A 1120355-nucleotide genomic window follows, 5' to 3' on the forward strand; every position below is an offset into this window, starting at 1 on the left:
TTTACATAGAATATCAAGTACAGCCCAATCCAAATGATCTTCTCTACTCGGGGGTTAACTTGCAGAAGGCCTCTGATGGCACCTTTCATTGTTGAAATAAAATAGAAGTAAGGATGTTCTAATTTTAGATCAGACAACTTTGTCCATCAGCTTCTGCTTTGGCAGAGAGCCCATTCCAACTGAAAACTCACCATTAGGAAGAAAATATTAGCTGCTAAAATAGCCTCTAATAAGTAAGAATATAATCATGTATAGTTAAAATAAATGTATTTGCATAAGACTACATCTCAAGTAATAAGGCACTCATGATAAAATCAGATATATTTTCCCCTGGCATTTGTCACTTACTCACTTTTCATTTTAAATACTTTTAAAATTGATTTCAGAGAGAGAAAGGGATAGGGAGAGAGAGAGACATCAATGAGAGAGAAACATTGATCGGCTGCCTCCTGCAGGCTCCCTACTGGGGATTGAGCCCACAAGCTGGGCATGTGCCCTGACAGGGAATTGAACCATGACCTTCTGGATTCATGGGACAATGCTCAACCAACTGAACCACACTGGCCACAGGCCTCACTTTTTATTTTAATAGGCATTTATTTTGGCTATCCTGAGAATTCCTGACTCCTCAGCATGCTGATGTCCTCCAATACTGGAGTACAAGATCACATTGACCTTCTTTTATATTTCAACCATGAGGCAATCTAGAAACAGACATCATATCTCCCATTGAGCAGACTGCTAGATTAGCAATCTGTATCACAGACATACTATTTTTCAGAATACCAAAAAGAGTATTGTTTTTAATGGATAAAACCAACATGACTGTGGTGGAGAGTGAGAAGGGCCTGCCACCCACAGAAAAAGGAAGAACTGGATCCCCACAGGACTCTGTGGTCCAGCAGGAGGGCTGCTGGGTGAACACTGAAACCCACAGCAGGTATGGTTGGTGGGACCACAGCCGCACATGCAACTTTTGGTAGCAGGAGCAAATATAGTAGGTCCCTCCTTATTGACAGGATATGTTTAAGGACAACCAGTGGATGCCCGAAACCATGGTTAGCACCAAACCCTATATATACTATGTGGTTTTTTTCCTATGCATACATACCTTTCGCTTAAAGGAAGCATTCTACAGCTCCTCTTTGACATGTCCAAATTGCCTGTAACCCTACTCTTGCACTTTGGGGGCATCATTAAGTAAAATAAGGGTGACTTGAATACAAGCACTGCCAGACAGCGATGGTCCATCTGATACCTTGATACGTCTACTCAGAGGCTCATGGGTAGGGAGCGTCTACAGCATGGAGACAATTGACAAAGGGAGGATTCACATGCTGGGCGGGACAGAGCAGGAAGGTGGAATATTTCATCATGCTACTCAGTGCATTTATAAGTTATGAATTGTTTATTTCTGGAATTCTCCACTTAGTATTTTTGGATCTTTCATTGACCAAGGGTAACTGAAACCACAGGGAAGGAAAATCATGTATACTTGAAAGAGGATTTTAGGGTCCATGATGTCACCCCCTCATCCATTCTTTTAATGCCAATGTGGCTTCTACCTGCCCCATCACCCATTTCTCAGAGATTATTTCATGGGCTACCAGTGATCTCCATGGTCTAGGTCCCAGGATCAGCTCTCTATTCCCTTCCCTAGCCTATCCTCAGAATTTTACATCAATGGCTACTATCTTTCCCCTCAAACACTTTTCCTTTGGTTTCCACCGTATCACACCCTCCCTTGCATTTTCCCTCCTACCTTGCTGGCCATTCCTTGTTAGTTTCCTTTACTGGTTTTGCCTCCTTTCTGCATTTTAAATGCTGTATCTAAATGCTGTAACTAAACATGTCACTGTACACATTCAACCTACACGATCTTATCCAGTCCCAAGGCTTTAATTCTATCTTCCAGATATAAGGTGACTGCTACTAGTGATTGAGAAAAAAATACTGGGTGTGGAGAGCACGGTAGCACAGGGAGGCTGAAAGGGAAAAGAGCACCTTCTTGGATTCCACGGTCCAGGAGAAAGAGACCACAGAGTTGTTTGAACGGGAAGGCCCTGAAATGGGGAGTTACCGAGGACAGATGGTCCTGGAAGCTGCTTCACGTGAGGCAAAGAGATGCAGGAGCCAGAGTTGTAGCTAAGCCCCCAAGGGACTCCCAGTACCCAGGAAAGCCACTTGAGATTAGGCCAGGTCCAAAAATTGGATTGAAACTTCAAAATGGTGAGGATGATACACAATGACACTGCCTTAATTATTAAAAATGACTGAAAAATTATGGAATCCCACTGAAATGTCTGCTGAGAGTGGGTTTCCACAGAGCTGCCTGGTACAAGTTCCTGGGACATTAAAATATTTTTTCTGCATTAAATATTTTGTGTAAGTTGAGATGCCTCAACCAAGCTAGTTATCAAACCATTCTTTTCAACACTGCATAGCATTATGGCAGTGAAGGCAATGATAACCATCAATTAAAGATACACTCTGGTGTCAGAGTTGAGATTTTTCATGATAGTAAACATTCTTGTCTCAGTTGTGTGGTGTTTCTCTTGACCAGAGCTGTGAGCCCCAGGTAAACGTCGGGGCTGTTTGCAGCCTCTCAGATCACAGGAATGATTGTAAAGCATGGAGCACCGTAGTGAGCCTCGAATGACGGTTCTCATCCTGGTTAAATCTGGAAAGAGGTGAGAGGAAAATAAGCATTTAAATGTTGCTTGTTGAAAAGAAAGTGTATGTGGTGCTGTGGTAGAAGATGTACAAAAGGCAGGCGACAAGCTGAGAATAGGAGGAGGTGAGGTTTGGTTTGAATCCCCCTTTGGGATATTTGTTTTAAAACAGTCACATGTTTATGTAGATGAAATTGAGAGAACTTTCTCAGAACTTAACAACCAGCCCATTTTTCTGCTATTCTTTTAAAACTGCTGAAAGAGAGACTTAAATTTTTTTTGTATTATTACTCCCATCAAGCAAAGTCTTTAAAATTATGTTTGCCTTTTAACAATGAATTGCAAACAATAAGGTTAATCAGAGCTTTCACTTTTTATGCAGCCATTTAAAAATGTGGGTAATTTTTGGATGATATTATTTTTAGACTTTGATAAGCCTTCTACATTTCAGCTTATGCATATTTATTCAAGCTTTAAAAATATATGAGATAAAGTGGAGATTAAACCATATTCTTTAGTATCAACCTGTATGAAGTCCCAGGGCAAAGTCTGGAGTCTGTCACCATGAGTGATGTGTGGCAGAGGGGACATGACCTGGGTTTTGTAGTCAGAGAGACCTTAGTTCAGGCTTAGATCTTTGACTCAGTCCCAGCCTGGCTGTGTGACCTTGGCAAGTCATGATATCTCTTTGATGTCATGCAATTCCTCACTACAAAGCAAGTGCAACCCTTTAAGCTTGTGTGGGGCTCAGTGTCATACATGGGATACCTATTTTGTCTCTTCTAATTATGCACTATAAAAGTTAGCGTAAATTTATAGAGACAGAAGGATGAAAATATCAAAACCTAAATGCTTGAAACTCCTATGAAGTTTTATACATCATACTATAGGAAAGGACATTCTTGCTTTTTCAAATGTAGGTTCATCTGTTAAATCTGCTGATGATATAAATCAACTTTTAAATCTCCTAAGACTACTCACTAATAAAAGTAATCAATTGTAGGGTATTGGATGAGACAAAGGAATCTGTGAAGATTTTGGTTTTTATTGTTAATTATGCTCTAAAAAATTTTGTGCATCTAGCTAGTCCTAAAATTATATAGTTTAGATTTTTCTTACAAATGATCTTATTGTTGAATAAGGCATTTGTCTTGATAAAAGTCTAAAATTGAATTACATATTTTATCCAAATCACAATTTTGGATTTAGGAATAGTAACATAACATTGTTTTACATTTTTATTTTCATGTACTTTTCAACTCAATCGATTATTCCTTAGTTCGCTTTAATAAATGAAGATAATTTTACCTATCAAAATTCATTCAAAATAAATGTCTGAATTTCTTTTTCCTTATTTGCCTTGTTATTAAGTAAAAAATAATCGTGTTTTTATGTAAATATTCATCCCACCATTCTTAATTGACCCATCTGCTTCACTCATATTCCCATGCCAATTTGTATTCCATAATTCCACATAGACGTGTTGGGACAGAACAGACTGGGACAGAGTAAACAGGCCGGGGGATGGAGCAGCTTGACATCGAGAAGGGAAACTTGGTCTGTTTAATTTTCCGGGATGAGGAACGTATTTGGGTGGTTTGCCTGTGTTTCCGTTTTTCCAGGCACATGAGGTTGGGGCATCGGGGTGGGAAAGAGACCGTATTTCCACGTCCCCTTGAGATTTGGTGTGATGATGTAACTCACTTTAGCCAACAGAATTCAAGTAGAGGTGCCATGCGGCACTTGGTCGAAGTACTTAACCCCTGGAGACTGCCCTGCTCGCTGCTCCCCTGCTTTGTGATCACGGGGCCCTGAGTGCCGCTTTGCAAACTGGCTCCCGTACGTGGAGGGCGCGGAGAGCCCAGGGAAAGAGGCAGAGCACTCCAGCTGGGCAGGAGGTAGCTTCACAAGCAAGGGGACTTACCCACAAGGCCTGTCCTGGCCAGTCAAGTCACGAGACGAGTAGATCTCGGCACCTGGGCCAGAATCTTAAGTTTATTATAGTCTTTTTGTGGTAGTGAGTCACCTGTACCATCCAGATGGTCTCAACAGCACGTTCTTGAAAATAGCTCCCACTATGGGAATGGTGGGCAGTGCGGACAATCCACAGGGAAGGGAGGGGGGAGGGGCCTCTCATGGCCTGGGTGCAGCTCACAGGTCAAAGGGCAGTGATGGCCCCGCTATAACTTCCCCCACAAGGAGACCAAGGCGGACCCTGAGCCCAGACCAGGCCTCCAGGATGGACAGCAGATTCGGGTGAGTGAGGAGCATTTTTGTTGTGTTAAAGCCCTTGACATTTTGGTGTTTTATGTCACCACAGCATAGAACAGCCGATCTTCACTGAGAATATGAATAAGCTTTTGTGCTTAATTAGGCTGTTCCTTCACCGGGAGGCCCTCTGATTTCCTGCCCCTCCGTATCTTTCGCTGATGGTTGATGGCCAGCCATCTATTTTTCTGAGGAGTCTGAAACTTTGGAGCCTTGCTGCCTTTTCACTGGTATCTTCTCACATAAACTGCACTTAGATATAGCATCTGGATAAAATGCTTCCCCAACCCATTTGTGCTGGCGCACACAGAAGTTTCTGAAACATCCAGAGGAAATTTTCCCATTTCTTTGATCTTATAGGTGAACACAGTAAACTACAGAAACAGTGAGTGGGCTGCCAACCGGATCGCAGAAAAGGGCTTCGGAACTGCCAAAAAAATGGAAAGTTAGTAGGAAATAGTACTTGTAACTTTGACAGAAACTACTGAGGATTTGACAGTCTTTCGTCCCTAGAAGTCCTGGTTCTTGGACAAGTGAGGGAAGTGCTCGTTTTGATGTGGAGGCCGCCTTAACATTCTTTCTCTTGGCGCTTATTTTATGCCATTATAATCTCGTACTCGAGTGGCCTCTGGAAGAAGGAATCCAAGATACCTAATGGAAGAGGAGGGCGCATGGTGGTTCATTTACCTTGAATTCTTATCGGGTCTTTGGAAATCATAGTCTGGTATCCCCCAGCCAAAGAAAGAATAATTTCTGATGGAAAATCAGGGGCATTTGAGAATTCTGACCCAAAGAACAAATTCATTTCTAAAATAATTTAATCTGTTTCTAAATACACTCATCCAGAGCACATTCATTTACCGTCTAATTGAGGCTTCGGTGGATCCAGCACCGAGCGTAGCTGCAGCGCGGGGCCGTCTCTAATCCGCGGGCGGTGCGCTGCAAGCTGCAGTCAGCGCCGTGGCACCTGCTCATTAGGACCCATCGAGCGCCCGTGTGGCTATAATGCACCTCCATTTGTATTCCGCAGCAATTTAGCATCGGGGACTTAAAAGTCATTTGATCAATCTTGTGTGGCGCTCTTGTTTTCACTCCAGGCAAATTAATGTGAAGATGAGTGCAACATGTTAAACAGGTTTAATTGTTCATTGATCAAGCAGTAACTCCGACATGCATACACTTTAAGATGTAATATCGCCTCATATTTTGAAGGCATGAAAAAATGTTATTTATCCATTCAGGTTGAATGACAGAAGAGGTGCATTGAAATATATGTAAAACTTATTAACTCCTTTTTTTTTGGACAAGCGGTTATATTACATATGTATGGTCTCACAAAATCATAGCTTCTTGTCACTAATTCAACCAGAGCTGAATTTACAGATTTTTTTTTTAATGGGTTTAAAATGATTATAAAAGGTGCGACAGCTGTTGAACTAGGAATTTTAGTGTCTCCTCACATTTTCACCACGCTGCATGAAGCCATTAAGACTTGAGAACAGACACCTTCAAAGTAATAGTAAGACACAGAATATAATGCCGGGAACTGGATTTTGTAAACTTTACCTTGTTATGCAAAGAAAGCACTTATCAGAAAAGAGGTTGAAGGAGAAAACAAGAGGAGAAATCTCTCCTCTCTCAAACTTACTGCACACAAATGTTGCCTCGTGGAACTCTTCTATACAGTCTTGTTTTATGAATGGTGATTCTGCTTCAGCATCTTAGCATGTTTAATAATTCCAAAATTCAGAGGCTTTCTCCAGTTAAGGAAAGCCTGTCTGCTCTGTCTTTCTTGCTTTTATGTATTTATAAATATAAGCTTAGATTTTTTATTTTGTAGAAGAATTCAGAGAAGGTGAGACTATGAATTAAATGCAGTTTATAGAAAAACATGCCAGTCGATAAGTTATGTGAGGGGCTAGGACTGGCAATATTTCTGACTTGGATATGGGAGGAAACACCTGAAAAATTTTAAGTATGGAATTGCAACCCTTTGGAAGAGATCATTTTGATGATTTAGTGCAATCTTCTCAGTTTACAGGTAAGGAAACTGAAACCTAGTCATAAAATTAAAAGCCTTTTTTTTTACCATCAAGATCTTACAGAAAAAAGAGCGCTTAGAAATGATGCTAATAGGCACCGTATAACAATTCTAATATTTATTTGATAGTAAAACTCCAAATACTCCAACAGAATCATTTTAAGTTCTTATAATTATTTTAGGTTTTCTTATACTTAGTTTGCATGGTTAATCTAAAGGTAACCAGATTTCTGAGTTAATGTTGAGGACTGAAACAAGCATACAGCTTTACTTACTAATTTATTTATTGAAAATTATCTCTCAAAACAGAGTCCTAGGCACTCTTCTAGATGCTTAGAATGTATCAGTGCCTAGATAAACAAAAAGCTCTGCCTCTGTTGGGGAGACAGACAATAAAATAATAAACATATCACATAAGCTGGAAGTTAGAAAGTGAATATTATGGGGAAAAATAGAGCAGATTTTAAGGGGTGAGGCTTAGTGGGAAAACTGGTTGCACGTAAATATGGTTGTTAGGGTGGGACTTGTAGAAGGTGAGAGAGATTTGTATGGAAGAGTGACAGAAGCTGGTACGTTTTTAAAAAGATCATTTTGGCTGTGTTGGTGAGAACCTCAGCCTTAGGTGGGCTTTATCTTCGTAATATATAGGCTTCCTCAAAACCTCCTTTTTTTTCTTCCTTAAGCTCTTGCATTATCTTGTTCCTCTGCAACCAGCACTTTCTCTTGATGTGAAAGACGTAGGATTTTTAAGTCGTCTGGGTTCAGGGCTCCTGCTGTTCGCAGGCCTGCCCAACCTTTGAGGACAGCGCTCTGCGGCGTGCGGGGCGCCCGGCCCACCCCTGGCTTTGCTGTGCGGGCGGCCCCCCTTGTTTCCTTCCTCCCGCAGCACCCTGCTTTTAGCCACCCAAGGCGTCGCCAGCTCTAAGACAGCTCCGAGATTCCCACAGGCGGCCTTCGGCTTTCATACATTTAAAAACAAAATCTGTTGTCATCTTCTTTTCAGCCTTTTTTGTTGTTGTTCTCAGTCACATCATTATAAAACTTACATTTTTTTTCTCTTCTGGGAAACTGTTCATTTTAACAGGAAAATGGCTGTTTTCACTTGTGGCTTCTCTAAAATACACACATCCCAGTATGAGGGGTTTTCTAAAGATTTTTTGATGAGCCCTCAAGAGGGCGACACCTCGTAGGACATGGCAAAACTTTTCCAAAGTTCAAGTAAGTGTAGCAGCTGCTTAGCACTCACCTCTATTTCCTCTTTTCTCTTTCTTCTCTGTCTTCCATTCTTTCTGCCTGTGTCTCTTTCCAGGATCATAGTTTTTGCTCCTCTGGGTGGCACCATGTAGGGCCTATGTGGAGAAACCCAGCCTCTCTCGCCTCTCCCGTTTGTCTTCGCCTCTCCGTCGGTGCAGCAAAATGGACCATCTCTCTCAGTATCTGTTCTCTTTAGGAGGTGAGAGGAGGTTGAGATTATAAATATTTAGAATTTAACAGTTTTTTTCTGGTCCCATAATCTTTTTCTTATTATAAAAGCAGCATATTTTCCATGTAAAACATTAGAAAATAGAGACACACAAAAAGTCATAAAGGAGAAAGTATTCATAACTCTGTCACCCATAGATAACTTTATCACGCTGTTTTGTATCTTTCCAGAGCTTTTGTGTGTATATGTATATATTTTCTTAACAAATCTTATTTCGTTGACTATATCATGACTGAATTCATGTCAATATATATTTCTTTATTACACTGTTTTAAGGACTTAATAGTATTACATTATAGGAATGTATATGATTTATTTAATCATCAGCACGTACTTATATACATCGGCATGTACTTAGATGATATCGTATATAATGTGTACCCTTGTCTTTAATTTTTCTTCAGAGTAAACACCTAGAATTGGTATTTCGGCCAAAAGTTATGTATGGCCTTTGCCGGCTGGGCAGCGTCCTGCGCCCCGGAAGGCCGCCGGCTCACTTCCCAGTCAGGGCACATGCCAGGCTGTGGGCCGGGTCTCCAGCAGGGGTCGTATGGGAGGCAGCTGGTCAATGTCTCGCTCTCTTTCTAAAAATCAATAAAAATATTTTTAAAAAAGTTATATACATTTTTATGTTTTTCAGTGTATATTGCTACTACGAGTGACAATACCAATTCTTTCCTTCTCACCAGTACTTTCTCAGGCTGCTTTCCCCACTCTCAAACCCTCACCAGTACAGGATGTTATTCTTCTTTTAAATCATGCCAAGTAATATCGTATAAACAAGTTGTATGTTATTATTGTTTTACTTTTTATTGCTTTGATCATTAATGGCAATAACTATGTATCAACACCCTGCAGGTTTCAACCTGGACACCCTCCTTGCTCCTGAGAAGGACTTTCTGGCGCCTCCATGCTGGGCTGGTCCCCTCTCTCATCTCCCCATGGGACTGTGTACTCTGAGTGCCACATTCTGATCTCCACTTTATTTCTCTTCCTGCTTCACTAGATTTTAAGATCCATGAGGACAGGAATCCTGCTGTCTTGCTCATCAATTGCCAGTGATTGGTACATCACAGCATCCAAATAAGCAGTTATTAATAAAATCCCAGAAACCAAGATTTTTAATAATCATTGGTTAATTTCTTCTTCCCCTTGTTAATGAAAATATATTTTATGTCACCATTTTAACAGCAAAACAGTGATATTTCCCCCCCAAATTTATAGTGAATAAGTGAATCAATGGGTGGGTGAATGGAAGTCCTTTCCATTGTCTGTTCTATTTCTAGTCCCTTGACATCTTAGTTGTCTGAGAACATAACCCCCTTCTCCAGACTGAAAATTGACCTAAAAACAAACCAAAACATAGCATAAGCACAGGCAAAGAGGAAACAGAATAAAGGGTGTTTGATACCTCAAAAATCAATTATATTCTACTTTATAAATTAATTCAGCCTTGGAGTTCTACCCATGACTGGGTTTACAGCGAGTCCTTGGGTTTCCAGGCTCCCTAGATGCCACCTCTGGTCTGGGAGTCCTGTCCAGAATGAATAATAGGTAAAGAGGTGTCTGCATTGAGAACTTCAGATTTTAACATTTTTCTGTCACATATACCAGGAATTTTGAAGTGAATTCCCACCAAAATCTACTATAAACCTCAAATGATGAACTGTTTTATTAACATACACCTCAAATTAATTTTTATAAATCAGAATGCTATTTGGATTAGCCAAATTAATAAAATTTACTAATATTGAAACATTGATAAAGACGTAAATGATGTTAGTAATTTTAACACAACTACTGGGAAAGCTGAGAAGTGGTCTTGGTAAAAGCTAATTGGAAATGAGTTTCGATTATTTAGACATCTAAGCTTAACTAATGCAAACATAGTAGGAAGGGGGCATATTTAGGGAAAGACTCACAGTTACCTCAATTTCTGATAAAGTAGCTACAAAAGGACATTTGATTGTATACAAGCAGTATAAGCAATCTTTTATTAAAATTATAGTTTTGAATATAATTAAAGCACGTTGGAGATTGGGAGTTGAATGTAAAGTACTAAAGAGGAGAGCTTGAAATAAGTTAAAAATGTTTTTATTTATTTCTACTCCTAATTTTCAGATTTGACAATGGCAAGGGCTCCTACCTAGAATAGGTATAAGTAGCCCAGTTGCATGGTGGGTGGGTGGGTAGCTCTGTTCTCCTTGGATATCTATCTGTTTATTTTTCAGTTAGAGTAGAGTAAAAAGGTTTTCTGACATTCTGCTTCTGGTGCTGGATTAGAAAGTATGCCACTTATGTTTGGTACATTTAATTAGCTGTTTAGCTTGAGCTTATAAGAAATTTCTATTTATTTTAGTCAACTCAGATTACATTAGTTCATTAAATATTCCATTAGAGATTATTGTTGACACTCTGGTAAAAAAAAAAGGAAAAAAGAAAAAAGGTTATCTAATAGGATAAAGACTCTTTGGTACCAAATTTTGACTCGTCTTTGATGCATTTTTTATTTGGTGAAGTTTTAATCTCATCAAGTTTTAGTGGTTTCCTGATTTTGTAGTTTATGACTCAGATAATGCTATTTAATCAGTGGGTTGCACTAATAAACCCTACCTCATGCTCACTAAAATTTCAGCACAAACAGCTGAATGAATGTGTTATCTTGTCAGCACATTTCTTTCTTTGTGTGCAATTGTTTCATGTGGTTATTGCCCATTTAATGTTGTAAGCTTTGGAAAGATGAGAAGTGTGTCTGTGTAACTTGATATGAATAATTTTTAATGATATATGAAGCTCTGTTGGATTAAATGATGACAATAATAATATTAATAATAATTTCAATGGTTAAGTTTAAAAATTTATTCCACAACTATTCTATGCATGGCACTGTGCTAAGAAGTATATATGAACTATCTCTGCAAGACAGGTATTATTATTTCCATTTACACATAAGTTAATTGAGGTTCCAGAAGGTTAAATAATTTGCTGAAGATTCAGTTACTAAATGTTAGAGATAAAAAACAGCCTAATTTACTCCAAAGATCATAATATTCCATCACATTTGTTCCTATTAAAAGCTGAATGACACCTGTACCATGAGGTGTGCTGTGTTTTACTGTATTCCTATCACAGCAGAGCAGTGTTTCTCAGACTTTAATGTGAGGATCTAGTTAAAAGGCAGATTTCGATGCACTGGGTCTTGGGTCGGGGCCTGAGAACCTGGATTTCCAACAGCTTTCCAGGTGATGCCAGTGTTGCTAGCCTCTGGACCCCACTTTGGGTGGCAATCTCTAGGGCAGAGATACCCCACTTGGGCGGGGTGGGGGAGAATGTTGGAAAACATGCTCATCTGACCTTCACTGGAAGCATTTAGAACAACTCGTCGACCTAGGGAGTTTTCCTGTCCGTGGAAGAATCTCACATGCCCTAAAATCCTAAAATTAGTGCTGAAGAGAGCCTTGAATGCTGAGCAGACTCCTGCTACATCCCTCATGTGGATGGGGATAGAAAATGATTGAAAATGACTGATGGGGCCAGTTCAGACTAGAATATCAAACCAAAGCAAAGCAAAAACAGTTTGAGGCCCGGGTGACAGAGCCCATGCTGAAGCAGAGGGGAAAGAAAACATAAAGAGAGGGGACTGGGTTAGGGAGTGAAGAGGTGAGAGAAGGAGGAAGGTGAGAAAATGTGGAAGAAAACAATTATATACGGAGGTGAGTGGCAGGGTGGCACCGAAGACTGCCCGAGAGAGCTGATCTCATGGCACTGTGGAGCATAATTTGAGGAAGCAGCTCCTCTCAAAAATACCACTTTCCTCATTTGGTCATAGGGCCTCAGATCATAGTTTTGATTCAGAGCAACCTCTAAGATGGTTTGCTATGCCAGGCAGCCTCTCCTACCCACCAGCAATTTCAGGGTATTTCGAGCGGGGTGACAATAATCCTTCACCTTCACTTTAACCTTTGGCATTGTCGTTGTAAAGCTGTCTTATAGCTCTTGTCTTTATAACTTAACAAACGCATTTGTGTGATTGGAAAGAGTGAGGCGGAATGGGGGTAGTCAACTTTCTTTAGCTCCTGAGAAGCGTGTGTGCGCAAGTGAAACACACGCACGGGCACACACTTCTCATCTCCTATCAGTGGACTGTTGAAAAGTGAAAGCAGCGTCTTTGTTATTGCTGTTGTGTTTTAAACAAATACAGGCGTAGCTTTTATAATTCCTTGTTTGAAAACACAGCGCGGTGAAAATGCCTTGGTCGCGTTACAGAGGTCGATGCCAGATGGAATACAGAGGGTATTGTAAATCTGTTATTGCTTCTTCGAACCCTCCATAAAATAAAACCTACTGGAGGTCCTGGTAATAGAGATAGTAACAAGGGCAAATTTTGGGTCAAAGGCACCGTTACTTGAACATAATAATGAAGATGTGAACCCAGATTTTGACAGTTACCAGAGAGGTTTGCATTTGGAAATGCGATAAACCAACAGCAACTGCCCCAAACATTTTTTAAAAAAATATATCTTTATTAATTTCAGAGAGAGGAAAGGAGAGGGAGAGAGAGAGATAGAAACATCAATGATGAGAGGGTCATTGATCAAGCCCGCAACCCGGGCATGTGCCCTGACCAGGAATCGAACCCCGATCGCCTGGATCCTAGGTCGACACTCAACCGCTGAGCCACGCGCGGCCAGGCCCCAAACATTTTTGATGCAGGCCTTCTCAAACTGTCTCCCGGTAATGTGCTCTCATATGGAGCAGCTGACTAACACACTGAAATTCCCTAACACAGCCAATGAAGATTTTATGCCGCTGTATCTCTAATGAGAGTTTTCTAACCCTTACAAACATATTTGCTCTCACCAGCTCCTTGGTATATGTGGTTCCATCTGCATAGAATCTGAGCAATTTATCTCAAAATTTTAAAGCATTTTCCCAGATTATTGATTCATTAATTTCTGTGTTTTCAACCCACCATGTATGGGAGTTTCCTCCTTGAGAAATTGTTTTTTTTTTTAGCCTGGTAGTTACATGAGAAGTATGTAAAATTTTAGTCACAGTTATTTCACTATTGACCATTGCTGTGCTTTTTAAGACTTTGTGAAGAAAACTAATAGGAGTGATATAGGATTGCAGTATTTATTGATGTTTACAGAGCCTTTGACTTCATGGGTAGTAGATGTTATGGTCTAAGCCTCATGAACTTCTAATTGAACCCAAGCTTCTAATGCTTCTCCAGAGCTTCATCATAAAGCATTAGCTAGTTAGGATCAGCCTGAGGCTCTCATGAGGATCCAATGGGTTTAGTACCCTTTTCTTCTACATTTGATTCTAAATGACTGCCTTGGGATCAGGTGGATGCATGTTCCTCACTATAAAGAATTAAAATATAAGTATTTTATTGTCTTCCATATACGTGTGATGGTTCAATTTATCCCCAACCCTGAAGGATTTAAGATTTAACCAGACTTTCTATTGCTTTGTAGTGTCTGGAAAAAAAGTATTTGCAATAAACTATTTTAGAGTTTGAATCATGATTTTTGGTATGTACTCAAGAGTATACTTTGTTTTTATCTTTCACCTCTATATTGCTGGTCAACCTATGAAGTCCATTCATCATTGCATTGCTTTCTCTGTCAGGAGAAAATTCACTTACCAGGTTTATTATTTGATTTGAAATTTTATATTTTGTCCTAAAGGATTAAATTATTATAATTTAAACTATTATGGTTATTTACTCTCTAATTCTATCCTAAGTGATAAAAGATAATTCTAGCTTAGTAATATTCTATGAAACATATATTAACAATTAAAGTGAAACTATCCTATTAGATACTATTTTAAATTATTTACTCATTATTATTACTATTGATTTTATTCATAGTTATCTCCCTTAATAGCTATAAACAATTTTATTTAAATTCCCTAATTTGAAAAATGTATTTTGGGATGTTTTATATTAACTTTTCCTCATTTTTAAAGAAAACATATGTGTGAAAAGAAATACAAGAGCTTATATTTCTGCACCAGTACTGGGCCTGGAGAAAGTTCTCCATTAAATAGTGATTAAGTTTTTCTTTCTGCCCTAATATAAAAATTGGAGAGCAGTCCTTTTACCTTGATTGACAAAAGGCAACTTAATGCTTAAAACAAACAAACAAGTAAAAATTCCTATGCACCTGGAGAGCTCCACTTCATTGATTTCCATTGATGATAAATGAAATTATATGAAATAAGAGATACAATCCAATGAAACTTCATTCTAAATAGCTAAGTTTGAATTGGATCTTCTTAGAACATATCTGACTTTTCCTCACATCTTACAGGAAAATCATCTTCACCTATGGTTTTCTATAATTACTTTGTAGAGAGTATTCACTCGAACTAAAAGCATGTGGAATCAGAGAGCTGTGACTTTTAAACTTTAATTGAAACAAAAATGTATTATCTTTTAAAATAAATATCATGTCAATGTGGATTGTTAAACTTCTTTGGGTTTTAAAGTAGTAAGTTGGTAACGCCACCCTAGCTTCTTGAGCAAAGTACCATGAAAGGATAAGTAATTTTCCTAAAATCTTTACAACCCATCCCGTCCTCCCCCCAAGCCAGTTTTGATCCATGCAGGGAGCTGAGGGACAGGGCACTAGCTAGGTTTCCCATGGGAGCTCAGTTCTATCCCGGGTGCAATGGAAATGGAGAAAATATAAAACAAATGCCAGTTCCATGGGAGTTCTAGCTTCAGTAAGAAGCCAAGGCCAACACACACACAAAGGTTGTCTACAATCCAGGCCCCTTTTAGGAAAAAGAAGAAAAAAAACTACAAGTGAAAAACAAAAACCTTAGAGATCTAAGCAAATCAACTCAACTTCAGCTATTAAACATTAACTGCTAGACCAGTCTTAAGTTCACTTACTTTGAGCCTTTTATTACAAAAAAGCAAAGTTTTTTATCAATTGCATTATAGTCATATCTATAACCATGTCATTTAAGCTTGTCATTTACAGACTGTCATTGTTTTACTCTAATGCATCTGCAAAAATGTTAATTTATCTTTGGAAAGGTTCATGAAAAAAACTCTGATTTACTCTAAATTACAGGATTCTAAGAAGGTCATCAAAATATTGCTAATTTTAAAATCATTTTGTTCTCCAGATATAAGGAAGCTTGCTTTTCCCTAGAGCAGTTTGGTAAATTATACCTTCGTAAGCAATATTCAAACATTTATATTTTTCTCTCAACCTAATCCTTCTGGAATTTGGCATGGAAATACATTTCTTTGCATGAATTCAATAAGACCAGTTTTCGAATGTGGTTTTATTAACCAGACTTTGACTGAATGGTCATGACCAGTGAGATGCTGGGAGAGGATAGGTTACCCTGGGGGTGAAGTTCTTGTTTCCCCAGTTTTGCCCTTTGCTAGGCTTCCAGGGTTTCTGCCCTGGTGAGTTTCTGTACCTGGCCCATTGTGCTTGCTCTGCTTATGTCTGTCTAACTGCCTATAGCGGTCCCTGCTCAAGGAGTTTGGCTCTGAATTCTTTCAGGGAAAAAGGGTGCAGGGTCTCTTCTGTAGGTGCTTCCTGCTGAAAGGGGGCTATGTTTTCCTTCAGAGCACAGACGTCCTTGCTTTCAGAGGGACGATTAGGCCTGGGCACAGAAGGAAGCTATGATGGTGTCCGGGGCAGTATTTCCTGAGTGTAAGTAGGGCTTGTAACCGGTAGAGACAAATTGTGTTACAAATCTCATTATTAGTAGGGCAAAAGCTAGAATGACAAGAATTATGACAAATGATCTGATATAAGGAAAAAGTCGCAGTTCCTAATAATTCCAAGTCAAAGATTGAGAGAAAAATGAAACATTAGTTTGGAGGGTTATAGTCAAATATTTAAGAAAATGAGAAAAATTTAGGATTCGGTTCAGTTTAACTCATTGGTGAAAAATAAAACTTTGAAAATAATGAACTGAACTAAAGTCTAACATTTACAATTGTGTATATGGAGTCTATTGAAACACAATTTTTCTCCCTAAAATCACCCTCATTTTTATCAAAGAGTAAAATTAAGACCAATTTATTTACTTCATTATGTTTAGTTTCAATTTGGCCTGATTATTTGCATGAACACAAGAATAGCAATTGATTATATAAGCTCTTTTAAATCTGCTCTGCTGGAATTTTGTATTCGTAAGGAATCTTCAGATTGAGCTTTAGCCAGCCCCTCAGGGCACAGAAGACAAGCCCCGCAGTTGCCATCTGGCTTTTCCTATAATTTTCATATCACTGGTCATGCAGTTTAGACCCCCTGACCTTTTCCTCCCTAAAGATCACATCTAGGCCTCAGTTGTAGTTCAGCTCCAGGCCCAGAAAAGCAGCAAAACCAGACAAGTGCTGCTGTGGCTGCCTCAGGCTCAGCTACACTGACTAATGACCCCCTGCCCTGGCACTGACCAAGCAGTGAAGACCATGACCCTGAAAGAGCACCCCTGGAAAGCTGATGAATATGCTATTGTGAACTTCCCCTGAGCCCTCCCCTAAGATTTCCACCTACAAGAGAGAGAAATATGCTCAGGATGAAGAACCCAGGCTGCGCCCTCCCCCAGAGGAGCATGGCCATGCCATTCCCTTTCCCCTTCTTTCCTCCAAGGGACCCATGAGACTCGCAACTAGGGGAGCAGTGGGCAGCGGGAGCTCGGCCTGGGCTGACCCCGGAACCTGTCTCCAAGGCCCCCTTTTCTCTGAGCCAAAGCAGCCCAGCTGAGGCTCTCCTGTTGCTTCTGTGTCCTTCCTTGTTTCACTGTCCTAAGAATATTTTTGCTGCAGTCAATAAATTCTTACTTTTCTACGCTTTGTCTCTTGAATGAAATCTTTCCTTCAAGAAGACAAGGACTGAGGTCCCCTCATCTTCCTGGTAACAATTTTTACAATGATTTTCACATTACGGGCCCTTCAGAGTAAACTTGATTTTTAGCCTTAGATTAGAGATTATAAATACTAACAAATGGACCTAGAGTTTTCTTATGCTTGTGTTTATATGAGACCCAAAGTGTGAAGCTATATGTTTAAGAGATGAGGAAGGGGATCTGGCATAACTTTCTAAGACAATTCTGCTTTCTTGTATATTAATAAGTGAATACTCTCTATTAACAAACTATTAAAATAATAAAACAGATTTCCTTGGCTTCCCAAGCAGAAAATGATGCTTTGAGATGAGGCAGTGAGGACTGAAGCATAAAAGAATTGCTAATAGTTTTTTCTGTCTTACTTTCTTTCCCTCTACCACCGTCTTTATTGCTTCACCCTTAGTCATTTCTATTGGTAAGAGTGAATACTAAACTGTTTCTCTAAAATCTTTGCCATTGTACTCACTTCATTGGAGTCAGAGTATGAACATCTTGCACAGTACATGTATTATGTGTGTCCCTGAACTTACAATTCTTCTTGGCTTTATGGCAAAGCATTATGATACTATGTTGTATGTCATATAACTATTTCTTTACTGCTTACCACTTGTATGTGAGTTTTCCCAGTTCTACGCTATAAAATAATGAAATATGACACTGCTCTAAACATCTTTATATAAATTACTTCATTTTATCTGGGGCTTTTTTTTTAGGAAAGTTTCCCAAATGTAAATCATTGGACTAATTTATAATATATTTTTAAAAATTGGAACTTATTGCCAGATTATTTCTCAGAAAACTGAGCTGATATTCATGCTATGCTATGGATAATATTTCCTCTTCTTCACAGCAGTATAAAATTGAAGCACTTAAATTTTTTTTCTTTTCAGTTTAATAGATGGAACTTACCCCTATTACTTAAATCTTTTTATCATCTTTTCTGTGGTTAAAATAGGATACTTGTAAAATTGGGACATGAATTTGGGGCAGAGTCAGAGTGGCAGCTTTCCTACAAATGGCTCCCTGGCTCAGAACTGCTATTTTTCAGTCTCTTTGGCCCATTTTGCAAGACACATCCTGACCAAATGGAAGTTCCAGATACTCCACCTGGCTGTTCCTTTGTAGAGAAGTTCTGTTTCTGGGCAGAAGAGGGCACTGTTTGTTTGTACCAAGGAGGGAATGACCCACTTAAGGAGAGTGATTGTTGCCAGAGACAGCCTTTCACTTTGAGGTCTGGTGACTACAGTGGTGATGGCCTAAGCTCAGTCCATGCTTGACAAAATCTGTGAAGCATTCAGTTTGCTGTTACTCACTGAGCTTACAGAGTTCCAGCTACCTGAATGGAGACCACTGGAGTCATTTACATCCCTGACACCAAGAACTTGGCACCCAGGCAGGTGCCTGCTTCCAGAGGGAGTGCTGGTGTACCCCAGGAGACAGCAGCCCAAGCTCAATACTTGCAAGGCCCTGGGAAACCACGAGGTTAATTAGCATCTGATGAGTGGTGAAGGCAGAAATTTAGACAGGCTGGAATAGCAACCAGCCTGGGAAGGGAAGGATATTTTTGTTAAAAGTGTAAAGTACTATAGAAGATTTTCAAGCCAATCTTATTTCTTCTTTTTTTTTTTTCCCTCTTTAAAAGTCACATAGGACATGTACAAATGCATTATTAGTGCAAAAGGTTAAATCTTAGCATAGAGAGCTGAGCAATCCTTAAAGTCCCCCTTTTACCTTCTTGTTCCACTCACGCTCCCTTTCTCAAAGACCACAACCAATACAGTTTGATGAATTTGTGGACATATGTAGGTTCACATATATCTTTTTTTCTACAAAAGTGGGTTCTTACAATGCATACTATCCTGAAACTATTTTTTCACTTAATTGTAAGACTTATCATTGTTTTCCTAAGAATTCAAATAAGTGTACCTTATCCTGCATAACGACCTGTGATACCAATGATCATGAATTATTAGCTATTATACTAACGAGAGGCATTTAGCTTGTTTTCAGCTTTCATTATTACAAATAATGCAAAGTGAATGTCCTTGTTTATATAACTGCACAGGCTTAGCTGTTTCTGTAGGATGAATGCTAGATATAAAATTGCAGGGTCAACTTTTGTGAGCATTTAAAATTTTAATAGATATGCTCAAATTGTCCTCCCAAAAGGAGGCTATAATTTCTTCAGGCCATTGATATGAGTCAGATGGCAACACAGGCAGCTAGATCTGCAAAAACACAGTCCACAGTCACTAATACTTCTTTTTAACAGCTAATCGTTTGTTCTCTAATTGAGGACTCATCTCTCTCCATTGCACACTGCACGGTGTTTCCAGTCCAGCTGTGGGCCGGAGGGGAGAGATTTCATCTTGAGACCTATACGATGGTGAGAAAACCTCCAATGAAAGAGGTGGGTGTGAGTGCAAGGTGCACAGTAACCACGGAGGGACTTCAAAACCAGGAAAACTTCAGGGGTGAAGCTTCCCTACATGGAAATCTCTGAGAGACCATGGAAGAGCCTCGCTTAGGAAAGAGACAGCGCAACATCTGCTGACTCAGCAGGGACTTCACTTTTAGACATCTGCCAGGCCCCAAAGTCCAAAGAAATGTCTCAGCCATATCAGAGCTATGCTAGCTCCTCATCTCTCCTCACCCCACAGCTCCTTCTTCCCCTACCCCACCTCCATGGGAGCAGAATCAAGCGTGGGGCAGGTGAGCAGAGGGGGCAGAGAGCAGGAGGGTGGACCACCGCCACCCCTCCACTGCCCCCAGCCGTGTGAGCTGGGGAAGGGAGATCAATGCTAAGTTAAATAGAGGAACTCGGGCTTGCTACTTATAAGAGACTGGAGAGTCAAATTCTTGAACTGAGATTGTGTTTTACGTAAAAGTGAGCAAAAGGCCCTAACATCTTCAAGTTGCCAGGAAACCAGAGACTCGCTCAAACCTTCATTCAGACATAGCCCTCCCACCACATCATGGATAAAGCATGGTTCTCAATCTTACCTGCCCTTTTGTGCCACAAGGGAACTTCAAAAATCCCAAGGCCCAAGCCATACCCCAGACCAAATAAATTAGAATATTTGTGGGTCTGGCCCAGGCGTCAGAATCGTTAAAGCTTCCCACGTGATTTCAATGTGCAGACAAACAGTGAGAGACAAAAATGAAGTTCCATTTTGATCATAATCAAGAGACTGGTCCTTATACTGGAAACACTTTGAGTTTCAATTAACTTTATAATGGGACATACTCTAATTTATCAGTTTATATCCAGCTTGATAAAGATTTGAATAGTACCGGGCTTCGGGAGCACTGCTGAGAGTTTTGGTTGGTTTGGCTGTCTTGCTTTAATACCAAGAAGAAACTTGCAGAAAACTGCAGCTTGGCAGAAAAGACAAGAGACTCACTTGTAATTTTTTTTTTTTAAATCCTCACCCAAGGATATTTTTTCCATTTTTTTTTTTCAGAGAGATTGGGGGGGGGGAGGAGGGAGAGAAAGGGAGAGAGAGAGAGAGAGAGAGACAAGTGGATTGGTTTCCTCCCACACATGCCCTGGCTCCAATTAAGCCTGCAACTGAGGTATGTGCCCTTGACCGAAATCAAACTCGGGACCCTTCAGTCTACAGGCCGATGCTCTAACCACTGAGCAAACTGGATAGGGCTGTAAATTTTTTAAATTTTTTTTCATCCCAACCTTCTCTCTCTCCATGTTTATTGATTCCTGGAAGCTGAGTGTTTGGACTGAGTGCCTCAGAATCCTTTGGGGAGCTGCTAAAAGTATCGATTTCCTGGCCCAACCCCAGGCCTCTAGAACCAGCCTTTCTTGGGGGGAAGCCTGGGCAATGATATTTTAACAAGGCTCCCAGGTGGTTCTGAGGCCCAGCCACATTTTGTCAGTCCTGGAAAATGCCAACTGGTAATGAGACCTTGGGCCAAGTATAAAACTTGCCGCAGGGAGAGAGAAGTCCTCAATTAGGGAACAAACTACTAACTGTTAAAAATAATTATTAATGGCTGTTGCTGTGTTTTTGCAGAGCTAGCTGCCTATGGTGCCATCTGAAAGATTCCTCAGTGAATATTTTAAGTCATTTTAGGAGCCTTTGAGAGGGTTTCCTGACTTTTCAGTGGGGTGGGGTGGGGTGGAGGTCACATGAGAATTTCCATTGACTTTTTCTTTACCTGGCTGTTCGTTGAAATGATTAGGAAAGAAGACAGAGGAAGAATCTTGGTCGTTCCTTGGGCTCAGCCATCTTATGGGGCACCAGCTCCCTTCACGTCTTTTATGAATCTTTCATCATCTTTCTTTCATTAGCCTTCTCTTTGTAGCACAGGGAAAGAGGAATAGGCTTAGAGGCCAGGCAGTTATAAAATAAAATCCTGGGGCTGCCACCCACTAGCTGTGTGAATTTAGCCAAGTTCCATAACCTCTCTGGGCATCAGTGAATTCATCAATCAAGGGAGGTTAACTCCTTGCTTGTTTTGTAAGAACTGAATGAGTTAACACATTTAAGCATGCATTCAACTAATATGCGTACCTTCTATAAATCAATGTCCCCAGCTCCTGGCATACAGCCCATGCTCACTGGATGATAGCTAGAGATTAAAGAATGGCCCAGTCAGTAAGTTTCATGGGATCTCCAACTTATAGGAAGTGCCAATTATCTCTAGAAATGTCCTAAGATAGAGAAAATTGTGGTTATCAGAAGTCATCTCAGGGAGTATTTCATGTGGCTGGGAGAAATTCTTTTGTAAGCTGCCTGGAATGGGAGTGGAGTGGAGAAGTGTAGGGGTTGATGGGTGAGACCACACATCCTTTGCCTGAGATAGTCTCAGTTGATGCCTGTTGTAATAACACCCCATTGCACTCACAGAAATGGTCCAGGTTGGAAACTAAATCACATGGCCACCCTGTTCAAGAATCATGCTCTAGAAACATTCAGTGGTCCCTGAACCACCTCTTGGGGGAGCAGAGTCTGCAAAGCCAGGGCTGGAGCAGAACTGCTTGGATACATGAGAAGAGGCTGAGCACGGCCCCTAGCAGCTTTCCCCATTTATTACTCAGTCCTTCTAAATACACATTGAACAAAACAGTGGTTTGTAGAAGCACTAAGCTGCCCATGGCTCAGGCTAGCCCAGATGGGACTTACTACCTCAATGACAAGGTGGGAGAGTCATTTATCAGGAAGGGAAATGGGCTAAGCACCAGGAAGTACAGACTTTAGTCTTCATCACTAGATCTGACTCATTTTTCTCAGTCACTTCTAGCTGTTGTCATTGTAGCTGCCTCTAATAGGCTAATTTCCCATCACCCATAGGCTGTCAATGACGTCACCAACTTAATAATTGGGTTTAAAATTAAAGAAAGTCCTGAGCAATTACTCAGGTGACTCTTCTGTGAGTTATAGTGAGTACATTTTCAGACACCTTTTAACTGAAATTTCTTATTTCAAGAATTTCCTGAATACTTGAGGCTACTGGGTTAAGTGTGGTGTAGCTCTATTGCTAAGATGTGGCTGTGGTTTAAAGCTGCGCAATGTTCTGTGAGAGGACCAGGGTCATGGACACGTGGCTTCTCCTCTTTTCCATCTGTACTCAATCCCTTGGTAACCTCTTCTGGTGTCATGAGTTTCCTGTCATCTCCATGCGGATGACTCCTAAATTTACACCCTCAGCAGCGGCCTCTGCACTCTTGATTTGTATATACAGATGCATATTTGACATTTCCTCTTTGGTGTCTAACAGGCATTTCAAACTCAATAGATCCAAAATTAAACTCTTATTTATTTATTTTTAATTCTCACCCAAGGATATTTTTTTCCATTACTTTTCAGAGAGAGTGGAAGGGGGGGAGAGAGAAAGAGAGAGAGAGACAGAGAGACAGAGAGACAAAGAGAGACAGAGAGGGTGAGGGAGAGAAACATTGATGTGATAGAGACACATCTCCCACACTCATCCTGACCGGGCTGGGGTAGTGCCCTTGGCCAGAATTGAACCTGGGACCCTTCAGTCCGAGTGGGGGCCAATGCTCTAACCACTTAGCAAAACTGGCTAGAGCCAAAACCAAACTTAAATCTTCCTCCAAATCTGTTCTTCCTGAGGTGTTCTCCACCGCATTACTGGAAATTCCATTCTTCCAGTTGCACAGGCAAAAAATCTCAGAGCCATCTTTGACTTCTCCCTCTCACTCATGCTACATGATCAAATTCTAGCTGTTTTTCCCCCCTGGCGTGGCTCTGTGGTTGACTGTCGACCCATGAACCAGGAGGTCACTATTCAATTCCTCGTAGGGCCTGGGTTTTGGGCTTGATCCCTAGTAGGGGTCGTGCAGGAGGCAGCCGATTGATGATTCTCTCATCATTGATGTTTCTATCTCTCTCCCTCTCCTTTCCTCTCTCTGAAATCAATAAAAACATATTAAAAATAATCTTTAAAATCCTCCAGTGGTTTCACAATTCCCTCAGAATAAAAGCCAGAGCCCTTACAATGACGTAAAAGACTCTATATGCCCCCCCCCCCACCTGCCCCTTCACCGCTGTAGGATCATCAATGCAGGGACTGTTCGTGCCCTGCTCTCCAGCTACACTGCCTCCTTGCTGACCAGAGAACACGAGCTACACTCCACAAGCCGACTCCCACCAGGCAAGCTTCCACCCTGCTCACTGCCCTGCTCTTTCCTCCGTCTGGAATGCTTTACTTGGGGCGTCCGTTTGGCTCATTCCCTCACCTCCTTCACGTCCTGGCTCAGACGGATCCTTCTGTGAGGTACTGGCCTCGTCTCAAGCTGTGTGCACTCCTCTCACTCCTCTTTCCCTTCCTTGCTTTTTGTTTCTCTCAGCACTGATCATCATTTGACATATTTAATATTTAGTTACTGTGTATATATAAAAAAAACCTATGTTTTTCAATTTGAATGTAAACTTTGAGGATAGTGATTTCTTTCTTCTTAATCTCTTTGGAACTATTAACAGTGATCCAATATGGAAAAGTATGTGACACTTAGTTCCTCAAATACATTTGCTGAGGAAATGAATGAAGAGTCCTTTTGACATCAACTGAGATTTAGTGAGCAAGGTGTCAATGGTGGGACTTAGTGACAAACTTTATAACTAATATATTTTTCTGTTAACCTTTTTTCCCCTTTTTAGAATTATATTAAATTAAAGGATATTTAAGGGTTCTCCTGCTGGCCAAGCTAAACTTTTCTCTTTGGGTGGGCTCAAGGCCCTTTCTAGTTCAGTGTTATTAATATTATTAATGTATGTGTTGTTCATGTTCTGGTATGAGAAGTGGCAGGGGTCTAGATCTAATATGAAAATAAACTTTTCTTTCATTTTTTTTTGGGAAACACTGATCTGCTTCTTTAGGTCAGCAGAGTCTGTAGTCCCCTTGGAGCACTGCCACAGTCTGTGTTGACTCTCTCTGCCATGCAAACACGAGGTGGGTTTGTACTGTGCCTTGGACAAAGTGTGACACTCCTTTCTCCGTGTTTATGCCTAGCAACATCTCTGTCTCCCCCAGAACTGCAGAACTATCAGAAAGATGTGATTGACTAGCTTGGATAGGGGGCTTAGGGGCCTTTTAAAAGGAAGGGACTGCGCCTCTAACCTAGAGGTCAGCTAACATTATCTGTAAAGGGACAGATGGTAAATATTCAGGACTAGCTGGCCAAATGGTTTCTGTCACAATAACTCAACAAACAACTTTGTTGTTTTAACGCCAAAGTAGCTGTAAACAATATTTCAGGAAATAAACATGGCTGTACTCCAATAAGACTTTATTTACAGACACTGAACTTTGAAATTCATTTCATTTTTGTGTGCCATGAACTATTCTTTTGATATATTATTTTAACCATTTAAAAATGTAAAAATCATTTTTAGCTCGTGGCTCACATGGAAGCAGACAGTAGCTCCTGTGTTTTGTGGATCACTGCTCTAATCCTTGATTTCCAAGGTAGAAGATAGCCCAGGGCTCCACTGGTCGAGGAAGGAACTTATTCCAGCACACAGGACGCGGTGCTGTGCTCTAGAAGCACTGGCTAGTGTTGATGTATGAGAGGGAACAGTAGTCCAGGGCCTACTGTGGGGCAACCTTATGTGCTGTGCAGAGTTTGGCGGCACTGGGATGGTCACAGTGTTAGACGCCCACCCTCCGGGTTGGTAGGGCCAGTGATCAGAAAGGCCAGTGGTCTGATCAGGCATCCCAGTGTCTCTTTCTGCTGGACATTTGGAAGATGAACCAATCATTTCGAAATTTGTATAATTTGGGATAGGGCTGGGGAAAATTCTCTAGAGGGAGTTACTGGGCTTCTGCCAATGTAGTTTTATCAGGTCAAGCGAACCCTGTTTATAACCTAAGCTAGTGAAGAGGGTCATATCTCCTATTCTTAATTTATTTCTCTAAGCCCCAGAGTCCCACAGCATGGCAGCTCCTGAGACCTCAGTAAGTAATTAGTGAATTGAAGTTTATGAAACATAAACCACTGCCCATTCCTTGGTCAGTGTTTTTTTCTAGAATTTCTGAGATTAAAAGGAAAACAGTTAAGTGTGTTTTGAACTGCCATGTTCGGGCATGGTGCAATGGGCCACTGCAAATATTAATTACCTGCTTTCAACTTCCCCAGAAGGTAGATATTCCTGTTTGCAGGTGATAAGTAACCTGTTCGATGTGTTACAGCTAAAAAGTGGTGGAGTCCATTTCTGAACCCAGGCCTCTCTGGCTTTTTACACCTCTGTTGTGTTTCCATAGATGGATGTCACCCATTCTCCACATAATGTAGAAGGAAACATGAATTTGATGTGCTGGCATAGATCATTTTCAAACTCCTTCACTGTCACTCAAATCCTCTCTCTTCTACCTGGCTATTTTTCTGCTCATACCAATTATATAATTAGTTCGTAAACTTTGATAAAACACTTTAAAATATAATGTACAGGGGTGGGCAAAAGTAGATTTACAGTTGATCATATAGAAAAAGACATGCAGGTTATGATTTTATAATAGACTTATTAATTGATGCGCATGCTCACAACTGTAAACCTACTTTTGCCCACCCTTGTATATGTTTTTATAAGCATGATGTTTGTCTTGCTAGCCATCCTGAAATTTCTCTCAGAGCATCACAGACTCAGGTTTGGGATATACTTGAAGAACCCCCCCCCCCCCAGTGTCACTTAAACACGTTTCCTTTAAATTCAAACACTTGAGAGCATAAGACGCCCCTCATCTCCTCCTTCCTAAACGAATCTCTCTCGTCATCTTCAACTGCTGCTCACAAACCAGACTATTCACCTTTGGGTCCCTTCTGGTTTCCCTGTCTCTTCCTCTCCTTTCTTCACTGTCCCATCTCACCAGTGCTCGGCCGGGAGGCAGGGAAGACACAGTATGGTGAGGGGGCCATGCAGTTACAGTTGGCTGATGTGTCCCCCTTAGGGACTAGAGAGAAGACACTGTCTAGACAGAGGGCCTGGCTGTGCCGTTGATCCCTGGAGCAGAGCAGCCCGACGCGTGGCTGACCTGGACAGCCTGCAGGCTGCTCGCCTGGGTTGGTTCGCGCGGAACACTGATGTTATGTCTTCTACTCAGATAAGATACTCAGGTAAGAGCCACCAATACCAAGTATCTGTATGTAACAATACTAGAGGGATGTCGCATAATAGACTTTATAAGGACCACTAAAGGACCTATTGAGAACATTAGAATTGGACTGTTTTGAGAGAACTATGAATATTTTGGGGCACTTATATATGACAAGCTACAAGTAGGAAACACAGTGGGTTGAGATGTCAGTTTCTGATTCCTCCTCACTAAGAAACTGGCGCAAACACCTCCTTCAACAGTGTGGCTAAGGACCTACTTTTTGCTGGTGTGAATCCTTGCAATGTTTCACACTATTCTTGTTGCATGTGATATGGTTTTACTTCAGGGACCTTATAACTGAACATGGATACTTTTAAGTTTCTGATTGTTCACGCCATCCTTTCTTTTGCATCGCTTTTCACTTTCTAGGTATCTTTTGAACTAGAGTATCTTTTGATCCTTTGTGCCCCAAGGAGGAGAGGTTTGAAAGCCAGAAGTAGACATGGAAAACAGACCTCACATTTGCACAGCTACGTCATGCTTCCTATGAGCGGCCACTGGAGCCCCCCGGCTGGCGTGGCTCAGAGCTCTGCTGCTCAGCTTCCCCTTTCCGTTTATGGCAGGGCGATGGCAGCCAAGGGAATGCCAAGCCGAGGGCCTGGCCCCTGGTTAGAGCTCAGCAAGTGCTAGTTGGATCTAACCCTCCTCTGGGAAAGCACAGTGTGAGGGGACTCCGCCTGTGCTCGCAAGAGTGGCATTAACTGCAAATGCTATCTGTACACATTCAGGTGGCCGGTCCTCCCCCCTACCCAAGGCCATTTTAAGGAACTAGAAAGACAAAACTGGAATATTTATCAAGAAATGGTAGGATTCTGATGGAAAACTAATTAAAGCAGACAGATGGCCGACACACACTTCTTTCTCTGGATTATTTCAAGGAGTTATTTTTCTAGCATGTGAGGCAATGCCTGACAGCAGGTGCTAGTCACCATCATTTAGAGTGTGTCTAACAAAGCCTTAGGTAGGGAAGCAGGAATACTGACATTTTATTTCGTCATTTTCCTATTAAGATGTCAGGCATACTTTTTAACAGCATTTTTAATGATTTCAGGGGGCAATTTATCAGCTCTTATCTCTGAGCTGCCGGCACACTCACTCATTAGAACATCCTCTCCATGCCTTTTCTAGACCAAGTGTTTCATGGAAAGAATGTCAGATATGTTATTCTTTTCAAATTATAACATTTAGGTGAAATATGGGCCTTAGGTGCTGTTTAGGACAAGAGATAGTACTGAGATGAAATCATTTAATTGCAAATCAGAGCTCCAGGGACTCATCCCAGTTGTGCAACTGAAATAGCAGGGGAGCCAGATGAAGTCAGTTCAGGTTTCTGGGAGCGTCATTTCCCCATTGGGAAAGAGCTTTTGAACAGAGAGGGAGGGAAGAGTGTTCAGTGGGAGAAAATGTTGGAAGAACTTTGTAGAATTCTGACAGTTTCACCAGTTAATTCTACGACTTTTTATGCCATCAAGAACCGCACTGGAAATCTGCAGAAAGTTTGTATAAACAATAAAGAAACAAATGTAATGAAAATTAGGAAAGGGGAACATGAAAGCAGGAAAGTGGTTAAAGATGTTGTTGAAGGGGTTTTAAGGAAAGATTTTTTTTTCCCCCCGCAAAATATGAACACTCAAGTATAAAACAATTCAGGAAAGGAGGTGGATTGGACTCACTGAGGAAAAGAGGAAAAGATTACAGAGGGTTTATTCGAGAACATAGCCCCCAGGGTACATCCATAGGGATAAATTAGCAAGTCTCCACTTGAGATTCAAGGAGTTGGAGAGCTGATTGCAAAATGAGCTGATGGCTCAGAACTATTTTTCTACCCATTAAGGAGCTTTAGGAATAGACAGTGGCTTTGAAATAAATATCTGGAAGGAAATACAAGGCTCTTCCGGCTTAATTTTTGCTAACAGCCCTAAGCAATTTAATGTGTGCCTATGTGTATAACAATTATTGAGAAATAAAATTACTGCTGAAAAAATATAATCCCTATTTAAAGGTACATTGCAAATTTCTAAGGTAAACATTGGTGAAAAATTAAGAAAGTAGCAAACTTTTTCAAGTTATATGACTAAATGCAAAACTATATACTTCTGATAAAATATTGGCAGTAACTTTCAATTTAATACATACTTGTGAGTACTAAATTGAGCACTAAGAAGAGAACTCTAAATATTTACTAAAACAAAGCACCGGACATTGTAGAAATATTTGCAGAAATATTCCCCATCTCATTATTATGGTACATCATAGTTTATTCTTCCATAAGCTTAAGATATCCTTAATGGGCTACTTTGGCAATCAAGTGATTTTCCTCCTTTATCATCCTGTGTTAATATCTCTATCTGAATATTTTGGTCTTTCTTTTCTTTATACATCTCCTTGGGTAACACTTGCACAATTCACTTATGTATTTTTACACGGGAGTGATAATAGAATATAGAGTTAAAGATTGGGATATGAAATTCACCTTTAGCAATGGTGACCTCTTCATTATGGTCAGGCTACAATTACTGGATAATATTTGTGGGCAATGAACAAATTAGTAATCAGAGAATGTCAGAGTTGGACGGAATTCTGGAGCTCATCTATCTTAAATGTATTATTTTCAGACTCAATTCCACTCAGTAAGAACTTTCTGACTCTGTGTCAGAACGGGGTTGGCTATTGGGATCCAAACAAGGAAAAGTGCAGGGGTGAAGAGGCCCTGGTGTATGCAAGGTCACGCTTGATGCTGGACACCTCCTCTGTGATCCACTCTCCACACTCTCCACTCTGCTCTATATCTTGGATGCTGACCCTTAGAGACGTTATATGAACACGATTTCTAATGTTCTGGCTTCTAGTCGAGATTAGCTCTGGGGAACGCTACCTAGAGATCAGAGAGGAGGGAGAAGAGTGAGGTCAAGGTGTTAATCTTCCTGGTTCTTTCCCTTCAGGGTTGCTGTGAGCTGCCTGCAACCAGGGAGCCGTCTCCATGCAATTCTCCCTCTCTGAGTTCTGGCAAGTGCTCCCTCTCCTTGCTCCTCAGGCTAAAAATGTAGAGGCCCTGCACAGTTACTAACCCTGGGTTCCACATCGTTCCTGTGCTTCCCTGTACTCTGCCCACATCCTTCAAAACATTTCTTTAATTAAACTCTCCTTAAATGGCCCAATTTTAGCATGCCATCTGTTTTCTGTTGGGACCATGAGGGATTTATAATCTATAGAATGACTTTCAGTTTACTTAATTTGTAATGTCCCTTGAGATGTTTGTAAACTAATTTTTATTTAAGGTTCACAAAGTTCTGACTGTTGACAGAACTTAGCCACTTTTAAGCTATTGATAGATGAGGGAATTGCAGTAGGGACCAGAAGGCACCGTCCATTTGCTCACATTGGCATTGAAGTAATTGGTGGCTCAACCTCATTGTTTGGCTCTGAATTCTATCACGTGGATTTCTATTTGGTGACAGTTAAGTTTTTTGTCTTTCTACTATAAACTTCATAGTAAAGGGCAAGTTATTGTCATTTGACCGAACAAAAGCAACAAAATGGAGACAGTGTTGGTTCAGACCTGAGAAATAAAGGGTGCCTTCAGAGCACTGAGGAGACCTTGGTGTCTGCCATCTCTACCCTTGCCCTCTACAATTCTATTAACCACTGGCTTATGGTTAAAAATCCTTCAATAGCAGGGCCCTTTCTTGAGTTTAAGACTCCGATTCTTGTTCAGACTATACTCTGGTTGAGGATAATAACACATTAAACTACTGGTGATTAAAAAGGACCTCAAGCAAAAGTGTTTTAGCTCTTTTTGAGAAAGTTTTGATTTGGGAACAGAGGGAGATCTGAAGAGTTTGAATCCTTGAATTGATATATAAATGAGAGAGGAGGGCAGTGGGAGCCAAGAGGAGACACTTTCATATGGGGAAAATGTATATTATAAATTTTCCAGTCTTGGGAATAAGATAAGGTTTAGAAAAAAATTGAGAAAACTCTTTTTCGATTACAGAGCTGGGTGCAAGGGATGCCAATAGGGGAAGCAATGAAATGCAGTTCTAGCGAATTGCCCATTTTATTGGTCCCAGCCTATGGTGTTAAACATGAATGTACATTACAGTGAATGAGACTCAGTGAAGAATTAATACTAGTATTTTTGATTACTTACCATATGCTAGGCAGTGTTCTAAATATTTTACATTTATTAATTCATTTGATTCTCATAATAATTCCATGAGGAAGAGGCTGTTATTGGTCCCTATATTAGTTTCTTAGGGCTGTCATAACAGAGCATCACAAACTGGGTGGCTTCAACAATGGAAATTTATTGTCACACAGTACAGCAGCTAGAAGTCTAAAATTAAGGTGTTAGTTAGCAGGGTTGATTCCTTCTGAGGGATATAAAGGAGTATCTCTTCGGGGAGTCTCTCTGAGCTTCTGGTAGCATTAGACATTCCTTGACTTGTAGATGGCCCTCTCCATATGTCATGCTGTCTTCCCTCCGTATGTGTCTAACTCTATGTCAAATGTGCCATTTTTATAAGGACACTAGTTGCATTGAAGCAGGATCCATATCATCTTAAATTGATCATCTGCGAAGACCCTATTTCACAGGTACTGGAGGTTAAGTCTTCAACATCTATTTGGGAGACATAATTCATTCAACCCATAACAGTACCCATTTTAAAGATGAAGAAACTGAGGCTCAGAGAAGTCAGTGAAGTTGCTCGCCATCACTGAGAAAATAAGTGATGCTGGCAGCGCCAGGGCTCCTGAACATCATGCGCTATGGTCTCTCATAAAGAAAGGCCAGGTGCAGAGAGACCGGCTGACAGTAGAGAAGAATGATTGCTGGGGTGTATATGCTTGAAAGGCTTTACCATCTCCTCTTCTGAAGCAGGCATGGCATGATCTAAGCTTTATGAGATGATTTTAAACTGAGATTTACCTTAGCACTATCTGAAGCCATATTGATTTGAGATTAGTCAACTGGCACTAGAGAAGAACATTACAATTCATTTGACTAGTTAGTATGCTCTTCAAGTTGAAACTCTTGAAGGGGTTGAAATGAATGACAATTACTTTTTCATGCCTACTGTTTATTGAAATGTATTGAAATATGCTTTTCAAATAGTAAATGTACATGTGCTAAGTATATAATTTGATGCATGTTGACATATATGTATGTGTGTGTGTTTATCTGTATGTTAACTGTGGGGTTGAAGGTCTTCACATTATTTTGCATCCTAACCAGCAGTAGAAGTTCTCAGAGAGAGTTTTGAGCACTTGTTTGATTATATTATTTTACAGAAATGATGAGATGAAGTGTTGCATAGACCAGGCCTAATTTCATTTTTCTTTGTTTTCATTATCTAACCATGTTTTTCTCCTTTATCCTGTGCTTTTTAGTTCACTCTATGGATCATCCTAATCTTTTTACTCCTTTTATTAGGGTTTGTCCCTAATTGGAGATGGTCCCTTAGGAACTTGCCTTGGTACATTCAATCCAGCCTGATAAGGGCGTTTGAAGGATTATCATGGCCAATTTTTTCTCCCATGGATGTAAAAGCAGCAGGATTTGGAGAGTTGGAGAGAAGCGTAAAGCAAGATGAGGAAAGGAAGACCTAAGAGTGGCAGCTTGTGTGTAGCAGTATGGCATCATCTGCTGCTTGCCAACTCTCTGCCTGGCACCTTTCTCCTCTCTCTTGTCATAGCTTGGCACAGAGGGGAAGACACATGCCGCTCTTGACAGCATCCTCCTGACCTCTGCTTGAAGTGCTCCCAAAGGATGTGGTATCAGCACCAGTGGTTTCGGTGGGGAGTCAATTTATTCTTCAACTTTCTTGCTCTTCCCTGCATTCCTACAGGAATCATGGAATTCCAGAAAGCTGTAGTTGAGAGGAACCTTTGAGATCATGTAGAAAACCTCTGGAAGACAATTGGACGCATTGCCGTTTCAGTTTTCTTCCAACACTGTGATTCTAGAATTCATTTTTCAAATAAAGAAGTTGAGGCCCCTGAGAAGTAAATGACTTGAAAAATAACATACCAATGGTTAATACTGTGTTAGGGCTGCCTGGCATGTAATGCAAACTTTGCCACACCCATTATCAAGTTCATAAGCCCTCAGGCCCATCCTCAGTGAGAACCTGCCTCCCTTTTAGACTTTTGTTTGCTACTCTGACTCTGCAGCTTTTCAATCTCTTGTTAAACGGCTCACTCACCAACTGAGGGTTCAATATGCCCCCGAAAAGGGTGGAGGTGAGCGTGTCAACACAGCACACGAGTCCTCTTTCATTATCATCACCACTGCAGTCCCAGTGATATAATGGCTTCCAGGACCTGCATCCCACACACATCACCACCTGACTCACCTCACATTGCTAACATGGGAAACAACTTCCCAGCTGATAAGTTTGCTGTTGTAACTATAATCTTGGGAACAAGAAGATAAATAGATTAATTAAAAGTTCATATTTGTTTTGGATACCAAGCCAAGCACTGTGGTATCTCAGCTTTTGCAAGGGCTCTGTAAACCACAGAGAGACCTGTGGAATCTGCAGTACTTTCTACTGAGCAGTAGGTTGTAACGTGACAGGCTCATTCCCGTCCCCTTTTCTGTTTCCTCCTCAGAGCTCAGCTAGCTGCAGAGAGCTCTGAAATGATGCATGTCTAGTCACAGTGTGCAGACAGTTCCCTTGATCAGAATTTATGCTTACCAAGGGAAGAAGATGCCCTGTAGTGAGTGGAAGTCTCACGAGCAATATGGCAGAGAGAGCAAAGGTGCACCATGAAGCAAACCTGGAGCAGCACTGGATATAACTGAGAGGCAGCCTAATTGCCGGCAGCCGATCCCTGAGGTCAGGGACCCCTTTGCGGCCCAGGCCTCTCTTCCTTCCCGCAGCACCTCACATAAAGCTCTACACCCCCTAGTTCCTCCTGGCCCCTCCCTGAGCACTGCTGCTAACTGCTGCCTTCTTGGCCAGGCCCCGCTCTATCACGAGATTGCGTCTGCAAGGGAAGGGACACTGGCCACTCATGCCCCTGGCAAGCTCTCAGGAGCTTTTGGTCTGGGTGCTGCTACAAAAGGACCAAAGAAGAGACTGTGCATTAATCAATTTCTGATTTTTATACTCTAAATACAAGTAAGTGTATGGTAATGAGTAATGATTTATCCTAACACATCTCCATCTGAACTCCAGAATGTTTTCTAAGTAATGCTCCATCAATTCTCCAGACAGCTTTTAACATGGATAGGAAAATGAACATGTTTTCTATGACTCATAAACGATATGGATGCACTTAATAAACCTAATTTTATGGAGATTGTGATGATGAGTCCTCAGCCTCAGCCCCAGAAGTGAGTTCTCGCTGGGGCAAGCAGTTGTTGAGTCAAAAGTTGTGCACAGATGCAGCAATGTCAGTGGATTTGCTCAATACCTGGTGCCCCTTAAACATTAGCTAGGTACGGAGTAATGTATGGTTCCATAGAAAATTCCTTCCTTATGTTTAAAAACGTCTTATTTTAGGACAAAATCACTACATATAATTATAAATTTAAAATACCATGGAGTCACCCTGTTTCTGACTCTCTGGTAGCAGCAACTTAACAATTTGTGTATACTGGCAAACGTTTTATCCTACATATATAAATATGTGTATTTATAAAATATAAAGGCCTATATATTATTTTGCATCTCATTTTGTCACTTAGGAACACATGTTGTGGTATTATTAAATATATAAATCTAAATGATGCTTTTTAATTGCCACATACTATTTTTTCCAGCCTAAAAGATTTTTAACCCTTCTTCTATTGGTGATCATTTATGTAGTTTCCAAATATTTTCATACTGCAAACAATGCTACAATAAATATTCTTGTGAGCAGAAATGCTATAATAAATGTTCCTGTGGCATTGTTTGCAACAAGAAAAGAAATGTTATAATCCTTCTTGGAGAAGGTATGGGTGCCTTTAATATCAATTTCTAAAGGAAGAATTGCCTTCAAAGGGTAATTCCACACATTAGTTTTGTATAGCGGTGTAAGACCATCATTAGTTATAATCCACCAGATGACATACTGGCTTAGTGGGTCTTCTTTGCGAGGCTGAGTCATACTTTTGCAGTCAGCTGTGGGGTGACGAGGCAGTCCTGTTGATCTTGGGGGGGCTCTCCCACATGCCTGAGAGTTAACTAACTCTTGGCTGGTCTAGAAAGTCTCAGCATTTCTCTCAGAATATTCTCCTGGTTGTGTTCTCATGGCAAGGCAGAAGTCACTGAGAAGAAGTAGAAACATACAAACATTTCTTCAAATCTCTTGTGTCAAGTTTTCTCCTATCCCATTGGCCAAAGCAAGTTACATGGCCAAATCCAAACTTGTGGGAGAACATTAGCAGAACTGTGAAACATCAGGATCATTTTTGCAAGCAATTTCCACACATATTTAAAATGTTTATGGATATTGCCAAATTGCCTTCCCACAGGATCTAACTTTTTTTTTTTTTTTTTTACTACTGCAAGTGGTTTATAAGAGGATTTTGGCAACAAAATTCAGTCTCCCAGTATGAACGATTAGGAACATAGCACCATTTTACTTCATGGCTCTTGTCTCTTTCTTTTGATTTCTGCTGTTGTGTTCTAGGGCTGCTGACCAAGTTCATTGTGTTTATTGCTTTTTCTGTTGTATAGTTTTTCTTAAAGATTTATAACACATTCTTTTTTATAATTTTAATTTTTAACTTTAATTAAAGCAACTTTAATAGTTCTTTTTTTTTTTTTTTTTTTTTTTTACCTTGGCCATAATTAAAAAGCGATTAATATCTACTTCATTAGTCTTTTCATAAAGTAGCTTCCCCATTCCTAAACATGTATATTTTGAACTACATTTTAGTTGGATAAGATTTTGTTATTAAGTTTACAAAACATAGTGATGGGTGCTGTATTTTCTGAGATCAAACAAGATCTATCAATCCCATATTGTTGCTTTTATACCTGAATGAGCTGAGGATAAATTATTGGGTCACATATTTCCCCTTATTTACCTACTATCTTCTAGAATTGAATGTTCCAATAGAGAGCTTTGAAATAGATGATTTTTTCCCCCCATTCATTCATTCATTCATTCATTCATTCATTTAACATTTGTATTTATTGAGCTTCTACCATGTGACAGGCACTATGCCAGGTACTAAAAATATAGAAATAAACAACATACACACAAATATCTCTGCTCTCCAGGAGCTTAAATTTTAGTGGAAGGACAAAGACAATAAAAAAAATGAATAAGTAAATAATTATCTATGTAGTATAGATAAATATGTAAATATAAGTAAAATGAAAAAGGGGTAGATGCAGTGCCAGAGTGAGGGTTATCTTTAAATGGAGGCAGGCAGGAAAAGAGTCCATGAGAAAGTGACCTTTGAAGGCGATGAGTAAATAAGACTTACAGATATTTGAGTCAAGAACATTCCAGGCAGGGTAAGCAGCAGTGCAAAGATCCAGAGGTGAACATGTTTGACGTATTTGAGGAACAGCAAAGAGGCTTGTTTAGCTGGGGGTGAAGAATAGAGGAATGAGGTCAGAACCCTATGGTTAAGATCAAGTTGGGCCTTATAGGTTATTTCAGGAATTAAAAAAATATATATCTTTATTGATTTCAGAGAGAGGAAGGGAGAGAGAGAGATAGAAACATCAATGATGAGAGAGTCATTGATCGGCTGCCTCCTGCACGCCCCCGACTGGGGATCGAGCTGACAACCCCGGCATGTGCCCTGCCCGGGAATTGAACCCCGATCTCCTGGATCCCAGGTCTATGCTCAACCTCTGAGGCACACCTGGCCGGGCTATTTCAGGAATTTAATCTACCTCAGAATGAGATGCACAAACAGCAGCTGGGATTGAACAAAGAAGAGACAAGGTCTGACTTATTTTCATTAGGATCATTTATTTATTTATTCTTTAGCTGTTTGCTGTCTTCAGCTTTTTGTTGTTGCTGTTGTTCCCCCTTTCTTTAACTTTTTTTTAAAAAATATACCTTTATTGATCTCAGAGAGAGGGAAGGAGAGGGAGAGAGAGAGATAGAAACATCAATGATGAGAGAGTCATTGATTGAGCCCGCAGCCCGGGCATGTGCCCTGACCAGGAATCGAACCCCGATCGCCTGGATCCTAGGTCGACGCTCCACCGCTGAGCCACGCCTGGCCGGGCAACATTTTTATTCTATTATTTTATCTCCTCTCTGACATCTTGTTTCATAGGTAATTTTCTTTATTTTGTCATAATGCAAAGTCTAACACTCTCTGATTTCTTGGAGTGTGTACATTCTAGTGTTTGCGGTTGTTTTAATGGTCTGCATTTGTGCCCCCCCATTTTTTCCCTGCTCTGGTATTTTTGCATTATTGATGAGCCTTTTGTTTTCAGGCTTTATATTTTTGAAAGGAGATGGTTGTGTCTAAGCCTTCTCACTGCCCCACATAGTCTGGGTATATTCTATTTTTCACCTTTCTATATTTTCATCAAGCTTTGATTTGGCAACAGATGATTAGGCCAGAGTTGTTAGAGGACATTGCAAGTTTGTAAAACACTGAGATTCCTCTTTAAATAATGAAATAAAAAAGCCTTCAGGAAGCATTAGAAAAGCTTTCTTTAATGTTTATCTGGCCTCTGATCTAGTCCTGAGTACATGTTAGACACAAAAGATAGTTGTTCAGTGATGAAATGGTTCTGACTATTACACTGGAGAAGGTTGTTAGGAATGAGTGGTTGTTAAGAGAGGAGGGAAAATTAAAAGAAGAATGAAAATCATTCAAATAAAAAATGTGGTCTGTGCTTCAGTCGAATTAATATGGAAATTCTTGTACGTAGCCTTAAAAAATGCTGCGATATTTTCAAATGCTCAAGACTCCTGATTACTTTTATGGATAGGAATGGCTACAACATTTGTCACCCTATTGATCATCAGGATTCATTTGGTTGATTTCCCTGGACAGTCTCTTTTTCTCCTTGTTGATCTAAATATCTTTTGGAAGCTGAGTTCGCAGATGAAAAATGTGTCTTTATCAGACAGACAGGGTCCCTCTCTGGGTCATTTAGTGTCCCTTAAGACTCTGAGGTATGGAGACCGCAGGAACACAGTAACTGAGAACATTTGGGTGTTACATTTGTCCAGGTCTGCATCAGCTTCTTATTCCATTTATTTTATTTCCCCCTCTTCACTGCTTTTCTATAATTGTCAGTTTACTGGGTGACCCGGTAAAAGAACTATTGCCTAATTCTTTTTTAAAAATATGTTTTAATTGATTTTATAGAGGGAAGAAAGGAGAGGGAGAAATAGAAACATTGATGAGAAAGATACATTAGCATGACCTGCCTGCCTCCTGCATGCCTCCTGCTGGGAATCAAGCCCCAAACTCGGCCTGTGCCCTGACCAGGAGTCAAAAGGGCAACCTCCTGGTGCAGGGGTTGATGCTCAACCGCTGAGCCACACCGGCCAGGCAGTATTGCCTAGTTTTTATTAAATGTTTCAAGCAAATGTTTGGCTATCAAGCTATACTAATATTGAGTTGTAATCAAAGGAAAACCTAAGGTTTCAATGTTACTGTTGACAGGACTGTGAACATGTAAGTTGAAGACAGATGTGACCCGTTTATTATACGGGTGCTCATTATGGAGAATGGAAGACATTTGCTGGGAAGTGGAAAGGGAAACCTTTATGCTGCTGAATTAAACTGGAAAATAAATAGTAATTATAATCCTGCTTGTTTTTGTCTTCTGAAATTTGAAAATGTGTTAACATTCTAGCTAATGTGCTATAAAATACATTTAGTATTTTATACATTAGTAAAATGTATTTTACTTTGTCTAAAATCTAAAAAGGATTGGAGGAACCGTGTGGTGAAATGAATGGCTGGTGTGTGAGGGAGAGAACTGTGCTGAGGTTGCAGGTTCGACACTAGGAGGGCACAGAGAGCTAACACTTAGCTAGCACTTCTCTATCCCAAGCTCCATGCAGGTACTTTAAATAGAATATAGTATTTAATACATAGAACGACTCTTCTAAGTTTTATTTAACATTTTAGGAGGTTGAACCAAATGAAATAGCCATTTTTGTGGGTAAAAAATGATTGCATCATGGCAGTTTCAAGTGGTTCAACCTGATATTTTCTTTTTATGAAGTGAAAAAGCTGACGTGGAGAGAGATTAAGTAATTTTCCCAAATCATGCAGTTTCAAAGTCAGGTTTTACGACTCTCAAACCCATTCTTATTTTACTGTACTGGGCTTTCTTCCAAAGAGGCTGTGTCGTTACTTCTCCGTTAATGGTAGAGAAACCATTTAATTCATTTGCATCATGGTTTCCATACCCCAGTGATCTATTAATACCACCCACCTACTTGATAGAACTGTAATCAGATCAGATTAACTTCTATGTAAAACTGTTTGGGGAATATGTCCTAGAAACTTATTACCATATTCCTGTTTTTTAGTCCAGGAATTTGGTTAAAAGATATAACATCAACCAAAATGGAAAACATATAACTTTCCTTGATATAAACTATATCTTTATAGTGTCCCCCTAAAATCTCTTAAATTTCTTATAATAGAGAAAATGATTTTTTCCATAGAAAAATAATTTCATAGCTTAGAAATATTTTGCATTTAGCAGCTGAAAAGATTAAAACCGTGTAAATATTATTGACTGACTTCTTACGGGTAGTTTAATGAGTTCAGTTCGCTCAAAGGAAAAAGAGAAGCTTTACTGGAATGTTTGGGAAATTCACTAACTTTAGGCATCCACAGCCCTTAGTACAGCTTTTCTTACACATAATAAATGCTCAATAAATATTAAATGAATAACAGCATATGGAAAGTAAAGGAGAGAGAGAATGAGAGATTTTTAAAAACTTTTACTATAAATTGTGCAGAATTACTAATATCAGAATAGACCTCTGAATTATCTGAAGATTATCTGAAAAACATAACCGTTAAGCACTGTTAGAATTAATAAGGTAATTTGTTTTACTTGAATGTATGTGTGTAGGGTCCAAATGTATATTTCTTCTCTTGAGTGTTCCTGGAGCACATATGTTCCATGAACTGGATTAGATGATAGTGACACAGTGACAAAAAAACAGACACATCCTCCCCCTTATCCAACTCACAGTGTCCTCTGGCACTCGAGTCTCTGCCTGGTGAATTGATTTCATGGCAATTTGCGTAGGTTCTTTGAGCACAGCTTCAAGAGGATGAAAGGGCAGTTGTCACCTGGGTTAGAGTTAAGGAACATATATAGGAACAAGAAGCTCTTTGGATCCCTTGGGGACATGCAGCCCATGTTTAGCTGATGAAAATTATGCCCAGCTCCCTCTGCCTGAGAGTGAGGGAGTCCGATTATAGAAGGGGGCGCTTCAGCACAGCACAGCTGAGTTGGGCATGTGAAACACTAGCTTTGGATGTGGATCACCAGCCATTGCTTCTCCGTCCCCAACTCTGTCCCAATCCTGGGAGTTCCTACATATCTATATTTCTCCAGATTTTCAGCAGAGTATTCTGTAGTGAACTGAAAAACTTAGCACAGGTGGTAAGTGCTAATTACGTGGTAATCATAAAAATATTTTTTAAAAGGCCTCTCATGGTGTAGAAGACTTGGTGCGCTCATGAAGGTGAGACATTTTCTGTTCAATGTATGAGCTTCTACCCACTGAGGCTATAACATAATTTATTGTTATTTTCATGATAAATTTCATATAGTAATAATTATTCACAAGTCCAATGTCTCTAATTAGAAGGATTTGGATTATGACAAAGTTTGGGAATACAAGCCTGAGTATATTACCCAGTATGATAGGTACCTAAGAGCATATGGATGAGTTAGTGGAATGGACTGGAGATTACATTCTGTTGTGCAGTGAGAATCAGAGCCCCCATCAAGGCAAAGGCCGGCATCTGGGAGGTGACCCAGGACCTTCCCAAACAATGTCGAACACCAAGTCAACACTGTGCATGCGCTATTTGTGCTCTAAATGAATTCAAGTCTTGATTTTGCCAATTTCTAAAGATATCCATTGAGCAAGGCTTGGCGAGATTCCCCATTCGAGTGACACCTGAAGGTCTGGCTTCAGGGTTCCAAGGATCAGCGACAGCAGTGATGTGTTTGTGTGGCTGTGACACATGTGCCTTCACACAAAAAGAGAAGAGCCTAAAGTTGCATTGTTTAAGGTAAAATTTCAAATACCATAACTATTAATGATTTATCTCAGATGTTTCTTCATGAGGTTTCACATCTTTCAAAATAGTATTCTTAAAAATTTGCAATTGAGGTTTATGAAATATAAGACTAGATTCATTTAGCCTGTTGTTGGTTTTTGTTTTTCTTTGTTTTTTGCCTAGGTAGAGGCTGGTAGTAGGTTGGTAGTTGAGTGATATGGACAGTAATTCCCCAGTGGATATATGCCACAGAGGGGGAGATTTCACTGGGAACTTGCTGCGGGGAAGCCAAGGGCAGAAGTCAGGTGGAAATAGCACGAATTTGGGGAACGCTGTTTCACCCACGCAGAACTCTTAAAGTGATACTCCTGTTTTTCTTCTCCATATGGCTCTATTCATTTTCTTCATAATAAAAGTATGCCTATAGCAATCCAGAGTAAGAATGAAACATTTCTGCTGTGAACTTGAGCTTATTTAGAGCCCAGATCTATTCCTCCTTTGGGGTGTGATTGGACTAGGGTGACCTGGTGGAGTTGGGAAGTGTATGTGGTGGTAGAGATGTCAGTTAGTTTATGGTTTCCAGATTTATCAAATAAAAACCACAGGACACCAAGTTCTGTTTGAATTTCAGAAAAACAACAAATACTTCGTTTAGTACTGTGCTGAAAAATGTTATTTATCTACACATCAAGTTTAACTGGGCCCCTGCGTTTTATCTGACAACCCACACTGAGCGAGAACTTTAGTGGAGGGAGTGACCACCTAAAAAGACTGCTAGAATTTCTTATTGACACTTGTTGATGTTTTGCACCATGGTATTTGGTTGGCCACCTTCAGAAAATCATATGTGAAGGAAGAAGGGAGTATGAACTTGGCACCCTGGGCACAGGGTTTCACAGGAACTTTTTGTGGCTTGTTAAAGGTCGCCCCTCTCAGAACCACCTGTGTATACAGAGAAGGTAGTGGGCTACTAACTGGCCATGTCCGCATTGATCTAGGAGTCTCCTGAGAGGAAAATAATTAAGATTCTCCAATACCGGTTTTTGGAAGTTTCCACATAATTAAAGCCTGAATAGTGGGTTAAGATGGCACCGATTGACACTTTTTTGCAAATAAAGACACCTGGGGGCTCAGAAGGGAACTATTGTAAGGTCAGGGGGGACTGACCTGGTGGCCTAGCTCCAGGGCAGAAATGTCACCGGGTATGTGCCATAAGCTGCAAAGCCCCTCATCTAGGTTTCTTGGCAAAGGGTGTGCTCCGGCAGTGACGCTAAATATGTGAGGAGTAATCTCATGAGGCCAAGGTATTTGATCCTTTGTGAATGCCATGCTGGAGAGAGTAAAGCCATTTTTTAAAATTTTTATTTATTTATTTATTTTAAATTTATTTTATTGTTGAGAATATTACAGATGTCTCCCATTTGCCCCCCTTGCTCCCCTCCACTCATCTCCCACCTCACCCCAGGCCTTCACCTGTCTATTGTCTGTGTCTGTGGGCTATTCACATATGCTTATAAGTTCTTTGGTCAATCTCTTCCTGCCCTCCTTCCTGCCTTCCCTCTGAGATCTGTCAGTCTGTTTCATGCTTCCATGTCTGTGGTCTTATTTTGTTCATCAATTTATTTTACACCATGAAATACTATGCAGCTATAAAAAAGAAAGGCTCTCTTACCATTTGGCACAGCATGGATGAACCTGGAGAATATTATGCTAAATGAAATAAGCCAGGCAGAGAAAAACAAACATCACATGATTTTACTCATATGTAGAATCTAGGGGGAGTAAAGCCATTTCTGATACTAATACTCTTGTAGCAGGGGGCACACATTCGGGTCGGCAGTACAGGCCTCGCAAGAATGGGCAAAAAAGCAGGGTTAGGAAAGCTGTGCTGCGGGTTGGTGAGCTCAGGTTTGAAGCAGGACCCACCCTATAATACCTCACTCAGCTCCTTCCTTCCGCACTCATTCCCCACGTGGAGTCCTACTTATTCGCCTGGTTCCTTTTCTCCCCAAGTGTTAATTCTTTTGGAGGCCCACCTCCCCTTGCAATTGGGTTGCTTCTGTCTCTCTTTTGTCTCAGTTGAGCATTCAGACACATTGGAATGCTTTCCTAATTCTTTTTCTTGGAGGTTACTTGGCACTAGTATATCAATAAAAACTAGGAGGAGGTAAATGGGGGCTGGGGAGGGTGTGTGATGGTGGGAGGGTACCCCGATCTTAGCTTCACCCTTATATGTTTATGGTGACTAGTGCCTGGCACATGGAGTAGCAATAAATATTAGTTTCCTTTCACCTCTTTATTAGCAGCTGTCCTGGAACCAGCAAGCTCATTTTATACCCAGAGAGGAGAGGTCAGGAAGGAAGGTAGTAGAGATTTTCTTTTCTTTGCTTCCAAGATAATTGACAGTTAAAGGGTGGAACCTGTCAGGTAAGTGAGATATTAGAGTGTGAACTGCTAACTCCCTGGTGACTGTCAGATTTAAAACATTCTGGGGACCTTGCTTTTTCCTAATAAGGTAAGAAATTTGGACTAAATCTGTGATCTGTAATCTTGGGTACTCATGAAGATGACCTGACAAGAATCCAGAAAAATACTCTTCATGCCAGGATGACTATATCATTGGCCAAACTAGGATCCTAAAAACATAAAATGGGGAGCTAAAAATAATTAACAGGCACCAATTTTTCCATAAAAGGTGTCAAATGGGACTCTTCCTAGGGAGTCAGCAATGCATTTTCTCTCTACATAGTCCTGGAAATTCTGACTTAATTGGTCTGGGGTGGGGTGTGGGAGGTGATGCCAAGGCTCACAGTGATTCGATGGATGAGCAGCTTGCTTGTGAATCTCTGGAATCTTCCTCAAGTCCTTTGCACCGTGTTGTGTTGTATAAATACCCTGGAGCCAGGAGTTGACTGTGGGTGAGTATCTAAATTCTGCGTATTTGTTTTGTCCAAAGTCGGTACTATTCACGGCTTTTCCTGAGCCCTCTTGTTACCCTTTCTCTTTCCTTCTGATACAGACCAGAAGGGGGCAGGTGTAAGAGGAAAATTCTTGAGGCTCGTTTTGCTTGTTTTTTCCCTTAGGAGAAACCGATTCTAAAGCCGCCTCTCTGGAACCATGACCTACCACAGAGAAAGTAGATTAAAAAATGATTGTGCCCTCTGGGAAGTACACGTTTACTCATTCCTGAATTTAGGTCATGTTAGGGAACAAAGATTAATGGCACATCCAATTAAGATGAGCACTGGGAACCTCGTGGGAAGCGCTGCTCTGACAATTACTGGCCACAGCATCCCAGCATCTCCGGCTTGCCCAGGGAAGGCTCTGAACCGGCAGCTCTATCAAATGAGGGAAAGTCACATTTATTACTTAACTAGGATTCAGTCTGGTGATGCAGATAATTTACATTGCTCTTTATTGTCCTTTTATAACCAACAGAACTAATTTTTAAAAACTCTGAAAGTGATGAGCCAGTCAGAGTGATGCCATGACTGTGGTCCCGGAAGGGTTGCCCTTGAGTCATCCACGTGTGACACCGTGTGGTGGCAGTTACCCACTCAGAGGTATTGGACAAGCTAAGCAAGGGGACCCAGAACAGCCATGGGCACAACAGGACAGATGACACAGGCAATACAATGTCTTTTCTCTAGAACCTACCTGAGAGAGAGGGTGGTTAGCAGGCGGGGGAGGAGCAGGATGTAAAGGTCGGAATGTAAGAAAGGGTGGGGAGATCATGATGGGCCGCTTGGAACCCAACCATATGAGGGATCAGAAACTAAGAGAAAGCAGACGCAGGGTTGCTCAAAGTGCGGTGTGGGTGTCAGTGCCAGTGTGTGTTCTGTTATTACTGCTCTGTGATAAGCGAAGAGAAGCGAGGAAGCTGAGCTAAAAGACTGCAAAGAAATTGAACATTACTTTGACACCCAGAGGTGTGACCAAATTATTGGACCATGATGGCTTGGGGAGTGGAGGGGCAGAAAATGTTCCTTGACTATGCTAGTTTGAGAACCGCTAGGTTAGAAGCAGTGGATCATGGTATAGGAAGAAGGAGCCACCTGGGGAAGCGTGGTCACAGTAAGGGCTGAGTTTTCATGAAGATTTGTGAGTAGCTGTTGCTAAAGCCCTTCGAGCCACCGTGAGTACGGAACCAACCGCCATCCTATTGTATTCTTCCTAGGGCCTGGTTTCTGACATTTCAGCAAGTTTGTTTCCTGTAACTAAGGACCATAAATGAAAGCAAAGAAAGAAAACATCTACAGAATTGTGTTGGGACTTCTAATTTACTACATAGTAGGATTAGGGAATGTCTTTAGATTTTTTCATTTTGCATATTGAGTTGTCATACCGCTTTAAATTAGAAATGTAGGATTTAGTAATTTATCGATTTAATGACAGAAGTATTACATGGATTGGTGGGCCCAAGAAGAAGCCAGCCAGACAGCAGGGAGGCATAGTATGGCTCTTGAAAAGAAATCATCAAAGAAAAGAGCCCAGCAAGTGATTCAGGGCATAACCTGAGTTTGTACTTGATCCGACCCTGATACTTATCCCGTGTTCTTATGTTCCTTGGATAGTACTGTAAAACTGACCAAAACACACCATCCAACAGTTCTGCTGGGAATTCCTTCTTCTTTGCTTGCCAGTGAAAGGACGGGGTGCATGGAGGGCTAGGAGCTTTTCTCCTGATCAGAGACACACATGCAGGGACACTGAGAAGCTCCAGGAGCTGCCGTGGAGAGACCTGATGCCACAATGTTATTGGTGGCCAAGGGGAGGCCAATCCCAAGTTTGAGGCACCTACAAAGAAAGTGAGCTGTGGGTCTAACTAGCAACATGGTGGGGTGGTTTGGAAAGTTCACCATATTGGAGGTGAGTGACTGTGGAGTACAATCTAGACAGACAATGAATGCAACATCTGGAGCACAGGGGGCCAGGGATACAGGTAGCAACACAAACGACAGGTGAGGCAATTCTACCCATCCCTGCTCCGCTACCTTTGAACCAAAATATCTGGAACATTCATAAAGACCCGAGTAGGAAGAAGGGCTAACATCTTATAGTTTTGTGGGCAGTGCTCTTGACTCTATTTGATCCACAAAGTGTTTAACCCAGAAGCAGCTGAGTTACATCTGTGATTTATTTGGGGGACAGTGGAATATACAGACTCAGTCAGGAAAGAAGGAGTTAGAGAAGTCCTAGCTGGGAGTGTGAGAATAGTTAGAAAGGTAGATTGGGGCATCAATAATTGGGGACGGAAGGTGCCAGACTCAAAGGCCTGAATTTATCCTGTAGGCCATAAGGAGCCACTGAAGAGTACTATAAAGCGAAATTATATGGAGAAAGATGATTTTACAGCAAAGATTTAGGCTGATCCTAGAATGATGTTCAGGATGGCTTAGGGTTTATGCAAGCGGACCTGGCAGGAAGTCCTGTAGAACTAATGGGAGTCTTGATTAGGGGCATAAAGGAGGAAATGCAAAGAAATGGGCACGATAGACATTAGACAACAAAGATTGGGGATTGATGACATATATATCTGGGTAACTTAACTTAGTCACTTTAATCTTTTGTACTCTCTTTAATTGTTATCTGCAACATATATTAAGCTACAATACAATTAGTCAATATAAAGAGTGAGTTAAATAGACCTCAAGACATCTTTCAAGAGTTCCTAAGGCAATTGCAGAAAAATATACTCTGAATAAATGCTATAAAATCTTATTGATTAAAAAAAGCAATAGGAAAAGAGTCAGATTAAAACAGCAGACATTCTGAGTTACAAAATGTTTTAGAAGAAATGCAATTTTCTTACTTTCTGTAGAACTAGGTGCTCTAGGTTAACATTACACAAAAGAGGTTTTGTTTTCATTGACAGCTAAACTTCTTTATAATTAATATTATTCTTCATATGTAATGTGCTTCTAGATAATAATCTTTAATCACAATTTGGTAAACATTAAATTTGTCAAATCCATTGAAAACAGTTTGGGCCTAAATTGAAGAGTGCCTTTAAAAACATGCAGTTATATTTTATGAAAGTGTAAGATAGCCCTGGCCGGTGTGGCTCAGTTGGCTGGAGTGGCGTCCTGTACACTCAAGGTGGTGGGTTCCATTCCCAGGCAGGGTACATAGCCAGGTTGCAGGTTTGATCCCCAGTCTGGGAATGTTCAGGAGGCAACCAATTGATGTCTCTCTCTCTCTCCTTTTCTCTCTCTAAAATCAATAAAAAAAGAAAGTAAGATAATTTAGGAATGCAGAGAATAATACAGAATTGTGGAAATAGGATAGAAACATTCTAATAGTCTACTAAACCATCTGGGCAGCGATTCTGGCAGAGGTGGAGATTCTGGCAGAGGTGGAGAAATTCAAGGAGTTATTTTCATAGTAGGAGAAGCAAAATAAGTGTAAGCTTGAGCCCTTTGCTCCTAGATAGTGGTTAAATGGCTTCATGGGGGCTATGATAAGGTAAGACATTGAAAGTTGAGTCAGGCATTTGAGGTCTCTTTTAGAGAAGGGCAGGTATGGCACTCTTCTAAAAGGTATAATTTTAAGAGTGATGGGAGTGCTGGTTTCTAAAACTTCTTCCTTACCTTCTAGATTGCTATCTAGAATTCCAAGGTGAGTGGGCAACTTTAAAAAATTTCTTATATTCCAAGACTAATAAAAATAGTTATAGGTTGGTAACACTCAACTCTCAACAAGATGCTTATAAATGATGAGGTGCTTTGTTACAATTTGGATAAGGGAGAGTGCCTTGAAAAGAGAAATAGGACACATGAAAGGGGAAACAATGTCTTGCCTGGGGAGAAGAAGCTCACTCACAATGTAGCCAACTTTAGAGTTTGAACATTTGATGGCAATTATTTTACTTATCAGAGTTTCAACCCTTCCTGATTTTCAAGTGCAACTAGTATCTTAGTGCTCAGTGATTTACACTAAGGTGATAAGGTACAGTTTCGATGGTACAGATTTCCCACATCTATATGTAATCTTCTAAATCTTTCATACTGTTTTTGATAACACCGTTTTCCTTAAAATTATGACCTGAGTGGGGAAAAAAAGAAACCTAAAAAAGTTAATTGGTTTTGATTTGTCTTTGAATGTGTTAATATAGAACAGAATCATAACCTACTGTCTTTCTTATCTAAAACCTTTGCTCCTCTTGGGTGAAAATTGATCTTGAGTGAGTTAATCCTCCATATGAAATAAGTACTTAATATATGGATTCCTGTCTAGTAAAATAGCATTTAAAAATGTAATAGTAATATGTCCTTCCATGATATTGCAAGTGTGTATATTTGGGGGCAAGGAGGTTATCCAAAGAACATCTTATCTTTGGATGCTTGAGTTAGACTGGCAAGAGAATTAGCAGGAAATTGGATTATCCTCTCCTTGCCCCTTAAATTCTCCAAGATCACAAACAGACAAGCAAATTCTTTTGGTTCCAAAGTATCAGCCACTTGAACTAAAAAAAAACACATACAGCAAACAGACAAATAAACAAAGCCTTAACTGGTTAAGATGTGGAATGATTGTTGGGCCCCTGATCTACAAGATGGAAGTATGCTGAAAAATCTGCTTACACTCAATGAAGAGCATTTTCCCAATGATCTCAGATGTGATGAAGGAAGATAATGAAAAAGAAAGGACATTCCAGAGTGGAGCCAACCAAAAGCCATGGAGATAACGGACAATGGATTTATGAGCAATAGACTGATAAGATACTTATGGTGAACTGGCTCCAATCAAGAAGAATCCAACAGCTATAGAAGATGCACAGAAGGATGTCAGAGTTGCCATGGACCAGTCTGCCTCCTTCTTTCCATTAGTCTCCTTTTCAAATAGAATATTAATGGTCATTATTCTGGCTGGATTTTGTCCATTGTTTGTTGACCATGTGTGGGTCAGGCAATTAAGTGTAGTTCCTCCAGGTGAAGAGAAGCCACATTTGCACACATGTGGACATGTTCACAAGGTTCTAAACTTTGACCTTGATGTCATGTTGGTTTTGCTTTCTTGAGAGAAGAGATGAATGTGTTTTGTGTATGGAAGGAGGGAAAAACACACTTGGGAATAGAAAGGAGGACTGTGATAGATTGCATTACTGTTCTGAAATATTCATTGCCTTCCTGTGGTAGGGGTACACTTCCTTGCTTCATTATATCAGATTTGGCCACATTACTTGCTTTTTAAAAGAAAATATGAATAGAAATAAGAAGCTATTCATTCAAGGCGGGTCCCTACCCTCCTTCCTCACCATGCTCCCTCCATCTCAGAAAATGGTTTCTCCATCAGCCTATGTCTCAGGACAAAAAAGACCTGTAATAGATTGGATCACGAGCTATCAAGGATATAGAACGTGATCAAGAAATAAACTTTTGTTATGTGCTCCTAAGACTATAGACTCATTTGCTATTACTGCACAACTTAGCTAAGCCTATTGATTCTCTTACTTTAATATTTTGACTTTTTTAAAGCAAAATTTTGATTATATTGCATATGTAGCTTTCTTTCCTGTACTTTCTTCCTAACTTTATCTTGAAACGTTTAAAAATATTCATCAGTGGTCATCAAAACATAAGGACAAATGGTTTTTCTATTCTTAAAATCAACTGAAAAGTTAGATGCATTAGCATGTACAGACAGATGTGCTCTGAACAGGACATTGGCAGCCATTTGGGGGTTTTTGCCTCGCTTTGCCAGGTCATGGTCGAACTTATATCACAACTCATGAATTAATTGAACTTAGTCTAATTTAAAAGAATAGTAAAACTCTGGCTGGTGTTCAAAGCAGCTCTGACCTCTGAAATGTTATTTATCACTTATGTTCCAATAATTAAGACTTTACCACCCAGAATGGTGGACAACACAGAGATCTTGAACATTCCTCCTTTCATTTCTTGTTATTTTTCTATTTCTTTTTCTCTTTTTTAAATGAGAGGGAATCTACTTATTAACTAAAAGGGGAATAACGAAAAAAATGCATTCACAAAAATAGATAAATCTATTTTTTAGAAAATTTGTTGTGTGATTTGCAATTGTTTCTTATATTTACTTTTTAAACATTACAGTAAAGAAGCCGACTTGCCCATGGCCTTGGAACGAGGCCCTGGCTTTCCAGGAAAAGTAATTCAAATAGAGATATTTTATGACAATTAGATGGTGTAGAGAAGAGCTTTTAACAACTCAGAGCCTGTCAAACAAGAAGACATTATCTAAATGTCTTTATAAGAAGATTTTAATTTCATTATTACTTTTTATCCATTTGGAAGAAATAAAGTTCATGGGAGAAATGCCATTTTTGTGTATATTAACATTTTAAATTTGCACAAATAATTCTGTCATACCTTCTCTAATCCCCATCAAATCAAAGGCTGAGAACTGGAAATTATTAGTTAAAAAAAACAACAACCTGAAAAATACCTGAATTATATTTATTTGGAATATTAGTCAATCAGTTGCTTAGTCAATAATTTAGTTATTTCTTTTTTTAGGCACTTATACCTAGCACTTAGAAATAGCTTAGTGTAAGTGAATTTTTTTTTTCAATTATTTTAGGGCAAATAAGTGAATTTTAAAATTTTGGGTACAGTAACTCTTTATTGCAAACTGTTGGTGATAGCAGCGTTCTCTTAACTTGCTCAAAAAAAAAAAAATATTGTTTTGGTTTTAGATTTAATTTTACAAAGTGATGTTTCCTAGCTTTATAATAAACCAAACACTTCATTTCTGAGGGACTTAATGAAAAAGGAGAGTAGGTATTCATGTTTCAGTTCGATATTCATGTTTCAGTTCCTAAAAATTCCTTTAGATGTCTCTGTTTAGTACCTCAAGAGAATTAGGCAACTGGGAAAGACACTGCCCTGAGCTGGCTCCCTAAGAAGTTGAATTTGTCCTTTAAAAACAAACAGGGCTTTTTGAAAACAGAATTTGACAAAGTTAATGAGAGAAAAATATGGATGATGGCATGCAGATATATCATGACTACTTTATAGTATTTACAAGCCCCCCAAATCATCTAGATTTGGGGAAATGTCCTTTTCTGCTTAGCTTGCAGGCAATTCTGTTGCATAATACAATTTTAATACCATTCGGTTTTGTAATACAACCCATGTTTTCATTAGAAGGCATCCATTCAAACTGAAGTGACAGAAATTATGTCTACATATTTCTTTATCCGATGACTAGTCTTTTTAAAGGATATAAAATATTGAAGTGACTCTGCTTTATTATATGTGTGCACATGTCTCTTAGAAATTTAAACATGCTGGGATACAGTGGTCTGTTTGGGAAGGGAAAAAAAATCTGAAAATGTTATTAGACTTGTAGTTAAATGGGGTGGATTTGATACACACACTTTACCTTCCTTCGCTACCAAAACCTAACTAAATTGATATTAAAAGAATAAAAAATGCATAACATGGGGGAAAAATTTTTTTAAAGCCACCAAAATTTTGGCAGATGAAAGAGCAGGGTGGAAAAGTCTAAAAGATACAGGCGGGGGAAAATAGAAAGCAGGCCACAGACCTCCACAGGCACCAAGTACCTCTGAAGGAAAAAGGCAGGAGTGGGGACAAAGTTTAGAGGCTTTACTTCAAGCAGTGTTGGTCACCATACCTTCTCTAAGGCCCGTCAAGTCAAAGGTTGAGAACGGGAGAGCCTGTCAACCACTCTTTCTCCCAACCCCTGAAGCAGACAGAAGGTTCACATCCTAGAAAAATCAAACTGGAGGTACTTTGGATTTGGGAGCCTCAGAAATAGCAGAATGAAAGTTGAGATGACGTACTGATAGAAGAGGGCTTAAGTGAACATCTAAATACTCTATATCGATAAGCCTCTTAGTCTTCTCTCCTTTTCAACATGTGGAGTGTGGGCAGTGATGCCTTAGCTCCAACGGGTAGTATATTGGCAGATTTCTTTCTGGAGTACTTGATTGGCTCAAGAAACATAATCTACACTTTCTGACATTTGTGGGTCCTGATCGCCCTGCAATGAAGCCCACCAGTTGGAATGTTCTTCCACCCAGGCAGAGTTATCAATATGAATAGATATCCAAGGACCACTAGATATACGAAGGAGGCATCTATATGAGTCAGAAATGAGAACAAGATGAAAGGAACTCAAAGGAGAAAAGGCAATGTAGAAGCAGAAGGAAAAAAGATTAGATAAAGAATCATTAATATTCATAGGGATTCAGGGAATATATTTTACTCTTGAAATAACAAGGAGTTTAAAAATTCATAGAATAAGAATGTCATAAGAAGTAAAAATGTTTTAGCAGAAGCGAAACATTTATTACAAGTATGAAAGGTAAAGTGAAGAATCTTCCAAAAAGTTAAAACAAAGCAAGAAAGATAAATAGGAAAGAAAGCATTTTAAAAAATTAGTGGACCAATCAAGGGCAAAAGGTGCAACTAGTACGTCTTTGAGAAAGAGAAGAAAAAGCAAAGAAACGGAGGAAAAAGATTTAGACAATGTGAGAAAACTTCCAAGTATTGAAAGCTCTGAGTTTCTAAGTTGAAGGAGTCCTCTCAGCGCTCAGAAATAAATGACCAAAAAAACCAACTAGACATCACACCAGAACATGACATTTTAAAGTCCCAAGGATCCAAAGCAGATCCTGAAAGTGGCCAGACGGAAATAAGGGGTCATATTCTAAAGATAGTAATCAATGAAGCAGTCCCTTCAAAATCCTCAAGAGAAATGAATTGCAACCTAGTATCCTATCTCAACCAAGTTATCCATCAATTGTGAATGTAGAGTAGTATTTTCAGATAAGCGGGATCTCAGAAAATAGATCATCTGTGTACTTCCTCAAGCCACTACTGAGGATGTGCTTCATCAAAAAGAGGGACCAAGCCCAGCCGTGGTGGCCCAGTGGTTGAGCGTCGGCCCATGGACCGGAGGTCACGGTTCGAGTCTCAGTCAGGGCACAGGACTGGGTTGCTGGCTGGATCCCCGGGAGGAGGCGTGCAGAAGGCAGCTGATCGATTATTCACTCTCATCATTGATGTTTCTTGCTGGGGTCCAGCCCCAGTGGTCCAGGGGTCCCCAAAAGTGTGGACGGAGTCGGTGAAAAATGACGGGAGGCCACGGAGACAGCGTTCGGAGCATCAGGAGAATCAGCTTCTTTTTATTGCCTCGTCACAACTGTATTTATACTATTTGATTTTATTGCTGGTTAAACAACATGACATCACGCCTTGTTCGGGTTTCCGTTTTGGCCTTTCACAGTTAATGAGTAGACCTTTTTATCAGACTTTTGCTACAGAATTTACATCTGTTTAGGTATGTTAATTTTTGTCTCACCTATTGTTTACATTTCTCTAGGCTATTCTACAGGTTAATCTCTAGTTTGTTATTTATATTCTGAAGTTACTATTTTATTGCTCTGCCCCAGAGCTAGAAGGAGAATAGCTCAGCCAGCTTTTCTATGTGAAGGTTAAGCGAGTCCTGAGTAAGGGCCTGGAGCTTGGCGTGATGGTTTGTAGCTGTGGTGACTGGCCGCCCGGCTGGCACCTGCCTCAGTCTCCCCGCTCACATTCCCTGCAGCAGTCCGTCCTCACAGTAATATTCTGTGTATGATTATTCTGTGTCTGATAAGGGGTCAGGTGTAGATTGAAATCATCTCTTTCCTAGGCTGCTCTTTCCCTGTGGGGATTCCCAGAGTTTTCCATTAATGTAAACATCCCTCAGTAATCCAGTCCTTAGTGGGAACTCACTGGTGGCATCCCCGTGGATTGCCCTGCGCCCCGAGTCAGCAGGGCCCCAACCCAGGCCTTTCCCCCAGGCCTTTTTCCTAGTGGGGAACTTCCTGGGGTAATGGGCCTGACAAGTCCTAAACTTTCTGCTGACAGCCTGAGTTCCTCATAAGGGGCACAAGATTTCCCCGTACTCCTTGGGGCTTTTACTGAATCATTGCCTTTTCCAGTCCCATCTGACTCCCCTGACAGGGAAAAGTTTCCAGCTAGGGCGATGCCCTTTCCTGGTGCAGTGACTCGGGTAAGGACACAGAGCGTGAGGAAGGGGAACAAGCATGGGAAGAGGGACATGCCACACGCCAAGTCCCATGGAGCGCTGGCTGTGAAGATGTCTCCTCCTGGAAGGACTGTGTCAAGCAGCAAGGATGGAACGGCTTCCGGCAGTTTCTATCTCTCTCTCTCCTTTCCTCTCTCTGAAATCAATAAAAAGATATTTAGAAAAAAAGAAAAAAGAGGGACCACAGAAAGGAAAGAAGGCCATGGGTTCATCGGAATGAAAGGGGCTACAAAACAGGTGAGATGGTGAAGGGAAGTCCCAGCATGAGAGCAGGGTAACAGATCTGAGAACAATCAGTGCAGATTAGAAATCAGCCCAGAGGCCTTCAGGAGTTATGCTTCCAAAGTAAAAATGCAACTGGTGTGCTGCATTTCACCGCTGAAAATTATGCTTTCAACAAGCCCAAATCAGGGATATAATGAAAACACTATTTCTTTTTGTCTTCCATGTTGCTTTACAGCTTTTCAGTGACTGAATTCCATCTCCCCACTGCCTTCTGGATAAATTCTCCAGAAGTTCAGGTAACTAATTGGCTCACTCTTCGAAAATAAAAAAACTCTGGAGGCAGAAACAGGTTGGTGGTTCATCAAGCCTGTGAACAACTTTTCTTCTTCCTTTGCACAAAACAGATTGCATTTTCCAGTCTCTCTCGCAGTTGCATGTGGCCATGTGACTGACTGGGCTCTGGCCAGTGGAACTTTGGGGCCTGGCTCATAAAAATGCCTGACATAAGATGCTTCACATCCTTTCCCCTTCTAGCAGACTTCATGCAGAAATGATCCTGGTGGCCCAGAATGATGGTGGAGCCATAAAGTAGAAAGAGACCGGGTCTCTGAATCACCGCTTGATGGTTGGAGCACAGCCACTTGCCAATCAAGAGCAAGACATTTCATGTGGTTCAAAAATAAACATCTATTGTTAGATCATGCAAAACATTTAGCAGAACTGTCCTCTGGAGACTTGCAAGGGAGACCATACTTCTACTCAGCCTATAGCTTTGGGGAGAGTTTGGAAAAAGTCATAGTGATAGGCATTACCATGTGATTTCAGCAAAGTCTTACTAAAAAGACTAGGAAGAATTGGCAAATTGAAAGCAAAAATGAAAGCAAATAAAGGAAGACTAGAAGCTTGAGCCCTTGAATTTGAGACTTTCAATCTCAAATATATTCTCAGCATGTAAATGAGGATATCCAGTCCCAGACTCTGACTAAAACTCTGGATTTGGTTTAACATTCAGGTTCCACCCGCACCTGAAGCAGACCAGCTGCTTTCAGTGGGAAAGGGGCGGGTATTTTTGCCACCTTTCATGCCCACATATCTGCCTCTTGCAGGCTGTTATTACTGATGCTATGGGTTATAGAAATAGAGCTCAGTGGGAGGAAGGGAAAGGGGAGGCAAATAATTTTATACTAGCCCTGATTCTGTTGCAAATGGGCAAATGTTTGAAGTTGATTTTCCTCTTTGGGCTGCTTTGGTAATAATATTACTCCATTGCCCAAGCTCACCAACTGCCCCTCCTGCCTTGCATTAAATCTGTCAGACCTCAGTCCTATCATCTCTCACACTCCAGGAAATGTGTCTCAAGTCCTCCAAGTTGTCCCAGTGCAGCCCTTTTGCAAAGGGTAGCACCCAACCCTTGCCCCTTGGAAAAAAGAAACAGTCTGGCAAATCAAATCTTCACAAATGTTATCTTCATCTCCAATCTCTTGACCCATTTTATATTCTCCTGTGGTTCTGGACCCAGCTGAATGGTTCTCTGATATCTCCTTTAAAAATCTGCACTTTGGTTTGACGTTTCTCTTTGTAATTTCATATTTAATGTATGGCTGGGACTTAACTGGAATTTCCAATTAAACATCCTGTTACCCTGTATTAGAAAAAGTTTTATACCTTTCTTGGAAGAGTAGGGGAAATAATTAGTTGTAGGCACTAAGAAACGAATTACATAACAGGAATGTTGAAAATTAAGCAACGTTAAATTCTACATAAAACAGAAAGTTATATAAGAAAGGAAACTACCTGCCTTCTCTCCCTCACTGTTCAGGGATGCAAGTCATGAGGATGGGCCAACTCAGTTCTAAATATTCTTAGCAAATCAATTTCCTTTACCATAAAGAGGAATGGAGATAATAGATTTAAACAGTGTTTTTTTCCACTGCAAACTGCCCATTCCAAAATATTAAAAATAGCTAAACAAAATGCATTTCTTTATAATTTGGTATCTTTCAAAGAAAAGGTTAGGCATGGTTAATGGGCCCATTGTCCATCCAATTTCTAAAATTAGAACCATCCACTTTGGTCTTTCTCCCTGGTCCATTCTTCCTGACAGCTAACCATGCTCCAAGTACAGTTCATCTTCTGTCGGTCCCATGGCTGACATCCTAAGTTATTGAAATTAGAAATTGTGTGACCAGACTGTCACCTCACTCCTGAAATATGTTATAAACCAACGTAGGAAGAAAATGAGCTCGTTCACAAATAACAAAGACAACGTCTCGAAAGGTTCGCGACATTTTAACCTGCAGCATGTATTTATTTTGCAGGTTAGGGTTTTCTATTCCATCAGAGTAAAGGGCGGCTGTTACTGCTTTTCTCAGCTCACACAGGCGGTCACTTGCCCAGTTTTCCGTGACCGTGCTAGTATTAATGGCACATCCTGTCTGTCTTGTCGTTGGTGTGTGAAATGGCATCTTTCTTACGGTGAAAGAACTCCTTAACGTCAGGGATAGCATTCATTTTCGTGTCCCCATGTTTAAGAACAGTGTCTGGAACAAAGGACCCAGTAAATATTGAATGAATGAATAAATGAAAGAAAACTAAGATGAAATAAAATATGATTTACTTTTGCCAGCCTTTTAAATCTTATTGTAATTGTTTATAGGTGCATGTCTGTTTCTCTCGACTGCGAGTCCTATAGGACATGAATTCTATCTTACCTAGTCCAGTAGTTTTAGCGTTTAGCATTGTGCCTGTAGCCTAACATGTAGTAGTTGTCGATTAATGTTTGTAAAATGAAGAAATGAATGCATTAATTTATGAGATGTGCAAGAGCAAGCACCCTGTATGGCCTGTGTCGTCTGTGCTTTTGTTAAACCAACTCTTGTCCTCATCTTACTGTAGTTGAACCCCCCCGCCCCCAAAAAATAGCTTTGGGAATCACTTCTCTATTGCTATTTTTACCACCATCTAAAATACCAATTCTGTTTATTTAAGATAATAATGCTTGCTTTCCCTTTTCTTTTTGTTTTAATTCTGCTCTCCCTGCTCCCTCCAACCTCCTTGGAAACCCAGATCTTGAATGAAGACCAGGTTTACAAGTGCAGTTAGGATAAGCCTTCTATAGACCTGTTTCTTTGGTTTATAAGCCTGGCTTCTTTGTCCAGTCAGTGCTGTGGGTATTGGATGACTTAATGCAAATGCCTGAGGCTTACAGATAAAAAATACTAAGGAGGAAGGTTAGCACATGGGCTTCCTTCCTAAATAATACTTATTGCAGATTGTCCCTGGCACTAAGTAAAAATAGATGAAATATTAGCATTTGCAAAGCCTTAAACTTACATCCACACAAGAGCCCGGTTCTTGTTTTAAGCCTGGCTTAGCTCTGCTGCTCATCAGAAGTACACCCAGTCTCCACTTGGGGGCATAAAGAACAAATTGCTCTCCTTTGTTCACAAGACAGATTGAGTGCCTGAAGATCACCTTTCTGTTGCAAACTCTGAAATCACTCCCCAGCTTACGGTCTGCTTCTCTGTACAAAAGACAAAAACCACTGGGAAGATGAAAGTTTAAAATCAGATGGTTATGGGTGGTTGAAAATTCAGTTTGCCCCTCACTGGGAAAAACTAGAATTTAACCTGCAAAGCAGGAGTAAAGGAATATTTTTAACACATGGAAACCAGCTAACTCTGTCATGCTCAATGGCGCAGCAGAGCAAAATGAGATGAGCGGATTAGTGGCAGTTGAGAAAAATGGCTTTTCGAATCCATTTTTTTATGAGAGCAATTTGGGAAGTATGGGAGTCATTAAGTACAAAACACCGTAAATGTCAGTGTGAGTTGTATTCTGCTTTTGTTTGGCTCAGCGAGTGGCACATGTTCCTTAAGCCTGAGGAAGAAGTCCTTGCCGAGGCTGTCGAGGCAGAAGCATCGAGGGCAGCCCTCGGAGCAGCACTGCCTCCCCTGGGAAAGGGGGCCCCTAACGCAACAGTTGCCTGTCTTCTTGAGGGATCGGGAGGGATAAGAGGAAGCCGTGGCGTCCACGCCGTGAGTGGAGTAACACCCAGAAGAACTTTGCAGTGGGCCAGCCTCACACTTCCCATTGGAAAAGCAAGACATGAGCAGGAGTGGTGAGCTTGTGGGAAATGATTTCACGCAGGGAGGCAGGAGGAAGAAATAAAGCTTCAATCATCAGGCTGTGACAGAAATAAATGTGAGCCCAACCCCAGCTGTGGCTCCATGACTTCTGTTTGTACCAGTTTTGAGGATGGGATGAAAAGGAGAGAAGTCCCTCCCACCCCCTCCCCTCTGTGAGCCTGAAAAGTTTGTGGAGTGTGAGGTGTGACCCTTTTGTAAATATTGGTTTGAAGGTCTCACCAACTCTAGAGAGTTTAAAAACCAAGAAAATGCACTACAAATCTAAGATCTCAAGGAGAAAAATATTTTTATGAGCCTGTCTTTATTGAATAATTCCTGAGCCCAGTACAGCATGCCCGATTTAACCTCTGTCCAAATACTGATAGGGGAGGGACATGTAATAGAAACAGAATCACAGTTTTTTAATAGCTACTACTCACTGTAAAGAAGAGATTTTTTTACAGACCCTGGGAAACTGAAGGATGTGTTACCAGAAGAACAGGCCCTGGAGATAAGGTAGCAGAGCTCAGATCGAAGATAGGACCTAGCTGAAGGGAGACAGCGTTGTGGGGCTAATCTTTGCATTGAGGTTATAGATGAAGTATATTCAAGTTAGTCAGGCCTCCAGGATTATCCATTAGAAGAAGCTGACTAGACTCTGAGGACGGGAGCAGTTATGTTGATCAAGGAAAGGGGAAGGCAGGAGATGCAGTAGTCAGTCCTAAAGGGACTATTGAGGCAAAGGTCTTACTCCCAGGAATGTCAGCACAAGAAGCTGAATTAATTGCCCTCACCAGTGCTCTAGAGTTATTGAGAGGAAAGTGAGCAAACATCTCTACTGACTCTAAATATGCTTTCTTACTCCTACATGCCCATGGAAAAGAGGATGATTACCAACCAATAACAAGGATATTAAAATAAACCTGCACCAGAATTTCTGGGCTTGCTACAGGCTGCCCTCGGCCCTACTCAAGTAGCTGAAATATAGTGTCCTGGACACCAGAGAGAAAAGATGACCATAGCAAAAGGAAAGGGAATAGCTGATAAAATAACAAAAGAGGCAGCGTAAAGAAACCACCTAATGCCCCTACTACCAACAGTGGACCTCTCTCAGTTTCACCTGGAATATTCTGCCTCAGACCAGAAGAGGGAGGAGAAATGGGTTTTCAATGAAACCAGCAACAATTGGAAAAATCAATGAATGAGGAACTATCCTCTTCCCTGAACAGCTAATACAACCCATAATAAAATACATTCATGAAGCAACATTCATGGGAGAGACTCTTTATCTATTTGCAGCAAACCCTGGATTACGGGCCCAGGAAGAGCCCAGGCAGTTTGCAGAGTTACAGCTAAGTGCCTTATATGCCAAAAGAACGATCCAAAAATGGACCCCTACCAGAGGAAGAAAGGAAGGCAATATGAAAGACAATCTCTGTTCGAGGATTGGCAAATAGATTTCACCCAGATGCCAAAATCCTGGAGCTGGAAAGACCTACTTGTATTTGTTGACATCTTTTCTGGATGGGTAGAGGCGTCTGAAGTAGTCACAGCCCTTTTGAAGGACGTAATCCCTTGGGTGGAATTCCTAACAGTTTACAAGTGATAACAGGTCTGCTTTCATTTCTGAAATCACACCAAAGGTCAATAAATTCCTTAATATTACATGGAAGTTCCATACTGCCTGGAGACTACAAGCCTCAGGAAAAGTTGAAAAACAATGAATCATAACTTGAAGAAAAATATAGCAATACTTTGTCAGGAGACTCATCTCCATTGGGATCAAGTTTTGTCAATTGTCCTGCTCAGAATGAGAGCAGTTCCCCAGAGTAGGGTTTTTTAAAATCCCTATGTAATAATATACGGGCAGCCCTTTCAGGCCAGTGTAGGAATGGGGAATATATACGTAGGTCATGATACCAAAATTAAAAACTATATTCAACATATTGGCCTGGCTGGTGTGGTTAAGTGGTTGGAGCGCCTGCCTGCGTGCCAGAGGGTGTGGGTTCAATTCCCAGTCAAGGGCACGTACCTCAGCTGTGGGTTTGTTCCCTACTCACAGTTGCAGCACATTTGGGAGGCAGCCAATTCATGTGTCTCTTTCACATTGATGTTTGTCTCTCTCTTTCTCTGCCTCTCTCTGTCTCTCCCCCTGTCCCCATTTCTCCCTCAGGTGAGAATTAGCAAAAAAACAAAAACCATGATAACAACTATATTCAGCATCTTAACCAGACATTAGCCGTAATTAATGATTTGGCATATAATAGAGATCTTTCTGTTACAGGTCCATCATATTCTTTTGAAGCCGGAGACACAGTCCTACTCAAGACATAGAAAGTTGGATCCCCAGAGGATCAATTGGAAGAAAACTGGGCTGGACCATGGGATGTGCTCCTAACTCCCTCAACTGCCTTAAAACTAGCAGGGGTGAAGCCCTGGGTTCATCACACCAGAGTAAAGAGAGTACCCGAAGAAGAATGGGTGGCAGAACCCAAAGAAGAATTAGAAGTGATCCTTGGAAAAAAACAATTGCCTTAGTTTTAACCTTTTACCTGTTCCTCCCCATATTAGGAGAATTCTATCCCTTTAAATGGGATGAAAACATTTGGGTATATTTAGCCAAAAATGTTCTGAATATTCCTGACTTTTGCCTTTCAGGAGGGACTTACGTAGAACAAACTTTCACCTCTTGTCTTGTAGGGGTAGGTACCCCTATAAGAAACATCAAGAATTACACCCACTTTATCACCTTTGATAAGACTATAACCTACGATGACATTTATTCTTTAGGACCCAGCACCCTCCTAAAAGACAAGGACATGTTTTCACTAAAAGTGGCAGCTGTGGCCCCGGTAGGGGAATGTGTTTATTTTTCTGACTGCTCTAAAAGTTGTTTCAGGCTGTCTACGGATCATGACATGAACTGTACCAGTAACTTTTCAATGATCTATGCTTATGGACACGTCAAGTTACCAGGTGGGTGGTTTCTTATATGTGGACTAACTGTTTATTCATATATACCAGCCAACAGTACAGGGGGACCATGCTCCCTAGGAAGACTCACCATCTTCATGCCTCAGAGACATCTCAGCATCCGGGCCAGGCGTGATCTATCCGCCTCACTTTCTCCAGACTTCAGTGACAGCGCACAGTTATGGGGTCCGGCTAAGTATATCTCCCTGGCCACCTTTGTAATGCCGGTGATGGCAACCTCCCTAAACAGAGAGATGAGCAGACAAGCTTACAGTACCGTAAAGGCCTTAACTGCCACCTCTAGAGCCATAAGTGCCATAAACCGAGGAGAATTAGAACAAATAAAAGAAGCGATTCTAGAAAACCGAGCTGGCCTTGACTATTTCCTCCAAAGGCATAATCAGGGATGTGAAGAATGTAAAGGACTGTGTTGTTTTAATTGGACTGACAAGTCTCAGCTTATAGTAAACAAACAACAGGTCAATGATACTATTCCTAAGGTCAAGCAAGAAGAAGGATTTTTTGGAGTCGACATCCTGACCTCGTGGCTACCTCGTTTAGCTGGGATAAGAGAACTCTTCCTACTTTTTCTCTTCCTCGCTTTCTGCAGCCTAACCTCTTGTTGCGTCCAGCGCCCCCCACCTGAAGTCCCGTATACGTCGTCTCCCGTCGCCTTGTACCTCTGCCAAGCCCAGGGACAATGCATTACAACGGCCACATGCTTTCCGCATGAAACAGATCTCATAGATATAAGATTTAAAAACTAACAGTGGGGAATGATAAGGGAGGGGCACTTAATAGAAATAGAATCACAGTTGTTTAATAGCTACTCACTATAAAGGAGAGATTTTTTTTACAGGCCCTGGGAAACCGGAGGATGTGTTACAAGAGGAGAACAGGCCCCCAAGATAAGGCAGCGGAGCCCAGGTCAAGGATAGGACCTACCTGAAGAAGACAGCCTTCAGGGCTAATCTTTGCAAGGACAATGAAAGAAGACAGATCCTGGGGACTCACTAACTTTGGATTTTTTCCCACCCACTAACCCTATATAAGAGCTTGTTTGAAATAAAACGCCAGAGCAGTCTTTTCAGTGTTAGGCCGGGTGCTCTCTTGGATTGCCGGCTACTGATCAGTAAACGCCCCATGAAGATTAAACCTCGTTTCTACTTATTTGACTCCTGTAACAGCGGCAGCCCAGACCCTTTCCGTCCAGTATCAGTGCTTCCTGTTTTTGACTATTAAGTTCATCACAAGCTTTGCCCTCAGAATGAAGCCTCAAACTTTCATACTTGTACACCAGCCTATTCCTTTTTTTTTTTTTTAACCAATATTTCTCCAGCTCTGTACAAAAGGATAGGGGTGCACTGTTTTATCTAATCTTATCCCAATTCTTTTGCATAGTTTTCTTTTATAGATGCTTAGTTCTTCTGAAAATTGACCATCACTGTCTTACCTCCAAGCCTTTGCTTTTTAAACTGTTTTTATGTGAACTTCAAATTGTACATCATGACTTAGTCACACTGAGTGAGGCTTCTAAAGTTTACTCTAGTCTTCCTCTGCTCCCACAAATGACCCCTTTCTGTAAATCCATGGTCTCCACACCACCTTCTGTGACAGCCATATCTACTGTCCCCTGTTTCTAGAGCTTTTCTCAAGTCCATGCTGGTCTCCTTGGCTGCAGATTCCATTGTAGCCATCACAGAGTTTTCTTGGTTTTGTGGGGGTTTTTTGGAATTTTTATGTGTTGTGTAGCAATGCGTGTGTGTGTGTGTGTAGTGCATGTGTATGTACATGTGTGTGTGCACATGCACATGCATGCACATCTTAGGGGAAAAAGAGAAGCTTCCTTTTTTCCTTTATCTTATTCCAAAGCAACTTGCTTATTTCCTCTTTCCTCCACACTTGGCGACATCACCAGTGAAAAACCACCACTAACCCCCTTGCCACATTAAGGACTGTAATGGGCAGACATCCTCTAGTCTTACACCATTTCCCTGTGGTGCGCCTCTGCCTGCATAACCTGGGGTGGACACAGCTGGCTCAGTGGTTGCATGGGGGTCAGCCGAAGGGCCTACATACTTAATCAGTGTCAGGCATTCTAATATGGGCTGGGGCAGAGGAAGAGTTTCTAGTTAGAAAAACAAAAGATGATAATTCACCATTCTTTTGCATTTAATGAGGCAGAATCTATTTGAACATTGTATCATTCAACTAATGGTATCATTTTCATTTATTCTTTCATTCCTGCAATTATTCATTCATCTATCACATATTGAGATCTTTTCTGTGTGAATTATTTTAATAGGGAGGTATAGCTGTTATCTATTGTCATAATAATGCTGCATAGCAAATAACCAGAAAACCTCAACAATATTTATTTCATTCATGACTTTGTTCATTAGTGGTTTTTGGTTTTGGTGTATGTGGTTTTTTTTGTCTGAGCCAAGCTTGACTGATCTCAGCAGAGCTTACTCATTTATCTGTCATCAACTGGCAGTTAGATGGGGAACTGGCAAGGAGAGCCTTGGCTAGGAGAGGTGAGAAAATGATCTTTTTTATGTGGTTTCTCGCCTCCAGCAGGCTAGGCTGGGCTTGATCACATGGTGGTGAGGATCTAAGATAAAGATGGGAATGAACAAAACTTCTTGAGACACAGCCTCGTAATTGGCACAACGTCACTTCTGTCATCTTCATTTGGCCAAAAGTGAGTCTAATGGAGAGCCCAGATTCGAGTTTATGGGTGGAGTGGATGAAGAATGAACTCCATCGCTTTAAGAGAAAGTCACATTGTAAAGAGCATGGGTTCAGGGAGGCCACTTGAGACGCCGATACAACTGGCCTACCACAGGGAGACACACCAGCAGACCCCAAGCTAGACTATAATGTGATGACATTATATATACATTGTATATATAACAGCAATATATACACAGTGGAAAGAGAGAAATACATTTATTTACAGTGTTCTACCTTTATAAAGGAAAAAGAGGAAGAAAGATGTAGAAAAGAAGCCAGAAGACAGTTTCTGCTCTCTGTTTGCTCTCTCCTTGTCTGCCAATACATACAAAGTCTCTTACGTGGAGATCTCTGGTGTTCAAGACTTGCCTGAGGCAGCCACTTTAAAGAAGTGGGACCGAGCAGTTTGGAAGTCAGCTACTGTCTGCGGAGGCCATATGAAGGCATGTATTGTTTCTCTGGCAAAGACCAAGAAACTATGCATTTGGAAACAAAGCTCTTATTGACAACTTCAGATGTGTTCCTGAGTCTTCAGGGAAGACTTTCCCGTGCTACTTTTTGCTTTTGAAGTAAGTAATGGAATCTGAACTTCATTTCAGCTTCTCATTCTGCATTTGCCACTTGGTCTCCTTAGATTTCTGGGTCTCACTTGCCTGTGTGATTTAGACTCCCATGAACTCCCAAGACAGAGATGACTGCCTGCTGTATTTTATGGAACTCAGTCAATGCGAGGGATGGGTTTCAATCAATGACTCTTACACTTGCTTCTCCTGCAATTCAGCATGGTACCAGTAACCTCTCAAGAAGTCAATTGCTGTTTCCCTTTGGGTGATGTTCTGGAAAAGCACTGACTAGAACTTCTCAACTGAGGCCTTTGGACTTGGCTGTAGCCCTCAGGAATGGAAAGTGAAGAAGTGAGGACAGTGACTGCGTGGTTGAGGGAACGAGCTTACCCCCAAGAACTGTTCTAAACTCTCGAGAGTTACAGCTTGCTTGTTCCTTTTTGAACTCCCAACCCCTATCCTACTCTCATAAATAAAAAATTGATAAAAATCAGAACTTTCTGGCTCTGAGGCTCTCATGTTATTGAAATGGCTGTGCAGGAACACTTTCTTTAGAAATACTTAAGTATTTCTTAAGAAATACTTTAAGTAAATGAACCCATGTTTCCTAGACTAGATGAGTTCTGTGATAATCATGCACCAGAAAACGTCTTTTGAGGTTACCAGTTTTTCTTCACATTTGACACACCCATCTTGATGTATATCTCCTTTCTTAAAAGGTGTGCGTGAATTTGTGTACATATAGGACTCTCAGATTAAAAAATAAAGCTCAACTATATTCTGAAAACTTCTGGTTCAAACCATTTATTTTATAAGTGAATAAACAGAATCAGGAGAAAAAAACATCTTGTACAATGTCCAGCTAGTTGCTGGTCTTGTGTGAACTCACCATCTCCCAGTGAGTTCAAATGGCACAATTTATAGACACCTGCTTTTACGCTTAGAAGTGGTGGTGCATCATTCAGAAACGTGTACTTTAGCTTGTTGAAAGGAGTGCCCTGTACAACCAAGTGCACAGAGGCACATGACAGAGGCAGAGCCAACTGAAGGAGGAGGTACAGGAACAGTAAGTGCTACCTACGTGACTTAATTTAAACCATAAGCAGCTCTTCACAGTCTGAAAATATCCCACTATTACTAGAGTGTCCATACTTCCCAGTTTACCTGGGATATTCCTGTTTTATCCCTGTTGTTTTGGCATGATTAGCTTTCACTTTAAAAACTGTCCCTGTTTTGACAATACATTATTTAGTCACCCTAGCTATCCATAGAGTGGGAGTGACACCATTTCTTTACATCATATGGGGTTTTCAGTTTCCAAAATGCCTTAAACTTACTGAATGGGAGTATTATTTAGAAATCCAAAATACCAAAAAAACTTTATCATCTATTGAAAACAATTAGCCAGACAGGATTTGATGAGTGTGAAGGAGGTAATGAAAGAGAGTTTTTGAAAGGGAAATCTCAAGGCCAACAAAGGCAAACTCCTCCTACCTTCCACTGGTGCCAGATGTCCATGTGGAGATTGGTCACCTGACAGGTGGCATGTGGCCAACAGAATGGGTACTGCTCAAGTGCTTTAATAGACAATACCGTCTCATTATCTAAACAATACTTCCTCATTTCTCAAAAAGTCAATTCAAGATTAAAAGTACTACCAAGACCTCAATAACACTTTCTGTTAAAAAAATTCCATCAATGCTTTAATTTATTATTTAACAGTTGCCTTTTAAAGATAATTTTATATGTATTCAAGATTTTAGTTTACTCATCAGGTTCTTTCTTCCATCTTTATTTTTTTCTTATAATAATTGTTGAAGAACTTGTGTAGTTTGATCTATAGAGTTATTCACACTCAACATGGTTAACACCCTTCTTTGTCCTGTGTATTTCTTGTAAATTGACAGCTGGTTCTAAAAGCCTTATCAGACTTGTCCTTTCTCATCAAGAGGCAAACAATGACTGTCATTTTGTGATGTTACCAGCCATTTATGCTTATTGCCTGATTCAAGGGTCAACAAGCCCCTGTGAATCAAATCTGGCCAACTCCTAGTTTTGTAAATAACAGAACTCAGCTAGGCATATTTGTTTATATATCGTCTATGACTGCGTTTGTTTTGAAAACAGAATTGAGTAGTGTTAATTGTGCCCTGTGCTCTGCCAAACCTATAATATTTACTGTCTACCACTTTACAAAACAATTTTCTGATCCTTGGCCTAATTCATTCATTGTCATTCAAAATGGCAATAATCCAGTTCTATATATGTGTGTGTGTATGTGTAAAATCTTTTAAAGTACAAAATACTCCAGAATTCATACTAATACTTCCAATTCTAACATAACATTATAAGATTTTTACTTAAGCTCTTCTATATTTTTACATTCTTTCTTAAACATCAAGAATCCTGGTTATCAAAAACAGGAATGATGGAATTTCAATAGTTCATAATTACTCATCTGCTTAATCCCATATTATAGAATAAGAGCTTAGTAATAATAAATTAATAATTAATAATCAATTTAATAAGTGTATACATTATATAAAGCATATTATAGTAAAATTATATTAAAGTTGTATAAATTATTAAATTTAATTTGTAATTTATAGTTTATAAAATTAGATATAGCACATATTTTATATAACATAAAATACATAAATATTAGCAATAATAAATTATAATTAATGGTTTATTAATAATAAATGTATCACCACCAAATATGATTACAAAAACACAGTTAAATTTTTTCATGTGGTATCTTTATTCTTTGTAACATACTTTATTCCTTACCCTTTGAATTAAACTTTTTTCTTCCTAATTTTCTGCCCTGTGGATCTGTCCATTTTGGAGAGATGGATGTTGGAGTTTTCAACTATAATTATGGATTCATCTATTTCTGCTTGCTGTTTTGTCAGTTTTTGCTTCATGTATTTGAACGTTCTGTTTTTTGGTGTGTACTCACGAAGGATTATTATATCTTCTTGGAGAATTGATCCATTTTTTATTATGGAATGCCTCTTTATATCCTTGATAACTTTGCATTCTCTGAATTCTGCACTATCTGAAATTAATACAGCTATTGCCACTTTCTTTTGATTAGTGTTAGCATGGTATATCTTTCTCCATCCGTTTACTTTGGCCTATGAAAATCTTGACACTTAGCATTTGTGGAGACAGAAGTGAGGAAGCTTGATATGACCAATTGGGCAAAGGAGATAAAGGGGAGAGGCTCAGTAAGGATCTAAGCAGAGAGGCAGAGAGAGGAGAAGGCTGCCTGCTTGCCCCATTCTCAGGGTGTCTCCCTCTCAGGCTCTCCAATAATCAAGCCTCTGTTCTAACATCCACTAGTTAAAAAGCATTGTAACTTGGAGTACAGATGAAAGTTGATGTTAGGTACCTATTCTCCTAAGAGGAAGTTAGAACAGAAGAGACCTAAAACTTTAGTTTGGGCAAATTCTGATTTAGTGGCTTGAGGAAGGCGAACTAGAGAGAAAAGTCTGCCTAAGAATACTTTTACTCCCATAGTCATTATTTTGTGCGGAATCCTTGATGGAAATTGCCTGCCTCCTCCATACCCAATTTCCAGAAGTTTGACAGAGATGAACTGAATATTACTTGAAATGCTTTTATAAAGACAAAATAAAATCTGGTCAACTAAAACTAAACTAAAGGAAGCAATGTTTGAGGAAAATTGTCCCTCTTCAATAAAATCCAACAACACATTTCTAGACTCATTTATCACCACAAAAATCAATACTTTATTTTGTTTTTAAGTTTTCATCCATTTCAAAGTCCCAGCAGTGTCTAGATAATTTAAATTAATTTTATTTAATTGAACCTAACTTTTCATAAGTCTTCTAAATATTTATGAGAGGTTCCTGAATCAATCAGTAATTTTATAAATTTTTATTGTTAAATTTGATAAAGATTGATTTATAAATGCCACTAATGATAATTCATTTTGCTAAATCAAAAAATTTTAAATTGGCTTGACTTATTTTTGATATTTATGTGTAACTGTAACAGACACTGTCAATGCCCATAACATCCTATGGTCTTACCATTTCAGTGTGCTCAGCTCACTTCCACCTACCAATATCAGCATTTATGTGTCTGGGGTCATTTTCCAGAACCATGGAAGCCATCTCTCAACCATGTGCATATTGTCCAGTAGTACTACTGCTGGAGATTTAATATCTCCCAGCTCTAGAAGTAGACCTCAACCAATAACTCTTGAGAATTTCTGTGTAAACATCCCGGTTCCTGTGTCTCAAGGGTGGAATCATTTTTGGGCAGGTGTTTTACATTATTTTCCAGAGTTAAGCTCCAGTTACTGTGGTAGTGGAGCCTAATAAAACAGCCAATTAGGGTTGCCTTCCCTTCAGTTAGATGCCACTGAAATGCCCCTTTAGAAATGAAAGACCTATCACCATAGCTGCAAGAAATCCTGCTAGCAGATAGTTCTTAGCCATCAACTCCATTCAGGATTTTCCAGCCCCCTTCAGCTGGGAAAAAACCATCTTCCCTGAGAACATTATCCCTGTCACAGGGCAACTTGCATCCGAAGATTGATTTACACAAGGATAGAAAGGCGTGACACTCTCGGCCCAATTTGGGACAGTTCTGAGGGGCAATTCCAGATCCAGTGTTACCTGCAAGCTTGGCTGAGGCTTTGCCTTGAAACTTCATTGCAGCCCATTGTCACCCTCTGCCCAATCCTGCCCCCTTCACTTGACTTCCATAGGTGTAGGTCCCAAGGGCATTTCCTAATAAACCTTCAGCATACTGCTCTCTTCTCAGAGTCTGCTTACTGAAGATCCCAGCCGATGACAATTTCTTCGTATCATGTCCCCACTCCCCTATAGGTATTCCCAAAATTAATTGATTGTACTAAAATTATTTTTTTACTTCTGCTTCTAAAGGTATTAGTAGTAGATGTGGTCCTACAGATCAGACTCTCAGGATAGGATTCAGGAATTGAATTATTGGATTATTTTTCCAGCTAGAAGGCAACTAAGACCCATTGCTGGTGGTGAGTGGGATGGTGATCCGCCCTGGCATGGTAGAGCGTCATGATAACCAAGGCTGTCACCTGTGTGTTGTTGGGATGGCTCCTGCGAGGTGGTGCAGGTGGGATGGAATGTGTTTGTTCATGTGATATATCTAACATTTTAAACACATGGTTGCCATGATATGAAGGAACTGTGGAATTAATACTAAGCACTGTCCATTTAGGGCATGCTGTGAAAGCTACGGGCCTTTAGACAGCATTTGAAGTTACTGTGACCTTTTGCATTAGGAGAGTAAATTGGACTGAAAGCTAGATGATAAAAACAGCAGCAATGCAGAGAAGGTTTATTTCTAGTCTAGAGCCAGGGCCGTGATAAGGGGGGAGTGAGGTACTAAGACCTGGAATCAGATCATCTAAGTGGATGTGCCTGATGGAGAACCTTGCTTCCCACATTCCCTTCAAAGTCTTGGTCTACATAAGTCCTTCCTTCCCTCTTGATACAGGCTAACAGACTCTTCTTGCCTAAAGACATAAAAGTGCCTTAGATGCCTCTCAACAATGTATTCCTTCTTTGATATTGGCCTCCTCTCCTTTCCCCTTATGGTTTGTAGGCCAATAACTCAGGTCAAGTCTTAGCATGGCCTCTCTGGGGATGTGCTCTTCCTTCTTCATATCAAACAAAGTGATTAAATGCCAAGAGAGCTCTAAAACCTGTCTAATATGAATCCATAGAAATTTAGGAATAATTAAGATGCTGGTGGGGGTGATAGTGGTATAGACTATGAAGCTTACAGGGTAGCGTTTATTAAAATGGTGTCATCTCCCTACTCTGCATTTGACAATCTGGCAAAGACACTTGGGTCTGGTCCTAATACAGTGTGAGTGTTGCTTCTGGAAACTCCCATGCCTCTTGAGTGAATTGATTCTTAGACGTGTATTTTAACCCATTTCCTAGAGTTTCCTTGAAGAATTACACTCCAGGGACCCCCTGTTACTGGCTTCCTTTCCCATGTATCTGTTTCCCATTTCTTATTGATGTTCCCTGTACTGCCAAAATAAATACTCAAACCCTTATCTGAGGATACATTTCTCTGGAACTCCAACAACAAGATTCAAATACATTCTCTTAAGTTTTTCTGTTAACTGGGGCCCAGGCAGACTGTGTATATTTTTGTTAGTAACTTAATCCCTCTCAGTTTTAATTTTCTTCATCGAATATATGCAGATACTAATACTATCTACCTCATTGGGACATTGTCAGTATTAAATAAATCAACATTTGTAAAGCATTTAGAACACTTCCTGACACTTAAGTTATTTGTTCAAATAATATTGAAAGTTTTCTTTTTCTTTGGAGGAAGTAATGAGATTTGTCTTTAAAACTGCTTTTATTTTCCTAAACATTTTAGTGAGTAACATGTTCTGGCTATGTTAAAATTATTGACTCTCCTCAACCATGCAGACATTAACATATGTAGTAACTAAAATAAATCCAGATACATTTTTTTTGCTGAGTTGTGAAAAAATATATATAACGTGTTGGCTTCTATTTCATGTGCAAATTACCGAATAAATGAGTGAATTATAGAACTTAAGATTCATCAGGGGTTGTTGTTGGATAAACCTTAAATTCACTATTGGGGATCCAAGTAACTTAGAATTTCACAGCAAGTTTAAATATGCTGCAAACATTAGCAGGTGCTTTTATTGCTTTATCTCTGCAGGTCCAAGATGAAAATGGCCCTCAGGGGATAAAAATAGTTTTGCATGTTGCTGGCATAAGAAGCTCTAAAATGTTTTTTGGAAACCTTTCTCTAGCAGGTGATAGGATTCTCTATGCCAGTAGTCTTAGAGGACTTGAGTAAGAGTCTTTAATTAGAAGTTTCCCTTTTCTAGAGCAAAAAGATACTAGATTCAATTTCATGATTTAGCTAGTTGTAGAGTCATGCGAGCAGCCAGGAACATTGTTCAGGGAAATCTCTGTTCTCATTTATACACAGCACTAGAGGTGAAAATCTGCCTTTTTTAAATTCAGGTTTCACTCCTGTGACTTCAGCTGATAGTTGGTAAGTTTGACTTCCGTGTGACAGGTCAGGCTCAGTTCGATTTATTGTGTGACCTGGGCTGCTGGCACAGAGGAAGTTGCTTTGACTTGATTTGGTGGCCTCCTGACAAGATTTTCCTGACTTCACTCCTAGTCAAGCACCTGAGCCAGTTTCTTTCCCCGGCTGTTTTTAGGGATCCTACACTGACAGCTTTATCGATATGTCTTTTTCCTCATTTCCAGAGCTCCTACTACTTCATTCCATGATTAAACGAGGACTTTCTCCCGTTTCCACTGGACTTTTCCCCCTGTAGTGGATCTCCCAAGACCCCACCAAGAATCCTGAAGACTTATATTTGCATACAGATGATAAGACCATGATGGTTTTTGCCAAGACTTAATTATTTTCTGGTTTCAAAAGCAACACAGACTCTTTAAAAAGCCCTAAAACAGTATGAAACATGGAATGTAAATTTGGAAACTCATTCTTTGTTCCCCTGAGGAGAAATTTTGTGAATATTATAGATTTTTTCCCCCCAATGGAAATAGTTTGAAAAGGATCCTACTATATATTCTCTTTTGCAACTTGAATTGTGCATTATGTCCATCGGGCTTCTATAGAATATGTGTAAAGTTATTAAATTTATAACTCCCTCAGAGGGTGTGGGTTAGTTTAATTTTTCTTTACTGGACTCATTTGTATTGCTCTTTCCCCTTCCAAGTATGTTGTCTAATTTTCATTTACTAGATGGCACCCAGTTTTACTAAGGGTGTTTTTTCATGGAATTCTAGATTAAGACATAGTGTTAAAACACACGGTAAGTATTAAAATATTTAATAATAGTTTCAGCATAGGTAATAACCAATCAAAACAGATGTAAGCCATAGGAAATCTGTCTTCTACAATGACTAAAATATATTAACTGATGAGCAAACATAAGAGAAACAAACACAAGTTACACAGAAGTTAACTACCCAAAGGGAATATTTGGCTTCATTAACTCTCTCAACTTTTTACATTAATTATCCTAATCCTATCATTCTCTCTTTATAGACTAGGTAGACATGTAACTTTTTTTTTTTAACATATCTTTATTGATTTCAGAGAGAGGAAGGGAGAGGGAGAGAGAGGGAGAGAGAGAAACATCAATGATGAGAGAGTCATTGATTGGCTGCCTCCTGCACGCCCCCAACCGGGGATGGAGCCCCCAACCCGGGCATGTGCCCCGACCAGGAATCGAACCCCGATCGCCTGGATCCTAGGTCAATGCTCAACCGCTGAGCCACGCCCGGCCGGGCGACATGTAACTTATATTTAGCTTCAGTCTCATACTGAATTTGGTTTCCAAACCAAACCTCTTTAAACTCCAGTCAATAAACTCCAGTCAACTGAGTTTTCTTTTTGAGAATTTTGTCATTTTCCCTTTACACCGTGGCTCTCAACAGTTTACTGTTTTGCCTCCCAGGGGACGTTGGAGATGTTTGGAGACAGTGTCGGTTGTCACAAGCAAGGGAGGGGATGGTGCTACTGGCACCTAGTAAGTAAAGGCTGGGATGTTGTTGAACATCATCCAGTACACAGGACAGTTTCCCCGAAGAAAAGCTAATTTACCCAGTGGCGCAAATATTAGAAAGCTGCTCCCCGTCTCCATACAACCACCATCCCAGAAGATACTTTCCTCATCTCAAAGTCATTAACCTTCATCACCTATGCACAATCCTTTCTGCCATGGAAGGTAATATCTTCACACGTTCTGGGGATTAGGATGTGGATTTGCTGGAGTGGGGGGATAGGTAGAAATTATTTCTCTCCCATACTTTATTTGGATTTCCACCATTTTTTCCTAATGTCCCTTTCATTGTTATTTATTTATGTCCCAGGATTTCATCCAGGAAACCAAATTACATTTAGTTATCATGTCTCCTTAAGCCTCTCTTGACTGTGGCAGTTTCTTAGACTTTCCTTGTTTTTGATGACTTGAGAGTTTTAAGGCGTACTAGACAGATATTTTGTAGAATTTCCCTCAATTGAGATTTCTGCAATGTTTTTCTCATGATTAGACTGGGGTTATAGGTTTTTAGGAGGGGGGCCTATAGAGATAAAGTGCCATTCTTCTAACATCACATATCAACAGTTTGTACTATCAACACGATTTGTCACTGTTGATGTTAACCTTGCTTGCCTGGCTGTGAAGTTCCTCTTTACCCCTCTCTCCAGCCTCTTCTCTCGGAAGGAGGTCACTGTGTTCAGCTCACACGTAAGGAGTGGGGAGCTCTGCTCTGCCTCCTTGCTGGTGAAGTGTCCTCAGAAATTATGTGGAATTCTTCTGAAAGGAAGATTTGTCTCTTTCTACACATTTATTTACATGTACCATCATTTATTAATATTTGTAGGGATTCATGGATATTTATTTTATACCCTGTGTTATAATTCAGTATCACTTTATTTTTTGTGCCAGATTCTCTGCCTCTGGCTATTGGGAACTCTTTCAGTCAACGCCTGTGTCCCTGTCACATAGTCCCCTCACTGTAGGGTTTTTGTTTGTTTGTCTATTGGCTGGTTTTGGAGCATGTCCTTACTTTCTGTCACGACATAATGCTACAGGGTTATCTTGTATACTTTGTGCCCTGATATTAGTTTTAGCCATTTCTCCAAGGAGCCTTGATTCCTTTTATTGGAGAATGGTATGAGCAACCGAGATCTTTGCATTAAGTGGGCTTGTTACTACTGGTGTGTTGTTTCTTGGTCCTGTCAGCTGACAGAACAAGGAAATTTATGGTATATACTAATGCCTGTGTGTACATATACCTGTGCACATTTCTATAGGTAATCATCTGTATTTATAGTAGCTAAGGGCAAGGTTATACTGATGTGCCCAACTGTAGTTTGTCACCACATGGATTATTCTGGCTTACTACTGTTTCTCCTCTGTAACCTCCCACTCCAACAGTGAGAAAACTAACTTCCACCAAGACCTTTTTTTTTTTGACCACTCAGCATCTAAGCTTCTTCTGATTGATCATTGTATCCATATTTTCCTCTGGAAACCACCCTCCTTGCACTCCATTCCGTGTAATTTAGTGAAGTGGATCCTACTCATTGGAGTAATGGTTGCATTCATTTACTTGGCCCTGTCTAATTAGCACAACCATTCTCCTCGGCTATGGGTACTGGTTCTGCGAGAGACACATGGCCCAGGTTAGTCCAAATTTCAAGACTTCTGCTGGAGTAAGTGGAAAGAGAAATTTTCCTTCTGTGGACCTTAAAGCTGGGATGAGGGAAATCTAATCACAGGGGAGAGCCTGCTGGAGAAAGATGGAACATAAAGGAAAGGTTGAACGAAAGGTGAATAGAGACACCTTCCAGGTGATATCATCTGAGACCTGGATCCAGTTACACCTCTCCACGAACAATTTCATTGTGAACCAGAAACTTCCCTGTTTTGCTTAAGGCTGTTTGACTTGAGTTTATTCCATCTGCAGCAATACCTCCATGTCCTAAACCCACCTAGGATTAAGCAGCTTTTATTAAATTTATGATCCTGAGGCACTGGAATGCAACACGCATATTAGGACGGATGATGTCCTTTAATCTCATGCACTTCAGTTAGCCTAGGTTTAACTTTTAATCTGTTGAGAGTTATATCCTGACACATTTCTTTTGTGTGAAAACTAAGCCAAAATTTTAAGCTGACAGAACAATTTTTAATTCAGGCCACTGGAAAATAAAGAGCCACATTTGTTTTTCATAATAAATAGAAACAGACTGAAAAATCACTGAACTTTTGTCTCCCTCTCACTCCCTTATGCACATTTTCTTTGATCTTCTTTTTTCAAACTACCATTTGTCTGAGAATGCACAAGCTCTAAAATCATTTCCTTCTCATATTGCTTTTCAATCTGATGTCCTTTTTAAATCCCACACTTACAGAGAAAATGTGGCATTCAGCCCGAGTTCTTGGTATTGCTTAGATCTGCCTAGCTGCCCGTTAACATTGAAATATTTGCCCTTAGAATAAAAAAAAAATCTTTAGGGTAATTAGAGTTTTCACTGTCTCATTGACCTCGATGCCATGTGTGAAATTTTTGCCAACATTTAAAAATTTTGTTTGCTTCCTATTTTGAATGTTTGGGCTAATTCGCAATTAGAGGCAATGTTTGAAATAAATCTCAAACTTTAGGATGCTAACAACAGGTGAGGAAATTGACCAGTTATTTGGTTATTTTGACCAAATTGTTTGGAAACGTTAGTGTCAGGAGGATACATTTACACGCGCCCCTGCCGTTTCCCCGGGTGGGGAGCTAGCCATGGCTGTAGCAGCCCTGGCCTCTGTGCCCTCACCCACCGGGCCCCTAAGAGCCACCTAATGATGGGTGTGGGAGGGGGCAGTGCCCATGCATTGGGCGCATTGCTCTTCCTTCTCGTCTGCTCTTTCTCCTAAACGCACACCCCGGGAAGCCCATGCCACTCAGTGTACAAGCGGCAAAGCCTCCCTCACAAGCAGTCTTGCCTGAGCTGTGCCTGGAATTGTTACCTCTCTTTATAAGCCTCAGATGGCTATTTTAGTCCTTAAACTCTTCAAACTTGTTTCTGATCTCACTAAGCGTGCCCTTATAAACTGTCAGATCTTCTAAAACAAATACACACCTTTTTCTGATATTACCTCTAACTCTAGGTAACACCTAAAACAGCAACAATAGCAAACCTCTGCGCCCCAGTCCATGGCAGGAAGGCCAGTGAAACCGTACATTCTAACTTCCCTTCCCTCATTTAGTCCCTGTTCAAAGATGTGTCTGGAAATATACAGTGGCAGTGCTCGCCTTAGACCAGGCCAGCCGTCTCCTGGGTGTGAGAGCATCTTACAGCTCCTCCCTTTATTTTATGGCCAAGGAGCTGATGCTGCTGATTGGACGTGATCGAGACATGAGAGAAGAGTCGAAGGAAGTCATTTCATAAGCTGAGGCAGGCTGGGCCCTGCGGAGAGGGTGGGAGGGAAACTTGGTATTGATGAAAGACAGAGTGGAAAGGATGGGAACTGATAGACTAACTCAGGGGGTCATGAGTAAATGCGGTTAATTATTTAGGGATGACAGAAAAAGGAATGTGGTAACACATGTGTATTTTCTTTGTTGATACAGACTCTAGGGTGAAGAGGCTCCCTCTATAAATTAAATTAGAATTAAAGGCATACAGTTGACACCGAGTTTTTTCCCTTTCTTATTTTTATTTTGTTGCCTTTGCAATGTCATTATGTGAGGTGTTTGGCGCCAAAAATAGAATTGTGTATATAAAGCAGCCAAATTAGTCAAGCGAATATCACATTTACACCCTCATAGCCAATCTTAGAAAGGGTAATTATGCATTTCTATGATCACGTCCCCCCTTTTTTTAGTGGAGCTGGAGCGTAGAAAATGTGAAAACACTTCAGAATCAAATCCAGACAGCCTGTAGAATACTGAAAGGGGCATGCTTATCGCCCAGGCCGTATGCTGCAGAGGCTGCCAATCTAGCAATGTCCTGAGATTTCTGGAAAAGAGAAAATAGTTGAATATCTGAGGAGCTCTTACTCTCAGGTGAACTGGATGTGCCAATCTTTAGATTACCCAGCAAACCCACTGCCCATTTTGAGTGAAACTCTCCAGCCTATCAACCCCGATGGAAGGGCAGCCTTGTGACTCTAACAATTATTATTTCCATTCCAAGGGGACGGAGCTGGTTAGACTTAGACTACTAGATTTTGGGGGAGTAATGGACCCAAGGTCAGTCTAAGACTGGCCAGAGTGCTGTTATCTGTGTGGTTTACTTTAAGGGGGAAAAAAAGCCAATCTAATTCTCTGTTTTAGGAATTTGAACTAAGTTTTAGTTGGCAGTATTGTTTGAGGTTGAAAGTTGGGACACAGCAACTCTGAATATTCAGAGAGGCATGTTGGCAGAGATTGAATGGATATACAAAGAGAATCAGAGAAAGACACCAGCTTTTGACGCCTCAAGAAAGACACCATGAGAGACAGAGGAGACTGAAGGAATGTCCAGTCTCTGGAGTCCCTTAAGCTGCAGGTGGTATCCTATTAATGTATGTGTCCATTCCTGTCCATGAGTCTCCTTTCAATAAATCTTCTTTTCCTGAAGTTCATTGAGCAGGTCTCTGTCCCTTGAATCCAAATATCAAATTGTATTTTCAACACAAAATGTTTGTTGTTCAATCTTCCCTAAGACTTTCCAAGTTAAGCTTTAATGGAAAATTTGTACTCCCTTTTTATGCATAAATAAGCAAAGCCACAAATTATGTCCTTATTCGACCACAGTTTTTTCAATATTTTTAAAATAGAAATATCTCAGCTATCTCCAGCTGTCAGGGAAGTTTCTGTTGGAACGTTCAGTTAGGAAATGTTACGTATATTTTCTTTGGCCACAAAACCTAGTGTGATAAGTGCACATTTTTCAAAATTTTCCATAATTGAATTTAATCTGAGCTTTTACTCTACCTCATGTCAGAAAACTGAATCTGGTCAAGTGTGTAAACTCACTCACTTCAGTGTCTTCTGAGTCATTTCTGGCTCCCCACCCTAGATGGTGCTTACGGCTTAGAGGGAACTGGGCTGCTGCTGCTGTGTGGATTTCTTGCTTATGTAACGCTGTGTAGATTTCTTGCTTATGTAACATGTCCTGTCTGGACTTTTGCAGTTGATAGTCATTCTTATACCCATTGCAATATCCCCGGACCTGTTTTAGTTCCCTTATGGATAGGTCACTGCTTCTTAAACTGTAGTGAAGGATGATTCCCCTCCCCCCCAAATTTTTCATTAACCAATCCTAGTATGCAGCTCATATAACACGGAACTCAGCAAATGAATTTGAAACTACCAATTGGTGTATGTATACCTCCTTCAAAAGGGGAATCCCTGATGTCCCCCAATTCTCTGCTTCTGGAGGTCCAAACTCACCTTGGGGCTTATCATGCCTAATACTTGCCTGGTTTGAGCTCTAGGGGTGAGGTGGGAACACCAGGCCCTTCTCAGGGATTCACCAGCATCTAAGCTCTCTTTCTCTCCTTTTAAAAATCTCTTTCTATTTCATGTTAGGCAACATTTACCTAGTATTGGGAGTAGAGGTAGGAAATAGACTGGCTCCTAGTCTCTTTGTTTTTAGTCTTTCATTTATAGAATATACTTTTTGCCTTTATTTCTCTGAGGCTTGCTTGTGAGAAACTAAAAGACAAACAAAAAATATCTTTATTTTACGCCTTCAAATCTCCTCTTCGACAAAGCCTTCTCTCTGCTATAAATTCAAGTGTCTATTTTTAAATCCCAAAGTCAAGACTTTCCTTCTGTTTCTCTGTTGTCATCTATATTGGTCCTTGGCCAAACCAATGAAGTCCCTTGAGTGGGGAGTGGGGAGAAAGTTCAGGTAGTTTCACAAAAATAACCCTGCTAGGTGAGTATACGTGGGCAGCTTAAAAAATGTTACTCAGAGTTATAGAGAAATCTGCCGGTTAGCATCGATTCTTAGTTCTCACTTTTCAAATCTCTAGCTGAGGTACCCAGAATTTTCAGAAAGGTGTGGCTCTGATATAAAGAACTTGACTCCAGTCTTCCCTCTTAAGCACCTTCTGCATGAGGCAGAGTTGACAGCTCCAGAGGCCACATCTTTGGATCCACACATTCACGCCAGGCCGCACTTCCTGAGGGTGCTCCCAGCTTATGATGAAGCACCATGGAGGTACTGGATCGAGGAATTCCTGCACGAGCAAGACTCCTCTTGTGGTCGGCATTGGTCTAGAGGATCTCAGCCAGACTCCCCACTCGCATGGCTGAGACTTTCTTGCAACTGTGCTACGGTCAGAGGATATTTTCTACACACTCCTTCCTTCCCTCTCTCCTGGGTCAGGCAGGAGCCCTGCCTATTGTCTGAGTATTCTCCTTGCCTACTGCTGCACTTTCCCCATCATCCTCCATGGGTGTTTCCATAAATGCACTTCTGGCCCTTCTGATCATATCTTGATGTATGTACCTCGGTGGGCGCAAACTGACACAGGTTGGTAGCTTTTACAGCCCTTGAAATCCACTGGGTTAAGCCACAGAACCTTGGTCTTCAAATAAAAGATCATGAAAAAGGTCAAGATGTAAAACAAGGTATAAGCTATGCTTTCCTGATTGATGTGAACCTGAGTTTCTCAGATTGGGTGGTTCTGAGCGTGTACCAGAGGCCTTCTAGACTCTGGGGGAGTTGGAAATCCTGGCACTTACTGCTGTTGGTAGAGGCGGAACTGGTGCAAGAAGAAAATGTGAGGGGAGTCCATGCACTGTTCCTAACCCATCAGGCTATAACGTGCTGTCCTGTTCTCTGAAGGAGTAAGCAGCATGAGTCCTCCTGATTGTTCTGATATGCCCATCATTGGGACATCAACCAACGGGGGCCCTTTGGACAGAAATGTGTGCCTAAGAATGAGCCTGATACACTGCTTCCCTTTTCATGGGCTGGGCAAGGGGGAGAGCGTGTGTGACATGCAATTCATGTTATTGATGTATAAGCTAGTATGCTTTTGAGTTTCCCAGGCCTACTGAAAACACAGTAGAGAATGATTGGAATACCTGGTCATCTCTGTACAGTGAGATGTACTATCTTGTGGGTCACATCATCCCATTCTTAAAGTGATAGAGGATCATTCATATGAAAAATAAGTTTAGTAAAAATCCATCAGTATGTTGTTGCTATATATTTTTGTGAGAAAGAAGTCAAACGTGATGGTTAATTTTATGTGTCTACTTGATTGGACCACAGGACGCCCATACATTTGGCCAAACATATTCTAGGTGAGTCAGTGAGCATGTTTTGAGATGAGATTAACATCTGAATTGATAGACCGAGTAAAGAAGTTGCCCTGCCTAGTGGGGGTGGATATTAATGCTTATCAGATACATGATGTGCAAATATAGTCTCCTATTCCATAGATTGCCTTTTAATTTTGTTGATTGTTTCCTTTGCTATAAAGTAGCTTTTAGTTTGATGTAGTCCCACTTATTTACATTTTCTTTTGTTGCCTTTGCTTTTGTTGTCAAATCCAAAAAAAATCATTGCCACCCAATCAACTGAAGGTCTGAGTAGAATAAAAAGCCTGGGTAAGAGGCAACTCCTCCTGCATGACCACTTAAACTTGGCAGGTAGTCTTTTCAGCCTTGACACTTAGGGTTTTCTTGGTCTGGAACCTGTTGGCATTTGCACTAAGATTTATACCGTCAACTGTCCTTGTTCTCAGGGTTTTGAACTTAGACTAAAATTAGACATTGGCTCTCTTGGGTCTCCAGCTTCCTGATTATTGATCTTGGGATCTCTCAGCCTCCATAATTGTGTGAGCCAATTCTTTATAATAAATCCCCTTATATGCCCAGCACAATGTTGGGCAAATAGGTGTATTTCTGGGTAAAATCATATATATTATAAAATATATATGATTTTTTGTATATCTGACCTATATATCTGACATCTGATCTATCCATCCATATTCAAAGAAAGGAAAGAAGTCATTGATAAATACTTCAAAGGTGAAGCTGACCCTTGGATTTCTTTCTTTTGTATTTTAACTCATCAAAATCCAGAGGGAAGGGCTCCAATAAAGGAGGCAATGTTTATCTGTGAATCAGGGAGAAGCGAAAGGGGCAAAGGGAGAGAGAGGAGAAAAGAAGCAACAACAACAAAAAACACCATAAGTAAGCAGATAGAACAAATATGTAGGGAAGAAAGATTACGAAAATTGTATAATAAATTACAAGTTGGATGAAAGCTGAATTTCCAAGTAACAAAAGAAAGTTATGAGACTGAAGATCATTATTCAAAGTAAATCTTAGGTGTTTAAAAATATGACTGATGATTCTTAAGATGTCCACCTAGTGGTTTAGTGATTTTAAGAATCCCATTACATTGTTTAGAATAAAAATGGGTGTACTTAGATCTTCATAAGGAATGGTTTCTGTGCTCTTGGGCCAGCATGGTAGATCAATAATGGAAGATTTGAAGCTCCCATTTAGCCTGCACCTTATTTTATACTGCAATTTAACAGCATAAAAAAGACCATTGAATAATCAGTATGTTCAAACAAGTAAGAAAACACTCATTCTTTTTCATGATAGAAGAAATAAACAAGAGTGGTATTAACTATCTGGCTAAAATAAATTATCATGAATGCAAACTCATTACTGTGAAATCAATGAATGCATAGCAGAAGGTACATTTATTGAAGTCAACACACTTAATTACATTTGGAGTAATAAAGAGAGTAGGCATGAAGTCCAATGTCTCTGGAGCCTAAACATTAATTTTAATCTAATTTTCTTTTCCTTGATGTTGAGAAAATGAAAAGGCAAATAAAATTAAGAGACCAGCCTTAACTTAATTAGCTTTGTTAACAGGGGATTGTAAGCTGTTCGTACCATGTGTATTCCACATTGTGATCCAAGGAAAGGTCACTTGATTTTAAACCAGTAATATTGTTATAATAATAAAGGTAGCCATACGGCATTTCTCATTCTACAAGAGTAAAGGAGACATATGTAATGCTATAAGAGTCACAGTGAGTCAAGGATGGAAAATACACAGGAATTTGACACTGTGAAAGGAAAGTGTCTCAGTCAGTTCAGATTGCTATAGATTGGGTACCTTAAATAACAGACATTGATTTCTCCAGTTCTGGAGACTAAAAAGTCACAAATCAAAGTACCAGTATATTTGGTTCTTGGGGATGACCCATTTCCTAGGTTGTAGACAATTGCCTTCTTGCTGTGTGCTCATATGGTCTTTGCTTGGTTCTTTTTAAAAAATGTATCTTCATTGTTGAAAGTATTACATATGTCCCCTTTATTTCCCCCATTGACCCCCTCCACCCTGCTCCTGCCCCTCCCCAGGCCTTCCCAGCACTACTGTCTGTGTCCATGGGTTATGCATATATAAATATAAATTCTTTCGTTAATCTCTCCCCACCCCTCCCAACCCTGCCTTCCTTCTGAGATTCCTCAGTCTGTTCCATGCTTCTATGTCTCTGGATCTATTTTGTTCATCAGTTTATTTTGTTCATTACATTCCACATATAAGTGAGATCATGTGATGCTTGTCTTTCTCTAACTGACTTATTTCCCTTAGCATAATACTCTCCATGACCCCCTATGCTGTCTCAAAGGGTAAGAGATCCTTCTTTTTTATAGCTGTACCACATCTTTTTAATCCGCTCATCTTGGTTCCTGCATGTGGAGAGAGAGATCTTCATCTTTTAAGCACATTAATCCCCTCATGAGAGTCCCAACCTCGTATTCTAATATAAACCTATTATCTCCTAATGGCCCCCTCCAAATACCATTACATTAGAGGTTAGGGCTTCAACACAGAGATTTTGGGGGTGATACAAACAGTTAGCCCATAATAAAGAGTCTATTTTTATGGCACAAGCTCTTGTTCAAGGACTTTCCTCTTTTTTAAAAATCTCTTTCTCTTTTCCAAATTATGTGTAGACTTTTATTTATTTATTTGTTTGTTTACACTCCTAGATGCTGCTCTCACACTGGGGTTTTGTGATGTTGTTTAGCTTTTCAGGTGTAGTTTTACCAACTAAAATGTGAAAACTCCAACTGAGACCTCTTCATGGCACCAGCACAACATTGGGCAAATTGGTGGAATTTTGGGTAAATAACTGTTAGATGAGTAAATGAAGAGCAAAACCCCTAAATCAATAGTCTCATATGGATCAGAACCTGAATCTCCAACAGCCAAGCAATGCGAGGAGCACAATTAGCAGCCATTTATCTGATGAGGTTGTTTTCTCCTCAAGGGGGAAAATACCATTTCAGCCAGATGCTCTGCTCTGAGCACATTTTCGCCTGATAGGCACTGTCAAAAAAATAAGAAAAGAGACTGATCCTCTTTTGTATGTAAAATAAAAAAGTTAGACAATACACTCTCCAAGGTCTGATGTTGTACGCATTAAGGGGAAGAAATTAACATATTGGGTGATGTTGGAGGTTTTTCTTCTCCGTCTTTCTTTGCATTGATTATTACATGGCTTCCTGCAAAGTTGGTAGTTTCATGCAGATCCCTAAAGACATTTAAGTGGAACCTAGGTAATATCTCTTCCAGTTGGGTTATTTCAATAGTTCTGAACTGGAGACAATTTTTCCCTGCTGGCTTCAATTGTCAGAGACATTTGATGATGTCTGTAGATATTTCTGGAACCATGTGAAAGCAAGTTGATTGTCTGATGTCCCATCAATCTCAAATACTTTGATAGGTATTTCCTCAAAACAAGGACTTTCTCCTACAAAGCCATACTACAGTGATCAAAATCAGAAAATTTACATCAATACATTACCCCTCTAATTTGCAGACCCCATTCAAATTTTGCCAACTGGTCAATACTTCCCTTTGTAACAAAAGGATCCAGGTTAGGATTACTTGTTACATTTAGTTGTCACATCTCTTTAGTCTCGTTTAGTCTAAGACGATTCCTCAGTCTTTCCTTGATTTCATAACTTGGCACTTCGAAAGATTACAGGCCAGTTTATTTTTCAGAATGTCTCTCAGGCTGGGCTTGTTTGATGCTGCCTCATGATTAGGTTAAGAGTTAAGCATCTTTGGCTGGAATACTACAGAAATGATGCCTATTTTCTTTCCTGGCATCCTTTCAGCTAGTCCACGTTTCCATTTGACCCATCACTGATGATGCTAGCTTTGATAGTTTGTTCCATCACTTAATAAAGGTGATGCCTCCGCAGTTAAGTAACTCATCTTAAAGAATTTTGTGGAGAAGTATTTCAAAACTGTGAATATCTCATTGTTTGTCAAACTTTTAATGTATCTATTTAAATATTTGTGGACTTGTGGTATCTTACTTTATTCATTGGGTTATAATTCCTTATTATCACTGTTTATTTTTATGTTCATTTTGTCCCTGATTGGCCAGTGGGTGTCCCATCAGGTTATCTTCTGGATTCTTTTGACATGTCCCTGTCCTTCCTTGAGTACTTCTTTGCTTTCTGGCACAAGATGTTCTCAATTTCATATTCTCCAAATTCATAGGTTAAAGCCCTATCCCCCAAGGTGATGGTATTTTGATGTTAGGCCTTTAGGAAGTAATTAAGTTTAGATGAGAGCATGAGGGTGGGGTCCTCATGGTGGGATTAGCGCTCTTATAAGCAAAGACCAGAGCTTGAGTGCTCACATTTCCATCTAAATTTCTATTCTCTTTCTCTCTCTCTGCCTCATGAGAACACAGAAAAAAGAAAAAAGAAAATTGTCTAAAAGCTAGGATGAGAGCTCTCAGATGATGGGATTTCCCAGCCTCCAGAACTGAGAAATAAAATTCTGTTGTTTTAGACACCCAGTGTATGGCATTTTGTTATAGCATCCTGAATTGACTAAGACACAAGCCCACCTTGAATATTTCCCCTTCCCAGCCCAAGAACCCAATGACTGTCCCCTAAACTGTTCAGGACTCTAGACAACAGTGCTCTTGTTGTTTGCCTGGAATTCATGTCATGCTTCGGGCTTTTTGCCCCAAATTTGAAAATCTGTCTCATTTCCACAGACTTCTAACCTCTATATTTTAAATTAAAATGAACAGACATCCACATGAACCTAATTAATGCCTTGTAATGCTCTAACAATGTGCTCACTTTTTCCATGTAAATTCTTTTCTCACAGTGTCTCTCCCCAGGCTCCGTGTTGCAACCATCATTTTGGCTCCAGCTCTCGGTAGTGCACTTGTGTGGCAACCTGGCAGGCACAGGCCTCAGGATAAACTGCTCTCCTGGCCTCACTCTGCACTGTGGAGCTAAGCAGCCTGGCTGGGTGCAGGGCCAGCTTGGCTTTGCCAATGAAGGAGAATCAAAGGGCAGGTGCTGTGCCAGCTGAATTGTAAAGCATCCGAGTTTAGTTTTTCCTTTGCTCACTGCTGTTTCCAATTAGATATTTTATTTGGACACCAAAGTGAAATACCCTTGGGGTGCGGAGGGAGGCTGGCTAGCATTCTCTCCCTTGGAGAGAATGTGTTCTTCCATGCTGCTTTGCTCCTGTGTTTCCGCTTGATCAGCCTAGCCACTTGCTGTAGTCTAGGTCTATGTTAAAATTAATAGAAGCTCTTGTAGACAGGAGGGGAATGTCAAAGCCTGTAAGGAACTTTACCAGTTAGGAATTTATTGCCATTCATAGTGTACTTGTTTATTTTCTTTGTTTTTGTTACAATACATATATTTTTTAAAATATGCTTTAAGAAATCAAGGAAAACCACATGAAAGTAATTTTGGCTTTTGGGATTTCAATGAAAACAATTATGAATCACAATCTCCAAATTTCTTGGAGATTTCTTTGGTAAATTGTGATTGTTATGGTCAACTGGTCAAGAAAACATTTCATCTGGCAGGATTCGTCATGGTTGTTCCACAGTGCAACTCTTCACATGATTTGCTTGATGACTTAAATCTCAGATTCAGAGAGACGGTGGCAAAGTGACCCTGAAACAAAATGTGGGGCATCTAAAGATGGAATGCCCAGGCCCTCCCAGCCCGAGCACATGGTTTCCTGAAAATATTTAAACCAGTATGTTCCCTGGGAGAGGGATTGGAGTAACCCATGTTTTATTATCAGGTATCATAATAGATTAGTTGTCTTAAATTTTGTGATGGACTAGGAATTGGTGCTGTGGATAAGGGTGAGTGGGCCAGTAGAGGGGAACAGAGCAGGGAATTTGTCCCACAGGGTGGTGACGTGCTTAGGTGAAGATAAGTTTGCCAGGTACCTGAGTGGGGGACTCTGAATAGCATGAAGTCACTGAGCACCTGTGGAGAAGGAAGGCCAGGAGGTCAACTGGGACACAGAGCCAAGGATTTAACAGCCTTGCAGAGAGAAGATAGCTTTAACGTGGCCACCAATAAAGTGTGATATTCTCTAACCAAGGACATCAGCAGTTTCCAGGGAACACAGGCTAGGCCTTGTAGTCGTGTTGCCTACAAAAGGGCCTTATAATGTACATCATCTCTCCTCTTGGCTGCTCACTTTTATTATATTTGTGTGATGATGTAGCTACAATTTAATTAATTGTTATTTACCAGACACCATAGAAACAGATCATATCTACTATTTCATGTAATCTGCTTAACACTCCTTTGAGGCAGGTATTATCACCCACACATCACTAATTTATAGGTGAAAATCCTGACCTTAGAGGGTGAAATGAAACAATTAGTTCAAATTAGCATAGAGAGCCAGGATTTGATGCTGGTCTGGCCATTTAAAGGCCATACTTTATTTCATAGAGGTATGAAATACTCTACTTTATTTCATACTCTATTTCATAGGGCATACTTTATTTCATACTCCACAGTGCTTCCAACTATAGCCTGCTATTTGCTTTTTTGTGTTTTTATTTTAAAGACACAGACCGTGGTTATTGAAGATCTTGACACTAGAAATTCTGGACTCAAACCTTAGTCTTATAAGCACTATCTTTAAGTAACGAAGCTGACCAGTTACTTGTATCATTAACTTTTGCTACATATAATCCACCCTGAAACTTAGTGGCTAAAAACAAACAAACAAAAAACAACCAAAAATAAAAACAAAAAACAGAACAAACCCATTTAGTGCGTTCATGATTCTGTGTATGGGCACTTTATTTGGGCTTACTGAGCAGTCCTTGTGATGAGGGCCAAGTTCAACTCTTCTTGACTGGTCTGTCATATGTCTGGAACCTCAACTTCAACTAGAGGTGACCTCCCTACATGACTATCATCCCTCAGTAGGCTAGCCTGAGCTTGCTCACACAGTGGCAGAAGGGTTTTAAGAGCACCAAGAGGAGCCTGAATTTGTGCCTGGGGAATGGAACCTGCAATCTTGGGGTATCAATACGACATTCTAACCGAATGAGCTTCCTAGCCAAGCTTATGCAGCCACTTTTTAAGTCTCTCTTTGTGTCACATTCACTAATGTCCCATTGGTCAAAGCTAATCACATGGCCAACCCAGATTCAAAGAGGAGAAATAGCCTTTTCCATCTAGAAGGATCTTCAGCATCATTTTATAAGAATGGACAGGTGTCACATTACAAAGCCATGGATGCAGGCAGGGGAAGGATGTGTGATTTTTTTTTGTTTTACATCTATCAAACTTGCCTCATCTGCCCAGTTCTTTTAAAATTTTTGGTACTTTCCATAAAGGAAAGTCAGACAAAAACTGAGGATATGTCAGAGAAAACATTCATCATCACTGATTATTGACTCACAAATATGAAGCCCTGTCTGCTTGGTCAAACAGTAAAAAATGCTTCTCAGCCTAAAGTGAATGAAAAGTTAGACTTCTGGAGTCATTACTCATGGTTCTGCACAAATTGCATTTAGTTAGCAGGGGAATTCTAAAAAGTGTTTATAAGTCACATATACATTTTCACAAATGACTGTAGGAAAGGCATCCGGAAAATAAAGTACCCTTTGTTCCAACATGCTCTAAACCCTAAGAAGCCTGCTGAGTTGAGCTTTGGATTTTCCCCATGAGGATTCAAAAGCAGGTGATTGTATAATTTAGAGAAGCTTAGAGAAGCCAACTCTTCAAAAGAAATAACAATGAAATGTCCCTTTGGGAAGAAAAGTTACCATTAAATGCCATGGGGCAAACAAATTACTGTGAGAACAAGAGAAATATCCTTTACCACATGGGGGGGGGGGGGAAGGGACTTCCCTCAAGATTTGGCACCTCTGACAGATGTTTGGTAGTTACATGGTAGAAATGTTTTAGTGCAGTTCCATTTCCTTCGTAGTCTCCTTGATTGCTGCTGGGTCTGATGCTCTCCTGAAAGCTCTCAACTCTTTTGTCTTACTAGGGAACTGAGGACTCATTCACATTTTGCCCAGGAAAGTTGAAACAGAAGCTCTCTCATCTCTCTGCAGGGGGACTTTGTTATTCTGAGCCAGAACTCATTCCCTTGAGGATAATGAGCTTCCTTACAACCAATCCTTTTCAACGGGAGAGACTATTATATGAAATAAAAATAGAAGCCCATACTGGATGTATACATAATTTGAGGTATTGCTGTGTCCCTGCATGTATGTCTATGGAAAGCCACCAAAAGAAATTATAGAGAGTGAAGCCGAACACTTTTTTTTTTAACCCTCAGATCAGAAATGTGCCCCCATGAAAATTTAAATGCATATACCATCACAGTGTCAAACTTGGCTTTTCCAATTGTTTCAACAACTGAACATGTACATTTCCACCCCTTCCCACCCCCACTGTGGCAAAAGATAGACACATAGTTTTAGGTTAAGCTCTGGGAATTGCTCTTTTGGCAAATGTTGGCTTTGAAATGTAAGGCTCTTAAATCAAATACATTTAATAGTCATGGCCTTGAGATGATGATGAATAATGCATTTGATATTCTCTTGTGGCCTTTGTGATTCACATATTATCAGCTGTGGGTCCATTTGCTAAACACCGGTCACCAAAGGCAAGTCTCCAGAAGTTAATTTACCAAACCGTATTCTCTAAATGGCAAATTTGCAGCGTGGTCAGTTTCTTGAGTGGAATCCAAGTTGCCAAGTCCATGGATTCTTTGACTCATAACCTCCATTCCTACTATCATGACTGTTTTGTTTCTGAGCCCATTGGACAATAGCAGAAGGGGCATGCTTAACTTTGTGTCTTGGTGGGCCAGACCACATGCGGTTCACGATTGGCAGTTTAGACCATATGGTAACTTGGTGGCCCGTGGTCCTATGATCAGTCTCCATTAAAGGTCAATTATAAACCAAAAATCTATTTCTCAAAAAAAATGATGTGCCAAGAATGGTGTGGTTTTGCTTTAACCCCTGAAGGTCTGTGCTGTATTTCCTTATAAGAGTCTGTCAAAGGCTTCATACAGCATCCTTGTCTGCCACTGATACTTCAGGCACCATCAGTTCTGTTGGGTCACATAACTGAATTGGTGGAACAACTTTTATGAAAGCATGAACCTATTGCAGGTCCTTCTTTTATACAGGACCCCAGTCAAAAGTGGGAGTTTTCAGGCCCCTTAGTAAATGGATCAGAGTAGTTTGCCCAAAGGAAGTACATGTGGTCTCTGAAATCCAAAGAAGTCCACTAGAAATTGTACTTTTTTCTTAGTGTTAGGAGAGGTCAGATGCGGCATTCTTCATCCTGGAAGGGATTTCATTGATGCAGCTGACTCCTGAGATCTTTTGGGACTTACTTCCCAACCTCTGGCAGGCAACTGTCTTGCTAATACGTGTAGAGTGGTCACTATATCGGCTAAGCAAGTCCAGTCAGCACAGTTTCATCAATGTAAAGACTAACATGATTCCATTGGAATGAAAAGGCAATCAGGTCCCTGCAGACTAGATTATGTCTTAGTGCTGAGAGCTGATATAACTCTAAAATAGGACAGTGAAAATATATTGCTGGCTATGCTAGATGAAAGCTAATGACTTCTGATGGTCTTTACTAGCAAGTATACAAAAAATAACATTTTCCAGATCAATCGTTGCATAGCAGGTACCAGGGAATGAGCTGAACAGCAGCTGCAATTGCTTGATAATGTTTATGATAATCTACTGTCATTGTCTAAGACCCATCTGTCTTCTGCACAGGCCAACTAAGTGAATATGGAACCTTTGCTTAGTGAGCTTACATTAATCAGCTCTGCCCCATCCATCTTTATATTCCTTCCGCCTTGACTCTAAACCCTTGAGGTATATTATAATACATATTCCTTGGGCTTCTATACTATAAATTGATAATGTCATGCAATTATTTTGGTGTGTATTGCATCTCTATGTGAGTCATACTTCGAATCTCATTCTTTTGGACATGTTGAGATGTGAGTCTAGTTACAGGTGTAGGAGCGAGGGTGGCAGTGGGAGGGTCAGCAGGTCTGTGCAACACAGCTTTCCTGGGGCGGCCGTCACGGCTTCTTCAGTCAATGAGACTCTCAAGCAGGAATGAAAGGAATGCTTCTAATGGCAAAGAAGGCTCAGCAAAATTTAAAACTTGAAGGTTCAGGATAGGCCACTTCGTTGCAATCTGTCCCATATGTCCCCATCCCAATTGTCAGTGTTCCTTCCCAATTAATGCCCTAATTCTAACAAAAGAGACACTATGCCATGGGAAGTTCAGTTTGCGTTGTAAGTTAGCCATGCACAGATTTCCCTTTGGGTTTGATGTTCTGAAAACTTGGCCCTAGACTAAGATTTCTATAGGGGTTAGGGTACAGGATAGATGAGGTTTTTTGGAGGGCAAACACAGATGTTTTCAGCTCCCTTATGTGAACCGGGAATTTAAAGCCCTGAGCTTTTCATTTTCTTTACTCAAGTTCTTAAGCTAATTTGGAAACAACCGACCAACCCCCATTATGCTCCTTATTTTTACTGAAATGCTGTATGGCAGCAAATAATTTGTCATCCACAATCTTGCCCTCTCTAGGCTCTTGACTAGGGTTATTTGCTGATGATAATTTGTGTTTGTGGCGAGGCTGGTGTAAACAAACCTGCTACACTGCCCGTCGTATATAAGTACAGCACGTATAATCATGTACAGTCCATAATACTTGATAATGAAAATAAACAAGTGTCACTGGCTTATGTACTTTACATGCTGTACCTTTTATCATTATTTTAGAGTTTGCTCTTTCTACTTATAGAAAGGTTGCTGCAAAAGAGCATGCTGTGTTATGCTGGCAGCAGCCTCACATATCTCGTGTTTATCGTGTCTCTTGATTGCATCATTTTCTCTTGTGCTTGACTTAATCCTTTTGTTTTATAAACTTAGTGTAGCCTAAGTGTGCAGTGTTTATAAAGTCTACAGAGTATGCAGGAGTATCCCAGGCCTTCACATTCACTCACTGACTCACCCAGAGCAACTTTCGGTTCTGCAAGCTTCAGTTCTAGTAAGTGCCCTATACAGGTGTACCATTTTTTACCTTTAAAAAAATGTTTTTATTGATTTCAGATAGAAGAAAGGAGAGGGGGAGAGAGAGAGAAACATCAATGATGAGAGAGAGTCATTGATCAACTGCCTCCTGCAGGTCCCCTGCTTGGGAAAGAGCCCACAACCTAGGCATGTGCCCTGGCCCAGAATGGAACTGCGATCTCCTGGTTCATAGGCTGATGCTCAACCACTGAGCCACACCAGAAGGGCCATTTTTTTTACCTTTTATGCCATATTTTTACTTTACCTTTTCTATGTTTAGATATACAGTAAGTACCCTGGTATTATAATTGCCTACAGTATTCAGTACAGTAGCATGCTGTTTCTCCTTTTTAAAATCTTTATTATCACTGTGTGACCTAATAGTTTACTAAAGTACTCTGAAATCATTCTTTGACTAAATTTGGTTAGGCATGAATTGGCTGAGTAAGGGGAAGTCTCGGGTTTCGAGCCTTCAAGAAAGGCAGATAGTATTGCTGTAAACTTTCAGGAGGATTGCATCATTGAAAAAGTGCACTAGGCATTGTGTTCTGGCTCCTTGATTGTTTCAGCTGTAACTTTGCCTCTGGGAGATGCTGAAAACAAAATGTCACATCTGTATTTTATAAGTTGATCTGAACATTTGTAAAACAGTTTAATTAATTACTATTATTGGAGCATGATCCTTTTAACTCTGTGATTTATGCATAAATATGAATTTTATCATAGAATGTTTTGGCAGAAACTTGATATTCTAAATTTTACAAAAATAAAAAATGCACTGTTTTTCTATTAGAACTACCTTTTTGTATTTCATTACATCCAAATATTCTGTAAGACTGAACCAACTTTATAGTGAAAAGTAAGAATAATTAAACAAAGTTTATAATCTGGAATGTTATTTTATAATCAGTTCAAAGAATGCTTTTGTTCTATATTTAAGAGAAGTCTGAATTCTAATTTTGATTTCAATTCAATGCAGACAGGAGGATTTCAGACAACTAACTTATCTCTTCCTGTGCAGGAAGGAAAAAAAATGAGGAGAGAGGGCAGTTGATATGAGGCTAAAAGGGTAAGAGATCACAGAGAAGAAACAACTTAATAAAAAGAGAGAGAAATTCTGCCAAATCTTATTTTGCAGTCTCCCTTTCATCTGTCTTTTCTCTCCAATTTCTCTGTTTTTATCCAAGCTGAAATGCTTACTGCTTCTATCTGGGATCACAACAAGAAATTTAGAGCTTTACTATTTCCAATCCTTTCTGCAAAACCTACCATTAGGTGTAATTTCAACATGAAAAACCCCCAGGAGCTCCTTTTTGTCCATAAAATACATTCAAATTTGATTTGACCAGTTCTGTCCAATTTTCTCTCTCATAATCCCAAATGTTTAACTATTTCTCCAGCCAGGCCTGTGCAACCCCAGTCCCTTTGAATATGCTATTATACTCATTTCAGAACTCCTAGTCTTCTTCAGATGGATTGATAGTCCAAATCTGTCCCCATCTCGGTCTCCCTCCTCTCTGAGCAATTTGGCATGTGACTATTTATAGCCTTACACTGGAATTAGAATTAGTTTGTCATTATTTTTTGTTTTGATCTTTCTACTCTGGGGAAGGCATCATGTATTACATATCTCATTGTCACAATGCTCAGCATAGCTTAATTACCCTGAGTCTAGGGTAGAGAACTGGACTTAGCTCTGGGGTGTTCATGTGGCTGCCTAAAAGCACTCCCGGGAGGCCTAGCAAGGGAGGAAGTTTACAAAACATGGGCTCCCTGGGACTTATCCTCAAGGTTTAATGAATCCCAAGGGCAGAGTTCTATGAACTGGGGATAATGAACACATGGAGATTTCAACAGATACTATCTCAGTCTTCACTGGTCCTAGGTTAGAACTGCTATAAATATTTTTGGAAAAAAATCAATAGAAATAAAGAAACGAAGTAACATGGAAGGAAGAAGGACAGGATGGAACTACCCTCTCTCCTCATTTTTTTTTCCTTCCTGCACAGGAAGAGATAAGTTAGTTGTTTGAAATCCTCCTGTCTGCATTGAATTGAAATCAAAATTAGAATTCAGACTTCTCTTAAATATAGAACAAAAGCATTCTTTGAACTGATTATAAAATAACATTCCAGATTATAAACTTTGTTTAATTATTCTTACTTTTCACTATAAAGTTGGTTCAGTCTTACAGAATATTTGGATATAATGAAATACAAAAAGGTCCAATAGAAAAACAGGGCATCTTTTATTTTTGTAAAATTTAGAATATCAAGTTTCTGCCAAAACATTCTATGATAAAATTCATATTTATGCATAATTTGAATTTTGCATGTTTGGCTCAGGAAGCCCTGAGCGTTCTGTGGAAGCTGTCTCTCTTTGCCAGGATTCCAATAGACAGGTCTACAAGGAATTCAGACTATGACTCTAGCAAGGGAGTGTGGTCAAATAGACATCACCCCTGCTTACACTGAAAACCCCATGAAAAAGATCATTCTGACATTTATAGGCCTGTGAGAAAATGAATTAAGCACTGTATTAATTTATGTCCTGCCCTAAAGCATTAAGGTATCTTTAAAAAATGTATTAAATATAACAAATTAACATACTGGAATCAATTAGAAAAATAGAGTGAGGAGAGAAAAAAAAGGTAAACTACCAAAGAGGTCCTTGGTCTCTCCCACTTAGCCTTTAACAGTTTGTGAATAGCTCTTGTTTCTCATCATGACCCTTCAAGGCATCAAGAAAGCCTAGTTATAGTTCAGAAAAAGCAGGCCTTTCCCTTCAGCGTCACGTTTTCCTCGGTTATGACCAGTGAAACCTTCAGCAATTGGGCTGCCTGATGTCTTGTATTAGGAGCCATCGATGGCCTAAATACTACTCAAGAGAGAGTCTTCTTGCCCGGCCGGGCGTGGCTCAGCGGTTGAGCGTCGACCTGGGATCCAGGCGATCAGGGTTCGATTCCCGGTCAGGGCACATGCCTGGGTTGAGGGCTTGATCAATGACTCTCTCATCATTGATGTTTCTGTCTGTCTCTCTCCCTCTCCTTTCCTCTCTCTGAAATCAATAAAGATATATTAAAAAAAAAAAAGAGAGAGAGTCTTCCAAATGCAATATGACTACTATCAGTTTTGTCCTCTGAGAAGCACCCAAGACAGGATTAGACACTCAAGAGATTTATTGAGGACTTGCCTATGGAGGGTAAGGAGGAGGCAATGGGCATAAGCAGGGAGAACCCCCAGACTCTCATACAGGGTCTGACATCCATGGGAGAGAGGGGGCAGAAAGGCAGGTTGGGTAGGAAGAGTTTCAGACTGTGGCACTGTTTTAAGAAAGTTTGTCCAAGCTGAAAGGGAGGCCAGGAACCAAAGCTGACCATTAGAGAAGTCTCCCATCTGCTGTAGCCTGGGCCTCTATTTGTACCGCCCTGGTGCAGACTGGTGGAGATGTGGCCTCAGGGGGAAAGCAATGCTGGATCCAGAGGAGTGGCAGTGAGGAATGTCAGTCAACTGTGCCTTCCACAGCAGTGAATTGACTTCCAAGGCCCCCACAGGTGATAAGTTCTGGTTTATAGAATATGTCATCTCTGGCCTAAAGTCTTCTGTATTTGAATCTTCTGTATTTGAATAGCCAGGATAATGAAAGTTCGTGTGTTGCTAGAAATAGGTCAATGTTACCTTTGTAGCCTCTCTAATTATGACATTGAATAATAATGTCAAATATGTCTGTGCTTTGCCCATAGGTTATCTTGGATGAGATATGAGCCTTTTTAGAACTCAACACATCTCTAAAATCTGGATCTTGGTGAGTAGCAGGATGGGTCATGTGCAAAGTCAAGACCTGGGGGTCTGGAGATTAGGCACTGATGAGGGAAAGTAAGCAATGAAGATCAAAGAACATTGGTAGAAATATAGTATATAGGGTGAGGCAAAAGTAGGCTTATAGTTGTAGGAGAAATAGAGTTTATTCTTGTATTATTATTTATTAATTATTGTATTATTTTCCATATGAACAACTGTAAACCTACGTTTCCCCCACCCTATGTATAAAACAAAGAAAATAGTAGAACAGACTTTTAAAATAGGAATTATAGAAATGCAGTGAATATATCAAACACCATTAAATTTGTAAAACAATTTCCTTTTTTGTTTGGTTAGATAAGAAATCAAATCAGGTTTCTGTGACTAGGTCATTTACCTTTTCTGCCTTTGAAGCTCCTTCATTATAATTACATTTCTCTTCATTATAATTGCATTAATTCCAATTTTAAATAAATTAACTGACAAGTTAAAAATGTACTAGAGGAATGTTAATGATATAATCTCCTCCTCCAAATATTTAAATATTTCTGAGCTCTGCTATTAGAACCAGTATTTTCCCAGAAATAGAAATTTGCTGTGAATCAAGATGTTTGTGTCACACAATGGAAACTCCCACTAGAGATTCAGTATCAGCAATGAGGATGCTTATGTTTCAGTTTTTACTCTATTCTTGTGTCCATATAAAGTTGTAAGGACATTTAGAAGGTTTTAAAGACAGAAGTAAGAGGAGTAAATTAATGGTAAATCCTCTAAAGTTGTGAATAAAAAGCACTGTGCATTATGTGATAGAAAAATAGCAAGTTATTTTAATTTTAAAACATAACTTTGAAGCTTGAAGAAGTTAAAGATTGGAAAATGAAAGGATAGGTCCCCCTTTCATTTTAAAATGAGTTAAGAAATGAAGTCTAGAGAATTAAAAAGAAAAGCAAGGTTATCGTAAACTTCAGAAATAAGGAAGGTGAAATGAAAACTGCAGGCAAACACTGCCTCTGAATAATAAAGGATGAGCAGACAGGCCCCTCGCCTGAAAGTCCATGCTGTTCCTCTACCCCAAACTGCTGAAGTTAGAGAACTGGAAGCACCAACAGGATACCCTTCAGGGAGCCTGGCCCAGTATGAGAGCCAAGCAGTGTAAAGGTGATCAGTTATTCAACCTGGGGTCAGAGTCACTTAAAGCAATAGTTATATTTCAGAAGTGTTGTGATCTCTATTTTCCAAAGAAATCAAAGGTGTTGATTAGTGGGATAAAGCACTGCTTTTCTTTCCTGGTAATGATGATTACATAAAGTGAGTTATGCCCACATTCTTGTCTGCTGTCAATTTATGGGATGACTGTACACTATCAGTGACAACTTTGAGGCTCTGTGACACAACTTCATTCTTTTATTGAATGAGGACTGACCATAGTTGGAACCTATGATGTAGGTTCCTTGATGATGTACCTACCAAGGTACAGATGCTTTGGGGAAGAAGCATGCACATTCATCTTTTTCTCTCTCTCCCTCTTCTGACTCCTAGTTCAGAACTATGTACAGAGTAAATAATTGTTTCATATCTGTTTAATAAATGTGGGAAAAAGTTGGAGGAATCATACAGAAAAATTTAGTCTGATCTTGTGTTGTGGTGGAGGAGTATGAGTGGTTTGTGGTTGAGCAACTTGCCTACCATCACGTGGTTAGTCCTAGAAGCGTTAGCGAACAGATTTTATTTCTAAAAGGAAAGAAGGTGGTAGCTTTGGTTGAACTAAAAAGAAGACTTTTCATTGTTGTGTGGTATATATGTTAAATATTCCTGTGCCTACAAGACCTCAAATAAGAAAATAACTTAGGTGTTGACATGAAAGGGCTTATATTTGAAGCAAAGAAGAGCTTTCACACCATTTTAGCAATCACTAGTAGAAAAATGTATTACCAAAGGGAAGTATCGCTGAATCAATAACGAGAAACACAAATAAAAGATGTATTTTTCTAATAATTAATTTTATTGAAAACCAATTCAAGATGTGAAAACTTTATTGGAGCTTATATTGTCTCCTTCAACTTGCCTAGAATTAGATTTGATATCCATGTGTATTAATTTATGTTTGTTAATTATTAGAACTTAATGAAATTCTTCTGAAATAATATTAGAACTTCTCATTTTGAAGTGTGGCATTTTTCAGGCTTGCTTTATTTATTTTTTATCTCTCTTTATTAAACAATAAGTGAACTAATCCTTCAAGTCATTTTTTCTGTCGAGGGATATATATACTCCATCTTAATAAAAGTTATTTTTTTCTCTAGACACTGTATCTAAACATATATATATATATATATATGATAATTATAAAATCATATTAAATATTAGGTGAAAATGAGTGAAATTGGAAGGGGAGCCATCATTTATGTCTACTAAGCATGTATATGTTTATGTTTACACATACTATGTTCCATTCCCTGTCCTAGGTTCTTTATATATATATATATAAAATTTAATTTATTCTTTACAACAAACTTTTTTGTTTGTGTTCATTTTATAGATGAAGGAATTGGGGCTGAGATAAGTTAAATAAGCTGCTTCAGATCACATGCTGAGTGAGCCACACAGTCTGTGTTAAAAAGCCTTTCTGTTGCCCTGGTTCCCATTCCTCTTGCTAGGCCTGAAAGCGAAGATAAGAACTGAAAAGAAACAAAGAAATAAAAATGAGGACTCTCAAAAGCAGGTCCTGATAACACAAACAAATTCCCTTTAAACCACCTGACTTTCAACTTCCTATGCTCAACAGTAACATTTTCTTCTTTCTTGTTTATTTTCCCTTCTCTCCAGCAATCTTAATGATCTTTTTCCTGTCACTGTGGGTTCATCAGAACAGCTGATAGAGACAATACCAGAGAATAGCAGGATCTAAGGGTAATTAGGTCTTCATTTACCAAAGACAAGTTCAGAGGAAAACAGGCCTGATGGAGACGAGTGTCACACATTATGGAGAAAGCCCTGCAGTCATAATGGTAAAAGGGATGGCTGGAGTGAAGGTGGGGGCTTGGAAAATTATATTCATGTGTATATCTACACATAGCACATTATTTACATTTTTGTTTTCATTGGATGGGCCACTGGGGGGAAAAACGAGATTGGTTGTGCTCTATCAATTTTGTTGCCAGATCAGACTAGATGGTACCACTAACAGGAAGATAAAGCCCCTTCAAGGCCTACAGCTCCTTATTAGTAACATGCTGATTTTAAACATGTTCTCTTACCAGTAAATTATCATGGTTCAAAAAGGAGAGATATTGAATGACGTCCTGTTAGAGCCTGAAAGGTGAAGGGTGAAGTTGAACAGAAGAAATGAGGCCATGGGGGATGATATGCTACAGTTTGCAAGAACGTCAATGAGATCTGCGTGTAGATTGGAGGGGGTGCTGCGCAATGGCTGAGGGCCCTCTGCACTCGCACTGCCACTTACACTCTGCCCACTGTGTTGGGAATGACCTTGGGAATGTCGCTTAACCTCTCTGGCTACAATTCCTCACACTAAATGGGGTAAGTCATAATTATTGTGATAATCAAATGAGCGAATTCATGTTAAGTCTTAAGACAATGCCAGGCATATCATACTGCTTGATAAATATTAGCCATTTTTATTAATATCAGGAGGAAATAGTCCAGGAAAAAAACAGGCCCTAGCCATACCCTGAGAAATAAGCAGGGAGAAGGATCTCCCTGGGGTTGCTGAATTTGCACAGTCCTGTTTTATCTTTTCCCCCTCCAGGGTCACTGCGTAGATTGAAAATAGAGGGATCTAGCCCAGCTGGAGTTGCTCAGTGGTTGAGCCTCGACCTCTGAACTTGGAGGTCACAGTTCGGTTCCCGGTCAGGGCACATGCCCGGATTTCAAGCTTGATCCCCAGTGGAGGGCGTGCAGGAGGCAGTTGATCACTGACTCTCTCATCATTGATGTTTCTCTCTCCCTCTCCCTTTCTCTCTCTGAAATCAATAAAAACATATTAAAAAGAAAGAAAGAAAATAGAGGGATCTAAATAGTTGATGGCTACTGGCCCTTCCGAATATGTCTACTTCAGTGGTTTGTTTGAAAAAAATGAAATCACTGCAATTAACTGAAAGTAAATTGCTTTTCAAAGTAATATCTGCTACTGTGATAGTAAAAGCAAACCTTGTCACTTTGGAAGTATTTTTAGTAGTTAAGGGTTGTTTATATTTAAACGTACACATAGACCCCGCGCCCCCTCCCCCCCAACACCACACTTATTCCTTTTACAGTGCCCTATAGAGGGGTAATTGGATTCCACTATAAATGTAAATTCTTCTCAGGGGAGATGTTGATGTTGGTCAAACCTTCTAATAAAATTAAATTTTTGTTTGTGTTCCTGTGGTCATTATTTATGGGACTTTTGGCACTACCGAACTAATAAATCACTGTCCAAAGACCCACTTTTTCATTAGCAGCTACCATCCATATGCACTGCTCTTGGCTGATGCTGAGAAGGGAGAAAACTCTTTAGCAAGTTTGGTAAAGAAAATTAAAGGAATGTTACGTGGGCTTTTGCAGGCAGAAAACAACCTAGATTTGATTTTAAGGAATTGGGATGATTGTTCTTTGAGGATTGTTATCTGGTTTTGCATCTGCCTCCTCCAAGACAGCAATAACAGGATACTCTATGGAAAACTTAGTCCACTGGTCGTTTTTTTATTGCTTATGGCACATATTTTGATGTGCATCTTTGGGGTGCATTTATAATTAAAACTTATGCATATGAAGAAAGAGAAGAAAGAGAATTTGATTGGAATTAAGAACCCAGCCACGTCCACCATGCCTCCTGCTACCTCCCAACCCCAGCCATCACCTCCTGGGCTAGGATTACTGCAATAGTTGGGACACTGGGTCCCTCCTTCTCTGCTGCCTTAGACGCTATTTGCAATGCAGCTTCCTTTAAAGGTCGATCATGTCACTCCTCTGCTCCAAACCTCCCATGTTACTCAGAGTACAACTCAAATGCCATATTACTCAGAGTACAACTCAAATGCCATATCAGTTGGGCCCCTGCAACCCTGACCTCTCCTCCCCTCCAGCTACACTGGCTCTGTTGTTCTTTCTGTTCTCGGCAGCACCGCTCCCATGGGTATCCACATGGTTTACTTTCTCACATCCTTCAGGTCTTTATCTAAGCACCACCTTAGTAGAGCTTTTCCTGACCGCCCTGTGCAGGATAACAAGCCCCGAGTCCAGCATGCTTTAATTCCTTAACCGAGGACAGCAACTGTCACCATGTCACAGTCTGCTTACATTCATTTATTTGTTTCTTGGCTCTCCTTTCCAGCTAGAATGTAAATACCCTGTTGACAAGGACTGTGTTTTATTCAATTCCTGTTCTCAATAATTAGAACAGTGCTTGCTCAACAATAGACACAAAATAAATATTTTTTCCAATGAATAGTTGAAGCCTACTTGTTCCTAATCTGAGAAGATGGAATGAAGCCATTTATTTCCTCCTGACTTAATTTCTTCTAATGAGGTGGAGCTAATTGTGATATATGCTCCATCACTTAGAAGGGTAATATGGCCTAGAGTATAGATGTGTGATGCTTAGTCTTTAAGTTTATTATTTATTTATTTATTTATTTATTTATTTATTTATTTATTTATTCAATTTACCTTTAGCAAGCTGGATTTGTCCTGAATGAGTGCTTTTATTTTTTAATTTAATTTAATTTTTAAAAAATATATCTTTATTGATTTCAGAGAGAGGGGAGAGAGAGAGAGAAACATCAATGATGAGAGAGTCATTGATCGGCTGCCTCCTACACGCCCCTGACTGGGGATCAAGCCGGCAACCCGGGCATGTGCCCTGACCGGGAATCGAACCCTGATCGCCTGGATCCTAGGTCGACGCTCAACCACTGAGCCACGCCCAGCAGGGCTGAATAAATGCTTTTAAATTATCACTCCAGTAGGGATTCTGACAGTGAAGGGCAATTTCATAGTATATACTAAAATTTTAAAGCTAGCATATATTCTGTGTCTCAGTATCTCACAGTCCTGGGAACTTCTACAGAAAATGCTAGGAGTTCGGGCAAGAGGATTTTTCACTGTAGTATTGTTTGTCATGTGATGACTAAAGAAATGATAGAATTATAACACTGTGGAGTATTTGCAGCAGTTTAAAATAAATGAGGATTTATTTTACATTTCTCTTTTCTTTACTTTTTTATGTTTCATTGTATTTTTTAAATTTATTTATATTTATATTTATTAAATATTTATTTTTACTTACATTTTATATGGTTTTCATGTTTCTATTTTTCTTTTTTCTTTTATATTTCTACATATATATAGGAAATAATAGGTATAGTTTTCTGTATGTATATGTGTTTCCATTTGTCCTCTTCTAGTCTTGGCTCAGTTGGTTGGAGCATCGTCCCATATACTGAAATGTCATGAGTTCGACTTCTGGTCAGGGCACATACCTGGGTTGTGGGTTTGTTCCCTGGCTGGGACATGTACAGAAGGTAACCAACTGATGTTCTTTCTCATCTCTCTTTCCCTCTCATCTCCCTCTCTTTCTCTTTCTCCTTCTTTCTCCCCCCCCAATCATATCATATGATTTGCATATCATCTGGTAAGGATTAAAAATAAAATAAAATAAAATAAAATAAAAAATAAGTTTGTCTTCCTCCAAAATCATTTTCTTACCTAATCCAAATCTATTGCTCCTCTCCTCTCTCATTTTACTCCATTTCTCTTCATATTTTTTCTTTTTCTTTTCTTCTATGTCTAAATTTATATCCCCTAAAAAAGTCATACAATGCACTGAAGGTAATATATTACTTATTATATTTACTTTAAAAAGTTTAAAGTTTCTGTGCTTAATTTCCAAAGCCAGAATGTCACAGTTTATATTTCTATGTCTAGACAAAGAAAAGAAAAATAACAACCATAAAATCTTTTTATATGTGTAAAATCCCAATTTTCTTTCTTCTGTGGGCTTTGATTGAAAGAAAAAAAATCCTATAACTGATCTGTGCCCTTTCTCCTTTTTTTATATGTTACCTTAATATATAACCAAGAAGTCAGACAAAAATTTAGAAAGAGAAATTAAACAGTAGGCATTTAACAAAGAGTATTTATGAAAATATCTAAATCAATTTATTTCAAGGTAATAATTCCAACTATATGTTGCTGCCAGAGACTTCAAGAGTATCTATAAAATTCTAATTTTCCAAGCTCTCTTGATTCTGTTCATATAAATATTAATTTATTCAACAATCATTTACTGAGCACATTTTATACATTCTAAGGTGTTTTAGGTGCTAGGGAAACAAAACAGGAAAAAAAATCCACCTGCCCTTTCCTACAAAAGAGCAAAAACAGTGAAATTGAAAACTAATATGTATTGCCTGGCCAGTGTGGTTCAGTGATTGAGCGTCCACCCAGGCACCAAGAGGTTCCCTGTTTGATTCCCGGTCAGGGCACATGCCTGGGTTGCGGGCTCCATCCCCAGTGGGGGGCATACAGGAGGCAGCCGATCGATGTTTCTCTCTCCCTCTCCCCTCCTTTCTCTCTAAAAAATCAATAAAAATATATTAAAACAACAACAACAAAACCTAATATGTATTCTATTATTAGAAGGCAATCTATTCTATGGGAAAAACAGAAAGTATTGTGTACTTATTAACTCTAGACCAGAGATCTGGAAACATCATTTATAAATAATACAAGTGCATCCCTCCCACCTCTCCATATGTCTTAAGGTAAATTGCTTTAATCAGAAATTCTTCCTCTCCTCCACTGAGAGTACTAGAGCCTTGCATGGCAATTTTCCCTATTGTAGATAATGTCTTATTATGCTTAATTTATAAGTTAAACTTTATCATAGTACGCTGTATAGGAAAAAATATGGTATATCTAGGGTTTGGTACTATCCCCAGTTTCAAGCATACACCGGGGGTCTTGGAATGTATCCTCAGCAGATAAGATTAGGGGGACTGGTATATTCAAAGGAATCTTAATGGAATGTGCAGAATTAAGTTTATGGAGCTAAGTGTCTTAACATATTATTTGTGCTCAAACCCTCTTTAATTTTTCATGAATAATTACATTTGTCACACCTTTTTTCCAGAAATATGGGCTTGAAACAGCAATACACACACATACCACACCACACACACCACACACATACTCACCCTTTCAATATACAGAAATCATAGAGTTAGCATAAACTATACTAGAGATTTTTATTTTTTTTAAATTATATCTTTATTGATTTCAGAGAGAGGAAAGGAGAGGGGGAGAGAGCTAGAAACATCAATGATGAGAGAGTCATTGATCGGCTGCAGCCCGCAACCCGGGCATGTGCCCTGACCGGGAATCGAACCCTGATCATCTGGATCCTAGGTAGACGCTTATCTGCTGAGCCACTCCCGGCTGGGCATATACTAGAGATTTTTTAAAGATTAAATTATTAGGTGCTGGTTGTGTGGTTACACTTAATAAATTATATAATATGATAAATTAATGTGTTGTTGTATTTGGTACATATTTAAATTTTAGCATATTTACTCACAGCTGGATTTGGGGGTTTTTTTTTGGCTAGTAGTTTAGTTACATAATAAGTTGCAGTGGCCATAATCAAACGCATCCATAATTACTTTCTTTGTAAATGTTTTTTATTTTCTTGAGTATCCAGATGTGCTCCTTTCTCTCTTTTAACTTTGCCAGATTAATGGCATCCATTCAATAGGATACCAAAGTGGACTTTTATAAATGTCAGTTTTTATTCCTATTACTGCTATTAACTTATTGTTACCCCATTATTAACATCATTATTAACTTTCTGGCACCCTAAGTCCTTAGTGTCAGTTACTATTTTCTCCTCAAACTCAGAAGTTTGCATTTGACATAAAGGCTGGTATTCCTGCCACCCTTGGAGGTTTTGCGTGTAAGTGAAAGAATAGGTGGATTAAAACTGTTGAGTATCTTGTTAAAACCTCTTGAAGATACTATGATTTTATTTTACTCATTTTAATTGTGTCCATATACAGTTGAAAAACAGCGTGCACATGAGACAGGTTATTTATTTTAAAACAATGCTTCATTTGAAGCTTCCTTGTAATAAGTCTTTGCTCAAAACTCCCCCCTCTTACCCACCCACATAGAGTTTATGAGCCACAAATTGCAAAGCACATGACCTAGGCCGAGGGTCAGCAAACTACACCTAGCTGACGCAAAACAACTTGTTTTGTACAGCTCACAGGATAAGAATTTTTTTACTATGTTTAAAATGGTTTTTAAAAATCAACAGAATAATATTTTGTGGCATGTGAAAATTACGTGAAATTTAAATGTCAGTGTCCATAAATCAAGTTCTATCGGAACGTGGCCACGTCTGTTCATTGACGTGGCGTCTATGGCTGCCTTGCCCGTAACAGCAAAGTTGAAGGGCTACAACCCAGGAGCGTGGGCAACGCAGCCGAAATATCTGCTATCTGGTCCTTTACGAAAGAAGGCTGACAACACCTCATCTAGGCTTCGCTGTGGGCACAAGAAACCCACAGCATCTGGAAATTGCAAGTGTTTCCTAGGGACATAGAAAATCCACTTATAGGGAGTTGGGGTTAACTGCAGAACGTTACGTGGGTTTTTAAAATATATGTACAGGGTGTCCCCAAAAATGTATACACACACGTTGATAATTTTAAAGGCAGTGTTTATTAAAACACATCTCACTTTCAAAATTGACTGATCAGCTGTTAAAGTGTGTATACATTTTGGGGGGACACTGTGTAGAAAATTCATATTAGAGTAAGGAAAGAAGCAAAAGCACTCCTGCATTTGTGTGTGGCATGCCCTTCAGAAGCATTCACAGGATTGCACAAGGCTGCTTACCAGGCACCATCAGCTAGAGGCCACTACTGGGTCCTCTGGAAGGGTCTTCGGCACATGCTCGCAGGGCTGACTGATAGTGTCTAAAGCTACGTCAAAGTCTCCTCCTTGTCACTGAAGGCTTTGGGACTTAGAACATTATTGCAGCATACATTTTTTAAAATTTTAGTTTTCTTATTTCTCCATTTTCTTTTTCTAAATTGTTAATTATTTCCTCATGCTTGTATTTATAGATTCTTGTTTTTTTTCTTTATTTTTTCTCCATCATCCCCATACCCTCTTCTACCTCCATCCACCCCCCTCCCCTTGCTGTATTCATAGATTCTGAACATTGCCAATCATGAATGTTAGGAAGTTTTTTGTTTATTTTGGTTCTCACTTCCTTTTTGTTCTTCAACGTAAAGATACTATTTGGGTTAGGAAAATGATTAGAAATTCATTCACTGGAAGAACTTAAGCTTTTGGCTGAACTGGCAAACGTAAAGGTAGAAGCCTGATGATAAAAAATCCAAGTGTATTTTCCTCTTTTAAGTGATATAACATGTGACTCTGACATACGCACACATACAGATTTTACATACACATATCGACCATCATGGAAAGTAAGCTTGCCTACATAATGATGGGAAGAAAAGAGATTATTTTTTATCGCAGCAACAATCAACGAACAAGTAACTATTGAATACCCACAGGGAAGGAACTAATGAAATATTTAGTTGGTCAAAATTGCTTCCAGCAAGGAGACACAGTGACTGATTTTATGAGATTGTAAATTTTTGGAAACTGTTTGCAAAGCCAACAGTTCAGCCAGAAAGATCCAGGTTAGCTGGATTTTGTTTAAGGGAAATTTTATTGAATGTAATCAGATATGAGAAGCTGAAGTCAATATGGTAAAATTGCTCCATTTTCCCTAGACCCAAGCATGAGATTCCTTTTCACGGAAAGAACATGATAATGTTTATGTGACTCGCTAGGGAAAACCGAGGGCAGTTGGAAGCTTAGGGCAGGCTGCTCCCAGCCAGATACTGCCTTGCAGCTTATGCTGGGCCCAGCTACCCTGGGGGAAGAGGGGATCAATATCTACTTGGCACGCTAGTCGGGGACTCTGGGCTAGTGAAGTGACATTTAATGGAAAGTATTTCATCCTTTTATGAAGCTTGCTCTTTCAGTTCTTTATATCGAACCCACCTTTTTCTGAATCTTTATAATAGATAAAGTCTGTATCAGACAATTGAGCAATACAAATAATAAATAGTCCTAAAATTTTTTCCAGTTGTTTAACCAGTGTATTTCTCACCCCACAATTGATACTGAAATCTTCTGAAGAGCAGAGATTACAGTTTTTCATCTCCTTCAAATTACATAGCACATGCTGGGCCAAGAGAAGAGATTTATATGTTTCACTTATTTATTATTTATACTCCGCTTTCCAAAAAGATTTGAACTGGCTTATAATAATAGACTTACTAGGACCATTAAATTAATGATTTTTTAATAAATTCTCAACCGAGAATATTTTTTCCATTGATTTCTAGAGAGAGTGGAAGGAAGGGAGGAGGCAGGGAGAGAGCGGGAGGGAAAAGTATCACTGGGTGCTGACTGAAACTCAGGGGCAGAAGGTTCAGCAGGGACCCTGTGATCTCTGAATCCTGGGCATTGGTACATGTGGGCTCTTCACCCTCTGGGGCTTTGCTCCAGGCAGGAGACCTGTCTCATTATTGAGCTCTCTCTTTATGAGATGAGTACAAGGGCAGCTTTGTAGGTGGGAAAAAATCAGTTTGCCAGTAGCCTCAGGTCCAGCTAGCTCACTGCTTCCAAGCCATTCATCCTTCTGTCTCTCCCTAGGCCTGAATCCAACAGGAAAGTGTGAAGAATAACACAGTCCTCATTGCACAAAAAATGAAAGCGTGAGATTTTAGCAGGAAAAGCTAGATTGTCTCTAATACTGAATGTAGGCCCACTTCATTACACGTGGAAATCCAACCTATACTTTCTGAAGTGCTAACATGGTCTTATTGCCATAGTGGAGGTAGAGTTGATTAAAATGCCCATTTAACATAGATTTCTCAACGAATATTTCATAACATAATGGACTTGAACATGAGTTCTACTTAAGAGACAGAATTGCTCTTTGCTGGACCAAGGTCAACTTTTCGAATTGTAGTTCCATAAGGAATTGCCAGGATGAAATAAAGTAATCAAGGGATATAGCTTTCTGATCTCTAGCTTTTTATGTGCTAGAACCGGGAGAGCCTGATGAATATCACATCCTTGAGATTACTCATTTCATATACTAACTGTGGTGTCCAAGAGACTATAGGCTCTAAATTAATTCAGTCAGCTTTTATTTACTTTGAGTCCAATATTCTTCCTAAGATTAAATAGGAAGCAATTCAGAATTTTAGGTACTGGGTGAGTGCAAATACTTAGTATTATTGGTTTAGATTGGGGTCAACAAACTTTTTTCCCTTAAGGGGCCAGATAATAAATATTTTAGGCTTTGCTGGCCGCATGTCTCTGCTGTGACTATCCCACTCTGCCACTTTAGCAGAAGAGAAGCATCTTGGGCCAACAGAGGAGTCTGACATGTACACGTTATTTGTTTTGACTCTGATGGCAATCTTAGGAGATATATAATAGTACATAAGGCTATGTACCATTTTATATATGAGGAAACTGAGCAACAGAAAGCTCCAGGACAATCAAAGAATTTAAACACTCCTACAGCATGCACTATAGTTGAATCTAACTTAATCAACTGTTTTCTTTGGTGAATATTTTTCCACATTTATTTTAAGATTAAGAATTGTACCCCTCAGTCTAGTAGGAGCCTAGCCAACAGTTGCCTTCTCATAGAAAAACACTGTATTCCCTTAAGAAAAGCTAATTGCTTGATTTCTTTTCTATTATGAATTATTTAAGATTTGCCCAACATACTTGAGGTTATAAAGGGATTTTCTTGTTATTAGCTCAATGAATTTCACTTATGAGACCAGGGGCCATTTACCAGCTCAATTTCATAAGTGTGTTTGCCTTTGCAGGGAGAGAAGAGTTATGTGTAGCACCTTTCCATCCCTGTCCGTGCCCTGCCTGGAGTGCTCATGTATTCATTCATCCTGCAGGCATGTTCATAGCCTCATGGTGAATCATCTATGAGCTTTTAACCCACTATCGCCCAGCCTGCCCTGGCCGCAGTCGTTTCCAGAATAACCTGGCTGCTTCATCGATCAAGCACCCCCGACTACTTCCTTCTCCCTTGGTGAGCAGATCCCTTCTCTTCCTCCACACAGCCGCAAACAGGTTTGGTCAAGGGTCTGTGCATCCACATTCCACCACAATAACTTCCTCATCGTAATGAATATAAGCCATAAAAATCATTGCTAGAATAGTCTAACAATTCATAAGCAGAAGGAAAAGAAAATGTCTTCGCAGCACACCCAAAGCTAGGACAAGAACGTAGGGTGTAGCCGTGATAGTGAAAGCAGGCCTGCCATGCTGGAGACAGGGAAGAACAGACTTTCCACGTGCAGTGCTCTTCAGAGCCCACATTCAACTCTCTGACAGAAAGTCTTCCCACCACAGTGAGTGGACCGTGTCTTAGAAATCGAGAGAAAGGCCTCAGACACTTGATCTATAAAATGAGACCCAAGGCTTATCATCTCCAAGGTTATTCTAATATTCAATTGTTCAAACATTATACTTCATTTCCTTAAATATTAGAAATATGGTTAATGGGGACACCAAAGAAAATTCATTTTTTATGAGCTGTTAATCCAATTTGGCCAGGCAGTAGTTAGAGCTCACAGAACCAAAACTGTGGGGATGTGAAGCACAAAATCCTTAAGAAACCGGTCACCATGAATGATAGTGACCATAGTCACTCCTATTCCCGCCTCTTTGATTCCTGGACTGAAGTAGTCTAACTACCGCAGACGTAATGTCATATAATAGCCATTCATTTAAGATGAACCTCCTCTTAAAGTATTGTATTCTCACAGGGTATTATCTCTAGATGGAGCCTCGGCTGTGCCTTCAAAAAGTCATTCCACTGGTGTATCAGGCAAGCAGCTTCTGGACAGTATCATAAGATGTAAGCCATAGTGAAGAAACTCACTTGGCTGTCTACAACTGCCTGTCTTTGGATGGAAATCAGCTCTTTTGTCTAAGGATTGTTTGGTAGGATCTCAAGTTAGAAGCTCACTCTGCGAGTCTTCAAACGTCTGAGGAACTATGGGAAAGAAAGGCAAAATCATACCCAGAGCATCTTTCAGTCTTTGCCGGAATGAATTTTGTATTTCCAGGGAGGAAGGGGTTGAATCTAATCAACTTGCCATCAAGTGGCTGAGATTCATTGCTTGATTTTCTTCAAGGGATGATACACTATCGGGGGGCTTCAGCATTAGTCTTCGGCTCAGCAAGTTGGTCATTTTGTAGCAACAGTAGCTAGATCAGACTTGGTCCGACAAGTGAGACTAAGAAATTGAATTTTTAATTTTATTTAAATTTATTAATTTTAATTTAAAGGGTCATATGTGTCTGATGACTACTGGTTTGGACAGCATAACTCCTATATAGTATTCTGGTAGAGGCTCCAGTATTCATGAAAAGAGCAAAGTGGATAAAGGCGTGTTTGTATGTACTATCATTAAATAGGATGGTAAATAATAATATTCAGATAAAAGTTTTCCTGTAAGAAGAGGGAGAAATTAGGTTAGAATGGATAAGGGATAGAAGTGATACTTTTTTGAATATACTTTGTTTTGTAAGTTTGACTTTGTAAACATGTAAATGTTTAAAATTAAATTTTAGAAATCAATCCTTAAATAGTGTAATGCAACATAAGGCAAATGAATATAAACATATATCCAGGTGATAAAACAATCATAAAAATAAAGACTATTTCAAATGACTGTCAGTCACAGTAATTGGAGTATACAACTGTTTTCAGTAGTCACATTTTGGTGGTAACATTAGCATTGCTATTCTCAAACCATTTGTGCATGTTGTAAGATAAAGCAAATTTGGTAAGGCTTAGACTCAGTGTGTTTGGTTTAGAATAAAAAGCCATGCATATAAGGTTGATGAGGATAAGCCAAAACTGTGTGTTTTGGAATTTGAATAAGTACCATTATGATCTCATGGTGATTTTTGTCTTTAAAAAGATATATATAGTTATAAATATATAATTTTTATTTATAAATGCATATATAATCTTATCTATTATAACATTTTGCTATATATTATCTTATATATATTTTTGTACTCATACTTTATACTTATAAAGTACTTTATATATTAAGTATACTTAAGATAAGTACTTTATACTTATAAAATATTTATATGTATTTATAATTTATAAGACAATATATGATGACAAATTTGTAATATATGTGATTATGTCTTTATAATATTTAAAATTATATATTAATATATGCATGTATATTCTCACTGGAGAAATGGGTCCTTTAGGCCTGGGGGTAGGAATATACACAATATCTCTAGAGTATCTAATGTCGGAAAGCAAGAATGCTATCAAAGACCACTGGAATTCTTTCAAAAGGGTGTGCAGGCTAACTTAAACAGGTTCCCACTCACCCAAATTGAGACAATAAAGATAATAACTAGAATAGCTTGAAATACATTAAATAATTTAAATTCATGAGTTCATAATGATACTTTCAAAATCTCTTTGATCATTATTGGAGATAGGAGGGAAACAATTTATTTAGAAAATGGAATTTATTTAGAAAATAAATGGAAGGAATTGACTACCTGACTTTTGCTCATAAAACTATTTCCTTGGTGTAGCTGATGAGGGGAAATGTCTATTTCTAAAATTATTCCAATTAACAAGTAGAAGATGATAAAATTAGCATATCATCATTTTCTAACCCTTAAGGAATTAATTAATTGATTCAGGCAGTGTTCATCAATGGCTGCTAACATAACCAAAAGAAAACCAGACAGTAAGTCAGCACCTACTTTTAGAGCTAATAACACCACCTATGAAGCAGTTCTCCCCTCCGCAAAAAAAAAAAGGTCAACTGAAACAATTAAGTGCCTAGATTTGTTAAATGAGTGGAAACAGAAGAGCCATGGAGACTGTTAATTGATACCACAGGGAACAAAATCAGTCCACTGCACTGTGGAAGACTTATAGGATACAAGTAAATTACTGCAAGGAAACAATTTCAAGGCAAAACAAACCAGCACTAAATGGAGCGAGGAACCTATACATTAATATAAATACATATTAATCAATCCAATGTATGGGCTTTTTTGATCTTCATTCAAATACAGAAAATATTAAAAATCATAACACAATTTGGAAAATGTGAACATTGGCTATTTGATGGCATTAAGGAAATGTTTCAGTGTATGTATGGGTGTGTTTAATAAAAATATTGCATTTCTTGTAAGGGAAGTGTTTATCATTTAAAGATACATACTGAAATATATATTTAAAATTATATGATGTCAAAAATTTGCTTTGAAACAATCTGAGTGGAGAGATAGGAGGTTGAAGTATAATAAAAATGGCTATGAGTTGGTAATTGCAACCTGAGTGAGGGGTACATGTGGTTTATTTTCTTTCTCTCTTTTTTGGTATATGTTTGACATTTATAGTGATTTTTAAAAAATATGTTTTTATTGATTTTAGAGAGAGAGGAAGGGAGAGAGAAAGAGAGATAGAAACACTAATGATGAGAGAGAGTCATTGATCGGCTGCCTCCTGCACGCCCCCTACTGGGAATCGAGCCCGAAACCTGGGCATGTGCCCTGACCGGGAATCAAAACATGACCTCCTGGTTCATAGGTCGATGTTCAACCACTGAGCTATGCTGGCTGGGCTATAATGATTTTTAAAATAAAAGATCTCATCCTATCTTTTGACCTTTGCCTTAAAATGTAATTAATGGAGTAAAGATGGATAGAGAAATTGTAAGAATTTTCATGTCTACTTTCAACTTTCTCTGCAACAATATTCAGCTGGACCATTCAGTGTTTTACATACTTAATAAGGACCTGGTCTTATCTTCTTCATTTTGAAGTGCTTTACATGGCATTACATGTCTTCAGGAAATCACGGTTAAGTGGTTTCATTTCACATATCACCTGACCTCCCTAGAGAAAAACAAAACGGCTGGCTGACTTAGATGAAACGTGTTTTGACAAAGTGGTCATAAAAACTGTGCTTTTCATTACTTTTCTCTTTGCCATTCTCTAAATTTCACTTTCTCCTGATACTATAAGCTACTTCTTGCCATTTTCTTAATCCCTTATTTTTACCAAGACCCCTAAACATCGAGAAATGCCTAATTCTAACAAGGGGACCAAGTTCAGCTTTGGCTTGATGATACATGGCTTTATTGAATTACTCCATCAACCTGTATGGTTCAAATCACCAAAGGGATCCCAGAAAGTATATCACACACTTCTTGCTATCAAGAAATGTATCATTTCATTGAAAAGAGATAACAAATAAGCTCACAAAGAAAAAGCAAACAGTTTTATCCTAAACTCACTGGCAGTGACTTTGAAACACAACATGATGACAAAAATGGAGAAAACAGCGTAAATTAATATAATCATAAAATATTTAAGACTTGAGCTGAATTAAAAAAAAGAAGAGAAGGATGGAATATATATTTGGAAGGGGAACAGAAAGAGAGAAGAATATGAACAAAGGTACCTGAGCTGAAGTGACCGTGTAAGAAGAGATGGTTAGACCTTGTTTCACTGGGAAGGATGTGAATTGAAGAACAGAGAGAAACTGGGCTGTGGAGATGACAGAGGTCAGATCTTGCTGGCTCGGGGAAGCAGGTAAGAGGACATAGTAGTAGTGATAGGTGGAAGTGAGATATGAAATCAAATTTGAAAGCGATGCATTCCTCTATGGATGAACATTTGGGTTGTTTCTACATTTCAGCTATTGTGGATAATACTGCAATAAACCTGGAGTGCGAGTATTTCTCTGAAACCCAGTTTTTCATTTCTTTTGGATATACACATACTCAGAAGTGGGGTTTCTAGATCACAAGATAGTTCTGTTTTTAAAATGTGAGGCATCTCCATGCTGTTTTTCATAGCGGCTGCATAATTTTACATTCCCACAAGCAGTGTACAAGTGCCAGCACTTGTTATCTTTACTTTTTTGATAATACTCATTCTAACAGGTTTAGGGTGATATCTCACTGTGGTTTTGATTTGTATTTCCCTGGGGATTAGTGATGTTGAACATCTTTTTACATACTTGGCCATTCGTGTATCTTTTTTGGATAAAAGCAATTAAAGGAGACGCAAATAAATGAAAAGACATCTCATGTTCATGGATTGGAACACAATATTGCTAAAATGCCGGTTTTAAAGAAAAAAATAAATAAATAGAATTTGATAGTATAGATGGCTAAGGATGGAACAGGGGCTAAGAATCAGAGTGTTTTAAGGTGTCTGTGCTTGAAGACTGGACAAATGTGTTAAGGTAGAAATAACTACTCATAGAGAAGAAAGACCAGTTTGGAGTATAGATATGCATTAGCATACGTGGTAAGTTCCTGATTAAAAGATCCCTTCTAAGGAGTAAAGATCAGTCATGAAACTCTCCAAATATCCAATAAAAATATTTGTGAAAAAAGACACTGGAATCTATCTTGTGGCAAACTTTCATACATGACATCAGAAGTTGTGAGTTTAAATTCCAGCTGTTCTCTCTGGGCAAGTGATTTAACATCTCTGAACTTTATTCCATGCAAGCAGAATAAATGATATCTCCTTCACAGTACTATGTGGGGGCTCAAAAGTGATAATATATGTGAAAGCGCCTAGCAGGGGGTCCAGAGCAATCTGACTCAACAAATGTTTCTTCCAGTGAAATTAAATGAAATCTACTAAGGTCAAAGTGTTTTGTAGTTCTACGAATCAGATAATCCCATCCTCTTGTCACATAGCGACAGCAGCTCGTCTATCACAGTGCTCCTTTAGGCCAGGGACTCAGTTCTATGACCATTATCTTCAGGATGAAAGGGTGGAATTCTTTTTATAACTGGAGAGGGTGAAAAATTGAAGGTGTTAACAGCCTCAAGAAGTACGCACCTTGGTTTTAGAAGCCTGCCTCGCCTCTAATGCTGCCCCGGGATGCACTCACCACTGATAGCGCATTTGTATAGTAGGGTGAGGCGATGTCCTCTTCAAAATATAAATTAAACAGCCTTCGGTGAGCCTTATAAAAAGGCGATGGGAGCCAAAACAGAGAGAATTTAAAACAGAATGACACCTCAGTGATTTATTTGTTTAGCAGTGTTCTTGGCCGCGTGCTGGGGGGACGGGAACACAGCCTCTCCCTCCCTGACTGCTGTTTTTATGGTCTTCATTTAACATGATTAAGTACCTGGCCTGAGCTGGGAGGCGGCTCGTGGCCGTCGTTTCTCCCAGTGCTCCAGCCCTTCCGTGCCTGTAGTTCGGAACCGAGGGCAGGCGTGCAGGCTCGCTGGCCCTGGCGCAGCAGTGGTGGCCGTGTGGCCGTTTCACACTCTGTGAACCTGTGGGTTAGGGGCCAGTGGCCTTGGGCCTCGTAGGATTGGCTCTGAGTGTTTAGTTGGAAGGAGGTTTTACTCACTCTGTCTCTGAGGTAGGTTGGAAATGCTTTGTTTTCCAAACAGGGGAAATAGATGCTCATGGCCACTTACCACACTAAAGGGTGAAAGTCAGGTAATCTATGAAATTTAAAATGTGATTGGAAAGGGTCCTTGGAGAATCTGGGTGCAGTGACTTGAAGTTTGCTTAAGGCTGAGGAGAGCGGGGCACATTTTATCACGATGAGGAGGAAAGATGTGATGAAATGACAGCAGAGACAGTTGGGGGTAGCACAGGCCAGGCCGGGGCCAGAGCCATGGCGCGGTCTCCAAGCGCACAGAGCAGGTCTGCATTCTGAGTTGGTAATGGAGACCCCGGGCGGGAGCAGGTGCCCGTTCCAGAGAGGTATGTGTGAGCTGACTCTGTGGCTTCCTCTCCATCTTTCCCCAGGCTTAGAAGAAGATGCTCATAGAATTCTGGGGTCTGCAAGTTAGAGAATTGATAGCTTTAGTGTTTGTCATTGTTGTTTGTTATATTTCCCACTACTGTTGAGGCAATTAAGACCTATATTTACCCATTTATCATGCAATCTCCCACTAGTTTCTATTTTCTCTTTCAACAAAACTGAACCCATTCTTGCTACAATCTGTGTACATAGATTTTAAAAAATTCATTGTATGTTCTTGCTTTCTTCAACCTGAACACTTCTCTCCGTGTGACCCACACTTATCCCAAAGGCAGTAGGTGGAGTTATCTACATCCACAGATTCACTTGGATTTAAATTCCAGCTCATCCATTTACTGCCTGCGAGCCATACAACCAGCTGCTCATCCTCTCCAATCCTCAGTCTTCTCAGCTCCTTTGAGTGGCTTTAAGGATTGAGGGAGATTTATTTGTTCAGTCAGCAATACTTATTAAGAACCTTTGATGTGACATGATAAATGGTGGCAGGGGCTGGGAACAGGATGGCCAACAAAAGCACGTCTCTCCTGATGGAGCTCTCACCTTATCTGGGGAGACAGGCAATAGCCAAATCTATAAATACAAAAACAGAAGGTTTGGCGTAGTTTTGGGTGCTATATAGAAAAGTGAATCAGGGCCAGGGGAGAAAGAGGGGCATGGAGGGTGGTTTAGATTGAGCGATGTGGAAATCTCTTAGGGAAGCAGAGGTCTCAATCAAGTGCTGGAATTGTCTCTGTAAATATCTGAAAACAGCATGCCAGGAAGAGAAAAGACAGAGCAGACTCTGGGGTGAAAACACTCTGAGGAGCAGTATGAAATGGTTCTAAGGCAGAACTTAGCTAATAAGTTCATAGTAATTGATTAGTAAACTGTAACTATTCTTTTCCTTTCCTTTTTATTGAATTTATTGGGGTGACAAAATCATACAGGTTTCAGGAGCACAATTCTACAACACATCATCTGTATATTGTGTTGTGTGTTCACTGCCCCAAGTCAAGTCTCCGTCCATCACCATTTACCCCCCTCGTCCCCCCTCAACCCCATCCCCCTCCTCCTTCCTGCAATCACCACACTGTTGTCCATGTCCATGACTTTTTTCTCTCTTCTTTTTTTCTCAATCCCTCCATGGCCTCCCCACCAATCCCCACCCCCCACAGCTGTCAGCCTGGTCCCGATCTGAGTCTGTCTCTATTTTACTAGTTAGTTCATGCCCCGCTGTGTTCATTGCAGCGTTATTTACAATAGCCAAGTTTGGGAAGCAGCCCCAGTGTCCGTCAGTAGATGAGTGGATAAAAAAGCTGTGGGACATTTGCACAATGGAATACTATGCAGCTGTAAAAAATAAGGACGTGGACCTGGAGAGCATTATGCTAAGTAAAATGAACCAGTCAGAGAAAGACCAGTACCATATAATTTCGATCACAGATGGAAATTGTAACTATTTTTAATACCATGTACAAAGGAGCTAGATTTTTCTACTAATGGAAATGACCCTGCACACAGCTCTTCTTCTAAGCCATCTTAGCTTGTTACATTTGGCTGGCTGCTGTGATATCTAATTGCCCTTTCTGATTTTTATTATCTTCTGTATAGTGGGCATGTAAGCTTGAAGCCTGGGTCCCGCATACAATTTATACATCATAGAATTTATGGCTGCGGGAGGATGGCCTTCAATGTGTACCGGGTGACTTGGGTATGTTCTCATAGGACCACTTAATATACTACAGTATAAGGGTTTTTTGTATCTCCTATTAATCTGTCCTTTCTGTTTCCTTTTCTTTATTTCTCACAAGCCATAAACTTCTTGAAAGGAGGGGCTGTTTCATGTTTCCACCGAATTCGCAACACTGGGCTCAGTGCTTTGCACACAGCAAGCACATGATACATCTGTTGAGTGGTGGAAAAGCTCTGGTGTATAAGACACTAGGGAGAAACCTCAGGCAGGAGTGAAGCCTTTAAAGGCTTTCATGCCCAGCAGAGAGTTTTGCACTCTGGTAGCTGAGAAATTGCTGTTTATTAACTTACTGAGTAAATGTGTGTAGGAAGGGTGTGACCTGCAGCCACCCAGCCTCTGGCTAAGGGCAGTGGTTCCAGTCCAGAGGCGGGGTGTCTGCGTGAGTGTGAGTGTCCATGTCTGTGCATTATGCAGTTGGATTTTCTCTTCCAACAGGCTCCACTTTCTACTTGCATTTATTGTGTAGGTCTGAACGACAGCAAAATTATCTCAAAATGTGATCACCACTTTCAAGAATTTTTTTTTTTATAGCCCTGTCTTATAATTTCTGGCAAGTGACACTGGTTTTTCATGTATAATAATGATGTATTTTCATCTTTAATAAATGTACTTATGAATGTACATGAAATTAACATAAAAATAATATGAATGATACATGGAAATGCCCGATATTGTGGAGGCAAAAAAATTTGGGAAATAAAACCTCCTGTACTTTCTTTAGTAAACAAAAATATAATATTTTTATTGCTTAAAATTTACCCCCAATTCTTAAGTATCTTCTATGAAGAGCAAACTATGGCCTATATTTTTTCTTATTGTTATTATATTCTAGGAAGGAGGAAAATCTTAAAAAGGCCTTTATATCCTATGATTTCTATTAATACTGGTAAAAAATATTATTCCCTTGGAAAAACTGATAGAGACAGATATAAAGAGACAGAGAATGTGAAGAGGCACAGAGATCCAGTTGTGTCTATTATGATGGCTCAGTTTTGTCCCCACAGTCTCTATAATCTATTCTACAAATCTTGAATTTCAAAGAAACTCTGGTCATTTCTGGTGACGAAATAAATAAAAAGCGCCAGAAGCTGAACTCAGACTAGAGAAGCTGAAATGCCTTTTCACTTGTCAGCCTGAACTAGTCAGAGAAAAAGAAAGTAATCTCTTGTTTTGATTACTTTCTGAATGGTTCATGCCAGTCAATTCTTACTTCTGTTTTTAATTGAACATGTCACCTTTGGTTAATTCACAAGGTAAAATTTGCATTTGACCTTAGAGATGTCTGACCTATGGTGTTATCAGATGTCTTAGATGACAAATTCCTTGAATTGTTTTCATAGCACCAACTCCCAAGAAGGCAGAGCAGACGCTAGAGTAGGTGTTGCCATTCCCTGGCTGAAGATGGCAGAGGGGAGCTAGTCCTAATTCCACACCCTTTATTTAGAATGCCTGCCCACGGCATCTAGATTGTTTCTTTCTTAATAAGTACCGAAGACACTGCCATGTTTTTGGAGCACAGTCCTTTTTACAGGGTGTTAAGGCTTTGAAGACATGACATGTGTTAGAAATTATCATAATAATTATTAAGATAATTAAAATGAGTTATTTCCATTATGCAGTTGCATGTACAATGCCTTTCTAAGACGAATTTATCATCCTTTGGCATCCGATTACACTATAAAAAGGAAGAGAAGCTTCTAATCAATTAAGCAAACAAGTGCAATGTGTAGTTTTTTATGGTACCTTTTTCTGACCGTGATTACAAAATTACCATGCAAGGAAGTTCAAATCTAATCAGGAGAAAGTCAAAAACTTTCCAAGGGAGGTCAGAGAAAAATACTCATATTGTCTGGTTGAATTTTTTTTAAAAAAATGTTTAGGTTAGCATATTGATACATCTGTGATTTTAGTCATCACCACCATTATTTATATTATCCATGGCCTATGAATGAGAGATTGAATCAGAATTAATATGGCTGGGCCAGTGCAATATGCAGACAACTCCGTATTGGAACAACTTTACCAAGTACAGCACGCAAATATTGAGCACCTGGTGATTTTGTGAGGTACCGCGTTTTACTGGAAACAAAATGTTTAAGATCATAGGCACGGGTCAAGTAGTGTGGTAAGGACACAGGCTAAGGGGGAGAGGTCAATGATAAATTCATACAAATGAACATTCATGCCACCCTGGACTGTTGGTATATTGTCAGAGTGTGGTAAATGCGCAGTTTCGCAACAGGTCCGACTGGTTCACCTGAAATCCGTGCAGTGTCTGGGACAGCTGGCACTCCTTAGTCACTCTCCATTTCCGCATTTGCTTTGGATCCTCTGCAAGAAACACATATGTGTTTGTTTGTCTTGGGAAGGTCTTCGCAGCATTTTTACAGAGTGGGATGGCAGGCTCCGCAGAGTGCTCAGAGGCTGGCCAGGATTTCTTGGCCTGTGATTACGGCGCCGGTTCAGTCGAGGCCCATTTCATCAAGATTCACCCACCCTGACTCTCCCATCAGTGAGCACGGGAGAGCAAATGGCAGGCGGGTAGCCTTGGCTACACATTTTTGCCTCTTGCTTAAATGAACAGCAGTCAAAGAGATAAGCACTGTAATTGTCTGCCAAAAGGATCCTCTACGCATCCAATTGTTTTCCTAGGTGTACTGTGTGATATCAGTGTCATCAAGCAAGTTTTCCTTTACTAGTTACATAAGATAAGGATTATAATAGCTTGCCTGGCTCTGTCTAAACCTAAGCATGATTTTTATCCGCATTGTCTTACAGTGTCGCTTTATGTAGTTTGTAGAAGACATTTTAGACGGATTACTGACTTACGTTTCTCAGATCTTTCTTAAGGTAACTATAATAAAAGCATAGACATTTCTATAGGTTAGCTTGTAAAGACTATTACTGAATTTGCTGAAGAAATTTTTGCATTTTTGAAATTATTGCAAAATAAGAATTGGTGGTCTTTACTATTAAACTTCTATTTGCTTTTTTGTTTGTTTTTTATTTTATTTATTTTTTAAGTTTCTTTATCTTTATTGTTGAGAATATTATAGATGTCCCCTTTTTATACCCACTGATCCCCTCTACCCCACATCCATTCCACCCCCAGGCTTTCCCCATACCAATGTCTGTCTGTGTCCATGGGTTATGCTTATAAACATATAAGTTCTTTGATTAATCTTTCCCCACCCACTCCCTCCTCCCTGCCTTCCCTCGGAGATCCCTCAGTCTGTTCCACGCTTCCATGTCTCTGGATCCACTTTGTTCATCAGTTTATTTTGTTTATTATATTCCACATATAAGTGAGATCATGTGGTACTTGTCTTTCTCTGACTGGCTTATTTTACTTAACGTAATACTTTCTAGTTCCATCCATGCTGTGCCAAAGGATAAAAGATCCTTCTTTTTTACAGCTGCATAGTACTCCGTGATGTAAATGTGCCACAGCTTTTTTATCCACTAATCTACTGATGGGCACTTGGGCTGTTTCCAGATCTTAGCTATTGTAAATTGCACTGCTAAGAACATAGGGGAACATAAGTTCTTTGTGATCGGTGTTTTGGGTTCCTTAGGATATATTCCTAGCAGTGGGATCACTGGGTCAAATGGCAGGTCAATTTTTAATCTTTTGAGGAACCTCCATACTGCTTTCCATAGTGGCTGCACCAGTCTACATTCCACCAGCAGTGTACTAGGGTCCCCTTTTCTCCCACCTTCACCAGCACTTGTAGTTCCTTGACTTGTTGATGGAGCCATTCTGACAGGTGTGAGGTGATACCTCATTGTGGTTTTAATTTGCATCTCTCTGATGATTAGCGGCCTTGAGCATTTTTTCTTATGTGTCTTGGCCATTTGTATGTCCTCTGTGGAGAAGTGTCTATTTAGGTCCTTTGCCCATTTTTTAATTGGATTGTTTGTCTTCCTTTTGTTAAGTTGTATGAGTTCCTTATATATTTTGGATATTAACCCTTTATCAGATGTGTCATTGGAAAATATGTTCTCCCATTCAGTGGGTTCCCTTTTCGTTTTGTTGATGGTTTCTTTTGCTGTGCAGAAGCTTTTTATTTTGATGCAGACCTATTTGTTTATTTTCTCCTTTGTTTCTCTTGTCCTAGGAGATGTATCAGCAAACATACTGCTATGAGAGATGTTTGAGATTTTGCTGCCTATGTTTTCCTCTAGGATTTTTATGGTTTCATGTCTTACATTTAAGTCTTTTATCCATTTTGAATTTACTTTTGTGTATGGTGTAAGTTGGTGGTCTAGTTTCATTTTTGTGCATGTATCTGTCCAATTTTCCCAACACCATTTATTGAAAAGACTATCTTTACTCCATTGTATGTTCTTGCCCCCTTTGTCAAATATTAATTGACCATAATGGCACGGGTCAATTTCTGGGTTCTCTGCTCTGTTCCACTGATCTATATGTCTGTTCTTGTGCCAGTACCAGGCTGTTTTGATTACAGTGGCTTTGTAGTATAACTTGACATCTGGTATTGTGAGCCTTTCAACTTTGTTCTTCTTTCTCAAGATTGCTGTGGCTATTCGGGGTGGTTTTTGGTTCCATATAAATTTTTGAAGTGTTTGTTCTAAATCTGTGAAATATGCTGTTGGTATTTTAATAGGACTTGCATTGAATTTATAGATTGCTTTGGGTAGTATGGACATTTTAATGATGTTAATTCTTCCAATCCATGAGCATGGTATATTTTTTCATTTGTTTATATCTTCCCCTATTTCTTTTCTCAGTGTTCTGTAGTTTTCCAAGTAAAGGTCTTTTACATCTTTGGTTAAGTTTATTTCTAGGTATCTTATTTTTTTAGTTGCAATGGTAAATGGGATTGTTTTTTTAGTTTCTGTTTCCAAGAGTTCATTATTGGTGTATAAAAATGCCATCAATTTCTGGGTGTTAATTTTATATCCTGCTACCTTGCTGAATTCATTTATTAAATCTAATAGTTTTTTGGTGGAGTCCTTAGGATTCTCTATGTACAATGTCATGTCATCTGTAAATAATGACAGTTTTGTTTCCTCCTTTACAATTTGGATGCCTTTTATGTTTTCATCTTGTCTGATTGCTGTGGCTAAGACTTCCAGTACTATGTTGAATAAGAGTGGTGAAAGTGAACTTCGCTGTCTTGTTCCTGTTCTTAGGGAAAATGGTTTTAGTTTTTGACCATTAAGTATGATGTTGGCTGTAGGTTTGTCATATATGGCCTTTATTTTGTTGAGGTATGATCCCTCTATTCCCGTTTTGCTGAGTTTTTATCAAAAACAGGTGTTGGATTTTATCGAATGCTTTTTCTGCATCTATTGATATGATCATGTGATTTTTGTCTTTCAATTTGTTTATGTGATATATCACATTTATTGATTTGTGAATATTGTACCAGCCTTGCATCCCTGGAATAAATCCCACTTGGTCATGGTGTATGATCTTTTTAATGTATTGCTGGATCCAATTTGCTAATATTTTGTTGAGGGCTTTAGCATCTATGTTCATCAGGGTTATTGACCTGTAATTCTCTTTCTTTGTAGTGTCTTTATCTGGTTTTAGAGTTAGGCTAATGCTGGCCTCGAAAAAAGAGTTTGGAAGTGTTCCTTCCTCTTGGATTTTTTGAAATGGTTTGAGGAGGATAGGTGTTAATTTTTCTTTGAATGTTTGGTAAAACTCGCCTGTAAATCCATCTGGTCCGGCTTTTGTGTGCTGGGAGCCCTTTGATTACTGCTTCAACTTCATCATCAGTTATCGACCTATTTATACTTTCTGATTCTTCCTGATTGAGTTTAGGCAGGTTGTATTTTTCTAGGAATTTATCCATTTCATCCAGGTTACCCAGCTTGGTGGCATATAGTTGTTCATAGTATTTTCTTACAATCCGTTGTATTTTTCTTGGGTCGGTTATTTCGCCTCTTTTGTTTCTGATTTTGTTTATTTGGGTCCTCTCTCTTTGTTTCTTGATGAGTCTGCCTAAAGGTTCATCAATCTTGTTTATCTTTTCAAAGAACCAGCTCTTGGTTTCATTGATTTTTGTTTTGTTTTCTTAGTCCCTATGTCATTTATTTCTGCTCTGATCTTTATTATTTCCTTCCTTCTACTTACTCTGGGCATTTCTTGTTGTTCTCTTTCTAAGTCTTTAAGTTGTAGGGTTAGAGAGTCTACTAGAAGTTTTTGTTATTTTTTGAGGTAGGCTTGTAGTGCTATGAACTTCCCTCTCAGGACTGTTTTCATTGTGTCCTATAGATTTGGAGTTGTTTTGTGTTCATTTTCATTTGTTTCCAGGAAGTTTTTTTATTTCTTTCTTGATCTCTTTGGTAAGCCATTCATTGTTTAAAAACATGCTTTTCAACCTCCGTGTGTTTAAATATCTTTTAGTGTTTTTATTGTAGTTGATTTCTAATTTCATGCCACTATGGTCCAAGAAGATGCTTGATATTATTTCAGTCTTCTTGAACTTGTAGAGACTTGTTTTGTGTCCTAACATGTGGTCTATCTTTGAGCATGTCCCATGTGCACTTGAGGAGAATGCCAATTCTGCAGCTTTGGAGTGGAATGTCTGTAAATGTCAATTAAATCCATCTGATCTAGTGTGTCATTTAGAGTCATTGTTTTCTTACTGATTTTTTTGTCTGGAAGACCTGTCTAGTGAAGTCAGTGGGGTGTTAAATTCCCCTAGTATGACTGTATTGCTGTCGATCTCTCTCTTAAAGTCCTCTAGAAGTTTTTTTATAAATTTAGGTGCTCCTATATTGGGTGCATATATGTTTATCAGGGTTATTACCTCTTGCTGGTTTGATCCCTTTAGAATTATGTAATGACTTTTCTTGTCTCTTGTTATGGTCTTCATTTTGAAATCTATTTTGTCTGATATGAGTATTGCTACCCCAGCTTTTTTTTCATTTCTATTTGCATGGAAATTTTTTTTCATCCCTTCCCTCACATCCTGTGTGAGTCTTTTGTTCTGAGTTGGGTCTCTTGTAGACAGCATATATTTGGGTCATGTTTTCTTATCCATTCAGCCACCTTATATCTTTTTATTGGGGCATTTAATCCATTTACATTTAAGGTTATTATTGAAAGATACTTATCTACTGCCATTTTGTTTCTTTATGCCTATGTTTCTCATACTTTTTATTTCTACTTCTAACTATAGCAGTCCCTTTAACATTTCCTGTAATACTGGTTTTGTAGTGATAAAGCCTTTTCGTCTTTTTTTGTCTGGGAAGCTCTTTATTTCACCATCCAGCTTGATTGATAATCTTGCTAGATAGTCTTGGTTTCAGATCCTTGTTTTGCATTACCTTTAATACTTCATGTCATTCCCTTCTGGCCTGTAGAGTTTCTGATGAGAAGTCAGATGAGAACCTTATGGGGACTCCTTTGTAGGTAACAGATTGCTTTTCTCTAGCTTCCTTTAAGATTTTCTCTTTGTCTTGAATTCTTGACATTTTAATTATGATGTGTCTGGGCAGGGGCCTCTTTGGATTCTTCTTGCTTGGGACTCTCTGTGCCTCCGGACTTTGTGTGCCTTTTTGCCTGACCAGGTTAGGGAAGTTTTCTGCCATTATTTCATCAAACAGGTTCTCTAACTCCTGTTTGCTTTCGACCTCCTCTGGCACTTCTATAATACAAATATTGTTACGTTTTATGCTGTCCCACAGCTCCCTAGACTGTCCTCCTGTTTTTTAATTAAAATCAGGAGACCTGTTTTGAGGTCTCTGATTGAGTGATTTTTTTCTCCCCTGTCTTCTAACTCACTGATCCAATCCTCAGCTTCCTCTAATCTGCTGTTTATTCCTTCCAAGGTATTCTTTATTTCTGCTATGTTATTCTTCATTTCTGACTGGTCATTTTTCATAATTTCCATATCTTTTTTTGTGCTGTTGAGCATCCTTACAATCAGTATTCTGAACTCTATCTGAGAAATTGCTTATCTCCATTTCATTTGGCTCTTTTTCTGGAGACTTCTCTTGTTCTTTCATTTGGGGCTTGTTTTTTGGTCTACCCATTTTGGCTACTTTTTTGGGTTTGTTTTTAAGTGTTAGGTAGATCTGCTGAGATTCTCAGTCTTTTTGGAGGATCTCTGGTACAGGCAATGTCAGACACAGTTTGTGACTGGCCCTGAGTACCCTGTTTGGGGATATCAACAACCCCAGGTTTGGGGTCTCCACTGCTGGGGCTGGGTGTGTTTGGACAGGACCAAGATGCACACCAAAATCTGCTTTTCTAAGGCCCCAATCCCGGAGCAGATCAGGCAGACTCAAAGCACCCTGAGGTCTGCCTCTGTCTGCAGACTATTAATCTGATTCTCTTAATGAGCCTCAGGCTGTAGAAGCTCCATGGGGTGGGGCAGCAGGTTTTTATCAGTCTCTTAACAAGCCTCAGGCTATAAAAACTCCTCTGGGAAGGGTGGGAGGCTCACAAGCAGGGTGGGGCGATTGCTTCCTCTCCTCAGGCAAAAGCCAAAATTTTGACTCCAGAGAAAGATGTCCCCCACAGTCTGGGGGAATGACTCTCCCAGACTCTCCCCACACAGCTCCAGTCCACTCCACTCCCCCTCTGCTAGAGTCCAAGGTGAGTGGCTGCACATGAAACTTTGTACGTTGGCCCTTTAAGAGGGTGTCTGTATTTCCAGCAGTCTCTCCCTAGCAGACAGAAACCTTGCTGCTTTTCACAGCCAGATGTTATGTGGGCACCCTTCTCAGTTCTGGTGCTCTTGGCTGGGAAGCCTAGCCTGGGGTTTAGGCCCCAGAGTCCTCAGTGGGAACCCCCCACAGCTGCGATCTCCCTCCGGACCTTCAGCTGCTGCCTGTGGGAGCCCAGCCGGCCCTCTCGCATCTGCACTTCCTACCAGTCTCTGTGTGGTCCCCACTTTCCCTCCTTGGTTATGAGGGTGCTCTCCAGCTAGTCTTCAGTTGGTTTTCAGGATGGTATTTCTATGTTTTAGTTGTAAATCCAGATTGTTCCCGAGAGAGTGTCAGCGTAGCTTCTACTCAGTCCTCCACCATCTTAGATCTCTACACTTCCACTTTCTTTATTCAGTGCATCACACAGTTTATTTATAAATTTTAAGCAACAAAAAATATTTCAAGTAATGCATATACTATTTTGAATTATGTATCTAAAACTCACATTTACAGGCATAACAGTCAGGATTACAGGTCCTACTGACTACCTAGCCAAATTCAAAGATAGAAATTCTCTAGCTGGAAAGAGACTGCAAAATCATCTACTCTGAAATATCAACTTTACACAGGTGGATACCAAAATCTAGATGGGATTCAGGAAATTACTCGAGGTCGCCCAGCTTGACAGGCATAGGGTCAGAACTGGAAGTCTGGCTCTGGTTAGCAGGATTCATGGACTGTTGGGTCAGCCAATCCCAGATTTGATTTCTGATTTTGACAAGTGACCTAGAATTACTTCATTTCTTCATTCATAAAATGGGGATAAATGACCTACTATATGGGGCCCCATATGAGCTGGTCTAGAGTAAGTGCCCAGTGTATTTATGGAATGCTCAGCAAGCCTGGCTTTCCTCTCCAAGTCTCTTTGCAGGATAACACTGAGGAGCAAACTTTTCCCTCAGCTCTTCTTTCACTTCCCACTGATTAATCTTTTGTAAGATAAGATTTCCAGCTATATTTATAACTTTCTTTAAGTACCAGGACTATAAGGATTTGATCTTTACCAGGCATTGTAAATCACTCCATTACCATTTGTGTTGACTTGGATTTATCTATTCCAAGCTCTAAAATACAACCTCACAGTGAGTTTCAAGAGCTTGTGAAGCTTAATTTTAGATTTGGTGCTGAAGTTTAAACTACCTGAGGTGGCAACATACTCCTCACAGTGTAGTTTAAGAGTCCTGACCAGTATTATTTATTCTGTGGCTGAAAGTTCAGGAATCACCAAGATGAAATAAACTAAAAGGTTTTCTAAGTGCCCTGGTTGTAGTTTTTGTTATTAAGTAAATAGAGGTTTTTCAGATCAGATAAAAGTAAATTTGTCTTTCTTCTAAATAGTTGGCAGGATGGGCATGGGGTATAGCAAGCCCCTACTAGATATAAGTCCCTTCATATCCAAGAAAAGAACAGCTTTTAAACAATAGATGAACTCTGAGGAGCACTGCCTATATGCCAGGTTCTCTGCTAGAGAAAACCCACTCTTCTGAGGATTAAATTGATAGCAAAAGTCCTATCCCAAGAGTGAGGCTAAGCCAAGGTTTAAAAAATTAACAGACTCACAAACCAATGCTCTTTTCTCTTTACCAGTTAAGTTTCCAAACCAACCCTTTCTTTGACTACCTTCACTACATATTATATCATAATTTAATCCAAAATACTATAGAATCAGAACTAAGGAACCATGTATAGCAGAATTAAAATGGCAATGTTGATTTCTTTTCATTACCCTTGGCTTATGAGTTTGCAAGCTGTAAGTTTGTTGCTCATGTTCTAAAAAAATTAGGTTTTCAAACAAATTTGTTTGAGCTGCTAGTTGCTCAGAATGTTAGCATAATAAAACAGTTGGAATGTGGCTTAGTCAGAAAGGGCTGAGGAAATTACAGGCATTTATGGATTGAGCTGTAAATATTCATGTCCCGGAGAAGGAAGTGTGATGATATGAATACATTTTTCAAAAATAGAAAAGTAAAATAAAATAACATTATGGTTTTGCATCTAATATTTAAATCTTTAATCTCTTTTCAGTTTATTCTTGTGTATGATGTAAGAGGACTTAAATGTTAGACTTCGAAACCATAAAAATCCTACAAGAAAACACAGGCAGTAAAATCTTGGACATTTCTCATAGCCATATTTCTTCTGCTATGTCTCCTCAGGCAAGGGAAACGAAAGAAAACAATAAACAAATGGGACTACATCAAACTAAAAAGCTTTTGTGCAAAGGAAACGATCAACAAAATGAAATACAACCTACTGAATGGGAAAACATATTTGCCAATGATACATCTGATAAGGGCTTAACATTCAAAATTTATAAAGAACTTATAAAACTCAACACCAAAAAACAAACAATTCAATTAAAAAATGGCCAAAGGCCCTGGCCAACATGGCTCAGTGGTTAGAGCATCGGTCCATGCACTGAAGGGTCAAGGGTTTGGTGCCTGGTCAAGAGCACATACTTGGGTTGCAAGTTCGATCCCTGGCCCCAGTCAGGGTGCTTGCAGACAATCAATGTGTCTCTCTAATATCAATGTTTCTCTCTCTTCTCTCTCTCTTCCCTTGTCCCTCTCCCTTCAAGTCTCTCTAAAAATCAATAAATTGAATCCTCAGATGAGGATTTTTAAAAAATGCGCAAAGGACCTAAATAGATACTTCTCCAAAGAGGACATACAGATGGCCAAGAGACACATGAGAAAATGCTCAATGTCACTAATCATCAGAGAGATGCAGATTAAAGCCACCTCATACCTGTCAGAATGGCTGTCATCAATAAATCAACAACAAGTATTGATGAGGGTGTGGAGAAAAGGGAACCCTTGTGCACTGTTGGTGGGAATGCAGATTTGTGAAAAGCAGTATGGAGTTACCTTAAAAAATTAAAAATGGAACTGCCTTATGACCCAATGATTCCACTTCTGGGAATATATACAAAGAAACCAGGAACACTAATTTGAAAGAACATATGCACCCCTATGTTCATTCCAGCGTTATTTACAATGGCCAAGAGTTAGAAGCAGCCCAAGTGCCCATCAGTAGATGAGTGGATTAAAAAGCTGTGGTACATTTATATAGTGGAATACTACTCGGCCATAAAGAAGATGGAAATCTTACCCTTTGTGACAGCATGGATGGACTTGGAAAATATGCTAAGTGAAATAAGCCAGTCAGAAAAAGATAAGTACCATATGATTTCACTTATATGTGGAATCTAATGAACAAAATAAACTAACAAGCAAAATAGAAATAGACTCATAGATTCAGAGAACAGACAGACTGACAAGCTGTCAGAGCAGAGGGAGGTTGTGGGGGCTGGGGGAAAAAGGTGGAGGGATTAAGCAAAAAACAAAAAACAAAACACTCATAGCCACATACAACAGTATGGTGATTACCAGTTGGAAAGGGAGGTGGGGGCAGGTAGAGAGGGTAAAGGGGGGATAAATGGTAACAGGAGACTTGACTTGGGTTGGTGAACACACAATACACTATACAGAGGATGTTTTATAGAATTGTACACCTGAAACCTACATAATTTTATTAACCAATGTTGCCCTAATAAATTCAATAAAAATTAAAAAGTAAAAAAAATAAAATTATGGTTCAGGTCTGTATTTGCTAGGACTGTGGTAACAAACTTTGTGGGTGGCTTAGAACAACAGAAATTTATTGTTTCACAGTTCTGGAGGCTAGAAATTAAAATCAAGGTGTTGATGGTTGGTTCCTTCCAGAACTGTGAGAGAGAATCTGTGTCACGCCTCTTCCTTAGCTTCTGGGAATTTTCTGGCAATCTGACTTTCCTAGGTTTGTGGCAACATAACTCCAATCTCTGCCTTCATCTTCACAGGGCATCCTCCCCATGTCTCCACGTAGCCTTCCCTCTGTGTGTGTGTGTGTGTGCCTCTTCAGATGGCATTCTTGTTCTAGCTAATTACATCCACAATGACCCTGTTCCCAAATTCAGCCACATTCTAAGGTACTGGGGGTTAGGACTTCAACTAATCTTTTTTGAAGGGGACATAATTCAACCCATAACAAGGTCTAAAAAAACCAAAGTGAAATGGTGTGGCAAAATTAGCTGATGAATTTAGGTCAGATTAAGAAGAAAACACTGACAATTTGCAACAAATAGCATGCTTGTTTGTATAATAAACACTGACAATTTGCAACAAATAGCATGCTTGTTTGTATAATTAAGACTGCAAGTGTCTGGGTGATCAGTTTGGGTAATGCAGGGCAAGAAAGAGAAAAGGGAGTAAAGGAGGCAAAAAAAAAAGGGGGGGGGGAGAAGGAGTGTAATTAGGGGAAGGGCGGTAAATGGGGCCAGCAGAGAGATCACATCAACCAACACTCTCATTTGTAGACTGGCTCAAATACTCCCTGTTCTGAGATTGAGTACAGAGCTCTATTCTATTGAACTATCTTCCCAATTATAGCTAGTTTATGAGTTTAATAATTACTCACATCTTATGTCCACTCACTGAAGAGAAATGTGTCTTTGGAGTCCTTTTAAAATTAGATTGCTTCTGTGGGTTTAAACCTACAGGAGCTTTTAATTTGGATCATTTGTTTCCTAATAAAGAGAATTAGTTTTTTGTTCATTCGTAGAACCCATAGAAGAAGTCACAATGTGCCTCCTCCTGGTGTGAATCTGCTCAGTGAGACAGTCAGGGAATATGAGAGTTGGATGCTGGGATGTTGTCGTTTCTACTGCCTCAAAAATTAGAGATGAAAATGTCCTATTCATTCATTTAATTTGCCAAAGCCAAATTAAAGTCAGCACTTTTCTTTCCAGGACTTTGTATTGTTCATGGTTTAAAGCATCAAGATCATATAATTCCTGGAAAATCTGGTCCATCAATATACTTTATGGCTATGTGGTTAAAGGACAGGTCTATTATGACTCATTAAGGACCAATGTATATAATTACAATAAAGATTAATCAGTTTTGGACTCTTTTAAGATTACTATACAGCATTTTACATTGCATTTTGTTTACCAAGGTATTTTTTTTAACATATTGTCTCAGTCAATTTTTAAGCATTTCTGTAATATAGGCAAACCATTGTTCTTATGTGCCTTTCACAGATAAAGAAATTGAGGTTAGGAGTGGTGGAGCCAAGGCCACAACTTGTATCATGTCTCTTCTCATTTGTCCCTTTTCCCATTCACCTCATCAAATCAGCAGAGTATTAAGTCTTCCCAAGTTTATTCCTGAATGCCCATAGCTGCTTTGAATATAAGTGACACAAACATTCTATGACAAAGTAATTAAACAAAGTCATGGAATGTGAGAGAAAGGGATTTGTCTATGGTGATGAAGAGAGGAAATGATGCAAGGATTGATTCTAAAGTGCAAGGGCCGCCTAAGCACATTACTGAGTAGGCTAAAGGACATATGTTCCAGCCAGACTTCCCTGGAAGATGGGGAACTGGGATCTGTTTCCAGCCACAAGCCTTCTTCCTTTCCAATGACCCCATTCCCATTTTATTTGCTGTTTATTTGTCATGTTACAGTATTTCCATGGTGATGAGCCATGACACTGCAAATACTAATCAAATCAGTCTGTAGGAAAAAGAAGACCAGAGATCAAATGACTTCCCGGTTACACAAAAACAACCTGTTAATCACCAGCTCTGAGAGAGTTTAAAAGAAAATGAAAGGATACCATAAAACAGAAGGAAATTACGGTTATTCAACTGATTGAAGGTCTTAGATGCAGGGAAGGGGTCAGTTCTCAAACTCAGTAAGTTTAACAATTGAGTCTCAACACACTAAACATTATCTTTTTAATGAATTTGCACAATTCAAGAGATCATAAATTCAGTGTTATTTTTGAATGGTTAAGAAGTAGAAAATATGTTAAACATTGTTATAAGCCATATAAGAAAAAAATGTAAATCATCAACAACCACCACAAAACACCCCCAAACTCTCTGTCCTTTCTTAGAGGTTAGCATGCAGCCCCGGCTTCCTTCAATGGGGCAAACGTAATTCTGGCGGTGGTTTATTTGTTCACAATGCAGATAACTGCCTATGTTTGGATCTTTCAGAAGACTGATGTATTTTTTTTTTGCTACCCTGAACAGATTGTCCCATGTGAAAAAAATCAAATTATCTTTATCTACATGTCATGCGACGTATGCCGCTTATTCCTTATTTTCTCTGAAGAATGGAATGGTGCTCGGGATCAAGTAAGCCTGTTGTTATGGAAGGAGCAGGGCTATCCAACCACATGTACCACTGAATTTCCAAAACAATAAAAAACCTCAACATTCATTAATTCATCTATTCATCCATTTATTCATTCAGTGGAACAAATCTTTACTCAGTGCCTATCATATTCAGACCTTGGAATGGCCTTTGAGATCTCAAATATTATAAAAGCAAGGAGAGATCATAATGAAAGTCCCATGTTTAGTTTTCCAGAGACAGTTCAATGCAAATGTGCCTGCACTCCACAAGCACGGCACATTTACACCCTGACACACGTCACACCAGCGCGATGAACTAGACTGGGAGCCCATTTAGGAAGCAATAAGTGTTTCACAATGACATTTACTTAATAAACTCTAGCTAAGAATTTAAGATTCCACAGATAAGAAAGGAAAGAAAAACAAAAAAAACAGTGTTGGATGGCCAGCCATTTATGTTGTCAAAGAAGAACAGTAAATACTTCTCAAACAAAACTACAATTTACTATCACTTTCAATTCTTTAACAAAAGGATATGAAATCATTCTCTTTTCCCCAAAATGAAGGGCTAGTTCTTGGAATACAGTTAGCCATGCACATTGAATATGTGTAGCAGAATGAAGAACTCACCATATTGTTTTATTTCCTCCTTGGTTCCCTTGATGAACACTTGTCTCATTTCACCTTGTACTCACTCCTCAGGCACTGACACCAGCCTATAGACCACATTTTGGCAGAAAACAATGGCAGAAAACTCTACAGCTCTAGTTCTGTGATCGGCTAAGAGGTCCACTCATATCCACATCTAGTCTTAGGCACTAATTCATGTCAGATCTTGGTCAAGTTGCTTTCCTGTTGCTCGGCTATCAAATGGGGATTCTAATGGAATTTGTAAGAATTAAATTATATAACCGATGTAAAAATTTTACAATGCCTTATAAGTGCCACCAAGCTATTGTGGAAACATATCTAAAGTAGCTCTAGATGATCCAAATGCCCATTCTATGCCCTTCCTATCAAAAACTGTGAAGAGCCTGAGAGTTTATACTTCCAGGCCGACAAATTAGTCTGTTGCCTTTTCATGGATGCTCGCAGAAAACACAACTCTTGGTTCAGACACAAAGGACAGTTCATTACTCACAGAAAGAGCAGTAGCCAGAGTATCGGCATTTGTGCCTGTTCCTGAGCCCTTGTTTCCACAGAGTGATACTTGGAAGGTCAGGAGACTCTTTAAAAGCACAATGGGTCACACTGAAAAGAGGAACCCCAGGTTTAGAGAACCAGAATCATATAACGGGCAATAAGCCTGCCTGACATTTGCCCTAGAGAGAAATATTATGTTTATGACATTGGGAAGCAAGCAAACTTGCTCTTGCCAGAGAGGATGATATTCTCTCTCCTTTTCAAGACTGTTTCCTATATAAACGGTCCAGAAAAAGGGTAGTCAGTGCCTCTGTCCCAAGAGCGGCTGCACTAGAGGTCCATGGAGAGTGGTCTCCTTAAAATCCCTATTAAAAAAAAAAAAGTCTTTTAAAACTTTATTTTTTAGACCAGTTTTAGATGTTCAGCAAAATTGATAGGAAGGTACAGAGAATTCTCCTATATCCCTTGATCCCATACCTGAATAGCTTCCCCAATTATCAACATCCCTCACCAGTGTGGTACATTTGTTACAATGAATGAACCTATACTGATACATCATAATCACCCCAAATTCATAGTTTACATTAGGGTTCACTCTTGGTGCTGTACATTCTGTGGGTTTGGACAAATATATAATGGCATGTATTTATCACTATAGTATTGTACCAAGTTACATTCCCTATTTTTTAGAAATTGTACTCAATTGATTGTCCCTCATCCCCTTTTAACTCGATATTTCTCATAAACAATGAGAAATTATTGGATATCAACATTCCTAAAAAGGAAAAAAGCACATGAATATCCAGTTTTTTCAACACTATTTATTAAAACGACTGTTCTCCTCCCACTGAGTATTCTTGGATCCCTTGTCAAATATTAGTTGACCACATATGTGTGGGTATATTTCTGGGCTTTCAATTATATTTCATTGGTCTATGTATCTGTTTTTATGCCAGTGCCATATTGTTTTGCTTACTATATAGTTTATAATATAGTTTAAAGTCAGGAAGTGTAATGACTCCAGCTTTGTTCTTTCTTGGTATTGCTATAGCTATTTGGGGTCTTTTAGGGTTCTACATAAATTTTAAGAGTGTTTTTTCCATACCTATGAAAAATGTCATTTGGAATTTTGATATGGACTACACTGAATTTATAAATGGATTTGGGTAGTTTGGACATTTTAACAATATTAATTCTTTAAATTGATAAACACAGTGTATCTGTCCATTTATTTTGTCTTCTTTAATTTCTGTCATCAATGTCTTAAAGATTCCTGTGTACGTATCTTTCACCTCCTTGGTTAAATTTATTCCTAAGTATTTTATTGTTTCTGATACTATTGTAAATGAGTTTTTTAAAATATCTTTTTCAGATACTTTATTGCTGGTGTAAAGAAATGCAACTTATTTCTGTATGTTGACTTTGTATCTTGCAACTTTACTGAATTTATCAATTAATTCTAACCTTGTTTTAGTGGAGTCTCTAAGATTTTTTACATACAAGGTTATGTCATCTGCAGACAAAAACAATTTTACTTCTCTCTCTATATATATATATACACACACATAAATATTTACATGACATTTTTCAGCTATAAAAAGTAGAAAATCTTGCCATTTGTGAGAATGTGGATGAAATTTGAGGGCATTATGCTAAGTGAAATAAGTCAGAGAAAGACACATACTGTATCATCTTATTTACATGTGGAATCTGGAAAACCGAAACTCATAGAAACAGAGTAGGTTGGTGGTTGCCAGAGAATAGGGGTGGAGGAAATGGGGAGATATTGGTCAAAGCATGTAAACTTCCAGTTATAAGATGAGTAAGTTCTGGGAATCCAATGTACAGCATGGTGATTATGATTAGCAATTCTGTATTGTATACTTGAAAGTTAATAAGAGAGTAGATCTTAAATATTTTCACCACAAAAAAAAAAAAAAATCAACAAGACAAAACAAAACAACTCAGTAACTCTGTGAAGTTAACTGACCTTATTTTGGTAATCATTGCATAATACATATATATGTATATCAAATCATCACAATGCATACCTTGAATTTACTTTATATGTCATTATATATCAATAAAACTGAGTGGAAAAAAGAAAACTAACCAACTCCCCCTATTTCTCATCTTCCCCTAGTCACTACTGTATTCTCTTCTTTACAACCCAATTTTTCAAGATGTTCTATGCTTGGTTTCCCATTTAACCACAATCCATTTACTCCTTATGTTATTAAATAGGAAATAAGCACAGAAGTGCACAAATCATATGTGTACAGTTGAATGAGCACCAGTGTAACCTCTACCCAGGTCTAGATAGAGAGCAATGTCAATACCCTTCTGGCTGAGTAATTTTAGTCCTAGACATGTAATCTAGGGCACATAGACTAGGACACAGGTACAAGGATGTTTATAGCAGCATCATTCAATCTTGTAGAAGTGAAATACCTGTCTATAGAACAGGTATAATCTTCCCCTTATAATTCTCCCTAGCAAAACTAACCTCTTCTAGGTAGCCACTGTCCCTGCTTACATGATAATAATGTTGTTACTATTCTCTAAATTTTACCAATATACTTTAGTCTTTCCTGGTTTTTGAGTTTTATGAAAAGAGAGTCATAATTTGTATTCTTTTGTGTCTCCTTTCTTGCAACATAGTAAGTATGAGCTTTATCTATATTCTTGGGGATACCTGGAGTTTACTGCTGTAGTTTATTTCTTTTCATTTGGTTTAGTATTTTATTGTGTGTGTCTTCTACAATTTATTTACCTATTCTTTTGTAGATGATTGTTTCCATTTCTGTAATATTAAGCAATGTCGCTGTGAACATTCTTATAAATACGCCCTATTGTATATATTCTAGGTTATATACTAGAAGCAGAATTGATGTATTACAGGCACTAAGCATCTTTAATGATAATAGATCGTTGCCAACTATTTTCCAGATCTCACTCCTACCAGCAGAATATTAGGGTTTCTGTCCTACCACATTTTATTTGATTAAAAAGTAAACACTTTGGTAATATATGTCAGGCAATATCCTCAGCACATTTATTTAAGCTTTATAACATAATAAAGATGAGGTAGTCTTGTCCTTCTCACTTCCAGATAATGAAATGGAGGCACAGAGAGGCAAAGTGACTGGCTTCAATTCACACATTTGAAAGTGGCAGAGTTTTCAGTTCAAGAGATTACATTAGTAACCATTCTGAAATGCACCTCTCTCTTCTGTGCTCACATTTATTTTCATATTCAAAAGTTTTGACCACCTTGTACATCTGTAATGGCAACTTTATTTGTGATTTTAATTTGCATTTTCCTCAATATAAATGAGATTGAACAGCTTTTCACATCTTTGCTAAGTATTTGGGTAGTCTCTTTTGCAGATTTTAGGTGCAAGTCTTTCTTACCTAAGTTTCTATTGGCTACTTGCTTTATCTTACTGATTTGAGAATATATATATATATATATATATATATATATATATATATACACACATACATATACACACACACACACACACATATATAAAATGTATTTTTCCCTATTCAGAGACTTTCATAATTGGTATCTCTTAATGAACAAAAGTCATTAATTTTAATGTAGTTAAATGTATAAATTATTTTCTCTACAGTTATGCCTTTTTGCTCTATGTTATAAATTATACCCACCAATAGATACATATATAGATTATATTATTGTCCATATTATTCTCTATACATCTTATTTTTGTTGAGGTCTCTAATACATCATAATTTCGTATTGTATATATTATGATAGTTAATTTTATGTGTCAACTTGTCTAGGCTATGGTACACTAGTCTAGATGTTGTTAAGGTGTTTTGTAGATGTGATTAACGTTTACGGTCACTTTACCTTAAGTAAAGGGTATTACCCTCAGTAATGTAGATTAGCCTCATTCAATCAGTTGAAGGACTTGAGAACAACAACAACAACAGCATAAACACCTGAGCTTACTCAGAGGAGAAGGAATTCTGCCTCAAGTTTGTAACGTAGAAATCCTGCCTGAGTTTCAGCTTCCAGCGTGTCCTGTGGATTTCAGACTCAAGACGAAAGCTTTTACCTGAGTGTCCAGACTTCCAGCCTGCCATACAGATTTTAGATTTGCAGGCCCCACAATCACGAGTCAATTCCTTAAAATAAGCCTCTGTATATATATTTTTTATTCGTCTGTTTGTCTGGAAATCCCTGACCGATACAGGTTTTGGTACCCAGAAGAGTTCTAGAGGAAGAGAATATTAGGGGCGAGTTTTCTGAGTTGGTTCTGCAGTTTCTGGGATCATTTCTCCAATACTATTAGGTTTAAAGACACTAATGATTCTATTGTCATTAGTGAAGAGGGCACTGATAGACCATGGCATGATGTGGCAATGGGGATGTGCAAAATATCATCATTGGATTGGCTGGTTGCCACTAAGTGTACTTAGTAAAGTGGGTAAAGAAAAGGATTCTCAGCTCAAGTGCCCCATAAATTCCCAGCTCAAGAGCCTCATAAATGACCTAAAAGTTTCAGAGTCTGTCCTGAAAGAAAGCCTCATCTCCTGTAGCTGCAGAGCTGATATTTCTGAATACTACACCCAGTCTCCTCTTGTGAGTGGCTGAATTACAACACAAATTGAATTTCCAAGCTGACAAGTTATCTGCTATTAAAGTGAGGGTATTGATTATGAAGAAACGGAATCCTGAAAATTGCAATGGGAACATATGGGCAGTTCTTAAATTTGGATGCATCTTCTTTGCCAGTGGAAGCAGCCACTCTGTCCCCATCTGAGGTTAACTGTGCTTTGCCTGAGGAGCCTCTAATGACCTCTCCTGAAATAGCTGCCTTGCAAGACACTGATGAGTCTCTTCAGGACAGCACACCACCACCACCTGTCTTCGCTCCTTGACTGACAGGTACAGGCAAGTCGCAGCAGATTTCTGCCCTCTTGTTCCACAAGTTCATAAAAATCATAGCTCTGTTTTATAGTTCATTTTATCCTGGATGGATGAAGGGCTTCTGAGCCAAGGCTTTGAGTGCCCTCTCTACCTGGCTCTCTGGGTTCTTGTCTTCTCATATGTTTTGAGTTGATAATTCTTTACTATATTTTAAATTCTTCAATATTGAGAAACTATTTTATTTGATCTTTTTCTTTGTCGTTAGGTGTGTGTGTGTGTAGGTAGCTTAGCTTGCCATGACTAAACAACGGACGCATGTTCAACTCGGGTGTGGGAAAGATGAAACCCATCATGCAGCCATGAAGGTTGCCAATCACATGTCCCTAAGCTCTCATTCTATGTTATAACTGATGGTGCACTTCTGGTTATTTTTCTCCAAGATGACTGTTTGGTGTGGGTTTTTTGGGGGGGCGGGAGTTACATTTTTAATGATAATCATAGTGAAAAAGACAAGAGTCTGAAAAATCCAAGGTAAGACTGGAAATAAAATACAATCAACCATTTTTATATGTTCTAGTATGGCATTGAATTTATTGGGAATGGATTCATTAATAGTCTGTAGTATTGTTTTAAATACCGTAGAATAATATTTTAAAATGAGAAACAAACAACTGACCATACTTTGCTAAAATGGGATTACTGAAATGTTGTTGAGATGGGGCCAAATTTCGATGGTTTGATAGTTGCACAACCCTGTATTTTCCCATGCTGATTAGCATCGAGCTTTATTCTTTTATTGTCCCAGAAGCCTCCTTCTAAGTGTTTCGCCTCCTTCTAAGTGTTTCTCCTCCTTGAACTGTCATCGTCACTCCCTTCTTCAAGTCAACTTCCTTTTCCTTACCATTCCTCACACTTGACCTTGTTACCTCTTACTCAGTTTTTCTTTTTCTGTTTATATAACAAATGAGAACAGAACAAAAGAAAAACAAAGAATACTATAGTTTTTATTTATGTATTTATTTATTTTTAATTTTTATTGAGTTTATTGGGGTGACATCGGTTAATAAAATGATACAGGCATCAGGTATACAAGTCTATAATACAATATCTGTATATTGTATTGTGTGTTCGCCACAGTTTTTAAATTAAAAGTTGATTTTTTTCCCTCATTTTTCTCAATTTCCTTAAAAGTTACTGAGATAAACTTTTAAGGGTATAATTACCATGTTTTAGGATTATGGATTTACCCAATCAAATAGTAAGTATTTGTTGGAAATGTCTTACTACTTTGTGTAAGACATTATAATACATGCTGAACTTAAGCTCTAGGAATTTTATTATTATTTGGATTTTAACATTGTGTCACTAGGAAATAGGAGGTTAGTGAGAAATGCAGAACTATGATAGAAAGCAACACACACACAATCTATGTTCTCTTTTCTTTCTTTCTTTCTTTTTTTTTTTTTTTTTTGAAACAACTAAAGATTTTAGTGGCAGGCTAATAGAAAGGAAATTACAATTTGGCACAAGCACAAGCTGATTATGCAAGTATTGAGGTGAGTATCCAAGGACACAGAACAGATCCTGGGGAGGCAGCTGGGGAAAGGTTTTGGAGGTTAATGTTTTGTTTTGTTTTTTGTATGTTGGAATGAATCTCTTATTTTTTTAATTTAATCAAAATAAATTTTTATATTCAATATTATTTTGTATTAGTTTCAGGTGTATGGCATAGTGGTTAGACAATCATGTACATCACACAGTGCTCTCATATTTCCAGTACCTACCTGGCACCATACATAGTTATTATAATATTATTGACTATATTCCCTATGTTGTGCTTTACATCACCATGACTATTATCTAACTATAATCTGAACTTCTCAATCCCTTTACCTTTTTCACCCAGTCCCCCACTCCTGCTCTCCTCTGGCAACCATCAGTCTGTTCTCTGTATCTATGAGTCAGTGTCTGTTTTCTTTGTTTTTTTATATTGTTCTTTAGATGCCACATGTAAGTGAAATCATATGGTACTTGTCTTTCTCTGACTTGTTTTATTTTCTTTAAACAAAACATAAATGGAAACATTTTGACTCTAAAGGGCTAGAAATAAAAATCTGTGCTTCCTCCTGGCTTACTGAAAGGGGGAAAAAAGAAGAAGTGAATTGTCTGGGGCTTGGGTTGTCTCCCTTCATTTCCCATAACAATCACTCATGCCACCAAACCCAACCAACCCTCCTTGACAGAAGTGAGGAGTGAGAAAAAGGGGAAATGCTGGGAATGGGTTCAATTAAAAGTGATAGAAAAAAAAGTACCATTTCAAATTAAATGACTGTCTTCTTACCTCATTTGACTTCCAGCTGCGGTTCCAACAGCTGATGTTCAATTCTTGTTCAGTAATTAAGATAGACTTGTGGAGATTCCATTCTAAGACACTTCACTAGCATAGCTGATTTAAGGAAGATAGCACTTGAGCAAAGATTTGGGGGAAATGTCAAGAGTAGCATAGTAATAATCTAACGTCTATTAGGTTACATTGTGCCTGTCACAGCTCTTATCCCAGCAGTGACTGCTAACAATATCTATAAACATGTAAACATTGTTTATGTATATCTATAAACACATAAACATGTAAATATCTATAAACATTCAGATTACATTGCCTTAAATCTTCAGAGTACAATTTGGTCTTCTGCAGAGCCCTCAGATTTAGCACACTGATGGCAAAGCATCATCCCACAGTTTCTTTTTTCTTCACTGTTTGGTCCACAATCAAAGCACATGGCTTGAGCCTCAGGGAAGATGGCAGCACTGTGAGAAGCAGCAGAACACCCTCGCTCCCAGCCACGGACTTGATTTATTCTTAAAATACTATGTAGCCAGCTTGGAAAAACCAGAGAAACATACCTGAGTGGACGGAGTGTGAGTGGGGAGCACTGAAGAAACAGCATAGAGTCCGGCTGCTGAAACGGCCCATACAGAAAAGGCAACAGGCTGAAATCAATCTGAAGCTGCAGCAGGACAGAGCCTGGGGAACTAGAATCAGAGGACAGGGTAGGGACTGAAGAGCTGGCGGTGGAGCAGAGACTAACTCCCTCACAGTGAGCGCCTGACAGCAAAACCTCTGAGTAAGGGGAGTGATACCCTGAGCTACACTAGCCACCCTGCACCCTAAAGACTCTACAGAAGACGCTGGAGCAGACTAGGCAACTACAAGGTTGCAAAATAGCTGACAAGAGGAGGTGGCCCACGGAGAGCCTCAGATCAACCACCTACCTAAGGACACCAGAGCCAAACCTAGACGGCTCCTCACATTGGGTGATACGCAAGCACCTCCCAGGAGAATGGAAACAGCACACAAAACAGTGACCCGCAGACAACATCAGCTGCCCAGAAGACACTCACCTGATTGACTGTCTTTTTCCTTTCTTTCTGTTTTTGTTTTTTGTTTTTCTCTTTTTCCCTAAAAAGAAGAGAATAGGGGAAAAAATTATTTGTTTTTTCTTCTTTTTAAATTTTATAATAATTTTTAATTAATTTTTTCCTTTTTTTAAAAAAAGAATTTTATTTTGCTTAGCTTGTTTTTTGTTTTGTTTCTCTGTTTTGTTTTGTTTATTTGCTTTGTTTTGTTTTATCCTTGCTTCTACTATCAAGACTTTCTTGATATCCCTGCTTAATTACTGGGACTTTATCATTATAACCAACAAGTTTACTGCTTTCCTCTATAGATTCCCCAAATCACTTATTGGACTCCCTCTCTGCCCGGGCTTTATCTATCTCCCTCTCTCTCCTCTCAATCCACTGGCATAATTTTTTTCTTCTTCTTCTTCTTTTCTTTCTTTCTTTTGTTGTCCTCCCTTCTGTCTTTCAGTCTTTTTGTTCGATTGTTAGTTTCTATTATTCTCTTTTGTATTTTTATTTTTTCATTTTCAACTATTATCCTATTCCTATTCTCTCCCTTAATTTTTTGCTGGCCCTTCTTTCAGAATCGTTTCTCTGCCTTTATTATCTCCCAGTAGTTGCTCTATTTTTTATATTTTAGCTTATTATTATTATTTTCTAAATTTTCATCACTGTTAACACCAATAAACTTTTCTCTCTAAGCTTTACTTTCTCTTTTTCTTTTAACCTTTTGTTTGTTTGTTTTGTTTTTTGTTTTATCTTGTTTTGTTTCATTTTGCTCTAGAATTTGTGTTCTCCCCTCACTCTCCCAGTTCTATTTTCACTTAGGTTGTTTTCATTGTGATTGTCAAGATATTTTGTAAAATACCCCTTGTTTCCTGGAAGTTTACTTGTGTATTGTCCTGCCTTGCCAGCACCCATACAACAGCTTACACAATAAGGTTGGGGCTGAGGCACACATTAGTCAACCTGAGAGGAGAGTCCTTCCAAGGACTGGTCAACAATAATCTAGACCCAACCACAACAGGAGAACTCAAAGAACCCACAAAAGGGACACCCACAAAAGGGACATGCCTAGAGCAAAGAGCTCAGACGTATAAGGAAAACACACCTCTGTGCTCCACTGGACTCACAAGACAAAATCCCACCCCACAAGACTGGGAGGCAGCAAATATATCTAATATATATATATATATATATACAAACACTAAGAGCTACCAAAATGGGGAGACAAAGAAGCAACCCCCAAATTAAAGAAAAGGAAAAATTGCCAGAAAAGGACTGATGAGATGGAGTTAAGCAAGTTATCAGAAACAGAGTTCAGAGTAATGATTATGAAGATGTTCAAGGAAATTAATGAGAAAAACAAGGCACTAGGTAGTAAGATGGAGGATCTTAGTGAAAACATGAAAAAGAGATACAAACCATAAACAAAAATCAGACAGAAATAAAGAATGCTGTATCTGATATCAAGAATATGCTGGAAGGAATTAAAAGCAGGCTCAGTGAAGCAGAGGATAGAATAAGTGACTTATAAAACAAGGTAGAAAAAAATCACTCGATTAGAGCAGCAAAAAGAAAAAACACTTAAAAAGCATGAGGACAGTCTAAGGGAGCTTTGGGACAACATGAAGTGAAACAACATTCACATTATAGGAATACTAGAGGGGGAGGAAAGAGAGCAAGGGATAGAGAACTTGGTGGAGGAAATAATGATAGAAAACTTCCCTAGGCTGGTGAGGGAGAAAGCCACACAAGTTCAGGAAGCACAGAGGGTTCCAAACAAGAGGGACCCAAAGAGACCCACTCCAAGACACATCATAATTAAAATGGCAAATGTCAAGGACAAAGAGAGAATATTAAGGGCTGCAAGAAAGAGACAGATAGTGACCTACAAGGGAACCCCCATAAGGCTAACAACTGATTTCTCAACAGAAACTCTTCAGGCCCGAAGAGAGTGGCATGAAGTTCTCAAAGTAATGAAAAGCAAGAACATGCAATCAAGACTGCTTTATCCAGCAAGGTTATCATTTAAAATAGAAGATGAAATAAAGAGCTTCTCAGACAAAAAAAGGCTAAAGGAGTTCAGTACTACCAAACCAGCAATGCAAGAAATTCTAAAAGGACTGCTCTAAGAAAAAAAAAGAATAGTGAGAGAAAAGTACATCAGCATAAAGGGGGAAAATGATGTTAAATAAGTACATATCAATAGTAACCTTAAATGTAAATGGAACAAAAGCTCCAATCAAAAGACATAGGGTAGCTGAATGGATAAGAAAACAGGAGCCAAATATATGCTGTCTACAAGAGACCCACCTGAGAGCAAAAGATTCACACAGGCTAAAAGTGAAGGGATGGGATAAAATATTCCATGCAAATGGAAAGGAAAAAAAAGCTGGAGTAGCAATACTTATTTCTGACAAAATAGACTTCAAAATAAAGACCATAACAAGAGACAAAGATGGTCATTACATAATACTAAAGGGATCAATCCAACAGGAGTAAATAATTCTTATAAACATTTATGCACCCAATATAAGAGCACCTAAATATATAAAAAAAATTCTTGGACTTTAAGGGGGAGATTGACAACAAAACAATCATTGTGGGGGACTTTAACACCCCACTGTCAGCACTGGATAGATCATCAGGACAAAAAATCAACAGGGAAACGCAGACCTTAAATGACTCACTAGACCTAATGGATTTAATTGACATTTAGGGAACATTTTATCTCAAAGCAGCAGAGTACACATTCTTCTCAAGTGCACATGGGACATTCTCAAAAATAGACCACATGTTAGGGCACAGGTCAAACCTCTACAAATTCAAGAAGATTGAAATCATATCAATCAGTTTCTCAGATCACAATACCATGAAACTAGAAATCAACCACTATAAAAAAACTCAAAAGTATTCAAACACGTGAATGCTAAATAGTGTGCTGTTAAACAATGAATGGGTTACCAATGAGATCAAGGAAGAAATCAAATAATGAAAAAAACAAAAATGAACAGACAACCCAAAATCTATGGGACACAGCGAAAGCAGTCCTGAGGGAAAATTCATAGCATTACAGGCCTGTCTCAAGAAACAAGAAAAAGCTCTAATGAACCATCTAACACTACAACTCAAAGAACTAGAATAAGAACAGCAAGAAAAGCCCCAAGGAAGTAGAAGGAAGGAAATAATAAAGATCAGAGCAGAAATTAATGACATAGAGACTAAAAAAATACTAAAAAAAATCAATGAAACCAAGAGCTGGTTCTTTGAAGAGATAAATAAGATTGATGCACCTTTAGTCAGACTCACTAAGAAACAAAGAGAGAGGATCCAAATAAATAAAATCAGAAATGAAAGAGGTGATATAACAACTGACCCAACAGAAATACAAAAGATTGTAAGAAAATACTGTGAGCAACTATATGCCAACAAACTGGACAACATGGGTGAAATGGACAAATTCCTAGAAGCATACAACCTTCTAAAGCTGAATCAAGAAGAGGAAGAAAACCTGAATAGGCCAATAACAACTAATGAAATTGAAGCAGTAATTAAAAAACTCCCAGCAAACAAAAGTCCTGGATCAGATGGATTTACAGGTGAGCTTTACCAAACATCCAAACAACAATTAACATGTACTCTATTTAAACTATTCCAGAAAATTCAAGAGGAGGGAAAACTCCCAAACTCTCTTTATGAGGCCAGCATCATCCTAATCCCCAAACCAGATAAAGACACTACAAAGAAAGAAAATTACAGGCCAATATCCCTGATGAATATAGATGCTAAAATCCTCAACAAAATACTAGCAAACTAGACCCAGCAATACATTAAAAAGATCATACACTATGACAAGTGGGATTTATTTCAGGGATGCAAGGCTGGTATAACATCTGCAAATCAATAAATGTGATACATCACATAAACAAAATGAAGGACAAAAATCATATGAGCACATCAATAGATGCAGAAAAAGCACTCAACAAAATCCAGGACCCATTTCTGATAAAAACTCTCAGCAAAGTGGGAATAGAGGGATCATACCTCAACATAATAAAAGCCATATATGACAAACCTACAGCCAACATCATACTCAATGGGCAAAAAATAAAACCACTTCCCTTAAAAACAAGAACAAGACAGAGGTGTTCACTTTCACCACTCTTATTCAACATAGTACTGGAAGTCCTCGCTACAGCCATCAGACAGGGAGAAAACATAAAGGTATCCAAATTGGAAAGTAGGAAGTAAAACTGTCATTATTTGCAGATGACATGATATTGTACATAGAAAACCCTAAAGACTCCACCAAAGTACTACTAGATTTGATAAATGAATTTGGCAATGTAGCTGGATACAAAATCAACATCTGGAAATCAATGGCATTCTTATACACCAACAATGAACTTTCAGGGAGAGAAACTAAAAAAACAATACCATTTACCATTGCAACTAAAAAAATAAAATACCTAGGAATAAACTTTACCAAGGATGTAAAAGACCTATACTCAGAAAACTATGGGACACTGAAAAAAGAAATAGAGGAAGATACAAACAAGTGGAAGAATATACCATGCTCATGGATTAGAAGACTTGATATCATTAAAATGTCCATACTACCCAAAGCAATTTATAAATTCAATGCAAGTCCTATTAAAATACCAACAGCATATTTCACAAATCTAGAACAAACATTTCCAAAATTTATATGGAACCAAAAATGACCCTGAATAGCTGCAGCCATCTTGAGAATAAAGAACAGAGTGGGAGGGATCACTTTACCGGATATCAATCTGTACTACAAAGCCATTGTAATCAAAATGGCCTGGTATTGGTACAACAACAGACATAGATCAATGGAACAGAATAGAGACCCCAGAAATAGACCCACGCCATTATGGTCAATTAATATTTGACAAAGAAGGCAAGAGCATACAATGGAGTAAAGACAGTCTCTTCAATAAGTAGTGCTGAAAAAATTGGACAGATACATGCAAAAAAATGAAAGTAGACCACCAACTTTCACCATACACAAAAATAAACTCAAAATGGATAAAAGACTTAAATGTAAGTCATGAAACCATAAAAATCCTGGAAGAAAGCAGATAGAAGGAGGCATGATACAACAGATGACTTATCCAAGGGCACCCAACTAAGTAACCTCAGAGAAAACTCTCCTAACCTCCCTCCACTGCTTTTCACTCCACCAAGGAGCTTCCCTTTCCTCAACTCTTTTGATGACTCCACCTGTCACAAAATTGAAGACTCAGTTTCTATATCTGTGAAATGGGAATAGGACAGGTATTTTGAAACATTGTTATAAATAGAAAATAGTTTTGAATGTCCATTGAATACTATAATGACTCAGATATTCAATACAGTAGTCACCCTTGTCCACAGGGGATACATTTCAAGACTCCCAGTGGATGCCTGAAACTACAGAGTACCCACCACAGCACATACTATGTTTTTTATTATACATGCATACCTATGATAGTTTAATTTATAAATTAGGCACAGTAATAGATTAACAACAATAACTAATAATAAATTGAACAATTATGACAATACACTGTAATAAAAGTCATGTGAATGTGGAATTGTTAAATAAAATAAGGGTGACTTGAACAAAAGCACTGTGATACCAGGACCAGTTGATCTGATAAACTAGATGGCTACTAAGTGACTGATAGCCAGGGAGTGTGTACAGTGTGGAGATGCTGGACAAAGGGATTATTCACTTCCATGGTGGGACAGAGTGGAATGGTTCAAGATTTCATCATGCTACAAAGAACAGTGTGCAATTTAAAAGTTGTGAATTGTTTATTTCTGGAAGTTTCCATTTAATATTTTTGGACCACAGTTACCACAGGTAACTGAAACTGTAGAAAGCAAACTGCAGATGAGGGGGGTACTGCTGCATGATCATATTATCATAACGCAGAAGGGCTCGGCCACATTCAGTGCAGCCACTGCAGAGAGACTGTATCACTGTAGGCCTGTTAGAACTTCTGATGTGCTCCTGTTGTGAATAACTTTTGTTAATGAATCTGATTAATCAGAATAGAATTGAGTTTATTTTATACTACATTGTAATGGATTGTCATATTTTTCAGGTCTTTTCTGTAATTTATTTATTTATTTATTTATTTATTTATTTATTTATAAATTTATCTTTATTGTTGACAGTATTACAGGTGTCCCATTTCCCCCCCCCAATTGACCCCCTCCAATTCGCTCCCACCCCCTCCCCAGGCCTTCACCCCATTATTAACTGTGTCCATGGGTTATGTATATATGCATATAACTTCTTTTATTAATCTCTTCCCACCCTCCACCACCCTTCTCTCTTTCCTCTGAAATATGATTGTCTGTTGCATGCGTCAATGGCTCTGGATCTATTTAGTTCATCAGATTCTTTTATTCATTAGCTTCTTCTTAAAGAAGACCCTTCAAATTTTCCTGTAGTGCTGGTCTGGTGGTGATGAACTCCTTTAGCTTTTTCTTATCTGTGAAGCTCTTTATTTCGCCTTCAATTCTAAATGATAGCTTTGCTGGGTAAAGCAATCTTGGTTGTAGTTCCACGTTTTTCATCATTTTGAATATTTCTTGCCACTCCCTTCTGGTCTGCAAGGTTTTTGTTGAGAAATCAGCTGACAGTCATATGGGTGCTCCCTTGTAGGTAACTGTTTTTCTCTTGCTGCTTTAAGATTCTCTCTTTGTCTTTAACCTTTGCACTTTAATTATGATGTGTCTTGCTGTGGGCCTTTTTGGGTTCCCCTTGTTTGGGACCCTCTGTGCTTCCTGGTCTTATAAGTTGATTTCTTTCCCCAGGTAGGGGAAGTTTTCTGTAATTATTTTTTCAAATAGGTTTTCAATTTCTTGGTCTCTTTCTTCCCTTTTTGACACCCCAATAATGCAAATGTTGGGCCTCTTGAAGTTGTCCCAGAGGCTCCTTATACTACCTTCATATTTCTGGATTCTTTTTTCTTTTTGCTCTTCTGGTTGGGTGTTTTTTGTTTCCTCATGTTCCAAATTGCTGATTTGATTCTCAGTGTCCTCTACTCTACTGTTGATTCCCTGTAAATTATTCTTCATTTCAGTTTGTGTAGCCTTCATTTCAAATTGGTACTTTATTATATTATCAATTTTCTCAGTTATTTCCCTAATAGTCTGCTTAAACATCCTTATAACAAAATTCTGAACTCTGTATCCGTTAGCTTGCTTGGATCTATTTCATTTAGTTCCTCTTCTAGAGATTTCTTCTGTTCTTTCCTTTGTGACATGTTTCTTTGCCTCCACATTTTGGCTGCTTCCAGGTGTTTGTTTCTATGTTTTAGGTAGAGCTGCTATGTCTCCTGGAATTTGTAGTAGGTGTCTTGTAGGGTCCAGTGGCTCAGCCTCCCCAGTCACCTCAGCTGGGCCTTCTAGGTGTTCCCCTGTGTGGGCTGTGTGCACTGTCCTGTTGTAGTTGAGCCTTGGTTGTTTTTGGTGTCACTGGGAGGAATTGACCCCCAGGCCAATCGGCTGTGAGGATCAGCTGCAACTATAGCCAAAGAGCTGCTGTGCTGGAGACAGCCCTATGGAGCAGGATTTACTTCAGTGGAGCTTTGGTGTTCATCAAGTGCATCCCTTGAGTGTGTCACTCGTGGATGTGGTAGGGTTGTAATCCAGCGTGGTCGAGTCTGACCACCAGGTGGACTGTCCCTGGGGCCTCTGGGAAGGTGCAAAGTCAGCCTGTGCCAGTGCCTTGCCCAGGGCCACCCAGCATGAGCTACACAGCAAACCGTAGTTGGCTGCTACTTGTGCTGGGCTTGGAGGTGTCCAGGAGAGGCCAAGCTATGAGCCAATGCAGCTGCCGCTAGTGCCAGGCCTGGGGCCACTTATCAAGCTGTATGGGGCCCACTGCTGCTTGTTTGAGAGATAATAGGCAAGTCCTAAACATGAGGCTCGAGAGGCCACTTGCACAGAAAAGCCCCTGGAAATGGCCTGGATGAGCTGCAGGTGGGGAGGGGCGGGGCCTCCGGGAATCATGGGGCGGGGCCAAAGGTGTGAGTCAGGTGCTGGCGATTCAAATATGGCACCTGCCTGCCGGCTGTGTGCGGGGAGGACTGGCCAAAGGAGCAGTGGCTTCCGCCACGTCTTCTCCCTGGGAGGAAGCTGCCCCTCCACCTCTTGCCCCAACTTCAGGCAGGTTAGTTCCTCCCCAAATGTCCCAGGTTCCTTTTAAGCTGCTGCCCGGTACTGGGCTCAGAGGGAGTCCGTGCGCAGGCCCTTTAAGAGGAAAGCCCGGGGCTCCCGCAGCCTCAGCCACAGTCCCCGCTGGTTTCACAGCCCGATTTGTGGGGACGTCTCTTCCCAGCCCTGGAGCCCTGGGCTGGGGGCCTGCTGTGGGGCTGGGACCCCTCGCTCCTCCGGGAAACCCCCACCGCCGAGATTCCCTCCCGGGTTTCAACCACCGCACTGGGTGTGGGCCCGCGGCCGCGTCTCTGCGATCCAGCCCCGATCCGCCCGCGTCTCTGCCCCTCTTACCGGTCTCGGTGCTTCTTCAGCTCCCTGGTTGTGGGGCTTCTGTTCAGCCAGATCTCAGGAGGCTCTGAGTGATGGTGGTTCTGTATTTTAGTTGTAATTTTGATGTTGTTGCGGGAGGCGGCGGGTGTAGCTGTGACCTATGCCGCCATCTTGTTTCTGTAATTTATTTTTTTAAATGTAGTCTGAGTATGACTAAAGTTTATCTCTAAGTACATTAACATGGTATTGGTGGCTTCTCTAATGTCTGACCCTTGGCAGCATAAAGGGGCGTGACAAGTTGCAGCACTGGCCTGTAGGCACAGTTCCTGGGTGTTTGTCCAGGTTACTATGGTGTGACCTTGGCCACATGGTTTAACTGCTCTAGCCCTGGCCAGGTAGCTCAGTTGGTTAGAGCATCGTCCTGATACGCCAAGGTTGTGGGCTTGATTCCTGGTCAGGGCACAAATAAGAATCAACCAGTGAGTGCATATGTAAGTATAACAACAAATCGATGCTTATCTCCCCAAATTATAAAATAATCAATAAATAACCGCTCTAATACTCCATTTCTTTTCATGTAAAATGTGAATAGAGATGGATGATTTCTAAATTCCTTTCTAATTCCAGGATACAGACAAATCTCAGCTGTGGTAAATATAAATAAATGTTTGTGGAATAGTATGGCATTTTCTGTGACAATAGCCTAACACATTTTTTTTTTACTTCTTGAAATAAAGTTACTAAAAATCAAAATGAAAGAGCAGAAAGCCTTAAATTAGTGGTAGTGGGCTTTCTATGACAATAAAATGTGCTTGCTTAAAATTTACAGTAGCTGTAGAATGAAAACAACCCTTAACTCAAAATTGACTTAGTGCATTCAGAAACACAAGAATAAAATCTATTAACAGCTCAACCAAACTTAATTGAATACTGTGAGTAACAGAAGAGCGGTCCATGGGTGAATGCTGAGAACACTGCGGATGGTTCTGAATTGAAATATATGACTTTCTGTAAGAGTCAAAAGATGAATTCCTACTGTGTATGTACTGAGTTGATTAAAGAAGCTATATTTCCATGGACATGGACATGCAAATATCGTACTTCAGAGATATTGTGGGTTTAGTTCCAGACCACCACAATAAAGTGAATTTCACAATGAAGCAAGTCACAGGAATCTTATAAAAATTGTGTTTGCACTATGCTGTAGTCTGTTGAATATGCAACAGCATTATGTCTTTAAAAAAAACACAATGCATACACCTTAATTAAAAATATTTTATTGCTAAAGAAATACTAACCACCATTTGAGTCTGTTGGAAAAATGGTGCCAATAGATTGCTCAATGCAAAGTTACCACAAACCTTCAATTTATATCGGTGGGGGGAGCAATATCTGTGAAGCCCCATAAAGCAAAGTACAATAAAAGGAGACAGCCCTACACTGGCTGGAGGGCAGAATAAGCTCCGACCCAGCACTTGGCTCCCAGGGACCCCTTCCTGCCCAGAGACTGTGAGCTTGCTGACTGGATGCTTCTGCCTCCATTTGGCTCTGTGGCATCCAGTGCATGGAAGGCAGGAGGGAGAGAAGAAAGCACATTTGGTGTCAGGTAGACTTGAGGTGTTTTTGTTTTTATTTTAAATACGTCTTTCTTGATTTCAGAGAGAGGGGAGAGAGAGAGAGAAACATCAATGATGAGAGAGTCATTGATCGGCTGCCTCCTGCCCCTGACTGGGGCTCGAGCTGCAACCCGGGCATGTGCCCTGACTGGGAATCGAACCCCACCTTCCTGGATCCTTGGTCGACGCCCAACCACGAAGTCACATCCGCAGGGTGTAGACTTGAGGTTTTGAATTCTGACTCAAGTACTTACTAGTTGTGTGAGCTTGAGAGAAGCCATGTACCCTATCTGAACCTGTGTCTTCACCTTCGCCATGAGCTTAGTAAATGGTAACTGTTATATTGTTCTGTCTGATCTTTTTTGGCTTAGTCTTTGCTTGGATTTACATTCCAGTTGGGTTTCTAGTCTAGGGTACACCAGGTTCGCATGCTTCCAGATTTTGTTTGTGGAATAGATATCTGTGCCTTGTACCTAAATAATTTCCCTTATTCTTTTTCTGTAGTTCTCTACCCAGTGCCATTTCTTGACCCCTAAGTGTCTACCCACATACATATCATGGTCAGGCAGGACAGAGCAAACCTTTAAATGAGTGACAGTTATTTTTAAATAAAACATAAGTAGTATAAAATAAATGATTTCTTCATTAACTAATAAAACCCACATATTCAGATCAAGCAAAAGACTTAATTTGATTTAATTCTTAAATATAACTATGTTTGCCTAGCATAAGCCCTAATATTGCAACCACCTCCCTCTCCAAACTTCTGAAAAAAATTATACCTTTGAATATTTTATCTGTTATTCAGATAAGCAAATACTTAATCACTACCACGGGTTACTACATGTTCATCTTAGCTTCCTTTCATCCTTTGTGTTGTTTTCTTTTGCCCTTGGCGGAAGCCTGGGGAAATCACCCTGTAATGGGATGTTGCTCACGTGTCTGAAGTTGTTCCTTCTTATGGGCTCATGGAAGAATAGTAGATTATAATTAGTATTCTTAAACAAGATTAACTAAATTCACAGAGTATTTTTCCAGAAGATAGACTGTTTACATTGAGATAAAATGAGCAGATCTACTAATTCCTTGCTGCTGATGACCCTTTGTTTCAGGAGACCCACATGCTTGCTCTGAAAAAAAGTTAAGAAGAACTTTTTACTTCTTTCCACCAAATAAAACAATAGGAAATTACAATTAGATTTCACTCTGGACCCACAATTTCTGCCCATGGGAGAGCAATGAAAAAAAAGAGTGCACTCTCTTACATTTCTAGAACTAGTCCATCCTGCAGAATCTGGGCTGCAAGGTAAAGGCAACTCCTCTCTCACTAAGGGAGTAAATTCAGCTCGACGTCCCTATAAGAGTCAGACACCCAAATATTCCCATTTTAGGAAAAGGGTTGAGAAGCAGGTGAGGACTATGGAAGCTGGTAGGGCACTTTAACTGGTTTGTATGTCTCAGTGTCCTGAATGTCCTGAAACGTCAATCTTATTGCCATAGGGAGGAATACAAGTAGGGTCCTGCTCAGAGACAGAGACAGTCCAAAATATTGAAGGCCTTGAAAAATACCCATTTGACATGGTTATGCTAAAATCCCGAGGATGTGCCTTTTCATGTTAGATAACAAGCATTTTGTTTTTAAATTCGTGTTCACTCCTACACCCCAAATAGTGTCATTTACAGAGCAGGGACTCATATACCTATTTTTAAAAAGATCTTTCTTTAAAATTTTTCTACTCAGAATATATTCAAGAAATGTTTTGGAAAGAAACTCCCCTCATAAAATGCCAAGCAATTCAATATTTATGACAATTCCCTTCTGCCTTTTTCCCTACCTCTTTCATTCTGGTGAACATGCCTATTGAAAATCTTGCTTGCCATGATGGACAATCTTTTAAAACCTGACATTGAAAAATACTATCACCAAAGACCTAGTAACATCTCTCTAAAATTCCACTCTCCATTGAGTTAAAAGAGTGATATATTTTTACCCAAATAATTTGTTATGAATTCATGGTAGTAACTGCTCGGTTTCCATTCTCAGCCTGGCAATCGACATTTCCTTAGTAACCCTTTCTCTTGTGTTCAGTTAGATCACAACTTTGCTAAACTTGGCTGCTCTGGCCACAGCAACACACCACTGTCCTTTAATTACATTTTCACCCGATGTACTACACTCGGAAGTAGAAAAGGCACGAGGTCATTTCCCTGGACTCTGCTGCCGTCCTTCCTCCTGCTCACTTCTGAACCCACCTGCCCACTCTCGTTCCATCATCATCTCCCTATTGAATGGCCACTGGGAAAAGTCATCAATTCCTTTTGACTATGCAAAAGCTTTGACTTCTGAAGTACATTTAGGTTTATGATCAGTAAAGTACTTCCCCATTTTAGAGACCTGGATGATGATTAAACTCCCAATAGGTGGAGTACCTCTCTGAGCTTTTGTTTTGTTCTTTCATTCATGAGAGGAGCATAGGTGCTCTATTTTTTTGGAGCTTCTGCATGCATAAGAGTGTTTTCAGTTACTATCACATGAATGACATTTTGGCTTAATTTGGGATTCTGTGTTCTCAAACTTTTAATCACAGGTCTCTATAGACATTATTCTGTTCTCTACTAGAATTTAGTATTCAAGAGAGCATCCTACTCTTTATGGTTGTATTAAAAATACTTTGTTAATTTTTCCTGGAACATAATAGGTTTTGGTGTCTCCTGTCCAGAAAAATATTCTTCTATTATATCTTTGGTTATAGTTTCTCTTTTACTTGTTTTGTTTCCTTTTTTAGAACATCCTTTTATCAATATATTGGATCTCTTCTCTCTGTTCTTCATATATCATCACACTTGCCAGTTTTATCACTTCTCTCCATTTTCTGGGAGAAATTTTTAACTTTTTGCTTATATCACTGACTTGATTTGCTTGACATCAATTCTGTTCGACACTGACTCCAACAATGATTTTAATCCTGTTATTACAATTAAAAAAATTCTTCAAAGGTTTTTTGGTTTGTTTTCTGTTTGTTTGTTTGGTCTCATCTCATTCTTACCTTACTCTTTGCAATCTTTTCATTTTGGTATGAAGTGAGCTCTACTAGGTCTCGGGTTTGCAGACACATCCTGACATAGATTGCCCATGGCCATCTTTGCTGTCACTTGTGTATTGGTATAAATGGTCATTTCAACTGTGCACAGCACTGGTTCAGTTTATGGCACCTCAGAAACATTCATCTGGTTCCGAAGCGGAACATTCTACTCTTCTCAGTTTCTTTACTATAAGAGAAATAAGACGTATAGCCTTCTGTTGTTTAATCGGGTACAGTCCATGAAGAACAGCACTTTCCAGCAGGCACCATTTCCAGGGCCTGTCCTGTCTCTGCTTCAGCTTTATCTGAAAGGTCATCATCCTAGGATGCGGATACCGCTCTCCCCATTGCCCTCTACCCTTGGCCTTGTTATATAGGAGCCACTGTGTTGGATAAGGGTGATTGAGAAGAAAAGGACACTATCTCGGCTGTCTGAAAAGAGGAGAGAGGGTGGCTGCTCAGTTTTCTAATTAATGTGATATTTACTTTAAAAACAAGCAGTAAAAATGAATCAAAGCCTCATTGTCAGCAGGGTAATTGTCTAGTTTAGAGGGTAGACTGCATGCAGCCTACTGATAATGCTTCATCGTCCAATTGCTACAAATTAAAGTTGATGGAAATATCTGTTTTTGTTTGGCAAATGCATTTTATTCTTGTTCTTATTTTTTAATATAGAAAGGCAATTTATTTCATTACAAGCACTTATACAGTTAGTCATGGAGAGTAATAAGCCTGCTGGTGAAACTGGTCACCCAAACAGATGATATCAAACTAGTGGTCAAGGACTAACTCCTAAAAAAAAAAAGCGAATCTTATCCAGGATTATTTTAATTTTAAAAACAAATAAACAAAACAAGCTATTGTTCACTCTTCTCAACTCACCTGGACAGTCTACCTGTGGGATAACTGTCATGTAAAAACATACATCTTTACAACTTGGTGGTCTCAAGTTTTTTTTAAAAACAACATTTCACAGAAAGGAAAGAAGTAACATAAAACAGCTCAAGAGATACACTAATAAACAAAAATATATGGGGAAAGAGGATCCCGTAGTTTTGACTTAGGGAGAGGAGACTGGTCTACACAGAAAAATGTGCATTCCCGAAAGTCAGGTGTGAAAATTTTAGAGGAGGAGTTTATAGGACTCGACTCTCCCCTAATTCCTGAATAAAAATGACATCTTGCAGTACTTACACTTCATGGCTCAGACACCTGCCTCACTTGGCACTATTTCTCCCTTCTAGCCTTTACTTAAATGAGTCTGAAAAACTTGGGGATATAGAATAAGAAGAAAACACACACACACACACACACACACACACACACACACACACACACTATTTCTTTTTCAGTGTCTATATTAGATCTTTGTTACTTGAAATCTCCTGAAGAAAACTTAAATATAAGTCTATGATTTTGCTGAATCAAGTCTCCCAGTTTAGAAAGACCCTCAGTTTGGGCTAAGGTGATTGTTGATGGTACCTATTATAGAGGGATAGCTGAACAAAATCTATGTCTCCACCAGTGTTAAATCAATATCAGGGTTGAGAGGGAAAATAAAGGGAGCCTAAAATCACAAGTGCAGACCTATCTAAGACCCCTGTCCTTGTGGACCCATACTTCCTTAGGGTCTTCATCATTATGTGTTCCCTGCCATTTGCCACACTTGCATGATATTGTCTTCTGACATAGAACAGAACACCCAAGGTCTATTGGGATTTCAGGAGAAATCAGGTATCTCAGCAATGTGACCACCATGAATGAACAACTCTGGTGGCTTATCTTTTGCAGCTTCCAGGGATTGTTTCTCTCAAATGTTACTTAAATCCCAGACATTCAGTATGCCATTAGTACCACTAGAAACCAAAATAGTCTCATTGTGAGGTGACCACTGAACCTGGAATATTTCACTTTTATGTGATTTGACGGTATGCAACTGAAATTTCAGATTTCTCATATCCCACAAGGCAACAGTCTTATCAGTTGATCCTGTGACAAGAATGAACTCACTATAGGGATTGAAATAAAGGCAGTTCACTTCAGCAGTGTGAGCATCAACTGAGTGGCTTGGTTTGGAAGTATTATTTGAAGGAATATTCCAGATCATAAATTTCTGATCATCAGCAACTGACCCAAACAGGGACTCATGGAGCAGATGCCAGGAAGCATCTTCCACTACTGCTGTATGCCCTGTAAAGATGATTTTGCGTCCATAACTTTTCCTTCCTTTGGAATAGCATTGATGTCCCAAAGGCAGATGGTATGTTCATCTGAAGCACCATGTCAGTGTCCACTGAGATTTGGGTTCCAAGAAATCCCATAGCCACAGAGACGCAAGTCTGGGGTTCACTCTCCCAAAGGATCTGGTTTAGAAGGATGTTTTGTATAGTTAAAAACAAGAACAGCACTGGATGGAGTTTTTGTTGCAATGATGCAAGGGTTCTGCACCATATAATGTACCCTGTTTACTTCTCTTTTGTGGTTGATCTTGATTTCTATTTCAATTTTTCCACTAACAGAGTCCAAACCTCCAAATTCTCCTTTGCTACTGTCATAGTGTGAGGCATCAAACTGAGCATCATGTTAGGGAGCTGCACACTGGTTGCACAAGGTGGTTTTTTTTATCCGATGTGTGTGTACCCAGGACAAGTCAATGAATGCCGCAATCTTTCCCTTCTGGTCTGGTTCTGTATAGAAGCTGCTGTGCAGTTAAGCTGGACCACTCCAGAGCATGAGGCATCATTAACTCATAAAGGAAAAGGGTATTTTTCCCCCATATTTTGTACTTTTCATTGATCACACATTCTTCTACTGTGTCATCAAAGGCTGCTTCCTTATCAGCCATGGCAGGCAGGCAAGCCAGGAGCGGTGGGGAGGCTGCAGGCACTCCTCTTGTGCTTATTTTTAAGCTATTGTTAATTATGGACTTCCTTTATGATTCTGCCTGTAATTTATGTGCAAGTTGGAAGATGGCCTATCAGGATCTTAACCCAGAAGTCAGGGTGTTCTAAATTGAAGTATAATTAACAGCTTAATGAATTTTATTATTTACATGGAAACAATGAACAAATCCAAGTTGAAGCAGTGCTATTGAGTGGAGAGAATGCCAGTGTCAGAAAACTTGTAGTCAAGTTTTTACCCCCATTTATTATGTGACCTTAAGTCACTTAACCTTTAAGAATCTGTTTATTTTTTTTCATAAAGTGACAATAATCTCGCTTGTTCTAAAGACCTCACCTGGGTGTCATGAGGACCAAATGGGCTAATACTTATCAAATCGCTTTGTAGTCATTAATGCTCTAGACTCAGTTCTACCCCATGACCTTGGCATCAACAGTGGTGCATTGAAACATCTGAGCTAACTGAACTACCAGGTCTCAGAGTGATTCAGTATTATTCATTCCTATTTTTTTCAGCTATTACTGAATGTAGGTTTTGGACACAAAAAAGTAAATGGCAATTGTGAGTTCTCTAGCTTCTGTCATTTAAAGGAAAAGGAAAAATGACTTTTTTTTTGGCCAAGTTGTTAAGTTTACATGAACTTTACCTGCCATCTCTTAGAGTTCTACAAGTGGAGGCTTTCTTTCATATATTTTTTTCTTTTTTATCCATAAGAATACACAAATTTTCATATTCTAACTGTACTGCCTCCTAGCAACATAAAGGATGGACCAAATGAGACCAAAGAGTCACAGTTAAACTTTTGTTGTTGTTATTAAATTTGGTTAGAACAAAAGTGTAGGCGGTTAAAATTGGAAAGCATTGTGTAGAAAAGGAAGCCATGAAAAATTGGTCTTTAATTGTCTTTAAAGCTAATTGAACACAGGGACTTATAAATAGAGTTATAATTTACAGGCTAATAAATGCCACAGACATCTTGTTATTAACATGAAAATCAGCAAACATCCAAGGAGAGACTAGTTTGAATATGGCAATTCTAAGGACAGGGAAATAAAATACACATCAATTATCTATTTTCTTTTCAATTGGTGTATAGTGCTCTTCTCTAAATGGAGAGATTAATAATAACTTCTAGGCTTTCTGCCCTGGTTGTAAGTGTTGTTGAAAAAAACGGCCTGCCTTCATGACATAGCAAAACACTTATTTTAAGAAGCAAGGTTCTTTGTTGGAATATGACAAAAGTGTTCTCTTTCTTTCTTTAGCCCTAAGCTATTAAAAGAAGTCTGTAAAACTATATTTTCTATGCTAATATGATTTTCCCCTTCATTTGCAGATAGAAAAAATGAGATAAAGAGAAACTGAAGAATATCAGTCTTTTTATCATTTTCCACCACTATTTTCTGTGTCTTTTCTTCCTAACAAACTAATTGTGTCTTGAGGAAGAGACCACGTCTTACCCATAATAGACCACGCAGCCTTGGTTGGAGTTACCAGGTCGGTATGTGCTGTCACAGAGCTCCAATCCTCTAATGCATGTTGCAATGCATGGAAGGAAATGGTTAACAGTAAGCCTGTAATCTTTCCTCTAGCCTCTGGGCCTCCTTGAAAATCATCTTAGGAAATTTATAGGAGGAAATTACAAGTTTGGGAGGTTCCCAAGATTCCTTCACATGTAAGGACTTGCTAAAAAGACTGATAGAACTAAGAAAGGCTGTTATACTCACAGCTAGATTTTATTATAGCAAAATCAGCAAAGGGAATGGGCACATAGGGAAGGTTCCAGGAGAGTCCCAGTGGAGTCTTATGGACAGTGCTCACTTCTCCCTGTAATGATGTGGGACAGTAGACACAGAGTATTGCCAGGGAAGCCCACTCAAGCCTCAGGGTTCAGATTTTTTCCCCAGCTTTACTGAGGAGTAATTAATAAATAAAATCATATGACATTTAAAGTGTACATTATAATTAATTGATGTATCTATGTATACATTGTGAAGGGGTTCCTCCAGGTAGTTAATGAACATATCTATCAACCCATTTGTTTATTTATTGAGAACATTTAAATTCTATTCTCTTAGAAATTTCAATTACTCAATTTAGTATTATAGAGAGAGATTGGGGAAAGGGTACAAACTTTGAGCTATAAGATGAATAAGGTCTGGGTACCTAATGTATAACATGGTGGCTGTAGTTGATAACACTGTATTATATAACTGAAATTTGCTAAGGGATTTAGAAATTTATATTGGGGATCAACCATGTAGACATGGCTGACTACCCCGGCTTACTTTAGCCCAAGCCCCTCAAGAGATCAAGCTAATGCTGCATGGCCCAAGTCTCCCACCATAATTCATATTGTCAGCATAGACAACCCTCAGTAGCCTCAGACCTCCAGTTAAACAAAGATATTTCTATCAGGCATAACATTTCAAGAACTTAGAGTTTACTTCCCAGGAGCTGGGGACAAAGGGCAAGGTTATCCTTCATTGTATATACACATTATATCTTCTGTTTATACCATCTTTACTATATTGAGGCTATTTACATTATATTCAAAATAAATAAGACTTGGTTGAAGTTGCTAAGTACCTCATTGTTGAAATTCTATATCAAGTACTTGTAGATGCTACTGATGACATAATAGCTGCACTGGAGGCAGACATCAAAGCTCAAGAGGTCCCTCAACCCAGAGTTGATGGCTTCTCCGAGCTGAAGTGGTCCCTGTCTAGTCTTCCTCTTCTCTTGTGACCACAGGCCTCCAACGAGGAGACTGTTGGAAACTGTATCTAGTGGGAGTATCAAGACCTCCCCTATGCTGCTGCAGGCCAAGCTGCAGGGTTTTGTTTCTTTTTCTTAATTCCATATCTTTTATTCAAGCTAAGTAAACTTGGTACTAGGCAAAGGCTACTGTATCTCATGGGTTTTATTATCAATCCAAACCCGAGACACTTGCTGATGGTTGAGCAGAGTGGATATTGGATAAGATAACTAATATTTGTGGCACCTACAATATGATTGACCTCTTTAATTTTTCCAATTAGTTGCTTTAGTTCCTACCAAACTTTAGTAGCAGTAAATTTATTATCTATCTTTTTAGATCTTCCACATTACTATTCCCATCTGTGACCTGTTGAGTTGTGAAAGAAATCTAGAGGCAAACCTAGTCACTGCCACTATGGTTCATACTAGTCCACCATAAGCTGGGAGAGATTTAGATCTAGAAGTTCTCCTTAGAGGTTCTTGGGCTTTTTATACAAATTGGTCCATAATGAGGAGAGAAGGGAGAATTATGATAAAATGATTTTTAACAAGGATGCAAAGACCATTCAATGGGGGAAAGGACAGACTTTTCAACAAATGGTACTGGGAAAACTGGATACCCACATGTAAAAGAATGAAGTTGAACCCTTACCTACACCACATACAAAAATTAACTCTCAATGGACCAAAGCACTAAATGTAAAAGATAAAGGTATAAAATGCTTAAAAGAAAATACAGAGGAAAGCTTCATGACAGTAGATTTTGCAATGAATTTTTGGATATGACACCAAAGGCACAGGCAACAAAAGAAAAAAAATAGGCAAATTAGACTTCATGAAAATTAAAAATCTTGTTCATTGAAAGACAATATACACAATATCCACAGAGTATAAAGGCAGCCTACAAAATAGAGGAAAATAATTGCAAATCATTAATATGAAAAGGTTTTAACATCCAGAATATATAGAGAACTTCTAAAACTCAACAACAACAACAACAAAAAAAAAACAATTTCAAAATAGGCAAAGGACTTGAATAGACATTTCTCCAAAGAAAGTATACCAATGGCCAACAAGCACATGAAAAGATGTTTGAACATCACTAATCATTAGGGAAATGCAAATCAAAACTACAGTGAGATACCACCTCACACCCATTAGGATGGGCACTATTAAAAAACAACAAAACCCAACAACAACAACAAACAGAAAAAACAAGTGGCCAGGGTGTAGAGAAAATGAAATCCTTATGTACTGTTAGTGGGAATGTAAAATGGTATAACCACTACAAAAAGAGTATGTCAGTTCCTCAAAAAATTAAAAACAGAAAATGCCATATGACTCAATAATTCCACCCCTGAGTACATACCCAAAAGAAACAAAAGAAAGGCCTTGAAGAGATATTTATTTGTACATTCGTTTGTGGCAGAATTATTACAATAATTAAAATGTGGAAGCAACTCAAGTGCCCATCAACAGATAAATAAGTAAAATGTGGTATATATATATCAGACTTAAAAAGGAAGAAGGTTCTGGCATATGCTACAACCTAGATGAACCTTGAGGACATTTATGGAAAGTGAAATAAGTCAGGCACACACACAAAGAATACTGTGTGACCCACATACAGAGATACATAGAGTCAAAATCATGGAGATGGAAAGTAGAATGGTGGTTGCCCTGGGACAGGCAAGGGGGGTTGCAGAGTTATTGTTTAATGGACATAATTTTAGTTTTACAAGATGAAAAAAGGTATGGAGATGAATGGTGGTGACAGTTGCACATTATGAATGTATTTAGTACCATTGAACTATATAGTTAAAATGATTAAGATGGTAAATTTTGTTATGTTTATTTTGCCACAATAGAAAAAAAAATGGGAAAAACCATATGATAAGTCGAGTGATACCACAAAAGATAAGAAAAAAAAAAGTTATGTTTTAGTATTTATAGTCACATTTTATTTCTGTTTTTTACCAAGTGGCTCTGAATTTTCATTTTGCAATAGACCTTGCAAATTCTATATCTAGCCCTGCAATGAAAACTTCACTCAGGCATTAAAAAATATATTATCTGACTGGACCAGCTAAGATATAGTTGAATTAGCTGACAGAATTCTTCAACAAGTGCAGAAAAATAGAAGCAATGTTACAAACATACACTGCAATTGAACTTGCCAGAGTCTTAAACCTGAATCAGATAAGGATGGTGGAACCGACAGTCTTTCTAGCCAACAACATATCTTTTGTTGTTGCTGTTATTGTTTTGAGATTAACCAACAGCATATATTAAACACTACTCATTACGGTCATTTTAGTTTAACTCAATCACATATTTTGAGCTAATTTAAAAATCCTCTGGTATAGATTTTGAAAACAGTATTTTGAAAGCAACAACATCTGGAGTATGAATTTCTGATTAGGGCACTTTGAAAGTTAACCAACCAGCCCTAGAGTATAGATTGAAATTCCCCTGTGTACACATGTTCTCAGCCATTTCAACTGAAGCATTGTTCTGACAATGTAAAACCCAGCTAGTCCCTTGTGGGAGCTCCAGAGCCCCCTTCCTGGCAAACAGGAACTGATTCATTAGCTTTGAAATATATTTAAGTCTAACCCATTTTTCGAAGCAAAAATAATCTTCATTTCTGTCTTGACCTCTCCCCACCACACACACACAACACAAAACATCTGCCATGACTCCAAGGTATTGCTCTTATTGCCACCAAACCACTTAAACTCTCCATGCCTTAGTTTCCTCACCTATAAAATGAGGACACTAATATTACTCTTAGAGAATTCTATGTTCATTTTCCCTTTTCAGTTTAAATATTACTTTCCTTGGGAAGCCCTCCCTGATTTAGTTGCCCTTCTTATTTCCCTTATAATACTCTATCTCCTCTTTCAGATAACTCAGTATGCTCCATGATCCTTTACTTATGTACCTAACATACCATAAGCTTTGAGACCAGAAAATTAGCATATGTTACTCATATCTGTCTCTCTAGTGTCTGGCAGAATAGCTGCCTAATAAGTATTAATTCAATATATTTTTTATTCATTTAGAAATGTCTATATGGTTTGCAGCAGACTCTATTGCTATATAAAAGGAAAGTTTCTTTTTCAGGCTGCCAGTCATCTTTTTTCAAAGATGCAGAACTTCCCTGTAGCAATTCTCCTCCGTAAATGTTAAGTGTTTATAAGGTTTAGAGATGCCTTCTGGCTAACTTTGTAAAGGACGTTTGCAATATTATGTCTATATATCTTCTTCCCATCCATATTCTACCCTCTACTACCACCTCCCAAAGAAATACATCAGTTTGTTTTCTCTGGACATCTATGATTGATAGCTACAGCCAGAGACTCTCTACAGGCTTGGTCATAGCAGCCAGAGTGTCATTCAACCAAGACTGATGAAAGCAAGACTGAGTATCACTGCGTATTGAGTTTAATTGTCCCTGAAAAACCCTTCCAATATTCCCTATGGAAAGATAGAACTTGAAGAGTTGAAAGTTCCTGTATTCTCTGTTTGTTTCTTTCCCCTTGAAAACTGAAATGTAGATTATAACCTATAATAATTAAAAAATTCTGAACTATTCTATAACATGTTGAGATTGTCACCATTTCTATCAACAAGCATGAAAAACACCAAAGAGAAAAATTATAAAAAATTAAAACACTGTGCTCCGCCTGAGTGGCTCAGTTGGTTGGAGCATCATCCCACACATCACAAAGTTTGCAGATTCCTTTCCAGTCAAGGCACCTGCCTAAGTTTCAGGTTCGATCCAGGGTCAGGGCGCAAGTGGGAAGCAGCAGATGGATGTTTCTCTCTCCCATTGATGTTTCTCTTTCTCCTTCCCTCTCTCTCTAAAAATCAATAAATATACCCTCAGGTGAAGATTAAAAAAACACTATAGAAAGCAACACTGAGATTCCTCAAAAATTTAGAATAGAACTACCATATGATACAACAATTACACTTCTGCGTATCTATCCAAAGAAAATGAAAACGCTAACTCAAAAAGATATGCATCCCCATACTTATTACATCCTTATTTACAATAACCAAGACATGGAACTAATCTTCGCGTCCACTGATGAGTAAAGAAAATGGAATATGGATTATTATTCAGCCAAAATACAAGAAGAAAATCTTGCTATTTGTGACATCATGGATGGACCTTGAGGGTATGATCTAGGTAAACTAAGTCAGAGAAAGACAAATGCCATATGATTTCTATTATTTATGAAACCTAACCCCCAAAACAAACAAACAAATAAACAAAAAATAAGTTTATAGATACAGAGAAGAGATTGATGGTTGCCAGAGGTGGGGGTGGGAGTGGGGGCTAGGCAAAATGGGTAAAGGAGGTCAAAAGGTATGGATGTAGTTATAAAAGAAATAAGTCATGGGCATGTAATGGATACAGCATGGTGACTATAGTTAATAACACTGTATTGCACAATTGAAAGTTACTAAGAGAGTAGAACTTAAATGTCCTCATTATAAGAAAAGAAGACATTTTTATAACCATGTATGGTGATGGATTTTCACTAGACTTATTACTATCATTTCACAATATATACAAATATCAAATCATGTTGTATACCTGAAACTAATATAATATTTTATATCAATTATGCCTCAGAAAATATATATGCTAAGGTATTGAAAACAATATAATTATGCCCATGGACAAAAATGAAGTCATACAATGTCATACAAAGTGATGGTATTAAGGGAATCATAAACACAAAATCTCAAACAACTCACTAAAACAAGTTTGTTTGTTTTTTTTTCAGTGAAAAAATGATGCAATAATGTAACCCTTTGGTATTGAGTTAAATTGAATAGGAAGCATGTTTTAGAGTTAATTTATCTAATCACAATTCCTCCATTGTCAGAATTCTTTTAGACTTTATTATGTGAAAGATGGGTTCCTTCACATCTTTAATCAAGCTCCATAATTCATTTCATCAACATAGTGCAACATATGCCATCAAAACATAATGTGCCATAGATCATTCTCCTGACAGAGCTTCATAAACCAAGGAGTCTGGGAAAATAAATCACATTGTCTTCTATGTTGCCTTGAAAGTAAACATGAATACACATAGAAAGGAAATACAAAAGGAAAACCACAGTAGAATCAAACATAAAATGTCATTAAAGACTTTAACATTCCTACACATCATGTGAAAACAGTCTATCACAATATTTTTTTATTCCCCTTTAAAGACATATGGGATTAATTCATGACTATTACAGATTTTAATTCTGTGACAATATTCAACTGTCTTGATCCTCTGGTGACGATGGTTGAAGGCGGGTTATGCAGTATAGCTGAACCCCAGGTGACCCAGGCAACTGCTGCAAAACCAACCTTCCAGAAGCCAGTTCTGAGCAAACCATTCTCTGGCTCCAAAATCTTAATGATTTTCCATAAAATCTCAGTGTGGACTTGTTCTATCTGACCTTATGCTCTAGCCAAACTTCTTTATTCCCTTAACCTCCCCTTTTGTGCCTTTCCCACACTGCGCACTCTGCCAACAATTTCTTTCCCATCCTTTCAAATGCCAACATTTTATGAATCTTTCTCTCCATAAAAAGTTCTTCCCAACCCCTGCCTATGGTAAATACTTTCTATCCGCAATTATTATTTTGTCATACCGGCCTTAACTTCTTTATAAAACCATAAGCTCTGTGAAAGCGGGATCCGTAAGAGATTAATTTTAGAATGCCTTAGAATGTTGTGATGGAATATTTGCTAATTGAAATTAAATTTTGTATCTTTGGGATTGAAAGAAGAAATTGATCTTCATTTGAGTAATTCTTTCTTTTCACACATACTTGGACTGGTGCTCTTAAGAGATGAGGGATGGGACAAAGAGGGAATCATCAAAAACCCTTTGGGTTTTGTTTTTTTAGAAAAAAAAAATAAGTGGCCCAGCTTTCTGCCTTTGACCCAATTACCGGACTACTTATCCACACTTCAAATTTAGAACTGGTCACTAAACCTCAGAAATAAGTGAGTTTAAGCAAAGCAAAATGTGAAATGATCGTCAGAGAAAGTAAGAAATTATTCCTTTAAGTGCAAGAAAAATATAAAATGGAAATGGAACAGAGTTGAACAAATTCTCAGTTTCTATGCAAAGGCCCTATGTTACTTGATGAAAAGTTATAAGAACATTTGAAAAGATTACAAATGTAAATTAAAAAATATCTGATATTTAGCTCAGACAGTAAAATTCATACAGAATAAAACTGGAAACAGTAATTATATAGCTCCACATTTTGGAGGGCAGTCACATTTTAGAGTCCAGAATAAAGGTAAATCCCACACTCCCTAAGTGGACTTTTTTTTTCTTTCTAATTTCCAAAACCATTTGTCAACCTGTTTTAAACATCAGCTACAATGAATTACAACACAGAAAAATCACACTTAGATTGGAAGCGAAGTGAGATTAACCTGGTAGGTCATATCTTATTTTCAAGCATTCACCTCCAGCATCAGATTAAAAAATAAGACTTTTATTACCTGGCATTGATGAAAGCAGAATTTGTTCTGGTGAGTTTTCCTTCTCTTTCAACCTTTTGGGAGAAAATTTTCAATTGTTTTAAGCCAGCAGAATAACAAAATCCCAAAACTTTTGCTATCTAACTCTTTTCAGAGCACTGTTAATATGTGGAAACTTAGAAAATGTAAGTGTTTTGTCTTGAATTAAATGACTATGAAATCTGGGTCTTTTCTGGTACATCAAATGCCCTAGGATATCTGTTTGTCATTTTAATAGTAACTTTCTAAACTTGATCTAAACTCCTAAGTTCATTCCCTATATAATATATAACATCTTGGGAAGAAATTTTAGTAAATTTCACTCATGAAAGTGGTAATAGTATGCTCTAAATTTTCAAAGCTTGGGGATTCAGATTTTATTCTTTCTTTGTACTTGGGACTACATGACATGATTAGTATCAATCCAACCAAATGCAGCCTTTGACTGTTTTGCCATCTTATCACAGGTTGCTTGTTTTATTCTGTTAATATTTCCATTTTTGTATCCACTCTTTACATTAATCTCCCATTGCCTCTGAACCCACTTTAACTTGGTTCCCTTCTGCCACCACTCAAATGAAATTCCTCTCTCAAGGGTTACTGATGATGTCCTAAATCCAAAACTCTCTTCTTAGCCGCTCTCGTTGGCTCTCTACAATACTTGGAACTGTTGGGCACTTTCTATTTCTTGAAAGAAGTTAACATAGGAGAAAATCTCGATTACTTTGGGTTTAGATATGACTATATAGCTACAACATCAGAGGCATAATCCTCTCCAAAATATACAAAAACTCTTAAAACTCAACAATAATAAAATAAACAACCCAATTAAAAAATGAGCAAAAGATCTTAACAGATACCTCACCAAACATATACAGGTGGCAAATAAGCAAAGGAAAAGACACTACACATCATATGTCATCAGGGAAATGTAAATTAAAACAACAAGATACCACTGCACACCAATTAGAGTGGCCAAAATCCTAATGCTGACGAGGATGTGGAGCTGCAGGAGCTCTCACTCATTGTTGATGGGAATGAAAAATGGTACAGTCAACTTGGAAGACAGTTTGTTGGTTTCCTACAAAACTAAACATACTCTTACCATATGACCCATTAACCATGCTCCTCGATATTTACCCAAAGAAGTCAAAACCTTAGTATCACACAAAAATCTGCTCACGGATGTTTATAGCAGCTTTATTCATAATTGATAATTGCCAAAGCTTGGAAGCAACCAAGATGTTCTTCAGTAGATGAATGGCTAAATAAACTGTGGTTACATCCAAATGGAATATCATTTAGCACTAAAGAGAAATGAGCTATCATGCCATGAAAAGACATGGGGGCACCTTAAATGCATATTAATAAGTGAAAGAAGCCTACCTGAAAAAAAGCTGCATACTGTATAATTCTAACTATATAACATTCTAGAAAAAGCAAAATTATTGAGATGGTAAAATGATCAGTAGTTGCCAGGGATTAGGTCACTATTGCTTTATTAACGTAACAACAAAAATATCTTCCATGACCCTACATTTCTCTCCAGATACCGTCCTATTTCTCTGTTACCCCCTCATAACTGAACTTTTTGACTTGTTTCTTTTTTTTAAAAAAAAACAAAAACAGGATTTTGGTCATTCCCCCTGTAAAAGCCTTTTATGACTAACCTTGATACATGTACATGGACCAAGAAAATCAAATACTTCAGGAACTGCATCATAAATCTCAAGTGTTCTCTTCTGACCCAAGCTCTGGAGTTGTATCCTCACTTGGTTCTTCATTGAGCCTTAACTGAGCTACAGCTAGACTTGAGCTTTTAATAAATCATTCTTGAAAAACTCTCTTCTGCCTCAGAAATAAAAGCTTGCAAACCCTTGAATTTTATTTAATTCTGCAATATTCTTCCTTTTCTCTAAATGCCACATAATTTAATCACAATACAAGTTATTTTGGAACTTAAAACACAATCATCTTGATGCTAGAGCAGCTTTTGAAAAATAAACAATTCTTAGCACAAAATCTCTAAACCCAAATCTTGCTATTCTACCACACTGAATAAAATCCACTTATAAAGTCACCTTTTAAATGTGCTTGCATGTAGAGAGAGGATGATTATCTCAAAATTATAGCTGGATATTCAGATTTTATGGGAAAATTCAAGGAGGCCCAGAGACACCTGAGAAGCATATTAAAATTTCTGAGAATTTTTCAAGAGCTGATTTCTTAAGAAAGTGTGAGATAAGTCTGTTGACTTTAAGCAGTGTCTGTTTTTCTTTAACTCCTTTACTCCCTGAAACCAGCACTAATTAGGCAGGTCGGAGCAGCAAGGCTCCTTCCATCCAGGCTATGACTTATGCCGGCGACCATTGTGCACCTGCATTTTTTAACTTCATCTGGAGCTTTTTAAAATGACATTTCTAAATATATTGCATCCACGTTTCATGGAGAGGAGTTCAGGCATGTCTGCTTAAAAGCTTTCTTTGCTTCTGGTGCAGAGTAGGGGAAAACCACTCCCCATACAATGGAGGCACCAAAGCTGGGAGATGAGAAGAATGAAGAAACTGAGGCAGGTTTGCTGTGAACCTACCGTGAGCTGCGCCCTGCACGGGGCTTGTCTTGTTCTTCGTTAGGGCTTAGTTAAGATAGAACAGGCATTAAGACCTGTGTTTTTCTTCATTCTTTAAAAAAGATGTAGAATTACCTGCATTGGAAATTCATGGAGTTTACTTCGTCCAGCCTTTTTAAAATTTATTTCTGAAATCACTTTGGATCTTCGATTGTTTTGAATGCATTGTTTTCCTAATGATGTTTTCCAATTTTATTCAGAAATGAGATGTCTGAGTGGACAGAGTTTTATTAGTGAGTGTTGATAAGTGCAGTGTTAAAGGGGAAGTTGAGAACCTTTTACTTTATCAAATGGAAGTTGTTATCTAATAATTAAGTGTTGGGACGCGAAGACAATATCTTGGGCCTGCATTCTGACTTTCTAAGCCTCATTTTCCCCTCTGTAAAAGAGGGATGTCTTACTTTGAGTTTTCCCAGAAGCTGAATATAAAACAGGAATTTGAGTGCAAGTACTTGATCGGAAAAGTAGAGAAAAAAACAGTAGGAATGAGTGCTAGTGAGACAGAGAGGGGATGGGAGCCAACAAAAATGTGTGTTCTGGGGAAGTTAATATGTAAGCCTTGGGACCTGAGTCCCACTGGGGAAAATTTAGGAGTCAGTGCAGCTACCCCACAGAGGTGTGTGTGTGGGGGGGGGACAAGATACCAGCTCTTGTCAGTCTTGGAAGAAAGATGCTCCAAGGAAGATGCTAGCCAAACTTGCCAACCGCACAAGCTAACACTGTGGACTCTGACAGCCAGAGAAAGCCCTGGGGGAAAGGTTGAGACTGCTGCAGATGGAATGTTGGGGAGTGTGCACTAAAACGGTAAGGGGAAGGGAATACAAGTGGATAGCAACACCCCTTATTTCATAGGGTTCTTGGGAAAATTGAATGAAGCAATACATTAAACTTAAAATGTACTGAATACTCAATGTCTGTCCCTCCACCTCGGACTGCTTATAAAGCTTCATCTACTCATTTTCTTAAATATCTATTGGTCACTTTTTTATAATTTAAATATTAGCCTTAACTTAAATATTTTTGAAATAATGCAATAAGTGGATGATTATTTAAAATATAATCTGTAAGAATTAAACAGTAAGACTATTTCCATAATTATAATATATTCCTGGTGGTATATAAAAGTGGCAATATAGTCAAGAAAATTACTAAATTTTCCCTGTTTTGTGTACTTTCTTAGACCTAGCTGTTTAAGAAAAAAAAAAATGTTGTGTTCTTGTTACTGTCATAGGGCAAAGTCAATATAGCAGTGAAAGAATAAGCTGTGTTCCATTCTGTCTCATATATCAACAAAATTACCCCCTGACTTCAGACATGCTGTGATTTCAGATAGTGGATGATATATGGGCCTACAGAATATAACTGGATTCCCAGGCTACAGTTCAGTTTTGGCCAAATGTAGTTTGATTTGTACAGAGAAGTAAAATGATAGGAAATACATAATAACAAGGCAGTATTTTAATTGTTCATCTAGGCTATCAAGAGTTTTGAAAGACATTATTTGATCTGTTACTGTTTGACAAAGCTCTAAAAGCAAACATGAGTCCATTGATAAGGTATATAACCACCTAAAGGCCAAACCGTTAGAGAGATAGTGTGAACTTTATGGCATGGCTATCTCCATTATTGGTAGGAGTGTTGCAAATAGAAGTTCAAAGCATAGAAGTTTATCTGCTCTATGTAGAAGATTAAGTGAGGATTTCAACAGAGCTTTAAGTTAAACAAATCTCCTATCATCCTCTATCCCTTGGTAATGACCTTGAAAGCTTTCAGATCTCTGTTTCATCTTTCTCTAGGAGCAATGTTTCCTAATGCTCACTGGTAGAAATGGAACTAAATTTCTCTAGTCCTGATGAGAAGTTCCACTCCTTCTATTACAACCCTCCCTGCCTCCTCAGTAAGCCTTTTCAGAAGAAAACTGGTAATTGTATTCAATACTCGTTTGGCATTGAGTGGACATCAGTTCACATTTTCAGGAACAAGGAAGAACAGAATATATGGAATTAGGCCCTTCGGTTCTTTTTGGAAAGTCAAATAAAGGCACCAAAATGGAAGTAGGCTAATCTCTGTCCCCAACCATAGCCAAATCCATGTGATAGTCTGGAAAAAATTTAACATGAAGACAGGTAGCTATTGGTATAAAGTTTGGTTTATAATGCTTAGAAGCTTGGTAAAGTTGATAGATGTTACATATAGTTTCATTAATCCTGAATGGTATTAAGATGTTTAAGGAAGCCAGGTAAAGTATTTAGAGAATTATGTTCTGTGTTCCTGAGAGGAGTATGGAGAAAGAAAAAGTTTTTTATTAACAAAGGTAACATACAAATTAACGCTAATATGAGGAAAATACCTCTTGGTGATATATCACTCAGCAGATGTAAAAAGTAAATATGCGGTTTATTTTTATGAGAATAACTACCCGCTAAGATCAGATTTGAACATGCAAAGCCTCTGGCTAATGCACCTGCCCACTTGTCCTTATTCATATTAGATCCAGAGCCTCAGCTTCTTTCTCCAGCCTCGTTTACTCATCCAATAAGTACACGAGTGCTTCTCCGATGTATAATGTAGTTGTGCTCTTTAATCTGTAGATTTTTAAATAAGAACGTAGCATAACCAAATCTGTTTCACAGCTGCAACGCTCATGGCCACGTAGACTGTGGATGGTGGTTGGGAGTGGAAGGGAGTGAGAAGGCGCTCCTGAAACCTAGGGGTGAGATTTTTATTAGCTCACATTTGGGTAATATAGGTGAAAACAGAGAAGCATGGGCAGGTTTCAATGTTTTTGTGCTCTGTCAATAGATCTTGGTGAGTGATTTTACATGTTCAGTGAGAAAGAGAAGTCATTTTTTGCTTCCATTTCTCTAGCATAACAGAAAATCTACATAACAGAGATGATTAAATTTCCTTTTGGAGAAACTCAAAGGAAAAATAATAGAATGCCATATTCATATCATAGTGCTTCTTGAGTCATGCTGGGGGATTAATAACATATTATTCATGAGATCAATATATAACTCATAGAACACATAAATATGTGGTTATCATTGTTTCCTTGTGAATAATTTTGCCAAAAATTATTAACATAACTTAGTGCTTTATGATTTACAAGTGCTGGTACGTATTATCTCATTTGTATCCACATAAATATGCCAAATTCTTTCTGACATAGTGTGTTTGTTCAAGCTCTTTCTTTTACTAAGGAAGGCTCAACTGTACTCTTTATGTGATTACTCTAATTATCCTTAAAGCCTTGGCTTAATTGTCACTTTTTCGTGGACAGTTTCCATGCTCCTCCAATCTCAATTATGTTCTTCTCTATACCCTACCATAATATTCAGAAAAATACTTTTTCTTCGGAACACTTGCCACTCCTTGTAACTATGTATTTATACGTGTGATGCTATTGTTAAAGGCCCTCTTCTCCGCTCCATAAGATCCATAAGGGGAATGGTTTTTTCCCCTTCTGTATCTCCAGGCCTGATCACAATGCCCGGCTCAGTAAAAGGTAAATATTCTTCTTTTTTTAAGGATGAAGGAAAATAATTTTTTAAATGCCCCCCATATGTATATGACATATGGCACATTTTTCATTGTGTTTGACTTGAGATCCTCTCAGGACTGTGTTGGCATCATTATTATTAGTATCATTCTGTATTGTAATTTTCCCGGGTCCACTAAAGCATGAATCCCTTGAGAGCATTTATTCATATTCTCTTCATCTTTGAGCTACCCTTTAGTTGAGGGCATAAAATAGAGCAGGTACACAATTGGCTGACTGAATGAGTCATTGAGACCCCTGAGGGTATTTTCCAATAATTCAAGAGGTTATGAGGACTTGAACTACGGTTGTAAATTGTATAAATTGAGATAAAATAGAAACAGAGATTCTGTTAGAAGTACAAGCAGTAGGACTGGACAACTTATCAACTAATTACATATAGTGAATGAAAGAATGAAATTTCAGATGCATGGACTGCAGTTTGGGCAGGAAGACCTTACATTTTATTAGGCTGAACCATGGGAAATTCCTGCTTTTCTAAGGCAAACGCCATCAGCCAGTATTGTCAGTTTCACTGGGTCCAACAGATACATTTGACTTTTATGATATTGAGTTTGAGGTATTGGTAGTATCTTCACATTCATTCCATATTTAAATGCAAAATTCTTCCAGATTGTGGAAGTGCTATAGAATTTGGATAGATTTATCGGTTTGATGGTCATTTGAAGTACAATCATGGGAGTGTAAGGAAGAAAAGGAAGAGTCGAGAAAAATGTTAAAGAACATGTATACTGGTGGACACAAGCTATTTCTACATATTTTTTCTGATTATGAACAATGTCCTAAATTTATATGTATGTTTGAACAAAAAGCTTATGTTTTTGCAATGTGTCCTCTGTTTATTTACCAAAATGTCAATAATGTCTATATTTTAAGGTAATTCAAGCTAAATTCAATTTTATAAATATGTATTTGCCTGCTACCATGTGCAAGGTACTGGTAATACAGCAATATATAAAAGATATATGGTGGATGTCCACAATGCATAGTAATATTTGTAATACCTGAATCTTATGTAATGTGTCCTTTATTAATTAGTAAAAATCATAGTTGTAGTAATTAAAGAGAAGGGTGAACATTAAAATACACTCTCTCTTTGGTCTTTTAATTCCACTCCTCAGAATTTTTTAATGAAATAGTAAGAAATTTGCTCAAAGATTTATGTACAGTATTATTTAATGAGTTATTATGTATAATAGTGGAAATTTGGAAACGTGCAAAAAAAAGTATGAACATTCAGTTGATTGACTACTGTGAAGCTTTTAAAATTCATGTTTTTAAAAAATATTGACATGAGAAATGTTCAGTATATAAAGTTAAATGAAAAAAAAAAGACCACAAATCTCTGAGTACTGTGTAATCTTAATTTTTAAACACACATGGGGAAAAGACTAGCAGGAAATAGGTCAAAATGAGTTATTAGTGGTTCTTTTAATGGTGTTGGATTATGAGCAATTTTCATTTTTTGCTTTTCAGCCTAGGTACTTTCTCAATCATGTAAAATGAACATGTATTATTTTTGTAATTAGATAAACTGACTTACCATATTGATTACTACACACAATTTTATGTTAGTATAGAAGAAAAGGAGATATAATTTTTCTACCTTTGAGGAGCTTGAGAGATGAGTCATACGTAAGCAGGAAATTTATAATTAATAATAATAAATACAACAGTAAAAAAAAGATAGAAAGAAATTTAATTTGAATACCTGCTAGTCTGGTAGTATGCTAGGTACATTCACCAACGTTATCACATTTCATCGTATCAACATTTCATCATATCTTAGTGATGAGGAAACTGAAGCTCATGAAAATTAAGTATCTTGCCTCAGGTTACCCAGAGATATGAAGTAGTAATGTAAGGATTCAACCCCAGGACTGAGTCATTTTTTGTAAAAAAATTATCTCTTCCACCTTGTATGCTTGTTCAGTAGAAAGGCACAGGAAGAAGAGACGACCATAATCATTAACCTAAGCATCTCAATGGAAGCCATGAAAACTCACTCATTTATCTCGAGAGATTTAAGGATTGTCACCAACCATAAAAACTGAAGAGTATTTTTTTAATCCCTTCAAGGACTAGTTCAGTGAATGTCTTATATACTCAGTGTGCTACGAGTACAGAATTTTTATGTTTCTGAGAGTTGATTGCTTTAAAAGATATAACATGCATCTCTGTATAGTCATCAATTGCTTCCGCAAAAGGGGAGTCCTTAAACACGACAGATAAAGCAGTGATGGGTGATAAATGGCTGCAAGCTGGATTACTTTTCAGGCCATTCTCCTTATCTACAAGTGATATAAGTTGGCAGAAGTCAGAAGTTTTAATCAATCCTGCTTTCATCTATAACAGATCTCTGCCTGAAAAGGAGTGGGCAGCCCTGTGTCCTTCCTCTCCTGTCTCTATTACAGAGTCTTGGGCTGCATTTTCTCTGACGCAGGAGAAGAATTTATTCAAAATAATGGTTCTCATTTAGATAGGGGAGTGAGATCTATGACTGTGCCCAGACAGCACAACCAGACCTAATTCTCCCTCTCTATTAAACAAATAAAACATCACCCTTGTGTCTGCTCCTGAAAAATGTCTGCCGCTAGCTTAAGATTTATTAGTTTTCCCAAGCTCCCATTATAAGAAATCTGGGATTTCTTCTGTTGTTTGATTCAGAACTTTAACCATGCAAAAGGGTTTCAGAGTAGATAAGAAGGGGAAAAATGTGAGATATGTTTTATTTAATAAAAAAGGCATTAAAATATTTTATTTAACTTTCATACATTAAAATGCAAGTTTATGATCATTAGTTTTATTATTTTAAGAGCCATCTTCTTTTTATTTCTCCTTTAGTGGGATGTTAAATGACTTGGGGAAATAGTGAGTTCCTTCACTATCAGAAAAACTGGGATCTCGTTTGGAATTTTGCCAGTGTATCTAGTATCCTGAAATGAAACAATTTATTTTCTTATGCTACAGTATTGTTAATAATCACCATTATTTGTGTGTACTTCAAACTCTGAAAAACTAGTATTTTTTCCCTCACTTTCCAAGTGAGGACACTGAGGCTCAAAGTGTTTGAATACATTATTCTAGTCGGTAATTATTTGACTGGGAATACTGAGTCCTAAGTACAGATTCCATACTTCATGCTTTTTTTCATAGGCAATGCTCACTTTTATGTAAAACAGAATTTTTGAAGCACATGAAAATATGTTCATTATTAGTCATAATGGAAATGCAAGTTAAAACCACATTGAGATATCACTTCACACCCATTAAGATGGCTATTATAAAAAATAACAAACAAATAACAAACGTTGGCAATGATGTGGAGACATTGGAACTCATACATGTTGCTGGTGGAAATGTCAAATAATGCTGGCACTGAGGAAAACAGTATGGCAGCTCCTCAAAAAGTTAAACACAGAATTCCCATGTGATCCAGCAATTTCGCTTCTGGGTATATACCCCAAAGAATTGAGAGCGGGGGCTCAAACAGATACTTGCACACCAATGTTCATAGCAGCATTACTCACAATAGCCAAAAGGTAGAAGCACCCCAAATGCCCATTAACAGATACATGGATAAATAGAATGTGCTATATACATACAGTGGAATATTATGCAGCCTTAAAAGTTAATGAAATTATGGTACATGCTACAACAATGGATGAACATTGGAGACATTATACTAAGTGAAATAAATGAGACACAAAATGATAAATATTGTATGATTCCACTTAAATGAAATACCTAGAATAGATAAATTGATAGAGACAGGAAGTAGAATAGAAGTTACCAGGTGCTGGGGGGAGGGGAAAATGGGGAATAATTATTTAAGGAGTATAGAGTTTCTCTTTGGGGTAATGAAAAAGTTCTGGAATTGGCTAGTGGTGCAAGTTGCAAAATATTGAATTACACACTTAAAAATGGTTGAAAGGATAAAGTTTATGTTTATGTATATTTTACCATAATAAAAATTATAATTGATACAAAAATGATAAAATTTGAGTTTATAAATCCATCTCTCTGATATACATTAGAAGTTGAACTTCTGTATTTGCATGATAGTAGGTTGTATTCAAAATAACAGACCAAGTTGTGAGGGATGCTGATGACCGTATGGAATACAAAGATGTCTGGACAGAGAAAGACAAGATAAACACATCAGTATAACTATACCTCTCTAGTCACACACATTCCCCAAATTTGAAAGATTGGAGAATTCAATACAGCAGTAATAAGATTAGTTGAAAGAAGTTACATGAAGCTTCATTGAGGATACAGAGTTTAGCCTATACAAATGAGGTAAAAGAATTGGATGTGAGTGAGAATTTAAAGCCCCTGATCATGTAGTAACTCTAACGAAGGACTAAGCGTGTCAGTTTGAGATTCAGATGATCACTCTGTACATAGTGGCTCTGTGTTTTGTTCCTGAGGTCTTACCCTTAAGTAATCATATTATTATCAGGATTGTCAACCTCACTTCTCTGAAATGCTAAATACGTTTTTTCTTGATAATTCTGTAGTTTATCAGCCACAGGAAGTTTTACATTAAATGCAGACATTATGAAGTACATTAACACAACATCTTTTATACTTTGAGTTCAGGGTCTGGAATAAATTTTTTAACTATTGGGACAGTTTTATATATTTGGCATCTAAAGAATTCATAATGTTTAACAGAACCAGGTAAGTGAAAGAATCTAAGTGTAAATTAAAATGAGTAATAGATTTTGGAATTGTGCTTTTAAGCTAAAACTATACCCAGGATTTTGACTAAGTTTGCAAAAACTGGAGATGCATTCTATTTATAATCACACTTTATTATATTTACTGGACTTTTAGATGTATAGGTAGGTTTTTCTTGTTACAGTTTTGTGAGTTGTCAGGAAGTTATTTAAATGCTATAAAAATAAAAGAAATTTATAAGTACAATCTAAAATATTTTAGAAAATGTAATTTATTAAATTTGTCAAAGGAATTATTTAAAGTAGTCTATTCCATTTGAATTAATTGAACAATCATCAAAGAAAATGTGAAAATAATTGCTCTTTGCTTATTAGTTTTATGGAGTAGAACAAGATTTGTCAGTTAAATTAAGAGCTTAAGGAAGCTAGTTTCCTTTATAATTACAACTTTAATAAAAGTTATAGTAATATAAACACAAAGTAACTAGGCAAAGCTTTTGCCACTCACAAAGGCCCCTTCAAGACATTTAAGAACTCACACTGATGATCTTTACGTGAAAACTACACTAAAATCCCCAACTATCTATTCCCCATTTCCTCCTCTACATGTATTATCAAAATACAGCCTGTGGTCTTCATAGGAGGGATAGTTATTAAAGAAGGGGATCAGAAACTTCCACCGTGAGAGCTCCTTGGGTACAGAACAAGTCAATGTTTCAGGTCAGAAAAATACAGGGTCTTCTCCTTTCCCCTTCCCCTTCCCCTTCCCCTTCCCCTTCCCCTTCCCCTTCCCCTTCCCCTTCCCCTTCCCCTTCCCCTCCTCTTCTCTGTCCTTCTCTTCCTCCTGCCCCCCTTCTCTTTCCCCTCCTTCTCCTCCCCACAAAGATCATTTTCTCACCATAAAAGATCTGCCCCATTCCTAAACTCCTTGCTCATCCAGGTTTCTGTATGGCAGCTCCATAAGGCAGTGCCTGTGGGTTGACTTGACATAAGTGCAAGGAAGGGCCATTCTGGAAAGTATCAATTTTGTTATCTTATTTGTTAGACTGATTATTTTTTTAAAAGTCAGAAATAATTTAAATGGTGGAAATAATTCCAAGAAGGTCTGGCATAAGAAAAAATAGTTTTTATTTTATTTTCAAAATATATTTTTATTGATTTCAGAGAGAGAAAGGGAGAGGAAGAGAGAGAGAAACATCAATGATGAGAGTGATTGATCGGCTGCCTCCTGCACGCCCCCTGCTGGGGATCGAGCCTGCAACCCCGGGCTGTACCCTGACAGAGAATCAAACCTAGATCTCCTGGATCATAGGCCGATGCTCAACCGCTGAGCCACACCAGCTGGGCAAGAAAAAATTAGTTTTTAAAAAACAGTAAACAATAATTTAAATTTTATCATACTCTTATAATCCTGTTTTCCTTTCTTGTTGACCAGAAGAGAATTGTATTTAATAAACTGACCTGATGACCTTGTATAACAGATACAGAATTCATTTTTTCAAACAACTTCATTTCTTTCAGCGAGGTGAACATAGTGAAAGTTTACTAATAAAGTAGGCAGCAAATAAGCCAGACTTTCAGCACAATGTAGACCCATCCAGGGCAGAGTTCCCGAGACAGGCTCTATGGACTCTTAATGGGTATTTCATAAAAAAGAGAGTTCTAGGGTGAAACAAGTTGGTTAAAGCTTTTAAAAATTAACAGTAAGATAATGTAAATTCTAAGAAACATACCACCCACCTTATCTTTACCTTATCATGGTTGAAATTCCGTATTATTTTGCTCTAAGGAGTTTTGATTACTGATTTACTTGCCCTGAGTCGCCTCATGAGACCCTTGTGTTCCAGAGGACACAATTTAGGGAAAGATAATCTAAGTGTAAGAGGCAAAATTGCAGACAAGTTAAAAGTTTGTTTGCTGTACCTCTTTTCATTTTTCTGCCATTTCTTTTTTATACCTTCGTGTGACCTTAATTATGTTTTCAGGAGTATTTTATTTGAAATTATGGAATGAAGTATTTCCCTAGTGTTGGATCTTGAAGGAAAGGGCAACAGAGATGGAGAGTATAGGGAAACCCACACCAGGACCAATAACATCCCATGGGGACACCTTAAAAAAGTTCAGTCAGTTGATTGGGTTAAAGCTACATCTTGCAACCGAAATTGTGGATGAGAAAATAGTCATTTTCCTTAACAATCTGATAATCACTTTCTTCTACTTTGAGGTGAAGACTGGAAATTTCAAATTCTTTTTGAAGACTTTTCACTATTATCTGCCAAGCTCCCTAGACTAGTACAGCTAATGCCCTGTACCTGAGTGGGTCTTGCTTGCTGAAGCACCTGCTGATTTTCAAATGCCACACTTAAAGGCTCTTCTGGTTCACGGGCTCTCTCGGCTCCTCTGCTTCTCCTTACCATGTCACTTGGGAACATCTCAGTTGTTGCATGTCACATTCAGGCAATAAGGAACTAGGAGAACTGACTCAGCCCTGACTACATCTGTGTCCAGCTGCTGCGATTGCCTCAAGCCATGTTGGATGCTCTTCTGACTGACAATCTCTCCCTATTTCTCCTGGGGAAGCATATCACGACCTTTGTCATACCTATTTTAATATTTTTAAAACCCCATACCAGTTCACTTTTGCTAAAATAAAGCTACATAACAAATAACCAACAAATCTTAGAGGGCATACAAAGTTATATGTTTATTGTTCACACATCTGAAGTTAGCTAGGGATCAGCTAGGCAGCTTTCTGATCTTGGCTGGGCTCACTCACATGTGGGGGTTAGCTGGGTGTTCATTTCTCTAAGTTGCCTTGACAGATGCAGGGCAGCTTATTGTGGTCCATGCATTGCTAATCCTCCTGCGGGCTGGCCTGGGCTTGCTCTCATGCCAGTGACGGAAGCACAGGATGACAAGCAGAGACAGAAAGACTTTTGGAAATTTAGGTTCAGAACTGGCTCACTCCCACTTTTGATCTAATCTGTTGGCCAAAGCAAGTCCAGAATCAAGTAACAGGGCAGGTCATTCTGTCTACAGGGGCAGGAACCACAAAGTTACAATAGCAAAAGGATTGAGATATGGGGACAGATGAAGTAATGCAGTCATATGATGCAATTTCCCACATCTCGGTCCCAGACACATTTGAAGTTGAGTAAGGGCAAACCAGAGCCTTAGTGTTGAACTTTCCTACTCTCCTTCCTCTGTCTCAATTTTGTTCATTCACCAGGACCCTAAGGAGCTGGCTTCCTCCCCTTCCTCTTATCATATGGATGGGATCTCCCTTACACATTATTGTATGATCAGGCCCACCAAGCAAGCCTCTTTAGTTATGAAAGAGTGAAATAAAATAACTTAGGAGATTCTTTTCTATTTTTGACATCTGGCTCCCATGACTAAATTGTTGCTAAAGAAACTGAGAAATTTAGGTTTGAATCTCAAGAGTTGACTGTTGGCCTCTTTGCTTTAGGTGGTACCCTTGCTCTCCTTCCCTTGAGAAATAAGCCTGAAGATTAGCTTTGAATATTTAAGGCTGCCAGTGAACACAATTTAATGGAGAAATAAAAATGCATCTGTTTAATATTTACAAAATACACTCCCATTACATTTTATTTCTAACTTCAGGTACAGATTTTACTTCAGGCAGTGGATTTTATTGCTTGATTTCATGGTTTATTCCAAAGATACTTATATTTTGATACAGGATCTAAGCTATTTCACTTCTCTGGGTTTCTATTTCCTTATCTATAAAAGTCAAGGTATTGGAATTGAAATGTATGAGTTTGAGAAAGTTACTTAACTTTTCTAGGTTTTAGTTTTCTCATCTGTAAAATAAAGGCTATCAGAAATCTCTTGCAACATAATATCTTGTTATTATTAAAATTCTAAACACCCTCAAGACCTAAACTCAATACTCAAAAAGTAACAGTGGAATAACTTTTATACTGGGCAAAAAGGAAAGTGGCTGTTTGGAGACAAAGGCTTTATTCAGTACAGTTCAAATCTAACAAAGGAACCATGATACAGGTTCTAAGGCCAGTTCTGCTGGAGACTGGAACACTGCCTGTGCAAAGACATCTGGAGAATGTTGACTTTCTAAAGGTGCAAGATAAGGATACCCAACATACTTGCACTGAAAGCAGCTAAGTGCTTAAAAGAAGATTGAAAAAAAAAGATATTAAGTGAAAATAATTTTGTACCTAGAATTTTATACCTAGCCAAATTGCCATTCAAATATGAGGACATAATAACCTTAGAAGTTATGGTAGGCAGAACTCTACATGCCCTCCAGATCCCTGGCCTATGTGTGCACACCCACATAATACCCTGGACTGTAAATATGGTGAATTTTACTCCTGTGATTAAGCTATGTTGGACAACACAGTTGACTTGGAGAAAGTGAAATTATCCAGGTGGGCTTTGTCTAGTTACATGAATCCTTTAAGTCTAGATCTAGAAATCAGAGACAGAGAGAGGCAGAGATTTAAAATAGCAGAGACATTCATTCTGCTGGCCTTGAAGAAGCAACTGCCAAGTTTTGGAGAGAGTGACATAGCAGAGAATGGCAGGAAGCCCCTAGGAGCTGAGAATGACCCCTTGGAAAAAACCAACAGGAAATAGATTCTGCCAACAACCTGGGAATGGATTTTTCCTCGGAACCTCCAGATAACAACTTCTGCCCAGCTAAAGGTTTGCATTCAGCCATGAGAGCTCCTGAGCAGAAGACCCAGGTTTCTGTGCAGATCCCTAACCCACTGAAACTCTGAGATAATAAATTTGATAACTTTACAGTAAATGATTACATAGCAATAAAAACAAATGTGGATGTCTTGCCACATAAATATTTTATTGAAAACAAGTAAATTTTTCAAATAAGGAGAAAAATCTAGTAAATACTTCAAGATTAGAACAAATCAAGAACAGAAAAGCGTATCTTTATTTCACTAACAAATATGGTTGAAACCTCTTAAATAAAACTTAGCTAATTAGTTCCAACCATATATATTTTTAAAATCATGATTAAGTACAGTTACTTTTAAGGCATAATAAATTACCCCAAAACTTACCTGTATAGAAAGAAACAAGCATTTTATTTTGCTTTAGACTTCAGGAGTCAGGAACTTGGAGAGGACTGACTGCAACAGTTCTCACTCAGGGTCTCTTTCCACTGCAGGAAGATGTTAGCTGGAACTGCAGTCTTCTACTTTGCCTAATAGTTATAGATTGTGAACTTCAGCTTGGCCATGTGTTAAGAAGAACTGGGGGAATTTAAAATGGTTTCTTTGTAGTCCGATCAGGGTCTTTCAAGACTATTATTGTCTTGCATGGGATTAAAAAATCTTATTTTCCTGTCAAAGCTGAAAAATGACTTTCCATCAGAAATGGTTGGTAAACACAGAGCAACATTGTCTACAATGTAACTTGATGTGAAAATGTTAAAATCAAAAGCAAATGGAGACCAGCTTTGAAAATTCCTTGGTTGTCTAGTCATACCACAAAGCTTAATTCACTTTGCCCTGCAGTACTAACTTGACCTCAGTCATTACCTGTTTATGTCTCTGGAAATCATAAGCAGAACTCGAACTGTCCCCCAAGGTTGATACGAGGTAGCCGCCACCAACTCTAGTATAGCCGATCACTGTAGAATACAAACAGCCGCTGCTTTCTCTCTACGTAAACTGCTTCATCACAGTGTACCCTTGAGCCTCAGTCCACGTTTTGGTTTGAGTTCTGGCTTTCAAGCTGCCTTTTTGACGTGTGCACAATACATTTTTAGCAATCGCTACTTCAGTGATTTATTGGTTTACTCTGGCTATTTATAGAAGTTTGAAAAACATTGCACACCTATTTTTTATTTACTACCAATCCCACCAACTATATGCTAAGTACTATGTTACAATCTTAGCTAAGAAGACCAATAAGATTGTATTTCTGCCCTAGAGGAGTTTCTAGCCTCAGGGCAGAGCCGGATGTGTGTGTAAGGAGCTAATCACAGTTTTCCACAAGTAGCCCAGTAACAATGGCATGAGCAAAGCTTTGTGAGAACACAGAGAAGACTCAGCTAAAAGCAACCAGGAGACAGCTGCACTTTAAGCCTCAAGATTATACTCCTGCTAAATAGGACTATTTCATTGGCAAAAGATAACATAATTTAGAAAAAGTAATGTGGTATATTATAACCATGGGGCAGAAACTGTCAACATCCTTTACCTAAAAGGAAAGTAGTTGCCAATTTAAGATGTTTGATCTCGTATCACGTGAGGAAAACCAAACAATTTTTGGTATTCTTGGGTTTTGTTCGCTTGTTACTTCTTTCTGTTATGGTTTGGTTTTATTAATTGAAAGATTACTTTCTAAAACTCCGTTGTCCTTGCAAATCAAAACCACAATGAGATACCACCTCACACCTGTCAGAGTGGCTGCTATCAACAGACAGGCATAACAAGTGTTGGAGGAGGTGTGGAGAAAAAGGAGCCCTCGCTCGCTGCTGGTGGGCATGTAAACTGGCACAGCCACGATGGAAAATAGTATGGAGGCTCCTCAAAAAATTAAGAACAGACTTACCATATGACCCGGCAACCCCTCTTCTGGGTGTCTATCAGAAAAATTTGAAAACATTTATTCATAAAGATACATATACCCTATGTCTATTGCAGCATTATTCATGGCAGTGACCACATGAAAACAACCTAAGTGTCCTTTGGTGGGTGTTTGGCTAAAGAAGATGTGGTAGATGTGTATGATGGACTACTACTCAGCCATCAGAAAGAATGAAACCTGCCATTGCAACAACATGGATGGATCCTAAGAGTATCATGCTAAGAGAAATAGGTCATACAGAAAAGGACAAGAACCATATGACTTCACTCATATGTGGGATATAAAACAGAAAGCAAAAAATAAACAAAACTGACTCACAGACACAGACAAAAGTATGAAGGTTATCAGAGGGGAAGGGAGGTTGGAGGAAGACGAAGAGGGTAAAAGGGGTAAATATACGCTGCCGTGGGGAGATTAGACACTGGGCGGTAAACACGCGATGCAATATACAGATGACGTATTACAGAATTGTGCACTTGAATTTATGTAATGCTATTAACCAATGCCATCCCAATAAATTTAATTTAAAAATACATCACTTTTCTAAGGTCATTTAGTTAAAGATGCATATAATTTTGCCTTCAAAAATTAAATGTATCTCTTTTTAAAATTTAAAATTCTCTTTGATTATTATTTGTAATTGTCTACTATTTGTGAGATGTTGATGAAATGCTGTAGAACACATCAAGACAGAAAAAATAATCAGCTTCTGGCCTTATGAGGCTTCTATTCTAGTACAAAAGACAGTGCCACAAAACCAAAACAAAAAACGAAACAACAACAAAAACATTAGGTAAAATAAAATGAAGGCTATTAAAATGTTCTGGAAAATTAGGTGAATGTGCTTTGAGCTTTGATCTTCACGTTTATTGTTTCTCGTTGCTGCCTGTCATCTCAACAACATAATGTAGCTTCAGGTTTAGATTTTTAGTTTTTTTATAACTTCATTCTTAGAATAGAGTTTTATAGCTGAAAGTGACTCTACATGAGGACACTAAGTGTCAGAGAAGTTTAGTTATGTCTGTGGTCACACAGTTAAGCAACAAGGTTCTGACACAATGCTTTACAGTGTTTACTCTCTAAATCAGGGACAGCAAGTTCATGGCCTGTTGCTAAATTTGGCTCACAGCTATGTCTTAATGTTATTATTTTTAGGTACTTCAGTATTTCAAAATAATTTCTCTGATTTACCCCGGGCAGGGCATGCCTTCTTAATTTACATATATGAATGGTTTGAGCATCTTACAACGGTGAGTCCCCAAGGGCATCTGGGTCTGAAATTCCTGCTGAATCTACGCTCTACAGCACATGCCATATACCACATGAAATGCACTACTTGCAGTTTCCAGAGCCTGCTAGGTTCTGTTTAGCTTCTGGGTGTTTGCATTTACAGCAGCCACTTCTTGGGAAAAACATTCCCATCTTACCTTTTCTTAAACTGAGTGTTATTTATATTAAGACTCTGCTAAGAAGCCGCCTTCCTGGGAAGTTGGTCTGTCTGGCTTTGCCATGTCTTCTACTTGTAAGCATTGCATCCTGAAATTATCACTAACAAAACATGTCAACTCCAAGTCGTAATCATCTATTTACTTCCAAAGAAACTGAGGACAGGTATTATCTCTTCATCTTGGAATCTCTAGTGCTGTGCAGCAACATCTCTGGCACATTGAACAAAGATTTCAATAAATGTTTACTAATAAATGTTATTTTGTCAAATAGTGTAAAGATGGTAAAAATGGCATAGGAGTTCCATATTTGTATGTACTCTCCTGGAAAAGTACTCTACGTCTTAGAAAAATACTCAAGTGTAAGCACTTTCTTTGGATTTGTGATTTAACATTGTATGCTTTTTAGTCTTTAATAATATGTTAAAATCCTCTAGGGAAAATAATTATAAACCTTAAGTTACATAGTCAACATGATATTGAAAAAGGAATAGACAAAGAAAGTTTACTACCTCAAAAAGAAAACATTTTTCAAAGTATGGGTTAGTAAAGTTGGATCTAGGCCAAAAGGAGATAAAATATACTAGTGTAGAAGAAGAAAATCAATAAAATTTAGAGCGAAGCCTCCTGCACTGAAGGCTCCTTTGAGCTCTAAGTCCCTCTGAATGATGATTTTTTTTTCCAACTGAAGACTGCAGAGGAAGGCAGCTCGTAGTGGGAGGTGCACCTTGGCTTTTGAGTTTGTCATCCCCAATTGCGTGTAGATTTTAGGGTTCTTCTCAGTAATGAACTCCCAACTCAAGCCCTTGTGTCTCTCAGGCCTGTTGTTTCCCTTCTGAGATGGTTCAACTCAGACTTCATTACTGAAAGGTGGGAAGGGTACATAAAGCCTTACTTATTACATAGAAATGTTATATTCAAGAATGCAACTGGCTCCAGTGGCTTTTTGACATTACAAGAAAAACTGGCAGCTGTCTCACTGAGAGAAACTTTACCCCCCATGCTGCTGCTTAAAGCAAAGCCACTGGCTTTTCTTGATTCAATGAGATTCCCGTAAATGCCTAGGACTTATAACTTGACCAAGCTGAAATCCAATGGTTTCTACAGGATTGCAGCCACATTTCAGCCATAGTCCCAGCTAGGCAGAATCAGAAATGGATGTGGTTACTCTGCTCTGTTGCAGGACTCCAGACACTTTTCATAGCTTTGTCCAATACTTCCCTCAGTGAATCTTGTTATACTTTTACTTGCTCTTAACTTTTGTCAATGGCCTGGCCGTTTGGTCTGGCACTTCCAAAACAACACAATGACAGATTAAAGATAGTACTCTTTGGGGTCATGAACTTGAGAAATGCAGTCATGATTAATGATGATACTTGTCTGAGTCACACATGAAGGCTTCTCCACCCAGATGCCACTAATGCTGCCTAAATCACAAACATATCAGACAAGGCGATACATTCACCCTCAGAGACTTGGCAGAATTTAAAGGATTCTTGGTTTTTGATGCAGAGGGTACCACTACCAGACTTGTGATTCCTACCAAAGTTGACCTATTTGTCTTGCAGTGAAGGAAAGACTTGTTACACAGCACATCGCCCCTGCTGTGCCTAGAAGGCTGACTGTATTAGATCTTTGAATCTTTTGGGGGCGGGGCTATCAATAATACCTCACTGCTGCTGACATGTTTTTAAGTTACAATGTTATTTTTCCAGTCCAATCACCCAACTCTAGTCACTTTCTTGTATCCCTTGAAACTAATCTATACCACTTTTTTGGCTTTCTGCACCATTTGCTTTTGAGAAGTGATGCACTTTTTATTATAAAGGCCACTCAACAATGAGGAGTGGTCACAGAATTGAGTGGACTTTCCACACTTCCCGCCATCCACAGACACCTGGTGTTTGTGAGTGTTGGAATAGCTCCTGAAAAATAATCTCAAAACGATTCCAGACTCTCTTGCAGCTCCTCCTTGTCCACAAATCTTAGTAGGTTTGGTCACTAAATATAACTACACTCTCAGTCACTTTCTGAGTAATAATGATCATGATGAAAGGGAAGTGAGAGTATATAGACTTTTTAGAATATGAAAAATATGGATGAAAGTAAGGTATCCCTAGACCACAAGAAGTATCTTTTCTAAGTTGTTAAGGTCCAAAAAAATCCATTGGAAAAAATAATACAAATCATTTGAAATCCTTTTTAAAATTTTCATTCTTAAATAAGCACAGTCAGACATTCATGGGATGTGCGCACTCGTCAAACACTGAAACCTTGAAGCCAGACTGGACACCACCACCCTCATCTCCTGTTTGACATTGATGACACTGCAGCACTTTGTTCTTATTACCACCTCAACCTAGGAAACTCAAGAGTTTCTCACAGTACATGTCACTCAAAGGAATTTAACAATCCAAAGTCCAAACTGACTTTCCTTGAGCTAGTAGTTCAAACAGTAGCTGATGGATATCAGAAAGGAGTGTGTTTACACTGAAAAACCTAAAAATCTTCCCCACCTCCCTGTGAGTTTGCGGCAGCGGACCAGGGCACGGTGGCCCACAACATGGGAGCCACAGCACCACAGGGGTCGCAGGGCTCTTTCAACTCCAAGATGCTCTAATTCCATGTTGAGAGAAGATTCTTGCACAGGAAGACATTCTGTCTTTACCGCAAGTGGATTTAAGGACAGCATTACATCCTGCATCCTGCACTCTTCATAATGAAAAATATTAAAATGCAGCATACAGAGGAGTCAATAATTTGAAGCCAGGCACATATGGATTTGTATCCTGCATCCACTACTTCCTATCTGGGGACCAGCGAGTCGTTCAAATTCTCTAAGCTTCTTCAGGTGTAAAATTAAGATTACATATGCACACCTCGCCTCAGCACTGGGATAATTAAACAAGATATTGTAAAACTCTCAACCAAATGCTTAGTACATTATAAATGCTCAATAAGTGTTAACTATTAAAATGTAAATATTAAGCATTAGTTGAGTATGAAGAAATTTTTTTAAGATGTTGAGTTTTTTATAAGCAAATCAAGTATGTCACTAAATTAAATTAGGAGATTGACACTGAAAATAAAGATTTATGAGCCTATTTAAATAAATATTAATCATTTTCTGAGTACATTCTATCTTGTTTAAGAGCATATGAACTTTTAAAAAAGTATGCATTAATTTATACTTATTTCATGAAAGTATAACCCCAAAACAAATTCTGTTTTCCAGATTGTCCAGAAAATTAAAAGATGGTACAGTCCTAGGAAATTATTAACGGCATTGACAACTTGCTTTCTAAATACTTAAAAAACATATATTTAAGTTAAATACATGATTTATACATGAAGTTTTATTTAGTAAAAACTTACATTTAATGCAGCATTGCATTCATCAATATAAAGGGTAAAAGAATCTCCTGATCTTATTTTCCCCCCACTTAAGCTTATTGCCAGTTTCTGAAGCTTTCCACTCTGCCTGTCAAACATTTTTTTCTCAATATGAGGAAAATAGATCTTGAAAACAATGGCATTTCTCATTTGCCTTTTGAAAGCAGAATAGAACTGAAGAGAGAGGGAGAAAAAAAGGGAGGGTGGGGTGTGTGGGGGTGGGGTGGGGGAAATCAAGCTACACCAATATTGCTGATACGGGTGAAAGAGAAAACTTGTTATACCGGTTTTCCGCATTCTTATCAGTTTGCAAATCACTTGTGATAGTTGTGCTTGGTTGAAGAGTTGATTTAAATGGTAACGTAAGAAAAAAATCTTTGAATCAAATCATAATTTCTAGATAAGCTTTAGATCTGACTGGAGTACGCTAATATCATATTTGACTGTCTTTGCAGCTAGGAGACATTAGTTTGCCACAGGACCCAGGCACATGATTTTCATTGAGCAGTATTGTTCCTATAAACTCTGACTTCATGGAATAGTACAGGGTAACAATCAAGAACTGGAGCAGAGCCAGTGAGCAGTGCAATAGCATTATTTGGTGGTAGCACCCCTGTTGATTTGGTGGGGCAGGGACTGTACAGCTCTAGTGAAGTGGTAACCTCTAATGCAGCAGGCAGAAGATGCTCTGTAGGACTGAAATGAGTCATGCACGATGTAGCACAGGAAACTGGAAAACAGTAGTAGTGGACCAGAATCAACTAACATTCTTGACATGAAATTATTGGTATGAGATTCAAGAAGAAAAAAACCTATTCATCCACAGGGAAAGCTACGGTATCCCAAGAGAAATCTAAAAATCTCTCTAAAATCTTGAAAAATTTATCTACATGTTTTCTGTGCATTTTTCTCTACCTCTGCTCTCTCAATAGTACTCTAAAGAAAGATTTTCCCTCTCTGTCTCTACAATGGGAGAACATGGAAGCAAAAATAATGACCCACTGGCACAGAAAGATTACCAGAGTAAGATTCTCAGAGTATTTTATTGTGTGTAGAAACTAAACTTGATTGGAGTTGGGGAAAGGAGAAGACAGGTAGAACTAAAAGGAAGGGCCTGGCTAAGAGGTAGACAAGATAGTATCATGAGACAGAGACTCAACATTGAGCAGTCTATCTATGTAGACCCTCCCTGGAATCCAACATTTGTGTCCAGCTCCCTTTGCAAAATCCCAGTGTTGTATGCCCATCCAAGTATGCAAGTATTTTAGATGAGATGAAAGCAGGAAAGGTAAACTCTACTCCTGACCAAGGTGGAAATAAACAGATGTCCAAATAAACCATTGGACATTACTCTGAGCCTGAGCAATAGTGAATACAATGCCAATGTTAAAATCTTCATATGAGGCCATTGGTTTCAAGCAACATTATGAGTTCTAGGAAATTCTGAAAAAATCTGCAAATATTCTCAAAGAAAATCTTTCCAATGCTGAATAAAAATTTTAAAAATAGTAATCACATGAATAAATGGGATCTAAAGAAATTGATGGAAATTCTCTGAAGCCAGGAATGAAGCAAGAACATAAGTCCAGGAGGCAACTGAATTTTGAAGCTGCCCAGTGACCCACTGAAACAGACCTCTGGTGGCTTAGAGCTTTGATTTTTAATGACTGAAGACAGGCAAGACAAAGATTAAAGCCATTGGTTAGCAAGGAATTAGATTGAAGACCCCTGTGCAAAGCCCCGTGGAAATCATGGAAAGGATGAAACAGGAGACCTCTCTGACTAGACCTGACTTTGGCTAAGGGGAGAAGCAATAGTTTTTCCAAAATATATTTGTCCATAGGCCTGCTCTTTTTTTAAAAAAATATATCTTTATTGATTTCAGAGAGAGGAAAAGAGAGGGACAGAGAGATAGAAACATCAATGATGAGAGAGTCATCGATCGGCTGCCTCCTGCACACCCCGACTGGGGGTGGAGCCCACAACCTGGGCATGTGCCCTGACCGGGAATTGAACCCCGATCATCTGTATCGTAGGTTGCTGCTCAACCGCTGAGCCACGCCCAGACGGGCCATGGGCCTACTCTTTCATGGACTTGTAGCTTTCTGGGACATAGAGAAAGCAGGCACATTCTTTCTTGGTGAAACATTCTCATATCAAACCTCAAAGATCATGAAACATGTAAATCAAACAAGGACTTGTGAGTGAGAGACTGCAGAACTAAAAGACAGCAGAAAGAGACAAATATTGGAGTTATTAGAAATATGAAATGAGTAAGACTAATAAATTTATATAAATAAAATATGGAATAAAAAACATGAGTAAGGATCAGGCCCCTATCAAAGATGAGCTGGCATAGTCGAAAAAAAGCAAAATTAAACTTTTAGAAATGAAAAATGTAGCCAGTAAAATGAAAGCTAAGTTAACAAAATAACAGTTTAAGAGAGAATTACAAGCCAGAAGATATAAATTGAGAAGTCATACCGTTGTTACTCACAGAGATAAAGTAATGGGAAAATGCAAAAGAGGTTGAGAAACATGGAAGACAGAACAAGCTAGTCCAACACATATCTAATCAAAGTTCTGGGGAAAAAAATAGACTGAAGAGGCAATATCTAAACGGATAATAGCTAAGAATTTCAAGAGAACTAATGAACTCATTCTGATGATCACTAATAAATCCCCAATAAGAGAAATTATATGTAGGTATAAAATTTTTCTTCAATATACAGATGTAATTTTCTGCATCAGATTTTCAGCAGGGCCCATTCTGTTCTTGCCATTGTGGCGACCAATAGTCTTTCCACCTGCCTCCCTTTAATTCTCAGCTTATTATTTTTCTATAACATCCAATGGTCTCCTCAGTCTGTTCTGTACATATGAAAATAAAAAGTGCAGAGCACTAAATGAAACAAGAGTATTTAGAAAATAACAGAGAGAAAGATGGGTTAGGAACAAAGGAATGGCAACTATACTAGTATTTGACTTTCCTACAGACTTCTCAACAGAAGCCAGAAGGCACTAGAATAACATCTTCAACATGAAAGTTTCTTTCAACCTTGAATCATACCCAGCAAAGACATCTTTCAAAGAAAGCCAAATTAAAGACATTTTCATGTAATAAGTGGTCTACCACAACAGATTTTTTTTTCTGAAGGAAAGGCTGAAAAATATACTTTAAGAAAATGTTAGAAATAAGGTCTGATATGTATAGAAACATAGGACACAAAGGGAGATAACTAGAGAGGGCTTACAGAAGCCTTCAATAGTCTGGGTAATCTTCTATTTCATTGTGTTTATTATGTATTATGTATGTTACATGTGTTCTTTTAAGTACTAAGTGCATTGTAATTTTATTTTATTATCCAGAAGAAGATACTTTTATATACAATTATTTTTTAAATGACAAGGAATTTTATAAAAATCAATGGGAAAAGCTAATTTAATAAATAGTATTGGGAAAATTGTACATTCATTTGGAAAAATGTAACATGAAATATCAATAAGATGTGATACAAACATACATGAAATTCCAAGTAGATTTGAACTACAAAGTTCTTAAATAAGATACAGGAGAATATTTGCATAATTTTGATGCAAAACAGAATGATAGATTTGACTATGTACTGTACTTTCATGATAAGAGACATGAGCAAAATTAAAAGATATATAACAAAAAAGACAAAAATTATATATAACAAAAGTTATTCATTACTATATAGAGAGCCTTTATAGATTATTTAGGGGGGGAAAGGGCAAAATAAGCAAGTAGGCAACTCACAAGTAAAGTAACTACAAAGGGCAAATATGTTAGTCAACCATGCTAGTAATTTAAAAAATACAAAGCAAAAACAAGATCATTTAATCAGCTGTCAGATTAGCAAAGAATAAAAATTATCTTTAATGCCCAATGGCATTATGAGAAAATAGGTAACCCTTAGAGTATTATTTATATTACAAATTTTAAAATATTTTTGAAGGGTAATCTATTAATATGTATCAAAATTTTAAATGTATATATGTGTTGTAAGAGCAACTTGATATTTTTCGATTTATTATAAAGAAATAGTAATTGGATACATGTACAAAGATGCATTTTCATTGTGATATTTATACTAACAAAGAAATTATAGCCAACTCAAACTTCTATCAACAGGGGACACTTTATTTTTTTATTGAATTTATTGGGGGTGACATTGGTTAATAAAATTATATAGGTTTCAGGTGTACAACCCTATAATACATCATCTGTACATTGTATTGTGTGTTCACCACCCCAAGTCAAGTCTCCTTCCATCACCATTTATCTCCCTGTACCCTCTTCTACCTCCCCCACCCCCTTTCCCTCCAGTAATACCATACTATTGTTTTTGTTTTTTGGTTTTTGTTTTTTTTTTTGCTTAATCCTTTCACCTTTTTTACCAAGCCCCCCTCCCCCCCTCCCCTCTAAGTGCATTATAATTTTAAAAACAGTTGAAAATCAGTATATTTCCTCTAGGAAAAAAATACTGTAGCATAAGAGGAAGAGCAGCACATTATTGTGAAAATCAAATATCTGGAAAAAGAATTTAAAGAGGATGGTAAAAACTTTTAGACACCTGTTTGGCTTCTAAAAAAGGATTTGTGTAGTTGTTCCTGATGACTTTGAGCATCAGTCATATGCATAGGGCAGGCTGAGAAGGAAATAACTGCACATTATGTAAAAATAAGAAGCTAGGAATTAAAGTGGAGCAGGTGGAAGGACAACTAGTCAACACAGTGGCAATAACACAATGAACCCTGCTGAAAATCTGATGCACAAAATTACGTCTGTGCGCTGAAGAGAAATTTCAGAGTTCTCTTAGAGTAAGGCGCAAAATAACGAGGTGAAGGAGGAGATAAAAGGACAACAGGCATGAAAAACAAAGAGCAGAGATACACTTTTAAATGTATAGATAGTGCTGAGGGGGGAAGCAAGCTGTAGGGACATCCGCAGCGTATTTATCGAGCCCCTCCTGTTTGTAGGATCGGGATTGATACACACATGTCACGCTGCTTACTAATATGTTTACTGACAGGAGAGGTCAGCATTATTTCTCCAGTTACGTAAGAGGAGATCAAGTCTCAGAGAAGTGGCTTACTAAAGATAACATAAAGATAATATAGTTGGAATTTGAACCCAGCTTTTTCTGATTCAAATGTTTGAACTGTTTATCTTTCCCAATAATGTCAACAAAGTTAAAATTCAAGTTATTTTGGATAAGAGTCATATTATATTCATGACAGACAAAATATCAATGAACATAATATTAAAACTTCATACTCCCAATAATATGGCATGGAAATATATATGTATCAGTATTTATCATATAGCTCAGAGGAGAAGATAAAGATAGCAATATAATTTATGAGTGTGAATGCAGATCTCTAAAATCAAATCAACAACTACTGAATTCAGTAGTTGAGCTGCAAAAGAATAAAAACCACACGCATTATTTAATCTTAAAATTTATATAATATTAGATTTAAATATGTCAAAGGAGAAAATGTGTTATAACATATCATTTATATAAACCAAAGAAGTTCAATTATAAGGTAATCTCAGTTATACCCTAAAGACATTTAATAACCTTAAAATTCCTCTTTAGTAAAATGACTTATTAAATGAGGATATACTTACTTCTTTCATATGATAAAGAATATTTTTCTAACCAACAACCAAAATTACCATTTAAAGGTTAAAATACCAGAATAATTCCCGGTAAAATCAAGAAACAAGGTGGTGGTGTCCCTCCATGCACTCTCCAGGGAAAAGAGAGTTTTGGTAAAATAACATTTATTTATTTTTAAATTCTCACCTGAGAATATTTTTTCCATTGCTTTTCAGAGAGAGTAGAAGGGAGTGAGAGAGAGAGAAACATCGATGTGAGAGAGACACATCAATTGGTTGCCCCCTGCCGAGTCTGCAACTAAGGTACATGCTCTTGGTCAGAAACTAACCCAGGACCCTTCACTCCGCTCTAAGTACTAAGATAAACCAGCTAGGGCATAACATAGCTATTTGATTGTGTTAGATAGGAAAAAGTCTCAAGGTCAGGGCAGTGCTTACCAAATGCTATTCTTGCTAAATGTTAAAATATATCACAGAATTTTGCAGATGCAGCTGTAAACAAGATGAGCTCGACAGGAGCCCAACAGAAAAAGTGTAGCAAACTGCAAATAAGAAATCAACATTAATTAACCAACTAGTGTATATAAGCAACGGCTAAGCCTGCCTTTGGGGAGATGGAACTTTGGATGTGGATCCCCTTTCCTTTACTTATTGCAGGTAAATGAAACCACCTAAGGACAACCAAGTCTTGTTCTTAAATTGAACACCCCAAGTGGTGAACCCCATGTGTTCAGTAACAATTGTGCTATTGAGAAGCAGAACACATGATATCATACTATTAAGCACTCCAAACATGTAACAGAAGCCTCAACCATAATAAAACTGCTGAATTTAATATGGTGAGGCCCCCTGACAGCCAATCAGCAGCTGGCCTTTGCTAGTAACAGCTTAACCTCAATCTGTTCACCCCAATGAAAAGTTCATCACGCTAATTATCTTTTTTTTAAAATTGATTTTAGAGAGAGAGGAAGGGGGGGCAGAGAGAGAGAGAGACATCAAATTGTTGTTCCACTTATTTATGCATTCATTGGTTGCTCCTTGTATGTCCCTGACCAGGAATCAAACCCACGACTTTGGCATATAGGAATGATGCTCTAACCAACTGAGCTACCCTGCCAGGGCCTCATGTAAATTATCTTAAATCAATTCTCACATTATTTGGAAAGTATGGTAAGCTTGTCAACATTTTAAATGTGGAAACTGTAGCTTGTCCAGGATTACACAGAAATTAAGTAGTGAATCAATATTTGAACCCAGGTCTACCTCTCACTCTCCAATCTGTTCCAGCTTGAAGACGTTTATTTTCCTGGTTTCTGAGAGGCTAATCATTGCCAACCTTGTGCCACTATCTCAGTGAGGAAACAGATACACACCCAAAACAGCTGGAGAACAAATACATGCCAATTTGACAAACAAGTGCAAAAGCATTATTCTAAAGGGAGATGAACATGAATTGAAGTTAGCATGGAACATCTTCTTGAAGGGGAAATCTCTTGAGCTGGCCTTTGAAAGGATTTGGCTTAATGTGTCAAATGTTAACCAGAAAAAAAGAGCTAGAGAGGCACATTTGAATAGCCAGAGAAGTAGGAAGTAGCAAAATGATGTATTCTTTAGGGTAAATATAATTATACAAATTTACAAAGAGAGATAAAACTCAGTGGATGCGCTAATGAAAAGCTAACCCTAAGGAGTTAGAATCTGATTTTGCAGGCAATTACCTTAAGGTTCAACTGTGACTGCTCCAGTATGTAAAGTTGGTGTTTCATCTTTTCCTTTGCAAGTCAAAATAGCACTTCATCATGTGTTTCTATGTAAATTCAAAAAACTGCCTGATCAAATCTGTTTTACTGCTTATCTTGTTAAAATTTTAGGTGCAGACACAATTTTTTTTTTCCTACACATGAAAAAGATTATTAAATTCAGACTACACAAAAAATCAGATGACTCAGTTATAAAGCTGAATGCTTTATAGGTTCCCAGAAAAATGTTCATTTCACAATTACTTTGAAGTACTATCACAAGATCATTTTAATTGGCTGGGTTTTTTTCCCTATGGTTGTTTATTGATTTGGTCTCCAAGAAAGTATATGTAAACTTGTGTGTGATTTATTGAAGCACAGGTCGAATTATGAAAATGTTACTTTATGTCATTTCTCTAGCTATATGTCCTTTCGCATATTATTTATTGCACCTTAGTTTTGCCATGTGTAAATTGGAAATAACTCTGACACTATTGAGTTTAATTTTAAGACTAACAATGGTGCATATTAAGCCACGAGGGTATACCTGCCATAGTGTAGACAGAGAGTAATATAACCATTGTTAATCATATATGGGCTTTGCTCAGTGAGCTTGCAAAATATTAGGGAAGACGTGAATTTGCTAATAGAGATGGGTTCAAATAGTGGATTCAACACTTAATTTCTGTGTGATCCTGGACAAGTTTATTATGGGTCTCCAGTTTCCAAATGAAGCCAAACAGATTAAAAACTATGCCCTCATTAGAGTATTTCCCAATTTTATATTTCCCAATTATGCCATGCTGACTCACAAAACCATATCTTATCTCAGTGGATCCACATCTGTGAGTTAAGTTTGTACGGTTAATTGCACTTGCTTAAGTAGATAGTCTTTGAGGCTTTAATTCCATGATTCCTTTCCCTCAGTTTTTGAGTGCACAGAATAAGTATACATCTGGCATGAAAATACCTAGTAAACAATCCTAGAAGAAAAGATAGTTAATTAAGATGACAATTGTGATATTACCTCAAAATAATTGTGATAGAAAATTCTAGCAAAGAATTTGTATAGGATTATCTGTAGTTATATTAACCTACAAAATTCACCCACATTATAAACTTCTTAATGTGGCGATTATGTCACATATTTTCCCTTTGGAAAGGAGAGACTATTCCTTAAACTCTACTACTTCATATAATCTGTGGCATGTAGTCAGTAAATGCTAGGGAAAGGGTGATTTGATAACATTAGTTTTAGGCCTGTCAACGCCTATTTTGAATCCACAAATCTTAGATTTCCCAAACTAAGCATTTTATAAATGCCAACAAAGGTAGATTTTGAAGGGAAGACCTGTATTTTGGGGGTGAGACAAGCAAATGAAGCAACAAGGCTTCTGACACAATTCCCATGCCCGTAACTAGCTCTTTGTGTGTGGATGAAAGTACCTTCAAATACCATGCATAACTATTTCCTACAGTTCTATTTTTATTATGTTTGAACATAAAAGTTAACTTTGCAAAAATAAGATTTTCCTTTGCCTGCACTATAAATTCATTCCTTATTTATGTTTCAAATAGAACAATATTGCCAACCCTCCCCTTTGAAAGCCGCTTTTTCAGGGAAACGACCATTCAGTGTTTTTGTGAGTTTCTGACTTTATGCGGTCCACAGTAAATTTTGAAATGTTTTCTTGGAACGTAGCACCACTTTCTATGTGAAATATTGGACAAGAATCCAAATAGGTATGATATTACACCTACCCAAAATTTGCTTTGCCATTTCAACTGCATGAGAGTGGTTATTTCTGTGGTTTGTTTAATTAATACAGTGTTTACTGACAGCTCTTTCCTGCACTGAACCACAGCTGGCTTTTGGATGAGTCTTAATTTAAGATCTACAGCTGAGCGATTTTAGTGATATCCCTGTCACTTAAGGCATCAGTTCTGAGGTCTATCATTCCTTATGTATTTCGTTAGATACAAATTATCTAGTTTCTCTATGCCCCAGTTTCTTTCAAAATAAAGTAGAAATATAGGCTGAGTTTCTTTGTAAGACTAAAGCCTCTTCCTGGCAATGTCTTTAAGACTCCTTTAACCAGAATGAATGCAACCTGAGTTTAAATTTGAGATTCTCCAGCCAAATTTTATATGAGGACTTCTTCATTTTAATAAAATATAAATCAAGCTGTAAATGAGAAACTTTTTCTGTAAAGATCAAAATAGTAAACATTGTTTAAGCTTTGCTAAATTACATGGTATCTGTTGGAATTTCTCAACTGCAAAAGCAGCCATACCCAAATGAAACAAATGGGTGTGGCTGAATTCTAAAAACAAAACAGGCCAGAAGCTGCAGGCCATAGTTTGTCAACCTTTGATTTAGATCACCTTCAGTTTCTCACAGCAATATTTTGTAATTTTCAGAGTACATGTTGTTAAATTTATGCTTAAATATTTTATGTTGGATACTTTTATAAATTAAAATTTTTTAAATTTCTAATTATTGATTGATGTATAAAACATATAATTTATGTTTATGTATTTATCTTGTATTCTGCTAAATTCACTTATAGCATTTGGAATTTTACTGGTTGGTTCCTCAGGAACCTATTCTGTGCAAATAAATACATTTTACCTCTTTTTTTCCATCCTTTATGACTTTTTCCTTTTTCTATTTTATTGCACTGACTAGATTCTCCAGTACCAGTTGTACAGGAGTGATGAAAGCAGACATCTTTGCTTGTACCTGATTTTAGGAGTAAAGCATTCATCTTTCACTATCAAGTAAATGTTAGCTGTAGACTTTTCTGCAGTTGCCATTTATCAGATTGAGAGAGTTTCCCTTCGTTTCTAGTTTGCTGAGAGGTTTCATCACGACTGAATGCTGAATTTTGTCAAGTGCTTTTTCTTCTTTACTCCACTACTACTGAGCATTACATTGATTGGCTTTTAAATGTTAACTCAGCTTTGCATTCATTACATGGATAATTCCCATTTGTCCCCGATGTATTATCCTTTTTATACATTAGGTTAGATTTTTAATGTTTTGCTAAGGATTTTTGTGTTATTTTTAAAAAAATATTCTGCTGTGGATTTCTTTTCATGTAACAACTTTGCTAGTTTTGACAGAGTAATTATGGCCTCATAAAGTAAGTTGAGAAGTGTTTCTTCTTCTATATTTTCTTAAACAATTTGTCTAAGATTGGCATTATTTTTCCTTAATTCTTTAATAGAATTTGTCAATGAATCCATTTGGGTCTAGAGTTTTATTTGTGGGAAGGATTTTAATTATGAATTAGATTTCTATAATGGATATTAATTTAAGCATTCTATTTGTGTGTGTGTGTGTGTGTGCATCAGCCTTTGTAACTTGTGGCTTTTAAGGAATATGTCCCTTTAAGTTGTCAAATTTATTGCCATAAAGTTGTTTTTTATATTCTTTATATTTTTGTCTATAATGTATGTAGTGATGTCTCCTCTTTCAATGTTGATATTGGTAATTCTGTATTTTTCTCTTTTTTCTTGATCAATTTAACTAGAGATTTATCAATTTCATTGATCTTCTCAAATAAATAACTTGTTTTCATTGATTTTCTGTTCCATTTTAGCTTTTATTTATTGTTTCCTTCCTTCTCTTTGTGTATATTTCCCTTTTTTTCCTAGTTTCCTAAGGTGGAAGCTTATTCTATTAATTTTAACCTCTTTTGTGTATAAATATTGACAACTATACATTCTTCTGTAAGAATTACATTAGTTGCATCCCTTAAATTTTGATATATTTTGTTTTCATTATCACTCAGTTCAAAGTATTTTATAATTCCCTCTGTGATTTCTTCTTTGATACACGGTTGATTTCAAAGTTTTTTTCTTAATTTGTAAAGTTGTCAGAACACACTTTTGAAAACTATTAAACACTATTCTTGTTTAAAACTAGACATACTTGGAATATAAAGCATAGGTAGAAGATAGCCTCAGGAGTAGGTTAATAATACAATCTCATGTGATATATACATAGATAGATAGATGATAGATAGATAGATAGATAGATAGATAGATAGATAGATAGATAGATAGATAGATAGATGATAGATAGATAGATGATAGATAGATGATAGATAGATAGATAGATAGATAGATAGATAGATAGATAGATAGATATATAGTATACAGATATAGATATATATACTCTCATTATATATCTAAGTAAGATATTTCAACTAGACTTTGATTGATAAGGTCAGCCTTAAAAGACTGTACAGAATAGTATTATTAGCACATCATCATTTCATTTTATTTAAACCCCTTCTACCCCTACCAAATATCAAAACATTTAAGATTCCATATAATTTTAAGAATTAAGTATGTTACTATGTAATTGTTTTTAATTAATCTCAAGCTTGAAACTAGGTAACTAGGTGTCCTTTCCCCCCTTCCCTACTTTACACCTCAGTTACACACAAAATCATCCAGCTCTAATAGAACCCAGCCAGAATCTGTCAGCTACTAGTTCTGCTGTTCTAACTCTGCCAGACTTTGGTTGGTTAGTCACTTTATTACAATAAACATTTTTAGTGGGTCTGTAACACTCAGGCCATTTTCATTATAGAAGCACAATGAGATCACGAAGCATGAATTCAAGGAAACTGATGAGTTTCCTGCCTGATGGTAGCTAAAATTTTTCTGGACAAACGGATAGTGCCCGCAATGAATTTTTCGTGTTCAACGTTGTGGTGGGTAGTTGTCAATTTAGAGGCTGCAGAGGGTAGGGGATGTGTACTCAAGTCAGACCACGGGAGTTCAAATCCTTGTTGGGCCACTCAATTGCATGTGACCTTAGGCAAGTCGTGTAATTCCTCTGGGCCTCGGTTTCTCCATCTGGAAAATGAAGGTAATAATAATTCATATCTCACAGCATTGCTGTGAGGGTCTAATGAGTTAATATTTGTGCTCAGCAAGTACCTGGGGACACACCAGAGGGACTACAGAAGTATTTACTGGTACTGCTACAGCTCTGAAAAAGTGGTAGTTTAGGAAGCTCTTAAAAACTTAAGTAATCTTTAAGAGGAAGACTATTATTCTGTCAGTACCATGCAAAAATCAGAGGTGAGAGTAATCTTGAAGTAAGGCTGCATTTTAGGTATGCTTTAACCAAACTGAAACTGAAAGTATCCTGGATCATATTTTTCAAAGACCGGAAGTTCAACTTGTTCTTGGCCTGTGAATTATTCTAAGAAGGATCATAGGTCACAGTCATGAACTTTGAACACCAAATCAGATTAACTGACTTTTAACTTCTTCCACATAGTCTCAGAAGCTAGAGAAAACATTTACTAGTAATTTATTTTAAAGACAATGGCCCACTTGCCAAACATTGTCTTTGGAAGGAAAAATCAAACAGTAAAATTTATTAAACTATAATTTTTTTACTTTTTTATATTTAAAGAAATATTATGGTCACTTCTGTGAATTTAGTTAATTTTTGCTGCTTTCCACATTATAATTTTATTGGTTATCTTCAGGCAGTTTCAAATTATTTCATCAATCTTGGTCTTTGCTTTTAACTTATACAGTGGAATTTACTTGCTCATTGGTGTAATTTTCAATATCTTGCCCAACAGCCTGTGGCAACTGAAAAATAAGTTGAATATATTAGACTTTTCTGTTTGTGCTCAGTGCAACAAAAACAATTTATGCTGAAAACCCAGCTCTGTTGAATTGCAGGCACTTATATAACTAATTCAAAAATACTTTTCTTTCTGTAATTAAGGAAACAATATTGACCTACATATTTGGCAGGCAAATGGTAGAGCAAAGCATTTCTTATGGCTATAATCATTTTCCATTTCACTTTATTGTTATTTATGTCATTTTATCTCCCTAATCTGACTAAATACATTCTATATCATCCCGCCCATCTTGTAAGCTCGATCAATATTTGAGACCAATTTTATTATTCTATGTGCTCAGATGGTGCTTTAAAGCTCAGCTCTCTGAAGAAATTCTCATCAGTCTCAGCGCTGTGAAAACTCTTCACTGGCTTAGAACCTTCAAGGTGGCCCTATGTTAAAAGTGTACCGTCAGCCACTGATCCTCCTCAGTCCTGGGCATCGCTGACAAGGTTCTGGAGCCAAGCGAAGAGCAGGGTCATCTAGTTCTCCCTGGCAGCCCAAGAGCAGCAGGATTTAGGATGTGATGCTACCCCTCTGGCAGCAGCCATATCCGGCTCTTCTAGGCAGTGCTGACTGTGGCCAGTGAGGTGCCTTACTGGACATCTACTTCTGTCGCCAGCTACAGAGCACACAGCATCCATCCTAAGGGAGCTGAAAGAGGTACAGGAGAGTTCACCTTGCAGGAGCCCACGAAGCTCTGCTGTCGTCGGAGATGAGGCTGGGGACACAGATCCATTTCTCCATCCCTAATCTCTATATCCACACAGACACATGCTTTAGTCCTTTTGTGGCTGCCATACCTTTTACAACGGGCTCCAGTCCAGACACACACTCTCTCGATGCGCGCTCATTCCGCAAATCAGAGCTTCAGCATATTGCTATGAGAAAATCTGATTGGATTGGAAATCATTGGCATTATTGCCAGAAAATTCAACATTACATTTTCTTGGATAGAGAAGAATGATTGTTTCATTTCTTTAACTATAATTTCCAACTATGGTAAAATTTTGAATGGTTGTAAAAACTTGTTTTTACATTTTTATATTTCAATTATTTTGTTGATAGTGACTAGAGCTCAACTTTTTCATGAAGATATGAAATGATTTTATGTAGAACTTTATGCAATCTAATATTTAAATCACTTCTAATATTTTTCTATTTTATTTTTAACATGTATGTAATGCAAAAAAAAAAAAAAAAAAAAAAAGCATAGATAAATGTTCTATTAAGCTCCAGGGAGCCTTATCATTTTTTCCTAAGAATAACCCTAAAAAAATTGGTGGAGTACCTTCCGTTGGGGACATTCGGTGGCTCACACCTGTGCAAGGTGCTCCAAAGTGCTTCCCAAACTGGGCACGAAGCCTTTCCTGCTGCCTCTGTCCTGCAGATCACTCGGCCTCAACAATAATAAAATTCCACAAGATCCCATTAAATGGACCACGCGCAAAATTTACACTCGACTCTGCATTAGATCCGGAGACGAGCTCATTCCTTCAAGTTCGCCCTCCGTGCCAATTGCCTTGGACAAAGTAGTTACCCAACGTTTTCTCTAGTAAGACTTCAGAGCCTTCCTTCTTCTAGCCTGCCCTGCGAGCCAGAGGGCTGGTCTGGAGAAGCAGCCCATCCCGATTCAACACCTTTTTCCCTTTTCCCCGGGCGGCTCGGACGCGCACCTCGCCCGGGTCTCCAGGCTCCGCCGGGGCAGCCTCCCGCGCCGCGCCCGCCTCCGCGGACCGTCTCCTCGCGCTTTCTAGGCAGGTGCCTAAGGAGGTACAGGCCCGGGCGGGGGCCAGCGCCCCCCGACCGCCTCCCGAGAGCCCCTAGACGTGGCAGTGGCAGAAACCCGACAGGCTCATCAAGCCCAGGGGGAGGGGAGCCGCGACACCCGGGATACTTCTCCAGGAGCCGCTGCCACCCCTCCCTTCCCCCAGCCGCCGCGGGTGTTTATCTTCGCCTCTGCTCCTCTTTTCTCTTTCACTTTTCTTTTCGCTGGGGGTTGGGACTCCCTGGGTTCAGAGCACTCAGGGCAACCCCAGGTCACTGGCTGGCTGTCCCGGCAGCCCCCAAGGGCAGGGGGCCGGGCGGTCGCGCCCTCGGGCTGCGCTGCGCTGCGCTGCGCGCTGGCCCCCGCCCCGCAGCCCGAGCTCCAGGGAGGTCGCGAGCTGCGCTCGTCCGCTTCGGGGAGGGAGGTGGTGGAGGTTGAAAGGGCGATCGCTTTCTCGCCCAAAAGTCTCCGCCTCGGGCCCCACCCCAACCCCAGTTGGACCCACCCATCTCCGCGGACCAGCCGCCGGCTAGCAGTCCCGCCCTCTTATGGGGAATACTCGACTTCGACTTCAGTTTTCGCTGGCACTTCGTGCAGACGCGGTGCACCTTCGGGCTCGTTCGTTCTCCCGCGCGCTCGTCTAGCCACCCTCCGCTTCCAGAGGCGCGCAGGCTGCGGGGTCCTGGCCGGTGGCCGGCGCTCCCGAGCGCGCTCCCCTCTTTGCGCGTCGCCGGCTGCGGGCGAGACTCCGGGGCGTGCCGACGGTGAGCGGTGACGTGCGCCTGGCGGCTGTGCAAGCCGCCTGTTTGGAGAAGACGCCGTCTGGCTGCACAAAACGCTGAGTGAGTGGCTCACCTCATTGAGCTCAGAAAGTTCAAGAAAGGTACCGCAGCTCCTCGCTTCTTCCTTACTCCCTCCCAAACCCCCTGCGGGCCAGTGCAAAGGTGGGCGTGAGCCTGCGCGCGGGATGTCTCTGCCTTTGCCGGCAAAATCAAGTTATCCTCCTCTTTGATCAGGAGCCTGGTCTTCGAGGGAGAGGAATAGGAAGGGAATGGTCACTGTTTGGCGGTCAGCCCTGGGACTGTATTTTTAGTTGCAACCCTGGACAAGACACTTGTCTCTTAGAAAAGCAGTATTAGAAGCTTGGAAGCACTGCAGGAGGCTTGTGTTGCATTCGAATTCTTATGCAAGATGGCTTTAAATGAAAATCCAGTTAAATTTTCCAAGTGTTATTGAGACTGCATGTTGCAAGGGTATACAACTTATTGGAATTTAGCTGTGTAATTCTATGCATTTAAGAGTTTGTTAACCCCAAGGTATGTATAAAGCAAGGTTGTTATTAAATGATGTGTATAACAGATTCTTAAACAGGGTGAATCAGAAGTCTTGAAAGTGGAAGTGGTTGTCATTAGCTATTATTTTCCATTGTGTTTTTAAAAACAACTTTCTTTTTTATTCAGTGTATTGGGGGTGACATGGGTTAATAAAATTATGTGGGTTTCAAGAGTGCAGTTCTATAATACAGCTGTTTCCTCGTGTTTGGACCCTGATAGCAGCATCAGCCTGTCGCTGATAGGCATCTTCATCTTGTCAGTGTGCCTGCAGAGGCTGAGTTGACTGGCCCCCACCAACGGACCACCTCTGGGTGCTACAGCACCCTGCTGGGCAGAGGCTGCCAGGCGAACTGTGCAGTATAAATTTTAAACTTCTGTCGTTTCATTAAAAAGGCATGTAGACAGAGGGAGATGGTATTAAAGAAAGAAGGTAAAAATATATAAAGGAAAGGATTGAAGGCAAAGCAATCGCCACTTTAGATTTTAAAAGTGATGAGCCGGGCCGGAAGTGGCTCAGCGGTTGAGCATCTGCCTAGGATCCTGGAGATCTAGGTTCAAATCCTGATCAAGGGCGTGTAGGAGGCAGCTGATCAATGACTCTCTCATTGTTGATGTTTCTATCTCTCTCTCTCACTCTCCTTTCCTCTCTCTGAAATCAATAAAGATATATATATATTTTTTAAAGTGATGAAAATTTTAAAATTTTACTTTCTATAGTTCAGAAATCTCAGAAAGTTCTGAAGGTTTGTTATGATAGTGTTTTAACGTTACATTCTTACATTTCTCACTCTGTTTTATGCTCTCAAAGTTTTAGTCATACCCCGAATGACCTTTCCTGCAGGACCATATGCTCTGGGATAGTGACAGAGACGGCTTGGGTTGGCCTGGGCTGGCTGCTGGTCTGGAAGCTCTACTTGGCAGATTCTACTCAGCTTTTTCAGTGGGCCTCGGATCCAATACAGTTTGTAAGACATTTGAATTCACTGCTCTGCTGGTTTGGAGTGGGAACTCCAGAACCTGATTGGAAGCTATAGTTCTGGAATTTGGAATTTTCCTACAGTTTACTGGTGGGTTTAAGAAAAACAACGTGAAGCTTTTTTGTTTTAATTCATGAGATTCATATATGTCAACAGCTGTATCACAAAACATAGTGTTTGTCAATGAAATGCATGTTTATAAACCGCTTTGGAGGATGGGGAAAAATAGCAGTTTAGAGTTTATTGAAATAGAGTTTGGTAATTGGAGGATTTTAAACCCTAGAAGGTTCTCCATCTGAGGTTTGCTGGCTCTGAGTAGACCTCTGGAAGTCCTGTGAATGAAGTCCTGAAATTTGTGTATAAGTGGATTTTTCCGAGGAAAATATCCATAATTCTAATCAGCTTTTTAAATGGGTCTCGGACCCGAAACGCTTTTTAAAACATTTTAAAATTTAGAAGACTGTCCTTTTTTTCTATCCTTACCATTAAGTGTTGCTCATTATGTAGCATTTTTTTTGAAGGTTAGGTAATGATAACGTAGAGTGCTGCCTTGCGCCCACAACTTGAATTATGGGAAATAATACTAATCCTAGCTAATTTTTTGAGTTCTTATCAGATGTTGTTCCAAGAATGTATGTATTTCTTTTAAATTGTCATAATAAACTTATGTGATGGTAGGGACTTTATTTTATAGTGAAGGAAATGGAAACAGAGTAAATTAAATAACTTTCCCACAGTTACAGTGAAAATGTGGTAGATCTGGGATTTGGACCCAGACAGATTTGATCACTGGTGTTTATGAGGGATGCTATTATTTCCATAGAAATACTTCCCAGAATTTGACAGTGACAGTCAACTGCTATTTCCTTTTTGACTCAGTGTTATAATGATAGAATGTTGGTTTTAAAGCAATGCTTATATGGTACTTACATGATTGACATTATTAATTATATATTTAAAGATTACCTTTATGACCGAATAATATTGTCATGAGTGTCTATATGTGTTTGGTTCTTTGGAAAAATTTCTTTTGTGGCTCCTGAATGAAAACATTTGTCTAGTTTGTACCCGTTTTTGCTGACAGAGCTTGACAGATAGTAGGCAAATGTGGATTGATCTATATGTTTATATCTATCGATCTAACTGTCTGCTCACCCATCCAAGCAGAAGCCTGGGATTCGTTGAGAGATCAGGACTGAAGACTTTCCCATTATATCACACCCAGGGTGGTATAGTCAGCTATTTGGAAAGTCCGCTTTCAAAAGGCTTATGGGATAAGGGTTGGCAAAGAGCCAGCTTCTTTCTTCAGCTGGATATTAGCTCTTGGATTAATTACCAAGTGATTACAGATTACTGACTGAGACTATTGATGCTGAACATTGCTTTAGTGCTTGCTGCTACCCTATTTTATGGATTGGATGGGAAAATTCCATAGGAGAGTTGAGAGAACATTTGGGGTTGTAGCTAGTACTGGAATGTGTTCTCTACTAACTATTTAATAGTGAATTTTACTAATTAACTATTCTAACTATATAACTATTATACTTATTACTTTGCTTTATGTCAAGGAATGGTATCCTGTTTTTTTGATTTTTTTTTTAAAGGTTATTTAGTGCTGGAATCAGAAATAGAAAATAAGAGGCTCCTTGATCTCACTTCAATTCAACACTACCATTTGTACATATTTTATATCAAGAGGCCGGTATCTATATGCATATATCTTCCAGTGCTTCATCCCACTTTGAGTCTACTGGTGTCTTGCCAGTTATTTTTAGAAGGGCAGAGGACTGTATATAGACCACATAAAAATGGACTAAAACCTCTGAGTCCTTATTAGCTGATCATGTTTTAACAACACACAATTGTTTCTTCTCCAAGCACTAAGGTTCCTCCAATGCTGACAGGATGCAAGGAAGATTAGGAGAGTGACAGAAAGTATTTACTCAGATAAAGGAATTGAAACTGAAAAAGATCCTAAAAGAGGAATATATGATGGTTGTAAGGTAGTGGGGGGGGGAGGGGGAAGCTCTACTTATCACATTCATGTGAAAAGAAACCAGTGACACGTTCGAAGATCTCTTGTGTCATTTCTCCCCTTGCACACTATTAGCACTGACCTCTGAAATATTCAAATAATTATCCTTTAACTGAACATTTTACTGTTAGAAATTTTACAATATAGCTCTCTAATTTCTTTGTTCTCCTTCCTCCGCAGCAACAAAAATAAGTATAGAAATTTCAATTTAATTTTTTAAATCAATAATTTTATTGTTAAAAACAATTTTTTATGTTACTTTAAATATTATTAGTAGGTAGTTAACCAAAATAACTCATTAACTTTTGATAAGAAATTATTAAACATAAAACTAAACTATACTGGAAATGTAGAGATGTACAGATGTAGGTATGAGTGATGTTAAAATGAACGCTTCCCTTAAAGAAGGTTGCCCTAACCTCAGTTTTCCAGATTGCCCCATCATGTGGCTCCCGGGAGAGGCAAGGCGCCCGGTGAGATTCTGGATGGGGGAGCGAGATGCCGTTCTTTCGTAAAATGGGAGGAGGGCAGTTATGAAAGGGGAAGAGAGAAAGGAGAACTTGCTAGAAATCTGCTTGCCTCAGGCACATTTCAGGCATATCACTCATAAAAAGGGGTTCCTCCAAAAATAGTGGACCTGGACATTGGTTTCTCTGGAACTCTCTATGCCCGTGCAGACCTTGGGAAGCGGCGGGCTTCCCCAGGAGCGCCTGTCCTTCGCTTTGAGGACCCCTGATCTGGTTCGGGTTTGTTGCCCGCCCCCACCCTTGGTTTCTGGGCTGCCCTGGTTGGGGAGGGTGGACGGTAAAGAACAGAGTCTGGCTGACCGGGAGGCTTCCTGCTTAGGGGGGGGGGGGGGGGGGGGGAGACTCCAGCTGGGCTTGGGTAGCCTTTGCAGCCTAGTCTCTCCCATCGTCAGCTCCAGTCACACTTTCTCTGTGCTTTAGACACCCTTGCTGTTCTTGTCACCCCTTGTCAGCCTTCCCGCGTCCTGTTCCAAACACCCACCCTCTGTCACTGTTGCTGCCCCTCCTACTGCTCCTGCTGAAGGATTTTCTCCCTGATGTGAATTTATATGCTGCTGTCTGCATTCTCCTGTGACAGCTTTTGTCTCTGTAAATTCATCTTATTATGCGTTTGCCTCTCCAGTTACATTCTAAATAAAGACGGGACAGTGTGTCCTGCGCGCCCAGCCAAGGGCTGGCCATGTAGTGGACTTGTATTGCCTTCAGTGAGCGTGAGTCGGATCATTCAGCTTGACAGCTAAGCGGAGGAATGTACAACATGTAGGAAACATAAGTAATATAGCAAAAACAGTGTTACGATATTATAATAAAAACTGTTTTAGGAAATTTGGTTCTGGAGTGGGATTTATTGAAGAAAAAGCGAATTAGACATAAGGAAATTAGTTATGAATTTGTGGCAGTCTTTCAGGTGTGTCGTCTCATTCCTATCACCTGCCCAAGGGCATAGCTCTAATAATTATTCTTTCTCTCCACCATCTCTATTTTTCTCTCTCTCGTGGGTCTTTCCCATCACTATATAGCCATGCTATATTTTTTTCCCATTTAAAAATCCTCATATTTCTTTCCAGCCATCACCTAGTTTTTCTGTCCCGTTTTATGGACAAATTTCAAAATCAACTCTGTTCTCTCTCTCTAGTTTCTCTCTTCTTATTCTCTCTTGAACTGGACAGGCTGTGATCCCCACTGTGCCACTAAAAATGTACTTGTCAGAGGTTCCAAGAACCCTCATGCTAAATGCAGTGGTCAGTGCTTGGTGCCCACCTGTGCACAACCCCAGAGTTCTTGATTGGCTTGCAGGCTGCCCCCCTCTTCTTATTTCCTTTTACCTCGCCAGCACCTGTTTGTCCTCTTTACTGGTTCTTTATTTCCAGAACCTTTTAAATATGAGTTCGAGGGCCCAGTCATTAGGCCTTTTCTCTGTCTATACTCACTCTCTTGGTGATCTCATACAGTCTCATGGCTTTAATGTCCTCATATACTGATGATTCCTAAATTTATATCTCCAATCATGACCTGTCTCTGAACTCCAGACTCAGGTATCCAACAGTCTTTCAACATCCCTGATTGGATATCTAGTACTCATCAGATTCTTGACTTGACCCAAAACTGCTTCTCCCACTGTCTTCCAAATCTAACTTGATGGCAGTTCCATATTTTTAGGCGCAGAGGTAGTCAATCAATGAATCTTGGAGTTGTCCTTAACGTCCCTGTTTCTCACACCTCACATTTACCTTCCACTAAGGCATTTAGCTTCATGCTGATTCCCACATCTGACCCTCTCACCCCCTTCACTGTGCCACCTGTGTTCAAGCCATTGCTATCACATCTCCTGGTATTATTTCAAGAGTTGGTCTCCCTGCTGATATACTTCACCCTCCACCTGACCCCTTCTCAATACAACACAAGAGCCAGAATGTTTCACTTCACCTGTTTCCAGTTGCCTGCCCTGCCTTCATTAAATAATAAAAGCAAAAAAAACCCCACCAAACAAAAGAAAACACAAACACCCCTGAAATCAGTGACTTAACCCCCCCCAGTAATGTTCTATTTGTCATTATTCTGCAACTGGGCTATCTTCAGCTGGTTGGTTTCTCTTAGGTTGCTGGGGATGAAACATTCCAGAAGGTTTCATCAACTCATGTGTCTCGCACCTCACTTGGGCTGGCTGGAAAGTTAGTCTTTTCCTCTGATTCTTTCTTTATCCATGAGAGAGAGCTCTTGTTAGCAGCTGAGGAGGCTGCTTCCTGTTCATAGAGAGTTAGGAATCTCGAGACATTCTTTGTTCTCCTTTTGGTTTAGCTGATGGTAGTTTTTAAAGTACAATTTTCTTATAAATCTTGGGGGCTTCCTGTAAATTTTACTAAGGTTCATTCCCTTAGAAAAAGACATACCCACAAAACTCTTAAGACAGGCTCCTCTTGATTTTGGCTGCAAGTCAGAATGCTGTGGGAAACGCCCTTGGGGTTTTCAGAGGCGCTTTCGTCTTGCTGACAGAGTCTGTGAGGCACTATGGTTTAAATCTTTCCTAGGTCTTAATGAGAGATTTTTCCAGCCACACACTTGATTTATCTTTAACCAGGCGCTAATAGACCCAGGATTTGATCTTTGCCTAGACTACTTCTTTCTTTGAGAATCTTTTACTGCCTAGACAGGCAAGCATGACAATGTTTTCTTTTCCAACTTAGCAAGTCCCGGTGGAACGGTTTCTTCTAAATTCTGTCTGAACATTTGAGTTTGTCTTTCTCTTCCTGTGATTATTCCTAGGCAGCAAAATGAAGTCCATTATCACATTTAGAAATCTTAACCATACCCACAAGTTCATGAGGTAATTTCCTTAATTCCATGTTATTGCTGGTGACAGTCTTGCTATTACACGAGTTGCCCTCTTTCCAGGCCCTGATAATAATTTCATTAGTGCCCTTCTAGCCTTCACTAACAGTGTCCTTGCTACTCTTCAGGTGTCTCCCCACCACCTGGTCTTACATCATTTTCAGTGCCAGTTCCTAATTGCTATGTAATAAACAACCCCCAAATTTAGTGGCGTAAAATAAGAACCATTTTATTTGTTCAAGGTTCCCAGCTTAGAAATTCATGTAGAAAACAGTGGCAACGACTTGTCTCCACTCCACAGTGTCTGTCGTCTCAGCTATGTGACTCCAAAGCTCATGGACTGTCTGAGATGGCTCAAGACATTGGGTAATATATATGGGGTCCCTGGCTGTTGGCTGATTCCTTCTTTCTCTCCCACTTGGCCTTTCCACCAGACTAGATTGGGCTTTCTCACAGCATGATGGTGTCATGATTGTCAGACTCCTTAGGTAATCTCTAACTTCTATAAAAGAGGAAGTGGGAGCTTCAGATGCTCTTAGGAGGCCTGGATATGGAATTCCCAGAATATAACATTTGTCTCATCCTGTTGGAAAAAGCAAGTCAGAAGGTCCTCCCAGATTCAAGGGCTGAGGACCTTGACTCCATCTCTTGATGGGTAGTGTACCATGCTTTTTCAATGAAAGAAGGTGTTGATTAATTGCAACTATCTTTTGGAAATCTGCCACACATTGTGATCCTGTTTAAACAATAATTAAGGCATGCTGCTCCTCTATTCAGACTCTCTACTCCCTTCTCATTTCACTTCATTAAAAGCCAAATTCCATTCCAATGGTCAGAGATACCCTAAGTGACTTGTAGCTCCATGATCTCATGCACTCCTTCTCCCTTAGTTCACCAGTTCAGTCACACTGACAGCCTTTCTATTCCTCAACGATTCTGTTCTGTTCTTATCTAAGGGTCTTTGAACTTGGTGTTCCCCCCCGCCTAGAATGCTGTTCTCTCAGACATGACCCACTCCCTTAACTTCTTCAGAGCTTGGCTCAGATATCTCCTTTAAGTGAGACTTCCCCTGATTGGTGTACTTCAAACTGCACTGCCACCAGCACTCTGGGCTTAAACTCTGCTCCACATACCTATAACTGTCCGACATACTACCGGGTTTTTATAGTACCATAGCCCAAATTCTAAGAGTCAGATGTGTTTAGAATTCAGATTTTTTACCCCAGATTTTGGAAAAGTAAACTGAATTGTGTCATGCCCCCTTCCCCTAATTCATATATTGAAACCCTAACCCCCAATGGGACTGTATTTGAGTAAAGAGCTTCCAGGAGGTAATTAAGGTTAAATGAGGTTATAAGGATGGACCCCTAATCGGATTAGGCTGGTGTCTGTAAGATTAGGAAGAGATGCCAAGAGTGGACATGCACAGAGAAAAGGCCATGTGCAGACACAGTGAGAAGGTGGCTTTCTGCAAAGCGGGAAGAGAGAACTCACCAGAAACCAACCCTTCCGGCACCTTATCTTGGAGTTCCAGCCTCCAGAACTGTGAGAAAATGAATTTTTTTTGTTTATCCTGTCATGGAAGACTTAGCAGAGCAGACTAATAGAGTGATATAATGCCTTTAATATATACCAGGTAGCAATCAAGCCGATTCACCTCCCCAAAAGTGAAATAAATACAGATGATAAATAGTTTTACATCAGTTCAGTTCATGTTTGGTTAACCTATGAATTAAGTAAAAAAATTTCAGTTTTTAGAGCCTTTTGATTTAAGATTTTCAGATAAGGAAGTTACATATGTTTTAAAATTATTTGTTTATTAATTCCCACCTTTCCCCATTTGAACATGAGCTCTGGGAGAACATGTATTATTGTTATTTTGTTCTTTGCTATAACTCCATCATCTGTCAGTGCCTGGATATGGTAGTCTCTAATAAATATTTACAGAATGGATGTTAAAGAGTAGGGTATGTTAAAAGTAATGGAGGATAGAAAGAAGAGTTATTTCAAGGAAGATTGAATTTATTTATTCATTGAATTGATTTGTTTCCTTTGGCAACATAATTTTCAGTGCTAACTATGGGCCAGAGGCTCTTCTAAGTACTTGAGGAGCCTTGATTCAGTGGGAGGGGCAAAGTATGGAGAGAATCCCGGTGACCTCAAGAATTTAATCTTGGAAGATAGGACGAAAGAACATCGCAAGAATAGGTGTTTGTTACAGCAGGGAAATGGATGAACTTGATTTTGCAAAATTTAAGAGTGAGATAAAAGTGGAACACACAGCTTCTTATGTCTTATAATTCATTAGAAGTACTGAACTGGAGATTGGGTGAGCTATTTGTACAAGAGATTTTGGTTTGTGAGTTAATCGTAGAGAATTATTGACTGAAACAACTGTCAGAATATTTCCTCAGGAGGCAAATGCTCATATAAAAGGTTTGGGATCATAAGAAGACCAGCGAGACTGTTATGTCACTGTACTAGGCCCTGACAGAAGAAATGTTCAGGAAATGTCTTCAAGAAGCTATTGGCCAGTTTCCAGGTCTTCAGAATAGAAGGTTAGACTTTCCACACTTTCCAGACTTTGCTTGCCTGTCATACTTTGCCTGCTGCTCTCACAGTGGATTTTATATCCCCGTATGCCTATCCTTCTTCTCTTTTTTAATTACAGTATAATTGACATAAAACATTATATTAGTTTCAGGTGTACAACATCATGATTCAATATTTGTATAGTGGCAAAACGATCATCACAATTAGTTAACATTCATCACCACACACAGTTACTAATTTTTTTTCTTGTAATGAGAACAGTTGAGATTTACTCTCTTAGCAACTTTCAAATACACAATAAAGTATTGTTAACTATAGTCACCATGCTGGACATTACCTCCGCGTGACTTATTTATCTGGAAGTTTTGTACCTTTTGACCCCCTTCATTCATTTCACCCAACCCCAACCCTGTCTCCTGCAACCACCAATGTGTTCTCCGTATCTCTTAGGTAATTTTAAAAACAACATATCCACCTTTAAAGAATCACTTCCTTATGAAGGCCTCCTGGCAAAACCCCAACTTTACCACCTCTCTGGCCACCTGAAAAATATTGGCCACAACCCTCCCTTGTGTTCTCTTCACTTGATACTTTTTAATACTATGTGCAGTATTTTATGATATTGGCTTGTGTTAACATTGACTCTCTGGTTATATGATAAAGGTGGTACTGAGGTTGGCTAGAATGTGATGGTGGAGCTGGAAGGGCTGAAGTTTGGAAAACATTGCATCCTTGGGTGATAGCACCTTGCCCAGCAAATAGTAGACCTTTAATTATATTCTTTTTATTGGCAGTAACTATCCCATATTGTGGAGGGGTCAAGTAATATAAGGCTCTGAGAAAAGGAATTTGACTAGACTTGACTGGAAGTAGACCATCAGTGATCACATAGCTTTTGGGAAACCGTTCCCAGCATATTCAAAAAAAAGAAAACACAGTTTCCTGAGGGCCTTATTTGGGCCAGGCTACAGATGGAATCCTTACATTTGTTATTTGGATGATGCTTATGAGCTCTTTAGATTAGCATAAACTTCATAGAACTAAAAAAAAAAAAAAAGGACTTTAATATTTTGCGCCAGTTTTATTGTTGAAGGGATAGTTTTATAAATTGCAAAATAAATTCTTCAATAAATGCAAGGGGGAAAAACAAGGCACACCCTATTCTCTAACTTCCTTCAAATTGAAAACCTTTCATTTTCCTAATTCTGTTTATCAAGTGTTTTGAAAAAATTTTTCAATAGACAAAAACAGTGAGATCATTTTGCAAAAATTGTAGTATAGTTGATATTTATTTAGTTCTTCTGTTGAGAATTCAAGAGAACAAATATACAGTCATAATAACATTACTTTGTCACTTTAAAATTTGCAGTAACCCCAAGTGTCAGATTAAAAAAAAATCTATAGTTTATATCTTTAGAGTCTACCCCTAGAAAGCAGATTCTAGTCTTGTTGTTTTGTGAAGGACCTCTAAAACTTCAGACATGTGACTTTATGGTGGCTTTTTAGATTTGATATTGAGGTGTTTCTCTTCTAAAACCTTGACCTTTCTTAATTCAAGGCACATAGCCTCCTAAGTTTATAAAACATTTGCTTCCAGGCTATGGATTTGAATCCAGGTAGGCTAGCAACAGACCAGAAGGTCTCCTAAACAATAGCACATTGAAGAGCCTACGCTGTTGTGTTCCGGATTTAACAACTCCACAACTCTCTACTCCTCCAATACCTTGTTCCCCAAGAATCCTTTCAAGACTTTTGCTCTAGGTACCCCTCTGTCTGGTGGTAGCGATAGGATGAGCAGTTACTTGGATCCAAGTTATAGACGTATAAAATTGTGTTGCCAATCTTCAGGTTCTGTGTGACCCACAGTCCAGGCCCAGACAGCAAGTACCAGTCAAGGTTAACACGTGTAGTGAGGAGGCTTCTCCCAATCCTACCTGTCAGGGAAAATGAAGGTGGGAACAGGATACAGCAGCTAGAACATTCCTCTCCATCTCATCCACTTCTGGGCCCTGACTGTTCAGCTCTGGGCTGCCAAACTGAGATACAATTCCCTTCTCTCTCCAAAGGGATTTTCACCGACTTGGCCTCAGTTCCTGAGCATGACTTCACCTTATTTCTCTGGAACCTAAAGGGCGGATTTCCAAAGAGGGATCCAGCTGCCCTTATTGGTTCTTCATCTAACTAATTCATACAAGAAACAGTAGCTATGTCAATATATACTATTTGCCATTATTATCATCAAACCATACTGGGCAAAGACCCAAGTGTGAAAGCAAGAGTGTGGTGGCTTAGCCACAGTGAGAAGGAGATTGTGAAAATTCTGTGTTCTCATTTGTCCAAGCTTGGAAGGTGGTAATTGAGTTGCAGTGAGTTAGGATGAAGCAGAGTTGTTTCAGAGCAGTGTAGATGGCATTTTACTTTAGTTGTTCTGACCCAGAAAGTAGCTATATGGAAGTAAGTGGAGTAAAGTAGATTGTATTGCAGAAGTATTTCACTGGTGGTGTTGGTGCTGGTGCATCTAAGATCTGAAATTAAAACAATTCAAAATATACTAATACAGTCCTTCAGTTATTGTCAATACATATGGGATTATAAAGCTCCTCCCCGGACTATTGTAACCTTAGATTTTGGGAGTAAATTGACCTTTTTTGAAATTGCAGCTAATGTGGAGAGATAGCACAATACATCACACATGCCTGTGCTCCCTGTTCACTGAATGAACTACTAGTGAAGAATTGAAGTGGGAAGCCCAGACACAGGGTCAACCCCAGTATTACCTCTTTGTGTGTAACTGCAGCAATAAGTCTAATTTCTCAACACTTTTGTTCTCTTCTGGAAAATTAGGATAATTAGATTAGAGGAATTCCCTGAGGTGTCAAATCTGACTGTTTTGAGGCTTAATACAGGATAGATAAGTTTGATAATATGCTGACAAGCAATCTGTGACCTCCATAGATATACTTGGGCACTGGAAGGGACTTCAGACGTGGCCCAAGCTGGCCTCCTTATTGTAAAAATAAAGAGACTGAGGTTAAGAGGCATGAAGTACCTGCTAATGTTGCACAGCTGTCTAAAGACGGAACCAGGACCAGGCAAGTCTCTAGGCTTCCAGTTCACTCCATGGTTTTGGTAAGATTAGGAAAGTTTCCAATGTCATCAAAGAGCCTTCAATCTCAGTATTATATGAACTACAGTTTTGGAAATTATAAGGTGCTATTGATGCATAGAATAGAAAGATGGAAGTCTGCATGGAGTCTAGTAAAAGGCAGGATGGTGAACACCGCTGCCATGTTTACACAAGTCCAAAGAGAGAGATTTTATGTCTGTAGAAATGAGTGTCCGTGGTCCAAGCACATGATAGCAATGCATTTCATGTTAGTTGCCTAGAAGACTATGTTCTATTACAGAGTGGAGATAATTTTCTATATTGTCTTCTAACCTAGATGATATATTCTGCAAGACCTCCCAGTTTCCTTTGTTCCCACTCCATGTTTGTCAAAGAATCTTCTTATTAATAATTTGGTCATTCAAATTAATAGTGCAACCTCAGTTATTTAAGGATGGCTCTGGTGCAAGAAGCAGCCACCCACTTGTAGTCACTATACCTCTCTATGCCTCTTCTAAAAAAAGGCCCCAAAAGTGCACCCAGAAGAAAGGGTCAAAGTCTTAACGGCTGTAACAAATGTGTAATCTTATGGAAGGCATGAAGCACACCGGGTGTTTGATGATGCCTATCTAACCCATTCTTTTTGCTCCAAAGCTGGGGGAGCAAGAAAGAGAAAAGTGAAAAGCACAGACTAGAAAGAAGAAAGGCATGGTAATCTCTTCATAGTAGTAGCTTTGGGAACTACTATTTAAATAACAATATTTAATGAGAACCGTGAAAGAGGCGGTGAAGAATTCCAGCTGTTATCCCCTAACCTGGGGGCAGCTTTCTGTTAGCTGTGGCCCAGGTAATTAGGCACAGGGACCAGCGAGGCTGTGACAAGCCCTGCTGCCCGGTGCAGGGAGGGGAAGGCCAGCAACCCCACGGACCCTGCAACTCAGGGCCCCAAGCACTCGGCCAGTTGCCGGAGAAACTACATTAACAGAGACAGTCTGCACGTCAGCAGTCGCATAAGCATTGTCACTTTGCCATATAGACTTGAGAAGTTTAGGCTGCTTGTCAGGAAGCAGCCGGACAAGCAGTGCTTTAGAAACAAGACCGATGGGACTTCTACAGCAAATTTGTGGCCACTGTGTTGATTCAGAGATCCAAAGTTCAGGGTAAATCACTGCCTACATTTCCTAAAAAGCCAAGTGTTTGGAGTGGGACACCTCGGAGGCCTTGTTGGCAGGAATACTTAAACACTGGAAGAAAGACAACCAACTCCAGGGAAACTATCTGGAGACTGGAGACTGAGGGATTATGTGGTCTAAAGCGCTTCTGTGTTTAATACAAGATCAGCTTTGCCTAAGACTTTCTAACTTAATTTAAGCGTTCTTTCTGAGGACTGTGGTGATCTTACCTCTTTGCTTCTGTAAGGGGTGGGGGAGAAGCAATAGAAATGTTTGAATCCAGTTATTTGCCAGCAGGAGATGTGCGATATAATTAAGCTGCCGCTTTCACTTATAGGCTATTATCAGCAGGTAATAAGAAATGTGCATCATTACAAATTGTCATATAGCATCACATGCTGCAGCAGATGAGATATGTCTTCCGTAGCAGCAGCAAGCAATCATATAGAGATTGGTTCCATTATGCCTGCTATAAATCATAGCATACACTTTAATAGTTAAACAATTATCTATAGTGGCAGTACTGGAAAATTGTTGGGTAATGATTGACTGATTTTTATGATGAAGAATAATTTTTATATGGATCCTTTTATATAAATACATGAAAAATTTAAAAGAAGAAAATTCTTTTTAAACATATACTGTGGAACTTTTTATTGGTTGGCTCTTTTATCTTTAACTAGAAATGTATGAAGGGCCAGGGAGTCACCAAAATAGCTATATACATACATACACACACACACACACACACACACACACACACACACACAGGGTGTCCCCAAAAACGTATACACACTATGTCTGTAGGTTCTATTACATTTTGAAAGTGAAATGTATTTTAATAAACACTGCGTTTATAATTATGCAAAGTGTGTATACATTTTGGGGGGATACCCTTGTGTATGTGTGTATGTGTGTGTGTGTGTGTGAATATATATATATTCACACATATATATATTTAGAGTAAAAAATTACATATATTTAAATTATACATATTTAGTATCTTTATTATATGAAGATGTTGCATAGCAGGACCAAAGAGGCAAAAACTGGCCACTACTAGATTTAAACCTCTCTTGTTTTCTTTTGTTGGAAGGCACAATTTAACAAGGGATGAAAGGAAAGTGTTTCTTTCTTCTTGAAGGGCTAAAACTACGAGACTTCTCTCCTTTCTTTCTCTTTCCCTTCTCTTGGAATTGTTTCTTTGTCCATTTATCTCTCTTCCCCCATCATGACTTCATGTTCTTCAAAACTTTTAGCTCAAATTTTCCAGCTATGAAACCCCACCTTGTCCCATCTGGCTCTCTCTTCTGCTTCGATTATGCTGTGCTAGGCTCTGCCCTTTTTATGGCCATTTGACTGCCTTTTTCTTTGTGAGAATTTTAAAATTATATCAAGGGATATGTCTTGCCAACTAGACCATTGCAATCCAAAGTATGAAAATGTTTGTTTCTAGTATTTAACCCAAGAAAAGAGCTGGCACCAGGAGGTAAGTCAGTCAGATCACTAACACATATTTAGTTCACCTACATTTTTTCATAGCAAGGCATCCCTGAAGAAGGAATCAGTGTAAGTTTTAGTCCCTGTAAACTGGCACTTTAATAACACTGAACTAGACAGTAAGGGTGTTAATGGCCATTTTCTTCTTGTCAGTCCTATGGGAGGGTGGAAGAGCCTGATGTAAGGGATCCAATGGTGGGTTCATGGTGAGGTATTACTTTCACAGACGTGATAATCACTAATAAGAGTGACACTTTTGAATATTTACTGTTTGTCACCTCCTGTTCTGTGTAGTTTGCATGAATGAGCTCACTTGAACCTTGCAGTGACCAGTGAGGTGGGTACTCACATTGTCCTCATTCTGCAGAGGGAGAAACTGAGGCCCTAAGAGATTAACTTTCCCTAAACTTTGCTGTTAGTAAGTGGCTGTGTCAGAATTCAAACCCAGATCTGTTTGAAACCAAAGTCTGCAGTATAGCTAGTCAATGTTGTACAACAGAAACTTCTGCAGTGATGAAAATGTTCTGTGCTGGCCGGTGTGGCTCAGTGGTTGAGCACTGACCTATGCACCAGGAGGTCGCCGGTTCAATTTCTGGTCACGGCACATGCCTGGGTTGCAGACTCGATTCCCAGCAGGGGGAGTGCAGGAGGCAGTCGATCACTATTGATGTTTTTCTCTCGTCATTGATGTTTCTTCTATCTCTCTCTCCCTTCCTCTCTCTCTCAAAAGAAATAAAAACATATTTAAAAAATGTTCAGTATCTGTTGTGTCCAGCATGGTAGCCAGTAACCACATGTGGCTTTTAACTGCTTATGGCTTTTGAGTGCTTGAAATGTAGCTGGTTGAACTGAGGAAGTGAATTTTCAGTTTCATTTTATTTTCATTAACTTATGTTTCTATTCAAGTAGTCACATATGGCTAGTGGCTACTAAATTGGACAGCACAGCTCCGAATACTTTTTGGATGTTGCAGATTATAAACTAATGGGAAACCAAGCCAAGAAAATACATTAATAGAATATGCTATTCTTTCTCCATTTCTAGTTTCCCCGGATCCCACATTAAAGAAAAAAGGCTGTCAAATCTGCTGCCATATGGATGCAATAAGATTTAATTTAAACATGAATTAGTGACTGCCTCCACTGGTTCAAGCACTGTACTAGGCTTTGGGCATTCTAAGTGAATAAGCTATGGTTCTCACATTCAAGGAGCTCATAGCCTAAGTAACTCTAAAGAATATGTTATACATTTTTACCCCCAAGTTTCTTCATAGATGATTGCACAAAAATTTAAATCGCTACTGTCTAATACTTTGCAGTGTTTTGCCTTTAATTTTTAATATTTTCTTAACAGTCATAGACTTCCTTTTTACTCCAAAACAGTCCTATCGATGCTATCTCTGAAATGTTCCTGGAATCACTCCCCTCATAATCCATTTACAGTTATCCATTTGTAGAAATGTCAGGTCCTATAGTATTCTAGTCACCTCCAGTTATTTGTCTAAACTATTTAAAATGCCAATCTCATCTCCATATGTTCCTCTAGTTCTAATTATAGCTATGGGACTAGTAGGGGGAAGAGAGTGTGGTCCACATTTTCATGCCTCCTTTTTCTAGTTTTAATTGTTAGAAGTTGGAGATCGAGAGGGTGGCATAGGGCCAAAGGGCCGGATGTCTCCTGACTTAACTAGGCCATCTTCTGTTGGTTGTTGCTTCTTTTCCTGGCTAACAGTAACTAACCTTCAGTATGGGAGGTTTCCAAAGTAGGGCTCTCCTATGGAACATGCCTGTGAGTTCTTCCACACACATATAGTGGCCTCCAACTGGCCCTCTGTGGGTGGTTAAGCTTAACCTCTTGTGGTGGTACAGCTCAACAGGTGTAATTATCTGAGTCCCATTACAAGGAGGCCAGGCATAATCACAGCTTTGCTGGATCAAGCACTGGAAACAAAATCCGATACTTTTCTCCATTATTTTTTTCTTTTGCCAGGTAAGTTTAGGAGCATATCAATAATAGCATGGGCAATATGATGTCCAGCCAAGGGATAAAATGCCAGTGTGTATTAATCATTTCAGGCTGCCATAAAAAGATACTGTAATTGTACTTCTGGAGACGGGGAAGTCCAAGATCAAGGTGCTGGATGATTCAGTTCTCTGGTGATTCAGTTCCTGGATTGCAGATGGCTCCCTTCTCACAGTGTTCTCACACGTTGGGGAGAGAGAGAAGCAAGTTCTCTGGTGTCTCTCCTTATAAAGGCACTAATTTTATTATGAGTGCCCCACCTTTATGAATTCACTTAACCCTGATTACCTCCCAAAAGGCCCATCTCCAAATACCGTAACATGGGGGGTGAGTAGGGCTTCAATGTAAGAATTTAGGGGAGACATAATTCAGTCCATAGCACAGTCTCTCTTGTGTATAGCCCCATAGCACTTCCCATCTTGCCCTTGGCTGGTGATTTCAACCTTTGCCTATCCCTACCTGGTATTTTAGTCTCCTGTATATGGACTGGGGATGAGGTCTTGAAGTGGAGTTAGTGGTTTTTAAGTCATAGACATCCTAAGTGTTTGCCTACCTCTGAGTTATCCTTGGAGCAAGTGTCTGGACATAGCTATGAAACTCTTTTTAGAATGTGGGCCAATCTAATGCTTCTTTATGTCCAACATTGGGTCCTCATCACCAGTTCTAGGGCAAATGTAGAGCCACATGCAAAATACTATTAAAATACCATTCCACACCTACCCTCTTGAATTCTGAACCTCTGCAAGCAACATTTCCTTTACCTAGCAAAGGTGGGGAAACTTTTTTCTGCCAAGGACCATTTGGTATTTATAACATCATTTGAGGGCCATACAAAATTATCAACTTAAAAATTAGCTATGAAAAAAGCTCCTAGATTTATTGAATTTCGAGTCCTGCCTGCGGTTCCTTGGCAGGGCCAGATCAAATGATTTTGCAGCCGTGTAGGGCCCCTGGGCCGGAAGCTCCCCACTCCTGGTAAAATAACACTGCTCATTCTTCAGGGTGTGCTCATTGAAATCATTCCAAGTTCCTTATCTTCCCCATCTCTTTGGAGTTGCCTCACTCTATTTTTACATGGGGCTTTCTTCACTCTCCTGTTGAAACACTAACAACATTAGTTGTTTGAAGTCCCCCCCTCCCCCACACACTGGTTGGTGAGTTCCTTAAGGATTAAAACCAGTTATTAGAGCAACTAACATAGGTCCTTATATACAGTTTTGAGAAAATATTTTTAAATAAATAGTTCAGAAAGGTACCAGTGTGCAAGCATATATATTGAAAGTCTAAACTTTTGGATTTAAAATTATATTAAACTTTTACTAAATCAGTAATAGTCAGAAATAAGATTATATATACAATTTTATTATTTAGATATTCTTTACATCATGAACTATACTGAACTTTGCTAAGGTATTTCTTAATATATTTCATAAAATAGGAATTAATAATACTTAACTCTTTAAAATGGCATAAATAAGTTAGACTACCTTTTAAATAGGAAATATACTACTTTATGGTTTCCTGATGGTGTAATCTGTTGGCATATTTAAATCTCTTCAAAATCACATATTCTTTGAAAACATGATGTTATAAGGTTTTATTTCACTACTAAGTGTCTGAATGAAGACTTTTGTCATTCACTCTTAGATGTTTGCAACTTATTTTCAGCATCTTCCTTAGAAGTAGTCAGCAACTTGACATTGAGTCTACAAATACATCTGACTCACATTTGCTGTTTTGTGTTTTTTTTTTTATGAGATGAAAAACATTTTACTAGAGAACTGTAGGAAATGTTATAATTTATTGATGTATGATTATTTGTCTTCCAAAATGAATTGCTGTAGTCAACATGGATTTGAGTTAAGTTATGGGAAAGTCTGAAGGTTTTAGGAACGATTAATCCAAAAAAAATCCTATTGACTTCTGAAGCTTTCCCCATATGAGTCTTCCTGTCTTTTCTAGAATGATCGGTGTGGAGGTAACTAAATCCAAGGAGGGGACAATCATGCAATACATAATTTTAAATCTTTTTATCCCTTCCTTTGACTCCTACAGAATCCATTTCTCATACGTCCATCTGGCTGTTTGAAGCAGTGTCCCACCATGTGCCATGCTGGTGATGTCACAGGACGCAGAGAAGTCAATGTTAGCATATAGCCAGCCGACAGGAAGTCATGTAAGTAAGGTTTTAAGAATTACATCAGGCAGTTTAGATCTGTTTATGTAACTATGTAATTAATAATAATGAAAATTTGGCAAACCAGGTGAAGTTATATGTATATTCAGAAAATTTTAAATGAGCATCTTGGTTGAAAAAGAAAATGCCATTTAGTCACAGAATACTTAAAAGCATTTTCTGAAGGCAGAGAACATTGCATATATCAGAAGTAGGCAATTTTTTTTTCTTTTTTTTTTTTTTCTGAAAAGAGCCAGGTGGTAAATATGTTAGGCTTTGTAAGCCAAATGATCTTGGTCATAACTACTCAACTCAGCTTTATTGCTGCAAGGCAGCCATAGACAGAATGGGTGTGGCTTTCTCCCAACAAAACGTTATTTACAAAACAGGTGGCAAGTGAGGTTTGACCTGTGGGTCATAGTTTGTTGGCCCTTGACGTGTAAGATGAAGACATTCTACATCTCACTTTCGCTGTTATTTAGGTTAATTTGAAAGCAACTGGAGTGCTTAAAATTAAGTAATAAATGGAATTCAACTACTTAATTTCTGAATGATTTTACCAATGTCAAGAAGTTAGAAAAGAATGTAGATTAGGTTTTTCGAATGGCTTATTGAAACTTTTGAAAAATATTTAGGAATGATGTAAAATGAAGTTCAACCTCAACTAAACAAAATACTTTCAACAATAAAAATAATTTTGTTTTTTTTTAAAAAAAGAACTGAACAAAATAAAGCTACAGACATAGAAATCCAAGGAACTGGCTTTCTCTTGATAAAGTGAACACACCCATTTCATTTTTTTAAACTTTCAGTTACTTTAGCTCCTTCAGAAAAAATCCTGGAGCATGTGTGTAGATCAGGATAAACAGTGACATAAAGGGGTTTATAAAAACTGAAGCTTTTTATAAGAATCTTAAGAGGAAAAAGGTAATTCTGGTCTTGGCAATCATTTCTGCAATCGGAAAACAGTAAAATAAACATAAATTGAAAGGAAAAGTATGAAGAACAAGCTTTTTTCTTTCAATAACCTACAAAGTAAAACCTATTCTCTAACCGCATACTCTTCCTTGAAACGGCTCTGTTTCCTAGAATTTTAGTTGGGAATTCCCCAAAGTCAAGGAACTTACGACTGAACACTCCTTAGGTGTTGCTACCATTGAGGGATCCAGCAATCATTAAAGGAGTAATATGTCACGATAAAGTAGGGCTCGTTCCAGGAACTCTATTAGAGTCATTCATTATATTAATTGATCTGAGGGAGAAAAGGCACATGTTAATCTCTATAGTAGTTGAATAGTCATTTGACAAAAATTCAACAGCCATTCTGGATGTTCTTTTTTTTTAAAAAAAGGACAGCTCAATCAAGTAAGAGTTAAACATTTTCTAACCATGACAAACTGACAGACTATTTATGCACTAACACGCACATACACACACATCTGAGCCCAGAGACAGCATTATAAATCACTTCAAAATGCTGGAGAAACTTCAGCTGTCTTCTGCTATAAATACAAAGGAAATAAGAGTGCACAGTTCTTAGCCCAACTAGGGACGCTCTGCCAGAGTTATTAGCCAACAAAGTGAGACAGGAAGAGGAATTTGAGGATAACATTTAGAAAGGTGAAAGTAAAACTGTTATTTGTAGATGACTTAATACTTAGAAAACCCAAAAGAATCTGAAAATTTTTTATTATTCAACTTCAGCATCAACAAGAGAATAGATAAATCTGACACATTAGAAAAAAATCCATTGGTTAGCAAAAACAAATCAAAACAAAACAAAAAACCCAGCTACCCTGGGGAAATTCTAAAGGAGAGTGATCAACTGGGAGGAAAATATTTGCCTCTCCAATCACCAAGAGTTTTCTCTCTAATGTGTTAGAGATTGTGGGGGTGTGGGGAAGGGCGCAGCACTAGGACCATGGGCAAAGATCCTAAAGGGACAGTTTGCATTTAAAGAAATACAAATAGTATTTCAACTGATAAAAATATTCATCCTCCTGCAAACTGCTAGTTATTTGATTTTATTTAAGGACTATGGGAATATAAGCATATATTTCTAAATCTGCTTGCTTTTTGTAAGGATACTTTGAAGGAGTATAACTAATGAACTAATAAAGATGGTTGTCTAAGTAAGGACAAGAGGGTAGAGGGAAATGGCGCACAGGGACAGGAATCAGGGCACAATTCCGAAATAAGTGCCTCTCATATGGTTTTGTTTTTCAACAATGTGAATATATTACCTTTACAGAAAAAACGTTATAAATGTTTTTTTTGCAAATTTGTAAAGTGAAGAATTGCATCTCATTTTATTTTGTATTCGTGATTATTTTAGCTATTGAATTTCTTAAAGTGTTCATTTGTTATTTATGTTTTCATTTTTTGAAATTAACTCTTCAGTTCCTTATATTTAGAGATATTTTTCTTTTTTTAAACCAAATTTTATAATTGCTTACAATATAAGGAACCAGTACATTGGAACTTATTTATTTCACTTTTGTTTTTTCGGTCTGTTCATCTTATCATTTTGTTTACTGTACATTATCTTACAGAACTTAGTGATTTTTATTTTGTCAAATCTATCAATCTTATTTTTGAAGTATTTAAAAATTGCTTTAAAGCTTATCTAGGATAAGAAAAAAAATTTTTAATGTCTTTTTTTTAAAATAAAAAGCTGGAGTTTTTTATATGCTATGAGATGAGAATATTATTTTTCTCCTAAATAGCTAATCAATGTCTTCTCAGAATCTTTGTTAAATAATAAAATAATAACATTCCCTTACCTGCTGCTTTATGATTCAGTGCCTCATTGAGTCGTCTATCCATACTTCAGTGACAAACTTATTTTTATTTGTGGTAAATTTTAACAACTACTAGGTCTAGTTCCTCTTTATTACTTCTCTAGCTCAAAATTATTTTTGCCAGTGGGTTTTCCCCTATCAACTTTAAGATTGTAGTATCAATTTCACTATGTTAATTCTTATGTCAGTTTTACTTCTAATTTCATTTCTTATGATAATTTGGAAAAATAATATCTATGTAGTATATAGTGAGTGTTTCCAAACAGGAATAAAATATACTTCTAAAATTATTTAACTGTCTGATTTTGTTGACTTTTTATATAGATTCAGTACATTCCTTATATTATTAATTCCTAAGTATCATATAATTTTGTTGTTCATATGGACTAGATAATATTTTCTACATATTGTTAAGATACAGATTGATGAATATAAAAAATTTTGGTTACTTAATTGTTATTTATCATTTATTTTGTTCCAAAGCATCTCATAGAACTTGCTATTTTAGTTCTTATGATGCCTCATGTAATTTGCTTAGCTTTGTTAATTAAATAATTGTAGAATATACCAGTAGTGGTTTTATTCTTTTGAATAATTATAACTGTAGTATCTATTTTTCTGCCATTATTTGTATTAATCAAAAATCCAGGAAAGTGCCAAAGAATATCATTGGGGTATCTTATTTTGATTCCTGAATACATGGGAATACCTATAGTGGTTTGCTGGTAGGCTTGAAGTTGGTATTAGCTTAAGGGAGATTTGATGATCTTAAGAAATTATTATTCTATTTCTTTGATTAAGAGTTTATTATTTTTTTAAAAAAGAACGGATGCTGACTTTTGTCAAGTGGATTTTTAAGGCACAGCTGGTACAGTGTTTGAGAGATTGGGCTGACCGGAATTTGAAGCCCTACTCTGCCACTTAGCAGCATGGCTACCAGTTTCATCATTTGTCAGATGGACGTAGCCATCCTTCCTGCCTCATAGAGGTTCTACAAACAATGAGCTAAACCTTTAACCTGTTATGCATGGCCTTTGAATTATAGTAGGCACTTAATAAGCAATAACTATTATCATCACCTAGTCAAATGATGGTGCAGTTTTTCTATGGAACAACTTAAGATGAAAGAATCTGAGCCAAGCAAGTCTGACAAGAATCAGAAAACAGTGGCCTAGCCTATTAAGAGCATACATCTGTCTACCCTGTCTTTGAGCACCTAGGGTTCAATTCACACTCTATTTTTTTCATTCTCAGTATACCACTCACCTTTAAAAAATGGGTTTGCTTTGTCCGGTGAGCAAGATTAAGAAACAAATTCCTTTTCTGCTTTTCAGAGCTCTATTTATTCAGTTATAGGGAGGAAGGGTGGAGTTTAATCAAATACTAATTTTTGAAACTCTTCAGGTTTTTTAGTTATAATGGGAGATGATGTGGAATGTGTTTATTTTTTGCCATGTAATGGTGTGTATACACACATACACACAAACACACACACACATTTTTGCTTTGTGTTGAAAGGCCAGGGAAGAGAGGTATCAGAGAGAAAGGTGGAGTGTGGAGTGTAATGAGCTTGGAGAAGTAGGCAGTCACTAGATCTTGTATTGCCTTAAAGGTTATTCCAAGTATTATCTTGCAATGAATCCTAAGGTCAACAAGAAACTTCAAGAGGATTTTTAAGCAGGGGAGAGACATGATACTATCTATGTTTTACTAGGATCTTTAGTCCAAGAAGAACAAATTGGGGGGAGGGTGCTCTTGGATAGTGAAGAAGACAGTTAAGAAGTAGTCCAAGTGAAATGGGATGGTGGTTTGGACTAGAATTCAAGGAACAATGTGACAGGTTGAGAATAGTCAGTGTGAGACTGAATAAAATGATTAAAGTGACATATCATTGATGTTAATAGGCCCAGGGGCTACTGGGTACTCTGTGTCGTTGACATGGCTCAAGAGAGATCGATAGCCTTTGCTTTAATTAATAGCTGCTGTCCAGAAAAGCTGGCTTAAAGTTTCTTTTCTATAGAGTGGTTCCTAATTCACCACTGACCTCATGTATAAAGTTTGAAATGCAATTCCACTGTGTTTGAGGAGGGATGAAAATTGTGATATGGAATAATCATGCTCAGTTAACTGCTTGCGGCCCTGGCAGGTATGCAGTGCCAGGCCCCAGCATGTAATGGAGCTACCCATTAACTAGTAATTTGTTGTTGCTTAAGAAACCAGCTAACCAAACTTGTTAGAAAGGTATATCACATAAAATTAAGGACTTGCCCGGCCAGGCGTGGCTCAGTGGTTGAACATCGACCTAGGATCCAGGAGATCGGGGTTCGATTCCCAGTCAGGGCACATGCCCGGGTTGCGGGCTGCAGCCGATCAGTGACTCTCTCATCATTGATGTCTCTGTCTCTCTCTCTCCCTCTCCCTTCCTCTCTCTGAAATCAATAAAGATATATTTTTTAAAAAAAATTAAGGAATTTTCATGCATGGGTTTTGTAATACCTTTTTTGATTGTTTGGGGTTTTTTAATTGTTGTTTTTAATTTTATTTGTTCTTTTTACCCTTTGATCCCCTCACCCACCTCTTCGGCCTGACCCCTGCCTCTGGCAACCACCAATCTGCCCTCTGTAGCCACAAGCCCCTTAGCGCCCCCCCGCCCAGCTCACCCACTCAACACAATGCCCCCGAGTGTCGTGTTTATAACTTGTCTCTACATAGTATTTAGAAAGTTGTGAAAAGACTATGAGGGTTAGTCATCTACACATAAAAGCATGAACCCCACTGTCACCATCTACCATTAGTAAGGTTATTTGTTTAATCCTCAATTTTAATTTTCTGATACAATAGTTTTTCTAAATATTCTGTGGAACTCTAACCTGACATGGTTAAGATTTTTTTGTGGGACATTAAGCTTTGTCTACTGTGACTGTTAGTAAAGTTTATTTTACAGAAATGTAGTTTGTGCATTAAAAAGTATACAGGATATATGACTACTTTTCATTTATACATATTTTGTAATTGTGGTTAAATCGCTTTATATTTTATTTTAAACTGTTAAATAATTGGTTTGTGATAGAGATAACATTTAATGCCACATACGGTGGAAAATATATGTACATCCTGTTAAGCCATATTTTCTTGAGAATGGAGGGCCTTTTGAAAGACAGATGCTGCAGATCTTCTGAACTTCAGTCTACCTTTCCGTAATCTTTTATCTCTGCCTTTGTTTTTCAGCCACACTTGGCTGCCTCTCGAGTGCGACTCCCCTTCACATTAGTATTTATTAGTAATTTCAAGGTGGGTGCGGAGGTAGGCGGCAAAGCTAAGCCTGCCACCAACTGTGATCTCAACCTACTCCCAAGGGCATCACCTCGCTCTGAGGACTTATTGCACACACTTCTGCCTGTTTCTCTCAGCCTTCCCACTCTCCTGGCTGCAACATCTGCTTATCACATCTTTTTGATCCTGAGGGCAACCTGTCTTCTAGCTTTCACAGACAGGTGGTGGTTTCACTCTACTCTGGAAGAAACCCTGTAGACCAAGTTTCATTTTAGAGGGAAGAGCCTCAGGAAAGTTGGGCAGTAGGGATTTTCCAAGCACGAGGTGACTTTGGTTTAATTCTGGGGAGTGCAGTCGAGTGGTAGAAACATGGATGTGAGATGGGCTGCCTGGTCCCTGCTCCGCGCCTGCCACTGACTCGCTGTGTAACTCTGGGCAAGTTATGTAATTTCTCTGTTCCTCAGATTTCTCATTTTTAAATGTTGATAATGACAGCACCTTTGTTGTATGGTTGTTGTAATGAAACAAAATTAGTTAATCTGGAAGTAGCTCAGAACAGTAACTGATAAGTAGTATTTGATATTTGTTAGCAGTTTTTTTTTACTATTATTATTAATAGTAAAAAATGTTTCTTCTATATGTTTGAAGACAAAACACCAGTAGAAGATGCCAAAGTGATAAGTGTAAATATTTTTCTATATGCAATGGCGGTTGTAGCCTTTGCATTTCAGTAATCATTACTAGTGACTAGTAATGTGAAATAAGGTACAGTTTAAGGCCTTCTATGTAATTTATAGTAATTTTAAATCTGTAGTTGTTTATAATTAAAGAAATATTGCAACAACTTCTAACCACTGTGTTGCCTCAAGGATCTGTCTGTATATATGAGAAAATGTACTAGTTTGAGAGTTTTAAAGTCTCTTTATTGATCATTGCACTGTTTTCAGTGGTTTAGCAATAAGTGCATTGTCTCTTAATAGCTGTCACTTTTATTCCTTCGTGACACAGATAAGTATATTTTCATCTTGTTTTCCTTTTATCTCAGTGCATAACTGAGGCTCAGAGAGCATAGTGTTGGGGTGGGGAGTGACTCCATTTTCTTTTTGTTTCAATCTAGTAGTTTCAATGCCATTTCTAACTGGTTAAGTCTCCTTTCTTTTCAAATGACCTCACAACAAAATTTTGTGGCATTAGTCTATCTTTGTTGAGTTGTCATCTCAGTGACTTTACGATTTATATACTGTCCCACAAAATCTTGAGGGTGTGTATGACAAAGCAGAAACACAAACTTAAACATTTTGCTCAAAATAAGGGATTTCAAACATTTGTGAGTAGCAAGGATTTTCCATTGACAAATATTCATGGTATCTAGATTGAAAAGTAGATTTAATATATTATATTATAACAGGGAGCACTCCTAACCACTTATGGTCTGGTGTTGCCTGATTTTTAAAAAATTTCATAAAGTAGTGATAACAAAGTAAAAAAAATGTCAGTTTGTAGACAATTATATATGTTGATTGCAGTCTCTAGCTATAAGGAATGTCTTTGATTTTCTTGAAAATACAGTGCAGTTGCTAATCTTCTGGCTTTTAGCTGTGCCCTCTCTCAATTTGTAACTTATCCCACTCCCTTCTCCCTTCAGGAATGTTTGCTTGCCCTGTAAGTAGCAGCTTCCTTCTTATTTCCTCCTGGGAGTGTCACTTCTATGCATGTTTTCACAGCACCCTCCTCTGATATGTCTACTATTATATAATTGCTGTGAGTTTATCTGCCTTCCACATTGGACTGTGAGCTCAATGAGTGCAGGCATGACCTTGACCTTGATCACTTGGTAGCTCCACTTCATAACACAGCACTTAGGATGATTGATATTTGTTGAATGAATGAATTTGAAGTAGACTGGAATAAAATTTTGTTTTTTCTTTTGTGTGTTCTTTATCTAACTAAAAATATAATAGAAGCCCCGTTTTTCTGGATCAGGACCCATAGTTGTTTGACATTAAGAGGAAACATACAATGATCTGTGTTTTCACTGTGTGCAGCAGATGAGACATTCAGATCAAGTAGTCAAATGGTTTCTCGTTAAATGGTTGCTTTATATGATCAAGGAGATGTTATTTGATTGACTTTGTGTTTTTGGCAGTTCCCTTAGCACATTGCTATGGGAATTATGGTCACCCAAATCAGATACCTAAATTTTGCCTTACCGTATCTCCACACTTCGTGCTTTAATGATATCTTTCTACCTCCTATAGCTTTTCTACAGCTTCCTTGGGCCCCCTGAAATGATACTAACTTCACAGTCCCACTGTCCTCAGAACTCTCCATTATTATATGGCAGCTTTTCAATCACATCTGCCTTTTGTGACATTCATAAGAGATAACATGTTTATTACCATCTCACAATATATCTCCACTCACGTTCTACAGTTTGTCACCTTTCCCTAACTTTCCACTACCAGCCAGAAATATGTTCTCTGCGCTCATGTGATTAGATCAACCACATCTTCCTCCCTCTGCCCCAATAATCTCCCCACTGTGCCATATAACATAACACAACCAGGGATGATATTATATATACATTTAGGGTAGGATTTGGGGGTGGGGTGTATAATTCTGCTTGCCACACCCTATGACTCAAAACAGTCATTGACAGAGTTGGAAGTCAAGCCTAGGTTTGGCTGAACTGCAGAGGGCCCGATTTTATCCATGGCATTAATTATGGAAACCAGTCATATTGCTGTACAGCCAGACTGTGTGGGTGCCACAGAGTGCTATACAAAGTATGGCCTTAAAGGATTCCAACGCAAGCTTTACATGCACACTGCTCCCGTAAAATACGAGATCCAGATGGTCAAGAATCATATAAATTAGGTTTTATTGTGTGCTACACATTTCTGTGAATTGTACTTCTTTTAGTTTAGTTTTCCCTATTTTGTTTCAAGCTTTGATTTGTACTTTGCACCCTGTCTCCCCTCTGCTTATTTTATGAACACATTTTAAAAATTTGGTTAACTAAGAATCGTGCTTATTTCAGTTTCTTTTGGAAATTTGAGGTCAGTCATAGTTTTTCTCCTTATTTAAATATGTTTCGGAGATAATTGACTTTAATTCCTATAGCAATGTGCTAAGGGAACTGCTAAAGATATAAAGTCAATCAAGAAAAATCCCATCCTTGATCCCATAAAGCTACTGTAACTAGAGACCACATGGACTTTTATGAAGCAGAATATTTGATTTGGTGCACACAATGCCAAAAAACAACTGTCATTTTGTTGATTTAAAATAACTTAAGCACATATATGACATATATTTCTTAGGCTGTTGAGTGTATAATTTTTTTTTGAAAGAATCATTGATTTTTGTTGTTGTTGGCAGCATAGAATCTTCTTTTTTTCTTTCTTATGACAATGATAGGAATCTTTTTTCCCCCCCATGATTTACCAGGTCAGACAGATCATCACAGACTGTAACCAGCTCAGTTGTATCAGGAACAATGTAGTTTGTGTGTGAAACAAAGGCCAATCCTGGCTTGGTCAATGACTAAGACATTTGGGACATGTTCCTACATATCTCTGAAACTCATTGTCTCCAACTATAAAATGAGCGGTTCCAAAATCCTATTGTTTTGAACACGTTTTACATACTTCGGCGCATTTCCAAGTTGCTGGAAATAGTTAATTTATTTCAGCTTCACTGCTTAGAAATTTGTTTGTTGGGTCTCCTAAACATACATGAAAAAATTTTACATTGTTCTTGAATATTATAGTAAAGTTGATTGGCATGTGCTGGGGCTTACTATACTTAATCAAGCTATAGGATTGTTTTTCTGTCTTTACAAAATAAAACTCTTTCTTGGGTTCCAATTTTTTGCGCACTCTGCTCTTCTCAAATAAGGTTTCCATTTTTTTCCCTTTTCTCTTATTTCATCAGAAGTATCTTTCACACTCTTTGAATGTTATTTGGTCACAATTTATGCATGATTGTTCTTACTTTAATGAGACATTAATATTTCTGCTATTAATAATTACCAAAATATTAAAACACAGACATCATGATGGCTGGCTATGTGGCCAGAGTGGATGTGTGTTGTCGTAGCAGAGTTGTTTTTTCTTTCTTTGTGAAATATGTTGTATGAGACACTGGTGTTGTCATTCTGATGGGTTCTCCTCGAGATTGATGTCCCAGTTGTGACAAATCAAAGCATCCATCAGATGTTTTAAAGTGTTAAAGAAAATTAAATGAACACTTAAATTAGCAATGGGGTCTGAGTTATAACTTCTCTCCCTAGAAGGGAGGATATTACGGGCAACATGCACATAGGGAATGATTTTTCTGGTAATAAAGTGGGGAAAATAGCAACCAGAACAGAACAAAACTATTCACGATGCTGTTCAGTATGTAAAGAGCAAAAGAATTTTCCCTATGCAAGAACCTCTGCTACTATATGTTTGCAATGATGCCTTCGTGCATGGAGAAACAGATGTTTATCTGTTTTTCTTTTAGTTTTATTTTCTCTTAACACTGCCATTCTATTAGTACGTGATTTCATAAAGCTGTAGGATTCTCATAGGAAAACTCTCGAGGCCATGTGCTTTGGAAGCCAGTGTGCTGATTTTTTAGCTGGATAGCAATATTTTATTATAGCTGGAAAGCATGTGACTAACAGTGTTAGAAACAGGAAGTCTAATGCTACCAACACCACGTCCGGAACTGAGCTATCTCCTGTGTTTTATGTGCTTCATTCCATTGAACAAATATTGTATTAGTTTTTTATTATTTTGTTGTTTGAATATCAGAGACCTGTCAGATGGTTCTGTTTCTTTCAAACACTTGATGGAAAGTTTTGTTGTAAAGCTTCTTTCATGGAGATGACTTTATGTCTTGGCGATAAAGGAAAGTCCCATAAAACTTGATCGGAAATTGTCTTTATGAGTTGCCTCCCTGTGTGCTATTAAAACCTCAGAACTGGAGCGTTAGTCTTAACTCAGAGCTGTGTTTGCCTGTTGTATCTTTGGCTGCATTCTTCATCCTACCACTTTCTTCCTATGAAGCGTCTCCCCCACCAGCCTTCCTTCAGGGGCCCACTAGCCTTGTTCAGCCCATCCCTGCTGTACATTAGAGCCAAGCTTTGTGGGTATCTTCCATGGCTATTTGCATTGTCAATACCATATGCCATTTATGTTCAGTCATTCACCTCTTTTGTTACTCTAGACATAGTTCCTAAGAAGTGACTCCTGCCAGGGAGTCCTCAATGCCTATTAATTGAACATCTGGGGGAGATGCTTTTCAATGAGATGAGTATACTTTAATGCCAATTCTTCCATATTAAAACATCTTTGTTTTCCACTTGCATTTTGCACTTGTATGTTGTGGCCATGTCACCCTGGCTTTATGTCTTTCCAAGTTAGCATCTTTGGTATCAGTTCAGCTGATACACACACCTATATGCTCACTGTAATTTTGGGAGTGATTAATGTTCTATCTTATGTTAGTTAAGCAGGACTTGAGAGAGTGCCTGTCTTCCATTATTGTACATCATTTTTCTTCTTTCTTCAGAACACCTTTTTTTAAAATCCTCGCCCTTGAATATGTTTCTATTGATATTTTGAGAGAGAGAGAGAGGAGAGAGGGAAACATTGATGTGAGAGAAACAATTGGTTGCCTCCTGTGTTCGCCCCGACCAGGGATGGAGCTGTAACCTTCAGATGAGCCCTGCAGGGAATCAAACGGGCCGCCCTTTGGTGCGTGGGACTGTGCTCCACCGGCTGAGCCCCAGGCCAGGGCTCCCTGGAACACCTTTTGATTTCTACTCTGAACTCTCCTGTGAGATACACTTTGAAACACGATTTCTTTCCTTTTGTTTTTTTCTTATGAGTTGGTATGTTTATTTAACCTGAGTGAAAGTAATCTTTCTTTTTCCCTGGAAACAGGTTGCTCAGCATCCAAGGTGGAGTCTAAACTATACAGCCATTTCTTAGTATCTGCCTTTAACAATAAATAAATAAAAGGATAAGTGGCTGTCCAGTCTGGATAGGCTGTTTCTTTGTGCCTTAATGGCTACGGTAGCCCACATGTTGAAATGCTCTAAGTAGGAAAATAATTTTTTTTCATCTTCTTTCCTGCTAATGTTTATTTGATGTAAATATTCAGTTCTTAGCTCGATAATGGATGTTCCAGGGAATCAGAGTGACATAAGAGGATTCTTAATGTATTTTTATTCCCGTTTAATTTATGTTTTATATCTTTTTACCGGAAACTGAAAGAGAAACGTGTTTCTCCCCCTCCCCCCCAGGCAATTATTCTGCATGGCCTTGTTTCCCTATGATTGGGCTTTCTTTCTTTTCAGGTTATGATCCACAGAACTGACTGGATACAGGGTGATTAGTGCAGAAAACTCACTCTCTCTTCTGGTTGTACATAACGCCCAGGCATTAAGTGACCCATTTTGTTTTTCCTAAGGCCAAGAATCATTATTTTCTTTAGGCATCATACAGACTGTGGTTTTCAATTTAATTAAAAAATGTACAGCTCGTATTGAAGTAATTTCTGCTCACAAGTGATTTTTCTAGACACTTGTTCACATTTTTTGTTAACAGTCAATATCCGATACAACGCTTTAACAGGTGCACTCCCCTACAGATTGTCAGTGTAAGACTGTTCTTTCAGTCTACCTTTCCTCCTTCTGAAATAGTTTTTGCTGAACTGTAGGATTTTCTGAACATTTGTTCAGAATTAAAAAGGCAAGTTTACTATTATCTTCCCATATAACTGGTTGATACATTAATATCCAGTTTTGTTCTCCTTATGTATTCCTCTCTGTCCTTCAACTAAGATTCATATTTGTTAAAAGAAAATGTGAACACTAAGAAAACTTTACTTAATGATGACTAACTGAATTTTCTTTGCTGAATCTAACCTTGGAAAACATTGATAATTAAATTCCACAAACAAAATTAATTTTATCTAGTTATAGTTTTTTTTCCCATCAAACTTTAGAATCAAACTACTTAAAGTATAATGTACTAGATAGACGTTTTAATCAGAAAGTTAGTGCTGTTTTACCTCTGCATGTTTATAAACTATACACGTAATCTTATAGCCATATTTAAAAACATATAAGCTCTGCCTGGCTGGTGTGGCTCAGTGGTTGAGCGTCAGCCCGTGAACCAGGAGGTCACGGTTCAATTCTTGGTCAGGGCACATGCCCGGGTTGCAGGCTCCATCCCCTGTAGGGGCGTGCAGGAGGCAGCCGATCAATGACTGTCTCTCATCATTGATGTTTCTATCTCTCTCTCTCCCTCTCCCCTTCTCTCTCTAAAATCAATAAAAACATATTTAAACTAAAAAAATACCCCAACAACATAAGAACATATAAGCATAATGGCAGGGTTTTTTTCTCTCTCATTCTCTATATCAGCAAACATGCTCATGTGTGTGAACACGTGTACACACACACACACATACACTAGAGAGCCAGCATTGGAAAGTTCCCTGAACACTGCGGGAAAGGAGAGAGACTCTGCGGTGTCACAGAAACAATCTGGACTTGGTAGCTCCTCTGGGTTTTTCCACTAACTGGGAGTCTGTTATTGAATAGCTTCTGGCTCACTTATATCTTGTCTGTATATTAAGACAACATTCGAAGTTTACTTTTACATCAGTCATTGGTATGATATTTGTTTGAAGGTGGGAGGAGGTGATGCTAAAGGGGAAGAAGGAAACTTTAGGCTGGAGAAGGGGTGGTACAGATTTTCTGGGGGCAAAAAAAGCATTGCTCACTTTTCACTTTTACCTATAGTTAGAGTTCTAAAGGCGGCTACCACACAAACTTACTGTGAATGGATTTGTACAGAGATTGAAGAATGACCGGCTTTAGTAGGCGGGCCAAAGTGCAGCAACAATATGAATACTTGATAAGACAAATTTTATTTTAAATACAGCTAAGGAAGCAACAGTAACAAAGAGTGCCACAATACAGATGGAATCGCCTATTGGGCATATGTGCTGGCGAGACTGGGAAATTTCATGTAGTATCTCAACTAATTAGGACCCGACCCTGTACTTATCCAGCTAAAAGTCAACACATGGGCTTATCATTGAATCAACTACAAATTAGCACTCTTGAAGAATCAAAAGTCTTTCCTGTAAAAAAGATGAACATTGATGACAAAGAATCATAAATTAAGTTATGAAAGTAGGTCTATTGAACAGATTGAGGTAATAGTTTATTTAATAACAGCTGATCTGAGTGTTTATACTAGCTGATGTTAAAAAATGATTTGTGATGCTTTTCTCTTTGGTTACTCATTTAATTACTAGTTCTTGTCAAGTACAACTGTTAGGTCACATCACTAAGAATCTGAAGTTGTATTCCATTCCCAGAAAATCAAATTAGATCCCTCCGTTTGACTCTGAAGGTCACATGCAATCCAACTCCAACATGCCTATTCAAGTGCATTTTCTTTCAATACTTTCCAGTCAGTGGTGCCTCTTAGGTTTTCTCATTCTCAGATGGTATTATTTATGCTGGGTCTGTATTAGTTGGAATATGCTCCTACTTCAGATTCAAGTTTTATTCAGTTTCAGTATTAACCTCAGTTGCCACCCCATCCAAAGTCTTCTCCATTTGCAGCAACATTTATTCATTCCTATTTATTATTCATTTATTCATGTATTCACAACCACTCCACAAATATTTATTGAGTACCTTCTATGGTACAGGTTGTCCTTTCCTAAACATGAGTTTTTATTGCATGTATAGTCATATCCAAGTAATTATACTGAGATTGTATTTTAATGTTGATTTTCCCTCCTCTATGAAAGTGAGCTCATAATGGCAATGATTATGGGTTGTTTCTTTGTTTTTTCAAGGAGAGACCATGATAGCGTAGACATGACCAGGCACAGAGTTAGGAGGCTGGTTCTGTGTCTCCTGTTGACTGCAGCTTAATTTTGGGGTAATTCAAACAAGACATTAAGCTTCTCTCAGGTTTATTGCAATGTTAGGCACTATGGGAGATACACAGATAGATGTATTTTATGTATGTTTGTTACTTACTTGCATTAAAAAATGATTTTATAGAGCCAACAATCTAGAAGAAAGATCCTTAACCTGAGATCCTGAGACCTCTAGAGGGATGAATGTTTTAGCTTCAGATGATTTTAATGTAAATTTTTGGATATGTGCTTATATGAATTTTTCTGAGGAGACAATGAATAGCTTTTAGATGTTAAAGGTGTCACTGAGCCCTGGCAGGATGGCCCAGTTGGTTGGAGCTTCATCCAGTGCACCAAAAGGTTGTGGGTGTGATGCCAGGTCAGGGCATGTAAGATAGACAACCGACCCGTGTTTCTTTCTCATATCGATGTTTCTGTCTCTCTCTCTCTATAAATCTATAGAAACATATTCTCAGGTGAGGATTAAAAAAAAAGAAAGGTGTCATTGATCATTTAAAAAAGATATTACAAAGCTCATGTCCTCCATATGTATAAAACAAGTAGCCAACGAGAGCCACAGAAGAACAACAATGTGCTGAGCTGGGCGTGGGAAAAGGTAAAATGGTATCTGACTGGTCATTTAAGGAAAGGCTTCCTGAAAAAAATAACTGTTTGAAGCATATGTATCTTTTGGCTTCAGCTTCCTCATGGGAAAAGAAGATAAATTATAGCATTGCAGTTATTCTTTCCAGTTATAAATTTTTTTTTTATTAGATCACCAAATACTTGTCAAAATGCCAGTCACATCATGAGTATTCGGGGAACATCTGCTCATTAATCCTGAAGTGAAACTTTTAAAATGTGTTGTCCCAAATATACCCGCTATCTTGAGTTAAAATTGTAGAATATTATAGCATTAGCTCCCCAATGTTCCATGAATGAGAGGAAACTTAACAGATGTTTATTCATTGCTCACTCTCTTTCACTTGGCAGAACAGAACGCTTCATTCATTCGTCTCCTTTATTGATTCATAGCATTTTAATACCTTGTATTTTATTATGCATTTCATTACAGCATTGTGGGTCTCCTCTTTATGCTTTGTCGGGGTAGGAACTATCTCAAATCTACCCTATATTATCCACATTCCTTTACACATCCCTTACCCTAGATTACACATTCCTTTAACCAAAAGGGAGCGTAATAAATGTTGAATGATAAGTGAAGGATGCACATCAAAATGCATCAAAATAACCTGTAAATTGCCTGTTTCAGCTTAGCACAGATGGCAGGTTCAAATCTCAACATGTCTTGTCCTCTGTGAGTTACTGTGGGCAAGTTTCTTAAACTCTTTGTCCTCAACTTCCTCACCTGCAAAGTAGAATAATGACAGAGCCTACCGCATAAATTTACCTGAATGAATTAATGAAGTGCTTGGAAGAGTGTCAGAAGTTAGGGAGAATCCAGGTTTGTGGGACTTCAAGCTTGAACAGTGTCTGACCCTCTTCAAGAAAAAGATTATTAAATTATGAATACAAAATTTGTCAACTAGGACACTTTTAAGGCTTTATTTAGATTAGGAAAATAAATCACAAATTACAGAAACAAACAAAAAAATTGCCCGGCCAGGTGCTGCTCTGTGGTTGAGCATCGACCTAGGATCCAGGAGATCACGGTTCGATTCCCGGTCAGGGCACGTGCCCAGGTTGTGGGCTCCATCCCCAGTTGGGGGCGTGCAGGATGCAGCCGATCAATGACTCTCATCATTGATGTTTCTATCTCTCTCTCCCTCTCCCTCCGTCTCTGAAATCAATAGATATATTTTAAAAAAACCCCAAAAACTGAAAAATACCAAAACATTCCAACATATCATCATTGTGATTAATAAACACCTTAATCATCTTTATATACTTTATTTCTTACAAATTTTTGTGTGCATGCACTTATATTTCCTCTTTTATGTGACAATGATTTTCAATATTTTCTATAAAGAGAATGGAAAGAAAAGAAAATGTATTCTTTTCTCTCGAAGTAGAGAAAGTAGATTGAAATTTGTACTTTATTATTGATGGTTTAAGAAGTATTCATTTACCTTCATAATGCATTACCGGAAATAACACATTTCTACCTTTTCCAGGGCTTCACACTCAGGAATTTCTTGTTTGGAGGGAAGTCTGGGAGAAATCCAGCTTTTGAGTCTCTCTTGGCATGAGCTCAGGGAGGCCGCCTATGCCTCTGCAGTGACTCCAGCTTGGCTAGGTCCTGCTGTGCCCTCTTGACTCCCTATCCCCACCCTTGTGAGAAGGTCTTGCTGTGAGAGTTGAGGGGAAGGTGGCTGAGAGCCGGGACACAGTGGCCATGATGCATTGTATTCACATCCTCAGAGTCACAAGTAAGGTCCAGACACTCCATGGTCTATAGATAAGATCTATTAGGGTTAGGTTGTCCTTGGAGTCCAAATAGATTGAAGACAGTGCCAGAAGCCTGCCTGCTGAATTCACCTGCTCATAGTACCTGCTGCAAACCCAGGTTGATTTCTAGAAGGCAGAAAGTGACCATCCTCTGGGGCCACACTACAGGCAATGCAAAATACAGGCTTTGGAGCCCCACTGATTTTGTGTTAAATCTGCCTCTCATTCCAAGTGCTCCATAAGTCAGCACTCACCATTGTTATTTTACTCTTTCATTGCCAAATAATTTTTCAGTAAATCCCTAGGAATTTTGCAGTGAATATCTTTTGTGATAATACATATATTAATTTTTAGGTATAATTCTTTCTCTCCACTTTATCCCAAACAGGGAGGGTAGGATTTCAGATGACCTAAACTTTTACTAAAATGGATTTTTAAATGGTTGCACCAGACAAAATTTGTGCTTAATACTTCATAATCATATTAATATACAGTCTTATTGAGATAAAAATGCTTTAGTTCCTTCATTCTTAAATATCATTTGTAGTGGACGTCAGGCTTTGGCCATATTCCCCTTCAGGAAGGAAACATTTTTTATCTCAGCTACTGGGAGTGCTACTTGCTAGAGTTTTCAGCTGACAGCCCTCTCTGGGAGAAACTTTCCTTTCAAAGGGCACACCCACTCCCCAGGGGCAGCCTCCATCCGCTGTTCTTTGAGGGGAGGGGAGGTCATAAACGCCCTTGTTTCCCCAATTTGCACAGCTGCAGAGGGCCACCCAGCTCCCAAGCTCCACAAAGCCCAGTTACTGCCTGCAGAATGGCCTCGTTTCTTCCTCTGCCCATTTCTGCTTCCTTGCCCTCACAGGTAGTGATTCTGCAAACATGCTCCGTCTACCTCCTGCGCTTAAGTCCATCAGAATCTCCTTCCCAGACAGCCTGCCCTGAAACACTATCAATTTTTTTAAGAAGCACAATCTTTTTAATAACTGCTTTTCTGAGAATGAGAGTAGAGATCATTTATAAGATGTGGCCCAATTTCAGAAACGTTCAAATTGAAAAAAATGTGCTTCTCACATTCAAGGGAGTGCCCTCCACGTGAGTGCTGTGATTGCTTGCTGCGCGAGCAGGCTGGCTGCCACCGGCAACCTGAAGCACTTAGAGGCCTCGCACCGAGGCCTTCACCTGAAGGAAGGTCACAGATCGTTCTTTCCTTTTCTCACTGCATGCTCTCCTAGCTTGATCTCCGCTGAACTCAAGGGTTTAAGTCAACGCGTTATTTCTCCAGCCCTGCCATCTCTTGAGCTTCTAATCTACATATTTGTCTGTCTACCAGAATATTTCTTTGGTATCCCACCAACCTCCCAAACTTAACGAGTCCAAGACTGGATGGCTCAGCTTCTCTCACACCAGGCCTGTCTTGTGTCCAATCTCAGTTAGTGGCCCCACTGCCCTGAAGTTCCAAACCATAAAACCTGTTATTCATCCTTCCTCACCCCACGTACCCAGAGAGCCAACAAGACCTGCCAGTTTTGCTGGGAAGTAGGGCTCCAATAAACAGCCCCTTTACTGCTTTTCAGGTCCTATTGCCACTTCCTCAGTTTAGCTCCTTATGTGGACCACTCCAATAATAATTCATCCGCTTTCCAACCTTCAGTCTTGGTTCCTTTAAATACATGTTCTGCCCAGTGGTCAAGATAATCTACATCAAGTGCACATTTGGTCATGCCTTTGCCCTCACGAGCACCGTGAACAGCAAATTCTCTGCCCAAGCAAGACTATCTGTGACTGAACCCATTTATCACCATATCGCTACCAAGCCCTTCCTCCAACCTGATGTGCTAGCAAAAGCGGGTGCTTGGAGTGGGCCGGCGTGCTTCCTACTGTTTCACGCCCCTGTGCCTTTGCCCACTATTTCCCTCTGCCTGGAAAGCCCTTTTTTCCTTTCTTAGATAGGTTAACTTGAATCACTCTCTAAGGTAATTTATTTTTGCCATTTCCTCTAGGATGTTTTCTATCAACCTCAAAATCTGGATACCCAAACTGCCATAGCATGTATAGTATATAACGAAAGTACATGTGTGTTTCTGTGCTTCCCTAAAGGATGGGGACCATGCTTCTCCGCCTTTGGAACCCTAGGGCCAGACACGCAGAAGATGCCCAGAAATGTCTGCTGAACGGAACTGAATAGTGAAGATAGCTTGGCCCTGGCTTCCTGAGTCATTGTTTATTTGGTATATTATCAATATTCCATGATTCTTTCTGGGACTCTGTCCTGAAATCCAGCTCTCTTCCCAACATCTTGATAAAACCGGCTAATAATCATGAAACTTAATGTTTTAAAAACCTGAACTCTTGATTTTTTCCTCAGACCTGCTCCTCTTGCAGCCTCTCTCATTTTAACCATGGCAACCTTCCCTTTTGAGGCCAAAACCTTTCAGTCACCCTTGACACTTCTTGCTTTCATCCCAAACGTCCAATTCATCAGCAAATCCTGTACCTTGAAAATATACATCTCCCTCCAGCTCCCTGACTATTACCCTGGGTCGTTAGAGCCACCCTCCCATCATCTCGCTGCGCCCACACTCGCTCACACAAAGCGTGGTCAATAAGGCCGCCCGAGTGTGCGTCTGCGGCGGCTCAGCGTGGGCCTCAGCTCACCTCCCCCCTGTACCAAACATGCTTACCTGGGTTTTTTAGGTCTTCACCTGCTCTCCCCTACCTCACCCTCACCTCACTTCCTAAATCTCTGGCTGAATTAGTCCCCCTAGACCTTCTCCCACATGGTCTTTGTATTTCCTGTTGCCCCTGCCAACAAAGTTACTTCCTCAGACACTGTTTGCTGACTCTCTTCCTTTAGGTTTGTGCTTGAATTTAATGTCTCCTTGTAGAGGTTAATTTCACACACTGTATTTATTGATCGCCACAGTAATTGAGTACACCATCAGCCATACTTTCTAATTACTCGTTTGTTTGTTTTCTAACTTTCTGGAATTTTTTCAGTGCTGTGTCCTTAGAAGAAAAGTGACTTGCACATAGTAGGGGCTCAATAAATATTTGATGAATGTGTAAGTGAATGAAGGAACCAGGACTAAACTCCAGTTCTTAGCATGTGTAATGTTGGGCAAATCACTTCCCTTCTCTGAGTTTTACTTTATCTGTAAAATGAGGCTGACTAAGGATGCCTGCCATGTGTTTCCTCAAAGGTTCTTGATGAGCTGCCAATGTAATATTAATAAATGGTCTTATAAGTCCTTATGCCTTGTGCACAATCTAAAATGCCATACATGTAAAATTTACTTTTCACAATAATCATAAGAGGCATGTTCAATGATTACCTCCATTTTGGGGATTTGGGGGGTAAAAATGAACCAAGGTATATACATGTCTTGCGGTCACCTAGAGAGTCAAAATGAGTCAGGACCTGAAGGCACAAAGCTGTGACCACATTAGTGTTGACTGGCAGCCCTGGTTGTGTGCTTCCTAATGCTGTACCTATGCTTAGTGAGAATGGCTCCAGAGGGGAATCCTGTGGCTTGTATAACACACTCTTTATCAGGTGGAGAATATTTCCACATTTTGTGTTTTAAGAACTTATGCTGAAAATTAAAAGAACTTATGCTGAATTTTGTCACATATTTTCCCCATCTGCTAAGGCATTCATATGACTTTTCTCTTTTAACTTCTTCATGTAGTGAATACACTAATAAACTTCCTGATGGTCACCAACCTTTCATTTCAAGAATAAAACCTATTCAGTCATGTAATTTTATTCTGTTAACATACTGCTTGATGAAATTTGTTGATATTTTATTGTAGAAGTTTGCACCTATGTTCATGTAAGAAATTGCTATATAGTTTTCTTTCTTAGGATATGATTACTTAGTTTTGCTATCAGATTTGTGTGCCTGTGAATTAAAATAATCTTATATTACCAGAAGGATTTATTAGTTCCTTGAAGGTTTGGTAAAACCTTCATAAATCAGTCTTTTTATTACATATATTTAGACTAATCTTCAATCAGGTTTCTTCCATCTTTTTGAGTCTATTTTAATAATATATATTTTCTTAGAAAGTCAATGTTCAAATTGATTTATATGAACATGTAATTTATAAAAATTATTCTAGTAATAATGGCCCCTTTTACATTTTTAATATATATAATTTGAGACTTTCTTTCCTTTTTAGTTTTGATCAGATTTATTTTACAAAGAACCATCTCTCAATTTTACTAATTACTTTTCCTACTTCATTAACTTCTGCTTTTATCTTTACTAATACTTTATTCTATTTTCTTTATTTTTATAGATTCTTGAGATTAATGCATAATAAGACATTTCAACCTAATTGCTTTCTATGAGAGACTATAGGACTCTCTGTGATTATGCTTTTGCCATATTCAACAAGTATTTTTTAACAAAGTAGAATTTTCAGGTTGACATTTTCTTTTATATTAGCATTATTTAAAAGGTTAACGTTTCACGTATAAGTGGATAGATTTAAAAAAAAAATTCTAGTCTTTTATTATTGATTTTTTAAATCCTTACCTGAGGGTAATGTTTATTGATTTTAGGGGCTAGGGGAAGAGAGAGAGAAACATGGATTGATTGCCCCCTATACATACCCTGACCAAGATCTAACCCGAAACCTAGGTATGTGCCCTGGCCTGGAATCAAACCTGCAAACTTTTGGTGTACAGGACAGTGCTCCAGCCAACTGAGCCACCCAGCCAGGGCTTAATACTGATTTTCAGTTCATTATTATTGGTACTATTGTAATTCAATATTATTCAATTCTATAATCTAATGTACTGATACTGATTTGTGATCACAAAATGTGTCAGTATGATTTTAGATTTTTGTAATTTTTTGAAACTTTTATTTAGGTTTAATATGTAGACATTATTTGTCTAGGTCATTGACAACATTTTATGAATGTATGATGTGTTCATTTTTTAATGTGCTATTTCTGTAAGGTAGAATGTTTTCTTCTATCCCTATATATTTTACCCAATATACATATATACTACATAAAACCTTGTTTATTGTGTGTGCTGGAATCAGCTCTAGTTGGCTTGTGAGAGCCAGTGGTTAAATATTCAGGCACTTTGTGAACCAGTTGTTAAACCATTGGCTTGAAATCAGTGTGGTAGGGTATTTACATAACAGAAATTGGCAAATGTTACAAATCAGTGTGGTTTTTATTTTTATTTTTGAGAGCCAGCTTACTTGCGTAACACAGACCATAGCCCTACTCATTTTTTGTTTATGTATAAATTTCTGAAAACTGTTTTAAAATCTTTAATAACTTCTTATTTTTCTTCTATATAATTTGAAGCTATATTGTTAGGTGCATGGAGATTCATGATTAATATATTTCGTTGTAGGCTGTAACTTTTATAAATGTGCATTATCTTTTGTATAGCTTAATACTTATTTGAATTCTAATTAGTCTAGTACTATTATTACTATACTTTTTCATTTCTTACATTTCCAAGTTTTTTGTACCATTTAAAAAAATTTTATTAAATTTATTGGGGTGACATTGGTTAATAAAATTATATAGGTTTCAAACGTACAATTTTTTATACATCATCTGTTTATTGCATTGTGTGTTTACCACCCAAAGACAGATCTTCTTCCATCACCATATATTTGACCCCCTTTACGCTTTACCACCTTCCCCCTCACCCCTCTTCCCTTTGGTAACCACCATACTGTTGTTTCTACCATTTTATTTTTGTTCCATTTCTTATAAATAGCATATTTTAAAATTTATCTCTGCCTTTCTCCCTATTTATAAAACACAATCTAAGCATCTGTCTTTTAGTAAGCAGACATAGTTTTTATCACATCTTTGCATGCGTGGGTGGATATACTTGTATGTTTAGACTACTGCCACATTATGTTTTATGTGTATTTTTTGCTGTGCCTCCTTTGTTTAATTTTTCTTTTCTGCCTACCACTGCCGTCCATTAGGTAGGTTAAATTTTCACTTTCGTTTTAGTTTGGAAATTATAATGATATATCTAGGGGTTTCTTTTCCTGTAGTAAACTTTTCTTTTGATTTTTGCAATTAACCATTGTGAATATGTTGCACATTCTCCAGCTAAAATTATAATCTTAACATGAATATTCTTCTTCCGTTTCCCACATCATTTTCCGTAGGGAGATTATTCATGATTTTTCCCCATGCTGCTAGTTGGAAAAGTGCACATTAGGTCAGCGGTTGCCCCTGGTGGTAGGAGTTGAGAATGGAGTGGCTGTAAATTGGCACCAGAGAAATTTGATTGTAGATGTTTTATAGTCATGGTGATGCTGATTTCACGGATGTATACACTTGTCAAGACTCTGCATATCCTATATGTAAAATGGGTGTATTTTATTATCTTGAAATTATACCTCAATAAAGTTGACATTAAAAGTGTGGTGGAGGATATCAGAGAGAGCAAGGCTGTAGGATGTATAAAGGGCTCATTAGAGGTTATATCAAGAAATTATAATGGCACATTTTTTCCAGCAGTACCTTGCAGCTTGGAATTTGAAATTGGCAAAATAAATGTAGCAGGAAGATGAAATGTGGGGGAGGCTTAGGGTGCTATGTCGGATAATATTAAAATGATTGACTGATGGACACCTGCTGGGTAAGGAGGCAAGTGCAGCTAAGAAGCTGGTAGTTGTGAGAATGGGGACAATGTAGTTGTAAAGAAATTAAAAATAAAATCCAACGAACATGTAATATGGGCTTATTATATATTATGGATGCTTTTATGTGCCGGAAGTACAAGAGTAAACAAGATTTCTGACCACAAGAATCTCACATTTTTGCAAAATAAATAAATGAATGAGGTTTTAAAAAAGCACTTAAACCCAAGTATAAATGTTAACTTTTTTATGCTTCAAACTTCCTTACATATCACATTTTTTCATCTTTTTTCTTGGATAACATTTTTATTTTCCTGGAATGTATTTTATTTCCTGGAATGAAATATAATTATTTCACAAACATTCCGTGGATCTTACACTTTCTAAGTTCTGTTGTTAAGGAATGCTCTTTTCCCTCTTTCTCAAATACTAATAGCTTTCTAGGTTCAAATCATTTTCCCTTAGACTTTGAAGATTTGTTCTATTTGTCTGATAAGTACCATGATCAGATTCTTTCTGATTCCTGTTGATTTTATTCCATAGGTGCTATTAGGATGGTGCTCTTTAGGAATTAAGAAACTTATTTTAAAATTACCATTTTTTTCACTTATCCTTTTATTCCCATCAGTGTGACCCCTAGTGTTTTTTCCACCTCTATGAAATTTTGTTTTATCATGTCTGTGATTATCCCCTCCTCTCTGTTCTCTCTTCTCTCTTGGGAATTCCTTTTCAATACTGTGTTGGAATTTCTAGACCTATCTCATAATTATCAGCTCTTTGTAATTTTGTACTATGGTTTGAAAGAATTTCTTTGTCTTTCCCAAGTGTTTTGAATGCAGCACTTTGGGGAAGTGGGCTAGAGGAACAGATCTCATTGACTGTTCTTGGACAGTAAGGCAAAACATCACAGCTGTGCTTCTCTGGAGAAGCTGTCCATTATACCTGCCTTAGAGAATTGTACTAGCTAACATTTTTCAAAAACACACAAGACCTTTTCAAGAATGTTTGCACATAATGATTAAAAAAAAAAAAAAAAAGTCCATCACCATGGACAGTGTGGCTCAGCTGTTGAGTATCACCCCTAGCACTGAAAGGTTGCTATTTCAGTTCCTGGTCAGGGCACATGCCCAGGTTTTGATTTGGATCCCTGGTTGAGATGTGTGTAAGAGGCAACCAATCGATGTTTCTCTCTCACATCGATGTTTTTCTCTCTCTCTCTCCCTTCCTCTCTCTAAAATCAATAAAAATTTTTTTTTAAAGCACATGAACATATTGCTACATAGAACTGTGCTCAGAGATATGCCCTCTAGCTACATATATGCATCATTGTCTGTCTTATATGATAAACTTTCTAGGTGTCCTATATTTACCTTTTATGATACTATCTATTTAATTAATGATTTTTGAATAGTCATGGTAACTAAGGTCTCCAAGTTTTATCACTGCCTTTATCCTTGGCAGTATAGATATATAAATGTTTACAATTTGCTTTGGAAGCATTTCAGTATAATTAAGCAATTTGTATTGTTTTAAGTATTCCTGAGAATTTAAACATTTTATTTAAAATATATGTATTTAAGATACATATATTTTATAAACCTTGCATGAAATAGTATTTTTAAAAGAATAAACATCCTACCTAATCATTTATTTTTGTTGTTTCAACAAACTGTGAGATTTATAGGCCCTATTAATGTGTGTGGCCTTATAAGAGAATTAAATACCAACTTCAGATATTATATTTGTATGAATTAATTGTTTAAAATCACAGTAGTAACCATGGTAACATAGTTCATAATGTGTTTTGTTTTTCAATATGTTTTTATTGATTTCAGAGAGAGGAAGGGAGAGGGAAAGAGAGAGAGAAACATCAATGATGAGAATCATCAGTTGCCTCCTGTGTGCCTGCTACTGGGGATCAGGTTTGAAACTTGGTCATGTGTCCTGACCGGGAATCAAACTGTGACCCCCAGGTTCATGGGTCAACATTCAACTACTGAGTCACACTGGTTGAGCTAGTTCATAATGTTTTTTTAGACTTACTAGTGAACACAGATTGTTCACGAAATTTTATATTTGACATTTTCATTATATTGGTGTCAATTGAAAGCAGCTTGAAAGCAATTACTGAAAAATGCTAGTATCCCTAATGATAAGAAAGTCTGAGGCATTTAAAGATATCAGTTTCTCAGCTGTACTCAAATGGGACTGATAAAGAGATCCACAGTAGTCATAGGTCTGCAAACTATAAAGCATGGGTCAAATGCACCGACCATCTGTTCTGATGAATGAAGTCGTATTGGAACACAGCCATACCCATTCATTCATGTGTTGTCCATGGCTGTTTTCACTCTGTAATAGCTGGGGTATGTCATCATTACAGATCCTGCAAAACCTACAAAGCCTGATGTGCTGTCTGGCCCTTTAGAAAAAATGTTTACCAATTCCTGCTTTATAGAGGGGCAACAGTTTTGTCCACTCTTACCCACTACTGCTTTCAGACGGGTATCAAATGACTCGCTTTTCTCTGAATACACACTGCATTTGTTGGTGTATGTTCTTGCTCAGTCTCTTTCCTCCACCTAGAATGTTGTTTCCTTTTAAAACTCATGTCTAAAATCTTGAAGGTGTGATTCTAATAACACTTCCTTCATGAAATTTTATAATGAAAAGAAAATTCCCTGGACATAGCTCCCGTGCACTTCCTGACATATACTCTACAGTCCCCTGCCTCTCTCGTGTGTGCACTTGCCTGGCATACGCAACCATGATTAAGTCCAATTTTCTACCTATTCCAGGCCTACCTGTTCCTTGCAGCTTAATCTAGCTGGAGAAAACACACGGGCATGCCGACTAATTTTACTTTCTGGCCATTCATGACCGTGGACTTCCAATAGGCATGGCTCTCATCCCCTGCTAATTTTAGTTTATTCTCCTTCTTGTCTTGATGGTGATTTCTTTTACTGTCCTCTGTCCTCAACCCCTAGCATCCCTTCCCCATCCTCACTCTCTGCTGATGACTTTTAGTCCTAATTAACTGCGAAAAACGAAAGCCATAGTCGAGAACTTACACCTCCACATCGACCCGCCTTCCAGTAAAGGGTGGCTGTGCTCTCACATTCACGATACTCCACACTCAACCTGGTTTGCCCTCATCTTTAGTGTTTTTGAGTGAATAGATAAATGTCTTTACTGCTACCGCATAAACCAATACTTACAACTTTTCTTTTGTTGCTAAGTCTATTAAAATGTATTTTACATGTGTGACTAGGCAAGTAAACAAACAGACTAAAACAAAACAATCGTGTTAGATTATGTTTTGTCACCACGATAAACTATAATGCTGGTGTAGAATGTTCGTAACATATTCACAATTCTTTTTACAAGTTACTGCAGAATTAAAGCTGTTAGAACTGGCCAGATGTGTTGATGTGTCTGCCCAGTCTTCCAGATATGTTACCCCTGGGCAATGACATCCCTCTAGGCTAGCAGGTCAACAAGCACAGGGCAGTGTGACCCAGTCGCAAGATTCCCAAACATCCTATTTGAGCTCTGGGAGCTCCCTAAGGGTCCGGCTGGGACTTAGTCTTGTTTTTTTGTTTTAACACCAGATGTAGGCACCCAGTTGAATGAAGGACAAACCAAAGATGCTAAGTGCGAGGACATTTTATGGCCACGTGAAATTTGTACTCCAGGGTTACACACTGCTTCTGCAGCTCTCCAAAAATATGATGTAAAAGGAAATGGGCAATTTATTTCATCCCTTTATTTGCCTCTCATAAGTAATGAACCTGATTTCAGCCACTTCTCTCTGCCAGGTTTTTGGTGAGAGTCAAGTGAGATAATGCCTGTGAGAGAACTTGAGCTCTGTTTTGCATCAGAGCAGTTTGGAGGCAGTTTTGCACTGTCAGAGAGAAGTGGCTTTTTATCAGTCACTTGGAGTGGGCCAGGTGCTTCCTACAGTAAGGGGGCCTACACTTCACAACCACAGAGTTTGTGAAAACCCTTGCACCCCTCCTCTCCCTGTCCAACCTGGATTGTGAGGTAAAATTTCTGTGGCTACATGTCCAACATTTACCTGAAGCAAACCACTGAACCTCTCAGAACCTCCATTTCTTCACTGTAAAGTAAGAGTAGTTTCTCTCACATAATGATATTGCCAGAATTAAATATGGTAATGTACATGAAGTAATTTTGTAAACCTGAAGGCACTGGGTAAGCAATACATAGTCTAATATTACCATCATTGATACTAATTATATTAATAGTTCACATTGTGTCTTAGCCAAAGAGAAAGGATTAGAATATTTTACCTTTTCAGGTTTTCTTTGACCATCATGGATTACACACACACACACACACACACACATTTTTACAAAAATTTTTTTTTTTGATAGAGAGAAACTTTGTTCAGTTGGTCTCAAAGCCAACTGTTCTTAAACTTGCTGTGGGGCCTGGGCAGTTTACCAAATGCTGCTAACCCTACCTCATAAGATTGTTGTAAGGATTAAATGTGATGCATCTATTAGGTGACTATTTAATAGAGTGCCCAGGGGAAAGTAGGTGCTCAATAAATATTAATTCCCTTCCCTTTCTGCCCCCCACCCCCACTAGTTTACTTGTGTTTTTAATGGATCATACTTTTCCCTGGATTTTATCATAGGATGTGTTCTGGATGGATGGCTGCTGGAAACCCATTGCCATAGCCAGCTCTTCTTCAATATTGAAGGATTTACCCTGGTATTGAGTAATGAGAATTTCGGTAAGAATAATTAGATGAAGATATTATATGGACTTTTCTAAAAGGTCACTTAAATCACAGACATTTTATAATATGACTCTTCTTTAAAGATCTTGGGATGTAACAGGTGTCTGTTCACACATGGATTGTTCTTATTTTGAAAGTAAATATAATAGGATTCTTATCTATTAACAACCTTGATATGCTCTTCATGTCTTATAAATGTATTATTTCACTTATCTCACCCAATTGTTCTTTAAATATTTATCTCTTCAGTGAATTGGGTAGTCTGGGTGTTACTCATTCTTTCAGTATAGACTAAATGAATCACAATCTTAGTGGTTAAAATGACAGTCAACACTGCTAGCTCTCTGAAATTCTAAAGCTGTGACACCATGAAAGAGGCAGACAAAAGTATCAAAACTCTGGGAAGTCCTAAAACAGGTGATATTTCTAAATCACCAAGAAAAATTATTAGATAGTGGCTCTCATGGTGGCATAGAGTATCTTCAGTTGGTTCCATTTCTATCCAGTTTTTTCTCTAAATGATATTAGTTTATAATTAATTTCATATAGTTACATGAAATTAATATAGAACTGTAAACCTGTATTAGTAATTTGTTATTAATCCGTGCTGTATAAAATATGTTGAACTATTTAAAAATGAAAGAAGGATGAGAGGAAGATTAAGGATAATAAAAAAAATAGTGGTGATATTAGTAGATTTGTAAATTTTGTTAAAATTAATATGTATTAAAAACATATTAAAGACTTTTGCCCACAAGAAATAAAGCTGGAGGGGAGGGAGCAAACCAAGTAAATTCTAGTTTTATTAATTCTGTTAAGGAATATTAACTTTAATTTTGATTTAACAATATGATAAACTAATTTAAATATCACTTTTTAACTAAAATAACCATTTTCTCTGATTATATTTTTCAGAAACCATATTTGAGAAGTACATCCATCCAGTGCTATTTGTGCTTACTTCTGAACAGTCATTTTTTAACTGAGGCTGGCATTCATGTCTTCATTTTGGGGTAATTTTATCTATAGGCATAAATATGATCATGCTAGTGGCCATGACCATTCTTCTTCAATATCTTTATGAAATTGATTTGTGTTCAGTTTGCCTACACCTGAGGTAGTCAGCATTTGGGCAGATTATGGAGACTCGGAGGAGGTTTGGTAAACACTGAGCATTCCTACATCCTAATAGTGTAGAAAAGAGCATCAACATCCTGCAGATAAATTAGACCTGTTGGTATATAACTACACTTGGAAGTGCATTTCTTATGAATATCCTGCATGATTTTCATTGCAGTAAAAATGGACGTTTAGGACTGGCTCATGTTACTCTTTTATCTATTCCCTGCCACTGACTTCTATCCTTTGAACCCTATCTTAGTTCATTTGGAAGCATTTCTTTCTTTTTTTAGACATTTTGTTTTTTCTCCTAGCAAACATTCATATTTTTCTACGGCTATTAACCAGCAAACATTCATATTTTTCCACGGCTATTAACTTTTTTTTTTCTTTCTTAAATGCAACTAATACGTTGTGCTCTAGACCTAAGCAGCCACCCCATAGTTCTATAATCTGACTCAGTTCAGCCTTCCTCTACTCTTTATCTCACGGTGTGAGGAACTGTAGATTTGTACAGATAAATCTTCCTCACAGGAAAGATTAGTGTTGGTTCTCGTGCTTCTATGAAAATCCATCAACTATCAACTATTTTTCGTGAAGCTTTAAGAATCATTCCATAGTCATTTGGTCAGTTATGTGGCTTTTATCCAGATTTTAAACTTTTGTTTTACCAACATTAATAAGTATATGATCACTCAGCCTAGATTGGGCTACAGTCTAGGCTGCAAGCATAGCAATGATATGCGCAGCATAAAAGGGGTGTGTTTAATATACTGTAAAGAATATTTAAATTTGCCCCATTGATGTGGCTCAGTGGTTGAGCATTGACCCAGGAACTAAGAGGTCACAGGTCGATTCCCAGTCAGGGCACACACCTGGGTTTTGGGCTCAGTCCCCAATAAGGGTCTTGCAGGAGGCAGCTGATCTAAGATGTTTCTCTCACATCTATTTCTATCTCGCTATCCCTCTCCCTTCCATTCTCTAAAAAAACACACAATAAAAACATTTTTTAAAAAGGGAACATTTATATTCAAAATCACTATGTGAAAGTGATTACTGCTCATTTTTGAAAAAATAGATCTTTATTGATTTCAGAGAGAGGAAGAGAGAGGGAGAGAGAGATAGAAACATCAGTGATGAGTCATTGATCGGCTGCCTCCTGCACGCCCCCTACTGGGGATCGAGCCCGCAGCCCAGGCATGTGCCCTGACCAGGAATCGAACCTCAATCTCCAGGCTCAACCGGTGAGCCACGCCCATCTGGATGATTATTGCTCATTTTAAGAATTTTATGTATTTATTAGACTTAAAAGCCTCATGGGACCTCTACTTAAAGTTAAAACAGTAATTCATTCAAAAACATTCACTGAGCCCTACTACACATTAGGTGCTGTTTTTATTTCATTGTAATAAATTGCACCTGGTTTTTATAAGTTATTCCTTCAACTTAGGCTTTTCTCTAATCCAGGCTGGTCAGCCCCCGAGTTAGCTTAAAGCGTCAGGGTTGTCCTAGGTGTTCGGTGTTTCCGTTCATCCACAGGGCCGATCGTTGAATGCACAAAGGCAAGGAGGACACTCATCTTTTCACTGGTCGGGATAAGACATTCTAGCTTGCTCTTTCACCTTTAGTATTTATCAAAACAGTACTATGGTCATGCAAAATGCTTTACTTTTTGGTTTTGCTTTCAGCTGTATCAGTGTGAGTCTTCCTAAAACAGAAGCAAACTGGCATGATGTAATAAGTGATTTGAAAAAATTTGAAACTCTTATTCAAGTAAGTACCTATTTTTCCATAAACTGTCTGGTATAACTGCTGTAGAGGAGGCCTGTCCCTGTGTTTTGCTGTCAGTCTTAATGCAATCTCACTTGAAACAATATTTTTGTAGAAATTAGTGAGCCTTGTGAAGTCTTAAATGAAAACTTTTACTTACAATTTTCAGATCCCAATGATCTTTAAACTCAATTTAAAAGTGGTCTAGCATGAAGAGCTCTCTGTCACCACAGCTCAGAGATTCACTTTTTTTACTAGAGAAACCAGACATCTTTGTGGCAGTTGCGAGAGGAATAGCCTGACCCTGGGAAAGGCTCCCTATTCTGTGGGCTAGAGAACCCCTCTCCAACCTAAAGCCACCCGCTGGCCTGGGAGAACCTACAGGATGCAGGGGGCAAAGAAAAGGGGCCCACTGACAACTGTGGTTAAGGAAGTATCTTCTGCCCCAGTGGGTGACACAGCAGGGACCAGAGAATCCCAGGGCCATTAAGTGTGCTACCCTTCCAAATTAGCACCACAACAATTCTGAAAACTTAACTGTCCTTGGAATCCCAGCGCACAAACAGGTCAGAATCTGCTTACTAAACCTAATCAAGGTGGCTGCAGGCCAAATTAGAACATTAAACAGGACCAGTATCTCCTAATGTCATGGCCAAAATACCTGAATACAATTGAAAATCACTCATCATATGGAGGAGCAGGAAAAACCACAACTTGAGTGAGAAAAGATAACAGACAGACTTTGAAACTGACATGAATTAGATGTCAGAATTATTAGACAAGGACTTTCAAGCAGCCATCATAAAAATGTACCCACAGGCAATTACAGATATTTTTGAAACAACTGAAAAAATCAGAAAGTGTTAGCAGAATAATAACAATGTGTAAAAGGAACCAAATATAATATGAAAATTATAATAAGTAAAATACAGAACCATTGATGCAATTGCATAAAACTACGCACACTTTAGTTCACACTAAACTGGTGAGATCTGAACAAGGTAGGTGGATCGTATCAATGTAATTTTCTGATTGTAATCTTGTACTGTGGTTATGTAGGATATCACCATTGCGGGGAAATTGTGAAGGGTACACAGGGTCTCACTGTATTTTCTCTTACTATTGTACACGAATCTAAAATTATCTCAAAGAATTTAATTTAAAAAGCTTAATTTAATGTTGTCAGTAGATCATTCTCAATATATCTAAAGCAGTGCATGGTTTTTATATTATCTAATTTTGTTCCCTTTCAGTCTATACATATTGATGCCACTTTATATACTGAGAGCAATGTTGATGTGAGTACAGTTTTTTATTTTCTCAAAATTTCTCTATTTTCTAGTTTTCAAAAGTCTAAGAAGTATATATTTATAAGTTTACTAAAATGTATAGTTTTAAAATCTAAATTTTGGTGTTTTCTTACATGATCAATGCATTTTTATAAGTAATTATTGAGATTGTAGGACTTGGGAACAAAGAGCTACATCGATGTTATTTTGTGAAATACATAAAAGCCTTTTCCATCAATGTCAAACAAAATATATTATATAATTTTGTGATGCAATTAGATCATGATGCAGTTAAATGCTAGAATCAAGTTAATAGATTCGATTTAAAAGTATCCAACATATCAGTTGTTTCCAGTGCTGTAGTATATTACCATCTTTAATCCTATTTCCTACAAATTGCTTAACTGCATTTATGATTCATATTTTGCACGAATCTCTGCAATTGTCAGAAAAGGATTCTGTCTGGTTTTTCTGTAAGAAGAGAAACAAACACAACCCAGAAAACCTATCAAAATTCAAAAATAATCTTGAACTTGTTACATCAATACCCGGGCATTGCCTAAGGCATGTACAATTTCAGTCATGTTGCTGGTCCTTTCCCTCTGGATTGGTTCCTAAAAATCAAGAAACAAATCCCTGACTTCTTCACCTCATATAAAACAAACTCCGTATTATGTACTATTCAGAACAGTGAGTCCTCTCTATTATTTCTTAATTGAACTTCCTTGAAATAGAAGCTTTTGCCCCCATGAGGAATTTCTAAGTACTACTGGAAAGAAGCCATAGCCAGAAACGAGGAAAAACAGATATTCATCGACCACTTGCATTGTGCTGAGCACACAGAAATCGTCTCCCACCTTTGGCTTCAGCATGCTTTCCATTTTTCTTTGCATTTTTTCAAAGTAGAAAGCAGTCAACTAACCACCAACTCTCAGCATCCTGAGATTGCTGCTTTTTTTTTTTTTTTTTTTTTTGCATAGAAGATAACTTTGCAACTCATGGGTTGTAGAAAGAAGCTGAGATTGACAATGAGATTTAAATCTTGACAGCCTTGGAAGTGACTGAACATTTCTAAACCTTGGTCTTATTTTATGATTTTATTTTAATTATTATTTATTTTATTATCAGCTTGGGGATGGCATTTACCTTTTCGATCCTGAGAAGCTGCTGTGTGGGGAAAGGAATATATTAGTCTCCCCTTATCCATGGGGGATACGATATATTCCAAGACCCCCGATGGATGCTGAAACCATGGATAGTACCAAACTCTATATATACTGTGTTTTTTCCTGTACATACCTAAATACCTATGCTAAAGTAATTTTATACATTAGGCACAGTAAGAAATTAACAACAATAAATAACAACAAACTAGAACACTTACAACAATATACTGTAAAAATGTTATATAAATGTGGTCTGTCTCTCAACATATCTCAATGTACTGTAGTCACCCTTCTTATGATGACCTGAGATGACTCGATGCCTGTGTGATAGGACGAGGTGAAGTGAATGATGAGGCATTGTGACGTAGTGTTACCCAACTGTTGACCTTCTGATGATATGTCAGGAGGATCATAGAGCCATGCCCTATGAATTGGTTATTTCTGGAATTTTCCATTTCATATGTTTGGGCTGTAGTTGACCACGGGTAACTGAAACCACAGAAAGTAAAACCACCTGTATGCCAGTACCAGGCCCAGGAGTGGCTCCTTCTTTCTTTCACTCCTGCAGGAAGCACTGTGCGGGGCCTGCGGGGTCCCGGCACTGCGCAAGGCACGGAGCACACAAAGCCAAGCAGCGCGCGGGCAAACCCCCAGATGTTCATTAAAGGCCTCTTTTCTTCTCAGTTTAGTTTTTTGTTAAGGTGATTCTTGTGGAAAACATATTTTTAAGATACCTAAAAGGCACGTTTCTGATTTGACTAACTAGGTACTAACCCTACTTTGATTTTTCTAATAAGTTTCTTGGAATCCCACCTGCCTCTGAAACTTGGGGACTTGAAGGGGGAGCTTGATTGGCAGCTACCGCTGTGTCAAATGTTAACAGTGCAACCCGGCCCCCAAAGTTCCCCCACTCTCGCTATTAGCGTTTTCAGAGTCTCAGGCCAGTATCATCAGCCTCTGCACAGAGGAAATGTGCTCAGTGAGGAAAGATGGCTCATGATTTCCATGTTTCATGGTTCATCTGCGAAATATCACTATCCTTCTTTATTGATAAAACTTCTTAGGGGTATTGTGTTGCCTTATAAAATACTTGGGTTGATGTTTTAAAAAAAATTAAAGTTGCATCTATGTGAAAATGCTAAAGGGGAGAATAGTTTGTTTTCAAAACGGTTCTTTGTAACTCTATTTTCAGCTCCGTTGCAAAGTAACAGCGATGAAATGCTTTCTCCTGGAGTTACGTGTTATTTCGCAGGAGTCGAATAACGTGGACATTAGACAGGTGATCGAAAACCTCACCATCCTAGCAAACAGCAGCTTATCTTCTAATATGGTGAGTTGCTCAGTAGTTGTGCAGTTACAGCAGGTGTTTCTAGCTTGACTGGATATAGCGGATATAACGGACCAGCAGACCCTCCCAAGGGAGGGGGAGCTAATTCCGCTGGAGTGGCATCCAGGGTGGCGCCTCGAAACCCTTAGCCACTCGTTGATTCACTCAACAAACATGTCCTGCATGGTGCTGGGCAGTGTGCTTCGGTGCGAGAGTGACAGTGCTGAACCAGTCGGATCACTAACCTCAAGGTGTTTATCACCACGTGCAGTGGATAGACATTAATCTAATTGCATAATTAAGAGTTTGGCATGAATAATAGTAATCCACATTTATTGGGTTGTTACTCTGTGCCAGACTCCGTTCTTCAAGAGTTAAGTGGTAATTCATTGAGTCCTTACAATAAATCTGTGGGACAGTTTTCCTTGTTTCGAACTTGAAGAGATCGAAGTATTGAGAGCTTGAATCATTTCCTCCAATTCACGCAGCTAGGAAAATGGGGAGCCAGGGTTTAGACCCAAGCAGTTTCACGTCAGAGTCTGTCTTCTTATAAATGCTGCAAAAGGATAATAAAAATATTAATACTTTGAGCATTAAATATTAATAATTTGTACTATCCCAGGCAACATGAACAATATGGGCTTCCAGGAGGACAAATACTGGGAACTCCCACAGTAAGCTGGGAGATCAGCTATGCAAAGGCCCTGAGGTACAACAGATTTTGGCCTTCGTGGCAAAATGCTAGTGGTCAAAGCAGAGTGGATAGAAATAAGTTTTATGAACAAAGAAGACATAATAATAATTCATTAATTTAGGAAATGCTTTTGGGGCCCCTTTGTAGGCCCTCGGGAAAACAGAGAGCAAAAATACATATGGTCTCTGCTCTTAAGGAGGGAGGAAGCATAAATAAACCAATCAATAAGCAAATGAGTAAGTCAGTTACTCACTAAGTCCAATGCCAAAAAAAGACAGATAAAGCACTGGCATTCTACTTTAGGGAAGGTTAACCTACTAAGATGACATTTGGAAAAGACGTGAAGGAATGAGCCTTAAGAATACATCGGGGAGTATGTTCAGGTGGAGGCAACTCAAAGTGCAAATACCCTAAGCTACACCTCAGATTTTTCCCTGAGAATTCCAGGCTGCTTTAAGTCTTTGCTTAAATGTCACCTCCTCAGTGATGTCACTTTACAATTGCATTCCCATGTCCACGTTAGCATGCCATGTCCCCTTCTCTGCATGTCCCACTCTCTGACATACTATGTATTTTACTTAATGAATATTTTCTGTTTCCCTACTAGAATGTCAGCTTCAAGGGGGCAGATATTTTGTATTTTTTTCAGTGCTGTATGCCAACTCCCAGAACAATGCCTGGCATATGCTAGTTAGTCAATATATTTATGAAATGAATATATTAATGTTTAAAATACTCTTGTGGTATGTTATCTTTATCCTACTGAAAGAAAAACTGACCCATGCAACACATAATTCATAACAGTATCAGTGGTCAACTCTTTTATGCGATGCTCATAGTCACCCTCATCATGGCATAGTGTGGGACATATAGTGGAAGGAGTGGGCAGGACTGCACAGTCAGAAGACCTGGACGTGGAGAATTTCATTGATTATGTCAACTGAAATGAGTCATTTAATATGTCTGCCTTCCTATCTGACATGATTATTTTCAGTATTAAATAGGACAGCGTTATATGGAATATGACAGTGCCTGGCATAGAAACTGTGCTTGATGAATATTGGTGAATCTGAATTTCAAGTGCTTAATGGATATAGAATCTAATTTTGATTTTTGCTGGTACAGCTTTCATGGTTCAGATGATCTCTAAAAAGTGTATTTATGATTGCTGCATTTGGAATATTCTAGTTATCGTGAAACTGTGTTTGAATTACAACGATTTACGGTATTCACCTAAGTAGTTCAATTCAACCAGTAATGATTGCGTGAATACTATGTGCAAGGCCCTGTGCTGTGCTGGATGCTAGGGAAACAAAAATTCATAGCTTTGCTCTGCCGGAAGAATTTAGAGCCTAGTGTTGTAAACAGCATAAAACTCTGTAACATCAATACGATATGCGATGTGCTGTGAGGGAGAATCTAAACCAGGGGTTCTGAGAATGTAGCGATGGTGCATTTGGCCTACTCACGGGAGCTCACCTGTTCAGGAAGGACATCCTAGTGGAGACAACAGCTGAGAATCTTAGGTGTGAGTAGTAGTAGCTGAAATAAGAAGTGTTGAACAGACAGAGAGAAATAGTAAAGGCAATGAGGCGTCTGATATCGTGGCCTGTGCATGGGGATGAAGGCCTGAGCTCAGTGCTCCTAGGGCATAATGTTTGAGGCAGTGGGGAAAGATGCAAGAAATAAGAAAGGAACAGGTCTTGGAGGGCCTATGTGCCATACTGGAAGGCATGGACTTCATTCCAGGGTGGATGATTAGGAAGCACTGAAGGCTCTAAGCAGGAAGTCCATAGTGTGATAGACATGGCTTATTTTTTTTCAATGTCCTTAATCCATTATAAGAAAAATAAGCTCACATCAGATCTCCCAGTTCTTCCTAATATTATATTAATTTGCCCAAGTTTTCATGTCTCAAGAGCTCCCCATATGATTCAAACGATGTGATAATCCCAGGAAAGAAACATATCAGACTTTCCATTCTAATTCTTTCTTTTTATTTGGCAGAATATAACTGAGTCTGGATGCAAAGAATGTGAACAACTGGAGGAAAAAAGTGTTGAAGAATTTTTGCAAAGTTTTGTACAAATTGTGCAATTGTTCATCCGCATTTCTTGATTGCAGCGATCCTCTTCAGCGTGTCTCTTATTTGTAAACATCTTCCCATTGCTCAGAGGCAACAAAACACTTTGCATTTCCAGTGTGCTGCCAAAACAAGTGTTTCTAGCAAGAAGATGATCAGGGTCTTGGAATAGATGAACTCCTAGAAATGAAGGCAGAAAAATAGCACTGAGTAACGTGGTGTCTATGAACATTTATTTTTAACTTATTATTGAAACTGTACATATTTGTAGCATAATATAAAATGTTGAATAAAATTGCATACATATTTTATCCTTTGAAATTGCACTGATGTTTTACTTCTTATAAGAACGTAAGGGGCATTTGTTCGAGGGCTATAGTCAAATTATTTAACAGCTGCCAGGGCTGGGACCTCTGCTTCAGGGAGACGTGTGTGCCAATCAGTGTCGGACCACTGACTACCAGCCTTCACTTCCCTCACCAGGTGTGGCACCCAGAGGAAGGACCAACCGACTAACAATGAGAAAGGAGCAACCAGGTGTGAAACCAGGGCTTTCCTTTGTAACTTAGTTATTGACACATAAAGAACTGCTATGAAAGAAACTGCAACTTTCTGGCATGAAATGTGGCCATAAAACCTTCCCTGACAAGTAGGATTGTATATAGAAAACTAATGATTGCAATGATATTTATATTTCATGTTCTCCCAAGTACAGGTACTTTATTTTCATATTTTTGGGCTATATTTGTATAATTAACTGATTTGTTAGAGCCAACATTTTCTGACACAAAATAATTGTATATTGTTTCAATATACTGTCTAAAATTTGCAAGCTCTCTTTTAGTGAACTATGACTAAAATGAAATGTTCTTGTCTCATCACAAATTTCTTTCACCCAGTTCTCTCCTGACTCTTCACTGAGAGACTGTCACTGCAGATTAGGAGTTGACCTTTTATGAATGTGCTTTCTCTCCATGTGACAGTACAAACTGGTTCTCTATTGCGACATTCTTTTATCACCCAGTGCCCCATCCATGCTCATGTATTTCATTTTCCTTATCAATATATGCTTAAAATTTTCTTCAAGATAGTTTTGGAGAAATCTGTATCCAATTTGACTTTCAGGCTCATGTGTTGGCTCTCAGTTTTCTCCCTGATCTCAGTCCAGACAAATAGTATTTGGCAGCCACACTTTAAAGTTGGGATTGGAAGGTGTCAGTTGTTTCTTTGCTTGTGTGTGTATGTGTGTGTGTGTGTGTGTGCGCGCGTGTGTTTAATTTCATCTGAGATGAAATTTTTAAAATGTATCTTTTGTTTACCCCACCCTACCTTTTCTAATGATGAAAAGTAGGGAAAAGGTGCCATTTCAAACTCTAAGTTTCCAGTCTGATCCTTAGACAAAAGTTAGCTTCTGTTCAGTGTTTGTTGGGATGGGGGAAGAAAAATCATAATGGCAGTCACATTACCATTAATACTTTATAGTGACCAAATACCCATTCTGGTTATATAAGCAGGCAGGTGGGTTTAAAATTTGGCACTTGTCCGTCCTGAAAATTAGGATTCCTCTCCCATTAGTTACTTAACATGGATCATTTCAGTTAATCTTAAGAAACTCAAGGCATAGATGTGCAACTTCTTAAAATACTCTTCGCTAACTTAAGAACAGAGTAATGATATAAAACATTACCTTTTATTTTTCATTCCTATATTCTTAACAAAATCAGTCTTTCATTTTTGTTTCAAAGTTTTTTCTTCTTGATCTGTCCTCTGTAATTAACCAGCCCAATGTCATTTGCCTAGACAAAGATACTCTGTTCATGTCTCACCCGCTGCCCTAAATGCTGAAAGTGTTTTCCATTTGTCATATAATAAAGCACAAATCCATGGGCTTAGAACCTCAAGTAGTAAAGATAAAGCTAATAAAAATCAGGTTTATGGTCCAAAGTCCTATTGATAAATTAAATTCTTATCTTTTCTTTATTTCAGAGACAGAAAAAACTGTATGAGAAAATATTATTTCTAACTTCTCCCAGAATAACCAAAAGGGACTAGAAGGCAGAGGACATGGAAATGCAAACAGGAACAAGACAGAATTGGTGAGCCCGGAGATTTTTAAAACCCAGTCACAGGTCTAGTTTTATATTCTCACTCTTTCTCTTAGAACAGAGAGTCAATGGAATTATTTTGTTTCGCTGCTGTTGCTGCTGTTGTGAGAGAAGCTTATGTTTTGAAGTGTTACTGTTTATGGCCATCTAATTCAATGGCTCATAAGGTAAAACTGACATATACAATATGAAAATCAATTAATACTTTAAAAATCAAGTAATATTCTCCTCCTCCTATGCAGAGAAGTATGAGAAAATGCATTTTTGTTCCTTCATCTGTGTTATAGCAGGCTCGGGTAAGCTTTCTGCATTCGCGTGTGAGTCACGGTTAGCATATGCATGTCATGTATAAATATTTTGCCCAGAAGAAATCCCGTTTCCATAGAGATTTAGTTTCATGCTTTTGAGTGTGCCTGATGACTGAATTTTCGTTTTCACTAAAAATTTATTATGCAAGGTAAACTTTAGCTTCATTGAAAGTCCCTAGTTGTATAATCTGTCTGATGGGACACAGAAAAAAATTAATGAATCATTAATAGAGAGTCATGATATTTTACGTCTTCGGTCCTGGATTTCAAAATAAGTTTGAGAGGGATTGAAGAGGAAATTGTTACACAGAAGCAGAATTGAAAGTTGTGCATTCAGTTTTTATAAAGCTGTGAATGAGACAGTCATAGTCTCAGCCCTCACTGAGTTTATGTTCTAGCAGGGAAGTCATATTACCAAATTAATCCCTTGAATGCTCTTTCAGTTATTATCAGTTCTATGAAGGGCACCAGGAGAGCATATAAAGGGAGGCATAGACTTGTTCAAGACCTTAAGGAGAGCTTCTTTGAGACAGTGACACCTGGGTTCAACTATACATTTTAATTAATTATTATCTGGGAGAGGGGGAAGTGGGAAGAATCAATTGGAGAAACAGCCTTCCAGAACCTGGATCAGGAAGGATTATGGCATGTTCAAAGAGTGGACATAAGGCCAGACCAGCCAGGCTCAGAGAAAGCACTGAAATAAACTGGTAAGCTAAGTATCATCTGGTCTGATAGGCTCTGGTAAGGATTTTGCTTTGTACTCTAAAAGAAAGAGACTCATTCTGACATGTATAAAAAATACAGGAGGCATTGTTTCTAGTATCCATAAAAGAGTTGAAGTCAAAATCTCCTTACCACTGAATCCCAGGATCATAAAATTACTTTTTATAACATCATCTTACTTGGGCCTCATTATTGTAGTCATTGAATGAATTCCTTGTAACACTTAATGAAGATCAACTTCAACAAGTAATTGTTTGTTCACTGTCAACTACAACAAACCCGTTTACCATCCCTATGATGTGAGAGACAAAAGGTCGCGAAATTCAACATGTAAGCCCAGCGTTGGACTCTGAAGACAATCAGAACTGAGCTATGGTTAGCATCTTAACACAGGGAAGGCTTCTTGAAAGAAGGCCTTTCTAAATCACATTTTAATGAGAACCATGTGATATGATGGAGGCCTGGTCCTTCTCATCCAGAAATATGGGGCAAAGGAAGGCACCAGGATACGTGTAATGATGGCACTGTGCTGACTAGTGGGGGGGCACAGTTCAAACGGGACATGAAAAAAGGCAGGGCAGGTGCAACAGGGTGGAGAGAGAAAGCAGGTACACTTGGTGTAAGCAGGGACTCGTGGGGTCAGGCTGTGGAGAGGCTCAGAAGAGACAAAGGCTGATGTGTTTAAGGAGAGGATAAGAAAGGAGCAATATTTCTGAATAAGTGACAGGAAGAGCCTAAAGGCGAGACTGGGTTGTCGGCGCACTGATGGTTCCACTTGATGAGCACGTCCTTTTCAAGGATATTAAAGATCATGAGCATCAGCCAAGTTCAGTTTCCTGAGTTGATTTAATAACGTCAGAGTTCCCCGTGTGGCTCTCTGAGGACACACCAGGCTGATGGAAATAATAACCCTCTCACACTCTTATGGTTCTTTAAAGTTCACAATGCACTTTTATCTGTATTATTATTTTATTTTATAAGAGTTTCTGTCCCTCATGGGTACAGATGAGAAGAGATGCAGAGCCTGTGAAACATTTTGCGTATGTTACTGAAGTGTAAAAAACAAAAGAGAAAGAAATCACCTGAAACTTTTGTCCATGTTCAGCTGGGTATTTATTCTATGCCCTATTGCCTTTTATATTTTATTTCAAATAAGCACGAGCATAATACTTGGGGCGGAAAATTGTTTGTAGTTAAAGAAATCAAAACAGAGTTTAAGCACATATTTTTATTTCATATTTTGGTTATTTTTCTTCACACAATTCTATTCTGGTGTTTTGTTTGCTTTGCCCAGATGGCAAACGCACCATTAAGTTTATCCAGTCTGAATTAATTATCTTTTTATAGGAAAAGAAAATCCTTTCCTTTTGACAAGTAAGATGTTTATGCTGTAATTATGAATAAATAAAAGTAGTTGTTATACACAGCATTATTAATAGCATTGCTTTAAACATCTCTGCAAACAGAAAGTTAACAGGCAGCCACAGTCAGACGTTATCTCTGTGATGCTATTACCTGCTTTTCATTTGAGTGGCATTTTGATGGGTGACATGGGCATTGGAAAAGGGATTTTTCCTTTGGTAAGAGAGAGTAGGTTTGCAAAGCAGAGGAACTCTTTATCCTCACAGAGAGATCTTTTGAACTCTGACCCAGGAAAGGGAAGACAAAGTATAAACTAACCCTTGTCACCACCAAGAGATCATTTCTCTTAGAGACACTTGTTTGGGCTTCAGACTTCCCCTGGTTGAAGGAACTTGGTTTCCCATGAAGTCACACTGTTTTCTCAGCAGAGCTGACTGGTTCCTAAGGATGCACTTCATTCCTTAGTTATCTTTATTTTATTTCCAAAAACAAATATAAAATGTGCCCAAAGGCATGAGTACTCGCAAACAGCGTTGTAGTGAGGGCTGGCTATGGGAGCCCCAAATGTAAGTTTCAAGGGGGTGCATTGTCTATAGAGAATTGAAAAACAATAATAGAATTGTACCCTTGAAATCTATCATTTTATTAATCAATATCACTCCAAAAAATTTAATAAAATTTTAAAATAATTGAAAGTCTGTCTGCTTTTATGATCACTATGTGCCAATGATTCTAAATGATACCAGTTTTAAAATACAGACAGTCCCGGCTTACAATGGTTCAACTTAATGATTTTTTTTGTCTTTACAACAGTGTGACAGTGATATGCATTCAAGTAGAAGCCACACTGGAAATTTTGAATTCTCACCTTTTCCCAGGCTAGCGAATCACACTATGATATTTTCTCATGATGCTGTGCAGTGGCATATTTTTGCTTTTCAAACTCTTTATACTGCTTTGATTTCTCTGTCACCTTAATCACCTCTCAAATACATTTTTAACCTGGAGTTTACAAATAACTAGGTTGTAGGATATCTCTAACCCTCAGAAGAAAATGTAAGTGTATATGACAGTGTGCATATGATGTTTTTCAGGAGAGGGCCCATAGTTTTCATCAGATTCTTCGGGTGTTCCATGAATCAAAAGCACTTACAAATGTCGCTCTGGGAATCCTCCCTTCCCCATTAAGTTAAAGGGTCAGTCAGCATTATATCTTGTGAAACTTGCATTACACTTTAATGCACATCTCAGGGTCTTGTTGAAATGCAGCTTGTGACTCATTGACTCCCTGGCAATCTGTTGCTATTGGTCTATGGGTCACACATTGAGCCACAAGAATGTAAAACTCATGAAGTTTGACATCAGACAGCATGTGTCTCTAAGTTGTTCCAGGAGGCCACAGCCATGACTGAGTAGACACCACAGAGATGTGAAACCAGATGTGGCCTCAGCCATCTGATGCTGGGCAATGTGCCTAACTAACCACTCGGAGCCTGTTCTTTTGTCTCTCAAAAGGCGATTACAATATTCTCTGCCTGCCAGCATCATCGTGAGTTAAGTTAGATACCGACTATGGAGTAGATAATACATAGCTTTCTTCCCTCCCCCCTTCCCTGAGCACTTTTTGGCTTCCTTTTACTGTAGTGAGGTGATTACTTCAGAGTTATAATCCGCAAAACTGAGGACAGACTCAGAGTATAGTGTTTTACATGCCCAGAATTTTCTTAATAAAGTTCTCTCTATCTTAATACCTCCTGGCCTCAAGAGAAATAGCATTCTAGCCTTTTTTATCCATCACATTTCACCAGTCAGCTACCAAAACAAATGGTCTATTTGCTGTGCTTTTTGTCTTAGCAGCTGGTTGCCCTGGGAAATGCTGCCTTTAAGCCAATTTGACCACTGCCTTCTCTCACCCTTATTCCAACTTCAGCACTTGGTCGCACCAGTAACATTGACTAGCTCTCACCTACTGCAGCGAATCCTATGATAGTCCCAAATTCTTATGCTCTCTCCCAATTCATTTTCAAGCTATTCCACCTGCTAGACTTCACCTATCTCGCTATAACAAAAGCTGCAATTTTACCTTATTACTGCTGCTGAACCTAATAGCTTGCTTACATTATTGATATTAATTATTGATTTGATATATGGTCTTGGTTACTCATCTCAATTTTTGTCCTCAGATTTTCAAGAATCAAAAATGTCTAGGTTGCTTTGCATCCCAGCTCTCATGACAGATGAAGCTGGGGGCTTACATGCTTTGGAATAGGTTATGGTTAGTCCTTCCTGTACTTGAGATTATTGCCCTTGCTAAAGAAGGATTTCATGCTCTCATCATTAAGCTACAAAGGCAGGATGATTTGGTCACTAATTTTTTATTGGCAAAGTATCAAGAATGTGATTAACATGGAACTTACATTAATTTGACAAATTATCATCATTGAAAAGGTCTCCCGGCAGATAATAGTGTACAATTGTGGTAGAAAACAGAGGTCTTAATCCATAATTTTTCAGGTTTTGAAGTTACCACTTGTAAAAAGAGATTACAATGTAAAAACAGGAAGATGTGTTTTCCTTGAAGACTATTAGGCTCAAGGTTACCAGCCAACCATAATTCTTGTTTAATTGTCCCGTTACCACCTAGTCCTGTTTATGTCAGCAACACCTTTAATAGAATGTCACTTCAGATCACTGAAATGCAAAGACAGGCACTTTAATCTACATTAGCTACAAAATGAATACCTTGCCCACAGGGATTCCGAGCTATCACGTACATCAGTGGTGATGCATGTTGTCTCTGAAATCTCTCTGGAAGCCACAGCCATTAACACGATGGGTACCATCTTCCTGGGACATAGGTCAGAGTGCTTTCCTCCCCCTTTCTAAAGGAGGTTTTGGGTGGTGATCCAGGAAAAAACAAAGATTTGTGGTTTCTAATATTATTGTTTAATTTTAGAGTCTCTGTCTAAAAAACGGGAGGATTTGACTTATCTACCCAATTCCTGGGTGTTAGTTCTGCAGGCCTGGGTGTTTTGTTATTGTCAAGGGCCTATGGTTATCTTCATTGAGTAGTGTGACCTCGTCAGAAGAACTCCCCAATGCCTGACTGTTCAGATGTAATTGAAATATGTGCTAGTATAGTTAACACTGCACTGGTCCTAATATATATAGAGAGAAGCCATGTATGTTGTTGTCCATTAACAGCTAGAAACGAGAAAATACAGCAGTAAAATTAACTAAGAGAACACCAAGGAGACAATTTGAAAACAAATCTTTAGAGATGAAACCCCTTATAGAAATATATGATTTTTCAGAAACTCAATTATTTCATCAATAAAGCAAGGATATAAATGGATGACTATGCCATTTGGTGACAAGAACAAACATGATGATTGTTCTCAGCCATAAGTTGGGGCAGTAGAATATTCTTTGATTCTAGAAGTAATTGAAATTTATGGAAATCATTGTTAGGATGGCTAATAGAATTTGTTACATGACCAACAAATTCCCACGGCAAATTTACCATCTTCTAGGTAACTTACCATAACTTACTTTGCAAATGCAAAGCCACAGCATTTCCCCTTTGTCTCTAAAGTATGTATTGCAGAACTTTGGAAATCATAACTGAGTTTTCCACCTTTTTGGAGCTAAATTGCCCAGACCTCAATGAGGACGAGGTGCGGGAAAAGAGGCAGAGTCACACTTCCGTCTATCTCTAACTCAGTAGAGTACTAGCTGGAAGCCTGCTCTTAGATATATTCCTGGGAGTGTTATGGGAACTCTTGAAAGGAGTCTTGAAAGGAGCCTGGTGGAGGTTAAAACATGTCTCTCAAAGGAATTAACATCAAACATTTAATGGATGAGTAGAAATTTACCAAAAGAGTTGGTAAAGAAAAGTCCATTCCAATACTTTGCCCTGACCTCAGGATTTTTGCTGCTCCCTGGCCTCAGGATTTTTGCTGTTGCCACCTTGCCCTCATCACTTTCACCTGTTTTGAACTCTCTCCCTGACCCTGTGACCGTCTCTATCTTCCTGAATCTTATGGCAATGCCTACATCTCTCATTCCAGGCTCATTTTGGAGTAAAGTTTTTACAATCTTTTGACCTTAAGTGCTTCACAGGTTGTTCTCTGGTAGAACAAGGATACTATTATGTTTTATTTTCTACCCACCATCACTTTCCCCAAGGACTAAGAATTTGATCTTTTCTATACAGCTGTTTTCCCACATAAGAATAAAATTATTACTCTGGAGCAGCGATTTGCAACCTTTTTCATCTCATGGCACACAGACTAATTACTAAAATTCTGTGGCACACCAAAAAATACAATATATATATATATATATATATTTGCCAATCTGACCAAAAAAAAGTATAATTTTAGTTCATTCACAATGAACAGCCATTGGTGTGTTGTCTGCTCTCTCTCTCTCTCTCTTTAATTTGACATCTAAGGAAAAATAAATAGGTATTTCATGTGTTAAACATTCTCATGGCACACTGGTTAAAAATGGCTACTCTGGAGAATCTTGTTTGAATGTCCAGCCATCACACACAGAATAATTAATCAATCCAAAATGCTGATTGGAGTTTGAAAAAGAAGGCAGGGCCCACAGAGGGATAGGACCTAAAAATCCGCCAGGGAAATTCTGGTGGCTCATTCCACATAAAGGCTGTTATATTCTGGGAAGAATTATTGAGTGCATGACCCCTGACTTTTCTAATAATCTTTGAGACTAGCTTAGATTTTTTTGTGTGTCATTGACATTTCAGACTTTTCTGAGTGATTCTGGTGACTTTCCTGGGGTCACTTTGTGGTCTTGTGTACTACTCAGCTTAGTCTTATGTTTTCTTCCATCAATGGCATAGGCACTCTGTAGCCACACGTCCCACCACACCTGCCTGGGTTTTCACATCTATACAACTCTGTAGTCTCTGCTGCCATTTGATTGTACAACTACTGAAAGACCATAACACTTAGGTTTTATATTAAGGTGTCATCTTAGAAACCCTGGACTTGGAGCACAAGTTCAGGCGCCAGCCACCTCCTCCAGAGAGGTTTCTGAGAAAGATATATGTGCAAAAAAAGAAGGCAGACAGCAGCTTGTATCAGCCACTATCACTACCTTGGGTTTTGGTACCTCAAGTCCCAGTATGGAATCTTTGGCAGCTATGCTGGATGATGGCCCTATGGTCCCTCCCTCTTGACTTTGACACTGCAAGCCCATCCCCTGAATCTCAATGCTCAGCACAAAGATCAAGAGGGTTAATAAAATATTAGTGAGGAAAAATAAAGAATGAAACATTTTCTTAATCCTTAGAGAGAGGAGAGTTAGCCTGACTGACTACACAACCCAAGAATTCTTAGAGTGGCTTTGATTGCCAGATCCAGGAGAAGAACGGAGTCCCTAGAGTCAAGAGGAGTCAAAAAGACACACCCCATCCCTGCCCCCACACACTGACTCAGACCTTTAATCCTTCCACGTCACATATACTTTGCAATATTATTTAGCACAATGGTCCAATAGAACACCTTTGAGGCTAACTATGCTATGTCTTTGAGTTATCAGGATGTTTCCTTCTGGCTGAAGAGAGGTGTTGAGAGTTCACCTTGCACAGTGGTCCTGGAGAGGATTTGTTGGTTGGGGGTGATATTGCCTGGAAATGGTAAAATGGAAAAGGAGCAGCCTTGAGCCCCCTTAAAGCACCCAACAATGGACGCCATAGGAAAGTTGTGGGGGAATTACGGAGAACTGAATTTTGAGACCAGTTTAAAATTTCCTCTTAATTTTTATTTTATTTTATTTTATTGTTTATTTTTGTTTAAAATAATACAGATGTCCTTTTTTCTCCCTAATGACCCACTCACCCCCTCCCCTCCCCCTCCCCAGTCCCTCTCCCCACCATTGTTCATGTCCTTGGATTGCACATATATGCATATCAATTCTTTGGTTACTCTCTCCCCCTCCACCCTCTCTTAATTTTTGAAGTTCAATAAAAATTTCTCAATCTGGATTCTGAAACTTTCCATCAAAAAGGCCCACTTTACTTTTCCAATCTCATCTATTTCCTTAACATCTCCGCCCCCCCCCCCCCCCCCTTCAGTTGTGCTATCCTGGAATAACTAAGTCCTTCCTTTCTGCTGGTCTAAATCCCACGTACTCTCAGGCTCGGTAAACAGCACCTTCTCCAAGATTCTCTTACCACAACACCTTGGGACTTTCCGATCTGTCCCACTCTTCATAATTCTAGGTAAAAACCTATGCATCATGCCACATTATCATATTATCTTGTGAGTGTAATCAAGTTCTTTTCAAGCAGGTATGATTTGTTGCTCAAAATAAGCATCAAGTTGGCAGCAAGATTCTCTTGGGAGAAATCTTTTTCTTTCTTGCATTCCCAGGGCACTAGTAAATCATACATTCATTCTGCTTGCAAATGTGTGCGACCAGATGGATAGATGAATGAATCTGCATATCTCCAAAATTAGTTCACCTGCCAGTGATAGTAAATAATCTAGGGTCAAAAAGGAAAAGATAAAGACAGATGACATTTAGTATTTTAGAAGAAACATGTTTGAGAGAGACTGATAACAATTCCTAATAGGAGGCCCAAATTAAGCTTTTTGAGTCAATTATTGAGTAGTTGGGAAACGGTTCCTGCATAAACCAAATACTTACGTTGTTCCTGGGCTCCTGACACAGCTATGCCTTTCATCGTGATTGACCCAATCAACTGTTCTGTCATTAATTTGTTAAAATATGTTTTTATTAACTTCAGAGAGAGGAAGAGAGGAGAGAGAGATATAGAAACATTGATGAGAGAGAAACACCAATCTGCTGTCTCCTTCATGCCCCCTACTGGGAATCGATCCCAAAATACAGGCATGTGCTCTGACTGGGAATTAAACCGGTGACCTCCTGGTGCAGGGCAGGATGCTCAGCCAACTGAACCACACCAGCTGGGATTCTTTCATTCATTTTTAAAAATCATGTAAGTCCCACAGGTTTGTTATGGGAAGATTAGATAATTCAGATTTTAACAGAGAAAAATTAAAATTTAAATCCTGCATAGCACTGCTATTTAGAAATCAGCACTGTGAACAATTATTTTTAAAATAATTTGACCCTCTACTTTCAGTTAATTATTTCCCCTGCAAAGTTAACCAGTTGCATTTTATTAAATGATTATTCTTCCACATATATACTTAAATCCTTTTCTAGACTCTGTTTTTCTTCATCTGTCTGTAACCTTATTATTTGAGCAGACCAAAACATCCTGTGGGTATTGAAGATATTAACAAGTAAAAATGTGGAAAAATGACATGAAAAGTTAGATTTGGAAGGAAATGTAAAGGAAAAGTTTTAGCTTGCACAGAATGAATTTAAAGTTTTTGCAAAGTTTTTAAAAAGAGGCACAGAGTAGGGATAGAGTTAAAATAACTAAAAAAAGAGTGAATCCATGATAAGAAGTTTTGGTCATAAATGGAACAAAGATAAAGGGGTGGCACAGAGGCAAACAGATGTAGGGGAAGCTCTCTGTTTGCTTCCTGGAAAAAGGGTTCTTTGGCTCAAGATCTGAGATTTTCATTGCCAGAGATAGCTGTATTCCTATCACAGTGACATGTGTACCAGCCCCTCAGAGCCTGACTTTCACTAAATGTTTGAATTTTACTGTTCCCTTTTCTCTGACTTGCTACTTAATGAGCTTATTTCTGAATAAAACTGGTTTCCTATTGGCTTGTGACAGGGAAAGAAGGTGCTAGGTTGATGATGCATGTGTCTGATCCCTTGGCATTTATTCACCTCTTTATATATGCTTAAGTTACCATCTCCTCTGAGTTCATTATGTTGGTGTCACTGAGATTTGGATCTGCACATATAGGAGCAGCGCGATGACTTTTAAAATAGTTTTTCTCGGAGCAGAGCTAACAAGACATGTAATAAATAGTCAATCTTGGTTTCAACTGAACCAAACAATTTAGAAACCAAAAGGTATACTTTCTGTATTTCCATAAATTAATGTTCACTCCTACCTTGTTTCTATTCTAACTAGGAAGAAAAGATGGGCTCTGGGCCCCTCACTTTGATGCCATATTTTTTAAGGAAGATTTAAAAATTTACAGATATTAATTATTTACTCCAAGAAAGCATACTCATGTTAAAAATGTATTAACTCCTCTTAGAAAGAGTATAGGCTGGGGTAAGAATTCAGAAAACTTGAACATCCCTTACACAAGGCAGTCTACACTGCCTGCCGACCTCTCCACACAGGACTTCACTGAGCGCTCCTCAGAGCGACTGGTGGCAAGGCAGAACTGAGAGGCCCTTCTAAAGCGCAAGTGTCCCAACCTGCCGTAGCCTGAGGGCAGAGCAAGAGAACTGAGAGAAACCCCCCCACACTCCAGGTTTCATACTGAATGTGAGGTGGCAGCATTCTGCGACGGGATGGGGCAGGCTAGCCGAGAAAGACCCTTCAGAGGCGCACACATGTGGAGCCTGTCTCATTATTACGGCAGAAAGATCTGGGAGATCCTTCACAAGGACCCCTAGCCTTCTGCCTAGTGCTTATATAATGGTGGTCAATCATTAGAAAAAGATCAAAAGCTGAAAGAAACCCCCCACACAAGTGCAAAGGCACTGTGGTTGAGGAGCGAAACTGAGGGGAACCCCTTGAACCCCAGGCCTTATACTGGAGACCAGGCAGCCTCTTCTGAAGAATCTGCAAGCAGACCTGCATGTGTAAGTTCAAATGATTTCAAACAAGGAAACCGAAGCAATTCAATGGAGAAACCAAAATCTTTCAACAAACAGTGCTTGAAGAAGTGGATATCCATATAGAAAAAAAGGAACATCTCACACCGTACATGAAAAATAATTTGAAATGTATTATAGTCTTAGACCTAAAGCTAAAAGTATAAAGCTTCTATAAGATAACACAGGAGAATCTTCACTACTTTGATTTAGGCAAGTGTTTCTTAGAGCAAACTCAGAAAGCATTAACCATAAAGAAAAATATTGCTAGACTGCACATCATCAAAATTAAAACTTGTTCTCATGAAAATTCACCATTAAGAAAACAAATAAGCCAGCCTCAGACTGGAGAAAATATTCTTTCAAACTACCCAGTCTCTTTCCTGGCTCTTCCCAGGCTGTGCGGGTGCCTCCCCGTGTCCAGGCCCTTTCCTGGATCTTCTGGGGTCCCATGCCCTTATTCTATGTGGTCTTTTTCCCGCCTTCTTCCAGGCTAGACTCCTCCTTTATGGTTGCCATTTTGGTTCCTACTGCGCATGCCTCGGAGTTCTGCTTCTCATGTGGCTTCTCCCGTGCGGCCTCAGCAGAGAAATCCCCCTCGCTGTTTATTCTTCCCCCAGGTAATCTGGTAATCCGGGATCCTGCCAACAGCCTGTTGTCCTCAGGGAGACTGGAAAGCTGGTCCTCCTGCCTGCTCAGTTAATGTCCCTTTGGTGATGGATACGGCTGTAACCTGGGGTGTCTGTGAAGCCGTAGCTCCCAGGATTAATCAGATTTAGGCAGTTTAGCTCCCTTCTCTTTTGTTAATACTTAACTAGCTACCTAGGCTAATGCTAACACCTTGATGCAGATGTGGACTATACAAATGTATGAATTTGTCAAAACCCTTGACATGTATACTGAAGATTTCTTGATTGATTGATTTTTTTAATTGATTTTAGAGAGAGGAAGGGAGAGGGAGAGAGAGAGAAACATCTATCTGAGAAAGAAACATCAATTAGCTGCCTCCCGCACACCCCCTCCTGAGGATCGAACCCACAACCCAAGAATGTGCCCTGACCAGAAATCAAACCTGTGACCTTTTGGTGCGTGGGATCATGCTCAACCAACTAGCCAGGGTGACACTGAATATTTCCGTATTTCACTGTATGTAAATTATATTCAACAACAAAAAAATATTTTTTAAATTTTCTAATCTTACTTTTAATCAAATACACATGACTTGAGACACTTTCCCTCTGTGGAGTTAATATAGTCAGATTTGATCGATCTTAAAAAAAAACTTTTAAGAATATCTTTTTCCTCCTAAGACTTTGGGAATATAAATAATTCATGTTCACAGATATGAACCCAACCTTAAATTGAGCTAGGCGCACTTAGTGAGTGAAGTTCAATCACTAACAGGTGTAAGGCAGCTGCTCTGTGGGGAAGTGTCTGAGGATTTCAAGCAGCCTGACTAATGGATTCATTACCACCTGGAGCATGACTTCACTGTGTGGCAACTGTGTTAAAAATTTTAAGCCAGGGGATTACTCCCTGTTTTGCGGCAATGTCTTAAACAATGGGATATTTCAAAATATTTAGTCAATGTACATTTACTAAGAACTCACAGAAGACACAGCCCTACCCAGAGCTGCTTTGCAAATGCCAATGGAGCGCTAAGACTAATCTGTGAACAAGCATATCAATCTCATTGATCTAAGTCAGTGTTGTCCTTGAAAGTCCTTGGATCTAGGTTTTCATTTAAATGATAGTCTTTTTGCTTAAAACCTTAAGAGCTAATTTTTAAAATTACAGGCAATGTTTATTACAGATTTCTTAAAATTGGCTTAATCATATTCTTTATTCAAATATAGTTCCAAATTACACTTGATTATTATTTTAAAAAAGTCTGCCCTCAAAAGACGGTGATTTGCTATCATTAAGAACATTTAAGAGCCCCATTTGTAGGTCCTGGTGTTATTTCTAAAAATTGCCTCTTTAATTTAGTTGAAAAATATTAAAGGAGTATTTTCAAGGTAATTGGCATAATGATGGATGCTAAGAAGATAACATGAAAAATATACAATTTCTACCTACTCTTGCTTCAACCCTCAAGAAACTCAGAAATACCTTTAAGGGACCAAAGTTCTGCCACTTGGAAAGAAACTTTTACCTTCCTCCCTTTCCTGCCCAAGAGATTTAGACAGAGAAACCTACTTCAGGAAGGAGATCTTAGGATGCTGCCTTACCCTAATTTAAAATTAAATATGGTAAACTAGAGGGCTTTGGGCAGGTGCCTGTTAGCTAAATACCCCATGACCCATTGTTTCTGAGCCACGTAGCAAGGATTTTCCTGCCATGTGTGTTCTGCCTTCCTCAGCTACCTATAAATAACCCACTCTCACTTCTGAAATCTAATACCCCACTCCCCTGTTTTATCCTTTGTCCAAAATGTCCTGTATACCCAGTGTTGCCTCACTGTCTTTGGAATTTTCATAGATGTATCATGTCTAAGTGAATTCTCCATTTGCATGTATTGCACTTTGATTTTTTTCTGTTAATCTATTTGTTCATTTTGTTATCAACCCAGCCAGAAGAACTTAGAAGGTGGAAGGAAAAGTATTAATATTTTTTTAGCCCCCACAACCTCCAGATACTACAATTTTATAAATCCATGCTAGAATCATGTAGAAGTTGCTATGTGGTCAGTGAAGTAGTAAATAACTTCATCTGAGATAGACTTCAAAGAGGCAGTAACAGAGAAGAAATATGAGTTTGGTAGGCAAACAAGGCAGGAAAACATATCCCCAATAGAAAAGTCAGCTTGTGTGATAGCATGAAGGCACAGAGCCAAGGAAGATATGTTATGTATAGTGATTTGCAAATACTCCAAAAGCACAGAGTACAGAAAAGTCGTTAGAGCTGCATGAAAAAAATGGGCTTGTAGGACATGTGAGAAGTTTCAGTTTTATCCTACATAAGTACAAAAGTCAAAGATTCTTAAGCAGGGAACTAATATATTTATATTTGTATTTCAGAAAGATTCCTTTGCTGCCAGTGACCAAGAAGGCCTTAAAGTTTCCTTCAGCTTGACTAAACGTTAGATTTCTTGAAATGTGGTGTTGGAGGAGAGCTCTGTGAATTCCCCGGACCACCAGAAAGAAGAACAAATGAGTTCTAGAGCAAATTAAGCCTGAAACATTGCTGGAGGCAAAAATGATGAGAAAGCAGGGTTCTTTGGAAAAGACAGTAATGCCGGGGAAAATAGAAGGTGACAAGAAAAGAAGAAGACCAAATATGAGATGTATTGACTCCGTAAAAGAAGCCACAGGCATGAGTCTATAGGAGCTGAGCAGGGCTGTTGAGGACAAGACATTGTGGGCATCACTTATTCATAGGGTCGCCAGGAGTCAGAGCCAACTCAATAGCATGACATGTAACATATATAGGCCTCTGACCTCCCTTTTCTTAGAGCATTTGCTTTAGAAAACTTACAATTGCAAATTATTTCTCTGTCCCTATGAAATGTATATAAAGCTCATTAAAAAACCTCTTGCCAGTTTTGCAACCCAGGGAATATCTTTCTCAAGGACCTGGGATCCATCCCTTTGAAATGTAAGCATCAAGAAAGATAGTTCCCCTGTCTCCCAGTCTCTGAGGGAGGTAGGAACCCAACTACCTTGGGCTACTTGTTTCAAGTTGTAAAACCACTTCCTATCATGAAGATAGGAGTTTACTTTTCAACTGGGTAAGGTTAATTGGCAAACATAGGTGGCATACATTTCTTCCAACCTCAGTTCTTAAAAATACTTCAGCCTTTTGTTTTAACAGAATTTAGTCTCTCTTCCCTATTGCAGCAGTCTGGAATAAAGTCTTCCTTGCCTATTTAACAGGGTCCAGGGCAATTTACTTTGACACCAGTGTAGACAATGATTTTACAGATAAGGGGGAGGATGCAGGTGATTAATTATGAATCTTTACCACATGCAGGCAGAGCTATTGAGATTTCACTAAGAAATTAGGAGAGGAAGAGACAGAAATAAGAAATATTTAGAGAGCAGAATCTATAAGATTTGGTGACTATGTATTTTTAGATATGAATGGAAAATGCTTCTCAAGGTTTTTTTAATTATTGTTTTTATGAGAATCAAACCTTTTGATTGGATGAATGGCGCTAAGACTCATTGATGAAGAGTATAAAAATGTATCACCCTGGCCAGTGTGGCTCAGTTGGTTGGGTGTCATCCCGTGCACTGAAAGGTTGCTGGTTCGATTCCCTGTCAGGGCACATGCCCGGGTTGTGGACTTGATTCCCAGTTGGGGGCATGCAGGAGGCAGCCGATCAATGTTTCACTCTCAAATCCATGTTTCTCTCTGTCTCCCCCTCTCCCTTTCCCTCTCTCTAAAAATCAATTTTAAAAAATCTTTAAAGACAACAACAACAAAACACTCAGGTATGAAAATTGAGATGGGTAAGTACATTTTTCTCAACCCAACTTTTTGGGCTGATATTTGGAGGCCTTCACAAACTGCATACGTTAGACAAAGTTCACCTACGTTTATTGAAGGCACAGTCTATCCGCAGAGAAAAGAATGTGGTAGCAGGTGAGATTGGCAGATCTCCTCTTGAGAAAATGAAATTTCTCTCTTAGTTCTTCCTTTCATGCCCACCATGAGCTCTTGTAAATATGTTGCTGGCTGCAAGGAGCATTAGGGGATAAGCATCTAGCATCTGACCTCTACATTCATCAAGACAATCTCATCACTTCTACTGTTTGATTAGATTTAATGCTGGAAAGAAGAGTCCATTTGAGAGATATTGGCTAATAATAGCATTGAACAGATTCAGATTTTCTGCATATTTCAACCAGAACATAAAGCTCTGTCTCCAGGGCCATTCTCTACATTTCATCAACAGACGGTGTCACAGTCGATTGCTGTGCTCTTGTACCAGCATATAAAATCTAAAGCAGCTATCCAAGGGAGCATTAAATATAAAACGCCCGAATCATTCTGTCTTACAAGGAAACATATGGGGACCTCCGCTTCCTAATAAAAAAAACAATGGGGTGGAGACAGTAGCCACGGGATTAATCTGCATCACAAAGCTTCACACTCAGCAAACAGCTTGAAATGTGTAACAGTTTTAGGCTATTAAGTTTCAAGTATAATGGAATTTTGGAGGGGGTGTATTATTTCCCAAAATTTCCAATATACTGAATCTCTCATTGGGCCCTAAAGGCCCAGATGAGCTCTTTAACTTAATTCTGTGCTTCCTTAGGCAATACTTTATTAATCATGTTCAGTACACACTTTATTTCTCCCAATATAATTCCAGATTACTCCCAAATTTTAGTCATCCTCCCAACAAGAAAAATCCAGAAGGAACGAACTGGATTTAATCTCATCTTTTCATTTGAAACTTTGAAGAGTCAGCCCGCTGTGGGTGAGGCCATTTGGTTCTATCAGTGAACTAAATTGTGCTTGGAATGGGTCAGTAATGCAAGAACAAAGAGAAGGTGCTTTGAAACTGGGATGATTATAAAATTCCAGAGGTCCTGTCTCTGCGTAGAGACTACTAAACCGGTAGCATCTCATTCCATGGACTTGGAATTGAACATAGGCAGGGTGAGCTGTGCTGTTCCTACTTGGAAAAGTACAGAGAAGGAACACTTTTGCCCTGTCAGACGTAAACCTGTGGATGCACATCCTGCTAATATCCTGCTAATTCTGTGAATTTATGCATGCTCAATATTAGCCCAATATTAGCCCGGAGGTTAGGGAATGGAGCTGCTTTGTACATGTTGACCCTCCCTGAATGGTTAGAGACCACTAAGGCATCCCCCCACTGCTTGATGCTGTTGGAAAAATCTTTGAGGCCTTTGAAATAGTACCAACTTAATGCCCTAAACATGTCATTTTTCATGAAAACCAAGATTAAAATGTAAAGGCTTCTTGTAGAAATCTCCAATTTTTTGAAGATCTAGACATACATCATATGGATGATATTATTTAGTATGTTCTAGTTCTAAAGGATTGAGAAGCAGTTTGTTTTCATGCCAGTAGTCATATAAACCAGCACACTCGAATGATATAGAAAATTCATATTATTTCCTTCACTGTTCATTATCATAATTCAAAATTACAGAACTCAAAACAGTTGTGTCTCAAGAACATATTTAGACAGAAAGAATGTGCATTTCTAAGTTGGAGTATATGATATGTTGCCTAATTTTAAAATAAAAACTTTAAAACAATTTATTTTGAACAATTAAAACTAATAAAATAATGATTAAGTGAGAATTTTTCTTTCACACAATCTTCCTGCCCTTTCTTCCTTCTGTCTACTTTCTGAAGGGCCCCTCACTTTTTCAGTGTCCACTTTTCCTCTTAGCATGTCCCAGCAAGGTCAGACTCCCTCCTACCTAGGCCTCTGGAGATAAATCCAAGCCAGTGTCCCTGCATCTTTCGGAGTCCTGTGCTCTGTGGGGGTGGAGATCCAGAGCTTCCAGTCTGTGATGGCCCTTGAACTTTCTTCTTCCACAGCAAACCTCTGGGCATTACACTTATAGAAATCTCAGGTTAGCAAAGTGCTTAATGTATTTTTCTTCAGAAAACAATGACAGAGTATTTCAGCTGTTCAGCAAATGGAAAAGACATGATCTGCTTATTCTGCATTTTGATATTTTCTCCAATTAATGTATTTTCATTTAGTTCTCAGTTATTATTGGCTTCTAATCTGACTTCTATCTCAGTTTTTAAGGTTATATTTGTATTTTCTTTAATAAAAAGAAAAAACCCACTATAGAATATTCCTAAGCTGCACTAGTTAATAATTTTGTGATTTATGAAAAATTACCAATATTTTGTCTCCTTTTAGAATTTTTTTTAATGTGAATTTTCCTCCCTCTAAAATCTACATTTGCAAATACAGGGTTTATTTCTTTTATGTCTGAGTGAAATCATATGGAGACTATAATTTGTGTTAATTCCAGTAAGCAAGAAAAAGATTACTATATATCCAAATCAGCAATCTGGTCCTCTTTTATAGCCCCTCTTTCCAAAATGACTCCCTTTTTAGCCTTATGCCTCTGGGTACAGTATTCTGATTTTGCTATTACCACTTATGGCACTGGGCTCCAGGGGCGCAGAAACGTTTCCCCAAATGATTTCCAAATTCAATCCATCCTTCAGTAATTACATTTGTAGATAATGGAAAAGAAACCATTAACATAGAGTGCTTTTAAATCATAATTAATTGCACATGCAAATGCACTGCTAAATTTGGATGCTCAATTAGACAGCTAATTGCATTGAAAATGAAAGTGTGCCCTTAAATTGACAATATGGGCCTGGCCCACCATGTGCATCCTCACACTTAAACAAGCAACAGTTTCCTTTCTTGATGCAATTGTAGGTGCGGAAAGGGGGGGAAAAATGCCACCTGCAGAAGGTGGAAGATGTAGCCAGTCATAACTGTCCCACAATCTACATCTGTAATACAGATGGTCTAAGGTCTATTTTAAACAAGATCCTCTGAAGATGAGGCACCCTGAAGATTACAGGAGTTTTAGGGCTCTCTAAAAACATTTACTCATGAAGGAAATGCTGTACTTATACAATAGCTTATTCTTTGAAAATGCAGGAGACATTTTCCTACCAGCCTTTAACTAATTCCTGTAATGTTTAGTATCTTGAAGCTCTGTGATAAGGAACTAGGAGTTAAATTGGAATATTTAAATTATTATAACCAACATTATTGTTCATAGATACATTGTCCCATATTTGGATAGCAATGACAGTTAATATTTGAAGATATATTTGCTCATCTCATCGTAACTCCATAAGATGAGTAGAATATGTGAAATTATCTACATGTCATAAGCAGGAAACTGCCATTCAGAGAAATGATGGGATTTGCCTCAGAAAGCCAATGGTAGAAAAGCAACTGCAATCTCCATTTTAAAACTCAAGTCTGGTGGTCTTTCATGAAACCAGCAGTGAGTACTAAAAATATGCTTTGTACCATGGCCAGTGTGGTCAGTCGTTAGAGCATCTGGCCAAGCACCGAAGCATCAAGGGTTCGATTCTCAGTCAAGTTCGGGTTCAATTCCTGGCCCCTGTAGGGGCAAGTGAGAGAGGCAATGAATTGATATGACTCCTTCACATCCATGTTTCTCCCACCCCCTCTCTCTCTCCCTGTCTCCCCCGCTCTTTTCCATTCTCTCTAAAAATCAATGGAAAAAATATTCTTGGATAAGGATTAACAACAACAATGCTCTGTGAAATAAATGAGCCTAAAATCTCTAGCACTCTGAGATAAATTCAAAAAATTTCATAAGATTTTGTAATTTAAATAATGTACCATCTTACCAGCAAAAGCAGTATTTTAGGCAAAATAATGGCCCCCAAAAATGCCTATGTGCTAACCCCTGAACCTGTGAATATGTTAGGTTATTCACAAAGGGGAATTAAAGTTAATAATCAGCTGATCTTAAAATAGAACCTTACGATAGGTCCTGGATTATATGAGTGAGCCCAATTTAATCACAAGAGTCCTTAGAAGTGGCAGAAGAAAGTCTGTGGGAGCTGTGACTACAGCAGAAAGGCACAGACAGATGCAACATTGCCGGCTTTGAAGATGGAGAAAGGAAGCCATGAGCCAAGGAATGTGGGTGACCTCTAGAAGCTGGTAAAGGCAAGGACATCTGTTCTCTCCTAGAGACACCAGAAATGGACACAGCTCTTCTGACACCATAAAGTTGGCCCAATGAGATCTGTGTCAGACTTCTGACCTTGAGCACTGTAAGATAAAAATTTGTGTTGTTTCAAGCCACTTAGCTTGTGGTAGTAGGTTATGGCAGCCAATGGGAATCTAATACAAGTTGTGTCTAAAATGGACACAGATGAACTGTAAACAAATGCTTGTAAAATAAACGAAAGATGTCTCTTCAATGTTGTATCTGTACCAGTATGACATAATGACACATGGCGTTTGCCTCAGAGCCCATGTCACTCCATTAGAGCTCAAAAACCATTTCTGACCTTTTCTTGAGAGTTTACTCACATTTATTGAAATTGCTGGTTAAAAGAGATTCATGAGCCCTTGCTTGCAAAGACAGTTGCTTTTATTTTCCATTTTACCCAAATAAGCCTAGTCAGGCCCTGTCAGTGGAGGTCCATGTTGATGTAAGCTGCTTCGATGGCTGACTCTTTCTCTTTTGGACATCAGACTTTGTATTTTGAATTGATTTCTCACTTATTCTTGAGAGATCCTAAATATAATCTAACAGAAAAGTTGCTTGAGGGTATAACAAGTGAGGCAAAAGAGACCTGATTTAAATTTAGCTAGATTGAATTGCACCTTGACATTAACCAAGTTGTGTCCCAGATAGCCACAGTTAGAGTAAAACTTGGCCAGTAATTGAGTTTCATTGATTCCAGGATAGTTAGGCTTTCCTATTTTAACACATTAGAAATCAACATTCATTATAGAGCTGATAACATTTTACCACCACTTGCATGGATGTGTACAACTTGGCCATAACTGTTCTCACTTTTATCACTTCTAGTGATTTGCTATGTGCATTGTTCTGACTGCAAGTCAAGGCTAATCGGCATTGAATGAGAAGTTGTCATGTAAGCAAAATAGGCACAGAAACTGTACAGCAGGGCATACATTTGCTCTTAGTGAAACAAGCACTCATTGCTGGCAGAATAACTAAAATTATACATTTCTTTTTGTTGTTGGCAAAGCAAAAGATTAAAGAAAAATAATACTGACAAATAAATAATGAAGATATATTATGTTTTTTTAATGGATTATATGCAAAAAGACTGCCTTTTAGATTCCAAGCAATGCAACTGAAGGCAGGGGAAACTGACAAGTTCCTCAGGAGGGATGAAAAATTTTCAAGGCAATGAGAGGCTAGTGAGACTAATTCATGAATTGTGCTGGACATTCATTAAAGCATTAATTCATAATTTAATCAGCATTCTTTCCTAGTAGTACAGTCATTGATATCTCAGATTAGATAAATAATAATGAGAAGTGGAGAAATGGAGGAACAAGATGGGTGGTTTCATTTATATATTGCTCCTATAGCATGATGCAGAGGCCATTTAGAGTAACAGAATATGGAAACATTTCAAACCATTATAAATTAGGTTTTACTCTTTAGCTTTTTTACTCTAACTAGAGCAAGGGAACTTCACTGAACCTCTATTCTGATGTAGAAAATGAGACAATATTTACTTAGAGCTGTGATGTAAGACTTAAATAAACTTTTTATCTGCTTCTCTTGCCCTATAGCCAAAAAGGAATGTTTATGGGTCAGTTGTGGAGGATTTCCAAGGAACTTGAAGTCAGAGAGAGGAATTCAATTTCTGGCTCTGCCTCTCACAGTGCGACCTAATCGTTGTTAGCTGGCTGCTCAGTTCTGGTGGTGGTCAGCCTCTAAAATGGTCCTTAATGACCTCCTGTGTAATCTACTCCCTCACTGGGCAAGGTTTCATGTGTGTGATCAATGACAGAAATTATGTTAGTTCACCTTTGAGTTTAAGTTATAGAAACTGCAACTTCTGTGTTGGGCAGCATGTGACTTGGGGGAAGCCAGGTGCGTTATCTTGAACCTACTCAGGCAACCCTGTAGAGAGGCCCACATGACAAGAAACCAAGACTTTCAGACAACAGCCAGCAGGGAACTGAGGGCTCCAGCTAGTAGTCATTAGAGTGAGTCTTCTCAGAAGCAGTGCCTAGAACCGTAGTCAAGACTTTCCAGTATAATGCAGCCACAGGTGATTAAAACCCCATGAGAGACCAGGGCCAAGTCATTCAGCTAAGCCACTCTGGGACTCCTGACTCCAAAATTGTGAGGTAATACTTGTTTGTTGTTTGAATCCAGTAAGTTTTGAAGTAATTTTTTCCATAGTAATAAGAACGAATACAGTCTCTCGTCTAAAATAATGAAGATAAAACTTAGTTCATAGAGTTTGGAAGGATCAAAAGAGAGCATATGGTAAAATATCAGTACAAATGCTAATTATTATGATTTTACAGGTCCATTTATCACACCTCAGGTAACCCTGGTGTACTTAGACTTCCCCTTAATTCTGAATAAGCCACTAGGAGGTATTGTGTCAGAGTCCCCAAGACCATCCTCAGGTTTAATGATTTGTTAGAAGAATTCACAGAACTCTGATAAGCTGTTATACTCATGATTATGGATTATTACAGTGAAAACATACAGATTAAAAAAATCAACAAAGTTGTAAGATGCATAAGGCAAGGTCCAGGAGAGACCAGACACAAACTTCTGGTTGTTCTCTCCAGTGGAGTTGTGTGGACAGCACACTTAACGCATCCAGTAACAATGTGTAATAAGACATACAGAGTATTGTCAACCAGGAAAGCTCACCTGAATCTTGGTGTTTTAATCGGGGATCAGTCGCATCGGCATAAAGCACACATGTGACTGGCCTTAGTTACTCTTCAGTTTCTTCAGAGATCAAACTGATACAGTATGGCTCAAGGCCCCTACTATATATGACACTGTTAGCATGAACTCTGAGGCCCAAGGCTCATACAAAGACAATTTTATCAAGGAGGATATTCCAAGGGCTCTGAGGTTAGCTCCCAAGAGCTAGCAAAGGCCAGTCTTTACTTGGAATGTGCAGGGTTTGAGCTGCCCAAACCTGCTGAGCTAACCCTTTACTGCAAAGGTATGGTCCTGTAGATTTATAGGTTCGCATTTATTCCTTCATCTATGAAACATCTTCACCATGCACTCTGGTCTACCTCTTATTTCCAATTATGATAGGTCTTTCTTAGAATCATGCTACTCTCATGCCTTAAGGGAACATCTGAGTGGCTCTGGTATGCAATGGAATTAAACTGCAAAGAATTCCATCTTTTTCCAGAGAACCAATAGGAAAAACCCCAGATGTCCTAATTGTGACTGCACCTCAGTAATGCTGGGTGGTGAGTTGACTTGAGTAGCCCAGCAGAAGAAAAGAGCATACTCTAGAGAAGAAGCTGCAAGTGTCAAAGTCAGGGCTTGGCATTGTCTTATTTTTCCCCTGACTAGTTGGGTAACTTTTTCTGTGGCTTTGTTTGAAAATTAATCATGGTTGCAAACTTTAAAAAATAAAAATTTGTTCAACACATATTGGGTTTTATGTACTGTGCCTTGGTGGGAAAGATGATGATACATACTTTAAATATTTTTCTTAGAAACTGGAGAAATTTTTGTAGATTTCTGAGGCAGACATTGGCATGATTAAAGTTGATCTTTTAATGGAGTAGCATATAGAATGGATTGGAAGTGGGAGAAAGTGAAAAAGCCAAACTGTTAGGTCAGTGTCATCAGCTCAGGTTGTGCCAGTGAGGAAGAAGACAGAAATAGGTTTTGGGTGGGCAACCAGCAAGGATGGCCAGTTTCCCTGCCAAATCATTATGTAACCAAAACCTAGATTTGACTACCTGCCTCAACAAAAGCCAAACTCATGAACAGGTGCAGGTGGGAAGGGAAGAGTTTTATTCAAGTGCCAGCCACCTACGAAGATGGGGGACTCTCATCCCAAAGCCCATCTTAACACCTCAGTGTAGGCAGGGGTTTTTATAAGGAGGAAGAAGGAAAGAAGTACAAAGAGATCAAGGGCATAGGTTGAAAAGTTCTAGAAGTGCAGGCCAGCATAGTCCACTCTGATAAGGACCTCAAAACTGGTTGAGTGATAGTTGCGTGTGTGTCTTCCTGGTTTTACAATTGACAGTCAGATAATCTCCTAGGGTGGGGATGACTGAAGGTCAGAGTCTGTATTTTTTGGTGTTAGTTCCTAAAATTCTTATACAAATATGCTGTTTATCTACAAACTACGTATTAGTCAGAATCAGCATTTACAGAAACAATGTCTAAAGAATGGTGAGGTGGGTTACATTTCCCTACTGTTACAATTAGGCTAAATTTTCAGCAGTTCTGGTGTAGGAAACCCCTAACAGAATTCAGAGGCTCCATGCGTAATCAGTTCCATGTGGCATATTTAAATTATTTATTAGACAATTTTAAGGAAACACACATTGGTCTCCAAGTAATGGGGAATGTACCCATTCCCCATTTTTCCCCTTTAGCCTAGACTATTCTTCTAAAGTCAGTCTTTTCATCTGACTGTGTTTTGTTTCCAACCTGTCTTGTCACCTTTTAACCTTGCTGCTTTTCTGTCCATTTGTATCCTAACCTTCCTACTTGGGCTCCATATTCAACAATTTCTTTCACCCTGGCTCTTAACAATTATTCCATGTTTTACACTGTCTATGTATGTCCACAGCAGCCTCTCCAGATAAATTCCTTCTCAGTTCTGCCATCCCCAGACCCCACTTTCTTTGGTCTGCTGATAAATCCATGTGCACAATGCCTGTGAGAGTCTTATTGAGTAAATGAAAACTTTGATTTATACCAAACTATAGAGAAACATAACCTTAAATCATGAGACAATGAACTTGGTATTTGAAGTTGTTTATTTCCTCCATCCGCATTGGTTGACCTCTTCTTTCTGTACATGGGTCTCTATGGAGGACTTTATTAAGGTGAGGAAACTGGCTTGTGGTCAGGAAGCCCTACATGGCCCCTTATTTATAGAGGTGAATCAGTTTCCACTTTCTGGATTTCTGTTCCACAGACTTAGCTTTTATATCACATAGTTCAGCCTCTAGCCACAAAAATCCCTTTTACCAGCTGCAAAAAAACTCAAGGTGATCCCCATAAGCCAGACTTACATATGGATGTAGGAAGGGATGAAGCCAAGACAAATTGGTGCAGCTCAAGACCAGCCTGAATGAACGATCAGGAGCAGTTCCATAGGGTGGGTGAGCTGCCTCCCTGACAGTGGAGTTCAATGTTCACAGCACTGTATGCCTGTCAGAGGTCCACCTCCCATCATTTATTCCAGCATTGTCTCCTTGTCTGGGCAGAGTGTGAATCCTTTCCAGTGTTATGGTTCAAGAAAATGAACTGTGGTAGTTTTTACAGATGAGTGGTCACAATCTCAGGGTCTTCAGATGGCTTAAAACTAAACATATTATTTGTTGCAAAGGTATGGCCACTTTGGAGCCCTGGTGTGGCTGGAGCTCACATTCCAGCTTCTGGAGCTCCCTTGAGTATCCTTTAAGAGGTCAGCTCATCTTCTCTGGCCACATGCTTTGTTTTAAGCTGCTCCCTTAGCTACTGGGTCACCGTTTCAGGAATGGGTATGTCTGATAATACGCCCTCTCTGGTACCCCTAAGGTTATTAGTACAACAATCCTTAAAATTCCAAGCGATTTAATGCTTCGTTTGAGTACAGCAAGGAATCAGGGTACTGAAGTGAATAGACTCTACTCCTCACCTCATCTTTGAAGAGAGCAACTCCAAGAAATAAATGCCAAAGCTATAGAGGAAAGCTCTGAATACTTGAGATGGAAGAAAACAGGTGACAGAAAGATAGTTAAGGGACTTGATTAGAGCGAGCGTATGTTCCAGTTTGCTTGGGGCAGAATTTGTTTATAGCTATTGCCCTGGAATGATCATTACAAGCACCACTTTTACTTTAAAAACTATCCTGGTTTAGATGATAGGTTATATAGTGACACTAAACTTAACTGGCAGGTGCCCCACATGGTCATGCTTAGAGAACTGAAAAGCAGGTGGAGCACTCTAAGGAAAAGCAAAGGTGTGTGATCCAGAAGTCCCTGAATGCCCCAGAATAGGGAGAAATAGTAAGGATTCTGACTGAGAAGACAATTAAGTGGGGTAATTAGGAGGTCACTGGTGACTTCCAGGGGGCAGCTTCTGAGCATTTTTGAGGCAGATGTTGCAATTTCTGTGGAAAGGCAACTGAGTTAGAGAGTCTGCACTAGCCAGCTACACTTTAGAAAAATGTGATAGAGGAAGAAAAGAAATAAAAAGTGGGGCAAGTATATAAATGACTTGATCCTAAAATATGTCCGTTGATTTCAGAGAGAGGAAGGGAGAGGGAGAGAGAGAGATGGAAACATCAGTGATGAGAGTCATTGATCGGCTGCCTCCTGCACTCCCCACACTGGAAATCGGGCCCGCAACCTGGGCATGTGCCCTGACCTGGAATCAAACCTCGATCTCTTGGATCACAGGTCGATGCTCAACCACTAAGCCATGCCAGCCTGGCTGCAATATCATTTTTTAACTGTCACATTGGCAATGGTGAGAGGAAAGAGGCTCTCTCATATCACTGTTGGTAGAGAATAAATTATTATAATCTGAGTGGAGATTGGCTTGGCAATATGTATGAAAATATAAAATGTGTGTTCTGTTTGACCTAGAAATTTCTACCTTCAGAAATTATCCTCCAGATACTCTTGTGTAAGTACAGAATGACTTTATATGAGGATATTTATTATACAATTATTTGTAACATCAAAATATTGGAAATAACCTAATGCCTTTCAATAGGAAACTGGATAAATAATAGAAAAGTGTTGAGTGCTTAGTATGTATCAGGTTTAAGTATTTTATTTGTATTGACTATTTTATTTTCTCTAAACCAGTGATATCAGATCACAATCACCCTCCTTTCATAAATAGGGAAACTGAGGCATAGAGAGGTAAGACTCTTGCCCAAGGTAATATAGCTAGTAAATGGTGGATCTTGGATTTGAACTCAGAGCCTAGTTCTGTAACCATTGGCATAGACACGACTTGTTCTATAAAAGAGTGAGGTATTTTATTGTTTGTATTTTTAAAATGAGATAGACCTATATGTAGTTATATGGAATGATCTCCAAGGCATAATTTTAAATGAAAAGAAGATGGTGAAAAACACTGTATATTATATACTATCATTTATGTTGAAAAAATATATTTATGCTTGTCTATGCAGAGACTCCCTCTGAAAGAGTACGCGAGAAATAGGGGTTGTCTCTGAGAAGACAGTGGCTGCGAGATAGAGGTCAGAGGTAAAAGAAGACACATTTTACTGTATTCTCTTTTGTCTTTTGGATTTTTATACCATGAGTTTCTATTACCTTTTAAAGTTAATTTTTAAAAATTAAAGTATAGTTGATATACAATATTATATTGGTTTCAGGTGTACAACACAGTGATTCATCATTTATATACCTTATGAAGTGATCACCATGTTAAGTCTAAGAATCATCTGTTACCATACAAATGTATTGCAATATCATTGACTATATTCCCTATGCTGTACACTATACCACAGTGACTTATTTATTTTATACCCAGATGCTTGCACCTCTTCATTCTCTTCACCTTTTTCACCCATCACCCCACCTCCCTCCCCTCTGGCAACCACCAGTTTGTTCTCCGTATCTGTATCTGTAAGTCTGCTTCTGTTTTGTTTTATTTGTTCATTTGTTTTGTTTTTCTGGATAAAATTAATTTTTGAAAGCAAAAATAAAGGTGATATTAAAAACAATAAAATTAAAATATAGGTAATAATGACAAAATGTAGGTGGTAATTGACAAAAGCTGGGCTGAAAGGAGGTAAAAAGCCTTGGCTGATGTGTGCAAGAACAAGACATGGGCTTAAAGAACAGGACGCACTGGGGTAACTTGAAGCCTTACAAAAATACCACTACATATTTTTTATAGGGTAAAATACATATAAAATGGGATTGACCCTCTTAAAGAAATTTTAAGTTTACCATATAGCATTGTTAACTATGTGCATATTTTTGTACTGCAGGTTTCTAGAAGTTATTCATCCTGTATGACTGAAACTTGACACTCATTTGTGTTAGTCAGCTCAAGCTTCCATAACAAGCTACATTTGGACAGGACTACTTAAATAACAGACATTTATTTTCTCACGGTTGTGGAGGCTGGAGGTCTGAGATCAGGAAAGAAGCATCGTGGGTTCCTTGTGAGGTCTCTCTTCTTGGCTTATAGGTGGCTGTCATCTCATCTTGCTATGTGCTCACATGACTTCTTGATGGTAGGGGCAGAGAGAGAGTGAGGGAGTGGTCTTGTGTTTCTTCTTACAGGTCATGAATCCCATGAGACCAGGCCTTTATTCTAATGGCCAAATTTAGCCATAATGACGCCAAAGGCCCAATCGCCAGCATAGTCACATAGGGGCTAGGGCTTCAACATGTGAATTTGAGGAGGACACCATGGAAAAACAAGTCTGCATTTCCCGTTTTTCTCAACCCCTAGCCACCCCTTTCTACTTTCTGCCTCTATGACTTTACTTTAGATAGCTCATATAAGTGGAATCATTCTGTGCCTGGCTTATTTCACTTAGTATAATGCCCTCAAGGTTCATCCATGCTGTAGCATATAACTGTCTTTCTTGCTTTTTTAAGGCTGACTAATATTCCAATGTTTGTTTATGCCATACTTATTTACCCATTCACATGTCCATGGACATTTCAGTTGTTTCCATAGCTTGGCTGTTGTGACTAATGCTGCAATGAAAATGGATGTGATTTCTCTGGACTTAGGCAGGTAAATTCCCAACGAGAGGGGTTTGCCAATTTCTTTTTCAAGAGCTCATAATCCCTCTATCCCTCTGGTGTCTGCCTACTACACTGCAGGTATAGTAATTCAGGATTATGTATTTGTCTATGTCAGCAATTTTTAACCGGTGTGCCGCAAGAATTTTTGAAACATGCAATATCTGACTATATAGCCAGGGGCACTGACTGCTTTTCCCTTAGACTGTCAAATTAAAAAATGACAACAGCCAACACAGCTATAGCCACCTGGTGTGAGTGAATCCAAATTACAACTATTTTTTGTGTGTGTCAGGTTTGCAAAAAATATCTTTTTTTGGTGTGCCATAGAACTTTAGCAGTTTATGTGTGCCATGAGATGAAAAAGATTGAAAACCGCTGGTCTATATATTTACCTTTCATGCAGGTTTTCTGAAGCTGCTGTAAATCTTCCAGCTCTCTTTTGTTCTCAGTGGTCCAAGCTTCTTGAGTATGCTGGTCTCATGAGCTTTTTGAATTGGGAGAGTCAGAAATTAGACCTTCTGGCAGTGTCCTGAAAAGCCAGATCAGTTGATACATGTTCCAACTCTTTTTCTACCCAGGGAGAAGCTGGCCTTTGGGTGTTACCTCCTGTTCACAATGACAGGGGGAGAGCAGCTCTGGTGAGTGAGGGCTGTTCATCCAAACCTTCGCCTTTGTTCTCAGCAGCTTCCAACCTGATGCTCTTTCTTGTCAGCACTTAGATTTAGACAAGACAGAAACCATTCCCTTGGGCAGCCACCAATTTTCCTACTGGAATTGGTGTGGCTTGTTTCCTCTCACCTGTGGTGCAGGAGCCTCTTGTTTTCTGGATTTCTGACTAACGAAATTGGTCCATGTATTGTTACTGAGTCGGGGTCTCTGGGAGGGTGTGAGGCTTCCTACTCTGCCATCTTGCTAATGTCACCCCAGTACCACCATATTTTTATTAAAGGGTGAAAGTTATGGTGAAATGAGTATACAGCCTAACGTGGGTGACACGGAAGTTTGAACTGCTCAGTCCGTGAGACCTGCTGCAAGAAATCGTTCGGAATAGGCTCAGTGTGACATGGGATGGTCACCAAAGAAAGACCTTGTTTTCTGAAAAAATTTTTACAACTTTGTCTTATCATGTCACGAAGAGGGAAAGAACTCAGTCTGGGAATAAACCATTCTTTCCCAGCAGTGACCTGAACAGTAACCAAGTAAAAGGGCCATCAGCGGAGACCGCTTTCAATAGAGACTGGAATCTCTGTGGCACTGTGGTGGCTGCTTTATAATACATATGTTTTCTCTTAAACGAGGTTTTGGATCTTTGCACAAGGAGAATCCGTAATAGTGATAAAGATGTTTTGAGGTTGAAGAGAGAAGTGAGTCAAAGGAAGCAGAATAAATAACTGAAATAGCAGGTGGGAATAGGGCGATTTTCCTTTTCTTAAATTTTCATGCATAGGAATTGGGGTGGGGGGGCAATGTCCATTTCAAAATGTTTTCAGAATTTAAAGAGAAATTATTTTCTCAAATATTGTTCAAGTCAATGTGTTCCATCAGCATAGGGGTTCCAGAGAATTCAGAGTGAGTGGCCGTAGAGTGCATTTAAGGGAGTGGGTGATAAATAGACACGAAAAAGCAAAGTGATGGTAAGTAGGAGTGAGAACACTGAAGCCAAAGCAACGTGGAGAAGCTGCTTGGGGCTAGTAACTGACACCATGAACTGATGAGAAGGTAGAAGCTGGGAGGATGTCGAAGTCATAGGATTGCAAAGTTGAGGATTATTTATATATATAAAATTAACTAATTCCAAGGCACTCAATTTGAAGTAATGCTGAGCAGAGATTTACCATCCAGGTATTAGACTTCTTAGTACCTAAGATTTATTGCGCTTTGGTAATGGTGATGGTGATGGGACATGCTGACAGAAACCTAAAATTTTTTTTTCATCAAAAATAGGAGTATTATGAAAGAGCTCTTCTGACCTGGTTCAGAATTAAAATTGGACTTCACCCTCAGCTTTCTCAGACAAGGATGTCTCCCTAGCCACCTTAACATTGAAGCTGCATTCGCTTCAGTGATCTCCAATGCTCTAAGGCCAGCTCAGAGCACTTTCTCCTTTTATCACTCCAGGCTTCCAGATCTCAAATAACAATGATAAGTTTCTTGGTAAAATTTTTATTTATCAAAAGAATATGGCCACATTATAGAAATCCTGAAAAACAGAGGAGACAACACCACTGATTCATCTGTAATCTACCAATTTAAAAATCAGTGATATAATTTTGGTATATTTTTTCCGGACATTTATATTCTTATATATTTTTGATCACTCAGTAAATTTAGTTTTGTACTTTGCTTTTTATATATTAACTTATGGCCAGCATTTTCCATTATTGCATAAAATTATGTTTATTTACCAGTCTTTAACAGTTCTCTAGAATTATCCATCATTATAGATTTTTCATTTCTGTTTATATCACCACTAAATATCTTTGTACATATGACTTTTTCTATATGTTAGGTTACTTCTCTAAGGTAGTATCTCAAATGTGGACTATTGGGTTTAAAAATTATAAACAGCTCAGCTAGTGTGTCTCAGTGGTTGAGTATTGACCCGTGAACCAGGAGGTCACAGCTCAATTCCAGGTCAGGGCACATGCCTGGGTTTCAGGCTCAATCCCCAGACTAGGGTGTGCAGGAGGCAGCCGATCAATGACTGTCTCATCATTGATGTTTCTATCTCTCCCTCTCCCTCTCTCTGAAATCAATAAAAACATATTTTAAAAAAACAACTATAAACATAGTGTTATTTTTAAATTCTTGTTAATGATTTTGCTAAACACTTTAGACACATTAAAAAAAATACTATCTCTATATTCAAGGTTGGTGTTTTAACCCCATATATGGATAAGGAATCTTAAGCTTAGGGAGGTGAACTAAACTACTGAAGATCACATAGCTGGCAGATAGGTGAAACTGGATATGAACCCAAAGTAGAGATCCAGAAATGAGAAGCTAAAACCTTGTACAAGTTGCAACCCAGTAAAGAAGGTGGGTGTGGGGCTTGCTATCGAGATCTGCTGTTTCAATCTCTATAAAGGGAAAAATCAGCCTTTGACTTCAGTGCCATTTTGTTCTGAATAAGGAACCTAATAAGCTCTGTATGCCCCTAGCAATTAAAGAATAATATCAAAGCATTCACTTTATCATTCATTCCTTTGAACTAAGAGAAGATTGTACATAATGTTGACAGCTGAAATAGACACATTAGGCATTAAGAGGGCTTTAATTATTGGTTTAATGTTTAACTATATATGTTAAACCAAAAGCTTTAAGACCTGCATTTCAAACTCACTTAATTCATTAATACCCCTTTTAATTATAGATATCTTAGAGTTGTAGTTCCCTCTAGAATTAAACTTTTGTCAAGAAATTGAACTAAATAATAACTATTGAACTCAACAATGGATTCCAACCAGTGTAAACATTAAAGTGACATGGTTAAAATTAAGTAAAAGTGTTCAATGGTGTGGTCTTAAAAATGATATATCTGTTTTTAAATGGAGGTGTCAACAAATGACTATGGATGGCTAAATCAAAATTCCAGAAGTGTATTATGGACAGTGAACAAAGTACCCAGGATTTTTTTTTTTTTTTTAATTAGAAACTATTATCTGTACTTCAGTTACAAAGCAGAGTCAACTCTTGCCCAAGACTTTGGTTTTTTCAAATCTCTAATCAGTATTCTGTACATTACTGATGAATCCAAAAATATGATCTGAACCCAAGCCTATGGACTTTTATTTTTTTGTGTACTTTCTCAGAGGGATTCACCTGAAGGAAAATGAAATTCAGTTCTATGAAAAGAATTTTAGAAGCATCTGCAGTGAACTGAAATAATATGGGAGGAATGAAAAAAAAATAAATTATTCACTAAAAAAGAAAAAATAGGCTTTTAAAATCCTAACAAGAAAATATCCCATTGCTTCCTAAGAAATGGATCATTAAGCCTTATCCATGACATGGGGAAGTTATTTCTTCATCTTTCTATAATACTTGCCTGAGTTAGACTTTTTTTTCTTTATCAGACCTGATGTAATTTTGTCCAAATCTGGAAGAGACTAAGCTTTCTCTCTCAATTCTTTTTGCTAGCTTCTTTCTTGAGGTGCCTCTACTTCAGTTTCCTTACTTGAGATTTTTATAAGATTGTAAATGTAAACATTAAGGAACAAAATTTAAAGACAAGGAATCAATAATGTTCATGAATATTTAAATAAAATATATATATTGTACCAAACACAGTGAAAAGCTTTGCTATTTAAAGTGGATATGCAGCAAATGTCCCTTATAAAATACATGTGTTCTGCAAAAAGCTTTTCCAATACCTTGAATTCATATTTGTCAGAACTGACTGAACATTATATGGTTGACTCTGTCATTTCACAGTCATACTTGGAAGTATGGAAATATAGCTGGTGGTGAAATTAGAATAGATCATATAGGTGTATATTGTTGGAGTGAATGAGTGAGACCGAACCTGTTTTTTGCAACCTCGGTACTTGAGTTCTTGCTAGGAAAGAATTCAGAACCAAGACTCAAACTATAAGAGTACATTTATTTAGAAAATCACAGAGGTAAAATAAGTAATTTGTAGAAGAAATGGGCTGAGGAAACAAGTTATAGAGGCAAAGGAAAGGCCCTTGGAGCTTGGTAGTGAGGAAAGTAATGGTAACCCGCCTGGCGGAAGGAGTAAGAGGAAGGGAAATGCATGGGCATGTGCCAAGAAGGGAGAGTGCACTGGGTCCCTTGTACCAAAAGTTTTAAGGGTTGAAATTTTAGGGGAGGTCTCAGGGGAAGATCTTAATAGAATATTCCACAGTTTTCTAGGTGTGTACTTTTGAGGTCTAGGTCTCCACTGATTGATTGGTCAGAACCAGGGCAGGGGTCATTATTCAATGCAGCTGGTCCTGAGGTCAGCAGCCATGGCTGGTTTTGTTGCTTTTCTGGGCCTGGAACTGAAACACAACTGTCACCTAGATGTTATCTCTAAGGAGGAAAGGTCAGGGGGTCCAAATCATATGGCCAGCAATATGCTAGGGGAGGAAAAGCCACCCTGGAAATGAGGTCCCACCTTACAATTGTTTGCTAGGCACCCAGGGCTTTTCACCCTGGTGACCTTCTGTACCTGGCCCATCGTCCTTGCTCTGTTCATGTCTGTCTACCTGCCTACCACACATCTATTTCCCAAACCTTGGTTAAGTCCAGAACAGAGATGAAAAATTCATAGTAAAGTTTTCCGTTGTGTGGCATGAAAGACATCACTAATCAATCAGTGTAATCTTTCTTGCTGATCTCAGACACAGACACAAGATTCTTCTTAGCACAGCTCTCTAGGAAACTACTATTATAGATTTGACAAGTGAGATAAAACCCAACTGCAACTTCCAGTTAGATCTCTGAACTTTTCATATGGATGGGAGCATCGATATAGGTCATCATAAAATGGTGAAAAAGTGAAATTTGGGGCTTTTATATATGGATGCTCTGCTGGATATCAACACATTTTCAGTGTTTCAATATATAACTTGTCTCAAAAGATATATACATTATGCTCAAATACATGTATATGTGGGTATGTATAATTTACATGTATGAGATGTGTATATGTATCTATATTTATACATATATATGATGCTTTTTTATTAAATCAAGAAAGCCAAATTTATAATTATTTCATACTTTACATATACCCATACCCATTTGGTAGACAAATTCTTCAACTTCCAAATGACAGTTTTTTGTTTTAGTTTTTCATATATACATAATTGATTTCTGTATTTTGGGGGTGGGACTCAGCTACGTATTTCTTCAAACTGCCAGCTCCAAATGCTTTGCTGACACTGCACTTCTCAGCATATCTTTGTGAGTGTCATTTCAAGCACAGCTGGAAGCCAGTCAGAGATGGCTGCCTCAAGGTTTGTATCCTTTTATAGAGCACTTGGCATAATCTTCACATTATGGATATTATTCTCTAATGCTAAAATGGAATAATACCATTACAGTGGGGATCAAATTGGGTTTTGCCTATCCACTTCTAACATCTCTTTGAAAATTTTCATTTCTTCAAGTTCCCCCTGGTTAGGGGAAAAAAAAAAAAAAAATCCCTGGAACATGAGCTCTCTAAGGAGTTAAGCTTATGTATTAAATTCTTGCCACTGGGCAAATCTTCTGACCCTGAAAGATTTATTCTAAAACTTTTCTAAATAATCCCATCCCTTTTGATGGGCTGCTCCCTGCATTTTAATTATGTTTTTGAGAAAGGCGAGAACAAATTTGATTGCCACTGCTCTTACAAGAGATGACGCTGGTTTAGCCTGAGCTGAGTACAGCCCCATTGCCCTTCTGGATATTTTCCCCCCAAAGTCTTTATCAATGTGTCAAGCAGGATTTATTTGTCCCAATTTGATTGGATTTTTGAAAGGAAGATGATTTAGAGATGCTGAATTACTCATTCAGGACTCAGTGTGGGGTTATTCTGAAACTATATGCTGTGGTTCAAGAGGATCCGGGAATGTGGGCTGAACACCAATTTCAGTTGGGTTGTCTGAGAAGTGAATTTGGCCCCTGGGTCACCACAATATGAGGCACTTAAAATCTGCATGTGAATATGTGCTTAAATCTTAACACATTAAGGCCAAACCAAGTAATTAGGGAGAACCAGGGAGTGAAAATGCTGGGCTGAAGCACACCTTCTTGACACTAGGTCACTGAGAAGAAACATAATCAATGCAATATTTGCTTGGTTCATTGCATCTAAACTTATTGAATTGCTGTGTCCGACAGGCAGGTTTACTGTATAGATGCCAATTATGTGTCGAGGCCTTCTGTGGAGCATGTCTAAGAAAGTGCAAGGGGGCAGGTGGGGCTACTTACATTGAGAGGGGCTAGTGCCTCTCACTTCCCAGTATGTCCTGCATTAGGCCTTCAGGATCCTCTTCTGTGGTAGGCCCAGTTCCGTTCGTACTCACTTGCATTCATGGATTACACAGAGAGCAGAGAGGCTCCCATTGAAAAAAATAAATCAAAGACCTGGATTTTGATTTAGGCTAAGCTTTAAACATACTAATACGCACCTTAAATGTTTGGTTAAGTGGCATCTGTATCCAACTGCAGAAGGTGACTTAGAATGAGACAGCGCAGGGACTTGGGCACACGGCTGAAGGAATGCCAGATGGACAGAAGGATAATCAGACAAGCCGACTGCAAGAATGCAACCACACCTCCACTTCCTAGAAAAACTGTAACAGTAGTTATTTTTACCTCCCTTCTAACCACTTATCTCCTTGTGTGGTAAGCAGTTAGACAGACTGAGCATAGCAAGGGAAATGGGCCAGGTACAGAAGGTCACTAGGATGAAAACCCCCTGGATGCCTAGCAACAGACAATTGTAGTGTGGGACCTCATCCCCAGGGTGACCTTTCCTCTCCTAGCATATTGCTGGTCATGACCTTTCCTCCCTAAAGATATCATCTAGGCCTCAGTTGTAATTCAGCTCCAGGCCCAGAAAAGCAGCAAAACCAGATAAGCAACACCAGGCCAAGGCTGACCTCTAGACCAGCAGCATTAAATAATGACCCCCTGCCCTGGCTCTTATCAACCAATCAGTGGAGACGGAGACCCTGAAAGGACACACCTGGAAAGCTGCTGAATATTCTATTGAAATCTTCCCCTGGGACCTCCCCTAAAATCTCCACCCTTGAAACCCTTAGGACAGAGACCCGGGTGCTCTCTCTCCAGGGTGCACTCTCAGGCCTTTCCCTTTCACTTCCCCCTCCCTATCCCCCCAGGCTATCACTGTCACCATTACCTTCCTCACTTCTAAGCTCCAAGGGTCCCTTCCTTTACCTCTGTAACTTATTCCTTAAGCCCATTTCTTCTATGTATTACTTCTTCCACCTCTGTGATTTTCTAAATAAATGTTCTCTTATAGTTTGAGTCTCGGTTCTGAATTCTCACCTAGTCAGAACTCAAGTACCGAGGTTGCAGAACCCAAGTTCAGCCTGACCCACTGATCTAACACCTGGCGCTCTTCTCACCACCCCAGCACTTGCAGATGTTCCAACCACTGTTCCACATGAGCAGTTGATCATGGTCTGACTGCTGTATGACCTTCTTGTGTGGCAGTAGTAAGCAATCTGCCATGTTTGTCATCACAGTACACGGGCGAAGATAGTTGCTAAGCAACTAGGCAGAAAGGGGAAGTAGCTTGACCCTGACGTGAAAAATTCCACTCTCTGCCCATACCTTGTGCAATCCTGCCTTGCCCCCAGTTTATAAAAGCAGCCAGGCAGAACCATTCAGAGAGTCACTTCAGAGGACCTTCCTTTACTCTGTGCTGCGTCCCTTGTGCTCAAGCATAAGCTTAATAAAATTTGGAAGTTTCTCTGGTGGTTTCTCTTGATTTCTATCTTGGGGAACCCAAGGACCCTGATAAAGAGATCTCCATAAGAGCATAACAAGTTCTATAGATAGAGCCAGCCCCTATCACCGGCCCTAAACTGGGGTAGGAAGGTTGGTACCAGATATGTGTGGTCAATGCTGGAACCCAGCCAGCTTTGTGGGAATTCCACCTTTGTGGTCACACAGGGACCCTGCCATCACACAAGGACCCATGCCCAGAAGAGCTCCACACTTCATTTAGTGCTCTGATGTCACTGTATTAAGTTTCTGAGCAAGTGGCTCTGCATTTTCACTTTGCACTGAGCCCCACAAATTTTATAGTCAGTTCTAGCAGCAACTCTTCCTCTAGTTCCTCCCCAGTTTTATCTATTTGAAATAGGCCTTCACTTAACTGGTTCCTCCCCTAGACGAAATACTGTATAGTGGGAGTGGGGCTAAAACTCGACCCTAACTGGCTTCTTACTTCCTAAAACTCAGTCAGAAAAAGGACAATTGCTCAGGGGTTGTGGGAAGAAGTGATTGAATTACTATTGGATTACATTCTTGATCTTTCATAAGAAAAATGACACTGTTAAAAATAATAACAATTTCCTCACCAGGTTGCATTGACCAGTGAAAAAAGAACCAATTTTCATTTTAAATTAAGGAGCACAATTAAATTCTCTGCAATACCCTCTCCGGCACAAGAATGTCTCTCTTCTTACACTGTGCCTAAGTTGTCAGTATGCCTTTTTGACATCCATTTCCAAGAGAGGAAAAACATAGTAATCGTCCAATATGGAATAAGAAAGTAGGTTTGAGGATTGTGAGGTGGGCCTGAGTGTGGAAAAAGTATGAAATGAAATCTAATCTTTAGATCCTCAGTAGGAGGCGTGGATGGTAAAAGAATGTTTTAAGTAAATGTCTAGATAGCTGACACCTCCCAAACATTAGGAACCTGGAGTTTAGTTTCTAGAGACATGTAGGCTCCCCCCACTTTCCAAAAGCTTGCATGAGGTCACTCCACTTTAAGGAAAGACCTATGTCAGTACCTGTTTTCCCTAACCAAAAAGAAATCGAAGACAAATACTGAGCCCTAACTTTGCTTTTCACCTTTTTTCCTAAAAAGAAATCTTTTAGGAAAAGAGCATAATAAAGAGGCAGCAGCCTCCTGAGCAGCAAAAGCGGCCCCACCAAGCTCCTTCCCTAGAAACCACACTCGGCATCTCTCTACCGAGCCCCATAGCTGGGAGCTGTGTCTGTGAGCATCTGCGCTGTATCTGGATTTATTTTGTGCATCTGTTAGCAAGATGTGTCCTCAGGTATCAGAAAAGCCTACGAGCGCTCACAAGGGTATTTATGCTTTGCATAAAACTGGAAGTAATTAAGCATACTTAGTATGATTTGGTAGGTTATTTGGGGGGTCTGAATGCTAAGCAATTTTTTTTATAAATTAATGGTCATGGCTTCTTCACTCTATGAAGTTTCAGCTTAGGAAAGTTTCATAGGGATGCTGCGCTTTTGGATAGTGGGGGAAACCTGTAGACTGGGCCAGGCTTAGTTCAGGTCTGATTGAAGCCTGTACGTACTTCAGTTTTAGTTTGCACAGTTACCAGCTATCTCTCTTGGTTTTTCAATATTCTTTGTTTAGCTTTTCGAAAGCAATGGCTGTCTAAGTTCCTTAGTTCTGTACACATTTCAACACCACAGATTAATCCAAAGTGACATGAATCCATCTTCCTCCTCACTTCAGGTTTTATTTTTGACATTTACAGGGATCATTATAAAAAGAATAAATACAAATCTGTAATAAAATTGAAAATACTGTTTTAGTACATCTTTGTAAAATTTAAGCCAGATTAATATTTTTCTCGAAGTTTTCAGTGGAAGAATTTCACATATGAAGGGTATCTAGGGTAAAAGTCAGAGATGGACAATCTCTTTTGAAGGAAGAACATTGTCAAGTGCGCAGAAGTAAGTCTAAGGGACACCACGGACAATGGGGTGAGGCCCTGAAGGGAAATTGCACCCACATGAGTAGCCACATGGATAATGATCCTCTGCAGGACTTCCATCTTTAAAATCACAAAATAATTAAATTTTTCTCACATCCTTTAATGAACAAATACTTCTTTCAGATTTTAGACTTTGGATGACTACATGAGCATGTGAAAATTTGAAGTGGGAAAGCTATAAGTTGTGGGAGAGCTATATGTGGGAGAAAATGTTGTTTTTCTTCTTTTATGACTGGAGATGAGAGACAAAGAAAGCAAGATACTTTGACTATAAATCAGAAGCTTATTTAAAATAGCAAGGTTAAAGTCTCTATGGTACTTCAAGTATCTACAGAGGCATGTTTTAAGGTGATGGACGGAGACTTGACTTGGGGTAGTGAACACACAATGCAGTGTACAGATGATGTATTGTAAAATTATGCTCCTGAAACCTGTATAATTTTGTTAACTAGTATCACCCCAATAGATTCAATAAAAATGAAAACAAAAAATAATAAAGATCCCCCAAATTATCTTCTGCTTTTTCAAAACCTATAAGGTAGGAATGGAGATTATCAGAATAATTTGCAGAAACTCATTCTTAAATCCTTTCTCCTGGCTCTTATGCTCCCCAGGGAGAAGTGGTTGTGTTGGAGAGGGTATTTTAGAGAATTTAATTGTGTTCCTTGTCATAAAATCAGACCTGTCTGCACCACTTTGGAACAATTAGCAAATTGTAATCCATTTTGTTCTTCTTAAGGACTGGCCCCCAGGGAAAAATGGAGAACTGTCACAGTGGTAACTGCAGGCATTCTTTTTCCTTTACCTTTTCCTGCTGACTCCTAATCCAAGCCTCATGCAAATACAGTCCTAGGGTTTATAGAAGAAGAGCAGAATTTAGCCTTAAAGAGACAAACTTATTTTCCGGTTTCATGATTTCCTCCCACTTAGTATTTCACAAGGGAGCCGGTTTCCATTGCTTATCCCTGAGAAGGCGCATTATCACATCATCATGAACTAAATTAGCTGGCGTTACCCCTGAGGGGTTGACCAGTTGGAATTTCTCCTTGCTGATCTTAGAGCTGGAGCTGCTGGGGAACAGTGAAGCCAGGCAGTGAACCAAGAGGGGCCTAGTATTCCTTCCAAGCACTGAAAAAGTGACTACCACTTAGGTCACTGTAAGGAGAAGTAATTTCACGCCAAATAACATTAGCAATGTGATCGGAATCTTTTATGATTATTATTTCTGAGAGCAAATGCTGTACAAAGGTCAGTGCCCCTCACTTGTCAGCTCTCATCGTTAGGTGTAGCTCTAGACTCAAAGGCCTTGGGAAAACAGCTCAGTAATCATCGCCTCCAGATGTTCCTTTCGGGAGCCTGCTTATCTTCTCCTCTTTTTCCCTACAAATTTCAGTTTTTCTCTCTATGTTCTGTTTGGGCCAGTGTCAAGTGGAAGTGGTGTCATTTGCAAGGTATGTGGAGTTAACATAGCAAGTTTGAGCTTGCTGCTCTTTGGATAGCAATTTAAACCTGCTTGCAAGGTTGGCCCTTGGCTAATGTCTGGGACCTTAGATTTTGGGAGGGCTCTCACCATTCTGAGAACTGATAAAACTGACTCACTGTGCCTAAAGTGTTTGTACAAATAATGTGGTTCATGTTGAACATCTGTGTTTCCTTCTGGGTGTCTGGAATTTGGGCGTGTGCTATGCATAGGGTGCATATGTGGCCAAATCTCAAGAAAAGCCTTGGGCACTGAGTCTCTAATGAGCTTCAACTGGTAGACAATCCCAGTGCATTAACATGTAATGCTAGAGGCATTTAGTGCATCCTACATGAACCTGCTGTGAGAGGACTCTTGAGAGCTTGTGTCTGGTTTCCTACAGACCTCACCCTATGCATCTCACCCTTTGGTGACTCTGCTTTGTATCTCTCACTGCAATAGGTCACACCCATGGGCACAATTACCTGCTGGGTCTTGTGGGTCCTCCTCATGAATCATCAAACCTGGGGGTGGTCTTGTGGACCCATCAACACACAAGGTATAGCAAAGAGGATTCTCACTCCATTTTTAACCTAAATTTTTATTTATTTATTTATTTTTAAACATGTTTTTAGAAAGAGAGGAAGGGAGAGGGATAGAAAGATAGAAAGACTGATGAGAGAAACATTGATCAGCTGCCTCCTGCATGCCCCCGACTGGGGTTCATGCCCGAAACCAGGGCACATACCCTGACTGGGAATCAAACTGGGAACCTCTTGGTTCATGGGTCGATGCTTAACCACTGAGCCACACCGGATGGGCTTCACTTAAACTTTTAAAATTAAAATCTTATGATGCATCTTTTTATTATTTGCTGTCATTTTAGAGAACCTCTAAAAGAACTCAAACACAGCAGTACAATTTCTAAGTAAGCTTCTATACGGGCTATAATCTTGGAAATAAGGCATTTATTGTTTATTCTATATTTAAATTATTTTCATAACAGTGTAGTGTACTCTATTCAAATTGAATATTGTGGCAGCTTTTATTTTTAAAAAACTTATCATGAAAAAATTATTTCCTCAGTAACACCACTTGTTTCTGGAATGCTACACTAAAAATGCTAGGGCTTTTGACTGAATTAGTGTCTCCAGAGAAGAACTTTGAGTTGAATTTTCTGAGAAATAGGAATAAAAATATAATATTTGAGAAAACATATTAGACACTAGAAGTTATAACAATCCCAGGATATTTTTTTGTTTCTGATATAAAGAACTATTGCTTTAGGTGGTTGTATTAAATGTTAGATTAGATTATGTCAAAATCCTTCAGAAATTTTTCAGATGGCCACGGATATTATTTAAAGTTTTGATGAAATTTAAGTTCAATAGGATAGGTAAGGGAATATTAGATTTAAGTTGGTTACACAGCAAGTGAGTGGCAAAAGTGAGAAAATGAGACTTCTCCTTAGTCCACTACCCAGTTCCTTTCCACTTGTGGGCATCTTGTATTGAATAGCAATGAATATTCCGCCTCTTTGGAGGCAGACCCTCTTGTGTGTATAAATGCAAACTTAGAGCATTTTGCTAACTCTTAGTGCCAGATTCAAAGTCCTGTTTCCACAAAACTGACCCTTCCAGAGCCAGAATGGATTGTTTCTACCAAATATAACAATAATATGCTTCAACCTTCCTCTAAACAGAACTCTAGATTATTTTAAGCTTGGGATTTTGAGCCAGATATCAAATCTGCTTACTAACCACAGGTCAGGACTTAGGTCACATTGTTAATTTTTAAAGTCTTGCTTTTATAATCTATAAAATGGGGATAACACCACCTAATGTGCAGGACTGTAGGAACTGCCAGATGAAAGACCAGTATGTAAGTACAAGACCTACAAACTGCACGTGGAACATTGTGGTGGGCATTCAACAAATGGTAGAAATTCTGGCTTATCCCCTGTTGTTTGGGAGAACCATAACCTTTGACAGACAGACGGTGAAGGCAGCACAAATAAATAAAATACATTTCTACTCAACTCACTCCGGAACAATGAATTAGGGTTTCCCATGTAAGAAATTGTTTGATTGAAAAATAACAGTTTGGATTTCAAAGCATTTCCTCTTTTGACTTATGGTTTGAAGTCTGTTTCTCTCTACTGCACAGTATTTTAACACCATGGCATGTTTCTCCTGATAATAATCCCATATGCCTCCACTAAACCAGAAGAGGAAAGCATACTTCTTCATGATCTTCCCACCCTTGAGTGATGTCATGACACCTTATATTCCATATTTTAAGTCAGGCTGAATTTGGTGAAAACCCATCCAGTCACTTTCTGGGAGCGTAGTAACAGATAAATAGGTAAGCTCATTGCATTTTTATTGAAGAGGTTAATGGTAGACACCGATGCTCGCTCTTCTCCCTGTCTCCAGCTAATACTGATAATGTTAATGTTTGCTTGATGTCACTGGTGCTCAGAACAATGTGGTCCAGAGTATGGGTTTTAGTAATTTCCTCTGAAACTCCATATTATATAAAAATGTTTGGAGATGGAAAATTTACAAAACAAGGGAAGCTTTAGATAATGGAATTAGAATGACTAAGGGCTAAGAAGTGGAGGAAAAGGGTGGTGGGCAAGCAGGAGAGTTAGTGAAAAGTCAGAGAAAACATTTCATAGCACTAACATGGGAATATGAAAGAAAAACACTAGTGAATCCTGAAACTAAAGAGGAAAGGCAAGTTTGCTTTTGAGAGTGATGCCAAGAAGTTCATCAGACGCTGAATAATCTAGACTTACTGCCTGTCATAGGCCTCCTGTACCCTTGCCACACCAAACGATGCGTGGTGTCCTTGATATACCATGCTGACATGGCCAAGCTATCGATCACCTTGCTTCCTTTACCTATTGGTCTGCTTACTGTACATGTTCAGCATTGGAGACTTGGCTCATGCATCATTCTCTCTATGAAGACTTTCTGAGCCCAGTCCAGATGGAACTGATCAGTTATTCCTTTGGATCTCCTCTGTACTAGTAATTATTTAGATCAGAGTACCCATAACACACTCTTGCATTGGTTCCTGCGGTTCTTTTCTTCTTGTAGATTGTCATTTTATGGGCTAAGAATTTAATTCATCTTTGTGTATGCCTGACACAAAAAATATATTTTAAATTAATGGCCATTTGCATGAATAAACACACTAAGAAAAGAAAACAAACAAACAAATGAAATGAAATAAGGAATGCAAAAGATCTCATAAACTCAATAAAATGATAGAAAAGTAGTATTTTTCTTACCTAGGTTTACCTAAGTTATGAGTTCAGAAGTTTTTGGGCCTGTGTTTAAAGATGACCAATTACAAAAAGATTCAAAAAATTAAAAAACAAAATATAAAATTTTTGCTTACTGAAGTGTTCACAGAGAAACTGTGACCCAACGGGCTAACTTCATAAATGTATACACAGTCCAAAATATAAAGAACTAAAACCCAAATCTTGGCGTTTACATTTTAGCAAAATATTTTTGAAAATGAATGCCCTGGTTGGTGTTTCTTAGTGGTTAGAGCATCGACCCACGCACCAAAGAGTGGCAGGTTTGATTCCCAGCCCCCATCAGGGCTTGTGTGGGAGGCAACCAATCAACATGTCTCTCTCAAATCAATATTTTTCTCTCTCTCTCCCTCTCCCTCCCTCCATCCCTTTCATTCTCTCTAAAAATCAATGGAAAAAATATCCTCAGGCAAGGATTAGCAACAAGAACAAAAGAAAATGAAGATGGTTCTCAGGCACGCCAACTGAAAAGTCCAAAAGCCAGATGGACACATATACTAAGGTTTGGCAAGAGGTTAGGAGACATTTTGCTTTCCTCAAGGCCATAATTAGCCCCCAGAATTTTACCTTAGGGTTGTCTACCTCTTTCACCTATTTTTTTCACTCTGAAGTTACATTTTAAGCATCAGTGATTTTCCACAATATTAAAGTATGGGTTTGGCAATTGTGGTTCCTAAGGCCATCAGAGCTCTGCATTCCAGTATCAATCACGAGAAGTTTATTGCACCAAGACACTTTCTCATTATGAAATACTCAAGAGAAAGTACTTCTTAATGAATTTGAGCCAGAGCTGGCAGTGTTAGTCTTGAAGCAAACAAAAAACTTTCAGCCATCTCATTATGTGTAATTATCAATTTTAAAGTAATGGTATTAAGTCCTACCACTGGGCATAACCAAACATATGGATTTGCTAACTGCTGAGACTCTGGAGATTTTGATATCCTGCCATTAGCACCTGCTTTTATTAGAGAGTCCTCATGATCAATTGTTATTTAACTCTTTGTGAAGCTATCAAGCTCTGGTTTTGTAAAGTAAAGCTTGAACAAATATTTTATGTTCACAGTTTGTCTATTTCCTCATTTACCACTCCAAATCTACATTATCTATAACTTAAATAGAAAAGGGAGATGAAATGTATATCTATTCAATTCAAATATACCCATATTAAATAACTATTACGTGTCAGAAAGTACACTGAGAACTTAACGAGATATAAAAATGACTAATACCCTGCTTCTGCTCTAATGAGCATGCAAATAGTGGGTGAGAAAGAGAACGATAAGAGTGAAATGTAACTATAGCAAGAAGGAAAATAACTTTAGAGCTATAACTATTTTTATAGGGGTTGAAAGAAACAGAAATTCTCATCAATCTGGGGATGGGAGTAAAGGGATGGAAAGTAAGGAAATAGTCCATGGAAAATTTGAGATCAGTGTTGAGGGGGAAAAGACATGAAAAACCAAAGGAGGTTTTAACAAATAGCAAAGGATGAGCAGGGAGGCTGGGAACAATGAGGTTCAATTTTGGATGAATCATAGGAATCTGAAGACTGAAGGAAGGAAAGATGGGAAAGATGGGCTTAATCACACCAAGTTCAGAGCAGAGGAAGCTGCATTTATTTTAGTTTCCTAAAGGAGTTTATTGGTAGTTTTTGAGACAGCTAATAACATGTAATAACATGATCAGAGTTACATTTAGAAAGGTTAATCTAAACTTGGGATCACTGGACAGTAAAGACAATTGATTGGAAAAATCAAGGTAAAACGTAATGAAAGCCTGAACTTGGTGCTTGAAAGTAAAATTGGAAAGGAGGGCATTCCTCTACATAGCAGTAGAGGAATCTAATATTGGTCAAATGATTGGATGTAGATATTAAGAATAAGAAAACAATCAAGGATCAGTTCAAGATCTTTTTTTTAACCTAATGATTGTAACATTAACAGAAGTAAGACACGGAAAGTCTGGGGATGGGGAATGGGGTAGACGTGATGTTAGATTAGGTTTTGGATGTGCTGATTTTAAGATAATGTTGGATCATTTAAATAGGAGTCTATAAAAGTTTATAAGATATGTGGGTAGGGATTTTGAAGGTAGACAGGGCTAGAAATAAAAATCTGGGTTCACTGGCCCACCAGTGATAAAACTATGGGAGTGAATAAGTTCACCAAGGGAAAGAGTGTAGTGAAGGAAGAGATGCCCCAAACAGGACACTTTGGAGAAGTAGGCAACGTGGAAGAACAGATGGATAATAGGCAGAGAGGTGGAAACTTTAAGAAAAATAAAAAGAAAATGTTAGAAATCAAAAACACTGTAACAGAAATGAAAATACCTTTGATGGACATCATAGACCGGATACAGCAGAAGAAAGAATCAGTGAGCTTGAAGATAGGTCAATAGAAGCTTCTCAAAACTAAATGTGAAGAGAAAAAGAAAAAATAAACAAAACCCAACCAACCAAACAAACCCCAAACCAGAACGGAACATCCAAGAATTGTGGGGCAATTGCAAAGGGCATAATCTCCCTGTGCTTAAGTATCCTCATCTGTAGAATGGGAATAAATACAAACACTTCTCTCATGTGAGTGTTGGGAGGGCTAATGGGCTAATACAGGAGAGTACTTAGAATGTTGACAAGCAGAGACAATTCATCATCCTCATTGTCATCAAACAGGTTATAAAATGCAAACTTGAACATGTTAGTATCACATGTGCAACCTCCCCTGGTGTCTTTAAAAGTGAGAGATGGTTTTCCTAACCCCTCGGGCTTCTATTAGGCACCCTTTTCAGCCAAGGGTTGTATATAAGCTGTGAGGCGTGAGCAAAAATACGGGTGTTGTGATCTCCAATGTCCTTCTGTGCAGTCGCTACTATGTTTTTCTTCTGTTGCTGCTTTGGGACCTGTTATATCTGAGAGGAAGAAGAAAACCATGTACAATATAAATAGCTTCAGGTTGGGTTAAAGTATCAAGGGGCAAAATTATTCTTCTGACAGTAATACAAGGCGATGTGAATTTTTGCTTGAATTTTCTCTCTCTGCTCTCAGGCAGGGCCAAAGCTTAAAATGACGTCTTTTATCCAGGGCATGATAGCTGTTCTCCAAAGATGAGCTATTAGTGTGACATCCTTTTCTAGTTGCCACTTTTCTTTGTATCAGCTCTGCACTAACTGACAGAATCACTTAAACCATTCAGTCCAAACATTCAAACATTGAATTAGGTAACTTTAAGGTGTCTTCCAATTCTGAGAGTCTACAGTTTCAGCCAATGAAGGTAATGCAGGGAAAGAGTTTACTAAATTTTATATTTCTGTGATAGTGACTGGGGTCAGTTTTCAGACAACGATAATTAATGTTTTTCCTAAATAATTAGAAAGACAAACCCTTATATCTGTTGTTGACAGGGTCTGATATTCTGAGGTATCATTTAGCATTTTCTTTTTGTGTTAATGACTTTTCTAAATTTAAGAACAATATTTGATGCTTGGAAGAGAAAAATGTTTGCAGAGTAACTGGTATTTTTGAAGGTTTAAATACAGAACATAAATATATATGCATATAAATGTACATATGTGTACTATTAGATGTAAGTGGAACAACAAGCAATAATACATTTTCAGTAGTTATTATTTATCTTGAAATGATAATGATGATTAGTTGTTGTTCCTCAAAGAGTCCAGGACAAGAGGAAATAATTATTAACAAACCATTGGAAGTTTCCATTTTTAGTATCTGAAAAAATTTTCTGAAAGATTAATGACATTGAAGTGAGTGCCAATGTAGAGATAATTTTCTGTATAGATAATTTGATATTGGAGTGGATGTCCTGCTAATCAGATGTTTCCTGGGTGGTCAGATGAAAGTTTAGAAAATGGGCTGCTTGCCCCATCTACAATTTAAGACTTATTCAAATACCTGTCAACATCCAAATTGAAACAGCTGTTATAAATCCTTAATGAACTGGAGAAGATATAAATAAAATAAACATAGTTTAGATTAAACGTAAGGTACATGCAAATATGTAATAATTTTTGTTGACTTTTTATTATTTCCCCTGTCACCATATCAGTATGGAAAATATAGATAGTGTATATTTATTTCAAAGCTCATTGGGGCTTGATTCTATGTGAATTTTTTTTACTAATTAACTAGGTAATCTAATAAACGTTTATTGATCCCCTCTATCTGCCAGATACTTCTCCAGATACTGAAAATATGGCTGTAGAGAAACCAAACAGTGTTGCCTTTAGAGAGCTTTTGTAAAAGATAAAAGAAAAAATGTCCTGAATATTTGAATTTTTTAAAAAAGCAGCTAAATAACTCATGATATATAATTAAAAGTGCAAGAGAAAAAATAATTCCTAGGATTGTATGGTAATAGAAAATAATGAAAAACTCATAAAACAAAATCTATAAGATGCAGTCAAAGTGGGCCTTTGAAAGGGAGTCATAGCTTTAAATATTCATCTTAGAAAATAAAAAATACATGGTATCAATTGTGCTAATATCTATTTTTAGAATTTAGAAAATGAGTACTGGAATCAATCCAAAGAAAATGGAAAAAAATATAATAAAAGATAAAAAATGGGAAAAATATAATAAAAGGTAAAAAATATAATGAAATATAATTTAAAAGTTGTGATTAATGAAAACAAAGGTATCATTTTAACTAGAACACGATTATAAAGAAAACATATCAAATAGAAGGACACAATGACCTAAAAGACTGAAAGAGCTTTTCTCTCCACCTTTCTTTTATTTGGGAAAATTGACTCCATTTCTCCCTTTTCCTCAATGTCAGCTCTGTCCTCTGCTTTAAACTCTAGGGTCTGCTGCTCCGCAAAAGGTGGGTACTACCCTATGACAAAGAGTGGCCAACATGAGAGGTTAAAGGCGCCCCACCACAGTGCACCCTCGGGTCCTTGTGGGAACCACTTCCTGGGAGGGTTTAATTTGCCCACACAATACCTCATTTTTACAGAGAAAAAAGAAATTTGGGAGAATCCAAAGTTATTAAACACAGGCACTCAGCAGGATCAGCGCTGAGCAGCCTGGCCAAGGAGGTCATCACCTACATCATCCTCCCTTAGCCTTTGCTGGCAATATATTATCTCATCATAGAGCAAGCTTCTCAAATTTCCCAAAGAGCAGACCTCTTTTTGGAGGGACTCAAGAAAGATTTTAGCTTAGATTTCCATTTCTTTAATTTGTGTTAAATATAAACCCTGGCAGACTTCCTTATTTTCCACCCTCTTAATGTCTGACATGCTTCACTAGCTCTGACTTCACCCTGGCACCCTGATTATGGTAATGTGAACATTGGCTTATCCCGCTGTTCATAAGTGTCCCGCGCTTTGTTGGATCCAAACGTCAGAAAGAGTCTCACATTGTTGGCTGGAGTGGGGGGATGTATATTTATGCATATATGTATATGTGCATGTGTATATGCCCATGTATATGCATCTGCATACGTATATGTATGCGTATACAAGTAAAATGATGTACTCTGACCTAGAAAGAGTGGTGACGGGAGCACCAGGAGTTAAGTGTTCTCTGTGTACACTAAGGGAATCAGGGAAGAACTATTCTTCCCCTCTCCTGGGTTGTTTAGGGTGAAAAGTCTTCTGGCTCAGTGTTTCCCAGAATTGCTTATCACTAAGCGTCCTTTACGTGCTAGTTAAAAATACAGGTTCCTGAATATTTCTCAAGAGCTCCCATTCGGAAAGGCCTGGGATGCAAACACCAGGTAGAGATTAGAGTGTGAGAGTAGAGAGAAATCTGGGGAAAAACTTTCCTGGCTACTTCCTTGCAAGGCCGTGAATGGGCAATGGTTGCATTCCTCCACCAAAGGCCGCGTCTCCTGCGCAACCCTCCCCTCCGCTATATCAGAACTACCACCCTCTGTATATTGTGTATGGAATTGTGCACCTGAAACCTATGTAATTTTATTAACCAATGTCAGCCCGATAAATTCAATAAAAAATACTACAGCCCTCTCCATTTCCAGCAATCGCGCTGTCCTCTCGCGCGTTGGCAGCCCCTGTCCGCGCGGTCATCCCCGCCCGCTCACCCTGTCTGCGCGGCCATCCCCGCCCGCTCACCCTGTCCGCGCGGTCATCCCCGATGCTCACCCTGTCCCCGCGGTCATCCCCGCCCGCTCACCCTGTCCGCGCGGTCATCCCCGATGCTCGCCCTGTCCGCGCGGTCATCCCCGCCGCTCGCCCTGTCCGCGCGGCCATCCCGGCCGCTCACCCTGTCCGCGCGGCCATCCCCGCCTGCTCACCCTGTCCGCGCGGTCATCCCCGCCGCCCGCTCGCCCTGTCCGCGCGGTCATCCCCGCCGCTCGCCCTGTCCGCGCGGTCATCCCAGATGCTCACCCTGTCCGCGCGGTCATCCCCGATGCTCACCCTGTCCGCGCGGTCATCCCCGCCGCTCGCCCTGTCCGCGCGGTCATCCCAGATGCTCACCCTGTCCGAGCGGTCATCCCCGCCGCTCGCCCTGTCCGCGCGGCCATCCCCGCCGCTCGCCCTGTCCGCGCGGTCATCCCCGCCGCTCGCCCTGTCTGCGCGGTCCTCCCCGCCCGCTCACCCTGTCCGCGCGGTCATCCCCGCCGCTCGCCCTGTCCGCGCGGTCATCCCCGCCGCTCACCCTGTCCGCGCGGTCATCCCCGCCGCTCGCCCTGTCCGCGCGGTCCTCCCCGCCCGCTCGCCCTGTCCGCGCGGTCCTCCCCGCCCGCTCACCCTGTCCGCGCGGTCCTCCCCGCCCGCTCACCCTGTCCGCGCGGTCATCCCAGCCGCTCGCCCTGTCCGCGCGGTCATCCCAGCCGCTCGCCCTGTCCGCGCGGTCATCCCCGATTCTCACCCTGTCCGCGCGGTCATCCCAGATGCTCGCCCTGTCCGCGCGGTCATCCCCGATGCTCACCCTGTCCGCGCGGTCATCCCCGATGCTCACCCTGTCCGCGCGGTCATCCCTGCCAGCCCCTGTCCGCGCGGTCATCCCTGCCAGCCCCTGTCCGCGCGGTCATCCCTGCCAGCCCCTGTCCGCGCGGCCATCCCCGCCCGCTCACCCTGTCCGCGCGGTCATCCCCGCCCGCTCGCCCTGTCCGCGCGGTCATCCCCGCCGCTCACCCTGTCCGCGCGGTCATCCCGGCCGCTCACCCTGTCTGCGCAGTCATCCCCGCCAGCCCCTGTCCGCGCGGTCATCCCGGCCGCTCACCCTGTCTGCGCAGTCATCCCCGCCCGCTCGCCCTGTCCGCGCGGTCATCCCCGCCAGCCCCTGTCCGCGCGGTCATCCCCGCCAGCCCCTGTCCGCGCGGTCATCCCAGCCGCTCACCCTGTCTGCGCAGTCATTCCCTCCGAGGTTCCTTAACTCTGCCCTCATCTTTGGGAATAACGGTCTCCTCCAATCTCTGTCTCCCTTTTTTATGTAAAGGAATAACCGATTTGTTGAAATGTTATTCACATATCATACAATTCACTCATTTAAAGTATATAATTCAACGATTTGTAATATTTTCACAGACTTGGGCAACCATAACCACAATTAATTTTAGAATATTTTCATCACCATCCTCCAAAAACCTCCTACCATTGAACAGTTATCTCCCCATTTCCTCAACCCTGCCCAGGCCCAAGCAACCACTAATCTACTTTCTATCTGTGTGGATGTGCTTAATGTGGACATTTTATAAGAATGAATTCATATAATATGTGGTCTTTTGTGATTAGTTTCTTTTACTTAACATAATGCTTTCAAGTTTCATTCATGTTGTAGCATTTATCAGCGTTTCTTTTCGTTTTAATTGCTAAATAATATTTTGTTTACAGATATACCACATTTTATTTATTCATTTATCAGTTGATGAATATTTGGGTTGTTCCATTTTTCTGGCCATTATAAATAATGTTGCTGCAAACATCTGTGTACAAGTTTTTACATAGACTTATATTTTTATTACTCTGAATACATATCTAGGAGTGTAATTATTGGGTTATATGACAACTCTATGTTTAACTTTTGGAGGAACTGCCAGACAGTTTTATAAAATGACTATACCATTTCACCTTCTCACCAGCAATATATGCGGATTCCCACTTTCCATATACTCGCCAACACTTACCTGTCCTTTATTGTCCTTATCTTAATCTATGTGAAGTAATATCTCATTAAGGTTTTGATTTGCATTTTGCTGATGGGTACTTATGAACTATTTGTGTCTATCTTTTTTGGAGAAATATCTACTTAGATCCTTACCCATTTAAAACTCCCAATCTCTGAAATACTTCATTTGTTGTTTTTGCCTGGACTCCTGCTAGGATCTCAACTGATATATATATAGCAGGAACCTCAGGTTTGTAGAACAGGCCCTACTTCAATTTTGTGAGGGATTTAGGGCAAACTACTTCTGCAAACATAAAGAAGAAAATCATTCTCATATTACTACACTGACGTCAGCAATTTCTTTTGAATTGAGGCTGTATTTCAACATGGTCTCTTAATCACCTACTTTTCATTTGAATCATTTATTGCTACACTATCCTAAAAATGGAAGACTAGTTACCTTTTGGTCCAGGTCATCGGAAGTGGAATTTTAGGGCTCTGATTTTGTCAATGCAAACTTTCCCAGCATGCTTTAAAAAGCCCTGGCATTTGAAACATCTTCATAAGAAAAGCTATCGGTGAGATTGAAGATGGCCTCTTCTTGTGAAAATAATTCAGACTTTGGTAAAACTCAGCAGTTGCAATAAAGCTGGGGTTTGGAGCCACACAGAACTGGGTGTGAATATCTACTATTACTTGTCGGCTACATGAGTTTGGACAAGCTACTTGACCATTTCAGCCTCAGTCTCCTTGTCTCTATACTGTATATAGAATATTTTTGAAATGTAAGTAAAATAATACAAATCAGACACCTAGAAAGAATAATGATAAACAATTACTTCCTTCCCGACTATTCATGCACTGCTCTTTCATGTTTGTCTGGTTCTGGTTCTGAAAAGTATCTTTCTCCTTCATAATGCTAAGTATGTGACACCAGAATTAATGCAGTTATGTTATAAAAGACACATTTTATCTATTGGAGATGTGAATACATTTGATTACAGGCTTTATAATAAAAAGTTCTAAGATACATTAAAAATTTTATTTCTTTTTTAAAAAAACAATAAATAAGACAAAGTGATAGACCTGATACAGTTTACATTCTTGTGAAGATAGGCAATCTATTTATAAAATTGTAGACCAAAAAAATAGAATTGTGCTTAGGGGTCTCTCCAAAAACCTATAAGCTCCAGAAATAGCTTTGTCATTTATCTAAAATGCAGACTCGATGATGAGGTAGGAAAAAGTAGCATCAGATCCTCTATTTATAGTTGTGAGCATGTTAATCTTTTGTATTGACAACATGCCAAGTGAAACAGAGCAGTTCTCTTTTCAATTCATTTCTCTGAGCTGATGAATTATGAATATAAAGTGAGGAGCCTGTCTTAGGATATTAATGTTATATCTCAAGGAAGCAAGAGAAAAAGCTCTGACCTTTAGGAACACAATTAATGTATAGAAAGCCAGTCCTCCAGGCATCCACCCTGAAAAGTCCACTCTTATATACAAACTACTCAGATGAGGTACCTTCTTAACTCAAATAATAGCCATGTCTCCCTCCTGAAAGTTGTGGAACTATGCTTGCACTATAAAGAGTCCAATTGTACAAAAAACTATGAAGGAAGCTACACAGGCGTTTGGACCCTGCAAGAGGAGAGATTTTTTTCCTGAGTGCAAATGGAACATCAAACAAGCACATTTTAAGTACATGGAAAGCTGGTAGTTGCAGCTTCTGGTTCTGGATGCTCTTGTCCTTAAATTATATGTAATCACTTTATGAAAATGAGTCAGTTTGTACTCACTTTAGTTTTTTTTGTTGCGAGTCCCTACTAAATTCACTCTGTGGAATCTTTTTTCTTACCCCTGGATTAAAATTCGTGTAAATTCCATAGCGTTCGCAATCACTCTGAGATGATAAAAATCTCTCTCCCTCTCTCTCTTTTTTTTTTTTAAATATATCTTTATTGATTTCAGAGAGAGGAAAGGAGAGGGAGAGAGAGAGACAGAAACATCAATGATGAGAGAGTCATTGATCGAGCCCACAACCTGGGCATGTGCCCTGACCGGAAATCGAACCCTGATCGCCTGGATCCTAGGTCGACTCTCAACAGCTGAGCCACGCCCGGCCGGGCCCTCTATCTTTTTTTTAGGTACTAGAAAGTCCTGTCAATTTAACCATCACATCCATCGAGTCTTCGTTCAAATGTTATCTTCTTTAACCACCTTACTTAAAATTTCAAAGCTCTCTTGCACCCCAGCCTTCCACAATCTCCCCCGATCTAATAAATAACTTGCTGATTTTATTTTCTGTCTTCCTTCACTAGTAAATTCCTTGAGGCCAATGACGCTTTTCTTTTTCCACATGTGTAGATGGTATTTACTGATTGACTCCTTGAACCAAAACCAGTGGCGAGCACATTGTAGGCAGTCACCCAATAAATATTTGCTGAAATCAGAAATCCAAATTCTCACCCAGTGTAAATGTTTACTCCTTTCCCGGGGGGCTCACCTCAAGCGAGACACGTGATGGGCAAGGAAGCTGCGGGCAGCTCCCGATTCTTCACTCCCTCGCTCCCCCCACTAACCTGCCACTGCTTGTGGCTGCAAGAGGCTGGGTGGGAGGTAAGAGAATACAAAATTATCTCTGGTTGTAATTTGGCATCAGGCACAATTTAATCACAGTTGCGACAGATGCACAATTTGCTAATACTTTTCTTTGTGGAGTGGTTTGTAGGTTCTCAGGAGATGTCACATTGCTGAAGTCCTCTCACCTCCGTGACATGGGCGATGCCTTCACTGGTAGGTAGACGGCTTGTGACATTACATAAAATCCAAATGTTTTCTTTTCTGTGCTTCAAATTGAAATCATATGAGCTTGTTATAACAATTAAAATAATTCTGTAACATAAAGGTTTATAAAGGCAAAACAAAACCCCTCCCTTTATTCCCCAAATAAACCAAATTAATGCTAATAACCTTTTCCCATAACTTGCTTCTTGTTTGCAAGCATACATGTAAATATGGAATGTTTTTTATTGGTATATTTATTTTGACTTAATTAAAACCATGCTCTTCTAATTACATTGATAAATTGTACATATTGTTGCTCTACCATTTTTTTCTAATGTCTTTATTCAGATAAAAACAGCATAATGAACAAGCATGATAAATGACATAAACAAACTTGGGCTTTTTCTCTCTTGTCTCTCATCTTTTTTATCAGTTATTTAGGGTGCTTAATCTTTCCTTGCCCTTGGATGAAAACTAAGGTCACTTTAAGTCTCAAATGCAGACTCAATTAGGTAAATAGAATGTTTATTCCTAGATATTAATCAGATATTCAGAGTCGATTTAACATTAAAATCTTCTTCCCTTTCCTGTTTGGATCCACCTTATTACTTTATTTTAATGTAAGTTTTGAAACTAGATGGAATTATTGCATATCATATGAGAAGGCTGCCAAGCAGGATCATACATGGGGCTGTACCCGGGGACAGGTGACAGCAAGCTGGAACTGTAGGAGCAGGCTTTTACATGGCAAGCAGGGTGAGGAAATCTAGGTTTCCTGGGCTTCCTAGGGATTGGCTCATTTGAATAATCACACAGTTTCTGGAGCATAGAAGCTGTGTCCCTAGTTTGTTTGGTACCTGGTCCAGGGGGCAATTGGGGTGAGTGCCTCATAGCTGGATAGTATGGGAGCCTGACCAGGGACATGGTTGTGGTGGAGGCTTAGCAAACTGCCCACAAAGGGGAATTGAGGGTTTTAGCCACAACTTCAATACTGGGTCATGACAGCACTTGTGAAATATTATATTACCAGAGACAGCAGCTTTCCAACACAGCAGTGCAAGTGGAAAATTTCAGCTTCAGACTAGGGTGCTTCTGCCACTTGGCAGAGTGAGCAGGTATTTCCTGGAGGAACCTAGTGGTGTAATTTTGGAGTCAGATAGTGTGTCCCTTAAACCCGATTCTCTGGGCGTCCTGGAGATTCTCAGAGACATCCTGTGTTAGTCATGTTTCTCCATATATACGGAGAGGTTTATAATAAGGCATGGCTCATGCAATCATGGTGGCTGGCAAGCTCCACGATCTGCAGGGAGAGTCGGCAAGCTGGAGACCCAGGAGAGTTGATGGTCTTGTTCTAATCTGAGTCCATAGGCCTGATAACCATACGAGCCAATGGTGTAGTTCTAGTCTGAAAGCCAGCAGGCTCAAGACCCAGGAAGAGGCAATGTTTTAGTCTGAGGGCAGGGGAAAAACCAATGCTCCAGTTCAAAGGTTGTCAGGCAGGAAGAAGTCTCTCTTACCTGGGGGAGAGTCAGCCTTTTGTTCTATTCAGGTCTTCAACTGACTGGATGAGGCCCACCCACATTGGGAAGGACAATCTCCTTTACTCAGTCTACTGATCTAAACATGAATCTTATGCAGAAACACACCCATCAAAACTCCCCGAATAATGTTTGATCAGATATCTGGACCCCTTGGCTCAGTCAAGTTGACACATAAAGTTAATTGTCACACATTGTTTGCTATATTTATTTTCTATTTACTAGAATAGATTCTGTGAACTATTTTGATTTTCACTTAAAATCTTGACTGATAAAAGTAATATTTTTAATTTAATCTTTCATCTTTAATAATGCAAGTTTTTAAGTTGAATATGAAGTATATATCTCTGAGAAGAGCTTTTGATATGTCCAATAGATTTTTTATAACCATTTCTCCTTTTTATTATTTTTAGTTTGTCCTTAGATGTTTAAATTCCTCTTTGATTCAACCACTATTTCAAAGTTAATTTTATAATTTTTATGTAATAATAATTTCCCCCTAAATCTTATATCTAGTTAAGATTGGAGAACTGGTCTGTAAGATTTTTGAATTTGAGGTTTCTTTTTGTGTCTAAGTTGATAAACAGGATATTTAGATGCTCAATGAATATACACAAAATACTTCTTACTCAAGTTACTTAAAGTTCTATATATCACTAGGAAATTGAAGAGTTTATTATTACTTATTTCCCATTTATAATATCTGTTCTATTTTTAATAAAATATATTGAAGTCTATTGTTTTTAATAAGTTCTATTTACTTTTTAAACTATTTTTATTTTACATATTTATAGAGATTATTCAAATATATGATTTTTCATATTTTCACTTTTAAATATCTCTATTCTGATAGGTGAATTTAACTATAGACTCCTCCCTATATATTAATATAGCCATTTCTGCTTTTCTCAATTACATAGGTTGCAACTATATTTGAACAGTATCACTTCGACCCAAACTTAATACATTGTTTTCTAAAAACAAAATAATACTTTATTTATTTATTTTAAGTTTATCTCTATTGTTGAAAGTATTATAAATGTTCCTTTTTCCCCCACTGATCCCCTTCACCCTGTACCCCTCTCCCCATACCTTCACCCCACTATTGTCTGCGTCCCTGGGTTATGCATATATGCATATAAATTCTTATGTTAATCTCTCCCCATGTACCCACCCCCACCTTCCCCCGGAGATTCGTCAGTCTATTCCATGCTTCTATGTCTCTGGATCTATTTTGTTCATCTGTTTATTTTGTTCATTAGATTCCACATATGAGTAAGATCATGTGACACTTGTCTTTTTCTGACTGGTTTATTTTGCTTAGCATAATACTCTCCAGGCCCAACCATGCTGTCTCAAAAGGTAAGAGGTCCTTCGTTTTTACAGCTGCATAGTATTCCATTGTGTAAATGTCTGAGAAGATGCTTGATATAATTTCAGTCTTCTTGAACTTGTAGAGACTTGTTTTGTGTCCTAACATGTGGTCTATCTTTGAGCATGTCCCATGTGCACTTGAGGAGAATGCCAATTCTGTAGCTTTAGAGTGGAATGTCTGTAAATGTCAATTAAATCCATCTGATCTGGTGTGTCATTTAGAGTCATTGTTTCCTTATTGATTTTTTGTCTGGAAGATCTATCCAGTAAAGTCAGTGGGGTGTTACAGTTCCCTACTATGACTGTATTGCTGTCGATCTCTCCTTTAAAGTCCTCCAGAAGGTTGTTTTTTGTTTGTTTTTTCTGTTTTTTGTGTTTTTTTTCCAGCCTGTGTGTCTTTTGTTCTGAGGTGGGTCTCTTGTAGACAGCATATATTTGGGTCTTGTTTTCTTAACCCTTCAGCTACCCTATGTCTTTTGATTGGGACATTTAATCCATTTATACTTAAGGTTATTATTGATTGGTGATTATCTACTGCCATTTTATTTCTTTATGCCTATGTTTCTCATTCTCTCTATTTCAACTTCTTATTACAGCAGTCCCTTTAACAGTTCTTGAAATGCTGGTTTGGTGGTGATAAATTCCTTTAGCTTTTTTTTTTTTTTTTTTTTTTTTTGGTCTGAAAAGCTCTTTATTTCACGAACTACTTTGAGTGATAGCCTTGCTGGATAGAGTAGTCTTGGTTTCAGATCCTTGTTTTGCATTACCTTGAATACTTCATGCCATGCCCTTCTGACCTGTAATGTTTCTGATGCGAAATCAGCTGACAGCCTTATGGGAGCTCCTTTGTAGGTATAACAGCTTGCTTTTCTCTTGCTGCCTTTAAGATTCTCTGTTTGTCTTGAATTTTTGGCATTTTAATTATGATGTGTCTGGGCGTGGGCCTCTTTGGGTTCTTCTTGCTTGGGACTCTTTGTGCCTCCTAAACTTGTGTGACTTTTTCCTTGACCAGGTTAGGGAAGTTTTCTGCCATTATTTCTTCAAACAGGTTCTCTAATCCTTGCTTACTTTCAACCTCTTCTGGCATTCCTATGATGTGACTATTGTTTCATGTTGTCTCACAGCTCCCTTAAACTGTCCTCCTGCTTTTAATTGTTTACTCTTTTTGGTTCTCTGATTAATTTTTTCTACCCTATCTTCTAGTTCACTGATCTGATCCTCAGCTTCCCCTAATCTGCTGTTCATTCCTTCCAATGTATTTTTTATTTCTATTATGTCATTCTTAATTTCCTTCATAGTTTCTATATCTCTTTTCATGTTGTTGAGCATCTTTACGATCAGTATTCTGAACTTTATATCTGATAGATTGCTTATTTCCATTTCATTTAGCTCTTCTTCTGGAGAATTCTTTTGTTCTTTCATTTGGAGCTTCTTTTTTTATCCCCATTTTGGCTGCCTATTTGAATTTGTTTCTAAGTATTAGGTAGACCTGCTAGGACTCCCAGTCTTTTGGGTGGTCTCTGGTGCAGGCTAATGTCAGACACTGTTTGTGACTGGCCCTGTTTGAAGTTTTCCACATTCCATAGCTTCTGGTTTCCTCTGCTGGGACTGGGTGTGTTTGGACAGGACCAAGATGTGCACCAAGGTCTGCTTTTCCAAGCCTTGGGACAAGAAGCAAATCAGGCAAAGACTCAAGGCACCTAGAAGCTGTTATTCAGTCTCTTAATGAGCCTCAGGCTGTAGAAACTCCACAGGGTGGGGCCAGAGGTTTTCCAGCAGGGTGGAGCAATTGTCCCCCCTCCCCCCCCCCCCCCCCCCAAGCAAAAGCTGCTTGGAAAGTAAATGTCTGCCTGAGAAATATGTCCTCTGCCATATGGGGGAATGACTCAACACCAGGGTCCATATGGGTGCCTTCTGAGATCTATTCCCCCAGCCAGCTCCAATGGATTCTCCTCACACTGCTCTAGTCCACTCTGCGTTCCCTCCACCGGAGCCCAAGGTGAGTGGCTGCACATGAAACTTTGTGCATTGGTTCTGTAAGAGGGTGCCTGCATTTCCACCTGTCTCTCCCTGGTAGACAGAAACCCAGCTGCTTTTCACTGCCAGATGTTATATGGGCACCTTTCTCAGTTCTGGTGCTCTTGGCTGGGAAGCCCAGCCTGGAGTTTAGGCCCCAGAGTCCTCAGTGGGAACCCCCACAGCTGAGAGCCCTCCAGAACTTCAGCTGCTGCCTGTGGGAGCCCAGCCAGCCCTCTTGCACCTCTGCACTTCCTACCAGTCTTTTTGCAGTCTCCACTTTTCCTCCTTGGTTATGTGGGTGCTCTCCAGCTGGTCTTCAGTTGCAGTTGATTATTCAGAGTGGTTTTTCTATATTTTAGTTGTAATTCCAGTTTGGTCCTAAGAGAGTGTCAGTGTAGCTTCCACTCAATTTGCCTCCATCTTGGATCTGTCTAAAATAATACTTTTTTAAAAAGGAAATATTAATTTGCCCCTTAAATGAAGTACCAAGTACTTTAATTTACTTGATTTTATTACTTACATATTACTTTGCATGTATTATTTATTTTACTTAATTATTTTTTCTCTTAGTTTTAATGTTTTCATCAATTTACACTTAATCTTCTTTTTCTTCTCATTTATGTGAGAGCTACACTGCACTTTTTCATTCCATCAAAGTTTATATCTTTTCTGATATTCATACAAATTTCTCTAGTATTATCAGAAAATAATAAAACTAATAATTCCACATAGGATACTTTAACTTTCCCATCTTTTTTCCTTTTCTGTCTCTCCACTCTCCTTCTTTCTCTGCCCAATATTCCCCAATTTCAAAGTTTTGCTGGGCTAGCTTTGTACTCTGAGCTTTGCACTTTTCACATATATTTACAGAATTCTTACTTAAACCATTTATATTTTGCACTTCTCTTTGGTGATATTTAAACCAAAATACCTTATTAGATTTTTGCAAAGGACAGATAAGTCAGTAAAGATGTCAGGGAAGTGGTAAAGAGATAGATCAAAATCACATGATTCCTGTAGAATTAACAGACTTAGTGTGGGCCAGAACATGAAGCTAGGACAAGGAGAGGCTCCAGATGAAAAGATACAGCAGGGTGAATTGCTGTAACTGCCCTTAAGCTGCACACTTCTTGTACATTTCAACCCTGCTTCTTCAGGGGAAATGGATGGAGTTTCTGATAGACCCTGGCCATGGGATATAAAGACAAGAGCATGGGATTTATGGCCACTTAGATTTGTTCTCAAGTAACTCCCCTACCACTTCTTAGCAGGTGATATCAGGCAGTCACTAGCCTCTACAGCCTCAGTTTCCTATCTGTGAAAAAGAAATAATAACAACCATCTCACAAATTACTGTGAAAACATATAATATCCTCTGAGCTGGGCACTATTAAGCACTCAAGTAACATTGGGTCTCTTTCTTTCCCTTGGCCATGGCTGATATTTGCCTCAAGACAGTAAAACTAATTGGAAATTCATCTCACATCCCTCTTTCTGAGAAAAGGAGTAATTGGAAAAACAACACCGTTTCCCTCCAGCCAAGCACATCTGTTTCCATTTTTCTGTTCACTTTCTATCTTTGTCTGGACACACACATAGAGCTGGAAGTACCTTGAACTGGCAGATTTGTGTCTTGCAAAAATATCCTTTCAGCTTTGATAGGCAGATACTTTTTTGGCTTATAGCTTCCTAGTAAGAGGTGTTTATAAATCACTAGAGTTTTCGATTTGAACCCAAGATCTAGTCAACTACAAAGTAAAACAAAACCTCAAGATAGCTGAGGGACAACATTAAATTTTGATTAATCTGGTATCTTAGAGTGTCTCTAGGCAACACTAACCTCCTTACAAAATGATTTATTGCCTGACATGTCAGCTTGGGAAATACACAAGTTTTCAGCTTAGAGCAACTTTAACAGGGTAACAGGCCCACACTCTGCCTCCAGGCACAGAGCTTTCCAGCATTGTCACTACCTGAGTTTTCTCTATTTCCACCCCTGCCCCCCTCCTTTTAGACCATGGGTTTAAAAAGCTCTTTTTTTCTGGATATATATTAAATAAAATCTTGTTTCTCAAGTAATTCATCAAGCAGCATTTGGTTAACTTCATCTAACCGATTATCTACTGAAACATTCTCTTTTTCCCCATCAAAAGGAAATAAACACTGTGTTTTGGTTAACCACATGGCACCTGCACTGGAGATAAATATAAAACCTTTTGATTAATTTAAAGTTTTGCAACACACAGCATTATATTAGAATCACCTCTTCCTATGAAATTTTGTGCTGGGTATGTAATTTGGGTAATTCCACGTAGGGAAACAGTGTCCTCAAATTATGGTCCTCAAACAAACATTATCAGCATCACCTGAAGCGTATCAGAAATGAACATTTTCAGCTCAGTTGGTTGGAGCTTTGTCCCATACACCAAAAAGTTGCTGGTTTGATCCTGTCAGGGCACATACTTAGGTTGCAGATTCAATCCCCAGTCTGAGTGCATATGAGAGGCACAGGACTGATGTTCTCTCTCTTTTTCCTCTCTCCCTAAAATTAATAAACATATCCTCAGGTGATAAAAACAATAAAAAGAAATAAACATTTTCAGATCCCAGCACAGAAACTACTGAGTTAGAAACTCCACATTCTGTGTTTTCAAAAGCCCCCCAGTGATTGTGATTCATGTGAAAGTTTGAGAACCAGTAAGTTAGAGGACCAATCATCACCTATCTAGGGTTTATCACAGAATCAATGGAAAGTGTATATATAAGGCAACAAACATAACTGTGGCACACAGTAGGTACTTCAAAGTGTTAGATAGTAGCACTGTCATTGACAGTCATCTAGAGACCCTCCAAGTCTACTTTTAGACATCCCAGGTTGGGAATCATGGATTTAAGCCAACAAGGTGGAAGAGTTAGCCATTATTTCACAAATTAATTTATTAGGTGTCAATCATACAGACTGCAAGAATCCAGGGAGCCTTTTGAGGAAAAGAACAGAGTCTGAGGTAGAAATTCCAGTCACTGCCAGAAGTGTATACCCAAATTCTGGAATTAAAGTTACCTGGTCTTTCTGCCAGCGAGTCATCACTTTGGGAAATCAACTAGGCGCCCTCTTTGTCAAAATACTCTTCCAGTGGTTCTCAAACTCACGTGAACAAAACGTCATTTGAAAAACACATTCCTGATCTTCCCTAGAAATTGCATTCTTAACAAAATACTGAGAAAATGCAGATATTGGCTCCTAAACCATATTTTGATCAACAGTACTAAATCCACCTCTCTCTATCCACTCTCCTTGTGATGCCAGAGCACTCATTCTATAGTGCAAACTTGACCATGCCAGACTCCACCAAATAAATAGTTGATAATGTTCCAATACCTTGAAGAATAAAGCCTAGGCCTTTAGCTTTCAACAGTACCTATTTTTGTATAGGTATGGATGTTTGCCCGATCTTTTTCCCAGAAAGTATTTAAAGTAAATTATAAAAGCATATATGCTATAATAAGTAAGAAATGACAGGTGTGGAAATCTTTACAGAGAAAAATTAAAGTGGGAAAAATAAGATGAAGCCAAGAGTGAAAGTAGCAGCCACTTGAGATATACCCAGGGAGGACCTGTAAGATTGCTATGAGTGGGCACCAAATACGGTTCAGTGGTCTAGCAGAAAATGTAGAGATATACATGATTGGCTAAATCAGTCATAGATTTCAGAAGCAAAACTTATATCTAGCAAATGAAGATTATGACTTGTCTCAATATTGAGACCAGAAATAATTTTTTTTATAGGACCAGAGAAAGTGGACACCTTGCCGTATAATAAGGGCTCTCCTTATAATAAACATAGCAATAGGTTTCCTAGGGTTGTTTCCTCTGTACTTATATGTTGACCTACTAGTATAATGCCTGACATGAAGCCTTGAAGGGATGGGGTGTTCACACCTCTGTTTTAATCAAAGGATACATTTCAAAGCATCCAAAGTAAAGCTCTATAAAATTTACTAGGAGTGAGGCATGAGTTAAACAAATATGATATTGAATTTTAATATAGAAACTGTAAATATTATCTCCCTCCACTGAGCTTTAGGTATTAGACAGCAATAAATTCCAGGTTGTACTCAGAAAAATGCCTGGAATACAACCCTTTTACGATGTTATTAGAGTGCATGTAAACGTATTTAACCAACTTCACTGATGGGCCAAATTGGCTAAGGTGAGTTTCTAACATCATCTCAGTTAGAGCCTTTCCTGAGTTCCCCAAATAAATGTACTCTATTTCTACTCCATATTTCTATCTTGTTTTTATCCCATTAAGTTAATGATTATAACTTATTTTGCATTACAGCAGAACTTCCTGGCCTTTTAATATTTACAACCTATCAATACCATGAAGATTTTGTTGAACTTATTAAAAAAAGTTTTATTTTTAATTTACAAATAGCCCTGGCTAGGCAGCTGGGTTGATTAGAGCATCATCTCATACACCAAAAAGAGGTTGTGGGTTCGATTCCCAGTCGAGACACATATCTGAGTTTCGGGTTCAATCCCAGGTCAGGGCTTTTACAGGAGGTAGCCAACTGATGTTTCCCTCTCTCTCTCTCTAAAAAAAATCCATGAAAACATGTTCTTGAGTGAGGACTTTTTAAAAAATAACAAAGCCTGGCAGGGCGTGGCTCAGCGGTTGAGCATCGACCCAGGATCCAAGTGATCGGGGTTCAATTCCCGGTCAGGGCACATGCCTGTGCTGCGGGCTCGATCCCCAGTCGGGCATGCAGGAGGCAGCCGATCAATGACTCTCTTATCATTCATGTTTCTATCTCTCTCTCCCTCTCCTCTCTATGAAATCAATAAAGATATATTAAAAATAAATAAATAAAAATAATAAAATAAAATAAATTAAAAAAATAACAAATATAATGTAATACAATATTACACATGCTTTTAAAAACTTCTATACATTATTACGACTCCTAACATATTCTGTTATACTTTTTATGTTAACTATCTTTTATCTAACTTTAGATTCCCTGCTAGACTCACACTCACGCATACCCACCCCCCCCCCCCAAACACATTTTCTGACAAATGCTGAGCCTCTGTGGGATACCTTATTCATGCACATATAGCAAGTGGCTAGAAATGGGCCTAATAGATACCAGATGAGCAGTAAATACCTGTTAGATGAATAAATGACAGAAACAACATGTGAGCATATATTTTGTGTCACTGGACTCTTCCAGTCAAGGCACAAAGAAATGATTCACATTAAAGTCATTTAAAGCAGACTCAATGAACCAACTTGTGAGGGAGTCATCATTCTGTCCTAGGTTTGGTTTCCTTTGCAGCCAATTGGGATCCTTGCAAAACAGTTTACATACTTTCTTCTTAGTCATATTTCTGGCTGTATTCATCTAGAATTTACAGTATTGTGTGTTTTGTAAACCAAAACCCTAGCTACAGCTGAAATTGATATCCTACTGCAATTTGGTTTTACTGGATCATTTGTAACTAAGAAGAGTTTTACAATCAATAAGCTTGCCATCCTCGGCCGGGTGTGGCTCAGCGGTTGAGCTTCGACCTAAGATCAGGCGATCGAGGTTTGATTCCCAGTCAGGGCACACGCCCAGGTTGAGGGCTCCATCCCCAGTTGGGGGCATGCAGGAGGCAGCTGATCAATGACTCTCTCATCATTGATGTTTCTGTCTCTCTCTCCCTCTCCTTTCCTCTCTCTGAAACCAATAAAGATATATTTTTTAAAAAATAAATAAACTTGCCATATAGCTGTTTTCAGGTAACTGGGTGAAGTGCAGGCAACGAGCAGCTGAGCAAAAGCATCTGATGCCATGAGATTTATAACTGAGAAGGTTGCGGTGAGTATGAAGAAAGAGGGGAAAGAATAGGTGGCCGAAAGTGTACATTAGTTGTGTGATTAAAATCTTAAAATATCTCAGATGAGCAACAAGAGTGGAGTCAGTCAGTCAGGAGCTGCTATGCATGCAATGGTGTTCCAGCTTCGCTATCTTAAAAAGGTCCCGTGTTCCGACTACATCCTAGAAAGTGATATCAGAACTTCAGGGACTTAGGCATCGATGTAATTTTTTAACTCGTCAGATGATTACAAATTATAGCAAAGACTTCATGCCACTGCTATTATTGAAACTGACATAAATGCAAAACCCTGCACTTGGAGAAATGGCTTTGATATCATTCCTCTGGAGGCAGAAATCTCTCTAGTAGCCCATATGTGGGTTATGGCAGGAGCTACGTTTTTAAACCCTACTCATGGTAAATGTTTATATTAGAGAGTTTATCTGGTTTAGGATGAAAAATATGACCCAGGTTAGGATGCAAAGAAGAAAAGCATGGAAGCTGAGGCAGATATCTCAAAGGGCATGACAGTCCCCTTCTCCTTGTGCTGGGAACAGGGAGACTTCCTTCCAGACACCCAGGTAGAAGAGAAAACACAGCAGATGTGGTTTGCACTGAATAAAGATCATAGATTCTTCTTAATCACCACCTTTCCTTTTTATGGAGTAAGTGTAAATTATTGTCAGTTTCATCATTTGTAGTCAGAGCCTGAAACAGATGCTGAAGGTTTAGTTTAAAATGATATGTGTCTCTTATAACAACCTGCAATATGCTCCCCAAGGACTATTTACCTTCCACATTCCATAAACTCAGCACAAGGGAGCTTATTCTTAAAAGCATTTAAAGTAAATTAAGCACAATGAATGCAGCTTTCTTTAGAGATAACATTTAGTGGAGTTATTATAGGGCTTCCTATGTCTGCTTTGAGTGGGCATTTGCCTTAATGACTTTGTTTAACAAGCTTTTGTTCGCTGGTTTATGTGATTTAAAGTGTTGTTAAACTATTTGTCCTTAGGAGTTTTGCTACCAACACGTGGCAATCACACTGTGACTTTCTTGATATTTAAACATATCAACAGCTTTTTATCAGCTATAATCAATTAAAATCAAGTAGTAAGTCATAATAAAATGAAAATAAAATATGAAATATTTAGGATCAACCATTATAAGAACTGTATGGCACACAAGAAAAAAACTAAAATTTTATTGAATACATAGAGAGCAACGCATACTGTGTTTCTTAATGGCAAAACAATATTTCAAAGAAATAAATTCATCCCAAATTAATGTTTTGGTTTAATGTAATTTTAATTAAATGGCTGTATTTATTTAGACTTTAACACAATAACCATTTGAAAGAAAAAATAAGCAAGAAAGGCTAAGAAAAAAAAAGAGAGCCTAGTATTAGAAAGATTTAAAATACAAACTGTGTAATACTGGTTAAAAATCAACAGATCAATAAAACAAAATAGATAATCCTATCATTCATAATTATTTTGTTTATGATAAAGGAAACACAACTGTTAGAAAATGGAGGACTATTCATTAAATAACGATAAATGATTATCTAGAAAATTATATTTGATTTTTAGTTCATACCATGTATCAAAATAAAATACAGCTATACTAAAAATTTTATATCAAAAATAATACTATAAAATGCTATACATAATTTATATGAACATTCTTCTCATATCTGAATAGAAAACTTCAGAAACATACAAGATATATTTTTTAAAATTCTAGAGAAAAGGCCCTGTATTTTTCTACATAAAAATAAAACATTTTTGTTCATAATGACATTGATGAAAATAAAAAGACATTTTTAGGACAATATTTTTTATAAACATGATGGATATGGTTTTTATCTTTAATTTTGAAATGGAGATGTTATTTTTGCCCTTGTTAATTCCTATTTCCAATTGGTGGCACCTCATCTAAATACTCAGCCATGAATCTGGGCCTGGAGCTGAAATGCAACAGAGGCCTAGGAGTTATCTGCAGTGAGGAAAGGCCAGGGGCTCCAAACCACATGACTGGCAATATGCTAGGGAAGGAAAGGTCACCCTGGGGAGGAGGACCCACTCTACAACTGTCCTTTGCTAGGTACCCAGGGCTTTCCACCCTAGTGACCTTCTGTTTCTGGCCCATCGTATTTGCTCTACTCATGTCTGTCTAAATATCTATCATAATAAGAATCCCCCAAAGAAAAACCAGAAAAAGGTGAGCAAGAAATTCTCAAAAGAAGAAATAAACATATTAAGTCAGATTTAAGTTCACAAGTAATCAAAAATATACATTTAAAAACACAAAACAATATTAAATTGACAATTAAAAGAAGATAGTTCCTACGTTTGAGAAAAAACTCTGAAAAAGAATTTTTTATATAATGTTTCTGGCAATGTTAATCTGTTTAAAATATCTTCTAAGCAACTTGGTGATAAGTTTTTGTATTCTCCAAATTATCTCCTAAGATCATATTTTTTATGATTAGCAAAGAAAATAAATATGCTTTTAAGCAAAGCTAAGTAACTCTCCCTAGCTTCAACCGCTGTTGACCACAGTTGCCTAAGTGGGGTTGGTGAGTCTTCTGCCTGGCATTTCATATGGTCTCATCTGCATCCACCAGGCATTTATATCAGTAACTGATGACAGGCAGCCAGTGACAGGGATGTTGTACTAAGAGTTTTAAGTAGCTCCAGTTTTTCTGCTTCAACTGAAATTCTATGTCAATTTTTTTCAAACATATGTAAATAGTCAAACACAAACAAAGCAAAGTATTTAGGTAAAAATAAGAATAGTAAAATTATTTTTCAAAGACTATTTAAACTTAGCACATCCATGAATGGTAGCAGTCAAAATCTTTTCCTTAAAGATATAGCAATGTGTTGCCCATATAACAGTTCATGAAGCAGATTTTGTAAAAGAACTTAACAATAACAGTGACATGGAAAAATTATCAAAATGAAGATGAAATCCCAGATTAAGGTGGCAAATGTTCAAGGAAATCACTGTCTCCTCTGACAGGTGGCTTCCCAGGGACAGCATTAGCATCTCAGAGAAGGAACCAGACATCCCTTCTTTCTTGAATTCCATGGTACTTTCTTCACTAAGAAATTAGTACAAAGTTATCATCACACACAAAGAATATAGGATTCAGAAAGATTGAACAGACCTAGAAAAATACTATCTTCGTATCTTAAACTTTTCTCCAGGAAACTTGATCTATATCTATCCACATCTATCTATGTCCATATCCATATCCATATCCATATCCATATCCATATCCATATCCATATCCATATCCATATCCATATCCATATCCATATCCATCTCTATCATATCTCTCTCTCTCTCTCTCTCTCTCTCTCTATCTCTATCTCTCTCTGTCTCTCTGTCTCTGTCTCTATCTCTATCTCTGTCTCTGTCTCTATCTCTATCTCTATCATCTCTATCTCTATCTCTATCATCTCTATTTCTATCTCTATCTCTATCATCTCTATTTCCTCTATCTCTAATCTCTATCTCTATCTCCATCTTTATCTTTATCTCTCTCTATCTCTCTATCTCTGTCTCTATCATCTCTATCTCTATCTCTATATATCATTTCTATATCTATCTAAATAATCTGTATCTATATCTGTATATCTATCTATATACACTTTTTTTTAATTGAAATTGTGAAAAGAGATACTTACCTGGAAGGAGAGAGACCATGATCATGAATGTAGTTTTCCCAGGGTGAGGCTCATCCATTGCACTCTGGATGCGCCCACCCCTGAGATTTCCCCAAATGTGGGAAACTTGACTGCATAATTTGTGGTAGTGGGGGACTGTGTTCATGCTCTCCACTACAAAACTGTAAAAAGGTGTTTCCCTTGGGCTATTATATGAAGTTAATGAAAGGGGCCCTATAAAAAGAAGTATATGTGTGTGTGTTTTTTATAAAATGTGGTCAAGAGAACCCCTGTTCCAAAGCTGGATTCCTTTAAGCTAAATGAAGAAGTATTCTTTCTCTTTAATGTTATGTTTTTCTATAAAACATTAAAATCTTTGGTTCTCTAGTATAGGATTTTATAGAAGTAGAGAGTAAGACTGAAACAATATTTTGTTGTCAAACTTAAGAAATATTTATTACGAAGCCCTTATGTTCAGGATGCACAGAATGCTAGAGCTGCACAGAATGCTAGAGAGCCTGTCAATGCCTTTATTTTACAAGTGAGAGCCCAGAGGCTCAGAAAGCTCAAGCCATGTTTTGGAGATTATGCAGCTAGTCAGTGCCAAGGCAAGATCTTACCAGGGCTTGTGACTGTGGTTCACTCAGTTGCATCTCCAGCCCAGGAATATCCACTATGGAGCAAGAATGAGGTCTCTCCTCGTTCAGGTTGCCAGGCAATGATGTACATGTGGTGTATGATTTCAAGATGGGTCTAATGAGGGGGGAGGTTGAAAGTGTGTGTACAGCGTTTCAGGCCATAAGCTCCTCTCCCTACTTCTTCCATTCCTTCATATTCTGTCTAAGATCACTTAGACTTGCCATCGTATGTCTGTTACTTGAAGATCCTGATCCTGGTTGTAACTTTATACATTATACAAGCTTGTTGAGTAATTTCATGGAATCAGATTTTTCATTTCTGCTGAAAAAACAATTCAAATAAACTCATACCTTTCTGTGACTTTTTTCCAGCACTCATGACTTAATATCTCTTATTACTTGAGATAACACATATGAAAGGGCTTAGCTCAGTGCCTGTTGAATAGAAACAAGTCCAGCTAATTGATGATAAGAAGCATTTGTTCTATAACTGATTCTTCTTCTAGTAGTCCTGGAACTTTGAAGTCTTCCATGGTGTTTATGATCCAGACCAGGAAATTCCCACAATATAATTCTTAAAATACCAGGAGGGTGGAGAGATTATTTTAGTTTTTATTTATTTTATTATTATTATCATTACTTTAAATATATCTTTATTGATTTCAGAAAGAGGAAGGGAGAGGGAGAGAGAGAGAGATAGAAACATCAATGATGAGAATTGTTAATTGGCTGCCTCCTACACTCCCCCTACCGGGGATGGAGCCTGCAACCCTGGCATGTGCCCTGACCCAAAATCGAACCTCGATCTCCTGGATCATAGGTTGATGCTCAACCACTGAGCCATGCCAGCCAGGCTTATTATTATTTTTTAATACTCACTGAGGACATGTGTTTTTTAAAATTGATTTTAAAGAGAGAGAGGAAGGAAGAGAGAAAGAGAGAGAGAAACATTGATGTGAGAAAGAAACATTGATCCATTGCCTCCCGTACACAGCACAACCCAGAATCAAACTGTAAACTTTCAGTGTAAGGGACAGTGCTCCAACTGACTGAGCCATCTGGCCAGGGCAACATTATTTTATTTTTAACTGACACGTCCTAAGCACCTACAGCATTACCAGACACAGTGTACACTCTCAAAACACAATTCCCAATGAACAAATAGATGAATGTGGGCAGAGGAACCATGCCATAACATGAGCTTGAGTCCAGCTCTGATGCTTGAAGCCCAAGCTCACAGATAAAGCAGCTGCCCAAGTTGGGGGATGGAATTATTACTTAGGGGCAAGAAGTCTGATTAAGAAACACAGCTTGTGAGAGGTGTTTCCTTGCACAGTGTTAAAGGAATATAAGAAGATGAGCAATGCCAGTAAGGATTTCTATGACATTGCTTCAATTGTGAGAATTTTTCAGATTAATTACTATTCCAGTCAAGATGGCTTGTCTTATATTTTGGACTGAATTTTTTCATGGATATTATTTTTAAAAGAATTGAATAATACTCACTTCAAACCCAGCAACAGATTTGGTATAGCTTCATTGACTTGGAACTCATGAATCTTGGGTAATTTCTCCATTAGCCAGCATAATTTTATCTTTCCTTTTCTTTTTTAAAAAAAATTATTTTTAAAGGACTTCCTCAAGGAACAAAGATATTTTTAAAAAGAGAGTAATTTACCAATGTGATTCAGATTATTTAGAAATGAACTTTAATGAGTAATAGTTCTAGAAAATTGCCCTTACGATAATTTAAAAAGTAATGACTAGGTTTACTAAGTTAATTTGAATTCCTTGAGTTAATTAAAAGCCTACTATTAACAGATATTAATAGGAAGATATGTCTCATTTCAATAAATGTTTTTAGACCCTAATTTTGTTTTTGGCCCAAACCTGTGAAATTATAATAGTAAGGATATCATCTGTGTTATGGATATTTATAAAAGGTATGTGGTGTAAAGCAATGCTCTCCAGAGAAATAGAATGTGAGCTATAAATACCATTATTTAATTTTAAATTTTCTAGTAGTTACCTTCAAAAGATAAGTTAATTTCAATACCATATTTAACCCAAATACTAAAATATTATTTTTCATCAGGTAAACAATATACAAAAACTATTTTCTTAGTCTGTTCAGGCTGCTGTAACAAAATAGCACAGATTGAGTGGCTTATAAACAACAGAAATTGATACCTCATAGTTCTGGAGGCTGGAAGTCCAAGATCAGGTTGCTAACATGGTCAGGTGAGGGCCGTCTTCCAGGTTGCAGACTTCTCGCTGTATCCTCACATGGTAGAAGGAGCCTGGAAACTCTGCTATGTGGGATCCCTGTTATAATGGCACTAATCCCACTTATGAGGGTTCCAAACTCAGGACCTAAGCATTTCTCCAAGGCCCCACCTTCAAATACCATCACATTGGGCATTAGGATTAGGATCTAAATTAGGATCTAAATTTGGGGGACATAGACATTCAGACCATAGCACTGTTAATGAGATAGTTTAAATTTTTTAGCACTAAGTCTTCAAAATCTTACTTTAGACAGTCACATGTCAAATACTCAAAAGCCACCTGTTGACTGGTGGTTACTGTCATGGACAGCAAATATCGAGAGGCTGGAAGATTTTAGAGTCTGTGTATATATACACAGTTCTGTGTATATTTCCTGGTTCAACCATTTACTAAGAAGACACTGAAGGGATTTAAATTTTGCAAGAGCCAGTTCCAGAAACTATAAAATTGGTAATTTATAGCTCCACATTTTTGTGAAGATTAGAAATAATGTATATAAAACTACTACAGTGTTGGGAACTCAGAAGCTATTAATTCCTGAGGAAACTGAAGTTTTGGTGCTTGAAAACTTAATTTCTATTAAATGTTACTGGTATTACCATCATCACTTACCTTTGAAATTGCAGGAAAATTCTCTCAGCTTAACTTTCTTCACCAAGAAGCCAATATTGCATAGACATGTGGAATGAAGCTCCTGATTGTGGAGCACCTGAAAAGTGACCCCATCAGCACACAAAAGGAAGATAATATGGTTGTCACTGTTAAATGTGCATTTATCATGATGCAGGTCATTTTCTTCATTATAGATCACAGAAAAGTGACAGGCGATATATTCATTTTTGAGGGTATTATGCATTATCTTTATTAAAAGGTACATAATGCCTTGCTAAAATAAAATAATTTATTCTGAAATAAATTAAAACATTTCTATGCAATCTGAAAATTCATTTCCTTTTGTTTCAATTCACATTCATACCTCAATCATTCAGCCTAGATATATAAGCCTGATTTCTGGCCATCATTCTCAAGAATATCCTCAAGGAGACCAATCCTGGGTAGGTCTGAAAGAAGACTGTGGATTTATACTTCTAGAAAGGATTTGAGCAGACTCTCAAGGGAAAGAGACTGAAGATTTAGTTTGAAAACATAATAGCAAAAGAAAGCATGTTTGCAAATCATACTTGAGCAAGCAGTTGGCTTGGTCTACATCATAGAATGCTAACACGGTCCATAAAGTCAAATATCGTATGATACTTTCAACTTTTATTTTATTATTATTTTTATTCGTTTCAGAGAGAGGAAGGGAAAGGGAGAGATAGAAACATCAATGATGAGAGAGTCATTGATCGGCTGCCTGCTGCATGACCCCTACTGAGGGTTGAGCCCGCAACCCGGGCATGTGCCCTGACCGGGGATCGAACCATGACCTCCTGGTTCATAGGTCGATGCTCAACTGCTGAGCCACCCCCAGCCAGGCTGGTATGATACTTTTTAAACCTTGCAGAGTATTCTCATTTTAATGGTCTTACTTAATCAGAAATAATATATATAAGGATAAACATTAACTGAGTTATGGTAAAACTTGCTTGTTTACTCTGCATTACCCAGATTGTTAGCTCTATACAAAAGAAATAAATTTTTCTATGAGAATGCAAAGACAGATGACAGATTTTTTAAAAGTCTACCATTGTTATATGATGACAATTCAAAGGAAAATAGATTTTTTCCAGTGGATTTTGTTAAGACTAAAGGGAATTTAATGTCAACAACCCAGCTTTTAAAATGGAGACCTACATTTTGGATACTGCATTTGTTGCTGGTGGAAATGGGGTCCTTCCTCAGAGTCACAAGAAAAGCATTTCCAGGGATCCACACAAGGGAGCATAAGGTGCAGTTGCAAGATTTATTGGAGTAGAAATAAAAGGCTGCCCCCAGGTTCTGGAGTCTCATCTCTGCTCGTTTCACTGTGAATAAGTACATACAGCCCTGTCTTCACCAAGACCAGAAAGGCCAGGGTCCAAGGTCCAGAGATTCTGTGCCATTGGTTGAGTCCATACCAAAGCTTAGTCCAGTTAAGTCTCTGTCCCTGTCCAGGTGGCTTAGTCTCTGTCCCTGGCTGTGCTCCAGCCAGCACTGAGTTGCTGCACCCAGGCTTGCGCTTGGAGCCACACTTTGCCAATGGTGGGTATGGGTGCTACAAAGAGAGAACATGCAAGTGCGATGGAGAATGAATGAATGAATGAATGAATGAATGAATGAATGAATGAATGGTTGTTACCAAGTGAGAGGCCTTTGTTAGGTTCTGATTATACTGTCTCGAGCTTGGGAAGGACCAGGCACTCTTTCAAACTAACCAACCCATTTCCCAGTCGTTCCAGGGCTTGTGCTGGGCCCTCCCACTAACCAGCCCACTCCCTGGGCCTTCCTGGGTCCTGTATTCCTCATCTGATCCCATCCTTTGCCCAGGCCAGAGGCCTCCTGGTGGCCTCAACAGAATGACTGCCCCCTAAGCCATCTTGGCTTCTCCTGGTCATTCCCCCTGCTGAGGAATTCCCCCTGCTGAGGGGTCCCTCCCTCCTGGTAATCCCTGCTAATGGCCAATAGCATCCTTCCTGCCTGCTTCAGGGAGAAGGTCCCCAGGGCAGGGGACGCAACTGTCCCCTGGGGAGCCTATGAGTTCTGCAGCTTCCTAGCCAAACAGGCTTATTACCTGACTCAGCTCCCTATTTCATTACATTTACTGTCTGATTCAATTTGCCCCCTTCCTTTATTTATAACTAACTAGCTACCCAGGCTAACACACTGAAGCTTACACCTAGGAGCTTTCTCTTTAAAAGGATGAAGTAGAATTACCGAATCGTAGAAACAGTTAGAAGTCCTAGCGATCATCCCGCTTCCTCACTTAATCGGTGAGATCCAGAGACATGGAGTGACTTATCCATAAGCAAAGTGATAGCTAGGGACAGAGGGACAGTGTGAACCCAGGTAGTCTCACTCCTGATCCAAGGCTCCTTTCCAGGCAGGAAGTTGCCTTGAGGAGAATGCTGCCCAGGGTGGGGTAGGAGATAGCTGAGCGGGGAAAATGGGATCTTTCTTGATATTTTATCCCTTGGCTAAATGTGTTCACACATGAAGTGAAGACAATAATTAAATGATACTTTATTCTCAAGCATTAGAAAGCTTCAAGCTGATCCATGGAAATTATGGGGATTTTTTTTGGGGGGGGGGGTGTGATATATTCACATGATTATTTCAATGCTGCACTTTATTTTGAATGGATGTCATTGTAATATTTTCAGTCTGACTTTCATTTTCAGTGGTTTTTTATTCATGGATCACAGGCAGAGGGAGACAAGCTGTTACTACTGAAGCATCTCTAGGAAATTCTTCTGGGCAATTAGGCAGCCATTTCCCTTTCCTGCCTCCCTCATGAATGGCTGCAAAACCACAATGCTTAGGAAATAGATTAGATGAACACTGGTTAAGAAAATAACCTGCGGGGCTTTTGGAGGCCTTATAAGGAACGTGTCCTCTCTATATTGTTACTTCCTTTGGGGATTTACCGGTTCATGTGTGTTTTGCAAAGGGGTTGCAGAAGTGAGTCCTCACACCTTGCTCTCAGATGTAAGGATCCTGCTTGGTCTGGCTACAGGGACCTGATGCTCCTGTCCTCTCTCTGAGGTCCCACTGTACTTCCAGTACACAGAAGTCAAAAAAAAGGATAGAATATTTATTTTTCCAAAGCAAATGATAAGTTAATGTAGAAAAATGTAAATGCCTTAAAGCTGAGAAGCAGAGTAAATTTAAAACAAAGATAAAAATGCATATGTGCTTAAAAGTACAAAAGGGAAAACGTATAGATAACTGCTATTTAACTCTTGAGGCTGATAGAATGAAATGGAAGATTAAGCCTGATTTCAGTGGCAGCTTTTTAGTCTGCTGATAGCAAAATCGAGTCCCATGTGGGTAGTCAAAGTAAAATAAAGGCCCATAAGTCAACCAGCACTGTACATCTTCACTAAGGAAATTAATAAAGTGGAAAATTTTAGGTTTAAGAATTTCTTCTTAGTTTCATAAGGGAGACAGTACTGACCAAATTTCAATTTTCTTATGTAATGGCATTGCCTCTATGAGCAGCTATTTCTTTTATTATTATTGTATCTTTTATTGTTTCTTTAGTTACTGACATATCTCTGAGCCTATATTCTCTATTACACATTTCTTCCACAATGCTTATTTGATCCCTCTCTAGGCTGTCATTCTTGATTTGTAGAATTAGTGTTGGTCACAATTAAATTTTATATGTGTAATATCCTTCTATGGCATTTTGTTGTTGTTATCTTTTTAAGTTATAAGACTGGGTCACGAAGCCTCCTTGTTGACTTAGCCTTCTTCTTGCCAGCACAGAAAGGAAACATAAGAATACCAAAGTCAAGAGTTCTTTAGAGTCAGTTCACTATCAAACCTTTCTCATTCTTTCTCTAATTCTAATTCCACAGTGTGGTAAATACTGGCTAAGCGTTCACCTAGCCGTTTTCCTGCTCCTGGGCACACAGCTAATCACAGTCCCAATTAACTCTGTCCATGGCTAACGTTCCATTTCCCAGTCAGCTTCGGCCAAGCCACTGAGGTCTGTGATCGAAGTCAGTGTATCACTTCCATCCCTGGCCCATGAAAACCTCTGCCCCATCATCCCTTTACTCAGTTCCCCCCTCTTGCCTGCTGTGTGCAGATGGTCATGACAACCTTGAAAACCTCATGATAAACTGACAGTCTTAAGATGGAAAGTGTATGGGTTTTGGAATCACTGCTTAAAGGAGAGACACTCATCAATCAGAACCATCCATTTAAAACTTAAGTGGATAATAAAGTCCCCTTATAAAAAAAACCAGTAATATTTGCTTTATATATTACAGTGGCTGTTATTACCTTATTAAAATTGAGACACATACTCCTACAATAAATTCCAGTTCTAATAACTTGGTCCCTGCTTACTGGCCCTAAATCTTAATTGCTCTATGGGACCCCCTTCCTTCTCTCTCAGTCCTTCCAGAAATTGTGCTTTGCTCTGGAAACATGATTCATGGAACAGGCATTGGACAGACCTTATAGTGTGAGGTCAGACTGGAACTAGCTGTTCTCTGGTTACCCAAACACTGGTCCGAAAATACCATCTGGTCTTTCGGGATTCTACTTCACATTGCTCTCTGGGTTCCTTTTTCCACATGCTTGACTCTAGAGAGTGTAGCACCCTCAACTTCAGTTATTACCATCTCCTTGTGCTCATATAAGCATTTTACATTTTTAAGGTTTTTGCTGCTGTGGAAAAAAAAAAGGATTCTATGTTGTGCTTTAAAATTAAATTGGCAGAATTACTTATTTGTTTAAATGAAGAAAGAAAAAAAAAACACATACAAGGAAGAAAGTCTTTGACATGGTTTTCAAAATGAAAAAAATTATAATCTTTTAAATTTATTGAATAAATTGTGATACTTTGAATGAAATAATAATCAGCATTTAATTATCATAAGATGGATGAAGTGATTTCAGCTTCCTATGACAAGCAATTACAAATTTTGGTGAATAAATACATTTCTCTTTAATAAACATTCTAATAAATGAATGTTCTTATACCAAACATCCATGTTTTCAAGATTACAGGTGTGGTTAACCTCTCCCCACCCCCTGCCCATGCCCAGTGTACCCAGACTCCTGGAATCAGTGTCCTTGCGGGTTCCTCCTATATTGAATTTGGACTGGCCCCACATACTCTGTAGAATGCAGCAGAAATGATGCTTTATGACTTCCAAGTCTAGGCCAGAAAATGCCTTATGGAGCCTGCCTAGTTCTCTTGAAACACATATGAAGGGAGAAGCCAATCACCGAGTAAAATGTCTACCTACCAGGAGATTCCCATTTCCTCTTTGTGAGGAAGCCCCTGACCATGTGGAAGGACCCCATGGGCAAAGAGAGCTGATCTTGTCATCCCAGCTGAGATGTCAGAAGAGTCATTTTACACATCCAGCCCCAGACATTATCAGCTAAATCCAGCCCCAACCACCCTGTGACTATAGCCCTATGAGAAATGCTACATAAAACCTGCCCAACTGAGCCCAGTCAATGCAAAGATTTAAGACTAATAATAATAAATCACTTTAAGCCACTTAATTTTGAGGTAGTTTGTTATTCCAAGTAGACAACAGGATAATGCTCTAACAATTCTTTTAAAATATAAAAGGAAACCTATAAGTATCATCAAGTTCTTTATTATTCAGTAAGTGTTGGTGTTTTTCTGTCCTTCCCTTGATGTAAGTTCTGAATAAATTGGAAAACAGTAGCAAAAACAGTTCATCTCCTTCATTATTAATAAAGGCTCAGGTGGAGATTGCATGATAGCCGAGTGAGTTTCATGATACTTACTAGCTAAATAATCACAGTATCCACCCTGTCACAGGCAACTGGACCAGGGCTACCATCTCCACCTAGAGAGGGTTTCCTGAGTGAGTTTCATGGCATGGAAAACAGGAGAGAATTTGTGGGCAGGTTTGCTTTCAAGGGGAACAAAGAGCTATTTGTATTTCCCAAGTTACCAATCAGCTAAGCCACTTACCTCACGCCAGGTGTAAACAGACAAGGAGAGTCCGCAGGTTGCACTAGTCACCCCATCCTTACAGAAGGACAACTAGGAGAGGAGAAAATGTTCCCTCTTACAGTCAACAGATTTGGCCAAGACCAGCTCTGAAGAAGCATCACTGTAACTGAAATTTTTGACATAAAAGGATGTAAATATTTTCTCATTGTCTCCATTTTTCAAAGCAGCATAATGGCTAGTTCAGTACTTTACACTCTCAAAATCACTTGTGACAATTTCTTCACTTAAATTTTCTAATTAAATACCTTGGAAACTTGTGCCTATGGTATTATTTATAACTTTATCCAGTGCAACACCCAAGATCTGGGCTCATAATTTTTATTTCTTCATTGCTCATCACTAAGTGCCAACAGGGTATAACAAATGCAAATAAGAATTTGCAAAGGTTTCTGAATATTGCAAGGTTCTTGCCATCTTAGGCCTGTTTTATAACTTCAGTGTACTGAACCTTGATGTCATAAATACAACTTCAGAAAGTTCAAGGGATTGAGGAAAATGGGTGAATGCAAGGTTCTGTTTAGGCTGGAACAGAGAACATACCATAGCGATGCCATGAATAGAAGAAAAGATAGTAAAAACAATTTTGCTTGGAAAATGAATTTTCCTAGGGCTAATGAGAATGTAAAATTTAAGTAGGTGGCCATTAGAACTGCATGAATAGGAATCAGTTACTGGAGTCATTTAAGAAATTGAGACTTGGTGTATAGCTATTTCGAAGGTTGTAAGCTTTAAAAACATACATGAAAATAAGAATTATGTGTCATTAACCACTGATCCAAATGCAAATGATACATTACCCAACAGTACCCATCATCTTTGTGGAGGAAGAAAGATAAGAATGATAAGAGGTATTGCTAGGATGTCCATAGCCTGTGAAGATAAAACCAAGACAATTTCCATTTTACATTCGTCCATAATTAACATGCATTTAAAGGAAGGGTGCTGTCTTTGTTCTTGATCCATTCATATGGAAATTTTACCCTTGATTTTCCTCAGTATTCTAGATTAGATTGGCTCTTTACATTAACAAGCAAACTTCTTTCAAGCTGTAGATTTATTTAACACACTGTAGGTTTATTTAACTTCCCTTAGCTGTATTTTACTCAACAATATACTTATATTTCATCATATAAATGACTTTTCTGATGGTTCTCTGACTCCCTCATGGCCAATGGAAAATGTAAAGTTACTGACATGGTTTGTAGTTAGAAAGGATAGTTAAGGAGCAACTACTTACAGCTTTAGTATTGCTTTTACTGCTCCCAGGCCAAGCATAAAAACTGAGCAATGAGAACTTATTCAGTAGTATTTAAAAAGAAGAAAGGAAGAAAGGGAGGAAGGAAGGAAGGAAGGAAGGAAGGAAGGAAGGAAGGAAGGAAGGAAGGAAGGAGGGAGGGAGGGAGGGAGGGAGGGAGGGAGGGAGGGAGGGAGGGAGGGAAGGAGGGAAGGAAGGAAGGAAGGAAGGAAGGAAGGAAGGAAGGAAGGAAGGAAGGAAGGAGGGAGGGAGGGAGGGAGGGAGGGAGGGAGGGAGGGAGGGAGGAAGGAAGGAAGGAAGGAAGGAAGGAAGGAAGGAAGGAAGGAAGGAAGGAAGGAAGGAAGGAAGGAAGGAAGGAAGGAAGGAAGGAAGGAAGGAAGGAAGGGGGAAAGAAAAAGAAAGACAGGAAGAAAGTGCACCATGATGCCTGTATAGCTCTGGAATCTGGAAGCAGGGATGAGGGTGACCTCCTAGACCTTGGGACCACCAGGGACAAGATAATATGATAATAAATATCTTAGAAGTGGTAAGATGAACAAGTCAAACTATCACCACATGTAGTCTATCGCCATAGAACAGTAACCGGTCTTTGAGCAATGAATCCTGGAAGAGACTCTGAGTTATAATGAAGAGCTCGTGAATCCACGTATATACTAAACACTTTCTGCAAGCTAAATAATTAGAATGAGACATGCATGCATTTACTTTCCCCCCAAAGTGTAGATCTTACCTGGATTAATTAATACGTTGTAGTTTTTTACAGCTTTTAAAATTTATTATAATGCCTTTTATATTGTTTTTTTCTCAATCAAGGAATTCTAAAATCTATCCATGACAAATGAGAGTCTGAAACTGTTTAATGTAAGGCAGGAAAAATAGAGTCTTCATAGTCAAAACTATTTATCTTTCTTCCTAACTTTCTGCACACTGCTCATCCCCAACTCTTTTACATCCACAGAACAGGTCCGCACTCTATGCAACAAAAGCACATTTTTCTTGAGAGAGAATGGGGACTTGAGGAGGGCACCATTAAGCTGGAAATGAAGCCCTAAGGTGAAAAAAAGTTCTCTTTGCAATTCCAGGCCAACCATGAACCAACCTGGGCGATTTCACTTGAGCCTGTATTACATAGGTGTGTCTGGGACAACCTATAGACAGAAAAAATGCATTTAGACTTCCAAGAGATCCTCAAGGGAGTGATTGTCTCCCTTGGTTGCATATTAGAATTATCTGGGGAGGTTTTAAAACTCTGGATGCTCAGTTTGCTCGTTAGGTCAATTAAATCAGAAGCTGGGTGGTTGGGGGGAGGTAGGCTGGGAACCAGGCATCAGTCATTTTTACAGCTTCCGTGTGATTTCAGTGTGCTCCCTAGGCTGGAGTTGGCTGCTCTGAGGCCTTACAGGTTGGGGAAGCCATCACATTATGCAGTGCCTGATGAGCTCCTCAAAGGGAAGACAAGCTTAAAGACTTCACATCTGCAGCCTGTTACCCAATCGTCTAGTCTCTCAAGAGATGGGGTAACAGGATTTGTTGATTTGGCAAGAGGAGTTGTTATGGCCTCTGAGGAAATATTAAGCACATCTCACTATGTTTCCATAATCACTTTGCCTAGGCTTGATTCCAAACACTCTCCCATCATTTTATCTCACAGCAGATATGGTGCACCGGAACCTGATTGAAATCTGCTGCTCCATGGAATATAGTTTTATTTTTAAGTCTTCCATAATAACCTTATTGAACCACAGCACAACCCTTGTGTGAAATCGCCTTATTGCATATATCTGGCGTGTTGTTTTATTCCTGTTTTTTGGAATTATTTCATTGGCATTCAACCCAATTACCTGAAAAATGTATTCATCTGGTAAAATCTTAATATCAGTAAATATTTAATGAGTGCTCACTCTATGCAAAGCATGCTGTTTTGTACATGTGATAAAAACTAGAATTAAAATGACATACTCTTGCTCTTAAGTAGGTCAATCTGTAATGGAGATGAACAAAGAGTAAAACATGTAAGTCAAATAAAATATATTGGAACAAGTTCTCATTAGTTTTATGAAGACATTCTGTGAAAAAAAGAGAGTAATCTGTGCAGAAAGGAGACAGGACACAAATTATGGTGACAATTGAACTTAGTCTTTTTAACATTGTAACTTTTCTAATTAATGAATTTATATAGCAAAGAATGGAAATATATAATATATAAAGAAGATAAATAAAATATTACTAGTAATCCCACATATACGTATATGACACATTGATATATGTGTATAAATATACATATATATGTACATCTATAGTACATTTGAATACACATTTGTTTATGTGCCATATATATATATATATATGTACACACACACATATGTGCATAACAATTAATGTATTACACATGCACATAACACTACTGCAATATCTGAGAGGAGCTAAATAATGACAACCCTCTTCACTGCCCAGGTTCTTAATCAATTGAGAAATACAGAGTAGAAGAGGAAGTTTATAATAATGTATTCACTAACGATAAAGACTAAGTTGGAGCGCACAACTTTGTGTGAGAAACCAAAGGGTCAGCTAACTGAAGCCCAAAGTCATGTATTAACCCCTCCAACCACAGGCAATTCTGGATGCTGGGAGACCAAGCTCCATTAGAGGATGGCTTGTCCCTGGAGGAGCAGAATACAGTTTAAACTCTCTGTAAGTAGGCTGGCTCCCAGAGAAGAGAAAAATACGAGCCAAGTTTAATCTTTAAGAATTTACAGACATATACAATTACTATGCAATATATATGTAATAACGTTACATAAACTATATGTAATATACATGCTATTACAAATATGTATGATGTAGAAATTCAACATAGTATTATTATTACAATTTTCAAACCAAAGTATGTCTAGCCAGGTTGTTCTATATAGGATATCAGAAGTTTTGCAATGTAATTAGATGGCAATGGTATGCTTCTCCAATCATAAAATGCATAAAGATTGTCTATTCATAAAATTCAAACAATGAAGATGTCCCAATCTTACCTTTAAGCCCTCTGCCACTATTAAATTTCTAGAGAAAAATGAAAGTTCAAATAATATCTACTCTTGCAAGTTAAATCCAAGTGATACAAATTCTAAAGTCAAATTCTTTTGACTTTTAAAAATAAATTCCCAAAGTCATCCTTCCCTATTTGTAATTTTGCTCAGTTCAGTCAGAGGAATTCATTACCCCTAGGGAGGGTTGGAATTTTTTTTCAGCAGCTGCACCCTGGGAAGTGTGAAGATCTTTTAGGGCCTCAGAAATTCTTAGTTCAATGTCAAGACTCATCATTCTCACTTCAATTGTACTCTAAAGTAGGCCTCAGAAAGTAACCCTAACCCCACACCCACCAAATTTAGAATATAAGCCAAAAGTTAGCCCTTAGACTAGAGCAATGATCCAAAGTAACAATCCTGTTCCCTACACCCTGACCCTATGTTGTCAAAGGACATCCTATTGGTGTCTGAGGAACAAAGGCAGATGGTAGATGGTGACTATCTTGACTTCTCTTTGGGTGGCCAGCCAGTCTACTTTTCTGGAATTTATATCCCGTGAATTTAATGGATAGGAACCACTCAGCAAATGATCAATTCTGTCACTATGAATCTATAAATATGTGGGTCCCCAAGGGAGGAGGGCATCCAGAAGCCTATTGTCTCCTCAGGGGGGTAATCTTGAGGATACTGACAACTTGGCATTTGCAATAGCCCTTCCCCCAAACCAGGTGTTATTGGAAAATCCTTTCTTTCTCACCCAACCTATTGGAAACCTTCTAACTTCCATTTCCCCTTAAGCACTTCCCTCCGGAGGGTGAGCTTTATTGTTAGTACTGACTCTGAGTATTCTGTGAGGTATTGTGTGCTTGTGTATAACAGCACACTTTCTTTGCCTCTTGGAACGGTACTAATTTGGCCTAAAAAAAAACGCTACCTTCTAGAAAAAGATTTCACCTTAGAGCAGCATCTGTTTCAGTTGAAAAAGCACCCTCAGAATTTCTGAGCAGAAGTTGCTGTTGAGGCTGTTTGAGGCTATTGGAGGTATGTGCCCCTGAGGTCCTAGTGACAGCCGGTGCCTCAGCCACACGGTCCTCTAAAGTCTAGACAATCTTCTGTTTTTTTTTTTAATTTTTTTTTTTGTTTAAAATATTACAGATGACCCTTTTTCTCCCCAATGACCCGTTCCACCCCATCCCTTCCCCCTTCCCAGGCCCTCTCCCCACCGTGTCCTTGGGGTGTGCGTATATGCATATAAATTCTTTGGTTACTCTCTCCCCCTCCACCCACCCGCCCTCCTCCATCCCTCTGACATTCATCAGTCTCATCTATGCTTCCATGTCATTGAATCTATTCTGTTCATCAGTTTATTAAGCTCTTTAGATTCCAAGTATAAGCGAGATCATGTGATATTTGTCTTTCGCTGCCTGACTTATTTCACTTAGCATAATATTCTCCAGGTCCCTCCATACTGTCCCAAAGGGTATGAGATTCTTCGCTTCTGCTTCTTTTCCCTCCTATAATCCCCTTGGGCACTGTAATATCCACATGCCCAGCTATAATAATTATCATTTTGAAGCTCACCCAAACATTTTTTTCTACTATTTTCATTTTCTATGATTGAGCCTTTGGACCAGACACAAATTTAAGGTCAAGTGCTTTATAGTTTCAACCTGTGGCCTGAATGCACAATTAGTGCCTCTTCCTACCACCTGAGGCAAATGACCTTAAGTTTTAGTCACATGATATTTTAACACTTTAGCTAGATGCTTCCTGGTGCTCTGTGGCTCATGTGTAACCTTGCTGACTTGCCATATACATGCAGGTACTAATCTCACTTTTAACCTAGCCATGATACCAGGCCAGGCTGTGTCTGCATCATAATAAACTATGGCAGCCCGGAGCCTGAGGCCTTAGCACCTGCCAAAGGTACTGCTTTGCTGAAGCCCTTGCCTTGCACTACAAGTTCAAGGTCAAAATGCAACAGTCTGCATTGTCAGGCCATCTGTGCAGGCTAAAGGCCCATGCCTTTGGGCCCATCTCTACAAAAAGTCTTTTAGAGTCAGACCCACAATCACTTGACAGAGTCAAAAGCACCCAGTGACTAATGTTTAAGAACTCTTAGCTGGGTGTCAGCAGTTAAAAACTAACTATGCTAGTTAAAAACCTACCTGGCCTCATATAAACTCTACAGACCACCAATGTCAAAATTTCCTGTCTAGATATTAACTACTAAGGTCACTCAGTTCATTCCACATGAAATTTGCTTCCCAAATTCTTCTTGTCTCCTTTTTCAATGTTCCCAGTCACCATATATATATATATATGTATATATTCAATTTAGTGAAATACATATATATCAAATTTAGAAAAAATAATACACATATATTCAATTTAATAAACTTTAATAAATAAAGTATTATCTGACATATAAAGGAAAAACATATCAAGAATTTATTTATTTTATGAAATTTAGATCATACCTTATAGAGTAATATCTATTCTGTGTTCATATATCAAAAGTATTTAAAATCTTTCCTAATATATTATTACAAATTTTTTAAAAATTAAAATATTTAAATCACAATACCTCATGAACCTGGTGATAACACCAAGTAATACAGTAAAGCTTTATGAAAGGATTCCCCTGCTTCCCATCCTCCAGTTTGATGATCTAGGGGCAACCCGTTTTAATTCTTTCAGCTGATTCTTTTATTTATTTTTTCTTTTTTGAATTGAAATATAGTTGACATATAATATTACATTAGTTTCAGGTGTACAACATAATGATATGACACTTGTATATATTGATCATAAGTCTAGTTAACATCCATCAACACACATAGTTATGCATTTTTTTCTTATGAGAATTTTTAAGGTCTACTCGCAGCAACTATTAAATGCAATTCAGTATTAAGTATAGTCATCACCATGCTGTATATTATATCCCCATGACTTATTTATTTTATAGCTGAAAGTTTGTACCTTTTTTAAAAATATGTTTTTATTGATTTCAGAGACAGATAGAAACATCAGTGGGAGAGAAACATCAATCGGCTGCCTCCTGCACGCCCCCTGCTGGGGACCAAGCCCACAACCCAGGCATGTGCGCCGATGGAGATTCCAGCCGACAACCTCTTGGTGCCTGGGACTCAGTCAACCGAGCCACACCGGCCGAGCAGAAGTTTGTACCTTTTGATTCTTAGCTGATTTCTTAACTGACTCTTTTTGTTCTTTCCACCATGCCTATTTCAAATACTCAATTTTAGGAGTTACTTATTTACTCCTTTGACTCTTAATGCACCAAACTCCTAGTTTAGTTAAATCACTATTTTTAATAAAATCAACAAACTGAGTGTAGTTTACTTGAAAACTTATCCTTTTGCAGCTTTTTCATTTACCAAGAGTTTTTAATTTTTTCTTACCCACTATGTCCCTTTATCTTAATATTATGTTTCAATTATTTATTTTATCAGACATTCTAAGGAGTATTTGTTTGTTTGCTTTACTGTTTTTCCCCTGAACACTCTGTCCATTAGCTGTCATCTGGACAAGTCACTTTTTAGGATAGCTTCAAAGAGGCTCTCCTGAGACTTCTTCTTGGATAGGAGGAACCTCCTTTCCTGGAACATGTCTTTGCCTTTCTTGGATTGCTACCTTATATTTCTTGAGCTTAACATGTGTGGGAAGTGGTATTTCTAAAAATGTGTATGTCTGAGACTTTTATTCTAAACATTTGACTGAAAATTTGGCTAGACATAGAATTTTAGTCCAAAATTTCTTTCTTTCAGAACTCTGAAAGCTTTGCTCCGTGACTATCTGACATCAGTGTTATTGATGAGAAGGCTGGTACCAATCTGATCACTCCTCTGTGGATGACTTGTTTTTCTCTGGAAACTATTAGAAACTTGTCTTTATTCCTTTGGTCCTAAAAGTATACAAATACTTGTCTAGGAATGGAACTTTTTCAATTTGGAGACTTATGTCCTTCAAGAATTGACTCTGAAAAATTCTCTTGAATTGATTCTTTGATATATTACAATCTCCTGTTTTCTATACCCTCTCATTATGAAACCTGAGGTCACCCCAGTCTGGGACTCCTGCTGCCTGTCACTACCCATTCAAAAAGCAGAGACAGAGATTGGATTATAAGTGTGTGTTTAATAATATCAGATGCCTGAAATCTGGGAAGGTAATAACCAACACCCACCTTCCCCTTAAGCTTGTTAGGAGAAAGCTTCTATAGGGAAGTCAGGGAAAAGGAATGTGGGTAGGTAGGACGAGGGAGCCTCTGGTGATTTGCAGGCCCAGAATTTGAGTGCCTGTGGGGGTCTTTGGTCTTGATGAATGTCTTCATTACTGGTCCCCTGAACAGGATGGTCAGTGTTCTGAAACTGGTAAAGCAGTGACTGGTTGTGTGTCATCCTGGTGTTTCTGAGGCCTAATCAATCAACCTCCACATTCCTGGTGGGCAGGCATATAAATTCAGGGCTGGGTTAAAAGTCTTTTCGTTCTTGCCTGGTCAACTGAGAACTGCAACAAATCTTAGCCAGAACATAAGGTTAAATGTATACAGTTAATGAATCAATTATACATTCTGTTGGTAAAGGGGAGGAAAGGAAAGAGAAAGAAAGAGAAGAGGAGGGAAAATGAAAAATCATGTTTTTATTCTACCCTTGTAACCTTATCAATTATGAATTGCTATTAATTAGATCAATATTGATTATTTATTATTCAATAAATAATTTCAAAACAATATGCAAGTGCTTGGTGTAGATCGATTGTCTTGGGTCTGATAGAAATAAACTCCTAAGAGTTCCTTGAGTGTTGAATCCTCAGACCTTCTTTTATGCAAGGTCACAGAACTGGCAGCCTAACTTCTCCCAGAGGTCAGAGGGAGACCCATCTCCTTATTGTGTAGGTGTAGACACCTGGATAATTTAGGTAAATTTTTCAAGGTTTTACAGCATTAGTGGCAGAGCTGGTTAGTGGCAGACTGAAGGAGTTTCATTTCCTAGCTAGGTTCCCTGCCCATTGCATAATGTTCCGCTAGTGACCTGTCACAACTCAGTGCAGCTGAATCACAAATTCATACATCGCAGTTCAAACAAGATGGGTGTGGTTTCCAAAGGAAATTCTAGGGACTGTTATAAAAACAAACACAAATTGGAGAAAAGATGCTGGGATGGCAGACACTGAAGATATCCTTCAGTGTGTGGGTTTACACCCCCCTTCCCCCAATCAGTCACTGTTAATTCCTTCTGCAACTGCTTAGGGAGGCATTTGCTAAGACACACAGTGGTCATTACATATATTTAATATTTAAATATAACATTTCTTCCTTGGAAATGATTTTTGAAGAATTGTTTAAACTGTATAAAGCTTTAAATGCATATGGAATTTTTTTGCAGTAGAACAGGGGCCTTAGAATAGCATTAAGACTGAATTGTGGTGTTAAAGAAAACCCCAAATGGAGCGGACAGTTTGAGTACATTGCTAATCCTGTAGCCATGAAACCGAAACTTAAACTGCCAAGATTTCCTCAAAATGCTGACTCTGACCTCAAACAAGCCTTTCTTTAAGTCCATGACGCCACACCCAATAACAGGAATGTGGGTTTCTACCAACCACTCTCAGTAGAAAACAATGTACTCTCCTTCCTCATTTCTCAGCTGCAAGGCTGAGAACTGAGCACTTTTAGTTTTGAAGTTTCACTGTTTGCAAACAGTTTGCTTCTTGCTCAATAAAATATTTATATCAAATAAAGCTCTCTGAATTTTCTTTTTTAGACAGTTTCTACCATACCTGCTCTGTATACAGTTTAGACAGTTTCTACCATACCTGCTACTATGGACAGGCCAGTTAAACTCTGAAAGTTTTTTCATTAGTAAACAGTGGAAATGATAAGATTTATTGGAATAATCTAAACATTGGATGAAACTATGCATGTGAATTAACTAGCGCAGTGGCTGGTATATGGAATGCGCTCATAAAAATTTGTCAAATCGATGAACGTTAGTGCTCCTTGTCATATGGACGTCCCTTAAGATTTCTCATGCATAGCATTACTTGACAAATAGTATGTCCGCTAAATGTTAAAGGGTCTGGAGAACTTCACTCACATTCAAAGTTGCTGACAGTCGTAGTGTGTCAGTTGACTTGCTTATAAGCAAGTAAAAAAAAAAGTTGCAAATGAGTGAAACAAACTGAGAGAATACTTCAGGATATATGTCATTATTTATATTGTAAATTTAGAACATTTTGCACTAGGTTGGAGGAGTGTCTTACCTAAATAAAAATCTTTTTTTCTCTAATTGTATATTCACAAGATTATGGGATGTATCTGTACTCAAAACATACTGTAATAATTGATCATCAGTGATAAAAGATTAAATATTTAAATGTATGATCTAGGTCTGCTCTGTACATTCATTCATTCAAATGATTATTCATTCAGCTCATTTGTTCATTTCTTTACTGTATATTTATTGAGTTCCAAGTTAATAATGCTGAGGCTATGAAGACAAAGTCACTCTCCATTACCTAATTCACTTGGAAATATAAGGAATAATACAGGAAATTAGAACCGAAGTAGGTGACTGTTTCTTGCTCTTGCTGTGTACTTAGGTTAGTCTTTGCTCTTCTAAGAACTAAAGTCAAGAATACAAATCAGCACTGTCCAATGGAAATAAAAATCACATGTGTAGTTTCAAATTTTCTAGTAACATTTGAAAAGTTTTAAAAATGGTGGGGTTAATTTTAATGTCATATTTTTAAAATATTACCATTTTAACATGTAATTGATATTATTAATGAGATAGTTTATATTCTTTTTTTCACACTAAGTCTTTGAGATCTGGCACAGATTTTGCACGGAATTTGGACCAGCCATATTTCAAGTGCTCCACAGGCACATGTAACTAATGGCTACCATATTAATACAGGTTATAGACAAAGTTTAGGATGTGCACATACATTTTTGGAAGTTACCATTCAACCCACTTCATTCCCCTAGAGCCTCTAGAAGGAATGCAGCTCGGCCAATACCTTGACTTTAACCCAGTGTAACCCATTTGAACTTCTGACCTCTAACACTATAAGATAGTAAATTTGTGTTAAGTTTATGGTAATTTGCTTTGGCATAAGAAACTATTAGAATTCATTTCAAATTTTGCTTCCTTTGGCCAGTGGGTTTTTTTGTTGTTGTTGTTTTGTTTTGTTTTTATTGAAACCATTGAGTAAGAAACACTTTAGCAATCTGCTAGTAGGAGAGACATGTGAAGATATCCTGTTGACAAATGAAATTCTGATTTGGAACTTAAGGAAAGACAGCATTTTCTGTCAAACTGTAGTTCTTTAGTCCCTACAGAAATTCAATCTCTTACCCCAAATTTGTCTCTAAGACTTAATATTTTGCCTTAGCAATATGTTGGAACAAATTGCAGAAGAGATGTTTTTTGTTAAAATACTTTCATGAAAATAATTAGGCATAATTTAGAAAAGAAAGTGATCTATGCTGCTAAAAAGGCTGAGGTTGCTTTTGTATGACTATACAGTCTTAGCAGCTAAGTTTAAATTGAGAGAACATTTGTCAAAAAGTCAACATTCAGCATGCTTAAACATTTCTATTAACTCTGGCTAACTCTATTAACTACTTCAATGAAAAGAAAAACAACTTATTGTATGTTTACATGAAACCAAGAAAAATGAGGCTTGTTCTACCTAGAAGTTCTTTTGCATGCATTGGTGTCTTAAAACTTTTGTAAAAAATTGGAAATAACTAAGTCTGCATAAAAAAGTACCATCATAATAAAAATTTGTCTGGAAACTAATGAAATAAGCTGTGCATTATACAACTACTTTACTTAACAAACCAAATGAATCACAGAAATAGTAAAATTAACATTAAAATTTTACATTAATATATGCCCTAAAGTCTTTCTTAAAAGTCCATTATGCTATAAAATATACCTATTGAAAGGAAAGATATTAAGTAGGCAATTTACCCTTTGAAATAGGGGTTGATAAAAACAAAAATCTATGGCCTAGCAATCCACAGATTCAGAGAGATGGTAGAATGGGAGACAATTCCAACTTTAAAGACAGCTATAAACAAGCCACCAGCTTATATTTTAGCAAATAAATTATCTCACATACTGAATGGCCGCCCCACTTAAGGTGCTAAAGAAGAGAGCAAAGTTCTCTGTAGCATGAGCCCTGGGGCTGCCTAATAAAAGTAATCAATGACTTGGGATGACACCTGTTGTAATGTGTGCTTTGATTAAATTGGGCTGCAGAAGAGATGAAGCAACTGAAAACCTCACGGTGCGGTAGCCAACAGAGAAAGCTGGGGGTCTCCACAGGTCAAGTGTCAGTGTGTGCATGAGCAGTGGTGCTGTTTTAAGCAAGCAAAGCAGTAGGCTGGACGGAGCGGGACGCAGGCCACAGAAACTTACCAGGCTTGTAAATGAGTAATAGGGAAGGAGGCCAGATAATAATGTAGGCGAAATTATAGGGTGACAGAATTGTCATTTTGGAACCTCCCATTTTATTACTGATCCAGGTAAAAATCATCCCCTAAAACAATTAGGTGAATGGTTGATGGGGAACATGAAAAACCACAATGCAACACCTTTCAGAGTATCTCTGGCTTGCAAGGGGGAAAAATAACTTGACAATGGAACAACCAGTTTGTCACCGCCTTAGTCCAATGTTTAATCTCCACAACACCAATGACTGATCAACAAGAAAGTAAGTTTTCTGATGTGGAGCAATGTAGCATCCAACATTGCATGTTATGCATACTCCCCCCAAAAGCTTTTCTAATTTCTGGTTTGTGGAAACTACAAGGAATAGAAGAAGAAGCCAGGCAAAGAGAGAGTTGAGAAAATGTTGATTTAAGACTCTGGCAGGACATGGCAGTGCTTTCTTTCACCTTTGCTTTTGGAAAACTTAGACCAGCGAGGTTCTGAAGAGACTGACATTACAGAACAATTTAAGCTGAAGTAAAAGGTTTCTTCAGGACCTGTCTGAGCTCAGCTCCCTCATTTTAGAGATAAGGAAAGTTAAGTTCGAAGGCCACCCGAGATAGTAAGAACCAATCCTCATGGAGCTCCAGGTCCTACACCCAGAGCCCTTGGCTTGGCCACATGTTATTCACCAGGGGTGTGCAGGACCTCACTGTCCCATATGTTCCCCAATGCTACAGGTATTGAAGAGGGGCCTGGAGATGATATAGAGAAAATTAAACTTCAAACTTCAGCCTGGTGAACATCTCTAAGGCCTTCTGTGAGACTCTATGGCTTTGAGTAATTCACAGCTAACCTAGCAGATTTTTGCTGAGTAACTTAGGAGTCCTACCCCCATTTGTCTTTGCATGTAGTTTTTGCATACAGAGTAATTTTAAGAAAAGCCTGACTGTCAGGAACAATTTCATAAGCTAGTGAACTCTTTAGCTGCCCAGGAATAGATAGAAAAAGAATTATGGTTTGTTTTTCATTACCTTCAGATAATAGTCACCTAGAAAAACGCACGTCCATTCTTCTGTCAAATTCAACTGTGTAATCACTTCATCTGTACTCCTTTTATGAAGAAAAAGAAATATCATATTTAAAATATTTGCAATCTGTAACACAGCACCTACATATTCCGCTTTTGTGAAAGATTTTTTTGTAAACTACAAATTGCAACACAGATAATGGTAATTATTGCATCCATGCTACAATGACCTTCATGACTATTTTGTATTAAAGCACGCTGGGTAGCTCTAGTTTCCAAATGGAGTTAAAACAAAGGAAGTCCTGACGTCAACATTTTCCTCATGGGCTAATGAAAATCAAAGCAAAGGTGGGTTGTTTGCAAAGGTACGAAAATGGTTGTAATAGATTAGGTCAGGAGTTTCCTCACGAGATTATTAAAGCAAACTGTTGTTGGACATGACCCTTTAAACCCTTCTGGTAAATCAATAGCCTAACAATTTTATTCTCTGTCTTTCACTTCAAGTGTATTGAAGATCTGTCCTCAAGAAAGGGCTCTGAGAGAGGTGGTTCTCATACCCACAGGGTAGAGGAGCGTGGTATTGATCCGTTTTTCAGGAACAGAGTGGTGCCTAAAACTTTGGGATATGAGGCCTACATCCCATTTCCTGCACCCAGCAAAAGGGAAGAAAATAGGAGTTAGAAAACCACAAACTACAACCACAAGAACAAAAGGCCTTATTTTCTACATTATCTATAATGTCTCATTTTTTTGTTTTAACTATACTGACAATATAGTTCTGATAAGTAAAATGCTAATAAGCAATTAAAACATTTTTTCTAAAGAAGGCTACCAGGGCAGGGAAAATTTAAAAGAGAGAGACAGAGAGAGAAAGAGAGAGAAAGAAACCCAAGAAGATGGATATTCTCTAGTCAGAGACTGAACAGCTTTTCTCCCCTTCTTCCCCTTATTAACCCAAATCACTAACATTCCACACTCAGCACAAAGAACAGCATTGGACTGTTTAGTCTTTTGAAATGTAGGTCTTACTTTGCCACCTATTTAAAATAAAAATGCTAACAACTTATTTTGGTTTTCAAAATCAACCTGATAATAAATATAACTCTATTTCCTATCTAATAACTATCTCTTAGGTGTTAAGAACATGCTGTTTGTTGTTCCCTTTGACCCTCACTGCTCCTCCATGACATAGACATTATAGTGCCCATTTCACAGATAGGAAACAGATTTTGCTTTTGCAAGGTGTCCACACAGCAAGGAAGTGGGAAATTGGTATTTTTGCAAATGTATGTGACTCGAAAGTTATGGTTTTTTTTCTTCCTCTTCTCAGTCTTACTTCCTTAAGAAACTAGATGAGATGTAGTGAACAAATGGGCTAGATTCTTACTCTATTTTAACTCTTAGGAAAGTGTTAATATTGTTTATTTTGGGTTTTAAGTTCTTGGAATTATATAAATTAATTCCCTAAGACTATATCTGAAGTACGACTAAGAAGCTTACTAAATATGTTATGTGGAATTTTAAATAAACAAAAAAATATCCTCCAAATCTTTGACAATCATTTATACTATAAAATATATAATCCCATTATAGTGCTGTTAGTTTATTATTACACTCTAGGCTTTTAGAGATGAATCTCAATTCCTGTGCAGAGAAAAGGTTTGTAAAATGTTGTTTAAGTGAAAAATATCTGCAATTATTTAGTTTCCCACTCACATGCACGGTCTGAGAGGGATCCCTGACTTCTAAGTTTGCTTGTAATCATAACTTCCAATGCGCGGGGGAGTTTGGGCGTGAGTAGGCTGCAGAAGAATTGGGAGCAAAACAGGTTCTGGACTCACTCTTGAGGGCAAATGTCATCGTTTCCTGTCACTGGTATAATAGTCTATCACATACAATTACTTTGAGGATTCAGTGAGATTATCACCATAAAGCATTTAACACAAGATCTGGAACATAGTAGGACAATAAACAAATATTCAAATTTCTTATTCAAATTCCTTTAAAATACAACTGTCTCCTAATTTTTCTCTGTCATAAATTTAGGTTTTCACAAATTTTATTTTCTTGTGGGTGCAGCTAAACCATGTTATCATCACTCACTCTGTAGACAGATGGACTTGCTCAAAGGGACAGTGAGGCAGCCGTTGCGCAGAGAGCATTGGTCAGGGGCTCAGAAATCCTTGCTGTGTGACTGACAGTAAACTGTCTTCTCTTTCTGAGCCTTATTTTCTCACCTTCCAGTGTTGCTCTGAAAAAATGGGGTCAGGTTGACAAAATGCCTATAATAGATGTTCAATCAATAATAGTCAATTCTCCCCATCTAAAGTATATGTTTCTGGAGTAGAAAGTATGATTTGGACTTTTCCTTACCCCTATGTAGCTTATCAATCTGCACACCCTTGGTGTTTTCATAACAATTAAATATTCCCAGACTTCGTGAGTAGAATGTAGTTCCAACTTAATTTGACTGTGTGATCAAAAGAGCCAAGTATGTGAATTTATTTGGTTGTTTTCCCACTGAAATTTCTGAAATGCTCTTCTGCATCTTATAAGTTCCCGGATGCTATGTTCTTTGTTAATGTCCAGACAAACACAATGTTAAAAATAAATGGCAGGGAAGCACAGTGGGAAATGAAATTTACCAGGTGGAAGATCAAGAAGAATTAAGTGCCAAAGCTCTAGCTCACATGTCTGTAAAATTGATTTGACTTACTACGTTTAATGCAAATAGAGTTGTATTATTTGGAATGTGTGTGTACACATACACATCTTAAACCGTGTGAGCACATCTTGAGGTTATCCATTTAGAATTCTCATGAATAAATAAATATAAATAGGTTGTTTTCACTTTTAAAGATTAGCTTTTTATCTGACATTTAAAACCAAGCATATAGGAGCATATGAACAGACAGACTTTTAAAAAACATGGTCAATTGGGGCATTCCCAAAGACAGCTCAGGATTGCCATATTCTTCTCAGTAAAAGAAGTGCTTTATCTCTTGTCTCATTTTCTTGATTAAACTTGTTTGTTTTTCACCTGTCCCGTGAATCATTCTGATGCAACCACCACTAGATGTAACGCATGGAGCTGCCAGTAATCGCACCGATTTTTCACTCCATGCCTTTGCTGGGTGATTTGGTGCAAAACATCTCAGTCTGCTCTCCTAGCTAACGCTGTGTATCTTTCAGGTTTAACTGTGGTGTCCTCCGGCCAGCTTTCCTTTATTCCCTCTTCTTACTCAGGACTAGCATAATGCACTTCCTCTGCACTCTTAAATCTCTCCGCATAATATTAAAATTGTAACTTTCTTGTCTGTCTTATCCACTTCATTGTGAAAACCTTGTTTACTCTTGAATCTTGCACACAGTGCCCAGAGCATAGGACATGCTCAATAGATGTTTATTGAACTGATCTGAATCTATTCTTGGACTCCTTTGTGTACCTAAATTTATTCCAAAGTGATTCCCAAGTTTCCGATAGTCTAAGAAGAATGTTTCTTCACATAGAACTTACCTGAAGGAGGCATTGATGGGCACTCTTATGAAAGCAAATTCTGAATTGAGTTGCAGTGGTGGGTTTCCAGCTTCTCACTCTGTTACCTGGGAGAGTGATATATGCTCAACTCACTAAAGTTGCAACATGCAGTTTGCAATGGGATGAGTTCTGAGATGTGAGCTCTTTATACATGTGATAAGTTCCACTCTGTGTGTTTGGTTTTCTGCTTTGCAAAATAAAAATAATGATTACTTTTTTTTTTATCTCGAATAGGGACCTGGACACTTGCCCTGCCCAATCAGACAAATAAAAGATGATTTTTGAGTTGATTACAGTCCCTCCTCTCTGAGAGGGTTCTTTTATTTACCTGGTGGTCTCAATTATCAATAACAAATCTGCAAGATAAAGGTTGAAATAACAGATAATTTGAAGAACTGTGATTCGGTGATAATGTATAAAGTGTGATTAATAGGAAAAAGAAGAATGCCAGCAAAGGTAAAAATACAACTCCTAGTTACTAAAAGTCCAACATTCAATAAGATTTTATTCATTTAGGACAGTAGACATCTTAATAACATTTCTAGTTATCTTGCAGAGCTAGAATAAGAAGATACATTTTTATTCCTTTATTGGGAAATCGAAAAGTCAGAAAACAATTTTACCCACTCAAGATTATATAACGCTCATCTGTTAGAAATACCACGCAAAAAAGAACTCATAATGCAACTAATAATAGTTTATCCATAAATGATACCCGAGATCCAAGGGCTCCGGATCTTTTATATTCTTTCAAGAAAAAACAAATCATTTATTTCTGTGTGTTTTGAGTAGGCAGTATTGGCTCCATTTAAAAATGGAGGAAACTTGCCAGAAGAAATATTGCCTTTTCTGACAAAGGAATACTAGTGAGCCAATAGAAGAATTAACCTATATTACATTTTTACTACACATATCTCTGGAATTCATTTCTCTAATATATTTATTTTTAAATTACTCAAAACAAAAGAGCGAAGTGGCATCCATTTTTGGTGGACCGTTATCTTTTTCAGATTAAACAAGACCTGTATCATTTTAGGCAGATGGTTGTCTGTCCAAGACAAAACTAACTAACTAACTAATAAACAAAAACAAGAAAAATAAAAACTAGGGAAAATATTTTACAAGCTCTTATAATGAAAGTAGCCTCACGAAGGTTTGCTGTGCAGTAAGCAGTGTGCAACAGGAAAGGGCGCAGTGCTGTAGAAACAGGACAGCAGGCCCCCAGCGGAGCCGCTTATGCTCAGGCGCGCCTCACCGGGCCGAGGCCTCACCTAGTGACGAGCTTGGCTCTCCCAGAAATGGAGCCCTACCGCAGCCTCAGGAATCACCTGATCGGCACTAGTTAGGTCACCTGCTGACAGGCCCTCGCCAGCCCCTAAAGGAAAGCGACCTTGCAATAACCAGCATGCTTTTTTGTCTCATGAGTTCCTCTTTCCAGCTCCCTTCTGCCTATAAAAGTCTTCCAGTTTGAACTGCTCCTCGGAGCTCCTTTCTATCTATTAGGTTGGATGTTGCCCGATTCACAAATCATTGAATAAAGCCAATAAAATCTTCAAAATTTACTCAATTGATCTTCTTTAAAATAACGGTTTCTTTATTGCCTTTTTCCCGTTAAAGAAGACATATATTCTATTCCATACCTTAGCGCTAACACAGTCTTTTCTGATCGAAGGTCAATTCAACTCATTCAGCAGTTCTTGAATAGCTATAACGTATTAAAATTTACATCAAAGCCCACGCTGAACCTTCCAGGTAGTGAGAATTGTATTATGTAAGGGAGCAATCTCTCTCCGCTCGCGTGCCCGCCTCTGCATTTAATGCAAGTGGCGTCACCGCGGAACCGCAGCAGGTGCCTTTTAGCTCCTTGACGACTGGCTCTGTCTCCTTCAGATGCTTTTCTAGGACAGCATCTGCGAGCCAAACCAATTCCACATTTCAGGCAGGCTGTTTTTTTCTCTTCTCAAAAATTCACATGCTTCTTAAATATTGAAGAAAGTTGTTTTTGTTTGTTTGTTTTTTTATAACATCTTATTGCTTTTGGGTTCCAAGGTATTTAGAGTCAGATGATGAACTCACTTGCTTATATTTGTCTAAGTGCTTCCCCCGTCCCTTGTCCAGGACATTTTTAGCATTTGGTCTAAGCTGATCTAAAGATTTAAAACCATTATTATATATGCAATGTCCATGAGATTTGAATTAATTTACACAGAAAAGCTTTTTCCAACCCTCTCAGTTGTAAATGTTGAATGCTCACATTCTTCAAATGGAGAGAGATCCTTGCTAGAAAAGACATTAGTATAGAAACAATGTAAAGGCACAAAAAACAAATCTTAAAACACACAGTTAAAAAGTAATTTATACTCTTCTCTCTCAGGTGTAGAATAAAATCAGTTTTCTTCCTCAGAAGAATATTCTAAGAACTATTCATTTCAAGAAATGCCTCAAAAATATAAATTTTTCTCATAGGCCACATTCATTCATCAAGGATTTTAAAATCATATTTAAACTACTAGTTTTCTCTCAAGTCTTTATATATTATCTCTTGCTCCAGCCATTTCCTAAAGCAGCACCTTTAGAAAAGATATTTACTAAAAAGATTTTCTAAAGAGGGAAATAATTCAAATAAAATTCTCATACACCGTCTTATTAGGCGTTCTGACAATTTTTAAAAGGATGAGCGATAAAGGTTGTGCTAGAAAAATCACTGAATGTATTAACCATTTTTACATTACACAGTTATAAGCTAATAAATCCCACAAAAGTTGTTTATTAAGGGAGATTTTAGAGAATTTATCTCTAGTATCTCCTTTTCCTGTCCACATTCTAAACAAATTAGCAGGTAGACAAGTTATAAGGCTGCCAGAGATGAAGATATAGTATTTTTTTTTTTTAATTTGAGATAGTTTTAGCCTTACAGAAGAGTTGTAAAGATGGCATACTGACTTCCAGTCCACTTTCCCCTGGCTTCTCACATAACCATTGGTACAGGACCATGAACTAAACCAGGGGCTTACTTAGATTTCCAACTAACGTTCGCTTTCTGTTCCCGAATCCCACGTTTCATTTAGTCACTGTGTCTTCTTTGTCTCGTCCAATCTGTCGCAGTTCCTCAGTATTTCTTTATAACTCGTGACCTTCACAATTTTGAAAAACACTGGTCAGGTATTTTGTGATTGTCCCTCAGCTTGGATTTGCCTGATAGCTTTTCATGAACAGACTGAGCTTATGACGTTTGGGGAATGCCAGCGAGGTGATGAGCTCACCTCACTACATTACAACAGAGGGTGTGTGATATCAGTATATTTTATTACTAGTGACCATCGGAGTAATTTTCATACTGATGATTTTCTACTCTCATTCTTCCTATATTAATTAATTGGAATTCTCTGTAAGGATAAGTTGTCTCTTCCCTACATTTACTTGGGCAAACATTTATTTTTATCACAGATGTTGTTTTATTCTTTGGTGAATAAGTCAACACTATCATTATTTAGTGGTGTTAACTGTCCAACACAGTTGGACATTAGGGATTCTTTCAAGTTGGTCCTTTTATTCTTTGGACATGTCCCCTCTGTGTTTTGTCATGATGTTTTTCTTGTTTTTATTTTTATTCTATTTTATTTATTTTGTCTTTACTTTCTGGCACGTCAAGATGATCCAGATTCATACTCCTTCATCGGGATGCTGAGAAAACAGAGAGCAGTGTTTGTTGCTGTAAGGGATACGGATCCACGTCTCCAGGGTTATTTGGCTCAGGAGAAGCGCTGCCTTCACATGCTCCAACTATATCCACCCACTCTCCTGATTCCACTCTCTGGAGATACCAAAATATAGCTCTGGAACAAATTTTCTCGACTTTGAGTGGGAGTATCAGTCTCTTACAACACTCAAGGAACTCTTGCATGGATGTTTAAGGCCGTAGAGTGCTACTTCCCCCAGGGTACTCTTCTGGTTTATGGCAGGTAGCATTTTGTCATAATTCACTAGCTTGCTTCACCACAGGGCTACTTACATCATTGTTCTTGCTTACATGTAAAAAGACATGTTAGTATGAACATATATTGATGATAATAATACAGCAGGGAATATTTCTTGCTATAGGATCAGATATGTTCTTGAAATTCTCCAGATGGCAAAACTTTATTCTTCCTTTAAATGCAAGCAGGGGCCTCATTTGGTTAATTCCTTTGCAATAAGATCTAATTAAAACTCCTTGGGATTTGCCTTTTACTATCAACTGTTATAATGAATTATAAATAATCAGATCCAAATAGCTACATGGGAAAGTTATCACCTGTGCTCAAATGACTCTACATATATTCTTGACTACAAAGATCAACGATTTGTTCAATATTGAAGCATTGGCATCTGGTTCTTGGAACTTTTTAAAAGTTGTAGTTGATCTTGCTCCCACAAAAGAGTAACCCTGAAAGGTGCATTCTGCTAGTGTCTATGGGATTAAGCTTATATCAATGCAAAATTTGAATTGTAATTGTGGTTCAGCATAAAACTAGTCTATTCTCTTCGAAATATTGTCTACTCTTCTAATATAGTCTACTCTTATAATATTTTCACTAATTTTTGGACATTGCTATTTTGATGAAAATGCAAAAAAAGGATAATAGGGAGAAAAAGACAGAAACATAAAAAATAAAAATCACATTTATTTAAACAAAAATATACACATAGTGTACAATGAATATGGTTTCCACAGAACAATAAGACAAAATGATACTTCTCCAAATTCAAATACAAAATGATCTAACCTACTTGTGCCTCATTTCCTAGGAATATACATTATTAGAATATATAGTTAACATAAAAAGAAAACAAATGCCGTTTCAGATAAGTACCACAAGAATCTGAAAATTAGATGTTAGGTTAAATAAAATAATAAAGTATTTCCATGAGAAGTATATGTGTGCAAAGGATTGCACACGTGCAGTGAGATGCATGTCTTACATAGTGATAGACACATGGAATTTGCCACTTAAAGTTTGAAAGTTCTTTGTCATGAAATATTTTTAAATATTGATAGTGATATGAAAGCATCAAAGAACTATATATTGACAATATTTGAGTTAATATTGCTTGCTAGTTAACAATACCACAGGGAGTCATCATTAAAGATGGACTGTTGGATTGTGGCCTTTGGGATAATTTAGATGGTTTTAGGAAGACTGTGAATGTATTTATACTATGAGTTTAAAAATGCAACATCTTAAATAACTCCATTTACTAAAAGATAAACAAGATACAGTTTATCAGGCAACATCACTTGTATAGGTCTTCTCTCCCTTAATATTCACTCTCTCTCGGCATTCTACTTAACTGTGAGCCTTGTTTACAGTTTTTAATGTAAAATTCTAAATATTCATGTAATCTATAAAAATTCAAGCTCAGGGGAGCTGACTGCATGTACTTTTTTTGGTTATTATTACCTTACAATGTTTTCCTACTTCTTTGTTACTAGTAGCCAGATATGACTTGTTTCTTTGACATCAGAAATAATTTAGACTTTCTCTTACTTGCCTAGAAATAAAATTCAAAGAGGGCTTCATGTGCACTAAGACTCAGAAAGTAAAAATCCAAATTTCCATGCCTTAACTCTGCCCCTAATGGGTTTGCAATATTTTATCTAAAATATTAATTTTATTTTCATGTTCTGAAATTTTGCTATAGGTGGCATCCCTTTGGAAAGTTCTTAGTTAAAACTGCCAAAGAAACAAAAGATAGAATATGTTGGAACTTTCTTTATATAGCAAGGAAACATAAATATGGGGGGGAAAGCACAGGTTTTGTAGATCGTAGCTGGGCTAAATGAAGGTGAATTCACATTAAAAATTTCAATCGATGACACAATTCTCAGTGAATCATTCTCCTCAGTAGAGCATAATTTGTCAAGTCGTCAGCTCTTAAGGACAACTTGGGTTCAGTAAGTTTGCTTCCCTTCATAATTGCTGACCACAATTTGTCTCAGACCAGTTTCTTAAATCTGTGATACGAGTTAATAGATTTCCTACAAGATTACATAAGGCACCCTATTTGGAAATCAAACACCTAAAACATCTGTGGTTCCTTAGCATAGTGCCAGAGTTTAATTTGTTTAACAGTTTGGGCTTCAGTTGAGCAGTATTTATTAGAATCTGGGCACAGTAATATGTTACTATTTTTTCCTGTGTTTAGCAAACTCTAAAATTATAAACTTACAAACTGGTACTGAAGCACATTTTCACTGATACTCTAATTAGGCTACCACTTCCCTGAATTTAGCCTGGAGTTGTTATTGCTCATGCTGAAGCTGCATTGCCAACATTTCCCTTGCCAAACAGCACAGAGATACATTTTTAAACACATCTCTATGACTAAATAATTTAATTATGAATAAAATACAAACATCAAAGGTTACCGATAGCCTAATCAGAGTCTCCAGAGAGGTTAAAAACAAAAACAAAAAGGCAGCCATCTGAAGATGAGTGATTGCATTTAATACCATTTTAATAATTTTATACTGGTTCCAATTATTTATTTTCTGGACAAAAAGCGATGGGAGCATTCAGTTGTGTGCCAGTAAATATTTAACAACTGGATTTCCAAGAATTAAAGGCCATGATTTGTAGCATTTGAATATTTGTGTGGTGTAAATACTCCCACCGTGGTCAATTTCAATGTGGATGTTACTGAATGTGGATCCAGGATGCACAGTTGCTCTATAATATAGCATTTTGACTGTACAGACGCAGTCGACATAAACAACCTCAAGAGTAGAGATAAATTGAAAAATGTAGTAAAATAATTAGAAATTGGTAGTTTTTACTATTACCTTCATTTATCATAAAAGTTATTCCATTGTGTTTTATAATTTAATATTTAATGATGGTTGTGTTTAACAGTTAACTTATAACATTTCTGAACATTTAATGATCAACTGTCACGAGCCAGCACGAGCCAGTTCCAGCATGCCATTGGTACGACCTCTTCTTGGCACACGTCAAACTTTACATAGGGAAGGGTTTGATTTGCTTGGTAAGAAAATCATCAGTCTATAAAAATCTTTTTCTTTTCCACCTTGAGTCTTATTTTATGTAAAATGCCGTTTTAGTTGAGGGGGAAAAGGGAAGTGTCCTCCATGCAGATGCTAGCTTTTAAGACCTCACAGTTTTCAGAGGAAAAGCTGTTACTCTTTTAAGCAAGTGCTAGAGGTTGGGTCTGTGGCTTACTGCTGTCACTGGGCATTTGGTCATTTTAGTAAATCTGTCAGCTGCATCAAAGGATCGCTCTGACTCACCAGATTACTGAACTGACCAAAACATTCACATCAAAGGATTGTTTTGTCAGACTGTAGACGCACTCATGGCAATATTTACAAGAAAAAACAGCCACCACAGGAGAAATAAATGCATGGGTGCCCCTAAGGGTGGGACTGCTTCAAACAAATACTTCACACCTTCTGGATCAGCTGCGCTGTGGAACATTTCTAGGCCCTATATCTTTTGTCACTAGATCAAACATGATCAGGATTTCACCTTCCCTTGTTTTTAAGTAGGTTTTCTGTAGGACCCTGTCAACAGTGAATACGGAATTGATATCTACACTTGGTATTAGAGGGGAAATATTTTTGAGCAAAAAAATTATCTTGTTTGGAAATGTCATTTTCTTGGTTCATTTTCTGGCTTGAGATGATCTCCTAAAATCAGCCTGCTGGTTTATGTATCTTATAAATGAAAATGTAGATAAAAAAGCATGACCGAGACTGTGTCTATACAAAGGAGATTTAAAAATTTTTTCTTTAACCTTGGCTCTTTGATTTAGGAAGCCTTAAAAATTTAAGAAATATTGAAGTGGTTTTCCAAGGATACTTGGACTGTACCGTAGAAAAGGGGCAATATTGTTGTCGATATGGAACATGAATTTCCTTGATGAAATCCATGTTTAAAAGTATGTACAAATATTGGTTTCCTGCAGAGAAATGCAGATGACTTTGTTAATAATAAACAAAAGCTCATATGCATTTGTAGCACAGTAATCTCTACCCTTTGAGGCATCTATATTACTACTTATTATAAAAGAAAAAAATCTTTGAAATGTCTTCCCAAAATAAAAATAAAAACACACCCTATTGTCGGCTTTCTAGTTAAAAAGTTTTTCCACATTTGAGTCAAAGGCAAACAAAAATTCTTGTTTATAAGGGCGTTTACAAGATGGCACATAAGTCTCTTAGTACTCATGCTACCACTTGACTACTGAAGGAGGATTCATAGTTATTCAAAGAAACCCTTCTCTTCCCAACCTTTTTACCTTAAACCCAAGGGGACGATGAAAATAACCACAAATCCTACCATTTTCAAATGAAACTGAACAAGTCAAAGATTAGTTTTAATCACTGAAATGGAGAATGAGGTGTTGAAAAGACCACCGAGATAACTTTATCCATGGATAGATCCACAGCACACAGCCTCTGTTTATTAAAAAGCCTCTAAGGAGTTTGACAACTGCCTCAAATATAATGCCCACAGTCATTAACTGAAATAATAGATGGATAATTCTAGTATTAAAAGCCCCAAAGGGTTATCTAAAATTTGTATTAACTTGAAAAACCCATGAACCTAGAGATGTGTTTGGAATCCTCATTTTAACACCTGTCTTAGAGCTAGCACATTCACTGTGGAAGCCCCATAATATCAACCGCTGAATGTGGGCATAGCTAAGGGATGTCTATGTAACAAGCCTCTGGCATTTCTGTGGGTGATTTATGCTCTCCATGGCATGCTCCTCTGATGAGAAAGGGAAAATAATAAATTCTTAAAATTTGGAGAAAATAGGTTTCATTTGTTCAGAGTGTTGTAATATAAGTTTTAATTCCAGTAATAAATGTGAAATTCTATTTTACTAACTAGCACTCTCCTGTCATTTTCATGTATATTTGGCATGGCAATCTGGAGAAGAGATAAGTCACAGGGAAAGAAGGTAAGAGGAGATTGTAATCATGGTTCTAAAATTATCCAGTTCGGTCATTGGGGGCATATCTTCCCTGTGCTGTAATTTACCCATTTACGAAGGTGTTACACAAGATAATCTCTAAGGTGGCTTCTAATTTAAAATTTTAGACAATTCATGGTGTTATTTTACTGAGTAAAGACGAATTTGAAATTCAAGTTAACAAAAATACAGTGGTCCCTCGGGTTTCGAATGTGATCTGCTCTGGAAGACCGTTTGGGCTCTGGAAGGTTTGAAAACCAAAGGATCCAAAGCCAACTGCTAGGCCTCAGGACCTTGGCCTCAGCAGAAGCTGTGGGGCATGTTTGACGACCGAGGTGTGTTTGAAAACCGAAGTATTTCCTTCTGGGTGTGCGGCGTTTGTAACCCGAAATTTTTGTCAACGGAGACGTTTGAAAACCGAGGCACCACTGTAATTATTTTGGTTTATCATTAGTTATGATTGCATATATTTTAGAAGGTTTATTCACATATACTATTCTATTCCAGGCAATGCATACTTACACCATCTATATTCTGTACCAAAATGACAGCTGGAAAACATCTCAAAGGCATTTTCTTGACTGTCATGACCTTGATCTCATACAGTTCAGGCTGATGGGGATTTTCACTTTGGACATCAACAGGTTGACCATCTTTAGTTTCCTGGCAGTTCTGTTCCTTGCAGTGTTTTGCCTAATATCCTGTTAAACTTTTTCTAGGGCTGCTTTTACAACAGGGCCATATAACCCAAGCCAGAGCTTTGAAAAGATACCATGTTTTTGAAAAGTACTTTTACTGCTTTACTAACACTGTTTATCAAGTTGTTTAGAAGGAGTAGTCACATCTCGACTGGATGCCTAAATCTTTACAGGCAAACCTGTAAATTGTTCTGTAGTCAAGATCATGAGTTTACCTAATTTCAACTCACTAGGAAAATAGTTTTTAAACCTCAGGAATGGGCTCTAAGAGTATGTGTGAGGAAAGCTGTGAAATCCTATCACAAAGTCCCTCTCCCTTTCACACTCTCCCAGCTTCACTGTAAATGTGAGCGAGCACCGCTCTCTGAATCACCTCTAGTCCTTCACAGCACCAGTTTTCTCAGATAGTCTTTCATTAAAATATCCACGAATGAAAGTTACATGTTCCAAGCTGATCTCAACCAGCAAGAGGCAACACATAGAAGCTTAGAACTAGAAATGACAATATTACGTAAGATCTTTTAAAATAATTTCTTTCAGAGTCATATGCTAATAACTGATTCAAGTAATTCCTAGGTTGGGGCAAACATCCCTTATTATCTCCCTCCACAAATTCACACAACAATAAAAAAAGAAAAGAAAAGGTAGAGAGTATCCAACTGAAGCGTATTTGTGTTCCTGTTTATTTACATGTTGGTAAACTTAGGTGTCGGCTTTTCCGTAAGTCCCCTCTGGAGGCCGGTAGTACTTGGGGAAAGCCATCAGCTGCAGCATGTTGAAAGCATACTTTCTGCATTTGATATTCTTCAGTACATTCTCTATGCGGCATCCTTCTCTGGTAAAAGGGGAGAAAGTACAACTTCATGAAACAGAATAAATAAATATGCTTTATTTGTTCAATGCAGAGTTGCAGCAACAGTCCAAGTAAAAATAACAAAGAGTCAACTCTACATTTTTTTTTTTTTCCACAAATGATGATACATCTTACAAAATTAAATCCTAGGCCAGGCCCAATACCATTATTGCCCTCGGAAAGAGATGATTAAAGTCTCTTTGCTCTTAACAGATATTTAAGGTTCAATAAACTCTTTAAATATAATTTGCTCCACGATATAGCTTCACTTTAATTTCATAAATATATCTGCCTTTTTATAACTCTCCCACAAATTAATTTCTTGAAAACACATTAAAATCTATTATGTAGCCCTAAGGATACAGGTTCTAGGAATAAGGCATTTAATTTATTAAGTCTGGCCCTATAGATTTTTAAAGGAAAGTTCAATCTCTATTTTACTTCATTATTTTAGCTGTGCAACGAAGAGAAAAATGGCTTCTAAACAGCCTGGTCCAAGTCTTCGCTTTCTAGAGGAAGGGGGCTTGTGCACACAGTACAAAGTCACGGGCGGGAAACGGGGCATCGAGACACAAACAGACCTTGTCAAAAAGGATAGAAAAGTACTCAAAGCCAAATCAACCCAAACCATAGTTACAAACAGGGTCATTTAATTACAAAACAGAAATAGCCATTCTCTCCATAGAGTTACTTGACAGAAAGGGGTTAATTGCAGCAAAGAAACGACAGAACGAACAGGTTAAGAAATCAAACAGAAGGTTCTACCAGCTGACGGCAACGCGATTTTAGCACAGTGGAAATAAAGTCTGGAACCTCCCACAGGTCTGGGGCTTGTCTCAGAGTCTCAGTGTGTTGTGCAAATTCAGTCTTAGTTTCTCTAATAAATGTAACGGGGAGAGGAAGCGGAGGTGCAGACCTTCAAGCTTTCAGGATTCTGTTCTTTGTCTTATTCCCAAGACAGTGATTTAAAAACTCTTCTCGAGCTAGCGAACAGTGGGAAACACGTCTCCATGAACAAAAAAGCAAAATAATTCACGTAATGCATAGTACTTCATCTTTTAGATTTTAGGGAAAAAAACAAAGAAAACACTTACAATTCAAACATCTGCTTGTTTTAAATTCTCTGAATCTTAAAATGTAGAAATATTACAGCATTGTCCCCATGATTTAAAGTCCATTGTCATTTGTAGAAAAGAAAGGAACACAACGTAAAACTTATTGGTATTTGGCTAATAGTAATGCGAGACTTAAAATAAGCCACACGACTAGCAGGTGTGAGCTGACAAGCAGCAAGGCGACAGGATAGAAGTGTCGAGAAGTCGGCTTGTTATCGGAAAGACAGCCTGTTTCGGGATCATCGGATTCATTCAGTGCTCCCCGGGTTTGTCTGCTGTTGAACAGGGTGGGGAGTGAGGGAAGAAAAGAGAACAGAGTAGCATTCACACAGTAAGGAAACTCAGCCTTAACCATGCTGAAGCAGAACACATTATCTTACACAATCAAGCTCTTTCAAGTGGAAGTTTTATGCTAAATAGCCCAAAATACATTCTGGGTATTTTTTCTCTCTCACTGACAAATGTATTTCTCTTTGACAAACATTATTACAAAAGAGATTCCTTTTGCTTTTGGTGCAAGAAAGGAGAGAAACTCGCATGATATGCACATGGGTTGAATCTGCATGTGCAAGGAAGGAGCAAATAAGCACAGCGGCACCAAGAAACGAGATTCCATGAGCAAAACTAAAACAGGGGTCAGCCCGTAAGAAATAATCTGATAAATACATCTTTGGCAAATGAAATGACAAACAGCATGCAGAGAAGCGAAAGAATGTGCCTGACACATTTAAGCGCACTAGATACCGGTCTTGCACCTCTATAACGCATTTAACATTGTAAAAATGATTTATGGAAATGGTTTGGCATTTAAAATGAATGAAATATCTGACATGTCATCCTCACCAGACATAAGATTAGTTTAACAAAGCCCGACTCAGCTTCCTTCTTGTTCCTGCAGCTCATCAATTCCATTGTCTCCTGCTCATCTTACTTAAATATCTGTCCCCTATGGACTCTGGAGCTTAAAAGGGATCCATCTTTGCACAGTGACACCTTAAACAATAAAAGATTCTAAATTTCCAGGTTGTGTATGTTCTGCGTAAGTGAAAAAGTGGGCACTTGTAATTGGGCTTAAAAGCAGCTACAACTGTGGCAAATCTAAAATATGCCATGCTGATGTATGTTGAAGATAAAAATTCTTTTCTATGGTATAATTTCATCAGTATTCAGAGTATTCAGAATTTCTGTCATGCTCAGTGGTCAAGGGCGCCTTCCTCTCCATCAGCTCCTCCAGGTTTAGAGGCGGGAAACAGGTTGTGGGTCAGTCTTATGGAAAATGCACCCAAAGGTAGCTTTCAACAAGCCCTGGAGCTGTCAGCGCCCCCTTTCAACCAGGTGCAGCCCCTGAAAACCTCTGAGACAAAAACTTTTGACCTGGTGTTGAGTGACCATCATTGTTTCAAACAGCAACCTTGGCTCCAAACATCAAGTCAGTCACGCTGTGTGTGCTCTAGTGTTTCCCACTGTTTGGTAAGACCTAAGGACTCTAAATCCAGTGACCAGGTGAAGTCAAAGCTTATCTGGAAGACAAATGATTTATTGAGCAAAAGGGAGGTTATTTTGGACTTGCATAATTCCTATTGTCAGTTGTACCAGAAACTTGGTTTAGTTGAACTTTCTGCTGCACACTAGGTGGGAAACATGCAGTAGGTTTTAAGGTAATTTTACCTCCGAATGTGACTAAGAAAAGCTTCCTGGTCCTGTTATTTCTTCCATTGACTTGTCAGGGGCCTTGAAATCCCTACATTGCTCACCCCAGAGAAATATCTTATTCATTTATCCAATCAATTATTACCAATGTGTATCTCAATTTCTTACAATTTCTAGTTTTCATATATCCCATAAAGAATGTACTACATTAGTAGAGCAACACACATAGAGGCAGCTGTGATATCCATAGTCCATAATAGCATGGACTCTGAAGTCAGACCTCCTGGGTGCAAGCTTGGCTCAGTCATCTGCTTGTTAAGTGACCCAGGGCAAATTATGTGCCACTTAATGTCCCTATTTCCTCATCTTTCAATAGTGTTAATAATAATAATACCTACTTTATAGAGCTGCTATGAAGTGTTGTAAGTCAACACTTATAAAGCTTTTAGAACAGAGCCTGGCATATAGTTAGCATTCAATAGTAGTTACGATTGTTAAATCATTTGTAAATCAAGAAATACACACACCTTGGTAGTGTAGCTAGAACCTTTCTAACAAGTAGGGAAATGTGATCAAACAAGGTTTCGAGTCACTGTTCCAGCCCACTGGTGTTCAACTGTGGGGGTGGAGTTGGAGGTACGGAGGGCCAATCAGAGCAGTTTGCTTTTACTGATATTACTTGATTATGCCTCTGCAAAAGAATTTGTGTGTGTACCACCATAGCGGCCACACCTGGCAAACAACAATCATAATTATTTCAAACAGACCACCATAGCTATCTGAATTAGTCTAAAACACCTAGACAAACATGCTGTGGTCTGGTTAGAAAGAATAGTTGGAAATAACTAGTCTGACTCGTGTTTGAACAATTCTGGGAATTAGGGCAAAAATATGTTCAAAGAAGTTCACTGCATACACTGGTAGCAGTGGAGGAGGGTCGGCCATAAAACATGTGCTGGTCGGTGGGGGAGCTGGGATAAAGGGCCGATGGGAGGCTGGATAGGTGACTGTAAGTCCCCTTGGATCTCCAGATGCACAAAGTAAAAAGAAAGGCTCTGAAGTAATGCTTGCCTTTTTTCTAGCCTCAGTTCCAGCACCTACCAGCTACAGAAACTTGAGCAAATACTTCATCACTTTCCACTACAATTTCTCCATATGCAGAGGAACAACGGGATTGTTAAAAGGATAAAGTAAGATGATACAGTCAAAAAACTTAGCAGAGTACCAGCTATAAAATAAGGCCTGGATAAATGTTAGTCACTGTCATTACGGTTATCACCAATATCATCCTCACTAACATTCCTTTCTGTCCAGTTTTAATGTGAAGGTTATCTGTAGTAAATCTTAACAAGTTCGGTGAAACCTCGGTTCCTCTCCAATGTTCCCTGTTAGGAGAGAAGCACAGAATCCTATCTATCTATCTATCTATCTATCTATCTATCTATCTATCTATCTATCTATCTATCTATCATCTATCTATCTATCTATCTATCTATCTATCTATCTATCTATCTATCTATCATCATCTATCTATCTATCTATCATCTATCATCTATCAATTATCATCTATCATCTATCTATCTATCTATCTATCTATCTATCTATCTATCTATCTATCTATCATCTATCTATCTATCTATCTATCTATCATCTATCTATCATCTATCTCATCTATCATCTATCTATCTATCTATCTATCTATCTATCTATCTATCTATCTATCTATCTATCTATCTCCTCTCATCTATCTCATCTATCTATCATCTATCTATCTATCTATCTATCTATCTATATCTATCTATCTATCATCATCTATCATCTATCTATCTATCTATCTATCTATCTATCTATCTATCTATCTTCTATCATCTATCTCATCTATCTATCATCTATCTATCTATCTATCTATCTATCTATCTATCTATCTATCATCTATCTATCATCATCTATCATCTATCTATCTATCAATCTATCAATTATCTATCTATCTATCTATCATCATCATCATCTATCATCTATCTATCTATCTATCTATCTATCTATCTATCTATCATCTATCTATCTCTATCTATCTATCTATCTATCTATCTATCTATCTATCTATCTATCTATCTATCTATCATCTATCTATCTATCTATCTATCTATCTATCTATCTATCATCTATCTATCATCTACCTATCATCTATCTATCATCTATCTATCATCTACCTATCATCTATCTATTCTATCTATCACCTATCATCTATCATCTATCAACTATCTATCCATCTGTCCATCTACCTATCTACTATTATGTATGTATGTATCCAATTATTTATCTATTACCTATTTATCATAGTGCAAATATTAGATTCTGACTACAAATTTAGGTTAAATATTAACCACAATCTGTCAATATAGTGCTGCAGAAATTCTATTTCCTAGAGGCCACAAGTAGATAGGCTATGGCTCAGGTGTAGGTCACTGGCCAAAAGGATCTTGTAACATTCCTTATTCACATGCAGGAGACTAATTTATATCAGATGGCTTTCCCCCTACAAATGCCAGAGAACATTTAACATTTTCCAGCCTACTTGTTGTATATATACCTTCCAAACAAAAAGTACTAAATTAAAAGTTTGTCCTTTTTTTTTTGGAGGGGCAGTTTTATAATTAAATTAATTTTTTGTTTACTAGCTTTATTCTCTGGAGATTGCATTAACATATTACAAATGCCTGATGCATAATAATCATTCCATGATTTCACTGGAATTGAAAGCAATGGCCTATGAGGCTGCCCCAGAACTTAAAACTTGAGGCCCCTGACTGTGTCACAGAGTGGACACAGGTGCTCTTGGGGCTGATTCCTTGCATCCTGCACAAATGATCATTTCTTTGTTGGCACAAATGGATTTTTAAAAATTTATGGAATTTATTGGGGTACACATTTCAAGTGTACAACTCAATAAAACATCATCTGCACAGTGCACCGTGTGCCCATCACCCCAAGCAAAGCCTCCTTCCAGCCCATCATTTTCTCTCCTTTTGCCCACTTTCACTTTTTTTCATCCAGTCCCCAGCCCCCTCCCCTCTGACAATTTTTAAGCACTCTGCAAGTGAACTGCAAAGGATGTGTTAAGTAGTAATATCTGTAATTTCCTCACTGGAAAATGATGACCAATAAGGAATGAGTGGTACCCTGCAAGGTTCCCTGACAATCATGTTACTAGTTGCAGCCATCACCAAGTATAGATCTCCATGGAAGAAAATCACAATGTTGTCTCCACTGAAAACATGACAAAATCAGACATTTAAGGGCAGTTACTGAATCTGCAGGAGACAAAATGATTTTTTTCTTCAAAGGCCAGTCAAAACAATCACTTAAAATAGAAACAAGTCAAAGGAAATGTCTCACTTTTAAACACATCACTGCCTACACGAGGAGACATTTCCTTAAATAAAACCCGGGGTGAGTGACTTGATATTTGCTTATCCCCCCTCCCTTCTGTCAGTGACGGCGGCTGTATCCTACATCACAAGTCCCCACTGCAGGTATCCTCTCAAATCATTCTGAACTCCGCAAATGGAAGAGTCCCCCTACCTCCCCCTGCTGGGCAATTACTCATTAATAGTTTTGCTGTTTGCTATTTTATTCTTTTAACCACTACAGCTCTTCAAGCTCCCTGAAAGGAAAAATTACCAATTAAAACTGAATGGACAATGGAATACTGCTCAGCCACATGAAAAGATGAAACACGGCCACTTGTGACAACACGGATGGATCTCGAGAGTATCATGCTAAGTAAAATGAGTCAGATGGAAAAAGGGGAAAGGGGCATGAACCATACGATTTCTTGTGGGAAATGAAACTCATATGTGGGGTATAAAACAGAAAGCAACAAACAAAAAAACCTCATTGACACGGACAACAGAGGGGAAAGAGGAGCGGGGACAGGTAGAAGATACAGGGGTCGAATATATGATGACAGAAGGAAGCTGAACTTCGGGTGTTGAGCACACAATGTAATATACGCATGAAGTATTATAGAATTGTACCTCTAAAACTTATATAATCTTATTAACCAATGTCACCTCAATAAATTTAATTACTAAAACAGAATAGAAAATCTTTCCTTTCGACCAAAAAGCTCATTTCCTCTCATGCTAAAATGATACCATTTCACATTTAATTACACCAAGTTTGGAGCTATGAACATACCACCCTGACATTATGAGCCACGATTTTAGAATGAATATTTTCAGGACTTTATTGGACCCTACGTGCATCTGATGAATTGGTCTTAACGGAGCATCATTTTCAGGCCATGGACTGCTGGACTGTGTCAGTTTTTAAACCGGCAGATCTGAGTGAAAATACATTTAATATACCTTTGGTATCAATAAGAGCTTTGAGAGTGGCACAGAAATCATAGAACCATAGATTCTCAGATGTAAAAGTGACTCTAAAAATATCTTCACGTTGAATTACACATTTTATAGATGAGAAAGTAAATCAGAGGGCATTGCCTATGCTTTTACAACAAGCAAGTTGCAAGGAAAGGATGCTGAGAAGGTAGTTACCCTGGTTCTCAGTCTGCTTATATCATAGTCCAGGAGATAAAGGGACAAGGGCTTTTTGTTTTCAGTTTAGATCAAGGTCCATGAAATTTAACAACTGAAAATAAGATGACAAATTGTCTACCAAATCTTTCAAAAATTTTGATTTATAATTAGAATATTAAAAGTAAATTTCCAGAACTTTAGAAAACCTGTGCAACTATTTAAATACAGGGGAAGTTTTCATAAAAGCATATGAGTGTGGGAAAAATTTCAGTGGCCCAGAATCAAAGATTAGCCTTTGTGGCCACTGGATCACCAGTCCCATTTAAAATGCCTTCTTTATTCTAACTGGATTTCAGAATATAATTCAAAATATGTCATGTCAACCACAGACAAAACCCCTGAATGGAGAAATTACTTGAAAGACAGAAGACTGTGTCCCTGCTTTGAGTGTCCGGGTCACAGAGTGTTTCTAATAATCCTGTACACGTTTGCTATTTAAGAAAAAACACTATTAAGCAAAATATGCATTCAGAGGAAGGAAGGACACTGCATGCATGTCTAGACATGTCATTCTCAGGGCAGGGCTCCTGTGAATGAGAGGGTACTAGGACATGGTAACCAGGAAGATGGCAGTGGACTTGGGAACCTGGCATATCAGAAAAGACTGAAGACAATGAGACTGAGAGGAATCCCATTGACTTGGAGAAGAGGAAAGCGTATGGTTAGGTGGTTGATGATTTCAATAGTCAAAGGCTCTGTAGTTTAAAGTCTGGGCTACTTTGAAAGGCAATGGAGGGTTTGAAGTAAAGAAAGAGATCTTCTATGTACCTTGAACTATCAGGTGATGGCCACTTCATAGATATTATCTATTCATTCCTTACAAAAGGTCAAACTGATTGGTGTTATTATCTCCACAGGCTCAAAAGGGTTGCAAAACTTGCTCAAAGAGTGGTTAAAATATTTTTTCTCTACTGTTTAATGGAAACACCACATTCCTTTCCATTTACAATTAGGATTCTTGAATCACAGGTTCCCCACTATGTCTCAGAAACTGCCAGGTGTGATTTCTTGCCAGTTGTTAGATTACATTAAGTGACCTCTAAAGTTAGTTACTTTTATCTCTACCTTCCTGTGGTCCTTTGATTCTATCACAACAGAGCTGCAGTACTCTGGAGACGCATATTTTTTTCTTCTAATAGAACTGGGTGACATTTCAGTAAGCAGCAGCTGGGGGAGCGCGCCAAAATCAAAGGATGAAAAGCATGTTGACATGGTGCCTGGTCTCTTAATTTGTTCTTGCTCATATTCTAGTTTCAGAATTAAAAGACAAACACCTGAACTATCTGACTATTTCAATTTAATTTCTCTGTGGCATCTCTTTTTGTTCTCTTGTTCCCATGTCACTCTTTTATTTTTATAAAATACCTGAAAAATGGACATGTTTTCTTGTCAGAAAAGGCAAGGTTCCAGGAGTGATGCTTTCAGATAGCATCTAAACATTACTTTGAATAGGAAGAAAGTACGTAAGTCTGAAAAAAACAACCCAAGAAAAGATAGGAAAGTGAGCTGGTATCAAATCTACATGTGTTTTATAAAATTTTTTAAAAACCCACAAAAAACAAGGGAGAGAGACATATGAGATGAAAGTATAATTGCTTCTATCAGATCACTATCAGAGAACTGATTCCAGTTTTGATCTCTGAATTTTATAAAGGGGAATATTTGGATGAGTCCAGAAAGAAATATCAGAAACGATTAAAGACCTGAAGAAGAAAGCTTATGAGGAAGTGTTTAAGGTGAACATTGTCTGGATGAGGAAGGCTCATCTGCGATGTGATCACTGCATTTAAGTGCAGATAAGACAGTGGTAAAATAATGTTTAAGATATTAACTTGGGTTTTGCTATCTTATATTTTAAGTTGTAGTATAAAGCATGGGCCCCAATGGTTTTAGCAGTGCTGAAAGCAAGAGCTGCCTGAACTAAGTAGATCTGCCCTTCTCTAATATCATGATGGAGAAAATGGGAGGTGTCCATGGGGAGGGAAAGGACCTTTGAGTGCTGGGAGGGAGAGGGAAAAGGAAGGGGAGGGAGGAAGAGAGGGAGGAAGAGAGGGAGGAAGAGAGGGAGGGAAACGGGATGGCTGGCGAGAAGACAAAGGGACAAAGGTTGATGCGGAAGGGTGGAGTTCTGTGCGGTGGACCACCAGAGGGGGAGAGAGGGCTATGAGATGCACCCTGGGAGGGAGGCCCTAGGTTACAGATCAGCTTCACCAAAGATTTCCTTGTCTTGAGCTTGGCTTGGATGCAATGAAATGAAGGGGCTTAAAGGAACCATAATGAATAGGAAATGGACACATCAGTGGTTAATAACCGGGACAGATAAGCCTTCTAGAAGTTACAGGGCAAGATAAGACCTGTGGCAAGAGGAGGGCTCAAAACACTAGAGACTGACTTCCCATCAGCCTGGCTGGATGGGAGCTGAAACGTGGAATAAAGCTTCTTTAAAGAAAAAATTTAAAAAGAAACAAAACAAAAACATTACATCTTACATACTTTAGTTAGTGGGCAGGCAAACAGGCCAATTCTACAAAGTCAGTACATAGATGTAGATATACACCTGCAATTCACTTTCTACTCCCCCCCCCACAATGTAATTAGCTTTTCTGTGTACAGGAGCACCAGCAAGATGAATTCGTTTTAATTGCTTCAAAGTCGCAGTCAGAGAGGAGACAGGGGCCTAGTCAGGAAAACATTCTGTGTTTGTTGCTGAAGTACTTAAAAATATAAACAACCATTGTCTCGCCGCTCTTGTTGTCACTCTCCAGGAGCTGGGGGTCACTTTTATCTCCCAGTTAAGAGGAAATTAACATGCAGAAATAAGACTTCTGATGCTGTTCCTGCTGCGCATGAGGTACGTCGGCAGCTGGGCTCCCTGGCCACGCAGGGCCTGGCAGAGCCTGCCTGGCTCCGGGCTGCTCTTAAGCTATCCAACAAAAGCAGAAGCCCACACGGACCCACAGATGACGTACAGCCCGCGCGATCCGGAAAGTAGCCTGGGAAACACAGCAGGTGTCAGTAACAAGGCTAAATATTTGGATTTATGTAACAGGAAAGAAAATCAACTCCGCTACCTATTACCTCCTCGGTCAAGTCTCAACGTCTTTCCTTTAAAAGAGGAGAATCTATCCAACAGGATTATTGTGAGGTTGTGTGAAGGCACCTACCGCCTTCTCAGTAGTAAAAAAAGTAAATAAATAACCCCTTCCCCATTCCGCTTGCTGAGGCTCGGTTCTTGTAAGGACAGTGAGCACCTTGACCAGACGGCTGCTGCCTGGTTCCAGCCCTTCCTCTCCCTCTCGCCCATGTTGAAGTGCCCGCCACTTAGGACAGCACGCTACCTTCCTAGGGTGGATATACTTTCCTATAGCATATGCTGAGGTACTATAGACTACCTTCCTATAGTACATATACTTTCTCTGGGTGATTTCTACCAGTCCCGTGACTTTCTTATCCTTTTATGCTGACGTATCTTCAGTTTATCTCTCTAGCTGAGACCACTTTTCTGAATTACAGACACATAGATACACTGCATCTTCACTTGGATGCCTAACAGACAGACACTTTGAGATATGAAGGGCGGCTGGACATGCCACTGCACAATATGTCACTTTGAAATAAGGATTATTTGGAGCGAAAGGCACTCGAAAAGCAGCAGGTACAAGAGGGTGCTCTGACCTCCGCTTTCCTTCCTGACAGCAAGAGATTACAATCCATGTAAAAGATGCCCTCCCTATGGCAGAAGGGAAGAAACATTCTTATCACCAGAGACAGGGAGTCAATGCCCAGAGAATTTGAGTCCCATGGTTAAAATAACTCTCGCCTTCCTTTAGCTCCCTTCCCCTTCCAGTATATACTATAGTTACTGTCCCATAACTGCCTTTGTTCAGCCTAGTATAAAAACATTTAGGTTTTGGCACTTCTTGGAGTCTTCATTTTCTTAGAAAGATGTCCACGTCCATGGAAAATTTGTATGCTTGTTTCCTGTTAGTCTTGTCTTATGCCATTTAACTCTCAGGCGCAGCTGGAGACCTTAAGAGGGTGGAGGAAAAGTTTGATCTCCCCTGCAGTTTCAAGGTCAGATCTTGACATGAGTCCACCGCCTCTGCCACCTTTCCAAATCAGCTCCTCCCTTCCTTCCCATCACGGGAAAGGACACCCACCCACTCTCACACACTCATGCTAAGCACCCCACTTCTCCTCTTCTGCATTTTTGCACCTCACATCCATCCATCAACCAGTCAGACCACCCTGCACCATTTCCACTGCTACAACCCAGCAGAGACCCAGCTTCACCTTGCTCTTGAACTAAGAGAAGCAGTTTTCCTGCTTTCACCACTCTTGTCCCTCTATTAAGTTTCACTAAATCTTTAGGTATCCATTCAGACACATGGCAAAGCAGTCAAGGCGCATTCTAGAACCATTTCCCGAAGAGCTTTTACAGAATGAAAATCTGGCTGTGCCAGCTGCCCACAGGGAGCCAAGCTGTCAAAATAGCAGTGGCGCTTCTCCATCTGCAGGGAGGTGGAAATCTTTTCAATTGCTCGGCACTGAGGCCAAAGCTCCTGGATCTCCAGGAGGAAGTTCGGCCACACCCTCTTGCTCCACAGTCTCCCAGGGTCTCAGTTCCCACCCACCACTGCCATTTCTATGGTGTCACAGGAAGGTGGACGAATCCTGCCAACCTTTACAGAGATGGAATCCTGCTCTGGGCCTTTCTTGTTGTATCTAAAGTGGATGGAGTTGAGTATGAAGCAGCTCAACATTTGACACCATCATTTCCAGTGCTGTGCATTCTTAAACATTCAGTCCAACCCACCCTTTGAATAGGACCCCCCAAAAGAATCAATTTAGAGTTTTTGCCCTTGGAATGGTTAGCATGTTCATCACCTTCTTTACAAGAATAGGGTCTCTTCCTTTTCTCCACTTCCCAGTCTCTTCCCATTCCCATTCCCATTTCCCAGTTCTCTCTTTACTCCCATCATCCCAGCAAACAGCATGATGCTGCAATTTCTGTTATCTACTTCTGGAAGGAAAGGCTTCTCAAAATCCTAAGGAGAAAGATACATTCGAGAATATTAGAGCTTAGATTTGGGTACAAGTGCATGGCTAAAAGCAACAATGGTTACACAACTAGGAAACAGATAGACTATACAATCTGAAATACACCCAGGAGGGATAACTCCAGGGTGTAACTCAAAGTGCCTTACATATACTATCACTAATCTCTGCCACAAGAAAGGCGTCTTAGAGAAACAGACTTTTGTGATGGTCAGTGAAAACTAGATAGAATTTCAATGGTCAGAAATTGGGTGGAGTTTGGGGATGGAAATAACATGGAAAGGATGAAAACAGGGAAATACCAGATGCATTTGGAAACGACCTAGTCTGCTTTGGTTATAGTAATAGGCAGCAAGGAAATCAAAGAAGGCAGGGAAATTGAATGTTAAGATACTTTCATTTTTGTTGCTTATATATATTATCACTACGACAGTTTCTAAAACAAACATATTTTGCAATGAGAAATTCAACTACATCTTTTTAAAATGAGGCAGGGCTATGCTGCAAATATCTAGCACAGCACCTAGATGCAGGAGGTAGGAGGGCTTGAGCCAGGACTGCACCAGGAATGGAATAAACTAGAAACAGGGACCAATTAGGAGGTTATTATAATAAAGGCAAAAAAAATGATGAAAGATTAAACTTGGAGTGGAGGGAACAGTGAGGAAGTTACAGACTCTAAAACAGAAGTAATCTAAAAACTAGAGTATATGTTAAGAGGATCAGGGAGAGAAAAAAAGTAAAAAATTATGTTCGGGTTTTAGGGGAAATGCATCTTATTTAAGTAGGTGACTTTGGGGCAATGCTTTAATCAGAGATGCGTAATAAAAGATAGGTCTAGACAGACTCTACACCATAGTTCTATACTCTAAATTTGGGAGTTTCCTGGAAAACGTGAGCTAATTAGATGAAGCCATCCATGTAGAGGGTATATGAGCAGAGAAAGACTGAGGGCAAATGCTGGGGGAATGACTGCACTCGTAAGGCCAGTGAGAAAGGAAGCAGATACAGACAGTGACAGAAAACAGTCACAAATTCAAAGAGAGAAGGTGTTAACTAAAGTGACAAGTGCTGCAGCAGGAGCAAGGAGGCTGCAAAGTAAATAAATGTCACTGGATTCGATTACGTGACTTGCAGCCTTTGACTTTCAGTAGAATTTGAGAAACAGAAATTAGTTTATAAACAACTGATGAATGAGTGACAATGCCTGGGAGGCAGCGTCCTATTCTACTTCAGCTGCTACGTCCAGAAACTGCAGTGAAAGGAAGAAGGAAGGCAGCAGGGAGCCTGAAAGAGTCAACGGGAATGAGGGAACTGTGTCAGGGCACGCAAGGCGAGCCCGCCTGAGGCAGAGCCAGGAAGAGTGGGGGGATTCAAGAATAGGGGTCGGTTGGCCATTTTAATCTTTTTCAGGGGGAAAAAAAAGTAGATGTTTATGGATTGAAGACTAGCTATACAACAGGGAGTTTTTACTGTTTACCAAAAAGTCCTTACTAAGTGGGAATCCACTAACCTCAAAGCATCCGCTGGCTCATCTGAACATGGAACTGAAGATAAGGGCGTTTAGCTGCTGGAATATAGGGAATATGGGAAGGCAAACTAATAAGAAGCTTAATACCTTGCATTTTGCGACACAATCACAACTTTTTGCAATATATTCTCAGTGGTTTAGTGAGAAAAGAAAGCCAAGATTGAATTTCTGATCACCTAATCACCAATGTCACAATAAATTAGACTCTACGTTGCTGCTAGTGTGTTTGGAGTAGCATCTTTGCATATAATTTTGAAGCCCAATGTCATGTAGATGCCAACAGTTTATACTTTACATTTATATACACATTTCAAAACAGTATATATTTCTCCTGACCGGATTCCTTTTTCACATGGTTGTTTGGATTGAAGCCTTCCAATGATCATATAAACATAAACATTACTAATTAGAAGCACTTTATCAACACAAATGGCTATGTTAGAATTCATTGTTCTGCTTCCCTTTAAATTTCTGCTACCGCTAATGACCTTAATGATCTGACCCCAGATTCTGTGTCCAACATACTATTCCTGATCATGGTCATTGGCCTCCCAGAAGTAACTACTTGGGGTGAATTAATGATCTTAGAAGATGCCCAGCTGTTTTCTACTGACCAGATGAATACTTCCTCTTATTTTTCTATTTAATGCTGAGTATTTTCTTTCCTTTGGAAAAAATTGGTCTGTTCTATTATAAGTTATAAGTCAATTGACTATGGATCTTGATTAATTTCCCTTTTCCATCTGTACACTTCAGCCCCTGTAAGGATATAAACTACAACTTGGTGAAAATAATAATTCATAAGATATCTGTGATGAAGTATGTTGGGAAATGCTAGATTAAAAAATCAAGCATGATTTTTTTTTATTTACTTACTTATTCAAGAATATTGTTACCTACTTTGTGCCTTGAATAGTCCAAACTGACTAGAGTCTAAGAATGATAAGAAGAGAGGCAATGACATAGGAAAAATTGATTGATTCTGAAATGACAGAAGTTTAGCATTACTCTCTATGTAGTGGGGAGTGACATGATCACTGTTGAACTTTAGGAAAAAACACTTTGGGAGGAATGTATAAAGTAGATTGGAAGGTAAGGTACAGAAAACAACTAAGAGACCACCGCAGTGGGCCAGGTGAAAAGTAATAAAGGTCTGTGATAAAGCAAAAGAAATAGAAATGAAGAGACCATATGTGAAAGATGGGGAATGAGAGTGAATTGACATCTTGGGAAAAATGCCTTATAAGAATTATAGACAGAGGTAGCAATTATAAATTGTAAGACCCAGGAAAGAGTATTTTATCTTAAACACATTTTATATTCTCTGTCCCCTTTTGTAACTACACTGATGCAGATAATCAGACTGAGTCTAACAGAGTCATCATTTCTGACACTTGCAACAATTTTCTGCCATAATTCTTGAAATGGTTGTGTCGTTTGCCAAACAGATGGCTATCAAGGCAAATAATAAAACATCACCCAGAGCCAACTGTGGCAATTGCTTAGAGTTAACTTTTTCGATTAGAATAAAATTAAAAATGTGTCAGTAGTTTCATTCTAGTAGAACCAAGAGAATCTTAAGGGCGCCACAGTTTCTTTTCCTATCCATTCGGTTTATGCTTTGTCGTACATCAGTCAGAGATCACATTCTGTATCGACTCTCTTCTGTTCAATTTAGGACTACACAAAGACACAGAACTTACTTTTCTCTTGTTTTGGTTACTTTTAAATTGCTTAAAGCTTTTCTTCAACTCAGGTTGTTGGTGCTAGAAGGGATCCCTAGAGATCACCAGGGCCAACCCCTTCATTTTTCAGATGAGAAAGCTGAGGCCTCCAAAGGAGAACCAGGATCTCATTAGTAGCCCAGCGGTGTAGAGCTGGGACTGTGTGCAGAACAACTAGATTAATGACATTCTGCTCCCACAGTGAAAAAATATCCTCTCCGTCCCTTCCCTAACAGAGACGATGGAGTCACTTTCTCACACCTCACGATGTATCCTCTCATTATACATCGTGAGGATCATTCTTGTGGGAAAATGCTCCTGGGGATTCAGGAGGAAGCCGAGCTGGAGACCATGCATATATGACTCATTATGATCTCTCTGTTCCCTACGGCTTTCAGTTCCTTTTTCTAGACAATTAGGATGTGAAATTAGCCTTTCCGAACCTGCCACTGTGACTGCTGCTGCTCCAACTTACCAACCACGGATAATTCCAGGAGGGAAAGAATTAATGGATGGGTTCATATGACACTCATTCATAAAGCACCAACTAGGATCATAGAAAGTTCATGATGAAAGTTACCATGACCGAGTACTGTTTGTTTTAGTCACTCTCATATATTGATGGTGGAGACTCCAAGGCGCCACCCAGGGAAGGACAATGTGTACACATATTATAAACTCTGTATGCTTTTATTATTTCATCCACCAGACACATACCGGAGAACACACCTGAACACACACCTCCAACAATACAAAATGCACAAAGTCATTCATCACAGCATGATGTGTAATTGCAAAATACTGGCAAATGTCTTAAGTGCCCAAATCCTGGTGATTAGTTGGTTGCACAACTGCTGATCACTTCATCCCTGTGATCTTTAACTTTCACACCATGACTGGGAGGTAGGTACAAAGATCCATTTTGCAAATGGGAAAACTCAGAGATATTAGGTAGATTCTCCAAGCTTACCCTGGTGATAAGAGATATAGAGTTTGAACCTGGTTCCTTCTGAGGCCTGGGCCTGTGCTCTTAACCACTGAGTTAAACTTTCTTTTTCTACATTCTGCATTGTTCAAGGAACTGTGTAGATATAGCACCTGCATACATGGCCTTACAGTCTACCCAGGACAGCTCAACATACTCAGAATACTTAGAGAAAAACATGCAGCATCACCATAAGTGAAATGAAGGTTTTTGAATCTAAAGAATTCTCAGAGTGGCTTAAGTTTAGGGTTTCTGCACACCCCAGTTTACCCCAGTTTATGCCTATTGCCCCAGCAGGATCTAGATGGAGGGCATTAGGTAAAAGGGTACAATATTATAAAGGAAATAGAAGAAAGAAGACAGAGGCATGGATTTGTGAGGTTTGCTATATTTGTTATATGTCTGCTCTATGAGTGTGTATTTATGTGACAGAATCGGTAAAGATATGACGGGGAGATTTAAACAGAGAAGGCATGGTGGGACAGGGAGGTGAGGAGATGAAATTGATAGGGGAGGGGCACATAATAGGAATAGAATCACAGTTGTTTAATAGCTCCTCACTATAAAGAAGAGATATTCTTACAGACTATGGGAAACTGAAGGATGTGTTACAAGAAGGAGGACAGGCCCTGGAGGTAAGGCAGCGGAGCCCAGATCAAGGAAAGAACCTATCTGAAGGAAGACAGAGTTCTGGGGCAAGGACAAGGAAAGAAGGCAGACCCTGGGAACTCACTAACTTTAGATTTTTTTCCCCCCACCCACTAACCCTATATAAGAGCTAGTTTGAAATGAAATGTCAGAGCAGTCTTTTCAGAGTGTTACGCCTCCACTCTCGCTCTGATTTCCAGATATCTGATTAATAAACGCACCATAAAGGTTCAACTTTGACTTTATTTATTTGACTCTGGTAGCAGTGGGCAGCTCGGACTGTGTCTGGTATCAAAATGACACGACAAGATCATAGGATTCTACATGATATACTGGGTTTTCGAACTAGAAAAATTAATTTGAAAGTACTATACGGGGTAGGTTGAAGTGGAGAGGTTGGAAATACGAAAGGCAGTGAGAAAACTGAAGTGATCAAGGTGTGAGGGAAATAACACAGGATGGCACAGACAATTTATCAAAGCCAAAAGACACACTGAGGGTAAGAAATGGCAGAATTTCAGTTCACAGGCAAGTAACTGAGACTTGCATAATTATTTATGATTACATTGGCCCCAACTTTTAGATGCCATCATCATGGGCAGTGAGAGAATAGAAGTTGGCTTAATGCACTCATGAAGCTTCAGAGCTAAGTGATGGGAGCCAAATGCTTTTATACTTGTTAAAAAAAAGGTGAAGGGAAAACTGTACCATAGAGCACAGAAAGTACAGGCAAACTGAACTATTGTCTCATGTAATTTAACTTCAGCAAAACGTATCATGTCACAGTAAATGAACTATGCTAACTCAAGTTTTGTTGGTTTAGTTCTGTGTAATCTGTACTTAAGTTTTGGCTTTATAGTTATATAAGAGCTAGAGGTCTAGGGAGTTTATGCCTGGTACTACGTTTGGGCATGTATAAGTAACATCATACTAAAATTAATTTATGTCAGAAAGGAAGGTATGCAATGATTATTTCTCTTAAAGAGGTCAACACATGACTTAAGTTTGAGAAACAGTCATCTATACAAATGAGATTGCTTTTTATATGCCCCCTGGCTTTGGCAAGCAGGTAGTTATTGGTGATGAGCCACTTAACAGTTTAAGTCGACTGGTGTATTGGACATCAAACCACAAGGAGATAGGAAGAAAATATGGGATTAAAAAGTAACAGCAGCAGCTGAGACCACATCAAGAAGTATGTACCTTGTATGACGAATTATGGAGGAAGAACATAGAATGAAGAAATACAAGTAATAAAACTAACCATATAGGTTTTGATTGATACTCATTACTTAGTACAATAGCTGCACTGGGCTAAAATATGAGCTTGTGGTTATGTGGTGAACAATAAATACGTATTTCTTTCCAGAAAAGTTAATATAGCAATAGGCAGGAATTTATTTTAATTTGTTAATAAATGACAACTTTCAAGATACATTAAAAGAAAAAGTATTAAGAAGTATTAAAGAAAATCCAGATGCCATATCTAATTATCCAGAACACAAATCAACGAACAAATGGTCCATGGGTTGCATCCATGGATATAAGGAGTTGGTTTTAGACTGTTAGTCAGGTGGTGGTATTGAGCCCCAAAACTTCATGGCTCGAATATTTACTTTCATTCATTTTTCTAAATAAAAATAAATAATTCATTGAAAATCAGCTGCCAAGAAGTTTGTTAGGGGATCACAAAGAACTGACTTTGTATAAAGATTCCAAAGTCAATCTAACAGTGCTCTAAGACATTCTTATATACATATATGAGGCTAGAACGGATCAGGATGCTTAGGCTTTTGTTTCAGAGAATTGTATTCTAATGGATTTCAATTTAGTACAAGAGGGATTAGCTGTCACTCACATTACCTTAAAATACTTGCAATTGAAGAAAAATTAATAAAAAGTCAAGTTGATTAAAAACCCAAATACAAATTATTAACCTATAGTTTCCTATAAGTCTACAAATTAGCAGTCTTTTTTAAATTTCCAAGTAGATCACACCATGCATCATATAGAGAGATCCTGTATCTATCTTTATATAGCACAGTGTCTATGTGCCATAGTCAGGCAATCCTAGATTTGAATGTGGCTTTGCCTCACATTCATTTTTGTCATTTTAAAAATGGGGATGATAATAGTATTGTTATACACAGGTTGATAGGAAAGTTAAATACACACAACAAACAGGCATGAACCCATATAGTATGTCTAGCATCCACGCTCTATATTAAGTATTCAGTAAATGGTTACTATAATTATTACTGTCATTACAAATTTCATTATGTTTATTTATTGAATAAATGACAATGAAATTATCTACAAGATCTCTGTACTGATGGCTAATGAATTTTGTAAAACATACAATGTAACAGACTTATCTCCATAAAAGTCATAGTCCACAGTAATGATTTTAAGAAAAAGGTATTTGGCTATTATTTCTAATAACATTTTGTTCTTATAATTTATATATAGGAACAATGCATATTATATTACACTCTCTAAATATTTTTCTAAGCTTTACAAATCCAAATTTGATGGGTGGTCAAACAGAGTTTGATTCTTTTTAACCAAAAGATGTTTAACTTATAGAATTCTGCTTGCTTGTTTTTATAATTACATATTCTGGAACTTATTTATCTTATATTTCTTTTCCATGCCTAATTTAATAATGTGTATAACAAAAAACTGAGTCACTCAACCTAATAATTTATCTTATTCTACTTAAAATCATCATTTAACTTTGATAATGTTGCAATAATACTCTCAATCAAAAATTATTAATATATATTGGAATTTTTGTTGAAATATTTACACGATGAATAATTATAAGTATTTCATCTCTTATAATTGAGATAATGATAATCAGAGAGGTTGGATGCAGGCAGAATTATTAAAATGCTTAATAATTTATAAAGAGAAATGATGTTGCTCTTTTATCATTAAACTAGCTTATCTATTCCCTAGGTATTACTTAAAATTCATTTTTTCAGAGATTGCTGCCTGAACTTAAGCATAATCTGTGTTCTTCTGTTAACAAATATAAACTAGAGTGATTGCACATAAGTATAAATTAAAACAAACACATAGGTTTCATTCTCTTCCCTCTACTGCTCCATAAACAGGTGCATATTCATAAAATAACATTATTTCTCTGAAAAATTCTAGGCAAAAATACATTGAATAGTTTCATTAAACATTCTTTTGAACATAACACCTTTATTCTATCTACTAGCCGAAATTTACAGTGCTTAAATTACCTAGTTTCCTAAAGCACAATTTCCCAAATGGGGCTCCATGAGGTACTGATGGATGTGCAGTGCTGGGTCAACAAAGTCCAGCTTCTTTATGGTGGAATTTTCCTAAGACTTTAGTATATAAAGGTGTTGGGGGCTTTTGGGAGCTGGCAACACACTATTTCTTGTACTTGGATGGCAGCTTCTCAGGTATTCACTTTATAATTATTTGTTGAAATGTACATTCATGTTTTATTCACTTTAATATCACTATTCACACTCTAACACTGTGCACTGAGCTATTCAGAGGGAATCTGGTAGAAACAGTAATGCTTAATTGGAGACAGACACTATGTAGATGTTGACATTGTTTGTTATTAACAGAAAGGACATGCGTATGTTGCTGGACATTAGTGATACTGGTGCCAGCCTAGGTATTTTGTCAGGAAAAATGAGAAATCCTGTCTCCTATTCTGTGTCCCCATGGCAGGCCACCACATCTTTACACAAAGAAAAGTTAAAATTGTATTGTAGTCATGGCCAAGCTTATCAACAAATACTTTATATATGCTTTATATATTTACATTCAGAAATTTATCTGAATCCCTCAATTTCTCTCCAAGAAATCATGGGAGAGATAACCTAGACCTAGAAAATTGTGGGAGGACAGTGAGTTACTAATGGCCAACCTCGCTACCAGAGAGCAAGAATGTTACAGTAAGAACCCAAGCTCAGGTCTCTCTTGTGTCATTTCTTACTGGTGACATAGACTCCAGCAACCATTCTCTCATTCTCTTGAGGCTTAACTTATTCCTATTTGAATGCTGGCCTAAAAAATGTAGAGGTAGGCACAATCATTCATTCATGTCCATGGGATGTAATTTTGTGCTTTAATAGTGAAATACTAAATGATGCCTAGGGTAAAATGAATGTGTCTTCCCAACAGCCTAATGGCTTTAGGGAGCTATATGGACACTGGGGAGAAAGATTCTTTTTCTTAGAAATATTTTATAATTCTAATCAACCTTTCACTTAATGTATTTAGTTATATATTATTATACATTATCAATCTTTGCCTCCCTTTATTTTCTTCAGGTACCGTGGCTGACATTTTATGCATTCATTTAAAACTTCTTATGGAAATGTTGTTCTATAGGTAATTTAAAAAAAGCCTTTGATCATCCTACGTGCTGCTGTGTCGTCCTCTATGACGCATAAAGTAAAATACAACAAACCCTCGCCGACTTCCCGGCGCTCAAGGTAGTGACACGCGGAGCTAGAATCTCTGTTGCCTGCGTCCCTGCGAAGTGAATGCCTTTCGTGCAGCAGCAGCAAACACCACTCCTGCATCTGAACGCTGTTACATGCACGCATGGGATAATCACTGCAGAAGTGCACGTTCATTACAGCTTCATTGCAAGTTCCAGCTGGGAATTAGACTTACATTGAGACTGAAATGGGTTTTGTTATCCCTATTGTGCTGCTTAGAGGAAGCCGGTGGACAATGGTAGGGAGAGGGATCGGCGCTGGGGCTCAGAGCACAATTTGAAATAGTTCACCACACACACTCACACACACACACACAAATCTAAAAATCAGATCATTCCAAAGATAGTCCAGAGAGTCCATTTCCCCCCCTTTTATTAAGAACTGATTTAATCGTGGGTGTCTGATTGTCTGGATTAAGGATCTGCAACATTTATTTTAATATTTTTCTGATCCATTACTAGTGCTGTGATTACAGTGGTGCTGGACAGTCACAAGGGATTCCTAACATGTGCTTAAATATAGACACAGACAGTTGAGGACATTGCTGGGCATCAGGAATTTAAGAGATGGCAATAAGGATATATATAAGGGATACAATCTTCATTATGTACTGTCAGTAAAAGGGAATAGAGGAAGGTCTCTTATCATTGTGGCACTGTATTCAGAATGGATAGATGCTTCAAATCAGCTAATTTAAACTATAATCATTAGCTGAAGATGGCCTACTAAGGCATTTTATGACATAAGAGTAACCAAGTACCTGTGCGTGAGTGTGTGTGTATTGTGTGTGTGTGTGTGTGTGTGTGTGTGTGTAAGATCCCATTCGCTAGCTTGAACCTTCTACATTCTCATCTTTGCCTCATTAATTCAATAAATATTTTTGGTGGAACTATTCTGTGCATTTATAATTCCACAGTCATAGTAACCATGATGCTAACTATAATGTGTCCATTTTCAATAGCATACTGACAATCACTGATTTCTAAGAAGCACTTAAAAAGAGATTCAAACTTCTCATTCCTTCTTTTTATTTATAATGAAACACAGGACTCTGAGGTACAGATGGACTCTGGACTACTCATACAAAAGAGGCCATGATATATACAGTCATCAACTCCAAATTCATAAAGTAAAGCGGGTATTTGTCAATAGCAAAGTTATTTTCTATCCTTTATCTGATTCTCACACACGAAGACTAAGAGAGATAATACCCATTAAATTCTTTAAAATAGTGCAAAAGTGGAATTACCTTTTTGTTTGACTTCACTCAAGGGACTTTGCTATACACATCATATCTTGGGTTAACAGAATTTTTAATCATAATGTTGTCATTTTAAATCATAACTGTTGTTTATAGCATTTGTTCAATCTTGTAAAAATCTTATTTAATTTTTACAAAAATATCTCTTTCTTACAGAAAGGTTTGTTCTATGGAAGTTAACATGAATTCTTTAACAAAAACAACTACAAAACAATTAGTATTTGAATAGTTTATGAGTTGGAAATGCTTCCTTCTAAATGAGAGGCTTAAACTACAAACACTGCTACTACAAGTAAATTTGATTTTTAAAAATTCAAGCTATAGAAGATAAATATTCATTTTTCAAAGAAACTTTGATTAGTAAATTAGATGCAATGGTTTATAAAACAGATGATGTGGTACCTGTAAAAATTTAATTCCACTAAGGAAGTAAAAGAAAGATAAGGAAAAGGCAGAAAGAAGGACTTTTGATTCCAGGGACAACCCAAGCTCCATTCCCCAGAAAGCAGCTACTATTGGATGTTTCGGTAGGTAACAAAGTTCCAGTATAAGTGGAAGCAATTTAGCCTAAAGACATGCAAATATTTTACAGGGACATAGACAGCCTCAAGCATTAAATTGGCAAATCTAAATCAGCGAAGTGTTGGTAACTAATATTTTATGTCTGTGTCTATAATAGAATACACTGATTAAGTTGGAAGTCTACTGTCCTCTAGTTGCCTGTGGAAATCTGAACACTAGTGACAAGAGAAAATTAAAGAAAGAGGTCAACTTCAAGCTGAATTTTGCAACTTAAATGCACCTTTTGTCTTGTCCTGGTTATTTGGAACCTTGAAGGTTCTAATAGGAGAAATGTCTCACCCTTTACCTGTCAAACACACAAATGATCAAGAGGTAAAAAAATGCTAAAAGGAGGCAAGTTTTTCTCTTAAATATTACTCTGTTATTTCAAGGTGTCGTATTCCAAATGACAGGCACTGTGAAAATAACTAATTTCAGATGGGGACCTATGAATACATCATCACATAACAAACCCACAGCTAACAAATGTAGCACATTTCATAGCAATGTTTGTAATGATAAAAATATTCCATTTTAATTTGAGGATGTTAAAAATCAATCATAAGCTTTTTCTATCTGCATTATTATTTTTTAAAATATAATTTTATTAATTTCAGAGAGAGAAAGGGAGAGGGAGAGAGAGATAGAAACATCAATGTTGAGAGAGAGTCATTGATCGGCTGCCTCCTGCACACCCCCTACTGGGGATCAAGTCTGAAACCTGGCATGTGCCCTGACTGGAAATCAAACCATGACCTCTTAGTTCATAGGTCAACACTCAACCACTGAGCCATGTTGGTGAGTTATTTGCATTAATTTTATCTGTTTATCTCATTCCAAAATTACAGAGACTTAATTCTATAATTAAATTCTTCATTGGCTTCCACTGTACAATTTTATTATTCTTCCTCTCTAGTATTGATTAATGATTGAAGGTGAGAAGCAAAGCTTTATTCAAGAAACTGAGTTTATTTATTTCCACACACAATTCAAAAAAGTAAAGTCTCAGAAGCTATTCCACAAGTAAAAGGCATCTGGACACATACACTCCCGGTGATGGACTAGAAATGAAGAGGTCGGTCAGTACTGACATGTACATGAACAAAGACTCCTAGGCCACCAGAAATAAACCTGCCTGGGCATAAAGAGGACAGAAATTCTTACATACCCGCAGGCCAAAAACTGAGGCATAAAATCCAGAATTGGCAATAGTCTATTTCCTCCAGCTGATGCTTAAAATTATCAAAATTTGTTTTCTTATTCCTCAAAACTTTCTGCAAATCCATTCTGTTTGTACAGTGTTCTTTTTGCTTCTTACTAGACATTTCAATAATCCACTATGCCTACGATAGAGGAAAAATAAAATATATGCATATATATTCCATCCACTGCTCCTCAAGACCCACGTCAAAGGCTGCAGACAGAGAGCACCTCAGCAGATCTCACCCTCCTGGGAGCACGCAGCACACTTTCTGGTTCCAACCAGACAGCACTCACCACATGCAGCCCTGCATTCTGATTTGTGTGTATCTTGTCTCTCTTACCAGACTGGAGTCATTTTAGGGCAAGAAATGTATCTTACCTACCTAATATGCCTTATACTGAAGAAGAGTCTATAAAAATACCGCTTGAGTCAAGGCCCCCTGGAGAGCCAAGCGTTGCTCTCTGACAAGCGCACCGCATTGGGGCCGTGTTTATGCTAGCTAATAAGGAAACGTGTTTGATTAAAATTGATTATGCTTTAGCCTCAGTAAATACCAGAAGCTCATTATCACAATACAGAGAATTAGAGTAATAGTTATTTGTACACTGATTTGATATTTTAATCAGTTTTCATTACCAAAAAGGCTTTGAAAATGAGGATTAGTTCTCATTTTATGGATTTGCTCAAATATTAACAATCTCTCATTTTCACAAATGGTTTTAAAATAAACATCACTCTATCACTGGGCTGTTATTTCTCAGATCATGATTTTTTTTTTCTTTCTTTTGCTCAGAGTGTTATTGAGGAAACTATTTTAGGTCCAATCTGTTCTCCATTCCGCCAGCATGCCCTAGAACGAGGGGCTAGATACTCCAGATACTCTCCAGTTCAATATTTTGTTTTAAGCACTGCAGACAGAATTCACACACCATTTTCAGCTCATAATTATGAATGAGACACTCAAAAAGAAGGGTTTGATATTTTACAAAACCAAACATGAAAACTAAAAAAAAAAAAAATTCTACTTGACAGAAGTACTATTTTTACTATAACTGAAAAATTTTACTCCCATATTTGAACAAATGGTGAGGGTTCCTGGACAAAATCCGCTTATATAATCTGTTGCCAGATGTCTGCCTCCAACACAGCTTTCTCTAATTCTTGGAATAAAGGATGGAGGTTAGTTTGGGTTGGGTAATAATTGTGTTTTTAAATATTGAGAAGAAGCCAACCAAAATGGAAACTAATGGGAGTGATCAGGTTTTTATTTGTATCACAGGTGTCTAGCCCAAACATATTGTATTACCTGCCTGACGGAGGCAGTTATAATGGAGGAAACTGTAGGCAAGTTAGAAATCACCTAGGAAACCAATGCTTTTGTGCAAGGATAAGGGCTTCTAAACCTAGATACTCATAAAAGACTCGTTTTAGTTTTTCTTAAGGTCATTGCTTTCTCAGAGATCATAACTTGATAAACTTACCTACTTTTAATAATTATTGTCAATATGTCATGATCTTAGGCCTCTAACAAAACATGCTGAAATTTCTAAAGTAATCAATAGCTTTTTTTTTTTAACTTAAGAAGCATCAAAATTTTTTGTAGGTAAAATACGTCCTTTCTTAATTTACCTCTCGTAACAGTACCAACTTAAAAGTCACCTCCTCCCTGTAGCCCTGACAGTGGCCCACATTCCCCTCATCACCTCCGATAAATTCATTGTACCCTTTTCTCTGTTTCCCAAATCACTTTATACATAATATCATAAAAAAAGGAATCTGTCACCATTTATTTGTAAGTGATTCTCTCCTAATAGGTTTTGAGCTTTCTGAGGACAAGGAGCACATCATATTTATGTCCGTGTCTTCAGTATGAAGCATGGTTCTCAGTAAGTAATATGCACTCAAAGCGAATTACTTCTTAGACATAAGAGAGTATTCAGAGCCATCTACTTCTTACAGTGAATGGCCCTGCCGTAGCGGAAGAACGGCCAGAACAACATGAAGCTGTTTTTGTAGAAATAGTTAAGAGGGTTGTGATTAACCAAGATCAGCCTACGTAGGCCCTATGGTGTAGGAAGAAACAGAGCACAGAAGTATGTCATTATAATGCTGTAAATTGTCTTTATGGTGGAAAGTAGACCCTTGAGGGAGACACGGCTCCACCCCCATCCACGGCATAAAATGGACCTAGTTCAGGGGTCCGCTGCAGAACCTCCTTTCGCCACCCCGGTGCTCGGTTGGGGTGGCCTGCAGAGGGAAAAGCAGATCCTAGGTGACTGCAGCTCTTCACCGATATCCTGTTCTCTTCGACTGATGGTTCAGTGGGGAACTGGAGGGGACTTGAACCAATCCAAACTGTCTGTTTCAATAATTTTCAAACTCGGTTAAGACTCTGGGGTCTGGTTTAGTCTAAGAATCAACCACAAGTTGGTTCCAGAGCAGCTACATGCTATGTACACACGACTAATTTTTGCTTTTGCACCTTCTATAATTTATCAATGAAGGCATTTCACCATATCCAAAGAAACTGCCCCATAAAATTTCTCTTTTAAATATTCATTACTTTACTTATTTATATAAATGTTTGGTTGGAGAGACCTTAAATTATCTATTAATCAGATATCATTATGTAGAAGTATATTCTATTATAAAACTCAGCTGCATTCCTTTTTTTTTTTAAACAACCATTTATTTATATTTTAATATTTATTTATTTATTTATTTATTTATTTATTTATTTATTTATTTATTTATTTATTTGTTTGGGACACTATTACAGATGTCCCCCATTTCCCCTACCTCTAAGCACAGAGAGTATATAATATGGACATCACCGTATTGAGGCTACCATACTTATCTCAAGGGTTAGGATAACAAGAATAAAATATATACATTTCTATTTTATTGCAAAATATCAATTACTCCAGTAAAGCCCAAGAGAAACCTTGCTAGACAGCAGTGTATATGACAAAGGACTATATGCTTCAATTTATTGTGAGACAAAGTTATTTTATAAAAATCATGCAATTTACAGATCCAGGAACAAAAATAAATATAGATCAAAGGAGGCAGCCTCAGCTCTTAGAAGCAGGGAAGTGGAGTAAGAGGACCTCGCACCACTTTCTAGCTGTGAGGTCTTGAGCAAGTCATTTATCCCCTCTGTGGCTGCTTCCTCATTTTTTAAGACTTAATCTTTAGGATTAAAATAAGGTTTAGATGATATGTGTAAAGTGCTTAGGAAAGTACCTGGCACATAGCAAGCATTATATAATGGAAGGGAGATAGGAAGGAAGGGAGGGAGGGAGGGAGGGAGGGAGGGAGGGAGGGAGGGAGGGACACGCAGACCTTTGCGCTACTTTACTTTGGGTTCTGCATATTATATTTAGAAGACGGTGTCCAATTTTGCTTGCAATTATTTATAAAGGCATTAAAAACAAAGAATGCATTGAGAGATGGTAGAAATATCTTTTAGGAAGGGCAGGAGTTGTAGGCATTTTTACATCTTAAAAGGATTAAAATAATTAAGCAGGCCCTGGCCAGGTAGCCCAGTTGCTTAGAGTACTGCCCCAATATGCCAGTGTTGCAGGCTCCATCTTCACCCGTAAGTGGGACCAAAAGATTGCTATTTCTCTCTCTCCCCCTTCCTCTTTTCCCTCTTTCTCTAAAATAAATAAACAAAAGTAAAACAAGTAAGCAGAACACAGCAACCACCTTCAAACACTGGCAGGCTGACATAAGGAAAGAGATGCTGACTTCCTCTATGTTGGTCGAGACACAAGAGTTCATCAGTGACTGGAAGCTATAGGGTGACAGATTTCAGCTTAACATGAAGGTAGGTTTTATAAAATGTATAGCTCTCCAACCACGGATGCGTTGGTACGCAAGCTCCCTGCTATTGGACATGGGCAAGGAAAGGTTACCTGACAATCTGTCAGGGATACTGTACAAAGAATCTCTGCCTAGTTGGCAGGGTCACTAGATAATCTCTAATGTCCTTCCCAAATCTTGCAGCCTTAAAATGCCATTAATAGGAAAAGTCACAAGTGCATAGAAACAGAAGTAGCTTGAAAACTGACTTTTAGGAAGAAAATAATCAGGTGTTGAAAAACATTTTATTCTGTACCAAAAGCTTGTGGTGCTTCACCAACTCATAAAAAATAATGAGGCAAGTAATCAGTCTGGCATAGTCAGAGAAATTGATATGTCAACTTAAAGGTATTCTTCTTTTCTCAGTTTGTCTCATTTTAATAAGATAACACAAAGTTGGAATTTTCTTTCTTAATATTAAACTTAGTGGCTGAAACAGTAATGTAAGAATAAGCACCTCTCTCACATGCCCCCGCGATTTACAAACAAGTGCAATTTACAAACAAGATCAAATTAGGCCTAAGAAAAACAAACATTAAAATTATATATATATGGTTTTTATATATTTTTTATACATAAACAAACATATATAATTATATGAAAATAATTTGGCTTTGCTTAATATCTATAACTTTGGCCTACAAAGCAAGTCAAAGAGTAATGTTAAAAAGGTTCATCACAATTCACTTTTCCATTTCAGTTTATTTAGATCTTAAGTCTTGCAAGGCTGCCAAAGTCATTTTGTCAAAAAAAAAAAAAGGGGGGGGGGGGAGAAGATGGCTTTAGATTATTTCTTCAAACACCAAGATCTAACCCTGCCCAGTAATTCTGTGTAAATTCTCATGATGCTCAGAGAAGCATATCTGCTCACAACAGAACCATTTCTGACTCAAGAAGGGAATGTCCAACAAACCCCAGCATGTGGGCACTTTCCCACCATCATGTTAGATTCAAGGGACAGAATCTTCAGCTGAAAAACTTTCCACAAAACCTAACTGAAGGGTTGTTATAAACATAAGAGCAATATCTAGATTTAAAAAGAACACTTTATTAGAGATTTTTTTCATTAGCATAAGATACTGTGAGGTGTCAAACCAGAAGATATCTAGTGTCCCTTCCAAAGCTGATTCAACAGGAAAACATATTTATAAATCTCAGGTATCTATCCTGACAGAAATGGGAAAAACAATGTTAACTACACTTGTTCAGATTCTCTGATAAAACATTTGTCTTAAGTTGAGATACTATATTTTGCCTTTAGGTATCTTGATACCAATGGAGGTATTAAGCCACTAAATGATAATTATGCAAAAGGTTTCCTGTACAGGTGAATGGGGACTCTGCTTCAATAGTGAGTCTATATTATTTTTTTGCACAGGTATGGCAAGAATGTCAGATTGCCAAGCGTGTTCCTTTGTGGACAAAGTCAAGATCTGTGGGAACTGCACACTACCTTCCCTGTAGCAACTTTGTCTTACCTGCTGGGGGAATATTCATTCTAGATGTCTGTACAAGCAGAAGGCTTGTCTCTGCTGGGGAGAGAGCCCTGGGTGCCAAGAAGACCATGAGAGTCAGGGATGAAAACTGGCACAGGCCTTTACCTTGTCAAATCCCATATTAATCAGAGAGCTGATTTTTCCCTCCTACCCTCCACACACATAGGTCCAGATTCTTTCAAGATTCTTTTAGTTCTGTTCTTTTTTACGGATTGTGACAAAATTAGTTAAGTCAAAATTTTGCTTCCATTACTAATCAAACTCCAGGAGGAAATGAGTGGAGTTCAACAACATATTGGCAAAAATGTGCTGATGCCATTTCAACATTTAGATGGAGGTGAGAATATTCAAAAGGTAGTTGCTAACTTTCAAATAAAGCCTAAAATTTTTTAAATACGCACACGTAGATTCACTTACATTAGTACTAATATTTCAGTATCCCAGAATTCGTAAGGCTTTTAAAAATATCAACTATTCTTTTCATCCCAGAATCCATACCAATATTGTTAGTATATCCTACTTTTGTTACTCAAGAAATGTGCACAAAGGTGGCAAAATAAACAGACACACATTTACTATAAAACTACATAAAGCAGACTGCGAAGAAACATGACTTTCTCTTACTTATCACAAATAGAAATGGAACACAGTTTCCATTTTCCATTATGGTCTGAAACTGTAACCACCATAACAGAAAGTTTTAATTCATAAAAGAACTTTAAGGATTGCATTTGGGGGAGGTTATAACTGACTACATGAATATCAAATCATATTATTTTCTAAAAATAAATTTAACCCCTAAATAAAGACCAGAGGTTTGGAGTTAATTTCTAATCATGTACAGTATCTATAATCTGTACAGGATGCATAATAAAATTGTATATATATAGTCAAACCATAGGGGATAAGAGAACAAACTCAGCCAATGCTTGTTGTAGTTGAGAGTTTTCCAAAGGCTGTCAACCCATGGCAAGTCTTCACAGGTCTTCTACATACAGACACACACATACAGTTAATTAATTGATTTTTTTTAAAGGGAGGGAGGAACAAAGAGAGAAACACTGATATGAGAGAGAAACACCCATCGGCTGCCTCCCACAAGTGTCCTGATGGGGATGAACCTGCAACCTGGGTACGTGCCCTGACTCCTGACGGGGAATTGTACCTACTACCTTTTGGTGTACAGGACATTGCTCCAACTGAGTGACCCGGCCAGGGTGACCATGTAATATTTAATCATACATACTTTGCATATATGCAGAGAGATTTTCATCTTATAGAAAAAATTATTTTTTTGTGACTAGAGATTGTAGGAGTTTTCAATAAATGTATCTATTTCAAGAACAGCTGCTGTAAAATCAGCTCAGTATTGTGAAGAAGAAGGCATTTCCCCCTCATTTTCTGGCAAAAATAATATGTCTTGACAGCTCTAATATGCCTTTTTCTCATTTTTGTTCTCGTCTTTCCAAGAGAAAAAAATCTTTATCACAAAAATCAAATAAAACTATCTGTGTTATACAAATTCCATCTCTGAATTTATGTTATGAAATTAAGTTATGAAACAGAAACTGAACAGGAGATGATATCTATTGTATTTCTATTTTCTAGAACGGAAGATTGGTCAAGGTGATTTGCAAACCCTGAAGCATAAAAAAATATGCCATTATTTTCTCAAATAGTTGAGAAGATGGACATTATTGGAAAACACATAAATTTATGTGTAAGAGACTAGATTTGGCTTGCATTTTTGTGAAAACAACAAATCAGTATTATCCAAGTTGGTTTGATGAGCGCTAAGAGCAAATTTAGGAAGGGTCTTGAGCTTAGGATAGAGGGATGCTTTATGTAATTTAATTTTTAGTACTTAAATCCTGCCTTCTTTGAAAGAAGAATTTAAGGCAGTTTAAATGGATATATAATATGCAGTAAGATATCAAGAATGGAAAGTAAGAAACAGTAAATGCAAGGGTTATGTTATAAAACAGAACTAGAAATGAGGTTACTATATATATATTTAAAGCCCATTAAAGAATGCTGTACATTTGAAGTAGATGGATCACAATACTGGCCCTAAGCTTTCTCATAGTTTCTGTAAGAGGGAAACTGCACAATTCAAACACACAGGCACACACAATCACACCCAGCTCCCCCTACCTTACCCCCACTTCTGCACACACGCACCGGAGCTGTTCTGAAGAATTATAAGCAAGGCTAATGTTAATGCTATAAAAATGAATACAAAGAATCTTCACAAAAAGGGAACTTTACAATGTAATGAAAATTGTCTGACAACATAGATGAACCTTGAAAATATTATACTAAATGAAAGAAGTCATTCACCGTGTATGATTCTATTTACATGAAATGTCCAGAATAGGCAAAGGTAAGTGGTTGCCTATGGTGGGGGGATGGAGGCTGGATATGGGGTTTCTTCTCAGGTTCTTTTAGAATAGGTTCTGACATTCCATTGTTTTGATATTTGCACAACTCTGTTAATAAACTAAAAACTACTGAATTGTATACTTTAAGTGGGTGAATTGTATGAGACGGTATGTGTAAATAAACTGTATCTCAATAAAACTGTTAAAGTGTGCATCATCGTCATCTGGACTGATTGCTGGCCACACTCTCTGCTCCCGTAGGTCTGGGTGAGGTCTATGAACTTCCATTTCTAGTGAGTTCTTAGGTGATGCTGATGCTGCTGACCTGAAGAACACTCTTTGAGAACTAGTGTGTAGACAACAGAAATAATTGAAAGGGCTGTTTCTTTTACTTTCTTCATATTTTCTGAGGATGTCATAACAAGGCACAGTTTGGTAACAACAATTCAATGAGAAGCCATTATGACAAAGAAGGTGTCAGCAATAATCATCACAATAATAAGAATAATGACAATCGCCACCTCAATACCATCAATAGCAGCTCTGGCAGCATTTACTATTTACTGATCCTTACTGTGTAACAACTTAAGGGCTTCCACGATCAATATTTAATCCTGTATTATCCAAGTTGGTTTGACGAGTGCTAAGAGCAAATTTAGGGTCTTGAGCAAGACCCTTCAAGTCTATGAGATGATACATGCTGGTGAAATCACCACAATAACAGTTACTTTATCCAGTAACTGCCATGCTGATTTTATCATACTATATTCTGTTACCAAGTTCCATATTTTTCACTTTACAAAGAACCTAAAGGCTTTCAGAATTTCATTCCCACTCCTAAGAAGTGGGGAATCAAACGGTCTACCACCAATGTCCGTGCTCTTAACTATCACACTGTACTCAGCCTACTCTCCACTGAGCTGGCTTAATTGTTAGATTTTAGAGGATTCAAAGCACTAATCTCCCCCAAAACAATGCTGTGATACTTGAGAAATGATTTGCTGCTATTAAGAAAGTACTAATTTTGCAAATGATATGCTTTAGAAATAAAACTCTCGATTCCTGTAATGATGTCATTCACACTCACATGAACCCTGATAGGCTCAGTGAAGGGAAGGGAATGGGGTGCATTTGTGCATAACATATGTTTCCCACAGGAGCTGAGACCATTATCCTTTGGGCATAAATGTATTACTCTGGGCATTTGCACTTTCTGTCATCTGTGATCTTCCAACCAGGAGAGATGGTTGCTATATTTCAGCTGCTTTTCCATAAAAACTATTGTCTCCCAGGCCAGTTTTCATGAAAGAAAGTCCTGTGAAGATTCTAGTTTGTTCTTCTGGGCTACAGACTGGAGCACTATAACTAAAATTCAGGTTAGAAGGAGGGCCGGAACCCTTCCAGACAGTGCTGATCAGAGTATAGCAAGTACTCTGATGAAGGCAAAATGGTACACTGACAGTGCGTTGATTTTAATAGTTTTGGATTTATTTTCAGGTGCATTAGGACAAACGTAACAGACACATCAAGTGTGTGGATCCATGGTGGCTCACATAAATGACTGCCTACGTGACACTTATGAAAGGATCGGTAGGTGGTTAAGTGAATGACTGAGATTTGGGAAGCATTCTCACATGGGAACTGAAAGCCCTAACACACTTGTCAACAGCACATTTCCAATGTGCTTCCACTTAAAAAATAAATAAATAAACAAATAAAAATATTTTTAGAAAACTACCATTCCTGACACCCACTTTTCTAGAACTTGGCTGGTTTATAAAGGCTGGAATTCTTTCTTGATTTGCAATTATGTGGAAACTCCCAAAGTAGAAAAAGTTAAAAATGAGTGCAAAGGCCGTTATCTGTGGACCACAGATAATGTCTTGTTCCAGGCTCAGCTGCTCCTTGATCCCCAAACCTTCTCTCCCATGATCAAAGAGAGATAGTTTAAGACTTTCAGAAATCAAATATTAATTCTGGGACTTTTCTTCTAAGACCTTGAAGACCAGGGAAATGCCTCAATTTCAGGAGTTTCAGAGGAAGTACTCACAGGAAGCATGGGATAGGGAAGCATGCTCAGGGTAGACAGAAGTGGGACAGCATGGGGAGCAAGGGTAACACTGATTAAGCAGAGCACCTACTGTCCCCTGGGCACAGGGACTTTATTTTTATTTTATTTTATTTATTTTTTAAATATCTTTATTGATTTCAGAGAGGAAAGGAGAGGGAGAGAGAGATAGAAACATCAATGGTGAGAGAGTCATTGATCAAACCCACAACCCGGGCATGTGCCCTGACCGGGAATCGAACCCTGATCACCTGGATCCTAGGTTGATGCTTAACCACTGAGCCATGCCCGGCCGGGCTGGGCACAGAGACTTTAAATAAGTGACCTCATTTGACAGCACCTACAGGACAGAAAGGTATTGTTATCCCTAGTTTACAGATTAGGACACTGAGGCCAGGAGATGAATGAACTCATCCAAAGCTACACAGATAATAAGTGTTACAATATGGATTTTTAACCTCAGGCCTTTCTGATGTTAAAAACCTGTGTTTGTGACAGAAGTGAAATCTGTTTATTTTAACTAGCTTTATTTTTATTTTTATTTGATTTCATGAATTGATTAAGAAACATATATTCTGTACATTTATATGTCTAGGTCCCCAGTTAATAATGTCAAGAATTGAAAGAAATGGCTTATTTGGAATGGTGTGTATAAAGTCGGTAGCTGCTCTTAAACCTAGCACACACATTTTGTTCAGGAAGTTGAAAGTCTGTTGCAGGTTATTTTAATCACTCTGGTAAGATTGGTTCTCCGTTCGTGGTTCATCTGTGGATCTCTTGTTAACAGTTACTTGCTCCAATGTGATTTCTAAAGCAGTGTGTTCTTCACAGTATCTTTTACCTTAGTGTCAGCCGAAGCAAAAACATCCTAAATGGGGTCGGTTTTCATGTAATTATTAGCAAAGCTAAGACGACGGTGACTCCATTTGGACTTATTACTGTTATTTGTCACAGATATGAACTAAAGCAGTGCAGTAAAAGCACCACTGAAATTCTCAAGGGAAGAGATAACACTTAGTGATAATGGAAAAACTGTTCCCGCTGATGATTTCCTACGCAAACACACCCCTTTCAAGTAGTCAAGAAATAACGGAAAGCTTCAATTACCTATGTCTATGATGCTTATTATTTGCTTTAATATTTGAAATAGGGGGTAATATGAAAAAATAGCAGTTCTCCTCTGACTAGTACAATCAAACAAAAGCAAAGAAATATAAGACAAAGTGGAAACAAGACTAAAGAAAGAAGACATCTTTCTATTTCAACACAAATGAACTACATGAGTCAAAAGTGATACCAACAGCCCTATTTGGTTTGGCTCAGTGGTTAGAGCATCCGCTCACAGACTGAAGGGTCACGGGTTCAATTCCTTCCTGGTCTAGGGCACATACGTCAGTTGCAGGAGGCAACCAATCCATGAGTCTCTCTCACGTCGGTATTTCTTTTCTCTCTCTCTCGCCTACCTTTCTTTACTCTATCTAAAAAAAGAAAAGTCAACGGAAAAAAATGTCCTTGGGTGAGTACTGAGGGGAAAAAAAAGTGATACCAACAAAGGAGCAAGTCCTGAGAAATAAAAACATAAAACTTTTACTGATGTCAACTAATGAAGGGTCACTTATTTATAAAGCAGAACATTTGATAAACTATGCTCCCCCAGCATAAAAATTTCAGGTGCAACATGTTGAGAACATGACATATCGACAAGATAATAAAACTCACTAGGGCTGATGGGCCTTTTAGTTTTTGTCTTATGAATTAAGTATTTACTAAAATAGAATGATTAAAGCCCTGTATCTTAAGGTTGATAAATAGATTGCAGGCTGAAACATACCCTGATTAATTTTACTAACGACATATCAGCTATCTTAATTTTACTTAGCCATTATGAAATGACAGATTGCAGGGTAATGTAGCATAAGGAAAATAAGTTACAGACAGCCAACTAAGTGATGCTGTTACACTATATAAACACATAACGCCAGACTTCCTATAAGGGAAATAGCAGGGACCGGCCTGTTCATTTTAGTTTACTTTTTAGTGGTAACGAAATTTCCTAACACAATCATTTTTGATAAAACATTACATTTTATACTCCAGTCAAATTCTGTATTTTAATTCCAATTCTAATCACTAATTAATCAAATAGAATTTTAAAATCCATACAAAAATGCTTTCTTCAAATGCACTGGGACAAGATGGCATTCAGTGGAGAGTTTGTAACTGAAAACCAAGTGCTGACACTGACTTCTCCCTTTCTTTAAAAAAAAAATAATCTGCTGATTATGCGGCCACCATGTTGTAAATTTCTGCTGTAGATGATCAAGGGGGAATTAACAATACACATACACCTCAAAACTCAAAGAAAGGGTATGTAGACCAGGCTCACGGACTTACCACAAAGCCACTGAAATCAATGGCTGAAGGGTGCCTGGTTTAGGTGAGGCTGCCTTTAGTCAAGTGGTTTCCCCCCTGGCTCCATCCCATTGGCTTGTCGATGGCGGGACTCCTGCCAGTCACCTCCAGCCCCCAGAGTTTCAAATGGGCACTGAGGGTTGTGAATCACTGCTTTGGTCTTGCAATATAGGCAACTACTAAGAGTTCCTTACAGAGTAACATCTACCCAGGTACCTTGCTACCTTACTAATCTGAAGACGGTCTTCTTTTTCCATATCAGTCAGATTGCAGCTAGAGACTCATGTTGGGAGTGTGCAGCTGCAAGTAAATACTGGATGTGTAGGAAAATAGAGAATGAAATTGTTGAACACTGCACAAACGGGGGATACACACTGTGGCGTAAGGTACGTTGTTAGTAGCCTGTTTGTTTTGATTTTGTATCATCACTTCTCCAAAGCTCCCACTTTCACCACATGGAACTTTTGCTTATAAATATGTCACAACTGAGTGATAATTTGATGTATTTAATTCCAAATGCCTATGCATGTACAAAACTTCCTAATATATAAAACATGAACTTCATTCATTCATTCATTCACTCGTTCATAGAATATTTATTGAGAACCTGCTATCACCAGGCATTGTTCTAGGTATGGTGCTATTGCAGTGAACAAAGGAAAACAGAAATACCTATTCTCGTGGAGCTTATTCTGGTGTGGGGGTTTCTGAATAGCAGATAGATGAAGCTTTATTTATTTATTTTTATCAACAACATTTTGCTCATCTATATATAATAATTTGAAACTCTTACAGAGACAAACACAATATAGATAGGGAAAAAAATAAAAGCAGGAAAGCAGTGATATTATAACCTGGGTGCACTTTCAAAGAATTCAGAGTAAAATAAATAGCAATGGATGTTAAATAAAATAAAAAAAACTTCAATACATCCAAAAACATAAAAATTAAACTCCTTTAAAACAGTGATTCTGATGTGCATTTTAAAGCCACTGGACTGTAGGGCTCCCCAGATAGCAGAGAGCAGTTCTGCAAATCCTCTCCCTTCCCCAAAACCCTGCACATTGGAAAATACTGTCGAAAATAACCATTACCTCCACCTTAAATAAATAACACTTTCACCTTCCAGCTGATTTATGTTGGTTGAATCATTTTAGTCCTCTAGTATCTCTGGTCTGTAATATCATATGTTCCAGCTCTCCTCTCCAGCCCCTTTGTTCATCTATGGTAACACTTATTCTTTGTATGCACATTAGGAGATTTCATACTCTGATTCTGAATTTCCCCCATTAGGCCTCATAGATTACTTTTGAAAAGCGAGATTATTTTTGAAAGAAGATTTTATATCAACCAAACGTGTTTTATATGGCTCAGATGTTCATGTCAGGCCTCTAAGACATACATCCTCATGCATCTATCAAAAAATTATGATAGAACTCCACTGAATAATGGACATGCCAAGAGACATGAAATGGGTAAAACAGAGGACTTCAGAAACCTCTCATTAGTGGGGAAAACATACAGGCACAGAAAGCGGCAAAGTCTCCATTGAAAGACCACAGCAGTTCAAAGAAAAGTGGAAGCTAATGAATGACATGGTAGATCAGAAGCAACCCTATCGAGAGCATCACATGACATTCCTTCCCGGGAACAAGGAGCCTGCCCCAGGCTTCCTGGTGTGCTTCTGAATCAGTCTCTGTAGCAAAGGGGCTATTTCGTTTAACTTTTTAGTTAATGTGTGTCCTTGCTGACAGACATTGTGAATGGGTAACTTTTTCCTTCCCGTTATGGCTTTGACTTTAGATTTAATTACTGTGGAAACGAATCAAGATACATATGACTTCAGGCACTGCATCTTAAATGTCAGCAGAGTAACAATGTGAATTCTCTATTTTAAAGAATCAGTGTCATCCCATCTTTATGATGAGTGATGTCAAAATAATTTTAGAAAGGAGGTTATCAACCTGGAGACCCTGCAACCCATAAGAGGATCACCTGCTAGTTGCAATATTTTCTTTGGATAAAAACTTAGTTTTAATTTGTGTATATCTATAACTACTTATATATAAAGAAACTGTGTTCTTCAAGTGTTATATAGGAAAACACTAGAGCCTGTTAACTTAGGTCTAAATGAGCTAGTGAAGTAGAGCCTCCATGCATATTATCAAAATCCAGCCACATTCTCTTGTATTGCCTAAAATGAGTAGGGGGAGTGAGCTCATGTCATGAGCTATAAACCATGGAAATGCAGTGAAGTTATTAAGTGGTTAGTACTCCAGTAAAATATGCATTTGGAAAACAAACAAACAAACAAAACAACAACAAAAAACTTAAAATGACTGTAAGAGAAAGAAAGTTAGACAGGTGAATACCTTCTCATACAGTCCAGCGCGCGGATGAAGAAGTCCTTGTGCAACTGGTGCTCGTCTCTCAAGATGGAGCATTGTTCAAGCGTCACTGACATCGACGTCCTGTCTTTGGCACTTTTACAACAGGTGAAACGAATACCATTTAGTTTTCGACAAATCTGTAACACAGATGTATAAACCATTTATTGTTCATCAGTTGGTTACTCTAAAGGGTGGGACTCCTAAACTCTTCTTGTTTAAACACACTAAATTTATGTTAATCTGTGATAATCTGTTGGTTCAGTCTGTCCTATTGAATGTAAAAACACCTGTTCATTTCACAAGTTAGTAGAACAGATTTTATGTAGTTCTTTGTGTGGAGTGAGGCGTGGGACTGTTGAAGTCACATGGGATGGTCAATGTCCAGCCGAGGCAGCAATGCTCCCTGGAAAGGGGCCCGAGCTGCAGTGGATAACTGTGATGATCACAGCTTAGGAACAGCACCTTAATTGTGAAGGGGATCAGACACTTGATTTGAATCTTAAATAACTAATATCTTACTTTACTTTTAAGCAACCTTTGCTAGTCTTGGTTTTATGTCATGAAATTTCAAAGATCCAAATGGTACCAGTGCAGCAGATGAGGGAAGCACTAACCACTCATCAATATGACTAATAAAAATAAGGACCCCCCTCCCCAAATGGCCACTGCTAATCGCACAGCTACTGTGTACCAGGTACCAAACTAATAAATATCATATATACTTGAAATTTAATTAACTGCACATGAACCCTGGAGGAAGGTATAATTATTTTCATTTTACAGATAAGGACATTAAGGTTTGGATGAGTTAAGTAACTTGTGTACAAAAAAGTAGAACCATGAGGCTAATGTAAGTCTACCTAACTCTAAGAACCAAGTCTTTAACTTCCATCCAATTCTGTTTTTCTTTGTAATTCTTTTTTTGTTATTCTGATGTAAATCAGGAGAAGCAATAATCTCTTCTGTTATCACCTTACAGTTAAAAGGTGACTCATTCCATTCCTTTCTCTTCCCTTCCCATGGTAGAGCCCTGATATGAGATACCAACAATCAACTTGAGCATCAACAATGCTAACCAACATGCACTTAAAATAAACCTAACGTGATATAATACAAGCCTGCTTTAATTCTCTGCCATCAAGGAGGCCTTAATAGTTGTAAGTTTTGAGGAGAGTATATAATACAGTTTGTCAAGAATTTATATTGTGTCTTAGTGGTGATTTTTATAGTTAACCTAGCATTTCCCAGACCTTATTAGAACCTTTGGTATTTTCTCATTATTTCCAATAGAAGTCACTAGAGAAATATGAGAGCATGATTTCACCATATAAACTTTATCCATCCAGAGAACTCACATCCTTTCAAATAAACAGTATTTCAAAAATTTTAATGTAAAATAACAAAGGTTGGACTATATTCATGGTAATAAAACATAAACCTCAATGTCTACTTATGAGCTATGCTTTTTTAAAAGAATGAATATTTAAAAACGATATTGTCACTATTATATGTAATATCCTACTAAGGATACTTAGTGTTTTAAATTTAAAATCGAGAAGAGTTGGGTCTTGATTTCTAGGTTTTTACAACTTTTTAACTATATGAGCTTAATTTAACACATCTGGTTGGCATTTGGTCTTCAGATTCTCAGTTTTATTTCTTTTAATGCAGTTATGATTAAACCAAATAGCTTTATATTTTTCAATTAGATTGTAAAAATTTATCAAAAGCGGTATTTTCATTAATAGATTTAAAGAAGAGGGGGAAAAGGAACTAGAGGCAGAAGTAAAAGCTTTTTGGAAAATGTCAAAAGGGATTTCTGTATTTCTTCATTTTAAGAGTATTATCATGGTCCTTGGTTTACAGGATATTGAAACTGAGGTATCAGCCTACAGATATGCTATTAATAATGAAGTCAATGTTCCAAATTTCCACATTATGAGTGCTGTGTATTCATAGAGGCAGGTACTTTCACACAACTGGAAGTTGTGAGTAAAACATATTTGGTCAGTATATACATTTCAGAAATGAATGGAATTTATGGGAAAACCTTTTATATATTCAAATGAGAAAGTACACATACTAAGAAAAAATGTACATTTGTGTTTGCATGTGTTCATCCTTTATTTTCCTATTTACATAACTGCATGATACATATACATCAACATAGATCTGCATCCAAGTTGTCAGATGGCCTTGGTAAGCAATCAAACTTCCTTCATGTTATAACATTATTAGGGAAATAGCAAAAATAACTTACAACCTCCCTTTGTGATTTTTTTGTGAGAATTAACAACCATAGTAGTGTTTGAAGATATAAAGAGCAGCCACACTGGGGGAAGAACTATTAAAAACAATCTTCATGTAATGCACTATGGTGCTAAATGGAACCAGTGTAAATGAGCTGCCTGAAAGCCATGCTTCATATTGTTACCTTTGATGTCCTTCCCTGTGGCTCCAAGAGGACAGGAAGGGAAACTAAAGCAGCTTTCCTCTGCCTTGCTCTTGGTAAATTATTTTATATCTTGACTCATGGTAAATTATCCATTCCTTTTCCACAGAAGAGAGGAAATAATATTGGATTATAACTGAAGCCCTGGCAGCAGGGGGAAAGGCTCTGCTTTAAATGCTATTAATAGAGAATGGATAGAGTATGCTAGAAGATGGGTTAACCTAACTCCAAATTACATGAGAAATGCTGAGAATAACTACAAACATGGAATTCATCATAGAGATCTCCAAGGTGTGCCTTTCCTAATGAAAAGATCCAGTCCTGAGGGTCTGAATGTTTAGCAAAATTTGTAAGTTCATAGGAGCTATGCTTGAAAGGTTGCCACATAGGAGCTTGCAAACCACAGGCAAGATTCTCTTGCTCACTCTTGTAGAAACCTGGGGTGGGAAAGCAGGAAGATCTTCTATCCTGAGGGTGCCATTAAATGAGAAAGAACCATACCATATATAGCTCATTACCCAGAGAGCAATCCACCAGTAATACATTCTATGCCAATATCTAAATTAACAAACACATTTACAAGCTCATTAATTGAACAATATGTCCAGGAGCCTTACTGAGGATGTAAGTCAGAGATCTGATAACTACATTCTGTTGAAATTATGAGTCTCTAGAGCATGATATGAGCTATTGACACTGAAACATGCAACATCAAGAAAATTAAAGACACTTCCTTTAACTTCAAAGTGTCTAACACATCCGGGATTTATGAAAAAAGCCAATGAGAAGGACTCTTTCTCATTGAGTTCATCTTCTTCCAATTTGTGTTCTAGTCTATTGATAGCACTACCAGTGACACTGAAAATGCTTACTCTCCTAGATGGAGGATGGCATCTGGCAACTCAGAGTGCAAAAGCTGGCCCCTACCTAGCAGGCACCCAGTAATGCTTGCTGGTCCTCATGGTGACAGTAAGTAAGATGTGACAGGACAGTGCTTACCGTTGCAGCCAGCCACATGATTTCTACGTTCTTCCTCTTTTTGGCTTGAATATTTTGATGGAGATTTTCTAGTAATCCTTTTAAATCATTTTGTTCTTGAAAATTTGAAATGTCTGGGGGGAAAAAGGAAATAGTATAAGCTGCTCATGAAATTTTTCTCAATATATTTGCAAATGCAATCTATAACAACAAATATTATTTGGAGCAGACTATGTGAAGATAATCATACTTATTAATCCCCTAGTTTTATTCTCTACTTAGAAATATGAATCAGTTTCCCCCACCCCTTATCCTGTGTCATTGTGGTAATGTCAACTGGTCATATAATACTATTATACCAGCAAGAATAACATTCTTCTTGATGATGATTGCTTCAATCAAAGCATTGCATAGATGAGATATAAGATATAACCTTCCATTTTTTACTACTGAATAGCTAGTCTGAATCAAGAGAATATATATATAGGGTAAATGTAAAAATTGTGCAAAGCACTGATTTAGGGGAACCTCATGTCCAAGATGCTTAGGTGACTTTTTCACAAAGTTCATAGTCAGAGGCAGAGTCAAATATCGAAAACACAGTCTCCCAACTCCTGTGCCAGTAATTTATCCCAAATCTGTGCTGATGTCTTCACAATTAGCTGTGGGTACTAAAAGCAATTCCAGTATTAACACAGTGCACCAGCTTCCTCAGAATTTTGAGAGTCCAGAATAAAGCATAATGATTTTTCAACATAATTTCGTTTCATTATTGACATGGAGATTTTTTAATCAGCCATTTTAAACCAACTATACAGTTCCTGAGTAGAAATCAAATGGCCATCCTTTGCCCGTAAAGATACTGCTCTAGCATAGACAGACATGACATTCTTTAGTAATTTCACCCCTTCTCTTGATGGCATGCTTTTTAGAAGGAAGTCACTTTGATGTGCTTACAGTGTTTGGATCACTATTTCTATTTCTGTCATAATAAAACTTGCCTTATTCAGAGAATATCCCTATCAATCCAACACTTTGCTTGTGCCAATTTTTTTTTCTTCAACCTGACAAAAGTCTTGCAGGCCACAGAAATTCAGATCTGGTTCCTGAAAGAAGTTTCATAAGTAATGTCTAGTTTGTAGATTAATAGGTGAGATTTCAAGATATAATGATAAATCCTGATATGTCCACTGAAAATCATGGCATACAGGGAACATGAATTGGTTTTAGACTAAAAATCAGTCTCCTCAAATGTAAATATAGCCAATAAGTCTTGTTTTTGCTGTGCATTCCTGCATTCCTCTAACACTAAATTTAGACAGAGTGATGAATCTCTATGCCTATCTCCATAGGAATATTCTCTATTCAAATGGGGTTAAAGGATGTAATAAAATGGTGAAAGCTACAAGAATGTTCATTCTTTATTGTTTAATATCAAACAAAAATTTTATAAATTTCATAGAGAGAAAACTGTAATGCAGTGTTGCAATGTAATATATAGTAGGTAAGATAAATAAATGCTGTATGTATCATCATGGATATATACAAAAAATGTTGAGTAAAAATTGCAAATTATAGGAGGATTCATATATGATAACAGCAATAATATAAAGGTAAATGTGCAAAACTGTACCATATTTTCTATGGTTACATACATTTGGAGTAAAAATGTCTATGAGGATGCAAAACACCAAATTCAGGGTATTGATTTTCTTAGGGGGGAAGGTTAGAGACGGAAACCAGATAGGGCTTCCCCTTCAACTGAAAATATTTCTTTCTTACAAAATCTGTGAGGCTGAGGGATGAGTTCTCGAGTGTTTGTTATTTCATAATCTGTTTTTTGTTTGTTTGATTGAAACTTTCATAACTGTTTTTAAAGAAAGTATTGAGCCAAAATTCCAGGAAAATGATTTCTCATGCCAGATCTGTCCCTGCTTTGATGTGTGGTCTTAGGCTAGTTGCTTAACCCTCTGTCCCTATTTTCTCAACTGCAAAACAAGGACAATAACCCTGTCAAGCTTCATCGACTTGCAGTGGAAAACAATTAATAAAAGTCTTGGCAGAAGAGGCCACATTATTAAATCCTGTGTCAACTCTGAAAAACAAAGGAAGACATTCACAAAAGAGTTCAGAGCCTCAGATAGGATGCCAACTTTCTCAGGATGTAGAGAATGTTATCTTACAGATGCAGGGGCATGCAGAGATCATGATCAAGAACATTCACAAACCCAGGGACTGACTCCTTCAGTTTCCCGATGGAACAGAACAGCCAAGTCCAGAGGCACTTTTGAGGACCGCCTGTCTCGTTTTGTCAAATGGGGCTTCTTCAACAACAACAGCTCTGAATCTGACATTGACCTGAATCTGGACAGGGTGCTGACCAATGAACAGGAATGGGACTGTGAACTCTCAGCTGACTGAGCTGTAACACTAACGAGGCCAAGGCAATAGTTTAATCTCCTCATGGTCAATGACTTCAGGTTGTCAGGTCTTCCAAGGTGAAATGGAAGTTACAGCTGTCATCCCAGCACCTGTTCCACCCATTTCCCACTGTGTAGAGGGCATAAAGTCTACATGGGATCAATCATGTTCTTACTCTGAAGTCAACTGGTGCAATTTGAGCACCCTTGAAATCAGGACTAGTTCAAGGATGTGCATCTAAATCTAAGCCACTTGGCATTTGACTCTGACTTTGGCAATTATTTCAGGGGTATGCGGGTGACCTATGATGTTCCAGCTGAGAGAAGCTCAGGACCCTATAAAATGCAAAAAGGAAGAAAAGCTCTTTATCTCTTTGGTTGAGCATGGGAATAGTGCACACCAGCCATCCTTTAATCACAAGGGGACTAGATGTAGGATAGTAGCAACACTAAGAGTAGCAGATAATGAAATGGGGTGGGGGTAGTCATTTTAATATTGCAGAGCCACTAAACCAACTATATATGGGACAGGGATATGAAGTATTATAAAGATAGTTTACAATATTTATCTCACAAAGGGCCCTGACTGTTCTACCTTCTTAGCTCACTAGGCCAGAAAGCTCTCCCTTGTAGCTCTAACATAGGAGTCGACAGGGGGAAGCATTTCAACAGGCCTGTGTGAAAACATCCCTCTCCTTTGTTTGGAAAAAGGGCAAGAGATGGGTATTATTACTTAGAGAGAACAGAGAAACCTGAGATGATAAATGGATACTTGCTTACTCCTCACTTAAAGGGTAGAGAAATAAGCATTTTATCCAATCAAATCACCATCACATTTGCTCCAAATCATGTAGCAAATGTGATGGTGGCTATAAAACACGGAACAGTTTGTGCTAATGATTTATATAAGTGCTTTATTTTATTTTTTTATTTGTTAACCCCAAATTTAGTGGTCTTAATGATCTAGGTGGGCATGAAAGGGGCCCTGAAAGGTTTCTGAGATCATGAAACCCAATGGGAAGATCAGACCAAGAGAGAGAAGCACTAATACCTGCCCCACTAGTGTTATCTCAGTTGATCAAAGAGGCCAGGTAGGGTGTGAAGGGAAGTAGATCCTGATGATTTAATGTGCCTTAGAGTCAAGGCAGAGAGAACAACTGCCTTGTTGTCACACAGAGAGGTAGATCACTATTCAAAGAAGATGTGGAGGGAGAAATCTACAGCACACAGTACCCAGACAGAGCAAACGGACCTCACCGTCATCAACAACTCTGACGCCAATTTCAGATATTTACTTCTCGATTCAGATAAAGATTCAGCAAAGATTTACAGGAAAGGGTTTGTTCATTCTTGCAATCTCCATACTTGGCTTAAATAAACTCTTTTTAAAAATTAATTACTAATGCAAAATAGTTTTGTTTATATTATTAAGTTTTCAAGTAATTAACAAATTTGAAATTCATAAGTATGCTGGCTGCCAAAGAATTTCCCTGTACTCAATTTCATTTTGGCATTAAAAATATTTTATGTGAAATAAAATAAAACTTCAAGAGAAATTTTCTAACTATACATGTACACATGGACAAACATATGCCATTATAATATATTCAGGCAAGATTCACTGTGCTATGAAAAGATCCAAACACTCTGCTACCTAAGATGGTTCAAACTAAGTGTCAGAATAGAGATCAGTGAACAGATTGCTAGTAATTCAGTGACAGGTAGACTTTTATTACAGCTGTTGGTTAAAAATATGAAAATATTTCTTACTTTATTAAAACTTAGTATCTCAACATATTTATACTACTTATGGATGAACTCCAAAGACATTATTGGTTTTGGACTACTCAAATATTATGTGCTTAATTTTGTGGGGAAAAAGAGCGACAGAACCAAACAATGGCCTAAATAAGTAAATAAATAATCCAAAAGTGTAAAACAAATTTCTGCAGGCTTAGATGTCTTAATATTTTTTCACATAAATATTGCAGTAAGTGTATGTGATAAATTGGTTCCCTACTTCATGTCACTCTATATTCCCTATAGAACTTGTATTCTGATTTTTTCCTTGCATATGCATGATACATCTGATGTAGCTTATAAATCAAAAACTTAAACCTTTACTAAAGTATTTTATATGCTTAATAATGACACAAAATTTCTATTGGACTCTAATGATAAGTTCCTCATTTTAACTGTCGGCATTTTCCAGTGGCACTGACGTTGAGGTCCTAGCATGAGCAGCAGGACCCCTTCAAGAGAGCAATCAGGGCAACGAGGCAGGTGTGGGCCGTGTCATCTTGGCAATCAGCCTTTTTGGCTCAGATAATCTCAAAAGCGCTCTCACATCGCCAGCCCATACTCTTTCTTCAATTGACCTCTATGTCCGACCTCATCTGAAGATTTATAATCAAGCAATTATTATTGTTTTCTATAGCTCTCAGACTTACAATCAGGAGGCATCTTTTCCATAAATATCGTGTAATATTCTTTTAGAAGTTCAAAATTTTCCTGATTAATACTTTCTTGCAAAGAAACATCTCCAAACCTAAAAATAGAAAAAAGAAAACAGTTATGGATATAAAATAGCACATAAAAGGAACACATTTACACATTTTACTTTTCCTTTTTAAATAGATGGCAGTAAGCCTATGGAGTCTCCTTTTTTTTTTTTAAAGAATAGTTTACTGATTTTTTTTTTTTTTTTTTAAAGAGAGGAAGGGAGAAGAGAGAGAAACATCAATGTCAGAGCTTAACATCAATTGGCTGCCTCTTGCATGACCCCTATTGAGGAGGGAGCCCCCAACCTGGGCATGTGACCTGACCAGGACTCAAACCAGCAACCTCTTGGTACATGGGACAATGCCCAAGCAACTGAATCACACTGGCCAGGGCACGAGTCTCCTTTTTTAAGCAACGATGCACAATAGTGATTTCAAACACATTCCATTCCCCACTGGCTCTGATTCCATCAAGCCCCTTTGTCACACCAAAATGTTCTCATAATCACCAAATATAAACAAAAGAAATATCATGTCTAAAACATCAGCCCCTATGCTTGTACATAACTGGCAAGTGAGAATTATGAACACCTATGCTGTCCAGGAAATATCTTTTGGATAAAAGGGAGAAAAGGGAAAATTATTGGAAATAATAGATAAAAACAGGCACCTTGACCATCACCGAAATTCAAGAGGACTAAAAATACAATGGTATTTTTTGCTTCATAAATAACATTGGTAAAGGCCTAACATGTACTATCAGATAGTGGCAAAAAATCTGCTAGGCACTTTTCAATTGCTTCCTATGGGGAAAGGAGTCCTGCGGAGAGTGAATTATAGACAAGAAAACATTTTAAATACTAAGGACTATTTATTAAGCTCTTCAAAAGTTTTACCTGTGGGGGAACTTCTCCATCCAGACTTTACAACAAGATGGTAACTTCTTTCTCTAAAATCTCTTAAAAATGTGTCCTATGAATCTTAACTCTTATCCACATTTTCAATAATGTCTACATGTGAACCATGAAAGATGCAAAAGTAATCCCTCTCTCTGTTCAAGAAAGCATTTTTGACAGTAACTCATGGGATCATATACAATCATCTGTTGTTTGAGAAGGTTATTATGAAAAAATGTTTTAACATCCCCTAATAAAAATTATTTGAATAAATAAAACAATAGGAAAAAGAGACTGTGTTTTAGGTTTAGGAAGTATTAATACAATTAGCTAAGTTTTACAATGTTGTACATATGAACATAAAAAATTCTAAAATTTGATGTACACATATGTATTTAGAAACATGAAGAAAGTCCTTGTGAATAGTTTAGTATTGACAACAATATTTTCCTTAGTATTTTGCCACATTTAAATTTGATGGGAGCCAGGAATCCTTGAATAAGAATATCTTTCTTTAATGTATCAAATAAGTTGGTACTGGCAGAAAGGAAAATGTTAGCCACAAGTCTAACTATGTTCTATGTGCAGGAACATGTGGACTTGCTCAGCACACATGTAACAATTAAAAAGAAAACCTGCCAAAAGAAACAAGAAGGCGGCGTAGGTCACAGCTGCACCCGCCGCCTCCCACAACATCAAAATCACAACTAAAATACAGAACCACCATCACTCAGAGCCTCCTGAGATCTGGCTGCACAGAAGCCCTACAACCAGGGGACTGAAGAAGCACCGAGACCGGGAGGAGGGGCGGAGACGCGGGTGGATCGGGGCTGGATCCCGGAGATGCGGCCTCGGGTCCACACCTGGTGCCCGGGTTTAAACCCAGGAGGGAATCTCAGCGGTGGAGGTTTCCTGGAGGATCAAGGGGTCCCAGCCCCACAGCAGGCCCCCAGCCCAGGGTCCCAGGGCCAAGAAGAGACGTCCCCACAGCTTCAGGCTGTGAAACCAGCAAGGACTGTTGTTGAGGGTCACGGAGGCTGCGGGAGCCCCAGCAGATCCTCTTAAAGGGCCCGCGCACAGACTCACTCAGATGCGTTCCCTCTAAGCCCAGCGCCGGGCAGCAGCTTAAAAGGACCTGGGACACTCGGGGAGGAACTAACCTGCCTGAAATCGGGGTGAGAGCTGGAGGGGAAGCTTTCTCCCAGGCAGAAGAGCCAGCAGAGGCCATTGCTCCTTTGACGAGTCCTCTCCACACACAGCCGGCAGGGAGGCACCATATTTGAATCGCCAGCACCTGACTCACACCTTTGGCCCCGCCCTGTGATTCCCGGAGGCCCCGCCCCTCCCACCTGCAGGCTCATCCAGGCCATTTCCAGGGGCTTTTCACTGCAAGTGGCCTCTCGAGCCTCATGTTTAGGACTTTTCTAAAATCTTTCAAACAAGCAGCAGCGGGTCTCATACAGCTTGATAAGTGGCCCCAGGCCTGGCACTAGCGGCAGCTGCATTGGCTCATAGCTTGGCCTCTCCTGGACACCTCCAAGCCCAGCACAAGTAGCAGCCACCTACTGTGTGCTGTGTAGCTCATGCTGGGTGGCCCTGGGCAAGGCACTGGCACAGGCTGACTTTGCACCTCCTGGGAGGCCCCAGAGACAGTGTACCTACCTGGTGGTCAGACTCGACCACGCTGGATTACAACCCTACCACATCCACGAGTGACACATTCAAGGGGCACACTTGGTGAACACCAAAGCTCCACTGAAGTAAATCCTGCTCCATAGGGGTGTCTCCAGCACAGCAGCTCTCTGGCCGTAGTTGTAGCTGGTCCTCACAGCCGACTGGCCAGGGGGTCAATTCCTCCCAGTGACGCCAACAACAACCAAGACTCAACTACAACAGGACAGTGCACACAGCCCACACAGGGGAGCGCCTAGAAGGCCCAGCTCAGGTGACTGGGGAGGCTGAGCCACTGGACCCTCAAGGACACTTACTACACAAAGCCACTCTACAAATTCCAGGAGACACAGCAGCTCTACCTAATACATAGAAACAAACACCTGGAAGCAGCCAAAATGTGGAGGGAAAGAAACATGTCACAAAGGAAAGAACAGAAGAAATCTCTAGAAGAGGAACTAAATGAAACAGATCCAAGCAAGCTAACAGATACAGAGTTCAGAATAATGGTTATAAGGATGCTCAACCATATTAGTAAGAGTATTACAAAAACAACTGAGAAAATCGATGACATAATAAAGTATCAATTTGAAATGAAGGCTACACAAACTGAAATGAAGAATAATTTACAGGGAGTCAACAGCAGAGTAGAGGATGCTGAGAATCAAATCAGCAATTTGGAACATGAGGAAACAGAAAACACCCAACCAGAAGAGCAAAATGAAAAAAGACTCCAGAAACAAGATAGTATAAGGAGCCTCTGGGACAACTTCAAGAAGCCCAACATTTGTATTATTTGGGTGCCAGAAGGGGAAGAAAGAGAGCAAGAAATGAAAACTTATTTGAAAAAATAATTAAAAAGAAAAAATAATTAAAAAGAAAACTTCCCCTACCTGGGGAAAGAAATTGACTTACAAGTCCAGGAAGCACAGAGGGTCCCAAACAAGAGCAACCCAAAGAGGCCCACAGCAAGACACATCATAATTAAAATGTCAAAGGTTAAAGACAAAGAGAGACTTAAAAGCAGCAAGAGAAAAGCAATTAGTTACCTACAAGGGAGCACCCATATGACTGTCAGCTGATTTCTTTACAGAAACTTTGCAGGCCAGAAGGGAGTGGCAAGAAATATTCAAAGTGATGAAAAACATGGAACTACAACCAAGATTGCTCTACCCAGCAAAGCTATCATTTAGAACTAAAGGTCAGATAAAGAACTTCTCAGACAAGGAAAAGCTAAAGGAGTTCATCACCACCAGGCCAGAACTACAGGAAATGTTGAAGGGTCCTCTTGAAGGAGAAGCTAATGAACCAAAGAATCTGACGAACTAAATAGATCCAGGGCCATTGACACATGCAACAGACGATCATATTTCAGAGGAAAGAGGGAAGGAGGGTAGAGGATGGGAAGAGATTAACCAAAGAAGTTATATGCATAACCCATGGACATAGTCACTAATGGGGTGAAGGCCTGAGGAGGGAGTGGGAACGAGGTGGAGGTGATCAATTGGGGGGGAAAATGGGACACCTGTAATACCTTCAGCAATAAAGATAAATTAAAAAAAAAAAAAGAAGAAAACCTGTCCAGTGCCCGTCAATAGACAAGTGGATTAAAAAGCTGTGGTACAGGCATACGATGGAATATCAGTTGGACACAAAAAAAGAATGAAATTTTATCATTTGTGACAGCATGGATGGACTTAGAGGGCAATATGCTAAGCGAAATAAGTTAGACAGAGAAAGACAGATGCCATATGATTTCACTTATATGTGGAATCTAAAGAGCAAAGTAAATAAACACACAAAACAGAAACAGACTCATAGATACAGACAAAGTTGTCAGAGGGGTGGGAGTTGGGGAGCTGGGCGAAAAAGATGAAGGGATTGAGAAGTACACATTGGTAGTTACGAAGTGGTCATGGGGTCTAAAGTACAGCACAGGGAATACAGTCAATAATACTGTAGTAACTATGTATGGTGCCAGGTGGATACTGGAAATATCGGATGCACCCTTTGTAAAGTATGTGATTGTCTAACCACTATGCTGTATACCTGAAACTAATACAAAATAATATCAAATGTAAACTGTAACTGAAAAAAAGTAAAAATAAATAAATTAAATTAATAAATAAGTAAGTAAGTAAGTAAATAAAAAGAAAACCTAAGTACTAATCTTACCTCTCAGCAAGAGTTTGCTGTTCATTGATTCCGACGTTGAAAAGTACGGGATACACATGAAGTAGCTGCCCTTCTTTAATCTGTAAAGGTAGAGACTCGAACATTCTCGCTGGAAGCTTCACCTCCACCACGTAATGTTCGCTGAATAAAGTGGAGGGTAAAGAGAAGGAGCATTGCTTACTTTACTCGTTTTTATGCTGTTTTAGGTTCTTTGGAAACAAACAATAAAACGGTTGGAATACAGCACTATTTTAGGTTTTTGATTGCTATCTGCTTATTTTCTGTTATTAATTCATTCAATAATCATTTCATTCACTTCACTACTAAGTTGCTTGGCATAGAGGATTGTTTACATGTTTGATTTCTCTCCATTACTCTGAGTTCCTTCAGGAAACGAAGAATTTTTTGGTTCATTTTTGTATATCAGGGCCATGTTCATAAGAACCTCAATCTTTGTTTTCTTGATTTAGTTATTTATAAAACCCAACCAGCCCGGCCGGGCATGGCTCAGCAGTTGAGCGTCGACCTAGGATCCAGGCGATCGGGGTTCAATTCCCGGTCAGGGCACATGCCCGGGTTGCAGGCTCCATCCCAGGGGGTGGGGGGGGGTGCAGGAGGCAGCTGATCAATGATTCTCATCATTGATGTTTCTCTCTCTCTCTCTCTCTCTCTCTCTCTCTCTCACCCTCTCCCTTCCTCTCTTTGAAATCAATAAACATATATTAAAACAAAAACAAAAAATTTATAAAACCCAACCAGTATCAAGAATAACAAAGCAATTTAAGGATAAATTTTTTAATATAGTGAATCTAATATGCCAAATAATTTGTAACATTTTTACCACTATGGCCTGATTGTTATTATCTTGATGACGCTGCCTATTTGTGACTGCCTTATGAAAATGCAATAGCTTCATTATTTAAGGCTAAACTTTGGGAGTTCTTATCATTTGCAACATTAACATATCACCGGTACTTTTTTTGGAAATTGGAAATTTCCATTAAAAACTACTCCTAGTGTTTAGTGTTGAAAACTTAAATTAGGATTCACAAAATATGGTCAACAAGAATAGCTACTTGTATATTTTGAAACTTGACATCTGATGCAGTGTGAATTGAATATAGAAATGTAGAGAGTTTTACCCAGAATTCAGGAAAATTCATGTGATTCCAGGACTATACAGACTGCCAGGATTGTCATACATGTATTGGGAAAAGAAAACCAATTATCACAGCACCATTTCTTTGAAAATTGATTTGTTTCGGCACCTTTGTGGAAATTGGCTGACCCTGAAGGTAATAGTTTATTTCTGGACTCTACGTTCTGCTCCTTTGCTCTATATGTACATACTTATGCCAGTACTTATACTTAAATGGCAAATTAAGCATTAGTTGGCAGATGAAATAGTTTTATGAGAATGTGGTTTTTCTTTATGTATAAGAAGCAGCCACCTTCATTCAACCATGTATCTCAAGCCATCCTTCACACAAAATTTAAAATAATTATCATACTTTTACTATAGTCAAAAAAACAAGATTGGCTTGAGCTTAGTCTCTTCATCTCTCTCTAGCATGAACGGGGCTCTCTAGGGTACATTCATATTTATTCATTGTGGCCTGAGAATGTTTTCAAATGGTTAAAACTTGGAGGACTTCTGATCGAAATGATTTACCATAGGATATAATTTTTCTGTTAGAGCTCTACACTACATACCATCATTTTCTTATTTCTGATATTCTGCCTTCCATATGCTGACCTTCAAAACTATTTATTTAAAACCATTCTCGGAAATCTCAGTCTGAGAGTGAATTGTCAAAAATAATTAAGAAAAATGGTGATATATGCCTCTGACATAGAAATACATCTTTTCTAAAATGTTGCTGCTTTTAACAGAATTTAATATGAAGTCATCTCAAGAATTATGATGCTATTAACCAAATGATTCCAGCAAAAGTAAAAAGTAGAAGTATCCAGAGCTTTACACTAGATAAAGCACAAAATGTTCTCCTCATGCAAGCTGTTATTTTGAATTCCTCATATTTCACAGGGAAGCAATACCATACCCACCTCACTACAGCACAATTTACAGTCAGGAGACTTCTAGGAGTATTTCAAGGCCTTCCCCTGTCATGTCACCTACATTTATTTCTCACCAACAAAGAAAAGGGAACAAAACAAAAATATCCAAAGCAAACCTTACTTCTCCTTAGCTCCTTTGTCAAAAGTCAATATGAATATCTAGCAGAGCTGGTTTTTAGGAAATGGGCACCACTTACCGTCTCCCTGTTATAATGGGCAAGACATCATTGGATTTGGCTTCAATTATTTTAAATGCGACTTTCTTCAAATCTGAAATGCCAACAGCCATGTCCTCCAGCATTCCTATTTCATCACCTGAACAGGGAAAGGAGCCTGGTTACAAGTATACTGTTTGAAAAAAATGTCACTGGGTGGTCCACCTCACTGCTGGAATTTGTTCTAGCATTTTAGTAAATGAGTTTCTGAATGCAGTGAATCCATTCTCAGCGATTTTCCTTGGAGATTGAAGGTTTTTATCAGTGAAATAAGAGCCATGCCAACGGACTCCAGCAGTTCGCGGGCTCTTTGAGGGGAAGGAAGAATGTACTCATTTGCTGGGAGGCAGGAGAAATATTTTGACTGTTGTATGAAAAAAAGTGTCGTGCAGATATCTTTCCATTGGCAGGACTGATATTTGATTTCTAGAAATAACAGAGATGAACTGAAGATCCTACCAAGGCTCGTGATAGTTTTATATCTTAATACACTAACAAATAAAGCCTAAGAAGGGGATAACCAAGTAAGGTTCAACACCAAGTAAAAATAGAATGTGAGCCACATACATAATTTTCAATTTTCTGGTAGTTCATATATTTTTTTATTAATTTTTATTGATTGACTTTAGAGAAAGAAGAGGGAGAGAAAGAGAGATGAGAGGAACACTGATTTGTTGTTCCATTTATTTATGCATTCATTGGTTGATTCTTGTATGTGCCCTGGCTGGGGATCGAACTGGCAACCTTGAGGTATCAGAATGATGCTCTAACCAACTAGTCAAGTTTTTAAAAGACTAAAATATAAAGGTGAAGTTAATTTTAATAATGTATTTTACTTTAACTCAATATATCTAAAATAGCATTCCATTTATATATCAATATAAAATAAAAGTATTAATATAAAACTAGTCTTATAATGTGGTATACACATCTCATACATACTGACTTGGACTAGATACATTTCAAGTGCTCAATAGGCACACCAGGCTATGTATTGAACACTGTAGTTCTAGACATTAGAGTGTTGGGCTTTAAAAATCCAGTTATTGAAACTATGTTGGCAAAGAGCCTTTTATATTAAAAAAGCCAGATGGCTGCTTAGGTCTCCACTATGAAATAATCTATAATTCTCTTTTCATAACATAATAGGGGGGTACAGTTACAAGGTGAATGCAAAAAACAAAAAGTTACATCATTTCTGCCATGCTTAATGCAATAAAGTATTGTTTCTCATTTTTATGTTTAACTGAAGGACCCAAGGGCCAAATATCCTATGACTAGGAGTATGACTTTCACATGTACCAAAGCCATCCATACTCACTGTATGTGCTTAGCAGTCCTTCATATTGTACTATCAATCCCACCGTGTGAAGCTGCTGGAGGAAGCTGGGGTCATGCAAACTTGTGTGTAATTTGATGATAAAACCACAAACCAATCCAGCAAGCTAAAAAACAAAAAAAACAACAACAACAAAACACATTGAAGAAATTGATGGGGGACTGAAAACTTTAATTTGAAAACATTGAAGACTTCTGAGGCATTAGAGATTTAATTAAAATTTTTCAAGTACATGTAGCAAAACTCTTTATATATCTATGTTGAAACAGTTGGCAGTCTTTGATCAAGGGGAAGGCAGCATTGTGAAAGAGGAAAGAGCATGGGCTCTGAGTCATATCTTCAAATCCTGTCTCTACTCTTTGCAGCAGTAAAACAATAAAATATTATTTATCACGTACAAATGTTATTATTTTTAAAAACATTTTTTGTGCTAATAGAATAAAGACAAGAGTGCTCATTTCAGAGTCACTGAAAAGATTCAATGAAGAAATATGTATCAGTCAGAGCATAATGCCCAATGTATAGCTCGTATGTCATTGGAGCATCCATGAAATAGTGGGAGACAGGGACAGTTTGGTCAAAATATTCCATTTGTCTGGAATGTTTAGAAAGAGAGGCCTGCTGTCTCTCTCTCTCCCTGTGGCTGTCTATAAACTCAATCATGGGGAGGAGGCAGAAGGGAAGAAGGAAGCTCCCCCACCCCACACCCCCTGCACAGCCACTGTGATGGAGGCGGGCCTCGGTGTCATGGATACGGTTGGGTATAGATAGGTAAAGAAGTTGGTCCTGTCAAACCTCCCGTCCAAGCCTTCCTGCAGGCAAATTTATTTTTATAAACAAAAGAGGGGACCATTATGAGACCTGTCCTGGTATTTATGAGGGAGCTGTATAAATAGCAGGTTACAAACAGGCCCCTTTGCCAGTCCTAGCTGGCCACCTGCTAGGAAGTTGTCCCTTTCCTTCCACTGTGTCCTGTGTGGAAGGTCCCAAGGCATGATACGATGACAGCATGGACGACCCATCCTTCACAGACTTTCTGCTCCACGAAAGTTGTACGTCTACGTTTCAGAGACTTAACCACCTCTTTGCAGAAATAAACACTAAGGTCTTATAAACTGTTTCCATGTACTTTTTGGTTCATATTTATTATGAATAAGAAAAACTGGGCACCAAAACTGTCAGGAAATGATCCCTTTAAAAATAAAACTGCCCATGGACGACCTCTGTCCTCACCAAGGATAGCAGTGAACAACCCAGCACTGTGCTGTGCTCACAAACACAAGAGGCACCTACTGCTTGGCTGAAGACGATGTCCCTCCTCAGAGTCAGCATCAGACACTGGGGCAGGCTGTATGCCAGCTCTTGAAGGAGCACGAAGGTCAGGGACTGCTTGGCTCGGTTCACCACTTCCCCCATGCTGTCCTTCAGGGTCAGGATGAGGGGGTACAGCTGTTCATACCAGTCCTCTGGGAGGGGAGAAAGGGGTGTAAAAACAGTGGGATAGGTGACGGAAGGCCTTGCAGGATAGAACCAATTTATTGTTTTATCAATCAAGTTATACATATTATTAAGGATTCACAAACATTAGATTTGAAGATTTCCAACTGAAATCCCGCCTCTGAACTTCAGATGTCTGTAACCAGTCGCCCACTGGAACTCTCCACTTGGGTGTACTGAACATATTTACATTAGAACCCCTCTCCTCTTTGCTCATCTCTAACCTGTGCCCTGCCTTTATCTTAGTGGATGTTGCCACCAAACTCTTCCCATGCTAGAAACACAAGTTTTCCTGGACTTCTACAGCCTTCATCTTTACTGGATCATTAAATTAGTTCTACTTACTGTAATAGCGCATCAACCAGTCACCTCCTTCCCCTCTGCAGTCAGCACTTATCACTCTTCTTGGATCACTTTCTATTCCACCCCCTAACTAATGTTTCTCCTTCCAGCCATACCCCACTCAAATCCTTCCTCAACAGTGTTGCTAGAGGCAGCTTTCTAATCCTTTTGAATCCCATCCCATCACTCACTCTCTGGTTTCCTTCTTAACATATCTTTAAAATATGAAAGCATTCAGAATAAAGTCTGAATGCAGAAGAGATCCTCCATTATCGGACCCCTGCCTACTTGTCTAGTCTCATCTCTCAGAACTTCGTCACTTGCAGTCTTAAATCTCAGTGAACCAAACAACGTGTTTCCCAAAACCTGCCCTTCTCTTTCATCTCAGGGTCTCTGCAAACCTTGTCTCCAATCCTCGCCTTTCCTTTGCTTATCTCCCTAACAAACACTTTATCTTACCTGCAGATACAACTCGAGATTTCTCTCCCAGGATTTCCCCCAAATTAGCAAAAGTAACTTAACCCATTTACTTAAATTTGGGTTGAGTTCACTTCCTTTCTTGCCCATAGCAACTTCCTGTCCCTGCTCTAGAACTATCTATGCACTGTTGCTCAGCAAGAAAGGGAGCTCACCGAGGACAAGGGATTTATGTTTTAATCACCACACCTCTACAACCTAGTATAATGTCTAACATATAACAGGTAGTCAATCAGTGTTAATCGAATGTTACAAAAAATATAACAAAAGTCTTTTAAGATATGGACGAACATAAGAAAAATCAAGTTTTTGACAGTATTTGGAATTTGAGTAGGTTTTTCGCCAAACCAAGATACAAAGTTGGAATCCTCGGTACTTTTGGCATGTCTAGATAGTTACAAAGTTTTGGCTTTGGCATATGATATAGATATGATCTTCAGTGTGTTAGAAAACCAAAGCTCTGACAAGTATCAAAAGTTACAAATTCCAGACTGTGTGACATTCCATTAAAATATAAATAAATTAACAGTATGACAGATACAATTTAAAGAAATGAGTGCATGCTGAAAAATTAATTATGAATCAGTATCTGAAGTGATATGAATTTCTCCACACAGAAGTGTACGTTTCATCATGAGTAATGTCAGTGGTCAATAACCAGTTTAGACCTTGGAAGAGAGCTATAGGCAATGATAAAAAGGATCATAATCACTATGGTACCATGTCTGCTGTCACTTATTTACTTTATGTTGTGGTGTAATAAACTAAATGAAGTAAAGCAAAATGATTGGAAGGGTAATTAACGACCTCAACTTAATAAAAATATATGCTCTTTTTAATACACTATTAAATGTTTATGTGATGCTATGATGAACAACACATTTGGAACACTGGAAGTTATTTAAAATATTGTACAATTAAGTGTTATGCTATGAATAAAAACAATAGAGAAAGGGGAACTCAACGAGGTCTAATAAATCTGTAATCATGTAATAAAGAACTCAGTTTTGGGCAGCCTGCAATGAAATACGAACAACGGTCCAATTTAAACAAGCATTGGTTATCTATTGATTCTTATGTAAATACTATGTATAAAAAGACAAACAAATGGACTGGCTGACATATTTTAGAAGAAAGGGGGGGAAGGAAGAGATTAGCCAATGAACTTATATGAATACATGCATAGCCCATGGACAGAAAATAGTTTGGGGGAAGGGGGTGGGAGCAGAGTGGAAGGGGTTATTGGGGGGGGGGTCATCTGTAATACTTTCAACAATAAAGATACATTTTTTAAAAAGGGCAAATGTAGAACATCATTTAGTTTCAGAATAAAAGACACCAAGAAGAAATACTCTATATTCCCAGTTTTTTCATATTTATATTTTCTCTCCCATTCTCTCTCCCATTCTTCTATTTAATTATTGTTCCCAATGTGAATGTATAGACTAAAACGTGCACACACAAGAAAAAAAAAAATTCAATACATTGACCTAGATATAGATCTTAAAAGATAACAGACTACAAATCAACTTTTTGTGCTTAGGTCTGTAGACATCGGTTTCTACTAAAGAATTCTCAGACATGAACTAGAGCTTGAGCAGCAGGTGGCGCTGCTTCCTCAGGCTGAAGTAGGAGCACTTTGTCACTGCATTCAAGTACTGATTTAAACGTCTTTATACCCGTGTATAGTTCCTAGGCAGCATTTGTATACTGTTTAGGCACCTTGCACCAGGCTATCCTGTGTCAAGTGGTCAAAAACGTGGTCATGACTGTGATATGCCCTTTCTAGTTAGAAAATGGGAAATTGACTTGCATCTACCTTTTTTCCCTTGTCAGATACCAAGTGACCACTTAAATTAAATATGGCTGTTGGGGTTTTTTGAAGGTCTTTCAAATAGGAATCATCACAGATTTCTTCATTAGCATCAGGATAATTTCTTTATTCGTTTCTAAACCTATCCTCACACTTATTTGACCAGTTGCTTCTTAATCATATAAATTGCAATCAGATAGTAAAAAAAAAAAAAAAGAAGAGTCTGATTTCTAGTCCTACTAGAGTAAAAGTGAAAACCTGGAATAAATAAAAAGAAATATTCTGATAATCTAAACCTAAGAACGTTGTTAGATACTTGTCTGATATACACAATATTCCAATGTCTCCATTTGCAATAATTATATACTCTTTTTATGGCTAAAATTTAAGGAAGATGACAGTGTCAGAAAACATTAGTTATGAATGAGAAAATTATACGTTTTTGAGCATGATAGAATGTCTTAAAGATAGTAGTAAGCTTCTTATGGAGAAGCATAAGAAAGCTAAAAATACTTTTTTTCCTAGAAAAGAAACAAAGTTCAGCAGAGAAAGAAAAACTGCCCCAGCAAATGCAAATTGCAATGACTCTGGTTTTGTTCCCTGTCACTACTCACTCAGTGTGAATTTCGGGTTCTGAAATAAACACAATGTGGTAAGACAGGCCTCATAAAGGGCAAAGTCAGGTCATAAAGGGCCTTTTTGCTCCAATGAGCAGCCAAATCACTTTCACAAAGAAACAGCAAATGCTCTAGTATTCTCCTGAAAAATATTTTTTTGGGAAAAGAAAAAAGCTGCAGCTTTTGACAGTCTTGAGATCGTCGTAGGTTCCCCCTCACCTTCGCATCTCTCCATACATCACGACTGACATGGTGTTTATATTGTCCTCCTGATAAAGCCATTCCTAAGAGAGATGAAGTGGATGTTCATTCTGCCCTATTTAGTCCAAGTAGGAATCCTGAGATGCATACATCAACGTTTCTGAGCTTAGTTTCTTCAAGTTTCAACTACGATTTTACACACACACACACACACACACACACACACACACACACACACACACACACACACACACACTATCGTCGCTGCACCAACACCTCTCCAGGAGCTAGGTGGTCCAGTTGTCACTAAGTGCCCCCATTTCTGATTCTATCACTGGGCTTTGATTTTCAGGGACAGAGGAAAATACAAAAAAGCACATTTTAGCATCTGTATAAAAACTTGTTGAAACTCCTTAACCCTGAGACCGACAAGCAGAGTTTTTCCTCAGGAAAACAAAAAGCGTGTGGCTTTGCTGAGCTTTTCCTGAGCTTTGTGAAGTGTGCTGGAAGCCGTCCAAGTGGAGCCTGTTTTCCAGCTGTTTACTTGTTTCTATAATGTAGTCAAGTGAAGCTTACTGAAGGCTTCCAAGAACGAATGCCAGCGCCCCCCTCACCTCCTCCACACACCATCTATTTCCTGTACAGGATGTTCACGTCCTCTGAGCTCAATGACACTTATGGCACTCAGGAGACAAATAAAAGAGCCAAATACCAACCAACTGTAGCAGGGCATAGTGTTTTCTTTCCAATTTCTTCTCAGGTACTTGGTCTTCTTTGCTCATTTTAAATAATTAACTTCAAACAAGCTTGTAGCCATTGTGGTTCTTGTTATCACAAATTTTCAGACATAGGGAAAAAAAGAGAAGCCAAAAGATTGCACGCCCATTAAATTTTATGAAAAGAGATAAGAAATGAGCCCAGCTTTGAGGATTCACCTAAGTTAAGAAGATGATGAACTGTGACACCAGGTGGTTAGAATGGTCTTTAAGGAGGGTAATCAAATTGCCAAGGTTGTGAGAACAGAGACCAAACCCACAGCCAACAGGGCTTTTATATTATGCCCAAATCTCAGGTCGCACAGAGCAATGGCAGTGGGCGAGGGATAGCGATATTCCTGCCCACAGAGTCCTTGCTGCTTTCGAATGGCTTGTGTCCCACGTCAACTCCGGTATGGCAGCCTGTGTGCCTCTTTGAGAGAAGGCCCCGTCTTTTGGGTGCAATTTTACAACATGAATATAGGGGTCAATTAATGACAAGACTTCCTCTCCAGACACCTTACAGCTAAACTCCTTTGTATGAGTATAATATACGCAGCCAACTTGGGTCATAGAACCTGCTCATAGGAACTGCCTCCAAATATCCAGAAGTATCGCAGGGTTCTGGAGCACAGAAGCAAGGCTGGGCCAGAGCACAGGGAGAGGAAAGCACCTGCCGAGGCTTCATGCCTGGACTGCCCTCCCCGGCCACTCCGAATACCCTCCCCCACGTCTTCCCACTCCTTGCCACCTCCATCATCCATCTCCTGGCTACGGTCCAGGAATTAGAAATCTATCTGCATATATCTTTTGTTAACAAATACTAACCTATCTTCCTTACATCACTTTTTTCTCCCTTTTTTCACTGTCACAGTGAGAAACATACTCATTTGTTAGAGAAATAGAACCTCTTAGCTATGAGGTCTTATGGGCGATACTAATGCTGATAACTCGTGGCCCCTGCCCCCAAGAAGGCTAAAATATAAAAGGGAAAGCAAGAGGTATAAAATCATGCCTACACTATCAGTGAGTGTGGAAGTGCTACAAACCATGGGACAGTGGCAAACATGTTTAAGAGCTCAGAGGCAAGAGGCAAGAGAGCACACCTCTGGTGAGAAGATCAGATGTTTCCTGGTTGCCTCCTTTACCGAACACTTGAAAAATGTCCTCGGTGGAGGGGGTCCAGGGAAGCTGACGACCTGCAGGCAGCGAGCACCTGAAAGCGAGGCTTTGTAGGAACAGAATCTGAGAGGGGCGCCTGGTTTGATGATGCCAAATGCCATAAACAGGTGCCATAAACTAGAGGGGCTTTAAGGGGGAATAAGGGAGGCAGGAAGGAGCTGCGATGACTCAAGAACTTGGAAAAAGATGAGTCAAGTGGAAGAAAATGTTGAGCCTGAAGCTATGGGGGGGGGGGGGAGCAAACCAAAAAAATGGAAAGCTAGGAGGGCACTCACCACAGCAGGGATAGAGGATGGGGTAAGCAGAGATGGGAGAGAAGGAGGAAGGCGCGGAGTTTGTGTGAGCAGAGAACTGAAAGCTAAGACGCAAGGTCAAGTCTAGAAATAACGGGTCTCACGCAGGGCAAAGGGAGACACGCTTTACGAGTGCCTGGGAGTTATGCTGCACCTTCCTTCATCTCTACCTCAGAGAAGTCTTAAAGGCACCAAGGATACTCACACAAAGCACACATGTACTGAATGTACTCAATGCCGTGTCCACTATACCATGATCCAAGGTAAGTGGCTGAGCTGCGCACCTTCCGGATGTATTAAGAAATGGTTGTGCTGTTCAACTGGAGACAAACTGCGATAAGAAGAACAAAGGCAACCTTCTCTCATGTCAAGGGAACCTTGTTTGTTTAAACCCTGCCAGCCTGAGAGCATAGTGTCATAAAACTTACCAGTCTTGCTCTTAGAAAAATAGCAAAGGAAATGCATCAACTGATATCCTGGTTAAATTTCTCATTTCGTAGCACAATGTTGAAAGCCTTAAGTAAATTCTGCTAAGACAGTTTCCGGGAACTAAATCCATTAATCAAACAAGCTCTGTATTTGGTACAGCACAGGGTTGGAATGGGGGGGTTGTGCTGTACTGTGAGGAGTCACCTACTCACATGCATTGGGCTTATTTGGCCTTTCGGCCTTAAAAAAACTGTAAGCTCAGGCCTCTGGTCTACAAATATGCTGAGCATTCAAGAATAAGCTACATAGGTCATACGTCATCGAGCAACCTGAAATCACCAAAACATCTGCATCAGAGAGCTCTTCTCATTTAAATTTTGTCCTGTAATTAAAATTGAGAAGAGACAGGGAGTGATATGATATTGAGTTGATTTAAGCCTGATTGTAGCCCAGGCATCCAGAGGAGGGAAGAGGAGGTGTAGTTTATCCTGAAGTGAACTAAGTGAGTTCAGTCATTTTTCTAGAAAAGTTCAAGGCAAGTGAAATATAGTGCACCATTTTAAAAGAAATATGTCTACAAATACACCAAAGCCTCATGTAAACAGATTTAACTTATAAGTGCTGAGTAAGTAAGCAAGTAACCAAACATAATATAAACAGCACCATTTCTCTCTTCCATCCTATAACAATCTGCCCCAAAGTTCCCGGATGGGAGATGGGAGTCTCTTTTCTCTGTCTATCCCACTTTCCCTGCGGGTGTGAACATCAGCAGATTAATGAGAAAGTTAAGTGATTTTTCAAGTGTAATTATGAATACATAGCAATACTTCTGCATAAGATACAATTCCATAGAAAACCTTTAAGAGGTACGTATGGGATTGATTTTTATGAAATAAGCTCATGTCACAAAATTGTGTCTGATAACACAATATTTTGTTAGAAGGGTGATAGTAAAAAATTATCCATAGAGAGAAAGATTGGAGATATTTTTCCCTGGAAAGAACAGAAGCAGTGTAGCCTAGTGGTTAAGAAGGCAGGCTGTCAACTCAGACTACCAGGGTCTGAATCTTCACTCTGCCACTAGAGTAGGCATGACAGGACACAGGGGATTTCAGCTTTCTAATTCTTCACCCATTAAGTGTGTACAATTACTCCAATAAGTGTTGAAAAAATTAAATAATACAGGCAATATTTTTTAAAGTTTTTAACACATATTAAGCAACCCCCAAAATGTTAGCTATATCTTTAAAAAAATGAAACAATCATAAATTTACATGTCACACAATGTCTCCCACCTATCTGTGTTTGTTTCTTATGCTCACCATTCTCTCTTGTTTCTAAGAGAAATCCCATAAACTCCTATAGCTGGGGCTTTCTCTCTGTGTAATAGATCTCACCTCCTCTCATCTACTTAAGAGTGTCCCTCAAGCAATTCTCTCCCCTTCTTGCTACATTATCAATATTTATTCTATTACTGGATCATTCCCATTAGCACATAAACATGCTATTGCCTCCCCATCTTTAAAAAATAGCCCTCTCGTCCAGCCGGGTGTGGCTCAGCAGTTGAGCATCGACCTAGGATCCAGGAGATTGTGGTTCGATTCCCGGTCAGGGCACATGCCCGAGTTACGGGCTTGATCCCCAATCGGGGGGCATGCAGGAGGCAGCCGGTCAATGATGACACTCTCATCATTGATGTTTCTCTCTCTCTCTCTCTGAAATCAATAAAGATATATTTTAAAAATAAATTAAAAATAAATTTTAAAATAACCCTCTCTTGACTCTCCTCTCCTCTCCAGCTGCCACCCTATTTCTCTGTTTCACAGTGAACCTCATCAAGAGTTGTCCATACATGCTGTCTGCACTTCCTTTTCTTCCTTTTGCTCAACCTGCTCTACTTGGGTGTTAATCTCTTTCCACTCTAATAAAGCTACTCTTGTCAATGTCACCAGTGACTTCCACACTGCTCAACCCAAAGTCATTTCTCAGTCTTTGTTTCACTTAATCTATCAGCAGCGTTAAGCATGTCAATCAGTACCTCATGGAATTCTCTCTAACCCTGGATTTCAGAATATCATTCTCTTTTGGTATCCTTCTACCTTACTCACCATACCTTATCCAGCTTTGTTGCTGGTTCCTCCACTTCTCTTTGGACTAATAAAATTGGGATGTCTCCAGTTGTGATCTGTAGGTCATTTCCCATTCTCTGAAAAATTCAATCCTTTGTTGACATTATTCAGTTTCATGGCTTTAAGTACCATGGCAATTTCTAAATTTATATCTTTAACCTGAACCTCTCTCCTGAATCCCAGATAGTTACATCTAACTGCATACTTGATATTTCCATGCAAATGTAACATGTTCCAAATGAGCTCCTATTCCTGACCACAAAACCTGCTCCTTCCACCCTTTAGTTATGTTAAGGCCGAAAATTGTTAAGTCATTCTTGACTCCCCCCTTTCTCTCATTCTCCCAAATCATCAGAAAACTCTGTTGGTATTACTTTCAAAATATGTACTGGATCCAAATACTTTTCCTCACCTCCACTGCCACCTTCTTAGTCCAAGCCACCATGATATCTCACCTAGATAATTACATTAGCTTTCTAAATGGTCTATACTTGGTTCTACCCTTTCCATCTATAGTCTAATCTGAACATAACAGTCCCTGTTAAAATTACATCATATAAGGTTAATTCTCTGCTCAAAACTCTCCAATTGCATCTCATTTTTCTCAGAGTAAAAGGCAAAGTAAATACGAAGGACCTACATTCTCCTTCTCCCAAGTTATTTCTTTGAATTCATCTTCTCCTTTCTCTCCTTCACTTTATTCAACTAAAACAGGCTTCCTTATTGCTTCATGATTATGGTAGGTACATATCTGCCTCAGTAATTTTGCACTAATTGTCTTCTATACCAAATATATCCTTCCCTCCTTATACACATGCCTCACTTCCTTACCTTCTTGTGTCTTTGCTCAAACATGAACTTTTCAATGAAGCTTACATTGACTAGTGCACTAAACTTCAACTCCTGCCCTCCAACAATAGTCCCAAACCTTCTTACTTCACTCTATTTTTTCCACAGCATTTGTCACCATTAACAATGCCCTTATTTCTTATATTATGTTTTAAATGTATCTCTGCTGCAAAGAGATAAACTTTAGGAGGGCAAGTGTTTTATCTATCTTGTTCACTGTTGTATCCCCAGTGTCTGGTATAGTGCATGACACATAGTAGGTGTTCAATTAAAATATGTTAAATGACTGAAAAGAAAGGAAAAAAATAACTTTAAATAATGTGGCATCTTTATTATCATAAAACTTTAGACTGAGAGCAATTTTAAAATTTTGCAGATGATATTTATTTTACCAACAAAGGGAGGTCCAGAGAATTTACATGATCTGCCAAAGGTCATTGTAGCCAAATAAGTAAACTGCGGTCTTGCCAAATATCTTGGCTCTGAGTCAAGTGTTTTGTTACGTCATAGTTCATTGCACAATTTTAAGGGAAACATTATTTTTTTGATAAGAGCAGACACTCAAAAATGTCATCATGTAAGTTATTATTGGAATTCTAAGTTTACAATAAAGATATCCATAGCCACTTTTGTTTATTGTACCCCAACTATACTTGAATTAAAAAAAAAATCTGCCAAAGCATTTGTTGTCAGGGCTTATAGCTGGGTACTTTAGAAAAAAGTATTCAATGACATAAGATATTTGGTCTTTCCACAGTGCATTTCTCTCTCTTTTTTATTTTTTTATTGTTCAAAATATTACAGATGTCCCCTTTTCTCCCCATTGACCTCTTCTACCTCCTACTCACCCCCCTCCCCAGTCCCACATTACACTATTGTCTATGTCCTTGGGTTATGCATATAAATTCTTTGGTTAATCTCTCCCCTCCCACCCCACCTTCCCTCTGAGATTCGTCAGTTGATCCCTGCTTCCGTGTCACTGAACCTATTTTGTTCATCAGTTTATTAAGTTATTTAGAATCCACATATAAGTGAGATTGTGTGATGTTTATCTTTCTTTGTCTGGCTTATTTCGCTTAGCATAATATTCTCCAGGTCCATACACACAGGGCACTTCTTGATATTTTTATGAAGACAAAAAAATACAGGACAAGCAATAAGATGAATGGATAAATACATAGATGTTTGAACACACATTCCCAAAGAGTAGTGATTAACAAGTATATTTCAATGCATAGTTTTTCTAGTGATGTTCCTCAAAGATCTGTTTTTATCTCTGCTTTCCCATCATTTTTATCCAGTACTTCTGTGAATAGACAGAAAATATTTATAAAATGTGAATAAAATAAACCTGGGTCCGACAGTAGATATGATGGATGAAAGAAATAGGTATTTATTAGAGTGTACTGCAAAGTGTATTATACTGTGGTCATGGGTTTAGAGATCAATCTTTTCAGTAGAATTGAGATAGACTGTGTCTTAATCTCCTTGTGCCCCTAATATTTCACAATTTCTAGCACACAGTGGTGCTTAAATATTACTTGAATCTGGAGAAGCCTGAAAGATAGGTCAAATTTAGCAAGATTTATGGATATCAGTGGAATTCATAGTAAAATGTGGGCTGTCAAAGTAGCTAATGTGAACTAAGATCTCATTAATAGAATGAGATCTAAAAAAGTGGCCCTCCTGTGTCACTCTACCTGCCATGCTATTCCTTTGAAAAATGATCCAAAAAAGTGGCAATTCAAAAATGGACATGATGATGGCTTTACGATATGTTAGGTGATAATGTGGAAAAGGGGAAGTAAATATGTTCTGTTTGGGGCAGAGGGTTCGATCTGGGCCAGTGGATAAAATGAAAGGAAGTACATTTCAATCAACATCTGGAGTCTGCCACTCTAGAAAAAAAAATGGGTTTCTATCAGTGGAGATGTGTGTCACAGGTTAGGTGAGAATTGGCAGAGAGAATGTAGGGAAGCTACTTAGCATAATTTAGGAGGTTTAATTACAGAATCTTTAAGGGCACACGGAAGTCTAAGATTCTGATATTTCCTGATTTTATCCTTGAGTCCTCAATTTATAATGAATGCATGCAGTAGATACTTATGAGTATGTTTAAGTGTGTGAAAAATAAAAGGGCCATCTTGTTCATAGAGAAAACATGTAAATACATATAAGCCAAGAATGTTTGGACCAGTTACTCTATTATTTGTGTTCAGAGCAGTAGGGAAACTTTTACTTCTTTCAGCACCATTGGCATTAATCATGAAAAGAAATTTATGAAGTAAGATATATTGTAAAATCCTGGACCTAAAACAAATGAAAACCCTTCAAAACCACAGATTTAAAACACTATTAAGTACACTGTAAAAGGAAAACCTGCAACTTGAAAAGAAAAATATCTGCAGGTTAGAAAGGAACGTAAAACGTGGATAAAGGGAGCAACAATTCGGAAGACCATCGGTTTAACTATGTCAGATACACACTAGCAAAACCAATACAAATTACAGCTACCATGTGAAAATAAAGGCTGGTGTGAAGAAAGAAAAACTGGCTGTCAAAGGGGTGACTTGCCCGGCCGGGCGTGGCTCAGCAGTTGAGCCTCGACCTAGGATCCAGGCGATCGGGGTTCGATTCCATGTCAGGGCACATGCCCAGGTCGTGGGCTCGAACAATGACTCTCTCATCATTGATGTTTCTATCTCTCTCTCTCTCCCTCTCTTTTCCTCTCTCTGAAATCAATAAAGATATATTTAAAAAAATAAAATAAAATAAAAAACCTTTAAAAAACAAAAAACAAACAAAAAGGGGTGACTTACCCTGTGAGATTTCAAAATGTAGACCAAAAGAAAACATAAATTAACAGAATAAAATTCCAGAAATTAATTAAAAACATTTGCTGAACTTAATATATAAGGAAAACAAAACAAAACCTAAACATGAAGAAACAAATCATCAATAAATGATGTTGTAACAAATGCCTACCAGTATGTACCATGTCTTACATTCCAATAAATTATAGATCACTCAGATCATTCTCTGACTCAATACATTAATTAATTGTAAAAATAAAAAAATAAAATGGCTTTTCTACCCCACCTATGGGCTGGGGATAAACCTGGGGATCTTAGAGAAATCAATTTTATTATCATAAATAATATATTTTTTAAAAAATATGTTTTTATCGATTTTAGAGAGAGAGGAAGGGTGAATGAGAGACAGACACATCAATGTAGAGAGAAACACCAACACTGAGAGGCTGCCTCCTGCACGGCCCCTGCTGGGACCGAGCCTGAAACCTGGGCATGTGGCCCTACCTGGAATCGAACCTTGACCTCTTGGTGAACTGGGTGATACTCAGTCCCTGAGCAACACTGGCCAGGTAATCAAAAATAATATTTTCAAATACAGTATTAAGTCATATAATGTCAAATTTCACAATGAACCAGAAATTACAATATGATAGTTTTCATCCAAAGTAGTATGAAATCAGTGAAAATATATATGCCTGGAAAGGCTGTAGTTAAAAGGATGCTTTTATATACTGATGGTGAGAGTACCTGTTGTTAAAAAAAAATCAAAATGTTCCTATCTACGTAGATGTTGGTTTCTAAATTCCGGTTTCCAATAAAAGACTCCAGGGTTGCTTGTAAATGGCTGAACCTAGGAGCAGGGCAGGGAAAATGCACATGAGTCTAGAGATCTCATGGTATCAGATGGTAAAAGAGTGAGTTAAAAAGATAAGAAAGTAAGGAAGGGAATAAGTAAGAAAAAAAGAGAGTCAATAGCCTGTGGGGGGGAAAGCTGTCAGAAGGCCACTGAAACCAACCTGGGAGAGCGTCCACTGGCTAACTCTGGAACAACTTGAGCCCAGAATAAATAATAATAGTATTGGGTTATAAACCAAAGAATAAAATAAGTATTCATGAGGCCAAAGTGATATAAAGAAATAATTGTATAAATAAATACATGGGAGGGAAGGGATAAGTCTTTTTTCTCCACTTCTAGCATCTACACGTTTGAAGATGCTTATGTGTTAATTGCAGAATTTAATTAAATACCTAAAATGGTGGTTTCTTTTTGGATAATTAGTGTCTGGTCATCATAATCTCATTTACAGAGAATGTCTGTCAGGAAATATTCAGAATATAATGATACACAGGATAGCAAAAAGCACATCTGCATTTATAATGTATATACCAGCTTAGTTATAGCATGAGTGTGTGTGTGTGCACGCATGTGTGTGCACATGTGTAAACAGAGGAAATGTTTAAAATAATTATGTCTGACTGAAATAAAAAATAAAAATCACATATAATCCTATTTGTTTTTCTTTGAAAATTTTCTAAATTATTATTATTTTTCAAATAAAAATTTAAAATACAGGCAAATTTGGGGGCACATATCATCACTGAAGTTATATCCCAAATACCTTTATCTAAAATAATTTGGGGGATAGGATAAGTAAATACATAACTTAGGTTATTTATTCCCTTTATATTATTAGTTCAGAAAGCCACTATTAATTTCTCTACCACATTGCTTTATGTGTCAAAAGTCAGGTAGAAAATTTAAAGTGCCTTCTCATCCTATTTTAAAAGCAAGGGAAAATAGTTATTTTATTAAGTATTATTAATTTTATTAAATAATAGAATTTTTATTAAATAATTGAATTAATAAATTTCACTCCATCTATGCAATAGCATCCATAATATATTTAAGCATATTTGAGCACAGATTTTTTTTTAAAAAACTTCTATTTATATAGGTTAAGCATCTTCTCTTATGTAGCAATATCCTCCTCAAAATACCCGCTCAATATGCAATTGCCTAATCCATAAAATGTTTACAAAGTTTAAACTTGTTATTATTTGACAATATTTACTATGTTAAATAATTGCCAGACCAAAGATTATAACTCATTTTACCCAATTAAATAATGTCTTATCTTCTTAAAATGTTTACAACCCAAAAATGGATGAAATAAAGCTGGATAATAAAATTAAAATAGTGCAATTAATTAGAGAGCACTATGTTGTGATTTGACTCTAGCATTCTACAAAGCTAATCTAGTTGTGAATTTTACATTGGCAGGAACTTCTATCTGGTTTTACTGCCTCACACTCAAATGAGAGTGACTCATCCAATCTTACAGATTTTTCTACCAAATATCTTTACTTTTTAAAATGTGATTTTGAGCACATGGATACAATCTTCATATAAAATATAAGATATGAATAAAAATTGTATAATTTCAAATATTTTGGAACTCTGTTATCATCAAAGAGAAGTTTGGGGATATATCAAAACAACAACAACAAAAAATGTGACAAAATCTAGTATCCCTTATCTGATTTCTGCTAGAAAAATGTTACGCCTTGAAAACCCATCAATGGACAGAAAAAGTCACTAAAATAGATTCTGCTTCCTTACCTCATTTTCCAGAGCACAGTGTAGTATCTGGCTCATAGTTGATAGCCAATAAATGTTCAATTAAAGAAAATGGAAATATACTATTTTTATGGCATACATTATGACAAACTTTCACTCTGATTCATGTAAAGTTGTGGAACTGGACTAGATTTATTAACTAATAAAACTGATATTATTAAAAAAGAAAATCCCCACAGAAGTTAAACCAACTAGGTGTGAACATAAAGAACATTAGTATAAACTCTCCACCTATGTCAATGTACCATAGAAGATCAAAATCACCAACAATAAAGCACACACACACAAAAAAAAAAACAAAAAACAAACAAAAATCTGTAGAAAGCCATAGATTCAAAAATTATTTAGAAATGATTCTGTTAATCAAGTGATGAAAGATTGATGTTTCACATAAGTAAACACCTGATGAAAATGCAAATAATGAAAAATAAAGAAAACAAATTGGAAAAACAAATTTAATTTTATAAGCATCCACATTTTCTTATAATTCATTTTCTTAAATTAAAAGGAAAAGCAGATTGCAGAAGAAGTGGGTAAGACACTATTTATTCTCTCCAAACGCTTACAGTATCTAGCAAAAGGGCTGGGGCAGTTCTAATAGCAGTTCTTACTATTGTAAAAGAATTAAAAAATAAATACAGATGTTTGTCTTGGTTTTTGTTGTCAAAATGAATCAAATTACCAAAACAATTTTAATAAAAAAGCCATTTATAGGGACACAACTATAATTAAAAGTTTGATTATCATATTTGCTAGTCAACCTTGTAATGAGTCATACATTTGAAATTATTTACATACTTGTATATCTATAGACACATACATGATATACTCACATGTGTATGTTTATGTATGCATGCATGTGTATGGGCGTGCACATGTACCCATAAAAATCTAGACTTATAATATGTCCTTGGAATAATGCACACACATATTATTCTTATATGGAATCAGGCCTTCTTATATCTTTTTGAAATAATTAACAAAAATTATCCCTCGGAATAAGGCAAAAAGCATTTTCTCTCTCATACTGCATTCTTCTCAGGCACTGTTATGAGATACTGTGTCCTGATATCTCCCTCAAAGTTCCTAAGTTTTAAGATCAGATGCTTGCTATTCTTCCTAATAAATTTTTTTGGAGGAATGCATAAAAGTAGATTAAACTATGTCAGATTCTTTAAAAGAAAACACTGTTCTTCTATGAGAAGGTTATGTAGCAAAAAAAAAAAAAAAAAAAAAAATGAGCATTGCAAGCAGTTCTGAAAACGCAACTGAGATGCAATTTGATAAATAGCCTTCCATCACCCAAGCCGGAGCGGTGGGAAAGCATGCTATCAGCACTTTCATCAAAGGCACTATTGACTCCTCTTTTTTTTATCTCATTTTATCATGACTTTCTCATTTTGTTTACTCAGTCAATGATTGGGGAAGAAAGTTTCCTTACCCCTTGGGTGGGTTAGAGGGGGGTCCGCCACAGAAAGGTCCTGCTCTCCGTCTTTGCTGCCCCCGCTGCCTTCAGTGCCACCATCGCTCTCGGTCAGCTTGTCCACCATAGCGATAATGCAGTTCAGGCTCTTCCCCACGTTGGCCCACACCCTGTCCTGAAAAGAGCATAAGTATCAATACACATTTTTATTGCAAAACCAAGATAAGGCAAAATCTGATGAATCCATTTTAGAGAAGCAAGTAGAGGAGCAATCATAAGAATGCAGACTGAGGGACTAGCTCTAATACTCCCATTAATTTGGCTGGGCTATGGATACACAAGAAATATATTTTCTCTTAATAAAGCAAAATTTAAGGGTTATAAATCTTTTTATTTAGTTATTTTTCTCTGTCATGAAGTAATGATAAACTACCATATGATATTATTCCATAACTGAGCTCAAAGTATGAAATCTTAAACTGGATATATCTATTTTCCTTACCAATACTTAGTAAGAACACAAAGACACCAATATTTTTAAAGAATGCCCACCACATGCATTAGAAATTTGTGGGTTTTTTATTGTGATAATATATAAAGTTTACCATTTATACAATTTTTTAAGTGTACAGTTCAGTGGCATTAAGTACATTCACACTGTTGTGTGACTATCAATATCACCCATCTCCAGAACTTTTGTGTCTTCCCAACTAAAACTTGCTACCCTTTAAACACGAACTCATTCTTTCCTCCCTAAGCCCATGGCAACCATCATTCTACTTTCTGTCTCTGTGAATTTGACTTCTCTAGGAAATGGAAGTTCTTAAAGTGCGGTCTCCAGCTAATGGGAATAAACACTGTTATTGCGGGGAAAAGGGAGAGAGGATTGCTCTTAATTTTCCAGATTAGCTTTGTATGTGAGATAAATTTTCAGCCTTCTTCCTGTTGCCCATGTTGAGAGATATTTTGCATTTTGATTAAAAAAACAAGCAGTATTGCATGCTGCCTTTCTTTTTTATTTAACCCTCACCTGAGGATATATTTATTGATTTTAGAGAGAGATGACTCCAACCCAGAGATACATTGAGGTCTGCTACTTATATCACCTGGCTGAGTGTGGCAGAGTGAGCCATGAGGGAAGGGGCCACGGTGCTTACTCATCCTGCGGCACATTTATGATCTTGGTAGCATCAAGAGAAGTCCTGACTGCTTTGGATCAGCAGTTAAATTTTTAAAAAAAGAAAAAAAAAGTTCTGCATTGCTTCACTGATCAACTTTTCAAGGTCATCATTTTTTGAGCAGCAAGAATGTGAAGATTAATATGTGAGTCACCTCCAGAGCTGATATGGGGATCCAAAGTAGCCCTGTTGTATCTATAGCTCCATGCACAATTTCCCATTTGTCATTACCAATTTCTGAGAACTCTGATTGGAATAGGCATGTGGATTAACAAGGCCAATGGCCATCTTTAAAAAGAAGCTTCAGTTTATCCTTGATTGTGTGCAATTTGCACTATACTGGCCTAGCTCAACACTGCAAGTTTTTGTTCTTTCAATAGCCTGATAGCTCTTTTCTCTGATCCCAAGTTTACCAAAACTGTTAGATGAAAGGAGCTGCGCTTAAAATGTTCCACGGCACAAACTGGCATATGTATGGCCCAAGCTATGTAATACTCACACTCTTGCACACACACACATCATGTCCACTAAAAATAGTCAGACATGTGACATCCATCAGAATTAAATGAGATTTCCCAATCTTTGTTTCCTATTGATCTTCTTGCTTAGCTTCACCTAATTACTTATGTAAAAATCCCTGACCTTCCTTTCCAATAACCACACTGCTGGTCTTATCCTGAAATTCAGCCCCTAGTCACACAGATTAGCAGCCAGTGTTTCTCCAGTATTGATTTCTCCATGTTCCCCTGGTTTGGACTCAGACCTATATATCAGCTATCACACAAACAGGTCTATGCACGAGCGCCACATTGGTCTTCATTGATCACCACGCTCACATCATCACTCCGATCAAAGCACACTAAGCACTGCAGCGGGTCTTCATTCTTCTCTCAGCCTAGAGTCACCTCTCTAGTTGAATCAGCCTAGAAAATTCTCCTTATTTCTCTTTGGTCTTCAAAATGAAAACTTCATTTGGTCAGTCGCCTTGCTATCTTAGCAACATGCTGTTAAATAGCTTAACATATATTTTCTGGGCACCTGCTGAATGCCTGCTCAGTGCTGAACATTAGAGACATGAAAACAACCTTGGAGGAACTGATATTTCTTTCTGGACACATGTTGCTTTTTATGTTTAGAATACCTTCTTTCTTGTCTTCCATCAACCCAAACACCTCTATTCTGGGACTCTCTCTCAAGATCTCCGTTGTTTTATGAGTGCTGGCCATTCGCTTGAATTAGATGATATAGTCGTTGACATCAGAATCCGCATTTTCTACTTCATGTGTTTTCCCCCAAGTACCTATAGCACTGCTGCTCACCACTGGTGCTTAATTAACATTTGCGGGTTGACTGAATAACCAGCTACTTAGGAATAAAAAGAAATTAAGACACACTATAAGAAGTATTACCACATCTTTAAATTGAAGTCAGAACTAAGCTCAGACTCATAGAATGAGTTCCCCTAATTAATGCCACACCACACTAAAGCTTTTAATTCAGTAAAATATTAAATAAAGGGTTTGCTTAATAATAAAAATTTTCCACTGATTGGCTAAGGCTTTTAATTTTAAATTGGTAATTGGATGTTATCTGTACACCATTAGATAGTTGCACAACTACTTGAATTATATGACACTGTCAGTCAGTGTGCTGCATACCACCAATTTCCAGAATTGATTTTTTAGAAAATGAATGTACCCCGATATATCAATTGAGGTATATCAATAGCTTGTATATACCTCAACATTTCTTTTAACAATTCATTAAATTTGGGTGATTCAAAGATTTCTATTTAAGAAATAATGTCTGACTACTCACATTAAAATGCATTAAAGTTTAAAAGAACTTGATCTAAATGTAATCATAAATTTTTAGAGTGCATGTATGCAAGTTTGCATATTTATTATACACAGGCACTCAAAATATCTGACATTGAATCAGGCATTTTAAGAGTCAGGAAAATATCCAAGGGAGATGATGATATCCAACATAAAACCACAGAATATCACCATTACATTAACAAAAATAAAATAGCTCTGTTAAAAACATCAGTTTGAGTTGGAAGATGAACTGCTGATTCAGCAAATCACTCCAGTCACTTATTTCTACGCTCACACTGAAAAAAAATACATTGAACGCATATGGATGAAACACTGCATTAGATGCTATAAAATGGGGCTGAAGGTGCACATATTAACTGCATGTGGAAAAGTCTAGAATTGGGCAGCGTTTCATGAATATGCATGCACATAAAGATCTCATTTGGGGTTTCTCTTCTTTAATAGAACATTTGTGCATTTTAATGGACAGTCATGAACTTTGCTTAATCACTTTTTGTGGACTTTAATATCAAATAAGTATTCAAAGCTCATTTCTCCTGGGTGAAATGGACTGGAGAAGTTCAGGAATGTTCCCATCCATCAAAAAAACAGATGATAGAACACATTCAGTTGCCACATAAGAAACTGGCCTAACTCCCCCTGCCTCTCTCTGCCTGCCGTTTCTGATGAGGAAAGGGGATGCTTTCCTTCACTGTCCCCTCTCCATTATAAGGTTAACAAAACCAGACAACTCTACTATGTGTGACTTAGGGATTAAAAAAAAAAAGGCTGGGGTAAGGGGAAAATAGTTGCTTCTATTCATATTTGCTGGGAAAAATCTAAAATTATTTCTGTGTAACTAGGACCTTCGTAATTGGCATGTGACTAATCAATGAAGTTTAAATTGCCACCACTGGGTTTCTGGAAGCTTCTGGAGGCCTTCACTCACCATCTCTGATGGTCTGTGTCCATCTTGAACTTTACTACTTTGTATGTTTGGTGATAATTTGAAGATGACTTGAATAGTCATCTCAAAGTTGGTTATGAAATTGGAAAATATGCACTAAGGAGAGAGGGTATAACTGGGTATTTTGATTGGAAGAGAGAAACAAATTCCTTAAAATAACTCATGAATTCTAGTGGAGGAAAAGTTACCTGACACAGTGCAGAGTTATCTTAAATTTAAATATTCTGTGTTTCAAAATAAAAAGGTAAACAGGACAGTCATTTGAGGGGAAATTTTGAAGTCATTATTTTACTCTACAAATGAGTACTGAGCACCTTTTTATGTGCAGGTGCTCTGCTAATGTGGAGATACAACAGTGACCATGACATTGTCTTTGCCTTTAAGGAGCTTATAAAGTTCATGAACACATGAAAGAAACAGACATAAACAATTGATTATAATTCAGTGCTCATGAGGCTGAGTGATCATCGGATACAAAAATAATGCTTTATTATACAAAATGTTTGGAGTTGATACATATATGCAGATATTTGTATATATACATACTCTGTCAGTTTATCTGTCACATACAATTTGAAACTAAATGGCCATATTTTAGTGGATATCTTATTCACTTAGGTAACTAAACTATAAGGCGTTGCTTTAGAAACATTAAATTATAGGTTAGTATCTAGTTGTCTATAAAAATTAATTACCTCTAAAAAATGAGAATGATTGATTTCCTTCTTACTAAGATCAGGTCAATGGTTTCACAAAGCATAATTCTAGTTAGTTAGAGAACTGAACAGAATCTCCTTTGAAAATCAGTTTGCATTGGTACCCCTGAGTCATGCATGGTCTGAGTGATTTTCCCTAGAGGTAAGGTCTAAGATGAAGACAGAAGCCTGGCAAGAGATGTTGGGAATACAAATCCCTGAAGATCGCTTGCAGCGGTATCTGGAAAAACATGTTTGTCCTTAAGAGTTAGTAGTATTTTGCAACTATCTGTGATCACTGTTACCAATGACGGTAATATAAATAGCTCTATATCAATAGTTCTGTCCAGATTAAGCATACGTATTTGTTCTAAACATCATAAGAGGAAGGGGTAATATCAAATGAACTGTGAGATGCTGATAAAAAAAAAAATAAGTTTGGGATAGGTTTATCAGAAACTGGTTCGTATACGTCTTATTCCAAAATGCGATCTTTTGGAATATTGAGTTACAGAGAAACAACATTTTTTCAGGCTATAAATATACTTTATTATCAGAATGCCTGACATAAATGTTACTGTGAATCTTTGCTATTGTTTCTATAATCCATAAAATTCTTGAAAAATTATTATAGATTAATGTGGATCATCTATTGTGTTCATGTGACATAAACACACTTTACCTTAATAAAGCATAGCACATGTTCTCTTTGCTTAAAGACGCAACTAAAATTTAAAAGTTGATTTACAACATGAAGAGGGAAATTAATTAGGTAATTTGAATGCTGAAATCTCTGATACAGAAATGTAGTCCAACTAAAAAATAGGTTTGGGATATGGCTAAATAATAAGAATAGTTTTCCTATTCTGCTCTTTGCTAGAATGAATCAGAACATAAAGGTTTAGGAGTTTATCTTTTTTTTGTTTGTAAACAATTGTTTGAATGAAGGTAGGCAGATTTAGGCCCAAACCCATCAGTGTTGTAATGTTGAAGTTAAATCACAGTGTTATAGAGAAAAGCATAATTACTGAAAGCCACAAAACTGGGTCAACTTAATCCTTTGGTTGGATGACATGCTTTCATATTTTGGACAAACTAATCTTGGAATCCCAGCTGTTGGAAGCATCTGTTGTAGAAATGTAGAGGAAGAAAGGCAGTATGTCATCTTCACCAGCTAAAAGACAAAGAATGCTATCTTAGCCTATTTCTTTGCACACATTGGCATCAAATCTTCATATTCCTTTGGGATTTGATTATTTACTAACTTTTTCAGGAAATCAACCTTTAAGCACTCAATCATTAATCAGTAAAATTAAGCAAATAACCAACTTTTTTGGTCCGTGATCATTTTAGTTTCAATGCCTTCCAAATTGATGAGATAATTATTAACTAGATTCATGCCATCAATTTTGCCAACAAAACAAGTTGAAAAGAGGAAGCATCACACTGATTTAGAATTAATAGAGATTCTTTCTCATGACCTTGAAAAGAAAGATTTTTACATGCATCAGCAGAGTAAAATGCAGGAGTTATTTACTAACATGCATTTGCTTTCAAAATATTTATTATAAGAAGCTAAATAAAGTTGTTCATGTTAGGTAATTGTTAAAACTACAGTCATTATAGGGAATTAAATAAAACAAACATTTTTTTAAAATGGAGCTATTATAATCTTATGTCTAAAACTAAACCAATGTAAGTGATTGGAAAATATTTTCATATGATGTCACAGAAGCCCAATTAAATTTAGTTAAAACACTGAATTAATTCAGGAAGTTGACTATACTTGTAATCAGTGCTGAAACTTTTCTAACACCTAATTAACTAGAGAAGTGATACACAAAAATCGTTTCCAATTCATTTACTAGCACAATCTCCTAAGGCATTTTCAATTAACTACAGTTTCTTTGAATTTACACAGCTTTTCAAAGTTAGATAAAGCTTTAGAAATAATGTTAAATGGTTATAGCTTTGGTGAAATTTTGTTGTTGTTTTTTTAAAAGGATTTTCATCTTTTTTTTAAATAGATTTAAAAAATATATATATATATATATATATATATATATATATATATATATATATCTTTATAGATTTCAGAGAGAGGAAAGTAGAGGGAGAGAGAGAAACATCAATGATGAGAGAGTCATTGATCGAGCCCACAACCCGGCCATGTGCCCTGACCGGGAATCGAACCCCTATCGCCTGGATCCTAGGTCAACGCTCAACCTCTGAGCCACACCCAGCTGGGCAGGATTTTCATCTCTTGACAAGGAAATCTTTTTAATAGAGAATGGTTAACAATAAGAATGCTACCTAACAATCAAATTCGGTTATTGCTGGCAAATAGAGTAAAACTGTATTAGGAGAGAGTTAGAAGTAACTTCTCTGACTGGGAAAGATTTTCCTTGTAATAGTGGTAAATTTAGCATTTATGTGCTTTCTAATAACTGTGTTCTGGAGGAAATTCCGAAATCATCTGAGAGGAGGTGAGGATTGAGAAGTAGATATTCATTATTACATTGCTGTTTGCCTTTGAAGAAAACCAAGAAAACTTGAGAAACTGAGAGCACACTCTTGCATCAACTAGAAGAAATCAGGAGGACTTCTACTTAGTGGTAAGGCTACCAAAGTACTCCCAAGAGAATGATCACGGGTGAGCCAACAACCTTGCAGACTCCTGCTGCAACCTTGGCTGCCTGGCTGTCCACAAGGACTGAAATTATTCCTGATTTTTTTCAAGTCTTGCTAATAAGCTCCTCTACCCAGTTTTGTTGGTGCCCATTTGAATCTTTAACCACTCTCCTCCACCCATCCTCCCTGTACCCTTCTCTTTTATCCTCTTTTAAGGATAAAAGAAACCATCCAGGTTAATATACAACATATAAAGAACTCATGCAACTCAATAGAAAAAAAATGTGCAGAGAAGCTGAATACACATTTTTCCAAAGAAGACAAACAAATGGCCGACAGGTACATGAAAAGATGCTCCACATCACTAATAATCAGGGAAATGTGAATCAAACCCGCAATGAGATATCACCTCACATCAGTTAGAACAGCTATCATCAAAAAGACAAGAAACAACAAGCAGTGAGGGTGTGGAAAAAAGAGAACACTCCTGCACTGTTGGTGGGAATGTAAATTGGTGCAGCCCCTGTGGAAAACAGTATGGAGGTTCCTCAAAAAATTAAATATGGAACTACCGTATGATCAAGGATTCCACTTCTGGGTACTTATCCAAAGAAAACAAAAACACTAATTCAAAAAGGTTTACGCACCCTCATATATTCATTGTAACATTATTTACAACAGCCAAGATATGGAAAATAATCTAAATGTCCACTGACGGATAGATGGATAAAGAAAATACACACAATGGAATATTACTCAGCCATGAAAAGAAAATACTGTCATTTGCGACAACATGGATGGACCTTAATGGCATTGTACTAAGTGAAATAAGTCAGAAAGACAAATACCATATGATCTCACTTATATGTGGATTCTAAAAAAGAACCACACTAAAGTCACAGAAACAGAGTACAGACTGGTGTTTTCAGCGGTGGGGGTAGGGGCTATGGGAAATGGGTAATGGTGGTAGAAACGTACAAGCTTCCAGTTACAAGATTCATAAGTTCTGGGGATATAATATATAGCATAGTAACTATAGTTAATACTGTGTTGTACATTGAAAGTTGCTAAAAGAGTAGATCTTAAAAAAAAGTTCTCATCACAAGAAAAAAATGTGTAACTATGTGAGGTGACAGTTAACTAAATTTATTGTGGTAATCATTTCCCAATAGATATACATAATCAAATCATTACGCTGTACAGCTTAAAGTAATACAATTAATACGTCAATTATTGTCAAGAAAACTGGAAAAAATATTTTAGACAAACAAACAAAAAAAGAAGCCACCCACCCCCACCCACCCTCATAAAAGTAAAGTCTCTCTTGTTTCCTCCCTGAGGACACAGCGGAAAGACGGCTTCTGCCTGGAACCTGCCCGCCCTGTGCAGTGCGCTGACCCTCCTCTCTCCTTGCTAAGGCCCTCGCTCTGTTCAGTCACCGCCTCTCTGGCTCGCAAATGGCTTTTGGAGTATAAACAGGCTCAATGTTCACCACCTTTAAAACAAAACAAGTAAGCAGCTAATAATAACCTCTCTCTCCCTCTCTCCCTCTCTCTCATACTCTTTCTTGAATGGTAAACATCTATGCACATTTAAATCTTAAGAGTCACTTCTAGAAATCCCACCATGACCGCCAGACTACCGCCTTATCCCGCGTACAAGCCTACACTGCACTGCAGTTGCCACTTATCTTTCTAGAGCCCCATGGAATCCTCGAAGCCTGAGTGGTTCACCTCTGTGTCCTTATGAAAAGGGGAATTTGGAGACAGAGTGGCACCACAGGAGAAGGTTATGAGACCCTGAAGATGACCACCTATGAGCCAAGGAGAAGGCCCGGAGGAGCTCCTTTTTTCACAGCCCTCAGAAGGAATGAACTAGGCAGAAGAGCTGCTCAGTGAGCCCACTGAACTGAGTGCTCACTGGAAAGCCCCTCCCTCCACCGTACTTTTCCCACTCCCTTCCATCCTTGCAGGTCATAAGAAGGTCCTGCGTATCAAATGTTGAGTCGAAGTCACATTAATGGAGCCCCTTTACCATCTGTCTCTCTCCAACTTTTCTCATATTTTGCCACTATTTGTTAACGTGTTTTTATTTACCACTAGAACTCTGAGCTCGAGGACCTAAGGGCCTAGTGCTTACCTTCCCATTTAGAACACTTACAATTTACAAAGTCCCCAAAATTATCTAAAGAAAAGGCAATAAGGAGGGAGGGCAGAAGAGGGACATTTTGTGTAGCAGGAGGAAGGTGAGGTATAAGGGAGGATTAGCATTACACAGTGAGAAGAAAATTATAAAAACAAAAGATACCCCAAATTCTGAAATTCTCACTTGATTTTATATAAAATGGTAATTATTTGTGAAAAGGTTAACACTAAATTTAATTAAATGAAATACAAATTCTTTTCTATATGTACCCAAACTCTTAAAATTTATAATATGCATTTTATGGTAGATCCTGTTTTCCCATTTATCTCAAGGGATAGTACTGATACTCGTAATAAGGTGATTTAATTTATATATCCTAAAAAAGAAAACATAGGACAATAATACTAAAGTCATCCAATGCCTTGGCCTAGGCCTTCCCAGGTGATGGAGCCATATCACACAGGTAAATCATTTATCTCATGCCCACCCTAAGCCAAACAGGTGCTGTTATTCTCACTTTACAGTTGAGAAAATGGAACTTCAGAGAGGTTAAGAGGTGCGAACGCCTTGGAGCTCTGAATAAATTGAAGAAAAAGGTGAGGTAAAAGGCAGAAATATTAGATTTGCTCTTTTGAAAATGCTTCCGTGGGAGAAATGCACTCTTAATCAGCAACAACAAATACTTATTCAGCACTTACCTTTTGGACCCAGCTCTGTTTTTCCTGTGATAAAAATTTTATCAGAAGAAAGAGCAGCCATCACTTCACAGTCCTTCAGACAGCAATTTTTTGAGAGATCTGGACCTTTCAAATAATTTACTCCCTGAGCACTTTTAAATTTAGGGTGGCAGGAAAAGTGTTAACTGTTTAACATCTAATACAGCTAGGATGTTCTTTTCTTGGTTAAGCAAATGATACAGTAAGGAGTTTCCTTCTGTGTGTGCATATAATTTGGAGGGATGTTGGATAGTTAATAGGTATTGATTCAGGAATAACACACTGCTCCCCCTCACCCAGCACCTTTATGTTTCTCCTGTCTTATTCTGCCCAACTAGAGTTCCCATCCATGCTGGCTTCTTTGTTTACTTGGCTTTACCTTTTTAAAAAATATATGTTTTTACTGATTTTTTAGAGAGAAAGGAAGGGAGAGGGGGAGAGAGAGAAAAACATCCATGAAAGAGAGAGATATCAATCAGCTGCTTCCCGCAGGCCCCTACTGGGGATCGAGCCCGAAACCAGGGTATGCACCCTGCCCAGGAACTGAACCAGCAACCTCTCCGTGCTTGGGATGACACTCAACTGAGCCATACTGGCCAGGGCACCTGGCTGTACTTTTTTCAGATGCTTTTATGCGCCCAAACTTCTGCTAATTTTAGAGCACCTGGAGTAACGTCTTCTTAATCATAGAATCATGAACAAGAGGGATTTAAGGGATCTTTATGTCCACTGCCACTTAAACATCAATACTTTCTAACCTATGCCCAGAGCTAAAACACTGAATTGCAACAGTAAACATCCTTGTTGCATACAAGTAGTGCATTATAGGTAATTTCTGACTCGTCTTCTAAAAAAGAATTTTAATGTTTCTATTACCTCGGCAATAAGTAAGAAAAAGTATTATAGAATCTGGCAATGGTGACATCTTTGCTTTGATGACATATCCTTGGTTATGATTATATGATTTGCTTGACAGCAAATAAATTTTTATGTCACAGGAATGTGATTAGGAATAAAACTTCCACGTATAATTTGCCCCTAAGGAAAAATGTGACTTACTTATCCCCAGTCTGTACCTGTGACTGCTTTCTCCCTGGCTTGGATGAAAAGCAGAGATTTCTTATCATTCTGACTTTATTTCTCAGGACTGAACACTGGGTGGCAAGCGATGTGCAAGAGACTTACCCACTCTTCCTCATCGTAGTCTGAATGATGGGGGATGGAGTCCTGTCTTCTCATCGGTGGGGGTGGATCCTGGGGACAGCTCTCCTCCGTGCTGTTCTTAGGAGAGGGTGGCTTTTTAAGGACACCTCCTGGCCTGGCAGTGTAAAGTGCTAACAGAGCGCTTCTGACCAGCTGATCCTTAAAGGCATGAACAAAAAGCTCTGTCTGGAAAGAAATGTACAAGGATTAGAAACACCATGGTAGGCATCTCAGCGTAGAGCTATGAAAAGGTCAACTGCAGATTTGTTGGCACTTGAATGATTCATACCAATCAATGGAACATAGTTCGTTTTGGGGATGTTGCCAAGGCCTTGAGTCCTCCAGCTCTAAAAGTCAACGCTGAGGTTCCATGTGCTCTATAAACACCATCTGTCTCCTCAGCCCCCTTGATTTTAGTTCCACATCCTATCTTTGGAGATGAATTTCACTGGGAATAATCATTAGAATACCATCTACCTTTCAAGTAATTCCAAATAGACCTTAAAAGAAAATGTCGTCAGACTATGGATAGTCTATATTTTAAACAGACTTAAAGGCTAAAGAAAGACATGCTTTTTAAAAAACTGGAGACAGGAGACTTTTTATCTTTTTAGCATCATGGATAGATTTCAACAGTAGAGATGACATAGGCAGTCTTCCTCATGAAAACATTTGGCTTTTATTATAACCCTATTATTGCCCCCTAACTGTCTCCTCCACCAAATGGTTTCAGTAACGCTCGATGTTAACGAGGTTACTGTAAAACCTGCCATGGTGGATTTTACAAGCTGGTGGTAAGTACCTAGTCAGTACTGGAGTACCGACAGCTTCCCAACCGTAAAGAACTTCACAGCTGCACTTTTCAATTTCCTGATGAAATGTTTAATAGCTTCACCCCATAATATGCTGGAGGGGGCAGTAATTGATTTTCTGTGTCATAGTACACGTAATGTGCACATGGTCTCACAATCTGTTCAAAGAGTAGAGAAGTAGCTCAAGCATTGACCCGTATTGATATTATATTTATACTTTGCAATCTCAAGAAGGGGTCCTTTAACTCATAGCATTATATTCAATAATAATTGATATAAACACCATTTAATGAGACTCTTGGATACAATGCTGACTTCACCATAGCTGTAACTCTAGGTAACCATTTATTGGTGTGCTCTCAATGTGCAGTCAGCACTGCCATGCCTAACTGGTGGTAACTAAATCATCTCCAGGTCTCCCTGTTGGGTCCATGCAATTAAAGAAAATCAGTTAAACCTTGTGGAAAACAAGGGCCTAATAAGATGATGTCATATCTGCATGGCTCTTCTTTGCAATAGATCATGAAATTCTAGAACTGAAAGGGACTTTACGGTGGACCTCTTCATTAACTACATAAGGAAACTAAGAAACAGGTGTGGTGACCTGTACAAGGCAGCACAAATGGAACAGATCCCAAGTTTCCCAACAAATTCAGTAGATTTTTCCCCTTACTCTACCCCACCCACCAGCCACCATCAACCTAGAGGTTTCTGTCCTTCCCCTTCCCAACCCCCAAATCCCCAAGTCTTTTGAGCAGCTACCAGCTCTCAGAATTGTGTCCACAATTGTCTGCATAACTATCTTCACTGCCAAATGTTATTGGATGTTTTAAACACTCTTTTAATCTATTAGTCATACTGAAGGCACTTTAAAGGTCAGTAGACAAGAAATATGGAAAAAAGATTATATAAGAATAAAAGGTTGGAAAATAATTTGATAATAAACTAGAAAATCAAAATAAAAAAGCACCTTTTTATTTAAAAGAAAATAAACACTTGAAATAAATGGCTTGACAGTATTCAAACAAGTCAGTATAGTTATAGCAAAGTGGGGAAACATGCTGTTTACATAATTTTCCATATAGCATAGATGTGTCTATCAATGTTAGTGTAAATATTAAAAATGTGAATTTGCTTCCATTCAGCTTAACTAAACTATTTTTCTGTTGATAATTTCAATAAAACCTTTTGATTTATTTTTAGAGCAAAACAGCTTGCCTTCTTTGAATTCCTGCTACTACAGCTCTAGTCTCCATAACACACACATAATTACCATGTAGCTAAATATCTATTCACACTCAATGAAATCTTGCATGGTTCTTATAATTGCAGTCATTTTCTTCCTATAGTATGCACACACAGAGATTCCACTTCATTTATTCAAATCTCATTTGGGTTGATTTATCACCAAGATGTGGGAGATAATACAGTAGATTCTTACAGTTTTATAACTGAGAATTTTGGGGTTGTAATATAATATAATATACACAAAATCTTAAGCAAACACAATAATAGCTGATCTTTTACTTTGTGTTAATACTGAAAAACTTGCCCGGCCTGCATGGCTCAGTTGTTGAGCATCAACCCATGAACCAGGAGATCACGGTTCGATTCTGGGTCAGGGCACATGCCCACGTTCCAGGCTCAGTCCCCAGTACAGGGCTTGCAGGAGGCAGCTGATCAATGACTGTCATCACTGATGTTTCTCTCTCCCTTCCTCTCTCTGAAATAAATAAAAACATATTTTAAAACAAAACAAACTTATCTGGCTTCTGGGACACTCTCTAGATCACCAACATCTTGCATATAGGGTTGCATTCTATTAGAAAATAGGAAATATTCTATCCACATGACCTGGAAAAAAATTTTAATTTTCTTGAGCAGCATTACTTAGTATAGACCAATGTAGACCCTGATGTTTTGCAGTCAAATAAATTGGCTTGTAAAGAGTAATAGAGCTACACAATTCCAACACGCCTGTGTTTTTTTGTTCTTGCAACTGAGAGGATGCTAGGGAAGCTAAAAGTCATGGCCAGTATGTAACCACATCTCTGAGTTGCCTGTTGCCTTGGAGTTCTGAAAATCTTTTTTCTTTTCTGACTCAGCTCACATTACATTAAGTAAAAGAAAAAGGAAGGTTGCCTAAATGTTATCATAAGGGTAAGCAAAACAAGTCATTTAAAATAACAGTTCAATAATATACTAAAAAAGCATAAACTTAAGCAAAGCAAGCCTATTTAATTTGTTTGATATTAAAAAAGAGAGAAATGTTATCTGAAAAATGAAATGTTTCTTTGCCTTACTGGCATTTCTCCAATTCATATTCTCATATATATATACATGTATGTATATATACACATATATGTATGTTCTTCAAAATAACTTACAGAATTATCTACAAATATAAAACTACTAAAAATTACTTGTCCTGAGAATTTCCTAGTTTTCTGAATATAAGTGGCAGAGAAATAGTTAGAATACGTTCATTTAAAATTATTCTTTTTAACTAGAGATCTCAACAAATTAATCAAAGTCCTATTCTATTTAGAATGACTTTATTGTCACCAAAAAAATTCAAAGCTATGTCTAATCCCATGTGCAATATGGAATTAGCCAGTGGCATAAACAAGTGATTGCCATTGCCATGTACATGGCAAGAAATAATCCTGTTTATTTTTAAATTTGATATGCATTCTTTCACAGGGCAATAGTTCTATATTCTGACATCAGTGCATTGATTGTGTTTACACATATCACATAACACTTCTTAAAGAAAAGAACATTGAACTTTTAGCCAAGAGTGTTACCTGACATCTGGGCAGCCAATATAAATTAGTTGCTTGACCTTGGATAAATCACATAAACAACCACTTTTCCCTAGTTTGTACAAATTTACAATACCTGCCCGTGAAACCCTTATGGGAGTTCATTGTAAACTGTAAAGTGCACTTTTCTATTTACGCTTCTTTTTCTTGACTGACCTTTTCAGTTTGCTTTGTTGACTTATAATCTCCTGCTCGCTCAGAGGACCCTAAGGAACCTTAAACTACTTTCTTGAAAGCATTTTTTTTCCCCTTGGTGATGTAACTCCTTCCATAACTTCAACTATAATCCATATGCTAAGGTCTTTAAAACCCATTTCTACTCACCTCCTGAACCAGCTCTGCCAACTGTTTCCACTTCAAAGTCTTTTGAGTTTAGAAATCTTAGTCTGATCTCAAGGGGTTTTTTTGTGTTCATTTTTTTTAAATGTGTACTCCATTTTTCCATCTGAGTAATATCATTACTATTCAGCAACTCAGAGTACAAATATGTGGATCATCTTCAGTAATATTTACTTCTGGATTACTCATCAATTTTTATTAGTTATGCCTTTTCAATTATTTCAAAGCTCGGCCCTTATTTTATATTCCCAGAGCTAATCCCAATTAAGATCCTTTCTACATCCCATGTGGATACTTTTCATAGTTTCCTTATGAGTTGACTTACTTTAACTTTTCTTTTTTCAAGATGCTATCCAAGGCCACCAATATTAAAATGCAGACTTCTGAGTCCCAGCTCAGAACTGATGAATCAGAATTTGTATTTTAGCAAGCTCCCGAAGAAGCACTACTGAGGTTCTGTTTTGCTCAGTAATTCCAATCCTCTGTCCTAGCTCAGCCTAGTTATTGCTACTGGGGATGAGCTTCGCAAAGCCTTCCTCCAGACTTACTCGCTCAACAACCTTCTCAGTACCTAAAAAATAGCCTTTATCTCAGGTAACCAGGAGTGAGATGACTAGATCATATGGAGTGTTTTGTGTTTTTTTAACTTTCTGAGACACTGTTGAACTATTTTCCAAAGTATGTGAATAACTGTGTACACATTAGGGATATGTGAAAGTTTCAGTTTGTTCCATCTCCTCCTCAACTCTTCGATGCTCAGCCTTTTCAATTTAAGCTATTCTTGTGGGTGGTTAATGGCATCTCATTTTAGTTTAAATTTTCATTTCCCTAATGCAAATTTGTGCTTATGTGACATCCATCCATCTTCTTTGGTGAAACGTCTTTTCAATTAGTTTGCCCATTTTTAATTGAGTTGTTCGGCTTATCCTTAAGTTATAGGAATACTTTATATGTTCTTATAAAAGTCCTTTGCAGACACACATTTTATAAATATTTTCTCCCAGTCCATGACTTTGTTTTTTGTTTTCTTAACAGTGTCTTCTGAATAGTGTCTTCTAATAATATTAATAAAAGTTTTAAATTTTGATGAAGTCTTACATATCATTTATTTTCATTTGGGGGGGTCATGCTTTGTGTGTCCTATCTAAGAAATCTTTGCCTACCCAAGCTGACAAAAATTTTCTCCAATCTTGTCTTTTAGAAGTTTGTTTTTCTTTTAGTTTATATTTTAAGGTCTAAGATCCATCTTTAATTAAATTTTATATATATCAGGTAAAGATAAAGAAAAGTTCATTTATTTTGTTTATGGATATCCAATTGTTCCTCCATTATATGTTAAAAAGATAACTTTTCCCCAATAAATTTCCTTTGTACTTTGTCTGAAGTTACTTAAACATATATGTGTGGGTCTATTCCTAGGTTCCCTAGAATCTCTAGATTCTTGAATCTTCTAGATTCTATTTCATTGACCTATATGTCTATGCTTACTCTAGTATGTACTCAGGTAAAGATTTAAAAGCACTCATTTACAGATCATCAGGGCTCTTTCTGTGTGCAGTTCCCTCCTTTCTAGTACTCTTTACTGTGAATTCTAACCACCTTGGCTTTCCCAAACTCTAATCTCTGTTTCCTCAATTTGAGAAATTACTCTGCGGCTTCTTCCTCCTGTTATAGGGTGGAAACTGCCTCTGGAGGTAAGCTAGATAAATATAAGAATCATATAGTTTGTTATCTTCCTGTTATGCCTCTTTTCCAATGCCTAAAAACCATTATTTTATACATTTTGTCCACTTTTCCTATTGTTTAAGGTGGAGAATCTATGTTACTCCACCAGAGCCAAAACAGAAGTTCTACTTCCATGTATTTATGTACAGGTCTCATTCTTAAACTTATTTTGCTTTCTTGTCTTTATTTTCCTTGCTATTTAATATTCTAATGAACACAAGTTTGGTTTTTATATAATATTACTTATTTCATCAATTATGTCTTCACCATATAAGGGAAAGTATGGGAAAAAAAGACATAAAAGTTCAATTCTGAAGTTTCATTTTTTCATTTATTTCAGTTATTTTCAATTTCCCTTAGATTACACACACACACACACACACACACACTTTCACCAACTATAAAAAATAAACAAATTCCTCTATTCATTAAGTTCTGTTCAGTGTGGGGCTGAGTTAGACCTAGGAGTGATTAAAGTAAATAAACAATAAGAAATTCCTTCTCAGTACCAACATTACTGAGAAATTCCTTCTCAGCTATCAACATAAGTAATCTGTATATTATGTGTATTTTCAGCTTCTTAGCATAGTGACTTCCTGGCTCATTATTAAGGGCAACAGAACATTTCTTTTAAAAACCCTGAGTTAACTTTTGGAAGAAAATGCTCTTTTCCTTCATTGAATACAATAGATTGTTTTGATATACTCTGCTAAAGTTGAAAAGATACAGGATTTGAATCATGTGAGATTTTTCTCAAATATGCTGTGAGAAAATATTTGTGACAAAATCTTTTCTGCTGTTGTTTGCCATTTCACAAATATAACATTGTGAAACATTCCATTCTTTTAAATTCTTACATTGTAAAAGCTCAGGACTGTGTCTATATAGCATTTGTTCCATAGTATTGACTGTCATACCCCACATAATTAGGTGCTTGGCATTGCTTTTTATTAGCATGATAATAATGACCATTTAAACAAGGTCGTTAATGCCTGTGGAAGAGAGAATGCAATGGGCATTGGAAACTAATGTCACACAGACGTCTGAGCTATGAGACTCGGCTGTGCATTGCCTACATTTGGGCCCTTATTTTTTCAGTCTGAATTTTTTTTATATATATATTTTTATATTTATATAATTTTTTCTCTCTCTTGCTCTTTTTGTCCATAGCATTGCATACTTTTCATCTAAGGAAAAGGAAAGTGCATTTTTATTCCACTCTATTATTTTAAAAAGTGCATTTTATTCCGCTCATATCTTATGTAAAAAATTTGACCTATGCTTTGTCTACTGGAATTATTCGTATAAGCTCAGTTTGTCTTTTGTTATAATCCTACATCATAATGAGACAGCATAGAGACCTGGGCCCGGGATCTACAAATACTGGGTGTCCAGGAAGCCAAGTTAAGACCAGGTGGCCAGAAGGAACCCCAGGGAAGCTGAGTGCAGGAATGTCACCACCTCTCTCCACTCCCTACACAAAAACACAGAGGCGGCTGATTTTATTTCCCTTCCAACTGCCTGCTTCCTTGCTGATGTTGAAACGACTGACCCACCGGGCGGCTGGTCAAGGTTTGATGGCTATAGGACCTTCCTAGAGCGGTGGAAATAAGTAGTCTGCCACCTTGTGTCCACAGCGCAGGCACAGCTGGAAGAAGTCACCTGACCCTGCAATGGAAATTTCCGCGGCCTGCCTTTTTCCAAAAGCCCATCTTTTCGCTCAAGCCTGCAAAAGTGTTCATTAGGCCATTGCTAGCAAAATTAATTAATTAATCAAAAAAAAAATAAAAATAGAAGACCGGTCTTGGGACATAGAATCTGAAGCACCAGCAGCATGGCTAGGTAGAAATGAATCATACTTTATTTTAAACCATAAGCTACTAATTGTCTTCATAAACTATGCAAAACTGTTAGCTTGGATAATTCTTTGAAATTCCAGCCGCACATTCATATAAAGAAAATGCATGGCTTGCAAACTTAAAAAGATCCTCCTGGTTTCAAGGGCTGACAGATTTATTAGTTGACGAAGCATGTCTACTCAGTAGAAAAAATATAGGGGGAAAAGTTGGAGCAATGCTGAATTAAAGGATGAGAAAATATGTGCCCTGTCCCCCCACCCAAATCACTGCAGCGAGTTGTAAATGACCTGCGAAATGACAAGTCCCTGCCCAGTGCACAGGAAGAATATAAATCCTGCTCTGTGATCGCTGCAGCGATGTGCCACTTACTAACATTTCTGCTTAGGTGAATCCAGAAACCCTCACCTCCATCTAGAAATTCCAAAAAGAATTGAACCAAAATGAAATTACATTCTTTTACTGTGTATAACACTTTCCTCTTTGAACTGAAGTGAAATTATATTATTTTACTGTATACAACACTCTCTTCTCCCCTCAACCCCTTTTTCCTGGCTATAACATATTTATGGACTATTAGGCATACTTATTGATTATCAGAATACTTAAGCATTACTGAAGAGCTTGTCTAAAATTTTCTTTTTAATTTTAAAAATGTAAATGTCAAAACACAGATATTCCATAGAGGATGCCAGAGTTTCCTCCCTCCTTGGTCTCTCCCTTCTTGTGCTACAGCCTGGAAAATGCCTCTAGAAGTGAGCTAGACAATCAGTACATACCCACCACTTCAGGTTTAAATACAATAACATCAGTCACGAAGCAGCTAGCACAATACTTGACAAAGTCAGGACTTGTAAAATTTGGGTCAGTTTTTCCCTCCTTTGTCATGCTGGAGGCACCTGATCCGACATATAAAGAATGTTGCATTTTGAACTGGAAGCCTTGGGCTTTGATTTTCTTTTACTTTTTAATTTATTAGACAATTCACTTAACTGTCTGAATAGGTATTAGTTAATTTTTAATGAAAATAGATATTTGTTGCATCCTAAGAGAAAATATATAATAATGCACACTTTAAAATGTTAAACAAGTGCACAGTATTATTATAAATTAGCATAGCTGAATAAAAAAAATGTACGTATATAGTATCCAGGTTTCTATGAATCTGTTCTTCAGGGATGTGAAGAACTAAACTGCTATTTTATTCTAAAATAATAACATGAGAACTTTCTTTGGTCAGTTTCTTCCAGGGTATATTTATTGAAAGTATTTCATAATAAATTGCATGGTGTCCTCAGAATGCAGAGGTCAAGGACGAGTGTACTGGAATTGGGTGCCAGGACACCTGGTTTTACATTTAAAATCAAGCTGCAATTTGTCTTTTTCTATCTTGGCTCTGTCTGTGTCATTCAGTTGCCCTAATTAGTTATGGAAGTTGATGCTGAGTATCCACCTTTTCCAGGTTACCTCTCCTCTCTGCATATAAGGTGCAAGTCACCTTTGGAAAATTTAAGGCTTAGGCCCCACTACATTTCAAACAATGACTAATATTTTTGGAAAATTTTAGAACCATCTCCCAAGGAATAATGTTGAAAGTGAAGCAGGCAGAGAAATTACTCCAATACCACTGATAAGAATTCACATCAAAGTCCTGCTTTCAAATGAAGTGACATTGATATTCAAATGTATAGCTTCATATGCATAAAAATTAGGTGCTCACCAGAGGAAAATAATTTTCAAAATCTAATTTAATTCATTTGACAAGACCGTGAACCAAAGAAAATGAAGGATGTCAAAGAAAAGAAAAACATATATCAACCAATAATAGGTTTTATTTCCTAGTAGGGAAAAAATTAGTGCCCAGTAAGATTTGCAAAGAGAAGGGGGCCAATTCAATTTGTTCCTGTGGCAATAGTTTGAAGCTTACTTTTTAACTTAGTCTATTTTACATTTCCAGGTGCTGTGAAAGGCAATGTATGCAAAAAGTAACACCAATGTGAATTGGGGTATTTCATTTTCCCTGTGGTAGGGATGATTTGGATCTTACTTTTTCTGAAAGCATCTTTAAAGAATTCTTCAAGCTGTCTGGAGAATGCTGGCTTGCAGAATTAAGCAGTAGGTCTGCATGGGTTGCTATCAGAGGTTGTAGTTGATTGATGTTGCTGAGAACTTCCTTTGCTTTGGCTGTGTTTTCAGGCGAATAGTAAATAAACTGGTATCCAGTACTGCAACAACAAAGATAAAGGCAAGTTACACACAAAACAGAAAGAATTTGCGGCACTTAGTATCAGGTGGCAAGTAATAAACACAAGTTCACATATCATTATTTCCTACTGAGCAGAAAAGAACTGTTCTAAGAGATTTTACAATGTCCTGAGAGGTTTTAAAGTAAAATGACCAAGATATTTTTTAAGACTAGGTAAAATAAATCTGATCCTTACTCAACCACTAGGGATATTCCTTATGTTTACACATGTCAAGTATTAACAATCAAAACCAATTAGTGCTCATATTAATTAAAAAATGAACTTGAGGTCAAATCGTATAGAGGGAAAAGACAGAGTCTTATATTCAGGGGAATCTGAATATAAATCCTGGCTCTGGCACTTACTAGCTGGGTGGCCTTGAGCAGCCTCTGTTTCAGTTATCCAAATAATCATTTATAATTATAAGAGGTGGGTTGGATGGTACTCATTCATGGGAAGTGCCCAACAGAGTGCTTAACACAGAGCAAGCATCCAACAACCTCTATCTTCCCCCATGATGCTTGGGGCAAAGATCATTTTCTCAGCTATTTTAAATTTTATTGTATAGAAAAAAGACATTCCCAGCAAAAATTCCATTATGCTATTTTATCATCACTTTTTTATTCCTTGTGGGGTTTTTTGTTTGTTTTTCTAAATATATCTTTATTGATTTCAGAGAGAGGAAAGGAGAGGGAGAGAGAGAGGGAAACATCAATGATGAGAGAGTCATTGATCAGCTGCCTCCTGCACGCCCCCAACAGGGGATCAATCCCGCAACCCCGGCATGTGCCCTGACTGGGAATCGAACCCTGATCTCCTGGATCCTAGGTCAACGCTCAATCGCTGAGCCATGCCCAGCCTGACTCCTTGTGGTTTTTCGTTTAAGTTATAAAAATTCTAAAATTGATTGCTGACTTCTATAACCATCATCTAAGAACTGGTCAAGCATGTTATGGGGGCAGGGATTCCATGGAGGGCGGGCATCTTGGGCCAGTGTCATTAGGAAAGACGAAGGAGGCATCCCAGCAGGGAAAGGAATTAAAGAGCAAAACGCCGGCAAAGGAGAAGAAAGAGAAGCTATGGTTGGTGCAAAGCTCCCTTACATCGCTCTACATCCCACTGTCAAAGCAATTTTCATATTACTTCGCAAACTATGTCGAGCATTTCTTGAATATTTTCTCTATACTTACCCTCTAAAACATTAAATTCCCTGGCATTCCATTTCTTATTTTGAAACATTAGAAGCCAATAAGAAAAATTCACATCCAGGAGACATTCTCCCCTTCCCTTTACACTAAGGATTTTCAGGGGAAAGTATCAGTTTCTTCAAGGAGAAAATATTCTTTTGCAAGCATATAATGACGGTTATGCTATTTATTTATTTTTTTCTTGCATAATGATTAAAAGGAATGTCCTCGGCTGCTTGGATAATTCCTAAGACAGGGTGAAAAGTCAACGAGGGGTAGAGTTTATGAAGAAAACACATTGCTAGTCTGTGACACTTAAGAGAATTTGCTCTCAATTTTGTATGTGACTTAAATTTCAGAAGCAGAAGCTTAAAAATAAAACATACTTTGACTACTCATCATATACATCTTAATGCAAATTAAGGCGTTAGACAAATAACAATGGTGAGGAAGACAAAGAAAGCAATGCCCTGCCCGTTATCTATGTCTCTTTCTAGCTCTTCCAATCTTGGGCAGGAGTGTGCCTTTAACAAAAATCATCTGTGCTCAGATGTGGTACAAAGTTCAATCCACCACGCTCTTTAGTAAATCAAACCACCCCGCATTCTTTTTGCAAAGATAATGATTATCTAAAGGTATTGATGGGTCACCAGGATGGGGTGATGTCCCATGCCCAGCCGCTCTGACAGGAGGGAGTGGGACTTACTACAGAGCCTACAGAAAGCACTGTGTAGTAGCTGCTCAGTGATCCCTTTTCACGGATCTGCTCTTCTGTCATTGTCATTTGCTCTCTGGTGTCATCTTATGGGTACTGACAGGCCTCCCACACCTTAGCTCTTGCTTGGAAAGCTAGCCCTCCCAAGGCTGCCTGTGGCCTTCCATTTTTCTCATTACTTCACTGCCCTCTTTTTGAGGATGTCATCCCTGGCCTCTTCTACAATCACTCCCATGCACTGTTTCTGACTCCTGTGACCACTGCCTTCTTTCCTCACTCATATCTTGCTTTCCCAGCAGTTCACTGTTACTTTATTCCTGAACATAATCTATTCTCATTTTTTTCTATGTATTTCTTACTCTGCAAATTCCCTTAGCATCTCTTTTCCATTTGAATCTAACACATACATTTTCAAAAGTTATTTCTCACATGTTCTTTTCTTCTATCCTAGTTCGGCTGTGCTCAAATTTTAGCAGACATGAGGTTGACTTGGAGATGAGGGCAGGGTGTGGGTGTTTATTTTTTTTAAAGGCAGATTCCCTGGCAACACCGGGAGATTCTGCCACAGTGGGTTGTAGCATTTGTAACAAAGGGAAATCCGGACGCAGGCGGAGAGTAGAGCACCTTCAGACACCTGCTGTCACTGTTTTCACCATTATCCCCGCTGACCCCTTGATCTTGCTACACAATGATTCTGAGAAAAGCTCACTCATCTTACACGTTCCTATCCCTAACTTGTTCTAATTTTCATAAACACTTTACAAAGCTACTTTTGCACTCCATTTTTATATTCAGCACAAGATGCTTCTGTTCCTTTCCCATTACCAATGTTGCCTCCCCTAACTTTTCCATCACCCATTCCCTCCCAGGATACTTCCCCCCCCCCCCGCTTCCTCTCCTCTCCCCCAATATATTCTTCAGTCCCCATCGTGGGGCATCAGCATAACTTCTGCCCCTGCTCCTGAGTCAGTCTCTGTCGGAGCGGAGTTATGCAGCAGGCATCGGTTCTCCTGACTTGGCCCTTTAACGATGAGCACCTTATCTAGTGAGGCTGAGAGATTCATTTTCTGCAGTAAAAGCCAATGCTGGCATCCAGGATGAAATAGTATGGTATGGAAAAAAATACCGCCAACACAAAATAATTTTAAGTATACATAAATTTCATCTACCTATTCAGCGCCTTACTCTTTAAACATGTCATATATTTTCACCGTTATAGCTTCTTAAATGAAAAGTTATGAGTATAATTTAATTATTGAGATAAAAAGAAAATAGCTAAACTCTGTTTTATAGTGGTCTGAAATTTAAACTGAATCCAAATACTTGAATTAACCATCAATCCGACAAAACCAGCAGCAGAACAACGTATCTGCTTGGACAAAAAAAAATATTTCATAGGCTGTAAATACTATAGCAAATCATAGATCATAAAAATTGAAATTGGTTTCATAATAGTTTTCCATTGGTAAAACAATTAAAGTGTATATATGTGAATATATACATTTTAATTTATATTTATTTAAATTCTTTAATATTTAATTATAATATATATACTCATACTCATACATGCGTGTGTGCATGTTGTTATTGGGTGTCATATTTTGGAAGTACACAGTGAAATAATATTCATATCCGTATACTCTAATTGCTACAAAATATAATTGACACAAGGACTGTATTCTTGAGTGCATATCCCACTTCAGTTGCTTCTCGCTGGTCCTCCTGTATCCCATCCTCTAGCACTGGCTTGCTCCAGGGCCCAGTCCTTGGTACTCCTTCTTTTTTTAAAATCTACATGTTCTTCCTAAATAGTCTCATTTAATCTTGTGGTTTAAATACCTCAGTTGTGCTAATGATCCTCAAAGTCACATGTGTAGCTTAGACCTTTTTCCTGAACTCAGATGAAAGACAAAAGCTCTCTGACACTGGGGCAGCCGCTGTAGGGAGGCCCTGTTTTGGGAGAGGCCTCAGCTTGGAGTCGGCCTGGCCATTGTACTTCTATATTTGCAAATATCTGTAAGAATCCTGCTGAAGTAAAAACAAAAAATACATGGTGATGGGAACACTGAAACAAACAAAAGCTCTCCTCTTGACAGCTCCAACTCAGGATGTTTCCAACTGGACTCCTCAGCTCCCCATTCTCAACCACCAGCTCAGGCTTCCCCAAAGCAGCTCACAGCAAGCCCGTCTGCTGCAGTCTGTCTCTGCTCTTTCTCTCCTATCTTTTCTCCAATTTTGCAGAAAATTCTGCCTTTCCCTTCAAAACACATGCCAAACCCAACCACTTATTTCTACACTCACTGCATCCACCCTGGTGCCAGCCACCATCATCTTCTACCATCAGGATTATGGCAATAGCTTACAAACTGGTCTCCCTCCTCTGTCCTTACTCTAAGACACTGAAGTCCTTGACTTATGCTTAGGTTTGAAGGAGGCAGGAGGCAGGCAAGGAGAGCAAAGTAAAGCAGTTTTTCCCTAGTTCCCTGCCCATACCCCACATTGTGGGGATCATTCTGCCATTTATCTGTGTCTTTCCACCCCCACACCGCTGCTTCCTCCACTCCTGAGCCCGTTTGTTCAAACAAGCTAGTACTTTGGTAAATGGAGTCATGGAGAAATACAGGGGACAGATGATGAACAGGCAAGGATGAAAGGGGAGGGAGTGATGGGGGAGGAAGAGCCTGGGCAGATGAGCATAGAGAAAACTAGCCTACAGTGACGTGCTTCTGCTACCGTGGCAGGGCTAAATCTCCAGACAAAATTCTGAGGACTAATTCCGCTTATTTTTTCCCAACTCAAGTACTACTTGTAAAAAAACAAAAAACAAACAAAAAATGATCCTTTGAATCAAGAGGGAAGGATTGACATGCTCTTAGTTTTAACTGAGAAGAAAAATCATGTGGATAATAAATGAAAATGTACACCTCATGGCATTTGAATACGCCCTTCTAGCTTCACAAGGTTTGACAATGTGCTTCAGAAAATTGTAGAAGGGGAAAAAATTCACCCAAACCTCTCTGCTTTTCCCCATGCAGCTTTTCCTTTTTTTTCCCCCTAGAAGTATGGCTTAGAGAAAAGAACCAGAGGACTACGGTATTTGTTTTATTTACCTCCTATGGATTTCATTCATATAATTAAGTGAGTTACATGATCTAAGCTTAAATTGATGTTTATCTTTGAAACTACTTATTTAAAAATATTGATTTTCATGTTAATTTTAGAACCAGCATTTTTGGACAAGGCTTGGTTCTGCCATTTATTGCCTCTGTGACAGGCGACATCAATTAGGAGGGAAAAAACTAAAATTCATTTTGGTTCACTTTGCCCTCAAAAGAAATTTGCCTATTGGCTCTGATCACAGTGGCTACTAATATCCCACTTTTTAGTCTGCAAGCTCTTATCTACAATTTCTTTTTTTTTTTTTTAATATATCTTTATTGATTTCAGAGAGAGGAAGAAAGAGGAAGAGAGATAAAAACATCAATGATGAGTCATTGATCAGCTGCCTCCTGCATGCCCCCTACTTGGAACTGAGGCTGAAACCCAGGTGTGTGCCCTGACTGGAAATTGAACCCAGATCTGGATCATAGGTTGATGCTGATCTGGCTAATCTGCAATTTCTTGACCAATAAGACCTCTTATCTGTGTATATTCTTTCCTTAGCCCTATGTTTGCCCTAAAACAGTTTCCCAGGCACAATGATATGACCTTTAAATAAACAAAGCCTAATATGTTTTCAGTTCCTGCCATTGCCTACACCCATTTATCCCTGAGTTCACTTGCCCTTATTTCCTTTGTCAACTTCCAAGAGGCTGCTCAGTTCTGTTTCTCTTAGTTTGGTTACTGGTATTTTCATGCCCACTCCTCTAGGAAGGTATGATGGAGGAACACCCAAACCAGGTCTTCCAATTGCTCCCATCTGAAATATATCTCACCTCCAACCTGGACCTTACCCATTCATGTGCCTATCAAAGTATAGAGCAAGATAAGTTACAACAATAGAAACCATTCCAGAATACACTGTAAAGGCAAATGTTCCCCTGACTGAAAATGGGCATAAGAGGCCTTTTGGGGTGATGGAAATGTTATAAAATTGGATTGTGATGATGACTGCACAATTCTATAAATTTACTAAAAGATCACTGAATTGTGCACTTTAAATAGGTCAGTTGTATGGCATGAAAATTATAATACTACAAAAGCAGAGAATGGAATGGCGGTTGCCAGGGGATGGGGGCAGTAAAAAAGTTGGGAGATATTGATTAAGGAGTACAAAGTTTAAGTTACGTAAGATATGTAAGTTCTGGGGATCTAATGTAAGGCATGGTGGCTACAGTTAACAATACTTGAAATTTGCATCATATGCTTGAAATTTGCTAAGAGGGTGGATCTTAAGTGTTCTCACCACAAAAAATAAAGAAAATGGTAACTACGTGCGCCAATAGTTTAATTTGTCTGATTATTTCACAACGTATACATATATCAAAGCATCAAGTTATGCCACCTTGAGTATATAACCTTTTTATTTGTCAATTATACCTCAATAAGTCTGGGGGAAAACAAAAATGAATGTTCCCGGCATTTGATATTATAGTGCTGGAGATTATAATTCTGGGATAAGAATACGGAAAAACAAAAGGCATATTTAGTAGTCATTTTATTTTTTTCCATGTTAAAGCTGATGATATTTTTTGGAGGATCTTTAATAAAGCCAATAATTTACACTGTAGAATTAAGACTAATAACTTGAATCCCTCTCTCTCCTTCCTCCATCTTTTCCTTCCTCCTTTCCTTCTTTCTCACATTTTGATAGCTAATACTTTTTGGGTCTGTGCTAAAGGGCTTAGTGTCATGCTAAATCATTTCCAGGGATTACTGTATTTCATCTTAACAACAATTCTCTGAAGAACAAATACTATTCCATTATACCGATACGGAAATTGAAGTCTGGTGGGTTATGTAACTTGGCATGGATCCCACAACTAGCATTGATGGTAAAACCAGGGTTTAAAACCAGGTCCCTATTATTACATTGTTTGACCTCTTAATTATATTTTACAGCCTCATGAACATGGTATTGACCTATTTCAAATTTGGAAAAGTTATACGGAAACTAACGCAGGAAACATCTTCTATTTAGTAATGTAACGCGAGGTTCAGCCAATAAATATTAAAATATAATTTTCAAAGTTCTCACCTGCTTATTAAGACAAAACTCATTAGGGAAGATGTATGATTCCATTTCATAACACAGCTTAGACTAGAGAAAGAATTTGAAAGTCATCTCACAGTAAACCGCTCTCAACAAATATTTTGTGACTGCTACGTGGTCAGTGCACTGAGGAAAGCGAAAGGCCAGAGGTAGCCAGCAAGATGGGCAGTGGGTGCGTGTGGTAATGCCCGTCCTCTAAGTGCCACAGCCAGCGGCTGGCAGCAGAGGAGAAGAAGGGAGGAACGTTTTTGCCTCAGCGTCTTCCCACAAGAGCTTGCGAAGCTAAGGCTCTGTATTCTCTCTGTGTGCACGGATCCTTCAGGGAAGCCGTAGTTCCAGGACTTGCTTAGTAACTTCAGCACTATAGCTCCTTACATGCCCAGCGCAGACAATCATTTAAAAGTAATGTAAAAGGACGTCACATTGCAGCCACCTTTTCTAGGTATTTGTAGTTGGAGATTTCTTTTTCACGTTACCTAGTTTCCCATAGTTGCTAGAAGTGCCAAAAGGGTTTTACGAAGACATTTCTCTTATTCTACAACTGGATAAAAAAGAGGTAGAGAACAAAACTATCCTAAAAAAATACAGAACTCTGTCTGTATCTATTTGTTCCACTCAAAATAAACATATTATCCTTCGGAGAACATTCACAGATATGTTTAATTTCATGTATTCTTTCTGGTACACTTTATATATTCATCCCTACACACCTCATAATCCACATCCGAACTGAAATGACTGCATAGCGTTCTACTTTAGTGATGCAGAATAGTTTGCTTATCCGTTCATTCAAGTTGTTTCTAATATTTTACCATTATGAATAGAATCAATAAACATCTTTGAAAAATTTACTTTTTTTCTTTTATTATTTTTATTGTAGGTATGCCCCTAAAGAAATGGTTTCCCTGAGGTGTATTTGGAAAGACTATATAGAGAACCAATAAGGCTACAGTTCCAGAAATATCTTTACTGACTACTGTACACAGCAATTTTAAGCGGATTAAACTAGTAACTGATCTGAGTGTAAATCGCCACATGGATTCATGTTTTATTTTAATAGAACAGATAAAGTAATTTACTTTTAAAATTATATTCTCATAAAAGCCCCAGAAAAATTGAATGGAGCAACTTTTAAAATTTTCTATATGGTGGGTAGCAGAGTCAATTCCTAGAAAGGCCATCTGTAACTACTATTAGTTAGAACTAACACTGGTCCTTTATTAAGAGCATGTGTTATGGGGTTGAATGTCTACTGATTGCGTCAGGGTGAATTAGCAGGGAAGAATCCAAGAGGGAGGGAAGTCTAATTTTCTGCCTCTGGAGCTGTCAGTATCAGTATGGGTGATTCAAGTTGTGGACCTCAATATTCTCATCGATAAAATAAATAGGGGAATTTGTGATCTCTGAGATTCCCTGTTACTTCCAACATTTAAAACATCCTTTACTGAGAAAAAAGCACAGAATGATTTTCTTGTTTCCCAAGACTTCCTGTTATTTTGAACACAGACAACTGACTTGATTAACTAAGCAATGAAAATAAGTGGTTTATGTCCTGTACTCCTTTTCCCAGCGATCTTGGCATTTACCCAGTTATAGAAAACAGAAACCTAAGACTCCTTCAGCCTTGCCCAGTCTCCCTCAAGTCCTTGTCCAGTTGCACTCAAATCCTATAAAGTTTCCTAAACATCTTCTTTAACTTAGTAGTCAGCATTTCCTCTCGCCATCACTGTTATAATAGTTTGTTTCCCCTTCTTAAGTTCTCGCCACACTGTCACTCAAAATGCAAATCTGATCATGTTAATCCTCAGACAAAAACCTGTCAATGAGTCTACATAGCCTATGGGATGAACTGCCAGGACCTGATATAGCAAACAAGTGTCCAGTCCCCTTCCCAGTCTTACATCCTCTCAATCTCCTTCTCTCTCAATCACCCTCTCTCAATCGCCTTCTCTCTCTCCCACCTTCCTCTCTTTCTAAAAATCAATAAAAATATATCTTTGGGTGAGGGTGAATAAAGAAATAAATAAACTTTTTAAAAAGACAATACTTTTAAATTTTCTGAACATTTACTTGTAGATGACTTTTTAGAGAGAGGAAGGGAGAGGGAGAGAGATAGAAACATCAATGATGAGAGAGTCATTGATTGGCTGCCTCCTGAATATCCCCCAACAGCGATCGAACCAGCAACCATGCGCCTGATCAGGAATCGAACCGTGACCTCCTGGTTCATAGGCCGATGCTCAACCACTGAGCCACCGGCTAGGCAAAATCTAAAGATTTTAACCCCTCTTTCTAAAATGTAATGATTTCAAGAGAAATCAGCTATATCTCTAGTGAAAATAAGGAAACTGATGGGTGAGAAGTTCAGTGCCTTTTGAAATCCCACAATTAAGATTGATTATGTGCTTTATTTTTATACGCTGTTCTTGTCACCAAATTTATCATCACTATAAATTCTAGGTCTTTTAGCAAACTTATTTTAATTTATAATTAAAGTCATTTTCTTAAAATGAAAGATTTCATTTCTAAGAATTCTGAACAGTCACACTATAAACAGTTTCTTGCCTAAGCTCAGATCATAACTTGCTACATAAGCTTTTGTGTAGGTGATTGGAAGAATGTCGTCAACATTTAAGTGTTAAAATCACCATTGCATTACCAATATTGAATCAGATTTTAGGTAGGCTATTTTTTAAATTGATTTGAGAGAGAGAGAGAGAGAGAGAAAGAGAGAGAGGAAGGGAGATAGAGTACGAGAAACATCGATTTGTTGTTCCACTTATTTATGCATTCATTGGTTGCTCTTGTATGCGCCCTGACCCAAGACTGAAACCTGCAATCTTGGCATATCGGGACGACACTTTGACCAACTGAGCTACCCAACCAAGGCCTTAGGTTGTCTATTTTTATAAAAATTATCACTTTCTTTGTGATAGAAGTATAAACACATAAAAGTATATTTTCCCTTCCTCCTTAGGTGCAAGCAAACACTAACATTTTAGTACCTGACAAATGACTGTTTTTAAACCCCTACAAGGCATTTTCCACAAATGCCTCTATGCTCCTGGGGATACTGGAGAACACTAGACAGAAACAGTCCCTCCCCTCACAGTACACACAATCTACAGGGGAAGATAGATGATTAGAAAGCAGACATGGTCTAATCAAGGAGCCAGAGAAAGCTTGCAGGCAGAATTGAAAGTAAGGAAGTTCAGTTTGGTTGGTGCGAGAGGAAGCTAGAGAAAAAAGCAGGGCCAGAATACACATGCATATAATAGGTACCTTGGACTTTATACTCCAGGCAAGAGGCAGCTAAGAAATGTTTAAAATTATGAAGTCACAAGGCCGTACTTGCCTTTTAGAAATATTACACCACCAACTAGATGAGAAAAATGGATTGGATGAGAGCCAGCTTGATTAAGGAATTTGCCTGTAGACATTTAAAAGATGGTGATTCTATGAGTTAGGTTTATCCTAAGCCATAATTCATTATTGAAATGAATGACTTCTTGAGGAATAAGAAGCTAGAATTGACAGAACTGATTTTTCTTGGAAGTGGAAGCAAGGGAAGACAAGTAATCAAGAATTTCTAGTGTCTAAGTTGAACATCTGGGTGAATGGTGGTGACTTTTATTAATAAAAGGAATCCTCAAGAGAAATTTGAGGTAAGAGGGTGAGTGATGACTTCATATGTTGACTCTGAAGTATTCGGATGATACCATTACTGGGGAGCTGTCTGGCTAGATGGTTGTAAATGAGTCTGGACCTCATAAGCCAAACTGAGCTTAACCCAGAGATGCTGTCTAAAACACTGTGCTCAAGAATGTGTGGTCCTTAGCTGGTTTGGCTCAGCAGTTAAAGCAGCGGCCTGCGGACTGAAGGGTCCCAGGTTCGATTCTGGCCAAGAGCACTTACCTCCATTGCAGGCTCTATCCCTGGCCCTGGTCTGGGCTTGTGTGGAGGCAGCCAATCGATATTTCTCTCTCACATTGATGTTTCTCCCCCTCCCCCACCCCTCTCTCTAAAAATCAATAAAAAGCTTTTTTTTTAAAAGGAGTCATAACCACTGAAAACTCCAATAGTTGGATGCCTAGAAGAAACTGCACAGGGAAAGGCATTAAGCTGCTCCAATTGGTTTTTTCTAGGGAGACAGAATGAGAAGGGAGGCTTTTCACTTTACATGCTTCTTTATTCTTTGAATTTGTGTGTTATGAGCACATTTTACTTGTATAGTTAAAAAGAAAATGAAAGAGAAAAGCCGCATCACAAATTCATTTAGGATCATATGCAACTCAGCAAAAATCCTTCCATTCCTCTTAGTTTAATGCTTTGAAAGCCCCATCATTTAGTTTGTACAGTGTGCCCAAGTCTCAACGTGACTATTTCTTTTAAAAAATTGATTCTCTCCATACTCCACGTTATAGATGCATGAGAGAAAGCCCATCTCTGAAGATCCGATGTTGTGTGCAGGGAGCTGCATGCAGGGACGCGCACATGGAGAACACCGGCCTGTACACCGTATCGGCAGCCCTTGCTGTGTATTTGCTGAAATGTGAACTGAACTGAGATCTAAGAGTGTCTGCAGAGTAACTGACTCAGAGAAAGAAAAAAATAAGCCCCCAAGGGACCAAATTGTAATCTACACAAAGATTCAAATTTCCATCTCCTTGAAAATGACATATTGGACACAGTTCAAAAGAAAAAAGAAAGGACTGGCTAGGATTTTATTCAGACTTATTCTTATTGCCATAGGGCCTGTGTAACACTTTTTTTTTGGTGATATAAAGTGTGTGTTTTTTAAAAGGAAAGAAAATGTATTTGAGTGGGGATGGGACATGAATTTTAGCTATAACCTATAAGACTGATACTTTCATGAAAAGTTTTGGTGTCTTACACATGACTTCCAAAGAACCACGAAAACATAGATATTTTTAAATGGAGAGCATTCGATTTATACACAGAGGGGCAAAAGTGGGTTTACAGTTGTGAGTATACAAAACACAGTTTATTCTTGTACTTTTATTTATTAATTATTATATTATTACCCATAGGAAGAACTGTAAACCTACTTTTGCCCCACCCTGTATACTTTGACGAATTAGTCATTTTAAGCCATTTGGAATTTTTGAATTTACAACAGAAAAAAATAAAAACATAGATTGTAAGTGGAAAATCAAACTAGAAGAGACCACACCCGTATACCGCCAGTAACCGCATTGTTGAAGATTATGGGTGATTCTAATCTCTTTCTTTGGATTTTTCTACATTTTCCAATAGACATATTTGCAAAATTGGAAAATTAGCAGTAGAAAGTATTTATTAAAAAGACATTATTAAAAAATAATAGTTCTACTTAAAAGATATAAGATATGATCTCAGTATAGCTACTCTGCTGGGTTTCTGAGGAGAGATCAGTCCAGAGTCAGAGAGTTTCAAAGTAGAAAAAAATGATTGGTTTCCTAAAGCAAATTATGGATACAGCCTTATTGCTTTTGTTAAATATATCTGAATCACTCATTCTCTTTCATAAAAACAAAGCACTTTCAGTCTTAGGTGTGAAAATAAAGTTTTCAAAGAAATATTTTTGTAACAACTGCCTAGTCTGCTGACAAGGGAAGCGTTTTCACAACTCTTCCAACGGCTTTGCTTAGAGGTCTCAGCTCTCCACTACTAACAAAAAATGTTCATTTGTTTTGTTGCCCCACATTAAACAATGGTTAGTGGTTCTGTCAGAAGAATATATTTAAAAGGTTTTGCTTCCAGTTCTCTCATTTCTGGTTTATTGGATGCTGGATATACCTTAAGCAACTGAGAGCTCCCCAATGCAGTATTTCCCCTTTTATCTAAGAAGTCTCCTATTTATAATAGAGAGTGAGGAAACACTTGTTTCTCCTTATGGAAGTAAAGAGAATGTTCCTCAGGGTTTTTGCCAGGATCATAAAAAGTAAGACTGGTTTGTTTAATAGTTTGTATAATTGTTTCACTTTCCTTCAGAAAATATCCCCAAATTCTAGTACAGATTCAAGTTGTTGTAAGTTCAAGGACAGCCTACAATATTTCTCTTAGTAATATTTAATTTGTTTTCCTTATGACTTTCCAAATGATTATTTGCTCTCTTCCATTTGAAATTGTGCGGTAGTAAATGTTGATTACGGTCATCTGGAACAGATCAGGGGTGAGGCAGGTGGACAAACCAGGGTAGATATTTAAGACAGGCATGTGACAGACGTTAAGATCCTTTGCAGGGAGTTAGTTCTGAGTTCATTCCAAATGAACAGCGAGGTCATAGGAAATTAATATTCTCAAGAAGGGGTTAACACCGTCCCTCATTGGCTTTTTGTTTTTTTCTTTTGTCTTTACAAAGGGTTTTGGTTTTCATGAGGTGTCTCTTTATCCTAATGAAAGAGCTATGGTTTCAGGTCGTGATCCTACTCAGTGAAAATTCTGGCTGAATCTGAAGTTCCTGCTGAAATTAGAAATCATCAAAGCAGGCAAAACAAGTGTTGTGGTAATTTTTACCTTTCTTTTAAATAATACCAAAAGTAAATAATTGATTCATATTTTGAGGAAGAACTCCACGCTCTTTCAAATGGTGTCATAGGTAAATCACTGCCTCTAGGAACATGTAAATATTTGATATGATACGTAAATACATGGGTTATAAACACCCTGGTCTTTAAATAAAATATACTTGTAATTATAGTTTTGGTGCTCCTAGAAAAATCTCATGTCTACAGCATGAAAACCTCTATAATATGCTTGATTTTATTTGTTTGGGTGTTACAAGGGTCCAGATTTTCCCAGATCAAAATTCTTATAGCTTTATTCCCATCTTTTGTTCCATTTTGCAACTGTTTAATGAATTTGGGATTTTTTAAACAAAATTTTCTAATAAGCAAGTTGTAATACTTTTCTTCATTTCAACGAATGTTCCCTTATTTAGATTTCCTTTGCTCCTGATACATACCAATTGAGGTTGTATACATTTTTCAAGTTCAACTCATCTGTGTCAACTATTCCTCTTTCTGTTCTTCACACCCTTTATCTGTCCTCTCCCAGTACTATTCACTTACATCTATGTCAATGGTTCTCAGTCCTAGCTACACATTAGACCCACCTGGGCAGCTTTTAAAACTTACCAATACCTGGGTGTCATTTCCTGGACTCTCACTTCATTTGTCTCAGGCAATAATTGAGGCATTCATAAAATGTTTTTAAATCTCCAAAGGTGATTCTCATGTGAAGCCAACATTGAAAATCCCCATTGTCTCTATTGATCTTACTGTATTATGATTATTTGTGAAATTTTATCTCTCACTAGAGTTTTCAGCACTTTAAATCAGGGACTGTACCTGATTCATAGGTGAATTCCAGTGCCTGTTGCATTTGATCTATGGGATGCTTGTATACTAAGTACTCTGGAGCATTCCAGAATACCCACAGTTCAAGAGCACATCATCTCTTACCCAAAGACATCACAGAGTGTTAAGGAATTATCAAACAAGAACAAACCTAATACACTGTAACTGTGACCTAGTAAGGTTATAAGGGAAGTAAAAATAAAATATTAGAACAAAAAGTCAAATCAACTTGAGAAATCAGGAAGACATAATGGAGAGGGTAAAATCTTAGGATCGATCAGATGTAAAATTTTGAATAGGATTATGTATATGATTTTGACAGAGAGAAATACAAATAGTGTGGAGATGAGAACAGAAGAATTTCTGGTGAGAAAACAGAGTGAGGAAAAGGAAAGAGCTGGGACAATGTGAAGTCCATTAAGGAAACAGCTTTATAACACTTAAGAAGCACTTACAGGGAGAAGGGGGTGATGAAGGCAGGAAGCCGGTGGGGTGAGTTCACAAGGCTTTGAGTGCCCAGTGGATGACACTGAACTCCATGAAGAGTTCTGAGCAGGGGAGTAAAGAGCTCAGATATTTGTACTTTAAAACATCAATCTGCCTAATTAATTATCTTGTAGCTTTTAAAGTATATTTTTATGTGACCTGAATTACATTATATGAATACTACAAGCAAGTGAGGCTTTCTTATGCTAAAATCCTTTTCAATACGTGGTCAATGCACTCATCAAACAATAGATTACTAAGAAACAGACACATCAGTTACTGTACTCAGGTGACAATATCTCATTGACTTAACTGAGAAGAAAATAGATGAAGGTGAAAAAGTACAAAGTCTGTGGTAGTTCCCCTAAGGAAAAAAAACAAAACACAAAAAACTGGCCTAAAAGACTTGGCTATTTGGGGTAGGGTATCAAAAGAAAAAAGAGGAAAAGAAAATTTCCTTCACTTAATGTGATTTCTTCACATGTAAGTTACTCATTTCATACAGTCACATTGACTTCTCCATTATTGCTTTTGATGAACAAATGCAATATTTGTGGCTGAAAAAACCTGCAGAAAAATAATTTGCATACTATGGTATCACTTTAGGCATGTTTTTACTCAGGTCAGCTCTTACTGTGTATTGCCTCAGCAAGCCATATTTATCTCTTACCACTCACCTATGGAGAGTACTTTTAAGATCTACACCTGTTATTTTTTTTACTTTAAAAAAATTTCATTGTATTTATCAATAAAGTTATCCATAAAACAATAGGATCTATAACACATTAAAAAAAACCTAAAGCAAGTCAATGTTTATAAGTATTGGACACACTTCTCTCTTTTATTTTAAATTCAATCTTAGAGCTGTGTGTGTGTGTGCGCGTGTTTATATGTGTATAAACATTCCAGTGAAAAGTGAAAAATACTGAATAATTCAGGTAATTATGAGGATATTTAAAACAAGATACTTTACTCAGAGTCTAACCACCCAGCTCAACATTTGCCTTTGCCAGGAGCACACAGTGATGTTTTATGAAATTCTATGGTGAGGTTCCATGCTTCACATACTGATGCTCTATATGTTCAACTAGATCCTATGTGCCCTGGGGACAGTTTTCAGTCTTCCAATTGTGTCAGGCACTTTAAAATTGGATTGAGAAAAACAAATAAATTAAGTGAATTCTCAAGGTAGAGATGTCCAGGTCCAAACAAAAGGGAGTAAACACAATCTATTTTCCATCCCCTGTTAATCATAAAAAATACTCTAGTCAAAACATAGAAGTCATTAATCAGAAGACCCTAAGAGCAAAGAAGGAAGATTGGCTGGGAGCCTCAGTTTCTAGGGAATGACATGCAATGACAGTGAGTTCTATGGGTCTTTTTTTTTTTTTCTTGACTACTATATATCCTAACTTGTATATTAGAGAGACACTATTGAGGTAGCAAAATACCAACTAAAAATAGAACCCAAGAAAAACCAAATGACTAATAAAAGGATAGCCCAACAGAAAGAAAACTTTTAACCATACCTGCCTATTCTAGGGGTGAATAGCACATAAATAGCAGTGTCTCTCCCCAGCTTGAAGGATGGTACAGCAGGGAGGTCATGCCCAGTAGAAACCATGGGCAGAAACCTATATTTCACTCCCATTCCCATTCTAGTAAAGAGATGGCCAAATTTTCTGCCAGCACTCAATAAGCAACACACTCAGGCATTTAATTTATTCTAATTTCATTTCTGTTCAAGTATTTTTTGGAAATTCAACAGCTTTAAGTTACTATATAGTTTGAGATGCAAGATCTATTCATTGTGGTGGACCAAGTTTCTTTATTTTAAACTTCTCCAAAGGGAAAATAACATCATTAATGCATCACTTACTTTCTTCTTTCCGTTTCAAATCTGTGGAGTAGTTTCCGAAGACCACCATTCTTAAATCCCTGAAAATGGGCAGCTGGGGCTCCCACAGTGATAACATCATAGAGAGCGTCTGGAACAGGAATGGACAAGGAGATGAACATTTTGCAAACATTTCTCTCCAGCATGCTGCTTGCACTGAAGCATACACAATGTCGGGTCTTGAGACAATATTCTGTTTAATTTTGCAGGAATAACTATGAACTTGCATCTCAAGGGGGCAAGAGGAGCTAATCTATCTTTCTAAAAGCCACCTGTGCGCCTACACAAGTTATAATATATCCTTGATTTATCACTACATCTTAATTATATGCTACTGTGCAGAACAGTATGTTCTCTCATTCTTCTGTATACTTACTGAGATAACATGCTAATTGGTCTTTTGTGTATTTTACTTTATTGAGCTTTGCATCACTTAATTAGCAATCATATTGAAATTCAACAATAATGAATCTTTTCACCAAAATTTATGGGGAAAAGAAGCATTTTGGTTCAAGGCCAGAACAGTACCAGTGCATTTTTTGAAAATCTATATAGACTAGTTTCTGCCTGTGTATACTAAATCTTACACAATTTTTAATGCATGCTTTTGCAGTTTCCTTAGGTGACATAGAAAGAATACACAAAATGTCTCTTAATCTATTTTCCAGCAAGATACTTTGTTTTTTTACACAAAATATCCATACATTTAAATTGAAACTCAATCCTTTGATCTTGAAAGGCATCAAATTTCATACATATTAAGTTTATGGCTTCAAAACATGCCATAATTTTTATTTCTAATGCAAAGTATCCCCATAAGAAGGAAGATAAAGTGAATGCCCTCTTGTTAAACTACATTTTATTTGAGAAACCTAATTTCACAGTAGATCCTTTTCACATTGATTTTAGTATTGACACATTGGCTGTTTCTCAGGTTTCATTTACAGGGAAAACATAACTTATTTTATTAGCTTCAGGTAAACACCATAAATTTTCCATAGTGGTTCAATCTAAATGCAGCTGTAATATCATTCTTAGTAAAAAAAAGTCTTCAAAACTCAAGGTCACGAAAAAACAGAATGCAACCCAAATCAGCACATCAATAAAGCAAATACTGGTCAATCATTTCATAGATTGTTAGGGTGATAATCTGCTGCCCTTTAAAAAAAAGTCGCTAATAAAGTAGAAGTCAGCTTATCTTAAAATAACAGAATATTAGACTTCTGTGAAATTTAAAGATTTTCTTTCTCCAGGGGATGTTAGCCTAGACCTAAGAAAAGAGTTTCAGGTGTCCGTGACCATGTACAAATTATGAGTGCATCTGTTCTACTTCCTGGAAAGGGGTCGCAGCTTTCTCAAATGGTCATGAGATCACCAAAAGTCACCAACTGTAAATTTTAGTCTACCTTCATTTATCTGACAAGAAATCTTAGGACTAGAGAAGTTACCTTCTTTGTCTTAAGACCCAAAGACCTTATACCCAATGTCTTCAGACTTTTGCCTCAAGGATGGAGAGCCATTGGTTTAAGTGACTGATGGTAACTTTAGTCCTTGGCTTTGGATCTCAGCTCTGCCACCTGGAAGTTGTGTGGCACTGGGAAAAATATTTAACCTAAGTCTCAGTTTTCTAAGCTAGAAAATGGAGCTGAAAGTAGTTAAAAGTGATAAGCATTCAGTGTTATCTATGATTATTGTTTCTATATGAAGTAATCCCACCAATTAAGCAAAGAAAGGTGATATTTTAACTTTTGCTTATTTCTCCATAAAAATAAATTTTTCAGTCTGAAAAAGAAAGTGGTACTGAGATCCAATCTTCTGAACAGAATCAATTCCTATGTTAATTTAAACTAAGTGCAGAAAAAGTCATCGTGACACTGCAATGAAGTGTAATGAGTTTCTGCTAAGACCTGGGTGGGTGACCAATAACACCAACAATATACAGAACTAACTAAAAACTGCATACATATGTCCCACTAAGCCTAACTCAATTAAAAAAAAAAAAAAGCTGCCCTGACTGGGTGGCTCAGTTAGCTGGAGTATTATTCTGTACCCCAAAATGTCGAGGGTTCAATTCGCTGTCAGGTCACATACCCAGGTTGTAGATTTGATTTCCATTTGGGGCGTGAGGGAGGCAACCCATCGATGTCTCTCTCCTGCTCTCTCTCCCGGTCCCATCCTCTCTCTAGAAAATTTTTTAAAAAATTAATTAAATTAAAATTTTAAAAACCTGTAGACTCAGTGGATCCAAAAAAGTTTGTTGTTTCTCCAACCCTACACAGCAAGAAGGGAAGAATGAATCTGAGCTGAAAGAGAGAGGATTCTTAATCAATGAAACTTCAAATTTCTTACTCTCTCTCACATCTCCCTCTCTCTCACCCCCACTCTCCCTGTCCCTTCCTCTCTCTCTCTAAAAGTAGTAAAAACAACAAACAAAAATATATCCTTGGGTGAGAGTTAAAAAAAAAAAAGCTTCTAAGCAAACAATCATGTAAAAAGGCAACAAAGAGAATAGGAGAAACTATTTGCAAACCATATATCTGATGAGGGGTTAATCTCCAAAATATGTTAGGTACTCCTATAACTCAATACAAGGCTGCAGGAAGTCCTAATATTTTGCAATTGTTATTTGATAATTATCAGGTATCAGTATCATTGTACTAAAACAGTTATCTATTTTGGCCCCCTCATTTTTGAATTTCACTTGCAATGAATTACTACAAAAATAGTAGACAGATCTATGTACACCATGGGATTTACTTCCTGTTTTCAGTTTAGTTAATGAAGAAAGATCTACACTTAAAGTACCATGTTCATTTCTGGCCAGAGCAGAGGTACTCCTTTAAATTTAGTTAGAATTAGCTTCAATTGATTGTTTTCCTTTAGGGGAGAGCAGATATACAAAAAATAAAAATAAAAAAATCAATAAAAATAAAATTCTAAGGTAACAATCTGATTAGTAACATTTGTCCCATTGTTTTAAAAAAAATCCCCATTTTATCCTGCTCTTTAAATTAGGTAACTTTATGATATAAATAGCCCTTAACTGTGTATAGTAAAAGCTTCCTGATTTTTGGTACTAAGAGACAATTGTAAAAATGTAGGTGGCGGTTTTACAGTGTAGAAAATTTAAGCAAAAAAAGTTAAAGGTCCTATTTCTTTTCTTATAAAACCAAACCTGTGTGTCTTCTTCCTTTGGTATTTTATACCTCAAAAATTGTCCTTGGCTTTGTGAAAATGGCATAGAAATTGCTTCTCATCAAGCTAAAGATACTAGGTTGATTTGAAATTTAATAATAGGGCTGCTTCATAGCCTTTTAAAGGCCATTTAATAATAGAAATGAGATAATAAGTCTATTTTTCCCAGAAGACCTCTTTAAAATTCCTACAACTATAAAAATAGTGCTAATAAGAAAATGTAGACATGCTGATTTCATTTCAAGGAACAATTTAAGCAGAATCCCTGACTTCAAAATGGCCCATAAATGACTTTGACATGAATTGCAAGACCATAGGGATTTTTAAGAGAAATGTGTTTCAAAGAAGTCCAAGAAATTTGGCATCATCATGAAACTTATCTAAAGGTAATTATGCTTCATTCATGAGGTGATACACCCAAGCTCCTGACATGCAGAAATCAGGGAGCCCTGAACAGTTCCTCTTATTTGTTCCTGCCTTCAGTGTAGATAGAGATTGGAAGTGTAAGGGGCAGAGAGGTCGACTGATTCATCCATAGTTACACAGAAAATCTGGGTGATGTACCTGATTCCAACTACAGCTTTATGATATCACATAGTAGGTTCTTTTTTTTTTTTTTTTCTGCTACCTTTCTTTCTTTCTTTCTTTCTTTCTTTCTTTCTTTCTTTCTTTCTTTCTTTCTTTCTTTCTTTCTTTCTTCCTTCCTTCCTTCCTTCCTTCCTTCCTTCCTTCCTTCCTTCCTTCCATCCTTCCTTCCTTCCTTCCTTCCTTCCTTCCTTCCTTCCTTCCTTCCTTCCTTCCTTCCTTCCTTCCTTCCTTCCATCCTTCCTTCCTTCCTTCCTTCCTTCCTTCCTTCCTTCCTTCCTTCCTTCCTTCCTTCCTTCCTTCTTTCTTTCTTTTCTTTCTTTCTTTCTCTCTCTCTTTCTTTCTCTCTCTCTCTCTCTCTCTCTCTCTCTTTCTTTCTTTCTTTTTTCTTTCTCTCTCCTCTTTCTTTTTGTTTCCTTCTGTCTCTTTCTTTTTCTTTGCTATGTATTATAATGTGATATTATATATAGCTATAATATATAAAATAACTTATATAATATTATAATATCTCAAGAATCCATATTTCATACTATTCACAACTGATTTTCCAATAAAATAAATTTTACTGAGATATATCAGAGTGGAAAATTTTATTCTTAATTTCAGGGCGTTGTTTTTGTTACTGTGGTTAGTCGCTGCTCTATAAGATTTCTATTGGGGTGGGCATTCTATTTGTTGCATTTAATTTAAGTAATGAACAAATATGAGGGATTAACTTAATGGATCTGGGGGCACCGGAACTTAAATGGAGGTTATTTCATTTGTCAGTATGAGACACGGCATCATTAGTTCTGCTCAGTTACTTGTTTCAAGAGCCAGGCATTAGCCTTGGATTTGGTAAATCTGCCTGCTATTGTTTGTAAAGCTGCCTCTCCAGATACAGCAGGCATATTAATCAAAGGTGAATGGATGCAATTTACTAATGGTGAGAAGGAAAACAAATGTAGACTGTATCCAAATAACTCACCAGTGAAATACCAAGGCTCGGCCCATCTCACTTGCATCATTACCTTACAACATGTTGTCTGTAATTCAGCTGAACGTATAAATCAGTAACCGTGGATCTTAAATAAATTCAACTGCAATTTGAAATCTGCTAAATACATGTTACATAAACAAGTAGAAAACTTGATTGACTACCACCTACAACTTTTAACTTTTATTTTGCAGATAAGCAAACCAAAGCTCAGAGTGGTTATTAACTTGGTCAAAGTCAAAGAAGTGGTTAAAGCACTAAAAATTCAGTCATTTTCAATTTCTATTATAACATATAGTTGGTGATCTAGTCTATAAAGCATCTCCTTTATCTGAATTCCAACTTCAACTAACTTTTAAACTTATTATAAGAACATAAATATTTTAAAAACATAAATTATTTAACGTTATATATATTTTATGTATACAACATACATACTAACATAATTATATTATGCAATACAATTCAGTACCTTCACATTAATTCTTGGCTGTCAGGATACCTAGTCCTTTCCCACATTTTCTCATTAGGTCTTTAAAAGGAGGAGCCAGTCTTTCTGAAAACTACTATGTCAAAAATCCTCTAGTTTATGAGCTGTACCCTAGTTTTAACATCAAAATCTTGCTTTTTTTCTCTACTGCTTGATTTTGCTATCACATATAAAAAATTCCTTCATACATCCTGTTATGGGTTGAATTGTGCTCCCCAAAATGATATCTTAGAATCTGACCTTATTTGGAACTAGGGCCTTTACAGATGAATCAAGTTGAAATCAGGCTCTTAAGGTGAGTCCTAATCCAATATGCCTGGTGTCCTTAAAGGGGAAATTTGGACACAGAGACAGATACACACGGATGATAAGGACACACAGGGGACACCATGTGAAGTTGGAGGAACAGTGTGATGCATCCACAAACCAACAACAAATCAAAGGAAACCAAAGGTTGCCAGGAAAAAAAAAAAAGAGCTAGGATGAGGCAAGAAAGGGTCCCCTACAGGTGCCAGGGAAGCGTGTCTCTGCCAACACCTGGATTCCGGACTTCTGGCTTCAAGGCAACGAGACAATAAATGTCTGTTGTTTAAGTCAAGCAGTTTGTGGTGCTCTGGAATTGCAGCCCTAGGAAGCTGGTACACCTCCCAAATCAAACTAACCAGAATAAATTTTATTTGCTTTTCTAAATTTCTTTCTTTTAGTTTCCAGTTCCTTCCTTTCAAATGGGAGAAAGAGAAACTAAAGGCACTGTATCCATCCTATCTCACTCTAGTCTATTTTTCAGATAGTATCTTAGCAAAAAAACACACCAAAAAACCCAGCATAATGTAAATGGTTCTGTCATTTTCAAGAAATAAATATGATGTAAAAGGCCACTTAGACAATAATTTCTCTTTGGTGGAAGTATTTTAAGGATAAGCACCAAATATTTGAATGCATGTTTAAATATAAACTCCTATCTACTTGGCCCAGACAAACTACCTGGTTTGATGACTCTTCTATCATCCATGCACCGCTGTAACCCCAGGCCATCCTCTCCCATTTCATCATTCAGTCAGTCATCAAGCACTTGCACGTGATGAGGTTTCCAGAATGCCTCTGCCCCTCTAAAACGTCTTTCCTCTACATCTGGCTACCTCCTTAGACTTTATTGTCTCTTCCATGATCACTTTAACAGCCATGATATAGTTGACAGACCCATTTTGTTCCAGTGATGGCAAAGGCCACATGGATCATGGAAACCCTTATTGTTTATTCTAGGTGTTTTACACACTCAAATTCACTTGATCAAAAGAGATTAGACACAGATTAAAAAGATTAAAGAACAGACTTAAGGTCATCTATAAACACTGGTGAAGCTGCAGTCCTATTCTATTCCACTCCAAAATATATAAACTTCTTACAATATCATAAAAGTCTTTTCATATTGGCCATTAGGAAAAAAATCACGTTGGTTGTCAGATAGCTTTTAAGTACTTTGACTTCTTTATTACTTATTGATACTCTGGCTTTGATGATTTTTTTAAAACCAGTACATGTTACGCTCAAACTACTGACAGACACTCAGTAATCAAAGTTCCTAAACGCCTTGGGCCAATCCATCTAATTTTTACTTCAGTTCTTTGATTTGACATAATTCTTGGTCACAAGGACCTAAGTTAAAATTTCAGATGGCTGATAAAGGTTACCAAAGATAATAAAATTATACATTAAAATGATTGTAACTGTACTTAAACTGACACATTAGCTGGTTGTTCATACATAATCAGTATACACAAGCTTAGAAAAATGTTTAATTTTTCTGATTGTACAATTTCAGAGGAGCCTGGATACATGGCTCAGTTGGTTGGAGCATTTTTCTTTACACCAAAAGGTTCAGGGTTCAATTCCTGGTCAGGGCACATACTTAGGGTGTGGGTTCGATTTCCAGTCAGGGTGAGGACATTTTTTTACTGATTTTTAGAGAGAAAGGAAGGGAGGGGTGGGGGAGAGAGAGTAACAAGGATGCTGGGACAACAGCCACAATATGGGACTTTGGTGGTAAACAGGGGCAGACAGTCATCTAAATGTGTACAAAATCCATACAGCAATAAGTTAAAGTGAGATAAGAATACCGTAAAATATATATTAGTGAGAAATGGTAAGGAATTATGCAGAATGGCAATGAATACAACGCCATAGAGTTCACTCCGGGCCTTATTCAGGTATGTATATGAAAACCTATACATTTGTCTTTGGAAAATGTTTCTCACAACTGAGTACATCAAAGTACTCTACCACCTTCCATCTGATAAACCACCTTCTTTCAGGGAAGGCGGTGATTCTGGTGACGGTCACCACCAAGACAGAGGAACAGCCTGTGAGTCCAACTTTGGGCTCTGGTTTCTCAAGATAGGTACACAGTGAACAAGTCTTGTTTTTCCTTTTTCTTTTTTTCTAATTCAGACCTGAGCAAAATTGGTAGCTATTAGCTGTCACCTACTCTACTTAACGAGGCTAATATTCATATTCACCTGTAACTCGGTTCAGGTGCTACACTGACAAAGCATTGCTCAGAAACACACCGAAAAGATAACAGCCCCTTTCATAGCATTCAGGGCTATTGTCAGCTTCAACTATTTCATCTTCATCTTTATATAAGTGTTTAAATTGTAGATTCTTTCAATAGTGGAGTTTTTAAAGACACGCACTAACATAATTTGCCCATTTTGAAAAGAACACTATACGCTACCTTTCAAGTGAGGGCTGTGTACGTGCATCCTCTGCAGGTGCAGGTTTATTGGAACAAACTCTAATGTTTTCTCTCCTTTGCTGCTGCTTGATTTGAAAGAGGACCCTAGATGGGAAAAAAAAGTCAATATTATTAGTAAGTAAATAATGAGTGTGTGTGTGTGTGTGTGTGCGCGTATGCTGAAAAGTAAATTTGACATAGAAAACTGTTACAAAAGGAAGAAAAACAACTGTATGATTTGCTTTTCTTCTCAGATATTTAATCTTCTGAAACACTCTCAGTTATACTTATACTAATACCATGAGGTAAAATAGTGCATTTTTTTCTGTGTTATTTTTCATAAGATGGAAGCATCAGAAATAAAAGTTACTTTTTAAAAAGAATATTGAATCCCCTATATCCATAACCATGTTTATTATTGTTTTCACACAGCATGCATGAAACACAATTCAGGTTGAACATGTCGAGTTACTGCTTTCACACCTGTTTCCTTGCTGAGTTCGGTAAGAATGTCTTGGTACATATTCACCATCTGATCACAGTGAGTGAGGACATTTTTCCGAAGATTATCCCAGTGTGGAGAAAGTTCACCAAGTTCTTTTAGCTCCTGGTTTCTGTTAAGAATGGAAAAGATGACAAAATTTCTATTTTGCTCTTAAATCCATAGACACAAAGTGCTTAATCAGGGTTGTCAAACTAATCAGAAATTGATCCACCATCCCTTTTGGGAAAGCTCTATGTGCTTTTTAGGAGGGAAATAATCATTCTAACACAAAGAAAGATATGAATAGTGTAGGCCACACAAACATTAAAAATTCTGTATGTCATAGAGAGAAAAAATACAGTTTAAATTCATTGAGAAAAAATCACAAAGGTGGCAAAGACTCTCATTAAGGTACATATAGGCCATTTGGTGAAAAAACAAACACTAAACCTCAACAGAAAAATGGCTAAGTTCTAGGCTTTGACCATCCAAAAATAAATAATGTGGGAAGAATTATCAGACTATGTCTGAAGGAAACACAAGCTATTCAGGTAATCTAATTTATATATAATAGAGATGTAATTTTTTCAAAACCTATAAATGGTATGATCAGGTATGATTTTATTGGCCTCAGTTTCTCCCAAGAGGCCAATTTAAGGAGCATTGCGTATGTTTTGTCCCTTCTTTATCAAAAGGAAAAGCTAATCATGCCATTTATGTTTTAATTATTAACTTTTATCTAATTCTCTACCCTTTATCCAAGTTAATTTGAATCATCAGAATGCCTTTTCAAATTATAATGATAAATGGCTTTAATATGCTGCTTGGTTAAAACTCTTACTCATTTCTGTAACCTTTTACATACAACATTTTCATGAGGCTAATTTAACCAGCAATAATGAACCTTCTTTGCTATTTTGGCTGTGAAACATGCTAAATACCAAGCTAATAAATTCAGACGATGTAGAATCTGTAACATCCTGTTAAATGCAAGAGTAATGGATGGTGTGCCAAAATGTGACTTGGTTTCAAATGTTTGTAGCAGCCTTTGCATTGTTTCAATAGGGATGCAATGTAGTTTTGCTATATCTTTCATATGAGGTCTTTAAAATTTTGGGGAACAATCATCTCATTCTCAACTGTTCCATAGATTTGCCATCAATCCCACAACATTCATTGGAAAATAAGTAATTAATCAATAGACAGTGAGAGTAAAGAAAGTCCGGGACCAAAGAAAAGATAGAAGGAAAAAGGAGGAAGCATAAGGTGGTACATAAGGCGGTATGTTACTGAGCTGGGGAGACTTCACAGAGAAACAGGGCTGGATGCTAGGTCATGTGCAACAACTCTAGAGTAGTCATATGGAATCTTTGCGCCTTGGAGCAGCTTGCTAGATGGAGGAAAGACATTTATATGCAACCTCTTTACCTTCTATATTTCACTGGTAAAGATTTAGCCTATGGGACATTAACTCCTTTGCACTCCAGTTGTGAAATGTCTCCTTTGGGTAGCCACCAGGGAAGCAATATTCTGGTGGAGCCCGAACTTTCCTGGGCCTGGTCTGATAAGACACAGGTGCGAAAGCCATTCTGGATCTTCCTATGGTAGATGTAATTGAGGGCATGCTAATGCCTGGTCTTAATCTTTAGGGAAGCTGTGATAGTTGATGGCATTAGAAAATTAAGTGACAATAGTAACAATATATGGGGCTCTCCATTGAATAAGTGGTCAATAAGTGAAGACATATTAAGGTTGAGCCAGTATAGAAAAGCATATAGCCTGGGTCCAGGACAGGCACTCCCTTACACAACTCAGATGCACATGCATCAGTTTCTGGTATACAGAGAGCATATAAAACGAGCATATAAAACAATATTACTCACATCTTCCTAAAGAGAGAAGGTCAAGTACAATCATTCAAAATCGTCCCAGTTGCAATTCCCAAGATTTAAGGAGAGGTAGTGAACCAAGCTACAATATCTAATACTCCAGCTGAGATTCATCACCAATCCCCTCTACCACTCATTCCAGATTTTCTTCCACTGGCCCTTCAGCTGGTCTGGGTTGTTGCTTTGTGAGGTCACTCATACCTTAATCAAAAGGGATTAGGCCCGTAGCTACCTTGCTCATATGGACTCTTGGTTGTTGCAATTGTTCACTCATATCTGAGATGGGGGTACCTTTGGGTTCCAGACTTTTTTTCCCCCTCAGATTGTGAAGCAGCAGCCCTCCTTCCTTATGGTGATGAGAATATCTCTTACTGTCTTTGCTGGTCCATTGTAGCAAGGAATGCATGGTAACCAGATCCATGTGCAATCAATCATAGCTTCTAGTTAAGGGGGACTATGAACTTGGTCCCCTGACAGAACTGCCAAAACCCGAAGCCCAAGAACCAGGATTCTAACTGGCAAAGTCCAAGGTTGTAGGAAAAGGCACACTTTTTGTCTAGATGATTTGTCTTGTCTTACCTTGTTTAAATATTTCAAAATACATGCTTCTCTTCTTCAGTAAAATAATAAGTTATTGGAGGTCACTAAGTTCCTCTGAACTTTCCATAAAACAAAACACACTACTAAGTATATAACATGTTTGAAACACATATCATTGAATAACATAAAGAAAAAACGAAATTGAAAAAACAAGCAACACTATGAAGAATGAAGAGAAATAATTGAATACAGAATGAGGCATAGGGGAACTGGAAAATAAATAGCCAAAGCTGCTGGAAAGTTTTTTTAAATATAGTGCATAAAGCATTGGCAGGAATATTAAATAGATACATGGTTTCAAACTTTGTCCCTCATACCCCTGGGAGAGGGACAAAGGGGGGGGGGGAGGGAAGCCAAGTAAGTGAACAGACATCAGGCCTTTTCCTCATCAACCATGAGAAAAACCAGCTCCAACTGAATCTCTGATTAATATGGGAATTTTGTGTACAGTTTCATTTTGGAAAAAAGTTTCTGGGGCTAAAAAAATAGAACTAAGCTTAAACTACCAAAATAAAACATAGTAAAAATAGGAGAAAGTTTAGCCTCTAGCTATAGCTTCTATTTAAAACATTAGCTTGAAAGCCTCCTGATGATATATTCAAGGAGGGAATTCCAACATGGGGAAGGTGGGCTCTTAGCCTATGAGTGGCAGAGGCTTGTTTTATCCATCTTTTTGTCCTACCACAGTTCTCAGTCCATGGGAAATGCTCAATATAGGTTTTCTGACTGAGCAAATGAAAGATTTGCTTGCAGGTTATTGTCCTTAGGTTTTCCTGAAATTTGACATAAAGTCAAATATAATGTAAAATGCTGAGCTCTCCCCTAGTTAAAATGGAGAGATATAATGAATGAATGAGCCATTACTAAGTCTCTAACCTTGTAGGATTTAAGTCTGTAACCCTGGATTGGTCAAGTCTTCCTTAGGAATGCAGAAAGATTAGAAAATGTATCTTCATATGGAGTTTCTTACTGTGATGAATAATATTATGTGTCAACTTGAATGGATCACAAGGTGTCCTCATATTGGGTCAGATGTTATTGTAGGTGTCTAGGAGGATGTTTCCAGATCAAATTAACATTTAAATCGTTAGGCTGAGTAAAGGAGATCAGTCTTCCTACTTTGGGTGGGTCTTGTCCCATCAGTTAAAAGCCTGGATAGAGCAAAAGGGGCTGACCCTCCTGTGGTAAGAGAGAATTCCTTAGGCCATACCGACTTTGAACTAGAGTACTGGCTGTTTCCAGCCTTTGGACTTGATTTGAAACATTGGCTTTTCTGGGGTCTTAAATGTACTGGCCTTTGGAGTAGAAATACAGTATAGCCTTCTCCCAAGTTTCCAGCTTGCCAACTCACCTTGAAGATCTTAGAACTTGTCAGCTAACATACTTTACACACACACACACACACACACACACACACTTTATGGTTCTGTTTCTCTGGAGAACCTTGACTAACATACTAACTCTACAGGGATTCCATTCCAAAGATTTCTCCCTACTTGGTACAAAAAAAGTTGGAAGACAAGTTGAGATGAAAACATCTAGAAGACGGTTTAGGCTCTTTCATGGCCTTTTATCCCTCCCACCATATTTTACAAATACTCTGTTGACCTCTCCAGAAAATTCAGTATAGAGATGCTTAGCTTTTCTAAGGGACAATGCACAAGAAATCGCTCTAGTTCTAGTCAGAGCTCCACATGGGAGCAGCTATTTTATTAGAAGTCTGAGTCCAGAATGATAAACATTAAAAATGGGGCATGTAAATTTAAAAATTTTTGACATTATGAAAAGTAGTCATTTTAACAAAGAGTGCCTGGAAATAATAGTTAATTCATTTACAATAATTTTTGCAAGGACAAATAAAAATTTATATAGCAAAGGATATGACCCAATAAGAAAGACATTAAATGTTATTTGAAATTATTATCTAAGTAAATAGAAATATTTTCCCCAATAAACTGTACAATACCATCTTTTCAGAATAAAAATAGAACCTTATGTAACTATCAGAGTCTAAAACTACATGTGGGTATAAATGGAAGGAAAATTTAATGGTCAAGCTGCTTTCATTCATTCTGCAAAATTAGACTTTAACTCAAACCCAAACGAAGTCATAAAAAAAATGTACCCATTAAGAAAAAAAAGTAAATGCTAAATTGTCAATGAAGAATAGACTACATGAATGGCCAGTGGTGGCTTCAATGTCATAAAGAGATTGGGAGACACCATAAAACTTGAACAAAGTTCAACTCGGTGTCAGATTTCATAGTACTTTCAACACACAATTCAAACTGCCTGTTTTAACCCATACAGGAATAAAAACTGCATCCATAAATCACAACCTTTTTTTTAACAAAAAATGTTTTTTTGTAAATGACAATGTGGTTAATGTTGCAATCCATGAGCCACTATTTCACTGAAGAATGGCTAGAGTGGTCATTCACTCTGATTTTCACTTGACAGTAAAATAAGTGCATGTTGTATGGTATAAGTGGGTGTTGTGCACTCAAGGAAGTTTCAAGCTATAAGCAAAGACTCAGAATTGAAGCGTAGTAACTACAGGATTTAGTTGTAATCACAGAACCTGTATCTGATAAGCAGTTAAATTCTATAATTTAATTTTAGGTAACTGCATTAAAAAAATTAGGAATGAAAAGCATGTCTTATTCCATCCTAAGTGTCTATTTGCTGTCCTTGATAAAGATGACTTGGGGTTTACTTGTAAATAATATCTTATTTATTTTTTGAAGTTCGTCTTAAAGTTATCAAATATGGACAACATCTATTTTTTTAATATTGCAAGGCTCAGTGTTCCACTTATGTTTAAAGTGGTGGCACATTATATGAAGTTCCTTGAATATCTACATATATTAATTACATGCCTTTCACTGTGAGCAGCCATGAAAATTACCAAGCGCACCTGGAAGGCTGGTAAAGGGAGGAAGTGTGCTAGACGCTCCTCTCCTTTTTGTTATGCTTGTCCAGGCTCTTAGAAATTGCAAACATTTCTAGGCAGTTTCCCTTCTGACTCCCACCCCTGGATCTGGACTGCAGATGTGACCCAGTGGAGTTGGGGGAGCCAGGTTCCAAAACCAGAGCTGCACTTACACATACACATACACATACACACACACACACACACACACACACACACACCCCACACACACTAGTTGTAAGTGTTAGAATCTCCTGGTTGCTCATTTAATTACTACAGTAAAACAAATATTAATGTTATTATCTAGGAAGTAAAAAAAATCTGGAAATTGAGAGATTACATAATTTTAAAAAATTATCAGTATATATCAAATGGCAGATGTAGGTTTTGAACTCAGGTCAATAATGATTCCAATCCTGTGTTTTCATCATTACATCACACTCTCCCCTACTCATTTCATTTGAAATAAAGAATCTTGGCACAATAGACAAAAAATGCTTCTGCATGAGCTTTGCCTTATTTGTTCCTGTGAGGTTGCTGGTTCAATTCCCAGTCAGGGCATATGCCCAGGTTGGGGGCTCGATCTCCAGGAAGGGGTGTGCAGGAGGCAGCCAATCCATGTTTCTATCTCTCCCTCTCACTTCCTCTCACTCTAAAATCAATAAAAACATATTTTTAAAAATTTTTTCAATGTGCCTTTATTTTATCCAAGTATGCAAATGCTAGTAGACATCATCAAAGGCATGGCAGAAGACAAAGCTGGAGAAGCAAATAGGCAGGATGTCCCACTTGCCTTGTAGTCCACGTGAAGGGGAAATCTTGTCTGGTGACAAATAAATTTTGACAAAAGAAAATAAATTATATTTCAGAATGCCACCATGTTAAATGGACAGGCTGTGTCACTATGGTACAAAATCTTACTGTGACTCTTTTTGTATAGTGAGGGTGTTTTTGAAATAAAATTTACTAAATATATTCTAGTTCTAGTTTATAATTCCTAATATATACTTCTATCATTTTTAAAAGGCATGTTTATAGTGTTATCAGTTTGAAATAAAACACGTTATTTTCTTAATGATGGTCACAAAATGCTTTAAGGTAAGGAGAAGGTCAGAAAATTAAATGTCTTCTGCATTTCTCTCAAATGCAGATATAGTGCTTAGAAAACCAAGTTAAGGGCATTTGAGGCTTATTTAAGTAAACAAGTAGAACATGTCTCTGAAACATATATTTCTGTGCAACAATTAGGTTTTCAACCTGGGATTTTAAAATATCCTACTGTCTTTTTCATTGATAAGAATATACAATATTCAAGAAATAGATGGATATATAGCAATATAGACACACTTATCAGTTCTATAATATAGCACTGAAAATACAGAATATAGAGTATTTGAAGTATACAGTGTTCAACAAAAAGGTGTTTGCCTTCATTAATATAAAATATTTTATCAACATGAATTTAGTATATGTACATTTACAAACACCAATATCTAAGACAAAGCATGTACATTTTCTCAAAGAAGTGGGAATAAAACTTTGAATTTTATACATCCCAAACTCTATCACATTTTTCTATTTAAATATTTTGCTTCAGATTTTTATATTTTATTTACAAGATTGTTTTTCTGCATGACACACACAAATATTTATGTTTTATATAAAACCAAAGAAAGCCTTCAAGATAATTGTTATAAAATATTCTTGTGTTTTTCTCTAAACTCCTAACACTTTATGCCAGAATTGCTCTCTTTCTCCACCTCTGGGATCATGAAGAAAAATATGTATAGGAAAGAAATGAAGAAGGAAAAAAGTGAAAAATGCATTATATAAATGAAACTTAATGTTTTCCTGGGGAGTTTTATGGGTCACGAAGATCATTTTTCCTGAAATACTTCATTTTTTAAAAACTTTCTGTACCATTATAGGTTTTCAAATATCATTTTATCGTGTAGAAATGTATACCTTTTAGATAAAGCCAAACACTGTACAGCCACCAGGGCCTCCCATCTAAGCATACACATGTGCACACCATGATTTAATACTACATTTGTAGCTGTCATGGAGCATAAATTCTATAGGTACAATAATTTTACTTAGTAACTGACATATTTCAATGCAGACTGAGCACAGCAAAACTTTGAAGTGGTACAAAAGCTGAAGAAAATACTCAACATAAACAAAATATGTGGCAACACTAAAACAAACTATAAAAATTTTATAGGTGGTAGTTTGGTAAAACCTATGTAACTTGTCTGCAAGCAACCCAAGTTGAAGGACTGTAAAGCTTGAAGCCTTATAAACGCAGGCAAAGACACACATACACACACACGCACACACTCTACGTATTTAGGATCTCTGAGCTTTCAACATGTCCCTCTCCTTTTCCTTCCATTATAACAACTGCAGAATAAACCAGTTGCCGTTCCCCCAACCTTCAAGTATGCCTCAGCGAAGAATTGGTCTGCCTTTCAATGTTAATTCCCTTATGTACCATGATTGCGGAGCAAGTCAGTAAACTTTTCAGAAGCAAAGTCTTATACTGAGTTCTTTGCAAGCAGAACCTCCCTCTCTTCCCTTCCAAACACATAATTCTAGTGTAGTTCTCAAGTATTAAATATTAAGGCTGTCTCCAGAAAGCTCCTACTGGAAATCTGCATTGTATAACATTTTCAATCAGATTGTGTGAGTCTGTAATGTGAGCCACAGATTCTAAGGAAATTAGGTCATTGGCAGAAATGTCATTAGTAGACTGTTGTACTATCACAGGCCAGAAATAATGGTGGTTGGGATTAGAGTAGATGAAATGAAAATGTAAAATATAAATGGGTTTGAGAGAAAGTGTGGGGGTGGGAGGGAGGTTGAGGCAGGTAAAACACTTTTAGGGACCTGAATCAGACTAGGGTTAAAAGAAGCTGAGAAAGGAACTTCAGAGTAAAGCTCTGCCCAGGTTGGAGATTCCACCCAACCAAGAAAAATGCTTCAAAGTCCTTTTGCAAGACAATGTCCTGTTCTTACATTCTTAATTTAATTTATTATGTTATTTCACATCATGTAAACCTTATATTATAATATAATTTATTTTGTATCACATTAATTTATATTTATTATAAATATAATTCTTAAGTTACTTTCTCAATTGGATGGCATATAGCCTCAAGTAGATTTTCAAGTAAGTTTTGTGGGTGGCACTTTTTGAGCTCTTGCACATTTAAGTATGTCATTTTCATTGCCTTCATTCATAAAAAAATCATAACCTGACCCTATATAATAAAGTGGGGTCACAGCCTTTTTCTTTCAAAAATCAGCCGATGTTATTCCATGGGCTTCTGAAGAGAAGTGTGAGGCTATCCTGATTTTAGAGTATAAAAGGGAAAAAAACTGCTTAAGATTTCACCGTGTTTTGTTTTCAAGCTTTTGCACTAATTGTTCCTCCCCGAGAACACTTAAAATTATTTGGTAGCTCCCAGCTTTGTGCCCTGAATATCTAACATCTATCTCACCATTTAAACTTCTTTCACCTTGTGTAGCTTGAGAAGAGCTTATCATGTGTGGCTTCCATTTTCCTGAGATGATTTCTCCGTGTCAGATCTTTTCTGCGGGCTCTGTGGATTTAATTTGGTTGCTGCAATTTAAAATTTCATCATTCCTTACACTATCTTTTTCTTCTCAGCATGTTCCTTAAGGGTGACGGTTCTTTTCTTATGGCTTTCTCATCCAGTTTCAGAACTACCACGCCTGCTTATACTCTGCTGAGACAGCTAATCAGTTTTCTGGCAATTTTTTTCCTATTTCCCTTTTGAGTTCAGCATGATTTTTTTTTTTTTTTTTCCTTTCCTTTATAAAAATTTAAAGATTCATTGTTAAAAATTTTGAACACATTCTAATGATAGGACATTTATGCAGAAAAGAAGCTGGTGAAACCAAAATGTATATGGAACAGGCTGGTCATCAGAGTGCCTAGCGAATCTTCAGAATCTATCAGGTGTTTACATAGTTTAGTTTCATAGGATTGAAGTGGGATTTTCTTCTCTGAGCAGTTTCCAGCACATACTGATGATAGTTCCTAGGTCTGCCCCTTGTAAGGGAACTTTATAATAATTCAGAGGCACTGCTCCTTTGTCTCCACCAAAACTGCCCACTAGCCCCTTCCATGTATTTGCAATTTTCTTGTTGTTGTTGCTACAAATTATAGCTAAAAAGATATATAGAGAAAGGCAAGAGAACAGGATGGGTGGATGACACTATGGTGTATTAAAAAGTAATAAAATAATAATTATAGAGGCCATGCCTACTAAAATTCAATGGCTTAGTGACCACTCTCCTTATTTCCTACTCATTGTTTCCCCCTGTGATTTACTGTCACTGATTAGACGTACAGAGAGGTATGAATGGGAGAGGGAGTGCCGGAAGGAGTTGGAGAGAGCACTGGGGAGGCCTCAAAAGTAGTAGGTCAGCTACTCAACCTTTATGGGGTTTCCAAACTGATGACAAAAGACAGATTGGGACAGCAGTAGGGGTCCTGCTCTTCACTTTCTTTCTCATTAGCTTGCTGTATTTTTAGATGAAATAGCATTAGTGGTCCATCAATTATGTTATTTATAGTATTATGTTAAAAATGGATTCCAGTGTTTTGTGAAAACTCATCATTTTCCATTTTGTGTCTATATAGATACCTTAGTGGAAATTGAAGATGGGCTAAGTTAGATGCAGTTTCAAATCCATTTTATGGGGTAAGACTTAGCCTTAACTTCTTATATCTGCTTTATCAGGCAACAACTCTTGTGCGGTTCTCAGGTGAAATAAAGGTGTTGGGTTCTGCGGACACCTCAGCTCAGCTTGTCTACTGTGCATCCTTCCTTATTCTATAACCCCTATGAGGAACAATTATCTTCTCCATCCCTTCTGTATGAAATGTGACCTTTACATGACGCTAGTCAGCTCTTAGTATCAGAGAGTCTAGAATACAACCCACTGTTGAGGATGATAATTCTTTTATGGCCTTGGTGATCCAAACTCCATGCTTCTCTACTCAAATACATAAGTTTGCTTTTCCTTCCTGGGATTTGCTTTTGCCCGTCACCCACTCTTAGTACCAGCTCTAGGTAGGGACAGGACTGAATCATTTGGCTTATATTAATTCATTCTTGCAGCTGGCTCCTATAAGTTGTGTGCTTAGATTCCTGTACATCTTATAGCTTCTCTTCGCCTGAGTCAGTAACTGTTGTCTGATTTCTGTAGTTGGTCAGCCTCACTTTGCTACACTCAAATATCCACCGTCTTGTCACTCTTTCAATATTTATTTCCCTAGATCGAGGTTGTTTTCTTATAACCCAGTTTCCTGCCTGATTTTCCCTAAAAACCAGGTTCTGTTTTCTTTTTTTTTCTCCTCACTTGGATGTACAGCATTTGTGCAGTCATTCCTATCCTAGCAAATACAATCATGCACCACTTAGTGATGGATGCATTTTGAGAAATGTGCCATTAGGTGATTTAGTCATTATGCGAACATCATGAAGTGCATTTACACAAACTTGGATGGCATATCCAGCTGCACACCTAGGCTCTAATTTCTAGCCCATTGCTCCAAAGCTACAAGCCAGTACAGCATGTTATTGCACAAAACAACACGAGATAAAATCAAGCACAAGAGAGCATGATGCAGTCAAGAGACACAGTAAAGAAGAGATGTATGAGGTTGCTTCTGGCATAACGTGGCATACTGCTTTATAGAAAACTTTTTTTTAATAAGCAGAAAGAGTACACGCTAAAATAACAATAAAAAGTATGGCATGGTAAATACATAAATCAAAAGCATAGTCATCTGTTATCATGATCAGGTATTATGGACTGTATATGATTGTGTGTGCTGTACTTTTCTAGGGCTGGCAGTGCAATGTCCTTGTTTACACCTGCATCACTACAAACATGTGAGTGATGCCTTGTGTTGCTACGACGTTCTGATTGCTGTGACATCACTAGGTGGGCAACAGGAATTTTTCAGCTCCATTATAATCTTATGGGACCACAGTTGCGTATGTGGTCCATTACTGAAATATTATGAGGCTCATGATGATATCGTCAATATCGCCAGGTTTAACCTGCCTTGTCCATGGTGTGCTCACTGGTTTATGTCAATATGACCTCCCTGGAGACTGTAGAGTCTACCAAAGGGGTACAATGCTCTTAAATAACTTGATGTACTAATGTGCACATAAGGCAGAAACCCACATTTTTGAACATTTCACACTCTGCTGTGTATTTAAGCAATTAAAAAATGTTAACTATTAAAAATATCTGCTAATTTTCTGAGATTTAGGGCCTTAACAGTCGTTAGTATAATATAGTATTCAGCATTTTTAAAGTCACTAGAGGTATATAAGGCAGAGAAACAAATTGAGTAGTCACGGCTCAGAGAAATTCTCATCAACCACCAGCTCTCACATCCTTCTGTTTTATTATAGCAATGAATTTAATTTTGTTGTATGACAATACTGCCCATTCACATAGCATGCTTTATCAATCATCTCATAGAGTCTGTAGACCAACAAATATCTGAGAGTCTTGTTACAGATCAGTAACCCAAAGAAGAGTCAAATAGGAATTTCTTACAGAAACAGAAACCAAAACCAGGTGAGGTAAAGATACAGGGAATATTAGCAAGGCCCAAACTCAGGTTATTGGTTAGACTTCAAGCTATTGAATAGAAATATAATGCACACCACAAAAGAGAGTCACATATGTTATTAAAATTTTTCTAGTAGTCATACTCAAAAAATAAAATACAGCAAGTTAAATTAATAATATTTTAACTTAATCCAAATTATGAAATCAGTCTTGTTTGTGTGGCAGTCTGAGTGCTAAGAACTCAAAATCTGGTATTTCACACTTACATAACATCTCAAACCGGACTAATTACATTTTAAGTGATTAATAGCCACACAAAGCTAATGACCACAGCATTGGACAGTGCAGGTCTAGAATTTCATGTTATCATCCTACTTTAAGAAAAAAAATAATTAGTGCAAGAGACAATCATCTATTATTTTCTCTTACCTACACAAATCTTCTTTTATGTTAAGAGAGATCAATTCCTTAGGAATATGAAAAGAAAGTATGCTTTCTGACATCTGCTCCCGAATTCGCATCCACTTATTGTCAGATGTGGGAAATCTATATAATTTACACACCGGGTTCTTCAACACTGAGGTGAAAAAAAAACACAAAAGCTTGATTGTTAAATTATAAAGATATGCACATTAGATGATGATAAATTAACAAAATCATTAGTCAGGGTATTTTCTACTTTTTTGTTTAATCAAAATATTTTATTTTTTAAAAATTGTAATCCATTAGTGTTTTGAATTTCTAAGAATTCTGTTCTTACATCTTATTTTTTTCAGTAACTTCTGGGACATGTAGTCTTTATTAAATTAAAAAATAACACATCCAATGCTCATTCATAAATATGACTACTGTGGTTCCCCAATTTATCACCTATTAATTCCTTGCTCTTCTAAAAATTTTCATAAAGCATATGTATTTATAGATATAGATGAAAATATATGTATTTATATATAATGCACACTTGGAAAAAATATATTTCTGAATTTCTTCCAATCACTCTTAGTCATCTTTACCCACTTATATAGTAGGTGACAAGTGATAAGTTTTTTTCAGAGGTTTTAAATGACGCTACTCCTAAAAATTATTTATTTCTTAAATGTCAGAAAAGTTTATTCCTTGGCTTACCATCTATTAAAATTTAAATATCACACATACTTTAGTGCCAATGAGTCAACAACACACTTTTCTGAAACTGCTTATTATCAGAAGCCAGACAGGGAGACTATGAACAAACTGTATATTAGGGTGGGTGGGCAACAATTAGGGGAAAAGAGACAAGATCACACCATCAAGGGCTTTAAACATTTAAAGAATATGTGTAGGGCCAGATAATATTTGATTCTATCTGTGTGTGAGGATGGCACTCCCACCACATTCCCAACTCATATTTCAGGGCAGAATTTGTTTCCATTGCTGTTGGGCAATGAATGTCTTTGTTACACTCATACACAAAAGCTTAATGTGCAATAAAATATTAGGTCAATTACCAGTTAATTATCTATGATTATTTACCAATAAAGCTGATTAAAAACAGAATTTGATACTGAAGTGGATGTAAGACTGCAAATAATGCTGAACATGGTATGTGAGCCAAGTCTCCTCAAAGTATAGGGTAAACTACCTTTCAAAATTTTAGGGTTCTACAACACCATACCTTATTCACTACTTGGGTAAGCATATATCTTTCTGAACATTAAAATGAGGATCTGTTCATCCATTTCTCTCAAACTATCTTTGTCAAAGGTATAGTTTGGAAATTATCATTACCAATATTGATACTACATTGGAAATCTTGATTTTAAATATCCCATTCTTCAATGACCAGATTGAAAGTTTCCAGTACATTTACCTACCCCTTACTGAGGATCAGCCAGAGTGGTCACTTTTCAAAAGTGTCAATAGAAGCCAGAAAACAACAGAATATCTCCAGTCTATTCAGAGACTATACTTAAAATCTAAAGTTGTATGATCAAATTTAAAATTGTATGACCATATTTAAAGTTGGGTGACCATATTTAACATAAATATAACCTTTAAGTTTTATCAATTAGATTGTATCACAGATCTATATATAAAGTGAATTATACTTAGTTTATTTTTATTGAAATATAAATGACATATTACATTGTATTCATTTCAGGCATACAATGTAATGATACAACATTTGTATATACTGAGATATGATCATCATAGTAAGTCTAGTTGACATCTGTCAGCATACATAAACATTTTTTTCTCATGAAAAATCTCTCTTAGCAACTTTCAAACATATGATACAGTATTATTAATTATAGTCACCATACTGTACATTATATCTTCATAACTTATTTATTTTATAATTGCATATTTGTACTTTTTTACCTCCTTCATTCATTACCCCCACCCCCTGCCTCTGTCAACCACCAATCTGTTCTCTGTATCTATGAGTTCTTCTTTTTCTCTTGTTTCTATTTTTTTGTTTTTGGTGTTTTTTGTTTCGTTTTGTTTTTTTTGGTTCCACATACAAGTGAAATCACACATTTGTTTTTCTCTGACTTATTTCACTTAGCATAATACCCTCAAGGTCCATTCATGCTGTTACAAATGGCAGAATTTCATTCTTTTTAATACTTCATTGTATGTATATACATCTTCTTTATTCATTCATTCATTGATGGACAGGTAGGTTGTTCCCATTTTTTTGGCTATTAAAATAATGCTGCAATCAACATGGGGGTGCATATATCTTTTTTAATTCATATTTTCATTTTCTTTGGATAAATATCCAGAAGTGGAATAGCTGAATCATATGGTAGTTCTTGTGTTTTTAATAATAGCCATGCTAATAGATGTGAGGTGATATCTTAATGTGATTTTTACTTATATTTACCTGATGATTAGTGATAGTTAGAATGTTTTTATGAATCTTTTGGCCATCTACATGCTTTATTTAGAAAAGTGTCTATTCAGGTCACCTACCCATTTTTTAATTGTATGTTTCTTTTGTTATTGATTTGTATCAGTTCTTTATATATTTTGGATATCAGACCTTATCAGATACATTTCCTTCCCTCTGAAATATAAAAACCAACAGCAATTCAGTGGGGAAAAAACAATGATATTTCATTCATTTTTAATGTGACAGTGTTTCAAAGATATAAGAATTTTACTACAACATCTCTTGTTGTATCTAGAGTTGGAGAAGAAAAACAAGTATGTATTGAATTCAATATAGTGTCAGTCAGGTTAATCCACTCATGAGATCTCATGAATTCTAATATAGTTAATATGATCCGGAATATAAATGCATCCTTTTATAGTAAGACAAAAACTCAATCTCAAATGTCCAAATTTTTTCTTACTAACCTAAGTAAATATTCAGCTACTTGGTTTATCTATACTCAGTATATGTGCTTCCTTTTTAGCCTTTTTTTTTTTTTCCCCCCAAGAACACATAGAATCATTGCATCTTTCAAACAATGGTTTAAAATCCTTGGATTTTTCTTGCCTTTTTGAAAACAAGAATTATATTTAGAAAATTTATATTTTGTATTAATTCACAAGTTATAAAATTATCAATTTGCTGTTATCATAGAACTAGTCCTTCAACTTTCAATTTTATTGTTTTGTTTCAATGCTCTTCGTTGCATTCTAAATATAAACCTTTGTTAAAATGGCTAACTCAGAAATCAAGGGAAGTTTGATTAATGAGCTCCCGAACTCTCCTCTGACCATCCGGTGCACAACATGCAAGGATTCTACAGGAACCTACTGTTTTTAAGGGAAACCACATGGGACAAATAATTTAAAATAGCAGACAACTTGTTCATCCAAAATAAAAAATTCCCAACAATGTCTGACATCTTTTATGATACAATTCTGATCTTTTGAAACTCATAGGTCTCCAAATATTAGTACTAAATTTTATATATTTATCAGCATCTCAATGTAGACATAGTGTGATCCATTTAAACCCTATTTGATCCAGCAGGATTCCTTACTGAACACCTACAGTGTATAAAGCAAGAATACCTACTCTGTATTCTGAAATAGCATAAAATGGCATATGACTAAAAAAAATAAAAAATATATATGGCTTGACTTTAAAATCCCATGTAAATTTGTTGCACTGGTTACAAACATGACCAGAAAAGATATTCTCAACTCAAAATTCTTGTTGGGTTGATACTGGGGAGATTATGTCATCCTTACATAAAGAAAGGAATGGTATTCATGCATCAAATATTGAGCAATGGGTCATAAATGATGAATGTCTTGTCATTTTTTAAATGCTTCGCCTCTATAGCAGAGATAAAATTTCAACAGTTCTGCACATACACTCCAGCTGTTTAAATGAGTCTGTCACGTTCAGTTCTGGCTCCCCACAGATGCCAGGACTTATCTCCAGAGCTTCTCAGACAAGAAAAGCTAAAGGAGCTCATCTCCACCAAACCATATTACATGAAATGTTAAAGGGTCTTCTTTAAGGAGAAGAAGAAAAAGATAAACAAATATGAACAATAAAATAGCAATAAATACATATCTATCAACAATTGAATCTAAAAAAACAAAATAAATAAACACACAGAATAGAAACAGAATATTTTGACGGTTACCAGATGGGGGGGAGTTGGGCGAAAAAGGTGAAAGAATTAAGAAATATAAATTGGTTGTTATAGAAGAGTCATGGGGATGTAACGTACAGCATAGGGAATATAGTCAATAATATTCTAATAACTATGTGTGGTGTCAGATGGATATAAGGCTTATGGGGGTGATCACTTAGCAAGTTATATAATGTCTAATCACTGGGGTATACACCTGAAATTAATATATTGTATGTCAATTGTAATTGAAATATAAAAAAATTATTAAAGAGAGAGATGCATTTTTGATCATATAATAGGCTCAACCCAGCAACAATATCTACCTAATATCTATTGTATGTCCTTTTAAAAGAGAGCCCTGTGTGTATTCTCCTCATGTTTTTCACTGCTTTTTCCAAACCAACTATTAAAAATAATTGACATAAGCTACCAAGAGAAGAGTGGTGAAGACATTCTGGACCACATCTTGGTCTTGTGATGATTTAATAAGGATAAAAGTTCTAAGCTAGTCCAAATAGTGATACATTCCCCTTGAAGTCTACCCCATCAGGTGAATGAACACAGAATTACACCTGTCCCCCAAATTGAAGCACAACTCGAATTTCTATGCTGTTTCTCCCAGACACGGTAACAGGGCCTCTTTAACAAGATAAAGTGCCACCTGTTTTTTAATGGGATTCAGCAACTGTAAAAGCCCAGCTGCTCCAATTCTGAATTATCAAAGCAAAGATGCCAAGGAAATGTTCAACAGAGCCACCACGTAGACAACACACAAAAAAAGACGGCTGCTCAAGCAACTTAAGGAAGAAAAGATAAACTAGAGAGATATAGGAGCGATTTTCTCTTTTTTGCATCCCTATTAAGGATGTCTGTGGATAGGACAAAAATTTTGGAAATCTGGATTCAGGGTCAAGGGGATCATCAAAAAGCCTCATCAATCAGGTTGTCTTTAACATATTTTTCCAGAGGAAGCTCTTCTGTAATTATCCTCATGTACTTTCTTGCTTTGGGGAGGTGGTTGGAGTCACATATTTAAATGGAATCTGACTTTATTGGCTTTAAGCCTTACAAAATCATTATTTTAATGTACTGCAGATTCTTGTAGAGAATCCATTCATTCTGTAACTTTTAATTATGCAGTTGTTTAATAGTTCAATTAATCAGCGGAATGTGCATACATTGGCCTATTCTCCAAATGCTGCATTATACTTACTACAGATCAGTCTGTGTAATCCAATTAGATACTGACACTCCCCTATTTGTACTTGAAAATATCTTAGATTTATATACATCTTAAATGTAAGTTGGGTCTTTTTAAGATTGGGTGAGTACTTAAAAACCTAATACAAATCACTAAAACACCATCTTAAACATGGCTAATAGAAAAGAGAGTAAGAAAACATGACAAGAACTTTGAAAATACAGCAAAGAGATATCTCTTTTAAAACAATAAAGATGAGGGAAGGGGGTTTGGGGATTTGTGTGAGATGAGTGAAAAGATTAAGCAAAAAAACCCACCCTCATAAACACAGGCCACGGTATGGTGATTATCAGAGGGAAAGGAGGGTGGGAGAGGTAGAAGAAAGTAAAGGGGCATAAATGGTGATGGAGAGAGAGTTGACTTCGGGTGGTGAGCACATAATATAACATACAGGTGATGTGTTATAGAATCATACACTTGAAACCTATATCATTTTATTAACCAATGTCACCCCAATAAATTCAATAAAATTTAAAAAAATAAAGATGAAATTTACTGTTAAAAAAAGAAAGCCCCAAGAAAGTTTTAGTTACTACTCTCTAGGTCTGTTATAAAACCTAAATTGTTATTGTGTGTGTTGTTGTGTTGCAAAAGCAGCAACAAAAACAAAAAACAGAATAGAAATAAGATATAAGCTGAGTTGGACAAAGCGCTAGTCTAGCTAAATGCATAAACCCTTGGCCATCCATCTTCAATTTAAGGCCAAGAATAAGAAAAACTACAATAGATACCAGAATAAAACATAAAAGTAATATTTGTGGGGCTTTAGTCTTCAATTGGGGATCATTGGTGAGTTTACTGTAAAGAATTCCGATGTCAGATTTCAGGTGGTCAAGGAAATGATTTGCCTCATGCCTTCTAGTTTGATTTGTTCTGTTAATTCCAGTTCAGGCACTAAAATAAAGGACAAAACTAGAGAAGATAGAAGCTGGCTCATATTTCATGCTGAGCAACCTGGAACAATCTGTATTGTGATGAACTCACATTATTTCTTGCCAGTTTGCCTCTGTTCGAGGCATTCTCTACAACTCAAAGAAGCATCCTCCTTCCCTGGTAACCAGCCTATATGCTCAGTTCTGGTAACATCTCCTCCAGGAAGCCTTCCTTGGCTTCCAGCCCCTGCCTCCCTACAGGTGCCTCTCCTTTGTACTTTCCCTCCCCTTCTCCACCGTGGTTCTTACCAGTTGTGCTACAATTGTCTGTTTACTTTTTTGTGTCCTTCATTAGAATGTGAACTTTGCGAAGGTCAGGACTGTGCTATTTTCCTCAAACAGTGCCCAGTAAATGCAAACAGTCCACAGAAATGAGCTTAAACCTTGCATCTCAGACGTTTCCCAGCATTACTTTCCCCAAGAGAAGAACAGTGAGAGCTCTGACTGTGTACACTGAGAGGGGAAAATGCAAGAGGGAAGAGCATAATTAAAAACTCACTTCAAGGGAGAACACAGGCAACAGAATGAAGAAGGGGAAAACCACAGTCGAAAGAAAGGCCTGCTCACATTTAGGCACAAAATATTAACTTTTGACTACATGGCCTTCATGCCTTTATTTTTTTAGTTTACCTAAAGTGGGCAGTGGAAGAGGTAATGTACTCTGAAAGAGAGTGGAAGCATTTAAAGGTGTCTAAGAGATGATTCCATTGATTATTGGATAGTGAAATTCACTCCTCCATTGAAGCTACTTAACATCCTAACTACATTAATACACAGAGATGAAAATATATGGGAATTCTGAAAGAGCAAGGTTAATAGACTCCATAGCATCTGCTAAAACAGCAAAGGGCAAAGAAATCTTATGAGTAAGTATATAGGATCAAGGGCCAATATTATAAGCCAAAATGACTCCAAATTTTATGTATCAGAGAGTTATAAATACAAGGACAAAATCTATTTAAATGAATATGGGTGAAACACAAGAGGCATCTTCGTTAATACAAAATGATATCATCTAAAATTTGACAAGGTAGTAAATTTAATACCTAATGAAGGAAAAGAGAAAAAGAGGAAAACTGGGGATGTGTTTTTACCTGGAATTTATCAGCGCTCAAATAAGTACACAGGGAATTGTTTTACAATCTCTTAAAATATTCTGAGTCATGCATTGTTGGTGGTGGTGTAGTGAGGGGAATGTGACCCCAATATTTAGCTCAGTTGTGTGATATTGTGAAAGGTGATTAAAATCTGTGTCGAGATATGAGACGGAAAACATTTCAAAATGAGAATTTGGTAGTGATCTTTAAGAAAAGCAATACATTATTTCATTCGAAACCTAAATAATTACATTTGAACATGTTTCCCATGGAGAGAAGACCAGCACAGTCTTTTACTACCTGAAGAATATATTCAAACGATAAGCTATGCCTGTTATCAGCCATCCGACAAGCGTTTACGGAGTTCCTATTGTATTCTGGCCCTCGAGATACAGAGATAAATAAGCAATGTTCCTTCTTAAATCGTTTCTAATCTAGCATCTTCTGCAAAGCAACAGCAGTAGATGGCTTAAACTTATTTTGGGGGAAAAGAATAAAAAAGATACAGTGGCTTATTCTGAGAAAAGGTGTGATTCATCCGTGCAGCAAGAAGTAAAAATATCTCGAAATTCTCCAAATCCGGAGAACTGCATGTATTTCATACCGATGGCTGGGCGGTCCCCTCGCCTTTGTTCAGATCCCGGCTTGCACACTCATGGAAATCACGAGGTGAGACACACCCTTTGGGAATGGGAAGGACAGGATCCACGCTGGCACACAGCATGCACGTGGTCTTTAAAGAGTATGAAGGATAATTTCATGACTCAAGGCGTGTGGAATTCAACCAAGGAAGATGCTGTAGCAGATGTAATGCTTGCTGACAGGAGGAAACTCGCTTAAAATGTGGAGATGATAGGAAACTTTGGGACAGGGGCCGTTAGCTGCACAGATCTGGCATAGTGACGTAAGGGTTCGCTGAGTACTTTTACAGGGAAAATTGGGAGAGTTGAATACAGAGAGAATTGCCATCCCGACAGCAGTTTAAAAAGGTATATATCTGTTTGTGGTAAGCCTTATTAAGTATAAATAACTCCTGAGAAAGGTAACTGTAAATGACCAAGAAGTGACACGTGCCTCCATGTGAAACTGATTACAATGAATACCTGTATGAAATACTTATAAAAAGAAGAAAATCATAGCAAAAGCGAAACTAAGCTGTATCTACTTCAAACATATGAGAGCCAAAAAGGAAGTCAAAGGCTGTCTAGGTGGATCTGGGTATTATTAAAAAATTGATGTGCAGAGAGGCTGGCCTGTCTGTCGGGGTCACGCTGCTGGGCGGCAAATCTAGGCTGCGACACCAGGTCTCACAGCGCACCCAGGGCCCTTATACTGTAGCCGCGGGAGCCCGTGGCTGCCTGTTTTGCTGCAGACAAGGTGCCTCCACTGGCAATGTGACTTAGGGGAACACATGAGAGATCTGTCCTGTACTTCTCCACATTCAAAACTAACTTTCCCTACTCCCCCAGCCCAGCACCAAACAGATTTAAGCGTTCTTACGACCACTTTGCTTAAGCGAATGGTTAAAGAGGCAAACCTACTGTTTTAACCACTTTATTCTGAGTTCTGTCATTAGAAAGTCAAATTAAATAAGAGCTTTCCGTTTCTAATACTTACTGTCTTCCAGAGTGCTTGCTTCGGAGAATATAAAATCCGACGGCTAAAAGAGATTGGCTTCCCACGTAGTTCAGGTCCTTCCACACCTTTCCTAGGAGTTGTCAACCCTGCACCCCCCGCCCTTCTCTCCCCCTGCCCTCAGCTCCCCAGGCTCCCAGCCTACACGTGCAACTTGCAAGACCAAACAGGGCACGAAAGCGCTGAGACCTTGGGGGGAAGAGCTTTTTCTTTTTAGTCTTACAATAGAGAAGTGAATTTCCTGAATTATAAATTAAACCTCTGGAGATATAAATAGAACAGGGAAGAGCTGCTGAGAGAGATGACATTCTCTTCTCACTCAATAAGGACTTCATAGCTCACTGGGGGACGGCGAGCTCCTTGCGACACATTAATGCGCATGCAGAGAAGCCTGTCGAAGGCTCCCTTCGCCTATAGTTTAAAAAAATACCACAAGGGAACCTCATGGATTCATTCGGAAGTTGCCAGGTTTAGACAGATAAATGCATAGAACAAAAGGCAAAGGGACACACAGGCCAAAGTCATACATATTCTATACCTGCACAATGTGCTTTTATATTCTGAACAGAAACATTTCATGAAGAGTTCTTAGTTGTATTTTTAATACTTTTAAAAATCTGGCACACAGTGCATTCTACAGATGATGTATCATAAACCTGTACACTCGAAACCTATATAGTTTTATTAAGCAGTGCCATCCTAATTAATTTTTTAAAATTTTAAAAACACACAAAAAATCTAGCTTTTATGACATTTGCCTGTCATTTAGACTTATCTTTCTTTGTCTAATAAAAGAAGGCTAAAAGAAAATATGTGTGGCAAATATCCTAGGTTCTGGGTGCTCCTCGGGGTTGACAAGACTAAGGAGATTGAAAAATGTCATTGGAACTAAGTGGAGTATCACCACCAAAACTGTCACCTCTCGGTAATCAATCATCTCTCACTCTGCTACGTAAATATATTTAAATTGCAAAATGCAGCTGCTCCCATCATTTCCATGGCAGCTGTCTTTGTCATATTACAATTTACACATTAGGAATAGTACCCTAGTAATCTGGAAGAGTTACTGCAATTGCAAGACTCATGCCTTACAGATTTTACCGCCCATGTGTTAGGGGGTGTTGATTTATTTTTCACTATGTTCCCTCTGTCTCTGCTTCCTCAGGCAATATATTCTCGTACTCAGCCATTTTTCTCTTTCTCTTTGAAATTTATATTAAACCAATCAGTATTTTAAAATGTCATTTCTTTTTGTGTGCATAAAAAATTATAAGGTCCACATGAGTGAATCATTAAAAACTTATCTTACAGTGTACATGATTTTGGTGATAACCTGATTCATTCAAACTCTACTGAAAATGAACTTAACATCTCCCACGCTCAATTTTATTTCTCAAAACTGACATTTAGTAAAGGAAATAGATTGTCTGACTATATAAATAAAAGACTAAAGGTTTAGCCAACTTTCAGGTCGAAAAATCAGTGTGAGGAGGAGCCTTTGAGGATACATTAGGTATTTTAACCACGCTGATAATTTATCAAGTACATTTTATGGTCCATGGCTGGTCTAACTGTCTGGTTGACCCTTCACTGTTTAATGAGCATCTCTCTAATATTACATCCTTAATAAAAAAAAATTTTAAAAAAACAAGTCATTTGGTCATAAGCTGAGAAGCAGCTGCTCTTCTTGGTATAATCCCTCATTCTACATAAGTACAGTTAATGTTTTGTTGTTACTGTTAAATTTTATTCTGAGTGCTCTGTATGTATAAACACAGTTAAAGGGTGGCCTTCCCTTTTTCCATTCCCATCCTCTATCATTAGTGGCTTCCTTCAGGGACCAAATGTCAATAGTTAGGGGTTATGTATTAGTGAGCCTTTGAAGTACCAAATCATTCATTAAGCTGATTATGATGCTATCTATGTCTTTGTTTAAATGTACATTGTGGCATGGCCAGAAAAATATTAAAGCTTGTTCTTTTGTTACTCCAACCTATCAATTAATGGCTTTTTAGTAATAGCACAGCCTAGTAATTATGAGTAAAGTCCTTGGGATCAAAACCAGCCTTAAATTCTGAACCTGCTATTTGCTAAGTAGGTGACCTTGACCAATTGCCTCATCTGTCACATGGGGATAATGATAGTGCCTTCTTCATAGCACACATCAAATGTCAGAAATCAAGGGAAGATAGGTACATAAGGCATTGAGCCTATTGCCTATCATTGTAATAGCCATTATTTACTATCATTATTATTATTGTTGGTATCATAATTTACATTATTATTCAAATATCAGTTCTCTGATTTACATATACATTTTATCACACATTTAAAACTACCATATGTCTCAGTTTTATTCACAAGCTCATAATTTAGCACATTGTTTAGTGCCTTATTGAAATTCAAATATATTCCTATAAGTAATACAGTACCCACATACACACCCAAGAATGTACAGACACATGTATGAATTTTTCCTACCAGATCCATATATCTATTGTTTTAGCAACTTTATTCTGAGTTCTACAATTAGAAAGTCAAACTAAATAAGAGCTTCACATTTCTATTACTTACTCTGTCTTCCCATGTGTCTTATTTCAGAGAATATAAAATCTAATAGCTAACAGAAATTTGTCATTTAGACAAAGTATTTATATACCATTCTTGTGGAATTGTCAAGTTTACCCCCACACTGCTAGCTCCCCACGATTACCAATTCAATGACTAATTTTTCACAAATGAGTTTGTGAGAATGCTGCCCAGGCTCAGCGTTGATTCCACAGGAAATTAAAATTTTTGTTCATATGAAACTAATGCAAGTTTCTAGAACAGAGGTACATACCTGCATTCAAAAAAGGTAAGTTGTCTTTTCCACTCACACTGTCTGGGGCTGAACATTCACATACCAGTGCACACTAGGAAAAAACAAAGGAAAAAAAGAAAAGAAAACATGTTGGAAAGTAATAAAATAAGAAAATTATTTTGTTTGCAGAATATGAGGCTGTGCACATGGTTTCAAAAAATTCTGAACAAGACATTTTTGTAAAACTACTTTCAGCTTTATCTTTACCATGAAGCTTGCTTAACTTGTGATTATCTACATATAATATGATTTTGTTATATAATCATAGAGTACATTTCGGTTTTAGTTAACGACAACTTAGGAAAGAAAGTAAAAAATGGGACAGATTGTCCCCAAATGTTCCTACTACAGCCAATCATATTTGACAAGCTGAAGGATTTTGTCTTTCTGACAGCTGGGATGATTTCAAATTACTAAAAAGCAAATGATTTTCTATATTTCAAGTAAAGCCAACTTTAAATAAAAACAAAATATGTTGTGGCATCGAATTACAAAGGAAAAAGGAGAGGTCTGTCTCCAGCAAAACGATGCAAACACTTGCTCATACAGGATGAAGACAATTTACAAGTAAGCTGACCCAGAGGTGATAAGGTCATGACCCCTGCAGAGCAATGCTTCTCTGGACACAAGAGAGGAGACATCCAGAGGAGTGCATGGCCATGTTTCTGGTGAGTAAACCTCCAGTGGGAGACACTATCCCAGACAGTCTATTAGTGAGCATGGGACTCTCCTTTGGCTTCCCATGAAGCTGTAACTAATAGAGGAAGCAAAACTCTTCTGGCCCCGGAAGGTTGACAAGAGATCTATTTTCACACAAACATCCGTGTTTGTTTCTTGAAATGAGTTTCCTTCTAGCTCTAGCCAAAAAAAAAAAAAAAAGGCCATGGGAAGGAAAAGAATGGATTTTCAGAGGAAATATGTCAAACATGAACAAATAAATGCAGATAAAAAGAAAATAAACAGAAAGCCCACAAGTTCTTCTGGTGTTAAGTTCTATGGGAAACAGCCACCCTTCTGGGCCCGGCAGCTTTGCTCAGGAGGCTCCATGGGCCCAGACCGCCCTCCCCAGGAGAGGGCAGCAGAATTGCTTGAGCTGGCTCCTGTTCCCCAACCATCCTGTCTCCTGCCACTCCTCCTTCCAGGCACTGGCCCCCTTTGTGAATCATGGTCACTGAGATGGCTGTTAATGATGGATTATGTATACACGTGTCCCTCAAGCATTTCGAGATGTTAATTTGATCCTTAATTTAAATGTTATTTTCTGTATTCATATAGCCCACTACTTATTCTTCTATCATAACATTCATCACACTGCTCAGAAAATTCTTTGATGGGAAAAAATGTGCTTTCTTTTTTTTTTTTTTAAATTTATATATTTTTAATCCTCACCTGAGGACACACTTTGTTTGTATTAACTGATTTGCAAGAGAGAGAGGAAAGGAGAAAGAGAGAGAAACGTCGATGTGAGAGACAAACGACAATTGGTTGCCTCGAGTATGCACCCCAACGGGGGATCAAACCCACAACCTGGGCATGAGCCCTGACCTGGAATCAAAACTGCCACCTTTTGGTTGCAGGTTTGATTCCCGGTCAGGGAATGAGGCTCCAACCAACTGAGCCACACCAGCCAGGGCATGCTTTCATAATTTCTTTAGTGTTTATATTGAGGTCCCAGTTTATCCAAAGAATGAATAACTGCAGTCAGCTCTTAACATTTGATGTTCTCTAAATCTTTTTCCTGACCAACTGGAATTCAGAGGGGACCCCTTCTTTCAATCCACAGCAATCTTGGAAACACACTTCCTAAACCACTAGAGCAATGTGCAGCGATGCTCGAGCATCCTCAAAATTCTTCATTTCTTCTATTTCCAATATTTCCTCCACTCCTTTCAGCCTATATTTGGGCTGTTAAAATAATCTTTCATAAACACTGGATTCAGCATATCAATGTTCTGTTCTGGAACGTACAATGGTTACTTACTGCCCAAGCAAATTCTCATTCTCAGACTGCATACCCTTTCCCGATAATAACTGACATCCTTCCACATAATAACTAGGTGTATAACTATAGGCCATTTTCCTTTCCAAAAGAAGATCATCTACAATGTAGCTTAAAGGAGCAGCTTAGATTAAACCCTTTTTGTGAAGAAGCCCCTTATTCACAGGGATCAGGCCATAATCCTGGGAGAAGGCTTCCTTACATGGAGGCAACCCTGCCTCTGTGTAATCAAAGACAGCTGTCTGTTTCCTAACCAAGGCCTGCAGTATTTAACAAACAGATGCAGAACTATGACTTTCATACATCCATAATCCCCATCCACACTGGAAGGCAGATGCTTAGGACAGCTTTAACCTAACAGCATTCTAATTTTGCAACTTTTGTATTGTAACTTGAAAGCTCTACTCTTCAAAATGATCTCAAGATTTAAATCTATGAAACACAAACAGAAAATATCCAGTAAATATTTACTAAATGAATTGGTATTTTCATATTTGGACTTGGTAATTATTTTCTTCAATTGTTCCCTGAGTGTCTCCTGTCTCTATTCAGGTTGACTGTTTTTTGAAACCTAACCATACTTCTTATTTTATTAACCTGTTTTTTTATTTTATTTTATTTTACTTTTTTTTAATATTTATTTTATTTATTTCATTTTATTACATTTGACCCTAGAATCATTTTTACACAGTGCTAGATGTCACAGAGAATGCAAGGATTAAAGAAGAAAATGTGGAATCTGTGCTTAAGGAGGCTTAAGCTCTATATACTGTTGATTGCTATCACGATGGTGGATATTTGCAGCTACACTTATATGGTGTGTGCTCTCAGTGTAATGACTTCACATTTGTGGCTCTGAGCAGCAATAACAAACATTGCACGCTTTCTGTACCACACACAGCACCATATGCCTACTGATGTTGATTAATACTGTAAAAAGTGTCATTTAATGGTGACTGTGGCCAAGGAGAAGAAACAAGATATGTAAAATCTTTGAAGCTTAATGATTTTAAATATCAACTAACATATCAATTGGCCATGCACTGGGCTAGAAAATTAGCCAAACTGTAAGAACAATGATCACAAAGCTCTGTAGGAATCCATCCAAGACCAATACTTCTTGGCAAAGCACTTTCATATCCGTTAGTTTATTCCTTAAATCATGGTTCTTTGCCTTCAGTCTAGAATCTCCTGGAAGTCCCTGATAATGTTTGTCTTTGCACCCTCTGTAGCATCTAGCAAGGGTGAAGATGAAATTATTTTCATAGTAATACTAAAACATTATTTGTCTGTTTGCCTCTCTTTCTCTTACAAGCATAGAATGAAATTTTCTAGAAGCTATAGGACATAATCATTGGACAGCCAATGGTACATGTGCTTGTGTACTCTTCTAGTTTAAATATCTCTTGTTGGAATTTCTAATATGATAAATTTCTATAGATATAATCCAAATAAGTAAAGCCTTTAGTACAGCAAATATCAATAGGTAAAATCTACATAAATATAAATTTTATCTACATAAATATAAAAGTATAAAATATGAGAATTTCTATGCTTTTGTAACCTCATTCAGCCTCACGTTTAAATACCATCCGAATGCCATCTGGTGATTCACACATATGTGATTCTAGCTTGGGTACCTCACCTGAATGCCAGACTCAAACCTCCAACTGCTCACGTGCTTCTAAACTTTGAAGTCTAAGGAATTTCAAACGTCACATCTCAAAATATCCTGTCCTCCCCAACCTGCTTCTCTCAGTTTTCTCCATCACAACAAATACTAATTTTAGTCTTTGCCTGTCCTTTGCACCTGGAGCCTGGCCAGGTTCTACTTTCTCCATCGCTCCTGCCTTCATCCGACTCATCATCATTTCTACCCTGACCCTCTGCAGTCACGGAGCTGCATTCTCCTGTCCTTGCCTCTTTTCAGGCCATTATCAGCACAGCAGTCTGATGAATTAAACATGAATCACGTCATTTCATATCTCAAAAGCCCTCACATGTCTTTCCATGACCCTCAGAGCTAATGGTGTACACGGGACTGCCCAGGCTGCCTTCCCTGCCCCGCCCTCCCACTCCCCTCCTTGACCCCTCAGTTCCAGTGCCATTGGCCTCCTTGCTGCTCCTTCAACACAACAGGTGTGCAGCCACCTCACGGCCTTTGCTCTTGCTAGTCACGCTGCCCAGAATTCTTCTTCCTCTCAGATATCCACATGTTTTGCTCCCTTTTACATTTCAGCTCAAATGTCACAATACCAGTGAATCTTCCCTTGACCATCAAGTATAAAATAGCCATAGCCCAGCACTCCCTTGTCCTTGAACCCTGTCTTAATATTTCCTATAGCATATAGCACCAGCTGACCAACAATACTTTTTGTAATTGTTTACTTCCCTGGAAGGCAGCATCTGTGTCTATTTTGTTCATTGCTAAATGCCCAGAGTCTAGCAGAATGCCTGAAACATAGAAGGCAGTGCTGTTTGATGAATGAACAATGAATATTATATGCCTGCAAATTATCCTACAAGGTAAGTAAGGCCAGTTATGTTATTCTCAACTTTATATTTTGGGGAAAACAAATAGATGAAACCTTCTGAGACTGGTCCTTAGCTACCCAAGGACTCCACTTTTTCCCTGACCACGGCTGATAAAAGTCCACTTAAAACACCACTTCAAAATATGGGGGCAACATAACCTGAGAAAGGCGGTTGATCAGCAAAATACTACTTAGGTTAGGTTCATAGTCAAAAGGAGATGTATTCTGACTCCACTAATGCCATCTTTGCCACTGTCATAAATAAGTAAGGCACTTTCCTTCCTTTTGTAGAAGTTACCACCACTTTGATCTGTGCCACATTCAGGTATAATCTAGACATTAAATAACAGGGGAGACAGGGCAGGAGCTGAGCTGAACTCAGATCCCACAGAGCCCCACTGGAGGATGCTGTCCGACACCCTCCCCCCCGACGAGACGCACGAGCATCCCTGCGGGAAAGGCTCGGCCTGCGGCTGTCTCACTTGGCCCGTGGCTGTGACTCACAGGGGTTTTCTCATCTATCACCTGATATGATGATTGTACTTCTTGGTTCTCCTTCCCTAGCAGCATTCGTTTTTTTCTGGACTACTTACTTCAAGGTTGTTTCTAAAAACTGTCTTCTTTTTTCCTTCACAATCCTACATTCTTCACTACACCCTTACTCTGGTCTTTACTTATTGATTAGTTTGTACAGCATTAGATGCAAAGAAATACTTTCCCTTCTAGGATACAATTTTGGATTTTATGTCTTCATTGTAAGTTGATTTCATTTATGCATTCACTTGTTTTCCCTGTGTCTGGCTCTGCTTTAGACACAAGGGATAATGGAGAAAACAAAATAGACAAGCGTCTTTCCCTCATGAAGTTTCATTCTAGTGAGGGAGAGGGACAATAGATGTGATGAATAAATAAAATCGATAGGCTGCTGGACAGTGATAAGTGCTAAGGACAGAAATGATGCAGAGACGGGGAAAGGAAGTTTTGGGGAGGCATTGTAATTTTAGATACGGTGGCAGAGAAGGCTTCAGGGAGAAGGTGACAGTTTCATAAAGACCAGAAGTAAGTGAGGGAGGGAGTGATCACACAGTTTCCTGGAGTAAAGGCTTCAAAGGTAGATTGGAGAGTTAAGTGCAAGGACCTGAGCCAGAAATGTACCTGAAACGTTCAACAACCAGCAAACAAGACAACGGGGCTGGGCTGAAGTGAGCAGAAAAGAGGAATAGAAGATGGAGCAAAGGAAGCGAGGGGGCGACAGTACTTGTAAGGCTTTGCCAGGTCACCGGAAGGCTTTGGGTTTATACTTTCTGGGAGTTAAGGAGACACTGGAGGAATGACATGCTCTGTTACATTTTAGTAAGTGCTCTGCTGAGAACAGACTATGGGGGGCAGTGTTGAGAAGAGGAAGGGAATCAGGGGGACCTAAGAGACTACTGTAAAAATGTAGGTGACAGTCAATGATGGTAACAGTGAAAGGGTCAGGAGTCCTTGGATTCTGGATTCATTTAGAAGTCAGAATCAACAGGATTTGCTGACATATTGACTGTGAATATGAGAGAAAGAAAGGAGTCAGAAATAACTCCAATTTTTTTTTTAACTTTGGACACCTAACGCATTATTTCACATAATATATTGACTTTGTAAAAGGGCAATGTTAGTGTTTCTTGGTAAAATTTCTTTCTACTGGTATGTGATATTAACAGTCTTCTATTTCTGTGTCTGCATATATCAAATAAAAGTTTGAACCAGTATAATATGGTGAATGACCCTCTGCTCTGTCTTCCCTGAATGAGAAATATACAGGGTGGGGCAAACGCAGGTTTACAGTTGTGAGTACGTGAAACACAGAATTTATTCTTGCATTATTATTTATTAATTATTGTATTACTTTCCATGCAAACAACTGTAAACTTACTTTTTCCCCCACCCTGTAAAATAATAATATGATTTGAGGAAACAAGTATATAAATGTATGTGAGAGGAGAAAGTTTGGATTTTTTTAGATTTTATTCCATGCTCCTAAGGCTATGTAAGATTCGAAAGTAAAATGCAGTGTTCTGTATCAGAGATGTTCTGTATCAGAGATGAACTGAACTGTGTTCCTTAAAATTCATAGGTTGAAACCCAAACACCCAATGTGACTGTATTTGGAGAAAGGACCTTTATGGAGGTAATTAGGGTTAAATGAGGTCATAAGGATGGGGCCCGAATCTGATAGGTCTGGTGTCCTACACGAAAAGACACCAGAGAGCTCTATCTCTCCATCTCTCTCTCTCTCTCTCTCTTTCTCTCTCTCCAAATCTCTCTTACTCTCTGTGCACATATACTGAGGAAAAGCCACGTGAGGGCCCAGCAAGAAGCCTGCAAGCCAGGAAGAGGGCTACTGCTAAGAACCGAATCATTCTGATCTGGGACTTCTTAATTCTCCAGAACTGTGAGAAAATAAATTTCTGTTGTTTAAGCCGCTCAGTCTATGATATTTTATTATGTCACATGAGTTGATTAATACAAGTATTAATCTTCCATCTGCTTCAATATACACGAGAGACGACGTGTCATTTCCCCACATGACTATGGGTCTAAATGTAGTTCCACTTCTTTCTCCCTCATTGATGCAAACCAGTGAAAGGAATGTTATTTTAGGGATTTCCTTTCTTTCAATGACTTTGTCTTTTCATATGTTTGCCATTTACTAACTTCAGGACTTAAATCTCCATTAGTAACAAACTGTGTTAATACACCACTGGTTTTGATTTAGTGACTCTGCAAAAGGGTCTCTGTGTTAGCATTTCTAACACCCAAGATGATCCTGACCATGCCTTGAAAACACTGAGATAAAGTTATTTCCACATAATTCAAATGCCATGCAGAGGCGACTTACTCTGTGTTCTCCATTCAATCACAAATATTCCCAGGGGCTGCCAACAGAGTTTATAGCAACTTTATAAAAAAAAAAAAAAAAAAAAAATTGCAAAAGATCAAGGTTTATTAAAAATCCAGACAGGATGAAGGTAAGGCCAACAAAGCTCGGGGTGTTTATCATTTTTGTCACCTGTGACTCGTACAGTTTGTGCTGACACTGCCACCTCCTATTTCTAGAACAGCTCAGTTAAGTCTCTTTTAAGTTCACATGACTAAATCCAAAAAATAAAGTAGGACTTGGGAGGGGCATACTCCTGCGTGTCAAGTTCCCCAGTTATGAGGAGAGCATGATTCAATTTGCTCGACCTCACAACAGCAACACAGTCAAGGAGTCAAGGGGTGGATGAGTTTTGAGGATGAGAGGCAGCTAGTAATAGATTCAGAGGCAGGAAAAGTGGCCCAACTTTGAAATGGGACATGTGTCTTCTCTTGGTCTGGCTCATGGCCACAGGTCCAGGCACCATTATCTGCCTATTTCTGCTCTCAGTCCCCACTTACCCTCTGAATCCTCCCTCCTTAACTTTGATACAAGCGTCCACGTGGTGGTGACTAAGATGGGTCTTATATAGAACTCCAAAGGACACAAGGACCGAATAAAGGGGCCTAGTCCCCAAACGGGTCTTGTGTACACAAACCCATAGAGGATCTGCTACGAAACTTCACCAGGACCCTGACATTTGGAAGCCACCTGATTCAAACTCCAAGCCTCCTTGGAATATTTTCGTGATCTGGGATATGCTCCAAGGAAGAGCAGGGGAACAGAGAGGAACAAGGCTTAGCTTATCCTGGGGCGTGAATAATACATTTTTGAAAAGCAGCCTTATGTTTCGTCAAGTTAATGATTTGTTAAGTGTTACATAAACACCGTCTCCCATGTGGATGTTTCCTTACCACCAAAATTCAAATGTTCCCAGAGAAGAGACACTAAGCTAGAAATTAAGTCAGAATGAGCCTTGTCATTAAAAAATGCTCATTTATGAAAAGTTAGGAATTATAGTGTATACACAAACTCATTTTCCTAAAAAGAACTATTAGCAGATTTTAAGTCTGTCCCCTGCGCCTCAGTAAAACAGGCAATTGCATTCCTAAGACAGGAATTTAGGCTAATACTTGATATCAAGCTTCTCTCTCTTGGAGAAAAGGTAGAAAGAAAGTAAAACTCCTGGCCACATCTTGATAGGCATGGGGGCCTCTATCCTGGGCTCCCACACTTCACCTCCCGCTGGTATGGCTCCTCCAGAGCCGTCCCTCCCCTGATGCTAGTTCCCGCTTCTCTCTCTGCAGCTTCCTAAGGTGCAGTGTTATTAAACCTGCCGCCTTCACATAAAAATGAAATCGAAGTTCAAGCTGCATCTTTTCCCAAAGAGGGTCTTGAGAGTAGGGAAGTGGTTACTTTTGGCAGTAGTCCTCCAGGAATTTTCTGGGCATGTCATGAAGGGTTAATGAGGGCAGAATGCAAGAGAGAGCAACACTTTTGTTCCAGTGGAGGAGAGGGAGCCTGGACACGGGGCCAGCGGAGGAGAGGGAGCCTGGACACGGGGCCAGCGGAGGAGAGGGAGCCTGGACACGGGGCCAGCGGAGGAGAGGGAGCCTGGACACGGGGCCAGCGGAGGAGAGGGAGCCTGGACACGGGGCCAGCGGAGGAGAGGGAGCCTGGACACGGGGCCAGCGGAGGAGAGGGAGCCTGGACACGGGGCCAGCGGAGGAGAGGGAGGTGTGGTTGGCGCCAGGCTTTGCACAGCTCCACGGAAACAGCCCCCCATTCAGAGGAGGGACTGCACCCCTGGTACTCCAACTCCAGAGCTGATTTCTCACTTAGCTCTTGAATAATGAGATTTCATACCCCACAGAGGTGTTGGTGATTCAGACATCTGGCAAAGATGATCATTTCTAAGTTAATTTGTGCAACGAGCTGGCTGAGACCCTACCTTTTGTCCCTGCACATCTGTCGTGATGTGGTCGGTGTCCCCATCCTCGATCTCCCCCATCTTCACAGCGCTGACTTCTATGGTGCCAACAACTTTGCCACCATCTGAAGTTCTGCAATCAAAAATAAATGACACAAAAATGTAAGAATTTTCTCTCTCCTTCAATTACAGTAGTCCCCCCCTTATCCACGGTTTCACTTTCTGCGGTTTCAGTTACCCGTTATCAACTGTGGTCCAGAAATATAAAATTAAAAATCCCAGAAATAAACAGTTCATAAGCTTTAAAAATGCACGCTGTTCTGAGTAGCAAGATGGTCTTGCAGAGCCCTCCTCCATCCTGCCCGGGGCATGAATTATCCCTTTGTCCAGCATCTCCATGTGGTATATACAATACAGTAAGTTATTTTGAAAGAGAAAAACCACATTCATGTAACTTTTACTACAATATATTGTTATAATTGTTCTGTTTTATTTTAAGTGTTGTTCATCTCTTACTGTGACTAATTTACAAATTAAACTTTATCATAACTGTGTATGTACAGGAAAAAACAGAGTACCTTATAGACAGGGCAGAGTACCGTCCGCAGTGTCAGGCATCCACTGGGGGCCTTAAAATGTATCCCCCATGGATAAGGGAGGGCTATGTCCAAACATGTCTGTTTCTGAAAACCACTAACACTGCTATTTACTTCACTGGTTTTAATTAAACAAATCTGCTTTAAACACGTCAAAGCATGTTAATGCTGCTGTTGTTTTTAATTTCAAAAGAAAATGAACCATGTAAGTGCATGTACTGTCAAAAATGACGTCATGAAGGTGAAGCGCCTCCAGGCTGCAGGGGTGGCCTCGAGTATCATGGGTCGGGGCCCTCTTTGGCAGCCTCCACATCTCTGCAACATCATGAACCATAGCCCCTCTAAACCAATTACATGGGATATTGTGTACATCTATTACAGAAAATGCGGCTGAATAAAATAGAAGAGACAATAAACATCCTTATGTTCCTCTATGACCAGGCCATTGGCTGCAAAACTTGATTTTGTATCTTTTCTCTAATATCATTTATCTTTCTAAGAGACCAGGTAAAGAAGATTCGTAGCAAATATAAGAAAGTTAAGGTACATGCAGAACAGAAATTAATCATAGAGGTCATTTAGTACAATCTATTACTTTTTCAGATAAAAACACAACAACAACTGAGACCCAAAATGATGGAAAGACTTGCCCAAGGTAACAAAGTGGCAAAACTGAAAACCCAGGTTTCTATCTTTTTCAAGTCTGTTGGTCACTGAACAACTCTTCTCTATTTAAAGATGATAACTTTATTATTAAGATTTTCATCATCATTATTGTCTTCAACATACACATTTTATGCTTGACAATAATGAAGGCTAAGAATAAAATGAAAAAACACCATCTTTTAAGATTCTCTAATTTCTTTCTCTGGACAAAAAAATATACAGAATAACAGAATAAATGATACCATCAAACCATGGAAATACGGTCACAGGTAATGGATATTTCTCCCTTTAACCTTTTTTGAAAATAGGTAGCAAGTCACCCTGTAATTAGAACATGTTGCTATAACTTCTGTCTAAGACTAATTGACAAACAGCAGTGAGACGGACGGCACTCGGTTTTCTTTATTTAGTCATGTTCTTTTCTGAAATTTGTTTTTAACTTTAATCTGAATATCAACACTGTCATTCTTTCAACCAACTCCTTCTAAATGCCACTGCTTTATTGTTAGAGGTGTCAGAAGAGAGGAATGGGAAAATTAGTATAAGTGGTTTACCAAAATGCTAATTAAAATAATGACTAAGTTAAGTAATAATTATGTTACTACATCCTGAATTAGGCTTTTGAGAAAACTGAAATAGAAAATTCTGGTGAATATACATAGCTAATGTTCCATAATAAATATTATGTACATAAAAAGTTATTTACTTGTTAAATAGCATGTTAAGATTTCTTACTAAAGTATAAAATGCTTCTTGGCAATTTTTAAATCAGTGTAAGTCATAACATTGACGCAATTACTTGAAATTAACATAGAAAATTTAATCATTCATCATAAAGAAGATGTGTGCATGGATGACAATATAATCTGTGATTTCATGAAAAAAGATATTAGCTTCAATTCTGGGTGGTTATAAATAATTCATTAGGCCACTTCCCAGTTGAAAATGACATAATAACTTGTCATAAGTTATGATGTGACATAGCTCTGTACAATTTTTCAGTACCTGCTAGTTCAATAGTCTATTAATAAGAATCCTCATTGGTACCTATAATTTTTTTCCTAAAAGATTTGCAGACGTGTTTCCCTAACCTGATCATTCTTAACAATTAAACATACCTGATTCTTCTCATAAGAACTGTTTAAAAATTTGAGCAAACTGAGGTAACTTAATGCAAAACCTATATGTAACATTCTAAATGTTTTCCTTGCACTAACCAAGTAATACACATAATGATTTGAAACACAAGGTAGACTTTCCACAGCCTATCCCAGGACTGGGTAATAAACTGGTTAAAAGTGTAAACGGAGGAATCTGAGTTATCTGCTAGCTGCACGACCATGGACAAGGAACTTTGCTATATGAAACTTCCTTTGTAGAATGGAGATGGTGATAACTTCGCTGTAAGGATTCCATTAAGTGACATGGTTTGTGTAAAGTGCTCAGCACAAGGCCTTATATAAGGTAAGTGCCCCTTCCTTGTCCCCCACCTCTCCATCCTAGCTGTAGAAGTCGCAGCAGCCACAGAATTATTATTGTCATTAATGCATTATATTATATTTAATTTGATTCTCTCCAGAAATATTTTACTAAAATAGGCATCAAAGATTATAGGAAAAGATTATAGCATCTTGTGCCATGTGTATTTCAACAGTGATTAAGTACTCACTAGAGATAGAAAGCCTTAGTAATAAAAGATGATGTTCTGAAGCTTACATTCCTAATAGTGCAGAGAGCACAGGCTTATAAATAATTACAATGACAGCAAGCATTTCAAAGAGCCTAAGCAGATGACTGAGCAATGCATTGTGGGAGTAAGCTTCTGAATCATAGTTCTATCTGTCCCCCTTTAAAAAAGTATGGGGTGATTTTTTTCAATAATTTTTATGTCTTTGGTTTTCTTTTTATCTCCTAAGGATTCCAGTTATTCCCAGAGCTAACTCAAAGCAAGGAGCTTGGTTAATCTAGTGATACTAGAGGGATTCTAGAATCAATATTTCCCCCAAAACCATTTTGGATAGAACACTCTAAGTACCCTAAAGCGTGCCTTTTCATCTGAGATTTGTGGGAGACAGAGTGGGGAATTCAGGTTATAAACTATAGAACGAAAGCCAAGGTACCCAAAGCATGGTTCACCTCGCCAGTGATCTGGTATTTAAATGCACAGCAGTTTCTTATCCATTCGGTACCCATTTACCACACCCAGAGTATGGATAGTCAATGCTCTCTCCAAGCAGGAGAGTCATGATTGAAATATCTATTCCCTGTCTCCAAAGGCTGTCTCAAAGATCATTTTGTAGAAATTTAGAAAAAAATACTTTCTTAAACTCTTAATTATGCTTTCACCCCATCAGACTTGGGAGGCTAGTAAGGACTGCTTAGCCATTATTCATCACAGAAATTCTACTGAATTTTATGTAATGGAAATTCATCATATCTATAGGAAAGAAATATGAAGAGAGTTCTGGACGTGGAGTCAAGAAACCCAAGCAGTACTGCCAGCTCAGCTGCCAGCTAGCTATGTGGTGAAGGACGTGTCACTTCAATTCTCTGGATTTTTTTTTTGGGGGGGTTTTTTAAAAAAATATATCTTTATTGATTTCAAAGAGAGGAAAGGAGAGGGAGAGAGAGGCAGAAACATCAATGATGAGAGTCATTGATCGAGCTCGCAACCCAGGCATGTGCCCTGACCGGGAACAGAATCCCGATCGCCTGGATACTAGGTCAACGCTCAACTGCTGAGCCACACCCGGCCGGGCAATTCTCTGGATTTTAATCTCCTTTACTGCAAAGCAAAGAGTCAGTTTCTAATAGCTGTTCTATTATATCAGCAGTCAAACCCCATGCACTAATCACTCCTACGACTCCATGATATCATTCTATCATAGGTACCATAGGCCATCATAGGCTGGTACAACCTTAGAAAAAATCTCATATATATTCTAACCTCTCATGATCACTCCCACCTTCCCGTCCAACCTTCTCTCAAAACAAACAAAATGCACACTAAACCTGGGAAGAAACTCAAAAGTTATAGTCCAATAAAAGTATTTGTGTGTGTGTATACACATACACATACACATACACATACACATACACATACACATACACATACACATACACATACATATACATATACACAGCTGGCATTATGGCAATGCAGCTTGGTATTTTTACAGGATACAAATTTGACTGAACCAAGAAATACTTTCTAAAAATTTATGGGGCAATAAGAACAGGCTACAGTAATAACTATCTTAATCTATGTGAAGGGAAAAAAAATCTATGCCATTTCAAACAGCCTATTCAGGTCATTACCACTAGTTAATGCAGAGAGATGTAAGAGAAATAAAAGATGTATAGTTCATGGCCACTGTAATATTTTGATCACAACATCGAGTTCCCATTTCCTTCAGCAGATAACACTTAAATATTTAACCATGCCAACAAGATGAAAGACAAAGAAAAGGGAAATCTCAACAACACAAATCTATACTCCCTTCTCACTTAAGTTTAGGCATGCATAATACATTCGTGATTAAGGTTCTTTAAAATCTACTTTTAAAATAACTCCCCTAATGTTTCCTAATGACACACTCAATTTCCTATGCTGAAGTATACAAACATTTTTAGAAGACTGAAGAAAAGGGGATGGGAGACAGTCTTCTAGTAAAGGACAATTTCATCACATTCTTCCTCTAAATGTCCTCACCAACCCACTATACCATTCTTAGTAGAACGAAAAGAAAAATTAAACTTACCACTGGAAGTGTTAAATAGTAACATGTAAATAACTACCCTACTTTAGAAATGCCACAGAGATACAAACCAACAAATGACTCTGTAAATATCCAGGGAAAAACCATCATTAGCACTGTCAGTCTTTGTGAATATGAAGTAAGCCTGGTGCTATGCACAGGAATCGTCAGCTGCCAGACATGCCTTGCATTTAAAACAGCTAGACATATAACTGGGAAATGAAGATCTCACCTGGACAGGAAAACAAACAAAGGCCATAAGTAAACAGAGCTGGTGAGAGTGAGTGCCCCCTGAAGATCTTCCAGGTGAATACATTTACCTGGCAATGCTAGATTTACTTAGGGCTCACAAAAGTGAGTGTTCTATTAAAATATGTATAACTAAACATACCTCTAATCTGGCTGAAATTCATAAATGGAAGAAGCTGTATAATACTTTCACACTAGAACTCAAAACTTGTTAGTAGTTCTTACTATTAGAACTTTCACACTAAGGTTTAGTCCTTGTATGTTTCCTCTTTTCTCATTGTAAGCTGGCCTTCAGAAATCCCATCCATTATTATGGGACTCAACTATCTCTCCTATGAGACTCTACTACAATCCTACATGCCCTACTCTGTCCTGATTTCCTGATTTAGAACTCCAACTTCCTTTTATCCCAATATCATTTCACATTCTATAAGCTTGAAATCCAACATTTCCTTTCCTCAAACCCCAATTCACATCAACAGTATAGCATTCTCCAAAGACCAAAACCACAGAATATTCCACCTCTACTTTTGCTTTGCCCTGCCCCTACCTTCCAAGAAGTCACCCCATCCCATCTATAAAGTTTTTTCCATGTGTTGCTCTTCAGTGGCAACATCCCAATTAGTTTCATCACCCCTGTTATGATACACCTGAAGAACCTACTTCCCATCTTCTGGTGTCTTTCTCTTCTATTCCATCCATGTCAGGTTTTCTTCTTAAAGCCCTGTTGTCACTATTTTATTTCCTTTCCTGTGTTCAAAGTCCTTAGATGTTGCCCAATGCCTACCCAGAAAGTCTGAAGTATAGCCTTTCTTCAAAAGCCTTATATCAGAATTTGTCAAGAGTTATGGACATCTCAGTATCTTTAGTTCAAAACGGTCCATATCACATACCATTAAATAACAGAGTGTGCTTTTAGTGGAAAGTGCAGTGAGCATTCACCAAGTTCTTGGTCATGGTGTTGGCTCTTTGCAGTAAAGAGCTATGTTACTCAGACAACTCAGACTCTATAAAATTTTCCCAGTTACAAATATAAAGATCATAAACCACCCTACTTATCTCCAAAGATTTATGTGACTAAAAATAAAATGTCTTAAATTTAAATATGAAAATGCTTTAGGGTATGGTAACAAGTACTATAGTTACACAGTCTGGGCCATGAAGCTTCTTCAAGAGCACATCACAGGTAGGATGACTATCCATTTTTCAGACTAATTGGCTTGTAGTGTTCTTTCTACTGTTAAAAACCACTAAGTTCCCCCAATAAAATTAGCTAAAGCAAGTCTTTCTTCCCTTGTGACTCTATTTGGAAACTTCTTGTTTCAATGTGAAATACAAACCATCTCCTTGAATGTAAGAAATATATTGCTGCATAAAAAATGACCACAAATTCAGTAACCGAAAGTCACACCATTTGTTATCTCACAGGTTGTATAGATCAGATGTCTAGGTCGGGTCCTCTACTCAGGCTCTCACAAGCCTAAAATTTACATGTCAGCTGAGCTGCATTCTCATATGTTGGATCCAGGAAAGAATCCTCTTCCTAGCTCTTTCAAATTGTTGGTAGAATTAATTTCCTTATGGCTGTATAACTGAGATACATCTCTTTTGTTCCTGCTAGTTATCAGCTGAGATGACACTCAGCTCTTAGAGGCCACCCTCAGGTTCTTACCATGTGGTCATCCCTGTAGAAAGCTCACAAGATGGCAGTTTACTTTCTCAAGGCCATCAGGAGAATTTCTCTCTCCAATCTGCTGAGAGGGTGTAAGTCTGATATCTCAGATACCCAGTGAAGAATGTGTTTTAAGAAGGGAGTGATTGACTGGACAGATATGCCAAGAAAGAGGAGCATGGAGAATTTTTCCATTGGACTCAACAATATGGAGGCCATTCATTTTTGATCATGACAAGAGCTATTTAGGTGGAGTAATAGGGATGAAAGCCTGATGAGAATGGGTTCAAAAGACAATCATAGGAGGCAAAGTACAGATAGCTCATAAAATGGTTCTTCTATAAAGATCAGTGAAATGGAGCATAAGTTAGAAGGAGATGTGGGAAATTTGGCAGCATTTTTATAATGCCACTAGACATGATCTAGTACAAAGAAAATAATTATGATACAAGAGTAAAAGGGGATAATTGTTGGAGTAATGTCTTGGATAGGTGGGAAAAGATGCAATCTAAAAGACAAGTAGAGGGGTTGACTTTAGACATGAAGCAGAGTTCATCTACAATAACAGACGGAAGGCAAAGTAGATACTGGTAGGTTGGTAAATAAGGCGTGGGAAATTGTCAAATTCCTCTTCTAAATGAAACAGAAACCAGAGAAATCTGCTAAGAATGAGGAAGAGGGGAGATATTTGGGAGGTTCTGGGAGCAAGGAGGTGTAAAGTAATGGTGAAGAATGTCTGGAGGGCAAATGGACCAGGGAAATCTAGTAAAACTATAGACTAGTAGTGAGAGCACCCATGAAATTAAGGGTCATGATCCCTAATGGAACCTAGAATCATGGAAGTCGGGTTATCCTAGCCCACTCATCTGCAAACATGCAAGTATGGAGGAAGTGAACAAAATATTGTATTTAACCACAGTTTTTGTCATTGTAGCTTTTATTTTTATTTCATCCATCCATCTTTTGCTTAGAAAGTATAATAACAGAAGAGGGGCACAAGCATTGAGGATGTGTGCAAGGGAATTGTTTTGTGATTTCGCAGTGATGGACCATGTAACTTCAACCGGATAAGAAAAATTCTGGATATGAGGAAGAATTTGAAGAGTGAAGATATGACTTTAGGATCAATGAGTTGGTACAGTCAAGGAGCAACTAGGAGGATACTAGAAAGATATGAGATGGAAATCAGAAAATAAGATACTTAAAATTATCCTATTTTTATTATTAGGGTAGAGAGAATCCTGAAAGCCCAATTAACTGAACAGATCACCTACATGGCTATGGAATCACAAGATGTATAAGAGGAGCAGTGCTGAAAAGGGATACAGTGAACTGCAAGTTAAAATCCTCATGAAATGAAGAGAGGTGACATCTCTAGGGTGACATCATCCCAGTAATGTGAGAAATCCAATGGTGTGTCTGAGGTCATGAGCCTCAATCCAGGAGAGTTTTCAGAGGATGCTCATCCTACACCAGGTGTGAAGGGCGCCACTTAGCAGGGCTGTCAGGGAGAGAGAGCCAGCTCCCAGTCAAATAAAGCAAAATGATTGAGGAGAGGGGCTGGGGCTGAGGAGAGACCTCAGGTATCAGAATAGAGTGGGGAGCAGAGGGCACTAGGGCCAGAGTAGCAAGTGGACAAATGGGGAAAACGATGGACAGCCACGTGGATGAAGAATTTCTGCATGGGGACCCAAGATAAGTAATCATTATTGCCACAATAAGACAGTTTAGCTAGGTAAAATATGCATAGGCAGGCAGGGCAGCACTCATTTTAAAATACTATAAAATCTGAAATTTCCCAATCTTTGATTTTAACTTGTTTTGCTACATCATCTGAACACTATTACTAAATTCCCTGGTAATTATTTTAGAGGTCAAAATGTGACTGCTTCACAGTTAAAGCAGTCTAGAGAGAACAATAAAGGTTCCTACAGAAATTTTGTTAAAAGGAAGGAAAGTAATTAAAGCAAAGTTCCGGACACACTGCTGCATGGAAACGGAATACCGCTTTTACTCATGCCAAACAGAATCTGACGATCAGCGGGGATAAGTCAAATGTCCTGCATGAGTTTTTCACTAAAATGCATGAGAAAGCAATACTTTTTATCCAAAGATCCCCTTTTCAGAGCATTATTTTAAAATTTTTCGTTGTAAGAGAGCAAATCTATTAGTAATTAAAGGTATTTATCACATCTCTGAAAAAAATCCATGTAAGCAAAATAAGGGGTTTGGGCACTCAGCAGGCCAAGGTTTACAAAGGAAGTAGAAAGAGTGAAAATTAAGATTCAGGATCAATATTTTCAATGGGAGAGAGATTGCGCTATAACCTCTTGTAAATTTTTGAGAACTAAGCTGAAGTTGGTGTCCCAAATAAAAGTTTCAAACTTTTAGCTTGAAACAACCCTGGATGCAGCTATTTTCACTTTCACTCTAAGGTAAACTCCTGAGAACTCAGCATTAAAATTGAATAAAACTGGAGAATGCTTGAGCAGAAAGTAACGTTAAGTATCATCCAATTCATTTTGTGGAAACTGAGGCCCTGAGAGGTTACATGAAAGGTTCAAGGCTGCCTCACAAGTCACCAGCAGTGCTGGAGTTTGTCCAAGAACAGTAGCAATCAGAAGGCCACATTTGATTTTTTATAAACTTTGTTTCTGAAAACCATAATATGAAATGTTGGTAAGTTATTTATCTATTTACTTTTAGTTTTATCCACTGATTATTAACATGCATGACTCAAACAGAAGGGGAAACTATTGCTCAGAGTGAGTAATCATGAGCTTTTGCAAAATACTACTTGTTCCATTCTCGGCCTCTCCTCTAGCCTTAGAGTTGCCCAGGATTCTATTCTATTCTTCACATTAGTTCCAGAAGAAAACTCTCCTGATACCTGAAAATTCATTAGCCTTCCTTTCTGACTCCATCTCTCTGTACCCTGTAGGGAAGACATTGGGTGGAAAGTCTGAAACACTTTCATTGAGCAATGAACCTGTAGGGTATAAAAAAGGAAAAAGCACCATCCAGGAAATATAAATATTCCTATTATTTATTCACCTTAGCTCTGAAACACAAAGAAAATTGGGCTGCTTCATTTTATGTCCATAACTAGCATTTTTTAAGTCAAAGAATGTATAAAAAACAATCTCAGAAAAAATAATTTCATAAAAAATATTATATAACCAATTACATGCATTTTTATCATCTGCCCCTTGCTGGAGCCTTCATATATCCTTTATTATCTCAATATATTTTTTGAATGAAGTTGGCAGGAGAGATAATGTCATTCAAAGAGTACTTCCTTCAAGGACTAGTGGGGTTTGAGGAAAGCAGAGAAGGCTTGAAAGAAAGAAAGGGGAGTAAATTTTATTTTCTATTAAAATATAAATGAATCCTTTCCTGAAAATCTGGTTTATGAACCCATAATTTAAGTTCATCTCAGTGGTATTATTATCATTAGTGGGCAGATGGGAAATTTCAAGCAAAGTAATTAACTCTTGGTGACAGTAATGGAACTCCAGCTTCCTCCAATATCACAATCACAGGCTTATCCTTAAAGTGCTTTAAAGGCTCTGCCCCTTGGTCATAGAAGCAGTTCATTTCTCCTAGTCCTGGAAAAAAGTCACAATAGCTGGGAAATTTAGTGCTAGTTGGCAGTTTGCAGAGCAAAAAAGCAAACCCAAGAATCCTTAGAAATGGTCTCTCCTATTTACTGTGTAAATCCCTGGAAAATCCTCAATTTGATTCAAGATAAGAGAAAAATAATCCCCACAATACACCATTTCTAAGTTGAGGACTGAAACTTCTAATTCTGCTTTGAATTAGAGGGACTGCATCAATGCTGAGGAAGACAAAAATAAAATACAATTTAAGCTATCTGCTATGTCTTCCATGGATGGAGGAAGATTAAACCAAGTTTATTATGGCACCTTAAGTTTGTTTTTAGCAATATTAAACTTTAATGGAATGTGTTTGTTTTCTTTCCAATTTACATATGTGAACATCAGAAAGAAGTAACCTTCAGCATGCATCTACGAGCAAATTTGGTCATTTCACTTGCTGTTGTAATAAATAATGTAATATAGGCCCAGTAGCACTTAGGTCAGCTCCAATTAAACCTGCCTTCAATCATTTCAGTTAATTTTAAAAGCTTTCTATGCCAGATGGTAAAACTGCCCCATAATATAACAAAGTCGTCAGTGCCACACAAAGTTATAAAGAAGAATCCTTTGTTACCTAATATTTTCTATTGAATTCTAATAAGCTGAAGTACATTAATCAGAGGACCCAATGGATCACCCATAATAAGGCCCAGCCCAGTGCTAGAAGCAAGCTCCCTACCCCCATTGTAACACAGCCTTGAGAAAAATAATTTGCTTATATTGGTGCAAAATGTAATAAAGTAAAGCAAAATAAATTTGCCTACTCTTTCTTCTCTCTTATCACTTTATCTTTGATCCCATCCACCTCTTCTGCCTTCTTAAAATCATTTATCATACTATTTTTTGTGTATTTTCTGTTTCCCTATCTTCCATTCACAAAATAACATACTTCCTTTTCCTGACTCAATTCTTTACGTCACTAAAGTCTTATTGCAAACCATCTCTTGCAGCCACACTTTTGCCACGAGACAGCCATGCTGTGCCACACAACCAGGGGCATCTGTTGGGTTAGGGTTGAAAATCCTGGGATGGAGCACCCCGATAGAGGAAATGCACTGTCCAGAGGCAGGTCACTTTCTATATTTTCTCAGGCCGTGTGGGCAAGAATCTGAATTGCAACACTGACACAGAGACAAACATTGCCGTGCTCTCCGGCTGCCCCAAGTAGAAAATGAACTCAGAAGGAAACACAGGGACTCTGACTCCATGTCCAGAAAGTGCAGGGTGCACATAAGTCACTATAAATGAGGGAGGAAGTGGCCATGAGTGTCGAGAGCAATGTGTGTGGCTATAGATGAGACTGGAAAGCAGCCTTGCTGTCTTGTGTATCCCTACCGAGGTTTTTGCATATGATCATGTTTCTGCTCACTTGGGGCAGGGAGTGGGATGGAAGGAGGAGAGCAGGAAGGAATGTAAAATGTAGAATAGGAAGAGTATGACCAGATAAGGATTTTAGAAAGGATGAGTTGAAAATGATGGTTCTTAGTTTAACCAAGAAGGAAAAAGCACCAAAAGGCAGAGCTTTCAGGGGCAGAGCTAAGCTCAGTTTGGGATAGTTATATTATTAGGTGATCTGTGAAAATGTGTGTCCACTTAGGGAAGCTTAAAAAATCTGTCAATGAACATAAAAGATAGAGCATGTATTTTGTCCCTCCTTTCCCATACAAAGTTCACAAATTGTTGTCTCTATAGGATATGGCACAAGTAGAATGTAAAATGCCACACAGTTGGCAATGCCTGTGGACTTGTGAGGAGGAATGGGAGAAACAGGGGTGAATCACTGCATGTGGATAGGGGTACGGTGTGTGGGAGTGGAAGGGGCAGGTGAAAGAGCGAGTATTCATTTGGGTGAAGACCATGTCCTGCCTACAGACGTGTGTATTAAAGAATGTGCTTATAGTGGGAAAGGGCAGATACATACATACAGTCACTCATGCATGTCTCTGGAAAATAGTTGTTCTTGTTTTAAAGCAACATTTTCTAAACTACATAGCTGTGTTTCCTGGGACACAGTGTCTGCTAAGCTGGGAATAGGTGTTCCACGAAGAAAGCTTCTTGTTTTCAAATTAGTTTGGGACAAGCTGCAGGTAACACCTGCCCTCTGAGAGTCCCAATGGGCCTCAAGAATTCATGAAGGCTCTGAGTTCTGCAGCAAGGAAACCCACCTCACTGTTTAAAACTATAGTATTTTCAAACTTATTGGACCATAAAACTTCTTCATTCAATAAACATGTACATATAATTCAAAGGATACCAGTGTTTCAAAAAAAAACCCTGTTTGGAAACACTGCTATAAATGTGTCCAGAGCACCAGAAACAGGGTGATAATGATAAAAGTGACTTTGGTAAATATGGGCAAACCCAATATAAAATTTTCAGGTCAAACATAATTCCTTGCAGGCCTAATCATTTCTGAAAATTATCGTCAAAGCTAAATTAGCTCTCAAACTTCCTAGGCAGGTAAGTCTTTGTGTGTAGCTATTAACTGGATGTGATTTGCATTTTAAAAGAGAAAATTTCAAGCTTTTTTATACAAATATAGTTGCTATAGAAGTACTCTAGGTATGTAGTCCCTCCAGTGACTGAAAACTCTCCTTTGCAATCTGACAAATACCATGTCTTTTGAATAAAGGAAACTAAGAAAGTGCAAACTAAGAAAGTGCTATTTGGTTTCTGATTAGGAACATAAAGAAAAATTCAGACAACAGTATTTAATTGCAGAGCCATTTAAATGATAAATGAAAGACAGTCTAGTTGAACGAAATAAAAATAATAGCACTGATGATAATAATAATTTTAACAATAGGAAATGAGCATGATGAACACCTTGCTTTGTTTGCATCAGATACCATTTCAGATACACAATGTCAGTCTATCTTATCCTCACCTGAAAACACACACACAAACATACACACTGCCTGAAGCTAGAGAACTAGTCAATAAAAGAAAGAAAAATAAAAAATTATAGCTAGCATTTATTGAGCACTTACTATGTGTTGGGCACAATTATAAACATTAATCATTCATGTGAGCCTACCAGCAACCCTGTGAGGTGAGCACCTCTGTGGTCTGCGTTTCACAGACAGGAAAACAATCTCAGAGCAATCAGCCATCCTGCTGTGCAACAGAAAAGCCCAGATTTGGTTTCTGGGATGTTTCAAAATAATGTGCTCTTCCTACTTTTCTGCTGTCACAATCTGAAAATATCTGTGTACATTGCATTCTCTGATTTTTATGACAAATTAATATAATTTTAACATTTACAACAAAGTGGCTCATGTTAGAGACTTTTGATCATTTTAGGTAATTGTGTCCCTAAAAGACATCATCACAGTTAATTTAATAAAAGAATAAAATCAGTTTCAGAAGCCAATGCCCCTACTTCTGCGCTCCCTTCATTCTCCCAGTCCTGAGAGATGTTACTTGAATTGAATTCTGTGGGCTGTTTTTGATGTACTCAGCAATAAAATGCACCAGTAAACTCTAAAAGCAGTTGACACTCTGTTGCATTTATGAATTTCTGTCCTGATTTCAGTGCTATGTTTCTAAAGTATTAAGTCAAACAAATTTTATTTTTTCCCAACTCTATTGGGATGCTGCCTGTTTCAGCCAACTGCTCTCTCCATATGCCTCTTGCTGGTATCTGCATCCAAGAAGTCAAGTCTCATGTCACAGTGATTAAAGACAGAATTCAGGTTTCAGGTAAGTATCCATTCCTTAGATAATAGAAATGGTATGTCCAGATAAAGGTTAAATTGACTCCTCAGCCAATGACCAGTTTAGAGAATTGTAGATGTCATATCATAAAAAAGAACCTCAACAAACTAAGCAAGCAAACAATACAAGAAGAAAAACAATCTCTATAGAGCCCCTTTCACTAGTGCAAGGAAGTTCCTAGATCATGACTATATTTATTAATTGCCCAGAATAACCCCAGGAGAAAGGTCATTACTACTTCTAATAACAGACATTAAAGAGTAGATATGCCTGGGTGGTGACATAGTTGTTGACAAAGCTGGGACTTGAAACAAAGTCTGTGTGAAAATCTGGTGTTCTATTAATTACATTCATTCCTGAGAATAAAAAGGGAGAAAAGATTTATTGCTGGACAAAATTTCTGCTTTCAAATGTGATCACAGAGACGGGCCTGAGACTTGTTTTACTTAACGCCATGAAGGAGAGCTAGGACGGTGACAAGGCAATAAAACTTAGGATAAAATAGGAATACCTTTCTAACACTGATCTGTTTGAAAGTAGACAAATGCATGGCCTCCTGAGTTTGAATCCCTGCCACTAAATGTGTCCAGGAAGAAGTTGGAGTGCCAAGGTCTCTTTTGGGCTCTAAAATTATGTAGTTCTAAGATTCTAAGCAAAATATCTATTCTCTAGGAAATCCTTGATATCAAGAAGCCTTCTCTCCCAATCCCTGTGGTTCTATCTGGTCCCATCTGTGTGACCTTAGGAATCCAGCTGGGGTTCCTCAGCTTGCTTATGGCAGGCAAGGTTATTAGAAGGTCAAATATGATAAACTTGAAATGCTTACCCCTTGTAAAGCTCAAATAGTGTTAGTTACCTCTTCTCGCATGTCTATGAGGTCAGGGTCAGGGTCAGAATCAGAGGAGCCATCCTGGGGAGCTTCCTGTCACAGACACTTGAATCGCACCAAAAGCACAGGGAAGGAAGCGTTCCAGGATGCTAGCGAGGGTCCCCCCTGGACCGGTGTCTGGATCAACCATGAGTGTGCATTTGCTACTGACTTGTCCATGTTCCTGCTTGTTCACGCCCAAAGAAAAATAATGCAGTGTTCTTATGCATACTTTCCAGCTTTCTGATGTGCATTCTTAGTAAATTCTACACAAAAGCATCAATTAAATTAGCTCTTTACATGTTGTCCACATCCATTGGAGCATTCAATAAAGTCTAATACTATTCTGTTGTATAATTAATCATGAATATGCTATTTTCTCTCAAAGAGGGTTTGTTGGCCACCAGTCAATGTCTACTGCCCTTATTAAATATAGAAAATGTTTTGACATACATAACAATTAGTGCTGTGAAACCATCAGACTTTCTGCTGCACTCCTACGTTCTAGTACCTAAAAAAGGTAACTGGAAGGCTTTCAAAGGAGCGTGAAATGTATTCAAAATATAACAATTAAGACGCGTGCATGTGATTTTTAAAAACCATCTCTGAAGTTCAAGTAGCTATCGATAAGAAAAGGTGCTGTTACAGAAGTATTCAATCATGCATAGAATTTTAAGGAATATATCTGGTGTTTAAGAAAACTTGCATAACCTTCATTTGCGCAGGAAAAGAGTAGGAGGGGAAGATGAAAACTGTAAGTGTAATTCTGTTTGAATAGAAAGAGAATTTATCATTTAAAACTGTATTGTCAGTCTATGGCCAGGGTGGGTCTCAGGTTACTGTGGGGGTTCAAACATGCTCATGGGGTCCTAAAAACAAACTTATTCTGATTCACTGCCCTGAGGCTTCTAGGGCACAGCTGGGCTCCCAAGGAGTGAGATGACAGCGACAATTTCATGTCTTTATCATGCGGAGTGTACTTGTGGAGAAAACTGTTTGTCATGAGCTAAGGACCCTTTCCTCATCACTCCTTCCAGCTCTGGGGTGAAGAACGCATCTTTGGGGGATTCAGTTAAAAATACGTGAGGGTTTTCTGTTCTTTTATTTTTACAAACAACAAAACTGAAGTGTGTGTGTGTGGGGGGGGGGGGTGTTTATGAAGGTTAACTTAACAAAACATCAAAAAATAAAAATTTAAAAGACATCATAATTTGGACCTTATCTTCTCTAAGCACAAATATTTGACAATAGAAAGTAAGTATCTATGGTTTGTGAGAAAGCAAAATAGTCTTAAAATCATATATATGAACAAATACATACACAACAACACAATCTATGATATATATGTATATGCATAAATAGGTACACCTATAAATGTTACATAAAATAGGGAAAATTTTAAAACAAACAGAAAATGTTTATTTCTTTAATAGCATTTCCCACACATCTGTATGTTATAAAACAACAATCTGAGAATTCTATTGCTTAAAAATATCTGGACTATAAAAAGGAAGAAAAGTCAGATATAATCAGTGCAAAAGATATTTAAAGCAAAACAAAACAAACAACCAAAAACCTGCTTCATGTCCCTGACCTAATGTTCCTAAGCTCCGTACCTCAGAGACTATCAAGTCAATAGAGAGAAGATGAATTACATCAGAAGTAAAAAACATGAAGCACCAGAAATCAAAGGCTATGGTAAGTCTAATGTGTCTGGTTCATAGGGTGAGAAATCGACAAACTTAGCAAAGCACAAAAGGGAGAAAATAATAACCTAGCCATTTCAAAATTGATTTTCAAATATTACTTTTTTCTAGAAAATGCAACTCATTGTTGGTTAATTTGTTTTTCTTAGGCACAAACTCAAATGAATAGAAATTTTGGATATTAAATCAAAAGTGGAAATTTGTCTTGATAGCCTCTAAATCTGAAATTATTATATTCCTATTTTCTTCCAAGACTGTATTTTAAACTTGCCCCTTCTGTTCCTATCCTCCCCCAAAGGCATTGTATGTGTTTACTAATTTTCATTTTACCCAGAATTTCTGGTGCCCTGATTTCAAAGGCAGTGTCTAAATGTTGTGTAGCATGCTGCTATTAGTAACAGTTATGATAAAATCACAACTGCAGCCTCTGAGTCAGCGAAAGGAGGAATACAGTGCTCTGCATCTTATCTAGGAAACATGTGGCCTGCTGGTAGTTCTGAGTTAGCTCAGTGTTTGAATCCACTGGCACTAGGGTCAGATCTGACCACCATGCTAAACTGGAAACAGATTTTCAAGAGTACCAGTGGCATTGAAAGCTAGACTTTTCAGCTGGCCCTTACACACTTCAGATTGAAAATAAATGCAACAAAATGTTTTTGGGAATAACATCTTCAAACTATCACTGTTTTAAAATGTCTTCCCAAATAAAATATAACAAAAACAAAAATAACAGGTGTTTATGAGACAGCCTAAAGGAAGCCAGAGAGAAGATCGTGGTTTCATTGGAACTCACGGACACATATTTTTCTGCATAAATATGAATTACTTTAAATTATTTTGTGCTATCTATTAAGTCAAAATGCAAAACTGTACGAATCAGGAAAAATCAGAAAAGGAGACAGCCAGCAGTACAAATTCTAGCATAAGGAACAGCATTTTTACTAAAATAAATTATTGGTTACAAGTGGGTCCTTGGGGGCTGACTCAGACAGAAAACTTAAGGTATTTTCTCTTTCCTGATAGTTATCTCTATATTTCATCAAAAAAAAAAAAAAAAAAAAGAGCATCTTACATTTACAAGTAAGGTTTTATGCCATTTTTATATTAATTTATACTATACAAATATTGCAAGGCAGTATTCTCCATGTACATATAATTATAAAAGTTATTATACAGTTAAAAACCAACATATTATTGTTTCATATGATAAGTTAAAAGGAATATTTATTTTTTAACACTCTTCTTAGCATTATAACACTATGGAACTTCCTGAAGATTATCTCATCTCCTATATCAAGTGAAATTGTCCCCATAGTCAAAATCAGCTCTTATCTATTCTCTGTTTCAACAGGAGTCTACTTTAACTTATGTTGTATATTTAAGAGTATAGCAACAAAATAAGCTTTAAAAAAGCAAATAATTTACCCTCCAGCACCAAAAAATCTGCAATGTTGCCTCTAGCCAATATATTTCAATCCTAGAAATGTTCTTGATTTAAAAAGTAACACTTTGATAAGTAACAAAAATTATTTCATAACACTGCTCATCATTTCCATTGCTTTCCTACTTTCAAAAAATGTCATCACTTTAATGACAGTGCAATATTTTTTTTTCCTACAAGAGATGATAAACTTGGACCATCTGAAACATGGGCCTGAACAATTGCTGTTGCAGTATAACTTGTTGCAACGGAGAATGTGAGCCATTTGAGCGCTGACACTTAAACATACGCAAGAATTGTGACTGTCGAACCCAGCCGGCCTTCAGTACATATCACAGGCTAGTGACTTTAACGACACCACTGCTGACAGACCCACCTCAGGCTCAGGGCTAGCAGTTGCTCCTTTGACCTCAGTAGTTCCCCCACTTTAAAACTGGCATAGCCCAGGAAGCTCCGCTGAAAATGAGAGAAAGAACAGTTTCATGAACTTCTGAGGTTCTTAACATTTTTGCCGTCACACCAATCACACAAAATTAGTCTCTAGAAGAATAAAATGTTACATCTCTTAGCCTGACAAACATTTCACGGACAGAAATACAATCATCACTAATACATGCACCTCATGGGGTAAGCTCCAGGGGTGCAAATGCATCCTTTTCATTAAAAACAAAGACAAATAGCCTGGAAAATAACACAGTGTGTAATACAGAAGCCAGAACTGTTCCATGAGCTAATTTTCTCCCCACGTGAAAGCTGGGGTAGTGGAAACATGATAAACTTTCAGTATTTACCAATGCACCGTGGTTCTTACTAGAATCCTTCAAGTCCCTGGCAGCAGCAACGCTGTATTCCAGATATGAGCAAATCTGTTAGTTGGAGCTATTTTTATGTGAGACTCTGGACAAGTTATAAATAGAAATGCTCTATTTTCCCCCCATCAGAGCAATGTTTAAAAGCATTTGTTTCCTTTGTTATTTCTACACTAGCATGGGACAATTTTATTCTGACACACAAAAAAGAGTGGTACTTGTTCAGTTACATTTTCTAAAATTGCTTTTTTAACCTATCATACTGGGCATTGACTATCTATGAATATCTACTTTCTCCACTCTTTGGCTCATAATGTAAAGAATAAAACTCTAAATTGGTTGTTCTTTTCCAAAATAAAAATCTTTCATCTCTTTTTAACATTCCTGGCTTCTTCTGATTTAAAAATCACAGTATTGTGGTATTCCATAAATAGGATTTCTCACTCTCCCCTCAAGGTCAAGAAGTAAAGATGAAAATATCAAACCCATGTTATTACCTGTGCCATCGCTCCCTAATACTTGTAATATGCTACAAGAGCCAACACGACATCTTCCAGAACATTCTGTCTTTATAAGTCTATTATCAGGCTGTCCTAGAATGAGAAACTGGAGGCCAATTGGGTCTTTTCAGAGGGAAGTGTGCAATTATTCCATGCATAAAAGCTGTGTCTACACTGAGGGGTTGTTGAGAACAGGAAAGAAAAGCTTCTGGTCAGAATATTTCTCCCTCTTTTCAAAGTTCTAATGTAAACGAACTGTTCCAAAAGGCTTAAAAGCAAACACTTGAAAGAAACTCAGTTTAAAAGTTAGAGATGCTTATATGTTAGTGATGGTAAACCCAATTAATGAACTGGAAACTCAAAGAGCTGGCTTAGACACTGAGTCACCAAAGCCAGAAGCATATGATGCTAAATTATCAGGTGGAAAGTGTTAGGTGAAAACAGAGGATTTATGGGAACCAACTCTGATGCTAGGTCAGTGGGTGATGAAATGAGAGTGAATTGAAGCAGAGAAGGGCGTCCAAGAGCCGTGTGAACAAGCACGCGGAGGTGCAGGGCAGAGGGAGCCCAGGGGAGGCCCAGCCGAACAGAAGCCTCATGTGACTTCATCAGAGGCACCAGCTAGAACACCCCTATATCCAAGGGCACAGAGCCGGCCGGGCGCGGCTCAGCGGTTAAGTGTCGACCTAGGATCCAGGCGATCAGGGTTCGATTCCCGGTCAGGGCACATGCCCGGGTTGCGGGCTCGATCCCCAACCGGGGGCGTACAGGAGGCAGCCGATCAATGACTCTCATCATTGATGTTTCTATCTCTCTCTCTCCCTCTCCTTCCCTCTCTCTGAAATCAATAAGGGTATATTAAAAAAAAAAAAAAAAAAAGAGCATAGAGACTCTGCTGTTCTCTATTCCCTGTGCTGTTGGGTTTTTCTCTATTAGCACTTATCACCACACACACACACACACACACACACGCTGCTTATTTTTTACCCCCCAAAATCATTGAGTTTTAAGGCTCCACAAGGAGCTTTATTTTGTTTTCTGGTAACACCCCACTGCCTAGCACACAGTAGGTACGTGATAAATATTTACTGACAATGAATGAATGAATGAATGGCATAGGCATAGCTTCAAGTAAGTTATTCTATTAGATACAGGAGAAATGTTCTGTCTGCAGATATTTATAAACTGCCATAATTCACTGAAATGTGGGATTTCAAAACAATTTTAGTGTGTAGATTGCATACTGCTGTAATAAATTTCTTTTAACATTCTGTATTTTAAAGAGATCTTACTTTTTCTTTTATAAACAGAATTTTTTATAAAATTCCCAACCTCTCTCATTATCTTTACTCTAAAACTTTTAACTGATCATGAATTTCGTAATGCCTCAACATTTGCCTTTTTTGAGATTTTGAATGTATAATGGTTTTGGAATTAATAAAAATCTACACATGTCATGAATGTTATTGTGGTCTGTTCAGCAAGAAAAAGAGCAAATGCTGCAGCCTGGAATGCAGCAAGGAAAGACAGGTGGGGTGGCTATTTTCAGACATGGGAAACTGTCCCGCCATGAGGCGCAGCTGCAAGGAGAGATGTGACCGTAAGCCACTGACTGTCTCTCCTGTCCACCAGATCGGGAGCTCTTGTGGGAGCAGGACTTGGGCTTGACCATCTTTGAGTCAAGCCCAGTGCCTGGAACACAGGGGCTGCGCCGGGAGTGCTTGCAATGTGCCAAGAATGCCCAGGAGTCAGTTTTTTCCATCACAACTGTCAGCCACATGCTTAATCTCAATGGAGATCTCACAGAAATAACACATGTTAAAAATCAATCTGGGAATTAGCATCGTAGCCTTACATTATGAAAATGGCTCAAACTAGAGGAGGTGTTATTTAGGTGTAAACATTATCATATTTATTTTTAAAATAACTGTACATTGGGACTACTTATTGCATAAAATGCATGAAACTCCAATTTCATGACAGTGTATAATTGTTTCACATTGCAACACCAACAATGGCATTGCCTATGCTTTAATTTTCTAAAAGGTTTTAATGTATTTGTTTTACTTAAAAATAAATAAAACTGGGATCATCTTCACCACACATGCCCCAAAATTGGAAACACATCATCATTTGCATGAGTATTGACTGGATTCCTGGTAAAAGGATGAATTCAAAGGAAAACAGGCTTTATTTTTGAAACTTGAATTCTCAGGAGGGGAAATAGCAGAGAAGAATGTAAAATAAGTGACTTTGTTTAACCCGATATAAAATAATAACTTAATATAAAGCTATTTCATCTTTGCTATCACTGTCATCATAATTATAAAATTGTTCAAAATTTTTTTATTTCAAATATAACCAAGGAATAATGTTTTCCGTCTCCTCTTCGGTGTTGTTTCTAACATTCTCACCTTGAAGATTTTAAACTGGGAGCTCCAATATCAGGGGGAAAATAAAAAAGACAAACAAAAAATGTAACGCCTCACTAGAGCTGGAGCTCAGAGGTCTCAAGAGTAATTCTAAATCAATTATTCTGTTTTAAATGGAAATCCAGGCAGTTAAGTCACTCCCCCAATCCCCAGGCTGGCTCTCCACTGATGGCACTGCCAGGTCTCATTTCTCTGTCTCCTCTCTTACAAACCTGTGGTCTTGGACACTTTACTCCACCATTGTAGGCCTTAGTTTCTGTACGAAAAAGGTGCATATGATCACTGTATACCTTTCTCATAGTTATTGTTATTAGAGTCAAAGTTACCCAGGAAAAGCACTTAGTGCATTGCTGAGAAAGAGGAAGTATTCCATAATATTAGCTTGCACAGAGATTAAGATAATGCACTCAGACCCTGGCTGGGATGCTCAGTTGGTTGGAGCATCAACCTGCGCACCAAAAGGTTGCAGGTTTGACCCCCTTTCAGGGCTCATAAGAGAGGCAACTGATTGATGTTTCTCTCTCATATGGATGTTTCTCTCTTTGTCTGTCTCTATATCTCTCTCCCTCCTTAAAGATAATACGCTCAAAAGGCAGATGGCTTAAAAGTGTTATAAGTCTACCTTAAATACTTTTTGGAAAAGTTAGAGTATTTAAATAGTATATATATATATGTACTTTCTCATATAGTCTATGAGAAATTCCTGCAATAAAATACATATATATGTGTATATATATATATATATGTGTGTGTGTGTGTTTAAAAATAAAAATAGATTCAGAAAAATATAAATTAAAAAATAATTTCTATATAAAAAGTGCTTCCTTATAGCTCAAATTTTTATCAGATTATGTGGAATGTTCATCAGGGCCCAAGAAATGCCCACCTGGAATCAAGGAATGTCAAGGCTTGTTAAGACATTGCCAGTCTGCAGATGAAGAAACTGGGGCCTAAAGGAGTTAACTGCTTCGACCTGATCATAGACTTAGTTAATATGCAGAGGCCAAGTTCCAGTCCAGGTTTCTTGCTTTTTGGTCCAGCATTCTTTCATCCCCATCACACTGTGCCTCATTTCCAAGACAGGTGGCAATCTCCTTTCTTTCTGTCAGGCGTTCTGCCTGCGCCACCCACAGCTCCGACCTTTCTAGCCTGCTCATGACAGCGCAACACTCACAATGATCATTCGGTCCAGGCATCCCAAGCAGATGATCATTAAATGGCTTCATGCACGATTTCAATCACTCACCTGGCTGGAGAGTGTGATATCAAGCAGGGTGGAAAAAGGAAGTCACCTGTCTCAGTCGCTGGCTACTCTCCATGGGGGCTATCCAAATAAACAGTTTATCTCACCAGCCCTTGCAGGGACTCTGAGCGAGTCACAGATATCCTGAATGCTCAGCGGGGTTGTATACCTCCCCAGAGCAGGTCCTCGACGGTCCCCTGCTTGAGCACTGCTGCATAAGGAGCCAGAGGATGTATAGCCCCATGCACATGGCCATGAGCTGGGCAAATCCCCATCAGATATGGTCATCTCACTAAACCTTTACCCAAAGTACAGGGTACCCTTATGCTAATATTTTCATGGACCTCCCAAGATTTTTCAAGTACTGTGTAGAGCTGCACTATCCAATGCACATCCTTAGCTTGAGCCCCGGCTTGAGCTTTAGCTCTAAATTGAGATGTGCTCTATGTGTAAAATACACATTAAATTTATAAAATGTAGCATGAAAAAAAGGAGTGTGACTAACAACTTATTTATAATGAATCATACGGATTAGATTTTGAAATGTTATATTTTGCCTATAGTATTAGGTTAAATGAAATATTAAAATGAATCTCACCTGTTTCTTTTCACTTTTTTAAAAGCCTGGGCTACTCAGAAGTTTAAAACTACATTTGTAGTACACATTGTACTTCTGCTGAATAGTGCTGGTTTAGAAGTTAAATAGAAAGAGCGATAATGCTTTGACCTATTCTTATAAAACTACGTTCAGGAACCGTGGTGTAAGTTTGCAGAGGTCTTTGAAGAGCAGAAGATGATATCATGAGGCTGGTACACAACATCTTCCCTCACATAACCTAAAGGACAGGTCCTTTTTCAGAGCCCAGGTACTTTTTTCTCACTGTCAACCCCACAGGAAAGGAAAGTGGATACATGAACTATTCACGCTGAAAAAAGACAACATACCTATATCTGTGCTCACAGGAGAGCCAGCATTTCAATTATCTGCCACACAGAGGGCTCTGACAGGCAGCGTTAGCCTGAAGAACATCAAAACCAGCAGAAAGGGACTGTCACCCTCACCACGGACAAGCACAAAGGAGCCCGTCCCCTTTCCTCTCCCCTCACTACAGCACTGAGCAGCGAGAGCAGGAAAGGGCAGAGCATGTGTGAGAATCAGACTATTCTCTCCCTCTGCCACAAGTTGCGAGAGGCACAGAGATATCCAGCCTGTAATGGAAAATGGTGGCAGGAGAGAATGGAAGATAATAATTTAAAATCAGAGAAGGGACTCAAGTTTTAAAATGAGTAAGATGCATTACAAGAACCGGGTTGAGAAAAAAATAACGGAAAAACTCACATAATTAGGTCAAGATAGCATTAAAGCTTCAGGCGAGGGAGATTTAACACAGCATGGTTGAGGAGTGGGCAGTTAGAGGAGAAAAGAGTTAAACCATCTCGTCTCGAACCTCAGAAAATAAATGGAATTCCTTATAAAATAATTACTAACTCATTAACAGTTACAAATTCCACAAGGTCTTACATTTGATGAAGGACATGTAAAGGGTGTGATGATAGCATGCAGTAGGGGACCTAGCTTGAAGGAGGGCACCTGGGGTGGTCATAGACAAAAGGTGTCTGACCTCAGCTCTGGGAAGGGAGGAAGGCATGTGGCCTGAGCAATGAAGGCTGAGGCTGGGAAGAAGTTGCTAGTCCCTTTGGAGAGACTAAATGAAGCCCTTGTAGTCTGGGCACAGAGACTGGTACTAAAAATGAGAGCAGCCCAAGAGGTGAAGGCAGAAAACAAAGCACAGAGATTCCCTTGCGTCAGAGGCATTCAACCAGTCCCTAAGAAGAAACTAGAAGCTTGTGTTAAGCATGAGAGAGCACCAAGTACCCTTTCCTTCCATTCTACCAGATTCAGAGATGACTGGCATTCTTCTCAATCAATTCAACTTACACTTTGGTGCATATTTTTGAAAGGCTGCCTTGGCAGGTTCAGATGTTGGCTGTTGCCAAGGAGGAAATGAGTGTTCCTAGTACGGTGCTCCACACAGTGGTCTGGAGAAGGTTGTCAATTACCTGTAGGATTTCAGGGTATTTCAATAGGCCTGCAGTTGGCTAGGCCCCAGGACCTCCTAGACCAAACATTTCTGGACTTTTCCCCCTTCTCCGAATGCACAGATCCCTCTCAGCCTGCTAAACTTTCTTTTCAGGAGCTACCAGTGCCAAGTCTAGCCTTGTCTAAGCAAAAATCACCTATGACCATCTTGCTTTCCCAGCTTCCAAAAGCCGGAGGTGCAATGATTCCCACACAGCAGGAAATCCTCAGCAGGATTTTCAACACTGGACTGCACATAGGTGGCAGCCTCTATTTGACCTACACTACTGTTTTGACATGTTTAAGCAGCAGGAAACAGAAAGCACCACAGTTCTGTGGCTGATTGGTTCTCTGCCTCCTTCCTGAAGAGGTAGAGCTCACATCTACCACTTCCCTAGCCTCCCGGTGGCCTAGGAACATTAGCTCAGAATTGCATCTCAGCAACCTGCAAGGCAATTTCTAGAATCCTCTCTAGCCAGCTGAAAACTAAATATTGATTCACTGGAGGATGATTTTCAGGAGACAAGAAATGAATCCCATGCAATTCAGCAAATATGTGACACAGCTTCCTCCTATAGTCACACCCTGTTAATTTAACCCGATTTCATTTGTCAGCTGCCAGGCAGGAGGCCAGGGAAAAATCCAAATGATTAACTTAAAAGCAATGTGTTGTGCTTTTTGGAAACAAAAGAAGCACTTACCCCAATCTCTGGCAGGGGATCCTTATGTTCAGGTAGGACACTGGTTCGAACCTATGGAGAAAAACAAGCATTTTCTATAAGACTCTGGAGTAGAAACCAGTGCAGAAGCTTCACAACTGCTGGCTTTTCTTTTGCTTCATCTGACGTCAGTCCAGACTCTGGTTAATCATTGCAGAAGTACCTGTGTACAACACCCACTACAGTGCAAGGAAGCTGCCCTTTTATAGCTCCTAGCTTTCCTGATTTCCCTAAGTCCACACAGCTGCCTGGATCCTCACCCATCACTTCTTGTCAGATACAGAAGATCTGGCCTGTAAGTGAATCACCTTTAATTTTCTTAAAAAGCAACCCTCATTCAATATTCAAGGGAAAAGATAAGATTGGTGTAGAGGAGTTATTCCATGCATACTCAATAAGTACTTATTCTCTGAATGAGCACCGGAACCCACAGTCCTCATAGGATGCCCCTCCCACCTGAGCATTCTGGGCCAAATTGTCAGATACCATTATCTGGGTTCACCTGAAAGCGAATTCTCAATTGGGGGAGAGAGAAATAGTGTAAAATAATCAATCACCTGGGTAGGTTTTTTCAGAAGTTTGAAAATGCATTCCAAGTGAAATATCCACACCTTAGAGAACAGATATCAGTCTTCTACTGAGCGTGATCCTTAATCCTTGCTGAGCATTAGAAGTACTGAGGACCTTTTCAGACTTTGGGTGATCTTTCCTGCCCCCAGATATGTTTTCTTTTTTGTAAATCAGTACAAAGATCTTTTATTTTTTAACACTTGTCATGCCATGAATTCACAGGGAATGGGCTCCCACAGCTCAGGCTCCCTTCCATTGGTTCTCACTGTGCTTCTCTGGGTGGAGCAGGCTAATACTTCCACTGAAATTAGGTACCTTTCTCTTTGGCTTCCTTCTTTTTCTGATGATGTTCCTCACACGTTTCAGGAAGCTATCTCGGCTCTTACAGTGCTTAATAGGTTCAATACGTACATTAATTCTCTGCAAGAATCTTGCCCTTAACTTGTTTGTTCACAACAGTGCCCACCGCATGCTGGGTGACACTCTAGACTCTTCCAGTTTTGACATGGTAACATCCGGGGGCATTCCTTTTTGAACAGTGCCCATTCCCTTGATGTCTACAATATCACCTTTCTTATAGATTCACATGTACGTGGCTGAAGAAACAACTCCACGTTTCCTCAAAGACCTAGAGAACATGTAACAGGTGCCTCTGCTCTTTCCCTTTGTGTTAGTCATTTTGGCGAATTACTGGAAGATGTCAAATCCAGCTGAAAAGCCAGATATGGGTTCTAATGTTCAGCTGCTGAGTCTATGGTTCTCTATGTTGACAAAAGAATGTTCAGCCTAAGAAAAAGTTCATCTGAGCTGAAATGACAATAATTTCCGGGAAGCAAAATCTCAACAGATTTAGAAACTGCTCTGGAGAATGGCAGTTTTGCAGCTTATTTTATACGTTAGAATCAACAGAGGAGATGTAAGGAGGGTCGCATGAAATCCACTGGTGGTATATTAAGGGGGCAGGAGAAAGCAAAGCAGGAAATCTCTGGGATTGGGTAAAAAGCAGGATGGAGAGATACTTCTTTTACACTGTTGAGCATAGGAGAGTTAATATTTACAGCACATAGAGGTGGTGTGCGGGGAACAAGACAGCAACGTGGTGTCCTGCTCGGCTACCCGTGGTTGTACCTTCAGTGGGGCTAGAAAAGAAAATGACTCTGACATTTCAAATGTATGTTATCTTAGATGCTCAAAAACAATAGGCAATGTGGAAGGTAAAGATTGACCTGTGTCAGGGAAATTAAAGACCCAGGAAGTGGCTACGACTGTACCCACTTTCAGTTAGGAATTTCTGCGTTTGGGCTTTCCTGCGTGGTTACTGTTGGACTCCGGGTTTGAAAGGCCACTGTGCAGGACTGCAAATTTAGTATGTGGTCTCTTTTTCATCCACATCTATTTAAGACAAAAAAATGTTTCAAATGAAAGGAAATCACAACTATCTTTCTCACTTAAGAAAAGGCTAGTAAAAACAGGAGGAAACATAAAGCCCAAACTTAGCATATCTCAGTTGAATAAAGATGAGATTAAGAAGTTAATTTCAAGAGCCAATGTCAACCCAATAAATTTGATTAAAAATAAATAAAAATAACTAAATACAGATCTATGTATTGGCACACTTGTTTAACTAGAGAGTAGAGGGGTGGGAGGGCTGATGGAACAGAGGGACCCAGGACACCTGGGTCGACAAAGTAGGAGCCATTTGAACAAAATCCCTTTGGAGGGGCAGCCCTGCCGATCACATTGCTCTTCAAAGCCTTTCGATCTTGACACACCTGACCCTCCAGGTCAATTTTCCCTTGTTGAAGGGTTGTGTAAAATAACCTTGCCAAAGTCCAAATATGTGAACCAGCTCCTAATGGCCAGCTCATCTTTAACATGGTCTCTGGGTCCTTGAAAAACCCTTCAGGCCATGGGAAAACAGTCCATTTTAACTTCCAGCTTAACACTCCTTCTTTGTTTCTTTATGACAGATCCAGCTCTATCTCGGGCACAATTTGTCAGTCATTATGACACAAAATTGTTCACCAGAGCACAAAATAAATGACAAGACGGATGGAACAGAGTAAACAACACAGTTTGCAGAACACACTTGACCCAGGATTTCATGACGCAGCGCTCACTGGCTAAGAGCATTTGCAGTTTGGTAGCTGTGTCAGTGTTCTTTAGTCCAGAATGTTCAGCTGCACCATTCAGCCTCATTAGATGGAAATCATTAGCTGGCCTCAAAGGACAAGAAAACTATATATTAATAGTGGGCTGTAGTGGACCATATAGTGTGTGTGTGTATGGTGTCTTTCTCTCCTTCTCACTCTCTTTCTCTCCATATATATATATAGTATATATATATATATATATGGACTATATACATAATGTATGTATGCTATATATATGTATACACTATATATATGAGAATGACTATATAGACAGTGAATAAATATTCACACACATGCAACACATAAACACATATATATGTATGTGTATTTATACATCATTTAAAATATTTTAACACCCAAATGACATCATCAAAAGGGATATGCTTGAATTTAGAAATAAGTGAAGGACGTTAGAAGCTGGTGAGGGTCAACATATGTAGGACCATATAAAGTGTATACTTATATATACTATGTCATATAATGTTGGAAAAAGTTGGAGCTAATAGTGACAATTCCTGTAACATGGTCATTAAACTCCTAAATTTGTATTGATTTTATCAATAGAACACTTATTCCTTATAAATATGAGTAAACTACAGAGAGAAAAAAAGATTCTTAACCCAAAGTTGTATACAATGAAAGAAATCTGAAGATATTCACAGACAAGATTGCCTTGTATGATGTGTGTGTCTGAAAATGTGTGTTACTTTACTGAATAGAAGTACGTTTGAAAAGTACATGTCACATTCTCCTAAGTTGAGATGTGTTTAAATCACTAATTTAGAGCTCTTGATTTTTAGAAACTGAAGAACAAAACTTTATATTTTATAGTCATATTTTCATATGAAACATTTGTTTATATTAGTAATATATATATAGTTGTAAAACATTTATATTTAAGGTCAATACTACTGATATCATGACATATAGGTTACACATCAATGATGCATTTCTGTGTAATATATATCCCTCATTACAGTGAACTCATACTAGGTGGCCAGCACCGGGTTTGTCAGTGAGTAAGGTCCCTCCCATTGCTTCCACTTGGGACTTCAGAGTCTAGTGAGTGAGACATATGTATGAATAATCCAGTACAATCTAATAAATGCTATACTGGAAATATGAGCATTTCCCTGTGGGCATCCAGAGTGAGTAGGATCTAATTCAGGCTTTGAGTGTCAGGAGAGGTTTCACAGAAAAGGTGGTGTGGGTTCTGAAGGATGAGTAGGAGTTTTAGGCAATGAAGGATATGACAAAGCAAGCAGGGTGTTAAATAAAAAACATGCATCATGGAGTTATAAAAGCCCATTTGTGTTTGAGAAAGAGTGTGTATTCTGATGATGCTATAATATGGGGACCTTCATGGAAGGAAGGGGCAAGAGATAAATATATATGAGGATACAGGTTGGGGTCTTTTGTTGTACAGGGCCATCTCTCAAGGAGCTTTATGCAATGTATAGGCAACAAGAAAGCATGGAAGGCAACTGGGTAGAAGAGTGACACGATCAGAGCCCCTGGAGTCATCCCAACTGTCTGCTCCGAGTCCCGCTGGGAGAATTATTTAACCTCTTTATGCCAGTTGCCTTTTGCCTTGATGTCAGTTATCTTCAACATGGAGCTAGTCATAGACCTCATCGGTTGTTGCATTATGTCTTTTCAGGACTTAGAACAACACCTGACACAGAGGAAGGGAGGAAGGAAGGGAGGAAATGAGGAAGGAAGGGAGAAAAAGAAAGAAGGAGAAAGGGAGAGGGTTAAGAAGACAAAGGTAAGAAGGGAAGAAGCCAGAGGCAGGGAGATGGGGGGAAGGGAAAATATTTCCCTGAAAACAAAAGTTAAAGCTCTAGACAGATTTCGAAAAGATCTCTTGATGAGAAAGGGGTGAAGCATGGTTGTCACTGTAGCATTTGGAATATTTCAGTTCATGGGTAACAGCAAACCTCCTGAGATTTACTGGCCTTCCTCAGGAATTCATTTTCCCTTTTTTGGTCTCATTACCAGTTCTCATCCCTGCTTTTCTTCACTCTATCCCTCGCTGTCCTTTCCCAGGACATAAGAATGTCTGTTTGACTACACATTTAAGAGTTTTCTAAATTCTTTTAGTCTAGACTTTTATGATATCAAATAAAGCAAGACAGATCAATTAATAGGAATGATCACGTAGAAATATTCCATCTTGAATATTTCTTCAGGTTCATGTAAAACACATTCATTTCCTTCTCTATCAACTTCATAAGTTCAAAATTCTACATACAAAATTTACCTTGAAAAAAGAAAAATCAAAAGGTAACCAGGTAGCCTATAGTGAGTTGATACCCACTCTTTCATCAAATCCCTACAGACCAGGTCATAAACATTAACTGTTCCCAAGCAGGAGGCTGCAAGGGCTACCATGGCAGTGGCTGAATCTAGGACTCCCATGTTCAAATCCATGGAGAAGAACTCCCTAAACAAGTCGAACTTGCTACAAACAGCATGGGCACTGCTCCCCTGAGGGTGGGCAGAGGGTGAGGAGTGTGGTGTTTTTCACAGGTAACAAAGAATGAGGCTGTGCTGATGCCTCAAATGCTAGGACATCATTGGGTACCTAGATCAAGAGAGGGAAGGCCAAGCTGCCTTGATTCTGGGCAGCAGTGTCTTGCCCAGGTCTCATGCAAATGCATCTTTTCATTAATCTGCAAGGAAGGAGCAACCCTCCCCTGGACACTTGGCTGGAAGGCAGAGTAGAAGATACTGGCAATAGTAGAGAAACACTCTCGGGACACAGAGAGAGCCCAGATGTTCTTGTTAGACTATTGTCACATCTGGTAAGGTCTCTGATCAGGAATATGTCATTGAAGCACATCCATTTTTACTAATTAAAATGTTACTCTAATTCTCTAGGTATTTCAAACTAGATTATATAATAATATCACATTTACTTGGAATGAAACACAGAACTGCCTTAATATTCAAACACATAAAAACCTGAAATATTTAGCCCCCTTTCACAGTCACAGCAACTTCACGGGAGGAACTTGCTCAGTCAATATTTTATTTCCTTGTATTGAGAGATAGCCAAAAATATTTTTTAAAAAGGTTAACAGAATTTCAGAGCTGGAAGAGGTCTTAGACATTATAGGACAATGTTTCTCAAACTCCTACGTGCATATTCATCACCTACAGGTCTGCAGTTGGTCAGAAGCTTATGGAAATACAGAATCTTAGGCATACACCAAATCTACTGAAGCAGTCTTCATTTTAATGAGGTTTCCAAGTAATTCATATGTGTGTTAAAGTTTGAGAAGGTCTGACCTAGAAGAGAGCATATGAGTGATATAGGTCACAGATGAGAATGGTAAGTAGTCATTTGCACATAAATGTGATTGGGATAAGGAATGGGGTTTATTCTTCTGGTTATTAAGGAGTTTAGCAATTTTTTTTCAATGTCAGTCATCTGTAAAAGCTCCAGATAATATTTTTGGTCACAGATGTCCTTTCTTTTGTTATGCAAGTGAAAGGGATAGCTCTGGTCATCAAGTCAGCGACTGATTTGGATCATAGCTAGGTTGGAATTTTGGTAAGACTCTACTGAGGTTTGATTCTCTATGTCCCCAACCCCTCCACCTCCCCATCCACCCAAATCCCAAATATATATGTTGAAACCCTAAACGCTGGTACCTCAGCGTTTGGAGATAGGGTGATTAAGTTAAAATGAGGCCATTAGAGGGGGACCCTAATGCAATAAGACTGGTGTCCTGAGAAGAGGAAAAGACACCAGTGGTGTGGACACAAAGGAATGACCACGTGAAGAATCAGCAAGAGGGTGGCCATCTACAAGCAAAGGAGAGAGGCCTCAAAAGAACTCATCCCTGCCAATACCTTGATCTTGGACTTTCAGACTCCAGAACTGTGAGAAAATAAATTTCTATTGCTTAGACCACCCAGTCCTTCACATTTTGTGACAGTAGCCCTGGTAACAGTCCATTGTGTTGTAGGGTATGGCCCTCTAGGACTTTCAACGGAGAGCTCAGCAGGTCTTTGCTCTTCAACCCTGAAAGAGTGCCGGATATTCTCAGGAGTCTCAGAGCACCCCTTTCGCACTGTGCCCCACATGACTTCAAAATCTGGCAAATGTCTTTATAGGCAGATGACTTGTCTTTATAAGCTGTGAGTTGGAGCCCCCTTTAGTCTCTAAATTTGTCACTTCAGCTACACATGAAAACCCAAATCTCTGCTGGGTTCTCTGTGTTTAGCTGCCACCTTGTGTTTATTGAGCCTTGATACTCTGACTTCTGCTCAAGGGAGAATCTATAAGTGCTGCCAGGTGAAAAATGGCTTCTTGGTCCCTCAATGTCAATTCAGCATGTCCTTAAGACTTTGTCTCTTGTTTGTTTTCTGTGGTCCCTGGTTTCCTAAGCACTGTGAAACAATGGGAGGTTTTCTTCGGCTTTTTATAAGCTTTTGGCCTAGTTCTTTAGCATCCTGCAAAGCTCCGATTTCAGCAAGCCTCTTCTGAGAACAAATGGACATTGACCTGAGGGCCCTGAAGTCATGATTTCTCATTTCATTCAACTAACTGTTTGACGGCTTTGCTGGTTCCCTTTCTGCAAGCAGCAACAGCCCTGTGTACAGGCAAAGGCTTCTTCTTCAGGCCACTCTTAGAATCAACAAATGCCACAGAGGAAAATCCACAGGCTCCTAAAAGATCAAGTCCCAAAAGTTCCTTTCTCTGGAATTTTAGTTCATCTCATTGTTATTATTTTCAAAGACTGATGATGTTTTCAAATGTGATTTCTGTTAATATGCCTGGCTTGTTTCTAGCTTGTTGTCAGAGGGTTCATTGCTTGCTTCATCTACCCCATCGGGCCCAAGGTAAACTTTGTAATATATGAAAGTAATCTGAAAGATAAGAAGTCTTCAAATGTGCTTAAGAGATGAAAAGTAATATTTAACAGAGCATAGTGAAATATGATTGGAAAGAGGGAAAAATCCATTATATGTTGGTCTGTCTATTGAGGTAAGACTTCCATAAACCAGTTACAAATGCATAACTGCAGATAGTTCTCTTAGTAAAAACAGAGTTTCCCCTGAAGCCTGAGCACTATCCAGAAATAATCCAATAATTATTTAGTATGACATGCTGTCTTGGTCTTTACTAGGTAAGTGTGATTATCTTTTACATGTCAAAACAAATTATACAAAATTATGTACACAGAGCATTCCATGGACTTCCAGCCACAAAGAGATAACAGGAAGACAAATATAAGTACTCTTTTAGTTTAGATGCATTTAATCTTAGAGGTTTTCCCATTTCTCTAAGGCAGTGATGTTCACACCACAGCCCTCTAATCACATGGGTCCCTTTATGCTTAATTAGTGGTTCATTAAGACTTCTAATTTTGCTATATGAATGCACCGTTATACTCAATTCCACCAATCATACAGGAGTCATGTGGTTCTTTAGGTTAATGGTGACTGCAAATGTGGCTCCAGAGTCACATAACTCTGAGTATCCCTGCCATTACCTACATTTTATTCCATTTCCCTTTCCAACTATTACAGAGATCTATTACGGGCAGGTGAAAAATGACTGAAACTGCAAAAATACGCTTAGACATTCCCTTCCATTGTCAGAGCATCTCTGAAAGATATAGGCTCTGCTAAAAACAAAAGATACTGACACTGAGGTCTGGTTTTCATGGAAGTCAAAGAGGTCTCCCTGTCCCTGTTCTGAGAGTTTACCCTTGTGTCTTTCCAATGCACCAGTTCTGCACCTTCCTGAAAGGGACATGGGGCTGAGAAAGGTAGCCTTGTTCAGACCCCATCGAGTTTCTTGTTCTGGTCTACAAGGCAAGGCCCATCCTGGCACTTACCTAAAGCCAAAAGGACCCACCTCTAAAAAGCTGTACAATTTAAGACCACAGACTTTAAGTGTTAAGGGATGTTTAGGTATTTTTTAAAATGAAAGTAAAGAACAAAGGAGCTCTTTGGACTGTAAAAACACAATCTTAAAATGTGTTTTATAGGCATTGAAGATATTAACTGATAATTTGTTAAATAAGTGTTCAGTGTAAGTTGAGTCCTCCATTCCTGTTGACTTCCAAAGCCCCAAGTGAGAAAATTTTTAACCTGTGACATACATACAGGGTTCAATTCAAATATGGTGCATGTATATTAGAAGTTTTTTGTCAGGTCAAACCTCCATTACTGCCTCCATCTCCCTTCCTCGCCTTCTCCACTACCCCAATATACAAACACAATTGTGTTACTATTCAGAAAAGTGGAAAAAGAGTCACCAGGACTGATCCCATGATCCCAACACCAGACCTAGATTAAGTATGTACTAGCCTAAAAGGAAATAATACAAAGCTTATAATTAATAAGTAAGGATAATGACATCAAGGGAAATGACTATTCTTCCTTGACCTATGGGTTAATTTTTTCACTTGTTACTGAGCTGTGTTATTAATGTTTTCCCATTTTACAGACGAAAAAACTCAGTTTCAGTAAACTAGAGTCATTTGCCCAGGAGTCATTTCAAGCTGCAGATCAGACCTTAAATGGTCTGCTTCCAAAGTTTGCACCCATCCACCACAGTGCCTCTCCTGAGCCCAGATTGATGGTGACTTTGTCTTCCCTCAGGCAACTTAATGAGAGTTTAAAAAACCAAAAATCTATTAACCTCAAGGAACAGAAACAGACACAATTTATCACATTGCCAGACTCAAAAACACCATCCTTACGTAGTAACAGCCCTCAATTAAGACCACGGTCATGAGCTAATGAACAAGCTATTAGACAGAGAACAGTAATATCAACATGCACACATGTCTATTAATCTGTTGCTCCCTGAAAGTCATTAATCCCAACACTATAAGGTTAAATAATTTCTATGTAGCTTTAAAACAACAAAATTATTGTTATATTACTCAGCCTTTTAAGAAATCATTTACAACCTAGGGTTTTGTAACCCCAGTCAAAAGATCGATCATCAAGCCCTGAGTAAAGATCAATTGACTTATACAATCAACCCACAAAGGATATTTTTTATGAACTTGAAAAAAAATGGTGTAAGTAGCATAGAGGAAAAGGGCTTTCAATATAGCTGTCCAATGAAGTTTCCGTCACCAGGCAAAGATGGGACAACTGCAATAGCTCTATTCTGCTATCCCACGAATTTCTTTCTCTATGGAATTCTACCTGCTGATCTGTTGTTGTAAGTGCTAAAGTTATGGTCATGAACAAGGAACCATCACTTCATGGACTTAAATTTTAGCATCAGGAAGAGACGGTAAAGAGCAAAATGAGAGTAAAATAGGGTAACAGAATAAAGTGTTAATGGGGGTATTTAACCTATATTGGTGAGAGTGGGTTTCTCTGAGCAGGTGACTTTGATTAAGGCCTTCATAAAGAAAAGGAGCCAGCTCAGGAGAAAATAAGAGGGAATAGTATTCTAGGCCAAGACAATATCAAGTACAAAGGCCCTGAGGCCGAAATGACTGAAAAGAGTGGTTGAATTAAAGAGAAAGAAGTGGGAGGTAAAGTCAAAGAGAGGCAGGACTCTAGTAATATAGGGCCTATATTCTAGTTACAATGGAAACTCTAGCAGGGTCTTGAGCCAAGAAATGATGTGATCTTTTCCATGCTTTAAAAATATTACTCCGATTCTATACAGAGAACAGACTACAGAAGGTCAACAGTGGAAAGGATGAACAATTCGAGTCATTTGCAAATTAGTTTTATTACCATTACTCTACTTTTTCTATAGTCAAGGCCAAGCTAAGTGTTTAGGTTTTATAGAGATAATCATTGGGTAGCCTGGAGTCATTTAATGTTTCTGACTATTTATAGAAAACACTTTGATAGTGACAGAGAAATAAAGTTACTACATAAATTTCCTGTATGTACAACTGCATTCATGTATGAGGAAAATAATGTTCAACTGGTCACAAGTATATTTGTGGATGAATAATCATTTAAATAAATGTAGTGATAAATAAGTAATGCTGCACTATTTATGTCCTGTTTACCTGATGGATATTAAAGAATAGCACAGCTGTTGAAATTCAAAAATATTAAGAAGAAGCATGGAATCTTAGAGCATGAGGGAACTCAATTCCCTAGAAAAAGTCATCAACAAACTGGGTGATGATAACAGACTTATAATTACTAAAGAAAGCCCAATGAACAACATTGTTTATGGGTGGATTCAGCACTCCTGGCAGGTACTTATGACAGTAGTATTTAGAAAATACCTTCATTCTTACATCTTTGCATCTGAGCCATATGAGCAAGCGATGATTTGAAGACTCATGAATAGCAAATAGTGATGCATGTCTGAAAGTATATAAAAGGAAAAAGCAGCACCTTTAATTTTTCAACCAAACTCTTTCTTTCTAGCACAAGAGACTTATTAATAGGGCTTCTGAACAGCATCTTTCCACTGGACACAATTTTGTGCATCATTGGGCCAAAATTAAAATACGCCTTGGAAATCCAACTCTGGGCTTTTTAAGTTAAGGTTGTGGAACGTTCTGCATCTGCACTGGATTACTAGCTGCCTGGGAGATGGCTCTTTTATTTTCTAATCAAAGTTTTTCTGTCTGTTTTACAAAGTAAACTGGCAGTCAGAACCAAGTATACACACACACACACACACACACACACACACACACACACGTTCTCTCACAAATTGCACAGAAGTATTCGGTAAAGCAATTCAATTCCATTAAACTATATCCATTCAACTAATGCCAAAATATTCCTAGTCCTTCAAACCACTCACAGCTTTTAGAATATATCTTCTTGGATGTCTAAAAGCTTTACTGTCTCAAGGAAACATCTGAAACCTAGAATCTTAACACAAAATTCTTAACAGTTGGAGTATGTCTGTCACTTCCAATGCGTGTTTTATACTTAGAGTTTCTACTTGGTATTCTTGCTGTCTCAGTGCCTAAAGAGGCAGGCAAAACTGGAGCTACTGGGTTCAGAGATCTGAGAGGAAACTATTTAAAACCACATGTTCTAAGCAAAATCCCCTTGCAGAGATAAGAGAAACCAGGGGCATTTTCATATACTCTTCTTATTAAAAGTTGTGCTTCTACCTTTTGAACTTCTTCCTTTGATGCTTTCAGGAAGAAACTTTCAAACATTCTCAGATAAGGGTGCTCATTATTGCACAGACCAGATGAGACCACCAGCAGGAAATGCAGGGCCTTTAATCTAATCATACTGAACGGGATTCTGACTTTAAGGACTGTCGTGTGTAGGTAAATGTTTAACAACTGAGGGTGGGGATAGTTTACATAGTGGGCCAATTTCTGTGGTGTAAATACTCCCACCCTGGCCCATTTCATGCTATTGACTTGAGACAACTGATGGTAGAGTTGGGAGACGTGCAAGACCATCTCTCCAGGGCTAGTGGAAATAGACTCTAGCACACCACCACAGGCTCAGTGGGGAGATCATCACAGCAGAGGGCCTTGGGACCCAGACCTCCTGAGATCCCAGTGTATTGTGAGCCTGCCTGGCTGAAGCTAGCTCAGGCATCTATTTCAGAAAGAACTTAGGATAACACAATTCTATTCCCAACAGTAATTTGAAAATAAAACCATCTTTAGTCTCACATCTCAGGGGATAAGGCCATCTCTCAAACACCAATGATTTCAATTAATTTTAGTCTCAGCAGAATTCAAATGTGTGTCCAAGAGGTGACCAATGCTATCTATTCCATCAGATTCCCAGTAGCTGCTGACGAATTCTTTTCAAATCAGTGGAAACTTTGGCCATGGGAAAGATGCAGAAGCACACTAAGAATCTGGCTTAGCAGAGTTGGTCTCATGACATCTCTGGGCTTCAGGGTCAGGTTTAAGTGCCCTGGCAGTGAGTACTGGATGCTTCAAAATCTTCTCTATCTTCAGAGCCTGCGATTATGGTCTTGACAGGCCATAGACCATGTGGTGCATCAATATTTAGAAAAGTATTTTCACTGAATGTGCCACAAAGCTGGAAAAAACCTGACATTGTCAGCATATCCCCAGGTCCATAAATAAACTTACTCATAACCAGGACTTCTAGATTAGAGTCTAAACTCTTAGGAAGTCTACTGAGGAATTTTAAACATTTGTTCAAAGAAATTTCTTTAAAGGGAATTAACCAGGCCAATAATTTTGCCTGATAAGGAAACGCTCATCTTTAGAACAGCTGTCTTGTACAAGTTTTATTTCACAGTTTATTCCAAACTAAGCTACATGAGATGATAGTTTATGCTTATATTACCACATTTCAGGGACTTCAGACAATTTTATATTTAAACAAAATAAATCTGTGACACTATAATGAGACTTTATTCTTGTTTTCTCTTCAATTTCCTTCAAATAAAAGTTAAGGAAAGTAAGCATAGCTAGACATTTGGTATAGGTTTTGAACTGATAGATTACTAGCCCTCATAGACACATCAATAGTCATAAAAAGAGGAATGGAACAGAAGAGTATTAAATGCTATTCTTAAATAAATATTTAATAAATATTTAATAGAAAACAAATAAATACTATTCTTAAAGAAATTTCTCAGTGACTTTAGGAAATGGATATGTACACTTATTAAAGAGTGAGAAAAGGAAAAACACATGTCTTTTAATAAGAAAGTAAAAAAAGCAGACAGAAAAATGACAAGTCACATCTGTCATGAAAACCCACATCGAGTGCTCCATAATTTACGAGTTAAGGGTGCTGTGCTAGAGGAGACATTAGAAACAATTTAACCTAATGCCTTAAAAATTTGCAAAATAAAAATTCTACTCTTTCCAGCTTTATTGAGATACAATTGACAAATAAAAATTGTATGTGTTTTAGGTGTACAAAGTGATGATTTGATATAGGTACCAATTGTAGAATGATTACCATAATCAAGCTAATTAACACTTCCTCCCCCGCACATTAACTACCTTTTACGAGTGTGGTAGGAGCACTTAAGATCTATTCTCTTGGCACTATTCAGGTACACAATACAGTACTGTTAACAACAGCTCCCATGCTGTACATTAGATCCCCAGAACTTTATCTTATACCTGGAAGTAGGGGTCCTTCAAGCAATGTCTCCTTGGTCTCACAATTAGCTCAGAACAGAATTAGGCCTAGATTTGGTGTTCTATTTTTTCCTTTAAAAACTTATAAAACCACGGACATGTACCTCTAAGAAAACCTCAAAACATGAGACAGATGACATAGAAGAAACCATTTCAGGTGCCTCCTGATCACAGGTGTGAGGAGGGCACGTGGGATTTTCTGATTGAATTGGCTGGGACCTTTGATCTCTGTGCTCTTTTTCCTCAAAGTCAGGTTGTATCCACAGCTTTGGGATCTCTTGGGAACTTGTTGGCAATGCAGAATCTCAGGCCCTGCCCCAGATTGCTGAATTAGAATCTTGGGTGGCCCGAGACCCTCAGATGATCCCTAGGTACATTAGGGTTTGAGAAACCTTGAAACAAAGGATATATTCTTTCAAAATGAAGAATTGTTTGCTTTTATGACCAAATCTTTCCTTTATATCCTTTATTTTTCCAAATTCTGTTTTGCAGAAATCAGGAGAACTAGAAAATAATAATGCATTTAGTACATTTAGTTAAAATATATAAAGATATATTTTATGATGTTCCATCAAATAGAGTCTCACATATAAGAAGAAAGGAAGACTGTACATAAATACCATATAATTCAACAGCATCACTTAATTGCATGATCTTGTCATTATTACAGGTACGGAATTCATGTAGTTTTTGTTTGCTTTGTTTTGTTTTTAATACCCACTGCACTGTGCACTTAATACATATTTAGGCAGTGCATGAACTGCCTCTAAATACTGAATGGATAAATTATTTATGGTGCAGCCACACCTGTGACAAACAGTTCCCTGAAATCCCTCTAGAATTCTGGCCTCCTAACATCTCCCAGTGATGATGCCTATAACTCAAGCAGGCTTGCTAATGCTTTATCTTCTACTTCCTGGGAAAAGGGCAGAAAAAAGTAAGTCTCTGTAGGGATCCAAGAATTCCCAAAGCTGCTGGAAAAGTTATAAAAAGAAAGGCATTTGTCCATTTCCATGGGAGCGTCTTCACGTCTCCCACTTTCCTTATTAATAGTAACTCAGATTAAACCTTTTAATAAGAAAAATAAAAACTCTGGTGAACGGGTTTCTAATGTCTGCTTGAAGTCCAGGATGCTTCTCTTCCTGAGTTTCAGCTCTGGTCCTGATATTTTCCTAGTCCAAACTACCTTGTGTTCACTTCTCACCATACTCCCTCAACTATCCTACTCTTTAGAATTAAGCCATTAATAGCAGAATTGATTTTCTTCTTTATAACCCCAGGTTTCCCATGAATGCCCTAAGGATGTCTTTGCCTTCCATATGCCAGAAGGAGAGAAATACGGATGCAAATCTAATGGAGATTTGCTGTATAATCACATTTCCTGTTATGCAATTCATGTTTATATTTTCAACCATTAAATGCAACCAGAAACTTAAAAACAGTGGCTTTCAACACCCTTGAGAGACATGCAGAGTCGATCATAAAACTTCGGAACATGAAGAATAGAGTCAAATGACTTTTAAAAAGTTGTTAATCTATTTTTATCAGAAAGAAAACTGCATGATTACATACATATCCAGTTTAATAAGTACAAATTATCACCACTGTAACCACCACTTGTGGAAGAAATAACACAGCCAGCAACCTAGAACACCTCCTTTTTGAGCCTTCCCCCAAAACAACCCAACCTCCCCCACCAGTGGTAACCACTGTCCTCTGATAATGATTTCCTTTTCTTTAGAGTATTACCACAGCAGAATACACCTGTACGCAGTGTGGGCTTTCTTTTTGCCTACCTTTTCATTTAACATAAAATACAGAAATACTACATGTATTCCTTTGACTTGCTTTGTTTACTCAACTTTTTTTGAGATTTATCCAAGTTGTTGCATAGAACTAAGATTCATTTATTTCCATTGCCAGATAGTAATTTCTTGTAGGACTATACCACAATCTATTTATCCCTATTTCTACTGACGGATATTTGGATTATTTCCACATTTTGGCTGGGATGAACTAGAATGAGCTGCTGCTTTGAAATTCTGGCACATATTTCTGGAGCACATGTGCAAATCACTTTCTAGTATAATTACCCAGGAGAGGAATTGCGGGGTCTTTAGAGATCACATCTTCAGCTGGACTAGAATGCAAAATGGTGTTTCAAAATGGTTTTATCATTTACTTCCAACCTTATAAAAATCATACATATTTTTTGATACTTGAAACTATTTAGCTTTTTAATTTTTGTCAACTGTTGATTTGTGATTGTATCTCATTTACCATTTCTCTGCCTACTACTAATGAGGCTGATTCTCAAATGTGTACCAATCACTAGAGTTTTCTTTTTGGTGAAGGGCTGGTTTAAGTAGTTTGTCTTTTTTTTCTAGAGTTATTTGTCTTACTTTTGTTGATTTGTCAGGGTAGCTTTATACATTATTTTATTGATTAACTTTCAGAGAGAGAGAGAGAGAGAGAGAGAGAAGGGTGAAAGAAACATCAATTTGTTGTTACATTCATTGGTTGATACTTGCTTGTGCCCTGACTGGAAATTGAACCCGAAACCTTGGTTTATTGGGACAACACTCCAACCAATTGAGCTACCGGGTCAGGGCTATATATTTTATATGTACAATGGATCTTAGTCCTTTGTAATTTATGTGTTGCAAATGTATTCCCCCACTCTACAACTTGTCTTTTCACTCTTTTTTTTAAATATATCTTTATTGACTTCAGAGAGAGGAAAGGAGAGGGAGAGAGAGAGATAGAAACATCAATGATGAGAGAATCATTGATGGGCTGCCTCCTGCACGCCCCCGACTGGGGATCGAGCCCGCAACCCGGGCCTGTGCCCTGACCGGGAATCGAACTGCGATCTTCTGGATCCTAAGTTGATGCTCAACAGCTGAGCCACGCCCAGCTGGGCCTTTTCACTCATTTTATGGTATCTTTTTCACATGACACTTTTAAATGTCCACATTTGAAACATATGACAATATGAGGGGAAAGAACTATACACTCCTACACCTTTAAAAGACGGTATCTCAAGAATGTATCCAATATCCTTACCTCCGATTCTGCATCCTAGAAGTGATCTGTCAGCACTTGCATACCTATCATCCTAAAATTGCCTATGTGTTACTTTGCAAATGCTTTTAAGACTCTCCATATGTCCGAACCTTCCCCTTCATAGAACCCTAATGTCTAGGTACTGACCTATATCTAACAAGCACTATTATAAAAATCCAGTGGATTGAGTGCCACATGACAGACTAGTCATCTGACTGTCCTAGTAGTTTAGAACCGAAGAAAACTTGGAAAGAAAATAACATATCCTGCCTGGAGAAATCTGCTCATTTGCCTTAACATAGGCCCAACTAATGAGGGAGTTGCAGTTTTGTTGTTGTTTTTCCTGCCTTTCAAATTCGAGAAAGCAAGGCTCTCAAAGCCTAAATGCCTCATAAGTATTAAATATTTGCTGTTAACCTATTCTGATTACCACGACCCATAAAAAACTTGCATTTCGAATATTCTAATTTCCATACACTGGAATTTGTGCCAAATCCTATTTGCTCCTCCTGACCCTACACTCCACCCTTTTTCTCTTTGCCTCTGGCCCTGAGCTCTGTGTGCGGCTCAAGGGGCTTCCTTGTCCTCTGGCTGTCAGTGGCGGTCTGACAGAGGGGACCTGGGCAGCAGTTTGGGAGGCCCAGAGGAGAGAGGGAGGTGGGCATATGCGTGCCCAGGTTGCCCCCCTGCCAGGTAGCTTCAGCCACGTCCCTTCACCAAACTGGCCATCCCCGTTCAAGTCTCTCTGTTTTCTGGAAACCGCTCCCCCTTCTCTCTTTCAGGCCCAGCAGTGATAATCGCTCTACCATTATTAAACCAGGTTACCGCACTACGTTTTGTGGTTCTACTTTGCAAACAGTCCCTTTGTGCATAAACCCTCCTGGAATTATCCTAATTTGCGAGCACCATCTGTTTCCTATTGGGACTGTGACTGATACGGGTTTAATAGGCCTGCTTGTGAGCAAAAGGAGAAGCCAAACAAAGCATTAAGGGCGATTACCGTGGGGCTGCTTTCCTGGGCTCACATGTGCAGCACACAGGAGCACGAGTCCTCTTTTCTATGGAGCTAACGGCATAATCAGGGAACACAGAATTATGTTGGGCCCTGGGAATACAACAACTAATGAAGAACGAAATTATTCTTCCTCTTGGAAGGACGGGCTCTTTATTCCAGGACTAAGCTGTAGGCCCTGATCATTACCTGCCGGCCAGATGGCACTGAGGAGGCTGCTCTAAGCACGCCCCTCGCACAATACTTTGCACCCACCCTCTTCTCTAGCTTATGCATTCTTACCGCCGCAATTTGAGAAAGAAAGGAAATATTATTTAATGCAGGAAAGTGAATTATGTTTCCAGTGACCCCATGAATCCTGGCTTTGCACGTCATTCAGTGTTTTTCCCTTTTTTTACTGTGTTTTTTTTTTTCTTTCCCTAAAGTAAAAAAGGCAGTTGAGGTGATGCTTATTTATCTATTCTCCATTGTACAGCTCTCCTATTTTCTCATGCTTTGTGATAGTACTCAATAACAAAAATTTCTTATTTGTAGTTTATGCAAAACTAAAAAAGCAGCTATTAAACCGGAAAAATGGAACTAATTATAATTAGTTACATGAATAAATGCCTCAGGATGCTACAAAGAAATGTTTTTATTTCTCAGCTACAGGACTGTTTTCTTAAGGAAAAACCTTATTTATATACTGTAGAAATGAAAGTCCCTCCAAATGGGGGGGGGGGGTTTAATACCACAGAAAGCACATCAAACAGAGAGATTTTATTAACTGAAATTACTAACTGTAAATGCATAAGGTGTATCTAATGAAGGGCATGCCTCACCAACAGGAGAGGCAGCCTCATTTCTGTGTTTCCATAGGAAAAGGGCAGGAAGGCTTAGTTTCAGGATCTCTTGCTCCCAGCTAACTAGACGCTGTCGCAGGTAGCACAGGAACCAGGTGTGAGAGCCAGCCCCCATGTCCCCTCTGAGTAAGGATCCTCCTCTTCCTTAAAAACATGACCCCATGTAGGGTCCCCCTCTTCAGCTAGTCAGTTGGAAGGAGCCTCTGGCTTTAAGCTTCCCCTCGGTTAGCAATCAATGATGTGACTAAACGGGAAGTGGTCTGAAGGCCCCTCACGCAGGCATAAAATCATGAGTGAGCTCTTTCTGTTAGGTCTTTAAATACTATCTGGAGAAAAAGAGAACTGCAGATCTTTTGCTTTTTCATCTCTAAGCCAAAAAAAAAAAAGACATAGACAGCTCAAACTTCCCAGCTATAGCACTGAACTCCAGGAACTTCAAATGTGGTTCAAGGTGCACGTCCCATTATTTTACTAGAGAGTCTGATAATAAAAATTAAGTGACACTTTTTAAACTGAAAAATACTACACAGGTTTCACTATGCTCAGTAGTGAATATATAAATATACTAATTTGATTGGAAAAGGCACTTTCCTCTCTCCCTTGACCCCATTCATTACTTTATTGAAAGCAATGGTGAGTCTCTTTATAGCAATGCTATTTGGTGTCTAATTCAATACTACTCTTATTATGTTACTAAAAAGATGTGATAAAATATATGTATACTTTATTTTAAGGGGTAAATTAAGATTAAGAACATCCCCAGGGACCTGACTAGACACTTCTCCAAAGAGGACATACAGATGGCCAATAGACATATGAAAAGATGATCAGCATCACTAATCATCAGAGAAATGCAAATTAAAGCCACAATGAAATATCACCTCACACCTGTCAGAATGGTTATCTTCAATAAATCAACCAACAAGTGTTGGCGAGGGTGTGGAGAAAAGACAAGGCTCGTGAACTGTTGGTAGGAATGCAGACTGGTGCAGCCACTGTGGAAAACAGTATGGAGTTTCCTCAAAAAATTAAAAATGGAGCTGCCTCATGACCCAGTAATTCCACTTCTGAGAGTTTATCCAAAGAAACCCGGAACACTAATTTGAAAGAATATATGCGCTTCTATGCTCATTGCAGCATTATTTACAATAGTCAAGATTTGGAAGCAGCCCAAATGCCCATCAGTAGATGAGCGGATAAAAAAGCTGTGGGACATTTATACAATGGAATATTACTTAGCTGTAAAAAAGGAGGAAATATTACCCTTTGCAACAGCATCAATGGACCTGGAGAGCATTATGCTAAGTGAAATAAGCCAGTCAGAGAAAGACAAGTAAGTACCATATGATTTTACTCATATGTAGAATCTAATCAACAAAATTAACAAAGTAGAAACAGACTCATAGATAGAGAACATACTGCCAGCTGTCAGAGGGGAGGGGGTTGGGGGCTGGGTGAAAAAGGCAAAGGAATTAAGAGAAAACCTCATAGACACAGACAAACAGAATGGTGACTACCAGAGAGAAAGGGGGAGTAGGGGGAGCTAAAAGAGGGTAAAGGGGGATAAATGGTGATGGAAGGAGACGACTTTGGGCGGTGAACACGCAATGGAGTATACAGATGATGCATTATGGAACCGTACACCTGAAACCTGTATAATTTTATTAAACAATGTCACCCCAGTAAATTCAATTAAAAACACAAGCAAAAAAGGAAGTCCCCAAATGTAGACATTACATCATTTAAATTATATTTTTAAAAAGTTACCAGGTATATGCAACCAGTAATCTTATAAACTATTTATTTCATTTGTATTCAATGTAGATGGGAAAACACAATAGTTAACACATGGGCATTGAAGTCAGGAGAATCTAACTGTGAATTTTAGTAACTGTGTGACCTTGGTTAATTTACTTCATGTGGCAGACAGGCCTCAGGGTGGCGCTCATGATTCCTGACCCCTGGTGTCCCTGCCCCGTGTAATCCCCTTGCCTGGGGTGTGGACAAGACCTGGGACTTGCTTCTAATCTAAAATATGTCAAAGGTGATAGAATACTACTCTTGAGATTGTTATATTACGTGGCAAAGTGATAAGATGATACCCTGTGATTATATTATGTTACATAAGACTTTTTTTTTTTTTTTTTTTAGCAGACTGGAGCCAGAGATCCTCCTTATATAAAGTAAGTGGCCATGTTGGAGAAGTTCCCAGGGCCAGAATCTGATGACAGCCTCTAAGACCTGAGGCAACCTCAAGTCAAAAGCTGGCAAATATCTAAGGCCCACAGTCATACAGCCACAAGGAACCAAATTCTGTAAAGAACTGGAATAAATAGGGAAACAGATTCTGCTCTACATGGCAACCTGGCCAAGACCTTGATTGCAGACCCTGGGCACCAGAGAATTATGTATTATTTCAAAGTGCTAATTTTGTGACGATTTGTTATACACTTCTCTACCCCTCAGATTCCTTGCATGTAAAATAGAAATGATACAACCTCCCAGAGTGCTGGTGAGCTTTGAATGCAGCACTGTTTTCAACACACACTTCTCAGGACCTGGCTCATGGAAAGCTCTCAAAAATTGGTAGTAACATGATTACTACTAGTATATTAGAAAGTTAAAATCTCACAAGAGTAAATACAAGATAAGGTCTCAGAAAGAGGTGAGTTCTACTAATGTTAACAGTACAGATGCAGTCAAATAGAGCAATGATTAACCAAGAACTTGACAAATTTAATTGCATTACATCTGATTTTTGGAATAGTACTAAACAAAATTGAGAAATGGAAGACACTGGTCTTGAGCACCTTCCCCTCAGCCTTTCAGACCCTCCCCACCTTCTTCCCCAACTCTCTCTCAGCTCTCAGTACTCAGTTCCTCTTAGCAGTGGTGAATGCTGAGGATCAGATCTATTTTAAGATAGGGAATCTAATAATTGCTTACGCCGCACCAGAAACACAACTGCCTCTTCTGCCTGAATATAAGAATTGTTGTGGTTTCGCACACGTTCAGTTAGAATTACAGGGAAATGTTTATAAGACTATGAACACTTTCATAATATATAACAATTTTGAAGTAGAATTCATACATTCTGTATAGGGAAATTTTGCCGAAAAAGCATTCATGTTACTTAATAGCAGTCTGAACTATTTTGCTTACCGCCTTGATCTCTGAAACTGAGCTTTATTTATTATTCTCATTTTGATTTCAGATCATTTTAATTACCAATAAAGAGCAAGTACCAACACTGAATGAGATATTACTTATGTGGATGCTTTTAAAGCTGGAATAGTTAGTGGCCTTGTTCCAAAGGTTCTATAAACCATTTCTATAAGTGCATGCTATCATAAAATAAATTGGATAGAAAACCTATTATTAGTGGAGAAATGCAAAGCAAAGAAAAACTAGTACTTTACGAGTGTCAAGTACAAATCAACGTCATTAGCTTAAAAGTGTAAAATTTCATCCAGCCCTCAGTTTCATTAGAAGAGAAATCATCAGTGAGGAGATGAGAGATTTCATTTCTATCCTGTCCATTCAACCATCTGAATGAGAAGAAATTTGAATATTAGCAGCACAGCAGCTGGAGTGAAACATTTTTGTGGTCTCAGTTCGTTCCTACAGAGCAGACAGGATGTTTTCCAACATAACTAATCAAACAGGAACCGCTGAAATTGATAACCTAACTGGTCAATTAACCAGGCATCTCAAGAACTGAGCAGACTGCATAGCCCTTTCTAAAGGGTGTAGTTCATATTCTGTAGTGACAAATATATTGATATTCTGGAGATGAAGGAATTGATGGACATAGGACATTTATTTAATGGATGTAAGTATATCCTTTGCTTCTGAGTTCACATAAATCCCTATACCTAAGGCTTTAAAAATACCTGCAAGTTTATAATAAATCAAACTAATATAAATTGGCCTTTCACTAAACTTAGGAACTGGAGTTTTGCCTGTTTTTTAAAAATATGAATTCCATAATCAGCGTTCCTAGCTGATCGAACAGAATAATGACTAACAGCTCCAAACCACCCCAAATGCCTTTTATCTAGACTTTTATTTACCCTATATTCTGATTTATTTACCTCCTCATCAACCAGAATACTAAGTTCAAATAGTTATTAGCAATAGCTCATATCACTGATTAATTATAAATTTGCTCAAAGGGTCACCTCTTTGACCCTTTGTTTGTCTCTAGTAAAAGAGAGAAACTATCCTCTACTATTTTCCTTTGTTTAGGGGCTCAGAAGCTATAATACGTGTGAAAATACACTGAGAACAGTAAGGCGCTATACAAATTCAACGTAAAATCACTATAAATGTTAATATTACATTTCTGGCTCATAGGTAGCTCACTGGGTATCACTTTTGCCAATAATTAAGCTGCAACTTAATAACATTTCTTAACAATGAGATTTCCTGTGCTTTCAAGATGTCACCATTTAGTTGTTTTTAATATTGAATGTGCTTGGGTTATCTTTCTAATAATCGTTATAAATGAATTTTAATCCATTCACATTCTCTAAAATAACCTCCCTTTCTTGTGAAGGTTAGCATGCACTTAAAGAGAAGTAAACACAGAAATAAGAAAAAACTTTGCAGATGGAGAAGAGGACATTAGCCTCCTTAACAGTAAGATAATCTAGTCAGATTCAGTCTATAAAACAAGGAACATAAGAGGGAGGGTAAAAAAAAAGTGTGTGTATATATATATATATATATATATATATATACACAATTTTACATAATTCATATTTGTATATAAAGTGTTATATAGACCCTTTGCTCAATTACAATGTTTAGCAACCCAAAGGATAGCACCACAGTGGGAAAAGTAGGTGTGGTAAGTTTTCCTATTTCCATCATGCCTGTTTCCAAGTAGCTCAGCACAATCATGGAATTTGCAATAATATAGCTTCTACAAGGTGTAAATTGACAAGAATGGGAAAAGATATCAGCTACAGCAAGGAAACCAACTCTTTTTCCAGCAATACACTCATCAGTCTTCCCAGAAACAAGGATATAACTTTGTTTGACAAGATGATAAATACTCACATCACTGAAGACATTGATAGTTTTTCTTTAAAACATAAAGATGCAAAATAATCCTTAATTTCCCCATTTTTTTGCCATTTTGTGTCATTCAGTTAGCACACAACACTGTTTTCTCTAGGTGGAGTACTTTAAAATAAAACATTGCTCTCCTGGTGTCTATCATCTCATTTGATTTGTATAGAAGTGCTTTATAAGCTCTCCTTAAATTATTCTAAGCTAACTCTGCTTGGCTCTGCTTATTTCTATGCAGTCTTAAATTCACAACTTAATAACACTGAAGTGCACCTAAATCACTTATATTTTGGAAAATACGCACAATAATAAATTCGTTACAGAGGTATCTATGCATTGCAAAATCATAATGTTATTCTTTACTAGAAAAAGAGACATTATATAGCCACAGACATACTCACAACTAATTAGGTTCGCTTACGAGAAACACTAAAGGTGACAAATCTCTTGGAAAAGAAGGCATTTCTCGGTGAGAAGGATCTGTATTCACTATCAGATAACTATTTCTTAATTTTTAAAAATGCCAGAGTATTTGTATGGTGGGGAAATAATTGCTGGGAAATCAAGCATTTGAGAAATAGTGATAAAAAGGGTAGAGAAAGTTGACGCCATGCATTCATTCATAGAGGTGTGACAGGAGGCAGGTGTGGGTAAAGGGATGTGGTTACATACCCAGTGCACATGGCCTTTTGGACTAGAAATAGTGTACACATACAAACAAACATCAAGTCATGAATCACAGCTGCATTAATTAGAAAGGGTAGAATCTGAGCAGAGGTAGATAATTCAGTGAATTCAAGTCCAACGCAAATAGCCCAGTTCCAATAAATTCCAGTGGTTTTCATAAGAAAATAGAGTCACAGTAACTCAGATTTGGCTTAATTTAGCAATGATCAAAAGAACCAGAATGATCAAAGAAAGTAGAGGGCTTACGCTTGCATAGATTTAGGTGCTTTCAAGTGTCCATTTTCTCTACGACTGCTAATGCTTCACCTTCCTCAGTGTATACATAGCCTAGTGAGTGAACCTTTGAGTAAATGGCTTCTAGATCTTTCTTTTTCTGTGATTGTGGCAGTTTGGAAACTGTTTTTCATCTCAGCTGCCCACCTGAGTTTGCTGATGTGAACAAAGAGTAGCAACTCATTTAAGTCATGCATATATAGTCAGGACCACAAGGAAATGGAATCGTAGAAAGAGACAACAGCAGACAAAGCTCTAATTTATCAGGCAGCATTATCATCACCTTGCGGTGCTGAGCTGGACACTTAATTTAAATGGACATGATCTCTGCAGTTGAGGAATTTATGAACTAAAACATAAATAACACACTCTTGTTCCTTTCCAAGATAAGAACAGAGATGTGCCCTGTGGGCTTCCTAATTAAATCCACACATTAGACCTCTAGGGTAAACTGGTCCTTAGCTTTATTTCATTTCACTTTTCTCCTTTTTGACTCTTGCCCTCTGTCACTCCATAATTTAAAAAGACGTTGGAAACAAGGCTTGTAGAAGGAACTTAAAAAGGCAAATAACCTCCATCACTCAATAACATGGACAGAAGCCAAAATGAGACTAGAAAAAAGAGACACATAGATGTCATGGGAAAGGATGAAAGTCCCTTTCATCAACCAAACTGGCACTCAAATAAACAAGGGTGGTAAGAGAGAATATCTGGATAGACAAAGGTAACCAAGAACTGTAAATTAAAGTCAAGAACAGAAGAGGAATAAAACATATTTTAAAAAATAAAATAAAAGAGAGGGCTTGGAAGCTGTTTAGCAAAATAAATTTTCCTAAATGGAATTGATGGCTCTAACCACTCAGCAAAAAGACCAAATTAAAACAAATGTTAAGTAATTTAAGTCTATACTATCTAAATAATTAAAATATTTGGTTTAAATTGGACTCTTCAAATATTTCCTTAAAATATGTCTTTATTGATTTTTATAGAGAGAAGAAGGGAGAGGGAGAGAGAAAAAAGAGAGACATCAACTGGCTGCCTCTTGCATGACCCCTACTGGGGATTGAGCCTGCAACCCGAGCATGTGCCCTGACAGGGAATCGAACCTGCGACTTCTTGGTGCATGGGATGACACTCAACCAAACCGTACCGGCCAGGGACTTCTTAACATTTTTATATAAAGGTGCAGTGTTAAGGAGCAGTAGCATAAAAGTGCTGAATAAATACAGAGGCAGAGCAGGTTCCCCAAATGAAGGCCCCCCATTTAAAGTGACATAAAAGGTAGGGTCTGGTATATCAGGCCACCATATCATTGATCAGGTTTGGTTTCATCACTGATCCAGATAGAACAGGCAGAGATACCAGGCTTCATTAAATTATATAGTCACTTTAATTTTTCTTTTCATTTTGTGTAGATACCCAGTCTTCCCTTATAAGAATGTTGAAGCAACCTTTATGTTAATGAATGTGTGGTCTTGAAACATTTAGATCAGCAACCATAGCTTTAAAATGTGAAGAAAAGATTGAGTTATGATATTTGATTTCATCACATTGAATGCCATGGCCTTGTATGGTAAATAATCTATTTTTCAAATTAACCAATGAGTGCCTAAATGAAAGATTGATGTAATTTTAATTAAATTAATTTTAATTTTAATCTTTAATAGATATTCAACAGATATCTACTGAATGCCTGTTATGTGCCAGCCACCAGGACCAAAATTCTTCACCCAATTGCTTAACAAGATAACACAATCTTATAGAGTCAGGGCTAGTTTTCTGATGGAAATGCCACATACATTCCAATTACCTGATTATTATTTGGCCAGTGCTCTGCCCTTCTCATTGGGAAGCATTCACAGTGTTGCATCATAGCTGACACCACATAAAGATCAGAGTGAGCCAAGTCAATATTGGTTTGATCACCTTTCTCAGGGGTCAAGAAAATTCACAATAAAATTAATTTATTTACCTTTAGCTGAATTAGCAAAGATGTTATTATGTTTGTTGAATTTCAAAATTGAGAAAATAAAAATATTTTAAAAATCAATAAAAACATTATTACAAATAGCCAATTAATTAAAATTTCCGAACGAATACTTTCAGTGTGGGCATTTCTCCTGAGACCTCTCTGATACCAGAATACAGAAGACTGAAAATGAAATATAAAAAGCATTTATGAGATGAAGAGGGATCCAGTAGGTGAATATTTTTTTCTATATTTAGGTGCATGTATAACAACAGAAGTAGTTCAGAAAAGCTGGATAATCTTCCCTCTTTTCTGTAGGAAAGGTCCCAGCACTCCCCTCCTTGAGGTCAAATATTCCCACCCTAAGTCACAACAATTTCATGACACCCTGAGAGAAAGAGAGAGGATTCAGGGAACTATAATTGTCGGGAACATGACAGAATATCTAAATGGGACAATCTGTAAACTCTGCTACATAAATTATGAGACAAAATCAGAGCTCCATTATGTGACTGCATACACATCCTAGTGTTTGGACGAAATACACACCAATAACAAAGATGAACTATGAGCTCCACCTTGTGAATGGTAACAGTCTTCCATCTTGAAGCCTTTGCTTATGCTATGAGGGGTGGGGGGTGGGGCAGGGCAAAGGCATTAATCTGAGGAGGGGGCATTGTAAAAAGACCTATGTAAACCCTAGAGGTCACCAAGGAAGAGCCTTTGCTTCCATTGGGCTCTACATTGAGAGCTTAATAAGAGGATAAGAAATGGCTTGATTTTTGCCATTTTAATGAAGTTAAAACATTCACTACCCAGTCACTTCAGCGTTTAGAAAAATCTTTTCATTCTGGAATATTTTACCTTAGAGGAAGAACCATTAGCCAGTCAATTTTTGCACCCTTAATTGTGGACCCAAATGGGGTTGAAGCTGGAGCCCCAGGCCCAGCCACTGGCCTTGCCTTCTAACTCTTCCTCAGCACAGACGATGAAGGAGACACTAGAAATCGCTAGCCTGTGGGGGCTCTCTCCCTGTGCTCCTTTTTTCGTTCCCACAGTTGACAAGTGCAAACCAGGGATATAAGGAAATGAAAGAACATTTTTCTCCATGTGAGTCTGGTGACACACTCACGGAGCATGGCTCCAGGCCTGCAAACTAGAAAGGGCTCAATCCAAGGCAGTGATTGTCTAAAACATCCCTAGTGAACAATTGGAAGAGTCCTTCCCTCTGTAGCCACAGAAGATTAGCAGAGCAAAGCCTGTCTGTGAGAATCCGCCGAGTCCACTTCAGTGAGTGCCTGCCCCGAGCTGTTCTGCCGCAGGGAAGCCTGACTGCAGGCCCCTGGGGGCCGGCTCGGTGGGGGGAGCCCCAGGCTGTGGCTCTGGGGGGCTGGTGTTCACAGCTCCGCCGGCCTTGCCAGCGCCAGGGAGGAACTCAGAGCAGAAGTTCTTTTCCTCACGTTTTCACCCTCCTTTGGAAAGAAAGGCTCCTGTCCTTCTTCCAAATTTCTACCATATTTGGCTCTTTATTAGCTACCACTACATACCTGTCTAGTCAAGTTCGCTATGGAGATAGCCTCTTATTGACGATCCGAGTACAAATAAATTAACTTGGGTCCATTATCGGGAATATATCCTGATTTAGATATAAACTTTGACGTCACGAAAGATAGCCCATTCTCAGCATACTTCTTTCTATTTCCCCCAAGAAAATTAAGAACAACAGATATACATGAGATAAAAGAAACATTTGTGAACCTCTTTCTAAATGAGGGTTAAAAAGAAAGATGACATAAAAGGGAAGCTATTTTTTGTGTTGTCTGTTAGACTCCCTTTGTAAGTTAGATGCTTGGCAAGAAAGATCGACTTTCTCATAGTAGCGTAGCACTAAACGGTTCTCTAAGAAAATAAAAGTCAAACTACTCTCTCAGCAAATAGCTTAAAACCAGAGACTGATTTGGACACCAGGAGGATCTCATGGATCAGGGTTTCTATTTTCTTACAGGAGCATGAGGATATTAATTTCCTTAAAAATATAAAATAAAAGCCTTCTTTCAACATCAATAATTTATGAAAATAAAATACTTTATAAACACTATATATCAACACAATACTCTTTGAAGTAGAAAGTTTTGTGAGAAAAAAATAGTAACCATTCTGATAACCATTCATATAATATTCTATCTGAATATCATATTAAGAATTTTCCTCCATAAAAATCACATCATTAGTTCCTCTCTCCCACTCCCACCACCAAGGGGTCAAGGAATCACACATCACTTCTTTATTTTTCAGCTATACTTTAAAAATAGACAAACCAAGAATTTTATGCTCAAATAATTCCAGGTCTTTCTGAAATATTGTCAAAGAAATTTAAAAAAAAAAAGGCTGTCATCATCACTATCTGACCAGAGTATCCGCTTCTTTTTTTTTTTTAACCCTCACCTGAGGATATATTTCCACTGATTTTTAGAGAGAGAGCAATGGGAAGAGAGAAATGACAATCTGCTGACTCCCATAAGCACCCAGACAGGGGATCAAACCCGAAACCCAGGTATGTGCCCGGGTGGGAATTTGACTCACAACATTTCGGCACACAGGGCGACACTGCAGCCAACTGAGCCACCGGCCAGGGCTACCTGCTTTTTCTTGTCAATGTAAAACAGAAATAAGAGCTGTGTGCTCTTTAAGATCCTCAATGCACTCTAAAAATAATCATGCTCTAGGGCACACACCAGCATCATCCCAATCCAAGCCACTTCTTGTGCTCTCAGCTGCGATAAGCCACAGGAAGAAAACTACCAGATGTGAGGCTAAAGAACTTGGGCTGTCTGTGGCTTAGCCTTTCTCCGAGCGTTCAGGGAAATGTTACATCAAGAACATAAGGTACGCCCCTGTTTTATTTAAGAAAAATAATAAAAGTGGAATCATTGTCACATTCTCTGTTCAATCATCGGTGTCTACATTTCAACGGCCATTTCTCTAAGACAACATAAACGTAAATCAGAGCACAAAACGCATAATTTCAGTATCACCCTTCGTGCTGACTAGTCTTCTAAGTATTTTCTTTAGCAAAATGAACGAAAAACTAACACCTGCATCAGTTTCTCTTACACATCACCAATACTAATGTCACTCAAATTCACACCCCACTTGAGCTCACCCTAGGTTACCCCATTCTGTGTTAATGTTCTAATTCTTTGTTATAGCAGAGTAAGCATATTATTCAGAACCCGCGGAGTCTCAACCATTAGAGGGCTTCATGCGGTGTAAATATTAAATACCCTGCGATTGGGAAGATATGTGACAGTATGGAAGTCATTTAAGAATATCTAAGCCATAATTATTTTTCATGCTTTAAAAGAGCAAGCATGTTAATGATTATAACATAAATTATAAAGTCAACTTTTACATTGCAAACCTATACTCTAAATTTCTATCTCAATTCTCAAAGCAGCTTTACAAACAACCTCGCCAGTGATTCTCTCAGCTCCTAATCCAATGTCTACACTCTGCTTTGTGATGTTGGGGCTGGGACTTTGGAAAGCACATTTCTGCTTTCCCAGCTGGCTCTGTGAGGCTCTTCTAACAGGGAGTGCTTGCTGGAGACTGAACAGTCTGAAGGAAGAAGAAAGACATTCCCTCCTGCAGGCTAGCCGGCAGCCTCCTTGCTGTTCCTAAGAGCGTTGCCCTAGCTATACTTCTTTACCCCAGGGGCAGCTGTTTCTTTCTGTAGCACGAGCCCCAAACAGCCTACAATACTCCCAACATCTGCACGCCTGTTGCACTCCTCTCAGAGACACAGGCACTAGCCTTGCATTTCGAAGGCAGAGTGGGTCTCAGGCTGTGGGCTTTTTTGTCCAAGCTCATCAACAGTGAGCCACATTTCAATACACCATTCTTTTCCTCCAAGGTCCTAAGTTTTTGTAATTTCAAACTCTTCCCTTTGTTCCTCCAGCTCTAGAGGTGAGAGCCACCTTTCATAGTTGCCATCTTTGTGATAACTTTACTTCGTAAAAAATGTTATGCCTACTTAGTTCCTTATAATCAATATCTATGTCCAACTAACTGGTGTGGTTTCTGTCTCCCGTCCGGGCCCTGATTGATTCAATAACCCTGTGGGAGGCAGGGGGGTAAGAGTTATTGTTCCCATTTCACAGATGTTCACAGAGTTGTATTCTAACCCTGGGAAAGGAAAACCTGGGAGTTGAACTGTCTTCAAACTCCAATCCTAGCACTCTTTCCATGGTAACTGCTTCTATGTGAACCTGCATAAAGTATTCCTCATAGATACTATCCATGTGCAATCAAGAAGCACAGGGAGGTCCGACTAGTGTGGCTCAGTAGTTGAGCCTCAACCCATGCACCAAGGGGCCACAGGTTCAATTCCTGGTCAGGGCACATGCCTGGGTTGCAGGCTTGATCCCCAGCAGGAGGCAGCTGATCGATGCATGGATATTTCTATCTCTTTCTCCCTCTCCCTTCCTCTCTCTCTAAAGTCAATAAAATCATATTAAAATAAAATAAAAAGAGCCATACGTAGAAAGTATGGAATGTGACTCAGATAAGCATGGCTATTTAAAGTTGGATCTTTTGTACAAAGTCCCAGGTTAATTTTTACATAAAAGTTCTTTCATTTCAACCCATTCTAATAGTTTAAGAGTTTGGGTTAAGATGTATTCTTATTACTATAGAATAACAAACAGTCATGACCCATTAAATTTGAGCCCATTAAAGAATGTCAAAACCATACTTGTGAGCTGATTATTTCCTATGGAGTTTTAAAAGTGTAATTTAAAAAGCAAAAGCAAAATATCAAATAAAATATAGCTCTCAGTATCACATTTGCTTACCGCCAGATATTCTATAAATATGAAAATAGATCTTGGGAGCTGCTGCTTAAGATGAAAGTAATAAATGTTTCCTGATGGGGTGCTCAGCAAGATTTTCCAGACATGGGCTTCCTTACCCTTCTTGGCCAAATAGTCTGTTTTTTCCTCCTGTCTGCTCAGGGAATGTGCTTCTAAAGGCTGCTTTGTGTTCCTGTAAATCACAGGAATTCCTTCACGGTACAACTGGAGGACTGGGCAGCAAAGCCTGATCAAGTTGAAGAAAGCCACAAATAGTTCCCAAATGGCCTCCTTCCACAACTGGGCCTTCAGACAACAACAAAAAATGAACACAGAAACTGCACAAGCGAATACATCAGCTTTTGTTCTTCTTCCCTCATTTCTTTCTAGCTCGCCAGGACTGAAACCCAGGAAAAACAGACTACAGGTACAATCATCTGTGTAGTGCTTACGCTACAGAAATATATTAAAATATGCATTCTATGTGACATAAAAATAAAAAATTTACTCTCTCTCTCTCTCTCTCTCTCTCTCTCTCTACATGTATATATATATATATATATATCAAGAGTGAGAGCAAAAGAGAGAGAAATATAGACATTATTTTTCTATACTAAACAATATTCCCAAGCCATATGTTAATATGTCTTACCGGGAATTAAAGTCACCTGCTAATTTAACAAGATCAGACTTCAGTTCCCTTTTGGCATCTCACTAATAGAGAATAAAGTACGAAATGAAAAAACAAAAGGAACCCTCACACCTTTCTTAATTACTGTCTATTAATGAAGCACCTGTGAAAGAGCAACGCTCACTTTTACAGCACCAACATCATCAGGATTCGCCATTGAGAAACTAATGTTAAGCGACAGCATCTGAGTGGCCTCTCTTTGTTGCTGAACACAGCCTCTGTGTGTGGGGGCAAGCCCTACAGCAGCGATGCGCCAAGTTATCCACGGAGCTTGAGCTGATGACAAGTGGCCTCTTCATTACGAAAAGAGTAGCTTCATACATAAGGCGGTGTCTTCCCAACTCACTACTCAGGCAACTAAACCACTTTGGAGATTATCTGGTATTTTAGATCACAGAGCCTAAACGCACTATCATAGAGCACAGGTTAAAAGGCGAAAAGTCACTAAGTATATTTTTTTAAATGTCCATCATAAAAGAAACAATATCTATGTCTTCAATCTTTAACTGATGAGATATAACTGTGACTCTATTCCCTTCATTTTGTTAAAACTGGTAAAGATAGTGAATAGAGATCATGCCAATATATTCATTAGGGAATTGTCATGACTCTGAAAACACTAAGATCCTTACACTGCAGTGTTCTATTAGGCTATGTGTATAAATATTAGCCTCTAGGGGAAACTCCAGGCTCTTCACCTTAACTTTCTGGAAGGTTATGTCAGGAAAAGAGAAGAAATCTCCAGTCCTCTAAGAAGAATGATCTTGCTGATCAGATTCCAGGACATTGATTGGACCACATTTTGTAGGACTGGAGCTTTTAGGGGGTTTAAAAGTCAGCATAAGTGGAACAGACTGACAGAGTTCAGAAGGAAGGGAGATGGCCGGGACATGTTGAAAGAAGGTGAAGAGATTAGCCAAAGAACATATATGCATAGCCCATGGACACAGACAACAGTTGGTGATGGCTAGAAGGAGCGAGGGCTGGGTAGAGGTGGGGAAAGGGGGGGAAGTGGGGGACATCTGTAACAGTGTCGACAATATTTTTTTAAAGAATAAATAAATAGATAAATAAAAGTCAACATAAGCAATTACTTTTCATACTCTCTATTCCTTTCATGGGGCAAGTTGGCTGAATCACTGCCCTGACAATTTCTTCTCTTTCTTTCTGTGTATACACATATATGGATATATATACACATGTGCATATTCAAACGTAAGTGGGGTTATCTGATTACTGCCTTTGCTCAGCCATCCACGTCCATGTTCTTGAGGGCAAATATTGTGCAAAGGAGTACTTGGCATTCCTGATGCACTGGCCACCATATCTCAGCACCCTAGATCTTTCTCCCGTTGCTAATAGTATGCATGAATAGTAGAGTGTTTATTTTTAAACTGCACAGAATATCATTAACTAGTTTTGTGACTTTGGGCATATCCCCTGTTCTATGAGTTTAGAAACATAAACGGTTTCTAAAGTGCTTTCTGGCTCCAAAATTTTATGCATTTTATCTCCATCCATTTCCTTCCAATGGTAAGTGAAATTTTGTTCAACAACTCTCAGCAGTCTGAGTAATTTGCCCACTGGGTGATTTCAATGACATAATGCCACTCAAGGTCACAGAGCAAAACCCAAAACATCCAGCAAAGCACATAAGAAAGAACTCAAGTCAAATGCGTGTGACCAGCTGGCTGCAGAGACTCGGAACACAACAGCTATAACCAACCTCAATGGGCCGATCTCAGCAGCAAAGTCGCAATGTGCCTTTAATCCAGCCTATTGGGTAACGTGTGGCGAGCTTCTTAGAGTCCTGGGACACGGGCTTAGCACTGTGCAGGCTGACTCTTACATCTAAACATTCAGTGGAATGCACAGGCACTTTGCATAAGTTATCTTCCTGACTGCTAGCAGCTTTTCCTCCTGTAACTGTGTAGCAATCAGAACAGGGCTGGATGAGCACAACCCACCTAAATGCAGGACCAACAAGATTTTCACAAGAAAGGCAGAGGAGGAGAATTATTGTCACCCCATAGACTTGGGGCTCTCACCCATTTCCATTCTGTAAATGTTATCTATCTGGACACTCAAGGAATAATCTGGCCAGAACAATTCAGGCAAAAAACAGGAAAAAAAAAATAGAACCATGAATTCCAGTTCTTCCAGAGAATCCAGAGATCAAAATGAATTGGCATTATGAAAAGTAGACCAAAGAAAGATCTTAAATGCATTTAACCCAATGTCCTCATTTTACAAGTTAGGTAACTGAAACTCAAAGAAGTCTAAACCTTCATTGGAATAATTTTTATTTGAGCTTTACTGTAGATGCTATTATGCAAATGGAAAATTCTGCCTGTGCACATTCTAGAGTTTAGAGAGCCAAGTGAAATATACTCAACTAAGCTTAATGTATCAGTTAGCTATTTCTGCATAACAAAACACCTGGATATTTAGTGGCTTGAAACAGTAATAATGCATTATTCTTTGTGATTCTGTGAGCTGACCAGGCATTTCTTTTCATTTCATTTGGGCTCACTCAGGGGACCCAGTCAGCTCAAGGAGTGGCTGGGGCCAGGTACTCTAAAGTGGCCTCACTCCCATGCCTGGGGCGTCAGCTTGGATGGCTGCAACAGCTGTAACTTCTAGGGTGCTCTCTCCATGCAATCTTTTATCTGGTTTTCTTTACACGAAGCTGGATGTACTCCAAGAGGAAAAAAGTAGAAGATATAAGTCCCATTATGTCACTTCTCCTGCGTTCTGCAGGTCAAAGCAAGTCACAAGGACAAGCCAGACTAGAAAGGTGGGGAAGTAGACTCCACCTCTTTACAGGAGGAGCTGCAAAGGATCTGGATATATGATATAGAAGCAACCTAGGTGCCCATCCATAAATTAATGGATAAAGAAGATGTGGTATCTATAAACAATGTAATATTACTTAGCCATAGAAAAGAATAAAACCTTCCCTTTTACGGCAACATGGATGGACTTAGTATTATGCTACATGAAATAAGTCAGAGAAAGGCAGATACTGTATCGTTTCACTTATTTATGGAATCTAAAAAAACTAAACAAATGAAAAAACCAAAACAAATCAGGTACATCTATCCATCCATCTATGTAGTTGTTACTTTATATAGATTTTGTGCATATGCTATTTTTTGTGCATATTCTTTGGATATCATCCTTGATGCTTTTTCTTTACCTCAACTACTTTATCCTATGGCTCACTAAGTCTAGTCGACTTTTTCTCCTAAGTATATCTATAATTCAACCACTTCTCTCCATTCTGCTGCCAGGATGCTGGTTCGGCCACCATCATCTGTTCTATTTGCTCACCCCAACCCCCTTTTGTCCATATTCCACACAACAGCCAGAGTGGTCATTTAAAAATACAAATAGGATTATGCCTCTTCCCTACCTAAAGCATTTCAGTGGTTCCTAAATCAGATGGAATTAAATTATCCTGAGTAAGATAAAATTAAATTAAAATATCTTCAAGACCCTACTTGTGTCACCAGGCTAATCCCTAACAAAGGTCATGAATAGTTTGAGTAGGTGGGATGGGCACTGCTATTTGTCCAAGTCTTGTGAATTCCCCACTTTTTCCTTACTCCCAGCCCCCCAATTCTGTTAGGGTTGGCAATTTCCTCAGCTTTCCTTGTAGTCAGAGTTGACCGCCAAATATCAGTCAATGAGATGTAAATGGATGGACTTCCTTCACGTTTCCAATTGAATATCTTCTCAAAGATGCTTTTCCAATTACCCTTTATAAAATTAAATTCTCTCCTATTAATTTCTGTCTCAAAGTCCTATTTTGTCACAGCATTGATTGCAATGTGTAATTAGATTATGAATGCGTTGGCTGGTGTGTGTCTCTCTGACTCTTCTGCAGGTTCTGTGAAAATAATGAACATTTACACCTGATTTATAGCTGCTTATTGTTACCTCTCATGGTAGGCAGATATCAGTGGACAAGAGAACTAATAAAATAATAAATTTTTGTAAGTCTTTATCAACATTATGAGCTATATTATAAAGCCATTATGTCAGCAGCCAGTTGTCTCCCTTTATTTTGTCAAGGTATCATGCTTGGTGATGTGGGAAATATAACAGTAAATACAGCCTGCCTTTAAGGAACACAGAGGCTGGTGCAAAAAAACAAAAACAAAATATACATAAATAACCATAAAGGATGTCAGGTGACATAAACATGGCACAGATGCTACGGAAGCTCAGGGGAGAGAGAAATCCTAAGGACTAGAGTGTTAAGGACATACCCTAAGAGACTGTCTAACTTGACCATGAGGCTGAGCCTCATTTCAGTGGAGGTAGAAGGTGAGGGTGAGTGGGTGGAGCAAAAGCAGCTCAGACAGAAAAAACTCCAAAAGCACTTCCAAAAGGCGCAGGTTGGTGTGAAGACAAAGAGTAGCCCACCAAAACAAGAAAAAAAGACACAAAGCAAATATATCTTTCCTATTTGTCTGCTTCCTATAACACCTGGCTTGAGAGAGCGCCTGGTAAGGAACCAGTGTGGCCTTAGGAATAAGGGTAACTGTGTGTGAACAAGGCCGATCTAAGGAAACACACCGTGGAGAGGGAAGGAGAGAGACGGGAAACAGGGTATGGTGTCCTGCACAAATTCTATCAAAATCTTTGGTGGGGGTTGGGGCACGTAAGAGGCTGGAGTAGTTAATACAAAAGTTGTATGTATCCAAATTGGGAATCAGTAAAGGCAGAAAGGAAATCAGTTAGTTATAAAGGTAAGAACACTGACAACTGGACATTTAACAGAAAGGTAAAACAGGAAAAAGCAAGGATAGCCTTGGAGTCGGTTTTAGTCGCCTGTGAAAGAGTCTGGTATTACACACACATGGACATGAACACACACGCACACACACGCATTCGTGGCAGATTATATGTGTTGCGGTGAATTGTCTATTAATTTCAATTGTGCCATGTGGTTAACATAAACAGAAAGGATGTATGTGCACATATGGAAAGACATAAGAGTATATTATATATAATTACACAGAGCTACATTATTTTAAATGTATATATTCATACATAGAGACTCACATATTTCAAAGCACATTATAAGTCTCACAGACTACTCTTTTTTTTTTTTTAAAGTCTTGGAATAGTTACAGATTTTATCAAATACTACACCCCAAAGAGGTCTCAAAAAATATCAGAAAACTTGAAATTAAATACTCTCACAGACTACTCTTAACTCTTGTGTCTTTGAACGCTCACAATGCCTCTGAGGGTAAATACTATTCTTCCACTGAGCATTTTATAGATATGGAAGTAAATGTAAAGAGATGATATAATTTGCCTAAAGAAATAGTGTCAGTTAGTGCTCAAAGCGAAACAGAACTAGGATTTCAAAACTCGTTGAATCCAGGGGACTTTTCATTACACTCAGGACGGCGCGAAGGCGTCTTGTCTTGTAGCAGGTAGAAGAATGATGAAGGTGGTGTCTCATCTATAATGCCGCCCTAGATTTATACATCGCATTTCTTCCAGAGGCTTTTCAGATATGATCTCATTTGTCTTCCAACAGAACTGAGAGATAAGTAGGGGCAGGTAGGTTCATCTGCATTCTCCAAGACGGATGATCTGAGGGAGGGAAGGGCGAAGTCACAGTGAAGCGCCGAGCTCTGCAGCGCTCAGGCTAGAAGCCGAGGGGTGGTCTCCCTCCCAGGGCTCTGTCTGCGGGCCTGGCTAACGGAGTGCCCTGAGTCAGCCGGGGGGGCGCAGGGCACTGAGGTTGGGGAGACTCCAGAACAGGGATATAATTCTGTTATTTCACTGTTACTCTTTCTAGTATCTCTCTCTTGTGCCTCTGCCCATAGAAATATGAAAGGACAGGTAACAGGATCTTAAATGAGACTTTTTCTGTTGCTCCAAATTGATGATTAATGTTTACTTAATTCTAAGAATAAAAAGAATATAAGTATCCCACATTCTAAAGAGAACTGCAAACAATAAGAGCCTCTCATCTTTAGAGCTTCCTAAAGTAGCTGAGTAGCCGTACTACCCCCAAATACTTACTCTAGTCCCTTGACTTTGTTTATCTGTCCTTTAAAAAGAAATTGGGAAGGAGAGAGCAAAGAAGTTATCAAGAACCATAGATTCTTGGCCTAAATAAGAGGAATCTGAGAGAATTCCTTAACAGAGATTGGGATTCTAGTACCTCATTGGTTTCCCTTCGTACAGAATATTCCTGATGTTCCCTGTGAGGTGCTTTCAGCATTACAGCTTGTATTTCCAGTATGTGGTTCCCACTGTCAAGAGGGTACCTTGGAAGAGAGCTGCACTGGAACCACCCTACCAGCACCCCCAGAAAAGGACTGCTAGCCAGATGAAGGGCCTCAAGTAACAAGAGGCTACGGGGTACATGAACAGGATCAGGTTTAGGAGATTGTGCAGAAGGGAAGCCCCCACAGAGTTCTCCAGCAAACTCATGCTCGTCCCCCATGAGAGAGCCAGCATTGCAGTAGCAGGAGAGGGGTAACCTGGGAAACAGGAGCAAAGGACAAAGAGGAAACTAACAGCCCCAGTCAGGTAAGAAACAACTGTTCTTTTTCTTTTTTTTCCTATCTCAGCACTCAAGAAAGAGTGAGAGGAGGAATGTCCAAAGGCGGACCAACCACCCTCCTCTGAGCTCCCAGGTGAAGAACTGGTAGGCAGAGTAGACAATCCACACACCCCCCATGATGTTGGAGGGGAAGTTTTATAAACAATAAGATTGCAATTTCCAACTGGCCAAAATTTGAGGAATGGGATATGACTTGAGAGTTACTATATCCACCTAGGATGTCCTCAAGGGATCAACTCCCCAGCTAGGAAGAGGAATTTGACATAACACAACAGGGGAGCAAAGACTGGTGAAAAATAAAACCATTTCACATTTGTTCCCTACTGAGCACATGCAGATGCAAAAAATCACCTGAGACCATGAAGGCTTTAGCAGTGAAAGAAGAATATTATGTATGCTTCACTATGGAGATGATTTACTAGAATAAAAACAACCCATAAGCAACAGAAAGTAGAAAAAATACAAAGAAGGGAACGATCTCAGCCCATGGTTTCAGCAGAACTTGCAGTTTTCAGATTCCTACTTTTACAGTCAGATGTGAGCAATGTACAGCGAATAATCTAAAAAGGTTTACACTTGACACTATGAGGAACATTTATTTCAGACATGCAGCTACATCAATTAAATGCAATGAGTATTCACAACATTACTCATTTCACACAGCAGCTCATTATAATGCATGCGCCTTGCAAAAGCAGCCAAGATTCGGTGAGGTATAAAACCACAAAGCATCATTATAAATCACGCATCACTATTTTTAAAATATATTAAATTTTTACCATGGCATTCTCCAAATTACTAATACTGTTCAAAATAATCAATTATTTTCCCACTTATTCAGGGTAACTTCCATTTGACCCGGCATCCTGATTATATAAATTGATCCTATAATTACCTTAATTCAGCAATCTTTTAAAAAACTGTTTTCCCACTTTAGAAAATAACAATCATAATTTTTGTATGAAATATTAAAGAATAAATGGCTCTAATAAAATATCATTAGAGGCAGCTATTTTTTTTTAATTTAAGAGACTCATTAAATAAGTTTCTGCATGAGAATAAAGTAAATCACATAAATGAAAAAGAAGAAATAAAATGCAACATGATTACAAAAAGGACTAGTGTTATGTAAGCAAGTTGTCACTCAATAATCCATGTGAAGCTCAGCATTATTACTCATGGTAGCTGATGCAATACAAATAAGAATTTGATTCAGTTCAACTGAACAAAGATTTCCTTAATGCATCCTGTGAGGGATACAGTGTGTTGAGGGTTGATGTTGACTCAGAAATGCAAAGATAAATAAGACATAGTCAATAGGGCGGAAAGAGTGGAACAAATATAAATGTCCTAAAGCTTGAAGGGATCATCGTCAGCAAAATGCTAGGAAACAAACAATGTATTTCCTGACTAAAGCAAGTCATATATGTGGTATCAGTCAGGGCCTAGTAAGAAACAGATGGTGAACTCAAAATGTTTTGATGGAAAACGATTAGAAAGGGACCACTTAGAGAGGCATGGGAAGGTCAAGAGATACAAGAAGATCCAGGAAAGCATCTGGGTATTGTGGACCCTGAGAAAGAAGATACCTACGAAGAAAGGCTCCCAGGGTCTAGTATCTAAAAAAACAGAGCCTATTAATCGTTTCTACACAGGGGCCTCACAAAAACTGCACTTCAGGGAGAAGCCTGCACTGAATTACCTACCTCTGCACTAAACTGCCTGCCTGCATGGATTCCTGCCCTCTGAGCCAGCCTTAGGAAGGAGCTCCTGGAATCCTATTTCAACCACAGGACTGGGGCTCTCCCAATCCAATGGGAGCAGCGCAGCTATGTCCCCAGCAGCATCTTCACCAATCAGAGAGTTCCATTCTGACCAATCAGAATAGTGCCTTTTGGACCAATCAAACTGTGAACATTTAAAGTCTTCATTTACATGAGGACAGACCAATCAGGGACCAGGGCTGGGAACTTCTGTCTACATAAGTCAGTTCCCCTTTGGCTCTGAGAGTGCAGGTCCCTTTCCCCTGAAGACTGAATTTCCCTAGGCTGGAGCTGAAACACTAAAGATGAAACACAGACGATGTCTTGCTGGAGCAGAGCAGAGCTATCTAGCCTGAGAGGGGTCTCACTCCAGGGACACCTTGCCCCAGGGCCTCCTAACAGCTGGTTCCACAACCATGCTGTTGTGCTGCACCACACTTGAACTGTTTGCACTAAATAAATGTTCTTTCTTCACAGCACCTCAAATTTGAGATTCCTGTTGGTGTTGAATTCATGCTAGTGACCTTCAGTTGATATTCTGTAGTCACAGCAGTTGCTCTTCCCCATCCCTAATAGGAAGGAATAAGGGAAAAACCACCTTTACTGGGGACGTGCTGAGAGATGGGCCAGAAGTACTGCTGCAGGACTGAATAGGAACTGTGGCAGGAAGAAAAGAGCCCATTTCCAGAACCAGAGCATGGGTTAGGAGAGGGGATGGAGGCTGTGAATGTCAGATTTCTCTCTCCTTCTATACTCTGACCACCAGCGGGGCCTCACATTGACTAGGCCCCACTGAAAGCTGAAAGCAAGGGAGTGCAGGGTCCTGAGCTTGGAAAGACCAGAGCAGGAAGGAGAGGGGTGAAGAAGACTGGCTGTGGGTAGGGCAGGCACGTGCCGGGCAAACAAAACAACCAGCTCCTTTGTGTTAACGTAGAATTTAAGATACAGTAAACCAGACTTTCCTTAATGGATACTCTGAAGTTTCAAACACCTGTTTTGACAATGAATGAGGTGCAACATGGAATGTAGAAAAAATAGGGATTTCAAAAAAATGTATTGAAATACTGCAGTCCTCCAAATATATCTGACATTTCGCCGTTCAGAGTTCACATTACAAATCACAAATTAAAAAAACAAGTGCCATACTGCATGAGCTTCCTTCTTCCTGGTGCTGCTTGGAAAGGACTGTATAGATCTAAACGTCTTTGGTACCAGAGGCATGTTCTCATTCTTAATTCAATGCTGATATCCTTACCTCCACCTTTTCTTGTTTTTAGAGAATGAATCTGTCACACATTAGGCACTTAACGGACAAATTATTCTACATACTTTTGTTGATCCAGAAGACACACAGAAGAAAATATACAGAGCTAGAAAACATAATGTATAATTCTGATCAAATGAAATATCGATATTAAGGACAAGAGATGATTAATAGTTAGGATTAAGGAAATTAGTTAATCTTGAGAGCTGCATGTTTGAGTCATGGAAGATTTAGCCCAATATTTATATCCTCAAAGCCTTTGTTAAGGAAGGCTTTTTGGTGGAGAGAATGAAATGTTAAGAGCTGTTTAATTGAAGGCCTGGGAGATTTTTTTTTTATTGTTAACACTTGGCTATAAACAGACTTTTCTCAATAATTCTTGGCTTTTGTGATAACCATTGAATTCCTTGGAACTGATAGCCATAGTTCCCATCATTAGTCAACTTCTTGCTCTCCTCATTTCTTATTTCTCAAAAACTCTGAAGCTTTTGCCAGTGGGAAATGAACAAGGCCATGGTCCTTCTCATGAATGAATAATATTAATAAAGAGGCACGTAATAGGACTTGCATCTGAATACACTAGCTACACATCTATCTCATAGAAACAAGGAGCACAGGATATGCCTCCAGCAATCTTGGGAGGATTCTGGTCATGCTGGCTGATTGACAGCATCAATTTCTGTCAGGAAGATTGATTCTCTGGGAATAATGTGCATATGCCACAGAACATAAAAGACATACAGGAAAATACTCTGCTACCTTGGAATTGGTTACAAATTTTAGCTCTTAATTGTAATCTAGGTATGTGAAAATAAGGTAAATTTCTATCTTTTAGGTAACTTAATCAAAATAGAAATCATCATAGAAAATATAAAATTCAAATATTAACTGGCCAATTATATTAGAGGTCTTCATAATTAACAAGGCCTAATTATTAATTTGTCACAATTTCATAAAGCCCTATAAATAAGCCAATAATTTACAGTGGTAAGAGATACTATATAAGCACATTTAGAAACAAAAAGAATATTCATTGGGATCATTTAATAGGTTGAGGGGAAAGACCTTTTTTGTTGACTTTTCACTTAGGAATAGATGATGTCATCAGTCCCTGCGCTCTGGGAGACTGTCATTCAAAACCATGTTATTTGAAAAGTTTCTAATTCAAAGAAGTACAAAGTTATGAAGGCAGCAAATGGCAATTAATTTTTTAAAAATACTTTGGAATAATCCTTAAACCAACAACCTTTGTTAACACAAGGATTCACATTTTTAGGTTTTTCTCTCAGAGAAAATGATGATTGGACAATTGATAAACTTCCTCAACCAACTTTTTTTTTTTTTTTTAAATTCCTGTGCAAAAATTCTCTTTGCACCATGCTTTTGCCAAGGTCTCTGGTCTAGGCTTCAATAAATGCCATTAGTTTCTTCTTGTATCACATGAGAACCCAAGAGGAGATATGATTATTTATATCATAAAATAAAAGTATCTACATTTGGAATGTTTCTAATTTGCTTCTCTAGGATGAATGTCCTATATCATTTTCTTAATTAACATTTTAGGTTAGTTTGTTCATCTATGTGAATGTATGTGTACATGCAGTCATTAGGGGATGTCTAATTTAACCCCATTAACTCCTTTCCCTCCTAGTTATATCCATCTCCATCTAGACATAAGAGCTCAATAACTCTTATATAGTTAACAACTGCGTGATTTTTCCCTACCTCGGTTCAAGTAGATTAAACATGGAAAAGTGAAATTTCTTTAGCACACAATTTCCTGGAACTTCCTTTAATTCTCTAACTCAAACTTTATGTACAATTTCTAACAGATATTGTCAAATGTCAAACAGCAGTAACAAAAATAATTATGTGTGTGGAACCTTGTGTGCCAGGAACTCTGCTAAGAGCTGAATATGACTAATACCCTTAACCTATGAGGCCGGTTCTATTCCTGTCTCCATTTTACAGAAGAAGAAACTGAAGCTTTATTGATGTTAATGAACTTGTTCAAGGTCATGTGGTTACTAACTAGCACTGCCAGGACTCAGACTCAGATCTGCTTGTCATTGGGGCTTGTGTTCCTAATATCACATTCTACTGCCCCCAATTAATGCATACATAGCAAACTTCACTGAGTCACATTAGAGATGCTCAGTGGAAAGTTTCAGAATTTGTGCCAGTTCAGGGCTCTGTCGCTACAATGGGATTAGAGATTTACCCTTGCTATGCAACTGTATGTAGTTTAAGTATTTGGCCAGAACCCTATGGTGTTCTCTGGGCTGGGGGGATTATGGTTTGAGCTAACAACAGTGAACCACAGTCACAGAAAACAGAGAGTTGGCAACACTGCCATGTCAGGCCCGTCGGATGAATAGTAAGGAGAAGCCTGCCGCCCGGTATATTTCCTGCCCCTCTCTACTAAGATGCCCAAACATACAAAAGGCTCACCATTGTCTGAAGCAACCCTTCTACTTAGCTACGTGCCTACAACCACATGAGCTTTCCAAGATTGAGACATGGAAGTCATTTACAAATACAAAATAACCCATTAAAACAAAGGTAACTGTCCCTGCTTCTGGAATTAAAATAGTTAATTCTTTTCTCATGCATCTTCCAACTAGCATTGTAAAACAAAGTCATAATTATAATAGAAAATGATTTGTATCTCTAATTCCAAACATTGAGTTAAGTTCTGGTATTTTCATATACCATCATCAACTTAAATTCAGTGTCTTCAAACACAAAAATAATGTATTTATTTTCTAAAATTCAACATTTTGGACAATGGTACCCCTATTCCTTCAGCCATGAAATAATAGTAATTAATGTCTTTTTCTTTCATGTTCTGTTATAATAAAAGCTGATGCTTATATAGCATGTAGTCATTTACAAAACCAAAGTTGTGTATATGCACTTATTTGTTCCTTCAAAGATCACATAATCCAAGAGACAGTAAGGCTACAAAGTGGTAAAAGATACCACCTTTAATTCAAAGAGCATATAATCTAGTTAAGGAGGCATGCGAGGAAATGAAGTGTTGAAATTATGTAAGTAATTGCTGGGATGCGTGTCTGCACAGACTCATATGGGATCAGAGAAAACGATGGCCTACATGAATGGAAAAGGGCATCAAGGAATGCTTCCCAAAGAAATTGTACAGGACACAACAGGAAGATGAATGTAACAAGAGAACTGGTTAAAGGGAAAAGACTGGCAGCAAAGTAATAGAGACACGTCAGATGTTCAATCATCCAGGAAAAACAAACCTACTGGGAAATGTAGGACTCTAGATGAATGCAGGAGAGTAAAGGATGGCATTTGCTGAGATAATAAGCCTGGGTCACGTCAAGAAGAGTCTTGTATGCCAAGCTAAGAAGCTTGGACATTTCTCCATAAGTGTGACAGGAAGAGGAGGGGCGGGGGATCAAAAGGAAGGAAGGCAGGTGGTAGGGAAGTAAAAAAGAAAAAGAGATAAAAACTTATAAGATCTTGGAATTTGTCAGTTCACCCAAAGTATCCAGGGGTTACTCTCCTTCCAGAACATCTAGATCCTGCTGCTAAAATAGCACATGAACTCTTGGGGTTCTGACTCTTCCCCCTCTGTCCATCTTCTGATTCTTCTCAAGAGACACTAAAACTTGATAACCTCACCTCATATCCTAAGAAGGAAGGCTTCCTCCTCCAATGTTTCCAGAAAAAACAAAATCCTGGTAGATCAGACTATGTCTCATTGGACTGGCTTAGGTCACATACCTAGGAAATTTATGATATACCACTAGTAATAGGCATATTGATGACTTAGACAATATTGGAGTTTACATTCATGCTCTCATTTATATCTCCATTTATAAATGAGAAAACTTGACACCCAGGATTAAATGCTCAAGGTCACTGACAGCCAATACTCAAACCCAAGTCTGTACATCCCCAATGTCCATGTTCTAGATATTTATAAAAATGCCTTCATTATAGCCAATTACCAGCTAGGGACAATGTTCAGAAATATGCTTTAAAAAATTACCCCACTCTCATGAAGCTCACTAACTACTGTGCATGAGTCTCTATGGAATTTGTCTAGAGTTCTAAACTCTTTTAGATGTCCCTTAAGAAATAAGTCATGTTGATAAAAAGAGTTCAGCCTGAATAGATTTCCCAAGTCTTATATCTACATAATATAATGCTGTGCATTAAATAAAAGGGAAGTTTTAAAAATATAATAAATGCAGTAAATATCACTTGGATTTGGTTCTGTAATGAAAAAATGTAGAGAGGTTTGGAAGGCATTTCAATAGTGGGCAGATTTCCCTCCCCAAGTCCTTTCTTCATTTCCAGTGTGACTTTGACAGTTGGTGAGGATGTGTGCCTCTAATTGTGCAGCTTAACACATTTTCAAGGACAAAAAGTAAGGTTTATGACATCCCTTCTTTCCTAGATCAGCAAAAGCATTTCCTCTCCATTGCTTTTCGGAGAGTGAGAAACATCTATTGGTTGCTTCCCACATGCACCCCAACTGGGGCCAGGGATGAGCCTGCAACCGAGCTACGTGCCCCTGGCTGGAATCAAGCCTGGGACCCCTGGGTCCGCAGGCCGACACTCTAGCCGCTGAGCCAGACCGGCCAGGGCAACACACACAGGTACTTTAATGCGCTGCCTCCTGCCGCCTTGGTATCACCACAGAGGGTGCCTCACCTGATGGCACCCTGAACCAGAGACTTAGCCTCTGTGTCTTCTTACAAATAAATAAATAATTACAGGGGCACTTCTGTTCTGGACTTGAAATATAGAGGGTTTTAAACTGAATCACTTCTTTTCTTTGCCAAAACAGGGATCAGTCTCAAATAGCCGCAGGCTCTAACAATTACTATTTTGAAAATATGACTCCATGTTATGCTGCATAGTGGAAAGAGCTCTGATGGAAGAGCCAAGACCTATATGTGTCATAAATTCTATTTTTGCATCTATAGTGAATAGATTGGTGCCCTTTCATAAAGCAGAAAGTGTTGGAGAAGATGAATAGAGTAACAGTGTTTGACCTTTTCAGGTGCCGAAAACCTAAGAGCATAAATCTCACCTACTTAGAGAAAAAATACATCTTAGTGAAATTGTTAGAATTGCTCCCTTGGAGGCCGAAACATTTACAAGTAAAAACACCCTTGTGGTAAAATACAATAGGCAATAAATATTATTTACCAGGGTATTTATGGTCATTTAAAACGTAGTGATTAAGAAGAGTGCCGACTCTCTGGAGCTTAGTGCCCCGGTTCCTATGCAAGCACCTCTACTTAGGAGTTTCTTACCTCTCTGTGCCTTGATTTCCTCATCTGGAAAATGGAGATAACACTAGTAGTATCCATCTCTTTGTATTTTGTAAAGATAAATGATACAGATTAGTGTTATTAAGGGGTTGTTGCTATTATAATAAAGCTGACAATGATTTCATATTAAAAATATAAATAAAACATTTAAACATAAATAAGGTAAAGAGTTATTTAGGAAATACTATCTTTTATCATGTTCCCAGCTGGGAGTCTTTCTGCAGTTATTGTTAAAGCAAACCAAAAATAAAATAAACAGTGGCCATCTTAATGAGTGTGAAGTTGCTCTTTACCATTTTACTGAAACCTAATTATCTTTCATTCTCCATATGTCAGTGTTTCCAGAGGTTCTGACTTGGATCATTTTCTCCTATTTTTCCTTTTTGATTCTCTCATTTTCAAATATCACTTCTCTAAGGATGCCTTCCAAATCTTTATTCCAAATCTTGTGATTCCTGGCCTGATTCAATAGTGTGGTGAAGGCCTGGGGAGGGGGTTGGATGCAGGGTGGAGGGGGTCAGTGGGACGGAAGAGGGGACATCTGTAATACTTTCAACAATAAAGATGATTTTAAAAAGTCATTTCCAACTTGCATCTTTTTTGCACATTCCAATAGAGAAAGTTTGGAAGGAAAAAAAAACACTTGTTTTATCAGCTTCCCTTGCTATTATTGGTGACCACGGGACAAATTCTAGCCAATGAGATGAAATAAAGAGTCTGGGACAAGTTTACTTCCTAAGTACAAGGAATGGAATCGGATGACACTATTCCCTTCCCTTTGCTGAATGCAAAAAATAAAGACTAATTATCCAAGCTACTGTTTAACAGGGGTTTCTAGACAATATAAATCTTATCACTTTCCCTTAATTCCACGCACCTATTTCCAAATGATTGCTTAGGTATTTCCACATAGATATCCCATCTGCATGTTGAATTTATCATAACAAAAATCAAATTGGTATAAAGGAGAGACTGTGTATTTGTCATTTCTTTATGCTTTCTTAATACATGCAACATTCTACAGAATAAGTATACAAATATTTAAGTGAATTAATAATTTATGACACAACTAAACATGATATAGCAAGTAATCTCTAGGAACTTGCAAGCAGAAGAAACAGCATTAAGAAATATAGCTCTTCTCCCCACTTGACTATTTTTATCTTCATCAGCATCCTGGGATCAGATCCTATGATGACCTGACCACATGGCTAAAGCTCCTCCTGAATGCCAGCTCATCAGTACTGAAGTCTCACATGCTTTAACTCAGCTAACCTGACAGGTACCAAGTAATACTAACATATAATTATCACAGCTATGACACAGCAGGCTAAGGCAGGTTTATTAAAATTAATGTAAACAATCAAAAGGCCATCAGGGCATTTAGCACCTATACACAGACACACTGACCCATGAGCAAGGTGCATTAAGGCAGTTACTCTAGGTATCCACAGAGCCTTCAAAACATAACACCACCCCCCCCTTTTCCTCACTGAAGGCCAACTTAAAGAGGAATACCACATTTACAAGTGCGTTTATCTTCAACAGTGGGTTGACTGGAAGTCATCATCAAACCAAAATTATTAATAAAGTTAGGAATCTTAATGCTACTCCTGAGAAACTTCTACAGTAGGATTCAAGATCAGATTCTGGTCAACATTTCATATTGACCTTGAGCAAATTATTTAAATTTACTTTCCAGCTCTCTGACACAACAGAAACCCTATGTAACACAACAGGATCCCTATGAAGATCAAATGTCATCCTGTATATACAAATTCTATGTAACTGCTGCAGTTTTATGTCATTTATTTGTTCTTTGTTTTCTGTGATGTCCCAAATACAATTCACACTTCTGTAAAGGCTGATGTATGTAACTATAAGGTAAGGTAACCCTCTTACTCACTTAAAAATAATTTGCCATCCAGTAACAACAATTGCACTCTGGTCTGCTGTTTAATCAATAATGCTTAAGCCTTTTTTTCTGTTTTATCTTTGGTGTTTCTGAGAGTCAAACCATTTTCCACAAAGAAGAAAAAAAAAATTTTTTTCCCAACAATTTTTAGGTGATCATGGTCTTAGAAGTTCCTTCACACAAGCTCAAATAGCTGGGCATTCAGGAATTTCATAAGGTCAGGCTAGAGAAGACATATTCTGCTAATCCTCTGTCTAACAAGTGTCCTTAGGAAGAAAGTAAAGTAAGACAGTAAGGAAAGTAGAAGAGAATTCTTCATTTGCTGCTCTCCCTTTCTGCTACAAGCAAGGTCAGAGAATCATAAAAGCCTTTCATCTGCGGCAGCCTGAGTGACGTCTCAGAAAACTGCACGGTGACTCAGAACTGGAAGAATGAAAAAGAGGGACAGGGTGATTTGCTGGGCAGCCCATCAGGTACAAGTATTATCTGAAAAGGGAATCTTAAAAAAGAGGGCCATTTCTCTTATTCTTTGGCATGTGTGGCTTCAGGAGATAGGCCTGCTGTCTGTAACCCAAGTCACAAGGTGAAAATCAGGTAGCAAAATGACTATTACAATGGAAAATGTGCACATGCCTTTGCAGTCATCATCGTTTTCAGGTGTTTTTTTTTTCCCCTCCCCTTTCAGAAAGAAATACTCAGGAAATGAATGTTGGAGTATCAGAATGCAGAGTATCAGATTAATAAAATGCTAAAATAAAAACAGAGGAAATATCTTCTTACTCATTGTTGCTCATGTGTTTCAAAGTGAAACATCTCTGCTGTGGCACCCAGCCACAAACCCCCTGACAAGAACAAAGGTGAGATCTCCAGACTGATCCATTCACTGCAAACATGGTCAACCTCGAGGAGTCTGATACCATGAACTAACCAATCCTTCTCTTGGAAATACAGCAGCACCACTCAGGGAAGGACTTCCTGAGTCCAAGAATAAAATCTGCAGTATCTAATGTGGATGCCTGCATTTCTAGTTTCCAAAGCACTGCTGCATGTGGCAGCCTGCTTTCCTTCTTCCAGCAATAGACAGAGCAGGGATTAGGGTCTCTATTTTACAGCTAGGGCGATTGAGACCCAAAAAGCATGACTTGTGCAAAATCACACACCTTAGTAACAGATCTGAGATTAGAGCTTCTGGCTCTAAATGTTTATGTTCTTAGTTCTCAGTGTGGCATCACGGTTGAGAAGGAATCTTTGGGGGGACAAAGAGTTGTATCCTTGATTTTGGTTTGGAAATGTCCTTGCTACAGCTGTTTCCAGCACTGTATGTACTGATCTTCCCACAAAGGCATTCAGAAGCCCTGAATGGGGTTTTCAAGCTGGTGGGGTTTTCAAACACTTTGTATGGTCTTTTTGTATGGTCTATGGTTTATCTCCAGTTTTGCATTGTCTTTTCTCAGATACTTGTTCAGGTTGCAAGTGCAAAGTCAAAAAACTAATACCAAGGGAAAGCAACCTATTTATTCCAGATGTGTGCTGGGGAACGTGAATGGGGAAGGCAAGAAAACAGAATCTGAGAGACGTGCTTCTGCTTTTAAGCCTCCACTAACTGAAAAGCTTCTCTTCACAGAGAGAAGGAAGTTTCTGCAAAGATTAACAATTGCCCTGACCCACAGTTCACTTCGCCTCAAGCTAATGTGTAAACGGTAACATATGCTTCAAATCCCTGACAGGGGGTAGGTTGGGTTTTGAGAAGGTGGGTGATCTATTGTTTATATTTAAATCCTACCCAATTAAGATTTTCTTGAGAAACTGCTTTCCCACATTCAAAACACTATTATGACTATCCATGCCTTTTCCAAAAAACCCCAATAGCAGTTCAAAAGGCATTAGTATCTTCTTTAAAATTGTAACCATCCTTAGGGCTCTGTATCTGATTAAAGGAATCTCTATAGTGCCTTTCAAAAGCTGCTCTCTCTCTCACAGTTAAAAACCGTTTCCCAAGTTTGCATGAAAGACCTATATTTCGGTGACTCCACTCACTGAACTCCTTAGGACATGACATAAGCAGCAGCTGCCACCTTAGCACTTAGCTCATCCTCAGTGAGCACATCTTAAAAGACAGCTTGACTTATGCCAGGAAACCTAAGTAACCTGGCTCTGGCAACATGAAAAGAAACTCTTGGTGATGTGGAAACAGATGTCCCTTAACATTTTTCAGTGTGACATCACCCTCTGCCTTGGCGTACACTACTTTTCTAAGTTTAAAAATAATTTTCACGTGAATTTAAATACCAGCCAGAACCTAGCTGTGGTTATCATTCCATTCAAATGACTCCAAGGAAAGTCTATGTTTCTGTCGAATTTCCCTTTGTTCCTGCTGTGCAGCCTTGTATGTAAACTCGTGGTAATTAAAAGCTATTCCTAGCTGCAGCAGACTAACCTTTTAAATCACTGGTTTCTGCTCCCCTCTAATCAGAAGCAATGTTTTGGCAACACAAGACGTCTCAGCTGTGCAAAACCAAGAGGGAAGGGGAAGCCAAGGCAAGGCACATGTGCTCCGCGCCCACGCGGGCCTGCTTCGGGTTCCCCGGGCGGGACAGCGTCCCCAAGCTGCCACCTGCACTTGCAGCTGTGCCAGGAGCGCTGCTGCAGCAACCGGAGCTGGCCGGCCAGGCGCCAAAGGCCTGAGCCACTGGACAGCTGACGACAACTGGGAAAGGCTTGAAAACTGTAAGAATGAGCTAAATATGCCAGAGTCGAGAGAAGTAAGGTGAAGCAGAAATGCCTCTCAATTCAGGGGCCAAGTCAGATGTCACAGATCTCAGTGGTCAGTTCTCAGATCACTTGATTGGTGTGAGCAGGTAAAGAGACAAATGCTCCTAGATTGACCTTGAAACATGAATTCATCACCCAGCTTCCTGACACTGACACTGACACTGCGCGAGAAGACTCTCCCACTTGAGATCGCAGAGCCTGGAGTCCCCTCATTATTTCATGGAGTTCCCAAGGCTCCATCGAGTATTACAAATGATTGCCATTTTCTTCCTCTTCTGCTCTGGGTGACATTTTTAGGGGCTACAGATGATCCCTGACAGGAGGTCCCTCACATCTCCCCAGGCTCTGAAGCCCCTTCCTGCCCCACACCCACCAGCATTCCTGCTGGCTGTCCCTTGTTCCTGGCAATTCCCTCCCTTTCAGAGCTACTGACGGTCTGCCCCAAATTAAATCAATACTTTGATTCAAATACTTGATCCAAATACTCTTCAACTATTTTGCTCACTTTTCCACCCTTCTGAACTTGGAAGAACTCTTTAAATATAGAAATTAATCCACAACCCCTGACTTGCATATAATTTTCCACAACTACTTTCCTCTCTTGTTTATGGCATGTATGCTCCTGTAAAATGCGTAGATTTCCATATAGCAAAATGCCAGCCTTTTCTTAAATTTTCTTGAGAAAACTTTCCCCACCCCCACCTCTAGGTGGTACAATCTCTTCCATTATTTTACAAGAGTTTTAATGTAATTTAATCTAGACATTTAATTAATCCACTTGAAATGTATTTTTATAAGTGGAATGCGATGAGACTGTAATATTATTTTCTTCCAGATCGATAGTCATTTAACCATCACTTTTTTATATTAAATAATTCATTCCCTACCCGCTGAGGTAAAATCATCTAAATCATAAAGCTAATTATCATGTATCCTGGCATCTGCTTCAAGGTTTGATATTCTACCTCACTTCTCTATTTGTCCATTCTTATAGATTTGATTGCAGTTGGCTTTATGTTTTGATATTTTGATGCCTGAGAGTCTTACTCATTAGTTTTAAAAACGTCCTTGGTTATTCTTAGATATTGACTTTTAAAAACAAACTTTAAGATCATTTCATCCAATCCCCAATATAGCTCTCCATAAAAAATACTTTTGATATTTTATTTGGAATTATATTAAAATTATAAATTGAATTTGGGACAATTTCTATTTTATGATAGTCTTTTCTTCCAACACAAGTATGTTTTACCATTTGTAAAGATTTATTTTATATTTTCTAATAAGATTTTATACTTTTCTATGTAATTTATGCTATAAAAGAGAGAAGCTATTGATTTTTAACTCTATCTTGTAACCAACCAACTTACCAAATTATCATATTTAGTCTCTTAGGCTTTCTAGATATTTTAATCATATCAATAGAGAAATAGTTTTGTTTCTTGCCTTCCAAATTTTATACAAGTAATATAATTTTCCCATTATATTTTCTATAGCCTCCAAGAAAACATTAAATAATAATAATGATAGTGATTACTTTGGTGTTTAGTTGAAATGATTTTAGAATTTCATTGCTTAGAACATTTGTATGATCTTATTAGAAGAGATTTTTATTATATTCCTATAATACTGTCTATTTTATATTAGATAAGGCAACTAGATTTATGAAATGCCTCTTTAGCATGCAATGACATAATGAAATGAGTTTTCTAATTCAGTTATTAATAAAATAGATTATGTTGATACATGTCCTTATATTGAACCATATTGCTCTCCTGAAATAAACTCTACTTAGTCAGAGCATGTTTTACTTCTTCCACATAGATAAATTCTGCTGAATACTATTTGTAATTTTTGTACCTATGTTTTTAATTGAAATCTGGTTATAGCTTTTCTTTTAAACACTCATCAGGTTTTGGTATTAAACTTATCTAGCCTTCAGAAAATGAACTGGAGAAGCTTTCTATTCCCCCCCCCCCCCCCCTATTGCCAGGGTGTATCATTCATGTACCAATGATTCATAATGATTTCTAGCACAATACCCACCTAGGCTGTATTTCTGGGTCAAACCTAACTACCTAAATTTCTGCTCCTTTATGATGAGGGATCAGAGAGCTTTCTAAAACTTTGGACAGACACCCATCAAATTACATTTATGTAGATATGAGTAAATGTCAACCTGTGGACTCAACAGGCTCAAACTAGAATCACCCTGGAACTCCCCCAGCCACTCCTCTCAATGATATCTCATGATGCTTCAAAATATAAGTGCTCACTGCTCAAAAACTTAAAGAGAGCGAAGAATTGAAAACCATCTTGTATGTTCGATGGAGGTAGGACTGAGAGGAATAAGAACAGCCCAGTATTCCATCAGGAAACACAGTTTGGATTAGGCTTCTCTGTGTTTGTGACTGACAGTAATAAAGTTGCCATCCTGGAAAAGAGAATGGGAAATGGCCTTACCTAATTGTTTCTATTTTAATTGGAAAAAAGCAAATTAATTGTAGATATTATTGGGTTGTTTTTTTTTCTTTTTCAAACTAGGTTAAACAATGTTTCTATAACGCAAACATCTGTAGACAGTGAAGGGTGAACATACTGACACTACAGTTGTGCTGATCTCCATGAATGAAAGATGTGGCTACTTCACAGTCAAGCAACTGCTCTGCTATTGCCAAAAATAAAAAATAAAAAATAGTAGGAAACTTATTTTGCTTGAGGAGTAAATTCACTTTCTTATTTTACTATCAAAGAGCCAGTTTTTCTCCATGCAAAGAGCATCATTTTCCTGGGGGAAGTGAGGAGGTATCCATGACTACTCTTTCCGCTACTGTGGGAGCCCAAACAAAAACAAAAAGAAAAAACTAACAAAAGCCCTGAGTAGATGATACAGCACAAGTACTGTGGGAGTGCCAATGACAGGAGCACAAAGAGGGAGCAGGAATATGCGAGAAAAGGAAAAACAGTGTCAAGAGCAGCATAAAGGGTAATGCACTTGATATGCAAACTACAAACAAGGGGAAATAAAAGAGATAGAAATGCATATTTATAGAGAGAAGCATAAAAGCTAGAGGGAAGAACTTAAAAGATGTAGCAGCACTTTCGTTCTGGTTAAGATGCAAAAAGTTGCTAGAGGCTGTCACCCCCGTTGTGGTGCTGACAGGAAGTCAGATACACTATCAAAACTTTTGTTAAACTCATCAGAAAACTGAGGGTGTCAATAAACCACAATGAAATAAAGGCCAATGAGTGACAGTCCTAGAGGAGGAAGTGCCCATGGCTGGTATTCCTGGCTGAGCTGCAGGAAGAAGAGGGCCCTCCATAGAAACCAGCTGGATTTGTAATGACTTTTCATGAGCACATGTGGCCTGGCATGAGAGGTCTGAATCCTGAGGAGCCCCAGCCGCAGCATGAGTCTCACCCATCCACCTACTCTTTCTCACCAGACTTCACACCAAGAAGGAGGGTATTGCAATGTGCAAGAGAGCTGAGAGATTCAGCTGCACAGGGCTTCTCCAATGCCAGGGCAGGAGAGCAGAGGTCGATTTGCCCATGCACTAGGCTGAAGCTTGGGAGAGAGAAGGCAGTGAGCTGTGAGTTGAAAAACTTGCCCTAGGAATCTAAGGTTGGTTTAACATATAAAAATCAATTAATGTAATTCACATTAATGGAATAAATAAGAAAAACATTTAGGCATCTCAATACATATGCAATATTATTTGACTAAATTAAATAGCATTCATGATAAAAAAAAAAAAAATCACAGAAAATTAAGAATAGAGGAAATCCTCATTCTGATAAAAGGCATCCATGAAAAACCTAGAGTGAATATCATATTTTAGGGTGAAATATTGAACACTTTTCTTCTAAGCTTGGGAACAAAACCAGGATTTCTACTGTTCCCACTTCTATGAATATTGCCCTGAAAGTTCTATTGCACTGAGTCAGTGCAATAAGGAAAGATAAAATACACAATGACTGGAAAGGGAAACATAAATCTTTCATTATTCACAGATAACATGATTGCATATTTACAAAATCCTATGTAATCCAAAAAAATCCTTTAGAAGTAATATGTGAATTTAGCAAGGCAACAGGATACAAGGTAGATATTTTAAAAAGTGTATTTCTACCTATTAGCAAACAAATGTTAAAAACCATGTTTTAAAATGTATCTTGTATAGTAGCATACCTAGAAATAAGTCTAAAAAATATTATGACCACACACAAATAATCTGAACATAAATACAATGCTGATAAAATTTAAAGATCTAAATAAATGAAATTTTATATGCCTACCATATTTACAGATCAATATGTTACATATTGTTAATATGTCCATTCTTTCCAAATTGATCAATAGATTCAACATCATTCTAATAAATTCCAACAGGCTTTTTGAAGAAATTGACAATCTGTTTAAAAATTTATAAGGAAAGACAAAGCCTCTAGAATAGGCAAAACAAAAACAAACAAACAAAACTCCAAAAACCTGGACGTAAAGAACAAAGCTGGAAAAGATAAGGGATTTAAGTTATCTGATTTCAGGATTTTGTATAAAGCTACAATAATTGTGTTATTGTCACAAAGCTAGACAAACAGATCAATGAAACCCATGTGTATCAGTAGATAATTGATTTTCAAATCAAGGCAGCAACTAAATTCAGTGTAGGGAAAAGCATTTTTAACAAATGGTGCTGTAATAACTCAATATCTACACAGGGAAAAACAACTTTGATCCCTACCTCATTCCTATCACAGAAATTAATTTGAGGTGGATCTTATACCTAACTGCAAACGTTAGAACTACAAAATGTTTTGAAGGAACACACTGGAGAATATTCTAATGGCCTGAGGTAGAAATATTTCTTAGGGCACAAAAAAGCACTAACTATGAATGAAAAAATCAATAAACTGAACTAATCATAATTAAAAAGTTCTGATTAACAAGATATATCAAGGAAATTATAAGGCAAGCCAATAACTAAAAACAAAAAACTTGTTAACACATATTCAACAAAAGCACTTATATCCACATCCATAAATTTGTAGAAATCAACAATAAAAAGACATTTTAAAAAAACAAACAAAAGACTTGAATAGACATTTCATTTAAAAAAAGATAGGTGAATAGCCCATAAGCACAGAAAACATAATCAGTCCTGATCAAAGTACAAATTAATACCATGATGAGAGATGAGATACCACTTCACACCCACTAGAATACTAAGTAAAAAAGACTGACAATATCATTGTTGGTGGAGTAACTGGAGAATAAAGCCATACCATGACTTTGAAGAACAGTTTGACAGTTTCTAGAAAAGTTAAACATGCATTTGCCCTATGACCTATCAATTATAACTCTTCAGTGTTTATCCTCAAAATAAAACAAAATATCCAAGCAAATACTTGTACTCAAATGTTCATCAACACTTTATTATTCATTGTTGTCAAAAGCCAGAAGCAATTAAATGTCTATAAATAAGAGAATGGATATCACTGTGGTATATCATTACAACCGAATAAAGTTTAGAAATAAATAAATAAAAAGAGTAGACTACTGAGTCGTTCAGCAACATGAATGAATCTCAAAAACATATGTTGAGCAAAAGATAGGAGGTGCAAAAAAAGCACATATTATAAGGTTTCATTCACATAAATTTCAACAAGCAAAACAAATCTACATTGATATATATATATATATATATCATAGCCTGAAAAAAATAAATGGGGTTCAACTGAGCCTACTTAACTTTTCAGAATCCCAATTTCTTCTCTTTAAAATGGGCATCATGATACTTCCCTAAAAGTATTTTTATAGAGATGAAAGAAGAAAGTATACGTAACATTTCAAACAGAGTGCTTTGTGTGTACTTAGTGATCGGTAATCTCAACTTCGTTTCCTTACCCACTGCAGCATATCTTCTAGACAGAGAAAGCCAGCTCACAGAGTTTGTATCTCAACAGTCTTACACTTGTAGGAGGTCAGTGTAGAAAATCAAGCCAAGACAAAGTGTACTAAATGCAAGTGATTTTATTTTCCATAGGAAACCATAAAAGTGAACTGGACACTTCTGTGCAGAGAATTGTACTAGAGCTGCTTTGGGCATATCACACAGAAGGCAATAGATTTACATGCAGTCTTGATGAGGTCACGTTTTCTGAATGGCACAAATGGTAGGGGATAGCGGTTGCTAGCAAATGGTAAAAAAATATCTTAGAGCTTATATCCTCACCTGAGAAATGTTCAGTGTCTACTGCATATGGGACTCTGTCCTATAAGCTGAACATCTAACACGATGGAGATATATTTTCTCCAACAGCAAAAGAAATGGAGCAATGTGCAGTCCTACAGAATACATTAGAAATTCCAATTTCTACCATGGGCAAAACAATTCTGTGCTTAATCTTGCCGTGCAGATCAATGGCTGTTCTAAGCTGGGTGTTGTAAGAGCTTTGTTCATTCCCTTCCAAAACACCAGCTGCATGGGAAGAAGGGAAAAGAGACAAACTTCGATGGTGATGTTCTTTTCCTCCAAGAATTTCTCCTTCCTCTGAGACTGTTTCCGTAACCTATGAAAGATGCAGCTTGATTCCCTAGGGCTGAACACTGTAAATGATGTGCTGACAACGCTTCTGTCTATGCTGTTATAGTTCCAGGAGTTTTTAAATGGAGCATCAACTCCACTGTGAGAACTCGGGCTCTCAGACCTTAACATTGGACTCTAATTCCAAACGTTAAAGTCCCCACCAAACAGCTGCATGTTAGATTAGACCATTTTTAAAAAATAGGTAAGCCTGGCCAGGCGTGGCTCAGCGGTTGAGCGTTGACCTGGTATCCAGGCGATCGGGGTTCAATTCCTGGTCAGGGCACATGCCCAGGTCATAGGCTCGATCAATGACTCTCTCATCATTGATGTGTCTGTCTCTCCCTCTCCCTCTCCTTCCCTCTCTCTGAAATCAATAAAGATATATTTAAAAATAGGTAATTTCCTCCTGGTGAGGAAAATAATAAGAAAGTCACTCTAATGCTCATAATGACCCAATCACCCCCCATACCCACCTCCCCATACTGTGGTGAATGGAAGGATGAAAGATGGAGTAGGAGGAAACAACAGCCCTTCTGAATCAACACTTAGACTCCTCCCGTTTGTTACAATTATTAATTGCATTTCTACTAACCTTAGTAACATGATTAATTTTAGGCCCAGTTGTTTAGAGGAATACAAGAACAACTATTTAGATAATGGCTGTATCAAGGACACAAATGACACATTATCATTTCTCTTTAAAAATATCTAATATTAATACATATGTAAATGAATATGAAATGGCAAAGTAACAAATTTATTTGACTGCTTAACTCCAAGTAGCCATAAACTCAGTAGGAAAAGCCACTTAGTCACTGGACTCAACTAACTAGAATTCAGCCAGTGTACAGACCTCATTGTACTAGGTTAGCCTATTATGACCAATGGTTACAAGGAGCAAATATTAAAGATACTTTTAAATACACACAATTCATTAATTTTTCCAAAATACAAAAATATTCAAAATCTCATTTCTTAAGCCTTAAAAGTATTATGATCTTAAAATCCTTAGGTTATCAAGTGTTCATAATTATAAAAAGTGCTTTAAACCCACTTCCTGCCTCCTCCTTCCCCAACCCCCCCCCAAACAAAAACTTCAGAAATGAGAGAGAAAGAGCCAGGATGAAAAGTCTGTGTCCATGGGGACTATTAGCAAATTAACGAACTGTGTTCCTATTTACACTTCCATCACCAGAGCTAATTGTTAGTTATTTTAAGGAAGAGGCTGTGCCTTAATTAACAGCACTTGGTAAATGAAAGCCGGTTGGTTTTCTCAAGTATGTTCAAGTTTCACAAATCTTTGTTTCACAGCAGGGATTCCAGTTCATCCAATACTCATGTGATAATACCTCTGATCAAGGAAGAATGTCTGTAAAAGACCCTAAATAATTAGTTTCCAGAAATAGAAGTCAACAAAAAGCATAATTAATGAGTAAGCAAATTTTTTATCCCGAAAGCATTAACATACATGCACATTGTGAATGAGGGGGGTTGAAGGGGACAGAAATACCTTTGGTGTTTAATATTTCTAATGCTGATATTCTGAAGACATCAAACCCAAGAGTATAGGGGCAACATTTTCATTCCTGTAGTATAGTGTTTCTATAACCCTTTCCCTTCCGTATCCTCTGCCCTGCCTATGGGCCTGGAGGGAAGATTGAATCTGATCATGTGCTTGGAAGAACATAAAAGCCCACAGTTACTGCTTTGCTTTCCCTGTCATCCTGCTCGTTTCTCTGCTTATTACTCTTCTGCACAGTTATAGCACCTCCTTCCCAAATCCATCTGAACCGCCTCTCTCGCCTTCCCAACTTTATGATCTTTCCCCGGTCCCTTCATTTCTCTCCCTTTTCTGGCAGAAGGCAAAAAATAAAAAGGGACAGCCATCAATCTGCACATAGCCTTGTGTGTAATCTATCAACCTGATCCAGATCAGTCCACTCCTTTTCCACACATGACCTCAAAAAATCAAGGAAAATGGAAAGGAAACAAAACAAAACTCACAAGCAAATAATTTTTAGTTGCCGGTTTTAACCCCAGTTTTGCGTTGCAAAATATTTTGTCTTTCCCCTCTTCAAGGAAGTAAGAAATAATAAATATAGTGCCACTTAAGAAAAAATAAAGTTAGTAAATAAATAAATAAAATTTAAAAAAAAAGATTTTAGTTAATATGCCCTGAGGGACCATGAGGCAGCAGCCAGCACAATTACAACAATAAAAGCATCAACTTACACTTATTAATTAATCCATAACAGTTAGTCTTCTAAATATTTTACCTACATTAACTTATTTAACCCTCACAACAACCCCACCAGGTAAATACTATAAATGAAGAAACAGAGGCACAGATAATTAACTCTCCCAGGGTCACAAAGCTAGTAAATATAACAGGAACCAGTGAGCCTGTGTAATAAATAGATGTACCAGACCACCACAGCTATTTCTGTTCCACATACATGCTGTGCATTTGATTGGGCATTTCTGCTGCAATTTTAAAGACGTGAACTTTTCTGGAACTAAGATGAGTAGAAATTCCTTCAATATAGAATATTTTCTCTATTAAATACCCCCACCGTCCATCTATGCTATATATTTTAGAGTAAAGAATGGAAAGGAAAGAAAGAGTCAGGGGCAAGACAAATGCCTCAGTGAAGGCATAATTTAAAGCTAAGTTTCCCTTGGACCAGTTGCTGTGTGGTTCCCCAGGTCTAGCAGCATCCCTGAACTCCATCCAGAATTCTCCTGGAACCTGCTGGCCCACCTGCCTTCAAAGTGTCTCCTGGTTGGTTAATGCTTCACTGTTGACCATCGAGACTCCTGCCTTGAAAACAGACTAAAGTTTATGCTAAAGGGAGAAGGCTCATTTTAAATCTCCCCCTTGCCAATGCCTATCCAACAGCATTCTTTCCAGTCCAGAAATTTTAAGAAAGACCTCTAGAGATATTGCCTGCGCACTTAACTGTCTACTCACGAGGTCTGGATCAAGTGGAGGAAAAGTCAGACCAGGTGGGAAGACTGGAGAATCTAGGACAAAATAGCCGTTGGGACTTTATATGACTTTCATGCAAAAAGAACAGATTAAAGCTTCTGCCCAGTGCTTCCATCGCCTCCTCTGTTTGCTTCGATGCCAGGAAAAACTTCAGGAAACACAGAGGGAATTTCTCTCTATTGAGTATGTAAAAGAATAAATGGTGAAAGTTGAACACTTTGTCAATCCCATTTTCGAGTAGTTCCAGTATCCAAGCAGTTTTGAACCATTATTTAATTTTTTCCACTCACATTCTACCCACAGTAACACACCTTCAGCAACTTCTTAAAACAACAACAAAAATATAAACCAAGAGATCAAGCCAGCCTTCCTGAAAAAGAGAGAAATCTGTTCTGGAAGTTTTTACTCTTACCCCATTGCCAATTTGGCATTTAAACCAAATGAATCTGAAAAGAATAATCCTAGAAAACTATAAACAGAAGACAGGCATCAACACAGCACAAATACCCTCTTTGAAAAATGCCAGTTATGTAAAACAACAATAAAAACACACACACAAAAGTTTGGAAAAGCATAACTCCTTTTCCCAGAGAAAGAAAGAAGTACAAGTACTTACGGTATCATGAGATTTATCCTTGACATCATAGACTGTGAGTTTTATTTTGGTCTCCTCATAGATGGGATACTCAGATGGGAATGTGACGCCCGTCAGAAACAGTGGGTCCCTTGTTCCCTGTAACAGCACAGGCAGACAACTTTGATTCAATAAGGCGGCAACTGCAGTTGGCAGCATGCAGAAAGTGTGTCTGGGTCTGTTTGTTTTTCTAGGAAATAGTTCTATGAAGAAAGATCTAGACTACCAAACGGTGCTCATAGGCAACAATATATGGCCCAAGGCCCCAAAGTACTGATAGCGTTGTTGATAGTAAATGGCCCTGCCTCCTGGTCAGAGCTGCTAATAATCTTGAAAACCGATTTATTTTCATTATATGCAGAACCCTTCTTTGGGGTCAGTTGTCAGTCCACTTAGAATACATTTAAAGGACATAACCTGTAATTTATGCATATAAGCAAAGATATTGACTGATCAAATTAAGATGAAGCAATTTTCTCATAAAGAACCATTTGGAAAGCACATGCTGTCCATTTATTTCCTTTCTGCATTGATTCCATTGAAAGCCATGCTCTGATAATGCCCATTTGTTTGTAGATGATCCGCTGTTTTGTTTCTTCTCCTCAGACCGATTAGAAAACTAATTAATGAAAGAAAGTAGATATGATGGATTTGGGGCCATGAAATTTACTAGCTCGGAATACAGTGCACAGGATCTCTCAGTGTCTCAGATTTCATTTTTAGGAGCTGACATTCAAAACTAAATGTTATATCTAAATTTAAATATACAAGGCTGGGCAAACGTAGGCTTACAGTTGTTCACATGGAAAATAATATAATAGTTAATAACAATACAAGAATAAACTCTATGCTTCATGTACTCACAGCTGTAGACCTAATTTTTGCCCCGCCCTGTATTGCTGAATATTATTGAGATGTTTACTAGTTTTGCAAACCAATTGTCTATGAACATTTCTAAAAGCCCAAGTAATTCATGTTTATTCATTCTTTCTTCTCTTTACTCAGTAAATACTATTTTTGTTCCTCACTGTGTCAGACACTTTAGAGCAGGAAGTAAATAAAACAGCCCCAAAATAACTATATAACTATATATATATATACATATATATATATATATGTATATATAGACATAGACACATATATATTCAAATATAAAAATTTGAAGTGTGTCAAAATAAATAGTTTATTTAAAATTTTCACAATATTTTAAAAAGAATGACGTTGGAATAATGCTTAAAAATGTATTTCCTATAAATGAACCATTTTACAATTGCAGCCAAGTTTTTTTTATATGAATGAGACTAGTTTTGTTTGTTCAACTACAGCATTCACTACAAATTATACCAGCATTGGAGCCCAAAGTTTCCACAGGACAGACTCAGGGCTGTGTGCAGGACCTGGGTCACTGCCATTAGAGAAAGAGAGGCGTTCAGTCTGAATCATTTATTCCACCAACGGCATCAAGACGCAGGGCAGCCCTGAGCCAGCCTGGCCTGAGGCCGGTTCTTGCAGAGCAACTCCCCATTCAAAGCGGACGGGGCGCACAGGTCTGAGAAAGGCAGGCAAAGCTGAGGCGTTCAGAGCACACTGTCTTTAGTCCCATATGTTCAAATGTGTGTGATAAATACAAAATAATCAAACGGGAAACACTTCCTCTTTTGAATTTGATCCAACACAATAAAGAGTTTCCTCTCGAGACATACTAAATGTTATATTAGCAACAATAAATGTAAGTAGGAAATCTCTCATCTGATGAGTAGTATTTACACCTTTTGCCTAGAAACCTGAGTTTTTCAAAATCATCATGGACCTTTCTTTGAAAAACATCGTCCTTTCAAAAGACAGACGCAAACAGCTGAGATTATCGTTTCCATAGACAGACTGAAGAACACAGGAAAAAATGAAAAAGGCAGAAAAATATTTTGCAGGTTTAAACTTCTCTGGGTACTTTATGACTTTCTCCACCCCCCTCCTCCCCCCACCCCTGCCAAAGGATAAACATTCATTCCATTTTCATTTAAAATTTATATATATTTTTTCTTTCTATTTGCCACTCTATTGGAGGATTCAAAGTGGGAATTTTTTCTATATACTAAGTAAAAATAAGGTCTCTTATGAAAAAGGCACTTTCTTCCCCCATGTGTTTATTCTGGGAAGTCACCAAGGCATGCTGAATGACCCCAGGTATGCTTTCGGAAATGATAGGGGACAGTGACACAGCTCGCTCAGACCCAGGGAGGAATGCAGGCGCGCACAGCATGCTCACCTCCACAATTTCCGTGCTGGAGTATCTAGTCAGCCCCTGCTCCACCGGGTGGATTACGGAGATCTGCACCAGAGTGTTCAGCTTCCGATCACGGACAGGAGCCACCAGATCCTTGCATGCTGGCAGCGGCAGGGCAAAGAGAAAGAGAAGAAACTGACACCGTATCTCAGGGAAAACTCCTGTCCCGAGTTGGAAGTTAAAAACTTAGCTACGGCGCTAAATGAAATCTCCGGAGACGCGGGCTGATTTTACAGAGGAAGTCCCTTGGAAGTACCTTACAGAAATAGGAAGTCACGTGCTGCGGAGCTCAATTGAGAGTTCATTTCCACTGACCACATTTGCAGCTCTTGCAAGTCTCGATTGCCCTGGGATCCCAGCTCTACCGTGTGACTATGCACACACAGCTCAGGGGCTCGAATGACTTTAGTCATTAAACCCCGGGCTTTAAATACACACTCTTAGGCTAAGTAAACCCAGTCAGGCCATACCCAGGAAACTAGCTGTCTGGTATTGACACTGGCTGGATTAGTTCAAAGGCTGGAGTGCCCACTTGCTCCTTACCTAGCTGTTTGCTAGAGCTAGCCTCCTATAGCCATGCACAGGGACAGAGACTGGGCGGAGAGGCTAGCCCACCACAGCGCCACACAAGCCACAAGAGAAAGGCGGAGGAAGGGTTAAAAAAAAACGCCCTCAGTCTGGAATTCCAGCCAAGTCTGGCAGGGAGAAATGTGGAATAAAGATGGGTTAAATTCTTGCCCAGGGGCCACAAATGTAAGAACTTTCCCTTGAGACACCAGGCTCATATTACAGACTCTCCTCACCATACCATATTTACTAGAATATTTTCTCCTCCCATATATCATTCTCATAATTTGATCAAGGAAAATTAAAAATTAAAAAAAAAAGATTCCTTTGCAGCAAGCCCAATATCTCCTCTCACTGTGTTTCCTCCCTTGGCTTTGAAATTGTGATTTTACTACCCACAGTTGCATCTTGAAGTAAGATGCAAAGTGTCTTCACCAGAGGCGGTTCAAGTTAGTCTTGGGGGAGGCTGGGTGCAGGCTGCAGCAGTGACGGGGAAACGGAGAAGTAGCCCGGTCCTGGGTTCAGGCCTAGAATGCGCTGGGCTGCGTAGCCTGCCTACCCCATGCCCCTGACCAGTGCAGGAAGGGAAGGAAGGGCGGTGATTTAAGCTACTGGGACAGAGAAACTAAGGCTTAACTCTGAGACTTGAAAGCAAAGGTAATTATCACCTTTCAATTGCTTACAGATCATCTCATTTTGTAGAAGCAGAACGGGGATGGCAGGAGCTTTGGAACCAAAGGAGCCTGGTTTTCCTCCAGTTACACCAGCTAAGCAATGCTGGGCAAAATTCACTTAACTTCTTCGTGGCAGACTTTGAGATCCTCTTACTCCCGTGTGGTGCTTTGTCATCATTTTTCCTCATTTAAACCGTATGCTCTAGCTTAGGGAAGCATGGGCGGGGGGGGGGTAGCTACAGTTAATTTAACCCACATTATTTCTTAGGCATCTTGGTATTTCTTCTCTCTATTCCTCAAAAGGGTGCTTTGAATTATTTCAGGTTTGCATATAAGAACGAGCAGCTTAGAAAGACTAGGCGCTCGCGGTTACCTTACTAGACTCTGGCAGTTTGCTTATATCACGCACCATTAGCTGCACTTCTGTCCTGGCGCCCCGCACTCCTCTCCCGCACAATGGCCCTGCTCTTTGGAAGACCCATTACCAGGATTCTTATCACCCAGAGCAAGAGATCTACAGCTTTATAAAGGTTTCAACAATGTCAACATATCACAGGAAGAAGGAAAAAAAAGTTAGATTTAGACTTGACTGTTCTTTGGTGGTTATTTTGATCATTTCCTCTACTTGCCTTACGAATGTGCTTAATTTTATCACCCTCTTGGTTTTCTGCTCAGTGTCAGCTGTCTCTCCGCTTACTGATCACGACATCTATCTGTCCTTGGAATTAAAGCTGGAGTCAGTTTGTTTCAAACCCATGCGTCTTGCACGCTTCCTGCTTGTAGCCTCATCGCTACCTTATGACACTTTTGCTCAAAGTGACTCCTTTTCTAATTTCTTATCAGGCTTGAGTATGGGCTGTGGTTATTTCCCAGGGAGCCGCCGTTCTCCGTTTTGTCAGAGAAACTCTCAGACTCACTCCTAATAAAAACAGAGAAAAGCTCCATTCGACTCAGATCTTCTGTCCAAACCAATTTGCAGATACCCCGATACTGATGGAGCATAAACAATAATAATGACAGTTTGAGTTTCTTTAAAGTCTATAACTAAAACCAGGTATAGAAAACAACAACTCAAGTCTTATCTTGGGGTACACATATCTCTTTTCTCCTCAACAGCTCAGAGAAGGTATTGCTCCCTAATGGTTCTGCAGCAGGATGTCAAGCAAAGACCCTCATATGGGTCAGAATTCCTGAGCTGTATCCCAGATTCCCTGTTTCCTAGTTATGTGACATTAAGTCCCAAACTCTTAGACACACAATTTCTTCAAATGTCTACCTATTTCTCAGGGTGGAAGTGAGGAAGAAATTATGCCCTTCTTATGAATGGATTTTCTTTTCTATGCAAAATAAAGTTCACTAATATTATACTAATATTTAGCAACACTAATACCAACATTTACCAATATTTGCTGTTGTGTAATTCTGTAAAATAATTTTTTGTTGACTCAGTCATATTCAGGCAGCCCCATAAAAGCTGTCATCAGGACCAATATTTCTTTGGAAATATCAAACCCAGTACATGAGTCATTACATTTCATAAAGTGAAACCCACAGTCACCATGGATCTGTACATACTGAAACTGTCCCACTGGATGGGTGATAAATGATGAGTGATAGCATCGCTTCATGGAGAGATTACTCACTCGGTCATAGTCAAGTTTAACCTGCACAGGAATTACTCAGTAGCCAATAAGCAGCTTAAAAATATGTTTTTAGAAATCAAAAAAGATTCTATTAGTCTGCCAGCCATACTTACCACTGCCTGTTACCCAAGCAAAAGTCTGCTCTCGGAGTGACCTGCATTAAGCGGCCTGCTTCTGCTGGTTTTGTTTGTTTGTTTGTTTGTTTGTTTAAGAATTCTCGAATCAAATGAGTAGTGATGAATAAATGCCTCTCCACAATCGATCATTCATTGGTACATTTTTACTTTTATTTCTGCCTTTTTACTGGCTTTGTTTTGGACTGAGCTATTTGAAAGTATTCTCAGAGCCCAGAAGAGTGAAAATACAAAAGACGTTGACAGGTTGGCATTCAAATGTGCTTGCATCCACTGAATTAACTTTTTTTTTTTTTTGGTACTGAAAAGGGGGAAAATAACAATATAGATGTAACGAGTAAATTTTTCAAAGATATTATAATTTGATCATTTCTTTAGGAAAAATAAAAGAGCTACAAGAGACAATTTTTCCTGTTAACTTTGCTATAATTACTAGCAATATGAGGGTCCACTTCCTATTGTTAGCGATTGTAAGTGAGATGCCTATAGGCGTCTCTAGCTCAGATTTGTACAGGAGCCAGGATGCTCCCACTCTGCTAGAAGGGAATCCTCAGTAGAAGTGCAATGATAAAAACAAATGGAGCTTCATATCTCAGGGGAGAGCCAGGCATTGAGCCAACTGGAAAGCGTAGGCTGCGTCAGAAGAGGGGACCTCTATTCAAAGTCATTGCCTGAAGGAATGTAAACCCACTGTGGCTGGATTTGAGGATTTGTCTAAAGCTTGAAATCCCAGTCACTATAAGAGCTAAAGCTTGTAAGAGCCACACAAAATACATCTGTGACTAAATTTGGTCAAAGAACCAGAAGTTGCCAACCTCTATTCTAGATGCTTAAAGCTACGACCTGGGTTTTTGGGAAGACAGCACAGATCATCTTTTGCCCAGTAGTTCTTCAAATATTTGAGAGTGCAGAAGTTAAAGAGCAGGGTCTTCCAGGTTCTTACGGAGTTAATATTCTATCTACATAAAAATACTGTTTTTGTAAAAGATCAGTTTTTGTTTCATTCAGCTATCACTTCTAAATCATGCCAAGAGCTCAATCCCAGGAACAATCAATTCGAAATGGAACACAACTGGTCTTTCAGGTGCCTTTGAAAACAGCAGCAATGGCCAAATCCTCAGAGTTCTAAGACCTGCCCTGCATGTGGGGCGCACAGATAAGCAAAGGTACCTGTCACAGGCTTTCACAGCAGCAGTGCTGTGACCTGCCTGTGCAGGGGGAGTTCCCTGTCGACTCCAAGCAACTGTCTCTTTCCCCGTAAGAACTCTGTCTTCTGTGAAGTCAGGTCATTTTTCTTGCCTCAGTCCACTTCATATCTCTTCTGGCCACTCAGTGTTAGTGGCATCTAACAAAGTTTATCCTCACTGCCCCAGGACAAAGCAATGGCCACAAGCAGAGGAGATGAGGGTGCAGCACTTTAGGGAGCACACCCCCTGCTGGGGATGGAGCCGGAAACCCAGGCATGTGCCCTGACCAGGAATCGAACCTGAGGCCTCTCAGTGCGTGCGAAGATGCTCGACCAACCGAGCCACACTGCCCAGGGCTCTATCTAATATTCTCATAAGAATTATGTGCTCAAGGTATTCTAGGTTGGTCCGGATTTTGTGTGACCTTACTCTTTTTCAATAAAAGCATTTTATTAGATATAAACCTATGACTTTTTTGTACCTTCTTGTTTTTATAAGTGTGAGAAATTTTTTTTAAAGCCTTTATTGGATTATTTGTTAAATTCAGCAATCATGGGTATCATGAACATACCACCTTCTGTGCAACCAGATGGGCACACTCACGCTGGTAAATTTCACCTCTAACTAGGCACCTCCAAACGAGAAGCCAAAAATAGCAGAAAGTTTTGTTTTCTGTCTGACCTCAGGTGTGTTACATGTAAATGGTCAACTCACCCTCTAAGCAGGGGTTTAGCTAGGTAGTAAGTTACTTTACTCTGAGGATAACAGCCCATCGGGAGGAATTATCTTAAAACTGAAGTGTCCCAAAGGGCCAAGCTCTTCTGCTCTGTACATTTTCTTCTTCAGAAAGGAAGACTGTTAATTCTAACAAAGCTTTTTTTTCTTACAGTTAAAAAGAAATGTTACAGCTAGATCCCAAAACAGCATGGTAGAAGCACACCTTTATACCCTTTAAAGACTACTCATGGGGAAAATGCAAGACATGAATCCATGTCCCTCAAGGGCAAAGAAGGCCAAGGTACAGACAGAGGGCTGTAGACATTCTGAATAGACAAGTGGCCCTATACAAACAGGGCTTTGGGGAAATAGCCGCCTGGCGTCTAGGCTCCCTCAACATCACCATTCTCCTTCTACCACGAAGAGAATCGACCACTTCCCTAAGGCTGTGGTGTGGCTAAGACTCCCCCAAACTGCAAAACAGTTTTTTATTTACTTTCAAATTCTTAACATTTGGTCAGTTTTCTAAAAGATGTCACATATATATCCTGTTCCTTGTACTTCAGAAAATCAGATGCTGCTGATCAACTGTACGACTATTTGGGTTACATTTCCGGTCCAGTAAACGACTGGACTTCATTATATGGTTTCCCACTTACCACTGTATACCAGCGATGACATCTAGATTAAATCAATTTACATCCTACATTAAAAGATATATGTAACTCTTAAAAAGCCTAATAGTCCCTCTTTCTACGTACTTTGCCTTTGTAAAATGTTTCCCCTTTAAAAATCTTCTTCTGCCTTTCTGTCTTTTATTCTGCCTTTTTTTTTCAGGAATTTTGAGACAGCAATTTTCTGAAGACTAGGATCTCGACCTTGACAGTTCAGATCCTCTGAGTAGATTCAGTCCCGGGGCACTGTGTTGCGTGGTAATTCAGTTGTGTGTAGTAAAACAACTGAACACACAGTGTCCCTGCCTCGTACTAACATCCACACGGTGAGAACTTCATAAGTAGTTAGGAACACTATTCACTCTTGAATATTTTCTTAAAGCTATTTCTTAGAAAAAGTGGCTGTCTATCATGCTGAGCTGCTTTATAGCCAGCCTTTCCCACATATCCTTCCATTTCATTCTGTATCCTATGTAGAATCTGCAAGTCTCTAATTGATTGAGCTGAGTGTCAATGTTTTGCCTCCCTCTTTATTTTAGCTTATTTTCAACTGATCAAGCCTATTTCCTATAATTTTTCTGATTTGGTATTATTCCTTTGTGTTTTCTGCCATCTCAAACACCCTCTCTAACATATATTTCTCTCATCAATCTGAAAGGTGAGGTTATCGAAGTCATCATTGGCATAGTCACAAGACTTGGGACTACTAGGGCCAGGAATATGTCTTTCTTAACAAACCATAACTTCTCCCTTCAGTTCAGTAACCATTTTTAAAGTCTTATAGAAATACAACCAAAATGTGTTGTTTTTTTCCCCTTAACTGTTGTGTGGGAGATTTTAATTAAGACATGCTTCCCTAAATAATATGTGAACCATGCATAGCTGCCTACATAAGCAATATTTTTTTGGTAAAAGAAAAAAATGTATAAAAGTTGGTGTGGAAAAATGATTTAAAATATTGGAATTATTTTTTCTTTTGTTTTTTTTAAGGCCCTGAATTCAAAATGTTAATATTACAAATTCAAAATTAGGGTTTTTCCAAGAAAATAAATTTACTCACATAACTTGAACAAGCACCATTAATTTTAGGTTCCCAGAAAGTCAGGGGATAAAAAGTAATTCAGTATTTAATATTCAAAGATAAGAAATCAACCCAAGGAATCAACACATACACACACACATGCACACACATAGAGAGGCTAAATAAACATACAAAGTCATCCTAATGAAAGAATTCCTTACACATACTAAAATAATGCTAGATCTTTTTGCTCCTATACTACTACAATAAAATGCTAATATCATACCAATTTTAAGGCTATTCTCATTTAAGATTATACATGAAGCTTGCTAATACTATGGGGGTAGGGAGCAGGAAGCACAATTTACTGCACACTTACTATGTGCCAAGTGGCATTAGGCCTACACTTTGCCTGTGTTGTTAGCTCATGCCCAGAGCAACAGTGGGCTTACTGCTGCCTCATAGTTCCATTAGCTCTGTATCCATATTTGTAATTAATCAGTCAGTCAAATTTGTAGATCACAACATATGGCTCAAGGATGAAGATTATTTTTTATTTATTTATTTCTTACCAATAGCTCAGCATTCGGCAGCCTGAGTTAATACTTTGTCAGTAACATCATCTGCCCTGTCTCATCCTCTGCATGGTCAGTGGTGATTTCACTTTGTAACAAGAATTTTAAGACTCTCAACACTCTGATAATAAAATTCAAGTAAAACTTGAGGAAAGGATGAGACTAATGTCATGGAGAGAAAGCAGATGACAGAGTTATTGAGGATAGGTAATAATTTGCCAGAGGGAATTGAAGAGATTTTGTTACAGAAGCACTGCTCTAGAATTCTTGCTACATTGAGATGTAGCTTTTGAGCACCACTGCTCCTAAATTTCTTTTCAATGGATTCACTTATAAACTAAACTGATTTCTTTGATGTAAAAAGCTTAGATTCAGAAAAAGAGAAATAAGACCTGAAATAAAATGTCTTACTTTTTCCCCCATAACAGGACAATATAAAAACATGCCACCATATTTTATGTGGATCTGTGTGTATTGAATAAAAACATGTTGGCTTTTTACAAAAAGTGGCTGAGAAGATATTCACTTCTTTAGTTGGGAACATTATTCATACTAAAATAAACTAGCCGCTTAGTATCGTTTGTCAATTTCAGGATCATTGAAGAATGGAGAGAGAGAGAGAAAAGGAACCTCTGCCTGGGACGATGGTGCTCTTGGGAAATGCTTTTTGATTGTCTGTGTTTGGGAGCAATGAAGATGCCAGCTGTACAGAAGACAGTATATTTGCATATGAAAAGAACAAATTTGGTCTAAATCACTATTGTCAGTACCAGAAGACTCCCATTCTCCAGCTTGTCCCAGGCTCCCTCAGCTTCTCTCACGTCGAGCCTCAGAAAATTATATTTTGTCTTAGTTTCATGAATATTACCAAGGTGGCTGAGACTCTCTCCTCAAGCCGTTGAATTAAAAATAGGCCTGTGCTTGCGTCTCTCCTGGTTCTGATGTCCCACTCTAAATGCAGTAAACTCCAAATCGGTGTGGCATCACCGCCCAATGTTGCGCACAGGCTTGGCTCTTTGTGTGCGGGCTCCACATCCACACTCCACTTCAGAAACAAGTGCTTGCAGCTTTCCGCTGTTCTTTTCAGCAGGAACATATGTGCTGCTTAAGAACGAATGGAAATGTTATTCCAAGAACGGGAGCTGGTCCCTCTGAATACTAAAAGAAATCTAGTGAGTCAGTAAATGGAAATCTGTAGTGTCAGAAGTAGGATTGCAGAAGTAAGACAGAGAAACATGGGCAACAACCTTAAGCCTTTTACCCTCTCAGAGGCCAAGATGACAACGTTTTTCCAGAACTACCAGTTCCTTCACCAGAGGCGACAGGATTCCCGTTCAGGACGAGCATAGAGCCCATCAATGGATCCAGCAGTGCACGTGGGTTAGTGGGAAGGGGCTGCTTCCCTGACTTGCTTCCAAACCCCAAGATGAAGCCAGTGTGGTTGGTGGAGACAGTTAGTTACAGGCGGGGTGGCAGGAAAGAGACATGTGTTCAAAATTGTTGAACTCCAACTGAGGACACAAAGTGATGTCTAGGTGTTTGGGAGTTTGAGAAAGCAAAAAGGAAATAGGAGCCTGGAATGCTGCCTTCAGGAGTTGATTCTCTGTTGAGAGAATCTGAGGTCCGTCTGTCTGGGCAGGAAGTAGTAAGCAATCTGGGAAGTAGTTTTTCAATCAGATGACTTCAAGAACAACACATAGACTCATGGTCTGGGTTTCACCCAATCCTGACTGAAGCAATTTTTAGATAAGCTTTCCAAAACCAAAATGTTTTAGAAGAACTGCTATATATATATATATATATATATATATATATATATATATATACACACACACACACATATATATATGAGCATATATGAGCACATATGAGCTTAATATGCACATATATAAGCTCATATGGCACATATGAGCTTAATTTTTAGAAGTTGGTTCTTAAATTAAGGTAATTTTTTAAATTTCAGTAATTTTTTCCTATAAATATATTGGGCTTAATAATTATATGAGGAATTATTAGGTGCTTTTATGAAATTGCTGTCCCTCTAATGCCAAATATTTTACAAGCCAATTGGAAGTATTAAATCAAAGCCACGCACAGACAGAGTGGGAAATAAGGGGGGAAGGGAAGCGTGGGAGTAACATGGTTCTGAGAGGGTAATTAGCTCCTCATTTTATTGTCTCCATCTAGGACATTCTTTGGGGGAAGACAAGTTTTGAAGCACTTGAAAAAGATAACTCCCGTTTATCTTGAGTCTCTTGAGTCAATCATATGTGTGATTTTCCTGTAGAAAATAGAAAATCTCAATATTCATGTTCAGCATATAGCTTTAGGGGAGTCATTTCTTCCATCAGAGGGCTGTTGACTCACAGGAAATGAAGCGAGGTCGGTACGGATAAGCTAAAGCTAGAAATGACTGGTGATCCGGGCGACATAGGACAAGAGGGGAAGAGCTGAGTCTGTAGATGAGAAGACAAATGTGGGCTAGCTGGAGGGCACAAAAGATCTACTACTCAGAGCAAAAGCCACGAGTTTAACACTATGTCAAAAACGATGTAGATCAGATAACTTGAAAGTGGGAGAAAGTGGTTCTACGAGAATCAGAGGCAAAAGGAACAAAGAGCAGGTCTCAGAATACTTGGGATCTCCAAGGAGAGCAGTTCAAACCCAAAGCTCAGCAGAGCGCCTGCCGGGTGAGTGGGGAGTGCTTCAGAGCCCCAGCCTACAGGACTTTTCAGAGAAAAGAGGAGACTACACTACCCGAATTCATTGAAAGAAGAACCATCTTCTCAGATCTTCCAGGACTTGTGGTAGACTGGGGACGGTAAGAATATGAGACACCTTCTCTTTGAAGGTCTCCGTGGTAGTTCTTCCTTGCTCGGTGTAGTAAACACCCAAAGGATCAGGGTCAGAGACTATAGTCCTGACTGGGTGACTTTAAATTTGTGATGGAGTCTCAGTGTCCTCATCTGGAAATGGGGACGAAAATTATAGTTATTCCCACTGAGTGTGTGTGAAGATCCAATTAAATATGTGAAAAAAAGATTTATTAAATTCCTAAAAATGTATTAATTAATAAAGTACTTCTCATTTTCACATATATTAATTCAAACACCCCATGAAATAGGAGTTATTATCCACAGCTTACAGATAAGAAATCAGAGTTTCTGAGAGGGTAAGGGATTAACCCAAGATAGCAGTTAGAATAATACCATTAACAGGGCACGTATACACCTAGCACCACTCTTAGTGCTTTAAGTGCACTACCTCATTCAGCCCAAAAAACAAGCCAGTAAAGATAAATTGTTCAGAGTTGCACAAGTAGCCAGTAGCAGAATTGGGATGCAAATGCTCTCAGCATGGCACTCAGCCCTCAGTACTGCCCCTGTGCTGCCTTTTCTCAGGGTTATATGCTACCGGCTGAAACGTGACCTAAAATCTCTGGACCCCAGTTCATTTCTAGTATTTTGGTTATCTGCTGTGCTTCTTACTGTGTGTATATGCACGTTGGTAAGAGCATCTCCATAACAAAATTGCTTGCTTCCCGATGCTGTTAAGATGCTGTAACGCAGACATCTTAACATTACCTTGTGAAGAATTTCGGGTGTAGAATTCTACGCAGGTAAGCTGTCGTCAGCTATTGCCGTCTGGTTACAGAACTCACTTGTTCAGCTCTGCCTATGACTGATTCTCCTCGTCAGTTCTCTTAGAAGAACCCTAAGGGGAGTAAGCTCTAGCTTTCCTAATATAATTTACTAACAACAAAATACCAGTGGTTAAACAATAATTGTATTCCTTGAGAAGTTTAAAATAAATTGCTTTTTACAAACAACTGTATTAGTAATAATTACAAAACATTTCCAAGGTATATCTACACATGTAAATTTATTTAATGAAGAAACCTGAGAGGAACAGAGGCATCCTCGCATGCATTCAGTTCATGGATATTTACTGACTGTCTAAATGTGCCCGACATGATGCTAGGTGGCAGTTTCATATCGGTGAACAAGAACCCAAGTTCCCTATTTGATGGAGTTTAGAATCTAGGGGGACATGAAGTTTAAAGAATAATTTAGTGAGAATTTTAAACAGGGTGATTAAATTGAGAATTTGGGAGGAGTGTGGATCAGGGAAAGCTTCTCTGATGAGGTGACTTTGAGCTGTGGCCTAAACATACCAAGGAGCCAGCTTGGAGGTGGGGGTACAGCAATACAAAGACTTGAAGGCTTGGCCTGTTAGAGAAGCAAAAAGAAGGCCAGTGAGGTGGATGCAGGGGGAGCAGATTAGCACAGGCAAGGTGAGAATGGCGTGCTCAAGGTCTTTGTGGAATGTGGCAAGGCATTTCAATTTTATTCTAAGTGAAATGGAAGCCAGTGGAGGATTTTAAGTAGGGAAGTGAAGCAAACACATTTATACTTTGAAAAGATTGTTCTGGGTCTTCTGGCAGGGATTATTATGCAGGGGCAAGAGCAGATGCAAGGAGACCCACAAGGCCAACCCTAATTTGTCCTAATCAGCCTGGGTAAGAGGTGATAGTGGCTTAGAACTGAACATAGCCATGGTAATGGAGAGAGGTGTTCAAATTCAGAATGTTTTTTCAACACAAAAAGTCCAGGACGTGATGGATTTGATGTAAAGTTTGGGGAAAAGAAGAATTAAGAAAGATTTAAGTTTGGGGATTTGGTTAACTGAATGGATGGTGAAGTATTTTACAGAGATAGGCATCAAGGGGGAAGAAAATGTTTTTAAGAACAGGAAAGAGAATAAAAAAATCAGGTCTTAACTATCTTAAGCATAACGTATCTCCTAGATGAGCCAGTGGAGCTACCTACTAGCCAGTTGAAAATGGGAGTAGAGATCTCCATGGAAAAATGAGGGCAGGAGTTAAAAATTTTGGAAACAAAGGCTCCTAGATGTTATTTAACATTTATGTTTGAAATTGTTTAGAGCGAGATCATGTTTAACTTTTTTAAGTATTGGGATAGGGTAACCTTATACGCTGAATTGAACAAGTTTTTACCTGGGACTTTTTTTTCCCCTAAACTGACTTCTGCCACCTCACCACTGCAAGTAACAGCAGAGAGCAATCTGTGTCACTGGGAAAGTAGAGGTCACGCAGGAGTAAGGGGCAGAGCCCTTGAAAAGTGTGGGCTTTCTCCCACCAGGCAAGGCTCTCAACTGCAGGCAAGTCACTGAATCCCTCCGAGAGTCAGTATCTTTGTTGTGAAATGGAAACAGCACCACCTTTGCCAGCTGCAAAAGGTCAAAGCCCAAGCAAGAAGCCTTTGGGAAAAAACTGTTTTGCTATTTTGTACAATGGAAACAAGAAGGGCTTTTTTGAAATCCTGCGCTCCATTCCATTAGGTCTCTTCTCTTCCCCGTGGCATGGTGCCCAGTAGGATACGTTCGGATACCATCTGCTCGACAAGAAGGCTGACTGACAAATTTCAGCCACACAGACAGCAGCATCATAACCTCGGCCACTTTTGACTTTACACAGAGCAAGGCCACCTAACAAACAAAGCCCCTAGGTAGGCCTGATCCCTCAATTACTCATACGTAGCAATAGATGCTGCAAAGGTAGACCTGACCCAGCCACCAGCCACTCTCAGGAATTAGACAATGGAGGGAAGACTGTAATTAGGTGAATCACCCAGAAAAAGAAAGAAACTGGATGGCGCATGTTGATCATGGACGAAAGACACAGATAAAGAAGTTAGAGAGTGAACGTTAAAAAATAAACTGTAACAAATAATTTGTTAAACCTACGTGGAACGATCAATGTAGGCCCATGAAGTTACACCTGGTCAAAGACCTCCTTCAATTAAAAGCTTCTATGATATATTACCCAGAAAGAAATTTGACAAGAAGAATAAATATAATTCATCACAGCAAAATTCAGTGAAATGATACAGTAGTGGCAAAAAGGAAGCAAGAAGAAGAGAAGTTTGATATGTTATGTACTTCTCACTTATTAACTGATGTCAGGTATCTGTCTCCTGACAAGTGCTGAGCGGGAACTTAGACCAGTGTCAATAAGAACAGGCTGTATTCTGACCATAGCACACATTACATCTTCAGTCCCCAGAAACCACTACCCACGTGACAAACCTGTTAAGAAACTCTAATTGGTTCGTTTTTCTCTTCTTTCAATAAAATCTCTAATTATTTCAGCATTACAAAAACATTATGCCGGTCTTAGATAACTTCTTATTGTCTTCCCGTTCCCATTCCTGTACTTTTAATAACCAACCACAAAGAACATGGCCTTTGGAGTTAACATCTATATTCCTCCACTCCCTGGCCTTATGCCCTTGGGCAAGAGACTGAATTCATCTGTGAACATGAATAGCAGGAAGTCTGTTGTAGGAGGAGAGATAAAAAAAGTGAAAAGGGTACAGCCTAACACTTCTCCAGAAGTGACAGCAATTATTATGCTCAAAAGTGTAATGTCAAGACCCCCTGCTCCAGGAAGTATTCACTGTGATGAAGTGATTCAACCAACATTATATTCAAAACAATAAAGGTTAACCAATCATTCATTGCATGTCAGATGCCAGTGTAAGTGCTTTATGTATATTAACTCATTTAATCCTAACAAGAACTTTATCGTTAGATATGGATATCCTTCCCATTTGACAGATAAGAAAGCAGAGAGACATTGTATAATTTTTCTAAGGCCTGACTGCTAGGATTTGAACTGTCTTTGTTGCTACCTAGCCACGTGGCCTTAGAAAGTTATAAACTGAAATCTGAGCCTGAAATGCAAATAGATTTCTATTTGTTGTCTATTATTTGTGTTGTTGTGTTGTGATAAATGGTTGTTTTGGAAAATATCTCTTAAAAAGTACAGCCTGCCCCTATATCAGCAGGTTTTGCATCTGCAGATTCAACCAACCTCAAATTGAAAACAATATTTTCCATCTGGGGGCTGGGAATTTGAGGAGACCCAATCGTATTCATTGTTCTGCATCGTTTCACATAAGGGACTTGAGCATTCATGGATTTCAGTATCCAAGGGGGTCCTGGAACAAAAACCCACAGATATCAAGAGACATCTGTATTATCCACTATTTATTTGGTGCTGTCAAGATTGAGATAGCTCAAAGACAGACACACTGGGATGATTCCTGCGTGTGCAAACTCTGCGCAGGTAGGCAATTTTCAGGAGCATGGTGTGGCTACAGAGTCTGTAGTGTCCAACCAGCATAGCCGAAGCCTTCTCTGAGCTTCACTTAGCATATCCCCAATGCCAATGACTCAATTAATTCTTCCTGATACCTAAATACAATTTGCTAGCAATAAGACAATGTTTAAAGACTTGTGTTCATTTAGAATTTTAAAACAAATTCCTAATATGTGTGCAACAATTATAAAATATTGCAAGAGGATTTTAGAGACTTAATTTATTTTTAGAGTGGGATTAGAAGTAATAAAGAGGGAAATGTAAATGAGCATTAAATGCATCAACTGGGATTTTGTTTCATGTATTAGGTACTCCCTTTGCCTGAATTGTCCCTTATGCTCCTTCTCAAACCAAATGAAAGCCTGCTCATCTTTCCAGAACTGTCCAAAGGCCACTTCTTCTGAGATGTTGTTCCCAATACCACAGTTAGAGTCAATCGCTGCTTGCACAGTCCTTCCACAGTTCTTGACTTATGCCGGTATTTTGCCCTGATCACAATCTGCCTGGCCTGAAAACTGTTTGTCTCACTGACTCTTGGAAATCCTTGGGAAGCAGGAATCAACAAAGAGGGAATACAGGCCAATGGTTAAAAGCAGGAGCTTCAGAATCAGAAAAAAAGTCAACTTGGACTCTGACTGTGACTCAACTTCCATAAGATCTCTGGAAAGTTAACCATTAGGAATCTTAGCTTTTTGATCTCTCTATGATATGGGAGAGTATGCTTTGTACTCAGATCTCCTGGTTCAAATCTGGGGCTCATTACTTTACCTATTCACGTCTATATTGTTGTTGTTGTTTTCCTGTAAAACAAAGATAATAATACAGCAATTATCTCACCATAACAAGTAAGTAGTTAATTTATATAAATTATTTAGAATCATGTACGGGGAGCAAATAAGCTCTCAATAAATGTTAGCTATTTTTAATATCATTATCCTATAGAGTTGTAGTAAGAAAAACATGGCCTACTGCTTGTAGGGAGGCAAGCAGATAGTAGATGCTGAAAAAATGGTCGCTATTACTGTGCTATTACTGTGCTCTCCCTGCACTTGGCACAATGGCTTGTGCTTAGAAAGTGTCCCCAAAATTATTGTTCAATGGAATGCAATGTTTTGTAAGGAAAGTATCATAGCCTAAGAATCAAGAACATGACAATAAATGTATAATGTGGCAACAAAATAGGGCCAGTACAGTCCTTGTCTAATCCTTAGCAGTTGCTCCTCTTGTCTCTTGAAGGTTATCTAGCAGCTTGTATGAAGCAATATTTTTTATCAATAGATGAAATATAAAAATATACCTCCATGCTTGGTATTCCCTTTAGCTGGCCCTGCATACCATGTAGAGGGGAAAAATACTAAAGAAGATGTACTAAAATCTTCCACTCTCCCACCGGAGTTTTAAACAAGTCAGAGGGTTACAATCATTTATAGAACACAGACCGGCAGAAGTAGGAGTCTGAGCACAGGAGAATTGGTAAGCGTGGCCTCCTAAGATTTTCTCTCTCAGAGAAACATACAGAACAATGACTGATTTATAGCAGTTCATAAAGTATAAATGAACCTGACATGTAGGTTAATGAAGGTGCTAGCAAGCTATAAAAGCTGTGTCTGTAAAGAGATGAGACTGTTTGGTGCAGCTTATCAATTTGGGCACATTTTTATACATGTTTTCAAATTATGAAGACAGAAAACTGATCATATGATTTACATGACTGTTTCCAGTAGGGCTATTAGAATTAAAGAGGCTCTATATCCAAAATCCAAAATCAGTGCACATAATCTGAGAGTGATCCAAGAGAAGAATAGAGTATTTGGAATCAGCATTTCCTTGGACAAAGCCTTAACAACCAAAGAAGATAACCTCTCCTTACTTAAAGTCACGCTCATATTTGAAGTAACCTACTTAAGGACATCTTGTCATTGTACCATGACATACTGTGATAAAACTGAATTTTAACCATTGACCTCTGGGATGGTACACATCACATTAGTGCCTATTGTTTTGAATTTATGACATATGTAGTGTCCATATAAAATATGAAAATACATTCTTATAAGCTTTCTATTGACTCTAGGATGAACTTAAGAAATAGTTCATAGAAATTTCTTTTATCTTGTTGTCAATATTAGTTTCTTCTATACATTTTCAACAATGATTTCAAGAAAGAAATGCATCCGGATTTTAAGAAATGATCATTCTTCTTAAATGCCAGCTTTGTTGAAATGAAAACAATGTTATTAAGCCATAAGCAAAATAAGCATTCTCGGGGGGGTTTTATTATTTCTCCCTTTGTGAAAATAAAGAGGGTTTCAATGAACTCAAATGAAACAGTGAAAGAAATGCGGAAGCAGAGTTGCTGTTGTAAAAGTAAATGATATAATTTAAATGCAGCCAACCATGAGAAATATAGTTGACAATGGACATAAGATACTCATTTTTTCAGTACATGCTTATGTTGTGATAGCAAGATATTTTTAGCCAATTATCTTGCTCAACTGACTAAGCATCTCCTACCTCATTTAGTTGAATAAAGATGTAGCAGAGGACCTTCAGCAAGATATAGTGATTTTACAGTGGCATACAGACAAGGCAGAAACAAATCCTTGATGGAAAATAGTTATTTTTTCCAAAGCAATATGACACCTAGCAAAATCTGTGTGGCTGTTTTCTAAATGGAAAACGCACAGCCATCGAATTCTCAATTACTTTGAATATTTGGGTAAAGACTTGAGAATCAAATATCAAAAATTTAGTTGGAAAATTAACTGGAAAAAGTTGCTTACCTTGTTTATCCTATTTTTTGCTAAAATTTTTATTTTTGTTTTAAGGCACTATGCTTTTTTTCTAATTAAATAAATATATACATTCTTCAACAATGACAAAAATATTTAAGAAACTATTACTCTCATTATTTCTTATCAAATGAAGTTAACTACATAGCAGGTAAAGTGTTGAATTTGTGGGATTAAGAAAACTTAAAGAAAAAAGTGACAAAAAATACACTAAAACCTATAGTGTCCTTAAAAGAGTAGTTTAAGTTTTGGGGTTGTTTTTTTTCCAAGAAATAATACAGTTTAGGATCTCTTTAAGAGACATAACAAAGATTTGGGGGAACACATCTTTCAAGATCAACAATTCAATTCCCTGAAGACTCTAAATAATTTTCTTTTGTTTAATGGTCAGGCATTTCTTGCCCTGTGATAAGATAAAATTATCTATTGTTAAGAATCCTAGTGTATTTTTTTTATTCAACATGAAAAAATATATTTGAGGATTTTTTTCTTTTGTTTTTTAAATTGGAGGACTATTATTAGGAATCATTTCTTGCAGCTGCTCATCTCTTGGATCTATGGTCCAAAGCCAGAAATGTAAGTGACAATAGCATTGCTACTGAACTTGACTGGACTTTCAAAACAAAGAGCATAGTTAGGTCTTTGAATAAGACAGATCACTTTAAATGAAATAGAAGACAGGTATTTGGCCCAGACAAGTAGTCTCTTGAAAGTTGGCCACCAGGTTTACCAAACCTCCTCTAAACCAATAGCTTCTGCCTCCTTCAGGTTATCCCTGTTCTCCAGGATGCAGAGAAGAAGGCTTTATCTGTATTATGAAATACACCAAATAATTCAAACAAATCTTCACTTTTCAGAAGTCCTTCCAAAAATGTTTAAAAAATTATTATGTTTTCATTAAAAATGAAAGATGGCCAGATGAAGGCTCGAGTAGTAAGAGACAGTCAGTGAGTCAAGAGGTGCTTAGGCCTCTTTGGCTCCTCAGCTCCCTTTCTGAAAATAAGTTCTTTCTATATCTGTGAACTCTGGAGGAAAAAAGTAAAACTTTATTGGTATTACCACAAAGGTTCCTGAGTTTTCACATTTCTGTTTCTCAATACTTGAGAAAATAAAAAAATCTAGAATCCTTCATTTACAGCACCTTTTATCTCCATATGCAATAAAAATTAAATGTTAAAAAAAAATAATACCCAAATCGGGAGCACTGACAGCACTAACTTCTGGCGAGGCTGTGGAGCAGCAGGAACCCTTACACCTTACGCATTGCTGGGAATGCAAAATGGTACAGCCACTTCCAAAGGCAGTTTGTCAACCTCTTACAAAACTAAATACACTCTTACCATATGATCCGCTAATTGAGATCCTTGGTATTTACCCCAAGATGTTGAAAAGTTATGTCTACACAAAAACTTGCACAAGATATTTATAGAAGCTTTTTCATAATTGCCAACACTCAGAAGAAACCAAGATGTCCTTCAGTAAGCAAATGGTAAGGAAACTGTGATACATCCAGAAAATGGAGTATTACTCAGTGCTAAAAAGAAATGAGCTATCAAGCCATGAGGATACAGAGAGGAAATTTAAAGGCAATATAATTAAGTGAAAGAAGCCAATCTGAAAGTACTATATACCTTATGGTTCTAACTATCTGACTTTCTGAAAAAGGCAAAACTATGGAGACAGTAAAAAGATCTGTGGTTGCCAGGGGTTAGGAGAGAGAGGATGAATAGGTGGAGCACAGAGGATTTCAGGGCAGTGGACATACTCTGCATGATGCTACAATAATGGAAACCCATAGAATGTGCGATACCAAAAGAGAATCCTGATGTTACCTATGGACTTCGGGTGATAATCATGAGTCAATATAGGTTCATCAACGATAACAAATGTACAAAACTGGAAAACGATGTTGAAAATGAAGGAAGCTATGCATTTGTGGAGGTGGGGAGTACATGGGAAACCGCCAGACCTTTTACTACACTTTGCAGTGAAGCTAAGACTGCACTAAAAATAAAGTTAGAAAGAGAAAACAAACTATCAAAACAAAAGATTATGTATACTTATTTTCTCAATAAATTATGCCTCAAAATAAAAGCATAATTCCATCTTCAAGATGGAAGAGTGAAAAGATACTTTTGGGCGAGTGAGACTGAAAGGGGCATAAAGGAAAACAAAGAAAAACTCCACATTAGGTCAGTCTCCAGCCCAAGGGATAAATCAATAGACACAGAGATTTCCAGAAGCGTTGATTAGCAACAAAACCCAGTCACTGCATGAGAATGAGTTCTAGTCGCCAGTCTTGGGTGAGAGGCCCAACTTTGACACCACTGAACGCTATGTCCTTGGGGTAGTGAACTGACCTAGTCCTCGGCTCAGATTCTTTAAGTAAAAAAATTGGGAAAATAGCACTTACCTTATAGAATAAAAGTTTTTCTAGAACAAGGTTCATAAGAGATTGTAAAATATATAATGATATAAGTAATGTGCCTACAACTTGCGAACTTTATATACAAATTATTATATTTATTGATATAAGTAAGACAGGGTTTCTTACCAAGGTTGAATTCCAACTGTGGTTCATTTGGTGTCTTCTGAATACCTATAAATAATATGTAAGGATTCAGATTAAAGATATTTAAGTCATTATCAAAAATATATCACTGACTATTACTATGCTTCACCCTGCACAGAATATATTAATATATTATTTGGTAGAATAAATAAACTCTGTTGATCAGACTTACAAACAGTGGTTTCTCAAGGGAAAACATAATATTTGTAGCAGAACTAGATATAACTAAAAATTTGACTAATCTATTTAGCTCCATGGCCATAAAGAATCTCAGAAATACTGTTTTTGTAAGCTGTGACAAATATAAAACATTTTCCGCTGTGTCTATTTCTTTTGGATGCATGTAAAAAGAGATGCAACCTTCAAAAAAAGGTAACCACTCCAAAGCACTCTTCCATGTAGAATTTTCTTTCAAACCCTAACCCTATACATAGTAAATTACTGTTTAAAGGGATGTCTCTAATTAGGTTCCGAAGGATATTATGCTGCTGGTTATACTGCCAGCTGATTGATAGCTCAAATCAACATTCTATTAAATGCCTCTATTTCTCTTGGAAATTTTTTTTTAAATCTAATAACACAGCTCAATGATTTAAGATGAAGTGGAAGGGAAAGTGAGTTCGAGAACAAAGGTGAGGAGATGGGAGCATCTAATGGTTAAAGGCAGAAAGACCAGGCTGGCGGGTGGATGCCTGAAGACCACACACAGCATGGGTGCTTCCTAAACAAGAGTGGATGACAACTGCGATGCCACTTGTTAGCACCCATGGTGGCCAAAGAGGCAAAACTAAATTATGGACAAGTAAACCATTTGGCAGCAATGTAAGAATATTATGTAAATCCTTTCCGTGTTCATTTTTTACCGGTGGATTCATCAGATACAATTTAAATTTAATAGTATCTGGTCACTAATATATTGTTAGAACTACTTCTTTGTATAAAAATCATTCATTTTTTTATTTACAGAGCTCACAGTTTTTGCATGGTAACCATTTTATTTTTTCTCCTGCTGACATTTAACAATGCTATGGTTAACAATTTTAGGCTTTCCAAAAGAGGTCAGAATGACAATCATTTGGTAGGTCTTTGTGCATTTCAAATAGTGTGGATTTTTTAAAAGGTTATTAACAATTAGCTCTGCTATAAGCTCTGACAACCAAATTTCTCAAAAAATGTATCCAACCAATACCATTTTCTAAAGATTATTTTCATAATGTAAATTAAATGAGAGGTTAGGCAAATGTTTGCCAGTGCTAATAACTGGGCAACAGGAATCTTCGGAAAAGAAAAAGACACAATTCATGCTAAACAATAAAACCCAAACCCTAGAATTTTAAACGTGAAAAACAAACACCATACAATTCCTCTGCTTTTAATTATGTGAGCAGCACAAATCCTAAATGTAATGTTCAGATGTAAATCCTGGCCAGACCTCCAAGCTTGCTCTCTTCATGGCACTTGGTGCTCAGGTAGGGCGGTGACAGCAGGGCAACAATTTTGCCCAAATGCTTTCCTTTCCACTTAAATGTTTTTGGTGTTAAAGAGAAAATGTATAAAATGTCTATGTTCCAAAAAATAATTCCAAGTGAGATTATGCAAATGCAAAATTAAGAAGTGTTTGTTAGTGTCTTAATACACATTCAGGAACTTTGATTCTACCATTTGACATTTAATGGTTGCATGGATATCATCCATCTCATTAAAGATGGTAAAAGATAAGAAGCATTTCACAGACTCACAACACCAAAAGAAGTAGTTCAAAGGACAAAAATTTAGTTAATCTTATGCCATTTGCTAGAGCCCCAGTTTCTGTGTGTTTGGTGGACCCAGTGTACATTCTCAGAGAGTTCCAAGGAAGGGCACAGAGATACTTACTTGTCAACTGAAGGTCCCCACTCTCATTTGCCTGGGGTGAGGGAAGGAAGTGCTGGCCTTCTTCTGATGCTCCTTCCTCTTTGATTTCCATGATCAACCTTCACAGTTGATTAATTTTCCAATTTGTTGTGCCCAGATGTCACTGCTAATGATTCCTGGTTTAATACTGACGTATCTTCACACTAAAGACCTGATATCCCACTCTGAAATCCTGCATTTAGGAAACATCAACAGCAAAGTTGTAGGTTACTTTAGAGTTTCATCTGAAGCTAAGAATCAAAGGTGGGTAGAAACTATAACTACCTGCCTGCTTATACCACTTCTACATTCAAGACCAATCCACCTAGTTAATGTACCAGGAACTCTGGGTTAAATGGGTATTTTCCCTGAAGTTATTTTATGGTCATATGAGGAAATTTAAATCCTGAAAGGTATACTCATTCTCTTCTAGTTCATTCTGTAAAACAGAGGGATGCTAACTTAAATGCACCTAATTTAGCAGCAAGAAGAGATAGCATCTTGTCAAGGCATTATAGTGTTTTGCCAAGGTGAATATTACTTTCATCCTTTCCATTAGAACTGCCCTTTATGATCATCTCTCCAACCATCCTTTGTTAGAACATTATTCATGAAAACATAAAGATAATTTGTCATGACACTCTTCTTCCAAGATGAGCCAACAGGTTGTGCAGGGGAGTTTCCAACCTCATCATTATCCACAGAGTCTCTTGCTGCTCTGCCTGATAAAGGTGTAATTGTTTAATGATCGAGATAGATGCTGAAAAGAATGAATAACAATCCTTAAAAGCTAAAGTTCAAAGGGAAATGAAAATGAAAGCAACAGCAAAATGATGAAAATTAGAATGGGGAAAGAAAGCATCTCCAAGAACTTAGTACCCTCTTCTACAGACAGCCTCAACGACTTTCAAATTCATTTTGATATTTAGCATGATATATATGACCAAGAATGAATTAGAAAAAAAAAAAAAATCGATGTAGTTTTAAATCAAGTGACCAGCCAAATTAAAATGTATAAAAATCTTTAAATGTCTACCCGATGCTGTTTAATGAGATAGGGAGCAACAGAGTTTGGGTTTGGAATACTGATTTGGTCTCCAGCTTCAAAAATCCACAGCCTTAGTCTTTGTTGTTCTTAACAAAGCAGCTTCATTTGTAATTCAGCTCTAGTTTTTAAGATCATCTGGCAAAAATTAAATCCAGAAAGCATCTTGAATCTTTAGAAAATAATACAATAAAGTTGCAGATAAATAGACATTGGCTTCTAAAAATATAACCAGGGATACTTGGTGGGGTAAGGGGCCATTGCACCACATTCTGTCAATTTGAAAATTATATTTTGAATTAAGATAATGCTTTCTAATTTATTTTTGACTACTTAAGTTTAGTAGTTTTTCCAATAAGAACAGACATGTTTTCGATGTATCACATTCTCTCAAGAACCTATGACGAATGCGTTAGCATTAGTGGGGGAATATCTGTGGAAGATTGCCATGCATGTAGGATTTAGATTCAGGCTTTGGTTGACTTCACTCTTTCTTGAACAAAGACTCAACCCTCAATCCTGATCAGTCACCTTAAAAATTGAAAAGAAGACCTAGCTAAGGTAATATGAAGGAATCTCACAAAGTTACAACTCTGCACACTAATGGTGAATAATTAATAAAGTAAATGTAAACTCTATGTGTGAGTGTGTGTATTTTGGAGGTGAGTAAGAGATGCCTAAAATGACTCGTTAATGTGGTCCAATTTTAAGCATAACATAAACTATTCAAAGCTATTTACTAACTTAAAAATAACTTCAACTTTAGAGAGAATGGAGCCACATATACAAAACAAGAATTATATGACCTCTTATAACCCTATTCCTTTTCATTTGAGGACAAATTTCATATTTGTTACCTGTTACAAAGAACATACCTCAGAAGAAATCACTTGTATTACTAGCAAATCTCTAGAAAACCACTGCATTTCTACTGGATAAATATAGCATTTGCTTATGGTTATGATTTGGTACAACAGTTCCTTTTCCATGTCTACTTGGGAAATTTTTGGTTTGAAAATCATGCATGAGAATAAAGAATAGCCTGGTTTTTACATACCACAATATATTTATTTATTCATTTTTAAATATTTTAAATTAGCTTATTGGGGTGACATCATTTAATAAATTATGTAGGTTTCAGGTGTACAATTTTATAATACATCATCTGTATATTGTATTATGTGTTCACCACCCCAAGTCAAGTCTCCTTCCATCTCCATTTATCTTCCCTACACTCTCTTCTACCTTTTCCTACCCCTTCCCCCTTTCCCTCCGGTAATCACCATACTGTTGTCTGTGTCTATGAGTTTCTGTTTGTTGGTTTTTGCTTAATCCCACACCACAATATATTTAAACCAGACAGCTAGAGAGATTAAACTTAATTCTTAGAGCATAAGGAAACCACATTAAATATACGTCAAGCAGGAGAATGACATGATTGCATTGATTTTTTTTTTCCAGAAAGTTTACTGGTGTTTAAGTAGAGAATGTATTGGAAGGTGTCATCCTGATGAGGATACAGGCTGTTTGAAGGTTACTTTAATATTCTAGGGAAATAAAATAATAATGAGGATCTAGCAAAAATAAAAGCAAATGACTAGACAAGAGAATCTAAATTCCAAAGAAAATTATTCAATAGAATAACCCAGCCTTGGTGATGACATTAGATGTTATGTTAGAGTTGAGAAAATGAAAGACAGATACTCAGGTGAAACCCAGTAAGTTATGGGCCAATAAACTATTTGGAGAATAAAGGAGGAGTGGTCGTCAAGGGTGATGAGTTTAATTTTGATCATGTTGTTTCTGAGTGACATCTTTAAATTTCTGAAAGAAAAACTGTCAACCCAGAATTCCATACAGAGTAAAAATAACTTGTAAAAACTAAGAGAAATAAAGACCTTTGTTCAAACAAATAAAAATGAATGAATTTATTATCAGCAGACCTGCAACTGCAAGAAACATTAAAGGAAGTTCTTCAAGCATGAGATAACAGAGAGCTACTAGAATCTACAAAAGAAATGAAGAGTACTATAAATGGTATAAAGGAAAGTAAATGTTCATTTCACCTTTTCTTGCTTTTAGTGACTATAAAAGACAATTACCTAAAACAAGGGTTGGCACATTTTTTCTTTTAAGGGCAGATAGTAGATATTGTAGGCTTTTTGGGGTGTACAGTTTGTCACAACCACTCAATTCTGCAGTACCACTGACAATACATAAACAAATAGGCATGGTCATGTTACAACAATACTTCATTTGCAAAACTAATTGTTATTCAGAATTTGGTCTGCAGGCCAGAGTTTGCCAATGACTGGTCTAGAGCTAAAAAGTAGCAATGTATTGTATGCTTATAGCACATGAAAAAGAACAACATACAATATTGATAGCAAAAAGGGCAAAGGGAGGAAAGGGGAGCTACTGTTCTTGCACTGAAGATTTTGCATACAATTATGTCACTAAAATATTTGAAGGTAGACTGAGATTAATTAAATGTATATAGTAATTCCTAAGGTAGGCACTAATAATTTTTTAAAATAAGTATAAATAATAAGTCAATAGTGGAGATAAAATGGAATCATAAAAAATTGTGCAATAAATCTAAAAGCATGGAAAAAAAACAAAAACACATGGAATAGATAGAAAACTACCAAAATATTTGCTTTTAATCCAACCTCATCGATAATCATATTAAATGCTAACAGTTTACACACACACACACACCAATTAAAAGACATAGATTATCAACTTAGATTAATAAAAAAAATACCAAGACCTGACTATATGTGTCATTATAGTTAAACATAATGACATAGGTAAAAAGTAAAAGGATCAAAAATATATAGCAAGTAAATACCAACCCAAGGAAAACTGAAGGGGCAATGTTAATATCAAACAAACAGACTTTACATCACCAAATACCAAAAGGATATTATGTAATGAATAAATTGGTTACTTCATCAAAAAGACATAACAATCCTAAATGTAAAAGCACCACAACAGAGCTTCAAATGCATAAAGCAAATGAAAACTGAGAGGAAAATCCAGTCCCCAATGGTGCACCTGGAGACATCCACATTTCCTCAGTAACGGAGAGGATGAGTAGACAGGAAACCAGTGGGCATCTAGAAGCCTGAGCAACACTACCAAAAACTTGACCTAATTGACATTTATAACACAATTCTTCCAACAACAACAGGATACTGATATTTTTTTCAAAATATACATGGAACATTCATTAAGATTATAGCCTAGCTCTAAAACAAACCTTAACAAATTTAAAAGAATTAGAATAAAAACAAGTATATTTTCTGACCACAATAAAATTAAACTAGAAATCAAAAAAGATATCTGGAAAATCCCCAAATATTTGGAAATTAAACAATACAGTTCTAGATAATTATATAGATATAATATATATACACACATACAATTATAAATTCTCTTGTTATTCAGAGGTTATTCAGAGGGTATATACATACATACACATTTGAATCAGAATGAAATCACTACACTATATACTAAAGTATGCTTGGAGGAAAATTTATATTATTAAATGCTTATATTAGAAAAGAAGATCTGAATCAATGATCTAAGATTTCACCATATAACTAGAAAAAGAGCAAATTAAAGTTAAAACAAGAGAAGAAGGAAATAACGTGTGTAATAAACATAAATGATGAAGATTTAGTTTCCAGAATATATTTAAAATGTTAGCAAAACAACCCAATAGAAAAACCTATCAAAATATGTAAATAGGTAATTCAAAAATATCAAACACAGATTGCCGAGAAACAATTTATGAGAGTCTCAACTTCACTAGTTATCATGGAAATGCAAATTAAAACCAAATGAGATGTAAGTATATAGCCATCAATAAATTTTTTAAAGTCTCAAAATCTCAAATATTGATGAGGATTTAGGGCAATATAAACTTTTATGCACTGCTGGGGTTCCAACCACAATGGAAAATAATTTGGTAATATCTAGTAAAGTTGAACAGCAATTCCACTTCTAAGCTATATTCTAGAGAAATTCTTGCAAATACATAGCAAAAGACAGAAGAATGTTCACAGCAAATCAACTTCTAATAATAAAATATTGAAAGCAGGCTAAATGCTCATCAATAAGAAAGTAAATAAATGTATCACTATCTATTCATTCTACATGAAATGGATCTTTATCTCACAGATCAGCATTGATTAACTTCACAAACCAATGGAGAGAAAAAGAGGAGGAAGGGTGAGGAAGGGCAGACGGATGGGAGGGACATGGTGGCATTTATAGAAAGTTTTGAAACATGTAAAATAATATTCTAATTTTATATTATGTAGGGGTACATACACAAGGGGTACAATCACAGAGAAATGCATGATCAACACTGAAATCAGAAGAGTTATGATGTCTGGGAGGAGGTTTTTAGATGTGATCATGGAAGGGAACACAGGGGTCTGTTACTGTATTGAAAAAATTATTTATTTAACTGCGTAACAGTTATAAAAGATGTACTATATTCTTCTTTATACCTTTGGTATATCCTAAATATTCATTATGAATTTAATTAATTAAAAAGAGGCGAAAGCATGAGTTTAGAGCAAATAGGGAGGAAGTGGGGTAGGAGCTTTTAGAAAGAAGAGAGTTTTGAGCTGGCCTTTATGAGCACTGGAGGGGGAACCAAGTAGGGGCAGTTGTGTGGGTCTAGCTGGGCCTGGAGACCACAGATTTGTGTGTCTCAGTCTGACTGTGTGGCTTTCTCCAGCAGTGCTCAGCAGCCTGGTGGAGAATGACAGTTTTCGTTAACAGTGTTGGCATTTTGTCTATTGATGCAGTGAGAGGGAGGTAAGCCAAGAATGTAATACTATTAACATGAAGGAACAGCTTCTAGGCTGGACTGGGAAGTCATTTAAGGGAAAAGATACAACATATTGGGAGACGAGAGAAGGATTGTGATGAGAAGTCCAGGTACCGCCACGGAATAAAAGGGTGGCTGAAATGGAGTGGTGTTGATGGTCACTAGAGCCAGTAAGACAAAGAAATTGTGCATCAGGGATGTTCATTCCCATGGAACTTGAAATCTCCCAGGGGGACAGCAGGCAGGACATGGAAACCAGAGGAAGACTAAGTGCCTGGTGTAAAAGTCTGAAGAGAGCAGTAGTTTGGTCAAGGAGCATAATAAATACGAGTAGAGCTCTACCATCTTAGATGAAGTCCTAACAGCTTAGGGGGCCTCTGTGGCACTAGGGAAATAGTAACCCTGCCTCCAGACTCTGCAGTATGTGGCCCGTGACATTAGAGTGGTGTGGTGTAGTGTAGCCCTGCAGTAGCTAAGCCACTAAACTCACTCACTTCAGTGTCCCAAAACTTCTGAAGCCAGGACGTTTTGGTAAACTAGACATAAGTCATGATGTCAGATCACTTTAAACGCTTCTAAATACATCAAATGTACAAGATGGAGTGTGGATGGGCAGGGCTTCTAAAGATCAGCTGAAGGCTGTACAAAGCCAAGAAGAGATAAAACCAGGACTATGATCCACATGGGGATTTACTTCTGCCTTCTCTACTTGTTTTCCCTCCTGGGAAATGTCAGGGTAGTTCGAAGGCTACCACCATTGTAGGATAATTATATTCAGTTTTGAAACTAGGCCCCTATTATCAGTAATAGTGATTTACCCTTATTTTATATCATTAAAAAAAAATAGCATAAAATAAACAACAGTTTCAGGGAAAGGTTCCCTTTGAGGAAAATGGCATAAATTGACAAATTTGATATTTTACTTGAAAAAAACAACCAGGCATTTTTTAAGGTCAAGGCCTTCCTGGCTTCTCATGAGGCCCCTGACCGGGCAGAGGCTAACTCTTGTCAGAGCAATGGATTAGTATTCAGGGGCAATGTTTCTGCCCAGGAAAACCAATTGCATCAGAGACAATTGAATTCTCCAGGCCTCAGGATGGTTTTGCTACCAATATTAAATTCAGTGGGGACCTGCTTTGTCACGTAAGAAAAAGATGAGGGTTGTCAGGGCTCCAGTTTGATCAAAAGTCCAGCGGCTGGGGCTCAGTTTTGAACTAGCCAGCAATGTTCTTCTCGTCTTTATCCAGAGGAAGCAGCCCTGACATGAGACAGAACAGAAGATCCATGAACTCAGCAAGACCAAAAAGCAACATTCTCTCAAAGCTTTGCCACTTACAACATGGTCCCTGGACCAGCAGTATTTGCATTACCTGGAAGCTTGTTAGAAATGCAGGCCATTGAGCCAGACCCAGACCTACTGAGTTAGAATCCCCATTGTAGCCTAGGTGATTCCTATGCACATTTAAGTTTGGGAAGTACCATTCTGGGGCAGAGGACCACTCAGATTCCAGGCTCATAAGCTGAGAGAGGTGAGCAGGGAGTCCCAGCTGATAGTGGGCTAAAGGCCCATGCCACTTAACCAGGATTTCTAGACTGATTCCTGAAGCTGTCATGGATCCCGGCCAGGCCTTCAGTTTCTCCAGCCATTGACTCACCTCCTACTCCAGTGCTCTTTTCTTCCCAAGATCTTCAGATCTCAGTCATCTGCCTGGGGCGCCTGACACCTACCTATTCTCCCACCCACTATTACTTGGCCTTTTTGTGATGGACTCTTGCCAGTGATGAGTCTTAACCCAGCCTTGATTCCATCACCACTCTTACTCTATTTTTCCTTTGCTCTCTCCAGCCTCAGCTCTGCTGCCTGACTCTTGGCAGTCAACTCAGTTCTTGGCAGGTCATACCAAGTACCCCCGGGGTTAAACAGAGCCAGGTCGTGGCATGCCACACTTTGGAAAGTGTTGGAGCTTGGTGAGGACACTTATATGGCAGCTCACAATAAGAACTAGCGCCTTAATGGCATCAATGTAGGACCATCATCTAGCAATTCATGGAAAATGTTTGGACTGTGGATTTTAGGGCTCAAAGCAGTTCAAATTATTGTGACACACTGAAATAAGGAGGAAGAGAGCAGGTGGGGACAAGAGAACCAAGTCAATAAAATATAATTGACCAGCATGATACATTTCCCTTTCCTTCTTATAAACACCAAATCAGAGGGGTTCTACTAATAATTCACAAAGTTCTGCTCACCACCACTTCTTAAATTCACATTAGCCAAATTTTCCTAAGTATTAATATGCCTTTTCTGAGTACATATTACGTGTCATGCTCTATGTCATTGCTCTATATGCATTAAATTAATAGTCATAACAAATTTAAAATATAACTCCAACCTTACAGGTGAAAAACTGAAGGTTAAAAAGTAATTAGTTTCAGGACCCATTTAGTAATTACAGAACCAAGGATATGAATTTGGGTGTCTGATTTCAGAGCATTCTCTCTATTCTACCTACCATGTCTTTTAATTTTACCCTACCAAAATTTATAAACTTTTATAAGAAAGAAAGAAATCAGGGCAATGGGCGGAGAGAAAGAAAGGGGGCTAGGAGACATTTATTTATGCTTTCATTTACATTATTATTATTCTCAAAAATATAAACCTCTGGAAAACCTATAGCATTTAATGCCTAAGTACCAGAACCAGTGAAGAGAAAACCAGGTCACAAAAGATATTTTTATAATTCTATTTATAATATCATTTCTGATTGAGACATTCTCATCTCTTGTTCTTTTATGTGAATATATTTTCAGTGGACAGCCAGCATGAAAAAAATCAAGAATAAAAATTCTAAATAATTGAAGTTTGAAAATAGAAACTAATGATTGAGTACATCCAATTCTTCAGGTCCAGTATTCTGGTTACTTAACAAAGGAGAAATATTTTCTCTTTTTGCTTCTTTGAATCATAGGCCTCCCTTTTGGAGATCACAGTCCAGTAAAGTAATAATCTCAAATCGCAATGAGTATTAAATGATCATTACAACTAGCAAAATCTTGATGTTTAAAAGGACAGAACACAAAGCAGCAATGCAGAGAACTCCATTCAGCAAGCAGAGGGACTCTGCTGAATTTGGTTCATTATGAATCAGGGGTCAGTCTGTTGCTCAGATGTTTCCAATTAGGACAGGAACAAAGTTGGTCTCCACTGTACATAAAGTAAAAGCGAGTCTCTGTTGATCCTGTGACAAGGCTCCCTTAATCCTGAGAGCTGAGAGGCCTTTGCCTCAGCACTGCATCAGATCTGAGTTAGAATTTAAATAATTTCCCACAGTAACCTGATGTCCTCAGGGGGGGAACACTTGGACCAACTTTGGGGACACAGCTAGTCAGCCATCGGATGTGTTAGAAAATACTCTGTGTTAGTCATAAAGATGAAAGCATCCTGAAGAATTACAAAGTGCGTATGGGAAACATGCTTGATTTGATCTCAGCCATCCCTTTGCAGCAGGTTGGTTACATATGTCTACCTTTCATCATCGCTCTTTAAAATACTGGGATAGGATATTTCAAGCGAATACAGAATTGAAGAGAATTAAAGGAATTAGGGGTCATCCCATTTAGGGGATGAAAACACAGAGGGCCAGTAGCCAGACTGAAGAGCTCCATGTACCCCGCTGGCTAACGGCCCCACGGGGATTAAAGAGAAGGCCTTGGGTTCTGAGGTAGACTTTTCCCCTTCTCTTTGGTGTGACACTCCTGAGTGCTTCTCACGTGTCATCCAAAGGAAAATGAAACTGGGATGTTTCTGGAAAGACTGACGTCTCCTGGAAACTCTTACCCCTAGAAGTACTTCATGTGATACATTGGGTTTTGCTTACTTAACAAAACCTTGTAAAACCTGGTCTCGAGCCCCAAATCTACTTTAAAAAAGAAAAATTACTATCACACAGCAAAGGTTTTAAAACAGTGCAAAAGGGTTATATAGCGCTTCACTAGATGCCCGGGCATTTTTTAATGGTTTTTACTGTCATCTGAAAAACGCAGTTAAAGATAAAGTTATTGTCTACACTTAAGATTACAGGGTGGTTGTTTTTCCTGCTACTTTCATTCAACAATGGTGTATTCCATGTACAATTACTCCAAGCAGCCCATCTCAAGCCTATCTCGAGAAAGAGGTATGTATAGAGAGAGTTTAAATTTGGCTGATTTTTCCCTCCACTTTTACTAAATAAGAGGACCCTGAGGAAGTGCTGCCTCAGCAACGTCAAAAATTCAGAAACCTTAAGAACACTGTCACACACGTATCCAAGGCCAGTTAAGTACCATGTGCTCAAGCAAAACTGAAACCGAAGCCGATGATATCCTGGGGGCATTTCTAATACAGACATCATCTATTAATTCTCAGACTGATTGAATTCCTTATGATGATACATTTCAGGTTCAAATTAGTATGAACTAAATTATCTATAGTTTCTGATGATTAATTGCTCATTTTCTTTTGAAATTTGAAATTTCAAAGGAAGACAGATAATGAATTTAATTAAAATTTTATCTGCTGCCTTTTATTATGACAGGCAAGGATAAATGTATACATGTGATTATTCTAATTTCACTTTAGCTCTCGAGAGAAGTTCACAGAGTGCCTGGGGTTATCTACAAGGAATATAATATGGCATAGCTAAGTTTTCCCAGTCAGGCTGCCCATTGCATACAGATAATGAATTTTAATTCTTTCACTACCAGCAGTTTCCTTATACTCTACTATGTACACACTTTTACATTCTACTTTAAAATATTATTCAATAATACCACACTACAGTGTAAGTAAGAACAAACAATGTGTCATTAAAAAAAAAATTCAATTCCTAAATATGAATTGGGCAGAATATCTACAAAGCGAGTAAGGCTGAGCAGCCAAGTTCCAAGCCATTGTTCCGTCTGCAGGCTCATCTAGCGTCTCTCTAGTGCCTCACATGGAACTAAAGAAAAGCAGGGGTTGACTTAATAAGCCTCTATCATCTGGGCTAATCCTCTGTGATCATGTGGAGTAAAAGAAGTGTTGCCACGGGGGCAGTATGGCATTCAAGCTTGGGTTTTATGTGAAAGCTATGTCGTTAGTTTATGCCTAAATACTGAATAAAACAACATATGTGGACTTTCCTCCTTTGTTTCCCATTTTTTTCAATCTCAGGCTGTAGCTCTCCAGCTTTTAGGATTACTTTGATCTCATGTGTAAGGAGAAGTAAGAAAAGGAGATACTGTAAACATCAACTCATGGGACATGTATTTATTGAGCATCTACTATATGGAATGTATTGTTGTAAATGAAAGGGTTTCCTTGTATATTCTGTCATTGCAAAAATACTAGTTTTAAACCCTTAAATAGCACCACCAAAGTAACACCCACCTCCATACCCTGACTCTCCTCCTGACTTCACCCTTAACCCCACCTACCACCACCCCACCAATTTTAGCACTTATTCCCTGGCTCTTTTCCCTTTAGTGAACTACTTTGAGAATTTTTATACCAGTTTTTGTTCCCTTGTCTGGCAAGTTAATACATGTGATTTTGTTTGACAATTTCTTGTTGCTGTTCTGGGTCTTTGCTCTTATCATTTAACTCTGTGTTAGTCTAGTACGCACATCTGAGTCCCTCTCACAAACACTCATTATTACAGTAATTTAGCATGAGAGAGGTTGTATAGCAAAGTGGCTAAGAGGCCTATTATGAATCCAGACTGCCTCGGCTCTGCCACTTACGCTGGTTTCTGGGTCGCCAGCCACCCAGACACCAGTGTGGAAGCAAGCAGCAAACTGCACCAGATGTCCACTCCCTTGGTGGCTTTTTGGTAAAGGTGACAGGATGGAGTACAGGATAGAAGACAGAAGGAAAGAGCCATTAACATAGGTGGCAGGGCTTTCACTGGCCCCGTGTCAGGGTCACAGATGGGGAACAGGAATAGCACCTGAAAACAAAACAGAGAACCCCAAAAAAATCAAAGGAGGTAAGATACTCATCTCAGGAGATAACCTGAAACTCCTTCATGGAGGAGATGATATGTGGTCAGACTTTAAGAGATTTGTGCATCAAAAGTCCCAAAAAAAGATTAAGGGAAGGGAGAGGAGAAGAGAGGGGAAAAGAGGAGGAATGAAAAAGAACAGGGGAAAAATACAACGCAGATGATGACAAAAAGCCACCATGTAGAACAGGCATAAATAACAGGAAACGAGCTGCTCTGATGGGAGCACTTGCAGGGGAGAAGCGGCAGGAAGTGGGCGCGCGGTCACCCAGCGAGGACATTCCTGCTTCAGGGCCAGACGGGGAGTTTGTGAACCAGGGGATGGAGCAAGCGCTGGGGGATCCAACTTCTGGGCGCTGTTGGTTTACAGCTTCGCTCAATTAAACAAATATTAATTGAGCAACTAGCATGCCTAACAGCACGCGGAGTGCTGTAATTCAGAAATAATATGTGACTATGACTTTAAGTGGGGTTGACAGTCTGGAGAGAGAATCCAAAATATCTACAAGAAAAAAGTAGCTTGAGTATAAGGATTCGAGGTTTTGCCTCCAGGATACAGAATCAATAAGCGCTCTCTGAATGGTTAGCATTCGTAATAGTCTGTGCTAGATATTGTAATATATATCCTCAAATTTAGCTTTGTTTCCTTTTTATTTTCTTCTTTTCATCCTTTCTAGAACTTAATACCTCTAGGTCTGCCACAACATGCCAGTCAGTGTGCTCACTCAAGAGACAAATGAGACAGAAACCACGTTGTGAAATGGGATTTAGAAATTCTGTTTTAGAGATGGGTAAATTGTGATTGAGAATAGTTAGAAAATTTGTACAAAGTCAGGCAGGGAACAAGTTAGAGGGCTGGGATTTAACTCCGGCCTCAAAACATTAAAACCATTGTTTTTACACAGAGCAAAATATAATCCCTGAAAATTACAATATAGAGAGATTAAAAGACTTGTCATTTGGTTGAGAAAATTCCTCCTGAAAAATGAAACAGTTACGGTTCAATTTCATGACAGATAACATGTTCCCCGGGGGCCAACTCATTTTAACATAGGTGATTATCCAATTTGGCTGGAATATTACCATTTCTATTTATCTCCCATATTGGTCTTTTTTCTTTTTTAAAAAATCTATTTTCAGTTAAGATTTCTAATTAGATTCCAAATTTGAGACACATCTCTAACAGAAAGCAAATGGCAAGAGTAGTAATTAAGGGACAGCTGTCTCTGTCTTTCTGGGGATGAAACATGCTTTTGTTTCTAAGTTATGAAATCCTAGGGAATTTTTCATGATTTTGTTCTTATTTTTTAATAATAGTTAACTGAATTGAAAGATACTGAATTGATCTTAAAGAGGAAATGGCCTTTCCATCACAGATACAAAGAACCTTTCTTCTGAAATAGGCATAGGTTAACTCTCATACTCTGGGCCTTGAAACTTTTATTGCTGCAAAGACAAATACTCTAAATTTTATATCAAATCAACTCAATTCTGAGGTGCTACAGTAGGCACTACTCCATTTTTCTCTCCTTAAGACTTTTTTAGCTTATGAGAATTTTACAAATTGAGAAGAATAAGCATTTTCAGTGGAAAGGGAGGATTCAGAACAGCTGAGACGCAAACAGTATTTTTTGTGGTTTTCCTTTGTTTGATTTAAGAGAACAAATATGACTAATATTGATATTGAAAATTACTTAGTAAGCTCTTACTCCAGTGCTCATGACTGGTACTTAAGACACTATTTTCACATGTAGAGTATGATCAGAATTTGAAGCACTAACCCTATAATTCAGATCACGAAAAATATTCTGCCTAAAAAAGCTAAACCATTGAAGCAAACAGATTTTTTTTCTGGCTTGAATTATCTAGATTCTAGAAAATTATCTACTATAATTTAATGTGCAGAGACATAAGACAAGTCAATTACATAACAACAGACCAGCCTCAAGAGTATAAGAAACCTCTTAAAATGCATAGTTCCAAGAAAGAAACTTCTGAAATATTTCCCAATGTTAACCTGGAAATAACTGAGCTCTCAGGTAAAATTATGGTTCACACATATATACACATATACATATGTATACCTATATCATATATGTATTTGCTTTAGAACTTCCCAGAACCTATATTAATGTGCATTTAAAGTTCCTGAGAGTGTTACAGTATTCAGATATGTTCAAACTTTCTTGACCCCAAACCATTTTATGCAGAACATATGGAACCACTGTTCAGAAGAATGAACACATTCGAGGACCTCTTTGCAGAATCACAAGGTGTCTACACTGTACTTTGGCAAGAGATGAAGGAGGGTAGGGCTGAGTGATAGATTTAAAAGCATCTATATTTTGGGGACCAGGAGAGAAGACCAGATGACATTGTACAAAAATTCCAAGGGCAGACAGTGGCCAGGCAGAGCTGGTCCAAAGGCACCATGGCCATTCAGGCCCAACAGGACTAGGCGGGATCCCATACTCACTTCCACCCCATTTTCCACCCAGCTTCCTCTTATGTCTCCCTCTACCTCTGGGACTTTGCTACAACCATTTTATCATTTTTTTCAATCATTTTCTTTATTCACTGCTGATCCAGCTTGCCTGGGCTTCTCTTCCTCACACTTCAACTCTTAGTTCGATGTCACCTTCCAGAGAAACACTCTGTGTTTAGCCAGCCCACAGTAGATTCCTCCCTTGTCACCCAATATTTTCTCCCACAGAACTCTGCTGTTTCTCTTCACAGCATCAATCAGTTTTGACTCATATATCAATACTTGCTTATTTATTTCACGTCACCTCTACTGTACTGTAAGGGCTGTGAGGATAAGAGAGGACGTTGCCAGTCAGTTTGGGTCAGTTCTGTAAAATCACTAAATATCTCACAGAGGCCACATAAAAAGCCTTTAATAAATATGTGTTGATTTAATAATAAATAATAATAATTGCTTAGTTAATTCCTTTGCATTTATGTCTAGGCCTGGCCTAACGAAAATCTCAACACTGATTAATGTGTTCATAGAAATCAATCCCTCTTTAGGATATAGTCAGCCACCTATAACCCACACTCACTCATATTCCAAGATAACAAACTGGTATTTTTGCAAAATATTTTTTTAAATAATAGGGGCTATAAGTTTGAATTAATCATCAATCTAAATGAATATTATGGCCCGGCCGGTGTGGCTCAGCGGTTGAGCATTGACCTATGATCCAGGAGATTGGGGTTCGATTCCAGGTCAGTGCACATGCCCAGGTTGTGGGCTCGATCCCCAGCTGGGGGTGTGCAGGAGGCAGCAGATCAATGACTCCTTCAGCATTGATGTTTCTATCTCTCTCCCTCTCCTTTCCTCTCTCTGAAATCAATAAAGACATATTTTTAAAAAGTGAATATTATGTGTTAGTTACTGAGAATCACTCTTGTACCTGCTCTCTTGTTGTATTCCTCAAACAGCTCTGCTCTTTGACTTTGCTTTGCTGATTTCAGAGCTCTGTAAAGGACAAACGGACACAATGTTAGGGTCGGTGTTTCACTAGGAAGTTCTCTTACAAAAGCATCCCTAGCAAAAATACTTCATATGCTCGCAATCCCCATTATTCCAAACTTGAGGACTCATATCATTAGCACAAGATAGACTGAACAAAGCTCCGTCTTCATTGTATCCGCAATGAACTTGCTCCATTCAGCTCACAGAGCTCCACTGGAAGGAACGATAGCTGACCTTTATTTATTTGCTTACATGAGCCAGGCACTATTCTAAGTTACACGGATTAACTCATTTATTCCTCATAACCACTGGGAAGGCCAGGGTTGGCTCAGCAGTCCTGAGTCAGGCAAACACTGCACATTCCAAAGAAAGGCCTGGCTTCTGCTCCCCAAAGATAACCTCTGGAGTAGTCTGCCTGGTAAAGGTTTTGTATGCCTGAGGCTGTGACCTATGCTGTTCCATTTTGACCGTATATATTTATGGTGAACACCTGTTTTTGCTTAGGGGAAAGTGGAATCTAAAGTCGGAATTGCTGAGGTCAACCATCTAGTACTTCAAGCGTATGTGACTGACCCCTGACTATGAGTGACCCCCAATAAAACTCCAGAGACCAAAGTTCAGTTGAGCTTCCTGGTTGACCACGCTTCACACATCTCCTGACATTGGTGCTGGGAGAATTGAGCCCAGCCCCCTGCACCTCCACTGGGAAGGGACACCTGAGAGTTGGCAGCTGGGTTTTTACTTTGTGTGTGCTTCCCTTTGCTGATTTGATGTTTTCTTTAGCTGCGATAAGCCATGGGTGTAAGTATAACAGCTTTCCCAATTTGGGGAGCTCTTCCAGCAAACCATCGAGCCCGAGGGTGGTCATGGGGGTGTCACCAGATGGAGGAGGTTCTTTAAGGTATTGCAGGAAATAATTCAGGACACACAAGGGAAGAGTTCAAGTGTCGGGGGCAAGATTTATTAAAGTGGAAGTACGCTCTTGGAGAGAGAGAGCACAGGCAGGCTCACAGAGCAACTGCCCTGACCCCTGGGTCAGGCTCCTTTCATTCTCAGATGTATTATGGAATTAAATACTAATAAAATACAACATAAAAAATAAAGAAAAATGTAATTGATTATTTGTGTGTCTTTTGGGAGAGGTCAAGTGTACTTCTGAAGCTTAAAGCTTCTAAAAAAATTTAGAAAGAAAATGCCTGGCAGATTGGACTATGTTAAAAAAACAACAAACTTCTTAAATTAAAAAAAAAAAAAAAAATTAAACCAAAGCAGATTAAAATTATTTACAACAAATACAATACACCAAAATCTACTTTATATAAATACCGAGTACCAAAATATCAAAGGATTCTTCCCAATGAAGAAACAACTTACTAACGAACATACAGAAAAATGTCCAACTTCATTAGTACTCAAGGAGATAACCATTAAACAATGATAAATAATATTTCATCTAACAGTTTGGACAAGAAGAAACAATGTTCATGCTTCATGCCATTTTTATATTGCCTTGAGTGTCTCTTTCTTACAATTCCTAAGAGCCCTAAAAGTATTTCTACCCTGTCCCAGAAAATCTAGGAAGCATTCTCACCACATATAATTTACACGAGACACCTATTTTAACACCCTATAAACCATAATACCCTGTAGGTAAGTGACTGTCAAATATTCATGGTGGTATCACATGTACCATACTCAGTACATAGAAAGAAAGCAATAAATGTGTTGACTGTATCAATGAATAAATGAGCTTATTTCTTCATCATTAAACTAAGTAAAAGTATGGCACTATCTTCTCAAAAAATACTTTTTCATTCCTTTTGATTTAAGATTACTATGCCAATTCTGAGATTCCATTCTAGGAAAGTAATGATAAATATATTTTTTAAAGTTCTATACATAAAGAATTAGTACAGTATTACTTAAAATAGGGAAAATATAGAAATAGACTAAATACAATAGAGAAATGTTTGAAAATATTGTTATAATAATTTGATGGGATATTATGTCAGCTTTAAAAAGAGCTTAAAGTTCAGATTTTAAAAGGCTTATCCTAAAATGTTAAATGTAAAAAGCAGAATTTAAAGTTGTATATCTTATATATAACTGGTGTGGTATAGCAGTTAAGACTCAGCATAAAATCTCACCTTCACTAATGCTTAACTGTATCTCCATGAACAAGTTACTTAGTTTTCTTAAGCCTCAGTTTCCTCATTTATAAAATGGAAAGTAGTAACAACATTACCTATCTCAAAATGCTATTTTCATTAAAAATCAAATTAGATGATTCAAATAGTGTTAACAGTACCTATCACATAATAAATATTCAGTAACTGCAGCTTTAGCTTATATTTGAACTGTTAAACAAAAACAAAACCTATGCATTCCAGATAGTCTAGATGCTAATACATCAGTAGTTTTTGTGTGGTGGAGGATTTTTAGCTGTTCAGAACCTTCAGAACACCCGCCCTATGTTTGGAAAATATCCCACCCTTACAAGTTTACGCATCACCAGGATGGGTGCCGGAAATCTCCTTCTCAGTCTTCATCTCATGTTAAAAGTCTCAGTCACCCCTAAGGGGGTAGATGTTGAGAATGTTGGGGTGGAAGTGTAGGACCTAGACTGTCATGGTGAGACAACATTGTACAAGGCTTCAGTTCAGAAGCACATGCTGACAATCCATTCTGAAAGCTGACACCTTTGCTAGCTCCTGGAGGCATTCGGGGCCCCTGTGTGGAAGGTAGAGCCTGTGCCAGTGCCAGTAACTGGGGGTATGTCCTAGAGCAGTGCTCATGTGCATGTGGCTAAGCTTGGAGCTCGTGAGTGGGCAGCCTCCAAGCCTGAGCCTGTGTTCAGTATGACTTTAATGGATCATATACACTTTTGCCTTCAGCAGCCCTTTTCCCCATAACACACACACACACACACACACACGCACTTATGTATGTATCTGTGTATGTAGTTAGAGTTTATAACTGCATTGGAATAAAGATAGATATAATAATACTATATAAAAAATTTTTTTTTCAACCTAATTTTTTTTCCTTCAGATTTTAAAAGAAATGAAAACATTTTCATGGGCTCCTAAAAGCATTGCAGGCCATTGGCATTTTGCCTACTGGTTCTTGATAGAAAAGTTGGCCCAACCTAAGGTTTACAGGTGAATTCCTTTTCTCTTTAAACCAGCTTGAATCTATTCTGTTTGCAGCTATGAAACCTGATTATGCAGCTGATGAAACTACAGTGAAATTTTTGCTTTTTAAAACTTTTTAGAAATTATTGAATTCTTTGAAAAAGCATGTAGCACTTACAAAAGGGAAGGTGAGACCTTAAGAAAAAGGAGAAGAAACTCTGACTGATTAATGTATCACCAGCAATTTATAACATCAAATGTCAGTTTACATGCATATCTCAGAATCTCAAGCTAGAAGGAGGCTGCAAAGATCATTGGGGGGGGGGGGGGGATGTCATTGAGTCCAGTTACCCATATGCCATTCGAATCACCTATAACTCATACCCTGGCTGAATTGTCATGGTCAGCGATACTGAGCTCAGTAGTTCACTATCTTAGGAAGAAAATTAGATATTCTATCTCCTGATAGCTTGACTGTTAGAAAATTCTTCTTTAATATAAGTCCAAGTATCTATTTCTGAAACATTTTTCCCCCTGCATCTGCAACATCTGAGTATTCTTCATTTTCCCATTTTAGATATCCAATATCAGTGCCTTGGAATCACTGCATAGCAACCCAACTCAAAAGACCTTTATATCTACTCTACACACTTGTTACTTTGATTCTGCACCAGTCTATCATTCCCCTGGGTAACCTGTTGCTCCAAAGCAGAGATGTGAATTGCTATATCAGAAGCACTGTCCCTTCTTTCTCTTCAGATCACAAACTCATCATTTCTTTGACTCCCATCAGAGAAGAACAAAATTACACTAGTCCATAGTTTTAAAATAAATGTGGATCTCAAAGCAAAATGTAGACATTAATGTTTTGGGGGGAAAACTCTTCTACTTCTTTGGGGTTTTTTTCTTGACACAGCTGGCCAAAATGCAATAGTGAACACTGTATAAAACTAGGTGCCTAGAAATACTGATTCCAAGTATTCTAAGTCCCGATTCTGCTACTAAATCTTATGTAACCTATAAAATTCAGATCCCTCTGTCCCTTTAGGGATAATCTAGACTCAACATTTGATGACTTGATTTCTAATAAAGAATTTGATCCCTAAATCAATAGCTATACAAAGAAGTAAAATTAAAATAAAACTGTTGAGCAATGTCATGTTATTTGTATTTAAGAGTCTCCTTTAACCAATGAACAAGAGAAGTATTAAGTGGGATTCAAGTCAAAAGTGCACCATCATTAGTTAGCCCTTGATTGCCACGAGGTCTGCATTTTTTCTGCTCTTAGAAACCAAAAGATCTATATGTTCCATACTCACAGATAAGAGTTTCCATCAGCCCCCCAAAATACAGAAAGATTCCAAAGACATAAATGATGACAAAACCTGTGTCTACATTAACTGAAAGTCCTTTCCTCTGATTTACTTGTTCAAAACATACTGGGCTCTTGTATAAGTTATGGTAATACTAGCTTTTGTAATAGTTAACCATGAAATCTCAGTCTCTAGTTTAAATTATTAATTCATTGATCCAATTTTTGGCAGAAGGGGCAGGGAAGGAGCTGTTTCATGAAGTCATTCAGGAAGCCAGGCTGAGAGAGACCCCATCGTCTTGAGGGCAACTTAAATATGGACACCTAGGCAGGACGCTAGGGGAGGGGAATGATATGAAAGCCCTTTGTGGAGCAGGTCTGGAAGTGTCCCATGATCCACCTAAATACAAGGGGGCCTGAACAGCCATAACTCTGCACCTTGGAAGGGAGCCAGGATCTGACAGGCAGCTGCCATCTCCATCACAGCCCCCTATAGTTAAAGATGTTGTGGGGATCAATGAGTCCAAGGCAGGCTGTAAACAGTTGTCTGTACCAATACTAGATGCCTAAAGAATGAAGTAGGTAAAATGATCTGGTAATAAGGGTTTTGATAAAACCGGCATCAGAAATAGGTGAAGACCTCAAAAAAGAGGACCATCAGAAGAATGTGGTGATTATAACCTGCAAACACTTCAGGAAGGACAGACGACAGGGGCCCAGGAAACATGTAGTTCTGGATGAGAAGTATCAGAAATATATCAGGGTCAACGTCTTATAAGAAAAGGGAATTTCTAGGGGTGTTATTTTCATAGTCATATAATAAAAGATCAAAATACTCCTCAGGCTGACCTTCAGGACATTTTATGACCTGCCCCTTTCCAGTCTTCTTCTTTCCTAGTTCTCTACATGGATTTGTCTCAGCCATTTCTAAAACGATTCTTGTTTTGAGCCTTGGCAAATTTCCTATATTCCAGGAAGAATATCACTCCCCCTTGGAATTCCCATATTATTTATGTTATGGTGGCTTGTCATGCAGTTCTTCATTGTACGTTACTACATGAATCTACTTTTTTTTATTCTTTACACTATTATATCTCCTTTTATATAGTAAAAGGTAAAATATTTATTGAGCAAATGAGTGAAAAAGTAACGATATTTGTACAGTAAACTAGTAGTTTTTACACATTTTGCATACCAGAATTCTGTGGGGACTCAAGAGTCTCAGTCAGTATAACTGGGATATCCTGTACTTCTGAAAACTCCTGATGAGTTGATTTCATTAGCTTTGGGAAAAACAGAAGACTAATTGTGCTGAATCTCATGTAAAACTGTTAAACCACATTTCAGACCAAAACACAATGAGCTCCATGGTTTTAATTACCAACACATAAACTGATAAGCATATGATGTAGCACTGGAAAGTTTAGAGAACTGGGATCCATTTCTTAGAGCAAGTTGCTAAAACTGTTCAAGAAGGGAACATCTATTCCATCTGGCGTGGTCTAGTGCATAAGAAGTAGTAAAAGAGATGACTGTGAGTGAGCCCCAAAGTCATAATCATCACAATAGCATTACCTCTAGCACCCTCATGAGAGTGAGAAAACAAAAGAAACAGTTACATATTAGAGAAAAAGACATATGGCAGCAACATGTGGGTACTAGTTGGGAAATTTTGTTAAATTGTAATAGAGAAAGTCAATAGCCTACAAGAATTCTGATGATTGCTTACCAAATCCCTTACTATGAGCCCAGGAAGAATGCATGCTGTGGATGGGAGCCATAGGCATGGCTAATCAACGGAAACAATGATGTTATTGTAAGGGGAAAATACAGTTTTATTTGTTTTAAGTTCAACCAGCTCTATCAATTTTGAGCTAACATAGCTGTGAAATTTCACTCTTTCGAGTAGTTTCATGCACAAGCAGTAAATTGTACCAGTCAAACGCCATAAACTATCACCTGTTACAAATCATCTTTCAAAAGATGGAAAGACAGGCAGAATGAGGATGACAGGGAAACCTTCAAAATAGCCTCCAGATCAACCCTTATCTAGGAATACAATGTTTTTTCCCCAAAACAACTTACAAGATTACCTTTCAAGGAATGTCGAAGCAGATAAGAGCACTTTTTTTCACCCAATATATCAAAGGAAAGGAGAAGCAGGAGACTCATGGTCCTCTAAAGAGAATGCTTAGGATTTAGGGTCCTGAAAAAAAGACAGACTAAATCTGACAGTCTGTTTTTCTCGAAAGAAAAGATTTTAAGAGACACCACACATTCACCTCTACAATGGTAGATTAGACATGCAGAATACAAAAATTATACAATAATCTAACCATAAAAGTTAGCATTTTTAAGGATTTATTATGGTCAAGGTCTATGCTTAAAAACACTATCTCATTATAGTCTTTGCTTTAGTTGTTTCTAAATTAAAAAGGCCCTAAGCACTGAGGCCAAAAGAAGATCAAGAACAAAGAACAGACCAGAATCACTTCCCCTAGGGGAGATAGGATCTAGGCCGGTATTGAGATATGAGCTCTTGCAGATTTCATAATGTGAGCAACAGGGAAACCACGCCTTGAAAATCTACCTGGCTCTAGAAAGAGATTTCAGAAACTGGGGTTATATTTGAGCAACAATGACACAAAAATCAGTGTTGAAAACTCAGAATGTCATTGTGTCTGTTTCAATGTGGCTCCGTAATTGTACATGACCAGAAGACCGGTGTTGGGTGTTCCCCAAAGCAATGTTTTATGCTGGAGCAGCTCATCCAGCCCATGAGAGCCACATCTCCCTAAGATCTGCACTGTGACATCCGTCAGTAGCGTGAAATCAGCTACAGTGGTTGTATTTATACCTGGAAAATGGGCAAACATGAAAAATCAGGACTTTCTGTTTTCTTTTGTTATGCTTACTTTCGAGAGAGCCAGTTTGCCAGCACATCACTCCCCTAAACAAGCATTTCAAGATTTTTGTGTACTATGACTCCAAAAGAAGGAACAATTTAGAGACACTAAAGAAAATCCAAGGAGGAAAATGAGAGAGCTCATCTGGGCCTGGGTTAGATTTATCTAATCAGATGACAAAATACCTCTGAGATAATGTTATCCCATTCAGGGAGGTGATGAGACTATTAGATGCTTTTAGTATATCTGAAAATAGATGACTTTGTATGTCTCACTATAGGAGCCCCGCTAATAAAAAAAAGAGTATGTTAGAAAAGCACATGCCTAGACCAAAATCAAAAACAAAGAAGATCCTCAGATGAGCTGCATGAAGCAGAGAACAAAAAGGGCCAATTTAAGAAGCATTTAAACCATTTAATCTTCATCTGAGCCTTCCTCCAAAGTGGGAGGGATCAGCAGGGGGCATGAACACTAGAGGCAGATCATTCTCTTTTAGAAAACATGATGCAGATGAAGATATTGCTGCTGTCCCTAAAGAAATGAAAGATACTTAAGGCCTGAAAAATTGAAAAAAGAGACCAGAAAAAAATTGTCAGGCAGAACGTATGGTCATCACTAGACTGACTGTTACAGCCACTAAGAAACCCAACTCTACCCAAGCTTCTGAGTGGACCTTCCTAGCTGAGACTGAACAGAATGAGAAATCGAGGAAAGAGAAATTTGGAAGTTTAATTTATTTGGGTTTAACTTTATATATTATTTCTCCTTTGTTAGTGTTTTTATAACATTAAAAAAACAATTTATTTACATATTATTGGAGCATCTTTAAGTTGTCATACTTGATAACTGTATAACTTCCGATCAATTATATTGGAAATGTGGCTAGGCATCATCTAGGATGGAAAAAAAAAAACAAAAAAATGAGCAGATTTTTAGCTTAAGGTACAGCAAGGTTCTGGAATTCATTAATGCACTATTCCAACCTGCTTCACTGCCCTTTAGAGTACTGCTGTCCAATAGATGGTCCTGGGATGGTGCAAATATGTTCTAATCTGTTCTTTCCTCACATGCACCCACTAGTTACATCTAGCTATGCACTCTTGAAATGAGCCTAGTGTTACTGAGGAACTGAATTTTATTAATTTGATTTTAGTTAACTTGAACTTAAATAGCCACATGTGGCTAATGGCTACTATATTGGACAATGCAGCTTTAGAAGTAAAATTAAACTCCTCAGCAGATTCACAAAGGAGCAGTGTCATTCTTAACTTTGTAAGTAAATAGCAGGACTTCCTACAACCCAACAATATCTTCCTCTACAGGATCCAGGCTCAACTCTGGTGAGCCACCGGGTCGGATGTGAAAGATTAAGGGTACAAAAAGAGCCTGGGGGAAGTGGGGGGTGTCCATCCCTCAGGACTCTTATTTCTAATAGAATCACCCTAGAATACACGCCTCTTTCTTCCCTCCCCACTCGGGCTTCTCGCTCTGTTTTAAACCAGAAGAAACTGTGTGTTCTTTTCTGCTTCCCACCTTGCGGTAAGTCTATAATAGTGGGCTCTGTCCCATGCAGGAAGCCTGCATTTATCCAGCTCTATCTGATTGGGTGGCCAAGTTTAATTCCATAGTGAAATATGGAAAGCTCAACCTGGCATCAAGTATGTCATATCATCCAATCAAGATTCCAGCAGCAATAAAGCTGTTATTTAGAGCTCCATTTGTCTGCTTTCTGTGCCTACTAATCAATTCCTTCTAAAACATGAAGGGAAAAATAATTTATTGACCACACACTCCCACCCTCTCTTCCTCAGAATTTCAACACTCAATATTTCTGATCATTTAATGGCTTCAGGAGTAAAGTGTAGAATTTGTCTTTGTGGTGAACTCTATTAGTTCGGAGGGAGACTACTTGAATGATATTTTAGGCGTATATTCAACCTATGTATGAATTAGTCGCATTAAGGCCAGAGGAGTAAGTCATATAAAAGTGCTTTGTACTGAGGTGAAATCCTTTCCTGACCTTCTTGCATTGGTCCAGTCTTGCATGATTTGCTTTCATAGCATCTATTTCTTCTCCTTTGTGACACATCGTATCTTAATATGTGCTCTTCACTAATGAACAGTGTACAATCCCCACTAGATTGTAAGCTCTGTGGCTTCATAAGGGAAGAGACTACATGCATCTTTTGATCACCATTTAATTTCCAGCACATGGAAAAATGACAGGCACAGAGATAATATGCTCAATAAATAAATAATGCAATATTTTATTTGATGGCATAAGAGATTATCTTTAGTATGAGCAGAAATTATGATGTAAATTTAATATTTGGCTTCTCTTATGAACCGTCCCCAGAAATAAGGGTCCTGTAAAAGGAGAACTCTTGTTTGGAGGAGTGGAATAATCTCCAGGAATAGAAAACTAATCATAGTCATAATGAGAAGAACCAATAATGATGACTGAACTCGTGCTATGCTTTTGTTTCCATTTCATAGGTCAAGGTCAAGGGTTTGACAATAGAGTGAACTAGATTATTCAAAGTACATCATCACAGTGCTCGGGCCAGAAAAAACAACCTCCATTTGCTGAGTGTCATTATGCACAGACATTGTGCCGAACACTCCAGAAAACGTGATAGAGTCAGGATAAGAAGAATGTTGTGAGCCAGTTTTTTCTCTTTACCTCTTTGCTGGAATACCTCCTTCTCATGGCATTCCTTAGGTTCCTAGAGCAAAGGCCAATGAGAACTTTCTGTGAGTGGCTATTACTGATGGACTCAGTTGGAGATTCTCATTGTTGCATCATAGTTTCCCAAGGTCTTAGTCAGGTTCGTAAATTTGAGATCTTGTGCTTTATGGACTAATGTAGAACCTGTGGATACATTTTGCTTCAAAATGGAAAACAAGAAGCTAAGACAGGATTGATACAACTATATGATTAGAGACAGTGAGAAAGACACCTGACCTAAAGTGTTAGGTGAGCAGCAACCAGAATAGATCTGTGGAATTCAAGAACACTCACTAGAGAGTCTACAAAATTCTTGGGTTTCTTACATTGTATAAAATAAGGACTCAACATTATTGTTGCTTGGCTATCAGAGGAAAATGTGATATGGAAACGGTGATATACCCCAATAATCTAGGGCTCTAAATTAATCAGAAAGGGCCAGGATGGGGCCTGAAAATGAACTTGAGACTGTTGTCTGGGAACATGGAACAGCTGATTAGAACTAGAGAATGTTGTGCGTCGTGAGAGGGTTACTATACAAATATCAGAAAATGTTTTCTGCCCTAGAAGATCATTACAGTTCTTAACACTGTAACTTAAGAAGATCCAGAAAACAGGACCTAAAACCATCAGGGGAATGCAGTAAGAAGGCTGCCATATGCAGTCAAATTAAAACGGAAACTCTGCTTACTTGAAAACAGATGCTGAAGAATAGCATCAACATAAAAATGAGCAACTTAAAAATCAATATAACACAAACAATATAGATTTGTTCAACAAATTTCAGTGTATTAGGGCAAAGAAATATGCTTTAAGGAAATTAGATCATCAGCATTTTAGAAACATCAATTAGAAATACATTCTGAAAATACACATATATCTGACAAGAGTCAGTCAAATTTATTGAGAACTAAGCCATAGGCAGTTATTAAAGGAAACCTCAGATATAGCCTATCTTTAGGGTTAAAAGCTACAAATTCCAATAACCATACCTTCAGGAATCCAATAGCAATCCAACACCAGAATTAGAAGGGTCTGAATATATCAGCAATTAAATTCCAGAATATTGAGGGGAGAAAAAGCAATTTAAACAAGAGTTGATATCTAATTTTTAAAAAGAAAACATCTGTAAATTAAGGAATTCCTCAGAAAAAGGTCTTTATTCAGACATTAGGAAAAAATTGCAAGTAGGAATCTTTCATTTAATTGTTGATTAATGATGATTTCTCTTTTTAAAATATCTATGCAGTCAATGTAGATTTGTCACTTGGGGCACTAAAGCAGAGACACCAGACTGTTCATCCGAGAATCCTTGCTCTGCGTGGGATTCCAGGAGATTAGTCTGCTCCCTTCTGGGGAATGGAAATAGCTTCCAGAGAAGGCACATGCAGATACGCTTTTTAACCTGACATTAGGGAGGTATAAAGTTACTTTGATAGAGAAGACTTTGATCTTAGGCCAAAAAGCTGAGAGAATAGAACAAAGCAATCAGAATCCAGGCCTAGTCTCAGTCTTCACTTAAATGTTTTTAGGAACACATAGCTGATGTTGAAATGTTCTCATTTTTAAAAAAAGAAAAAAACAGGTATTTACATTTCAGAGTGATAGTCTATCTCTGAGCTACAAAAAGAAAGTAAATAATGGTACTCAAAAAGGGCTCTGTTTTATGTTTTATGTAAACATCATATAGATCAATACTCCTTTGTCAACTAAGAAGGAAAATAATTTATTTTTCATAGCATAGTTCAGAGATACTGCCTCATTTGATCTTCAGGACAATACTAGAATGTATGAGAGCAGGTGTCATGATTTCTATTGTACAAAAGTAAAAGCAATCTCTAAGAACTAGGAAATGTGTCAATAGCTGTCTATTTTATAAGGTCCACTGTGTGAACTGGTTTAATTAGAAGCTCAACTAGGCTGAGAAATTGGGATTTGAATGAATCTGTCTAATTCTAAATCCATGCTCTTAAGCCCTACATTTTAAATTTCTTGTCCAAAGCAACATGCTTTTACTACTAGAGCTAACAATTAAACTCTCAAATTATTGTTCTTGTTAATACAAATTGCCTCCCATGGCCATTCACAACTAAACAGCAGTGTGATAAGGCTAGACATTAAACATTCACCAAACCCAGTGCCCTTTGCTCCTAGGCCCACACCTGACGGCCAGGAATCCCAAGCCTTCAGTGTAAATAGGTGCGGCCACAGGACCGAGAGCCGGTTGACAGAGGGCGTACACATGCGTTGTGCACATATTCCAGACTTGGACGGAGAAACCCTCCCTGTCCTCCTTCCCTCCCCACCAGCTGAGTGAGGAAGGCACAGGAGCGTAGAGCCACCAGGGGAAGGACCCTGGTTCCCTGTATGACCACATAGAAGGTCATTTCATACTCCTACCAGCAAAGTATGAGAATTCCAGTTGCTTCACACTCTCACCATTTGGTTTTGTAAGTCTTATTAGTATTAGATATTTAGTCCACATGTACTAACAATTGTGGCTTTAATTTGCCTTTTCCTGATAACTTATTATTTTAAGCATTTTCTTTCCATATGTTTATCACTCATTTTTCACATATTCATTTAAGACTATCCTAATATTTTTCCCATTTTTAATTGAGAAGTTTATCTTTTTCTTATTGTATGATAGCAGCATTCATACTCTGGATACAATCTTTTGTCAAATATATTGTTGGAATACATTTTGTCAGGAATATTTTCTTCCTACCTGTGACTAACCATTGTGTTTTCCTAATGGTATCTTTCAAATAGAAGCTTTACATATTTATAAACTCCAATTATCAGTCTTTCTTCTCATGGTTTGTGCTTTTTTTTACCATATATTAGAAATCATTTCCTGCACAAATTCATGAGAATAATCTACTTTATTGGCTTTTAAAAGGTTTATATTTTAACACTTGTAATCTGGAATGTAGTTCAATTAATGAGAGCAAGAGATGATGTTTATTTTGTGACATAGAATTATCCAGTTCCAGCAACATTTATTGCAAAGAATTTCTTCAATGATTGCTTTGGTGCCCATATCAAAAATCAATTGACTATTATATGTAGGTCTATTTCTGGACAGTATTTTGATCCATTTACCTATTTATTTATTTATGCCTTTATTTATGCCACTACCACACTGTCTGGATTAAAACAGCATTACAGTAACTTTGGTGCATTTTCATATAATTTTAGTATTAGCTTGTCAATTGCTACTCTCCCCCAAAATACAGCCTGCTGGGATTTTATTGGGATTGCATTACATTTATAAATCAATTTTGGGAGAATTGCATCTTAATAAAATCAAGTTACTGGAAACATAAACACGGATTAAAGATCTTTAAATTCTCTAAGCAAAATCTTACAATTTCCATTGTAGAGGTCTTGTACATAATTTATTAAATTTCCTGGAGTATTTTCTAATTGGGGGATGCTTATATAAATAACGTATCTAAAATGAATTTTCTAATTGTTTTTGTGTGTACATAGAAATAGATTTGTGGAAAACCGATTCTGTGTCCTATGACCTTTCCATATTCACTTATTTCTAGTAGCTGCGTTTTAGATGTGCCAAGATTTCCTACATACATATATCTTTTGTGAACAAAAACAGTTACTTAGACATGAATTACTTAATTCCTAAATATTTAGTGAGTTTCCAGATATATATGTATTTAAATTTAATTATACTGTACATATTGTGTTCAGAGAAACTGCTCTATAAAATGTCATTCTTTTGCAACCTGTTAAGATTTCTTTTATGGCCCAGCATATGGTCTATTTTGGTGAGTGCTCCAGAAGTATTGGAGATGTGTGTGTGCTGCAGATGTTGAGAATGGTATTCTACAAATGCAAATTAAATCAATTTGATAGATGGTGTTTTCAAGTTTTTAATACAATTACTGTGTTGCTGTTTTTTTATTTTACTGTCAATTGCTGAGAGTGGGTGTTAAAATACTATGATAGAGCTATTGTGTTTTCTCCCTTTAGCCTTTAGTTCTGCCAACTTTTGCTTCACGTATTTTAACCTATGTTATTCAGGTGCATCAACAGCATGTTTTCTCATTGCTGTAGAGCATTCCAATGCATGGTCACACCAAAATGCAAGTATGCCTTCTACTGTTAAAGAGTACTTGAGGAATTTCTACTTTTCGACAATAATGAAGAGTGCTGCTTTGAAAAGTCTAAAGACTTTTTGCGAATATATAAATACATGTTTGTTAGGAGTACATGGTACTATGGGGTCATGGGGTACATCTGTAGTAGCTATTGTCAAGTAGATTTTCCAAAGTGGTAGTTCCTATTTATATTTCCACCATTAGTATATGAGCGTTTCCATTTTTCATTTTTTCTTTATTTTTAATATAAAGTTCTCTATATTCTTTTTATCCTCACCAAGGATATGTTTATTGATTTTAGAGAGAGAGGAAAGGCAAGAGAGAGGAGGGGCAGAGAGAGAGTGAAACATCGATTGGTTGCCCCCTGTATGTGTCCTGACCAGGGATCAAACCTGTAACCTAGGCCTATGCCCTGACTGGGAATCGAACCAGCAACCTTTTGGCCTACAGACAACACTTCAACACACTGAGCCACCCAGCGAGGGCAAATTCTATTTTTTATATAAAATATTCAAAGTATATTATAAAAAGCATATTTTTAATTGGCTGTACTTTCTTCTAAGACCCTCTGCTGTATCTTTATTAGGATATTGTGTTTTCTATTAGTTTGGATAAATCCTTTAGGTAATAAAGATATTAACTGTCACAGTTACAGCAAATATATCCCCGTAATTCTGTGCTTTGTGTTTTAATGTCAACTATGCCACACATAGTGTGTATGTGACTCTGGGTTGGTCATGCTTCAAATTATTCACACACCTGCCCCAGTCCATTAGTGTAAATAACTAAGCCTGACTTCCTCAGGACCTTGGCCTCCTTACCAACAGGCTTAGCTCTCAGAGTCTAATACAATGATGCGAACTATCACGTTAAGACTGACATTTATAGCACAAACTGGAACAATGTAGGCTCACTGTTACTCTTTGGAGAGATAGAAGTACAAATTGGTAAAAGCCCTCAGGCCCCCAAAAAAGGAAGGACAAGGGATGTTTGTATTCAAAAGTGTTTATAGGTATACAATTAGAGTAGCATGAATCTATAATTAATAGGATGAGACCTTTGCTTGTTTCAGTATTTTTTGCTTTGCTTTTTGCCTTACTTTGACCTTTCATAAAACACCACATAGGAAGGTATGTGGCCGCCATGGTTCTCCAGCTTGCCCACCTCAGACAGGCCTTTTTAACTGGTGCCTCACCAGCCACGATGCATTTGTCGCTATAGCTGTGACTAATGCCAGGCGATTCTCAATGTCGAGTCCCAGCTCTCCGAGCCTTACTACAACTGTTAGACTCCATAATGCCAAACCCACAAACCAGGCAATAAGCCCGCATTATATTAATCTTGACACTTAGTCGAACCGGTTTCCAGTCTAATGGGTTTCCATAACACTGCTTTCTGAAGAATTTACATTTAAAAAGAGAATCAAGGCGACATCTGTTAATGATAAAAGCCTCAAATTTATACAGAAGAGACTAATAAGGTCCATGACTTCCAAACAGGCTTTTAAATCCACAAAATGTGTCATAGTGTTTAATCTCTGCCTCACCTAAAGTATATTTTAAGCAAATGTTTTATTGGCTAAACACAGGATAAATAAAACAAAGATCAAAGCTATAAATAATTATATCCACAGCAGTGAGTATAATTTACTTACAGAAGAAAAACCATTTCTAAATTCTTGGTTTGCTGTCAGTGTCATTGACTTTTCCAACAGTATCCTGAAACAATATTTTGCAATAGCAGACTTCATCGTCTCCTACCAGTATGTTATCACCAGCCTCAGCCTTTGCACTGAAAGCCTATAACGTTCTTGGCACATAGCCAAACAGGAGGCGAAGGCTTATCTCTAATATGTGTCCACCCACTACCCACCTGAAAAATGTAGAGAAAATGAAAAAACGCTTTCAATAAGCTTAAGTAGAAGACTACTTGCTGTGATGTGATCTGCCCTAACTCTTCGAAGATCAAGAAAAAATATCCATTCCGTAAAAAACCTAGCTAGGGAGCTGGAACTGAAGTTTAATATCACTTAGAAAAGCTCTGGTTCTTTACTTGACTTATCAAGAAGCAAACAGCTCAGCATCCTGAGGGGAAAGAATATTTAATAGAGACTTCAACCGTGCAAAATCATGGGAAACAAATACTTGAGGTCAAGGAGCTATTTTTAGCATACACCACTTGATTTAAAAGAGGTTTAATCAAGAAATACAATGAGCACAATGAGTTAAAGTAATGCAAGTAAAATTTAAAATAGGTTTTAGTTTTGTTGACCTAAATGTACATATAACCTATAGTGTGCTCTGTTGGAAGAACTCATGGAGGCCAACTAAGGTTTGATTATGTTACTCAGGTTATGAGATAATTTTGCTTTTTTTCTAGAGATTTTATTTACAAGCTATCTTTTGCCTAAGATACACTGCATAAGAAAAGAAATTGCTTTTACTAGGAAACTGAATATGTGACTGTTCAGGCATCTCATGGAATTAGTTATCCTGAAAATGTTGTTGCCATCACCCCACAGGGGTCACTATTGCGGAAAGATACCAATTACCAATTCAACAATCCTCCAAGCATCCTTCCCTCTAAAAAAGATCAAACATGCAGGCTGTAAAGAAATTATTTAATTTTTATTATATCTTGAATAAGTAACCTATTCATTCCCGACCAACTTTTTTTTTTTTCCCCCACCCCAACCCTTCAATCTGTCCAAAACTCTGTCACTCTGTGGTATGACTTTCATTGAGATCACTAATGAGAGCCAGAAGGCCAAATCCCCTGCCTGGTCCCAGGCCTCCACAACACGCCTCTCTGTAGCCTTAGAAATGTTATTCTCTTTGAGAAGCAGACTGGATTCTAGAAACATAGCAAGATAAACTCAAGAGCAACCTTTTCCTCCACAACAAGCTCTAAGATTTCTGCTAATTCTGAGTCAAACCAACAGCTGGCACTCTGGCAGCCAGGGGGGCCAAGCATGGGGGAATAATGCACGAGCCTTCTTCCTAAAGGGTCTGGCTTGGCCAGATAGTGAGGAACTTCATTGAAGCCCAAGGGCAAAATGCAACAAGCTGTACTTTTGCAGACAAACTTGGCACTCAAAAATCTATGTACTCCTGATAAGGGTGACTGAATAAACTCTGCTTTCTCCTCACTATGGAGAAAGATACCATATCTTTCACTATGAGAGAAAGATACCATACCATATCACTATGGGGCAGAGAAAGTACATCAGGGGGTTGAGTCTCCCTGCTCTTGAGGTCAGGAGATTACAGAGAGACTTGAGAACTGAGTGGGTTTTCAAGAAGCAATTGAAACAGTAAATTCCCGAAGTTGTAAATTCATTCTGTAGTTCTTTAATATATAAATCGTCCCCAAGTCTCTGGCCAACGACCCGGGAATCTTTCTCAAGGACCTGGGAGCCATTCCTTTGAAATATAATTATTGAGGGAGGTTGTGGGGTTAGGTGAAAAAGGTGAAGAGATTAAGAAAAAAAAAACCCTCGTAGACACAGGCAACAATACGGTGATTACCAGAGGGAATGGGGGTTTGGGGGGAGGTGGAAGAGGCTATAAGGGAGGATAAGTGGTGATGGAATGAATCTTGACTTGGGGTGGTAAACACACAATACAATATACAATGATGTATTATAGAATCGTACACCTGAAATCTATATAATTTTACTAACCAATGTCACCCCAATAAATTCAATTAAAAAGAAAAAAATGGAAGTTCTCCTATCTCCCAGTCTCTGTGGGAAGGTAAGAGCCTAACTACCAGAAGCATCAATTAGCAAAGACAGATGGCCTATCATATTGCGTAAGGATCCACCTCCCCACTAATGCCCTTCAGTATTTTCCATGAGCTCACCACAGTGCTTAAAAACTCTTCTGTCTTTAGGTTCAGTCTAGTTGAGTTCACTCTCTCTCCCCATTGCAACAGTCTTGATTAAAGTCTGCCTTCCCTGTTTAACTTTGCCCTGTGCAATTTTTCTTTGACAACCACTGTAGAGCAGTTCAACCATAATGTAGTGGTGGTAACAGTTGTGATTAGTAAAATATTCAATAAAATTTATTGACCCTATAAACCAGCTATTCTCAACCAAGGGCAATTTTGTACAATAGGGGACATTTGGTAAAGTCTAGAGATATTCTTGGTTGTCACAGCTGGGTTTGCTCTCAGCATCCAGTGGGTAGAGATCAGGGATGCTGCTCAACATTTACAATGCACAGGGCAGCCCCTGAAAACAAAAAATAAGGTGGTACAAATGTTAATAATGCATGCTCAAGAAACCCTGCCTGCTGTGAACAAGCAGGATCCTAAGAGCACGCTTCCCTAAGTCTCACCTGATCAAGGAAATCAGGTTACGCCAAAAAACCTGTGCCATGATAAGTTAGATTAGAGTTCCTACCACAACAAGATCAGGCAACTGAAAATAACTATAAACGGCTCTGGAAGAGCATATCATTGGGAAAAAATGAGCAGAACCAATAACCTTTACAGAATATTAAATTATTATTTTAACATCAAACGAGTCCATATTTCACATCAGTATAGAACATGGTTCACTTGCTGATGATGGGCAGGTTCTACCACTTCCTAACTGTGGCAACATGGGCCAGTTATATAAATGAAGGGCCAGTTATTTAACTCTCAGGCTATTTGTTTTCTCATGGGTATAAAGAGGAATAATGGCCTCTGCCTCATAGTGCCATTGTAAAGATTCACCAAACACAATGCATGTTCACTGCTCAGCCTGGTGTAAGCTCTCAGGATATGATGATGATTTTCAAACTACAGGAAGAAAGAAAAATCAAAATCCCAGAATTGACTATTTAATTAATAAATGAGGAAATGAGTGACATCTAATTAAGTCCTAAGCTTATCATTGAATATATTTTGAGACCAAGCTAACTCTTCAAACACCGTTGTTTTTATGAGAATTTAAGATCTAGATAATCCAATCTGTGGGCTCACTGAGTCACTTTGGACTCCTAATCACTTAAAGGTACTTCCTAGTAAGAATCTAATTAGATATTTAGTTAGTCTGCTTGGGCTAATGAACTGTCACTTCGCTATTATCTCCTTTAGAGGTTCATTGCAGTCAATTTACATATACAATAAATAGTAACTATGATTAATTTAATATAGATTAATATATAGATTGCCGCCACCTACCACTATCTCACCAACAAAAGAATGACTCTTCAGCCCCCTTAGAAGAATTACTAAGTTGTAGATGCTCTCCACCGGTTAACTTGAACAGATTACTGCTCTTTGCAAGATAACTTAAACAAGTTACCTGATTTCCTTTTCATTTACTCAAAAAGCAGTTATTGTAGCAATAATAAAGAACAAACATAGATTTAATTAACTTGTGACACATTGATCTCATTTTATTTGGCAAGCATACAATAAAAAAATTAAAACCCTTCCCTCTTCCCCTTTTGCATGCAGCTAGAAAATTCATTATCAGAACAAACTGACTTAAAATGGCTCTGTGTAGTTCAGATGTAAATGAATTTGGCTTACTTTGTATGTTAAGGCTCTAGTGAATTCTCAACTACACACTGAGTAATAGACCTTAGATATTATGTCTTATTTTTATTTGTCCCGCATTAAGAACTTCTATTACTTATATTTGTCTTATGCCTTCTTGGCAACATGCTAAAAATCATCTGAGTTTTCTCAAGAACTGTATTTTAAATTTAGAAATGCATTAGTATCTGAGAAGTAAAAACATGAAATCCCTTGTCTCCACTCAATAATTCACTACTAAATCAATATATAAAAGATGCTTTTAAAACACCAAATTAAAGGAAACACAGTTCAAAAACAATAGGTATCTTTCCCTGAAATTTTCTAAACCAATTTTTCCTTTAGATAGACTTGTCAGCTCCAAATTGAACATGACTTGGATGTCTGAGATCCTGGGAAATGAAGAATATCTTGTTTCATTCTCTGTTCTAATAAAGTAGAGCTGTATTAAAATTTTTAAATTTCTTCCCTCTTTATGAGTTCCAGAGGGAATATTTTTGGTGAGTTTAATATGCTACTCCTACTTTAACTTTCTTATAAGCTCATTTTTCAATTTTATCCTACAATTTTGAATCAGAGAAAAAAAATCTTAAACGTGCTAGTCCTCTCTAATGTACTTTAGAAAAGGGGAACATTAAGTATAACTTCAGTGAGGTACAGACCAGCACATAATGCTAAGGACTTTAAAAATAATTATTAAGAGTGGCAAAGCTACAGCCTTACCCTTTAAAATGACCCTAACATGAAGACAAATGATCTGTTTGACATTCCATCTAAAAGAGGAAACATTTTATGATCTAGAAATCTTCCATAGGCATTTTTTTGAAAGGACTTTTTTTCTGCAGGACACTCAGTACCAGTTATAGATCCTGACTTAACTAAAGTCAGCATGTTAGTTTGTTTGGAAAACAAGACCATTGTATAAATAGGTGTGTTAACAGTTTAATCAGTGGCTCTCATCTTTGGCTGTGAATCATCTCTGAAGCTTTTAAACACTAGGATGGCCAGACTGCCCCCAGGTCAATTAGATTGGAATATCCAGGCTGGGAACTAGGCATCAGTATTTTTAATGCTCCTCCCGGTGATTTCAATATGCAGCCCAAGTTGAGAATTACTGTTTTAAAGAAATGAAAGGTGTCATTACAATTGCCACGATAGCATAGAGTTAAAAGAAGTATTTGGAGATATTTTCATAATTGAAAATATAATTGGTGGTCCAGCCAAGTGTGACTCAACGGGCAACGGTTAAGCATTGACCTAGGATCCAGGAGATCGAGGTTCGATTCCCGGGTTGCGGGCTCGATCCCCAGTTGGGAGCGTCCAGCAGGCAGCCATCAATGACTCTCATCATTGATGTTTCTATCTCTCTCTCTCCCTGACCCTTCCCTTCTATGAAATCAATAAATATATATTAATATATATATATATATATATATATATATATATATAATTGGTTAGAGTAGAAGAATTACCTCTCCACCCCCCAATGTAACATTTATAATGAGGTTTAAAGCCACTACTGAAATAGGTCTTTAAATTTTTGTACTTTTTCTTATAATACACCAGCAAAACACTGAGATCATTTTTATATGTGTATGTTTAAGTTAGTATAATTTGATTCGACATAGCCCTTTATAAGGCCCTAAAATATGAAGGTTAACATTGCCAACCCATTCAATGGATTCTAGGTGAAATAGAAGATTCAGTCACTGGTTAGGCAATCAATTTTTCCCCTCAAAAGCCAAACAGTAATATGAAATTTGGCATGAGAATATCAGAAGAAATAACTTTTATTAAATCTTGTTTAAAAGTACCATGACAAATATACTTACTTAATAAAAAAATAGTTGAATATCTTTTAGGTACGTGGTACCATGCTAAGCTCTGGGAACACAGGTATCTGAGAAAGCACTGCACCTGTCCTCACTGACTCCTGCCCAGCTGGCTGACATGTCAGACAGGCCAAAGACTTTGATCCCATTTACACACCCACAATAAACCCAAGATGTTATTCAACATTAGCAATAGATCAAGTTCCAAGTGAATTGCCATTTGTCCACATAACACAACATTTTCAGATCATCTTGGCTGATATTCTATGTGTTTCTTTACACCCTATCTTCTAATAGATCAAGGAAAGATAGAAACATTACGAGTTGAGCTTGTAGGTTTATGCAAAAAAAAGTGAATGGTAAACAATTCTCATATCTCCACTTTCCCCAAGTTTTCTGTTCCTTTTTTGCTTTCTCAATGTCTCTCCTTTCATCGCCATCACCATCATCATCACTGTTACTGACACAACTATCTAGGCAAAGTCTCTAATACACAATTTTAAAATGTCTGAAAGCAAAAACTATGGCATTGGAAAATTATTGTTGATCTATTTAGAACTTTTTCAATTCTTGATTATTTTATATGTTCCTTATAAAAGTAATTTGTGCTCATTATGCTGGCATGTAGGTACAAGAGGAAATTACTCCACCACCAGCACAGCAAGCATTCTTAACATTGGTCATCTTTACATGCTTTTCTCTATCAAGCTTTTACAGTTAAAGTCATACTGAATTTTAAGTTCTGTATGCAGCTTTTAAATCTTCTTCACATTACATTTTAAGAATTTTTAAATCTCATTGAGAACTCTTTATAAAACTCATGTGAAATGGTATGTGGCTGAAATTCTTAATATTACAACGCTCTTCAAGAGCTTCCAAACATTCACTTAATGAGCAAATAGTTACACATTGTCTCCTAGATTATGAGGACACAGAAGGGAACAAAGACAAGATGCCTTCTCTGTGGAGTTTATGTTCTAGTTGGGAGAAGCAGGCAATGAAAAATAAACAAACCAAACAGATAATTTCAGATAGTGATTCTTGTTATAGCAATAGTAGATTCGGATTCTGGAGAGGAGGCTCGTTAGAGAGGAAAGGTGCTCAGGATGATATCCATCTCCACATAGGCAATAAGCAGGAATCAGCCACGTGAAACTATTAAGAGATGTGCAAATGTAAGAATGGATTAATGCTGCTTTTCTGAAAATTCTTAATTACCTGTAATAGATCTTTGGGAAGGTACAGGCAAAGAGTGATCAGGCCTTGAAAATGTCTTTCCCTTGTCAGTCCTCATATGTTTTCTCTTGAGTCAGATCTCAATCTTTGCTCACCCTTTCCACAGAAGCCACTTAGATGCCAATTCCTTCATTACATCACTCACCAATCACAAGAGAACTGACATGACAAAATTCATTCCTAAACTTCTAACCAAAGATATAGTTCGAATTTATAATATAATCTAGTTAAAATTTGTGCTGCCCTTTATTTTTACTGTACATTTAGCATAATTCTTGATATTTCAAATTTGTGTTGCTCTTATTATTGTCAAGTTTGGAGCTGAAATGTGTAAGGCTTGTACAACTGGTTTAGTATTGCAGTTAAGGTTATAGACTATGGAAAGATTCTAACGGTAGGACCTTACCAAAGTTACTTAGGCCAGCTACAGTTTCCTCATCACAATAATAATAATGTGAGTTTTGAAAGAAATGGTATAGAGAGCACAGCTTAAAGCCTGGCACACCCAAGCCTTTAGTGACTAGGTAGGGTAGATAGAGAGAGAGCAAGAGAGAAACAGCATACATGTGCACACACACACACAACTTGAGTTGATTTCAAATACTGTATGTATAAAGGCCTTAGGAGTAGTAAAAATAAGACTTAGTTATGCGACATCACTCTGTGAATGGCCTCTTGAAACTGCTCCCATTTTTACTTGGATTTGGGGAACTCGAAATCCCACACTTCACTAACTCTTGGTCACAGACATCACAGCAAGTTTCAAACACAATCATAAGGATGCATGAAAAAGTGACGCTAAGGGTCCTCTCGGTTTTCTTGTTTCCCTTTGTTCTCAATACCCTCATTAGGTGACTCTCCACACTAACGCAAACGTTTTCAGGGAAGGCTGTCTTGAGGCCCAGAACTCTGCATTTGGAATAGAACTCCAGTGAGATGACAGGGAGGGCATTCAGAAAGAAACTACTAAAGTAGCTTTCACACTGTCCTCAGAAACCCAGCACCCCTCTATCAGTTACCTCAGAGTAGGAAAAAGAGGTCTGCCCAGATGGCCTTGACCCAGAATGTCCATTGTCATGTGATATATATGTATATAAGGACATGATGTTCAAACTGTTCCATGGCTAAAACAAAGCTTAAAAAACAGAGCTAGTAAGTGGGAAGACCTTTTGTAAACAGTACTGTGATTTATAAGCCCTAGTTAGTAGTATTACTACTGCTGTTTCTTGGTTCCTGTGAAAATTTAAATGCTTGCTTTATTGGGAAAATGCTTAATTAGGTAATAAATCTCAAGAAAAGGCAGTGTTCCAAGTCGGATTCATTTTTGTCTCTACTATTCTGTGCAATAAGCACATTTAAAGAAATTCCTAAAGGGATTCATCTAGTGGAGGAAGCAAGAGCAGCTGACTAAACTTTTCTGTCACAAATTTAATTTGCACAGGGTCAATCCAGTCGGCATCTTCTGCAATAAAGAAACTCCCCACACTTCCTGGTTGTTATGAGGGTATTCGGGGAAGTATCCCCGCCTCCTTTGGTTGGAAGTGAGCTCCCTACGGATCTCAATTCAATGATTGCAACCTGGATATTTAATCCCAGGTTATAGCCAAACATTAAAGGAATATTGAAAAAAATAATAACAACAGCAACCCAACTTAACTCAATGTACATTATTTGTCCTAAAAAGGAGCAATACAGACACAGGATACTGTACAGGATTTAAGTAAATAACAAGAGCTAAGATGTATAACGCTCACTAAGTGCCAGGGATTGGTCTAAGGGCCCTACATACATCGGCTCACATATTCCTCACAGCAACCTATGGGCTGAGCACCATGCTGATCTTTGACAGATGAAGCCCAGAGAGAGTAGTTCACCTGCCCAAGGTCAATGCTGAAGCTAGGATTCAACTTTAGGCAATCAGCTTCTAGAGATCACCACACAATGTTTTAGTTTTCAGTTTCAGTGAAGTTAGAAAAAAGACTATAGATTTTTACCTGAATTCTGCCAATTATAAGTATGCCTTTGTGTCTGATATCTTCTTTTTGCTCTTCTGGATCCACACCCCGCCCTTTTCTATCTTGCTCTGTGTGCCAGAGTCTGGCCTATATGGGCAGCATCCAAGGGACTTCCTGTTGGGTTGACTATAGCTGGAGATAAGAGGTCAAAGGGAGAGTAAGGTAAGGGTATTTAATTTCCTGGTTCCTGCAGTCTGGTCACTGCTTGCTGGCTGCATCCCTCTGTGGAATCGACAGCTCCTGTCAAATGACTCACTCCTCTACCTCTCCCTCCCTCTGCCCCTAAACCCCTAGGCATAACAATAACTCACTGCTGCTACAATTGCTGGGGCACTGAACCATTTTTTGTTATTTTCCCTAACCCCTGACTACGTCTCTGTAAACAGAACTTTATTAAACTTTCTTCAAATCTCCATTCCAAGAACCTGAGCAGAGAATTGATTTCTCCATCTAGTTTACATATCACTGGCCAAAAAAAATCACCACATAACCCTCACTATCCCCACTTTCTAGCCTCTGCACAACAGGCTCAGTAAATAAATTCTACAGCTGCCCAAAAAGAAATCCATCACACCTACTGTAAGCATATGTGACAATTATTATTTTTTTTTTTTCGTAAGAAGTCAGAATTGAGGTCTACAGATAGAACAGCATTTTTATTCTTTTTTAAAAATTATCTTTATTGTTGAAAGTATTACAGATGTCCCCCTACTTCCCCTCCCCACTTGATCCCTTCCACCCTGCAGGGTCTATTAAAGCATCCTGAGTGTTAAGCAGCAGGATCATAACAGACCTATCCCTGTTGGGTGTTAGTCTCTTGGAGTTGAATGACCTTACGGAAGCCTTGACTTTAGTGTCATAAATCAGACAGCCTAATTAAATACAGAAATATCTGATGCTACCCAGCTGACAATACTAGCGAGACAGTTGGCTTCCTGGAACCAGGTAGTAAAATATATCCCGGAAATGTGATTCCATGAAGCAGAAAGAGACCAGGTGCATCCTTGTTTTTCCTTTCAATCCAATTAGCCATTCATCAGACACGATGCAGGCTTATAACTGTGTCTCAAACAAAGGCATTGAGCATCTGAACTGACCTTAACATCTCTTCTTCAGAACATCTGAAGTTGATCTTAGCATTACTTTAACAGCCCACCTTGTGTTAAGAATGTAGGTTATTTCCATTGAAGGGATATGAAAACAACACACTGAGCCATAATTTTTTTAGAAAATGGTTATCCAGCTGTTCCTCTTCCCTAATTGACCTTAATAGCACTGACAACTCTGTTATGTTCCACTCTTGGTTTCCATATGGAAAATCCAGCTTTATAATTACAATTATTCTGGCTTAGTTAGAAGGATACATTTCCTTTTACCATGACTTGATATTTGCAAAGTTAAATGTGTGTGTGGGGAGGGGGGGTAAATTATTCACTGTCTTTGCTTACAAACATTATTGCTTCATCATCAGAATGTGTCACAAAGGTCTTAAAACATATGAGTATATACAACTATCAGTGGGTTGTGTGTATTATGTGTTATAGAGTCAGCTCCAACTCCTGGTGACTCTATGAATGAGTGATGTCCTGGATGTCATGTCCTCAAAAGCCTGCTCAGATCCTGTAGACTCAGCCTCTGGCTTCTTTTATGGAGTCAATACATCTCATATTTGGTCTTCCTTTCCTGCTGCTTTCTATTTTTCTCAGCATTATTGTCTTTTCCAAAGAACCCTGTCATCTCATGATGTACCTGAAGTGGGACAGCTTCAGTTTTGTCATTTTTGCCTCCAGCAATGTTTCAGGCTTAATTTGCTCTAGGACCCACTTGTTCATCTTTCTAGTGGCCTAGGACCAGTGGGATAAATACAACAAACTGACACTTCTCTAAATTACAGTTTCCTAGAACAATAGCTGGGGATGAATGCATAATACATCAACCCATCATAGCAATAAATATTTGGGGGATCTCTTGGGGTACTTCAAGAATGGAAGGAAACAATGACCATGACCTAAGATTAAAAGACAGAAACACTCTATCTTTCTTCTCTAATTCCAGTTCTGCCACCATGTTGATGTGTGACAAGAGAGCTTCCCCACTCTAAGATGACAACTCTCTGTATGACCTGTTTTGCAGTGTCATTGGCAAGAACAAAAGTGATTTATATGTAAACTCAGTAATATAAAAACCTTGTGCTCCTTCACCTTGGAGAAATCAGTCAGAAATTAATTTGAGTGACTGAGATCCTCATTATACTAAAACAGTCAAGGTACAGCGTTTCTTTCAAATTACACATGCTATTTCTTTTCCTCCCTGCCTGTAGTAGCCAGCCTCTAATGGCCTCCTCTAATAACCATTACCTTCTGGTAGTCACACACTCCCATAATTCTCTCCCACATTGATTAGGGCTAACCTGTGTATCCAAAAAGATATTACAGAAATGATAGAGTGTGACTTCCAAGGTTAATTCATAAAACCCATCTGGCTTCTGCCTTTCTCTTGTATCACTCAATCTGGGAGAAACCAGTTGATCAATGGAATAACCCACATGAGGAGGAACTGGTAGCACTGCCAGTCACATGATTAAACTGCCTTGGGAGCACAGCTTCACACCCCAGTCAAGCCCTCAGATGAATGCAACTCCAGCTGACATTGTTACTGTAACCTCATGAGAGATTCCAAGCCAGAATCACTCAGCTAAGCTTCTCCTAAATTCTAGATCCACAGAAATTATATGAGATAATAAATGTTTGCTGGCATAATCCAGAAATATTTGGGGAGTAATTTGCTACATAGCAATAGATAACTAAAATATTCTTCATTTCGAGTTTCTGCTCTATACAAGGTTTACCCTGTGTGCATATCTATCCTTTTCACAACCCTGACACACTCACACACTCACACATACACACATCCATATTCCAAGCAAGTCCTTCACCCAGGAGTATAGCAAAATATCTAGGTTATTCACACTTTGATAATAACGCAATATTAAAGAAGTAATGCTCTAAGATATACATGTCTGTAGTTGCCTAGTTCATAGTACAAACAATAAAGGCTTATCAGAAAAAGTTCTCATACAAGAAATTGCTTACAAAAATAAATAACATGTTTGATTTTCATTAGGTATATAACTCTGATTTATTTGCAACACAGCACATGATTCCATTATCTGATGGTGGCATAAATAAAAAACTGGTAATATCATTTTATTATCAAGAGAGTTATAAGTAGTGAGTTAATGTCCTGCCATTAACTCCTTTGTTAACTACCAGAATTAAGTCATATTATTTCAGCTGATACTGAAATGAGTACGACAGTTAGGAGGAACGTCTGGCTGAAATACTGCAAAGGTCTAGTTTAGTGCATTTAAACCAAGTATATGTTTCTTCAGCTGCAGTAAAATTTCAAACAATTATCCACTATCATTTTACTATGAGTCATGATGACTTTATACAAAGAGCACTAAAATACTAACAATACCAGAAGCACCCAAAGCAGAAAAATATATTCTTTCCCTCCTGCCTTCTTCTCCATATAAAATAAATTTATCATTAACACGTCAGGTCAATTTTAAAGCTCAATAAATTTAAAGAAACATTTACTGTTCCTGTTCATATCACTATATTTCTAAGACTAAAATAACAAAACAGATGAAAACTCACATCTGTAAGAAGTTTTTGATACCTGTAGAATTTTTTTAGTAAAACCATTTAAAAACTGTTTTCCGTATGAGATTCCAACATAATAACAGACCTGAAAACACAGGTTACTTTCTTAGGATTGATGTGAATTTCTCTTAGAAAAATCAAGATTCTAAAAATCCTAAATAATATTAAAAGTATTGAATGAGATACTACTCTCATATTCAAATGAGAATATTGAGATGAGATTCAAATGATATTCTACTGTATACAAGTTTAGCTTCTGCGAAGGGCAAGAATTTTCTTTTATATGAGCTCATAAAATAAATTTTTTAGAGCTGTAAGAATTGCAGCAAGATAATAAATTCAAAAAGAAGGAGATTCAAATGTTTTATCCTGAAATGCAGCAGAAATTTACTAAATATAGGGAAGCATAAAGTGTAATGGTTATGGAGTGAGAAGGACAACGTGCTTTTCTGAAACACGCTCAAACAAAGGCTAACTTGTTAATTCTTGGTACTAGATCTTGCATATCTAATTTCAAAATTTTGTTTGATATTTACACTTAACCCCTGGATTTAATACATTCATAAATTATCAAAAGGGTAGGAATGAGGGACATTCACTTCTGTTATTAAGTTGGCTGAGAGCATCTTAGGTGTGAGGCAATAAAAAATAAAGTGTACATCAACAAATTTTTGTTTAATCAATTTTATAACTTTGTATCAAAATTATACCTTTGTGAACCAAGGAGTTTAAGATATGCCTATGTTGATCTTTGTGTTCTTGACTTTGCTTTTTACTTACATGTAGAATTGTGTGCAAAAACTACTTTTACTACTTCCTCCTCCTCAAAGTCTACATTGAGTATAATAATCTGCACAATAATTTCTCAGACAAATCACACTATTACTTGTATGTGCATTGTGTGCTTAGCTAAAAGGAGTAAGACTTAGGTCCTGACATCAAGAAGATGGAAAGTATAGCTAGAGAAATCAAGTTAAATTATATGAAACAATTAGGGAGAATTAAGTGCTATGATGTATAACAGCATTTCCCAAAAGATCCATGAGGTGTTAATAGATGTTTTAGTTAAAAAAAAAAAAATTCTCCCATGGTCAAATAAGTTTGGGAATTAATTCTTAAGCCATTACTCTCTTGGTAATTCACAATGTCCATTAGCATATTAATGACGGAAAAGTTTTTCAGCAAAGAAAATGGTTGTACTTTGATTAACCCAGAATATTCAAAATTTCTTTAACCATGGAAGCCTTCGTTAAAATGTCCTATTTTGATCACGAAAATTCCATTTAAAAAAAAAGAACAATTAACACAAGCATTTGCCACATTATTTTTACAACCATTGGCATTTTGCCATATTTGGTTCAGATATATATTTTTTAATAAGTCTTTACTAATTTCAGAGAGAGGAAGGGAGAGGGGGAGAGAGAGAGAGAGAGATAGAAACATCAATAATGAGAGTCATTGATTGGCTGCCTCCTGCACGACCCCTGCTGGGGACCGAGCCCACAACCCCAGCATGTGCCCTGACCAGCAATCGAACCTTGATCTCCTGGTTCATAGGTCGATGCTCAACTGCTGAGCCACAACGGCTGGGCTGGTTCAGATATTTTAATCTAAATAATAATAAAAGATTACATATACAATTAAGGTGATCCCATCCTCTTTTCTTCTTTCCTTCCTCAGAGGTTTCTATCATCCTAAAATTGGTATATATTCTTTTTATTCATATAATTGTATCCACAGATAATATATAGGATTTGTGTGTTTTAAATTTACAAAAATAACATTTTTGTACACATTGTAATTTACTAATTTTGTTGAACTACGTTTAAGAGATGGATTCACAATATTGCATATAGATTTAGTTCATCTGTTTTAATTGAAGAATTGTGTTCTTTCTATAAATAGATCACAAAAATTATCCAATAACCTATTAAAAACACGTAGCTTGTTCCCAATGTTTTCCCATTACAAACATGTTGTGGTGAACATCCTTCTACCTATATCCTTGGATGTCTATTGAAGAGATGTTTTAAAGTGTATGCCAAAAAGTGGAATTAGTAAGTCGTAGGTACCCGCATTATTAACATTAGCAGAAATTTCAAACTTCTCTCCAAAGTAACTGAACTAAGTTACATACCAACCATCACACTGCAGGAATTTCCAGGCACTCACATCTTTGCAGACACTCAGACATGACTTTATACTAACCTGATGTGAATTAATTTATACTGTGCTAATGTGCAATGCTAATTCCCCTTATTCATTTTTTAAAGGTTTTTAATTGGTTTTTAGAGAGAGTGGAAGGGAGAGGGAGAGAGAAACATCGATGTGAGAGGAAAACATTGATCAGCTGCCTCCTTCACGCCCCCTACTGGGAATCGAGTTGGCAACCGGGGCATGTGCCCTGACCAAGAATCAAACTGGCAACCTTTTGGTTCATGTGCCACACTGGCCAGGGCTTCCTTATTATTTTTGAGGCCTGAACATATTTTCATAAACATATTGGCTATCTGGTTTTCCTCTTTTGTGAATTGTGAAGATTTGATAGAATCAATTATATATTTCTTAAACTAATCTTTCACTGTTAAAATTCACTGCAAATAATTTCCCTAGTTTATGGTTTAATATTCATTTTGTTTATTATGTCTTGTGCTGTATTTTGAGAGGTTTTTATGCTTATCACTTTTATAAAGTTTATAGTTTGGTGTTGTTTGTTCTAAAAATTTCAAGGTTTATTTTTGATATTGAGGATTTTATTCCATCTGCTATTTATTGTGTCATACAGGCATTGAATTGTTTCAGTGACATTTCTTGATTAATCTATCCCTTCCATGCTGATTTCCAATGCCACATCATTAGAAACTAAGTTTTTGCAATATAGAGGACATCATTAATAGTTGAGACAAGGGAAATAGCTCACTATTGAGCAGACATAATTATACATGAGGGATCGCATGAAAGAAGTAGTCTTCAGATAGGGTCTGAATACTGGATGGACATAAGATGTAGGTTTAGGTGTCAGACAAAACTTCATTTCTATCCCTTCTATAATCCTCATTGCAAGTGAATTCATCTTGCTGCAAATGAATTTCGTCTCTTGTAAATGGAGACCATATGGATTACCTAATAGTGTTATTTAATGAAATACTATATTTAAAAGTGTTACCATATTGTCTTGTGTATAGCAGGTGTTCAAAGTTTCTGGTGGTAACTTTAGCTCCTGCTGTTGCTAGTAATACTAGTAAGAGGGGTAGTGGTTCCTGAATCGGTTAGCAGCCATTAATTTGAAAAGATGAAACCAATCTGAAAGGAATTCCTAGGAAAGAAAAGATAGAACTGGGGTGCTGTCTGACTATACAGGTGAGGATTAGAGATTTCTCCAAGCCCCAGCTTGGAGAAAACAATGTAATAGGAATTGAAGATACCACTTTAGGACAGAGGTTCTCAAAGTGTGGCTTCAGCAGCAGCAATTCTTAAGGACTTACTTGTTAGACAGACAAAATCAGGACTCCAGGCCTACTCAGACATGCCGACTGATGGGAGGCCCAGTAATCTGTGTGGTAACAACCTCTCGGGCCCCTCCTTCCCAGTTTATTGTGATGTAGGCTCCAGCTTGAGAGCCCCTGGCTTGCAACAGGATGAGTAAGTGGGGGTGCTGAGAAGCCAGGTGAACAGGTGCATGAGAAAATGTCAGAGCTGAAGATGTAGATTGCTCAGTTAAAGGGCTAAAATTCTCTTCTGATGCCATTACTTGCTTCTAGTTATTGGTTTTATTTTACTGAATGACTTCCCAATCTCAGAATCATTACTCAGCTTTCAAGTTTTCCTTGCAGCCCACCTACTCGGCAAAGCAATGCCAAATTTGCAGCCCTTAATCACTTTCCGACCTTCCCACAACCTCCCTCCTACGCTGTTCTCCTGCTGTAAGCTTGGAGGCTCCTCAGGGAAGGCAATTTGTCTGGCACAATTTCATCTAACATTAAATGCCATGTACATTTACAGAGCTCTATAAATAATAAATGAGGATAGCAATAGCCTAGAACCCAGCTTTAATAGTCGGAATCCCCAGCCATTAAATATAAAACAGTTACCAACAGTATATGTATGTCTAGTGACCCTTCCCTGGTCCTCAAAGACAGAAGTCTGCAAAGAACATGCTGTTATCTATATTATTTAAGAGCACTTTTCTTTCAAAAATCAATTTCATCTTAAATCCAATAGGTGTAAGTATGAAAAAAAAGATAAGCAGTAGCCAGCCACAGAAAACATTTACGTCTTTTCAGATTTCTCCATGGTGTTTTGGGGGAGTTTTATTGATTCTTTGGCAGAAATGGAGGTGGAGAAATAATGAGAGATCTCATTATAATAGCCTACCAGAGACCTGAGCAGTGTATTAATTTTGGCCATTATATGTCAAGTCCAATTGCAAAAGAATCAGCTCCACCATGGCGACAAGAATCGATTGTGCAGACCTCTGACATAAGTAAATGTACTATGACATGCTCTGGAGCAGGATGCCTATGGCAGTACCACCTGCATTTTAAACTAGTGCCAACTGCCTTGTAACATATGGGAATCCATGTTTAATAAAAAAACAAAATCAATCTTCAGGGACTTGGCACATGGTACTCCTATATTTATAAATGCAAGATAATTGATGTGTTTCCTATTGTGGTTTTCCTTTTGCTTTATAATTTGTGTATCCCATGTATGCACACATGTTAAGTTAAAACTATAAAGTCTTTAGGATAGCATGTAAAAAGAAGACCAATAAAGTATATCTTTGATGATCACTTTAGGGAGGGAAAGAAGGAAACAAGCAATCAGGAAGAAATCGCTACCCAACTTTTCAGTGGAAAGATTTTTTATCAGGATGAAAAGGTTTGCCTGGAAAATTAATTCAGTGACTTAAGGAAGAATATCAGTCAGAAGAATGATTAATCTTATGTAATCAAAACATGCTTATCTAGCATCAAAACCTTGGAATGGTGTTAGGCAAATCAACCACATGTGGCTGCTTGTGCACATTTGTGTAGTCTGTAAGAAGCAATTTCCCTTTTATGAGTCCAAGTTGATGATGCAGCTTTCAACATTATTACAACATGATTTACTGCTTTCTAATCCACACCTGAGTAAAATGGCACTGTCCTCTGAACAGAATAAAATGTTTCAGTAGATATTTTAACAAGCCTCTATGAAGGTCACATTTGCTGTCAATTTCACCATCTCAGGCTAAGGGGAAAGACTGTGCCAAATAAACCAAGATAGTAGTCAGAGGTGGGCTGTTTCTCCATAAACGAGCCAGAATTTGCTAGTGACGTCTACAAAAGTCAGTTCTCAGTTTCTTTTGAAAACTGATATTAAAGCAGGTTGATTCAACTGAATACAACTAATTAGCACATACATTTATTCATCTACTTTTTAATAAGTGAAAACGTTTTTAATAAATACTGGTTTTGTTTTAATTTACTTTTATATCAATGGCCAGACATTAAAAATCCTGATTCAGGCTGCACTAAGAAGAGACATGGGAAAAAATTCATGTAAATATCCAATTTCTACTTTCAATTTATCCCCATATTAATTTTATTTTATGATTATTATTAAGATATACCCACTAGCCCCCTTGCTCCCACCACCATCCTGGTCGTAGTTAGAGTCATCTGCAGCCCAGGAATAACAATATCCTCCCACCTGAGCTCCGTATCCGTCTTGCCAAACTCATCTTTCTCTGCAGAGCAATCAGATGATCCTCTTCAAAGCTCAAATTGCATACTATTTTACCTCAACTTACAAACTTGCAAAGGCTTCTAATGGTTCATAGGATAATGAAAGACAACTGAGGATCTGTACATGCCTGCCGTTGGCCTCTTTGGAGGACACTCCCGCTCTTAGTGCTCTTGGTTCTGCCTCTTCCAAGACTCGTTCTGCACCCCTTGCCAGGACACTTATCCCCTCTCAGTTCACCTTCATCCATCAGGTCTCTAGCCATCCTGCTTTACTTTTTCAGAGAACATTTCCCTGACCAGCCCACTCCACCCCAAAGAGGTCAGATCTCCCTATTATATGCTCTAATCATCTCATGTTCCTCTAGTTCCTGGCACTTTAGGAGGTACCAAATGTCTATACATTTACAAGACAAAATAAAAGAAACATTTAACAAAAGTTAAAAGAATAACAGTGAAAATAAATTATATTGAAATACTTGAGTAAAATTGAAATATACTTAGACATCTAGAAATTTAAATAATTAACTGTAATTGTGAAATGGATAATTGGAGGAAAAAGGCTTGCTAAATTCAGATCTTTTGATTTTACTCAAAGGCCATTCATCTGTTGACCTGCTGCCTCTTGGGCTTTCAGAACACCTCACAATTTTAATTTGCTGTATGTCAGCAGTTGTAAATTATAATGGTATTAGATTTTTTAATATTAGTGTTAAGAAAAGATTAGAATGCAAGTAACTAATGCACTTAGAAAGCAAATGAAATATATGTCAAAACCAGAGCCTCAAGAAATAAGTGAATCAGAAAATCATTTCAGTGCTATGGTGCCCAAAATTACAGATCTAAAAAGTGTTTGTGCCCTTCACCCTTTTATCTTTGGAGGCCAGTGTTCAAAATGTATTGTAAAATGTGATCAATCTCACAATCTGGATGAGCCGTTTCAGTTATATGAACATATATGCAAGTCAAATGTTCTCCCTGCTCCACAGCGAGGCTCTGCTTAAAACACAGTCTACTTTCAAAACTGTGTGGGACAGGTCTGTGTATCCTTCTAGGACTGGACAGGGACTCTTCATCTGATCTTTACCTGGTTTAAACTTTCAAAACAATTAGTTCTTAATCATTTGTCATGATTTTTAACAAATAGAAACCAATGTTGTCCTGGATTCTAAAATGTAACAAAATAGTTCTGAAAAAAATCAAATAAAAATTATGCTGAGCTTTATAGTCCTAGTTGACCCAACGACTTTCTATGAACATAGTAAGAATTGTTGTTGGCATTTTTAAGGAGTAAATCCATTTTCAATCACTCAGCCCTATCCCTAGATCATACTTCTTAGAAGACTAAACTTAGAAAAACAGTTTGATTTTCAAGAACAAAGTGAAGCGCAGTGGGGCAAGAATGTAATAAAAATTTCACCTTGACCTCTTTAGCAAAGTGCTTGAGTAAACGAAATAATGTGTTCATGAGAAGCGGCAGGAATATGGTCACTTTTAAAAGTTGTGAAGATAACTCATGAACATGCAAATCCCCCATTTGCCTCTTTGAACACATAGGTAGAGCCAGGCTAGTGTGGTGGTCACAGTGCCAGTCACCAAATACTTCCTTTTTTGTTTTTCCTTTCTGTGCACACAGTGGAATTGCATTTCATTAGGACAACCTGGCCATGAACTTGCTTTGGTCAATGAAATGTTAGAAATCATGGGTGTCACTTGGGGTGGAAGCTTTAACAGCTAGCACACAAGTCGCCACCACACCGGCGTTGCCGTAGACGGTAGAACACCTTCCTCCCGGGCCTCCAGTTGTAGAGACGTGGATTCGAGCCCCAGCCAACCCACAGCGCACATGCGTCTTGAGTGAGAAATATACCTTTGCTCATTAAACTTTAAAAAGTTGAATTTGTTAATTTTTCTAGCATAACCTAGCCCATCCTGAATTATATATATTTGTACACTCAAGTTATTTGAAATAATTTCAAATTTTATACTATGATAGTTTATTGATTGATTATTTATATTAATAATATGAACATCATAGAATAAAAAAGACCCAGGGATGCAAGAATTGAAGAATGTCATCAGATTTCAATTAACGGTGTTCACCCTACAGCTCTCTTAAATTTCCTTTTAAACTTTTTAACCTGAAAGAGGAAAACCATATGTTCTTCTATAATTATCTAAAAGAAAGCCCAGCACTTGTACATTATTCCACAGGTTCAGCACAATTTACTGGCTACTGAAAACAATACCATTTGTTTTGTGTGTGTTTTTAAACTTTTCCTATACTCTTTTTTTTTTTAAAATATATCTTTATTGATTTCAGAGAGAGGAAGAGAGAGAGAGATAGAAACATCAATGATGAGAGAGTCATTGATCGGCTGAGGCCGCAACCCGGGCATGAGCCCTCACCGGGAATCAAACCCCAATCACCTGGATCCTAGGTTGACGCTCAACCACTGAGCCAGGCCCGGCCAGGCAAAACCATTTGTTCTTAAAATACATGCCTTGGGGGAAGTAAGGGTTCATTCTCTAGTGTTTTCCAGTCTAATGCCTTTGTTCATTTAAGCTTTTAAAAGTTGAGGTTGTTCATTTCTCTGTCATATACTAACCCATCCTAAATTATATATATTTAAAATATCTAAAAGAACATCCATTTTCATACATTATCAAAACGAGCATACATCATCTTGAAGGACTATACAAATGACTACATTTATGCATATAATTTGTTTAGCAATGCCAAACATTAGGAACATCATGAGTCAGTCCATGATTCAACAGAAGTCCCTGAGCACCTGGAAACACATCTTTTGTCTGCTATTTGATGATGTCCCTTGAATTAAACAACTCAGAGATAGAGAAAAGCTGAGGGAGAGTTTAGTTCATCTACCTACATAAAGCAGGGTAAATCTTTTTCTTGTTTCCAGATAAATGTCAACAATTTTCATGTCCTTTCAGCAAAAACAAAATTTTAAACAGAGACTTCAGACACTTCAAGCCATCTACTACCTGTGTGTGTGCCCATGGCAGATGTCTAGACTTTTCTTAGGAGAACCTGTTTGTAAGTGAGAGTAGAGTAAGCTCTCTGGCAGTATAGCAAAAGTGAGCAGTGTGTTTTGCCAGGGCTGCTATTCTTGATTTATTAAGAAGAAATACAAGAAAAATAATTGAGCTGTAGCAGCTCTCTCATCTGTACTCGAGGGCGAGTAATATCGCTTACTTGAAGATTGTGAGGATAAGCTAAGCTAATCCATACAAATTGCTTTATGCACAGTAGTGGCTTCATAAACTTAATTGTTATTATGGTAATAATAATAATAATTTGCAAGGTTATTATTATTATCTAAATCAATAAATTAGATGTGTGTATGTCCCAAGTTCAATTCTCAATCATCATCTTTTTTCTACTCCATACTTTTCTTCCATGAAAATCTCATTTATTCTATGGTTTCCATTATCAACTCTAAAATAAGATTTCTAAAATTACATACTCACCCCTGACTTCCAGGCTAATATTTCCAATCCCCTCTAGAACATTTTCAACTGGATATCTCATTGTTTTCTCAAATTCCTTATGCCTGTATCATGCCTCATATCCTCAATCCAAGGCTGGCCTCACAGTTGGGTGAGGATGACCCATGTCTTAAGGTCTGATTCTGAGGGGTTTTCTCTAGCTCTTCTCTGACTGCCCCCTCCTCACACAGCAAGAAATCTTCAAAACCAAAAGGTCTCACCGCTATATAGCTATATCATAATTGCCCTATTTTTTTCATGGACCAGTAAAATTATTACTGATTAATTGTATAAAACTAAATTTCCCAATTATCTGTCCGAAATTAAAATAAACATTCAATACTTGATTCATGAAATGTAGCAAAGCCTTATATTTACTATTTCTATAAGCAATGCAAGCTGACTCGCTAAGCCTCAGTTCTGTGTATGCCTTGGTGATTAGCTGTCTGCCCTCACTCCATTTTCCATTTCAGAAATCATTTCTGATTCCACTTCTAAAAATTGGAACTAAACTATTCTAAGCAGGGAAAAGATAAATGGCCATTAATTCAACTGATAATTAACCACCTGAAAATGACAAAAGACTGTATCTCCATCGTTTTCTGCCTTTCTACAATTAAGAATTTTATTTCCCTCTAAGTGGAAAAATGATTTTCTCAAATCAAAAGAAGTGGCAGCTGCATACATAGAGTAATGTGCCCGGCATTTCTTTCTGCACTTCACCAAACAGCTCCTATCAGAACTTGCCGAATCTAGGCGACACCAAGAATGATGGGAAGGGCTGTGTCAGAGCCCAGCAGGCTGGGAGCATCCCTTCTGCCATCAATGAACTTGACTCTATGCAGGCAAAATAATCAAGGTTGGGGGAGCTGGCACTGATTTTCTTTTCTGCCACTGGCAAGGATCTGCCGCATCAATTGGGCAGGTGGCTTAAACTTTTCGACTTCACTTTCCTCCTCCCAGATGCGTAGTAGATCTCTCGCATCTGAAACTGCTCCTGTGTAAGTGAGCTCTCATTTTGTGGGAACTTTAAACACTCTATGAATGGGATTTTAAGAAATGAGTGTTCAACAAGGCTTCTCTCCATTTGCATGTGTGTTATGATTCATGGGATCACCCATGAATGATTTTGGAAAACACATGGATGGATCGTGAGAATATCATGCTAAGCAAAATAAGTTGAACGGAAAAAGTCCAGAACCATATGATTTCACTCATATGTGGGATATAATACCGAGAGCAACAAATGAACAAATAAGACAGACAAAAACTCATAGACGTAGACAACAGTATGATGGTTATTAGAGGGGGAGGGAAGCGGGAGGGAGGTAGTAAGAGGTAAAGGGGGTCACATATACGGTGATGGAAAGAGATTTGACTTGGAGTGGTGAGCACACAATGCAATATAACAGATGATGTATCATAGAATTGTACACTTGAAACCCACATAATTTTGTTACCCAATGTCACCTCAATAAATTTAATTTTTTTAAAATGAAAAAGTAATAAATGCATCTTTTTAAAAAAGAAAGACAAAAACAAAAGCAGCAGCTAACCAAAGAAAATCACTTGAGTGATGAAATGGGACCTGTGGTACCACTGATCCACCAGTTATGAGCTAAGGGGCAGTCACGGAGGGAGGTCACACAGCATCCAGTTACACTCTGTAAAAGCTTATATGTGTGCACTTTCCAGGATACCTCACGCTCTTTCTCATGCACAATTTTCTAAATGGTGTCCTTCTTTCCTCAGAGTTTCCCCATTTGTCTAGGAAATCACTATACCTACTTGAAAAATGCAGCTCGCCTTCTTCTAAGAGCCCACCCTGATCACTCCCAGGAAAAATTCAGTATATGACAACACGTATGGTTTTGGTAATTATTCATATGCCTGCTTACCCTACTAGACTGTAAGAATCTCTGTATTTCCAGAGCTAACACAGTGTTGGGCATAGAGACAGAACTTAATACAATTCAATAAATAATACAAAATTACTCTTAGTAAAAACATTTTTAAAACCTCTGATATTTTTCTGGTAGTTTGGCATATCATTGCTATTCCATGAAATTTCTAAACGTTAACTTCTTATCTCACTGTGCTCCTGTCTGTCATTATGATTTTAAAACTGTTGCTGCCACAAAAAGTAAATGACTGAGCACCACCTCTATCTGAAGTATTTAAAATGAGCTATATTTTTACCTGATGTGTTTTCTGTATTGGCGCAACTACACAGTATGAGGTCTAGCCACACTTGATGTTGTGCACAAAAGTTACATCTTCCCTTGAAGCTTCTGTTGATGTTAAAAACCAAATTATGGTACTCAAACAAAACTCTTAGAATTGAAATGGATGTTTATAAATCATAGTAATCAATAATTAACATCTATAAATTTTACAGATAAAGTTGAAGGTACTTGAAAAAATTTACAGTCTAGAAAATATACTGTGTTATTTGTAAACGGTTAATTTTTGGTTGCTTGATGAGTAGAACCATGTTGTAAATGTCAACAACCATTATCAGTTACCTAAAGATATATTTTTATTAAAGCCAAACATACTACTTTAATGTAAGATTTAAGGTAAAGGCCATGAGCCACTTCCTCAACACTGAAATGAATCTTTAAAAATACTACATTGGAATTCCTCTACCGCTGCTTGAATGTGGTTATGCTGAACTCTAGAGAGAGGAGAAAGAGGAAATGGAACCACCTATGTCTCCCACATATGCTTGGTCATCTTGGACTTGAGCATGTGCAGTCAGCTCCCAGCACGCCTCCATCTGAGGTTTGAATGGGGCTGACCTGAGATGAGCTTTGCTATAGAAATGTGGCCCTCTCTTAATGAGACTTTCTACTTCTGCTTCCCACTCTCCATCCAAAACCACTCCCAACAAATCCCAAATAAATTTTCCAGGTGTTTACTAGGCATAAGTTCCAGGAAATAGGAGATAATTATGATAATTGTACTTGACAGGGCAATAAATATGACTTATCATAGCAAGGGAAAACTTTCAAACTAAGCATGTGGTGTGTATTCAAACTGAAAGCTCTTGAGTCCTTGGATGATCAGTAGACACAGATTTCCAGAGATGGGAATGGGGAGTGGGAGAAATAGGACCTACGTAAGGCAGGAGAGTGAGTAGACAAGGTTCTTAAGGGGAAATCAAGGTATATACCTTATAAGGAGGCTGAGTACATATGTCTAAGATGTTGCCTAAATGGACAAAACAGAAGAAAAACCAGTTCTTAGGAGAGATTATGCAAGCGTGTGCACACACAGATAGACACACAGATAGACACACACACGGAGACAGAGACAGAGAGGGAAGATGAAAAATATCTTACCACATGAACCCTAGAAATATTTAATAATTACTCCAGAATTTACCTAGAATTTTCAAATCCTACTTTCAAAGTAGACATAATGGAAAGCTGAAATAAGGTAGAATTCAGGACCTATAAATTCTTATTTCAAGGAATTTATCACTCCCCCTCTTTCTTGGAAACTTGTACCTTAAAAAAAAACAACAAAACCTTCACCTAAACTTGGAGATTCTTGGAAATGATCAGCACAAATAACCTTTATGGGAGAGACACCAAAAAACCACAGCTTGGTTATGATCGCCAATCATCCACCTAAATCTTTATGTAAGTGGCTTCCCATACACCTTGGTAAGCATTATTTTTTAAACACAAACATATTCAACACCAAATGCTAAACGGTTAGCCCCACATGGCAAGAAGGGGAGCCAACAATCTGGTGTGTGTTAAAGTGGTAATACATTAAAAATAATTTTTTGCAAATTCTGTGACATGGCAGAAATTTATAAAAACATTGACATTCTAATTATGATCTAGTAAACTCATGAGGCTTACTATAAGTATGTGAGTATATACACATATTTAAAAAACAAATATAACATAAAATTACATAACCGTGAAGCTAAATACTTGAGCTATAATCTTTTAAGCAAACTAACATTTATTTTGCCTAAACATCTATGACTCTGGGTATCATAATTCTTTGTGATATTATAAAAGGAAACCTTGAATGAATATAACAGTTGAAGAAAATATGGCTCATGCTAAGTCTAACCTTAAAGAATTTGAAGGGTCCTCCTATTAAAAACGCTCAGAAGCATATAAACAGCATCTTGGTGAACAAGCGAGTTTGAAATTCTAACTATTTCCAAGATGAGTGTCTGTTTACATATCCATATAGCAGGCACGGGCATGCAGGTTAAGGAAGGTAAAAATATACTTTCCCCAGAATCGTTGTAGCAAAATAATTTCCCTATTGAAATAACATCTCTTTCAACTTAAATATTGCAGAAAGACCTTTAGAGTTATGAACCACATATTCTTCTACCAGTGAACACAAAAAAAGAATCAGTTAAAAAAAAAAAAAAAAGAGGGAGAGGGAGAGGGAGAGGGGGAGGGAGAGGGGGAGGGGGAGGGGGAGGGGGAGGGGGAGGAGGGAGAGGGAGAGGGAGAGGGAGAGGGAGAGGGAGAGGGAGAGGGAGAGGGAGAGGGAGAGGGAGAGGGAGAGGGAGAGGGAGAGGGAGAGGGAGAGGGAGAGGGAGAGGGAGAGGGAGAGGGAGAGGGAGAGGGAGAGGGAGAGGGAGAGACAATGCTGAGGTCAGCAATTACATAAACTTGATCATAAATTATATGAACTTGCTCCTGGCCCTGTTCAGGTCTCTTTTTGTGTAAATGGAAAAACAAGCTACAGTTCCCCCCAACACACACACACACACACACACACACACACACACACACACACACACCCCACCTTGAGGAGACATCCATTTGTTAATCGTGGCTCTAAGACTGCAGATGTAGACCAGAACTGTTCCTTCATTCGTTCTCAAACCAGAAAGTTGGGATGATCTCCAGGTTGAGAATCCAAGACTTGCTTCAGCCTGCTCACACCACCTAGATGTTTGCTATGCTCTCATCACCCAGATACCTGAGTGTATGAGGAAGTCATAACACTGCCAGGCGACAGTTATTTTGCTTATCTGCATGACAATATAACAACAACAAAAAACTTGCACTACTGAAGCAGAACATGTTTGAAATTATGTTTGAATGAAGAATTTTACCAGGCAGAATGCTTTTGCTTTTAAAGATTTATCTGTATTAATTCAGCAAATCTGTCAATGAGGTAAATTCTAATAGCTGATGAACTCATTGGAAGGCACAACAGTTGAGCTCAACTGCATTGACCGTCAGTTCAATCAAAATATTTGATCAGTAACCTGGTAAAGAACACAATTTAAATTACTGCTTCCTCCTTCCCCTTACCTTAATTTATTCTTTCTCACACTGTCTTGTTGACATGAGAATAAAACCTATGCTATTTTATAGAGACCAGTGAGTCTCAAAGTTTCTTCCCTGGTTTTCCCTGGAAGGTTGCCTGCGAGAGCCTAGTGAGTAGGAGATTGGCCAAAGTGAATAAACTCCTACATCATTCCACAGCTCTGATGTTAAAATTCTCCTTCTGAGTCTGTTTTATATTTTGTGCTCTGTTTGGGGTATTTGATTAAAGAATTCCTTGGGGAAAGGGGGATCTGACAGGGAGAGGTGGTCTATATATTTATGATAAAATGAATTAATACATTGTAGATGACTTTCAGAAATACTAACAATACGTAATAGGGAAAAATTATTAAGTTTTCATTAAATCACCAATTTCAGGGGGAAAAAAGCATTGAATGTAAAAATTAAAAGTTTATGGCAGATATTGGATCCAGTTCTACTCCCTTCCTCTGATCTGCTCCTTGCCAGAACTGCTAAACATAGAAGGCAAAAATCTAACTTTCTCAACTCTCTTACTGTGATGTTTTGGATGCAGTTTAGTTTCCCCAAAGGAGATGCCTCATCCTGTGGTCTGGAAAATGCAAGGAAGACAGTGACACTGAGAGGGGCACAGACGTGGGTGTCGGTGGCAGCTGGAGCCATGTTTTCCCCTTGCTTAGTGTGTGTGGGGAGGCTGCGACTTTGGCAGCAGTGTGGCTGGGGTAGCAGCAGCTCCTGACCTCTGGGGTGGTGTGAAAGCTTTGATGACAGAAGTGACTTGGTGGCCTCCTGACTTCTACTACTCTAGCCTATTGAAGATTTTTGTCATTAAATTCATTTTGCCTAAAGTACCTAAAGCTTCTGTTTCTTGCACTAAACCCTAAATGAAAAAAATTGCCACCTGGCCGGGAGTGGCTCAGTGGTTGAGCATCGACCTAGGATCCAGGAGATCGAGGTTTGATTCTGGGTCAGGGCACATGTGGGTTGCGGGCTCGATCCCCAGTTGGGGGCATGCAGGAGGCAGCCGATCAATGACTCTCATCATTGATGTTTCTCTCTCTCTCTCCCTCTCCTTTCCTCTCTCTGAAATCAATAAAGATATATTTTAAAAAATTAAAATTTAAAAAAAATTGCCATTATATAGGGAAATGAAATAGTGTGTTCTGTGTAAGCATCTTTTATGATATTGACGTGTTTACAGAGTATATCCCTGATGTTGACACTCTGTTCCCTTGTTTTTGTCTTGTATCATATCTATTTTTATTTTGTCCCAAACACAGATCTGAACATTGCATCAAATTCTTAAAAAGATCTCTCTCTCTCTCATTTCCTCCTCTCCCCTCCTCTACCTCTCCCCCCCCCACACACACACACACTCCAATAGCCCACCCTTTGGGTACTCCTCCTAGATTTTCCTAATTTTCAAAAGCTTCTTGCAGTCATGCCCTCAGCTGGTGCTTTTCTACCTTGTCCTACCTTCCGTCTTTACCTGGCCTCCTCATTGCCCTAATACCTAAATATCTTTAAATTTCAATTTTCTCTCTTCTCTATCATTTAGAATAATTCAGCTGTCCCATCTTCTACCCCCAACCTGAATGATCAAGTTCATCTCAACAACAATCAAAACAAAGGATACCCTTATAACTGTGCAGGTGTTTTTGTTTGTTTGCTTGTTTGTTTTTGTTTGTCAGTATGTGCCTGAAATCTTACTCTCTGACCTATATAGCTTTTTCAAATTTTTCTTTTAAACAAGTATAATTCTCTTCCTAGCCAGAGTTGCTGTTACAAAAACAGCAACAGAAATCTCTTCTTCTATATAGTAGAAATGACTGACTGACTAGCCAACATTTGCTCTCCCCTTTCATAGTGGACAGTTGTTGATGGGAAGTAGGTCCCAGACGGGTGACATTTCCTGGCCCTCTTTTACTTAAGTTGGCCTTATAAGAAGGTTTGGCCAATGCGATGTAAGATGCAGTGATCTGTGGGTTACGTACTAGTGTGCCTTCCCCATGGTCCCTTCTCCTTCTGAAATGACCTTAAAGGCCACGTGTTGAAGATGAATGCATTCAAAATTGAAGATGGCAGTAATCCCTGAATGACTGTGTAGAGCAGAGTTCTCACCATCCACACCTGCCTACTGTATTAGACAGTGACATGAACAAGCAATGCACTCTTACTGTGTTAAGACACAAGGATTTGGGGGATTATATGCTAAAGCAATGAGTCTTTCCATAACTAATTCAAGGATAACTTTTAATTTCAGTACTTGATAAACATGAATATGTGCTTCTAGCTTTGACTATAAAGGCTAAGTCAACACTAATCAAAATGATGTTATTGAAACACTGCTGAGAGGAAGATATTGAGTAAGTGGATGTGCTAAAGAAAATGCCATTCCTTATCAAAATAAGCTTGTATTATTCATAAATAAAATTTTAAACTTTTCTACTAGATGCCTCAAAGTTTGAAATGCTAATATGTTATTTGAATCTAAATAAAGCAAATGATTTTGAAATTCTTACTTCCCAGAGTATCTTTTGAATTAGAACACAGTTTTGGAAATAATGACCTTTTAGCATTAGGGTTCTCTTGTTGATGGAATTGAAGGAGGGAAACCATGAATTGTGCAGATCTCTCCAAAATTGGGGAGAAAACACTTCTATAAAACCAATGAGCACAAGCATTAAAGAGTAATGTGGATGTTCTTATAGAACAGGTTGTCTCAACAGAAAACCTGTTGGTATTTTGGGCTGAATAGTTTCTGGCTATCGGCACTGTCCTGTGAATTAAAGGATATTAAGTAGTATAACTGGCCCCTGCCCACTAGATGCCAGTGACACCCTCCACAAGTTGTGACAACCCAAAACACCTGCAGACTCTGCTAAATGTCCTCTGGGGGGTTAGGTACAGAATTATCCCCACTTGAGAACCACTATTACGGAAGAAGCATTGTTTGAAAACAAACAACAAACCAAAAAAAAAAAAGTTGGCATTTTCTCACTTTGTTATCTCTCTTGATAATAGTTCTTGATAATACAGCTTATTCTTAATAGTTAAGATTCAATTAAAATGTCTAGTGAACCATACCCTATTCTGTTTATAACCCAAGTTATGCAACACCTGGCCTAGTCCTGTTTAAATATTAATCAATGAATTGAGTACAAATATAGATGGTTAAGTTTCTTACAGTTACAGAAAACACCCAGTCCTGTGAAACAGAAAATGTACTAAATAACTGAGGAATGTTTTCCAAAGATTTCAAAAGGTAGTATGGTGGGAAATTAACAATTAATATTCTGATCCATGCTTTGGTTCTAATATTCAATAGCATATGTATGAGTAGGAAAGCAATTTATAAAGAAAAATGTATAGGTGTTAGTTCTGCAAAATTTTAATGAGCCAATATTTGAGGCATCTGCTGATATTAATGCAGTATTAGTCTATATTAATAAGCATGTACTCTTCAAATCACAGACTGTTAATCTCATGTGATTCTCCCCAATGATAACTGGAGTATTTGGTTTGCTCCCGTGGAGCAGATTTTAGGGGAATGTTGAAAAATAAGAATTTGTGATCAAGGAGAATCATTAAAAGTGAGAGGAGTACAGAAATTATAATATATTTAATAGGCTGCCTCAAGGAGAAGTTGCCAGTACAAAACCGAAAGCCATAAAATGCTTGAATTTATGTTTCAAAAAAATTACTAACCCGAGCATAAACAAAAAAGAGGGGGAAAAAGTAAAAGGAGTTTTGTTTTTTTAAAGCCCTTGACCCAATCTTTCAGTCCAGATGTGTTGGAGAACCTGGGAACAGAGATCAGAGCTGAGCAGCCCATCTGGACTCCTTGGAGGTAACGGTGCATGGGACACCCACACAATACTGGTATAGGCATCGGACGGTGGAGGAGATTGTGAGGAATATCGGGAACTGTATTGTCTGGGGCTGCCGAAACCCCAAAGCTTCCTGCAGCAGAGAGTGGTGTGGGAGAACAGACAAACATTTCTGTGCACCAGGAATGATGTAGCTCTTAGGAGGGAGGGAAACAGAGGAGGAGGAAGGGAGGCAGTGAGGGAATGAGGGGGGAGGGGGGTAGAGAGCGAGATAATGAACCTAAAAGGGGGTTTTGGACCATGACAACTGATGCTGCAGCAGAAAGTGACATTGGCCATATGGTCCTCTTCTCGCAATAAAATAATCAGGAGATGCCATAAATAAGCTTAGGCCCTAGAGCCAGGTGATTTAGTACATGGTCAGGTCAAAGGCTAAATGAGGATTGAGTCCCCATGTCCCCACTCTTTATTCCATAATGTGATATAAATCCTCCAGGATTTAAGTGTCCCCAAGAGTGGAGAAGATGTGAATGATCGTGAACTGATTAAGTCTAAGCTAAAAGAGAGTTTATGTGGAACTGGCAGTGATAATGTTTATTTCCATAAGGCAGAACAGGGGCTTGAAATAGATTTGTATAGAAAGACAAAGTCATTTTTTGTACCCCTACATTTTGTGACCTGTAAAATTTAGACCCTCCACTTGAAAGAGAGGAGAGCTCTGCCCTTTGCCTTCAGTTGGTCCCCTGAACTTATATCCATTTACTGGCTGAGAACAGAATTCTGGGTACATTGGGGATCAAAGCACATCTACTTGGGCTTCAACATTTCCTACAATATACCCAGGTATTTTGTTTAACATTAAAGTAACTTATGTGCCAGACAGCTTATAAAACTTGCAATCATTAACAGAATTGTTAACTTTTTTATCACATTTTCCTTTCAACATTTTGATTTTAGGTTTCTCCTTCTCTGTCCATTTGAACTTCAAGTCACTTTTCTAGGAAAAAAGACTTTTTCACAGAATTAGAATTATCAGACAAGCTTCAGTTATTATTTTAATACAAGTGGGATGGAATGAAAGGAACTTTCAGACCATTTTATCAGTTCAGGATCACAAAAATTATTGTATAATCACATCACCTTTTGTCTCAGGCAGAGACGAATGTAGAGACCCTGAAAAATAAAAAGCAGACCAAAATATAGATTTTCCTTCCATTTACTTTATGGTTCTGATTTAGATGGGTTCTGCTAGTCTCAGGGTATGTGCCTTGGGGCAGACCTGTTGACCTGGGCCTAGATGATTTAATTTCTGAAGAGTGGGGTCAGATTTGTGGGTGGGGGAGTAATGTGATTGGTTATCCAGAATCAGTGCAGCTTCTGTGTGGAGACCTGAGAGGGTGGTACTGAGAATCAATACCTCTCGGTGGCTACAGCATCATAGGGGGTAAGAGTCTGAACTGGAGTTGTAAAACCCAGCAATTTTGTTTCTAGACTTCTTACTGTCCTAACTAGAGCCTGCTCCTTTGTCTGCCTTTCCCAACTGTCCTAGAGTTCAACAGCGACCTGGGCAGATAACTACTCTGCCATCCAGGTGAAGCCAGAGGCTGCAGGAAGCTTTACTTTATAATTAATGTAACCAACATGTGTTATGAATATCTTTGTTTTGCTAGGAATGATGTTCAGTGCTATATATACATCATTTTATTTAATGTACTATAGGGTTCATGCGTTTGTGTACATATGTGTATGTGTGTGTATATATATATATATATATATGAACACAATGCATGTTCCTCCTTTTATATAAATTATATATTGCATGTAAATTAATTATGTATACTTTATGCATATGTAATATATATAAATGTAATGTATATATATAATATATATACATATATATATGGAATATATATACATTTACTTTATGGAGGAGAAAATTGAGGTTAAGTAATTTGATGAAGATCAATCACAAAGCTAATAATTAAAGAAGCCTAATTTGGAAGGCAGGTGCTCTGGCCACAAAGCCAATATTCTTCCATTATGCTCTTTCCACTTCTTCTTAAATACTTCATTTAAATTAGGAAGGACGATTGACCAGATTGACCACTAGGTCAGACAATAAGACGTGGCAGCCGGAGTTCTGCGATGTTAACCACCTACACCCCCTGGAGCTCCTGGGAGAGACTTCCTAAAGTCAGCATCTCTTCAGGCCAAGGGCAACAATAATAATTACTAATGTTAATAATTATATTTAATTAATATAAAAACTCATATTTATAAAACATTTGGCAAATGCATGGTAATAATACTTAGCTTGAATTAATTAGCTCATGCAAACCTCAGAACAGCAAACACAATGAGATGGGCACCAATATTCTTGCCATTTGTAAGTAAGGAAACGGAGGCAGAGAAGAATCATCATCTAACTGTAAGTCAGATTTAAGCTTAGAAATCGATGAGAAAAAGAAAAGAAACATCCTCCCAATAGGGGAAGTTAGGTAGTCTCAAATTTCTTTGGAAGTCTGGTTGACCAATACTCCTGGCTAATGCCCCCAATTTACTTTGAATGGGCCAGAGGCAAGAGCACAGATAAGACAAAGGCCCAGAGCAACAGGTCTGCCCCAAGGCACATACCCCAAGACTAGCAGAACCCGTCTAAATCAGAACCATAAGACCACAGGTACTTTTTCTTGTAATTTTATTTGTGCCAGTTATCAATGCTCTGCCTCACAGCTCCAAATCCACTTCACAGTGCCTGCTCTGGGAAAGCGGAGGTGAGCTCCTCAAATATTCATTTTCCTTCGGCAATGTGGAAGATGCTAAGCTTTGTGAGTTGAGGGCACTGCAGGGACATTGCAGGAGAAAAGGGTTTTCCTTCCTGGTTCCTGTGTGCTTGCTTAGCTCGCTCCTAAAGCATGAAGAACTTCTCAGTGGCCCAACTCCTACAGCAGGCTTGGCTTCCCAAGCAGCCTGTCCCTGCAGCACACATTGTGTCCCTAGCCTCCAGCTTCTGCAGTGCATGTGGCATCCCCAGAGTCCAGTTCCTGCAGCACAGGTGGTTTCTGTGCCCAGCAATGGCATAACTTGCTGCTTCTCCAGTGTCCAGCGCCTGAATGTCACGATGGCCAACACCACTCACCACCCAGTAGCTTCCCCTGGCATACCTCTGGTGGTTTGAGGGCAGAGTGCCTGTGGGAATATGCCACCCTGTAAGTAGTAGGTGACTTTCCCACAAGCTCCAGAGGGCAATTTGCAGCAAATTCTGCCAGCATGGCACAATGGCAACTCGTCTGCCATCTTGTGATCATGGCTTTGCCTGTTCCAACAAGACCTGGATTCCAGGCTTAGAGGCAGGAGAGAGGAAACCTTCCTAGGGTGCTCTCTTTCAGCCCTAGACAAAGTGATTGCTCCTCACAGCTACTATTTTTATATCAGTGACTCCAATCCTCTGTTATAGTGGATACTTCTTGCTGTGAAACTTCCTCTGTTGAAATTAAAGTGTGGTTTTCAGCACCTTATTAGACCTTCACTGGAAGAATCATCAAAATCTTTCTTCTCCATTATAAGAAAATAGAGCATTCTTTATCAGAAAATGAGATGATTTCATCTCATTTTTCATGTAAATAATCTTTCTCGCCTTTACTTAATACTCATGGAGCAATTGTTTAGGTTGCTATCTGAAAGTTAATTCAGGACTTTGGAATCAAATATTAAAGAGTTCCATTTTATGAAATGCTTTTCCCTCTTTAGGTTACAAATTAATCTTGGCCCCCAGGGCCACAGCTCTTTGATTACTTGTGGGTTTTTTAAAATAACCAATTTCATAAGAAGCTCATTTCCCTCTCAAATTAGGAATACTATAAACCAATGAAGCCATTTTTCCAGGTCAGTAATAACTAGATTGTTTTCTTCTAATACACATAATTCCAATGACTAAGATGCTATGTAAACCAACAAAACTCAGTGAATGAATTCATCTTTTACACAGTGTACATTTTTTACACACTGTAAATTTCCCTTGTTCAAAATGAGCATCAACTGGTTTGACTGTGTAATAAAAAACGGTAGCAGATGTTCAGAGAAAAGAAAAAAATGCATATTTACATGCTCAAAACAGTGTTTTTCTCATTATTATGGGTGAGAAAAACCCTCTGGAAATATCATACCTCTTGGGTCTAAAAATCACATCACTGAGGAGTGGAAGCCCATGTCTCAAAGTACTGATGCCTGGGCACAGTCCAAAGTGCACCTTGTTTACTCTCACAAGCCGATGTATAATATTCCTACACTTAAATGCATTAATCCCAACAGAAAACCTTGCATTACTGTTGCTCACATATTCATTCTTTCTATTTCAATCCCTATATAAGTGCTGTTTTCAATTAGGTTCAGTGGTGCACTTTGTTCTCTGGTTTAACTCCCCCGTTACTATTCCCACTTCTTAGCTAACTGCAAATCTGGTACATATGAGGGCTTTTATTTTCAAGCAAATGAATTTTATGCAAACTCATTTCCACTGTCACATGATTAATTCCCCTTTAGCATTATAATCTGTTATATTTTTGGATGATAGGCAGAAATGAAATGGAACTTTTCTTTATGATGGAGCTAAATCCATTAGTGAAACTCAAATGATGTAGTTAAAAGGTCATTTTTACTTCATTGTAATATGTGTTCTTTTTTTTCTTAACCTTAGAATTCAATTGTAGAGTTAGCATTAAAAAAACCCACAACCCTCTCAGTGATGCTTAGTAACATTTGCTCTCCTTCATTGCAGGGCTTTTCTTCGTCTTTAAATCTTCAACTAGTCCCCAAAGTTTAAATTGCATAAGCGTTTAGGTGGCCCCAGTTATTTTTGACTTGGAATCTTGACAGATTATATGTCATGTAAAATTATAGAAACATTTTGGATATATTTGTAAACTCAACAAAAAAGTCCTATCTGTTCCTAAAAAGTGGATTTTAAACCTGATTGCAAATGAGATGTTGAGATGCATCAAAGTCAAGTGTGGGTGTGTCCACCGGGAGGAAGCTCAGAAAAGACCCCAAGAGCCTGCAGCTTGGCTGCTGGAGCTGCTACTCCATGTGAAGGTCTAAAACAGGGAAGAAGAGGAATGTGATGGAGGAAAGTCTGTGAGGAAGTTTTCTTTGAGAAAGTTGTATCCCGTAACTGAAATCTAGTGAGGGGCTCTCAAGGGGTCTCCTCAGAATGTGTATGTGTGACTAGTGTAGGGTGTGTGTGTGTGTGTGTGAATGTAGTAGACTCCGGGCTGACTTTGTCCCATAAAGTCCACAGAGAGAGATGGAATGACTAACCCAGCTGACAGCCTAACCAGAGTATTACTAATGTGTTGGAATCAACCTGGCTCTCAAAGATCATCAGAACGAATTTATGAGTGTTTTCTGTGAATCGGATGTGGAAATCCATGGGGCAAAGACAGGAGAAAGAATGGAAAGAGGCCACATGAAGAGGCCGCCACAAAACCACACACAGACGGAGTTGGTTGCCACAGCTGAAAGGAGCAGCTTGAGAGCTTGTTCCCAAGTCACAGAAATTGCCATCAGAGGAGACCTTCCAAAGAACCTATGGAAGCATCCATAAGGGAAAAAATTCTTTTAAACACCCCTTCTAGGACAAGAAACAACAAAGCAGATTGTATTATAGCTCAAGAGAGGAGGATCTTCAAGCCCTTCTATTCCTCTTTCCCACCCTAGTCTGACAGCGAGGGGAGGGAGGGAGAGACCAGTGTGAAGAGAGAAGGGGCTGATCAGCCTCGATTCCCGCAGGCAGGTGGCTCTCTGAAGCTGTGCCTCAGCTGGAGGAGGGCACCAAATGGAGATTGAGTGTTGACTAATATATTGGACTAGACAGCCTATTTTCTGAATTGAGACTGTATTTTGTGAATAAAGTGACCTTAGGGCTTTCTATTACCCAAGAGTAATGAACTTGTTGAAGTTTTCATCCAGTAATGGAGGAAAAATTTCTCCTACTGAATATTTGGACACTGAAAAACATAACCAAATGGATTTTATGGTTATGTTCCAGGATTTGTGTTTTTCTAGTTACATATATTATTTATACAAATCTATATTTAAGTCTCAGGGACCCTGATTATAGGCGTGTAGAAAAAAAACAGAAATTACTGGTTTATAGAAATATATCTGTATTAATGTCCAAAGTGTTATGGGCATGCGATATTAGAATCAAATGTTTCAAGGAAAGAGCACGAATGTTAATTCAAGACACAGTGAGGTAAAGATTCAGTGTAGCTACAGTGCAGCACTTTTATACTCAGCCAGTCTCTATGATAACCAAAGAGAAACAGAGGTCCAGAAGACACCGTAAGTCTCCGTAAAACCCCGAATCTACTGAAAGGCAAGCTCATAAAGGAACAACTACTTATCTGTCCTTTAGTTCTCAGAAATCCCCCTTTACCTTCAATTACATTCACTTTCACATACTATTTTATCTTGCCTGTGCAAAAAACAAGAGTTATTACATCTAATAGAGATACACGAAATGGGCCATAGTTCAAATAATTCAGGACAAATGACCAAGACTTTCACTTTTCAGAATCAGTATTCTTTATTTTATCTAATGTTTATCTGATAGAGTAAAATACTACCAATGGAGTCCTTTTGGCCAGAATATACATCCCAAACTGAGACACCTGGACGTCTGAGGTGACACAATAATAGGTGTCAGATAATGTGCCATTTGTGAGTCAGGGGAATTGTGATGTTGTGTTGTCAAAAAAGAGTCAAACTGGATAGTAAAGGTGGAAGTGCTTAAAAGCTGTCAGTAATATATTTGTAACTTATATTGTTAGCTAGAAATATGGGAATTCTCAAACGATGGTTTAAAGTTTTTATATCCTGTGTTAATTCAAAAAACAAGGCCATACCATTCAACAGTACTGCACCTTGGACAACACATAACCTTGAGAATGTAAAAAAAGCCATCCAAGAAGATGCTGGATTCCCAATACATTTAATTTTCCAGTTTATAAAAGTTACACATAGTTTGTTAATACTATTCAGACACTACAGATAAATATAAAAAATACAGAAATCACCTTAACTTTATCATCCAGATGCAAACACCATTAATATTTTACGCTCTTCACCAAAATTAAGATCATACTATATATCATTTTGGTCTACTTAATATTGTGAGCATTTGTTTGTTTCATTCAAGATTCTTCAAAATCATAATTTTGATTCTCTGTATATTTTCCATTACATAGCAATACACATGTTCTTTATTTCCCTCTTCCTGATTCTGTTGCTTTTTTCTTACTTTTTTTACCAAGGCAACCAGGACAGCACATAAGCTCAAAAAGCTGAGCAGCTACTTCCTATAAATTCAAGAGCTTACCCCCAAATCAATATTGTGCAAATAGTATTTCTGCAGCCTCAGAAGTCTGAGAATGCTAGCCAGACCCTTTTTAATAAAAACCATTTGTCTAAATAGTGAGCATGCTCTAACCCCGCCACCAAATTCTGGGGATCTCTCAGATGAATCAAAGGACCCTTCAGCTGCTGAAGCCCCACATCCTTGGAGGACTGCCTGGGCAACGGTTAAACATTAACTACTTACAAGCGGCTCCAAAACTCTGCACTAATTTTCTACAACCCAATTAGCAACATTTGGCAAAAGCAAAGAGACCTTCATCTTGTGGATCACTAGTGAGTCAGAGAGCGAAAGAGCCAAATGGGCCATTGGAGGTCACCGAGTTTAACCCCATTTTATATCTCAGGAAAACTAAAGAGCATGACAGTTAAGTCATTTGGCTGAAGTGACATAGTGTACTGAGCGAGGCTGGCAGACAAAGACTGCATTTTGCCCTCCCTGAAAGAAAACTACCATCTGTAATTATTTACACTGAAATACTGACTCCTCACTTTCTATTGTATCATATTCTGTATCTGTGGAGGGGACATTTGGGGAGCAATTTAGGATGTGATATATCATATCCGGTTTCTCTTTGAGACTAAAATATAAGAAATCATTGTGCAAAATTCAGGTGACAACAGCCCAACTTCATGCATTTTGACCACGATGTTTTATTTGAGAGCCTGAATGCTTAAAGACTGAGGAAAGGCTAAAATCCTTCAGTGTTCTTAGGGACAGATATAAGCCAAGGATTGTTATTAACATAGGTTGCATTCGAGGGGGGAAACAGACTCTAACTCTGGCCAATGGTAACCTTGGAGAGAGGCCCAAGGAACAGCTTTGGGAGGTAAACATATCTCTCAGTCTCCTCTCCTTGAATGCTTCAATGGCAGAAAAGCCAAGTCCCCAAGCACCTGTCACCATGAAGCAATGTTTCCTTCATGGGTAAACCCTGAGAGATGGCAAATGAGTGGAAACTGTAGGGAGTAATCTGAGCACATTAAGCTTTTCTGTCAGTAATGGAACAATAGCCAAAACATTTCAAAGAATATAAATATCCAAACAGAACCAAAAAAAGTCATCAAAGAAAAGGTTTACTTCCTGAAATATAATTGATAAGATCAATATAAAAATTAGCAGAAGAGGCAAACTCAGAGGGTCCTGTCTTACAGAGAAAAAATGATATGAAATGAGGTTAACATGTTAAAATTTTATTTTTTTTTATTTTTTTATTTTTTTTAAATATATCTTTATTGATTTCAGAGAGAGGAAAGGAGAAGGAGAGAGAGAGACAGAAACATCAATGATGAGAGAGTCATTGATCAAGCCTGCAACCCGGGCATGTGCCCTGACCGGGAATTGAACCCTGATCGCCTAGATCCTAGGTCGACGCTCAACCACTGAGCCACGCCCGGCCGGGCAACATGTTAAAATTTTAAATGCATATTAATGGGGAAGCAAACTTAATTGCCTCCATAACAACCCATCTAAATTGTTTAATTTGGAAAATGTTTCTGGTATTGGCAAACGCTTTGGTATGAAGCAGTTATTTTGATCAAATTCTTTATAGATGCACTAAAGCTTCACTCTACAGAATCCTTCAAACTTTAGTCATTCTAAATGCCATATTTTCAGCATCACAGAGGGTACTTCATAAGTATCAAATACAGTATGTACTTTTTTCATTCAACATTCTGACAGAAAATCATTCTAAAATGTATTAAACATTATGAGACCTTCCTTAAAAGTACATTGGGCATAATGTAATTTTCTGTGATGACCCATCACTGTAAATATTAATTATTATGTTGTGTTATAATAAAATTATGTCTGGGAGGCCCTCAGAAATGTATACTCTCTATTGCCCTTAAAACTATGGAATGTCAGAATTAAACAGGATGTAAGAGCTGGTCCAGCTTTCTCAATTACAGTTGAGGACACTAATGTCAAGAGAGGAGTGATGTAATTTAATAAAGGGCACATAAACAGTGACCCCCCAGGTCTGCCATTTTCTTATCCAGAGTTCTCTCAATCACCTCAAATTGCACACCACAACCCATGCCTGTCGTTAGTTCCTCTGCCTGATTTTCCTATAATTCTTCTCTTGGCTCCTTGTTAGAGTCTATGCTTACTGTCTTCCCTGTGCTGGTGATTTAACCTCCCCCATCCTGTAACTGCATCTGATGATGAGCCCTGCAGTTCTGGCACCGTGGGCTGGAATGGGAGCCCCTGCTCACCACAGGGTGGTAGCTGGAGGTCAGGTTCTGGGGAGTGCCAGGTAAAATGTAGGCAAGTGAGCTAACATTTAGAGAATAAACTAATCTGGACCTCGATCAATGGGTCTATCCAAATGCTGGAGTCAAAGATGCTCACAGAACCAAAGTGGGGAGGAGAGAGGGGAAGGAGTAAGCCCTGGGGGGGGGGGGGGGTCTATGCGAATTCCAATGACAAAGGTGCCTTTTTTATCCCGTTCCAGGGTGATTCTGTTTTGAAAATACATACAGTGGGAGGGAGGGAGGGTGCCTGCTTCTTTTAATGGTCCCTTGACCAATCCTAATTTGAATATGGCTTGGAAAAGAACTCACTCCCTGGATGGTTAGACGTGAGTGTGAAAATCTGAGTGGGTAACCTGGTGGACTGGACTAGGGATACTAGGCATTGGATATAAGGCCTGGAGCCTGGCCAAGTCAGAAGTCTCATTGGTGTGCTTCCTGGCATCAGCTTTTCCTGGCTTTGACCCAGGGCCTCTGAGGTTTCAGAACAGTTAAATCCTAGGTAGGAGAGGTGTTATCTATGCTGTGGTTTCCAATAAACAGATATCAATACACAGATAAGGCAATGGCCCAATGCAGCAGAGAGAGGAGAAAGGGGCATTTTAAGAGCTAGCCAGCCACCTATGAGCCTGTCCTAGCAGGATGGCAAATTCTCACTTTCTGAAAAAATTGCCCTTTTGTCTAAAATGAGGTGACCAAGGTTCCCAGTGGGGTAAAGGACTTGTCCAGGGTGACACAATGGCAAGGCCATTGCCTCTGATTAAAAGCATCCAGTATCAGAGCCCGTGCTCCAAGTGGTGGTCACAGGTCAGGCCCTTGCCATAGCCGAGAGAAAGCTCTCCCTACGATGTGCTTTCCTCCTCGCTTTTCTCTGTGGTGGCAGGAGGCAGGTTTGCTTTGTTGCCCAGTCGGGAAGACAAATTGGTATTCTCTGTAGAAACAGACAGGATGATTCATGCTATATGGTACATAATTAAGGTCTGTGAACTCAAAATGAGCAAACCAGAATGTTAGTAGTCTTGGGTGAGGTGCGGCTCAAGAGGGCAGCCATACCTCATCCTTCATTTTAATGCCTTTGAGGTAGGAGAGTTAGACATTCCCTGAGATAGGAAACTTCCCCAGAACAGCAGTTCTTTTCAAGTTTTTTCTTCTTACCTCTTGATCTCTCACTTCTATCATGAGAAGAAAAAAACAATAACATACATCTATATGAATGTTTTATTTCATTGCCAAGCTCGGTTTTTCTCTCATCTCTGTGCTTTGAAATGCTCATTCAATCCCAACAATTACTGGGGCCTACCACATAGCAGAGGACCAGGCGTCCATGGCCCAGATTAACACAACGTGGTTCTTTCACAGAAGCCCACTGGCAGCTGGAGGGACGGAGATTTAAATAAATTACCTGGCTTCATCGCCATGGCTAACACACCGAAATTCCATAATCCCAGTTTGTTGAAGTGTAAAGTGATAACAGCACCCATTTTGCCAATGGTGCCACCAGTATGAAAGTCAATGTATAGAAATCACTGAGCAGTGTGCTTGGCACATATTTGGTACTTTATACCAATTAGTAAGTGACAACACAAACCAGCAAGTGTTCTACCAAAGGAATGACAGACAGTAGGAAGCAGAGGAGAGAGGAGCCCACTCCTCCCACGCACACATGTGAGTTGCTCTCTGGCTGCTGAGCCAACCTCCTTGTTTGTCCTTCTGGAAAGTATTGTGCTGTGTTTCAGTGTTGATACAGAGGAAGGGCAGCAGGCAAAGACTGGCATGCAGATCCTCAAACTAAACCAACTCAGGTGAGGCAGGAGGTCAGAGCGGCACATGGCCTGGGGAACATCAATTACAAGTCGCAAACTTCCAAACGTTGGAGAGCTTAGGACTTTCCTAGGGCATGGAATAGTGATTCAGACTAATTTTATTTACTTTTGAGGGAAGGGGTACCCTAGCTGATGCTGGAGTTTTATTTTAAGTCCTGTTCAGGTTCATTTGAATGCTGACACAACAGACAGTTTCAGTCCCTTGTTTAAATCCCTGCCCTGGTTCTGAACCAAGAGCAGATGATAACACACAGTGGGGTGCCTACTTCAGAGGAGTAGCAATCTACTCAGCGTCAACCAATTAGGTCATGGGATTTTTACCACAAAATCAGCGGGACATCGGGGAAAGTACTCTGAAATCACTCTGACAGAATTTAGGGTTGAATGCTTGTGGCAAAAAATCAAGCATATGCAATACTGTATGAATGGGGTCTCGGGAGCATGCTGCTTGAGCTTTAGTATGCATGTGAACCACCTAGAAAATCTGCTCAATTGCAGATTCTGATTAGTAGGTCTGGGGTAGAACCTGGGACTCTGCATTTCTAACCAGCTCCCAGATGACGCTGGGGCTGCTTGTCTGGGATCCACACTTGGAGCAGCAAGGCTAAATTCTCTCATGAAACAACATATAGAGGAGCCTGACATTTATTAAGTAAATTAGCATCACATGAGTGGGGCTTTTTCCTTTTGTGCTTTGCCTTGATACTTGGAGTCTTTAGGGGAGGGAAAAAGAAGGCATTTCCTGGAAACTTGCACCAACTATCAGAGCACAGTGTCGGAGAAACAGTAGACTGGTGATTAGACCAGCTCTTGAACCTTTGGTAGGAGCCACATGTTACCAAAAAACTAGGAATCTTCTTGGACCATGTAATACCAACGGCTAGAGAGGATTTATAGAAGGGGCCACACTGACTCTCAGGTAAATAAACAGAATATAACAAATAAAACAATTGCTACTATCTTTTTAATGTTTACCATCTGTCAGGCACTGTGTGTTTCAAGTGTTTTATCACTTAATTCTTACTATTGCAGTAACCCTATGAGGTAGAAATATACTTGTTATCTCTACTTTAGAGATGAACAAGCTTAGAGTAAGAAAGGGAAGTTACTTGCCCAAGGTCACACAGCTATTAATTAGCAGGACAGGTGTTTGAACACAGGCCATCCTGCTCTACAGTCCACACTCACAACCACTATGCTGTCTCCGTCTTCTATCTCCATTGCCCCACCAAAATAGTTGTTGCTATAGAGACCAATAATCTCCAGGATGCAATGGACGTTTTCAGTCCTCTAAGTAACAATGGATAATGCAGAGCTCTCCTTCCTTCTTTGAGTATTATCTTCCCCTGGCTTTCAGGGCATAGACTCTTCTCGCTTCTGTTCTATTTTTCTAGAATTCTTCTCAGTTTTCTTTCCTGTTTCCTTCTTCATCAGGTCATTAAGCGCTGGGTTTCCTCAAGGCTGAGGCAGAGTCTCTCCTGTCTTTCCACTCTGTAGTTTCTTCCAATAGACAATGTCAACCCTTCCTTTGATTATCAACTCTCTTTAGATGAATCAGGTCTCCAATTTCTTCCAAAATCTAGACCCAAATACCCAACCTGATGCTTCGATTTGTATGTCTGAAAAGTTAGGTCTAATGTAATAGATCTACAACTAAGTTAGGAGGCTGCCTCCCTCTTTCCCCCTACATATCACCTCATGACAGAGGCTGCTGTGCCCTACCCATCTCCCTTGGCTTTATTATTTCAGTTCATACCCCTAACTTCCAACTTTCTGTGCTTGCATGCCTTGTCTGAAGGCCTTTCCTGGCCCGTGAGAGTCCACTCTGCCTTCCACATGCGGCAAACCGAAAATGCAGGAAACTGACGCCCACTACTCAGCTAATTATGATCAGAAGAGGAGCTGGGCATAAATATCTCAGCTCCTTTTCCTTCAGCCGAGGCAACCCTGAGGTATGTGTTCCATACTGGCCTCTAGAGTTCCCCAGCAGGCATAAGCTCGTAGACATCATAGTAAACTCCTCGAAAATTCACCTTTTATGGCCCACCTTCCCTTCCCCGTCTCACTTCCTCACTTCCCCATCAGTGTTCCCTGGGATCAACTCCCAAATAAACCATTTGCCCTTAAACCTGTCTTGGGGTATGCTTTTGGAGAAGATCACACCAAGATACACCCTCCACCTGATTTTCAAGTCCCCCCATCCCAGTGAATGGATGTACCATCAGCCTAATTCCACTGGCTAGAAACCCATTTAGCCTTGACCTCTTCTGCCCACTTAACACTCCAGATCCGCTATCAGTAAGTCCTACAAACTCTCTCCATTCAATAGCTTCAGAGTGTCCACTCCTCCATCTCCCCTACCACCTTCTAATTCAATCTCTGTCATTTATCCCCTGGCACAGTAAACAACAACAAAAACCTTTACCTGGCTTTCCTCACTCACTCTTAACTCCCTCAAATCAGTTTACAGCAAGAATATTAGGCCAACCTGCTCATGTCACACTCCCCAAGTACCCCCTATTTAAACCCTGTGGTGGCTTTCTCTGGCTTTTAAGCTAAAGCTAGACAAGCTTAACCAGAGGAAATGGAGCCGAGCCGCGGGATTTGCTTTGCTTTTCCTTTCAGTTTCATCTTGCATCACACTACCCCTCACACCCTGCGTGCCATCCAGTCTGGACCTTAAGCCACCACTGTTGTACTTTCAACCTCACTAATGGATTTTAGTGAAGTGTGAAAGCAATTTAGTTGGTCTAGATCAGCATTTTATTTTAATGAAATGGGAGAAGAGAAACACATCAGAGTGTTATTTGTCAGAATTTTTTTTCAATTATATGTGTACTGCATCATGATGAAAAACCTATTTATAATCAAATATCACAGCAAAAGGAAGTTTACAAAATGATGCATTAAGCATACCATGATCTCTCCGGCCACTGAGACTCAGCAGATGCTGTTCCCTCTGCCTGGTAAACCCTGCCCCAAACTCTTTGCCTAGGCATTCCTGTGTACCCTCCTGATGGCACCTGCATCTGTGCTGGGGCCTGCTGGGGGTGTCAGGTTCTGAAAGACTGCATCCCTCCCCCCAGGCAGCACCACATGTAGCTGAGGAGAATTCAATACCCCTAGCTGAGGAAGATTACAAGTAAAAGCCATGAAGAATCCAATTATTAGGCTGCAGGGTGGCTACCAACCACATCAAGCCAAAAGAGGGAGAGAGGGTGAGAAGTGAAGCCTGCAGAAGTTCCCCAAGCCCTCAGAGTGCACCTGGCAGTCGCTGTTTCCCCTGCCACCCTGAGTAGGGGCAGCAACACACACAGTGCCCCTCTGTGACTCAGGCAGGCCATGGCTGGGGTCCCTGACTCCAGACAGGGAGTTCAACATGTACGTAATATGTAGGTAAGCAGAGAAAGAGCTATTGGGGTTTTTTTGTTTTGTTTTTTTAAAGCTTTTTAATATATATATATATATATATATATATATATATATATATATATATATATCTTTACTGATTTCAGAGAGAGGAAGGGAGAGGGAGAGATAGAAACACCAATGATGAGAGAGTCAATGATCGGCAGCCTCCTGCACGCCCCCGACTGGGGATCGAGCCCGCAACGCAGGCACGCGCCCTGCCCAGGAATCGAACCGCGATCTCCTGGATCATAGCTCCATGCTCCACCTCTGAGCCCCGCCAGCCGGGCTAGCTATTGGTTTTTAAATGATGATGTGGGTCGGGGGTTATGGTAACTGAAATAGAAAAGAAGGGGCAAATATCAGAGACAGTTTGGGGAAGAAGTGAAAGAACTTTATGTCTGACTAGGTGTAAGGGATAAAGAGGAACAAAGCACAGAGGAAGAAGCTAAGACTTGCAGGCGGGGAAGGCAGCTGGTACCACTGAGTCTCCTGGGAAGGAGGGGCACCCCAGGTCGCAGGGAGAGAGGCCAAGAGCTCAGCCAGGGCCAGCTTAACTTTGAGAAGAGGGCAGGATATGCATGTGGACATTTCCCGCCGATGTGTTATTTAGAGAAAATGTTTTATATCACCTGAGACAGTTTTATTGTCACTTCAAGTCAGAAAGAAAAAGTTAGTAGTTACAGTAAGGATAAAGGCCCGAGGCGGTGCACAGGCTGCTGGGGGAACGTATGGGTGGCGGTTTTGATCATCTAAGTGGATACCCGGGAAACCTGCACTGTCCCCATAGATTCAGGCAGGAGAATAGAAGACAGAGGCTGAAAGGGGCTCTTTCTTCTCTTTTTCTGATGTCTCAGAACTGCCCTGCTGTGACCCCTCCACCCCCCGGCAGTCTCCTATATCACAGCCAAGTCAGATTTGCAAACAGCTGCTGGGCCTGCGAGAGCTTTCAAAGAGGCCGCCTGGGGAGGTCTGTGGGTGCAGGGGAGCATCTTCTGAAATGGGGTGGGGGTGGCCATTCACAGGGTGAGGCTGAGGACAGAAAATTGGGAGAAAGAGATGTGGAGAGGAGAAAATAAAGAATGTATAGAAGCTGGAGCTGAATTTAGGTTCAGACGTCAAGATAAACGCAGGTAAGAAGTGAAGAGGAGGATTGTGTAAAAACTCCTTTAGTTCCCAGAAATGGAACTTCTGTGAAAGTCAGACTCACCGCAAAGAATTACTTCAGAGAACTGAAGAGACACAAAGGCCTTGAAGTTCATCGAATCTGCCACTCCCACCTCCCACGAACACACAGAAACACGGCCTCCACCCAGGAAGAAACTGAGCCAGACAGGACACGTGACCAACTGGTGGCCACACAGTCAGGGGCAGAATCCCGGTGCAGACGCGGGACTGTACATACAAGCTCCCGGTGCAGACACGGGACTGTACATACAAGCTCCCGGTGCAGACGCGGGACTGTACATACAAGCTCCAGGTGTCCCCTCCAGGTGTTCCACACTGCATCGGGTGGGAGCCCGGCCCAGCGTGGCTCAGCGGTTGAGCATCCACCTAGGATCCAGGAGATCATGGTTCAATTACCGGTCAGGGCACATGCCCGGGTTGCAGGCTCAATCAATGACTCTCTCTCATCATCGATGTTTCTATCTCTCTCTCCCTCTCCCTTCCTCTCTCTGAAATCAATAAAGATATATTTTTTAAAAAAACAAAAAAAACACTTAACCTTTAAAAAAAAAAGATGTGATTGTGGTAAACCCCAAAACCATGGGGAGTCCTAACAGGTGTCTGATAAATAGAATAAACTGTAGAGGTACTAATAGGGAACATCTGTGATGAAATATAACATGCAATTGAGATAACTTATATTCCATATAAGATATAAAATGCAATTGAGATCCCAAAAACAGGTGCATCAGAAATGGTAGAGCTGCCCATGACAATGACGCCTAACATCTGCCCTTGCAGAGCTTCTGGTCTCATCTGGGAGCTCAGGCCCCTGCTTCCCTCTCTAGATCTAGTCCTGCCTCTAGAGCCACAAGGAACCCCAAACAAGCAGCTCAGTGACACTCAACCCTGTTTCTAAGCTCTGTGTTTGAAGCACGGCTGCTCAGGGCTGGGCTTGACCTCATGGTCCAGTTCCTCTACACCTGAGGCTCTGCCTCTTGGCAGGCACTTGATGCACATTCCTGGTCCCAACAAAGACAACTGTACTTGCCATTCTCAGCACTAAAACACTGGTCTCAGTCTTTCAATCCAAATTCCATACACCACCTGTCATCTCAAACCTCTAGAAGAGCCTACAGGCTCTAGTTCTGGCATCATTCCTCTGCCTGAGCCCTCTTTACAACCTTGACCCCCAAATTCAAAGTCCAGCCTCTGAATTCAGGTCACTGGTTGCCCATTTTGTCTCTTGTGGCTGAATGTCCAGACTGACTGCTCTGCCCTCTGGGTTCATAGCATTAATTTGTCCTGTACTCCATTCCTCAAACTCTCACTATCTTTCAAATGTTATCATCCTGACCCACATAAGACACTGGCCACAATCTGATTTTGGCAGCAGAAAATAAGGAAAGAAGAAAGAAGAGAACTAAAAGATGAAGAGAAAATAGGATTTCTTTTAGAAACAGTTATTACTAAAATGACTAAATATGAAGACTGAAAGTGGGAAAATTCTACAATCCACAAAAATTATTCAAAGTTGGCTACGTTATGCTGCTGTTAACAAATTTACTTGGAAATCTCAATGGATTACCATGAGAAAGATTTGTTTCTCCATCTTGGTATATATTCAGTGGGTGTTGGAAGGTGGGGAAGAACTTGCTCTACGTAGGAACTAGGTTACAGAAGTCTCAGCCTCTGGAAGCTTCTTTTGATTGGGAGCATGTGTCCTTGATTTCCTGGCAGCTGAAGAGAGATTGGAAGACCACGAGGGTGTTTTTACAGCCTCAGCCTGGAAATAACATCTATCATTTCCTCTTAGAGCCCATTAGCTAGAGGTGGGTGATGGGTCCCGCCCATCTGCAAAGAGGCTGAGAAGCCCAACTTCTCCATGTGGCCCGAAGGAGAGAAGAACTGGAGGCCGGGAATGCTGGAGACATTGATGCACAGCGGCTCCAGTCAACGTGGTTCTAAAATTCTTGCACTGTTGCATTAACTAAAGGGATAATGCACTGGCATTTGTGACAACACTTCTTATTTTTAGTTGACAATAAACAAAGTAGTTTGCAATAAGTCTGATCAAAAGGAAATGATAGTGCATGTGTTAAAAGCTCAGAGAACTGAAGGTATCAGGGAGTGATCGTGCTGCTACAATATTATGGCACTACTCTGTTTTATTTTTGTGGCTTGAGAAGAAATTTTTTAACGTCATTTTTAATGTGTACCTTGTATTTAATGAACGAAGATTTAAAATGGAACATTTAACTCTCATTTTTGTGGGTAATCACATACAATATTACGAAGCATAAAAGAGCAAGGATGTCTTGTTAAAAGCAACTTTTAGCCGTTGAATGCGGCAGCTGCCTTGCAAATAATAAAATCATATGCATCAGTTTTATCAATATTGTGATCTAATTCGAGAGTGTCCCTTGCATTTCTACACATATTTCAGTTGGTAATCATAGTCATATTAATTATGGCCCTAATTTACCTAGACCTGGCATTAAAATCCTTTCAGTTCTCAGTGCCTAAATTCAACATGTTGGCAAGAGTATGCTAAAAATAATGAGGGAAATAAGCTGCTGAATTACCCTCTATTATTGCTTGCTCTTCTTCCTATGTTCTTTATTCAAAAGGTTATGGGTTATTTATTTCCATTTAACTCATAGCCATGGCCTTATACACTTTAAAAGACTACAATAGGATTCGGGTGGCTGTAGTTCTGGCTATGTGATTTCCCTGGAGCTAGCTAGGACTGGACTCTCTAGACCAGAGCCTCATCAAATCTCAGACATCACATCAGATAAGCAGCAGGAAACACAAATAAACAAATATTTCTCCTCTTGTTTCACAATGTGGGGTTTATCAAGCAGCGTTTCCTCTATTGCATTCACCACAGAAGTGAAGTGTTTTGGCGAGATCGAAGCCTCAACCCCAGAGGCCTTCAGTGGTGAGACATCTTCGGAAAGCCTCATTTGCCACAGCCTTTGCTGAGCACACCAGGGTCTCTATGAGAATGATAGATTTTTACCTGGTCCTCTCTTCTGCAGCTGTGAGGTTGCATGGGCACAAGGCAACCAGCCCTGTCCATGGAATTTAAGATACTTCTTAATCCTGAAAGCTCAAAAATGGTAGTATTGATTTTTTTAAAATCAGTCTCACACAGGATGATAAAATCTTTACTGTCATTTTGGTGAAAACTGAAGTGACCCTGTTAATATCTCCTGTTTTTCTGCAGGAAATAGTTGCCAAACCAGCATTATAAATTCCAAAAATATATATTTAATTAGACCACGCTTCCATTTAACAGAATATATATGTTAGAGCTAAACTCACTAATGACATAACTCCTAAATTTGCAGGAGATTAGAACTTAAAATATTTTTTTACCAGATCTGCTGGAAGACCAAAAAGTAAAAAGTAAAAAATTCTCTAGTCACTTATTTTTCTAGATACATTCCCTAGTGGGGAAGAATAAAGTATGCTACTGCTTTAAAAAAGAGACTTGCAATGAGACTAAAATATACTTTGAAATCAATTCACAAAATTATTTCACTTTAATAGATATTTCCATTTTATAAAAAAATTTAAAAAAAGGAAGGAGCCCTGACCAGGTGGCTTGGTTGGTTGGAACATTGTGCCATATATCAAAAGGTTGCTGGTTTGAGTCCCAGTCAGGGTATATACCCAGGTTGTGGGTTCAATTCTCGGTCAGGGGATTACAGGAGGCAACCAATACATGTTTCTCTCTCACATCAATGTTTCTCTCTCCCCCTTTCCTCTCTCTCTCAAGAAATCAATTTTAAAAACATGTCCTCCAGTAAAGATTAAAAAAAACAAAGGAAATTTTATGACTTGCTCAGTTTCCTAAAGGTGATTTATAAATGGGCAAGAAATAGAATGTTTTTCTCCTAACTTTAATTCAAACATCTGATTTTAGAATTTTTGGCACTTCTAAAGATCTATAAACACTGAAGTGTGTATTTATGCATGCATTGTAAGAAAGATTCTAACTAAAGTTTAAATAACGTGTGTGTTTTTTCAAAAAGTTCCTATGTACATTTCAAGTGTCCAGCATCATGTCTAGATTTCTCTCTCTCTTTTATTTTTTTCTTGAGATTCTCAAAAGGGGGGAGAAAAAGGGGAAAATGAGATTTTATCAGACAGTTCTGACCTAGAAAGAGAAAAAAAAGACCTTTAACATAGGAAAAAACTCATCCAGATCTTTAAAGAGGGGGGTGGGGAGATGCATCTACATTATTTGACTTTATATGGATGGAGAGAAAATGTTACCTAGTTTTTTGTTGCTTGAACAAGGACAGGGATTTTCTTACGAGGTTCTGAAAGGTTTTACAGTTGAAAAGTAATGTGAAAAACAATCACTTCTGCCACTGAATGATTGTTATAAGGCTCAGCATCTTCAATAAAAAGATGCTTCTGTTCAATTTCCAGTCACATCAAATTCTCATTACGAGCAGCTCAATCCCATCTCTCCATGAGCCAGACTGTATCAAGAGTAGCAGCTTTATGCATTAAGTTTTGTAACACACACTTACATCTCATATACCCCACCAGGTCACAAAGCAAATTCTAAGACTTTCCCCTTGGTGAGTGACAGGCTTGGATACTAAACTTCAATGAGACAGGAGCAGAGGATCCCTGGTGACCAAGGCGTCTTGAAAATAAGAAAGAAATTCTGTTGCTTTTTGTAAACCACATTGTCTGTTTCCCGAGTGTTTATATAAAATCCATTTTGTGTTAAAGAAAAACAATTAAGGATTGCTGAGAGTTTAATTCAAAATCTATGAGGAAGAAAATTAGAGAGGCAATAGCCTCCCCACCCCCACCCCCCAAAAAAAAGTCCTAGGGTAAAAATCTCAAAAGCCTACTTAATAATTCCCATGCCATTCTCTATTCCCATGTTATTTGCAAATATTAGATATTGTTAGATTCCCATCTAAGGTCTGGTGAGAAAATGAAATTAAATGCCAATGATGTTAAAGTTCCCAGACCAACCATGGAAATGAGAACAGGGAGGTGCAGAGTGTAATAATGAATTGTAGGGTTCAGAGCAGGACTGAGAAGTCAAAGCATAACTCACCTCACCAGTAAAGAGGACAACGGACTTGACCTTAGACAGCTCTGCCCTTTAAAGAAAGCTCTTTTTTAGCAGTGAATTGCCACTCAAGTAGGCAGAAAGATGAATCTCGCTTTCAAACCAGAAAATAGGTCAACTGACATGACAGAAAGAAAGCTGGATACTGTCAATTTTTTGCAAGGCAGTAAAGTTGAAAATGAAAGGTAAAATTCAAGAACAAAAGAATAGTATGTTTTCTTACTGGTAATGTGTCCAGTCTCCTACTTAGAGCCTGTTGTTTGTTGTGCCTGGGAATGCTGGCTCAGTGTAAGACTTAACCAAATCCAAGTAATCAACTAAATGGTGCATGCTTATGTATACTGCTCATGGATAGATACAAAGGGCACTTCAGAATAGGTGAACTGAAGAGGAGTTAGGTGACAGGGCTGGAAAAGAAACAACAACATTTGGCAATAGAATGGTCTGAAGATGAAATGAAATATCGGTATTCATAAGACAAGAGAAGTGATAGCAATAAAAATTAGAACCCAGTTTATACTTACATTATACATGACAATTATGAGTTCACATGCATTAGACCCATGGAGTAGACTGCAAAAATGGCCATGATACATTGTAGTGCCTCCGATCAAAAAAGTTGAGTATATCTGCTGATCCTCAAATTGGGGTTAGTGCTGTAATTGGCTCAGGCTAACAGAAAGTGGCAGAAACGATACTGTGCCAGTTCTGAGAATAAGCCTCTAGAGAACCCTCAGCTTTTCCTCCCACCTCCTCCTCCCACTTTTCCTCTCTCCATCAGAACCTGCCACTTCCATCGTGAACAAGCCCCAGGCCTGGTTGATCTAGCCCTATAGGTGATGAGAGAGTCACTGCATAGCCATCACCATTGCTCTGGCCAATGCCAGCCAGTCCCAGAAGCAGAGTCCCCTAGATGACCAACAGCTGACCAGAGACCTGGGAGCAACCTCAGCTGCATCAGCAGAAGAAGGGGGTGGCTGATCGCAGACCAAACTGCCAACCCACCAAATCATGAGCTAAGTAAGAAGTAGTTATTTTAAGCCACCGAGTTTGGTGGTGATTTTTTTAAAAATTTTCCTTTACTGTTGAAAATATTACAGATGTCCCCTTTTTTTCTCTACTGACCCCTTCTACCCCGCACCTGGTGATTTTTTTTATGCAACAAAAGATAATGGACAGAATCTACATATTCTAAAAAGCTTCATATGCCTATCATTAGCTGAAATTTCCAAACCTTTATTGACTATTAACAATGCAACAGACATGCTGACACAGCTCAGTTATAGTACCTTGGGGATACAGAATCACCTGGTGCACAGTGCATCCTGGGGGTGCCAGGAAGCTTTGCAGATGAGGACACTTGAGTGAGGACTTGAAATATGTTTAGGAGTGGGCCAGGTGAAGTACGGGGGAGAGGGATTTCAGAGGAAATGGTAAAGGTAAACAGAAGTCCAGCAGCAAGCTATTAGCCGGAAGATACAGGAATTCATATTAGTAGAATGTAAAGTTTTAGTGAGGAAGTGACAAGAAATGAGACTGGAGGTTAGTAAGAAGCAGGCCAGGGAAGTCTTTGGCTGCTCTCATAAATAGCTCAGAACAGAGGGTGTATACTGATAGAGACCCGGGCCTGTCGCTCTCAAACACTGGGGCACCTGAAAACAATTTGGTGGTTGGGAGAATGGAAATGTCTAGGGCTCTGTCCATAAATTCTGATCCAGTAACTGGGATGGAGGCCAGACTTTGGGTTTCAAATATTTTAATTTTGCATTTTTTATATATAACCCAGGGGTGTCTGGTGCAGACTGTTCACAGACCACACTCTGAAAAACATCACTAGGCAGTGCAAGGTGTCCTGAAGAGATTTTAAACAGAGGGTGACTCGGGACCACCTATATTACTTTCAGGTTGGCATTTAAGACTGATGTTTCTGGCTGCGGTCTGGTAGGGAAATTGAAGGCACTGGGTGAAAGAGGCAGGAACGAGAGAATCTGAATTAGGACCATGATAGTAAGAATGTGTGACATACTTAGAAGGCTAAATTGCCAGGAGTTTTTGATGACTGGAGGGATAGAGGGGGAGGGAAAGAGAAGTGTTAAGGATGATACCCAGATGAAATTAGATTTTCAATATCTTAAAAATGTCCAGAAAGCACTGGTTTGGAAGTTAGAGGTACAGATTTAGGAGTCACCCAGATACTAGCATAAACTAAACCATGGGAGTTGGGAAAAGGTCCCAAGAGAGCAGATAGAGTGAAAAGGGACAGGCCAATGACAAGATCCAGAGGTACATCAACATGTAAAGGACCAAAAAGATGAACAGCAGCTTAGGAAGCTGAGAACTACCATAGAGTTAAAGGGAAAACATGATGATAGTGACGTTATTTTCCCGGTAGCCATAAACGATGCACGGTCGCCCTACTTAACAATTAAAACACATCACTCAAGCCCTAGCTGGTTTGGCTCAGTGGTTAGAGCGTCGACCCACAGACCAAAGGGTCCCAAGTTCGATTCTGGCCAAGGGCACGTGCCTTGGTTGCAGGCCTGATCCCGGCCCTGGTCAGGGAGCATGTGGGAGGCAACCAATCGATGTGTCTCTCTCCTATCTATGTTTCTCTCTCTCTCTCTCTCTCTCTCTCTCCCTTCTACTCTCTCTGAAAAACAATGGAAAAAATATCCTCAGGTGAGGATTAAAAGAACAACAAAAAAAACACATCATTCAAAGTCTCCTGTGATCTCTGCCAGTCTCAGTTAACCAGAGTTTTGGGTGTAGGGAAACTGAATAGAGTGGTTTGAATAGCTACCTTGAGGTAAAAATGTGAAAATGGAATTTATACAACCTTTTAAAGAAATTATAAAGTATGCAGAAAATTATACATAAAAATGTAAAAAAAAATACCTGTAACTACTTAAGCACTTTGGTGAACAACCTTGCAGAATCTCTCTGTCCATATATAATTTTAAGTAAATAGGATCTTTGATTTTGTATATATATCCATATATATTATAGAATATGTAATGAAATTCGTCTTTTTTACTCAACAATATTGTCACCTGCATGTTAATAATCTATATTGGGGCTGGGAAACTCTCCGTAAAGGGCCAGATAGTAAATACTTTAGGCTGTGTGAGCCACATGGTCCCTGATGCAGCTGCATGGCTCCATCTGTGCACTGTAACACACAAGTGTCCTTAGACAATATATCAATGAATGGGCATGGGTGATCTGGCCCAAAGGCTATGTTTGCCAAGAGCTGATCTATATCATAATTTTTAATGACTTCATACTGCTTACAGTTGCACCATAAATTATTTAACCAACCTCACTTCAAGAAACGTATCCCAAGGAGATTTTTGAATGTTAGAAAATGTATGTACGAATATGTTTAATTCAGAGTTATGTATCATTCTGGAAAAGCAGAAACAATGTAAATGTTCACCAGAGAGAGATTAATTACGTAATTTTTATTACACATAATAATTCATTTCAAAATTCCTAAATGGTAATGTTAGAACACCAAATACATTTTTATTTCTTTTCTGAATTATCTGGCCATCAGTTACAGAGATCTAAAATTTCTTTTCAATATCAGTTATAATGTGATTGGTCATTGTTATTTTGATTTGACGATGATAGGAAGATAAATATGTATAAATATATAATACTACTTAACCTACAGAACTTACTCAAATTTCTCTAATTGTCCCACTACTATTCTTTTTGGTCCAGGATCCAATCCAAAATCACACTTTGCATTTAGCTGTCATGTTTCCTTAGTCTCCTTTAATAGAAGCAGGTTCTTTCTTTGTTTTTCATGACCTTGACACTTGTCACGAGTACTAGTCAGGTATTGTAAATACCCCAGAACCAATGAACCCACCTAGTACCCAAATCTTGGTTTCTAAATACCAGGCTCCAATAAAGGAAAATTAGGAGTTCTTGGAGAAACAGCTGGGGGAAACAGTGGGAAAATTATAAGATGAGTTGGGAATATCTTGTGGTGCCAGAAGATATGGACGTGCTTAAAAAGGAAGTGGGGCACATTCTAAAAAGATACAGAAGCCAACTTGAAGATGAGTCGCAAAGGCCAAATCTGAGAAAACTGAATAATGAAATAAATAATGACTATGATAGATTATAACCCAGGAAACAAAATAAGAATTCATTTGTCCATACTGATATAAACAATGAATGAACAAATGAATGGATGAATAAAGAAAGAAAGAAAAGTAAACATTTCCTTACTATAAGTTTCCAACTAGTATCTGTAGAGTAAGGAACGACTGAAATTTTTTTTAAAGTCACCATTTAGCAGACACCACAGAATTACCTGATTCTGGCAAGGGATGCTAAAATCAGTGGTAAATAACAAGATACTTATATACTCTCAAGTTATTTCCCCATAAGATCCTTATTATAAAAGGAAATACAGTAACTTTTTAATGGAGAAACCCAGCACTTGTCGCCTTCACCAAGTGCTCAAAGTTGCCGTTTTCCATAATGGAACAAATCAATATCAAATGCCTTCTAATGTGATGTACTGAGAAGGTCAGAACCTCGCTATCTGCTCACTGTCTGGTATCTTTGCCAAAATGCAAAACCTGAATTCAAATATATGAGGAAATATCAGAGAAAATGTATTGATCGTCAGGGCCCAGCGGACCTAGTATTGGGCATGTAAGGGTGCACCATGTGTTTAATGTGCTTTCAGTCTGGCCTTTATTCAGTTCACAAAGAGATCCTTTTAAAGACTTTTAAGAAGAAAAATTACAGGATGCGAGCCTCAAGAAGATTAAACTGGCAAAGAGGGTAAGAAACAAAACGAGGGGGATAAAATGAAAGCTACAGAAGGAGTCCATGCCTGTTGGGGATCTGTTACATTATCTCAGGCACACTGTCACAATAACCTCAGCTAGGGTGACGGCTGAAGAAATGAAGGAGAGGAAAACAGGCTGAGAAATCAGAGAATCAAAATGATTCTTCGTGCGTGGGAGGCAAAGGGGCTGGAGCGGTGTGAAAGGGCGGCCCCTGTTTGTGATACGGAGCAGGCGGCGGGAAAAGCCGGCCTGCAGTCTGGGAGAGAGAGAGTTCTCGTGGGAATGACTGTATGTCCCTTTAAGAAACTGAGTTTGAAGAGAACATGTAACCTGTGCAGTGTTACAGAGCCAGTGAGGGTCAGAACCGGTACTGAAACCCAAACCTAAGTTCAGAAGTTCCTACAGCCTATACGAAGCTCGATGTCTACAGAGGCTCTCCCAGGGATTAAAAAAAAAAACAACCCTGTAAATTTCTGCAACTGTCAGTTTCGAAGTGCACAAACAATCAGACTTATGTGCAAAATTATAAGCGACTCATTAAAAATGTAAAAGAATAAATGAAGCTCCCTTTTTATCTGTGAGTTGCATTGGGCTTTATACAGAAGGACCATGTTCACAGCCTCCTAGGGCTTCCCGCAGTCACCTGATGGACTGTCAGAGCCTAGACAACCTCAGAGATCACCCACTGCAAGGTCATCATTTTACAGATCAGGTATCTGATCCTGCACATTCAAATATTTATAAGTAAGTTAGATGGAAAGGACACTGGTGTAAGTAATTTAATTCACACTAGGTCTCTTGGCCTATTTTAAGAGCAGACAGGAGCTAGAGTTTTAGGTTTCAATTCCCTATATAAATTGGCAAAAGTGTTGCATCCTGAATAACTACATTGAATAAGACTGTCATCCTTGGAATACACCTGAATCCACAAACAGCAACATAACCGAGGTCAGCTCTGAAGGTGGGCAAAAGACGCACCCTTGGGGTTCTAGGCATCAATTAATCTTGACAGGAAATGACAGTGGGGCAGAAGATGCTGATCACTCACCATAACTATAACTAGTCGTCTTTCAGCAGTTGGCTCCTGGTGGTAAGAGGTGCTGTTGAGAATAGCATCTCCCCCTCCAGCCTTTCCCTAAAGGGAGACAATGAGGCCGAGAGAAGCAGAGCTCTCATTGTCCCCGCAGAAAGCGTAGAATGAAAGAGAAAAATCTCTTCATTTTAGTAATACATACATTAAAAGGTTGAATGAATATATGCTGAAATAAGTAAGTTTATTCTCACTATTTTTTCTTATTGCCAATACCTATAATAACAGTGAAATAAATACATTCACACTGGGAAAAGTACACATAAAAAGGCACATCCCTTACAGAAACACAGCACTTATCTTAAATTACCACAGCCAAAGTTATCGCATTTTCAAATCCTTCTCTAACCACAGCTCATTACAGACTCTAAGGAAGTTTTATCATTATGGCCATTCATTTGTTTATGCTTCTGAAAAGGAATGAAAAAACACTTCTAATTCGGGTACTCTACCTTCTTGCAATTAAAACACTAATTTACTTAAGACACCGCTTCTCTAAAACACCAGTGTTTTCAAAATAGACACTACACGAAATTTGCTAGTAACAGTTGAATGCTTAGGAAGAGGCAAAGCCTCAATTAAAAGATTACAGTTCCGGAGACAATATGGAAAAACCTGTAAGCTCAGGGTTGACCTTATCTCCTCTGCTATCCACTTCCTCTGATTTTAATTTGGTTTCCCCTTCTCTTTCCCCTTCTTTTTTTTTTTTTTTAAATATATTTTTATTGATTTCAGACAGAGGAAGGGAGAGGGAGAGAGAGAGACAGAAACATCAATGATGAGAGAGTCATTGATCGGCCGCCTCCTGCATGCACCCGACTGGGGATGGAGCCTGCAACCTGGGCATGTGCCCTGACCGGGAATCCAACCCCGACCTCCTGGATCCTAGGTCAACGCTCAACTGCTGAGCCACTCCGGCCGGGCTCCCCTCCCCTTTTTCTTTTTTCTATTTGCTGTTGGGAAGAATAATAATCATAGGGAGAAAAAACAGTCTGATCTTACCCACGAAGTTGTTTTTCTCGAGTCCTTTCTTTCATTCTCAAGTTGGTTCCCAGTCCTACCTTACTTGCTGTGATCTGAACCTTCTCACTTCTGGTGACTCACTGAGGACCAAAGTCCACCACAATACTACCTGACTGCTTGACTCACCCAGAAATAGCCTTGCTTATCAGAACTCTTGCCTTTTTCCTCTCACATAAAAATAGAATTGAGAAATGTTGAAGCAATAACTAGATGAAGAAATAAAGAAAAGACTTAGACCTCGGACTTCATTGCTATCATCATCACTTCCTTTCTCTCTCTCCTTAATATCACATAAAATTCCAAGTGTCCCAAAGAAGTTAATGAAAACTAGGTGCTTAAGGTCTTTTTCTAAAAATATCCAAAAGCAACAACTCTCAAAAACCAATGGTCTCTTTCCCATCATTGGCATATTAAGAGCAAAAGAAATGCACTCGTGACTTTGTTAGATAATCATAGACAGAAGTAATAGCTACTAAAGATGATATTATTTTATAGGATGTACCTCAGTATACAATTCAGAACTACTTGGGATTGAAGCGGAATTGCTTCTCAGTTGGAAAAAAATATCAAATAGATATTTTTTAACTTCTCAGTAGGTGATAATCCAGTAACTCTGAGAAACATTTTATAGGCATATAGAACAATTTACGATGGTACTTGCAAAAGGATTATTAACACTTATAGGTCAGTAGCCTTGACCTTTTCAAATGTCACTGCTTTGCTGAAACTGGAACTTAAAAATAAACTAAGGTGTTGTGATATTTACCTTAAAATTTTTAGGTGAATGAGATAGTAAATTAGTGAATTATTTAAATATACCAACTACGCAGTTAGTCCGTATATGGGCATGAATAAGAAACAATTTTTGTTTTCATCCCAAGGGACTGCACACACACATACAAATTCTGCATCTTCTAAATCCTAGGTGACAAGAAGGCAAAGGAAAACTGCAGAGTCTTCCTTTATTTATCTGTTTTGGCCTTGCCTTTGGGAAAGGTGGAGGATAATTCTGGCCAATGTTTCTTCAATTCTGTAGCCTTCTGGGACAGACAATACCAATTTCACAGCAATACCATCACCATTTATTCCCATGACAGCGGGCTGCTTGCCTGATGAAAACATAATTGAGAAAATAGTCCTTCTTATGTGGCATTGTAAGCCATCTGCCATATTCAGGTTTTACAATATATAGCAAACTCAAAAAGAAAAAAATAGAAACAGAAGTTTCTGGGATGATATCAATACCTAAGAGCTACAAAGAGATGACAGTATTAGGGAAAGATACGTGGAAATTAAGAGCCTCTGAACATGCAAAAATACCACTGCCAAGATGCATGAATTTTGATGGCTGTACATATCTTCCTTGGTGTGCTTTAATATATTCCCAACCCACTGAGGAGTGATTTAGTCACATTTATTTATTAACAACCCCACAGTGTTATGTGCCAAATTGGTTGTGAGTGCTTTGTAGATATTAAATCACTCAATTTGCATAACAACCGACTTTATAAGGTGAGCACTGTTATCATGCCTGTTTTACAGATGAGAGAAACTGAGAGGAAGAGCCAGGATTGAAACCTGGCAGTCCATAACTGGATTTCTCCACCTATCACGACAGAGTACTGGTAGCCGCTTCCTTTCTCTGCTAAAAAATCATAAAAATTGCCCAGCCGGGCGTGGCTCAGCGGTTGAGCGTCAACCTAGGATCCAGGCAATCGGAGTTCGATTTCCGGTCAGGGCACATGCCCGGGTTGCGGGCTCGAGCAATGACTCTCTCATCATTGATGTGTCTATCTCTTTCTCTCCCTCTCCTTCCCTCTCTCTGAAATCAATAAAGATATATTTAAAAAATCATAATCATAATCATAAAAATTGCTCTAAAATATAGGTAACTCAAAAAATGAGGATTATATCCTAAAATTAATTTCAAAGTTAACACAAACATCCAAATTCACATTCTCATATTCTGTAGCTCATGGAATATGTGTTTGCTTTCCTAAAATCTTTCCGATAAAACATAGGTCAACATAAAAGATGAAGATGAGCCCAGCCGGCATGGCTCAGTGGTTAAGCGTTGACCTATGAACCAGGAGGTCCCAGTTCGATTCCTGGTCAGGTCACATGCCCAGGTTGCAGGCTCTGGGGTCTTGCAGAAGGCAGCCGATCAATGACACTCTCTCATCATTGATGTTTCTGTCTCTGTCTCTCTTCCTCTCCCTTCCTCTCTCTGAAATCAATAAAAACATATTTTTAAAAAAAAGATGAAAGATGCTTTCATTTCACCACTGTTGAATACAGGGATTCAATCCACTAAAAATATATACATATATATTTTATTTATATATATATATATATTTAACAAATTCCACCTCTCATTCATAAATTTTCTATATATAGGAAATACAAAGGTAGGAAAATAAAATCAACATTATTTCCTCCCTCCTCTTCTAAAAGATAATTTATTATTTTGAGTGAGGAGCCAGGTATAAGAATCAATAACACCCTCCTATCCCTGCCCCCCACCCCAAAAAAAAGCAGGAGAAAGCAGCGAATAAATAAAACTAAGAAAAAAAAGTTTGTGTCTCCCTTAGGGAACTACAATATGTACAAAAGAAGCTACATCGTTTTTCAGTGTCTGCGAAAGAACAGAAAGAAACCAAGATTGCTTCTGTGTGTACTTTGTTTCACACCACGTGATGCACCAATGTTCAATGACATCGATGTGTTCCGTTGCCAAACAACAACATCCCAGGAGCCCCACACTTCTTCTGGCTCTCTTTTCTCTTTTCTCAAATCCCTGAATACTAATTTTAAAATTAAAGTAGAGCCCTCATTACACTTCTTATTTATCTACTGAAAATTTTCAACGCATTATGAAAATTAAATAATATTTTACTGCAAACTTTTCACTACAAAGTCATAGCACTAACATTTATTAAAGTGTCATAGCCCGGCCGGGCGTGGCTCAGCAGTTGAGCGTCGACCTAGGATCCAGGCGATCGGGGTTCAATTCCCGGTCAGAGCACATGCCTGGGTTGCGGGCTCAACCCCCAGTGGGGGGAGGCAGCCGATCAATGGCTCTCTCATCATTGATGTTTCTATCTCTCTCTCTCCCTCTCCTTTCCTCTCTCTGAAATTAATAAAGATATATTTATTAAAGTGTCATAATTTGGGGGGAGGGATAAAATATTAACTGAAAGTTTGATAAAAATAATTTTGAGCTAATTTGACTGGGGGGAGACTCAGTACCCTACGGTGGATTATAAGCTCCATGAAGGCAGGATCTGCATTGATTCTGAACTTGGTAGGAAACCTAACACCCAGGAGATGACCTATGATTAAGCCATTTTAAACCCTAATTTAAAAAAGAAGAAAAACAACACTTATTAACAATTTTTAAACAGTATGTTATTCCAATGTTTCTGCATGTAAATAAATGCTTTTACAGACTTCAGATGGACTGTTAATCGTAGATTACACCACCTGCCACCTACACGTAGCACGCACACCTAATTGTTCATGAATTATACTTCCTTCTTTCATTTCAGGCCTCATTTCTCTTTTCTGCATCTCATTACACACACACACACACCCCTGAAAAAAGACATTTCCTCTTCCAACCTATAACAATGCCAAGTTCCTCGTCAGATCTTCTCTCTTATTCTAAAGTTCCACCTTAGAATTAGCCCTCCTGTTTTCTATCTGGCTCCCATTAAAACTGATTCTGCTCATTAGCCCAGCCCCACCTATCCAAAGATTCCTGGAGTCCTCACTCAGTCCTTTGCAGTCTCCTAGAAATGAAAGAGTACAAAGTGGGGCAGCAGGTAGAGAGGGAAAGATGAGGGGGCCTGGGCACCCCCCGGTTGGAAACCTGCTATGCTTTCAGAAACACTTCTAATCCACCCAGTGCCTTCCCATTTGCTTCATTTTTTTCCCTTTCTTCCTCCCTCTGATTTTTCATTTTGACCCCATACGTTGACTTCTCACCCCACCAACCTGGTTAATCTAAGTAAGTTTTGATTTATGTAAAAGAAGATAACTAACAATTATCCACATATATTGATTAACATTTATGTTTAAAGTAGGCCAATAATAATTATATATAATCATAAAATGCCTAAGAATCTTTGTTGAGTGTTTTATTTAATAACAACATTCCATTCTTTTCACATGTGTTCAGTCTTTAGAAATTCATACATAAGCAGCATAATTATTTCCTCACAATAAAAAAATCAAAAAATCAAAGAAGCACTGTTTTGCACCTTTTAGAGATCAAAAACAAGCCTGTGGAAAAGTTAGTTTTATTAACGGCTATGGGATTAAATAAAATGATACTTTGATGGTTTTGGCAAAGGGTATAGAAAGAGGTCATTCAAATCAAATTATCCCAAAAGTAAACACCAGTAAGCTAAAGAAAATCTAGACCTATATTTTAGCCAAGTGATATGTTTAAAGGATATGTTGACACTGTGGTGAAGGCCTGAAGTGTGGCAGGGACTGGAAGGAAGGGGTAAAGGAGAAGGGGGATTTGGGGACATCTGTAATACTGTCAACAATAAAATAATTTTTTTTAAAAAGGCTATGTTGATAAATAGTGCTTAATAGTGCCTGATATATAGTCCAGTAAACATTAACTAATTGAATAAATGAGTGAATGAATTGTTTTTCTGGTTTATACCAGGCTGTTAAAATAAAATTGAAAATAGTCATTTTCTACACCCTTCAATTGTTTATTACTGCCTCAGTCAGTCAACACTAAAGATTTTGTTTCCTTGGATTGCCAGTAGGCGGTCCCATTAATTTCATCTTCTCTTTCCAAAGCCCTTTCAGTCTTTGAAGATTGTCTGTCATACTGCCCTGTTGTTGAATCAATTAGATCTACAAAGCTCTATATCACTGGCACATAAAATGGTGAAAGTCCACTCAACAGCTGGAGTGGTAAGGGAACGAAGCTGCCTGGTCACCAGCGTGGCTCTGGGCACCGGCATATATACGCGTCCAGGAAGGCCCGAGAGTGCGATGTACCTGACAGACACGCTCTGCGCATCTCCACTACTTAAGGTTTCTCCAGTACTAAGTGAGAAGCTACCCTGATGCTGGTGTAGCAATGGGGCATTCAGTCTCTCACACACACTGAGTGGATGGGAAGTGGGAAAGACATCAAAATACAACATTGTTTCTCACAAACACAGCACTATCTTCCAGCGAAAGCACAGACAGTGAGGAATTTGCATGTGATTATTAATTCCAGAGAAGGACTGTCTCTGTTCCTCTGCTCCTCTGCTCAGAATGTATCTGTTCAGGGTGAGAATGGATTCAGAGAAATAAGCAATCACTCAGTGATTTGAGATTTTTTTTTTTATGTATGAAAATTTTTTATCTGGGTGAGAGTGTTCCAACTCCTCCTCTTATTAACTTTCTGACCTAAGAGTAAATCCCTACACTCCCTGTACCTGTACCTCTCTTTTCTCTATTGTAAAATGTGAGAAAATAGTGCTTGCCTTCCCTGTTTGTTCATCCCATGGTTAGTACATAGGCAATATTCAATGAATGGCTGGCAAGCATTAAGCAATAAATGCTAATATATATGCATTCATATATACACATTTATATAACATTATATAATTATATGGCCTATGTTATATATTATATAATATACTACATACTACATTGTATATTATGCATTATACATCATATATAATACCTTATATAAGGTATTATATCATATATAATATACAATGCATAATATATATGCATAACTATCATTAGTTATATAGTTATACATTGTATAACTATATAGTATATTATGTTATGTATATGTATTGTATTATATATTTATATACTATATGCTATATATGTGTATATATATGCTTATATGTACAGTTGACTCTTGAATAATTTGGGGGTTAGGGGCACTGACACCCCCAGCTGTTGAAATTCCACTTTTGGCTCCCCTAAAACAACTACTATTAGCTTATTCTTGACCCTAACCCTTACTGATAACATAAACAGTCAATGAACACACATATTTTGCATGTTATATGTATTATATGCTGTATTCTTACAATAAAGTAAGCTAGATAAAAGAAAACGTCATTAAGGAAATCATAAGAGAAAATTCACTTACAGTATTTATTGAAAAAAATCAGCTTTTAAGTGGAGCCACACAGTTCAAACCCCGTTCAAGGGCCAACTGTATTTTAAAGAATTACAGTGGAGGGAAGGCAGGTTGGTTGGGATGGGTTACGCAGGTATGACCCTTCTCCCCCAACTGTCCCCACCTGCTGCAATCCTCACCCAAAGACTCTGAGTCCCGCAGGAGGGAGGGAAATAGGAATGCCAACCCCAGCAATGCCAACCCCTTATCAGAAATGACACCTAATGATAAAGCCAAAAACAAAGCCGCTCTTCTGTCAGGGGACCAGTGCCCCTTTTACTGCTCTGGGTATCCCCTTGCTCACACGGCAGAGGACGGCATATTAAGGGGCTGGTGAGGGCTCCATGGGGTGGCCGGCCCAGCCCCTGCGTGGAAACCTGAGCAGCAGTTAGCTGTTACATAGGGGAAAGTGGTAGAAGTCAACGCACAGAGAGCCCTCAGGCGGCTGGGGATTCCCGAATGGCTGCTCCAGCCTGCCCGGTCGAGCTTTCCCACCTGCCCCAGCCTCGTTCGGCCCCTCCTCCTTCAGAACCCGGGGCAGTTTTCTCTCTCCTGTGGACCTGCTGAGCAGGCGCTCCTGACATTAAACACTGTCCCAACAGTGACTCTCAGCCTTACCCTGGCTAGAGAAAGTGACTTAAAGCATAGAAATGAGAGTACCCCTGAGATAACATCTTCTCATGTGACCTTCTGCTGCGCCGTCACTGGGGACAGAAAATCACCAATGTATCAACAGAGTACTTTTCAAAACAGTCAGGATTCAACTTACATGGCCTCTCCGCCATAAAGGCTTCCCTGACTCTGTGAGTCAGAATTTAGTGAGTTCCCCCATATCCTCATATAGCACTTACTACAACATGCTGTGCAATGTTCCGTTTGTTCATTTATACAGCAGTCTCCTGCCCTCAATGCACGGCTCTCTGGACATAAGGAAAGTGACACTCATTGTGACCCATGATGGCACTGGCTCTAGAAAGGCAGGATTCATTAAGTGTTACATGGACGGACGGACGGACGGACGGACGGACGGACGGACGGACGGACGGACGGATGGATGGATGGATGGATGGATTGACGGACAGACGGATGGATGAGTAGAAATGTAGAAGTAGTGGAAACCAGAACAGTTTCCCTAAGTGACATCTAGCTAGCCCTGAGAGCCTCAAGCTATCAACAAAAGCCTGTTAATCCTTAATTTTGCTGAAAAAACTTTCAATTCTGATAAGGGTCAAAAGAAGAGAAATTTACTGTAAAGTGTGGTTTCCCTCCCGTAGGAAGCGTTAGCCTGGTTATTTTGGCTCTCAGTTCAGCCCCAAATCCCATTTGTCCCCTAGGATAGATAGCAGAATCATGATGAGAGGTATAGAAAGGAGAGAAGAGAAAACAAGGAGAATTTCCACTGGACAGAAACAATAGGTGGATTCACTTGAGGAGAAAATCAAAATGAGAATTATAGCAACGTTAAAAAAAACTGCAGAGAATTTCGAAGACCTACTCAAATGTAACAGATGAGACGACTAATAGTGGGTTAGGAGGCGGCCAAGATTAATGAACTGAATCAAGGTTTTCTACCAACCATCTACTTTCTCCGCCGTACCTCACTGTCTTTCTAATACATTTCTATTGCTGCTATGTTATGAATTTAAAAGTCCTAGAGCAAAAAATAATAACATAAACATAATAATATAATATAATATAATTAATATAATATAATAATATAATATAATATAATATAATATAATAATATAATATAATATAATATAATATAATATAATATAATATAATATAATATAAATATAAACACCTCTGATTCCCTATTTATGCATCAAAAAGTAGAATGATCGCTATAGCGAATTCATAGAGCCTTTGTCAGTATTAAATAAAGTGTCAAGTGCTTAGGACAGAGATGGCATACTGAAAACACTCCATAAACATTACAGTTATTAGCAACTATCATCTCCCTCAAACTCATGTGGATTTCAATGCAGATCTTCCAGGAAAAGCTGGCATGAAAACAGAACTAGTACAAATGTGACATATGGAAGCCATGTCACAAAATTGAAGCTGACGATAACTATGCTCTACCATTACACCCTTGCCCCTGTGGTTACTATTATGTATAACCTACCTAGTTGCTCCAATAATTCAAGGTGCTATATTAAAAATTACATACTGTGTGTGCCCAGGTTCCATTAAGAAATTGAATCTCTGCCTGTGCCCTTTTATTGCCGTTACAAACGCACTAAGTTGTAGAGTAAGTGCTCAAGGGCTTTTTAACTGGCCTGGACATCATTTATGACTTCCTAATGGTCCACACGTAACAGCTGCATTTCCACTCACTATCTAGCTGGGGCAAATTTGTTTATTTAACAAATATTTATTGAGCTTCTAATATGCACCAGGCATTTACGTGGTGCTGGGATACAGCAGTGAAGAAAGCAGACTAACGTCCCTGACATATTAGAACTACATTCTAGAGGAAGAATGATCCGGAATAGTAAAGGGCAGCAATAAAGGTGTTTAGCCTTTGGAAATGCCATCTACTAAGCTCAAAGATAAGCTGCCCTTATATTTGAAATAAAGAGATTTTTAATAAAAAATTTTCTTTTACCTTGACATTGTACAAGCTATCTGGTAAGATCTTAGGTATGGCTTCTCTTTGTGACCAATTATTTTACCTAAGATGCCTTTAACTTTCTTATTTGCACAAGGAATGCCAAATGAGAATACTATATCACAAGAGATAACATGAGAAAAATCTGTTGGCAGTGAGGACAATACCATAGGCAACTTAAAGGAGAAATGCCATAGCTTTAAAAGGAATGCATAAATCATGTCACCAGGGGAAAGAAAAAGGCACAAAAGTCACTTTTAAGGACCATTCACCTCATCCCTAACATGCCCATCTTCCTCTCCGACTCTGGTGTCTCCACTTAAATCTTTTAAACCAAAGGCAGCACTTGTAGTTTGGGATCACGCTCAAGGGCTGGCACTGTGAAATATGACCTCCTCCCTCCACACCTGCTGCAACAGAAATAGCAAATCCAAATCCAGACTCTTTAAACATAAGGGACAATTCCAACATAACATGCTTTATTTGAGAATCTGGTTGCATGAATTTAATAGAACATTGCATATTTTATTATGTGTAAATCGTGTGCCACGATTTATAATAAATGCATGCATTTGCATCTATGCATACCTGTGCCTACACAAAATATACTATACATGCACACATATATGTGTGTGAGAGGCAGAGCAGCCCTTAGTTGCTCTTTGACCAGAACACTGCTCTTTGGAACAGAAAGAAGTATGCTAGCACAGGAACAGGGAGAAGACAGGGGAACTGCAACAGAACATCCTAAGCGGTATGGCAAGTGTTTGCCGTCCTCAGTGATGAGGGGCATGGAATGGGATACTTAATCCAGCCTTAGACAAAAGAATGGTCAAGGAAGATATGCCAGGAAAAATACCACCTGAGCGAGTTTTGATAAATGGACAGAAGTTAGCCAAGAGAACACCTGGGGGCAAAATATGCAGACAGGTTGACATAAGAGAATGTGTGGTGCTGTGCAAAACTGAGAGTTGTTCAGAATGCCTCTGGGGGAGCATGTATATGAGACACAACAAGCAATTGTCCCTTTATATTTCTCTTCATTGTGACCAGGGGCCACACTTATCTAGTATGCATGCCCCAGAGTACATGACACGGTGCCTTATAGGTCATAGATATTCAATAAATGCTCTAAGAATTAAATAGCATATAATCAGTGACATTTGGTCAAGTAAGAGCAAAACCCAATAATAAAAATTCCATCTCGTACTTAGTTTTTATATTTTCTCACACTGTTTTAATCTCACTGGAAAGAAAACAGAGAACATAGAAAGAACATATTTCTTAGCCCTATGTATCATTAACTAGAAAGTCCTGCTTGATTTTGCAAGTCCAAGTAGTAACTTTACAAAAGTGATCATTTGAACTACTTGTCTATAAACTAGAAAATGCATCGTATTTATTTATTTTATTATTATGTTTTTAAATATATCTATTGATTTCAGAGAGAGGAAGGGAGAGGGAGAGAAAGATAGAGATAGAAACATCAATGATGAGAGAGTCATTGATCGGCTGCCTCCTGCACACCCTCCACTGGGGATCGAGCCTGCAACCTGGGCATGTGCCCTCACCGGGAATTGAACAGTGATCTCCTGGATCCTAGGTCGATGCTCAACCGCTGAGCCACGCCCAGCTGGGCAAATACATTGTATTTAAACAAGTTTAACTACCTCATACAGGCGTGCTTGGGTCACCTCCTAGTACTGCTTTGGGTCATTTTATTTCAATTTCCAAAACTATAGTCAAGGATAGTCAAACATTTATAAATTCCCATAAAGATGTGTTTTCCCTACAGGTTGGAACAGCAGGAATATACAACATTTAAATTTAAATATGCTAAACATGTAAATGTAAGCATAAATATCAATATAAAAAGGCTCTCTCAGTATTTGGTGATATAGAAAGGAGGTCCATTTATCTGGATGAAGCCATGCTTGTGATTTAATGAAGGCTATATCTACCTCTTAGGAGCTGACTCATAACCGCTAAGCTTGTGAGCCTGGTGAAAACCAAAATGACAATCTATTGATCTACAATGAGAACTATAGTGGACACGTGAACTGGAATAATAATGAAAACATGACTACCACAATTTTTCCCAGTAATCAAACATCTATGTATGATAAATAATATTCAGAATGCTTACTTATTTATAATAAGAAATTACTATCATATGACCTAGAATCCTTAAATTTGGTTTAACCAGTGAATTATTTCCCTATAGAGAGGCTTACTTGCAAAACCAAGTATGATAGTTATGTACTGCTGTGTAACAACATTACCACAAACTTAGTGATTTTTAAAACACACATTTATTATCTCACGATTTCTGTAAGTCAGGAATCCTGGAACACCTTAGCTAGGTTCTCTGTTTAGGGTCTCACAAGGTTGCAACCACGGTGCTGACCAGAGCCATGGTCTTATCTTAGGCTTGAGTGGGGAAGAATCCCCTTTCAAGCTCACTCAAACTTTTGAAAGAATTCAGTTTCTTGTGAAACTGAGCACTTTAATTGAGGAGTGAGAGCTTTACCATCTTTTTGGCGGTTGGCTGCCCTCAGCTACCAGAGGTCACCTGCAGTTCCTTGCCATGTGGGGGTTCTCCAACATGCTGCTTAGTTTTCCAAAGCTAGCAAAGGAGACTCTAGCAGGATGGATGCTAAAATCTCATGTAGCATAATTACAATGTTTCATACTATAATACATACATGTAATAGGACTGTTTATCCTGACATCTCTATAATGTTCTAATGGTTAGAAACAAGACACAGGAAACTCTAGGAAAGGAGATCTCACAAGGATGTGAACACCAGTGGTTGAGAATCACAAGGCCACCTTAAAAGTCTGTTTGCTATACCACATAGTAAGGTCTGTTTTGTGAATGATACAAGAAGCAAATACATCAGACCAAAGTAGGCTGATGAATCCATCCATCTCATCTCCATCACAGACAGTCTTGTCAACGAAATGAGAATACACAGCATCTGTGGGCTCTTCTTCCTTGAATGATAAAGTTATTGACAAGGTTTACCTTAGTGACTATCTTATCTCGGTCACATGATGTCCAACCTTCCTCTGATTCTTGGATGTTACATTAGTTTGCTCAGGTTAGAATATCTCAGACTAGGGAACTTAAACAACAAATTAATTTTTTCACAGTTCTGCAGGCTAGAAATCCAATATCAAGGCTCTGGCAGGTTTGGTTTCTCCTACGGCCTTTGTCCTAGGCTTTGTAGATAGCTACCCTCTCCCTGCCCCCTCACATGGTCTTCCCTCTGTGCACATGCTGTCTTTTAGAAATGTGGCAACATCAGTCAGCTTACGATTAGATCTCACTTGTCTGTAACCTCTTCGAAGTGATTTTCCCATATTGACTGGGATCCATTAAGTTCTTGTGTGAAACTTTAACTCTCGGAGAGAAGTTATGTCCCTCTTAAGTTCCCAGGGAATTTGTGACAGTGGACTCCTATAACCGAAGAGTAAACATGCCTTCATTTTATGATCTATCCTTACCAAAAAGAGAAACACACACAAACAATAACTGCAATTTTGCTAAACCCAACGACATTGTATTGAACATCTGCCTCTATTCATCCAACACAATTTATTGAGTCCCTGAAACAAAGCTACATGCTCTCTGCATTCATGGAGCCAACATTTAAGTGGGAAACACTGGGTGGTGGAGGATGGGGGCAGCAAATAACAAGCAAGCAGATAAACACATATCACATTTGTAATATGAATATGAAAAGAGATCATTGCTAAGAAGGGGCTGTGAATGTGAATGCTGGTAGGTTGGGGGAGGAGAAACCCACTTGATGTTGGGAGGTTAGGGATGTCCTCTCAGACGCGGACACGCTCACATGAGGCCATAAGGATGAGAAAGAGCTAACCAGGTAAAGACGGAAAGGAGAGTGGCTCCAAACCAGCCACCAGCAAATGCAAAAAGCCTCAAGGCAAGACAGACTTTGGTGTGTTTGAGGCCCTCAAGAGAGTACAGAAAGCAGTGGGGAAGGGAATAAAGAATCCCCAGCTTGTGCTCTTATGCTGTCTAGAAGCTGACACATGCAAGCACTGTGGTCCAGAAAGCAAAAGGTCTGGGCGTAGATGAAATGCTTGGGTTCCAATCCCATCTCTGCCTCTTACTGGCTGTGTTAACTAAGATGCAACTCTCCAGCTTCAAAAGCAGCAAGGGGTTGTTGCATCTGCAGGTCATAGAAAAGACTACATGAGTTAAACAATGTGAAGCCCTTGGTGTCTGGCACATAGTCTGTGTTGAGCAAATATCTGCTATTTTTACATGAAACAAGCCCAACGTCCTACTTTCTCTCTTTATGTTACTTCTGGTATTAAACCTGCACCTGAAGAACTTCTAACAGTTACAAAGTTGTTGTTGTTGTTGTTTTATTAAGGATCTTTAATTAAGAGATCTATTTGCCCTAGCCGGTTTTCTCAGTGGTTAGAGCATAGATCCTTGAACCAAAGGGTCCAGGGTTCGATTTTGGCCAAGGGCATGTACCTCGTTTCCAGGCTCAATTCCTACCCCCAGTCAGGGTGCATGTGGGAGGCAACCAATCGATGTGTCTCTCTCACATCAATGTTTTTCTCTCTCTCTCTCTCTAAAAAATATCCTCTGGTGAGGAATTAAAAGAGAGAGAGAGAGTTAATTTCGGGAAGACTGAGACTTAAAGGCTTCGTGTAAGAGCTGTGGTTAAAATCCAGATGTTAATTCTGTTGAGAAGAAAGATCCCAGTGCAGGTCACAAAGAATGTGTTTAGGTAGTCAACTTTTGTGTTCAAATACTAAAAGACAAAACATGTATTGAATATTCAGTTTTCTCCCTTTAGTTCTCCTGAACTAAATGCCTGAACTATATGCCTGAAACATTTTGGCAGGCTTAGAGAAGGTAGAATCTGTTCCATTTTTATGGGATAAAGTTAAACCACAGAGAGATACATTAAATAAACAGGGTCAAAAATCATTTAATCCACGCTTCACACAATTTCAACTTCTGGGGCAGATTGGAAGGTACTGTTTCACAATTTTCAGCAGATCTGATACATTCATTGCATGGGGATTTATGTTATTATATGGCCCAGCTTCAGGATATTTCCAAAATCACAGTATGTATAGGACTCATCCTTAGATCAAATTGGAATTCAGGACTCTTTTCTTTCGCTTCATCACTATGAAATTTCTAGGGAAAAAATACATCTGAAATAAGTGTAGAATATGGGCTAGAATGGGCAGAGAGTGGCATGTTTTGTTATTATTTTGGGTATAAAGAAAAGAAACAAAGAAAAGAGCTGAGAAAAATCTATCAGGCTTAGAAAAATATACTTTTTGTTTACTCTGAAAAAAAGCGTATGAAATCTGGGAAGACAAAAATAATATATTTTATATTCCTCAAAGAGCTTTGGGGACTTTTTCTCCAAGTTTTGTCCTGCCAAAGGGAAGCACCCAAGTATTTCTACACAGCACTTATCTCTCCGATCCAGCTTCCCAAGTCCTATTGGAAGTCAAGGGCAAGCAAACAGACTATCCAACTTCCTGTCAGATTAACAGGTTATTGATCAAAACACTATCTTCCGAATCACCAAGGTCAGCAAACAGCAATTCCCCACCAGCTCTGGGTTAGAAAAAAATAGTTCTGTTCTTTCCATAATAATTCTTTCCAATAATTCATCTTTCTGATTACCTGATGGGAAAAAAAGACCATTAGAATTATTCCAAAATGGGCATCAGTGGAGGCATATTGTTCTTTGTATGAAATTGATGGCGTTGTAATTAACTAGTTATTAATAACTGCAAAGGAGCAAAGGGAAGGCCAAATATTATAGACATGTCATTTGGGCAGCTTCCCCAGGAAGCTAAAGCTTTGCACATCCCAGGGAGCCACTGGTCTATTCTGAGCAGATCACTGGGGGAAGGGACTAGACAGCGAAAAGAAGAGATGCATGCCCAGTAAAGTTGGGGTGACGTCTGGAAGGTACTGACTTGTCAGTCACACCTGGGAACAGGTCATTGCCCAGAATGGGCATGGCCACTGCAAGGGCACAAAATTTGGGGTGTTTAATCCCCTCAACAAAGGAGTTCTCTCTCTCTTGGTTTCCCTTGTGCTCTTATGCCCTTGGTTCATCTTATGCTCTTGGGACACTTATTGCTCAGGGTACCCTCTCCTGTATTCACCCTGTGGACCCCACACACAATAGACAAATGTACTGTAACTAGCCTGATGCTAAATGGGACCCGGCTGCAACATGGAATGGAAACACTGGTTTTGCTTTTAGCTTTACTGAAACCCCAGCTACACTCCTGTGACTGGAATGGAACTTTGGAAACCCAGGGGTGTCATCCCACACAAATAAAAATCACTCATCCTCCTGTGTGAGTCTCAGAAAATTCTTTTCTCGAGATATCATAAGAACCCCACACCCAGTACCCAGTGGGGAAGGGGATACTCCAATTTCTCTGATAACAAGATGACCCCAGAATCCTGCACCCATGGGGCTCCGGCACCAGCTGAGCCTGGATCCACAGGGGTTGAAGATGGTGAAGTGCAGTAGATGCTACTTGGAAATTACTACAGGTAACAGCTGGTGTGAGAGACACTCACCGTCTTTTGCAACTGTGTTTAAATGAAAGAGTATTACTTATGTCAAGAAAAAAGCCTACTTTAAAAACATAAAAAGATATGCTACAGCTGTGCAGCGTGGGAGCCAGCGACCGCCGTATTATGCGGCAATTTGGCAGGTACGTGTGGTGCATGCTGCTCCTCTTTCCAAACTCGTTAACCTGCTGCTGCCAGCACATGCTTACTGCAGAGGCCCTCGTGGTCCTGAATGCCTTTTCCATGCATTTCCCTAACCCGTTGAAAACAGAAGCATCTAATGGTTAAGAAAAGAAACCTATTCGTGGATGGCTACAGGTTGTGCAGCAACAGATGTCAGAAAATTATAAATTCCTTGCAAAAGGCCCGAGACTGGACCTAGAATCTGTACCCTGCATGTATTAAAGTGGCCCGAGTGAAACCACAAAAATATAGAAGAGGAAGAAGCCCAAGAACTTTCATTCGCCTGCTTTCCCTAGTTCTGTTCAAGTGGGTGGAAAGAAACCCAGGTAACCAGAGGTGTATGAAATTTAGGTAATATGCTGAAACAATAGTTTGCTATGTGTGGGAGAAGCTGGGCAGAAAAGAGGCAAATGGAAATCTGTGTCATCCAGAACTAGAGATGTTCCAAAAAGAATCTGATGACTCATAAAGGGGACAGCGCTAGTTATTAATAGTAGCATAATCAATCCATAAAGAATATGGCGTGCCAAAGAGACAAGGCGTTCTTTTGTAAAAAGCCTTTTTGGTAGTGAGTATGGTGAGTGTGTGTGGGGGGGAAATAACCTCATTATGAAATGGGCATGGACCAGTTCACTTGCCGGAAGCCTAGAAGAGCTTCCCTTCCTGGCATCCTTTATACTTGTTGATCTGTGCCTGTTAATTAAAAATCAGGAAAAAAATGCACTTCTCCCATAAGTTCCCTATAAAACTGAAATGAACAATACAGCCTGCAGGATCATGTCACAACACACTAAGAGCTCAGGTTGTTCACTGTACATTTTGTTATTGATGTTCAGTCGATGCACATTTTCTTCCAACCAGAGATGAATTACCATTTATATTGGATGATACATATATGATTCACAGACTAAATTACCAAGATTGAGTCTCACTTTACTAGTTTATTAGCTGTGTGCCCTTAATCTGAACTTATCTAAGTCTCATTTTCTTTATCTGATAAAAACGGATACAAGAATAATATTGTACCTCTTACCTCCAAAGATCAAATTAAATATATATGTATCCCCAGTTAACCTCACCAATGTTGTACTCTGAATGAGGTCATATTTATTTTGGGGCCAAAATTACAATGATTCTGAGACCCTACCTGCCTAAACAAAAACTCTATGAATTATTTTTGAGAGTCCGGAAAGGGGCCTTTATCAACTCAGTCATTCTCCTTCTCTTCTCCTGCTCCACTGAGCATTCCCGCTGCCCAAATCCTACTCAGAAAAGGGGGACTTCCCACCCCCACTGCAGAAGGAGCAGTTGTGAGGACACCTTTGTTCTGGGCCAAGTCAGCTATCTACGGATGCTTGTGAAGCTGCTGGTCCTCAGCCTGCTGAAGCAACGCCAGATTCCCTGCAGATCCAGGAACACAGTCCTCTTCCCAACTTGGTAATGCGCATTACACCTGGGCCATGAGCGGCTCACCAGCCAGAAAACCTCTCCTTCCTCCTCGACTCTCACAGTCTCCCGATGGGAGTCACTGAGCTTTCCCTCTCCTTCCACAGGGACTCACCCAGTCCCAGGAAGTAAACAGAGAGAAGATGCCTGTCATCCCTTCTAATCATGGCACTCCTCCCATCCCCCACCTCATACAAAACCTCTGTAAAGGTTTGCCAGACGCAGAGCCCTGAGCAAACCCATGAATGCAAACAATGCTGGTGATGATTGTGAGGCGGGTGGGATGTGCAGACAGCACAGTCAACTGCAATACCTGTCTGTGTGGATTCATTCATCTACCCAGTAAGCATCTCACTTAGCCAGTTTATTGAACTGGCTGGATTTATAGAGAGACATCCTAAGTTATAATATTATTTGTATCACAAAGTAGCTTTCAAATCCACTCTTTTGGATAACCCTTTCTTCCCCTGAATAATATCTCATAAAGGTCCCATAGCCTTTTCTGATTGTTTTCAGGGATTAACAATTGCATTATTAGATATTAAACAATTACATTCCAATCAAAATTAAAACTTTAATCTCTTGTTTAAAGCTTCTCTTCATTCCATAATCCCAGCGGTTGCCTCAGCTCTCTTTTCTTCCATCTTTTTCTTTATACCCCAAACAATGACAAGACATGCCACTCTGCCCCTTCTTCCCACATTCTACACTTATTTCAGACATATTTCTTCCAGAGTCTGACTTGAGAACTGAGGCGCTTAATTTTGCCTCTCATTGACGAATTACATATATCAGACATTTAGATGTTATAAAGGTGGCAAGAAAAAAGGGAGAATTAATAGCATAAAAAACTATGCAAAGATTGCCTCATTTTTATTTCTTTCACTCTTAGCTATGATGACTTTCCCATATTTTTGTTGTCATTATTTTGTTTTATTTTAATTCACCTTTAATTGAAACACCTATTTAGGTATATCTCTGCAATGATTAGTTGAAATTACATTTTAAGTCAGAATATGTGAGATTTGCCACATTACCAAATTTATGGTGGCAGGAAGATGAACGCTGAGTCTTTTCTCTCCTGAAGGAATCTCCTCTCTCTTTCTAATTCTTTCTGACTTTTGCTCTTGAGGGAGTTAGTCCTTGGGCAGCTCCAACAAAGAGTCTCACTCAGCAGGCACCTTCCTGCTAGTAGTTTCCACAGCTATAAACTAACATGTCAGTGACAGAAGTCCCTGGGATGCTGAACTTTTTCTAATTTGCCTTCTCCGGACACACCCCTCCTCTGAAATGTCCACTGTGAGAAAGGGCAGAGGTTCATCAAAGTGATTTTTATCATGGCGTGGTGGAATCTCCAGGCATAGAATCTCAGGTGCTGAGCTACGCTTAATGCGAATGTAAAACTTATTAACCAAAGTTGGATATTTTGAGAGGGAAAAGGGGGGCTATTTTTATTTTTACTCTGGGCCAGCAAACAAAAACAAAACTTTCCTGAACACACCTGGACATACAGTCATCCTAGCCGTGGAAAACAGTCAACTTGGCTATGTACAAGTGATTAGACAGTTGTTTGAAGGAGCTCTTTGCTTTCCCTATATTGGGCCTACATAGGTTGCCCAGCACCAGTTTCCTTGTTATAAATCCACCTTACATTTTATGAAATGCTGAGTTCTATTCCTTTTTTTTTTTCTTTCAAAAATGGCCACAACTACTTCCACGCTTGTTAGCCATGTGATTCTGTCACTAATTCCATTAAGAGGTAAAATTTGCCTTCCCTTTTTTCCTATCCTTGAGCTTGGTCTGGTCTTGAGACTTGCCTTGACCAATATTTACATGTGGTTCAAGTCATGTTACATGACATCTGGAGCCTAGGTTTCAGGAGACTTTGCAGCTTCCTTCTTTGCCCTCTTGGAATTGTACCCTGAGACCACCTTCATGTGAAGATGATACATATGATGTAATTAGCTAGTTATTAATAATATAAAAGGAGTAAAAGGGAGGCCAGACATTATAAGCGTGGCCATCTGGGCAGCTACACCAGGAAGCTGCAACTTTACACTCCCCAGGGAACCACGGGTCTATTCCCTGCATATCACTGGGGGAAGGGGTCCAACAAAGGGAGAAATGGACACACGCACAGTGAAGTTGGGGTGACATAGGGAAGGTCCTTACCTATCAATCTAGCTTGGAGAACCCCAGATTGACTAGAAGGGGCAGAGCCACTGCAAGCAAACAAAATCTTAGAAGGTTAAAATTGCCAAAGGAATTCTCTCTCTTGGCTCTTGGCTCTTGTTTCTCTCCTGTTCCTTTGGCTTTGCTTCTACCTGTGTTCCTAGAAGCCACATGGCTCATGGCCATGCAGGTCCCACACACGATGGACTATACCTGTAGTTGGAAACACAGACTAACTTAGCTGGTGCTGGACTGGACTGCGTAAATATGGAACGGAAACCCTGGGCAATGGCTTTAATCCGAGCTCTGCTGAAAGCAAAATGGGATTTCTTGCTTGGCTAGATGAAGGGAAATGAGACCTTGGAAACTCAGGGGTATAATTCCACAGAAATAAAGCTTTCTATAATATCTCATCCTCCTGTGAGAAAACTATTTTTCTCTTAACATCACAAGAAGCCCACTTCTCCCAGCAACAGATGGGGACACAGAGAGCTCCCTACCAATAACAAAGAAGCTCAGGATGAAAGTGTCAGCAGCTGAGCTAACCTACCCCAGCAAGGCCAGCCCTACTTGACCTACCACTGAATGACTGAGCCCAGGAAAGACCTATAGAATACCTGCCAGGCAGCACACAGAATTGTGAGACATAATGGATCATGTTTTGTTTTGTTTTTAAACCAGTACATTGGAGGGTTGGTTGGTTATACAACAGAGGATAACTGTAACAAATACTTAAATTATTTTCCCCTCCAGAGCTTTTAGACACTTGTAGTTTAATACTTACAATAAAGCTATTTGGAATTTATCCAAGGTAGCAAATTTTAAAGACTGTGCAGGTTTTAAAACCACCGCAATCAATAGCAAATGGCCTCTCTGCTACCAGCTAAAGCAGCAAGCTTGCCCCTGTCACCTTTTTGGTATAAAGTAGAAACTAATAAAGTAGGGGCTTGGTTTGTACCAAGTCAGGGATCATTCCCATTCATGCCTCTACAGGCTTCACAACTGCACAGATTAAAGGTCATTATTTGTGCTTTTTGTTCTAGTCTCCAAAATTAAGGGCATCTCAGTTATCCTTAAACAAGCAACATCTTTTCCTGCCTGAGCTCCAGAGCCTCTGTTCATTCATTAAAATGTTCTATTCTTATGAGCTAAGTTACTGAGCTGGAGGAATTACATCCTGTCATTCAAGCCTCACAACCTCAACATGTAGGTGGCACTGGAAAGAATAAATTCCTTGCACCAGTTTCCTCAAATAGTAACTGTTTAGGACTCCAATTCGAGGACTACCTTATACCAGATCTTGTGGGACTTCCTGTTTATTTGTATCTGCCTTAATGTCCAAATTAAGACGGTTCTAATTTCTTGAAAGGGCCCTTCCCTAGGCCCTGCAGATTCCATATACGGGAGAACTTTGTAAATCAACGGGGCCAGCATTTACTGGGGTTAGGGCTTAGATGAAGCTAATGTCCATTCCTAAACATTTCACAATAAATTTTATAAGCTTTTCAGAGAATTCAGAAGAAATAATAATTGAAATAAATGTGCAAATTTAGATGACTGAGACCTAGACAGTTTTTCACTTGAATGACTCAGAACCACTCAGAATTCCCCTTTACCCTAGATAATCCCCTCCGAGATAGGATTAAATTCTGAAAGGTGATAGTCAGCAGGTTTCAAAAGCAGATTTGCTGCAATAAAAAAAAAATCCCTTTATCTGTAAGCATCTTTCCTTTGGAGAAACTGAATGAACTGCATGATAAGTGTCATTTAAGAATCAGTGGTAACTCATTAACAATCTGTGTTCACCTTGGTAAAATATCTACTGTCTCTCTAAGGTTACTGTGCCTTCTCTGGAACACCAAGAGCCATTAACAGGCAACAGCACTAATGTACCACAAAGCTGGAAACTAACTCTTTTATAAACAAGAATCTACAGTTTGATGAACAAATGCCCCTAACTCCACAGTAAGTTTGTTCTAGAAATAAATCCTATTCTAATAAACAAATAAATAAAAAGACCAAGACAACCTTCCTACATCAAGAAGAGCTAAACAATTTTTAAACATTAGATTAAAACACAGCTGTTCAAACACATATTTTCAAATATTTTGGATCTTAAGACTGTTCGCCTGAAGGAACTTTTCAATCTTTTTGCACAAAACATCCTGTCTGTCCTGGAAAGTGGGAAAATTCCTCCAGGAAGCTTCTGGTAGTATTTCTGTTTTATTAGCAAAAAGAATGCTGAAATCAGTTTACACTGAAGTCAGATCAAATTTGAAAATGAAAAGGACTGAAAATGACAATTTCAGCTGTCTATGGCATATGTATAAATCTTAAGTGAATATCAGAGGCAAATTTTTAAACTATAAAGAAAAGAGATGATTAAAAATATTTTTAAGTTCTAGTTTTGCTTTTTTTTCTTATTGTAAGAAATTGCAGCCCAGCCGGGTGTGGTTCAGCGGTTGAGCTTCGACCTAGGATCCGGGAGATCGGGGTTCAATTCCCAGTCAGGGCACATGCCAGGTTGCGGGCTTGATCAATGACTCTCTCATCATTGATGTTTCTATCTCTCTCTCTCCCTCTCCTTTCCTCTCTCTGAAATCAATAAAGATATATAAAGAAAAAAAAAAAGTTAAATAAAAAAAAAAAAAAAGAAAGAAAGAAATTGTATACCCTGGTAGAAAAATTGGAAAATCTAAAAATATAAACAGAGATAAATCTAAAATGTAAATAAAGCTATATAACTTTATATGAACACATGCTAGATAGCCAATATTCTTTTAATTTTTATATATATGGCATTATAATGAAAACATAATATTATAATTTGATTTTTTTCTACTCAGCATTTTGGCATGAGTAGATCCCCATGACCTTCAATAAAAATTAAAAATGAAAAACAAAGAGAAAAAAGCACAAACTTTAATGCTATGTAAATTCCACCTTATTGATATCCAATAAGTCATTTAATTATTCCCTCTTTTGGTTGAATATTACTGAAATATATAGAAATCAGATAAGCATTCTATTTAAACATAACACTAGCTACAAATCTGAGCATATTTGAATATATAAATAAGCTATACTAAAGGCTGTAGTAGTAGCTTATCTATTACTGCACACTCTGAGAACTGTCTACTTGGTTAATGTAAAGCATTTATACGTATAGGGTATGTGTTTATATGTGTGACGTAGCTTCGCACATTCTTTTAAAGTGCTCCAGTCCTGGCTGACACCAAGCTTGACCTCAACATTGGTCTGGCCTTCAGATCTCTTGATTTCTAGAGAATGTGCATTGGATTCTGTTCTGCCAATCTGATTCAAAGTAAAAACTGGAAAACACTAAAGTTTTTCAGACGTCTATGTACAAAACGAGGTTTTTTTCTTTTTTTAAAAAAAATATATGTCTTTATTGATTTCAGAGAGAGGAAGGGAGAGCAAAAGAGAGGTAGAAACATCAGTGATGAGAGAGAGTCATTGATCGGCTGCCTCCTGTACACCCCCTACTGAGGATGGAGCCGAAACCTGGGCATGTGCCCCTACCAGGAATCGAACCACAATCTTCTGGATTATAGATCAGTGCTCAACCACTGAGCCACACGGGCTGGGCCAAAACAAGTTTAAAACTATTAATATGTTAAGCTTCAATGTACAGATTTACTTTTCTTTTTATTTTTGCAGACGACACTAGCCTTGTTCTATGAAATGATTATAGAGGAAATATATACATTTATAGAGAAGATATACGTTAAAAAAGAACACATGCTAGCTTTCAGAAAGGTTCAAGTCATATGATTTGTTAGGGATGGAAGGAAGTAAAGGTACCTCCACTATTGCCCTAGGTTGTTTCATAATTTGTTTTTCAATCTAGATGGTTGTGTCTGCTCTAGGGCCCATATGGTAACAGCTCCTTCTACAGACAAGGATCCCATGGAGCATGCCCAGGGCATTAGCATTAAACTTGGTTTTATGCTGCCCAGTAACTCCCCACCAATCACTTCCCATATCTGACTATTTAGTGCTGTGTCTTCAGGGCATAAGGGGTGTGGGGGGGGGGGGGGATATGAATAAATGAGTCATTGAGGGCCTACTGCCTTCTAATTGTAAAAGCTTCAGTGGCAGCCACACCTGCCATTAGTGCCAAGTAACTGCAGCACCGGCCATTAGATTTCCTAAAAATAAAGGCAGATTTCCTTTTGAAGTTTGATGCCAGAACTACCCTTCCTTGACCTCCTAGCATAAGGCCAGAGCCAATAAAGGGGCAATTTTTCTTCTCTCATCCCCTTGGAAATCTCACGCCGTCAACATTATGATGAGTTCGAAGAAAACGGGGCTCACAAACCAACAAGATAATATAAATGGCTTTAAAAAAAAAAAAATCTTTTTTTTTTTTACATCAACATTCTGGAATGTGAGGAATTTATAAGCCTCCTGTACCTTCCAACTACTTTTTATATTCTTAATACCCTGTAATCGTCCACTCTCTGCTCTCAAAACCAGGCTGGTGAATATTAGTGGACTTCCTAGGTTAGAGTAGTACCTCTGGTCTCCATTGTCACTCTCCGTCTGTCTGATCCGCCTTGAAGAACACCCTCCGGGATTCACTGTCTCGAAAGGCCAGTTTGGTTGCACTCCTCTCCAATCAAGAATCAGCAGAGGCCGCCTATGACAACAGCACCCTCAGCCAGCACCCTTGCTTGCAAGCTCCTCTTTATCCTGGCCGCATCCACCTCTCCAACCAATGCTGTTATCACCAACTTCAAACACACGCTTTTTGTTCCTGCCAGGCCTTCTCACGGCCTGTTCTCAGCCTTCACTTTTACCAAAGTTCCTGCCAGGCCTTCTCACGGCCTGTTCTCAGCCTTCACCTTTACCAAATGCAAGCACATTCCCATCCTCAGACGGATCGTCTCTGACTCAGAAGAGCCTGCCTTTCTTTCTCCCTCTCAAAATCCCATTTACGCTTCAAAGGAAGTTCAAATCTTGCTTTGTGAAATGTCTTTTCTCAACCTACATCAAGATTTCCTTTCTTTGAATCCTTACTTACTTTCTACTTCATCCCTTCATTGTTTGTTCTGGGGTTCACCTCTCTGATTAGATTCCCCCATCAAAGCTCCAGACAATGTTCTGGTAGTGTCTTAATATCATTAACATTAATATTATGCTAAGTGAAATAAGCCAGTCAGAGAAAGACAAGTACTATATGATTTCACTCATATGTGGAATTTAATGAACAAACTGACCTACCAAGCAAAACAGAGACAGGCTCATAGATAGAGAGCAGGCAGACAGCTCTAGTGGGGGGGGGGGGGGGGGGAAGCAAGGTAGAAAGATTAAACAAAAATGTAAAATAAAAGAGAGAGAGAACTCATGGGCGAGGATAACAGTGTGGTGACTGCAGGGGGAAGGCAGGTGGGTGGTGGTGGAAGAGGGCATAGAGGGGTAAATAGTGATGGGAAAATAAAATAATAAAATTAAATTTTAAAAAAAATTAGCCTGTGAGACTGTGTATGAAAGGGTCAGAGATCACTGAGGCTGCGTAATAATTGCTTGAGACTAATTTAATTCACCATCCAGGTCCTGTCCAATGCATAACTTTGCCATGTAAATGTCATAAAAATGAATCTGAGCGTTTCAGCTCAATGGGAGCAAAGGCCTACGAGTATAGGATTGTGCGTGCATAAGCAAATGTGTGCTTTTATCTTTCAAGACAGAACCCAGCCTTCTCCCCGCTTTCTCTCTGGGTATTTCTCTTTCCCTTTCCTGAAATAGCATCGTGCCTTCACATTGTTAGATCCGTATTCATTCAAAGTGCTTAAACTTCACTGATAGGAACCTGAAATGAACCTGAAAACATCTCCAAAATGTTTTATTGCTGATAAAAACTGTGATCCAGACTGTTTTCCTCAAAAAAGCTCATCTAGGGTACCTCCTGCAAATACGCATTGTGCGGAGGACTTCCTAAAAACTATGGCCTGCTTACCTGTACTTACTACCCTGACGTCACAGATACTCTTTTTCTCCTGGATAGGACAACTATTTCTTATGCTCTTTTGATACTGTTTGTTTGTTTACTGTTTCTGCCATCCCCCCCCACGTAAGACGAAACAAGAACAGAAGCGTAATTCACCTGTGAGCAAGGAACATGACAGCCCTCTAACCTGGCGCAGTCCATAGAACTTTCTGTGATGATGGAAATGCTATGCAATTGGCACTGTCACATACAGCAGCCACAAGCCACACCTGGCTAGTGAGCATTTGAAGTGTGGCTAGTGAGACCAAAGAGCTGACTTTTTCATTTTCGTTCACTAATTCCAATATAATCAATACTGTTAACATTATGCATTTACTGGAATTAAAAGAGGATAAGTGAGTGATAGTCAGGATAAAATGACATTTACTTTTAACAGCAAATGCCTTTCACACTTGTAGTTGGTATCTCTGGGTAAATAAAAACAGATCATTGGAAAGACTATTTCCCAGGAGTCAGAAGACGTGTGCTTGCAGCTATAGTCTTAACAAGTCGTGTGGTATGGGGGAAATTGCTTTATTTCTTGGGACCTTAAAGGTGTAGAATGTGGATCAGCAATTTTGAAATTACTTGATTCCATAGTAATCTCATACTACTCAGTCTACCTTGAGGATACTTGGGGAGATCAAATAAGAGAAAATATGTATGTTTGAGCACTTTGCAAACTGGAAAGTGTCACACCAGGGCAAACATGATTAAAGAAAATTATGATCCAGGATCACCCATTCATAAATCTACTAGGATTTTGATGCTGAAACTTACTTCACAAGTTTTTCTGGACCACCACAGAGTATATGCTGGTATTTGTAAATAAGAATCTATAAGATTTCAATCTTTATTTTTATTTTGTTTGCTTCAAGGAAGAGCAAGTAATGGCAAACACACAATAACTATGAATTAAACATTTTATCTGGCACGGGTATTTATAAAATAAATATCTTTTATTTTTTCATTTGTGAGAAAAAATAAACTAGCTTCTCAAATGCTTGTTTTCCTCTGGAAAGTCTCTCTTGTGGGACTGGTTTCTGCAGCCCACAGTACAGCACGCACAGAATTGCACACACTATTTACACACACGGGTGTGGTGTCAGTAGTTCTGCTCAACTAACCACCTTCAGGAGGAAGAGTGGTGGGAAGATGGAAGTATTTCCTGGGTGTGTTTCAAAAGTGAATAGCCAGTGATTTGGGAAGCAGGCTCAGTATCCCTCTTGCTTCCGCCTCTACTGAGAGGTCCACACCCTGGTAGGTGCATAATACGATCCATTTGTATACAGAAAGAAAAAACTTCTCCTTACATTTAATGCTTATATAAAAACTAAGAGAGAAATCAAGCTTCACAAACATTTAATATACAGAGTGTATAGATTGTTAATTGCCTATCACAATATCCATTCTCCTTTTCCTACCTGGTAATAAAACCCCAACATTTAGCTCAATACGTTGCCACTTAGAATAAAAATTGTCATTGCCTGGACTTCCTTGCAGCTAAGGTTTGGGCACTCTGATGCAGTCACAGTGCTGCTGCTTAAAATGTGACTGTAATGGCCAGAGATTCGGCAGCTACTTTGTGCCATCAAGCAGAAGACTCATGTACGGATAGACGTTCAGAAAGAAGAGGGATTTTTACCTGATGACCTCATAGATCTACCAAATAGTCTTTGACTATCAACCTCCAGATTTCATATGGAAGAAAGATAAAAATTTCTCTAGTTTTAGACACTATTTGTTTTAAATAATTTTTCTATTGCATGCAGCTGATACATATAGCTTAAGCTTAACTGATACATATAGATTTATTAGTGCAATTTTATAATGTGCAAATTAACACACATATAATATATACATGTTCTTTCTCTGATAGGATGTACAATAAAATAGTTTCAAGATTACAGAGCTAAAGGACCATTACTTTCTACTACCATGGTCATCTCTACTTTAAATGAATGGAAGTTAACGTTAGGCTTACAATCAGACATACACTAATTACACTACAGTGGACTCAATATTTTGGGGAGCTATAGCTATAGATTTGGGGGAAATCTAAAGTTCACAAACCATATATCTTTGCAAAGACCCCCTTAATTTTTCACAAATATAATTTCTGTCCAGAGTCTCATGGTCTCTGAATATACCTATTTATCACATATCACAAAGGAAAAATGTTTAAATTCCTACACAAAAAGCTATATAGTAACAAATGGAGAATCCCAAAAGTATCAATATTTAAATGCCTGTGGTTGGCTAGAATTCACACATCAGTTAATAACTTAGTGCTACCCGTCTCACAGTGCATATTACTCGCATCCATATGTCATGATCTTTAGGGTTGCTTGCAAATGGTTGAGTGCTCCGAAGTTAAATCCACAAATATCAAGGGATTGTAGTATTAGACATCAGTCTCCCACTGCATTACACCATGCTATTGAAAGATTCTCAGTTAATAGAATCTCAGGCGTAAACTCAGTGGTGATGGTAAAAAGAGGCCCTCAGTTGTCCCAAGCATGCTCAAGACAGGAGCCCTTATATTCCTATCACATTCTCTTCAGTGCCAGGAATACAAGGAGTTTCTAGCACAGCAGAGGCTCTATGCCTATAGACAGTTTCTACTGACAAATTGACACTAAAAAAAAAGGCAGATCCCACCCATTTCTTGGCTATAGAGACATGAACCTAGCTGACATACATTCACTCCAACTTGCACACGTTCATAGTTGTCTGCATCACCTTCCAGCAGGGTCACATCCCCTCTGTGATGGCAGCTGAGGGGAGGGGAGCATGCCTGCAGGCAGGGACCACTGATCACTGCCCAGAGTGTCAGCACCCTTCTCTGCAGCAAGACTGGCCCAGCATCAGGGAGCGGTTCACAGCAGGGAGCCACCTTCCAGCCAGATCTTCACACCAGAGGGGTTGCTAAATGGCTATCAGGGGAAATGAGTTTTAGTGACATAATGAGGTAAGGCTCTGCCACTAATTTCATAAAGTTTAGCCTATGAAGCAATAAACATAAAAGTTGGCGCTATCCCAGACACTGAGTGTCTACTTCCCAAGCACAGTGTCTTTTGGAGTTCAAAGGAAACAGCACAGATGAAAGGGGGAAACAGCCCTGAATAAAGCATCTGTTAGAAGAGTCAGCCACACATAAATCCTATAGAAAGCCCTGGGTGGAGAATGCTCACTTTCCTTCACCTTGCCTGACCAAGGTGATCAAATTAACGCCACTTCCAGGGAATGCAATAGAGGACAGCTCCAAAGCTGCTGTTTCTCATGTCACTTGTCATTCCTCAGGTTTTATCTTTTGTGGAAGATGGGCTACCAAAAAGTATTACAATTGATGAATCAAAATATCACATGTAAGTAGCAATATGGCAAAATGTCATTACGATGATGAAACCGTAATTCAAATCATACATTCTAGAGGGAATTAAGGAAAATGTGGATGGTGTGGTGTGGCTCAGTTGGTTGGGCATCATCCTGTGCACTGAGAAGTTGCCTGTTCAATTCCCAGTCAAGGCACATGCCTGGGTTTTGGGCTCGATCTCCAGTAAGGGGCATACAGGAGATGGCTGATTGATCTTGATATCTCTCTCTCTCTCTCTCCCCCCTTCCTCTCTCTCTTTAAATCAGTAAGAACATATTTTTTTAAAAAAACTGTGATCTTATGTACTTTATATGCTATAGCAATCTTTCTAATGGGTAGATTAAGAAATGGATATAAATATGAAAATAAAGACTATATCTTTATGGGTAGATCATAAGAAAGGAATGGACGAAATATGCTTATTTAGAAACTAAAGAAAGGATTCTTTCTGAAATGTTTGGGTTCACATGATTTAGTATAGAATCATAATCCTAGAATTTGAAACCAAGTAAGAATTGTAGGACTCATTTAGCTTAACCTCCTTATTTTAAAGATGAAGAAGCTGGGGCCTAAAAAGGTTAAGAATGTCCACAAAATTACATTGAGTCAGGAGAAGAATTCAGGTCTTCAGATTTTGTTTTAAGTCTTTAATCTTTTTTTCATTATTTTCTCATTTCTTCCTGTATCTCTGAGTTTAACCTTTTTATTTCCTTTTTTTCAAAGACTCATTTAAAATATGACCTTTGAGTGAGCTCTTTGGGGATGATGGAATTGTTCTGTATTCTGATTATAGTGATATTTACACAAGACTATACATGTATTAAAATTTATACAACTGTGCACTACAAAAAGTAAATTAAAAACATCTACAAATAGCTTTCAATGTTACTGAAGGAGCTGATTTTTTTAATCTCATATATCTGAATTTTTCATACTACAATTTCTTAGATATTTCCAATAGAACCAAGAATAAAATGCAGGACATTTTAATCCCTTTGTCCATCATTCAGTGATTCTGTTGTATTTGGTGGCCTACTATTTTACTATATGTAATTTTTCTATTATCAAACATAAATGTAAAATAAGAAAATGCTCCCTGTTATTGCCAAATCTGCCGAGAGAGAGAGAGACAGAGAGAATTTGTGTGTGTGTGTGTGTGTGTGTGTGTGAAACTTACCAGTGAAGAAGGAAGCTGTTTGGATCTATTAAAAATATAGAAAATTATATTCATTTATGTTAGTCCTAAATAGCTCAAGGTGAAGTAGAAAATAATTTCAACTATCTACCATTTAGGGAGTCCTTGTGCAATAGACACCATGTTAGATAGGTGTCAATTATATCTGGTCCAGAAGGATCATTCTGGAGAAAAGGAAATATATTTTTATGTCAATCATCTGTATTTATGCAAACATAGGGGATAAATATAGAAGATCATGGCAGAGTGGAAAGGATATAATTGCCAAAATCACTCATTAAGATTCAAATTGAAACTTGACTCTCTTTCTCATTCTGAGATATTTGACAAATTTTTTTTAAACATCTCTGAGTTTTAGTTTTCTCTCTGATGAATGGAAAAACCTTTGCTACCTTGCTGGACAACTGTGTGGATTAACTTTATGATGTATGTAAATAATCACAATTAACACTTATTTAGTGTTTGTCGTGTACAAGACACTATTCTAAGTGCTTTACATAGTATAATTTATTGCCTGCAGAAAAGTTTACAGACAGGTGCTGTTATCCTCAGCTTATAGAGAGGGAAACACAGACACAGAAGGCTAAGTAACTTATTGAAGATCATATAGTTAGCTGAAAACTGAGACTTGGACCCATACATCCTGGCTCCAGAGCCCATTTGCTTAAACAACTTCACCATTATTGCCTCATGTGTAGATGACTTGGCACAGAGTGAATGCTTAATTAATGGTTGCTGCTGTCACTGCAGCTTTTTATTTTTTATTGCAAACTAATCTCCCTGGACTCCCAGAAGCTCAAAGTGGGAAAGGGCTACAAATGTTAATGATGTAAATGAAATCATTTTGCTAACACTGTGATACTTTTCATTACATTTCCACTTCACCAACTGAAGTCAGAGATTTCTTTTAAATGCTGATGTTAATCAAAAGTAAAGGCTTACTTTTTTTTAAAAAAGTCCCCAGCCCTTAACCTCTCTCCTAAATTTTGGACCCAGATGCCCAGTGCTCTCATACCTGTTCATACCAGTTAGAAAAGGGAAATGGGGTAGATAAAGAAATGGGGTGTGAAGTGGAGAGCAAAGTGGAAGTTTTTGCAGTTCAGTCCCGGTAAATGAATTGCTTGCTTTGAGAAGAGAGACCACGAGCCAGCCTGTGTGGAGAAAGGGAAATGAACTCATCGGGGAAACTCCCCGGATCAAGAGAAGAGAACGGGTAAGTGCAGAAAGAAGAGAAACATCCATGAAGAGCAATGTGACCCAAGAGAAGGAACATGACTGGCACAGCAGATCACGGCCTCTGTAGAAAATACAGGCTACCGTAGGATATGGGCAACATCTCCGATCCTTATTTTTTTTTATAAAAAATTTCCTTGTTAATCCCATGCAAATGAGTTTCTGCCAAAAAGGATGCTCTGACCCATCAGACTCCTGTATAGGCTCTTACAGATGTCCTTTTACCCCAGATCCTTGTATACTTCCAACTGTCTGAGCCAACCTCAGACAGCGGAAACTGCCTCCAGGGCAGAATCATCCTCATTTCTCCTTCCAATTTCCTTGCCCAAGGTCTAGCACAGCCTCGTGGTATTTATATCTTCCGCATATTCTCCACTCTTATGGTACCTGCTCTGATTCAGGCTGGTATTGTCCTTTTCCAGAACTGCCTGGATACACCCTGAACGTCAAGGGTGGTACACGCATAGTGCATTTCCCGCCTCTCCCCTCTCCTTTGCCCAATCATGAGGATGTTTCCATCTTGGTGAGCCATCAGCACCACACTCTAAGAAGCCCCTCCACGTGTCTGGAGCTGGCACACAAAATGACATCTATTGGCTGTATCCTCACAGCTTTCTAATCTATCCTTCCTACTTTGCCAGAGTCACCCTCCTAAAACAGATCCAATGTGATGGCAGAATTCTCAGATGGCCTCCAATACTCCCATTGCCTAGTATGCACGGCTTATATAACTCCCCCTTTTGAATGTGGATAGAACCATGAATAGGACAGGCTATAATCCCCATGATTAAGTTAATGATCAGTTGGCTTTGAATTATTTAAAAGGGAGTGACCTAATTAGGTAAATCCTTAAAAGGAATACGGCCCTTCCTAAAGTCAGAGAGAATTGATGTGAGAGATTCCTCAATGCTGGCTTTGAAAATGGAGAAAGTCGTGTGGCAAAGATTGAGAAAAGCCTCAGAAAGCTCAGATCTACCTTTAGTCAACGGTCAGGAAGAAATCAGGGACCTCAGTTCTATATTCTCAGATATCTGAATTTTTCCAACAACCATGAGAGCTTGGAAGAGGACCCTGAGCTCCAGGAAGGAATTCAACCCAGCTCACACTTTGATTTCAGCCTCCTAGGACCCTGAATAGAGAACGCAGCTACACCATGCTCAGAATTCCAGCCTACAGAACTGTGAACAAATAAACTGACATTTCTTTAAAGCCATTGAGTTTGTAAGATTTTGTTATACAACAGTAATTTTTTTAAAAATGCATCCACCCTGTCTTTTTCCATTTGAAAACAACTATTTCCCTCAAATGGCAGAAAAAAGTTAATTATTCTTAATGAAATTTCCTCAAGTATTATTTGATGTTATAAGATAAAATATTTCTTCCATTCTGTGCTATATATCTCCATCCAAAATCACTCATAACACTGTGCTTCCTCCGTGCATCACTCTTCCAAATGAAAACCCCACATGACTAATGTCTTTTGAAAGGACTCTGCTTGGACAACTTTAGCAAGTGGTTATGTATGCTCCTACTGAAGGCTTTGGTACAGTTTCCTAGGACGAGAGCCCTTCACTGTGACACTAAAGCCTAAATGACACTCTTCTGTCTTGGAACCTCTGTGGAATGCCCGTGCACCTCAGCCACCTGCTCCACTCGCAATTCCAGCACCATTTTCCTGCTGTGATTATCTTGTAGGTGCTCAAGTTGTTTATATTTTCCTTGATTCATCTTTTTGACAGGCATTTCAGAAGATATGGCCCCACTCCATTCTGGAGTTTCTAATGTTTAGTTTCTCTGCAGAAAAAAATATACTCATTCTCTGACAGGTAGATTCCTCCTAAGAAATTCCCCCCAACAAATAATAAGCACAAGTGCGCGCCCAGGCTGCCTACAGGGAGGGCACACTGCAGAGCAAAGCCAACTGAACTTCAAAGAGACAACACAAAACGTTGCTTTCCTAAGAAATAATCCATTACTCCACAGCCACAGTATATCTATAAAAGAAATCTACCTCTTTCACATTTCATTTATTATTCTCTCATTCACCCAGGGTTTTTTTCTTATGGGAGCAGGATCTAACCATCTTTCCTGTGATTAATAACTCGGCAAACAGAATATACTGGTACACAGACAAGAGTGTGCTCTTTCCAGGGGTAAGAAGTAAACAGAGGTCATGCATGGCTAAAGAGCATGCCCACTGGTTCTTCTCCCGACCCTCATTTGCTGGAAAAGTGAGGGATTCTTAGGCATCTATTAGAACTGCTTCCCAGAAGAAGAGAGTCAATCAACGTTGATTGGTTATTGACTTGAGCTCTTAACTTTGAAGGACACTGATTTCCATTTACTCATTCAAAAAATGTTTATGGGCTGTTTTGATGTGGCAAAGTGTAAGAGTATATAAGGAGAAGAAAGAAATGGAAACTGAACTGGAGTTGATCACAGACTGGAATAACAATATATATAAAAAGATCAGTTTCAACAGGATGAGTGCAGAGGGGCTATTTCTAGAAGGAGAGATTATTTACTTACAGGTGAGTTGAAGGAAACTCCAGGGTAGGTGAGGATATGCGAGTGTGTGTGTGTGTGTGTGTGTGTGTGTGTTTGAGGGGTGTGTGAGAGAGAGGGAGACCATGGGAACATGGAAAGGTGATCCTTATGCTATGTCTTTAAAAGGTACAGGCAGCCCAGCCAGGTGTGGCTCAGCGGTTGAGCACTGATCTAAGATCCAGGAGATCGCAGTTCAATTCCTGGTCAGGGCACATGCCCAGGTTGTGGGCTCAATCCTCTGTTGGGGGCATGCAGGAGGCAGCTGATCAATGATGACCCTCTCATCATTGATCTCTCTCTCTCTCTCTTCCTTCCTCTCTCTGAAATCAATATATATATTTAAAAAAAAAAAAAAAGAAAGCATGCATCCAATACTTTTTTTTTAAAAAGGTAAAGACAATGGCAAGTTGTGTAACAGAAGGTATTTCTAAGCAAGCAAGCAACATGGGGTCATGAAAAGGCATGGCACATTTGGAGAAAAGAGTGAGTTTACTGTGACAAGAATAAAAAATGATAGAAACGATTGTAAAATATGTTAGAAGCAAGATGGAATTTGTTTGTGGAAGGTTTGTGTGGCCCAGTACAGGGGTAATTGTTTTCCTCTGCCCAGTCGTTCTCTTCTCCCCATACACAGCCTTTGATCCCATGGCTAGCATCTGCCAAGGACAATCAGAATAGCCCCTTCTAGAGAAACTGACCACAGTGCTGGGCCCAAGGATGGGCACAGGACCTAAGCCAAACTGTAGAAACTGATCATAGTGATGATCCAAAGGCAAGCATAGGACCTAAGCCAGCATTTTCTAGGAATTTCCTAGGATCCTTCTTATTGAATATTGGTGGAAGGAAGGAAAGACGGAGATGAAGAGCCCCCTTTCCCTGTTTTGGTGGCAAGGTTTAAGGATCTAAACTCAACACTATCACTAGTTGTGTTCCCACCATACTGACAAAGCTTGTCTGCAGTAGGGTGGAGTCAACACTTAAAGAACACAAGAGACACGAGAACAAAGGGAGGTATTTTCCTCACAGTGCTTTGCTCTGGGTCTCTGCCATTGGAACTGTCATATCAGCTCTGGACTGCTTGTTCAGACTGTGGCACAAGACAGAAATAAACTCTATCTTTCAAGTCACTGTCATTTTGGTCTTCATTTCAGTAGCAGAACCCATCCTAATTAACACTGAAAACATTAAGGAAAATGGAAAGATTCAGAAAAAAATTAATGAAATTGTAATACACAGGTGGCTCAGCTGTAAGCAACATGTAAAACTGTAAACACAGTACAAAGATTGTGATTATAACTATCACAGGTGGATAGGAAGAACGGTTTGTGTAAGGGAAGATTCAAGAACTAAAATCCTCAACTTCCATGGAGAGAAGTAAATAGACAAGGCTGAAAATTAAATGTGTAAATAAAGATGTAGTTGTGTAGGCCTGTTATTAAGAAAAAAAGATAGAAAGAAAATAATAAAACAAATGGCTAAAACAGTTGAAGGTATTTGCCTCAGAGAAGCGGGATTCAGGATCCAGGAGGGGTGGGGCAGGGCCTGCTGAGGTTTTGTTGTTATTTTACTTGAAGTACATTTTAGCTACATGCATACACTATTTCTTAAAACAAAATCAATTTAAAAATAAAATGCAGGGACTAAAACTCTATATGCATAACACCTAACACCAACCCTGTCCTGTTTGTACTGGTACAAGGGAGACAGACAGAGGACCTGAAGAGATGCCAGGAAAAAAAGTAGAAAGGTCACCAGCAACAACTTGGAATAAGGAGCAATATTCATTTCCAGGACAAATTTGCCTCCCGCCCACCGGCCCGCCCAACTGCATGTGAAGAGACAGCTGCCACCAGGGACGGTTTATCTGTTTTCCAGCCTCTGGTGCCTGTAGCGCAAATGAGGTCCTACTGATGACCCTGCACACAGGAAGTCCCCTAGGGCACCGTGGAGCTGAAAGGGCATGGACACGAAGGGAACAGTTCTGAATTTGAATCCTCTCTCTTTCCCTTATCACCACAGTCACCTTAAGCAAGTTACTTCACCGAGCCTCAGTTTTCCCCTAAGTGCTGCGGAGGCGAGAACATCTTCCGTGCTGGGCTGATGTCTCAAGTAAGATAGCCAACGAACAGCACTGAACTAAGGGCCTTGCCAAAAGCAGGTGCTGGCAAATGTTACTTTCTTCACATCCTTCATTGTTTTATTGTTTTCCCCCATTTGTAGCAAGTGATTTGTTGATTAGTAAATCCTAAGTAAATATCTGCTTATTGCCTGTGTGCATGAAAAGTCTCTCTCCCTCCCCTTCTCTCTCTTATCCCAGTTACGTTCAGCTTTGAACTTCCAAAGGCCTCAAAATTTGAAACAAGGTAAAATCCATTTCTTAGGAAGGAACTCATTACTGCTCGGCACCACCCCCTCTACAAAAAGGCGGTTTCTCAGCTAGTCAGCCTGATGCACCGCTAAACGGTAACACTTATAAGGCTATGAAACTGAACTGGCTCAGATTGGCAGCAAAATAAATAAAATAAGTTACTGAAATGAGACCATAAAGGGCAATGTTCTCTTTGCTGCCCTACACAGTTCCTTGCAAATACAGCGACAATGAATGAATCTCAAGGGGGTCCATAAACTCAAAACTATGATAGAATTACACCATTTCAAAGGAATGTAGAGGGGCTTGCTTGATTACATTTTCTTGTTTCCTGTTCCACAGTCTTTTGGATTTTCTAAAGTTCTTGTTTTTTTCATTGCCAGGCTTCCCTCCTTCCCTGAATAGCCTTTCATACCTAACAGCACAAAGGAAAAGACAAAGGAGGGGGCTACAATTTTATTTTCGTTTGAAATTCAATTACTCAAAGTAAAAAACAAACAAACAAAACTTTTTGAAAACATTTTGGAAGAACTGTGGTCAACAGTGAAGTAGATGAAATACTGGATAAGAAAGAGACCCTTTTTTAAATTGATTTGAGAGAGAGATGAAGGGACAGAGGGAGGGACAGAGCCATGAAGGGAGGGAGAACGAGAAACATCGATTTGTGGTTCCACTTATTTATGCATCGATTTGTTGTTCCACTCATTTAAGCATTCATTGGTTGATTCTTTTACGTTCCCTGACTGGGTAATCAAACCCACAACCTTAGTGTATTAGACAATGCTCTAACCAGCTGAGCTATGTGCCAAAGCACAAAGTGATATAAATATCCAATTAAGTACAGTTCATAGCAGCTCAATCCCTGTGACGCCATCAGAGAATACCACTCTTAGAGCTGCCAAAAGCAGATAACATTGTTGAACTGTTCCTGAGTCTAGTCCCTGCATCAGTCACTGCCTCAGTCACTTTCAGATACATTATCTCATTCAGTTCTCACAGCAACCGCATGGAAGATGAAATGTTACACTTTGGGTCTAGAATTCAGGTTTTCTAATCCACTGCATCTCAGCATGGTTTCAGAAATTACTGCTCTTTAAAAAACAACAACAACAATAAATTTTAAAAACCTCCCGTGAATTCTTTTATCCTTGCTGCATGGCATCAATTTTCCTGGTTAAAATGATACTTATGAAAATTATCTCGCCTGGTGGTTCAGCTCGGTAGGTGAGCTCCATTATCTCCACAGTGGTACGGTTCTTGTCATTTTATTCTCGAAACTTTCACTTACTGGGAGCAGCAGATTAACATTTTCTGTCCCAGGCAAATTCTCCTTTTGTTATGGAGCACCCCGTGATTTCAGTGAACCACACTCTTTCAGAGTTGGCCCAAATCTAAGGGAGAGGATCCTGCACGTGTTCATTTTTAATATCTGGCTTGAAAATTACCTGACAAGTGCATCTAATTTTGTATACCCAGTATGTTAACTGCTTTAAGGCACCTGCATAAATTATATTTTAAAAAGAAGAAGAAGAAAAAGAACCTTTGCCTTACATTTTCCATAATTAACTAGCATGAGGCTATGGTTAAGTAACGAGAGCTAAAAGGATTCTGTAAAGTTAATGAGTAGCACAGTTAATTATACATGTATAAAAATTGGAGTCTGTGGCAACATTCTGCAGGTTATAAACTTAATTCAATTTGGTGTTTCTCATTTACATGCATTATTCTCTTGAAAGTCCACGTGAAGGGCATGGGGGGCTTCCCAATATGCGAATCTATCGATATTTTCACTTGTCCTCTTACTCACTTCCTGCATTTTTGTTGGGTTTCAAAAGCAAGACTTATTGTCAACTAGAAAGCTAATATTATTCCTTAAATATTGACAGTGATATGATGCATAAAATATTTGGCTGATTAATTCTGAAAGGCAAAAAATACAGGTAAAATTGACACTGAAGATGGAGGGCAAAATTAAATCACACTCCTGGGGAAGATTTTTAAATTATGATTAAGAGAATAAAAAAATATGGACAATGATAAAATAAAATTCATTTTCCAAATATAACCAGCAATCGTCTCTATTCATGGGGTGCTAGCATATGAGGAAATGTCTCAAATATACCATGAAGACTTAAATAAACACTGTATGAATTCCTGGTAGTCATCCCTTAAAATGGATATCAACAAGATATGGTGGAATATCAAAAACAGGTTACAGTCTCAATACTAGGTATTGTTTGAAATTTTTCCACTTGCAATTTTATATCCTTTGTGGTAGCTAAACCATGGGGGCTTTTTAATTTAGCAATTCTTTTAGAGTTGAAAAATCCTTTATAAACACAACTAGATCTTTCTTTCATGCTTGTCAGGTCTTAAGGATGGTGATTTAAAGCAGGAATCTTTCAACCCTGTGCACCTATAATGCACCAGCTGCTGACTAGGAAATAATGAAGCTGGATTTTCTCCATCTGAATTAACAGATGCTGGAAATCTTTCTGTCAAAGAAGGAGACAGTCCAACTGAAGCTATTAGTAGATGCATGGTTGGGGACGAGATATTAGTAGGTGGAGCCCAGAAAGTGCTGCCTTGAGCTCAAGTCTTCAAGTTGATCAGATGGGGATGGAGGTAAACAGGATTCTAAAACATAACCAGTCAGAAGAGTGACTGGTATGACCCTTTGCCCACACATAATTATCCTCTTAAAAACTTATCTGAACAATCCTGACACCCCTCTCATCATTCCTTATTATTAAGTAGCATCACATGTATGATCTTTCAGGGATTCATAGTTGTAATCTTCTGTGGCATGGAAGGCTAATGATCCACCAAAAATTTCCCCTCTTTATTTCATAGTGTGGTGTTAATGCTGGGAGTTCGCTGCCTAATCAGAAGTACACTTCAGGTCTGTCCATGTGACTAGGTTCCACCAACGAAATGTGAGAAGGGTTGAAAAGCTTCATCCTGAAGCTTTTAAGAAGGAGATGGACCTGAGTACAGAACTCAGGGGATGATGGAATCAAAAGGTGGAAAGAGCCTGAGTTCCTTGAGTAACCCTACAGAGATAAACAAAAACTACCCTCTTGATCAGGGATACCCACATTGAACTCTTACAGATGTGAGATAAAATTTTTAAATGCTGTTTATTATTTGGAACAGTTAGAGTAACCTTATAACTCTAAATTTTATAATTAAGTAAAATAAAAATATAGATACATAATTTTTAAGTTTGGGTCTCTAGAAATGTCATATAAATAATTACAATCTTAAAATAGCTGGATTATGCCCAGCTGGCGTGGCTCAGCGGTTGAGCATCGACCTATTCTGTGATCCAGGAGGTCGTGGTTCGATTCCCAGTCAGGCCAATGCCCGCTTTGTGGGCTCGATCCCCAGTGAGGGGCGTGCAGGAGGCAGCCGATCAAGGACTCTCTCATCATTGATGTTTCTATCTCTCTCTCTTTCTCTCCTTCCTCTCTCTGAAATCAATAAAGATATATTTAAAAAATAAAAAATAAAAATAAGATAGCTGGATTAGTCTCGACATTGAAAAGTTGTGGCAGTTGAAAGGCATTTCATCACTAGAACATTTAGTAATGTTATCAGTCACCGTTTTAGTAAGGACTGAAGAGTTATTACAACAGGTTGGGATCCCTTGTTGAGAAAAATTACCAAAACGAAGGAAACATTCACTTTGGAAACTGAAAAATTGAAAGAGATTAAAAACATAGATGGGGTGGGAAGGGTAAGAAGGACTATTGGTGTTTTTCTAGTCAAGAAATAGACAAGTTATTTCATCTCAACTTTATCCTCTTTGATATGGTGAATATCTATCTTACTTTTTTGTTAAAATATCATGTCAAATAAAAGATATGACAACCCTTTAAGAACTGTCAAGTACTAATGAAAATAAAGAAATACCATTGCTAATAAGTTAATCAGAACAGTTTTGTATATAAAAAGGGTAATGAAATTATGCTAATTTCATTTATCTTTCAGATTAGATCTGGAAGTTCAAGAAAATTTGGAACGACACATTTTAATGTCAGAAGTAGAAGACTAGGAGGAAACAAGATGGCGGCGAAGGTCACAGCTGCCCCCGCCGCCTCCCGCAACCACATCAAAATCACAGCTAAAATACAGAACCACCATCACTCAGAGCCTCCTGAGATCTGGCTGCACAGAAGCCCCACAACCAGGGGACTGAAGCAGCACCGAGACCGAGACCGAGACCGGGAGGAGGGGCAGAGACGCGGGCGGATCGGGGCTGGATCCTGGAGACTCCGCTGCGGGCCCACACACAGTGCCGCGGGTTAAACCCGGGAGGGAATCTCGGCGGTGGGGGTTTCCCGGAGGAGTGAGGGAGCCCAGACCCACATCAGGCCCCCAGCCCAGGGCTCCAGGGCTGGGAAGAGATGTCCCCACAAATCGGGCTGTGAAACCAGCGGGGACTGTGGCTGAGGGTCACGGAGGCTGCGGGAGCCCCAGCAGCTCCTCTAAAGGGCCCGGCACAGACTCACTCGGACGCTCCCTCTGAGCCCAGCGCCGGGCAGCAGCCTGAAAGGACCCGGGACACTCGGGGAGGAACTAACCTGCCTGAAGTCGGGGCGAGAGGTGGATACACAGCTTTCTCTCAGGCAGAAGGGCTGGCAGAGGCCATGGCTCCTTTGGCGAGTCCTCCCCCCCACACAGCCGACAGGCAGACGCCATATTTGAATCGCCAGCACCTGACTCACACCTTTGGCCCCGCCCCATGATTCCCGGAGGCCCCGCCCCTCCCACCTGCAGCTCATCCAGGCCATTGCCAGGGGCTTTTCTATGCAAGTGGCCTCTCACGCCTCATGCTTAGGGCTTTCCTAAAATCTCTCAAACAAGCAGCATCGTGCCCCATACGGCTTGATAAGTGGCCCCAGGCCTGGCACGAGGGGCAGCCTGCATTGGCTCATAGCTTGGCCTCCTGGACAACGCCAAGCCCAGCACAAGTAGCAGCCAACTACGGTTTGCTGTGTAGCTCATGCTGGGTGGCCCTGGGCAAGGCACTGGCACAGGCTGACTTTGCTCCTCCTAGGAGGCCCCAGAGACAGTATACCTGGTGGTCAGACTCTACCACGCTGGATTACAACCCTACCACATCCACGAGTGATATACTCAAGAAGCATACTTGGTGAACACCAAAGCTCCACTGAAGTAAATCCTGCTCCACAGGGGTGTCTCCAGCACAGCAGCTCTCTGGCTGTAGTTGCAGCTGGTCTTCACAGCAGATTAGCCTGGGGCTCAATTCCTCCCAGTGATGCCAACAGCAACCAAGGCTCAACTACAATAGGACAGTGCACACAGCCCACACAGGGGAGCACCTAGAAGGCCCAGCTGAGGTGACTGGGGAGGCTGAGCCATTGGACCCTAGAGGACACCTACTACACAAAGCCACTACAAATTCCAGGAGACACAGCAGCTCTACCTAATACATAGAAACAAACACCTGGAAGCAGCCAAAATGTGGAGGCAAAGAATCATGTGACAAAGGAAAGAACAGAAGAAATCTCTAGAAGAGGAACTAAATGAAGTAGATACAAGCATGCTAACAGTACAGAGTTCAGAATTTTGTTTATAAGGATGTTTAAGCAGACTATTGGGGAAATAACTCAGAAAATCGATGACATAATAAAGGACCAATTTGAAATGAAGGCTACATGAACTGAAATGAAGAATAATTTACAGGGAATTAACAGTAGAGTAGAGGATGCTGAGAATCAAATCAGCAATTTGGAACATGAGGAAACAAAATACACCCAACCAGAGAAGCAAAAAGAAAAAAGAATCCAGAAATATGAAGATAGTATAAGGAGCCTCTGGGAACAACTTCAAAAGGCCCAACATTTGTATTATTGAGGTGCCAGAAGGAGAAGCAAGAGAGCAAGAAATTGAAAACCTACTTGAAAAAATAATTACAGAAAACTTCCCCTACCTGGGAAAAAAATAGACTTTTACAAGTCCAGGAAGCACAGAGGGTCCCAAACAAGAGGAACCCAAGGAGGCCCACAGCAAGACATGTCATAATTAAAATGCCAAAGGTTAAAGACAAAGAGAGAATCTTAAAAGCAGTAAGAGCAAAGCAGTTAGTTACCTACAAGGGAGCACCCACACGACTGTCAGCTGATTGCTCAACAGAAATTTTGCAGGCCAGAAGGGAGTGGCAAAAAATATTCAAAGTGATGAAAAAACATGGAACTACAACCAAGATTGCTTTACCCAGCAAAGCTATCATTTAGAACTGAAGGTCAGATAACGAGCTTCACAGATAAGAAAAAGCTAAAGGAGTTCATCACCACCAGACCAGCACTACAGGAAAATTTGAAGGGTCTTCTTTAAGAAGAAGCTAATGAACAAAATAATCTGATGAACTAAATAGATCCAGAGCCATTGACGCATGCAACAGACAATCATATTTCAGAGGAAAGAGGGAAGGGGGGTGAAGGGTGGGAAGAGATTAACCAAAGAAGTTATATGCATAACCCATGGACATAGTCAATAACGGGGTGAAGGCCTGGGGAGGGGGTGGGAGCAAGGTGGAGGGGGTCAATTGGGGAGAAAAAATGGGACACCTGTAATACTTTCTACAATAAAGATAAATTAAATAAATAAATATTCAGAAAAAAAAGAAATAGAAGTCTAGAGGTAAAATGAGAGTGAGAATTAAGTGGGTAATATATTTAAGAATAAACTATATTGACATTTTAATGCAAAGACTATGTTTAGAATAAGAATGTTTAGACAATTAGATTTTTTCAATACAGTGAGTAGGTCATTTTAAAACATGGCCACTTAATTGTGTATTTTAAAATATCCATCCAATTTGCTGAAATTATTATATTTAATATTTTAAAATAGACTATTTATTATTCCATAAGCAAAAACTAATAGATTTGAGGTTTAAATCATTTACAAGTTGAAAGACTATTTTAATTGTTTTGATCTGCTTCTAAGAATTTCTATAGCAACTGTTCCTAGATTTTTAGATTTTAGATAAAGCTATTAAAAAATTTCAGATACTTTCAGTCAGTGAAAATCCTCTCTGATAAAATTAAAAAGTATGGAATATAGAAAGTTGAAAAAGATGAATTTGTTTTTAATGTTTTCTTAAGTGAACTAATCACCTTGAGAAAATATTTCCAAAAAGATGACAAAGGACTAACACATGTCAGAGAAATGGCTTAGTTATATGTGTGCTTTCAGGTAATTAGTGTAAATTGATTTTGAAGGAATAATGTCAAGTACCTAACTCCCTGGTCTGATGACACTAATTGCCTACCTGAGGGATCGCCAGGCTCGCTTAGTGGCTACAGCCTTGGCCTAAACAGGAGGCACGAGAGGCCCTGCCGGAAGGCTAACCCAGCATCTTGATTTTCACTGTTCATCACCATCCATGCCATCCATGCCAGGACTTGGATGGTAGCAGACTAGGTCATGCCCCTTAAAAATATTTTCATCGAGGCTCCTGGAGCCTGGCTTGTGACTGATGGACTTAATTCCGCTGTGGGTAAGGCATAGCATGCTGCTTAGTCCTCTTCCAGTCTCCCAACTTCTACCCCAAGCTACCTGCATGGCTCGCTGGCCCCAGGATCTCTCTGCCATCACCGCTGTCCCCTGAGGCCATGGAAGCTGTCCATGTTCAGCTTTGTGTTTAATATTTCACCAAGGTCTCATCCAATCAAAGATGATCCCAGCTGGAGTGGCTCAGTTAGTTGAGCATCGCCCTGTGCACCAAAAAGTTGCCAGTTGAATCCTGGTCAGGACACATACCTGGGTATTGGGTTCAATCCCCAGTTGGGGTACACAGGGAAAGCAATCAATCAATGTTTCTCTCTCTCTAAGCATGTCCTCAGGTAAGGATTAAAAAAAAAAAAAAAATGAGGAAAAGTTAAAACAAAAAATTAGAAATAAAGCCAAAAGGTCGTGGGTTCAATTCCCAGTCAGGGCACATGCCAGGATTTTGGACTTGATCCCCAGTGGGGAGCATGCAGGAGGCAGCCAGTTGTTTCTCTCACATTGATGTTTCTCTCTCTCCCTCTCTCTCTAAAATCAATAAAAAACATATTTTTTAAAAAAGAAACTATTAATTAAAAAAGAAAGAAATCTATCATTTTCACACACAAAAAAAGTTAAATGAGTTTTTAAAAAAATTTTTAATGGCATTATACAGCCACTAAATCAGGTTTTTCACCAAATATATTATTATATTAATGAATATCTTATGATACAACATTAAATAAAAACAGGACACCAAACAGTGTGTATATTACAAACTCAACTAATAAAATATGCAATAGTAATATTACATTAAATTAATATTAAATGTACATGTAGTAAAGTTTTATATGACTATATTATAAGTAACACATATAACATATGCATTAGGTAAAAATACTGCAAGAAATAAAGCAAAACATTCATAACTTCCCTGGGTGACTCATTATAAGTGATTTTTTTTTTTTTAAATTCCATAGCATATCTTCATATTTATATACAAATTTATTATTTTTATAATCAGATAAAATATTGTTAAATATAAAATATTTCTCATGCCTGGCTGGGTAGTTCAGTTGGTTGGACCGTCGTCCCATGAACCGAAAGGTTTCGGTTCTATTCCCGGTCAGGCTACACACCTAGGTTTCAGGTTCAGTCCCGGTTGGGGCGTGTAGAGGAGGCACCCACTCGATGCTTCTCTCACATCGATGTTTCTTTCGCTCTCTCTCTCTTCCTCTCTCTCTAAAATCAATAAAAATATATCCTCAGGTGAGGATTAAATATATATATATATATATATATATCAGCTATTGAAAGCAATCATTTTATGTGATATCAAAGAGATAAGACTAGAAGAGGGAAGAAATGAAAAGGTAACAAAAATTAAGTTTTTCTTCCTTCTCTTTAAAATAAATTTACTAGTGTCATTGCTCACAATCTAGAAACACGGAGACAGATAATATTTTTAACAAATCAATCGCGTGAACTTCCTTTTCTAACATTTTTGAGACTGTTCTAAGATTCCGCCCTGGAAATAAAATGTTTAAATGAGATTGATAGTGTGTGTGTGCTTACTCTCCTTGCTATTGAACACCTACAATTTATTAATGTCCAATGACGTCACTAGCTTTGAAAACAAAAGGGTAAAGACAAGTGCTATCTATCAACCTTTTAATTTGCTAAAATCCCTTAATGAGGACTAATAACCCTTAATATTCATTTGCTTGATAAACAAGCCATTTTATATGAATGGAAGGTCAACACAGTCTGACACTGTTTTTGTTCTGCCAGATTTTAATGGCCGCTGGGCTTCAGCAGCTATGAATGCACACGCAAAGCGCCCACCCACATTTTAAAGTTCGGCCTTTATAAATGAAGGAAGTCACTGAACGTGGCATGCGTTTGTCAATATCTATCTTCTTGGGCCTGGATCAACCATTTTTGTTCGGCACTTGAACGCCTAAATTCCAGGGCAATGCTGACCGTAATGACAGCACGATGGGCTCAAGAACCGCCACCAGACAGTGGCATCAGAAAGACCTGTTGCCTAAACAGCATAACAGGACATGGCTTTCAGTGCCCGTGTGCCTGCCCGACTTAGCCCTTTCACTCCGTCCCCGCTACGCTTCTCCGGTCTTTGTGTTTTGGCTTTTTCTTGTTCCCTGAACTGTCCTCCAGCTTGCTTCCCTAGCCCACTCGGCCAGGACCTTGACATCCAGACATGGAAGGACAGGTTCTAATCACGATGCGGACAGAATCTGGCTCCACAGAGTACGGATCCCCAAACCCAATAACTGTAACACGCTCTATTGGCCTTTTTGAATATGGCCTCGACCTGGACCTTAGAGAGGTTAGGAGTGCAGGTTCTGGAGTCAGGCCTGGGTCCCAGGCCTGCTTCAGCTGCTTACTAACTGTGTGCACAAGAATCAGTCACTTAACTTCTCTAAGCCTGTGCCTCCTTCTGAGAAAATATCTCCAAGGGCTTCCTTGGGAATGAAATGGGATTCCATATAAGGAGCCAAGCATATGGCCAGCACTTTGTAAGTAGATCTGGGAGTAGGCTATGTGTGAATAGTAAAAAAAAAAAAACAACAAAAAAAAAACAGCCTTCAAGAACAAGAAGAATGACTGACAAGAGCCTGCAGGCCCTTCTGCCCAGGAAGTAAGTCTCAGAATAGATGATTAGGTAGAGGCAATTGTGCATAGGAGTGCAATTCAGCATCTAACTGCCTGTTCAAGGAGTAGAGTAGATGAGGAAAGACTCTTGCCATGTTGAGATCAATTAATGGTGATAATATGAATTTAGCTTTTCTGGAGAAACATAAATATGAAGGCAGACCACCATGACATTATTTATTAGAAGACTGTGGTGATGGACTGTGGAATTAAACCCACAAGGCCTGCCAACTGGCCATTAGGAATATAATAAGAAGTGAGTGACCCAGAGAGGTCAATGAGATCAGACTTCCCCTAGTCCTGCAACATTTCTGGTTCCTGCCAGATAATAAAACCAATCTTGTTTTGCTAGATGAAATATTAAATTCTAAGTATTCGACAATTTTCAAACTCGTAACAAAGATTTAAGCTCCTCTTGGAAGGGGAATTTTTAGATGGTATTGATTCTGTGGTTGCATGTGTTTCTTATTAGACAACTAATATTGTGTGTTATCTTGGGGAAATTACATCTCTAGGTTTTGTTTCCATATTTTCAAAATTTAGATGTTAGGATAGGTGTTCTTTAGTTTTTTTCTGACTCTAAAGATGTTGCTTCTATGATGCGCTGCTCCAAAAATGAAGACTAAATATAAGAGAGATCTGACACCCAATATAAGAAGATATAGAAAAGAATTGGTGAAATGAAAGTTGTATATGTTACACATCCATTCATGAGATACATTTTTAATCTATAGTTTGAGCTGGAAGAAATGTTAAAAGACCTGTCCTCAAATGGCTTTATTTTAAACATGAGTAGCTGATCTGAAGTTAGACCAGCATTTAGCGAGTTGAATACCTTATCCACTAAAAGATTTGTTATTTCCTTAACTGTATGATGATAAATTATATAAAACATCCCTGAGACATCTTCCCAAGAGATATTAGTATGATTTCTCTATTCCTAAAAAATTCCTTTCAATAGTAAGGCTGAGGGAATTATTCTATTGTACTAATAAAACAAAAGGGAGTGTAAGGAAAAAGTTGTTTCCTAACTAGAATATCATATTTCCTTTCATCTACTTCAATTTCTTTTTATCTCCCAAGATGTCACTGAAACACTCAGATATCCAGACCCCTTGACCAGCAATGGTACTTCAGGGACAGCCACTGTGGTGGACAGAGGTTGGAAAGAGCCATTACCTGCTTGATATACTATTTATATATTACACCTCTACCGCTGATTTCTTTAGAAAGTAGGGTCCTGCTGCTTTAGCAAGTCAGAAAAACATCTGTCTAGAATCCAATGGCTTGATAAGACATTGAATATATTTTCTTTAAAGCAGAGATCCTAATGGGATCAGCACAGTCCCCTAAGAATTTCTTAGAAACTAAATGGCATTAGAAACTGTGGAGCTCTTTTTTGTCCTCTGGTAAAGTCCTACATAAATATTTACCAATTGAAAGTCATTATTTTAATATAACTTACTTTTCTTTGTATTTCTCCATTTATGGCATTAGATTGATTTTTTTAAATTACATGTGTATATATATATTTACATATCTATATATATGTAAATGGAATTATTTCTAAATTTTACTTCAGGATAGTAAAGCAGATATACCAAAATAGTTTTTATAGAAAGGTTGAAAGGACTAATTAAAATAAATATCGTTAGAGGGGCCGTGTGTAGGGCCATGTGTTTAAGCACAGGCAGTCTCTTCTCTGAAACCATCGGCTCCTCAGACCCACACAGACGCTGAGCTCAGAATATGAAGAGTTGAAAAGCCCTCATCTAGCAGAAAACACTATTCTGTGGGAGAGCCTTTCAGGTTTTCTACATAGAATTCTACCTTTATCCAGAAAACACTAATGATCACTCTCATTGCACCAAGAGGACATTCTTCTTAGTCAGTTAAGTGCTGCACAGCCTTCAACAGTATTCTCTGTGTAAATACATTTTTTTTTTATAATTTAGATACACTATGGTCTTATCTAGACATTAGAGACTTGAACAATTTAATTTAGAAATGGATGGCAACTCTCAGTGAAGATGTAGCTTCTTGTCTGTCCATCCTATTTTCTTTCCAGGACAAGCTGGCTGGTTTCAGCTCTTCACATATCATCCACTTTGAGTTCTGGTTTGGAGCTAAAACATCACAGTGCATGAATCTAATTACAGGTCTTAGCTGGTGAATTCAAACTAGACTTGATTATTTTTAGACTAATTTTAAAATGGCATTTTAACATATTTAAACTTCACATACTCCTATTAATTTGATTTCCTCACTTTGGGCCAGATTCCCCAGCCAAGAAAATAACAGAAAAGCAAATCAAAATATTTCTTAGCTACACTGCGTTCCAAAATTACCTACTCCAGGCCAAATCCTACTGCTCATTCTTGCCTATGACATCCCCCAAGGGCAGCTCTTCAACTAACGCGATCATTTGTTTTAGGTTTGCTTCCAAGTTAAAAAGGCATTTAGTTCCTCCTGTAAAATGCCTCTTGCTAAACAACTCGAATCTTTCTTTATAGCTGGCTATTCGTCTCTATAACCGTGAAAAATAAAAAGATGGAAAATCATAGAATCGAAGACTCTTGATTGACATGAAACAGTTTCCAGCAAGCGCATGATTTAGCCTCTTTATTTAACAGGTTACCTGCAAGCTATTTAGGAATCAAAGTCACTAAAAGAAAAGTACCATCTGTAGTAACTATTTTTACTAGCGATGTGCTAGTTCACCAAACACAGTGCTAGAACTGGGCTGCCAATACTAGAAATGTCCTCTCAACTGTCTTCCTATTTCCATTTCTCAGGCAGCTCATTTGGTTTTAGGCTTTGAACTTGGGAGAGGTTCTTGACCTGCCAGAGCAAACGAGCTGGCTGAGGTGCTGTGGTTCTCTTCTCAATCATGGTCTACTCTGGTGGCCCAGTGGCAGCCATATCTCCAGAGAGGCCCTCTTCACAAACATTCACACGTCGGGAAATCCCAGTGTCATTTACTCTTTGGTAATTTTCTCTTGAACAAATCCCTTCTCAGGAGCCAAGAGGAATAACCCTGTCCAGCCTCAAGGCTACACATTTATATGGAAAGGCTACTGAGCTGACTGGGTTTTCATTCAAGTCTTTATACAATGTATAAAGTTACATTGTTGTACAGTTGCTTTCATAAAGTCCTACTTTTCTGTCATTTTGCTCCATATATACTCATATTGACTATAATTACATGGCCCTTTAAATGGTCTAAAACACACATTTATGGCTATTTCAATAATGCTGCAGTGAACACAGGGGTGCATATATTCTTTCAAATTAATGTTTCAAGATTCTTAGGATATATTCCCAGAAGTTGAATCGCTGGATCAAAAGACAGTTCCAATTTAATTTTTTGAGGAAACAATATTGTTTTCTACAGTGCCTGCACCAGCCTACATTACCCCCAATAGTGTATATTCTCCATATCTTGCCAGCACTTGTTGTTCGTTGATTTTTGATGATAGCCATATGACAGGTGTGAGGTGACAAATCATTGTGGTCTTAATTTGCATCTTTCTGATGATTAGTGACCTTGGGCATTTTTTCATATGTCTATTGGCCATCTGTATGTCCTCTTCGGAGAAGTGTCTATTCAGATCCTTTGCCCATTGTTTAATTGGATTGTCTGGAAACAGTCCAAGTTCCCATCAGTAGATGAGTGGATAAAAAAGCTGTGGTAGATTTATACAACAGAATACTATGCAGCCATAAAAAAGAAACAAATCTTCCCTTTTGTGACAGCATGGAGGGACCTGGAGAGTATTATGCTAAGTGAAATAAGCCAGTCAGAGAACAACAAGTACCATATGATCTCACTTATATGTGAAATTTAATGAACAAAATAAACTGATGAACAAAGTAGACACAGAGGCATAGATATGTGGAACAGTTGGACAGCTGTTAGAGGGAAGGAGAAGGGACTGGTTGAAAGAAGAGGAAGGGATTAGCCAAAAAACTATATATATATAGATAGAGATAGAGATAGAGATAGAGATAGATATATAGATCACATAGATACAGATAACAGTGTGGTGATAGCCAGAGGGAAAGGGGTTGGGGGTTCAGTGGAAATGGGCAAAAGGGCAGTGGGGGAATGGGAACAGAAAAAAACTTTGCTTGGGGCAATGGGCGCACGATGCATTGTGCAGATGATGTTTTATTGAGTTGTACGCTTGAAACTTGTATGGTTTTTCAAACCAGGGTCACTCCAATAAATTCAAGTAAAAATAAGTAAATAGATAAATACATCAGCCTAAAACATTAGAAGAAATAAAAATTTTAAAACATTAAAAACTTTGAAAAGATGAAAAAAAAATGAAACACATTTATGTTAGCTTCATTTCTTCTAAACTCTGTATGGTCTTTTAATGAGCCATGGATCTGAGGTTATAATCATCTCCTAGCACAGGCATTGTACCCCTATTATCATGTAAGGAAGAGACACATCCTATTCAGAGCAACAGATCTCACTTAACCTGGGATGCCAGGAGCCAGTGTCTTAACAGACATGGAAGAGCCCACTGAACCCAACCAGACATTAGGAAATTCCAAATGCAATTCAATAGTGAAATAAAAGGCATTGCAACCAAGTGCAACTTTTTCTCCTCTGCTGTGCTGGCTAATTAATTACCTACCCTGACTGCTGGGTAAAGCAGAAGAAAAAAGAGATGAAATAGGCAGGAAAGGTCAGGTGTCTAAAGCTTAAAATGAAAGAGTAAATTTAAAAGTGCCATTAATTTTGGCATTAAAGAAAACATCTGGATAATAGAAGAGAGAGAATAAAAGGCTTTTCAAGGAGGTGGGTGTCTGCAAATGCCAAAGAAATGAAGGTTGTTAATAATGAGAGAAAAAAACAATAATGGGAAGATTTATAGCAGAAGGCAAAGACAGTTGATTTGTTCTAATATCTTTTTTAATCTGCCTTGAAATTCTTTAAAATTCAACATAACAAATTGTATTGTTTGGCATTTTAATGCTCCATGTGCATTCAGTCTTAATAAATATGACTGGCAGATATTACTGTCTCTGCTTTACAATATTTTATCATGCATAATTATTCCAAATCCATGCAGAAACAACTCAAAAGTTCAGTCATAAAGAGCACTATGTTTTTCTGCTCAGTGTGCAATTTAGTCTTAATGTAAGCCTTCGGAAGGCTTTGTACAATCTATTGTTCTACTGCTCCATGAGTTATAGCTTCATCCTTGAAGCAGTATCTGTAGTGAAATTATTTCATCTGCTGTGACATTTGAAAACAAATGTTCTAATGATGTGGAAAATGATTTTACAAGAAGTTAATTTATTCTATCAATTTCCACAACTTTTCTAGCTTTTTGACACTTTTTTCCCCTAGAGAGAATATTTAATATAATTACTTGACAACTCCCCCCATTATAAACATACCTACCCAATTTAACCTTAAACACAGATTGTAAAAAAAGTGACATCATAAATCTGAAGTGTTATATCCTTTCTTGAAGACTTTGTCATTAATGTCAATAAAAATATAAACTCTGGAAAATGAGTGATATTCCTATAATATGTAGCAAAAATAATGATCCTTAAGAGTCATTAAGTTATGCTGCTGATAATTATAACATTCTATTTTTCATTAAAATAGCATCACTAATCCATCCATAATAATCCCTACCTAAAACAGACAGTGTCAGTTTCATACAAAGACGTGACTGAGATGGTTTGTGGATCAAGCCTCACAGGAAGAACTTAGGCACCTAGTTAACTGGGTTATTACCCTGATACCCTCATGCACATCACACTTATAGAATAATAACTTCCTCACCTAACTAAACAGGATTCAATGACAAATAAAACCAAACTTTGTAAGAATTTATAGGACAAAATCAATAACTTATTTTATTGAATAAGATAAAGTTATATTAACCAAAATACATAATACAGCCTAATTAAGAAAAAGGACACTAACTTTGTGTTATAAGAGGTAAAACCAGTATGTCAAATTCAGTATTTTTAATTATTTTATGTACAAATATATAAAAATTATTTTCATTTATTCTTTCACAACCTTTTTCAGACAAAATAACCAACTAGACTTATCATGGAATAACTATTTTGGTATGCAGGCAAAAAACAAGATTTGGGAGATGAAATAATTTCTTAACACAAAGAAACATTATACCAGTGCACACTAAAATACTATTTCCATGGAAGGCATGAAATATGAGGAAGAACAAGCTGATGATAATTTTATGGTAAGTTTCAGTTGGAGAGGAAATAATCAGACATGACATAAAAGATAGCCTCATAATTTTGTGAGCATTTTAAATGTTTGTTTGTTTTGGAACAAAATGCATTGCTTTGCTTGTATGTGAAGGCTACCTTCTCATGCGCCATTCTTTTGTGTATATTCATCCAATACAATACTGATCGATTTTTCCTTCCAGTAACACCTAGTATTTGCCATTCACAGAAATGGCAATAAATAGTTGTTGGGTCAATTAAATCGTATGCCCAGATATCTTTGTGAAGAAAATGTCAATATCCTGTATTTCATAGAACTGCTCTAGTCTCACCGAGGTTCATAATCAGTAAGGAGAGGTTAAACTCTAGCTTTTCCCCAGTCTAAGGTAGAAGTTTCAAGATAATTCAGGTTCATCAACATTGAATCAATAATTCATTACTCAATAAGTGCACCTTTCTCAGGAGGAAAAAGTACTGTGACTATTAATATTCTTTCTGTTTGTCCTTCCATTTTTCTTAAAATTACTTTGAAGCCAGTTTAAGATTTTAAAATGTTGATTTTATACTTTTACTGTTATTACTAAAGATATTTGCAAAGGTCTCTAATGAAAACACCAAAAAGTTAACCATGAATTCGTGAACTATGCATAAGAATAATTTTTCTTTAAGACTGAATCCTGAGCATTGGGAGGTAGTCTGTACGGCTTAAAGTTCAGCCCAGCACAACCCAAATGAATGACTCCTTACCAATTAATCAGTACTTATTTAATAAAACATCATCAACATCTATAAAACACTGAGGGCTCCCTCAATGCCAGTCTTTGGCTTCCACGTCAGGTCACTGGCCCACATCGAATGTTAAGCCAGCACTGCAGTTTGGACAGATGTTGCACAGTTCCAAGAAGCCATGCTGGTGCTTCCCCCAGCTTGAAGAAAGCTGGCCACGTCCCTTCCCATGTGCAGAAGAGATTCTTTAAGAGACAGGTCCCATGCTGCTGTGGAAAACAAAGCGGGTGCAGCAAGGAGAATAGCTGCTCTCACTGGCGCGCTGGATGCAGCCACTCGCTCTGTCTGCCGGGGGCCACGGTGGGAGTGGGGACGGGACAGGTGCGTTCCATCGGAGCATGTTTTGGAGCACAAGGAAGAACAAAATGGGGTGGATTCTCACCATCTTCACTCTAGCTCCTTCTGCACCTCTTGTTTGATATTGAAACCTGGAACCAGTCTTTAAACAGGCGGCATGGAGATGGTTTCTGCAGCATTTGTATTCAGTTACTTCATTTTTTTTAATCTTCACTCTGTCCTTATGTTGTGCTTTGAGCCGCTTCACGGATGTGAGAATTTTAAAATCATTTTAAGCTCATTAGAAGGGCTTATAGCAGATGAAATTGGGACAGGTAGTTAGTTGGGAAATTAAAAAGCCAATTTAAGGGAGGAATAAAAACAATGATAGCAGCTGCTCTAAACATTTTTTCTTAACTGAAAATATAGACATACGCACATAACACTTGCCCATCTTCTGAGGTTGGAACGAGGCCTTTTCTCCGAATACACCTAATAGTATACTTAATAGAAAATAATGTTGATACCTATAAGAGATCAATCAGTAGGGTTGGGGGTGGGAGCGAAAAAGAAAAATATTTTAGCTTTTTGGGGATGGCAAGAAAAAGTATATTGTGAAATACACATATTTCAATGATGCATATGTGTATATTATGCATATGTATGCAGGTACATATTTGATAAATAACAAGTCTCTCTGAACAGTTTATCCCTTGGAATTAGATATGGATAGTTTTTCTACATAAATGAAGGGTAATTCGGCTAAATTTTTTCTCATTCATATTTTGGTTCTCTAGCAATCCTGCTCCTGAACTCCAGAGTCACTTTTAATAGAGCACATGCATATCACATACAGAGCGGCCTCCGACGCTCACACGCCACAGCCGGAGGAAAAGGCCACCTTTTCTCAGTGCGCTTTGCTTGTGTGTCTGGTGGGGGCGGGGGGCACTAGAAGAGTTATTTTATCAAAACTCTGTAATGCACTGAACACAAAACAGGACTTCTCGGTGACAGTGGGATAGGCCAAAGGACCAGAGGGAGTGAAAGGACTTTCCCATCAGGGAGGCTTTTGGAGGACACTGGTACACAGAAGTGAGCGAGGTGATTTAAACCGAACATCAGACCAGCCTCTGCATGGAGGAGAAAAGTTAAAGCAAAGCGTATTGAGCTTCAGCACTTCTAAGGGGCATCTGTAGAACACGCTGTAGAGGAAAACGCCACCTACCCTTGGAAGCTAACAGGATTATATCAGGTACACAGGAGACCACCCATGACTGCCAACTTTTGAGAAATCAACCAGCCAAATATCCTTTTGTCAAGTTATTGTCACCTTTGTTTTTCTCTCCAGGCTGGGAAGACCTGGGGATACATGAGTCACACATGGGAACAAACCAGCAAATCTTAATTTAATCTATTAAGTATTAAACAGGTATAAATATAGGGTGGTTTAAAAAGGTGTAACAAAGCCAATCAGTGCTGAGGAAAGGGAGGGAAATTTGGGAAAGCTTCACAGAGTAATTGGTGCTTCAATCAAGTCAAGAAAACTGAGTATACACTTGACAGACAGCAAAGGGCTTGACAGGCATCCCAGGCAAACACAGAGAGGCAAAAGAGAGCATGGTGTTCTGGGACTAACCATGATTTGGGGAGGCTACAGCGTAGGGTACATATGGAGCTGAAATGACAATGTATAAATCTAGAAAGGTATAACTTGGATTTGTCCATTGCAAAACTTTTTCAGCATATACGCATAACAAAACTTTCTTTGGGATCTTTGTGGTTAGCATGCCTACAGTGGGGGAGTGGCTGCCAGCCAACACAGCCACCCAGCGATATATTTGCCAAGATTTCAGATGGATTTTGAAACAATACAAAATGAGATACTCTTAGAAGGCAATCTGGACCTTTATGAATGACTCTACCAAGAAGGATTGCACACATATGGTCCCTTCGTGGGGACTCAAGATATTAATACCAAAAAAATTCATATAACTTGTCCAAGAGCATATGATTGGTTGTTTACGGAGCTGCAAGTATGGGCAATATTCTCAGACTGGAGATCAGTCTAAGTTAATAATGTGAAGTCTTCTAAAAAATCCCTTCCTCCCTACCCCCACTCCTACTTAGGTACCAGTAATTCCCAAATAGCTCAACAGCCACACAACAGAGAAAGGCCTGAGAATTTAGAAAAGTGGTAGAATGGGAGTTTGATAACTTAAAAATAGAAAAGCTGATCATTTAATTATGATGTAGTATATGTCTTTAATATTTCACTGCATTTTCCCGAGTGCTCGGGGACATTATTTTAGAAGAGGTAGCCTTGATAATCAGCCACAGCCATTTCACCTTGAAATGAAGAGCCAACATGCATTTTATTAAATACACCATGGTCACATTACTCCTTCAAAAGAAAAAAGACATTTCCACATTGCTAGTTAGTTGGCAAAATTATAATTGGACTGGATTGGTATAAGACTACAAAAAATTAGCCAGGGTGATTATCCAAACCTCTAAAGGTCCGTTTGAACATTGCACATTGGTTATATACTAATGAAAGGGGGGAAAATCAAAGAACATATGTGTGACTTTGAACATTTCTATAATTTAATATATTTTAAACTGCTGCCAAAAAAAGTGAGTACTTATTTTCTCTGACATTATCCCCTGATTCAGGCTTAAGTATGTCTTCCATAATTCTGAAGGCATAATAGTCAGTGCAAAGCTGTAGCTTAGATACGCTGCTTCCCCACTTCCTAAGCCTTAGCGATATTACTTTATAAGCAGAAGCTGACTTCTGCCAACACAGTCCTCTGCTTGCCTGAAACAGGGAAATATATAGTACTTTACAGAGAAAACATTTGAATAGTTACCATTTTATAGACCCTGCCTGGCTGCAAGGGTGATAAAAATGCCAGTTGCGCTTTAGGACAATCTTTCATTGGGGAGACAGATTTAGAAAGTAATATTTCAAAGAAAAATGTTTTATAAACAATGTTTCAGTGACTTCCATGGTGAAAATTTCATAATGTGGTTTTTGATATGGTGTAGTGTCATTCTGCTGAAATTCTAGTATCTGTAATCATTTCTACAAATATAAGTGGTCAAGAGTTTCCCTACCGAGCTAAAGTCATTCTTAAGTTTACACACTAATTATACTTTCTCTAGAGTCAAATAGGTTTCTATGTGCCAATTTATCCATAGCATTTACAAATATTTATCAAAATAACTGATTTAAATGGGTAAGACTAAAAATCATCCAGTGCTATATAATAACAAAAGGTTAACTGCATAGTATACATGAGCAATAGAAAGATATTTGATTTAAGAAACTAAATTACTGAGGTTAGTAACAAACAACAAGGCACAGCTTTACACATCCCAGAAGGCTTATTTTCAACATTAGATGCAACTAAACACCTAAAGTGTTGATCAGATTTTTCTAAACTCTAGAATCAGGCGGGAATCAAGACTAGAAATGTTTCCAAGACATTAAGACTGTGGTTTCTACTCCTTAGATAGGCCATAAGGATGTATTAAATTCTCCAAAATGCTAGAGTTTGAATGCTTAAGTGGTATAGGCTAATATTCTAGTTCTCAGTTAACAAGGTGAAAGTTAAGGCAAGTTAAGGAGGAATGATAAAGTCACCAATTGTAGGTTAAGAATCCTGATTAGGGAGAAAGGCTGATTCTGATAAGCTTGGCTGCCAACTTGAATAAGCAATATATAGTTGCATCTTGGGTTAAAGCCAAGAAATAAAGTCCAAGTTGAGAGGCAGACCAAGAGTCTAGTTGGCTCTCTGTGTGAGCTGCCCAGACACTCAGTGATCAGGATTCATCATGAAGGCTGGAGGGCAGGTGAGGTTAAAACAGCAACGAAACCCAGGGCAACAACCTCACTGCACCGTTTTCATGCAAAGGGCAGATCAGTGATCCTCAAAATATTGTTCATCTTTGACAATTCTTATCAGTCATTCTGAATTTTGCTATAGTGTATAAAATATGTTTCAAAGATTGTGTAACATGCCCCCAAAACAACTTCAATTATAAATGACCATCTTTGTTTATTCCTGGGTTCTACATATGATTTAAATTTTGGAAAAATAAACCTTTGTTAAGAGAAAATAACTCCACGAGAAAAGATTATGTGTCCCTTTAGCTCCACTCTCTAGAAATCAGAAAGCAAGCTATCTGACCCAAGAAAAACCAGAGAACAGAAATTATCCACTCTATAGCAGATAGGGATGATTACCAAGACTTGGTATTAAGAAGAAAGTAGATTTAGAGAAGAAAAAGAAGTGTATGGCAAGGTTTTCTTTCCTGTTCACTGGAAACAGTGATGATTTCGGGGGGTGGGGGGGAAATGACAAGATTCTTGAAAAAACTGGGAATAAACATAGAGTTTTGTCACTAGTAAAATGAAAGATTTTTTATTATTATTGAAGGCTATGAGGCTGACAGTTACTAAAAATATATCAGAAGGAAGAAGATGTGAAACTGACACACTGACAAGGAATCAAGAACATGCTCCAAGAACTGGGAGGATTATGTCAGAGTATGCATGAGATTAGAAAGACTATTTGATTACTTTTACTTAATAATTTTCAATTCACTTTAAATGGCCTTCAAAAGACTTTCTAAAATAACTACAACACCAAAGCACAAAATTAATCTATGAAAAAAATCAGGAAAGAGAGAAAACAATCATTGAAAATCCAGTAAAGCCCTGATGGGTTTCCACACAGAAATACACAGCATAAGGTCTTCCAGAGTTGCTCGCGCTGGGAAACAAATTCAGCTTTACTTTTTCCAGGATTTGAAACGAAAAGGGCCGTAAGGACGGTGAGGTTGCTAACCCTCTTATACAATCATCCTTCCCCATGAAACCCTTGAAGGAAAAACAGAAGCCTGGGCTAGTCCAGGTAGTGTGAGCTGGGAGGGTTCTGCAGGCTGAAGCCAGGCAGGGAGAAGATAGCCAGAAAGAGCAAGTGGGAGGCATGCAGGACGCCAGGGCCTGTTGGTGGCCACATTGAAATTGCTAGGCATAGATGACACAGTCTTGGGGACTGGATGATATGGATAATATTTGCTGAGACAATGCAAACAGAGTGGGATGTTGTGGGACTCTCAATGACCATATGCACACCCAGGTCCTACATTTTTTATCCCTGTCATGATCAGGCACCACCTGCACTGCCAGGATGACACTGTCCTTGTCCCCATACCAATGTCCATCTGTTTCCCTCCCTTATCCATCTGTTTCCCTGTCTGCCCAGTCCTCTGTACCCTGTCCTATGGAACCCTTGTCCCAGTTTGACCGACTAGACTAAACTTCACTCTGTGCTTCTTTGCCTCAAAGAAACACAATCTTGCCTGACAGCACTATCTGGCTTATTCATTCTCCCATGACCCACCGTCCACGGGTAGATACCAAAGCTGCACTCAGCCTCCTCTTGCAGACGCCTGTCCCTTCCAAACCATCATTTTTCCTTAATCTTCCAGCATTGATTTTTCAGAAAATTTTGTCTTCAGAACATTTTCCTGATTCATTTTATCACCAGAATGAACCGTGTGATCAATACTCAGTCATCCTCTTTAGTAGCTAACTGAAGACCATTTCCTTGTCTTACGTACCTCACACCTGCTGCAGGAAATATAATTTGTTTTCTTTGTGAATACTAAAATGAGAGCAAGAGTGTGACAGGAAATACTGCAGGGCTACGTAAAGTTCCCTGATACACTATGATATTTCTTGCCTCCACAACTCTGCGCATTATTTCCTTCTTCTAGAATGCTTGCCCATAACACTTTTCTATAGAAAACATTCCTCCTCCAGATTTCTCCCATTTCTGCTAGATGTCCTGAGCCATCTCTCATGTCCCTGCTGCACTTAGTATATACACTAGTGCAAATGAACCTCTACAGCAATTAATTCAATGTCCATTATGGACTCCTTAAGAGAAGGACTAGTAGTGCCCAGGACCAAGTAAAGGTCTTCTGCCCATTGGCAGACAATAAATATTTGTGCAATGAATAAAATTTTCTGAAATTACAATCTCTCACTCAAAAAATATGTTGAGTCCTTTCAATAGGCATTGCCAAGCCTCCTGTTCATGATCATCTACTGGGTTAGGTTTAAACCAAAAAAATCTATGATTCCTTCAACAGAATTACCCAGACTCTTGGTTTCAAAGTCATTTGGGAACAAAAATGCTTGAAGAGCTAGTGACATTTCTCTATTCAATGGTGTTAATTCTCAAGATCTGTGATGCAAGCCCTCTCAAAGAAGCAGCCCAAGCTGATGGTATAGAATGGGCACAATACGATTCACATTGAAGCATTAAAAAGCCTCACAGTTGTTAAAGATCAACATTTGTAAGTAAACACATTTTGCCTTACATAAATGCTCAGCTGAGTAATTCTTTAGAAAGTAATATTGATAGCCCGGCAGGTGTTGCTCAGTGGTTAAGTGTTGACCTATGAACCAGGAGGTCGGGGCTCGATTCCTGGTCTGGGCACATGCCAGGGTTTCAGGCTCAATACCCAATAGTGGGTATGCCAGAGGCAGCTAATCATTGACTCTCATTGATGTTTCTATCTCTCTCTCCCTCTCCTTGTATAAAGAAAAAAAAGAAAATAATATTTATCTTCCTCCTTTACTATCAAGCTAACTTCACAAGGAAGTACTACATTCTGGTTTCATGCAATTTTAAAAGTTAAACAAACTTTATCTTACAAAATGCATAGATAGGTAGATAGATAGATGATAGATAGATGATAGATGATGATGATAGACAGATAGATGATGATGATGATGAAGATAGATAGATGATAGATAGATAGATAGATAGATAGATAGATAGATAGATAGATAGATAGATAGATAGATAGATAGATGATGATAGATAGATGATTGATAGATGATAGATAGATAGATAGATAGATAGATAGATAGATAGATAGATAGATAGATAGATAGACGATAGATAGATGATAGATAGATAGATAGATGATAGATAGATAGATAGATGATGATGATAGATAGATAGATAGATAGATAGATGATAGATAGATAGATAGATAGATAGATAGATAGATAGATAGATAGATAGATAGATGATAGATGATAGATAGATGATAGATAGATAGATAGATAGATAGATAGATAGATAGATAGATAGATAGATAGATAGATAGATAGATGATAGATAGATAGATAGATATAGATAGATAGATAGATAGATAGATAGATAGATAGATAGATAGATAGATAGATAGATAGATAGATAGATGATAGATATAAATAGATGGCAACTACCATCTGCATAACAAAATGAATTGACATTTATATATTTTAAAATATTTCTATGGTACACTATCCTGTATATTGCTTTAACATTTTATTAAGAAGGGGAGTGACATCCTTGCTATATTTTGCTGATAAGAGTTCTAGTCAGCAGCAGCACCATCTGGTTCTTAATATCCTTTTAAGACATAATAAGACATCTTTCATCGATCCGCTTATATATGACTAAGGTGTGTTGCAGAGCACGAAGACACTGCCTATGAGCTTGAGCCAACAAGGTATCATGCAGGTAGAAAAGGAGTGAGCTGGGGAGTCTCGGCCTAAATACAACACAGAACAATGTTTCAAAGGTAATTTTTGTTCTTGTAGACTAGAGAGAAAAAAGCTCACCATCTAAAACAAGTAATACAAGAGGACGCAGTGAGGAAAAGACACATGAGCGAAGGACATATTTTTCAATAAATATAAAAACCTGTTATTTTGACTTTCCAACCTCCAGCTTCTTCAGTGGCATTACCTGCTGTCTCCCTACTTCTGCATCAGATCCCCACGGGAGACGGCTGCCTTGGAAATTTTCTTCACTTAAAAAGACTAGGTTGGGGCTTACTGTGCTCTTGATTTAGTGTCGATTTAACATTGAAACAATCTTGAAAGAAACCCGGCTCTCCTGCAGGGAATTGTTGGAGAATTGGCAAAAAGGACCAAGAAAGGAATTGTAAATAGACGTCTCCCCTTCCTCCAAGACAGCCTCCCTGGGCCTCCAACTTCATTAGAAAAGCCAATTTATACTTTTAAAATGGCTTCCAATGCCGTCTTTTCTAGTCCAGAGAACAGTGAAGGTGGCCTCTTTGTCAAGCCCAGCAAGGGCTTAGAAAGTGGTCTAGGGGCCCCAGCAACTCCCTCCTCCCCCACCGCCAGGCCAGGACCCACAGGTGCAGGACCTTTCTCTGGAACCTATTTTTAGAAAAGCACATCCCAAAGCTGCTTATAGCCGGCAACAGCTCCCTCTCCCCTCCTGCTGTTTCAAGCTCCGCATATCATTCTCAGCTGTCCCAACGTGTATGATCCAGTCTGCTGACCGGCTGAGGCGCAGGACTCGCAGAACTAAGAACTCAGGGGAACCATCTGTTTAAAGCCATCACCACGAGACCATGAAGCTCTGAGCGCACCTCGCCTCCAGTGGGTCTCATTTCCCTCTCCTCGTAATGTTATCTTTAGCTGTGACTGTCATCACACTTTCTAACAAACTCTAAACTCCAATGAAAAAACTCAGAGGGGAATGACAGCCTTCTGACACCGAGACCTGAATGTGATTTTGAATGTTGTTGTTTATTTTAGTTTTTCAGGATCCACATAATACAACATATGCCACAAGGTCCATGTTCGGAAAACAGATGGTACTAGAAAAATTGTCCATGATTGATACTGTAATACTCAGGTTGTACCTTTTAAGGGCAAACCATGATATATATTTTTTACAATCAGGCAGAGATAGGGAGGCCATTGAAGGCAATGGCAGAGTAGATCCCCTGTGTCTCAAAATTATTAATAAAATCGCATCTGTTTATCCATTGACAATTCAGATTTGGAAACAAAACAATATCAGGATTCTAGCTACCTGACGCAGATAACCTCAGTGTATCCTGACTCTTGAACAACCTGCTTTTGTTCTCTCTTCTCCAACCTTTCTCAAGCTAATTCAGAAAACCGGTGGGCACTTCTCAACTACAAAGTCCCTAAACTATTGACCTTGGATGACAAAGGCCCCTTTGTTCACACTGTCCCTTCCAGAAGCAACCAAAGCTCCCCGTAAACAAACATAGCGGAGAACCAGGAGGTGTGAGTTCCATTTCTGACTCTGCCACTCACCAGAGTCAGGTAGGCCCTTCACTTTTCTGGTCCCCATTGTCTCCCCTGAATTGAAGGGGATTGATCAGATAACCTGAGAGTCCTCTTTCAACTCTAAATCGATGAAGAATTACCCAGTGTTCTCAGAACAGATTAATACTGGGTCAACACACAGAGAAGAATTGGGCCATGTGGAATGCCTTCTCTGTCTCATTAAAGACTTCATTCAGGAGCCACAGGTCAGGCTGACTTCTCACCTGCCCTGTCATTACTTTAAGTAGATTAATAGTGACAAATAAATAAAAAAATATTAGAAGATAAATAAATATTAAAGATAAATATTAACAGGATGCCTTTCTCCCACCATTTCATAATTCACTTCCTTCTATTTGCCAACAAGATTTGCAGTGAACCTAAAATTGTTCTCAGATTAAATTTATCAAAATGTTCTCTGATTAAAATTTAACATTCTTGAAAAATATATTTGCTTTTATTATATGCACAGGGATACCAGCTAAAATCCCTCAGGAAAATCTGTCTCTCTACTAGGAGCAAAAACTTAAGGAAACACTTTTTTATTTAAAAAGTACCCCTCACTATGGGTCCAGTTTTAACGTAGGGTCTTTGTAGGTGGGTAGGGGGGTGAGTAATTTGCAAAAATTGCAATGCAATTTATTGTATCTAGAACATCTTCTTAATCATGTTTGGTTTTTTTTCTGGAGTGTTAATATCTATGCCTGTGTGGTAAAAATAATAAAATGTATCCATAAATTGTGCAAAGCATTACCTGGCAGAATAATCTTCTGTTACAGAGGCATCAAAATCACTGACCCTATTTCAGGACTGTACAAAGATATGACCTTCTGAAACTGAGGTTCAGCAACGAGCCAAGAAACAAAAGAGTCCCAAACACGTAGCTTATACACAAGCTGACCTGCCAAAATTGAAGCGTTCATTCCATTTGCCAGGAAGCTCAAAATGAATGATTCTGCTAAACTGAATAACTATTTTGTTTCCCTAAAATTAAACTTTAAAAAATTAATACATTGAAATAAATTTTAATAATGATGAAAACATTCTTTCCCATGCAAAAGATCTGAATGTCTTAGTTCTTAATGTGCTTTTTTTGTAATGCAAAGGAACAAGTGTAATGCAGCTGTCACTTTCCTCCTGCAATTATCTGTAAGTAACTACTAGTTTATTTTTTTAATAGTATGTACAAGTCTATGATTGAAAATAACTGGTTGAAGGATTAAAAATAAGATGTTGCTTTGTGTGATTAGCAGTATGCCTCAAAGGAGGGAACCTATCCAATACAGATGATTTAATAAACTGTGCTACAGAATTTAAATCAGTTACATAATGCTTATTAAGGCAACTGTAGTACTATATTCAGCAGAGCCCTAGGTTATCCATCCACAGAGCCAACCGCAACCAAATCTTAATTGTCAGGCTTAGGTCTCACTGGTCACATACATGCCATTCACTCAAGTGAAGGCAATGTTTCTCACCAGGATGTTGGATTGCAAGGGACAGGATGGGCCAGAAAAAAATAAAACCTAGACACTTTCAATCAGGCCCGAGGTCAAGTTCCAGTAGAGTGGGCTGGGACTATGAGAATTAGACAAGCGTCCAAGATCAAGCAGGAAAATGTTGAGTGTCAAAGGAGCCCTCAGAGGATGAAAAGGTTAGAAAGATACTAGAAGTCTAGAAAGACAGTGTTCAGGGTCCAAGAAATCACATGGCGATGCTAGCAAAGATGAAGTTCACTCTGATTTTAAAACGAGTTTTTTCCTCTCTGCCTGGCACCATGTTCTCTAATAAGTCAGAGAGAGCCCCTGAGCCTCTGAGCACTTACTGTATCCTGAAGAGGTTGGAAAATTACAAGAAAACTTCTCAAGAGATCCTCATGCAACCAACCTCATTCCTTAACTGTGTCCAGCGCCTCATGGAGACAATTACACAATGAGGCTGCCACCCTAAAAGAGCATAAAATCTAGCTGAGGGGACAAAACATATAGGTTTGCTTAATGTCAATAAGTTCTGCGACTTCAAGTGAAATGACATATAATAAAACCAATTTTACTATAGGCTAACTGATATTAACCACAGTTAAGTTCCTATGGCGGCTCATCAACGTTAAAACAAAATGACAGTGTTACTCGAGGACATGCTGTACACACACATGAGTGCAAGGCAATAAGTGACCCAGTTCCTAACTCTGTGCCACAAATCCCACAAACCCTCCCTTGCCCCACCTTGTCCAAAATCCACCTCATGTACAAACTACACCATCAGTGTCTACCCAACCTCCTCACTTACTTCACTTTTACACCCCGTTAAACTATCTTACCCTGGCATCTGCGGTGCCAACTCAGCCCCTGTCTCCCTGTCTTAAAATCAGCTAAATGTCCATAGTTCTCTGGACATTTCAAAACTAGGCTCTGCAGCCATCCCCCACTGCGCCTCTCAACTCACCAACCCCTTTGCCAGCCAGCCGGTTGAGAGATCTAGTCGGGGGCAAATTGGATATCACCAAGGATCTTCAAGAAAAAGTAAGCTTATAGTTCCACTCCTTTATTGTAAAATTACTTATTATATGACTTTCCTTTGCATGTTTTACCTGTTTTCATAAAAGTACTTTCCTCCAACAAGGAAGTCGATAAAACCTCAGTGTGCGGCCCAGCACACTCCACTGTGCGCATTTATTCTCAGAATAGTAAGTCGGAGAGAGTGAAGCACAATAGGGACAATGAATGGCAAGCTTTCACTTTCTTTTAGTTTGAAAGTATGCCAGTTATCGTTTATTATACTAATAATGAATTTTTTTTTCAACTTCTTGGAATCGCATCTTATACATGTTGATGTCAGTTGTAAGTAGCCTTGTGTTGTTGTTAAATAATTTGCCATACAATGCTTCATAATTTCCAGCAAAAGGAGACATTTGAGTAGGAGATTTCTAATGAAAAGTCACCTATCACTAAACATTGGGCAAGTAACCCCAATAATGTCCCCTCCTCTGATACTGGTAAGCTTTCCCCAACACACACCAATGCCATTGACCTCATTCCTGGAAAAACTGCCTAAATCTATTGAGGTGCCATTATTAAAAAAAGAAAGGATCTGATAGTGTCAACTATAAAATTATTATATAATTTATTTATATTTATATTATATAATTTATTTATATTTATATTAGCATCTAAGTCAAAATAATACTCTAACAAAATAGGGGAGTGACGTTTATTGTTTCTGGCAGTAGATTTTATCCACATGATAATGTTCTGTTCCTCTTCTCTTAAAAATCTTATCCAGCCCAGGCGGGCGTGGCTCAGCGGTTGAGCGTCGACCTGGGATCCAGGCGATAGGGGTTCGATTCCCGGTCAGGGCACATGCCCCGGTTGCGGGCTTGATCAATGACTCTCTCATCATTGATGTTTCTGTCTCTCCCTCTCCTTTCCTCTCTCTGAAATCAATAAAGATATATTTTTTAAAAAAAAATCCTATCCAATTAGATACAATTGTCACTCAATCTCAACTGAAAAAGGTTCGCATAACATATTCTTAGTGAGTTTTTCTATATGATTAAATGACGAAAGTGTATTGCTTTTCATTACTTTATGTGATCAGAGCATATACTGGGAATCTACAAGAAAAACAGAAGACAGAGGTGAGAGATGTGCGAGGAATAGAAGGAAATGCAGCCAATAGAACTTCCCCATGTCATGAGTTAAACATACTCAGATCCCCAAACTGTGATCAAGTATAAATCTCAGATCGCTAGGCTTGGGTAAACGTTCTTATGTAGGGGGTTAAGACACTGCACATCACTTTCTTAGCACTGCCTTACTCAAATCCTTTTTTCCCCCTGCACTTATAGGTAAATAGCAATAATAATGACGATAAAGACAACATCCTTACCAGATAAACTCAGAATTATAAAGATTCTATTTGGGAATTTCAAATTCCCAGAATACTGAATATTTAATGAAACAAAGGGCTATATAACTTAAGACTAGGTTCTCAGAATGTGACACCTGCTTAAATTTACAAAGAAGATAGTGCATGATAAAAAATTCTATTCTGTTAAAATTCTGATCTGTTTATAAATGCTTTATCTAGCAACCACCCCCTTTCTCTCCCTCCCGGTGCAGTAAAATACCCTAATAGAGTTGCCCATACTCTTGGTCCCCACATTGTCTTTTCCATCCTTCCTTGGAACCATTCCAATCAAACTTTTGTTTTCATTATTCTATCAAAACTTCTGTTGTCGTATCACCAGTGACATCCAGTTGCATAACCAAATGATCATGCAACCATGATCTAATACAGTGATTTTCAACCTTTTCATCGCAAGGCACATATAAACTAATGACTAAAATTCTGCTCGACACCAAAAAATATATTTTTTGTTAATATGACAAAAAATAGGTATAATTTTGATTCATTCACATTGGATGGCTATTGTTGTGTTGGCTATTGTCGTTTTTTTATTTGAGAATCTAAGGGAAAAGAGGTCAGTGTCCATGACTAAATAGTCAAGCATTGCATGTTTTAAAAATTCTTGTGACACTCCAGTTGAAAACTGCTGATCTTTAACTAAACAATTAGCAACGTTTCCAGCAACTGAAGAGTGATATCTGCTTCTCTAGTTAAGACAGGATGAAAGAGTCAGAGAATATCTTTAGTCTATGGTCATGATGATGCCAAGTAGTAACTTCCAAAGCCACAAAAGGTCAGGGGCAGAGGACATGGAGATTGGGCTCAATAAGTAAGGAATTTGGCTTCAGTCCATGGGTATTTGTATAAACCTTTCGTTATTTAAAATGAAGTTACTGGGTGATGAGCTGCCATTTTTAACTTAAAAATGCACTAGATGGGAGACTGCATGATCTGTCCTTCCCATAAAGAAAGAATCCTGAGTTGAGTATAGTTTTAATAATTCTTCTCTGTGCTATACCTGGTATTCCTTCAATTCAATCCATATGGAACCAGATCTTCAAAAATGGAACCAGTCAGTTGGATTTCTATAAAACTGCATTTCTGTATTACTTCCCACTGTGGGATGGAGAATTTCTTTTTTTCTAAATATCTGTTCCAAATTCTATTAACACCCATCATAACTTCTTTTTAAAAAAATTAAGAGCATTCTTGTTTTAAAAAAAAATCTAGACATTGGATATTTGTCCGCTTTTATTCATGGTTTTTATCCTAGGTCGTTCCCATGGAACGAATATCTTTAATTCTTGCAGCAGGTGCTTTTTCCTACCTCAGATTATCATCTGTTCTTAGAATCAGGTCACATGACTTTGCTCTGAAATGTGTGTGGTTTTGTGGTTAAGCACCAGTGAAATGTCTTGAATTCATATTTTCATGCCAACTTTCAACATAAAAACTATCTGGGCCAAGAATACTTAGTTAACATTGTACCCAAAATATTGAAATGCAGATGATTTACACATCTGTCATCTCAGGAAATATTAAGATCATATATCAGTCAGAGTTATAAATTGAAAACACAGAATTGGCTCTGGCTACCTTAAACCGTAAGGGTGTTTACAGGGAAGATATCAGAGCTGATGAGAGGCTAGAGGGCCTGGCTTAGAAAACTGGTAGGAATAAAGGAGCCCCAAGAAGGCAGCCAGAATCACAGGAAAAGTCACAGAAGGAGAACCATCTGGTCTGGGTGCTATTGTTAGTACAGCCTGGGCAGAGGATAGGCGAGCTGTGTCACAACTGCCCCGCCTCTTGGCTGCTGCAAAACAAAGGGAGAGGAAACCACACCCACTCCGTTACCTTAGTGGTTAGTGGTCACCCCCTTCTACTCAGTGCCTGCACTGTAAAGGGTGCCCTAAAAGGGTACACTATGGCCATAAAATCATGAAGGTCAACCACACCCCTGAAGAAATGCTACACAGACCCAATAACATTGAGAGCAGCCACACCCCTATAGGTGCAACTAAGCTGAAAAGATCATCAGAAACACCCTGAAAATGAAAAATGGTAGCAGGAGGCATTGAATAGGAAAAAGGTGAGGTGCAAGGAAAAAAAAAAAAAAAAGAGCTCTGCCTTCTCATTCACTAAATATATACTGATATGTGTGAAATTGTGGACCTTGTTTTGACCATACATCACTCCTGTTTTAGCTGCATTTGGAGGTGATGAAGCCAAATGGTTAAAAGCATACATTTTCCAGGCAGAAACTGAATTCTAACTCTGCCACTAATTGAGTGATCTTTCTAAATATAAATTTAATGAAGTCACTTCTCAAATTAAAACCATTCAGTGGCACCTACCTAGGCACATGACATGAAATTCAAATCCATTAAGTTGTTTCAGCAGATCTTTCATGGCTTGGCTCTGTCACTCTCAGCCTTACCTCTCAACCCTTATTCCCGTCCTCCGTTATCATCACAGGTAATTTCCTTTGGTTTTCCCCACTCTACACCCCCACACAAAAGTCTCATACTCTCACATCTCCAAGCTTTGCAAGTGCCATTCCTCTTGTTTGAACACCTTTTCCCACTCCTCTTTGCCTGGCAGTGTGATCGGGTCCTAGCACTCAAGGCCATCGTCTTGGCTATAAATACCCACAGCACCCTGGAATACCCGGAGCATGCGCTGCAATAATTATTAAATTATCTGTCTCCCCCTCTGGGTTTTAAGCTCTAGAGAGAGGTGGGCATAGGCATCCAAATATATGTTGTTTGTCTTTGTAAATCTAGAAACTAGCAGACTTCTTGACTCATGGTAGGCAATAACAATTCTGAGAGACCGCATCAGTACATGAATAAATAATTTAGGCTGCTAAATGACCTTACACACAGGAAAGAGATGACCTGCTCTGCTCATCTAGTCAGGTCAGGCGTATGTGTTTGTTTACAAATCTGTCTCCTATGTTTTATTGACATGAATCAATACCCAGAGCTCAGTCACTAGTGCTGGTAACCAGACCTTAAAAACCACTAATTCGCTGAGCTGCAACCACCTTTATTCCTTATTTCAAAGACAAATCCCATGGGCTGAGGTTTAAAGCAGGGATTTCACACTCATAGGCCTATGAGAGCCAGGCAAGCATCTTATGTGAGGGTCCCGGGTAAACGCATATTGTGTAACAATGCAGACCCAGCTGAAAGGAGAATGCAGGCCTCTCCTAAAGGGAACAGACACTGCCCAGCTCCAGTGAATTATTCCCAGATCTCCTGACCCATTTTTTTTCAACCTGGAATTCTAAAATTTGCCCATGAGACTACTCATTTTTAAATATGACTTATTTAAAATAATAGAAAACAAAACAAATCTATGGGCCCTATACAACTGTTGTGAATTATCAATTCATGATCTTGGCTTTAAACCAATGAGAAAGAAGACAGGCTTTGAGACTGCTGATTGATAAGTACTAATCCATCACATCCATCAATGCCCTTCCCTTGGTTCAACTTCTACTCAGTGACAATTCTGAAACTCCAATGCTGTCCTCAAGCACCTCCTAATACTCTCTTTCTCTCACTCTCAGTGGAAGATCTTGATTCCTAATTCAAAAAGAAAATCTACAGATATTAGTAATCAATCTCCTCATCTCCTCATTCTCAGTCTACTTAACCATGATGGGACCATGCAACCTCAAAGGAGAGAGGACCTGTCTCCTCTTTAAGGAGAATCCTCCTGCCATTGTCCCTAATATAGCCCCTCCATTAATTATCCTCTTCGCTGAAAGATCTTCAACTTCTCCTTTTGCACAACTTAGTAACAGTCCCATCTTGGGGGAGGGGGAGACCTAATACCTACAGTCCCCTCCTTTAAACTTCCTCTAAAGTAAAGCTTATTTTTCACACTGTCCTATAAGTTTTACTAGTATATTAGCATAGATTTACAGAACAAGAAGAAATCATTTTTACTGATCTACTCTAAGTTTTTTGACTTTCATAAAAATATCTCTTAATGTTATTTGCTTTCTTGATAAATACTTATTAGCCTAAGATATACAAAGCACTGCTCAAGAATGATCCTTTCTACATCACAATTGGTGTCAAAGTTCCTCAGCACAGTTAATGCTCTGACATGGGTCATGGATCCCCAGCTCCCATGTCAGAGGGACAGAATAAAATCAAAGTGGGAAATGAGCCCATATTGTTTAGTTGGCAGGAAACACTCATCTGTGAGCACAGCCAATGTTTTTGCTGCACACTGAGCCTAAAACGACATTTAAATCACTTGAGATTAGCTATTCTATTGACTTTCAATTTGTGGCTATAGATGGAAGGGTAAAAATTCCATATGTAAGGGAGAGATTATGTTTCTGAAAGTTCCAACCCAAGTGCCAAGATAGGAGACTGACAGGCATGTAGGGAACGTGGGCAGTGGTTCTCAGGGGCAATCTTTTATCTTGATTGCTGCCCACATCATGTGTTCCAAATCATGAGTCAAGACCCTAGAGTGAGTTACAAAATCAATTTAGTGGGTTGAGGCAAGCATTTCTTAAAAGAAGTTATACAGAAGAAAATAAAAAATAGAGTGCATGGCACATAGAAAAAATAGTAATTATGTCTCGAAAAATTATGTTTATTGGGGAGGGTTGTGTGTGTGTTTGTGTGTGTGTGTGTGTGTGTGTGTGTGTGTGTGTGTGTGTGAACTGATGGTCTGTGTTTATCAAGTTTCAGGAATGAGTAATCTACATTCTTTTTCTTCGCCTTTTCACTTCGCAATGTCAATCTGTTGTTTCTGCTTCAGCAAACCCACTAAAATTTCTCTGGATAATGTCCCTGATGGCCTTCTATTGGTCGTATTTGATGTAACCCCTTCAGATACATTCACAATTGAATTCTCTGCAGTGCTAAACACTGATCCTACTTCCTTCTTCAACCTTCCATTGCTTTCGGTTTCTTCCGCTCTCCCACTTTCGTCACCCTCCTCACACAATGACATTAATTCAGGCACAATCGCTTTTAAAGGGAATGGATCCTTGCTTGGAAGTGTGTTTGCTTTCCCTTTTGATCAACTAAATTCTATGAACTCCGTCATAAAAACTGGAACGAGGCGTAGGGTGCTTTTCATTTCACAGCCCTATGTGATTGACTACAAATGAGATAAAGCTGATGAAAAACTTGTTGATCGTTGATATTATTTCCCTGCTTTTACTTGTTTGTTTTTTCCCTTTTATAGCTTGCAAGCTCAGTTACAAGGAAAATCAATAAACAAGCTTTCAAGGAGCCTTATATCCAGGAAGAAGAAAGGCCCCTTTGCCTTGAAGATATGGTTTCCCTTTTTCAAGGATGTAATATCCACTCCACAGCCAGAGTTCACCTGCAAGTCAGCAGAGCCCGTGTGCTCGTGAGGACTCTGCTGAGACAACAGGGCCCCCAAGTATTTTCAGAGGGATATCTTTTGTGAATAGTATTACTTCTGTGAATCAAATTGTTCAAACTTCAGGGAGAACTGAAGAAAGGACACTAATGTAGCCAAGGAAATAAACCATTATCCACATGTCCAAGGGCTAGAAAAAAGACATCGGGGCCTGGGAAATCAACTTCCACTATAGGCCAGGTAAAGGGCACAAGCCCACCACAGAGGCAAATTATTTAATCTCATTGCATTTCAGTTTTCTCACATGTAGAATAGAGATTCTGATAGATTGGTTGCAAAAAATGATTCCAATTCTTCCCGCTCCTGTCTCCAACTGGTTGCAATGTGATTTTTGCATATCCTTTCATGCAATGGTGGAGTCTATTTCCCTATCCCGTGATTCCAGGCTAGCCTTGGGATTTGCTTTGGTCAATAGAATATGGTAGAAGTGGCTTTGCACCAGTTCTAAGGCGAGGCCTCAAGAAACCTTAAGCATTTCTCCTCTTTTTCTCTCAGAACTCTGATACCATCATGAGGACAAGCTCAGTTCAGACTGTTGGGGGAAGAGAGATCCTGTGGAGCAAAGCCAAGTCAGCCCATTTGTACCAGCCAAAGTCATAGATACATGAGAGTTCAGCCAAGATCAGCAAAACCAACCCATAGCTGACTTTCCAGCCGGCTGCAAATACATGAGCAAACCCAGCTAAGACTCATGTAAACTACACAGACGATTTGCAGATTTGTGACAATGACCCTTGCTCACTGCGCATTTGTTATACAGTATTACTATGAAAAAACTGAAATAGAGTTAACAATGGAACCTAATTCTTAGCACTGTCTTTAGAACAGTGCCTGGGATCAGATAAGTAATCAACAATATTTGCTATTATTCTTGTCCATAATTTGTCAATACCATACAGAATGTGAGTGGAGTAACTTCCTGAGGAAAAAGTTTCCCAAACTAAACTCCACAAACAACCAAAATTAAACATGAGGTGTCTACAAGTTTTGTGAGATCTAATAATGACAGAATATTGATCTATTAAATTTATAGCAATTTTAATAAATTCATAAGAAAAAGTAAGCATATTTTCATAATGGGAAACAAGTAAATTGTCAATACAATAAAAGTATATGATCTCCAGAGCCCTCCACATCCTGTATAAATACCTAACAGCTGATCTATGCCCAGCTATCACATCACCAATTATATCAAACATCAAACCTCTTCCTTGAGAAATGGACAGTAACACTTTTATTACATGATTAATTGACCAGGTAGTTTTGGAAAATGCTGAATTTTAGCTCTTCCTTGTGTAGTTTTATCACGCTCATTTGAATATTCGTCTCTGAAAATCCTGCTATAAAGAAACCTGTTTAACTTTGTTTAACCCAGCATTTCTTAAAATTAGTGGACCATGCAACCTTTTATACTTTCATATATTTCTATGCAATATTCATTGAATATTCAGTAGCACTAGGTTTCAGCAGAGAACACATGGGGAAGACGCATTCGGGATCCCACAGCGGAAAAGTCTTTCAATGTCAGATGGAGGTGTTTGAATTTCTGGAACAGCCCACAGGGAACCTGGCCTTCTCTCTATTCGAACTTAATCCATGTCAGTGCACAGACAAATGAACACGTTGAGGAGAAACTCACTGGTGCATATGGAAGTGGGAGTCAGCTTCTCAATGTGGAGCTAAAACAGCTTGCTTAAAATTGGCACTGTCTCTAAAACAAAATACTCCACGAACATCTGTGTCATTTAACTATTTGTAAATGACAAGGAAAATGACAAACTGCAGACAGATTTCCCGGTCACATCATAGCCCTCCCCCGGCAAGGGGTTAAGTACTAGAAGCACAGGATGGACTGCGGTAGATCCCGCCCCAGGTTCAGGGCCGACACTGCCTTCCCCAGACCGGGCTGACGCGGCGCCTTCCAGCTCCGAGAGCGCTCCCCCGCTGCGCCTGCTCCCGAGGACACTGCGGCTCAGGGGACTGCCGCATCGGTCTAAGTGTCCGCCTCATCACCTACAAACATGGGTGGCCACCACCATGAGGGAACTCTCCGTAAGCTATTCTTAGTAGGAGTCCTAAATAGAAATGCACAGAAGATGATAATCTTATGAACTGTAACCAATTAATTCTCAACTACAACTTCGCTATGAATGAAATTAATTCTTTAGCCTATGTGCTATGTGAGTTAGCTTCCACCTCACTGCAGCAACTAAAACGAATTTTTTAAAATCTTAAGTGTGATAAGGGTATAATATTTATACTAGCGTTTTCCTTGGTACAGCTGGTTTCAGGAAAATACATGCTTTAATAATTCTCTTCCCTAATTTTTCCTAATATTTTTTTAAATACACTGAAGGCAGAATTCTTACAAGAGAGAAAACTGGGAACAAGTCTATCTTTTTAATAATTATTTTTAAATCGGCTTGGTGCTTGGTCAATTCATAGCCAATTTCTTAAGACTGAGTTCTAGCTGATGATTAAAATCCAATAGATTAGTATAAATCTTCCTGCTAATGTGAATCTGATTTGACCAGATACTAACTACATTATTCAAAAATAAAGTTACTAGTATCTGTTGAACATTGGCCAATAGTATAATTTTCTTATTAATTTCTTGGGGGGGAAAAATTTGAGATAGTTTTACCTGATGCTTGAAAGACTAAACAATTGTGTGTGTTATAATTCATGAAAAAATATCTTTTTTTTTTTTTTTCAGTTTCTAGATTGTTTTCTTTGCCAATTGGTGAGCAAACACCCATAACACCCTTTGGCGTATTTCAAAATGTTCAGAGTTTAGACAGTCCTAAGTAAACAGTGTACAGATGTGGATACTGAAAAATGTATACCACATAATCTTCTGATGGGCTGTAGCACTAAAAATTCCTCTTCTACAAAAACAGAATGAAACAAACCCAAAACACAAATACTCCTTCAATTATAGCATAAATGAATCATAAAGTATTGAAACAGAAGTTTAGAGCTCTGGAATCAGATATAATTTCTAGTAAATTACTCATCCTCACACATGGTCCTTCATGCCATCTCATTGGTGCACAGAATACTACAAGAAGTAACTGTTACATGTAAATAGAAACCCAGGTTAAAAAACAATTTCAACTGCAATCTTGAGAAGGAAGAATAAAGTTGGTGGGATCACAATACCAGATATCAAGTTATACTACAAAACCACTATTATCAAAACAGCCTGGTACTGGCACAAGAACAGACATATTGATCAGTGGAACAGAGCAGAGAACCCAGAAATAAACCCAAGCCATTACGCTCAATTAATATTTGACAAAGGAGGCAAGAACACAAAATAGAGTAAAGACAGTCTCTTCAATAAATGGTGTTGGGGAAATTAGACAGGTACATGCAAAAAAGTGAAACTAGGCCACCAACTTATACCACACACAAAAACAAACTCAAAATGGATAAAAGACTTAAATGTAAGACATGAAACCATAAAAATCCTAGAGGAAAACATAGGCAGCAAAATCTCAGACATCTCTTGTAGCAATATGTTTGCTGATACATCTCCTAGGGCAAGGGAAACACAGGAGAAAATAAACAAATATTGGGACTATATCAAACTAAAAAGCTTCTGCACAGCAAAAATTATCAACAAAATGAAAAGGGAGCCCACTGTATGGAAGAACATACTTGCCAACAACACACCTGATAAAGGGTTAATATCTAAAATATATAAGGAACTCATACAACTTAACAAAAGGAAGACAAACAACCCAATTGAAAAATGGGCAAAGGACCTAAATAGACACTTCTCCAAGAGATATATGAAAAAATGCTCAAAGTCACTAATCATCAGAGAGATGCAAATTAAAACCACAATGAGGTGTCACTTCACACCTGTCAGAATGGCTCCAGCAACAAATCAGTGAACAAGTGCTGGCGAGGGTGTGGAGAAAGGGGACCCTAGTACACTGCTGGTGGAATGTAGACTGGTGCAGCCCCTGTGGAAAACAGTATGGAGGTTCCTCAAAAAAATTAAAAATCGACCTGCCTTTTGACCCAGTGATCCCACTTCTAGGAATATATCCTAAGAAACCCAAAACACCAATCACAAAGAACTTATGCACCCCTATGTTCATAGCAGTGCAATTTACAATAGCTAAGATCTGGAAACAGCCCAAGTGCCCATCAGCAGATGAGTGGGTAAAAAATCTGTGGGACATTTACACTGTGGAATACTATGCAGCTGTAAAAAAGAAAGATATTTTATCCTTTCAGACAGCATGGATGGAACTGGAGAGTATTATGCTAAGCGAAATAAGCCAGTCAGAGAAAGACAAGTATCACATGATCTCTTTCATATGTGGAATATAATGAACAAAATAAACTGATGAATAAAATAGATCCAGACACATAGAAGCATGGAACAGACTGAGGGATCTCAGAGGGAAAGCAGGGGTGGGGGAGTGTGTGGGGAGAGATTAATCAAAGAACTTATATGCATATAAGCATAACCCATGGACACAGACATTGGTATGGGGAAGGCCTGGTGGTGGGGTAGATGGGGGGGTGGAGGAGACCAATGGGAAAAAAAGGGGACATCTGTAATACTTTCAACAATAAAGATAAATTTTTTAAAAAATAAAAAACAATTTCAAAATATTTTATGATGCTTGTAATCCTCCTCCTCATATTTCAAAGTATACTTCTTATATTTTCAAAATAAGTACTTACTATTCTCAGATTAGGTGTTCTAATAAAGTAGCAATTGTTTTTTGTTTTGTTTTTACCAATTAAGTCCACAGGAACCCTAGGAGGTTAGTGCTGACATCTAGTGGCATAATTTTAAAAATACCAAATGCATTAAAAATATAGATACCTAGAGAGAGAAAGGAACAAACATACGTATATATGCACTTGCAAAGCCTCATGAACATCCCACATTACAAATTATTTGCCTCTGCCCACACCACTCTGCCTCCAATGACTTGCTTCCCCTTCCAAAGTACTTCTAATACCACAAAACTGAAGAAATGGAAACTAACCCAAGGGCTAAAGCCTTAAAGGGCATTTCCCTCAAAGTCCTTAGTCGTCTGCTGGGAATTACCAGTTCCCAGAGAGCCCCAATTCCCAAAGGCCCTGCCCCAACCCCAATGGTCCTAATTTCATCTCAACTTCCCAAATAACCGTAATCCTTTCCCAACCTCCATACCTAGAGTTTAGATACTTCCAAGGTCCTAGCCTAAAGAGATTCTTCTATAAAAGCTGGTAATATGTTAATTCAGACTTCATATCCACAAACACAGCTAGAGCACTCGTGAATGTGCTCACTAAACAATAAATGGATGGATGGATGGATGGATGGATGGATGGATGGATGGATGGATGGATGGATGGATGAGGTCGCAAATTATAATATATATTTTTCCTACTGATTCTGATGGTAGATAAGCAATATCCTCATAAAGCAGTGTTCGCTCTTAGGCAAAAGTGCCTCTGTTGAGTAGCTCAGGTTAGATGTTTCTCCAATGACATGTGCATACAATTAGGCAATATCCCTTTAGTGAAGAGAATGTGTTTCAGTGGTTGAAAATTATTTGCTTTATAAATTAGTATATTTTGAATTTTGGTTTTATATTCATTGAAAGAGAATAAAGGGAAAGTAGATTCTCAAGGCAGTCCTAATTAATAGAAAGCATGGCTAAACGATAACTCTCAAAGTACCAAGAAATCTTTTAGCCTTTATATATTCCTTCAAGGGAAATCCCAGAGATGGAGGAAGCTCATCCGTTTCAGTGTGTCTTCTTCACTCACAAATGGGAGAAAAAGTGGATGACAGAAGAATCTTCTTCTAAAATACTGAAGAAAAAATCTCATATCTGTATGTGTACCTTTATATATAATAAAATGAAATTATGTATGTACATATATATACACGTGCACACATGAGAACTATTACATAGCAATATATGCAAATTTATGTGGCAGATACCAGGCAACCTTACTGAGTAAATATGGGTTAAGGGAGAGGAACTGATGTAGCATAATGGGGAATTCAGAAGGCTCTGTATGTAAAGAGAAGTTTTCCGGTTATATAGACTTTGGAATAGGTGCAAAAAAGATTGGACATTCAGAGTGGAGTTTTCAGCATAAGGGAAACACAAGAGTATTTAGGGTCTATAATGGATTAGGAGAGAAACAAGTAAGGTAAGAGACACAGGTGGCGAATGGGTGCAAAAACTTGATTAGCAGGAACTGACCGTAGACAGTGCTGTGGCTTATGGTATTGGGAGCTGTTTTGAAGTTTTAAGAAAATGCAAGTATCCCACTGAATCTAATATTCAGAAGAGTAAAGAATGCCAAGCACTTTTGCAAATAACAAAAATCATAAAAACCAAAAAGGCAAATTCATTAAAATTATCATAACTCTCATGTAAATTCCTTTTAAAAATTACTTTTATAATCACATCTCATAAAAATGTTCAATGTTTTATTCTCTGACTTTCGGTTTAATTTCTCTTTGGGAGCTTGTTTTGCCTAATATTGTAGCCATATTTCTGCAAAGCATTGCATATGTCTTAGGTGGAATCTAATTCAGGCAACATGGCAATTGCATCACTCTTTTTATCACATGCTGTAGAAATATTTCTAATTCTCATTTAAATTCATGGTCATTAGCTCGTTAATCAATCCGCAAGTTTTGTTGTTGTTGTTCTTGTTTTGTTAATCTTCACCTGAGGATACTTTTCCATTGCTTTTAGATAGTGGTAAGGGGAAGGGAGGGAGGGAAGGAGGGAGAGAGAGAAAGAGAGAGAGAAACATTGATGTGAAAGAGACACATCGATTGGTTGCCTTCTGCCAGAACCCCGACCGGGGCCAAGAAATCAAACCCAAGACCCTTCAGTGCACAGGCTAATGCTCTGACCACTGAGCCAGCCCAGCCAGGGCTAACCTGCAAGTTTTGATGCTTTACTTTCCATTGTTACATTATAGCAGGTATGTAATAAATAATATAAAATATAATTTGTGATAAGCTCTTAAAATATCATAAGATTTTTATCCTTTTAAATCTCAACAAGTATTATTACCTCTACATTTTCTACAGCCAGTAATAAACCACAATGAAACAATATCTTTATAATTTATTTTTAATGCTCTTGAACATAGGTAACCCTATACACTAGCCTTATGACAGTTTATTTCCAATTCTCAAAATTGTGTTTATACTAAGCTTACATTTCAACCTAGAGTACATCAAAAATTATTGAATCCTTAATATCAATTAAGGATTGATATTATAACTATAATTTCCTATAGAAAAAGTCAGATATATGTAAGAATAAAACTTAATATTCCTACATAATACAAATCAATTACAGACATGACATTTTCTTAATTGAAATTCAATCTATTTCTAGGACATATAAACCTATGTAAAAATGGAACAAAATAGACGTCTCTATTTTTTTTTTCCTAATCATACTAGATATGTAGAAGGATATTTAGACCTGATTAAAGTTGCCTCTCTCTGGATGACAAAATTAAGAATATTGTGCTAATTGACATAAATAACTTCACATAATAAAACACTACATGAAGAGTGATTTAACTACCCCTTTTAAAAGGGTTGAATATAGAACTTTCAGGTATCTGTACACACAAAAGTGTCTGCTAATCCAATAGGTTGTTCTCTGAGCTCCACTGCCACAGTTAATCCTACACAGAATTAGTGGATTAGTCTTCGTGTGCAACTGAGAAAACTGACCAGTCCCATTCACCTAAAAATAGCACCATCACTGATATGTCTTAATAGTCTACTATTTAAACATTGAAATTTAAATGTATATATTCCATCTGAGATAATAGAGACAGGGCATCAATACATTAGCACTCGTCTTACTAACAGGAACCGTTCATAAGATCGAAAACACCCCTATTTCATGGAATCCAAAGGATCAGTCTAGAGAGATGGTGACATAAACACCATCTCTCACATCCCAGGACACTCCTCCACACCCCACTGCACAAACACACACGTCCTAGCGCATCATATCCTTGGGAGTTTGATGAGACCAAAGTACTTGGGTTCTGGCAAGATACAGAATTGTTCCTTTATTCTCATGTTGGGGGAAAACACATTTTCTACTCTGGGTGCACAATGCTGGAAATCCCACGTTAATGGAAATTTCCCCTTTCCACCCAACTCCCTCTTTCCTACATTCAATTCAAAGTAAGTGTTTCCATGTATTGAACAAACAAAAAGCCTAATATAACAACATATACATATGTACATTCCTCTGGAAAAAATAATTTCACATGAATGGATCCTGGATAGCCTGTGCTCCCTTTACCCTTTATCTTTTTATTCTAAAGGACATGAACCCTCGACCCTCCCCATTGGCTTCATCTCATTCAGTGTGTTTCTCTCTCTCTCTGTAGTGTCATCGCCCATCAATTCCCCCTCAAAAGCACTTTTCTACTACTTCTCTGCCTTTGCCTATATCTCAGTGTCAACATCTTCCACACACAGTCTAGGTATCAGTGCTCATGGCCATGTCTCTCTGCAGGGAGTCACGGTTAATAGTTCTGTGCAAAAGGCAGCCCTCCATTGCTGTCATTAACCATTTTAAATTATTTTATAGATTCAATTAAAATTTAAGTACAGATAAAACTTGAATGGAGTGCCTACAATTCCAAATCGCCTTTAGGGGAGAGAAGCTGCTTCCTTAAGGGTTTTACACCTCCTTTGAAGAATGAACTGGAATCAGAAATGAGTAGAGATACCCCAATTTGTAATTCAACCTCAAAACTTATTTTTGCTCAACTGCAAATTCAAGGTGAGAAATAAGTTTTCTGCTGATGTCCATTAAATTTAAATGCTACCTTTGTTTCAACACTCATTTGTTTTTAGGAATTTGACAATTTGTCAAAGGTAAAGCCCAATCAGTTTCAATTAGTAAGCAGTCTACATACATTTCAACAAATCTCTTATACATATACATATAGTAACATCATATTTGCATAGCTCTATAAATAGAAAACATTGAATAGATGGGTACAGTTCCCATCAGAGTTCTAACCTTTTAGAAACTTTGCTGAAAAAACTCTTTTAGATAGGACCCTTATTCACAAAATATGCACACATTGTATATCTGTATCGTACACTTTGTTTACACATATTTATCATTAGGATATTTGCACAAGTGTTCATATTTTTAAGCCAATATAAGTAAAAAAATCACATAGCAATTTCAAAATTTTGCAACTATATTTGCAACTGTTAAACATAATCAGGCATGCTAGTCAGCAACTATATGTAGGATATAATTCAGTCTTTCCAAAGAAAATATGATTTGCATGATGGTGCCTTCATAAAATTCAACAGATTTTGAGAGGAATTTGTACTAAAATATTTTGCATATTCAAAAAGTAATATGTAAAAACATCTGACTAATGCTTAACTAGAAGGAAATTCTTATCATTGCTCTCTGACAAGAATCTAATTCTCTTATTGTCTGGCATTGTAAATGTGATAAATTAATTGAAGTTATTTCCAAACAAAGAGAATACAATCTTCTGGTCAAGAGCCTATTCATATATTAACAGAAATGTGGTGTCAGAAAACTGACCATTATCCAAATGTTTTGATAGCCTAAAATACATTTTAAATTTTACTGTTACTTCATAAATACGGTAATCATTATAACCCATTCCCTCCACTTTTCAGATAATGATTTACCATTATGTATTCAATAGCTAAAACCAGTAATCAAAGAAAGCCAATGAGTTTAATGTATCAGAGTTAAACAGACTAAAAAATTTACAATAAGTATTACCTTGGTCTAATTTTTCGTAAAAGAGTTCAGATCTCTTGCCAGATACCATTTCTTTGGGTTCTGTGGGCAAAGAGAAAAGAGATTAATAAAAACAACCTTTCTTTTTACTCTTTAAGTGCTTCTTAAGGAAGATTCATTAGTAATAAAGGTCAGAGAAGAAAATCATTTAACAAAATATTCAGCAGCTGCCTTGGGAACCACTGGCTTATATGCCAAATAACTTCCCCAAAGGTCCCGTCGCCCAGGCAGCCCAGAACAGGGTGACGGGCGGTGGGAGACACTCGGCCCGTTTTCTTTGCCTGTCTCCCTTTGTCACATGGGAACAAGCCTCGCACTTGAGGAAGGCAAAGCATTAGCTCCCGTCATTTGAAAAGATCAGGTGTGAGCGTGTTGAGACAGAACATTTACGTGGAACACAACGGACTGAAATGGAATTTGCAATTATCTAAACTTACTTTCCTCCCTCCCCCAGTGAGTATGGGTTTTAAAATATTCACGAAAGTGTGGTTGTTTTTCTATTCTGTTTTTCCGCAAAAAGTGATAAAATGAGATATTGTGAGATGCCTCTGTAAATAATTGCAGATTACCCTCCTCGTAGATACGATTTGAGAGCTTTTCCATGCTGCAACAAGGAGGGAAGCATAGAAGTCAAAAGTTATGAAAATATATCTTATACCCTCCCTTAGCATATAGCAATCTTGAGGAGTATCCCATAAAAGATTTTATGGCATCATTATCTGAATGTGCAGATTTGAGGATACAAAATTCAAGACTGAGCAATAGCTTTCCAGAACGGACTGTCATGCACATAGGTGAAGCATTTAAATTCGCCCGTTAAGAAAGTTATTTGAAGAAATGCTAACTGTTAAAAGCAATATTGATTAATTGGCTATAACAGTCATTATAAGAATAGTCATATAAATGCAATCACCGTATCTTAATAGCTATGTGATCTTGAGCAAGTAAATTAAACTCTGTAAGCCTTCATTTTTCATCTGTGATATTGGAATGATAATGATTTCTACTCCATAGAGCTGATAGGATAAATAAACAAGATAAATACATATAAAGGACATAGAACTAATGAATGTTAGCTAATATAATTATCAACATCATTATTACTCCTTTCTATCATCATTCTCCTTACAAAAAAATGCATCATGTGTGTATTGCTTTGTGTGTTTGCCACCCAAAGTCAAATCTCCTTCCATCGCCATAAATTTGACTTTTTTTCCCTTTACTAGTTTTCCTTCCACACTCTGAAACCTATATAATTTTATTAACCAATGTCACCCCAATAAATTTCATACTGGACATTACCTAATTTGCCTATTGCTTAATCTGACTCTGCCAAAGGAGAGGAGAAAAGATTGAGCACCATTTCAGATGAGAAAGCCGCCAACCACTTCACTGAAATGGCTCCCCTTCATTTTGTTGAGGATTTTAGTTCAAAGAAGCCCTCCAGGAAACCGTGCTGTACTTCAAGATTCACTTAAAGCAACTGACCCTTTTCTACCTTGTGAACACTCACCCCAATTCAGAAACCACCTAGTGACCCCCTACTGCAAGCTAAGGCCCGTAACAGACTCTAGAGAAAATATAATAAACACAAATGACTCAAGAGGAACAGTTCAGTGGAGGAAACATCTGTAGACAATTATTTCAAGGAATTGGTGAAAATGCCATCATTAAACAATACATAATGTGTTGAAGCAACAGAAAATATTGAAAGAATATTCTGCAGTCAGGAAGCGGGGATTTAAAAATAATCTTTAAAAAATTAATCAGGACAGCTGAACTTGTGCACACCAGCTGACAGTCAGTCCCGTTTGGTCTAAAAAAAAAAAAAAAAAATCACAAGAGAGGACTTTGAAAAACTAAATCTGACAGGCAAGTAACTAGGGATATATTTTTCCAAGATGCTGGGACAATGCATTTCAAAAACTGGAAGTGTACGAAAACATGGAGACCAGACTACACAGGGCTGACCTGCAGTGCCCATGGGAGAGTGTCATATGAGGCAAAAACACAGAGGAAAGTCACCGTGTGACTAGGGAGGCCAAGATCAGAGGGATTCATCTACAAGATGAGGAATGCCAAGGATGGAGGCAACCCCACGAAGCTCAGAGGATGTTAATGGAACAAATCATCTGCTGGAGCTTTCAGGGAGAACATAGCCCTGTTGGCATTTTTATTTTGGACTTGTAGCCTCCAGAACTCTGAGAAAATAAATGTCTCTTGTTCTAAGCCACCCAGTTTGTGCTAATTTGTTACAGCAGCTCCAGGAAACTAAAGTAACATCTTTTGAGCCAGTAAGAACTAGGCCCTTATCTATATACTCTGATCAATTAGAGCTTTAAAAACATCTTACAGTTACATTGAGTCACCAAACAAATTCTCAACTTAGAAATTAGAATACCCAGCTACATATAAAAAAAAGATTTAAAGTTTAAATTGTCTCCCATCCATAGCTGGGATCTGCTCCAACAGCCAGGGCAAGCAGCCCATGTTTTTTCCCCGGGTCTTTCTTCTCCAACAGTTAACCTTGGTTCCAATGTCTCTGGAATATGGGAGTGGCGTGAAAGAGGGAAGGGAGGAAAAGAAGAGGCAAGTGGAAAAGGAAAGTTACTTCTGGTCACTAAGAGAGCTGGTATGTATTTAAAGCTGATTCTCAGTCAGTGCTTGCTCCCCCTTCTCCAATCACTGGGGACTTGATATGAGTCATACTGTCTCACTTTACCACATACTATAGCCACAGCCCCAAGTGACAGCTTTGGCTTCTGTGTGCTGAGACCAGCCAGTCCCCGGGCAACCTCCCGGGATAGGACCTAGACAGCCTTGTGACAGTGCTCTCACATGCATGGCCACATCTGTTCCACTCTCTAACTAACCCTGGGGAAATAGGTGAATCCCAGTACAGCATTTCCACTTTGCTCTACCATACACTGCTCATTAGTTCATCTCTTGGTCTTTAGATTCATCAGAAACCAGTCCGGTGTTTTGACTACCACCCCAAAACTTCAAGAGACATATATTACACTCTCACCAAGTCTCCTTGAAGCACCTTTTTCCAGCAACGAGAGGGATAAACAAGGAAACATATCACAACTTATCTCCTTGTGGATATTCCTAGTGGACCCTCAGTTCACGCCCCCCCCCCCCCCCTGCAAATTCTGCCTTTAATCTCCAAATATCCCATCCTGTTGGAGTGTGAATGTAAAAGTTATCAAAAAGTTCTCATGCTCCTACTAGGGAATTCCTGCAAGGTGATCTATTTCATAAATCACTTTGGTGTCTGGTAGCTATTCCCTTTAAGGGTCAAAATTTTCCAGTTTTACAACCTATCATATTAGTTTTTATAATTCAAGCTTTAAGAGACCCATGGGAGAAGCAGTTGAAAATTGTACAGTATGTCTACCAGATATACTTTTTTTAAAAATTTTCCTGAGTATTCCATGAATTTTACATTGGTCGTCAATATAATCTGTCCTATTGACTCAGGCAGAGTGCTGATGACTCCCATGTTGTCTCTCCCAGTTCCATTCTCCTTGTCTATTCCTCCTGGTTGCGGTTCAATTCTTTTCAGCACCTTCCAAATTTACCTCCCTGTCAAAGCTTTAATGCCAACTTCTCCACAAAGTGATCCCCAGGTACTGTGGGCTCTGTTGATTTATGATCCTCTGACCTCATGTAGCAATTACAGTTAATGCCTATAATTTATATTGCCTTCTTGGCGAGTTTTAGGCTGTCACGTCTCTCCTACTATATTTTGAGTCCCTCAAGGACAGTTATTGTATCTTTTACCTATCACCTATCCCCTTCAGTACTTAATTCAGTGTTTAACACATAGGAAGGAGGTTCCTAATAAGCACATGCCCACTTTCCATGTATTAAATACCTATTAACAAAGATAAGACAGAGTTAACTTATGTGGTATAAATACCTTACCATATCCTATGATAGAAATTGCATAACAAGTCCTATTGTCACGTAAAATTTAAAGAACATTTGAACAAACTAATATGTCAAATAGGAAAAAGGTAGCAAACGAAGGAATGTGAGAGAGGTGCGGGCCATCATATAACAAGGTTGCTAATTTTGGAAATACATCCACATGCAAAGGTTTTGCATTTCTTTGTGTTTGACCTTGCCTGTCTGCTGTCGGTAGCACTTATCTCAAGGAGATTTAGGATTGTTACAAGATAAATAAAATAAGGAGCAGTTTAGAGTTTGACATCCAGGGAGAATTCTGGATCCATAGCAAGACAATGGTTTTAAATATCAACCTTGTGTAGGGAGAAAGGGATTTTTAAAACCACAAGCTTAGTTGCCATATTAGAAGTCAGACCTATAGAACTAGGTCATGGAGTTTTGTGATTCTAAGAGTGGAGAAAACATAGGGTATGATGTAAAAGGTATGAAAAACTACCTTGGCCTGAAAAGTTACTTGGAAAAGATGACAGGCAGAGGAGCAAGAGGAGAAACATCAAGTCTTCATTTCCCTTCTCCTAAGTTAAATCCCCAGATGAACATGGGAATGGGAGCTTCAGGCCTAGCAGACTGATTTTCAGGGCATAGACAGAAGGGGACTCCAGATTCTCTGAGAAAACCAGCATTCAGTATTTAAGATGACATAGGAGCAGTTAGGGGCATAAGAGGAGAGAGGGAAGTATCTAAAGACAGCATCCCATTATCCCCAGAGCCAACGTGTGTGGCATCCAGGGGAGATAGGAGTTCCCAAGGGCCCTGAGCAGAAGACATGGGAGTGTTGAGTGGACATGGTCCCGATCATTACTTTCCCCAAAATGAGATCACATGAGGCCCATTGCCCCCACAGTCACAATGCCATCAGGACAACAGCAGAAGAAAGGGAAAACATCCTAATGCACAACCACTTACCCCAAAGTTGTTTGAGTCATTCACCCCTGATAAAAAGGAACTAAAGCTTATCTAATCCAATATCATCATTTTACAGATAAGGAAACTAAAGGCCACATTGATAGACTTGTTTACTTAAGAGTATTATGCAGCTGAAGACAGAGATGAATCAATAATTCCAATTTTTCTAGCACCAACTGAAATACTAACACACTATTGAATACTCTTATCTGAGTCCAGTTTTTCTTTTTATTATTAATATCAATTGTTATTATTCAGTTAATATTTAAAAATAAAAATTCCAATGAAGACAATAATTTTAAATCCATATCTTTTTTTAAAAAAATTTATAGCTGCCCAGCTGGCATGACTCAGCGGTTGAGCATCAACCTATGATTCAGGAGATTGAGGTTGGATTCCCGGTCAGGGCACATGCCTGGGTTGCAGGCTTGATCCCCAGTAGGGGGTGAGCAAGAGGCAGTCGATCAATGATTCATCTTTGATGTTTCTATCTCTCTCTCCTTCCCCCTTCCTCTCTCTGAAATCAATAAAGACATAAAAAAAAAAAAAAAAAAAACCTTGTTAAAAAAATTTTTTTATTGTTGACAGTATACAGACACCCCCAATTCCCCCCTTTACCCCACTCCCCTCAGCCCCTGCCCCACCCCAGGCCTTCACCACACTATTGTCTGTATCCATTGGTTATGCATATATGTGTCTGAGGCCTTTGGTTAATCTCTTCCCATCCCCAATTCCTCCCCTATGAGATATGTCAGTCTGTTCTTATTTTGTCAGTTTATTATATACATTAGATTCCACTTATAAGGGAGATTGTGTGATATTGCATCCATTTCTTTTAATAAATAATGAAATACATATAAATTAAAATAAGAGCCCTGAAATGCCAAGGTTGCAGGTTCAATCCCTGGTCAGGGCACATGCAAGAAGAAACCAATGAATGCATGGATAAGTGGAACAACAAATCAATGCCTCTCTCTCTTTCTCCCTCTTTCTCTAAAATCAATAAATAAAAATGTTTAATTAAAATAATAAATAACGAGTCCACAGAAGAACTATTAATTTTATTAGTAAATTTAGTAAGGCTACTGAATTTAAGGTCATTGTACAGAAATCAGTTGTGCTACTATATAACAACAAAGTAAAATAGAAATTATACATTTTAAATTGAGTTCAAAAATCTCAAATACCCTGGAATAAATCTAACAAAAGATGTTCATGACCTCTACACCAAAACCTACAAAACATTACTTAGACAAAATAAAGCAGACAAATAAATGGAAAGAGGTATACCTTGCTCATATTGGAAGATTCAATATTATAAAGATGTCAATTCTGTAATTGATTCATGTATTCAGTGTAATCTCAATTGAAATCACAGTAGTTTGTTTTTTAATTTTAAGTTAATAAGATAACATTTCTACAGGAATGCAAAAGGCCAAGATTAGCCAAGGTGATATTAAAGAAGAACAAAGCTGTAAGTCTTTAATTACCAGATATCAAATTTATTATAAAGCTTTTGTAATTAACATAGTGTGTAATTGGTACAAAAACAAACAGATACATGGAATGAAAAAGAGTCCAGAAACAAACCCACACAAAGTGTGACAACTAATTACACAAGTAAATTATGGCAAGTTGGACAATAAAGAGCAGTGGAGAACGGACAACCTCTGTACTACATGGTATTGAATGAATTATAGATCTGTTTGAGATAGGAAAGTGAATCTTAACTCCTATCCATACAAAAATCAGTTTCAGAGGGCTGTATAGCTAAATGTGGAAAATAAAACAATAAAGCTTTTAGAAGGTGATACCTTTCCCTTTGGGGTAAGCAATGCTTTCTTAAACAGCATAGAAAAAAGTGGTGACCATAAAAGAGAAAAATGATAAGTTTGACAGTATTTATTTATTTAAATTAGCTTTAAAAATATATATATATCTTTATTGATTTCAGAGAGGAAAGGAGAGGGAGAGAGAGATAGAAACATCAATGATGAGAGAGTCATTGACCGGCTGCCTCCTGCATGCCCCAGACTGGGGATCGAGCCCGCAGCCCGGGCATGTGCCCTGACCAGGAACCGAACCCCGATCGCCTGGATCCTAGGTCGACGCTCAACCGCTGAGCCCGCCCAGCAGGGCAAGAGTGACAGTATTTAAACTAAGAACTTCTGTTCATCAAAAGATGCCAAGTAGAGAATGAAAAGCCACAGATCAGAAGAAGAAATTTGTAATAAATATATCTGATAATGACTGGTATTCAAATTATTTAAATAAACTCCTACAAATCAGTAAGAGCAAGACATACAACTTAATAGAAAAATAAGCAAAAGACAGAAATAAAAATTTTACAAAAGAGGGCATTCAAATTTTCAATAAGCATATTAAAATTTCCTCAACTTTATTAGTCCTTTGGAAATGCCAGTAAAAATCACAATGAGATATCACTACATGCAGACAAATGTGGCTAAAATAAAAAGAACACACACTATCAAGAGTTGGCAGGGATATGGAGCAATGACACTGCCATATTCTGTTTGAGGGGAGCAGATGGTGGAAATTGATAGGATTTTAGAAAATGGCTTGGTAGCATCTACTAAAGGTGGACATATATATGCACACTGTATGGCTGGGCAAACTCCATTTCTAGGTTTATAACCACCTCAAAGGCATACAATGGTTGCCAAAATTATGTACAAGGATGTTTATAGTAGCATTCTTCAGAGTAGACACAAATTAGAAACAGCCCAGATATCCATTAACAGTAGACCTGATTAACAAATTAAGATCTACTCAAACAATAAAATTCTATACATTAATGAGAATGAACAAACCACAGTTACATCACCAACATGGATAACTATCAGAAATGTTTAGGGTAAAAGATCATAAACAAAAAAGTACATACTACATGACAGCATTTATATAAAATATTGGGGGGAGATCTCTTGTTTGGTATAAGTGACCAAGAGAAAACATAAAGGAAGCTTTTGAGATACTAATACTATTATTTCTTTATTCCTGGATCTTCAGGTGTGTTCACTTTGCAAAAATGTATCAAGCTATACACTAGATTAGCTCACTTCTCCATATGAATTGTTATACTTCAATAGTTTACTTTTTTAAGTGGCATTGGGATCCCCACCCACCTGTATGTACCACTGGGGGGGAAATCACAAATAGATTTTTAAAATAACCCCTTATTTTAAAGATAATCAGGAAGAAGTAAAAGAGGAGATTTCAATCTGTAAATGTTCTTCCTCACCATCTATAGGTGTAATAATTCAGAACAGCACACGCAGAACATTGATGTTTTCACTGAAACACAAGCCTTTTTCCATATTGTCAACATATAATATTCCTCTTCAAATTACTTATTCATTGCTGGCTTTAATAAAAGGGAATCACCATAAAATGCACATATATTCCATGTTAAAGCATACTGGTATATTTGAGCTACACTAGCCAGAAAACATCTAGAGTCAGATGGTATTATACCTACCTTTGAAGTTATTTCCTTTTGCAAACACTACAACAGCTATCAGTTGGATTCCTTTCTAATTTTCTCTTGTTTATTATTTTATGAAACAATTATTTCAGAAAAGAAAAACACAAACAAAACAAAGGTTTAGAATTATAGGTTTTTATAACTGTCTGCATTTAAACTTTGGAAAGAAAATATAAATTGAAAAAAAGAAACACAATAAACACCCATTTATCTCTGTCTGCACACAGTAAGACAGAAAAAAACTTTTTCTTTTCTGAATTATAATTATACCTAGATTAAGCATCAATAATGAAAATTCACAGAGGTAATCATCAAAGCTCAGGCATTTTGAAATGTAGGCTTAATCCAAGCCGAGGAAAAGCAGTTGTAAAAGCACCACCCCCAAAGCTACGGCCCATGTGTATGTTGTTTGTGTGTGTGTGTCTTTCATTTGTATTAAATGTATTGGGGTGACATTGGTTAATATGATCACATAGTTTTCAGATGTGGGTTTCTATGTTACAATATCTGTAGATTGCACTGTGTGCCCACCACCCAAAGCACAGCTTACGTTTAAAGCACACCAACAACTGAATACTAGGAATAATTTATTTCTATCCTTTTATTTTAATCATCAGACCTTTTACTCAGCTGCTAAAAAAATTTTCTCTAAATGATACGCTCTAATTTTGCTGATAATTTTACTTAATCATAAGTTTTCATTTTCTTGTTTATTCATATAATCAAAATATTTTCCCATAGGCAATTTAGCAACAAAATAGACTCAGGAAAACTACTTTGTGAAACTATTTTTTAAATATCTAAATCAAAGTGGTTTAGAAGTGCCTTATTAATATTACTGCAGTAATAAAAGTAAACACTGAGAATTGCCAAATATAAACCTGGCATTGTTCTGAGTTGCTGTTTTGCACATTTAATACTCTTAAGAACCTTAAGAGCTGGGTGCACTATTATCCCATTTTACAGATGAAGAAACTGAAGCACAGTTTGGTTACCAGAAGTTACCTGAAAAAAAAGAGCCAATAAGCAAAGGCAGAATTTTAAGGCAGGAAGCTGTCACCAACCCATTCCCTTGGCTCTTCTGTAGAGCTAGTGTCCCTCTGCTATTTCCAGGTGAGAACCTGTAACTACAGTACACTTATTATTTAAATATATTACTTAATTATTATTGTGAAGTCTCCCATTTTATATTGAATGTATGTTTTATTTAAAAATTTTATTGTGTGCATGTTTTTTCTATTTTCTATATTTTTCATGTATTTGCTAGAATTATGAATTCTATTCTTTGAATTTAGAGTGGGTAATATCTCCTAAGAGTTTAAAGCAAATTACATGTATCATGCCATTTACATTTAAACACACATACTCATCCAGCACTATTCTCTGAATTGATTTTTATATAGTTTACTTGACATTTCCTCCTCTTCTGTCTCATTCTGTTGCTGAAGTCTGAGTGTAGACCCTTTATTCTCAAAGGGTGGTCCATAAGCCAGCAGCACCAACCATTACCTGGAAGGCTTGTTAGAAACACAGAATGCCAGGCACCACCCTAGACCAGCAGAGTCAGCATCTTTATTGTAACAAGAACCCCAGGTGTCTGTGGGCATATTAAAGTTTAAGAAACCTATCTTAATGACATATTCCTCTAACTAAAGTCTTTCTTAATTCTTGTTTCAGCTAATTCATTTACCCAGGTTCCCTGAAAGATACTCTTATCAATTTTACCACTAAGTGTCTTAGTCTTTTAAAATTATTATTGAGTGTTTCACTCTATCAGCTTTACTGCCTGCAGCGTTACTGAATTTTACTTAAATTAACTATTGAGGACTTAAAAACAAAGCTCCCCTCTAGGGCTGTCTGAAAACTATTTGTTTGCCTGGTGCTGTACCCTCCACAAGCGACTACAAATGCCATCACCTGGGCAAAAGCAGAGCTGTCGTGCTTTAGCTCTGGTGTGTAGGCTTGTAAATGTCTATGAGAGCTCCTAAGTTAAAAGATCAGTGGTGGAGTAGCTGCTGTTTTCTCAAAATCCTGGGAGACTTTATGCTACATTATAACACAGTGCTCATCTCAATTCCTTTGTGAATTCTCCTCAGATTCCTTAGTTCTCAGGTATTCACTTATAAGTTGCCCTAGACTGTTCTGGCTTTTTATGTAAGTTGACCTGAAAAGGTTCCAGAAAAATATTTTAGTAGTAATACAGGATTTCGCTTCTGGCTACAACCACCACTATCAACAACAACCAAAACCAAACATAATAACTAATGAAATCCTCAAACATAGAGAAATATCCATACTGAAAAACATCACAAATAGCTTCAAAACAATAAATTAATGCAAAAGAAAATCGATCTTAAAAATGTAAGAAAAAATTTTGTGCTGGTAAGTACTTTATACTGTTTTAATGAAGCACAAGTAGCCATATCTTAAAAATATATATCAAATTTCTTTACCATCTTATCTCTTTGTATTGGCTCTTGAACGGTTTTCCAACATATGAAGGGGAAGTGAGGTTAATTTACTTGAGCATGTTATATTAAGTAAGACCATCTTTTAAAATTTTGCCAACAGAAAGATAAAGAATATGTGAGCGTGGTCCAGGTATTAGATAGTAAAAAAGAATTAATTTTGTCACAGGTGCAATTATGATATTGTGCTTATGTAAGTTAAACATCCTTATCTTTTAGAAATGTATGCTGAAGTGAGCTGAAATGTCAAAAAATTTGCCAGTAGGACATGCTGATACATACCACCACCATTAAAGATAAAATAAAAGTTGCACTAACAACCCGGCCAGTGTGGCTCAGTGGTTGAGTGTCAACCCATGCACCAAGAGGTCACTGGTTGGATTCCAGTCGGGGCTAATGCCCAGGTTTCGAGCCCGATCCCCAGTAAGAGGCAGCTGATTCATGTTGATTCTCTCCCATCGAAGTCTCTCTCTCTCCCTCTCTTTTCCTCTCTCTCTAAAATCAATAAAAAATATAGATTAAAAAAAAAGTTGCACTAACAAAAACAGACAGAAAGAGAGATATCAGCAATCCAGAAAAGACATCAATAATAGAGAAAATTTAATATCACTACAGGAGCCTGAAATAAGCCATTATTATTCCAGTGATTAAAAAGACGTGATGAAAGAAAAAAAATTTTTTAAATATTCATAATGTCACTGAACCAACACATTATATTTGAAAAATTATGTGGAACATTTTATGGACCCTCTTGTTCAAGCTAATTACTGCAGCTCTTTTATACATATTGTAGCTTTTAATCTTTAAAATAAGTGTTTAAGAGAGACATGAAAAACACTCTGCCCACTTTCACAGCGCTTTTGGCTTGGCCCAAGAAAGAGAGATGTGCACCCGCACAGACCTTAGATTCTCTCCCCACTTCCTCCACCCCACAGGGTGAGAAAAGAGGAGCTGATTAGCCAGCCAGCCATATTTTATTAGTAGGTGGTTTCTGTGCTTAAATTGTTAGAACAAGTGTAAAACTTAGTCCAAATATTTGAAAACTAACTAACATTTTTTAAATGTTTTAACTAAATTAACTCCTGCGTTCTACCCCACTCTAGGAACCCAGAATGTTGGTGGACATAAAAACAAAACGGCCCCAGTAGAAAAATATTTTTACAACACTGAAGGTATCATGCACAGAAAACCCACACAAACCTAAATGCAAGAAACATAAACAGTTTTAGCAAGTGAAATTATAGTTGAATGACTCCATAGTTCATCAACAAAATCTGACAGAAAGGGGAGACAAAATAAAACACTATTTGGTGTCCAATCAGGGAATTTCTGCTTCTGGTAATATAGGCTCTAGTAAGTCTAAAAATCTTCAAAATTCTTAATAAAATACAACAAACATACTTTAAAATGCATTGGTAAGCATTTACTAATACTAGGTGGTGTTTACTAATACTGGGATCATAAAGCCTGGAACTTTAGGAACCTAACGGGAAACAGTGGATGATACTTTAGGTTGAGAAAGATGGGAGCTTGGAAATAAGAACATGCAAAAACCCAAAAAGTGTGAAATTTTTTAAAACGCCTTCTACCAAGGGAAAGTAACAAAGGAAAAAACTGTCTGTGACATCCTTAGCTTGGAATAGAGAAAAAGAAAATCTATCTTCTAAAAAATGCATATGCCACAGTTCTTCCCCATGGCTTTTGGGCTTGCTCTTACCTTAGGAGATGCTAACCTATGCTATAAAGTGAAAATTACTGAAACCACAAAGTAATTAATGCAGAAAAATAAATTGATAAAATAGAAAAGCTAATCAAGAAAAGGAATCAAATTATTATAAGACCTGAATAAATGCCAAAATTCAGTAACAATAATGAATGAAAAAATTATTATTAATAACTATTAATGAGGATGTCAGTGTGGAGAAGAATTATAAAAATCCATAATTCACAACTTCATGGCTCTACATTTCAAAAAGATCAAGTAATTTGAAACAATTTTAACGTAAAAGAGTGTTTCTTCCTATCTAAAAACGAGAGACTTAACTATTACAGAGATCATCTGACAGATGATCATCATCATCAAAGGAAAACCATTAGGCACAAGAGAGGTTAATTAAAAACATGTTAAAACTGCATACTAAACTGTAATAAAATAAATATAAAACTATAACAAATAGAAAGCCAATACATGGAAAAATTATTTTGCATAATACTTAGGGAACTTGTAAGTGATCAATAGCCAGATTTCTCCAAATAAGTGACAAAGCAGTGAAATAATTAACACTATACAGACTGGAAAATACAAAAAGGAAATCACTTCCGACTGTAAAATCCTGTGTACAACACGATTACAATTACAAGTATTCAGAAATAACCCAATTGCTCAAGGAAAGGAGAATGATTAAGGATGTTATCATTTATCAAGTTAATGGAATATAATATTTTTAAGTGACAAGTGTCAGGCACAATGCATCTTTCTCTTTAGCACTTATACCAACCATCAACTCTCTCATCATTTGTCATGATGCTACAACCAAAGTGTATTTGTGTATTTGTGTGCTGCCCAAATAAACTTATCTTAAAGAGTACCCCTATCTCTTTCTTGCCCCAGCTTTTTCTCAGGTCTGCTTTTTAAAAATTTATTTTCCTGTTTCCTCAAATTAAATGTCCTTTCTTTACATGAAGTTCCACAATGTATTTATTTCTTAACAACTTTGTCTACTCTACTCTATTCCCAGATCAAATCTTCTCCCTCTTCATTAAGAGTGTTTATCCACTGCGACAAGGTTCCAGGAGAAAGGGTGTGGGGAGGGAGCGAGCGAGGGGGCGAGGGGGGGAGGGAGGGAGAGAGAGAAGGAGGGAAAGAGGGAGGGAGGGGGGAGAGAGGGAGGGAGGGAGGGAGGGAGGGAGGGAGGGAGGGAGGGAGGGAGGGAGGGAGGGAGGGAGGGAGGGAGGGAGGGAGGGAGGGAGGGAGGGAGGGACAACCAGGCATTATGACCCAGCAAGCAGTAGGCTATGTATGACAGAGTATCACTCTTATCACACATAGTCTACTAGTTAGAGCTGTCACAGCCCCTCCTCACAGAGTCAAGTGGAAGTGACAGACCCCATATTCAGTGTGTCAGTCACATGAGAAAGGCATGGGGATGATACTGGTGTGGCCAAAATACAATCTGCTGAACCCCGAATGAAGGAATGGCAAATGCATAATCTTCTAATTGATGTATACAAATGGGCTTACTAATGCTCTCAAAAATGTAAAGAAATAAGTAAAGCTTTTTTCATTCCTTATAATGGTTAAGAGCTTCAGCTTTGGAGTCAGAAAGACTTAGGTAGGATTGAAATAGGTCACCTGACATGTATAATGGGGATAGGAATACCTACTCTATATGGTTGTTGCCACTAGAAGAAGGTCTTGTTACTATTATAAAAAACGCTAACTGCAATATTTTTGGAAAATACAAAAGTATATAGAAAAGTAGTCACCCATGACTACACCACTCATGAAAATTGAAACTCATTTCAACTAACCTTGACAAAACAAAACAAGAGTCCTATTTTTGTAAAAAGGATACAGTTCAATACGAAAATTGTAAGGGGGAAAAAAAGACAAAATTCCTGCTCTGCACCATTTTATGATGCTTACTTACCAAATGGGCATGGCTCCGTGGGGCAGATGCAGAGCTGGGGAGGCGGGGTAGGATGATGCTCCTGAAGGGAGTCAGGGGAGGCATGTAACACATGGGTGGGCTTCGGGTCACTGGGAAGCGTGGGAAGCAGGCTGAGAGCAGGTGCTGAGGGCAGCAGAGACCCCGCGGACAGGCTGAGGGATGCATTTATGAGGGGCCTGGGGAGACGGGTCTGGGCAGATCATTGCGGTCTTTTAGGGGAGGCAGTGAATAAGAAATTATTAGGTCAGATGATGAGCTTGAATGCCAAGTTACAGAATGTAAACAGTATCTCTATAGGTCGGGGAAGTTTCTGAAGGGGGAGGGTTATGACCTATACACTATTGTCTTCTAGGTCATTTAATGTGAAACACGCGGGAGAGTCTGGAAACAGGGAGATAGAAGGTAAGACACCAGATGAGAGAACGCAATGAGAAAATGGTTTTTAAAAGCCAAAGAGTCAGGAATCAATACAGTATGCAAAAGAGCTCAATATAAATATTGTAGAAAGGCCTAGAGGCTCTAGGCGCATGCCATATTTGGAATACAGCTGCTATAACGTGATGTTGAGAAATATCAAAAAGGAATTTGACCCAAAAGGGCCAGCATATGCTACATAATCAGAACGTTGGGGTAGTTTCATTCATCATTGTTAAAAGTGAGATACAGGAATAGTATAAGTAAATAAAGGAGCAAAAATACAAGTGCTTGGTGGGGTAGTTTTTCAAAAGAGCCAAAGTAATGGGGGCTAACAGAGTCAAAAACTAAGCCCACGAATGGCAGTGGCCCTCAAGTATGGAAGTGGAGCTGCAGAGGAAGATGCTGAAGAGCTGGTCCCCACACTAGAAAATGGGCTTAAAAACAAGATGTGTTTCCCCTAAAAATAACAAACCATTTCCCAACATATACCTTCCATCCTCTCTCTCCTTTCACCCCAATTCCATGAAAATCTTCCAGAAGCAGTAATACTTTAGGTTCTTTATACATTCACCTTCCTCAAAGGCCTCCCCAGGACACTCATAATCCCAGGACTCTGTGGGTCACTCTCCTGCCCCATCAGCAAGGTCCCCTGCTAAGCACATGGCTTCCACCTGCAGCCGGTGGAGCTGGAGGAAAGCGAACTCCCTTGGAGTCAACTGGAATGTGTGAATCAGCGGTCAGCAATTAAGGGTGACAGATATTACAGATATTACAGTCTCATCACTAATTCCATATTTAACTCCGATTTTTAAAAATCATTAACAGTATCACTCAGGCACAGGGACTGCGTAATCTCCTACAAAACTGTTCCTGAGGCCTGGAGGTCTGGGTGCACTGCTCAAAGAGACAGTTAGAAACTCAGACTGTCTCGTTCCTGATCTGGATGCTGCTTCACTCTGCATGTTTTCTATTTTCCATGTTTCCACTTGAACATTTTTCCATGTATTTTGGAAGTCGTTTATTTCACTCTCCCCAAAATGTATCATATCTCGTGCACCTCCTGTTGTGGGCTGAAAGCCTGTGTCCCTCCAAAATGCATATGCTGAAATCTAATCCCCAACAGGATGGTGTTAGGAGGCAAGAAGTGTGGGAGGTAATGAGGTAGTGATGGTGGAACACTCAGGAATGGGATTAGTGCCCTTGGAAGAAGAGGTCAGGGAGCTGCTCACTCTCCGGCCACGTGAAGGTACAATGTGAGGGACCAATGAGAAGTGACCAGTCTGACACCTGGAAGAGGGCCCTCACCAGAACCCACCTATGCTGGCGTCCCGATCTCAGACTTTCTGCCTACAGAACTGTGAGAAAGAAATTTCTGTTGTTTATAGGCTACCCAGTTGATGTACCTTGTCATAGTAGCCAGAACCAAGACATATCTGCTTTTAAAAATAATAATAATAATTCCATTTGAAACCACTTGATATTTTTAGGATGTAGAATTCTGTTTCGTTCCTATCTGAGGGCCTGCCTTATAACATATAAGGCCAAGACACAGACACCACAAGCCTACCGACATCTAAGTTGAGGTTTCTTTGTAAGGCCTGCTTAGGAAAATAGACATTTTTCAGGGCCGTAGAATAAAAGCCAGCCTTGAAAGGCAAAGATCAGTGAATCACATCATATGTGTCTGAAAAAGAAAATTAAATTGTTCCATGTGGAGAGCAGAGATTTAGGGAGCCCGAGCTGCCTTGCAGACAGGGGGACATGAGCCTGGGCGATGATATTCTGATCCAGGGGGAGGCTGGCCTGATGATCTAAATATCAGCATTAAATCTCACTTGCAGAGAATCCATACACCACGTGTGTCCTCAGTTTCCCCATCTGTAGGTCTTTTCTGGCCATAATTTGTCTAGATTCAGCCAGATTTCTGCCCACGCCCCTGTCCCTGAGGCTTGGAAGGCAGCTTTCATTTGTCAGAAGTGAACACCCCACAGGCTGCTGGAGAAGGAAGAGGCTCTGCCTTTCCGCAGCTTTACTGTTTGATTTTAAGCAACTAGCTGGGGAACTTCTGGATTTAATGAGCCCTTCTCTTGCCCTTGGAAGAGTCACAGAATGCAGCTGTCAGGCAGCAAGAGCTGCACAGGAGTCTCCCAGATCCTCCGTAATTCTTCGGATAACATCACACTGTATGTTAGCAGTGACCGAGGGCCCGACAGCTGAGACTCTATGTCCTATAAATTCCCCAACAGAGGAGGACCAGCTGTGTCTTCTTTATTGTCCTGAACATGCTGAGAGGTATCTGAAGAAAAGCAAATGTTCCTTTCTCTCTATGAAACGGGAAGGAACCGCATGGATGGGTAGTTACTAGAATCCAGTGACCCTGGAAGGGCTTCCTGAGTACCTGTCCCTTTGAGCCAGGCTCTGAGCTCATGTCTCCAGATCCAGGTCAGAGGAGAGTAGATGATTCCTGGCCCAGGGAGGCACATTCTGTGGGTAGGAGAGCTCTAAGCTCAAGATAGGTGCTCGAGCCTTTATTCTAACAAACTTAGAAATATCTAAATCAGGATATGTAGTCAGAATAAATGTTTTACTGAGATGTGATAGTTACAAAATACTCACAGTGGCCACACTTACAACAATCAGACTTGGCCTAACATCACCTGTTTATATCTTGCTCTAAAAGAGTGACATCAATTTTTATTTCAAATCCTTACTTTCTTCAAGGTTAAACTTGTAACAGTACATTGGGGGCAACCACAATGATGCAGTATGTCTTTGTCATTCTCGTGGTCACAAAATACTTAAGCGTGTCCAGCGTTACTTTGGTAGCTGGCTTGAGGTCATCAGATTACTTGTGCTCCAGGCTTTGGCACCCACTTCAGAGTGAAGTCAAAATTGATTTGTTGTCAACCTGCTGATATCAGCAGTCCAGCGGGTATGACAAAGACCAGGTCAGCCCAGGAGAGCCCCTCAAGACAAATTTGCATATTGATTCCCATCTCTCCTGGTCTCTTTCTGACTATATTTGAGGCTTGCTATGAACTAGGGACTCTTGGGGGTATATGTCTTCAGAGGGAGAAAACCTGAAATCTCACAAATTTGTTTTCAGGATGAATTTTACTGTTGAAAGCTCATCGACAGTAGAATATGCCTCTCATATGAGGAAATAAAACATTTTTCAATAAGTTGCCCCCCACCAATGAAAGAAAAGAGATGAGCTTTATGTCATTATGTCTATGATTTAGGAACTTTCTCAGTATTATTTTCTGTTTGTGCACATTGCTATCAAAAAAATCTAGGATGCTTATTGTGCAGAATGTTAATGAAAAACCCTGAAGATGGTTTTACCACCTGCCTGAGATCCCAAATAATTCTCTTCCGTCCTTGCCTTTCTTCCTCTTTTTCACAAGTGCTCAGTCCGGGTCTTCCTTATGCCTAAGAAAACACTAGAAGACATTACCTTGGAGACTGATTTCCGCTCTCAGCAGTTGAAAAATAAGAATAACACCAGTACGATTCCGAGTAAGGTCATATTTAATGGCATACGTGAAAATCATGCTCATTTCCAAACTAGCTGATCTGGAATGAATTTTTCATTCAGAATTGCCCTTTATATTTTTAGTAATTCCTCTGCATCTCTCCTCTTCTCAAAAATAACTCCAAAATATTATTAGCTAGGGGTTACTTTTGCCTTCGATTTCTCAAGTAAATGAGTCATGCTGTTCTCTAGGACATCTTTTACTAACGAGTTTCTTTATTTGGGCTGAAGCAATGGTGACCCTGAGTGCTGACAAGCAGTAAAAATAATTGCTTGGAACCCAAACGGTGCCTTTGCATGTGAATAAGCCAAGTGCACTTTGAAGTCCAGACCTGCTTTCTCTTTCCTTCTACATCCCTTTTCTGTCCACACCAATATTTATTATCAGGTTGTATCTTTTTTAAGTTATGCCATATCTAGGCTTAAAAGTTATTGGAGCATTATTTTAAATTCTGTTCCATGCTAATCAGCAAGATGTATCTTTTTCAAAAAAAAATTTTTTTTAAGTTTCAAAGTTACTGAAGTGATCCAGGGAGATTCTTCTATTACATATTGAAGATGTACACATAACTATATTTTATCAACTTAAAAATATATGTATATCTGCAATATGAAAGAATTCAGTCTCAAGGTGAATGGCTGGTGAATCTGATTTTGTAACTATTTCCTGCTTTACTGAATTTATCAAACACAATGAGGCTTTGAAAACATGTATCAGATAAAATTGCTTAATAATTCTCACATTGCCCAGCTAGTGTGGCTCAGTGGTTGAGCACCAACCTATGAACCAGGAGGTCACAGTTCTATTCCCAGTCAGGGCACATGCCCGGGTTGCAGGCTCGATTCCCAGTTGGGGGCGTGCAGGAGGCAGCCGATCAGTGACTCTCTCATCATTGATGTTTCTATCTCCCCCTCCCTTCCTCTCTCTGAAATTAATAAAAAAATAACAATAATAATTCTCACATAGCTCAACTCTGACCCATGCATGGCCTTCTGTACACTCACCTTAGAAGTGAGGTGAGCCAGTATACCCAACAATAGACTGACATGTGTGCCAAAAAAAAAAGGACTAAAAATGTCTTCTATTTGCCTGAAACATTACAAGTTCAAATTACATAACTCCTCATGATTATGCCTGCCTCCATTGCAACTGCCTCAAAGGGTTTGCAAGGATCAAATGAAACAATGCAAGTAAATTCTTGACACATACATAGGTCACAATGAATGGATAATCTTGTTCCTGTTCCTGATTTCGTTTTCTGTGGATGACACATATTGCTCTTCCATATGTTCTCATAAACCTGTTCATCTTTCCTTCAAGTTAGCACTGAGGTCAAGTAATAGCCATAGACTTTCACATTTTCTTTCAGAAAGGCATTGGGTAATTCATGGTGTGTGAATTCCCCAGACTATGTTTTATGTCTATACCAATTTCTCTCAGTTTCCTGACTCTATAGACTTCACTGGGATCAATTAGAAATAATATCACATTGAGTTTTTATGAACTTTTCAAACAAATTTTTGTGTTTAATTATCCAGCTCTTTGAAGATTACAGTATATTTTCTCTTCCAGATAGTTTCTTCTCTGTCAGTGATCTCAATTAGTCCCTTTTCCCCCCATTACTTCCCAATTGCAAAGCTATAATTTTAACTCTTTTTAAAAGAGTTGGTGTGAGACCGTCAGACAGAAGGAAAAAATTAAAATAAAGGAAATGTTGCTTCTAAGAGCTAAAGGTCTTCCCTTCTCATCGAGATGGAGCACTTGTACATAAAGCCAACGAGAACAACCAGAAGGTTAACTAGAGCTGCACAGAAATTATTTGAAAAATTAGGCTGTAATTAATTTGCTTTAGAGAGAAATAAAATGTTTCCCTGTGGTCAGCAGAATAGTTTATCCTGTTACCTTTGCCCTATAAAATGGTTCCTTGATCTTCAGCAACCAACCAGTCCTCACAGCATCTCACTATTTTGATAACATTTTCAGTGGCATTATAGCAATATCTACTCTCTGAAGAAAGAAAATACTGTTGAGTTAGTAGTATAACGAACACTGGGAGTTGCCCACCCAGAAGTTCCTCCCTATGCCCACCTTTTTTCTTGCTCACAGAATCCCAATGTTGTTCAGGTCTTGCTCATTAAGCCCCAATTTTTACCAGGCATCAAACCCTTCATTGGCTTCAAGGGAAGTGGCCCTATTTCCAGAGCCAGCCCCAGCACTAGACCTGGGGTTGAATCAGAATGTGTCCAGTTCTCTTTGCAGTGAGTGCTTTATGCTAGGACATGTGGTGTAGCTTAGGCTGATGAGAGGATTAGATACAGAAGAAAAGGCTCTCCTTCTGCTCCTGGATGTTGTCATGTCTGCATGTTGTTAAGAAACTGCAGCACCCACCTTAGGACCTTGAGGGAAGTCAGCCTGAAAGGAGATGCTGAGGATGGCAGAGTAGAAAGATCAATGTAAAGTAGGATTTTGATGACATTAGAAAACTGTTATCGGCTTAACTAACCTTGGGACTGCCCTACATCTGGAGTTTTTGCTATATAAGATAATGAATCCCCTCATTATTTAAGACATGTTAAGTTGGGGTTTCTAATACTTGCAGCCAAAATCAGTCTAACTAAATAAACTACAACAATATCATTTTATGAGATGCTTGCAAAGGGCTAAACCATGTCCATCACTTTAGTGCTAGCCAGGAGGCTCTGCTCTAGTTTTATAACATTGTAAGAGCTATTCTCTCTCAGCTTCCAACCAATAGGCATGTGTTATTATAATTGAGAAAGAAAAGGTGATGCAAAGCATTAGGCAAAATAACAAATATGTCAGATATGAAAAAGTGAGAGCAATACATAACAGTCACCAAAAAAGACTAGTGATAAATAAAGGGCAGACCTGAATCTGAAACCTTTGTTATATTTATCATTCAGGATAGGCATTCCTGAATGAATGAATCCTTAAAGGTCATCTGAATAACACATGTGAGATTGAAATCAATATGGGATTCTATCAAATGGAATGACAGCCAGAAGTGGCCAAGATGAGATGTAATAGGAATAAATGTAAAGTGTTAGATCTAGGTCCTAGAAAAACTGCAGTGTACAAATTTATGAAAGGGCTAAAAAGAAGACCTAGTGGTTTTAATTTAATAAGGTTCCCAAATTTGGCACATACAAATAGTGTTATGTGGCCACCATAAACATTATGAGACCTTCTTTTATTAATTGAATATAGTGCCTAGAGATGGGTACTTTTCAGCCCCAGCTAGATATCAAAATCACCTGTGTTCTTTTAAGAATGCAAACATCTGGGCTCAACTGCAGATATAGTGAAATCAGAGTACTTTGGAGTTGGCCCTGACTTTGTACATTTTGTAGAATTCCATAGGCAACAGCCAATGAGCTGATCTAAACTCCAGATCAAGCAAGATTTGCTGAACTCATCTTTAAATAGGTCTCATTAGTGTGACTTTATTTAGTTCTGGGAACCACAGGTTCAAAAAAGACATTTAAAAATTGAAATGCACACATAGGAAGCTAACTAGGAGGGTGAGGAGTCTTGTAATTTAATTATATCATATGATTAGTAGATGAAAGGCCCAAGAATGTTTGATCTAGAAATGAAAGTACTCAGAAGGAACCCATAAAAGGAAACTATTTATGCATGTAAGATATTTAAGATTTAAGTGAAAGCAGTACTATTGTTTGATAGCTCTGAAATAAAGGATTAGAGGACTAATGAATGAAGTTGGAAGGCCACAAATTTTAATCAATATAAAGAAAATTTGTCAAGCCATAAGGGTTCAGCAAAGAAAAGAACTGCCTTGAAAAATAGCAATTTTCTCATAATTGCAAGTTCCCTAAGTAGTCAGATGACTGACATTTGGAATACAATGAAGAAGGCTGCAATAGCCCTAACCGGTTTGGCTCAATGGTTAGAGTGTCGGCCTGCGGACTGAAGGGTCCTGGGTTCTATTCCGCCCAGGAGCACGTACCTCGGTTGGAGGCTTGATCCTGGGCCCCAGTGGTTGGGGTGCATGTGGGAAGCAACCGATCCAAATGTCTATCTCACATCAGTGTCTCCTCTCTCTCTCTCTCTCTCTCTCTCTCTCTCTCTCTCCCTCCCTTCCACTCTCTCTGAAAAGCAATGGAAAAAATATCCTCAGGTAAGGATTAAAAAAAAAAGAAGTCTCAATAAGGAGTGAATTAGAACACCTTTGAAGTTACCTGTGATGTGAAGGTCCTATCATAAATACTTTGAACAAATATATCACATTAAGATCACAGAAACACAGCACAGAAAGCAAACTTGAAGTTCACTGGTTGATGGTCCTTCATTCCATGGATAACAACTGCTAACACTTAGTGAACAATTACTACAGGTTGGACACTTCATACATATTATCCCTAATTATTTTTTATTTATTTTATTTTTTCCATCACCATTTATCCCCTCTGTCGCCTCTCTGCTCTCTTCCACCACCCTTCATCCCCCTTCCCCCACAATCGCCACGCTGTTGCCCATGTCCATTTCTCAGGTGGAATGATTGAACACATACAAAATTCAAATGAACTTACAGATAAAGATTTTAAAATAATATGTTAGCGTAATAAGTTTGCTGGAATAAAGACAACTAGAATATGATGCTTCAAAAAATTCCATTTATAATAAAATCTACAAAGTAAAAAATCTAGGGATAAATCTAACAAAAGACATATAAAATTCTTATGCAGAACTTTATAAAATACCATTGAAAAAATTTTTAAAAACTTATATGTTCGTGGACTGAGACTCAATTGGTCTGTAGATTTGATGTGATCCCAATAAAAATCTCAAAAGAGTTGTGTGTGTAATTTGACAAAATGATTCTCACATGTATGCACGTTGAAAGAACTAAGATTAATTAGGCTCTATTAAAAAAGAAAAACATAGTGAAAGAACTCACTGTGCTAGATGTCAACTTAAAGCTGTCACAATTAAGACAATGAGGTGTTAGTTCAAAAACAGAACAATGAAACAGATTATAGACCGATACATATATGAACAATTGATTTATGAAAAGATTATAAAAGGGCAGAGCAGTTAGAGAGATATTTTTTAAATGTGGCAGAGACAATAGGATAGCTAATGGACAAAAAATACTGAACATCAAGGCCTACTCAAGTTATAAAAATAAAATCCGGATGCACTGTAGGTGTAAAGGTGAAAGGAAATCAATATAGTTTCTTGAAGATAACATATAGAAGGATTATTATTCTATCACTGTGAAAAATAATTCTAAAAAACACTAACCATGAAAGAAAAGATAATTAAATTAGATTATAGTAAGAGCAGACCTTTTGGTTACACAAAGACATAATATCCCTAATTCTTACAGCAACCTGGAAAGAATATATTGTTAGTTCTGTTTTATAGACAAAGAAACCAAACTTTCTGTGAAGGTCTCTAAATAGTAAGTAGAAGAGATAAGACTTATAACCAAGCCACTCCTTTTTTTTTTTTAAATGATAACCCCTAGTGACTTCTCAAGGTCAACAAAACGAGTAAACTCCCTGTTTCGTATTCAAGGGTTTCTATGACCTTTCACTAACCTGTTTTCAACCTTACTTTTCATTGGCACCCTTATTTCAACTCAGGATCCAATTAAACTGAACTACTTGTTTCCTTTCAAGCCCAAGGTCTCCTGACTCTAAGCCTTATATTAAAGCCTTTCCTCTAATTCTATCACCAATTCTTCTATTCTCTTCATCTCTCTAAACTCAAATTCTATTCAGGGACCAATTCAAATATTTCCTCCTCAAGTCTCCTTCCTCCTCACCTCAAAGAAGGTTTTCCATGCAGAGAAGCCCGCCGCTTTCTGTGCTAGCTGACCTGCATTAGTAACGTTTTCTGCTTTGCACTGTGTGTGTGTGTGATTTGCGTGATAACAATTTTTGTGTATGTCTAATTTCTTCTACTAATTTCTAAAATTCCCCCAACTAAATTCCTAACAAAACTGAATGTGCCATCATGCGCATGGTATACAGTCAATACCTTTTGGTTAAATAAAGGAATAACAAAAGAATTTTTTAAAAACACGACACAAGAGATTTTAAGTGATTGGCCCAGCATCACAAAAATAACTTGTATCTCTCTCAGAACCTGAGCCTACATTTTATATAGAGCCTTATTATTATTTTTATTTAATATTATCATGAAGTGATTCTGCTGCAAATTTAGATAACTAGAAACAAGAAAAACATGGACTTTTGATTCAGCTTCCCAAGAGGGGAAAAAAAACAGAAAAAAGTTTTAGGAAAAATCCTGTTTTCTTAAAACCAGAAAATCTATTTTTGAATAGATTTTTGAATGATATTTTTGAATGATTTTTCTCTTAAATAATTAAAGCCAAGCTCAAGTACCTCAAACTGAGATCTGTCAGGACAGTCACTAAATACTCGCTGCCAAGTTCATGTATCCAGAAATCTACATTCCTAATTAAGTAGATAGTATCACAGCGTTAAGAACACATTCCCTGAACAAATAAATCTAGAAAATGCTGGAAATTTTTATGTCATCATATTAAATCTGGAATATGCCATTATATTAAGAAACAATAAATTATTTTAACAGCTTCTCTGCTATGTCACACATGAAAAAGACAATGTCTGTCAACTCACAAAACATATACACAGCAAAAAATGTAAAATCAGAGAACTTGGTAGAAAAACATAGCCATATATATATTATTATGAAAGGTTATTGTTTTATACAAACTGGAAATTTACACAAATGACCTGAAGTATCCTTGAAGTTAGTGTCAACTTTATGAAAGTCTTCACAGTCAACCCCAGATTGGAAATTATGCTGAAGAGCCAAGACACTTTTAAGGAGCAATAAATTATGCTGACAATTTTTTCAACGACTGACTCAAAAAAAAGAAAGTCAGAAAGTCATCCTATAAAGAAGCCCAATAGATAAGAATTGTTCAATGTAAAAAATAAAAGTGAATCTTATCATTTTAATTATTCCAACTGCCCTTGTAATCACTCTGGTGTAAACACCACTGAAAATAAGTTTTTATGAAAGAAAATGTTCCCTGAATACACTGTGCTCTCTTTGCCCTTTGCCCAAACAATGGTGCTACCACATCTAGGACCGTCACTGCCAATAGCCCCTCCCCACCCACAATTCCTCTCCTCTGCCTAAACTGCGCTCATTTTTCAGGTCTCAGATGGTGTTATTACCTTCCAGAGTTCTTCCCTGAACAATCTCCCCAAAGCTGGGTTGAATGTCCCCCCGAGAATGAACACCAGCCCTAGCACCCTGTGAAGACCCCTAATATATCATAAATCATGCTGTCTTGTTATGTCTTATTTATCTGTACTCCCCCCATCTTGCAACATGTGTGTGCATGTACACACACACTCACATACACACACACACTCACATACACACTCACACATACACACACACTCACATACACACACTCACATACACACACACAGTCACATACACACTCACATGCACGCATACACTCACATACACACACACACACACTATAAGCTCCTTCTGGGCCAGGACACAGCATCTAATATATTTCAAAAAACAGAGTACAAACAGGACATAATTTTTGTGAGTGAATACATTGTCACAAAAAGAAGTAATTTTTTTTACATTGGCTAAAAAAAATCCAAATCTTCTCAAACATTTCTCATTGTATTCTGCAACATTCCCTGTTTTGTCTCCTGGCCAGGGGAGCAGAAGTCTTCAGTCCATCCATAAGTTGAAACCCTGATTGAAGTTTTGTGCACAGGTCCCTTTAGATATTTTTGCATACTAGTTTCCCACTTTGAAAACAAAAAAAATGTATAATATATAATATGTTTTAAATCATTACCATGAAAGCCTTTACAAACAAAAATATCATGGTGACATGTGACTCAGATTGAGAAATGTGTCCCTCTTAGCATTCATCACAATATATCCAGGTGACTGGGTCATTCTTTTCCAATTAATTTTATATTTTAAAGCAACATTCACAGTGGATCTCAGTAATCACTGTTGTGAGAGATTTTTAAAGCCTATTCCATACTAGGAAAATTCACTTGAAAGTCATTGTCAAGCTGGCCAAACACCTGTGATATTTGTTATTTTCTGTTTTTCACACATTGACAGAGGTAGAAAGATTACACAGTCTGTTTTGTAAGATACTAAGCGAATTGCGTTATGGATTCTCTGTTACAATAGAACATTGGGATAGCCCTGACCTTTTGTCCTTTCAAATATGAATCAGTCACACTCTCAGGGAGAGTTGAGCGATAAGAGTCTTAGCCAAGGGTGGAACATAAACATTTCAGAATCTTTGAGAACACAAGGCCAACTGTATAGACATGAAAGCTGGCCAAATTCAGCTTGCTAGCCGAAAATGACCATTTCTGATCTTCTAGGTTCACGGGAAACCCTGACACACAAAAATCTTAAACAAAAATGGGTTACATAACTTGAACCCATGGTTTAAGGTTAATGTCCTTAATTGTCTCACGCAGAAAGCATGGTCTGTAACAAAATGCCCAGTACACATGTGCAGGCCCACACTGTTTCCATGTGTCTGTTCTGTATTTGGTGCCATGACCCTCATTCTGCATTCCCCTGGCATTCTGGAAGCATTTCAGAGCCTGTGGGGTTCCTGAAAACACTCTGGTTGCTATTAGAGTTGAGCAAAAGAAATCCACGACCACACGCACCTGAACTCTCCAATTGTCTTCTCCCCACCCGAGCACCCTCAAACACATACATGCAGAGTTTGTTAAAGTTCAGAAGATCCTTGAAAAAGTATAGATCATCTTAGTGATTTAAAACCTCAGTGTAACTCTGAGATACTACAATCCTATGAGGGGAGTTTATTCAAGAATTAAAAATAGCTGACTTACAGTATGAATGGACCTGGAGAATATTATGCTAAGCGAAATAAGCCAGGCAGAGAAATACAAACATCACATGATCTCACTTATATGAGGAATCTAAAGAACTTAATAAACTGATGAACAAAACAGATTCAGTGACATGGAAGCATGGATCAGACTGACAATCTCAGAGGAAAGGTGGGAGGCAGGGGGAGATTAACCAAAGAATTTATATGGATATATGCATAACCCAAGGACACGGACAATAGTGTGGTGAGGGACTGGGGAAGGGGGGTGGGGGTAGGGTTGAAGGAGTCAAGGGGGACAAAAGGGGATATCTGTAATATTTTGAACAATAAAAAAAAAAAAATAGCTGACCTGTGCTAACCCTTGTCTGGTTAAAGCTGGCTTATGGCACACTGCCAGGAGTAAAGCAATCTCACAGAAGCATTTTGCAGTGAGCCAGCCAAATTTTTCCATCATTTTCCTTGCCTGGTTAGCCCAGATCTAATCCACTGCAGCACACTGTTCTAAGAGACAGGGGGAACAAGATGTTCTCTTTAATCACTGAAGTAGAATACAATGTATATGGCTGGGGGTAGGGACCATACACCTGAAGAGATGTGAGCCAGAGGAAAGAACATCAGAACAAGAATATCTTAGCCTCTAGCTGTGTCCTCTTGGAAAAGTCATTCAAATTCTTTAAGCATAAATTTCTACCTGCTTGCAACTACATTCTTAATAGAAACTTACATGAACACTGAGAATCTTGGTTAAAACCTTATAATTAGACATATTCTAAGTCTTTTTCCAAATATATTAACTTGTCAGCACTGATGGAAGCTTTTCATAATTTTATAAAACTTACTAATACATTTTACTTTTGAAATAACAATGATAGATTTAAGAGAAATATGCCTCAATATATATTAATGAACTCCCCCCTTTTGTGGATTTAACCCTCAATAACAAGATGTAACACCAAGCAACAAACAACAGAATACATTATAAAACACCAAGATATTGCCCTGGCAAACACCGTGGAAGAGTTTCACCAAAGAAATTGACGCACTATTGAGAAGGGAAACTAAGCTTGAGAACTGCAATGCAACATAACATCACATCTTAAGGAAGAACCCAGAAACCATAAATATATTCAACTTGAGCCTGTTGCATTTTTAAAGGAAGAATAAAGACTGTCATGAAGAAATAGGAAACTAGTAACCACAAATCAAAATGTTAGCTAGACCACCAGAGTAAAAGTGGTGCCAGACAAATTTTAACTAAGGTTCAATTGTTATGATTATACCTCTCTGCAGCTAGGGAATTTTCCAGAGACAATAACAAATTTTGTTTAGTAAAAGGAGCCTTCAAAATGGGGGGAGGGACAACAAAAAACACAAGCAAAGTAAACAGTCAAGACAGATAAAATTATTCCTGCTTTTACAAGAAGGAAATAGAAATTTCTGGAGGAAATTAATGATTAAACATATTCATTGACAGCTTCCTAAAAGTTATAATCTGCTGTTTAAAATTCTCTGAGCCTATCCAGTTTTAAGACAGTTTATTTCAAGTTCAAAAAGTTATGACAAAATGCTAATTTTGTTACTTAATTTATGAGAGCATAAAATTTTCTTTCCAAAAAAAGAAGTTTAGCACATTCTCAAGACATTTTCTCTCCCTTTTTAATGTGTCAGACAAAATTATGCATGTGTTTGCAATAGTATAAACAATTTACATACAAAATATAAAATGCATTTAATCTGTATTTGGTAAGTAAAAACTTACAAATAAACCAAAACAAACAATAAAAACTCTTTTCTTACTAAAACCATTGTGTTCGTTTTTTTGACCCATTTAAAATGGTTATTGAAAGGTGTATGAATGAACACGTACATCAAACAGATACTAAAACCCTCAAAGGTCATTTCTTGCTTTCTATAGCAATGTAAAATTCAAGGCAACTGTCAGAAAATAGCTGGCACAGCACCATACTGGGCTGACATCAAAGAAGCTGTTGACTTTATGGTTACTTTCAAACAAAAAAAGTAATTTAGCTGGGGCTCTGATGACCCTGGGATCCCACCCTGTGAATATAACCATCTTATTTTGACAAGAACAAAGAGGAACCAGCTGTTCTCCTAGGAGCAGATTAGAATCCAGAGGCCCATTATTCTTCACGAAAGGTTCTTGAGAGACACCCCAGATCTCTGAGGGCTCCTTTATTATGCAATACCCAAAGAGTAGGAGCCATCCTCTCTATTCCCACCCTTCTACCTCCAGCCGTGGATGATGATCATAATCTACCCTGAGAACAAAAGCTGCTCAGGAAACTTAAGAAACTGGAGGCCTTTGGATACATACACAGGAGCATGGAGGTTGGGGCCAGAGCATGGAGGGTGTTGAATAGGAAGCTAAGAATTTAGACTTGGTCAGAAAGGCCATGGGGACTGCTGACTCATTAAGGCAAGGGAATTATGTGTTCTCCAAGTAGAGTAAGTCATCTACTCTGGGGATGGGTGAATAATCTAGTATTTGAAAATAATGAAAAAGATTTGGTGCAATGACTCTTGAAAGCACTCTAGAAAGTCTGTAATATACAAATAGGAAATTAAGCCACAATGAGAACACAGCTGAGAGGAGAGAGCATGTTGCTACACAGACCTCAGTCCAAAAATTTTCATGGCTTTCTGCAACAAAGCTTGGTTGCCTGATAGTAAAGAAAGCTGATAATGGGGTAACTCAACACTAGAGATTAGCAAGAAAATGGAAATATTGAAACAACTAACTGTGGGTCCAGAGGGACAAGCAAGGCAACTGAAGTCTGTAAGATGCTTATGAGCCAAGATGATGTAGGAGGAAGAGGGCTGAAGGTTGGATCTGTAATGCTGTGAAATATAACACAAGTCACCTAAGTATGTCCTGAGTCCTTAGGCACACTGAGTGATGGATTGCACCCACTCTCTCCACACACAGCACAGAACGTAAGACTGGACCAATCACTTTGATTGTATTTGGAGGAAAAGCATCAGTAGACAGATAGAAGCTGACCCTTGTGGTTGGAATAGATGGATCTCCTCACCTTCCACAAATCAATCACCCGAGAGCAAGTTTGGTTCAAAACAAAATTACCAAAATTGAATATGTCTGGGTTAGATTTAGAAAACTACACTGGGTTTCCATTGCTAATGTCATCATAATTCCTATAGTTCTTATGAAAAACATTAGCTAAACCAGTACAACAGTATTGCATGCCAACCTCTTTCTTTTATTTATGTGTCCTGGATTAAAATTGAGCACTTTTTATCATCATTATCTCTCTTTTATAAGCTAGGATTTCAACTCATAAATATGTACAGGAAACTGTCAGCAAAAGGTACTGATTTTATAAAAATATAGTAAGAATGTGATGTAAATCAAAGCTACCATTCTTTTCCAGCTAACGAGGTGCTGTATTTTTTTCAATAAATATTTAGTTTATTGAAGTTGGTCTGTTAATTTTTTCCAGCCCATTTTATTCTTACTTAATGAGATATTTTTTATCTAAAGAAAATAGAGATATTAAATCAATATAACCTCCTATAGAAAAGTACAGAGCAGCCTAACATCTGCATAAACATCCTAATGGTAAATGCCGGAATCAGCAATAGAAATACATGTTAATACCTATCCACTTAATTAAGCGTGTTCTGAATGCTTTTAACTTTATTTATATTGTACAGAAAACATTATTTACAAGGTATAGCCCATCAGTCAATCACTACCATAATCCACTGTCATGGTTTAAAAAGATATTCAAACATAGAATAATAACAGCGTAAGATGTAAGGAAAATATACTGATTTGCTTCTTCTCACTAATGTCTATTCAAAAATCACCTGGATTCTGCAATAGCTGGTTTGGCTCAGTGGTTAGAGTGTCGGCCTCCAGACTGAAGGGTCCCAGGTTCGATTCTGACCAAGGGCACATGCCTGGGTTGTAGGCTCTATCCCTGGCCCTGGTCAGGGTGCATGTGGGAGGCAACCAACCGATGTATCGATGTATCGATCACATCGATGTTCCTCTCTCTTCCTTCCATGCTCTCTGAAAAGCACTGGAAAAAATATCCTTGGGTAAGAATTAAAAAAAAAAAAAAAATTAACCTAGATTCTTATTAAACAATTCATTCATGATGAGTTTGGTAGTTAGCAAAAGGCATAAATTCTTTTCTTGCAGAAAAATCTTAAGCAGAATGAATTCAACGAGTGTTTCCTTACCTAAGACCATAGAAGACTAGAGTTGGAATGGAATTTAGAGATCATATTCAAGGGTTCCTAAGCCTAGAAAGTCCACAGATAAGGCCAGCCCCTGGTTACATGGGATATCATGAATACACTTGTGCACATGTATTTGAGGAGAAGGAAAGACTGTGGGGATAATATACAGAGATTTCCACAGATTCTTAAGTGATTTTATGACTCTAAAAGAAAGCAAAAATATCCACTTCCCATTTATTCTACATATTAGATTTATTCTCTACATTCTACACATCAGAAAATTGAGACCCAAATTGGGGACTAGAGTCATCAAAAGTCAAAGTCATGGAACTAGTTAATGGTAATTTGGAGGAAGAAAATTCAAAGAAGCAATGTGCCTTTGTACTCTAAACCTACAGGAGGAATATGAATTTTAATTTGTCAAATACAAGTTTTAAACACAATTAGGGTAGGTAGCTTACATCATGGCACTTGAGAACCCCTCCATCTGTTATAATCTATATTTAGTATGAAGTGGTAGTCAAGAAAATGACTCTGCAGCCAGACCAAGTTGAAACCCAATCGCCCTTATTTTCCAGTGGTAAGAACATAACACAACATTTTTAGCCTTCTTGTGACTCTGTTTCTGATAGAATGGGGATAATAGTAGTACTTGTCTTAATTTGGGTTTCCTCAAAACAGAACCTGATGGGATCTTTTGTGTAAATCGTTTATTTGGAAGATACCTCCAGAAGGAATGAGGCATGACAAGAATGAGACAGAGCTATAGTGATGTGAAGTATAGAAGCTGCTTCCCAGACTGATTCATCTGGGACCTCTGAGAGTATAGAAAATGCCTCTTAGAATTGTTGATCCAAAGTTGGGGAACAAGCTCTTGTGCACCTTTGGCTAATGGTTGCCCTAAGAATGTTAAATCTTCCCTTTTGTGCCAGGCTCACAGACAGATCTGGGGACTTCTTACAGCTTTGGAGAAGGCCTGAGACAGAAAGCAGACTGACACACAATGTGCTTGACGGAGACACTCAGCATGAGTCTGAGCTCACACAAAATTATCTACCACAGTGATGACTGATCAGAGTTGAGTCAAAGGACAGTGACACAAGGCACTAAAAGCACAGGCTCTATTATTTACCTCAAAGCAATGTTGTAGGATTTAATAAAAGTAATTCAAGTTAAAGTGGTTAGAACCAACCTAGTATATAATGAGGGATCAATTCATTTAACTGTTTATTATTCTTCTAATATTTATTGAGTGCCTACCAGATGCCAAGTACACTGTATCAGGTAATAAAAAATAATAATTATAAATAACACAGACTCTGCTCTCATTCTCTTCAGTTACTAGAGAGAGCAAAGACTTAAGCATGTGTCAACCAAGGCAATAAATTTTATGATAAAAGTGTACATTGAGTCTAATTGCTACACAAAGAAGGGAGAAACACATTCTGCCTGGAGATCATAGCAATTAGAACGGTCTCACACAGGGTGTTGTATCTGCATAGAATGCTGACACATGAGTAGGAACGGCCTCAGGTTGGGGAAGCATTTCAAGTAGTGAGAGCAACATATACAGAAGCATGTTAAAGGGGCAAGAAAGCATGAGCTCTTGAAGAATACCCAGGGGTTCAAAGGGGCAGGAACATAGAATTCCACGGGTGAATGTCAGGAGACAAAGCTGTATCATGAAGAGACAAAGCACGATCATGAAGGGATGACTCATTTGCCTTAGTTTGGAATTAATTCTACAGGCAAGGGGGAAGGATGGGAAAATTCATGCTTTAGTAACTTGTTAGAAGTATAGAAGATGGACTGGTGGAGAACACTGGATACTGAAAGAATCAGATGGGAGGCTATTGCAACTGAGCTATTGGAAGTAAAGGTGATCAAGGCCAAAACTAATCTAGAAGACTGTCAGTGAGGATAAGAGGTAGAATGTAAAGGTTTTGATGACTGTATATATATGGGAAGTTGAGGGAAAATAATGATTCTAAGATGACCTCCTTCTGGCCTAAGTAATTCATTGTTTAGTAATGTTTTCAACCAAGACAAGGAATAAAGAAGAGACTATGTCTCAGAGGAAGGAAGAAAAAAATGAGTGCATTTTGGATATGTTGACTCTAAGGGATCTACCAAGCTCATGCTTGTTTCCATTGCAAAGTCAGCCAGATGGACCAGCTGAAGTGAGAAAGGCACAAAGAGGTCCCCATGGTGCTCTTCAGGGTGTTTAGAAGTACTTTCCTAAGCCCCAAACTGAAACTAGACCTTAATAAGTAAACCTGACATTTTAGTAAACTACAAGCTACATATAACCATTTTAAATCTCCAATAATTTACTCTATCATCATTAGAATACACATGAGGTGCATGATGGGTGCTCTAAAATATGATGTGGATTAATGTTGTGTCTGAAATGCCACCCGAGAATATATTACTCTTAAGATATTGTTCTCTCCAGGAATTGTTATTTCAAAAGTGCAAATACCCTTAGATCCACACATTGAGGTTTTATTACTCATGGCAAATCTATGTTTTTCTTCATTAATCTAGTTGGAAAAAGAGGCACTAACGGAACAGGAACTTTGATGTGGGGGCAAAGAAATGTGGTCATTTGTAGAGCAGACAGGGTAGAAAAAGACTAATTTTTCTTTGGGATCACAAGTCAACATCAAGGGGCCTACCCCCTGTCTGGAGGGAAAGTGCAGTGGGGTTCAGAGGAAATGGAAAATAACTAAAGGCCAACTTCATTATGTTAGTTCTTTGGGCTCAACTTTCAAAATCTGGTCCAGTGTATAGTGTCAGAAAACTACCGTGGAAATACTGAAAATGGACTGAGTCATGTTTACAGAATACTGATAAGTGTTTGTCTGTGTGTTTGTTTTTACAAAATCAGATTGTTCCTTGATCATGAAAACTCGTCAAGGAACCTGAAGCATTTCCTTGGTAGGTAGTAAAGGCAGCAACCTAGGTCCAATACCAATGTTCAGTTTAGAACATTAAGTTATATAAGGTAAAATTTTATAATAAAGATAAATCTTCATTTAACCACGTTAACCTCAGTAAAAGGGCTGTAATTTCTGAGAAGACCTAAGCCTGTCTCTCAGCTTATAGACTGGATGAACTTTCCTGACAGATCATTTCTTCAGTGAATTGATAGTATTCGTTTTCCTGCCTAATAAACTGGTACCATGAGCATCAAATCTTCATCTCCTCTATTAAGTGAAACTATTCCCACTGCCCTCCTACCATATTCTTTCATTAGGCAATACCTTAGGTCAGAGTTTCTTTTGCCAATTATAGGCCTCATCAATTCCCCCACTCTCAGTTTTAAAAGGCTCTAATAGGAATTTAAGTTTCTTATAACTAACAAGCAATTCCATTAGGAAAAGAATAAGGGAGAAAAAAGTGATTACAGAATTAAAGGGAAGAGACACATGCTCGTCTATTCAGTACTGCCCTGTGCCAAGTCCTCTGAGAAGCAGCAATGGTACAAGCATGGAGTCTGCTTCTAAGGGCCTCGCCGTGAGGCATAAGGACACAGTGGTGAGGTGCACAGACACCTACAAGATAGCAAATATCCTCAACTACAGAAAAAGGAACCAACTACCTAAAGAAGCAAGAGGGGCTGGCAATGAGACGGCGTCAGTCTCAGTCGGTCAATGCGTACCTGTTGGGCAGGTGCAGTTTAGATTCTGTAGATCACACTCTAATTGAGAAGGGGAGAGACAAGAGCGTCCTGCACCTGGGGAGGGCTTGGACGGAGATGAAATCATGACACAGGATGAATGAGGGTGCTCGTTAGCTAAGGTGGCCTGGGAAGGCTTCTGCGAGGACTGGAAGAAAAGCATAGCCATGCAAAGTTCTGTGCTGAAACTACAGCAAAAACAAAATTCCTAGACTGGAACATGCTAGCTTGCCAAGTCTGAGGGACAGGAAGGGGTTAATGTCACTGTAACAGAGGGGATAGAGAAAGAAGAAAAGTCAGAGGTCACTTAGGGATCAGAGTTTGTGGGCATTTGGATAATGTGGTTAGAAATTTAATTTTAATTGTAAGTAGAAGCCATTGGGGGGGCTCTAAATGGGAATGTTATGGTCTGATGTAGATCATAGACAGTTTTCTCTGGCAACTATGTGGAGAACTGACTTTAGAGAAGCAATCATTGAGGCCAGAAGACTGATTAGGAGGTCATGGCTGCAGTTCAGTAAGAATGATGGTCATACTAATCCAGAGGAGATATGATAGTGACTTAGACCAGAGCTATGGATAAGATAATAGTGAAAATGAGTAAGATTCAGGATGTTTTGGTAAAGGACTGACAGAATCTATTAATGAATTTGATATGCAATGAGAGGAAAAGGGAAATCAAGGCCTACTCTGAGGTGTGGCCTGAGCAGCACTGTAAATGGTACTCACTTTTACTGAGATGAGGAGGGCTTAGTGAAATTTCTGGCCATGTTGAGTTTGAGATTCTACTTAGAAATTCAACAGGAGAGAAGAAGATAATTGGACATATGATTAAACAGAGGTAAAGGGGAGGTTCGTGCTGGGGATAGAAATTTGTGAGCCATCACATAATAAATGGTTCTGAAACTATCTTAACAGGCTGAGATGTATCATTCAACTCACGTTTACGAGGCATCTGCAATGTATAAAGCAGATACTAGTCCCTGTGCCAGGATCAATAGGATGGCTGCCCTTAAGGAGCTTACAACGGCGTGTGTGCACCTGTGTGTCGCTAGGGTAGGCATGAAACATAAATAAGTAAAATACACAGCAGAAGGAAGAAGCTGTAAAAGAGACCAAAGCAAAGTGGAGTGGGAATACGGTGAAAGATGTGATTAATTCCAACTGAACAATCTGTTTCTCAGAGGCTGTGACATTTCAGGTGACCCTTAAATAATGTGTTGATATTCGTAGGTGGATGAAGAGGGAAAGGGCTCAAGGTCCAGTGTGGGCAAGAGCAGGGAGGTGCAAAAGCGAATACAAAACACCATTGTGGAGCAGCAAGGAATGAAAAAATCAACACAGCACAGTCCCCAACAGAAAAGGCGCACGAAGTCTACATAAGGGGACCTACATGTACACAAATAATGAAAGCAACGTAAGTGGCTATCCAACGGGGTCAGCCAAGACAAGAGGCTGATGAAGTAGGAGAGCAAATTGATACTATGAAAGCTAATGCTTTTCTAATGCTAAAGACCTATCCCAGCAGTATAGCTGCTCTTAGGGTCTGAATACAGGAAATGGACACGCTTAGAAACTGATGCGGGAGAGTAAAACTTAAGGGCCTCCTCCCAGACTGCAGACGAGAAAGAGACAGGCCAGTGAGACTAGGCTGTTATGCCTGCAAACTCTCAATACAGAGGTCTGGGCTGTCCCTCGCTCTTTGTCATACATCATAACATTAATTTGACTGTAATTAATATCAGCAAAGAAATTAGAACACTAGTGTGGTAGGAGAGTAGACATAAAATCCAAAAGTCAGAGCCTTCTACTAAAAAATGACCTTATTTATATTTCCTACTACATGCAAAACATTGCTGAGGAATACAGGGCCTACAAATGACAGACTATCTACTTACCATGTACTTATATACCTATATTTCGAGGTGACAGAACTCTAACTGAATACACATTGTTTATGATTAAAAATCACATGAGCTACACGCATGCACACAAATGTACATAGGCACTATTGCTCTTCCTATATTAGATAAACTGAAATATTTCTTGATCTGTTATCTACTGACTAAACTAATTTTTAATATGTGGTTTTTTTTTATTTCAGAGAGAGGAGGGAGAGGGAGAGGGAGAGAGAGAGTGAGAGAGAGAGGGAGAGGGAGCGGGAGGGGGAGGGGGAGGGGAGAGGGAGAGAGGGGAGAGGGGGGAGGGGAGGGACAGGGGGAGAGATAGAAACATTAATGATGAGCCCTAGCTAGTTTTGCTCAGTGATTAGAGTGTTGGCCCACAGACTGAAGGGTCTCAGGTTTGATTCCAGCCAAGGGCATAACCTTGGTTGCAGGATCGATCCCCAGCCCGGTCAGGTTGCATGCAGAAGGCAACCAATTGATATGTCTCTCTCACATTGGTATTTCTCTCTCTCTCTCTCTCTCTCTCTCTCTCTCTCTCTCTCTCTCTCTCTCTCTCTCTCTCTCTCCCTTCCAGTCTCTCTGAAAAGCAATGGAAAAAATATCCTCAGGTGAGAATTTAAAAAAAAGGAAAGAAACATCAATGATGAGAGGGTCATTAATCGGCTGCCTCCTGCATGCCCCTACTGGAGACTGAGCCTACAACCCCAGCATGCGCCCTGACCAGGAATCAAACTGTGACCTCTAGGTTCATAGGGTGACACTCAACCACTGAGCCACTCCAGCCGGGCAGACTAAACTATTTTTTAGTGGAAGAACTAAAATTTGCCTGAGCTTTGATGTATATACACTTGTTAGGGAGCAGACATGATAATAGACACCTCCATTTCATATTCTTTTCTGTATTCCTGACGTTCCATACCTTTTAGAGCCTTGCAAAGTAAAGATGTGCGAAGCAGAAATACATGAGCATGGAAACACGCAAGCAGTGGTAGCAGAAAGGCGGTGGCCAAAATTTCTGCTTGTGCTGTTTCCTGGGAAAATGAAATTAATCTGGATCTCCTGAGGGTAAGGGACATCTGGTCCTATGGATACAGTCATGGATGCCTGCCCTCCAAAAGCTCATCCTATCCATCAGAGTTGGCCTCAAGCATCATTATACCAGACAGTATTGAAGCTGAGATGATAACACTCAGTAGAAAAGCTCTGTGGGGTTTTGTTTCTTGTCTTCATGTTGTTTTCCTTAACTTTTTTTAGTATTCTTTTTTCAAAAAGGAAGAGTGCATGTGCACAAATATTATCTCAGAGGCTTTTCTTAAACCCATTCCTCACAGTGCTCAACAATTATTTCTCCCTTCCTATCTGGAGTGTGTAATTCCAAGATGATGAGAGAAAATCTTGCCATCTGGATGTCATAAGGAAATAACTGGTTTCCGAGGCCTGCCTGCAGCCACCTGAACCTGTGCAATGGCAGAGGAGTTGGGTGAGACCCTTGTCATCACTGCATGTGAGATGAAGACACCTTCGGGCTCACTCTCACCCAACTGCTCTTCACTGTGACATTCCTTTAGCCTCTGCTCAAAGATCAGTAACAAGAAGTGTTCTTATCCCTCCAAAGGCAGATTAGTCATATTGGGAGAGCTCTAATAATCATAAAATTCTTCTTTTGATCTCAGTTAAAATCTGCTGCGATATAACTGGATCGATTTGTTCTAGATCGGCCACTGGCAACTGCACTGAGCACGATGCCTTTGCACTATTGAAGGCAGGAATTATAAGTACTCCAGTTACAACCTCTTCATAAGCATTTATTCAATTACAAATCCCTCATAAATATTCTCTATTTTTTAACCATTTCATTTATAACCTTGTTGCCAGAGTTCACTCATTGCTTTTGTCTTCTGCGCTTTCTGTTTGTCTTTTTTAAAATAAACTCTTTATCTTAAGTATTTTAGACTTACCAAAAAACTGCAAAGGTAGGGGAGAGAATTTCCATACACCATACATACCCAATTTCCCCTACTATTAGTATCTTACAGTAATATGGGACATTTGTCACAATGAGCTTATATTGATACACTATATATATATCACATATATTATATATATATACTGATTCATTATATACAATATATAACTAAATTCCATACTTTATTCAGATTTTCTTAGTTTTTACCTAATTCACCTGTCTAGATATAACATTACATTACATTCCTCTTGACTCTGACAGTTTCTTATTTTTAATGGCCCTGACACTTTTGAGGAATATTGGTCAAGTACTTTGAAGAATGTTTGATGTTTCATGATTCCACTGGGGTTATGGGCTTAGGGAGAGAGGCCACAGAGGTAAAGAGATATTTTCAACACGTCATATTAAAAGAACGTACTGTGAACACGACATCACTACTGATGCTGACCTTGATCACCTGGTGGGGTATGGCTTGTCAAGTTTCTCCATGTAAAGTTACTAGCCCTCGCTCTCCTTTCCATACTCTATTCTTGGGAAGCATGTCACTATGCAGAGCCCGTATTTAAAGAGTGGGTAGTCAAGCTCCGTCTCCTTAAGGGCGGAGTATCGACATTCATTATTTGGAATTCATTTGTATGGGATGTTTGTCTTTGTCCCCCACTTACTTATTAAGTCATATATGTATTATCTGTATAGACCCTTGGATACTTTGGATTGTAATCCAGTACTGTTTTATTTATTTTGTTGCTGAAATTGTTTCAGCTTTGGCTACTGGAAGCTGTTTCAGTTGGCTCTTGTATTTCTTTAAAATATCTGCCTGGCCAGTGTGGTTCAGTGTTTGAGCACTGACCTTTGAACCTGGAAGTCACAGTTTGATTCCTGGTCAGGGCACATGCCCGGGTTGCAGGCTCGATCCCCAGTAGGGAGCGTGCAGGAGGCAGCCGGTCAATGACTCTCTCATCAATGAGGTTTCCATCTCTCTCTCCTTCTCCCTTTCTCTCTCTGAAATCAATAAAAACATATTTTAAAAAATACCTCCATCACTGAGGGATTTTGTTTGATTGATTTATTTATCTGTTTGTTCAAATACTTCCTTACTGTCAGTCACTACAAGATTCTCTGGGCTCATCTTGTATATTTTCTGCCCCATATATAAAATAACCCATTTCTCCTAGATGTTCTGGGGTGGTTTTTTTTATATTGCATAATGGCATTAGAAACCAGGAACTAAGAGTTAGGTGTGCTCATGGTTCTGAGCTCAGATTGGTCACAAGTGAAATTTAGGTGAGACTGGAAGGCAAAAGTGAAGGAGTGGCCACACTTAAGCTTGAAAGGCCGGCGTTGAGCCATGCGCTTCTGCAGCTGCTACAGATGGGTCAGCTGTGACTCCGCTGGCTGACCTCGTTGGCATGCAGCAGCTGCCAGGAACGCACTCCTCCAAGCTTCTCTAACTCCCAGGTCAGGTGCATGTTTGGCTTCAGCTTCTCCTGCCAGATGCCTGCATCATCAGAATTGGAAACTCAGAGGCTGATGCAGAATCCAGACCATCGTCCTCACACGGTCCTTGCTATCCCCCTTCTCACCCATCTTTCCTTCCTGATGTTCTGCTGTGCTGACTTCAGCCCGGGCCAAAGCAGCAGCCTACATAAACACTTTAACCGGTCCCACAATGACATAAGGTCAAAGCCCTGTAACCAATGCCTTATTTCTTATCAATCCTAGGGGTTCCACTTTATAACTGAATCCCGATTGATAGAGGGACCCACTGTCAACTCCTTTCCTCTTACTACTTGTGATTCAACTTAGAGGAAATAATCATTCAACCAACCATGAATTCATTTGGCTGTGATATTATCAGTACCACATTTCTGCATATGGCCTAGAATACCATTAGAAGATTTGTAAATACCTACCTAAAATCAAAAAACCATCATACATATAGTTTTGCCTGGGCCTCCCCATCTTAGAAACACATTATAAGAAAAACAAATGAAGTTAATTAGGCATGATTTCTAGTGGTCACCATTTTATTTCTAAGAGCTGACAAGTTACCTGTTTAATAATTCCTTCCAGAATTTTGTTGGAAATTGCTGTCAGACTCACTACTGGGTAATTTTCAGAATTTATCTTTTTGTTTCTTTGAAAAGAAAGGTGTCTCTCTTGTTCCCTCTGATTCTTCAGACATTACTGATGGAGCTTCTCTAATCACAGCTATAAATTTTTTCTGCACCCCAAGGATCTAATTTGTCTGACCCTGGAGAACTGTATTAATTTAGAGCAGTTTGACATGCTCTTACTATTTCTTGCCAAGATTGTTACCGGCTATGGGCTAAGGCCTATTACATATTTGTTCTGGTCAAGAAAAAAAAAAGTTTAGGTGTAGCCCCTAGGGGGAGCAATGCTACTCTCTTTGTGGTATATTGTGGTGCTTCTCAAACACTAATGTGCATATAAATTACCCAGGATCTTGCTAAAATGCAGGATGGAGCCTGAGCTTCTGCATTTTAACAAGCTCCAAGAGGTGATGATGCTGTTGGTCAATAAACCACTTGTTGAGTAGTGAGAATATAGTGAGAAGCAGAGGCACATTTCCAGGGAAGCTAATGAAGCTTCAAGGACTATCACTTGCACTGCCTGCACTGCCTCCCTTGAGTATTGAAAGTTGCCAGGAGCCATGGGATATTCCAGGTGAATGGGAGGAAACCAGGCTGCAATTAGAAAGCATTTTTATATAAGCATTTGTGGCAAAGTACTTAGAGATCTCAGAAAAAAATAGACCTGGATCTCCAAGGTTTGAGTAATTTGTTATGATGTCTTCTCTCATCTTAAATATTCAGTGTATATCTAATCTTGTGAATTATTATTTTATATTCTCTTATTCGAAATGGGTGCCCCAAGACATACATTTCATAGCCAGAAGACCTTACTATATGCCAGTGAAAAGTCGGAAATTCAGAGCCACACAAACCCAGACCTGCCAGTTAATAGTGAGCTGGGGCAGACATAGATTCTGGCCTGGGTTTGAGGATGATCATGAATAATGATCGGAACTCAGTTCAAGGCTACTTTTAATCTGGCTTATTCTTGAAGAATCTAAAAGCAATGCAGAAAAATATACAAGATAGAAGTATAGAAGGAGAGTGAGTATCTGCATTGCCTTCCTTATATCTCACGGATGTACATCCAAAGTTTGGTAGTTTAGAAACCCCAGTGAGGAAGAAGGCCTACCAAGGCAGAGTGTTCTAACTGTGGACTTTTATGTGTGATGGGAAGACCCTAGGGTGACACAAAATAGCTCTCACTTCCTAGTGTTAAGGTCTTTGTGTAAATTGCTCCCCTTGTAACTTGCTTCTAATCAGTAGAATATGGCAAAGGTAATAGAATGTCACTCTTGAGATTGACATTGATTGTATTATAGCAGACTGGGAGAGAGAAGGACAGACAGACAGACTCTCCCTCTAGACTTGAAGAAGTCATGTGTGAACTGCCTATGGAAAGAGCCACATGTCCAGGAACTGTGGGTGCTTCTAAGAGGCCTAATCTAGCCTAGTCGTTAAGGCCTCAGTTGTACAATCCCAAGGAACTGAATTCTGCCAACAGCCGCATGAGCTTGGAAGAGAATCTGAGATCCAAACAGAAATGCAGCCATGCCAACATCTTGATTACACTGTGGTGACACTGGGCAGAAGACCCAACCAACTTATGCCCAGACTCCTGACCCACCCACAGAAACTGTGGGATAATAATATGCGTTGACTTAAGCCACTAAGTCTGTAGGAATTTGTTACAGAGCGACAGAAAATTAATATAAAGCATCAAGCTACATTGGGACCCAGAAACCATTTATACTATCATATGGGGCAATGATACTTTTTCTGAGGGAGGCACGGGCCCCAGGCCTAATATCCTGATTCCAGAACACAAAGTACTTGCCATTCACACCCCTGGAGCTACTTACCTCTCCTCCTCTTAGTCTGTCTTACTAAGCTTAGGAGTTTTTAGTGGATGTCTTTAAGGACCTCCATGCAAGAAGTTGGCATAGCATACGAGAAATACTAGCTATGTAATTCTTAAGCCCTAGTACAAAAGGAAAAGGTGGGGCCCCTTTCAAAACGTTTAAAGAATTACAGGACGGTGACAGCAGAGCATTAAAGCAAGCATTGGGCCCCCCTAAGAACAGGGCCCAGGGCAGCTGCTCAAGAAGCTCCATCTTTCCACTCTATTCAATGTGCCTTGAGCAAATTATTTAAATTGAGCCTCAGCATACTCACCTGTAGAAAATGGCCCGCAGTAACTGGCAGTACAAAATAGTGTGAGTGTGTGTATGTGGAAGCTCCTGGGCTAGTTATGGTGCTCAATTAATACTCATTTTTTCAATCTTCTTTTCGGTCTGCTTATTATTGAACCATCAGCCTCAAACACACACATCCTTCCTTCTCTTTTTTTCTCCAAGCACAGAAAATACAGTAACTTCAGTTGTCTAAGGACACACTGGTCACAGGTAAAATCAGAAGATGATTTCTTTTGAGACTTGTTACCTGTTTCCAGATCCTTCTTCCTGCTTTATTTTTTTTTAAATGGCAAGTTATATAAAGATTTACAGCACAGACTTGGCAGCATCTCAACATTTTCAAAAATAGATCACTGTCGTCTTATTACCCGACTCTTACAATCCAGTCTTTAGAGAGCTTACTCCCATCTAGCATTCCTGAGCAATGCGGTGCACTCTGCCCCGTACCGGAGACACCACAGTGGAGGTTTGCAGCTGGGAAGTGTTGAGGTTGGAAAGAGGAGCCCTTAAGAATCCAAGCAGGTAGGTAGGCAGAAAAAGACTCTGGTGATTCTGACAAGGCAGGTATACAACTCACCACCATTACTTGGTTCAGAATCATCATTTTACAAAAGATTTCCATCCAGTTTGCCTTCTAGGGGTAGTCAGGGTTATATTTGTTTCCTATATCATTTTTTATGAGTCTATAGCTTTTTACACATTGCTATGCCCTGACCCCTCCATCATGTAAATTTTTCTTCAGGCAATATATGACTTTTAATATTGGGTGAGAGATCTGGTCATACCTACAAAAAGACATCTGAAGGTCTAAATTCAGACATTCACATAAGCCCACCCCTAATGAGTACAAGAACCAATGCAGCTTTGGAGGAGTAAGATGAATTACCAATTTATTTTATTTTATGTGAACAGGAAAGGTAACTTTCTATATACATAAGTAGAGTTAATATGCCCCTAATTTCCAGGTGACCACTGCAAGAGCCCTTTCCAAATTGGTCACTAACACAATCACAGCCAAAAGTCCCCTGCACCATAAGAGTAAATTCAAAATTTTTTTTTCTGAGACAATATTATAAATGTCAGTTATACATATTGAAACTATTAAAATTATAACTTAGATTTACTATAATGTGTTGAGTGGTGTTTTGTGGGCTAACCTAGAACCCTAAATATTGGTAACAGTGTTTTATTATGTAAGGTCCCAAGCAAGTCATTTATAAACAAACTTTTGGAATACAAACTCCATATCATTTGGGGGCTATATGAACCTATAACATTTAAAACCATCAATAGTACAGACAAAGAAGGTTATGAAAAAAGAAAATGATGCTTTAGTGATATATGTTTACTATCCTAGCAGATTTTTTCTATTCTTATGAATCTATGACTTCCAGCTATCATTATTATTATTATTACTATCATTATTATTTTGCGCCAATTCAGCACACTGAGGTCAATACAGGTGTGACATCCCTCCCTCTTTTCCCATGTTTCATGTTCCTAGAATAAAAGGTAGTAGCTGAAACCATGAGCGGTTGGTCCATGTTCCATCTAAGAGATCAGGAGGCTATATTTGGCTTTTAAAGAACAGACAAGTACACTTTGACTATACTGAGGTAAAAAATAACAAAGAAATGAAAAGAATAAAAGAAGGAAATCAGAAACAATAAGAAGAAAGTTAAAACCGTGTGGTGATGTCAGATCCCAGGGGCAGATAGCACAAACAGAAGCAAAACAAGAAACTAGACCTGGGGGAGTTGAGCCGGAAACGAAGTCTGCAGCAGTTGTGCACAGTTCACAGTGCTCCTTAGAGAAATGAGCAACTATTTATTAAATAAATCTCATTACTTTCATATTCACAGCAGAGAAAGGAAGAACAGGGCCACTTCTGGCACCTCAATGATAGCTCAAATAAGTTCAGGTTCAATTTAGAGAGAATGACATCTTTTCTTTAAAGTGAACATTATTTTCACAGTTTATTAATGTCAACTCCACAAAGCTAAGTATCTGCATCTTCACAAATGATAAAATCCAGTAAGGTTTCTCATCCCTGACCTTCAACAAAACTCCAGAAGAATGGTAATCATACTTTCAACTAAGGTTGAGTATCAGAGGGAATTGAGAGATGGGGTAGAGTAAAATAAATGTTCAGGGTAGAATCAATCAGACATATTCAAACCACAAGATGGTGACAGAGATAGGACAGAAAAGCAAAGTTCCAATTGACTCGATACGCGCTGAGGACACACACACTTAGCACTAAGAATTAAGGCATTAATAAGCTCTAAAAAACAATTCTCAATTTAACTCCAAATTTGATTCCATCTAGACCGAATCTGATCTTAATGTACTTCTCATAAAGGTGTCAGAAGCTGTGCGATGGTTTCTTTTTTGGTTGCGAATATAAAATGAATGAGAATATAGAGAGTGCCTATGAGCTCATTTATCTCAAGACCTTAGAGGCTCCAGAGAAATCAATCTCATAAGTCTTTACCAAATTTGTGGGCTAAAAAGTGCTTTAAAAATGCACAGTATCATTGCCGTGGTTCTTTATGTGCATGTGAGATGTTCTTAAAACTTTGCAGATTTCACAAGACAGTGGTGGGACTGGGTGTTGGTGTAACAGGGGCTGTTAGGGAAACAGGAGTGTGGTGAGATTGTTCATTCAGAGATTCACCCCATGGGGATGAGTGGGTGGGTGCTTCTCCCTCCAGCCATAAAAAAGCAGCTTGCACCATGGCCAGCGTGGCTCAGCTGGTTGAGCACTGTTCTGCGCCCTGACCAGGTTTCAGGTTCAGTCCCTGGGCGGGGTGCCTGTGGGGGGCAACCAATCGATGTTTCTCTCTCTCTCCCTCTCCCTTCCTCTCTTTCTCTAAAGTCAATAAAAACATATTTTAAAAAATAAAACCAAAAGCCTTGCCCTCTGCCTGTCTCAGGAATTCTCCTCCGCTGCTGGTCGCCTTCCGCCTGCTGATCCTGCTCCCGCAGGTAGGGCTGCCTCCTCCCCGCCAGCCCAGCAGACAGGCCCCACTCTGCAGACAGGAACAGCAGCACCCCTCGGTCACCATGAGAGGAAACCTCCTGCGGCCGTGCTGCTCAATGGGAAGGGGTCATCTTCTAAGAAAGTGACTTTCATGCCACCAGAAACACCCGGACCAGTCACTGACATGGATAAGACGCACATATGAAGTAGATGGTTGTGGTTAGATTAGATGAACACTTCTGACTTAGGATTTAATAAGATTTGAGAAGTATAAGGCAAAAAGGAGAGAAAAACATCAGATTGGATGGAAGGTTTTGCAAGGGAAATAAATCTATAGAATCAACGAGAATGAATCTTTATAAATTAGGATATAAGTCTTCATCTAAGGTGTGGAACCACTGGCATCACAACCTTAAACATAACAAATGTAACAATAAGAGAAAAGAAAGCCTCATGAAAATGGGCATTCCATGAGAAAATGGGCACTAACAATAAGTATCTAATTATTGTCCTTTAAAGAATTACTAACTTGCTAGTCAGTTGCAGCTGGAAAGATGTGTTTCTTCATTTTGTCTTGCTAACCTTTTTTAAAGCAATATTATTTTAAATTAAGTTGGATATCTTCCATATTAGTAATATTTGTGTTAGAGGAAGGACTGAAGCACCACACATAGACAGTTTTTATTGACCTGGCTTCCTTTCCCTTCTTCTCAGTTTTTAATTCTGTTTCATTTTTATGCATCTCTTGTGGAAGATTAATTTTTTTAGACACCACATCCTGCTACATTGGGATTATAATAAACAAAAATTTTTTAAACCTCTGAATACTCTGGAAAACATTAAAATGATAGACAATCAGCACTAGAAAGAACAGAGAGTGTAAAAATGCTTCATGTAGCATGTTACCAGCTTTCTCTGAATTCTCTCTACCACCTTGGTACCAGTGATTGAGGTGGGCTCAGTACCTGAAGTACCAGGGCCTCGTTGGCAAATAGTCGCTGTCGAGTGAGGTGAGAGGAATGGCAGAATGCTGGAGAGCCAGTAAAGATACATCACTGGACTATAAAGAATAAGAGATAAATTGCTTTCTAAGAATAAAAGATTTCAAGATTTTAAGGCTAAGAAAAATGCCAGAAACTTTGGTTTTAGCTCCTGTACCTAAAGAGCTTAGAAGGCATGATTCCCATGCTTACAGCAAGAAAAAAGTTTTAAAAGTAAAAATCAACAACTATTCTTAGACCAATCAGAGAATTGAGGTTGGAGGGCAAACTGCTACCCCAAAATCTGTAAGGACAGGCAAATACAGAGAATCACAGCCAAGGACTTACCTGGAGCAAAAGCTGCTGGAGCCATAAACTGCTAGAAACACTTTGAGTGCATGTCACTAAGTGAAAGAAGCCAGCCTGAAAAGATCACCTACTATATAATTCTGATTATGTAGTATTCTGGAAAAGGCAAGACTAGAGATAGTTTTAAAAATCAGTGATTGTCAGGGGTTCAGAAAGGGACAGAGAGGGATAAATAGGTAAAACACATAGGATTTTTAGGGTGATTTGAACTACTCTGTAAGATACTGTAATAATAGATTCATGAAATTATGGGTCAATCTCAAAACCCATTATAACATATAACAAAAAGAGTGAACCTTAATGTACACAAAATTTTTTTAAATTTATTTTTATTTTTGAAAGTATTACAAATATCCCCTTTTTCCCCCCATTGATCACCTCCACCCCGCATCCATCCCAACCCAGGCCTTCCCCACACTATTGTCTGTGTCCATGCATATAAGTCCTTTGATTAATCTCTCCCCACCCACTCCCCCACCTCCACCTTCCCACTGAGATTCATCAGTCTGTTCCATGCTTCCGTGTCTCTGGATCTATTTTGTTCTTCAATCTATTTTGTTTATTAGATTCCACATATGAGTGAGATCATGGAAAACTGAATCAGGAAGAATCAGAAAACCTGAATAAGCTAATAACAACTGATGAAATCGAAGCAGTAACAAAAAACTCCCAGCAAACAAAAGCCCTGGTCCAGGTGGCTTCACAAGGGAGCTTTCTAATTCTTTAAGTTGTAGGTTTAGATAGTTGACTAAAAATTTTTCTTGCTTTTTGAGGTAGGCCTGCAGTGCTATGAACTTCCTTCTTAGGACTGCTTTCACTCTGTCCCATAGATTTGGGGTTGTTGTGTGTTCATTTTTGTTTGTTTCCAGGAAGTTTTTTATTTCTTTCTTGATCTTATTGGTAACCCAATCATTGTTTAATAACATGCTATTTAGCCTCCATGTGTTTGAATGTTTTTGAGGGTTTTTACTGCAGTTGATTTCTAATTTTATGCCCTTGTGACCTGAGATGCTTGATATGATTTCAATCTTCTTGAACCTGTAGAGGCTGGTTTTGTGTCCTAACATGTGGTCTATCTTTGAGAATGACCCATGTGCACTTGAGAGGAATGTACATTCTGCAGCTTTGGGGTGAAATGTTCTTTAAATATCAATTAAATACATCTGATCTAGTGTGCCATTTAGAGTCACTGTTTCTGTGTTGACTTTTTGTCTGGAAGATCTATGCAGTGAAGTCAGTGGGGTGTAAAAGTCCCTGACTATGACTGTATTGCTGTTGATCTCTCCCTTAAAGTCCTTAAGGTTATTATTGATAGGTCCTTATTTATTGCCATTTTAATTCTTTATGCCTATGTTTCTCTATTTCTTATTATTACAGCAGTCCCTTTAACATTTCCTGCAATGCTGGTTTGATGGTGATGAATTCCTTTAGCTTTTTTTTGTCTGGGAAGCTCTTTATTTCACCACCTATTTGAATGATAGCCTTGCTGGATAGAGTAGTCTTGGTTTCAGATCCTTGTTTTGTATTACCTTGAATACTTCATGCCATTCCCTTCTGGCCTGTAGAGTTTCTGATGAGAAGTCAGCAGACAGCCTTATGGGAGCTCCTTTGTAGATAACAGATTGCTTTTCTCTAGCTGCCTTTAAGATTCCCTCTTTGTCTTGAATTCTTGGCATTTTAATTATGATGTATCTGGCCATGGGCCTCTTTGGATTCTTCTTGCTTGGGACTCTCTGTGCCTCCTAAACTTGTGTCACTTTTTCCTTGACCAAGTAGGGAAGTTTTCTGCCATTATTTCTTCAAACAGGTTCTGTAACCCTTGCTTACTTTCAGCCTCTTCTGGCACCCCTATGGTGTGAATATTGTTATGTTTCATGTTGTCCCACAGCTCCCTTAGACTGTCCTGTTTTTAAATTGTTTTTCTTTTGGGATCTCTGAGTGATTTTTTTCTACCCTATCTTCTAATTCACTGATCCAATCCTCAGCTTCCTCTAATCTACTGTTTATTCCTTTCAATGTATTCTTTATTTCTGCTGTGTCATTCTTCATTTCTGATTGGTCATTTTTCATAGTTTCCATATCTTTTTTTGTGCTGTTAGGCATCCTTATGATCAGTATTCTGAACTCTATATCTGATAGATTGCTTTTCTCCATTTCATTTAGCTCTTTCTCTGGAGAATTCCCTTGCTCTTTCATTTGGGGCTTTTTTTGCCTCCCCATTTTGGCTGCCTATTTAGGTTTGTTTCTAGGTATTAGGTAGGCCTGCTAGTACTCTCAGTCTTTTTGGAAGGTCTCTGGTGCAGGCCAATGTCAGATGCTATTTGTGACAGTACCCTATTTGGAGCTATCAACAACCCACAGCTTGAGGTCCCCTCTGGTGGGGCTGGTTGCATTTGGACAGGACCAAAATGCACACCTCCTTTTCCAAGGCCTGGGTCCAGAAGCAGATCAGGCAAAGACTGAAAGCACACTGAGGTCTACCTCTGCCTGCAGGCTGATTGTTATGAGTTTCTTAATAAGCCTCAGGCTGTAGAAAGTCCACGGGGTAGGGAGAGAGGTTTTCCAGTAGGGTGGGGCAATTGCTTCCTCCTCAGGCAAAAGCTGCTTGGAAGGTAAATGTCTGCCTCTGAAAGATGTCCTCTGCAGTATGGGGGAATGTCTCAGCACAGGAATCCAGAGGGGTGCCCTCTGAGCTCCGTCTCCAGAGCTCACAACCCTAGATTCTCCTCACACAGCTCTAGTCCTCCCTCTGCTGGAGCCCAAGGTGAGTGGCTGCACACAAAACTTTGTGCTGTGACTCTTTAAGAGGGTGCTTGCATTTCCAACCATTTCTCCCTGGAAGACAGAAACCCGGCTGCTTTTCATAGCCAGATGTTATGTGGGCACCTTTCTCAGTTCTGGTGCTGTTGATGGGAAGCCCAACCTGGAGTTTAGGTTCCCAGAGGGAACCCCCCCCCCACAGCTGAGATAGCTCTCGGGACCTTCAGCTGCTGCCTGTGAAAGCCCGGCCCACCCTTTCAGGCCTCTGCACTTCCTACCAGTCTCTATGTGGTCTCCACTTTTCCTCCTTGGTTATGAGGGTGCTCTCCGGCTCGTCTTCAGTTGCAGTTGATTATTCAGCATGGTTTTTCTATATTTTATTTGTAATTCCAGTTTGGTCCCAGGAGAGTGTCAGTGTAGCTTCCACTCAGTCCGCCACCATCTTTAATCTACACAAAATTATTTTAATAAATCATTTTGGAGATCAGGAGATCCAAGGAAGTAATATGGACTATGATGAGAGAATTTAGATGCATTATAAATGTATGAAACATTCACAGAATGTGGTTGGGGGAAAAGATGCCAACTAAAGTCACTTTGGAAATGAGTGGAGTCTGTAAGACTAAAGGCAAAAAGAAATGCACTGTACTCTAATTGATAAAGTTATTTCTCATATGGGCACAAGTTAACAATCCTAACTGACACAGTAACTAAACAATTAAGTGGATGGGTGGCAGATGATGGAAGCCAGGTTTCTCACTGTTGGAGTGGGTATTTACAGATACGCAAGAGGAGGAGGCTAGAGTGATTCATACCGCAGTGGATTCAAGTTGGAGTCATCCGCAAGAAACCATGTATAGCTTAGTATAGGTAAAAAATGCTTATGTACAGAAATGTGTGTGTGTGTGCATACACGAATTAGTATACACACATATTTCTTTGACATGTTAGTAGAGAGGGCCTAAATGATACACACATACCTAGCACCCATATCCTGGTTTCTAATACCATTCTTCAATAAAAAGAATATATCTTGGGCTACTCTAAATTTTAAGTATTTAGAACATTTTATTCAAAAAATATGGTAACATTTATACCAGAATTATATGAAAACCAAGATTTTTCTTCTACGTTATTTAAAATCAATTTGACTATGTTTGGATCTTATAGGCAATAGAAATGGTATTTTGGATTTTCAACTTTGTTATAAATACTTAAGTTGCCAAGTTCCATTATCTCTCATTTCCACCTAAAATCAGGCACTTTACTGGGGCCTTGCCATTTACCAGGGAAAAGCCTGTCACTCACCTTCATGAGAACACACACACACACACACACACACACACAAAAATAACAACAGAAAAACAAACCACCCATCTATCAACTAGATTCCTCCTTCAGTGGGGAGTAGGTTTTCTTGTTTTATTTTCCCAAATAACAAGTGCTGAAAAGAACTACCAAATAGGGTTTCACAATAGGTGAAACTTTCTAGGACTCTGGCTTGAAGGTTTTTAAATAGAAAGTAAAAATGAAGAGAATTCACAAGACTTCTAAAATTGAAAGTCATATAAAGATATATATAACCTTTCATTAGAAATAGAACCTGCCCAGCCAAGCGTGGCTTGGGGGTTGAGCGTCAACCTAGGATCCAGGCAATCAGGGTTCGATTCCCGGTCAAGGCACATGCCTGGGTTGTGGGCTTGATCCCCAGTCGGGGGCGTGCAGGAGGCGGCTGATCAATGACTCTCATCATGGATGTTTCTCTTTCTCTCTCTCTCTCCTTTCCTCTCTCTGAAATCAATAACAATATATTAAAAAAAAAAAAAAGAAATAGAACCTAATCCCAACTGTACCCATCTTTTTTCACTGTAACAAGACTGCTCTACTTTAGATGAATAATATGCATAAGTAATTAATTAGACTATAAACACAGTGCATTAGGGGTTAGTAATGCCCAAAGAGCTAGAGCATACAGATTTTTTATTTGGAAATAGCCTTTGACAATGCAAACATAAATCCCTACCATTCTCTCTGTTTATCCGACTAATTCATGATCAGAAAACCAACAGAAATTAAGAATGCTTTATTTTTTAGTGTTGTCAGAATATTTATTTATACAACTATTTAAAATAGTAACGATTCTGAAAATCAAAACGCAGATGTTTTATTAATTCCACTACATTCTGTTAAATACCATCCTAACAAACATGTTGTCCTTCCTGCCTAATGTGTGGTGACGAATGTGCACACATGCCGTTCATTTTAAGAAGCACACGGCATGGATGCTTAAGGAGTTTAAACAATGCCTAGCCGACCATAGAGGAAAAATAGAGACAATTACATTACCTCACCGTAGCTTTATTTATACTTATTCATAACTAAATAATGTAGAAAAGATATCAGAACACCCAATTTTAGTGAAATATTCTTGAGCAATAAAGACTTCCAGAATTCACAGACCATTTCCAACTTCTTCAGCTATATAGCTTTGACAGGTTGTACATGGAGAAGCATGACAATCCTTTATAAGTATTAGAAGAACAGCCTTCTGGAACATCCCACCAGTCACAGATGGAGGATTTTCATCTATCCTTTAGATGGCAGAAAATAAAAGCCCTTACTATGATCGACAGCAAACACATCCATAACATAAGGTACATCAGGTATTTAATGCCATATGCCCAGCCTCCGCTCCTCCTCAAGTGCTTGTGATCTAACTCATAAAAATGCTGAAATTTAAAACCAGTCTCACTGTGAAGGAAGTTTCTTCCACTCCGCTCTGGTGCGACTCAAACCTTTTTAAAATCTCCAACAAGAGGGTGATGAGAGCAAAATTAATACATGTACTATTCATATACAAAGACAATAATAAATAATAATATTACCTTGAAACCTTATAAAACTTTCATAAACATTATGTCACTTCAGAATGGAAATTAACATCTTTTTCTGAACCTTCTCCTAGCAACCTGCTCTGTCAATCCTCACCATTCATTTGATAAAAGATAAAGTAATGACAACGGGTCTTCTGGGAAAAACCTCCTCAGACAAGTCATCACGTGGAGCAAAAATATTTCTGGATGAATAGAGCCTAGAGTTTACTAGAGGAGTCAGCTCAGTTAATGCAGGAAATATAACACAGTATTTCTCTAATATCAATTTCTTCATGTCTTTCCTTCACCCCCCCATTTTAGGAAGCGATTTAATGGTGTTTTATGTAATTCAGTTGAGTTTTGCTCTATGCCTTGTCACTGGCAATAAAAAGAAAATGAAATAAATAATAGTGCATAAAAGAAGTTGGCAATGCTTTCCAGTTACACAGATTATAAATCCAAGCTAATAAAAAATTTCATTTTAAAAGATTATAGTGCCAACAACAAAATAAATGAATACTAAATCAGTATTTTACAATATATCAGTATATGATAAAAGCACAAAGAGACTGAAGAACTCCATCTCTCATCTCTCACTTTCTTGCATCATGCTGCCTTTTGTGTCTTTGGGCAGTATTTATATTATGAACTGAAATTCTAATACCAAATAAAGCAGAGTGGTAACTACCGTAAAAATCATGATTCCAATTTCTCTGCAAACCTTAAAAAGGAATCCACTCCAAACCATCAGACTGTCCCCAGTTTGATGCTGTCCCTGAGAGTAGGGAAGTCTTTCTGAACCTTTCCCCCAGGTGTAGGCAGTTTGGAACCCAGTGCTTCTCACCCTAGGCTGACGGGGTGCTGGAAAGGGGCAATGGCTGGAGAATGGGACACAGCCCTTGCCCTAGCAAAGTGTTTCCCATCATTGTGCAAACGACAGAAGGGGAAAGATGATAGGAAAACAAGTTAGAGGGATAAAGACCACACATCCTCTTTCTCTACGGAAGAGATCCTGTTTTAACTACAGTACTTCAAGCAAAAGCAAACTGTCAGTGGAAGACAAATGTGATGGGGGAGGGGTTCCTTCACCTGCCATATCCCCCGGCTTTTCCCAACTCCCAAGAAATTTCTAAAAATTACTTAGAGCATGAAATGATTGGCAAATATAGATTAGCATAAACTGCAAAACATAAGTCTGTTTTTCTTGAGGCTGTATAAATTAACCAAATGCTAAAACAAAAATGAAAACAAGGATATTACTACCTGGTCAAGCTACCTACTACTACCATGACCAAATAATCTGTATTCTTCTCTACAATTAGTTTAGAGGATTATTGTATGAAGAGAGAAAGAAATGTCATGGACTATTAAAATTCAATTAGGCTTACTAAAAACAATACATAGGACACAGGAGCCAATCGAAAGAGTTTCCAGTGGCCAAAGCTGGAGCAATTATGGAAACAAAATTCATAAAGTAGTATGAGATTATAATCCAAAGCATAAAATAAATACAAAAGCACACTGATCTAAATAAATGATTGAGTAAATCAATATATAGAAGAGAGGATTCTCCTGTGCAGAAGGATTGCAAATGATGTATGTAGATACCCTCAAGGAGATGGCGCTTAACCTCCACCCCCAGGACTCCTTAAGTATGGCTGTGCATGGCAACTCCGATCCAAGGAGTACAGTGTGGAAAGGGTGGGGAGGAGGAACTTTACAGCAGAGAAATCAGACAAGCACTACCTCACCAAGCAATCAAGGTTAACCTCAGCAGTGATAACACATGTGGATAGTATGTACTCCTGATACGATCTGATGAAAATGGCATTATTCTTCTGTGGTCTTCCTCCCAAGAATCCATAAACCCAGTCAAATCATGAGAAAATATCAAATTCCAACAGAGGGGCATCTTGCAGTATCCCCAACTAGTTCTCCTTGAAGCTGTCAAGGTCATCAAAACCAAGGAAAGTCTGAAAAAAGTGCCACGGCCAAGAGGAGCCTCAGGAGACATTACAACTAAAATGTAATCCTGGATAGGATCTTGGGACAGAAAAACGACGTTAGATAAAAACTAAGAAAATGTGCTGGCTGGCATGGCTCAGCTGTTGAGCATCAACCTCTGATTCATGGTGGTTTGATTCCCGGTCAGGCACATGCCCAGGTTGCAGGCTCGATCCCCAGTGTGGAGCGTGCAGGAGGCAGCCGATCAATGACTCTCTCATCATTGATGCTTCTCTCTCCCCCTCTCCCTTCCTCTCTCTGAAATCAATAAACACATATTTTTAAAAAAAAAAAAAACTAAGAAAATGTGAATAAAGTTTGGGTCTAGTTAATAATAATGAATCAATACTGGTTCATTAATCTTAGTAAAAGTATCATAATAATGGAAGATGTTACTAATAGCAGAAACTGGGTTTGGAGGCCCAGGGAAATTCTTTATTACCTCATAATTTGTCTGTAAATCCAAAAGTGTTCTAAAATAGAAAGTGTATTTTAACAAAAGCTATGCAAATACAAATCTATTGTGCCACTCATAATTTTCAGTTTAACAAAACAATTGCCTTTCATGCTATCATCTATTAAACATAAGCTATGATGGAAGAATAAACCTGACATCCCAGTCAAGCTATGCCTTTGCACAGGCATCTAGTTGTCATTAAATTTTTAACCTAATGAAGACAAATGAGGTAAATAGGCTGGACAAAACATTAGCTTAATTCTATATATATTTATATGCATTAATTTTATTCTCTATGAATTTTTCTTTATTACAAACCAGGTGTGTTGTTTGGAGACATATTTCAAAACTTAAATGACCTGCTTTGAAGGATAGGTGAAAACCTACTGCCTAAACCCCTTCGTTTCCATAGGTAGGTATTAATTTTCTCTTCATTTTTGTAAATTGCTGGCTTTGTACTCAAATACAATGCATTTTCCCCTTCACTGTGGATCTTGTCTTCCTACTGTGCAAAGAGAGAAATGTTCTACTTTCTATTGTGAAGTCATAATGCTAAATTTGTGTCAACATAAGTGTTTCCACGGCAACAGACTGATGTCAGAAAAGTGATCAGGACCACGCCCGGACAGAATGAAACACGTCTTCTGTTTCTCCTCTGGGTGGGCCCTCTCGGGAAATACCTCCACCTCTGTACCCATGATTGTGTGTGTCCTTACCCATAGACATCTTATTGGAGGAATATTTTGCCACTTTCTATTCTTAAGGTTGTTAACTTTCAGCAAAGAAATAATTCTCAGAATAGATTAAAGCAGGTTAAACTCCAAGTTCCCAATTTTTATTTCATAAGAAATTATTCCATCAAGAATGTGGCAATACTTTTTAAATATTTAATTATGTGTTCATACTTTCCATACCCTTACGTTAAATATGTTGTCATAGGAAAAGTTAAGAGTAGGTGGGAGAAAAAATAATCTTAGTCATTTCCTGCAGGCTTAAGCTATTTTCTGTCTTGAAAAGACAAACAGTAACAATACTCCATGGTGTTAGGCTCTTTAGAGAATCATATATAAAAAGATACATGCATATTATATGTATATAGAAATGTTCTTAGGTACCATTTGAATCTTGGGTTATTTTTTCCTTATAGTACTATTTGAGTGTTAAAAGTAAAACAAGCATTTTATATAACAACCATTTATTAAGCATCTACTGTGTTCTAAGTGCCACTGTCGACATATATCAACAGATAAGTTATAGTCATGTCTTTCAAAAAGGTTTGTAATCTAGTGGGATAGCGAGGCGAATCGTGTCCCCCAAAAATTAATGTCTACCTGGACCTCACCATGTAAAACTCATTTGGAAGTAGGATGTTTGCATATTTAATTAGTTACCTTGAGATGAGGGCATACTGGATTAGAATTCATCCATGGCTGCTGTCCTTATAAGAAGAGTAAACAGAGACACACACAGAGACTGTCATGTGACAAAGGAAGCAGAGATTAGATGACCCATCTATAAGTCAAGGAATGCCAGGACTGCCAGCAAGTACCAGAAGCAAGGAGAGTGGCAAGGAAGGACCCTCTTATAGAGCCTTCAGAGAGAGCACAGCCCTGCCCAAAACCTTGATTTCAGACTTCATGCCTTCAAAACTGTGAGAGAATACATTTCTGTTGTTCTAAGTCTCCAAGTTTGTTGTACTTTCTTGCAGTACAGGTGTGAGATTATATATATATATATACACAAACAATAATTTCTATAAGAATTAACTCCATTTAAATACAACCCTTTAAAATGCTGAAACACACCAGGCCTTACAAAGCAAAACAATTGTTCCAGGAGTAACATTATAAAGCACAAACAATTGAGCCTTGGCCGGGTAGCAGTCAGCTGGAGTGTCGTCCCATATACCAAAAGGCTGCAATGCAGGTTCCATTCCCGGTCAGGGCACATACCTAGGTTGCCAGTTCAATCCCTGGTTGGGGTGAATATAAGAGGCAACCAACTGGTGTTCCTCTCTTACATCAATGTTTCTCTCTCTCCACCACCCCGTCCTCTCTCTAAAAATCAATAAAAACATATCCTCAGGTAAGGATTCAAAAAATAATAAAGCAAAACAGGCACAAACAACTGAGATGGGGATTAGGGAAGAAATAGGATTTAATTATTTTCTTGGTTGTTAATAGGCCTGTTCCTATACCTTCCATTGCACCCATTCATTCAACAAGGTGGTTGATCCTTCTGATTATAGGATAAACGTGTCTGAGGGAGGTTTCCAGCCACGGCTAACAAACAACATAAAACTAAAGGCATGTGAAATGAAATTATCAGTCACAGGCTAGCTAGGTTTCCAGAACACAAGCAAGCCGCCCCCTACAAGCCCGTCCTTCCCCTTCCTTCCCCTTGCTTCCCCCTTGGTTACTCAGTGTTTTCAAAGTCAAACTGCAGATGAAGCCTTTAATCTTTCAACATGCAGCTGCCTCAGACTCCCCTAGCCCGTTACATTTTTATGCATCCAATTCCTCTGTTTCAAGGGGCATGTCCAGAGACGTGACAGGCAGACTATGATGCCTGGGCCACCACAGGCCCCCCGTAGACAGGTGCCTAAGTGATTAAATGCTTAGCATGCAAACCACAGAAACCACGGAGCCAGGGATTAAGACGCCCTCTCTCACAGCACATCACCCACGACGTTGGCCTTCAAGTAGAAGTAAATCCATTTTAAATAACGTTAACATTTCTTGGGTCTCTTCTATTATCGTACTTGTGCTACTTTATATTCCGGATGTGTTGGAACTAAAAAAATAAAACCATCAAACCTACTTTATGACTGCTATATACTGGCATAAAACAGAAACCAAAATAACAACAAAAGACACCAGGAAATTGAACCTTCTTAGATAAACTTCTCTGGGTGGTTTTGGGGTTTCCTTTTATTAGAAATAGAACGATAAACAGCCAGCTCTTCCAGAATGGGAGAGGGAAAGAGGGCAAGAGAGAGAAAAAGTGAGAGGGGGATTAAATAACAGGAAAGAAAAAGAATACAGGGAAAATCAAGTAGTCAAAAGAGTAAGAAGTGGAACTTCAGGGATGTTAAAGAAGGGAAGATGGCAAGAAACCCGCTCCTCTTGGCATTATATGGAAAAGCATGAGAGAAGCACCCAGAACAACGTGGAGCCCCCGAGTCCATTCTGATCCCCTTCCTGTGCCTGCATTCAGGACCCCTCTGCTCTCACCCACATTTCAGCACCATCACCCTGCACTGAGCACAGCCTGCTTTCCCAGAAACACAGGGCCAGGTTTGGATTCCATTACTGACATTTTTACCAAAGTAAACTTTCCATGGCTTTTTCTCATCAGAGGCTATTCCAAGGTTTGGTTTTTCTATTAAAAAAGGAAGGCAATTTAAATATGTGTGTGTATATATATATGTACATATGTACACATACACACACACGTGTGTGTGCATGTTTCCAATTATACCTATGCCTATATTTCAGTAGATTTACAATTTCTGTAGGAACCAAAATTTGAATAACATCAGTTTTATGCTTCCAAATCTTTATTATAAACATGGCATTGGCAATATACAAATAAAAATCAATATAACATTAGCAATAAAAGGACTCTGTGGCTACGTAAGTTCCTGGGCATCGGGCCCAGGCAGGCAGCCTTGACACTCTCCCAGCAGGGTGCCTCCCCACACTTGGGAGGGCCTCGCTGATACAGGAACTCTCCTCTTCCCCTCTCCTGTGGCTCTGCTGGTTTCTGTTCAATGTTCCTATACCGGAGAGCCCCTTCCCCTCACTCGTCTAAATCAAAGAGCAACCACTCAACACTCCTGAACTCTCCATCCAGTTTTATTTCTACCCACAGTGTATCTCTCCCACTGACACACCATTCTATTTGCTTGTGAGTTTTTGGTCCACTGGCATGTGAATGCCATGGGGACAGGGACTTTGCCAGTTTGGCTCATTGCCACATGCCCAGCTCCCAGAAGAGCACCTTGCTCTCACTGGCTCAGGATGAATCTTTGATGAGGAATGAAAGACTCTGAGTTTGGCGCTGTGTCCTGGGATTACCTTGAGGTATTTACTCTAGAAGGAAGAGTGACTCAGACACTCGTGTTCCCAGCCTTCTTTGACTCAAGTGTTTTGGAGTAGAAGAAAGATCCAGGATTGAGGAGGGTGTATATACACACTGATAAAAGTAAGCAATTTTAGCCCTGCCAGCCCAGTGTGGCTCAGTGGTTGAGCGTGGACTTATGACCCAGGAAGTCACGGTTCAATTCCCGGTCAGGGCACATGCCAGGGTTTCAGGCTCGATCCCCAGCAGGGGGCGTGCAGGAGGCAGCCGATCAATGACTCTCACCATTGATGTTTCAGCTCTCTCCCTCTCCCTTCTTCTCTCTGAAATCAATAAAAACATATTTCTTAAAAAGTAAGCAGATTTAGCAATAGACAACTTCATTTTCAAACATTAAAAGGCCTGCATCCAGGGCTCTCATAGGCTTATCACATGGCTTGGGGAAATGTGCCGAGATGTTTGATTCATTTCTTTCAAACCAGCTTGTAAAGGCTTGAACCCTGCTGACTGCAGAACACAGGGTCTGGTGAGCATCTGAGTCACTGTCCGAGCAGCAGGGAAAGAAACTAAGTACACAGTGAGATGCCTTAGAATGGCGACCGGAAAATCCCAAGTGAGTGTCAGAGAGCTATGATGCTGGAATTCTACATGAAGACATTTACCCGCCTTCTCTAAATCCACAGCTAGCTTCTAATCTGCCTGAAACACCCGAATAATTTTGAGGCCACATATTCCATCTGCAGCCCTCCTCCTTCCAGCAAGATATACAGAAAAGGTATTCCCCGAGGGCCTTAAGGTCAGTAAAAGTAAAATTAAAAGGGCTATTGGCAAAGGTCGTGCTGATACCCTGTCCAGATTCACACTGACTGGGCCAGTGCAGGCAGGAGCCACCTCCCCACCTGCCCCCTACCCTCCACACACACACGCCATGCAGGCAGGTGAGAACACACTCATACACACCTCCACACGTACACACTCATACACACTCATACACACGCTCAGCCCACAGCCAGTGACTGACTGACACCCTTGGGTGAGAACGTGTGGTGTGGTTTATGCTGTGGTTTGTGACTCTATAGTCTTTCCTTTCACCTCCACAACGAATGTACACCTAGCCAAGAGTAGAATTTACCTGAAACCACACCCTTGCTCAGTTCTTCTCCCTTCCCTAGCCTGCCTCACCTCTTCCCTAGGGCCTCTCCCTGAAGAGCATCCCCTCCATACCCAAGGGCACCCGAATGCCTGTCTCAGGCTCTGCTTCTAAAAACCCAACTTAAAACAAGGTACATCCAGGTTAGGCTGTTGATTTAAATTCCAAAACTTGGATGGCTTTGGTGAGATTAAATTAGAATAAATCCTACCTCATTTTAAGGCCACTTGAATTTCACAGAGTCTAAGTTTCTAGAACTACAAAGATATTGAATGCAGAAGAACATTTCCTATTTCAGTTGACAAGTTCATTGCCCATCCCTGCTGTGACAGTATTGGGAGGAAAATGCTCAATGCAAATAAATGTTGCTATGTATTATAACACCTTTTTCCTTTGCCCCTTTTCTGCACGTATAGTTGGCTGGTTTAATTTGTTTGCATATGATTTTAATTTGTTAATGTAGAAGAGTTGACTCTGAAGCTTAAAGAAAGCATTTATTTAGTCAAGTCAGAGTCCCTTTATTTTAATTTCAATTTTTTGTTTTATGAAGTTGGTTTTGTGTATTTGCTGGATTTTAAGAGGACTCTATCTCATGGTTTCTATTATAACTTTCTATTGGTTATAGTCAGTTAAGAATTTAATCTATCTCCTGTATTTTATTAGCAAACTGTGTGAATTATCTTCACAATATGCATGCTTGTTCCTGTCCAGTCAGTTATTTCTCTTAGGAATTATAATGCCTCTTGAGAACTTGGCCAATTGCTTTTTTATTTTTAGTTCTCACTTTTTAGTAATAACATTATAAAAAACTTCAATGAAGATATAGCATTTATTACATTCTCTCGAACCTAAATTCTCTTGAGTGCATTTATTTATTTTATTTATAAACTACTTTCTTATGGTACAGTTAGATTTATATTTCAGTCAATTTTCTGTTTTCACACATTATATTAAAAATACACACTGAGTTAATTAAAATGGCACCACAATGTGGCTATACATTTTTTTGCCGGGTAATGTTCCTTCTTTGTTGCTTTGTATGCTCCAAGAAGTTACTAATAAGCCTGATAAAAAACACACATTTCCTGCATTATACTTCCAGTTTATCTGATTAACATTAATATATTGTTATTATTATATTTTTCTTTTCAAATTGCTATCAACTCTATCACCTTATTTAACATATTTTTTATTTTACAGTTTATTCTGTGAATCTCCAGTTATAATTATATATACAGATATTTTCCTATGTATTCAACAATTTTATTAACAGAATGATATTTTTTACTTTTCTCAGTTTCTTTTTTTTAAACTTTTTGTGATTTTTTAAAAATGTATCTTTATTGTTGAAAGTATTACAGATGTCCCCTTTTTCCCCCATTGGTCCCCTCCACCCCGCATCCACCCCACTCCCAGGCCTTCCCAATACCAATGTCTGTGTCCATGGGTTATGCATATGAGCACATAGGTTCTTTGATTTCTCTCTCCCCACCCACTCCCCCACCCCCGCCTTCCCTCTGAGATCCCTCAGTCTGTTCCATGCTTCTATGTCTCTTAGTTTCTTAAATATGAAACGGAGATGATAAAATTACCACGTAGGATTTGGGAAAGGACAGAGCCTGGCAGTTAGGGAGTGCTCACTAAATGCCAGCTCAACTGTTATGTAACACGGTACTCCTGGTCCTGCAGTCCTGTGTTTAGGTCTAGACACACAGTAAGAATGGGTCCATGGGTCCCTGACACATGAAGAAGTGAAGACATCTGGAAGTTTTACCACCTAAATGCTGGCTAAAGGAACTGGCACTGTTTTCTGAAAGGAAGATTCGATTTTGCTCTGAGTGTCCATAAAGGCCAGGATGAGAACCAATAGGTGGAAGCTGCAGGATGATACACTTTATTTCCACATGTGGAAGGATTCCTGCCCACCCCAGAGGGTAGCGGGTCCCTGTCACTGGACACTTCAAGTCAAAGCAGGGTGACAACTTATCAGAGATGTCGTAAAAGTGATTCCTCCATGGGCTGAGAAGTATAACCAGCAGAATTCAACATTCCTGACAAATGGAATAATGGAAAACAATAAGAACTCACGGTCACTGCATGTTCCTTAAGTGGCAGCACGTGAGGCACTTTATGTACATCATCTCACGTGATCACAACAGCTCCAGGAGGTAAGTGCTAAAGAATCACTCCCATTTCATAGGCGAAGAAATGTGGCTTAGACTCTATGCCTCAGAGGACACGGCATAGCCGTTAGGTTACAGTGCCCTCCAGGACATGATAAACCTGACTCCGGTCCCCTCAATAATACCAGTGGAGTTGGACATCCCATCTTTTTTATTAAATTTTATTAAATGTATTGGGGTGACAGTGGTTAATAACGTTGCATTAAGTTTCAAGTGTGTAATTCTATAATACACCATCTCTATATTGCATTGTCTGTTCACCACCCAAAGTCAGAGCTCTTTCCATCATATGACCCAGCAATCCCTCTTTTGGGTAGCTGCCCAAAAAATGTGAAAACAGTTATTTGTAAAGATATGTGTACCCCTATTTTCACTGCAGCATTATTCACAGTAGCCAAGACATGGAAACAATCATCTCTCTTTTTTTTTACAGTCTCCTAACCTGATCCTGCGGTTTGGAATTCCTTCCATATCAGTAGAATTTTGCAAAGTTATAGTATACTAACAAACAAATCCTCCTGTCATCTTACAAAGGTTTCTTTCCCATTCACTTACGTGTTCATCATGGTTTGGAGAGCTGCTCCACATCTCCTAATACTGGATTTGGGTTGACAGAGCAGCCACCTTATGGAAAGATACTGATGAGCAGAACAAAGCGAAAAAGAGAGCTCTAGAAGGTGCCACACTGGCAATTAAATGCTCAGGTAGAGAAGCAACACAAATGCCATTTTTATTCACACGTCACTGGTCAGAATTAGTCACTTGGCCACCCATGTGCAAGGAGCAGGAAGTGCAGTCCTGCGCTAGCTCAGAAGGCAGAGAACCAGGAGTATCGGGTGGACAGAACTAATGGCAACCACATTCTCACTACAAAGGTTCAGGCACTCTCTCATTCAAAAGCCTTGATATCTCACAGCTGCTCAAAATGTTTTTCCCAAGTAATGAATGAGAGGGATATTATTGTCCCTCTGTTTCTCTCTCAGTATTTACAACTCTTCTGAAAGTGTAGCATTTCTTCTAACAAATAAAAAATTAAGATGAAAAATTCTACAAGACTGTGACAGCATCTACCCACTCCCAAAACAATCCATTGAAGTAAATAGAATGACACAATTTTAATAGGTAGGCTTTTTAAAAATATAGACTGAATTTCTATCAATCTCAATCATCTTAAAAGATAAAGATATATTTTGCATTAAAGTGCTTTAGTGTTGTTTACAGATTATAGAAATCACTAAATATTTTCTCATTCAAATGACCTTCACTTCCAACACTAATTCGCGAAGGACTCAATGGGCTGGCTGTTGGTTGTTCCAGTTGGATTCATGGAGTGTTGTGTAAAAGCTGTTCCCCTACCCTGGAATCTCCATCAAGAAAGCAAAGTCCTCCAGGCTCTTTTCCTAAACCACCCTTTCCTTCCTCTAAACCCTCTGGGCTTTAAAACTCTAAAAAAGGCTAAGAATAGCTAGTTGCTAAGTGTTGTCTTGAACCCACTCAATGAAATAAGTGATTACCTTGAAATGTAAAAATAACCATCACTCCAACTCTAAAAGCTAAGGCTTTTCTGGTATGAATCACCCCCTCCAAAGGCACAATCCAGAAGCTTTCTCTCCGAAGTATCAGAAGAGTGAATTTCTTTGGCATGAGCTGTCACAGCAATCTCACGCTCATTCATTTTCCCCAGCCCAGCCCTTCATTCAGATTCAGGGCTTTACTACCTCCCTCTCAAAAAGATAGTTTGATCACCTCAATATTACTCCACTTTATACAAATAAATTTTTAAGTAAAGAGGATCCTTTCTTTTAAAAAATGATCAGAACTAAAAAAAATGTACACCTTAATTTTAATGATATAAATTATAAAATGTTCAAAGTGGAAACCTTTGGGTTTGGAGATACATCTCTTGGCACAGTGTTGAGGACTTTTGAAAAAGTCATTTCCGTTTTAGCATCAGAGACCATAACGCTAGAAAACCTACTGGAAGGATAAAAATGTTGACAATTTTGAGTAATAACCACAACCTTGGATTTGTACGCTAATCTCTTTGATGAGATAAATAAAGCATACATCAGACTTTTCTAGTAACCAGGTTCTTTTTGACATATTTTAAAGGGCAAGTCATTTGCATTTTGTGAATATAATAGGTTATTTTCTTTCTTTTGACTTCTCAAAGCCTCTTTTCCAAGAGGGGATGTGGTTACTAGAATGACTTTAATGTGAGGATGATCTAACCTCTCACCAACTGCAAATAGAGATGTCCAAAAGAATTCCCATTCGCTTAGACTCTAGATTATGTAATTCGATTATTTTCACTAAATATATTACATAAATTTAAGATTTTACTGTCACTTTATCTGACTGGCTTTCATCTACCAGGCAGTTGTTTTCTTTACCTAACTTTCAATTCAATGTATAAATAGAAAGTGCCTGTTATGTGCAAAGCACCACTTTATATATTATTGAGAATGTAACAGTGGAAACCCTGACCTCGAGAGGCTGACAATCCCATAGAGATATTAAGAATGGGCATGTAAACAATCATAATACAAAGAAGCATGTGGAAAGCGCTATAATAGAAGCACAGCGCTCTGGTGCACAGACCAGGGGATCATGTTCTGCTAGGGACCTTGGGAACCGCTTATAGAAGAGTGGCATAGGACCTGGATTGCACCTTAGAGCCTGGGTAGAATTTTGAGAGACAAAATTGAAAAAGAAGCATACTGTGACAGGAGACAAGATGAACAAGCAGGGAGCATGCACGTGGGAAAAATCAAGTAGTCTTGTTGGGCTGCAGGCTGTAACGTAAGGCACAGCAAAGAAAACACAGGGGGAAATGCAAACTGTAGGGTCTCAGAGTCATGCGATGCTCGAGCTAGAAGGAATCTCAGTGACCCTGTGCGTTCAATATCTTATTTTTGCAGATGTGGAAAATAAAAGCCCCTTTTCAGATGTTTCATTGTTGTTGTTTATGTACCCTCTTCTAGGCACTGAACTTCTTTTTAATTGGACTATTTTGCCCATTTTTTGTTGACAGGCCCAAATGTAATTTCAGTGCAAGTAGTTGGAGAGAAAGTTAACAAACTCACCTGTGAAATATACATCTACATGAGAAACAATGACCACATCTTTGTTTTTTCAGGTCCAAAAGCCCAAATTAAGGATGAAAAATCCTTTCCCTAAGCTTCCATTGGTTTAATTAAGCTCGTAAATGTATTTGGTTGCACGGGGGAATGAGGCTTATATACCCTTAAATTTCATAAAGCAAGGTCTTCATTCTGAATATTCTCATATTTCACAACAGTGCCACAAAAGAACAAATAGCATTAGTTCCAGCATTTTACTGACAAGCTGTTGTGCTTTAGCTTTGCTCCTGGAGATTTTGCCAGCTGTCCCCAAACCTCCAGTCCCAGTAGGCACAGCCCTATCCCCTTGTTCATTCTCTTAGTGCTAAATTGTTTTCTTAAACACAGACAAAACAAACAGAAACTTCCTCCACTCTCATCACAATCTCCCCCTGCACAGGCGCTGCCTCTCTGATATTTTGGTGGCAAGTGCCCTCATCTATAATACTGTTCTTTTCAACAATTGTTTCTCTGTGGACACTCGTGGACAGCTAAGCTCCAGTTCCTATTTCTTTCACAAGATCGCTCACCGCTATGGTCTTCACAAACTCAGCTCTCCAGCTCCTGGCATACAGGGAAAATGAATAACCCAGCAAGCTCCCTAAAATAGCCAAGATAAAGCACAATGACCATTTTCATCTTTAAAAGCCCTGGAAGCTTGTCAGTGTTGTTGAAATAGCTTTTCCTTTGTAGCTGCTGAAATCTGCAGCAGCATCTCTGTCCATAGGCCTATTCGTGACTTTCTGTAGTATCTTACTCCCAAAGTCATCTTCCCCACCATTGTTTTCAAGGCTCACTCAGGAACACAAATCAGGTCTTGCCTTACTGCTTCTTAGAGTCACCTGCTTCAAAGTCAGTCACCTCTTGTTTAGAAAAGGCAGAAGTTCTCTATTTTGAGGGTCAGTCTCTGGTTTGCCTCTACACAGCAGTAGTTTGTTCTCTATTCTGTTCTTTGAGAAAAGAATCTTCTAGACATGAGCCAGTCCCATGCTGTTAGCATAAGAGCTGTGCAATGTTAATGAAGACAGATTTCACCCCAGCCCTCTACCCCCATGCACTTAAAGTGCTTTCTCATACATTCAGGTGATACATGCCCTGAATATTAGCAGAAGTTAATTTCATTTTATCTGCTCTACTGGAAGCTAAGCTTCAAGTCCAACCATCAAATTTAATAAAGTCACACGCAAACAAGAAGGTCCTCATACTAACTGGAAAAAACGCCAATAATAATTTGTTACTATTCACCGGGAGAGATGCAATAACATCCCCCCTCAGCAGACAGAAAAATCCCATTACTGACTGAGGCTGTTTAGAATTCTACATGTTCAAGTACATTACAGACACATACATTTTTAAAGGAGGGGTAAAAAATACTTAGCATTGCCTGCAGCATGAAGTAGAGACAAATCCAAAGGCATAAATGTATTTCCTGATGAAAAGAGTACAAACTTCAAGAAACTGAAATAAACCGAAAGTATTTATCCAGTATGTACCATTACTGTTCCAGCTTCACCCCCTGGGGTACAACAAACTAACCGTTCTCCGTTGAGACACATTAACGGTTCTTCCATTCACTCATTCAATCAACAAATATGAACTGGAGACTTACCATGTGCTAGATATTATGCTAAACACTAGGGAAATATTGGTGAAAATATCAATACAATCCCTGCCCATATGGAGATTACAACAGGTGGTGAATTAAAGTAATAATTGATTAATATATATAAGATGATGCAGGAAGGGGGAATTGGACAGAACTCTGCAGGACCTCAAACGTAAAGAATAGGCAAGGAAATGACATTGAGAAGGGTGACAAGGCAAGACACGAAGTGAAAACCAGGAGAACTGGTGGATCTGCTTGCACACCAAAGTCCTAGATTTCAAATCAATTGCAATAACACATACAATGCTGAGTCCACAAGAAAGTAAATAAAATCCCTCAATGAAAGATTAAAATGAACAATAAATCAAGATAGCATAGGACAGCCCTGACTGGGGGTGGCTCAGCTGGTTGGAGCGTCATCAAAACAAGGTTGTGGGTTCGATTCCCAGTCAGGGCATATTCCTAGGTTGTGAGCGCAGTCCCCAGCTGGGGAGTGTGCAGGAGGCAACAGACTGATGTTTCTCTTGCAGGCCGATTTTTTTCTCTCTCTCCCTTCCTCTATATAAACATATCCATGGGTGAGCATTAAAAAAACAAAGATATCGTAGGACAAATGTTAATACCAGGAAACTAGGCCCTAGGGAATCCAAGGTTCTGTATAAGAGAAGTGGTGTTCAAATAAAGCCTTGGACCCGTGTCCTGAGGGGACGATGGGGTGACCCTAAGCCCCACACAGAACTGCCCGAGGGACGTCCTGTACTGTTTGTAAAAGGTAAAGCTGGAAAACTTCCACACATCAACGATGGGAACAGATGAGGAAATCTGTCTGCCTCCATCATAGTTCTGAGCCAGAAAAAAATAAAAATAAAAGCCTTTTCTGATAAACTCTATACATAGTTATCCTTTCAAAAGAGTCTCAGGTTTAAATGACACTACTCACACAGAGGCTGTGGAGGTGCATGGTATCTTGCAGAAAGCAATGCAACTCCTCTTTGGAGGAAAGGATCATCAACGCAGATTCCTTAAGAACTGCGCAGATCAATTTTTAGCCAAAATTGTGCTCATGATACATGAGCATAAATCCAAGAAAACAAGCCATCATGGCAAGGGTCAGCAGAAACACCAAAAACTGTGGAACCTCAAGGCTTAAGATATCGGACCCCACAGATACGACATAAATAACAATGCATGAGATGCCTAAAGAAATAAAAGATGGGATTTAAATTTGAGAAAAGACCAAGAATGATTCAAAACGACCAAAACAAAGTTGAAGAGAAAAGAAAACGAAATAGAATGGGCTAAATATCTCATGTTGACCCCTCCAGATCCAGTCTTTCTGCCCTTCTCCACTACGTTCTCCACCCCTTACTTTTATCTGACCTGCATTTATCATCAAATCAGTCATATTATGACCCCTGGCTTCTGATGGGATGGCACAGGCAGGATAAGAGAGAGGAGGGGAAGTCAGTCTAGCTGTTATAACCTTGGCTGCTCCTCTAGAGTGACATCTCTTGTCAGGTCACAGAAGGTCACTGCTCTACGCAACCCTCCCATCCTCCAGTTTCCAGTAACCTGTTCCTCCCTGACAGCTCTGTTGCTGTTATTCCTGAGCTTTTGTCGTTTTCCTGTGCTTTCCCTTTATCCGACCTAACAGGAACAAAAAGACAGATCGCTGCAAAGAAATGGCTATTAAACTGACAGCAAAATTCTCAATAGTAACAGAGGAAGCCAGAAACCGTGCAACAGTATCTTCAAAGGGCTGAGCGAAAAACTGTCAACTTGGAATTGCATAACAAGTCCAAAACAAAAGCAGCTTGAAATAAGCAGAAACCAAGAGCATTTACTAGCAATAAACTCTCAGTTATAATAAATGTTCTTACAAAACAGCAAAGCTATAGAAAAAAATATTAGAATAAGAGAGTATACAAAAGTGGCTGATTATAAGATTAATACACTAAAATCAATATTTCTATACACCATTAACAAATAGTAAGAAAATGTATTGTTAAAAGAGATACCATTTTAAATAACTACAATAAAATTGAGGTGCCAAATAAAATTAACACAGGATGTAGAGAATGTTTATAGAGCAAATGTTTAAACTGTATTGAAAGATACTAAATAAGAGAGAGATACGTTGTTCATGGATAAAAAGATTATAATCAACATTTTAAGAGGTCAAATCTACCCAAATTGATCTAAGGATTTAGTGCAATTTCAATCAAAGAGAATGATAGAGTAGGGAGACAGGGGCACAAGCATGTTCCATGATTTTATAATATAGAGACTATATATGTGTGTATATATATATACACACACACACACACACACACACATTTATCTAAGATAGTTTATATTCAAAAATTAAGTTTAAGAAAACGAGAATTCAGTATCAAGAAAAAAAAGGAATTTTTTAACGGAACAGTTAACTTGAGCTGATATTGCCAAGTGGTCAAGTAAGAAAAAGATGGAGAGCCACCTGTGCAAGGTACCACAAAGGATCTTAGTGGCCTTGGTGAATGAAGGCAGTTTCATTGAAACTGTGGGGTACAGTCTAGACAGTGATGAAATGGAAAGTATAGGAAATGAACATCTCTTCCAAGGTGCTTGGCTCTCCCATAGAAGTGAAATGAAAGTAGCTGGAGTGGAATATGCAGGAGAGAGGGTGTTTTCTTCCTTTTAACATGTGAAAATCTTGAGCATGTTAACTGCTCATTGGAAGGAGATAGAGAAGTAGGAGACACAGGAAATAAGGAATGATGACCCCCCGAGATTTCAGGAGGCCACACAGGAAGGAAGGTAGGTTGGGAACAGGATGCATGAGTGTAGTAGACTGGTGGTGGGTTGTTAAAGGTAATGCTTTTGTTGGCTTCTACTTTTACAGGAAAGTAAGAGATAAGAAGGCCTAAGGATACACCCTTGCCTAAGACCATTTACCAGTGCCTAATTTTGATGCTGGTATAGAAAGTAGTAAATTCAAATGGATGAGCTGGAAAATCTCAATACTTTCACAAAGACATTTATTCGGCCAGATGTTGGTCACAAATTGCTTGGTTGGTGATGTGCAGTAGAGTTCTCAAGTGTAGACCAAGGATATGGCTTTGTATTAGTGGCTCTTTCTGATTCCACAAAAGTTTTTGGGAAGACAAACTCTAAGGGGAAAATAAAGCAGTAAGACTGTGCAGTTCAGAGTGCCACCGAGCAAAGGAATTGTGAGTTGTCTGCTTTTGCATATTAAAGCATTAATCTCCCCATGGGGGAGCAGCTCCAGTAATTTCTCGGCAAATGTCTTCTACAAGAATTCACAAGGGTGAAGGAAGACTTCTCACTATCCATTAATTTATAGAACATGGTTCATACAGATCCCCTCGTGCTTTCAATGAATTATGATCAGGCTAAAAACACCAATCCCTCTAGTGTTTTTCAAAAACAGCATTTTTTCCTCTTTCTAAGATTAAGCCTTACACTGGGGGATCTGCAAATGAACCTCCCCATGGAGACCAGTAAACAAATCTGCAATGGTCACGCAGTGCTAGCTCGCAACACTGTCTTCCATTAGGAGAAAGGATTCTTCAAAGACTGAGATTTAATGCATGCTTATCTTAATGAAGAGTTGTCACCCAAGATGTGCTCATTTTCTTCAAATATATTGTTCTTAACAGTGTGGGTAAAGTCCCACGGTATCTGTAGCCGTGGCACAAATAAACTTGAGCATCACTGGCACCATACAGTATAAACAAATCTTTCCTAAAAACAAAATATATTTTGTGCTCAAGATTTATCTTCTAAGACAGCAGGAGGAAAAACAATCGAGCCTTTACAATGGTTTTTCTACATTTAGCTTCCAACTTCTATAGATGGCTTTAACCCATGGATTTTACAGAGGTGAACATTTATTTCTGCTTATGTGGAACGTTCTAAGTAGAAAATTTAGTGAAAGGTAAAATTTGTAAGTGTGCCCAATGCATGTACAATAACCGTGTAAATAAATCATATTGGATTCCACAGCTCTCATGAAAAATGCAGCAGATGTTTCCTTCCACTTATGATGTTTTTTTTAGGCCACAAAAAAAAAAAAAACACACACAATTGGCTACAATGTTCAAAGTGCATAATTAAAGTTTTCCAATTGCTCAGCAATTTTATGCTCATAATCATCATAGGGTATCCAGATATTTTATACATATATATAATATTTTTCAGAATATATATGTTTTTTCAACAGATTGATCCAACCAGAGCTAAATAACCATTTTTCCCAACTTAAAATAGAAACAAATGCAAGGGAAGGATCCTTCCTACAGTTACCTGCATTGTTGTTAGCCAGGCTTCCTCCTGGATTGAAACAATCACCTTCACCCTTCACCGGTACAACAGGGAGAGCACAGGCTATCCCTGGTACCATGGCTGCAAGCCACCCACAAGGAAGCAGTCATTTTCCTTCCCCATCAATTGAAGCTCTAGTGAAGATCCCCCAGCATGGGACTGGCAAAAATATCAGGCTTCCGCTTACTTCTGCTGCTGATATTCAATGAGTCCGATTGCAAGAGTAGCATCCTGAGGGGTGGGTGCTGAAGGAATTTGCTCAGAATCCTAGATCTACCGCTTCTTAAATATGGAACTAGAGCATCTTACACTTCCTCTCTGTGCCTCAATTCCCTCACCTGTAAAGTGGAGTAACATCAGTACCTACCTCATACAACTGTGGGGAGTAAAGAGTTAATATGGGTGAAGCAATCATAGTGTTCAGTAAAGGCTAGCTATTGTTATTTTTATCAGAATAGATCAGGTGAGTTCCCATGAGGATACACTTTTCCCCCATTTTCCTTTTATTGCTGGTTTTCATGGATAAGACAGGGGAGATAAAGAACTCTGCAAAGCACTCAGCCTTAAGAAGATAGAAGTTGACCCCACAGTTCTACAGATAGTTTGTAATTGTTTTCCATAGTCCACCTGCCAAAGTGTGATAAACATGTCAGTGCGCGTTTCTCAACAGTCTCTGATGCAGCAAAGGGTGAACGTTCAAGGCAATGTGCTCAGCAAGTGCTCCCTCCCTCCCCATTTCCTCACCCTGTCCCTCAGCAACCCTCACAAACCTGCATGCACGAAGGAGCAGGCATAGGCGTGCACTGCACACACACACACACACACACACACACGCCCTTTCCAAGACCAGGTTCTCCCCTGGTTTACCAAGAATTTAACAGATTAAACTTCTCTAGACCTTCATCAAGAAAGCACCATTTTAGATCAGTTATTTTATTATATCATTTTCTGTCCTTTTCAAGCTCTAACTCCTGTACATATCAATTGACCTTAAAAAACATAGTGATTTTTCTCAGGTAAAATAGGAAAACATTTTTCAGGCCTACCATGTTCCATGCATTCTATGGGGCATTGGGTCCAAAAGATAAATTGAAGATGATCCCCATCCTTGAGAAATGTGCAATCTAAGAGAGAAAATCACAGAAACCAAATAAAGACACAAAATAAATATACCAATTAAACCAATATCAAACAAAGACACCAAATGACAAAATTAAGAAACGAAATAAAACAAATAAAAAATAAATTGTATGATGGAGCTGATATAATTGTCCAACTATTAGCTATAAGCCCAGACGGTACATACAGGGTAGGGAAAAAGTAGGTTTACAGTTGTTCATATGGAAACAATAATACAATAACGAATAAATAATACTACAAGAATAAACTGTTTTGTGTACTCTCGACTATAAACCTACTCTTGCCCCACATATATTTGTGTTCAGCAAACGAACCTTCTTGTTTTCATTGACTGACCTTATCAATGAGTATATGTTTTAAATGTGAACTTACAAAATGCATCTATACCCATAAAATATTATTTTTACATGTACTTTATAAAATGCGGTTTCATTTAAACTTCTACTGTGAAAAGCTTAGAAGATACTAAAGTTTAGTCTGATAACTAATATCTCAATTCCTCATTCACTCACGTAATAATAAAAAGTATTAATCATAGTAATAAAATAGCTCGAAGACTTACTATTCATTGAAGACTAACTATGGCCTGGCACCGTGTGCTTTACATCTCTTACTATATTTAATCCTCAGAACATCTTTGCAAGGTGGGTGTAATGAACCAGGTTACAGATAAGGAGACGGGCCTAAAATTCATCAGAGTGGACTTACCATTCCTTGGCTTTACCCACAGATAACCCCTTGGCCCTCCTCCATTTGGCAATAGGAAAATAACTATATATTTGGATGAGAATCTGTGTGAGGTTCTTAAATTTCACAAGAGTGTCAGTCTATCATTCTGTTTTACTCTAGCTTTAGACCATAAGAAGCCATAGAGTATATTCAAACAAAAACCGCCACAAAACATAACATGGAAGCATATGTCGCTCATCTTCTACTGGAGCCTGGTTTTATGTAATAATATACATAAAGGATAGTTTGAAAAATATGTAATCCACTTAGTTTTTCTAGTTTAGGAAATAAAAGCTCAAATGCCCACAAGCCCAGGCAAGTAACACACGTAAGTGAAGCAGGTCATGTAGGAGGAGCAGAGACTGTCACCTTCTCAATAGACATACATTGTCTAAGGACAGGTAAACGCAGTATTTTTTATTGTGTTTTCCTGCTCTAAGGCCATTTAAATTCAATTTTTAAAACATGCTTATGTTTTTGGCATCTATTCTAGAAACTCTAGGTGAGTGCTATAAAAAATGTAGCAATTTCATTTTTGATATCTGGAGAGTGAACTGATTGCATTTGTAATTCAAAATTATAACAAACTTAAATAAGTATATCTCTCTATTGAACATATTTGGTCACCCACCCCCATCTAAGATGAATTTTATAGTTTTCTTGGTTATATTCAAAACTGTAAATGAGTCCTAAATGAGCATTCTGAATACAGGATGAAACAGAATAGTAATTGTATTAGTGGTTGTCAATATTTTTAACACTCTACTGTTATAGTATAGTTTTATAAGTCATTTCTATGCACAATCTCACTTCATTCTCACTATAAATCTATCAGGTACTTATTATCTCCACTTAATAGATGAGAAAACAGACTCAGGTAGATTATAATGACATTCCCCAAATCACAATAGTCTAGACTTGGAAAAACAAAGGCTTATACCAAGTTTTTAAAAAATAAATGCAACAGTCTTTTGAATGCAACACAATTGTGTCTCCTGCTAGATTGTGTGAACCCAGAATCAAAAGCAAGCATGTGAAAGAAAGCTGCCATCCCTGTCTGGATGGGCCCAGAGCGCTTCTATATTGGTCCCAACCTCAATAGCTCAACCAGGATGTCCAGTGGGAACCTTGTAACATCAAATAATTGCTCAAGGAACAGCTACATTTTTATCCAAGATCATGGGAAATGGGTAGTAATTATAAATGTCCCAATATATTTTTCTACCTAGAGCACCTCAGATCTTGCACTGGGTAGTATTCATATTATCAAATTTAACTTTTAAGACATACTACTTTTTTTTTGCATTTTTATTTTATTTTTTATTGTTCAAAATATTACAGATTTCCCTTTTTCTCCCCATTGACTCTTTCCACCCAGCCTGACTCCCCTCCTCAGTCCCTCACCACACCATTGTCTGTGTCCTTGGGTTGTGCATATATGCATATAAATTCTTAGGATAATCTCTCCCCCCCATCCACCCACCCCCCTCCTTCCCTCTGAGACTGTCAGTCTGATCCATGCCTCCATGTCACTGAATCTATTCTGTTCATCCATTTATTAAGTTCCTTAAATTCCACATATAAGTGAGATTATGTGATGTTTGTCATTCTCTGCCTGGCTTATTTCACTTAGCATAATATTCTCCAGGTCCCTCCATACTGTCCCAAATGGTACGAGATCCTTCCTCTTTACAGCTGTGTAGTATTCCATGGTATAAATGTCCCACAGCTTTTTTATCCACTCATCTACTGATGGGCACTTGGGCTGTTGGTGGAGGAAATAAAAATAGATTACTTCAAGTCAAGCTCCTGAATATATCTTTTACATTATTATTAAACTGCTATAAAGACTCAACACCTTTATATGTGGTCTTACTATAAGCCATCTTAAATCACTTTTAGAAGTAGGCAGGGAATAAATTATGAATAAATAAATAGGTTATTTGAAAACTTTTACCTACCACTCTCCCTATACTTTCCAAACCTGTTTTTGGAGATAAGGTGACTAACCATCTCATTTGCCCAAGTTTCTCCTGGTTTTAGCACTGAAACTCCTCAATCCTGAGCAAACCCAGATGTTGGTCATCCTAAAATGGAGCATGAAAATAGTTAAAGTAAAGCTCTTTGAAGGTGACTTCTAGAACTAACACTGTGTTTTTTAATAAGATTTTTATTTTTTTATATAATTAATGTTTATGTGCTAGAATCAGAAAACAGCATAGCGATATAAGTCTGCATGAGTTAGAATCCCAAGTTAAATGCTGTGTGATTTAGAATTCCATTGCAATTTCCTTACTGTACACTGTCTACACTGGTCTCTCTTTTTCTCTGTCACACACTTTCTCAGCATCATATCGCCAAGAGATTTTGAGAGGGAAATTTAAACAAGTGGAAGAAAAATTCTCTTGAGGCTTTGAGAGAATTTTCATCACTGCTAAATGCATTGTTGCTTCAAGCATTCAACTAAAAAGAAATATTTAAGCCTAAGCATAAAAATTAGAAAATCTTAACAGAAGCAAATTCTAAGCTTTTCACTTCTTTTCATGTGTGGTTGAGCTCAATTATCTAACCTATGAAATGCAAAGTGGAGGTTAGTAGAATCTGACACTTGATTTATCCACAGGGAAGCTCTTTCTGTTTTAGACCAAGATGAACATGGTTCTTACCACTCCAATGCTTGTAACTCATATAAAACTTACATGTACTACGCAAAAGAACTACCCTTGAAAATAACGTAACTGGAATTGGAGGCATAGATGAGTAGGCCTGAAGAGCCCCCACACAATACTTCTACTTGTCTATTTGCAGCTTCCTGAGACAGCACTGCCAGGGCCATTAGCCTGAAATAAGCAAGTCTCAGCTTCAAGAAAACCTGTGGGACTCCTGTTAATAAAAGCAAAGCTTTCTCTTCTGTGTGACTCCAATAAGCAAACTGTCTTATGTACCAGGGTCAACAGAAGAGAGCAGGGTATATCATTGTGTAGCATTTAAGAAAGACATAAACAAATTACGTGTATGAAAATATTTCTTGATTTTCATTTTTAAAATCTCCATAACCAGAGTATAGACCCAAATAAGTAAGCTATAGCTTCAGGCTAGTCACCCAAACCTGCCACTCCATTGTAATGGGCTAAAATTGATGATCTCACAGGTAATGTCATCAGGTTTGACAACTGAAAATCAAATATCAAACAGCTGTTTGCTGCACTGTATTTTGTTGATATACAAAGTAACACATATTTTTGGATAATTTTATGACATCTCATTAGTGAACTACTGAAGAAATTGAACTATTATACATATTATATCTTCTTAAACTAATTTAAGAAAATTATTTTAAAATATATATTTAGAGAAAGACTGTAGCCCAATAAAGGGAAAGAGAAGCCTTTGAGCATCATGTGCCCCTCCCTTTCCTGGACAATGAGATGCTGTTAGGCCAAACATGTGACTACAAATGAGCAAAGCTAATGTGTCCTTGGTCGGTTTGAAGAGTGAATCATAAAAAAGGAAAATATTTAGACAATTATGATCAATGTCTAACATAGGCTCTTATGAATAGCATGAAAAATCCCCTAAATCAAAAATTTACTGAGAGACACACCAGGCTCCTTGATAATGAGACTAAATCTTGTAAAGCTGCCAATTCTCCACAATTCAATTTGTACACTCAATGAAATTTCAATTAAAGTACAAAACATTTTGGGGGTAGTTTTACCAAATTATTCTAAAATGAGTCTGGAAGAAATATCAATGAGAATGTCTTAAAAGCTACACATAAACACAAAGAAAATCAACAAGAAGGAGCTATGGGTCCCACCAGATATTAAGCAAATAACATTTAAACCTGTGTGATATTAATAAAAAGAACTGACAGAATACTAGAATGAAATAAGTGGACCAGAGCCAGAAACCCACCCTATGGGAGGGAGGAAGACAGGGAAAGAGAAAGTGTTTACCTCTAAAATAAGATAATATATTCAATGATGTGATAGAATCACAAATAAGTGGAAATTGAATGGATTATTCAAAAACTGCTGCTGGAAAATGCTTAACATTTTTAGGAGGGAAATCAATTTAACTCTTATCTCACATCATATGCCAAAACAGTGTTGGGTGGACAAGAGAGAAAATAAAATCATTAAAGAATTAGATGTAAATTGTTTTCAGGGAAGAATAATTTAGGTAAACTTTAATCTTTTCTATGCATGAGAAAGTATGTAAGCAAAAAAGCAATGGGAGAAATATGACATGCAACCTAACTGCACATACATTTTCAACTTTTAGATGTGGAAAATAATTTAAAAAGACAATATAGACAACAGAAATGACAAAGGGGACTGGGTTCCTAAGAAAGGACACCAAAACTGATGGGAAAAGACCAAGGTCCCAATACACAATCAGCCTAAATCTATGAATATTAAAAAATGAAGCACATGCCCAGCCGGGTGTGGCTCTGCAGTTGAGCGTCAGCCTAGGATCCAGGCGATCGGGGTTCAATTCCTGGTCAGGGCACACGCCCAGGTTGCGGGCTCGATCCCCAGCTGGGGGCGTCCAGGAGGCCGCCAATAAATGACTCTCTCATCATTGATGTTTCTCTCTCTCTCTCTTTCCCTCTCCCCTCCTCTCTCTGAAATCAATAAAGATATTTTTTTAAAAAAAAAAAATGAAGCACAAACGAAAATAAGCATTTCAAAACTGTTCAGCCTCACCTAATCAAACAATAGTAGAAGAACAGAGTACTTTAAAGCCTAGATCTTAAAGTAAAATCAATCTTGGTCCAAGACCCAATTCCACCCCTTACCAGTATGTGTGACCTTAGGGAAGTCACTCACTCTCTCAAAAAATAAGTTTCCTAACCTTTAAAACAGGAAGTTGAGATGATGGCTAAACAAGGGAAAATGGTTCATATGCCTAACTACCAGGTAGCAACAAAAAAGGAGGTCAGAGAAGTGTTCACATGCAAGGAAACGTGGTTTTCTTTTTTATTCCTTGCTGTAAACTGGAACAGAGCTTAGCATAGTGCCTAGCACACAGTAGGTACTCAATCAGTGTCTAAACCGAATTGAATAACAGAATTCTAAGTGGGAACAAAATCAGAACTCTAATTTGCACACACACACACACACACACGCACACACACACACTTTTGCACATACAATAATCTCAACCTTTGTAAAAGAATCACAGGAGATCTTAGAAGGAAACGTGATAAAATGCTAACAATATTGTCTTTGGGTGATTTTTTTTCTTCCTTGCTAGACTTTTCTCCACTTGCCTTTTTTTTTTTCAATGAAGATTTATTACATTTATAATTAGGAAAAAATGAGTAGGGGGAAAAAGAATGAAAGAAATCAACTGGAAGCCAACTGGCTCACTTATTTCTCATTACACTGTTCTCAGTATGTGCCTTTCACTCCCACCCAAAATATAAAATGGGAAATAAGAATATGAATAACATGAATAAATTGGGAGGCAGTCTTTAAACCACAGCCCAGAAAAGAAAACATTATAGTAAATTTCAAAAAAAAAGTCAAAACCATGTGTCTAATACTAGGAAAATTATACGGAGGCTTTGCTCCCTATATAATTTATACATATAAAAATGTAGTGTGGCAGAAACCCTTTAGATACAAATTACTTATTTTCTCTACAACTGAATTATATTTGCTCTTATCACATAATACTACAAAGATTTATACATAGTGCTTACTGTCAAATTTTTGAAATCTGAAAAAAATCTACTCATTCAAAATTTCAACTCCACACAAAATCTAAAAGATCTATTTTAAGAGATCTGTAACATTTTCAACGGGAAGGACCAAACAATTTCTCTGATGCCCAAGTTCTCAGACGCACTCACCAGGAATAATTAGCCCTAGAAAGTGAAGTGCCATGTCACCTAGAGCATAAAATCACCTGGAGGTGTGACCGCTGGGCCACTGCCTGGGCTCACACACTGAAAGGCCAGTTTCCAGGACTGCGATGAAAGTTCAAACCTCAGCAAAATCATGAATTACTACATGTCATGTACCTTTAAGACAGGTGGTAAAATCATGACTCATGCAAGTTAAATTCTTGTATGCCAAGGGTCTGCTATATCTACACTGTCTGCCTCTGTAGAAGTAGAAAGTTATATAAGAGAACTGTGCTGATCAGGTATGCAGACAGTTAATATTTGTTTTAATCTACGAAGCCTAAAGGGGTCAGTGGTTTGAAGTAGATACTAATTATCTAACATGTTTGAGGAACATTGCTGCACACTTCTGTTAAAAAAATATGACATATGCCCAGGTGGCATGACTCAGTGGTTGAGCATGGTTCAATTCACGGTCAGAGCACATGGCTGGGCTGCGGGCTCAATCCCCAATAGGGGGCGTGCAGGAGGCAGTGTCATCATTGATGTTGCTCTCTCTCACCCTCTCCCTTCCTCTCTCTGAAATCAATAAAACTTTTTTTTTTTTAAAAAGATGACACAGAATGTAAACTGAAATTCAATCCTTAATTATATAAAGTCTGCCATATTTTCCAGGAACAAATTTAAGTTCTTAATTTACCTAATGCCAAGATTTTTGACTTTTTAAATGAAATATGTAATGTTTACACTGTGGTCATTGTTTTTAGAATTGCCCTTCATATAATTCCTATTTGTATAAATAACAGCTTCATAAGTGTATTTTCTTTTGGTATAATTTCTAGGATTTGCTTCCAAAAACTCCAGGGAAGGCAAAGTGAGTAGACATGTGGATGAAACAAAAATGGCCATGATTGGACAACTATTGAAACTGACTGACAGGTACATGAGAGTTCACTGCACTATTCTATTTTCTGATTACATTTGAAATTTTGCATAGTAAAAAGCCCTTTTTTTAAAGAAGCGTATTTCTCAATTATGCCAATTTAAGCTGATTAACTTTTCACTTCGTCTCCATTCCCACAGCAGCCACATTCAGTGACCGTGGCTGACATGCTTACCACATTGATCCTGAAGGAGGTTCCAATAAGGTGGCTAGATAATGCAGAAGTCCCATTCTGGTGCACAGATGATGGACTACATTGATTAACTCCACCATGACCCATAATTTAATCATTCAGACAAAGACAGGGATGCCTATATCCAGATTAACCAAGAAAAAATGGTGTGGATAAATTCAGCTGTCATAATTACCAGTAAATTATGGCAGGATGTGGCTAATCCAATTCGGTCATGGCGGGGGCCAGGCCATCACTATCACACAGGACATTAGGGGACCTGAGGAAGTGTCAATGAGACAATCCACATTTTTTTTTTTTTTTTGCCTTGTCCTCAGGGCAATAGATAGAGAAAAATGAACAATTATAGCCTTCAACCCCTAGAAAGAATTTGCTCAGCCTGTGTAATGACAGAATTAGGACTAAAACGCAAATGGTTAACACAATGTCTATTTTAGAATGGCCATATTTTTTTCTCTAACATCTTCACTTAATTTTCCCTTTCCCTTTCTCTTCACCCAGTCATAATCAGAATTTTGGCACATTTGATTCCATTAATTCCTAATAATTCCTCACATAAACAGATCCCACATAAAAGAAGAATATGTTAAATATTAAAATCAAATCTTTAAAGTATTTCAAGCAACAGCTCTTCTAAATATACTGCTAAGGATTTAGCTGCCTGTTGATTTTGATTTCATTAACTGACTCATGATATAAAGAAATTCGGTTTAAAAGAAAAGCTTTAATAATGAATATATTGCAATTAAAATGACCCAAGGCTACTGTGCATTGCACACTGCCACCTAGTGCAAACCATCTCTAAGTTCAAATGCACAATGGACACCTTCTGGATTTATCCAGAAAGAGCAGAAGCATATTTATTCATAATTGCTTCAATATAAGAAGGCCATTAGAAATACATTAAAAAATTTTAAGGGTGATTTTTTTAATGCTGGGCATCAAGTATGCAATATATTTTGTTAGGAATGTGATGTACGCCAATGCTCTAAGTGGAATATGTGGTTATCTAGCAAGTTTGGCATATGAAGATGTTAAACAGGGTATTAAATAATTACTAATGACACTCTCAGGCTTTCTTAAGGGCATAGCTATAATCTCCCTCATCTACAGGTTCTAATTTCAATTGATGACATCACTAGTTTTTAGTTTTACTTTATTTTCACAGCAGTGAATAATTTTTGTATTTGGGTTGTGCTAATCACTAGAGTTCATCTGTGATCTTTTGGCTTTTAGAAAAGTAAATCCCCATGAAAATGAAGTGAGGACCATTTGAAGGAGTGGATTAAGGAAAGGATTGACTTTGCTATGGTTAGGGAATACATTTTATTTGCTTCTTGTATTCTGCAATGGTAGTTCCCGGCTTGGTCTACTTAATGCACTATAACTATTTTAAGAAGTAAGGTGAGAAGTGAAAGGCTCATATGTCTGTCAATTAAGTTTTTCAAAATGAAAAGTATTAAAAGGATTCTCTTTTGCCTGGCCGACGTGGCTCAGTGGTCGAGTGTCTGCCCATGAACCAGGAGGTCACAGTTGGACTCTTGGTCAGGGCACATGCCTGGATTTCGGGCTTGACCCCCAGTGGGGATCCTGCAGGAAGCAGCCAATCAATGACTTTCTCTCATCCTTGATGTTTCTATATCCCCCTCCCTCTCCCTTCCTCTCTCTGAAATCAATAAGGACATATTTTAAAAATTAAAAATAAAATAAAGAATTCCCTTTCAATCACTGCTGTGTAACATTTTAAAAATCACACTCCCTTTTGAGAAACATACAAATCTCAGATTCTCCTTTTTTTATTTATTATTATTTGTTTGTTTGTTTGTTTAAAATATTACAGAAGTCCCTTTTTCTCCCCAATGACCCACTCCACCTTGTCCCATCCCCCTCCCCAGTCCCTCTCCCCACCATTGTCCCTGTCCTTGGGTTGTGCATATATGCATATAAATTCTTTGGTTACTCTCTCCCCCTCCACCCACCGGCCCTCCTCCATCCCTCTGACATTCGTCAGTCTGATCAGATTCTCCTTTTAAAGTACTTAAAATTTGTAAGTAAGTGATATATGTTAAATATATATATATATATAAATTTCTAAGAATTATATTTTTATTTTGATCTCAGATACTTTTCATTGTTGTTGTTTCTCCAGTAATTCAAAATCAACGAGGGTATTAAAGCTTCCTGAACATCTCGCAAACTTTTCCATGCTTGTAAATGTGAAAAATAAGAGAACATTGTTCAGTAATTTCACCATTAGGCCTGTAGCCGTTTCACTTTAATAACCAGAAGGGCAGGTAAAAACAGATAGTTGATGATAGAGAAATAGATGAGAAGGAAGGAAGGGAAAGAGGAAGGGAGGGAGGTTGAGTTTGTTTCTCCTTTAAGGGAAGTGTTGCCTCCATCCCCTTGAATTCATTAATTTAGATAATTCCCAAAGGAATCTCAGATCAAAGCCACATGACCTAGAGAACTTCTCAAGATTTCCTTTAATCAGCTTAACCAAACGACTACTGCCAAGCCTATTTCCCTTAGTTTTGCTTAGGGCTATTTTGAAGCCTCCACCACACAATTAGGACACCAAGTTCGTATGGCTGCCCAAAGATGAAGACAGAACTTACAATATTGCAATTTAAGAAACTCAGTTTGAAAAACATGATTTACAAACACATGTGATACTGAAATCCAACTCTTCACCCTTTGTTGGGATTACATCTATCATGATAGCTCAATGTTCAAATTCCAAAGCAATTGTAAAAAAGTCTAAAGTTGCTGCATTCCTAGATATTTCATTGGCCTATGGTATACCATCTATAACAAGATACTTCTAGTAAATAAGATAGTAATTACAACTGTGCCTTATAATACGAAAAAATCCCACTGCGATTTCAAATACACTATATATACAATGTAGCTATAATAATAAAATTTTATAAGCATTTTTTAAATGCTTCCATTAATCTACACAGCAGTAAAAATGTATAAAGTAAATGAATAAACAAGTCTTGATTCAAATGAAAATTGTGCCTGAGACTCTTAAGGTTCCTTAAAATTTTCTCACATATCTTAATGTGTTTTCTAGGTACATACTGCATTTAAAGTTTTGGAAAACAAAGGCAATGTGCTTCTTGCACACCAAAATGCAATCATAGCATCATTGGATTTATTTAAAAATAAATGTTTAGCCCTGGTGGCTCAGTTGGTTGGAGCATCATCCTGTACACGAAAAAAAAGTTTTGGATGTGATTCCCAGTCAGGGCACATACCTGGGTTGCAGGTTCGATCCTCGGTTGGGGTATGTATGGGAGGCCATGGATTGATGTTTCTCTCTCACATGTATGTTTCTCTCTCCCCTACCCTCTCTCTCTTCCTTCCTCTCTCTTTAAAAAAAAAAAAAAAAAAAATCAATGGAAACATATCCTTAGGTGAGGATAAAAATATTAAATTAAATTAAATTAAACAATAAATAAATGTTTAAACTGAAATCATTTGCCTAATAACCTCTTTTCTTAAACCTGAATATGAAAGTATGTGTATTTATGAGTGTGCCCTAAAGGGCTCTATAATCAAGGATTTCTAACCCAACATAAGCAACGAGTAACAAAAGGGCCTATGAAGCAGATTGCCCAGGGCTGTTAAAAAATCAAGGTACAGAATACAGAAAAGACAGATACAGCTTTCAACTGAACATTAACATTTACTTTGAGATTATTTAAAACACATTTCTATTAATATCCCCATGGTTATGAAAGACAAGAATTTATTCCATACAGATTACAAAAATCATTATATTTGTATATGTAATATTAGTACTAGCTGGGGATTGTGCACTGTGAAATAAAAAAATGTAATAGATATTCAGTAAGCATTTTACTCACTAATTACAATTTTGTAATTTTTTTTAACTTTGCATTCTCAGATGTCAGGACTCAACTGGAAACTGACATCTACTTGGTTGCTAAGAAATATGAGACCAGTTTGAACTTTCTTCTCTGTCTTTAGAATTTCCCTCTCGGGTTTTGCCTCAAAGTAGACAAAGTTAACTGTTACCCATGTAAGAATTTATATTACTTTTACTAGAAGAAACTCCTAGGTTTCAGAAGAAAATGGAAATGCTTTCAATTTGCAAAATTTAGGACAAATATCTGGCTTTTCCCAAAGCATAATGATTTTCATTTCACACAACTAAAATATAACAGCAGTATTTTATAATCAAATTTTTAGCAGATGAGTCTGTTATGAGTATTTTGACAAAAATCTTATGAGAAATGAAGTCATTCAGTCGATTTGCATCCCCAAAGTGAAGTTCAAACCCAACATTTTAAAAGTATTTTCTGCCTATAGCTTTGACTGTGCACTTCTTTAAACAGCTGTGGGAACTAGACTAAACTTGGTCTATCTGGGTTTTCTTATACTCTGTCAAAGTATCAAAAGCAAAATGCAGTTATAAATATGTACATCCTAACTGGTCATTAGTTTATCACAAATGCAAATACAGATTTGCCTACTCAAAGAGAATGTTCTTTAAAGTAAGAGCAGCATTTCAGTCAGCACATATGTTTCCTAACAACACTGAGCATCCAGACTGTCTTCACATGCACATTTCATAACCTTTCAAGGACAATCTTCTAAATCACATTTTAAAGAAATACGCTGAAAAAGCATTCCGTTGCAGCAGCATTTTTTGTTCCTACAAATCCAAGCGGTTCAATTTTTAACGCCTAAGTACTTATTACAAAGACATTGATCATTTCTTCTGATTTCATGTCAATGCTTTACTGTAGTAAATTGCAAAGGAACACAAAATAATGCATTTCTTTGTCTACTAAGTGAGCCGGTGCCCACTTGCCCAGTCCTCTTTTTACTCAACTTCTTGCACACCAACAACCAGCTGCCCTGTGGGTGATTCCTTGCACCTTACATACTGCTTTAGCATTAAGTCAGATTAATACCATTTCTGGTCCAGAGCCCAGTTAAGAAAACTCCTGTTACAAGCAAGGTTTTTGAAATGTAGTTGTATGCCTATAAAAGGGCTACCTCGGTGCCCCTCTCCAGGGGAAGAAGGTTAATTTATCCATCTTCTAGGCTTTTACTTATTTTCTAGAGCCACACCTTTTTAAGCCAGTTCTGTCATTCTGAGAAGGAGATGTGCAAAATGTAACACCTGGAGTCATAAAATGGAACGACCTCAAATAACATCTCAGAAAGAGGGAGGAAACCTGTTCCCCAGAAGGAAAGAAAAAAAAAAAAAAACAGAGGCAAAGGAGAGAATCTGCATCATTAAACCGAGAGTAACAGAAAACCCTCCCAGGTTTTACCAGTAAGTTTTCGCAACAACAGCAGCAGCAGAAACCTAATCACTATGCACATCCCCACTCTTCTAAAAACCTCCTGTCCCCAAACAGAAACTGCGGGTCCTTCTCCGTGGGAGTGGAAGGGGGAGGGGAGCAGAAAGCACCACCCAAAAGGAGGCGATTTCCGAGGCGTGAGGAGGGGCCAAAGCGGGTCTGTGCGGCGCCAGCACCTTCACTTGGGTCCCCGCTGCCCGCCCGAAAGTCCGCGCAGGCACCAAGCCCGGGCCCCGGGCCGGACCTCCTCGGGCCTGGGCCTCCCAGAGGCGCCCGGAGAAGCGGCGGAGCTGGCGGCGCAGTTTCCAGGCTGCAAACTGGGATCTCCCCGCCCCAGCCCCAGCCCCAGCCCGCCGCCCCCCGCGGCCTCGCCCCCAGGCCCTGATTCCAAACCCCTTAGGCGAGCCCCCTTGGAGGCGGGACGAGGGGTGCTTGGTGGCCGAGAGCAGCCGTGCCCGGCTCCTTTGCAGGAATGAGTTGCTGGGGGGGGGGGAGGGTCACGGAGAGGGGCTCTTGAGAAGAACCCAGGACTTGGGGCAACTGAGTCAACCCCAGTACCAGTGACCCTCACTCGCACCCGCGACCCTCGCCTTACAGACCAGACTAGGAGGAAGGGCCGGGGGAGCACAGGGGCAGCTTGGGGCCGGGGTGGGGTTGAGAGCCAGGGGTGGAGGCCACCGCGGGTGCCCCCAGAGGGGCCGCACAGGTGGGCGCAGCCTGGGAAGGTCAGTGACGCCAGAGCAGAGTTGGCGAGGCCCGGAGAGTGTGAGTGGGCGAGGGTGACCAGGCGCGCCGGCCCGGCCGCGGGGCGCTCGGCCAGGGGGTCCTCGCGGCCGCAGGGTTACCCCGTCACCCAGGAAACACAGCACACCCTACCCCTTGGGCGACAGGGCTGGAGGGTCTACCGCGCCTGCAAGACTGAGAAACTTGATGCAACACACTCAGGCTCCCCCCGCCAGGACGTGCCCCCGAGCCCGCAGCCCCGCTCCAACGCCTCCCGAGTCGCCCCCAGGCGCCCCCAGCAGCCTGCAAAGCCCCGGCGAGCCCTTGGGTCCCAGGCGGGTAATTACCTCTCCCGGAGGCGGAGTGGGGGGCGGCGGCAGCAGCGGCAGACACTTTGAGCCTGACTTTCCGGCGTCGCTGTGAGCTGGTGGGCGCAGAGCACCGCGGGAACCTGCTATTTATAGAGCGGAGCCGGGCGCCGGGGCTGCGAACCCCGCGCTGCGAGCGGCGGCGGCGGCGGCGCGGGGCGCGGGCCGCGGCTTCCCGAGGCTCCCGGGGCTCCCGCCGCTCCCTCGGGCTCTGCCCCCGCCGCGCTCGCCGCGCGCTCCCCGCCCGCCCGCCCGGCCGGCCGCGCGCGCCCCGGAGAAGTTGTCACCAGCGCGGCTGCCTCTCCGGCGGCTCACACGCCCCCTGGCACAATCGCTACTTTCCCCCCACCCCCACCCTCCCGCTCCCCTTCCTCCCGCTCTGCGCGCGCCTAGCGGTCTCCTCCCAATGTCACCGGCGGCCGAATGGAGAGGCGGCGGTGGCAGCGACGGCCGAGCAACTGGCGCGGCTCGCTCCCCGCCGCCGATGGAGTGGAGTTGGTGCCCCGGCCGCCTAGCCCGAAACGACCAGAGCACGCCTGCCCCGGAGCTGACCCTCCCGCCCCCCACCCCCACCGCTGCTGGGCCCCTCTGCGACCGAGGACAGTCGCGCAGCCTGGGCCGTGAGAGCGCCGCGGCCGCGTGGTGCTGAGCGCGTGGCCCGGGCGGGGGAACCTCGGGTTCCGTACCCGGCCGGAGGAGGGCACGGGCGGCGCCGGCCCAGACCAGGGGAGGAAGGGCGCGAGGGGGGAGGGAGGGGCCGTGTGGTGCCACCGTTCCTTGGTCTTCTGCCTGCCACCACCCTGGGACCCGGTTCTCTTGGCACTCCCCTCCACGGTGGCCCGGGGAGACGTCTGGCGGGGAAGACCTGGGCACGGGCTCAGCGCAGCCCACGGGCACCCACCGCCATCCCCACGTCGTGGGCTTAATGACTAACGCCGAGCCAACCCCAGCAAGCGTGTGCGCCTTTGGCAGCCAGGGTGCGTGGGGACAGATCTGCGCTCTGCGAGTTTCAAGTGTCAGGAAAACGGGGTACGCAATCGCACCGTCTGAATGGAGCCTGAAACTCCCCCACTTCCTCGCAAACAGCCCACGGGGGAAGGCAATCAGCCTGGTTATTCCCGGCGGTAGGGTGTGGGGCAAATGAGTCTCCCCATCTGCGCCTTACAGGTGCCACCTGGCGGTTTTCTTGGAGAGGTTTTAACTGAGCTTGCTCCAAGGTAGTGCAGAGCAGCAGTCCGCACAAGCGCCCTCAGCCTTTTCCCTCCCTAAGGGCACCTCAAATTCATATACTTTTTTAAATCCTCACCGGGGGATATTTTTTCCATTGCTTTTTTCAGAGAGAGTGGGAGGGGGAGAGACAGAGAGAAACATCGATGTGAGAGAGACACATAGATTGGTTGCCTCCCCCACACGCCTCACGGGGGTGGGGGGGGGCGCAAGGATGGAGCCTGCAACCCTTGGCCAGAATCAAAAGCCGAAATCGAACCCGGGACCTTTCAGTCCACTGGCCTACGCTCTAACCACTGAGCCAAGCCTGCTAGGGCTGAAATTCATATTTTAATTAAAAGAGTGAGCTTGCTAGTATACAAGGGCTACATTTGCCATGCGAAGAGACTGGAATCCCCAAATTAGGATGGTGAAGTCGATTTGGGTTAAGTCAGTATTGACAGTCACACAAAGTGGGAAGCTGTAGCTGCCCCCAGCTGTCACCCCTGCTGTCACTTCCTGGATCTAGGCATCCATTCACTCCAAATATTTAACTGCCACTAGGTTAGAAGCTTTGTCAATGAGAGCAGAGTCCTCGGTGGTTTTTGTTTTCCCATCACTCTTCCTCAGATACCGGAACAATGCCTAACATGGCTAACATTTCCATAAATGTTTATAGAGTGAATTAACAAACACTGTGGGCCAGCAACCGTGCTTGCCCCATTTTCTCCTCTAGTTCCTGAAGCCCATGCCTTTCCTTCTCTTCAGGCTGTTTCTGCTCCACTCAGCTGCCATCGCAGGAGGGGTGACAAACTCCATGCAGGACTGGGGGGTGTGGATCCCACTCTAGGAGCCCCTTACACAGATGTCTCCCCTTAGGGGCAGTGCTAACATACCCACTTTGGAAAAAACACCCATCATACTTGGGTCTTGAAGCAATGGATAAATCCTCTCCGTAGAGATCTACTATCAAGATTATACAACTTTCTCACTGGGCAACAGTTTCAACCTTTTCTTAAAATATAAGATTGAAAGAATATTAGAAAGAACATCATGGTGCCAGACCTTTGCCACTACATTGAAAAGGCGATTAACGTATCTGTCCTCTAACTTTAAGTGTGTGTGTGTGTGTGTGTGTGTGTGTGTGTGTGTGTATGTGTATGAAGACTGCCACAGTGCCACAAATAATAAACCATTCCTTCTAAAAGACAGAGTTGTAAAATAGATACAGCTACTGTCCTTATGGAAATGAGCACTCAATGTGAGATACCCAGAAAACCCTCTTAAAATTAAAATCCAGACATCGTGCTGACCAAGACCTTTTATAGGGCTGCTGAGGAAAATGTGACGTGCCTATGTGTGTCATCTAGGAAGCTTAAATTCCAGGGGAAAGGAGGGAGGGAGAGGATATGAATCAGACGCATGTACCACATGGCATCTAAAAAATCCATCCATCACCTGGTATTTACCTTTTTTAGTTATTTGGCAGAGTTTTCCTTAAATAAGCCTAGAGGATTCAGATGTTTCTATGGTTTAGTAAACTCATTCAGGATCCATTTTCACAAACCTTGAACTTTTAGTCACGTGTGCCCCCAAAACAAAACTCCATTTGCCAATGAAGAACAAAATATTTTTCATTTCCTTTTGAAATATCTTTGTAGGGCCAGAGGCCAAAGGTGATTCCCACTAGTTACCTTGCTGCCTGAAGCAATAAAATCAAGCCAGAGCTGGCATCAAGCCCTCCTTTTTAGTGAAGAGCTTCTACTTTTTCACCCTGCAGATTCATTGTTCCTAGAGAGTTTTATTTCAGGTGAGATTGCTATGCCACAAGGAGGACTCGACACTTCTATGATCCTTCACTACTAAAAATCTCTTCTAAAATATAGCACCGAGGATGACATAGGCATTTTTTTTTATTCTACAGTTGTTCATTTATATGAACAATAACTTTGTACATCAAGTCACTTGTTTTCATCCCAGTTTTTAAGAATTTGACACTGGAAGAAGTAAGCTTTTATATTCATACATTAAGATTGCCACTTGCATGTGCATGTGTGTGTGTGTGTGTGTATTTAAATTAATGGGAGATGTTCTTAGAAATAGGAATCTCACCCAACTAAAATAAAAGGGGAAAACTATTGTACACATACTTCGAGAACAGAAATGCAGCTGGGCATCAGTGACAACTTGGAAACAGAGGCATGCCACTGGGACTTTGCCGCTCTCCTTCCCCCACTGTACTCACTGCTCCATTCTTTCTCTCTCACCCCTGGCTCTCGATCCCTCCCAGACTTCCTCTGCTTCTCTGCTGTGCACTAAGTTGCATGGTTACTTAACAGCCCTTGAACTTCATAATCTATGGGCCACTTCCAAATTTTCAAAAAGTGCCAAGAGCTGTCGAACTCCTGTCCAGACAGCCATAGCCAGGGGATGGAGGTGAAGTTGTATCCTCATAGCAGCTCCTGTGGTAAATCGGGTGGATAGTGGTGGTGCCACTGAGGCAGGAGGGAAAGGATATGAAGTCCCAGGATATGGGGAGGAGCATAGGCCATTCCTGACCACTGCTGTCTCCTAATCCTCGCTGTTCTGTGTACGGGCGCAAAGACAGAAGGGGGCAGTGACATCTGTGTGTGTGAGCCCACGTGGCTGTTTAAATGCCCCTGGTGGAGGGTGGTGCCCTAAGATGACTTGTCCCAGCCGAAGTAGCAATATGATTTTATGATCTCACATGGAATCAATGAGCATGAAGGAATCAAGTATTTCACAGACAGTTTACTTTAGCTTCTTTTTCCATGGCAAACTAAATAAGGCATTTTTTTTTAAATTAAGGAAATGAGTGTGATACCATTTACATTTATTGAAGATAAACATTCTGTTCTCATTTACATAATAGTTACATTTCTGAAATGCGTATCAATTATATATTTGAAAATGAATCGTGTTTCAAAAATAATAGGGTGGTGAATCTTAACATTTTTGTGGTGATCAACCCCTTTGAGAATTTGAAGAGAGCTATGGACTCTCCTCAAAAGAAGAAAAAAATACAAGCAGATGTACACACTGTTAGGTGGGGTAATACATGACATATTTACTTGAGATCTGGAACTTCAAACATCATGTTTCTTTTGTCTTCCTTCAGTCACCACCATTTGAACAAATAGAACAAAAACTACAGATTCTTGAACAAAAGAGTCAAATGCCAAGTAAGTTAAAGCCAAAAAATTGGTAGGGAGCAGAGGTGCAGGAGCATATGTGAATCTAGGGAACAGGTTCCCTCCCACCACTCTGCCCAGAATGAGGTATAAATAAGCTATAAGTAAGAAGACAAAGCCCTTCAAAGGACAGGAGAAAGTTGCAATGTGGGGAAGGAATGTTGTACTTGTTTGCTGGGACTACCCGAACAAAATACCATAGACTGGGTGGCATTAACAGCAGAAATTTATTCCTCACAGTTCTGGAGACTGGGCATCCGAGATCAAGATGCTGGAGGGTTGCTTTCTCCTGAGGCTTCTCTTCTTAGCCTGAAGTTGACCACCTGTGTCCTCACAGGGTCTTTCCTCTGTGTGCAAGCAACTCCTCTCTTTGTGTGTCTTAATTTCCTCTTTTTATAAGGACACCAGTCAGACTGGGTGAGGGCCCACCCTAACAGACTCAATTTAATCTAATTACCTCTTTAAAGACCCTATTTCCAAATACGGTCACATTCTGAAGTAAAAGTTAAAGCCCCTCTGGAGTTAGGGGCTTTAACATATAAATTTGGGTGACACGATTCAGCCCATAACAGATGTGCACTGCATCAAACTCCAGAGAGAATCTGGGGGTGCAAGTGAGATACAGATTTCCCTTTTATATTAAGAAGGCCCAGGAAAAAGAAATTTGTATCCAGTTTTCCCATTGGAGTATTTTGAAAAACTCTGCCTTACTAGAAGAACCCAGGACACAGGCGTGTAAAGTAGAAATATAAATGGTAGCATGGCTAATCGGGTTCCTCCAAGGCAGAGGACTACTGCCTGACCAGCGCCTGGGCTTGCTGGGTGTGCAGGCGCGGTGAGGAAGGGGTCCCTGTGAGCTGCAGGAGGTCTGGGAGTGCGTGGAGAAAGAGCCAGCAGGATATGAAAGAAGCCACCTGGGAGGGCGAGCAGAGAAAATACTAAGAACCGTGGGGCAGTCATGTGGCTTTGCACATACCTGGCGTGGGGCCAAGGCGATGACTTCAGAGGCATCAGTGGCTGTGCACTAGAGCAATGTCATGCTCCACTCGCTCCTGGGTTGTAACAGGAGCCGGTCCCTCTTCAGAAAATGAGCGAGGTCATCAACACCCAATGTCATGACACTTCCTAAATCTCATCTGGACCAACAGGCTACCCCAGAGGTGAGGCAGAAGGGAGAGAAGGAGCGAGAGTATCTTAAACTGGGGAAGTTCTAACCAGGATAGATTGGTTTAGATCACGGCACAGGACTGAGAAACTCAGTTTTCTGTTACTGAGTACAAATGGGTGCTTATAAGTTAATGTTATTGTCCAAAAATTATGTTCCACTTCTCTGCACCTGAAATTTAGAGACTCTACAAACTTCTAAAAAGATATCCTTTACACTTAATGTTTATAATACATTTCAGGATGTGCATAGATCCCCCCAGAAAAGCATCTATGAACCCAGATTAAGAATATTTGCCTTAGGGGATCTGATTTTTTTTTTTTTTTTATTGGGGATCTGATTCTTTAAGTCTGATTGTGTGAAGAATCTTTTTAACTGAGAATACCTGGTAATATATATCATTTTCTACTAAGTTATTATTTGGAATTCTATTTTCTTGAAGAGTAGTGTCCATAAGTTACAGCACAATACCTCACATGATTATCTTCAGTAAATGCCCAAAAAAGAATAGAATTATAAATGGAAAAATTATAGACAATCACTGGGTGAAGACAGCTATTTTCAAAGAAAGGTGACAGTATTATGCTGTTTCATTTCAAGTAATATAAAGCCGTTTTTTAACAGAAGTCTTCAAAAGCAAAAACACTGACTTGTTTTTCTTCCTGTTCCCATTTTTAACCAATCACTTTTTATTACCTAATTATGTCACTAGTGGCATAAAATGAAGAAGAAACTTATGCATCAGACACATTTGTAGGAAATCAGTGCCACTGATTGGAGCAACCAGGTCTTTCCAGAGGTAAGCCCGCTACCTCAGAATGTTCTGTTACGTTTCTTTCATCGATGTCTCTATCTTGTGTTCCACACTTAAACATACAAACATATCCTTCACATTCTACTTTCAAAAATTTCTCTACATCCAGTCCTCCTGTCAACTTGCCCTCCTAGGTCCCTTCTTCCATGGTATAACCAAGCTCTACCCTCTCCTGGTGACCTGATTTAGGATGGAATAGAACAATTTTGATCACCACAGCTAGTCAGAAGAATTGGGCCTAACTGTATCTACCCGTTAAATCTTTATCTCTGGGGACCCCACCCCATCAAGACTCCATTTGTTCTTCAAGACAAGATTTGTGCTTCAGAATCAGACTAATCAGGGCATCGATCAGGGTGCTTCCATTTACCAGCTGTGTGAACTTACGATGAGCACCTTGAAGTTTCCAAGTCTCTGTTTCCTTACTTGTAAAATGGAGATAACAGTACCTCCTAGAGTGACTGTGAGAATCCTCCGAGACACTGTAAGGCCATGACATGAGCTGACGTCCACCTTGCACAACATATCTATTCAGTATCCCTGTGCCAAGGCTGAAGAAGATGGACATAGAATGGGGCAATAGTAGAGCCGCATCATGAAACTTTCTGATTTCTATGGCCTAGGCCACCTGGTTCACCTTTACCTACGACTCCACATTTGTCGCAGAGCTACTGTGAAAACTAATACAGTTCTAAAGAATCTGGCTGAGGTCTGTGCCATCTGGGAAAAAGTTTTTCCAGAGAGTTTGGAATGGAAACTGGCAGACCCGCTTCCTCTCCCAGTTTATCTTCACAACTCTCTTTCCTGGACAGCTCTAACAAGCATTCACTGAGCACCTATTTGCCGGGAATATTGTGCTGAAACCTGGGAATAAAAGAGTGAAGGCAGCGTTAACTTTATCTTCAGAGAGCACATAATTTAAAATTGATTTTCCTAAACATATTGTTTATTATGTAGTTACTATTCAGTTTACTTCAACATGACATTTATTGAGTGTCCAGAACACACAAGGTATAGGGATGTGGCGACACGGAGACAGAGCAAGTATACAAACAGCTGCAGAACAAGGAGAGATAGTAAGCGACGGTGCCGTGAAAATTAGGAGACAGGAGAAATCAAATCCAGTGGGAAGGATCAGAAAAATCTTCACAAAGAAGGCGATGTTTTATATGGGACAGATTTCAGGGGACATAACTGGCATGAGTTCCACAGGAAGGCGTTTCAGCACAGACAAGAGTGAAGTCTACCTGGTGAGAACTCACCCTCTCGGGCCTGATTCAGACATCGCCTGCTCTGAGCGGACCGTCCGCCCAGTCTCTCCGTGCTTCCCCGCACTGTGCCCCTCGCTTGGTTGTACCACTTACTGCATTGGATTTGTTTACCCCTATGTCTCCTTCACTGGGCCGCAAGGTCCTCCTGAGAGTAGAAACCATGTTTCATTTAGCTTGATGTAATGGGTGTAAAGGTTCCAGAAAACTCTGAGAACTTGGAGCCGAGGGAATTTTACATTTATTTATTTTTTAATCAAGTTATATCCCACTTGTACCTTTCACCACCCTTGCTGAAAAATCCCAGTCAGTTCTTAGGGTCCACTTGACCTCTTTTGGACCTTCTGCTTGGATAGGGGTTGACTCAGTCCTGAGGCATCTTCTGATCCAGGATTTTCTCAGCACTTCTGCAATCCTTTCAAGGTCATCAGGAACTTTGGAGCCCCACATGGCACAGGAAGGCCGTGGAAGTTGAGGTCCATCCATACGGAACATTCCTCTGTCAATGCTCTCTCACATGCGCCCCAGGCTAAATGGGGAACTCCTCTGAGGCATGACACGTTTGGGGTTCTTTGGAACGTACCTCAGTATATCTACACTCTCCCCCCTTGAAGACTAACCTCTAAGGGGAAGAAGGGTGATCACATCCATATTCCTGTTCTCTTCTCAATTCCGGTTTTCTCCCCTCTCCACTTTCTACTTCCCTACCCTGTCACCGAGGCTCCTATATCATATGCTCCTCTTTCTCTGGTGGAAATTGTGTGTCCCTTTCTGGGAGAAATAATGCCAGAGAAGATACAAAGAAAGAATTTGAGTTACCACGAGGAGAAAATTCATCTAGGTTATTTCCAAAGTATTATCCCATGTTGCACAAATAGATAAATGAGTGTGTGTGTGTGTGTGTGTGTGTGTGTGTGTAATCATTGACTTTGTGAAGACTTTTGAAATCCCAGAGGAACTTTTTTTAATACACACTAGAGTATTGATTTCTACAACATATCCAGAAAAACATAAAGTTACAGATATTTTTCTTTGTAAATAGAATATAAGCATCTCACGCAGAACACATTGCAATGTTCTCTAAGGTGAAAGCTGAGAAATCATTACAGATAGCTCAGAAAGCCTCTTCTTTTGAAGCACAGCACTTATGGGCAAATAGGATCATTTTAAGCCTTAGGAAAAGGTTGAGAAAATTCATCAATGTGAAAAGACAACCATTTTATTTGGTCTAAAATGAAGTAACATTGTATAGGACTGAATTTCAGTTTCATGAAAGTTATAATGAAAAAAAATGAGTGACTCATTTCATGCTTTCTATAATATAAAAATAAAAACCTCCCTGTCTGAATTAGCCTTTTCTGGTTTTGTAAACAAAAGCTCTGACAGTAGACTCAAGTACTTTTTAAAAATCCTTGGCCAAAAGAGTACTCAAGGAGGAGGGGGCCAGGGGACAGGCGAACACTATTTTAAAACTGTAAACATTTTTATCAAGTTCTCCAAATGTAGGATTGACTTGAACCATGTGGTCAGATTGATTTTTTTTTTTTTTGGAGGGGATGAGTACTTTGGTGAGTTTTTGTAATGGTAAAACCAAAAAGAATGCTTTTCTAGAATGGGATATTCAAAATAACAAGGAAGCCAAGTGCTCTACATCATAATAAAAAAGGTTGTCTTCACTCAAGGCCCTGTCCAGTCTCAGGATGATTATGTTTCCTGGAGGTGGTTTGAATTGGGGGTTAGGAGTGATGAATGAGAGAGAAACTGGAGCTCTCTCTCCTTGGACCTCAAAAGCCTTTGGGGCAACTGAAGTCCAGGCAGGGAGCCTGTTCAAAGGCAGGTCTTTTTTGTTGTTGTTAATCTTCACCGGAGGATATTTTTTCCATTGATTTTTAGAGAGGATGGAAGGGTGGGGGAGGAGAGAAAGAGACACACATGGATTGGTTGCCTCTTACATGGCTAGGACCAGGGATCAAACCTGCAACCCAGATACCTGCCCTTGACTGGGAATCGAACCTGTGACCCTCTGGTGCACAGGCTGACACCCTAACCATTGAACCACTTCCAGCAAGGGCAAAGGCACATCTCTTTGAAAGATGCAAAATGCTCCTTGCATCATGTTGACAGATCTAGTGGCACCCCTTCTCCACCCCTGTCCCTAACCCAACACCCCAGCTACCCTCACGGAAGTCACCCGTCTGGTTTGCTTGTTCCCCCTTCCTTGTCATTCCTTCCTGTGCCCACCATTCATTTGCAGAGTGTAGTCAGACATAACAGCAGGATCTTGGCTGAGCCTTGGTGACTTTGTTTCCTCCCAGGGTGGATCAGGAGGGCAGCAACAGGGTGGAGAAGCCAGCCTGAAGTTAGAACCAGAAGACCATTGATTGAGGGGACTCTAAACAAATGGGTAGAGCACATAAGCATTCTTTGGATCAAAAAACTATTGGACTTCCAAAAATTAAAAGAGATGCTGGCTCCAACTATTCTCAATTGTTTGTTGCAAGGAGGTGTGACTCCTGAAGGCTGGAAACACCACACGCACTTGGTGGATAGTTACCAGGAACTGAGATACAATGGGCAGATATGAAATACTAGAAATCTGTGGCTTCCCACCTGGTGGGTTCCCTCTCTCTGTCTCTCATTGTTCCCTGCCAAAGAAGCTAACGGCATTGCGGCTACAGGGGCCTGGCCACCTCATACTGGAGAGCTCTGAGTGCAGGGATGAAAGAAATGTGGGGGGTGCCCCCCTTCAGAACCACAGTTTGGCTCTCTTCTGAATCCTTCCCTCTGATATGAATACTTCTCAGCAACTTCCACTGTCTGCACTTCTCTTTGGAGGTTCCCCTTTCTGCTCCTACTACTAACTGAATGATCTTCTCCATGGTCCACAGTCCAAATTGCAATGGATAGCATGAAATTGGCTGAGGCAATGAATCTCTCTCCTACTGAGAGAGCCCCTTGGAGCAGGCTATCTCACATGCTGCCCACCCACGGATGGTTAGGCTAGCCTCAGACCAGGTGTCCCCACTTCTCTAGAGAGTGTACAGGACAGCCCAACACGGTTTCTGACAGCAGGGAACTGTGAGCTGGGGAGTTCAGCTTGAGAGGGATACAGGGCACTGGGCCACTTAAAGGGCCTTAATGAAACAAGTGCACATTCAAATGCATAAAGGAATAGCATCTGGTGAAAACATACACACATCCAGTGAAACATGTTTCCGCTAAAGGTCATGAAAACAAACAAAGAGGTTCAAGTACTTGTCCGCACTCCAGACCACATTTACAGATGGGGTGAAACCGGCATGGCAACGAGGAAGTCAAATCTCTGACTGTTCAGGTCAAATTCTGATACATGATTCACTGGTGAGCCTTATCTTTCTAACACAAGGAAAACACTGCCCGGTTTTTTTCTGCTTTTCGTCATAAAGCAGACAGTTGTGGCTTTTACCCGTTCCAAACGAGAAGGCATACCAGACAAAATAGAAAACCGCAGCCTGATTGTCCCTTGATAGTCTATATTCCAGAGCGGCTGCAGTTTATTTATACAAGTATTGATGAAAGGCTAAATTTTTATTATGCACAAACCAATTTAAACTGTTCTTAAAATGAATAAAGAAGAAAAGTCATCTCTGCTTGCTCAGTCACAATTACATGGTTTTCGGCATGTAATCTCAATGTTTCTTTCTCTGAAATTCCTTTGGAACATAGCTATTTTTATATTACCTATAGGTAGATTTTCCCCTGCCCCCCCCCCCCCGGGGAATCTGAGGACTACAACTACAGTCAAATTGTCAGACAATGCCCCCCATCACAGGGGCTTGCTGGTGCAAGAGGCAGAGACTGGCTACCACTGTACCCCCATTTCTATCAAACACTCTGAGCTGCTCAAGTGAGTGAGTTGCACCCAGACTCCCTGGCAAGGGTGCCCAATGCAAAATCATCAACCTGATCTAAAATCAGGCTTTTCTCTTTATGGCCTGACAACCTAGGAATCCATATTGCAGGTTTTTGCCATCGTAAATGAGCAAGGTCTTTTGATCCTTCTTGTTGTATAAAGATTTCCCTCCAGTTTAAACTGTGTTTGCCTCCACACCAGCATGCTGGGAACTGGCTCTGGTTATGGCTCTGAAGGCGAAGCTGTGGCATGGGGCACATGGAGGACTCCACCTCCTGCTGCCTTCACTCCTCCGGTGAAGTCCTCACCGGAGCTTCTGGCAAGAAAAAAACAGCTTCATAGGAAACAAGTTTGCTTGTGCTTTCAAGGAATACTTGGTAGAATTGGGGCTTTTAAGGTACTTTGAGACATAAGAATCTTCCAAATTCCCTATCTCGGTTTTCTTGGCAATAAACACCCTAGTGTTCACTTGAAACGTGACATCTTTGAGTCCACGCTGCATTGCAGTTCAGGAACTTGAGGAATCAGGCTCTGGTCCTGTCAGTAGCTACAATAGTCGTGCAGGCAGCCATGGCAGTTCCCTGATTCTCTGATCATACCTTAAGCAGAACTATTCAATTAATTGATAATTTATCCTTTAAGTTCTCTGAAACAGACAGAAAAATCCACCCCACAGCCCCACCACAGTCCTTGCATTCCTTACTGTGACCATCAGTGACAGCCTTCTTACTCTAAACAACCCAGGTGACGATTTAAGTGAATAAATCACCAGGAGCTACCTGTGTCTATTTTTTGATACTAGCGGAATTTTAACTGCCTTCAGTTCAAACTGGTGAGCTAACCAATCTTGGAATCTCATTTTTTTTTTAAAGTCTGTTGCTTGCAACCAATATAACCAATAACTACCTTGTGAAGTTTCTGTTATAGAGAACAAAACCTACCCCAGATTATGTGAACAGAAAGGAATTTGTTTTCTGGGACAGTAAATGGCTTATAAAATTGTTTATAAACTGAAGAGACCTCAGTTTGATTTTTCCAGGGGGAAAAAACAAACCTTAAGTCATGACGCACAAGGGCTGTTGCCCTCACCGTAACCAGGAAGGTGCCTGATGGATCAAGAAGTCATGATGAGAGCTGCTCGCTCACTTCAAAGCACTTCCATGTCAATACACACAGGCAAAAATCAGACCCTCAGGGCATATTCCACTCCACTCTTATTTTAGTTCTGGATTTAAGTCTTATGTAAAAGCATCTGGTTGGCAGAACAAAAATCACATCCAGAAATGTGGAAAACGTAAATGTTAGGTCACCAGCCTCTACAGTGCAGGAAGCCACACTGGAAAGAGGTGGAATCGGTTTGGGGCCAGCCGGTCTGCAATGTCCGTCACAGTCGTCTCCCCAGTGGGGTGGGGGTTTCCCTGCGATGGAACTCGGCCGCCTCCTGGCAGGACTGCCTGCTGCTGACCTGCCTGTTCTGCCACAACTCTGTCCACTGACTGCGCCCAGACCGCCCATCTCCAACTATTAGGCAAACATCACACAGCCCATTATTTGGTATTAAAACTCCTCCTCGACCTGAACTACTTTCCTAGAGTGTTGTTACCTCTTCTCCTTGGCATACTCTTTACACACAGTTTGTTTCCTTCTTAGGTTGACCTTTTCCTACCCCACTGCTGTCTGCTCCATGGAAGGACCCATGACCCATCAATGTAGCCAGTCCCAATGCAGTCGACTTGCGCACGCTGCATCAAATCTCAATGTATATTGATAGACGTTTTAATGGCATCAATCTAAATAGATTTCTATTCCAAATTTTCAGAGAGATTCATACCATCTCTTACAAACTTACTAACAATAATAGTAATATTTATCCAGTTCACATCTAGGAGCTAAATAATATCTTGACTTTTCCTTTTAACTCAGGTACACATACAAGACAGCATACTTTTTCTGATTCAAATATTTCCTCTCATTCCCAAGAGAATATTAATTATCCAATCAGTCATCCTTGGTTAACCAGATTTACGCTAATTAGCTCTTCTCTTTTCTTTCAAACTCCTTGACTCTGGAGGCTTGATGTTTGAACTTAAGATTTTTTTTTTTTTTAAGAATCTAGTACAAAATAAGTTATGTAGCTTCTTTCTGCACATAATTAAATTTCATGAAGATATTTTTTCCCCCCTATCAGTGAGGTAGAAAAAAAGGATCACATAAGGATCGCATATACCTCACTACCCCATGACCTTTCTATACTGGTCATAAGAGAATCTAAAAGTTCATAGACAATGATAGCTTTGACCACCTAGGCTGAATCTTCCTAATAGCTGGCCCATAACAGCATTTTATTCCTGATATTGTGTATAGTTTATCTAGCTGAATATTCAATGGGGAGGGAGCTCTGTTTTATTTCTATTTGAGATTTTTGTTGCATCATTAACTTGTGCCACCAATAACTAGGCATTTTGTTCTAAAACAACCATTATATATATTTTTGCAGATTAGGTATCTGGCATATAGTTCCTAGGTTTCTATCTTTGATGAGCTAGGAAATTGTTTTTGTGTAAATGTGTCTGACACATCTGATTCTAAAAATAAATTCTGGATGGCTCCCAGGTTAGCCTTCTGAAATTACATAATTTCCACAAGTTATTAATAGCCCTCAGGATTTCTCTTTCCATGCTGTTTTTAAAAAATCAACACGGTGCCTCCCCCACTATCACCACCATCCCCAAGTCATTCTTTTTTTCTTTAAGGAGGTCCTGACTAGGAGAGGCATAATTGACTGTCTTTCTAAACAGCAGTAACTGGCCCAGCCAGGCGTGGCTCAGCGGTTGAGCGTCGACCTGGGATCCAGGTGATCAGGGTTCGATTCCCGGCCAGGGCACATGTCCGGGTTGCGGGCTCAATCAATGACTCTCTCATCATTGACGTTTCTATCTCTCTCTCCCCCTCTCCCTCTTCCTTCCTCTCCCTGAAATCAATAAAGCTATATTTAAAAAAATAAAAAATAAACAGCAGTAATTGAAAATTTGGGCTCCTCACAAACTTGACTCCCAGAACTGGCCTATGTACTTTCAAACCTTTAAAAACAGACATTTCTATTTGTTCTGAATTCCCATTTTTAATTGTTGCCACAGTCTTTTTCAATGCAGAAGCAAACGATATGGGGAACTGGATACTCCCCAGTGTTTACATCCAGATCTGCACATGGCTAACACAGCGTGTCACAGCAGGCAAAATCGATGGCTTCGGTTCTCTGCAGCCTGTCTTCCTGATCGATGGATTATTGCAGCTGGGCTAATTATGTAGCGATTTATATCAATTGTTTAGAGAGGCAGTGGTGAATCCTGGTGTCTAAACTTGCTGTTGTAAGATTTGCTTCTTCGTGGACTGTACAAGCTCGAGATAATTCAAACACCTCGAGAACGTACAGTAATTTGTAGAGGTCCATAATCCCATGTGATCTAAACAAACCAGAGAGGGAACTGAGCTTTCTAAGCACGTACATGTGGCTTTCAAGTGTGACTTAGAGACTAAGGTGGAAGTGAAAAAATCTTTTCTTACTAATTTTCAATTATCATCCTATCTTTTTACCTTTTTAAAATGAAAATAAGTGCAGAGATTGTCCATGCACTTGATTTTATATAGGAGCAAGCTGGGTCAGCCGATATCATTGTGCTTATAGAGTTGACTTAATATCAAATAAACCTTAAGCCATTTTTTTTTTTTTTTTCACATTTAAACACTGAACTAGATGAAGCCCCAAAGCTCTAATTAGTTTACACTTAGGAATCAATGTTTGAATGATTTCTCCATTTTGAAGAAGCTGTCATTTTCATTGGAGGAGGAAGATTTTCAGACATGAAGTTGGTGTTCTTTAAGACTAGGGACTGCCCTAGCCGGTGTGGCTCAGCGGTTAGAGTGTCAGCCCGTGGGCTTGAAGGGCCCTGGGTTTGATTCTGGCCCAGGGCATGTACCTCGGTTGCAGGCTCGATCCCTGGCCCCAGTTAGGGGATGTGCAGGAAGCAACCAATAAATGTATCTCACTCACGTGGATGTTTCTCTCTCTCTCCCTCTCCCTCCCTCTCTCTCTAAAATCAATAAAGATATATTTAAAAAAAAAAAAAGACTATAGTGACTATCCCTAGGTGGTTTGGCTCAGTGATTAGAGCATCACCCTGCGCTGAGGTTCGATTCCAGCCAAAGGCACGCACCTCAGTTGCAGGCTCAATCCCCGGCCCCAGTAGGGACGCAACCAATTGATGTGTCTCTCTCACATCAGTGTTTCTCTCTCTCTCTCTCTCTCTCTCTCTCTCTCTCTCTCTTCCACTCTATCTGAAAAGCAATGGAAAAAATATCCTTGGGTGAGAATTTAAAAAAAAGACTGTAGTGACTGTACTGCAATCATATAGGTGTGTGTGTGTGCGTGCGTGCATGTGTGCACACATGTGTCTGCTAACTAAAAGCCGCTGATGTTTTAAAGACAGTACAATAGTTTCCTAAATGAAAAACATTATAAAGGACTATTGACTGGCAAGTTGCAGGTGCCTCCAGTTACTCTTGAATTATTGAAACTAGGCAATGCTCCATTTGCTCTTTACCTAAAATAAATGAAGTTCTTCTGACTCATGAAACCTGCAATAAAAGGTCAAAATCTTTTATTGCCATCTCAGGAGCAATGTCTCTAAAAAGACACTGTGCCCAATGCCTCTGCTGAGCAAAACAACTAAAGGGATGGCAATTTTTAATCAGCATGCAAGGAGTTCTAACAATCTTGTGATTTTGGGACATTAAAAAGCCTGTTCACTAACAAGACACAAAAACAAAAAAAATCTGAGTGAAAATATCAATTTAAATGTTTCATAGGAATTCATTTAATGGCGTATGAATGAAAGAGAATGAGCTACATGTCTTTTTCAAGAAAAAAAATTATTTAAATATATCTGAATTTCTTTTACATTCCTTATTTCTGTCAAATTTATCTAAATATATGAATGTGTACTTTTTCTTTTTACATAATTGAAATTGCTACTGGAATAGCCTATGGTTTGATAAGATAATACAAGGCCTAAGTGTGAAATTTAGTTTACAGTAATAGGATAGGTATTTCATAGACAGAGAAAAATAAGATGTTTTTACTCATTGGGTCACCACTAGGACTGGGAATTTCAGGATGATCTATCAGGTAAGTACAAGTATCCTATGCAGTAAAGTTCACCACTGAATTATGGTACTTTCAAAATATTTTTTCTAATTATAAAAGTATTAATACTCAATTAGAAAATTCAGGAAAGCATTTTCAATTAAAAATGTCTATCATAACCCACCCAGAGATATTTACTATTAATATTTCCATGGATTTTATTCCAATATTAAGTGGTCAAAAGCATGGGATCTAGAGCTAGCTCAAATTGCTACTCTGGCATTTACACACCTTGAGACTTAGCACAAGTAACTTAGCTACTTTGTGACTCAGTTTCCATATCAATAAAATGGGCATAACAGACAACGCATGAAGTCATTGAGTTTATTTATTTTTATTTTTTTAAATCCTCACCCCAGGATATTTTTTCCATTGCTTTTTCAGAGAGACAGTGAGAGAGAGAAAGAGAGGAGAGAGAGAGGGAGATAGAGATGAATTTGTTGTTTCACTTATTTACAGATTCATTGGTTGCTTCTTGTGTGTGCCCTGACCAGAGATCGAACCTGCAACCTTGGCACACTGGGACAGCACTCTAACCAACTGAGCTACTGGGACAGGGTTAAGATTTCTTGAATACAACACCAAAAAAATCACGATTCATAAAAAACTTAATAAATTATACTTTCTCGAAATTCAAAACTTTTGCACTTCAAAATATACCATTAATAAAACAGAAAGAAAACATCTGCAAAACACATACATGATAAACATATATATTGTGTATCCAGAATACAAAGAACTTTTACAATTCAACCACAAAACAAAGAACCCAGTAGAAACGTAGACAAAAGATATAAACAGCCATTTCACCAAAAATAATATATAAACGACTGATAAGCACATGTCATTAGTCAGTAGGGAAATGCAAATTAAAGCCACAATGAGATACTATTTCATACACACTAGAAATACTATAATCAAAAAGACAGACAATTGCCCTGCCATCGTGGCTCAGGGGAAGAGCATCAACCTAGGGTCCAGGAGATCACGGTTCAATTCCCGGTCAGGACACAGGCCCAGGTTGTGGGCTCATCCCCAGTAGAGGACATGCAGGAGGCAGCCAATCCGTGACTCTCTCATCATTGATGTTTCTATCTCTCTCTCTCCCTCTCCTTTTCTCTCTCTGAAATCAGTGAAGATATATTTTTAAATAAATAAATAAATAAGACAATAACAGGTGTTGGCTAGAATGTCAAGAATCGAGATGTAAGGCATGTAAAATGGTATATAGCCGATTTGAAAACAGCTTGGCAGTTTCTGATAATGTTAAATAAAAATCTACTGTAATTCCTTTTTTTTTTTTTAAATATATCTTTATTGATTTCAGAGAAAGGAAAGGAGAGGGAGAGAGAGAGATAGAAACATCAATGATGATAGAGTCATTGATCGAGTCCGCAACCCAGGCATGTGCCCTGACCAGGAATTGAACCCCAATCGCCTGGATCCCAGGTCGACGCTCAACTGCTGAGCCATGCCCGGCCGGGCTGTAATTCCATTTTTAGGTTTAGGTATCTACTCAAGAAAAAAAGAATATATATATATCCACACAAAGATTTGCACATGAATATTTTTAGCAGTATTATTCATAATAGTCAAAAATTGGAAGCAACCTGAACATCCATGAACAGACATATGGATGGGCAAAATGTAGTATACCCATATAATGGACTACTATTTAGCAATAAAAAGAAACGAGCCACTGCTACATGTCATGAGACGGCTATTCTGGGGTTTTTATTCACTTATCATTGACATTTAGCTCTGAAACAACCATCAGAGGTCACAATAAGTAAGAAAAGCCAGACAAAAGAGATCACACATTGTATACCTTCTTTTTTAATGCTGAGAAAAGTCAAATCTATACAAACAGGAAGCAGATACGTGGTTGCCGAGAGCAAAGTGCGTGGATGGAAATGAAGATTATCAGTAAGTGGATATTTACAATAAATAGAGGGTCATGAGAGATTTATCAGGGTGATGGAAATGTTCTAAAACTGATTTATGGTGATGGGTGCACAACTTGGTAAATTTAATAAAAAATCATTGGGTTGTATGCTTTAAATAGGTGAATTACATGATCTTCAGCAATGTATTTCTGTCTTTCAAAGACTATGTGGTCTACATACTACATAATAGAACCATCTTTGGAGTTTTTCAAAATCACATTTCCAAGCCACTCACCATGAGTCTTATAGGTAAGACATAGAAATCCACATTTCCGGCAAGGTCTCTCATTATTAGTATTTCATCAATTCTTAATCACAGTATATCAGAGAATTACTGTGCTAAAAGTAATGTAGTAAATGGCATCACTGGCCAGAACAAAGAAAAGATCTAGACAGCTGGATGTCAGTGAAACAAAAGGACTGGTTTATAAAAGTGAAGGTAGGCGAGGGTGCATGATCTAGAAGGCAGAACTCCTTGAGGATGTATGGTTTGAGCTGATATCTGAAATATAAGCAGGAGAAAATTAGGGGCCGTCCACCAGCAGCTGGAACACGATAATTAGCTGTGTTTAGAAAGGTTCTATTTATCTTCTGGCTGCTGAGGGTATAGTCTGCCCACAGCTAGCTCCTGCAAAGAAAGAGTGAGTTTGTTGGTGAGTAGAAATGTGTTCCGATGGAGGTTGGGGACCATCAGGAGTGGGAATACTAAAATCACATCAAAGTCCTACAACAATAATCCTACAACAAGTGGATATCAACATAATAGATCTACATTTTACTTGTTTTAATCGTTCACTTATCACTTGTCAACAAATTTGTGGAGGTATTATTTACTTACTATATAATCCACCCATTTTAAGCATACAATTCAATAATTTTAGTAAATTATATTGAGTTGTGCAATTATTATAATCCAATCTCAGAACATTTTCATCACATCAATAATATCCCTTATGCCCATTAGCTGTTAATCCATGTCTCCACCCCATGTCTCAGGACCCAAGCAGCTAGTAATCTATTTTGTATCCATATATTTGTTTATGATGGATTACTTTATATAAATACAATCACATATTTGGGAGTGTGGCTTCTTCCACTTAGCATAATCTTTATGAGATTCATCCATATTGTATCACATATCAGTATTTCATTGCTTTTTATTACTAAATAGTATTCCATTTTATGACTATACCACGTTTTCTCTATTCACCAGTTGAAGGGCATTTGCACTGTTTCTACTTTTTGGCTATTATAAATAACTATGCTAGGAATATTTGCATGCAATTTTTTAACATGGATATATGCTTTCATTTATCTAGGGTAGATATCTAGGTGTGGGATTGCTGGAACGTATGGTAAGTTTATGTTTCACTTAATAAGAAACTGCAAAATGTTTTCAAATTAGCCATACTGTTTCACATTCTCTCCAGCAGTGTAAGAGGCTGAGTCCCCACGTCCTCAATAGCACTTGTGGTCTGTCCGTTTTATTATAGCCACCGTAGTGAGTGTGAACTGATGTTCACTATGGCTTTAACTTGCATTTCACTGCTGACGAGTGATGCTGAGAATCTTTCATTACTTATTAGCCATTTATATATCATCTTTGATGAACTGTCTATTGAAATATTTTGCGTAGCCCGGCCAGGTGTGGCTCAGCGGTTGAGAGTCGACCCAGGATCCAGGAGGTCAGGGTTCGATTCCCAGTCAGGGCACATGCCCGGGTTGTGGGCCTGATTCCCAGTTGGGGGCGTGCAGGAGGCAGCCGATCAATGACTCTCTCATCACTGATGTTTCTATCTCTCTCTCCCCCTCTCCCTTCTTCTCTCTGAAATCAATAAAGATATATTTAAAATATATATATTTTTTTGCCTGTATTTAATTGGGTTGTTTGGTTTTTTATTATCAAGGTGGAAGAGTTATTTGTATATTCTTTACACACACCCTGTATTAGATAATGATTTGCAAACATTTTATCACTGTCTCTGGCTTGTCTTTTCATTTTCACAGCGGTGTTTTTTGAAGAACAAAAGTTTTGACATTTGATGAGGTCCAATTAATCATTCTTTTCTTTTATGGATCATATTTTTGGTGTCATATCTAAGAAATCTTTTTCTAACCCAAGTTACCAAAGTTTTTCTCCTATATTTTCTTCTAAAAGATTTTTTCAGCTCTTACATCTACATTTCTGATCGATTTTGAGTTAATTTTTGTGTGAGGTAAGAGTCTAAGTCCATCCTTTCACACATATATATCTCATTGTTCTAGCATAATTTGTTAAAAAGATTATCTTTTCCCCAATGAATTCCCTTGGCACCTTTGTGGAATATCATTTTAACCATAAATATAAGGGTTTATTTCTAGACTCCCAATTCTGTCCCATTTTCCTATGTCTATCCTTACTTTAGTACCACACCATCTTCATGTCTGTATATCCTCAGTAAATTTTCAAATCAGGAACTACATTTCCTTCTTTATTTTTTTTAATTGCTTTAGCTATTCAGGTTCTCTTCACTCACTTATAATTTACATTTAGTTCTTAAATGACCAAGTGCTTTAAAAGCTTCACTTATATGTCAATTTTTTAAGACACTTGAATAATATGTTGTTCACACAACATCAGAGAGGAGAAAACTAAAACTTTGTTTTTGAGGCACTATGATAGGCTGGCAACTGTAGGGGTATGACAATGTACCTGAAGGACGGTATGTGAGCACAAAACATTTAATTTTGTACAAAACCATATATATTAGTACCATGTCATCAAAAAAAGAGTGTAGAAGCATTTCTGATAAACACACGAATATGAAGTGTTAGGGCAGAAAGAGCTCAGTTCAGTTATTTTGTTGTTAATTTCTGGTCTGTCTCTTAGCACAGAGATGTTTTCCGTATACTGTTGAAAATAACATTACAAAATAACCAACTGTGCAAGAAATCTTTGTCATAAGTACCAATTAATCCAGCAAAACAAGTTAAAATAGCTTTGCAAACTGTTATGATTGCTAAAAAGATGCAGCAGGATCTCTTGATGAATATGTTTCTTTTATGTTTGGTACATTCTTTTAGAAAATATGCTAAGGGAACAAAATTATGATAAAAATCGGCATGTGTTTCTTCATATGATAGATAACATTGAATGTTTACCACTTACTTATGAATATACTATCCAATAAATCTTTAATGACTTTTTTTATCTGTGAGAACAACAAAATGAACATAGCAATCTCAGCAGGCCTGAAATCTATAACTACTAAGAACAAGACAGCAATTTCTGGAATCAAACCTAGCCTGATGATTCTTAAGCAGAGTCTGCTTTGAAAAAGCTGTGGACCACATTTAGACACAATCTTATCAGTATCTTGCACTGGCTCTTTTAACCCAAAGCATCCTGATGTTCTAGGAAATTGTCTGGCTAATTTTCACGTAGAAAGGAAATTCCCCGAACAACCCTGCACTAACGTTTACAGTGCTCAATGGTATTACTCATTAGGAGAGATGATGGGAGATTTCCTTCTACGTGGAGCTTCAAGGCAGGTCATAAAATAGGACTTTTGTGTAAAGTTTGTCATTCGATGGTTCCTGAAATAGAAACTTTTAAGCAGCACCAAACCACTCCTTGACTCCTCACTCTTGGGGGAACCAGTTGTGACATGCCCCCTCTTGGCTCCGAATCACACATCACTCTCAGTCGTTCACATGAACGACACTTACAAAGGGGAATACGCTTGGTGAGTTTGTTTAAAAATGTGTTTAAGGTCTTTATCCAGGATCAAAATTAGTGCCCACTCTAGGGACACACACGAAGCCCAGCTGCTTGATCTCTTTCCCAAGCAGCACAGGCCTACATAAAGTCTTCTTGTAATATTAAGACCAGCTAATTTACAAAAGAAACTGCCCGACTTTACGTGCAGTAGAACCATCTGGCAAAAGCCACCTGTTATTTCCAGAACTCCTTACATCCATTCTCTCAGGTGTGCTTTTTGTGTTCAGTGACGAAATAATCAATTAACACGCATTCAATTAACTGCCAAACCCTCTCACTTCTAAGTCCATGATTCCCTCAAAATTCTGCTGATATTGGGTCAGTTCGAAGCAAGTTCTTTTCTTCAGTAATAAATCAACCAGAATGAGCGAAGCCAACCAGAGCCAACCTGAAGGCAGCTAGCTGCCTGCCTCTTCTCAGTCGCGCACATGGGGCGGCACAGCAGCTTGCTCTGGCAACTTGAGGAAGGGCTGCAGAACAGTGTTTCTCAGGGTTTAATGTGCTTACAAATTACATGGGATCTTGTTAAAATGCAGACTCTAATTCAGGAAGTCTGGAGAGGGGTCTGAAATTCTGTGCCTAACGAGCTCCCAGGTGACACTGAGGCTGCTAGTCTGTGGACCACACTGAGTAGCAAAGCAGTTGAGTTCCTGAGTGAGGGAAACATAGCTGTATGCATGAAATCGTTCAGGTCAGAATGCTTTTGTTTTTTTAATAGATTATATATAATTTGTTTAGGAGCAAGAATAACATCAAGAAGTTGGGGAGTTTAGGCGGAAAAAATGGTAGGGGGAATTTATAAATCTAAACATTATTATTTCCCAGGGAGGAGCTTTGAAACCACAAGCTCATTCCTTTGTTTACATCTTGTCCATCAGCAAATCTTACCTTCAAAATATATTCCTAAGTTTACTACTTCTTACACCCCTACTGCCAGCACCCTGGTCCAAGCCAGCATCGTTGGTTCCTGAATTATTTCGGTAACCTCCTATTGATGTCCCAGTGTTGCACTCGCTGTCTTTTTCCGCACAGCAACCAGAGTGACCTTGTTAGGTCAGATCATGCCATTCCCCAACACCCTACAGTTTCTTCCTATTTCACACAGACTAAACACCAAAGTCCTTCCAATGGCCCATAACCCTCCAAGTGATTTGGATAAAATGTGGTCTATCCTGGAAAGTATCTTATGATTCTAGCATTTAAAGTACTTTTCTGAAGTTCATCTCATATCAAGACAGAACTATTCAGCAAAAATCCAGGATAGCTTCTTTTTCATTTGTATTTTCAGTATCAGAGCAATTGAATGGAAATGGATTTATTCTCCTTTGGAAATACCTTGAAAAATCCTAGTTCAGGGTCCTTTAAAGGATATTGTGAGTCCATTTACATAGGCTCCCAGAATCTGTTCCTTATTTAGCCAACATCAGAGTTGCCAGGTAATCAGTCGGAACAGAGATTTAAAGGAAGGGAAAAGCCTACTTCAGCTGACAGAGTTCAAAAAGCACTACTTAAGTAAACCTCAGCAAAGCATTCTATGTGCCATTCATGTCCTCTTATTCTGTTTCAGCATCAAATCACAGCTTTCATCATTGCTAACCTGCAACTATTTACTAACTACCTCATACCAAACAAGAATCTTAGCTTCTACTCCGATCTTAGGCTGGAGGGAGAGTGTATGGCCGAGTACTTTTATATATGTTAGAGACAGAAGTAAAGAGAAAGAGACATAAAAAAATGAACCCAGAGGGAAAGAAGGGGGTAGACTGGACTGGTCTTTGTACAGGAGGGATAGTAGGCCAATGAAAGGCTAACTTCGGGCTAAGACAGAAGTAAAACAGAGGAATAAAGGTATTCTCACCATCCCCCTCACTAAAACCCACAGAAAACAACAAAGATCAAAAACAGAAAGGGGAAGAAACAGTATTTGGTGATACTAGAAAACATCACAGTCTCAACCCAGAATCTATTTAAAATAGCCACCAATTTCTATTCAAATATCAATGGCATATTTTATAGATCTAGAGCAATTATTCCAAAAATTTATATGGAACCAAACAAGACCCCAAATAGCCTCAGCAATCTTGAAAAAGAAGAACAAAGTTGGAGGGGTCACAATAATCGATTTCATTTCCTATGTTTTCATGTGTATTTGGGTCTATATCTGTACTTTTTATTTGATTCTTCTGGGGTGTATATATGCCAGTAATTTACTTTTTAAATTATAGAACTTTTATTTTTTACATTTTAATATGGAGGGCTAGTACCACATCTTTCATCCCTTTTCAATCCAGATAGTTTAGACAACCAAATACATAGTTTCAATCAACTGGATTTTTTTATGTTGTTGTTATTATTGTTTTGTTTCATTTTAGTTTATTTCCAAAACACACTCAATTAACTTTCAAAATTAGATTATTTGGCTACCTAAGATAACCATTACTGAAATCATGATTGAGTTGAGACCCCTTGAGAGACACTCTTGAGATAATGCTATAGTATACAATGTCTCATTCATGAGGCCCGCAGCATGAGGAAGATGATTTACACATTAATAGATTGTATTGTTTGTTTTGAAATACTGAACTGATATGGTATTTTAATATTAGAAGTGGAACTCATTCTTTTATTAAAGTTAAATGTTCTGAATATAATACTATCACTATCCAAAATCCATCTCCCTCACCTTTCTGAAATGTCAGTGGATGAAAATTAAACCTGGTTTTGCTTTCATAATAAAAAAAGAGCTCAGCTGGGCGTGGCTCAGCAGTTGAGTGTTGGCCTAAGATTCAGGAGATCCGGGTTCGATTCCCGGTCAGGGCACATGCCCGTGTTGCGGGATCAATACCCAGTCAGGGGCATGCAGGAGGCAGCCCATCAATGACAACTCTCTCATCATTGATGTTTCTCTCTCTCTCTCTCCCTTCTTCAATCTGAAATCAATAAAGATATATTTTTTTAAAAAAGAGTTGACCAGGAAGTGTATCAGATGTGGAATTTAAAAACAAGTTGCGCCCAGCCAGGTGTGGCTCAGGGGTTGAGCGTTGACCTAGGATCTAGGAGATCGGGGTTCGATTCCCGGTCAGGGCACTTTCCCTGGTTGCAGGCTCGATCCCCAGTCGGGGGTGTGCAGGAAGCAGCTGATCAATGACTCATAACTGATGTTTCTATCTCTCTCTCCCCCTCTCCCTTCCTCTCTCTGAAATCAATAAAGATATATTAAAATAAATAAATAAATAAATAAATAAATAAATAAATAAATAAATAAACAAATAATAAAAACAAGTTGCATAATCTGGAGTTTAAAAAAAATTTTAAGATCATTGAATCCAATTTTCCCATCTTAGAGAAACCAAGATCCAGAATATTTTACAGAATATTTAAATTTCCATGACTAAGCCAGTTACATTTGATTCCAAATCAAGACTTCTTCCTGTTCTCTCTAGTTGTGCTTTATATTGCTGGCTCTTGTTCACTGTCTGAATACCAGTCTCCTAGGAATGAGAGACCACACCTCAATGTAGACTTTAATCCAATTCATATTCCTATGAATCAAATGGTGCATGCCAATCCCAGCTAAGTAAAAATATAGAATGTAGAGCTTTCCATTCATCATTGTTTATTTGTAGCCATATGCATTTCTGATATGGCTTTATACATCCAAAAAGTGCAAATTCACACTTTTTTCTTTTTATAAATCTAACTACAGCATTCTCAATTCATTGGAAGGCTCAATTGTCCAATAATTAACCCTGGCATCTGCTCCATAACCTTTCTTACAATGAAATGTGCAGGGATTATTGTTTAATTAGATCCTATAATTGAAACAAATAAACAATAAGCCAAGAATCCTAGAGTCAGCAAAGCTGTGATTTGTTTGTGCTTTTCTTCCTCAAAATATTCCATTCTTTTTCAAAATATTGTTGAAGAATAGCTTTTGAAAAGAAGATCTACATTTCTGAAGTATAGATAGGTCATTTGTCAAAAAACAGACAAAAGGCACATAAACCAAAATACAAACCCAGAATGACTTTCTTCGGAAAAGGAGCTATTATTACAGATTTGAGCATGGTGGCAAGAGCTATTGTCTTTAACAAAGGAAAACAGGAACTACCCAAGTTGTCATGGGTACACTGTCTCTCACTTGGTGCCTTCATTTTTACCCTTTACACTATGATAATTATATAATAATCTATTTTTCCAGTATTTTTTCTAAAATCTCAATATATTTCTTTTGCTTTTCTTTCGCTTAAAGTATCTTCTCAAAGATGCTCACTGCACATACTTCAGAACCTCATTTTTTTCTAACAAAGCCATTGGTTAACGTTCAACTTTTAAATATAGCTATATATATGTATATAAGTCACAGCACTCCAGTTTTTCATATGTTCCATAGTTATCATCTTCTTTTATAACTGCTTAAACTCTGCTACCAATTTGAATAAGTCTTAAAAACTGCCAGCTAATTCCATAAGAATTTATTTTATTTATTTGAGAGAGTTAAATAGCAGTCAATGTCTTAATCAAATGGAAATAAAGGCTCTTTCTTTCACCATTGAGCAACAAGAAGTTTGTTTGGCTGGTGAAGTTTCTGATTTTACTGTTATCCAGTGTAACTGCATGGATTGGTGCTATTTCAATATTAAAAATAAGGCAAAATGAAATAAATAAGTCAGCTTATGAAAGCTCCAGGAAGCAAGATAACATGAAAGCTATATTTCTGTAGTTTATAAAAGATATTTATCTTTAAGTTTGAATCTTTTAGCCCGTAGAGCTTGAATACAGTAAGTACTTCCCATATTGAGTGATGAGGCAGAAGGATAATATTAAGGTTTCACTACTATAACAGACCTGCAGTGCTTGAGCAGAGCCTTTGTTAAGCATCTACTTTTAAAAGCAACCATTAATGGGGTAGTATCTTATACATTTTCTCAGTCTGAATTTCATTTCAGCCTATACCTATAATAACAAAGTCAAGTGGAATGTTGAAATAACTAGGTATATCGAGACACAATTCTATCATGGCAATAAAAGAACTTTTGGGAACCTGGATTTTCTACGAGAATTTCGATTTTTCAACAAAAACTATGTAATTTCTTAGTCATTCGTTCTGATGATAAAATAGGGAAATGATCTGTTTGACTTTCAGCTGGCACATCTCTCCAAAGCTCAATCTAAGAATTCTAAGCCCTCTCCTTCAGTAGTAGACTCTGAATCAATATTATTCATATTAAGGAACACTGAAAGTTTCTCTACATTATTAGATAACCAGCCTGTTATCCTTTGTTAAAGACAATGGCTCTTCCCGACATTGGTCACTCATTAGAATATAAATTTTGAGAACAGGGTTTTTGTCTGTCTTGTTCAGCTCTGTGTTCAACTCCTGATTTTTGACTCATAGTGGGTGCTCAATAAATATGCATTGAATGAGCAAAAATGGATTAACAAATAAATGAATCAACTAATGGATCCTCTGGTGTCCTAGTTGAACTCTAGACACCAAGCCCTGTTTGTAATTGAGCAGATCTTGATATATTGCCTGATATTCCTGAGATCTTGCCTTACTCTGCAATGATCCTGATAATAAGTGCACTGCTCCTAAACTATGGTTGCTTGGTTAAGCTCTTCCCCAACCTGCTCCCTGGTTTCCCTTTGCCAAATATATATATGTGTGTGTGTGTATATATAAATATTTCTCCTATTTCTTCTTCCAGACTCCAAGACACCATGCTTCACACATCTATTAGGATACTCACGCATTAGAATTTTCTGTGCATACCTAACCTAGGCCTTCTCTCTGCTTCTCCATTCACCAAGGTCTAATACTGTTCTCACTATCCTTTTTATGTAGTGCAGACAAAATAGAAAGAATTGTCAAACTTGTATGTGATTTTGTGCTTGAATATTTGAGAAATCGAAATGTTTCTTTAAAGCAATACCTACACTTCATTGGATGTTACAAATGATTAGTAGTTTGGTTTACATTTCTGCTTTTTCTGTTCTATAAATATCACTAAAATGCAGAAAGAAGAATGGCAATGACCAATTTGTAATTAAGAAAGTTTGACGAAGGGTCAAGGGGGTGGGTAGTGTAAGAACAGGGTTACTTTCAGCTGATCGGCCGCAATCTTATGTTTATCTCCTGAGATGCTTTGAGTTGCAATGCTGACCCTTGGCCAAACCTGAGTAAAATGTACTAACTAGTGAAGAATATAGTCCTGAGGTAGGATCCAACACAGACCGAGGGGCAACCTGTGCCAGTTTATCAGCATTGTTTATAGAAAACATGCAGATTGATGGTTTGAAACAGGTTTCTGGTTCTCTTGGTTTCTGTCATTGAAACTTGTCATAAAGGCTGGTTTGAGCTACATGACCAGAGGGGAATAAAAGACATTTCTTCCCAGGGGACTCTGATCTCCCTGAAATCAAGGCAACTGGCACATACATTGGTGGCTCATAATCCAAAGACAAGGCACATCCTGTGTGACTAAGGAACCTGGGAGCTGTGCCAGAAAGTCTTTGACATTTGTGCTTTTATTTCTCTTGCAGTACCGTATCCTTTACCTTTATTTAAGTTTAAGTGAATATACCATGGGGAATCTCATGGGTCCTTTTAATTATCCCACCCTGTGAAAACTGATGCATCTGACAGAAATCAGTTTCCTTTAGTGTCCTTCCTCCCAACATTTTTATTTGTGTTGGTCATCTCAGCAGTAGATCACGTTGACCAAGTTTTCAGGTCAGATATCATGCATGTTGATGGAATAAATGATGTGGATATTCTGACTTTCTGTATATTTATGGGGTAGATTCACAAATATAGCTTCAGCATCATTCAAAAAATGTAACAAATCTCCTTCGTTAAAAAATTTTGCAAAACCCTAGTGTTTTTCCCCCTTTAAGCTATAGCTTTGTTTATTTGTTTGTTTTTAAATATATCTTTATTGATTTCAAGAGGAAGGAAAAGGGAGAGAGAGATAGAAACATCAATGATGAGAGAGTCATTGATCGGCTGGCTGCCTCCTGCACACCCCGGACTGGGGATCAAGCCCGCAACCAGGGCATGTGCCCTGACTGGGAATCAGACCGAGAACTCCTGGATCCTAGATCAATGCTCAACCACTGAGCCATGCCCGGCTGGGCAGCTTTGTTTATTTTTAAAATAGATCTAGAAAGACAGAGTCACAATGGAATAAGACCAGAGACTTTGGATTCTTAAATTTTGTTTCTTAGTAATTGCGTGGCCTTCAAACCCTCTGGACAAACATTTTATCTGTAAAATAAAGATAATAATTTTAAATTCATAAAGTTGTTTGAAGATTAAAAATAAGAGAATCTATTGAAAGTTCTTAACATTTGTTATGTGCTTGATAAATGGTAGTAGCTATTACTGTCTTTGAAATCATCTAAACATATTCTGCTCTTTTGCTGTGCTTCTATCATCTATGGTCCAAGATACAACAGTGAGTCACAAATTCACCTGCGTTTGGTTCTAGGTGTTGGTGAGAAAGCTACCAGCAAATGTTGTCCCTTGGGAATGCTTCTGGGATCCAAACAAATACAGAGCTATATTAGGATAAACCAGCCAAGCTGCTATAAGAAGAAAACACAACGGCTTAAATAAAAGTTTGTTGCTCTTTTATATAACAGTCTATAACAGGATGGCTCTATCTTCAACAAGTAATTTCCATCGCTGGCCCTGTGCTGGATGCCCTGGTGTTGCTGTTTACAATTCAGTGGGAAAAGGAAGAAAGAAGTGGAGTGCAAGAAGGCCTCCTTTCTGAGTCCATGACTTGGTGGTTGCAAACATCATTTCCACTTACACTCCATTGGCCAGACCATACTCACGTGGCTCACATCTTGTTGTAAGACAGGTGAAAAAATGCAGTTTTTAGCTGGGTGGCCCACGTGCCCAGCTAAAAATCATGCTAAGATCTGTTAATAAAAAGAAGGGAAGGTTGGCAATTAATAGCAACCTTCTCTCCTACAATTTGCTTATGCATTGGCTGCTAAGGACGGCTAGCAGCTTCCTAGGCCTGAATGCCTCCCAGCAGGTGGCGGTCCGAAATGAGTGTGCAAAATAATACATTGCAGAGTGGGAAGAAAATATTAGAATTAATCATTCATTTATTTATTTAATTTAAGAAAAAAAGAAAAGAAACTAAGTTTTACTGATAGTTAACATGTGGCTTGACACTATTTCTGAATCACGTGACCTCTTGAGATAAGAGTAGAGAGAGTGCTCATGGTCTTTTCGCTCCTACTTTCCGTGTATTCGGACATGTCACTATGCATTACAACTCAAATGACTAGTTAAATGAATTCACAGATTACGTAATTTTAACAAGCTAATTCACAAAATAAGTGTCTTTAAAAGACTCCTGCAAAAAAACCATAGGTTAAATGTAATACTAATACAGGAAGCACAAACAAATATCAACAAAGCAGGGTTTTTGATACATTTGTGTAATTGGCCAGTAAACATGAAAAGTTTTTATCAAAGTTTTAAAATATGGCTAACGCCTGGCTGGCTGTGGCTCAGCGGGTTGAGCATCTACCTAGGATCTAGGAGATCATGGTTCAATTCCCGGTCAGGGCACATGCCCGGGTTGCGGGCTCGATCCCCAGTCAGGGGCGTGCAGGAGGCAGCGAATCAATGACTCTCTCATCATTGATGTTTCTCTCTCTCTCTCCCTCTCTTTTCCTCTCTTTGAAATCAATAAACAAAATTTTTAAATAATAATAAAATAAAATATGGCCAAAGATGTACTTCCTCTTTGGATCTGTATATCTTTGTGAGGAATCATTTCTACAAAGTTAGAACAATCCATTAAAGCCAAGTATCAAAATAAACTGACATTACCCAATACTTTTGAATCATTGTATCACAAAAATTTTGACCATGGTTTTCAAAAATAATAAACTATATTCCACAATACAGAGCATACTAAAATAATATACATAAGTATAAATATTTAAAAGTATGTTTGTGTCATCGATGTAGTTATTTTTTTTAATAATTTACTTTATCTTTTTTATTTTGTACTTTTTGTGTAGGCTTTAAATACACATAAAATTTTGGAAGAGAAGTAAATGTATATAATTTATCATTAATAGATAAACATTTATAGTCAAGATTTTACTAAAAAAGTTGTATGGTTAAAAGAACATGGAAATGACTGTTCTAATCCAAGGTTTCTCAATGTGTGGTTTTCAAAATGTCCCTATGGCTTTACCAAATGATCTACAGATGACCTGGTGATTTCAGAGGAAAAATCATTTTCACTTGGGTAAATTTCACAAAGATTCAATACAATATTACCTACGGATTCCAAGGGAATTCTTTTAAGTTCTTACCAATCATGACATCATTAAGTGTGCATATACACTATAAGGATTATGCTGATTAGTCAGCATTACTAATATCCAGTTAACAGATTGCAATTCCTCTCAACTAACATGTTAACATTTGTGTGCTTATTACTTACATTTGTTATTATTGGGTTTTTATTGTTTCTATTGCACTTTATCAGTACTATTGCCTAATGTCAAGTTGCTAAGCCCCAAGAACAGAGAATATGGTTTAGAGTTGGTTTATTGAAGCATAACAGTACTAAAGAAAATATTAACGTAAATACTGTAACTTAGGATATCATTTCATTCCTCTGCAAAATGGAAACAATAATAATACCCCAAGGATACCTCATAAAAAGTAAATAAGGTAGCCTTATGTACGTGGAAAAGTAATCTTAAAATACTGCTGACTTTTCCACATAATTGCTCAAGTCTTCACTCTACTTAGCCTAGAGAAATAAGATTAAAACATTTAATCTTCTAAAATAGACTAACCTTTTATCTTACCCTCCAGAATTAAAATTAAGGGTGATCAGCATCATCAGAAATGATAATGTCAAGTAGATGTAATGCATCATTCCTACAACATTTCAAGTGTCAAAAATAACCTCTTTGGCACCATTCCTAACATCAACCAGAAATGATAATGTCAAAACCACCACTGCACTTTTACCATGATGCACACTGTACTTTTAATATTGCCTTCATTCAAGTTCTTATCAAACTGTTGTGAATTACCACCGAAAGCATTTAGATTTGCACGAATAGGAGTAAATACATTCTCCACTATTTAATTAAAGGCAAAATATGAGACCTTTTTAAGTACATAATAAGTTCTTTTCTGAGTTTAAAAATATTACTCATGTTGATTGAATGAAGTAAAATATACTTGTTTAAGACCAATAACACTTCTAGACTTTTTGTCCTTTCATCAATGCAGATCTTAATTGAAAAGGCTAACATAAATAAGAGAAAAGCTCATGAAAATAAATAATGACTGGACAAGAGCACAGATTAAGAAAAATGAATTATGAATGCCACAATGAGTTTCAATAACACAAAACAGCACTTACTGCATAATTGTTCCTTGATCAATAAATGTACCTCAAGTTATAACTATTCACATCAAAATCCTAAACCAGCCCAGCCGGGCGTGGCTCAGCGGTTGAGCATTGACCTAGGATCTAGGCGATCGGGGTTCGATTCCCGGTCAAGGCACATGCCCAGGTTGAAGGCTCCATCCCCAGTCCAGGGCATGCGGGAGGCAGCGAATCAATGACTCTCTCTCATCGTTGATGTTTCTATCTCTCTCTCTCTCTCCCTCTCCTTTCCTCTCTCTGAAATCCATAAAGACATATTTAAAAAAAAAAAATCTTAAACCAAATGAATTCATAAACCAACTTACAAATTCACCCCCAAAAACTAACTCCCTAAGCAGCGAGGATTTATGGGTCCCAGGGCCATCATTCCATGCTTCCATTTGTCCTTAGAAGTATTGCCTGCTGGATGTTTACCTTCAGTACTTTATTTGAGGCTGTGACAGCAAATTACCACTCACTATATCTCCCTTTCTTCCTCTTAGTAATAAAACCCACATTTCTGCTTGGCACGTGACCACCCAGATAGTAGCGACGTTTCCATCCTTCTTGAAGTGAGGTGTGGCTAGTGACACCTCTAGCTGTTGAGATAGTGACACCACCTTGGCTGATGAGACAAGAGCAGAAAGGATATATATGCAAAATCTAGGCCACCTCCTTCAAGTCAGCACTGCTTGCCCTGTGCTTTCTCTTTGCCCTTTCTGATTTCATTAGAAAAAGGAAGTGACGTCTTCAATGTTGGAAGTCACACGCTGAGTCAAGTGTGAAAGGAAAACAAAACCCTCTCCCTACCCTACTGGGTCGGGAGCGGTGGCAAGTAGAGGAATAGTGTCACTAAACATTACAAAAATATAAGTTAGCATTTTGGAGGCAGTTTACGCAAAGGCCTCCAAGCTTCCTTTCATCAACAGGAAAACACACTTCTGCAAACATAATAGGCCACAGTTTCCTCCAAGTTCTCATTAATGTTTGATTTTCAACAGAATGCCAGGTACAAATCACAATGAAATGTCATCTTCAACAAAATAATAAGATTTAAAACCCTATGGAATGCCTACACGATGGATTAACCATCATATGAAATCTCTTCTATAACAATATTCTATAGCCTGTATAATAGTGCATATTTTGCACTCCACAAATATTGTAACACACAGCTAGAAGCAAAAATAACATCAGTAGTCAGAAAAATAGTAAAAATATTGCCAAACACTATATTTTTCTGGTAACAATTAGCTTCCTTTATCAGCAAAATTAACCCCAGAATCTCCTCGGCTAGGACTGGAAGAAGGTTACTTACATAAGGATGGGCAGCTGGATCGATCCCAACTCTCTTCTCCCTGGAATCAGCTTCTCCTTTTCTTAATTCCAATACCACTGCCATCCTGGGCTAGGGTAGAGAATATTCTTGGTCCCCATTTAATTCTCTTGTCCAAACCACAACTGAAATCAGACTGGAACGGTTAAATAAAAATTTTATGAAAGTTGAGGCTCACAAAAGGGAAATCTACTCAGAAAGTTACATTAAACTAGATATATAGGTGATGACTATAATATTTTGAAAGTAATGTAAGCATGTATTTTTAATTCCCTATGGCTCTCTCAGGCGTTGAATCAGGCGCTTTCATTGCTTTTGGGGAAGAGGCCATAATACCTAGGAAAAAAGGAATTGCTTAGATGTGTGTATTAAATCAGATTTGTTACATTCATAGTCAGAAAATAGCCTTGAGCCCTGGCTGACATGGCTAAGTTGGTTGGAGCATCATCCTGTGCACAGAAGGGTTGCAGGTTCGATTCCTGGTCAAGGGCACATACCCAGGTTGCTGGTTTGATCCCTGGTTGAGGTGTGTATGGGAAGCAACAGGTTGATGTTTCTCTCTCATATCAATGTTACTGTCTCCCTCTCCCTCTCCTCTCTCTAAAATCAATACAAATACAAATAAAATAACATATCCTCAGGTTAGGGTTGAAAACCAAGAAGAAAATTGAATAGCTTTGAAAACCTGGTTTCCTTGAGCAAGAGCACCCCCCGACACACACACACACACACACCCCTTAATTTCTAAAAATTTCTCTTTAAATATCAAGGCAGGAAATTTGGAGGATTTTTCTACATAGAAGATCATGAAACAGAGAAGTCAAGATATGTGCTAAAGTCTCACCCAACAGCTAAGCCTCTTTTTTAAGAAAAAGGAAGAGACAAGAAGTCAGGTTAAATCATTCCAAAGGGGTTTCCTGCCCCATCTGCCCCCGCTGGGGCCAAACCCACCCCTGCAGACAAAGCCTATGTGAAGGGAGGTGGCTGAAACACGCAGGCGGGCTGGGGGACCTCAGAGCAGGAGGCATCTTTGCACCCCCTCTTATGTGAGCCTCTCAGAGAAACCAGTGTCTTCACTCTGCACCTCCCGACATGGCCCCAAAGCCAAAGGACAGAAATGGCTGAGGGAGGTGCCTGTCCAGCCCCCATAGTTATAGCGCTGGGGAGCGGGTGCAGAAGTTTCCACACCCCCAAGGAAGAGGGGCAATCACTGAGGGTGCTGGTTGGCATGCTGGCAGCAGGGGCAGTGGGTGGGCAGCAGGGCGTCAGCCACCGTGCGGGACAGTTGGCAGGAGGGGAGTGAGAAGGCCCCCGGTGCCCAGCCAGACACGTTCAGCCGGAGGCCTCGGCCCGCTGCCTCCCTGCCCTGAGGGCACCCAAGCTTCCTCCGGCCTCGGGAAGCAGAAGGGGAAGAATACTTTTGATGGGATGGGAGCAACCTTTTATAGGAAGTTTGAATCAAATGAATATTCACCCAAAATAGGCTGTTACAAAATCGGGCCTTTAGTTGGCTGGTACCCGGTGCCTGCCATTCCCTACGATTCACAGGAATGAGGGCTGGAGAGAAGTTGAGCTCAGATACAGGAAACAAAGCTCCATTGTTTGTATACCCTTCCTTCTGACTGTTAAATTTCAACCCTGTGACATAAAGAACGTAGCTTTAATCATTTTCAGCTTACAGGCTACAGAAAATGTGATAATCTCAGAGCATGACTGGCAGTGTTTGGCTGCCCTGGCTTCTCTTTGACCTCTGACCTCTGTCCTTCTAGCACAGGGGTTAAGAGCCTTGGTTTTGGAGCTAAGCTGACCTGGGTCCAAACTCTCACTATACCACTTACCAGCTGCTTGATTCTGAGTGATCTTAACTCATCCAAACCTTAGATTGTTCATCTTTAAAATGAGGATAATAATTGGGCTCACCTCCCAGAATTGTTGTGAGGAGTAACTTAAATTATACATGTGAAGTGCTTAACAGAATGCGTGCCATGTAATGAGAGCTCAGTGTTAGTGTGTGTGTGTATGTGTATGCGTGTGTGTGTGCATTTCCCACAAAGATGCCCTAAAACATTAGGGCAGGATTTATACAGCCTTGCTCTAAAAGCTTCAATGGTTTCATGTGCTCTAGAAGGTGATCTGCTTTTAGTCTGGCAATTCCTCAAATACAGAGATGCACTCAAGGGCTACCGCAGGAGCTCACACTCTGCACCCCACAACTCGTGGGCTGTGTGGCTGGTGTTCAGTGTGAAGCAGAGATGTGGTCAGGCGCTGCGTAAAAATATGTATCACTGTAAGGACTAGCAAAGGCTCAAACACACTGAGCAATTTTACCATGTGCTTCGTGCTGTTCTAAGCGCTCCACCTTATCAACTCATATAATCCCACAACCCTCCTAGGCGAAGACTATTTTCATTACCATTTCATAGATGACAAAATGAGGCAAAGAGAAGGAAAGTAACTTCCCCAAGGTCACAAGAGCTGCAGTTTGAAACCTGGCAGTCTAGTTTAATACACCCACCTCTTATTCACTTCACTTTCTGCTCTGGAAATGTTTCTTCTCTCCACTCTGTGGCATCTTAGCTCCTGTCTGGAGTTCTCACTGCCTCTTCCAGGCTGGCTTTTCTGCTCTGTTCTCCCTTTACCTTTTCTTTCCCAGCCTTGCTATACCGGAAGGACTGCCAGCCGATGAGGACATCGCTTCTGTGAGTAAACCAACCAATCACATTCCATACACTTTCATTGTCTGGTCTGGGTCTTACCTGCAATAAAGATGCACATGCTCTGAGACTTGTTTGGTGACAGCTGAGTTCACAGCTGCCTTCAACAGCTAAGCCAGCGACATATCTCCAATCTCCTTTCCTGGTAAAGATGGTGCACAAGCAGATCCAGATGTGAGGACAGATATTATTTGATCCTGAAATTTAGGCGTGGCTCAGCTTGTGGATGAGCATGGCCAGGTGGCCTTGCTTAGGCTCTGCCCCTTGGATAGACTCCATGAGGATCTCTGCAGTGCAGTACAAATGGCTCCGGCCACATCAAAATCTGTTTACAAAGTCATCACTGTGATCGAGTGGGCATCTGGAGCTAAAACAGACTCACCTCACCCATTCTAAGGAGCCAGAACAATGCTATTCTGCATATTTGCATGATGCTTAGTGTGCCCTATTTATTGTAATTTATGGAGACACCATAGACTGTGACTTGAATGTTTCAGTAGGTGGCATTGTATAATTTCAGCAGATGGTGATACTCAGTCAGAATGGTTGACCTATGTCCTGGCCTTGTCCATGACTTGTGTTCTATGCCCAAATCATCTGTAGGTAACTGAAAAAAATAAAGATAAAAAAATTTAAGGCCATAGCTTTTGAGAAAAAGTGAAGCCCAAACTTGGGTGGTTTAAACTAAGTATTCTATATGGAAAGGAAAGAATTTCCTTGATGATTTGAGTAATTACAGAGTCACTTTGCTTCTGAGACATACCTCCAGAGGGGTTAACTATTGACAAAAAATTCTAGGGGCATTAATTCATTTTATATTAAGAAAGAAAAAGTCTTTGATGTATCTAGAAACTACAGAAAATACAGTTCTCCATTTTCTATTGATTACTATACTTATGGATACTACTGAGGAAACATTTGCTTTCCTCATAAGCAAAGTTTGTGCCAATGTAAAAAGCTACATTTCTTCTACATGTAAAAGTGCTTTAAAATCTGAATATCTATAAATTCATTTTATGCTTTAATTTTTGAGAAAAAGTAATTTCAAAGAATAATTCTATAAATATGAGTACTAAGGTGTTATTAATATTTCCATATTTCCCTAAGAGGCTTTTAATCTTTACTTCAGTATTATGATTTTTATTACCAATAAAAAATGTACATATTAAATATCTAACATATAATTATGATTTAAATAAACTACAAAATGTTTATTATCATATTCTAAATTCAAATTTTTAAAGTTTAAATAAACAGACCTATTGACAATATTTCCTATTAAAATACACAATTTATAGCAATAAAATATCTTTCAGGGAAAAGGCCACATCTCATACATCTTTTCAAGTAAAATCTTAATAAACCCTAGAGCAGGAGAAAGATACGGGAGGAGAGAGAAAACTGGGATTTGTGGGCATCCTGGCAGTAGCTGAGGCCAAGGGAGTGACTGAGAGCACCCAGAGGTAGTGTAGATAGAGGACAGGGCCTGAGACACCAACATTTGAAAGGTAGGAACAGGAGGGAGGCAGGGGATCCATAAAACAAGCTGATGAAAAGTATTCAGAGCTTTAGAGGGAACACCCGGAGGAAATGGTGCCATTAGGGGATGAAAATGGCTGAGAAAACTAGGACACAGAGTGAGTGAGAAGGATCTTTATGGTTTAAAAAGCAAAGAGTGAACAGGCTTTGTGCCTGCATGCAAAGCCCAGGCGGGTGGCTAAGAGATAAGTTCTATTGCCCTGCACTCTGCTGGGCTGTGCTTAAGGCTGTTGTGCAACTAGCATAGTAGGAAGTGATTGGCCTAGGATAGCGCCTCTTAAGTGTGTGCTAGAGGGTGTCGCCACCACCCTGGGGGAGGGGCAGGCTACCCACCCCCTGTGACCCTCAAAAGATGAGAACTTCCATTACTTCTCCACAGCACAGTTCAGATCAGGCTGTAAGTTCTCACAAGGCTTCACAGAGAGTGAATGCCTTGAGATTAATGTATAACTTAACTCCCCAATGTGGTTCCCCAGGGGCTTCACAATATCACAATTTCTCTCTGTCTCTACATAGCAGGGGCACCTTATATGTCTGGATTGTGGAATCCAGGCCTAACTTCCACAGTGCCAGAATGAGGGAAGGGTTGTACCTGCCACCCAGTCCATGGTTCACCTTCTCAGGAAAATCCCTATAATTCCTTGCAAAGCTGGCTTCCCTTCTCCAGTAATTTGTTCCTAAAATGTAGGGACCTATTCTTTTACCCAAAGCACATGTGCACTCAAGGCAGAACCATAAAAGCATCCTGAAGAGTACAAATGGCACTTCTTCCTGGTACTCCAAGGAGTGTGCCTGTGGATCTGGGGCAGGCAGAAGTCTCTAAGCCCCTGTCTCTCTAGGGACTCTCTTCACTGACCTTCCTCTGGCCCTTGGTTTGGAACCAGAATGTATAGAGTGGCATCCTCTACCAACCCTCATTTAAGTTGCATGGGCACAGTTAACCCTTCGTTCTTCCCTTCCTCAATCACCTAGTTCATACTGGCTCCTCCATCCCTTCCAGGGACTCATCCACTTGATCTACTCAAGGGGTGTCACTGTGGCTTATCTTGATAGTTCCCATGGAGTTCCCTAAACCCTCTAAGAAAATGGCCATCGCCCTACAGCCAAGACAAAACTGTGGATATTTTCACTTCATGAGTACCTAAAATAACCTTAGAAACTCTTGCCTTTAGGTGTTGAGCACTGCCCCTCCAGCCTGAGATAAATATTGGGGGTCTACTCTAACAATGCTCATCTATCATCACAAGTAATGTTCTGCTAGGAGTCTTGCGGAGTTTCTCACTGTGTCTCACTGTTGCTATCAAGGATGGCCTCCCCCCTCCTTCTCTTCAGCTCCAGGGCATCAGGAAGATGGTGTTCCTGCAGATCAGCTAGTCCTGGAAAACCCCACTGAAGTGAGCCCCAGATAGGGACCACTTGGAAGTGCTTGCAATAAAGACTACTTGTAACAGGGGAGAAACCATAAATTAAAATTAATTTTCATAAATGCGAGACTAGAAGGAAGGAAGGAAATGAAACAATAACTTCAAGTATAGATCCATTTTAGGGTAGAGGATATTTCACTCATTTCTTCATTCCACAAATGCTTCCTAAGAGTATACTGTGTTCTAGGCACTGAGCCAGGCACACTGAGGGACAATCATGAGCAACAGCAGGTGCCTCAGTCCTCACATGGCTAGAGTCAGTCTAGAGTGGGGAAGAGGCTGACATTAGTTAAGTAACCACACAAATAAATATAACATTACAGTTGTTAGACGCACTGTGATGGAAGGTTAAAAGGTGCTAAGAGAGCATATAACAATCGACCCTGACACGATCTGGGCCTTCAGAGAAAGGTTCTCTAAGGAAGTGATGCTTGAACTAAGATACAGAGGTTGGATGGGAGAACACATATTGCTTGAAGAAAATAATTTCTAAGTCTGGGTCTGGAGAGACATTTCATTACTACATGTATATGTAAGTCATGATGAATTTAATTACCATGTGTGTGCCTAACAATATACTTGCACATAGTATATAAGCAGAAATACCTTGTTTTAAAAACCACCCATGATGATCTTTTTGAATAGCAAAAGAATAAATTAGAAGCAGCAGGTTTTGTTAGGGTGAGGGCCCTTGAAGTCAATGCACGGCTTCTGAATGCCCAGGTACTAGCACTAGTTCTCCTTGAATTAAGTGGCCTTGAGAAGTCACTCAGTTATTTTAAGTCTCATTCCTCATCTCTGAAAATTGAGAATATTGTAACAAGATAGTTACAATAAACTACCATGAATGTGCTTTCAAATCACAAAATTACATATTTCTGTAATTACTGTCTGTTAAGATAAAGTAATTATCCAAAGAGTTCTGCAGTGTGAATAGCAATGTAAGACGACTAGGGAAACAATTAGCTCAATCCTACTTGGGGTTAAGAATAGCTTCTACCTTAATTTGGCATCTTTAAAAAGTAGATTGGAATAAAACCTTTCAGTAAGCTCTTTGTTTAAAAAGTTTCCATTTTGGGAGAAGAGAATTCATTTTGAAAGTCTGGCAGAAAAACATGCTGACGGAGTTAAGGATGTAAAGGAACTAGAAACATCTTGCAGCATTACAGCCCATTAAAGTACTTACTAGACCATAGAGTACAGCATCTGAGAGGCAAGCAGGGCTCTTAACATTGTTTTCTTGATTAAAATTCCCTATTCAGTCCACCAAAAAATATACAGTAAAAAGAAATAAATAAAAAGAAAATTCAAAACCATAGCTCGGAAACACTGCTCTAATCCTGGCTCTTTGGCAACTTGTACAAGTCATATAGTCATGATGTAGTTAAAAATATAATGAGGAATTGGCACTGGTGGTCTTTCAGGGTTTGAAGATTGATTTTCATGCACCATCTTTTTTTGTTATTTAAACTTTGTTACTGTCATCATTTTTCTAGCTGTTGAGTTTAACCTGCACACCACAGACTGCAGAGCCGCAGAGCATACTCACAAGCAAATGAAAATGTTACTGGGCCCAATGATCCACAGGGCATGTCATCCCACAGTGAAGTTTGCATGAAATGAGGCCTCTTTATTTGTTCATGTGTTTTGAAGCCAATTTATAAACCACTGGCTATGATTTTAGTTATATGACTTCTAATACCCCCCAAAAAAATTACTGAAAGACTGAGTCTACACAAAGTAGAGAATTGATTATTTGTATAACTACAGAATCTGAGGGTTGGACCAGACCTCAAGGTCTTCTAGATTAATGTTTCCCAAACATACCTGAAAATAAAGATCTTATGAAATTTTTTTAATTAAAAAGGGGAAGGAAGATTATGGGGCCTCAACCCAGCAAAACTGAACTGGAATTCCAGTTACAAGTGCATTCAAGTGATACCTGAGAAAGACTGATCTTGGTCCAACTTTCTGCATGAAATTCAAATCCCTGCCTTACATGGTTCTTAATCCATGAGAATTACCTAAGGAATTGTCTTGTTTTCAATGCGGAGTCCAGTACCTCCACAGATGTACGTCCAGAATGGGGTCTTATTCCTGTTTTTTTGTTTGTCTTGCGTGTGTGTTGTTGTTGTTTTTAGGGGGAGGGGTCTTGTTTATTAATGTTCCCAGGTGATGCTGATGCCCAGGCTGGTTTAGGAGCAGTTGCCAGCTCCACTGGGCCTCACAGGGTTTATCCGCTCTCTGCTCTGATACCTCCAAGCCAAGAGTCCAAACCACTTCCACCTAAGGTAATTACATTTTGTTTTCTCTGCCTAGGAAAACCTGTATTTTTTTCTACCTCCTTTTACAAATAGACACACCCAGTCTATGAAAGGAGGTAGATCACTTGACTCCTGTTGCTAATGCATCTACTGTGAGTGGGAGGTGTTTGCGCTGTGACAACACCCTCCCCAGGCCAGCACACAACACAAAACAATTAGCTGACCAGCTAAATGGTTAGTGCTAACTGATAAACTCATGAGGAATATGGCATTATACATTGTAAGCACTGTAAAACTCAGCTATTTAGAAATTGCTTTGAAGAAAATTACTGTGCACTTAATGAGCACATTTCTTAATCTAAATTGATGTTTTGAATCTTTCTAATATTACAGGAAGTCACTAGAAATATACCAAACTGAATTTTTACTTTTTTTTTTTCCAACAAACATATACATTGAAGTCTTACTATGTTCTTAACATTGGGGGTACAGCAGGAGACGAGACCATTCAAAGGACCCTTGTAACTTCTACTTAATAGGGATTATGAAGGAAACAATCTATAATCCAAAAAATACATATACAATAAAATATCTGGCCAAGATAAGGCTGTGAAGAAAATAAATCAGGATAAGCAGATAGAGCGAGATTTTTATGGAATAGAGCATTCAGCACATCAACATTAGCTGGCGTTCATTAGTATGATTTATGAATGTGCATCTCCCTTCATATATGATTATAATGATGATGGCAATATTACTTTCCATATTTATGGATATATCTTTTTTAAAAAACTGCAAACTGCTCCAAACAGAGAGCTCGGCTTGTCAGGCCCCGCCTTCCGACCGCAGGCTCCAGTGCAGTCAGAGCTGACCTTCTAGCTTCGCAGGCTGCTCAGTACCTTGGCAGAACGAGCGGCCTCTGTCACTCTGCCTGTGCCCTGTCTGCCCACAGACAATGCCCCTCATTCATCACCGAGGGCAGCTCCCCTGGTGTCACGTCGAGGTTTCTGATGGGCTTCTCAGTGGACCCTAGACGGATGTTTCTTCCCGCGTCCTGCTCGGGAGCAGCTGCTCCGGGTCCTGCGCCATCACCCTCGGCCGGGCGCAGCCAGCAGAGCTGCACACGCCTCGTCGCTGGCAGCTGGGGAAGGCGACGGTGACGCTGGGCTGCTATGTGCTTATGTAGCGATTATTACCCTATGGCATGGCTACAGGCTGGTCACACGGTATGTCCACACTAAACCAGGACAAATTCACTACTGCTCTTCACTCTTTTTGAAGAGAAAAACAGGAAAAAGTGAGTCACAAATAGACCATGGAAATGACATGGTCTTTTGTTTTTATTTTATAAAAACAAAGAATCATCGAGCTTAAAATATCTTTTATAACATTACTGTGGGTGCTGACCAACATGGTGAGGCTGAGTCCTGGCCAAGTTTGCTCCATATTTTCACCAAATGAATGAAGAACCACATGTTACAAATACAAGCCACATCTTTTGTTTTTATGGTGAGTTAAGGCAAAAGCTCTTTTGTATACTTCATCTCATTGTCATTTCACTGGCTTTTTATTGAAAATGTTTTTCAAATGCACAGTACAAATAAAATTTTAATGAAATAACACTTCAAGATGTGTTTAGAAAATTTGGCTTTACTACCCAGAAACAGACCATGTCTACAGTTAACTCATAATTATCCATATCCATAGATGCAAACAATGGAATAAACTTTAGAAAATCTAAAGTAATCTAGCCCTGGCGTGGTGTACAAAATGCCTATCAATATGTCAAGGAAGTTGCTAAATTGAAAATAATTTGTTCCATAGCTAACCAAATAAGTCAAGACCATAGGTAGACTGTACCATGTACTTTCTTAGACTAAAATGACAGCTGAAAGTTTTAGATAATCATGGGAAATAATAGCCTACCTATTCATCCTGACATGTACTCCAGATATTGGAATTCACATTCTACTTACCACAGCTGGATCTGGGCTCAGGGAGTACTTTCCCCATTCTTATTAATCCTCCTTTATGATTTGCAATAAAAACATATATGTTTTAAATGATTGATAAAGTTGTCCTCTTTATGTTTAAAAGGTTCAAATCAATAGCTTTTGAGTTTAGAACTTCGTACCTTCTGGATGTAATTATAATAAAACACTCCACACCAAAATGTATGTAGCAAAATTCCCATGAGTGAAATTACTTATCCTGATTAATAGTGTCTATATTCACAAATAAATCAAATTAAATATAAGTGCATTATAGAGTTATATTCAAAAAGAAAGGAAGAATTAAATCTCAAAGTATTTATACAAATAAAAGTGTATGTAATATGTTCGAGAATTTCTATTGTAAATTAACACAAGCACAAATACATGCATACACATATATCTACATATGAATATGCATATACACTGAGGATCTTATTTTCCTTTCCCTCCTCATTAAAAAAATCTGTAAAAATTCTTAGCACAATGTAGACAAGAAATACTCTGTTCTTGCTTGGATTTCTTTCTCCTTTAGACTAGCCTGAAAACATTATGAGGTAAGGAACCAAATTGCCCCTTCAACATCCTTCCTTGTTGCAGTAACTCAGAGGCTTACCATGTTAAATATTCCATACTCATAATTACATGGACTATACATATAGATTGCAATAGTTTCTAAACAGTGCCCTAGAACAGAAAGCCAGCAAACTATAGCCCTTGGGCCAAATCCAGCCAGCACCTGTTTGGATAGTAAAATACATTTAAATATTGTCTATGATTGTTTTCAGGCCATGAAGACAGAGTTGAGTACTGTAACAAAATTTCCTTTATGGCCAACAAAGCCTAAAATATTTACTATCTAGCCCTTTACAAATAAAGTTTAACCCCTGTTATAAACTTCTAAACAGGCCAATTCTCTTGTTGGCAGTGTAATTGTTATTACATCTGGTTTGGGATTGAGTTTGTCCATATATTTGAATATTGGAGTCTCTAATTTTCTGAACATTCATAATATTTATTAATGAAATATATTTTAAGTCTCTGACTGAAGAATTTAAGGAAGTTATGTCTTCTCTCAATCTTGCTTCTTGGTTCAATTAATCCTTGGAGATTAATTTTAAAGAGTTCCAACTACATGGAGAATTACTGGTTTACTTCCTAGAGAAATAAATCTAATGAAAGATATATGACACTTCTACAGAAATCTATAAAACAGTATTGAGGAAATTCCAAAACCAGATAATGACACTACAAAGAAAGAGAATTATAGGCCAATATCCCTAATGAACATAGATGCTAAAATCCTTAACAAAATATTAGCAGAACATAAACATATTCTATGATCCTTCAATACTACTTTAGAGTATATACCAAACAAAAATTTGTACACATATACTAGAATATTCATATCCTTGAATATTAACATTTGACTATACTAAATAGTCAAATCCTGTAAATAATTTAAATGTTAATAATCAAATAGGTGAATAAATTATAATATATTCATACAACACAATATTCTACAATAATTATAATAAACACATAAATGCTACATATACAACATAGACAAATATCACTACAGAAAGTTGAATTAAAGAACCCAAACAAAAAGATATATATGATATGAATGCATTTATAAAAAATTCAAAACAGTCAAAACTAACCCATGGTTACAATGTCAAAATGTTGGTTACTCCAGGATAATGAGTGGGGCCTTGACAAGAGGAGGGCTTCTGGGTACCACTAAATGTTCTGTTTCTTGATCAGGAAGAGTAGTTATACAAGTGTGTTCTTTTTGTGAAGATTCATAGATTTGTGTACTTTTCTACATGTGTGCCATTCTTCAATAAAAATTAGCAAAGACAATAAAAATAAAAGAACCAATGAGGAAAAGACCTATTAGAAGCAGACTGAAGGGGTTGGGTTAGTTCAATGTGATTTGGGCACCAGGATGGACAAATAAAATAATGGAACAGAATAAACAGTCTAATAGCAGAAGCACAGTTTTAGGGTCACTTGATTTATACTGATGATTTATGACTTGGAAATTTTCAGAGTCCAAAGAAATAGAAGAAAAGAAGTAGTGAGAGTACTACATAAAATAGTTAACAGTTAATCCAGAGAAACAAAAGGAGCAGTTTCAAAGCAAAGAGAATGTGTGTTCATTCAAAAAAGAACTCTGGGAGAAGTTTTAGTAGAAAGCCTGTGGGTGGTGACAGATGAAAGCAGCATGCAGTGATGAGTACAGACTTTGGGAAAGGACTATTTCCCTGACAATAAGTCACAATGCTCAAAATAACCTATGTTACCAACTTGATTATACTGATAGACAATGGGATAAAAATTTGAGATAAAAGAATGTATCACCCCACTACTATTCTGGCTATTTCTTGCTGTGTGACAAACTAAAATTCAGTGGCTTAAAACAACATGTAATTTATTACCTCTCGTGATTTTGTAGGTCAGAAAGTTGGGCAGTCTCAGCTGAGCATTTCTTATGCTCCACATGATGTCGATAGATGTCACTTGGAGGTGACAGCTTGTGAATGGGCTCACTAAAGGGTCCAAGGCAGCTTGCCTTACATGTCTAGTGCCTTGACTGGAATGGCTGGAAGGCTTCCTGGGCTCAGCTAAAACTGTTGACCAAAATGCTCACTTGTGCCGTCTCCAGAATGAGCTTCATGTAGAAGCTTAGGGTTCCCAGAGAGTGTTCCAGAAGTGAGCATTCCAAGAGGTTCAGGCAGGAGCTGCAAGACTCCCTGTGGCCTAGCTTTGGAAATTTCAGAACATTACTACCACCTCATTCTGTTAGTGAAGCAAGTCAATTGGGCCAGTCCAGATTCAAGACGAGGCGGATGAAACACGTCCCAGAATATGCCACCATATCCCAACATCTCCTCGATGTTCCAAGACATTCTACAAGCCAGTGGCATACACTGAAAGGAAATACAGAGTATGCAAAGAACAAAAGAATCCAGTTTTAGCTTAGCATAAGAATGGATACCAACAGATGCCAACAGGACAGCTAATGGCTGAGGAATGGACATCCTGCCCCTCTGCTGCTGGGCCCTGGAGAAAGCCCCTCGGAATGTACATACGCTCTCAGGGACAACGGAGGGGAGAAAATCCCGAGTGGATTAAGAAATTCTTGAATTGACTAATGTGACAATGGTTAAATTTGTGCCAGTAGGCAGAATGGGATGGAACAGAAATTAATTTCGGTTGTGGAAAAATAAAATCTTATTTTTGAGTTCCAAAATTTGCAGGCAGTTAAATTGTTACCTTTATAATTACTTTAAGCTTTTGTTCCTATTGGTTTGATTATCTTAATTATTTATATACCACAATTCAGGAATAGCTAACTCTGATGAGTCATTTTTCTCTCTACCTATTTCATTTTTCCTAAAATCTTGATATTCTTCTTATATTCTCATAGCAAAGAATGAACTGCCTTACTATTTGCTTCAACTCCATAGTCTTGATGACTTTAAAATCTAACTTGTCTTAGATATAAAATATTTACCCTTTTAAACACTTAGTTAATCTCTATTGACTCAAGCTCTTGTATTTCTCTCCTGAAACTGTCTAGTCTATTACTCCTGGAGGAGCCTCTAGCATAACACCTTCCCAGGTTCATTATTCCTTGTTTTGGGGGGAAGCTTTTGTCTTTGAGCAGTTATGATACTTCTTCATAGACAGTTGGGCAAATATTCACTGAGATAAGCCACCAGATATAAATGAAGCAACAAAAAGTACTTTTGAAGAACAGACAGAACTTCAAAGAAGAGAATATCAAGGGGTAACGATAAATTCACAATTGCAGATTCATTCACCATAAACATACTAAAAGCTTATAGGCTCAGCAAACACTCACCGACAACCACGGCATACGCAAACATACCGTAGTCCTTCCACAAAGAAATTCTGAGTCATCTTTTCAATCGCAGTTTCCCTACTGGCCCATTCTAATCATATTACATCCAAAACTCTCGTGTCGTCCAGCCATAAAGAAGGTTCTACTCCTTTGACAAACGGAGTCTACCCTTTTGATCCCCCTACTTATACTCTTGCTCCCCTCCAGTTTATTTCCAACCAGGAGCTAGAGTGATCCATTTTGGCATGGCAAATCTGCCCTCACAGGTTTGGCTCAGTGGTTAGAGCGCTGGCCGGCAGACTGAAGGGTCTGGGGGCTCGATTCCGGCCAAGGGCACGTACTTCTATTGCAGGCTCAATCCTCACCCCAGGTGGCGTGTGAGCGGGAGGCGACCAATCGATGTGTCTCTCTCACATCAATGTTTCTCTCTCTCTCCACCCCCTTCTCTCTTCCTTACACTCTCTCTGAAAAGCAATGGAAAAAATATCCTCTGGTGAGGGTTAAAAAGAAAAAAAAAATCATGTCTCTCCTCCAACAGGAAAAATAACTCACTGAGAATAAATTCCAAAGGCCTTACAACAGCAGATAAGACCTCTGTAAGAGCTGGACCTTCATTGCCTTTCTGCTCTCATCTACGAATCTGTGCTCCATTCACTTATCTTCAGGCTCATGTATCACGCATGTGACCCTCTGCCTGTGACAATCTTACCTCATATTTCCACACGGTTGATTCCTTTACCTTCTTTAAATCTTTGCTCACATACTCTCTTCTTAATGAGACTCTCCCTTTAAAATTCCACCCAGCACATGCATTATTTTTCTCCATAGCACTTATCATCTTATAACATATTAAATAATTGTCTATTTACTTTCTTTATTTTCTGCCTCCAACCATCAAAATGTAAACTCTAAAAAATAAATGTAAACTCTATGAGGAAATATTGTTTTCATTTTGTTCACTGAAGTATCACTAACCCTGAGAACATTGTGTGGCACATAGTATATCATCAGTTAATATTTGTTGAATGAATAAATGATGGCATAGCTTATAGGTGTTACCACCTAAAGCGGTAGGGATTGGTTATACTGCCTTTCTTTGATATATTTCATTTTTAACTGGTAACAGCCAGGACTTCTGCTATCAATAGAAGCATAGGAAATCTTTTGTCCATCCTACCCCCAATAGTTTGTATTACTACCGCCATCCTTTCTAAGGGACCATGACAACTATTCAATTTTCTTGGAGACCTGGCCGTAGGTCCTGACTTCTGCCTTAGCCAACTATAAGAATTCCATTTCTCTGTACATTTGTAAAATGATACTAATTACTGATAATATTACTTTAAGGATTACTTCAAGGTAAATATCAAGATGTTTTATATTTGGGAGGTAATGGAAACTGGTTAAAATTTCTTAGATAACTGTAATGAGTGGGAGGGAGTGGTGGTATGAGAACAGTAGAGAGGACCAGCTGTACAGTCATGCACCACGGCAGGATACCTCCTGAGAAATACATCGCTAGGTGATTCGTCTTTGTGCAAACATCATAGAGTGCAAGTAAACAAGTCTAGACGGTGTAGCCTACCACACACCTAAGCTAAACGGTCTAGCCTATTGCTGATAGGCTATAAGCCTGTGCAGCGTATTACTGCACAAACAACACAAGATTAAATCAAGCACAAGAGAGAATTAGGCAATCAAGAGACACCAGTAAACACAAGATATATGAGGCCCCTGCTGGCATAACACAGCATATTGCTTTACAAGCCTTTCTTAGTAAGTAGAAAGAATACACTCTAAAATATCAGTAAAAAATGTAGTATAATAAATATATAAATCAGTAACAGTCATTTATTATTATTATCAAGTATTATATACTGTACATAATTGTATGTGCTGTACTTTTATACAACTGGAAGTGCAGTGCGCTTGTTTACACCAGCATTACCACAAACACGTGAAGAATATGTTGCTCGACAACATTATGACGGTTACAACGTCTCTAGGTGACCGAACTTGTTCAACTCCATTATAATCTTATGAGACCACAGTCATGCATACGGTCCGTCTTTGACTGAAACATCGTGATGCAGCTCATGACTGTACAGTAGAGAGTTGTGGAACTCTGATCTTCTTTCTTCTATGAACATCCTGATCCAAATTTAAGTCAAAACAAGAGAACAGGCAAGGAGAAGGATTCAACAAAGAAAAAATGGAGAAAATCTCTGACACTAAAACCAATGGCTACATGCAACTGTAAAACACTAAAACCAATATAAATAATAAATAAGACTAGTTAACCACACAGGTTAAACAGAGCCTCAGAGTATAGGATAAAAAAGTAGTAACTCAAGAGACAACATACACAGCCAGTGACCCAGAGCATTACATGGGGCTAATGCCAGACTCCTTCAAGTTCCTATATGAGAGCATTCTTCAAAAATCAAGACTTCTTGAGGAAATGCTGTTTGGTGAACACAACCAAATTCCCTGTGACTTACAAGCAAACTGTCCATTCTTTGTACCTGGATGAGCTGGGGGGGGGGGGGGGGGGGGAAGCTTCCTGCAAGAGGGTGAAACAAGGCATGCTCAATGTACTATTTAGCACACCTCAACACACACATTCAAGTCCCTCCAGCCTTTTGAACTAAAAAGAAACGTGTTTTAAAAAGGAGCTCTTTATACTGTTTCAAGGGAGCATACTGAAATAGAATATGCAGGTGTAACTACCAGGAATATACAATCTCCCAGTTCTACCCTCTGTATTTTATCTTAACCAGTCTGACACATCTTAAAATTAATGCAGACATGTCTTGTCTTGCACAAAACACTCGCAGAAAAAGGCAGTAATTACTCCACACCCTTTTCCCTACTTGTATGTCCAGATTAGCTAGCTGGCAATTGTAATGTCCATGGCGTTAAGGTCATTAAAAACGAGGCAAGAGTTTGGTAGCAGATTTGATTAGTTCCTTTATAATCTGGTAGTGAGCTAAAGGAAAAAAGAAGAAGTATACAAAGTCAAGGAGCACATAAAGCAGAGTCCCTCTGGATCCAATATTTATCTCTCTAGATTCTAGGGTCTTTGCAATTAGGCAGTAAGTTCTGCAAGAGCTTCCTGGGGCAAAAGGGGGGATGGGGGAGTAGCAGGAAAAGAATTTACTCCTAAACCCTGCAGTTCTCATGCCCACCATAATGACTAAAATTAAAAAGACTGACAACACAAAATGTTGGCAAGGATGTAGAGCAACTAGAGATCTCATATATTGTTGATAGGAATGTAAAATAATACAAACACTTTGGGAAAATATTTGACAGTTTCTTATAAAACTAAATAAATTCCTCCTACTCCATCCATGATCTAGAAATTTTCCACTTTGAGATATTTACCTAACAGAAATAAAAATATATGTTTACAAAAAACACTTGTACAAAAATATTCATGCCATTCTTATACATAATGACCCAAAAGTATAAAAGTCTAGGGTCCATCAATAGGAGAATGAATGCACAGTCTTTGGTGTGTATGTATAATGGAATACTACTCAGCAATAAAAAGGCTTGAACTAGTGATACATACAACAACTTGGATAGATCTCAGAAGCATTATTCTAAGTATTCTTCCATTTATATGACATTCAAGAATAGGAAAAACTAATCTACTGTGGAAAAGTCAGAAGAGTATTTGCCTCTGGAAATAGAAGTAGGGTTTGAGTATGGAGGGTCATGAGGGAAAATTTTTTCGAATAGTGGTGATGTTCTATATATTGATATGGGTTTGGCTTAAACAAGTGTATTCATTGGTCAAAACTCAGTGAGTGTGCTACAATGTTTGTGCATTGTGTTGCACATATATTTTCTTTTTTTTTTTTTTTAAAGAATATTACCTTTTTCTTTTTCTTTTTTAAATATATCTTTATTGATTTCAGAGAGAGGAAGGGAGAGGGAGAGAGAGAGAGACAGAAACATTGATGATGAGAGAGCCATTGATCAGCTGCAGCCCGCAACCCGGGCATGTGCCCTGACTGGGAATCGAACCCTGATCTCCTGGATCCTAGGTCAATGCTCAACCACTGAGCCACGCCGGCTGCGCTGCACATATATTTTCTATCAAAGGAAAAACAGTAATCCAGTATTGAATTCTAGTTAATGATATGCATATTGAAATATTTGGGGAGAAATAATCGGCAATGTACTCTGAAATGCATCAAAAAGATAAAATGGATTAAAGGGTGGATAAAGGGATATATAAATATGTGACAAAGTACATACAGGACAATATAAGTGGTAGAATTGGGGTTGTATTTATATACAGTGAGGTTTTCACTGTAAAATTCTCTCAACTTCACAGTATGTTTGAAAAATATCATAATAAAATCTTTTCAAATTCAGCACCTCCACCCTTGCCCCACCTGATAGGATAAGCCCATCTGAACTAAAGATTCTTACAATCAGTTGCATCTTCTTTGAATAAATGAGCATGAGGAAAGACTTTAGGGGCCTGAATGCTGTGGTCAGGTCCTCCAGCAGTTTCTATCCCATCCCTAGTGTCTTGTTTAAGAGTTGGACTAGAGCCTTAGTCATATGTACCCTCGCATCCAGCTTTCACAAGAAAACAAATATACTACTCCCCTTCAAAAATGAACCATAAATAGATTTTAGATTCATTGGCCTTGTGATCACTAAGTTTTACACAAACCCATGCACATGAATGTTTAGATATAAGCAGGAATTATTTCAGCCCTGTTGCAATTTATCTTTCTGTTCTCCTTGTAGAGAATAAACTGAAATTTAGTGCAAGAATCCTTATAAAAGTAATAAAATCATGTAAAGAAATGATCATAAAACTAATCACATGTTTTATAAAAAATAGCAGAATAAAATCACTTTATTAGATGTCAAATCCAAAGAAGTTTATCACTTAAGGAAAGACAACTTTCTGCTGTCTTTAAGCATCTAAATCTGTTCAACTTCTGGGAAGCCATTTTATTACTATTTTAAAAGACTCTACTGATCATTGGTCATACTAATAGAAACCTTCATCATGAATTCTGTTAACCAAAAAGTCATTTTAATAATTGTCTTTGAAATTTATAGATACAGACAACAGAATGGTGGTTACCAGAAGGGAAAGTGGGTGAAGTCAAGAAGTGGGTAAAGGGAGTCAAATACACGGTAATGGGAAAAACTAGATATCAAGTAGTGAGTACGTGATAGAGCGTACAGATGTCAAATAATAATGTTGTACACCTGAAAATTATATAATGTTATTAACCAATGTTACCCCAATAAATTTAATTAAAAAATCATAATTGTCTTTTCCATTATGTTTACTCAGACCTCATCCCTCCACCCCAGGCAAAGAAACAAAACAAAGCAAAACATTCAGGTTTCCCATAAACACACCCTTTGAAACCAGGTGCTATGATGGTGTAATAAGACCTACTAAATTTGGCCTACACAGCAATGTACACATAAGCACCACAAGCTGGATATGATCCAGGAATCTAGTAGGCCTCTAAATAAACAAGTGCTACAGACAAATGATTAATAAAAACATAATGAGGTCAAATGAAGCATTAGCTCAATTCAATGAGGGGGACTCTGTCAAGATAAAAATTCAATAGGAACTTTAGAAAAATAAAAAACTGGAACATATTTCTAAGAAGGCTCGCCAAATAATACTTAAAAGAATGGAACTTAATGGAAATGGTGAAAAAAAGTAGTAGGCAAGAAAAGTGAGAAAGATGGCTACTTTCTGCCTTCCATTGTCACCGAAATAGAGTAAGATGGAACTGGACCGATCTACAGTAATAGGCTAAGGAAGCGAGAGCACTCGCTCAGTGGCTTCTTTTCAGTCTTCCATCAACTTGATGTTTGTGAGGCATTGTACCCCATCAATTACTTCCTGCCTTATGAAGCTCTTCTCTTTCCTAAAGTACAAACCTTTAGTCTTATCCTGCCTAGCTCGGCACTCTTTTTCTATCCACGGTCCCCACGGTTTCAAGGTCATAAAAGGAAGGCGTGAGTTTGGAAATGGACTGGGTTAGGCTCCATGTAATTTTTTTACTTTTACTGTTTACTTTTGCTTTTACTTTGAGTGTCTCTGCTTCCGACTACCTGCAAAAGGTGAGTGCGATTTAAGATTATACCCATTCAGGACCCTGTTTCATTTTATTTTCTCCTTCCTGGTAATCTCACCCATACACGCCGGTGATTCTTAAAATTATATTCCAGCTTGAATCTCTTTCCAAAGCTCCAAACTGAGTTTTTCTCTTTTCAGGTGTCTTGAAGGTATATGAAATTTTATCATGTTCGAAATCAAACTTATTATTTCTGCCTAAAACCTTCTCATTTTCTAGTGTTTTCTATCAATGACATTTCTATCAAAGCAACCCTTCAAGTCAGCAACTATGAAATGACCTTTAGCTCCCCCCCACATTGAATTTTTTTGGGGGGCCTCCCCTTTCTATACTGATGCTTTTTGAAAGTAAAGATATATCTTACTCATTCTCCTTATCTCAGTGCCTAGAAGAAAGAGTCTCTAATGCATATCAGGCATATGAGGCAGGAAGGAAAGAAGGGAGGCAGGGAGGAAGGGAAGAAAGAAATGAGAGGAAAATGGGAAGAAAGAAGAAAGAAGAAGAGATGCGAGGAGGAAAGCAATTAGTAAAATTACTGAGCTATTACCCATTACAGGGTAAGTTTATAACAGCTGACAGTTTACACTATAATTCTTCTAAGGAAGAAAGCTCTCTTAGCTGGTACAAGATTATTAGAAGAAGTCCTTAGAGTAAAAATTAAGCTCTTCAGGGCCTATGTATTAACCAGCGAAAGCTCGGTGGGAGTGGGGAATAGCCTTCATGATAAAGAGAGAGTTTAGAAAATCCTCCAAGGCAAAGTAAGAAGAAAAAAGTGAGTCATAGAAAGAGAGAGAATATGAGGCAAATGGATCCGAGACAATGCACTCACCCCTATGACTTCCTTTTATTTTTATTTTTTAAGTGTATCTTATTGATTTCAAAAGAGGAAGCGAGACAGAAACATCAGTGATGAGAGAGTCATTGATCGGCTGCCTCCCACATGCTCCCGACTGGGGGTCAAGCCCGCAACTCGCACAAGTGCCCTGACCAGGAATCGAACTGCCATCTCCTGGATCCTAGGTTGATGCTCAACAGCTGAGCCATGCCCGGCTGGGTACCCCTATGACTTTCAAGTCTTCAGTCACTTCTAGGAAATTCATTAAAAGTTTGGCATGATTAGATATTTTCATTTTTGCAATGCAGTGAAATGATGGAATTTAGAATCTAAGTTTACATGGGGTAAAAAAAAAAAAAAAGAGAGAGAGAGAGCTAAAACTCATGGACATAAAGCCACAGAAGGAAGCACCAGGCAGATCTAGGTTTACATTCAGTCACATTCTAGTAAAGGTACTTAGCTTTGCCGTAAAGCAATGTGGCCGCTGAAGCACAACCTCAGCCTCTGCCAGGGAATTTGATACAGATGATCAGATCAGATGAACGATGACCCTACCCAAAAGATCAAACCAAAATTACAAAATCAAGTGCTCAAGACTGTACAAGACATTACTTTATTCCAAATTCAAAGAGAAAAGGCTAAATCAGCTTAAAATTCTAATAGGAACTCAAGATATTGTTTTGACCTTGGGTAACCTCTTCCTACACCCATTTAGTTGAAGGGGTACAGTCGCTAAAAAGGTTTAAATACTGGAGGCTTGAAAATAAGCACTGGCCAATATTGCTTAAATTTAAGGAAATCTTTATAAGCTAGGGGACACTTTGGCAGTAGGACGACAATTAACATCAATGTACTCTTTTTTTTCCCCCTAAGGGACTCTGTGTTCATTAAAGTATACTTGTGTTCTCATAGCTGAGTAAGAAGGGGAGAAGAGAAGACAGGAATATCTAGTAATTTGAAGTAGAAATATTTATATCTGCTAATATCAAGTTCTAGAAATATAAAATTCCTTACCGTTAGGCCACTACACCTTTCATAGTCATTTTGATGCTGTATGGGCTAGTTTATTTCCTTTCTATGCTTCGGTCCAAGTTTTATAACATAATTACATGTGTTATTATATGAAAAATGAATGAAACCATTCATTTTGACAGGCTAATGAGTTATAGCCGTGCAAAATGCTAGAAGTATGTGATTTTACAGAAAATCCTACTATTATGCTTATTTTGTAATAAACTAAATTGTGGACCTCAAAAATATGCTGCTGTCTTATAATAAAACAATTCACTGAGTGGACGAAAAGTGACCACATGCTACCCTGACTAGCTCAGGGAAGGCCTGTGTGGCAGACTTGCAAACTCAGAGACTTTTTAAAGTAACCTCAAAGGATGGTCTGAAATTAAAACTTTTTTAACTAAAAAGCCGTTTATGGTGGGGTATAGTGTCTGAGGCCTGTATCTTCCCTGACAAAGGTCAATCTTTACCTTAACTGAGCCTGTCTATTGTCTTTTTGCATCTATGATAACGTATCGTTGGCATGTCAAAGTAATTTTCCTTTTTCCAGGTTCCTCAAAGCACAGGTACCACTCTGCTGAGACCACAAATCCCCTCATTGCTATTGAGCTAATTGTTGACTGTTAACTATCCTGCACCCACCTAAGTAAAAGAAGTATGTGTCTATCATTTTACTTTTTATCCAATCCCGGAGGTTTCCCGGCTTTGCTTTCTCCCACCTCCCTAATCTATCACCAATAGATTTCATGTAACGCACTTACGTCTCCTCTTTTGATTGTAATGTATAAAACTAGGTGTAAAACTGCCATTCTCTGGAGCATTATCTCAATCCATTGGGATTTTGCTTCTGGGCATGTGTTGACAGTTTGGCTCAAATAAACTCACAAAAATTCTTCACAGAGTTGGATGTTTCTTATGTTAACAACAGCAATAGATAAGAGAAGAGATTTCTTATTTTCAATCAGTGATAGCCACCTCTGCTTCAAGAAAAAATGATCTGGGTTGTTTTTGAAGCAGAAATATGAGTAAACACCAAGAAACACTCCAAAAACTGATGTTAGTGATCAAAATAAACTAGCAAAGCCTCAGAACATCAATCTTGAAAACATCAATCTTGTGGAGATTATCACAATCTTAGATAGTGCCTCCTCTACCATCAGCATTTATAAAACATTTTTTCATTTTACTACTTTTCTTGGCCATTGGCATTGTTCACCAGCTGGTATCTTCTCACTTTAATACCTTATGCCAGCCCTGGTCAGTGTGGTTCAGTGGATAGAGCATCAGCCCAAGCATGGAAGGGTCAATGTTTCTCTCTCTCTCTCCCCCCAAGCCCCTGTCCACTCTCTCTAAATATCAATGGAAAAAATATCCCCTGATGAGAATTAACCAAAAAAAAAAAAAAAGATACCCTATACCACATTTATACTTTAAGTTAAAAACGGTTCCAATACTTTACATTGTATTTTTCAAATGCATATTTTCTTCCCAAGTACCAACTTTCCACACAAGGTGGACACCACTGTCCTTGACCAAGAGACGGTCCTTTCTTTAAATAAATCATGTTTATTTGCATGATTATATGTTCTATATTTAGCACCAAAGAAAAACACTGGAGACATTCTCTACACTTCTTTCTTCCTTTGACACTCTCCCTCTGGCATCCTGGTCAATGAGCTGTCAATATGTAAAACATCAGTCTCACATGTGTTCCAAATCATGAGCCATTGAACAGTTTGGCCGCTGTGAAAGGGAAGATAAATGGGTTTCTAATTACAGTGGCGTCAGATGTCGAAGAGAAGAAACACTTGATGTTGCCTCTGAACCCCCGCTTTATAACTGACCTACTTTGCATGGTATGGCATAAGCTCCCTCAGTGTTTTCTGACGAAACTGCCTGAACTCAAGCTGCCACATTACCTCACCTATTCAATCTGCATGTAATAGAGGATGGAGAAAATGCTCTAACGACCAAAAACAGTTTATGCAAGAGTGGCTCTCTCTTTCAGAATCTATTTATTCCTTCTTTGAATAGAATTGAAAGAAGCCTAAATGCAGTACAGTGTAATTACTAAGAGAAAAGACTCCGGATAGACTGAGTTGAATCCTGGCTCTGCTGTTTACTAGCTCTGTGACCTCGGGCAAGTTATTTAAACTCAGTGCTCTGTTGGATCCCCCTGAGAAGAGGAAAATAATAGTATCTTTTATAGAGTTGTTATAGGATGAAATAAATTAAAATGTGTAAAACACCTAGAACTGTGCCAGGCACACAGTGTTATTTTTTTATTTCTAAGTTCATAAAATATTATAAACAGCAAGAAAGAAGGGGATCAGGGCTTCTGTAGGTATTTGCACTGACACCAGCAAGCACTGTCAACTAAAAGTCTGTAATAGCAAGGGGAGGGAGTAGGGGTACTGTCTAAACATAGATATAAGAACTGGGGGCATTGAGTATGGGAATAAAAGCCTGCCCAGCACCCAAGTCTATCACTCTATTACATCACCATAGAGTAATGGAAGTTTAGAAAGAGGAACTTGGACCTTCATGTCCAAGGACTTCTATTTCAGCTCAATAAAATAGTCAATGTTTATTAAGAAGATCCCAAGCATCCAAGGAATGATTAAATAAGCTCAATAATTTCATTAAAGCTGTAGTACATTTTGAAAGATTTTTGTTCAAAAGAGCCAAATAAAAATTTTAGTGCCTTAATAGACATATATGCAGCTATCCGAAACAGTTATTCAGAAAATTTTAATCTCTAAGTGCTCTTGTTATAAGAAGATGCCGAGACTAAACACAAAGTATAACAGCAAATTATTTCATGAGGTGTGGCAAAGGCTGCTAATTGCTCCCCATATTTTATTCTCTAAGTCTTTGTTTTAGAAATAGAAATGTCCTGAGTATATGCAGATATTATTACCCACTAGTCCAGAGACTTTATGTCCTTGCAGCTCAGCAGAGCCACATGACCAAACTCCCACCAATTGAATGTGAATGAAACCTATTGTGCAACTTATGTGGTACTACTTTACAAGAAAATTGCTTGCCTCTTGCTTCTGACAGAGGCACTTATAATGTCCATAGATTGACCACCTGAATTAATCTGAAATATAATTATATTACTTATTAAATTATAGAACACATAAGTAAGCAGGGATTTAAGTTCCTTTTTTCCTTAAGCTTCTTTCCCCTAGGCCTTTGCACCCTACACTCCCCGTGATCACGGATGAAGCAATTAAGGAGGTGACGCACATGTGAACAGAGTCAAGATAACACCTTATCCAGACATCGCCAGACAACCAGGAAGAAAAGAATGACATCTGCGGACTTCCAGCACTGCACGTACCTGCATTCCGTTCCCAGCCTCAGTTTGCCCCACATAACCCTATCCCTCAGGCCACTCCTTAAGACAGGTTTTGGACGCTCGTACGCTCCCTCTCTTCTTGGTTGGCCAGGCTTCTCAGTGAACACCTTAGATGATTCAGCCCTGCCTCCTCTGAATTGGACACAGCGACAGGCAGCTCAGATCCCACTGGGGTTTCTGGTAACACTTCGTCTTCCTCTCCCCACAAGCTGCAGTGAGAACATGAAGCAGTTAAGCTAGGTTCTACCATGCAGATGAACTGGCAACCAAGGCTGAACAGAAGGCCAGAGGAAACTGGGTCCCCAGGTCAACCTGTGCCCTACCTTCCCCAGACCCCAGACCTACTTCTTCACTTCTGTCTCATTCAAGCCAGAGCAATTTGGGGTCTTTTTGTTGTAGCAGGTTCAAATTATCTTAATAAATTTAGAGAAAGATAATAGAAATTAAATTCAAATCTATATTGAGTGCAAGTATTTTGCAAGTTACTATGTCAAGCTCTATAAAGATGCTGAATTAATTAGATGCAAGTTCTGCCCTCAGAGACTTTATAATCCAGAGAAGATGAGCTAAGTACCTAGACAACTACATTCCCACATAGTCTACATTGCTTTTACCTAGGAATTATAAATGAGGTGTTATGGGGTAATAGTATGAGAAAACTCTATCAACTTGCACCAATAAATCTTGAATCAGGATAATCTTCATGAAGATGGCCTTTGAGAAAAATGTACAATTGAAAGGATTTCAAAAGCACAGATAAACAATGACAGGAAAGGAAAACAGCGTGAATAAAAGCATTTCAGCAGAAAAGTAGGTGTTCGCATGTCCCAATAGAAGCGAGGGTAGGGTTGAAGGACCTTGGAATATGTGCGCTGGAAGAGTAAGTTTAGATCACATTGTGAAGGGCACTGAATTATAATTATAAAATGTGTGTTGAGCTCTTTCTATATGCAAACATTGTGCTAAATGCTTTATGTGTACTTTCTCAATTTATCCCCAGAATAAACTCTAATCTTTTATATATCCCCTTCAGGGTGAGGTGTCTACACTTACTTCAGCAGTAGACAGAATTCCTGAAGAACTATGAGAAAGTGAACGACGCCCTCTAACTGGGCTTCAGGACAGCTAATCACCATGTAGGAGTGTGCAGTTCAGGATGCGAAGGAACAGTGAGAATATTCTTGGAACAGACAAGGCAAGAGGTGAGGACTTAAACTAGTTGGCAGCGTGAAACTGGAATCAAGACTTATGAAGAAGCTGGCAAGTAATTATGTGACGTGTGAAGAGTCCTGTAAAAAAAAGGAAGTGGGAGGATAACCCTAATGTTGAGAACCTGAGCCCTGAAATTAACAAAATAAGGAGTGATGTGTTGTTTTTAACAAAAAGTAGGAGGTAACAAGGTGCCCTGGGCTTATCGAGAAGTTGCTAGAGTCCATGCAGAGGACCTTTGCTTTCTCAGGACCATGACTTACTCTGTGATTTTGCAAAATTGGCTTAATAAATTTTGAAAAATAAGAATAATAATATCCAACCCATAGACTTCATTTGAGGGTTAAAGAAGATAGGGTTTTTTAAAGGACAGAAAAAGCACCTAGCACTGTATAGTACACAGTAGGCACTCACTATATAGGTATCTATAGATATAAATATAGATATATAAATTGAAAATGTGAGAATTTATAAAATCATCAAAGAAAAGGAAAAGTTTTGAGACAAGAACCTTGGGAAAAACCTTCATTTTAACACACAATAGGAGAGACAAGAGCCTATGAAGGAAACAGGGGAAAATATTAGTGAGGTAAGAAGAAATGAAAGCTGGGCAAAAGAAAACTCAAAACGAGGATGGTTAACATAGCAAATGCTGCTTAGAAAGCAAAAAGAGTTGAGATCTGAGAAAAACAGTATTGATTTTAGTGACAGGGTCAAGAAAATGGAGTTTGTTAGGAGATGGAGACCTAAATGTGTTTATCCACATACAGGAGTTTGTAGAAAGATTAAGTTCACCAAAAGAAAAGAAAAAAAATCGAAGGAATAAAACCTCAGCCTCAGCCAGAAAGGGAGATGAATTCTCCTCATGAAGGGAAATGAGAGAGAGGAGGTGGGTGAATGAAAATGCAGAAGGCAAGTCTTCATCATGAGAGGCTCATTTAAGCTGATTTTTTTAGGAAAGTAATATTTTAAGTCATCTACTGAATGGAATTAAAATGGGTAAAATGAAAGACCTGAAGAAATGTTTACATTATTTTTTCTTTTAAAGGCAAAGGGCATTTATCAAGCAAAGGACATTATTTCTTAACGTTTCCACTTTAATAGTATTTTATCAGGTCCATATTTCTCCTCAAAGTGTTATCAGTGAAAATGGAGTTTCAACTGGTGGAAGGGAGGGATCCCTTTTCCCACTATGTACTAGGGGTTGAGTCCTACAATATCTAGAGAAAAAGAATTTTCTGAGACTCACACGGGAGGATGAGATTTTTATTTGCGTGGAATTACATCCCTCGGTTCCCAAAGACACATTTCGCTTAATCCAGTCCTGGAAGACGTGCAGCTGGGGATTCAGCACGGCTAGAAGCAAACCCAGTGTCCAGAGTTTCCATTCTATGATGGAGCTGGGTCCGGTACAGCATTGGGCTAGATGCAGTCCAGCAGTCCATTGGGCAGGGTCCACATGGCCATGAGCCTTGTGAGCGAATGCAGGGGACCCCTGCAACGACAGTCCCAAGAGTCTCTTGCAAACCAAGAGGCAAGAGAGAGTAAACTCCTTTGTTTAGGAGTTTAAATATCTTATCTTCCCATGCTTGCAGTGACCTGTTCCCAGGTATGACTGACAGACAAGTACCTTCCCTGTGTCACCCAGACTTTACTGGGTGTGCCTATAATATTTGCCTTCCCTTTGCTCCTTTCCAGTTATTCACACCTGGTTAATTACAACGGCATCAAAAGCATTCATTTTTCTAATATTTGGAGAAAGTTTTAGAGAAAATAATCTTGAATGACTGAAATGAGTCAGCCCCAGTCATTCCCATTCTTTAATCTCAACTCCAAGTATAAAAGGAATAAATGGTCATAGCGGTGGATGGGGTATCAGATTGCACAGCACCATTCTGAAATAGTCACGGCTTCCTGCAGAATGATTATAATGCAATTTTTATAGATCTCTTTTCCACTGTACTGGGTTGAGTGATGTCCCCTAAAAATTCATATCTACCCAGGACTTTAGAATGTGACCCTGTTTAGATCCTTGCAGATGTACTAAGTTAAGGCGGATGGACCCTAATCCAATATGAATGGTTTCCGTATATGAAGAGAGAAATTTGGATACAGACACAAACATGGAAGGAAGACATGTGAGGGCAGAGGCAGAGAATCAAGTTATGCCACCACAAGCCAAGGAATGCCTGGGGCTCTCAGAAGCTGGAAGGCTCAAGAAAGAATTTTCCCCTACAGGTTCCTGAAGGAATAGAGCCCTGTCAACATCTTGATTTTGGACTTCTGACCTCCAGAGCTTAGGGAATAAGTTTCTGTTGTTTTAAGCCACCTAGTTTTCGGTCTTGTTGTGGCAGCCTTAAGAAACTCACATGCCTACCAGAAAAAAAAAAAAGAGCTAAGTCTTGTGACTAATGGGTGCTTCCTATATTAGGCCTCATAGGATCACCCAAAAATCAAAAGAACCATTTTCTACCAGAACATAGCTTTGTTGAGCCTGCATCCGTCTTCAGAAACATCAGGAATATATCTCTTAAACTATCATTGTAAACAGAGTAATGATTTATCTGAAAGCCCTGAAAAATAATGAGGAGTAGACACGAGAAAAAAGCATTTTAAGATCCATTGTATTAAAAATTACCCAAGCACCATTAGTCCCTAGGTTCTACAGTACAGGTCAGTCAAATGAGAATGAGAACTGATCATTCAGAATAAACAACTGGTAGAAAAATAATAATAATAGCCTAAGGCTTAGTACATGTCCCTTTGAAAGGAAAGATACCCAATTATAACCCTGAGCCTGGAACAACTATAGTGATAAAAGCAAACAAAGTGTTAGACCCCCACCTGAAAGTCCTTGATAGCACATCAGAAGGAATCGCACACGCACAGTCTGCCAGAGGGTACAGAAAGGACAAAGGCCCAGTCGGTTTGAAGACAGTGCTGCTGAATATCACCACACCGTTTGGGTAAAAAACAACCTGGCTCTCTGTGCTTTGAGACTGTAAAACATCACAGGAGGAGCTAAATCAAAACTCTAAGATCAAGGTCTCGGATTGTGGTACAATTACTCTGAAGAGGTGGTGAAAACATACTACAAAGAGTCACAGAACAGCAAAAGAAAAACTTTAGACCTAAGTTTCTTCTTTTACTTGAAACAATAAAATCAGACCCGACCAGTGTGAGTAAGTGGTTGAGCATGGACCCAAGAATCAAGAGGTCACCAGTTCGAGTCCCAGTTAGGGAACATGCAATGCTTCCATAGCTCTATCCCTCTCCCTTCCTCTCTCTCTAAAAATCAATAAAAACATATTTTTAAAAATCCGTAGGAGATAAAGAGAGAAAACTATTCCTTTTTTTATTTCGTGAACTCCTGGGAAATAGGCTGTATTTATATGTGCAAAATAAAAATATACATATAATGGAGTAGAAAGGGCCACAGTGCAGGAAGAAGTTATGACAATATTATTTGTAAAAAGCATCAAAATTTGATTTGAAAATGGACTGGAGTCATTGTAGGCTTCTAAAGATTTGAGTAGCAAGATCAAAATGACTCTTCAGAAAGGCACTTCTTACTGCTCTCTGTGAGTGAGATATTTTAGAGAACAGATTTGATGAAAAGAATTTGAACATGAAGCAATTGAGCACCAGACTCGGTTATGTATGTAAAAGACCCCCGAATTCAAACTGGATTAGATGAGACAGACCTGCACTTTGATCTGCATTCCTTCCATCAACTCTTTAAGCAAAACTCCAATGTTTTATTCTCCCACCCTCGAGTAGATATTCCATCAATCCTTTGCCATTGATCGCAATAACCTTTTCATTGCCCCTCACCTCCATCAGGCCCTCACTTCCCTGCCGATACAAATTAAATAACAAAGTTCATGATTATAACCACTGCTTTCCACATAGCTCCCAAACGCACTCCTCCTCTCTCGTTCCTTTACAGTCACACGGCTAAGTCCCAGTGGTCGCTCAGCCTGACTCCCCACCTTTGCCCCTGAACAGCTGATGAGGCTGGAGAAAAACACACAACCAAGCTTACCCTTCTTCCTTTCGCTCAAGGTCCCTTGCCCAGCAATGTTCTTTCTTCACGGTCCATCCGGTCTCCCACGCACATTAGTGTTCCATGTCCTCAGATCTGAAGCACCATCACCCCTCTGCTGATGATCTTGTTTCCTATTTCTCTGAAAAGACAGATGAGATCATGAGAAATTTTTCAAACTCCCATCACCAAATCTGCTTTTGTTTCAGCCTTTCTTCTTGATGCTAGAAATGAACAATCCACACTCTTCTCAAAGTCTAACCCTGCATCTGGTTTGACCACTTACCTACTCAAAAATGTCACATGACCACTTATCCTTCCTCTTTTCCATCATTTTCTCTCTCTCCTATATTATTACCATTAGCATATAAACATATTATAATATCTTTAAAAAAACTCCTGCTTTGTTTCTACATTTTTCTTTAGTTATTGCCTCATCTCTCCATTACAGACTGTGCAGAAACTTAGTTTTATGTCCTGAACTTTATTTGCTCTTTTATCCACTTCACGCAGGCTTCTCCCTGTATCCCTCAACAGAAACAGTTTATGTCAGGTCACCAATTGTCACAGCATTGTTACATGCGACGATAAATTCTTAGTCTGTAGCTTACCTGTCATCAGCCTTCAACATTTGATCTCTCCCCCTTTGAAACATTTTCTTTACAAGGCTTCCACCAGGCCAGTTCCCTTGGTTCTCCTGCCTCCCTGATGGTCTCCTTGCTTTTCTTCTCATCTCCCTTAGCCTGTAAATACTGTAGTGACTCTGGGCTGTCCTCAGGCCTCTTGCCTCTTCTACCTACACTCTTTTAAAGGTGCTAAATCTAGTCTCATGGATTTCAAAATCATCTCTAATGCATAACTTCCAAATCGGTCTGCTCTACCCAGATCTTTCCTCTGAACTCCATGCCCATGTAGGTCTGACTTTCATTATTCCGTGTCTCTAATTGGGTTAACAATATGTGAGTATGGAATATTTACACATTGATTAGATATATAATTCATTCTAAAAACAACATGACCAAAGAAGTCATTTATCATATAACAATTCTCTTTTCAAACGGCACTGAAAAGGTTGAATATTCACATGAAAAAGAGTGAAGTTGGACCCCTGTTGCACACCACTCACAAAAATTAACTCAAAATAGATCAAAGGCTTAAATGTAATATCTGAAACCAAAAAACTTCTAGAATAAAACAGAGAAAAAACTCCTTGACATTGGTCTTGGCAATGATTTTTTGGATATGACATCAAAGACATAAGCAACAAAAGCAAAAGCCAACGAGTGGAACTACATCAACCATCAGAATTGTACTACATGCTGTCTATCTTTATGAGATGTTGTTGGGGAAGGAAATGCAAAAATGATTAATATTGAAACCCAAGCTGCTATATGTTTGTCACCAATGTCCTGTAAATATAATTCTGACTGAAATTTTCTGGAACGATGTTTTTTTCTTGATATTCCTCTATTTTCATTATATTATAATATATAGAGATTATTCAATAAAAAAAAGAGATGTGATTAAAATTGCAAATCAGAACTGGCTTTAAAATGCTAACTTAATAAACAACTCTTAATTTGCTTAGTGATCAAATAACAATTTCAATTTTTTTCCTCTAACACTCGACTCAAAAACCGTTTCCCTCAGAAAGCTGCCTCAAGAAACATACGAGGCAAAGATATTTGTGAAAAGATGTTTAATCTCACCAGCAATTTGGAAAATTCAAATTAAAGTGATTCACTATTTTGGACATCAAATTAACAACATGTTTACAAATAATGAAACCTAATATTAGCAAGGCCATATGGGAGTATAAATTGGAGTAATGTTTCTATGAAGAGATGAATTAAATAGATAAATATTAAAGGCCTTGAAAAGGGTTGACTCATCAATTCCAATTACTCAATGTATCCTAACAAAATAAAGATGCACATAATGATTTAGCACCATTGTTTACCATCTTTAACATTTAGGAACTACCCAAAATTTCAAGAATATGGAATTAGTTCAATATGCACGGTTAATCTCTACAATAAAACAGCAGTTTTAGGTGAACTTGCAATGACATGGGAAGATGTCACTAGTCTATTGTTAAGTGAAAAAAAGATTATCAGACAGTGTGTATAATGTACAGCTTGAGTCAGAGAAAGAGGGAAAGAAAAACTACATGCTCAAAATGATCTCTCCAGTGAGCTAGCTAGTAGGTTCCCCCCTTTTTTGCTTATCTGTTTCCTAACTTTCAACAATGATAAATGGTTTTGTAAAAAGAGTAATATTTGCTCTTTAATCTACTTTCCACTTTTAAAAGCTCACTGACTTCTACATATTTATAAATACAATTTGCAATGCTTTAGCTGATACATATTATTAACGTAAGAAGTCATTCAAACCTGTGAAGAATTTTTGTTAGTTTATTTGAGCCAAACTGCCAAAAATTGCCAGGAAGCCAAGACCTCAATGGACGGAGATAATGCTCCAATGAATGGCAGTTTTGCACCTTGCTTTATAGATTACAATCAAAGGGAGGGAGACGTAAACGGGTTACAGGAAATCCATTGGTGATAGATTAGAGAGGTGGGAGAAGGCAAAGCAGGGAAACTCCTGGGATTGGATAAAAAGTAAAATGATGGACACATACTTGTTTTACATAGGTGGGTACAGGATAGTTAACAGTCAACAGTTAGCAATCATCAATAACAATGAGAAGATTCTTGGTTTCTGCCCCGGTGCATTGAGGGCCCGGGAAAAAAGGGGAAATTCCTTTGTTTTGCAAAGGCGTGTGTTAATCAGGTATGTTATCTCAGATGCAAAAGACATACGACAGGCTTAGTTAAGGTGAAAATTAACCTTTGTTAAGGAAAAATAATGCCTCAGGGCATGATTACCAACCATGATCTGCTGATGTTTAAAAAGTTTTAAATTTCAGACCATCCTGTGTGGTTATTTTGGGTCTCTGAGTTTGCAAGGCCACCACGCAGGCCTTCCCTGAGTTTGTCAGGTTTAGCACGTGGCCCCTTTTTGTCCACAATATCCTTGCAAATGCCTTCTTGTTTTCATATATACATGTTTTCTTCACTCATCAATTCTCATGTCAACTTGTAAGTTTCAAAATGTCAAGGACAATTGCCTCTAATTCTTTTTTTCTTTTTTGATTTCAGAGAGAGAGATACATCAATGATGAGAGTCATTGATGGGCTTGCCTCCTGCACACCTGGGCTCGAGCCCACAACCCGGGCCTGTGCCCTGACCGGGAATTCAGCCACGATCTCCTGGATCCTAGGTCGATGTTCACCGCTGAGCCACGCCAGGCCAGAGTATAAACTTCCTGATGTCTAATAAAGTAATGTACACAAAAATTACATGTATTAATATTTTTTGAACATATGAATCAGAAATATGTGATGGAGCCCAGCCGCATGGCTCAGCTGTTGCATCAACTTATGATCCAGGAGACTGAGGTTCGACTGCCAGTCAGGGCACCTACCCAGGTTGCGGGGCTCGATCCCCAGTTGGGGGCGTGCAGGAGGCAGCCAATCAATGACTCTCTCATCACTGATGTTTCTATCTCTCTCTCTCTCTTCCTCTCTCTGAAATCAATAAAGATATTTTAAAAAGAAAAAAATATATATGTGATGGAAAAAGGCCTTAAAAATTAAAAGTAGGTAAAAGCATGTTTGAATTGCTGTTGTCTATATTCTAAATATGTTTGATTAATATTTCCCAAATCAAACCCACAAATACTGTTCTGCTTCAGAGCTATTATTATTTGAGACTATCTCAGCCTCAGTGTCTGAGTTCAAACCTTTGCTCAAAAAAGCATCCCTGGAGCTCTAAGTCCTGCCCACTAGGCTGGCCTGCCTGACTGCCTACTTTGTCATTGCTGGGAATCACGGCTCAATGCACTTATTACACTTCTGGAAATATTTTCCATATATATGTTATACATGTGCTAAGTGATATAAGTAGAATATGCACATTACAGCATTGTTAATAATAGCAAAAGAATGGCAATAACTTAAATGTTTATTTATAGATGTATGACTAGATTATACTCCATGTATATGATAGAACATATGCCACCTTTAAAAAGAGTAAGATAGCCTGGCTGGCATGGCTCAGTGGTTGAGTGTCAACCTATGAACCAGGAGGTCATGGTTTGATTCCTGGTCAGGGCACATTCCCGGGTTGTGGGCTCAATCCCCAACAATGATGATAGAGATCTCATCATTGATGTTTTTATCTCTCCCGCCCTCTCCCTCCCTCTCTCTGAAATCAATAAAAGCTTTTTTTTTTTTTAAAAGTAAGACAACTTTTTATATATACTGTTAAGAAACTGATCTTGTAAAGTGAACAAAATACAGAATTATGTATATGCATAGGATGATAGCATATGTTTATGTATATATATGTACATAGTATCATTAAAGCATATACATATATCTGGGAAGGAGAGCTAGATGATCAGATGACACTATGAGAAAGAGATTTGTTTTCCAAAATAAACTCTGTTGTAGTTTTTGAATTTTGAATCCAGTGCATGGATTTCCTTTTTAATAAGCACATCAACTTGGAGTATATATCTTCTTTTCTAAGTGGATTTCTTACTCACATACATAGAAAGAAAGTGCGTACCCCAACCTTGGGGGAAGGGTGCAGCATTACAGTGTATGACCAGATGAAAGCCACTCTCACTAATACACCCTGGTGTGGAGAGCTGATTCTAAGGAGGAAGTGTGGGCAAAATTGCACAGGAGTTAAAGATTAAAGAGCCCCATGGGAACAAAGATATTGAGATCTTGACCTCCTCTCTTTTGAGATTATTTTTATTAAGAACTTTCTAATTGATCAATATAGTCCCACAGATGAGAATGACTTGCAGTAGTCCCAGAGGGGGACTGCACCATCAGGGGAAAGACATATGAGCTGGTGGCTGAATCGCAGTTCGTGGCGGAAGGGCTAATTGTGGTAGAGCGGGTGGCTGTGACTTGACTCCCTTGCTGAGCTAGCTCCCTGATAGGTGCCCGTGTTTTTTTTATCATGTGAGTGTGAACCAAAGAGTTGAATTTGGCAGCCCAACTCTGGAGCACCCTTGCATCTGCCTCACCGCTCATGGTTAAAGAACATTCATATTGGCAACAATACTAACGTGGCCACAGATAGGCTTAACACTATGGGAAGAGACCTCTCCCTATACTTAAAAACTAATAGTATAATTTCAGTGGTGTCATTACAATAATGAATTGAACAGCAAAGAATATTGCATGACCTTCCACTTTTATCGGCAGCATGTGGCTATAACAAAAGCAAAGTCATCAGAAGACAAAGACTTTTCTTTCTTAATGAAGAGTTTGGAGGCATGACTATTCCTTGAACTAAGTAAGTACCCAAAGGTTATGAGAAATTTTAACTTGATAAATGAGCTGACAACCTCATAAATAAGGTACTGGACTTTCTAGCAAGTTGGGCACAAGTATTAAATTGAAAGAAAATAAATATGAACTCCTTTGTACCCCAAGGTGGTGAACTCATCCATACCAGTAACATAAGAAAGAACTGTGTCCATGGCCAACCTCAGGGATACCAAGAAAAAAACAAACAATCTAGTTGTGTCTCAAGAAAAACAGGAGTGGAGTAGAGCTGGCCTCTCTGAACCTGGAACTGGAAGGTGGGTCAGAGCATAAGGCTGTTGGGAAGCTGAGCGGCAGGAATCTGGATCTCGCCCTAGTGTCTCATCACCAAGGTAAAAGCTCCTCCCTCAGTACTTTTTTTTTGTTCTGTTACCATCCAGCCTCTTCACCTTCTGTTTGTCATGTTTCCTTCTCATTGCTTCTGTTGACACGTGGCTTTGGCCCCCTCTACCGACTGCCTCTGAACTTCCTAACTGACACGACCCACAGCAAGAACTAATTGGCTCAGGTAGACTTTGCATGAGCCAAACTTTCCACAGGGAACCATCTTCCAGTCATGTGCCAGCCTATTGTTTGACTGTCCGTGGGTTAGATGCCCATTAGTTCCACCCGTCTTGACTCTAAACCACATGTGGAAAAACCACAGGTGGGAGTGGAGGGAAGAGCAGAATTGGTAGAAAGCAGGCTGCCGAGGAGTCCCCAGAGTTTAATTTATGCTCCACAAATACCCATGTTATACTTAAAACCCCCAATGAGACTACGAGTTGAATATATTAAATTTAAAACTATTATGTTGAGAACAGAACAAAAAATAGTTAGTTAGTATGCTAATATTGTGACCTTTCAGACATGAGCTGATTGCTGGACCAGCCTCCATTACAAAACAAGGATCACACCTTGATTTAACAGCTTTCTCTATATAAACACCCAAGGGCACAGGAACAAACACTGTAGGGTTACTGGGCAAAGATAATTGGAAAGAATCCAGAAAGTTCACACCATAGGAAGAATTCCAAAACATTTTTTTAAATTTTGGATTTAAAATTACAAGAGCTTCAGCTGCTTACGGAAGGTGAAGATCACAGGCAAAGTGCTTGGCAAGAGCTTGGCTGAATGTTTACAAGTGGTGGGTTTATTTTGTGAATTTAATTGCTCTCTCAGGAGAATATTGAGACTGCAGCCATGTATAAATATCTTAATTTAATTCTGGCACTAAAAATTGAATTAATTTTTCTCAAACAAATTATGGAGAGTAATGCAAATTCAGATCTTTAGGGTTTTGTCTGGCCTTTTTATGTGTTGAAGAGCATCTTTGGAGTTTTAAGCATATGTATTCTCTCTCACATTATGTTTCCTCCTCCTTACTGATTTACTTTGCTCAGTAAAATATTTTACTGTAAACAGAAGCAAGCTTGGAAGCTTTCTGCAAATCGAACATTATGTTTTCTTACTAGCTGCCCCTGGGGTTCTGAGCTACAGTGATTTTTCTTTCAACTACCCTACTATTTGAGAAGGAAATATATGAGATTATAAATATATATTTTATGCCTATCAATGCATACTGACATACAACTTTAAAGGATTAGAAGGTACACCACTTCTCTATAATAAGTAAATATAAGACGTGGTATTCTTATCGCCATGGCATAAAGTGGGCACTTTGTGACCTCTTCATACTGGCAATCTTCCCTGAAAGCCTTTTGCCTCCATTAGAACTGTCATAGCTCTTCAGGTATCGCAGGTGCTCTGAGCCCATAATACTCTGAGGTAGGAAGCTCTACCCGCCAAGCAATTACCCATCTTATTGGTATTTAACAACCATATAAAATACAAAGCGCATCTCTGGTGCTACATTAATAATGAATGACAGTAATAAAGCTGGGAGAGCGATGACAAATCAGTTCAAAGGAGGAAAATCACAATAACCGAGAAAGGATGGAGTATTGAAAAGCAAAAGGACAAACTAAGCAAAAACAAGATGAAAAACCCAAAAATGCTAATTTTGTAATGTAAGCAGCTAACAGTTGGTCCAACAGAAAGTGGCTAACTTATCAAGACACAACAACAAGGAGTTCCAAACGCGAGACCAGGAAGAATAACATATCTGCAAAAATTAGAAGTTTTTAAGTATACACAAAGAAATAAAGATTTTTAATTTTATTTAAAGCAAAATAGAGAAGAACAGTTTAAAAATTATCATGTATATTGAAATTAAAATGGCAGCGATAGCTACCTTTCATAACAGACCTGTCAGCCACCAGTCACTAGCCCCTGTGTTAAGGACTCTGCTCTGGCTTCTCCCCTTATATGTATTAAATGCTAACTGTACAAGATGAAGGTCACCAATTTCTTCTTCTTTTTTTCTTTTTTAATTAAATAAATTGAATGTGTGACATTGTGTAAGTTTAAGGTGTACAGTGTGTTACTTTGATATATTAATATAATATGAGTGCCAATATAGCAATATCTATCACATTAGAAAATTATAGTACAATATTCCACATTATTAAATGTCATGCACCTGCACCTTCATGACTCATTTGCTCCCTAGAATTATATTATCAACATTTCAAAAAGGAAATATATAAAATTACCTTGTACTCATACATTTTTCACGGGAATGAAAAATGTTATGAGGACAGAAATTGTAAGTAAGTTTTCCAAAAAGAACCTTGTCATTCATTCCCGGAGACCATCTAAGCTGAGCTAACCCCATTATTTATTTTAAAGGAGAATGTATTTTCTTTAATGCATCAATTTCCCCAAAATAAATAACACCTTCCAATCTTCTTCTTTCTCACCCTTTCTCCCTCTATCTAATGATACTTTTAATTTGGTAGTTTTATTACTTCTCAGGCTGTGGGGGTATATATAACAAAGATAAAATATTCTTTAATAATCCCTAACTTAATGAAGGAGGTGCATACCTGTGTGGTCTTGGGATAGACCCTGAGGCAACCCAAGCACTTGGAAATGCAGAATCATCATTTCTGCAATACTGATGTCTTTAAAGAATTTTCTGAGTTTTTGGAAGTCACAGAGAGAAGGGCATGGCAGAAAAGTACTATGTATTTTGGGTGTATTTTTAAATTTTTATTTAAATGGTAGTTAGTTTTTGGACATGATTTAGAAAGTTCATACTATCTACACTTTGTTTAATTGTAGTACAATCACATGCACACACCTAAACATACATGTGCATTAAATATAAATTTACCAGTGGTTTTATTATTCCACGCCTTTCGGCAGTTGAGACCACAGAATTAAGGGTGGAACCACACCCCAGCCAGCCTGGCTCAGCAATTGAGAATTGACCTGGGATCCAGGCCATCGGGGTTCAATTCCCAGTCAGGACACATGCCCGGGTTGCGGGCTTGAGCCCCAGTTGAGGGCAGGCAGGAGGCAGCCGATCAATGACTCTCATCATTGATGTTTCTATCTCTCTCTCCCTCTCCCTTCTTCTCTCTGAAATCAATAAAGATATACTAAAAAAAAAGAAAAAAGAGTGGAACCAAATTCAGATAACCAAAGGTACAACTTGGACAAAAGTTAGAGATCGGGTTCTAGGGAAGGTTGGAAACTGATAACCAATTTGGAACTAGAGATCAAAAGTAGACACACATAGTCGGAGATCAGAGAGAACACAACTGCCACTGATGTAGTTGAGTCATCACATGAGAACCAGGATCTGTGAGACTATGAAAGATCAAGGGGAGGGTGAGAGAACTAGAACCAGATCAATAAGGAAACATGTGCTGCTTCCTTCTGGAATAAAAGCCTGCTCTAAAATGCGATAGTCCTGGGCCCACATACGAAAGGAATTCACATCTGAAAAATGCTAAATGGATTATTCTGATAGATTAAGAGTACAAATACAGGCAGACGCCAGAGACATCTCAGGTTCGGTTCCAGATCACTGCAATAAAGTGAGTATCTCAATAAAAAAATTCACGTGATAGTTTTGTTTCTCATGAATATGAAAGTTATGTTCACATTATACTGTTGTCCATTAAGTGTACAATAGCACTGCCTAGAAAAACAATGTACATGCCTTAATGAAAAAATACTTCATTGCTGCCCAGCCGGGCGTGGCTCAGCGGTTGAGTGTCGACCTAGGATCCAGGAGATCGGGGTTCGATTCCCGGTCAGGGCACATGCCCGGGTTGCGGGCTGCAGCCGATCAATGACTCATCATTGATGTCTCTCTCTCTCTCCCTCTCCCTTACCCTCTCTGAAGTCAATAAAGATATATTAAAAAAAAAAAAAATACTTCATTGCTAAAAAAATGCTAACCACCATCTGAGCCGGTTGGTAAGATGGTGCCGATTGACTTGCTCAATGCTGGGTTGCCACAAACCCCCAATTTATTAAAAATGCAGTATCTGCAAAACACAATAAAGCACGGTGCAGTAAAATGAGGTGCTCCTGTATGTGACATCCAAAGCCAAGGCGAATACACCCTCTCAGTCCCTGGGCGTCTTTTGCAAAGCCTGTAAGAGGCTATACCCTGAGAGCATATGCGAGAGAAGCATTTTGGGTTTGTGGTAGAGAAAGGATACGCATTATCATTAAGCTGCTAGAAATGTTCATACTTTCCACAAGCATCTACGGCATTTGTTTAAAGACACTCTAAGTGACCATTTCTACACGTTACTTGCTCCTGGGAGGCTTAAGAAACAGTCTCACTACCCAGAGTGAGACACAAAATTGACTTCTATGAATTTTGATGAATATTCAGATGATTTGCAGACAAAACAAGTTTTTCCCACAGGCAATTAGGCCCCTTTGGGAATGCCAATGACAGTTCTGCATGATTGTGAGCTTGAAGTTCACATCTATTCCTTTTTTGTTTAGTTCAAAAAATAAGAACTAATCTCTCCAAAACGTAAAGAAGCTTAAAACAACATCGAGGTGAAATATTAGAACATTTACGTCATGGTGATGCTGACTAACTGAAACTGGCAGATATTTCTTTATCTTCCCATACAAAAAGAAAAAGGGAAAAATGATGAGAGTTGTAGGAGAAATAGAAACATGTGAAAATAAATTATTGATGAGTTATCTACCCCAATTTTAGCTTACATGGGTTATAAAATTATCATTGACAGGACCTCTGATATAGCTATTAAGTTTTATAGAAACGAATTGGATGACCTACCATTTAACTACTTAAAACTGCAGATTTCCCCATCAAGCTCACCTTTACCTCTCTTTCTACATCCGTTCAGGAAAAACACCTTCTAGTGCTGAATACTTAGTAGGGAGGTGGTGATGCCTGCTTTTTTTTTTTGGCAAATTAAGGTCAGTTAGATCAGAGTGAAGCACGCCCTCTAGAGGTCACACTGGTCATGTACTATCTGTAACAAATTAAATTTCAAAATATTTTTTGAAAATTCCAAAAATAAGTTTACTTCCTTATACTTTAAGAGTAAAAACTGAGAGCAGAAGAAATTTCCCACTCTAACAAAGCCATCCTAAATGAATGTCTCCGATACACCAAAAATATGCTGGAGGTTGTACTCATGAAGTTGGTTGTCAGGTTAAGAGCTGATAGGGGAATTCTAGCAATAAAGGTGTGGGTACTATATAAACTCAAAGGGAATGAAACTATCACATTACTTTACAAATACTAGGCCCAGAGAAATAATTCCTCATTCAAGTTTGAAAAATCAGAAAGAAATGGGTAAAAGGGTACTTTTAAAATAAAATTTTAAAAAACCCTCTGTGATATAGAAGATAGAACTTAGCTATTGCCTTAAAAATACATAGAGATGTTGACCTCTACATAATAGTTATCCAATAAATTAAAAAGTTTGTATTTTTTCTGGGTTTTTTAAATCTCATAAAATATAAGAAATCATGGATTCAGTGAATAAGAGAAAGACATGAGATAAAAATTGAGCTGGCAGAGAAAAATAAAAATACAAGGAAACCCTCAAAAAAGCACAATAAAATGTAGAATAATTATAATATGCATTGGAGCATGTAAAGTACAGAATTAAAACTGCATAAAATTTAATCAGTAACAACCTAGAGAAATTCTCTAAGTGATAGCTATAGTGAAAGAGAAAATTCAACATTTGCATAGCCATCACCACTAAAAAAGAAGTCAGAAGAATTGGAACAAAAGGAATTGTGAAAAATTTATTAGAAGGAAAAAAAAAAAATGCCCTAAAGTAAAAAAATTAAAGTATAGACAGTGATAGATTTAAAACACTTACCAAATTCTATGCAAAATTAATATATAATAGGCTAAATTAATTATAAATTAAACAAAACTTTAAATTCCAAAATAAGATTTTATAAAATTTCAAGCAGAAATAGATTACTTTTTAGAATCAAAAAGAAAGTGAAATAATCTATAATCCTACTATCCAAATTAACTATTTTTGACATTTTCTTTCAATCTTTTTAGAGTTTTCTCTAGGCTTATAGACACAAACTCATGCATCATTTTGTTTTTTCACCATTTTATCCCCAATGCTTCACAGAGTGTTAAATATTTGTGCAATGTCAAAAGTATTGAGGGATTAATTAGTACAAAAGCTGACTTTTATAAAAAATATCCATTGTATTTAACCCCAGCCAATGGAGTATTTATTTTATATAATGTTGGACATATAAAACATCAGTACAAAAAAATTTTAATATTCTTTCACAGTATGTTATAACATGATTTAAATATTAATTTAAAAATATAAATTATAGACTTGGCCAGGTGACTCAGTGGGTTGGAGTATCATCCTGTGCACCAAAAGGTTGAAGACTTGATTCCTGGTCAGGACACATACCTTCTCTCTCTAAAAATCAATAAGAACATATCCTTGGGTAAAAATTTAAAAATGTATATATGCAAATTGTATATTTTTGTGGGCTTACATCAGTTAAAACAACTCGCCTGCAAGTAACATAAAATGGCATTCAAATTAAGTTTAACAATCAAGATTTTTATATCTTAACATAACTGAAAATCCAGGGAGAGAGTATTCTTCAAGTTTAGCTTGGTCCAGCATCTTGGGCTCAGTTTCTTTGGGTTTCACCTTTCCCAGGTTGTAGGTTCATCTCCATGTTAGTGACAAGATGTAGAAGTTCCTTGTGTCACATTCACACATGACAGTGGCACAAGAAAAAACAATGGTTGACTTCCAGTTGTCCTCTGGAAGTTCAGCCACAATGGGGTAATAGGTATCAGATTTACCCTCCAGCCGTAAATAACACTAAAGCAGGACAAACACACAGAGTAAAGGTTTTCAGCATTAAACAAAATAAAGCATGGGACTGTGATAGGAGAGAGTGGGAACACATAAGGCAAGTTCTACTCTCACCCTGGCTTTGTTTTGTAGTGGGGACACTTTCAAACTGCCTCACAGAGAAGTAGAGCCTAAATCAGTCCCACTAGGTAGAGAATATAAATATAGGAATTGGGGGTTGCCGAGACAGTAGAAATGCGCTGTACTTGGTGCCAGAGAGGAGGGAGCCAAGCAGAGAAGGCAACACATAAATCTACATGAGTCCTCTTGAGTCTTAGCCAGGCCCTTAGCTGTGTGTGCAGAGGGAGACGTTCTGCGAGGCCTGGCTGGTTCGTAAGCAGAATGGAAGTTCCAGAGATCGCACAACGCTGGGATTCTGACCACCCATCGATCTCACACAGCTTTCTAAGCATTCAGTATCATTTCAGCTGTTTCCCTACGTGGCCTCAGAAAGGCCACAGCTAAGAGTAGGGCATATCTAGCCAAAATGTGGGGGCTACTACAGCCTCCTACAAACAAGCAAAGTCATAAACGATGCCTTTGAGTCCATTCCTGCCCAAACTAATTAAACAGGCAACCTCAGCTTGCCTTCAGGTCTCCTCATCAGCTGGAAATAGCTAGTGCTCCTCCGGACCTTATCACATCCTCACTATTCACTGCCGCTCTTCCCAAAGCAGAGAGCTGAAAAGCGCTGCCGCCTGGCACCTCTTCGCCCCATTTATGAATCTTTTTATTTAACTGGGGGAAAGTTTCTCTGCTACTCTCAAAGGAAAGAGAGCTCTCTCCCTCCCCCAGTAATATGTTATCTCTAGAAGAACGAGATGGAAGACGAGAACGAGTGAGGCAAAAAGCATGAGAGGACAGGAGACATCTCAAATTGCAGTCACAGTGATTTTTTTTCTAAGCAGCTTAGATAGCCTAGCAACCTGTAACTTTTTAAAATTTTCTTTTTCAATTGAAGTTTACATTCAATATTATTTTGTATTAGTTTCAGGTGTACAGCATAGTGGTTAGACAATCCTACACTTTACAAAGTGTTCCCCCTTATATTTCCAGCACCCACCTGGCACCATACATAGTTATTACAATGTTATTGACTATATTCCCTGTGCTGACTTTATATCCAGTGACTATTCTGTAACTATCTATCTGAACTTCTCAATCCCTTCACCTTTCCCTCCCAGTCTCACAACACCCCTTTCCCTCTGGCAACCATCTGGTTTCTGTGTCTATGAATCTGTTTCTGTTTTGCTTGTTCAGTTATAGTGTTCTTTAGATCTCACATATAAGTGAAATTATATGGCATTTGTCTTTCTCTGACTGACTTATTTCACTTAGCATAATACTCTCTAGGTCCATCCATGCTGTCGCAAATGGTAAGAATTTGTTCTGTTTTATGGCCGAGTAGTATTCCATTATATAATTGTACCATAGCTTTTTTATCCACTTGTCTACTGATGGGCACTTGGATTGCTTCCATACTTTGGCTGTTATAAATAATGTTACAATGAACATAGGGGTGCATATATTCTTCCTAATTAGTGTTCCTGGTTTCTTTGGATATATACCCAGAAGTGGGATCACTGGGTCATAAGGCAGTTCCAGTTTAAATTTTTTGAGAAACCTCCACGCTGTTTTCCACAGTGGTGGTACTAGTCTGCATTCCCATCAATAGTGCATGAGGCTTCCCTTTTCTCCACATCTCCCCAACACTTGTTTGTTGATTTATTTATGATAAACCTTCTGACAGGTGTGAGATAATATCTCATTGTGGTTTTAATTTGCATTTCTCTGATGATTAGTAACATTGAGCATCCTTTCATAAGTGTAATGGCCATCTGCATGTCTTTTTTGGAGAAGTGTCTGCTCAGGTCCTCTGGCAATTTAATTAGACTGTTTGTTTTCTTGATAGCAACCTGCAATTTTTTAAAATGGTCCTATGGTACAAAAAAAAATTGGTCAGAAATCTAAATAAACATCTTAACAACAGATATTTAAGAGGTTCATCATAATAAAAATCTCATATATATTTAGCACTTTCTCATATATATTTAGGACCTTCTCATAAGAATGTTTACAATTATATTAATTGAACCTTACCACAAGTCTGTAAAACTGCCTGAATGGATTTTTTCTTTTTATTTATAAAAGTCATGCATACATTTTCACTATTAAAAGTTCAAGTAATACAGTACCTAGGGCAAAATGTGAAGGACCTCCTTGTTCAGGCCCAGTATCCTTTCAACCATTCCCCTACACGTGTGTTCACATGCACACGCACACACAGAGTTTGGGGTGGCAGGTATTTATAAGTGGGATATCATACACACTATTTTTGAAATGCTTTTCATACTTAACAGAGTAGCCTGGAGATATTTCCATGACTGTTCCAAAACTATACCTGGCCTGACGTGGCTCAGTGGTTGAGCCTCGACCTATGATCCAGGAGACCGAGGTTCAATTCCTGGTCAGGGCACATGCCCGGGTTGCAGGCTCCATCCCCAGGAGGGCATGTGCAAGAGGCAGCCGATCAGTGATTCTCTCATCACTGATATTTCTCTCTCTCTCTCTCCCTCTCCCTTCCTCTCTCTGCAATCAATAAAGATATTTTAATAAATATATATATATATTTTAATAAATATATATATATATTGGGTGTATATATATATATATATATATATATATATATATATCCAATTATTTTAATCGGCCACATAGCAGTCCATAATATAAAAGTACCACAAGTTATTAAATCAGTCCCCTAGACATACATCAGATTTTATTCATTCATTATGATGGACTAAAAGGTATAACAAACAATGCTGAAACTTCAACAGTTTAACCCAGTAAAGTTTATGGCTGACCTCAGGTCACAGTAGGACATGCAGCCCTTCAGGGATCAGTCTCCTTTCTTCTTCAAGGTCACTCAGCTCACAGGAGGATGAGAGAAAAAGTGCAAAGGCATCCCACTCTTCACTGCCTTAGACTGGAAGTGGTTTATTTTTCTTACTCCTGCTCTACTGTCAAGAACTAGTCACATAGCCCACCAAGAAGGCTAGAAAATTTGTTGAGTTTGGGCCCAGGAAGTAAAAGAAACCTTGATGAATATACAGCCAGTCTCTAGCACATAAGTTAATTCCTTTTTTTTTTTACTATTAAAAGCAATGTTAGCCCTGGCCGGGTAGCTCAGTTGGTTAGAGCGTCATCCCATACACCAAAAGGTTGCAGGTTCGAGTTCCAATCAGGGCACATACCTGGATTGTGGTTTGGACCCCCAGTTGGAGTGTGTACAGGAGGTAACAGATCAATTTTTCTCTCTCTCTCCCTTCCTTTCTCTAAAAATCAACAAACGTATCCTCGGGTAAGGATTTAAAAATTAATTAATTAATTAATTAAAAGCAATGTTATAATAAACACCTTCTAGATACATTTTTTACATACTTCTGTCAGTATTTCTGTAGGATGGTATATAGACCAGGAATTTCTAGGCAAAATGTATGTAAAAAGTATTTTCTAAAATTCCTTTTTGAAATAATATTTTAATAGATTTGTTATCTTTCTAAAATAACATATATGCCCAGCTGGGCATGGCTCAGCGGTTTAGCATCGACCTGGGGTTCGATTCCCAGTCAGGGCACATGCCCGGGTTGCAGGCCGGATCCCCAGTCGGAGGCATGCAGGAGGCAGCCAGTCAATGACTCTCATCATTGATGTTTCTATCTCTCTCTCCCTCTCCTTTCCTCTCTCTGAAATCAATAAAGATGTATTTTAAAAATAAGTAAATAAAATAACATATAATATTCAGTTGAATTAAACAGTATTCTAGTATGCACTAAGCACACACTGAGAATCAGGCATTCAAAACATTGCCCAATTGGGTCTTTATCATTAAAATTTTATCTCTACTATACCCCATAAGAACCCTCCACTTATCCTAGACTCTTCACTTCCCAAACATGTCAGAATTATTTATTTCAAATCCTGGATCTGAATTTACTAGCTCTGTGTTCTTGAGGTTATGACTTTGACCACTCTCGAGTCCTAATTTCATCAGTTTGAAAAAGAGGTAACAATATAAACAACACCAGTTTGTTGAAATAATTAAATAACAAAAAGTGGCACATGGAAAATGCTAGAACATAATAAACACTCAATGAGCATTTGCTTCTGCCCTTCTTTCTCTAATTATCCCAGGCTCGAATAATCGTTCTTATCACTGAATTCCCATAGTAGTCATTTATATCACTTTTCTACCACTTAGCATACACGACCTTTATCATTGTTTTTTTTTATGTGATATCTTATCTCCCATCTTGATTATAAGCAACTTGAGAACAAAAGCTATGCCACATTCTTCTTTGGGTGCCTGTTCCCTTGTCCAGTGCATTACATTGCAGGCCCTAAATAAATATTTGTAAACATACCAATTAAATCGAGCATACCACTGGGAGAGACAAATCAAAATGAAACAAAAATCTATCCCAGTTATTTAATTTTAGAAAAAGAACCTGAAAAATCTATAGAGATTAGTTAGGGGGAAATTGAATGATAGCATTTAAAAATTCAATAACCCACAGGAAGCTGGAAAGCATTTGTGAACACTTTATTGAAAACCTAAGATAAATGTATGTCAAATTTTAAAATACCGTGTGTGTGTGTGTGTGTCCATCCTAAGACAAGGTAAAGGGACTATGGAAGCAGATTTTTCCACTTAAAAGAGTTATTTGAGAATTATTTAAAAGGAAGGAAAGAAAGTAGGGAGGGAAAAAAGAACATGGAGAGAAAGAAAAGGAGAGAGAGATGAGAGAAATTAATTTCTCAAAGACTAGAAAGCTGGCTCAGCTAAAGGGAGCAGGGAGACTCTGGAAGGATGCCAAGCCAGGTACAAACCTGAAATCAGACAGATCAAAAGACAATTGTGTGGAACTTTTGATGAATGTGCAAAACCATCACAGAATTTGTGGATGCCACCTTTGGAGCTGGTGGGACCACTTAGGAGGCATGGGGTACATTTCACCAAGAGCATGGAGAGGGAGAGGGAAACAGAAGCAGGAGCAGAGGCCTTGGGAAGGATTGATCTCATCCAGGCTTTGAGTAGGTGGTCTGAGAGGGAGACGAGGCAGGGTAAGCCAAAAAAAAAGAAAAGAAAAGGCCTTTATTTATCACTTAGTCTCCCCCTCTTATTCATTCCTCCTTTTTGTTGCCTGGCTGTCTTCCACTTTCCCCTCTTACCTCAAAATTCCTGTGCATTTCTCTACCATTCCCTCTTTCCCTTAAAGAATTCAACCCTAAAGATATATTTTATATGAATTGCTCTGAGTTTCATAAAAACCTGAAACAGATGCCAACATTTAAAAATAAGAAGACTTGACATTCCATATTTCAGGTATCTCTTAAAAACAAACTGAAGATCTGGCAACACAGCCCCGGGTCCATGGGAACAAAGAGCTGGCCCTAGGCAGCTTCAGCCTCTCTAGATAGAGCGACATCCCACACCCCCTCAGTCCCCACGCAGCCCTCTCCGCCAGCATTGTTATCTGCCAGGCCCATTCCGGGTGCAAGTTTGCGCTCCTGCGAGCATTCCTGTTCCTCTTTCTCCTTCGCGTGTGGAATGTCTTCCTTTCTTTGCCCTAAATATTTATTTTCTTCTCAAATTTCCCTAAGCTGTTAATGTAATATATGTTATTTATTTTTGTCTATTCTTAATGTTTAATTGAACAAGTAGAAACTTAATTTTTTTACTTATTTCAAACTACCCCCATACCAAATAATATGCTTTTTAAATTAGTCTTTGACTAAGGATAAAAATATCCTTAGCATACATCCAAAAATAAATAAAATCATTTCGTCTTGCTTTATTGCTTCTCAAAACCAGTACAAGTGATAAAGTCTGTCAGTGAGACAGTAGTGAAAATAGCATAAGTATTTTAATATATGGATGTTTTTCTTTGACAACCACAAATCCAGAGGTGTTATTTGCTTTCTTAAATAGTAATTATTAGCCTCTGTTTCTATTCCTAGAGAAACAAAAAATCACTCTAAGGTTCTTCTGTTTACTATGAACACAAATTTCTTCTTCCTAGAACGTATTGATGAGGAGCTTCCCATGAGCTCTCTGCCTAGATGTTTTTATCCCAGTCAGTCCCTGATGTGCTCAGCCTCACTTGCACTGACACCCCACTGCCCCTCCCACTGGACCATGGCTTCCTCTCTAAGAGACTCCTTATTTACATGTTGTTTGCATATTTGAAAATCCTTTACATGATTCTGATAATTGTCCATCCTTCGAGGCATATCTAGCATAATGATCCCGCCATGCTTCTGAAGATGCCAGGTGAGATTCATTGCTAGAATTTTAATCATTTAGTTCACAAATACTTATGGAGGGCCTGCTTGGTGGCAGGTATTGTTCTCGGTGCTGAGGATGCAACATGGACTGTGACACAGTTTTCACATTCCGGGGTGTGACGTAATTAGCAGCACCTTCTGGGAAATATCTAGTATTCATGATAAAATGCTGGAGCAATTTTCAGACGGGTGATAATGACATTCAAACTCCTTTTGAGAAATTAGAGTAACACCAGTCAGCTTACATTCGTCTTGGGAGAAGTCTGATCTAACAATCATTACTTAATCATTTATTTCTCCCCAAAGAGACCTCCACCAAGAGGAACTCCTTGGATTGGTTTTCTCCGGAGTCTTCTCCCTATGGCAAATTTGAAATAAAACTTTTACACATGCTCACAGTCTGCGGAGTTGCCACAGAAGTATTAAATCTCGAGTGACGGTGATAAATTAGACACTCCTCTGCTTCCTAAGGAAGACCAGGGCCTCCGTTTGGAGAGGGAACAGTGCGATTGAAGGAAAGCCCAAGGGAGGACCGATTCTCCTTCAACCAAAGAAGAAAGAAGCTCAGGATGAGATTAAAAAAGCAGTTTGACACTCAGGACACATAGACCGCTTCATTAGCAAAAGTTCGGCTCTGCCAATTCTAAGAGAATACTTACTGAGGAGGTAGGGCAATAGAACAAATCTAAATTGGAGGGATATGGACCAGTGTTCAAAGTGGTAAACGAACGAAGCTTAACTTTGGGTGTTCCTCCTCCTGCCTGGGACCTGCTTCCTAATAGTTTCCCCTTGTGTAGCTCCTCTTTGTCCAGCAAATTCAGATCTCAGATTAGACGTCACCTTCTTCTAGAAGTCTTCCTCATACCCAGCCTAGAGTATCTCATCCCCTTATTCTCTCTGTAGCAACCTGCCTTTTTCTTTATAGCACAGAGTAATTTTTAATTATAATTTCATTTGCTACTTATTTGCTGTCTATGTCTCCCACTAGACAAGCAGCTCAATGAGAGCTGGAATCAGGTCTGTTTTGTCCACATGTGTATATACCGTGTACCTAGCTTGTGCTCAGCAAGTACATGGTGAACAACAAAACAAGCAAATGAATTAAAACACCTGTGCTGACGTGTACTATCCCCACTTACCTGGGACCAGGCAGTTCTAGTTCTGGTTTACTACACGAAATGTGACTCTTATCCAGGGAGACTGAGACAAAGTCCCAATTTAGCAGCAGGTGAAAGTGCCTCCTTCTGAGTAGCAAGCTAAATTTGTTTTGTGGTGGTGGTCTTCATAGGCTAGAGATGAGGAATTATTTCCATAATTAACCAGAATACAGAAGAGGTATCCTCCTCTGTAAATGTAGTAAATGTCAAGGTAGCTCAGCACCTCCAGTTGGCAGTTGTTCTGTGTTTTAACAAGAAGCGAGTAGCCTGGCCTCATATACTGGCTGGATATTCGTCTACCTACCAATTCCCTTCTGGAGCTGTACTTTGCAATGCATTAGGAAGTGCATGCCTGGCCTCTGCTTGTAGGTCAGTAATAGACACAAAGAGACAGCTATTGCTGAGTCTCAGAACTATCCTGTTGAGAAGATCCAAGTTGTAAAGCAAAATTAGCAATTCCTGTATTTGGATCAGAATGTTCTAGGTATGGTGTTGCAGTAGAAATGTTCTTATGTAACTGATTGAACTTTAGAAAAATGGAAAGCATGAGAGATCTGGCTTTAGAATAATTTGCTTTTGAAGGTGTTCTTGGGAAAATATAAGTTCCAGAAGAAAAATAACAAAAATGAAAAGGCAGATTTCACTTTAAGGATTTTAATTTCACTGTGGAAAACTGATAGAAACAGAAGTATTCAGATCTCAAGCTTTTTATATTACTGTCATTGTAGTAATGGGATTAGTGGCATCTGTATTTATAATCCTCTTTTATTAGCTGAGTTTCATAATCCAAGATGGACTGTGAAACAGGGGTAAGTTTTTTCAGAGAGTGTGATCAAAGAATTAACATAAACAATATCATGTGGACTCATTTCGGAATTTCTTCTGATTATTTTTTTTTAATTTTTTTCCCATGGGAGATATCATTGACCTTAGATCCAGCTTTTAAACACAATGAATTAACAGAATAAATAATAGAGCTAGTGGACATAAGCGTTAGGAGAGAAAACAACCTATATTAATCGGGACTCTTTTAATTGCAAGAAACAAACCTTAAACAAACTAGATTAAGCAAAAGGGAGATTTATTGGAAACAAATGTGTGTAAATAATTTATAGACTCAAAGAGGAAACAAGACCTTAAGGGATAAAGTCAAGGAGTAACTCACCAGCATCATCTCTTCCTACCTCTCATCAGCCTTACTTTCTCCAGGTGGTGAGAGACATAGAACCAGCAGCTCTGAGCCATATGCTTTTAGCTTTCTCTTAACAAAGAAAGAGAAATTTTCCCCCACAGAGCCACTTAGGAAAAAAATTCCAGAGACGTGTTCAGATTGGCCCAACTTTGGTCAAATGTCCACTACCAAAGTACTCACAATGTCCAGGCGGGTATGAAAATCTCATTGGACAGGGAGCTGCGTAATAGGCACAGCCCTGAGGCAAAGAGGTAGAAAAGTACTGACTGAAAATCCTAACAGAAGAGTGACTAAAAGAAGCCTCACTTTCCCACCAAAGGCTAAGGGAGGGATATTTTTGTTGAAAGAAGAGAAAATAAGATGAGTAAGCAGTAACATCTCAGACATCTCTCATAGCAATATGTTTGCTGATACATCTCCTAGGGCAAGAGAAACACAGGAGAAAATAAACAAATGGGACTACATCAAAATAAAAAGCTTCTGCACAGCAAAAGAAACCATCAACAAAATGAAAAGGAAGCCCACTGTATGGGAGAACATACTTGCCAATGACCCATCTGATAAAGGGTTAATATCCAAAATATATAAGGAACTCATACAACTTAACAAAAGGAAGACAAACAATCCAATTAAAAAATGGGCAAAGGACTTAAATAGACACTTTTCCAAAGAGGACATACAGATGGCCAAGAGACATATGAAAAAATGCTCACAGTCACTAATCATCAGAGAGATGCAAATTAAAACCACAATGAGGTGTCACTTCACACCTGGCAGAATGGCTCCATCAACAAATCAACGAACTACAAGTGCTGGCGAGGGTGTGGAGAAAAGGGCACCCTAGTGCACTGCTGGTGGGAATGCAGACTGGGGCAGCCACTATGGAAAGCAGTATGGAGTTTCCTCAAAAAATTAAAAATTGACCTGCCGTTTGACCCAGTGATCCCACTTCTAGGAATATACACTAAGAAACCTGAAACACCAATCACAAAGAACTTATGCACCCCTATGTTCATAGCAGCACAATTTACAATAGCTAAGATCTGGAAACAGCCCAAGTGCCCATCAGTAGATGAGTGGGTAAAAAAGCTGTGGGACATTCACACCATGGAATACTATGCAGCTGTAAAAATAAGGATCTCTTACCCTCTGGGACAGCATGGATGGAACTGGAGAGTATTATGCTAAGTGAAATAAGCCAGTCAGAGAAAGACAAGTACCACATGATCTCACTCATATGTGGAATCTAATAAACAAAATAAACTGATAAACAAAATAGATCCAGAGACATGGAAGCATGGAACAGACTGAGGGAATCTCAGAGGGAAGGCAGGGGTGGGGGAGTGGGTGGGGAGAGATTAATCAAAGAACTTATATGCATAACCTATAGACACAAATATTGGTATGGGGAAGATCTGAGGGTGGGGTGGATGCAGGTGTAGGGGATCAATGAGGGAAAAGGAGGGACATATGTAATACCTTCAACAATAAAGATAAATTTTAAAAAATAAAAAAGAATATAAGTAGACAAAAGCACAGTGTTCATCTCACTTTCCATATCTATCCCTAGAGAAGAAAACTGGAGGCAAGGGGAGGGGAGAGCAGAGGAGGGCAAAGGAGGTGATTTTAACTGAAAACAACAGGACTTCTGTACAAGGGCTTTACAGGAGTTACCTGTATACATTTCTCAGTGCATTTTACATTTCTAGAAAAGGGTGTGGAAGGAGACACAGGGGACCACAGACCCTGCCACCATCCTCTCCCCCCTTCGCCCTTGCATGCAGCCTCTCTTTCTTATCTCTATATAATCAGCCAGCTAGGAAGGGGAGAGGAGAGCAGATTTTATGTGGACAAATCCTGATGCTCTCCCACACTGCTGGCATTACTGGAATAAACGCTTATATATGATTCAACCCTGTCTCTGCTTAATTGGCTCAAGTGGTGACAGGGAGCCCGTCCTATTGTATCCATTTTCACAATGACAAAGAAAAATTGTCAAAGAGCTGTGCTTGGAGTGCGAAGCATTTTCCAATTTCTGTTTAGAGGATTTTCCTGTGAACTAAAGGGATGTGAGAGCATAAATGACACCATGTCCTCAAGTGATGTAGTCCCTTGGGTCAAAAGGTCAGTGTATGAATGCAGTTTATTTTTTCCCTCCTGACTTTTTCTTCCAGGTGGCCTAAAATGATGCCAAAATTTCAGAAAAGGAAATTGAGCTTATAAGTAGACTCCCACTGAGCTTTAGATTTCAGTCCTTGAGTGATAAGTTTCTGTTTCTCCTATAACAGACTTAAGAGAACAGGAACCAGGAAGAAATGAGCCTGGCCTGATGCACAGAAGCTAGGCAGGGAGTGAGGGCGCAAGCACTGCGAAGTCTGGACCTGCACTATAGACTAGGACTGCAGAAGGAAGCCGTTATATTTGTCAGGTTTCTGATGTCAGCGGTAATGCTCTTTGTAGGCAGGAATAATTGAAACCACATCTATCTTCAGGAGAGTTCCCACTATTAAAAGAACCCAACTGGAGCTGTGGTAGAATAGAAATCTTGACAATCAGAATCCTTCTTCATCCGAATAACCAATAAATAAGTTCTAAATTTAGTCAATAGTGAGTGGAACTAAAGAGAATTGAAGTAAACCATGTGTAAATTACAGAAGCAGATATCATTGAATACAAGCTCCTTGAGGGTAAAGACTGTTTTGTTCATCGCTTTATATTCAATGCCCAGCAGTAGATGCATATTATATACACACCCATGTTGACTACATAAGAGCATTCCAGTCTCATCATGGCTTCAGAAGGTCCTGCTTGGCTTGAAGTCATCCTGACGGACTGTAATCCTGACTCAGTTTAGCTAAAGAACACCCAGTTTCAGGACAATTCTTCCTTCTGCCTGGTAGTGCATACCAGTCACTTAAAATGAACAACAACCCCGTGGCTGTTTAGATACACACCAGGGTCTGCTTTTCTCCAAAGGAAGCTGGGACAGTAGAAGTCTAATGCCAACTGTGTCAGAGACATGACAGTGTTACTGGATGAATCTTTTAGCGCCACTCTGCTTTTGTTTTCTTTCCAAACTGAGAGCAATAACCTGCCCCACCTTGGGCCTGTGTACCAGCTGTTCCTTCTGCTTGGCAAACTCTTAACCAGAACTTCAAAGAATCATTCCTGGCTTAGCATCACTGTCACCTCCTCCAAGAGGCCATCCAATCTAAAGTAGTACCTCAGTCATTCTTTATCGCATCTCTATGCTTTATCACTGGCTCGTATCCTCATGCTTCTTTGACTTGTTTTTGCTTTTGTTTTTGTTTTGTTTGTATCTGTCTTCCCACTAAAATTATTGCTCTAGCTATTAGTCAAGTGACTCTGGCAAGCCTCCAATTCTCAGAGCCTCAGTGTTCTCATCTGGTCAATAAGTATCAAGTGGGATAACAATGTAGACTGGCTTCCCATAGAGTCAACTTTCAAGAAGTACTGGTTTAGGAAAAAAGGGCTACTCAATTTAGTAAGCTTAATCTTTTGAATGGAAAAAAAAGTGATAAATACCATTTTAAATTCTAAGAAGAGATATAATTTATTATTCCATAAATAGCAAGACATATTTCAATGTTATAGTGAGAAATATATGGGGAGGGTGATACAGATAAAACCTTGTTTTTCAAAGCCACAAGAAGGAATAATTAAATAACACTATGACTTTGTTTAATACAGTTCTTTAGATGAGTAAAAAATGACTAAATGTTGCCAGGATTTGTCACTAAAAGCATTTTAATTCCTTGTTAAGATTCAGAAACATATGAAATATTCCTCATTTTTGGCAGAAAAAGAAATGTTAATTTCATGATTCAGGAGTGTTTCACAAACTTTCACAGTGTAATGAGCCCATCTTGTGGCCTTTTATAATATTGCCACTTTTAAAGTGAAACATATTTGTTAACCATAGGTTTAAACAGTGTCATTTATTAAACAAGCAACTTTTGAGCACTCACCCTGTGCCGGGTGTTAAGCTGATTGCTGGGGTTGCAGTGATAGGAAATGTAAGAAAAAACAAGGTCTTTGCTCTGAATTCATATAAATCTAACGGAGAGAGAGACTTTTAAGCAGAGATAATTATAGTAGGACAGGTAAGTGCTATTATACAAAAGTATAATTAAGTTGCTACACTATAGTTAAGTGTCCCCAGAATTCAGAATAAAACTTGTATGTCTACATTTCCAGGAATAACTCTGATTACTAAAGAAATTATGTATCATTAGAGGTTGGGTTAAATAATAATTTCCAGTCTACAGATTTTTTAAGCCTAGTGAACCCACAGAAACCTAAGCATACCTGGCTCTCATCTAAATCACCTGTCCTCAGAGTGTAGCAAGTGTATTTTTTCCAATAGCTTTCTATGTATGTTCCCTATTGGTAAGCAGGTTTCCATCTCCCTATACCCACTGTCAATCATAGCTTTAAAGAAATGGAAAGACATTTACATAAGTCAAACACTTCTAAAATTCTGAGAAAATAAGGAAGTTGAATTCTTAACACTTTAAATATCCTAGACTTCTTTTTCTCTCTTACTAAATAAAATTTTCTGTGCTTTATGTTGGCTTTATTATGTCTAATTAGTTAAGGGGGAAAACTCAAAGAACAGAGCCTAAAGCCTTCTTGGACAAAGGAGCATCCCAGAGCTTCATGGAAAAGGACTCTAACAGGTAATTTAAACTACTGACACTTCAAATGGTTGACTTTGGGGTACAAGTTTCTGAGCTGATATTGTTTAGAAAACTACCAATAGACTGATTTCCCAGGGCTTTTGTCCATGAAGAAGACTTCACAAATGCAGATTCCTAACCCAAGATCCAGTGGAACAAGAACTACATAGAAGTGAATAAATTGATGTGGAAAATTTTACTGCGGTCATTGGAATGCTGTTTTTGTTATAATGTTCCATTTTCTGGATAGATGAAGTAGGCCTCTAGATTTGCAAGCCAACCCAGGGAGATATATATTAAATCTGTTGCACCTATGTAAAAAATTAGGCCAAACCCAATGAGACCAGCCCTTCACATGAACCTCTGAGAGATTCAGAAGAATCTTTGAGAGCATTAAGATCATCAGGTAGGGAAATTATGAGAGATACTGAAATAGGCAAAGGAAGATGAATGAGCATCTTCTCAACTGAACCTAGGCATTGTCTAGTGCACTCCTCCAGGTTATCTGATTGTATAGGATTCTGACCTTTTCATTACCTCTAACTGAGCTATTACACAATTCCATCAATTAAGAAAGAACTGATAGCATGTAAATGCTCTTATCCATGAAGATGTAAGTGAATTTTGAGAAATACAATTGATCTCACTACCACCATCACCCACATTCCAAGGAAGATTCCTGATTGCCGCTTCTTTTGTTTTGTATATTATTGATTTCCTTATTAATTAAATAAAATGTCTGACACATGTTCACTTTTATATTTGTATGAGAACCATGACATTGCCTCTTATAAAAAATTGTTTAACAAAAGCATGTTACAAATTCTTTTACTTTAAATTTTACTTCAAACTTGCTATGAGAGGGCTTTCTAAAAAGAACCAATTCATGGATTTGTGTCCTATTAGTGATATTTTATAGGATTAAAAAAAGAGTGATTAGATAATCATTGTGAGGTTAGATATAAAAGAATACCTGATTAAGGGTCATTAAACTTGCAAGGCTGCTGAAAGGTTGTTAGGGTCCTTCCATGATTCATAATCAGGGTGTGTCTCCCAGAGTGGCTCTCAAATCTATCAGTAAAACTGCTTGAGCATTTAATCAGAAATGTTCATTATTTCCAGAAAAGTTAGTAGACTACATTGCTTCAAACTAAGTTTGGGGGTAATTCTTTCACGTCGTGAACATTTTTATTTAATTTTTCTAAAATTTTATTTATTGATTTTAGAGAAAGGAAGGCGGGGGAGAGAGAGAGAGAGAGAGATTTGCTGTCCCACTTATTGATGCACCCATTGGTTGCTTCTTGTATGTGCCCTGACTGCAGATCAAACCCACAACCTTGGTGTATCGGGATGATGCTCTAACTGAGAACCTTAGATTTGATCGTAAGGAACATTCAAACCTGTGAAGAATTTTTGTGAGTTTATTTGCCAAACTGTCGACATATGCCAGGGAGCCCAAAATCTCAACCAATTGAATTAAAGCTCCGGGGGGGGGGGGGAGAAAGAGAGAGACAGACAGAGACAGAGACAGAGACAGAGACAGAGACAGAGACAGAGACAGAGACAGAGACAGAGACAGAGTGGGCGGGCACCTCTGGGATTGAATAAAAAGTAAAATGATGGACACATACTCCTTTTACATAGGTGGGTACAAGATAGTTAAATCAACAGTTAGCAATCATCAATAACAACGAGAAGTTTCCTGGTCTCTGCCCTGGTGCATTGAGGGCCCGAAAAATAGGGAAATTACTTTGTTTCGCAAAGGCTTGTGTTAAGTATGTTATCTCAGATGCAAAAGACAACAGACTGGCTTAGTTAAGGTGAAAATTAACCTTTGTGAAGGAAAAATACCGCCTTAGGGAGTGACTACTCAACATAAACTGCTAATGTTTTAAAAGTTTTAATTTCAGACCATCCTTTGTGGTCTCTTGAGTTTGCAGGGCGGACACACAGGCCTGCCCTGAGCTATTCAGGTTTAGCTTGTGGCCCCTTTTCATCCACAGGTCTGCTTTGTTTTTTGGGTTTAATTGATTACATTTACAAAAGTTAGGTACTTCAGGGGTTGTTGCTTAAGAAAGTCACAGTTTGCCCTGGCCGCGTGGCTCGGTTGGTTGGAGCGTGGCCCCAGACACCGAAAGGTTGCAGGCTCGATTTCCGGTCAGAGCGCACACCTGGGTTGCGCTGCCTCCCCCGACCCCCGCCTCTCCCTAAAATCAATGTGTCTGTATAGTATATGTATGTGTTTGTGTGCGTGCGTGTGTGTGTATATTCTCAGGTGAGGATTTTAAAAAAAGGAAAATCAAATATATTAAATTTATAAAAGGCAATTTAAAATGTTCTGAAAATGTAATTAAATTTGTAAATGAAATTTGTGGTTCAAGTGAGTTTATTCGGCTAGATACAATGACCATAAAAGTTCTCTAAAAGATGGTTATTTTACATAAAATTATTAGACTGAAATTTTTTTTTAAAGCAAACCGCAAGTTAAATAAACAAGAAAAGTTTTAGAAATATTTAAAATATGTTAAGTATAAATTTAAATATATATATGTCTTTATTGATTTCAGAGAGAGGAAGGGAGAAGAGAGAGAAAAATCAATGATGAGTGATCGGCTGCCTCCTGCACGCCCCCTGCTGGCGATCAAGCCCACAGCCCGGGCATGTGCCCTGACCGGGAATCAAACCTCCATCTCCTGGATCCTGAGTCCATGCTCCACTGCTGAGCCATGCCCAGCCGGGTCATACTTTAAGTTTTTTAAAAACAGTGAATTCTTTCTCAGTCTTCAGGATTAGTTCAAACCTCATTTTCTCAGTGAAGGCTTCCCTAATACCATTTCCGCTAAATCATTTATTCTTTCGTCTTCTAGGTTCCCAGCAGGAACATTTCTCACAAAGATGAATCACTATATTTTTCCATTCATTCTTTAATATAAAGAAAATCCACTTATCCTGAGAACCCATCCTCTCTTTATTTGTTTACACTCTCTTTATTTGTTTAAATGTCTACCTTGCCCACTGGATGTGTGCTATTTGATGGCAAAAAAAAAAAAAAAAAATTCATATTCATTCCTTTGTCATGGATATCTGGCACTCGACCTGGACTCGTGTCAGAATTCCCCATCCAGGGAGACCACTTCCATTCATGATCCATCTGGGCTTATACAGCACTTACAGATGCCTGGAGATCCAAGGGGCCTCTTTGAATTGTTTAAAAACAACAAAAACTTACCCTTTAAAAAAAAATAAACAAAAAGCCCTATCTTTTGTTTTATTTTTGAGAAAAACAAATCCCTGCTTGTTCTTTATTAATTTAAGTGGTCTGAAACCAAGCCATTTTGCAAATGAAGTTAAAAAATTCATTCACAGAAAGACATTGTTCATCTTGACATTTCATTCAGCTTTTATAACTTCTGTTTGCAACTGAGGAAGTCAATTGAATCATAAGTTATAAGCTTTTCACAATGATAAAGCATTTAAAACTCAAGAGCAATTTTCACAATTTTAAAAGAAATTTATAAATTTATCAGTTTCCAAAGAATAGATCTTTGCATCTCCAATGCTCATCACAATGCCTGTTACATATTAAATATCCCAAAAATATTTGTTAAATTCACACTGAATGCATGAATAAAGAAGTGAATGAAGGAATGGGTTAATATGAGAGACATTGCCTGGGGAAGTCATCCAGAGGAAGTTAACTAAGACTATTTTAAAATACAAAGATTTTATTTGACCACAGAATCTTTTACATTTCTTCAAGAAGTGGAGTTTGTGATTCATCCCCTTGAATCACAACTGGCTAGTGCCTTGCTTTGACCAATAGAATATGGCAAAGTAATGCTAGTGACTTCAGACTTTAGAATTCTGTTGTGACCCTCTTGAATGTGTGCAGTAACTAGATAAATAACCCAGGTTATCCTACAAGAGAAGACATGTAAATTTTTAAAATTCCCCAGTCAACAGTCTAAGTTAACAGCCAGGCATACTACCAGTAGAGCAGCCAGATTACTGCAGCCCCACTAGTGACCCCAAGAAAAGCCAGCAGAAGAACCACCCAGCTGAACATAGTCAAACTGCAAAATCGTAAGTAAATAGGTTGCTCTATTAAGCCTCTAAGCTCGGGGGTGCTTTATTATACAGCAATAGATAACTGATATAGAAGTTTGTAACTAGAAGTGAGGTGCTCATTTAGTGAAACTTAAACATGCATCATTGTCTGGGGGATCACATGGCAAGCAGAGGCTGGGAAAGGAATAAGGATGGTCGGAGGAGCGGTGAACCAACTGCTAGGGAGTCTGAGAGACAGGCATGATTGTTGTTAGAGCCTGGGAAAATGGAAACTCATGGAATATAACGGGGGGGGGGGGGGGATAATTGAAAAAACTGTTATCTGAAGTCACTGGAAAACTAGATAATGTACCTAACAGATCTGTGGATCCAGCAGTGTTGGAAGAATTGATCCAGGCAGAATGTTGAAAGTTTCAGTTATCTTCCTTAAGCTATAGATGACAAGGCACAAGAAGAGAGAGATTAGAAGGAAGGATTTGACTAGTCTGCAAACAGAATAACAGGAAATATAGAGAGTCCTTGGCTTGCTAGTGTGGAATATATGACTGTTTCTCATCCCAAACCTCTCCAACAAGAAAACCTTAAAACAAGAAATGACCTCAGAGTAAAGGTTAACTCAAGGGTGTGGTCTTAAGACCCTTTGCTAAGACCTCAGAAAGAGTTCAGATGGTACCTAGTAGCTGCTCTCAACTAGACAAATGGCTACTACAAATCTTAAGGGTGTTTTCCTGCAGCATATGATGATGCTACATCCAGAAAGAGGTGAGCCTCAAATTATGGACAATATTCCATTTCAACCCATATTGGTGTACTTCAATTCAGTTCTGGCACTGAACACCTGAAGTTAACACAGATCCCACAAGCTAAGGGTTCAGTCTTCCACAAGATTGCCCTCACTTCAGATGACAGCTGCTAGTTCAGGGGGTCCCCAGGACACCCACACTTCTGACCAAATAGCTTCTCGTGACCCCCCTGAACTCAACAACCCCCTAGTATAACTCAAAGGACTTAGGAAAGCACTATACTTTATAATAAAGGATACAACTCAGACTCCTCCCAAACTTGTCAAATTGCATCAGAAACACTCATCACTCATCATTTTATATTCTAAATGTCATTGCACTTCCTAATATTCTGTAATGTTGTATTTCCTTTTCTGTTCCAGAAAATAATTTGGCACAAATGTGAACATTTTCTAAATTAATTTCAACTTTTATAATAAAATCAAAAGGTCATGTTTCCGTGTGTTTATTTTGTTCACCCACTCCTAGATTAAATGAACTGTCCTTCCCACTCTCACATTAGGCATGATCATATTTTTTTGAAATGTTAAAATTTTTTTTTGTTAGGTTCTACATATATCTTTCAGAGTTACTCACATCAATGAAAATAAAACAAGAACTTTTACACCTTTCCTGATTTGTGTTTTTAAATATTCTTAGCAAGGTCACCTATAATACTTCCTCCAGGAAATCTCTCTCACATCCATTTATTCCTTCAATGGCATTTTCAATTATTCATTCAACATGCACTTATTGGACATACCTGATATATACTAGGTATTTGATGGGCATTGTGGATGAAAAGTTGTTAAATTTTCTCTAGTTTGAAAACTAGTACAATTATAAAGTTCTAAATAAGAGCCCCACAATGACTTCTTATATTTAAAAAAATAAAGGGTTAGCATTATAAATAATTTACAACTTATTCAAAGTATTAAATAATAAACATGCTTTTTCCCCATTCATTACCTAAGACATTTTATAATTATTATTTTAATTAACAGTCTCCATCTCTGAGTAACTAAAAGTTTGGCTAACAGTTGTTTAAATCATAGGATTTTATCTCATGAAACAAGAAGTCTGGAGTCAGGCAGTCAAAAGGCTCAATGACATTATAAAGCAGAATCCTTCCATCTCCTGTGCCAGCATCCTCCATGGCTGCTGTACCTGAAAGAAAATGGAAAAGACATACCTCTATTTCATTTACTACCTCTAGGTCACATGGCTCTTGCTAGCTTCAGGGGAGCATAAAGAACATGAATCTTTACGGTTTATGGTTTTTAACCACTCTAATAGAAGGGGGAGGGAGCAGAAGGGGATTATAAAAGAATTTGGTGTAGCCAATCTGTAACACCATCTTCTCAAGTAGTTACTCTCAATATATTCCATCCCCACACAAGTCCAGCTCACTCCAAATCAGAATCACCTTAGGGTATCGTATTTCTCAGGGTAGGCGGAGTAAGAAAAGTTTGAGAGACATATTATTCTGGAGAGAAATAGTGAAAAGTCTAATTCCCATTTTGTTTTCTTTTGAAATACCTGATTCTTAACATTGGAAGTTCAGACAACTTAAACTCACCTCCCTGGGTTCCAACTTATAAAGTACTCTTACAAAAAACAACAACAACAACAAAAAAAAAACACATGTAGCTATAGAATCTATTTTATTCCAGCTAGACAAATGCCCAATTACTTAAAATTCAGGTCTTTCGCCCTGGCCAGTGTTGTTCAGTGGTTAGAGCGTCGGCCTGCAGACTGAAGGGTCTCGGGTTCAATTCCCCGCCCCAGCTGGGCACATGCGGGAGGCAACCAGTCGATGTGATGTTTCTTTCTCTCTCCCCACCCCCTTTCCACTCTCTTAAAAAAAAAAAAAAAAAATCAATGGAAAAAATATCCTCAGGTAAGGATTAACAAAAATAAAATAAAATTCAGGCCTTTCTATTAACAGCTGGATATAAGAATGTGAATTGGACTTGAGACTTAAGTGGACATCCTACTAGCACCCTGAATCTGGTCCTTGAGACTCACTCATGTAGAAAAGCAGAACCAAAGAGTAGACTCTAAAGCCAACTGTCAGGCAGGGGAGCTGCCAGGTGGCATAACTAGTCACATGCACCACGATGCGGCACATAAAATGCAAGGCAAAGAAAAGGCCTTGCAAAGACAATGGCAAACCCGTCCTTACACAGAGGAAGACACGGCCTAGTCTCTCAATTCCATCACATAGTCAGAAGTACAAGTAAAGAAATTAAGAGCCTGAGGTACCTTAATTCAGCTTAAGCCCTATTTCTCTATTCTCCCACCCACTAAGAACCATCAGATTAAACAGAATTATCAGATTATCCCAAATTAATCAAATCATGTCTTTCACTAACGTGATGGAAAGAGGGATAGAATCTTCTCTGCCAATCAGTTACCCCTAGGGCAGGGATCGGCAAACTATAGTCTTTGAGTCAAATCCATCCAGCCCCCTGTTTTGTAAAGCTGTATTGGAAACAGCAATGCCCAGTCATTTACTTACTGTATATGGCTGCTTTCCTGCTGCAGTTGCAGGGTTGAGCATTTTTATCCCATTTTACAAATGAGAAAACCCAGGTAAAGAACGCACTCAAGAGCACACTGCCAGTACAAAGAAGTCGCATATGTTACTCCCACAGAGCTTCAAAGACATTCAATTTCTCTTGAATATCAAAAACAATTCTAGGAGTCAAAGAATTTTTTCAAGTGTCCAATATAAATGTCTTCTCTTGAAATTCAATTATATTAAAAATGAAATTGGAAAAGTTGTTCACTAAACCATTTCTTAGGAGCATATTTTTATTTTGCTATTCATTCCACTAGCCTATTTTCTTTATTACTGTTCTATTATTTATTGTCAATAATAAAATTTAGTACAAATTCACAATATGTGAAAAGTTATCACAGCAAAAGAAAACAAGAGCTGTAAAACTCTACAAAATCATGAAAATTTATTTATGAGGAATGGCAGACAACAAAAGATATTTCATAATGATAATCTGAGCAAATACCACATGCCCTAGATTCAGATTTTATTTTTGGTAAACTAGTCATTCCAGTGTGAAATTATGGAGAATGCCTGCAGTACATCAGCACTCAGGAATTTAATTTGGAAAATGTCATTAATAGTGTAAACAATCTATGATTGAAGAATTTGGCGGAAGGTAAAGACCTCATTTGGCATTTAAATAAACCCAAATAAATCAAACATTAATTTTGCCCTTTGACAACCTTTAACTTAAAAAGTCTTAAAAGGTGCGTGTTTTTTGATAATTACCACAAAACTTGCCTTTAAAAAGTCTTCCTTTTAGGTCACCTAACTAAACGGCAATGATTGGGAAAAATTAGTATAACTTTTTGATGAGTTATCTCCTTGCTCCCTATATTCCATTTTCTATTGTAGGTTAGGGTGATGGAAACAAACCAAAAAAGCAATTACAAAGGAAGGGAATGGTTTGCTGTTTCAGCAGGGCCTCAGTGTCTCTAGGCAAACCTTTCGTCTGTCTCTAGTTGAATCCTGTTTTGATTGCGCCATCACTGCTGGCCCAGAATCCCAAACTCTTTATTGCATGCCACGCTCAAGTTCACTCAAGAGATTTTATCAGGTAGGATATATATTGCAAGTGATTTCACCAAAATAGGCATTACTAGAAAAGAAAAAACAATAATAATTTATTACAGCTCATGTAACTGAAGGAAGATCTGAACAGGTAGCATCTCTGAAAGAACAAGAACCCAGCCGGCTCAAAACATCTTTGCCATCAAATGACTCAGCTCTAACCACCTCCTGTCACTATGAGTCTTTACAGAAGATCTAACTTTGGAAGAGCAAGAACTGGTTATAGCTTTGCTCACATAGAGGGCAGGGAGCTAATGATTGGAGAAACCCACTTGAGTTTAGAATGGGATGGGAATAGTTCCCCTAAAGGAAGGGTGGCTGCTAAAAAAAGAAAAAACAGAGAGAGAGCAAAAGAGAGCAAGTAATCTTTGTAGAGAAAGCTGGGGGATTGAGCATGAACTCCATCAATGTATGACATTCGCACCCAGATAAAAATACCATATACATCTCTACCTAGACATTAACCCTTCTTCTTTTGTAAAGTAGGTATTTCCCCTCTCCTGTCCAAGCTGAACATCTCCTAAAGGGCCTAGAGGTTATACTTACCAATCTCTTCATTTGCCATCCCTCCAGTATCTTCCAAAGTCTCTCTCCTAGGACACTTTATCTCACCATACATGACAAAATCTCTCCCATCCTAAAAATAATTTCTTTCGTCCTGGTATCCCGTTGGCAAACTCCTTCTCTCATTTATAGCCAAGCTCCCAGGAAAAACAACCCACTGCACTCTTTTTTTAAAAATATATATCTTTATTAATTTCAGAGAGAGGAATGGAGGAGAGAGAGAGATAGAATCATCAGTGATGAGAGAGTCATTGATCAGCTGCCTCCTGCAAGCCCCCGACTAGGGATCGAGCCCACAACCCGGGCATGTGCCCTGACCCGGAATCGAACCTCGATCTCCTGCATCCCAGGTCTACGCTCAACCGCTGAGCCACGCCGGCCGGGCCCACTGCACTCTTCACTCCTAATCTCCCACAGCATTCTGCTTCAGCCTACACACACTCCCCCACTGAAACTGCACTTTCTGAGGCATAAATGTCCTCCTAACTGCCCGATCTAGAAGACACATTTTAGCCCCTGCTTTTATAAACAAGAATAGCATAGTTTAAGAACATCAACTCTGTGGTCCCTCTCAGGATTCATAATCCTGGCTTTGCCACTTACCTTAGGTAAGTTATTTCATCTCTCTGTTTTCTTATCCATAAAGCATGATTAATTAAAATACCTATATCACAGATTTGACTTGAAGAGCTAATACATATATACTTAAAGCATTACCTGACCTATGGTAAGTGCCATATGACTGTTATTTATCATCATTATTTTACTGGCCTCTTTTACAGCATTTAATATTGTTGATAACATCCTTTTTGAAATCTTCAATCTCTTTGGCCTCTGTGATATCCTTCTCTTGAAGCTTTTGTGCTTCTTTGTTATCTTTTCAAGTTTCTCTCCATTATCTGACTCTCTAGTACTGATGGGCCCCAGAGTTATTCTGGAGTCTCTTCTCTTTTCATTTGGGATGTTGTCTTTGGGAAATTTTATTCACTCCCATAGTCCCAAGTGCCAACTGTAATCTTTTAATTAACAATTCTCTTTGCCTCTCTATCTCCTTCTCTGTCTCTATATTGCCATCTCCATCTGTCCATCATTTCATCCAACAAATATTCATTGACAGCTATTCCGTGCCAGGCATCATGCCAAGCACTCAGGCCCAGATTCCTGCCAGAGCTCCAGATCCACATAACCAGTTTGATTTCTCTCTGTGTGTCTCAAAGGCATCTCAAATTCCAGATGTCCAGAATTAAATATATTATTCCCTAATCTTCCAAACATGTTCCTTAGTCTGTATTCTCTGACCCAGAGACAAGCATTACTATTCACCAGGGTGCCCAATCCAGAATCCTAAGCGTCACACCTGAGTTCTCCATCCTTACCTTCCCTGCTTGTAATCAGTTTCTAAATTCTACCTCTTAAATATTTTGGTCTGTTGTATGGAGGTTGTATGCCCAGGCTCAGGGGCCAAATTGAAGCTGTACCACTGCTGACTGCTTAACATTAAATGTAAGTTGCTTCACCTCTCTAGACCTCATTTTTCTCCTTTGTAAAAGGACGATGGAACGTACTTCATAGTGATGTGGTGAATATAAAATGGAGCAATCTGTGTACATCACACAGCACTGTGCCTAGCACATAGGAAGTATCCAATCAACAAAGATTATTTCATTAACATCGTGCCTACTGACATTGTATTAGTTCAAATCTCTGTCCTTTCTTGGCTAACATCCTAACTTAACTGGTCAGCAATAATATTCTAACTGATCTCCTTGTGCCTTTTTTTTTTAATTTATCTCTTTTATTGAAAGTATTACAGATGTTCCCTTTTTTCCCCCATTCACCCCTTCTACCCCGCCCCACCCCACCCCAGGCCTTCACCACACTATTGTGTTTTATCTTGTTCCTCCTCAGCCCATTCTCCCCAAAATCTGATCTAAAACACATTAGTATAAAGTAGAAATGCAGTGAACTATGAAGTGAATCATTTACAGTCTCTTAGTTAATCAAACATGGAGGGGATACTCTCCCTACATTGGATCTACCTGAGAATTAGTATCAGGTCAATGGTGAAGACAGGGACTTGTAATCAACTTTCAGACACAAATCACATTTGCAAAATATTGGCAAACTTCCTCCATAGCAAATACTATTCATATCCATTAAGCTTGGCCTAACCAAAACAAGTGGCTACAGTCATTTTATTACAAGACCCTGGTTCCTGATTCTTTGTTAATTAGCCAAAACATAATGGATGTTTATAACTATCCTCAAAACAAAGGAAGTCCACTAAAAAGAGCTAGGTAGTACTAAATTTTTATAAGCATTTTTCAAACTCTGAATTGTCAACAAACTAAAGAACTTTGGAGGCTAAAAGGGATACAGCATGAAAAAAAGATTTAGTTGAAATTTATTGTTTGAACCTAAGAATTCAACCATTACAAAGCGGGGCAATGTTAAGACATGTTGGTAAAATAGTTATCACTTGATGTATTGTGGAAAAACTTGTTAAAGAACAAAATTACACCTCTGCATCCTGTGTCCCTATTTTAAAGGGAGAGAAACCTTAATAACAGGAGTGAAGAGAAAGTTCCTCTTAACCTGATAGGCTGGAACAGGATAATGCCATTTGTATCCATAAATACTAATCTATTAATTCTAGCCTCATATCAACTGCCAATAACATTTGTCTTGTCTTGATTGCAATAGAATCAACCTGTACCTATCTGTATCACTCAGACTGGAAAAAATACTCCCCAAGAAGGGCACTGCTTAGTTAGTTTAGTAAGACAGGGAATTAACCTGAAAATGTGCAAATAACTAGTAAAAAATTAATCAACCTTTATACCATGTCCTAAAAAAATAACAAATACACGAAACAGCATTTTCTCTATTATTTATTTAACCACATTTTGAGTCAAACACACAGAAAATTAATAGTGTTTGCTTTTTAAACAAGACAATGTTACTCTCTTGGTAATCAACTCAAAAGAGTCAGAGAAAAGAAATATTCAGACCATCTTATTTTTTATGTTGAATCAGCCCTGCTTTGAAAAGATTCTGCAGCATACCAAACCTTACAGAATAACTAATGTCTTCATTACTGTTTTCTTTGGAAGTAATTTCATCTTGAGCTATTATTAAAAGTTATAAAAGATAGAGATGTGAAGATCAAGATTAGATCCTTTACAGATGAAACCACAAAATTAATGAGGCAGCATTATTCATACAGAGACAGAAGGAAATGTACAACTTTTATTGCTACTACACACACACAAAAATTTTAAATGTTAAAAAGCACAGTTCCATATACCACACAACAAATCCTGGTTACAAATTTATGTCATTGTGTATGCATGCATTTGGAGAGTTGGGAAGGGATTTTTTCAGATTTTTTTAAATGGTTAAAGACTAGAAACATTTCTAAAAAGAAAGGTATTTTTCAAATTCTGCCTCCATCCAGCCCGGCCGGACATTGCTCAGTGGTTGAGCGTCAACCTAGGATCCAGGTGATTGGGGTTTAATTCCTGGTCAGGGCACATGCCTGGGCATCAATGACTCATCATTGATGTTTCTATCTCTCTCTCCCGCTCCTTTCCTCTCTCTGAAATCAATAAAGATATATTAAATAATAATAAAAAGAACAAATTCTGCCTCCATCCAAAATACAAAAATCTTATTTCAAAAAATATGTATGTTAACGAACAATGCAATGGATTTTTCCTAAAATATTTGAGACCTAAATTTATACCTCCCTTAGCTCTGTCTAGAATAAAAAAGTGCACAGATCTAAAGATGTGTACATGTTTATTTATTGTACCATCAGACTTTTAGTACATAAGGGGGAAAGTATTTAACTCTAAATAAAGTTTAACAAGCAATATGATTAATAATATATCTAACTTTTAGCCTAATACCAGCAGTTCCCATAGGTGGCAATGGATGAAAAATAGTGAGCATAATGTGATAAAAGAAATATACATGAATCTATTCCTGTTGCCTCTATAGAATTTAATGAAATTAACAATTCCCTGCAAGGCCAATTACAGCTGCTGATGAAACTTTGTGAAAGACTACATGAATCATCCTGAACCTTTCAATTTTGGTCCACATTCTTTGGAAAAATCTTTAGCAATAACCAACATTGTCATTGTATTGAGAAAAGAAATTTTGCAAGAAGCAGTGGTTTATCTTTTATTGGATGAATCGAGTCTCTTTCAAGTGTATGCCCAGTCTCTGGAGATACATTCAATGGTGTGCTCTCAAGGACAGCCTCTCAGTCAGTCCTATTTTCAAGCCAAAGATGACTGTGCTGCTAATAATATATTGCTATTCCGACAGACGACTATGGTGAATACCATATTACTCCATTTAGTTAAACTGGCTCTACTCACCATAGGTATCCAACCCTTTCCATTGTATCATTCACCAACACTCACTTCTTAGCATAAACTTTGCTTTTCTTCACATTCTGTGCAATATGTGCTTGAGAACATACATCCGATTTTCAACAATATCATTACTGCCCCCGCCTTACAATATCCTACAATGGCAATATGGTGTAGTGAAAATTATTTGGGTTTTGAAATAAGGCAAATCTTATTTCAAGATCACCTACTAGATATATGACCTTGGGAAAATTACCTACCCTGTATTTGTTTCATTATTTGTAAAATAGGAAGAATAATACTTCATTTGCAAATTTGTTTTAAAAATTACATGTAGTACATATATAGATGTGCTCCCCTCCCTACCAAATGATAAATACAAAGGCTTACATTAAAGCGGTAAGTTCTTTCTCTCTTTTTCATCTCTGTCTTTCTGCACTGCAAGGTGATGACTGCTTTGTATTTTAATAAAGCTAACAAGCTCTGCATAGTTATCATTGACTCATCTCTCACCTCTCCTATTTTCATTCTCACCCAGACAACCCTCTGAGAACCGGACTCAGCTCCAGAATTTCTAAACAGAAGGAACCTGGAGCAACAATCTGGTAAGAAAGAGACATTAGAAAAATTGTCCTAAAACTGAATTCGCATGGCAAGGACTCTGCTTTAGTTCCAGTGTAAATAGAGGAACTTTTTCATTTACACTGTATGTTTTAAGGGTAGCTATTCAGGAGGCTGATGGAGATACAAAGGACCTTAAAATCCCTTCTCTCATCGTGTCCCGCCACCATTTAGCCCATCATCAAACATTATGCTCCAAGACACTTTTCAAAATAGCATTCAGAGATCATATTAGTACCTATGCTCAGAACACCCTTCCTCCATGACTACCGTAAGAGAGAGTAAAAGTTACAAACTACTCATTCCCCATCACTTGATTTTGACCAACGTTTCAGTTTTCTTAAATCAAGAGAGCTGCAGTTTACTGGCTAATGCTGGAGGAAGACTGCCGTGCGAGTTCAGGCAAGTTCCTTATCCCCTCTGAGCCTCTCAGCTTCCTCACTTATAAAATGATTAACAATAGTAATTTACCCCATAGGACTGTTGCAGGGACTAAATGAGTTACTAACTGTAAAGTTTGGCATAAAGTTAGTGATATATAAAGTTAAGCTATTATTATAAGTTAAAATAGTACCATCATATATATGATGACCTTCATAGGCACTTACCTAAAAGCAGCTGTCTCATAATCAGCTCCTCTACATGTAGGGTAATTAGCCCCACTGAGAGGTGCCTGAAATCCATTTTTATCTGTTGGAAAAGGTTCTTTTTTTCACCATTCTATGTATATTATTAAGTACTTGCTATGTGCCAGACACTGTGCTGGAAGCTGAGAACATAATGGTGAATAAAAAACTCATATTCCCTCCTCCTTAGTGATACCTACGAACCGTGGGGGAGAACACCACCAATCCAATAATCATAAAACAAATGGAAAACACTAACTATGAAAAATGCTACAAGGGGTGGTATAAGAAGGTAAGAAGGCTGATTTGCCAAAAATCAATTCGCACAAAGCCAATTTTCCAAAAGCCAATTTTCCAAATCACTGATTCTCTGAATTCCCTGACAGACTATTCACTGGAAGCTACTTCGCCAAAAGCCAATTTTTAGGAAATCAAGTTGATGTAAACTAATCTGCCAAATCATCATTTCACCAAATGACCAATTCAGGGAATTATTGGGATGTTTTGAAGTCTTGGTTTCACAGAAGTTTCGACACAGTCTTCTCATTACAGCTCTTTAACCCCAAATTTGACAATCAGTCTGGGCTGAGTGTCAATTTCATGTTTTCACGTCCCAGATGCCAAGCCCTTCTCTAACGCCCAATGATCTGGTCTCCAACGTAAGCAAGTGGTGGGCTTCTTCTTACATGCAGTTTACTGTCTTCAGACTTAAGCTCTGCCTCCTCTGCCTCTTCCAGAAAGGCAGCTGCAGAGAACTATGTAGAACAACCTGATGAACTGGTCGTCTTTGGCCAAATTTATTTGTAGCTAATTGGTCATCCATGGAATTGATTCTAAGTTAACTCTTTCTCAGTGATTACCTAAAGCCCATGCTTTGAAACTAGGGAATTTGGCCTTGTCAGACTGGTGAGAAAAGGCTTCGTTGAGAAAAAAAGTAACTGAACTAAGGGCAGAAGCGTACATTTTAAAAAGCAACCAAGCAAAAGGGAGGGAAACAAACAAAACAGCATATGCAAAAACTATGTGAAAGAGGAGGCACTGAAACTGCAAGAGTTTGCAAAACTCTGTACTCTCTGGAGTACAGAGAACAAGGGGGAGCACAGTGCGCTGAGGCCAGAATTATAGTTGGGAGCTAGATCATGTTGTGTCTCACAGACCGTAATAAAGACTTCTGTTCTTATTTTAAGAATGGGGGTCCTTAATATATTTTAAGTAGAGGAATGACATGATCAGTTTTGCATTTTGAAAGATCACTTTGCAAGTGGTGTGGATACCATATTTTAAGAGTGTACTGGTCTAGATTGTTGTTTCTTTTTGTTTTTTTAAAAAATATATCTTTATTAATTTCGGAGAGAGGAAGAGAGAGGGAAAGAGAGAGAGAAAAATATCAATGATGAGAGAGTCATTGATTGGCTGCCTCCTGCACACCCCTCACTGGAGATCGAGCCCGCACCCCAGGCATGTGCCCTGACCGGTAATTGAACCACGATCTCCTGGATCATAGGTTGATGCTCAACCGCTGAGCCATTCCCTCTGGGCTAAACTGTTTTCTTAATTGAAAACTTATTATTGCAATTGTTCAGGAGAGAGAAGATAGTACTTACCCTAGGGGATGGGAGAAAGTGGGGTGAAGTAAATTACTTATGGAATTATTTAGGAGGTAGGAACAACAAAATTTGTTATGGGATATTGGGTACAGGACTGAAGAAGAGGAAAGTGTCTTGGACAACTCCAACACTTTTGGTTTATATAACTAGATGGTGATGCCATTCCCATAAAGGGACACTAGAAGACCATATTTGTATAATATTCTCTTTCAATGTATTACTATGTATTTGTATATTTATGTATTCATTAGATTATCTTCTTTCAAATTTAAGTTATTAAGAAATTAAATGTGAATTTGTTTGAGGATATTTATGCAATCTGGGGCCTCATGTAAGTTGGTATTCAATAAACGATAATCTTTTTTACCCAGGTGCCATCATTTACTAGGTGGTTGACTTTACACAACTAATTTAATCTCTGCCCAAATTTCTTCAGCCTTAAAATGAAAACAATACTATGCCTGCCTGGAAAGAAACTAGCTAGCAGTTCCTACGATCCATTCTCTCCTTTACTAAAGGGAAGAAGGAAGTTGCCCTAAATTCCCTTATGAAAATACTAATGACAAACCTCCTCCCAAGCTTGGAGCAAACTTAATTATGCCAAGTAATCATTTCACCAAATGATGCTAGTGAGAGAATCCTTGTTATGGACTGAATTGTGTCTCCCCAAAATTCATATGTTGAAGCACTAACCCCCATCATGACTATATTTGGAGAAAGGGCCTATGAGAATGTAGAAAAAAATTAAGTGAGGTCATAAGAGTGGGATCTAAATCTGATGGGACTGGTGTCCTTGTAAGAAGAGAAAGAGATACAAGAGAGCCCTCTCTCTTTCTCTGCATACACACAAAGGAAAGGCCATGTGAGGACACAGTGAGAAGGCTGCTGTCTACAAGCCAGGAGGAGAGACCTCATCAGAAACCAACCCTAATTGAATTTTGATCTTGGACTTCAAGCCCCAAAAACTGAGAAAATAAATTTCTGTTGTTTAAGCCCCCCAGTTTGAGGTATTTTGTTATGGCAGTTCAGCAGACTAATGCAATCCTTATCTATGGAAAGACTTTAAGGGATATAACTGGTCTGTTTTGTTTGCTTAGAGTAGACAAATCTGGAACCTAAGGATTTATGGGCCATGATACTGAAAAATGTCATGTAAACTAGTTACTACCTGAGCATAAAATGGAAATGTATCATTATTGAAAAAGCTCTCTTTGTATAAGTAATATAGCAACTTGCATTACTTATTTAGAGACTTCACATTAATCTGTGCCAGAGTGAATCTTGATGCAAGAAAGCAGATGGGGATCTATGTTGGTGAACTCAGACCTCTCTCTGCTAAGCCTGTGCCTCATGATTACTTAGAATGAATATTAGTAAAGCTTGATGCAGGGTAAGATCTCTGACTGTTGTATGTCTGATTTAATAACGCAATCCTTGGTGTTCAGATCACTACCTCAGAAACTGTGGTGAAGATTAAATAAATCAATGCTTCTGAAAATGCAGTGCCAAGTTCATAGCAAGTACTCATTAAGTATTGCTATTATTAATATATTATTATAATCCCAAGAAATAATAAGAGCTCTCATTTATGGAATGAATATTAGATGACAGCCACTTAAGCTAAGTGCCTTCCATGGATTATCTCATTTAATCATCCAAAAAGGCCTATGTTCTATATTTAATACCACTCTATGAGAAGCTTGAAGCTTGGAGATTTTCCCAAGGTCATAGAGCTAGTAAACTGTGCCACAGGGTTTTAAACCCAGGCAGTCTAACTCCCCGATCAAGCTGTTGTTCTTGACTATCGATAGCACTGCCTTGCTACCCTATCTGCCTCCGTCCATCCAGGTGCTATTTTAGTATGATGAAAGCATAATTTATTAACTAGCACCAAAATGGCCTTCAAATGTTAATGCAGTTTCTGAATATATGTGACTTCTACCCAGGGAGTTATGTCAGGAGAAGTAGAAACAGAGAACACTATCTATTAGTTTTACTCCATTTCTCAAAATGTAATCACCATTTGATATTCCACAGAGCATAACTCCCTGTGCTTTCCCAGTAAGGGGCATGGGCTGGTCAGTTCTGAAACAATGAGATAAAACTGAAGCTTTAAGAAAATTAGCATGTTTGGAGAGTTTCTTTCTCTCTCTCTGTGCTCACAGATAATGCAAGCTATTTCACACCCTCACTGCTTTCTTATAAACAACAGGGATAAGAAAAGACAAGGGAGAGGCATAAGTCAACTCTATCAACTTAGCTAATAGCAATAATTAGGTCAACATACATGACTAACATTATTCTGGAGGAATAAATAGTATTGATAGGATTTGAAATTATATTTTGGAATGGCATAGGTATTCTACAGCCTTTATTATACAAATGATAGTTATAAACTACAGACACTCAATTTAGTCTTATTCCATTTTATTCTTTAAGTACATTCATTTTTATAAAATGTCTGTAGGTTGAATATTAAATACTATTTCCATGGAGTTTTAAAATCCACACAATAATGAGAATAAATAATTAAACAACAATGTCCCTGGCAGTGATGCAGGTAAGCGGAAGATCATCTAATAACGTCACCCAGGAAGCATTATGGTGGCATGTTTCTGTCCACTGTGGTTCAGCTTTCAATCTGAATATCAAACAGGAAGCATTTTTTCCTACCAAAGGGAGGATAGCCTTTGCCATCTCAGAAAACAGGGTGGGACGAAGAAAACAAGGGCACAGCAGTCATCTGAGAAAAGGACCATATTTGATGTACGCACTAGGAACTGCAGATGCAAAGCTTAAGAAATTTCTGCAGCCCGGCCGGGCGTGGCTCAGCAGTTGAGCATCGGCCTAGGATCCAGGAGATCGCAGTTTGATTCCTGGTCAGGGCACATGCCAGGGTTGCGGGCTCCATCCCCAGTCAGAGGCATGCAAGAGGCAGCCGATCAATGACTTTCTCATCGTTGATGTTTCTATCTCTCTCTTCTTCTTCCTTCCTCCCTCAGAAATCAATAAAGATATATTTTTAAAAAAAGAATTAAAAAAAAATTTTTTAAAGAAATTTCTGCAAATAGTAATAAGGCTTTTGATACAAAAAATGCCACCATCTCATGGGAGATTTGCATGGAACCCTCCAGAGGAAAATTAGAGGGATTTGGAAGAAAATAAATCAAGATTGGAACATTAGAGATAAGAGTACTTATTAAGGAGGAAATTGAAATTGACAGTAGTATCCCTTTTGTAAATAATTAATATTTAATTTCATATACCTATGCATAAATCAACAGTACATAAAAGTACATAACTGTTGTTTTTTAGAAGTCCTTATGCCAAAAATGTCTTTCCCTAATATTATTAGAAAGAGATACCAGAACTGAAAGGACAGGCTGAGAGGGCCGACGCTCAAGCACTGAGCCAAGCTGGCTAGGGCTCTACAAAAATTTTGAGAAAAAAATTTCAACTTAAGCCAAGCACTGGGTTATGTGCCTTGCATATTTCATTTAGTTTACTTGTACAAACAAACAGACAACTATGAGCTTGACAGACCTTGGTTTGTTCTGTAATTTGCAATGTCATAGTGTGTCTTCCACACTAATTGTCATTGCAGAAACTTTAAAAAAGAGCCGAAACAGTAAATGATAAGGTTTCCATTCCTGCCTTCCATCTAAATCTTTTTTTTTTTAAACATATCTTTATTGATTTCAGAGAGAGGAAAGGAGGGGGAGAGATAGAGAGAGAGAAACATCAATGATGAGAGAGTCATTGATCGGCTGCCTAGTCTGCAACCCGGGCATGTGCGCACTGGGAATCGAATCTGATCTCCTGGATCCTAGGTCGATGCTCAACCGCTGAGCCACGCCCGGCCAGGCCATCTAAATCTTTAAAACATTGCACAATTATCCATTCCAGCACTCTACCCATTTTAGCAAACATGAGTTTTCAGATTTGCAAACACCTCAATCACAAAACAAGTAAAACTATAACCATGCCACAGCCACCTGCTCTATACCTCATTCCTAGTTAGACCATCCTCTGGTTACATGGCCCTCTCCAAGCTAGTCAAAGCCTTGGTTGTCACCTACCAGAAAAATTTTTCACCTCTCAACATTCAAAAGTAGTAATAATAGTTCTGAATTCCTGTTATAAATGAGTAGAGAGGAGACACACAGATCTAGTCTTAGACAGAAGATAAGGGAGTTGACCAAGACAGAAATCAAACAATAATTAATATTCCCACCCACTGTTTTTGCCTGTTTCATGTGTTGGTAATTTTAGGTATCATAGAGAGAACCATTAGTTTCTTTATCTGCCTATAAACATTTATGTCCATTTTTTTAGTTTGGTGTCCCCCACCATTTTCATTTTGAATTCATGTTAGCCAGTTATGACTGCTTTGATCTTTTGGAATTTTTTTAAAAATATCAAGTTTCAAGTATCCAATTTTGTTTGAATGTAACAACTGGTAAAATGTCTATAAATCAGTAAGACGCTACTGCTATTCAAACTCCTCTCAGGCTAGAGGGCAGAAACTTACCACCTAGCTTTTGAAAAAGCTCCTCTTATGGTAATGAAAGTCTTTGAGATAGCAGCAATAATTGCTGTAGGATGTAAATGAAAGGTAATGAATAATAAACCGTGATTATCTGCAAGGTCTTCGGATTTCTTCATAACCTCATCTACTGCCCTGAGCCCTTTACAAGGCACACATTTTGCCAACAGGCATTTCACTCATGACTAATCTAAGTCCAAGCTTGTCCTTGAACAGGTATTGAGGTTTCACATTTGTTTCATTACATAGTAGCTTCAATTCTGAAAGTTTTTTAATCAAAGACTTTCATCTAGGTTAATCCCACTATGCCCTTTATGCCTGTTGGTTTTAGTTGCCACAAAAAGCCAAAGTCATTTTGGGACTCTAATTCCCATAAGGCTCTGAACATCCCCTTTTTCACCCATTTTTTACCTTGTCCAACACTTCAGATCTTCCCATCGTGCCCTCTAAGACACAATCAGCAGCAAAATTGCCTTCTCTGAACATTCCCCCTCACCTTTTGTTTTATAACCTGATCAGCCCTGCAGCCCTCTCCTCTGCAGCCCAAACTCCGCTACTCCTAGGCCCGCAGGTAGAAAAGATGACATTGTTGTTCCTTGTTGCTCCTTCCAGACCATTCTTCCTCCCTCCTCCATAGACATTCCCACTTAAATTTTATGACATCAAACTGCAACACTAACTGCCTTTCCCTGCTCCAGTGCTCAAACAACACCCAAGTCAGTATCCACCCTCTCCCCTTCATTCCTTGGGGATTTTAGTTCCTAATTCCCTGACACACTCAAACCCTACCACTGTCATCATTCTCAGCTGACCTCAGTGTTCACATAGATGATTCACCTAATAAATTTTAACTCAGTGCCTTGACCTCCTCTCCTCCAATGCCTTTATCTTCTACCCTACTCAAGCTCTTGACTCTCATCATCAAACCTTAATCCTTGCCATTCCCAGGAACTGTTGCCTCTCAGTCATCTCAGTGTGAGGCAGTCCACTCTCTGTCCACCATCTCTCTTTCTAGCTCACTACCTCTACTCGAAATCTGGAAAATTCCAGCAACCCTCTGGCTCCACTAGAAACTACAATTCATTTATTCTAACATCTTTTTATTGTCTCTCACCCTTCACATCTTAAAATTTATCCTTACCTAGCTTAAATAGCATGGTCAATCATAATCATTCCCTTACATACCCTCTTAACACTTCTGCCCTTCTCTTGTCTTCTTGTATTTGGCCAAACCACAACCCTGGTTAGTTTCAACTTCCTGCCACTTACATACTTGCGCCTGTGCATGTAAACATAGCTGTAGGAAACAAATAAATAAGCTGACTGGTCTCATTTACATTCGTGAGCTCTAACTTCAAACAGGCCGTTGGTGCTGCCTAGGAAGCATACTGTATTTCCATTCTTCGAAACAACTATTACATAGCTTCACCTCTCTCCTAAAATCTCCAACTTCTTTCAGCCTCTCAACTGACAGCCTTGCCTTCTATTTTACTGATAAGAAAGAAGCAATCAGATGAGTACTTCTACAAACTCCTACAACCACGTTCATCCACCTGCCTGCAGCTGCTGTGTCTCCTGCTACTGAGTGAACAACTTGTTCATGCTCCTAGTAAAGGGAAACCCCTCTATCTATGTACTAGATCTTTCCCCATCCACTCAAGGGCATTGTCTCAGCAATTCTTCTTCTCTCTCCAGTACCAATAATTTGTCCCTTCCCTAGATTTTTTCCATTAGCCAACAAATCTACTTTTTCTCTTAAACCAAAACTTCTGCTTGATCCTGCTTTGCTTTATAGTTAACACTCCATTTTTTCTCTTTCATTAGCTTATCTCCTTGAAAAAATTGTTTATATTTACTGTCACCAATTTCTCATCTTCTCTTGAGTCTACTATCAGACTTCAATACTCATCACTGCATCTAACTGCTATTGTTATGTTGTTTAATCCAGTAGTCAGTTCTCAATCATCATCTGATTAGACCATTTAGCAATATGTGAAACAACTAATTGTTTTCTTCATGTGGCTTCCAGGATTCCACACTCTCTTAGTTTTCTTCCTACCACCCTAGTAGCTTCTTCATAGCCTCTTTTCTTGTTTCCTCCTAGTCTTCCAACTATCTTAATATCGGAGTGCCCAGCTTAGAGCTATTTCCCTTCTGCTATCTACACAAATTCCCTTAGCGATCTCAATCACCCCACAGTGAACAAATTAGAAATGCCAGAACTGCCTGGGTTTAACGTAGAGGAAGGGATTTGTAGGCTTACAGAGACTGAGCTGTTAGAGTGGATTTGTCATTTAAGACCTACTTACCCACATTGCAAGGGTCCAGGAAACATACCTTTCACTGCTAGTGTGAGAAAAAAAATTGTAAGGGGAGCCCCAACATCTTTGAAGAGTTCAGTGATTGCTCTTCTCTATAGGCCAGATCTTACAGGGGGGATTGAAGTCACTGAATTAGAAATCCTAAATGCAATGGGAGTAATTGCATCCTGGGGTGGCAGGATTCAAGTGGCAGCCCCTTATTGCCAAAGGCAAAGTGGGTGTGGTTACCATAATGGACAGCTGAGTCAAAGTAGCAATCAGAATAGCCTGACTTGCAGAAACTTATAGTCACCTAGTTTTTCATAGTGCTGCTAGAAGTGAAATAGAGAGGAAACCTACTAAATTCTTACTTGATCTGTATAAGCAGAAAAAGTCTAGGTCAAGTGAACAAAAGCCTAATGCAAATTATAAACAAAGAGAGTCATGGCCCCTCAATCAATTCCCAGACTTGAGCCAGTTTACAGACCCAGAACTCCTTGAATAAAGGAGAGGCTGGCTGCCCTTGTGGAAGGACCACAGTACACTCCCCAAAATTTATACTATTAATCTTTCTCCCAGCCTTCCCCAAAGTGACCTACAGTCTTTTGCCAAGGTAACTGTGCATTGGAGAAAGAAATAATCAGAGCTTCAAGGAACTCCTGGACACTGACTCAGAGTTGACACTAATTCCAGAAGATTCAAAACATTATTGTGATCCACCAGTCAGAGTATGGAAGTGAAGTGATCACTGGAATTTTAGTTCAAATCTGTTTCACAGTGGGTCCAGTAGGTCCCCATAACCTATTCTGTGGTTATTTCCCCAATTCCAGAATTAATACTTAAAACAAACATACTCAGCAACTCTCAGAAGCTCCACAGAGAAAGACCAAGTAGAATCCATTAGAACTGCCTCAACCTAGGAAAATAGCAAACCAAAAGAATACCATATTCCTGGAAAGATTGCAGAGTTTAGTGCCACAATCAAGGACTTGAAAGATGCAAGAGTGGCAATTCTCGCCACATCTCCATTAAACTTTTTTTTTTTTTAATGTATTTTTATTGACTTCAGAGAGAGGAAGTGAGAGAGAGAGATAGAAACATCAATGATGAGAGAGTCATTGATTGGCTGCCTCCTGCTTGCTCCCTACTGGGAATCAAGCCCAAAACCTGCATGTGCCCTGACTGGGAATCGAACCTTGATCTCCTGGACCATAGGTCGATGTTCAACCACTGAGCCATGCCGCCCGGGCCAATTCACTTATTTAACCTGTTCAGAAAAAGGTGAATCTTGGATAATAACAGAGGATTATCATAAGCTTAACCAGATGGAGACTCCAACTGCAATTGCTCTACCAGGTGTGGTTTCATCGCTGGAGCAAATTAAGCCATCCCCTGGTACTAGGCATGCAGCTATTGAAGTGGCAATTTTTTTCTTCTCAATACCTATTAGTAAAGAAGATGACCAGAAAAGCTTATTTCCAGCTAGCAAAGTCAGAAATACACCTTCATTCTCCTACCTCATGAGACTATTAACTCACTAGCCCTAACTTAGGGGTCATAATTTAATTTCTAGGTATCTTGGTCACTTTTTCCTTCCACAAGATAGCACACTGGTACATTAATTGATGACACTATGCTGATTGGACCTGGTGAGAAAAGTGACTTTTTGGTAAGACACTTGCATACAGATATACTACTTTTCTTTTGGAAAAACAGCTCTTGGACTGCTATTGAGCCTTAGTAGAGACTGAATGTACAACCATGAGCCACCAAGATACCATGTGACCTGCCCATCATGAACTGGGTGTTGACTCCCCAAGCTATAAATGTACTCCAGTACTCCATCATCAAAGAGAAATAGTATTTATGTGACTGGACCTAAGCAGGCCCTGAATGCACAAATTACCTACAGAAGTGACCCAAATGCCTATGATTGCCACTCCTACCACACTGCTTTCTCTCTCCCAGCCTGCACCTCTGATGTCATAGGGAGTTGCCTATCATCAGTTGACAGGAAGAGAAGACTGGCCTGGTTTGCAGATAGTCTTAGACATTACGCAGGCACCACCCAAAAGTGGGCGACTGCAGCACAACAGTCCCGCTTTCTAGTATATCCCTGAAAGGTCGTGACAAAGAGGAATTCTCCCAATAGGCGTAACTTCGAGCAGTGTACCTCACTGTTCACTTTGCTTGGGAGGAGAAATGGCCAGGAATATGATTACATAACAATTTATAGCCTGTGGCAAATTACTTTTTCCCCAGCCACCACTGTTATTTATTACCCATTGGGTCATGAACAAAGTGGCCAGGATGACAGGGATGAAGGTTACGCATGGACTCAGCAACATGGACTTCCACTCAACAAGGCCATCCTGGCTATGGCCACTGCATGTCCTTGGGTGTGGCTGGCAAATGGCACTAATTGGATTTTTGTTATGTCTCCAAGAGTAGTGTGATTTAAACTATTTACCCTCTGGTCGGGGAGGAGAAATGCAAACCATTTACTCCAAGAGTCCTTGGTTTAGGGAAAATAGGATTTACTAGGTGGCTGCAAACTGCTGTTTTACTATCTCTCTCTAGTCTGCTTGTCCTGGAATTTTCCTAGCTTCTTACTATGCTATAACATTAGCAATTGGGGTCTTAGACTAAATCTTTACACAAAATCTCAGTCTGTAGGAATACCACCTACTAATCTAATCACTAGTGGCAAGGCATACTATAGCAAAACCTTTCCATAGGCTTTTGAAAATAGTTTAAAATGTTGAACAGAAATAAGGTACTGTTATATAATCTTTTAGTTATATTATCAAATAAATTATTTAAAGATTCCAATTGAAATCTTATAACCATAACAGAACATGTTGTGTAAATTCTTTTACTAATGGCAAAAGAAGGAAACATGTTTTGAATACTTTGGCATAAAAACTTACAATAGTTATTGCATGCATCTATCACTCAAGAAGTACTTTAAAAATACTAAGTCATGATGCTTTTGGAAGCCTGATAGTCTGAAATTACATAATCTGAGAACAATTTGCACTATGTATCTCTCAGACATCTTATTCTTACATCATTCAGTTTCTGAAGACATAATGTTAACAGAAGGGAAATGTTATTGGTGATTCAGAGAATTTTTCAAGTTTTTAACCAATAGTTTTTTTCCTATCTGCTTTGGAGTAATTACTTCACTTTTGTTCACCAATCCTCATTCATCCTCAATTGGCTCCAATAATCTGTTACATTTCAAATCTACATAATGTTCCTCTTAATGCTTTACTTTTTATTTTTGTCTTCCAATTCCAATAAAGTCAAACTTTTCTTTGTAGTTTTACCTTCCATCTACTTGAAAAGGAAAGGTTTAGAAGCTAGTCCTTTGCTCTATAGCATGATTGTCTTTTAAATCTATCATCATTTCTCTTATCTTCAATCTCTCCCCACAAACTCAATCTCAAATTTCCTCTACCCAGCTCCTATCTCATCTAAACTGCTATTCTTTTTTTTTAATATATTTTATTATTTTTTAAACATACCTTTATTGATTTCAGAGAGAGGAAAGGAAGGGGGAGAGAGATACAAACACCAATAATGAGAGAGTCATTGATCGGCTGCCTAGCCCGCAACCCGGGCATGTGCCCTGACCGGGAATCGAACCCCGATCTCCTGGATCATAGGTCGATGCTCAACTGCTGAGCCATGCTCGGCCAGGCTAAACTGCTATTCTTTTTAAGATCACCCTAATTGATGTGTTAAATACATTGGTGTAAGAATTGCATAAATTTGTAAAAAACAAAACAGTATTTAGCAAAGAAAACAACTTACAATTTTTTTCATTTTTCTATTGGTCATTTAAAACAAGCGACTTATTTAACATTGTGTCTACATTACAGGCCATTAATGTCTGAGTTCACAACTATTACTTGCTAACTCTGAGCAGGGATATAATTAGGAATTATTTTCCAATATAAAGGCGTCTGATTAAAGCTGAAATTCTTACTGTGAATCTTTGTAATTTAACTTGAAAGAGTACTAGCATGATGACTGCATCTGTTCTTCCTTATTGTAAACTATCTTCAATGTCAGCATACACATGTTAAATAATGTGAAATTTTCAACTAGTTTCCTATTTTGAAGTACTCTTTCCTATGACACAGGTATATGCAGGGTGTCCCCCAAAAACGTGTACACACTTTAACAGCTGATAGGTAAAGTTCGAAAATGAAATGTATTTTTATGGTAGGCAGACATGAGCAGAGCAAGGACAATGGGCAAGGTACAGGTCACCAGGGTAGAAAGCCCCCTGTGCCTAGCAATTGTAGGTGGGACCTTGTGCCCAGGGTGGCCTTTCCTCCCCTAGCATATTGCTCGCTGGCCAAGCTTTTTGTCCCCCCAAACCTCTCCTCCCTAGAGGTAATATCTAGGCCTCAGCTGTATTTCGGCTCCTGACCTGGAAAAACCACACAACCAGACCAGCGACCCCCACAGCTGACCGCACCACCTGCATTGGATAATGACCCCCGCCTTGGCACCAATCAATCAGTGGAGACCACAACCCTAAAAGGACACACCCGGATGAGCTCTCCCCTGGGACCTCTCCTAAGATGCCACCTTTAAACCCTTAAGATGGAGGACCCTCCAGGAGCACACCCTTCCCTTTCCCTTTCCCCTCCCCACAGGTATGTTACCATTACCTTCCTCACTCTCAAGCTCCTAGAGCTCTTCCTTTGCTTGTGTAACTCGTTTCCTAAACCCATTTCTTCTAGGAATGACTTCTACCTCTGTGACTTACCAAATAAATGTTCTTTTATAGTTGGAATCTTGGCTCTCAATTCTTTCCTGGCCAGAGCCCAAGCACTGAGGTTGCTGAACTCAGGTCCGGTCCGACTCGTGGGCCCCACACTGGTGCAGTTCAAAACCGCCTACAACATTTTAATAAGCACTGCCTTTATAAACATTCAGTTTGTGTACACATTTTGGGGGGGTACACTCTATTTATACCCGCCTTTCATTTCCTCACCTGTCACTTCCCAGTAGTTCTCCCACCTTTTGGACAGCTTATACATTTTTGGTATGCCACGGGAGCTCGCTAAGATGCTGCTGCCAGACGCTTGATAAAACAGAGCTCTACGGCCCCTGATCCTGCCCGCGCTAAATGCAGGCCACTGGGGCCAGCACAAAGGAGAAAGGCCCTCGCAGTCAGGAAGCCAGCTCACTTCTTCACGGGCGAGCCAAGCCCTTAAACGACTTCTCCTCAATCTGAGTTTTAAGGATAGTTTTCCTTCTTTCTCCTCAAGCGCTTGAGTTTCCAAAACTTTGTCCTTCGCAAGATTCTACACAAACAGCACTTTCTCAGGCTTTAAGGAGGACCTGGCGCGGAAAGAACCTACACAGATCCGCAGGCGGCAATCCTAACTCGAGGCCACCCTCAACCGCCGCGCTTCGGGCGCTCCTCCCGGAAAGGCGCCTGTGACTCGACACTCGATCCCCAATGACGCGAGCGTCGCCCCGCGACTCCACTGGAGGCGACTACGCCTGCGCAGCAGCGAAGGGGCGGGGCGAGGAAGGGGTCCGGGCGCGGCCAGCAGGGATTACGCGAGTCCCAGGGGTGCAGGAGGTGCAGCGGGAAGGAAGGGAAGAAAGGGAAGGAAGGGAAGGATTGGGGCGGGGCGGAGGGGCGGAAGGGCGGAAGGGCGGGCCTTTCCAGAGATTCCTACTCCGTCACTTCCTGTTTGGGGGACCTTCTGAATCCGGGTCAAGGGTGTTCGCCTCCTCTTCCCGGCTGATCAAGCACTCTCGGTGACAGCGACTCCAGGCTCCAGGCTGGGCCGGTTTCATCCCAGCATCTGCTGGAGCCCGGACGTCTACACCTATCCCGGGACGCGGAGGCGCGCTTCCTCCACCTACGGGCCCGCAGCCCGGGACCCTAAGCGCCCGCCGCCGCCGCCGGGGGCCCCCCGCTGGCGCCTCGGTGCTGATGCTGAGAAGGACCGCGGGCCCGGGGCGGCGGCGGAGTGCGGGTCTCTGGCTCCTTAGGCCCGCCGCGGGCCGTGCCGGTTCTTACGCGCCCCAAGCTTGCCAACTCCCGCCCGCGCTTGGATGGGCCCCCCTGCCCGATAAATGTGGCTGCTGAGGCGGCGGTGGCGGTGGTCGATCCCGCTGCTGCTGCTCTCCAAGTTCACCTCCGCCCCGGGGTTCGCCTGCCCCACCTCGGGGCTGTCTCCGCCAGATCCTTACCCCCTGGCCTTGCAGCGTGACGACAATGGACAAGATCCTGGAGGGCCTGGTGAGTTCTTCGTACCCGCTGCCGGTAAAGCGGGTGATTGTGCGGAAGGTGGTGGAGTCGGCTGAGCATTGGCTGGACGAGGCGCAGTGCGAGGCCATGTTTGACCTGACCACCCGGCTCATCCTGGAGGGCCAGGACCCCTTTCAGCGGCAGGTGGGGCACCAGGTGCTGGAGGCCTACGCACGGTACCACCGGCCCGAGTTCGAGTCCTTCTTCAACAAGACGTTCGTGTTGGGCCTCCTTCAGCAGGGCTACCACTCGCTGGACAGGAAGGACGTGGCCATCCTGGACTACATTCACAACGGCCTGAAGCTCATCATGAGCTGCCCCTCGGTGCTGGACCTCTTCAGCCTGCTGCAGGTGGAGGTGCTCCGGATGGTGTGTGAGCGGCCGGAGCCGCAGCTGTGTGCCCGACTGAGCGACCTCCTGAGCGATTTCGTGCAGTGCATCCCCAAGGAGAAATTGTCCATCACTTTCTGTCAACAGCTAGTTCGAACGATAGGCCACTTCCAGTGCCAATCCACCCAGGAGAAAGAGCTGCGGGAATATGTCTCTCAGGTGACAAAAGTGAGTAACTTGCTGCAGAACATCTGGAAGGCCGAGCCCTCCACACTGCTGCCTTCCCTGCAAGAAATTTTTGCAACCATTTCTTCCACAGGTAAGGGTCATTATATTACCAGAAAAATCTCTCTTGAAAATTCAGTCTGTCTCTCCCCCCCGCACCCCCACACCTTATTTGCTTTCTTACCCTGAAAATATTGTTAATGGAGAACAAATCTTAGTACCTCATCCAAAATTTTATTCCCATCCACTATCCTATTCAGGATGTTGTTTCTACCTGAGAAAACAGGCCGCGTTTTTATTTTAAACGTTGAGAACTTGGAGATCTAAAACCATTGGCACAAAACAAGTTGCTTAATTACCCAGCCTCTGCTCAAGTTATGGAATGCTTTGGGGATGACAGCTACTATGCATTAGTGACTAATGGTAGCCTAATAATGTTTACCATCTTATTATTGCCCAGTAACCCTATCATTTTGTTATCATGAGTTTTTTTCCCTGCTTTTTAATTTTCCCATTTTTTTATTCATGGTCTTGCAGTTTGTTTTATTACTGGCTTATCCCAGTTAGCTCTGTAGGTTTTGACTATTGAGATTTCCTGTCTACAATGGTGTTAATGAGAGAGATTGCAGTTAGAATGAGAGAAAAGAACTTGAGGACCTAAATGGCTGTTTTTTTTTTTTACTAGGGGAATAGCCCTTGAACTGCATCCTTAGAAAGCAGGGAGGGGTCAGGTGACACTTAGCAAGAAAATGCTTTGTCATCCAGGAATTTTACCTGTGCATTTACATTACTTGTTTGGACTTGGAGCTTCTAGCTCTGTAGGTTGTGAAACAGTAAATCCAAAGCCATGTTCACTTTTTCTTTACTTCGCTATGGTTGGAAATTGAACTTGTGAAGGAGGTGTCCTCCCTTATCTTGAGAACCAGAAGTAAGAGTAGAGTTTTAAGCTCCATGCATTCTGATGAATTAAGTACATTTGTGAAAGAATTACCAACCACATATTTGCAGTATCTGAGTTAGTTTATTTTTTTAATTGTAATCTTTCTTGTATTGCCTGTATTGCTAGAACTGCTACATTTCTCCAGAACTTTTTCAACTGAAGCAATCAAGATGCTCACCTTTTATTTGCTTAATTTTTATATGGTTTAAGCAAAGTCCCTCCCCCAATTCACCTTAATTTCTACTTCTTCAAGAGATTTTTAAAAATCTTCCTTAGAACACTTTAGACTACTGTTATTAATAGTTATGTTACTTTGGAGGATCTAATGTGGGAATTGAAATACCTTACATGTCTGCTTTTTTAAAAAATATATATATATCTTTATTGATTTCAGAGAGACGAAGGGAGAGGCAGAGAGAGAGAGATAGAAACATCAATGATGAGAGTCATTGATCAGCTGCCTCCTGCACTCCCTTGACTGGGGATCGAGTCTGCAACCCGGCATGTGCCCTGACCGGGAATTGAACCCCGATCTCCTAGATCCTAGGTCGACGCTCAACCCCTGAGCCACACCTGGCTGGGCGCATTTCTGCTTTTTAAGTGAATATTTTAGCACAACAATTACTTAATATTAACGCAAGAAAATAAGATAACTCATGGACCAAATGTGGCAGTAGTGAACAATGGTTTTGATATTGCAGTAGTTCTGTCTATAGACTGAGCAATCATGGTTACTCACTCTTAGTCTAATTTCTGTAATGTAACACTCCTTTTATATTAGTTAACCGTGAGGTGGAACTTAACAACTATTTCCTGATAAACACCTTTACTGCAGTTACTTTTTTTTTTTTTTTTTTTTTTGGTTAATTGTTCTCTCTCAATACTTCACTTGAACCTTCTTGCCATATCCCTTTTTCTTTTTAATTAAAAAAAATAGATGCATCATTTGAACCTTCTGTAGCATTGGCAAGCCTTGTGCAGCATATTCCTCTTCAGATGATTACAGTTCTCATCAGGAGCCTTACTACGGATCCAAATGTCAAAGATGCAAGTATGACCCAAGCTCTTTGCAGGTACTTCTTCATGACACTATAGATGGTAACTGTAGATTTGGAAGGAGGAGATATTTTGTTGTGTTTTGTCAGTAATGAAAAACTTAGGAGAACTGTTTAAAACGGAAATCATGAAATCAAATATATAAAGATTCCCCAAATTAATTGGAATGGGTTGTTTACCTTACTATAGGCTTGATAGGCATCCCAGTAATTCACAAATTTATTTCAGCTTTTTTAATTTTCAAAAACATACATTTACACTTGCTGTACAGTCAGGATGTTGGTTGGATTAAAATGTATTTTCTCATTGTTTCTTGCTACCTATTTCCTCTGTGATCTTTGTTTTCTTCTAGCTAAGTATATACTTTTTCTCTTTCGATCAGGATCTCTGGGTAGTACACTGTTAGCATTTGTCTGTTTAAAATGTTGGGGGTTTTCCCCTTATTTTTACTTTCTTCCGTATTCTTATTCAATAGCTAGTCCTGTGACACTGTACAGTTAGGATCTTATTGATATTATCTTTTTATTTATTTTTCCCTTTATTCTTATCACTTTATCAATTCTCATTTATATGTGGTTGAGTTCCAAGTCTTTATGTAAAGTCCTCATTGTTCATTTACTTTTAAGAAACACTTAACTCCTCCATCTCTCCACAGTGAAACTCCTTTTATGCTCTATTTAGGAGCAGCACTCCTTTGCCAGTGTGACTGCAACACCACTAAAATTTCTTTCTTTTTGAGATGAATATATCGTAAATTATGTTGTCCTCTAAGTAAAATAGGAAGACTCAGAGAATTACAGATTTCACAAGTGAAAGTGAAATTAGAAGTCAATTGGTCCATTACCTTCATTGCCTAGGTAATAAGAGCTAACATTTTCATTTCACATCATAACACTGCAACAGTCTTCTAGTTGGTCTTTTTGCCAGCAGTGACTTATCTCTCTTCTCCAAGTCAGCCTGACCTACTCATTTTACCCTTCTGATCAAACTACAGTGACTTTCACCACTTGCTAAGTCAAGTGCAAATTCTACTTCTTGGCATTTAGCCCTCCTGGTCTTAATTTTTCAGTCTTTTCAAAACATAGTATCCAACTTACGATTTTATTTTGTTTTTAAAATATATTTGGAAATTTATTTTTACCTATTGTTTCTATGGGAGGTTGTGATCCAGTTTTTGTATTGCATCGCCAGTTTAGCTACAAGGTGCTATTTAACCCATACTCTACCTGGAGTAATTATTCTTACACTACAGATGTAACTGAAAAGGATAGCAATGTTTTTTACCGTACTCCCACCTTATACTTCCCTATACACGTAGCACTTATGCTTTACTGTCATTTTCTGTAATGTAAAGAAATGCAGATACCATGTGAGGACCAGATAAGTAACATTAAAGTATGAAATAGGCCAGGTGCAACTGAAATAGGGAGTATAGGTACACAACCACCTTCTAAAAGAAAGCTAATCCTCAACTCCAACTATCTTGTTGCCACAAGGAAATTTGAGTTAGATGTTGCTGATGTGATTTATTTAAAAGAATATTGAAACCCAGTTTTTTATGTGAAATTTCCCAGTTTTTCAAACATTGGAGCAAATAAAACTGAAGGCTAGACCTAGCCGTTAAGCTGTCATCTAAAAGTGAAAAATCGATTATATTCACAAATTAAGATTAAATCAATCTTGTGGCCTTTCATAATGTTACAATTTTAATGTTAAGGTTCAAGTTGCATGTTTTTTTGTTTGTTTTGTTTGTTTGTTTGTTTTTAGCTATAGAAAGAAATGGTTTCATTTAGTCACTAAATTTGAGCCCCTTCTTAATGCCAAGCACTATGCTAAGTTCTCGGGATCCAAAGATCAAAGATTAAAGTTTAAAAAACAACACCAAAAATAAGGTCACTATTAAGCTCATGGCCTAATAGAGGAAATAAGACTTCAGAGAACATAAATTACAACTATAGTTACGAAATTAAATCTGAATATCAGGGTTAAGTGTCCTTAAAATTCAAATAGTAACCAATACATGGTGGATAATGTTACTGTAGTTAACCATAAAAATAACTCATTCTAAGTGCCTGTTCCTGAGAGGATCTCAGAAAGTTCAATCAGATTGAAGCAGAACTGGAATATAATTAAGACTCTTAATGTCTAATGAAACATGTAAATCTTAAGAGTGAAAACCTTAATAAAGGTAATACCTTAGTAGACAGTTATACCTTAGGCTGTTATGGAAATAACCATTTCAATTTAGAAGTTAGTCCTTTTAAAATATTAATAGCGTCTTTTGGTTGTGTGTTTACATACTTAGTATTTCTATTTTACATTTTGTACAGTTGTATTGCCACAGAATTAATATTTGGTGGAAGAGAGGCATCACAATGAGTATTTCCAGTGTTATATATTAACTCATTTATTTTTCACATAAGCCCTATGAAATAGCATGTTTACCTATAATCTACAGATGAGGTAACCAACACAAAGAGGTTAAATAATTTACATAAGTATTTAGGGTCTCCCCGCTAATAAATAGTTAGTTGGATATTTTTAACCAGTTCACTCTCACTTTTAAATCCTGGGTTATTTTCACTACTATTTTCTTATTATATAATCTCTAAAATTGGATTACTGGATCAAATAATATGAACATTTGGCCCAGTTGCTTTCCAAGAGTTATATGAGTCTTCTTTGTGGTTGATGTCTAACATTAGAGACAATCTCTGTCAAGCCCTGTATTACTTTGTCTTTATTCCCAATTAACTGGGCTGATAATTAAGAAGAAAAACACTAATGCAAAATGAGGACACTTAGGATATTTGCACATTTGGTGCCCTTTTATCTATTTGAAGTTTCCTTTTATTGTCTTTGTTTAGTCCAGTCTTAACCAGGGATAAAGACACCTGTTCCAGAATTCAAAATATAGGTGTGTTTTTTAACAGTGCATTTCATATTTCCAGAGAGGAAAAAATTTGGTTTATATTTATATGTCTTAGTTCAGATAGCTATCTTTGAACTGCTCCTCTTAGAGTAAATTTGTCTAATAAATTCTTAATGTCAATAAATTTAAAACTTAATGTGAAATGATAATTTATCAGAAATTGTTTTTATGGAAATGTGTTATATAAAAATCTCAGCTTATGATACTGGAAAGTCCTTGAATACAAGCACCCACTGGTTTCTACATCTTGATTAGTGCTTTTCACAAGCAAGCTCAGTAAAAATTGAGTCACAAAGTGGTTATCTATTGTAACCTGTTATTAATGTTGAAAATATTATCAATACTGATAGTTTTGTTTTCTTTAATTTTCAGAATGATTGACTGGCTGTCCTGGCCATTGGCTCAGCATGTGGATACATGGGTGATTGCACTCTTGAAAGGACTGGCAGCAGTCCAAAAGTTTACTATTTTGATAGATGTTACTTTACTGAAAATAGAACTGGTAAGTGGGAGCATTAGGATGTATGAACTTATATAATCAATCTTTTTATCTTTGGGTTGTCCCCATTAAAGCATCTAATTTTGAGTATGTTCTTGTTTGGTTTGGTTTTGGATAATAATTTTAAATAGGCTATAAAAATTTAAAATGCTATTTAAGTATAGGTAACAAATAATTTTGCTATTTTCAGATATCTAATATGAAAACTTATTTCTCCCATTTTCCCTTGAATCCAACTAATCAAGCTTTTATTATGATTATTCTGCCAAAACTATCTTTGACACCAGTGCTTTCCAGTGTTGCTAAACCCAGGAGTTATTTCTCAGGTCTCCTCTCATTTGACCTGTCAGCAGATTTGACACAGTAGGTCACTTCCTCTTGAAACACTTTCCTCCCTTAGTTTCCAGGACATTATACTCTCCTGGTTTTTGTCCCAGTTCACTGGTATCTCACTCTCCTATAGTTGCTCTTTCTAAGTTTAGAGTGCCTTAGAGTTTCATCTTTGGTCTACTTTCCTCTCCACCCATGCTTAGCACATCTCTGTAAGTTAATGACTGCCAGGTTTAATATTTCTAGTCCATTATTCCATATTCATCTATTCAGTTGTCTATGCTTGGATCTCAAATTCAACTTAGCCACAATCTAACCCTTGATTTTTCCCTCCCAGACCTGGTCTCCCTAGCTCAAATGGCCACTTCATCCCCTTCTATTTGCTCGGGCCAAACACCTTGACTCTATCCTTGTCTCTCTTCATTCTCTCTCAGCTCATATCCTACAAACCCTATTGATTCTACCTTTAAAAAATATCCAGAATGCTACCACTTTTAACTAGCTATATCACTACCACCCTGGTCCAAAGTCGTCATCCCTTGCTGGAATGATTGCAATAGCTTCCCTGCTCTGCCCTTGGTCTCCTACAGGTGTCACACAGGTCCTGTTGCTCTGGCTCACTGCTGCTTCTCATCCAAACAGTGCACTCTTTGCTGTTTCTTTAGTACACCAGGGTGGAGGACTTCAGGACCTCGTGATCCTGGGCCTTTGCCCTGCTTGTTATGCTCTTCTCCCAGATATCTATCAGGCTTACTCTCATTTCCTTCCATTTTTTATAGTCAGATGTCACCATTTTCATGAGTTATTTTTTAAATACCCTATATAAAATAGCAGACCCCTTTGCCACTCAGCATTTCCTATTTGTCATATCCTGTTTTCATAGCACTTCTCTCCATGTTACTTTTTATTGTCACTACCCACCTAGACAGTAAGCCCTGTAGTAAGCCCTGAGATTTCTTTTATCCACTGTTGTATCTCCAGTGCCTAGAACAGTGCTAAGCAATAGTAGGTGCTCAGTAAATATTTGTTGAATGAATTGAATAATGGACCAAGGAGTTATCATCTTTAAACATGGTTTGACAGATTTTCATTTGATCAGGAAGTTAGAACGTTATCATATCCTTCCAGGAAGGGGGATATTCACATAAATAATTTTTGGCCTTGGGAAAATAACCACTGATTGGGTTAATGGCTTCCTTACAAACTCTGTTGATGGATCTCTTGTCTTTTTTGAAGGTTTTTAATCGACTTCGGTTTCCTCTTGTGAGACCTGGTGCTCTTGCAGTTCTTTCTCATATGCTGCTTAGTTTTCAGCATTCTCCAGAGGCGTTCCATTTGGTAAGTTATGACAAGCTTTCTACACTGAAAAACCTTGTCTTAAAATTTTAGTTTAATATTGAGCCACATTTGTATATAGTGAAAAGATCGTAAGGTAGTCCTAAATCTGTTTACATGTAGCTTTTTGATTTCTTAGAAATGTGAGATTGTGGGACTTCCCTCCAAAGAATCTATTTTCAGAATGTTTAGGATCGCACCAAAACTACTCCACTTGTCACCACAACCAGCCATTTAAAATTACAGCTCTACATGACATGTCACATGTCATTGTCACTGATGGCTGCCTGTTGCACATGTGAACAGTGTAGAAGGAATAACATGGTTGAGAACCACTGACTACTTTAGAGTATCAAAAGCATGAAAACATCAGCCCCAGAATTAGGGCTTTTCATTCTCTCTCAGCCCATATCCTATAAATTCTACTGACTCTTCCTTTAAAATATATCCAGAATCTTACCACTTTAAACCAGCTAAATCACTGGTTTTGATTTTATTTCAGTAATTTGATTATCAATTATTTCAGGTGAGAAATTACAAAATGTTATTTTGGGAACCTGCCTATTTATCTAGGCCATGCCAGGAAAGCAGTGCTTTAGCTGGTTACTTGATGTCTCCAGGGTCTGATGCTCAGTTTTACAGGACTAGAAACATCAGTGTGCCCACAATGTAAGTCTTGGGAATACTGAGCCACTGCAAAGCAATTCAAAGGAGACTGTTGAAGTAGGATTCCCATTACTGATTACTAGCTAGAAATGTAGCTAGTCTCAGAGAACCATATGCTGACAGACTGCTCAGTGCCTCATTTCCACAAAAGGAAAATTTTCGGAAATGATAGTTTATCACAAAGTAGGAAGTAAGCCTTACTAACAAGTAATTACACTATACATATCACTTAGGATGAGTGATTTCAGCAGTTAATTGCCCTAATTGTTGGGCTTAGTCATTGATCAATAACCTTACATCTGTTTGTTACACAAACAAAATTCTAACTTGAGTTAATGTATCGAGTATACTAGCAAAATCTCCCAAGGAAAAAAGCCATCAATTAATTGTCCCCGTCTTCAAGCACAATCATGTGTATGTCATGTGAGAAAGGGTTTACTTCCAAAATTTCCGAGGAGATTCTCTAACATAACTTAATCATCCACTGTCAGGTTTATTACTCTTCTCATGGAGCACACCCACATTCCTTAATCTCTCTGAAAAAGAAAAAGTAGTTGAGATAACAATGGTTGCCTTTGAAATATTTGCCTTTTTGAAGTAAGTAAATATGAAATCATTTATTTAAGGAACAGTTAGATCTGAAATTGAAAATTGTGATCTGGCTTAGTAAAACCTAAAAACAAAGACCTAATTACTGCCTGGGTACTCAGGATAGCCTGACCTCCTACTCAACTAAAATTAACTTGGGCATCCAGCAGTGGATCATGTGGTAGTTAAATCACCTGTAACTCTAAATAACTCAGCAAAGGACTCAGGTTAGGAGTTAAGTGTGAGCAATAATCTGGAATCACCAGCCTCATTATTCATTTTATGTTAAGAGTATTTTAGAGCAAACCAAGATTAATATTTTGTGTTGTTATGGACTAAGTTGCTTTTTATAAGTGGGGAAAGAATTAAATGAAGTAAAAATATGCCCTGGCCAGGTAGCTCAGTTGGTTTAGAGCCCTGTCCCAGACACCAAAAGGTTGCGGGTTCAATCCCTGGTAGGGCAGGTACCCAGTGGCAAGGGATCAATGTTCCCCCTCTCTCCCTCCCTCTCCCTTCTTCTCTCTGTAAAAATCAAAAAACATATCCTCAGCTGAGGATTAAAAAAAAAGGTAATAGGCTGCTTGGACATATATCTATATGCCTTTGGAGAACTTAGTCTTATTTCTGTGTCAGTGGTCATTTTGACTATATAGGGCATAGTAATAGACAGCTTTATTACCTGATTGCCAAGCTCAAATTTAACACTAGGAAAGCTTTTAGAAGATTTGGAATTGTAAATTAAATAATCATTTTAATTGTACTCGTAAAAATTCTTTCTCCTCTTCCATCTCTCCCTCCCCCCCTTCACCTCTGAAGGAACAAAGTAAATTTAGATTTCTGACTATTTTAGCACGAGAGTATCTGATAGATAGGTATGCAGTAAAATTGTAGTTCAGATTTTATTAGAAATAAAGAGGTGATAGCAGTAGAGTGAACTCATTAGAAGCTGGTAGTTTCATGGCCAGGATAAAACCTTTGATGAAAATTAAAGCACATAGTGCAAAAGCTGTAGTGTGGTTTCAGACCTCACACATCTGTAAACCAGACAGCAGAGTGGTATAGCAGCCTTACCTTGAGACTACAGTGGTTCTCTTTAGGAGGAAGGAAAGGGAGCTGATCGGGATATTACTATGATTGTTAATGCTGTCTGATCATAACTTCACTTTCATCTCTAGTTAGCAACCCAAAAAATGTTCTACAAGTAGAACGTACGATGCTTTTACATATGAAGTATAAATATCTAGTATCAGATTACAATTAATAATTAGTTAGAACAAGTATAGCACTGTTCCAATAGAATGAGCCATCTCTGCAAAATTGTTTGTTTTATTTTATTAATAACCTCTTAGATATGTGATTAGTTCTGTACTGACTTTTTAGTCTAATTTTATAATGAAAGAACACTGTTGTGCTTATAACACTAAGTTTTCTAAATGTTTATGAGCAATAAGCATTTAGACTTCCCTTCTATTTTTAACCCCAGTTCCTTTAAAATAATAGTTCCTGATTCCCTTTCTTTTTAGAGGGGGAATGGGCATTGTTTTTTAAGGATAACCATGCTAACATAAGACATCGTCCCTATGCTTATCCTAAAGAAAAGTAATGCTGTAGCCTGAGCTGTAGTTTTAGTTACATGCCTGAGGTATTTTGAAGACTTTTCTTGAAGCAAACTCTAATGTGCAAAGTATGTATAATTCTTTCAAGTGAAAGATCTAAAATTCACACTAGATGGAGCTCTTATGCTAATTCTAGGTTTATCTTTTAAGTTCCTATTTAACAGTCTGGTAACATTTTTCAACTGAAGGCATTTTTTAGACTGCAGTGACTAAGGCTCCTATTTTGCACTTGAGTTTGCATTTTAAAGGAAGGGGGGGCCTTATATGGAATTATCATCATGTGACTTTGAAAACTAGATTTACCTCGATATTCCAGAAATTTTTTACTTCTCAGTTTTTTTAGAAAAAGTCTGTGACTGAACATATAAAGGGCACTTGCTGATTGTGTAACAATTGAATTCTATTTGTAGGCTAGAGAATTTGTTGCCAGTTTGTATAAATGGAGGAATGTTTGTCTTCCTTTCTCTTCAGATTGTTCCTCATGTGGTTAATTTGGTTCACTCCGTCAGAAGTGATGGTCTGCTTTCCAGTACAGCCTTCTTAGTGCAGTTAACAGAATTGATTCACTGTATGATGTATCATTACTCTGGATTTCCAGATCTTTACGAACCCATTCTGGAAGCAATAAAGGTATGATAATAGTTGCACCAGTATTTGTAGATCTTCAGCCCATGATGTGATAGATGGATGTGGTGAAACTTCCCCATATCCAGCTACTCCATTTACTACCTTATGGTAATAGGCTTTTTTTTTTTTTAAATGTATCTTTATTGATTTCAGAGAGAGGAAGGGAGAGGGAGAGAGGGAGATCGAAACATCAATGATGAGAGTGTCACCGATCAGCTGCCTCCTGCACGCCCCCAACTGGCAACTGAGCCTGCAACCCGGGCATGTGCCCTGACTGGGAATTGAACCGCGATCTCCTAGACCCGAGGCTGATGCTCAACCGCTGAGCCACGCCTGGCCGGGCAGTAATAGGCTTTTTGTTTGAAAAATGCAGTTGAAATAGGGTTCATTAAGGACAATTTAATAAAGTATTTGACTTTGGTTTCTTTGCTGTTTTTTCTTCCATTTTAGCTATGGACTGTTCATGAATGTCCATATTTCATAGAATCTCGACTTGAACTATTTGTGAACTTACCTTGATTTTCAAGTTTGTATACATATTTGATCTAAAAAGCACTGATTCTATTTGTTTTGAAGAGTGGCTCACAATAAGCACACTTTCCGTGTAGTAAACTTACTGGATAATCAGGCTGTAGCAAAAGAATTGGAGAACTTGCCTCAGCCAGACCTAATCAGAAGTTATTATAAATCAGTTCTATTTATAGTATTTCTTTTTGAGGTTTGAAATACAATATATGGTCTCATTATTTTCCGTATCTGAAATGAATAAAAAACATTTCTTTTTGCTATATAGTTAACTAAATCAAAATGATATTGATAGAGCCCAGAACACAACACTGTTCAACAATTAATACTTACCATCGGTTTAACATTGAACACTTGCAGAAGTGAATGTCTTTATATATAGGAGGTGTCTGTCATGGATTTGATAGTAATGTTAACCTCTCTCTGATGTCACTGTGTCCATAGATGAAAGCTAGTGCTGATCTTCATTGATTGCTATTCTTCAGTTCTTTATGTGTTGAAAGTTCTATTGACTGAAATAAGCTCAGAAGAAGCAAGGGTCTCGCTCTGAATCCAGGAAAGCACTTTCTAAGAGCTGCCAACAACAGCAACAAAAAATCAGGAGTTTAAAATTCCTTCAGACATTATTTGTTCTCTAAAGTATAAGTACCAGATGATGATAGCCGTCCAGAAAAGGCCTTAATGATTTTACCAACTGTTCTTACTCTCCAGTGCTCTACTCATGTTTGACATTGCTTAAACTTCTCTCTCATATATCACAAAACCTGTAAGAAGAATCTGTATTTTGTAATAATTTTCAATATGGTTAAACATTTTTCATCACCTGATTACTTTGAGATTTTATTTGTAAGGGTTAATACTGGGTAAATACTAGTAGTGAATGAAAAGGGAGTATTTTTTACTTTCATTACAAAATTTAAAAGCAAATTGTTTGTTTAGCTTGTTCAGTTGTGTTCTGATTTAAGTCCAGATTCTACTGCCTTCAAAATAGTGCTGCAGTATACGCTGATCTCAGTTTTTATTTTTAAAACATTTTGCTGGTAAATAGGAAAGAAATAGTTCAAATGTGACTTGAATTCCTGATTTTTAATATTCCTCAGCTTGATAAACTCTACCTTTAGGAGATTTTAATTTATTTTAGAAGACTATTATTTTGCATAGAAGTGTAATTTGATTTTTAAAAAATATATCTTTATTGATTTCAGAGAGAGGGAGGGAGAGAGAGAGAGAAACATCAATGATGAGAGTCATTAATTGGCTGCCTCCTGCATGCCCCCCCACTGGGGATCAGACCTGCAACCTGGGCCTGTGCCCTGACTGGGAATCAGCCACCATCTCCTGGATCCTAGGCCGACGCTCAAGTGCTGAGCCACGCCGGCTGGGCTGTAATTTGATTTTTTGACAACTGGTCGAATATCAAAACTAGGTGGGAGGGGGAAAAGGTTAAGTCTCAGTGGAAGGGTCTTCTTTATGGTGTTAATTTAATAACAAGAATAGTTTATATTTTTTAACTTTTTTTCTTCTTTATGATCTGTAGGACTTCCCTAAGCCCAGTGAAGAGAAGATTAAATTGATTCTCAATCAAAGTGCCTGGACTTCTCAATCCAACGCTTTGGCATCTTGCTTGTCTAGACTTTCTGGAAAATCTGAAACTGGGAAAACTGGTCTTATTAATCTAGGAAATACGTGTTATATGAACAGTGTTATACAAGCATTGTTTATGGCCACAGAGTAAGTTTCAATTTGAACCTTTTTATTTTCATTTTAACTGTAGAAATTGATGCATGCTGATGAAATGTATAATGTTAAGATTGTCTTCATATTATTTCTCATAAATGGCAGAAATTAATATCTTCGTTTAATTGCCTTATTCAGAAATGAAATTGCTTTTAGTACTCAGAAACTATTAAAATATTAACTTATGTAGCCCTAGCTGGCTTTGCTCAGTGGTTAGAGAGTCAGCCCACAGACTGAAGCATCCAGGGTTTGATTCCTGCCAAGGGGCACATACCTCAGTTGCAGGCTCAGTCCCTGCCCCCTTCCAGGTGCGTCCTAGAGGCAACCAATCGATGTCTCTGTCTCTCTCTCTCCCCTCCTCTCCCACTCTCCCTATCTCCCTCTCCCTCTCTCTCCCCACTTCCACTCTCTGAAAAGCAAAGGAAAAAATATCCTCGGCTGAGAACTTAAAAAAATAAATTAAAAAAATTAACTTACTTAAATTCTACTTTATATTTATATTATATATTACATATAGAATCTTGTGAATTACTCTGGCTTGATATTTATTATTGTAACAGAGGGATTGGTTGAGCTTATGCCTAAGAGTTTGTATCCTTAAGTGCTAAACTGTTATTATCCTATAAGGCAGTGAATTTTTTTTTAACCAGCATATCTTTTGAGGGGATCCTATTTAGTTTTTTTCTGTTTGTAAATATTTTGCTGTTTATCAGATCAGTAACTTCTTTGTTGATGCTAAAGAAATGTAAGCTCTGTTTCCCACCCCAAGTTGATTGATAGTGAACAAATGTATAAACAGACTTGTTTCTTTGCCCTCTTACAGATTTACTTTTAAATTCACTTACTCTTATAGCCAAGCAAATAGGGAATCAGAGGTTGTTGCTATGCAAATACTGTCTGTAAAGGTACAAACTAATGATAAACTTTTTCTAAGGCAAAAACATGGTTGAATTTTTCTCTTCAGCACCAATAGAGATTCGTGGAACTTGACTAAAGATGTTTACAATTTGGCTTCCAAGTCTTTTTAAGTTTTTATGCCTGCCTAGAGGAATCATAAACTAAGAGATGAAGAGTTAGCTTTATTTGATTTCCTGGCTCCAAAGTACATGGTACTATCAACACTCAGGTGTTTTTTGTTTTGGTTTAGTGTTTTGTTTTTTCTGGTTTGTTTGTATTTGTCATTTTTTGTTTGTTTGTTTTTAAGAAAGTGTGTACTCTTGGACACAAGTGATACTAGGCATAAACCTGAAAGAATCCATATCTCACCACCAGAGGTCATCTAGTCCATCCATCTTACTTTACAGATGATAAAGCAGATACCTAATTCAGTTATAACGCAACAGCAGTTCAAAGAGCTCATCTTACTGTATGGTGGCCATTAATACTATCTCAGAATAGGCAAACAGCATATTTTATTTGTTGCTAATATGTGAATTCTTCATGGCCTCTAGAAAAATTAAATCTAAAAGTATATAAAATAAAAAATTTTAATAAACAGACATTCCCATTCCCAAAGATAATTGATTAAGTTTTATGTGCATTGTTCCAGACATTTTTTGTAGTTGCAGGATTTTATCTAGTACAAAAACAAATGCAGGTGGGCAAGGAGGAAGATGGGGGGATTTCTGTAATAGTCTCAACAATAAAAAATAGAGAATCTTATTTATATATTTTCTAACTGCTTGCTTTTATTTTTACCTTTTAATGATTGTGTTGGAAATATCCCCATGTTAGGGCAATGACTATGTTGTTCTCAGTAAAGGGTCTGCCATAATTTATTCAACCTTACTCCTATTCATGACTATTAGCTTGTTTTGCCCATAATGAACCTCTTAGCTCATATGCCTATGAGAGGATATTCTTTGAACAGATGTGCCACATGCTCTCCAAAAAGGCTACAGTATTGAACTTGCATACTAACTAACATATGGTACTTATATGTTAATAGTACTTAATATAATAATGTCTTTAAAATATTTGCTAGTTTGAGTGGAAATGTCTTTTTGTTTTAATATGCATTTTGCTAACCATTACAGAGATTTTCCTTTCTATTTGTTGTTCACTTGTTCTTCTTTTCTGAATAATCTATTCGTTCCACTGTGCACCTTTTTGTTGGGTCTTTTTCTTTTGATTTCTGTATAATCTGGATGATAATCCTTTGTCACAAGCTTTTTTCCAGTCAGTGCAATTCAAATTTGCAGAGTATCTTATTTGCAGTTTTCTATTTTTTATTTATAATGTCTGAATTTTAGGAAGCCTTTTCCCTCTAAATTTTCTGTCTCTTTTTTCTGTAAATACTTCAGTAGGTTTATTTTTATTTTTATTTTAAATATATATTTATTGATTTCAGACAGGAAAGGAGAGGGAGAGAGAGAGATAGAAACATCAATGATGAGAGAGTCACTGATCGAGCCCACAACCTGGGCATGTGCCCTGACCGGGAATTGAACCCCGATCGCCTGGATCCTAGATCGACTCTCAACTGCTGAGCCACACCCGGCCGGGCAGTAGGTTTATATTTTACATTTAGCTCATTACCCCGAGTGGATCTGTGATGATATAAAATCTTATCTAACTCCCATTTTTCCCCAAATGGATACCCAATTATTCCTATACTATAATTTTTCAATCACTCTAACTTTATAGTATGTTTTAATGACAGCATATTATTTATTTCATGCAGATTTGAAAGGATCTAAAAGTTGCTTACTTAGGTTATTAATTAATGGTTTAATCCATTTCTACTGGCTAATCTAGAAGATAGGAATGGTGCATAGGCCATCACCAGGCCACATAATAAGTGCTTGGGTACCATCGCTCTCCCCTTCCTCCTTCGCCACACCATAGGTAGTAACATTGCTAGGTAAAGGGCCGTTAGGTAAGTGAAGTTTTACTTTGAGGGTAAGTTCTTGAACTAACTTCCTTTTAGCTTTTAAAAAATGCATGTGTGTTTACACATTTATATGAAAATCATATTTTATTCTCTTTCAGTTTCAGGAGACAAGTATTATCTTTAAATCTAAATGGGTGCAATTCATTAATGAAAAAATTACAGCATCTTTTTGCCTTTTTGGCTCATACACAGGTGAGTGTAAGTGTAAGTAGTGTGTATATGTTAATATACATGTTAGTATGAGAATATTCTTTAAACTTCACGTTATACCATATTTGGTAAGCCCTTTTTAACCAGTGAAATAATATACATCATATCCCACACAACAAATCACTTAGAAGTGCTGAAGAGATGCTGCCTAAGTTTTTAATTTATTCTCCTACTTTCCATTCTTATAGATGAATATTATGCTGACCTGTTGTTCTAATTATTATAGATAACATCTGATTTTCTATTTAATAAATAAGCTTATTTATTAAATAGAAATCTTTTAAAATCATTTTAATAGTTTATAGATACTGAATTAATAGAATTTAACAGTAGTGAACAAGTAAAACAATTTTGTTGCCCCAAGCACATGGCTTTCATAGAGGGATAACACCAGGCGCATTATATTAAGTGTTAAACCTGGGTTCTGATATAATTTCTGCTACTAATTTAGCTGTATGACCTTGGGCAGGTCATACAGGTTCTCTAGATCTTAATTCTCATCTGCAGAATGAGAAGTTATGACTGACAGTTATCTCAATCTATTTCTAATTAGTTTATCTGCCCTCATGTTTGACAGCTTACAGTAAAGATTAAGCGCAATGTAATTTTAAGTTATCTTTATTCAGCATATATTAAGATTTCAGTTTTTGGTTCATGATGTGAGTATCATTTCCTTATATTTTCTCTACTGATATCAAAAGAGAGAAGCATATGCACCTCGGATATTCTTCGACGCTTCCAGACCTCCATGGTTTACCCCCAGATCACAGCAAGACTGTTCTGAATACCTCAGGTTTCTGCTAGACAGGTAAAAAGTACAAATATATAAATATATAAACATATATATATATATATGTATGTATGTATGTATAGATATTTAATCCTCACCTGAGGATATGTTTAGAGAGAGGAAGGGAAAGAGAGAGAGAGGAACATTGATGTGAGAGAGAAATATCAGCTGCCTCCTACACACTCCTCATCTGGGGATCAAACCCACAACCCAGGTATGTGCCCTGACCGGGAACTGAACCCACAACCTTTTCGGTTAAGGGACAGCACTCCAATCAACTGAGCCCACCCGGTCAGGGCCAGGGCCAGGTAAAGGTATTTTTAAAGTTATGGTTTGAATTGTGTTTTTTCATAACAGATTACTTCTACACAATATTGTTTTTAGCTTTAAAAATATATTTCAGGCCTGGCTGGCATGACTCAGTGGTTGAGCATCAACCCATGATCCAGGAGATCTCTGTTCGATTCTCAGTCAGGGCACATGCCCAGGTTGTGGACTTGATTTCCAATATGAGGCGTGCAAGAGGCAGCCAATCAGTGACTTCTCATCATTGATGTTTCAGCTCTCTCTCCCTTCCTCTCTGAAATCAATAAAAACATTTTTTAAATAAATAAATAAAAATACATTTCAGGTGTTAATTTTTTAAAATTCCTTGCACTTTTTATATTTTTTAAGTCTTCCTTTATTATTAACTTGGGGGTTTATTGGTGGTTTTCAATTTTCTTTCCTTAGACCAGCTGTTCTCAAAGTGTAGTACAAGGACCCCTAAGGGTTCCCAAAACATTCTCAGGGATCTTTTTTTCCTACCTATGTATACGTAGTTGAGGCCAGATAATCTTCATATATATCATCCAAAACATATCACGTTAGATTGAATGCAGAGCAAACATGAAGATCCAGCTGTCTTCTATTAAGCCTGAAATATTTGCAAAATGCAGAATAGTGCCATTCTATTTGCTAAGTTTTTTTGGTTTTATGAAGTATAACTATTTTTCAGGAAAGAGTTATTTATATTAGTAAATAATGGGTTTAATGTTGTTTTTAAATATATGTTATTCTTATTCTCAGTTTTGATAGATACAGCCACGTAAATGAAAGCTCTTGGGTTCCTCGGTTATTTTTGAGAATACAACGGGGTCCTGAGACCAAAAAGTGTAAAAGCTGCTCCTTTAGACAAGTTCATAATTGGGTGGGTTTGGTATATTTTATTGTCTCTTTACCACTTAGTTAATAAAGCCTATTTTTTTTTTTTTAAATCCTCACCAGAGGATCTTTTTTCCATTGCTTTTTAGAGAGAGTGGAAGGGGGGGAAGAGAGAGAAACATCTATGTGAGAGAGACATATGGATTGGTTGCCTCCCACACACACCCCAACCCGGGCTGAGCCTGCAACTGAGGTACGTGCCCTTGGCCAGAGTCAAACCCAGGACCCTTTAGTCCACGGGCCAACACTCTTAACCACTGAGCAGAACTGGCTAGGGCCTATTCTTGTATCTTTCTGTCTGCCTCCCGTGTGTTATATGAATGACTAGTAATGTTAGTTGAGCTCAGCATGTGTAGCCTTACTTCCATTCAGCCTAGGATATGTTAAGTGATTTCTTTGTGCCAGGCTTTCTATGAGATGTCAGGCAGACAAAGATAGATAAGACAGTTTAATGAGCATATGGAGTTAACTGTAATGCAATAAGTGCTATAAAATAGTAGTATGAAGAAAGTGTAATGCAATATAGGGTAGAAATAGCCTGTAGCTTCTCTTCTAATCTATGTTCTCAAACTGTTCAACATTCCTCTTGATTAAAATAGAAGAAACTTGATATTTAAAAAAAAAAATACATCATTATTGATTTCAGAGAGAGGAAGTTATAGGGAGAGAGAGATAGAAATACCAATGATAAGAGAGTCATTGATTGGCTGCGTCCTGCACCCCCCCCCCCCCCCTACTGGGGATTGAGCCTGCAACCTGGGCATGTACCCTGACCGGGAATCGAACCTCGATCTCATGGATCATAAGTCTATGCTCAGCCGCTGAGCCACACCAGCTGGGCAGAAACTTGATTTTTTTTTTTAAGTTAAGCATTATATTTGATAAAAATAATTTGCCTGTCTTTACAAACCATCAATTTTTTTTAAATAGAAATGCCATTTAAACAAAAGTAAAGTAGCTGTATAATGATATACTCTCCTGCAGGCTCCATGAAGAAGAAAAGATCTTGAAAGTTCAGTCCTCAAGCAAGCCTTCTGAAAGTCTGGGATGCATTGAAACTTCTTTACAGGAAGTAGCCAGTAAGGCAGCTGTACTGACAGAGACCCCTTACACAAGTGATGGTGAGAAGACTTTGATAGAAAAAATGTTTGGAGGAAAACTACGAACTCATGTATGTTGTTTGAACTGCAGGAGTACCTCACAGAAAGTGGAAGCCTTTACGGACCTTTCCCTTGCCTTTTGTCCTTCCTCTTCTATGGACAGCTTGTCCTTTCAAGATCCAGCATCATCACCCAATACACAGGATGGTGGTCTAATGCGAGCATGTGTACCTGCTTCTTCAGAAGAACCAGGAATTTATAATCCAGCAGTGGCTGCCTTTGTCTGTGACTCAGCTATGAATGAAGGAATGGTAGGCAGTCCTCCTGATGAGTTTTGCTCTACTGGAAACAATTCTGTCCCTAATGAATCTAGCAAGATTTTTATTAATAAAGATGTACCTCAGAAGCCAGGAGGTGAAGCCACACCTTCAGTAACTGACTTATTAAATTATTTTTTGGCTCCAGAGATTCTTACAGGAGACAACCAGTATTATTGTGAAAACTGTGCCTCTCTGCAGAATGCCGAGAAAACTATGCAAATCACAGAGGAACCTGAATACCTTATTCTTACTCTCCTAAGATTTTCATATGATCAGAAGTATCACGTGAGAAGAAAAATTTTAGACAATGTTTCACTGCCACTGGTTTTGGAGTTGCCAGTTAAAAGAACTACTTCTTTCTCTTCATTGTCAGAAAGTTGGTCTATAGATGTTGACTTCACAGATATTAGTGGAAACCTAGCTAAAAAATTAAAGCCTTCTGGGACTGAAGAAGCTTGCTGTCCCAAATTGGTGCCCTATCTATTAAGTTCTGTTGTTGTTCACTCTGGTATGTCCTCTGAAAGTGGGCATTACTATTCTTATGCCAGAAACATCACAGGTACAGAGTCCTCGTACCAGATGTGCCACCAGTCTGAAGCTCTAGCTTTAGCTTCCTCCCACAGTCCTTTACTAGCAAGAGATAGTCCCAGTGCAGTTATTGAACAGGATTTGGAAAATAAGGAAATGTCAAAAGAATGGTTTTTATTTAATGATAGCAGAGTGACATTTACTTCGTTTCAGTCAGTCCAGAAAATTACGAGTAGATTTCCAAAGGACACAGCTTACGTGCTCTTGTATAGAAAACAGAACAGCACAAATGGTTTGAGTGGTAATAATTCAACCAATGGACTCTGGGCAAATGGAGACCCACCTCTACAGAAAGAACTTATGGATGCTATAACAAAAGACAATAAACTATATTTACAGGTAAGTTGGAAATAATAAGCTTCATCATTTGTGGGAAATATTTAAACAATTGACAGGTAGTTACATGAAATCCAACTTCTGCCTTTTCAAGGAATTTACAGAGTGGTACTTCTGAAATTTGAATTTGGGTTTATATGAAATAGGTTCAGCCTATAAACTAAGTTGTCTTACCTTCTAATGTTATGAATTATGGAAAGCTACCAAACTTAGGCGCAGTATAGAAGACCTTACTTGTTTTTAATTACAAAAGGTGTGATTATTATAAAATCACTCCATACAAAAATATAGAAAGTGTAGTAGAATGGACGTGTCTTCCCTTTAGTCCCACCTACCACCTACCAGGAAGCGACTGCTAAAGTTGATGTTTATTCCTTCCAGACCTTTATATGAGTATTTTAAGGGCTGTTTATTGACATTCGGGTAGATAAGATAAAGGACAGGTAAAATATGTAAAGAAAGGGTATTTGTATTACTTAAGGATCAGGGCAATAAAACCAAGGGGGAAAAAGAACAATTAGTAAAGAAAATTCTTGGAATAAAGGTTTCATATAAGCTGAATTTACTTGTAAGTACACTTTTTGCAAGGAGTTAGTGATTTTATTACTTTAAAGTTAATAAAGGTCCTGCTTGAAATATTTTTCTTTGAAACCTGCCAAGCAGCTATTAATATAAAGGACCAACAGTAAATTATAGCTGAAATTGTAGGTGTATTAATTAAGTAATCCAAGTGATTTTATGGGTTTAAAAAAGTTTCTAAAACTTGAGTGTTTGAAACTCCCAAAAGTACCAAAAGGTACAGATTGTATAAGAGAAGAAATGGGCCACTATAGTACTGATTTTACTGATTTTTAGAGGGAATTTTTTCTCAAAAGTTTTGAAATTCACTGTATTATAAAATACTCAAGTATATGTATCAGTGAATGGGTGAATTATTTATCAAAGGAGAGACATGGATTTTTGAAAAGATGAGAAACTACTCTGATTTCTATGATAGGAATGCCAAAAGCTCTTGTAAATGGAACAACTACTTGTATTGCAACCTAGCTCTAAATGATTTTCTGTCTTGCCATTTACCCATCACATCTTGATTATACAATATTGAGTGCCATTCATTGTTTTATTGTCCCTATAAAGGAAAAGTGTACTTTCAGTTTTTCAGTGTTGTGCAGTTCTAAATTACATCTTAAGTCTCAGATTGGCAAGTTGTTTAAAGCAAAAAAGGTTATACTACCTTGCCAGATGGAACAAAGTAACTGGACTTTTAGTTAAAAAAAATTGTATAGAGTACAGTTTTTGTTTTTAATGTTAACTGTATTTTGAAAGTTCTTGAGGATGATTATGCCTAACAGGTAGGTTAAGGCTTATGCTTCCACCGTGGCTTTTAGACCTGGGTGCCATCAACCTCCTTTGAAAGTTGTAAGCCCTTTCCCAAAAAAATGGGCACATGTCCAAATATTTTACATATTCTTCCAAGGAGTTGGTGCCAGTTTTTAGAGCCCCATTTTAGAACTTGCCAAATAAATATACCATTATTTATTCACTTTTTCTCCATTTGTGGCTAAGTACCTAAAATTGGGGTTTTGGGTTTTTTAATTCTTGCCTGAGAACATTTTTTCCATTGCTTTTCAGAGAGAGTGGAAGGGGGAGAGAGAGAAAAAAATATCAATTGGTTACCGCCCTCTCTCTCTCTAGACTGGGGCGGTGCCTGCAACCAGGGTGCGTGCCCCTGGCCAGAATCTAACCCAGGACCCCTCAATCCGCTGGCTGACGCTCTAACCACTGGGCCAAACTGATTAGGGCCCTAATAGTGTTCTAACCTGAGATCATTAATATTTATTGAGCACCTAATATATGTCTGGCACATAGGCGAATATGATTCCTGATAAAATTTTGAGTGGTCTAGTGGAGAAAAGCTTTAAGTGTTACTTTACAAAGATAGGCTCCATTTTCCTTAGCAATGTTTTAAGATGTTTTACTTAGAAATATTCCAAGGAAATGGTAAAAAACATTCAGCCTTCTTTCATTATTTCTACCTTTTACTATAATCACCCACTTCCAAAATAGTCCTACTTGATAGAGAGTAGAAAATCCATTGTCATAACCTTTAATTCTGCTTTCTTTGTATTAGAAAAGAAATCCATTCTTATGTGTTAACGAGTATTACAAGAACTGGAATATTTCTGTAGAGAGATTTTTTGGACTGGGGGCTTCAGTTTCCTCCATTGTAAAGTGTGATATTGAAACAAACAGCCTTTAGGATCTGTCATTCTGTAAACTTACACCAAGATTTTGCTGTCTTTGCACAATCTGTGATTACGTACTTCACTAAAGTAAAAGTAATATTTGGAAAGGATTAGTGTAGTCATTAATTTTAAAGGTACAAAGATTTGAAGGATGCTTATTAAGGATTAAGGCAGTTTTAAAATATTTATATAGGTGATATATCCACCCCTTGGATTTAGGATTTTAACTTTGCTAAAATTGTTTTTAATTTTAGGAACAAGAATTGAATGCTCGAGCCCGGGCCCTGCAAGCTGCATCTGCCTCCTGTTCATTTCGGCCAAATGGATTTGATGACAATGACCCGCCAGGAAGCTGTGGACCAACTGGTGGAGGGGGTGGAGGAGGGTTTAACACAGTCAGCAGGCTCGTATTTTGATCCTGAGAGAGTCCAAAATGCACTGGTCACGCAACATCCAATACTTTGACTGTTAAAACGTCAGTCTGTAATCAGTATCATAACTATCTTTTATTTTTCTTTTCATTAGACCCTTATACTTTAAGAAAACACTCTCAATGCTTGTTTTTATTTTCCTGACAATACATTTATTAACAGATGCATCATGGGAAAAAATCTACCTCTTAAAATTCCATTTGCTTTTATGGTTAGACATGCTTGACCAAAAATTTTCAGAGGAAAACGTACCTGATCCCTAATTAAGCTGCATTAAATTCAGTAGAGGCATTTAAATGCTCCTGTCCTCAGTTTTACTGAACAACAATTTTAATTTATTTATCATCCCTTATGAATTATGTTAGAGGTGAAGGAAATATTGTTTGAAAAGAAAAAATCCTTTATTTCCTGTGTTGTTACCCCATTATTAAATTCAAATCTTTGAAAATGTGAGAGATGATCGTCTCTAATGAAGGCAATAACGTAAACTTTATCAAGCTGTAGTACTCATCAGGCTTGTTTAGTGCTGTCTTCAGCATCACTGTCTGCATTGGAAGTACAAATGTTTTTAAACGGATTATTTATACATATATGCTGAATGGGTTTTAAGAAAGGTGCATGATCGTATAGGAGCAACATTTTTACCTAAAAATTGCTAACTTTGTAGTATTTCTAATTGCTTAGGGATTTAAAAATTCTATTTCAGGGAGTCCCTCTTCTGTGTGTTTTGAAGGAGGTGAGTTCTGTATGTGCCTTGCAGTACTGTAATTCAAAAATAGGAATCTTCGGCTGTGGGAAAGCTATTTTAAAATGAAATATTAGGAAGTGATTTTTTGTGTGTGTGCTAACATTAAAATTGTAACTTTTTTGAAAGGTATTATTAGATTTTCCTGAAGTAAAATCTGATGGTTCTAAATCAATAAGTGTGATAGTTTGTTTTTAACTCTTAGAAAAATTCAGAGGAAATGAACCTAGCCAAGTAAAAAAATCTTTTTTGATTTTGTTACTTAATCCTCAGAATATTAAACATTGATCACATATTTAGAGTTGTACCTTTGGGTTTTCTTTTTTCATTTAAGTGATGTTTTGCACCATTGTTTCTATTTCTTAATTTCAGATAAAATGTTGAAGTGTCAGATCCTGCCATCCCACCATTTCTTTTGCCAGGAAACTGAAACAAGTCAGTTCTCCTGAGTCTTGTTTATACAGTGTTAGAGTTATCCCACTGTCCCCCTTCCTAAAGGTTTTAACTTACCCATGGCTGTACATTGTTCTGAAGATTGGTCTCATTTATTTTGAAAACATTTTAAGGAAAGAATGTTCTTTGGTGATTGGGGGTTTATCTTTTTCCCATACTTGTAATGGTAGTGGTTAAACACAGCACTCTCATCTTCATTCCACTACCTCCCTCTTCTAACGCATTTCCAGTCACCAGGAAGATTGGGAAAACTGACTGGGTTAGTTAATAACTGGAAATTCTTTGCAGAATTAAGATTTCTCTTCCCTGTAAATGAATGAACCAGAAGAATGTGGGCTTCCTCTTGTTCTAATGGTGATTTCCAAGCTATCCTCTGTCTTCAGTTATCCACAGATTAGATCATGATTTATACTCAGATTATATCAGTCTTAGCATTTACTGAAATTAGTAGTCATTTAATAATTGGTGGATTGATATTGGGCTCAGCTGCTTCTAGAAACTTCCATAAAAGTTAGACCTATGTGCAGTTTTATCTGTGAATATCAAGTCATTTAAGAATTTTATGTGTCAAGGTAATATGTATTGAATTTTCAAAATGATAACAAAAAATGAAATTCTAGTTATGTAATAATACTGAAATAGTTTAGATAACTTCATTCCAATACCAAAGATTTGAAATTAAAGACTACTTTTTAAGATTAAAAATATAGTAACATTAATTATTTGCTGAATTTAAAGCGTTATGTTTTGGAAGACTTGGAACCAGAATAGCCAGAAGCTTCATTTAAAAATCCACCCAACTGAACTTCAATACACTAATACTTAGGACTGCTGTCCTCTATTTATCCCCTGTAATTAGCATCTCTGTTACTTGCAAATTAATTTAATTGTCGTTTTAGGTTTTTTCTTCCTGCCGTATTCCTAACCCTTGTACTTTCTTCTGCCTCTTGCAGATGTTATAAGGTCTGACTCTGAAAGCTGATTAGAGTACTATTCTATTTCTCTTTATTTCAGTCCTAGGTGATCAGTTTATGAAGCTGCTCATTGCTGCTTTAAAAAGCTCATTAGGCCTCACTACTAACAAAAATGATAAAACGAGAAACTTAACTCTGTTTTTAAAATCTTTATTGACACATGAAAAAAGGAGATTTTTTTTCAAAGATTTGCAAAGAAGATAAATGTGATGTGGTCAGTCATGCAAGCCCTTATAACCCATCCACAAAGCAGGTGTCCATGCAACTATGACTCATAACACTTACATAGCTCATGTTGGAGAAGGGGGTCAGCTCATTCATTCTCCATTCAAGTATCTTCCCACCACCTCTCTTCCAGCTGAATAATCAGAGAAGCAGGGCAGCATTGGGCTAGAGATCCGTGACTTTTGTCTTAGTGTCATAAGAATCCAGAAGAATCCTTTGGATGTAGAAATAAAGATCCCTCATAATGTCTAGAGCCAGTGGGGAATTTTGTAGCAGGTTCAAAATGACTATTATATTTTTAAGTCATTTGGAAAGAACAAAAATATTTCAAAAGTAAGTCTTGAACTCAAATCTATAATGTTCTTTCTCATTTAGTTCTGTTCTTTTTATGACAATGTTACTTGTAAAAGTACTTGTCTTTCCATGTGTTACTTCTTTAAAAAGTTTTCCCTACCCTGTTATAAAAGTGTTGAATGCTTGTGTGCCCAGCATAGTTTAAGGGAAACATAATTGGTGTGTAGTCTGTCCAGTACATGGGTCTTACTGGAAATCACTATTTTGATGTTGTGTACTTTGCTCCACTTCTTAAATATTAGTACATCTTTTCCTATGATTGTGTACATCATAGAATATACTCTATACAAAGATAAATGACTATTTGGGGGGAAATATTGCACATCTATATATGGTGTCTTTTCTCATAAGAACACTCTACTTTGTATATACTTTCATCCTGTTTTTTCCTAGAGTTTAGATTTCTAAAACTAAATATTTCTCAAGTAGAGAAGAATAAGTTATTCATACTTTATGAAAACTTATTAGGAAACCTTAACTGTTGTTAATAACTAAGTAACATCATCTGGAGGAGTAAGGTTAATGTGCTCCATAACTAAGAAGTTAAAGTTCCACAGCAAGGAAATTTGAACTAAAAGTTATCCCAAGTGTAAAAAGTAATTCTAAAATATAAATTGTAAGAGTGTCCAAAAAAATGTGTGCACACTTTGAATAATTATTAATTTAAGTGTGTTAAATCTGAAAAGAAAGAAATGTCAACTGAACTATCAGCTGTTAAAATGTGCATACATTTTGGGGGGACACTTTGTATTTATAAGCATTTACCAAACCGCCATATGTCATCATAGCGGTTTGCCTTACTTTGTTTTCACTAAGTTAATTTTCTTATAGAGTTTTCTTTGGAAGTAAATGAACCTCAGAATGAGTGGAAAATTTAAAAAAAAAAAAAAGATTAAAAGTAAACTTTAAAAAAAAAACACAAAAAACTCTAGCTTGTAAAGAAACTGCAGCTATCCCATATATAGAAGTTTTGCAATAGAAATATTTTTTTTAAAAAAGTAAAGATTTTTGTAAAAACAATCTAGCGTTTACAAATTCAAAGGGATTTGTTATGTAAAACCTTTAGCCCCAGTGTTACATAACCAGTGTGGATGTAACATTAAAAATAGAATCTAAGAAGTCAGCCAAGTGTGTTGCCATTTCTCATCCGTGTCAGTTATGGCCTGCAGTTGTTTTTTGCTTAACAGAGCTCATGTTTTAGGTTTTGCTTTGTGTGCTACACACACCTTACCCCTTGATTTCAGGGGGATGAAAAGGTTAGCCTTTCTTGACTAGATCAGCGGTCTTTAAACCTTGCATTCATGTTAGAATCACTTAAAAAACTTTTTAAAAATAATACCATACCCAGGCCCCACCCTAGACCTATTAAATTACGTGAAGACTGGGCATCAATATTTTTTGAAGTTTCTTATGTGATTTTAATGTGCAGCCTGGATTGAGAACTAGAAAAAAGGTTCGTTTCCCAGGGTTTTTATCCAAGGAGACTAACATGTTGAGTGTCTACCGTGTGCTGGACACTGATAAATATTGATATGTCTTTATAACTTATACCAGCCCTGTAAGTGGGTTCCTACTTTTGCCCTCCCTTACTCCTTTATGGGTAAAGAAAATAGATTAAGGAACTTGCTCAAAATCATGCAGCTGAAAAATCAGAAATGGAGATTTTAAAATCAGAATTGAGATTTTTAATACAGATGTTCAGAACTCCAAAGTCAATGCTATAATGGAGGGACAGTAATAAAAATGTGAGCAAAAGACTTAAGCACATTACATATTAATAAAGGCTTGCAATAAGTTTTATGAAATAAAATTTCTACAATCTGTTTCACTTAGTGTTTGCACTCCAAACACAATTCCTACAACAAAAAGTTGTGCTTTATTAAAACTTGTACGTAGTGTTCTGCATGGTTGAGAAACATGGATCTTAGCAAACTTATTTGCTATACTTATTTAATCTCTGCTTACTTTACTGCCTCATCCTCGCTGTTCCTTCCTTCCTGTCCTTCGGTCGTACCGGACCTTGCATAGTTCTTGCTCAGATGACACCATGTACTCGCCATCTCTAGGCCTTCACACATGCGAGTCTCAGGATAGCCTGCCGCTCCCCTCCCCGCTTTCAGCTGACTAATTGCTGCTCGCCTTTCACTCCGCTCACGTTTTCTACTAACCTAACAAACTGATTAGTCTCCCCTTTTATCCTGGGTTATATCTTGTGCTTCTTGAAAAGGCTATGGCTTAGTAGTGGAGCTAAAACCAGGATGGGCTGGTCACCCTAAACAAAGGTGGCACCCCACCACCAGGAGGGAAAGATGGTCTTGCCAATAAATTACAGTGAAGTAATTGGATAATCGTGTAAAATAAAAGAAATTTAGTCTTTACCTCGCACGGTATACAAAAATGCGTACAGGTCGACTGTAAATCTAAAAGGCAAAAATAACACTTCTAAAAGGTCATTTTGTAGAATATCTGCAAATCCTAGGAATAGGAAAGATTTCTTAAATGGGACCTAGAAAAGCTTATGTTATGAAGGGAAACTGGTAAAATGGATAACATAGAATGAAAAACTTCGGCTCATCAAAGACCCCATTCAAAATGAAAAAGACAGCCATGGAGTGGGATATAACTTCTAAGTGAATATACAGAGTGGCTGCAAGATATTTAAAAAGACAACCCAGCACTGGCCAGTTCAGCTCAGTGGTTAGAGCATTGGCCTGTGGACTGAAGGGTTTCCGGTTCGATTCCCAGTCAGGGGCAGGTACCTCGGTTGTAGGCTCCATCCCCTGGCCCCAGCCTGGCACATGCAAGAGGCAAACAATCGATGTGTCTCTCTCACATCGATGTTTCTCCCCCCCCCCCCCCCCCCCCGCTTTCACTCTCCGAAAAGCATATCCCTGGGTGGGGATAAAAAAAATTTTAAAAAGTCAACACACAGCAAGAGAGGAGCAAGAACATGAAAAGACAACAAATTTCTAATACACATACAAGGAGATGGTGATCATCAAACTAAAAAGCCTCTGCACAGCAAAAGAAACCAACAAAACAAAAAGGGAGCCCACTGTATGGGAGAACATATTTGCCAATGACACATCGGATAAAGGATTAATATCCAAAATATATAAGGATCTCATACAACTTAACAAAAGGAAGACAAACAATCCAATTAAAAATTGGGCAAAGGACTTAAATAGACATACAAATGGCTAAGAGAATGAAAAACTGCTCAATGTCGCTAATCATCAGAGAGATGCAAATTAAAACCACAATGAGGTGTCACTTCACACCTGGCAGAATGGCTGCCATCAAATCAACAAACTACAAGTGCTGGTGAAGGTGCGAGAAAAGGGCACCCTGGTACACTGCTGGTGGGGATGCAGACTGGGGCAGCCACTATGGAAAGCAGCATGGAGTTTCCTCAAAAGATTAAAAATTGACCTGCCATTTGACCCAGTGATCCCACTTCTAGGAATATACACTAAGAAACCCCAAGCACCAGTCACAAAGAACTTATGCACCCCTATGTTCATAACGGCTCAGTTTACAATAGCTAAGACCTGGAAACAGCCCAAGTGCCCATCAGTAGAGGAGTGGGTAAAAAAGCTGTGGGACATTCACACTGTGGAATACTATGCAGCTGTAAAGATGAAGGACCTTTTATCCTTTGGCACAGCATGGAGAGAACTAGAAAGTATTGTGCTAAATGAAATAAGCCAGTCAGAGAAAGACAAATACCACATGACCTCACTTATATGTGGAATATAATAAAGTAAACTGATGAACAAAGTGGATCCAGGGACATAGAAGCATGGAACAGACTGAGGGATCTCAGAGGGAAGGTGGGGGTGGGGGAGTGGGTGGGGAGAGATTAATCAAAGAACTTATGTTTATAAGCATAACCCATGGACACAGACATTGGTATGGGGAAAGCCTGAGGGTGGGATGGATGTGGGGTGGAGGGGATCAGTGGGAAAAAAAGGGGACATCTGTAATATTCTCAACAATAAAGATATAGAAACTTAAAAAATAAAAAAGATGCTGATCTTCATTAATCAAGAAATGTAAATAAAGCCAGAGTGGTACACCATTAAATGCTCATGAAATGAATAAACTTTAATAAAAGATTGACAGTATCAAGCATTGATGAGGGTGTAGAACATAACCTTTCATACACTTACGTACAGGGGTGCAGATTAGTAGAACTGCTTTGGAAAACTGCAGTATCTTCTAAAACTGGACATATGCATAGTCTATTACCCAGTAACTCACTACTAGGAATAGACCCTACAGAAATGTGTGCACAGAACACATTTTAAAATGTTCAAAGTATTATTCATAGTAGCCTAAAACTTGAAATAACCAAATTGTCTATGACACGAAGAGTAAATTGAGGTATATTCATACACTGAACTACAGGGCAGTGAAAATGAATGAACTCCAGATACGCATCACAATATAGATGAATTTCACAAGTGTAATACTGCAAACAAACCAGACAAGGAATACATACTCATCAAACTGTATACTTATAATTTTGTACTTTTCTGTATGTCTTTTATACTTAAAGAAAATGTTAGCCCAGCCAGTGTGGCTCAGCGGTTGAGCATCGACCTATGATCCGGGAGATGGAGGTTCATTCCTGGTCAGGGAACCCAGGCTCGACCCCCAGTAGGGGGCGTGCGGGAAGCAGCCAATCAATGACTCTCAGCATTGATGTTGTTCTCTCTCCCTCTCCCTTCCTCTCTCTGAAATCAATAAAGACATTTAAAATAAAATTTAAAAATGTTAAAGTTTCATTGTAACTGGCAGTTCTTTTGAGACTGGCTTAGCAAAGTGTAAGACTAGAGGCAAGAAAACAAGCCAAGAGAGTTGCAGAAAATAGGGAGGGTGAAAATCAATTGTTTGCATATATTTTTAACATATGCAGTTTATATATAAATTAAAATGTCAGCTCCTCAGGTGTACCAGCCAGACTTTAAGTGGTCAGTGGTGCCGTGTGCTCATTCCTACCGTCATGAAGAAGACAACTCTAAATAATGCCGATGAGCCGCAGGGCGGTAAACGATGCCTCCTTCCCATCCTAGGCACCGCTGTCTGGGTACCCTTTAAAAAAATTAAATGCATATCTATTCCCTAGTTAGGTAATAATTGAAAACGCTTAATAAAAAAGTTCTGGGTGCCCATTTTAGAAATTTCAGTCTCAATCATATTTAGAGAATGGACCATATACATCTTCTGAAAGAGGAACTTATTAATGACTTCTCCATTATTAAGGCAACAGAGCTACAGACTTATTGTAATGCTGCTCCTATTGACCACTTGTTAACCAGTCTGTTCCTGGCTATGAAAAGGAAAATAACTCATAACGTTTGCTTGCGCTTTTAGAACATCTTGTCTTCTTTTTATGTTTATTTTTATTTCTTGGGTTTGGGGTTATACTCTGTCCTCTACTTCCTAGCACTGACCCTAGTTTCTTTACAGACCACACCAACCTGAAACTAATATAATACTGAGTATCAACTGTAACTGAAAATTAGAAAAAAACAAGCAGACAATGACAGAGGTGAACATTTTTCAGGATGTCTGCCTTGTGGTATATAATCTTGATACCAAACTCACAACGTTCCAGTAGAGAGCACTGCTGCCATTGAGTTTCTCCATGATCCCTACTTGGCTAAGACCAAGGCTCGTGTTTATAAATACTATTCACGCTGTATATTTTACAGCTTGTATTTCCAAAGAACTATCATTTTTAGAGGTGCAGACCAGACTTGACAGTGATTTGGTTCTGCCTGGAGCAGTTTGTTCTCAAATATGGTCCAGAGTTAATGAGGAAATATTGAAAACTATGTTAAAAACATGGAAAATAAATTTTCTGTTGTAATTGATGGTACAACTCTGTGTGTCTCTGCTACATAATTTCTTCCCTTGGATAATTTCCACCCTCTTTGCTTTTAGGAACAACAGAAGCAATTGCATAATCAAATTAGCCAGAGACAAGTTTGTTACTTTCCTCAGACATGGTTAAGATGAACACAAAACTAAAAGAAAAATAATAATAGTGATGATGATATTACAAAACTTGACTCTCAATCTCCACTGCCCTTCCCTAAATCTCAACAAAATCGGAATAGAGAAAACATTCCAAGCAAACCTAAGAATCTTGCTTTGGGAAGTGATTGCTCAAAATGTTCTGTTGTGTCTTCAGCAAGGACACTGGCTGTCAGTATAAATGGGTCAGCAGTTGTCTGGAACATGATGAATATTTCACTATTCACATGGCTAGGCACATATAAGTATATAAAGGGCTAAGTTTGTGTTAAATACTAGAGACAAAATAATAGGTTGGCTGCCATCTGGCAAATAAGTTATCTTCCCAGATCTACCATGGACTTGGAATAAATGCCTTAAACACCCCATACCTTCATTTTCCGGGAAAACCCAGTATCACCTAACACCACCTCATACACTGGGGGCTTGCTTTTGAGGAAGAACAATGAGAGTAACAATGTTCTTCATAGAAGCTCTTCATTAAAAAATGTATCTTGCTCTTTAGATTCCACATACAAGTGAAATCACATGGTATTTTTCTTTCTCTGAGTTATTTCCCTGAGCATAATACTCTCTAGGTCCATCCATGCAAATGGTAAGAGTTCATGCTTTTTAATGGCTGAGTAGCACTCCGCTGTATATTTGTACCATAGCTTGAAACAGACTCAGAGACAAAAGAGCAGACTGGTGGTTGCAGGAGGGGAGAGGGGTTGGAGGACTGGGAGGAAGAGGGGAAGGGATTAAGAACTACAAATTGGTAGTTACAAAATAGCCACGGGGATTTAAAGTACACCATAGGGGACATAGTCAGTAATATTGTAATAACTATGTACTGTATTGTGTCAGGTGGGTACCGGGAATATCAGGGGGAACACTTTGTAAACTATATGATTGTCTAACCACTATGTTGTACACCTGAAACTAATACCAAAAAGGAAGTAAATAACAGACAAGAAAACAAAATTGAAGGGTTCACCAAAAGTATTTTGTGCTAATATAACACAGAAAACATTAATTTGTATGTCATTAAACTTTGAACTGAAAAGCCAATATGTTCATTAGTTACTAAAAACTACCTTACAAGAAATCATTTTAAATTAAGAGAAGATAGTAAGCAAAGCCATCTTGCATTAAATATAAAATGGTATAATTTTTAAAAAAACCATGTATGATTAGAGTTGGCAAGACTTCAGTGATAATCTCAAAGGCTCAGGTCAGTTGATGACTTACTTTCTCCATAGAAATTTAACAGAGCTGCTAACAAGGAGCCATGTGACTAACAAGTATACTTGAGCTTTGCTCTAACCTTCATTTCCTGCCCCCTCCCAGTCATCTTTCAGATAATTTAAAAATATATCTATCTATCTTTATTGACTTCAGAGAGAGGAAGGGAGAGGGAGAGAGAGAGAGAGAAACCTCAGTGATGAGGGAGAGTCATTGATGGGCTGTCTTCTGCAGGCTCCTCGCTGGGGACCAAGCCCGCAACCCGGGCAGGTACCCCGACTGGGAATCGAACCGCAATCTCCTGGATCCTAGGTCGATGCTCAACCGCTGAGCCATTCCAGCCAGACCAGAGAATTTTTAATTAAAAAATAAAGTGCCCCAAAAGTAGGCAACAGAAAAATGGAAAAATTAAGCATCTGAATCATCTATTGATCCACTAATCAGGCACGTAGAGGAGTAAATTGGTTTTCTCCATCACTAGGAAAATCTGTAACAAGCAGAGGAGTTGTTTTAATGGTTGTCAAATAACTTTAAACATCAATCATTAATGTACTAAACTATTTGTAAACATTCTCCTCTGATACACCATTCCTAAGTAGAAAGCTTATTTTACATTTTCACAATTTAAATAAATTGATTGTGATTTTTTTGGTGCCACTACACAGTCTCAAAAAAGTATATTTAGCACAACCTTCATTAAAGTGTTGGGACAGTCCGTAGTTAATTCTGTATATTTGGGAGCATGGCTGTCTGTAATTAGATTGAATTCCCTCTGAAGGAATGCCTTCTTCAGCTTTGCATCCCAGAATCTACTGTAGCACCTGACATTTATTTAGTGGGCGCTTAACAGATGCACTTGGAAGTGAACTCTGAACCTCTGAATTCTGATCTCAAAGGCTGTATCATTCTCCTGTGGCCTGAAAGAACACAGTATCTCCAGGGCTTTAATCTCACTGGAGAGAACACGAACACACGTCCAACTGAAAGACCTCAGTTGTTCAAAGCAGGCCTTACTCATATAACTTGCTCAGGTATCATTTAAAGAGAATGTTCTCTTTCCTGCTGCCCTTATATAACTTATTTTTTAGACTGGAAAATTTCAAAGATATAAAAGGATAAGATGTATAATGAACCCCCATATATCTATCACCCACTTTTCCTCCCCCTGGGATTATTTTGAAGCAACCCCAGGTATCATTTTGGTCTTTAAATATTTCCATTTATATCAGTAAATCCTAAGAATTCTTTTTGTGTGTGTGTGTTTATTTTTGTTTAAAATATTACAGATGTCCTTTTTTCTCCGCAGCTAAGATTCTTTTTAAAATAAAATTTAACCATAATAAAATATTCACACCTAAAAAATTAACAATGGTTTCTTAATATCAGGAAATTTCCAGTCACTATCCAGAAGTCCCCAATTGTCTTAGAATGTTTTGGTTTTTTGGTATTACTTAGAATGTTTCGTCTTAGAATGCTTTTGCTTAAATCAGAATACAAATATGGTCGATACACGGCCATTGATTTAGCTATGCCTCTCACATTTTAAAAAATTTATTTTTATTTATTTATTTTTGTTAGTACTCACAGAAGGATATTTTTTCCACTGATTTTTAGAGAGGATGAAAGGGAGGGAATGGGAGAGAGAGAGGGAAACATCAACGTGAGGGAGACACATCAATTGGTTGCCTCCCACACACCCCTGACCAGGGCCCGGGATCGAGCCTGCAACTGAGGCACATCCTCGTGGTCAGACTCGAACCCAGGACCCTTCTGTCCACAGGCCGATGCTCTAACCACTGAGCCAGACTGGCTAGGGCTTCCTACTTTTTTTAAGTCTGTGGGTTTCCCTTCCCATCTGTCCTCTTTTATTTTCCTTGCAAAGTTGTTGTCCTTGTTGAGTAAACCACTTTCCTTGTTCTATAGTTTCCCATAGAGAGTGTCCCTCTAGTGATTACAATAAAATTAGTTTCAAAGGCACTTAGAAGAACTCCTTACTGTATGGTTGTGCCTCTAACTTGATACAGAGTTAGATTCATTTGTCTTTTTCTTAATGTCTATTTTTAGGAATTGTTTTTTAATTTAATTCTTATTTTACAAATACGTAAAACATATACACGATTCCAAAATCAAAACTATAAAACAAGAGGTATTCAAAGAAGACCAACTTCTATCCCTTTCCCCATCCGACTCCCTGCCCCATTAGTAACCATTTTGTTTAATTTCATAGTTTATCTGCCTATTGTTTTTTAAAGCAAATACAGGGTGTCCCAAAAGAAAGTATTCACACGTTTACAGCTGATAGCTCAATTTTGAAAATAAAATGTATTTTAATAAACACTGCCTTTATAATTATTCAAAGTGTTTGTGTACATTTTGGGGGACCACACACACACACACACATACATATTTACTTATATTTCTATTCATACCTTAGATAAATGGTAGCAGACTTTACATGATTCTCTCCACTTTACTTTTTAAAAAGTACACCCTGGGGCCCTGCAGGGCGTGGCTCAGCGGTTGAGCTTCGACCTGGGATCCAGGCGATCAGGGTTCGATTCCCCGTCAGGGCACATGCCCGGGTTGCGGGCTCGATCAATGACTCTCTCATCATTGATGTTTCTGTCTGTCTCTCCCTCTCCCTTCCTCTCTCTGAAATTAATAAAGATATATTAAAAAAAAAAAAAAAAAGTGCCCCCCGGAGATCCCTCGGGGTAATATAGCCCCCCCATTGGAGCGGGAAGCACCCAGCGGCGCAGGCAGCCGGCCCTTGGGCCAGGCCTCCCGCTGGGCCCCGCGCTGCCTGCGGGCGCCCCCTGTGCCACGTGCACCGCAGCGGGCCCAGGGCTCCCTGCCCCCCACCAAGACGGGGCGCAAGGGCACTCTCCCGCCCGCCCTCCTTCCTTCCCAGATGCCCTCCGTTGCTCAGCTTTCTCCCGCCTGTTCTGGGGGGGCTGTATTTCCTCCCTTGGCTCCCCCTCTCCTGTTCTGTATCTTCTTCCCTCTGTGTGGGGGGCACAAGGTGCTCTGCAACGTCTTCAGCGACTTAGTGTTTTCTTCTTTCCGAAGGAGCTCTCTATTTTCCATTAGAAACCTTATTATTTTGATAAAATAAGTGGACTTTTAGGCAGTCGCCAGGGAGAAAAGTGCCTCACAAAGTAAAATCATTCCCAGCACGTCCTGGTTTCCGAGAACACTGAATCACGAAGCCTTCTCATCTCAGCCATTCCCAGCCCACGCTGCCCGACAGGCGCCCCGAGCACCCCGAGCCTCCAAGATCGTGGGCCCTGCAGCTACGGGAAGAAGGGCAGCTATCCGCACCCCTCGGTCCTCCGTTAACATTTACCCAACAACTGGGTAAGTTCACTAACAAAAATATTCACTAGCAAAAATATAATTGTGTTTGTCAGAGAGGTTGGCCATGTTGAGGGGTATAACGGGACTGTGAACACCGGTGTTGAAGGGGCCAGGCCAGGGAGAGACAGAAAGGAGGAGAAGGCAAGAAAGGGTCAGAGCGGGAAAAGAGCCTGCGGAAGACAGGTCACAACTACTCGGAGCCTCTCCCTGTTAACCATGGCCTCCCTTGCCCCTCAAACACATATTCGAGACAGATCCGCACCTTCTCATGGTTCATCCGTCCCCTCCCTCTCCGCACAATTATTAGTAAACCCTGAACATTGGGGGTTTTTTACTCAACTATAACTCAGATTTTTTTTCATATTAAAACAAAACTAACTTTCTCATTTTTTAAAAGATATGTCTTTATTGATTTCAGAGAGAGAAAGGGAGAGGGAGACAGAGAAACATCAATGATTGTCATTGATCGGCTGCCTCCTGCATGCCCCCTACTGGGGATGAAGGCCACAATCCAGGCATGTGCCCTGACCGGGAATCGAACCTCGATCTCCTGGATCATAAGTCAAAGCTCAACCACTGAGCCAAACCGGCTAGGACAAGAAATATTTAAAAGACTGAAAAACATGGGCAGATTATGGAGAGTTCAGAAAGCCCCACCTTCAAAGCATCGCCCTAATTAAAGTCTGGTAGAAGGGCCACACCTATTTTTGTGTCAGTTTGGGGCAGAGATAGAAACTATCAAGAAATAAAAAATGACAGTTTATTTTTTAATTGGTGTATAACCAATTGGTGCACATATTGTATGTAAATTGAATAAAGTGCACTCATTAAATATACAGCTTAATAAATTTCCACATGCAAAGATTTCCTGTGTACCTGCCACCCAGATCAAGATACTGCAAATGCCAAGCTCTTGATCACCTGGAAAACTGAGGAAGAAAGGATGTTTAGTTCCGAGGGTGAAAGTAATATGTCCTTCGTGCAGTAGAGTGGGAGGAGTAAGTGGAATGAGGAGGGACAGACAAGGTCAAACGAGTATTGCTGGGAACAGCCCACCTCACTCAGTCTCTTCAAAGGTCATGAAGGTCCATCCTCTCTGAATTCTCGCTCTTGTCAGAATTTATTCACATGGAAGAAAAGGAAACAAGGCTATCAAGCATCCAAAAAACAGGACAAGGTGGCTGACAGGTCATCTCAAGCCCATGTCTTAGTAAACAAAATAAGTAGATTTAGGTGGGGCTTCTACATTAGAAACAATGTGGGCTGGAGACTTATGGCATCGAGCTGGCCTTTATTCCTTTTGTCTTACTTTTTTTCTCCTGGGAGTTGGAGCCCCAGAGGGAGGCATTCTCTGCAGCTTTTGCAAATGTGGACTCTTCCCGCAATATGGGAAGGGCTGCCCTGGTCCAGCACTTTTATAACTCGTGGATGGAGCTCCTCTTATGGAGTGCACTAAACAAGCCTTTTAGCTCTCACAGTAAGCCACGTACTCCAACTTAGTCTTTATTAATAATAAAGTTGAATTGGCTCTCCCATCACCCTTACTTCTTGTCTTATTCCCCATCTTGTTCAGAAACTGGATGGCAAAGAGAGGCTCTATTGATTGGGACTCCAGTACCACCTACTTACGACCGTTTGGGACTTTAGTTCAAAACAATATGCTTATATTTCTACTTCTTGATGTGTCCGCTTTTGGAGTAGTTGGTTGATCTTCATAAATAATGTGGGACCTAGCTCACTAACTAGCTCCTTTATCTCCAAGAACTTAACATTTTTTTTTTTTTAGCTCTACCACTGGTAATCTTTGTAACTTGAAGGAACTGTGCCTTCGCCCAGCCGGGCGTGGCTCAACAGTTGAGCATCAACCTAGGATCCAGGAGATCGAGGTTCAATTCCCGGTCAGGGCACATGGCCAGGTTTCGGGCTCAATCCCTGGTTGGGGGTCTGCAGGAGGCAGCCGATCAATGACTCTCTCTCAAAATTGATGTTTCTATCTCTCTCTCTACCTCTCCCTTCCTCTCTCTGAAATTAATAAAAAAGAACTGTGCCTTCTATTTCTTAGTCCATCTACTTCAGATAGTATTTCTCAACTCTTCGATTTACAAAATGAGGAATTAGTTCCCTACATTTTGCTCCAATTCTCCTGCTAGTCCATCTTTCAGCTTATCAGCTTTACCTTTTACTTTTACTCTACTAAAATTTATAACAACTTTATATCATGTAGATTTACATACATGCAATACTATAATTAAGTGTTCTAAACTGCCTAAAGGCTGAATTATGAAAACTGAAAAACAATTATAAATATTTAAAATATGATTAAGGAAATGCTATTCTCAGCAGAAAAAATGATGGGATTGGGCCCACCAAAAATGTAACATAATCCTCTGTCAATAAACCAGTGCTGTTGGAAGGAATCTTTTCCAATGTCAAGGTCAAATGGATATTCTTTTCCTACAGTCCATCAATCCTTCAATATCATGCCATGCTTTTTGTTTGCTTGGCATTTAGATAATGAGTTTTATGCAGATGATTGTTTTCCCCCATTGTCTTAGTCTGCTCAGGCTTTCATAACAAAATACTACAGACTAGGTGGTTTAAACAACAGATATTTACAATTTCTATTTTATTTTATTTTTTTAATATATCTTTATTGATTTCAGAGAGAGGAAAGGAGAGGGAGAGAGAGAGATAGAAACATCAATGATGAGAGAGTCATTGATCGGCTGCAGCCCCCAACCTGGGCATGTGCCCTGACCTGGAATCGAACCCTGATCGCCTGGATCCTAGGTCGACGCTTAACCACTGAGCCACGCCCGGCCGGGCTAAACAACAGATATTTAATTTTCTCACAGTTCTGGAAGTCCAAGATCAAGGTGTCAGCAGAGCTGGTGTCTAGTGAAACCTCTCTTCCTAACTTGTAGGTGACTACTTTCCCACTGTGTCCTCACATGACCTTTCCTCTATGCATGGGTAGAGAAAGGATCTCACCAGTGAATTTCCTTATAAGGACACACGTCCTCTGGAATTGGAGCCCCACTTTTATCATCTTATTTAGCATTAATTACCACCCTAAAGACCCCGTTTTCAAATGCAATCCCATTGGAGTTTAGAATTTCAACATATGACTTTTGAAAGGACATAATACCCAGGTTTGTTCAAAATCTACACATTCAATAAATACTAGAATAGGTATTCTCCTGTGTTCAAAAATAGAAAAAGTATCATTTACAAAGTGTCCAGAAACTAGCCTAAGGATGCCCTAAAACTAAGCCATGAACTTGTCTGCTCTGGGAAATATGTGATAAATTGTAAAATTCCAGGCCAGATTACTCTTGTTTTCAGAGAAGACCCAAATTTTTATCTACACCCTACAGCTCCCCATTAGATAACTGAGGATTGGACAGTTGTTCCTAAAGGCAATTCCGTCTGCCCCAACTTCCTGTCTCCACCGCTCCCATATACCAATCAAGTGGAGTAATAGGTATTTTGACCTATATCCAGGAACGAAGAGGTGATGACTCAGGTGAACACTCTCTTCATAAGACCATAGAGTGAAAGCATCTTAGATATCCACTTGTCCAAAGTTCCTCCCTTTACAGTTGAAAAAAATGAAACTTAGAAAGCCTGGATGATATTTTTATGCCCAAACTACACAGCAGAGTATATCAGAACCCAAGACTTTTGACATTTTGTTCTGTGTCCTGTACATGAAACCGTGATGCTTTTTGATTCCCCTCAATGAGCAGAAAGACCCTGGAACTCAGGGGAGCTGCCTGATTGTTGGGGATAGCCATTCAACCTTCAGTAAGAACTGTAAATTGTGTCTCTATTCCAAAGTTTAATTTCTAATTACTGCCAAGAGCTGACTTGGAAAAAGCTGAGCTGCCAGGTACTGAGGTGGTCAATTAAGATAACAAAGTCAAACTGAAACTAACAACTAAGCCTTTATTCATTTACCAGGATAGCATAATCAAGAGACAGAACAGGCCCGGCCGGGCGCGGCTCAGCGGTTGAGCATCGACCTAGGATCCAGGCGATTGGAGTTCAATTCCCCCTCAGGGCACATGCCCGGGTTGCGGGCTCCATCCCCAGTAGGGGGCGTGCAGGAGGCAACAGGCAACAGCCGATAATGACTCTCCCATCACTGATGTTTCTATCTCCCTCTCTCTTCCTCTCTCTGAAAGCAATAAAGGTATATTTAAAAAAAGAGAGAGAGCAGGCAAAAGCACTAGCTCCCTTAGTGTTCCAGCCCCCAATCAACTTTTCGGCAAAGGCCAGAGGGGGCACTGTCTCACCGGCGGGGAAAACCTGGGATGGCGGAGAGAAACAAGGACTGGCAAAGAACTGAACACCGAGCGTGTAGAAAAGGGACCTGAAGGCCCTGTGTGAGGAGCCTCTGAAGAGAGGAAGCAGGCCTGGGAAAGCAGATACGCGCAAGAGCGTGGCCAGCCTGCGGGGGCTCGAGGCTTTGACTGTGACTCCCTCCAGACTGGGCACCAGGTAGAAGGGCAGCTTTCGCCAAGAGGCCTGTCAGATAAAGCTTCGTAATTGCCCACGGTCAGGCCTGAAAGGTTGCGAGTAGGACTTTGGCCTGGAGCCAGACTCCTCAATTACATTTGGTAACAGCGCCTTTTCACATCCCTAGACATGGCTGCTGCTCAAGGTATATTTTGATTACCATAGTCAACTACAGTCAGAATAAAGCTAATTAACACCAAATTTTTCTCCAGGGTAAAGACACCAGAGATTCTATAACTAGACATTATTATGCATTATTATGAGTGTTTTTCTGTGTTCAGATACAGAGCTGGGTGCATTGCAAGAGCTCACTCAATACATGCTTATATTTATTTTGTTTGGTTACTATAAAGTTTTGAATATAATTCATGGTCCATTGTATTTTATTTGCCTGTACTATATGGCTTTTAAATTTACTTCCTGCCCTGGCCGGTTTTGCTCAGTGGTTAGAGCGTCTGCCCGCCAACTGAAGGGTCCTGGGTTCGATTCCAGCCAAGATCATGTACCTCGGTTGCAGGCTCAATCCCCGGCCCAGTCAGGGAGCATGCGGGAGGCAACCAGTTGATATGTCTCTCTCTCTCTTTCCCTTCCACTCTCTTTGAAAAGCAATGGAAAAAATATCCTTGGGTCAGGATTAAAAATAATAAGTGTGTAAATTTACTTCCTAATTTTGTTACCACATTCATCGTATATGGTTTTAATTATAATCTCAAATCTTTCTTGGTAGAAATAATTTTGGTGGGAGTAACCTTATAGTAGAAATAAAGAAGATAAGATGTTAAAGATAAGTCAACTGGCATATAAAAAGTTGTGGCTGCTTCCTGAGGGGATTTCATCCTAAGAAAATGTATATGAAACCCTCCCTTCCCTAGTCCTGCCTCCAGACCCCACTTTTTCCCTGACCTCAATGTATTCTCTAAACTAGAACAGAAAAAATCTGGAGAAAAAGAAATGGAAAAGAGAGGAAATTCAGAGCCTGAACCCAGCCAAAGTATGCTTCCCCACCCATGTGGCAGGACTTTTCAAAACTTGTTAAAGCAAATTTTGGTCTATAAATGTGTATTTTAAAAGGTTTGGATATTGAATGTGGAAAGGAAATTGAACTGCAACGAGAGATTGAAGTATCGTGTGAAATTTCAGTAATTATGCCCATTAACTGAAAAAATATTTGCTTAGGATTTCTTTGCAGTACTGCCTCTGGGTTAGCCAACAAAGGGGGATGTGCTGGCCAGGGGCGTGCTGATGGCCTTTTACCTACCACGTTTTCAAAGTTGAAACACCTCCAGCTATGCCTTCCTATATTTAGTGTATTTACATACCTTCCTCTATTTAAATAAATAACATGCAGAATGTTAAGAGACAGATTAAAGCGGAAACACACTACAAAAGAGAGAGTAAGCATTAAGCCTTATCTTTCTGCTTCTCCCCAGCTCTGCCTCAAGCTTGGCTTTTTAAAAAATGTTTATTATTCTTCTTCTTAATTTTTCTATTGGTGTGCTGCCCTATTTGAGTTTTTTTCTTTTTGACTACTTAAATAGGCTTGGATAGAAGATATGAAAATTAGCTCTTAGTTCCTGATTTTTTCTTGATTTAAAAAAATTCATAGGTATTATTTAAAAGTAGGCCTCCAGTATTTCCTTTTTTTTTTTTCATGACTGACTTAAAAGACTTCCCCACTACCTTTCCCTTTCTTTCTCTGCCCACCCCCTTTACAATTTTTTGATCTTCTACTTAGCTCAGCCTGCTTCTATATTCAGGCAGCCAACAGTGCACACACTGTTAAATATATTTGGCCTGACTTTGTTTTCTATCTTCATGTTGGGACACAGAGAGTAAAAATCTAGACGCTGAAGTTTTCCATCTTTTAAAAAAATAATCCATGCTGTACTAATTGGCTTAAATTTTTAAAATCTAAGTTCAGCTTGCCTATGTTATGACTTTAATCACAGATTCCTTTGAATAGAGCCAAATCCCAGCTGTCCAAGCTCTTTTAGGCTGGAAGCCGGCAGCGCTATTGCCTGGATCCCGTCGCTCTTCCTGCGGGACGGGCAGATCTGACCGCACCCACTGCCTGCCCTGCCCTTCGGGCCTGGTGGGGAGGCAGAGCCTGAGCGAGGGGGCGGCGGTGCGGAGACCCTCCATCAACTAGGGCTGCCCACGGGCCCTGGCTGCCTTCTGGCCACGCTCCGGGACCACCAGGAGTGCAGCGACTGCTTCAGTCTCCTTTACTTGTGAACAGAAGTAAAATTACCCTAAATGACATCAGGTAAATTCTCCTCCCCCTATATTAAATTTACTAAAAACAACAAAAGGTATACATGACGTCAATACATTTCCATCATTTACCTACGATTATATTACTTAATATTTCAGGATGATTATGTGTTAGGGTTAACTATAGAGTTACCCGTTTCAAAGGAAATCCACCAAACTTAGTCATAAGCAATGAATCAGTCTCACCCCAGAAATCACTCAGAGGGAGCATCTAAGCAGGGATACTGAGCATTTCTTCCTGAAAATAGGACGAAAACAGTACATAGAATTTGAAACCACGCCAAACTATTTTATGTCTAAATATAAACAATAAGAGCAATCTTGTAAACCGTAGGGGAGAAACGACTTTAATGAATGTGCTACTAAACCTTGTTCATCCCAGTAGAACAACAACTGACCAAGGCCTGGGGGGCAACTGTGCCTAACCTCTGCTGTTACTAATCAAGAGCAGAGCTCGCATTTTCACACAGGAAGGACTTTTATCCTATATGTATGTGACATCAAGTAACAAGAAAGACAGAGGGTGGCATCCTTACGTCAAGGGCCCCAGGAAGAGGTTCACAGCCCTGGCCTTAGACTCTATGTTCCTTCCTAATTTAGGGAATCAGTTTTCCATTTTGATCCGAAATCAGGACACATTATTCCAACAAGAACAATTTCCTTAGTCACAGTGAGGCACTTAACACAAAGGTACAAAGGAAAGAGCATCCAGTTTCAGGATTCATATCAAATCAAAGCAGTGAGATGAACAGGGCACAGATTCCTGCCTGATTTATTCCCTGAGGTGTCCCAATTACTTATAATGAGTCCTGACACATAGTAGCTGATCCATAAAAATTTGCTGAGTATATGCATAAAGGAATAAGCAATGATTCCACATTGTTCACACTGAAATGAACTATTCCTTGGTATAATAAGCACCAGAAATTAAAAAAAAAAAAAATGTTTTGGAAGTGTAGTAGCCTGGTTTGATATTCAGCTAACAAATATTATATATGAAATGATTTTAAAGCAAGGGCATAGCCTGGTTCATTTTTCAAAAACTCAACAAATAAGTATCATGGACATACTACATGCAATACATTGTAATATATAAGAGTAAGAGCTCTCTCACCTGGCCAGTGCAGTTCAGTGGTTGATCGTTGACTCATGTACCAAGAGGTCATCAGTTCAATTTCGGTCAGGGCACATTCCTGAGTTGTGAGCTCCATCTCCAGCAGGGCGTGTGCAGGAGGCAGGCGATTGATGTTGATGTTTCTGTCATTGATGTTTCTATCTCTCTCTCCCTTCCTTCTCTAAAAATCAATAAAAAAATTTTTTTTAAAGAGTAAGAGCTTTTATATGAAAAGCAAATCACAGTACAGGTCTGAAATGAAACAGGAGTGGAACACACAGAAGAGGATGAGCAGTTTGGATAGCATGAGAAAAAAAGATGACTCTTGTTTTAATCATCTGAGCTTTGATGAGTAGTAACTAAAAGCTCATATCAAAATCTACCTTTGAGCCCTTAATATCTTTTCTACTTGGTTCTATTAATTGTATCAGTCAGAGGTTGGTCAAGAAAACAGAAACCACTCTAGGTATTTCAAGCAGGAAGGAATTTGATACTGAGAATCAGAGCCTTTGCACAAAACCACTGTAAAGAAGAGGAAAATAAAGGTCTGGGAAACTCCTCACAGCACTCAGGAAGTCAAGAAGTTCACTCTGCATGATCTCAGCTTCCTGCAGCACTAAAATAGGTGATTTCCAGAAGAACACCTAGGAACTTCTGGCCAAACCCCATGTCTAACCTTTTCCAAAGCTTACATGCTTGTCCATAGCTGCTGAGTCAATGATAGCTCCCCCCCCCTTTGTCTTTCTCTCCCCCCTTCTGTTCTGTTCTAAAATGTCAAGGAATGTCTCCCATTCATGGATCCTAAACTAAACTAAAAACTTGGTGACAAAGCAGTTTGGAAAACATAGTTTTCGGGCTTCCAGACCCCACAATCCTGGGGGAAAAAGATGGGAGTTGGAATGTTGCTAAGAAAATCGGAAATACAGCACAAAGATTTAAGTCTATTACCAAATGTAAATGGTTTTCATTCATCATGTGGATGTAGTCATTCTTCTTTTGTAGTTTTTTTGTTGTTGTTGTCTTCCTAGAACTCTCAAGTTCAAGAATACCTTTAGATACCATCACAGGAAAATATGTGGACTGGGTAGACTCTACTGACTACTTGCTCTGTTGCCCCAGAAGGGACAAAACCGGGTAAACAGCTCGCCCATGGACTTTTATTAAAGCTTTATTTCCTCCAGGGTGTGTAATTGGATGCCCTGGAAGGGTATAACCACCTGGGGAGGAAAGGGTGGATGCTCTCAGGCAAAGTTTTGCAGAGGAAAGTTGAAATTTTAGTATCAGTCCTCTCAGCCGACCAGAAAGCACTGCGAATTCAAGTCAACAGGACAACATGTGATAAACCTCTCCTAGAATCTACCGAAAGGGGAAATGTGTCTCCTGACTACCTGCCCTGTTTTCTCATATCCACTCAAGAGACCTCATTACAAATCCTTGTTAGGTTGATGATACCTGTTAGGGAAAAAATGGCATACTCTAGAAGTCAGTCTAAAGAGAAAACAAAGAGTGAAATAATAGACTCACATTCCTCTCCTTTAAAACAACACAAAACAAGGGAATTGTCTCTATCAGCCCTCCCAACTTGAGCTCCCCACTGAGGCCCCCTGGGCAGTATAAATCAGAATAAGCCCTGACCACTTACCTTCTCTCCTGCTCTGGCCACTCCCTTGCTCTCAGTTCCTCTCTCCAGGGGAGAGCTTCCCTGGCCACCCAGGCTGTGAGAAGGGACTGCCTCTGGGAATGGGACTGACGATAGCCTCCTAAGTGGAGAGAAGCCCCTGGCCCTCCCTCTTCTGACCGGTTTCCTTGGGTCAGGGAGTGCTGAAAAACACAGCCAAGTATCAGGTTGCTATTTTGATCTGTAAACTAAGAAAAACACTCTTTTATCTTTTCCCCTCCAGTCCCTAGAGAGTTTTCCTGCTATGAGTGCAGTAGAAAATCAGGCTCCAAAAAGCCACCTAGGAAGATGACCCACGGCCAGTCAAGATCCCTTCTCTCCAGTAGCCTTACCAAGGTCTTAGCCAAAAGCAACATGGCAAAAATTGTGCAAGGAGAAAAGGAAAGGGGTGAGAAAGTGTATTAAGATTTTCAAGTTACTTTTTCCCCCACTCTATTGCATTACGCAAGATGGGTAAAGACAAAGCATTTAGAGAATAAAAGCACATTGAGTTGCCCTGCAGGGCTTGGCTCAGCGGTTGAGCATTGACCTAGGATCCAGGTGGTCGGGGTTCGATTCCTGATCCTCAGTCGGGGGCGTGCAGGAGGCAGCCGATCAATGACTCTCTCATCACTGATATTTCTATCTCTCTCTCTTCCTCTCCCTGAAACCAATAAAGATATATATAAAACAAAAAACAAAAAACATTGAGGACTAGCCAAAGTGCTAGGATACTTTTTACAAGAGAGGGAGGGAATTTTCATTTTTCTTTAAGGGAAATAAAATCTCTAATATGAAGAAGCCTGGATTTAAGGTTGCAAAAACTTTCATATATATTAATAGCATACAGAACAGACTGAAAATAAGTTGATACTATTTCTCTTTTTAATGTATTCACTGGTCCTTGGCCTGATTGGTGGTGTGTTTCAATGTATGCTTTCCTCTATGATTTAGTGTAGAATGCAATTAAGGATCATCGCTAGACTAATCCTTTCCTCCTATTAATCCTCTACAATAATGAATAATCAGTCATAGGAAAAAGGAGATTAAAGTTAAAAGGTTTAGTCAAACACTAAAACTACAGGTTGAGTAAACACAACTGCAGTTGTGTGATTACAGAAATAGCTTTGCATGAAGCTAACAGATAAAGGATATGTGTTACGAAGACTTCCTAATGCTCAATCAGCACATCATGCAAAAGTTCTAAGTAAAAGTCTCTCATGCAGCCCTGGCCAGTGGGGCTCAGTTGTTTGGAGAGTCGTCCTGTACACCAAAAGGTCTCAGGTTCAATTCCCGGGCAGGGCACATACCTGGGTTGCAGGTTCAGTCCCCAGTGGGGTGTGAGCGAGAGGCAACTGATCGATGTTTCTCTCTCTCTCTTTCTCTTCCTTCATCTCTCTAAAATCAATAAACATATCCTTGGGTGAAGATTTAAACAAAAAGTCTATCATGCGATATGGCTAAACATATTAGCACAAACCCAGCTATCCACAAACTGGAAAAATATATACAAGGCCAAACAAACAAACAACAGAAAACTACTGGATTGTTTTGAGTAGGAATTAGGCTCAAAATGTAAATAAAAAGTATTATTTCTATATCTTTTTAACTGACTGGTACTTCTGTCATTAGATTTACTTTCATGGAAGCCTAGATAAAATTATAAAGCCTAGAAAAATTATAAAGGTTGATAAAAAATCCAGCAGGTATACTTTTGAAACCTGAATTGTGTAAGCTCCTCTGTAAAGCAATGTCACCCTTTTCAGAATGCATCTAACTGAAGAATTCCAAAGCAGCTGGATTCTCCTGGGACAGTGTTGCAGCAGGGTCTCTAGTAAAAGCCTTTCCTAATGTACTAGATGCATTCCTGAAATGTTGAGTCATTACCATCAAAACAAAACTCAACATTCAGAGAAGCATGTTTTTCTTCTGTAGTTTCCCTACTCCTTTCATTCCTGACAATAATCTCATGGCTTTTCCCAGCTTTGGTTTCTTAGGGCTTTCCTACAGGGGCATTATTAGAATTTTATGGAGGATGACTCTTCACTGTTCAGGACAGTCTACAACATTGTAGGAAATTAGGAAATCTAGCCCTTGCTCACTAAACTTAGTAACATCTCCCGGTCATTTTGACATCACAAATTCTCCCCCAAATTTTCAAATGCCTACCAGGAGGTGATACTTGTGGTTAAGAACTGCTGTACCCAAAATGTATGTCTCTGTATGGACAAATGCTATCTCTCACTGCCCCAAAAAGGCAGCCTGTACTTCTTGTGGCTGGGACACCAGATTTCTTACTCGTAATGCAGAGATTTCTCTCCTGGGGTGCACTTATCTCTGCTGAAGGTATGGTTCCTTTTGAATATGGGTCCATTCTGACCACTAAACATGACCATTGTTATTTAATGTTTTCTTATCTTATTTAAGGACACAAATAAATATGGAAGTAGAATTTAGTGTGTTTGCTTCACCCAGGAGTTTACTCCCAGGTTGTCTCAGCCCAGCCCACATTTATCATGTCCCTGCCTTTTCTCATCTGAAAGAACAAATGAAAGAATTTTCTAAATGTTGCAATGTACCAATTACATTCTTTTCAAGAAAAGGACTATCAATTGTAGTAGAAGGAACTATGTTTATGCATGGAGATTTTCCTGGCAGCATATTTAGTGTGTCCTCGAACGCAACCTCAGCCACATGAGTGAGCTTCAGAAGACCTAGGAGAGGACTTTGCAGGCTCAGAAACCTTGCCAAGGATAAGAGATAAATAGCCTTGGGGGATACAAGAAGTTGTGGATTGGAAAGAATGGAGGCCACTCTGGTAACTTAGACCATATCTCATCAACCTGCTAAGGCCTTGAAAACCTTTGTTTTGAACATTTGTCTTGTCCATCCAACACATTATTCAGCGTAAGAACATAAAAAAGCAAATTCTTAAGTCCACATGATGTTTGGAAAGAGGTAAAACTTTTCTTTCTATGTACAGGTGATAATCTTGGCATGACACAATGCTGGCATGAACAATTAAACACATTGTAATAACATTGAGAAAATGAAAGAAATCACCCTCAATTCCTAGCTCCAAAAACTATTATTTTTTCATCTACCTTCCAGATCTTATTTATAATTGCAATCATACTTTACATACCATTATATATTGTGCTTTTTTAAAAGAACCATATCACACATGTTTTCTCTATTCTTACCTTGCTTCTATAATTATTATATTTATTTATTTTTTTAACCCTCACCTGAGGATATTTTTTTCATTGCTTTTTAGAAAGAGTGGAAGGGAGAGAGAGTGAGAAACATCGATGTGAGAGAGACATATCCATTGGTTGCCTCCCATACCCGCCCCTACCAGGGCCAGGATTTAGCCCAAAACCAAGATATGTGTCCTTGGCTAGAATTGAACCTGGGACCCTTCAGTCCACTGGCCGACACTCTAACCATTGAGCAAAACTGGGTAGGGCTAATTATTCTCTTTAATGGTTGTATTGTAGTTTCTCTTATTGATATCCTGTAATTAACTCCATTATTCTCTTGTTGAATATTTAATGTTTTTCTTTTTTAGTTTCTTTTCTCTATCACAGCCAGAAACATCTGTCCTACATCTGTCAAAATATTTCCTTAGGAAAAATTCTCTAGTGTAGGGTTACTTGCTCAAAGGATGTAAATGTCTTTGTAGCTTCTACTAAATGTTACCTTATTCCTTTAAAACTAAGATATGCTGATTTGAAATTATCTTTGCTAAATATTTGTATCTAAACTTTACTGTCACCTCAGGTGACACAAAATGCTCTCTCTGAATTGCATTTTTTTGGTTACTATCTTTGATTGAGCTGTACTTTAATTCTCTCATCTCTCCTTTGTAACTCTTTCTCAAAACTGAGCTTGTAACAGAAGCAGCACATTATGGACTTCTTGTTGTTTTCATCCCGAGTTAAGTCAAATTGCAGAAGAAAACTCTCAAGGAAGACAGAGGAAGAATTATTTATTCTTTGTATTTGGATAAACATTTTCCAGACTTTCCCCTGTGATATAAAGAAAAACATCAAATACTTTGTGAAAATCCTATATAATAGGTTAATTTTCTTTGGATGTACAATATAGAAATTTACTCTAGTTACCCAAGGGGGAAAAGAATCTATAGGAAGTACTTTAGTGAACCTGATAGAATATAAGGAATATCTGGGTTATATGGTCCTTTCTTAGGATACATTTTATTGCAAGTAACCAAAAAATCTTAATGGCTTTAGAAATAGATTTAATTATCTGGCAAAATAACATTCCAGATATTCCTGGGCTAGTTCTCCACTTAACAATGTCATCAAGGAGCCAGACTCTCCCCATTCTTTCATTTCACCAGCCTCAGTGTGCAGTCATTCCTGGGCTTGGTTGCCTCATGGTCACAAGATGGTACTTCTTTCAAAGGCTGGGAGCAGGGGTGAGGATGGTGGCTAAGGCAAAGAGAAACTTATTATACTATCTCTTTTTCTCAAGGAACAATAAATATTTCTCATAAGGCCCTCAGCACACTTCCTATTATGTCTAACTACATAGAACTGGGTTTATGAATATCTTCATATAGAACTAGGGTATAGGTTTATGACCATCTGTAGACTAGAAGTCGGGCCATTTTCCATGAGATCAAGGAATCCTCAGCTGATACTGGAGGGAAACTGTGGTGTTTGATAGTGGGTAAGAATGGAAGCCATGCCTCTCAATAGACAGCCAGAGTGTGTGCCACTTATGGGAACAAGGGAGTTTGTGGACCTTCCTTTCTTCTATTAATGGGTTTCCATTAGTAAGAAACTCAATGTCTTTTTTTCCCTCTTAGGTCAAACTCCAAAGGCCTAAGAGGAAGAATCTCACTGGCTCCATGTGGCTGATCAAGAACGTCAGTGTGTTGTCAGGGCTTCTGGTGCCTCCTCTGATGACTCACAGGTAGGAAAGACCAGAGCATCAGTCTTCAAAAAATGGGAATTGTCTTAAGTCAGAGATAAACATAGTGGACATCCTTTACATCTATGTTAAGTGAAATATCAGCAAAATGTATTTGTTGACTTCCTAGTTTGTAGAAAGAATGGTGCCTGATCCTGTGGGACACAATCTATAAACTTTGGTCCTTGCCCCTAAAAAGACTACGATCTACTTGAGAAGAAGTTGGTATAAATAGCACTACAAGGGGTAGGTGAGAGCTAACTATGAGGTACAGTAGACAATAAATGCATTGACCCTAACAAACTTTTTGACTGTAATGGGACATAAACTACCCCAGGGGAAGAGGAAAGGCCTAGAAATGCTTAATTCAGTCAACCAACCCTCAGGCAGTCAGTTTCTTGGTCACCTCTCACCCCAGGGTCACAGTCTCTTACGATGTTTTAAAACCCATCATTTTGGTGCCATGGGCCAATGGTGTGGCCTTAGAAATTGCCTCAAGAAATCCTGCTTTCCTAAGGCAGGCTTCATTCATTCCCCACATCCACACCCTCATTTTCTGAGTGGTTAGTGAAAAGTCTATTTTTAGGGACAAAAGTTTTTTAAATCTCTTTTATAGCCACGAAACAATCACTCAATATGGGACAGAGTTAATGATTCTGCTCCCGGTCTGCTATGCAATAAACAGAAAGTCACTTAACCTCTCTGTGCTGAAGAAATCATTTAAAGAAAAATAATATGATTTGTCTTTTTCCCACCTTTTCAACCAGGTTCCTAGTGAAAAACAGTAAGATGGCCCCCCAAAACTTGGTAGTATTTCAGCAAAATATTTTATGAAAATATCAGTCCTTTTATAAGACAATAACATTTCAGATGCATTTGTTATATATCTTCTCTCTTCTTGAAAGAGTTAATAGCCCTTCAGTTGAAAAACCCAGTTACTGCAGTGTATATAATTTCTTCTAGTCATCAGAGAATTCAGAAACATTATGAGTCCATTTACAAAAAAAAAAAATGTTCACACCCTTAAATGAATTACACTCAGCAGGACTAAGATCTAATTAAAAATGCTGCTACCATCTGAGATTACTTATGAGCCAAAAAAAATTGCTTAAACCAAAACAGAGTGAGTCCCAAAGGCCTTGGAATAGTATTTGGGTTCAAAATTTGGTTAATATTTTCCTTCCGGACTTAAGCACCCAAATCTGGATCCACTATTATCACATAGGGGTTTTTGTTTTTAAATCATTGAATGTTATTCAGGACTATCCACAGGAAGCAGACCCTTAGTTACAGGAAGACCTTGTAAAAATTTCTCCTTTCAGGAAAAAGAATAGAAGTCAGGAAAAGGAGCTGCACTCTAGAGACAGAATCTATCATGTACTAGATGGCATTATTTCCAGATGCAGTTGAAAACGACTTCCTTTTTAAAGCCTTTCTTGATTCCATAAATTAGCAATTAACTTCTCTGTGTTGGGAATTACCAGGGCCGATCATTTAAATCTTTTCCTAACATTTATGTTACTGACTTATGCCACTGTTAGTTATTTCCCCATTAATCTTCCTCCCCAAAGTTGTAAGTTCTTGGGGAAACAACCAGTTCTTCCACATTTTTGTCTCCTCACCCCCACCAGTGTCTGGAATAGTTAATTATTAAATAATAACTCCTACTGTACGTCAGGCACTGTGTTAGCTATCGGGGAGAAAATGGCTAGCAAAATTAGCACCCCTTTCACATCCTAATCGGTTTGGCCCAGTGGTTAGAGTGTCAGCCTGTGGACTGAAGGATCCCGAGTTCGATTCCAGCCAAGGGCATGTACCTCGGTTGCAGGCTCAATCCCAGCCCCAGTTGGGGAGAGTGTGGGAGGCAACCAATCGATGTGTCTCTCTCACCTCGATGTTTCTCTCTTCCTCTCCCTCTCCCCCTCCCTTCCACACTCTGAAAAACAATGGAAAAAAATACCCTTGGGTAAGGATTTAAAAAAAGAAAAAAAATTAGCACCATTCTCTTGACCCATTGCTTAAATCTGGAATGGATAAGAGATACGGTTGAATTAGCGATAACAAAATGCCACGTGCCCTGTGAGAGGAGCTGAGGTGCTGAGTAAGGGCTTATTTCCATGGTATGCCTGCATTATGAACCCCTCCAGGGCAGTATTTCCCGGGGAAAATGAAATGTGGTTTGTTCAGCAGCATTGCATTTGAGGTTGAACACGAATTCTTGGGAAGCTAAGTTCCTAGTATTTTGAGTTTTTGATAAGAATCATGAGAGCCTCACCACAGGCTGTGTAAGCACTTCACTGGAAAGGGTCCCTGAAGGCACCCTGAGGCTTTGGGAGGAGGGAATCTGGCTCCTCCGCCTCCCCGCCTTTGATGATTGTTCTTTTTTTTTTTTTTTTTTTTTTTAAATATGTTTTTATTGATTTCAGAGAGAGGAAGGGAGAGGGAGAGAGAGAGAAAAACATCAGTGATGAGAGTCATTGATCGGCTGCCTCCTGCACGCCCCCGACTGGGAATCAGGCCTGCAACCCAGGCATGTGCCCTGACCGGGAATCAAACCACAGTCTCCTGGATGATAGGTCGATGCTCAACCGCTGAGCCACACCGGCCGGCTGGTTGTTCCTTTTAATGATTATCTTCTCATATATTCCTAAAGCCCAAATTTTGCTTATGCTGACACGAGCCTCATCATTCATGAGAAGTTTAATGAACTGGATGGACTTCTAGATGGGGGGCCACACAGCCAAAGTACACAATCTAGTTTCAACACCCAGTCAACTGGATTATGAGTAAACAATTATCTAAATATTCAGAGACACTGTGAAAATAAAAATTCGACTGATAATGACTGCTGATGTATGATGTGTATGTTATGTTACAACTATGTCGTTATTTAGGGCTCGGGGTTTGTCGAATCTGGTGAGCCTGAGGTTGCTGCTGCTTCCCAGAAACACTGCGCACTGACCCGTAAATTCAGGTAAAGGTGCAGGGGGACAAGACAGAAGGCCTGCTCCCCATTCTCCCTCACATCCCCGATCCTCCAGCAGCAGTGAGCAGAAGGCGCGCCCTGCCCAATGTACAAATCTGTGCAAGGGCAAAGCGCACTGCTTGGGAAAAATAATGTTTGAGGCAAATGAAGGGGAACTCTTCAGGAAGTAAACCTGCAAGAGTAATGTCCCAGATTTTAAGCCAGGGAGAATTAACTCTTCCCTTGCTTTAACTAATGTATACTTGCTGCAAGAAACAGCTTTGTGTCCCTCTAAATCCCAGCCCAGCATCTCAAAGGACAGCAATAGGAGGCATAAAACACACACACGGACTTCCAGTATGGTCAAGATGGCATAGAGTCCTCTTCTTCCTGCTCAGTTATAAACTCTGGAAATGGCCCTGGAGAACTCTGAGAAGTGGTAAGAAAAAGTTGAGGTGGTTTGGGACCCCCGGAGGAGAGGAACTGCACAGTGGCAGGGCACCTTCTACCCCCATCCAATCAACAGAAGAAAGTGACCCAGACGTGTTATTTCCCAGCTCCTGACCTAGCAATGGAAGCAGTGTGGGTAGGTTCATTCCTCCCCCACGTTGAACGGGAGTTCCTCTGACAACATCAGGAAAACCCAAGTCCACACGCATTGGGGGTCAGTTGGGAGCCCTGAGCTATGGAAGGCATTTTCCTTCCCTGCAAGGTCTGAGACTCCCCTTTTCTGCCAAGAGAAACTGAGGCAGATGGGCAGAACTGACAGGAGAAACCTTGCTACAGAAAGCGGCCAGGTCCAAGAGGCCTCTTTATTCCCACGGGCCCAAGGCTCTCCTTTGCCCAGAGACACCGAAGCAGCCAGGGAGCACTAACGGCATCCTACCGACACTGCTGCTTGCCAAGTCACCCAACCGCCAGGCCTAGCACCACACTTCCACCCCCTCAGCCAGCAGCAGCAGGGCGCGCGGGAGCCCCCAGGACTGATACACCAAGCCAACTAAAATAACACTGCAAAAGTTCTAGGCATTAAAGTGGCATTGAAACCACAGACCACAAAAATAGGCCAGGACCTGCAGGCTAAACCTAACAAGGGTGAAGCCTGCTAAAGTAAAAGGCTTAAAAGGAACCCAGAGATCTGAACATAACTGACAAAGTTCCAGGATACAATTGAAAATCACCATAATACCAAGAACCAAGCAAATCACAACTTGAATAAGAAAAGGCCGTCAACTGACGCCAACACCAAGACAAAGCAAAGGCAACAATTACCCGAGGAGGATTTTAAAGCAGACGTCCTAAACATGCTTCTTTGAAACAAATGAAAAAATAGAAAATCTCGGCAAAGAAACAGAAGTCAGTAAAAAAAAACCCAAAAAACAAAAAAACAAATAGAAATTATAAAATTGAAAAATATAATAATGGGAATAAAAACTCAGTGGATGGGTTCAATAGTAGAGTGAAGATGACAGAGGACTGAAGCAATGAACCTGTAGCAACCATTTCATTTGAGAAAAAAAAAATGCATAAAGACTAACTTCTATTTCTAAATGCAAAATTTATATTGAAAGCAAAATTAGCAAAACAGTTAAAGAAATATGAGCAACTAAGTGCCTTTCTCTCTTTTCTTCCCTGTTAGTAATATTGTTTGGTTGAAATCTGATCACCCTCTCCAGGTCTGCTTTCTCTCTCCCTTACTCTGAGTCTTCTTTCAGTGTCAGGTTGGTGTCCACAGCCATAGTTGCTTCCTCATTACCACAGTCCCCTTCCTTCACCCAGTGATGCAGGCTGGTGGGCCTGAGAAGGTGGCTGATCTACCAGATGGTCCTTTTCAAATAGCTGCTCTGCTCCTGTTTCCCCTGAGGCTTTTGCATGTGGTCAGGCAGAAAAAGCAAAAGACCACTTGGCAGCACAGTAACCTACATTCCGGACATTTCTTTCTGGCTTTTCCTCCCTTGACCCAGTCAGACAGTGGCCCTCTCCAAAACCTTGTCTGTTTTACAATGTTCTAATTGGAGAAAGTCTGCCATGGGGCCTCCTCTCCTTCTTTTGACCCTTTAAAACATAAGCAAAAATGTTCTTATGATGCAACAGGTCACCAGCACTGTTTCATCTTGTTTTTTGAAACTCTTTTAAAAGCTAACTTAATTTGCTTTAGCAAAACTTCTTAACCTAACATTAAAAACTATAGTTAATGAAGCACAGAGTTTTTAATTAGGGTGGCTATTAGTTTACATATGGAAGTATACAAATTATAAAAGTTTCTTCTTTATTTTCTCCTTTACTTTTAATTGATAAATATTTATTTCTATTTTCTTTAAAAGATTGAACTTTAACATTTATTTCTAAATTCTCTGGAAATAGTTTTGATATATGAATATAATTTATTTTGATTTGACTAATCAAATGAAAGAATGCCCTTAATTCTCAGGAGGTTCATGTTGTAGAATTATGGCCACTGTCTCTGAAACTTACTTTCAAATGGTCCAATGTGGCAAAATTTACCATTTTTTAAATTAAGACAGAGGGCTTACAAGTGTGATTGAAAATTTTTTAAATAGAAAGTTAGAAAAGAAAGGGAATATAACAGTAAAGCTGCAGATATTGTGTTGATAATTTTATTTCATAATGTTAGCTCCTCTGAGTAAAAAGAAATCCACATTGATTTAGGTCTCTAAGTTTGTTTTCTTAAATTACCACTTCTGTGTATTCAATACTAGGCCAATTGAGTTATGCCTCATAAATACATGGCATTTATCCCAAAGAGGGTTGTGAAGAACTTAAGAGAAACCCTCTTCACTATTTGAGAGATACCCAAGGCGCCTGCCTCAACAAGGGTGGGACACTGAAGCATCATCACAAAGAAAAGCAGCACACTGACTTCTGACAACTACTATAAATGTCTAGCCTAACACCAAGGGAGTGGTATAAGCAGAGGATGACCTAGCTCGTTAGTTCTTAGGCCAAAAGTATTAACTTGTCCAGGCTATTTTAAATGCCCATTTATTAGTGAATTTGATGAGCTGAGTTGCATCCAGCCCTAGCTGAGTCAACCTTTTTGGCTTTTCATAGGCTTACTCAGGAAAATAGAGTAGGAAAGTGGTTCTTAGAATAATACCCAAAAGCAATTTGCCACAAAATTAATAGCATTCTGTCATGAACCCAGGATTCAGAAATAAATCAATAAATAAATAAGTAAATACACATACATATGTATATATTATAATTATATATACACATATATAATTATATACACATCTCTATTATATTTTGCCTTTGCTAGCTTTATTTGACAATTATTTTTATTTTTTAGGTAACTAGTTCTTTCTTAATTATCTCAGTAGTGAGAAAAAAGTCAGAAATATTCATACTGTGATGACATTTTGCATAGCAGCCGTTTTTTAATTCAGAAAAATTTTAGTTTCTCCTTAACCATCACTGCAATTTGAAGAAGTAATAAAAGTTTTCAGCATTATTTGTAGACTTATCTATATCTAAGAACCCTTTTCCTAAGAACCTAAGGAAAAAAATGATTTGCCAAATAAAACTCTAGGGGAAGTATAAACATCCAAAAGTAGCTTAAAAACTCTGATAACATTTGTCCACATGATAGGAAATCACCAAATATGTAGACAAAAGGCAAAAAACCTGACTGAATCCATTTCCTTAGCTGTCATATGTATCCACTATCATATGGCTGCTAAGCTTTATTTATTATATGTATTGTCTTCACCTGAAAGATTCAGGGTTCTGAATTCTCTTTAGTATTATTTGGATTAAATTATACATGATTAACTCATAGAATATTTTTCTTGGGAACTGTATTATGTTATTTTTGGAGAACTCTCTGCTAAGAGCTTATTACAGAAAATGGAAGATGTAATTATAACTAAAACAGATTCTTGTTTAATATCTACACTTTATAGAAGTATGAGTAGTATCATTAAGTAACACAGTCTTCTCTTCAAAACTGGTCTCACAAGTAGAAAGAGTAGCCTTTGAGTCATGAGCAGCACAAGGCAAGGCCCTCTTCTATCTCTGTACCTCCCGTTCAACGCCTCTTTCAGAGCCCATGGCCTGACGTTAGGGCAAGTGCTCACCAGGCACTTTCACAGTGAGCTCTCATCTTGTTTATAGCTCCACACAGCCAGACTCCCCACATATATCATTAATTTCATCTACAAAAAACAGCACAGTAAACCTTCAGCTATTGAAAGACAGCCTTCCAGAATCCCAAGGATTTTTAAAGTAGATTTGAACCTGGAAGTAGCTTCCAACCCTCCGTTCTCATGCACACGCAAAATAATAATGAAACAATAATAGAGTAACTGAGCATCTAGTAGAAGAAACAAAACAAACAGAAAACCCCCAAACTCCCTCAATCTATACATCACACCTACCACATCTGATATTTGATGTGCTGCATATGATTTATTCATTCGTTCACTATTGATTTCTTCCATAAATACTTATTCACCATCTATGAGTTCTATTCAAGTGGGTGTGGGATGGCAGTAAATAAGACAGGCAAGGCCTCTGCTCTTACGGAATCTATTTCTAGGGGTGGTGGGGGAAATTGATGACAATGCTATGAAGAAAACTAAGACAAAAAGGACACTATGAAGAGTGAGTGGGCTTATTTGGATGTGAACAGGAAAACCTTCAAGCTAAGACCTGGGAGTGAAGAACAGCTCCCGTTCAAAGATCCAAGGACAAGCATCCCAGAGAGAGAAAATTCAAGAGCAAGGGCTTAAAGGTAAAATAAGCTTAATGTATTGATGGGAAAAGGCTATAGCATGGGAGCAAGAAAGAGTGACAGGAGACAAAATCAGAGAAGTACATCATAGACACAGGAAGTAGTTTTGTTTTTATTCCAGGCACAGTGGGATGCCACCGGAGGGTTTTAAGCAGAAAAGTAACTAATATTTTATTTATGTTTTTAAAAGATTGTTCTGGCCACTTTTTGAAGAATGGACTATAGGAGGCAAGATAGAAGCAGGGGACAAGTTAGGAGGCTATTTCAGAGTAGGGCTGGGACTAAGCTTTTACGGCATGAATGATGCATTCGGATTGCCTGCAATATTTATAAAAGGCTACTATGTCATTGGCATCGTCACTGAAGCAAAGGAGAGAATCAAGGGAGACCACAGAAAGGAGAGAGGACGAGGGAAGAAATGGGGAAAGATTGGAATCTGCGAATGGGCAGTGTGTAATGAGCAAGACAGAAGACCCTAAGTAGGACTTCCATGAGCGCGGGACACTGTGTTGTAGAAAAGGGAGGAAGCTCCAGAAAGTAAGAGAGTGCTCAGGACTGATGTGGGCATGCCAAGGGCGCAGGAGGCAGCAGCTGGCAATATTCTACACAGTGCGTTCATCAGGATGAGCGCCCTCTGGGATGGATATTAAACGTCCAAGAAAGGGGCTCTATGAAGTTGAGACTGACACTGATAAAATTTTTTTAGAAAGTCCAAGTGGGGAAGGAGTTACTCTTTACAGAAAAAAAATGCAAACGAATAAATTTAAAGGCAGGACAGAAATAGAAAATCCCCATTTTTATAACCGCTACAGTAATAACTGATTCAGCAAGAACCAAAAATGTATGCCAAACCTAATGTGTAAATGATTACTTGGGGCCCGGCCGGCGTGGCTCAGCGGTTGAGCGTCAACCTAGGATCCAGGCGATTGGGGTTCGATTCCCGTTCAGGGCACATACCCGTGTTGCGGGCTCGATCAATGACTCTCTCATCATTGATGTTTCTGTCTCTCTCTCTCCCTCCTTTCCTCTCTCTGAAATCAATAAAGATATATTTTTAAGAAAAAATTATTTGGGGAAAATATTTACACAGTCACAACGCTTCACTTCAATATTAATTTTTAATTAAAAAATTAAATTAAAAGGGAGCCCTGCCTGGCATGGTTCAGTGGTTGAGCATCGACCTAGGATTCAGGAGATCGCGGTTTGATTCCCAGTCAGGGCACATGCCCGGGTTTGTGGGCTCGGTCCCCAATCGGGGACGTGCAGGAAGCAGCCGATCAATGACTCTCTCATCATTGATGTTTCTCTCTCTCTCTTTCCCTCTCCCTTCCTCTCTCTGAAATCAGTAAAGATATATTTTTTAAAAAAAATTAAAAAGGCAAAGGTGCTTTTTTTTATGGAGAACTCTAACAGAAAACACCTTACCCAAACAATAAAATTTACCATTACCAATAAATGGGACAAATTGAGATTGTGAAGCTAGGATGTGATTCACCAGGAAGGACCTACATCAGCTATATAGTACTTCCTTCAAAAATGTTTTACCTACTTCTAATCATGAAGAAGCAATCCAAAAAATCCAAATTAAAATTTTTGCAGATTGTTACTTAATTTGGATTTTTTGGATTGCTTCCTCATGATTAGAAGTAGGTAAAACATATCATAGACACACTTCTGAAATAGCAAGGAAACACTGAAGGCAAGAAGAGAAAAAGGAAACATTATATATAAAGGAACAAAGATAAGAATTACAGTAGACTTCTCATTAAAAACTATCCAAAGCCAGAGAACAATGTCTTTAAAGAACTGAAAGAAAAGTCTGTCAACCAGAATTATATACCCAGTGAAAATACATTTCAAAAATGAAAGAGAAACAGAGACTCCTTTCAGACAGATAAAAGCTGAGATAATTCATTGTTAGCAGACCTGAACTACAAGAAACGTTAAAGAATATTCTTCAGGAAAAAGATATAAGATACTAGGTGGTAATTTTTTGAACTTACGAAATCAATATAAAGCACAAAAAAATTTTTAAAGGTAATCTAAAGAGACATTTAATCTTATTTATCTTACTCTTTTTTAAAAAGAATAAGCTCTTTTTAAAAAATTGACTATCTAGCCCTGCCGGGCGTGGCTCAGTGGTTGAACATCGACCTAGGATCCAGGCGATCGGGGTTCAATTCCAGGTCAGGGCACATGCCCGGGTTTGTGGGCTCGATCCCTAGTCGGGGGCGTGCAGGAGGCAGCCGATCAATGACTCTCTCATCATTGATGTTTCTATCTCTTTCCCTCTCTTTTCCTCTCTCTGAAATCAATAAAGATATATATATATTTTTTAAATTGACTATCTAAAGAAAAAATTACAATAATGTGTTATGTGTAGAAGTAAGACATATGACCAAAATAGTAGAAGTCTAGCATTGTAAAATCCTTACACTATATAGGAAGTAATATGATATTAGTTGAAGGCACTGTGGTAAGTTAAAGATGGATATTGTAAATCCCAGAGCAACCACTAAAAGAATTAAAAAGAACTGCGACTAACAAAGTAAATAGTGGTGATGAAATGAAGTCAGAATTATGTGACTCAATACACAAGAAGGTGAAAAAGAGGGAGAAGAGGAACAAAGAACAGATGAAAAACAACTAGCAAGTTGTGAGATTTTAATTTAATAATGTCAATAATTACATTAGATGTAAATAATCTAAACAACACAAATAAAAGTCACATTGACAGATTGAATAAGCAGTAAGATCCAACTATAGGCTATTTCCTTCAAACAAAAAGAAATGTAAAACAACTAGGTAAATGTTTGCATAGAAAAAGAAATTCTTTAAAAGGAACAAGCATATTTGAAAATGAATCAGACCTTCTACATATTAAAAATACAATAAAAAAAATGGATAGATTTTAACATATACATAATCAAAGGAGAATTAGCAAATAGGAATAGATCAGAAAATTATTCAGGAATCATCATAAAGAAACAGGGTAAATGTAAAAGAGAAGTTATGGAAAGTAATAAAAATGGAGTTAGAAGGGCTGACATAAATCTAATTAGAGTTCTAAAAAGAGATGAGAGAGAATTTGGCAGAAAAAAGTATTTGATGACAGAACAGCTAAAATTTTCTTAAAATATAGCACTCACAGTTTTAAGGAGTCTTATAAATTCAAGCAGGATAAATCAAAAGGAAATACAGCTAGATACTTCATAGTAAAATTGCATAAATCTAAAATCAAAGAAGATTTTAAAGGTGATCAGAGGGGTGAAAATTAGATGAACAGATAATTGCTCATCAGCAAAAAAAAAAAAAAAAAAAAGGCCAAAATACAATAAATGTATTCAATGCACTACAGGAACAATATCTCCAAAAATCCTTCACTTCATAGATTTAACAGTGAAATAACAAAACTCCCTTTAATTTTAGGAATTGAGACAGAGGTACTTATTATCACCACTTATACTCAATATTATACTGAAAATTGTAGTTAGTGAAGAAATATAAGAAAAAAAACATAGAGATTCAAAAGGAAGAAACAAAACTATCATTATTACAGGTGGCATGGTTGAATGCACAGAAAATACAAAAGAATTTATGGGTAAATTATTAAAATTAATACGGGCTTAGCAATGTAGCTGGATATAAAGTTAACATAGAAAAAAAATGAGTTGCATTTTTATAGACCTGCAACAAATAGATAAAATGAGGTTTTGAAAATGCCATTTCTAATAATGTAAAAAAATATTTACCTAAGATAAGTGTAACAAAAGATGTGAAAAACTTTTATGCAGAAAATCATAAACCATTTCAAACATATTAAGGAAGGCCTGGAGCATTTGGGATTTTGCTTCTTGACAGCTGTCAATGGTTTGGCTCAAATAAACTCTTAGAAAATTTTAAAAAGGAAAGAAAAGAAAACTTAAACAAATGGACATGTCTATCATATTCCTGGGTTAGAGGATTTATTGTTAAAATGTCAATTCTTGATAAAGAAAGTAGGAACTTGTCTTACCACTTACCGAGTTTACTGTAAAGTTATTATGATTAAGACAGTGGGGTTTTGGCTCAGATATAGACAAATAAGTTATAGAAGAGATAAAGACCTATGCATATATAGCCATTTGGTAAGTGATAGAGTTGGCATTGCAGTTTAGCGCACAGTAATTGTGCAGTTCAATGCACCACTGAGCCGGTTTCAAGTAAAAATCTAAACATGAAAACCAAAAAATAAAGTTTTAAGAATATAACGAAGGAAAATATCTCTATGATCTTGAGGGTAACACAGGATTTTTAAAAAGATTTTTCTTAGTAGACAGTTTTAAAGAAAAAGCAAATACATCCAGTTACCTTAAAATTAAGAATTCTTCCAAAAGCCATCATGAAAGAGAGTAGAAAAGCAAGTCACAAAATGTGAAGAGGTGTCCGAGCTCGTTTTGCTCAGTGGTTAAAGCCTAGGCCCATGGACTGAAGATTCTGGCCAAGGGCACGAACCTCAGCTGCAGCCTCAATCCCTGCTGACCTGGGCAGCACGCGGGAGGCAGCCAATCCATGTGTCTCTCACATCTGTCTTTCTTTCTCTCTCTCTCTCTTTCTCCTCCTTCTACTCTGAAAAGCAATGGAAAAAATATCCTTTTTCCAGGATTAAAAAAAATATATTAAGAGGTATTCGTAATATGTATAAGCACAAAACACTAGTATTCAGAATATATAAAGAATACTATTGAATTAAATACAAAGGGGGGAGATAAAGTTGGGCAAAAGATAGACATCACTAAAGAAAAAACTCAAATGACAAACACATTAAAAATACTCAACTTCATCAGAAATTAGGAAAATGCAAATGAAAACCATTATACAATACCATTACACAACTACCGGTTTTGCAGATTTTCTAAAGCCTGGCAATATGAAGTGTAGAAGAAGTGAATCAATGGGAATTCTCATGCACATTTTGGGGGGGAATAAATAGAGATGAGTGCTTTAAAACAATTTTCATCACTAGTAAATTTAAACTTGTACACGCACTGCAATAGCAGTAATTTCCAACATACATACCCCAGGTCATCCATGCACACGAGCACCTGGTGACAAGTAGAAGACTAATGAAGGCAGCCTTGTTCACAAGAGTTCCAAGCTTAACAACCCAAAAGTCTGTAAACAACAGAATGGATACATAAAATGTGGATACTAACCGGCAGGGAAAATGAAGAAACCACATCTACATGGAGAAATATCACAAATCTAATGTAGACTAAAAAACGCAAGTCTTTCATAAAAGTGTACCTACACTATGGTTTCATTTATAAAAATACAAAACCAGGCAAGACCAAAATATACATTAAAATTTGTTTTGAAATCTATAATATACACATAAGGGCCCTAGCTGGTTTGGCTCATTGGTTAGAGTGTCAGCCCTCAGACTGAAGAGTCCCAGGTTCGATTCCAGCCAAGAGCGTGCACCTCAGCTGCAGGCTTGATCCCAGTTGGGGTAAGTGCAGGAGGAAACCAAATGGATGTGGTTCTTTCACATCAGTGTTTTTCTCTCTCTCTCCCTTCCACTCTCTCTGAAAAACAATGAAAAAAAAAAATCCCCAGGTGAGGACTAAATATATATATACATATACACACACACCCATTAATTAAGCATGCACACATTGGTGCCAAAAATATAGAGGTGATTAATAAACATAAAATTCAGGGAAATTGTTTTCTCTGGGGAGAAAGGAAGGGAGTGGAATTGGGAAGAGGACAGAGAAATTCTAATACATTCTCAATGCTTCCATTTATAACTTGGTTGATATGTAAAAGGGTGTGTTTTATTATTAAAAATGTACATATATGTTTTAAATGCTCTTATGTGTATATTATAGATTTCAAAACAAATTTTAAAAGATAATAAATCCTCACTTCTATTCAAGATGGAGTAACAGAAACCAAATTTACCCCACTGCCTGAAACAACGACCAAAAAAATGGACAAAATATATGAAATCATAGTTTCAAAACACTGAACTTCAGTTATTGAAGGATAGTTCTCCCCGAGAGACAGGAAACAGATGAGGTGAGCCCTACAATTGGCCCCTCTTACTGCTTTGAGAGAGTTTCTAGCTGAAGGAGCAGAGGGGGAATTCAAGCAGAGTCCAGGAGACGTCCGGAGCTGAGATGTACAAAAGTCCCGGAGTCCAACATGACTCAGTTCACAGGACCAAGCACTAGAGACAGAAAAGAGAACCAGAGATCTGCAGAGAGTCCCCTTTGAGAATTCAGCAGCGTTCTGATGAACATATGCAAATGAAGAAAACATCTAAATTTGGGGAAAGAACGATCTGAAAGAACCAATGGGAACAGAATTGAGCCATGGGAAAAGATACACCACAGAATATTTATTGAGTGACTCCTGTGCGCCAGGCAAGTTAACACGCATGTCTTATCTTTACAAGGACCCGTAAGATAAGATAGACAAATAATATCCTCATTTGACAGAAAAGGAAGCTGGGACTCCAGAAGGTTACACAGCTAGTAAATGTCAACTCCAGGATTCAAGATTAAGTCTTCTGACCAAAAAACACTTGTCTTTTGCAGTTTGCTGTGCTCTCTCGCCTTACACCATAGCCTGTGATTGACAAAATTCGGAGAGAATTAGCTTTTATTTACTTGGTGGAGATTTCCTCTCTCCCTTAACAAACAATTGCTTGAAACCTGCACACAACACTTAAAATGTATGTACTCCACATATTCTATGAATGCTGCAGTTTTCTTCCCCTTTAATTCAAGGCCAACTTTCTTTAGAAGAGGATTATAGTTTTCTTTGATTTCGTAAAAAATGAATTAAGTACCTATGGTACACCAGAACAAACTTTGTAAAAACATTTACACAGAGTTTTAAATATTTGGGTGTTGTTGTTTTTTTTAATGATTTATTTCCCCCCTAGAAAACCTTTTCCACCTTCAAGAATGTTGTAAAATCCAGGTGCTTCAATTAAGTCATCCCTGAAGTCAGCATCACATGACATCATCCAAGGTTTGGCGGAATGAATGAATGAAGTCTCTAATTGAAGAATTGTGGAGTTGGGGACAGTGTGGGCAATTTAAATTTGAGCAATACCAAAGGAGTGTTCTTAATCTGGATCACTGGAATCCTGACTCAAGATCCCAAATCTCACATTTTTGTTTCTGCTGTTTTCCTGGAGGGACCTAACAGCTTTCTACATAGTTCTAAAGGAGTCTATAACCCACTAAAGATAAGAAACTTTTATTCAATTCTAGTAGCTCTCAAAGTATAGTCTCTGGACTACCACCACCACCAGCAGCAGCCCCTGGGATCTTGTGAAAGCTGCAAGTACTTAAACTTTCCTAGACCTGCTGAATCTGAGGCTAGGGCCCTGTGGTCTATGTCTTAAGGAGCCCTCCAGGTAATTCTGATGCACACTGAAGTTGCAGAACACTGCTCTATACTTCCCTTGGACTTACCTCAGAAAGCCACTAGTTCTCATCTGGTGGGAAAAAGCTTCGCTCATCCTTGGAGAACTCCCTTTTTTGTGGTCTTGTTCAAGCTCATCTTTAATTTCTCCTTAATGCAGGAAGCTTTCCAAGCCTAGAGAAATTAAATTTGCTTTCTCCCATCATCTGGAAAGAGCCACCTCCCCCAACTCCCACCCTATCTCAGCACAGGATATTCACATTGTTTCTTAAAAGCAAAATAAATAAATACAGAAAACCAGAATCAAAACTTCAAACCAACCATAAAAAGCACTTGGTGTGTGTTTGGACAATATGTGCATAAACATGTGGCATGTTTATTTTACTGTTTTAGGGTTTAAACTTCTGGACTAAAGGGATTATAACATATATATACTCTTGGGCAACAGAGGAGCCAAATATGTTTTAAAATACTGTATAATAGGGAAGGGGGAAGGAATGGGGTGGAATGGGTCATTGGGGAGAAAAAGGGATATCTGTAATATTTTAAACAATAATAAAACAAAAACAAACAAACAAAAATACTGTATAATAGTAAAAATGCACCCGAATTATGATTTTGCCCTGTTATCTGCTACAGAATCACAGGGCTGGATTTAATTAGTGTTAATGTAATTGCTTGCATTTAAACATGTTCATCAGAGGTTATGTCCCCATGGTGCTCTAGCTACCGCATGGAATATATAAAAGCTCCAACCCCTATTCCCAGGCTCACTCCCCTGTGGCATTCTGTGCTTCTGGCTTAGCTTTCCCTGGGAAGAAAAACTGAAAACGTTCTTGGTACTGAGCCATGCTCCCATCTGGGATAAAGATTAAGAAAGAGGGAGGGAGCTTTTGTTCAGATTATAAATGCCAGATGCTGCCACATTAATAGTCCTACACATCCCAATGGTGTGTACTTCAAACATTTGGTTTGCAAACCCTCCTCTCTAAAGAATGTGCTGGTAACTGCCAAGAGTCACAGAGGAGGGACCCACTACATTCAGGAACACTTACTCCAAAATTGCCATTGATAGAATAAAGGGAAATCCCTAGACCGTATTGTAGTTTATCAGCTTCCACGTAGCGCAATGTTCCCCAGATTGGAGACTTCCATGCTCCAGGGAATCGTGAGAATTGTTCAAGAGGTCACCACGCCGGCTTCGAGCCAACAGGACACACACCACCATCAGTGAAAGGCAATTTAGCTTAGAGTTAGTATCGACTTATAGGAAACCACTCAGTGGTTATAAATGAAAGAGCTCTTTAACCATTTTCCCTGCAGCCTCTGAGGAACGGCAAATGGGTCAAAGCTGATGTGCAGAAAGAAAATAGCAAAAATGTGAGAGGTAACAAATGAAAGAGAGAAAAGAACAGCCGAAAAAGAGAATGCGGAAAGAGTAAGCAGTGAAGAGAGGAAAACAGTGCAACAGAACCAACTCAGTTTTTAATTACAGAAATAATTTTAGGTATAGCCTCCAAGGGAGAAATAGTTATGAAAGCGTCTAGCTAAGATCTATGAGATCAGCCCTGGCTGGTGTGGCTCAGTGGTTGAGCATCACCCCATGCGCTGAAGAGGTTCCTGGGCAGGGCACACGCGTGCAGGCTCATTCCCCAGTAGGGGGTGTGCAGGAGGCAGCTGAGCAAAGGTTCTCTCTCATCAACATTTCTGTCTCCCTCTTTCCTGTCTAAAATTAATAAAAACATATGTATTTTTTAAAAAGATCTATTAGGTCAGTATTGCTGATTTTTTTCCTTTTGCCTAAGCTCCAATATGGCTTGATCAGCACTATTACTGATCCTGTCTTCATTTAAAATTTTGTCCATTATGGATTTTAATTTTTTTAAATATTGTGTTAAAATATCATTTATCTTGATTACTGAGTTTTGGGGCACCCCCTTAAATTTTGCACCCAATGTGAGTGTCTCACTTGCCTCACCCTGGTCCTGGCCCCATAGATCATACTGTTCCTCCAATTCTGATTTGGTGCTATCAGAATAATAGATGGAGAAACAGAGGTATTTCTTTCCAATGGAAAGTTTAATTAAGTGTCTGGGTTTAGCTCAACACAGATTAGATTTTGAGGCTGGAAGCTCTCTTAAGAAGCTGTTTTCACAAATTACGGGATTAGGGAGACCCTTGTTGAGGGATTAATATGTGAAAACTTATTCTGAATAAAGTTTCTTCCTATTGTTCATTTATATCTTGCCAAAGCCATGCAAGCAACATTCTCATGGTTATCTCTTGCTCTGTCGTAAGGCCCCAAGGTGAAACCAAAGGCTCTTGTCCACCAAATGTGATGAAAAGGGCAAACCAGGAACACAGTAGCTTCCAGGTTTAAATTGCAATCTGAACCTGACAAGCTTCTCCCTGGAGCAATATAAGAAGGTTCAGGAAAAACATGCTTTGACTGTCAATCTGTCTGTTCATGTGGGAATAGATATATAGATGATGGTCTATACATATTATATCTGGATTTGGAGACTCCATCAGGAGACTACAAAAAAGCATTTAGATGAAGAAAATCCTTATGGAATAAAGCTAAAGTGACCAACTTGAGAAAATTTGATGTTATCTTTCAAAGAAATGTCCAATTTCAATGAAATTGCAAATGTGGGTGATTCTAAATGTTGATACATGTTGTTAACAATAATAGTTTTTATTATCTTGTTACCATTTGTTAAGGAAGCGCAGGCAGAGTACTAGGCATTTTATTTGTTATCTTTTTAAATATTCATAATTACCATGAATGGGAGACTCTAATATACCCATTTTCCATTTGGGGAAACTGAAACTTAGGAAAGTGATTTGTCCCCAGCCAAATCAAGCAGTTTGTTAGTCGTGGGTGAGGCCAGATGTTTAGCCTGAGTCTATCTAATACCACAATCATGTGCTTTTCCTCTAAACCAGACTACAGACCACATGCCAAGTCTGCTGTGCTGCCTCATGGACTGGAAACTAAGAAGTTTTTATATCTTTAAATGCTTGGGGGGGAAATCAACATAAGAATGCTATTTTGACCTGTGAAAATGACATGAAATTCAAATTTCAATGTCTGTAAATAAAGTTTTATTGGAGCCCAGCCACGCCCATTTGTTTTATTTTCTATGCTGCAAGTGTACTTACAATGGCAGAGTTGAGTAGTTGATGGAGAGACCATACAGACTACAGCCTAAAATATTTACTATCAGGTCCTTTAAGGTAACGCTTGCAGACTCCTGCTCTATACCTACCTTAATGTTCTATCAATCAGATCAAACTACTTGCTTCTTAAATTACAGTCTACATGGAAGAGAAGAACATAAACAAGCATGCAGATGTGACTGCTGGTTTCATGAAAAGTCATGAATTTCTGCCAAACCCATGACTGATTATAGGAATCACAAGAAGCCAAGAGAGATCACACTTAAGTCACAGCAAAAGAATATTTTTTTCAAGCTATATAATTCTATGAATAAAGAATAACAAAATTATGGCAAGGTAAACACCAGCATACCACAATGCAAACAAAATGAAGACGATATTGCAAGATTCTCTCTTTAAATACCTAGTTTTTAATGTCTACTTCCAATGGATTCTGCTGCCTGCATTTTCTCTGACAGTCACTCTGCTGACCCGGCATCCCAGACATCATTGTGTAAAACTGTTCTGGGAAGTCAACAGGCAGTTCCCAACACCCTAGGCCTAGCCCCCAAGCATTATTCATAATGCTAATGTCATCGCCAGGAGCCAGCTGTATTCCCATAATACCCTTCAAACAGTGGAAGGAAGAAAACTGGAGAAAATTCTGTCCCAGGGACCTCAAGGATTAAGACTGAGAGCAGCCGGGGGTGACCTGTTTCTCCAGCTCTTGCTCCCAGAGTCTTAGAGCAGCCTCCCTGGGTTTTCCTTCAGTGCTTTCCCAGTGGTGCTCTCCAACTCATGATATTTCTTTATGATTCTTACCATCCACCAGAGGCATTCATTGAATGAACATGAAATGGTGTTAACAGGGCTCGTAGAATGCTTTTTCTTGAGTAATGAGGTAGAGGTTTCTATGCCAAAATCAATGTTCTTGGGTAGAAATTATTTTTCTTTTTTCCCCCATAAGTATAAACACTTTATTTCAATTAAAGGTAGCAGAAATACAAAATAAGAAGTTTTGGTAATTATAAAGTAGAGAGTATGAGAAATACCACCTATTTTCAGATCTTTAAAATCTAGAGCATCATTCTGCTCTGATGGATTTTTATGTAAACAACCCGGAATTTACACATGACAGTATTTTGGCAATAGAAATTCTTTTTCTTTGCCTGATCTTTAGTCTTTTAATTTCTTTTTCCCCCCTAATCTTTGCCTTTAGTTTAAATCATCTTTTCACAGAAAAAATATTCCCAGCAACCTAAGTGCACAACCAACTTTCCATGAAAATAAACTCCATTTCTCCATTCCCCTGACCTCCCACTTTCTGACACATTTGATATTCTCTGGAGTCTGCCAAACGAAGTCAGAGTACTTCCAAAAATGCCTCGTGCACCAGCCTGGTTTTCAGACCAACTTGATACGATGCTGTTGAAGTTTGACAGGCGAGCAGAAAGGAAATGACTTAAATCAGAAGCAGGCTTGGTTTAAAATTGTCTTGTCTGTGTGGTTGTTTTCTTTTCTTCTAGACGGTTCCAGAGAAAATAAAATACGATTCTTGTGAGTGTCTACTTTGGAAGTTGTTTTTTCCCTTCTTTGTCATTCCCTTTGTGACTCCCAAGGGTCGCGGAAGAGAATTTTCCAGGAGCTACAGGAAGAGAGGAGCCCATGAAAGGCTCAGTTTGCTCTCACTACTCTCATTAATTTAACTCTTTTTCACCCGTGGGTCAGCCAGCAATGGAATCATCGTTCAAAGCGCACCTGGTTCCTTGGCATCAGTAAAATAAGTATCCTTTAGTTCAGACCCAAGACCAGTTTGAAAAGTTCTCTTTAAAAATCTTGATAGCTATGCCAGAAATGACTTAGAGAAGTAGGTGGTGCAGGATCAAACCTTTAAAATTTAAAGTATTTAAGGAAAGAAAACTAGCTTTCAAAAAAAAAAGACAAACCCCAATGAGAGCAAAGATAACCCTTTAAAATGTGGGAAGAAGCTGAGTCAGACCCTGTCAGCAAGCTTCACTGAGGCCAAGGGACTTGTAGCAACATGATTTTTTTAATAAAAAAAAACTTACATGGCAACTTTTACCCAAGGATCTGAAAGTAGTCTACAAAAGTAAAGTCACCTAACAGTCCCTCGGGGGGGTAGGTTCAGGGTATTACCATTGCCTCTCTAAATCAGGGTTTCTCCACCTTGGCACTGTTGACATTCTGAGCTGGATGATTCTTTGCTGTGGGGCAGTCCAGTGCAATATAAGATGTTTACCAGCATTTCTGACCTCTACCCACCAGAGGCCAGTAAGTAGCACCACCTTCCGTTCCCCTAGTTGTGACAATCAAAAATGTCTCCTGATATTACCATGTGTCCTTTGGGGGGTTAAATGGCCCCTGGCTGAGAATCACTGTTCTAAACGAACAAACCAAGGCACAGAGCAGTAAAAATGTCACGCAATAGTTCCCAGCCAAATGGCAGTCACCAGAGTGGAAGAAGAAAATGATGGTTCCCGAGTCCCAAGCATGTGACCCTTACCACCACCACTGCTTCCTACCTCAATGGAAACTCATTTGAGTTCCTAATTTATTCCTCAGGTTGGTTACTTCTGAAAATACATCCACTAAGCCTGGTCGGCGTCGCTCAGCGGTTTAGCATGGCCTAGGATCCAGGCGATCGGGGTTCGATTCCCGGTCAGGGCATATGCCCGGGTTTTGGGCTCGATCCCCGGTGGGGGGCATGCAGAAGGCAGCCGATCAATGACATTCTCTCTCTCATCATTGACATTTCTCTCTCTGTCTCCCTCTCCATTCCTCTTTCTGAAATCAATAAAGATATATACATATATTTTAAAAATACACCCACTAACAGTTGTCAGTATCAATTTTACCTCCTGCTACACTGGCTGTGTTGAGTATGTCTGATTGGTGTTGTTCTCCTGGGGTCACTAAGTGGATTCTGAGACTAACTCCTCTCTCAAAGGGGTCAAATCCATAGAGCATGAGATGGACCCAAAGCAGCCCTGTAACTGTACGTGCAGAACCATTTATAGCTTAAAGCCTTTACTAAGGGCAGAGCTGCTTATGGGCAGGATGGGGGGATGTGGAGGCCATGGAATGATTAGTCAAGCAGATGAATGCTTTTAGATTTGTTAAGTCCCTCAACTACATTAATTTTTTTCACTGCATTTCTTGGAAATGATTGCAACATGTACTTATGTTAATTGATTTATTTAATAAAAATATATAATTTGCATACAAATTTTTCAATATGTCCGTGCTTGCCTCTTAATAAATTATCAAGTGCCTGATGCCTCCCTCCCTCTTCTTTGTTCACATCAGTGTGTGAACTTGTTGATCTCTCCGAGTGAGTCATGGAAGTCAGGTACAGATTCACTGGAGCAATGAACCACATCAAGCATTTGGGGAACAGAGACAGGTGTAAAAACGTATTTTTATAGCCTGAACTCTGGGAGACACAGAAGAGGAGCGGGATGGCATGCTGGAGTAAGTAACTATTACACAAAACCGGATGTAAGCCTGGACCTCTCTGCTTATATGTACTCAGTAGACATGCGTTGAGTACCCCCAGGCCCCTCGGGCCCTGTGCTGATACTACAGGAGAGTATAAGAATTCCCAGAGTCAGGTTCTACTTTGATTTTTTTTTTTTTTGCATAGGCTAACAGAAAATCTATTACATATGCATAAGTAATTATAGTGTGAGGCAGAAGGCAATCAGTGCTTCAAAGAGGAATAGGCGAAGTGTGTGTTTTTGGCAGTCACAATTCTTGGTCCCAGGATACCACGAAGAATTCAGTTTTCATCATGAGGGGGCAGCTTGTACGGAGTAAACGAAAGCCTAAATTTAACATAAAAAACTCTAGGCTGAATCGTAGTTGTTTCACTCTCTAGATGCATAGTTTTGAGCATGTTACTTAACTTCTCTGAGCCTCCATTCCTTTGTCTACAAAAAGAGAACAAGGGTAAATGTGAACAGTATAATTTTGTTAAACTTTCAGACAAATGTTACGATTTCTAAAGTTGGGATTTAAGCATCGTTATACTTTGTTTATTGCTTACCTGTGCAAAGTCCCTCAGCATATTATCTTTGACCTACACAATAATCCTATTGTCTTCCCTTTACAGATAAGGAATTTGAAGTCCAGAGAGATCAGGTGATTTGTCTGAAGTCACACAGCTGGCATTCAACACACTGCTGAGTCTATTGAACCGAGGCCCAGGGAACTCGAGAGAGCACGGGTAATTTCCTTATCTCCATGTTGCTGTTTCACCACAGTCTCTATTTTGCATAAAAGAACAAACAAGTATGAATAAACAAGTTAATATGGCACTCATTGAAATATGTGGATTGATAAAATAACCCTCAAGAAAAATATTGATTTACCATATTTCAAGAAAAAAACCAAAAACAAATACAAGGTAGTCTCAACACTATTCTTTTTTTATTATTATTTAATATGTTTTTGTTGATTTTTAGAGAAAGAGAGGAAGGGAGAGGGATAGGGAGAGAGAAATATTGATGAGAGAAACATCAACATCAATCGGCTGCTTCCTGCACGCCCCCTACAAGGCATCAAGCCAGAAACCCAGGCATGTGCCCTACGGGAAATTGAACCAATAACCTCTTGGCTCATGGTCGACGCTCAGCCACTCAGCCACACCAGCCAGGCTCAACAGTATTCTTAAATGAGACAAGGCAACTTAGTATTTGAGACAAAAAGTGTGAGGATTCTTGAAGAGGTCCTGGTCCTATGCTTTGTTTCAACACTTGAGCAGAATGAGGGCCTGCACACCTTAGGAACGTTCCAGGATTTATGTTTGAACTCAGAACCTGGCATGCCTCACTCACCCAGGGAGGAAGAAAGGACCAGGCTGTGTTCTGGTGTATGAAAGAGAGAAAGAATGAGGTAGCTTTTCTCAAGAAATGAAGACATTTTCCTGCTGGCAGATCACACAGTATGACATATCAGGTGGAAATAATCAACTTTTATGCATTACAGATTGCAAATGTTGTTTTTCTGCGAAAGAAAAGGGAGGAGGCATAGAATCCTGAAAAATATTCAAGGCCAATAAGGATTTAGAGAGACTCTTTCATAAAGTAGTATATTACTGGCTGGCTGCATACAGTAATCTCATTTAATCCTTAGGACAGTAATGTGAACACATGCTGTACACTGTTTGGCAGATGAGTGCAGGTGAGAAAACTGAGGTGCAGTGAGCCTTGTCGCTTTCCCACGGTGTCTCTGGAGTAGTCATGTGTGGCTGTATAGAGCTGGCCACCTTAAACATGGAAGGGGGCCCTCTCTGGCCCCACCCCGCGGGCCTTGCTCCCCGAGCACAGAAGCACTTCCCACTCGCCTGCTCTGCCTTGCTCTGCTCAGCCTCCATCAGGCACACACAAGGAACACCGGTCACAGAAAGCAGCACTGCCTATTTCCAATAGCCAGTGACCTTTGAACTGACCAATGTTTGATAGCCAACACTCAATTATCTGCAAAAGGCTTGCACATCTCCTTGGAAAACTTCTGCCACAGAGGTGCATTCCCACAATACAAGGGAAGAATTCTCACAATGTAAGAGAACTTTCATCTCTGCTTAAGCAAAGAATTAGGAAGATAGATCTGTAAGTTAGAAAAAGGAATACTATGAGGCCTCCAAAGCCAAAGAGAAATTAATTTTCTTCGGATTATCTATTACTCCCCTCCATTAGGGCAGATCATTGGGGTTACCTGGAACCTCTAACCTTATACCACCGCTGAAAACTAGGTATTAGTCTATTTTTATAGGTGATGAAAAGAAGTCTCAGAGGTTAAGTAACTTGCCCTAGGTTACACAGCTGGGTGGTGCCAGCTTTCCAACCTCACTTACCTTTGGTAAGGCACTCCCCTCCCAATAAAACAAACAGCACAGTGAAATGAGGGGAAACACCCCTTCTCTTTAAATGCATAATTAAAAAGTTAAAACTGGCTCAATTATCCAGCTTTACACTTTGTCAGCTACCTACGGTGAATGTTACATTTTATTCTGGCCTTTTCCTTACATCTAGTAATGTTCAGACCCCTGTCCATGTAAGTGCTCATGAACTAAAGAATAATGTTAATAGTAGCCCCAAAACATGTCATTGCAAAAATTAAATCAAAGTAGGAAAACAACATCAAGATATGTGATTCATTCCAAGTCAAACAGAAAAGATTTTTCAGTTTAAAAAACAAACAAAACTTAGGCCTAGCCATTTTGGCTCAGTGGTTAAAGTGTCAGCCTGAGAACTGAAGGGTCCCAGGTTCAATTCCCAGTCAAGGGCACATACCTCAGTTGCAGGCTCGATCCCTGGCCCGGGTCAGGTAGGGGCTCGTGCAAAAGGCAACCGATCAATGTGTCTCTCTCACATTGATGTTTCTTTCTCTGTCTCTGTCTCTCTTTATCCCTCCCATTTTCTCTGTAAAGCAGTGGAAAAAATACCCTCAAGTGAGGATTTAAAAAACACACAAAAAAAGCTTAGATCACTTTACTAATACCAGCAATAAAAATTACCATTAGGCATTAATTACATTTGCTCTAATTAAGAAAGTAGAAATTATACCTATATCAAGTTGACAAAACTAAAACTAAGCAACCTGTTCAAGGCCTTTGGCTTAGTAAGTGCTAGAACCTGGATTCAAACTGCTTATAAACCTATATACTTCTTACTACACTAACATCTATAACAAAAGCTGTTTATATATAGAACCCTTCATATAATGACTTCTCATCTCCTCATAAATATTAGGTGGTGGAAAGTAACGAGACCAAGAAATCTAAATGGGTCCAGTGCCCTGAAAGCTTCACCATAGACTGACTTAGGGTTCAAAATTTTCACATGGTGGTCAGTCCACCAGAAAAACTAGTTAATTTCAAGAGAAAGCTGGATTGGATAGCATAATAACCAATTTGGGGGGGTGGGGTATCCTGACAGACACTTCAGTCAAAAGAGCTCTCAGTAAACAAGTGGCAATGTGAGGGCATTGGACACCCAGGAGAAAATGGCCTCACCGCAAAGGTCAACCCAACAGTTGGACCTAGGCTTGCCCCAGCTGGACTCCCCTTCTGATGCATGGAGAATAGCTTATAAAAGGTCTTTCAACAAAGCAGTGCTTAAACCAGTCTTATGGCTCAGAGTTCCCAGCTGCTAGTACAGAAAATATATTTGCAAGACAGGACTAGTGTCTATATTGTGCCTTCAAGAAGTAAACTGAGTCAAAATCCTGATTCCTCAGCCAGAAACTGTTGCTGTACCAAAAGGGCATATAGAGTCCTCCTATGTCCACGTACTTTGTTACCCACTGGGGTTCGCACCCCAAATCTCTCTTCTGTGGAGCTGGGTAGGCACAGCCCTTGGAGCTTAATTAAGGCTTAGCCTAGAAGTAGGTTGAACTTTCTGAGGCCAGTATACTAGCAAAAACCTTGTTCTAGCAAAACCCTGAGCACTCATTAAAACCTGGATTGATGACTGGGCTCCACCCTCAGAGGTTCTGATTCAGTAGATGTGGGGACTGAATATTTGCATTTCTTGGGGTGGGGTTGAGAATCTTGCATTTCTGGGGTGGGGCCTGGGAACTTGCATGCCAAGTTCTCTGCTGATGCTGATGCAGTTTGTCTGGGAACCATGTTTTGAGAATTGCTACTATAGGTGCACACTCAGATTTTGTTCCCAGGGTCCTACATCTCCAAAAACCAGAGGAGACAGTACAAATTCAAGGAAAGAGCATCAGGGCAAGAACAGCTGGTTAATGCCCCCCCTTTCCCAGAGCACTACTCAGTTCTTTCTAGGACTACTTCAGTCCCACTTTGAACCAGCCACATGAGGAAAAAAAAAAAAATTTAAGAAAACAATCGAAAGAGCAAAATAAGTTTCCCTCCCATCCCAAAGGAGTAGGAAAAAATGTTAACCTTGCTCTTCCCCAAGAAGCTTCACTCCTTATTACAATGACCCAGCTATTGACCTTCCTTTTAGTGGGGGAGCCCAAGTGAGCTTAGATGTGCCACTAACAAGATTTACAATCACAGGTTGGATCAGATGAACTACATTTTGCAGACATTTACCATACAATAAAGAAACTGACACATCTACTAAAAATATCCTTCCAGAAATGTTATTTGACCCAGAGAAGCATGCACTAAAATGGACCAGCACACCAACGCATGGTAACCTCCCAATTATTTTTTCTCTTTAGACCTATGGTTTCTGAAAGTGCTTTAACCATGCAAATTAGAGGGGCTGGAGTTAATTCTATAATGTATTACATGGTTGCTGGGATAACTATTGATTTTTTTTCACCTCAAATGACTTTCAATTAAGGAACATGTACAAATAAATTATCACTTCTTCCAGCTTGAATGGTAATTTATTAAGTTTTAGGGGTTAGGACCTATAAAATATGTTTAGCTTGGAAGATGTGTGACAGGCTGGAATGTTTGTGGGAAATATTCTCTACATGAAGAATTCCTGCTCCAAAATGCCTGGATTAATTAACATAAACAGCTTTGAGGAAAAAGGGAACAGCATCTCATGTCTGGCGGCACCCTGGCAAGGTTCACTGGAAACTCCAAGGCAAGCCAAGCATAGCGAAGCCAGGCCTCTTCCATTCAAGGGCTGGTCCAGTTCCAGGGAAACGCCCTGGGCTTGGGACAGTTCTAGAAAGGCTCTGCTCTAGTTGGCAGTGAACCAAAGTCCATTTCTTCTTCTGCTCCCAGGTCCCCTAATAGAACGAGTCGCCTTCGGGGCCCTGAAGGTGTGGGCCGCAGCTGCGGAGACCCGGTGGACCTTATCAAGAATAACCCCGCTGGGAGCCTGCCCTTCCAGAATTCCGAAAAGGAACGAAGCACTATTAGAAAGAAATATAGTATGTACTGAAATGATTCTACTGAGCTTTTTAAACATAGGTTATTTTATTTAGTTCTCACATTAACCCTGAAAGACAGGAATGATTGCCTCTTATACATGGTGAAAGAGGGGGTGCTCAGGGATATTAAGTGATATGCCCAGCATCACACAGCACATTAGTGACAGAGCTAAGATCAGGACCAGAGCCTGTTTCATCCAAAGTAGCCATGCCTACCAGATCCTTCTAATTAACTACAGGAAGGGGACATTTTCAAAGCAGCTCTACAATATTTATTTTAAGCCATTCAGACAGAGTGGGGCACAAGTAGTTTGCAGGCGTTAATCAATGTCAAGCAGTGATTCCCACCACCAGATCCTTGGGCAACAACTTTCCCATCTCCCAACATCCCTTTCCCACCACCCAGAACCTGCATTAGCCTCCCTGTCAGAGCTCTCCCCAAGCTCCTAAAGTTTTCCAAAACCCTGATGGGGTCTCCCATTCAGTGTCATAAAGACCGTGCAATTGTACTAGTGTCTATTCTCCCATACAAAAGAAATCCATCTAATAATAGTAGGGAGGCAAACATCCCTTGCTTTAAAATGAACCCTTCCACTCACACCATCAACCTCTTATCAATACTTCCAATGTTTCCATATACCTGGGCTCAACTTGTGAAATGAGAGTTAAAAGTATCTGAGTAAAGTAATTTGCATCACCTTAACGACAAATGGGCTCAACTCTTTAGAGATGTCTGCATTTTAGAGCTTTCAGGGAATTTCTAATGGTAGATGGAAAATTTTATGAGCTAGAGGGATTTCTAGATGTATCCCTTCCTGACTCAATTATTTTTCACTCTCCCTAAGCACTGAGAGGACTGCTTATGCAGGCAACTCCCTATGAAAGTTTGTCGAAGTCAGATCTAACATTACCAGGTTTTGACTTGATGAGCCTTTCTGCTGCTGTAGTTTCTTCCAAATAAAGAGATTTCATCTTTCCTAGGACGATCTTCTGCCTAAAAATGAAATAATGCCAAGAAAACTCATTGTAGTCAAGGCAGCCATGAGACTTCTCCAAATTCCTGAAGAACTGAATGGTGTAGTTTCCAAAAAAAATTTCATTAAATAGTCTATGTCACAAAACTTTAAATTTTTTTAATGTAGTCAAAACATTTTTTGTTCAGTCATACTACTTGCTTAGGATTGTTAAAGAGCTGGTAAGTCCTTTCTTGCTTGGCATCAGAGCACATACAGCTATAGCCACATCAGTTTTGAAAAACTGAAATGTTAAACTTGATATGTATTTTCAAAGCATAAGTTGTCTTTTACTTATAATTGGTCTGTGTATTTAAAAATCTAATGCTAGTCTGGCTGGCGTGGCTCAGTGGTTATGCGTCCACCCATGAACCAGGAGGTCATGGTTCAATTCCCTGTCAGGGCACATGCCTGGGTCTCGGGCTCAGTCCTCAGCAGGGGCATGCAGGAAGCAGCCGATCAATGACTCTCTCATCACTGATGTTTCTATCTCTCTCCCCCCTCTCTTCCTCTCTCTGAAATCAATAAAAACATATTTTTAAAAATCCAATGTTGTATTTTCCAAAGCAAAATGGGCAGAGGCTCCTTTACTGGTGTGGAAGGCCAAACTTGCTTCTTTTAACAGTTGGGAACGAAAGGAGGGGGAAATATAAATATGGTGGGAAGAGGAAATGTAGGTGAAGATGTAGAAAAGCTTTCTGTCTGCTCTTTATCACCTATAGATCAGGTGATATTCCACCCAATCACCTGCTGTGGGGTAGGCTAGGTTAGTGATGTCAGAAGAGCAGATTATTGCAAACCATGGCTCCAGGGGTCCTCGTCTATACACACTATGTGCTTCAGTCCCCCTGGCCTCTAGCTATTCCTCAGTCATACCCCAGGCCCTCTGTCCTTGGGCCTTTGCTCAAGCTGTTTCCCTTTCTGGGACACGCTCACCCAACCCTCATTCTTTCTCCCACTAATTAAATGTTATTCATTTTTCAAGGCCCATTTCAAATGCCATTTTCTTCAAGATGTCTTTCCCAATCCTTCCCCACAGGGGCACATTTCTCCCAGTTTGAGCCTCTCAAGCACTGTCTTTGTATGTTCCAAAAGGGCTTTGTTTTATAGTTGTTTGTGCTACATACTTGTCATATTTCCCCCTACTAGAACTCCCATCGGAAAGGGAACCAGGGCTTGTTCATCGCTGTAGTTTTAGTGATACTAGGCGCAATGTCTTGGGCACAGGAGATATTCAATAGGCGTGTTTTTTAATGGAAAGTGAGAAGAAAATTGTAGAAGGGTGAAGAAGAGAAACAGTCCTAGAATATTCCCTTCTTTCTGTCTCGGGAAAAGCAAAGAAGGGTACTTTTTAAACTCTTTCCATCCTCTAGGACTCATGTACTGCTTTGCTTTGAATATGAAATTCAGATTCTTGTTCTTGCACTTTCCCTTCAGGCAGCTGTGATCCAGCCAGAGCTGAGAAGACTCGTCTAGAGGGATGAGCGCGGGCACAGGCTAGTGCTCAGCACTCAGACCCGGTTTCGGATAACTAGAATTGTTCATTCATCTTCATACCGAACTTGCTCGCCAATGTCTCTATTGAGGCTTTATATTAGTCACACACAAAAAATGATAGTTTGCCATTTTTTTCACATCTGGGGACAGACTAGTAGCCGGTGGCTTTGTAGTCCTCTCCAAGCAATGGCATAGGCCAGATTAAATTTTTAACCCTAATCAAAATGTTGGTTTAGATAGCAATCAGGAAAGATTCTCCATTTAAATTCTTTAATGTTGCCTGATTACTCCTGAGGCATTGTAATTCTGCTGACTTAGTAGTTCATGTTACAGCAGGGGTAGACTTCCCCACCATGCTGGAGGTTTTTTCCCCCCCACACCACCCAGCACGGCCCATCAAGGGCCAGGGGCCCGGCCTTCTGTACAGAGGGACAGTGCTCCCAAATGGCCTGAACTGCTGACGAGGAGGAGAAGTCCATCTGGGGCAGTGTACACAATTTCCAGGAGACTTTGGCCACTCTCCAGCGGTGGTGTGAGGTTAAGGAGAGGCTTGCCCTTGGCTCCCATGCTTCTATCCTGAACATTTCTGTGTAGCGTGTTCCCACACAGCCTCCCCCCTCTTCCCTCCCCTCGATCCTGCGCACTCTGCCAACCCTGGCTCCAGCCAGGTAAACTCTCTTCTAGGTCATCTTTGTTAAAACGTAAACTCCATGGTAATCTGTTTCCATTATCTAAGGTGCAGCATGGAAGCACAAAACTGAATAGTACCTGTTCCTTCTTCTTTGTTTTCTTCACTGACTAGTCCGGTTTTGGGTTTGCCCACAACCTCTTGGTTTTCCCAGGGAACAGACCAATCAGAGGCTCAGGGAGCAGAGCTGAGAGTCTCAGGTGATATGATTAGTGCCCTCGGACTAGAGGATGAATCCTCCAACCAGGTGGCCCCAGGGGCACCTCCTACATAAATCAGGCCTGAGAGAAGAGAAATAGGTTTCTTTTTAGCTAACCTGCACACCCGCCTCTCTGTATACCTGCAACCCCACCCTCAACACACACCCGCCTCAGCCTCAGTATCCTTCTCTGTGAGGCCCTCTTCCTGTGTGCTCCCCACCTTTGTTACCTAGCAACGCAAGCCTGTACAGCAAACTGTTGCCACTTATCTACAGGTCAGTGAAAAGACACCCCCCCCCACACACACACACATCAGTGCACTTTCACCTATGAAAAGAGTGGAGTTACCCAAGTGATGAGAGAAAGATGAAAGAGAACTGGCAATGTCCACCTCCTCCGCCTTTTTTCTGGGGCCACCCTACGTAATCCTGCACAATTCATCATCCAGCCCGTCCAATAATAACAGCTGTCCGCAGAGGGCCACCCCGGGCGCAGCGCATCACACCCCGGTGGGCACACTGGCTAGCGTGCAGGGAGTGCCGACGCCTTGAGGACCCCCTGGCACACCTCCTGGGAGCTTCACCCTTGGAGAGGAGGAAGGTTCACGGGCCTCTTCCCTGTCCATTTTTCTAATCTGATTTTCTTCGGCAAATTCTCAAGCCCATGGAAGAGGGTAAGGGTAATGGTGGAGGGCAGGGTCTTGAAGTCGGAATAGACTGGGTTCCAACGGTGACTCTGCAGTTTGGGTTTTATGGCTTTGAGCAGATTACTTGGGTTTTCTCGGCCTTAGTTTCCCCGAGTAAATACCGGAGATCACGTTGAACTTGCCAGGTGCTGTGAAGACGACACGCAGCCTTCGCACAGCGAGGGCGCAGCAAGGGCAGGACTCTCAGCACTGAGGGAGCATTCAGGGGCACTTGGGAACATGTGTGAATGGCACGCCCTGGAACTGCTCGGTGTGGCGTCCAGAGGGACATTTTATCCTGTAGCTCTCAGAAAATGTAAATAAAAAGGGGGACCTTTAAAAGTCCACGTGAAGCAGACGTTAGACAGCTAGTGGGCAGTTCTCAGTGGCAGTGATTGCATTTTCAATTTTTCCTAAGCGTAAATTTGGTTCGGGACAGTTCTGGAAACAGGGAAGAGGTTAACTCCTTTTTATTATTTTTTTCTGTAAGTCCATGTCAGGAAACACTAGAATTTCTGAGTAGGTAATGGGGTATTACGCTCAGACAAGAGGGATGCTATGCAGATTAAACATAATTAGACATAACGATAATACATCATTGTTACCATCACGGAACTTCAAGTATAAAGAGCAGAGATTCTTAATCCTGAATGAGCCTCAGAGGAGTCAGGAACCTGCTGAAATTGTATACAATTGTGTGTACGTTTGTGGGCAATTTCTGGGCAGAAGGTCCAGAGCTTTCTTCAATTCCTCAAAGGAATGCAATAAAAAAAGGTGGGGAGAGGTTAAGAAGCATAGATCAAGACTAAAGCATCATTTAATTGTAGTAATTTTTCTATGGAATGCCACAAAAATAGAGTTTCACAGTCATCTAATTCTGGGTTTCTCATACCGGTTTAGATAAAGGACAAGCTTAATTCTTGGCCTGCTGACTTTAAAGATAGCCTTGAATCTCTCACAGCTCTATAAACATGTGATTTTTCAATACATTTGGATTTCTCAGAAATTGTTCACAAAACCCTTGCCAAGATCTACACCCCCCTTGGTATTACATTTAGGCTGCCTTGAGCCACACAATCATTTATAACCAGCCCGCTGTGTTGAGCCCTGTTCCCTGTATGACTAACAGGAAGAGAAGTTTGGCAGCAACACAGCCTTAATGAATGAAAAATGCAAACCTTGCAAATCCCTCTGCATTTAAATCCCCTAGAGTCCTGATGAAGACACATTTCCAAAAAGCTTGCCTTTCCAAGATGCAATTTACTGCCCTTGGAGATTTGTTGTAGGCCACCTAAAGTACATCAGACTTATTAAAACAGATTTCATCAGCCAAGCACATACAGTGAATTTTTTTTTGTATGATAAACTGGGGAAATTTGTTGAAATGAGAAGCTTCAGTGAGAATTATAAGTCACATATTATCGTTGCATAGTTCAGGCTGATCTGCACACAGGGCCAGAAGGGAAAGTTGATCTCTGACTCCACACTGCCTCGCTGCATTCCACCACAGTATCTTGCAGAAGGAAGAGACTCCCAGTTAGTTGTGTGCTTGTACAGGGTTTTCTTATAAAAACAAATGGTGCCGAGGGAGAAGCTACTGCTGAATTCTCACGGGCAGCAGCCAGTAATTTCTTCTCATTTGTGGACTTGAATTTAGTGAGGTAAGGACGTTGGGAGGTGCTGCATACAGGAAGGCTGCTTCCTTGTCAGCATACAGAACATGGGCTTTCCTGGGAGGTGGGGTCACCCTTCACCCCAGGAATGGAATTTTATTACCCCAGGCAGGATACAAATTAGAGTACAGGTCCATGATCCTTATTCAAGACCTTGCAGGCCAGATGTATTTCAGAATTTGGAATCTTTCAGATATTTATTTATTTGTTTGTTTGTTTGTTTATTTTTATATATCTTTATTGATTTCAGAGAGAGAGGGAGAAGGAGAGAGAGATAAAAACATCAATGATGAGAGAGTCATTGATCGGCTGCCTCCTGCACGTCCCTACTGGGGATCGAGCCCGCACCCCAGGCATGTGCCCTGACCAGGAATCAAACCTCAATCTCCTGGATCCTAGGTCGATGCTCAACTGCTGAGCCAGGCTAGCCAGGCATCTTTCAGATTTTTTAAAGGTTAATATGGAGCATCTACTGTACTCCTCAGAGAGGATGGGCAGCTCCCCATAATTAAACAGACTTCATGTTTATCTGCTCCCATCATTAAAGTGTTGATCATATCTCCCCTCATAGTCATGGTCCCAAGATCATATAACAACTACAAGAATATTGTTCTCATGAAATGATAGTGAAGAACAGGCAGAGAGGGACATGGCTTGTCATCTTGTCTCTCTTTGTTATCACGGAGAAAGATTCTTTACTGGAAGCCCCAAGGAGACTTTCCCCAGGTACCATTGCCCAGACATAATCTAATATGAATTCCAGGTAAAAAGTCATTCCCTGCACTTGGGAAGGATATGCCTTCCTGGAACACATTGCTGCTATAGCTGAACAAAGAAGTCAAAGTTCTCATGCAAGGAATAAGGAATAGTGTTAGTTAAGGCAACTGGTGGCAACTACCAACAACACCTAGATTGTATCAGAGAGTCAAGGCAGTGTCCTAGTTCCTAAGGAAGAGAGGGCAGAAATGGCCTAAATGACATCTGATTAAAGTATTAACCACCTGGGACCCTAATCTATTTGCCTCCTCTAAGAAGCCCTTGTAGGCACTGAAACTTAGACTTGTTACTCAGGTACAAAGATTAAATTTTATTGGAATAACCAATGGTAATTAGTGTCCCATCTTAGGATTTGATATCAAGGCATGGGGCTTCACTCTTAGCAATATAAGGGAAGAGAATGAAGGAGGGGAGATGGGAGTAAGAGAGCGGAAGATTAAGCAGTAAACACACAAGTATAGACTAGACCAGGGGTTATCAAACTGTGGTCCTTGGGCCAAATCCAGCCTGTTGCCTGTTTTATAAATAAAGATGTATTGGTACACAGTCATGTCCATTGGTTTACACTTTGTCTCTGGTTGTTTGTGTGCTACAATAGTAGAGTTGAATAATTGCAACATAGACCACAGGACCTGCAAAGTGTAAACGTTTGCTATGTAGCCCTTTACAGAAAAGTTTGCTGAGGCCTGCGCTGGACCTTATCACAAAGCGACGTGATAAGATAACAAATATAAGATGACACTCTCTGTTCTCAGATCAAGGGAGGGTCCCAGAGGAATTAACAGGGATCCCAAAAGATGGGCTAGCGTAATAACAGGGAATCTAGGTTAAGTGCCCTAAAATCTAGGCACAAGCCCATAGGCATGTGGGAACTTGCACGGCCATGGCCACTAGGAAGAAGGAAATAGCCAAAGCAAGGCCAGATCCCAGAACTCACCACACAACTATAGGATTAAGGAGTGTGTTGAATGGGAATTGGAAATGAAACCCAAAGTAAATGCATGGTTCTTCCAAATGGGCTTATGAACCAGGGATTGAGGAAGGATGTGTGTGAGTGTGTGTGTGAGTGTGTGTGTGTGTGTGTGTGTGTGTGTGTGTAAATAAAAAATTTGAAGGCAACGATCCCATAATTGGGATGAGAGCCCCACACATGAGCAGACTACAAATCATGAAACGTGGTGGTCAGCACAGCACAGATTTGTAGCACAGAGCCAGAGCTTGGGTACAGTATGTGTGATAAATTTGCACTGGTTTGAGGGAACCCTGGGCTATTGAAATGAATCCTGCCTCAAGTCAGAATTGTTCTGGGAAGTGATTGGAACTGAGTCACATGAGGACAGATCAGCAGCTTCTCTGAGTCCCTGAGGGCAGTAGAGGCAGGGATACTGGGAGGCTGAAAAAAAACCTATTTTCATTGGGAATAATTACTGGAGACTGTTGATCTAGAATCATCAACCTCTCCTTTAGATAGCATCCCCTTCCCCCCAGAACATCCCACATTATTTTCCAATTTTTGTTTTCAAGATTCCTTTCTATTTAAGTACAAATACATCAGTTATCTCCCCCTTCCCCACTTGGTACTTTATGATGTTGTAACATGATGCAAGATTGTATTTTTGGTTAATGTTCCCTAGTAGCAGCTGGAAAGGAACCTTAACATCAACATTAAAAATACTTGGAGTAGTCCTAGCCAGTCTGGCTTCGTGGTTAAAGCATTGGCTGTGGACTGAAGGGTCTCAGGTTAGGTTCCTGGTCAAGGGCACATACCTCGGTTGCAGGCTCAATCCCTGGCCCTGGTCAGGGCGCAGCATGCAGGAGGCAACCAATCGATGTGTCTCTCTCACATCGCTGTTTTTTCCTCTCTCTCCCCCCTCCCACTCTCTCTGAAAAGCAATGGAGAAAATATCCTCGAGTGAGGATTTAAAAAAAAATACTTGAGGTAGAAAGGGTAATTGCAGCTAGCATACCCTGGTGTGGAGATAAAAAAGCATGAGCTCTAGAGGCAGACAGAACTGGGTTTGAATCATAGCTCTACCACTTATTGGCTATATGACCTTGAGTAAGTTCCATAGCCTCAGTTTCTTCATCTGTAAAATGAAAATAATAATGCTTAACTCATGAGATTATTCTAAGAATTACATGAGTTGATGTATGTTAAGTGCTTAGCAGAGGCCTGCCTAATCCTTCATTATGTTATCTAGTAGTTGTATAAAAAGATCAGCTCTCTAGGCCAAGTGGTTGGGGGGAGGGAGAGTGGTGTCTGCCAGCTGTTGCCAGGAACTATGTTTGGTTGCTGATAACAGGTTGTTGAAACAAGGTTTCAACAAAATAGAATATTCTTTCTCCCTCTCCTTCCTCTCTCATTTAGGAACCTTCCTAGATTCTCAACAAAAAACTCCTGTTTACATTTCAGTAGCAGAATATAATCATCTGGTCACACCCAAAGTGGGTTGGGAAAGGCAGGTTTGTTTGTTTGTGGTTTTTGTTTTTTTTTGGCTGGACACTGCTTTCCCAGATAAAATTACAGTAGCACCTTCTCTGAGGGGCATTTGTTGCAAAACCCCCAGTGGATGCCTGAAACCACAGAAAGTACTGACCCCTATACGTGCTGTTTTTTGTATGCATGCATACCTGTGACAAAGCTTAATTTATAAATTAGGCACAGTAGGAGATTAGCGATAGCTAATAATAAAATAGAACAATTATAATAATATTCTATAATAAAAGTTATGTGAATGTGGGCTGTCTCACTCAAATATCTTATGGTACTCTACTCACCTTATCTCTTAAAGGAGGCACTTTATGGTTTCTCTTGGCCAAATCCTGATTGCCAGCATCACTCCCCTCTGCTTTGGGGCCATTATTAAGTAAAACAAGGGTGAACACAAGCACTGCGATACCAGACAGTCAAAGACGGCTACCAAGTGACTAAAGGCCGCGAGCGTCTATGGCATGGAGACCTGGACACAGGGAGATTCACGTCAGGGGAAGCACAGACCAGGGTTCTCAAAATTTCATTACGTTACTCAAAACAGCGCAAAATTAAAACTTATGAATTGTTCATTTCTGGAATTTTCCACATAATATATTCAGACCATGGTTGACTGTAGGTAACTGAGCCCCAGAAAGCAAGATGCAGGTAAGGGGGAGGGAACCACTGTAGAGTTCTCCTGAGGAAGGGGGGGAATGGATTCCGACAGGCAACTTTGTTATCTGGAACAAGAGCCTCTGCTCTCTTCTAATTTAATCTTCACGAGGGCTTGGTGCTGTAAAGGACTCAGGGTTCTGAGATCCAGAGAGAAAGAAGGGTCACCCTGAAAGGGCAAAAAGAGCTGAATCTAGGAGACCAGCCAGGATCCCTCTGGCCTCACAATACAGGTTATTTACAGAGACGGAGAATGACACGGACCAGGACGAAACGAAGACCCTGGTTTGACGGGGTTCTCATCTTTATAGAGAATAAAACTGGAACGAGTTTCAGTGCGACTGACCATTAGGAGCTGGTGGGTTTATTTTGTGGGTATTTTTGTTTTTTTTTATATAAATCTTTATTGATTTCAGAGAGAGAAAGGGAGAGGGAGAGAGAGAGACAGAAACATCAGTGATGAGAGAGTCATTGATCGGCTTCCTCTTGCACGCCCCCGACTGGGGATCGAGCCAGCAGCCCGGGCCTGTGCCCTGACCGGGAATCGAACCCCGATCGCCTGGATCCTAGACCGATGCTCAACCGCTGAGCCACGCCCAGCTGGGCACGAAGCTGATGTTTTTTAATGTCTGTAAGGCAGATATTGTAAGATAAAGCCCGGGCAAGGAAACCTGGGTCTGAGAACTGGGGCCCTCAGTGTGGGGCTTTGAATAAGTCACTCTCCTCCTGAAGGGAGGCAGGAAAAGGAAGGAACATTGATGGAATGCCTATTTTAAAGAAGATTTCTATACTTTACATCATTCTATCCTAGCAATGGTGAGACAGATATTCTTAACTCTGGGTACAGATGAATAAACTGAAGATCAGAGAGGTTAGATGACTTACCCAGGGTCCTGCAGCCAGGAAGCGGCAGAGCCAAGACTGAAGCCAAGGTCTGTCTTGCTCCGCGGCCGCAGCTTTTCCCAGCTTCCCTCCTCTTCAGCTGGTCCCCGGCTGAGGCAAACATGAGCCTGACCCAGTGGAGGGTTAATGAGACACAAAGGACCAGGAACATCAACTAACTTGGCAAAGACCCAGGATTCTTTCTCTACCAGTTTTGCTCAGCATCTTCTCTATTTTCTGGTAGGTCTGTTGTGTTGGGCACAATTTTAGTTGATGTTGTTGCTGATGATGATGATGCAGTAATGATGTCTTGCACCACTGTTCATTTTCTTGAGAAAACAAGACAGGGGGTGGTTAATGGTCATCTGATACTCTTAGTGTATAAAATCTTGTGGTAAATAACTTAGTTTAATTTAGTTTAATCTGGCATTGTTTAAAATACTCCATTTCAGTCCATGGAATTACCTTATCTTCCATATAATTACCCATCTAACAAACTGTCAGATACACTATTTACCCCCCACCCCACCACCACACATATCTACATTCATTGCAGAGCAGGCCCTAAAGGGCCTATGCAGACCGTTTAGGAATGAAGGACATCTTAGTGGCAATCTATATATAAACAACTAAAACAATGGATTCCACTTGAACAAATGATTCGAGGAACAAATGGACCCTTTCCCAACATCTTGGCACTATTTCCACCCTCTAGAATTTAGACAACCTGGAGATTAACCTTACTAGACTATTAGCTTCTTGATGGCAGAGATTTCACAAAATTTCCTTTTAGTATCTCCTCGCACAGAGTGTCTATTACAAGAAAGGTAAATGAGTAACTGAATAAGTCCTGTTTCCTAGAAGGAAATTCAAGTTCTCAACCTGGAGTCTCCAAAAGAAATATATTCCTCCAAGCCAACTTGTAATGTCCTAAACTCTATGTTACTGCACACAGCATATGGAAACTCAGGGAAAAAACCCACTTCATCCCACTGTGGAGAAAAAGGGATATGTTAGCACTGAGAAGGCCCACTGTTTGCTCTATGAACAGGGGTGGTGAATGGGTTTCTGCGGGCCACATCTCACCTCATCATGGTTGTGCCTTCATTATGGTGTCAACCATAAAACAAAAGTCAATTAGATATTCTGTCATCAAAATGAGTTTTTATTTGGGGAAAAAGAAAGGATTGCAATCTGGAACGTGCAGTCATGGCAAACCATGTGAACAAACTGAACAGAGATGGAGAAAGTATTTCATAGAGGGGAAGAGAAAGTCGAGGGAAGGGACTGTTACAAGAATAGAGCCAGGTTGAAAGGGTACAGTTCTTCCTATAGGGCACTGGTGATGACATAGAGTGTGAGAACTCCTCCCACAGGCCCTTCCAATTTCTGTCCTGGTTAAGGGTTTTGTTATAAATTTTAACAATGGACGTAGGCCATTGCTCTTTGCAGTGATGGCCATCTCAAGTAGGTCTCAGAGACCCTACTTCTCTCACAGGCACTGGAGGAAGTGCCTTTGTTGGTAATGTAAGAATTTCAATGTATTGGAAATTTTTACTCAATGCGGGGGGGAGGGTGTGTGTGTCATTTTTTCAAATATATTAGTGCTTAAGTTTAAATGACCTTAGAAAAAATTTTAAAAAGAAATTTTGAGAAAGTATGAACAGATTATAATAGTTTTTTAATCCACTACAAAATAGCATATATAAAAAATCTTTTGAAATGATAGGCTAATAAAACGTTAACTAGAAAGCAAAACCATTTTTGGAAATCATAGTAGTGTACACATTTTAAACATGTTAACTTCCTTTTTGTTGACCCCAAATAGCTCACAATTGTAATAAGATAATAACTATGGTTTTTGTTTTATTCTTTGCTCATTGCTAGCTTCAAGTTTTTGTTATGCAACTAACAATCTAAATAACATTAATCACTTATCTAGGAATTCAAAGATATAACTATTTCCAGATATATACATCAATGTTTTGCAATGAGGAAATCTCCAGATTTAACATTTCATAGAAAGAAAAAGAGAACCTACAGTGAAACATGACTAAACCATTAACTATGATTTGTGCAAAATAACTTTTACAATGAACACAGACATTGGGTTCAGGAAACCATACTTTTTAAACCAAGAATTGGGGAGTCGGAGGTGAAAGAGCTAGCACTCAGTATCCCCACTGCAGCAAAACACTCTCAGGGTCTCCTGTGCCCACTTCTCAGACTTAAACCTTGGATTCTCATTTCTACTTAGATTCAACATCTCCTTTTCTCTCATGCTTCCTGCCCTCAGCTCTTCATAGATTTATAGGTCTAGCAATATCCAGGTTTTAGTGGCTTTGCTTTGATGCTGTCCTGATCAGTGTTTCTATCAAACAACTTGGAGGAATGCCGAGGCGAGGGTGAGGGCTGCTCCTGGTGGCCCCGTCAGTGAGGCCAATGGGGCAACGAAAGTCATTCACTCATATAGACAACAGCACTTCTGGGCTGAGCCCTCTATCAGCAAAACTGGGTTCTCCACCCTTCCCTGCTAAATTACTGCAATTTATATGTGCATTTGTTTTCAATACGTATTATTCCATTTGGTTTTCAATTCAGCTTGTCCCTGGCTGCAGATTTCTGACACCTCCTAAAACCCATCTCAGTGCCTCTCACAAGAATACCTCTTGCCAGCTCAGCTGTCTGACCACAGTCCATCCTTCTAGATATTGGGCAACATCTAATACCCAATTGAGACTCCAGTCACTGACTGAGTATGACCCCAGACTGGGTTTCAGACAAGCCTAATCATGCTAGGGTGCAATAGAGCAAATTTTCACATCTGTGGATGACACAAAGCTAGGAGAGATGGCTAATAGAATGAAGACTTTTCAAAGCTCTTCATGAGAGGTTGGAATGCTGATTCAAAAGCAACAGAATGAGATTTAAATAGCCCTAAATTTGAGTTCTAAATACCATCTCATAAATACAGGTGACAGAAAAAAATGGCTTGCCTATTTTATGTGAAAAGACTGGGGTGTTTTTGTTGATCATAAGTTCACTGTGATGTGACTTAGCTGCTGTAAAAACTAATCCTCTTGTGAGCTGCATTAACAGGATCGTGTCCAAATCACGCAAGGCAATAATCTCAGTCGACTCACCTTCAACGGGTCGGGCAACAGCTGACTACTCACTTGTGACCTCCATTCTAGAAGAGGGCCATTAACAACCACAGACAACTCAGGGGAAGCAGATCAGGATGAAGAGGTCTGGGCTCGCCACTGCACAGGGAGTTGTTGGAACAACTATTTAGCCAGAGCAGTGGCTCTGTATCAATTAAAACACTTTTGGTTCAACAGAAAACTCAACTGGTTTAGGCAAAGAGGGGGTCATGAATCCTAATGATAGAGACAAGGCAGCCATTCAGATGAGGTGCATAGGAATGGCTGAACTAGTTGTTTATCTCTGGCATCTGTTCCAATTCATTGGTTCTCATAGGGTGCCAGCTTTATTTATTTATTTTTTTAGAATACATCTTAAAATATTTATTTATTTATTGAATGTACTGGGGTGACATTGGTTAATAAAATTATATAGGTTCAGGTGTACAATTCTATAATACATCATCTGTGCATTGTATTGTGTGTTTACCACCCCAAGTCAAGTCTCTTTCCATCACCATTTATCCCCCCTATACCCTCTTCTACCTCCTCCCACCCCCTTCCCCTCTGGTAATCACCATGCTGCTGTCTGGGACTAAGAGTTTTTCTGTTTTTGGTTTTTTCTTCTTAATCCCTTCACCTTTTTCACCCAGCCACACAACCTTCCTCCCTTCTGACAGCTGTCAGTCTGTTCTCTATCTATAAGTCTGTGTCTATTTGGTTGGTGAGTTTATTTTGTTCACTAGATTCCACGTATGAGTGAAATCATATGTAGAGTAGAGGCTTTAAATATTTTGAATATCATCCCTGGAAACAGACTGCCTCAGAATCCAGGGGCAGAAATACAGGCTAGCTTTAGGAAGGGCTGGAGCCAGGACATGGACTGTCACTGGGAGGGCTGGCAATATTGGCTCTCTGCTTCTCCCTCTACTTTGTTATTCTCTGTCTGTGTACAGCTTTCTCCAATCTCTAGTCCACTTGGCAGAAGCTGGCTTTCTCTTGATCTCAGCTCCAAGTCCCAGATAGGAGTTCTGCTTACTGTAGCACGGGTCAAGTGCCTACTGTCCCTATCAACTGTGACCAAGTAAATGGAGTCCTTTAGACAAATACGGCTGCTAGAAACCCACCCCTATGAACTGAGATGGGAATTATTCTGCAGCAGATAAATACCCCAAAAGTTTTGTATCAGTTTCTTAACTTTCTTTGATGTAACAAGCCCCTTTAAAAAGTTGGAGAAACTTGTTTTTCTTTACACAAAAACACACAATTTTGTTTATGCTTTCATGAGGTTCCTAAAACCTTGGACTATATCCATGGATCCCCAAATAAGAAACCCTGGCCTAGAAAATGAAATACTTAGGAGAGAAAATACAAATATCTGCCTTCAGATAGCTGAAAACTTATTGGAGAAGGGTATTAAAATATGTAAGTGTATGTATAATAAAAAGATTAGAATACTATATAAAACTGAAAATGTGGTCCTATGGAGGTAGTACAATGGATGGTTCTTACTTTTTCCTGTGTTTTCAACTATCCTACCAGGAACATATGTGGCTAGTTTTATAATCAGATAAAGCATTTTTCAAAAGCAAAAGTAATTAAATTTTCAAATACTTTAGGCTGAGTTTAGAATAGTGGATGAAATTGACCAGAACATAGATTTTGACTCAATGGTGGTGGCTGTCTTAGGGATAATCACAATGTCTCCGAATCTATCCTTTCTTTCCCTCTGTAACCTGTTCTCGCAATAGGAGCCAGTTGTGTTAAAACATGTCATGGTACGTCTCTCTGCTCAGAACCTCACAATTGCTCTCCAGATCACTGAGAGTAAGAGCCACAGCCCTCGCCTTGGCCTACAAGGTGCCACATGACCTGGCCCCTGTTATGCTTCCCACCTCATCATCTCCTACAACTTTCCCTCCATCTCAGTCTGATTCCTCTGTTCCTTCAATTCCATCACCTCCTTAAGTCTCTGCAAATGGCATGTTCTCAGTGAGGCCCACCCTGTTTTAAATTGCATTTCCCCTACCCCATTGCCACTGTTACTCTCTACGCTCCTTACCCTACTCTCTTTTTCCTCATAGGACTTATCACTTTTTAACATATTATATAAACTATTTATGATCTTTTTTTTAATCTTCACCTGAGGATATTTTTTCCCATTGCATTTCAGAGAGAGTAGAAGGGGGGACAGAGAGAAACACATCAATGTGAAAGAGATACATCAATTGGTTGCTTCCTGCATGTGCCCAGACTGGGGCTGGGTATCAAGCCTGCAACCGAGGTAGGTGCCCTTGGCTGAAATCGAACCCAGGACCCTTTAGTCTGCAGGCCGACACTCTAACCACTGAGCCAAACCTGCTAGGGCACTTATGCTCTTTTTTATTATCGGTTTCTCCTTACTTGAAGATAAGCTCCATGAAGGTAGAAGATTTTGTCTTTAATTTTTCAGAGTTGTTTGTTTAATCCTAAACACCCAGAACAGTGCCTGGCTAATAATGGACACTCGGTAGATATTTGTTGGAGGAAGAAAAGAAGAAAAGCAAGGGAGGAGGGAAAAAAGACTTGAAGTGGTCAAGCAAAGATGGAGTGGCTAACTCACAAAAGAAATATTTGAAATGGGGGAGAAGTTTGGTTTGGAAATTTCAAAGTTTTATTGCAAATCTAAGATTCTACATGATAGGATTCTTCCCTTCTTCCACCAAAACCCAGAGTTTTACTTACTTATACTTTTTTACTTGCCAAGTTATTTTAGATGGGAAGCATTTGGATGCAAGAAGTAGAAATGACCCAGGTTACATTAAATAAAAAGGGAAGTTTTGATTTAACTCATGAAATCTCATGGATCCCAAGGGCAAGAATTCCAGGATGGCCTTTTTAGAGGCTGAAACCAAGATTTTCTCTCTGCCTTTCTGGTGCTTTTTGAAGATTCAGCTCTCTTTCCCTCAGTAGACATCTCATTTCTCCTTATTGGAGAACTTCAAGACCTCCCAGCTCCAGGACCCATCACTAACCAATTAGAGTCTCTGTCTCAAATCCAAATTCTTTAAGAGTGAATCTGATTGGCTTGGCACAGCTTATCAATTGTTTTCCCATATGTCAAATGGTATCCTCAGCTGTCACTGGAGACAATAGCATTAAAGAATGCAACTATGACCAAAGAATCCACACTGGTGGGCTTGGGAAGGGAAGAAGCACATGAGCTGAACAGGCGAATTGGCTGGCACACCAAGGCACCGCCCGCTGGAATCTAACGGCATTAACATTCTGAACAATCTAATTTCATTTCCCTAGCAATTTCCTGTCTGGAAGAGGTTGCTGATTTCTTTGAAGCTAAAATAGGCACATCCCTCACTTATAAAAATAATAAACAGCTTTCTGAGAAACTTCTGAGAAAATATTTTTACCACCTGGAAAAGCACAGTAAGAGGATTCATCTCCCAGAATAAAAGTGGCAGAGACTTTATTCTGAAACAGAGCCAACATGTTATAAAATTCGACACCATGATGACAAATGTATATGTAATTTTTTTTTAAATACTAAATAAGCTTTTTAAAAATTGAAGTATAACATAAATACAGAAATATGCACAAATCATAAACGTTCAGTTGGATGAATTTCCAAAAGCAAACACACCCATGTAACCAGCACCCACATCAAGAAATCAACATTACCACCCTAGTAGAAGCAATCCCCTCTCACACACACATCCCAAAGGTAACCACTCCCCTGACTTCTATAGATTAGCTTTGCCTAAGTTTAAATTCTTGCCTCATTCCTTCTTCTATTAAGTTGGCTATTTTGGTTTTTGTCAAAGCAACCTTATTGAGATATAATTGACATTCAATAAAGCACACATTTTAAAGTGCACAATTTGATAAATTTTGGCAAATGTGTACACCATGAAAAAAATCACCGCAATTAAGATAGTGAATCCATCCCTCCAATCCCCGCCAACCACTGACCCACCTTCTGCCATTATAGATTGGTTTGTAATTTCTAGGATTTTATATAAATGGAATCATACATCATGTCCTTATTTTTGCCTGCCTTCTTTCACTCAGCATAATTATTTTAAGATTCATCTACATCATTACATGTAACATTCCAGGTTTATTCCCTTTTATTTTTCAGTAGTATCCCATTGTACGGATATACCACACTTTGTTTATCCATTAACCTAATGATGGCCATTTGAGTTGTTTCCAGTCTGGGGCTTTTTATTTTTTCTAAATTATTATTTTTAAAAATATATCTTTATTGACTTCAGAGAGGGGAAAGGAGAGGGAGAGAGAGAGTTGGAACATCAATGGTGAGAGAGAGTCATTGATCGGCTGCCTTACTGGCTGCCTCCTGCAGGCCCCAGGCTGCCCTGGCCGAGAATTGAACAGTGATCTCCTGGATCCTAGGTTGATGCTCAACTGCTGAGCCTACGCCTGGCCAGGCTCCAGTCTAAGCCTTTTTAAAATAAAGCTGATAAGTTTTTTGTGCACAAGTCTTTGAATGGACATATGCTTTCATTTATCTTGGGTAGATATTTAGGAGTGGAATGTCTGAGTCATATGTTACATGTATGTTTAACGTTTTAAGAAACTGCCAAAATGTGTTCCATTTTACAGTCATAAGCGGTGTATGAGTTTCAGTTGCTCAATCTCTTGATAACACTTGTATGACCAGTCTTTTCAGTTTTAGACATTCTAATACGTGTATAATTGTATCTCATTGGGATTTTAACTTGCATTTTCCTAATCATTAATGATTTTGCACATATCTTTTGATGTACTTATTTGAAATGTACATGTCTTTTTGGTTGTTTATACAATTCTTCTGCCATTTTAATTAGGTATTTTCCTATTATTGTGTTCCGATAGTTCTTTATATTATCTGGGTACAAGTCCTTTATCAAATATTATATTTGCAAATATGGCCTCCCAGTTTGTGGCTTGTCTTTTTGTTCCCTCAACAATGTCTTTCAAAGAGCAGAGATTCTTAATTTTGATAAAGTCCAGGTTATCAAATTTTTCTTTCATGGGTCATACTTTGTGTGTCATATTTAAGAGATCTTTACCTAAGTCAAAGTCACACAGATTTTCCTCTGTTTTTTCCTAAAGCTTTATTTCTATCAGGTTTTACATTTAGGTCTGTGATCTATTGTGAGTACATTTGTGCGTGTGCTGCAAGGTATGCATCGATGTTGGTTTGGGTTTTGGTTTCTTTGCATTTTGATACTCAATTGCTTCGGCATCAATTATTGAAAAGACCATTCTTTCTTCTTTGAATTACCTGTGCACCTCTGTCAAAAATCAATTGACCATGTATGTATAAGTCTATTTCTGGACTCTCTATTCAGTTCCATCAATCCATTTGTCTATCTTGATGCCAATACTACACTGACTCTACTGTGGCTTTATATAAGTCTTGAAGTCAGGTCATATAAGTTCTTTAACTTTGTTATTTTTCAGTTGTTGTGTGTGTTAGTTTTTCTAAGTCCTTTGTATGCATTTCCACCTAACTTTTAGAATTAGTTTAACACTTTTCAAAAAAAAAAAAAAGCTTGCTGGGGAATTGATTGGAATTGTGTTGAATTTATAGATCAATCTGGGGGAAGACTGACAACTTAATAATATTGTCTTGTGGCTTATGAGCTCAGTATATCTTATTTTGGTCTTCTTTAATTTCTCCCAGCAATGTTGTGTCTTGAATCTATGGATTTACAGTTGCAACACATTTGGATAATTTTTGGCCATTTATCCCTTCAAATATTTTTCTGTGTCCCTGCTCCTTTGGAGACTCCAGTTACATGAATATTAGGCCTCTAGAAGTCACATTTTTATTGATGCTCTATTCATTATTTTCAATCTTTTGTTCTCTCTGGTTCATATTGCTAATGTGTTCAAATTCACTCATCTTTTTTCTGCACTGTCTAATTTGTTGTTAATTGCATACAGTATATTTTTCATGTCAGTCATTGTATTTTTCATCTGCAGAAGTTTTACTTAGGTCTTTGTAATATCTTCCATGTCTGCTTAATATGTTAAGTAATTCCTCTAGCTTCTGGCACATGACATATAGTTATAACAGCTATTCTATTTCGTCAACTAATTCTATCACCTGTAATTCTATCATGGCCAGGTTGCGAGTTCCATCCCCAGTCAGGGGCATGCAGGAGGCAGCGGATCAATGTCAACTCTCTCATCATTGATGTTTAAACTCTCTCTCTCCCTCTCCCTTCTTCTCTCTGAAATCAATAAAGATATATTAAAAAAAAAAAAAAAAAAAAAAAGGACTTCCCAGCCCTAGTTGGTTTGGCTCAGTGGTTAGAGCATTGGCCCGCAGACTGAAGGGTCCCGGGTTTGATTCTGGCCAAGGGCACATACCTGGGTTGCAGGCTCAATCCCCAGCCTTAGTCAGAGCGCATGTGGGAGGCAACCAATTGATGTGTCTCTCTCACATCGATGTTTCTCTCTCTCTCCCTCCCACTCTCTCGGAAAAGCAATGAAAAAAAAATCCTCGTGAGGATTAAAAATAAATAAATAAAAATAAACAAACAAACAAACAAATAAATAAATAAGTAAAAGGACTTCTCAAACCATGTAAGCTTCAGGTTTCAGAAAATCAAGATCTGACCCCTGCAGGTAGCTGACAATCTATTTGAGGTCATTAAACATGAATATTTAGTGGTATCACTCATCCTTTTGTGTAACTTGCTCCAACATCACTTGGCTGCTAGGGTGCAGAAGAACAAAGAGTTGGGTTCATTTAGAGTTTGGGTTCTGTGAGCTGGGAGCATGTAATAAAGATGGACTACAAAATTTAAACTGGGGGGAAATAAAGAAAGGAGAGGTCTGATAGATTATGAGAAAGTGGAGGTATCAACAGGCTACAAAAGCTGTTGAGAACAAAGATTACATAGGAGGAACTTGAAAAATCAAGTTGAAAGATATATAAAGTGAGGTGATGGAAGTAAATGATAAAGCCCACATGAGTGATTACTTGAGGTAATTTGAAGGTCATAGGAGATAAAATGGTAATTTGCTCTAAGGAAACGTCTGAACTTGGAGATGATCTCCAAGGATCTCACAATCTTCCCCTTCCCTACCTCTGGAACCTCGCCCTCTCACCCAGTGTCCCTCACTGGACTCACTGCTGCCTGGGCCTCTCAAGTACTTGGCCTCTCAAGTACTTTGGAGCCCCTTCCAGCCTGAGGACTTGTACACCTAATAGTTTCTCTTCGGTCTGAAATACTCTTCTCCACTGTTTGGCCAGGCCAACTTCTACTCATCCAGAGGATCTAGATTTAAAGTCTTTCCCAACGGAAGTCTTTACCAACTTGCCCATTCTCCTTCCAGGGGCTAGATCCTGTTATACACCCAAATAAGACTCTATTTTTCTTTCACATTACTTATTTTTTTATTTTTATTTTAAAAATATATCTTTAGCCCGGCTGGGCGTGGCTCAGCGGTTGAGCATAGACCTAGGATCCAGGCGATCAGGGTTCGATTCCCGGTCAGGGCACATGCCCAGGTTGCGGGCTCGATCCCCAATAACTCTCATCATTGGTGTTTCTATCTCTCCCTCTGCTGCCCTCTCTCTGAAATCAATAAAGATATATATTAAAAAAAAAAAAAATTAAAATATATCTTTATTGGTTTCAGAGAGAGGAAAGGAGAGGGAGAGAGAGAGAGATAGAAACATCAATGATGAGAGAGTCATTGATCGGCTGCCTAGCCCCCAACCCGGGCATGTGCCCTGACCGGGAATCGAACCCTGATCGCCTGGATCGTAGGTAGACATTCAACTGCTGAGCCATGCCCGGTCGGGCCACATTACTTATTAACTGAATTGTGGAAGTTAAGGGGTTAATCGTCTGTAAAATGTTTTTCTAAAGGATAGAGAAGTACAGGAACAGGTCTGGCTTTCCTCCCTACTGTATCTGGGGTCTTCAGGGACTTGATCATACTAGGACATTCCATAAAATATTTGTTGTATGTAACAGCTTTTTTCAGCATGCCTTTTAGTGTATAAAGATATAAAATTTAAAATGGCATAAAATATAAAAATAATACAAATTTCCTCTCTAAAAGACATACATAGAGACATATCTATCTTCAACCTCTCCTCAACCCTTATTTCACCTCTAGAAATACTAATAGAAAGCAACACAGTCATTAGGAAAAATACTTAAAGATTTTTTAATTTTAATTTTTAATCCTCACGCAAGGATATTTTTTCCATTGCTTTTCAGAGAGAGTAGAAGGGAGAGAGAGAGAGAAACATCGATGTTCACATTGCTTAGTTACCTCCCGCACATGCCCTGACCTGGGCAGGGGATAGAGCCTGCAACTGAGGCACGTGCCCTTGGCTGAAATCCAACCCAGGACCCTTCAGTCTGTAGGCCAAATCTCTAACCACTGAGCCAAACCAGCTAGGGGTTAAAGATTTCTTATCTAGAAATGAGATGATTGAATCGCTTATTTGAAATATTAAAAAAATATATTGGAACTTCCAAAAATTAAGTATACAAGATGTATTACAATTTTTCATTAAAATGAGCTTTGTAACAGGAGTGCGGGGGTGGTAAACTTTTGAAAGCCAACAGTTAACAGTTGGTGGACTAGTCTTACCAATATTAATTATAAATATTTTTGCCTCAGTGTACAGACACACTGCTTACGGTATAAATAGAAAACAAATTTGATGACATATTTTCATTTGGACAACTTGTGGCAAATTTGTGTTCACATACTCAAAAAGAATTGCTTTGGTTTATCAGCTACCATAAAAATTACACTCGCTTTGTTCTAAAAAGCCTTTACAACAACAACCCTCCTGGCTTGTTCTTTCTTTCTCAGTCCTCCTGTGGTTATGCCTTTTATTCTTCTGCAAAACAAGTCTGATTCTCCACTCTTTACTTCTTTCAAATATCTGGCTAGACACCTCCTGGAGGAACTCTTCCCTCTTATCCTACCTGACCTAGTCCCACTTCCTCATTCTTCCACTTTACTGTGTTTATTTCCCTCAGGGCCCATTTATCACAATCTGTACTAGCAGACCTTACATTTGTTTACCATGCTATGTCACCACCAGAATGTCACCTCAGTGAGTGCAGGGACCATTGTATGTTACCACCCGCAGCATCTATTTTCCTGCTACAGTTGTACATTTTCAAACTCAGAGGAACTCCTGAATATGAATGTGATAAGAAAATGCCCACGGTTATTGTTTCCAGAAATAGCCATTTATCTCCTAATATTTTCAGCACTTTTATCTATTATTTAAATTAATTTCTAAAATTTCTTTTGGGGCTTTGTTTTTCATAAATAAGTTTGAAAAGATATTTCTATTATAGGATAGGGTTAAACTGAGGACCAGGTATAATTGTAAAACACACACAAGTAGGCACATAGAAAGAACATCCAGTAAGTTTCCCTTTTTTTGTCCAACATCCCAAGGGTAGATTTTAAGCAAATAACAGTCAAGTGGAAGAAACTGGGAACAAAAAGAGGTAGTGTGAGGCTTTAAAATGCCTCAGAAATAGACTCAAATCAAATCCTTTGGTCTCACCAAATCCTAGGCGTTCCCACCACTTTGGAAGGGCTGCTCCAGGGGCCAGCCCACGCGAGCCCGGGTGGATCCCCCTCTGTCCCCTTCTGCAGGCTGGCACCTATGGCGCTCCGGGTCCCTGCCCTTCGGTCTCCGGGGCACTCTCTCTCCGGGCCGGGCCGTTTTGCTCTGCAGGTTGTCAAGTAGAGAAAACTCCCTAAATTTCAGATCTCCCGCATAGTACAGACTCCGAACTGAAAATCAATGCGCCAACATGGCAAACCCGACGGGGCATTCTAACATTGCTCACTCGTCCCAGCGCCCAAGCCCGGGCCGCGGTGCCCCCGCCTCGGCCTGGGCCTCGGCCACCGTGCGCCGCGAGGAGCCGGCGGGGGGCTCGGGCCGCCGCCGCCGCCGGGCCGAGGACCCCGCTCCAGCCTCCCGAACTACAGATCCCAGGGTGCCTCGAGGACGCCGGCTCCCGCCCTCTCTGGCTCCCTCCTCCGCCCGTCACCTCCCCCCCAGCCCTTGTTGTTTTGGCTGGAAGCGCTCGGGCGGAGTTTCAGAGAAAGTCTGAGCTGAAACGGGAGCCAGCCCGAACGTGGGAAGGGGAGGAGGAAAGGGAGGAAGAGGGAGCCCAGGGGCCGGGAGAGGGAGGGATCGGGGCCGGGGGCCGGGCGGCTCAGGACCTGCCGCGCGCCCGGGGTTGGGGAGGCGACGCGGGCGGAGCGCCAGGGCGCGGGACAGTGGGATCCATCCCGGGAGCCGAGCCGCCGAGCGCCACGTTCCTCCGCCGCTCCCCGCCCTCTTCCGCGGCCGCGAGCACGAACCCACCCTTCGGGGGGATCAGCTCCCTTCCCAGCGCCCGCCGCCCAGTGACGCCCCACGCTTCCCCGCGGACCCGGGACCTGCCCTGCGCCCGCTGCCCACCGGAGCCCCGCGGCTTCCCCTTTCCTCCCAGCTTCTCCGGCGCGCGGAGAAGTGACCCACCCTCCCCCGGGGAGGGGGAGGGGGAGGGAATAGGATCGCCCCGGGCGCACCGAAACCGAGAGCGAGAGCGCCGCAGTGGGCGCCGCGCTGGGCATTGTGTCTGCGAGTGAGTGTGCGTGCGTGCATGTTTGAGTGTGCGCGGGCAGTGTAGTGTCTGTTTCGGAAAAACGCTCTGGGGAGGTGCTG

General features: G+C 38.7%; 4 protein-coding genes, 1 long non-coding RNA gene, 1 other non-coding gene and 1 pseudogene across 12 annotated transcripts; 4 read left to right on the top strand and 3 right to left on the bottom strand.

Annotated features, from left to right (window-relative positions):
* The first annotated feature begins 821 nt into the window (after window positions 1-821).
* LOC148093254 (uncharacterized) lies at window positions 822-62310 on the top strand. The gene is made up of 4 exons (XM_087816134.1): window positions 822-940; window positions 4295-4424; window positions 5301-5385; window positions 61142-62310. The coding sequence occupies exons 1-4, from the start codon at window positions 822-824 to the stop codon at window positions 62308-62310; spliced, it is 1503 nt and encodes a 500-aa protein (XP_087672260.1).
* Window positions 62311-156427: 94117 nt separating this feature from the next.
* Window positions 156428-157681, bottom strand: LOC107532492 (histone-binding protein RBBP4 pseudogene; annotated as a pseudogene).
* Window positions 157682-224311: 66630 nt separating this feature from the next.
* Window positions 224312-263008, top strand: IL15 (interleukin 15). Of its 2 annotated transcripts, none has more exons than XM_087815954.1 (6): window positions 224312-224415; window positions 254166-254263; window positions 256058-256142; window positions 257393-257437; window positions 259787-259924; window positions 262623-263008. In XM_087815954.1, the coding sequence occupies exons 1-6, from the start codon at window positions 224350-224352 to the stop codon at window positions 262731-262733; spliced, it is 543 nt and encodes a 180-aa protein (XP_087672080.1). In that variant the 5' UTR covers window positions 224312-224349; the 3' UTR covers window positions 262734-263008. The 2 variants fall into 2 exon arrangements, with proteins under 2 accessions (XP_087672080.1, XP_016062360.1); XM_016206874.2 differs by lacking the exon at window positions 224312-224415 and adding an exon at window positions 253159-253244.
* Window positions 263009-334027: 71019 nt separating this feature from the next.
* Window positions 334028-334189, top strand: LOC148093255 (U1 spliceosomal RNA). The gene has a single exon (XR_015714516.1). It is a non-coding gene; the product is annotated as a U1 spliceosomal RNA (small nuclear RNA).
* A 31356-nt stretch (window positions 334190-365545) lies between these two features.
* Window positions 365546-897265, bottom strand: INPP4B (inositol polyphosphate-4-phosphatase type II B). 5 transcript variants are annotated; one of them, XM_087816494.1, is made up of 27 exons: window positions 897189-897265; window positions 882958-883035; window positions 809539-809598; window positions 652793-652857; window positions 637445-637655; window positions 635552-635596; window positions 615813-615931; window positions 613529-613645; window positions 551428-551478; window positions 544039-544118; window positions 525352-525463; window positions 515951-516023; window positions 504027-504174; window positions 491549-491679; window positions 491066-491170; window positions 483068-483176; window positions 466029-466206; window positions 456407-456610; window positions 445088-445244; window positions 428905-429077; window positions 427594-427717; window positions 426255-426372; window positions 423979-424119; window positions 419186-419283; window positions 414337-414449; window positions 410868-411022; window positions 365546-371437 (listed from the first exon to the last, which is right to left on the bottom strand). In XM_087816494.1, exons 5-27 carry the CDS (start codon window positions 637533-637535, stop codon window positions 371281-371283), a joined length of 2799 nt encoding a protein of 932 aa, XP_087672620.1. In that variant the 5' UTR covers window positions 637536-637655; window positions 652793-652857; window positions 809539-809598; window positions 882958-883035; window positions 897189-897265; the 3' UTR covers window positions 365546-371280. The 5 variants fall into 5 exon arrangements, with proteins under 5 accessions (XP_087672620.1, XP_016062416.2, XP_087672623.1 ...); XM_016206930.2 differs by having other exon boundaries at window positions 365546-371413; window positions 897189-897264; XM_087816497.1 differs by lacking the exon at window positions 652793-652857.
* A 119899-nt stretch (window positions 897266-1017164) lies between these two features.
* Window positions 1017165-1041901, top strand: USP38 (ubiquitin specific peptidase 38). Its single transcript, XM_016206929.2, has 10 exons — window positions 1017165-1017983; window positions 1019767-1019902; window positions 1023190-1023319; window positions 1024883-1024984; window positions 1028323-1028481; window positions 1030541-1030734; window positions 1033732-1033825; window positions 1034545-1034651; window positions 1036821-1038183; window positions 1040681-1041901. Exons 1-10 carry the CDS (start codon window positions 1017302-1017304, stop codon window positions 1040840-1040842), a joined length of 3129 nt encoding a protein of 1042 aa, XP_016062415.1. The 5' UTR covers window positions 1017165-1017301; the 3' UTR covers window positions 1040843-1041901.
* Window positions 1041902-1090715: 48814 nt separating this feature from the next.
* Window positions 1090716-1106660, bottom strand: LOC107532525 (uncharacterized). 2 transcript variants are annotated; one of them, XR_001602747.2, is made up of 4 exons: window positions 1106496-1106660; window positions 1096844-1096926; window positions 1091113-1091332; window positions 1090716-1090996 (listed from the first exon to the last, which is right to left on the bottom strand). It is a non-coding gene; the product is annotated as an uncharacterized LOC107532525 (long non-coding RNA). The 2 variants fall into 2 exon arrangements; XR_015714363.1 differs by lacking the exons at window positions 1096844-1096926; window positions 1106496-1106660 and adding an exon at window positions 1093361-1093442.
* Between the last annotated feature and the right edge of the window lie 13695 nt (window positions 1106661-1120355).

This window comes from Miniopterus natalensis, chromosome 4 (assembly GCF_054644295.1).
Source record: "Miniopterus natalensis isolate mMinNat1 chromosome 4, mMinNat1.hap1, whole genome shotgun sequence".
Taxonomy (NCBI): domain Eukaryota; kingdom Metazoa; phylum Chordata; class Mammalia; order Chiroptera; family Miniopteridae; genus Miniopterus; species Miniopterus natalensis.

Bases quoted from the DNA above. Each gene is read 5' to 3' on its own strand.
- LOC148093254 (XM_087816134.1), top strand. From the start codon at position 822: ATGACTGTGGTGGAGAGTGAGAAGGGCCTGCCACCCACAGAAAAAGGA. The intron at 941-4,294 runs GTATGGTTGGTG...CCGTTTTTCCAG, and splicing joins AACACTGAAACCCACAGCAG to GCACATGAGGTTGGGGCATC. The intron at 5,386-61,141 runs GTTAGTAGGAAA...TCCCCATATTAG, and splicing joins AACTGCCAAAAAAATGGAAA to GAGAATTCTATCCCTTTAAA.
- IL15 (XM_087815954.1), top strand. From the start codon at position 224,350: ATGCTGGTGATGTCACAGGACGCAGAGAAGTCAATGTTAGCATATAGC. The intron at 256,143-257,392 runs GTAAGTACCTAT...GTTCCCTTTCAG, and splicing joins AATTTGAAACTCTTATTCAA to TCTATACATATTGATGCCAC. The intron at 259,925-262,622 runs GTGAGTTGCTCA...TTTATTTGGCAG, and splicing joins GCAGCTTATCTTCTAATATG to AATATAACTGAGTCTGGATG.
- INPP4B (XM_087816497.1), bottom strand. From the start codon at position 637,535: ATGGAAATCAAAGAGGAAGGAGCATCAGAAGAAGGCCAGCACTTCCTT. The intron at 516,024-525,351 runs GTAGGGTCTCAG...GTTTTTTCCTAG, and splicing joins CAGATGTGCAGGGACAAAAG to TGTGCACTGGTATGTGAATG. The intron at 371,438-410,867 runs GTATTCACCTGT...TGTTTCATGAAG, and splicing joins GCGCTGGACTGTATGAGAAG to TTGTACTTTCTCCCCTTTTA.
- USP38 (XM_016206929.2), top strand. From the start codon at position 1,017,302: ATGGACAAGATCCTGGAGGGCCTGGTGAGTTCTTCGTACCCGCTGCCG. The intron at 1,017,984-1,019,766 runs GTAAGGGTCATT...TAAAAAAAATAG, and splicing joins TGCAACCATTTCTTCCACAG to ATGCATCATTTGAACCTTCT. The intron at 1,019,903-1,023,189 runs GTACTTCTTCAT...TTTAATTTTCAG, and splicing joins ATGACCCAAGCTCTTTGCAG to AATGATTGACTGGCTGTCCT.